A 1,153,433-nucleotide genomic window follows, 5' to 3' on the forward strand; every position below is an offset into this window, starting at 1 on the left:
GATACCCTAAATCACCAGCCTCATGTTCAAAGTTCCATAGATCTCTAGAACAAGGGCACAATGCTGCAAGTCTCTTTGCGAAAGCATAGCAAGAGTGACATTTACTCCAGTTCCCAATAAGTTCCTCATCTCCATCTGAGAGCTCATCAGCCTGGACTTCACTATCTATATCACTATCATTATTTGGTCAAAACCATCCAGCAAGTCTCTAGGAAGTTTCAAACTTTCCCTCTTCTTTTTGTCTTCTTCTGAGCCCAGATCTCATAAGAACTCTATCATGAGACAGCACTATAGTGATGGTGCTAAACCATCAGAAACCACCCACATGATCCAATCACTTTTCACCTCCAAAACCTGGGCTTACAATTCAACATGAGATTTGGATGGAGATAGAGTCAAACCATATCAATCCTATTAGGAAGACATCAGATTAATTATTTAGATATTTCAAATTACACTTAGATTAAAGCAGATGATGGAGACTTTGTAATTAGTTTGTAATTCATGCAACCATCCCTGTAGTTATTCAATCAGTGCTTTTCCTGGCACTAAAGATACAGAGAAGAAAGGATTACAGTCTGATATAGAAGTCAGCCATGTAAACAAATAATTACCATACACAAAGTAAGTTCAGTAACAGAGGTTTGTAATTCATAACTTGCATGGGTAAGGCAGAATATGAAGTGGTGCACTCTGAGGTCAACAGGTTTCAAGAAGACAGCAATGTTAAGCTGAGTATTATAGCATGAATATGATTTTAGCAGGCAGACAAATAAAATATGTGCCCAGGAGGTTTTCTGAGGAAAGTGTTGAATGTACTGAACACAGAAAGAAAAAAAGAATATGACATGCATAGGAACCATGAACAGTTTAGCATTGTGGAAACAAGGGATATAAGGAGTGGTTTGAGGCAAGTGGTTTGAGGGGCTCTGAATGTTAACTAAGGGGTCTGGACCTTATTCCGGAGGGGATGAGATGCCTTTAGTGCTTTAAGGTGCGAGTAAATTGCTCAAAATTTTGCTTTCAGAAAGAGCTCTCCAGTGCCAGTGTGGAGGATGAATTAGAAAAATGAGAGCCTGGAAGTACTGGGTTTTGCACATATACTTCTATTCTCCATATGGAATGTTTTCTTTTCTTCCATATCAGCCCATTTCATGGAAAGCTTTTATTTTTATTTTTTTCAGAGACAGATTCTTGCTTGGTTGCCCATGCTGGAGTACCATGGCATGATCATAATTCACTGCAGCCTTGAACTTCTGGGCTCAAGTAATCCTCTGGCCTCAGCCTCCTGAGTAGCCAGGACTGCAGGCAGACACCACCATGTCCAACCAATTGTGACTTTTTTTTTTAATAGATGAAGATCTCACTATGTTGCCCACACTGGTCTTAATCTCCTGAACCCAAGCAATCCTCCCACCTTGACCTCCCAAAAGGCTGAGGCATGAGGCACTGGCATCAGGCATGAGGCACTGAGCCCAGCCATATCCAATTCCTTAATCTGTGAGGTTTAACATTTAACATAGGGGTGTCCAATCTTTTAGCTTTCCTGGGCCACACTGAAAGAATATTTATTTTGGGCCACACACAACATACACTAACATTAACAACAGCTGATGAGCTAAAAGAAAAAAAATCACAAAAATAGCTCATAATGTTTAAGAAAGTTTACGAATTGTGTTGGGCCACATTCAAAGCCATCCTGCAAAGCCCGTGGGCCATAGGCTGCACAAGCTTGGAACAGTTCCAGACGGCAATCCCAGGATTCTCTGAATTGTAGTTACTATGCCTCAAGTTAGCCCTTAAAACTCACTTGTACAATGGTGCTTTTTAATCCCAATTTTTTCTTTGTTTTAGTAGTTTTAATGGTTATATTGAAATATAATTTACATACCATATAATTCATTCATTTAAAGTGTGCAATTCGATGATTTTGTAGTATATTCAGAGTTATGCAACCACCACCATAATCAATTTTAGAACATTTTTATCTGCCCAAAAAGAAACCCATACCCATTAGCAGACATTCCCATTTCCAACACCACCTGTTCCAGCTCTAGGCAACCATGAATCTACTCTCTGTCTCTGTAGATTGCCTATTCTTGATAATTCATATAAACACAATCATACAATGTATGGCCTTTTTTGACTTACTTCTTTCATGTAACATGATGTTTTCAAGATTTATTCATGTTACAGCATGTATTAGTACTTCATTCCTTTTTGTTGCCAAATCCTATACCATTTCATAAATATACCATATTTCTTTATCCATTCATCTTTTGATGAACATTTGGGTTGTTTCTAGTTTTTGGCTAATGTGAATATGCTGCTATGAACATTTATTTACAAGTTTTGTGTGGACATATGTTTTCTTTTCTCTTGTATATACACCTAGAAGTGGAGTTGCTGGGTCGTAGTATAGCTTTATGTTTAATTTTTTTTTTATTGATATGGTGTATTAGTTGATTTTTAGATTTTAAACCACCTTGCATTCTTGGATGTAAATCCCACCTGGTCATGGTGTATACCTTTTTTATATATTGCTGGATTTTATTTCCTAGGTTTTTTAAAAAGAATTTTTACATCTATATTCTTAAGAGATATTGGTCTATAGTTTCCTTGTGATACCTTTGTCAGCTTTTGGTATCAAGGTAATAATTGATATCACTAAATGAGTAGGAGAATATTCCCTTTTCTTTCTTTATTTTTGGAAAAGTTTGAGAATTGGAATTAATTCTTCTTTAAAGGGAAAACTCACTAGTGAAGTAATTTGGTCCTTGGCTTTTCTCTATGGGAAGTTTTATGGTTATTAATTCAGTCTCTTTACTTATTATAGGTCCATTTAGCTTTTCTATTTCTTTTTAAGTCAGTTTCAGTAGCTTTTGTCTTTCTAGGAATTTGTCCATTGCATCTAAGTTATCCAACTTGTTGGTACTACTGTCCATAGTATTCTTTTTTTATTCTTTGTATTTCTGTAAGGTTGGTGGTAACTTTTTCTCTTTTATTCCTGATTTAAGTAATTTGAGCCTTGAAGTCCAAGAAATTCTTATCAAATTGGTTAGTCTTTTTGAATAACCAGCTTTCAGCTTTGATAATGTTCTCTATTACTTTCTTTTATTTATTTCACTAATTTTTGTTCTAATATTTATTATTTTCTTCCTTTTACTTGCTTTGGGTTTAATTTGCTTTTCTTTTTTTAGTGTTTTATGTTGTTTTTTTCAGTGTTTGAGATCTTTCTTCCTGTTTTTTAATATAGGAATTTATAGCTATAAACTTTCCTCTAAGTACTGCCTTAGCTGCATTCCATAAGATTTGGTATGTTGTGTCTTCATTTTCATTCATCCTAAAATATTTTCTAATTTTGCTTTTGATTTTTTTTGATGTATTGGTCATTTATAGAATACTGTTTAATTTTCACATATTTGTGAATATACAAAATTTCTTTTAGTTATTAAATTCTAATCCTAATTCCATCCATTGTGGTCAGAGAAATACTTTCTACAATTTCAATCTCTTTGAATTTATTGAGGCTTGTTTCATAGCCTAGAATATGGTCTATCTTAAAGAGTACCCCATGTGCTCTAGTGAATGTATATTCTGCTGTTGTTAGGTGGGTTATTTTATATATGCCTGTAAGGTCTATTTTGTTTATATTGTTCAAATTTTCTATTTCCTTGTTAACATTCTGCTTAGATGTTCTATCCATTATTGAAGGGGAGATACTGAAATCAACTATTATTGTTGAATTGTCTATTTTTCCCTTGAGTTGTGTTGGTTTTTGCTTTACATATTTTGAAGCTCTGTTGATGGGTACATATATGTTTATAATTGTTATAACATCCTGATAGATTGACCCTTATCATAAAATAACCTCTCTGTCTCTAATAACACCTTTTTCCATTTTAAGGTTGATTGTGTCTAATATTATAGCAATTCCAGCTTTCCTATGCTTGATGTTTACATGATATACCTTTTTCAATTATTTTATTTTATTAATTTTTTCTGTTTTTGCAAGACGGAGTCACTCTGTTGCCCAGGCTGGAGTGCAGTGGTGCAATCTCAGCTCACTACAACCCCTGCCTCCCAGGTTCAAGCAATTCTCCTGTCTCAGCCTCCCGAGTAGCTGGAACTACAGGCACATGCCGTCACACCTGCCTAGTTTTTGTATTTTTAGTAGAGATGGGGTTTCACCATATTGGTCAGGCTGGTCTCAAACTCCTGACCTCAGATGATCCACCTGCCTCAGCCTCCCAAAGAGGTGGCATTACAGATGTAAGCCACTGTGCCCAGCCAATTCTTTTACTTTATTTATTTATTTATTTTTGAGACCGAGTCTTGCTCTCTTGCCCAGGCTGGAGTGCAGTGGTGTGATCTCGGCTCACTGCAGACTCCGCCTCCCAGGTTCAAGCAATTGTCCTGCCTCAGCCTCCTGAGTAGCTGGAACTACTGATGCGAGCCACCACACCCAGCTAATTTTTGTATTTTTAGTAGAGACGGGGTTTCACCATGTTGGCCAGGCTGGTCTTGAACTCCTGACCTCATGATATGCTCGCCTTGGCCTTCCAAAGTGCTGGGATTACAGGTGTGAGCCATCCCACCTGGTCTAACTCTTTTACTTTCAATATATTTGTATCTTTGAACCTAAAGTGTTTCTCCTGTTGACAGCATGTAGTTATATCATGTTTTCTTATCTAGTATGACAATCCCTGCCTTTTGATTGGATTATCTAATCAATTCACATTTAACACTAGTATCTATATTGTTAATGTTTGCAGTTTTAATTTTTGTTTTCTATTTGTTTAATATCTTTTTTGTTCCTCTATTACCCCTATTGTGTTCTTTGGCATTAAGTGAATATTTTTAGAGTAATATTTTAATTACTGTAATTACTTTTTAAACTATTTTTAAAGTTTTTTTCTCAGTGGTTGCTCTAGGGTTTGCCATACATGTCTTATCAGAGTCTATTCCAAATTTACACAAACTTAATTAAAGTGAGGTACAGAAACATTATTCCTATATAGTTCTATTCCCTCTTTCTCCTTTTCGTGCCATTATTATTATACATATTACATCTATAAATGTTACTAACCCAATAATATATTGCTGTAACTATTACTTTGTAAATTTTATGTCTATCAAAGAAGCTGAGAAAAGGAAGAACAAGTATACGCAGTCATGTGCCACATAATCGCATTCAGTCAACCATGGACCACATGTATAACATATATGATGGCCGTCCCATAAAATTATACTTTTAAAGAAGGTATTTTTACGGTACATTTTCTGTGTTTAGATACACAAATACTTTCCATTGTGTTATGATTGCCTGCAGTATTAAGTAGAGTAACATGCTGTACAAATCTGTAGCCTAGGAGCAATAGGCTATGCCATATTGCCTAAGTGTGTAGTAGACTATACCATCTAGGTGTGTGTAAGTATACTCCATGATGTTTGCCCATCAACAAAATTACCTAAAAATGCATTTCTTGGAATATACCCCAGTCATTAAGCACAGGCCTGTACACATAGAGTTTGTTATGTTAACCTTATTATTTACCATTTTTGGTTTTCTACATATGTTCCATCGATTCAAGTCATTATCTGGTGTCATTTCCTTAGCCAAATTCAACTTGCTCCCACACTCCTTTATGCTGTTATTAGCAAATATATTACATTTCTATATGTTCTGGCCCAACAATATATTTATAAACATAGTATTTCACACAACTTCATTTTAAATCAGTTGAGAGATGAAATAAGAAACATGTTTTTATACTTTATAACTAAAATTAATTGTTATTTTTATTAATAAATTAAAATAAATTAACAATTAAATTCAGACTGGGGTACTTTTGAGGCCAGTCTCCCAGATTTTTTCTGAGCTAAGGAGTACTCTTCTTAGCTCTCTCTTTCACTGATTATGTCTGTGAATAGCTGGCCTGTGGTTCAGCTTGTTGTTCTTAATAAGGGAGCCCTATTGTTTTTGAGAGTATCTTTATACTTGAGCTTCTCCACACTCCTTTTCAAATAAAGTCAGTTCAGAAACGGGTCCAGAGCTCTCTTTTCTTACGGATGTCTCTCCCTCAGAACAAAATTTCTGAGCCACTATTCCCAGTACTGCAGAGGGTGGGGTGCATAGTCTCTGATCTTTCCAGCCTACCTTTCCTGGTATGAGACTTTTGTGTTATGAGTGTTAGGATGAGGGCAATTCAGACCCCGACATTCTTGACCTGCTGTGCTTGGGGCAGAGCCTCTGTGTGGATGGGGGCTATGTGGAGGAGGAGAGCACTTGACTTTTCTACAACACTCACCAGGAATTTAGCCTATTTATCTTGGAGTTAAAGGGGATAAGAAACATTGACAGTCTGCCCCTTCTGGTGAGATGTGTTAACACTTGATTGGGAGCTAAGGAGGGAATCCATCTTCTTGGCCACACCCACTTGGAGTAGAGCTTCTTTCACTAGCGTCCTTTTAAACGTTACGGTTCTGGCTAGGCAGAGACACAGACTGGGCCTTCCCTAGGTGGAGACAAATTCAACCTTTGCTGTGAAGGGCCTAGTTTTGGAATGGTAGTTGTGGAGAGTCTGTTTTCTGAGAAGCCGGTAATAATTAACGATCTTATTTAATCCCCATTTACGGATGAAGTGAAAGTATCCTAATTCACACAAATAGGAATGACAAAACGGGAGTCAAAGTCAGGTGAGTCTAACCTTGAAGGCCTAAATCATATTCTACTACTCACTGAAGGAACAATTTCTTCCTCCATTAAAACTAGAGAATTCTCAAAAATTGTAAGGGAGGAGAAATAAATAAGGGGTTAGAAGGAAAGAATAAAAACAATTCAACAGAATTGGTCTGGATTTCCCAGGAACTACCTCATAACTGGGGGACTTTTTTATTCAAAATGTGCTTATGACATATGAAAATACTACCAGCATCTGGCCTTATGTTTTCCCTTTTTTTTTGAGACGGAATTTTGCTCTTGTCGCCGAGGCTGGAGTGCAATGGCGCCATCTTGGCTCACTGCAACCTTCTTCTCCCGGGTTCAAGAGATTCTCCTGCCTCAGCCTCTCAAGTAGCTGGGATTACAGGTTCCTGCCACCATGCCCGGCTAATTTTTGTAGTTTTACTAGAGACAGGGTTTCACTACGTTGGCCAGGCTGGTCCCCAACTCCTGACCGCAGGTGATCTGCCCCCCTCGGCCTCCCAAAGTGCTGGGATTACAGGCATGAGCCACTGTGCCCAGCCTGGCCTTATGTTTTCATATTAGCTACATTGCAAGACTCTTAATGTCTCCTATTTATATTATATTTAACAATCACCTCATCCCATTTACAAATTATTCACAAACCACTCTTTAAAGCTGACATGCTTCTAATGTGATGAAGTAATTCTTGACAACCCTAATCTTCACTTCTATTTTCCTAAAGTTTTAATTGGCGGAGCATTTTTAAAAACACCCTTTTAACATTTGTTAAGTTAGTTGTATGATTTTTCCTCTCTCATGTATAAATATTATGAATAAAACTAAAATTTCCAATGTTAAGTACTATTTGAATTTCTGGGAAAATGCTACTTGTCTTCCTGGGAAAATCTTCCTTTTGTACACTACTGAGTTTCATTTACTAGTATATCTGCAACTAAATGTATGTGTTATTTAGCTATAATTTTTTTGTTTGGTACTGACGTCAAATTTTGTGATTAGAGTGTTGGGCAAAGCAATCAGAACACAGCACTAGTGGCATCTGCTGCAGATATGAAATAGGGTTTATTAGAGGTGGAGAGAATTCACAAGTAGAGAAGTAGTAGAATGCATAAAATCTTCTAATTTCTCACCCCATAGTTTAGGCCAGAAGGCATGCCCTATGGCCATTGTTGCTGTGGGGAAGGGTCCTGTCCCATTAGGTTGAACATATTTATCAGCACAGGAGCAGGTACTATGCAACATTGGAGCTCTCTAATCTAGGAAGTGGCCTTGTTAGAAAGATGGGGGTGGGATTTTCAGAGCTCACAAGCTGTTATGGTCTGTTTTCTCTTCAACTGACTGTGACCTGCTAAGCCAATTCTGCTAAGCCAATTCTGCTAAGCCATCAAATAGAGGAAGAAATTAGCCTCAGAGGCCATCCAAGTTTGTCTCTTCTCACAGGATTTTCTTGTCTTTTATAGAAAATTAGAATGCTTTTCTTCTTTTTCAATGTTATGAACTACCTTAAGTAGTAAAAAGGTAATAAATCTGTTCTTTGAAGTTTGATAGAAGTCATCAATAAAACTGTAAGGGCTTGGCACCATTTTGGGGATAGCTATTTGAAAGCTTTTTCACATTTTTTCCATTATTTTCCTACTTTTTCTTGTGCTAGTTTTCCTAATTTAAGTATTTCTAGAAATTGTTAATATTTATGTTTCCAAAGTTATGGCATGGTACTTTCTTATAATTTGAAATTTTTATTTCATTTCTTAGGTTATATCCCTTTTCTTATGCTTAATGTATTTTTGCTCTATTATCTTGTAAGATAATAGAGCTTTCATCTTAAGAAAGATTTGTATATATTTACCAATCATCTTTTGGATTTATTTGTTAATGATATCATTGTTTAAAATTTTTTAATGTTTGCTTTTTAATTTATCAAATCTCTGATTTTCCTTAGATTTTCTTGTTGTTTACCTAATTTGAGAGTTTGGTGTTTAAGTAACTTATTTTCATTATTTTATGACAAAACCAGTTAAAAATGAGTTTTGACCAGGTGTGGTGGCTCACACCTGTAATCCCAGCACTTTGGGAGGGATTGCTTAAACCCAGGAGTCCGACCAGCCTGGGTAACACGGTAAGACCCCGTTTCTACAAAAAAATAAAAATATTAGCCAGGGGTAGCACACACCTGTAGTCCCAGCTTCCTGGGATGCTGAGGTGGGAGGATCATTTGAGTCTGGGAGGTTGAAGCTGCAGTGAGCTGTAATCATGCCACTGAACTCCAGCCTGGGCAACAGAGTGAGATGCTGTCTCAAAAAAAAGAGTTTTTTCCTAGTAATAATGGATAGCATTTATAAAGTTCTCATAATGAGTCAGAGAGTCTTCAAAACAGACCTATAATGTTTCTACTATTCTATTCCCATTTTCATATAAGGGCACAGAGCACTTAAAATGTCTACCCAAGCTTCAAAGCAGTATAACCAGGATATAAATCAAACTTTTTAGGCTCTAGAACTTGCTCTTAAACGCTACATAATGTTGCTCTGGCTAAGTTTCAGAATTCTTTTTTTTTTTTTTCTGAGACAGACTATTGCTCTGCTGCCAGGGTGGAGTGCAGTGGTGCCATCTCAGCTCACTGCAACCTCCACCTTACGGGGTTCAAGTGATTCTCCTGCCTCAGCCTCCCGAGTAGCTGGGATTACAGGTGCACACCACCATGCCCAGCTAATTTTTTGTATTTTTTGTAGAGATGGGGTTTCGTCATATTGGCCAGGCTGGTCTCGAACTCCTGGCCTCAAGTGATCTGTCCACCTCGGCCTTCAACAGTGCTGGGATTGCAAGAGTGAGCCACCGCACTCAGCCCACAATTCTTGAAAGACATTTTTCTCATATTTCCAACTTGTCTGTAATTCTAAAATTTCCTATTTTTATTGAAAATTTCATTTTTTATTTCCAAAGGGTAAATCTTTTATTATTAATTCTGATTTTATTTTATTATGGTAAGAAAATGTGACCTATTTCATTTCTGCATTTTGAAATTTAAGTTCAGTATTGCCTAGTAGAGAGTCATATTTTGAATTTATTCAATGAGCACTAGAAAATGAGAGTATGATGTATACATACATAATGTAATTATAACCTGAATTACATTATGATTCTTCATTATCTTATTCTTTATTTGCATAATCTATCAAAGATTCTATCAAAGAGCATCTAAAAGTCTCTACTACAAATGTTCTCTTCACAATTCTTGTATTTTTTCTTTACATATTTTTGTTATTCATTGCATAAAACTTTATGAATATTTTCTTCATTGTGAATTATATTATCATTTTCTTAACAAAAGTACCCTCTTTTTGTTTCTTTCCCTTATGTCTGATATTAATAATTTGTTCCCTACATTTTTTTGTTGTTTGCACTATTTGATGCATTTTTACCAGGGCTTTTTAATCTGGTTTTTAATCTGTCAATCATTTTTATAAACAGTATACAGTTTGTTTTATGACTCAGTCTATGAGTCTATTATTGATAGAGAGTTTACGCTGTTTTACTTAATACCATAACTGATAGGGTTCGTTCTGTTTCTGAATCTTTAAAACCCTTTTGGTTTGGTTCTCCTTTTGCTATATCTTTTTAATTAATTTATTTATTTTTACCCTTTGTTATGCAGTGGTTCTTTTTTTTTAATAGTAATTTTGAATATATGCACCCTTTGCTAATATCTAATAAACTTTACTCTATTTATCTTTTTTTGTGCCATACATTTATCCCCTCACAACTCCAGAGAAAATTCCCATTTGAAAATAATGGTAGTAAGTCTGCTTTCTCCCTTTTCTTTCACCAAAAATCATCAAAAAGAACAAGAAAAATAAGAAACAAAAAGTGCAAACTCATTTTTAGTGGAACAATGACAGAGTTAAATCCCCAAATAACACAATAGGGGAAATGGCTCCTACAAGCAGTGGGATCGAGCATGAAAGAAGAAAGAAGACACTGTAGATGTAGATTTCAAAAAAAGTGTCAGAAAGTACATTTTTGGAAAGTGAAGTATATACTTTGAGGTGGAAAAGATCAATCTTGTATTTAGCACAGGATGCAAGGACTACTGGCAGATGCTTCCCTAAGACTGGGTTGGTTCTGTGAATCAGAGGAGTCAAGGCTAAATCAGGACTCTCACAGATCAGTCATATTTGCAAGAAGTAGTCAGTCTTTGTGGCAGAAGAGAGGAAGAGAAGCTTCGCATTGTGAAAACTTCCAAACTTGATTATTTCCTTCTGTTGGGGAAGCATAGAGGTTAAAGTGGCTCATACACAACATCCTGGATTCTAAGGAAAATTCTAGTTTCTTGGAACATCCCCAAGATTACCTTCACTTTGTGAACCTTCGACAGATTGCTGGTCAAGGAAAAATCTTACCTGTCTGAAAGATAAGTAAGAAATAGAAAGCAAGACAAGAATGGGAAAAGCAAATGCCAGACCAAAAAAACCACCAAAAAATGTTGCATTAAAGCAGATGAAAATAGTAATCATGTATTCTGGCCTAAAATTTTTTAAAAAATAATATTTATAGCAAAAATCTCTATAAAACAAGAAGAAAAAGAAGAGATACTAGAGTTCAACAGGTGCTGAAAAATACATCCAGATGATTAAAAAATGTAAAAAATGAAATGTTATAATTTTGAAGTGAAGGCCTTCCTATGACACAAAACCCAGAAGCCATAAAAGAATGATAAATTAGACTCTATTAAAATGAAAAACCAAGATGAAAAACTTCCAGGACCAAAGGCATTAAACAAATGAAGAAATATTTGTAACTAATTTAATAAGGTACTAATTTCCCTAGAATATACAAATCTATTGGGAAAAGAAAGAAAAAAAAAACAACCCGCTAAGCTAGACACAGCGGCATGTGCCTGTAGCACCAGCTACTCTGGAGGCTGAGGCAGAAGGATCACTTCAGCTCAGGAGTTCGGGGCTGTTGTGTGCTATGATCACACCTGTGAATGGCCACTGCATTCCAGCCTGGGCAACATAGTGAGACTCCCATCTCTTTAAAAAAAAAAAAAAATAGAGGAGAAAAAAGGCAAAAAAAAAAAAAAACCTTCACTGAAACAAAATGAGCAAAAGATCTGAACAGATGGATTCAAAAAAGGAAATGTAAATGGCTTTTAAACATAAAAAGATTGTCAATCTTATTTTTAACAAGAAAAATACAAATCAGAGCCATACAAAGATTACATTTCACATGTAAGACTGGAAAAAAAATTTTTAATGATAACATAGTCCCAACATTGTTGGTGGAAATATAATTGTTACAATCAATTATGTCTGAACAGTGCTTTGGCAACACCTATCAAAATTACAAAAACCTATATCCTTTAACCAAGAATTTCACTTCTAAAGATTTATCCTACAGATATACTGGCCTGTGTGGAAGATGACAATGTACTCAGTCATTGCTGTATTGTTTGTAATAGCACAAGACTGAAAACATCCTCATGGGCGGTGTTTAAAGAAATGGTGGTATGTCAGTTCATGGTAGATGGCATCAATAGCCCCATTTCTTCAGACCTTCCTTTACACAAGCCTTTTGCCATGCCACTTTGTAGGGCCCTTTCACTTTGTTTGGGATGTAATTCCATGCAGCTTGGCTTTAGTATGTGATTTGCTTTGGTTTATAGCATATTGGCAGATGTTAGGCAAGCAGTATCTTAAAAAGGATTTACATGATTTACGTTTGCTTGCTCTTGTGCTTAACCTGTTGCCATAAGAATAGCATGTTTAGGCTATTTCACTGGTCTTAGGAGGAAGGTCAGAGCCATTTGGAACAGAGTTGTTTTATATCCATACTATGGAATGCTACTTCTAAAAAAATAAAAAGGAATGAATTATTGATACTTACAATAACACGGATGAATCTCACATTAGTTATGCACAGTGAAAGAAGCCAAATTAAAAGAGCACCAACTTTATGATTCCATTTATATGAAATCTAGAAAATTTAAATTAGTCTGTAGTGACAGAAATTAAATTAATGGTTGCCTGAGGATGGGATGGTTTAAGGGCGGCATGTGAATAGAGGGATTACAAAAGGATATGAGAAAACTTTTGAGAATAATGAATACGTTCATTTTCTTGATAGTAATGATGGTTTCAAGGATGTATACATAATTATCCAATGGTACACTTCAATTATATGCAAAAGAACATTAAAAAAGAAACGTAATGTTAGGATTTGTAAGGCTGAGTAATAGGTGCACAGGTTTTTATGCTGTTCTGTATTGTTGAGTGTGTTTGCTGTATTTAAAAATAAAATATTTAAATTCACTTAAAAAAGAAATCTAGATTTTCACATCAGAGTTAGTTGATTTAACAAAGTAGTGGGAACAACAAATTTCATGAAAATAGAGCCCATGTCTGTCTTCTTCACCATTGCTTCCTCAGTTCTCAGAACAGTGCCTAGAAGCACTCATCACATACTCCAAAAATATTTATGTAATAAATAATGAATAAACTCAGTTTATCCATAGCTACTAGTAATTTCCCTATTTTAAAGAAGCTTCCAATTCCTTATGATGAAACTTGGAAGTTATCGAACAATTTTTGAGTGATGGCACATACTTTGGAGGGTGGTTGTGGAGATTATCAGAAACCTTGAAGTGTCTTTAGTTTTCTTATGAAGATGCAGGGCTTGTATTCAGGCAGTCTGCAACAACAAAGCTCTATTAGTTGTTTACAGGTGGCAGCCTCTGATTATTGAACACTGTTTGATCAGTTTTTGTGCCATACTGGTTGCAAACCGTTTTGAATCTCACCCCTTTGTAAATGTCACCCACATCAATATTTTGGGGGTGAAAGTACCGCCTGATGTCACACATTTCTCTAGCGGGTTTCTATTGAAGTTCAGTATGGGCATCCTTTGGTGTGTGCCCCGCACCCAACTCCTTTATCCTATCGCTACCCACACTGTTCAGGCCATATGGTTTGACACTGGCTTGACTTTATCTCCCTAGTTAAGCTCCTTAACTTCCTTTTTTTCACTCCAAGGTAATATGATAAATTTCTATTTCAAAGTACATAACATCTCTAGTACTCTCTTCCTTAGCTTTCATATGGGGATCTAAATTTGATACTCAATTTTGTATTTGAACATTTCAAACAGTGCTAAGAACCATCCTATTGACCTCTGTATTTTAACTCACTGGGTAGGACTTATAATAAAATAGAGAAGCCTGGGTCATGTACCCAAACTTTGGCCTAACGCTGTCTGCTGAACCTCTGCCATGGATATGCAATAGATTGCCTGTCAATGTGCCAGTATTGTAAATTTTTTTAAGGGAAATTGCTGGCTTTGGAGGTAGCCCTGTTTGGAAGACAAAGTGAGTACTACAGAAAAGCACATTAATAAACATTTATTGAACTGTGTTAAATTTAATTGAAATTAATTGAGTTTGGATGGTGGCTACAATTGCAACTGCTCCCATTTCTTGACTGAATTCCAGTCTTGGTTTAGAACCCACCTTGGGTAAGAACATTTTGACAAGAATCCCTGCAAACATCTTCCATGTCACCTCCGAAGTGGAAATAATGTACATTAAAAAAGGATATTAGGTAACATTGCTAATTTAAATATTTACCATAACTTCCTTTTAAAAGACAATAATTTCAATCAAATAAGATAGGTTCTTGAAACAGATAAGTGTCTTATCCTATTCTTTCTCTAGGTATTTTTTCACTTCATCATAATCAAACTTGACTCTTTAATAAAGAATTATTAGAATTTCTCTTGGTCATTACTTAAAATATAGAGGCTGACTAAATACCATGTATCTGAAATATTAAATTCAAAAGAGAAAAAAATTTTAAATAAGTTTTCTGTGATGTTATGCTACTTAGAATTATGTCTGTATTCTTACCTTCACAGTGAATAAATCACCAAGACTTGTAGATTCTCTTAAAAATTTATACAGGTTGTTTTCAAACTTTCAAAAAATCAATGTTTCTTCTTCACAATATTTTATAAAGCCTTTTTTATTTTACAAAATGCATCTTGATAAATAATTTTAAAAGTACATACTATATTAACTAGAATATTAAAGGATAAATAAAAGAAGAATATTAGTTAATATGTAGCACTACATATAAATACTTGGGCATAACTACGATAGAAACTCAATGAAGTGGTGATATTCTTCTGCCTACTTATAAACAAGCTAGGATTTAAGAGAAGTTAGACCAATATTCAAATGAATGTTGAAATAATTTTTAAAAATATTAGACATTTTGAAATAAGAATCACTGCAAATGTAACAACTACAAATGCAAACTGATACTATATTGATGATCTGAGTAGAATGAGTGGCATGGTTATCAGAGATAAAATTTTGGTAAAGTTCCAAACAAAACAATATATATTCTTTCCTTACAGTGTTAACTGTTCCTGGAAAATTCAACGTATAATAAAACCATACTATAAGTATTTGGAGCTTAAATGTAAAATGAAGTTGTTTCTAGGCTGAGAACTTCAGGTTTTTATCTAGTCACACTGGGGATAAATTAAAATTTCTCTTGGTCATTATTTAAAATATAGAAGTTATCTGTAATCTTATATTTAGAATTATAAATGTATGTATTGTTACCTTCAAAGTGAATAAATCACCAAGATTTGTAGATTATCTTAAAAATTTTTATAGGTTGTTTTCAAACTTTCTAAAAGCCAACGTTTTCTTTTCAAAAAATATTTTAGTGGCACTGGGTGCAGTGCCACTCTGTTGGGAACCACTGTTCCATGTAATCTTATGGTCTATATAATAACCAGTGGTCTATATAATCTATTGTTGCCTTGCCAATCTTTTCCTTCTACTTTAGTTTGGCTCTTTGTCATCCCTCATTTGAACCACCCAACTTTTCTCTCTGTTTTGTCTTCTTTGTCTATAATTTACCTTTTAAACAGATAGCAAATGTGATCTTTCTAAAATGCACTTGTGATCATGTCATCCCTCTGCTGAAAACTTCCATTGGCCCCCCATCACTCAGGATAATACAAACCTTTTATTTTTATTTATTTATTTTTTTGAGATGGAGTTTCACTGTTGTTGCCAAGGCTGGAGTGCAATGGCATGATCTCAGCTCACTGCAACCTCTGCCTTCTGGGTTCAAGTGATTCTCCTGCCTCAGCCTCCCAAGTAGCTGGGATTACAGATGCCTGCCACCAGGCCTGGCTAATTTTTGTATTTTTAGTAGAGATGGGGTTTCACCATGTTGGCCACGCTGGTCTCGAACTCCTGACCTCAGCTGATCCACCTGCCTCGGCCTTCCAAAGTACTGGGATTACAGGTGTGAGCCACCATGCCAGGCTGGAATAATACAAACCTTTTAGACTGGAGGTCAGTAATCTGATCCCACTATATTTCAAATCTCACCTTGTACCACTCCCTCCAATGTATCAATGTGTGCTGTGCTCTGCTTTGTGTAGTCTCTAGAACTGAATAAATTCTCAGGTTTTTCACCAACTTGCCGATCTTTTGTCTGTCAAGTTCTTACTAACATAGTCTTCCTTCAATATGCATGGGGATTGGTTTCAAGAGCCCTGTGGATACCAAACCCCACAGATGCTAAAGTTTCTGATATAAAATGACATAGTATTTTTTTATAACCTACACGCATCCTCCCACAGACTTTAAATCATCTCTAGATTATCATACCCAATATAATGTAAATGCTATGCAAATAGTTGTTTTACTGTATTTTTCATTTGTATTATTTTTTACTGTTGTAGCATTATTTTTTCCTGTTTCTTTTTTCTGTGTATTTTCAATCCCCAGCTGATTGAATACACGGGGCAGAAGCTGAGTATACAGGCCGATTGTGCTTCAAAATGCAACTCAGGCATTTCCACCCTAGTAAAACCTTCTGACAGTCTCCCCACTCCATCCCATGTTTGCACTTACCGTATGTTTTGTAACTATTTGCTTTCCCATTAGACTGTGAGTTATCTGAGGGCAGGGATTTTTATCCTATCTACCCTTGTATTTCAAGTGCATCAAATAGGTGGACAGTATATAGCGGGGTCTTAAAAAAGCATTTATTGAATTAATGTTGAGTGATCCTGCTGTAATGGTGACTATTTGGAGAGTTTGGATATTACTATATACAATCATCCCTTGTTATCCTCAGGGAGTTGCTTCCAGGATCCTTGCGGATACCAAAATCCATGGATGCTCAAGTTCCTTAAGTTAAACGGCATAGTATTTGCATATAACCTGTGGACATCCTCCTATATACTTTAATTCATCTCTAGGTTGCTTATAATACCTAATACAATGTAAATGCTATGTAAATAGTTTTTATGCTGTATTTTTTTGTGGTTTTTTTTATTAACATTTTATGTTTATTTATCTCATTTTTATATAAGGGCTGGTTTGAACTGCAATAACATTGGTTTTGGCTGTAAGAGAAATTACATATCATTAGATAACTTTATTTCATTAGGGGAAGAGGTTTTTCTCCTTAATTTCTCAAGTGAAAGTTCAGTGGAATTCTGACATATGTTTATTCTGCCCTGAAAACCTCAGTGTCTTCCAAAGAAACAACTACTGAATCTGAAATAGTGAATGGGTCCAGGGATAGCCTGCCATATTGGAAATAAAGTAGGAGAACAGAGTTTAAACCACAGGCTGGCCACTTACTAGGTAATCTGGACCAAGTGGTTCTCTAAGTCTCAGTGTTATTATGTGTAAAATAGAGGTAATGGAAAGTTGAGAAGGAAAATGAAATCATGCATATGAAAATATGTAAATGGTTAAAGCACTATACAAATAGAAACTCTTAATAACCATTATTAATGGTGGAGGAAGGCTGGACCACCACATTCTGGACCATCAGCCCTGCCCCTCAGAAAGGAGTGTTAATTCACCAAAAGGTTTGTTTTGTTTTTGAGATGGAGTCTTGCTCTGTCATCCAGTCTGGAGTGTAGTGGCATGATCTCAGCTCACTGCAATCTCTGCCTCCCAGGTTCAAGTGATTCTCTTGCCTCAGCCTCCCCAGTAGCTGGGATTACAGGTGTGCACCACCACACTTGGTTAACTTTTGTATTTTTAGTAGAGACAGGGTTTCACCATGTTGGCTAGGCTGGTCTCAAACTCCTGATCTCAAGTGATTTGCCCACCTCAGCCTCCCACAGTGCTGGGATTACAGGCATGAGCCACCGCGCCCTGCTGTATTGCTTAGGAAATAATGATAATTTTTTAAAAAGTCTGTACATGTTTGGTTCAGATGTAACCACCCATTTATTTTCTTTTGATTATTTTCTATCTGTGGTTTGGTTGAATCCAGGGATATAGAACCCACAGATATAGAGGGCTATATTTTTCTTTTACTAGCCGCAGCACTTATTGTACTGACTGATGAGACAAATACATTCCTTTTGACCCATTCCCTAATTTACATTTTACTTTAGTTTACACATCTCAGAAAAGAAGCCCATTCCTTCTAAAGTGACTTGAAGTTTTCTTTTTAATCACTGACAATTTTAAAAAATTATTTCTTCATGAATATACATATATACATGTACAATTTCTGGTGGGTTTTTTTTTTTTTTGGTCAAATTGACCCTCAAGTTGATGGTTTTAGTTTTAAGTGTTGGTTCATGGTTTTTTGACATATGTGCTTGTTGTTCACCAACACTTGACTTTGTTTTAGTTACTTTTCAGATCTGACAGTTTTCATGTGTATTCAATTCCTTTGCTAATTTGAGACAGAGATCAAAATGAACTAGTCTTAAATAATCTTGGTGTTTGTCCATGCTGGACCACGTGGCTTCTCTCTGCTAGTTACCATAAGGGTGGTCATAACCACTCATCATTCTTTTTATACCTATTTATTCCTTGCCTAATCAGGATTTAGAAGCAATATTTCAATAATTTACTACTGACTTTCCTTTGGGTCATTAGAAGAAAAATGGTCCCTGTAGAAACAATCTTGTAAATAAATGATAGTGTAGAAACGTTTCCTGCAGGCTACAAAGTGACCTCTTGAAATACACTAAATTGGTTCTTATCTGTCGGGACATTCAGATCCTTCCTTTATTTCACTTTGGAATAGAAGAATAAATTGGGAAAAATGTGCTCTGCAATCCTCTGCCCTGCCTTAGAGTATGTAAATAGCATCATGCACAAAAAATTTTCAAGCTGTCAGGAGTAAAGTAAGTATGATAATTTGGGATAATTAAATGCTTAAGACAATCAAAATAGAACTGATCCTAGTAAGCTTTTCTCACTTGAAGGAAACTTCTTTAAAAAGTAGTTACTGATCTAAATGTCTTTCAATAAGGCTGTTAAATAAATTGTGGTACAACAATCTACAGTTTGAAATATTTCAGTCTTTAAAAAAGGAGAAGCATACCTATACGTATGCACACAGAAAAATAGATGGTTGTTTTTAAAAAAGAAAAAATGCGAATAATTCATATACTATGATCCCATTCACTTAAAAAATAGCAGAAACAGAATTGAAATATTTATAAAGAGAGAGGGCATTGACTGGAAAGATACTCACACCAAACCGTACTCAATTCTGCATTGAGAGCTTTTGCTTCCGTGTCTATGTCTTTCGTTTACCAGATTATCAACTGCTGTATTGCCAGATCAAATACAGGATACTCAATTAAAGTTGAATTTCAACTACAAGCAACAAAATTTTGGGTGCATTTCCCAAATATTGCATGGGACACACTTAGAAGGTATTCATTGTTTATCTGAAATTAAAGTTTAACTGAGTGTCCCGTATTTTTATTTGTTAAATCTGGCAACTCTACCTTAAAGAGACTTTAAATTATTTATCCTTGTATTCCTATTACTAACATAGTTACAGAGATATAGTGGATTACAATAAATAACATGAGGGGGGTAATTTAGGAAAGAACTATCAAAACAGATGATTTTGCTAAGTATGTGACATATTTATCTCAATTTTCATGGAAATATCTTCAAATTTCATTAGTGGTCCTATTATAGAAGACACACAACAGGCAAGTGTTAGAGCTAGAAATGACCCTAAATTTCTGGGTCCCTATTCAGCAGCCATAAGCAATTGCCAGCTGCAGGAAGGTGGAGGCAGAAGAAGTAAAAAGGGAACAAGAGGTGAGGTTTACGTTCTGCCTAAGTGGAACAGAGTAGAACTTTGCACAAACTCCTTAATCTTGCCTAAAGGCAGAATGTGGGATGTACTATATGGGAGGCAGGCAAATCTGGGCCTGGTTCCCACCTCCATCACTCATTTGAACAAGTTATGTAATTTATTTTTGCGTCAATTTTCTTGTCTGTAAAACTGGAGTGAGAGGACCTAACTTGAGTACCGATGTGAGAGTCAATGAGATAATATCTGTGATCAGCACAGTGCTTGGCAAGTGGAAGACACTCAGTCAAGCTAACTTAAAGCCCCAATTTTTTCATTTGTACAACAGAACAACAACAATAATAGCAACAAGCAATAATACTAACAATATTTATCTTGCCTCTGAGTTGTCTTGAAAATCAGATGAGTATATATATTATGTTTCTAAATTCTAAAGTGTATCTCACTCTCCTAACAAAGCAGTTGGTCTTCAGATCAGGACCAGAGTTAATATCATGCCAGAGCATTATTACAGGTTTTTTCCAATGAGTAATTAATTTTATTTTTAAACTTATCATACAGTAAAATTGACTCTTTTGGTTTACAAAGTTCTATGAGTTATAACACGTTGTATAGGTTTATGTAACCACCACCACAATCCGGATACAGAACATGACTACAGCTTTAGAGATTCTTTTTCAAAGTGTTTTACATTCATGTTGCAAAACACTTTTAAAAATAAGAAAAGAGATGTAGATAAACGTGCTGAAGATGCAAATTAATGAAACCAGCTTTTGTGCACAAATCTCTGCAGTTTCCAGTGTTTTCAGCTTTTGTCTGAGCCATTTTTGCTGTCGGCTTTGCAGACTATCTCTTTCTATAAAAGTAATCAGGCATCCGTTCGAGAGTTGGGGTCTTTCTTCACACTAAAGGCACATGTCCCAGGCACAAGCCTCAGGATCCTTATTTGATCTTTTTTAATACGACCAGGTCTTAAATTTCCGAACCATGTTTTCCCTAATTGCCATTTTCTCTCTAAAATGAAGAAGCCTGGAAGAACCTTCTTATCCCTTCGGGGAAATTATTTAATTGGGACAAAGGGGATGTGGAGTTACAGAGAGCAACGATAGGGCTTCCAGAACCCAAAACCTCTCTGGTATAATAACAGATCCTTCCGGTAACCAACCATTCAATTTGTCCCTCTCCCCAACCCCATCCTCTCCATCACCATCTGCCAGATGCCCCCTGGGACAATCGACTTTGAAACCAAACTTCTCTCCCAGGTCAGCTCCTGCAATCCCCACTCCTCATCCTTGGAGCTTTCTCCACAGAAGTGACTTGACACACCGCGCTACATCTGGGGAGGGGGCGGGTCCGCTTTCCGGGTGACTCAAGTCTTTGCTATTTGCCTTTTGTTTCTGGGATGCCTTTGGCTGCCTTTCTCTTCCGTCTGCTTTTAATTTTGGTAAGAGAAAAGCTAATGAATCAGGAATGAATCTCCTCTCCACTAATCTTTTTTTTTCTTTCTCTCTCTCTTAAAGTTGGCGCGCTCTCTTCACAAGTTCCATCACTACCCAAGAAGTGAGGGGGCGGGGGGGACAGGCGGGAAGGCATTAATTACACCTAAATCTGAAGTTTGCGGCCTCAGGTACCACTTTGATGGGGAGAGCTTCTGAAGCTTCCATACAACCTGCCGTGCCTTTGCTGCTGCCGCTGTAGATTTTCAGCTCATTTCTTTCTGCTGCTGCTTCGCGCTGCTCTGTCATGCCTAAATCTATCTCGTCACTGCCAAAGGTGCCTGAATCAGGGTGAATTCCACGAGATTCACCAGCGGTTTTGCTCTAGTCCAAGGTAAATACAGTATGCAAAATGAGGAACCACCCAAGGATGTCGGGGAGGGGGGAGAGAAAGGGATTCCCTCACCTTTTCCGGCACATTCCTCGTTAATTTCCACCAGGAGGAGGCGCGCAGCCCAGCTCCCCTAGTCTCTCTTCTTAAATCCCCCTACCTACGGCTGCCGAGGTTGGCCGCGCGGCGGGAGTCTCCCCGACAGTCCTGGCCCTCCCCCGCCCCCCGGGTTGGTTTTTCCCAGCTGCGGAGGTTGGGAGGTTGGGCCAGGGACTGGGGTGCGAAGAGAGTCGGCGCCCGCAACGCGGAGCCGGGAAGTCGTCGCTACTCTGGTGGAACTCAGAGTTGGTTCTGGAGGCGGCGGACGCGGAGGTGAGCAGTGGGAGCTCGCGGCCTGGGAGAGACCCGGGAGGCGTCGTTGGGGCCCCTCCCCATCCTCGGGTGGAGAGTAGCGTTGGTTCGGGTTGCCACTGTACCCCGAGTCCCACTGCTGCTTTGTTCCCAGACTCTCCCCTCCTCTTTGGAGATGACTTGAACCCCTTTGAGATCCGAGGGGCTGGCGGGGCGCGGGCTGGGGGGCGACAGTTGTAGCTCCACTTCCTGCTAATGCGAGAAGGTACAAAAAGAGATCAAAAAGTCCTGTAACCTGAAACTTCCCTCGCATCCTAACCGGGACCGGGTGGAGAGGTCTGGGCGGGGGCGGAGACACCCGGAGGCCGACCTTCCGCCGAGGCGGTGCAGGAAGGAACGGGAGAGGGAGAAGTTTGGTAGGGAAGGAATTGGGGATTAAGCGGTAAGTTAGACGCGGGAGACGAGCCTCCTCGGGAAAGGCGGAGGGCGGGAGGCCGGTCGGGTTTATTTAGTGTGGGCCAGGGAAGAAGGAAGACTTTGCGGTCTGGGTGTCGGATGCACGTCCCCCTCCGGAGTAAAAGTGACCGGAGGGGTTGGGGAGGCGAGGCCGGGGCGGGCTTTTGGAAGGAGGTCTCTGGGACAGACTGGAGACGACTAGACTCGAAAAGGCCGGTTTTTGCACTCCGGAAGCCGCGGCAGCCACCGCTGTTCACGCCTCTCTCCTGCTTGTCCCAGGTCCCTCAGAGGATCCAGCGAGGGGCGCCAACAAGAGGCGAAGAGGTGGCACCAGGGCGGCGGCAGGAAGAGGAGCGGGAGCAGGAGCGCGGAGCGGAGCGTCCCGACCCGCCGTGCGTACTTTCTGGAGGGAAGGGGCGGGGGAGTCGGCCCCTGAGGGAAGCGCCCGGTGGCGAGGGGGTTAGCCAAGTTCCGGCTGCGGCGCCACTCCCTCGGTTCCACGAGAGGAAAGTTTTTTTTTCCAGACGCTTCCGCCGGCTCGCGCCCTCCGGGCCCAGCCTCCCGAGCCTTCGGAGCGGGCGCCGTCCCAGCCCAGCTCCGGGGAAACGCGAGCCGCGATGCCTGGGGGGTGCTCCCGGGGCCCCGCCGCCGGGGACGGGCGTCTGCGGCTGGCGCGACTAGCGCTGGTCCTCCTGGGCTGGGTCTCCTCGTCTTCTCCCACCTCCTCGGCATCCTCCTTCTCCTCCTCGGCGCCGTTCCTGGCTTTCGCCGTGTCCGCCCAGCCCCCGCTGCCGGACCAGTGCCCCGCGCTGTGCGAGTGCTCCGAGGCAGCGCGCACAGTCAAGTGCGTTAACCGCAATCTGACCGAGGTGCCCACGGACCTGCCCGCCTACGTGCGCAACCTCTTCCTTACCGGCAACCAGCTGGCCGTGCTCCCTGCCGGCGCCTTCGCCCGCCGGCCGCCGCTGGCGGAGTTGGCCGCGCTCAACCTCAGCGGCAGCCGCCTGGACGAGGTGCGCGCGGGCGCCTTCGAGCATCTGCCCAGCCTGCGCCAGCTCGACCTCAGCCACAACCCACTGGCCGACCTCAGTCCCTTCGCTTTCTCGGGCAGCAATGCCAGCGTCTCGGCCCCCAGTCCCCTTGTGGAACTGATCCTGAACCACATCGTGCCCCCTGAAGATGAGCTGCAGAACCGGAGCTTCGAGGGCATGGTGGTGGCGGCCCTGCTGGCGGGCCGTGCACTGCAGGGGCTCCGCCGCTTGGAGCTGGCCAGCAACCACTTCCTTTACCTGCCGCGGGATGTGCTGGCCCAACTGCCCAGCCTCAGGTACCTGGACTTAAGTAATAATTCGCTGGTGAGCCTGACCTACGTGTCCTTCCGCAACCTGACACATCTAGAAAGCCTCCACCTGGAGGACAATGCCCTCAAGGTCCTTCACAATGGCACCCTGGCTGAGTTGCAGGGTCTACCCCACATTAGGGTTTTCCTGGACAACAATCCCTGGGTCTGCGACTGCCACATGGCAGACATGGTGACCTGGCTCAAGGAAACAGAGGTAGTGCAGGGCAAAGACCGGCTCACCTGTGCATATCCGGAAAAAATGAGGAATCGGGTCCTCTTGGAACTCAACAGTGCTGACCTGGACTGTGACCCGATTCTTCCCCCATCCCTGCAAACCTCTTATGTCTTCCTGGGTATTGTTTTAGCCCTGATAGGCGCTATTTTCCTCCTGGTTTTGTATTTGAACCGCAAGGGGATAAAAAAGTGGATGCATAACATCAGAGATGCCTGCAGGGATCACATGGAAGGGTATCATTACAGATATGAAATCAATGCGGACCCCAGATTAACAAACCTCAGTTCTAACTCGGATGTCTGAGAAATATTAGAGGACAGACCAAGGACAACTCTGCATGAGATGTAGACTTAAGCTTTATCCCTACTAGGCTTGCTCCACTTTCATCCTCCACTATAGATACAACGGACTTTGACTAAAAGCAGTGAAGGGGATTTGCTTCCTTGTTATGTAAAGTTTCTTGGTGTGTTCTGTTAATGTAAGACGATGAACAGTTGTGTATAGTGTTTTACCCTCTTCTTTTTCTTGGAACTCCTCAACACGTATGGAGGGATTTTTCAGGTTTCAGCATGAACATGGACTTCTTGCTGTCTGTCTCTCTCTCAGTACAGTTCAAGGTGTAGCAAGTGTACCCACACAGATAGCATTCAACAAAAGCTGCCTCAACTTTTTCGAGAAAAATACTTTATTCATAAATATCAGTTTTATTCTCATGTACCTAAGTTGTGGAGAAAATAATTGCATCCTATAAACTGCCTGCAGACGTTAGCAGGCTCTTCAAAATAACTCCATGGTGCACAGGAGCACCTGCATCCAAGAGCATGCTTACATTTTACTGTTCTGCATATTACAAAAAATAACTTGCAACTTCATAACTTCTTTGACAAAGTAAATTACTTTTTTGATTGCAGTTTATATGAAAATGTACTGATTTTTTAAAATAAACTGCATCAAGATCCAACCGACTGAATTGTTAAAAAAAATAAAGATTCTTAAAAGAATTACAGTGTGTGCAAGTTTGCTTTGAAAAAAGGATGAAGGGCAGGAGTATTCAATGGTCTTGGTTCCGATGATAATTATTACTTAACATAGCTGAGAATCAAACTGTAGCAATGTCTAATATAAATAGACTTGGGAGATCGTTTCGAAATGGTGGATCCTTTTAGTATTTAAATGGAGAGTTTGAGTATTCATGTGACTGTATGGTCCCAAAGTTAATGCTATTTATGAAACAGTTTTGTAAGAACATAATGAAGTTGGTAAAAGCTAAGCGTTCTATACAATAAACAGTTCCCAGTTTGGGGCTTTTTCAAGGCTAATGAAGTTATTTTTGGTCTAGAAAAATAGTATTTACTTAATAAAACTCTGTTTGAAATTGTTCTGTGGATTTTTAGAGCAGAATTTGAAACAAATGTAATGCAAATAAATATAAAGTGTCTTAAAGACAATATTCTGAAATAAAAGATATAAAATATAATTTAAAAAATATTTCTCAATGTCATAATGTAAATTGAAACTTAGATTTTCTTGAGGATATTTTCAAAAAAACATTTAAAGTGGAACATAAATGTTCTTTAGTTTATCAGAGACCCAGCTAATATGTTTAAAAAGTTGACATGGTTGAATATGAACTTGAGGAAATAACCACAGATAAATGTCTACATCTATAAACACGTGTCTCAAGTATTTATAGGTTCTTATCTTCAGTTCAGTGTTTAAGAATTTGAGGATATTTTGATTTTAGCTAAGCTGTTCATAATGTAAGTATATACACCTTTGTGAAGAATAAATCACATTTAGGTGTAAATACAGGCAATCATTAATTGATACATCCATAATATACAAGGCTTTTGTTATTTTTTCAGTTTATTATCTGCCATTTAATCTGAAAAGTAAATTCCATTAATCAGTCTTCAGGCTCTTTTATCAAGTGATTTAAATGTAGCCATTATTGCTTAACTGAAAGTATTAGGTAAACTTGCATCAGTAAGTCTTAGGGCCTGCTTTTCCTTTGAACTGGTTATGTCCTTCAGTGCTTTATGTTTGAAATAAAATCTACATTTTCATATTTTTATAAATAAAATAGGATCAGATAGTATTTTAGGTTCTAGAAATCTTTGCTGATTCCTTCTTTGAATTAAATTCAGAAATTTTCAAAGTAGGGCTAAAAATAAGTAAATCTTCCTTTTTATAGGTTAGAATATATAGTCAGAATACAAAGCTGTAATTCCTTAAATTCCATCAGGCTTGTTTTGTGAAATATAGTATTTATTATTTAAGGGTTATATTTCAGATCCTATAATTACCTCAGAAAAAGCTAAATATTTGGCACTTAAAATTCCATCAAACAGTTTAAGTGTTCATCAGAAATTCCTAAACTGTCTGGTTGCCATTATTTGGTAAGAACAATGAGATACTAATCTGTCAAAAATAGTGACCACTATCTTAGTAAACTGTTGATGGACTTAGTAAGTCTTCTGATATTGTAGGAAACAAATTATAATATTGATAGAGCCTCTATTGAGAAGAATTGTTTCTTCATCACATGATAATCTAACAGTTTAAAGTGGAGCTTTATCTAAGAACCAGGAAAGCAGTAGATTCATTAGTCTAGCTTTTCTCATCAACTCTTTGAAGCAATGATGAATCTGATAAAGTGAAGCCAGGTTTTCCCTGTTAGGTAGATGGCTTCTTTGAAGTTATAATTTATTGCTTCTTTTTCATCCCCCCTACTTATTCTCTTGTATGGACTTTCCAATTGCCACTGCTTTGTTTTCCATCACATCACTCCTTCCTGTTCTCCAAAATATGGAAATAAAAAAGTCAATTAAAAGAAAGAACACCTTATTCTTAAGATAAAAAATTGTTATTATTTGACAACTAATTAATGTTTTGCAGCCCTAATATTCTTAAGTCTATAAGCCTATAAAACATTCTAAGTTCCTTGGAAGATAGAGGCTATATAAATTCAATAAGTATAAGGGAATATGGGAAAAATAAAAGTATCACTTTATTTAAAAATAAGACAAGTCTGTTTGTTTTAAATACTGTTCTTACTATTAATGCATTGTTGACTCTAGAAACCTGCAAGTATCCATTTTTAAAATTTTATTTTAGTTGGTAATACTCTTTATTACTGAACGTAAAATTTTCAACATAAAACACCCTTCATTTATCCTTTACAAGTTTCATTTGAAGAAAGTTAGAAAAAATACTTAGAAATTCAAGGACTTGATAAATCCCTTAATTTAAAAAGCTATTCAACTATCCCATAAATTTCTATTTAAAGTAGCAAAAATTTTAGGATAATACAGCTATTTGGCCCTGAATTATAACTGCCCCCTTTGATTGTAACCATTCAGTTTGCAGCATTCGTTTTTGTAATAGCAGTTTGGCTGCTATGGGTGTGATTCAATGGTAACCTACAAGGCAAATTTGTACAGGAGCTGACAGATTTTTCTAACAAAATAAGGAGACTTTGAAGCACATTGAATAGGAGTTTTTAAATGAATAGGATTTTTTAAAGGAAAAAGAGTAGGAGCTTGGGGGGGAAGGCTGGTTGAAATAAATGAGCAAATCACAAATAATAAATCCTTTAGAAATATCTTGATTGGCAGTAAGTGTGGATTATGCTCATCTCAGTATTTAATTAGAAATAACTTATCTTTGTCTTTTGTCTTTTTTAATTAAAGTGGCTGTAAAAAAGAAGGTCCAGATGAACTGAGATTGTTTGCTTAGGAATTCTCTTTTACTCTTTTCCTTTTAACTGATGTTCTAAAACAGGGCTTACCTTGTTGAGGACCTTAGAGGCTTTGCAATTCTAGATTGTGACTCTTTCATATCATTTTAGTTTTTCTCCCAAGACTACACTAAAGGAGACGTCATGAGATTTGCAAGGTTAAAAACAATTCTGCATGTGCTTCCTCCTGCTCCCAAATCCGGTCATCCAGCTTTCAGAGCAGCACCGTAAAGTGAAGACAGACATTTATTAGATGAAATTCTGGTTTCACTTTTACACTTGTGCAAGCATTTTTAACAGTAAAGGAGAGGAAAGGGAGGAATTTATATTTCTAGATAATATATGAAAATTACCTTGATATTGTATTTTTAAGATCTTTCACCAATACTGCAGTGCTGCACTAGAAATAATTAGTTTAAGAAAATACATTCAACATTGTCCAGGTGATCCTGTCACCTTTTAGATGACGAAAAACATCTTCTTGAGGATGTTTTGTACAGTTATTTTCCCATTGTTACTCTTAGAGACTTTTGTTTCAAAAAGGCAGGCTCATTTTATTTTGTTTTATCTTAGAACATTTTAGCAGCTCTTTGTCATGGGTTAAAAAAATCTAGAATTAAAAAAATGTTTAATATATGATTTATATAATTTTGACAAGAATACAAATTCTTAGTCGTTCAAAATTGGAAGCACTCTTAGAAGTGTCAAGCTCAGCTTTCCATTCCACAAATGAAGTAACTGGTAATTGTGACTTATTATGTTATACAGTGACAGTTATTATGTTATACAGTGGCAGTTATACAGTGACAACCAGGACAAAATCCTAGGGTTCTAGATTCCCCTTCTGGTGCTCTTTTTACCAGATGATGGCATTACTAATTGCCTACCTTGAGGCCTTTGAAATCCCCATGTCTAATAAAAACATGCAATTGCTTTGGTGAATTTGTTTGTTTTATTGTTGTTGCTTTGAGTGAATGCTTCAGTTTGCTCTAGATTTTACTTTGTTTGTTAAAAATTACCATGTTTTAACCCCCGAAAACATTTAATGTTTTTGAAATGATTTTTTCATAACAATCTTATGAGTCTATTATATAATAGGAAGTATTTTGGAAATTTAATGGTGATATTTCTTTGGAAAAGAAAAATAAAAACTCTGGAATGCAGTGCTGGTTTGTATAATTCAACCTTAAATGTGAGTTAAGCTCAGCTGGTGAGAAAACTAAACAAATGAGACCAAGTTCATGACCATTAAGTCAGTCAGTCACCAGGTGAGACAGTCAGCTTTGCATTCTCTGCTGTGTTCTCCTAGCTCACGCCCACTCCAGGTGCATGCTGCCATCCTCCAAGGGCCTGGACCAAACAGGGAAGTTAGTTAAATCAATGCAAATCCATTATCACCCTGCAAAACCAGGGGACTGACCAGCCAAACACTGCCAGCTTGGCTGCTGAAGTGCCAGTTTACTGTCTTTACATATGCAGGACACACACTACATCTCAATTTTCTCACATCGTACGTAGTATTTATGCTGCAGATTGCAAAAGGCTTATAATTTATGTGAATTTTGGGAAGCTAGCATGAGTACCTTTCAGGGTATTGCATGGGAAATTAATTAGGTTTACTTTAATATTTTAAAAAAGTGTGGGTTAAGATTAAGCAACATGATTACTATATCATACACTTACACGTAAATGTTTATAAAAACAAATACAGTTTATATTTAGCTGACATTTTATGATGATAGGACTTACTTGTGGTTCACAATTTAACTTGGTTAATGTAAGGAAACATTTGGTCTAAGGAAGCAGAAGCTTAAGATAATGACCCTCTATAATACTTTTTGTGAAAAGTAAATATTAAAAATATGTTTTAAAGAACCGGGGATGTTATCGAGATAGGCTTTAAAAAAAAAAACGGAAGTTTATACATTTATTTTGCCCTTCCCCTTACAGTTCTTTTTTTTTTTTTTTTTTTTAAGACACAGTCTTGCTCTGTTGCCCAGGCTGGAGTGTGGTGGCATGATCTCAGCTCACTGCAACCTCTGCCTCCTGGGTTCAAGTAATTATCCTGCCTCAGCCTCCCGAGTACCTGTGATTACAGGCGTGCACCACCATGCCCAGCTAACTTTTGTATTTTTAGTAGAGATGGGGTTTCACCATGTTGGCCAGGCTGGTCTTGAACTCCTGACCTCAAGTGATTCGCCCACCTTGGCCTCCCAAACTGCTGGGATTACAGGTATGAGCCACCGTGCCCAGCCATCAGTTCTGTTTCTATTACTTTTTACTTTCTTCCTCCCAAGAGAGCCATGACACACAACATTTCAAGGTGACACCCAGGGGAATTGGACTGACTGGAACATTAGGTGGGTCAGTTTACAAATACAAGTGACTCTATGTCAGTTTCTCTCAATTTTACAATACAGTATTACATTGTATTCAAGGAGGACTTTAATTTTCAATGGTACACATTCTGTGGTGATTCTTATAGACCATTTCCACACTGGCTATAAAACACTTAAAAAACATTTTTAAATTAACTCATGTTTTGTAGAATATTTTGAAGTACAGGAGGGGAAAAGTACCATGAGTAACACTATGACTAAGGAAAAAAGAAGTGCTAATATTGGGATAAATGGCCTTCTCTTTATTTCACATGTATCCTGCCTTTTCAGTTACACTTTTTTGAGCATTCTCCACCACTATGAAAAACTATTTTAACATCTGGTTCTAATGTACTACAGACAATCATATGTTTTATACATACAGGATGTTGCTTGCAGTTTTAACTTATGCTGTAATAAGCATTTTTGTACCCCCCTGTATTTCTACCTTTTGCATTTTTCCCTTAAGGTAGATCCTTGAGGGAGAATTACTAGATCCGAGGGTATAATCTCTTTTGTTCTAACTTCAAAAAATATTTTTGGGCCGGGCGCGGTGGCTCACGCCTGTAATCCTAGCACTTTGGGAGGCCTAGACGGGCGGATCACAAGGTCAGGAGATCGAGACCATCTTGGCTAACACGGTGAAACCCCGTTTCTACTAAAAATACAAAAAATTAGCCGGGCGTGTTGGCGGGCGCCTGTAGTCCCAGCTACTTGGGAGGCTGAGGCAGGAGAATGGCATGAACCTGGGAGGCGGAGCTTGCAGTGAGCCGAGATCGCGCCACTGCACTCCAACCTGGGAGACACAGCGAGACTCCGTTTCAAAAAAAAAAAAAAAAAAAATTTTTGATGCCTATTTAAATTAGGATGATGAAATATAGATCATAGCTCACTATATGTTTTAAGAGTTTCACATCAAACTTTACATAGTAACGAAATGTCTGTGGACAGGATTTTGAACAGAAGTAAATATGGACCGAGTTGTCAACTAACTTGTCACTGTTTTAAATCCATAAATTTCTATTCTTTGTTAAAATAACAAATTTAGAAGATAGCTAAGCCCATAGCCCAGTTATGAGTGAGTGTGTGTGTGTGTGTGTGTGTGTGTGTGTGTGTGAGAGGGTGGGGAAAGACAATGTGGGGTATGGAGGAACATCTGGGAAATAAATTTAGCTAGTTATGAGTTAGGAAGCAGTTATTAAGACAAACCTATATCTTTGCCGAATTCTACTCTTTTATTTATTTTTTTAGATGCCTTGTATGGGTATACTTAGAATTAAGTGAGATTTCATGCAAGTGAATTAATTGTACTAATCTTCTTGTTAATTTGCTTTAAAATTTTAGTAAGTTCCCATGAATCATTTTTTCAGATCTTGCATTGGATTTTTAAAAATGAGTTTCTGAGATAAACTTGCTTCTAATCTAGTTGTGAGGACAAGTGATGATAATAACTAACATTTCATGGAGTGTAGCTTTTCACATATAAGATTTATTCTCATTTGAAGAGGAAATTGAGGCTTACAGAGGATAGATGACCTGCCCAAGAACAACTTGGTAGTAAGAATCAGATATGGGATTTGAACTGTTGTTTTTTTCTGGGGAGGATGTTGGGGGAGCCTTCAGGATCCAAGCTCTTAACTCCTGCTCTAGAGAAGATGTGAATGACGATCATTTCTGTGCTTTTTCTAGCATAGAACATGATAAACCCCACCAGAGATTCAAACAAGGTGATATCAGGTTCAAAGTAAGGAGAGATCTTGTCTGGTCAGGAGAATCCAAAAAGGGTTCATGGAAGAGTTAGCTTTTAAGATGATTTTGAAGAAGAGGCAAAGAGAGATGATGGGTAGAAAAGAAAACTCAGGACAGAGAGAATAGCATAAGCAAAGAGAATGGAGGCAGTTGAAGACCAAGTGTTTTCTGGGAACAGTAACATTTGAAATGTAATGTTTACAAACGAGAATAATGGAGTATAAGACTAGAAAGATAAATTTATCTTTCTAGATGGAAGCTATCATAAATAGTTTCTATACAATTTAGTGGACAGTGGGGGAGCTCTTGGAAGTCTATGAGCAAAGGAGTTATATGCATAGCTGTGGCTGTACCCAACAAAGATGAGATCAACACCCTTCCCAAGTTGGTTTGGATATCAAGACTGATGAGACCACACACACACCAAGAGAGTATGCACAGGTTTATTACTTGCATAATGTGACTTTTTGGGGAGAGCAGGACTTGGCTTTGTTTTTCATTGTGATCAGGGTTGGAGCCACGTGGAGGCTTCAGGTTTGTCTGGTCTTCACATTCCAGCAGATGCCAAGGGATGAAGTTCATGGGCCCTATTATAGGCTTGCTCAGATATGGGACAAAAAGTGGGAGGAGGAGGAATGGATCTTAAAAACTATGAGTACTCAGACATCACAAATGGAGTCAGACTCTATTACAATTCACCACTGATGTTTGATTGATGACTGAAATGTGCCAGGGCTGATTTAATTGATTTTGAACTTGTTTAAATAAACCATTATTGTACTCTATGAGACCTGCAGCATGAGGTCAGTAAGAGAGGTGAGACTTCCATTGCATGTCTTCTTCAAAAGTCCATGGTGTGTATTTTAAGAAGTGAAATGCAGGCCTTGGTCATCATCAATAATTTCTGGAACTCTGAAGGGGATAAGAAGTGTCTTGGTGAGGCCTTTTAGTTTAGTTTTAGTGTGGGCTGATGTGTGACATTTGTTTATATTTTGGCTCTCTGTAAGGCAAAAAATTCCCAGAGATTTTGTTTTTAGCCCAAAGTGGGGTGACCTTGGATAAGGAATTGCTATTATTGCTACAGATCAGACTAACTGACTAGATAATTAGTAATGCCCCAATAATGTATACAAATATACATACTGGACCAGTTGTTGGTTAAACATCATGTAGTGCTAAGATGACTGCATGAAGTTTGGTCGGTTGTGCTGGCTCTTGAGTCCCATCCTTGATCAGGGATGTCCTGGTTAGGGAATGAATAGCAGCAGCTCACTAGAGGGCATCATTACATTTTATGGTGACCTTGCATATGAAATCCCTTTTCTGATTACTCAGTTGATCCCAAGAGACTCTCCAGGTGGCCAGTGGGCCTGGAAGAAGGGTGGCCTACAGCACCATTACCTTTGGCAAGGGGCTGAGGACAGGAGAAACCACTTCCTCCTGTAGGTTGGATATGCCAGGAGGCCTAAGTTTGCTTCTGGTCTATAAGTACTATTTCCATTTTTGTCCAGAGGCCTCTATAACTAACTGTGCTGATTGTGCAGAGTGCTGTGTCAATGATCCAAGGCATAAGAGGCAGCTGGGTACATAGGATCACAGGCTTAGGGGCCATGAGGGTATTTGTCTCCAGAAAGGCCCAATGTGCAACCAGCAGTTGATGTTCAAATGGTGTGTGGCATGGGACTGAGGAGGGCAGCTTCCTGTATCAGAAGCCTGTGGGCAACTTACAGGTGATCCAGAGACCCCAGGAGGCATGAGAGGAGGTTGCTAAAACCTCTACAGTGAGGGAATCTCTGGGGTATATTAATGAGAGTGCTTATTGTGTGTAATTTGAACAGATTCTAGAGCATTTAGTTAAAGGAGACCTCATTCAAGGTGGGCTGTATTAGTCCATTCTCATATTGCTAATAAAGACGTACCCGAGACTGGGTAATTTATAAAGGAAAGAGATTTAATTGACTCACAGTTCAGCATGACTGGGGAGGCCTCAGGAAACTTAGAATCATGGCGAAAGGGGACGCAAAAATGTCCTTCTTCACATGGCAGCAACCAGGAGAAGAGCTGAGTTAAAGGGGGAAAAGCCTCTTATAAAACCATCAGATTCCAGCCTGGCCAGTATGGTGAAACCCCATCTCTACTAAAAATACAAAAATTAGCCAGGTGTGGTGGCACGTGCCTGTAGTCCCAGCTACTTGGGAGGCTGAAGCAGCAGAATTGCTTGAACCCGGGAGGTGGATATTGCAGTGGGCTGATATTGTGCCACTGCACTCTAGCCTGCGCAACAGAGTGAGACTCTGTCTCAAAAACCAACCAACCAACCATCAGATCTCATGAGACCTCACTCACTATCACAAGAACAGGTCCCTCCCACAACATGTGGGAATTATGGGAACTACAATTCAAGATGAGATCTGAGTGGGGACACAGCCAAACCATATCATTCTGCCCCAGCCACTCCCAAATCTCATGTCCTTACATTTCAAAACACAACCATGCCTTCCCAACAGTCCCCAGAGTCTTAACTCATTCCAACATCAACCCAAAAGTCCAAGTCCAAAGTCTCATCTGAGATAAGGCAAGTCCCTTCTGCCTATGAGCCTATAAAATCAAAAGCAAGCCAGATACAATTGGGGTACACGCATTGGGTAATTCCACATGGGAGAAATTGGCTAAAACGAAGGGGCTACAGGCCCCATGCAAGTCCAAAATCCAGTAGGGCAGTCATTAAATCTTAGAGTTCTAAAATGATCTCCTTTGACTCCATGTCTCACATCCAGGTCATGCTGATGCAAGAGGTGGGCTCCCACGGTCCCGGGCAGCTCCACCCCTGTGGCTTTTCAGGGTATAGCACCCTCCCTGGCTGCTTTTTTGGCTGGTGTTGAGTATCTGTGGCTTTTCCAGGCACACGATGCAAGCTGTTGGTGGATCTACCATTCCAGGGTTTCAAGGATGGTGGCCCTCTTCTCACAGCTTCACTAGGCAGTGCCCAGTGGTGAATCTGTGTGGAGGCTCCAACCCCACATTTCCTTTCTGCACTGCCCTAGCAGAGGTTCTCCATAAGGGCTCCACCCCTGCAGCACACCTCTGCCTAGATATCCAGGCATTTCCCTACATCCTCTGAAATCTAGGTGGAGGTTCTCAAACTTCAATTCTATGCACCCTCAGGACCAACACCACATGGAAGCTGCCAAGGCTTAGGGCTTGCAACCTCCAAAGCCACAACCTGAACTGTACCTTGGCCACTTTCAGCCACAGCTGGAGCAGCTGGGACACAGCGCACCAAGTCTGAGGCTGCAGACAGCGGGGGGGCCTTGGACCTGGCCCAGGAAACCATTTTTCCCTCCTCAGCCTCTGGGCCTGTGATGGGAGGGGTACTGGGAAGGTCTCTGACATCCCCTGGAGACATTTTCCCCTTTGTCTTGGTGAATAGCATTTGTCTCCTCATTACTTATGCAAATTTCTGCAGCAGGCTTGAATTTCTTCCCAGAAAATGGGTTTTTCTTTTCAATTTCATTGTCAAACTGCAAATTCTTCTAACTTTTATGCTCTGCTTCCTCTTGAATGCTTTGCTGCTTAGAAATTTCTTCTACGAGATACCCTAAATCATCTCTCTCAAGTTCAAAGTTCCACAGATCTGTAGGGCAGGGGAAAAAATGCCACCCATCTCTTTGCATAGCAAGAGTGGCCTTTACTCCAATTCCCAACAAGTTCCTCATCTCCATCTGAGACCACCTCAGCCTGGACTTTATTGTTCATATCACTATCAGCATTTTGGTCAAAGCCATTCAAGTCTCTAGAAGGTTCCAGACTTTCTCAGATGTCCCTGTCTTCTGAGCCCTCTAAGTCTCTGGAAAGAGACACATTTTCCTGTCTTCTTCTGAGCCCTCCAAATTGTTCCAACTTCTGCCTGTTACCCAGTTCCAAAGTCACTTCCACATTTGTGGGTATCTTTACAGTAGCACTGCACTACCTGGTACAAATTTACTGTATTAGTCTGTTCTCACACTGCTAATAAAGACATACCCAAGACTGGGTAATTTACAAAGGAAAGAGGTTTAATTGACTCACAGTTCAGCATGGCTGGGAAGGCCTCAGGAAACTTATAATCATGGCAGAAGGAGAAGCAAAAACATCCTCTAAACATGGTGGCAGCAAGGAGAAGTGCCGAACAAAAGAGAGAAAAGCCCCTTATAAAACCATCAGATCTCATGAGAACTCACTTACTATCATGAGAACAGCTGCATGGGGGTCACCACCCCCATGATTCGATGATCTCCCACCAGGTCCCTCCCACAACACGTGGGAATTATGGGAACTACAATTCAAGATGAGATTTGGGTGAGGACACAGCCAAACTATATCATGGGCCAGTTTGCAAGTAGCAGCATAAGTGAACTTAAGTAAAATTTGTAAGTAAGGAATATTTGCCTTCAGAAGCCTAAAAAGTCCTAAAAGATTGTTTGCTTATCTTAACATTGCAGGTGTTAAGAGAGGGCCACTAATTATTTTCTGATAGTATCAGAGCTGGAGTAGTCCTTGACTGACAAAATAATTCCCAGTAATTTAACTGATATGGCAGGGCGTTGTACTTTTTGTTGGGCAATGCCCATTTCTTTTTGTGAGTATTTGTATTTTTTGAATGAGTATGTCAAATGAATCTTTGAAGAGGAGGATGCCATCAATGTAATATCATATCTGTGTTCCTGGAAGAAGGTGGATGTGATGAAGATCATGGCAGCAGAGATTGTGTAGGAGGGCAGGGTTATTGAGATACCTCATGGACAGTCAGGTAAAGTTATATTGTGTCCCTTTGAAGGTGAAGGCAAATTGGAACTGAGAGGCTGTTGAAATAGAAACTTAATAGAACATATTTGCCACATGTATAATAGGAAAGCATTTTTCAGTTACTGATTGGATAGAGTTAATAATTTCAATAATATCAGGTATGAGAGCCTTAATTGAGGCACCGTGCCATTAAGGTTGTGATAATCTGCTGTTAGATGCCATTCATTTTTATCAAGTTTGAGCGTTGGCCAAACTGGGCAATTAAAAGGGAAAATAGCAGGAATGATGGCGCCTTTCTTTTGGAAGTCTTAGATGGTGGGTTTTAATTCCTGTAGGTCTTGGTTTAATCTATATTGGACTTTTTAACTATTTTAGCTGTGAGAGAAGGTCCATGGTCTTGGTTTAATCTATGTTGGACTATATTAACTAATTTATCTGTGAGGGAAGGTCCATGGAGTCCCATTTTGGTAAGCCAATTTTAAGTGCCAAAAACTTAATTTTATTTGGGAGACCGAGTTGGGCAGATCACGAGGTCAGGAGATCGAGACCATCTTGACTAACACGGTGAAACCCCATCACCACTAAAAATACAAAAAATTAGCTGGGCGTGGTGGCGGGTGCCTGTAGTCCCAGCTTCTTGGGAGGCTGAGGCAGGAGAATGGCGTGAACCCGGGAGGCAGAGCTTGCAGTCAGCCGAGATTGCACCACCACACTCCAGCCTGGGTGACAGAGTGAGACTCCGTCTCAAAAAAAAAAAAATTAATTTTATTTCGATTTATTACTTGTGAGGTCAAAGAATTCATGCGCACTATGGGATATTTTAGGTCAATGGGCACTGTGACTATGGGAAATTTAGTTAAGGCAATAGTGTCAGTGGTAAAGGAGAGACATGAATAATTGTCATCAAAGATAGTGAGCAAGCTAAGAGCAAGAAAAGAAAGACTCCTAGGTGGTGGTGGTCCTCAACTAGACAATGCAGTTGAGTCTACCAGTTGCTTTTTGGTTGCCCTGTGGATGGCAGGATCATCATCTACTCATGACTCCCACCAAAGTGGTTTGAATTTTAAGTTTGAGAATGATACACACACACACACCAAGAGGGTATGAAAGGATTTCTTACCCGTATAATGGGACTTTTTGGAGAGAGCAGGGCAGACATCCAAGCTAGTATAGAAGGGCTTAAGCAAAGAGAGGAGAGTGGCTCTGATTTTTATTGTGGGTAGACAGTCAGGCCAGGATAAGGGTTCCTAGGTTTGCTTGGTTTGAATTCCCTCCTGCTTCTCCTCTACCCGCCATTCATGCCAAGGTAGGAGGGGGTTGTGAAGGAGTAAGAAGTAGGGAATGGGAATAACTGTGGATTTATTAGTTTGCCCAGATGTGAGGTGAGAGAATAAAAGGGAGGGGTAGTATATATACATAACTTGTTTCTCTTCTGCATGTATGGTATATGGGATTATGGGCTAAGTGACCCAAATAATTCAAAGTTTTTATTTTTTTATTTTTTGATGTTAAACTATAAACAATCACTACATTTTGGTGGCATTTAACATATGTGAAGAATGATAATAAAATAATATAAAATCCTGGTTAAGATATTGTATATGGAAAAGAGGACCATAGGAATGCCATTTACAAGTCTAAAATGGAAAAAAAATAGCTCAAAAATGAAGCACTTCCCTTAAAAGAATAGTAACACTATTTTACTTTGACTATCCAGATGTGCTCATAGATTTTCTTTGTGACATTAAGTGATCCGTTTTTATGCTATTGGCTGCATCCATTTTTGCAAAAATGCTTTCCAGAAACTGAAACTTAGTTTTGAATATTGGTGTAACACCATTGTAGATAAGTAAGACATTTCAAGCCTTGTTTTGAATGTGTTGACCTTAATTATCAGATCTGAGGTCTGCATTTATCATATGAATCAGATGGTTATGAAGTTCTCCTTTTAAAGTTAAGAAAACTTTGTCATGTCTTTTCAGCTTAATCTTGGTTGGACAGTTGTCCTCTCGGTAGAAAAGCTGAGAACAAGCATTCCTGCCCTTCTCATGTGTCTGCCAGAGTGCTAATCCCTATGTCCTCACCAAGGCCCAGCTTTAAGGGCTCCTCTGCTGCTTATGTAAACTGACCTGATGTACACTGCAATCGAGGTATTTTTCAAATAACCTGCAGCTTCACATACAAATCAGCTGCTGCTTATTTTAACTGGCTTTATTGGTCATAAAACCAAAATTACCATTCAGTCCAAAGAAACAACTTTTTTCAATTAATTTTAGAATAATATAGAAACTGTATTTTTAGATTGACTTTTCCTACACTTGACTGTTTTGCATGTGCAGGTTGCCATAGTGTTAGTCTTTGGTAAGAGATGTAACAATACAAATCAAAAGCAAAGAACCACTGAGCTGGATTTTTCTCTGTGTGTCATCTACCCCTTGATTGGAGGTAATTGCTTTGGCATTGAGAAAACCTGACTCAATTCTTTGACTTCGTGTTAGGAAAAAAATGGCATTTAACTAAACACAACCAGCAATGTTGATGTTTAGGATATTTGACAATTTGTTACTGTCCTTGTTTTGCTTGAGAAACTCAATTTGCAGCCAGCATTTTGCTAACAGAACCAAGTGCAGAAAGCCGATGGTACTTGACTGGATGGGACTAGTTTTGGCCAATCCATGAGTTGAGCAGTGTTCCAAGCCAGATTGAGGCTTGACTCAAGTGGACTTTCTTATTGGCAATGGCTTCTGGAGATTCTGGCAGTGCCGTAGTCTCCACGGGAGACTGAATGCATGAATTTGGATTAAGTACAACCGTGAGTGGCAGAAGTTGAGGTACATGTTTTTTTCTTTCATGTTAATAGAGAAGGTTTGAATCAAGAAGTGATATGGCAACTTTGTTCCACAAATTTCTCGGGAGATTTCTAGCCTTATTGCTCCTCTATGCCTAGTAGTTAGCCCTAATCCTTTTGGTATGAATTGGCTTGAGTCTAGAATCCTGTGATGATAAGCCCTTGGGAGGCTCCACTTTGTCCTCCAGTAACAAGTGGACTAGTCTTTACAGGATGCCTTTTATGTCTGTGCGTGTGTGTGTGTGTCAGGAGAGAGGATAAACTCAGCTTCTCTACTTATATTTTTTCTGACTCTTAACCATGTAGTTTGCATATTGAAAAACAGAATATCTATTAATTGCAACTGTGGTGAAAGCCCTACATTTCCTTTTGGGCTATGTGGGGTTTTGTTTTTGTTTTTCCTTCTGTAGCTGAAATGAACTATCTCACTGTGGTTCACATTAGTGAGGTTTCAAGAATACTTATTCAAGACTTTCTAAGGGTCAAGGCCATAGGGGCATACGGGGAACAAAAGATGAATAAGAATAGAATTGGTACATTCTTATAATATAAATGGGGCAAATACACAGGTAACTATAATACAAAGCAAAATGTGAATAGAAAGGTACATAGGGTTGTGAAAACCCAAAGGAAAGATTATTTTTATTTGGATGAGTCAGAGAAGACTCCATGGAGTCAATGTTACTGGATTTGGGCTTTGGAGGACTAGAGTACTAGAGGCAACCATTGATTGCCTACATAACAGCTATTCCCACCCCACCCCCATCCTCCTTCTGGATAGTATAGAGGCTATTCATTTTATAGGCTGCAATGCTTGCATTTCCTGCCTCCTCAGAAGCTAGAGAATGGGCATGGATGGTTTCTTTCAATTGGCACCTAACAAAGGTCTACTGAAGGCATGCTGGAAAACATTTTCCTTCTCTTTTAAAAAAGGTGTATGAGAAGAACTTCTCTCCCCTCCCCCCTCTTTTATTTTGAGACAGAGTTTCACTCTTGTCACCTAGGCTGGAGTGCAATGGCACAATCTCGGCTCACTGCAAGCTCTACCTCCTAGGTTCAAGCCATTTTCCTCCCTCAGCCTCCTGAGTAGCTGGGATTACAGGCATGCACCACCATGCCCAGCTAATTTTGTATTTTTAGTAGACATGGGGTTTCACCATGTTGGCCAGACTGGTCTCGAACTCCTGACCTCAGGTGAGCCACCCGCCTTGGTCTCCCAAAGTGCTGGGATTACAGGCATGAACCACTGCACCCAGCGTCTCCTTCCCTTTTGGTATAGATATGTGAGGATATGATGCCTGGAGCAGTGGCAGCTACCATGTGACTATAAGGAAAGAAGCCCAAAGACAATGGTCAACATCCCAAAGATAGCAAAACAGAATGATGGAAATCACATGGCTTCTTCTAGCTCAGACTTATTGCTATGTAAGGTAATAAATGTTTACATCATTTAAGGCACAGTTAGTTGAGTATTCTGTTACAAGAAGCTTATAAGCATTCTAACTGACAGAGTAGGATTTTTCTAGGTAGTTTGGGGTCATAATGGGGAGTATGGCAGTGTGAGGTTGTATTGGAGAGAGTATCCCAATCCATATAAACAATGTGAGCAGAAGTGTGTAATGGAAAAACTCAGGTTGCATTAGGGAAGTAGCAAATGGTTTGATTTGGTTAGAATAAAGAGAGGATGGCAAGTAGGAGGTAACTGGTAAGATTTGGGACAAGGTCATGAAAAACTTTGGAGCCATGCTTAAAAGCTTAGAATTTATTCAATCAGAAACAGTAAGCTGTGGCAGGTTTTTGAGTAGAAAGAACTAGAATCAAAACTGTGCTTTCTTTTTTGAAGAACATCTTCTCTTCTTACATATACTGTATACTTTCTTGTGGTTACACTTTTTTTCCTGTTGAATTTTCTGTCCTGTCAACAAGAACATATAATTTACAAAGTAAAAATTAGAAGTACAGAATATTATGCATTTCATATCGCTGCTCTTTAAACTTTGGGTAACTGCTTAACAATTTTGATTGCATAAGGTAGTTTTCCTCTGATTGACTCTCATTTAAGCATCTCTAGGATCAAATGATTTTATTTTATGGGCAATATGGAGACAAGAAGACCTCCTATTAGTGATTCTCATTCTATTTTTAATATACAATTATTTTGTACTTTTACCAAGGGGTAAACAATTTTTTTAAAAATGAAGCCTTTTTACAAATTACAAAAAAAATTCTTCATTGTTAACTATTTGGGAAATTTTTTGAAAAATGGAAACAAATAAATCAACATAGTTTTTTTACCTTCAGACCCCTATTTCTTTTTAGTTTTTTTTTCCTGAAACTAATTTATTGTTAAAAGATTGAAGATGATGCATGAAAATATTTAAATTTAAGTAGAAAATATGTCATTGGCTTAAATAAATCTGATTTCGTGATTTGACAGTAAAATGTTACATTATCATTTAGATAATGTGTTCTTCAGGACACCAGCATATTATTCATTAGGAGTCTTAGTTTAGTTCAAAAAATGAAGACAGATTATCTCCAAGTAAACAAAGCAGTTGCTCTTTCTCTGTAAAAACAGAGAAGATTCTCAGTTTTGTTCTGGATTTTCAAAAGACAATCACAATCCAGCAGAGGTTACTCTTGTTCTGAACAAAGCTTTTTATAATTTTGTCAGAGGATTTGCAGCATAATTTCATTATCACAAATTCCGAAAAAACTACATACAAGATACAAAATATTTGATAAACGAGGGCAGAATAATAAACGTGGCCTATTTGTAATATTACATCAGACAAAACTAGTTGTTACTATTATATTTGGCATCAAGAATTATCCTTTTGTTTGCAACTTGTAACTTGTTTATTGCATATTGGGACTATTATAACAAACCTCCAACAAAATGGGGGGGATTTCTAGAAAAATTTAGAGCCATGTTAAAAATCCTTTACATTCATTATTTGAATTGTTTTAAATAGGAAAAGTCTTCGAATTAGAAAAAATTGACTTTATTAGTTCTGAAAATTAAAAAACCCATCTCTCCTTTACAAGAAACCTGTGTAGTTGTGTTTTATAACAGTGCTTCTCAAACTGTAGTGTGTGGAGGAATTATTCAGAGTGTTTGTTAAAGTGTAGTGTCTGTTTGAGAAGGTCCGGTGTGGAGCCTGAGATTCTACATTTCTAACAAACCCAGTTCAGAAGCCATTGGTCCGGAGGCTACACTTTGAATAACAAGATTTTAGAGGAAGATAAAAAAGAAAATGTGTTTGGAAAACTGTCTGATAGATCAATTTAACTACACGTAAATTGCTCATGAAATGCTGGCATCAGGAAAGGCTATCATTCAATACTAAACAATTCACAACTGCAATAAGGTATGAGATTTTTAACTCAGTTACATTTTCCAAAATATTTTTCTTTTGTGCACTTACAACTCCATAGCTCTGTCACTCTGACACAACAAGTTTAATCTAGAGTTGACTGCAGACATCAAACATAAAATACGAGTTCATATTTTGGATTTGTGTTTGTAAGGAAACTTGAAATGAGTCTTTTCCAAGTCTTTGAAGATATTTAAATGTAGTCATTTTCATTAATTACTCTTAACAAGTAATTAATACTGTGTTTGGAATTTCACAGGAGCTTATGTCTTTCAAATGCTAAATTTGTGTTTGATACCCTTTTGCAGACATTCAGGCTAATTACTTACTGGCCTTTCATAAACACTCAAGAGTGAGAAAGGGAGAAACCTAAGTAGAGCGAATCCTGTAACTAATAACAGATGAGATGTTCATTATGTAGAGAGTGTTTTTGTTTGTTTGTTTATTTCTTTTCATTTCAAAATGTTGAACTTTGGGCATTTAACAGAAATTTAACAGATATTTCTACAAAGCAGATTTTTTTCCTCATCTGCTGAGTAAAACCATCTAACATAAGTAAAGGTTAAAGGAAGTAAATATTTATCTCAGTGGTTACAAACTGCATTTTAACAAGTTAGGAGCCAACTCCTCTGGCTCACTGTGTTGGCTCCAGATAGATGGTCCAGGGTCCCCAGGCATGGGAGCAGGGCTCACCCAGCAGGGCTCCTTCGGGTGAGTGTGAACAGGGCCTTGGAGGCAGCTCCTGAGGGTGAGAGCCAGATGCAAATTAGTTTTTTTGAGAACTGGCAGTTTTCTCTGCCTTACCTGTGGATGTCAGCAAACTAGTTGTTAAATGTATTTCTGTCAAGGTTCATTTGTCATATTTCAAATTCTTTAAAGATCAAGTCTGAGGTCAGCAGTGAGGACCACAAATCTTAACTGGAAATTATACCTTTATCATATACTACAAGGGTGTCAAACCCTGGTAAGTCAGTTACTAGCCTGAAGAGATTTTCATTTCACTTTAAATTATCAGATTTTCATTGTCTCCTCATTAGCATGTCAATCTCAGTTTCTATGGTAGGAAAAACTCCCTAATTACAAAATAAAAGTAATTAAAAATAAACCTCCATGAAAGAACAGACAGGTTGAGTCACACAGCTTTAACAGAGGTGTTATGATCTAGGTTATGTGGTATCAGAGACACAGCTGAGTGCTCATTAAATAATAACAGGACATTTCATAATACGTTAGTTCTCAGCATTTTAACCCCTGCTCTCTACCTCTTTTCCTCGTTTTCTCCCCAGAGCAAATTGATTTAACCTCAGTTGAGCATTTAATGAGTGTCCACTTTACGCCAGGCATTATCCAAAACAGCACTGTACTAAGCTTTCATTCTGGCCTCTGCTCTAGCACAGAACCCTCCTCTCACCCTCACATTTATACTTTGTGGCTTTGTACCCTGGGAAGTCTTGAGGAAGCCTTTGGTGACCGAAGCTGTACAGATATGAAGGGATGGTCTCCAGCCAGAGGACTTCAGTCATCTGCATCCATTAAAACGTGTGTCCTGATTGCGCTTCATAACAAATATTCTCAGAATGCCAGAGGCTAAATGGAACTGTGCCAAGTGCTCCATTACACCTGTGCAGCTGGCTAAGCTGCAGAACTGCTCGGGTAACACTTTTTGTTTGTTCAAAATTGTTTCCTTTTATAAAACTGCTCTCAAGATAAAAGTACAAAACTTAAAACATTAATTAAGAGGGTTAAAACAGTAGTAATCATTAGAATGACAGCACCAAAACCTTCTAAAGTAAACCAGAGTAAAAGAAAAGCAATTAGTGCTGTTGCAATTTGAATATGTTTTATTTGTCAGAGTTTGAACTTCTTTTATTAAGATATGGGGTTTTGCCTAGATTTAATTTTAAATTAATTTGGCTTTCAATCTGTATGGTATTGATCACGGGATCAAGATTGTATTGAGTATGGTACTGACTTCTGTCTACTGATTTTCTGAGCCTTTAATACCTCTAATAATGGCCCATACTACTGGTTCCTGCCCAGGTGACTATACAGCATTTACAGGTGCAATCCAGTGGATGCTGTCTAAAAACAAAATGAAGTCTTGGGACTATTATTAACCTCATTTTGAGATGGAATAATAATAATAATAATAGACTCAAAAGGGTTAAGAGGCATGCACTTTTGGCAGGAATGGGCAAGTGAACCTCACATGTAGCTGCAATGGGCTTCCAACACTGGACTTTTTCCAGGAAAGGCATTGGCCTCTCTGCTTCTCTTTTGAACACAGCTGATTTAGCCACATTTTGATGTGGCATGGTGGCTGTTAAAGCAATTCCAAACATGAGGGGAATCTCCTTGATGTTATGTTCTATGTATATGTGTCCATGTGCACATGAATGTGTGTGTGTGTGTGTGTGCGTGTGAGCATGGGTGTGTGTATTTTCACCTCTAACTCTCCTACTCCTGAACCACCAAGCAGTGCTGGGGCTGTGAGATTTTCTGCCTGGATAGTTCCCTCTTGTGCCATCAGATTCTGTCAACATTTCTCTTTATCTTGGATAACTCTTTCAGGAGTCACTTAAAACTAAATGGAAGGTTATAGAACTAATTTAACATTAACAAATTCATTTTTGGTGGTGTTTTTGATGAAAGCAAATAAAAGCGAATGTTTTATTTTCTTTGGTTGTCAGTTGCAGGTTGAGGTAGAATTGAGTGGCAGAAATTAGAATAATGGAAAACAACTTCTGTATCTTTTAAAGCAGCTTTTCAGTTGGAAGATGCCAAGTACAAACTTTAGTACATCTTTTTTTGGCAAATGAATAAGATACTTACAGACAAGGCAGCAGGAGACTTAATACATTTGTGCATTCTCAATATCCTTGATATATCACTACTGTTAACTTACAATAAAGGAGGAAAAACAGCTGGCAGGCTGGAAAATAGTTCTTTCTGAAACCTCGTTTTATGTAGAGTGAAACTTTATATGATGTATTTTTTTTATATTCCAGTGATTTTGCAAAATAATAGAATAAATACAAATTGAATACAGCAGTTTTTTTTTCTAGGAAGAACAATTGTTGGGCATTTTTGTGTTACTACTTAGAATTGGGAAAATTGTACCTCCTGGGGATAAAGTGTTAATAATAATGGTAACTGTCTACTTTTAGTAAAAGGTTTATTTACATTACACAAAAATCCTCATTTGGATGAAGCTTTTACATAAGGTGGTTATTTCTGAATAATTTGGTTTCTTTCCTGGTGTTTATGTAGCTCTCCATTTTGTACTCTTCTAGGACTTTCAAAAATGAGTTGAACCCACTGTAACACTTATTGTTTATAATATATCATTAAGAAAAAATACATGTTTCAGAAAGCTAAACCACCCTGTTCTAGGAGGCTCAAACATTTAAATATAATACATTTTTGGAAAAAAATATTGTTTTTTCCTAACTGAAAGCCATAGCAGTTTATATTATTATAAGTTTAAAAAATTTTCTAGCCATGTTTTGTAAACATAAATATGCATTCTTCCTTTAAGAAAATCAATATTAAAAATGACCACTGTATATCATTCTTCCCCATATTTAGAGTATATGTGTTTTAATTTTTCTAAAAATTAATCTAATTTATATATTTCCCTTAAAAATAACTGTTATGAGCCAGGCACAGTGGCTTATGCCTATCATCCCAGCACTTTGGGAGGCTGAGGTGGAAGGATCACTTGAGCCCATGAGTTTGAGACCAACCTGAGCAATATAGTGAGACCTTGTCTCTACAGAAAAAAATTTTTTAAATAAAATAAAATTAGCCCAGTGTGGTGGTGCATGCCTGTAGTCCCAGCTACTCGTGAGGCTGAGGTGGGAGGATCACTTGAGCCCAGGAGCAGAGGTGTGGAGGTTGAGATTACATCATTGCACTTCAGCCTGGATGATAGATCAAGACTCTAGCTCAAACTAATAAACAAACTGTTATGGAAAATTACCAAAATTAAAATATTTAGTTAGATTCAAAATGTACTAAGTACTAATGAAGTCGGCAAGTAGCTTATTTATTTTACTTATTTCACACAGATTATTCCTAATCTGGAGGCGTCTGTCATTTTTCTGGACCACTATAATAGTTTTTACATGAAAGAGGTGAAAAAAATCTAATATAATTCTATTGATTAAAAAACTTCCAAATAATGCATGGTTACATATTTTTCTTGGCATGATAAACAAATATTTGCTTAAATGTTCTGTTTAAAACTTCGATGAATTGATACATTTGGACATTGAAATGTTATCCAAAGGGAACTGAAACATTATCCAAAGAATATGCATTTTTTTATCAGACCACAAAGCTAACAAAGCAAGAAATATGTTTCCATATGTCTCACCTACTAGCTCATATGATGGGATTCTTCTAAATTTATTTTCATTTGGATGACAAAACTGCATGCATTTCAGCCAGAAGTTTTGAATGGAATAAGATTTCAGAAATTGTGTGTTGACTTCAACTACAATAGATTCCATTTATATTTTGAGATAGCACTTTAGTATTTCAAAGTGTTAGATTGTATGAATAGGGAGCTGGAGTTTGGGGAGGCATTCACAGAGTAGCATGACTAAGACCTTGGGCTATAGAATCAAACAGGACTATGTTCAAATCTTGGTCTTTCTCACTTCCCATGTGCATGAACTTAAGCAAGGTACATGGCTTATGTGAGTCCCAATTTTCCCATTTATTTATTTATTTATTTATTTATTTATTTATTTTCAGGTAATTTTTTAATTAGAAATTCCAAATATTAAATACCACAATATGTTATATCACAGATGCCTCTTTGTTTTTCTTTTTTTTAATATTTTTTTTTATTATACTTTAAGTTTTACGGTACATGTGCACATTGTGCAGGTTAGTTACATATGTATACATGTGCCATGCTGGTGCGCTGCACACACTAACTCGTCATCTAGCATTAGGTATATCTCACAATGCTATCCCTCCTCCCTCCCCCCACCCCACCACAGTCCCCAGAGTGTGATATTCCCCTTCCTGTGTCCATGTGATCTCATTGTTCAATTCCCACCTATGAGTGAGAATATGCGGTGTTTGGTTTTTTGTTCTTGCGATAGTTTACTGAGAATGATGATTTCCAATTTCATCCATGTCCCTACAAAGGACATGAACTCATCATTTTTTTATGGCTGCATAGTATTCCATGGTGTATATGTGCCACATTTTCTTAATCCAGTCTATCATTGTTGGACATTTGGGTTGGTTCCAAGTCTTTGCTATTGTGAATAATGCCGCAATAAACATACGTGTGCATGTGTCTTTATAGCAGCAAGATTTATAGTCCTTTGGGTATATACCCAGTAATGGTATGGCTGGGTCAAATGGTATTTCTAGTTCTAGATCCCTGAGGAATTGCCACACTGACTTCCACAATGGTTGAACTAGTTTACAGTCCCACCAACAGTGTCAAAGTGTTCCTATTTCTCCACATCCTCTCCAGCACCTGTTGTTTCCTGCCTTTTTAATGATTGCCATTCTAAGTGGTGTGAGATGATATCTCATTGTGGTTTTGATTTGCATTTCTCTGATGGCCAGTGATGATGAGCATTTTTTCATGGGTTTTTTGGCTGCACATGAAAACTGGATCCCTTCCTTACATCTTATACAAAAATCAATTCAAGATGGATTAAAGACTTAAACGTTAGACCTAAAACCATAAAAACCCTAGAAGAAAACCTAGGCATTACCATTGAGGACATAGGCATGGGCAAGGACTTCATGTCTAAAACACCAAAAGCAATGGCAACAAAAGCCAAAATTGACAAATGGGATCTCATTAAACTAAAGAGCTTCTGCACAGCAAAAGAAACTACCATCAGAGTGAACAGGCATCCTACAAAATGGGAGAACCTTTTCGCAACCTACTCATCTGACAAAGGGCTAATAGACATTTGTCTTCTTTTGAGAAGTGTCTGTTCATGTCCTTCGCCCACTTTTTGATGGGGTTGTTTGTTTTTTTCTTGTAAATTTGTTTGAGTTCATTGTAGATTCTGGATATTAGCCCTTTGTCAGATGAGTAGGTTGCGAAAAGTTTCTCCCATTTTGTAGGTTGCCTGTTCACTCTGATGGTAGTTTCTTTTGCTGTGCAGAAGCTCTTTAGTTTAATGAGATCCCATTTGTCAATTTTGGCTTTTGTTGCCATTGCTTTTGGTGTTTTAGACATGAAGTCCTTGCCCATGCCTATGTCCTCAATGGTAATGCCTAGGTTTTCTTCTAGGGTTTTTATGGTTTTAGGTCTAACGTTTAAGTCTTTAATCCATCTTGAATTGATTTTTGTATAAGGTGTAAGGAAGGGATCCAGTTTCAGCTTTCTACCTATGGCTAGCCAGTTTTCCCAGCACCATTTATTAAATAGGGAATCCTTTCCCCATTGCTTGTTTTTCTCAGGTTTGTCAAAGATCAGATAGTTGTAGATATGCGGCATTATTTCTGAGGGCTCTGTTCTGTTCCATTGATCTATATCTCTGTTTTGGTACCAGTACCATGCTGTTTTGGTTACTGTAGCCTTGTAGTATAGTTTGAAGTCAGGTAGTGTGATGCCTCCAGCTTTGTTCTTTTGGCTTAGGATTGACGTGGCAATGCAGGCTCTTTTTTGGTTCCATATGAACTTTAAAGTAGTTTTTTCCAATTCTGTGAAGAAAGTCATTGGTAGCTTGATGGGGATGGCACTGAATCTATAAATTACCTTGGGCAGTATGGCCATTTTCATGATATTGATTCTTCCTACCCATGAGCATGGAATGTTCTTCCATTTGTTTGTATCCTCTTTTATTTCCTTGAGCAGTGGTTTGTAGTTCTCCTTGAAGAGGTCCTTCACATCCCTTGAAAGTTGGATTCCTAGGTATTTTATTCTCCTTGAAGCAATTGTGAATGGGAGTTCACTCATGATTTGGCTCTCTGTTTGTCTGTTATTGGTGTATAAGAATGCTTGTGATTTTTGTATGTTGATTTTGTATCCTGAGACTTTGCTGAAGTTGCTTATCAGCTTAAGGAGGTTTTGGGCTGAGACAATGGGGTTTTCTAGATATACAATCATGTCGTCTGCAAACAGGGACAATTTGACTTCCTCTTTTCCTAATTGAATACCCTTTATTTCCTTATCCTGCCTAATTGCCCTGGCCAGAACTTCCAACACTATGTTGAATAGGAGTGGTGAGAGAGGGCATCCCTGTCTTGTGCCAGTTTTCAAAGGGAATGCTTCCAGTTTTTGCCCATTCAGTATGATATTGGCTGTGGGTTTGTCATAGATAGCCCTTATTATTTTGAAATATGTCCCATCAATACCTAATTTATTGAGAGTTTTTAGCATGAAGGGTTGTTGAATTTTGTCAAAGGCTTTTTCTGCATCTATTGAGATAATCATGTGGTTTTTGTCTTTGGCTCTGTTTATATGCTGGATTACATTTATTGATTTGCGTATATAGAACCAGCCTTGCATCCCAGGGATGAAGCCCACTTGATCATGGTGGATAAGCTTTTTGATGTGCTGCTGGATTCGGTTTGCCAGTATTTTATTGAGGATTTTTGCATCAATGTTCATCAAGGATATTGGTCTAAAATTCTCTTTTTTTGTTGTGTCTCTGCCCGGCTTTGGTATCAGAATGATGCTGGCCTCATAAAATGAGTTAGGGAGGATTCCCTCTTTTTCTATTGATTGGAATAGTTTCAGAAGGAATGGTACCAGTTCCTCCTCATACCTCTGATAGAATTCGGCTGTGAATCCATCTGGTCCTGGACTCTTTTTGGTTGGTAAACTATTGATTATTGCCACAATTTCAGCTCCTGTTATTGGTCTATTCAGAGATTCAACTTCTTCCTGGTTTCGTCTTGGGAGAGTGTATGTGTCGAGGAATTTATCCATTTCTTCTAGATTTTCTAGTTTATTTGCGTAGAGGTGTTTGTAGTATTCTCTGATGGTAGTTTGTATTTCTGTGGGATCGGTGGTGATATCCCCTTTATCATTTTTTATTGTGTCTATTTGGTTCTTCTCTTTTTTTTTCTTTATTAGTCTTGCTAGCGGTCTATCAATTCTGTTGATCCTTTCAAAAAACCAGCTCCTGGATTCATTAATTTTTTGAAGGGTTTTTTGTGTCTCTATTTCCTTCAGTTCTGCTCTGATTTTAGTTATTTCTTGCCTTCTGCTAGCTTTTGAATGTGTTTGCTCTTGCTTTTCTAGTTCTTTTAATTGTGATGTTAGGGTGTCAATTTTGGATCTTTCCTGCTTTCTCTTGTGGGCATTTAGTGCTATAAATTTCCCTCTACACACTGCTTTGAATGCATCCCAGAGATTCTGGTATGTTGTGTCTTTGTTGTCGTTGGTTTCAAAGAACATCTTTATTTTTGCCTTCATTTCGTTATGTATCCAGTAGTCATTCAGGAGCAGGTTGTTCAGTTTCCATGTAGTTGAGCGGTTTTGAGTGAGATTCTTAATCCTGAGTTCTAGTTTGATTGCACTGTGGTCTGAGAGATAGTTTGTTATAATTTCTGTTCTTTTACATTTGCTGAGGAGAGCTTTACTTCCAACTATGTGGTCAATTTTGGAATAGGTGTGGTGTGGTGCTGAAAAAAATGTATATTCTGTTGATTTGGGGTGGAGAGTTCCGTAGATGTCTATTAGGTCTGCTTGGTGCAGAGCTGAGTTCAATTCCTGGGTATCCTTGTTGACTTTCTGTCTCGTTGATCTGTCTAATGTTGACAGTGGGGTGTTAAAGTCTCCCATTATTAATGTGTGGGAGTCTAAGTCTCTTTGTAGGTCACTCAGGACTTGCTTTATGAATCTGGGTGCTCCTGTATTGGGTGCATATATATTTAGGATAGTTAGCTCTTCTTGTTGAATTGATCCCTTTACCATTATGTAATGGCCTTCTTTGTCTCTTTTGATCTTTGTTGGTTTAAAGTCTGTTTTATCAGAGACTAGGATTGCAACCCCTGCCTTTTTTTGTTTTCCATTTGCTTGGTAGATCTTCCTCCATCCTTTTATTTTGAGCCTATATGTGTCTCTGCACGTGAGATGGGTTTCCTGAATACAGCACACTGATGGGTCTTGACTCTTTATCCAATTTGCCAGTCTGTGTCTTTTAATTGGAGCATTTAGTCCATTTACATTTAAAGTTAATATTGTTATGTGTGAATTTGATCCTGTCATTATGATGTTAGCTGGTGATTTTGCTCGTTAGTTGATGCAGTTTCTTCCTAGTCTGGATGGTCTTTACATTTTGGCATGATTTTGCAGCGGCTGGTACTGGTTGTTCCTTTCCATGTTTAGCGCTTCCTTCAGGAGCTCTTTTAGGGAGGCCTGCTGGTGACAAAATTTCTCAGCATTTGCTTGTCTGTAAAGTATTTTATTTCTCCTTCACTTATGAAGCTTAGTTTGGCTGGATATGAAATTCTGGGTTGAAAATTCTTTTCTTTAAGAATGTTGAATATTGACCCCCACTCTCTTCTGGCTTGTTGGGTTTCTGCCGAGAGATCCGCTGTTAGTCTGATGGGCTTCCCTTTGAGGGTAACCCGACCTTTCTCTCTGGCTGCGCTTAACATTTTTTCCTTCATTTCAACTTTGGTGAATCTGACAATTATGTGTCTTGGAGTTGCTCTTCTCAAGGAGTATCTTTGTGGCGTTCTCTGTATTTCCTGAATCTGAACATTGGCCTGCCTTGCTAGATTAGGGAAGTTCTCCTGGATAATATCCTGCAGAGTGTTTTCCAACTTGGTTCCATTCTCCCCATCACTTTCAGGTACACCAATCAGACGTAGATTTGGTCTTTTCACCTAGTCCCATATTTCTTGGAGGCTTTGCTCATTTCTTTTTATTCTTTTTTCTCTAAACTTCCCTTCTCGCTTCATTTCATTCATTTCATCTTCCATCGCTGATACCCTTTCTTCCAGTTGATCGCATTGGCTCCTGAGGCTTCTGCATTCTTCACGTAGTTCTTGAGCCTTGGTTTTCAGCTCCATCAGCTCCTTTAAGCACTTCTCTGTATTGGTTATTCTAGTTATACATTCTTCTAAATTTTTTTCAAAGTTTTCAACTTCTTTGCCTTTGGTTTGAATGTCCTCCCGTAGCTCAGAGTAATTTGATCGTCTGAAGCCTTCTTCTCTCAGCTCATCAAAGTCATTCTCCATCCAGCTTTGTTCCGTTGCTGGTGAGGAACTGCGTTCCTTTGGAGGAGGAGAGGCGCTCAGCGTTTTAGAGTTTCCAGTTTTTCTGTTCTGTTTTTTCCCCATCTTTGTGGTTTTATCTACTTTTGGTCTTTGATGATGGTGATGTACAGACGGGTTTTTGGTGTGGATGTCCTTTCTGTTTGTTAGTTTTCCTTCTAACAGACAGGACCCTCAGCTGCAGTTCTGTTGGAATACCCTGCCGTGTGAGGTGTCAGTGTGCCCCTGCTGGGGGGTGCCTCCCAGTTAGGCTGCTCGGGGATCAGGGGTCAGGGACCCACTTGAGGAGGCAGTCTGCCCGTTCTCAGATCTCCAGCTGCGTGCTGGGAGAACCATTGCTCTCTTCAAAGCTGTCAGACAGGGACATTTAAGTCTGCAGAGGTTACTGCTGTCTTTTTGTTGTCTGTGCCCTGCCCCCAGAGGTGGAGCCTACAGAGGCAGGCAGGCCTCCTTGAGCTGTGGTGGGCTCCACTCAGTTCGAGCTTCCTGGCTGCTTTGTTTACCTAAGCAAGCCTGGGCAATGGCGGGCGCCCCTCCCCCAGCCTCGCTGCCACCTTGCAGTTTGATCTCAGACTGCTGTGCTAGCAATCAGCGAGACTCCGAGCCAGGTGCGGGATATAATCTCGTGGTGCACCGTTTTTTAAGCCCGTCGGAAAAGCGCAATATTCAGGTGGGAGTGACCCCATTTTCCAGTTGCGTCCGTCACCCCTTTCTTTGACTCGGAAAGGGAACTCCCTGATGCCTTGCGCTTCCCAAGTGAGGCAATGCCTCGCCCTGCTTCGGCTCGCGCACAGTGCGCGCACCCACTGACCTGCGCCCGGTGTCTGGCACTCCCTAGTGAGATGAAGCTGGTACCTCAGATGGAAATGCAGAAATCACCCGTCTTCTGCGTCGCTCATGCTGGGAGCTGTAGACAGGAGCTGTTCCTATTCGGCCATCTTGGCTCCTCCCCCCCTATTTTCCCATTTATAAAGTAGATCTTATAGTAGTATTTACCTCAGACTGTAATGACAGTTGAGTGAAATAGTGCATATAAAGTGCTTGGCATTAGAATGTGGTCAGTAAATATCTGTGTATCAGTTTCGTCCCCTGCCCACCTGATAAGCTCAATGATGACTTAAATCATATACTTACAACTCATCTATTTGGAAAATTATGTTGTTTTTAAAATTGTAATAATTAAAAATTTACAAGAGTATTAATATTTTTATGTAATACCTTTATTACATAAAAATATTTTATTTGTGCTCAGTTTAGCCAAACCCTATAGAATGTGATGAAGAGGTGGAACTACATTATGATCCTTATTTTTCAGTTGGGAAACCAAAGCAAAGAAAAATTAATGAAATTGGCCAGAGTTGCATAAGACATAGCCTAATAGGAGTTAAGTATTTAAGTTAAGATTCCACAGATCTAGAACTTCATTTGAATGGGAGAAAACAAATTATATCATGAAGTGGTTGATACAGTTGATTCTATAAACAGGGCATTAAACACGTTGATTTGGAAAGCACTGAGTTTTCCTTCGCAGTTGTTTTTTATACTAATAATAGTAGAAAATTTTCCATATACCTTAAGTGCTTTCAAATTTATTTCTAGAATACTGACAGAAAAAAAAAAACACCTTACTTTTAAGTGATGGAGAGATCTTTCAAAATATGATGCCACAGGGAAATAATATTTTTTCTTGGCACTTAATTCCAAGTAAATGCTTAGCTTAGCTTATGATACACATGTGATGTTTCTCGAGGACTTTGACACTATAGTTGTTGTCATGCATTTTCTCACACAGACATTGCACTCTATATTTTGTATAAAATTCTATTCTTAGCCATATATAAATTGCTACTTTGCTATTCACAATTTTGTTATATACAATTACTCAATTTTGGTTTCACCAAAATTATTTGCCATTTTGTTGAAATATGCCCTGCAAGACAAAATATGCTTGTTGTTAGTAAGTATCTGACAGATTAAAACAATTTAAAAAAATCAATATGGTGGCCTAATTCCCTGGTCTGTTATTTAAATATCTTTTCACCTGATTAACCATTCTACATCTGCAGACCTATGGGAAGAATTCCTAATTTTATTCCATCTTCATTTGCAGTAGGGACATAAATGTCTGTTGATCTTATCAAATTATTTTTAAGAATTTAGGGATTTTGTCAGAATCATTAATTCAGCCAACCTGGTTAGTCCATTTATACCATAGCCTCAGGTTTCCTATATCCACATATGCCATTCAGAATTACTAAGGCATGGAAAGCGTCTCACAAAAGAAAAACTTTTACATTATTTAAACAGTGTCGTATCCACAAAATAAACGGTATGCTGTTCTTGGTTCACCAAGCAAGCACTTTGCCCTCTCTGGGTCCCCAGTGAACAGCTACTCATTAAACCCAGATACATTTGGACATCAGACCCCCTCTCTAACAAGGAAAGGGGTCACCACAGGGAGGAATGCAGGCCTGCCAGTCAGAGTCATCTCCCACCAGAAACCTGCTTTAATGAGCATTTTCTTGCTTCTCAGGGCAATCCTCATGCTCTCACTGTGTTCTCAGCAAGAACACCTGGGATTCTTCAGCCTTGCCATGTGTGGAGAACAGCCCAAAAATAGGCCTGCTAAGACTTCCAAGATGGATTGCTAGACTTTGTGAGTCACCTCTGAAACCAAAAGCTCTGTGCTTTGTGATTTTTGTTTGCATCATTAGGATGAGGAATTTCAGCAAACCTAACCACAATTACCTGTGACTAATCTTAGCCGATATAAAAGCAAGTGTTTCCTCTTTCAAACCCACATAAATATACAAAAGGCAAATAAAACCTTGAATTGGATAACCCATTCCCAGCTATTCTTCAATAAAATATTCATAAAACAAAAACTTTGCAGTATAAATATGGTATTCTACTAAAAATGCAAAATATATTTCCCAACTTGGTGCAGCTTTGTAAATATACATTAACATTCAGTGAGAGTAAAGAATAATTACATTTCATGCATTAAACAGATTTCACTTTGTGTCTTCATAACAGAGAGATAGGTCATCTCCAGAAGGATTCATGGGTAGGCTGGGATTCTCATGAGACTAAAGCATAAACCAAACTGGACTTTGCAGAATACATAGAATGAGATTTATCATGCAAGAGGTATGCTTTGCCAGAGTGAACTCCTGTGCCCATATTCTGTGTCCTGTCCCATGTTTTATGATTAAAGAGACATATCAATGTTAGAAGGCTGTGTGTTGCTTGTGTGCACTCATAACAAGGTAAGAGCCAGAACCTGGAAATAATCTGGAAACAGAAAAAGGATGATCTAATACAATGTCCTGATAAATATGGATTCATTGATTGAGTTAGAAAGGAAGAGCACAGAAAGGAAAGACGTGGAAATGGTGGCATTGGTACCATAGAGTATCTATTCCAGAGCCAAAGGAAACAAAAAAAAGAAAACATGCCTGAATAAGCTATCACCTCTCAGTTACTTATGGCATAGGGAGAAAGGGAGAATATGGTTAAAGAAAATGCAGATAAAAATTGAAACGCTAATTTCACCTGGTAGTTTCAATTTGCCTTAACCATCTAAGTACATTTTTTAAAGCTTAAAGTGATTTTGTCAGGTTCATGGAATTGCAATCTTTAATGACTCACATTCATGTCCATATGATAAATGATGACCTACATTTCCAACACCCCATTAGCCAATGTTCTTAAATCACTTGAGCAATATTAGCCCTCACAAACTTTAAGAATACCAAGTATTATTACCCTCCTTAGTTTGTAGAGGAGAGAAAAATAGAGATTTATATAAATAAGTGAAATCAGTTGTCCAAGAATAACTGTGTATATTAGGGCTAACTTAAAATATATATCCCCTGATTCTGCTCAGTTATGTGATCTTATACCCATTTTACTTTCTACCCCAAAGTTACTGGTTCCTGGACTAGGAAGTGCTGTAATTTTAGAAGCTTCTAAAGGAATGCAAATTCTTTTTGGCCAAATGTGACTCACAATACAAACACAGGAACAATTGTTTACTTCTGTAAATTCTAAGATACTGCAGGTTTGGTCAGAAATGTAATTACCTTAGGGCCAGACTAGAATAACAGTTAAATAAAAACTGGAAGAGAAGATGTTTTTATAGAAATTAAGTTATGGGAGAGTAAGATATATATCCAGAAAGCAGGTTTCTGCCTTTCAGAGGAGAATATTTTCTTAAAGTTTGTGAAAGGGTGCAAGGGGCAAGGGTTGGATTGGTTCTCAGACCACTGAGGGGATTGGCAGGAGACTAAAGTATGGAACCACTGGGGTGCTGGAACTCACCCACATGGGCTTGGGAGAGCCAATTATTATACTGGGATTACAGGTGTGAGCTAGACTGCCTGACCTAAAATTTTGTTTTTTACAAAGTAATAAATACTCAAAATTTATCACTCCCTAATTATTTAACTACATTTTTACTATTATCTGTGCCGTTGAGGTTATTTATGTCTATTTGTATTAATGGTAGGAATGCTAAAAATGGCATGCAACTATGCATTTCTTTCTAACTCTACTTTCGGTAACTTCGTGTTGAAACTTAAATTTGATAATGGTGGGAGTATTTACATGAGGGAAATTGGCAAGCAGCACAGCTTGATTTGTTGTTTTGTTGATTATCTAAATCAGGATTCAGTAAAAGAGGGCATGCTTGCTATGTGTTGTTATAAATAAAGTTTCCCTGGAACACAGCCATGTCCATTTACTTATGTACTGTTTGTGACTAGTTTTATGCTACCATGGCAGAGTAGTTTTAACAGAGATGTTAGACCCACAAAGCCTAAAATATTCACTGTTTGGCCCATTATAGAAAATGTTTCCATACCCTTCATCTAGACTTTAAAAAGTGATGAGTAAATGTTAAAAATGCAAATTAAACTTAAAAGCATGTTTTTTTAGTAGCTATTACATTGTGATTAGCACACAAAACTGAGGAAATACTTTTTTCAATATTGGAAAACTGTTATCTGATTCAGTAATCACAGTATTGACTATTATGTTTGAACTTAAGTATGCTGAACCAAAAAAAGGTTTTAATTTAATGAATATAATCTGTATGATGGTGGAAGATAGCTTAATAATAGATCACATGTCAGACTTAATGACAAAAATAAAAAAATTAGCCAGGCCTGGTGGTGCGTGCCTGTAGTCCCAGCTATTCGTGGGAGGGGGGAAGTTGGGGGGTGAGAGAGGAGGATCGCTTGATTCCAGGAGGTGGAGGCTGCAGTGAGCCATGATTGTGCCACTGCACTCCAGCCTGGGTGACAGAGTGAGACCCTATCTCAAAAAAAAAAAAAACACCAAAAAAACATAAAACAAACAAACAAAAAAAACAGGCAGAAAATAGGTGTTGCCAAGGATATGAGGACATGGAAAAGTTGGAACCCTTGTGCCCTGCTGGTGGGAATGGGAAATGGTGTAGCTACTATGGAAACAGTATGGTGATTCCTCAGAAAATTAAAAATACCACTACTGTATGATCCAGCAATCCCTCTTTTGGGTATATATCCAAGGAATTGAAAACAGAGTCTTGAAGAGAGATTTGTGTACCCATGTTCATACCGGCATTATTCATGATAGCCAAGAGGTAGAAGCAAACCAAGTATCTTTTGACAGATGAATGGATAAACAAATGCGGTATATGTATATACCATGGAATATTATCCAGCCTTAAAAAGGAAGGAAGTCTTGTGATGTGCTACAACCTGGATGATCTTGAGGACATTATGCTAAAAATGTCGCAAAAAGACAAATACTCTTTTTCACTTATATGAAGTATCTAGAGTAGTCAGATTCATAGAAACAGAAAGTAAAGTGATGATTGCCAGGGGTTGAGGGGAGAAGAGAGTAAATTGTCATTTAATGGGTATAGAGTTTAGTTTTGTAAGATGAAAAATTCTAGAGATTGGGTGCACAGCAGTGTGAATACACTTAATACTACTACTGAACTATACATTTAAGAGTTGTTAAGATGGCAGATTTTATATTATGCCTTTTTTTTTTTTGAGTCAAGAGTGTCACTCTGTCACCCAGGCTGGAGTGCAGTGGTGCGATCTCGGCTCACTGCAACCTCTGCCGCCTGGGTTCAAACGATTCTCCTGCCTCAGCCTTCTGAGCAACTGGGATTACAGGTGCCTGCCACTGCGCCCAGCTAATTTTTGTATTTTTAGTAGAGATGGGGGTTTCACCATGTTGGCCAGGCTGGTCTTGAACTCCTGACCTCGTGATCCACCCATGTCAGCCTCCCAAAATGTTGGGATTACAGGCATGAGCCACCGCACCCAGCCTGTTATGCCTATTTTACCACAATTTTTAAAAAAGAGTTAGTGGATTGAGATACAACTCTGTTTGTCAAATTATAGTTAATTGCAATCATAGGTTGGCTATGGATATAGGAATTGAGCAAAAATCAACTAAAGCATTCTGTGAGAATCAGTTGGAATTTATAATGAAGTATATTGTATATTTTATTATCATTAGTAAACTGTGTGCTACATGTCCTTTATATTAGTAAAGTTTAGAATAAACTTACATACATATGTAACATATATAATATCGTATATCCTATATATAATATATATACGCACACATACACACATATTCCCAACACAGAGCTGGTTGTTAATATTTACCAGCACACCACTGTCAAGATTGGGCTTTCTCTTATCCAGGAACTGAGATCCGCTCTGGTGGAAGGATCCCAGGTGGCCTGGGTTCGGGTTCCCAGGTTCTATGTCTGACTCCTCCACTTAACTATCTGTACGACTCTGGGCAACTTGCTTAGTTAGACTCTCAAGTGTTAGTTTCCTCTTCTGTTAAATGAGAGCTAGATTGAGTAATCTGTAAGATTTTCTGCTATTAAAAGCTATGACCAGCCAGGCGCATTGGCTCACTCCTATAATCCCAGCACTTTGGGAGGACGAGGCAGGCAGATCACAAGGTCAGGAGTTTGAGACCAGCTTGAACAACATGGTGAAACCCCATATCTACTAAAAATACAAAAATTAGCTGGGTGTGTGCCTGTAATCCCAGCTACCCAGGAGGCTGAGGCAGGAGAATCGCTTGAACCTGGGAGGTGGAGGTTGCAGTGAGCCGAGATTGCACTACTGCACTCCAGCCTGGGTGACAGAGATAGACTCCGTCTCCAAAAAAAAAAAAAAAAAATGACTATAGCATTGTAAATTCCGTGAAATGAGGGGCTGTTTTTTATCTTTGCATTTACATAAGCACATAACATAGTTCTTTGCACACTCAATTAATGTCTGTCAAATTAAGTTGAATAGCGTTTTTCTCAAAATGTTGTGGATTCTTAAATATAATAATAGCTAATATTTCCTGCCTTACTATGCACCAGCTGCTTTATCTCATGTAATTCTTTTAATTCTATGTAATAGCTACAGTTATCGATTCCGCTTATACAAAGTAATTGAGATTTCCTGAGATGTCACAGATAATAAATGGCAAACTGAGATTCCAACTTGGATCTGCCTCACTTCACAGAAACCCTCTTAACTACTATGCTACACTACTTTTTATCCAGAACTAAGATCTTCCCTGAAATGCTAATCATGGAGAATCCTTCTGCATGCCAGAAAGTGAAATGACAAATAAATCTTTACATTTATTCATTGCAACCCTGGAGGTGCTATCATCTGTGTCTCAAATTTAGTTTGCAGCAGGATCATCTGCAGTTCTGAAATGCATATTCCTGGGCCCCGCCCCCCGACCTATTCAATGAGAATCTCTAGGGGTGGTGCCACAAAGCCACATTTTTATTTTTTATTTTATTTTTATTTTTATTTTTATTTTTTGAGTCGGAATCTCACTCTGTGGCCCAGGCTGGAGTGCAGTGGCGTGATCTCGGCTCATTGCAACCTCCATCTCCTGGGTTCAAGCAATTCTCCTGCCTCAGCCTCCCAGGTAGCTGGGATTACAGGTGTGCACCACCACACCAGGCTAATTTTTTTGTATTTTTAGCAGAGATGGGGTTTCACCATGTTGGCCAGGCTGGCCAACAACTGACTCCTGAGGTGCCCTCGGCCTCCCAAAGTGCTGGGATTACAGGTGTGAGCCACCGTACCCAGCCAAGAAGCTACATTTTTATCTGAACTATCATTTTGATATGGGGAACCCTAGACCACATTTAAGAGAAGCACCAGCCAAGAGCAGGGACTTTCAAACACTTTTAACCACAACCTAGAGTTAAGAAAACATTTTATATTGTGACCCACCATTCATATACATGTGCCCACAAAAATGTGAACATTCTGATATTTTCCAACTCTATTCCATTCCATTGTACTTTTTAAAACTAATGGTCAAGTTTCATAAATTGATTTTATTCCCCTCTAGTGGGTCACAATTTGCAGTTTATAAAATACTGACTTAGAAAGCTTATATTTGTACCATGTGCCTTCTTTTTTCCTGATTTAAGAGTTTGCACATTAGCGAGACAGAAAGTCCAGCTGTCATTCCTGTATACCTCAGTTAGCTCACCTGATTATTCCAGGCAAGGCTGGATTTACTCCTTATCCTCTGTTCCCAGAAAGAAAAGGATGAAGTTTTTTCCCTTGAAAGGGTTTTTGAAAGTGTCATTTAACTAGTGATTTCCGTTAGTCCCACCACTCCACCGATACGAGTTATGGCAGCTCTGTGTCCCATTAGTGAGCTCTTTCCCCTTCAGCTCTGTCGGACAGGCTGCAGGGCCCAGATCTCTCTGAGCATCTCCTACCTGGCACAGCACAAGATTTATTTAGCATTTGGCCTAGGGTTTGTCCCACTGTTTCAGAGTTTGCTACCATTACTGTAGTAGGTATGAATAATTTTTCAAGTGTAAGCTTGTGACTTCTTTTTTGCTCCTGAAATTATTGATCAAGGGGATTTCTGAATGATTTTGTGTTGGATTTAGCTAAAAAGAGTTTTATTTTCCTCCTGCTGCTGAAATGATCTCACATACCTTCATCTTAGCAAGTCCTTTAGATTTCATTTGGGAATTAAGATATGAAAGCTCTTTCCAGGGTTATTTTTATGGGATGAGTATGTAAGCTGAAAATAGGAAATATAGTTTGGTTAAGGGGAGCTACATTTGGGATGATCAAGCACAAATTCCTAATTTATTTTATGTTAGCAAGAGAAGGCTGTCTTTGTTTTTCTTCCTTTCCTCTCCTTTTATTCTTTTTTTTTTCATTTATTCAGCTACCTATTTGACACATATTTATTGGAGCCTACAGTGTACCAGGCACTGGTGTAAAAATGCAATGCCAATATGTCCTGATACTCAGGAGACTACAATCTAATGGTGAGGGAGACTCTAGTTAATCAATAATTATAATGTTTTAATGAAAGAGGTATCTGAGTCAGGGCAGTCAGGTAAAGCTGTTCCAAGGGGGTGACACTGAGCTAAATTTCAAAGGGTGAGTACAAGGATGAAGAAGCCAAAGAAGGAGGTAATAGAGAATTTGTCTTAGTTTGGGTTTCCCTGAATTCAGAGCCTGCAATAAGGACTTAGAGGCAGGTAGTTAATTTACAGCATGAGCCCCGGAAACTGGAGTGAGAGAGTGTGAGACAGAGAAAGAAAGACAAAGTCAAAGTAGATTGAGCTCATTGCCAACTATGGACAACTGGGACTTAATTCCACTGGGGACCTCGGGAGGAATGTAGGTACTATAGAATTATCTCTCCTCCCAAGGACAAGTGGTGGGGGTTCTGTCCGTTGTCTCCTATCTTTATTGGGATACAGGATGTGTGTGTGTGAAGGCTGGGGTGGAGGAAACATGAAGAACTGACTGTCTGGTTCTTCTCATTCTTTGTGGCTAGTGACAAATGGGGTGCAGTTGAGGGGGTTTTTAAAATCTTGTATTATTTTCTAAATGTTCTTCATTTCATATGAGAGTTGAGGCTTACTTCAATTTTCCTCAATCCAGCTCATGATTCCTTGCAATTTGAATAGATTATTTCCATAGTCTGATCTCAGTGTTAAGTGATGTGAATGTTCATTTGTTTCCATGTTCTGTGTTTTAGTGAAAAGTTAATAGTCTCGAGAAGGACTGTTCTCTTGATGGCATTTGGAACCTCTGTATAAGTTTACTATACCATACTTTCTCATATGAAAAGAAGTATAATATCATCTTAAATAGGAACATCCTTGGAAATCAACTTTTGCTTGATAAAAACCTTTCTAGAACTGCTTCTTGGGTTTTGTTATTCCTTATTTTTGTGAGTGCAAGAAAGTAATCAGAAGAATTATATTAATTTATTCATGATCAGTAAGCAATAGAGACCATACCCAGTCTCATAATTATAATGTTAAAAAGGACACTGTGCACTAATACACGAAAAAATGTGGATCAAAAAATAATTTAATAATTTAAAAGCAAAATATAAAATTTAGGAATACAATTTATCAATAAAATATTATTTTCTCATAATATACTCTCAAATCATATAATCAAGTTAGAATAGATTTCCTCATAATAATTTGTAATAGAGACTATTCTCTTGCATAAGTAAAATGAATTTTAGTATAAGAGAGATAAAATCATTGCTAGAAATATTAATCAAATGTTAACCTGCTTTTTATTCTTTGTATTTTCCAGATTCTATTTTTGAAATGACTTATAGTACTTCCTCTAAACATTATGATTTATGATTTTTTATTATTTTAAAGTTGGCATGCTGAGATTACTTTTTTTTAGCAGATTCAACCTCATGTTAACTTCAAGATGAAAAAGGGCTTAGTTGTAAACAGCTACTTCAAAGTAGAGGTTTATGAGATTTAAGAGCTTTCTTAAGAGCACTAATAAGAAAGAATACTACAAATAATGACACTCCATCACTAGCATGTATTTTATAGTCCATATTTAGTTCTTTTTTCCCTTGGAACTTTGGAGTAAACAACCCATTCTTTGTGGGTAACATGGTCTTAAATAATTAGAAAATATTTTTAGGGTAAAAACCTTTTACTTCATTTAAGAATTTATGTCTTATGGAATTAGGTTTTAAGACTGTGGGTGCTCAGATACAATTATTTATCAATAAGGCACCTTATAAATGCACATTATGACACCATAAAGAATAGACATGCAAGTATTGTCATGTCTGCTCTAAAAGTAAAGCTAGTGAATTACAGATTATAATTAGAATGAGAGACTAAATGATATTTAGGGCCATGTGCAGGGCTTACTTCTTGAAATACATGGCTGCCAAATGCTTATGGTCACATTTTAAATATTTATTTAAATCCAAGGGGCCAATCACTTTTGATACCCAGTCTTCAGGACCACCTGTCCCAAGCTACAGTCAGCATGCTATTAACTACTGTTGTTTCCATGATCACTAATAGCATCCATTTCTCTTATTGCACAGTATTTCAACATGATTATAGGAACATTCGAATTTTAAACTTGGAAAGAACTTCTAAAATTATATGTATGGAGTGCTTTTCCATTTCAAAATCAGTTAGGTATATGGAACACTCACATAAATGTTTAGTAACTGGTTCTCTAGGGGAAAAAGCCCTGATTTAAAACTTTTGACAGTCATTGTGGTGTAAATATTCCCACCATTTCAAGCTTCCAACGTTACTTCATGGAATGTGCCATTGTTTTTGTAGTATTTCTACCACACAGATACATGTAAATAAACTTGACAGCCTAGATAATAGAAATATGTAGTAAAATAATTAGGAAGTAATGAATTTTGAATATTTGTAGCCATTGTTTTTAATATAATTTACTTAATTGTAGGTTTATATAATTTAATTTTTTTGAAAAAGGCTTGCCAAGTTCCTAAAATTTAACAGTTGGCTCCCATGAGCTGGTACAAGACAGCTTCAGTATGTTACTTGGCTGTAGAGATATTATAGCAGATTTACAGATGAGGAAACTGGAGCTCAAAAGGAAGAAAGGAAATTAACATGTATTGACCACTTATTTGAAGCCATGCAGGATGTTGGACAATGTCATAACTCATATAAGCCTCAAAAAACTTAGTGAAATAAGAAGTATTATTCCAGTTTTACAGATGTAAAAACAGAATTTTCCAAGAGTCATAATGCTATTAAGTGACAAAATCAAAATTAGAACCCAGATTCCTGGTTCACGGGATTCTTACTTTTGTTTGCACTAATATATCTTGCCCTCTAATTTCCATATAAGTCATGTTAGAACACCAGAGATGATCATGTCACACATGGCGAGATACAGCCATGGGCCCTGTGCCTTTTAAGACACTATTTTTTTAGACGTGAATATGGCTATGGATTTTTAAAATTACAATATATAAACAGTGGGTAATTATAACTGTGTTAATCTGATTTCAGAGATAAACTGGCTTTAGATTTTTAGTAATTAGAAAGCTTAGCTAAAAATAAGCATGAACAGGAAAAATAGAAGTATATATACATATATATACTACATATTACTATTATCTGGGCTTTTCAAGTAGGGTTGATATTATCAGCATTCTCAATGTAGTATAGAAGTTATCGTATTGAGTAGTAAAATACAGTGATGGGTGAAGAACATAAAACTACAAACATTATAAATAATTACTTTTCGAGAACTCAATACTGTTAGGACCAATGGTTCAATACAGAGATGAGACAGAAGAGAGAGATGTTCAATAAACAATGTCTAAGGCGAATCTTTTATTCAGAGTGAATAACTTGGTACCTTTGTTATAGTATGATGCTTTTAGTCAGGTATCAACAACAAATAGAAATCAACATAGAACAAGCTAATCTTCATCATGAAGTTCTTTGCAATCACTTTGAAGATTAATGTAATGTGATATTATTATACACTATTATACAAAAAAGACAAGTGCAAATGTTGTAAGAGAAAAAGATATTAAATAGCCATAAAAGATTCTAATTATAATTAAGGCACCTTGTAAGGACAATAAAAATGGATTTAAAAGTGAAAGATCTATCTTTTCGGAAGTCTCATTTTAAGTATATTGTTAATTCAAGTTAATTTTTAAAAATGTTTTTCAAGCCGCATAAAGTTTGTGAGAAATTTCTGTTCCAATATTATGGTAGTCACAAATAAATATTGGAGATTATATATATATATGTGTATGTATATATACTATGTATATATATGTGTATGTATATAATTGTGTGTGTGTGTATGTGTATATATATATATATATATATATATATTTAAAACAGGTACTGTGCATCTTACTTAGTATGATTAAAATAAAAGAGTTCAGAACCATTCGGTCCAGAACCAAATCTGTCTCTTTGTTTGGTCAATAGGAACTGCACTTATTTCAAGACTGAAAAGTACTTTAAATTTGGAATGTTGGAGGTACCTTGGTAATGTAAATTTTTGCATTTCTTTTATGCTCTCCTGTCTTCTAAGTGTTTTAACTTCCATCACAATGAAATTTCTTCCTTCAAAATTATATCACCAAAAATGACATTTGGAACAAACATCAAATTTAAACAGATTTCCTTGCTTCTTGTCCATGTTCTTCTTGGAAGCCACAGAGAGAATGGCCTTTGGGTGATCCACTAGTTGTTTCTAAATGGGAAGCTCCCTGCTTTTCCCCAAGGCACTGGCAGCTCTTTCACACATTGCCACTAGCAATGAACAGTCTCAGAAGTTCTTGAAAGATGGTTTTGTCACTTGTCTTACCTCTCTGCCTGCTGACTTGAAGCCTGACAAACAATGATAAGTGAGAGTGACAAATGGCCATTACTTACTATCCTAGAGATCTCCCATAAGGAAAAGGCCTGAATATGGAGCTGGACATGCCTCCATTACGCTCCCAACTTGAAGAAAGCAGAACCCAATACAACTAAAATTGTCTAATTAAATTATTTGCAAGTAAATAAGTTAGTAAAGGAAGGCACTCATACCCAAAAGAATGTGAAAACAAGAACATAGAGTTAGAGTTTACCTCATCAACTTATCTTAATGTGTTTCTAGTATCTTTATACAGGCATTTTTGTTTCAGTAATAATGTATGCTAATAGTATCTAATATGTAAACAACTTAGCTTATTGTTCTAACAGTGCTTCTAATTGTTCTATATTGTGGAATTATTATAAGGCAGACTCATTGCGTATCTTATGCAAGGACAGTTATTATTGGAAGTGCAGGAAAACCTAATTACAACACTTTAATAATTCAACACAGTCGTCCATTACCAATCTGTGACACTGTGTGGATTAGATGTATATCACATGCTTTACACAGTAGTGTCTCCTTATCCACTGGGAATACATTCCAAGACCCCCAGTGGATGCCTGAAACCTCAGATAGTACCAAACCCTATATATAATATGTTTTTTTCCTATATATGCATACCTATGATAATGTTTATTAATTAGGCACTGTAATAGAGTAACAGCAATAACTAATCATAAAATAGAACAATTATGACAAAATGCCAGCATCACTACTCTTGCATGTTTGGGCCATTATTAAGTAAAATAAGGCTAACTTGAACACAAGCACGTAAGCACTACCATACCACAAAAGTGGATCTGATAACTGACATGACTGTTAAGTGACAAATGGACAGGTAGTGTATACAATGTAAATACACTGGAAAAAAGGATGATTCACAGAATGGAGCAAGATGGCACAAGATTTCATCAGGCTACTCAGAATAACATGCAATTTAAAACTTATGAATTTTTTATTTTTGGAATTTTCCATTTAATATTTTCAGACCAAGGTTGACCATGGGTAACTGAGCAGAAAATGAAACTGAAGATAAGAGGGGACTACTGTACTGTTGCACCTCAGTGTTAACCATTACTTCTCTTTTTGCTCCAAGATTCAGAAATCTAGGCAGGCCAGGATAGTCAAGATCTGATTTGTTGTCTGGTGATTCAGCCAAAAATCATCAAAGAAGCTTCCTCCCCAAATTCCTTGCCTTGCTTCATTATCTGTCCTCTGCATTTTTCTTAACACTATGAAAATATAATAGAGACCAGGAGAAAATTTATCTCTCTCTTGCTAACCATGTCTCATATATTTGTCTGAGTGTATAAGCATTATAATTATAGACACTTCCAAAGAACATAGAGATAAAAGGAGACATCTAAATCAATGTCCAGAATGCCAGAACTATTATTACTTAATATGAGACAGAGAAGCAGTTTATAGTTTTGAACATTTGTCTTAGGATTAAGAAAATGGAAGAGAAGCCTCTTGGGTTTGGTGTATAAGAAGAGATAGCAGCAAATTGTTTTGTGAAAGAGACATATATGAGAGTACAGGGAGAGGCTGATCGCGGGACCTGGAATCATACTACACTGGGTTCAAGTCCCTGCTCCACCTCTTTCTAGTGTGTCTGTATCACCTTGGGTGAGCTACTTAACTCTCTGTGTCTTAGTTTCCTCGTCTTTAAATGACATGGATCCACCATTGTGTATCATACAGAATACCTGCACTGTCCTAAAAATCCTCTGAGTTCTGCCTGTAAATTCCTTCTCCCAACTGGTGCAACCACTTATCTTTTGACTATTTTTACTTTAGATTTAAGATAATTTATTCATCATTTGTTTGGATTTTTAAAAGATTTTGACTTGTTTCTTTTTGCCTCAGGAAAAATCAGCATGGTTTGTTGTAACAGAATACCTGAGACTGGGTAATTTATAAAGAAAAAAGATTTCTTTAGTTCACAGTTCTGCAGGCTGAGAAGTTCAAGAGTATGGCCCTGACATCTGGTGAGGGCTTTCCTGATGCGTCACAACATGGTGAAGGTCACAGGGGAAACCGACACATTTGAAGAGACAAAACCCAAGGGGCATCCTGGCTTCCTAACAGCTCAGTCTTACAGGAACTAATCTAGTCCCATGAGACCTAATCCAGTCTTGCCAGAGCAAGAACTCACTCACTACTGCAAGAACAGCACCAAGCTATTTATGAGAGATCCACCCCCAAGACTAAAACACTTCCCCTAGGCCCCACCTCCCGACACTGCCACATTGGGGATCAAATTTCAATGTGAGTTTTGACGGGAACAAACACAGCATATCTAAACCACAGCAATAACAATAATAACAGCACACCTAACATTTACTGAGTGATTGCAATATGCCAGGGACTGTCCTGAGAAGCTTACATATATTGACACATTTCATTCTCAGAGCAGTTATGCAACTAGACACTAAAGTTAGCTCCATATTATAGATGAAAACGTAGAGAGAAATTCAATGACTTACTCAAGTTCACACAAGCAAGTGCTAAAGCCAAGTTTTGAACCCAGATAGTCTGTCTTCAACCATCATTATCTGATGAAATCAAAGCTTTTAAGCTTCATAAATCATATATGAATTATTTACGTAGTATAGAGCTAGCATTCCCATTCAATGAATGATTATTCAAATATTACTTTAAAAACAATTTTCCCTTGAGGAAGTATAATCACAGATAACAATGTTCCTGAGAATTCAGAAAAAAAAGTATATTCTTTGGTTCTTGTGTCAGTCATGGAGACAGAAGCCCCTCTAGGTATTTTAAACAGAAGTTACTTAATACAGCAAATTGGTTACAAAATGTTGGAAAGGCTAGAGATGCAAAAAAGAAGGTGGTGCAGTTACCCAGAGATTGATGACAATATGAAGTCACTAGCACATAAGCCTGGAAGTAAAGGGGAGAATGCTGTTACTCAGAGTCCACACTCACTGTAACTAGGGTTACTGGAGTATCCACCCATGCTGTGGGCCCATTGGAACCACAACAGCTACTACCTTGCGGAAAGCCAGTAGTCAAGAAACTCAGGAGTTACCTGCGCCCACCACAGCTGTTGTTGGAATGAGATCCAAGGCTGCCAGAGTGTGCACTGCTTCCGTCACCTCTGAAACCATGCTTCTAGAGCAAGAAGCCTGGACCTCACACATAGCTACTGCTGTTGTTACCGCCTAGGACAAGGTCAGAAACAGAGAAGGAAAAGAAAAGTGGCTTATCCCTTTATGCCACCTTACATCTCCTGCCATTGCCTCCCATTGACAAGACTACTCTGCAGACATCTGACAAGGGAATCTGAGCAATAGAGGTGGCAAAACTCCAGTCCCCAGTAATGCAGAGAACATCCGAGCCAACAGGCAACTTTCTGTTGTAGCACTTTGTTTGTTTTAGAAACAACAGAAACCATTTAAAAATAAACATATATTGATGAACTTATTACTCAAAAGAACAACCAGGGTTATTAGTTGCCAACACTAGGTCCCACCATATTTAGTTTAAGCAGGAAAGTCAGTCATTAAAGGATATTCTGGATAGTCCACAGAGATCACAGAGTCTCTGGGGGGTTGGGCTATGAGGGTACCCAGCCAGATAAAATGCCTGGACTGTACCCCAGGGCTGCTTCAGCAAAAGCACCATTGCCATCTCTGGGCACAGACACCATGCTGTGTATGGCTAACACTGGGCATTAACCACCAGAACCTCCACTGTCTATTCTTATCAAAAAATGGATTCTACACACTGCCTGCATCTACACTTTGCTCTCTTTAGAATCAAAGTCTTGCACTGTGTCTTTATCACATGCCTATCTGCAAGAGAGGTGAGGCAAAGCAAGTTTCTGGCATCTACCTTAGGAATGTGGTACTCATAATGTCATTCAATCCTGGAGATAAACCATTGTTTGCAAATTACCTGACATAATGACCATGTGGCCAGTAACGTTTGTTTGATATACATGCTACACGCCAGCTACAATTCTAATCATTTTACAGATATTCATAGTGCTCTATGAGGTAGCTACTATTATCATTTCTGTTTTGCAAATGAGGAAGCAGAGCACAAAGGGATCTTTTTAATGAGCTCATGGTCCCATAGCTACAAACTGCCAGACCAGGATCTGAACTTAGGTTTCCTGGCTTCTAAGTTAGCTCTTAGCCACTCACCTGTACTGTACATGACAAATGTCCAGTAAACAGTAGCTACTTCCGTTCATCTTTTTTTCCTGGCACTTATGACATAAAGAGGGGAGAGGTCAGAGGATGGTGGAGAGGTCCTCAGAGGCCAGGTCATTAAGGAGCTTGGAATCATATTGAGGAGTAAGGATTTTATTCTAAGGGTGACCAGTTCCCAATCCAACAGTATATTCACACCCCCTGAGCTGGAGCATTGGCAGTGGAAGTCAGATCTGTGACCAAGTGACAGTTAAGAGTACAAAGAGGGAGAGGAGAAGGGGACCAAATGTAGAATTCTTCTTCTTGTTGGTATTGTTTGGTTTTAAAACATTTTTTTTAACATGGGTAGGAAGAAGAGTCCAGGAAGCAGGCTCAAAAAGACTGATCAGAGAGGTAAGAGGAGAAACAAAGGAGGCTGTTATTCTAGACTCCAGGAGAGATCATTTGAAGAGGGTGAGAGTGGTCAGGAGCCTCAGCTACTGCAGGGAGGTCAAGGAAGAGAATGAGAAACTGGTCTTTAAATTGAGAAACTTGGAGATTATTGAAATTATCTTAGCAATAGTAATTTCAATAGTATAGTTAAAGTAGATGCAAACTGCAAAAGACTGAGGGATTAATAGCAAGATGTGGAGATAGAAAGCACAAACAACTTTTACTTGATTGAGACGAGAAAGAGTAAGAATATATCAAGCGTAGCTTCTTTTTTATGGGAGAAACTTGAAAATGAAGGAAGCTGAAGGGAGGATCCAGTTGAGAGAAAATTGATGATGTAAGCAAGAGAAGAGATAATGACAACGGAGAGACCTTGAGTAATTGGGAGAAGAATAGATGGAGGGACCAGTCTTAGGTAATAGTTTCTTTCTGCAGGACATGAGGAAAAAATGGAGCAGTTATAGACACATCTGTCTGTGTGGGGAAAGGAGTGTGAGAAAGTCCTCTCCTAAAAGACACCATTTTTTTTCCCTATGAAATATGAGAAATATCATCTGCTGAGGGAGAAGAGTTTCAGGATGGGATATGGTGTCTAGGGAGAGTGTTGGAGGTTAGGAACAGCCACTGAAGGGAATGGGAAAGACAGCTCATCAACCAAAAGGTGGCTCAGTGGCCCAGGGAGCTCGGCTGAGGTGAGAGGCAGTATATTTTTAGCATGAATTTCTGCATTAGTTTGCGAGAGTCTGGCCATAGGGGCATAGATCTGAGAAAGGTCCTCAATTAGCAGGGCTTGAGCAGAGGCATTGATTCTGAGAAGAAATGTGCTGAAACAATGTGCCACCAAGTCTAGGCTGGATCAGAAGAAACTGGGAGAGAGAGGGGTCCCAGGCTGGTGTAGGGGAATGGAGGATGACCTGTGATCACAGCACATTGGCAACTTTCATGAGTTCAAAGATAAAATATGTCAGGAGCAATGGAGTGAGATTTTTGGAAGGATAAGGACTGTGATCATAGTAGGATATTGAAGCTGTTTCAGGTGATGATGCCTTAGGGTACGAACCTGGGAGTGGATCAAGGCAAAGGCTGCTGGAGAAAAGCTCAGAGTTGAGATGTTTCAAGAATATTTAGAGCTGTAACCTAAGAAACAAAAATTACTTTTTATGTGAAATTTTTTATTTATCTAGAATCAGGAGGGTTTTTTCCTGCCCACAACTCAGCTGAAATGATGATGCAGTTACTTTAGTGAATATCTCAGTTATCAACTTAGACCTGTTAGTTGTTCTTTAATCAATGTTGCTATGCAGAAATGTTCATGATTGTCCTACATAAGGCAGGCTAACTCATAAAACAAATAAACCCAAAAATGTATCACGGCCTAAGCATGATAGAAGAAATGGTATAGACTATGCTTCAGCCTAAGAACCAGGCAGATAGTTGATTGAATCTATAAAAAATTTTTTTAAAGAGGATGGGATTAAATAAGATATGGATATATAATACTTGGCTGCTTTTCCTTTGCTTTTTATTTTTATTTATTTTTTTAGTTTCAGTTACTGGCAAAGCATCGCCAAAAGGGTATCCATACTTAGAAATGCATGCAGGATCACTCAATGATGTGCTAAACACTCATCAAAAGCAGAGATAAGGGATTTTGGCCAAGGACAGATAACAGAGGATGGATGGCCTAAAGAGGAGAGAAAAGGACACTTACTGACTGCCTGAAACAGGAGTGGCTGCTGGCCCCAAGATCAACAGCACCAAAGTGGAACACATTGTCTTCCTCTCAGAACAAACGCCTCTGCCTTCCAACCTCTTTATTTCTGTTAATGCCCCCACCCCATCCCCCAGCCCAGTCTTCTAGTTTGCTGGACGTAGACACTGGAAGTCACTGTGTGTTTCTCACATTCTTCTAAGTCCTACAGACATCTCATAAGTCATCAAAAGCCTCTCGATTAATCCTTCATCACATCTCCAGCAGCCTGAAGAATGCTTTGTCAGGCTCATGACACTCTGCTGCTGGAGGAGCAGCAGTGGGAGGGGTTGTGGGGCCATTCTTCCTTAGCCGTCCTACCTGGTGGGTGACTCTGTGGGTTTTCTGGCAGATGGTTGGGATTGCCCTAGGAGTGCTTCTGTGGATTGGGTGATGAGACTCTACTCTTCCAAGACTCTGCACCCCTCCAACCCTGGGATAAGATTCTGTTAAGTGCACTGCAACCTACATGCCATTTTTAAAAGGCAAAGCAGAAATATAGGGCATTGCTTTATAGATTAAAAGCTTTCCAGGAACTGTATGGCACTGGTTTTTAAAAACCACGCACACACATGCACACACACAAATATGCACATTTACATACACAAACTTTTTTGAAAATTCTCACGTGTGAGTGTATTTAATTCTGCTTTATAGTCAAATCACAACACCAAAGAGGCACCCCTTAATTAGCAACATTCTTATACAGAGATGTTCATGGCTATGCTAGCTAGAGTAGGCTAATTGGTGAAACATATAAACCCCCAAATGTATAATGAAACAAAAAAGAGGGCAATTTCTTGCTTGTATAAGGCCTCAAATGGGTTTTTCTCATTGACGGCTGGCTCTCTTTTCAGCAGGAATTCAGATCCTTTTCATCTGTGACTCTGTCATTTTCAACATGTGGCTTCAAAGGTCTGCTTCAAGCCAGTGAAAAGAAAACAAATATGAAGAATAGACTTTTCCAGGCCTGAAAGTGGCACTTATGACTTTCACTCACATCCCAACAGCCAGAACTCAGTTATATGGGAAATGTAATCTAACTGTGTGTCCATGAAGAACAGGACATCCAGGAAGCAATTAGCAGTTTTTTCTACAATGGTATAGCAACTGGATCAGTGTGGAGAATTTACAGGGCATCAAAGAAGAACCACTCTTCTTTACCCAACATGGTGGTGGAGGTACACTAGAAACTCTTGGTGGAGGAATAGGTCAGACCTATAAGTGAACAGGAAGCCAGTGGTTACATTTAGGGGGAAATATTTGAAATTCTAATAAAGTTTTTTCATTGTCTAAAATATACTGAAAGGAATTTTCTTAAATGAACACATTCTTCAATAATACAAAGTTGGCAAATTGGCAGGTTGGGAAGTAGGCAGTAGCAACGTGAACCAGTTGGAACTAGACAAGAAGTCCAGACTAGAAAAACAAAGCCCAAGCAAAAATCCAAGAATGCCAGGGCAATAACAGCATGAGAAATCAGATAAGTGAATAGAAACCAGGAAGCCATAGAAATTTTGGAGCAGAATAAAATTAAAGTTACAAAACCTGGATGTGAGACCTGGTCCTACTATTTACAGATGGACACAGGAGAACCCGCTTAACTTCTCTGACTTTGTTTATTCATGTGTAGACTTGGGGTAATCATATCTACCTCATAATAACTGGAGAATCAAGTGAGATGATGCAATGAAAACTCATGTACCCTGGCAAAAGGAGAAAATGGGCTAATTTTAACTGTTTTTGTTTTAATAAGCTTAGGGTTAAGGAGGGAACAGTGCTATTTAGGAAGAAGAGGAGTTGAAACCTCTTTTTTTGACAAATAAATCCCTGGTCCTGAACTGGCAGAAAAGGTTGAGAAGAACTACTTTGTGTAAACCCTATCTTCATGGGGAAAACTTGCAGATTCAGTTTCCTTTATAAAAGTCCATTCTTCCTGCCGTCCTGCATGCCTTTCTCCCTCACTCCTTTCTCTCTGCTTTTACTTCCTCTTTTTACTTCTCTCCTTTATTTTTCCTCTATTCTTTTCCTCCATCTAGTTTCTTTGTTAGGTGAGCCTGGACAGTGAGGAGAGTGTAACCAATTTCCTGTATAAGGATTCTAGACAGGAGCTTGCTAAGGTTGGGTTTTAAGGGTTCAATCAATAATAGAAACAAAAAGGATGTGCTGCTGGCAAATGTGTTGTTTGATGTAACTCTTTAGGGGAAAAACTGGCAATATACACTCGTAAGTTGATCATTCTCTTTGACCTGCAATAATTTTTCATGGTATCCAGTATAGGAAATAATCAGAAAAAATAGAAGCCTTATGAATAAAGATGTTCATCATAGTTTTACTTATAGCAATAAAAAGTTTGAAACAGGCTGAACGCTCAAAGGAAGACAAATGGTAAATTCAACTACGTTGTATTAACACAATAAAATATGTAATTAATCATGTTTTGAAGCACCTTGGTAAAATGGAGCGTATCATGGTAAAATAGCAAATGAAATTAGCAGATTGCAAAATGATCACAACCAGGCCAAAGGCGCAGGGAGAAAAAACATAGAAGGAAATGGATCATAATGACATCAGTTGCTGTTCATGAGTGGATAAATACACTTTTTTATTCTTTCTACTTTTCCATATTTCCTATATTTTATAATGTACCTATATTATTCTTGTATTTGAAAACATAAAGCCAGTTTTAGTTTCTGGGAAAGTTGTTGATACTAATTTTTCTCATCTTAGCCTTGTGCTGGTGTAACTAATAGCAAAATGAGTTCAATTGCTGCACCATAATGTAAAGTAGTCTTTTAAAAAGTGAATAGAAATATCTATATAGATCTATAGGTACCAGATACATATACGTGTATAAGTTTTAGCATTAGAAATTCCACACTCATAAATCACAGTTTTGCTTTATAGGATTTAATTGGCAAGAAGGAAAGAAATATAAATTGTTGGTGCAGAATTTTCAGTCTGTCATTAGAATAGCATAGATTCCATGGCCTGACTTAAAGCATTTGCATGTATCACAAGGATTCTGTTGGAATCAGCGTTGGAGTGTACTTTTCTTTGAGATGATCTGATGATTCTTTTTAACTCTGTCCTCTATATCCATGGAAGCTGTGCCTCCTTGTAAAAATATGGTGATGGAGACTACAAGTAATGAAAATATTTAGATAATCACTTATAAGCATTGACAAACAGTATCAAAGGCCATTACTGTATAGACGTTCTTGAGAGTGGCTGGGTCTGTTGCAACTCGCAATGGGAGATAAAAGAACTTAATGTATGTAGCCTTGTTCAAAAGTCCATCTAATTTGAAAAACGTTGATTTAGATCACTTGAAAGTTCCAAGGAAGACTTAAATGCATTGAGTAGTCACTGTGAGTTGAGAAGAAGTAAATAGATTATCAGGCAAACAGGTAATCAAAAGCTAGTCTAGAAATTCGAAAAGGACTCCTGACAATGTCCTGGAAGAATCATGTGGTATTATAAGATACCGCTCAAAGGATAGGGAAAGATGGCCAAAGTACATCAAAATATTTTATTCTTTATTAAACAAAAATAAAATTGTATGAACCATAAAACGGATATGGAGAGTTCCAATTTTAATATGTACAGCTTTATTTGGATTAATTGAAAGGTGTACTACCTCCTACAACCTGGTAAAATTGCATTCCATATTAAAATTACGGTACAGTAAACCATAAAGTTTACCTATAAGACTGAAAATGACAGATCTAGAATGAATAAGGAAAATATACCACAGCTGACAGAGAGAATATATGACTTGAATGTGAATTTCCTGCCTACGCAAAAGAAGGTTTACTCTGAGTCCAGGAAGCATCATGGTCTATTTATGATAATAGAAATTTGTAGGCATCTGGCTTCAGGTGAACCTCTCTGATATTTGACATCAATATTAGTCCAGGCACAAAGCTGTATTTTATTTTCTTGCAGGGCCTTCATGATGAAATGGAAAATATTGATTTGTGATCATCCCACTATAGATCAATCCAAACACATGGATTTTGTGCTTTGTTTTATTTAAAGGGCCCAATCAAAGATTTCTGTTTTGCTTTATATTCAAAGCTTCAGGTCAGTGTTTCCCAGATTTCAATGTACATAAGAATTCCTTGGAGTGTTTATTAAAAATGCAAATTCAAGAGCAAGCAAAACTAATATTTCACGAAGAAAATCAGAATAGTGATTATGACTGGGAGGGGCATGAAGGAACTTTCTGAAATATGTAAAATGCAACACTCTGCTACATGTGTTTTATTTCTTAGTTATAATTTTTAACAAAAACAAACACAATTTTAAAATGCAAACTATTGGGCTATGCCATAGGGGAAAAAAAGTGCCACAAGGATTGGGCCTGTTTTAATAAGGTTGGGCCTGTTGTTGGCTGGAATAAACTTATCTACCAAATATCAGCCATGAATAACAGAAAAAGGGCAACAGATTTTAACTTGCTTCTAATCTTTTTGAAAGCCCCCACTCAAGCCTATTTTTATAGCAAGCAAAATCTCTGCTGGTTCTTTCTACAGTGATCTCAGAAACTGTTACCTTATGAAGGCATCCAAATTAGTCAAATCTTGAAGGTTTTGTCTTTGTGTAGCCAATAGACCAATAATTGGGTTGAGTTTTATTTCTCAGAAGTGCATAGTTACTGTGCTCGGGAACTGGCTTTTTAAGATTTCCTTTTATCTCTTGTCCATTTACTTTTTTAAGGTCTGCTGCAAAACCGAAACAGCTCTTGTTCACATTCTGAGAGAACCTATCAGTTCAGACTTAACCTCAGCAGAATGGAAGTATTTTCACACCAACTGTTATTTCACTCAGATCTCCTCATGTGGTTCACTCTTTGGTGGGCCCAGTCACTCCAGGATTTTATTTCTTGCAGACATGAGCTTATGTTCAGTCCCCGGAGGATATAGTTTGGGTAATTCTTGCTGGCAACACTCTCCTAAAGCCTGTCATGAATCTCATTGCCCCATCTGCAGAATACACTTCCAGAGGAAAGCCACTAAAGTATTGCAGATGACAAATGGGACATTCTCCTAAGCTAAGTAGAAAAACTACCCATCACCTCCCTCCATTGCTGAGTTATACACAGTGGAAATCATGTACAATGTCAAATCCACCTTGATAAATTCCACTTGTTAACCAAGCAGAGCACCTCCAGCAATGAAAAAGGAAGGTAAAGGAGAAAAAGTGACCTCAGAACTTTTTTATGTCTCTCAGATATGAACTCTTTTGCTTTCAGATGTTAAAGTTATTAATTTCTTTCCATCTTTAACTTGGTTTGGCTCCTAGTCCTAAAATGAAGAGATGTCATTTGAGGTTTTATGCTGGTAGATTAAAAAAATCCCTCTGCACACAACAAGCACACACATTTTTGAGCAAACTACAACCAGACTCAGATGCCTACGAAATAGGATAGGCTGAATTGAGTCACAAAGTAATGAGTTTTCAGTTGTCTAGCCAAGCTCATGTTTGTCTCCTTGTTTGCTTACTCCCTGCCAAAACAGAAACATCAAAGTAACAAGAAGATATCAGAAACTAGCACTGCTTTAAAAGGAGACACTATCTTTAGTTTGCTCATTTATTCAACATATATTTATGGGATGCCTACCATATGCCAGACATTGTTCTAGGCACTGAGGATACAACAGTCATCAAGAGACCTAAAAAAGCCCTGTTTTCATACTATATGAAATGTTTTATGATTCGTAATATGAAAATAATAGTAATGATGATGAGGTAGGTGATATGATACATAGTAGAATAAATATGTCTTTTTTCTTTTTTTTTTTTTTTAAGACGGAGTCTCACTCTGTCACCCGGGTGGGAGTACAGTGGCAGGATCTCGGTTCACTGCAAGCTCCACTCTGATGGGTTCAAGTGATTCTCCTGCCTTAGCCTCCCAAATAGCTGGGATTACAAGTGCATGCCACTACGCCCAACAAATTTTTTGTATTTTTAGTAGAGACAGGATTCACTATGCTGGCCAGGCTGGTTTCGAACTCCTGACCTCAAGTAATCCACCTGCTTGGCCTCCCAAAGTGCTGGGATTACAGGCATGAGCCACCTCACCCGGCCAAGTTTCTTTCTTTTTAAGGCTGAATAGTATTCTCTTTTTAAGGCTGAACAGTATTCTATTGATGTATATATCACATTTTGCTTATCCATTTATCTGCCAGTGGACACCTGGGTTGCTTCCACATTTTAACTTTTATGAATAATGCTGCTATGAACATGGAAGTACAAATATATCTTCAAGAACCTGTTTTGAATTCTTTGGGTTATATATCCAGAAGTGGAATTGCTGGATCATATGGTAATTCTATTTTTAATTTTTTGAGGAACCACCATATATTTTCCACAGAGGCCATACCATTTTACATTCCTACCAATAGTACACTAGTGTTCTAATTTTTCCACATCCTTGGCAACACTTGTTATTTTCGGGGTATTTTGATAGTAGCCATCCTAATGGGTAGTAAGTGATATCTCATTGTAGTCAAACTGTGTTTTTATATTACTGTAAATGTTATACTCAGAAGAAAATAGAGATGACTTGTTTTAGTTTAATTTAATTTAGGAGACTGGGTCTTGCTCTGTCACCCAGGCTGGAGTGCAGTGGCATGAGCATAGCTCACTGCAGCCTCGAACTCCTGGGCTTGAGGGATCTTCCTGCCTCAGCCTCCTGAGTAGCTGGGATTACAGGTACAAGCCATCACATCTGGCCTGGAGGTGTCTTCTAAACACATGAGGCTAAATGAATATGGATGTAGATCTATGGTATGTAATCACCTGTAGCTTTCCCCAGTCCTTCACCAGGAGTGCCTATTGAACTTTCTCAAACCCTTCAGGTAAGCTAATCAAAAATTAGAAATCTAGAGTCCCTTTCCTTCATGATACCTGCCATACCAGCTCAGGGTCCAGACAAAATCCTTTTCTTGTTCTTGTCACCCACAACAACAGACACAATATTTTACTGTCTAGAGCACAATTTACTCCATACATAAGATTATTATCGAAGAGAACAATAGGAATGCAATCTGTAAAATGGGAATTTTAGGCCCAAGTAGTTAACTCACTACTTAGCTTCCAGGCTCTGAGTGGGTGACAGAATAGGCAATTTTCAGCCTCCCGAACTCCCCACAATAAATCAAACTTTTTATATGTCAACAACTTCTTACCTTGAACTGTGTAATTATCACATCAAGTCCATTTCACTTCTTACTGTCACTATTGTTCACTTGTCTTTAGGAAATAACTCAAGGTACCCATCATGAATTACCCCATGGCCATCAATGAACTCCTATTGATACAAAGATAAATGACAATAATTTTCTAAAATAAAGCCTGTTGGCAAATGTAAATTGCTTTTCCTTAGGACCAACTATCTTTTTACAATAGTATTTACTGTACAAGCATGCATATGAACAATGACTTCCTAAGGCTTTTAAATTAATCAAATTAGAATAAAATTTAAAATTCAATTCCTCAGTCACACCATATTTCAGCTGTTCAACATCCACATGTAGCTATTGGTTGCCATAGGTATGGAAATGTTTCCATCGTCACAGAAATTTCTATTTGACAGCACTGTTCTAGGGCATTCATCTTTTTATAATTTACTCATTTTTAGAAAAATTGGAATTGTCTATTTAAATTACATATTTTAAGGTCAATTTGATGGTATCCAACAAAGTTAGTGCCAAGACATTTCTGGGGCAGCTTTTGGGGGATTTGCAGTGCCAATAGAAAGAAGAGGTAAAGTAAATCCTAAAGGGCCTTCTTAATGCATGATATTTTGCTACCAATAAACTATAACAGTTAATGCACAGTTGTGGGCATCTTTGGATAACACCTGATCAAGTCCACCTGGGACTATTCTCTAGTTTCTTAGTAGCTGAGGCAAAGAGGTAGACATAGGGCCTGAGAGGGTGGTAGCTACAAAAGTATATATCTGAATCAAAAAGTAAATAAAAGAGCTACATGATCCCATAACAATGGGATGGTGTACAAGGAAATGAAATTGTTTATTGATAATATGTTATTGTCATTGATTCTTATTCTGAATGGTAGGACCAGGGACATTTAATAAATTTAAACAGAAACTTATGTTGATTTCTTGACAAATGATTTGGTACATAATATTTTTCCTTTTATAAACTTTTCTGTTAGTAACCTGAATATAGCTAAAAAAATTCAAATAGCATCAAAATCCTTATAATGACAAAATAATAATCTCAGGTTCCACGCCCTCTGACTCTCCAGCCCAGTTTCCTAGAGACAACTATCTAGAGCTTTTTAATTTGCTGCTTTTGGCAGTTATTCCCAAATCCCCAAATAAAATGCTATCTGGCCATTCTTTTATTTGTCAGTTTTAGACATCATTCATTAACTTTCTTATTATGTTAGATGATTTAGTTATATGGAGGCAATAACTACTCTTATATCTCAAAGGATGCTAATGTTTGTGTTTTCTCTTTTGAAATTCCTTTTCTGTTCTGTGAACTGTCTCTATTTTTTCCTGGGCCTTTTTAGTCTCTTTTTTGGGTTTTTCTTTTATTTGTTTGTTTTCCCCACTGTTTGTTTATGTTAGAGGCTTTTCTCAAATGTCTGAGTTTGGGTTGATTCCTCATATTTACAAGTGATCACCAAAACCTATGTAGCTTGTTGACAGTCAGCTTTTGCTTTAGGTGGATCAGACAGAGAGCCAGCTCTTGCATTAGGGGCTGCTGGAATGTCTTGTCTCCAGAGCCACTCAGCTGCTCCAAGGAAAATACATTCAGTCTTCTGCTTGGGAGTGCAATTCCTGATTACAGGTGCTCTCTGTATCAGAAGAGTTTGTCCAGTTGTTCCAAATACACAACCAACCCATTATATCCAGTTCTAGGCTTCACTTCCATGTTTCCACTCTCATTCCTGCTCCACTCTTGAACCTCTCCCAAGTTCTAGGAGGCAAATGTGCTCCTTCTTAGTCATTCTTTTCTACATTTAATAAGGTTTCAACTTTCTCCTACTTCATCAGCTATCATTATTCCTTCTCCTTTTGTTCTCCAGAAACAAAAAGAATAGAAGTTCTTTCTATTATTGTAGATTTCTAGAGACTTTTTTCTTTACTAGTATTCCACCCCACGCCCTACTGCTTTTGTTTGTTCGTTTGTTTGAGGCAGAGTCTCTGCTGCTCAGGCTGGAGTGCAGTGGTGTGATCATAGCTCACCGCAGCTTTAAACTCCTGAGCTTAAAGGAATCCTGTCTTAGCCTTCTGAGTAGCTGAGACTACAGGCATGCACCACCACACCTGGCTAATTTTTTAATTTTTTTGTAGAGATGGGTCTTGCTATGTTGCACAGGCTGGCCTCAAACTCCTGTCCTCAAATGATTCTCCCACCTTGGCCTCCCAAAGTCCCAGGGTTACTGGCAAGAACCACCATGTCCAGCCTCTTAATTAATATTTAAACATAGTCTCTGGAAAGAGAGGATACAAGTATTTGTGGTCAGCCCACCATCTTTAAAAATAAGTCATGGTAATGTTTTCCAGTGATAACCATCATACTATGTTAAAGTTTGTCTATTTTAAATTTTTTCCCCATATTTTAGATTATTCTTTTAGCTAGACATGTTGGAACTACCATGGATTTTAAAGTCAAACAGACTAGTATTATAATCCTGGTTTTACTACTTATTAGCCATATACTATTGGAAAAGTTATCTAATCTCTCTAAACCTCCTTCTTATAATAGGAATAATAATATTTATCTTGAAGATGTTTCATGAGAATTAAATGAAACAAAGCCTATGAAGTATATAAAACAGTTCCTGGCACATAGTAGGAACTCATTATCTTTATTAAGTTTGTGAGTTATTTGTTATTACAAACAAATTGCTTTTAACTCAAATATCAAATAATCAGACTCTGTAGCTTAGTTACCACTTTTTCCAGGAAGCCTTCCTGATTTAAGATTTGGATAGAGATGCCGTATTTGTGCTCCTGCAGCACTCGTCATTGCCTATTATAACACCTCTCAGTCACACTGTCATGGAATTGCTTGCTTAATTCTCTGGTCTTTCCTATTAGATTGTAAATTCCATGTGAATTGGGACCTAGTCTATATTGTTCATTTTTGTCTCCCATGCCTGTCACTATGCTTGGCACAGAGTTGTACTCAATAAATACTTGTCGAATGAACAAATAATACCATTCTACTTTTATAAAACTGGCTATATTCGATTTTTTTGATGTAAAGTGTATTCTATGCTTTAAGTTTCTTCTGCAAGATGAAATTTCTTATGGTACTATTTAGGAAGATAGTAGAATAATCGTCAAACAACCAAAATACACAAATTTGGAGGAACATAAAAATTGAGTATCAAAATGACCCTGTATGAAAGGCAAATTCAGTTAAAGCAATCAACCCCTCTTTCCTCCTCCCCTCCGTGACTGAGCACTGAGGCTTTGTAGCTAAAGGAAATGCAACAATTCATTCAGAAATCGGTATCCATTTTGCTTTTGTTACTGCTTCAAAGTCAAGTTTCCACTTAATTGATCTGAAATGTAAATAATTCCTCAGTCAAAAAGCAAACAACAGCAACAACAAAAAGCCCACCACAGTCTCTGGATGGTTTCAATATGGTGGCAATGCCTGAGGCTATAAATAGACCGCTTCTAACCCAACAAATGAGTTTCCATTTCTCTTTTTGGAGTGCTTTCTTCCTTAACCCCTTAACCTCACCATTTGGATAGACCTGCCGTCATCAACTAAAGGAATAGTTAGGAGAAATGGGATCCCTTTGTGGTTCTTGTCTCTGAAGGAGGAGGGATTCTGCTGGTCTTGAATTAACTCCTAAAATACCTAGAAGAATTAAAATCTTGGCCGTTCAATCTATTTCAACTTATTAATAATCACAGAGCTACTGAATGTGGTTACAGTAAGACTGAAGCCCAGTCTTTATACATTCTACCACTGTGTTTGGTAGAATCATTGAGATTGGGGGCTTTGTTGTTGATACTATTGTTATTACCTTTGTTGTTTTCGATTGAAAATAATCTTAGTGATCATCATTCTAAACATTTCATTTTAACAGATGAAAAAGCTGAGGCCCAAAGACCTTAAGACTTATTAAAGGTCAATTTCAAATCTATATAATAATAACAACAATAAGAAATCTCACTAAACAAGCCAGGCATGGTGGCTCACACCTGTGGTCCCAGCACTTTGGGAGGCTGAGGCAGGTGGATTACTTGAGGTCAGGAGCTCGAGACCAGCCTGGCCAACATGGCGAAACCCTGTCTTTACTGAAAATACGAAAATTAGCCAGTCATGGTGGTGCACACCCATAATCCCAGCTACTCAGGAGGCTGAGGCAGAAGCCTCAGCACTCTAGCTTGGGCAGCAGCAAGAGTCTGTCTCAAAAAAAAAAAAAAAAAAAAAGAAATCTTACTAAACAGAAATAAGTTCTTATAAACAGATAAAACTTAATTGTATTTGAAATATTACCTTTAAGTTATTTATATATATTTAAATGTATATGATTCAAGTACCAAAATTTGATGCATTAGTTTAGACCACAGTAAAATATCAGTTGGTTTATGCATACTATGGGAATTATTTACATTCAGAAATTCTTGCTTATATATGCAGTTTAAGATGTATTTTTTTTTTCATATAGAGAAACTATAATGAATAAAGAGTAGGAGGTGAATGGCTTTTCTTCAGAGGATGTCTCTATTCTTATATCTCTATGCTTCAAGATATAGAGGCAGCAGTGGTACACACAGCAAGTCCATTTCTGAGTTGATAAAGTTGGGGGGTGCAAGGTGTGATATGAATTTTGTTTTTCTTATAGTTGCATCATTCAAAGCCTGTAGAGATATTTTGAATAGACAATGGCCTAGTGACCCTCCCAATTAATCGTATGACCTGGCAGGCCATCAAAACACAATTTGCAATGTATTCACTGATAGAGTCATTGTTTTCACTCCTTTTATAAGCTAAAAGATGGTTTTGGATTAAACTTAGATTTTCTTAATTTATTAGAATCATTTCTGCTTTACCAATAGAGTGAGCTTGAATATCACTTGGGTGATTTGTACATTTCTTGATTTTTTTTTTTTTTCGAGATGAAGTCTCACTCTGTCGCTCAGGCTGGAGTGTAGTGGCACAATCTCAGCTCACTGCAACCTCTGCCTCCTGAGTTCAAGTGATTCTCCTGCCTCAGCCTCCTGAGTAGCTGGGATTACAGGCACACACCACCACTCCCGGCTAATTTTTGTAGTTTTAGTAGAGATGGGGTTTCACTATGTTGGCCAGGCTGGTCTCAAACTCCTGACCTCAGGTGATCCGCCCACCTTGGTCTCCCAAAGTGCTGGGATTACAGTCGTGAGCCACTGTGCCTGGCCCATTTATTGAATTTTTAATCAAGGGCCTGCCTATCCATGATCAAAATTTTTATATAATGATAGTTTTCAGGAAAACAGTAATTCTTACTTAACCTAATGAGTGGCTCTCTTTGTAAGAAAGCTAAACATTGTGTGCAAGGGCATGAGTTTGTGAATAGCTATTGCAGAATATTATCCCAAAGGTGGCAGAAAATCAATCACTTCATAAGTACACCAATTTGTACAGTGATTAGGCTACTGAGATGGACCTAAGCATTCATTTTTCAGTGGGATTGAAGTGCTAATGCTGAGCAATAAAGCCTCCTACTGGGTAGACTCTCATTATCTTAGAGATGATCTTTTTAGTTTTTCAGGAAGCTGGACCTAGTTAAAATCCTCTTGTAATTTTTATTTTCGAAGGTTCATAAATAATTTCTATATCCTTTGTATTTGATTGTTCAAAAATGAATGTACAGAAATATTTTGTCTTTTCCTAGTTAAAATGTATCAATGATATTCAGCCCCAACATTCTCCATTCCTAACTATTAATACATATTCTGAATGGATTGTTTCAGTGAGGATACTATGTGTCACAAATAACAAAATCCGATAATAAGGGCTTAAATAATAGAGTGATTTATTTACATAGAAACAGAACAGTCCAGAGGGTGGGTGAACTTTAGGCAGTCCAGAAGGACTCCGGGCCCTATTTTTTTGCAAGTTTTTACAGATCTGCCCTGCTCGATTGGCATCATTCTGTGACTGGCTACCTGCATGGTTTTATTACAGCTTCCAACACCAATGTCTTTTATACTTTCTCATCCATATCAGCTGTGGGTTGCAGAGAAAGGGGCAGAGAAACTGGAAAAGTAAGAATCTTTTTGCCACAAGCAATTAGACAAGAGTCCTGACCTTTGGTTTAACTGAATGATCCTTAATCAATCACACTAGCCAGGGCATGTCATTCCCTGATTGATTAAGGTTACCAAAGCCCATGTTTGCAGGGGTGGGTGGAGAGATCAATCCCATCTAAACTCATCTTGACCACAAAATTGGGGACAGGTAGAGTGGATGTTGTTGAGACTACCTTAATTTTCTTCACATTGAGCAAGTAGGAAATGAATTCATTTTATATTATTTGCATTCTAAAATCTGAGAGATGTAAGGGTAAAATTAACATTTAATATGATGGTCCCAACACTCATTTTGCTACAGTAAATTAAGAGAAGGCATTATCATTCATCTTCTTGGTAGGTTTATATAAAATTCTTTCTTTTGCTGCAACTCCATCTCTTTTTTCACTATGGAGAGAATGCTGAAACACTGAGTTGTAGAAAAAAACTAAAATCTGTTTCATTTTATTGTCATCATACTTTTCTTGCATCCAATTTTACTGGCTACAATGTAGCAGAAGTCATGACGTGGTTGAGAACCTTTATATTTTAGGTATAGTAGCAACTACTGGTTGTAGATGGTATGAATGATTGCTGTATCAGACATAGACTAGACCAAAAAAGAAATATGAAGTACTGTTTTTTTTTTTTAATGTTTTCTAAGCTTGACATAGGGTAGTAAAAAGAGTGCAAGATTTGAAGCAGCATGCCCGCTTAAGGACATGGGCAAAGACTGGGCGAGTCATTTTACTTCTCTGAGTTTCAGAGACATAAAAATACTTAACGTACCTACTGTGCAAGAGGTTGTCGAAAGTTTAAAAGAGATCATTTATATGAATATGTTTTTTAAACTGTGAAGTGCTATACAGATTTCAGTATGAATTAGAAGTTAAATATTACTATTGGAGACTGAGAGCGCCTGGCGGGTAGTACTGATTCTTTATCTACCTTCCTTTAGTGTCCAGCAGTATCCTACCAGTATTTGTCTAGCAACAACTCTTTGTCAAATAAATAATAACATGAAAATGATAACAATAAGGTTGACAATGGTAATTAGGGAAAATATTGTATGTATTGGAGAAAGTGAATTAAATAGAAGGAAGAAAGTATATTGGATAAAAGGTTTAAAATACTCAAGAAAAAACTGAGTCTCAGAATTGGAGTTAATAATCTATCAACAAAACAGTGAATGCATCCCAAATTCCATTATGCCACTGGGCTATCCACTGTTTTACTAAAAGTTTGCAGCTTAGATTGTTAGAAGATTTTGCCCCTTTGGGAAATCATCTCTAACTTTTAAAGGATATCAAAGAGAAATGAGATTAGCTTTTAAGCTGAATTTGCTGGAAGACACCTATACCATTTAGCAAAAATATACCTGTATTTTCATACTCTGGATGCAGCTAGAGAATTTACACTATGGATGAAGTTCTTATAAATCTCTAAAAAAGAAAGAAAAATCTTTGCTATTTCAAGTATGCTCTGTAGTTCTATAAAAATTAATGATACTCTTCATAGGAAACATGATGCTTTAGGCACATGTGTTTTTACTCTAAAACTTCTTTCTGTAACTAAATGCAATTAGTTGTCACATGCCCCTGATTTACTCCCATCTACAAGCACCACAAATTGTGCTAGGATGTACATAGAATGCACAATTAGCTATAATTCCTGCTGAATTGGGGTCGGGGGGAGGAGTTTCTCCCCACAAAATTTTCAGCAAAGCATCTTCTGAGAACTGCAATAGATAACCGACAAATTCCAGCTACAAATCTTGGAAACTGTACTATTAGGAAGCAGCACTTTAACTGATGGTCTGGTATGTCCAAAAGATAATGTCACCATGACATTTTCAGTCTTTTAATATCCTTTTATTGAGTCCCTTTCGTCTCATCTTAAAGCTGGAGCCACTTGAGCTAGAAGAGCTGAAATGCATTTTTGTTGTTCACTCTGTTCTTGTTTTGCCTAACTGACTGGGCCTTCACGGGCTCATCCCCCAGGTTCTTAGTGGGAGGCATCTTGCTGTCTCTGTCACTGCAACAAAGATATTGCTTGTTGCAAAATAAGAAAATGTTCCCTCTGCCATGGCTCTGTCTGGAGTAGAGAAATACCTATCACTAGTCCTCCTGGGTTGAACTCCCAAGCTCATTCCAAGTCACCCTAGAAGTAATGGAGGGCGGCAAAGCTTCCAAGTGTTTATCTCCCTTATAGATTCAAATGGGTATTCTTGGCCAAGATTATTACATGTGTGTGGCATTTGCCATATATACATACACACACGTATATATATACACACACGTATATATATATCTCTCTCTATATATACACACACGTATATATATATCTCTCTATATATACACACACGTATATATATATCTCTATATATATATACACACACGCACACATATACACACATCACCCAGACATATATATGTAATATATATTTATGTGTGTGTGTGTGTGTGTGTGTGTGTAAGGTGTCTAACTAGTTTACCATATAGGAGGGCTATGCTAAAAACTAAAAATCACCTCTATTCAGAAAAGAACATAGTCAAACTAAGATAAACATTTTAATTGTTTATTTTCTTTCCTACTTTATTACATGAGTTGTTCCCATGGTTGGTGATCCATAATCTCAATGTCACTATCATCCCTTTGTCATAGTTCTCTCAATTGCTCATTTCTCTCTCTTCTAGATAAATTTATTTTATTAACAAGGGTTCCAGAAAAATAGAACCAATAGAATGTGTGTGAGTGAGTGAGTGTGTGTGTGTGTGTGTGTGTGTGTAGAGAGAGAGAGAGATTGATTTGTTATAAGGATTTGGTTCATGCAGTTATACAGGCTAGCAAATCCAAATCCAAGGCTGGAGACCCAGGAGAAACTATGTAGCAGATAAAGTCCAAAGCAGTCTTCTGCAGAATTCCCTCTTGTTCAAGGAAGCTGATCTTTTTATTCTACTAAAATCCTTCAGTTGATTGGATGAGGCCCACCCACATTATGGAAGACAATCTGCTTTACCCAAAGTTCACCAATTTAAATGTTAATTTTATCCAAAACAACCTCAAGTTGTCACAGAATTAACCATCACAGATATAGACAGACCTATATCTATATCTATAGATATAGATATTTATCTTTTGCACTCTCTCTTTTTATCTTGCTTGGGTCAAACGGACCTGAATCCAAATTCCTGCCCCAACAATTAAGTATTACTCGTGTCATGTTATGGAACCTCCACAAGGGTCAGTCTCCTCCTTTTTACAATGGAGGTACCATAGCTATTCCTTAAGATTATTTTAAGGGTAATTGAGGTTATACATATAAAGCACCTGGTACTATGTCTGACACATAGTAAATACTAAACAAATGGAAACATTTTCATTCATTCAAGCAAATGTTTATGTAACTTGATTCTTTCCACTTCCCTATCTCTACTGCTGTCACCCTGGTCAGGTTATCCTGATCCATCTCCTCAGTGCTTCTTCAGTAGCCTCCTAAATTATCTCCTCACCTGGCCCTAGGGTGATGAAAGAAAGCCTGACTGATAAATTAAGATTTAAGTGAAGTATGGATATACCTGGAAAAAGTGTTTTGGTGGGAAGTGGAAGGGGCAGAGAGGAGAAAAGAAATGTCAAACAGCCAGAGTGTTCAGATGGAAATCCAGTTCTGTGAGTTTTAAAAAGTGATATTCTTTTTATTTTGCTCAACAATGTGAAAACACTCTTGATAAGAATTCTTGACACAGTGAAAGTGAAATGTGTTATTTCTTTCTTCTTTGTTGCCTGCCAAAAACAAAACTTATGGATTGACCTATGAGAGGAAAGCATGTCAGTTGCAAGCAGAGCACACCCCAGAGAGAAGGCGCACCAGGCTCCAGGCCACTCTACTATCAAAATCAAATGTTGACTTTTTAAATATTAAAGATGAAGGTTGCTATTGAATCAATATTAAAGCAGGTGGGACACCAGGATGAGGTCTCTTCCATCAAGCACTTACTTTTTATAGTTTAGTCTAAATAGTATTTGATCCTTCTGCAAAAACCTTTGGACTCCTTTGTGAATGAAACAGGTATACCATGGCTTAGTTACCCCAAATCTGGCATTTTAACATTTTGATGTAAAATGACAACAGGGGTGAGTCAAATAGAGGCCTTTAACTCAAATCTACAAAAAAGAAAAGAAAAGAAAGAAAGAAAACCATTACGATGCCTGCCTGTGAATTATGAAGGGAAATGCTGAATTTATAACCTGCAAATGCCGAATTCATAACCTGCATGTTTGCCTGCCCAAAACCAATCAGTTTATGTACATTTTCCAGTGATATGTCTATTTTTTCCTAAGTAATATGTTGGTTTGGGTCTTCCATAGGCTTAAACTCTGACAAAACACGCAACATAGATTTTTGCTACGTAGGCAGGATATTAACAAGCTGCTTTAATACGGCAATTAGCTATTTTGTTTTTCCCCTCTATCTTGACTGTTCTGGAAGGGCTTAAAGTTTAAACTGTCTTTGCCCTCTATGAAAAGGAGAACTGGCTTCTGATTAATTAAAGCTCTGGGTTTGATGGTAAGAAGGATTTCTTTTTTTCACAAGAGACTTAAAAGAACAGAAATTTGTATCTCCATTCAAAATGCAGGCAGGAAAGAGGAGGATTTTTCCCAAGCTAGAAAATATTCCCTCAGGCTGAGGTGGAGCGTGGGGAAGAAGTAGAGAGCTGCAACACTATAGAAGAAAGGACTGTGAAAATGTATAGGTAGAAGGCCTCATGGGTGACCTTGCCAGGACTCCTGCACCTCACATGTGGCATGAAAGCCACCAAGGACACCATGAGGGGCAGTGTTCAAATGTTCACAAATGGGAAGGGAGCTGAGCACCATCCTTCATTCCTGCAAGCGTGGCCATCATTGGCCTTGCAAGCCCTGACCTGGCTGTCTACAGCCTTGCCAGCATGGGTCATGCTTCTTACATGCATGGGCAGTCTACACCCAGGGATCTTGTTTGTTGCTCCTTTCATTGATATGTCATCAGCAAGCACCTCTGCAGAGGCCAGGTACCAGGACTATTGCTTATCTGTGCCCCTAGGCTTTATGAGACCTTCTCTGAGTGGGTAGCTTTCCTCTTAACATTTCAGAACACCCACAGAACAACAACAAAAAACATTTAGGTGAAGCAACTTCAAATCCTTTGAGCTAGGATAAAGATTAACGATGACTCCATTATACAACTTAATTAAGAATTTATATTGGTCCCTTATAAATACACATACATTGTTTAGCAAACCTTATTTGGCGACACTGCAAAAACTGGAAACTTCTTTATTATACTTTCCTCACAGGAGAGATTTCAATAATTATTCTCACTGAACCCCTAAATAGAACATTGGAATATTTAATACCCAGAGTCTTGAAAAGAATGAACCTCTTATTATGCCTTAAGAAATGCGTTTTGTTATAGGAAACCCAGGTTTTACCTTCAACCCCCAAGTTCTCCATTTTCAGTTAGCAAGAAATGCCAACTATGGGAATGTGGAGCTCCTGAACTGTTAAATATTATAAATCAGTGTCATTATTTTGATGATTTCCAAGAGAGATGACTAAGGGAAACTGCATCAAGATACAGGAAAAGAGATACCTACTGACTGCATGAACTTATTTCCAACACATTCTCTTGCCATAATCTCCCCTCCAACCAGTTCCTAATGGTAATGCAGCACTGGGCCCTCCTTTTCATCAATGGATTACCCAGAGACAGAGTCATAGTGACCCAACTCTCTAACTCAGTTGGAGATATTTTCAGGTAATATGGCAGATTCGGCTCTGTATCCCCATCTGTTTTGGGAATACAATACATTTCCATTGCTTTGGAAATGCCATATTATCAGCATTCTCACTGGACACAAAAGAGCTAGCCAGTATCTATACTTACCCTCTCTGTGTCTTCACTGCCTACCTATGCCATCCCTTACACATACATACACCACCACTCTTTTATAAAAATCATGACAACGTTAGGATTTTCCCATTTCCTGATAAATGATAAATTCAAAGTAAATAGTCCCATAAAGCTTTTCTTCATTCAAATTATTTGAATCTTACAGATAGGTAGAAAAAAATCACTGTATCTGAAATAGGTTTGCTATCCCTTAGAGTTTAAACAAATAATGCAGGTATTATAAATTTCCTTCAACTCTCAAGGCAAATGTCTCCAAATATCCAGAGTCCTGACACCATCATCTTTTCATTTTCAGTGAAGAGCATATGCAGTTTTCCCACCCCTGACGCTATAACTGGCTGGCACATAAAACCCACAGGTACCTGCAGGCAACTGATGATAAAGACACCTCTTTTCCCTAATGTATTGATTCCCACTGCAATCTGCCTGCATCTACTGTACTTCTTGGAAATTGCTCTTGCAAAGATTGCTCATGACCTTGCAGAATCAATCCAGTGAACACATTTCGGTCCTACTTTACTTGGCATCTCCCTTATGCTCTTCTTCCTCTTCTCATTTGACACACTCCCTGGGCAATCTCAGCCATACTCTGGGCTTCAGCTCTCACAAACAGAGTTAGGATTTCTTAACCTGTATTTCTAGCTCCAGCAGCCTCCTAAATATTTCTACCTGGGTGTCCCACAGGCATTTCTCACTCAACATATCCTAACCATGTTCGAATATTTTTCATTCTCCTCTCCTTATAAACTTGCTCTTCTTGAACTCCCCACCTGGTACTGTTCATATGTCCCTTCACTGGTGGGATTAGCATGATTGGAAGAGAAAGAATGGTCCCACAGGGCCAGGCATGAGCCTGGAAGAGAAGTCTATGGGGAGCAAGGTAGACACCTAAATCAGGTGCATGTGCAAAGCTACTAATAAAATGGTAAATGAGCTCTGAATCAGAGGAACATGCACTGACTGGATGCCAGACCCAAGGGGACCCAAAGGCAGGAGTCTGAGGGCCTGGAGAATGACAGTAAGACAGGACACCTGGGAAAACTGCTTGGAAAAGGCACAGTGAACTGAAACAGGCCACTATGTACTAAAATAAAGTGCAGGAAGGGAAGGGACAGTCAGTGCTTTACAAAATACTTTCATATTTTAATTTCATCTGAGAAATAAAACTCTGTTATAGAGATAAAGACTTGAGTAAAATAATCCCATGTCACAGAGTTGGAAAGCAAGGGAGTCTGATCTCAAACCCAGGCTCCTGACTTCAGGTCCTAAGTCATTTCTGCACCTGTACTCTAGCCACATTTAGGGCAATCCAAATAAAGGTGACAATAATGGTAATCCTGAAAATGACATTAATATTTCACCTGCAGCTGTACCCTTGTTGTAATGTTCTCATTTTTTGCTCTCTCCCACCTCTACCTTTGAAGGTGTCTTCGAAGCCAAAAGAAGACAAACATTTTACTTCAGTAGGCTCTTGCTATTTGCCAGTAACACTTTTTTGCATGAAAAGCACCCAAAAAGGAATAGAAAGGAGAAGCTGATATACTACTTATGGGGCCAAAACTGATTTATTTTGCCCTGGGCTCACTACTTTTATGACTCAGGTTTTTTGGTCTAAAAATCCCTGATCAAAAATATAAAGTGTTCAGCACCAAAGCCAATCATCACAAAAGAAGAGAGAGAATTTTTATTTTTTCTTTTAATGTAAGTCTTAAAAGTGGTCAACTTTGTTATGAGGTGCTATGGCCTGAATGTTTATGTTCCTTCAAAATTCATATGTTGAAATCCCACCCCCAACACCGACCCAGTAATAACATTAGGAGGTAAGCCCTTTTGGGGGGTGGTTAGGTCATGAGGACTCTGCCCTTGAAAATGGGACTGCTGCCTTATAAAAGAGACCCCAGATAGCTGCCTTGCTCCTTCCACCATGTGAGGACACAGGGAGAAGACGCCATCTATGAACCAGGAAACGGGTCCTCACCAGACACTGAATCTGCTGGTTCTCTGCTCTTGGACTTTCTGGCCTCCAGAACTGTGAGAAATGAATTCTGTTGTTTATAAGCCACCATGCAGTTTGTGGTATTTTGTTATAGCAGCCTGAACAGACTAAAACACGAGGTGTATTTCTTGGCAATTCAATTTGTTTTAGAACATGATGGGCTGTGATTCTAGAATAAAATATTTGCAAAGTGGTAGTTAACAAAACAGAACAAAAAACAAACGTTGAACAAAGCACCAGTTTAAACAATCAAATTACAAATTGAATACAAACTAATTACCAATATTCTCCCTGATGGATGTTTGGGAAGGCAAACATAGTTTCACTGTTCTACTGCATTTCATAAATTACAATAATTTATGATTTACAATGTGCTTATGAAGGCAGTGATCTTTAGAAGAGCTGGCTGTTATATTGCCTAGATTGTTTAAAACTGCAGGAGTGTAGGGCGAGTCTATGTAATGAACAGTTCTAACCGGATATTTTTTCTTGTTTTTAGAGAAAAATTGGGCTGCTAAACAGATGTCTAAAGTTAAATTATATTTCTCTCGTACATAAAATACATTTTTGCTTTACTTTTTAAAAATTGTAGACAGAGTTACATTACAGAAAGCATTACAACACATAGCAATAGAAACAATAGAAAGCAGAGACAACAACAAAATAAATCACATACTCTAATATAGCAACTATCACTTCCAGTCATTTTTCATATGCATATATTTTACATGGTGATAACATACAATTCCATTGAGTAGATATATCATAGCTTATTAAATTGTTTTCTTGTTTTGCATTAAGATTCCTTCGGATTATAATTTTATCTTAATAACATCAGATTTTTAAAATGCATGATGTTGGCCAGGCTCAGTGGCTCATGCCTGTAATCCCAGCACTTTGGAAGGCCAAGGCGGGCAGATTACGTGAGGTCAAGGGTTCGAGACCAGCCTGGCCAACATGGTGAAACCTTGTCTCTACTAAAAATACAAAAAAAAAAAATAGGCTGAGGCAGGAGAATCTCTTAAACCTAGGAGGCGGAGGTTGCAGTGGGCCAAGATGGCGCCACCACACTCCAGCCTGGGTGATAGAGGGAGACTCCATCTCAAAAAAAAAAGCATGATGTCATTGTTTTCTTCAGGGGGGAAATGTGTTACCCTTATATATCCTATACAAATATAAGGCCAAATTCACTTATTGACAATTTTTTGGATGTATACACTGATCTCCTCTGTCCTACAATGTGGTTAAAGACATGTTTCCCCCACTAAGTGTCATTAATCCTGAAATGGCTCTGCTCCAAAAGATCTGGAATCCTTTGTGTTAAGTGTTGCACACAAAAAATGGCAAATACCTGCAACTGTAATATAATACGCCCTACACCCCACCTACTTATTATACTAATTGCTTGATGAAAGGAAAATCATATTTCTAAAACCCAAATGTTTATCTCAGTGTTGCTTGGTGGGTTTGGAAGTCAAGCAGACCTAGGTTCAAGCTCTGATTTTACTCCTTGCTTCTATGGACAGGGCAGCTACTTTGTTCAACTCTAGGAACACATTCACGTCAGAATCTATATGAATGGCACCCCCTGGATTAGGGACCAACACTACTTTATGTAAGTGAAAGTGTAGAGCCACTTTCCTAGACCTCAGTTGGAACACACTCCTGAGGTTGTCCAAGGCAGCTGGTGAAGCTGTGGGTAAATTACTTAATCTCTGAGCCTCACCTTTTAAATATGTAGAACTGGAGAGTGATAATATAGTACCTAATTTATTGGGCTGTTTTGAGAATTACAGGGGAGAACGTTGTAGTAAAGCATTTAGTATAGTGCCTTAACGTAGTAAGTCTTCAATATGCATTGACTCCTATTATAATTTTCCCAAAATGTATACTTCTCAGAAGAAGAATTAAAAAGATTGATTCTTTTGCATACTTTTCCATCATATGGTTGATTTCTGTTCTTGGTTACTACATCAGTCTAATCAATTCAGAATGGAAGAACAGCATGAAAATAAATAGAATAGAATAACCATCTGCTGTGATTCTCCATCCCTGAGCCTGAATGCTGTATCTAATTTTATCTTAAACCCAAATCACAAAATATCCATGAACTAAGCTGCTTGCAATTCAAAGCCTTGTGAGAAATCAGCTTCAGGGATCTCTTTTAGCTTGGATGGGACTCAGTGAAGCCATAGCTACAGCAGGGACTCCTTAGCTAAGGAAACAGGAGCAGTCAGGACTAGAGACTGGGTAGAGCTGGAAGCCATGCAGATCAAGTTCAGAATGCTGTGAAAGGAATCTGAAAGGCAACCATGTTCAGGAGTGGTCAGAGAAGAAGGTGAGCACAGTCACAAGGGCCTGTAGAAAAATCATTTGAAAATCTAATAAACACTACTGAGTGTCTGCTATGTGCTAATTCTTGGGAATAAAGATGAGAATTCACATGAGCAATAATACCATCATTTATTCTCATGAAGTTTCCCTACTTTTGTTTGTATCTTTGGCATGTGATGGAGGTAGATTTAGTCTAAGGGAAGAGTTATCACTCAGATACAGAACTAAGGTTCCAGTCAAATCACAAGTATTAGAGCCAGCTCAGATGCTTCCTAAAGCAATTATAGATGTCGGGGGTTATCTAGCTTAATCCCTCTAGTGGCTTATAGGTCAGGAGGGAATAAAAACTACAATGGGGTCAACTAATGTGTCTTCCCTTGCTACTTCTTACATCCAACCCCAAAGGGATTGGGAACAGATCCAGCTATTTGAAGACTGAACAGAGGAAGTGAGGTGATAGGGGGCATGAAAAAGAGATGTCCAGTTAGGTCCACCCTAACCCATACTGGACTCCCTCAAGGAACCAGTCTGTAATGAGCCAAACTGGGCTTTCAGACCTACAAATTGAGAGAAGGATGTTTAAGAGGAGATAAAAGAATCTGAAAGCGGACAATATGCTGCAAATTAAAAGATATTTTGGACGTGAACTCTTCTTCATGGGATGACAGTTTAATCACACTGAATCCTCAGCATAAAATGTAGTTTTGTCAGATAGATTTTAACTATAATTTACTTTACCCACCCTGCTGCAGTTCTGAGGCAGAAGACAGCCAGTTCTGTCAGAGCAAACTCAATTTGTCCTTTACATCATCCAAATGTTCTTGTCTCAAGTGAGAAGCCCCAATAACCATGCACAGATTTCTTTATAAATTACTTATCTTTTAGATGCTGTATATTTACCACTTCATCATGTTTCCTTTTAGGTTTAAGTTTGTAGGACATGGCTCATGTCATATTTCTAGAAGGCCAAAGCCAAGTGAATGTTCTTCAATATAGTAACATTCAAGGTTGCAATTAATCTTACAAGCTTCATTTAAGGAAGGTATAAACTAGGCCAATAACTCACTCTAAAGTCATCAGTTTAGGCCATCAAAGTGATTTCTCATTACAATAATAAAAAGGATTGTTTTCTGGGAAGAAATAAGAGTATATACATAATACTTCTAATACTGATATATTCAACTCTCCTATGGAGATCTTTATACAAGTGGAAAGTTCTTGCTTCTAGGTCAGGTAGAATGCTTTCACAAGTGAATTAATATTTCCACACAATGGCGGAGAGATGACATGATGTGTAAAAGAAAGCTTGATGGTCCGCAGCTGAGGAGAGTTGACATTCCAGAAGAAGAGGACAAGAAGTGAAGGACAAGAACTGGCAGAGGAGAACTGGGGGTGCGGAGGACGGGAGGATGAGAACTGGAGCGGGAGAACTGGGGAATGAGAACTGGGAGATGAGAACTGCAGGAAGAAAATGAGGAGGATAACTGGAGTACAGCTCATTTCAAGATAAGGAGCCTATTCACAGCCAGTTATCGACACAGGCATATAAAGAGGTTCCGGATTGTTTTATTTGAGGATTATTTGGTTACAAGAGGCAGAAACTTGCTGAGCTTAAGATGAACTGGGGAGGGAGGGGGTGCCTAAAGACTCGAATGCAAGAAGAACAGTCTGATCTCACAAAAGAATGGAACCACCTCCGGAAAATCTTTGTCTCTCCGGACCACATAGTCTCTCATCTTTGTTTGTTTCAAGGTTCCCACTCATTTTACTCTCTATAGACTGGCTTTTTCATATTTTGAAATGCACAGGGCAAACATGGCTACCAGCCCCAGCTTTGCATCATTTCCAATTCTGAGGCTGCTATAGACTCACTGAGTCTCTGCATGGCCATGCCTCTGAGTCCCAAATCCAAATCCTTCTAAGAGAGAATCTGACTAGTTCCATTTGGGTTAGGTATCCACTGGGCTGTCTCCTAAGGCTGGCTGCCCATTTAGCAAGAGTTTTTAGGGCAGAATCTCTGAGAAGGAGTATTGGGGTAGGAGGAATGATTGGCAAAGGAAATGATTTAAGAAACACAATGGCAATTTCTTAGCAAATTTTCTTTGCCTCTGTCTGTTATATAATTACATGCACATTTTAGTTCCTTGAAACAGACAAGAAAATACTGTAAAAAGATGCAAAAATCACCTCAGAGATGTGAATACGTTAATCCACTAGCACCTATTTTAAGATTCTGTTACCAAAGAATCAGGTTAATCAGTCAATAACCTATCCAGCCAGTAACCAATAGCCTACCAAGTCCCTGAAGAGAAACTGTGAAGGACAAATAAAGCATAATTGCAGTTAAGGAGGAGAATGTGTGACAGATGAAGGTTACTGGGTGCCCACAAGCCTGACCTGTTTTCGCTCATTATACATCCACACCCCCTCCCATGCTGTGCCTTTGTACATGGACATATTTATCCTCTTCTTTGCCATGCTAACTCCTATTCTCTCTACAGTACTCGTGGGTTTAATTGTATCCTCCCAAAAGATATGCTGAAGGCTGCTCTGCCTATGGAGTAGCCATTCTTTTGTTTCTTTACTTCTCTGACAAACTTGCTTTCACTTAAAAAAAAAAAAAAAGATATGTTGAAATCCTAACCCCAGGTACCTATGAATATAACCTTATTTGGAAATATTTTCAGATGTGATCAAAAATTGATCAAGTTAAGATGAAGTCATACAGGATTATGGCAGGCTCTAAATCCAATGACTGGTGTCTTTACAAGGAGGCTGAGATTTGGTGACCAGAAACACACAGGAAAGAAGTCTATGTGACAATGGGGGCAGAGATGAGAGTGATGCAGCTACAAGGCAAAGGACACAAAGGATTGCCAGTAGCTACCAGAGGTGAGGAAGAGGCAGGGAAGGATTTCTTCCTAGAGCCTTCAGTGGAGATTGGCCCTGCTAACATTTTGACTTCAGACTTTTAAGCTCCAGAACTGTGAGAGAATATATTTCTGTTATTTTAAGCCACTCAGTTTGTGGTACTTTGTTATGACAGCCACAGGAAGCTAATACAAGTGCCATGTGTGCTCAAGTGTTGTCATCTCAGATCTGCTTCCCAGATAGTATTCAAAGACTGCGTTTTCTCTGTAATACCATGCTTTCTCTGTAATACCATGCTGTGCTTCTCGCTGCCATAGCTACCATCTCTACCACAATAGAGATGACACTGGTCTATAATTGTGTAGTTTTCTCTCAATTCTCAAGGTTTTGAGGTGCCAGAAACTGTCCTTATTTTTATGTCTAGCATATAGTAGGAAATGCTTTATATGCCTAGCATATAGTAGGAAATTCACTAAGTGCTTATTAAAATAAGATGTTTTTTTCCAAATGTATAAATCTACAATGCTCTTGTGTAAAACATTTACATCTCAAGAATTTAAGACATGCACATATGGAACAAATTAAACTCACATTGTTGAATGTCCGCATTTATATATGCTACAGGAAGAAATTAGGAAGTCATATAATTGAATAACTGAGTGTACCAACTTCCATTTGGTTGCCGCCCAGCCCTGGCTAAAATAAGGAGAAACTTTTTTGAATTTAAAAGTATGTATACTGCTTTGAGGAAGAAAAAAGAGGCCTCAGGTTGGTTTTATGAATTTAACTCTCCACAGAATCCCTTTCCAGTTAAATAAATCATAATTCATGAATTCAGAAATTTAGTGCAAATGCAGATGAGGATAAATAGCACATGAGCCATTTGAGGCAGGCAGATTCACCGGGGAAATTAGAAACTGTCGTCAGGAGAGTTAATGGAAAGTCCACTAATCCTAATTTTTAGACAGGATAGATGGAGTTGTGTGTTTCCTATCTGATTTACTCTCACATTAGGTCTACTTCTCTGGAGAAGATGGGGGGCTGGTTTCATTTCCTCCTGCCAAGTGTGTAATAGCTGCTACAGTGTCACTTTGAGATATCTGCTATAAATTTGGGACATATTTTTATTTTTCTAAATAAATAGCTAGGAGATTCTCTGTATTATGTTGGGATATTAGTTCTCTGTAGTGTGAATAATCACTACTTAATGTTAGACCATTCTTCAGATAAGTGGCAGAAATTGTCTGCTAGGCTCAGGAGGTGCTGGCAGACAGTCTCATCAACACATTAAATGGCATAATTACACATTCTACAATGCATGTTACTATGGTACTTTGATAGGAAGAGTCTATTTTTATCTTTTTTTTTACACTCGAAAGAGCTTCAACTTCTAGATTACAAACACAGTCTGTAGAATAAGATTACACGTATAGACGCTGAGATTCATTCTTCCATTTTATGTGTAAGTGTGTTAGTGCTCACTTAACCAAGCTTCTGAAACTTGTTGCTCACGTTCAGTTCATAGACCACACACAAGGTTGTGGTAAACATTGGGCTGCTTTCCCAACTGTCATTCCGTTTTTAATGACTACCCTGATCCAGGTCAGGGATTGGTGTAGAAATGACTGTGAAACCCAATTCTGTCCAATGAGATGTGAGAGAAGTTTGCTGGAGTCAGGGATGCTGGGAGGGGGGATCTTCTAAGAAACTTGTCTTTATTCCTAACAGAGAGCCATAGGAAGAGATAGTGTCTCATCTGCCTCTGGACATTGTCTGGTCTGGATGTGAGATGTAAAACTGCTGCAGCCACCATGCCACTTGAGGAAGAAAGACTCCCCAAGATGGCAGAGCAGAGAAATGGAAGAACTCAGGCCCTTGATGACATCTTTAAGCCAATGAATCAAACTATTTTGAAGCCTGCTCTACTTGGAGACTTAATAATAAGTAATAAATTTCCTTATTATTTAGGCCAGATGTTATGTTAGTTTCATCTCAAGGCATTCAAAGTGCCACATCCTGCTTAAATTCCACTGTAGAAATGGCAGACCTATGATGAAATTAAAAATCTAGTAATAGCTGTGTCACTGCCTATAGTGGACATGTACTTTTCTGTCTAAAGTTTCTTTGACATACCTTCCTTTCCAATTTTTATTCCATGTAGTTTTCGGGCAAACCCCTACCTCTGCCTTCTCTGGTGTCTGCGACCCAGGATCTGACCACTGACGTTACCCCTGCAGCCTGGCTGCAGAGACTCAAAGTGGACCAACGATCAACGTCACCAGAAATTTTACTCTACCTGTTGGGAAAGGGGGATCTTTTTCTGCTAGAGTTTCTAAGTTGGTAGGTTATCATCTTAGAACTGCCAGTGGCCATTTTTGCCATCACATGAAAAGAACCTGAAAGAGAATGAAGCCAACTAAGAGGAAAGAAACTGAGAAAGTTCAAGAAGGAGGGGAAGCATGTGTGCCATGATGTTGTCCACAACTCTGCCAGAAGCTCAGATCTACACTTGGACCTTTCAGAGACATAAGCCCAGAAGTTTGAGCTGGTTTCTTTATTGCAATAAAAAGAATCCCAATTAATTCAGAATTACATTGATAGCTACCATTTTCAGAACACCAGTTATATTTCAGGCACATTATTTTCATTATCTCTGGGCTCACAAGGACTCTGGAATGTAATATGTATCTACAGATGAAAAAGCTGAATCTCAGGTTTCAAGTGATATGCCCAGGTCACACCCTACTTACAAGCAGAATGAAGATAAAAATCCAAGGTGTGCTAGGCTCCAAAAGCAGTGCTCTATGCCTTCTCATCATTGGCATTAGTAATGCTCACATTCATTTCAGAGAGCCCATCCTTCCTTTTGAAATGTGTTTATTTTGCAAATAATAATTTATCTTTTAGTTAAAGAAAGTGATGGATTCAAAATTTCATTAGCATGTCTTCCCTTGTTTCCCAGTATTTTTTGTACACAGATAAAGCCGCTTGATAGAACAGTTGCAATTTCCCATCTCTTAACTCTTGCTTTCTCTTCTGCAATTTCCTCCTGTTTCTACAAGATCAAATCCTTTGGTGTTTTGGACATGAAGTCCTTGCCCACGCCCATGTCCTGAATGGTAATGCCTAGGTTTTCTTCTAGGGTTTTTATGGTTTTAGGTCTAACGTTTAAATCTTTAATCCATCTTGAATTGATTTTTGTATAAGGTGTAAGGAAGGGATCCAGTTTCAGCTTTCTACATATGGCTAGCCAGTTTTCCCAGCACCATTTATTAAATAGGGAATCCTTTCCCCATTGCTTGTTTTTCTCAGGTTTGTCAAAGATCAGATAGTTGTAGGTATGTGGCGTTATTTCTGAGAGCTCTGTTCTGTTCCATTGATCTATATCTCTGTTTTGGTACCAGTACCATGCTGTTTTGGTTACTGTAGCCTTGTAGTATAGTTTGAAGTCAGGTAGTGTGATGCCTCCAGCTTTGTTCTTTTGGCTTCGGATTGACTTGGCGATGCGGGCTCTTTTTTGGTTCCATATGAACTTTAAAGTAGTTTTTTCCAATTCTGTGAAGAAAGTCATTGGTAGCTTGATGGGGATGGCATTGAATCTGTAAATTACCTTGAAAATGATGAGTTCATGTCCTTTGTAGGGACATGGATGAAACTGGAAACCATCATTCTCAGTAAACTATCGCAAGAACAAAAAACCAAACACCGCATATTCTCACTCATAGGTGGGAATTGAACAATGAGATCACATGGACACAGGAAGGGGAATATCACACTCTGGGGACTGTGGTGGGGTGGGGGGAGGGGGGAGGGATAGCATTGGGAGATATACCTAATGCTAGATGACGAGTTAGTAGGTGCAGTGCACCAGCATGGCACATGTATACATATGTAACTAACCTGCACAATGTGCACATGTACCCTAAAACTTAAAGTATAATAAAAAAAAAAAAAAAAAGATCAAATCCTAAGCATCCTTGATGATCTAGCTCAAATGTCACTCTCTTCACCCGGCCTTCTCCAATATCTCAAGGTGAAAACTATCTCTCCTTTTAACTCTTCCTTTACTGCATTCATGCCTTTCCAATGACAATCTTGTTTTGCCTGTTAATAAAGTTATTTAGTAGTTTTTTATCCCTTAATAGAATGCAAACTCCTTAAATAATGTGTATCTGACCCTACTTTGCATCCTCGTTACTTAGCATAGTAGGTTTCTATAAATGCTGAGTGAGTGAATGAATGAATGAAAGGCATTTAAAGACCCATCCTCACAGCTCTAGGATTGTATCAGGGTCTTTGAACCTCATATGGCAACGAATTTGAACGAGGTAAGCATCCAATAATAAAATGACTTGAATTAACTTTAACACTTAAACCCTCAAAGAGTGAAAACAGCTGTATTATGTGCAATACTCAATATCTTGTTTTCCATTAGTGGCATGCATTTGTTGAGTTGTAACCACGTTTGTATTTATATTTTTCTTATTTACTTGCATCAAACAGCTATTATGGTAAAACATGTCTTTGAGTTATTTCATGTCTTATGTGAATCTGTTCCCCCTCAATGACTTTATGTCATGCCATTGTTTCCCTCTTCCCAGAAAACCTAAATGCTTTATTCTAAGAATACACTTTCTACATAACATTAGGTGTTCTAAATCAAAATCAGTTCCATTCTTGATTGATGCTGGCCTATGCCTAAACTGTTTCTGTAAAAACAATGACTTACTGTTACTTTTCTAAAGTCTCTCTTCTGTTATTACACAATTTGAACTCATATTAATCTCTCTATCCATTTTTAATAGGCTTATTGATTAGTTTTCTCGTACATTTTCACTTCTAAACCACCTTTAAAAATTTATGTTTAAAAATGCCCCTACTAGCTAGATTCTAAAAGTGAGGGAGGGGCACTTCATTTGTCCAAATGCAATCTTTGGAAGACAATTCCATATCAGATATGTTCTGTGATAAAAGTAAATTTAAAATATGCAATACTGTGTTTAAATATTTTAGTATCAAAATTACATTATAATTATTGTGTTGAGATATTTTAAAAAATTAATTGTAAAGGCTCAGATAAGCCGTGTTACATCAGTAATCTCATGTAATTTATAGTGTCATTTTTAGGTAACAATATTTGACTAACTTTTCCTAAAATGTTTGTATGTATGAGCCAGTTTATGGGAGGTTACTTTAAATTGTGTGAAAATGGACAAAATAATTGGCATGGAATGATATACTAATTAGGAAAAAAAATACCCAAAGCCAATGTTATATAACTAGTTTTTTGTAGTTTATATGTATGAGATTAACTTTTCCACGACACATGGATTAACACCACAGTGATACAGGATTGCAGTCTCTTACCTCCTTATCCTCAAAAGCAGAAGAATGAAAGTAAACTTGTAATTATCAATAATAAGCAAGCTTACAATAAGTTGCTTTGCCTGCAACCATTTCCTACTTTTTTAGTTTGGAATAACAGAGAATTTCTAACCAGCTACTAATAATCAAATTCCTCCTCTTATGTATGATCCTATGCTTAAAACATGTTTTTGTGTTTTTTGGTTTTAATAAAACCTGCTTTTTAAGGATCTCTCAAGATTACTGGCTACTTCATTTGAATATACTTTACTCTCTCCTTCTCCCCTCTTTTTCCTTTTTAAAAGAGCTTTTGACTTCTGCAGTGTGGCATTAACAAGGAAAGAAAACCTAAAGTCCACCTAAGTTTTTTATCCTTTTCCTCTCCCTATTTTTTACTGCCTGAAATCCAGGATTAATTTTCTTTTCTAACAACTCATATCACCACAGTTTAAACTTGGGGAAACTGAGGCTATGCAATAGTTAGCAGGATGGCGATATTCAAATATTAGGTAATGGGATATTTGAAGCATTCTGGAGTGTTAAAGTAATTTCTTTTCATATGCAACATTAACAGAAAACCTCTTCTTAAAGTAAATCCTTGAATTGGCATCTTAGGATAGCTCAATTTCAGATACTGTAAGAGGAAACACACTAGTTCCTGGAAAGAAGAAATAATATTTTAATTCATGTCAGTAGGAAGCCAGAATCCAAAGCTCTACTTTTTCTTTTCCACACATAACTAGTTATGTAGATGCAGGCAAATGACTGCACATCTCCAGGTGTAAGGTTTTTTCACACCGATCTTGAAACTGGTAACACGAGGATTCCCATTCTAACTTAGGACTCCCCTAAGTCATTGACGTAGTAAATTTCGATGCCCGCTTCAGGTGTCAGCAGTGATGGTTGGTTAAATTTCTGCTTCAAAGAGCTTGTGATCTTGTTGGGCACCCTCATTTTCTGAAGAAAAGTAAAGCTACCACATCTGTTTATCTTACTGGCTATAAAATATTCATCTATCATTGCCTCTGAACAGTTGAACATCTCTGAATATCTCCAGAGGCAGAGTGATTGTATTGTATTTTCTTTATCAACATTATTTCAGAGAATTTAATATGTATAATTCAATATTTTTAAAAGTAAAATCACATTTCAACCAACATGTTTATAATATGCACATCAACAAATTGCACACCCACTAGAGTATTTTATAAGTTGAATATGATGTCACTAAATATTATGATCTAATTGCCCTCAGATACATGTTCACAATTTGTTCTTTCCTTTATAGCTATACTGGATGCCTCCAGTGTATGTCAATTTGTAGCAGGACGAGCCGCAGACAAAACTCCTCAGACACCGAGTTAAAGAAGGAAGGGGTTTATTCAGCCGGGGGCATTGGCAAGACTCCTGTCTCCAAGAGCCAAGCTCCCCGAGTGAGCAATTCCTGTCCCTTTTAAGGGCTCACAACTCTAAGGGGGTGCACGTGAGAGGGTCGTGATCGATTGAGTAAGCAGGGGGTACGTGACTGGGGGCTGCATGCACCCATAATTAGGTCGGAACAAAACAGGATAGGGATTTTCACAGTGCTTTTCTATACAATTTCTGTAATCTATAGATAACCATAACCGATTAGGTCAGGGGTCGATCTTTAACTACCAGGCCCAGGGTGTGGCGCCGGGCTGTCTGCTTGTGGATTTCATTTCTGCCTTTTAGTTTTTACTTTTCCTATCTTTGGAGGCAGAAATTGGGCATAAGACAATATGAGGGGTGACCTCCTTCCTTAAATTTAGCTATAGGGCTAAGGCTTCTAGTAAACAAGAGTCCCCCAGTTACTGACTGCAACTCATCTGTCTGACCCACCACCTGGATTCTGATACACAGAGGCACATGTCTACACCAACACAGTCACATGCACCAGATGTGTGCAATACTGTTTGAAAATGCTTTACATGATGGAAGTCTTACTCTCTGTAATAAACTGGAGCACCATTACCTATTAGGAGAAAGGAGAAATGTACATCAATGTTCTTAATCAGCCACATTTACAAAATAATGCTTGAAATCCTTAAGGACAAAAAGTCTCTCAACATTTGAAGAAGATATTCCAGGATAGATATCTGATAAAGTTTCTGATAAAACTTGATCTCATGTAATCTACCCTTCAAAAATTCTCAATCCTCAGATTATCAAAGAAGCATTTTTCTCTCTACAGGTGTCCCTTGCTCATTTATTAAAAATCATAAATATAAATATTAATCATAAATATCATTGCATGACATTGGAAAACATTTTAAAATTATGGTTATTTATACTTTTCTACCTCATATATAAGAAATATACTAAAGTTTATTTTATGTTTATTTATGAAGTACAGTTTTTCTTTGGAAAAGACACATAGCCAATTATGAGTATTAATGTTATTAAGATAATTAATGTTAATATGATGTTTTAGTAGACTATGCAAATTTCACCGGATAATTATCTCATTATGTTTATATATAAGCAAGAAAAAAATACTACTAAGACTTCCAAGACTTTAATTTTTATAATTAAGTGCTTGCTGTTATTTTTATTCTCTTATGTACTACCAAAGCACTCCTATGTTCATCCTTATTATGACACTCATCAGCTGTGTTATAGTTGTGTGATTTTTTTTTATGTCTCCCCACTATACTAGAAACATTTCACAGGTGAGGACATTATGGTACGTATTCATTGTTTTAATCTCTGTGCATTACTTGATAGAGATAGGGGTGTGTGTGTGTGTGTGTGTGTGTGTGTGTGTGTGTGACAGAGAGAGAGGTAGATATCAATTATGTTCCATGTCTTTACATTCAAAGTGAAATGTATAATGATAACTAAGTTTGATACTTTTGATAATCACAGTTAAATAATAATGTTTTCAAATAGAAAAACCAGAAGGCACCTGGGGAAAAGGTAACAAAATTCTCAAAATACTAAAATTGATTCCTGAAAGGATCCATTCAGATTCACATAATCTGTTTATAAAGTGTTTATAGAGCAAGTAAACTGGGTAAAAGTGGAACAGGGTGCTATTAGTAATTATGCCAGGACAATAGGCATACACCAGAATTGTTTTGGGCAAAGCAGGATGTTACGTTATTTCACCTCTAGCAAATACAGATAGCAAAAAATGCTCAATTGGCCGGGCGTGGTGGCTCACACTTGTAATCCTAGCACTTTGGGAGGTGGAGGCGGGAGGATTGCCTGAGCTCAGGAGTTTGAAACCAGCCTGAGCAACATGACGAAACCCTGTCTCTACTAAAAATACAAAATACAAAAAATTAGCCGGGTGTGGTGGTGCGTGCCTGTGATCCCAGCTACTCAGGAGGCTGAGGCATGAGAATCGCTTGAACCTGGGAGGTGGAGGGAGGTTGCTGTGAGCCACTGCACTCTAGCCTGGGTGGCAGAGCAAGACTCTGTCTCAAATAAAATAAAGTAAAATAAAATAAAAGCTCAATTGATAAAACCATTAAGAAGCACTAAGAACAAGTCCAAATAAAAATCAATCTTTTAAAGTAAAATTAGTCTGATTGGGATAAAAATAAGTTACAGAGAATCAAATAGGTACCTAAATTCTAGGCTAGGAAGGACTAAAAGCTTTGACTACTTTGGGGTAGCTTATGACCTGGAGAGCTAGTTCATTTGGGCACAGCGAAAGGAGAAAGGCAGAGCACTGGGCTGGTTTAGGTAATTGACTATTCTAGATACCCAAGGTTTAGACAACTAAGAATCCTGATGCTCTTAGATTTGACTCTTTCCAAAGGTTATTTCTCTGGCAGATACTTTTCTCCTTTGAGATGGGCCTGGTTATAAGTAAGAAAGAGAAATTCCATCACCAACCCTGAAAGGACCTTTCTAGAGAAAGAAGTTGTTGATCTTGGTATTTAAATTATTTCGTTAATTGGTTTCAGTGACTTTTTTTTTTCTGTAAAATCAGTAGTGTTTTTCAGATAGTAACTATTAAAAAAAATGGAGACTTGCTTTAATACAGATGGTTGAGCTCTGGGTTAGTGTTGCAGACAAGTATTGAAATGCCAATGTAGTGGTTGTCGTGAGCATCAAAAAACTTTTTTTATAAGTACTTCACAAATGCACTAACTCACTAGCACTGTTTATGTTACAGGCTGTATTAGGCTGTTCTTGTACTGCTATAAAGAAATACCTGATACAGTAATTTATAAAGAAAAGAGGTTTAATTGGCTCACAGTTTTGCAGGCTTTACAGGAAGCATGGTGCTGGCATCTGCTTCTGGAGAGACCTCAGGGAGTTTTAAATCATGGTGGAAGGTGAAGGGGAAAGCCAGCATCTCACATGGCCAGAGAAGGAGCAAGAGAGGGAGAGGGGAGTTGCCACACACTTTTAAACAACCAGATCTCACGAGAACTCACTCATTATTACAAGGACAGCACCAAGGGGATGGTGCTAAACCAATCATGAGAAATCTACCCTGCCAGTCACCTTCCACCAAGCCCCATCTCCAACATTGGGGATTTCATTTCAACATGAGATTTAGGTGGGGACAAGTCCCTAGACTATATCACAGGCAAATGCTATAAAAATACTAGTGAGTAATAAATCCCTTTGGTACGGTTCAAGACAGGCTTAGCTAGCATTGAATTCTAGACTGACCAAAGCAACAACATCTTATTTTTTATATGTTTTAAGTTTCTTTTCCTGACTTCATTTTCTAAAAAGGTCTATGATCTGGGCATTACCACTTTAAAATGAGAAAACAGGTTCAGAGGCTTCTCTGAGGTCCAGGGCTAGGAATAGAATTGTAGGGATTTGAAGCCAGTTCTGATCCTAAACTGGGCTATTTCCCTAAGCACCTCACTAAGCCATCTTTATAAAAATATAGAGTCCTGGCTGGGCATGGTGGCTCACGCCTGTAATCCCAGCACTTTGGGAGGCCAAGGCAGGAGGATCACTTGAGGTCAGGAGTTCAAGACCAGCCTGGCCAACATGATGAAACCCTGTCTCTACTGAAAATACAAAAATTAGCTGGGTGTAGTGGCAGGTGCCTATAGTCCCAGCTACTCGGGAGGGTGAGTAGGGAGAATTGCTTGAACCGGGGAGGTGGAGGTTGCAGTGAGCCAAGATCACGCCACTGCACTCCAGCCTGGGTGACAGAGACTCCATCTCTCTCTCTCTCTTTATATGTGTATATATATATATCCCCAACTGAAAACCTGATTTTAGTCTAAACCCTCATTATCAGCCAGTTATTTGGAATTTTGAAATTTTGAATGCCTTATCCCCTAGAAATGCCATGTCACGAATGCTGTTTGGGTCCCTGCGCAAGCCCATCAAAAGCTAGTTGGCCTAAGAATGTACTTAATCGTAGTCATGACAGAATCAGCCTTAGTTCTAACAGTCTCAAAAATTAGGAGGCAACCAGGGCTAGAGAAAAGGAAGAAAAGCACCTCTGCCCTGTTCCTGGATGCAGCTTTGGTTCTGAGAAATGATGGAAATAGGCCATGATGGGGTCAGCTCCTCTTGCATGTCCCAGGGCTCCTCTTCCCAGACCTCTGTTACCTGTGCTAACATGTGGGCTCTTGTCACCACCAGGTCTCACATATTATTCATTGGGATGGTTAATTTTATGTATCAACTTGGTTAGGCACAGTACCCAGATATTTGGTCCAGCATTTTTGGAGATGTTTCTGTGAAGGTATTTTTTAGATGAGGTTAACATTTAAACCAGTTGATCTTGAGAAAAGCAAGTTAGTCTCCATGATGTGAGTGAGCCTCATTCCATTGGTTGAAAGCCTTATGAGAAAAAGACTGACCTCCTCAAACGAAGAGGGAATTCCACCAGCAGACTGCCTTTGAACTTGAACTGCAACTCTTCCCTGTCTCTGATTTCTATTTCTCTGGGGACCCTTGATTAATATACTCACTTACTCACATAAACTCACCCCAACCTGCACATATGGGGAAGCTGATCTCAGTCCAGAGGTAGAACTAGCCTGTAATAATATATGCATGATTGATAGACATTTAACTTTTCAAAACTTCTTTTTTTTCCTGAAATAAGATTCCTGTTAATGAAAGAATATTTCAAATTCTAAAATTTCTGAGTTAGAAAGTTAATTAAACATCCGGACAATAGAGAGGAATTGGAAGGTGAAGTTAGCCGTGGGAATCACTACGGCTGAAGGCTAATCCTGTCTGAACATCTGACCCTTGTGTTATACACTCAAACCCCCAACTTAAAAAATGAGTACTAATTTACAGTTAAAGCTATTAATGTTTACAGGTTTCTTCCTTCTTCCTGTGGGTCAATCTTGGGTGTTTTCTGGGTTGCAGAATGAAATAAGTTCTTGAAAGCATGAGTCTCTGGTGCAGGCTTTCTTGTTTCTTTGCACATCTTCCCTTTGTACTCCACACCCACATGACTTACACATCTGCTTCTGGATTTGGGCTCATTCTATCTTCCTAGTGCATAACTTCCACTGCTTCATCTCCAGCTATCAAATTCCTACCAATTCATCTGTGCCCAGGTAACTCCCGTCTTCTCCCCGAAGCTTCCTGGTCTACTCCAGCCCACAGGTATCACCCTTCCTTTGGAACTTCTGTAGCGCATACTGTCAGAAAACCTGGCATTTCAAACACTGCTTTTATTCTGAGTTAATATTTCATGAATCTCATATTTTCCTCGGTTAGGCAATATGTTCTTTGAAGATAAGGGCCATGTTTGATTTTTCTTTTTTTGCATTTCATAGTTTACATATGCATACACATCTTATAGTCATTTAAAATAAATATTTGTTGACCCATTATTTAAATAGGCTAAGGAAGATACAATTAGGAATAAAACTAAGTAATGAAATCTGAATTTAGATATAAAACAAATATTTCTGCTTCTGGAATTTAAGATTGCGTGTGTGTGTGTCACATAGAGAGGCAAAACTTTTATAACTTAAGTAATATAGCATGAACTCTAATGATTTAAGAAGTTATCCAAGATAGATTTACGAAAAGTGGTTTGGATAGGTAACTTTTCCAGGATTTTAATCTGAAGAAGATACATCTTCATCAATAATTATTGAAAAAGTAAAGGATTAATCAAGAAATGATTCCTATAGTTTGGGTAATGAACATCATATTCTTGCTTTATACTACACACTAAAATAAAGTTCAGATAGTTTTAACACTTAATTTTTTTAACCAGAATAGAGAAATAAAAAAATAAATATTTAACAAACCTCTGAGAAGAATACTTTCTAAATTTGAAACACTAGAAATTAGTAAGGGGAAAATTCTCCCAAATTTAATTCTATAAAAAATGTTAAATTATGTATATAAATTGAAAAAATAACAAAAATTTGAAAACCAATAATAAACTAGAATAAATATCTTTACTAAATATAACAGACAAACAATGGTCTATGACAATGGGTATTATGCATAGGAGAAAGGACATGAACTTTGGAGTTATAGACTGACATAGGATGAACGTTACTATTTGCATGCCTTTGGGTTAGTTACTTACCTGCTGTATGGCTCCTTTTTCTCATCAACAAATAAGAAATGGCAGTGCTCTCTCAGATTGCCTTTTTTTTTTTTTTTTAAGAAATAACTGACTACATTTTATTTTATTTTTTTCTTCCAACTTTTATTTTAGATTCAGTGGGTACATGTGCAGTTTTGTTACCTGGATGTATTGCATGATGCTGAGGTTCAGATTACGAATGATCTTATCACCCAGGTACTGAGCATGATATCCAATAGTTCATTTTTCTTTTTCTTTCTTTGAGACAGGGTCTCACTCTGTCACTCAGGTTGGAGTGCAGTAGCATGATCAGGGCTCACTGCCACCTCCACTTCCCAGGCTCAAGTGATCCTCCCACCTCAGTCTCCCAAGTAGCTGAGATGACAGGCATGTCCCACCACACCCAGCTAATTCCTGTATTTTTAGTAGAGATGGGTTTTTGGCATGTTGCCCAGGCTACTCTTGGACTCCTAGGCTCAAGCAATCCACCTGCCTCAGCCTCCCAAAGTGCTGGGATTGCAGGTGTGATCCACCGTGCCCAGCCAATAGTTTGTTTTTCAACCCTTGCCCCCTTCCTTCCTCCCCTTGTAGTAATCCCCAGTTTCTACTGTTGCCATCTTTATGTCCATGCATACCCATTGTTTAGCTTCCTTTTATGAGTGAAAACATGCAGTATTTGATTTTCTGTTCCTGTGTTAATTTGGTTAAGAAGATGGCCTCCAGCTATATCCATGTCGCTGCAAAGTACATGATTTTGTTCTTTGTAATGGCTGTGTAGTATTCCATGGTATATATGTACCACATTTTCTTTATCCAGTCCACTATTGATGGGCACCTACATTGATTCCATGTCTTTGCTATTGTAAGTAGTGCTGCGATTAACATGTGAGTCCATGTGTCTGTTTAGTTGAAGGAATTGTTTTCTTTTGGATATATACTGAGTAATGAGATTGCTGGGTCAAATGGTAATTCTGTCTTAAGTTCTTTGAGATATCTCAAAAGTGTTTTCCACAGTGGATCAACTAATTTACATTCCCACCAACAGTGTATAAGTGTTCCTTTTCTCTGCAGCTTCGCCAGCATCTGTTGTATTTTTGACTTTTTTTTTTTGAGACGGAGTCTTGCTCTGTGGCCCAGGCTGGAGTGCAGTGACACCATCTCGGCTCACTGCAAGCTCCGCCTCCCGGGTTCACGCCATTCTCCTGCCTCAGCCTCCTCAGTAGCTGGGATTACAGGCGCCCGCCACCATGCCCGGCTAATGTTTTTGTATTTTTTAGTAGAGACAGGGTTTCACCGTGTTAGCCAGGATGGTCTCGATCTCCTGACCTCATGATCCACCCGCCTCGGCCTCCCGAAGTGGCCATTCTGACTGCTGTGAGATAGTATCTCATTGTGGTTTTGATTTGTATTTATCTGATGGTTAGTGATGTGGAGCACTTGTTCATAGATTTGTTGGGTGCTTATATGTCTTCTTTTGAGACATGTCCGTGTCATTTGCTATTATTTAATGGGGTTGTTTTTTGCTTGTTCATTTGTTTAAGTTCCTTAGAGATTCTGGATATCAGACCTTTATCAAATGCATAGTTTGCCAATATTTTCTCCCATTCTTTTTACTCTGTTGATAGTTTCTTTTGTGTAGCAGAAACTCTTTAGTTTAATTAGATCCCACTTGTCCATTTTTGTTTTAGTTGCAACTGCTTTTGAGGACTTAATCATAAATTATTTTCCAAGGCTGATGTCCAAAATGGTGTTTCCTAGGTAATCTTCATGGATTCTTACAGTTTGAGATCTTACATTTAAATCTTTAATCTATCTTGAGTTGATTTTTGCATATGGCGAAAGGTAGGGATCCAATTTCATTCTTCTGCATATGGCTGCCAGTTATCCTAGCACCATTTATTGAATAGGGAGTCCTTTCCCCATTGATTATTTTTATTGGTTTTGTCAAACATCAGATGGCTGTAGTTGTGTGGCTTTATTTCTGGGCTCTCTATTCTGTTCTACTGGTCTATGTGTCCATTTTCGTACAAATATAATGCTGTTTTTATTTTTGTAAACTTACAGTATTTTGAAGTTGGGTTTTTTTTTTTTTTGTAACCTTACAGTATTTTGAAGTTGGGTAATGTGATGCCTTTGGCTTTGTTATTTTTGCTTAGGATTGCTTTGGCTGTTTGGGGCTGTTTTTTGGTTCTATATGAATTTTAGAATAGATTTTCTAGTTCTGCGAAAACTGACATAGATGGCTCTTATTACTTTGAGGTACGTTCCTTTGATATGTAGTTTATTGAGGGTTTTTATCATAAAGAGATATTGGATTTTATCAAAAGTTTTTTCCACATCTATTGAGATGATCATATGTTTTTTAAAAATTCTGTTTATGTGAATCACATAAAACCTTTATCATGGTTTATTGATAAAGCTTTCAATTGTATTTTGAATTCTGTTTATGGTGAATCACATTTATTGATTTGCATATGTTGAACCAACCTTGCATGCCAGGAATGAACACTACTTGATCATAGTGAATTGATTTTTTGATGTGCTGTTGGATTCTATTTGCTAGTATTTTGCTGAGGATTCTTTCATCTATGTTCATCAGGAATATTGGAATATAGTTTTCCTTTTTCATTGTGTCTTTGCCAGATTTTGGTATTAGGGTGATGCTGTCTTTGTAGAATGAGCTAGGGAGGAGTCCCTCATCCTCAATTTTTTTTTGAATAGTTTCAGTAGAATTGGGACAAACTCTTCTTTGTATGTCTGGTAGAATTTGGCTGTGAATCCGTCTGGTCTGGGTTTTTTTTTTTTGGTTGGTAGGTTTTTTAAATTGCAATTCAACTTTGGAATTTGATATTGGTCTGTTCAGAGTTTCAGTTTCTTCCTGATTCAATCATGGGAGATAGTGTGTTTCCGAGAATTTATTTATTAACTCTAGATTTTCTAGATTATGTGCATAAAGGTGTTCCTAATAGTCTCTGAGGATATTTTATATTTCTGTGGGATCAGTTGTAATGTCACCTTTGTCATTTCTGATTGTGCTTATTTGGATCTTCTCTCTTTTTTTCTTTATTAATCTAGCTAGTGGTCTATCAATCTTGTTTATCCTTTCAAATGACCAATTTTTGGTTTTGTTGATTATTTTTATGGATTTTTGAGTTTCAATTTTGTTCAGGTCCACTTCGATTTTAGTCATTTCTTTTCTTCTGCTAGTGTTGGGGTTTGTTTCTGCTTTTCTAGTTCCTCTGGCAGTGATGTTAGATCATTAATTTGAGATCTAACTTTTTTTTTCTTTTTTTTTTAAGACAGAGTCTCACTCTGTTGCCCAGGCCAGAGTGCAGTGGCACAATCTTGGCTCACTGCAAGCTCTATCTCCTGGGTTCACGCCATTCTCCTGCCTCAGCCTCCTGAGTAGCTGGTACTACAGGGCCCGCTACCATGCCTGGCTAATTTTTTGTATTTTTTTTTTTTTTTTTTAGTAGAGATGGGGTTTCACCGTGTTAGCCAGGATGGTCTCGATCTCCTGACCTTGTGATCCGCCCACCTCAGCCTCCCAAAGTGCTGGGATTACAGGTGTGAGCCACCGCGCCTGGCCGAGATCTAATGTTTAGACATAGGCATTTAGTGGAATAAACTTTCCTCTTAACCGTGCTTTTACTGCATTCCAGAGATTTTGGTATGTTGTGTCTCTGTTTTCATTTATTTCAAAGAATTAATTTTCTTGTTTGCCCAAAAGTCATTCAGGAGCAAGTTAAGTGTATTTTTGTTGTAGCAGGTATCATTCTTTCATTTAATTTCCATCTAATTGTGTGGTTTTGAGAGACCTTCTTGGTATTGATTTCTATTTTTATTCCACTGTGTTCTGAGATTATCGTTGTTGTGTTTTCAATTTTTTAAATTTGTTGAAACTTGCTTTCTGGCTGGATATGTAGTCAATCTTAGAGTATTTTCCATGTGCAGATGAGAAGAATGTATATTGTATAGTTAATGGTGGAGTATTCTGTAGATGTCTACTAGGCTCAGTTGGTCAAGTGTTGAGTTTTTAAGTCCAGAATGTCTTTGTTAGTTTTCTGCCTAAATGATCTGTCTAATGCTGTCAATGGGGTATGAAAGTCCCCTGCTATTACTGTTTGGCTATATAAGTCTTTCCATAAGTCTAGAGGTATTTGCTTTAGGAATCTGGATGCTCCATTGTTGGGTGCATATATATTTAGGATAGTTAAGATTTCTTGCTGAATTGAACCCTTTATCATTGTGTAATACCCTTCTTTGTTTTTTTCTACTGTTGTTGGTTTAAAGTCTGTCTTATCTGATGTAAGAATAGTCACCTCTGCTCCTTTTTGTTTTCTGTTTGCATAGTAGATCTTTCTCCAACTCTTTAAGCTCATGGGGTTTTTTTTTTTTTAATGTGTGAGATAGGTTTCTTGAAGACACCAGATAGATAGTTCTTACATTTTGTTTTTAATCAAACTTGCCACTCTGTGCCTTTTAAGTGAGGTGTTTAAACCATTTACATTCAAAGTTAATACTGAAATGTGACATTTGATCCTATCATGAAGTTCCTAGCTGGTTGCTTTGTAGTTTATATTGTGTGGCTGCTTTATAGGGTCTGTGGGCTATGTATTCAAGTGTGTTTTCATGGTAGTAGGTATCATTCTTTCATTTCCATGTTTAGAATTCCCTAAAGGATCTCTTGTAAGGCCAGTCTAGTGGTAAATAATTCCCTTAGTGCTTGTTTGTCCAGAATATATTTTATTCCCCTTTGCTTATGAAGCTTAGTTTGGTGGGATATGAAATTCTTGACCAGAATTTCTTTTATTTAAGAATGCTGAAAATAGGTCCCCAGTCTCTCCTGGATCATCAGGTTTCTGCTGAGAAATCTGTTGTTAGCCTGATGGGGTTCCCTTTGTACATAATCTGACGTTTTTCTCTAGCTACCTTTAAGATTGTTTCTTTAGCATTGACCTTGGACAGTCTTGTGGCTATATGCCATGGTGCTCTGAATGCCTGGAGATCTGTCTGGGCCTGAAGCAGGCAAGGCCTCTCTGCACTGGGATCTCTACACAGGAAGGGTGGGGTGAGTCAGGCTGCTGATTCAGGTGAGCAGGTGCTTCAGGTACCTGGAGATCTTTCTGGGCATGAGCAGAGAGAGCCCTATTGCACCATAATCTATGCCCAGGAAGGGTGGGGCAGCTCAGGCTGCTGAACCAGGCAAATGACTACTTTAAATGCCTGGAGAACTGCCTGAGTGTGGAGCAGAGAGGGCCCCCCTGCACCAGATTCTCTGCACAGGAGAAGTGAGTCAGGTCAGGCTGCTGACCAGATGAACTGATGCTTTAAATGCCTGGAGATCTGCCTGGGGGTGGAGCAAAGAGGGCTCTGCTGCACCTCAATCTCAGGGGAACAGGCTGGAACACCCAACAATGGCACATGCAGACAGGTTCTGGGTTACCAAGTTGGCTCTGGCTGCAAATCTCCCTTCCTGGGAGAAACTGCAACTGTAGCAGCTCTCTTCCCACTCCAGGCTGTGATAAATGAGAACCCAATTCCAGCATCTATTGCTGAGATGTTCTCCAGCAGTAAGTGCTGCTGGAAAGGCTGTGAAGGCCCCTACCTCACTCCAGAACAGGTGCTTCAGTCTCTGGCCGGAGACTAAAATGTCTGTGTTGCCACACTGCTGAGTCATCACAAAATGGCTGACTTTGCATGCACCCATATTTAAAAAGGCATCCTGCTCTTGGTCACAGGTCTGGGAAAATGTCTGCAGCATTTCCTGGTGTCTTTCCCTCACAACGTCTCCAAGCCTTCCCCTAAGTTAGCTTTAGGGGTTGGGAAAAACAAAGTACTGTCCCTTGGTCTGGGTTGCTTGGATCCCCAGTGGAAAAGTAAGTCACAGAGAGAGGCTAGAGGCTGTCTGCCTCTCTCATATACTGGGGCTTTACTCACTTTATCAGCCAGTTGCTATCATGAGGGCTGTTTGTTGGTATTCTCCTGCCAATGATCTGGAGTGTCCTTCACAATTCCCATGTATTCCTACTTTGCTTCTTGAATTAAAGCTCACAGAGTTGATGTTTATGCATTATCTTGCTATTTCTAAGTGGCTGAGGCATGCTAAAAGCCTCTTAATCTACATCCTCAGATTGCCTTTAAATGAGGTAAATGTACGTGTTTGGGACAATGCCAGGCACATAGTAGTCACTTAATAAATGGTAGTTTTAAATTAATTACGTAAGAACCACTCATAATAAATAAAATAAGACCTCAAGAATTCAAGCTTCCTGAGGGCAGGGGGTTTTGTCTGTTTTGTTCACTGCTATATCCTCAGTGCCTAGAACAATGTCTAGCACATATTATAATATGTATAATAAATATTTGTTGGATGCATTAATAGGCAGACCACTGAAAACCCCAGATTAATAAGATAACTGTGTAGTTATTAGTCAACAAACACCTGAAAAAGTATCCAATCTCATTGTATCAAATAAATTAATATTAGAGCCAAATAGTATACCCACCTCCACCTTCTCACTGGCCTTCCACACAGTAATTATCTATGTTTACCAGACTGTAGTTAAATGAATACTTCATGCATTGCCTGTTGTAGTATGAATCAGTATAAACCTTTTGAAAACATGTTAGAATGAATTAAGAGCCTTAAAAATGCTCATATCGCATGGATTCTATAATATTCCTTCTCACATATATTATCAAATAATAATCCTGTGACTTTGGAGGCTGAGGCAGGGAGATGACTAGAGGTCAAGAGTTTGAGACCAGGCTGGGCAATATAGTGAGACCCTGTTTTTACAAAAAAAAAATTAAAAATTAGCTGGATGTGGTGGCATGTGCCTATAGTCTGAGCTACTTGGGAGGTGGGAGAATCACTTGAGCCCAAGAGTTGTAAGTGAGGCATGATTGCACCACTGCACTCCGGCAACATCCTGAATCAAAAAATAAAGAAATAAAAAGAATCCTAAATATGAAAAAGATTGCTCTACAAAGGTATATTCTATGGCATTATTTACAGTAGGAAAAAAAGCAAAAACTACCTAAGTGCAGGAACATGGTTATAAATTATGCTACATTTATTGGACACAATATTTTACAACTATTAAAGCTGTTTTTGGAAATATAATGATACTGGAAAAAAGGAAAATACAAATTTTGTATATATACAAATGTATACACATATATGATATACATATTATTCTGTGCTGATAGTTATATAAAGAATAAGATGAATGGAGAAGGTAATACACAAATTGTACAAGTGGTTTTGCTTGGGACCACAGGAAATTACTATTCTGTCTTTTGCTTACCTTCTGAATTTTACAGATTTTCTTTAATGAATACATACTAATTTTATTTTTATTTAATTTTGTTTTTTTGAGACAGAGTCTCGCTCTGTCACTGAGACTGGAGTGCAGTGGCATGATCGTGGCTTACTGCAGCCTTGACCTCCCAGGCTCAAGCAATCCTCCCACCTTAGCCTCCCAAGTAGTTGGGACTACAGGCATGTGCCACCATGCCTGGCTAATATTTTTTATTTTTTTGTAGAGACGGGGTCTTGCCATGTTGCCTAGACTCTTCTCAAACTCCTGGGCTCAAGTAAACCATCCACTTCAGCCTCCCAAAGTGCTGGGATTATAGGCATGAGCCACCGTGCTGGGGTCTATAAAGCAGTGATTTTTTAGAAAAGCTCCTTTTCTTTCTTTTTTTTGTTATTAAAGAGTATATGAAAGGTTTTTGACTTGGGATCTATACAAAAATAATATAAATAAGGCCACCTAAAATATTGAAGGAGATGTTATCATTGGTTAAAAAATTTAAAAGACTGGTTTGCCATCCCATTCTAAACTACCATATGTACAAATAAATTTTTACAACCTCTGAACTTTAAATGTATATATTTTTGTTTTCCTGTTTTCTTAATCACACGAAAAATATGTTCCCTTTCAGGTGGTAAGCTGTTAAGTCAGGAGGCTTTTTTGTTATTTTTAACTACATATACCGTAACATTTTTTTCAATAAAAAATTGAAAATGAATACATTAGACTTCATATTTGTCTTCAGTGAGTTTCATAATACTTTTCTAAGTTTGTGAAACATAGTTATTTATTTTCTAAATAAATGTTAGAAGCACTCCAGGAGAAGGAGAAAGACTTGATTTAGGCATCTATTGCACAAGCATCTGTGACCATGAAAATTTTTTTAAATGTGGAAAAACATCACTTGAGAGTATTGTTGAAATGAATATGATAGAGTGTGAATTTCTGAAAATGGTCCAACTGTCCCATAGAACTGATGTTTATGTTTGCTTTGGAATAAACATAGAAATTGACCCTCCCAGTCTCAAAATGTGAGAAACTTACATTTGTCTTATCTGAGTCCCTTTCTCAGGAAATCAACAATTAGACCTCCCAGAGAGTATCAAGGAACTGAAACTTATCAGATCATATTTGAACAATGAGACACCAGACCCCTCACCCATCATGACCACCCACTAACCAACCACCTGCGTCCTGCTGACCAACTCCTATTCCTTACTCCTTCCTAATTTCTATTTTCCCACACACAGTTACATTTCTTCCCTGCTACATAAACTCCTAATTTTCATCGGTTGAGGAGATGGATTTGAGACTGATTTTGCTTCTCCTTGGCTGTAGCACTCAAATAAAGCCTTCTTCCCTGTCAATACTTGTTGTCTCAGTGATTTGCTTTCTGTGTGGTCAGGAGCAGGATCTAAACTGAATCCCTAGTGTTTTAGTAATGGATTTTGGTTTCCTGACTGGGAACATGTTGCTTGTTGCTCAGCTGCCATGGGCTGAGTTTAAGCAGTCTTCCTAAGCAGCTTCCTAACTCTTTTTTGTCTAGAGGTGGGTCTCAGTCTCCCTCTCTCTGGCCCTGCCACTGCTGGCCCAACCATACTCCTGATTGCTAAGGAAAAACAGCCTTTGAAACTTGTCATGTGCATCTAGATGATCAATTGTCTTTTGTGGTCCCAGAGAGTGGGATCTTCTCCTCTCAGTTTGGGACATTCCAAAGGAATTTCAATTTGCAGACTGAACAAGCTCAACTGAGAGAGGAAAGTACGCTGACTGTTTCAGTTTGGACATCCATGGGGCTTGTTGATGCAGTAGTTGGATTGTGTTTTGGTGATTGCTTGCTAATATGCATGCATCCATATAGTTATGGGAAATCAGAAATTGATAAACTATTTTTTTTCATAATATTGTTTGACCCCAATATACTTTGGAATCTGGAGAAGTTTGGCCTCTCCGTGGGCTTCATTTTGCTATTGAATGGGAAAACGAGATGGAATTCCATGTGCTTAGGCTTTATGCTGCTGTTCTAAACAGAGTTGAGTCTGGTTAGTACATGACATTTTTTAGCACTGTTTGTCCCCAGTGTTCTTTGGAGTCTGGGGAAGTTTGGCCTTTAAAAATCAAACTGTCATGGAAACTGCCCCAAATTTTGGTTCACAAATTTGATTTTATTTGGGGCTTCGTTGAATTACCTACTGGGGCAAATAAAGTTTAGCTATGTAAACATGTTTGTAGACTGAGTTTGCATTTCTATCTTATCACTAAAGTTCCAAGCTATTGGATTTTTGTGTGCATGGGGTGTATACATGTTTAGATATGTTTATATGTATGGACATTTATTATATTAGATGTCATGTCTACCAAATTTGGTTTATAAGTAAAAGAATACTCATAGGTTAGGTAAATAAGTCCAAGCAATTTTTAAGTTTACCTGACTTAAATAAATCTTTAATAAATAAGCTGGCTTTGAAATTATTGGTAAAATAAAAATAGAAATGTCTTTGGAATTGTCAGCATACATTTTTGTCTGGATTCATATTTGCCTGTGCTAGACATTTTGAAGTGTCAGAGTTTGTCACAGAAGGTTATAAAACTATTAACCCAGCCAAAACAAAATGATTTTTATGTGACTTTTTTGACAAATAAGACAAAATTAATGTTGTTTAATAAAAATAGCTGAATCTGCTATTGGCAAAAATACTCATGTATTTAAGTTTAAGTACTTACTTAGGTGAATACCTGATATTTGCAGACTGTTTAAAATTGGTTAACAAGGCTGGGCACGGTGGCTCACACCTGTAATCCCAGCACTTTGGGAGGCTGAGGCGGGCAGATCACCTGAGGTCGGGAATTCAAGACCAGCCTGGCCAACATGGTGATACCCCATCTCTACTAAAAATACAAAAAATTACTGGGGCACAGTGGTGTGTGCCTGTAGTCCCAGCTACTTAGGAGGCTGAGGCTAGAGAATCACTTGAACCTGGGAGGTGGAGGTTGCAGTGAGCCGAGATGGCACCACTGTACTCCAGCCTGGGCAACAGAGTGAGACTCTGTCTCAAAAAAAAAAAAAAAAAGGTTATGAAGGAACTAATTTGAAATTATGACTAGCTTTGTCAAATATGTCAGTTTTCAGAAGTAATCGAGATAAACTGTTTTTCAAAATGAAAAAAATGAGTAATGTAAATGAGATAAATGCTTGTAGGTAAACTTTTTGTGGAATTTAAAATGTTAAAATTACTTTTGTTGCTCATTGGATGCCTGGGTCATTTCCAATTAAGAAAGGGTTTGTATATGGGGAAATATGTTTTTTAAAATTGTGGAAAGTTCTCATGTAAAAAATACTAATATCTGATAGTTCAGAATTTCATGCTTCCTAGTCCAAGAATGTCATGTGTGGTCTGTGTAAGTCACATTTTGTCCTGTTTGTCTTTGTGTCTATCTTCATCCACAAACAGAGAAAATAGAAAGTTGGAAAAGTTTAGATAGTAAAATATTTTTTAAAATATGATAGAAAATTAGATAAATGTGGCTAATTAACGTTGCTCATAAAGCTCATAGTCTTCATGCAGGTAAAACGAGAAATATTGTAAAGAAATACATTGGCAGTTTGGTAATTGTTTTTTTAACATAGTTAAATATGAAGCCAGATTTAGCATGAAGCCAAATTTCACATAAATGCTTGCATTGCTTTGTTCCACACTGTATTAGCTATTCTGCATGGATAGGACTAGCACTAAAATATTTACTGGTCACATGCCTGAAGTAAATTTCTTAATTGTGCAAATTGTATGGTAGTGCTGGTGGATTTAAGTTTGTATATCAGGAATTTGTATATCAATAATAAAATATCCATCATGTGTTTTGTTTTTGGTTTTTTGTTTTGGAGTTTTTTAGGCTCTGGTAACACTGTAATCTCCAAGGTAAACTGAATGGGAGAAAAATTGGGGGTTGGTTTCCTATTTATTTGATTTTGCTCTTAATTTTTAGTTATTTGTTGTTTGTTCTACTTTGGGCTTTACTTGTACATACATATATAAAACCATTTTTTTTTGTTTCTAATGGAAAGCTTGTATTTGGTTCTATGAATAGTCATTTTGTTTCCTATGCATTTCCAACAAGTCATCATTTGCTCTATTTATCTAAAATTCCTAAGCTAACTTTGTCAAGCTACCAGAAAATGACAGTGCACGCCAGCTATTTAAAATTGGATCAGTTTTGCTTACCTCTGATGATCTAGAGAGCCATCAGAACTTTAAGGTTATGGCAAAAAAAAAAAAATAGAAGACTTATTTTTTTAAGTTCTGAATAGAAATAGTACATAATTCATTTTGTTATTTTGAAAAGTAAGTGAGGATAGAAATGTTTAAATGGTGTTTATTTGTAAGGTAATTCAGTTCAATCAATAATTTGAGTTGGTTTCAGGTCTTTTCCTTTAGGTAATGAGGAAAACCTGTGGAAACTGTGATATGGATACAAAGTTCTAATGTTCAGGAAATATTGGCCTTGTCCTTAAGAAAATTACATTGAGGAGGATTTCTCTCGAATTACTTTAGTTGTGTTTATCATTATTAAAATTAAGTGAAATTCACTTGGATTAAGTAGTAATAAAAAAGTGGCACTTTCTAGTGATTTTTGATCCCATGCCTTTTATCACTGTTGAGCCTTCATGTGTGTACTTAAAAACAAAATATGTACAAGTGTTGCACTTGTTTGAAGATTCTAGTGTTGAAAATCACATAATCAGTAGTCAGTACTGTATCTAAAAACCAATCTTGGAAATGTATAATGATACTTTTTTTTTTTTTTGAGGTGGAGTCTCGCTCTGTCACCAGGCTGGAGTGCAGTGGCATGATCTCAGATGATTGCGACCCCTGCCTCCCAGGTTCAGGCAATTCTGCTGCCTCAGCCTCCTGAGTAGCTGGGACTACAGGCACATGCCACCACTCCTGGCTAATTTTTGTATTTTTAGTAGAGATGGGTTTTCACCATGCTGGCCAGGATAGTCTCGATCTTTTGACCTCGTGATTCGCCTGCCTCGGCATCCCAAAGTGCTGGGATTACAGGCATGAGCCACTGCACCCGGCCAATGATACTCTTAAAACAGCTGAAAAGAAATGGTTGTGTGCTTGTTCTTACTTTGTTTTGTCGTATAATATTTAAACAAAAGGAGATTATCCTCATTCTGAGTTTCCAAAACTGAATTTTTATTTACCATTTTTTGGATGAAAGAAAAGCTAATTCCCTTATTTTGATAAGTTTGACATAAGACCTATCACATTTCTTATGCTTTTGGTCAGAGTTTTGTCACTAGAATACTAGCAATTAGACATGTGCAAGGAGTAACCTAACCACTTTAATACAGTGGTTTGAAGTGATGGAGGCAGTAACTATTAGACACGAAATCACAGTGTTTTAACTTGTGATATGTTAGCATGATAGGACTTTCTGCAGTATAAATATCATATTAACTAATCCTTTTGCTAAGTTAAGGCTTTGACTGTTGGGTGTGAAAAAGGCACCAACTCCTGCTAACTCTTGAGCATTGACACTAGTCAAAGCCTCATCTTCTGACCCTGGAGAAGGTGACAATCAAAATGAATTGCTTTCATGAGACACAGGGCCAGAAATTTTTTAACTATTTAATCCCTCTAGGCCCAGAGACTATCATGGAAGAAGTGGGCAGTTGAGATTGTAAGGGCCAACTTTGAGATAAAATTAGGTAAGAGGTTTTCTATAAATTAAACATTAATATTGAAAGCACACTGATGCAAGGCCAGTATCTGGGCCCCTGTGTCAGAATAACAGAGTTTTCTTGGATCATTGATCTGTTCTTTAATAGAAAATTGTAAAAGATTATAAAAGTTTATGGAAATCATATGTTATGGTCAAACTGATTAAAATTAGATTTGTTTATAAGGTTTTATAGAAATTAGCTTTAACATTAATAATACACTATATAAAGGTAAAATTTGGTTTTCTCTTTTGAACAAAATTTCTGTGAAATATTAAGAGATGATAAAAGATTTTTTGTTTACCTTTTGAGTAAACTGCAGGAAAAAATGAGGGGAGAGAGACAGATTTAGTTTGCTGCATGCTGTCTTTATTAAGTCTTATTGTTTGAGAAACTGAGTATCTATCAAAGAGGAAACATGTTTGTTTAATCATTTTGGCTAAATGACTGACTATTTTATAGTGACCTGTGATCCTATTTTGTGATATCAAGTGTCTTAAATCTTTGATACTTGACAAATTTTCCAAAAGCAAAATTTCAAGTGCTAAATTCAGTCTTTTTTTTTTTTACCTCAAACTAACTTTTTTTTGGATAGTGGGTCCTCTGAAGTCCAATGGAGACATATTAGGTTTATTTGGTATGTTAGAACTATACAGGAAACATTGTCAAATGTAAGGTGGTGTTTACCTTTGTTTGAGCTATAGATGTATATATAGATGTATTGTTAATATGTGTTTCAGGATTGTATGAGATTCCTGAAATTCTGATATGCTTTAATATATGTTGTCAGTATGTCACAGAAATAACCAAATTTTCTGGTCAATTGTGTATTTAATTATGGCCTAAAACTTTTGTCATCCACAGTTGTTTTGCTTTCATTCTTCTCAAAAGCAGCTTGCAATCAGCCACAGACCAGAGCTTGCTTTTTTTGGGAGAGTTCATGAAAAGGACTCTTGAATGCAGGTTTCTAATAACTTTGGAGGTTGTGCCATTGAACTACAGAGAAAACTTCCAGGACTTCAAATTTAAAGGTGGATGTGTTCACAAAGATTGCTAACCCAATATGAAACAGAGCAGGTGTTTAGCATGGACTGAGCTAATAATGGAGGACTGAAATAAATTTTTATGGCTTTTTGTGTGTTTGTTTAAAACATTGCTGATTTATTTTGTTTCATTTTTCAGAGTCTGGAGAACTTTTTTCCTTTTGAGCTATCCATAGCTTTTAACAATTGAGTAGAGTAAGTCCTCTGAACAAAATTTGAGATTTCTCTCTCTCTGCCTGATTTCTCCAGAATTCAGCAACTATTTGTGAATATTCTTAATTCACAGCAATGTGGTTGCTTGCATAATTTCAATAAAAATCTGTTTTATTTTATAATAGGACACAGTTGGAGGAGCTGGTTATTTTCCCAGGGCTTTGAGTGGAATGGCATGTTTTCAGATATGAGCAGATTGACTTGAGAAACTGACTTTATAGAGCCAATGAGAATCCCTTAGCAGGACTGCCTCATACCTTGCCTATGCAGTTCCTTCACAGGGTTCCTGGCCTGTGGTAAGTAGAGTGTCACTTTCTTTTTTCTTTTTCTTTTTTCTTTTTGAGATGGAGTCTCACTCTGTCATTCAGGTTGGGGTGCAGTGGTGTGATCTTGGCTCACTGCAACCTCTGCCTCCTGGGTTCAAGTGATTCTCCTACCTCAGCCTCCCGAGTAGCTGGGATTACAGGCATGTGCAACCACACCCAGCTATTTTTTTGTTTTTTTGTTTTTTTTTGGATGTTTGGTAGAGACAGGGTTTTACCCTGTTGGCCAGGCTGGTCTTAAACTCCTGACCTCAAGTGATCGGCCCGCCTCAGTCTCCCAAAGTGCTGGGATTTCAGGTGTGAGCCACTGCGCTGGCCTAGAGTGCCACTTTCTGACAGGCCCATGAACTTCAAGTTGTTTTGAGGCCTCATGAAGAGAGGGATTTGCCAAATCCATGTAGGTATCTGTAGGTGCAGATGCATCTTTGGCTTGGCTCAAGAGGCTATTGGAGGTTAAGTCTGAGATTCTTTGTGAGAGGTTCCAGCAAAGCCACTTTAGGAGATCTTATATTGACAGTGATTCTTGCTGCACTTTGTGTGGGTAATCCAGTCAAGTATAGTGGGACTGAAGCTTATTTTGCAGGTAGGTTGGTCCTGCTAGAGGACTAGAGAGAGAAAGATTGTGTTTCAAAAGAAAACTCTAGCATTAGATTAACCTTTGATTGTTGGGTGGCCATGTGTTCACCTATGATATAGAGCTGCCTATGATAACCCTCCTCAGCATGAAGCAGCCAGAGATATTGACAACCAGATTCCCCAGGATTGAGGAATTTACTAACATAAATATAAAAGAGGGACTGAAACCAGCCCAATTGTCCCATATAACTGATATTTATGATTTCTTTGGAATAAACATAGAAATTGACCCTCACAATTTTAAAACTTGAGAAACTTAAATTTGTCTTAATCTGAGTTGCTTTCCCAGGAAACCAACTATCAGTTCTGCCACAGAGTATCAAGGAACTGAAACTTACCAGATCACCACATTTGGATAATGAGACACCAGGCCCCTTGCCCATCATGACTGCCTAACCAACCACCTGCTTCCTGTTGACCAACCCCTCTACCTTACCCCTTCCTAATTCCTGTTTTCCCTACACAGTTACATTTCTTCCCTGCTACATCAACTCCTAATTTTAGTCAGTTGAGGAGATGGATATGAGACTGATCTCTCATTTCCTTGGCTGTAGCACCTGAATGAAACCTTCTTCCCTGGCAGTACTCATTGTCATAGTGATTGGCTTTCTGTGTGGCAAGCAACAGGTCTTAGACCAAACTCCTGGTGTTTCATTAGCATTTCCAAAGATAGCTGAAAGAGATGTAAGGTGACTGTGGCAGTGCCTCAGAACCAGCAGAAACAGCAGCTTTGTGGATATTCACAAGTAGCCCATCAATCACCACGTAGAGCCAATAAGTACAAAACTGAAATCAAATTATTATTCCAACAAAGTTGCTATGTTTTCTATAGATCCTTTGATCCTTTTGGATATTTTTATGTTTACAGTTGTGTCATTTGCAAATAATCACAGTTTTATTTCCTCCTTTCCAATCATTATAAACTTTGTTTGTTTTTTATGCCTTATTGACTGGCTAGGATCTTCAGAACAATGTTAAATAAAAGTGGTGGAGGGGTGGAGCCAAGATGGCCAAATAGGAACAGCTCCAGTCTACAGCTCCCAGTGTGAGCGACACAGAAGACAGGTGACTTCTGCATTTCCAACTGAGGTACCGGGTTCATCTCACTGGGGAGTGCCAGACAGTGGGTGCAGGACAGTGGGTGCAGGACAGTGGGTGCAGCACACCATGCATGAGCCGAAGCAGGGCGAGGCATCCCCTCACCCGGGAAGTGCAAGGGGTCAGGAAATTCCCTTTCCTACTCAAAGAAAGGGGTGACAGACGGCACCTGGAAAATCGGGTCACTCCCATCCCAATACTGCGCTTTTCTAACAGGCTTAACAAACAGCACATCAGGAGATTATATCCCGCACTTGGCTCAGAGGGTCCTACACCCATGGAGCCTTGCTCATTGCTAGCACAGCAGTCTGAGATCAAACTGCAAGGTGGCAGCAAGGCAGGGAGAGGGGTGCCTGCTGTTGCCAAGGCTTGAGTAGGTAAACAAAGCAGCCGGGAAGCTCGAACTGGATGAAGCCCACCACAGCTCAAGGAGGCCTGCCAGCATCTATAGGCTCCACCTCTGGGGGAAAGGCACAGACAAACAAAAGGCAGCAGTAACCTCTGCAGACTTAAATGTCCCTGTCTGACAGCTTTGAAGAGAATAGTGGTTCTCCCAGCACGCAGCTTGAGATCTGAGAACGGGCAGACTGCCTCCTCAAGTGGGTCCCTGATCCCCAAGTAGCCTAACTGGGAGGAACCCCCACATAGGGGTGGACTGACAACTCACATGGCCGGGTACTCCTCTGAGACAAAACTTCCAGAGGAACAATCAGGCAGCAGGGTTTGCGGTTCACCAATATCCGCTGGTCTGCAGCCACTGCTGCTGACACCCAGGCAAATAGGGTCTGGAATGGACCTCCAGCAAACTCCAACAGACCTGCAGTTGAGGGTCCTGACTGTTAAAAGGAAAACTAACAAACAGAAAAGACATCCACAGCAAAAACCCATCTGTACGTCACCATCATCAAAGACCAAAGGTAGATAAAACCACAAAGATGGGGTAAAAACAGAGCAGAAACACCAGAAACTCTAAAAATCAGAGTGCCTCTCCTCCTCCAAAGGAATGCAGCTCCTCACCAGCAATGGCACAAAGCTGGACGGAGAATGACTTCGACAAGTTGAGAGAAGAAGGCTTCAGAACATCAAACTACTCCGAGCTAAAGGAGGAAGTTCGAACCAATGGCAAAGAAGTTAAAAACCTTTAAAAAAAATTAGACAAATGGCTAACTAGAATAACCAAACAGAGAAGTCCTTAAAGGACCTGATGAAGCTGAAAACTATGGCACAAGAACTACGTGACGAATGCACAAGCCACAGTAGCCAATGCAATCAACTGGAATAAAGGATATCAGTGATGGAAGATGAAATGAATGAAATGAAGCAAGAAGAGAAGTTTAGAGAAAAAAGAATAAAAAGAAATGAACAAAGCCTCCAAGAAATAAGGGACTATGTGAACAGACCAAATCTGCATCTGACTGGGGTAACTGAAAGTGATGGGGAGAATGGAACTAAGTTGGAAAACACTCTGCAGGATATTATCCAGGAGAAATTCCCCAATCTAGCAAGGCAGGCCAACATTCAAATTCAGGAAATACAGAGAACACCACAAAGATACTCCTCGAGAAGAGCAACTCCAAGACACATAATTGTCAGATTCACCAAAGTTGAACTGAAGGAAAAAATGTTAAGGGCAGCCAGAGAGGAAGGTCGGGTTACCCACAAAGGGAAGCCCATCAGACTAACAGCTGATCTCTCAGCAGAAACTGTACAAGCCAGAAGAGAGTGGGGGCCAATATTCAACATTCTTAAAGAAAAGAATTTTCAACCCAGAATTTCATATCCAACCAAACTAAGCTTCATAAGTGAAGGAGAAATAAAATCCTTTACAGACAAACAAATACTGAGAGATGTTGTCACCACCAGGCCTGCCCTACAAGAGCTCCTGAAGGAAGCACTAAACATGGAAAGGAACAACCGGTACCAGCCACTGCAAAAACATGACAAACTAAAGAACATCAATGCTAGGAAGAAACTGCATCAATTAACGAGCAAAATAACCAGCTAACATCATAATGACAGGATCAAAATCACACATAACAATATTAACCTTAAATGTAAATGGGCTAAATGCTCCAATTAAAAGACACAGACTGGCAAATTGGATAAAGAGTCAAGATCCATCAGTGTGCAGTATTCAGGAAACCCATATCACATGCAGAGGCACAAATAGGCTCAAAATAAAGGGATGGAGGAAGTTCTACCAAGCAAATGGAAAGCAAAAAAAGGCAGGGGTTGCAATCCTAGTCCCGGATAAAACAGACTTTAAACCAACAAAGATCAAAAGAGACAAGGCCATTACGTAATGGTAAACAGAACAATTCAACAAGAAGAGCTAACTATCCTAAATATCTATGCACACAATACAGGAGCACGCAGATTCATAAAGCAAGTCCTTAGTGACCTACAGAGACTTAGACTCCCACACAATAATAATGGGAGACTTTAACACCCCACTGTCAACATTAGGCAGATCAACGAGACAGAAAGTTAACAAGGATATCCAGGAATTGAACTCAGCTCTGCACCAAGCAGACCTAATAGACATCTACAGAACTCTCCATCCCAAATCAACAGAATATATTCTTTTCACCACCACACCACAACTATTCCAAAATTGACCACATAGTTGGAAGTAAAGCACTCCTCAGCAAATGTAAAAGAACAGAAATTACAACAAACTGTCTCTCAGACCACAGTGCAATCAAACTAGAACTCAGGATTAAGAAACTCACTCAAAACTGCTCAACTACATGGAAACTGAACAACCTGCTCCTGAATGACTACCGGGTACATAACGAAATGAAGGCAGAAATAAAGATGTTCTTTGAAACCAACGAGAACAAAGACACAACATACCAGAATCTCTGGGACACATTCAAAGCTGTGTAGAGGGAAATTTGTAGCACTAAATGCCCACAAGAGAAAGCGGGAAAGATGTAAAATTGACACCCTAACATCACAATTAAAAGAACTAGAGAAGCAAGAACAAACACATTCAAAAGCTAGCAGAAGGCAAGAAATAACTAAGATCAGAGCAGAACTGAAGGAATCAGAGACACAAAAAACCCTTCAAAAAATCAGTGAATCCAGGAGGTGGTTTTTTGAAAAGATCAACAAAATTTATAGACCCCTAGCAAGACTAATAAAGAAGAAAAGAGAGAAGAATCAAATAGACGCAATAAAAAAATGACAAAGGGGATATCACCACTGATCCCACAGAAAGACAAACCAACATCAGAGAATACTATAAACACCTCTATGCAAATAAACTAGAAAATCTAGAAGAAATGGATAAATTCCTCAATATATACACCCTCCCAAGACTAAACCAGGAAGAAGTTGAATCTCTGAATAGACCAATAACAGGCTCTGAAATTCAGGCAATAATTAATAGCTTACCAACAAAAAGAGTCCAGGACCAGACGGATTCACAGCCCAATTCTACCAGAGGTACAAGGAGGAGCTGGTACCATTCCTTCTGAAACTATTCCAATCAATAGAAAAAGAGGGAATCCTCCCTAACTCATTTTATGAGGCCAGCCTCATCCTGATACCAAAGCCCGGCAGAGACACAACAAAAAAAGAGAATTTTAGACCAATATCCTTGATGAACATCGATGCAAAAATCCTCAATAAAATACTGGCAAACCGAATCCAGCAGCACATCAAAAAGCTTATCCACCATGATAAAGTGGGTTTCATCCCTGGGATGCAAGGCTGCTTCAACCTATGCAAATCAATAAATGTAATCCATCATATAAACAGAACCGAAGACAAAAACCACATGATTATCTCAATAGATGCAGAAAAGGCCTTTGACAAAATTCAACAATCCTTCATGCTAAAAACTCTCAATAAATTAAGTATTGATGGGACGTATCTCAAAATAATAAGAGCTATCTATGACAAACCCACAGCCAATATCATACTGAATGGGCAAAAACTGGAAGCATTCCCTTTGAAAACTGGCACAAGACAGGGATGCCCTCTCTCACCACTCCTATTCAACATAGTGTTGGAAGTTCTGGCCAGGGCAATCAGGCAGGAGAAGGAAATAAAGGGCATTCAATTAGGTGAAGAGGAAGTCAAATTGTCCCTGTTTGCAGATGACGTGATTGTATATCTAGAAAACCCCATCGTCTCAGCCCAAAATCTCCTTAAGCTGATAAGCAACTTCAGCAAAGTCTCAGGATACAAAATCAATGTGCAAAAATCACAAGCATTCTTATACACCAATAACAGACAAACAGTGAAATCATGAGTGAACTCCCAGTCACAATTGCTTCAAAGAGAATAAAATACCTAGGAATCCAACTTACAAGGGATGTGAAGGACCTCTTCAAGGAGAACTACAAACCACTGCTCAAGGAAATAAAAGAGGATACAAACAAATGGAAGAACATTCCATGCTCATGGGTAGGAAGAATCAATATCGTGAAAATGGCCATACTGCCGAAGGTAATTTATAGATTCAATGCCATCCCCATCAAGCTACCAGTGACTTTCTTCACAGAATTGGAAAAAACTACTTTAAAGTTCATAGGGAATCAAGAAAGAGCCCACGTTGCCAAGACAATCCTAAGCCAAAAGAACAAACCTGGAGGCATCACGCTACCTGACTTCAAACTATACTGCAAGTCTACAGTGACCAAAACAGCATGGTACTGGTACCAAAACAGAGATATAGACCAATGGAACAGAACAGAGCCCTCAGAAATAATGCCACATATCTACAGCTATCTGATCTTTGACAAACCTGACAAAAACAAGCAATGGGGAAAGGATTCCCTATTTAATAAATGGTGCTTGGAAAACTGGCTAGCCATATGTAGAAAGCTGAAACTGGATCCCTTCCTTACGCCTTATACAAAAATTAATTCAAGATGGATTAAAGACTTAAATGTTAGACCTAAAACCTTAAAAACCCTCAGAGAAAACCTAGGCAATACCACTCAGGACATAGGCATGGGCAAGGAGTTCATGTCTAAAACACCAAAAGCAATGGCAACAAAAGCCAAAATTGACAAATGGGATCTAATTAAACTAAAGAGCTTCTGCACAGCCAAAGAAACTACCATCAGAGTGAACAGGCAACCCACAGAATGGGAGAAAATTTTTGCAACCTACTCATCTGACAAAGGGCTAATATCCAGAATCTGCAATGAACCCCAACAAATTTACAAGAAAAAATCAAACAACCCCATCAAAAAGTGGGCGAAGGATATGAACAGACACTTCTCAAAAGAAGACATTTATGCAGCCAAAAAACACTCGTCATGAAAAATGAAAAAATGCTCGTCATCAGTGGCCATTAGAGAAATGCAAATCAAAACCACAATGAGATACCATCTCACACCAGTTAGAATGGCGATTATTAAAAAGTCAGGAAACAACCGGTGCTGGAGAGGATGTGGAGAAATAGGAACACTTTTACACTGTTGGTGGGACTGTAAACTAGTTCAACCATTGTGGAAGTCAGTGTGGCGATTCCTCAGGGATCTAGAACTAGAAATACCATTTGACCCAGCCATCCCATTACTGGGTATATACCCAAAGGATTATAAAGCATGCTGCTATAAAGACACATGCACACGTATGTTTATTGTGGCACCATTCACAATAGGAAAGACTTGGAACCAACCCAAATGTCCAACAATGATAGACTGGATTAAGAAAATGTGGCACATATACACCATGGAATACTATGCAGCCATAAAAAATGATGAGTTCATGTCCTCTGTAGGGACATGGATGAAGCTGGAAACCATCATTCTCAGCAAACTATCGCAGAGACAAAAAACCAAACACTGCATATTCTCACTCATAGGTGGGAATCGAAGAATGAGAACACATGGACACAGGAAGGGGAACATCACACACCGGGGCCTGTTGTGGGGTGGGGGGAGGGGGAGGGATAGCATTAGGAGATATACCTAATGCTAAATGACAAGTTAGTGGGTGCAGCACACCAACATGGCACATGTATACATATGTAACAAACCTGCACGTTGTGTACATGTACCCTAAAACTTAAAGTATTATAATAATAAAATTTTTTAAAAAAGTGGTGTTCCCAAATTTAGGGGGAAAGTTTTAAATATTTTGCCATTGAGCATAATATTTGCTATAGACTTTTACAAATAGATACTCTCCATAAGATTAGGGAAATTCCTCCTGTTTCTGGGTTGCTAGAGGAGGTTCTCTTTTTTTCTTGTGTAAAAAAACTGTGACTGTATATTGAATTTTATCAAATTGTTCTCCTGTATCTGTTAAAATTATTCTATTTTTGTTTGGCAAATATGATAAATTACATTAATTTGACTTTAGATGTTAATTTTTGCATTCTTGGAACAAACTTAACATTGGCTCGTGTTTTTGCTTTCCTGTAACATCTTTGTCAAGTTTTGTTATTAAGGTGATACTGACCTAACAGGAAAAGTAGGAAGTGTTCACCCTTTTTCAATTTGCTGGGAGAGTTTGGTAGGGTTGGTGTTATTTCTTCCTTAAATATTTGGAGAAACTGCCTGGTGAAGCCATTTCAGCCCAGATATTTCTTTGTGAAATGTCTTTGAATTACACAGTTTCATTATTTGACATAGTATTGTTCAGGCTTTCTATTTATTCCTGTGTCTTTCATGGTAAATTATTTCATGGTAAATTTTCAAAAATTACTTGGATTACTTTCTAAGTACCTTTCCCTCATACTACAAGGTAGTTGTGTTATTCCTTTGAAATACAGTAGGATCATTTTTTTCTGTCTCTATTCTGTTTAGAGTTGCCATGTCATTCGATTTTTGATGCGTGTGTGTGTGCGTTTTCTTTTTTTGAGGAAATGAAATATTAATATGGTTCTGAATGTTAGGTTCATGTAAAAAGGTCTTTCAAGAAAGGACTTCCCCAAGTCCTTCTATCCTATTCCCACTACTCTATCCCACTATATCTTTCTTATTCCCTCTTTTTATTACACAAAAGGTAGCATATTTTGTTTATTCAATTTGATTCTTCTACTTAATATATTCTAAAAATCATTTCATATCAGTTGATAGAGATCTCTCTCTTCCTTTTCTATAGCTGCTCAGCACTCCATTTTGTGGATGGAACAAGTCTACATAACCATTCTCCCATGTATGAGCTTTTTGTTTTGTTCAAATATTTTTCAATTACAAACAATGTTGCAATGTGTTTTTGTATTGTAGAAAGTATATCCTAAGGATAATTTCCTGAAAATGGGATTGCTGGGTCAAAAGGTATTAATAAATTTATGTGTAGTTTTGTTATAAATTTCCACATTTCCTTCTAAAAGGATTGTACTTATTTGTACTCCCACTAAAAATGTGTGAGTGTACCTGTCTTGTCACAGTTGTGCCAACAGAATGTGTTATAACACATTTTAGTTTTTGTCAGTCTGATTGGTCATAAATGGTATCTGTGTGATCTTTAAATTTGTCTTTTTTCCTAATTATGAGTAAGATTGAATATCTTTTCCCAAGTTTAAGGGCCACATTTTAGGCCATTTTTGCATTGCTATATAGGAATACCTAAGCTGGGTAATTTATTTTAAAATGAGGATTAATTGGTTTGTGGTTCTGCAGACTGTACAAGCATGGCACCAATATCTGCTCAGTTTTCTGAGGTAAGGGCCTAGGAGGCTTATAATCATGATAGAAGGTGATGGTGAGCCAGCATGTCACATGGCAATGGCGAGAGCAAGAGAGAGAGAAGGAAGGGATCCCAGCCTCTTTTAAACAATTGGATTTCACATGAACTGACTGAGCAAGAACTCACTCATCACCAAGGGGATAGTGCTAAGCCATTCATGAGGGATCCACCTCCACGATCCAGTCACCTTCCAACACTGGGGATCATGTTTTGATGTGAGATTTGGAAGTGACAAACATCCAAACCATATCAGGCCATGTGTACATATTTTGTTTATCTAAATTGACTGTGTATTTTGCCTATTAATTTAAGAAAGTCTTTGGTCTTTTTTGACTCAGTTTTGAACAGTTCTTTATATATTAGGGATATCAGCTCTTTGTGTTCTGTTGCAAATATTTTCTCCCAGTTTGTCAGAGAACTTTTGACTTTGTTTATAGGTGGGTTTTTTTCTTGCCATGCAGTTTTTTTTAAAAGCCTTTTTTGAAATCCAAGTTACGATTTTTTTAAATTACAACTGGGTTTTAGGTCATAGAAAGTTTTCCTTTCTACATGCTATAGAGACATTTACTCATTTTTTTGTAGTGTTTGCATGGTTTTATATTTTTTACATGTAGGTCTCCAATCCATTTGGAGCTTGTTCCTGTATTTGATGTGATATAAAGATACACTTTTATCAGTTGTTCCAGCAATATTACTAAGGTGATGGGCTAAAAAGTTCATCTTTGCCCCAGTGATTTGAGATGCTACTTTTACCACATATTAAATTTCCATGTGTACTTGGGTCTATGTCTTAACTTTCTATTCTAATACTGGTATGTTTGTCTAGTCATGTGCCAGTTCCTCAATGCTTAATTGTAGAGGTTAATGGTATGTTTCTTTTCTTTTTATTTATTTATTTTTTTTGAGATGGAGTTTCGCTCTTGTTGCCCAGGCTGGAATTCAATGGCACGATCTTGGCTGACTGCAACCTCCACCTCCCGGGTTCCAGCGATTCTCCTGCCTTAGCCTCCTGAGTAGCTGGGATTACAGGTGCCCGCCATTATGCCCAGCTAATTTTTTTTTGTATTTTCATTAGAGATGGGGTTTTACCATGTTGGCCAGGCTGGTCTTGAACTCCTGACCTCAGGTGGTCCACCCACCTCAGCCTCCCAAGGGATTAGAGGCATTAGCCACCACACCCTGCCGGTATGTTTCAATGAGCTTCTTTTTAATATTAAAATTGGTCATTTGACTCATTTGTTATTACTTTTCCTAGATTATCTAAGAGCTCTGTTGTAGGGGAGTAGGGCCAAGTTTGCTGTTAATCAGACCTAAATATTCTGGTCATGCTTCCAAACACTAGGTGAAGATAAATTCAGGAAGTCCAATTATGTGCCAGATATTTGCTGCTGTGTTTTGGGCAAAGGTCAGATGACGTTTCTGAAAAGGTACCTCTGCAATTCCAGTGTCTTTGTGACCTGCTGCAGTGATGTTGCTGGTGGTCTACAGACTGTGTTAGCCCTAGGGTTTCCTTAAAATAATGCAGTTTTGTTTTGCTGGAAGTGTCTCTTCAGGTGAAATTAACAGAAGTGAGATTCTTGGCTCAAAAGGTACATGAGTATGTAATTTCGTTGCTATTACCAAATTCTCTTCTAAATTATTATACTAGTTTGCATTCCTACCAGCAATGGATAAGAGCTCTTGTTTTCCCACAGCTTTGCCAACAAAATACACTGTCCTACACTTTTTAATTTTTGCTAGTCTGATGGGGGAGAAATGGCAACACTTGGCTGCAGCATTTTTCCCTCTGCAGATGCAGGATTGGGCAGCCGGGCTTCCACCCCAGAACACAGTGCAAGTGCATTATGCCACACTCCCTTCACTACCTGAAGCATCCCTGCAAGAGGCCCTTTGTGTCATCTTCTGGTAGCAAATCTCAGGTAGGAATATTCCAGCCCAACAGAAAGGATCTTGTAATGACCTCAGAAGGCAAGTGGTCATAGTCTTCATTCCAGTTCTCCCAAGGAATTGATATCTTTGCAAAATTGCTTAACCTCTACTCACCTTCCAGTACACAAACCAAGAAGTACCAAAAGGGGAAGACGTAATAAAGCACACAAGCTCCTGATATACTCTTGTACCAGGGAAATGACTTGACTTTCATTGACAGAAATAAGAAGGGCTATTTCCTGACTTTTTCTTAAAGACATCTCTGTGTACTAGGAGAAACAGCAACGACAATAACATTAAAATGGTGTTCCAATTTACTGATTATTCCACTGGTCCAAAAGATGCCACTTGTCGAAATCCTTTTCCAGCAGCAAGTGCCAGAGAATGTCCCAGACTGGCGGGTGCCTCTAAGTTAAGTACTACCTTCCAAGTGAGATCTATAGATAACTCCCAAGCAGTCTGGGGAATGGAGTGTCTAATTATAAAATCACTGGCTGATGTTGGAGGAAATGGTGAAACTTCTGAGAAATTGGGTGCCATGGCCTCTGCTAATATCTGCCCTCAATGTATTTAACACAGAGATTTGCCAGCTAGCACAGAGTGAGCTTTTCACCCACACCCTGCCTCAAGGCTCTGGGGCCTCAGATGTTCCTCTCTTCATTGAGAGAGCAGGGGAGACTCTTTGTTTCCTGCTAGTTGTGGCATCTTTCCTTGGTTCTCCCCCATTCTACTCAGCCAGCTCCAGATCCCTGGCAGCCCTGTGTGAGCTAACCTATTTTAACCCTGTCATGTCCTGCCTGATGTCACCTTCCCCAGTCTTGGAAGATGCTGAGGGATCAAGGCAGTATACATCTTCTTCTATACACAGAGAATTCTGGAATGGACTCCCCCACCTAGCAAGTGAATAGCTTCCTGGGAGACTTTTTAATAATTAAAATAGTGGAGCAGAGAGGCAGGGAGGAAGACAGGGAAGTGGGAGGCTTATAGGATGTAGCATGCTATAAAGCCTTCTAAATTCACTGGTGACCAGGCACAGTGGCAACTTGCCTAGTCGATTTCCATTCCAATCAGTTCTTTATTACTTAGTTGAGTATCCAGTTGATAGATGAGCTGAGACCTTTAAATCATCCAAATTCTTGCCACCTGTGAAAGTTTTGTAGTCTGGCAAAAGGAACAATAAAACCAGTAACAAAATTGAATAATTTAAATTGTTTAGACATTTTAATTATCCCCATGTCTACTCTCAAATAGCTGTGTCTGGTGTACATTAATGATTATGCAAATGTAAAGTATAAAACTAACCAGCTACTTTTTTTTGTACACGGTTTGAATCCCACAGATTAATAGTCCAATTTCTCAAATAATAAAATACCAACACACATAAGCTAAGTACCTGGCACATAGTAACCACTCAAGTGGTTTTTGGAAGAGCTAGAGTTTTATGAAAAATTTTATGTGTAATTTCATACATGCCTTTTCTGGGGAGAGAGTTTATCACTATTTTCAATGAGCTATTACTCTGCTATCCCCACCCCAAAGGCTAGCAACAACCAGGTTAGAGTATGGCATTATGTTTAATTTGTGTTACACATGTATTAAAGTAATAGACCTTCCATTATATAATCTCATACTTTTCCTAAGTATATATAACATGGTCTTTGCCATAATTATTAGCGACTATTCAAAACAATGAAAACAAAGATATAAGCAAATGTTAATTTAGTACATTAATAATGTTCTTGAACATTATTATCTATTTAGCTTGAAAACATTTTTTTAATCCATTTTTTTCTTGCCAGTTTTCTTTTCTTAATGGTGTTACCTTCTAAGGATATTTACTTTAGAAAAAATATAAATTTTTACAAATATGAACCACAAAAGATTTTTAACTTTTTAAGAGTTTTTATGAATCATTAAACTGTTGGCAAGTACTAAGCCTATTACCAGAAAATTCAGATCTTTTAGTACATAAAGTACTTATTTATTTGAAAACCAGGCTATTAAACTAAGATGAGTATGGAAACGAATTATGAGATACCTATAGGAGTTTTTAGGGAACTATAATGACAGGCAAGATAAAGAGAAGAAACATGACAAAAATCTAAAGAATGAGTGAATGTTTGACATAATACAGCTCAAGGCCATATAAATTACTTCCACCCAGAATTATTAATTTAAATTCCAGGACCTCAAGCAAAATGTCATAAAACGAGAAAAGACATGAAGTGCCTCTCTGGACTTCATTTGATCCACAAAGAAGGATTTGGTGACAACATGGGAGTGACAGAAACAGGGAAAATTGGCCATGTCATCTTGGAGTTCACAAAAGTAAGAGAGTGCAGTGCTGGACATTTTTGGACATACACTGCAGACTAACTTCAGAAAGTTCTAGGGAGAATCAGTATATGCCAACAGCCAGAGGTACAAAGGAAAAAAAAATGACTCATGAAGATCAAAGATCCTGAGAAATGAAATTCTGACCATATATTAAAACAATTCACAGAGATGAGGTTGTGGGATGCCAGGGATGGACATCAGGAGAAGCCGGCATGGCTGTGTAGGCAGCTCCCTAACAAGTCCAGGATTTTAAAGGACCTAAGTCAAAGATGGAGGAAAGCAAGGAAAAGCAAAGGCAAGGGCAAACAACAGTGCAAACTGTTAGGAATAGTGTCAGGGAAGTGAAAAATCAAAGTAAACAGAGACTTGAATTAAGAAAGAGTAAAAAAGGGTTATCAGCCTAAAAATAACAACACTTGATAAATGTCAAGTTATGCAAACCATGAAGTATATATTGTTATTTCCTCCATTTTATAGAGGAGAAAATTAAGGGGCAAACAGGCAATGTAGCTTCTGCGGTATCATATAACGTGTAAATAGTGGAGCAGAGATTTCAAACAAGTTAAGAACTTCTATTCCCTACTCATATCTCCTTGCATGTGGAGGAACATCGTTTAACCTGGCCTTCTTCATCTCTCTCATCCTTCCACTGTGATGATGAAGGAGCAAACACCTGACTGATAAGTTTGGAGGGATAATTTATACTAACCAGCCCCTTCCTCCTTCTCTCTTGAGAGTTGACCCAGCAAGCACATGTCCTCAGATGCTCTCAGCCTTGAGATAACTTAGAGGTTAAGGCCTTGCTTCTTGGGAGAAGATCTGCAATAGCCCAGAGCTGCCTGTGACTGTCTGGGAAGGTCTGTCAAATCCTGGGTTGTAGCTCCAGCTCACTAGCTCCCAGACATGTCAAATACTCCAACATCAGCTCTATCAGTCATGCAGATATGTTTGTTTCCCATTGGCCTTACCTTTTTGGGTTCTATTTCTTATTTGGTTCCATCTCAAAGACCTCAACAAGCCCTTTTTTAACCTGACCTCAAGCCTGAGCTCCTAACCACTAAGCAATACCACTTTGCTATGCCTTGTGTAAGATGGATTACGGTTTACAGATAACAGAGATAACTGCCAAGTTATTTTGTTACTACCTTTTCCAGAAAATTGAGTATTTTTTTCTAAATTAGGAATGGCAAAATATGATTAAGGGAAAACTGAAAATCAAGACAAGAGATGGAAGAATAAAACACCCTGTAAATTCTTTGAATAAAGTCAAGTCCTCAGACCCAGAAACTGATATTGCAGCCTTAGGTAACCACTTAGGAGCCACTATCAGTCACAGTGGAGATATCATGGAGTATTGGAAAATATCTGCAGAAGACTGGAGATGGGAAAGTGCCCTCAGTCTTAGGCAAAAGCCATAGTCAAAAGGCTAAGCAATGGTAATCTCAGAAATTACAACCCCTAGACATCAACGCCCCAGAAACCTGTAGAGCAGGTCTATGAGAAAATAATATACTGAAAAACTATAGTTAAGATGAGTCCACTGAAAAAAAGTAAATTGCCTAAACTCATTCTATTAACATTTTATATAAGTTTTTCATGCATTTATCAAGAAGTACTAAAAATATAGCATATTTTTATGCCGGCAAAACAATGGACTGACTGTTTCATAACATACTTAATATGCTGATGGAAAAGGAGATGCATGATTGTGCTGTAAAGTAGCTTGGCATCAGGAAGATCAATCATAGTGAATATAAATGCCATATTTGAGCTGAGTAGGATATTAGCCACCTTCTAAAAAGCAAATACAATCTTTAAGTTGCATTAAAAAAAGAAAGAAAGCCTCAAATCATAGAAAGATTCCTAATGTACCCTTCAATGGTCAAACCATATTTAGAGTTTTGTGTGATATTATGGACACAACATATTAAGAGAGATATTGACAAACAGGAGCATGTTCAATAAGCAATGAACAAAGGACGAAGACCCTGGATGTCATGTCAATTAGAAAATGGTTGAGGGAGCTTCGAATTTTTTCTGGAAAAGGGTAGACAGTGATAAACACGTAGACTGGCTTTCAAGTCATTGAACTATTTTGAGCCTCAGATTTTTCTTGTATAAAATGAAAGGGCTTGAAATTAATGGGGTCTATATCATCTCTGAAATCATATCCTTCTTCTATGCAAACATTTGAAAAGTTATAGTAATGGGTTAAAGAATATGATTGGTCTTACTACAGAAAACAGAATTAGAATTAATGAATAAACATTACAGAGAGGTAAAGTTGTAACTAAACGTGAAGGAACTTTCTAACAATTAGATGCATCATGAAAGACTAGGGTGTTGATAGCTAGTAAACAGGATGACAATCGAAATATTATTCAAGAATTGGCTGGATGATGATGATGACAACAATGGTAATGGTGATTTCTATTATATGTTGATGTTATGATTATCATTACAATATATTAAATGTCCACTATATGCTAGTGATAGAGACAGGAGACAGCTAAATGCCTACACAGATAAGGAAGGTTCGCTGGAGAACCTCTAACCCATCTGAATCATTGTGCACAGGGGGCTTGCCTAAACATGCCTAAGGTGAAAAATTCCATCCTTTAACACATGCGCAGTAAGGGAAATAAATCAGTGTGGAGTGGTTCAGACTAAGGGCCCTCATGTGCACTGGAAGAATGGGTGGAGCCACCAGAAATTCACACCTTATGCAGGGGAGACACCTGGCCTCTTCAATTCATGTGGTAGCCTAGTATTCAATTTGTGAGGTGGAAACCTGTGTGCAGGATCCCTCTTTTTGTGGAGAACTTTCCTTTTGCTTAATAAATTCTGTGCTCCTCACCTTTCAATGTGTCCATGTGCCTAATTTTTCCTGGTCGTTGAGACAAGAACTCGGATTTAGCTGAGCAAAGGAGCAAAAAATCCTGCATCATTTTGGTGGCCCATATGGGGACATGAGGAAGGGTGAGTAAAACATGGACCCAAAAATCTATTTCCCTTTCATTTCTGAGCTTTCTCATCCTAAGACTTTTTCTGAGGGCAGGAGAAACTTCCCCCACCACCCACTCTGTCGCTCTCAGGGGTTGGAATATCGGCCTCAGTCCAACCCAGTCTTTTCTGTGGCATTTTCCTTTTTACTGGGGGGGGAATGTAATGGCACCTATCTTTTCTTTTACAATATTGGGGATGTTCCACCCCCAACCCCAGTGGCCACAGGCATGTGCTTAGGATGGACCAGTGAGAGGCAGCTCCCCAACCCTCCCCTCCCAGCTGGGGTGCATGGCCATGTCCACTGCATGTGCGTGTGGTGTCAATAGCCACATAGGGCGGGAATGAGCCACAGCTGCTGCCCAGGCCCCAGGGTGGCCTTGGAGGCCTGGGTCCTGCTCAGCCAGCTAGCCAACATTCCCTGCCACTGCTACCATCCATAGTCTTTCCCTCCCCCGGCTAAAGGGTACAGCTCAGTCTGAGAGCAATTAAAAGTTTCCCTCCCTGTTGGAGAAATCCATTTGCATAAGAATAAGCGGTTCTTCCCCCAGGCATCTTCCCCACCCAGCATTTATGCTTTTTTTTCCTTTTCTGCACTCTGTCAGCAGTTAACACAGCCCCACACTTCAGCCTTTTTTTCTTTTCTCCACCCTGTCAGGAGTTAACTTTTAAGGGAGAGGTTTTCCTTTCTTGAAAGGCATCTTATTAGACCAGGACCTCAATTCACAGGATACCTGTTTCCTCTCCGTTGTTTCAGAAGGACCCAGTTCCTCAGCTTCACCTTAGCATTTGGCTTATGATAAGGAGGCAACTGCCAATCTGGCGAGGGACACCTGGGACTTGATGAGTCCGTGCACTCCCTGAGTCAGTTCTTTTGTCCCAACTGAATTCCAAGCTTTGGGTCAAAGCCCTAGGAAAGAAAACTGGATCTGAGAGATCCAGAGGCAGATGACAACGGAAGTTAAAAGGCACAGCACAAATGAGCATGACTAATTCTTGCCAATTAAGCCAAGCCTCCCATTTCATGGATAAAGGTCATGCTAGTATCCATGGCATAAGTGAGGTCTAGAGAATTCAAAGGCTACTGACACCAGAGGGAAAGGCAGCACATGGGTAAGAGCAGATATTCCCACCCCCTAGCCTCCTGCAGTGTTAGCATGGGTGAAAGCCATATTGTCACCCATGGGCAGCACCCTGTTGAGGTTGCTGGGACTCGGGAATATAAGGATGAAAGAAGGAAAGAGGATGTTTTTCCTTCTCACCCTCATAAACCCCAGGTATTTGCTAGGAAGATAAAGGAACCAGAGATGCCTAGCTCCCCTCTTTCTAGATGAGTAGCCATTCATGTTCAGTCTGTCCCCCTTTTGAATGCATCCTGAACCCCTGGGGCTCCTTTGAAAACAAAAAGTCTTCTTTGTCCCTTTTTCCTCCTTGATCCTCTCTTTACAGATGGATAATTGTGTTCCCGTATTCCAGGACACTTCCCTCAGATGTATCCTCCAAACTGAGAAAAGTTAATTTCCCAAACCTTAAACTGGTTGGCTTAGAATTGAGGTTGGGGAAAGGGAATCCAGAAGCCTGACATGCTGGCAAAAGGGTAAAAGTTTTTTTTTTTAACTAGTTGGACTTTTATCTTCTCTCTCCCTGTGCAAACTGGTGCAAGTAATGATAAGGATCGCTTTTTATATTCTCTGTAAAGTTTTGATTAATGAAAAAGAATTTATGAGGTTGGTCTTAAGCTCAAGCCAATCTGGTATGCTTTGTGTGTCTTCATTGGGGCTTGGTGGTTTCACTTGTGAGGTCACTTTTGGTAAAGTTCAAAAGCCAGAAGTATTGGCTGCTTGGTGTTGCCAAAGGCAATAAGGAATTTAAAATGATTTCCTTAAAGAGCATGCAACTTAATTAAAAGTGAATATCCAAGTTATAGGTATATTTAAAAGGCCTTTGTTTTTCTCTTCTTGGATCTTGTTTTGCTGGAAAAAGGTTTTTTCTCAGTCAACTGAATTGCTTTTCTCCTCTTTGTCTTGCCACTCAATGCATGCATAGTAGGCCCTAAGATAACTTCTAATGCCATGGGACTCCTTGGGAAAAACAGAAAAGGTGCCACAGATTCCATTTTAGGAGAAACCTGTTTTGCTCATGGAACCCCAGGAATTAGAGGCAGATAGATCCCTCTCAAAATCTGTTTTTGTCTTCCAGCTATGCCTATTTATTAGGCTATAGAAACTGCATGCTTTCCTAGTCCTGCCCTTAAAGGGCCCCACCCAGAGACCAATAATTCAACTAGGAGATTGGCAAATGAAAAATTTTATAGCTACTGGATCTTCTTCTATCTGCGTAGTTATATAGGTGTTGTGTGTGATGTCTATAACAAAAAGAGAGCTAATTAATTGTCCTAAAGAAAAATAAGTGATTAGATCATATATTTTTTGAGGGAAAAATAAAAGCTTTAATGCCTTTTACTTCATGTGACTTTAATCTTTGAGAAATAAAAACAGTCTTAATGATTATTGGTAAAATGCAAATGTTGTTAAAATGTAAATAGGTGTTCTAAATTATACAGCTCAGATCCTACGTTTGCTAAATGTTTTAAGGTTATAAATTGCTTCTTTAGCTGTTGAGAACTGTTCCACTTGCCAGCCTCACAGTTGCTAAGGCCTGGGGACATGTGGAATTAACCACACCCTTAACTATGCTGGAAGGAGTCAAACTTTATTGATGCCTAGTGCATAACTAAAACAAATTGCCAAATTTTACATTAAAATTAAAAATTGGTAAGATATACCATTATAACATGTGATTGAGACCACTGAAAATAGATTTACATGCAAAGTGTGTAAGAACAGTAAAATGTGTTTTTAGTAAAAGATTGTAAGACAGCATGGAAATGTAAATTTTTGCCTAGGGTTAAAGGATTGTTTTAAATTAGGTAAGATGAAGCTAAAGGTTTAAAAAAGTTATGGAAAGTTTCTAAAAATTAATCTTGCAAAAGAAATTCTGTGTGTCAACATTGACTAAATTCAAAAGGGTATTATATGGTTTTTCTGTAAATTGATCATTGAAATAAAAGCACAACAAGGTTTTCTTAAGGTACTAACCTGCCCTTTAGCAAAATTTTTAAAGGGTTATAAAAGATTTATATGAATCTCACCTCATGGTCAAACTGGTTAAGACTGAATAGAATTGTCCATAAGGTTTCATTTAAAAAATTGGGTTGACATTAATAGTAAACTAATGTAAGGGTAAAAGTTGACGTTCTCTCACTTGTACAAGATTTTAATGTAATAGTAAAGAATAATGAAAGATTTTCATTTGCCTTGCAGATGGACTCCTAAGGAAATGAAAGAGAAGACAGGAGACAAATTGTTTGGAAAAGCTAAGTCTTCCCTCTTAATGAGCAAAGATTTTTGCCTGGTTTAAAAATTTTCGTGATGTAATTTTGGCAAAATAACTAACTGATGGTAATCTGGAATTCTATTTCATAACATCAAGTGTTTTAAACCACTAACATATTTAATAGGCTTCCCAAAACCAAATTTTGGCTTCAAGTTGTCCTTCCTGACCCCTAGTTTTTGGATGCTACAGAGGGCCCCTGAAGCATCCAAAGAGGGTAAACAGGATTACCTGATGTCTTTAGGTACATGGGATTGCCAAAATGATGTTTAATCTTCTTCAGGTTATATTTTAGTGAATAATATTAATATCTGTTCCAAAATAGTACAGGATTTTAAAAATTCTAATGTATGAGTATATTTATCAATCACAATTCAGGGTGTTATATTAAGTTATTGTAAACCACAGAGATAACCAAATTTCTTTGTCAATTATGTTTTTGACTGTAACTACCCTGGACATTTTGTTATTCATAGACAATTGTTGTCTTGGTTTGATCCTCTTTAAACGATGGTATATAATAAGCTATAGAACTTTGACAGGTTCTCTCAAATGCAGGTTACTGATAACTTTGTAAATTGTGACATTGGTATAAAGGAAAAACACACAGGGCTAATGAAGAACTGAAATGTTTAGAAATATCAATACAAGAGTTAACTGAATGGACTAAACTAATAGAAAACTGAAGTAATCTTTTTTAAAACTTTTGCTTAAAACATTGCTGATCTTCGTTTTGTTTTTCAGAGTCAAGGAAACTTTTATTTTGAGCTATTTACAGTCTTTAATAATTGAGTAAGGTAGACTCCTGTGAACAAAATTTGGAGCATGTTTGTTTCTCTTTGCATGGTTCCTATAGAATTTGGAAACTATCTGTGAGTATTCTTATGGCAATATGGTTATTTTCATCAGTGCAATAAGAATCTATTTTCTTTTGCAATAGGATGCAATTGGAGAAGCTAGTTGTTCTACCAAGGCTTTGACTGGAAGGGTATACTTTCCTTTAAGGAATTAAGCTTGACTTGCGGAGCTGATAAAAGCCCCTTGGGGAAACTGGCCTCATATCTTGTCTACACAGTCCCTGTACAGGGTTATTAATCTGTAGTGAGTAAAGAGTGTCACTTTCTAATAGGCCCAAGAACCCCATATTCTTGGGATCCCAAGAGGAGAATAATTCACTCAACTCATAGCTATTTGAGGGGACAAATCCATGGCTGGGCTTGATTTTTAAAAGTCCTATCTGAGATTCCTTGCGGAACGAAGTTCTATCAAAGCCAATTTAAAAAGACTGTAAAAATAATTATTTTTGCTGCACTTCATGCAAGTAATAAGGCCAAGTATAAGACTAAAGTTTATTTTTGCAAACAACTCAGTCCTATCATGATTTGTTTTTAACAAAAATGAGGACTGAGAAATTATGTTTCAAGACTTATTATACATTTGTCATTAAATTCTAGACTCATTAGTTGTTGTTAAGTTTTTCACCTACATTTTAAACTAACCCTGCTTATTCCTGTGAACCAACCAGCAGTCTCCAACTGCAGCTCAGAAGAAACAAAAAGAGATGGGTAGTATAAAAATCTGGATAATATTCTAGTTCTGGGAAATTATCCTGCAGTTTCTGCCAGGTGATGGGGGTAAATGGGGTGCCCATAACCTGGAGGTTTCTTTTTTTGGGAAAATAAGACCAAGGGAGCTCACCAAAGCCAAGCCCCATGCACCCAAATCTTAGCAGGTGTAACTATAGCCACCAGTTATCTGGGCATGCTGGTAGCCTTGGAATTTTTGAGCTCTCCTTACCTTTACCTTTTGTTTTGTTTTGATACATGTCTTCTAATAACCTGGTTTGTCTCTTCCTGCCTTTAGGCCATTGAACTCCAAACAATCATGCAACTAGAGCCTCAAATGATGGCCCCCTTTTACCAGAGACCCTTAGATAGGCCTCTGAGGGAGATCTGACTGCTGTTATTTGAAAACAGCACCCCCTGTCAGCAGAAAGCAGTTAAGGTCAATCATCATCCTTATCCTTATTCTAATGGCTGTTAGATGTACTTCTTTAGAGGGGGGAATGATACAGGCAGGAGACAGCCAAATGCCTAGGCAGATAAGGAAGGGTACCCAGAGAATCTCCGACCCACCCAGGTCATTGTGCAGAGGGGGCTTGCCTAACCATGCCTACGGTGAAAACTTCTGTCCCTTAACACACGTGCAGTAAGGGAAATAAATCAATGTCAAGTGGCTCAGGCTAAGGGCCCACAAGAACACTGGAAGAATGGGGTGGAGTCACCAGGAATCCACGCCTTATGCAGGGAAGGGACCTGGCCTCTTCAGCTCATGTGTAGTGGCCTGGTATTCAATTTGTGAGGTAGAAACCTGAATGACGGACCCCTCTTTTTTATGGAGAGCTTTCCTTTCACTTAATAAATTCTGCCCTCTTCACCTTTCAATGTGTTCACTTGCCTAATTTTTCCTGGTTGTGAGACAAGAACCCAGATTTGGCTGAACTAAGGAGCAAATAAATCGTACATCACCAGGCTCTGATTGTGGTACTTTACATATGTTATCATATGCATGGATAAATTTCTTTTAGAATTGCCATGGTAGGGAATTCACTAGCAGCTGGAAGGATGGCATTGATCAGTGGTTATCAAACTTCAGTATGAAGGACTTGTTAAAACATAGATTGCTAGATCCCATTTCCAGAGTTTCTGATTTAGTAGGTCTGCAGAGGATCCCAAGAATTTGCATTATTAACAAGTTCTCAGGTGATACTGATGCTGCTGGTCCAGAGGCCACACTTTGAGAACCACTGGTCTAGATTATCTCCAACTTTCATTCTAATGCTAAGATTCTGTGTTTCAATAATCATCTTAACTTTTTTTCATGAGAGACAGATCTCTACTGACTTGGGTCAAGACCTTAACACAGGAATTTTTAAAAAATCATATCATTGAAGAATACAGTTTAATCACTTAAGCCACTATACCTACTTTTCCCTCACTTCTTTCTTAAAATGCTGTTTTTTCCCCTTTTTACAAAAATGCTGGGTTTTCCCTTTTTTTAAACAGAGTTAAAATGCTTTATTTTATAATTGGTTAGAGGAAAAAGCAAACTACTTTTTCTTTGCCTCGTTTCTTCATCATTATACAATTTTGGACACTGTTATTGTTATCTCCCAGGAAATTACATTGGAAAAACATACCTAATGCTGTAAAGTAAATGATAAGTATTAAGTCATGAGCGTATTGTTACAGTGTTTTAAAACTCTGGAAAGATGAAATTTTGGCTTAAGTTAAACATGGGAGTGGGTGTTTGATGATGAAAAGATGGTGTGTGTGTGTGTGTGTGTGTGTGTGTGTGTGTGTACATTCCACAGAAGTGTAAAGTTTCATCCTTAGTTGCTTCAGATGACTTTTCCATACTATTTTTTAACATTTTCATTATTTGGATTTACAGCACCCCAGGGATCTTTAGCTATTTCAAAAGGTGTCATGCAATTCTGAAAAGTTCCTCAGAATAACATTTTAAGTTACTTAAATTGAAAAAAAATACATATTTGCTATACAGACATTTTCTAGTCTGATAAAAGAGACAAAGATAAATGTTCACACTTGAAATAAACAAAATATCTGGAAATTGCTTATAGGGTATTTAAACTTCCATTCAATGCTGGTTCCCAAATGAATTACAAAGTGTCCTATACCAGAGTCTTGGCATCTAAATCAACATAAAACACCTGACACATTTTGAATGAAAAAAGAACTTCACATTTTCAAGCAGTTCTCAATTATCTCATTAATAGATCATCTGAAACAGCTAAAAGCCCTAATGATTATTTTTCTTTAATTTGAGACTGTGTTTTTCTACTTACAGGTGAAGAGCTATTTTCCTGATGTCCTAAGAATTTTATTCAATTAATGTTATAGGTGCCACTAGAGGAGCTGGAAGGTGTTCCTGGTCTTTTGCAAAAGAAAGCTTTCTTCTCAAATCAATGCAAAATCTCCTTCTCTTCTAACTATCCTAGAGCTGTGGGGAGGAGGCAGAGAGTGTGTGGATTTGAAAGGGCTTCTCGACCTCTAGGTAAAAAGAAAGAGCTTAGATATTAACATTGTAATTACATCAATTAGATGCTAACTTTATTTGGTTTTCAAAAATAATCAGGCCCCTGCTAATTGTGTGTATAGAGAAAGAAATGAGTCCACATTCTTTGTAAACACTAAGTACACTTTTTTGTTCTCTATCAATGAGCAGCAGGCAGCATGTGGATCTCAGATATCTGAAGACAGGGCATATGAGCTGATTAAATGGGCTGGTAGGAAAGGTCTGAATTCAGAGGTTAGCACTGCCAACCCTCTGTTCCTCCAGTCCACTCCCTGTAACCAGCTCCCACTGGCTTCATCACGGCTGCCCAATTTCTTCCTACTCCAGTGTTTCTCAACCCTTTAAATCAATGCCAACTTTTCATAAATATAAACATCTTATTCACACTTTCCCCAGAAATTCTAACACGTTCCTCAGGATTAGGGGAGTGGAAACTTCAGTTAGGAAACTCTGTATTTTCTTTGTAACCCAGCAGCAAAAACAATGTGGTTGTGTTTTGTTTTCTGAAGTTGCCATTATAAAAATAATAGTTTTGTTATGTTTTTATAAAATAAAACTAAATTATAAAATTGAACATGTCTTCTCAAATTTTTCACTTGCCTCCAACCACCCTCCACTTCCCATAGATTCCAGTATTTCTCTAAGAGCCCATTCCTCAAGTTAAAAATTATTGCTCTAATTTCTACATCATGACCAGGACCTGCTGTATAATTTGTGGGGCCTAGTTCAAAATGAATATGCAAGGTCCCTCTTCAAACATTATTAAGGATTTCAAGATGGCTACAGTAGAGGATTAAACCAAGGCTGGGACCTTTCTAAGCTTGGAGTCCTGGGTGACTGCACAGAATACATGCCACAAAGCTGTCCCTGATCATGACTTTTTAGCTTCTGCTATTCCTGTGATTGACTTTATCTGTGTGTTTCCTAATTCTGATTCCCAAGAGCAAGAATAGGATTGGCTAAGATAAGCATTTCATTCCAGAAGTTTTACTGGTTGCTGGCAGGCATATTCATTGGAGAGGTCCCTTGGTCAGTGAACTATGTCAGAACCAAACAGTCGTGTGTGATTAAGGTGGGGGATTTGAATGGGAGTAGAGAATGGGTCTACTACTACAGTACATGGCCACCAATGTAGCCATGAGAGTGGACAGGGCAGTTTTTTTAGGAATGGACATGGGTAGACAGGCAATCACTGACACTGAAAACAAAATATAAATATATGCATTTCCAATTTGAGCCTGATGTCTGTGTAAAACGGAGTAATAATATTTCAGAGGCTAGTTTATGGGGGATAGATGAGATAGTGGCCTAAACAAATGGATGTAAAACCCCAATAAATCATTATTACCATTCAACTAAGGGAGTGCAGACATAGTGGAACCTGATTTAATATCTGAAATAGTCCAGCACTCAAAAATAGGCTGGTAACACATAGGCCATCAGGGTGTTGTCTTGTGGTGCATGCAGCAGGATGACTATTACTGTGAACTAAGCAACACAGATGCCATCTTCTGAAGACAAATAGACACAAGGGATTGTGTCTTTGTTCATATATACAAAGAAAATTGGCACTAGAACTGGATGAGAGCCAAGGGACAGTCTGTTTGATAGGCTGTGGCTTGTGATAGTCCTAATCTGTTGATGAAATAATGTGTTTCCTTCTGGAAAAAAGGAATTTTCTAACGTTCCCCTAAGAAAGGTTTCAGCTGCTCTCAGCTCTGTCAGGGACTAGAAGTGATTGTCCTGTTCTGGGTTATTATCACTTTGATCACACCAATTCCCCTTTTGGGCTTAAAAAACTCATTCTCTTTCTGTCTCTCTCTCTCTCTTTTTCTCTCTCTCTCTTTTTGGAGGATTTTTTTCAAATCTGTGATATCTTTCTAGTTTAACTAGATACAGATCTAGTCATGGGTTTTTACCCCCAGGCTCTCCCTTTTGTCATCTTTTATCCTCCTCTTTCCTTTGTCCCATTTAAATTAAATTTTAGAATTTATATAAGAATTTAAGTTGGTCATAGTAAAGATTTTGAAACATTAGGGATTTTGAATTCCAATAGTGTTATCAGTAGCTTTTAAAGGTTAGAATTTTCCTTTTGTATGTGTCATGAGTCTATATGTGTGAGACTGTGACACTGTGTGTATGTATTTAAAGAATATTTAAACTTATGACAGTAAAAGAAAAAGTACAAATTGCAAATATCAAGCGTTACATCAAATAAAAACTTCCAAAACAATCCTATGTGACAAATAACACAAACCAAATTAATTATTAAAAAGAATCTTTTGTATCACTCAATTCCTAGAAAGAATCAGGAAAGTAAAAGTCTAAAAAGCAGTGGTTTGAAGAAAAACAGGAAGCCTGCCACAAAGCATTTTGAGTAGGTGAATGAAGGTTATTAGTTAAGCTGGGGATGCCTGCTTTCCCTGCTCTAGCAGTCACAGACAGAGTGAGCATGCCTCTGCATAATCCTATTATGTACAGGGGGTTGCACTTGGCCTTCCTGGTGACTTACATTTGCCAGAAACACTACACTTCAAACACATACCATACAGGCAATTACAACAGGTTTCCAAAGATTGATGGCAGCCCCCAAATGAAAAGATTCCACTAGCTACCCTCTAAATCCTCATATGAAGAATATGTGTTTGTGTGTGTGCCACTATGTATTCATGTACTTAGCCAGCATAATGTAGAAAATTGATTTCTTAACACCTGGTTCTAGGCAGAAGCGATTTCTGCCCAGAATGTCAGCCACTTTTTAAAAAATAACATCAAGCCATTGCACAAATACAAAATCACATACTTGGAGAAAACGAAATTATACACATCCTTAGAATATTACTCTTTCCCTTTCATCCTTCAAAAATTAATTTGGATTTTTAACTTTCCATCCTGGTCCAATACTGTACAACAAAGAAAGTATGGATAAGAAAAGTAAGATTTCAGAAATGTGGTAAGGAGTGGAGGGAAATGCCTTCAATAATTCTCAGTGAGGGTGTAGGAGGACTTTTGGCTCACAGATGTTCCAGTGCTCTAAGGGGTTCATTGGGAGAGAATATCACCATAGGTTTGAAAAACTATTAATCCCACCAAGAAAAAAAAACTTCAGCTTTTGAGCCTGTTAGCAAATTATAGTTAATAAAAATAAAATTTGTGGCCTGGCACAGTGGCTCACGCCTGTAACCCTAGCATTTTGGGAGGCCGAGGCGGGTGGATTGCCTGAGCTCAGGGGTTCAAGACCAGCCTGGTCAACATGGTGAAACCCTGTCTCTACTAAATACAAATTAGCTGGGCTTGGCAGCATATGCCTGCAGCCCAACTACTCAGGAGGCTGAAGTAGGAGAATTGCTCCAGCCCACAAGGCAGAGGTTGCAGTGAGGTGAGATGGTGCAACTACTACACTCCAGACTGGGTGACAGAGCGAGTCTCTGTCTCAAAAATAAAATAAAATAAAATAAAATAATATAAAATAAAATTTGTAAATAGAATACACTAAAATATATTCTGTGAACAAAAGAGGACAAATTAAACCAAAAGAGTTCGATGTACAAGGTATGATTTTGAAATTCTACAATTGTACTTTTAAATCCCTTGACTTTTGCAAAGAATCTTGATGCAGCATATATTTTTATTATATAAGTGTCTATTTTGCAATAGGATGAAATAAAATTAAGAAGACCTATGATAATGCAGTATATAAATTTGGCAAAACACTTGAATAATGAAAAAACTTATTGGTGAGTTTTGTCTTATAAATATATTTGTTGGAGAAAGATACTCTAAATGGAGACAAACATACAATGCTTGTGGAAATATTTAGACATTTAACATAAACAATTAGAGTTGACATTGCCCTCCATTTGACAGAATTTTATCTGAATTTACATTACAACAGCACTAGAAGAGAATATTTTCCCTATTAAAAAGATTATGGTCTATAGAAAAAGAACCAACTGAAATGCAATTAACCATAATTTGAAACTTGAAGACAATTTCAGGCATTTTTATGGGAAAAAACACTAAATTTTTAAACAAAATACTATTAATAAAGAGAATTAGAGAAATTATATAAGCACACAAGTATTGTTACCTGCTTTTAAAATTTTTAATGTTCAGGTAATTGATATAAAGGAGGTTTATTTATTAAAAGGTTTATTTAATGTATACTAGTGTAATAGAAATATTTTATTTGATTTATGAATGTATGAATTTATAATAAATAACAACTATAAATACCATAACAAAAAAATTAATGAAATAATTTTTTCTTGACTATATGTTATAAATGTATTATGTAAATGCAATATATTTAATAAATGCATTTTGGTTAAATATTAATATAGTATTGGTTATATTTATTTTTTATTTTTTATTTTTTTAATTATACTTTAAGTTTTAGGGTACATGCACACAACGTGCAGGTTTGTTACATATGTATACATGTGCCATGTTGGTGTGCTGCACCCATTAACTGGTCATTTACATTAGGTATATCTCCTAATGCTATCCCTCCCCACTCCCCCCACCCCACAACAGGCCCCGGTGTGTGATGTTCCCCTTCCTGTGTCCATGTGTTCTCATCGTTCAATTCCCACCTATGAGTGAGAATATGCGGTGTTTGGTTTTTTGTCCTTGCGATAGTTTTCTGAGAATGATGGTTTCCAGCTTCATCCATGTCCCTACAGAGGACATGAACTCATCATTTTTTATGGCTGCATAGTATTCCATGGTGTATATGTGCCACATTTTCTTAATCCAGTCTATCATTGTTGGACATTTGGGTTGGTTCCAAGTCTTTGCTGTTGTGAATAGTGTCACAATAAACATACGTGTGCATGTGTCCTTATAGCAGCATGATTTATAATCCTTTGGGTATATACCCAGTAATGGGATGGCTGGGTCAAATGGTAATTCTAGTTCTAGATCCCTGAGGAATCGCCACACTGACTTCCACAATGGTTGAACTAGTTTACAAGTCCCACCAACAGTGTAAAAGTGTTCCTATTTCTCCACAGCTTCTCCAGCACCTGTTGTTTCCTGACTTTTTAATGATCGCCATCTCTTTGTGGTTTTGATTTGCATTTCTCTGATGGCCAGTGATGATGAGCATTTTTTCATGTGTATGTTGGCTGCATAAAAGTCTTCTTTTGAGAAGTGTCTGTTTATATCCTTCACCCACTTTTTGATGGGGTTGTTTTTTTCTTGTAAATTTGTTTGAGTTCATTGTAGATTCTGGATATTAGCCCTTTGTCAGATGGGTAGATTGCAAAAATTTGCTCCCATTCTGTAGGTTGCCTGTTCACTCTGATGGTAGTTTCTTTGGCTGTGCAGAAGGTCTTTAGTTTAATTAGATCCCATTTGTCAATTTTCGCTTTTGTTTCCATTGCTTTTGGTGCTTTAGACATGAAGTCCTTGCCCATGCCTATGTCTTGAATGATATTGCCTAGGTTTTCTTCTAGGGTTTTTATGGTTTTAGGTCTAACATTTAAGTCTTTAATCCATCTTGAGTTAATTTTTGTATAAGGTGTAAGGAAGGGATCTAGTTTCAGCTTTCTCCATATGGCTAGCCAGTTTCCCCGGCACCATTTATTAAATAGGGAATCCTTTCCCCATTGCTTGTTTTTCTCAGGTTTGTCAAAGAGCAGATAGTCGTAGATATGCGGCATTATTTCTGAGGGCTCTGTTCTGTTCCATTGGTCTATATCTCTGTTTTGGTACCAGTACCATGCTGCTTTGGTCACTTTAGCCTTGTAGTATAGTTTGAAGTTAGGTAGCGTGATACCTCCAGCTCTGTTCTTTTGTCTTAGGATTGACTTGGCAATGTGGGCTCTTTTTTGGTTCCCTATGAACTTTAAAGCAGTTTTTTCCAATTCTGTGAAGAAAGTCATTGGTTGCTTGATGTGGATGGCATTGAATCTATAAATTACCTTGGGCAGTATGGCCATTTTCACAATATTGATTCTTCCTACCCATGAGCATGGAATGTTCTTCCATTTGTTTGTATCCTCTTCTATTTCATTGAGCAGTGGTTTGCAGTTCTCCTTGAAGAGGTCCTTCACGTCCCTTGTAAGTTAGATTCCTAGGTATTTTATTCTCTTTGAAGCAACTGTGAATGGGAGCTCACTCATGATTTGGCTCTGTGTTTGTCTGTTATTGGTGTATAAGAATGCTTGTGATTTTTACGTTGATTTTGTATCCTGAGACTTTGCTGAAGTTGCCTATCAGCTTAAGGAGATTTTGGGCCGAGACGATGGGGTTTTCTAGATATACAATCATTTCATCTGCAAACAAGGACAATTTGACTTCCTCTTTTCCTAATTGAATACCCTTTATTTCCTTCTCCTGCCTGATTGCTCTGGCCAGAACTTCCAACACTATGTTGAGTAGGCGTGGTGAGAGAGGGCATCCCTGTCTTGTACCAGTTTTCAAAGGGAATGCTTCCAGTTTTTGTCCATTCAGTATGATTTTGGCTGTGGGTTTGTCATAGATAGCTCTTATTATTTTGAGATACGTCCCATCAGTACCTAATTTATTGAGAATTTTTAGCATGAAGGATTGTTGAATTTTGTCAAAGGCCTTTTCTGCATCTATTGAGATAATCATGTGGTTTTTGTCTTTGGTTCTGTTTATATGCTGGATTACGTTTATTGAGTTGCATATGTTGAACCAGCCTTGCATCCCAGGGATGAAGCCCAATTGATCATGGTGGATAAGCTTTTTGATGTGCTGCTGGATTTGGTTTGCTAGTATTTTATTAAGGATTTTTCATCGATGTTCATCAGGGATCTCAGTCAAAAATTCTCTTTTTTTGTTGTGTCTCTGCCAGGCTTTAGTATCAGGATGATGCTGGCCTCATAAAATGAGTTAGGGAGGATTCCCTCTTTTTCTATTGATTGGAATAGTTTCAGAAGGAATGGTACCAGCTCCTCCTTGTACCTCTGGTAGAATTGGGCTGTGAATTCATCTGGTCCTGGACATTTTTGGTTGGTAAGCTATTAATTATTGCCTCAATATCAGAGCCTGATATTCGTCTATTCAGAGATTCAACTTCTTCCTGGTTTAGTCTTGGGAGGGTGTATGTGTCGAGGAATTTATCCATTTCTTCTTGATTTTCTAGTTTATTTGCATAGTGGTGTTTATAGTATTCTCTGATGGTAGTTTGTATTTCTGTGGGATCGGTGGTGATATCCTCTTTATCATTTTTTACTGCATCTGTTTGATTCTTCTCTCTTTTCTTCTTTATTAGTCTTGCTAGCGGTCTATCAATTTTGTTGATCTTTTCAAAAAACCAGCTCCTGGATTCATTGATTTTTTGAAGGGTTTTTTGTGTCTCTATTTCCTTCAGTTCTGCTCTGAACTTAGTTATTTCTTGCCTTCTGCTAGCTTTTGAATGTGTTTGCTCTTGCTTCTCTAGTTCTTTTAATTGTGATGTTAGGGTGTCAATTTTACATCTTTCCTGCTTTCTCTTGTGGGCATTTAGTGCTATAAATTTCCCTCTACACACTGCTTTGAATGTTTCCCAGAGATTCTGGTATGTTGTGTCTTTGTTCTCGTTGGTTTGAAAGAACATCTTTATTTCTGCCTTCATTTCGTTCTTTACCCAGTAGTCATTCAGGAGCAGGTTGTTCAGTTTCCATGTAGTTGAGCAGTTTTGAGTGAGTTTCTTAATCCTGAGTTCTAGTTTGATTGCACTGTGGTCTGAGAGACAGTTTGTTGTAATTTCTGTTCTTTTACATTTGCTGAGGAGTGCTTTACTTCCAACTATGTGGTCAATTTTGGAATAGGTGTGGTGTGGTACTGAAAAGAATGTATATTCTGTTGATTTGAGGTGGAGAGTTCTGTAAATGTCTATTAGGTCCGCTCGGTGCAGAGCTGAGTTCAATCCCTGGATATCTTTGTTAACTTTCTATTTTGTTGATCTGTCTAATGTTGATAGTGGGGTGTTAAAGTCTCCTATTATTATTGTGTGGGAGTCTAAGTGTCTTTGTAGGTCTCTAAGGACTTGCTTTATGAATCTTGGTGCTCCTGTATTGGGTGCATATATATTTAGGATAGTTAGCTCTTCTTGTTGAATTGATCCCTTTACCATTATGTAATGGCCTTCTTTGTCTCTTTTGATCTTTGTTGGTATAAAGTGTGTTTTATCCGAGACTAGGATTGCAACCCCTGCCTTTTTTTTGTTTTCCATTTGCTTGGTAGATCTTCCTCCATCCCTTTATTTTGAGCCTATGTGTGCCTCTGCACGTGATATGGGTTTCCTGAATACAGCATACTAATGGGTCTTGACTCTATCCAATTTGTCAGTCTGTGTCTTTTAATTGGAGCATTTAGCCCATTTATATTTAAGGTTAATATTGTTATGTTTGAATTTGATCCTGTCATTATGATGTTAGCTGGTTATTTTGCTCATTAGTTGATGGAGTTTCTTCATAGCCACGATGGTCTTTACAATTTGGCATATTTTTGCAGTGGCTGGTACCGGTTGTTCCTTTCCATGTTTAGTGCTTTCTTCAGGAGCTCTTTTAGGGCAGTCCTGGTGGTAACAAAATCTCTCAGCATTTGTTTGTCTGTAAAGGATTTTATTTCTCCTTCATTTATGAAGCTTAGTTTGGCTGGATATGAAATTGTGGTTGAAAATTCTTTTCTTTAAGAATGTTGAATATTGGCCCCCACTCTCTTCTGGCTTGTAGAGTTTCTGCCGAGAGATCAGCTGTTAGTCTGATGGGCTTCCCCTTGTGGGTAACCCAACCTTTCTCTCTGGCTGCCCTTAACATTTTTTCCTTCATTTCAACTTTGGTGAATCTGACAATTATGTGGCTTGGAGTTGCTCTTCTCGAGGAGTATCGTTGTGGCATTCTCTGTATTTCCTGAATTTGAATGTTGGCCTGCCTTGCTAAGTTGGGGAAGTTCTCCTGGATAATATCCTGCAGAGTGTTTTCCAACTTGGTTCCATTCTCTCCATCACTTTCAGTTACACCAATCAGACGTAGATTTGGTCTTTTCACATAGTCCCCTATTTCTTGGAGGCTTTGTTCATTTCTTTTTATTCTTTTTTCTCTAAACTTCTCTCTCACTTCATTTCATTCATTTGATCTTCATCACTGATACCCTTTCTTCCAGATGATCGAATCGGCTACTGAGGCTTATGCATTCATCATGTAGTTCTCATGCCATTGTTTTCAGCTCCATCAGGTCCTTTAAGGACTTCTCTGCATTGGTTATTCTAGTTAGCCATTCATCTAATTTTTTTCAAGGTTGTTAACTTCTTTGCCATGGGTTCAAACTTCCTCCTTTAGCTTGGAGTAGTTTCATCATCTGAAGCCTTCTTCTCTCAACTCATTAAAGTCATTCTCTATCCTGCTTTGTTCCATTGCTGGTGAGTAGCTGCATTCCTTTGGAGGAGGAGAGGCACTCTGATTTTTGGAGTTTCCAGTTTCTCTGCTCTGTTTTTTCCCCATCTTTGTGGTTTTATCTACCTTTGGTCTTTGATGATGGTGATGTAAAAATGGCATTTTGGTGTGGATGTCCTTTCTGTTTGTTAGTTTTCCTTCTAACAGTCAGGACCCTCAGCTGTAGGTCTGTTGCAGTTTGCTGGAGGGCCACTCCAGACCCTGTTTGCCTGGGTATCAGCAGTGGAGGCTGCAGAACAGTCGATATTGGTGAGCAGCAAATGTTGCTGCCTGATCGTTCCTCTGGAAGTTTTGTCTCAGAGTTGTTCCTGGCCGTGTGAGGTGTCAGACTGCCCCTACTGGGGGGTTCCTCCCAGTTAGGCTACTTGGGGGTCAGGGACCCACTTGAGGAGGCAGTCTGTTTGTTCTCAGATCTCAAGCTGCGTGCTGGGAGAACCACTACTCCCTCCAAAGCTGTCAGACAGGGACATTTAAGTCTGCAGAGGTTTCTGCTGCCTTTTGTTTGGCTATGCTCTGCCCCCAGAGGTGGAGTCTACAGAGGTAGGCAGTCCTCCTTGAACTGCAGTGGGCTCCACCCAGTTTGAGTTTCCTGGCCACTTTGTTTACCTACTCAAGCCTGAGCAATGGCGGGTGCCCCTCCCCCAGCCTCGCTGCCGCCTTGCAGTTTGATCTCAGACTGCTGTGCTAGCAATGAGCGAGGCTCTGTGGGCATAGGACCCTCTGAGCCAAGCGCAGGATATAATCTCATGGTGTGCCGTTTGCTAAGACCATGGAAAAGTGCAGTATTAGGGTGAGAATGACCCGATTTTCTAGGTGCCATCTGTCACCCCTTTCTTTGACTAGGAAAGGGAATTCCCTGATCCCTTGCTCTTCCCAGGTGAGGCGATGCCTCACCCTGCTTCGGCTCATGCTTGGTACACTGCACCCACTGTCAGGCATCCACTGTCCGACACTCCCCAGTGAGATGAACCCGGTACCTCAGTGGGAAATGCAGAAATCACCTGTCTTCTGTGTCACTCACGCTGGTAGCTGTAGACTGGAGCTGTTCCTATTCAGCCATCTTGGCTCCACCCAGTATTGGTTATATTTAATATTTATTAAATATATTTCATAGACATATTTATTTGAAAATATTTTAAATATATGTTTTACAGATCTATCTATATAATAAAACCAATTTCTTGTCCAATAAATAGATGCTACAAAAATTATCTACTTTTAATTATTTTTATGGATCCCTTTAAAAGTAAAACACATCTTATATTTAGATAATTAATTAGTCACTTTGTCTATGGTTCTTTTCTCATTTGGTCCTGGCCATCTCAAGTCCACTTCTTTCCCTCTATATCCTTCACAAAACGATTTTATATCCTATAAAAATCAGCCTTTATTTCAGGATACTACTAATAGATTGGTTTTTTTGGAATCTTGCCATTCTTCATATTTATAATCTGACAAACCCAAAATTCTCCAGCTTCAAGTGTTAGTGTAAGTAGCTTCAAGTGTTAGAAAGCATGAAATTATCTCCAGGGTCAAAATGATGTGAAGTCTTAAAGTTCCAAAGAAATAACAATTATGCAAAGCAATGACCATCATTTGCAGTTCTATGTATTGTTATTTTTTCTTCACTTTCTGAGATAAGAAACGTCGGCTTTTTTTGTTTGTTTGTTTTGGACATGGGCATCAATTTAACACTGATAAAAATCTGGCAACTGCAAATATGTATCATCAGTATTTACAATATATTTGATTCATATAGCAGCTTCCAAAGAACGCAAAGCGATTTCACATACACATATGTTATTTATCCTTATCATCATAGTAGATTTTAAAGCCCAATGTGCCTATTCTATTGAAATTAAGTCTCATGCTTCTTGTACTTTTCCAGAAAAGCATGTCTAGTTGTCTAAAACACTTTTACACATTTTGATCAATTACCCTGGAAAAACATTAATTTCACTGTCACAATCACCCAGAGAGCTCAGTATACAAAATGGCAGATATACTTATAACTTTTTCTCAAACATCTCTAATTGTCTGCATACCCCACTAATATTGGCTAAATAATACATTTATTTTTGTCATTTGGGACTAAGTGCCTTACTTAGTTTTGTTCAGTGTATTCATTAATTGAAGAAATACTTATTCAGGATTTCTATTACTTAGTTTTGCTCAATATATTCACTAATTGAAGAAATATTTATTCAGGACTTCCATTATATGAGCATTGGCCTTTGTGGTACAAAGATACAACATGAATCTGAAACTCAATTTAATCTAGAAAGATTTACTAATATAATCTCATCGGAAAAGCAAGACATCTACTGTGATAGCTACAGTATTGGTTAGAAATGGAAAAGAGAGAGCAGATGAGTATGGATGAAAGGCTGTGGAAGTTCAGATGAAATGCTTACTCCAACTTGAGATATTAATCAGAAGTCAAACTCACGACTTTCCTCCCTCCCTACCATATCCCTGTACTTACCTCTGTATCACTTAGAAGGATTTGGGGCATACAAATAACAGAAGACACAATGCAAAATGTTCTAAACAGTAAGGGGATTTTTCACTTCACAAAACAAATTGAGGTAGGGAGGCTCCAGAAGTGATTAATTCCATGCCCAGTATCCTTGGCATTCCTTTATCTCATCACTCTGCCTTTCTCCTGCTACTCCGTATGCATACCCTCATGGTCCCAAGATCATTACAGCAACTTCAGGCTTCCCATTTTTTCTCTTACCAGTGTCTGAAGGCGGGAACAAGGCTCTCTGTCTGCTTTATGTTTATGTATAGGAACTAATAAATCTTTCTCATACATCTTCCTTCCCAGTAGGTGTCCCCTCATATCTCACTGGCCAGAACGAGGTCACATGACCCTTTCCAAGCCAATCACTGGCAATGATTAAAGAGTTACCATTATGAGTTTAGACTAATATTGATTCCTTTTCCCTGAGAATGGAGTTATACAACAAAAGGTGAATAACTGAACAAATATGGGTCTCTTCCCATGAGAAAGACATGGAAGTAAGGGAAAACTTGACATAGGCCACCAATAATAATGTTTCTTACACTACTCTAAGTTTACTGCTTTTCCTAACTTTCTTATTTTGTTTCTTGGTACCACCAATCTCCCCTTCACTTAATGGGCTGAAAATCCTAAAATGGTTCTTTGACAAGACTCTTTCTGTTGCTCTCACATCTTATTACCAAGCATAATAAAGCTTACTCCTATGTCTTGAAAATGCCCAGTTCCAGTTCTCATCTTCACATGCCTATAATGTTGTAAAAGTCTCCTAGAGGGAGCATATTAATTAATCATCCAAACCAGGACACTTTTGAGATGGAAATAATGTGCTATTAATAATTATGTAAGGAAAATAGGTATACATTATAACCAACCTAGGAAAACTGAAGGTATGCTTATCCCATCCCAACTCATCTTTTTTGTGTCCAGTTTTTACATTCTCCAATTCAAGTTTATACTGAATTTGTTTTCTGGAATCCAGCCCTGATCCTGTCACACACACCTGTGCAAAAGCTTTTAATCGCTTCCCTATGGAATCTGAATTATCCCAGGATTTAGGGTTTTCCCACAGTATGTTCTCAAATTAAATTTTCCTGGCTTCTCTCTCATTATTTCCCCAAATATAAAGAAAATCTCGGCTATATACTACCCTTCAATGAAAACGGGTTACCTGTAATTTTTTAAGTGTGCCCATTCTGTCCTAGCTTTACATGCTTGTTAATGTGGTCCCATCCATTTGTAATGCCTTTCCCTTCAATGTCAGCATTATACCCATCATTTAATAAGGCCATTGCATATGTTCCCTCTCCTTAACAAATCAGGGGTAATTTTGTACAGCCTTTATGATTATGACTATAATAATCAAGCTTTCAGAACAAAAATCAGAATTTGTGACCTGTCATGGATTCTGACAATGGGTGGACCTAAAACTGACTGTATTGGGGCTTTTATTATGGGCACATTTGCTGATTTTTCTTACTAGATGATGGGTTTGTCAGTGGTATTAAATGGGTATTACTTATCTTGGAATGGTATATTGTTTTATATGTCCCAGCTTCTCCTTAAATATGTTTACATAAATTTCCTAATAAAGAAATTATTATGGTAACATAGCTATTACACATCTCTTTAATTGATTTAAAAATCTATTTCAAGATGAAAATAATAACAGTGTTTGTTGGAAGAGTGAAAACTGAGTAGATAGGAGACACTGGTAGGACAAACTTTTTCTACATACCCTTTGATAATTCTTGATGTTTGGATTATTCATGTGTATTGTTTATTAATAACTTAAAAGTTTAGAAATATTATTAGAAAATGTGTCTTTTAATAAAGAGTTTACATTTAATTTTTCTTTTTAAATACAAAAAAATAGTATGTAGTTCAGTCCCACATCTTCTTGGGAATTCTGCATACAGAATTTATGAGCATTGGCAGCTTACTAACAGAGTGGAAAAAAGAAACCAATTACTCTAATAAACATCTTTAGTCCAAAATCTTTTCAAGATTCTTCTTAAAAAAATCAACTTCATCTTGTTTTGACTGAGATTACATGACCACAAGAAAAGGTGCACCATTGAGAGTGTCAAAAGGCATCAACAGGGCTGGGTGCAGTGGCTCACGCCTGTAATCCTAGCACTTTGGGAGGCCGAGGTGGGCAGATCACGAGGTCAGGAGATAGAGACCATCCTGGGCAACATTGGGAAACCCTGTCTTTACTAAAAATAGAAAAATTAGCTGGGTGTGGTGTCACGTGCCTGTAATCCCAGCTACTCAGGAGGCTGAGGCAGGAGAATTGCTTGAACCAGGGAGTCGGAGGTTGCAGTGATCCGAGATCATGACGCTGCACTCCAGCCTGGTGACAGAGCAAGATTCCATCAAAAAAAAAGAAAAAAGCATCAACAACTTCCATTTCCTTATTTCTTTCTACATTTTGTTTTTGAGGTTTAGCAATTCTTACAGATGTAGTTCATTTACTTTAACTACCTTAAGATTTCCCATTTAACAAATAAACCATAATCTTTCCACATAATGACAAATTTCATGTCAACTTTACTGGGCCACAGGATGCCCAGATTAAACATTATTTCTGGGTGTGTCTGTAAGGGTATTTCCAGATGACATTAGCATTTGAATTGGTGGGCTCAGTGAAGGAGATTGCCCAATGTGAGTAAACATCATCCAATTCATTCAGGACCTGAATAGAACAGAGGCAGAGAAAGGAGAAATTTGCCCCTGTTTTCTGACTCATTGCTTGAGTTGGGACATCTCATCTCATCTTCTTCCCTGGGACTGGAAGTTACACCATTGGCTCCCCTGGTTCTCAGGCCTTCAGACTCAGAACGAATTACATTACCAGATTTCCTAGGTCTGCAGCTTCTCAGGCTCCATAATTTCCTGAGCTAATTCCTCATAATAATAGTTCCAGTTTTCCCCTCCTCTCTCTCTCTCTCTCCACACACACACGCACACACACACACACACACACACACACACACACACGGTGTCTTTAAAAGTTTATGAAAAATGCACACTATGTAAAAAGTATGCAAGGATTTCAAATTTTTATAACATTTCTGAACAGGATCTAGTTTGAGACACCAAGAAAGATAAGACATCAGTTTGAAAAGGGTCCCTATCAGAGTAACATAAATTCTGCTAAAACTGAAGCAAGAAAAAAAAACATCAAATATATGATGCAGCTTGGGTAGAAGAATGGTGAAAGCAATAATACTTCACTAAAATTTATGGAGACAATGCCCCAGGGAAATCAGCAGTTTACAAATGAACTACTCATTTTAAGAAGGGACGACTCAGAAAGGAAGCCACACACCCACAACCACCTGATCTTCAACAAAGTTGACAATAACAAGCAATGGGGAAAAGACTCCTTATTCAGTAAATGTTGCTGGGATAACTGGCTAGCCATATGCAGAAGATTAGAGCTGGACCCATTCCTTTTGCCATATATAAAAATCAACTCAAGACAGATTAAAGACTTAAATATAAAACCTAAAACTAGAAAAACCCTAGGAAAAAACCTAGGCAATACCATTCTGGACATAGGCCTTGGCAAAGATTTTATAATGAAGACTCCAAAAGCAATTGCAACAAAAACAAATTTGACAAGCGGGGTCTCATTAAACTAAAGAACTTCTGCACAGCAAAAGGAACCATCAACAAAATAAACAGACAACCTACAGAATGGGAGAAAATACTTGCAAACTATGCATCCAGCAAAAGTCTGACCTCTATAATCCAGAGGAACTTAAACAAGTTAGCAAGCAAAAAAAAAAAACCCATTAAAAAATGGGCAAAACACATAAACAGACACTTCTCAGAAAAAGACATACAGTGACCAACATGCATTTGAAAAAATGCTCAACATCACTAATCATTAGAGAAATGCAAATCAAAACCACAATGAGATACCATTTCACGCCAGTCAGAATGGCTATTACTAAAAAGTCAAAAAACAACACATGCTGGCAAGTTTGCAGAGAAAAGAGAACATTTGTACACTTCTGGTGGGAATGTAAATTTGTTCAGCCATTGTAGAAAGCAGTTTGGACATTTCTTAAATAACTTAAAACAGAACTACCATTTGACCCAGCAATCTCATTACTGAGTATATATCCAAAGGAATATAAATTGTTCTACCATAGAGGAATATGCACTTGTATGTTCATCACAGCATTATTCACAATAGCAAAGACATGAAATCAACCTAGATTCCCATCAACTGGATAAAGAAAATGTGGTACATATACATCACGGAATACCACATAACCATAAAAAAATAAAGTCATGTCCTTCACAGCAATATGGATGCAGCTGGAGGCCATTATTCTAAGTGAATTAACATAGGAACAGAAAACCAAATACTACATGTTCTCTTTTATAAGTGGGTGGGTACAAAGAAGATAACAACAGACACGACGGACTACTTGAGGGTGAAGGGTGAAAGGAGAGTGAGGATCAAAAAATTACCTATTGTGTACTATGCTTATTGCCCGGGTGACAAAATAATCTGTACACCAAATCCCTGTAACACATAGTTTACCCATGCAACAAATCTGCATATATATCCCCTGAACCTAAAATGAAAGTTGAAAAGAAGAAGAAGAAACAAGTCGATGTTGAAGATAAAGCCTGCAATGGAAGACTATCCACATCAATTTTCAAGGGAAAAAATTATCTTGCTCATGCCCTAATTGAAGAAGACCAACGATTAACGGTAGAAATAGCCAACACCATAGATATCTCAATTGGTTCTGCTTACACAATTCTGACTGAAAAATTAGTTAAGCAAACTTTCAACTCAATGGGTGCAAAATTTGTTGTGCCCAGATTAACTGCAGAAAAGAGCAGAGTTTTCAATGACAATTTTAAATAAGTGGGATCAAGATCCTGAAGATTTTCTTTGAGGAATTATAACAAGAGATGAAATACAGCTTTATAAGTGCAATACTGAAGACAAATCACAGTAAAAGTGATGGCTACCAAGAGGCTGAAGTGGTTGAGTCAAAGCAAAATCACACCAGTCAAGCACAAAAGTCATGGCAACAGTTTTTGGTGTGCTCAAAGCATTTTGCTTGTTGGCTTTCTGGAGGGCCAAAGAACAATAATGTCTGATTATGTGAGGGCTTTGAAACAGCCAAGGTTTTAGCAGAAAAGTGCCAGAGAGTCCTTCTTCACCATGACAGTGCTCCTGCTTATTCCTCTCATCAAACAAGAGTAATTTTGTGACAGTTTCAATGAGAAATCATTAGACATCCACCTTACAGTCTTGATTTGCCTCCCTCTGACTTCTTTTTGTTTCCTTATCTTAAAAAAATCTCTAAAGGGCACCAATTTTTCTTAAGGTAATAATGTGTAAAAAAGACTGCGAATTCCCACAACTTTCAGTTCTTAAAGGATGGACTAAATGGCTGGTATCATTGCTTACAAGAGTGTCTTGAACTTGAAAGAGCTTATGTTGAGAAATAGTTTATATATTTTATCTTTTAATTCTTTTTCAATGAACTTTTTGAGGTGTGTGTGTGTGTGTGTGTGTGTGTGTGTGTGTTTCTATGCCTTTCATTTTGTTTCTCTGGAGAACCCTGACTAAGTACAGTCCATTAGCTTACTGATGGATAGCAATCTTATTTCCTCTGCTCCCTGTTAATAAACAATGTTACAATGAATAACCTGGTATATATGTCCCCCTATGCACATGTGGGTCTGTAGGATTAAAAGGCAAGTACACGGCTAAACTGACAGCAAGAAGCAGAGAATGCATATGTCAGTATCAACTCTTTTCTTTTCACATCCCTCACTTACCTACAGAAATACATATTTTCATTTATATTGAATTGTCATGGGAAGGCAGGAAGGCTTTTCCTCCTACTGTGCCTCAAGAGAGTGTAAACTTGCATATAATTTCAAATGGACACCCCGCAGCCTTCTGTTGACCTTGCAAGCATCAGGGCTGTTCACACATAGTCTGCCATCTGCCCACATCTGGCTTTGCTGCCCAACCTTAACACTTCAGTAGTGTTTTTACACCTTTTTTTGAAAAAGAAAAAAGTTATGGGAGCAAATACTATAGTTTGCTGTGCTTTAGCTGGTTAAATGGAGCATAGTCTAGCAAGAAGGGTCAGATCAAATATGTTGGAAATGTGCCACTGACTTTCCTTGTGGCCACAGGAAAGTCACTTTGCCTTTTTGTTTTTCCATTTCCTCATTCATAAAATGAAAGTACTATTGTTCATCTTCCTATTAATTTAACAAATACCTAAAAGTATAAACGAAAGATATTTAATACTTTTAATTCTTATTTAGAATTGAGAGACTAGTCATGTGCATGTATATGAACTTTGACTATCAAAGGTCATTTTGCCAGTCCCAGATTCTGGAAGCAACAGTATGAATTGTGTGAGAGCAATTCCATTGCTATTCCTAACTTGAGCAGTCTTGCAAAGTATTTGAAAAAAATTCTATTTCTTTCAGTGACACTTATGCTAACCTTCAAATCTTGCCTAGGCTAGTAGTTTTTAGTCATATCTATACATATATCTTATTCTTGATAAAGACTAAAGTTGTGGCAATTTTACATATCAAACTAAGACTTTTATGGACTAAGATTATTTTCAGTTGCAGAAATAGGACCTCCTAAATACTCATTTTAAACAAGAAAAGTAAATCATTACACATTTCTAATACTTAAAACCAGAGATGGTTTCTTTAAATTTTATTAGATTTTGAGAAGACACTCTCGATTATGGAAAATAGAAAATTTCTCACCTTAGTTCTCAGAAAATTCAGTATCCATGAGTGTTTAAAAATATAAAATTTGTTATTTAATACTATTATTCCCAAATAAAGCTTAGATAGGTTCAGGCCAAATAAGTACCTAGCCTCAAGGAAGTAGCACCTAAATCATTTTGGTTATTAACACTTTAAACAAACTAGCTCATTAGATTTGCTAGCTAGGATTGGGGCACCTCTGTAACTGGAACTAGTAGAGGAGGTCCAGAACCCCCCAAACTATTTGAGAACAGCAGTAGAGATTAGGGTGTTATAAAAAGAAGGTATGCAGCAAAGAGAAGGCAGCAGGTAAAGGGGGGCCTCTGGGAAGGAGAGATGAAGACTTTAAGGAAGGGAAATGGTGCTAATGACAAATTTTGCTAACTTTTAAATTTCATTACTTTAGATAACAGAATTCTAGGAGCCACAGAGGAAGGTCTTACAGTCCAAGCACCAGAGCACCTAAGCAAGTTACATGTCTTCTGTGAAGAGCAGCTGATAAAATCTGGGAGAATGGCCCAGTCATACTGGCTATTCCACTTTGCAATCTATGAAGTCCCTAGAATAAGAATAACCCCAAAAAGAGGATAGCAGACAACAGAGATCCCAGACAATAGAAAACCATCATCTAGGCTTTATCTTTTTTGTTGCAAATATCTCTTCGATTGAACCATAAACCTTCATAAATTTAATAGATAAATCAGAACTTTGGAGGGATATGATGGCGGGGACATGTAGCTTTTCTTTGTTTGAAGTTTCACAGAATTGTTAAACTAAAATATTAGCTATTTTGAGGCATGGGTGTGTAGGAAGACTTTTTTCTCACTCAACTCATGCATATTTTATGGTATAGTTTTTTAATCATTTCACTAAGATTCACATTTGAAAGCATACACCTTGAGGCGGATATGGGAGTGCCATGCCACTATCTGAACTTTGTGGTTTCCTGCTCATTGTCATGTATTCAACTTTTGGAACAAGTCTGTAGTGAATGGAAAGTCTGGCGTACATGTGAATTTAAAACAATGTAAAAGCATTGAGACCAGCCCTTTCACCTCTTTCCCATCCTCTTCTTTCTCTTTCTTCATCCCTTTTGATGCTTTTAAGCATAACATAAATGTATCTCATAAGGAAAATTGTATAAATCAGTTAGTGATTTTATATTTTACCCTACTAAGGGACATTTGCACTTGAGCAAGGAAAAGTGAAAAGAGTATTCCTAACTGGAAAGAAAAATCCCTAACGGGGTAGAATTTAAAGTCCACTTTTACATAGGTTGTGGGAGTCATTTTGTGGTAAATGGTAATACAAATGGTGAAAAAGTATCTCATGGCTATATTGCCCTTATAAAGTATGTGAAATTTGTTATAGGAAATAATTATTTCTTGCTAAAAGTGTAGCTGTCTTTTAAGTCAGTGGTTTCCAAACATGACTGTACATCACAATCTCCTATGAAATTTTTTAAAAACCACAGATTCCATGTCCCAACTCAGTAGCCTATTTTCTGAGCCTTGCACCCAGGAAGTTATTGTCTTCACAAGATTTACCAGAGGTTTGTAAATTATTGGGGTTTTTTTAATTTTTTTTTTTTTTTTTTTTTTTTTACAGAATCATCTTTCGGCTTTCTTGAATTATTTTCCTTTTTTTTTTTTTTTGTCTTTCTTTGGTTTTATTTATTTTCCTACACTTTCTAACTTCTTGGGGGTGGATACTTAGCTCATTAATTTTCAGCCTCTCATTTTTTTTAATTATATGAATTTTAAGTCATTAAATTTCCCTCCGAGTTTCACCTTAGCTATGTCTGGTAAGTTTTAAAACATAGTATTTTCAGATTACTGACAAGATGGTCAAATAGAAACAGCTCTGGTCTGCAGCTCCCAGTGATATCAGTGGAGAAGGAGGGTGATTTCTGCATTTCCAAATGAGGTAGCCTACTCATCTGATTGGGACTGGTTAGACACTGCGTGCAGCCCACAGAGGGTGAGCCAAAGCAGCGTGGGGCATTGCCTCACTCAGAAAGCACAAGGGGTCAGGAAATTCCCTCCCCTAGCCAAAGGAAGCCTTGAGGGACTGTGCATGAGGAATGGTGCATTCCGGCCCAGGTACTACGCTTTTCCCACGGTCTTTGCAACCTGCAGACCAAGAGATTCCCTCAGGTGCCTACACCACCGGGGCCCTGAGTTTCAAGCACAAAGCTGGGCAGCCATTTGGGCAGACACTGAGCTAGCTGCGAGAGTTTTTTTTCATACCGCAGTGGCTCCTGGAACACCAACGAGACAGAACCATTCACTCCCCTGGAAAAGGGGCTGAAGCCAGGGAGCCAAGTGGTCTAGCTAAGCAAATCCCACTCCCACAAAGCCCAGCAAGCTAAGGTCCACTGGCTTGAAATTCTCACTGCCAGCACAGCAGTCTGAAGTTGACCTGGGATGTTGGAGCTTGGTCGGGGGAGGGGTGTCCACCATTACTGAGGCCTGAGTAGGCAGTTTTCCCCTCACAGTGTAAACAAAGCCACTGGGAAGTTTGAAATGGGCTCTTTTAAGAGATTTATAGTTTGGCTCTTATATTTAGGTTTTTTATTCATTTTGAGTTACTTTTTTTAGTGGCTTATTATTTTATTTTTTATTTTATTTTTCTTTTCTTATTTTATTTCATTTTCCCTTCTCTATTAAGATTTAAGATATAATTGACCAAAAAACCCCACTAAATGTGATGTTTTGATATATATATAAATTATGAAATGATTAAATCAAGGTAATTAAAATATTGCTTCACATATTTATTTTTTGTGGTGAGAACATTTAAGATCTATTCTCTTAGCAATTTTCAAGTATATAATACATTATTATTACTATAGTCATCATGCTGTACAATAGATAACTAGAACTTATTCATCTTGCCTAACTTAATCTTTGTACTCTTTCACCAACATCTGCACCTCTCCATTTCTCTCCCACCAGCCCCTTTGCCAACTCCATTTTACTCTCTGCTTTTAAAAGTTTGTCATTTGTAGATCCTGCAGATAAATGAGGTGATACATTATTTGTCATTTTGAGTTAATTTGTGTATATCATGTGATGTAGGCCGAACTTCATTCTTTTTTATATGGCTACACACATGTCCCAGCACTACTTGTTGAAGACTATTTTTTTGCCACTGAATGGCCTTGGCACTCTTGTTGAAAATCAATTGGTTATAGATACATGGGTTTGTTTCTGGACTCTCAATTCCATTCCACTGGTCTATACATCTATCCTTATTCCAGTACCACACCATCTTCATTACTCTAGCAATGTAATAAGTTTTAAAATAAGGAAGTGTGACTCTTTCAGTTTTATTCCTTTTCAGGATTGTTTTGCTTATTTTGGGTGTCTTGAGTTTCCATATAAATTTTAAGATCAGCTTGTCTATTTATACAAATAAGTCAGGTGGGTTTCTGACAGGAATTCTGTTGAACCTGTAGATAAACTTGGAAGTATTGCCTTTTAACAATATTAAGTCTTCCAATCCATGAACATGAAATGTCTTCCTATTTATTTAGATCTGATTGGTTTCTCTCTCTCTCTCTCTCTCTCTCTCTCTGTGTATGTGTGTATGACAGGGTCTCACTCTGTCACCCAGGCTGGAGCAGTGCAGTGGTGCAATCTTAGCTCACTGCAACCCTGCCTCCAGGGCTAAAGTGATCTTCCCACCTTAGCCTCCCAAGTAGCTTGGACCACAGGCATGTGCCACCACACCCAGATAATTTATATATATATATATAATTTTTTTTTAATAGAAATGGGGTTTCACCATGCTGCCCAGGCTGGTCTCAGACTGCTAGACTCAAGCCATCCGCACACCTCAGCCTCCCAAAGTGCTAGGATTATAGGCATAAGCCACCACCGGTTGATTAGTTTCTTTCAACAATGTTTTTCATTCAATTATAACAAAAAACTAACGGGGTTTTGGAACTTGAACACTAGATTCTAAACAGCTCTTCTTCATGGAAAAGCAAAAACCCACAAATACCCAACACTGCTCCCCCAAAAAGAGTAAAATGAGAAGATTTGGCTTACCAAATACTTATTATTCATCAGTGTAAATTAAGACTAGATAAGTAGACCAATTAAACAGAATAGAAAGCCCAATAGGTGGATTGGGCATGATGTATGATATACTGGAGTCAGCTTCTACCAGCTCCTGAGATGATTGTTATAATCATTAAAAGATTGAGATTGACATTTGGTTCCCTGAGGCCTGTATGCAGATTCAATTCAAAGCTAATGATTTTCCTCTTAACTGAATTTTTAGTTTTTATCACTCAAAACTTTGAGAAGGTAGAAGATTTGCCTCATATTTACACTATATTATATAATACATAATTAATGAATTAAATGAATGAGTATATTAACTGCCTCTCAACTTAAAGGACTTGGAAATAATTTTTGCCTTCTCGAATTTTATTTGCTTAAATTTGGGATTCAAAATGTTTCACACACAAAACATTTGCTTTAAAATATATGGATTAAAAAGTGTAAGATTGGCTGGGTGCAGTGGCTCATACCTGTAATCTCAAACTCGGGAGGCGGAAGCAAAAGGATGGCTTGGGCTCAGGAGTTTAAGGCTGCAGTGAGCTAGGATTGCACCACTGCACTCCAGCCTAGGTAACAGGGTGAGACTTTGTCTCTTTTTTTTTTTTTTTTAAAGATATAAGACTGGATAACTATGAAATAAAGTAATTTGATTTTCTGCTTAAATATTCTGTTCAATCTGCCATAGCCTACTGAGCATGATGAGGTTATGGGAAGATACACCTTTAACTGCCTCAGCCTCCGGGTAGGGGGAGAGGAACAGGAGGTGTCATGGTTTCCGTATTTCTACCCCACCTGGGGCAAGGGATCTGCTTTTAGTGCAAGTTTCAACTACAAAAATGCTCTTTTAGCCAAAGGATGTTTCAAAACCTTCTATCCTTCCAACCCCCAAAGATAGCAAAGAGTACAGATCACAGACGGATGGAAAACACTCAATTCAGAGAGAGGTTACGCCACAGATTCCTGCAAATAGAGAGAAAAGTCCTTTGGGAGCTTAGGGATAGCAGACATTTTTTAAGAGAGAAAGAACTTAGCAATACAATAGAGAGTTTATACTTTAAAAGAAATTTGCACAAGTGCATAAAGAAAAGTAAAAGTTAGCTTCTGAATATGAAACCGTATCTCCCAGTATGGCTCCGTAAGAATATGCTGAATATCAACAGGTCTTGTTACAGCTTGAGGGACCATGGAGTTTGGGCCACACCAGGGCAGAGACTATTCCCTAAATTCACCAAGTCTCAGAGAGAAAGAAATATAAAGTTTGTGGCAAACACCACTGACATTCATTTGAGTTTTATTGTTAGGTTAAGAATTTAGTGACATATACAGAACTTATATAATATGAGTGGATTCATCCTTTATAAAGGATTCAATGAATCCTTTATAAATTTCAGAGTAAGCAGAATTTTTTGTCATAGATCAGGGATTATTTTTTAGAAAATTTTTTAGAGACAGGGTCCTATGCTGTTGCCTAGGCTGGAATGAAGTGGTGCATAGATCAGGGATTCTTTTTAAAAAAATTATTATTTTTCTTAAGTTCAGGGTACATGTACAGAGAAATAAGAATGCTTTTACACTGTTGGTAAGAATGTAAATTAGTTCAACCATTGTGAAAGACAGTGTGATGATTCCTCAAAGATTTAGAACTGGAAATACCATTTGATCCAGCAATCCCATTACTGGGTATATACCCAAAGGCATATAAATCATTCTATTATAAAGATACATACACACATATGTTCATTGCAGCACTATTCACAATAGCAAAGATGTGGAATCAACCCAAATGCCTATTAATGATAGACTGGATAAAGAAAATGTGGTACATATACACCATGGAATACCATGCAGCCATAAAAATGGAATGAGATCATGTTCTTTGCAAGGACATGGTTAGAGTTGGAAGCCATTATCCTCAGCAAACTAATGCAGGAACAGAAAACCAAAGACATGGAATCAACCCAAATGTCTGTCAATGATAAATTGGATAAAGAAAATATGGTACATATACACCGTGGAATACTATGCAGCCATAAAAAGGAATGAGATCATGTCCTTTGCAGGGACATGGATAGAGTTAGAAGCCATTATCCTCAGCAAACTAATGCAGGAACAGAAAACTAAACATGGCATGTTCTCACTTGTAAGTGGGAGGTGAACAATGAGAACACATGGACACAGGGAGGGGAACAACACTTAGAGATTCTTATCTGTAGTGCCATGGATAGACTTGAAGGGTATCTTTGGGTCAAAGCTAAAATTCTATGCAAAATTTCATGTGTATATAGGGGATTCATCGCTTTCTTTAGACCCTTAGAGATGTCTGTGATTCTAAAAAGTAAAGAACCGGTACTTTGGATAAATATCAGAATTGGTCTACCTCATTCATCTAGTCAAGATTCTGGTGTACAGAGCAAGAAAACCCACATATTAAACAGCCTACATATAAAAATATGCATGAACAGGGATGTTTCTGTCTGAGTGGCCTACATATTACACAATTTTTGTGGGGAAGAAGACACACAACAAAGTATAGTATAGAGAAATTTTTTTCAAAATTATTATACTCAAAAAGTGTCCACTGATTTTGAATCTTTTATTTGCAAGCATTTCCATCCACTTCCTATTCAATAACAAAATCACTTGATCTCTAAATTCAGACTTCATCTGTAAATAAAGCTCTGAGAAAGGACAGATGAAAAGGAAGAAAGTAGCAGAAACAAGGAACACTTAAGTGGCTTCTAGGTCTACTGCCTTGTTTCATTAGAACTATCTGGGCACCAATCCCGGTATTTTCACACTTAGACAAGCAACACAACTACCACAAGCCTGAATGTGATACTGAAGCCTGTGACATTGAACAGTGCAGTGAGTTACACCCTAGGGAAGGTAGGAGACAAAAGAACAGCTGACAATTCTCCCTGAAGACAAGAGAGCTTCACAAACAGCTCTGCAAATCCTAGCATTAACATTATTTCCATTCCACTCTTGGGAAAATATATGAAGGTAAGGAAAAGTTTGGGAAAAAAGGACAATAGAGAGGAAGAAAGGTAGGGGTGTGTGTGTGTGTGTGTGTGTGTGTGTGTGTAAAGGCCAAGTAACAAGGGAAGGAGCAAGAGAAAACAAGGTATCAAAAAGAAGCGTAAGTGTGCTTAGGGAAGTAGATGGCACTTTACCAAGTAACAAAGACAATCCCTGCTTTCTGTAACAATGTAGGATAAAGTTACTTGGCCAATGTCTGATTAGATATCAGTTTGCTTATGGACGGCATATTTAGGATGATCCACTTTTAATATATGCCTCTGTGGCCTATGAGCAAGTGAGGCAACATGTACGTGTGGTGTGGGGTATACATGAAGGCACTGGGGACTACTGTCAAGTCAGATGTTGCCTGAAATGCAACTGGGAGTGGGAGAAAAGAAGGAGGATGGCTGAGAATGGCTGCTAGTATGCAGTGATTTATTCATCTGTCGGGCTAGGTGCTGTGGATACACTGATGAATAAGTTGCAGAGGGTCCCCACCCTCAGGTAGATTAAGTTCACACTGAGCCAAGAGAGTGTGGGAGTACCTGGGGTAAAAATAAAATAAAAACTAAATGTGATGGTAAATTGTATGTGTCGACTTGGCTGATACAGCGTGCTCAGATATTTGGTTGAATATTATTCTGGATGTTTCTGTAAGGGTGTTTTTAGATGAGACCTACATTTAACTTAGTGGACTTTGAGTAAAGCAGATTGTCCTCCAAAATGTGGGTGGGCCTTCAGTTGAAAGCTCCAATAGCACAAAAGATTGACCTCTCCCGAGCAAGAGAGAATTCTGGAGCAGAGGGCCTTCAGATTTGAACTGCAACATCAGCTCTTTCCTGGGTCTCCAACCTGCTGGCACACCCTGAAGACTTGGACTTGCCAGCTTCTATAATCATTATATGTGTGTGTGTGTATGTGTACATACACACACACACACACACATGCTATTGGTTCTATTTCTCTGGAGAACCCCAACTACTACAATAAACTAAACTAAAGCAGATATGAGATTATATTTCTGATGCTATGTAGGAGACTTTACACATTTTTCATTTAATCTTCTAGAAGGAGCCAGACTGTCCTGTAGTTGCCACTCTTAGGGTTCAATGGAGAGACTACCAATGCACTACTTTCTGCTACTTTCTGACGGTGCCAAGGTGGTAACAGTAAGCCATTTGTCTTTCAAGGAACTGCTGACTTATTTCAGGACATGAGGGCATTTCTTAGAGGAACTATTGCTCTAGCAATAGCTCCTCTAGTTTTCAAGGCTATATGCTAGTGCTAGAGCAATTGTTCCTCTAAGACATGTTCTCATGGATTGTTTTATTTATTTATTTATTTACCTACCATGGATTGTTACCTACCATAAATTGTTTACCATGGATTTTTTTATTTTTTTTGAAGATCATTATATGTTTTATTAGAGAGAGAATAATAGTCTTCCAGATTTGGGATCTCAGAAATTCTTATGAAAAAGAGTGTTCTAGCTAGAAATTCAGATAATTTACATGGTCTGGTATTTTTTTCTGCTAATGAGGGCCAACTTTATGGCAGACACTGTACAAGGGGCTGAGGAAACTATAAAGAATACAGTGTTAAATGAGCATAAAACTTTCTTAGAGAAGAAAATATGTGGACACTCAAATGTTAAAATATATTTCAGGAGTTTAAAATTATGTAACACAGAAGTATAAGTCAATATACTTAGCATCACATGATTCTCAGGTGAGCATTTTGGAAAATAAGATCAATAGAAGGTCAGGAAAAGCTGTAGAGCTCATGGAGAAAATGGAATTTAACCAGAGCCTTAAATGGAACCTGTAGTATCATGGGATGACCTTTACATGGAGGTAGACAGATATGATAGGTAGACATAGAGCCTTTCAATTTAATATGACTTGGAAGAGTGAAGACACACACACATAATACACATATACATACAATTTTTAAAAATATGGCTGTCAAAAATGTGACAGAAGTAGATGAAAAACTAGGCCAGTAGAGAAAAGTTGTCTTAGTTCCTGGCTTAAATATAAACAATACTATAAATTAAAAGAATATTTTGATATATTCTTCTATTTTTTTCTGGTTTCTCTGACACCCTTATGATTAAGGATGAATGGATGATCACTCACAAATAAAATGTTAGGAACATGTTATTTTTTGTAAATTGCCATGGGATATTAAGCAAGTTTTTGTCTGGAGTCATAAATTATTACTTTCCCTAACAATATTCTCAAGTCATTGTTGCAGATGATGTGCAATTTGTAGGCAGTTTGAATATTTTAAAACAATAATATTGTTAATCTTCAATTCCCTTTCATTAAATCCTGCTGGCCCCAGCTACAAGGAATAAAATCTTCTAATTTTTTCACTGCTATCTTATAGCCAGTGCCCTCTGGAGCATTCACTAGGAGAAAAGGTAAGACAAAAACTTTTTAAAGTTAAAATAATAAAAATAATAATAAATGAATGATACAAGATAAAATAAAACAAAAGAAGCCAAAACAAGTCAAGATAAAAAAATAGTCTGCAAACAAAGTTTTTACATTTAGTGCATTGTGTTAGGAAACCACAAAGTGTCCCTAAGAAACTTGGAGATGGTTGGATGTAGCAATCATGATATTTTTCTATTACCTTACCAAAACATCTCAATTGGGAGCTGCTCTAAAGCCAGAAGAGTTTAATTTCCATTTTTAAAATCTCTTTCAATAATTAAATCACCTTTTCCTGTGAGAGAAAGGATGTTCATATAAGTTTAGTGTATGATATTTCTATAGATTCTAAAGAAGGCATTGGCCACATTCAATGAACAAATTATCTTCTGAAAAAATAGCACAGGTCTTCTTATCACAGTTGATATAACCACAGATTATACTTTTGTATTAACTCAACCTTCAGACGTTCTTTTCCTAAAAATGTGCACACCTCCTACATTTTCTGTTTTCTCTTGTATCCTAAGCTTACTCCCTAGGGCATGTATTATTAGTGCACTGTTTTTTTCTCTCTCCTTGGCTTTTTCTGGTTGAAATATTTAAGCTGTTTGGAACTATGAAATTCCCTTAGGATATAAACTATTGATCTCCTGTTAGATCATGAAGGTGACTCTTAAGCACCTTCTCCTAGAACTTTTCGAGAAACACTGCATATGAATGCAAGGTTACATGCCCTGGCACAAATTAGAAACCTAACAGTGGACCATATCCTAATAAGAATCATTGGCGACTTTAATTCTTAGACTGTGGAAACATTGTTCAATTACCATGAGTTCTGATTTTAGTTTTTACGTGCCCAAAGCATGAATTTCTAGTCACTGAGCCTGTGAGTCAGCATTGAAGAGTTTGAGGTCTATTCTTAATTAACGCATTTTTTCCTATGCTATCCTACAGACCTGGCAGGATTCACATGCATCCCAAAATGCCTTTGATCCTTCAGACCTGCCCTGCCTCATGTAAACTAAGTTGAGGTGTTATCTTTTATCAAAAGTTGATAACACCACTTAACAAAACTTGTTTTCCATTGTGCAGAGAGGGTGTGATTTTTTTTTCCTAGGTTACAAGGTCTAAGTTTTATTTTTTTGAAAAAAGATTTCCAATTTAGAACTCAGAAAAAGATAAATGCTTCCTGGGGTTTTTGGTTGTGAGAAATAAAAAAGGAAGGAGAGGCCTTCATTATAGGTCTGATGAAGAAACACTGATGTTTAGTCACAGGCTTCCTAGGACATTGGAGAAAGCAAAAGAAACATTCAGTCTATCAAGTCAACCTCAAATAACTATCGCCATCTATCAGATGAGTTTGGACTTGAGACTACCTAAGGTTTTCTACTAGCTGGAAACTATTGTGATTATAATAGCGTGGTAACTTCATACTCTCTAATCTTGTGATACTGACTCTTTAATGATCCTGTGCTTATTCATGTTCTCTCCCTATATTTCCCTTTGTTATCTCATTTGAAAAATATAATCATAAATGACATCTTCCCAGGAAATTTCATTATCCATCTCCCTGCCCCCAACCAACCCCCAACTTTTTACCAGAAACCATTGATGCCACAGATTCTCTGGGGACTTTATGAATATTCCTCAGTGTCCTGTGTCTTTTGCCAGGACATCTACATGTTGACTTAAAGAAGTAGATTAGGCTTCTGCTTTGAGTTAGGATGTAGAATAATGCAAAAGACCTTTGTTCTCATAGTATCTGCAAGAAAAGACCTAGATAAAATAAAAACCATTGTTTTCTAAGGAATTAGTGAAGAGCAAGGGCAGCAAAGAAGCCTTGATAAATTATGTTCCAGAGAGAAATGAGCAGAAAATGGCAGCAGCTTCCACACCTGGATGGGGAGACTTTCTGAGAATGAGAAGAAATAGCCAGGCCTTCCCTGAATGACTGGGCTGAAGGACAGTGTAGGAGGAGTCTGGAGTCTGGAAGAACTCAATCCAGTAAGTCTATTCATCCAGCTTTCCTCACAGTGAGAGAGTAGTAATAGAGGAGGGATATATATAAAATGTGAGGAAGCAGGAAAACATGATAATCAGGAAAAAATTGAGAGGAAGTAAAAATAGACCCAATAACCTAGTTATTGAAATCAGTAGACAAAATCTTTACAACAATAATTATGTTTGTCAAAGAATTTACAGAAAAATGCATATTATGGATGAAGAAATAGACTTTTCTCTTAGTTTTCTATAAAAAATGGAAACTATGAAACAACAAAATGGAAATTCTAAAACTTTAAAATGCAATATTAGAAGTCGAAATTTATTGGATGGGCTTAACAGCAGATTAGATATTGCAGGAAAAAAAATGAATGAGTGAACTTGAAGACAAGTCAATAAAAATTACCTAAATTGAAATAAGAAGAATATTGTTTAAAAACCAACAGACTGTCCATAACAATGAGATAATATCAAACAGTCAAATATAACTGGAGTCCCAGAAGGAGAGGGAAGAGAGTGGGTTAGGAAAAATTTTGAAGTAATTTCTTTCATAGCCAAGAAGTGTTCATTTCACAATGGTGTTTCTCTCTTCTACTTTCCCCCGGGCTAGAACTCAGATAGGTATATGGGCAGTGCTGTCAGTTTGAGCATGGCCGGTCCTGAATTACAGTAATTAAATGAATGTAAGCTTGTTCTAAGATTAAAGGTGTAGTAACCTCTAATTCCATGGAAGACAATGAACCAGTAAGTTCCATGCAGTTATAAGTACTGTATAGTTCTATGTTTAGGTCAAACATGATAAAATCCAAATCCTGAATCTCTGGGAGAAAGAAGTCTAAAACAATCCTTCTCTTTATAACAATTTTAAACCAAATTTATAAACAACCCCTCTTCTTCTTCTACATGCATTTAAAAAATACAAACTACAGAAGGAAAGAGAGCAGTGATGTAGCAAGTGAATATGGACATGCTTCCTTTTTAATAAGTTATTGTCAAATCTTAATATATAATGAAATAGAAGCAGCTAGGTATGGAGAGGCTGTTAAGGAGCAGGAATTCATCTATGAAATGCAATGATGAATGTGATTGCATTGGATGAGGTTAAAATACTAACACTAGCTCAGCCAAGATTTCAAAAAATGGTGGTGAGAAGCTATTTTTTCCCTTGCTAGGTTTGGGGGTTTGGGGGTGAGGGTTGCGGGGAATGTTGTATTCACACTCTCAGAAGTCAAGTGGGGAGCAGTTACTATTGACTGCTACTGAAATTCATATTTCATTCCATAGTTCACATTTTCCAGCTTGTCAGTCAGTATGTAATAATTCTTTGACACAGTCACCTCACTTTTCTATGTTTTTGTAATTTTCTGACTATAAATGTTGTCATTATTTAAGTGTTAGCATTATTCTGGAATAAATACGCTTGTTTGATGGAGGAAAATTGATGATATTAATTGATGTGATCAGTAACTTTAGGTGATCTAGATATAATAACCAAGAAAAAAAACAAAAACCAGTTTTGCAGATTGTTAAGGATAGTGACAAGCCACAAAGCCACAAAGACTTAGAGCCTACATAGCTCTCTTGTAGCATCCACTTTAGAATGAAAATAAAAGAGGAAAAGTACAAGTAGGGTGGAGAAAAGGGTCAGAGACCAGAGTGGGGGTGGGGAAGTGTGCAGGATTGGGAATGAATTGATTTAACTGAATGACTACAGTGCTGTGCAGAAAAGAGGAAGTTTAAAATTAACCAAAAAAAAAAAAAACCTCGTAAAATTCTGGGAGTTACTTGTGAGTAAGTTCCATGTAAGGTTACTTTCAGCTCATATTTTAATAATAGCCACCTGCTTCTCATTCTGAAAAGCTTCTAAGACCACATTCCATCATTTTTCTCTCTTGGACTCTTGGACTCCCTGAAGAAACAGTCTTTGCTTTTTGAAAAGCTGTAGTGAACAAGTCTCCTTTTACTTTCAAGCTGAGATAAGAAAGGATCAAAAAGAATAAGATTTCTTCCCTTCTCTGACCCCATCTCCTTTTCCTAGCTAGTATTTGCAATCACACTTCTAATTCTAAAGTCATAAGCATGCATCCATATTAGCATCTTATCATTGTCTTAGTTCCATTTTGAAAACTAGAATTCCATTCTAGCAAGAGAATGAAAGATTGGAAATTCTATATTAGATATTTGGCCAAAGAACAGTCCGAAAATAAATTATCTCTTTTTCTAGGAACATTGACAATCCTGAAAGGGTTAATTAATTTTACCTTGGATCACCCTTTTTTCAAGATCCTGCTTGACTCTCCATGGGCTCAAAATAAGATGTGAATTAAGTTTGAAGGAGCCATAGTAAAAACAACTTTTAAAGTGATGATTCACTCAACTTGGGCAACAATTATATTTTGTTGAAAGCATATAAACACAATATTCGACACTGTTATCACACACAGAAAAAGTGCTAGTCATTGCAAGAACTGATAGAAAAAAATTAGGAAGCACGATAAAGGTCTTAAGGATTTGCTTCCTTTTTAGTCAAATTATTAATGACCATGGGAAAGTAAAGTGATTTAAGAAGAAAATCTTGCTGAGTACCAGCTGCTGCTGAAGTCAACTAATTACAACATTCCACTTGATATCACACTGGATACACATGCAAGAACAAGAAGGGCTTCAACACTTTACAATTAGACTTTCAAATTATCTTCTGTAAGACTCAGCTGTAAGCAAAAGTTATTTCATGCATAAATGACATTGAGAAACAAATTTCCAGCTAGGTTTCACACAACCAGTTTTGACAACCTCCTTAACGTCACAGACACTGAATCTAGTTCTCCCCATGAAAAGACTGGGCTGTCCTTTAAAAGAGTAATCACTACTGTCAATTTAATAAACGTCCTCCTACTAAATTGTGAGCACCTCCTAGGCAGGAACCAGGTGTTTTACTTTTGTATCCACAGGTCTTAGCATAGATCCTACCATCTGGTAGACAAATGCTTAGTAAATATTAGTTGAATTGATATCAAGGAGGGTGCAATCACCAGCATGTTGTGTTTAAAGGTGGTGCCCCATGACTCCTGAACCTTTCATTGTAAGTCTCTTCTTTGGACTAAAACACGAATGGCATTCTCCTGAAACACATAAAAGTAGATTTGGTCAAATGGAAAGACCTCCCCTGTTCTTGGGTAAAACAACGCAACCTTATAAAGATATCAACTCTTTCTAAGTTAACTCATAAATTTACAGCAGTTGCAATACAATACTAACAAGATTCATGGAGTTGGACATGTTGATACTAAAGTTCGTATGGAAAACAAATTACAAGAATACTCAGAAAAGCACTGAAAAAGAAAAACTATCAGAGGAAACTAGCCTCTATGATTTAAACATTGTGATACTGGTACATGAATAGACAGACTGAAGGAAAAGAAGATAAATAGATCCAAGTACATATGGAAATGTAGTATATGATACATGTGCATCTTTAATAATTAGAGCAATGATAAACTTTTATTTTTACATTTATTTATTTTTGAGACAGAGTCTCACTCTGTTACACAGGCTGGAGAGCAATGGCACAATCTTGGCTTACCACAACCTCTGCCTCCCAGGTTCAAGTGATTCTCCTCCCTCAGCCTCCTGTGTAGCTGGGACTACAGGTGTGCACCACCATGTTGGGCTAATTGTTTGTATTTTTAGTAGAGACAGGGTTTTGCCTTGTTGGCCAGGCTGGTCTTGAACTCCTGGCCTCAAGTGATCTGCCCACCTTGGCCTCCCAAAGTGCTAGGATTACAGACCTGAACCACTGTGCCCAGCCAGAGCAATGATAAACTTTTAAATAAATATGCCATTTGGAAAAAGATGAAATTAGATCCTATCTCACTCTGTATATAGTAATAAACAAACTCCAAATAGATCAGGCAAAAAGATGGATGAGTCGTGGTTTGTTTTTGTTTTTGTTTTGTTGTTGTTGTTTGTTTTTGAGATGGAGTTTCCCTCTTGTTGCCCAGGCTGGGGTGCAATGGCACGATCTCAGCTCACTGCAACCCCTACCTCCTGGGTTCAAGCGATTCTCCTGCTTCAGCCTCCCAAGTAGCTAGGATTACAGGCGCCCATCACCATGCCTGGCTAATTTTGAAGTTTTAGTAGAGACGGGGTTTCTCCATGTTGGTCAGGCTGGTCTTGAACTCCCAACTTCAGGTGTCCTGCTTCAGCCTCCAAAGTAGCTAGGATTACAGGTGCCCGTCACCATGGCTGGCTAATTTTCAATTTTTAGTAGAGACGGGGTTTCTCCATGTTGGTCAGGCTGGTCTTGAACTCCCAAATTCAGGTGATCTGCCCACCTTGGCCTCCCAAAGTGCTGGGATTACAGGCTTGAGCCACCGCACCCAGGCGGGATAAGTCTTTTTTTTAACCATAGTGTAGGAAAAGGCTTTCTAAATATGACTCAAAAGTCAGAGGCAATACAAGAAAATATTCATAAATTTGATTATATAAAACTATTTTATCTTTATTTTATTTTGAGATGGAGTCTCACTCTGTTGCCTGGGCTGGAGTCAGTGGCATGATCTCGGCTCACTGCAACCTCCACCTCCCAGGTTCAAGCAATTCTCCTGTCTCAGACTCCCAAGTAGTTGAGATTACAGGCGCCTCCCACCACGCCCAGCTGATTTTGTATTTTCAGTAGAGATGAGGTTTCGCCGTGTTGGTCAGGCAGGTCTCGAACTCCCGACCTCAGGTGATCTGCCCTCCTCAGTCTCCCAAAGCGCTGGGATTACAGGAGTGAGGCACCTCGCCTGGCCGATTCTCTTATTTTTTAACTTTTATTTTCAGTTCAGGGGCACATGCTCAGGTTTGTTACATAGGTAAACTCGTGTCACAGGGATTTGTTGTACAGATTATTTTATCACCCAGGTATTAAGCCCAGTACACAACAGTTATTTTTTCTGCTCTTCTCCCTCCTGGACCCTCCACCCTCAATTAGGCCTCAGTGTCTGTTGTTCCTTTCTTTGTGTTCGTACTTTCTCATCAGTTAGCTCTCACTTTTAAGTAAGCACACATGGTATTTGGTTTTCTGTTCCTGCATCAGTTTGCTAAGAATAAGGCCTCCAGCTCTATCCATGTTTCCACAAAAAAATTCTTTAAAATTACATGGCAAATATCATAAACAAAGTTAAAAGGCAACTGACAAGTTGGTAGAAAATATTTGCAAGACATATCCCAATAAAGGGCTAAAATACCTCATGTGTAAGGAGAGCTCTTAAAAACTGGAGGGCAGGCTGGGAGCCCTGGCTCACGCCTGTAATCTCAGCACTTTGGGAGGCCAAGGCAGGTGGCTCACGAGGTCAGGAGTTTGAGACCAGCTGGCCAACATGGTGAAACCCCATCTCTACTAAAAATACAAAAATTAGCTGGGCGTGGTGGTGCGTGCCTGTAATCTCAGCTACTCCGGAGGCTGAGGCAGGAGAAGTGCTTAAACCTGGGAGGCGGAGATTGCAGTGAGCCGAGATCATGCCACTGAACTCCAGCCTGGGCAACAGAGCAAGTCTCCGTCTCAGGAAAACAAACAAACAAAAAAACTGGAGGACAAAGACTCAACCCCAAGAGAAAAAATGGTAAAAATATATGAATAGACAAATGGCTCCTAAACGCACGTAAAGATATTTAAACTCCCTCATAATAAAAGAAATACAAATTAAAGCAACACTGAATTATCAGTTTTTACCTATCAGTTTGGAAAATAATCTAAAAATATGACATCATATGCTGCTGGCCAGACTATGAAAAAATATGCATTCTCTTAAATTTCTAAGAATGTCAACTGAAACAAATTTTCAGTTGGAGATGGGGAATTTGGCAATATGTAACGAAGCCATATATGCACTTACCCACACATAGAAAGTGTTTGAATAAACCATGGTACATCTACACGATGGAGTACGATGGAACTGCAGAATAAGGGCAATCATTATGGACTTATGCAGAGTAATTTCCAGGATATATTGCTAAGCACAGAAAGCAAAGTGCAAAACATTGTCTATAGTCTGTTATCTTCATTAAACAATAAGAGAAAACAAGGCAGTATACAAAAAGAAATATGAGAAGCAAAAATCAGAAATATTAGTGGGAATAGTTTTTTACAGTGGGCAGGTGGAATAAAGTGTTGAAAATAATGGAAAGTATACATTGTTTGTATATTTCGGATTTTTAGGACCATGTTAATGTTTCACATAGCCAAAAATAATTAAAATCAACCAGGACATGGGAGAGAGTCCAAAATGGAATTCCAACAGAGTTAACCTGACTGTGTTACTGATGAATAACATAGCCACACTAAAGGAATTGGTGAAGAAAAGAACTATGCTAGGGTAGCGTTGGAAAACAACGTCTATTATATAAAGCTAAAGAAAAAAGTCAAATATTTTACTCTTTTTAGTACATTTTGTTTTCACAGTGGTATGAGTAATTCTGAAACTAAGTTTATGCATCCTAAAATTGAGATAATCATAAATATATTTCAAATAATGAAATCCAGATATCTCACAGCAACAGGAATTACAAATAAGGATGGGGAAGTTTCCTTTGATGTTGGATACAAATCAGAGGTAGCATAAAAATAGTTTTTAATAATATGCAGACACAGAAATACAAATATGTATGTGTACATATACATATAAGGGTATGTAAATGTGTGGTGTGTATTTGCTCACTAGAAGGGTCCTGAAGTAATAGCACTCATATCTTGGTTTTCAAACAGCATCCTCTAATAAAAAGAACCAGGGCTCTTTGGACAAATTTCTGATTCCAAAGCTAGGGCAGGGATATTACAGGATGAGCTTGGGACACCTTGTGGTACCAAAAAGAAAAAGTGATCAAAAAAAAAAAAAAAAGTAGAGGCATGTTAATAGAACAAAAGAACCTTCTTGAGGGAGCTCAATTATTTATTGAAATATAAATAACAGCTATGGATTATAGCCCACAGAAAAAGTTAACTGCCACTTGTTCACACCATTTACATAATATATAAATAAATGAGGAAGAAGGGACAACTCTTATTTATAATAAAATTCTAATTTGTAAATGTAAAAAGAATTAATGAAATAGACAAACCCAGGAATAATTGACAAACACCACAGTAACACTTGTAGGCAAGAAGCATTTGATGGTTGCTAAAATTAGTGGACAAAGATAGATGAGAAGCATGATATTTGCATAGTCTCCAAATATCTCTACAAGATACTTATTTTTTTATATGGTGTATGCCCCATAATGCCCCCTTTTTATTATTATACTTTAAGTTCTAGGGTACATGTGCACAACGTGCAGGTTTGTTATGTATGTATACATGTGCCATGTTGGTTTGCTGCACCCATGAACTCATAATTTACGTTAGCTATTTCTCCTAATGCTATCCCTCCCCCAGACCCCATGCCCCAACAGGCCCCTGTGTGTGATGTTCCCTGCCCTGTGTCCAAGTGATCTCATTGTTCAGTTCTCACCTGTGAGTGAGAACATGTGGTGTTTGGTTTTCTGTCCTTGAGATAGTTTGCTGAGAATTATGGTTTCCAGCTTCATCCATGTCCCTGCAAAGAACATGAACTCATCATTTTTTATGGCTGCATAGTATTCCATGGTGTATATGTGTCACATTTCCTTAATCTAGTCTATCACTGATGGACATTTGGGTTGGTTCCTAGTTTTTGCTATTGTGAATAGTGGTGCAATAAACATACGTATGCATGTGTCTTTACACTAGCACGATTTATAATCCTTTGGGTATATACCCAGTAATGGGATGGCTGGGTCAAATGGTATTTCTAGTTCTAGATCCTTGAGGAATCGCCACACTGTCTTTCACCATGGTTGAACTAATTTACAGTCCCACCAACAGTGTAAAAGCGTTCCTATGTCTCCACATCCTCTCCAGCATCTGTTGTTTCCTGACTTTTTAACGATCACCATTCTAACTGGCATGAGATGGTATCTCATTGTGGTTTTGATTTGCGTTTCTCTGATGACCAGTGATGATGAGCATGTTTGCATGTGTCTGTTGGCTGCATAAATGTCTTTTTTTGAGAAGTGTCTGTTCACATCCTTTGCCCACTTTTTGATGGGGTTTTTTTTTCTTATAAATTTGTTGAAGCTCTTTGTAGATTTTGGATATTAGCCCTTTGTCAGATGGGTAGATTGCAAAAAAATTCTCCCATTCTGTAGGTCACCTGTTCACTCTGACGGTAGTTTCTTTTGCTGTGGAGAAGCTCTTTAGTTTAATTAGATTCCATTTGTCTATTTTGGCTTTTGTTGCCATTGTTTTTTTGTATTTTAGTCATGAAGTCCTTGCCCATGCCTATGTCCTGAATGGTATTGCATAGGTTTTCTTCTAGGGTTTTTATGGTTTTAGGTCTAACATGTAAGTCTTTAATCCATCTTGAATTAATTTTTTATAAGGTGTAAGGAAGGGATCCAGTTTCAGCTTTCTCCATATGGCTAGCCAGTTTTCCAAGCACCATTTATTAAATAGGGAATCCTTTCCCCATTTCTTGTTTTTGTCAGGTTTGTCAAAGATCAGATGGTTGTAGATGTGTAGTGTTATTTCTGAGGGCTCTGTTCTGTTCCATTGGTCTATATATCTGTTTTGGTACCAGTACCATGCTGTTTTGGTTACTGTAGCCTTGTAGTATAGTTTGAAGTCAGGTAGCATGGTGCCTCCAGCTTTGTTCTTTTGGCTTAGGATTGTCTTGGCAATGTGGGCTGCTTTTTGGTTCCCTATGAACTTTAAAGTAGGTCTTTCCAATTCTTTGAAGAAAGTCATTGGTAGCTTGATGGGGATGGCATTGAATCTATAAATTACCTTGGGTTGTATGGCCATTTTCATGATATTGGTTCTTCATATCCATGAGCATGGAATGTTTTTCCATTTGTTTGTGTCCTCTTTTATTTCATTGAGCAGTGGTTTGTAGTTCTCCTTGAAGAGGTCCTTCACATCCCTTGTAAGTTGGATTCCTAGGTATTTTATTCTCTTTGTAGCAATTATGAATGGGAGTTCATTCATGATTTGGCTGTTATTGGTGTATAGGAATGCTTGTGATTTTTGCACATTGATTTTATATCCTGAGACTTTGCTGAAGTTTCTTAAGTTTGCTTAAGGAGATTTTGGCCTGAGACAATGGGATTTTCTTAATATACAATCATTTCATCTGCAAACAGGGACAATTTGACTTCCTCTTTTCCTAATTGAATACCCTTTATTTCTTTCTCTTTCCTGATTGCCCTGGCCATAACTTCCAACACTATGTCGAATAGGAATGGTAAGAGAAGGCATACTTGTCTTGTGCCAGTTTTCAAAGGGAATGCTTCCAGGTTTTGCCCATTCAGTATGATATTGGCTGTGTGTTTGTCATAAATACCTATTATTACTTTGAGATACATTCCATCAATACCCAGTTTATTGAGAGTTTTTAGCATGAAGGGCTGTTGAATTTTGTTGAAGGCCTTTTCTGCATCTATTGATATAATCATGTGTTTTTTTTTGTCATTGGTTCTGTTTATGTGATGGATTATGTGTATTGATTTGCATATGTTGAACCAGCCTTGCATCCCAGGGATGAAGCCAACTTGATCGTCATCGATAAGCTTTTTGATGTGCTGCTGGGTTTGATTTGCCAGTATTTTATTGAGGATTTTTGCATCAAAGTTCATCAGGGATATTGGTCTAAAATTTTCTTTTTTTATTGTGTCTCTGCCAGGTTTTGGTATCAGGATGATGCTGGCCTCATAAAATGAGTTAGGGAGGATTCCCTCTTTTTCTATTGATTGGAATAGTTTCAGAAGGAATGGTACCAGCTCTTCTTTGTACTCTGGTAGAATTCAGCTGTGAATCCATCTAGTCCTGGGCTTATTTTGGTTGGTAGGCTATTAATTACTGCCTCAATTTCAGATCCTGTTATTCGTCTTTTCAGAGATTCAACTTCTTCCTGGTTTAGTCTCGAGAGGGTGTATGTGTCCAGGAATTTATCCATTTCTTCTAGATTTTCTAGTTTATTTTCATAGAGGTGTTTATAGTATTCTCTGATGGTAGTTTGTATTTCTGTGGGATCAGTGGTGATCTCTTCTTTATCATTTTTATTGCATCTATTTGATTCTTCTCTCTTTTCTTCTTTATTAGTCTTGCTACTGGTCTATCAATTTTGTAGATCTTTTCAAAAAAACAGCTCCTGGATTCATTGATTTTTTGAAGGGTTTTTTTGTGCCTCTATCTCCTTCAGTTCTGCTCTGATCTTAGTTATTTCTTGCCTTCTGCTAGCTTTTGAAATTGTTTGCTGTTGCTTCTCTAGTTCATTTAATTGTGATGTTAGGGTGTCAATTTTAGATCTTTCCTGCTTTCTATTGTGGGCATTTAGTGCTATAAATTTCCCTCCACATGCTGCTTTATATGTGTCCCAGGGATTCTGGTACATGGTAACTTTGTTCTCATTGGTTTCAAAAACATCTTTATTTCTCTCTTCATTTCGATATTTATCCAGTAGTCATTCAGAAGCAGGTTGTTCAGTTTCCACGTAGTTGTGTGGTTTTGAGTGAGTTTCTTAATCCTGAGTCCTAATTTGACTGTACTGTGGTCTGTGAGACAGTTTGTTGTGATTTCTGTTCTTTCACATTTGCTGTGGAGTGCTTTACTTCCAATTATGTGGTCAATTTTAGAATAACTGTGATGTGGTGCTGAGAAGAATGTATATTCTATTGATTTAAGGTGGAAAGTTCTGTAGACGTCTATTAGGTCTGATTGGTGCAGAGCTGAGGCCAAGTCCTGGATGCACTTGTTAACCTTCTGTCTCATTGATCTGTGTAATATTGACAGTGGGGTGTTAAAGTCTCCCATTATTCTTGTGCGGGAGTCTAAGCCTCTTTGTAGGTCTCTAAGGACTTGCCTTATGAATCTGGGTTCTCCTGCATTGGATGCATATATATTTTGGATAGTTAGCTCTTCTTGTTGAATTGATCCGTTTACCATTATGTAATGGCCTTCTTTGTCTCTTTTGACCTATGTTGGTTTAAAGTCTGTTTTATCAGAGACTAGGATGGCAACCCCTGGATTTTTTTTTGTTTTCCATTTGCTCGGCAGATCTTCCTCCATACTTTATTTTGAGCCTATGTGTCTCTGCATCTGAGATGGGTCTCCTGAATTTAGCACACTGATGGGTCTTGAATCTTTATACGATTTGCCAGTCAGTGTCTTTTAATTGGCGCAATTAGCCCATTTACATTTAAGGTCAATATTGTTATGTGTGAATTTGATCCTGTCATTATGATGCTAGCTGGTTATTTTGCCCATTAATTGATGCAGTTTCTTCATAGCATCAATGGTCTTTACAATTTGGCCTGTTTTTGCAGTGGCTGGTACCGGTTGTTCCTTTCTATTTTTAGTGCCTCCTTCAGGGGCTCTTGTAAGGAAGGCCTGGTGGTGACAAATCTCTCAGCATTTGCTTGTCTGTAAAGGATTTTATTTCTCCCTCACTTATGAAGCTTAGTTTGGCTGGATATGAAATTCTGGGTTGAAAATTATTTTCTTTAACAATGCTGCAGATGAAGCCCACTTGCTCATGGTGGATAAGCTTTTTGATGTGCTGCTCTATTCGCTTTGCCAGCATTTTATTGAGGATTTTTGCATTGATGTTCATCAGGGATATTTGTCTAAAATTCTCTTTTTTTGTTGTATGTCTGCCAGGCTTTGGTATCAGGATGACGCTGGCCTCATAAAATGAGTTAGGGAGGATTCCCTCTTTTTCTATTGATTGGAATAGTTTCAGAAGGAATGGTGACAGCTCCTCCTTGTACCTATGGTAGAATTCGGCTGTGAATCCATCTGGTCCTGGTTCAACATATGCAAATCAATAAACCTAATCCAGCATATAAACAGAACCAATGACAAAAACCTCATGATTATCTCAATAGATGCAGAAAAGGCCTTTGACAAAATTCAGCAACCTTCATGCTAAAAACTGTCAATAAATTTGGTATTGATGGGACGTATCTCAAAATAAGAGCTATCGATGACAAACCCACAGCCAATATCATACTGAATGGGCAAAAACTGGAAGCATTCCCTTTGAAAACTGGCACAAGACAGGGATGCCCTCTCTCACCACTCCTATTCAACATAGTGTTGGAAGTTCTGGTCAGGGCAATCAAGCAGGAGAAGGAAATAAAGGGTATTCAGTTAGGAAAAGAGGAAGTCAAATTGTCCCTGTTTGCAGATGAAATGATTGTATATCTAGAAAACCCCATTGTCTCAGCCCAAAATCTCCTTAAACTGATAGGCAACTTCAGCAAAGTCTCAGGATACAAAATCAATGTGCAAAAATCACAAGCATTCTTATACACCAACAACAGACAAAAAGAGAGCCAAATCATGAGTGAATTCCCATTCACAATTGCTTCAAAGAGAATAAAGTACCTAGGAATCCAACTTAAAAGGGATGTGAAGAACCTCTTCAAGGAGAACTAGAAACCACTGCTCAATGAAATAAAAGAGGATACAAACAAATTGAAGAACATTCCATGCTCATGGGTAGGAAGAATCAATATCGTGAAAATGACCACACTGCCCAAGGCAATTTAGAGATTCAATGCCATCCCCATCAAGCTACCAATGACTTTCTTCACAGAATTGGAAAAAATTACTTTAAAGTTCATATGGAACCAAAAAAGAGCCTGCATTGCCAAGTCAATCCTAAGCCAAAAGAACAAAGCTGGAGGCATCACACTACCTGACTTCAAACTATACTACAAGGCTACAGTAACCAAAACAGCATGGTACTGGTACCAAAACAGAGATATAGATCAATGGAACAGAACAGAGCCCTCAGAAATAATGCCGCATATCTACAACTATCTGATCTTTGACAAACCTGACAGAAACAAGAAATGGGGAAAGGATTCCCTATGTAATAAATGGTGCTGGGAAAACTGGCTAGCCATATGTAGAAAGCTGAAACTGGATTCCTTCCTTATAACTTATACAAAAATTATTTCAAGATGGATTAAAGACTTACATTTATTTAGACCTAAAACCATAAAAACCCTTGAAGAAAACCTAGGCAATATGATTCAGGACATAGGCATGGGCAAGGACTTCATGTCTAAAACACCAAAAGCAATGGCAACAAAAACCAAAATTGACAAATGGGATCTAATTAAACTAAAGAGCTTCTGCACAGCAAAAGAAACTACCATCAGAGTGAACAGGTGACCTACAGAATGGGAGAAAATTTTTGCAATCTACTCATCTGATAAAGGGCTAATATCCAGAATCTACAATGAACTCCAACAAATTTACAAGAATAAAACAAACGACTCTATCAAAAAGTGGGCAAAGGATATGAACAGACACTTCTCAAAAGAAGACATTTATGCAGCCAAAAAACACATGAAAAAATGCTCATCATCACTGGCCATCAGAGAAATCCAAATCAAAACCACAATGAGATACCATCTCACACCAGTTAGAATGGCAATCATTAAAAAGTCAGGAAACAACAGGTGCTGGAGAGGATGTGGAGAAATAGGAACACGTTTACACTGTTGGTGGGACTGTAAACTAGTTCAACCATTGTGGAAGTCAGTGTGGTGATTCCTCAGGGATCTAGAACTAGAAATACCATTTGACTCAGCCATCCCATTACTGGGTATATACCCAAAGGAATAAAAATCATGGTGCTGTAAAGACACATGCACACGTATGTTTACTGCAGCAATATTCACAATAGCAAAGACTTGGAACCAACCCAAATGTTCAACAATGATAGACTGGATCAAGAAAATGTGGCACATATACACCATGGAATACTATGCAGCCATAAAAAATGATGAGTTCATGTCCTTTGTAGGGACATGGATGAAGCTGGAAACCATCATTCTCAGCAAACTATCGCAAGGGCAAAAAACCAAACACCACATGTTCTCACTCATAGGTGGGAATTGAACAGTGCGAACACATGGACACAGGAAGGGGGACATCACACACCGGGGCCTGTTGTGGGGTGGGAGAAGTGGGGAGGGATAGCATTAGGAGATATACCTAATGCTAAATGACCAGTTAATGGGTGCAGCACACCAACATGGCACATGTATACATATGTAACAATCCTGCATGTTGTGCACATGTACCCTAAAACTTAAAGTATTATAATTAAAAAAAAAAAAGAATGCTGAATATTGGCCCCTACTCTCTTCTGGCTTGTAGGGTTTCTGCAGAGAGACCTGCTGTTAGTCTGATGGCTTCCCTTTGTGGGTAACCTGGCCTTTCTCTCAGGCTGCCCTTAACATTTTTTCCTTAATTTCAACCTTGGTGAATCTGATGCTTATGTGTCTTGTGTTTGCTCTACTCGAGGAGTATCTTTGTGGTGTTCTCTGTATTTCCTGAATTTGAATGTTGGCCTGCCTTGCTAGGTTGAGGAAGTTCTCCTGGATAATCTCCTGAAGAGTGTTTTCCAACTTGGTTCCATTCTCCCCATCACTTTCAGGTACAGCAATCAAACATAGATTTGGTCTTTTCACATAGTCCCATATTTCTTGGAGGCTTTGTTCATTTCTTTTTACTCTTTTTTTTTTTTTTTTTTTTGAGACAGAGTCTCGCTTTGTCACCCAGGCTAGAGTGCAGTTGCATGATCTTGGCTCACTGCCAGCTCTCCCTCCTGGGTTCATGCCATTCTTCTGCCTCAGCCTCCTGAGTAGCTGAGACTATAGGTGCCCACCACCACACCCAGCTAATTTTTTGTATTTTTAGTAGCGATGGGGTTTCACTGTGTTAGGCAGGATGGTCTTGATCTCCTGACCTCGTGATCCTCCCGCCTCGGCCTCCCAAAGTGTTGGAATTACAAGTGTGAGCCACCGCGCCCGGCCTTTACTCTTTTTTCTCTAAACTTGTCTTCTCGCTTTATTTCATTAATTTGGTCTTCAATCACTGATATCCTTTCTTCCACTTGATCGAATAGGCTACTGAAGCTTGTGCATGTGTCACGAAGTTCTCATGCCATGGTTTTCAGCTCCTTCAGGTCAGGTCAGGTCTTCTCTACACTGTTTATTCTAGTTAGCTATCCATCTAACCTTTTTTCAAGGTTTTTAGCTTCCTTGCAATGGGTTAGAACATGCTCCTTTAGCTCAGAGAAGTTTGTTATTACTGACCTTCTGAAGCCTACTTCTGTCAACTCGTCAAAGTCATTCTCCATCCCGCTTTGTTCTGTTGCTGGCGAGGAGCTGCAATCCTTTGGAGGAGGAGAGGCACTCTGGTTTTTAGAATTTTCAGCTTTTCTGCTCTGGTTTCTCCCCATCTTTGTGGTTTTACCTACCTTTGGTCTTTGATGTTGGTAACCTACAGATGGGGTTTTGGAGTGGATGTCCTTTTTGTTGATGTTGATGCTCTTCCTTTCTGTTTGTTAGTTTTCCTTCTAACAGTCAGGTCCCTCAGCTGCAGGTCTGTTGGAGTTTGCTGGAGGTCTACTCCAGACCTCGTTGGCCTGGGTATCACCAGTGCAGGCTGCAAAACAGCAAATATTGCAGAACAGCAAATCTTGCTGCCTCAATCTTCCTCTGGAAGATTCATCCCAGAGGGGCACCTGCCTATATGAGGTGTTTGTTGGCCCCTGCTGGGAGGTGTCTCCCAGTTAGGCTACAGGGAGGTGAGAGACCCACTTGAGGAGGCAGTCTGTCCATTCTCAGAGCTGAAATGTCATGCTGGGAGAACCATTGTTCTCTTCAGAGCTGTCAGACAGGGATGTTTAAGTCTGCAGAAGTTTCTGCTGCCTTTTTTTCAGCTATGCCCTGCCCACAGAGGTGGAGTCTATAGAGGCAGTAGGCCTTGCTGAGCTGTGGTGGGGTCTGCCCAGTTCAAGCTTCCCGGCCACTTTGTTTACCTACTCAAGCCTCAGCAATGGTGGATGCCCCTCTCCCCATCAGGCTGCAGCCTCGCAGGTTGATCTCAGACTGCTGCGCTAGCAGTGAGTAAGGCTCCGTGGGCATGGGTCCCACCGAGCCAGACACAGGAGAGAATCTCTTGGTCTGCCAGTTGCTAAGACCATGGGAAAAGCACAGTATTTAGGTGGGAGTGTCCTGTTTTTCCAGGTAGTCTGTCACGGCTTCCCTTGGCTAGGAAAGGGAAATCCCCTGACCCCTTCTACTTCCCGGGTGAGGCCACACCCTGCCATGCTTCGGCTTGCCCTCCGTGGGCTGCACCCACTGTCCAACCAGTCCCAATCAGATGAATCAGGTACCTCAGTCAGAAATGCAGAAATCGCCTGTCTTCTGTGTGGATCACGCTGGGAGCTGTAGACCGGAGCTGTTCCTATTCATCCATCTTGGATGACAGTTACAAGATATGTATTAATGACAACAGGAAAAATAGTAACTTTACAGTGGAGAAACTTGGTAGACACCAACTGAACTAAGTGATCATGGTTAGGGTCACTACTCATTATGTTATATTTGACAGAAAGTACCTCCTGAGATGATACACTGAGAAGAATACAGCACTACTTCTGTGGTATTCTTGAGAAAATTATATAACCTGAATTTAATCATGAGGAAATATCGAGCTGTTAACATTTTGAATTTAAACATGAGGAAATATGTAAGCTGTTAACATTTCGATAAGCTTGCTAAAGAATATATGGATACTTTTGGTACTATTTTTGCCACTTTTTTGGTAAATCTATTATTATTTCAAAATAAAAAAAATTTAAAAGGAATAAATGAGGACCAAAAATGATATTTTATAAATACATTAATGGCAACAAATACAAATGGTATCCAGGAGGTATAATATGAAAAGTTATTATGAGTTACTCCACATTTTAGTTTCAAATAGTCTATCAGTTATCAAAAGAGCAGATCTCTGAGAAAATTGGACACTGGATAAGTACATTTTGGCTTTGGTGAGGATAGGAAGGGACAAAAGTTTCAGTGTGCTTATCTCATTAGGGCTATACAATGGTAGACTTTGTAGCTTCAGGGGTGAGCAGGAGGACCCTGAAGGCAGGACAAAAAAGAGGAAAAATGCAAAAGAGAGAAGGGAAGAGAGAGCCCAGAATACAATTAGCCAGTGACCTGCTTATGGGAGTTAGCCCAGCAAACACTAGGTCTTGCCCTATGTACAAATGAAGTTTTTCAACATCATTTAAAAATTATTTTAATTAGAAAATAACTCAACAACTATAAAATAATGAACACCTTCACATTCAAATGGTACTAGTTGCAAGCGGCCACAACCTGTTAATTACGGGATTTAGAGAGAGCAGTTTCTCCAATTATTTGCATACTTTTCAATTCAACAAATATGTGTAAGTGTCTAACTATGGGTCAAGCTAGTGCTCCATCTGCATTGCTTTTGATATATCTATAGTACTAGTTATTAATTATTAATCATTAATACATAATACATAATATACATAATACATAATAATACAGAGTGAACTGTAACCTAACTTGATGCGTAAGCAAACTGCAACCTACTCTTACAGCCAAATCTAATAGCCAAATCTCAGCTAACCACAGGCAGCCAACTGCTCAAAGCAGGTTTGCTAAGGCAAACTCCAAGCCGTAACCAATCCAGCTGTTTCTGTTCCTCCCTTTTGTTTCCTGCACATCACTTTCCTTTTTCCGTTCATAAATGTTATCTGACTACGCAGCAGCCCTGGAGTCACTCTGAACCTATTCTGGTTCTGGGAACTGTCTGATTTGTGAATTATTCTTTGCTCATTTAAACTCTGTTAAATTTATCTAAAGTTTTTCTTTTAACTGAATAAATGACACTTTCCTCTAATGAGGTAAAAATACTGCTGGCATAATTATTTCTAACACAGATTTGAAATCTAGATATAAAAAGGGGCATCTTGCATTCTCAAAAAAGTTAATAACTATAAATAATAATAGCCACTATTTATTGAGCACTTACTATGTGCCAGGTACTCACCATGTGCTTTTCATGCAGTATCTCATGTAATGTTTGTTAAACAGTATTGTTGTGCTGTTTAGAGATTAGGAAATGGAGATAGAGTTCAAGTAACTGCCCATCAAATAACCCCAAGTCTGTTTTAACATCAGAGTCCTCAAATATAGTCATCATGCCAAATCTTTCAAGCCCACAGCAGGGTTCTCTCCAATGCTATTGCTTTATTTCACCACCCACTGTTGTCTTATGACCATCACATAACAAGAGTAACTCCAGACTCTAAGTATCCTGCCAGCAGAAGAGCAGGATATAGTTATTTTCCTTATCTGGATGGCTTACTTCTCTTTGTGATCTTATTTTGCACTTTATACATTCCAGAACTCAGTTCATTCGCTGCATTCTTTATGGGAAAAGACAGAACATAATGGGAAAAAGCATTTCTAAGATTCTACTAAAAGATTTCTGAAACTGAAAAAGATTATGTCTTTTAGCAGAAGGCTTATCTTTAAAGTTTTGTTATTATCAACCTTTAACCAGTCTCCAGATTTATAATTGCTCTATCTATAATCTAAGGAATCCCTACAGTGCTGGATTCTCAAAAGGTGAAAGTTCTAATCACCCAGGGGTCAGGGATGACTTCAAGGAATTTAGTTTCTTTTCTCATTTCTGCCCCTTTGGCAATTCCCTTCACCTCTCCAATCTTTCTCTCCTTTGTCACTTTCTGGGATACATGAGATCTGCCAAAGAGAAGTCGAGTTACTCTATTCAGAGCCATTTTCTTTATTCACAGATTGCAGAGGAGAAATTCAAAGTTGAAAATTGTTCAGGCCCAAGAAAAATACATAAACAAGCATCCAGTGTAGACACCAGAGGGAAAAAAAATGCTACACTTGGAAGAACTCCTTAATACCTTATTCGATAAAAATCTCCTGCCCTCCCAAATTATTCCTTTAAAACAAATGAGCCCACTCATTCCTAAATGGTGATGCTGTGGTGACCCTATACCATAGCTTTCAACCCCCAGCTGTGTAGCCAGTCTCTATTAAACCATGCCTAGTATGTGCTCCCCAAGGGAATGTCCAGATTTTCTAGAAAAACAACAGTGGCTCTAGAACCTGAGGAGCTCTTCTAAAGATGGCAATGAGGCAACTTAAGTGCTACCAAAAGAATTCCTCATTGGCCAGGCTCCATGGGGAAACATCTGAGATCTAAACACTTAAGCCATGTGGCTGGCATATGTCTTCTATGTTTTTCAGGCCACTCAGATCCCAAATTGCAAGAAGTTGAAAAACATGGGATTTTCATGTAAATTCTGTACAATTACTCATAGATGATGTTCTGCCACACATACTTGTAGGTGTGACATAAATCTGGACTTAGGAAATATGGTTTTTAAGAGCCTGTCATTGCTGTGGATTTAGTTTTAGGGAGCTATGAAGAAACTTTAGGCTGACCCTAACAGAGTGGAAGGAACAAAAGAAGAGAGCAGAGGGTATGAGAGAATCGGAGGAAGAAAAAAAATTAGGAGGCAGAACAAAAGAGAAAAAAGTGAGAAGGAAGAGATGTTCAAGCCATACGTTTCTTATGGTGCGAAGGCATACATGAGGTGGAAAAGATTCCAAAAGAATTTTGCTATAAATGTAAAAATAGAATTGCCCATTTCTGGGTTAAGAATACATTTCTTCCAGGAAGAGTGTTGTGTGTTTTGTTTTATTCTTAACCTGAGTCCCTTGACCCTTAAGTGGCTCATTGTATAAGCTGTGCGGAGTTCATGAATCCCTTGAAATTACCTACAATATGTGGCATGTTCAACTCTATGCATGTGTGGCAGTCTGGTTATATCAGTTTTTCAAATAGTTTTTTTTTCTTTTGCCCAAAGGAAGTTAAAACCAGGGCACAAAAAGGAATTTATTTGTAGTTTACCTTGGATCACCACCTGAAGTTCTGAGTTCACTTAACTGTGAAAGGATTCATTACTCTATTCCTGAGAAAATTAATCCATGAATCTCAGACCTAGAAAAAATTGAAATGCTATGTGTCCCATTTCTTTGCTTTCAGAAAGAACTATGGCCTAAAATAAGTGAAAATATATTCATTTTTCAACCTCTGCAGAGCAGATTGCCAAACCTTTTTTGGTAGCCTATTCATCTGTCACATTTCTCACCATAAGGAAGTTCTTCTTTATGTCAAGCCTAACTCCCTCATGCTGCAAAATAATTTGGTCTCATATGTTTAACAATGCAGCATTTTTGGACACTGTTATTATATCCATCCTCAGCTTTCTCCCAGTACTTCTGACTCTTCCATGAGTCATTCTCAAAACTATAAATCATCTTCACTGGCTTTCCTTTGAATTATTTCCCTTTTATGCTTTTCTCTAAATTCAGAAGTGAGGATACTGGAAAGAGATTGATAAAGCCCTCAGTTGATTGGTAGACTTCCCTATGGTCATTGGCTTACCACAGCCTATATGACATATAATAGTAAGTTGCCAGAAATAAGAACTATAGGATTGCCCTATGAGTGTGAAATTATAAAATTAATATAAAACATCCCAGATTAAGACAGATTTAATGGGAAAAAAATCCAGAACCAACAGGATGGTCATTTGATTAAAGATCACATACTATGAGAAAGATGGTGTCGCTCAGAAGAGGTGTTGATCAACCAGGAAAGCTTGAAAAGGGAGAATCACAGAGTTAGATCTTGGCAATGCCCACCCAAACAATATCCAGGGAAGAGGGTGTTGGTCAGGTTATTCTGACACCTGGCCACGATGGTCTCCTTGTGGAGATTGCTATAGTAGCTCTGAAATCTTGCTGTCATTACACCAACCATGGAACCCACTGGGGATTTGGCTGTCCTTGTCACTTGCCTATAGGAAGCAGAGGTGCTATTCAGACCAACATGACTTTCTGGTCTCTGGCAGTTATATTTTTCATAGAAAGTTAACAAATTGGTATTCTGTTAGCACCCAATTTGTGTCAGCCTGCTCTACATTTAATCAACTATATCATCAAGAAAACAAATTTCTGCATCTGTAAGACAGAGTTAGACCCAGGGCAGAGGTGAATGCCACCTCCTAGAGCCTTATCATTGCTTCCTCCCTGGATGCTTTATTCAAACTTGAGTTCTTCGTACTTTTCTTTAGGCAAAAGGAAGGCTGAACAATTCCTAAAGTTTCCAGAAGTTCTAAGACTCTGTTTTCATAATATCACCAAATAGTTTCTTTTTTTTAACACATTTAGTCAGTCCATTTTTATTTATATGTGTGCAATTTTGCATTTCTCCCACATAACTGTGCTTTATAAAAATCTAGCATTTTGTATATGCTTAATTTTTGATTCTAATCCTAATTCCAGTTCAACATGTTGGCCACTCAATCTCTCATTTTACTGTCTAGCTTGGTGTCATGGGAAAATAAATGAATAAATGAGAATGGTCTCCTTTATATCATTTGTCAACAGAAGATTGATAATATTCTTCGGTGTGGTCTGCATGGGGAAGCCAAAGTCTGATTTGTTTGAGGTGACAAGTAGTAGTCACTCTTTGGAGACTGCTGGATGGTCTGTTGTTAACCTGACATCATGCATTCCCTCCTATGTGATGTAGATGTGTAGGGAAATCCATTGCATAGAATGTTCTTTTTTGTGTGATTGCATATTAGAATTTGCCAGTGAAAACAATTGATGCAAGATTGGGAAGGCAGAGGGAAGAGAAGCCATTATGCCCAAGAACAATTGTTGCGGAGGCCAAACGTGTTGGTAAACAGGTTCCTTAGGCTTCTTCAGAGTGCCTGCTTTGCTGCTTCAGACTGCTCTGTTGGTGGAAGCTTTTCTAGAGAGTATTGGGAATTTCATCCATTTCCCCCCAAAATTTAGAGGACATACATTTTAGGTTAAGGCAACTGTTTCCCTAGCCTCTAACCTATACAGCCTCCCTAACCCTCACTCCTCAGCTCTGTCCATATCCCAGAGGCCCTAATTCCTCTGTGAAACCCCTTTAATCCTATCACACATGTCAAAGCCCAACTAATTCAGATACCAGGTAATGATGTACCTATATTTTTCCAGGTTTCTGAAGAAGTTATATGCGACAAATTCAAAAGTCTTGCAAAGTCAGGAAAGATTATATCTATTATTTTGCATTGTACCCTAGCCAGATATTTCGTTATAAAAGTTTAAACCAACAGGACTTTTTCTTTACAAATCAATGATGATAATTCCTTATATTTCAGTCCTCTTCAGGGTGCTTATTAACTGATTTTGGTATCCCTCTGAATCATACACGTTGTGATATGATTTTTATTAGCCTTGCTCTACTCCACAATCAAATACGAGAAAACTTACCTGGAGGTTAAATCCGGAAGGGAAGGTAAACATAAAGTCTATTGGTTATGATATCAAATGTTTACTTGAGTAAAAGAAAATGTTTTTTATTGAACTTTAGCATTTTCTTCCTAACATTGGCAGGTGTATATATTAATATTAGCTTCTAAACAGGTATCCAACTCAGAACTCTTCATTGATGGTCCATCCCTAGCGAAGTGTCCTTAACTCATTGGCTCTGAAGAAGAAAAAGGAATATGACGCTAGCAGGCATCATGTGCATTTAAAGAAAGTCACCCTTAAAGAAATGCTGTAACTCATACATGAAACTTAAAAGCAGTCACCGGAGATCGAGGAGCCAAGATGGCCGAATAGGAACAGCTCCGGTCTACAGCTCCCAGCGTGAGCGACGCAGAAGACGGTGATTTCTGCATTTCCATCTGAGGTACCGGGTTCATCTCACTAGGGAGTGCCAGACAGCGGGTGCAGGTCAGTGGGTGCGCGCACCATGCGCAAGCCAAAGCAGGGCGAGGCATTGCCTCACTTGGGAAGCGCAAGGGGTCAGGGAGTTCCCTTTCTGAGTCAAAGAAAGGGGTGACGGACGGCACCCTGAAAATCGGGTCACTCCCACCCGAATACTGCGCTTTTCCGATGGGCTTAAAAAACGGTGCACCACGAGATTATATCCCGCACCTGGCTTGGAGGGTCCTACGCCCACGGAGTCTGGCTGATTGCTAGCACAGCAGTCTGAAATCAAACTGCAAGGCGGCAGCGAGGCTGGGGGACGGGCGCCCGCCATTGCCCAGGCTTGCCTAGGTAAACAAAGCAACCAGGAAGCTCCAACTGGGTGGAGCCCACCACAGCTCAAGGAGGCCTGCCTGCCCCTGTAGGCTCCACCTCTGGGGGCAGGGCACAGACAAACAAAAAGACAGCAGTAACCTCTGCAGACTTAAATGTCCCTGTCTGACAGCTTTGAAGAGAGCAGTGGTTCTCCCAGCACGCAGCTGGAGATCTGAGAACGGGCAGACTGCCAACTCAAGTGGGTCCCTGACCCCTGACCCCCAAGCAGCCTAACTGGGAGGCACCCCCCAGCAGGGGCACACTGACACCTTACACGGCAGGGTACTCCAACAGACCTGCAGCTGAGGGTCCTCTCTGTTAGAAGGAAAACTAACAAACAGAAAGGACATCCACACCAAAAACCCATCTGTACATCACCATCATCAAAGACCAAAAGTAGATAAAACCACAAAGATGGGGAAAAAACAGAGTAGAAAAACTGGAAACTCTAAAAAGCAGAGCACCTCTCCTCCTCCAAAGGAACACAGTTCCTCACCAGCAACGGAACAAAGCTGGATGGAGAATGACTTTGACGAGCTGAGAGAAGAAGGCTTCAGATGATCAAATTACTCTGAGCTATGGGAGGACATTCACACCAAAGGCAAAGAAGTTGAAAACTTTGAAAAAAATTTAGAAGAATGTATAACTAGAATAACCAATACAGAGAAGTGCTTAAAGGAGCTTATGGAGCTGAAAACCAAGGCTCGAGAACTACGTGAAGAATGCAGAAGCCTCAGGAGCCGATGCGATCAACTGGAAGAAAGGGTATCAGCAATGGAAGATGAAATGAATGAAATGAAGCGAGAAGGGAAGTTTAGAGAAAAAAGAATAAAAAGAAATGAGCAAAGCCTCCAAGAAATATGGGACTATGTGAAAAGACCAAATCTACGTCTGATTGGTGTACTTGAAAGTGATGGGGAGAATGGAACCAAGTTGGAAAACACTCTGCAGGATATTATCCAGGAGAACTTCCCCAATCTAGCAAGGCGGCCAACATTCAGATTCAGGAAATACAGAGAATGCCACAAAGATACTCCTCGAGAAGAGCAACTCCAAGACACATAATTGTCAGATTCACCAAAGTTGAAATGAAGGAAAAAATGTTAAGGGCAGCCAGAGAGAAAGGTCGGGTTACCCTCAAAGGGAAGCCCATCAGACTAACAGCGGATCTCTCGGCAGAAACCCTACAAGCCAGAAGAGAGTGGGGGCCAATATTCAACATTCTTAAAGAAAAGAATTTTCAACCCAGAATTTCATATCCAGCCAAACTAAGCTTCATAAGTGAAGGAGAAATAAAATACTTTACAGACAAGCAAATGCTGAGAGATTTTGTCACCACCAGGCCTGCCTTACAAGAGCTCCTGAAGGAAGCACTAAACATGGAAAGGAACAACCGGTACCAGCTGCTGCAAAATCATGCCAAAATGTAAAGACCATTGAGACTAGGAAGAAACTGCATCAACTAATGAGCAAAATAACCAGCTAACATCATAATGACAGGAGCAAATTCACACATAACAATATTAACTTTAAATGTAAATGGACTAAATGCTCCAATTAAAAGACACAGACTGGCAAATTGGATAAAGAGTCAAGACCCATCAGTGTGCTGTATTCAGGAAACCCATCTCACCTGCAGAGACACACATAGGCTCAAAATAAAAGGATGGAGGAAGATCTACCAAGCCAACGGAAAACAAAAAAAGGCAGGGGTTGCAATCCTAGTCTCTGATAAAACAGACTTTAAACCAACAAAGATCAAAAGAGACAAAGAAGGCCATTACATAATGGTAAAGGGATCAATTCAACAAGAAGAGCTAACTATCCTAAATATATATGCACCCAATAAAGGAGCACCAAGATTCATAAAGCAAGTCCTGAGTGACCTACAAAGAGACTTAGACTCCCACACATTAATAATGGGAGACTTTAACACCCCACTGTCAACATTAGACAGATCAATGAGACAGAAAGTCAACAAGGATACCCAGGAATTGAACTCAGCTCTGCACCAAGTGAACCTAATAGACATCTACAGAACTCTCCACCCCAAATCAACAGAATATACATTTTTTTCAGCACCACACCACACCTATTCCAAAATTGACCACATAGTTGGAAGTAAAGCTCTCCTCAGCAAATGTAAAAGAACAGAAATTATAACAAACTATCTCTCAGACCACAGTGCAATCAAACTAAAACTCAGGATTAGGAATCTCACTCAAAACCGCTCAACTACATGGAAACTGAACAACCTGCTCCTGAATGACTACTGGGTACATAAGGAAATGAAGGCAGAAATAAAGATGTTCTTTGAAACCAACGAGAACAAAGACAAAACATACCAGAATCTCTGGGATGCATTCAAAGCAGTGTGTAGAGGGAAATTTATAGCACTAAATGCCCACAAGGGAAAGCAGGAAAGATCCAAAATTGACACCCTAACATCACAATTAAGAGAACTAGAAAAGCAAGAGCAAACACATTCAAAAGCTAGCAGAAGGCAGGAAATAACTAAAATCAGAGCAGAACTGAAGGAAATAGAGACACAAAAAACCCTTCAAAAAATTAATGAATCCAGGAGCTGGTTTTCTGAAAGGATCAACAAAATTGATAGACCACTAGCAAGACTAATAAAGAAAAAAGGAGAGAAGAATCAAATAGACACAATAAAAAATGATAAAGGGGATGTCACCACCGATCCCACAGAAATACAAACTACCATCAGAGAATACTGCAAACACCTCTACGCAAATAAACTAGAAAATCTAGAAGAAATGGATAAATTCCTCGACACATACACTCTCCCAAGACTAAACCAGGGAGAAGTTGAATCTCTGAATAGACCAATAACAGGAGCTGAAATTGTGGCAATAATCAATAGCTTACCAACCAAAAAGAGTCCAGGACCAGATGGAATCACAGCCAAATTCTACCAGAGGTACAAGGAGGAGCTGGTACCATTCCTTCTGTAACTATTCCAATCAATAGAAAAAGAGGGAATCCTCCCTAACTCATTTTATGAGGCCAGCATCATCCTCATATCAAAGCCAGGCAAAGACACAACAAAAAAAGAGAATTTTAGACCAATATCCTTGATGAACATTGATGCAAAAATCCTCAATAAAATACTGGCAAAACAAAACCTGCAGCACATCATAAAGCTTATCCATCATGATCAAGTGGGCTTCATCCCTGGGATGCAAGGCTGGTTCAATATACGCAAATCAATAAATGTAATCCAGCATATAAACAGAGCCAAAGACAAAAACCACATGATTATCTCAATAGATGCAGAAAAAGCCTTTGACAAAATTCAACAACCCTTCATGCTAAAAACTCTCAATAAATTAGGTATTGATGGGACATATCTCAAAATAATAAGAGCTATCTATGACAAACCCACAGCCAATATCATACTGAATGGGCAAAACCTGGAAGCATTCCCTTTGAAAACTGGCACAAGACAGGGATGCCGTCTCTCACCACTCCTATTCAACGTAGTGTTGGAAATTCTGGCCAGGGCAATTAGGCAGGAGAAGGAAATAAAGGGTATTCAATTAGGAAAAGAGGAAGTCAAATTGTCCCTGTTTGCAGATGACATGATTGTATATCTAGAAAACCCCATCATCTCAGCCCAAAATCTCCTTAAGCTGATAAGCAACTTCAGCAAAGTCTCAGGATACAAAATCAATGTGCAAAAATCACAAGCATTCTTATACACCAACAACAGACAAACAGAGAGCCAAATCATGAGTGAACTCCCATTCACAATTGCTTCAAAGAGAATAAAATACCTAGGAATCCAACTTACAAGGGATGTGAAGGACCTCTTCAAGGAGAACTACAAACCACTGCTCAAGGAAATAAAAGAGGATACAAACAAATGGAAGAACATTCCATGCTCATGGGTTGGAAGAATCAATATCGTGAAAATGGCCATACTGCCCAAGGTAATTTACAGATTGAATGCCATCCCCATCAAGCTACCAATGACTTTCTTCACAGAATTGGAAAAAACTACTTAAAAGTTCATATGGAACCAAAAAAGAGCCCGCATCGCCAAGTCAATCCTAAGCCAAAAGAACAAAGCTGGAGGCATCACACTACCTGACTTCAAACTATACTACAAGGCTACAGTAACCAAAACAGCATGGTACTGGTACCAAAACAGAGATATAGATCAATGGAACAGAACAGAGCCCTCAAAAATAACGCCGCATATCTACAACTATCTGATCTTTGACAAACCTGAGAAAAACAAGCAATGGGGAAAGGATTCCCTATTTAATAAATGGTGCTGGGAAAACTGGCTAGCCATATGTAGAAAGCTGAAACTGGATCCCTTCCTTACACCTTATACAAAAATCAATTCAAGATGGATTAAAGACTTAAACGTTATACCTAAAACCATAAAAACCCTAGAAGAAAACCTAGGCATTACCATTCAGGACATAGGCATGGGCAAGGACTTCATGTCTAAAACACCAAAAGCAATGGCAACAAAAGACAAAATTGACAAATGGGATCTAATTAAACTAAAGAGCTTCTGCACAGCAAAAGAAACTACCATCAGAGTGAACAGGCAACCTACAAAATGGGAGAAAATTTTCGCAACCTACTCATCTGGCAAAGGGGTAATATCCAGAATCTACAATGAACTCCAACAAATTTACAAGAAAAAAACAAACAACCCCATCAAAAAGTGGGCAAAGGACATGAACAGACACTTCTCAAAAGAAGACATTTATGCAGCCAAAAAACCCATGAAAAAATGCTCATCATCACTGGCCATCAGAGAAATGCAAATCAAAACCACAATGAGATACCATCTCACACCAGTTAGAATGGCAATCATTAAAAAGTCAGGAAACAACAGGTGCTGGAGAGGATGTGGAGAAATAGGAACACTTTTACACTGTTGGTGGGACTGTAAACTAGTTCAACCATTGTGGAAGTCAGTGTGGCGATTCCTCAGAGATCTAGAACTAGAAATACCATTTGACCCAGCCATCCCATTACTGGGTATATACCCAAAGGACTATATATCATGCTGCTATAAAGACACATGCACATGTATGTTTATTGCGGCATTATTCACAATAGCAAAGACTTGGAACCAACCCAATTGTCCAACAATGATAGACTAGATTAAGAAAATGTGGCACATATACACCATGGAATACTATGCAGCCATAAAAAATGATGAGTTCATGTCCTTTGTAGGGACATGGATGAAATTGGAAATCATCATTCTCAGTAAACTATCGCAAGAACAAAAAACCAAACACCGCATATTCTCACTCATAGGTGGGAATTGAACAATGAGATCACATGGACACAGGAAGGGGAATATCACACTCTGGGGACTGTTGTGGTGTGGGGGGAGGGGGGAGGGATAGCATCAGGAGATATACCTAATGCTAGATGACGAGTTAGTGGGTGCAGCGCACCAGCATGGCACATGTATACATATGTAACTAAACTGCACAATGTGCACATGTACCCTAAAACTTAAAGTATAATAAAAAATAAAAAATAAAAATAAATAAAATAGCATCAAAAAAAGAAATAATAATTAATTTGGAAAATGTGATACAAGAGTTTACTCTGAAAATTAAAAATTATTGTTTAAAGAATATGTAAATAATTAGCAAACATCTTACAGCCATGAATTGGAAGATTTAATATTGTAGTACTTTACAATTTGAACTACAGATTTGATGAAATCCCTGCAAGTATCCCAACCGACTTCTGTCTAGAAACTGACAAGCTGATTCTAAAATACACATGGAATTGTAAGGGACTCAAAATAGCCAAAACAATCTTGAAAAAAGAAACCATATTAGAATGATTCACACCCCCATGCTCCAAACCTTACTGCAAAGTATCAGTAATCAAGACAACACAATACTGATGAAGGAAAAATATATAGATTGATGGAAGAGAATTGAGAGTCCATATATAAAACTATGTGTCTATAGTCAATGGATTCTTACAGTGGTGCCATGTGCAATTCAATGAGGAAGAGACAGTCTTTGAACAAACTGGGTCAACAACGTTCACGTGGATCACCACTTGCAAAATAATAAATTCGAACCCTTACCCCAAAGCATACAAAAATATTAACTCAAATGAATTAAAGACACACATGCAAGAGCTAGAATAAAGCATATGGGAAAATCTTCAGGATTTTGGATCTAGCAAAGAAATAGCTGTAACACCAAAAACATGAGCAACAAAATAAAAATTAGATATTTAAAATTTCTTAAAAATTAAAGACATTGGTGTTTCAAAGGACAACCAAGCAAGTCAAAAGGCAGCTCAAAAATTGTGAAAAGATATTTGAAAAACACGTATCTATATGTCTGTATATATATGTATCTTGAATATAGAAAAACTGTTTTAACTCAGTAACAAATATCCCAACTCAAAACTGATAAATGATAGGAATAGATGTGTTTCCGAATAAGATACACGAACGGTCAATAATCCCATAAAAAGATACTCAACAGCATCACTGATCAGGCAACTACAAATTAAAACCACAGTTAGATACTCTATGGCAAGATCTGGCCACTTTGGAAAATAATTTGATGGCTTCTAAATATATTAAACATAGAATTGTAAAAATAAATAAATAAATAAATTTAAAAAAAAATAAAAGCAGTCACCAAAATGTCTTAAGTGAATAAAACATTAAGATTTTCATGAGACATGGAGCTCGTTACAAAGAATAGACCATCATTACTCTTCCTCTCTATCAAGAAATTAGTTAACTAGCACAGAGGGAGAACATAATTAAGAGTACTTCCGTTACCCAGGGTCTGATGGGCTTCATCTGCAATAACAATTTGGAGACGTTTGCCAAGCAATCCACATACTTCTAACCAGTGACATGCCCAGTATATTTGATACTCACAGAAGATCATTTTTCAGTAACCTCTTCCTCTGTATGACAAAATTATTTTCAGCAAGAACTATCATATGAAACTAAAATAATGTCCTGGAAAAAATACAAGGAAAATTTTTCTTTATTAAACTTAATATACATAATAATATAATAAATACATAAATAAATGTTACAGTACTAAAAAAGAAAAAGTATTGGATTACTTTCTCAATGTTCTTGACTTAAAATAAAAGGAAAATGTACTTATATATTGGTTTGTTATAGCAATGAATAGTTAACATTATAATTTCTCTTTTTGAGTCTTAGCTTCCACTAATTTTAAAATTCTAAGTACAAATAACTCCAAGTGGTCACATAAAATGATGGAATTAAAATAACTCAACCTCCATTTAATTATACCTACAATTCCTATTTAAAATCCACATTTTTGACACAGGAATATGTAACGTTACAAACTGTGGCCAAGAAAGCTCCAATGATTCCAAACTATTACAAACTTTCTCTTGAAACAAATATATTGTGGTTGAGTCCCACATGTCAGGGGCCAACTTCACATATGGAAATTCTCTAATTAGCTTGCATGTGAAATACAATATTCATTAAAAAATAAGTTTTTTAAAATGAGCTAATTTCAAGTACATATATATATGTAATTAAAACACAACAGTAATTTCTCTACTTATTAAATCTTAAGCCAACAAAATATTTTTTTCAGGGAAGAGTATTTTTCCCACTGAGAATATTTAGACTTGTGGGCCACATTGATAACAAAAATGGACCAACTCTTAATTGGTTTTATTATTGTTTTTACCTTCTTTATAGACAATGTACCCCCTTATTGCCTGTATCTCAGGTAGATTGATCCCAATGACTCAACTTTCAGTATGCTACTTCCTCCAACTTGATGAAGTTGGACTGCAGTCTTGATGGATCATATTCTTCTTACAGTAATTTAAAATAATCCCTTTACTTTCAACCATAGATCAAATACAGTTATCTACTTTTTCACCGAAGTCTACTGCACAAACTTTCTTTACCCAGGACCTATATTCGCAAAGTTCTCAGAACAGACCCTGAATGCTTGACCTGGGATGGCCAACTCAGTAAGAGCTCTATTTAGAAAGTCTTGCTTCTATCTCATTCATTTCTCTCCCTGCCAAGGTTATGTCAGTGAATGACTTCCCCAAAGGTATCCTTCCTCTTGTTTCATGATATCACTGAACCTAACATGCAAAGGCTCAAGCCTTCATTGTGTCTGCTTGCTCTCAACATAGTACATTTTCCTTCCAAAGGAGATACATGGGGGTCAAGTTTGTTCTTTGTTGCCTCTTTCTAAAGACATGCCATGCTTTCTTATATCTTAGTATTATTTCATCTTCTTTATTTCTTTATATACTTCTTATGGACTTATGAGACATCATTAAATAGTTTTTAATGATGAAGTAATGATACTTTAATGATAAAGTAATTTCCCACTTTTCATTCCTGATGTTCTTGGACCATATTTTTGCCTTTAGGAAAATTTTAGACTGTAATGTGTTCTGGCTGAGAAAAAGAACCTTAAGCCTTTTTTTTTTTTTTTTTTTTTTTTTTGCCTTTCTGTTACCTAGATGTCTTTTCAAGTAAAAGTATTTAGCAATTAAAACAGTTTTGTGGCCATGAAATGTTAAGCCCATCCAAGTCCATGCAGGCTTCAATTCATTGATTTATTGTTTGTTGTAAGTACAATTTATTTAGATGTATGACTTATTATTTGTGTAAACATCTATTATATAAACATGTATTGTGCAAATATATTATTAGAGCTTCAAATGTGTCAGAAATTTGCTAGGTGTTGAAGATAGAGTAATGAACAAGGCAGGAAATTATTTCTGGCTTCATGTAGCTAACAATCTATAAGTGACTTAATGTTACACTCTTTATTTACTTAAAGAATTACTCAACTCCTGAAGTGATCTCAGGAAGCACATCTGCAAAGCCTCTCATAAAAGACTGTGGTTCAGCCAAAGATTTCATGATCTATAAGTGCATTCAGTTAGAACACAGGGTGACTGGAGGCAATATTCCATAACAATTAAGATTTCAGGTTACAGAGCCAGGCAGTCCTGGGTCAAATTTTGGCTTTCTTCACTGGGTGGCAGTAAACCTTGGCAATCCAATGGACTTCTCTGTCCCTTACTTTTCCCAGGGTCAAACGAGATTAAAAAATAGTACATATCTAATAGGGTTGTGAGGACTAAAATAAAATATAAGGGCTTAGAACAACACTTAGCACATAGTAAATGATTGATAAAGTCAGCCATTATTATTATTAATTTTCATTAGTATTTTCTACTTAAATATTTAAGTAAAACACTCAGTAGCTGAAAACGAGAAACAAAATGTAAGACCCTTGAGCCTTTAAAGTTCGAAATCAATGTGCTAATACTTTGGAGTTGTATTGGATGTTGGAGTAGTTTATTAATGTATCAGTCAGAATCCAGGCAGGAAAACAGAACCCATGCTACGTATTTCAAATAGAGAGGATTCCCCACAAAGGTATTGACAGGGTTAGAAGGGGAAAAGGAAGGAGTGGGGGTATCTGGAGATCAGGAAGCTGCTGATGTGCCCTCAGCTGGTGCCCACTGGGTTGCACCTGCTGCCTTGCCGCCGAAGACACTGACACTGTCAGTACTGAAACCACTGTGACTGGGGCCGAAAATACCCTGGTCTGTTGCCAGGACTGGACTACTTGCAAGGATGTGCTGCTGGGGAAACTACCATCACCGTTCTGCCACTCTCAGAAAGTACCAGCAACTGTTAGTCCCTGCCATGGAGTGGGAGCCAGAAACGGAAATCTTTCTTCTTTCTGCCTTCTGGTCTCCCACCAGGGTCTCCCACCAGTGTCTCCCACTAAAAAAAACCTAATGGGAAGGCAGCTGGCAAGGGAACCTGGGAAATGTAGATTTCAGACTACCAGTCCCAGTTGCACAAAACAAATAGAGAATGGCAGATATGGAGCCGAGGGACAATAGGTAAATAACACAGAAAATAAAACATACTCAGATCCATCATCAAATCAAAGGTAAAGAGTCATCAAGATAATTTAAGCAACTTGAAGTTGGAAGATAAAACTACTTACATTTTCTTTTCTGCCCACTTTTGATTGCTTTAGCGTTTGATTTTGTTTCAGCTATGTTTCATATTTATCCTGGCACAAACTCCACCATAGAATTTATTAGAGGTTTTACACCCTGATTTTTTTTAAAGAGGTTAAAAAATATTTTAAAATGAAAGAATTCTAACATTTAGAACAGAATTTTAAAATGCTACTTTATCCTTCCTACTAATCAATGCTGCCAGATTGCTGTTTTGGTAATGCGCACTGCAGAGATGTTGGTATTATCTTACTCTCTGGGTCACAAGCAGGGTGTGGGAGCTTCTGAATAGCTTCCCTAGCAAATAAAAACCATGCCAAGAAACTAGTAATGGGTAATGATTATTGTCCAAAAGACATGGAAAGTAGCTTTTCAGAAAACATGACCAGTGGCAAGCCAGTACAGTGTCATTAAACAGTCAGGAAAGAAAACAATAGTCATGATTTCTCCTATTTAGTTCTTAAATAATTTTTGTGCTCAAAAAATCTAAGAAATCATATAAGAAGATATTCATTCAGATGTTTAACAGCTACTAAATATACATTATCAAAAGTGTTTCCTGATATTAGGTCTGAAATAGCTAGTTCTACTAGTTAGAATCTGTGTTAATGAAACTAAGATCAGAGTTAATTCTTACTTGGGCTGGTTACTTTGCATGAGAAACACTGTTCCAGGATCAGGTACAAGTGGATATATTAGAATTTGGACATGGACATGGGTATATCATCTGAAAAGGAGTTAGCACATAAATAGAACACAGTGGCTATTTATGTGGTACCATTTGAGGGACTTCATGGTGAGACCCTCATAAAATCTGTCTCATTCTCTTATCCCTTCTCAGTATGATTGTTATTGCCCTAATAAAATAATAACCTGACTTCTCTTCAACCTCTTTAGAGTGGTCCATATCAAATAATACCTTCATGAAGTTTAGATATGGGCCAGATAAGAAACAGGTAGAAGCCTTGGGCTGGTTATGTCAGGGATCCTAAGACTGAAGAAAGGGGTGGAATGGAGAGACTGAAAGCATTAATTGAAAATTATACCTTCAGGGCAACTCACCAGATCATATATTATTTGAAAGACAACACGATGTTCTAGGAAGAACACAGGCCCTGGCATCACTCAGATGGGAACTTAAATATGTTTTTCTACTTCTCTGAACTTAGGAATAATATAGGTAAAATCACCCAACACAGAGCATACTTTCAATAAAAGGCCGCATTTGTTTTTGGTTATGTACACATGAACATCAAGTGCACAATCGGTCATTATGACATGAGTTGATTTTGTGAAGATAAAAAATGCAGATATACCAGCGGGGCATGAAGTTTCTCCTCCACACAGCACTGGAGCAGTATTTACCCATGTTTGTACAGCTGGCCTCAAAGCTGCCTGTCTGTCTGTGAGTGGGGAGCCAGCTGAGAGCAGGCCTAATCTTAGGACTCCAGGGAGCAACTAGCAGCAGAGGATACAACCCTGAGAATTCACCAAAGAAAATTCTGCCATTTGTTCTGCTGGGATTTTATAATCTTGATCAAAGTGATAATCTGAAAGATCTGGACTAAGTTTCTTATGTTTTAAATTAATAAATACTTAAAAATAACATAGGAGCAGGAATGAAAAAGCCTTGCTCTGCCCTCTCTGTGCTTCCGTGGGGAGCTGTTTGAACTCTTTACGATGTAACAGGCCCCTCACACTGAATATCCAGGAAGCCTTCTTAAAGCAGGTGAGATCTGAGCAGAGACTTGAATAGTAAAAAACAGCCAGTTATGGGATGGTCTGGAGAAAGAGCTGATAAGGTAGAGGAAAGAGCAAGTGCAAAGGCCATGAAGTAGGAGCAAGGTCACAGTGTCCAAGAAACAGAAAGCAGGCCAGTGGGACGAGGACATGGTGAGCCACAGGGAGAATGATTTGAGCTTAGGTCCAAAAGCAGGCAGGGGCTTAATGATGGCGGGCCTTGGGTTTTGTTCCATGATGAGTGGCAAACCACCGGAGGGTCTGAGGCACACAGAGGCCACAATCTAAATCTGTTTAAGATACTGTTCTGGCAGCTCTAAGAGTGTAGGGAGGAGGAGTGGAAGCAGGGAGGTTGCTTAAAGACCACCACAGTTTAGGCAAGAGATGACAGTGGTAGCAGTGGAGAGGAAGGAGAAGGGGACAAATTCTATTTATTGGAGGAAGATCAGTAGAACTAGTTGGTGAAGCAGCTGTGTGAGATGATAGATGGCTGCTCCAATACAGGTGTGGGGCAGGCAGAACGCTGGGTTTAACCAACCTTGGAGTTTCCCCAGGTGAACACAGTGAAGGGATGAGATGCAAGGGGAGAGGCTTTTGTAAGACAGTGATTTTAGAAAAAGAAGGAAAAAAGAAAGCAAGCTTAGAATCTTAGGAATGAAGTGAGGATACAGGTGGTTAGGTGATGGAGAGTAAAAAACTCAATGAGGTCAATGGATTGAAGGTCTCTATTATCAGTCATTAAAATGAAGATGCTAGAATAATTACTATAGTCATGTTTTTCGAACATTTATATTTGTGATTCATAACAGGGAGTAACTTTACATTGTAAGGCAGTTAGACAGTTTTAAAGCACAATACCTACATTGTCTTTGGTAATATATTCAACACTTTTTCAAAGCCCCAGTTTCCTCATTTGGACAATAGGACAAACAATTCCTACATTACAGAGCCATGGTTGGTATTCAGTTAGCACACAAATACAAAGCCTTCAGTGCAGTGCCTGCCTGGTACAGTTACAATAGTGTAGTGCTCAGGGAAGGGCAGCTATCATTATCACTAGCCCCCTTCCCCATTCAAACTCTCTGGGCCTCAGTTCTCTTATTTTTAAAATGAGGCTGAGGAGAAGATTGGACTGTTATGTCGTTTCCAACTCTAACATTCTGTGAATGTCCCTTGATTTGTACTTAACTGCAACACCTATGGAAGTTAGAATGTGATTGTGCTTTTGAGATCATTCTCCCGTCTGGTGATTTGGTGAGGGTAAAAAGTTCAAACACAATACTAACATCACCTTTTAGTGCCAGGATACCCCTGTTCTCAATAAATTATATTTTAAAATATTTCAGTGTGTTAAAGAGGACATTGGGAATCATTTAGGTCACCTTTTACTCTTAAGAAATAAGGCAACCCCTACATACAGTCTGATCCCAAGAGGGGCCATATACCAGCAGAGCCCATGTGTCTATTTCAAAGACTTTTTGCTGCTCTCTGCTGATTGGCAGTCCAGGGCAATATCCCATCTTTTAGAGGCCAAGGACAGGCCTCTGGGAATAGGTCAGTCGTTTCCAGAGGTTGCATTAACCTTTCAGGCACCATTTAGTGGATTAATGTTTTCACACACTAAATGGTACCCCAGTGGTCCATTCAGACAAGATGCAGCATATAAGAAGAAACTGGACTAAAGACTCTTTCTTAGGAAAAGAAAGATGTGTAATATTTGCATTTGTCTTTATAGCATTTCTCTAAAGACCTCCTGATCCTGTAGAACCCCATTATGATTCTGGTATCAAGAGACAGGAATAAAAGCTGCAAAATGATATTAAGAGCTATTTAGGCAATACAATGTATCATGTGGTCTAACAGGATAATTTATAACAATGGTGAGGATTAGCCTTATTTCACAAATATAAATATGAAAAGATAGACATGTTCAGTGACCAAGAGATGTAATTTCTTCAAGTAATCTATGAGGTATTTTCAACAGCTGTCATGTGAGCACTTTCTATGTGCCAGACATATTCCAAATGCTTCACATAGTTCAATTATTTACTCTTTATGAAAACCTTATGGTTTTACTATTATCATACCTGTATTAGAGAGAAGCAAATGAATGCACAGAGAGGTGAAGTGACTTGCTTATATAGCTAGCAGATGATAAAGTCAGGAGTCAAATTCACAGTCTAGCCTCATAGCCTGGCCTCTTAACCATACAATGTAGTCATTTTTTCCAAACGTTTGTGGTCACAATTCATAATGGAAGTAACTTTAGATTGTGAGCCAGTAGAAAGAGTTTTAAAAAATAATACTTATCCAAACAATATGGAACACCTTTCAGTATTTTTCATTTTATTTGATTCCATTTCATTTTTAATAAATGCTGCTTGAGACACACCGAATTCCATTTATTACCTATTCTATTAATGGGCTGTGGCCTTCAGTTTTCCAAATGCTGCTGCGCTACATTATGCTGTGTGCTATTTAGCACACCCTAGCTCCCCAAATAAAGTGGAGACCTGGGATTCAGAAGGAGCCTGTACTGGAAAGGAATGGAATCTGAAATTCTCTTCTCTCTCATTTCCTGCCCATCCTCCAACCTCCACCTGTTCCCAGTTAAACAATCAATCAGCAGAGGAACGTCAAGAAGAAGAAAAAATATTGATTTGCCAGAATGTCCTAATTCCTCCTCTGTTGTTTTCTTTCTTCTGTTATGCCATCCAAATTATGCCAGGACCATTTTAATAGAAAATAAAACACATCACTCAAAAATCTAATTCCCCGGAGCCGTAGAATAATGGCATTTTTTACTAATGAAACATGCAAACTACTGTCAGGTCCATTAATAGTCTCAATTTTTAATCTCTTAGATAATGGAACATTGTTTCCATGGCAGCAACTTCCAGCTGTTGGGAGATCCCAGGCTTTCAGTTGTGTGACAATTAGGGTGAAGCATTGCTGAGGATTTCTGGTGTTTCTGTATCTTCATTAGGCAGCATTGAGTATTTTTAAAAGCACTGATTATCATGATGTATTAGTTTAAAAAGCTTGATATGTTGATACCTATCCTGGGAAAAGATAGTAATTTCCCACAGCCTATCACCAGGAGCTACCTGACATATCTGGAGTGATGATCTGGGTATGATCATTATCTCCAGTGTTTGGCTTATAAATCAATAAAAGTCTGGGTGAATTCAATTACAGATAGTTTGTGTTCCAGGACTCATGATTTTTGATGAGGACAAAATCCAAGGATCTAACAACAAGACCAGGAAGGCCTTCTTCGTTTTCAGCATCCTTATATAAGAAGGCTACAAAGAACACATGGAACCCAGTTAGTTTGATGGAAATTAACAAGCTTTTTGGAATAAGTATTGCTACAGAAAAAGAAAAAATAAGTATAGCTGAAGAATGAGAGAAAGACATAGAGAGAGACAAAACCAAATTCAAATACTGAGTTATAATCAGCTACCATTCCACTGATCATATGACGTACAATAAAAGATCATTAAGTTCTAACTTCACTAATTTGAAGAACACGGCTGAAGTTACTTCTTATAAAGAAAGGCAGGGGTGAGGAAGAAGAAGGAAGGGAGAGAGATAATGCAGAATGTAAGTATGATTATCCCCATTTCTGAAATATGAAAACACATCTAGAACTTAAATAATGCTCACATAAATTAAAGCATTCATACACAACACCCAATGAGGAAAGTTATTAATGGCCCTGTTTTATTGATAAGATGACAGAAATTCAAGGACATTATGGCAAAATCAATGCTCCCTGTAAATCAAACCTATTTCCTTTTCCTCTTGGAGCTAGACCACACTTCTTTCTCTGCCTTGCAATTAAATAGAACCACATAGTTTATTGGCCAGTAGAACATAGGCAGAAGTAATGAGGTCTCTCCTCCCATCTGTTTGCTGGATATTTATATGCAAGATGGCCTTGTGAGACACAGACTAAAGATGGAGAGGTGTCTGTCAATTCGGTTTTCTAAATAGCTATGTGAAGCAATTCCCCCTGCAGACCATATTGTAATGTGGCAGGAGCAATTAATATACTGTTAATGGGTTAACTCACTGACATTTTTATTTGGAGATTTTTGTTGAAAACCAAAAGCAGTGATAATTATCCTGCCAAATACAGGAATCGATACCTTTGATGCAGGGAGCTGCTGTAACACAAATCTAAAATATGTGACATTAGCAAAGAAACTAATATCAAGTGCCAGGAGGATGGTAATCAATGATATACTGTGGCAAAACATTTGGAAAACGGCAGTAACTTGGAAAACAGACCATGTCTCTACTGAAGTGGCCATTCTGAATGAATTGTTTGGAAATCAAATGAATGAATAAGGGTGTGTTGGTTGCCTTGGCTGAAAGTGGCATGGGAGTGCAAGAAAAAGATGTTCTTGATAGAGAATTGGCCAGTTTCTAAAAATTTGGCCAGAGTTGGAAAACCAACTGCTTCTACATCTTAGTTTTAAGATTTAAGGATTTGAGTTGAGACAGCTATTGAGTCAGAGAAACCTTTAAAACCCAGTTTTGCAACAAAATGAAATTAAGAATGTGGCCTTCTCTTTCAAGATTAATAGCCTCAAAATATCTACCATTAGTTGGGAGAAATAGGACTGGCAAGGATAGAGAGGAAGCCGATAAATAAAATAAATTTGAGAATCATATCCAATAAAGAATTTATGGTAGGTTACTGGCATGTGGAATAACTAGAAAATTGGATCAGTAGCCAACTAAGGTTTTAAGAGCATTATATGACCAAATAAGCTAGGAGCATGGACTTAGCACATTTCTAACTGTGACTTACAAATAATTCTTGAACCTTCAATCTTCCACATGCAGAGAGCTCTATAGCTTCCAACAAGGGCATACCAAATGCTATTGCAGATGTGGCCAAAGAAGAGGGGGAAAAAAGAAAGAACCTCCTAGAGAATGGATCCAGGGGCCACGGAGTTCCTACCAGAGAGCAGAATCAAGTCTAAACAGGAGCTAATCAGAAACTTCTCACATTTCCAAGGCAGAGAAACTTCACAATGCCTGACCTACAGGATTCCCTCACTGCTCTGCACCAGTGACTGCTGTGTCTTCCATTCTTCTCACAATGTTTATTGTGACTTTCCTCCCCTTGCTCCATCATTGTGTGGTATCTTTAGAGTTCAAAAGTCACCACACCATGAAGTGCCACATCTTGACCTCCACATCAGTCTGAGATCCTAGACTTTGAGCTGAATGCGGTAGCTGTAGGACTTTGAATTGTGTAGCTTGAGGAGGATGTCAGTGTGTTCTATGCATGGAAGGAAGAGTAAAACAGATATTTGGTGACCAAATGGGGGTGACATGGCAGAGAAAATGTTATATGTTTACCAAACTTATTTTCTTTTCTTCCTGTGCATAGAGTCCAGCTGCCGTCACAGTTAACACGGTCATTCAACTGAGTCCTAACCAAAGGAATGTAGGCATAATTGAAGCATATACCATATCCAGAACTTGCCCACAAAATCTATGGCACTATTTCATGTCCTCTCCCTAGCTGCTAGTTGTATGTCAACACCAGAGAAAACTTGAGAGATACACATATTTTCAATGTGTAAATTATTGACCTGAGTCCTTGGAAGATCTTATGGAAAAGAGCTCCCATCCCATACCTGCAACTGACACCTAAACCACACTGGACTAAATAAGACTGTTTACAGCAGCTTTATTTATAATACCCCAAATGGGAAGCAGCCAAGATGTTCTTCAACAAGTGAATAGATAAACAAACTGTGGTATATCCATATAAAGGAATACTATTCAGCAATAAAAAGGCATAAGCCATCAAACCATGTGAAGACATGGATGAATCTTAAATGTATATTACTGAGAGAAAGAAGCCAGCCTGAAAAGGCCAGTCTGTATCTTTCCATTTATATGACATTCTGAAAAGGGGAAAACTATACAGATGGTAAACAGATTACTGGTTTCCAGGGATTCAGGAAGGGGTGGATTAGGACAAAGTGAAATAATTAAAGCACATGGGATATTTTAGGACAGTAAAACTATTCTTTATGATATTTAATGGTGGATACATGACACAATGCATTTGAGAAAACCCATAGAATTTTAGAGTATAAAGTGTGAACCTTATTATATGCAAATTTAAAAGAAATCATTTAAAGGTTGAAGGATCCCAGTATGGAATATAGACTGTGACCCCCTGCCAAAAAAAAATCTAATTTTGTTACAAAGCTATGAAATAACCTCATCAACAAGGAAAAAGGTACTAACTTAGGTGATTTTGGAAATGAGTGTGTCTATAAGACAAAAGGCAGAAGGAGCTATACCTAAGCACTGTTCTATAGTTGATAAAGTTATTTCCCACAGGGATATAAGTTAGTAATTCTAAAATCAGTATATGTGGAATATAACAATTACCTAAGTAGATGTCAGGTGGTAAAAGCCAGATTTCTCACTGGTGAAATGGAAGGTCATAGATAAGCAAGGGGAGAAGTCTGGAACAATCCATGGGGTAACAGATTAGAGTTGGAGACATCAATATGAAATCATGTTTAGCTTAATATTTATATGGTTGGTAACATATAGAAATATTTATAGATATGTGTATATAATCAGATTAGTATATACCCATATGCAGGTATTTCCTTGCTGTGCCAGCTCACAGTGCATACAAGCAATGACATTCCAATAGCATTGAGTAAAACCGGTGTCCAGATACTAGTTTCTAATATCATTCTCCAATAAAATGAACCAGGGATAGTTGAAGAGAAGGCTGATTCTAGGATTGGAGCAGGAAATGTTTAAGATGAGCCTGGAATATCTATATTACCAGAACGTAGGAAATGCCCCAAAAAAACAAAAACACAAACCAATGAGATTATATTAAAAGTGCACAGAAGCCAATTAAAGGCGCTCTCAATTGTCAAAGCTGGAACAATTCAACCAATAAAATAAATATAGTATTATATCACATCTCAAAGTATAAAGTAATTATCTATGAGTCCATATGTATATAAAATATTGGAATTAATAAATAAATGAGGGAGAAGAGATAAATCTCCCATGCAGAAGAATTCCAAATAATCTATGTAGAGGGATGCACAAAGTGACTTTCTTCCAAAGAGTACAATATGTAAAATGGTTTTAAAAAAAAAGTGTGACTATAGTGGAGAAACTTGGCAGACACTACCCTGGCCAGATAGTTAAGGTTAACATTAACAATGTTAATCATGTTGATAGTACGTATCCTTAATGGATGTGAGCGGTTTACCTCGGTATCTTCCCCCAAACCCATAACCCCAGCTTAACCATGAGAAGAACATTAGACAAATCCCAACTGAGGAGTGTTCTACAAAATTCTTGACCAGTACTCCTTAATGCTGTCAAGGTCATTAAAAATAAAGAAAGTCTGAAAAATTGGCACAACCAAGAGGAGCCTAAGGAGTCATGACAAATAAATACAATATGGTATTCTGGATGAGAACCTGGAACAGAAAAAAGATATTAGGAAAGAACTAAAAAAACCTGAATACAGTATTGACTTTCATAAATACTAATATATCAATATCAGTTTAGTAATTGTGACAAATGTGCCATATTAACTTAAGACATTAATAATAAGGTAAACTGTCTTTGGGTATGCAGGAATTCTCTGTACTATCTTTGCAATGTTTTGTAAATAAAATCTTTTCTAAAATTTAAGATTTAATTTTTAAGCTTAAAAAAAGAAGTATAATATACTATTATGAGTATTTATTCTTTTGTTAACTTTTTCCCAAGTTAAATTAATGGGGCTGGATTAGAGGGTTTATAAGGTTACTTCTAAGATTCTATGATTCTATGATATAAAACTACCAAGAAACTTAAACAAACAAAAAAAGAACCTCTAATGATATTGGCATTAAGAGATAGTCCAGTTTCTTAACAAATAGCCCAGTAATCTTACTATTATTATTTTTCAATGCAATGTCTATCCAACAATTAGAAAAAAACCTAACAGTTAATTTTCATATTTTTCTCAGCAATAATCAATATGCAGTGTTTCCCAAATCTTTTCTCACAAAATCACTGCTAGAGCAAAAAATCATTTTCTGATATAGAGTGTTTACTGAAAATGAACTAGCACAGCATGGGAAAGGGTGGTTGTTTTTAAGCAGGCCCATTATATTCCTCTGGAGAGCAATGGTGTACATACTCAAGTCAATTCATTAGGACATGGGGCTGATGATGAAAGCATGTAACAAAGGAACTGCTGTGGCTTCACATTAGCAAATGTGATGATCGGTGGTGGGCTAACCCTTTGGGAACACCTAGTATAAGGAAGGGAAGAGAAAGAAAGAGTTTTCCATTTCTTCTCTAAGATGAGAGCTACCATTTCCTCTTGCTGTACTGTGCATAATGGGTGGAGAAGAGGCAGGGGGTGAGAACGATGAAGGTTCTCAGTCGGTGGTTGTAGGGGGATGCTGATCTGCAGCAAGAAGACACAGCGGGTGAAAAATTGCTGAGTAGTTGTATCTGACATGAAACATGTCACATATTTTATCAGTTGAACAACAACAGAGCTCAGCTTATAACTAACTTATAAAACAGGCTCTATGGCACGATGTGGGTGAAGAGGATTCAGTGCATTCACGTTTGTATCACTCTTGCTTCTGGCAGAAAGGAAGGTCTTTTACTATTATTATTCTGATTTTTTAAACTTGTGACTTTAATACCTACATCTTTTTCTTAAAATTTTCAAGAAGAGATTTAAGAAAAGCAGAGAAAAGACTGAGTTGAAATCAGAAGAACCTTGTTTGATTTATGCTTTCCGACTTTTAAAATTTCAAACAAGCAATACATGTTATTGAACACTTTTATGTTCCTGTTATATACTCTGCTCTTTGGAGATTATAAGAATGTAAAACAAGGACCTACTACTGTGAAGTAACTTGACCCCAATCTACAGCAGAGCCAGAGGAGGTAGGCAAACAAGGAAAATGAGAGAACATTGAAGGACCTGCCTGTTTGGAAACATCAGAGCATTCGGAGATCAGAGATGAGCAAAGCTAACAGAAAGGAAGGCCAGTAAAAATTAAAATGTGATTTCTAACATATGTTTAAAGAATACATTTTTATTGTTTATGAGTGCTTGAGGAGAATTATGCAAAAGGACACCTTTAACAATGGGGTAAGTGTAACCTTGCCAAAAGGACCTACTTACCTGGAAGGGCATGCCAATAAGACCATGGTCAGAAAGAACACAAATTTATAAGCAGCCAATTCAAAACATTCTGACTCCAAAGGAAAGTCACAACATCCCTTGTCCTGTCTCCTCTGGGTCCCTGTCAGGTCATTCAGAGTTATCTAGGAATGGGCACCCCAAAATCTATTTTCCCCTCAGTCCTCCCATAGCATCTCAGCTACTTCCAGCTATTGCTTGTTGCTGTCAAACTATGGAAAGCTATTCCTGGATCCATTCTGGGAGCATTTGTGGAGCATTTATAAGACTAAACAGATTCTTCTTTGGCCAATATTCATCATCTCTCAGGGCTGATGTATTATTTTGCAATAAAACAAAAACAAAACCTTCTCACCAATGATAATGAAGAAGAGAAGTTAAAGGAATAAATAAAATGTTATACTATAATACGCCTAGTACATGTAGGTTTGTGGGGCCAAAGTACTTGAAAATGGCTATCAAATAGGTATTTATTAAATGGGCTTTTATTTACTCTTCCCAAATAAACATCATATTTATGCTATTTCTTTACTTAAGAAAGAAAAGTCTTGTTCTTCTACAGAAGTAGAAGTTATTTTCAGTTTCAATTTTATCAGGATTGTCAAAAATTATTTATTAAGGGAGTCCTGATAAGTGAGATGTTACACTATTTAGATAATTTTTTTTATAACTCAGTTCTTTTGAGCCATTGCCATTGCCTTGCCTGCTTGCTGTCTGGAATATTTTCATTTCTTCAGTAAATGCTTCATAATTTAGTCCTATACTAGAAATATTTTAACAAAAGGCATTGTTTTGAGAGGATATGAAATGGTTTTCAAAACAGAAGTTTTTAAAGATTCTACTTTATGCAGATAAAATGTCCCAAATGTCATTTCCATGATGTAATAATGAATAAAACGAACTCTTACTGTTAAATATAGACTCCTAGTCCCCAGTGAAGACCTGCCTATTTGTGGCAGCACAGTGAAAGAATATGTGCATGCCCTGGGAGGTCTCAGTAACCAGGTCGGAGCTGTAACACTTGTTTCAGGTGCTCTTTTCAAAGAAAGGAGATCCTTTTCCAGAAGGGGCCCTCTCTGTATTGACAAATCATTCTGCTGGAAGGAGGCAGGGGGCCGTTTTGCAACCTCTCCCTCAAAGACTCAATTCATTTCATTCCAGGACCATTTTATTTCTGTTTGTGCCACAATAAAAAGGCAAATGGTTGATACAGGCATAATGTGTTTTCCATAATGAGATAACTCCCTTGTTTGCTACTGGGCTTTTCTATTAAAGAAATAGATTGGAATTTTATTCATGTTTGTTTACATTTAGTTGTTTTTGAGATTGTGCAAAGACAGATTTTCTTTTTTCACCTTCATAGGCAGAGATTTAAAATAACACACATGTATAATTCAGTGAGACTAGCAAAGAAGATGGGTGAAGACAAATCTCAAACTAAAGATATTTCTCAAATACATTGATCATTCATTTATCCTATAAATATTTATGCCAGGCAATATTTTAGAGAAACAAAACTGAATAAAGTCTAGTTCCCACCCCTGCTCTCAAGAAACTTACCAGTGGGCAAAAAAGACAAATATATGAACAATTAACTATGATATACTATGATCAATTCTATCACACAGGCACAGGCAAATTACCCATAATTGCAAAATTTAACTAGTACAATCTTAGCCTGCTCCTGCTGCTAGAACAAAATACCAAATTCTGGGTAAGTTATAAACAATAGAAATTTGTTTCTCACGGTTCTGGAGTCTGGGAAGTCTAAGATCAAGGTTCTGGCTGATTTGGTGTCCAATGAAAGCTCCCTCTCTGCTTCCAAGATGGTGCCTTATTGCTGCGTCCTCACATGGTGGAAGGCTGAGCACAAAAGGATAATGCTGTGTGATGCCTTTCTAATAAGGCACTGATCCCATCCACGAGTGTGGAGCCCTGATAACCTGATCACTTCCTAAAGTCCCCACCTTTTAATACTATCACATTGGCAATTGTTTCAACATATGAAGTTTTGAGGGGGACACATTCAGACTATGGCACACACTGAACCCCGTGGGCATGGCCACTCAGCACACTGGCATCTAGGCTGCACTGGTCACAGGTTATTTGCATTCTTTGTACATGGAAGTGCAACACTTATTGGTTTATTAAATGGAAGGAGGTCAATGTCTCTATTAGAGATTGTTAATTCATAAAAAAAGTCTGTTGAGCCTGGCAAAATAAAAATTATGAGTGTAAGTACTATTTAGCCCCCAAGTCAAGTTGTTTTCACATTCTGAGAGTTGCTAATGAGATAGTTAAGTGCAGGAGGAAAGAGTCATCACATTAGGTTAAAAAGTACATGGCATTCCCTGACCTTGATGGTTATGACACACAGATGTGCCTAATGAGTTTAGAGCAGCAAGAGCCGGGAGCTTCCTGGTTCTGCCAAGGACTAGCAAAAGCCCTATAATTTTCCACAAGGCAGGGGTGAAGAATAACCACTGCTTTTCAGATTCGTGCTTTTATAATCATCTGAGGTGTTTTTAAGTTAACATTTCTGTTGTGAACTGCATCACGTCCCCCAAAATTTATATGTTTGAAGCTCTAACCTCCAGTACCTCAGAATGTGTCTGTATTTAGAGACAGGCCCTTTAAAGAGTTCACTAAAACTGAAAATAAGGTCATTTTGGTGGGTCCTCATTCAATCTGACTGGTGTCCTTCTAAGAGGAGGGAATTAGAACACATAGGGAAACATCAGAGGTGCACAGGCACAGAGAGGGACCATGTAAAGAAGCAGCAGGAAGGTGGCTGTCCACAAACTCAGGAGAGAGGTCTCCAGAGGAACTCGATCTGCTGTCAACTGTTCTTGGACTTCTAGCCTCTAGAACTCTGGGCAAATGAATTTCTGTTGTTTAAGCCACCCAATTCTTGGTAGTTTGTTATGGCAGCCCTAGCAAACTAATACAACTCCACACTCACCTCCCATGCCCCCAACCAACAGAATATTCTGATTCGGTTGCAGCTGAGGAGGCACAAATTGAATTTTTGAAAGCACATAGGTAAATCAGATGCCAGTACTCCCAAGATTACACCTTTAAAAAAGCAACTACCAGCTGAGTGCCATGGCTCATGCCTGTAGTTTCAGTGCTTTGGGAAGCTGAGGCAGGAGGATTGTTTGAGGCCAGGAGTTCAAGACCATCATGGGCAACATAGCGGGTCTCTCCAAAAAAAAGTTTTAAAATTAACCAGGTGTGGTGTCACGTCCCTGTAGTCCTGCTACTTGGGAGGCCGAGGAATAAGGATCACTTAAAGCTTGGAGTTTCAGGCTGCAGTGAACTATGTTTGTACCACTGCACCCAAGTCCCCAGCCTTGGCAACAGAGCAGGACCATGTCTCATTAAAACAAAACAAGACAAAACCCCAAATCAAACAAACAAAAATCACAACTACCAAAAAGGATTACATGTGTTTTGCTATTAAGATCTCCTTCCTGTTGCATACTTTACCTGTCCTCTGCATGCGAACTCAACTAATGCTGCCGCTTTCAGATGCAGAGGTTTGAGATCAAAGATGTCTGCTTAGACCTGACTCCAGTCATTACAATGCCAGAGGAGAGTGAAGGAACAGGGAGTGGGAAAGGATGCTACCTGGATTCTCATGTATCAGCACAGGCACCCTGAACACTCCTGCAAAGTGACTCTGGAATCCAAATCTCACAGGCACTGCTGCTCTGAAGTTATTTCCATTTGGCTGTGCCTTTCTCCTGGGGGCTCCTTTCAGTTCTCTAACTGGGTTGTAGTTAAGTTTATCAAGCTCTGCTGGAGAAAAATCACTTCCATTACTGGAGCAGCTCCTGTGGAAAATGTTTGTTTTTTTTTTTTTAATAGAACGGGGTTTTCACAATATATTACTGATATAAATCTGACACTAATGCTATAAACATGTCCCAAGGCACCTGGGTACTCAGTAACAGGGTGAGCCCTCAAGTAAAATTGTGAGACTAGAGAAGTTTGTCTTCTAGGTTTTAGCCTCTTCTGTTTTCCCATTATCTGAGGTCATTCAGAGACACAACACTTTGTCTGCATTTTATTGGCACTTGATTTGGGGGAAGTTCCCCTAACATTCATTTATTCAGTCATTCACTCAACAAATACTTAGGATATTTCCCCTTTGTAGCTGCTAGGCAAGGGACTAAGTACTGTGGATACAATAATATTTTCTGCTCTTAAAGAATTTATGGTCTGGGGAGAGGGATGGAAGAAATTAATCAAATACTCCTACCACAGAGGATATAATTCCACATAAATGAAAGGGAATCAGGTCAGAAATAGGGACTATGAGGGAGCAACCCAGAAACCAACCAAAGGAAATTTCCCAGGAAAAGAAGAAAAAGTCTCAACCCAGGCTCACACAAAGATGGATGTGGCTAGTCAAGAAGCTTCAGCTGGGGGCCTGCAGCAGAGAGGGCGGCAGACACAGCTTGGAAAGGTGAGCCTGAGTAGGAGGTAGAGCCACACCAGGCAGGGGTTACGCCAGGGAGCTGGGGTGGGGGTGGCTCCCTTTTCATTTAATCATCTGGTTAGTGGGGAAAAAAATCAGTGCACTGTTTGGACTCCAGTGTGATCGTTAATAGCCATAATAGATTTACTATCCAAGTCAAGTTCAAATTCCTATTGTGAGTGGTGATAGAATCTGGCTTGTTGAGCACAGAAACAGACTATTTGAAATTAGCACCAAAGCACGATAGATTTTTCTTTCTTAAATTAGTTATCCACATGGGCTATTTTTATTGTATCAGATGTAACCACGATGACATACTTGTATCCACCATCCAAATGTAATATTTTTTAACCAAACTTAGTTACTGGAAAGTTTTCATACAAAGTATTTGGAGATGCAATTTATCTGAAATAGCAATACTGAAAGTGAATATGTTCTACAGAGGGCTTTTGTAGAAGAGTTGTCTGTACATGCCTGGTTTACCTCCCCCTAGAAGATGAAAATAATGTCTAATCCTGGCATAGGAACTGTTTCGGGGCTTACTCTACCCCACTGCCAACTCTTCACTTGGAAAGCAAAATTATACATTTCCATACAAACAACAGCCAGTTAGCAGGCATAAATGCTTAGTGGGAAATTAACTTAGAGTGGGTGAGACAGACTACTAAAATTTTGACTATCCTGCTAAATTTAGCCAAGGAAGATCCATCTATGCCAATTTAAAATGGTTTTCAGGAGTGGCTCGATCACACATCTCAGCAAAAGACTGAAGACAAAAATAGAGAAAGGAAATATAGTTATTTCCTGCATCTAGATGTACTTCTAATTAAACTGTCTATCCACACCCTGCTTTACCAAAGAAATAAATAGCGCTTTTCTGCTGGACAAGAATTACTACATTTTGTGATGAATTCTCTGGCTGGCTTCCTCCTTCATTTAGCCATAGAGATCCGGATGAGCTAGAGCTGCAAACGAGGAAGGAAATTCAGTACTGCCATTTATGTCAGTGGGAAACCCCACCGGTAGTTTTTGTTCATGAATTTCAGTTCAATATTAAAATGCATCAGGTACAGATGTGTTAAAGGTATTAAATCAATTCCTTCTTCTATCCTTTCCCTACCTCTTCCTCCAGCTCTAGTCTTTTTCCAAAAGCTGCTTTATCAATACAATTAGTAGTTTCTTTTTGCAGATACGTTTTCTTTCATGCTTCAACTAACACCAGCGTAATGTTAGAAATAAGTGATTACACAGGTGTGATATTAATTTGGAGATTTTGAAAATGATATTTGCATTATTCTATTTTTAAAACATCCACTATATAAAGGTGTGTTTTCAGTTATTTTGCACATTAGCAGGATTATGCAGCCTATGCCTTTGGCTTTAGAATCAATACTCTAAAATAAATATGTAGTTCTGCCCTGACTTTCCGCATAACCTTGACAAAGACATTTACCATGTCTTGGCTCAGTTCCTCTATCTGTAAAACAGGGATAAAAATATTGACTTTACTAATAAGACCATGGTCCAGATTAGTTATCCTAGCTTTGCAAACAGCTTTTGAAAAATCATCAAGCTGCAAAAATCACACTCAGGCAAAGGATGTACTTCTGTCCATCTGTCCAAGTACCATCCTTTCCCACTCAGACCATTCATTCCCTTCTCCCACACACTACGTTTTCTCAGGTGAGAAAATAGTCAAGTGGAAGATGTCATTAGGCATCTCTACTGAAATAATTCCATGAAGTGGAAGGCAATATATATAAATTAATAAATAAAATAAAGTTAGAATTAGATTTTGATACTAATGGCTTTTTAAAAATTAAGACTGTGTTGAGTTTTTTAGACCTTTGGTTTTGTGTTATGTTCATATTGTCATCATACTCATCATCATTGATCATGTTTATTCAGTGTTAACCATGTGGCAGGCACTATGCTAAGCTGTTAAATATATCACAGCATTCAACCCTAATAATCATTCAGTGAGGAAAGTATTGTCATTATTATCCCCATTTCACTGATGAGGCAGTTGAGACTTTGAGAGATTAAATAACTTCCAGCCCCATGGCTTATAAGAGGTGGAATTAAAATTCAAACCTTGTTCCAACTGACCCCAAAGTCTCAATTTTTAATAACTTTGCTATATTCCCATCATACTAATCTTCATGATTAAATTACTTAGCAACCAAAAGTGGTGTTAAAATCCAATTGCAATTATGTATGGAAAGGAAGAAGACATCAAGAAGCTAACTTTATTGCAGGTACAGAAAATGCCCCAAATTAAGGCAGCTTTTTAATTAAGAGAGTCAAAACTACGCTCAGCTGAAAGGTGGAAAGTCAACATTAGGAGAAAATATGAGTGATTTTTTGAATAGAACAGAAACAGTATGAATACAATAGACTTTTATGTTGAATGTATTCAAGATATTACTTTTTCACATGCCCCCTAAATTATTTTAAAATATATATAATGCTTTTAAAATAAAATTTAAATCTGTAAAGGGTGTCTTAAAATATATTGCATTGGGTTGAACATTATAGTAGGTAAATTCTAAGTTTCCAACTCAAAAGTTCAATGATTCTCTAAATGATTGGTGAAAACATAAATGAATTGAACAGCACTGTTTTGTGCATATCTTGTATGAGATCAGTTTCACATTTCTCACGAAAGCTTTTTAAAACTTCCCTACTCTTTATTGGTCTCCTGTAATCACTCAATTCCTTCCTCTTACCAGGTAACTTTCATTCATACTCAGATGAACAGATAATTTTTCATCCAAGCTAGGAGGACATTCTTGATCCTGAAAAGGAACCCTTAAATAACTGAAATTATACGTTGTTTTGGAAAACATGTTATTATCAATTTTTTTATTATATGGGTAGATTTATAAATGGTTCTATTCAAAAGTTATTTTCAAAATTAAAATTCTTCATGAAAATAAAAATGACATCTGTGTATATCTGAAGAAAATATTTTAAAACTTTGTTATATGGATTATCTCAACATTTAAAATAATATTAGGAGAATAACCAGTTTCTGAGCTATAGCTGTTTGAAATATCAGATTGTTAGAATTTTTTCTAAAAAAAAGAGTCAATGTCTTTATAATTTCCTTTTCATGAAATTTCCAGAAATCTTCTTCAAAATGTATACAAATTTATCAATTCCATATTTAAAATTGTTGACACTTTCAATGGACCCTTCTCTGTAAATCATAACAGTTTTCATCAAATAAGTTTATGATTTTTTAAATGTTTCCTTTGATTTAAATGCTGTAAAATTTTAGTTCTCAATTTTATTCCATTCTGGCAAAGAATATATACTCATCGCTAGGAGATGATTCTCCATGGGTTTCTCACATTCTTTTTTTTTTTTTTCTCTTTGAGATGGAGTCTCGCTCTGTCACCCAGGCTGGAGTGCAGCGGCGCGATCTCGGCTCACTGCAAGCTCCACCTCCCAGGTTCACACCATTCTCCTGCCTCAGCCTCCCTAGCAGCTGGGACTACAGGTGCCCGCCACCACGCCCGGCTAATTTTTTGTATTTTTTTTAGTAGAGATGAGGTTTCACCGTGTTAGCCAGGATGGTCTCGATCTCCTGACCTCGTGATCCACCCGCCTCGGCCTTCCAAAGTGCTGGGATTACAGGCGTGAGCCACTGCGCCCGGCCTCTCACATTCTTGAGTATCTTCAGAGTTACACCTGAATGTCCTTTGTGTTCCATACTACCTTTCCAAGGATGTTTGTATAGGAAACACCCTTGAAAGATAGAACTAATATCTCCCTCTAGAGCAAAAGACAAGTTGGCTTACATTCTTAGAAGATAAAGTGTCTCCCTCTGCAGCAAAGTCCAGGCATACTTCCTGCTCATTTAAAAAAGATTCAGGTTCCCTAAGGTCAAAGTTTCTCTCCTATAATCCAACTCACTGTGTATGCAGGTGTCATCTGGGGCTCTCCACACCAGATATGAGAATTGGGGTTCAGATAATCAGTGCAAAAAATGCTAGTGCTATACTCTGGCTATTGCTATTGCTCTGAGTAATGAACTGTCTTTCATCTCTAACCCAGGAGACTCATGTCTTCTACCACCACCACCAAACTCTGGCAGGCTAACATAGTAGATTGAAAATAGGGTAAAACCAAGCTGGGTATGGTGGCTTACACCTATAAACTTTGGGAGGCTGAGTTGGGAAGACTGCTTGAGCCCAGGAGTTCAAGACCAGACTGGGCAATAAAGTGAAACCTCACCTCTGCAAAAAATTAAAAATTAGCTGAGTGTGGTGGTGCACATCTGTAGCCCCAGCTACTGGAGAGGCTAAGGTGGGAGGATGGCTTGAGCCTGGGACGCAGAGGCTGTAGTGAGGCAAGAGCATGCTACTGCACTGTAGCCTGGGTGGCAGAGCAGAACCCTATCAAAAGAAAAAGAAAGAAGGGAAGGGAGGGAAAGGGGAGGGAAGGGGAGGGGAGGGGAGGGGAAGGGAGAAAAAAGAAAGAGGAAGGAAGGAAAAAGAAAGAAGGAAGAAAGAAAAGAAGGAAGGAAAAGAAAGAAAGAAAAGAGAGAAAGAAAAAAGAAAAGAAAAGGAAGGAACAAAGGAAGAAAGGAGGGAAGGAGAGGGAGAGAGAGAAAGAGAAAAAAGAAAGAATGAAAGAAAGAAAAAAGAAAAGGAAGGAAGGAGAGAGAAAGATGAAGGAAGGAAAAGAAAGAAAAAAGAAAAGGAAGGAAGGAGAGAGAAAGAAGAAGGAAGGAAAAGAAAGAAAAAAGAAAAGGAAGGAAGGAGAGAGAAAGAAGAAGGAAGGAAAAGAAAGAAAAAAGAAAAGAAAAGGAAGAAACAGAAAGAAAGGAGGGAAGGAGAGGGACAGAGAGAGAAAGAAAGAAAAAAGAATGAATGAAAGAGAAAAGAAAAGGAAGGAAGGAGAAAGAAGAAAGAAAGAAAGAGAGAAAAGGAAGGAAGGAAGGAAGGAAAAAATCAGGTAAAACCTAAGATTTGTCACAGTTCTTACCAATTTTTATGATAAGGATAGCATGCTGATAGAGCCACAATTTTGTGGAAGAGAGGGGAGGACCTTTTGGACCAACTGAAGGACTTTCATGATATAGTGAATATGCTGACCAAATGTATTTGGTCAATAAGTGGTCCTTCACCTTAATGCCTGTTAATGAGGAAAAATTAAGGAAATGTTTGCAGAATGAGTACTGGGAAATTAATTCAGAGACAACTGACTGCCCAAAAGGTGCAGAGGTTGTTCTACCAGTAGGTGAACTTTCTTACCAGTTGGGCTGTCAGCCTTAAGTCCTCTACATTGTGACAACTAGTCCTAAGATTCATCCTGATATGAAGGTTCTGTCCCTTTCAGATGACAGACATAAGCATCGACGTGGAGTGTGAAAGGAGGCAAATCTGCAATCACTGTGGCAGAAAACCAGGCTGTTAGTGCTTCCGCTGGGTCACCGGGGAGTTGAGGGTGTCAGATGCATAATGCTTGCTAAGGATGAATGACTAAAGGTGGAATATCTTTTATGTCTCAGCCCCCTCTGCAGGCCATCAAGTCAATCTTAGATCCATTCAAATGGCAGGAAAAAGACTGAGTTTTTTTCAGTGGGTCTTGGCTGCTATGAGAGACCTTTGACCTTCTTGGGGAGATTTCCTTGAGAAAGACAAACTTCAAGAGAAAACCACAGATGAGTCATTGACTAGTATTCAGGCTCTTTCTGCCCTAAATTGGTTTTACAGTGCTGATGAATCAATGGAGAATGAGAAATTAACCCAAAGGACTCTAGATATATTCTCATGATCAGCCTCATTCCTCTGGAAAACTCTCCCACTCCTTATGTTAAAACTGGACATATGTTTTATGTCTTTATGTTAAGAGATGTTATAAAAATAGGGCAGCAATTGACCCAGATTAAAGTGTACCTCTTTTTAAAAATTTGTTTGTGTGTGAGTTAAGCGCAAATCTACAAAGGGTGCAAATCTGACCGTCCCATTCAAAAAACAATGTGGCTGTAGTGTCAAGGGATCCCCAGAGCCAAAATAGTGTCACTAATAATGATCTTGCTACTCAACATGGGGCTTGGATTGGGATAAGGGCAAAAAAATTTGGAAGTTTTTCTGGTTGAGCTGCTAGCAGCTGCTGTGCTGTTTGAAACCAAATGTAAATGTAAAACCTTGTTCAATGTCATATTGCTGCTCTCTCCCACTATATTCTGTCATCCCCTCCCTCCCCCAGACCCCTATCTCAGCTGTTTTAAGGACAAAAATGGTTAGGGACTAGGCCAAGTCTCCCTGTTGCAAAGGGCAAGCCAAAAGCCGTACACACCAGTTTGAATATCCTGGGGAATTTCAGGGTGGGAGGGATTATAACTTGTATGATTATCTTGGCAATAGACAATCAAATCACTATCTTACTTGAAAGTGGGGAAGGAAAAGGCACTTAGATTCAGTTAATGGGGTTTGGGCTGGGTACACGGTGAGAAAGAAAATACTTCATGGCACCTTAAGGAACTTTGGGCCAATTGAATGTACTGTTACTATTGCTTCTACATCTGCATGTATAGTAAGAATTGAGGTGTTATATGCTTGTAATTTCCTATCCCATAAATACTAGAGGGAGTCTCCCAAGTGGGAAAAGCAACATGTAGAGAAGTGCTAAAGGGAACTGTGAAGTTCTCCTCAAATCATCTCCCTGTCCCCTTCCAGGTCCAACAGAAATAGTATAGTATCCCAGGAGGCAAAAGGGAAATCACAGCTTTGAAGCCTTATTCTAAAGGCAGCAGGGGTAGTAAGAGATGCAATAGCTCAAAATAATAACTCTGTATGGCCAGTGTAAAAGGCCAATGGAGGCTTGAGGCTTATTGAATTCAGCTGTTGTTCTCAAATCCCTGGCTGTATATAGACCTTATAACTGTAATGGCATTTACTGTACATCTACTGTACATGACACTTGATATAATGTCTTAGACATTGCCAGCACCTTGTTTTCTGGCCCACTGGCTTGCAATATTCCCCCTGGGGTACCTAAACTCCCCTACCATTTACCACCAGTGGGTGTGTCAGGATTAGTACAAATGCCTCTACCCTCTGATAGCCAAAGCTTTCGCTATATAGACCATATTATTTAGTTGACAAGTGAGAAGATCCAGTTTTAAACACTCTACCTGCAGTGTTATCATACTTGTGCTGGCAGAGGTGGCTGATGAACCTTTAAAAAATTCAGGGATCTGCTAGGTGAATAAGGCTTCTTGGGATTATGTAGGCAGAATCAGAATGTTCAATGCCTCTGACAGCCAAGGAAAAACTGCTGCCTCTGGCCTCCAACCACGAAAAAGGAGAACAACACCTTAATTCAATACTTTGGTATTGGAGACAGTATGTGCTCACTTGGGCATTCTACTTGGATGTTTATATCAGCGTCCTTGAGTCTGGGCCCACACCAATAGGTGGCATTAGAAGCGGTCTAGCAAGCTATGGCTGGCTCTCAACCTTTGGGCCCCATACTCCTGATAACCCTTTTGAACTTTGTATCTCTGAGACTGATGATTTTTTTCAAGTGAAGCCTCTGGCAAAGAGAGACAGTCACCACCCAAAGGTATCCCTTGTGACTTTAAACTTGTTTCCTCCTTGAAATGGCTACCAAGAACACCCCAGCTTGTTCTTGAGCCCTCGTTAAAACTGAATGCCTGGCCATGGAGACCTTGTGACTTTCTAGGGCCTCATATTTTCATTTTGAAGTGGATCAACTTATATTCAGCAAAAAGATGGGAGGGCCCTAACAAGCATTGATTGTCACATGGAAATGGTATATTGAAGACCATATCTGGCACAGTTTAAGTGACATCTCAACATTACATGAAAAAATGTCAGCTCTTTCCTTGAGAGAAACTTTATTCTCCACTCTGTCACCTGAAGGAAACTGCAGGCTCAATGGGTCTCTCCATGCACTGAGGTTCACCAAAGTGCCTGGGCCTAGTTCGCTAATGGTTTGGCTGAGCTGAAACCTAACAGTGTCCACTGGAATCAACAGCTTTTCAACCCCCGCACCAGCTATGGAAAGCTAAAAGTGGGCATGGTTATGCCACTCAGTAGGTAGAACCCAGGCCATTCTCATAGCTTGAACCAGTACCTCTTTTGATGAATTTTGTTATATTTTTGCTAATTCTTGGGTTGTTGGCAACAGCCTGGCTATTTGGTCTGCCATTTGAAAAAACTAGACTGGCCAATTAAAGACAACTCTAAATTTTTTATTCCAGTTAGATTGGCAATTGTGATATTACCATTTATTATTCATCATTTTCCCATTAAATTCATCCCTCACTCATAAAACATAAAATTCTCATATACTCTGAGATTTATTTTTGAGTTTCAAACTATTTGTCTTTCCCTATACCCATACTGATTATGTTGAATACCTGGTAAGGAAATTTCCCCTACACTCTTCATTCATTTCACACGTTTCCTGGCTATTTTGGGGCATTTTTCTTTTATGTATGCTAAGGCTATTCTATCCAATGCCCCAAATATCTTGTTACTACAATTTTATTAAAATTATGTATTAATTTTGGATGATAGAGATATTAAATAATAATCTTTCAATTTGAGATTTTTTCTATTTGTTTAAATCTTCTTCGTATATTTTCTAAGACTATAGTTTTCATATCAATCCCATGCTTTTCTTATCAAATTTTTGTCAATTTTAAAAATTATTTTATTTGTGTATATGTGTTTATGTTTCTGCATCTGACTGTAGTGAGCAAAATACTTTCCCCCATTTCCATTTCTAGGTTTTGTATTGCAAGAGTAGAGGAAATCAATTTTGCTCACCTTTTGTCCAGCTACCTTACCAAATTTCTGTATTAATTTTAGTAGCATTTTCCTAGATGTTCTTTGGTTTTCAAGAAATGCAATCTGAAATATGTTGATTTATCCCTGTTTTTCAACATTAACATTTCTTTCATTTTCTGCTTTTATTACAGTTTTGAGCACTTCAAAAATGTTGAAAAGTAACAATGATATGAATCTCTGGTTAGGTGCAAAAACTATATAGCATAGTGGCTAAGAGTACAATTTGTGGAGCACAACTGCATAGCTTTGAATCACAAATTTACCACTTGCTATTGGGCAAGTTATTCAACTTCACTGTCCTTCAGTGTTCCAATCTGCAATGTGGGGATTATCATACTGTATGATATTATGTATTATTTTTGTGAAGATTTACATATGTAAAGTACCTAGAAACATGCTCACACATAGTAAACACTAAAAAAGTGCTAGTTATTTATTTTTATTCTTGATTTCATTGGAAAGTTTTCATGATTTAGAATTAGTTTTCTGTTTAGAATGGTATTTACTATGGGTATACAGTAAAACATGTTAGGACATTTAAGTAGGTTTTTTTCCAATTTTACTAACTTTTTATTAGGAAAAATTGCTTTATTTTATCAAATGCCTCTTCAGCACTGTTTATATCATGATCTTTTCCTCTTAAACTTGTTTATACTGATATTGAATTGCCTTTGAATTCCTGAGTTACTTTTGTGATAATATATTATTCTTTTGATATATTCTACTTGCCAATATTTTATTTATAATTTTGCCTATATTAATAAATGAGTTTCATTTTATTTGGTAACTATATTGGTACCTGATAAAGTTTTGTTATTTTGTGAGATTTATAAAATAAATGAGAATGATTTCTAGCTTCTTCTATGGCTTGACATAGTTTAAATAATCTGGAATAACTTTTCTTTAAAGGTTATATAAAACTTGGCTGAGAACTCATCTGGCCCTGGTGTGTATTTGAATGGTACATCTTTATTCACCTTTTCAATCTTGTCTTTGGTAATTGTTCTATTCAAGGATCCTACATCTTCTTAGGTCAAATTTGGTATTTTATCTTTTGCTAGAAAATCATCCATCTCCTCTAGGTCTCCAAGTTCATTGTCAAAATAGATGCAGTCTTGTATAATTCTTTTCAATCTCTTCTATATTCATACTTACATCTACTTTCTCATTCCTAATTTTATATATTTTTGTTTTCTCTCTTTTTAAAGTAATCCAGCTTATCTGTTTTATTGTTTTCAAAAAAATCTTTTAGATTTATTTTTTTCTTTTCCTATGAAGTGTTGTTTTTAAATTTTATTAAATCCAGTTTATATTTTAAAATTTCATTTTCTTTTCTTTTGTGTGTGTGAGAGGTTCGTGTTTCTTTTCAAATTTCTAATCCCTTTATTTTTCCTCATTAACATTGAGGAAATTTAATACTATTAGTTTTGTCTTGAGTCCCTTTTGCTGTGTATCACAGCTTCTGGGATGAAGTATTCTCATTTTCATTGTTTCCCAGATAGCATGTAATTTCGTTTGTCATTTTCTTATTGACCCAACATAATATTTCTAGAAGTGTGTTTCCAATAAATCAGAATTTTATATTTGCTTATTTACTATTTATTTCAAAGATTATAGGTGCATGACCAGAGAATGTGACCCATGAAAAGCTGACAGTACCATTAAAAGTTTTAACATTTTTTGTCATCATATTCACGATCGGTTCTTGTGAAACTTCCAGAGTGTATAACATTTATTCTTTTTGAGGAATAGAAGTGCCTATTTATGCCTATTACTTGAACGTATTAATTGTATGATTCAATTCCTGTTTATCTTTACTACTTAATCTTTGTCTACAGGAACTGTCAAATTCTGAGAAAGGTATACTGAAGTTGTATGCACTCATATTAATGAATGATAATCACTGTATTCAGGTACATACATGTGAATTAGTACTATACACTCTTTTGATTAGGATTGCATTCAGTAATGAGTATGAGAAAGCTCAATCAATGGTAACTTAATAGAAACAGGTTTATTTCACTTAAGGTAACAAAAAGTTGTAGGTAGGTCTAGGGAATGTGTAGGGGCTCAAGGATGCCATCGAGAAAGGAGGCTTCTTGCTCTTCTGCTCCATCATCCTTAGTAAGGGCTGCTTCAACCGTGGGATGGCTAATAACATTCTGGGCAGTGGAAAGGAAGAAAGAGAAGAGGCAGCCCTAACCGAAAGTACTGAAGTCTTTCAAAGCTGATGTCTCATTGGCCAGAACTGAGTCACATGACCACCTCTAAGTAAAAAGTAGTCTGAAAAGATGAGCTTTTAGCTTTTAAGCTTCCAAAATGGAGGAAGGCAAGTAAAAAGAAGTTGGAATGGGTGTTGAGAGAGTCAACATACAATATCTGCCGCAAGTAAGAACTCAATACATACTCAGAATCCAGTTTTTCATATTTGCTGCCTCCTGCTTTCCTCAGCACTGCTCCAACATCGCTTGTCTCCCGTGGATACACCCTTCTTTTCTTATAAAAACATTGCAAAGGTTAATGACATGAATACTTAATTTAGGATTTTCTTTCCTGGTAATCAGAAGGATTGGAAATGAGAGAGCAATGGAAAAAAGGTGGGCATTATTTGTTACAAAGAAACAAAAACGTGAGAATTTTTTATTCAAGATATTCCTCTAGAGTCTGTGTCCAATAATAAATATGGGCTCAATACTTAAAAGTAAACCAGATATGAAGATGGTACTGCAAATTTGGGTGTGCAGAAACGAAATGTCACATGATTTTACTTTATCTGAAACAAATTAACTCTACTGAAAAGTTATTTTTGCCTTTGCCATTTAAATTCCTAATGTGTGGAAGGTTGTTTTGTGTATGAGGTAAAGATCAATTTTCATGCTTTTTCTATGTAGACAACCAACTTTTTCAGCTGTAACTATTGAATAATTACTCCTTTCCTAAGTGTTCTTTCATGCCACCCCATCAAAGTTATATATATGAGTCCTTTATTGAGTTCTGTATCCTATTTCATGCATGAATTTCTCTTTTCTGTGTGAATAGCACATGCCAATTAGTATAGCTCTATATGTCTTTGTATTTATAAGAGCAACTCCATCTACATGTTTTCATTTAATAAAGAAGTATTTTGGCTATTTTGGACCTTTTTTAGTTAAAGAATCCTTTTTGGATTTTGACTAGAGTTACATTAAATCTGTAGATCTGTATAAGAAAGATTAAGGTCTTAATGATATCTTCCTGTTGATCAAGGGATACATCTCCATTTATTAGTATTTTAAAAATATTCTTCAGAAATGTTTTATAGTTTTCTACATCCAAGTTTATACATCTTTTATTAGCTTTATTCCTAAGTATTGTACTTTATACTTTTAGTTGTAAATTGTGTGTTCATAGTTATTATTCTGTTTGTTTCTGATTTATACAAGTGTAATCAACTTTTCTGTATTAATCTTATGTTCATCCACTTTGCTCAACTTCCTATTATATTTATTTGTTTGCTCAGTTGGGGAGGATTTCAAGCAGACAATCATGTCGTCTGAAAATTACAGGTTTTTTTTTCCTTTCCTAGCCTTATAACTTTTAATTCATTTCTTCATTTATGGAACTAGTTAGAAACTCCTACATGATGTGTAGAAATGGTGATGTGCTGTTGAATTTAAAAGTTTAATATTATAAGATAAAATATAGATGAATATCTTTCTGAATTTAAGGTGAAGAATAATTTCTTAAACTACCGCAAAAACACTTAATAGAAAAGATTAAAATTGTGATACTGTTTATACGTAAAGAAGTCCTACAAGCCAATAATAAATGAACACTGGGCAGAAGACCTGAATAGGCATTTCACAGAAGATAAAATATGTATTAATAAAAAGCATATGAAGTGTTGCTCAATCTAACTCGTACTCAGGGAAATGTGAAACAAGAGTAGGAAATATTATTTTACATGCATTCAATAGGCAAGAACTGAAAAGCTGACAATACCAAGTATTCCAGAGACTGTAGATTGATGAACTCTCACACATTGTTGACAGGATGTAAATTAGAATAATCACTTGGGAAAACAATTTGGTATTATCTTATAAAGTTGAATATTTGCACACCCAGTGAGCCAGCAATTCCACTTCTAGGTATTTACCCAAGAGAAGTTTAGCAAATGTGTACCAGAAAGCAGCAGTGTGCATGATAGCACAAGTCTGGAAGCTATCCAAATACCCATTAACAAGAGTTTCAATAAACTGTGGCATAATCACAGACACATTAAATATCAATGGAAATTAATGAACCAAGCAACATGTAACACATGAATGAATCCTATTATGAAAATGAAGAGTGGAAGAGCAAATCCAAGAAGATCCATACATTTTGAACTAAGCAAAATATTTTTAGGACTACACACACATACACACAAACACAATAATGTTTCTTTAAGGCATAATAAGGATAAAAATAAAATTCAAATAATAGCTACTCCAAAGGCAGGTTTTTAAAAATGGAGTAGGGAGGAACATATATGTGTATATTTGTTATTAATAACTTTCTAGTTCTTGATTCAGGCAGTGAATTCATATAACTTCATCATATTGTCAATGAATATATAAAATTAAATAAATAAAATAAATGATGGCCAGGAGTAAGCAATGATGGCAAGTATGTTATGAGCCAAAAATTATGATTGGTCTTGTTTGGTGCCTAATGTCAAAAATAAATTATAATAATAATTATAACAACAATAATAATATAAATAAATTTAATTTCATTTACAAGTTCCATCCTACCAAGCCAGTAGGAAATTTAATCTTAGGTATTTGGAGGATTCCCCTCCCCACTATCCTTCAAAGGTCCTTGGGGATTTAACAAGAACAAAAGCACTGGAGGACACCCCTGCAGACTCACAGCCATTATGTTATTACTGAGATTCCCATTTTCCAAGCTCCATGTGGTTCTTCTATCTCCATGTTAGCCTTTGTAGTCTATAAGCAATTTCTTCTTTTACTCTGTGACACAATCCTTCCCAGAGTCAAGTGAGTATGAAGGCTTTGCTATCTTCTAGGAATTGAACAATAGAAAAACAATAGAACAAATTAAAAATTAATATCTCAAAAAATTGCCCTAGACACCACTAAAAAGAAAATGCATTCTCTATTATATTTACTCACCTGTGAGACAGGTTTAGCAAGGCTACAACTTCTTCTCCCATTTCAGATTTTCCAGGCCAGGTATATTTTATTCTTCTGAATAAATTAAGAAGATTCCCATTTGCTATACCATGAAACATTTGCTTTGCCTCTAAGCCCAATTCTTTGGTGATTGAACTTGAAGAAAAATTTAATTACAATTTTGTATGTAACCTTGTTTACTTCCCAAACCAGAAACTGTTGCAATAAATGAGAAAATGAGTAAAGGCTTAGAAAGCAAATTAAGAAAGCTGTCATAGCAAGTGGGAAATGGGCCCTTTGGCAAATTGTTTTTATTGCTTTTTTTCTATTTATCTGAACATGGGGTTTATTTGTATTATATCGCCAAATGAAGCAGCTGAGTCTAGTTCAAGTTTATTACTAATATTATCATTCATTAATAATAAATGTATAAGTCAAATAAGTATTTCATAATATTTGCATGATCCAAACTGTGAACTACATTACAGCTATTTGATGAAGGATGATCCTGGGTCAACTTGCTAAAAATCAACACTGTGGTTGCCCTTATAACATAACTTCTTTTTCTCTCTCTGACATATTTTCCTTACAACGATTAATGAGCTTTTCTATTTTTGTCTTTTCCATGTTTAACTTGCAAAGAGAAAAAAACATCTAAGTTGATACATCTGAGTGTCAGGTAGGGAGGAGCTGCTGAGCAGAGAGAAAGGGGTTTTAAGTAGAGAAATAAATTTGCAGGGCAGCTGCTGAAAAAGAATCATCTAAACCATAAGACAGAAGAGCTCTCCCCAAAAGGGAACAAGCAGAAAAGGAGAAAATAGGGAGACAACCACTTTCCAAGATACAGTCATACAGGAAAACTTTCTTTCATTTACCCAAGTATTAATATAAGACATCAGTTTTCCAGCCTAGAACACAAGATTAATAATAAATACAGATTTTTTTCTGTCTTCATTATTACAGACATTTTTTTCCCTGTCTCAAGCTGATAAAGAAAAATCAAAGAGTAAATCCGGATAAGAAAGGCATTTCTTGGATTAAAGCTAAACACTTGAAGAACATAGATTTAAACAGTTGAAGAAATAGATTTTAAACGTTTGAATAAACATAAGCACAAAGGATATGTTTTTTGAAATCTTTGTGGGCAACTACAATTTTTTCATAAGTGTGAAAAATTATATTGCAAACAATAGGCTTGGCTTGTTTAATGACATAATGTGCTCTAATGAGATATATATGCAAATAATAATAGTTATTAATAATCTCAAATATTATTATTATTAATATAGATAATAGTGTTTATTGTCAGTCTTTATTTTGGTAGGATTACTGCCCTGATCTTTTATACCATTTTTAAATGGTGTTTAATACTTGGATTAATTAAAAAGGAAGGCAAACACATCCTAACAGTTGACCAATAATGTGTCTCAACTTGTTTCAAGTCCTCTTGCATGCCCAAGCCTCTCTTTTAGAAGTAACAAACCATTTTAAAATCTATAAATACAAACTGATGATTCTCTTTCTTTTTATGTCCACTGACAAGTGTGTGAGGTCCATGAGATTTTGTTTCATTCATCATGCATTTTATGAATGTAAGAGAGGCCTACAGAGTTCTAAGTTCTCCTGGTGCAACTTTGCCTCTCCTGACTTCAATATCACCTCACTTACTACCACAAATGGCATAAGTGTCTTATGATTAGAACTGATCATACACTTTCCCAGAAGAAATCATTCGAAGGAAACTCATCATGCCTCACAACTTTATTTATCTCAGGCAGTGCTAGAAGTCCAAACTTCTCAGATCATCCTTCATTATCCACACTTTGTCCCTTCATAGAGCTATGTCAATCCCTATTCCAAAATCTCTTTTGACCTCCCAAACTTTTGCACTGTATTCTCAGAAATACACTCTTATAATTCTTCTCTAGCTCTTCCCTAGATTTTTTTTTTTTTTTTTTTAGACAGGGTCTCACTTTGTCACCCAGGCTGGAGTGCAGTGATGCAATTACAGCTCGTTGCAGCCTTGAACTCCGAGGCTCAAGCGATCTTCCCATCTCAGCCTCCTGAATAGCTGGGACTACTGGCACGTTTCACCACACCCAGCTAATTTTTATATATTTTTTGTAGAGATGGGGTTTTGCCATGTTGCCCAGGCTTATCTCAACTCCTGCACTCACGTGATTCTCCCACCTCAGCGTCCCAAAGTGCTGGGATTACAGGTGTGAGCCACGACATTCAGCCCCAAAACTCCTGACCTTTAAAGCACTTTCCATCATACTGTACCCCTGGGTACCATTCTTTATTATCATCACCATCAACCTTTGGATGGCTCTTTCTCATTTATCATTCCCTCCACTATCATTTCTTTCATCATTCTTAGTGAGTTCCCTATTCATATCAATATCCACTTAACACTCTTCTTGTTCCTTAACTCACTTTCAACAATTTATTTTCTCCTCCTCACTGTAGCAATCCAATCCCAAGGCTACGTCTTAGAAATTTCAGTATCAGTACTCATTGCACCACTTCCAAAATCTTCAAACAGCCTATACTTTACCAATTCCTGTCTTTCCAGATCATCTATTTCAACATCCCAACTCCAAAGGTAGTTGGTTCTCCAGTCCATTGGCAAATTTTTAAAACTTTCTCATTCCCTTTATATTCTCACTGCTCCCAGCTTGGTTTCCATTAATCATCACTGTAATCATCCCATTGAATGTACTCTAAACTCTTCTCCTCATCTTCTTCTATGACATTCTTACTAGGAAAAGGAAACAAACTCAGTGCTAGTTAAACCCAACTCCACACCAAATCTCCATCTGCTCTCTAACAGACTAATTTTCCTGCGATACAATACACAATCATTACTAACTACTATTCAATTCATGATCCAGATCTCAAAGAACACTCCCAAGTGCCCAAGCAATACTGCCACACTTCTCTTGTATTACTGTTCTCTCATTTCACAAAAGAACATTTTGTATTTCTCCTCTCTCCAATATCTGTCCCACTCATTATCAAATAATCATCTCAATTCTTATTCCTTGAGAAAATAGAAGGAATCAGATGAGAATATCTTAAATTTACATTCTGAAACTACCGGCAATTCTTCTGGCTTTTGTCACAATATACCAAGCTTATTTCTGCCCCTTATTTCTTCTGTCCAGAAAGTTATTCCCTCAGATATTTACTATGACTTGCTCCTTAACATGATGTAAGCCTCTGTTCAATTGTCAATTTCTCAGAGAGATGCTCCCTGATGACCCCATCAAAAATGTACATATCCATGATTCTATTTCTTATGGAGCATTATTTCCTTTATAGCCTTTATTACTATGTAAAGCTATGTTGCATATATGTTTATTGTTTGTTTTTGTCTTTCCTTCCAGAATGAAAACAGAAGACTTGCTGATCTTGTGTATAAAGCACCTGAAACAGTGTATGACATATAGGTGCTTCAATATCTACTTTTGAACAATTAATTAAAATCAATCATTAAAAATATAATGAAAGATTCTCAAAACCTCTACACTAAAAACACCTTTGTGAGACAGAATAAACATTTGTGTAAAAAGAGAGATACACTATGTTCACTGATGAGAAGACTCTATATTTTTAAGATGTTGACTGTCCCCAAATTGATTCATAGGTTCAGCATAGTCCAGTCAAAATCCAAGCAAGCTTTTTATATAGAAATTGACAACCTAATTTTACAATTTACATGAAAATGCAAAAGATATGTAATAGTAAAACAATTTGGAAAAAAATTAAGTTGGTGGACTTATGTTACCTGATTTCAAGGTTTGCTATAAGCTACGTTAATCAAGATAGTGTGGCATTGATATAGAATTAGAAAAGTAGATCAATGAAACAGATGAGAGAATCTAGAAAGAGGCACATACATATACAATCAATTTTCAACAGAGGCAAAAATACCCTATGAGTAAGTGAAATTCTTTCTAATTAATGGTGGTGGAGCAACCATATACCCACTTGGGGAAAAAAATAAACATGGCCTCTAACTCACGGTATGTACAGAATTTAATTTGAGTTGGGTTATAGATTTGAAATATGAACTGTGAAGCTTCTAAAAGAAAATATAGGAGCGTATCTTCACAACCTTAGGGTAGGAAAAATTTCTTAGCACACAGAAAGCACTAATTACAAAAAACTGATAAATTAGACCTAATTGAAATAAAAGTTTTCTAATTATCAAAAGATATATTAATATTAAGAAAATGAATAAGACACACACTAGGGGAATATAGTCACAAAACCTATGAATAAAAAGCAACTGATATCAGGATATATAAAAATATATAACTCAGTAATAAAAAGACAACCCAATTCAAAATGAAAAAAATACTTGCACAGATACTTCTCAAAGGAAGAACCAAATGGCTATAAGAACATGGAAAAGTACTTGACATTATTACTCATTGAAAAAATGCAAATTATAAGAATAAGATGTTATTGAACACCCACAAGAATGGTAAAAATTTAAAAGACTGACAATATAAAAGTATGCAAAGAATGTAGAGAAACAAGAACTCGTATAACATTGCTGATAGAACTGTAAAATTTGGCCATGGCTTTGGAAAAAGATTTGGCAGTAGTTTTATTAAGTAAAATACTTTAACTTATATGTACTATATGACACTGCAATTCCACTTCTAGATATTTACCCAAGAGATATAAAAACAAATATCCCCATGAAACTTGCACATGAATGTTCACAGCAACATCATTCACAGTAGGCAAAAACTGGAAACAATCCAAATCTCCTTCAACATAAAAATTGATATACAAATTGTGGTGTATTTATTTAATGGGATAATACTTAGCAATAGAAAGGAATAAACTACCAGTACATGCAGTGACGTGGATATACTTTTTAAAATGCTGAGCTAAGGAAGTTAGTGTATTAGCTAGGGTTCTACAGGGAAACAGAACCAATAGGAGATATAGAACCAACGGGATATATATGGGAGATTATGGTCTATTGGCTCATATGATTATGGAGGCCAAGAAGTCCTAGCATCTGCCGTCTGTGAGCTGGAGACCTGGGAAAGCCAGTGGTATAATTCCGGCCAAGTCCAAAGGCCTGAAAACCAGAGGAGACAATGGTGTAAATCTCAGTCAAAGGGCAGGAGAAGATGAAATGAGATGTTCCAGCTCAAGTAGTTGGGCAGAAAAAAAAGGGGGTAAATTCTTCCTGGCTCCACCTTTTGTTCTATTCTGGCTCTCAATGGATTGGATGATGGCTACTCACACTAGGAAGAACAATCTCCTTTACTGAGCCCACCTATTCAAATGTTAATCTCATCCAGAAACATCCTCACAGACACACCCAGAAATAATATTTAATCTGGGCACCCCATGGCCCATTCAAGTTGACACATGAAACTAACCATTATAGTCAGATTTTTTTTAAGTACATGTGGTAGGATTCTATTTATATAAATGTTCTAGTTACCTATTGTGAAACAGGCCATCCAAAACTTAATGGTTTAAACAAACATTATCCATTTTGGCCTCAAATCTGCAATTCGAACAAAGATTCATGAGAGTGGTTCATCTCAGCTCCATACAGTATCTGCCAGGCAGCTCTACTGAGACTGTCAGAACTATTAATACTTCCAACATAGCTCACTCATATGGCTGGAAAATTAGTGTTGGGTGTTGACTGGAAACTCAGCCAGGGCTGTTGGCTAGGGCTTCAGTTTCTTTCCTCACGGGTTTCTCTATGGGGTACTTGGACTTCCTCACAGTATGCCAGTTGGGCTTTAAGAGAGAGTATCCCAAGATTCAGGAAGCAGAAGCTGCTAGTTTCTTAAAGCACAGGCCTGAAAACTGGCACAGCATAACTTTGACTGTATTCCATTAGTTAAGCTCTTACTGTATATTCAAAGCTAGGGGACGTAGATCCCACTTTGTGATGGAAGGAATGTCAATGAGTGTATGGGGGTGCTGAGCGCCTGTAATCCCAGCACTTTGGGAGGCTGAGGTGGGCGGATCACCTGAGGTCAGGAGTTTGAGACCAGCCTGGCCAACACGGTGAAACCCCATCTCTACTAAAAATACAGAAATTAGCCAGGTGTGGTGGCACACACCTGTAGTCCCAGCTACTCAGGGAGACTGAGACAGGAGAATCACTTGAACCCGGGAGGAGAAGGTTGCAGTGAACCGAGATCGTGGCACTGCACTTCAGCCTAGGCAACAGAGCAAGACTCTGTTTAAAAAAAAAAGTGTATGGGCATCTTCAATCTCCCACACTGTAGTACTATACTACAGAAAGCGAATCTATATTGATAGGAATCAGAACAGCATTTGCCTTGAGGGAGGGAAAGTGGCAGGGCTTGACTGGCAAAGAAGATAAGGGAAATTTCTTGGGTGGTAAAGATGTTCTATATCTTAATTAGGTGGTGGTTACAGTAGTGTATAAATATGTAAAAATTCAAACTGTGAAACTAAAGATCTGTGCACTTCACTGTGTAAATTATATCTCAATTTTTAAAATAACTATTAAAATTACTAGGAAATAGATCCCTTCTAAGGAAATAGATTTATACTAAATTGAAGTTTAGGAGTCAGTAAGCTCTGAGTTCTGTTGAAAACTCTTCTGATTTTGGTTTTCAAACAATTACTCTAGCAAAAGAAATTAGGGAATAATGTCTCTTAAATTAGGATAAAAGCCATCTTTTGGTCAAACAAGGTCACAACCCAAAATTGTCAAAAAAATAAGATCAACTTTTTATTCAGCATAAGTGTTAAAATGATATACATCCAAATTTGATGGTTTTTAATATACTTTTTACAGTCTAGTTTTGAGAACACTGAGAAAAGAAATCTTAGCTAAAACAATTTAAAAACCACTTTCTGAAGTGTATTTCTTTGGTGCCATCAGATTAAGAACAGTATTTGACATCCTGAACTTGGTGCCCCTCATGAGTTTTAGGCAATATGAGTTCCTCAAGGGCTTCTTAAAAATCACAAAGGAATTACTGTACTTTTAAGCATATTTTATTGTCTTTCAATTATTAGTAATTGTTGCTTCCTATATAGTCCTAAAGACAATTCCTTTAAAAAAAATCTATTCACCAGAATATTCCCATTTTTTCAGGAATTCTGGATAAAGAAAGAAAATAGCATAACAGAACTTAAATTATAAACATTATTATTGATGACAGTTTACTTCAGTTGCAACACTAAACTAGTATCTATGTTTGCTAAGGACTTCAGCTGGAAGCTTTATGCCCTGAGCCATAATCCTAGCAATTGACTCTTATTGAACAAGATTTCTTCATGTGAGGCTGCCCTCCAAGTAGGCCATCTCAGTGGTGAAGCAGTTGGTGTTGGTGAGTTAGCTATTGACTGTCTTCCAGGGTATTCCCAGTTGAAACAATGCTTGGGACTCTCTATGACTCCGTCTTACCTCTGTTCCAGCCTCACTGCTCTTCAAGTGATCTTCCCCCAAATCTAAGTTCCTGGCCATTAAATGTCATAGGTAAATTTATGATTCTCTTCCTAATTAGGGAGAAATTACTCTTGGCTGCCTTCCAACTCTTTTCTTTTATCTGTGTTTTCAGGTACACCCTTATTAGATAATGCTACCCAGCACAGCTGCAGCTTCAGCAAGAACTGCCATGTGCATTTGATCAGTCTGTTTCTTATTCTGGAACCTGTATTTGCATCTGATGCCACACAAGCCCAAAGCATGGGATGTGTGGAAAGGGTCAGTCATCAGGATGGGGGGACTTGAAGTCTCCTCCTTTTTGGAAATCCTTTTCCCCTAACTACTAGGCAGCCAGTAACTTTAGGACTACTTCATGGATGTCCAAGTGTTCTAATGCCTCTCTTCCACCATGTCTGCTTTCTTCTAAAGTAAATTACCTTCCAAATGATCTCTTTTCTCTCCTCATACCACTATCCCAATCAAAGTTCCCAGATCCTCAACATAATTAACTAAATAAATCTCTCTGAAGTAGAACGATTGATAGGCCCAGACATCACAGCAATAATTATGGAAATTGATTCCTACTAAGTGGAAAAGTGTTAAAAGTAGGGTAGGTAATTTTTAGCACAAGCCACCTGTTCTATGCCTATTCTGAGATCCCGTCCTAGAATTTACCTGTTTTTCCCTCATTCTATTGTCCTATCAAAAGAATAAGGTTCTTCTGTGACTTGAAAGCCCATTCAGAAACTTGCTAGTCAATGTTACAATGAGTTGAGAGTTGTTGTTTGAGGGGAAGTGGGATGGTATAGTGCTTTTTTTTTTGTTTGCATTAGGTTATTATGGAGTTCCAGATGAGCTAGGATACTCAGTCTTTCTGCACTGGCTTATCCTTTCCGTTTAAAAAATATCAAAATATTTTTATACCAGTTATTAAACAGTCACTACCCACAACCCCTTGAAGGAACTTCCTGTTTCCCCAGAGCCCTGAAGCTGCCCAGGCTCTGGCAATTCAAGGGTTAATGTCCGGCATGTCACAGTGAGGGGCCTCAGAGGCCCTGCTGCAGCACTGTGATGGGTGTCCATTCTTTCTTTTATTATTATTATACTTTAAGTTCTAGGGTACATGTGCACAACATGCAGGTTTGTTACATATGTATACATGTGCCGTGTTGGTGTGCTGCACCCATTAACTCATCATTTACATTAGGTATATCTCCTAATGCTATCCCTCCCCCCTCCCCCCACCCGACAACAGGCCCCAGTGTGTGATGTTCCCCACCCTGTGTCCAAGTGTTCTCATTGTTCAATTTCCACCTATGAGTGAGAATATGTGGTGCAAACTATCACAAGGGTGTCCATTCTAATTGGGTGATGCCCACACAACACCAGTTGATTATAATGTAAGCAGATGAGACCACAAATTAGAAACTTTGTTATGTTAACCATTTGCTCATACAGAGTGCACTCTGAGTTAGCTGTTATCAATGGTCAATTGATAATTTAAACACAACAAAACACATTAAATGCTTTTCTATTTTACTGTATAATGCATTATATGATTTTCAGTAAGTTCAAGTTTTTAACTATGCTTTTAGGCTAGTATTAAAGATGAGTAATACAAACCAACCTACTATTACTTCCCAATACTTAAGATAAGCTGTACCCAAGGGAAAATAGGAGAATAAACAAGAATCAGGCATTTCCTTACGCTAGGCTCTGTTATCTCATTAAATTCCCATGAAAACCCTCCATCATTATTCCCATTTTACAGATGGGCAAGTTAATACCCAAAACTGTATCTAATATCACACAACTCTCTAAGCACTACCACATGAATGACTTATTATGTCCCCCTCCAAAAACACTGTGAGAAAGTGTGAATGTGCCCATTTTATTTTAGGAAACTAAGACTCAGGGAGGTTAAGTAGCTTGCTCAGACTTACTCCAGTCTCCCTCTTCCTGGGAATATGAACTTGATAGTGTGAAAATTGCACTATTTCAGACATATATTCAACTCAAACTATCTCTCCTTCTTCAAGGCTCCTGTGTGCTTCCTTCTACCCTCCTATCCTCTGTAACCTTGGCATCCATCTTTATCAGAGCCTTATAGTCTGTCTACACACACACACACACACACAGTACACACACACCGCTTCTCCTTTCCTCACTACAGCAGGACTTTCATTACTTCAATTTTAAAAGATCTCAAGAGTCTTTTCTTTTGTTTTAGGACTAAGTGTCCCTTTTTCTTGCTCACAGGGCAGTGAGAGGAGTTCAGTGTTTTGAGGCTTAATGTGCGCTGGGAAAGGAAGCCTGTTCTTACAAGTCTGCAAACTATTCTTCCCCTTGTCTGGGCAAACAAATTAATCTAATCATGAAAGAGTGTTAAGAGGGGGAGGGAAGGAGAAAAATGGGAGGGGAGTGGCAAAAAGGGGGAGGAAGGACAACAAAGTTGAGGAGGGAAGAAGCAAGAATAAAGACTTAAAACAGAGATTGCCATGGAAGAAGAAAGAAGGTTTCCCATCATTAAGGGGTATTCTTTCAGAAGAAAACTACTTTGGATGTAAAATAAGCCCTCCTACTGATAAACTATTTGACTTCATCCAATCTCCATGGGTCCCATCCAAATTAATTTCATTCCTTTGTCAGGCTCCTCCCCTCTTTAGTTCCTGACTCCATCTGTCCTCTCTGAAGAATTGCTGGGCACTCCAGCTTCACACCTTTCTTCCTGACTGCTTTGGGCTTCCAAGACCAATCTCTCACACAAAGGCAGCTCATCCAAGGACATAGGGAGAGAGAACTAAACGGCAAGGGCCATCCTTAATGCTTCAGAGAAAACCCCAAACAAATGGAAAATGCCAAGCTTGTTTTAAATAGAAAGCTATCCCTGTAATTCTTAATTCTATAATTACCATGCTATGTCGCTCTGGCAATGAATCTCTCCACTTACACTTTTCTCCAGAAAACTCTGCTTTTAAGGAAGTATTTACATATGTCAAATAATCTAGTAAATAAAATTTGTATGTAATGCAAACCAGTTACATAGTTAGCCTTCCCTAAACAACAGAACCAGCTTCGGAGATTTAGCTCCACAGGGGATCATTGAAATCGTCTAGTTAATAACCTCCTTGTCCGGGGCCCAAAGGGCCAGAATGAATTTCCCCGCTTCACTACACAGTTAGTGGCCACGCTAAGAATAGAAGCCAGGTCTGAGTTCTGGTCCAGTGACCTGATCTCCTTTATTGTAAAATTGGAAGGTTGATAAAGCCAGAAAGGGCTTACATTTAGAACACTGTGAAACAGTCTTATATTTATAATAAGCCCTCAACTATAAACATGTGACCACTTTTCAAATTCCAGTTTTCTTTCCCTTCCAGCACTCAGGTTTTGTATTAAGAAATAAAAGCTGTTCTTCATCTAAATTCAGCAGTCATTGAAAGGGAAATATGCTGCCTCAGAAATCATACACAATATGCTTTATAGTCACTTCTACATGTTCAGAATCATCCATTCTTCTGATTTATGCTTGATATTGTTCTTTTCCATTACTATGGACTACTATGGATAATTGTGTGTTGCCTAAATTTTTAAAAACCAGTAACAACTTCATCAAATGTGTTTTTACAGTTTTCCCAAAATATTGATTGTAATTTAAGAATGGCTTTATGTGTGTTCCCACTGAATTTTCTTCATTTCAGATTTTAAAATTGTGTAGCCATAAGCCTACACTATCTTGCTTCTTCTACCTTGTTTACACTTCACTCCTTTTCTCCTTTACCGATTTTTCTTCTGCCAAATAAATGTGAATGTACTTCCAAGTCTTTGCTTTTAAGCCACTCTTCATACTTTGGCCAACAAAAGTTCCAACTTTTTGCCCCTTTGAAAAGAAATCATTTCCTATATGTGTTCCCCTCCCACAAACTCAGCAACTCATAATTACCCAGGATTCCTTCTCCTTTGTTGACATTAATTAGTTATACAATCTCAAGATTCTGCCTTCCATTTAATTTCAATTTAAGTTAACTTAACAAATATTTTCTACCCCTTACTTTATGTAGAGTGCTGTACTAGGCTCTGTGTGGGATAAAAATGAGCAAGTTGTATTCCCTCTTCTCAAGACAGTACTTGTCAACCAGGAATGTCTTCTCCAAAAAGATAAATGGAGCTGATAAAGTGTCAACTTTAAAGGGGTATTTTAAGGATTAGATGAACTAATGTGTGTAGTTCCTAGCATATGCTAAATCCTTAGTATAAATTACCTGATATTATGTTACTTTTCTAGTATTACCAAATCATTGCTTTGATCCTCTCCAGTCCTAACATGCTGACAAAAGTATATACAGTACAAGGCTAAATGTGCTAAGAGCAACAGAAGACCTAGCAGACACCATTTTAAACTAGTGGTTACATATCCCACGTAATGAGACATACCAATGTAATTTAACTCCTGATATGATGCACCGAGAGGGCACCTCACGTTTGAGATATCCATGCCATAAATGTATAATCTGAATCAAATCAGGAGAAAACATGAATGAACCCAGATAAAGAGACATTCTACAAAATAACTGTCAAGACTCTTCAAAAGTAGTAAGATTATGAAAGACAAAGAAAGACTGGGAAGCTGTCTCTGATTGAAGAAAATCAAAGAAGCATGCCAGCTAAATGCAACATGTGATTCTGGACCAGATAAAGGACATTAGTGAGAAAATTGTTAGGATCTCAATCAAGTCTGTAGATTAGTTAATGGTATTGTAGCAATATTAATTTCCTGGTCTGGATCACTATGCTATGGCTATTCAAGTTATTAAGATTTGAAGACAGTGAGCAAACAGTATGTGCAATTTTTTTACTATGTTTGCATTGTTTGAAAGTCTGAAATTATTTCAAAATAAAGGTTTTTGTTAAAATAACAGGAGTCATATAAAGTATAGGCAGAAGACAAAGGAGAGAGAATCTTTCCTCAAGTCATAAGTCAAAGGGAGGGGATGAGGGAGGATAGCAGAAAGATTTTTGGGGATGGAAGCATTTGAGGCGGTCAATATTGAGAAAAGATATTCTAGGCAAAGAAAAGAACAGAATTAAAAGCAGCAAATAACAAGGTACGTTTTGGATATAAGTCATCACGTTCCTTAGGAGCTCAGTGTCTTTGAAAGGGAAGTAGTGTGAGACAACAGTGAGAGGTGGATGTTTCTGTGTCTCTGTGGTAGGCTGAATAAGGCACTTCTCCACAAAATGTCCGTATCCTCATCCCCACAACTTGACAATATGATACCTAACATGACATAAAAGACTTTGCAGATGGGATTCAGTGAAGACCTCGAGATGGGGAGACAATCCTGGATGAGCCAGGTGGGCACAAAGTAATCACAAGGGTCCTTATACAAGAGAGGCAGGAAGATCACAAGGCAGAAGGAGGAGATGGGACAAAAGGAGCAAAGGTTGGAGTAATGCGCTTTGAAGATGGAGGAAGAGGCCATGAGCCTAGAAATGCAGACAGTCTCCAGAAGCTGAGAAACACTAGGAAGCAGTCCTGCCAATGCCATGATTTTTGACCCTGACCTCCATAACTCTAAGAGAAGAGATTAGTGTTACTTTAAGACTCTGAGTTTGTTGTCATTTTTTACAGCAGCAATCAGCAACAAATACAGTCTCTCTACCTGACTTTGGTCTGAAATTCATTTCAATTTCACCTCTATCTGGGCTAGGGCTACAGTCTCCTACCTGTTCCCTCTGCTTCTATTCTCCATTCCTCCTTTCTGTGAAAGGTTGTCAGATTTATTTTTCTCATGCCCTGGACTGATCATGTCATTCCTCTAAACCAAAGCTCTTAGGCATCCACAGTAGCTGCTAAAATGAATCCACACTTACTATCCTGGCATTTAAGAACCTCCACAATCTGGCCTCAGAGTGAATTTCCATCTTTATCTGTAATTCTCTGCAGCATTACCTTTTCATCTAGGCAAGCAGATTTAGTCGCAGTCTCCAGGGTTCTCCTTCTGTATTTCAGAATGCCAGCTTTGAAGGTCCAGGTCACTCTTCCCCCTTCTTCCACATGCCAGTTCATAGTGATTTCCCACTCTGCTGAACTCTTAGAGACTTTAATGACTGTGTGGTCTGAAATCTCATGTCATCTGTTCTTAGAGTCCAGAGTGCCTGAGAATTGACACACAGGAAATCAACCTAGACTGGATGGGATTGCCATCTAAAGATATGATTCAGAATTTTATGTGTGACCCTGGGAAGCAGATTTAGAAAGTACTCAAGTCAATTAAGGTGTATAAATTGGAATTTTGGGAGCAAAACTAAAACTAATAGAGAAAAAAATGTTCCAGACAACATGATCTAATGGCTAAAGGCCCTATGCTTTCTGGCGTCAAAATCCTGGATCTATTACTGAGTAGTTTTATTCCTACAGCTGAGATTATTATTGATTAAAATAACTGACTATACCTGCTCAGGCTGTTATTATAAGTTCATCTTCTGATTATAGTAATTTTCACATATAGCTCTTCCTATGAAGAGAGAATCTACTGGCATGAACTGTGGTTCTCATTGTAAATTGGCATTTAGTTTCATACATCAGTCTCTTATGAATTTGGTTATTAAATTGATCACTAAGGCTAAGTCCAAAATCACTAAATCAAGTGAAGGAACTAAAGCAATTTGTTGCATTGCTCTGGCCAGTGAAAGAACTTTACACTATCTGCCTCTGAATTATTTAGACTGTCTGTAATGATCAAATTCACCAGATTATTGCTCAACCTTCTACTGTAATTTGCATAGATAGCCTCCATGTGAACCTGGCATTGTCCCTGGAAGTGCCAGGCAGCTGCTCCATTGAAAACAATAACAGCTGTGAAGCTTAAATCACTTCATGTTTCAGTAAGATGACAACAGCATGGCATACAAGCAGCAGACTGAAAATTCTTTTCAGATAATGCTGCTGAAAACACAGAACAGAAAAAATCACACAATACAGTTGTGTGCTTTAAATTCCACAGTTAGAGAAGCCAGGGCCTCCCTCAGAGACCCTAGGTGACTCATGGTTTTATAGTGTTGTCTAGAGCATGCTACCTTAGCACACACATTGAATCCCCTAACTCTCATTCCTAAATAAAATGCAAGAGAACTAAGAAGCACTCAGTACAAGTCATAATTTCCTTCATATTCTGGTGGGAAGTCACAGTAATTAATGTAGCTATAAACACTCCTTGATGAAGCCCCTTTATGTTATTTTTAGTCAAATTCTCTCTTTGGCAAGTGATTACAGAATTACATAAAGTCCCAAACCCCAACAAACATATCTAGCAAAAATAAATAAATAAATAAATAAATAAATAAATAAATAAATAAATAAAATAAAACAAACATCCTTTGTTTCTTTGCACAGTTCCTCATTGCACCATGGTAGTATATATCACTACAAATTAGTACAACCAATCATATAAAATCAAACTCATAAAAACTCAGACTTCAGAAAGGGGGATGCTAAACTCAGAAGACTTCAGATTACCAGAAATTCAGAGAAAGTGGAAGTTGACAATTTCAACAAGTTTTCTAGCTGACCTTTAAATGATTTTGATGAAGAAAAGGGCAGGCCACTTGAGTAGGAGAAATAAATGCTCACCTATGTCAAAATATTTGGCAGGCACTGGGCTGGGCCCTCTGGCCTGAATGAATCTCAAGTCACCTGTCAGAGGACCCGCATTTCTATTACTTTTGGATTTGAAAATAAGAGACCCATGTTTAAAATCAAATATTCCAGCCAGGGCAATACCTCCCTTTGTGCCATCAGGATCCTTTTCAAAAATCTGATCTAAAACTCTTCCTCTGATCAAGAACAATAAGTGGTTTTCCTGCTTAAAAGCGACCAATTGATTTCCATTGTCTCCAGCATGAAATCCTAATATTTCTTAACATAGTCCTTCCCACTGTGGTCTTGACACATCTTTTCTTCTCTCATTTTTTAAGCTGCAATTAACAGCTATTTTTTATTACAAAAGTAATATGTGGTTATTATAGTTACATTAGAAACACAAAAAAGCGTAAATACTGAAATAAAAATAAACACCCAGAGATAACCATTATTAATCATATTTAATTTTATGTCCTGACAGTTGCTTTTCGCTATATAGGTATACATTCTCTCTATGCCCTTTTCTTTCACTTTTTTTTTTTTTTTTCTATATCAGTTCTTTGCTCTAAGCATATTTTCATGAGTATTTTCACTCCCATTACTTAGAAATTAATTAGAAAGGGATCATAATGAAACCATTTTAGTTTACAAGTTATTAAAGATAGCTATAGGAAGATAATACATGTTATGTTAACCAACATTTTCTACTATGTTTTCTAATTTTTTCTTTCTTCCATTTATTCAGGGGTGTTTATTGCCTTTCCTAAGCACATTGTTACAGCAATATTTGGGGAGTGGGGGCTACATCAAATTCTTGATGTCTGAGCTTCCAAAACCTTAATATTTGAGGACCTTATAACATAAAGCTTATACCACAAAGTGTGGATCTAGAAGAATATGTTAGTAGAGTTTGCCCAGGACTGTCCTGGCTTAACATATTAAAGTCCCATGTCTCAAGAACACCCTTAATTCTGGCAAATTGGGACAGTGGATCAACTTAGCAAAAGCCAGCTCTTTGTGTTCCCTGTTGAGATAAATATTCTACATTCCTGTAGGGAAAGAGTCTTAGAAGGCAAGTCCTTGAGGCAGGGCTCTCCTTCTGTATTTCAGAATGCCAGCTTTGAAGGTCCAGGTCACTCTTCCCCATTCTTCCACATGCCAGTTCATAGTAATTTCCCTCTCTGCTGAACTCTTAGAGACTTTAATGACTGTGTGGTCTGAAACCACATGTCATCTCTTCCTGCCAGGTGTCAGCCCTGGATTGATAAGATGGATGGTGTCCAGAGCACAGTCCGTGGCTCAAGGGATAGAAAGGAAAAAATTCTGATGATCTGCATTGTTTTTTTCCCGAGAAAAAGGAAATGAGAGAGTTAGGAAGTATGAGGAAAAGTGTGGAGGAAATCATACGTAAGAGAAATATGAGAGCTGATGAGGGACAGTGTCTACAGCTGCTGGCCCTGCTGAGGGTAGGAGACCAGGCCAGTCAACACAGCTATATCATTGTCCCCAGCCATAGCCAACAACCCACAACCAGGGACTAATGCAAGTGCCCTTGAAGTGACTTGTCATCAACTCCCCAGGGCACAGTTGAACCCCTTCATTTTACAGATGAAAACACAGAAGCCTACAAGAAAAAAAAACTTACTCAAGATCATTTACTCAGTGGTAGAGTCAGGATAAAAGACCAAGATTCTATACTGTTTATGTTCACTAATTGTTTGAAACAATATAAATAAACATTATAGGACCTATTTTGGGGTTTACATAAGAAATATTTGAAAACCCTCAGGAACTCTGCAAGAGTTAAGGTTTTATTCTACTTACAAACTAACAAATGAGCCTATTACTATTTCACTGATGGCTGACAAAAGGCATGAGACTCCTGGGATGGAGACAAAAGACTTTATTACTCATAGCAAAAGCAGTGACCAGAGTTTCATGGTTGCTTGCTTCAGGTCCCCATGTGCCCCAAGTTTTATGGGGCAACACAAAGGGCTCATGATGGATGCCTGCAAAGAAAATGGGTTGTATTTACAGGAAAGGAACACTGAGCTTGGGGATTTATTGTTTTTATACTAAACAGAAGCAAGCCTACCTTTGGTCTCCAGGAAAATATTACCTCATCTTTCAAGGTTAGGTTACTCACTACAAACTCAACTCTAAGAAATGTCTCGTAAAGAGCAGACGAGACCCCGTGTTCTTGGCTGGCACACCCAGAAAGAGCATGCAGGAATACTCAGAGCCCACAGAAGAAGATTGCCTCTTCCAACATCTATCATTTAAACTAAATGGAGTAACAAACCTAAGTGGTTACAAGGTATAATATTGCCCATTAGATTTCCCATTCCTTTCCAAGATTGGGAGTTAACTCACCATATTTTAGGAAATAAAATCTTTTTCAAACACTGTGGTACTTTACAAGCACTATATGGACTCCTATAGCCATTTATTTCACTGATCAGTTTTAAAATATGGCAGTTAAACAAGGGTGATATTCCAAATATTTAACATGGACACCAGTCAATCAGAACAGAAGCTGGCTATAAACAGTGAGTATATCACACAGTTGTATCAGCTGCTAAGTTCTACTAAGACTGAACTCAGGGTTAACTTAAGATACAGGAAGTCGAACACCAAGAATCTGCTGTAGTATATAACAAATGTGCCGCATTTGCGTAGGGATAAGGCAGATATATGAATGCTTGTTAGTGATAACAGTGCTAGTCTATTTGATATAAATAAATTGGAAGTCAGTTCAGAAAATAACTTTATGGCTCAAAAAGAAAGAAATGTCGTTATTATTTTCCCCATTTTCAAATGAATACGAGGAAACCTGCATACAAAGACATTAACTTGTTTGGAAGGCCAGGGTAAAGTATGGCTTCAGCTAGAAGAAATTTCTAGGGAGCAACTATTAGAGAAAGGTCAAAGAATTCTTCAATTTAAAAAAAGGTAAAATAATTTTGGGTTATGTTTTTACAGTCTTGAGGAAGTATTATGAGTGACTAAAGCTCTGGGGACAACTAAGTGGCACTTAAGATGCTTCCTTTACATATTGTCAGTGGAGTCTGTCTGGCTAGTCTCTCCAGGAGGTAAGATATAATTGACAGTAAAAAGTTTCCCAAAGAAATTATGCTATTTTCACTCTCAATTGGAAGAAACGCTAAGGCTCATGCACGGCTCATAGCCACTCAATCAGCCACCTACAAATCCAGAAACATCTCAAGGAGAAAGCTCTTGCTTCTTTTTCCTCATCCACTCAAGGAAAATAATTTTAAGATTTGTTTCTTGGGAATCAGACCCAGATACATCTTGCCTCATGGTTCTAGAACAATTCAATGAGAAGGACACAGATGACCTCATCTGGTGACTGGAAAAACTGTAGTGCAGAAATGAAGAACTGTGAGATTCACCAAATGCCAGTTGCAAGGTAGAATGAATCTGTTGAGCTGAGTTAATTCAAATTATCTGGAGAATTGTCTCGTGTCTCTACCTCATAGATCTCGAACCACTGAGTCAGTAGATAGGACCAAGGAACAAAGTATGTCTCGTCTTCATTATACCCTTGCCACCACCCCATCACCAGTCCCAAAATGAAGAGAAGGTATATTTAGTTACCAAGTGACTAGCACCATGTGCTTCCCATGCTGTATCACTTTATTCCCACATTATGAGCTGGCTTATTGTTTGTGTTCTGCCAAAAAAAAAAAAGCATTACAGCCAAAGAAATGGAGCAATGAAAAAAATAGAAAAAAGAAGCAAAAGAACAAATCATACTCTATGAACTCTTTAGAATCTTATAATCAGAAAAGCTGAAAGGGAACTATTTTAATTTCAGCATGGGTATTTGTTTTTCTATTTAGAAATGATTTTCTTTCAAATTACAGGTCCTAACCTGTATGGGATAGGGTGAAGACTGTAATCCTTTTAGTATTTGTGGGTTCTAAGGATTTTAGCCAGCTCTGGTCATCTGCAAAGTATGGTGGTATATTAGTTTTCTGTGGCTTCCGTAAAAAATTATCACAAATTTCAAACAAATTTGTGATAATTGTGGCTTAAAACAAGAGAAATATATTCTATTACAGTTCTAGAGGCCAGAAGTCCAAAAATCAAGGTTTCAGCAGGGCTGTACTCCTTCCAAAGGCTAGAGGAGATAATCTTTTCTTGCCTTTTCTAGGAAGCTCTGATGGCTCCAAGCATTCCTTGGCTCATGGCTGTATAATTCTTATGTGTGCTTTTATCTTCACATGGCCTTCACTTCTGTGTTTGTGTCTTCTCTTATAAGGACATTGGATTTAGGGCCCATCCAGATAATCTGGGATGATCTCATCTCAAGATCCTTAATTACATCTGCAAAAACTCTTTTTCCAAATAAGGTCACATTCTTAGGTTAGGGGTTAGGACATGGATGTATTTTTTGGCAGGCCACCATTCAACCCATTACAGGTGTGGTTAGACAGACTAATTTTTTAAAGTTTCCTGCCCTTGTATTACAGCACTTATGACTAACTAAGAAGAGGCACTATGAAAATACAATAAACCATGTTAAAAAAAAAAAAACAAAACATAGGAGTAGGGTTTTGAATTTTCTTTTTTTTTTTTTCTGCTGCATCCAAGTGCCTGGCACATACTAGATGCTTAATAAATATTTTTGAATGAAGGAGAGTTCTGGAAGAAAATTAAGAGATTCTAGGAGAGGAAGCATTTGAGCTAGGTATGAATGATGGGTTGCTCATTGCTTCTGAACATGGCTACAAGGCAAGATGGGATCTCCATTCTCAATGCATAGACTAAGGAGAATAAACAGCTAGACCTGGGGAGGTGGAGAAATTTACTTGGCTATACAATTTGTCCCCGAAATATGAAGCCAGAGTCCAAATTATAATGCCCAAAAAAGCATGGCAGAAATCAAGTTTGTAATCCACTCCTGTAGATAGTCTATAGCATCATTATCTCAAGTAAAGATGCCGAGATAAATAGGTGTGATATTTTATATGAATTCATTTAGGCAGATTAAGACCCAATCAGCGGTAGTAATAGCCTTCTAGAGTAGGAACTATCAAAAATTAGGAAGCATCATGATCCCAGGCAAGAAGATGGGAGCCCAGGGCTAGGATGCAATCCTAATATGGAATGATCAGAGTGCTGTTTTTAAAGTACAGGTAATCGACAATTTTGCATCCTGGAGAAATGTAATAGAAGTTAAGAGAAGTCTGTGGGTTAGTGGGCATGCATGCCCATATGTTATCACACATACACCACTAGGATGGGGAAGGTATTATTTTATGGCTGCCCCACCCAGGATCTTAGCTTAGGAAATGTCAGAGCTGAGCCATCAGAAGGTCCTCCACGTCAGAAGGTAGGCTGGATCAGGAAAGGGCTGACATTTTTGGCAGATAAAAATATGGAAGGAAGCACAGTTCAGTCAGAGAGAATACATGATAAAGTGCACAGGGAAATGCAAAACTTGTTTCAAAAATGGTAGATAATGCATGGCTTATCTACCATTTTTTTGGGAAATGAAACTGTAAAGTTCCATAGGGTGCCAGTCCTGGATAGGGAAATGAGGAATGTTTATTTATGTACTTTGTCTCATTTAATTTTATGGCAATATTTCAGGGTTCCCTTGAGAAATTAAAGGTTAGCTGGGCTAAGTAACTTGCTCAGGTTTAACCAGCAGAATGGATAGGATTCCAATTTAGGGTTGTCTGACTTCAACTGATAGGCTCTTTCCATGGGATATAAGACCAGCTCTTTACTGCCACTTCAGAAAGTGAAAGAGGCTCCCCAGGAGTGATTAGCACAATACTGAACATGTACGTGTTTTGAAGAAGAGAAATGGATGCTATAAATAAGTACAGCTGGGAGATGACTGCAATAATCCGGGTGCAAGAAGACAAGTGTTGAACTAGAATGATAATAGTAGGAATAACATCATAAGTTTCGTTAACCAAAGTTAACATTGTATCTGTCCCAGAAGTCCACATGATACATTTAACCAGGTAGAGTTTAACTTAAAAAAATTTACTTTAATTGTTTCAGGAGGTGAGATAGAAGAATAGAAGGTGCACTTTTTTTTTTTTTTTTTTTTTTTTTTTTAGCCGGAGTCTCAACATGTGAGCCTCATTCTTGTTTTGGAAAAAAATTACTGTTTTTTTTTCTATTGATTAACATAGGGATACTTTAAAATATAAAAGAATTCAGAATTTTAAATTTCAAATGTTATGAGGGCCATTTATTAAATAATTTTGCTTCCCAAAGTAGTTTGATGATTTATGAATGACAGAGATGGTAAAGATCTCAGATGAAAAGTGTTATATCAGCTAAAAATATTTACAGTATTTTAATTTATTACAACTAAAGAACAGTGGAATGTTTTGTAATTCAGAATATAGATTGTCATTTAAAAATTTAAACCTGTTTTTATAACTTCATTTTTCTAACATTAGCTATAGAGAGAGTTGGGTAGAGCTGGCAGCTAATGAGTTACTCATACTTCACTTGACTCCAATTTCTTAACTATAAAATTACAAAACCATCACAGAATTGGAAATATGAATATTAACCACCATCTTCCAAACTCCAGGAGGAACTGTCACTAGTGAAGCCTAAATATAGACCTGCCCCAAAAGTACGAAACCCAAAGTAGGGAAAACAATGCTGGTTGGAAATATGGGTTTTGGAACTGCACTGTCCTGAGTTTGAATTCTCAGCTTTCTCTGAATAATCTATGCCCTCATCTGTAAATGGAAGACAATTATTTCTCTTTCAGGGGTTTCTGTAAGCATTAAATGTCATAATATGTAAAGTGCTTAGCAAATGTAAAATGTAAGTGCTTAGAAAAGTTCTGGGCTCATTTGAAGAGATTAATAAAGGGAGCTGTCATGATTAGAGAGATTGTTCTCCCTCTTCCATCATGTTGCTGACCTTGGAGATGCAGGGTATTTGTAGAAGCTGGTGATCACATTCTTACTGGGATTTTTTTCTAAAGCAATCAATGCAGCATCCTTCATCCCATGCATCAGTAACTCTTTTTTCATTTGTTCATGGACTATAACACCAAGTAATGTAGTACAGCTGGAAGTAAATGTTAGGTGCATTGATTGCACCTTGAGATGTGCTGGCCATGGGAGGAAGGAGCAGGAGACAGGAAGAGCTGTGAGAATGAATGGTAGATTCTGTACGCTTTTCGCACATACAATTTGACAAGGGGAAATGACAAATAGATTCAAATTATCAAGAGTGATTTCCCTCTACATATCACACAATCAGGCAGCAGAAGCAGGAACAGATTCTTTTCCAGACCAGCAGATTCACAATAGGTAAATGCCTAATGGGCATGCAGATCATATGCACTGCATGAGTTAAGGAGGTGTCTCTGAGCCCCAGGTGAATAGTGAGGGGGGTGTCAAGGGAATTCTGCACTGGAGTTGGAATATAAATGGCAGGTCTGTTGGCGTCTTCTCATTCCAAGATAAGAAAACAGAGAAAGAGCAAGCTGAGGTTAATAAAAGAATCTTAGAAATATGAAATGTTGCCAACTTAAACACAAGCAAAAGATCTGGATATATCTCTTCTCACCAAAGAAGATACATGGATAGAAAATAAGCATATAAAAAAATGGTCAACATCATATATCATTAGGGAAATGCACTGTGTAGCACTTATAGTAGCTAAAATCCAGAGAAACAAAACAAAACTGACAATATGTCAATTGCTGCTAAGGATTGGATAACAGGAACACTCATTCATTGTTGATGGGAATTCAAAATGTAATAGCGACTTGGAAGACAGTTTGGCAGTTTCTCACCTTGGGAGGCCAAGATGGGCGGATCACAAGGTCACGAGATCCAGACCATCCTGGCTAACATGGTGAAACCCCGTCTCTACTAAAAATACAAAAAATTAGCTGGGCGTGGTGGCGGGTGCCTGTAGTCCCAGCTAGTCAGGAGGCTGAGGTAGGAGAATGGCGTGAACCCGGGAGGCGGAGCTTGCAGTCAGCCGAGATTGCGCCACTGCACTCCAGCCTGGGCGACAGAGAGACTCCATCTCAAAAAAAACAAAACAAAACAAGACAGTTTGGCAGTTTCTTACAAAGCTAAACCCAGTCTTCCCATACAATCTAGCAATATACTCCTAGGTATCCTGGGTAATCACACATCCAACTGATTTGCAAACTTGTATGCACACAAGAACCTGCATGTGAAAGTTTATAGCAGCTTTATTTAAATTGCCAAAAATTGGAAGCAACAGAGCTGTCCTTTAACAAATGAATGGACAAGTAAATTGTAGTACAATTATTTCATGATAAAATATTCAATGATAAAAAAATAAGAGCTATCAAACCACATGTCTTAAGTGTGTATTGCTAAATAAAAGAAGTCATTCTGAAAAGGCCATTTGTATAACATTAAACTACAGAAAAGGTGAACAAATCAGTGGCATATGCAGAATAATTTCAAATCTATGTGAATACTCTACCTTCCAGGAGGGGCAGCGTAACTCTCTACTCTTTAAATGTGGGCTGTGCATTGTAGCATCCTTCTGAAGAGTACAGTATGGAAAGGAGGGAAAAAAATAAATTTACATTGAAAAAAAATCTGACAAACATCTTTGTCAAGTGATCAAAGTTAATATCAATGGTGATAAGCCATGTTGATAGTATGCAGGCTTGATATGATCAGGATGGCACTTTACCTGTGTGGCCTTCCTCCCCAAAACCCATAACCCCAGTCAAATCACGAGAAAAATATCAGACAAATCCTAAATGAGGGGTGTATTAGTGTGTTCTCACACTGCTATGAAGAAATACCCAAGACTGGGTAATTTATAAAGAAAAGAGTTTTAATTGACTTACAGTTCCACATGGCTGGGGAGGCCTCAGGAAACTTACAATCATGGTGGAAGGGGAAGCAAACATGTCCTTCTTCACATGGTGGCACGAGAGAGAAGTGCTGAGCAAAAGGGAAAAAGCCCCCTATAAAACCATCAGATCTCATAAGAACTCACTCTCTATCACTGAGAACAGCATGAGGGTAACTGCCTCCATGACTCAGTTACCTCCCACTGGCTCCCTCCCATGACACCTGGGGATTATGGGAACTACAGTTCAAAGTAAGATTTGGGTGGGGACACAGCCAAATCATATCAAGGGACATGCCACAAAATATATGACCAGTACTCTTCAAATCTGTCAAGGTCATCAAAAACAAGGAAAGTCTGAGAAACCGCCAACAGGAATCTAAGGAGACACAATGACTGGTATGGTCTGAATGTCTGCCCCAAATTCATATTGAAATCCTTACCCCTATGTGATAGTATTAGGAGGTGGAGCCTTTGGGAGGTGATTAGGTCATGAAGGTACTGCCCTCATGAATGGGATTAGTGCCTTGTATTAGATAAAAGAGTCCCCAGAGATCCCTCATCCCTTCTACCATGTGAGGATATTATGAGAAAGCACCATCTATGAGGAAGCAATTCACCAGACACCAAATCTCACTCCTTGATTTGGACTTTCCAGCCTCCAGACTGCAGGAAGTAAATGTCTGTTATTTATAAGCCACCCAGTTAATTGTATTTTGCTATAGCAGCCCAAGCAGACTAAAGACAATGACTGAATGTAATGTGGAATCCTGGATGAGTCCATGCTTTGAGTTAGGAATTTAGCCCCACCTACATTTCTAAACTTTGGGGTTCAACAGAGTTGAGGGAATCTTCTGTGGTTCACAAAACACTCTAATCCTTGGGCTATATAGGCTACCAGCTCTGTTGCTTGAGATCTGGAGACAAAGTTCATCTGTTGGCATTCCCCTCCCCACCACTGCACCTATCTGCGAACCCTGGTCAAGTATTTAATGCACCTAGTAGATTTTATTTTATTTTTCAACTCAGAGTTTAGTGTGTTTCCTAATTTCACAAAGACAGAGTTTGCTATTTCTCATTCTTCTCTTTTTAAAAGTTGATTTTTGCATGGAAAGAGGGAAAGAAATATCCTCATCATGCTTACCCTGAAAACCCAAATCATTTTAATTTTAAAGACAAGTAAGAATTAAAAAGGCAAGTTAACTGCAACACTCAACATTTCCCCCCACTCCTTTCTACTATCTTATATTAGTTTTAAATTTTAAGAAAGTAGATTGCAATGGCGTTTTGTGGCACCTTTTAAAACTTTATAGCAGCCAGAACAGTAATGTCATATATATATATTTTAGTATAACAGCAACAGTATAATTGCTGAAACAAAAAATAAAATCTATTTATGTTCCCTGTAAGATTTTGCCAAGCTTCTAGTTAGTAGCAAGGCATTCTAACACAGACTGACATGTGATTTCAAGATTCTGCCTAAACCTTGCAAGAAAATTCCTCATATTTAAGAGTTTGCATTGCCCCAAATAGAACTTTTCCATTAAGTTATTTATTCCTACTATATGTGAGGTATTGAGCCTCAGTACCAGTTGAATTTGACTTTTCTAAGTTTGTGGAAAATAGTACATAAGATTTGATATTGCCATCAAATTTTTCCCCAAAATTCTTTTTGTGATATTAATTTATTTTCTTTCCCGTATACCCACTTGGTATACGTTAAACAGGAGGGCTCAAGAAATAACAATGTGCTATGAATACACTGCAACAAGTTAGCAATTTACATTTACAGGATTTATCTGCTAAAGATGCTGTAGAAAATAAAAACAGCAATGAAGATCCCTTTTAAAAGAAAGGTTTAGAGGCATGAGGCTCAAATAACCCTCTTTAAGATTTCACTGAAAAGAAAATATGTGAGATTTTTCTATAACTTTCTACCTATTCCCAAACCTTCTATCTCCTTAAATAAGTAAAGATAGTTCTCCGTTAGCCTTCTTTGCAATATTTGGGCTGCTTACAGTGCTGTCGGAGCAGGATCAGGTGAACATACCTCCAGGGGTTAGGGAATATGTGTTCTTTGTAGATTGCGTAAAGTTGGGTGCTGTCCTTTGGAGAGTATGCAGACTGCCACCTAGGCTTCTGCCTTCTGCCCTCAGGCATCTGTGCTTGTTCCCAGGGACATTTCAGCCCAGCAGAGCAGCCTTTACTAATAGTCTTTGGGACATTTCATTAGGCTAATGGTCTAATGGGACATTTTAGCCTGGCAGGGCAGCCTTTACATCTTGGCCTTTGTTTTCTACTTCCTCCTTATTCATTGAAACTGTATTTATTTTAAATGTGTTCTAACTTCACAGGGGCTACTATTTTAGCAGAGTTTAATCTTTTAAGATTGTCATTTCATCTATACTAAGCTGTAGTATATATGATCAAGGGGTCAAAAGACCCTGGATCTGAAGGCAGGTGACTTGTGTTCAAGCCCAGAGCCACACACCTTCCCAGCCAGTAACTGGAAGGGAACTATTCACCTGTGTGCCTCACTTTCCTCCTGCTTCGAAGGAAGCTGAAGGTGGTAGCACTGACCTCAAAGGGTGACTGAAAGGATTCCATGAATTAATGTAAAGCTCTTGGTACCAGTAAGCTCCTACAAAAAGGTGTCTATTGTAATTCTACTCATTATATGTTTTTCTTTTGTTTTGGTTAGGTTTGGTTGGTTGGTTGGTTGGTTGGTTTTTTGAGACAGAGTCCCGCTTTGTCGCCAGGCTGGAGTGCAATGGTGCCATCTCGGCTCACTGCAACCTCCGCCTCCCGGGTTCAAGCAATTCTCCTGCCTCAACCTCCCGAGTAGATGGGACTACAGGCATGCGCCACTACGCCCGGCTAATTTTTGTATTTTTAGTAGAGACGGGGTTTCACCATGCTGGCCAGACTGGTCTCGACCTCCTTGGCCAGACTGGTCTCGACCTCCTTAGCCAGACTGGTCTCAAACTCCTGACCTCGTGATCCGCCCGCCTCGGCCTCCCCCAAAGTGCTGGGATTACAGGCATGAGCCACTGCGCCCGGCCTTTATTTTGTTTTTAATCATTGTATGTTTTTCTTCTCTATTGTTGCTATGATCTAAATATGGCTCCCAAAATTCATGTGCTGGAAATTCAATCCCCAGTGCAACAGTGTTGGGGGATGGGGCCTAATGGGAGGTGTTTAGCTCACAAATGGATTGATACCACTGTAAAAAGGGCTTGCAAGAGTAGGTTTGCTCTTTTCTGCTTTTCCTACAAGTGAGGACACAGACTTGGTCTCTCTCTTGCCGTTCCACCTTGTGAGCGTGCAGTAAGAAGGTGCACACCAGGTGCATTCATCTTGGGCTTCCCAGCCTCCAGAACTGTGAAAAATAAACTTCTTTTTTTGTATGAATTACCCAATCTGTGATATTCTGTTATAGCAGCGTAAAACAGACTAAGACAATTGTCATATTTTATCTTCTTTTAGTTTTTAAGCTTCCTGATTTGAGTTTTTAAGCTTCCAGATTTTACCATTTCTCTCTTAAATGGTTGTATTTTTTTCTTAATATTTTTATACTACTGTAATCTTTTACTTTGTCCTTCAAAGATTAGGTATTTTTGTCTCTTTCATTTATTTCTCAAATTTTATCATTGTAATTATCTTCACTTCTTTCACAGTTGCATTTGTTTTATTCCTGAGCCTTTTTCCTTTTTCTCCTTTTACATATTACCTCTCTCTTTGTTGAGCCCTTTTAATTTTATGTGGTTCTGGGGTTTTGTTTGATAAAACTTGCTTTTGCTTTATCTATATTTTGTTTACTCATTTATGTCTCAACTTTAAAATATCTCTTACTTTTGCTTCTTTTTTTTATTTTTTATTTTATTTATTTATTTATTTTTAGACGGAGTCTCACTTTGTTGCCCAGGCTGGAGTGCAGTGGCTCGATCTCGGCTCACTTCAAGCTCCGCCTCCCCTGTTCACGCCATTCTCTTGCCTCAGCCTCCCGAGTAGCTGGGACTACAGGCGCCCACCACCAGGCCTGGCTAATTTTTTTATATTTTTTAGTAGAGACGGGGTTTCACCATGTTAGCCAGGATGGTCTCCATCTCCTGACCTCGTGATCCGCCCTCCTCAGCCTCCCAAAGTGCTGGGATTACAGGCGTGAGCCACCGTGCCTGGCCACTTTTGCTTCTTTTATTCTTTCTGTTGTTTGCACTCTAGTCTCTTAATTGCTGCTCTTCTTAAACTTTTGCCTCTGTGAGTTTATCTATTTCTAATTTCTTCAGCATCTTGACATTGGTTCTTTGACTTCTTTCATTGTTTATTTCATACAGGCACAGGAGTATAGAAAAAAGGACTGTATGGAGCAGGTGCCTCAATAGCAGGAATGATTAGTACCTGTTTGCTTCTAGTTCCCCCGCCTCCCCGGCTGTCCCTCTGGCTCCCATTAATGAAGCTCATGTTTCCTTCAATGTTATTCAATATATTTCTGTACATATTTATATAATATTTATATATAACATATATAATATTTTTATATGTAATATTATACATAGATATATATTATAAATATCTATAATTGATGTATATAAATAATTTTATGTCCAGGCATGGTGGCTCATGCCTGTAATCCCAGCACTTTGGGAGGCCAAGGCCGGCAGATCACTTGAGGCCAGGAGTTCATGACCAACCTGGCCAACATGGCAAAACCCTGTCTTTACTAAAAATACAAAAATTAGCTGGGTGTAGTGCTGTGTACCTGTAATCCCAGCTACTCAGGAGGCTGAGACACAAGAATTGCTTGAGCCTGGGAAGTAGAGGCTGCAGTGAGCCAAGATTGCACCACTGCACTCCAGCTGGGGCAACAGAGTGAGACTCTGTCTCAAAAATAAATGAATAAATTTTTATATTTACATATAAATAATTTACATATATAATTTATATATAATATATAAAAATGTATGGATAAATATCTTTTAAATAATTTATATGCAAAATATATTTATACAATGTATAAATAAATATTTTATATAATTTATAATAATTTATGATATATAAATATAAAGATATATTTATCTATACTTAGAGATAAATATATATATATTTATATATTTATATATTTATACACACATCTATATTTACATATAATATATACATATATAACTCTATGTCTCTATATAAAAACATGTATGAATACATATATCTATATACACTATATATTTATATATGTATAGTCTGTGTGCACTATATATTTTAGTGTATATACAGTATATATCCTATACACACTATATACACTTTATATATTATATACATAAATATTTATATATTATATTTATATGATACATATTTATAATTTATATATCTATTTATGTATCTACACACACACACAAACTGAGTAACTTGGGATACCCACAGGCTAAAAATCTTCCCTAGGACCGTAACAGAATTTATTAAAATGGTACATTTATATTGCTGGAATAATGCTATATTCATTTATTTAAAAGATTACTTATTTTCTGATTAGAAAGGTAATAGATACTCAGGAGAAAATCTGGAAAATTCAAGAAATTATTACAAAATAAAAACCAAAAATTACCTACAATCCCAGTAACCTGAGATCACCAACTTTATTTTCCAGTATGTTTCTTTCCTCTCAGACTTTTTCGATGAATATATCTGTATATTTTTTCTTTAGAATTAGGATTATACTATATGTAGTAATACAGTCAGCATTTTTCTACTTATCAACATATAGTGATTATTTTTCATTGCCTTAAATATCTTTAAAAAAATCAGTTGTAATGGTTCCCTATATGCCACTCACTAGATATGTCATGTTTAAGCATGCCTCTGTGTTTTTTGTTGTTGTTATTTCTGCTCATGCTTAATCTTATCTGTCTATTGGCAGTTAGATGGTCTTAGCTCATAGTCTATGCCACATGTACAGTAGGAGGGGACATACTAGATAAAGCTCACGCACAGCTTATCTTTAATAAGTTAGGACCTAGATGATGATGGATCTCTGGGCTAAGAATCACAAACTCAAATGGCCATCAGGGCCTAGCAGGCAATGTAAACACAGGGCCTGATCCACGCATGGTGGCAACAATAGGGAGCGATGAGGACTGTGGTGAACCAGAAAGCATGGGCCATCATAAAGACAGCAGCCTCACCCAGCTCAAAACGATTGTTTCTATGCCTGAAGTCAGGTCCTGGTCTTCTCATTTTTTTCAAGAGAAGCCAAAATTCAAATTTTTGATGTATCAACTGATTTTTAAAAATTGACAACTAGTGGAATATTTTAGGAAACACTATTTGAGCCAATACTATGCAAGACAAATGAAACTGACAGTTAGACTCAGTCCATGGGCCACAAGTCTGAGGCCTCTACATTAGCTGGGTTCTTATGGAAAGAGCCAAGTTAAGAATTAGAAAACTGGATCCTCTTTGAATCATAAAATTTGATTGAAGTTTGTTGTACTATTATAATTTTAGTTTCATCTATCAACCAGACATAGACAAAGGGTAGGTTCTATCCTTTTGAAGCAGACTCAGGAACACATCCATAATAAGATATCCAGGTGAGAGGCCCAGAAGCACTCAAGACTGTGACCCCCTCCTGCCTTGAGAAAAAAGTATATGCAAAGGGCAGTGTTGGCAGGGGAAGGGGGCGTCTCTGTTCCCTCAGCTCTACTGTTAGCGCAAATTGCTACACTGACACAGGTGAGGAACCTGAGAATGATGGCTTTCAGAGATGTCTAAATCTGCATAAAAATATGACTGTGCAGCACCTTGAAAGAAAGATTGGGGATATGGAGAGTTTCAGAGGTATAGGATACAAGAGAGATGCTGTGAGTTAAAGTTCACCTTCCGACATACTTCCTCCTGCCCTGGTCTACAGGGCTTCAAGATTATGTCAAAACTCAGCATTTCAGACTGGTAAAGGATCATTCAGGGCCTGAATAAGACAAGATCATGGAGAAATAATAATGGTTATAGAGCTGGTTTCTTCAAGGACAGCTGAAATTCAGCCCCAAGAGCATGCTAATTTTGAGACTTAGTTGGGGTAGGAAGTCAGCATTTATTCTTTCAACAAGTTTTCATTAAGTGCTTATTACATGATAGTCTCTTTACTATTCATGGAAGTTCAACTGTGAACATGATAGACATGATTTCTTATAATCTGGGGGAAGAGATGGGGGTAACAGATAACTAAACAGGCAATTATAATCTGGTATTAATATAATAATGCTACAACAGGGGAGGTATAAGGTGTGATAGAAAACTACCTAACCCAAACTGGGTGTCTTAGAAGGATAAGCTGAATGAACTATAGAATTTGTTAGGGTTGTCTGTGCTTGGAGGAGAAGGAGCTGAAGTAGAAAAACTGTTCCATACAAAGGGAAATGTGCATGAAAATATTCAGATATCAGAGAGAGCCTGATGCCTTAGAAGAACTGACAGAAGCTTATGGCTAGATAACTGAGTAGCAGGGGTGAAGCAATGAGAGATGAGAAATCCAAGGAGATCCAGTACCCTAGCTAAGGCACTTGAAGAGGAATCCCAATAGTGGTTATGAATTTAAGTAATTGGTCAATAGCAACTATTCTTTGGCTAGTGGATTGAATTGGTGCAGGGAGCAGGACTCTATTCTCAGAGAAAAGGGAGGGTTAGAGCCTGGCAAGGTACAAGGGGCTACCCAAATGGACTAGAGTTGAAGATGGTGAAGAGTTGGGTGCTATTCAAAGATTGAGGCAAAAGCTTTGTTGTACAAATTGGTCTAAGTCTACAGTAATATGACTAATTCCCACTGGGTGTGGACATCTATTATTCCGTTTTCATACCACTATAAAGAACTGCCTGCGACTGGGTAATTTTTAAAGGAAAGAGGTTTAATTGACTCACAGTTCAGCATAGCTGGGGAGGCCTCAGGAGACTTACAATTATGGAAGAAGGTGAAGGGGAAGCAAGGCGCCTTCTTCACAAGGTGGCAGAAAGGAAAAGTGCCAAGTGAAGGGAGAAGAGCCCCTTATAAAACCATCAGATCTCATGAGAACTCACTATCATGAGAACAGCATGGGGGAAACTGCCCCCATGATTCAATTACCTCCACCTGGTCTCTCCCTTGACATGTAGGGATTATGGGGATTACAACTTAAGATGAGATTTGGGTAGGGACACAAAGCCTAATCATATCAGTACATAGCTGCATGATTAGGATTGGTTCACGGCTGGAGCTAGACTGTGGAAAGTGGAGCCTAGGTTAGATGGCATTAATTAGTTATTTCTCCTGTGAGAGAGAGACAGGAATGAATAGGCAAGTTACTAACATAGCAAGTATCCTACCCACTGAGTTCTTAGTTGAACTTGATTTTTAATTTTTTTTTAAGAAAAATTAAGCAGAACTTCAGGCTCTGGAAGGGGACCTCTTCGAAATTAGTTACTTTAAGAAGCCCCATATACACTGCATATGTGATAATTCAGAAATTCTATTATGGAAAAAATTAGTCCTGCTAATATATTAAAGGCAATTAAATTGCAATTTGGCAATAAAGCTTAAATAAACAAGCAAAAAAGGCATATATGAAATGAACAAAATTTTCAGGCCTCACTTCATGTTGAAAAAGATTTTTCCATGCTTCCATTACACATTTATTAATTAGAAACACATTAGTAGCTGAGAATTGAAGTGAGCTTATACTAGACAGACATTCTAAGCCCAATAGCATAAACTCATGTTGCAGAAATAAAAATGTGTCTTTATAAACATCCATTAAGCATTAACCTCAAATTCTACAAACTAGCAACACAATGTGGAACGTTTTTAAATGTAAGCCAAGCAAAACAGCCAAATCAGGATTCACCTCTTCTCTAAACAAAGATGAAAAAGTGAACCACGTGCCATAGCTGTTCTCTTTTGTATACATATGCTCAAACAGTGCTTTTCAAACAGTTACCTGTGAATGAATATTTGATATCATCTTATTCTCACCCTTAATGAAGACTTAATGGAAATATTTAATAGCATGCATAAATCATCATATCTCAGTGCATTCTCACAATGATTCCATGAGGTAAGTATTATTTAAAGCTTTGAGAGGATAACCAAGTTGTCCAAGGATGGAACTAGGGCTCATATTTTGATCTCATAACTCTAAATACAATACTATTTTTAATAAACACATTAATAGGTTCTCTTTCTTTAGTGAATAGGGGTTTTAATTCCAAAGAACTGTTTTCTTTCCTTTTCTTCTCTTTAAAAATCTTCATCTTTGATCTTTATCTTTTCAAGCTCAAACATTAGGACACAAAATCTCTTCTTCCAGCTAGACACTAATATGCTCATTTAATTCTCAAACAGTTATTAAGTTTCAACCATGCTCCTGTGTGGGGGTGAGTAGACAGGTCACCTGGCCCTATACTCATTCTATTAATATTAGAAGATCATGTTGAACATGTATACATTGCCACACAATAAGCCTATAAAAAGTTGACATGCAGTAATAAGATGGAATTAACCAATTTAAGTAAACCAGCTAGTTGCCCCTTCCCCACAGGCAGGATCTAGGGAACCTGGATTGAATCCAGACCTCAGACTTGAACTTGCTTTGGGCTACAGTATATGAAAATAGGACTCAGCAGAATCTTAGGTGGAACTGTGAAACAAAGATGAGCAGAACATTTTATTGGGGCATGCTGTCAAGCTATGGGAGTTGTAAAGAGGCAAGCTGGACATGTTTGAGCAAAAATGATCAGGAGACATGAGGCAAGAACAAATAGAATGCAAGAAGAAACAGATGAATCTACTATTATGATTATAGACTTCAATACCCCTCTATCAATAAGGGATAGATCCAGGCAGGAAATTAGTAAGGATATTGTTGAACTCAACACCACGACCAATTAACCAGATATAATGGACATTATTAAACTACTTCATCTAATAACAGCATACTACACATTCTTCTCAAGCTCATATGGAAAATTCACCAAGAATAAACTACACACTGAACCATAAAACACATATAAACAAAATTAAAATAATAGAAATAATATTGTATATGCTCTCAGACCACAACAGAATTAAACTAGAAATCAATAGCCAAAAGATAGTTGGAATATCCCTAAATAACTGGAGATTAAACAATACACTACTAAATAACACAGAGGTTCCTCAAAAAATTAAAAATAGAACCACCATATGATCTAGCAATTGATTTTCTGGGTATATGCCCAAAATAATCGGAATCAGGATCTCAAAGAAATATGTGTACTTCCATGTTCATTGCATTATTACACAATAGCCAAGATACAGAAACAACTCAAATGTTCATTGATGGGAAAAATAATAAAGAAAATGTGGTATATACATGCAATGGAATAGTATTCAGTCTTTAGAAGAAAGAAATCTTGCCATATACATCAACATGGATAAACCTGGAAGATACTAACCTAAATAAAATAAGCCGCAAGATATCCAAATAGGAACAGCTCCGGTCTACAGCTCCCAGCGTGAGCGACGCAGAAGACGAGTGACTTCTGCATTTCCATCTGAGCTTTGAAGAGAGCAGTGGTTTTCCCAGCACGCAGCTGGAGATCTGAGAACGGGCAGACTGCTTTCTCAAGTGGGTCCCTGATCCCTGATCCCCGAGCAGACTAACTGGGAGGCATCCCCCAGCAGGGGCAGACTGACACCTCACATGGCAGGGTATTCCAACAGAACTGCAGCTGAGGGTCCTGTCTGTTAGAAGGAAAACTAACAAACAGAAAGGACATCCACACCAAAAACCCATTTGTACATCACCATCATCAAAGACCAAAAGTAGATTAAACCATAAAGATGGGGAAAAACAGAGCAGAAAAACTGGAAACTCTAAAAAGCAGAGCACCTCTCCTCCTCCAAAGGAACGCAGTTCATCACCAGCAACGGAACAAAGCTGGACGGAGAATGACTTTGACGAGCTGAGAGAAGAAAGCTTCAGATGATCAAATTACTCCGAGCTACGGGAGGACATGCAAACCAAAGGCAAAGAAGTTGAAAACTTTTTTAAAAATTTAGAAGAATGTGTAACTAGAATAACCAATACAGAGAAGTGCTTAAAGGAGCTGGTGGAGCTGAAAACCAAGGCTCGAGAACTACGTGAAGAATGCAGAAGCCTCAGGAGCCGATGCGATCAACTGGACAAAAGGGTATCAGCAATGGAACATGAAATGAATGAAATGAAGTGAGAAGGGAAGTTTAGAGAAAAAAGAATAAAAAGAAAAGAGCAAAGCCTCCAAGAAATATGGGACTACGTGAAAAGACCAAATCTACGTCTGATTGGTGTACCTGAAAGTGACGGGGAGAATGGAACCAAGTTGGAAAACACTCTGCAGGATATTATCCGGGAGAACTTCCCCAATCTAGCAAGGCAGGCCAACATTCAGATTCAGGAAATACAGAGAACGCCACAAAGATACTCCTCGAGAAGAGCAACTCCAAGACACATAATTGTCAGATTCACAAAAGTTGAAATGAAGGAAAAAATGTTAAGGGCAGCCAGAGAGAAAGGTCGGGTTACCCTCTAAGGGAAGCCCATCAGACTAACAGCGGATCTTTCGGCAGAAACTCTACAAGCCACAAGAGAGTGGGGGCCAATATTCAACATTCTTAAAGAAAAGAATTTTCAACCCAGAATTTCATATCCAGCCAAACGAAGCTTCATAAGTGAAGGAGAAATAAAATCCTTTACAGACAAGCAAATGCTGAGAGATTTTGTCACCACCAGGCCTGCCCTAAAAGAGCTCCTGAAGGAAGGGCTAAACATGGAAAGGAACAACCGGAACCAGCCACTGAAAAATCATGCCAAAATGTAAAGACCATCGAGACTAGGAAGAAACTGCATCAACTAATGAGCAAAATAACCAGCTAACATCATAATGATGGGATCAAATTCACACATAACAATATTAAGTTTAAATGTAAATGGACTAAATGCTTCAATTAAAAGACACAGACTGGCAAATTGGATAAAGAGTCAAGACCCATCAGCGTGCTGTATTCAGGAAACCCATCTCATATGCAGAGACACACATAGGCTCAAAATAATAGGATGGAGGAAGATCTACCAAGCAAATGGAAAACAAAAAAAGGCAGGGGTTGCAATCCTAGTCTCTGACAAAACAGACTTTAAACCAACAAAGATCAAAAGAGACAAAGAAGGCCATTACATAATGGTAAAGGGATCAATTCAACAAGAAGAGCTAACTATCCTAAATATATATGCACCCAATACAGGAGCACCCAGATTCATAAAGCAAGTCCTGAGTGACCTCCAAACAGACTTAGACTCCCACAAAATAATAATGGGAGACTTTAACACCCCATTGTCAACATTAGACAGATCAACGAGACAGAGTGTCAACAAGGATACCCAGGAATTGAACTCAGCTGTGCACCAAGTGGACCTAATAGACATCTACAGAACTCTCCACCCCAAATCAACAGAATATACATTTTTTTCAGCACCACACCACACCTATTCCAAAATTGACCACATACTTGGAAGTAAAGCACTCCTCAGCAAATGCAAAATAACAGAAATTATAACAAACTGTCTGTCAGACCACACTGCAATCAAACTAGAACTCAACATTAAGAATCTCACTCAAAACTGCTCAACTACATGGAAACTGAACAACCTGCTCCTGAATGACTACTGGGTAAAGAACGAAATGAAGGCAGAAATAAAGATGTTCTTTGAAACCAACGACAACAAAGACACAACATACCAGAATCTCTGGGACGCATTCAAAGCAGTGTGTAGAGGGAAATTTATAGCACTAAATGCCCACAAGAGAAAGCAGGAAAGATGTAAAATTGACACCCTAACATCACAATTAAAAGAAATAGAAAAGCAAGAGCAAACACATTCAAAAGCTAGCAGAAGGCAAGAAATAACTAAAATCAGAGCAGAACTGAAGGAAATAGAGACACAAAAAACCCTTCAAAAAATTAATGAATCCAGGAGCTGGTTTTTTGAAAGGATCAACAAAATTGATAGACCGCTAGCAAGACTAATAAAGAAAAAAAGAGAGAAGAATCAAATAGACGCAATAAAAAATGATAAAGGGGATATCACCACCAATCCCACAGAAATACAAACTACCATCAGAGAATACTACAAACACCTCTACACAAATAAAATAGAAAATCTAGAAGAAATGGATAAATTCCTCGACACATACACTCTCCCAAGACTAAACCAGGAAGAAGTTGAATCTCTGAATAGACCAATAACAGGAGCTGAAATTGTGGCAATAATCAATAGTTTACCAACCAAAAAGAGTCCAGGACTAGATGGATTCACAGCCGAATTCTACCAGAGGTACAAGGAGGAACTGGTACCATTCCTTTTGAAACTATTCCAATCAATAGAAAAAGAGGGAATCCTCCCTAACTCATTTTATGAGGCCAGCATCATCCTGATACCAAAGCCTGGCAGAGACACAACCAAAAAGGAGAATTTTAGACCAATATCCTTGATGAACATTGATGCAAAAATCCTCAATAAAATACTGGCAAACCGAATCCAGCAGCACATCAAAAAGTTTATCCACAATGATCAAGTGGGCTTCATCCCTGGGATGCAAGGCTGGTTCAATATACGCAAATCAATAAATGTAATCCAGCATATAAACAGAGCCAAAGACAAAAATCACATGATTATCTCAGTAGATGCAGAAAAGGCCTTTGACAAAATTCAACAATCCTTCATGCTAAAAACTCTCAATAAATTAGGTATTGATGGGATGTATCTCAAAATAATAAGAGCTATCTATGACAAACCCACAGCCAATATCATACTGAATGGGCAAAAACTGGAAGCATTCCCTTTGAAAACTGGCACAAGACAGGGATGCCCTCTCTCACCACTCCTATTCAACATAGTGTTGGAAGTTCTGGCCAGGGCAATTAGGCAGGTGAAGGAAATAAAGGGTATTCAGTTAGGAAAACAGGAAGTCAAATTGTCCCTGTTTGCAGATGACATGACTGTATATCTAGAAAACTCCATTGTCTCAGCCCAAAATCTCCTTACGCTGATTAGCAACTTCAGCAAAGTCTCAGGATACAAAATCAATGTACAAAAATCACAAGCATTCTCATACACCAATAACAGACAAACACAGAGCCAAATCATGAGAGAGCTCCCATTCACAATTGCTTCAAAGAGAATAAAATACCTAGGAATCCAACTTACAAGGGACGTGAAGGACCTCTTCAAGGACAACTACAAACCACTGCTCAATGAAATAAAACAGGACACAAACAAATGGAAGAACATTCCATGCTCATGGGTAGGAAGAATCAATATCGTGAAAATGGCCATACTGCCCAAGCTAATTTATAGATTCAATGCCATCCCCATCAAGCTACCAATGACTTTCTTCACAGAATTGGAAAAAAACTACTTTAAAGTTCATATGGAACCACAAAAGGGTCCACATCAACAAGTCAATCCTAAGCCAAAAGAACAAAGCTGGAGGCATCACGCCACCTGACTTCAAACTACACTACAAGGTTACAGTAACCAAAACAGCATGGTACTGGTACCAAAACAGAGATATAGATCAATGGAACAGAACAGAGCCTTCAGAAATAATGCCACATATCTACAACTATCTGATCTTTGACAAACCTGAGAAAAACAAGCAATGGGGAAAGGATTCCCTATTTAATAAATGGTGCTGGGAAAACTGGCTAGCCATATGTAGAAAGCTGAAACTGCATCCCTTCCTTACACCTTATACAAAAATTAATTCAAGATGGACTAAAGACTTAAACGGTAGACCTAAAACTATAAAAACCCTAGAAGAAAACCTAGGCATTACCATTCAGGACATAGGCATGGGCAAGGACTTCATGTCTAAAACACCAAAAGCAATGGCAACAAAAACCAAAATTGACAAATGGGATCTCATTAAACTAAAGAGCTTCTGCACAGCAAAAGAAACTACCATCAGGGTGAACAGGCAACCTACAAAATGGGAGAAAATTTTTGCAACCTACTCATCTGACAAAGGGCTAATATCCAGAATCTACAATGAACTCCAACAAATTTACAAGAAAAAAACAAACAACCCCATCAAAAAGTGGGCAAAGGACATGAATAGACACTTCTCAAAAGAAGACATTTATGCAGCCAAAAAACACATGAAAAAATGCTCACCATCACTGGCCATCAGAGAAATGCAAATCAAAACCACAATGAGATACCATTTCACACCGGTTAGAATGGCAATCACCAAAAAGTCAGGAAACAACAGGTGCTGGAGAGGATGTGGAGAAATAGGAACACTTTTACACTGTTGGTGGGACTGTAAACTAGTTCAACCATTGTGGAAGTCAGTGTGGCGATTCCTCAGGTATCTAGAACTAGAAATACCATTTGACCCAGCCATCCCATTACTGGGTATATACCCAAAGGACTATAAATCATGCTGCTATTAGGACACATGCACACGTATATTTATTGTGGCACTATTCACAATAGCAAAGACTTGGAACCAACCCAAATGTCCAACAACGATAGCCTGGATTAAGAAAATGTGGCACATATACACCATGGAATATTATGCAGCCATAAAAAATGATGAGTTCATGTCCTTTGTAGGGACATGGATGAAATTGGAAATCATCATTCTCAGTAAACTTTCGCAAGGACAAAAAACCAAACACCGCATGTTCTCACTCATAGGTGGGAAATGAACAATGAGAACACGTGGACACAGGAAGGGGAACATCTCACTCTGGGGACTGTTGTGGGGTGGGGGGAGGGGGGAGGGATAACATTAGGAGATATACCTAATGCTAAATGACAAGTTAATGGGTGCAGCACACCAGCATGGCACATGTATACATATGTAACTAACCTGCACATTGTGCACATGTACCCTAAAACTTAAAGTATAATAATAATAAAATAAAAAAAAATTACACAAGTAAAAGAAGCCAGTGGCAGAAGGCCACAGGCCACATGAACCCAGTTATATGCAATGTCCATCAAATCAGAAAGCAGATGTGTGGATGCCGAGGATAGGGAGTGGGGGAAGAGAGGGGCTGACTGCTAATGGGTACAGAGTTTCTTTTTTGAGTGTTAGAAATGTTCTAAATGTTCTAAAATTAGATTATGGTGACGGTTTTATAACTCTGTAAATATACTAAAAATCACTGAATTTTATACTTTAAATGCATGAACTTAATGATATGTAAATTATTTCAATAAAGCTTTAAAAAAAAACGAGGATTTTGAATTAATCCAATCAGACAAAGACAGAGAAAAAAGAATTTTCAAAAATGAACAAAACCTTCAAGGATTTGGGGATTACGTTAAATGGCCAAACCTAAGAATAATTGGTGTTCCTGGAAAAGAAGAGAAATCTAAAACTTTGGAAAACATATCTGAGGTAATAAGCCAGGAAAACTTCCCTACCTTGCTACAGAGCTAGACACCCAAATAAAAGAAGTTCAAAGAATACCTGGGAAATTCATTACAAAAAGATCATCACCTAGACAAATAGTCTTCAGGTTATCTAAAGTCAAGATGAAGGAAAGAATCTTAAGAGCTTTCAGGCAAAAGCATCAGGTGACCTATAGAGGAAAGCCTATCAGATTAACAGCAGATTTCTCAGCAGAAACACTACAAGCCAGAAGGGATTGGGGTCTTATTGTAGCCTCCTTAAACAAAATAATTGCCAGCTAAGAATTTTGTATCCGCCAAACTTATCTTCATAAATGAAGGAGAGATAGTCTTTTTCAGACAAACAAATGCTGAAAAAATTCACCACTACCAAGCCAGCACTACAAGAAATGCTAAATGGACTTCTAAACCTTGAAACAAAACCTTAAAATACACCAAAACAGAACGTCCTTACAGCATAAATCTTACATGCTTTATAGCCTATAAAAGAATAACACAATGAAAAAAGCCCAAGGCATTCAGGCAACAACTAGCATGATGAATAAAACAGTACTTCATATCTCAATACTAATGTTGAATATAAATGGCCTAAATGCTCCACTTAAAAGATATAGAAAGGTAAAATGGATACAAATCCACCAACCAAGTATCTGCTGTCTTCAAGAGACTCACCTAATGCATAAGGACTCACATAAACTTCAGGTGAAGGGGTGGAAAAAGATATTCCATGCAAATGGACATTAAAAGTGAGCAGGAGTATCTGTTCTTATACCAGACAAAACAGACTTTAAAGCAACAACGGTTTAAAAAGACAAAGACAGATAATAATAAAAGGATCAGTCTAACAGGAGAATATTACAACCCTAAATATATATGAACCTAACACAGGAGCCCCCAAATTTATAAAACAATTATTACTAGACATAGGAAATGAGACAGACAACAACATAATAATAGTAGGGGACTTCAATACTTCATTGACAGCACTAGACAGGTCATCAAGACAGAAAGTCAAAAAAGAAGCAGTGGACTTGAACTATACCCTAGAACAAACGAACTTAACAGATATTTACAGAACATTCTACCCAACAATTGCAGAATATACATTTTTTCATCAGCACATGGAATATTCTCCAAGATAGACCATATGATAGGCCACAAAATAAATCTCAACAAATGTAGGAAAATCAAAATTATATTAAGTATCCTCTCAGATCACAGTGGAATAAAAGGGGAAATCAATTCCAAAAGGAATCCTCAAAACTATATAAAAACATGGAAATTAAATAATCTACTCTTCAATGATCTTTGGGTCAACAATGAAATCAATATGGAAATTAAAAAATTATTTGAACTGAACAATAATAGTGACACAATTAGAACACAGCAAAAGTGGTGCTAAGAGAAAAGTTTATAGCATCAAATGCCTAATCACAAATCCGAAAGAGCACAAATAGACAATTTAGATTGCTAAGGTTACATCTCAAGGAACTAGAGAAACAAGAACAAACCAAACCCACATCCAGCAGAAGAAAGTAAATAACAAAGGTCAGAGCAGAACTAAATGAAATTGAAACAACAGCAACAACAACAAAAATACAAAAGATAAATAAAACAAAAAGGTGGTTCTCTGAAAAGATAAACAAAATTGATAGACCATTAGCAAGATTAACCAATAAAAGATCCAAATTAGTTCAATTAGAAACAAAATAGGAAATATTACAACCAATATCACAGAAATACAAAATATCATTCAAGGCTACCATGAATGCCTTTACACACACCAGCTAGATCTAGAGGAGACAGATAAATTCCTGGAAATATATAATCCTCCTAGATTAAATCAGGAAGAAATAGAAACTCTGAGCAGACCAATAACAGGTAGCCAAATTGAAACAGTAATTTTAAAATTGCCAACAAAAAAAAGTCCAGGACCAGATGGTTTCACAGCTGAATTCTATCCGGCATTCAAAAAAGAATTGGTAGCAATCTTACTGAAACTATTCCAAAAGACAGAGAAACAGGAAATCCTTTAAATCATTATATGAAGCCAGTATTACCCTAATACCAAAACCAGGAAAGGACATAACAAAAAAAGAAAACTACGTACCAATATCCCTGGTGAACATAGATGCAAAAATCCTCAACAAAATACTAGCTAACCAAATTCAATAGTATATCAAAAAGATAATACACCATGATCAAGTGGGTTTTATACCAGGGATGCAGGGATGGTTTAACATAGGCAAGTCAGTACATGTGATATATCACATAAACAGAATTAAAAACAAAAATCATATGATCATCTCAATAGATGCAGAAAAAGCATTTGACAACATCCAACATTATACTGAACGGGGAAAAGTTGAAAGCATTCACCCTGAGAACTGGAAAAAGACAAGGATGCCCAGTTTCACCACTTCTATTCAACATAGGACTGGAAGTCCTAGCCAGAGCAATCAGACAAGAGAGAGAAATAAAGGGCATCCAAATCAGTAAAGAGGAAGTCAAACTGTCACTGTTAACTGATGGTATGATCGTATACCTGGAAAACCCTAAAGACTCATCCAAAAAGCTCCTAAATCTGATAAATGAATTCCATAATGTTTCAGGATAAAGAATTAAGGTACACAAATCAGTAGCACTGCTATACACCAACAATGATCAAACAGAGAATCAAATCAAGAACTCAACCGTTTTTACAACAGCTAAACAAATAAAATACTTAGCAATATACATAACTAAGGAGGTGAAAGCTCTCTACGAAGAAAACTAAAAACACTGCTGAAAGAAATCATAGATGACACAAACAAATGGAAATACATCCCATACTCATGCATGGGTAGAAACAACACTGTGGAAATGACCATAATGCCAAAAGCAATCTACAAATTCAAGGCAATTTGCCTCAAAATATCATCATCATTCTTCACAAAACTAGAAAAAAAATCCTAAAATTCATATGGAACCCAAAAAGAGCCCACACAGCCAAAGCAAGACTAAGCAAAAAGAACAAATCTGGAGGCATCACATTACCTAACTTCAAACTATGCTAAAAGAATATAGTTACCAAAAACAGCATGGTACTCATATAAAAACAGCATGGTACTGGTATAAAAACAGGCATGTAAACCAACAGAACAGAATAGAGAATCCAGAAACAAAGCCAAACACTTACAGCCAACTGATTGTCGACAAAACAAACCAAAATATAAAGTTGAAAAAGGCTGCCCTATTCAACAAATGGTGCTGGGATAATTGGCACAAATAGAGGAATGAAGCTGGATCCTCATCTCTCACCTTATATAAAAATCAACTCAAGATGGATCAAAGACTTGAACCTAAGACCTGAAACCTTAAAAATTCTAGAAGATAACATCAGAAAAACTCTTCTAGACATTGGCTTAGGCAAAGACTTCATGACCAAGAACCCAAAAGTAAATGCAACAAAAAAAAAGAAAATAGATGGGACCTAATTAAGTTTAAGTTTCTGTAGAGCAAAATAAATAATCAGCAGAGTAAACAGACAACCCACAGAGTGGGAGGAAATATTTGAAAACTATGCATCTAAAGAAGAACTAATATCCATAATCTACAAAGAACTCAAATAGATCAGCATGAAAAAAGGAAATAATCCCCATCAAAAAGTGGGCAAAAGATATGAATAGACAATTCTCAGAAGAAGATATACAAATGGCCAACAAACATGAAAAAATGCTCAATATCACTAATTAACAGGGGAAATGCAAATAAAAAACACAATGAGATACCACCTTACTCCTGCAAGAATGGCCATAATTTAAAAATAAAAAAAATTGATGTTGACATGAATGTGGTGAAAGGGAACACTTTTACACTACTGGTGGGAATGTAAACTCGTACAACCACTATGGAAAACAGCATGGAGATTCCTTAAAGAATTAAAAGTAGATCTACCATTTGATCCAGTAATCCCACTACTGGGTATTTACCCAGAGGAAAAGACATCATTACAAGAAAAAGACACTTGCACACACATGTTTATAGAGCACAATTCACAATTGCAAAAATATAGAAACAGCCTAAATGCCCATCAACCAATGAGTGGATAAAGAAAATGTGATACACACACACACACACACACACACACACACATATATATATATCATGGAATACTACTCAGCCATAAAAAGGAACAAAATAATGGCATTCACACAACCTGGATGGAGTTCAAGGCCATTATTCTGCTAAGTGAATTAACTCAGGAATGGAAAACCAAACATCCAACCACAGCCTCCCGTGTTCAAGCAATTCTCCTGCCTCAGCCTCCTGAGTAGCTGGGACTACAGGCACATGCCACCATGCCCAGCTAATTTTTGTACTTTTAGTAGAGACAGGGTTTCACCATGTTGGCCAGGATGGTCTCGATCTCTTGACCTCATGATACGCCCACCTCAGCCTCCCAAAATGCTGGGATTACAGGCATGAACCACTGCACCCAGCCATTTTGTTTTGTTTTGTTTTCACTTATAAGCAGGAGCTAAGCTCTGAGGACTCAGACATAAGAATGATATAATGGATTTTGGGGACTCAGGAGGAAGTGTGGGAGGGGAGTGAGGGATAAAAGACTACACACTGGGTACAGTGTACACTGCTCAGGTGATGGGTGCACCAAAATCTCAGAAATCACCACTAAAGAACTTTTCCATGCAATGAAACACAGCCTGCTCCCGCAAAACTATTGAAATATAAATAAATAAATAAATAAATAAATAAATAAATAACACTACACATCTATTAGAATGGCTAAAATCCAAAACTCCGACAACGCGGAAGTGCTGACAAGGATATGGACTAACAGGAACTTTCATTCATTCCTGGTGGGAATGCAAAATGGGAAAGTCACTTAGAATATAGTTTAGCAGTTTCTTACAAAGCTCAACACATTCTTACCAATGACCCATAAGTCATGCTCCTTGATTTACCTAAATGACTTGAAAACTTATGTCTAGATAACCCATACATGGATATTTGTAGAAGCTTTATTTGTACAGGTTGAGATTCTCATATCTGAAATGCTTGGGACCAAAAGTGTTTCAGATTTTGAATGTTTTCAGGTTTTGGAATATTTGTATATACATAATAAAATATCTTAGGGATGGGGCCCAAGTCTCAACATGACATTTCTTTATGTTTTATATATACCTTATATATACATGTTATATATATAGCCTGAAGGTAAGTGATAGAATATTTTTAATAATTTTGTGCATGAAACAAAGTTTGTATACATTAAGCCATCAGAAAGTGAATATATCACTATCTCAGCACTTATGTAGACAATCTGTGGCTGTTTGGCATCACCATCATTCCTGACTCTGAATTTATAGCTACCAATAAACAATCATTTTCTCATATTTATTCACATGTAAGTACTTAACAGTAAAAAAAAAAGACATATCATTAATATAGTAAAAAAATGTGTTCAGGATAACTAAGCAGCATAGTAGCATCATTAGGATACTTGTATCAGCTGTTAAACAACAGCAGGAACTAACAATGGCACGTGGGTTCAGGTGTGGAATTTTCCACTTGTGGCATTATGTTGGTGCTCAAAAAGTTTTGGATTTTGAAGCATTTTGGATTTCAGATTTTCTGACTACAGATGCTTAGCCCATAATTAACAAAACTTGGAAGTAACCAAGATGTCCTTCAATAGGTGAATAGTCGAACAAACTGTGGTATATCCCAACAGTGGAATTTATTCAGCACAAAGAAGAAATATGCGGTCTAGTTATGAAAAGAGACAGAAGAACTTTAAACGCATATTGTTATGTGAAAGAAGCCAATCTGAAAAGGTCAACATTCTGTATGATTCCAAGTATATAACATTCTGAAAAAGGCTTAGTAATACAAACTACCAGACTTATGAAAGATTGAACCATAGAAAGGCACAATACCTAGACAAAAGAAATAATCCAAGGCTGCCAAGAAAAGGGCCTGACATGTCCAAGTTGCAGGAAAGGATATTGGGAGAAGAATAAACTAGTTCTGATGAGTGATTATTTATGGGATAGGTGGGAACAGGGAGAAGTCAACAGTGACCTCAAGGTTCCCTATTGGTGGTACAGAAAAACAGGGGACATGTATCCCTCAGAACCAGGACAAGTTAGGAGAGGACAAGCAGTTCTTGATGGAAGGTGGTGAGTTAGGTTCATCCAGGCTGCATTTTAGTTTCCAAGTAGAAACATCCAGTGAATAATTTTGAATGTGTGACAGACACTCAGAAGAGAGATTGAGATACACAGTTGAAAGCCATCTGCTTTAAGCTGTTAGAAGACATAAGCACCAATGAGATCCAGAGGTATAGAGCAGAGAGAAAAGCAAAGGGCAGGGAACGGACCATCTCTGTGGCTGAATCTGCCTGAAGAGCTCAAGCTCCTAGATCACAGGTGGGCTGTAGAACAAAGTCACCAGGCATCCATCACTCCAAACTCTGCCTTTGAGATCCTCCTCCTCCAATGTAAATCTAAGGTAATTAATCAAATCAAACAAAAGCTTCCAGAGATTTGCTCTTCTTTTGTACTAACCATCTTTCCTCTCAAGTCTCCTCTCCAGGGTCTTAATTGCATATTTCATAAGCCTGTTTGGAACTTTTACTAGCTGTCACCTTCAGTAAATACCGGCCAAGTAAAGTCTTCAAGTGTGTGATATCTAACACACTGGATACTTAAAGCAGTTATTGAAATAGGGCCTGCAGATATGACAGCTTGTGCTAACAGCTCCAGAACTATTACAGGTGAACATTTCAAAGCTCTTCACAGGATTTTTTTTTAATTCCTGGATCGTTGACCTCATTAGCTCCTTGGCTCTTAGGCCCATGTGAGCTCAATTCCTTCCTGTCCATTGTCAGAGTCAACAATAGCCCTGTCCTCCCTGGTCCAATTGTGTCTCAAGTGCTGTCATGGATACATTCATCTACATAACCCTTAACATTTCAAGGACAATGGCTGTCCAAAATTGACCACTCAAAGAGAAGTATGGATTTTTTCTTGTTCTTTATAACTTTGATAATTTGTGGTCATTTTTTGAGCAAACGAGGCTTTTGGGTTTTTGTTTGGCAAGGGTTTTTGGCCTCTGCTTTCAGCAAAGGGATGAAGCAAGTCATTTTATCCACATATTTCATTGCCCCAGGGCCAGGCTCACATCTATTGCAGGCAGGTCTTGGAACCAGCTGCCCATGCTTCCTGAGAGAAGGGCATAGGGAAAGGGGTGTTCAGAGGGATTGGAATCAGTCGTCTTTTCCTTACACTCAACACAGCATCTACATGGGTGCCTTAGTTCAACCTAGGCCCACAAGTTTGAACTTGAGAAACTCATTCCTGTGAACAGAAATAAACATCAGCTCCCAATGTACCCCTAGTGACACCCCTATCTCCAAGATACTTTTTGACAACTAAAAAGAGTCCTAACAGGAGACTTAAAAGGATCCTGTGAACTGTGATCTTTATTTTAAGTGACTCAGAGCCCTTTTCCACTTTTCAAACATTGACTCATTATCCAAGCACATTTAATACTTTCTTGTGTATAGAGCTGTGCTAGGCATTTTACAGAGCTAATTAAACAGACATGATGCCTAACCTCTAGGCGTTTTTGATTTAAGGAAGACAGTGTCAGTGAGAACAGAGGAACCAATTCAGGACATAAGGGAAATGGAACAAATACCTTATGGCTATGCAGATAAACTATAAGAGCAAATGTGTTATTGGGTGTCTACTGGCAGCAACAGGACCATCCAGCTCACCTGGGGAATTCCAAAGCTCCTAAAGTAAGTTCATTGTGACTATTATTTATCTTTTTAATCCTGTACATTCATTGGTAGGAGCTAGTGATGCCCAACAAATGTGGATCACTGACAATATATTTCTGTCTTTCCATTCTGCAGACAGAACTTCACAGAAGTAGACAGACACCCCTGAAGCCAGGCCTCTGGCCCTTCGTTATCTCACCCTCCTCAGTCCAAGTTCTGTATATCTTTGCTTGCTCAGCTTTAGTCTAGTCTGATCATTCCAACTTGGGATTCATTCTTTCTTCCCTAGACTTCCTTCTCAGAACCATCTGCTCACCCATAGAGGACAAATCCCAGGTTTACCCACCTTAATCTCAATAATGTACCTATTTCAGATAGTCAAGAGCTATGCACAGTAGCTAAAATCAATGGAAGGACCAGAGTTGCTAGGGTCACCATTTAATATCGAGGTCTCAAATTTCCCAAAGAAGTAAGAATCATATTAGAATTTGAATAACACTGCAAAGTAGATTAGGAAAAAAACACAATAGACTTAGGGCCTGGCAAAGAGTTTTAAAATAGAGAATAAAGTTCTTGTTATGCCTTGTAGGAAAGCAGAGCTACATTTTTTATTAACAATGGTCAGTTTTGTTGTGAGGGCATTGGTTACTTTAAATTACTGGACAGAAGGCATATCTGAAATGGTTCTGGGAGTAACCCAGAAGGGCCAGGCAAACACCAAAGCTCTCAGACAGTAACAAAGCACCAGGAAGCCCTGTGGCCATCAGCTCAAAGTCTTCTGTGGCTGGTGGAATATGCCCACTGTAGAGTCGGCATGGTCCCTTCAGATTCAGCCCTATTGCTCTGTCCCAGTGTGGGAAATGGGCATCTATATGGAGCCCCCAGCCTTACCCTCTGAGTCATGCCATCTTCTCAGGTGCCGCTTCAGAGCAGAATGCAAGCCCCTGCTCTTTCTGGGTACTATGCCCTTCATCCCCCAGATTCTACTAACTCTCTGCTATCCTATTTTATTTTATTTTCTTCTCCTTTTTTTTTTTTTTTTTGATGGAGTTTCACTCTTGTTGCCCAGGCTAGAGTACAATGGCATGATCTTGGCTCACTGCAACCTCTGCCTCCTGGGTTCAAGTGATTATCCTGCCTCAGCCTCCCAAGTAGCTAGTAATACACACGCCCACCACAATGCCTGACTAATTTTTGTATTTTTAGTAGAGAGGGAGTTTCACTATGTTGGCCAGGCTAGTCTCGAACTCCTGACCTCAGGTGATCTGCCCACCTACAGCCTCTCAAAGGCCCAATCCTCTCTAAGCCATCGGCCTCCAACATACCTTGCATATCTCTTCAATGGGTTCAGGCTTTTCAAAAATCTGAAAGGTATGTGTCTGACAGGAAACTTTGGCTTTCAGCCCAGGAACATAAACCATCCTGAAATCAGTAGGCTAAAAAGCTCTGAATACTTGTTTGAAATGAGGAACGGGGAAAATGTAGGAAGCATTATGATGCTATAAGAAGTAGACTGTAGGGTACAGTCAAATTAGAACTCAGGATTAAGAAACTCACTCAAAACCTCACAACTACATGGAAACTGAACAACCTGCTTCTGAAGACTACTGGGTAGACAACAAAATTAAGGCAGAAATAAATAAGTTATTTGAAACCAATGAGAACAAAGACACAATGCACCAGAATCTCTGGGACACAGCTAAAGCATTGTTTAGAGGGAAATTTATAGCACTAAATGCTCACAGGAGAAAGCAAGAAAGATCTAAAATCAACATTCTAACATCACAATTAAAAGAACTAGAGAAGCAAGAGCAAACAAATTCAAAAGCTAGCAGAAGACAAGAAATAATTAAGATCAGAGCAGAACTGAAGGAGATAGAGACATGAAAAACCCTTCAAAAAATCAGTGAATCCAGGAGCTGATTTTCTGAAAAGATTAACAAAATAGATAGACCGCTGGCCAGACTATTAAAGAAGAAAAGAGAGAAGAATCAATAGACACAATAAAAAATGATAAAGAAGAGATCACCACTGATCCCATAGAAATACAAACTACCATCAGAGAATACTACAAACACCTCATGCAAATAAAATAGAACATCTAGAATAAATGGATAAATTCCTGGACACATACACCATCCCAAGACTAAACCAGGAAGAAGTTGAATCCCTGAATAGATCAATAACAAGTTCTGAAATTGAGGCAGTAATTAATAGCCTACCAACCAAAAAAATCCCAGAACCAGATGGATTCACAGCCGAATTCTACCAGAGGTACAAGGAGGAGCTGGTACCATTCCTTCTGAAACTATTTCAAATAATAAAAAAGGGGGACTCCTCCCTAACTCATTTTATGAAGTCAGCATCATCCTGATACCAACACTTGGCAGAGACACAACAAAAAAAGAAAATTTCAGGCCAATATCCCTGATGAACATTGCTGTAAAAATCCTCAATAAAATACTGGCAAACCGAATCCAGCAGCACATCAAAAAGCTTATCCACCATGATGATCAAGTTGGCTTCACCTTAGGATGCAGGGCTGGTTCAACATATGCAAATCAATAAATGTAATCCATCACATAAACAGAACCAATGACAAAAACCACATGATTATTTCAATTGATGCAGAAATGGCCTTTGATAAAATTCAAAACCCATTTACTCTAAAAACTCTCAATAAACTAGGTATCAATTGAACGTATCTCAAAATAATAAGAGCTATTTATGACAAACCCACAGCCACTATCATACTGAATGGGCAAAATCTGGAAGCATTCACTTTGAAAACCAGCAAAAGACAAGGATGCCTTCTCTCATCACTCCTATTCAACACAGTATTGGAAGTTCTGGCCAGGGCAATCAGGCAAGAGAAAGAAATCAAGGGTATCCAAATAGGAAGAGAGGAGGTCTAACTGTCTCTGTTTGCAGATGACATGATTGTATATTTAGAAAACCCCATCGTCTCAGCCCAAAACCTCCTTAAGCTGATCAGAAACTTCAGCAAAGTCTCAGGATACAAAATCATTGTGCAAAAATCACAAGCATTTCTATACACCAATAATAGGCAAACAGAGAGCCAAATCATGAGTGAACTCCCATTCACAATTGCTACAAAGAGAATAAAATACCTAGGAATACAACTCACAAGGGATGTGAAGGACCTCTTCAAGGAGAACTACAAACCACTGCTCAAGGAAATAAGAGAGGACGCAAACAAATGGAAAAACATTCCATGCTCATGGATAGGAAGAATCAATATTGTGAAAATGGCTATACTGCCCAAAGTAATTTGTAGATTCAACGCTATCCGCATCAAGCTACCATTGACTTTCTTCACAGATTTAGAAAAAATTACTTTACATTTTATGTGGAACAAAAAAAGATCCCATATAGTCAAGACAATCCTAAGCAAAAAGAACAAAGCAGGAGGCATCACACTACCTGACTTCAAACTATAGTACAAGTCTACAGTAACCAAAACAGCATGGTATTGGTACCAAAACAGATATATAGACCAATGGAGCAGAACAGAGGCCTCAGAAATAACACCACACATCTACAACCATCTGATCTTTGACAAACCTGACCAAAAAAATGGGGAAAAGATTCCCTATTTAATAAATGGTGTTGGGAAAACTGGCTAGCCATATACAGAAAACTGAAACTGGACCCCTTCCTTACACCTTATACAAAAATCAACTCGAGATGGATTAAAGACTTAAACATAAGACCTAAAACCATAAAAATCCTAGAAGAAGACCTAGGCAATACCAATCAGGACATAGGCATGGGCAAAGACTTCATGACTAAAACACCAAAAGCAATGGCAACAAAAGCCAAAACTGACAAATGGGATCTAATTAAACTAAAGACCTTCTGCATAGCAAAAGAAACTATCATCAGAGTGAACAGGCAACCTGCAGAATGGGAGAAAATTTTTGCAATCTGTCTATCTGACAAAGGACTAATATCCAGAATCTACAAGGAACTTAAACAAATTTACAAGAAAAAAACAACTCCATCAAAAAGTGGGTGAAGGATATGAACAGACACTTCTCAAAAGAAGACATTTATGGGGCCAACAAACATATGGAAAAAAAGCTCATCATCACTGGTCATTAGAGAAATGCAAATCAAAACCACAATGAGATACCATCTCACACCAGTTAGAATGGCAATCATTAAAAAGTGAGGAAACAACAGATGCTGGAGAGGATGTGGAGAAATAGGAATGCTTTTACACTCTTGGTGGAAGTGTAAATTAGTTCAACCATTGTGGAAGACAGTGTGGCAATTCCTCAAGGACCTAGAACCAGAAATACCATTTGGCCCAGCAATCCCATTATTGGATATATACCCAAAGGATTATAAACCATTCTACTATAAAGACATGTGCACACGTATGTTTATTGCAGCACTGTTCAAAATAGCAAAGACTTGGAACCACCCCAAATGCCCATCAATGATAGACTGGATAAAGAAAATGTGGCACATATATACCATGAAATACTATGCAGCCACTACAAAAAAGGATGAGTTCATGTCCTTTGTAGGGACATGGATGAAGGTGAAAACCATCATTCTCAGCAAACTAACACAGGAACAGAAAACCAAACACCACATGTTCTCATCCATAAGTGGGAGTTGAACAATGAGAACACAGGGACACAGGGAGGGGAGCATCACACACTGGGGCCTTTCCGGGGGTGGGGGCTAGGGGAGGGATAGCATTAGGAGACATACCTAACATAGATGACGGGTTGATGGGTACAGCAAACCACCATGGGCTGTGTATACCTTTGTAACAAGCATGCACATTCTGCCCTTGTATCCCAGAAGTTAAAGTATAATAAAAAATTAAAAAAAGAAGAAGTAGACTGTGGGTATAATGGAGACACAAAGGGCAGGGGTCTAACTCTGTCAAAGGCAAACATGAAGCTCATTGACGGTTTCACAGAGAAATGATTCCAAGATGAGTCTTTAGCTATATAAAATTTATCTCACATTTTACCTTCCAGAATATATGCTTTATAAACTGGAGAAAACCTGCAGAAATCCTTTTTTTTTCTCCAAATTCAAAAATTGCACTCCATTTGATCTAGGAATGTAACCAAAAAAATCACATTATTTTACCATGTGGCAAATTTTCTAGTGATGACAATAATAGTAGTGACAATTACAATGAAAACACAGAATGGCATGAATTACTAAAAACTTTCTGACACCTGAGTACATATACTTTTTAGGCTTGCCTGGAGGAATTGTGGAGCTGAAGTTAGTCCTTATTTTCCACTAGCCTTACTACTCATGCCTAATTGTAATGTGCATAGAGAATGACATGAGTTTGAGTGATTGAGTGAAATCAGACACATTGAATTTCCCAGGTCTGGTAATTAATACCTTGTCAAGTACCAAGACAGTGGTGCACTCAAGAGGAAAAGCCCGAGAGTAATTATACAGTGGCCAGGTTAGGGCTCAGTAAGTGACACTGACTTATTGGCACTGAGTTTAAGACACTGCCTGTCAAGATCGATTTATAACAGAAATGACTCATCTACCCTTCTCATTCTAAGATCAAGTGTGTGTCCTCTGCTCAGGGGAGTCTAACTTTCTTTGGCAGACTGATAGAGTCAAAGTTTAATTAACATGATGATAAATCACATGGAAGCCATCGTGTATTACCAATTCTCAGATAACCCATTCCATGTCCTATGCTGTCTTTTGCCTAGTCCCTGTGCCTTTATAAAGGATTCAATACAAGGAGTATTTAGTAGAAATACTAAATTACAGTATTTATTTGGGGGAAGAAATCAAATACAAAAAAGCTTGTATCTTTTTAGAAAACAAAACATAGGAAAGAAGAAAAAAGGAAAGACGGAAGGAAGGAGGAGAGAGACTATGTTGAGCATCTTTAAGATACAACTAGGCTCTTTCTCTTACAGAGCTGTGTATATTTTTCAGAAATCTGCTTGATACAACCAAAAAGGCCACTAAGTAGAATCTTACTTGGATAGAATTATCCAGGCTGGGAGTACCTACAGCTGGACTAAAAAGGGTTTTTTTCAAAATGACTAGGGAATCTGTGGAGACTCCATCCCAATGTTAGACAAGAAATTGCAATCCAGCAAATGTTACAAAATTTAGAAAAAACAAAAGTTTATGTGGTCAATGTATGCATCCTTTTTCCACTGTGGTCCAGCTGGAAGACCTGAGATCAGTTATTTAACCTCTTTAAGTTTCAGTTTTCTCATCTCTAAAATAGGGAATTTAATGGCATTATGTATATAAAATCCTCACTACAGTTCTTGGCAAATATTAGATACTCAATAAAACCTCAGTTTTTATCACCATCATCACTAGAATGGAGGGACTTGACAGAAGAGAACAGGAGAACAAGAGAGAATCCATACTTGAAAGCTAAGAGCTATTATCTAAAACTTACCCAACTAGGAAGTCCAGTGGTTTAAAAACAAAAACATATCTTTTATTTTACTAAGACCAAATAGATTTATATCTCAAAAAATGTTAGGACAAATTGCATTTTTCAGAAACTTAATTATGCATTCTGAAACTTCAAAAATTCCATTAAACAAGGTGTTTATAATAGTTACTGGATGAAGTTAAATTTTATAATTTGGTATTTTCAAATATTATTTGTCACTTGATTTTACTGTGCTTTCTGTGTAGTGCCACTTTTTAAAAGGTAAACAAATTGATACTTTATATAACAAAGTTGAACTCATATAAAAACCTCAGTCTTCAAATGCAGGATGAGACTTAATTCAATTTTGGCCAGGTAGCATCTCATCAGTAAATCACTGCCTAGAATGTAATGCAGAAATAACGGCATAAGGCCCTGTCATTGATATAGATGTTTGAAGCAGTGTTTGAAGTCAATCAAGATCTCAGAAGCTTCGGTTAAAACAGTAATTTCCATGACTATGGCATTACTGAGGTTTTAAAACGTTTGTACAGGCTAAGGGATGGAAAATATTTATCAAAATTAGAGAACCCATACCAAGTTTGGGCACTGAAGATAGTCATCAAACAGTGGCAGCAATAAATATTCTCTTACTTCCTTATGTGGTCTCAAACACCTGAAATGGGGATGGGAAAGTACTGAGTCTGTTAGGACTGCCCCTTCTTCTGCATAAAAACATAATTTTTAAAAAATCCCCACTCTGTCCATACCATCTCATGGGCCTCCATGTCTCCAACATTTGGGATGGGGGTGGTGATGGGAGAAACTCAGGAGGTCACTCTGTGTCTGTAAACCTTGGAAGTAGAGACTTTTGAATAAAACTCTTCAAAAGGGGATTTCAGGCCTGGCGTGGTGTCTCATGCCTGTAACCCCAGCACTTTGGGAGGCCAAGGCAGGCAGATCACCTGAGGTCAGTAGTTTGAGACCAGCCTGGCCAACATGGTGAAACCCTGTCTCTACTAAAAATACAAAAATCAGCCAGTTGTGGTGGCGGGCGCCTGTAATCCCAGCTACTCTGGAGGCTCAGGAAGGAGAAGTGCTTGAACCTGAGAGGTGGAGCTTGCAGTGAGCTGAGATTGCACCACTGCACTCCAGCCTGGGCGACAGAGCGAGACTCCGTCTCAAAAAAAAAAAAAAAAAAAAAAAAATTGGGATTTCAAAAGTTGTGCTAGTTTAATATTTACAACTAGAATCTGGGGCACCATAAAGCTAATGATAAGTTCGATGTTGACATAGGATTCTCTAGGCAAAATGGAGGAAATAACTCCAGACAGTTTGGTTTACAATCAGCCAAGTCACTGTCATCACAGCCACTGTCCTCATAGCTGCCACCATCCTGTGGCTGGAAAGCATAACCCCAGGGGCTCAGTGCACATCCATGAAGGCTACATCCATCAGATCTCTCAGCTCAGGTGAGGAGGACCCTAGCCTCACAGGCAGAAAGGGCAATTGCATTTGATAATACTCCCCAAGGTAAGAACAGAGATAAATGTCTACTAAAGTGCATAATCTAAAGCCTGCCCAGTTCCAATAGTGAAGAGAAAGGTTTTTAAGGGTAACCTAATTTTAGTGTCTCACTTAATTCTCTCCCAGAAATGTCCCTGCTCATACCATGGGTCCCCGCATGGAATTTACACTGGCAAAGAAACCAGGGGCTCTGGATTCTGTCCCTGGTTCTTACTCTATACCATTTTATCTACACTTCAAGAAGTCACTTAACTAAGCTGTGGTTCAGTTTCCATTTATGTCATATGTGTATGATATCAATTCATTGACATTCATTAGAAAAAAGCATCCAGTTCAGACAATGAATTACTAAAATTAGCTCCCAAATTCCATCTTGGTTCCCAAACCCTCCATTTTATCTAAAATGACCTAATTAAAAGAAAATTGAGATAGTATTATGCTGTCCTATAATGCACTTTAAAATACTCAACATACATAGTGTGATATCATGTTTATATTACTTACAGTGAGCTTCAGTCAGGCACTAATCAAGAATGCACAAACCAGATGGTCTTCTGGCATTCCACCCAGGAAATCTGTTCCCCAAAGCAGCTACCGTAATAACTTGAATGATTCACATCTCGGCCAATAACCAACACTTTGCTATTAGCTTAATGAATACCAGCAATGGATTTTTATTGATTAAAAATAGTGACCTGGTGAGTAGCATGATAAATTTTAGAACCAGCTCTTACTGATTACATTGAAGGTATCTAGGTATGGGTTAGTTTAAGGCATTTTGGTGACACGCAACTCCTTATGAACAGGGTATAAAATCCAGTGAGATCTATGCTTTCACCTTCGAGGATGACACTCCACTAGCCGGTCCTGTGTTCAGCCATTGGTTTAGGAGGCTTTCTAATTGCCTGATACTGCCTATAAAAGGATGGATTCCTGCTGCTGGAGTATGGTTGTGTTTGTCCCCAATAAACTCTGCATGTAAGACAGGGGTTAGAATATGCCAAAGGACAGACAGAAGGGATTTCATTGGGATTACACAGCTGGTTGTATGTGCAATTTTATGCTTGCTTTCTAGTTATATTTGTTTAAAAATATCTGTATGTGTAGCAGAATTTGATCTGAGACCTGCTGCTATAAATAAGTGATACTGCAGTTATGAGGAGGTGTTTACCCTTATCGATTTTAACTTTCTCCAGCAGCTTCCTTTATCTGCCAAAAAGAGCCAAAGAGTTTCTGTACGGCCAGTTGGCTTGTCACACACAGCTAGTAAGATTGGTGTAAGTAAAATTGCTTATGAAAAAAACTCCATTCTCATCAGGCTAACCCAGAATTTGATTTAATAACTGAGCATCTAACTATTCTTTGTATTAGAATATCAATTCAAATAAAAGCTTATCTTAGGTACCATTCAGGAGTGTGTTACACTTGCTGCTGCTTCTCCGCTCATCTGATTTTTGCTTTGGAAAAGACCCAGTAAACATTTATTTGAAAACTAAGCGCAAGGTGCTATGCTGGGCACTAACAAGGGTACAATGGGATATGACTCGAGGTTTGGGAGCTTCAGGAACTTTCATGAAATGATGAAGTAAGCTGGAAGTTAAACTGGACTAGAAGTCAGGCAATCCAGGCTCTAGTCTGGATTAGCCCACTAGTACTTCTTTGGGCAAGCCAGCCTGTCTGTCTGAGCTTCACCTCTTTGTGTGACAGCAAAGGGGAGGCCCCTCCAGTTTCTTCCATTTTACCCATCTATGATGCAATTAATCAAAGGCTGTGAACTTATTCCTGCTGTGAGCCAGGCATTTTACTAGTTCTTAGGATTACAAAGACAAAAAAGATACGGCCCCTCCCCTAAGCAGGTCATACGATGTGAGAAAAAGTAGAAATAATCACAATAATAGTATATTTTTATACTTTATATAATATTATGACCCCCATTTCATTGAGAAATATCCAAGGAGCTTAAACCAATTATGTTGTTTTTCCCCTCACAGCAGGTGGATGGCAAAAGTCAGAAGATCATCTAAGACTATAGGAGAGGGAAAACCCATCATAGTTGGGCTGAGTAATTTTGACTCAAGTTATAAAGTTGGATACTGATGTCACTCCCTGTTCATCAAGTATCATCTAAGGAATATAAAAAGACTTTGTTCCAGCACATATGCCCTGCTATTTTTCCTGGAATTTCTGTCATTAAAATCACTCTGAAGCAACACAACCATAAACCTTTGATAATTTTGCCTGAAAAGGATAATTACTCAAAAAGTCAATTTTACATCATGATAAATAACCTTACCAAATACATGATAGGTAAGTTTTATTAACCTAAGAAAAGGATAAATGACATATTTTTAGCTCTTCTTCTCAAATTACCACCAACAAGATGTCCCACCACATCCTCCAGGTGAACATTTTAAAATCCAAGTCATCATCTCCACCAAACCTTTCTACCCCAACCACCCACACCAACCTTCTCCACTCAATTTCTCCCTCACTACTAATGTTGCCATTTTTCTCTCAGTCAGTCATATAAGCTTAAAATCTTAAAGCTAACTTTGATCCCTTTTTTTGGTCTCCACTGCTCAAGATCTATGGACACACTCTAGCATATCTCTTTCTCTCTCTCTTTTAAAATTGTGATAAAATATGCATAACATAAAATTTATCATCTTAACCACTAGAAGTGTACAGTTCAATATTGTTAAGTATGTGCAACCAATCTCCAAAACTATTTTCATGTTGTGAAACTCTAGACCCTTTAAACAACCCCACATTTTGTCCTCACTCCAGCCTGTCAACCACCATTCTATGTTCTGTCTCTATGCATTTGACCATTCTATAGGTACCTCATATCAATGAAAAACACAATATTTGCCTTTTTCTGACTGGCTTATTTTGCTTAGCTTAATGTCCTCAAGGTTCCTCCAAGTTGTAGCATGTGTTAGGGTTTCCTTCCTTTTTAAGGCTGAAAAAATATTTCACTGTGTGTATACACCACATTTTGTTTATCCATTTATCTATCAATGGACAGTTGGGTTGCTTCCACCGTTGGGCTATTGTGAATAATGCTGCTGTGAACATGGGAATACAAATATTTCTTAGAAACTCTCCTTTCAGTTCTTTTGGGTATATACCAAAAAGTAGAATTGCCAAATCATATAGTAACTCTATTTTTAATTTTCTGAGGGACACCATACTATTTTCCATAGTCTACCAAGCCCTTCCCTCATTCCTTTGCCCATGCCCTCTGCCTTCCCAGCCACATTAACTCCACCTGCTGAAACACTCTCACCTCTTAGAAACAATTTCACTTGGTACTGGCATTGCATAGTCAAAATGCTCCCTCCAAATTCGAATGTCTATCAGCCTATGATTCATCTTCATAGCTCTTATGCATCCATGTGTGTGTCCTCGGAAACATGCATGTGCAATGTCTTCTTTGCTACAGTGAAAAGCCTTAAAGGCAGGGAAGTGAACTATTTTATTTGCTGCTAAAACTCCAGCACTCTACATTGCTAGGCATACAATAAACAGGGAAGAATTGATTATCTTTAAATGTTGAAGGCTTCATATTTTCCTAAATATGACTTCTACTCTCACTTTTGAAATTACAAACTCTTAGAATTGAATCAAGTTTATAAATGATCCTTTCAGAGATTCTCTGAGAGCTCTTTATTTGAGGCTTTAATTTTCTAGTTTGACTGTCTGTAATGATCAGATGGAAGAGATAATGGCTAAATAGCTGCTTCTCTTGGGGCAATATAGAACCAGTCATCACTGGATATCATATTGGACTTTCTGCAATTAGCTCTCTTTCCTTTAGTTACAATCATTGTCTTCCAAATGCTGTATGCTAAGAAATAAATAATGAATATCTAATATTGTAGGAGTCTCACAGTAACAGATTCGAGGAACAGATTCAGTAGGTCTAGTATTACTATGTCAGTGAGAAATTTAAAACTTGCCTCCTTTTTAATTGGTTTGTTTTATTATTGTTTTCCTTCTCTATTGGACAGATTATAATAAAAGAATCATGACTTTTGCCAAGGAGAGACGACATAAAAATAAGTTAAGACAGGAGAGAATTCTACATGCATGGTACAATTTTAAAATAAAATTATAATACATAATAAAACACAAAATGAGTTGCAGCTGTGGTCTGAAAATCTTAAATAGGTCATCGAAGAGAAAATTGACTAATAAACAATCTCCCACACACTAACAAATCAGTGTACATATGCAAATAAAATTAACTCATGCTATAAAAGGCTAAAAAGAAATCCATAAAACATGTTGTAAGCTGCCATTTTTCCAGAATCGTTGGAGGAGAGAGGCAAAGTGTGGTCAGGTCCTGTTGAGCCTGGGTTGGGGAGGATAAGATCACGAAGTGACGAAGAGGAAGGTGGGAGCAAAACCAGGAAGTGACAAAAGAGCATTGAACGCTTGGTTCTGAGAATTCTAAGTTTTTCTGGCTGCCTTGATACATCTTACCGAGCCAGAAGCAGCATCTTAAAGAGCCAAACCATGCTGCACATGCCTATCTTTTATCTCCTATTTGTAAGCTGAGGCCTGTGTATTAGATTCATGTTTGTACACACTAACAAAGAACTAGCACACCATAAAACAGTTAGTGCATGCTTAAGACATTTTTAAAGAGTGAAATACTATATCTTACAGTCTATGTTAAATTATTAACTAAGATTTTTCTGTGATCTATAACCAGGGTCTTCATATATTTCACTTTACCTGGAACGTCCCAGTTAACACTACAGTCCAAGCATAGTTCTCTCTTTCACTCTTGAAAGTGCTCAGGTTTGGAAGATAAATTTCATGATGAATCAATATAGTCATCTAGTTTATGGCAGTCTGAAAGTTGATTTCTAGAATTCTCTGTCATCAACTTGTTTACTGGCCATTGTCTCTTCCTCATCAAAACAGAATAGATTATGCAAGTTAACACTGAAAAGACTATAACTCTGGATTCCAGATAAACAAATTTAGTTATGATTCTAACATTAGCAGTTTTTTATAGAAAAATCATTTTCTAAAGTCAAAGAATATTTAAAGCAACATAACATTTTATATAATTAATTTCTTCCCAATATGAATGTATAGCAGAAATGTTACTACCTTCAACCTTCTGGCATATCATTAAATATAGGGCAACAGCCATATTGAAAATGAATTCACTCCATATATGTGTTTATGTATGTGTATACATATGTGTGTATTTGGGAGAATGGAAACATTTCTGATGCTCCCAGGAACATAAGAGACTTTGGGTTATGGTTGCCGTACTTGGCAATGACTTCATTGTTGGATTTGTATAAAAAGATAAATGAGGGGCAATTTTTATCTTTTGTAGAAAAATTTTTTAATTGCTTCAATGTATCTTACTATGGCTGCTTCTAGCATGTGCCATGTGGTTTGTAGGAATTAGGAAAAAGTCACCTCTTTGGATGGACCCTGTAGAAAAAGGAGTTTTCCTTTCTCCATGCTGGACCAGGGCTAGATCATAGGCTGGATTGAACCCCTTTTCACTGAGAGGGGTGGCCCTGATTGTAAAACTAATTTTTTCTACCTTACAAAATAGATACAGTCCCATAAAGACTGCCTGTGAAGGAAATCACCATATTTTACATCCTACTTTTTCACTAGAATTTTTCAAAGGTGTCCATCTAAGAGGGGGGAAAAAAGCACCCTTTATAATGCATGATAGTGGTAGAGGGAAGCAGGGGGATTCTATTTTAGTATGCAGAGAAGCTTTGGAAATCTCAAAGTTTAAAGAAACGTAACAAACACTTGATAAAAATCTTAAATCTACAATTCAAATAAGTAAAAATCTATGAATTAAAAATAGCTAGAATGCTTTTATTTTGAGGATTTTATTGCCAAAGACCAAAAGATTAAAAGAACAGATCAAACTGAGCTTAAAAGTCCCTGGTTTTTAATTAAACTTCTAAAATACTAGAACATGCAAACATGCTGTTCTCTTATATGAATATCAGATAGATAGTCATCATGATGACGACAACGATGAATATTAAGAACAGGGCTAGAGAGGAACAAAAACACAAATACATGAGAGGGTGAAATTCAGAATGTGGTGAAAAGCAGCAGATAAAAGAGATACAGCACAGACTCTAGAATCCACACAATTGTCACAGCCATAATGGAGCTACCTATTCACCCAAAAAAAAAAAAAAAAAATCTATGGCTGAGGAGGTCCCAAAATTCTGAAAGCAAGCCTTGGTAAAAGGCATCACAAATCATTTTTCTGATTTATGACCCATGTAGGAGTCCATTTCTGAGCATCCAATACCTGAGTAAGGAAACATACTGGTAGCTCTAAATTTTACCTCAAGCTCTAATTGCAATATAAAAATAAAACTACCAGACTGGCTTTTGTATAGATGTTGCAACTGGAATGGTGCTGCGTAGACAATATTTTTATATATTCTGAATTTATCTGTCTGTTCTTCATTTCTGCTATCACAATGGTGCCCAAATCTAAATAATAGAAATGTTTAAAGTGGTATTTTTTAAATCAAAATATCTGTAGTTTCCTAGAATAAGAGAAAAGTTTCCAATTTTGATGCAACATTTTTACTGACTGACAAACCAAACAATATCCACTGCACTGATCAGTTCAGAACTGAATCCAGAGAGTGCAATTCTTAAAAATTGCTGGTTGAACTGTAAAGAAATCACATCATTAATTGTTTCTCTCATCATGGGATTTTCTCCATCTGACTTTTCTATGTACAATCAACCTGAGATTTATTGACTTAACAGTATTTTAAATAGATTTGTTAAGAAAAATAAATAGGCAGGTTGCTTATACTAGTGCTTCCCAATCTCTTTCCATTAAAGACTCTTTTTACGTTTTAATATATCTTACAGTTGACATTTACACATTTTCCATTTCCTTTAGTGTCTCATCTCTGCATTCAAGTACTTTGTTTTGAGACCTTACAGTAAGTTTAAATATAGTTTCCTTTCTCTACCTTCATGTCTGCCATTATTCAAACAATCATTGTGCCCAAATCTATTGATACATGTGCTTTTTCCCCCCAAAAATACTTCAGCTCAAATCTTGAATCTTTAAGTTAAAACTAAGCTTCTACCCCCTCAGCCCCCACAAGGCCTCAGCACCCAGTTTGGGCCCTGGTTTGGTTCCTTGCAATGTTAAAGTCACACTACAGGTAGCTTGGACCCATTCTCTGTGAAATAATTCCTGTAGTGATTGAAAAGAGCACATCCTCAGAAACATTGGTACCAAAAATATATAGGAGGTCAAGGGTGCTTTTTAAAAGACCAAGAAAGAAAAGGAATAGCACAAAAATAAAATTAAGCACTAAAATATTTCATTTAGATATCCTCTAATCTCTATGAGGGGTCTTAGAGAATAGGGCAGATGAGTTAAAATTAAAGGAAAAGGAATAGGGGTGCATGCAAAATGTTGCTCTGCGCCTGGGATCTGTAAGTGTGGCCCATCACTCCTCCTACCAGGGACCAAAGGCATCCATGTTCTGTGCTCAGAGGAGCACAGTGGCACTTCAGCTAGCAGATCCTCTGAAGCAAAATACCTTCCTAGAAAGGGACATTGCTTATTAAAACAAACAAGCAAAAAAAGTAGCATTATTTAAGAGACATATGTTGGCTTGCCTCTTTTGTATCAGGATTCTCCTTATAATATGCCACTATGAGTGTCACAACCAAAATATCACTCACAGAGTACAGAGTCAATCTTTTAAATTTAATTTTCATTGAAAATAAAGTGTATGCATTCAGTTGATAACTAAACCAAAAGCTCCTTAAAGCAAGTGCCTATGTGTTAGTGATCGCTTCCTTATATACCAGATAAGTTAATGAAGGCATGAATAACCTTTTTGAAACTAGAATGATGGATACATGCTGGCTGAAAGTGAAAACAAATAATAAAATAGCACCATTCGCAAAGCACATCTCTGTGGAACCACCAGGCTAAAGATTCAACACAAGAGCTCATAGTTTTCCCATATCTGCTGCCTCAAAAGCAAATGCTCAAATTACAAAAGCTCAATCCAAGGAATCCTTCTGACAAGCAGAAATATTACCTTTGTGCTCTCCAAGATCCTATTAAAGCTACCAGAAGCAGAACAGTAAGGAAACAGTAAAAAGTTTCTGCAATAATAATGTCAGTGATGTTGATAGAGCGTTAAGGCACTTATTAGGTGTCCCTTTGGAAGAACGGGAGAAGAGATTATTAAGAATAACAACCACCAAGGATGACCAGATTCATTGGCTCCTTGTGAGTGAAAGCCCCAGGCAGTTCCTGAGCCTATTAGAAGGTCTGAGACAGACAGGCCAACAGAGGATCAATTTGTATCCAGAAGCCAATAAGTAGACAATAACATAAATGTGTGGGTTAGGTTTGCCATTTTGCTGTTCTGGGGTTTCTCGGCAAATTTGGTTTATTAGTATGAGGATGAACACTCTTTAATGAAACCAAGGTTTATTGACAAACTGTGCACAACCCGTGAAAGCATCCCTGGGAGAAAAGGCCCATTTCCTCCCCTGAAGATCCCCACAGTTATGTGATGGTTTTGTTTATTTTTCTAACCAGAAATGCTCTTTTAATAAATAAAGTGTCACTTATTATCTCCAAAAGTCACATGTTTTACAAGCAATCTGTTCTGTCTCCTTTACTAGTCTCTTAATCGAATTCTCTTTCTGTGGAGACTTTGGTATTGAACTATATTGAAAACCGTTACATTTGTCTAAACATCATAGGTGATAAGATTAATTCCACTTCTAAAAGATTGCTTTGGACAGCCTAAGACATGAAACAGAACTAGAAGCATATTTAATGTCACTAACCTTAGAGACAGGGCATTCAATACAATTCATTAAGCATAATTGAAAAAGAAATCCTACAATGAAAACGTAACAAGAAACTTGTGTAAATTAACTTTTTGAAGTATATTCTTCCCTCAGTGCACATAGTCAGCTCTCATTAATTTTAATGGACATAACTTGCTCATATATCAGCTGAAGAATTTCACCTGCTTCTTGTAAAACTGGCTGCATAAAGAAAAAGGTGCCCACAAAGAAAAATGGACATTGTTGCTAAAGGTTGCCTAAACAATAAAGTCTAAAGTCATTATAGTTAATTAAATCTAAGTTGTTGCATAGTCTCATAAATGAGGAATTATGAAATTAAGCAAATTGTTTTTTAAAAAAAGAAAGCACCTGGGAAAATAACGTTGAGGTCAGGCCACGTGTATTGTTGACTGCTTTTCCACTCAAAATATAATTCTCCCACCAATACGAACTGTGAGTTTGAGGGTAGAGATAGTGTCTTACTCTCTGGCACTACACACAGCATCCACCTACCACCCAAAGGGTGCTCTGTAGATAGTTGAATTGAAATGGACTGACTATTCATTGTTTCCCAAATTCTCTCCAAACTTTCACACCTCTGGGCCTCAGCTCATACTGATCCCTCTGTCTAGAACATCCTCTTATATGCCCAACCCTAATCTTCAATTGCCAAATCCCCAGCCAAGCCACAAAAGCTCTATCAAATGCTAGGAAGTTTTTCCTGATACTCCCAAATGAAGATTGTTGGATCAGCATAATCTCATAATGCTGTTACATTCTTAAAACTTACTGAAGACCCCAAAGGGTTTTATTTATATTAATCATACCTATCAAAATTTAAGAAATTAAAATGGAAAAATAATTTATCTATTAATTTACTAAAATAACAATATACTCATTTCATATTGGCATAAATAACATATTTTTATAAAAATAAATCCATATTTTCTCCTCAAATGTGAACAGACTTATATTATTTAGCATTTTTTGAATCTTTTTAATTTCTTTTTTTTTTTTTTGGTTGAGATGGTGTCTCTCTCTGTAGCCCAGTCTAGAGTGCAGTGGCACAATATGGGCTCACTGCAACCTCTGCCTCTGGGTTCAAGTGATTCTCCTGCCTCAGCCTCCCGAGTACCTGGGATTACAAGCATGCACCGCCATGTCCAGCTAATTTTTGTATTTTTAGTAGAGACGGAGTTTCACCATGTTGGCCAGGCTGGTCTCTAACTCCTGACCTCAAGTGATCTGCCTGCCTCAGCCTCCCAAAGTGCTGGGATTACAGGCATAAGCCACTGCACCCGGTCAGATCTCTTTAATTTCTGGCTTAAAACAGAACACTAGATTCTCATATCCATTTCTGCACTCGATATGTTGCAATAAATTGTTGGGTTGAAACATTTGAAGAAAAACTGGCCCACATGACATGTAGTTGGAAAAGAAAGGAGTATTTTCAGTTAGCTGTGGGTGTTCTTGATATTACACCGAAATTCTACAAATGGTAGTTTCTTACATATTAGTTGCAATATGAAATCTGAAACAATATTAATGAACTTTGTATATTTTGTTACATTATATTATTGTTCTATTTTATATTTTGAATAAATGTTTTTACCTATGCATGGTTCGTATTATGCATCTGAATTTTTTGAAACACTTCAGATGATTCCAGTGTGCAGCCATATTTGAAAACTATTGCTCTAGAATTTATGATCAGAGCCATAAGGAATTAGAATGTGTTTCTCTTACTTCCACTAACCCTGGCCATAATAATACCTCCTCTCTGTTATTCTGGATGTGACACAGAGAGAGAGAGAGAGAATTTGAAGATTAGGAGAAGGAGGAAAACCAGATGAAGCTAGGAAACATATGTATATCATAACAGATCTCTTATTTTGTGAGTGCCTAGTGTGCGCTATACACGCACAGAAATGCATGTTTTTTCAGACCCATGTAAGATTATATTGTAATGCCTCCTTACTTTGCAATGCCAAATACTTTCATGTATGTTTCTTAGAAACAATGACTACACACCTATTAGAATGGCTAAAATCCAAAACAGTGACAACACCAAATGCTGATGAGTATGTGGAGCAACAGAAACTCTCATTCATTTTTCCTGGGAATGCAAAATGGAAAAGACACTTTGGAAAATCATCTGCCAGTTTCTTACAACACTGAATATACTTTTATCATGTGATCTAGAAATCATGCTCCTTGATATTTACCCAAATGAGTTAAAAACTTTTATGTCCACATAAAAACTGGGACATTAATGTTTATGGCAACTTTATTCGCAATTGCCAAAACTTCGAAGCAAGCAAGATGTCCTTCAGTAGGTGAATATGTAAATAAACTGTTATACATTCAGGCAATGGAATATTATTTAACAGTAAAAATAAATGAGCTCTCAAGCCGCAAAAAGATACAGAGGAACCTTAAATCTACATTGCTATCATTGAAAGAAGCCAATCCAAAAAGGCTAACATACTGTATGATTCCAACAATATAACATTCTGAAAGAGGCAAAACTATAGAGACAGTAAAAAGATGAGTGGTTACCAGGGGTTGGGAGGAAGAAGGCAAAAATAGCAGAGCATACAGGATTTTTAGGGCCTATGATGGTGAATACATGTCATTACACATTTGTCAAAACTCATAGAATGTACAACACCGAGAGTGAACCCTAATGTAAACTATGAGCTTTGGGTGACAATGATATGTCAATGCAGGTTCATTGTTTGTAAGAAATGTACCACTGTGGTGCAAGATGTCAATAGTGGGGGAGGCTGTACATATGTGAGGACAGGGGTATGTGTCCTATCTGCTCAATTGCACTGTGAAACTAAAACAAAAAGTTAATTAGAAAACAAGGGCAAGCGCATTCTTTTACAAGCACAGTTTAATTATCAAAATCAAGAACTTACTATTTATGTGACTATTATCTAATCTACGGAATTTAGTCAAATTTCACTAATTATTCCACTAATGTCCTTGATAGCAAAAGGAAGAAAATGTCTTTTTTTTCTGATCCAGAATTATATATTGCATTTAGTCGTCATGTCTCTTTATCACCTTATAATTCCTCAATCTTTCTTTGTCTTTCATGACCTTGACATTCAAGGTATACAAGCCCTCAGTTTGGGGTTATCTGATGTTTCCTCATAAATAGGTTATGCATTTATGGAAGGATTAGCACAGAAGTAAAGTGTTGTGTCCTTTTCAGAGCATAATAAGAAGAAGCACATGATATCTCTGTCTCATTATTAGTGACATTTACTTTGATCACTTACTTAAGGTGATTTCTGCCATGTTTCCTCAGTGTAAATCTTTTTTCCCTTTGTAATTAATAAATACCTTCTGGAGACCTACTTTGATGTGATGTAAATGTCCTATTTTTCATCAAATTTTCAACCATTAGTTTCTTTCTTGGTTCTTGGCTAAAATTATTATTACTACAGTGGCTGCCAACTGGTGATGCGTCTACTTTTTAATTCCTTTCAAGTTCTCCCTTCTCTTTCAGCAACATCAAATATTTCTGTTATTCTGGGAGTGATATAACACTAACTAAGCAGCAGCATTGCTTAATTGCATTCTCAGAACTGATCAGATTCTAATCAGTCTAATTAGGTTTGTGTCATTCAGTACATTCTAGGGCATTGCTAATGGGGCTGCCATCAAGCAGATACTTGAAAAATCCCTGGTTGGCATATCTCTTCTAGGCTCACTGAAGATTTCCAACTGTTGTTTAGCAAAGGTAAGAACACTAAAAACTCCTTGAATTTTCCTGAGTTTTAAGATCCTTGACCCAGAAAAAGAGTGGATTCCTGGGGTCCTTAAAAAGGTAATTGGAGGCTGGGCACAGTGGCTCACACCTGTAATCCTAGCACTTTGGGAGGCTGAGGCGGGTGGATCACGAGGTCAAGAGTTCAAGACCAGCCTGGCCAAGACGGTGAAACCCCATCTCTACTAAAAATACAAAAATTAGCTGGGCGCAGTGGCAGGCACCTGTAATCCCAGCTACTTGGGAGGCTGAGGCAGGAGAATCGCTTGAACCCAGGTGGCAGAGGTTGCAGTGAGCCGACATCACGCCACTGCACTCCAGCCTGTGTGACAAAGTGAGACTCCATCTCAAAAAAAAAAAAAAAAAGTAATTGGAAAATCTTTAGACCAGCCATAACTGTCGTTTCTAAGGTTCAAACTAGGAATCATAGAACCAAATCACCTCATTGAATTCGGAGGATTTAGCTTCAGAATAAACTGACTTTTTCTCCTATCATATGCATTCTTCTTTTAAGCCTATGCAGTGGAATTTTTAAACTTCAGAGAATGTATTTTTCAGTTCTAGAATTCCCATTTGATACCTTTTTATAATTTCTATTTTTCTATTAAGAATTATTACCTTTTAATTTATTATACGGGAAAATTTTCCTTTATATACTCAAAAATAGGTGTAATTGTTTCTTTAAAATCTGCATCTGCTAATTCCAACATCTGGATTATCTCAGGGTCAGTCTCTTGTCTTTTTTCATGAGAAAGTCTATTGGTTAAGTTTTCTTATTTCTTTGTATGGCAAGTACTTTTTCATTATATTTCGAGCACTGTGAATAATATGTTATACAGACTCTGGATTCTGTTATGTTCCTTTGAAGAGTATTAATTTTGTTGTTAGAGCAGTCAGTTAAATTGGCTGAACTCAGACTGAAAACTCTATATTTTCTATGGTGAATGGTAGCTCAAATTCCTTTACCAGTTCAATTCCTTTACCATAGCTGAGCTGCTAGGAGTCTGTCCCACATGCATGATTTGAGACCACCCAGAAATTTGAAAAGAGTTTATGAACAGCATTGTGGACTCCCCATCTCTGGCTCTTTCTTCTCCAAGATTTCTCCTTCATTTTCCAGTGGCTGTGGTTTCTCTGAACTCTGTAATTTACTTCTTTTAAACAGTAAGACTGTATGAAGTACTTTAATAGCCACTCTGCATAGCAGACTGGGACCTGTACTCAGGCAAAAAGAAAAAATATCACTAAATGATATTTATTTAATTTAGTGTCACTTCCCCTCCAGTATTTGCCTGCTTTTGTTCACTTTCCAGTGCCATCAGGCAAATAATTTTTTAAAATATTTTGTCTAGAATTTTTAATTCTCTACAGAAGTATTGTAAGTATTTTGTCAATTACCAAAGACAGAACAAATCATCTTATTGATAGTTATTTAAGATAGTGGATTCCTCTTTATCAAAAACATGGTTATATTTAACTTAATTTCCTTTTCATTAATTGATTCATCCCTTCTTTGCTTAACAGATTCACTGTGTTGAGTGTTGTCATGAAACCAAAAAATGAGAAAGAATGACCCCTGCCCTTGAAAAATTTAAAATTTAGTTGGAAAGAGGAAACATAAACTCATGAAACTAAATAACATGCATTATTGCTTGCATGTGATCTAGTATCAAGTGAGTGTTACCAGTAAGAGTGTTCTTGTTACTCAAAGTGTGCTCCCTGGATGAGCAGCATGGTAACCCCTGGGAGCTTTTGAAAACTCAAAATCTTGGGTCCCACTCCAGACTTACTGAATCAGAATCTGCATTTTTATAAGAGCCCCAGATGACACGAATGAACATTAAAGTTTGAGAAGCACTTTTCTAGATGTTAAGAAGAGAGGGCTCCTGCAGGAAGTTTTAGGGAAGGTTTCATACATACTGAGAGATTTCAGAGATACATACACACAGAGATTTCAGGCTCTGAATGGTCCAAGAAGACAAGAAGAGCATTTTAGGTGGAGAATACGAGGCAAAATTAGGAATAAGTTCAAACTGGGTAATAGTTAAATATAATTCTGAAAAAAAAAAGTTGACACTTGTGCCAATCAGAGTGCTTTCATCTGCAAATCAGAGAAATCACAGCCAGAAGAGATTTACAAGGACGCTATTATCTCACATAAGTAGGTCAGTTTTAGGGATGGGTAATCAAATAGTTCAATGAGGTCATCATAAAAGCAGGTTCCTTCCATTTTCTGCTGTGCCATCTGCTGATCCCCAGGATATTGACTGTTAGGCTGACTCCCCCTCATAGCCTCCAGATATCTGACTCAGTTTCAAGTATTCCTTGAGGATACATCTACCCTGTCTTTGTCCTTTTTTTTTTTTTTTTAATACAGTGATAAAAACCTTCCCAGACGCTCTTGGGAGATATCCTTTCATGTTTTCTTGGCCAAAACTTTGTAAATTACACATGGTTTCACCAATTACTTGGAAAAAAAATAATGAGACCACTGTAATTAGCTTAAAACAATTAAGGGTTACCTCTTTGGTTGGGGAAGAGTCCAGCTATCCTTGAAAGAGATGCTCATAGTAGGAGAGCAAACAAAAACCAGCATTCTATTTTCAAAGAAGGGGAATGGCCATTGACTAAATCTAAAGTGCCTGCTGCCTTTCAATATTTCACTTTGTCATGCTGAGTCTTACTCTAAAATATCACCCTTATTTGAAGAAAGGAGCAATTTAGGAATAAACTATAGCAAATAAATTGATAGGTAAATAGACAGAAAAATATATAACTATTTAGCTTTTCATTAGCATACTTCTTATCTCACCCATAAGAAGTCCTTTTCTATGCCACATTTTAAAGAACTTTTTTTAGTTTGAAGAGCATCATTGTCAGTAATAACTCTAAACTATGCCAAATGAATAACTTTAAAATCCAGCCCCCACCCACCACTTTTTTTTTTTCTTTACTGGTTTGCATTTGCTTTTCTGATACTAAGAATAACACTTAGGATTTATTGAGTGACATCTGGTTTATTAAATGTCTATTTCTTCTTGCTTGTTAAGGGGATCATAACACAGAAAGACAAAATTGAGAGAATAAAAGTATAACCAAAGAGTAGGACTAACCTCAAAACTCACCATAATTAGAAATAAACACAGAGAAATATGCTGAGAAAATTGCCTGCCTTCATCTGGACATCTGTTTGTACATTTGAAACCTTATTCTGGAAATCTCCATTTTACTTTTCTCCATTTTTTATGTGACTGAAAGCTTCACTTTCCATGGACATCTCTTTTGCACATTTTTTTTACATTCAGCCTTCAAGAAAGCTCACCTCTTAAAAGACTAGAAGGTACCTCCTCCCTGCCTGTAGACACCAGCATTTACCCCATGCTTAAGTCTAGCGCTGTCACCAGCAAAGGAGAAATAACTGGGATCAACTAGTAGAGGATGCCCTGCTGTACAACAGTTGTTGTTGATGGTGGTGGTGGTGGTGGTGATGGTGCTGCTGGTGGTGGCGGGAAGTGATTTGAGGCTCTGGAACCCTTCCAACTGATATGAATGGTTAAAAAAAATACTGCCCATATATTTATCACCATGTTTTGTGTTTTCCTCATTTCTAAGTGAAGAAATGACTCCTTCTTGTCTTTCCCAAAAGCCTATAGATCGAAATTAGAGGAAGCATAACCTAAATGATTTGTGTGTCCTAAACACTTTGTTTGCCTTGAAGAAAGGAGAAGGTAGTTTTAAGGGGATTATTAGAAGGATCTCTCACCTTCCTCTAACCAAGAGCTGTATTTAACTGTTCCAAATTGGCAATGTGGATTAATAGCTCGGCACCTCAGTTTGAGTCTTGAATTCACCAATGCTAAGGATATGACACTAAGCACATCAATTACACTCTTTTAGTATCATTTTTCTCATAATAGAAATGATAATTATGGTAATTGGGCCTGTTTATGGTGAAGATTAAATGAGAAAACATTTGTTAAATGCCTGCCTCCTAGTAATGGCATCTGTTATTATTTCGTTCTGTTTAGTCAAGACTGTGACATAATGTAGAAAAAAGTCTCAAATCACCAAAAAAAGTCACTTGCATTTTTCTTTATATTGACATCCCAAATAATGAAAAGAAACATCCAAGAGTCACTGATATTTGTAGTGTTTTGTTTTGTTTTTTTAAGTAAACTGAGTTCATCACTGGCTTGGAAATAAAAAGACTGGCTCTAAGTCTGACTCCTCTACCAAGTGCTGGGGATTTACAGAATGGCACTTAATTTCTCTGGATCAGAGTTTCTTGAAAAACTTGGATGAGATGATAACTCTTATCATAAGACTTAGGACAAAGAAAAGGAGTCCCTACTTTATGTCATTCACTGATAAGATAATTTATATATATCTTCAACAGCAAAGAAAAAGGCTAACTCATTGAGATAGCCTCAACTGAAATACTTTTGGTTTTTCCCAAGACTATGTCTAAACTTCCTAATTTCTTTAAACTCTATTTCATATTCAAGGCTCATTTCATACTTACTACCTTCATGAAGCCTTCTCCAATCCTACCAACTCAGGGCATCATCTTCTTCCTTTGAAGTCCCATGACACATTGCTTTCATTTCCCTCATATCATCATGTTCTGCTTAGTGTCATAATTTATTATTTTTCTGTCTTGACTCTCCTACATTCACCACAACAGAGCGATAAGCTCCTCATTGAACTGCTTATATTTTATGTGTTAATTATTGCTCCTTGAAAGCAGGACAATGCTTTGCTCATAATATTCCCTGCAGCTCCCAGCATAGCATCCTCTACAGTGCACACACAATCAGTCGTAATGGTTGAATCGAACTGAATTAAATTAAAATGAAAGTTTTCTTTAATGAAAATATTTTCTATAATGAGGAGTCATTGTATTGCTAAGTTTCTATGTCATTAAAACTTCATCTTACCTTAGAAATAAAACTATAAGAATATAACAAACTTTGGGGTTAGAAGATAAAATGCCTGAATAGAAAAATTGTTAATAAAACATTTAAAAGGACACTTTCATTTCAGAATTTCTAAGAACATATGTTTTAGATCTTAACATTTCTCTTGTTTGGAGACTCCAGATGAAATAATAGTTGTGCAAATACTTTGTAAAAAGGAAATCATTATGTAAACATCATATTTTGGAAGTATTTAGTAGTAAAATATAAAATATTATTTTCTTGGTTTGAAATAATAAAAGGAAAATTTCACCACTGAGAATAAAGAAATAAAATCAATTTTTGTACTTATCAAATTTGACAGATTCATGACATATCAATAAGAAATAAAATCAATTTTTGTACTTATCAAATTTGACAGATTCATGACACATCAATAAGAAATATTTTAAAACCCTTTTTATTGTAACAAAGATGAACCATACTTTTGAAAGATTCAGTTTTTAACAGCTAGAAAGGCACATCAGTATTTTAATTTCTGTAATTCATTTTTGATTCCCAAAGCGATGACTGTAAGATCAGTAATAGGCACACAATCACACAGCCTGAGAAGGTACTAATTCAAACTATTGCACTAGTTTCATCTGGTCAGTCAGTTTGTGGTTATCCAAATTAAAGTAGCCTGATAAGGCTGTTTATTTCACAAGTCATCCATTATAAAATATGGAATAGGTTTCAAAACTGTATCAAATGTTGTAGGAATACACCACACAAAAAATTGGCTAAGTTTCTCCACATGATCCCCTAGTCTCTCCCTTTAATACAGGTATACATTTTTTCTGAAATTTTCTTTATTTAATTTCAATATATCTGTTAGAGATTTCCATGTTAGTTCACATATATCTTCTTTGCTCATTTCATGTATTCTTATCTAATTTAACTTAACCCAACCCAGGTAGTTTCCTTCTCAAAGCCTTTCTCCAGTAGTGTTTGGGTTTCTAAGTACCCTTTCAACCCTAACTAGTATGAGATGACAAAAGATGGGCAGTAAATATGTTCCCAACAGAAATGAGTGTTGGCAACCTAATGGATTAAAAAGTCCCAAACTGGAGATACCACCAAGACACTACTTGAAAGTATAATGTTGCCGTTTATTACAACAAAAACAAAGATAAATAGATGGGACTTAAACTAGAGTTTCTGCACAGCAAAAGAAATAATCAGCAGAGTTAACAGACAACCCACAGAGTGGGAGGAAATCTTCACAACCTGTACATCTGACAAAGGACTAATATCCAGAATCTACAAAGAACTCAAACAAATTAGCAAGAAAAAAACAATCCCATCAAAAAGTGTGCTGAGGACATGAATAGACAATTCTAAAAAGAAGATATAAAAATGGCCAACAAACATATAAAAAATGCTCGACATCACTAATGATCAGGGAAATGGAAATCAAAACCACAATGCAATACCACCTTAATTCTGCAAGAATGGTCATAATCAAAAAAATCAAAAAATAATAGATGTTGGCATGGATGTGGTGAAATGAGAACACTTTTACACTGTTGGTGGGAATGTAAACTGGTACAACCACTATGGAAAACAGTGTGGGGATTCCTTAAAGAACTAAAAGTAGATCTACTATTTGATCCAGCAATTCCACTACTGGGGATCTACCCAGAGGAAAAGAAGTTATTATATGAAAAAGATATTAATACTTGCACACACATGTTTATAGCAGCACAATTTGTAGTTGCAAAACTATGGAACCAGCCCAAATGCCCATCAATCAACAAATGGATAAAGAAAATGTGGTCTATATATACCATGGACTACTACTCAGCCATAAAAAGGAATGAAATAATGGCACTCCCAGCAACTTGGATGGAATTGGAGACCATTATTATAAGTGAAGTAACTCAGAAATGGAAAACCAAGCACCATGTGTTCTCACTGATAAGTGGGAGCTCAGCTATGAGGACACAAGGCATAAGAATGATACAATAAACTTTGGGGACTCAGGGGAGAGGATGGGAGGAGGTGAGGGATAAAAGACTACACACTGGGTACAGTGTACACTGCTTGGGTGATGGGTGCACCGGAATCTCAGAAATCACCACTAAAGAACTTATTTGTGTAACTAAACACCACCTGTTTCCCCAAAACCTATTGAAATAAAAAATAAAGAAAAGAAACAAATAAATCATAATAAAGCTTCCCTGAAGACCAAAAAATAAAAAAAATAAAACCTCTAGAAATAAACCTAGACAGATATGTGGTGAGAAAAAAAAGAAAATTAATGTTGCCATTTATAATTTCCCAGTGTCATTCACCAACCTAGCTGGCTATTGCTTTAGACAAAATGATCACTAATTAAAGCAATAGGCTATGAGCCATATTTTTTATAAAAGTTTCAAGGAATCATTTCCTAGCATCATAGTCCCACCTTATACACCATATTGTATCAACACTTTACATTATTGCAAACTTTAGAGGTGTTCTTCGGCCTCTTTTCAATGGTTTCCTTTCATTTGATAATGTTATCCCTTTATCTCTCTGCACTAAAGGTAACATCACACCCCCACATCTGATATAGTTATAGCACCCAGAGCAGAACTTACAATGGAGAACATGATCAATTCTTCCAAAAGCACTGTAGGCCTACCCAGAAGCACAGTCATTATCTTAGCTGCTTCCGTCTAATGATAGAAAAATCTTTTATAATATGTTTGCGTTAGCATTTTTCCAAAAACCCTGAAATTTGAATTTGTTTTACTCCAGAAAGACATTAAGTTGTTTCTGCATTCAAACAACTCTTAATGCAATAGTTCAGTATACCCCAAACTTATGCTATCTCATTTTGTAATTTAATTCCCTCAGTATCGTTCACCTTGGTTTTTGTTACTCCCAAAGGATAAAATCTCATTTGTGCAAATTTGCAAAATATCTTTTTATAAAAATCTTTTTTTGCAAACAAGTAATAAGTAGAACTAAAGTTCCCAAAGGGTTTCTGTTTTACACAAAAACAAAATTTGTAGTCCTGAAATGTTCAATGACTAAAATCTATATTTACCTGTTTAATCACTTGCCTTCATAAATCCTCTAGACCTGATATCCCTAACTAAAATTCATAGCATTCCAGGTGTGCACAGATGTGTTAACTGCTAATGCATACTTATCTATTTCAATGAATTGAGGAAACATGCTGAGGGTTTTTATTTCACAGTGTGGCCAAATTATGCTTCGCTGTTTACATCATTGAAAGAACTAAAAGGGTTTTCCTATCTGAGATTAAGGCCCAATATCTCACTTGAACCCATAATAACTAGAAACTAGGGAGATAAGAAAATCTTATACTGGGATTGAACAAATAAGTAAATTGATGGTGGATAGTGGGATCCAGATTTCTCTCTGCTGAGAGGTTATAGATAAGTTGGAAGTCAGAATGAGACATGTGGTGTGGGCTTGGGGTCAAAGACATCAGTGTGAATTCATGTTTAACTTAAAATATATACAGATAGATAAATACAGAAATGATTTTGTATATGTGTGAACACATGGGTTAGTATACATACATATATTTCCTAGCTCTGCCCTCTGAGAGGACCTTCTAGAAGCAATAACATCCCAGGATGAATGAGCACACCCAATGCCCAGATCTTGGTTTCTAACACCATTCTCCAATGAAAGGAACCAGGGCTCCTTCAGAAATGGCTGACTCTAAGGCTGAGACAGAGAATATACAAATGACCCTGGAACATCATGTAGTGCCAGAAAGTAAGGATATGCTAAATAAACAAAATGATGGGGACCTGCCAAAGGTGTACATGAATTAACCTGAGATTATTCAAAGGGGGAGAAGAGACAAATCTCCCATGTAGAAAAATTCCAAATAATTTACATAGATACTTACCCATCAAGGAAATGGAGTTTAACTTCCCATCCCTTGAATATGGACTGCACTTACTAACTTGCTTTCAAGTGTTGGGGAGTAGGCAGACTATATTTACAGTGGAGAAACTTGTCAAACACTACCTTGACAGGTGGTCAGGGTTAACATCATCATTGACCAGTCATGTTGATAGCATATACCCTTGATGTTATGTGATAAGAAGGACACTTTATCTCTGTGGTATTATTTCTAAAATCTCATAATCCCAGACTGATTGTAAAAAGGAAACATCAGGCCAACCCAAATTTAGATAGTTCCACAAAATATCCAACCAGTACTCCTCAAAATTATCAAAGTCATCAAAAAATTTTTTAAAAATCTAAGAAACTTATCACAGCCAAGCAAAGTCTAAAGAGACATAATAACTAAATATAATGTGTTTTCCAGTAATGTGTTTTCTATCTAATGAGATCCTGGAAGAGAGAAAACAGGACTGGATCCTGGAACAGAAAAGTCTGTTGGGGAAAAAACAGTTAAATCCAAATAAAGTGTGACATTCATCATACTCACCAATGCTGGTTCCTTAGTTGTGACATATGTACCATTCAGAACAGGGGAAAGTGGGTGAGGAGTACATGTGAATTCTCTGTACTATCTTTGCAACTTTTCTGTAAACCTAAAACTATTCTAAAAGAAAATTTTATTTAATTTTGTTCATGTGAGAGCAAGTTTCAGTATGTTTCCTAAAATAAGAAACTTTGAATTAAAAGTTGCTTTGCTCTGGGACAATCAATACAATAGACATCTTAGTTATGCAAATATAATACAAGGATGTATTTTTCATTTTTGCGGAAAACCTAAGTGCAGTGAAATAACCCAAATGATAGCTATTTCAGAGGAAGAAGCTTAGCTGTCTGGTTAGGTAAGCTAGCTATGTAATAAGTTTGGCCAACTTATGACTATGCAGACTTTTTTTTTTTAATTTGCAAAGAATATGTATGAGTGGTTTAAATTATTGTGTGTCCTGGTACAGATGAGAAGTTAAGCTGGAGAAGACCTCAGGAAGAACACATAAACAATTGCAGATCAACTGCCAGATACTACACCATCATAGACTGGACTAGTGAAGGCTGTGGCAACATCTAATTATAGTTTACTGTTGAGGAAATTAAAACATACTCTACAAATACTTATTTCTACTCACATAATTGGGAAGAGACATGTCCTTCTGCATTTTCATCCAAATTCTCCTCCAAAGCCAAGCAAAATTGACCCTGTTCTTATATACGGGTGCTGAGATCTGAAAAGACCACAAGATAAATGTGTTGGTCAAATCTAAATTTATTAGGTTATCTTTGGAGGAGTAGACAGTCAATAGTCTGGTTATTTATTCTGAAGAAAATAGCTTTGGCTAATGTTGCTCTTGATAAGAATGAAGTCTCTAATTTGAAATCATGAGTTACAAACTCAAATGTCTACCAGGTTTAAGTAGATATCACAAAACAGGAATCAAGGAAAATAGAAATCAAGTTTAGACAGATCCTGTCTAAAAGTAGTGGTGACCATTAGCACCAATTGACTTCTACCTTGTGGAAATGTAGACCCAATATTAATGGGTATTTTTAAGAAAAAGAAGAAAAGCCTGATTTTTGTCATGAAGGTTTTGAAATATTAGCATGGGTTTAAAAAAATGTAAAACACTGCATAGGCCAAATGACATATATCTGTGATATTAATTTGTACTAAAGGCAATTAATTTATAACTTCTGGCCTAACTATACCATTATAATTCTGGGTTTTAATTGTGTATTGTTGTCAGGCTTTTTCCAGGATGTTCAAATATACAATTAAAATACATGTGTCTTCAGTGTGATGAAAGAATCAAATTCAGAAAAGGTTGTTGCAGAATTGTTACCAAAACACGAAGGGTCCTGTCTAGGTCCTGCTGTTCATCACACAGAAAGCCAATCACTGAGCCAACAAGTATTTTTAGGGAAGAAGGCTTTAATCAGGTGCTGCAGCTGAAGAGATGGGAGATCAGTCTCAAATCCTTCTCCATGACTGACTATAATTGGGGGTTTATATGCAGGAAATAAGTGTAATCCTGTGTGGGAAAACAGAAATTAGGAACGGTAAGGAAGAGGAGTTGGTCAACAGGAAGCAAGTGGCCAGTTAGGCAGTCATGCTAGGTGAGGGGTCTGGCATCTCACTGTCCAGATGTGATGATCTGGTAAGTTTCAGTTCCTTATTATAATCTGGGACGACTGATGGTTGATTTCCTGAGAAAGGAACTCAGATAAGACAAATCAAACTTTCTCAAGTTTTAAGACTGGGAGGATCAATTTCTATGTTTACTCAAAAGAAACCATAAACCTCAGGTCTGTAGGACAATTGGGCCAGTTCCAGAATGATGAACTAAAAGAAAAATAAGAATAGTCATCTCCAGAAAAAAAGACATCTCAGGACAGAGATGGGGGCAAAACCTGTACTTCCAAAATTAGTAGATTCTGAAAGAAGTTAAATATAAGGGAATCTAGAATCTCTTTCACTTATAATTTGTAAGAATAATAGGCTGTGATTTTAGACTGTCAGACCCAACTGAGGACATGGCCAAATCTCCTTGAGGGTCAAATGTGGGTAGGGGAGAGCTGGAGGTCAGTGATAGGGTAAAGGGCATTCAGCAGGTTCACGGCTACATTCAGGGGAGATTTAGAATAATCAGCAGTGCCAGCTACAGAAGGATGGGTCTGAAAGAGATGGATTGCTGGAGAAATTGTAAGAGACAGTGGTCATCTCAGGCAGGAATTAAACTTGGTCATCATGACAAAGACCAATAGCCTAAAATAGGTTCATTTCCATTGTGACTGCCTCAGCTCATCTTCTAATCAGTCTCTCTGCCATTCCTATGTACATACCCGGCTTCTGTCTCACTGCCTTCGTGTCATCCTCCACCTCCACCACAGTGCTTCTTCAGTGATGTTTCCAGTGGTGTACCAATGGCAGGACAGTGGGAGCAGTTCACCCCAGTGCAAGCCCTAAGGTGGGCAAATACAAAGGGAATTTAAAACAATAATAAAACTAAAAGTCAGTCTGCCTTTCATCATATCCATGTGTATGTAAGTCTAAACAACATCACTGATACGTTACTTCTCCCCCAAAAATATTTTCTCTGCCTAAGTTCTAAACAATTGTGATTACTAATGACTTTTAATATTGTATACATGAGCTTCAAATTAGCACATTTTTAATTGTGTATTTAGTAGACATTTTACTTTCATAAACATTTTTTACATAGAAATTCATCAGAGAATTTCCAATTGTACAATCAACACCCTAAAATGTGTTTCCGTCATAAGCTTGTAACGATTCAAGTATTTTTCAAGCTCCTTTCAAGAGCAGTTTTTATGTCTAACTTCTAAGGCATCATACATTCCCACTTTTAAATACAGGCAGTCCTTGGTTTGCACAGTACTGTGGAACTGAAAAAATTGTCATGTAAGCAGAAACCATGCAAAAAGATCTTCATCATCAAAAGGTAGAAGATTCTTCTGTGACTTCTAAACTTTTTGGTTGAGACATTAAAAGCCCTCTTACTCTCAGTTCTAAAGAATAGAGAAATGAAAAATAGTAAAATTGATATTTGTTTAGTACATTGTAATTTAAAACATTAGAAACATTGTGAATTAGTGTTTTATTTCTTTGTTTTAAAAAAACTTATCACAAGTAGTTTGAATGGTGTTTTCTTTCTTTTTCTCCTATAATTTATTTTTGGAATGAGCATTTTTTTCTATCCCTTGACAAATTGTTAGACTATTTTGAAGTTTGAATCAGCTTCCAACATTTTATCCTTTGCATTTTCAACATCATGAAATATCTCCAAGAGTCCCCTTCATGTGAAGTCCCTGGTGTCACTTCCTCAGAGACATCTTTATATTTCTTTTGTCACATCCACTTGCCTAATTTATGTCCATAAATTCACCTTCACCAAGTTCCTCTGGCTGCATATCTAAGTCTCAAATGATGGCTGTGTCAGCATTCCCATGGTCAGCTATTTCTTCTAGAACTCCATTCATGTTTGATGTCAGTTTCATTTCTAGCATTATCACTTTTGTTCCTTTGTTACACTTTCATCTTTGTTGACCAATATACTGTTTTGACTATCCATTTTTGTAAAAATATCTTGTGGACTATCACTGGACAAGAAGGATGTAACACAACTACACACTGTACTATCTGTGCATGTACTACATAACAGATGCACGGTGACCAGTCACTAACAGACTCTTAAAGAAGTATCATGATTGGTCACCAATCATGATGTGAATCTTTTATTTATGTAGTGATTTTTGAGCTGAAGGGCTGGCTGTAAAGTCTGTATTTCATGCAATTACTCACAGTTAATAAAGTGAACTGGTAACTGAAATGTGAACCTTGTTGTTGCAGGACTGGTGCTATTTAACTACACTGTGATAACTGAAATTCTTGTCCATCAGAACTGTACAACATAAGGACTGCTAAAGGAGATTCACAACAAACAATGACAGTATAGTGATTTCAAGATGAATAAACAGAACTCGAGTTCCTTCTGTTAGTCATTCTAAGTGACCACTTGGAGTTTTGATTTGTGTTTAATGTTTCAAACAGTGAAAAGAGTACAAACTGTGAGGTTTTTTTGGTAAGTGTAAATTCTAAGCTCATACAGAAAATATTTTATTGAATTTGAATAATATCTTTAAAATTAAAATTTATTCTTATTTTTCTGATTTTTTTTAAAAATCAGAAAAATATTACTAAAATTAATGTTGTCATATAGAGGAGGCAGTTGTTAAAAAATGATGTATTCTGTGCATCAAATATGATAGGCACACAACTGGATCTTTCTAAAAGACAGATCTGATCTTCTCATTCCCCTGACCAAAAGTTTTCACTATCTTGTTATCATCTGTGTGATTAATTCTTAACCTATATCACCTGCGAAACTTCTCAAAAATACAGATTCCTGGGATTTAACACATAGATTCCAAAGCAGTAGGTCTAGGCTAGGGTCTGAGAAACTGTCATTAAAGCCCATATGTGGCTCATACAGGTGCTGATCCACTGACATACAGGATTAATTCTAAATTCCTTAGTGTGGAAAAAAAGGGTCCTTAAGATCTGGCCCCTGTCTACCTCTACAGAGTCATCTCCTGCTACTGGTTTCTCCCTCACATTTTATAGCTTGCAACTGCTTATAGCTACTGAGCCAGCCCTAGGTACGTGTTGTTCCAGCTTCCATGGACTGCTCTAGTCCCCAACCCCATGCCGAGGTCCACTTAGAAAACCCTCATTTCCATGTAAGGGTCAGCTCAAGGCTCATGTCTTTCAAGCCTGCCTTCTGTTGGGCTCCCTTGGCTCCTTGTCTATACTCTGTAGCAATTACATCATCACACTGTACTAACTGAACAGTTCTGTGCCAAACTTCTTGAAATGGCATGTCTTTTTCATTTATCTATTTCCAGCATTTAGCCCATTGCCTGATTATTTCTGGGTGTGTCTTTTAGGAATGCTTTCCACTAAAAGTAACAGAAAGCCAACACAGGCTTAAACAAATAGAGGTTTGTAATTCTCAAATAAAAAGTCTTGAGGGAAGTGGCTACTGGTGGGGTTTCATTAGCTCAACAATGTCACGGCTGTCTTTTCTGTGGCTCTCTTGGCCTTTCTCTCATACCTGGGGGGCATCATGGTTGCAAGATAGTGGTTGCAGCTCTGCACATCACAGTCACAGGAAGGAGGAGGAAGGTAGTTGTACAAATTGTGCATATGCTGTTTAATCAGTAAAGCAAAACTTTTCAGAATTCTCCTGCAAACTTCCACTAAGGTATCATTTGCCAGAACTGGGCCACATAGCCACCACTAGCTACAAGGGGGGCTGGGAAAGAAGAGGATGGGATTGGTGTGATTCACCTAGAACAGGATTGGTGTGATTAAGTTAGAACGTTAGATCAATCATGACCCATGGCCTCGGGTGGCACATCATTGCTGTGAATAAACTTGCAGTTCAATTGGCAAAAAAAAGTGGAAAAGAATGAGTATACAATTATCAGCTCTGCCACAGTAGGTATTCTATATACTTTATAAGTGTAAACGAGTGAATAAACAAATGCATGAAACATGAAGAAGTAAATATTAATCTTTGCAATAAGGACAGGTAGATAGTTCTTGTAATTGATTAGGGTAGAAAAGGCAAGAGTAAATACAGATGCAGAGTGATACAAATAAAAGAAAACTCAACTCTACAACTTTAAGGCAAAACAAAACAAAGGACATAATTTATGAGTCTCTATATAGCTTCCTTCACTGACAGAAGCATCAGGCAGCTCCAGGCTTATATCCTCACAGGTTCAAGTTCAGGGGAAAGAAGGCACCACAGGAGCCATGAAGAAAAGCATAAGTTTACAATCAGGCTACAGTCACATGGCTACCCTGAATCCAGGTGTCAGGACTAGTCACAGTCAAGACTCACAGACCAAGTAGGAGAAGGGTGGAGAAAAAACAGGAGCTATTATCAGAAGAAAGGATGGATTGGATGACTGGCAGGCAAAAAGAATAGATGCCACCTCAAACAGAACCCACAAATGAGGACCAGGCATTCAGAAATGGGCATGAGAAGTTAGCAAGGCAGGTGTATGGGTTCAGAGTCAACATGATTTGATGTCACTGCCGTCCATGTGACACTCCCACATCACTTAGTAGAGGAGCTGGCAGCACCTGCAACACATCATCTCAGCTTATCTTTTCTTGGGTGGTTACCTTTACAAAGCAGCAGTAAGAGGATAGATTAAATTAATCCTTCTCAACTTTTCATCAGAATATCCCCTACAGCCATGAAGGGTGAGCACTCTGGATTTTGGGGCAGAAGGGTGGTGAAATAGAAGGCTGGCAGAATATTTTGGAGCTGTCTGCTGCAAAACTAAAATTTATTTGAAGTCTTGTGCTTTTTACCTAAGATGTTTAACTTTGAATTTTATTCCATAGAATATCCATGTTATTTTTCAAGTGTTTTAACTTACTAATCACTTAATAGTTTCTCAAGTTTTTTTTTCCAAATAAAATTGACACTCCTAAATGACATACCATTTCATTCACTTTGGCACATAGCTATTTACCACTGGACTATACATACGGCAGTTCAAGAAGCATGGGATTAAGTAAACTCTGCACATTGTTTCCAGCCTGTTATTCTCAGGTAGCTCTCATTAGCCATAAATGTTAAATTAAAGCTGTCATTAGCCATAAATGTTAACACAGACGGTCCCCAAATTAGGATTTTTCAACTTTAAGATGGTGTGAAAGCGACAGGCATTCAGTACACCCCTCAACTTATCCAGATAAACCCATGGTAGGTCAGGGAACATCTATAAAATTGCCATCTTTGAGTACCTACCACATTCAAAGCAATTTTATATATTTTCTCATTTAATTTTCCCAATAATTCTGAAAAGCAAATATCATCCCCAAACACACAAGGAAGGTGAAAGTCACAGAAATTCACTAAGTCACTGAGAGTTAGACATTTAAATAATAGGATCGAAACTCAGGACTCTGGCTCTAAAGCCTGTGTCTCTTCCATGTCTTTCTTCCTCTCCTTTCAAATTGCTTCTTTACGCTTGAGGAATATCAACCTTGAATAAGAAACAATCTACAAATTTAAGCAGAATACAGAATAACTAATAATGCATTATCCTACACACACTGAGGCCTCCTGCGCTAAGGCAGTGTGGAATAGTGTAGTAGACCTGGAATTAGGAGTCCTAGGTTCTTTTGTCAACCCCACCTATAGCAACCCCACCTATAGCATTGGAAAAATACTTCTCTGGACCTAAGGCTCTTGATCTGCAAAATAAGAGTGAGACCCGGTCATTTTTGCAGTCATATTCAGCTCCAAAGTGCTAACCTTTCAACATCAATTCCTCAAGATTCAGCAGTCTAAGTGCAGACTAACCAAGTCTTATACGCCTATTAAATGTAATATGCCCTCCAAAAGAGATCAGAAAGATTTAATTATAGACACACTCTCAAAAACGGTATCAGATGAATGCTAACTCCAACCCCAACTTCTGAGAAAATAATCATAACAGCACTAGGATGATAACAACTACTTATTGATTGTTAATCACATCCCAGTTACTGTTCTAGTGTAAGTACTATCTCCTTTAACCTTTGTAACAACCCTACACAAAGTAGATCCCATTATCATTCCCATTTTACAGGTGAAGAAACTAAAGTATGGTACATTTAAGTAACTTCCCAAGATCACATAATTAATGGCAAACTCAGCCATTAATTATGTATAATGTAATGTGTAATGGCAAACCCAGAGTCAGACTCTGCAGTCTGAAGCGAGATGATCATGAAACACTGTCTCCCTCCTGACCAGGCTGTTCTCATTGAGAAATGTGCACTTGAAAAGCTTCCTGGAGACAAAAGATCTTATCATTAATGCTGCACCATAGATTGATTTAAAACACAGTGTTTTATTATGCCAGCAGATGCATGCCAGAGTTGTGACAATGTCCATTAATGTCTAATTGGCTTTGTTAACCTTGCTGGAGTCTGTGGAGATTGCAATGGTGAGGTCTGAGAGAAAAACTGAGCTGGTGGGAAGGAGTCTGGTTGCAGTTAGGAGGCAGGCACCTGATACACAAGGATTCCCTGCATCGTAACCACACGAACACTGATGGGAAAGTAAATTACCATTAGTATTCATCACCACCAGTCAGACATGCCTAATGATTGGCTTTCAGGTTAAGTAGAGAATACTAAACTTACTCAATAATATTCATTCAGTAGTTGTATTCGCCGGTTTTTACACTGCTGTAAGACACTGCCCAAGACTGGGTAATTTATAAAGGAAAGAGGTTTAATTGACTCACAGTTTCACATGGCTGGGAAGGCCTCAGGAAACTTACAATCATAGCAGAAGGCAAAGGGGAAGGAAGGCATGTCTTACATGGCAGCAGGCGAGAGAGAGAAAGAAAGAGAGAAGGGGAGGAAGAGCCCCACACTTATCAAACAATCAGATTTTGTGAGAACTCTTATCATGAGAACAGCAAGGGTAAAATCTGCTGCCATGATCCAATTATCTCCCACCAGGTCCCTCCCTTAACACGTGGGGATTACAATTTAAGTTGAGACTTGGGTGGGGACACAGGGCCAAACCATATCAGTAATCCTTTGCGAGCTCAGTTGAGTAATGCATTTTTTCATGGAGACTGTTTTGGGATGGTGTTGTATGGAATACATTCTGGAAAATTCTGCTCCATAGAATATAGCAAGCTTTGGCCAGCAGACCACCCAAAAATGAACAAGTGCAATAAAGAGTTCTTAGCTTTCTATGCTACTCATCCAGGAGGCCCTGGTGCCCCAGACAGCTGAAGCATTTAAGAGAAAGTAGATTCTCATGTTTGTTGAACCTCACTCAAACCAAGGGCAAGACCGAAATGTCTCCATCAATATGCAAAACTTTTTACTTTTAATTGGACATTTATTATAGATAAGACATTCTGATAGGCACTTTACATACCTTAAATTGTTTAAAGTTTAAGCATCTTTATCATTTTTAGATGTATAAAAGATAATTTTTAAAAATAGAACACTTGCTGGTAACCAACTTAGTGTTAAGATTATTTTCTTAAATTCAACTAGTTGATTAAAATTAGGTGAAGGGAATGAGGGATTGACATGAGGTGATGTCTTTTAATTTATCTACTTAATAGAATTGAAAGATCCCAACAGGTTCTTCCTGCTCAATACACAAACAAAGACCATAGCATTGCAGTAAAGAAAGAATTTAATTGACACAAGGCTGGCCATGCCATGTGGGGGACAGTTATTACTCGAATCAATCACATCTTAGGTTAGGGGTTTTCCAAAGGTAGTTTGGGGGAAGAGGTGGAGGTGGCTAGGCAATGGGTACTTACTGCTGATTGGTTGGGGGTGCAATCATAGGGATATAGGAAATTATCCTCCTGCTGGCTGAAGTGCTTCTGGGTGGAGACACAGGAGTGGTTGGCAGGTCCAGGTAGAGCCATCATTGGTGTTAGACATGCAAAAAACCTGAAAAGTTATCTCCAAAGGGCAATCTTAGGTTTTACAATAATGATGTTATCTGCAGAAGTAATTGAGAAAGTTGTATATCTTGTGATCTCCAGAAGAAATGGCTGGCAATGCTCATATGTTAGCAGAATCCAGGCTTTTCTATCTTCCTAGCCTGGTGGTCTCATTAAGCTTTACAAAATGGCTGTGTTTGGGGGAAGGGCTATTATCATATAAACTATAAATGTCTCCCAAAGTTAGCCCAGCCTATGCCCAGGAACAATTAAGTCAGCTTGAAGGCTAAAGGCAAGATGGGGTTGTCTAGATCAGATATCCTCCACTGTCATAATTTTCTTACTGTTACAATTTTTGCAAAGGTGGTTTCTGAATTGTCACAAACATCCTACCCAAGTTAAAGAACTTGCTATTTTCTATTTTTATCTTTCTTTTAAAAAATAATTTCAGATTTTGATTCAAAGATAGAGCTCATTTTTTCCACTGAATTCTCTAAGAATTTCTATCAAGGAGGAAGTCTTGATTAGATCAGTGAATCTCAGATATTTATAGTCCTTGGAAGAAACAGGTTACCAAAAAAAAGAGGGAAAATGAAAGATGGTTCCTTTAAGAAATGAACAAAGAAGGAATATACGTCCCAACCACAAGAAGCAAATGGAAGGAAACGGCTGGCTTCAGAATGTTAATATCATCACTGCAAATTAGTTTTCATATAAGTAATTAATCAACTTTTGTCACTTTTTGCGATTCATTGTGAACATTCTGCATGAGGTCCGTCCTTCACTGTGCTACTTCAAGTTTAAAAGCCTGAGGCTTTTAGAACTTGCCTTATGACATTGTCAAGGCCCTTTTTATAGACTAATTAACATGCCAGAAATTTCAAGCCAACAAAAGATACAATGGTACCATTTTTCAGCTTTGAAGAACTTTTTCATGCCCACTTCAAGCACTTCTTACACTTCTGGCCCTCTCTGCTCAGATACCAACCTCACTGGAGGGACTGGCTTTAAGCTTCATGGAGGGCCCCACCCTTCCTGTTCACTCAGTGGGACCATTCATGAGAGGAAATAATGACATTACATTATGCAATCTTCCCTATATGTAACCTCTCCTAATAGAGCCTTTTTGATGGAATTTTTAGGATCCACGGCCACCAGGATTAAGCTACATACTCTAAGCTAAGGACCACACTGGACTGGAGCAAATATAACAGATCTCAGCACGGATTGCCTTGGTACCAGAGTCCCTAACAAGCCCACATGCTGCCAGTCACACTGTCCACACAGAATCTTGGGGGATCTGGAACACTCCATCCTGGCTTTAAGTTACCACCACTACCAAACTACTGCCCTTTTCTATTAAGGCTTAAATTGCCAATATAGCAATACAGAAGAACCTATACTCACAAGCATTAACTTCTGTTTAAAGGGATGTTTACAAACAACAGGATTTCTTGTTTCTTGAACCTAACTTAGCAGCAAGATGAGTTCTCACCCGGGGGAGAAATTTTATATACAGTTTATTAGTAGTTCTATTACATATGTAAATGTGCCCATTATAGAATATGAAGAGAAACAGAAAGGAGTAAAATTAATCACTCATAAATATCTATATTAACAATTTAAATAGGCTTCTTTTCACCTTTTTTCTCCTGTAACTTGTATTATAGGAAAATGAAAGTAGTTGAAACTATAAGTGAATTTTAGCCAAATATTTTTCCTAAATAAGCCAGCCAAAAGATGCTCTCCCCCAAGTCCTCTGAGATCTAATGCTGGACAAGAGGTACTGTGCCCCATCACCAACCACCCACATGGAAGCAGGACTCAGGACATCATGAGCTGCACATTTCTTATTTTGCTCACAGTCAAGCTGCGCAGGCAGAAGGGGTGAGGATTATTAATCAGAGAAAGTGAGATGAACTACCAGCTCTCTCTCCTCTGCTCCTCAAAGAATTCTTTCACTTCCTCTGCCTGTTTCCTGTCCTCACCCAGGGTGGCCCATGTTCTCCCATGGCGCTCTCCTCTGCTGCTCCGCTGCTTTCCTGAAGGGCAGCAAAGGGCCTCCCGGTGTCCACAGCATCTGGTGCTGCTTCAAAGCCAATCACTAAACCAGCCAACTATCTGCCCTTGTGGTTTGCCCAGGCGAATCTTCCAAGGCCAGTCGTGTCAAATTGGAAGCTCCGGGAACCTCTGTGCAAATGAATTCTAAAATCCTCCCTACCTTTACAGCAATCCAACAGAGATTTATGTTGTCACCAAGAGGAAAACAGAAACCTTTCTGCCATCACTGAGGTACTCCAAGTGTGACTGCCTTTACTGCAACTCTCCAAGAGTGAACTCTGCATGAAAAATAAAATTTCGGTCTTAACATCAGCTTTACTGTGAAATGGGCTGGAATTCTTCAAGAGACTAATTTATAAATGAATTCCGAGAATCTGAACAAGAAGTATCTGAAAGTGAAAACTTAAACGATACATAAATAGGTGAAAATACGTTCAACCTCATTAACGATCAAAGGTATGCTAAACAAAACATACATGTTTTTGCTTATCTAACTAGAAATGATTTTTTAAAGTTATATTTGATGTCAGTGTAGAATGTTGGGAAACTTGTTAGTCAGGTTTCCCAACATTCTACTGGTGGGAAATTGGTAAAAGCAACTTGGAGAATTTATATTAACAGTAGAAACTATGCATAATCTCTCAGTAAACAATTCTACTTATGATCCTAAGGATAAAATTAGTAGTACGCAAGAAGATTTGATAATAGCAGAAACTGGAAAAATATACAAGAATGAGTAGTTATTAAATATGGTATCTTCACTTGACAGAATACTGTACAGCCATTAACAAGGAGCTGGAGGAAGAGGTTTATACATGAGAAAAAGCTAGTTATGAAACAACACATACAATATAGCCCCAGTTTAGTGGAAATACATACACCTAGAAAAGGGTTTAGAGAGGAGTCATCAGTGGTTATCTCAGAGTGAGGTGGACACAAGGCTAGCAGGATTGCATGCAGTTAAGAGTAAGGGGATTGAACATACTTGGATGCATATCCTAACTCTGCCACTCTGGGAACTGGGGCAATTTTCTCACAGACTCCTTATTTGTAAAATGGGGATAATGTGACTACTTAGGGCTTGTTAAAGGATTAAAAGAAATGGTTTTAATAAAGTACATAGCACAGTATTTGGTACAAACAAAAACTAACTTATAGATCTGCAGATTTTTATCTATAATTATCAATTTTCTATGATAAATACATATTTTATAATGAAAGTCATTAAAAAAATGTAAACAAATATAGAATTCTAATTAATGATATACACATTTAAGTGATTAGAAGGGAAGTATACTAATGTTTGCAATTTACTTTGAAATACACCAAAACATAAGATGGATTGATGGTGGATACACAAAAGTTTACTGCAAAATTCTTTCAACTTTGTGGTATGTCTGAAAATATAAAATGTTGGTAAAAAGGAATATCACTTTAAATGTATTATCTTTTTTATTTATATAAGTAAGATGTCCAGGCACAGTGGTTCATCCCTGTAATCCCAGCACTTTGGGAGGCCGAGGTGGGTGCATTGCTTGAGGCCAGGAGTTCAAGACCAGACTAGGCGACAGGGTGAAACCCCGTCTCTCTACTCAAAATAACAAAGAAAGAAAGAGAGAGAGAGGGGAAGGAAGGAAGGAAGGAAAAGGAAGGAAGGAAGGAAGGAAGGAAGGAAGGAAGGAAGGAAGGAAGGAAGGAAGGAAAGAAGGAAGGAAATAAATTAGCTGGCCCTGGTGGTGCATGCTTGTAGTCCCAGCTACTGGGGAGGCTGAGGTAGGAGAATCACCTGAACCCAGGAGGTCAAGGCTTCAGTGAGCCAAGATCACACCATTGCACTCCAGCCTGAGCAACCAGAGTGAGACTCTATCTCAGGAAAAGAAAAAAAAAAAAAAGGAAAAGATCTTCATTTTAACAGAGCATGAAATTAACACATAAAGAAAAAGTTAGTAATTTCTCTAACATACTCCTCACCAATTCCACTCTGCTGGAAAGGTATTTTTTGTATCTTTCCACATTTTTATGCTCATAAATTTAAAAGAAACTGTTTTTTCATAAGATTTTATCATTCATATTACTTGCAACCCCTGTTTTTTACATTTGGAACAGTAATTTTTGTTTAAAAAACAAAGAATGAGATCTACCTCTTACTAATGAACCTATAAATAACAAATAAATTTTCTTTATACATAAGATAGAAGAACATAGCTTTTTCCCATATGTGGTTTGTTTTATTACTCAAAATTTTAGGAGCCTTCATAGCAAGAGATAAAATACTTTGGTTTTTAAAATACTTTCATTATTGTTATATTAAAATACAACATAGCTTGGTGCCTGCGCATCCTACTGTGAGCTAGCGTTTATTACCGTCTCCTCCCATGGGTTCCAAGTCCACTCACCTCTGTCTTCGGTGGCAGTATTGCTAGCATTACACTTGAGGTCACTTTCTGCAGGCACCACTGTAGCCAAAGATAAAGATAAAAATGTACCTGAGATTCACAGCCTCTGAATATGCAGGACCACAATTCCCATTACATATGTACACTGAATGTGAAGAAAACAAAACAAAATAACAACGGTAACAAAACTGTACAAATATAGCTTGTGTAAGGGGTTGTTATCTACCCCACAGAAGCAGACTGGACTCTACTCAAGATTTCCAAGGAAACTATCTTTTGTTAATGCTTTGAAAATGTCCTCTCTGTTATTTTCTCCGCTTTTTCTTTATGAAACTCCTATTTTCTTAGGATACTGAACCTCCTAGATTAAGCCTTTAATTATCTTAGCTTTTCTCCCTTATTATCTATTTCTTTAATGTTACTTCTTCCTGGGTGTTTTCCTTGACTTCATCTTCTTGAATGATGAGCATTCTTAATTTCAACTATAATTTTTAATTTCTAAGTGCTTTTTGCTCTGACCAGACTGGTTTCATTAATTTGCATTCTTGTTTTATGTCACTAAAGATATGAAAAAGCAATACTTTATAGCATTTTTTCCATTCCTTGATTTGCCTCTGTTAACTCTTAGTGTATTTTTATTATTACCTTTTGGGGCAGGAGTACCTTTACTTTTACTTTACTGTACCTTTACTTTTCATGTTGAAGGTTTTCCTTAGATATCTGGTTATTTTCTCCTATTTAAAAACAAGACATTAAAATGACGATTGGAAGCCCCACTCTATTGGTGGCATCTTAGTTCATTTTGTGCTGTTAGAACAAAATGCCACTGACTAATTTAGAGCGAACAGAAATGTATTCTGTCACAGTTTAGATGGCAGGGAAGTCCAAGATCAAGGCAGTGGCATCAGGTGTGGGCCTTCTTACTGCATCCTTACGTGATAAAAGGCAGAAGGGCAGGAGGGAACCAGCTCCCTCTGTCAAGGCCTTTTATGAGAGCACTAATCCCATTCATGAGGGAGGAGCCCTTGCAGTTTAATCATCTCTTAAAGGCTCACCTCTTAATACCATCACATTGGTAACACCTGGATTTTGGAGGCGACACATTCAAACCACAGCAGTAGGGCTTGACAACTAGTGAACCTCACTGTAGAGCAATGAGCAGGCATCCAGCTCTTTTAGGTTTTTATTTGTAGGTCTGGTCAGTTCCTGAGATTCCTAAGAGAAGAATCCTCCAATCTCGTCCTTGGGATAGAAGGCTGGCTACTAGTATGCTCAGCTTAGATGATGGAAAACCTCCTCATTAGATACAACATGTTTCTTGTATTTCCCTGGTTTTCTATCCAGCATCGAATCACTTCTCTCATCTGTGCTTGGTATCCACAATTCCAAAAACTGTTTCTGCAATTCCTCTAAGAAATAGATCTCTCAGCTCTCTTAGGGCACAGGAAGGGTAGTCATCTAACTTCTCAGAATGAAGGTGGGCATTGGCATCCAATTGCTCCCTAAACAAATAGTCCTCTTGTTCTCAGCCTCCTCTCTTCCAGGCTTTGGGCTTCCAATTTCTGAGAATTCCTGGAATCTGGCAGGGTAAACTACTGAGCTTCTCAGTGGTAACCTCCCTCCTCCCCTCCACATACACACTTGTAAATTTGACCTTTGATCTGACCAATGGTTGAAATTCACCCAACCATGTGCAATCTTCATGTGTTATAGTTTGGAGTTTTAGGTGTTTCCTGGTTTCATTAAAGATAAAGCTGAGCACCTGTAATTGTGCTGTGGTTGTTACTGTTCTTGTTATTGTGTGGTAACTTCTGAGAGGAGAATTGGGCAGAGACATTGTTACTTTTACCTCCTATCTTATAACTGATAGAGCTTCTTATTAGTAGAGGAAAGATTGTTGTTTATTTTCTTAGGTGAGAATAGAAAATTATTCTCTTCTAGTTGGAAAAAGCCTGTCATATGTATATTTCTTCATATTCTCAGCATGAATTCTAACCTAAATGATTTCTTTCTTTCTTTAGATGCCTAATACATACAAAGTTAGGAAAGCTAAGTCAGGAAGCCAAAAGGAAACACTGTTTTCTTTTTCTCCCTGGCAGTCTCTCAACATTTTGGGCTTCATACACTATCCCCACTAAATAACGGAGGGAGAAACTGAGATAGAAAGTGAATCCCAAAGTGTTGAAGGATATTATGCCATCAAAAGCTCATGTCTGCATGTAAGAAGGGGATTTCAACCCCAAGTTTTCTTTCTAGAATTCTAAGGGCAGGCAGGAAAATTATGAGGAAAGAAAATACTTAGGATTTAGTAAAATAGATACCAAACTTTACATAGGAGTTTATTTCTTCACAATATTTTCTATGTTATATTCTAAGAACAAAAGCACACAATCTTCTTCTGGGTAAGGATAAGCTTTTGTTTGACACACATGGCTCGCATGCAGATCCTGCCACCACCATCTTTCTAATTGGACTGGAGTTCATATCTTTTCTCATTTGGCTGCCATTCATCCAAACTACCTCCCACTCTTCCTTTGTCTAAGAAATTTCCCACTTTGAAAGTCCTGTTGGGAAGGAGAGTTATTTCTCACTACATAGGCTGAGGCGCTGAGGCTGTCAGATTCATAATTTCCCAAGTCAATATTGCAGGTAGAGTGCTGGCACTTGACCAAATCAGGTGCACCTGCTCCAGCCAGCAATGTAAAGGCACAAGGATTTGAGAGGAAGAGAAAGGCTGTTTTTGTAGTGCCAGTTGCAGCAGCAAAATCAGGTTCCCAGGGCAACAGTAGTATCAGCAGTAAGCACGGCTCTGTGCCAGCAGGGTCTACTTTGGCAACCTAAGTGCATCCACTACCACTCTGCAGCTGTAGTGACAAAGGTCTTTATGGAGCCACTGAGCCTGAGCCAGGTCCTGCAGATTCCTGGTAATTCTATCCATGACCCACTATATTTTCAATAAATCCCCCTTCTGCTTAAGTTAGCTGGAACTAAGACCCTGACTGATACCTGTGGGTTTCATATGATGATTGAAATAACTGAGAGCTAAAGGTGCAACTCTTGACCTATTAAATGACAACAAATACCATACAGGTAAGAATATCTAGCCATACAAATGCTACAGATAGGTAGATATTTCCTTTGGTACCCACACATTTTTTGTTAGTTTGAACAATATAATCCTGTTTTCAGAGTCCTACTCCAAGAAAAAGTGCTAATATTCTTTTAATCTTGCAAATTTCATGGACCAGAAGACTCAGGGTTCTTGGTGACCCCACTAGAAGCTAAGACAATGTGAAATCACAAATGAGCAAGCCAGCTATTCCTACTCATCATCATAACTGCCTAACTCATCCTTCAGACACCAGCGTGTTCAAGGAGCTCCTCTGGGTCTATACACCTGCATTTAAAATGCATATTCAGGCCAAAAGGAGAGAGAAGGTATGTGCACAGAGGAAATTAATAGCTGTGGGAATCATGTTTGAGCAATCTTTTAGTAAGCAAAGCTAATGAGAGTACCCATGCCCTTTTTTTGTTTAGTAGTGGTGTCCAGGTGGTGGTTTTAGGTATAATTATTATAAATAATGCCAGTTTAAGCTTCAGAGAATCAAAGGTAAATTCCTGAGAGAATTTTATTTTCTCAGGATTTAAATAAGCAACTCAAAAAGAAAAGAGAGGCAAAGGAGAATGTTTTCAATAATAAACAAATAGCTATTTTATAGGAGAAAGTCTAAACAAAATATTAAGAATCAACCCAATGCAATGCAGCAAAATACTTTTGAGAAATGACACCATGTTAGGTGCTGAAGAGTTATAGAGATAAAAAGGACTTGGGCCTACCCTTAACTAAAGTTGACAATTTGAGTGAGAGGTAGCAAAAAGTGGAAAAAATACTCAAATATCAGAAGATAGTTAAGCATGACAAAAGGCAGAATGGGATCAACCAGAAGAGATGTAGCAAGAATCATATTTTTCATTTGTTTTTCAATGTCTGTATTTTTTTACTTCCAAAGCTGCCATCTTGTGACTTTCCACACACCGAGGCTGAGATGCTTATCATTTTCAGGGAGAAGGTAGATCTGTCTAGAATAAAGAAGACACAGGAACATTATGATTTTTTTACATTTAGAGGGTTCACAATAGACAGAAAACCCTCTGGCTTTCAACAGAAAGAGCTGGATGCTTGAAAGAGAAAGCCAGTTTCTCGGGAATCTCAAAGATGGGCTTTGAAATTCCAATTGGCCAAGCCTAGAAGACTGGATTATAGAGTTCTAACTGTAAACACAGAGTATGGAAATGCAGGTTAGGGAATGGGGCAGGCATTTGAGGAAGCCCATCCTGTGGCTGCAGGAGGAGCCCAGAAAATTGAGATGCTTGTCTTGGGCCACCTTGGGGCTGAGAGCCTTGTCGGGGATGTAGAACCCAGGATGGCTGGGAATCCAGAGTGTAGGAGGCTTGAGCATCAGTTCCCTTCAGGACCTCTTGGAGGGGACCTCTTCGCAAATTAACTGAGCCACCCTGGGCCACAGTCAAGTAGAATTGCATTTAGGCTGAGAGGGTCTGAGATCCCTACTCTTTACTCCAGCTCAGAGTGAAACCAATCCAGAAAATCCCTGGAGTCATTGCAGAGGGGCAAGAAAGACATCTGAGAAAAATAAATAAATAAATAAATAACAGAATGTGATGAGTCCTTATGCCTGCTTGAAGAATGCTGCATCATAGGGAAAGGGGACCATTCACAGAGGCTGCAAGGTAGACAGCTCAAAGCCAGAAGACAGATGGGTCCATCAGTGAGCCTCACAGGGTCAGCAGCACTGGTGAGAGCAGAGTTGAGGGAGGAGAGAACAGAAAGGGACCGTGGCTGTGCCAAGAGAAGAGAGAACAAGCTACACCAGCCAGAGAAGCCTTCAAAACAGACACAGAGAGACTTCATACAAAGCCAGCCAGGCCCACCTGCCTGCCCCTGCCATGAGAAGCCCATGCTTCATTTCCATGTGCTGGAAGCGAGAAGGGAGAACACCTATGAGGAGACACCGACCCTAGTGGGGAACATGAACCTTGATTGACTAAATTTAAGTCCTGATTTCACTAATGATTGAGTAAACTTGAAGAGGCAAGATCATGTGTTTTCTAGAGCTGATTGGTGGCTGATGAGTAAGTTAGACCCATTTATAGGAAACTGCTTCTATTTCTACACACGAGTCAGTGTGTACATGGTGCGCATAACACAAAAGATACACACCAAATATGGGGACACTGAAGGAAGGAGATACTGTATTAAGTTGGGGGAGCAGAGCAATTGGGCCGCCACTGGATGTTTTGGACTATGCCTTAGTGAATTTATGGGATTCTGACACACAGAAATGAGGTGGAGGCATTCCATGTGGCAGAAAAATGTCTATCAAAGTCTAGGAAATTGGAGTAGGTAGGAAATGATAAGGAAAAAAATAATGGTCCAATTTGGCTGGAAACTACAGTCCTCATAAAATTATATATACGCTCTGCCAGAGCCTGTGCTTTGTCCCTAAGTGCTGGGAAGAGTTTTATAAACATTTATGGTATAAAATATATTCTGAGCAGAGTGATGCCTGGAAACTTACGCCCATTACTTAAAAACACTGTTGTCTCTGGTTCCTGTTCCTTACTGCAAATGTAGTAGACAAGCTTGCCACCAAATATTGCCTCTAGTGGGAATACTTCTGTATTCGGCCTCAGCCCACAGAGAAGGAATCTTCCATCAATATTTTGTCCTTTCATCAGATACTAGGAAAGTTTGCACCATTCTGCCCATCCCTACTCCTTGGATGGAAGCATGGCTAATACAAGGAATGTGGTGGTTCCATGTATATGAGGTGGGGTTCAAGCAGTTTTATTTTGACGAATCTCCAAAGGTGATCTAGAAATACAATCTTGATCTCTGCTTTTTCTATCACTCTCTTTGTCTCGCATTTCTTCATACCAATTTGGAAGAATATCTGCTACGTAGTTGGTTTCAATAAATATTTGTTGACTGAATGGACAGACACACCCACCCATTTCTTTTCCCTTTTCTTTTTCTTTTTCTTTTTTTTTGAGATGGAGTCTCGCTGTGTCACCAGGCTGGAGTGCAGTGGCACAATCTCAGCTCACGGCAACCTCCAACTCCCTGGCTCAAGTGATTCTTCTGCCTCAGCCTCCTGAGTAGCTGGGATTACAGGCACGTGACACCATGCCCAGCTAATTTTTGTATTTTTAGTAGAGACAGGCTTTCACCATGTTGGCCAGGATGGTCTCGATCTCCTGACCTCGTGACCCGCCTGCCTCAGCCTCCCATGGGGTTACAGGTGTGAGGCACTGCACCTGACCCCATTTCTTAAACTTTAGCATGCAATGGAATTCCCTAGTAGGCTTGTTAAAACAGACTGTGGAGGTCCACCTGAAGAGTTTCTGATTGAGTAGGTCTAGGGTGGGGGCTAAGAAGCTACATTTCTAATTAATTCCCAGGTGATGACAATGTTGTTGTTAGAAAGGGCTACACTTTGAGATCCAGTGGTCTAAGTAAACCCCCTGAATACTTTAAACATAACCCCAAACTTAATGGGACCTTTGAATGGCTTGCCTACCATTTTCCTGGAAGCTTTTAGAAAAGATGTTTCCCTATGTTTCATCACATAAGTTATAGGAGCAACTTAATAGCATAAATTATAGGCATTGAAAACTGTTGCTGAAACATATGGAATTTTTATCAAGAAGTCCAGGAATCAGGAGACTTCTGAATAAAATGTGAGTCATCATTTTCTATTCAAAGTTTGATGTTATAATCTAAAATAAGATTTTTAAAAAGCCATAGGATTTCTATTTTTTTTACCCTAAACTGGCCTCCTTTAATATCAAAACAAAGCAAAAATCAGGCTCCCTTTCTGGAGTGATTGAAAATTAGATAAAGAGGACTGTATTTCTGTCCATTATCTGGAGGAGAATCCATGTGAGAACGTGGGACTGCCTCGTTATCTTTTTAAACCTACAGAAGAAACAAAACAAAACACCATTTTCACATTCTGCCAAGTACCCACAAAGGACCAGTTTTCTGCCTTGTTTTCTAGACACTATAAAAATATCAGAGCTGCTTAATTTTAAAAAATCTTCTGCAAAAATTTAAGGTTTTTAAACTTTCAAACACTAATACTTAAGATTTATGTTGTCATAGCTTTCCTTGGTAAGATTACTCTTGAACTTCCCTAATTTGTAGTTTCAATTCTATTAGTTGTCTGTAGAGTCAAATATTTTGTTTGATCACTATAAATAATAAGTGTTTACTTTATAATGGTGTATATTGTTTTTATCATGTGGACTCTCACTACTTAGAAGTTTAAGTGGTCAAATACCCTTGTTTCTGTAAGCCAGCTGAGAACCATAACTCCAATTATACCTAACTGGAAATATATACATATATAGATAGATAGATGCATATATATGCAAAATGCATACATATATAATATACATATATATATATGATATTGGAGCTAAAAAGTCTCTCTCAGAGAGCCAGACTGCACATGAAATTCCCAATAAAATGTCTGACACAGCTCTGAACTACAGGGCTTCTCAAATTTATCCACAACTCTGAACTTTTGACGTAGTCCTACAGTGGACAGACATGTTGCTCATAAGGGCAGAAAATAACAGTCTGAAGAAGTGTTCCCAGATCTGGCCTTTTTATTAAAAACCTCACTTATCCAAAGACTGATGCTTATTAAGCTTGACATAACTCCTCCCGGACCTGAGACTTCAGCTTCAGATTTATTTTCCTTGTTGTATTTTATAAGACACGAAAAATTAAACACTCTCATATGTCATTATTATTTGTAATTGCAGGTTGTATTTTGCAGGCTGATTGCTCCCTGCTGCCCCTGTGTTCTATGAGTATGTGTAATTTTACGCATTAGAGAATTTTCTATTTGTCTGCCAATGGGCTCTTTTGCCAAGATGTAGGCAGGCATAGATATCAAAAGCCTTCAGAGCAATAGCAAAAACAGAAGCTTGATTCAAATCACTTTTATGAAAGGAAACTCTTTTTTTCACATAATTTAGTAGGAATTCATCACTGTGCTACGGAGTGAATGGAGGCTAACAGAAGCAAGAAGGGTCAAAAAGGAAATAGATACAGAACATGGGCTTGAGAGTGGAGGGCATAGAACAGACGAGTGTCAAGGTAGATAAGGAAGATTTTGGCAAGTAAGAATCAGGAGCGAGAATGGCAGAATATAGTTGGCAAGTTTGGGAAACAAGAGTGCAAAATGAGTGAGGGCGCCAAGGTGCCAGGTGAGAATGCCTAGAGAGGATGGCAGAGGTGAAACTGGCATTGGTGAAATTGACAGAACTATGTAGGAAGCAGGCCAGACTCAAACAAAACTGAGACCAGCAGCCAAGGCTATGACTATAAGACTAATGGAGATGCAAGAGAGTGAGATGGAAGCAAAACAGACAATCAATTTTGACTATTCTAATGAGCCTTAATTAACTACTTTGGCTGAAAACCTCCCATGACAGAACACAGCAGCCTCCAGAGCAGCTTAAAGAAACGGTCAGGATGTACATCAGCTGTTAACAGAACTCATCACTTTAATTTTCTTTAGCCAGTCATTTTCTACTGTATGGGTGAATGGTCAAAGGTGTGAATCTGAATTCACCAAACAAGATGCAAAAAAAAAAAATAAAGTTATGAGCTGTATTTATGTTACTAGCAGAAACCTTCCTTAGGAGATCATTAATATTTCAGGAGGTCCAATTAATAAGAACCATTTCTACATAAAATTTTGAATTCCTTAGGCAAGCCACCAGGCTAGATAAAGAAACCCACCAGATGCCTTATAAGTTGTATTATCCTGTTATTCTTAGAAATGAATGGATATTGAATTCAACCCCTAAGTCAGTGGTTCCCACTCCAGATAGCATGTTAGAATTACATGGGGGAAATGCTGATTAGCCTGGGGTGGAACATGAGTATTGAAATTTCTTAGGAGCTTCCTGTGTGATTGTAAGGACTGAGAACTATTGCTATGTGGAAGAGACTCAATGAGGAAAACACAGCTCTAACTACCACAATATTAAAAATATATTTTAAGATGTAGCGAGGATTTCCTAGGATATCATGCAAACTTTGCTTCTACTTCTTTGGGTAAAAGGCATGTAGTGACGTTAGCCAATCTCAATATCATGGGCTCATCTCCTGAGGTTACTATGCCTCTTTTTTCTTTCAAGAAAAAGAAACAAGAGCATGTTGCTTAATCACGCTTACTTAATTTGTGCATATGTCTAATAAGTTTCGATTGCTTTGTGACATAGTATTGTTGGGTCCTGTTCCTTTTCTGTCCATTATAATTTGTGCAGCCTAATTTATCCTTTCAGTTTCTGAGTATGTATTCAATGCTTTTAAGTGACAGACAGAGGGGAAATGTCTGTAGTATTTCAAATAGAGATCTAAAGCAGTGGAATGGTTTAACCAAGGCAACTGCTAAAAAGCAAATAGATGGCTTCAGGCCCAACAGAAATAGATATTATATCGAAAGAATGCTTTCTAAAAAGTAATATTTGGAAATGAAGATAAACACAAACTTTGGAAGACTCAAGAATGTCATTTTGATACAGGAACAATGTCTAATGAAAATTTACAAATCATTGGTTAATAAGAAACATATAAGTGTATAAGTATGGCCAGACTTAACTAACTTAGGGGTTATATATGCATATTAATTGACAGACATTAGCCATGACCTATAAGTTTAAATGAAAATTAAAATTCTACTAAATGTTAGATAAGAATAAATCTTAAGTCTTATAAAGCACTATAGGCATATGAAGAGAGTAGTACTATAATGTTGGCATGAATATTATTCATTTTGACTTCTTAGTTAAATTATCCCCTGGTCTGAGATTATATTCAAAGGCAAAGTACTATTCAAATTCATCTAAGGTGTAAAAGCAAGAACAAAGACCCAGCAAATTGAGGTCATTCAAATACATTTTTAAAATAATAAGCACAATAAATTAAAGCAAGAATTCTCAAGGAAAGATTAGATTTTCTTGCCCTACATAAAAATCTTTGAAACACTTAGCAAAAATAATTCAAATGGCAAAGTACAAACTGAGGGTCTTTTAGGGCAGCTTGGCAATGGAAGGGTCAAGGAAGGATAAGAGGAGCATAGGGTCAGCCAGCATGAGTCAAGGAAAGATATAAGTAATCAGAGAAATCGAAGAAGTATCCAATTTTTATTTTGATGTGGTTTCAGCATTGCAAGACATGAAAATTTTCTCACTGGAGCATAATAATAAGGGTTTTGAGGATGAAATCTAGATTTCCTTTGGAAAGTCATTTCACATTGAAATGTCAGTTTAATTTATGTGAATATGAACTTGAATATGCGCATTTGTTTTCTATTGCTGCTGTAACAAATTATGAAAATTTAGTTGCTTGAAACAACATAAATTTATTACATTATACTACCATAGGTTGGAAGTCCGGTACAGGTCTTATGAACTAAAATCAAGTTGTTGACAGGGCTGTATTTCTTTATGGAGGCTTTGGGGAAAAATCTGTTTCCTTGCCTCATCTAGCTTCTAGAAGCTGCCAGCATCCCTTGGCTGATGGCCCCTTCCTGCTTCTTTTTTCTTTTTGAGACAGGGTCTCTGTCACCCAGACTGGAGTACAGTGGTGCAATCACAACTCACTGCAGCCTTGAACTCCTGGGCTCAAGTGATCCCCCCATCTCAGCCTACCAAGTAGCTAGGACTAAAGGCATGCACCACAATACGAGCTAATTTTTTAATTTTTAGTAGAGACAAGGTCTCACCATATTACCCAGGCCGGTATTGAACTCCTGGCCTCAAGTGATCCTCATGGCTCAGCCTTCCAAAATGCCAAGATTGCAGGTGTGAGCCACTGTGCCCAGTCCCACTTTCTGTATGTTGAAAGCCAGCATTATCTCATCACCCTGACCATTCTTCTGTGATCGTATCTTTTTCTCTGATCACAGCTCCAAAACGTTCTCTGATTTCTCATCTCTGATGTCCAGAGATTAGATTCATGTGATTAGACTGGGCCTATTCAGATAATCTGAAATAATCTCTCCATCTCTAGGTCCTTAGCCTTAATCACATCTGCATAAGCCCCTTTTGCCAGGTAAGGTAACATATTCACAGGTTCCAGGAATTAGGGTATGGACATCTTTGGGAAGACTATTATTCTACCTACCACTATTAAAATATAATAGTAACTAGATCTTCTTCAAAATGAGTTCGATCTTCAAAATGAGTTAAAGCCACATCTGTCTTCAAGTCTTCCAGATGTCATCAGATGCCCAAGCTTCCTTCTTTACAAATTGATGAGGCTTCACTCTTTCCCCTTGTGGTTCATAAATTCTGATGTCCTTCATGCTGTGCTCTTTGATTTACTATAGGAGATGGCACCTTTTCCCTTCCACTACATAAAAAATTCACTCAGAATCACCCATTTGCTGTTTCTTATAACTCAATTTAAATAATATAATTTAAGAACTTGTTTTTTTCCCTTTATCTATACATGCAACTGCTACACCAGACAAATTCCCAGAGGCAGGTATGGTATATTTAACTCTCTTCAGATGATTTCCACACAGCACCATGGAGATAAAGAATTTTATTGATGCTTTTATCATTTAACAAGCACATGGCAAAACAAGTATACATTTTATAGACAGAAAACCACAGATAAGTGGTTATTTTAAGTCAAGCTATCAAAGCAAATCAAATTAGGTGAGATTGGAGAAAAGAACTTTCCAAAACAAGTCACCAAAAATTTCTTTCAGAAACCATTTTTGGCAGGTTCAAAATACAGTTTTCTGGGCACATACTTTTTATACTTAAAATGAGGCACCCCATTAATGATCTCTTTTTGTTCTCTTCCCAAGATAGTCCCATCATAGATGCTGTGGGACATTAGGACTAGAAGGAAACAGAACTATCTAGTTTCTCCATTTAATAGATGAGAAAACAGAGGCCCAGTAAGGTGAAACAAATAAAAGCATGAGAACTATATTGACATCATAGGTGAAAGCATGGGCTTGGATTGCTTGTGAACATTATTCAGAATCAGGAGCAAAAGGGAAAGATTCTCACACTCTCAGGCTTCCAAATGACAACACTCTTATTAATAGCTTCACCTTGAGAATGGATAATAGCCACGAGCCAGTGGAGCAGAAGGCCAGAGGAGAGAAGGGTGTCACTCACGCTGACAAAGTACACCAGCAATAATGAGAAAATGCACACAGTCCCTTGAGCAATGATAGTTCAGCTTGGTTTCCCTCAAAGAGTCTAAGTTTTAGTTTAAACATTTTCAGCCACAGCTTGCTTGATTTTTAATAAACAGGCAAGTTGATAATCTTTCTTCTGAGAATTTTATCTCTGGTGCTAAAGCAAATTTAAATCAGCATGCTGTGTAATTGTACGTTTTCAGCAGATATAAAAACATGCAGTAGCAAATAGCTAACCTCCTCCCATAGCCTTTACCCCACCCTTGTCTCTTCCTCTCCCCTCTTTCCACCTGTGTGATGCTGTGAAGACACGCCAGGCAACGTTTTCAGGCACGTCTCATTCATGCCATGAGCCTTCCCTCTCCGAAATCTCTGTTTCCGCACAATCTCCCTCCTCAGACCTATAGCTGAAGACAATGGGAAAATGAGAGAAAATGCAAGGGCTCATTAAACAAACGTAACACTCCATCACATGCAGTGATGAAAGTTTAGTTCCATTTTAACTCCAGGGGCCTCCAAACAAAACTTTCACAAAGAACTCACTCCCATGTCATCTGTCTCCCACTGCCACCATCACAGGAAAAGGCTCCAGAGAGATTTGTTGTGTTCTCGGAGCATCCCTTTTTTCTTGGGTCCTTCTCACCAACAAAGGCTTTAGAAAGCCTCAAAAAGCATACTGTCATTACAAAGAGGTTTACAGATGGTGATGTTTATTCAATAAATGCTGCCTGCTTGCTGTTGCCACTGCTACATCTCAGAACTGTGATGAGTGTTGGGATACAACAGTGAAGACACAAATCTGGTCCCTGGAGCTCTGATTCTAGTGACAATTGACTAATACTAAATCTCCTAATGAAAAGAAATGGTCTGGATTTAAAGTTCAAACAAATTTTATCACCTGGTCTGGATTTGAGGTTCAGATAAACCTCATTACCTGGCATGAACGAGAGTTTGCTCATGGACATACGTTCGTTGGATTAGAATGTCTTCTTTTCCTGTTCCCTGCTTCCTCTATAGAAAGGCTGGAGGTGTCTTGATCATCTGGCTAACTTCCTGCACCTACGGCAAGACCAGACATATAGTAGGTATTCAATAAATTCTTGATGTGTGAACAAATTAAGAAATAGCTTCAGCCTTAGGATTCATTTTTTAAATTTCATCCAGGAAGTTCCAGGATAAAGATAGTAAAGCCTTCAAGATAATAAAGACAAACAAGATTGGCAAGCAAAATAAAGTTGTGTCAAAGGAACAATCCTGGGAAAGGCACACAGATGATCAGGTCACTAGAACTTTGATTAAGGAGAGTGAATCAGGTGGTAAACAAGCCATGGTAAGAAATGGATTCAACATGATGAGTCATCAGTTCCTAGCAGTGGTGCTTCAGAGAATCAGATTTCAAGAGGAAAAGTAAGTTCAAAGCCAGCAAGCTTTCATAAAGAAGCAAAGTAACAGAAACCAAGAGTGAGTGATGGACCTGTGGTAGGATCTTTTTGCCCCCAGCTTTATTAAGGTATAATGACAAATGAAAACTAGATATTTATGGCATACAATCATAAATACAGTTATACATATGCATTAGTTCGTTTTCACACTGCTGATAAAGATATACCCAAGACTAGACAATTTACAAAAGAGAGAGGTTTAATTGGATTCACAGTTCCACATGGCTGGGGAGGCCTCGGAATCATGGAAGACAAGGAGGAGCAAGTCACATCTTACATTGATGGTGGAGGGCAAAGAGAGCAAGCTTGTGCAGGGAAGCTCCCCCTTATCATACTGTCAGATCTCGTGAGAGTTATTCACTATCATGAGAACAGCATGGGAAAGACCCACCCCCATGATTCAATTATCTCCCACCAGGTCCCTCTCACAACACGTGGGAATTATGGGAGCTACAAGACCAGCTTTGGGTGGAGACACAGAGCCAAACCATATCATTCCACCCCTCCCAAATCTCATGTCTTCACATTTCAAAACCAATCGTACCTTCGCAACAGTTCCTCAAAGTCTTAATTCATTTCCACATTAACTCAAGTCCACAGTCCAGTGTCTCATCTGAGACAAGTCAAGTCCCTTCTGCCTATGAGCCTGTAAAATTCAAAAGCAAGTTAGTTACTTCCTAGATACAATGGGGGTATGGGCACTGGATAAATACAGCTATTCCAAATGTGAAAATTTGGCCGAAACAAAGGGACTACAGGCCCCATGCAAGTTCAAATCCAGCAGGGCAGTCAAATCTCAAAGCTCCAAAATGATCTCCTTTGACTCCATGTCTCGCATCCAGGTCACAATGATACAAGAGGTGAGTTCCCATGGTCTTGGGCAGCTCTGCCTCTGTGGCTGTGCAGGGTACAGCCTCCCTCCCAGCTGCTTTCATGGGCTGGTGTTGAGTGTCTGCGGCTTTTCCAGGCATGTGGTGCAAGCTATTGATGGATCTACCATTCTGGGGTCTGGAGGACAGTGGCCCTCTTTTCATAGCTCCACTAGGCAGTGCCCCAGTAGGGACTCTGTGTGTGGGTTCCAACCCCACATTTCCTTTCCACAGTGCCCTAGCAGAGGTTCTCCATGAGAGCCTGCCCCTGCAGCAAACTTCTGCCTGGACATCCAGGCGTTTCCATACATCCTGTGAAATCTAGACAGAGGTTCCCAAACTTCAATTCTTGACTTCTGTGCACTTGCAGGCTCAACACCGCATGGAAGCCGCCAAGGGTTGGGGGTTGCACCCTCTGAATCCATGGCCCAAGCTGTACCTTTGCCCCTTTTAGTCACGGCTGGAGTGGCTGGGATGCAGGGCACAAAGTCCCTGGACTGCACACAGCATGGGTACCTGGGCCTGGGCCACAAAACCATTTTTTCCTCCTAGACCTTTGGGCCTCTGATGGGAGGGCATGCCATGAAGACCTTTGACATGCCCTAGAGACATTTTCCCCGTTGTCTTGGGGATTGACATTTGGCTCTTCATTACTTATGCAAATTTATGCAGCTGGTTTGAATTTCTCCTCAGAAAATAGGATTTTCTTTTCTATCACATTGTCAGGCTGCAAATTTTCTGAACTTTTATGCTCGGCCTCCCTTATAAAACTGAATGCCTTTAACAGCACCCAAGTCACATCTTGAATGCTTTGATGCTTAGAAATTTCTTCTGCCAGATACTCTAAATCATCTCTTTCAAGTTCCAAATTCTGTAAATCTGTAGGGCAGGGGCAAACTGCTACCAGTCTCTTTGCTAAAACATAACAAGAGTCACCTTTGCTCCAGTTCCCAACAAGTTCCTTATTTCCATCTGAGACCACCTCAACATGGATTTCATTGTCCATATCGCTATCAGCATTTTGGGCAAAGCCATTCAACAAGTCTCTAGGAAGTTCCAAACTTTCCCACATTTTCCAACTCCTGCCTGTTACCTAGTTCCAAAGTCACTTCCACATTTTTGGGTATCTTTTCAGCAGCTCCCCACTCTACTGGTACCAATTTACTGTATTAGTCTGTTTTCACACTGCTGATAAAGGCATACCCAAGACTGGGCAATTTATGAAAGAGAGAGGTTTAACTGGACTCATAGTTCCACATGGCTGGGGAGATCTCAGAATCATGGCAGAAGGCAAGAAGGAGCAAGTCACATCTTACATTGGTGGCAGCAGGCAAAGAGAGAGAGCTGTGCAGGGAAATTCCCCTTTATAATACCGTCTGATCTTATGGGACGTATTGGCTATCACAAGAACAGCATGGGATAGACCCACCCCCATGATTCAGTTATCTCCTGCCAGGTCCCTCCCACAACACATGGGAATTATGGGAGCTACAAGATGAGATTTGGGTGGGAACACAGAGCCAAACCTTATCAACATATATTTATGTATATAATCATTTTGATACATGTATATATTGTGCAATGATTAAATAAAACTAATTAACATATCCATCACTTTACGTACTTACCACTTTTTAGTGGTAAAAACATTTAAAACATACCCTCTTAATAATGTTCAATTATATAATACATTACTATTAGCTATAGTCACCATGCTGTACAATAGATCTCCAGAACATATTTCTCCCATCTAACAAACTATGTACCCACTGACTAACATCACCCCATTTCTACTCCTTTCTCCCTCCCAGTCCCTGAAAATCACCATTCTACTGTCGGCTTTTATGAGTTTTACTATTTTAGATTGCACATTTAAGTGAGATCATACAGTATTTGTCTTTCTGTGCCTGGCTTATTTTGCTTAGCATAATGTCCCCCAAGTTCATCTATGTTGTTGCAAATGACAGAATTTCCTTCTTTTTGTAAGGCTGGATAGTATCCCATTGTATGTACATGTATATGCCTATACTACATTTGCTTCATCTATTCATCCATCAACAGACACTTGGGTTGATTCCATATCTTGGCTACTGTGAATAATGCTTCAGTGAACATGGGCGTGCAGATATCTCTTCAACATTCTGATTTCAGTTCCTTTGGATATATACCCAGAAGTGGGATTGCTGGATCATATGATTGTTCTATATTTAATATTTAAAAGAACTTCCTCACCATTTTCCATGACTGTACTAATTTACATTCCCACCAACAATGTGCAAGGGTTTTCTTTTCTCTACTTCCTCACCAGCACTTGCTATCTGTTGTCTTTTTGTTAATAGCCATTCTAAAAGTGTGAGGTGATAGCTCATTGTGGTTTTAATTTGCATTTCTCTGATAACTAGTGATGATGAACATTTTTTCATATACTTGTCAGCCATATGTATGTCTTCTTTTGAGAAATGTCTTTTCAGGTCTTATGTCCATTTTTAAATCAGGTTGTTTTCTTGCTATTGAGTTGTTTGGGTTCTTGTATATTTTGGATATTAACCCTTTATCAGGCATTTGGCTTGTCAATATTTTCTTCTATTCTGTAGGCTGCCTCTTCACTTTGTTGCTTCCTTTGCTCTGCAGATGTTTTTCTGTTTGATGCAATCCCATTTGTCTGTTTTTGCTTTTGTTGCCTGTGCATTTGGAGTCATATCCAAAAAATCATTGCCCAGACCAGTATCAAGAAACTTTCTCTTGGCTGGCTGTGGGGCTCACACCTGTAATCCCAGCACTTTAGGAGGCCGAGGTCAGGAGTTCAAGACCAGTCTGACCAACATGGCAAAACCCCATCTCTACTAAAAATACAAAAAATTAGCCAGGCGTGGTGGCATGTGCCTGTAGTCCCAGCTACTCAGGGGGCTGTGGCACGAGAATCGCTTGAACCCAGGAAGTGGAGGTTGCAGTGAGCTGAGATTGAGTCACTGCACTCCAGCCTGGGAGACACAGTAAGACACCATCTCAAAATAATAATAATAATAATAATAATAATAATAAAGCTTTTTCTCTGTTTTTTTTTTCTAACAGTTTTACAGTTTCAGGTCCTATATTTAAACCTTTAATCCATTTTCATTTGACTTTTGTGGATGGTATGAGAGATGGGTTCACTTTCATTCTTCTACATGTGGATATCTAGTTTTCCCAAAACTATTTATTAAAGAAACTGTCCTTTCCCCATTTTCTGTTCTTTACACCTTTGTAAAATACCGATTGACCATAACTCTAAGGATTTATTTCTGAGGTTTCTATTCTGTTTCATTGGTCTATATGTCTGTTTTTATACCAGTATCATGCTGTTTTGATTACCGTGGCTTTATAGTATATATTTTGAAAGTCAGGTATTGTTATGCCTCCAGCTTTGCTCTTTTTGGTCAAAACTGCTTTGATTATTAGGGGCCTTTTGTGGCTCCATATGAATTTCTATTTCTGTTTTAAAAAGTCACTGGAATACTGATAGCAATCTCATTGAATCTGTAGATCACTTTGGGTAGTATGAACATTTTAACAACATTAATTTTTTCAATCCATGAATACAGGATACCTTTCCATTTATATGTGTCTTCTTCAATTTTCTTCATCAATATTTTATAGTTTTTAGTGTATACATCTTCTACTTTCTTAGTTAAATTCATTCTTAAGTTGGTTTTTTAAAAATTATAAATGAAATTGTTTTCTTAATTTCTTTTCCTGATGGTTCATAGTTAGTGTATTGAAATGCAACTGATTTTTGCATGTTCATTTTGTACCCTATAACTTTACTGAGTTTGTTTATTAGTTCTAACAGGTTTTATTCTGGTGGTGTCTAGGTTTTCAAGATCACTTCATTTACAAACAGAGACAAATTTTCTTCTTCATTTCCAATTTGAGTTCCTTCTATTTCTTTTTATTGCCTAATTGCTTTGGCTAGGAATTCTACTATTATAATGAATAAAAATGGTGAGAGTGGGCATCCTCGTCTTATTCCAGATCTTAGTTAAATATCATGTTAATTGTAAGCCTGTCATATATGGCCTTTCTTATGTCATGAAAGAATGTTGAATTTTGTCAAATGCTTTTACTGCATCTATTAAGATGATCATATGATTTTCATCTTTTATTCTGCTAATGTGGTATATAACATTGATTTGTTTGTGTATGTCGAGTCATCTTGCATCCCAGGAATAAATCCCACTTGATCATGGTATATGATCCTTTTAATGTGTAGTTGAAGTCAGTTTTCAGTTTTACCTTGTTGAGGACTTTTGCATCTATGTTCATCAGAGATATTGGACTGTAATTTTCTTTTTTGTAGTGTCCTTGTCTGGCCTTGGTTATCAGGGTAATGCGGGCCTTGTAAAATGAGTTTGGAAATGTTCCCTTCTCTTCAATTTTTTTAGGAGAGCTTGAGAAGCATTGGCATTAATTCTCCTTTAAACGTTTGGTAGAATTTGCCCCCAAAACAAAGCCACAGTATCTTTTTGAAGGTCCATGGCCCCATTCCCTAGTACCTGACTTAACAATAGTATTGACACATGGCCAGGCGCGGTGGCTAATGCCTGTAATCCCAGCACTTTGGGAGGCCAAGGTGGGCTGATCACGAGGTCAGGAGATTGACACCATCCTGGCTAACATGGTGAAACCCCTTCTCTACTAAACTACAAAAAAATTAGCCAGGTGTGGTGGCGGGTGCCTGTAGTCCCAGCTACTCCAGAGGCTGAGGCAGGAGAATGGCGTGAACCTGGGAGGCGGAGCTTGCAGTGAGCTGAGATCATGCCACTGCACTCCAGCCTGGGTGACAGAGCGAGACTCTGAGACTCCATCTCAAAAAAACAAAACAAAACAAAACAAAAAAACGGTCGTATTGACTCCTTACTAAGGCTGCTACATATATCATTTGGTCTGCAAAGACTCTGGACCCCTCTTTTCTAGGCCCTTGGGACCTTTCCTAATCTTTTGGAATTAATTTATTGTTCATTTAATTCATGCGTTCCAGTACCCCTCTTTCAATTCTGCCTAGGTCATCACTCAAGCCCAGACACCCTTGTCAGACCTCTCTCCTTGATGGCATGGACCTCTCTTCACATGAAAAACACCCTAAAATCATGAAAAGCAATAGGAGAGGGAAATGGAGGCAAGAAAAGAGACAGCAAAGACATAGTCATAAAGGAGGAAAGAGAAATAAGACATGTTCTATTGTGAAGTGCAAGGGATGTTTTGTTAAAGGGGTGGGGGCAGTGTTCCAATTATGGTGCAAGTGGTTAAAAGCAGGAGCTCTGGGGACAGAGTGACACATTTGAGTCCAGCACTGCTGTTTACCAACTAGGTTAACTTAGGACAATTACTTAACCTCTCTGGGCTCACCTTCAATAGATGAATAATAATACCACTTACCCTTATAACAGTTTGTGAAGACTAAGTATGTTAATTCATATCAATGCCTGGCACATAGTATGGACACAGTTAATGTTGGCTAGTATAATGAAAACGATGTCATTTGGACTCCTGACTCTTACAAATATTTTAAACATATGTAAAATGGCTTAAAGTTGGCATGTATATGTGCTAAATTAGTGTGCTTATTCTCCCCAGGGAACAAAAAAGGGGGGGGTGGGGATCGGCCCTGGAAGAGAATATAGGAAAAGAGCTTCCTTGACCCTCTTCATTCATAGTAACCCAAGTTTCTTCTCTGGAAAGAAAGAGTCTGACAGATTATGACATATAGTTACTGTCAGGAGTGAAAAACAACCTTGCAGTAAGTCTGTTTTTAATTTGTGTTTTTGAAAAATTGGGACTATGCTTTAAAATTCCCTGATTATTCAATGGTGAGGATGCAATTACAGGAGCATGATGCTTCCCCTGTCCTCAGAGGCAGCAACTCCCCAAAACATAGCAAGTAGGCCTCCACTTTGTGTTGAGGATGGGGATTGTGGAGCCTCCTCCTGCAGTCCGTAGACTGTGAAGGCTTCTGCTAAGCAAAGTCACTGCTGTGGCATTAAAAGCAGCATTCCCAGGGCTCCTCCTCGCAGCAGCCTGTGCTGAGCATGCCCAGCTGCTTCCTCCACCCTCGCATCCTCTCCTCTGCTCAGTTCATGCCCTGGATGATGAGAACAAAAATAAAATGGGAATTGAAAAGAATTTGGTGTAACAGATGGGGATTTATCAAACGGAATTGGGTTTTTGATTTTTCAAAGCTAATGCCAATGTCAGTAACAAGAAAAGACCAGGAGATGGGTGCCTGGGAGAGGCGACTCTCTGCGCAGGGTGCAGGAATCTTGAATGGGAGCCTAGAGCCTCAGATGGTGGGAGTGCCAAGAAGAGGATTAATGACGAAAGGAAACACAGAGTTCTGGTCAGGAAGCCAGGCCACCAAAAGCACAAAGAAAGACTGAGTGACAGTCTTTGTGAAGAGAGCATAATCACTATAACTCTAGTACAGGCTGTGCACCCAGAAAGTCTGCTTCAGGGAATTGCTGTTGGTAGACATAAGGACCTCTGGGGCCAGGTGTCTAACCTGTTTTCACCAGGAGTCAAATAGAGAAGGGATCTTGCTTGTCAGGTAAGCAGAAGAGCAGTGCGTGAGCCCTGGGCAGAGTGGATGCTATCAGCTCTCAGCCCTGCAGATAATCCCTCCTTCTTCCTTCCTAACAGAGTCCCAATTTCTTTCTATGCAGTTTACCTTCCTCCATGCAGCCTATGGGCCTCAGGAAAAGCTGACCCCATGCCCAGTTCTAAGTGTTTCCGTAGTTTAAAAGAAATCCTGTCCTCCTTTCCAGAGCTTGGTAAATTGTCACATGACCATTGAGACCAAGGAGAGACTTCCTAGAGCTTCTACAGAAGTTCTTCCCCCACCTTCTGGAAATTCCTCAGTGTTCTTTATGATGCAAGCTCAGAACCGCTGCCAGCCTAGGAATGCAGCCCACTAAGGACAGAAGAGCCACAGAAACACAAAAACAAGGCCATGAGGTTGTGTCACTCAGAAGCCATTCAACCTTGGACTTCCAGTTTCACAAGCCAGTAAAATCCTTATGGTTGAAGCCAGTTTGAGTTGGATACTTTTGTCACGTAGCTGAAATATCCTGGAGAAAAGAAGGAAGGTGGGGAGGAGGGTGAGAAGAAGGAAGAAGAGAAAGAGAAGGAGGGGGACAAGAAGAAATGAAAAGGTTCTATTACAAGTAAGACTCAGAAAAATTAAGCAACTTGTAATGAATCAGTACTCCAGCTTGGGTCTAGCTGATTTTGAAAGTCCATCTTTTTCCATTCTTATCTCATGCAGCCTCTCCACAGTGAATAGCAGGAAGGAGCACAATCTTGATTACCTGCCCGAATAGGGTGTGCCCTGCATCTCCACATCAGCTGGTAAAGAGCTTTTGCTTGAGAAACAGAGGGCTGTATAAAAGAGAAAGGGAAAGGGTCCTAACCATGGAACTCAGGCTTTAAAGGAGAAACCCAGATCCTACGGAAGTAGAGGAGGCAGGAACTGCTGGCTCTCCTTCTGTTCTGTGGCTTTCCTGGGCCATGTTTTATAACAAGGAAAATTCTGGAGGTAAATGGGAAGGAAACTGTCAGCAACTCCCATTCTCAAGGGCTTAACAGAAAAAAAAGGTTGATTGATGGAGAAAATAAAATACTATCGGTGGAGTCAAATATATTTTAAAAATCAGCACAAGAGCAAAGAAAGTCACACACAACTATTTGTTTTTATTTTCCTTCCTTTTGAGGCAAGTGAAATAAAGAATATAGCTCCCCCTTTAGGTCATGATAATTCATTACACATTCTATGCAAGTGTTAAAATATCACATGCACCCCATAAATGTGTGTAATGATTATGTATCAATAAAAAAGGAAATTCAATATGAACATGATTTGTCATGGACTAAGTACTTTTTTCTTGGAGAATGTCTTATTAAATGCATAAATGCTGTGATTATCAAAAAGGATACATTCAATAGAAGACTCCATCATCAGAAATGTAGTTACCTAAAATGGAATTAGCATAGGTAATATAGTTACCTAAGAATAAAAATTGGTTGATATCCAGGTGTGGTGGCTCATGCCTGTAATCCCAGCTAATCGGGAGGCTTAGGCTGGAGAGTCCCTTGAGCCCAGGAGGCAGAGGTTGCAGTGAGCCAAGATCATGCCACTGCACTCCAGCCTGAGAGACTGAATGAGACTCCATCTCAAAAAAAAAAAAAAAAAAGAAAAAGAAAAAGAAAAAACATTGGTGGAAAGAGGCATGGAGATCTATTCCGGAGTACAGATTTCCTCCCTGCCCCATCTCAGGACATTCTCTCGGCTCAAGGCAATGCAGGGTGAAAGTACTCAGCCCTCTGGCTCCTAAACAGGAAGAAAGGAGAAGCGGGCTAGTGGAGGGAAGGGAGGACTCTCCTGACTCTCCTACAATGCATCTCCTGCCACTTACCAGTAACAGAGGAACTGCCTATGCCTATGCCTCTCCAAAGACTGTAACAGGGGGTAGGTAAAGTCACATGAGGAACATTATCATACACCTCAATTTCCTTGCCTCTCCTTCCTTTGTACTCACCTCAAATATCCAACCCTGATTACACTCAACCATCCTTCTACTCTCCATTCATGTTCAAGCAGTTGTCTGGTCTCACTTTGAATTTGTGATCACAAATCTCAAGTGGGCCTTCAGTGCTGCCTGGCAATCCTGCTATATTCTCCTAATCAGTTTCTTTTATTACTCTCCCAATGATTCACAAGTTTTCCCTCCTTAAACCTCCAACACTCCCGCCCTTCTCATTCTCAACCAATGGCTTCGCTTCTTATTTCAATGAGGAAATGGGTGCCATCAGGAGAGAATTCCACATCCTCCCATCATTGAACTTATCAATTTTTTGTACAAACCAACTGCCCTTGTTTTTATCTCACAGTTCCTCCTTTTGTACATGGGATCTCAACTCTTCTCATCTGCTCAAGTGAAAAGTTTCTTAATTGTGAAAAAAGCCTCAAGAGCTGATGAGATTCCTGTAAAGATATGTAAAATGTCATGTGTATTCACATTTTTAAGGAAATATCTATAGCTTTTACAAAAATCTCAGACAAAACAAAAACATTTAGCCCCATTATTCTAAGAGCTAATAATAATAATAGCCATCCTTTATTAAGCCTTTGTCATATGCCTAGTACTAGCATAAATGAGTTAAATTCTCAACACAATTGTATGATAAAAATATTACCATAGATAATGATAAAATAAGTACCTATATCACAGATGGACTGTATTAGTCTGTTTTTATTGCTGTAAAGGAATACCTGAGACTGGGTAATTTATAAAGAAAAGAGCTTATTTGGTTTATTGTTCTGCAGACTGTGCATGAAGCATAGAGCCAGAATCTACTCCTGGTGAGGGCTTCAGGAAGCTTACACTCATGGAGAAAATTGATGGGGAGCCAGTATTTCACAGGGTGAGAGAGGGAGCAAGAGAGAGAAGGAGGAAGAGCCAGGCTCTTTTAAACAACCACATCTCATGTGAACACATAGAGTGAGAATTCACTCATTATTATAATGACAGCACCAAGCCATTCATGAGGGATCTACCACCATGACCCAAACACCTTCCACCAGGCCCCATCTCAAACACTGGAGATCACATTTCAACATGAGATTTGGAGGGGACAAATATCCAAACCATATCACGGGCAAACTGATGCTCAGATGCCCACAGATTTTAAATAACTTGCTGAAGTTTGCAGGAGTGGGATTTGAGCCCAGACAGATGCTCATGACCATCACACTAATTTTGCCTCCATGTTGTCACCAAGAACTGGCCACTTGAAGGATAAAGAATTTAGAATTATTTATTCCTTGTCCTCATATCATCTTTGGAAAACTAATACACAAACACATGTACAAATTCTCTGAAGAAAAATGTTATTTTACAGCCAAATTGGCTCCAATAAAACAAGGCTGGGGGCGAGGTGGAGCCAAGATGGCCAAATAGGAACAACTCCATTCTACAGCTCCCAGCATGAGCGATGCAGAAGACGGGTGATTTCTGCATTTTCAACTGAGGTACTGGGTTCATCTCACTGGGGAGTGTTGGACAGTGGGTGCAGGACAGTGGGTGCAGTGCACTGAGCATGAGCCGAAGCAGGGTGAGGCATCGCCTCACCCAGGAAGCGCAAGAGGTCAGGGAATTCCCTTTCCTAGTCAAAGAAAGGGGTGACAGACAGCACTGGAAAATCAGGTCATTCCCACCCTAACACTGTGCTTTTCCAATGGTCTTAGCAAACGGCACACCAGGACATTATATCCCGTGCATGGCTCAGAGGGTCCTATGCCCACAGAGCCTCGCTCATTGCTAGCACAGCAGTCTGAGATCAAACTGCGAGGTGGCAGCGAGGCTGAGGGAAGGGCGCCTGCCATTGCCAAGGCTTGAGTAGGTAAACAAAGCGGCCGGGAAGCTCGAACTTGGTGGAGCCCACTGCAGCTCAAGGAGGCCTGCCTGCCTCTGTAGACTCCACTTCTGGGGGCAGGGCACAGCCAAAACAAAAGGCAGCAGAAACCTCTGCAGACTTAAATGTCCCTGTCTGACAGCTTTGAAGAGAGTAGTGGTTCTCCCAGCACGCAGCTGGTGATCTGAGAACAAACAGACTGCCTCCTCAAGTGGGTCCCTGACCCCCAAGTAGCCTAACTGGGAGGAACCCTCCAGTAGGAGCAGACTGACACCTCACATGGCCGGGTACTCCTCTGAGACAAAACTTCCAGAGGAACGATCAGGTAGCAACATTTGCTGTTCACCAATATCCGCTGTTCTGCAGCCTTCGCTGCTGATACCCAGGCAAACAGGGTCTGGAGTGGACCTCCAGCAAACTCCAACAGACCTGCAGCTGAGGGTCCTGACTGTTAGAAGGAAAACTAACAAACAGAAAGGACATCCACAACAAAATCCCATCTGTATGTCACCATCATCAAAGACGAAAGGTAGATAAAACCACAAAGATGGGGAAAAAACAGAGCAGAAAAACTACAAAGTCTAAAAATCAGAGCACCTATCCTCCTCCAAAGGAATGCAGCTCCTCACCAGCAACAGAACAAAGCTGGATGGAGAATGACTTTCACGAATTGAGAGGAGAAGGCTTCAGATGATCAAACTACTCCAAGGTAAAACAGGAAGTTCGAACCCATGGCAAAGAAGTTAAAAACCTTGAAAAAAATTAGACGAATGTCTAACTAGAGTAACCAATGCAGAGAAGTCCTTAAAATACCTGATGGAGCTGAAAACAACGGCATGAGAACTACGTGACTAATGCACAAGCCTCAGTAGCCGATTAGATCAACTGGAAGAAAGAGTATCAGTGATGGAAGATCAAATGAATGAAATGAAGCAAGAAGAGAAGTTTAGAGAAAAAAGAATAAAATGAAATGAACAAAGCCTCCAAGAAATATGGAACTATGTGAAAAGACCAAATCTACGTCTAATTGGTGTACCTGAAAGTGACGGGGAAAATGGAACCAAGTTGGAAAACAATCTGCAGGATATTATCCAGGAGAACTTCCCCAATCTAGCAAGGCAGGCCAACATTCAAATTTAGGAAATACAGAGAATGCCACAAAGATACTCCTTGAGAAGAGCATCTCCAAGCCACATAATTGTCAGATTCACCAAAGTTGAAATGAAGGAAAAAATGTTAAGGGCAGCCAGAGAGAAAGGTCGGGTTACCCACAAAGGGAAGCCCATCAGACTAACTGCTGATCTCTCGGCAGAAACTCTACAAGCCAGAAGAGAGTAGGGGCCGATATTCAACATTCTTCAAGAAAAGAATTTTCAACCCAGAATTTCATATACAGCCAAACGAAGCTTCATAAATGAAGGAGAAACAAAATCCTTTACAGACAAGCAAATGCTGAGAGATTTTGTCACTACCAGGCCTGCCCTACAAGAGCTCCTGAAGGAAGCTCTAAACATGGAAAGGAACAACCGGTACCAGCCACTGCAAAAACATGCCAAATTGTAAAGACCATTGATGCTAGGAAGAAACTGCATCAACTAACGAGGAAAATAACCCGCTAAATCATAATGACAGGATCAAATTCACACATAACAATATTAACCTTAAATGTAAATGGGCTAAATGCTCCAATTAAAAGACATAGACTGGCAAATTGGATAAAGAGTCAAGACTCATCAGTGTGCTGTATTCAGGAGACATATCTCCAGTGCAGGGACACACATAGACTCAAAATAAAGGGATGGAGGAAGATCTACCAAGCAAATGGAAAACAGAAAAAGGGAGGGGTTGCAATCCTAGTCTCTGATAAAACAGACTTTAAACCAACAAAGATCGAAAGAGACAAAGAAGGCCATTACATAATGGTAAAGGGATCAATTCAACAAGAACTAACTATCCTAAATATATATGCACCCAATACAGGAGCACCCAGATTCATAAAGCAAGTCTTTAGAGACCTACAAAGAGACTTAGACTCCCACACAATAATAATGGGAGACGTTAACATCTCACTGTCAACATTACACAGATCAACGAGACAGAAAGCTAACAAGGATATCCAGGAATTGAACTCAGCTCTGCACCAAGTGGACCTAATAGACATCTACAGAACTCTCCACCTCAAATCAACAGAATAAACATTCTTTTCAGCACCAAACCACACCTATTCCAAAATTGACCACATAGTTGGAAGTAAAGCACTCCTCAGCAAATGTAAAAGAACAGAAATTATAACAAACTGTCTGTCAGACCACAGTGCAATCAAACTAGAACTCAGGATTAAGAAATTCACTCAAAACCAATCAACTACATGGAAACTGAACAACCTGCTCCTGAATGACTACTGGGTACATAACGAAATGAAGGCAGAAATAAAGATGTTCTTTGAAACCAACGAGAACAAAGACACAACATACCAGCATCTCTGGGACACATTCAAAGCAGTGTGTAGAGGGTAATTTATAGCACTAAATGCCCACAAGAGAAAGCAAGAAATATCTAAAATGGACACCCTAACATCACAATTAAAAGAACTAGAGAAGCAAGAGCAAACATATTCAAAAGCTAGCAGAAGGCAAGAAATAACTAAGATCAGAGCAGCACTGAAGGAAATAGAGACACAAAAAACCCTCCAAAAAATCAATGAATCCAGGACCTGGTTTTTTGAAAAGATCAACAAAATTGATAGACTCCTATCAAGACTAATAAAGAAGAAAAGAGAGAAGATGCAATAAAAAATGATAAAGGGGATATCACCACCGATCCCACAGAAATACAAACTACCATCAGAGAATACTATAAACACCTCCATGCAAATAAACTAGAAAATCTAGAAGAAATGAATAAATTCCTGGACACAAACACCCTCCCAAGACTAAACCAGGAAGAAGTTGAATCCCTGAATAGACAAATAAGAACTCTCAATAAATTACGTATTGATGGGACGTATCTCAAAATAATAAGAGCTATCCATGACAAACCCACAGCCAATATCATACTGAATGGGCAAAAACTGGAAGCATTCCCTTTGAAAACTGGCACAAGACAGGGATGCCCTCTCTCACCACTCCTATTCAACATAGTGTTGGAAGTTCTGGCCAGGGCAATCAGGCAGGAGAAGGAAATAAAGGGTATTCAATTAGGAAAAGAGGAAGTCAAATTGTCCCTGTTTGCAGATGACATGTTTGCATATTTAGAAAACCCCATCATCTCAGCCCAAAACCTCCTAAAGCTGATAGGCAACTTCAGCAAAGTCTCAGGATACAAAATCAATGTACAAAAATCACAAGCATTCTTATACACCAATAACAGACAAACAGAGAGCCAAATCATGAGTGAACTCCCATTCACAATTGCTTCAAAGAGAATAAAATACCTAGGAATCCAACTTACAAGGGATGTGAAGGACCTCTTCAAGGAGAACTACAAACCACTGCTCAATGAAATAAAACAGGATACAAACAAATGGAAGAACATTCCATGCTCATGGGTAGGAAGAATCAATATCGTGAAAATGGCCATACTGCCCAAGGTAATTTATAGATTCAATGCCATCCTCATCAAGCTACCAATGACTATCTTCACAGAACTGGAAAAAACTACTTTAAAGTTCATATGGAACCAAAAAAGAGCCCGCATTGCCATGTCAATTCCTAAGCCAAAACAACAAAGCTGGAGGCATCACACTACCTGACTTCAAACTATACTACAAGGCTACAGTAAACAAAACAGCATGGCACTGGTACCAAAACAGAGATATAGACCAATGGAACAGAACAGAGCCCTCAGAAATAATGCCGCATATCTACAACCATCTGATCTTTGACAAATCTGACAAAAACAAGCAATGGGGAAAGGATTCCCTATTTAATAAATGGTACTGGGAAAACTGGCTAGCCACACATAGAAAGCTGAAACTGGAACCCTTCCTTACACCTTATACAAAAATTAATTCACAATGGATTAAAGACTTAAATGTTAGACCTAAAACCATAAAAACCCTAGAAGAAAACCTAGGCAATACCATTCAGGACATAGGCATGGTTAAGGATTTCATGTCTAAAACACCAAAAGCAATGGCAACAAAAGCCAAAATTGACAAATGGGATCTCATTAAACTAAAGAGTTTCTGCACAGCAAAAAAAAAAAAAAAAAATACCATCAGAATGAACAGGCAACCTAAAGAATGGGAGAAAATTTTTGCAATCTACTTATCTAACAAAGGGCTAATATCCAGAATCTACAATGAACTCCAACAAATTTACAAGAAAAAAACAAACAACCCCATCAAAAAGTGGGCAAAGGATATGGGCAGACACTTCTCAAAAGAAGACATTTATGCAGCCAAAAGATACATGAAAAATGCTCATCATCAGTGGCCATCAGAGAAATGCAAATCAAAACCACAATGAAATACCATCTCACACAAGTTAGAATGGTGATCATTAAAAAGTCAGGAAACAACAGGTGCTGGAGAGGATGTGGAGAAATAGGAACACTTTTACACTGTTGGTGGGACTATAAACTAGTTCTACCATTGTGGAAGTCAGTGTGGTGATTCCTCAGGGATCTAGAACTAGAAATACCATTTGACCAAGCCATCCCATTACTGGGTATATACCCAAAGGATTATAAATCATGCTGCTATAAAGACACATGCACACGTGTTTATTGCGGCACTATTCACAATAGCAAAGACTTGGAACCAACCAAATGTCCAACAATGATAGACTGGATTAAGAAAATGTGGCACATATACACCATGGAATACTATGCAGCCATAAAAAATGATGAGTTCATGTCCTTTGTAGGGACATGGATGAAGCTGGAAATCATCATTCTCAACAAAGTATCACAAGGACAAAAAAACCAAACACCACGTGTTCTCACTCATAGGTGGGTATTGAACAATGCGAACACATGGACACAGGAAGGGGAATGTCACACACTGGGGACTGTTGTGGGGTGGGGGGAGAGGGGAGGGATAGCATTAGGAGATATACGTAATGCTAAATGACGAGTTAATGGGTGCAGCACACCAACATGGCACATGTATACATATGTAACAAACCTGCACGTTGTGCACATGTACCCTAAAACTTAAAGTATAATAAAAAAGAAAAAATAAAATAAAATAAAACAAGGCTGGGGGAAGCAAATGGCTTTACTCATAAGTAATTTAAGTGATATATTGCTTTTTATATTGTGCATCATTTTTTAATAAACTATTATGAGGTATTATGCAAATTAAAAATTATCAGCCTTCTGTAAATAACAAAAAGTACTTAAAATATTTACTAAGTGATTTATAACTGTTCAAGTGATCGAAGAAGGTAATTTAGCCTGTTCCTTGAACTCTGCATATTTAGACAATTAAAAACTTGCTTGGTTTACATTTTAAAATGCCAAAATATGAGTCACTATCATATATCCTCACTTGTTATACATTGGCTACTATTTCATTTTCACTTCTTTATGCCTGGCATAACCCATGCACCGGATCAAGGGAATAGCACTTAGGATACTAAGCTGCCCCACTTTGAAGCTCATTTATCCTGGTACTCAGTGAAGAAAAACAAATATTCTTCTGAAAACAAAACTGCCAAGATGTAGCAACGGTTCCATTGTTTCTTCACACTGCCTCTTCTTTGTTTCTTCATTTGCAAAAGTCGCAGGCAACATATTCAGATCTTTGGAATACATGAAAGCACTTTCTTGAGTTTCTGCAGTCTGTCAGAAAGTACAAAATCCTTGCGAATTCTCATTTTGCCACATACTAGGTACATTCCTAGCTACGGGATGCTGAGATGGGGATTTACCCAGGAAAACCAAACTAGGAAGAAATCTCAACTCTCACGTGCCCCTCTTCTGCAGACAGGTTTATATATACATGACATATGTGGCCAAAAATCCCTGAGCAGGGGTGTTTTTCCATCTCTAGCTACTACTTAAGCCAAAATCCTAAAGGTGGGGGCCAAATCTGTACCACATTTTCCAAACTTTACAATAAGATCCCCTTAGCCCTTTTAGTCCCTGCTCCAACTGTACTAAGCTTTGCCATCTTGCAAAATCATGCCCTGTTGATACTTGCTGCTACCTCAGCCCGAAATACCCTTCCCTTCCTCTTATTTCTTCTTCACTTAACCAATTCTTCATCTTTCAAATCTCAGCACAGAGATACTTTCCTTGAGCACCCTTATCCCAACTTTAGAATAGGTGGCATTCTATGGCTCCCCCAGTGCCCCGTTTACCCTTATCTTAGTACACACCAAACTCTGTTGTTCTGGCTTATTATCTGTCTCCCTTGCTAGAATCTACCATGTTTGGGACAAAGAGCTGTGTTTCCCTTGTTAAAAGTTGCATCACTTATCACAATCTAGATTAGAATCGATAATAAAAATCACATGTTAAAGGAATGAATGACAGTCTTCATTTATCATATCCTTTATTTGGGGCTACATGCCCATAGATGCATGTAGAAAAGAGGTGCATGGAGGAAAGTGGTAAAAAGACACAGAATAAAGCGGGTGGAGTAGGGAACAAAAGCCATACCACCGTATTACGTGAAAAAAAAAATCCATCACGCAAAAGCTGCCCTCCAAGGATGACCCCTTTTCTCTTCATCTTTATTTCCATTCCTGCTTCCAAACTTCTACCTCACTGGTCCTTACAATATGCCCTCCTTTTTTTCTCATCATTTTTTTTTTGCCATATCCTCTACTGCCAACCTCTGACTATCTAACAACTTACCTTTCTCTCTGCTGTCTTCCGGTGATCATGTTCATCTGATTTGAGTGGTTTTATATTTTTACATTTCAACATCAAATCAACAGAAAAATGGAATCTATTTTGTAAATAAATGTGGTATACAGTACATGCCTCACATTGATTTATGCATGACAATACATATTATGATTAAAAGATATGCTTTCTAGGTATGAGCAGTGTATCTCATCTTACTATTATATGTCAAAAGATCAATAACAGACTTCTGCTTCTGGCCAAGATGAAGTAACAGAGAATGAATTTATAATCGAATCTGAAACAACCAAGAAACTGCAGAACATATATGAAACAACAGTTTTTCAAGGTACTGAATATCAGGCAATGAAGGTTAGTGATCCCTGAAAGACAGGAAACAAAAAAGGTAAACCCTGTGATTGTCCCAGCTTACAGCCTTGAGAGAATTTCCAGGATATGGCACAGGGAGAGGGAACCTAAGTGGAATCTGATAGACTCCCTGAGTTTAAGAAACAGACCTAGGAGTCCAGGGAGACAGAAGATCCTAGAGTTTACAGGAAAGAGTACCAGAGAAGAGACAGCTTCACAGATACAAAAGTCTAAAATCTCAACTATTAACCTGATTTTGATTCTGCTCATACATGTTAGAAAAACAATGGTAAAAGAAACAGCTGAGACTGGGCACGGTGGCTCACGCCTGTAATCCCAGCATTTTGGGAGGCCAAGGCGAGTGGATCACCTGAGGTCAGGAGTTCGAGACCAGCCTGGTCAACACTTTGAAACCCCATGTCTACTAAAAATACAAAAAATTAGCCGGGCATGGTGGCAGGCGCTTGTAATCCCAGTTACTCAGGAGGCTGAGGCAGGAGAATCACTTGAACCCGGGAGGCGGAGGTTGCAGTGAGCCGAGGTTGTGCCAATGCACTCCAGCCTGAGCAACAAGAGTAAGACTCCATCTCAAAAAATAAAACAACAACAACAACAAAAAAAAAGACAGCTTAAAGAATTAGAGGAAATGGCACCTAAAACAGGACCAGGAATGATGCTTATTCCCACTAATCAAACTGGAAAACCTCGTAACTCACAGTAAACTGGTAAAGTATTTAGAAGGGTCTTGCCTCTAAATGGAGAATAATTAGCCCCAGACTAGACACAATTCTGCTTCCACCTAAAATTCATTATGTCTGGCATCTAATAAAAAATTACAAGGCACAAAAAGACACAGGAAAATGCAACCCACAATGGGGTTCTAGAATAATCAAGCAAACGAAACTGGCCCAGGAATGACATAGACATTAGAACTAGCAGACAAGGACATTAAAATGGTTTTTGTAATATCCCTTCCTATGTTCAAAAGTTCAGTACAGACATGAAAGATATTTTTTAAAGACTCAAACTTCTAGAGATAAAAAATACCGTGTCTGATGTATTGGTTTTCTACTGAGACGTAACAAATTATCACGAACTTGGCAGCTTAAAACAACACCCATTTATTAGTGCACAGTTCCATAGGTCAGAAGTCTGAGAGGGCTTGCCTGGGGTCTATGATTAGGATCCTACAAGGCTAAAATTATGGCATTCACTGGTCTGGGTTCTTACCCACTGGCATTGAAAAAAAATTAAATTCTAGGCTGAATACAGTGGCTCATGAATGTAATCCCATTGCTTTAAAAGGTTGAGGCAGGAGTATTGCTTGAGGCCAGAAGTTCAAGACTAGCCTGGGCAACACAGTGAGACTTTGTCTCTACAAAAATATAGATACAATTTTTTAAATTAACTTCCAAGCTCACTGTAGTTGTTAGTAAAATCTAGTTTATTGTGGATATAGGGCTGAAGTCCCCATCTTCTGGCTGACTAGTAACCAGGGGTCACTCTCAGCACCTGGAGGCCATTGTCAGATCTTTTTCATGAGGCTCCCTCTATCTCCAAGCCAGCAATGGCTTAAATCCTTCATGCGCTTCAAATTTCTCTGACTTCCTCTTCTGCTACCATCCTGAAGAAACTCCTCTTAAGCGCCCACCCAGTTAATATCCCTTTTGATTCATCCAAATTCAACTGACTAGTAACCGAAGTTACTAAAATTAATTAAATCTGAAAAATTCCTTTTGCCATAAAACATTACAAAATTGGGGATTATATCTCATTATAGTAACAATTCTGAATTAGGGTAAAAAATTTGGGAGGTCATTTTAGAATTCTGCCTACCAGGTATGAAATGAAAAATATTAAGATTGGTGAACTTGAAACATAACAACAGAAAATATCCAAAATGAAATACACAGAGAAAAATATATAATAAAAAAAAACACACTGTGTGAGCATCAGTGAGCTCCCGGACAACCTCAAGGAGGCGGGGGGTATTTGAAAAAATAATGGCTCAAAAAATCCAAAGTTGATGAAAACTATAAACCCACAGTAGCAAGAACATTAGTGAATCCCAGGTACAAGAAATATGGATAAAACTATACCAAGGCATATCATAATCAAATTGTTCAAAACCAGTGATGAAGAGACAATCTTAAAAGCAGACAGAGAAAAAAGATACATTATTTATAGAGATAGATAAAGATGAGAGCAATTTTCTCATTGGAAACAATGTAAACAGAAAGATGGTAAAGCAACATCTTTAAAACACAAAGGGGAAAAGTCAGTCTAGAATGGTACACTCAGCAAAAATTACTTTCAGAAACTAAAGCAATGGCACCTTAGGTGAAGTAGTGAACTATTTCATAATGTTCCCGGGGCACAGAGTATCACAAGCACAGTGATATCTAAGGATGGAAAAACTGCTAAATTAACTGCTGACTTTAGAGCCATGTAGTAACTGCTCAATCCACACCAGCAATGTGGATGGTTCATGTACTACTGCCTCTTTCCCCACTTAACTCAGTTCTGAATTACAGTCTCCTATATATGCACCTGATTGGAACAACATAAATTGCATCTAAAAGCCTAACTGCAAGAGTTAAAAAAATGTAATTAACGTTCCAGCCTTTGCAGTCACGAAATACGAAATTAAATTTCAAACAGATATTGACCAGACGCCATCTACTTTATGTTCTATATCAGCAAAAATGTACACTAGGAACTTCCTAGTATATACGTTCCTATATCAGTGTGAATGTCCCTTTGTGCCCATCAGCATGTTGTTTTTAGCATATACTAGAATCTGGATTCCATTTTTATCCATTGGCCTGTTGGGCTCTCCCACCTAGACAGATAACCATATGTTGTTGTTGTTGTTGTTGTCATTTTTCATGGCCTGAGGAACTTTCTACAATGTCTCCAAAATGGTAGATGTTCCAAATATATTCATGCAATTAAACTACATTTGTTGATTAGTTCATTTAACAAATATTTATTAAGCTCTTACTATGTCTAGGTGCCAAGAACTGTTCTACAGAGATGAAATAGAGCAGTGAACAAATTAGACAAATTTACTGGCTTCCTGGATTTAACATTCTACTGGTGAGCAGAATAAAAATAAATAAATAAATAACTGTGATATAATATTAAGACTGCCCTTAAGAAATCTGAAATAGAACAAGGAGAGCAAGACAAGGGCTGCTCACCTATTTTAGGTAAGATTGTCAAGAAAGGCCTCTTTGAGGAGGTGACATTTGAGCAGAGATCTGAATATAGTGAGGCACCCAGCCATGTAGCCAGCTGTAGTGATAGAATACTAAGTGCAAAGTTCCTGAGCCATGGGCATCTTTGGCAAGCTTTAGGAACAAGGAAGTCAATATGGCAGATCAGAGAGAACAAAGGGGAGAGTGGTAGGCACTGGTGAAAGGTAGCCAGAGAAGGCTCTCAGTCTTTATTTTGCCTCTGGAACACCTGAGGAGCTTTGACAATCCACAAATGTTCAGGTCCCAAATCCAAAGATTTGATTTGAGTTGGTCAGGAGTGGTACCCAAGCAACAGTAATTTTTTAATCCTCCCCAGGTGATTCTAATATACAGACATTTTTAGAATCATTGCTGCAGAACCTTGTAGACCATAACGCTTTGTACTAAGAGTGATGGGATGCCATGGTGGGTTTGAGCAGGGGGTGAAATTACTGACATATATATATATATATATATATATATATATATATTTTTTTTTTTTTTTTTTTTTTTTTTTTTTTTTTTAGATGGAGTCTCACTCTGTCACCCAGGCTGGAGTGCACTGATGCGATCTTGGCTCACTGCAAGCTCTGCCTCCCAGGTTCACACCATTCTCCTGCCTCAGCCTCCCGAGTAACTGGGACCCCAGGCACCCGCCACCATGCCCGGCTAATTTTTTGTATTTTTAGTAGAGACAGGGTTTCACTGTGTTAGCCAGGATGGTCTTGATCTCCTGACCTCGTGATCCACCTGCCTCCGCCTCCCAAAGTGCTGGGATTACAGGTGTGAGCCAACGCACCCGACCCTGACTTATATTTTAAAAGATTACTCTGACTGCTGGGTGGCTCCAGAAAGCAAGTATAGAGGCAAGAACAGAAATAGAAAATGCCAGTTAGGTCGCTATTACAACAGTCTTTGTAAAAGAGTATGGAGGTGGAGGTGGAAAGGGTGAGAAATGATCAAATTTGTGATAAATTACAAATGCAGTGTCAACAGAATCTGCTGGTGGATTGCATGTAGGATGTGAAAGATTCTACGTCCCCCCAAAAAAATGATGATTCAGTTCTGGGTCTGAGCAACTAGATGAAAGGTATTAGTGGGATAGGGACCACTGCTGGGGGGAGGGGGAGAGAGAAGCAAGTTTCAGGGGAGAAATCAGAAGTTAATGTAAAATAATAATAAAAATGCTGATATCAATACATTTCTACATCTCTGCCTTCTTCCTTCTTTACTTAACTTTCATCCGGTCATATCCTGACTCCTACCCTCTCTGAACTATATATTGCTTCTCATCACTTTCGTGACTCCAAAGCCCAGAATGTTTCCCTGCAATAATACTATGTCACTATAAGATTATGTATCTAAATAGGAATTTTAAAGATCTGATGAAAAACACATCTGGGTAAACCTACAACTCCTGGAAAAGAAAAGACATTACAAACATATCCATAAGGAAAGTTTAGGCTTTTGTCAATGTACTCATAGGTGCAGGTTGGAGGTTAAAATTTAGTTCAGCCAAATTCTTGAAAAAGCATAGGTCTTAGAGCTTGTAAGGGTCAGGCCAACTGAATTTGAAGAGGTGATCAATCTTCTCCACTAGCATTCTTGCATATAAAATGACTGCATTAGATTTTGCAACATTCATTTGCATTTCTTTATTCATATATTATATGCAAATGCTCATTAGATGTTCCTTTCATGTAAATTTTTTTTAATATTCCAATTTTAAAAATGAGTTAAATGTCTGACTCCTTTGGCCATCATTTCTTTTTTTTTTTTTTTTGAGACGGAGTCTTGCTCTGTTGCCCAGGCTGGAGTGCAGTTGCGCGATCTCAGCTCACTGCAAGCTCCGCCTCCCGGATTCACGCCATTCTCCTGCCTCAGCCTCCCAAGTAGCTGGGACTACAGGCGCCCTCCACCACGCCCAGCTAATTTTTTATATTTTTAGTAGAGACGGGGTTTCACCGTGTTAGCCAGGATGGTCTCGATCTCCTGAGCTCGTGATCCACCCGCCTTGGCCTCCCAAAGTGCTGGGATTACAGGCGTGAGCCACTGCACCCAGCCTCCTTTGGTCATTTTAGCATGAGATTTTATCAGATTTCTATAAAGTAATCTGTTTAAGTTTTTCTAGAGGCTGATTTTTCTATTCTGCAATTAATCCAGCATGTCTGTTTGAAAATACTCTTCTCTCTGCAAAACATGTTATAACGGCTTTCCTTTCCTTAATTCTAAGATGGCACTGGATTACAAATGCTTTAATATTACTCATTTCTTTTGAAAAAAGTTATATTACTTAAGAGAAAATGTTTATCACATTTTCTTTACCAGAACAAAAAATTTGTTTAAAGCTGAAAAATAAAGAATTTAAAGGAATCTTTAAAATAACAAAATATAAAGGCTAAATATTTAAAGTTTATATATATATACAATGATAGGACAGCTAGCTGTGAACATCACTTTTTATGTTTTAAAGATGGTTCTTCTTAATTAAACAATAAAAGTTAGCAATATCACTGCTAATTTATTGGACTAAACTATTTCAGAATAAAGGTAAAGATTTTTAACTTAATGGGAGAGTTGGGAGGTGGAGCAAATACAGTATTATAAGAATGCTGGTGATAAGAGTTTGCTTTTCGTACCAAAATGTTGATGAAATGGACAAGATTCTTCATAGATTGAAAAGGTATTGAATGTGTGTAGAAATGAAAACAAAATCTGCTTAAAAAAATTGATTCCGATATGAGGAAATTGGGGCTACAATCAAAGCTTCAAGAAAGAGAATGCCAAAAAGGACATACAAGCTCCTCTTGACTCAGAGAAGAAAAAGATCAGAAATATGTTTTTCCTTTTATGATAGTGAGCTTCTGAACAGTGTTTTGCTTGCCAGCAAAATTGAAAGTAAAGGGAAAAAAATATTTCAAAGTGAAAAAAAAAGATTCCCACCAATATTATAGAGTAAACTGATCCGAGACAGCAATATATTCTTGAAGAATTCCCCTTGGCTAATACATTTACTATATTTTTCTGCTAAATCCTTTTATCTCTAGTTGTAAAAAATACTTTTGAAGCATTGCTCAGACAATAACATAAGTTGTAAAAACAATTCTCAATGTGAAAAATGATGTTTATAAAATTAAGTTGATATACACTGACTTAAGCTCAATTTTTAAAAGAATTTAATGATTTGTAACACCTTTTGTATAAGTACATTTATTCAAAACATGTGAAGATCCAATTTAATGTAGTGGTGGTAAGGCACTGTAAACTTCATCATCTACATAAGCAATAGAATTTTCTAAAAAAGTGATTTCTGACAGTTTATCTTCTAAAAATCCCAAGTACCACAGTAAAATGTTTTTTGTTTTAGTATTTATCTATCTATATATCTATATGTGCCAAATAATACTAATGTTTTACTTGTAGCCAATTTCTATTTTCATTTTTATCATTAAAGTTTGCTATTGGAATTTCAGAAGGAAAATTTGAGAACATGAAAGAGCTACAAATGAAGGAATATTGCTGAAAATAACCTGTCATTGCAAGATCTCCCTACACACATTTTTCCCCTTGTCTCTTTATTTTTCCATTTCACTTGCCCTTGACCACTTCTTTACTATCTATTTTCTCCTAGCCTTTGCCCTAGCTCCAAACTGGGGAAATTAAACAAATATTTTCCCCTTAATAGTATGTGTAGAACAAAGCTTTCTGTTCCTTGTTTTTAATTTCACAATTAGGGAACTTTTTGTAGGGTTCTTTTTTATCCTGTTCTTTAAAAAAAATAAAATTCTCAATTAAAATATTTTTTACTGTAATCCCAGCACTTTGGGAGGCCGAGGTGGGCGGGTCACGAGGTCAGGAGATCGAGACCATCCTGGCTAACATGGTGAAACCCCATCTCTACTAAAAATACAAAAAAAAATTAGCTGGGCGCAGTGGCGGGTGCCTGTAGTCCCAGCTACTCGGGAGGCTGAGGCAGGAGAATGGCGTGAACCAGGGAGGCAGAGCTTGCAGTGAGCCGAGATAACACCATTGCACTCCAGCCTGGGCGACAGAGCAAGACTCTGCCTCAAAAAAAAAAACAAAAAATATTTTTTAGTCTATTATGGTTCTCAAATTGTTTGTCTATGTGGTTGATATCCTTCAAGAAGAAAGATCTTTCTTACTATGTTCATGGATATAAGCAAAATTTGACCCACTTCTAATTAAAGTCTCCCAAGAATATGCTATTTCATCAACTCAACAAACATTTATTAAGCACATAATATGTATTAGGGACTGTGTTGGATAAAAGAAAATCATAATATTCTTACAGTAAGCTTACAGTACAAAGAGAATAAAGATGGACAAATCGGAATGGGGTCATGCGGGAATGAACATTCTTTCTGGTGTCGTCTGGTAAGGAATCACAAAATGTGTCCACAAAAGCTGAGATTTATAAGCTAAGTAGAAATTTGTCAGGAGTCAGAAGGGCATTCTGGAGGAAAGCATAAGTGAAATAAAGTAGATAGGATAGAAACTCTAGCATGTGTGTTGAACTACATAGAGTCTGTATTCTCAAAGCTTAAAATGCAAGACAAGGATTAAAAGGAGAAGCATCTCTGGGAGACAAACCAGTCAGATGGTGAAGGTCCTAGTAAGCTATTCTATGTTTAGATGTTACCCTCTACAGCAGTGGCCTCCAAGTGGGTTATTCCAAAAAGAGTTAAGATCATCATTGAGACTTATGAAAGAAAACATTAGAACTTCTGTTTTTCCCAACATATTATGAAAAATTTTAAGCACACAAAATGTTAAAAGAATTGTACAGAGAATTCCCATATACTCACCAACTAAATTGTACAATTAACACTTTAATATATTTGCTTTATCAAACATCTGTTCATAGCTGTATCCATACACCAATCCATTTTTTACTGTTTTTTGTATATTTCTGTTTATATTTGTTATTCTTGAAGATATTTTTTATGGATATAGAATTCCTGATTGACAGTCTATTTTTACTTTCAGCAATTTAAAGTCATCACTCCACTGTCTTCTGGCCCCCATTCTTTCTGATAAGAAAAGTCAGCATTCTTCTAGGTGTAATGTGTCATTCTTCTCTGTCCACTTTCAGGATATTCTATCCATCTTTGCTTCCCAGCAGTTTGACTGTGATGCATCTATTTGCAGTTTTCTTTGTATTTATCCTCCCTGGGATTCACTGAGATTCTTGAATTCATGAACCCATGTCTTTCAACAAATTTGAGAAACTTTTAGCCATTAGGTCTTAAAAATTTTGGGGTGGGTCCCAATATCTCTATCTTTTCCCCCAGGATGCCATTTACAAATACTTACATATTTTACAAATAAATTACAAATATATAACCTACAAATATACCTTTTGATTTTTCCCACAGGTCACTAAAACTCTATTCATTTCTTCAATCTTTTTTCTCTGACCTTTAGGTTAGATAATTTTATTTATTGATTTCCAAGGTCATTAACCCTTTTTTCATTTCCAATCTGCTACTAAATTCATTCAGTAAATTTTTTATTTTAGATAACTGTATTTCTCTATTCTAGAATTTGCTTTTTTTTTAGTTTCCATCTCTGTGAGATTTGTTATTATAAGCCTTTCCATCCTTAAGTATAGTTATAATAGGTACACTAAATTTCAACTCAGAATCAGTCTCCATTGATTGCCTTTTCTCTTTATTATGGTATTATTTTTTCTATTTCTTTGGATTTGTATTATACCTAGGAATTTTGTCTGGTACTATGGACACTATAAATGATACATGGTAGAGAATGTAGATTCTGTTATGTTCCTCACAGGAATATTAATTTTTGTTTTAGCAGGCCGTTAACTTGGCTGAATTCAAACTCAAACTTTGAAACAGTGCTTTTAGCCTTAGCTGGGCTGCTTGGAGTCTGCCCTGCATATGAAAGGTGGTTTCTAGAGATTTTGGAAATGTATACTTTTGTTCTCCTTTCTAGCATTTCCCCACTTTCCAGGTACTGCAATTACCTTAAACTCTGGTTCCTCGCAAACAGTAAGACTGTGCATTTCTGTCCATATTTTAACAGCCTATGTGTTAGTAATCTGGGGCTCACCCTCAGGCTAGAAACTCTAAAAAATGAAGCTCACCCAGTACCATTTCTTTTCTTCAAATCTAACCCCTCTTTCAGTACTTTTCTGCTTTTGTTTACTCTACATAGCCTTTAGATAGCTGCTTTACATTTTGCCCAAAATGTATAGATATTATTTGCAGGATAGGTGATCCGATAGACCTACTTGGCCATTAGTGGAAGTGGAACCAGAACTCATATTTTTAGTTGTCACTTATCGTTTTAGCTAACATAAAAAGCAATTGATATTTACTAATATTTAAGGATTAACACACCGTCCTTTGGATCATATAAAAGGAAGTTATCATTATTATATATTATATGAAGTATTCTATAGGAAAAGTTGGAGAACTGGTAGAGGTTACAGGCATGGAATTGTTGAAGACAGTGATATAGTTTGGATTTGTGTCCCTGCACAAATCTCATGTTGAATTGCAATCCCCAATGTTGGAGGAGGGGCCTTCTGGGAGGTGATTGGATCATGGAGGCAGATTTCTCCCTTGCCGTTCTTGTGATAGCGAGTGAGTTCTCACGAGATCTGGTTGTTTAGAAGTGTGTAGCACCTCCCCCTTTGCTCTCTTCCTGTTGTTCCACCCATGTAGGACATGCCTGCTTCCCCTTCACCTTCCACCATGATTGTAAGTTTTCTGAGGCCTTCTTAGCCATGCTTCCTGTAGAGCCTGTGGAACCGTGAGCCAATTAAACCTCTTCTTTTTATAAATTACCCAATCTCAGGTAGTTCTTTATAGCAGTGTGAGAACGGACTAAAACAGACAGCATTCTCACTCATTTGTTAACTTTCGGTATATTAGCACATATTGCAGGTCATGTGTTTCTTCCCATGTATATTTGTGTGTTTAGAGATTATATTTCTAGTCTTAGAAACCAATCTAATCTTTATAAAATATATCTGTGGCTCTAAAAATATTCTTGAAGGTGCCAACTATAGATTGGACATACTAATAAACAAGAAAAATCAAACAATAAGAATATGGCAAACTGATACTCTAACTTATGATGAGCTCTTTAGCCACACCATAAAGTAGAAAAAGAATAGTCTAGTCATACCTGATGAAAACTTAGAACCTCCAAAATTTAAATTGCCAAGTGGAATATTAGAAAAAAAGAATATATATCCCCTCATTAACAACAATCCTCATTCTAAGTGAATTTTGTGTATTAACATATTAGCTCTTCAATCATTCGACAAATATTTATGAAGCACCTATTATTCATCTGGAACTCCTCTAGATGCCAGGGAAAGAGCTATGGACAAAACAGTGAAATTCTGGCTTCATGGAGTTTTGATTCTACTGGAGGGAGATGGACAACATATAAAATAAAAGATAAGTAAAATACATACAATGCTGGTAAATTATGGTAACATTATAACATGATAACATCATTAAAAGTATGACAATTAACAACTAAGTATCCTGAACATAAATGCAACCTACCAAAATTTGAGAGCAGAAAATTTCTTGTACCATTTCTAAATGAAAAGTTTCTTAATTATTCTTTTTTACGTTTTTCATTGTTGTGGGTACATAGTAGGTATATATATATTTATGAAATAAATAAGATGTTCTGATATAGGCATGCAATGCATAATAATCACATCATGGAAAATGGGGTATCCATCCCCTCAAGCATTTATCCTTTATGTTACAAACAATCCAATTATACTCCTTTAGTTATTTTTAAATGTGCAATTAAATTATTATTGACTATAGTCATGCTGTTGTGCTATCAAATACTAGATTGTCTTCATTCTAACTTTTGTACCCATTAACCATCCCTACCTCTCTCTCACTCCCTCACTACCCTTCTCAGTGTCTGATAACTACCCTTCTACTCTATCTCCATGGGTACAATTGTTTCAAATCTTAGATCCCACAAATAAGTGAAAACATGCAACGTTTTGTCTTTCTGTGCCTGGTTTATTTCAGTTAACATAATGATCTACACAGTTCCATTCAAGTTGTTGCAAATGACAAATCTCATTCTTTTCTATGGCTGAATAGTACTTCATTGTGTACCATATTTTCCCTATCCATTTATCTGTTGATGGACACTTAGGTTGCTCCTAAATCTTAGCTATTGTGAACAGTGCTGCAACAAACATGGGAGTGCAGATATTTCTTCAATATACTGATTTCCTTTCTTTTGGGTATTTACCCAGCAGTGGGATTGCTGGGTCCTATGGTAGCTCTACTTGTAGTTTTTTGAGGAACCTCCAAACTGTTCTCCATAGTGATTGTACTAATTTACACTCCCACCAACAGTATACAAGGGTTCCTTTTTCTCCACATCCTCGCCAGCATTTGTTATTGCCTGTCTTTCGAATATAAGCCATTTTAATAAGTTATTCTAAAATATTGTTTGCTTCACTATCCTCCTATTCCTTTTCATTTCTATTATATTGATGTGTGCCATGATGATTAAACAAGTGAATAGCTTTCAATAAATAAAGAAATAATATATTTGGCTAAATGCACTTATAGACCTTGAGATTTTAAAAAAAGAGCTCCATAGATGTTTGTTATTATTACTATTATTAACATAATAATAATTTTACATATATATATATATATATCTCCTATAAATAAATAAATAGGCATACCTACATTGGGCCAAAGTTCAAAACATTTTGCTGCCAAGTCAAAAATAGTGTGAAAACCTCTTCCCTAAGCCATAACGATCCATTGGAAAGCTTTGAATAGGGTAGGGTAGTGAACTGGGAGACCCTGAGCAGCCCCATGGGGCTCACTCTCAGGAGGGTGAATCCCACTTCCAGTGGATCCCGGCTCACTGCACTCACTGCCAGGGCTCCCCAGCCTCTCATTAGGGCATATGTGGAAACAGCCCCATGAGGGGCTGCGGGAAGAGGCAAAGTGGGGCAGGGAAGGGCGTGACCTGAGGAATTGAAGCCCTCAGAATCCTCAGCTAAACTCTCCATAAGAACAAAGCCACATCTGGAGGCAGACCCCTGGGAAAATAATCCAAGGGGCATACTACAGGGATGAAGCAGGGAATTGGAGGTGGCTCCTGAGAAAGGCCATATGTTTTAATGCTTGGCAACAGCCATGAGGTTGAAAAAACTTTCCTGGCCCACTCCCATCCCCTACAAAGGAACTCCTAAACGTACAGGAAAGCCCATCACATTTTGCCATGAGTAACAGAAAAGGATCAAGATGGAGCCCCAAGCGAATACAAGCAAAAAGGGGAAATTGTCCAAATCATATACTGAGACAATTATCACATACTAGAAATATAAATACACACATATATATGGAGAGAGAGAGAGTGAGAGAGAAAAATCACAAAGTAACTGACTGCTGTAATCTAATATTTCAAAATGAAATAAATTAAGAAAATGAGAGAAGCTAGGAAGGAACAACATAACTTAAATATAGAACACTCACAAATGGTACAACCAGAACTCAGAAAGATATGAAAACAGAGCTGACAAAGTTCATAGACTCAAACAGACGAGAAAGCACATAGAAATTGCACGTAGAGACACTGAGGACAAATGCCACAGACATCCCCATTCTGTTTACAACCTGGTTCTCACATAGAGAGCAAATAAGGACAAAATTCTCTAGTTTATTAAACCTCTATGGCTCTACATTGGGTTTGGCCCATTACCTTTTGCTCATCTCCACCTCTAGCATTTTGTATCCTCCTGTACATCATCCCCTAGGTTCTCCTTCTAAATCTCATACACCTGCCCCGACACTCTTGGAGCCCTTCTCTACGCATATGTCTAGTAGTATTACTTATACTTACAGGGCCCGTGGTGTTGAGAAGTCTTAACCTTGGCATCCTTGTTGTTTGAAACCCCCTACCCCACATCAAGCCATAAGCAATTCAGACTTTGACTACAGAAGTAACACATGGCAACTGGTGGCAGTTTCTCTTATCAATCACAGTATAAATGGAGTAAATGAGAGCCTGATGGTGTCAGCCTCCTAGCAGATGATGTGGATTTTTAAAATAGGGGTCAGGAAAACTATTTTTCAGGGATACTGAATTGTCTATAAATAAATAATAATTGGAATAACAGAAGTCCAAATACAGTGTTTAACATATCTAGCTATTTGTACTGTTATATTAATGACAATCAGAGAGTGGTGGTGCTATGAAGTTCCAAGCACTCCAGTAATTCCAGAGGAAAGGAGTCTCTCCCTGAAATCAGCAAAATCTATTACCAAAAATGTGGTACCAAACTAAAAGAGACTAAGAGAAGTCACTGGGGAAAAAATATTAAAGCAAACAAGGAATAATGCCATCGTGCCATTTTTAAGTAAGATACATTTTTCATTTTGTAAATCAGATTGTAGAAATCTTAATTTTCCTTTCTGTTCTTTTACTTTTAAAGTTTTATTCTGAGTTTTCCCCTTAGTTAGAATTACTAAAACCACCTTGACACTTCCAAAGCTAGGGTGATTTAGCAAGCATATAAATCTGAGCTTAATATCTATACCAAGAGTTTCTAAAGCCTTAGGGATTTTACTCTAAAGATGTCCTCCCAAAAGGCCCCCCTGCCACCATGTGGCAGCAAGCCTGACCTCTTAGGATTAAAGTTGGTGATGATGAGCTTCCAACTTTGCTCACAAAAATCTAAGTAAAGTTCAGGTAACATGATCCAATACCGATAAAAGAAGACGGCATCTCTGATTACATTGCAGAAACTAAGTAGGATGCACGCAGGTTGCAACTATATATACTGCAGATGGCAGATGTTAAAAAAAAGAGAAGAAAACAACAGAAAACCTACCAAATTTTATTTAGTGGAATACATAGTTATGAGAATGGCATCAAAATGTAAACCAGACAATGGCTAGGTCAGTTGGAGGAGGGGAAATACTGCAATCAGGATGGCTTTATATAGTTCATTTTCTACATAAACAAATTTTGATATGTAAGAATGTCAGTGCTGACATTCTATAGTAATATCCTAATAGCTTGGAGACCTCCTGGGGATATTATTTCTCTCTCTGCCTATCTGGTGGTATGTGAAACCAATCAGGCCCAAAATAAAACACTGAGAACAGCACAAAATGTAAGAGCAGAGAGAAAAGATGTGTTATCTGGCTGCCCCTGATCCTAAGAAAGAACTAGAAAATTCAGTCTGTATTTGATTTAAGCCAAAGATAGAGGAAAAAAAGAAAAAGCAAACCAATAATAACAACAACAACAAAACCTCCTTTCTTCCTATTTCTGTTATTAGTGAATTTGGGAAAAGGACAAATACTCCCAACTAGAGTTGAGGACTGAGAGCTGTAATATGAGAATAATTACAAAAGGATCTCCTTCCCCCTATACCCTCCCCTTCTAGGTTAGAGTCTGAGGTGTTTTTGTTTGTTCAGAAGCTCTTTTTTATAAAATTCAATAATTATTTTAAGGAAAAAACTTCTAAATCTAACATGAATTAATATAAACATTATTAATTATACATACATAATAGCTCAAATTGTAGCTCAAATTAACTCCTTCAGTTTAATTAAGTCAGAACTGCTGGTAGTGAGAAAGTTTTTCCTGAAATAAGCATGGTGAAGCCAATTACTCTGCTCTGCTGAGATTGTTGCAGGTGAAAAGCAAGAGGAATGCCCCTCCACCAAAGGACTGTTTATTTTGTGTTTAAATGTAATTAAAGCCAATTCCCATTTCCAATTGCCCTGAGACAAGCAGAATTTCCAGAATAATCTTACTGCTTTGAATTCGACTCAAGAGGGAGCCTAGAGATAGTGCAGAGCTGGGGATAGAGATTGGACATTGTTTCCTTCAGATCAGTATTAGGAAGTGCTTCTGCTTTTCTAATAACCTGGTAAATGAGAAGATGTCTACTACAGATCATCCAGTGGTAAAGTTATAGTGGAGACATCCACTATAACTTTGATAGAAATCTATCTTTGATAGAAATGATTTAGTAAATACTGGGTATAAATCCTAGCTATGCACCTGATGGTATAACTATAAGCAGCAAGCAGTACAGAAAAAAATGCAAAAGAGATTTTCCACTTGAAGATCCCTCTCTCTATGGAGAGAGCTGTTTCTTATTCTCTTCTCTCCTTCCTTTTAAACCTCCACTCCTAAAAAAAGAAAAAGAAAGAAAGAAAGAAAAAGAAAAAATGCAAAAGAATCTACTGCTAATTACTTTGAAAATGCAAACATGGTCTTGATCAACAACAGGAAAGACTCTGTTCTGTCTAGGAGAGACAGAGAAGGAGGAAATGAAGGGAAACCTTCAGCCAACAACACACCGTGTACTTTTTTTGTCCTAAGAATACACATGAATACATTAACAGCATGGGAGCAAGCTAGCAATGTCATTATCCACAGGAGTGTAGAAAGAATGTGAAAACTGTTCAAGTTACTCAAGAAATTCAGGTTAGTACAAGATTACAAACAGCTCTTCCCTCTCCAAACATGCAGAGCATAAACATCTTTGCACCAATTTTCAAGACATAGAAATACAGCCCTGGTAGCAAGTACAGCCTATAAATATGGACCCAAAAACAAGATTCACAGGAAGCAATTTGTGCAAACACAGTTTAGCCTGTCACTAAGTAGAAAACCCAGCTAGTACCCTCTTGCACTTAAGCCATGAGACAAGAAAATCAAACTAAATGGATTTTCTAAAATCCCTAAATGAAAGCTTATATCCCTTTCTTTGGGAAAGGCAACGAAATAAGTCATTGACATTTTTTCATCCCTAACTCAGTCAGCATTCAAAATGCAGTACAAAGCAGAATATTTATCCTACCACCCTTTGCCCAAATACAGATTTCCATAAAATCAATTAATCTTTAGGGTGAAAGGGGACTTGGAGGTCATGACACCCAGTCTTCCACCCAATACTCCTACAGCCAGGAGATTACCCAGCCCGTATTTGAAACACTCCACTTGGGGAGCTTACGACTGCTTCAGGCAGCTTCTTTTACTGACAAACAGTAGCAGTTATTAGAATGTTCTAATATTGGCCTGAAATCCACCTCCTGGTAATTTCCACCCACTGGTCCTAGTTTTGTTCTCTGAAGCATTTCAGAGTCTAACCCTTATCATCACCATGACAACTCTTCAAATATTCGAAGGCAGCAAGAGCTTTCTTCACTCAGGCTGCACATTCCCAGTTTCCACACCTCTTCATTTAGAGCAGAACCCATATTCCCCAGGACACTATCCCATGACTATGTCCTATTTGGTCAATGTCAATGTGAAAATATACTTACTGGAAGATTCACATAGTATTTAGTATTGCATTTAGTAGTATTAAAAGTAATGGCAAAAACTGCAATTACTTTTGCACCAACCTAATGGATTTAGAGCCCAGTGCAAAGGCTTTTGTTCTTTCTGGAGGAACACATTTTCCTATCTAAGAATATAAACTTTTTTCAATTTCCCTAGTAATACCTGCTACCAGAACCATGAGTGATTGTACTTAACCCTGACACCCCAAGAATAGAAGTGTTTCATAGCAAACATTAGAGTATAAGATTGACTTCAGTCTCAATAAATGGTTTCAAGGACTTATGATATAGAAGGTTTTATGCTAGGGGTTATGGACGATATAAGATGTTCACATCTAGCAGGAAAAAACAGACAAATGCAAAAATAAACTACACAACAATGTAGAAAGAGATAAATCCCCTAAAAGACTTGTAAAAGATTCTTAGGGAAGAAGAAGACACTGCTTCCCCAGAAAGGTCTGGGAAGACTGCCTGGAGGACATGGGAAGAGGTAGGGCTTGAGGGGCTCTGGAAGGATGAGTGAGATTTTAGCATGCAGAGAAGCACAGAGAAGAATGAGGGATTCCAAGACAGCAGACAACTGAAGAAAAGGACTAAAGGGGAAATAATACAGTAGCTCCAGTCAGACTGAAGTGCATAAGGCAAGAAGGGAAGGAACGGGGCACAAAGATCCAAAATCCTTTTGAAGGAGTTGGATATTTTTTAATACAATACTTACCAATTATGCTAAATACATAAATTTGACAAATCACCTACTCATGGCTAATGACTTTTCTACTCAGTGTGAGGATCTCTAAGATATTTATTTCTATACTCTTAATATGTTCAAATAGATAAACCAGAGGCATAAGATATATGAATATTTTGTCAATTGTAATAACAATAGCTAAAATATTTTATTTAGTAATTTTTTAGTAATTTTTATGTGGTACTATTCACAGTAGTGCTTTACATGATTGAGCTCATACTTATAATATCCATTTGAAGTAGGAGCAGTTATTTTCTCTTTATTACAGAAGGAACTGAGGCACAGAGAGGTTAAGACACTTGCCCAAGATCACACAGCTAGCAGGTGGTATAGTTAAGATTTAAATCTACAAAATCTGGCTCCAGAGCTAATTTGCTACTCCATGCTACCTCTCACTTCAAATATGCAGTTACTTATTCTAACAATCTGTTTATAATCTTACTAATTCAGGATTTTTAAAAGTTGTTTTTAGCCTACAGGATGAGCTAAAGCAACTTTTGTGGTTTATATCTATCTGCTCATCTTCTGGAACTCTTACACTATTCCGGATACTGATTAAGAGACTCATTTAGCATGTTGAATCCCAAGAACTCTGAATCATCAGGGAAAACAAGTCATGCCTCTATGGCCAACTGAAGGAAGACTTGCCTGTGTAAAAATATATCTATAGATCATACACAATTCCCCTCATACCTCCTCTTAAGCAGTTTCCATAATTAAGGGTAGACTAATCTCTCCTAGCTGCCACCCCTTCCCTGCTTCCAGGATGGCTCACAGCTGCACAGCTCTAGACAAATAAAAATGTAACCTGCTGTTAAAATCCCTAGGAAAGAAAATTCCACAGCCACCCCCAAGGTAACAAATCCCCTTGCCTGACCACTTGGTGCAATGCCTATTCATCAAGTCAGAAAGTTTATTTACATACTTCCAATGAAACTGCTTTGTCCTAATTTCCTTAGGGGCCCTCTGGTGCCTGAAAACCTGCTTTGTTCTTTGGCAGCTGCTGCTGTTTCAGATTATAGGACCACTTAATTGGGTGTGACTTGTTTTCTGGTCCTGACTCCTCTGCCATCACAGAGACTTCCTGAAGTCAGCCTGAGCAGAGGAGACTTAAGAGAAGTCCATCTCTCTACACGGAACTGTTCTTAACGTTGACCAAGGAGCTGGGCTGACTGGGAGATCCAACATGCAAATCCAGTGTACGGATCCAACAACGTGCATGAACTGGAATGGCTTGCCCTCACCGGCTAAATGCAACACTTTCCTCTCTGTGTCGGCTGGGGCTTCTGTTCTGATTAGTCTGATCCATCTTTTGGGGGATGTCACTTACCCTTCAAGTCCTCAGAAACTTGAAAGGCTGGGCTACTCTGAGTAAGAGAGTCCCTAAGTCTGAATTTTCAGGAAGCTTCAATACTCTGGCAGTGGACACCACACTAGATGCTCCAGGCAGCAGCGAGGCCCTCCTAGGCCTCCCAGTCAGCCAGGGTAGGAGCATAAGACACAGTCACCAGCTCCATTCATTTCCTATTCCAACCCACAAATTCTCCTGCTATTGCCAGGTCAGAGAGGTAATTATCTCAACATTAATGACTACAGTCAGAACATTAGACTGAGTCTCAAATCACCAGACCCTCCTGACTCCAACCAGCCCCTGGCTATTGGTTAACTTTTGAGGTAGAAGGATGCTTTCACTCTACTACTCTATTTATTCATTCAACAAAAATATCAAGCATCTACCAAGCTGCTCCAGGTACTATACTAAATGTGTGGGGCACCAAGATGAGGAAGTCACTGCCCATACCTACCAGGCTCTCACAGTCCAGTGAGACAGGCCAATTGTCAACTCAACCAACTGAATGTATCAGAGTGTTAGAGTCCTATGCTTGTAGTGATGTGTTCATATTCTATTATAATAGATAGCAAGAAGTTTTAAATAACTGCCTGGAGAAGGTGGTGAATGTGAAATTTAAGCCGAGCTTTAAAAATGAATAGTAGCATGTCTAGCAGAGAAGGGGAATAGAATACTCCTATCAAAGAAAGCAACACAAACAAGACACTAATGTATACAATGATATATGCTATTGAAGAAGATATGCACTATTCAGAGAAGAGAGAGTGAATCTGCCATGGTGGCTAAGAGCTGAAGAGAGGAGAATGGGTCAGAAAGAGTTACTTGAAAGACAGGTTGGGACTAGATTGTGAAGGCCTGGCCAGGGGATTTGGTTTCACTTTGTGGGCCACAGGAATTGAGAAGAGTCAGGACATTTTCTGGGTTTTCGAAAAATCCCTCCTATATGGAAAAAGGTATGAAAGTATTCAAGGTAGTATAGTTAGTCGAGAAGGAGAGCATTCTCTAACAACCTGGATGCCTTTCTGTTGTTCTCCCTGTCTACAAATGGGGAGGGGGTTGAAGGGAGCACATGGCAGCTGCTGTTCTAGGGAAGGGATCAATCTCCTTCTCTGTGGCCCTTGGGGATAGAACCAGACACTGTGGAGGAGGGAGACTTCACCTCAAGGGATGGGACCTCTGGGCAGGTATGGTGGCTTATGCCTGTAATCCCAGTAATTTGGGAGGCTGAGATGAGCAGATCACCTGAGGTCAGGAATTCAAGACCAGCCTGGCCAACATGGTGAAACCCTATCTCTACTAAAAATACAAAAATGAGCTGGGCATGGTGGCACATGCCTGTAGTCCCAGCTACTCTGGAGGCTAAGGCATGCTAATTGCTTGAACCTGGGAAGCAGAGGTTGCCGTGAGCCAAGATCATGCCACTGTACTCCAGCCTGGATGACAGTGAGGCTCTGTCTCAAAAAAAAGAAGAAGAAGAAGAAGAAGAAGAAGAAGAAGAAGAAGAAGAAGAAGAAGAAGAAGAGGAAACCTGTGAGGTTTAGCACTGAAGACTGAAGCTGGAATAGGCTGTTTTGAAATGTTGCTGCAAGGAGGAATTCCTATTGTCTGGGTTGAGCCCTGGTACACTAAGGAGATATCAGGTTGATAGGATCCATAAGAGACTCAAGTTTCACACAGAAGAAAGTGCTTACAAGTGGTAACATGCTATGGTACTGGAGGGAAATTTTGTTCTATCTCACTTTCCTCTTTCTAAGGACATACCAAAAGGATTCCCATAAAGACTGCCCACTATGATCCTACTGCTGCGTGTAAGAAGTACATTACATTTTTTAACTTTTTGGTCAAGGGACAACATGGAGATTTGTTGCTAATGTAAAATACTACTGAGAGTCAGTAAAGCAAATATTTACTAAATCTCTTTCCTATGCAAGGGCCAAGGCCAGAGCAAAGATCAGCTTCTATTTTGAAGGCCCTATTTCTAGCTTGCTGCAATAGCTACCATTTTGGATCACCTACTCAGTGCCAGACTTCATACTAGCAGCTTTCTTACAGACTCTTAATTTTTACAACAACCATACCAAGTAGGTATCATTATCCCCATTTAATAGATATTAAAATGGAAGCACAGAGGGCAAATAACTCACCCAAGTTCACATTCCTGGAGGGCAGTAGAGATGGGAGTGGATCTCAAAGTCATCTACCTCCCAGGTCCCACATCCTCCCTGGGCTGCTGTGGGGATGGTGAGAGATGCCCTGATAGGGAAAGCTGAAGCTGAAGCTGAAAGCCGGAAGACAACAGGTGCAGGGTGTGGCTCTGGGCAGCAATGTTTTTGATACACTTTTTCTAAGTGAAGCCACTTTCAGTGTTTTCTCAACTGTCTTCTAGGATCACAAGAGAAGAGTGTTACCAGACCCTAGGAGGCCAAAGTGACTGACCTCCCAGCTCTGCCTTTAGAACTCTCTTTGGGGGAATAGTCCAGGTCAGCATGACCAATATGTAGATGGAGAAACATGAAGCTCCTGAGAAGCAACTTTGTAAAATGGAAAAATACGTGTTTAGTTTTGTATAGCTCAGAAGTTCAAAAATTCACTTGACCTAGAAGCCTTCTTTTTTTCCATAGAACACCTCGGACCCAGTAGAATTGAGAATTCACCAAACACTTAATGAGGCAAGGTAAGACACGATCCACCCCTACTGAGACAATCCAAATATCAAGATGTGGATTAGCCTCTCAGGCAATAATTCAACCACAGCCATTTGCAGGCCCTGTAGGTGTGAATGACTGATTGAGGGAGTCATTTAATTCCTTTGACCTTCAGTTTTCTCATCTATGAAATGGAGAAAGCATAAGGATGTCTTGGGGATTAATAAACTAATTCATTGAATGGGTTAGATGTAACTGCCCGACATATAGCAAGACTCAATGAGTGTTAGCTATTACTTTTTTAAAGTATATTAAATGCTGGAGATGAAACTACATGAGACTTGTAAAAATACTTCATAAACTACAGAGTACTGTATAAATGTCAATGGTTAGTTGTTATTATTATCAGAAACTTCTTGGTCTCTATAAAAGGCTGCTGTCCAATTAAATCCTCTGTGTCCACAGAAAATACCCAATTGTTGAAGATTGATTACTCAGCTTGTTGAGGTGTCACTATTCATGTGGTTCTGACCTGCAATGGAAAGAAACAAAAATCCTCCTTTTCTCCTTCTGCAAATGGAAATTACTTTCCAAGAAGCCATCTCCTTTTGAAATGAGAAGCAAAGCAGAGAAAGCACCTGGGTAGGGGTCTTTGCAATTAATAAAGTGTGAAAGAACAAAGATCACATAGGCAGATTATTTGAGAGTTTTAAAATGCACGAGGATTTTTAATGTTTTTTCTTCAGGTGGTCAGTTTCTAGCTAACTGACCTTATGCTGGAATTTCAGATATCATGTAATACTAGAGGTACTGGGAAATAATCCATTGTGTGGATGATCCACAGTGTACCCAGCACGGGGCTTCCAGATGCAGCTACTGAGAAGCCGTTTGTCTCCTTCTACAGCAGTCTCTGGTGAACATGCTTCCCAGGAGAGCAGGAGCTTTGTGAATGTTTCCTTTTTCCACACATTATGTTTACTTATCTGGATTATCAAAGGAAGTAGCTGACACACCTAACATCAGCCTGGCAGGTTTGAGTCCAGCAGGGTGAGATCCAGGCAGCTGCAAGAGTGTAGTATCCTTCCCAAAGAGGCTAACTGCCTGCCAAGGTGCCCAGGATGTGCTGGAAGAAACTGTCAAAACACAGAGTAGACATATGCAGTACAGCCATGCTTGCCCACCTGACTGGGCACATGACACGTGAGCACTGCCCACCAGCCAGGCCCTCCTCCCGCATTACATTGTGTGTAGGGCATGAAAACAAACAAGAGATCCTGCTGCAGTCTTCTTGCCCTAGATCTCTTCTTCCTCCTCCTGTCCACTCTCCCACTCCCTACTGTCCTCGTGCTTTTTCTCTCTTTCCCCAAAATAAGATACCTTGCTAATGTTAACGCTTTCCAGTTTATGAGGCAACTTTACAGTTGCTCCTAACACATGGGCTTGAGAGCCCAGATAGATCAATGTGTGTTTGAACCTAGCTCTAGGTCAGGTTTGGTCACCTGGAGCAAGGTTGACTGACTTCTCTGGAAGGGTAAAATTCAGATAAGCATACCTACCACAAAGACACGTTGGGAGGAGAAAGTGTTTCGATGTATTAGAGCATTTTCCATGGTGACTAGCACGGAGGAAGTACTCTTTAAAGCAGCAGCTATTAGCCTGAGACCCTCTGAGTTAGGGGCTAATCACATGTTTTACATCAGAGGAGACTGAGGCACAAAGGGCAGGACAGGATTGCCCAATGCCACTCCATTGGGAAGAACCAGAGCTGGACTTTGGGCCCAAACTTGATTACATGGACACTCCTCACCACACTGCCTCCTGGCCCTTTTGTCTTTTTTTTTTTTTTTTGGTCCTATCTTCCCCAAAACCTAATAAATGTGTTTCTTATATAGGGAATAATTCTACTATGAGTTCTGCTTATTTTCTGGCTCTAGTGGCCAGGAACTGACATTCCCACCATACTACGTTGATCAGGTTCATAGCTTGAAATACGTAAGAATATATATGTACACACATACAAAACATACACAAAATATGTCCACTATATATACATATATTACCTATATACACATGTAATATACACATATACATATATGCACATATGTATATGTATACATGTATACTAAATTCCGTATAATTTTTTTTTGTCTAAGAAAACTGTAGGTAGATTAGGTATGGAAAATCTGCAGTGAGATTCAGGGGAGACATTCAGAAACAAAGCAGAGGCCAATGATATGAGAGAAGAGAGAAAACAAATTCAGTTTCCGTGTGATTCCAATTTTGCTGCAGCATTGATGATTCAGTGTTTTCATTTCTTCAAAGAAATATTTGCAGTAGCTCTTATATTTAACAAGCCAGCTTGTGCTTAACGTTTTATAAATACGAAATACGAATACAAATTTTAAAAACAGCAAGAACACACAATACTGAATAGTGCTGAGAAAGCATCATAATTTGGAACAATATATTTGATGTACAAGAAAAGAATATTTCTGGTTATAGTTTCGATAGCTATCTTAGAACTTGAGAAAATGCATGTAAACTACCAAGACCTCATCAAATATAATCGTGTTGAGAAGTCAGAAAACTATTAGTTTTCTTATAAATAAAATCTACCTTTTATTGCAACCTGTCTTAAAAACTAGATAGAAAATTTCTTTCAGGTTAAAATCAATCTCTGTTAATAGCCCATTCTAAAATGTATTTTATTAATATTGGACCCATTTGAAAAACCTCAAAAATGGAGAATTTGTTTGGAGGTGGAGGGTATAGGTATCTTGATCCTCTGGAGTAGCTCTATGAGTTCTCAAAGCTGGGTGTCCTTATACTTTGAATTCCAAAAGTTCCCCAGGTCCTAGTAGCTTGTTATTATAGGGATAGGAAAGCCCAGAAAGTACAAAGGAATCTCAATGGGGTCACTGTATAAATGCATAATTTCATCCAGAGTATAATTTTTCCCCTATAATAATATACTTTGAATCATAAATAGTGAAAATATAGAAGTAGGATGTCATGTATAAACTCCCAGAGTTTTAGGTTCTAAGACTTAAATCATGTTGTAAAAGCAAGCTATGGGAAGATGTGTTTGAATTCTGGCTCTACCACTATGAGCTCTGTGTTTTTGCACAAAACACTTATCCTCCATGAGCTGTTGTTTCCTTGGTTATAAAACAGGGACAATAACGCATACCTCAAAGGTGCTATGAGGAATGGGTAAAAGAACATGCATGAAAGCTCACAGCATGGGCCTAGACACACAAATAGAGTTCTGTAAATGTTGGCTAAATATGGCTGAAATGTTGGTTGTAAACGTTGCCCCTACCTCACCCCAAATCCCTAGAGTAGTATTCTAGGGAGTAGTGGGTTTCCAATCCACCAAACTCATTTTTCCTTCAAAGTTTCTTGGACATAACTTTATTCTCAGAAAGTAAAGCATCATACATTTTCTTTGAAAACATCAGTTTCCAAACATGAGGGGAGTTTTTAAATTTATTTTTGTTGTTGTTGTTGTTTGTTTGTTTGTTTGTTTTGAGACACAGTCTTGCTCTGTCACCCAGGCTGGAGGGCAGTGGCGTGATCTCAGCTCACTGCAAGCTCCACCTCCTGGGTTCACGCCATTCTCCTGCCTCAGCCTCCCCAGCAGCTGGGACTACAGGCACCCACCACCACGCCCGGCTAATTTTTTGTATTTTTAGTAGAGATGGGGTTTCACCGTGTTAGCCAGGATGGTCTAGATCTCCTGAGCTCGTGATCCACCCGCATCGGCCTCCCAAAGTGCTGGGATTACAGGCGTGAGCCACCGTGCCCAGCCGGGAGTTTGTTTTATTGTGTTGTAAGGAGTGAAATCCTCATTAAACTGAGTTTTATGTTGAAGCATAATCTCTATAAAATCAGTAAACACTGCGCATATGCAGTGGTGAAGGTGTGTGGGTTTGGACTAAGGTAGGGTCTGGCCTCTAGCCAGCTTGCCTGCTCTCTAACAACCCACCTCCTACACATCCCCCAAAGGCCCCAGCATAATTCCAGAATTTGCTAGGATTGTTTGAAAACTTCTGTTCTAAAGGGACAAATAAGCCTTCCCATTCCAGGGCAGTAAAGCTGTTAGGAACAGTCTGCTAAGGCACTAATAACTGTGATCTTGCTCTTTCATTGGCCAAATAGAAAAATGTGTAATTCTGGAAAAATCAGCATATTAGATACCAGTAGGGTCACCATCTATTGAGAAGTTAGAACCAAACAGAAATCCCTACCCTTATTTCATTTCAAATTACTGTAATCCTTAACACTATCTTGGTTTACTTAATGAATAAAGGCTCAAAGTGAAATTTATGTTTTGCCTTACTTGTTAGCCCATCCTTAGTATTCGTTTGGTAGTGAGTGGCACAGATGGCAGTCACACAGGGTATTTCTGGATTGGGGCATAAGACAGCAAAACTGCAAGATCCAATGTTCTGCAGGTTTGAATTCATCTAATGGTTAACATCTAATTGCAGACATCCTCCATAATACTACAAAGATAGATACAATCCATTTGGGTCTAAATTGAGCAAAGCAAGCATAGTGCCATGGGAGTATTATAGATGAGGTCTTGCCCTGGTGTCAAGCTTACTTCAATCTCCCAAGTGGAAAGAATAAAGAAAGTACTATGCTTTAATTTGGGGGCTATTTATACACCTTAGTAATTACAGATGTGAAAGCAATGTATTTTCTAAGAAAGTTCTGGCTAAAACCATAGTTTTAAGGATCTGGATAATAGCTTTTCAGCAGCTATTTGTATTTCTCTTCAGTCTGACTCTCAGCGGTATCTTTATTTACAGAAATGTGCTCCACACAGTTAAATCTAAGACTGTTACATTTCAGAAAGGAGAAAGAACCTTTTATTTGGTTGGAGGCAGGCAGAAAGATATCCGTACTAATCCTCCGTAGCTCTAAACATTTTCTCCAGCACTACAAGTAACAGTTAAACCATTTTAACTATTGAGTGAAAATAAGTAACTACACAGCACTTTGCAACTTAAGCTCTTCTTTTAAATTATACATATTACTATTTTCACTCATAAATTCATTTCCATGCAAACCTTATTTTTAAAGGCAAGTGTTAAGAATGCTCGAGTTGCACTATTTCCTTCATAGTGTTATCCATTAATACAGCTTGTTTTAATCTCTTGGAAAATAGGCCCTTTCAAATCAGAGAGTGGCCTCTAATCTAACAAATTCAGATCAGTCTGAATTTGTCACACTCCGCTCATTTTTCCTCTTTTCCATCTGAAAGCTTAAACTAAAGAGGTTTATTTAGTCTTAGACTTTGTGTTTGCTCTTGGAGAGATGCAAGAAAAATTTCTTGAAAGAATCATGTTTTCCTAGTCGTGGAACTGGAGAGAAACAGAATGTGTGGGTTATGAGACACTAAGGCTAACTTAGAAACAGAGCCTACTGCTCAGCCTTCTGGCTGAAGATCTGAAAGTGCCAATATTCTGGCCTGAACGGGTGGTTGAGTTTCATAAATATCCATGCTGTTGTGTGATTAGTCACAGAGAGGGAAAACTGTGAGCCATTGAAATGCAAGCAAATTAAAACAAACAAACGAAAACCAGAAAAACCCAAAACTGTAATTTAGTGCAGCATGCAGGGATAAAATGCTATTTCATTGCCAGTGGCCAAAGATTACATTCCAATGCTAGCCAGAAAGTTGAGGAATTCACAAGACAGGACCCAGATTCAAGATGAAAGACGAAACATATGCATCAACTACTCTTACACCTCTTGTGTCCTAATGAAATGGTAGAAAAGTTGTTGGTTTTTTTTAATGAGCCTACAACAATCCTCGTAAGAAAGGAATCAAGCAAAAGAACAGAAAGTTCAAAGGAACTAGGAAGAGAGAAAGCAAATATGATCAGATGTACAAAGAAAACCGAGTAGGAAAAACAACACTTCCAAACCACATTGCCCACTGAAACTCCAAGATCTGGGTCAACTAACACAAAAAGCAGGAATGGGACCTGGGGCACCCACAAAAGTAATTAATAAAGAATTGAATGTAGAAGAGCTAAGCCAATTGGTCCCTTGCAATTTCCAGAGTTAAAACGGAAGACTTTTATCGAAGACTCAAAAAAGTCAGGTACTCATGAATCTTCATTACAACTCTCTGAAGTAGGCCCTATTATTATCCTATTTGTTAAATAAAGAAACTGAGGCACTGAGATAAGCAACTTATGGTCACATGGCTAATGACTGATAGAACAGGAATTCAAACCCAAGAACAGTTTGGCTCCGGAAAACACGTTCCTCAATAACCATGCTATACTGCCATAGAAGGCCAGTTGAAAACTGCCTTTATTAAATTGGTGGGCTTCAGATTCAGAATGGCAGACTGAGAACAAGCTCCAGCCTTACCTTTCTGCACCATCCTTAGAAATAACAGTAACCAAAGTTTTAGCACTATCTTTACAGTGAAAAACAAGGAATGTGCCATCCTTCAAAAAAATTAGCAACAAAAAAAATTAGCATTCATTTCTACAGTGAGAAAAAATGTCCTTATAGGGCCAGAAAATTTGAAGACTCCTAAAGACAGAAGTCAAATGGAATCAGGTTAAAGAAGGAAACCACAAACTAAAGCATATGCAAAAAAGGGACTGTTGAATAAAAAAAGGAGGCTCAAAGGTGCTTGAAACCCAGATGCAGCAGTTACCATGGAGAGGAATGGGCCTTGGGGCAGCTAATGAGCAAGTACTCCTCTAACCCCAACAGGAATGCTGCACCTCAGGGAGAACTTGGACTGCAATCACCTGGGTCACAGACACAGAGCAAAGCCCTGGGTAAAATGAGGGGAATCAGGTATCTACTAGACCCAGAAAACACCTACATGCTCTAGACATAAGTACTACTTCTCCTTCTCCACAGTCACTGGAGAATATACCTAGGTAGGCAGCACATGCTGACCCTCTCCCAAAAGCAGGCTTCATAGACAGGCTACTGGGGAACCTGGAGAAAAATACAAAACCAGGCTAGGTGCAGTGGCTCACGCCTATAATCCCAGCACTTTGGGAGGCCGAGGCAGGTGGATCACTTGAGGTCAGGAGTTCGAGACCAGCCTGACCAATGTGGTAAAACCCTGTTTCTACTAAAAATACAAAAATTAGCCAAGCTTGGTGGTGCATGCCTGTAATCCCAGCTACTCAGGAGGCTGAGACAGGAGAATTGCTTCAGCCCGGGAGGCGGAGGTTGCAATGAGCAGAGATTGCACCCCTGCACTCCAGCCTGGTGACAAAACAAGACTCTGCCTCAAAAAACAAAACAAAACCATGAATCATTAGTATTTGATTAGAGGCATCAAACATAACAAACAGAAGGAATTGCCTCCTAATGAAATCAAGAAAAAAGAATAAAACTTTAGGATAGGTATAAATAATATCCTCAAAGATATAACAGTGAACATGATATTCATAAAGTGAATCAAGTCTAGATCTTGAACACTAAAAGTTTAATCATTTAAATTAAAAATAAACGGCTAAACTAAGTAGCAAAATGGACAATGAAAGCAAATTAATTAGCTAGATAATCAGACTGAGGAATTCACAACAGAACTCAAAAGGACAGAGAGTCTGAATATACAACAAAAAAGTAAGAAGTTCAGAGGAAAGATCCCAAAGTTTCCAATATTTATCTAACTATTATCCCAGAAAGGAGATTATATAGTATTATATAGAAAAAAATATTCAAAGCAATAATGAAACAAAAATTTCCACAACTGAAGACAGGCATCCTCAAGGTAGGTAGAAGCACCCACTAAGTGTCAAGCAGCATGAATCAAAAAGACACATTATGGTGTAAATGCAGAACTTCATTGATAAAGAATTATTGTGATGCAGAACTTCATTGCATCACAGAATTAAAATATTTTGATTCTGTATAAAGGAACAAGAATCAGACTGACATAGGCTACCTCATCATCCACAGCACATGAAAGAATGTCCTCTTGAGGCTGCCTCTTAAAAACTTATGTGGGAAAATTATTTTGAACCTAGAATTCTATGCCCAGTAAACTACCATTCAGAGTAAATCAAAGATATTTTGAACACAAAAAATAATCAGAATTTTTTTAACACATTAACATTTTCTCACAGAATTACTAAAGTACATTAGCAAAAAAGCCAAGAGAAAGTAGTTTGATACAAAAAAGCAATAAGCAAAAATAATATTAAAAATATTAAATATTCAAAATAATATTAAAATATATTATATGTAGACTATGTCATATATAGTCATAATAAATAAAATATTATATATAAATATTACATATTGATATGCTTATGTACCTATTATATATGGTAAATTTTATAATATATAAAATATATAAAATGTAATATAGAATATATAATAATATAAATAAAACAATATATGTCAAGTATACAAATATTTCTAACAATCTGGAACTAAAATTACAGATAATCTCAAAATAGGAAGGAGAAGTAGAAAAGGAAATAACATTCTAAGGTTCTTATCCTTTTTGGAAGAGAAATGATATAGATATTGATTAACTTAATAATACCAATAGAAACATATGTTTAATTATTGATATTAAAATTTAAAGATCCATCACCAGAAGATTAGAAATATAAAGACTGTAAAATTTCCAAACCTTAGGATGAGGGGTGGAAATGAAACAGAAAAATGATTGTCCAAGAAAGACCTAACAGAAGGAAAAAAAGATCTTAAAAGAATGTCAACTAGAAAACACAAAATAAGATGGCAAGTGGAATAAATCAAAATATATCACTAATCACAATAAATATGAATGAGTTAAAAGATTACAAATAAAAGACATTAATCCAATAAGGACAAAAAGAACAGAAAGATTATAACAATAAGATTTTGGAAGCTGGAAACAAAAATAAATGACTACTGACTTAGCAAAACTTAGACGAAATAGAAAGTCTCTGGACTGGAGGAAATGGAGCACAGCTGAAGGATCGGCCACTGTATTAAAAACAGAAAAATAAGTAAAAGTCTAGGTACATACAGAATCTTGAGACCCATCACCCTGTTCCCAGTCGGATCTCAGAATATTTTCAGTGATGCTTCTGTCCTCTAGATAGAATACTAGGAGATTCTCTTCTGGGAAATAAGAACAGTCTAGAAGAAAAAGACCTAAGAATACTGACATTAGCAATTTCCCAATTAAACTTAGTCTATCTCCCTGCTGGGAGACCAACAGTCAACAAGTCCTAACCAAGTTCACAGAGTTTCCCATCTGCTTGTTAGCGCCCCATGATTAAATGAGTATAGAGGAGAGCCTAGTAGGAAAGATCACAACCACATACAAAATAAAGCAAGCTGGAAGAAACAGAGTCTGGTTTTTTTTCTTTTTTCTTTTTTTTTAAAAACTTCTAAACTGTATTCATTAATTCATTCATTAATATTCTCAGAGAAATAAGAAAATATTACATCCATAAAATAAGAATATGATGCTTTTAATAAGGAACATTCAGAGCAAAAAGGTCTCTTAAAAATTAAATATATGTCATAAATAGCTCTTATTATTTTGAGATATGTCCCATCAATAACTAGTTTGAGAGTTTTTAGCATGAAGGGCTGTTGAATTTTGTCGAAGGCCTTTTCTGCATCTATTGAGATAATCATGTGGTTCTTTGGTTATGTTTGGTTATGTTTATATGATGGATTACGTTTATTGATTTGCGTATGTTGAACCAGCCTTGCATCCCAGGGATGAAGCCCACTTGATCATGGTGGATAAGCTTTTTGATGTGCTGCTGGATTCAGTTTGCCAGTATTTTATTGAGGATTTTTGCATCGATGTTCATCAGGGATATTGGTCTAAAATTCTCTTTTTTTGTAGTGTCTCTGCCAGGCTTTGGTATCAGGATGATGCTGGCCTCATAAAATGAGTTAGGGAGGATTCCCTCTTTTTCTATTGATTGGAATAGTTTCAGAATGAATAATACCAGCTCCTCTTTGTACCTCTGGTAGAATTCGGCTGTGAATCCATCTGGTGCTGGACTTTTTTGGTTGATAGGCTATTAATTATTGTCTCAATGTCAGAGCCTGTTATTGGTCTATTCAGGGATTCAACTTCTTCCTGGTTTAGTCTTGGGAGGGTGTATGTGTCCAGGAATTTGTCCATTTCTCCTACATTTTCTAGTTTATTTGCATAGAGGTGTTTATAGTATTCTCTGATGGTAGCTTGTATTTCTGTGGGATCGGTGGTGATACCCCATTTATCATTTTTTACTGCATCTATTTGATTCTTCTCTCTTTTCTTCTTTATTAGTCTTGCTAGCGGTGTATCGATTCTGTTAATCTTTTCAAAACAACAGTTCCTGTATTCATTGATTTTTTGGAGGGTTTTTTTGTGTCTCTATCTCCTTCATTTCTGCTCTGATCTTAGTTATTTCTTGCCTTCTGCTAGCTTTTGAATGTGTTTGCTCTTGCTTCTCTAGTTCTTTTAATTGTGATGTTAGGGTGTCAATTTTAGATCTTTCCTGCTTTCTCTTGTGGGCATTTAGTGTTATAAATTTCCCTCTACACACTGCTTTAAATGTGTCCGAGAGATTCTGTTATGTTGCGTTTTTGTTCTCACTGGTTTCAAAGAACATCTTTATTTCTGCCTTCATTTCGTTACGTACCCAGTAGTCATTCAGGAGCAGGTTGTTCAGTTTCCATGTAATTGAGCAGTTTTGAGTGTGTTTCTTAATCCTGATTTCTAGTTTGATTGCACTGTGGTCTGAGAGACAGTTTGTTACAATTTCTGTTATTTTGCATTTGCTGAGGAGTGCTTTACTTCCAACTATGTGGTCAATTTTGGAATAAGTGTGATGTGGTGCTGAGAAGAATGTATATTCTCTTGATTTGGGGTGGAGAGTTCTGTAGATGTCTATTAGGTCCACTTGGTGCAGAGCTGAGTTCAATTCCTGGATATCCTTGTTAACTTTCTGTTTCGTTGATCTGTCTAAAGTTGACAGTGGGGCGTTAAAGTCTCCCATTATTATTGTGTGGGAGTCTAAGTCTCTTTGTAGGTCTCTAAGGACTTGCTTTATGAATCTGGGTGCTCCTGTATTGGGTGCATATATATTTAGGATAGTTAGCTCTTCCTGTTGAATTGATCCCTTTACCATTATGTAATGGCCTTCTTTGTCTCTTTTGATCTTTGTTGGTTTAAAGTCTGTTTTATCAGAGACTAGGATTGCAATCCCTGCCTTTTTTTGTTTGCTTGTTTTCCATTTGCTTGGTAGATCTTCCTCCACCCCTTTATTTTGAGCCTATGTGTGTCCCTGCACTGGAGATGGGTCTCTTGAATACAGGACACTGATGGGTCTTGAGTGTTTATCCAATTTGCCAGTCTGTGTCTTTTAATTGGTGCATTTAGCCCATTTACATTTAAGGTTAATATTGTGATGTGTGAATTTGATCCTGTCATTATGATTTAGCTGGTTATTCTGCTCATTAGTTGATGCAGTTTCTTCCTAGCATTGATGGTCTTTACAATTTGGCATGTTTTCGCAGTGGCTGGTACCAGTTGTTCCTTTCCATGTTTAGTGCTTCCTTCAGGAGCTCTTATAAGGCAGGCCTGGTGGTGACAAAATTTCTCAGCATTTGTTTGTCTGTAAAGGATTTTGTTTCTCCTTCACTTATGAAGTTTCGTTTGGCTGGATATGAAATTCTGGGTTGAAAATTCTTTTCTTCAAGAATGTTGAATATTGGCTCCTACTCTCTTCTGGCTTGTAGAGTTTCTGCCAAGAGATCAGCTGTTAGTCTGAAGGGCTTCCCTTTGTGGGTAACCCGACCTTTCTCTCTGGCTGCCCTTAACATTTTTTCCTTCATTTCAACTTTTGTGAATCTGACAATTATGTGTCTTGGAGTTGCCCTTCTCGAGGAGTATCTTTGTGGTGTTCTCTGTATTTCCTAATTTGAATGTTGGCCTGCCTTGCTAGGTTGGGGAAGTTCTCCTGGATAATATCCTGAAGACTGTTTTCCAACTTGTTTCCATTCTCCCCATCACTTTCAGATACACCAATCAGACATAGATTTGGTCTTTTTACATAGTCCCATATTTCTTGGAGGCTTTGTTCATTTCTTTTTACTCTTTTTTCTCTAAACTTCTCTTCTTGCTTCATTTCATGCATTTGGTCTTCAATCACTGATACCCGTTCTTCCACTTGATCGAATCGGCTACTGAAGCTTGTGCATGCATCACGTAGTTCTCATACCATGGTTTTCAGCTCCATCAGGTCATTTAGGGTCTTATCTACACTGTTTATTCTAGTTAGGCATTCGTCTAATCTTTTTTCAAGGTTTTTAGCTTCTTTGTGATGGGTTCGAACATCCTCCTTTAGCTCAGAGAAGTTTGTTATTATCAATGATCTGAAGCCTTCTTCTCTCAACTTGTCAAAGTCATTCTCCATCCAGCTTTGTTCTGTTGCTGGTGAGGAGCTGCATTCCTTTGGAGAAGAGGCTCTCTGATTTTTAGAATTTTCAGCTTTTATGCTCTGGTTTCTCCCCATTTTTGTGGTTTTATCTACCTTTGGTCTTTGATGATGGTGACATATAGATGTGGTTTTGGTGTGGGTGTCCTTTCTGTTTGTTAGTTTTCCTTCTAACAGCCAATATCATATTGAATGGGCAAAAAAATCATACTGAACAGGCCAAATTGTAATGCTTTTGTGGTATAATGCTTTCAAAGAGAAGCATTCTCTTTGAAAACTGGCACAGGACAGGGATGCCCTCTCTCACCACTCCTATTCAACATAGTGTTGTTAGTTCTGGCCAGGGCAATCAGGCAGGAGAAAGAAATAAAGGGTATTCAATTAGGAAAAGAGGAAGTCAAATCGTCCCTGTTTGCAGACGACATGATTGTATATTTAGAAAACCCCATCGTCTCAGCCCAAAATCTTCTTAAGTGGATAAGCAACATCAGCAAAGTCTCAGGATACAAAATCAATGTGGAAAAATCACAAGCATTCCTATACACCAATAACAGACAAACAGAGAGCCAAATCATAAGTGAACTCCCATTCACAATTGCTTCAAAGAGAATAAAATACCTAGGAATCCAACTTACAAGGGATGTGAAGGAACTCTTCAAGGAGAACTACAAACCACTGCTCAATGAAATAAAACAGGATACAAACAAATGGAAGAACATTCCATGCTCATGGGTAGGAAGAATCTATATCGTGAAAATGGCCATACTGCCCAAGGTAATTTATAGATTCAATGCCATCGCCATCAAGCTACCAATGACTTTCTTCACAGAATTGGAAAAAACTACTTTAAAGTTCATATGGAACCAAAAAAGAGCCCTCATTGTGAAGACAATCCTAAGCCAAAAGGACAAAGCTGGAGGCACCATGCTACCTGACTTCAAACTATACTACAAGGTTACAGTAACCAAAACAGCACGGTACTGGTACCAAAACAGAGATATAGACCAATGGAACAGAACAGAGCCCTCAGAAATAATACCACACATCGACAACCATCTGATCTTTGACAAATCTGACAAAAACAAGCAATGGGGAAAGGATTCCCTATTTAATGGTGCTGGGAAAACTGGCTAGCCATATGTAGAAAGCTGAAACTGGATCCCTTCCTTACACCTTATACAAAAATCAATCCAAGATAGATTAAAGACTTAAATGTTAGACCTAAAACCATAGAAACCCTAGAAGGAAACCTAGGGAATACCATTCAGGACATAGGAATGGGCAAGGACTTCATGTCTAAAACACCAAAAGCAATGGTAACAAAAGCCAAAATTGACAAATGGGATCTAATTAAACTAAAGAGCTTCTGCACAGCAAAAGAGACTACCATCAGAGTGAATAGGCTACCTATAGAATGGGAAAAAATTTTTGCAATCTACCCATCTGACAAAGGGCTAATATCCAGAATCTACAAAGAACTTAAACAAATTTACGAGAAAAAATCAAGCAACCTCATCAAAAAGTGGGCAAAAGATATGAACAGACTCTTCTCAAAAGAAGACATTTGTGCAGCCAACAGACACATGAAAAAATGCTCATCATCACTGGCCATCAGAGAAATGCAAATCAAAACCACAGTGAGATACCATCTCACACAGTTAGAATGGCAATCATTAAAAGGTCAGGAAACAACAGATGCTGGAGAGGATGTGGAGAAATAGGAACACTTTTACACTGTTGGTGGGATTGTAAACTAGTTCAACCATTGTGGAAGACAGTGTGGCAATTCCTCAAGGATCTAGAACTACAAATACCATTTTACCCACCAATCCCATTATTGGGTACATACCCAAAGGATTATAAATCATGCTACTATAAAGACACATGCACATGTATGTTTATTGCGGCACTATTCACAATAGCAAGGACTTGGTACCAACCCAAATGTCCATCAATGATAGACTGGATAAAGAAAATGTGGCACATATACCCCATGGAACACTATGCAGCCATAAAAAAGGATGAGTTCATGTCCTTTGTAGGGACATGGATGAAGCTGGAAACCATCATTCTGAGCAAACTATTGCAAGGACAGAAAACCAAACAGCACATGTTCTCACTCATAGGTGGGAATTGAACAATGAGAACACTTGGACACAGGGTGGGGAACATCACCCACCAGGGCCCATCATGGGGTTGGGGGAGGGGGGAGGGATAGCATTAGGAGATATACCTAATGTAAATGATGAGTTAATGGGTGTAGCACACCAACATGGCACATGTATACATATTTAACAAACCTGCATGTTGTGCACATGTACCCTAGAACTTAAAGTATAATTTAAAAAAAGAAAAAAAAAATAAACATATGGTGGATAAATGGTAAAATGTATCTGGGAACAACAATGCAATACCACCTTACTCCTGCAAGAATGGCCATAATTTAAAAATAAAAAAAAAAAATAGATGCTGGCATGGATGTGGTAAAAAGGGAACACATTTGAACTGCTGGTTGAATGTAAACTAGTACAACCGCTATGGAAAACAGTATGGAGATTCCCTAAAGAAGTAAACATAGAACCGCCATCAATCCAGCAATCCCACTATTGGGTATGTACTCAAAGGAAAATAAGTCATTATATGAAAAAGACACATGTGCATACATGTTTATAGCAGCACAATTTGCGTTTGCAAAACTATGAAACCAATTTGAATGCCCATCAACCAACAAGTGCACAAAGAAAATGTGGTATATATACACCATGGAATACTATTCAGCCATAAAACTGAACAATATAATGACCTTTGCAGCAATTTGGATAAAGCTGGAGGTCATTATTCTAAGTGAAGTAGCTCAGGAATGGAAAACCAAACATCTTATGTTCTCACTCTTAAGTGGGAGCTAAGCCATGAGGACGCAAAAGCATAAGAATGATATAATGGACTTTGGGAACTCGGTGGGGGAAGTGTGGGAGGGAGGTGAGGGGAAAAAAAGACCACATATTGGATGCAATGTATACTGCTTGAATGACAGGTGCACTAAAATCTCAGAAATCACCACCAAAGAACTTATTCGTGTAACCAAAAACCATCTGTTCCCCAAAAATTATTGAAATAAAAATAAAAATAAATTTCTGGGAACAAAGAGACAATCCTAAAAGCTTTCAGAGGCCAAAAAGAGGTTGTGTGTAAGAAAAAAAAATCAAAATTTCATCAGACTTTTTAACTTTGGAAAATTGGAAAACTTGGAGAATGATGCAATGCCTTCAAAAATTCTGAGGGGAAATGGATTTCAACAAAAAATTTCACATCCAGCTAATTGCCAACTAATTATGATGGCGGAGTAAAGATATTTTCAGGCATGAAATGTCTCAAAAATTTATATTCCATGCACTCTTTCTCAGGAAGCTGCTAGAGGAGGTGTTCCTACAAAATGAGTAAGTGAAACAAGATACAATATATGGGATTCTAGAACAGGGAATTCAACCCAAGTGGGTAAGGAAATTCACCAAATGATGGTGAAAGGAGACCCTAGGATGATAGCTGTGTGGGAAGCCTAGGAATAAACAGATCCAAGTTGGAAAAGTTCAGAAACTTCCAGCACAGAGTTCTCCAGAAAGACAAAATTGATAGCATACCAGATGTGCTCAAATATATCAAAAGGATATTTAAACAACTGACAGAGTCTGGGTATAAATTAATGATAAGTATATATTTTAAAACTAAAACAAATAATTTCAGGGAGAGCAAAAAGAGGTGTAAGAGAGCTTTGAATAAAGTTTACATGATCCAATCATTAAAATATAATATTGATCTAACCAAAATTAAGTATAAGTTCGTCAAAAGGATAGAAGGAATTGAAGGCTACTTGCAGAAGAATGAAAAAAGGCTACATCTTCAATCTCCACAATGGAAGGTCAATAGATAACACTTCAATCAAAAAAAGAAAAAAGAAGAAGGAAGAAAGGAAGAAGAAAGAAAGGAAGGAAGGAAGAAAAAAAGTTGTAAAGGAAGAAAGAAGAAAGTGTCAGTAAAACATGTTATTTAATAAGCTTGTTAGAGCTATTTGACTCTTTAATCAGAAAACAGCAATAGCAACTTGAAAGGACTCATGTATCACTTTGCTAAAAATAAATTTTAAAGACTCACACTTAACTACAAAGAAATGAGAAACAAACTGGCAACAGGCCATCAACAACACTGCACACTAGACTACCAAGATGCAACACCTTCAAAGCCCAAGGAAAAATAATTTTCAACCCAGAGTTGTATACATCTATAAATATACATATATATGCATGTGTACATCTCAACTATCAAATATTATAAGAATAAAATAAAGATAATTTCAGCCATGTATGGATTCAGAAAGTTTACACACATGCATCCCATAAGAAAACTATTTCCCTGGGAAAAAAAAAATTTCAGCAAAACTAAAAAGGAATGCAAGAAAGAATATGACTTGAGATACAAGCAACCATGGCAACCGAGTAATACCTAAAAGAAAAAAAGAAACTGAAAGTGCAATTGAGATGTTCTTTTTTCCCAGTAGTTAGATTTCAGAAGGAGTACTATGGTGGTTTATTTAAAAACAAAATAAATTTGATTTTGGGAATAAATTTTTTAATACTTTGAATGTTATTTTAATTTGGGTTTAAACTTTTAGAGTCATTCTACAGGTAAATCGGGGAATGCTGAATTCTAGCTGAAGATTACATTCTAAATGTTATAAACTTTGACCATAAAAAATAAGAATAAAACTTTTGTTAAAAGCAAGAAATTGAAGAGGTTGTGGTTGAGGGATTGTGTACTAAATTCCTTACTTTTCATAGTTAAGATGTGAAAGGTACCATCCAAATTATGAATTATAAGTTATGAATCATAAATGTTTTATTTAAATTATAAAGAAAAGTGCCAGTGGACATAAAATAGAAATAGTTAAAACTGGTACTAGTGTTTTCTTTGGGAAGTGGAATTAGAGGTAGGAAGACAGAACTATTATTTTTCTTTTCATATATTTTTCTTATGGTTTGGATACTTTCACTGTGCCTAGATAAAACTTAATTTTTTTAATAAAAGACTAGCTTAAAATGAAGGTGGGCCTCCCTAACAGAGAATTAGTAGTATACCCTCCAATAGTTCATAAGGTATCCATGCAATGGAGTCCTGTGTGGATGCTGGAAAGACAAAAGAGGATGTCAGGGCCCTCATGGAAGGATGTCCATAATGTGATGTTGGTGGAAATGTTTTCATTTATTTGTTAATTTATTTACTCAATATTAATCAAGGGCCGATCATATGCATAGCGCTGTGTTAAGTATTAGGTGCATATTGAAGGATAACAGTTCTTATGCAGTTTACATGCTGGCAAGGAAAATAAACGATAAATAAACATAGAAATAAGTGTATAATTATATAAAACTTCTGTACAGAGACTGAATCCTAAGAAAATATATATAATATGTCACTTTGGGGTTAAAACATTATATATTAATAGACACAAATATATGCATTAGGAAAATACATTTATACATGTATAGGAAGAGGACTGGAAGGATGCACTCTGAAAGATCAGAATCAGGAGCAGTAGGTGGAGGAAGGGAAAGAGTTTCATTTTTTATTTTCACATCTGTTTTGGGTAAGTATTAATTTTGCATTTTTTATAATTTAAAAATTAAAATAACAAATTCATTGTAAAAAGAAGCAGAACTGGTCAAGGAAGTGAATAATTGAACAATCCACTTATGCATCAATTCTGGAAGAAATAAAAACATTTTCCCTATGAAGAAAGAGTTGTTAGCATTGTATTCCTATAAAAAGGAGAGCATAGTATTATTTACTATAATTTATTAATTATATTTATTATTAATAAATATATTAGCAAACAAAAAGGGGTGTTCTAGAGCATTACTTTACAGCCCTTTAAAATACTGAATTATAGGGGCGTTGATTCCTATTTCTGTATCATAGGCCTCTCGTGTTTTACTTGTAATTTCTTTATAGGGAAAGTCACTATTTTGCCAGTCTTTAAATTCTAGTAATTCAGTTCACTTAGATTGAACAAACTTTTGATGAGCATCTCTGTGACAGGACCTTTGCCAAGGACCTGAGGGATGCAAAGGTGAGTAAGACAGCAAAATGACCCCCAGGAAATTCACAGGAGAGTCTGCATCCATATCAGAATCTTTCACAATTGGCCTGTGGGGCTTTAGCATCTTCTCATTTCTACATCAAGTTATTAGGCTGTGTTTCAAGGTAGCCAGGAGTCATTTGGCTCCTTTTTACTTTCCTTTTTTCCTTTGTTGCCCAGGCTGGAGTGCAGTGGAGTGGTCTCTGCTCACTGCAGCCTCCACCTCCTGGGTTCAAGTGATTCTCCTGTCTCAGCCTCCTGAGTAGCTGGGACTACAGGCACCTGCCGCCACCCCTGGCTAATTTTTGTATTTTTTAGTACAGGCAGTGTTTCACCATATTGGCCAGGCTGGTCTTGAACTCCTGACCTCCTGATCTGCCCACCTCGGCCTCCCAAAGTGCTGGGATTACAGGCGTGAGCCACCGCGCCCGGCCATTTGGCTCTTTTGGTTAATGAAGGTTGGAAGCGAGGTCCCAAAGGCATAAAACGTAGTTTTGGTACATGCTCTTCTCTGGTGAGTGATATCAGCCACCAAAATTAGAGTCGTGCCATGCCCAGATCAGGTTTAACACCATTTTATGTACATCAGCGTTACAGCTTCTGTATTCACATTCCCAGCTGGACTTTCAGACAGAGGCACAAAGTTTATATAGGTAGAGTATTGGCTCTATCCCCTTAAAGCTTCATTTTGCATTGACTGGAATTCAGCTGCAGGTCCCTATCAGGTGACTATAAGCAGGTTTAATTGCTCTTACATCCTTTACTAACACTGGAGACAAAAAATATCTGGCATCCCAGTGTTTATAGCCCTGTTATGGCACTCATGGTATTGTTTGTGAGTTTATATATTTACATGTCTATCTTCCTTCTCCAGAATATGAGTTCTCTGAGGGCAGGGATGTGTCTTATTGTTCTTTGCCTCCCTAGTGCTATGCAAAATATCTGAAAATATATTTTTGTTTAAAAGTATTGAATAAATGAAAAAAATGTTACTCAGTGGACAGTCTATCCTGCAAGAATGATATCGAATATTTCTTGTTTTTCATACGTGTTCACTCCCATTTCCTAAGGTATTGAATCTTTCACTCTGTACTTAAAGAACATCAATGAAAACCTGGCCTTGATAATATTAGCAACATGGATTAATTCCTCCCTATGTTGCAAATCACATGCTAAGAGTGTGTGTGTGTGTGTGTGTGTGTGTGTGTGTTTACTTACATGTTGCATTATTTTATCCTTACAACAATGCATTAATTAGATACCTTTATCATCACTGCAACACATGAAAGAATCAAGGCCTAGAAATAACAGCCTATTTCAGGACACAGGGAATACAGGGTGGACATAGGATTTGGATCCACACGCTTATGCCTTTAGAGCCTAAGCATTTAGCTACTCTGTTATCCTAAAGGCAGAGTTCTCCAGACTGTGAGAGGTGAGAAAAAATAGTAAAGAAATGTATTAATTTCATGAAATGGTAGAGACAGGCAAGGCAACTTAGAAAACTGTGGCTATGTCTGGAATGCTAAGCTTTGGGTTAGGTAAAACTTAATTCCAGTAATATGGAATTCCTTTGCTTTAATAAGAATAATATACTTGAAAAGTCATTCCATTATGTTTCTTAGGCAGCATTTAGCCACTTACTTATTTACATCATGAGAATAATTAGAACTCATTTTGTAATTTGTATAAATACGCATAATGAACTATTTACAATATTAAGGGCCATGAACATGGCATGTAATTATAGCACAATGGATTTTTTTTACAACAGTTGATAAAATTAATCTTTTACTTGGTATTTCAATAATGCCTTTTTTAAAATTCCACTGTTTGTTTAATTATTAATATTTTTATTTCTCTCTAACATTTTTGGTAAAACTCCTTCCCCTTCTCATGGAAATATTTTTAAAGTTTAAAAAGTCAGAAAGGCCTAGGTTACATCGTGGCTCTCCCACTCTAGCTGTGTGACATTGGACATGTTACCCTCACTGAGCTTCAGAGTGCCACATGTAAAACAGGAAAAGAAGCCCTAATTTGTGAATTTTTTTGAGGAGAAGAGATAATGTATAAAAATCCCCTAGCCCAAGGTCCAGTCACCTAGTAATGGTGATGATGCTGATAACATCAACAACCTTTATTGAGTGCTTGCAACTTCCAGGCCCTTGTCTAAGCATTTTACATGAATAAACACATTTACTCAATTGATAGTAGCAGGCAGAAGTAACTGTAGTAGTGGTGGTACTCAGTCTGAGGACCCCATTCCCATGCCCACCATTTCTCCATCAAAAACAGAGCACTGGAAACTTTTAAAACATCTTGTATTTAAAATTTTGATACTCACCCAAATGAGATGAAAATTTACGTTAACACAAAAACCTGCACACAAATGCTTATAGCAGCTTTCTTCAAAACTTTCTAAACTTAGAAGCAACCAAAATGTCCTTCAGTAGGTGAATAAACTGTGGTGCATCCATACCATGAAATATCATTCAGTGATAAAAAGAAATGAGCTATCAAGCCACAAAAAGATGTGAAGGAACCTGAAATGTATGGGGACCACACAGGTCCCTGTTAAGTGAAAGAAGAAAGAAGCCAATTTGAAAAGGCTACATCCTGTGTGGTTCCAACTATATAACATTATGAAGAAGGCAAAACAATAGAAACAGTAAAAAAAAAGATCAGTGTTTGCTAGGTGTTTTGTAGAGGAAAGAGGGGAATAAATAGGTGGAGCACAAAGGATTTTTTTTTTAATTGTCAGATTTATTGACTTAAATGTTACATGGCAATAAAGTTGAAAGAAAAATAAGAAGAAATTCTAAAAGCCAGCATGTTAGATTTATTCCCTCCACAAAAAGAATTGCTAATATGTATAAAGTGAGATAATATGCCAAATACTTGTACTTGGCATAATTGCATTTTCTCAACAAATCCTATATAATCAACATTGTTTTATTTGTATATGTGTGAAAAATCATGACACCTGCAGTTTAAGTTACATTTGTATGAAACAGTCAATATGTGGCAGAACCAGAATAAAGCCCACGTTTAGATTAAAGGAATTCTCTTTCCATTGCACCAACCCGTATTGCCTGTGGAAACCCTAAACAAGCCATTTAAATTTGTTGGAATTCCGTTTTTCAACTTTTTAAAACTAAGAGTCCAGTCCTAAATCAAGTTAATGTTTAAATTCTTCACTTATGCTTAGTATGTACATTATTCCAAAATGTGAATTGCTCCCAAATATCATATTCATTCTAACAGAGGACATTAAAAGTTTAAAAGATATCTGTTATATGGCTGAACTGATTATATTTTATCAGAAAGTGAAAGGAACTGAAAGGAACTACTCAGCATATTTTTTTTTTTTTTTTTTTTTTTTTGTGGTTTGCTGTCCCCCAAATCAGGTTTTCTTTCCTTTTTTTTTTTTTAATTATACTTTAAGTTTTAGGGTACATGTGCACATTGTGCAGGTTAGTTACATATTGACGAGTTAGTGGGTGCAGCGCACCAGCACAAAGGATTTTTAAGGCAGTGAAATTCTTCTGTATAATATAATGGCGGATATTGTCATTACATATTTGTCAACACCTGTAGAATGTATAACACAGAGTGAGTCCTAATGTAAACTATGGACTTCAGTTATTAATAATACATCAGTATTAATATTGGGTCATCAGTTATAACAAATGTTCCACACTAATACAAGATGTTAGTAATAGAGAAAACTATTCAGGGGTTGGGAATAGTAGTATATGGAAACTCTGTACTTCCTATTCAAATTTTCTGTGAACTTAAAACTGCATTAAAAAATGAAGTCTATTCATTTAAAAACAGTTATCAAATTTTACACTTTAACAAATATTATAGAGCTGTTTCAGAGACTTAGTTAATACAAATATTAATTTTTCCTGAAAAAAAGTCATTATAAAACACTAAAAGTTGGGAATTATCTTCAGATTAGATGTAATCAGTTTCATTACTATGTTATTCACACACATGCACATGTTCACACACATGCACATAAAATAAAGAAAAAGTTGTCCAGAGGCTAAATAAAGGGACCCACCTTATCCATGCTGAACAGTCTCAGATAGAGGAATCTCCATGTCATTGATTCTTAATGTGGGATATGTAACAGCAGCAGCAGCAGCATCACCTGGGACTTGATAGAAACCCAAAGTCTGGGGCTCCAGCGACTCGCTGAATGAGTGGGCGGGGCCCAGCGAGCTATGTTTTAACCAGCCCTTCAGGTGATTCAGATGCTTGTTGAAGTCAATGGATGTCTACCCCACATCCCTCCCAGACACACAGATACACAAGCAAAAGACTCCCATGCTTGACGATGGAGCTTCAGCATAAGACTGGGACAAGAGTGAGGCCAGTGAGGTGTCAAAACATTCAACAATCAAGATGAATAATATTTTAATGCAATATTTTTAAAAATCATATGAATGCAAAAAAGTCATGATGAATAAAATACTAAAATTCTCAATAAAGACAGGATCAGTGTAAGTGACATTCCCTTTCACCTCAGGCTGCAGTCTGGCTCTGCAGATATTGCTTCAGCATCAGGAGGTGGGAGTGGGCCAAGGGCCAGGGTCCCTGAAGCCAGCCTCGGCCCTCTTTCCTCGCTGCAGCACACACCCACACAAGTGTGTCCCGCTATCCTCATCAGAGTCACTGTCTGCTCGTTGCTACTTAGACTTTCCTTAACTACACCCATTAAGAGGTAATTCTAATTTAGTGGAAGCTCTTAGTATTTCTTAAAGTAATTAAATAATGATGGTTCAAGAAATTTACCACTTTTGTGGGAAGATTGAGCGTACACAAAGACATAAACAACTCCCACAAAGTAATATATCTTCATGCAAGCTACGACAGTGCTGAGTATTGACATTCTGAGGACTCACTAAGGAGAAGTGTGAACTGAGCCACATGAAGTTCATTTGATACCTTACAAAAGTGTTTTGTGAACTGCACATCACTACAGGAAGTTAGCTGTGGTTATTCTCTTCCCGGGAAATATCAGCTGTAAGCCATATTTGGAACAAAGTAAGTTTTATAGATCTGGCGGAGGAGGTTAGAGAAAAAAAATCTTTCATAGCCAGGAAGAACTGAGAAAACGGGAATGTGGAGGAAAGAAAAGACAAATTTGCTTACCTCCTATATACATAAAGAAAACTGGAAGAGATAAAGTGGGTGTAAGAGAGAAAGGGCAAAGTGGGAAAATGGGGGGTGGGGGGGGCATTGCTGTGCCAAAGAGCGTGGCTCAGCCTGAATCTCATGTGGATTCTGGAAGCTGAGAAACTATGGATTCTGATTCAAGTTAAAAGCAGCTAACAAGTAAAAAAAGCCAATGACATTAAAACTGAACTAAACAGTCATTTTTGAATTTCAAGTAAAGAAACCTAGTGGAGACTTCAGCACAATTCAAACTTGTTCTCTGAAATGGCAAGGGCTCGGGGAGTGCTTCCAAAGCAATTATTTCTTTAAAAGAATTGAAAAGAAAAGTTCAGTTTGGAAGCTTTGATTGATCCCTGGACTCTTGAGTCATTCTGAATGAAAACACTTAGCATCACTGTGGGAATCCATTACCCTGGTGATTTGGGCAGGGCAGAATTTTGCAAACTGTTTTCTTTTTGGAGAAACATATTTTTCTTTTTCAGTAATTGTTGCTGAAGACCTACATCTGAGAGCCAGCAGCAGGTACAGGAGCTAGAACAGGACAAGGCTCCGCAGGTTACAGAAATCAGAGCTGTAGCTCAAGCGAAGGAAGCAGATAAAGGAATCAGGTGGACTAGGTGAGCTCCGCCTTGACCTGCTGCTAAGAACTAAGTTGCCCATATTAGGGTCAAATAAAAATTGAAAGTCACCACCATTGCTTTTAGGAACAGAGAACGAAAGGACCTCCCCAGGGTTATCAGCATAGCTTGTAAGAACTAAATTATTTAACATCAATGTCCCAAAGAGAGCCTATTAGGGGAACCTGTGAAGCAGTGAATGGCATTTGAACAGAGCCTAGAAGAGTACAAGTATTGGGATCAGGGCCTATCAGTTCTATTTACCAAATTATCTAACAAGAACCATCAGTCAGACTGGATGTAGGAAAGAATGGGAAAGCCCCTACAAAGCAAGGACTTTGTGGAATAGGATAATGGAGCGGACGTGTTCTGGCAACAGATTCCCCAGAAGACAGTGTTCATTGCACTGTCCCAGCCCATCACGTTACAGTGAGACAAGGGTATTCTGATTAGAATATTTTTCGTACAGGAGGTCAACACAGGCTGGTCAGGTCTAGGAGGGGAATCCACCATACATCTCTGATGTGTAACCCAGGCCTGGATCTAAGGAGACGACAACATTGGGCCCACACCCAGATAGAAAACAAAAAACAGAAAAAGGTTCTGAGAGGGACAGAGAATTCTATCAGCCCAAAAGCCATGCCAAACTGAGGGTTGAGAGTGAGGAAAGAAATTCAAAGCTCCAATCCTGAGGGTTGTATCAATAAAGTAGATAATGGTTTTCCTAAAATTTTTTTTTAAAAAAAAGTCTGTTAATCTATGTATGCTCATATTTATTTTTGTTTTGCTTTTCTTTTACAGTTGAGTAATAGTTCTTTTTGAAAATACTAACTTGTCTCTTATTAATTGGGAGTAAATGATTCTTGTTACTGTTGGAAAATAAAGACAAGGCCAAAAAGTTAAGATCTTTGCATTATAGAACCGAGAGTTTTTGAAGATTCTTGATTTACCCAGAGATGTGATAAAATCAGTCTTCCTCCTTGAAAGATTTCAGCAGCAGTGTGTAGGATGAATTACAAAGAAAAGAGAAGACAGAAAGCCTACTATTTCATGCTGTTAGCATGATTTAAAATGTAAGAAAATAATTGCTAGGACTTGCTGATAATTGTAGAATGGGACAAATCTGACAAAGAATTGTTCAGAGCTATGTGTAGGTAGAAAACAGAATAGAGAAGATCCATGTCTTTGGGAGGACACTAGAAGGATGGAGGAGTTCTGGAGAGCAATGAGGAAAGTAGGTGGAAGCGACTTTGAGGGGGCCAGATAGCAAATCATTTCAATGTTAGATTTTAGATTAAGTGTAACATCCATATTTTGTGGACAACTAGAGATATGATAATGGACAGTGGGTGAAAGGTCAAAGAAAATTTAGAAAAGAAAATAACTAGGGTTGAAACTATATGCATAGTACTAGAGAAAAGAGCAAAAGGCACAGAAATAATAATAACAGTAATTACAACTTCCACTACTCATTGAATGGCTGCTATTTTCCAGCCATTGTACTGGAAGTTTCACTTATTTGATCTTTAGACACTCTGAGACAGATTCAATTGTCCTATTACAGATGGGAAATTGAGGCTCCAGGTGGTTAAACGACTTGCTTACATCACACATTGAAGAATCACAAGTAGATTTCAAGCTGCCCAATCTGACGCCCTTTCCACAGCCTATTTCCTTTCATGTATGGTGGTACAGTCTCCTTGTCACAAAACACTTGAGGTAGAAATATGAAAATATAGATATCATGGAAATACAACTGGAGTAATTTTAAATGGAAGAGAGTAAGGGACAAGGAACTTCAGGGTGTGAAGATGGGGTAGGCCCAACAGGGCACAGGCCCGGTCTAGAAAGAGGCCAAGAAATTTGTAATGCCCTCCTACGATACCAAGAAGTCACTAAAGGAAGTCACTAATTTCCTCCTTTGTCCTTATCCTGACACAGCACAAAGACAGAACTTTGAAACATAATTTGGTTTTGAAACACTTAATTACCTTCCCCATTGATACAAAGGGAAAGATGAAACCCATATAACAGCTTCAGAGAGAAGCAGAAGTTTCAATAGGGAGTTGAACAGAGAGAATTGAGATGCTTTATAGCTTCATTAATAAATTCCCAGGATACTATACTCATCCACATTCAGTTATAAGCCTCCCTTTGGCCCTGTACATTCCAAAGCCAAATGTAAACAACTTATATTTTCCTAGTGTTGACTATAATAATTATGTTTGTTTTGAAGTCAAATGATAACATGTTTAAATCAGTTCTATTTATCCTGCATTTACTAATCAGTTAATATGTGCTAATCTCTGGTAGATACTAGTATACAGAGATGAAGTAGACATTTCCTGCCTTCAAGAAATGCACCATCCTTACATAAGCAACTATAAATTATACCAAGTGATAAAGGCTATCAGAGAAGTATGAACTAAGTAAGCTAGGGCATAAAGAAAAGCATGAAAATCTTGTCCTGCAATTGCCAGACAGAATATCAAAAAAAGATAATGGTTTCTCTGGGCCTTGAAAGGTGAGTAAATTTTCTGAGAGGATCAAGGACACATAGAAAGGATGGAGTATTTTAACTTGGGCAAAAATGGAAGCTAGAGTAACTGAGCAGACAGAACTGGCCCCAAAGCTCACAATCTAAAGGACAGTGTATAAAGGAGCTTGAAGGATTTGTACCCTCCTTCAGTCCTGGTACTGAACTCCCATCAATTGGGTGGACACACAACAGAAGCCCAGACAGCAGAGAGCATCTGAAGTTAGAGGGTGAGCAAAACCATAGTTCCAGGCCTTCCTCTCTGGCCATGAGAGCCCAAGCCTGGAAAAGCCTCTGACAAAGGCCCAGCTATGGGCTCAACATAGGGTACAGTCCCTCTCAGTGTGAGAGTGCTTAGGAGATGCTAAGGCCGATGAAGAATGGTCCTAGCCATGCCAAGAGGAGCCAGAAAAGGCCTGGTGCAAAGCCATCTGATGCCTAGATCACAGCTCAGGAATATCAGATACAAGGTCTGGGGCAGTAAGATTAATGTGAGACCCCACACAGCCAGCATAATGTAGTTCTGAATATTTGTAATAATTCTTCAAACTACTACTATAACAGAAGGTAAGTATTCATAATATATTCTCTAGGTAACTAAATGAAAATGCTTTTGTGCTACTTTACACCTGTTTCACTTCCATTTCCTTCATGACTACAGGCTTTATCATCATCATCATCATCATCATCATCATCATACTAGCTACCAATTATGGTGTATTTACCATGTGCCTGAAGCAATACTGGGAGCTGGGGGGTCTCTCATCCTTAGAACATTGCTATAAGGAAGACATTATTAGCCCCATTTTATAGATGAAGAAAATCAACTTCAGAGGGATTATGGATATTGCCCCAAATATCATATAGCTAAACAGGGGCAAAAATAGTGGGATATCAAAGCTGATGTTTTATCTGGTAACAAATTAGCTCACCTCAATGGTAAATAAGTCATTTTAATAAAAAATTTGGTTAATTAAAAGAGAAAAAATTCAGATTGTTCAGTTGGTAATGTAAGAATGAAACAGTTGAGTGACTTTTTAAAAGGTTTTATTACATATACAGAAAAGTAAACAATTTATTGAATTTTTACCAGCTGACAAGACTAATTTTCACATTTTGGTTGGATGTATTAAAGATCCATGGATTATAGTACAAAATCACGTTTTCTTTGTCTATTACAGCCTTACAACAAATAAGAGAGGAGACATAATTTCCAATCCACAGACTTGTATAATCTTATTCTAAAATTTACAAACAGCCTTCTGACCCCATAACTTGTCTTGCCTACTTTTCTGACCTTCACCTGTTAAAAATTAGTCAATACATCCAATGAACTCCATCACCAAGAACTTCTAGACTGACTTGAAGACATTTTTACTCCACTATATTCAGGTTATCTTTCCCAAAGAAATATCTCAATTCTTCCCACTATTTCCTAAGGAAACTCAACTCCCCTGAACTCAGTTCTGAGTTCTTCAGAAGTTAGAGATCTGTTGGAACCTGAGTGGCCCCACTTTCATCACACAAAACTGCAAAATGTAGCAAGGAAGTCACATTTGACTGTAGCAAAGAACCTTGCAACATTCCATTTTTAAAGTGTTCCTCTCTGTCAGGGCATATGAATTATTATCCTACTCCCCTCACTGCTAAATCTGCCCCCTCTCATGGAGGTGCCAGATGCTGCCTGTTCACTAGCAACGGCTCTGTCACTTTTACTTTGCATCCTAATTAAGAAGACATAGAGAGACACAGGGAAGTGCAAGTACCAGAAGGATTCTGCTATCTGTCATACTGTCCTCCAGATGTTCTAATGATGCCTTTGAATTTGGATGGAGGAGACACACAGAAAGAACTCTGGCACTATGAAACCTTTCCGTGACTACTTGTTGAAGAAAGACAATTAATGACCGAACAGCTGCTAATGGGAACCTTTAGCTGGAGAACTTGTTATGAAGAGCATTTACCAGCACTCAGAGGAATTCATACTGATAAACACCTTACTTACATGCCTTATTTTTGTTCTAAAATGCACAATTCATCCTTCCTAAATCAATTTCCTTCAATTACAAACAGAACTCCTTAAGACAAGAAAGATTTATCACTGGTTTTTAAAAAAATCATCCTCTGAGCTCGTTGAAGCCTACAATAGGAATCATTTCCCTGAAATGTTCAAAAAATTTCCCACATATTTGATTGGTAGCTAGACCCTGGTATTGCATAAGGGAATTGCAAACAAATACTTTTGAATACTGGAGCCAGATAGTAGGAACTTGCCTTTTGGACATTATTGACTAATTCACTTTCAAAAAGATACTGTGCTTAGAGCTCTATGACAGCTCCATACCCCTATCCAGAAGCAATTAATACATGTTCTTGCTTTGGATATAGGTGACCTGCAAGGGGAATAAAAGGATATAGTCAGTAATTCTTAAGTTATCATCATGGCAGTCGGCCTTGTCTTCAAAGTGGCCAGACTTTATTATAACTATGGGTTGCTATTGTTCACAGTTGCTCCAAAGTGTGGGGTGGAATTGAAAGGTAAGCTTCTGGTAAGGGAACAGATCTTGATCTCATTCTCTGAGGGAAGAGAAAGGCTAATTAATAAAATGGTCTTTTAAATAGAAACATAGATAATTCTGCCCAATTTCATTATCCTAACAACCTTTCTCCACTCCCAAAGAAAAATGAACTATTCTTACTGATTTTCATAAACACTGTGCTAAGTAATCAGGAAATAATTAATTTAGAGCTCTTCATTAATAATGGGGATGAAATTCCTTAATGAACAGCCTCACTTTAATTCAATGATGAGATAACTATTACTGAAATATTTATTGATATAAAATTAGATCAGAAAGAGAAAAAAGAAGCTTTTTTCTTAAAGGTCAAATATTCAATAAGGCCTAGCTGATTGCTTGTCCTTTTTGTCCCCGAAACAATACAATTCTAAAGAGTATTAGAACTTTGGTAAATAAGTTTAAATATTATTTTTGTTTAAAACATTAGCCAGTCAACAGCTACTATGTATCTTCTCAGTTATAGCACTAGATTAAATGATACGGAGTGATACAAGTAAAAGCAAAGACTTTCCCTCAAGAAAATTATCATGTAATTCAGATTTGCTCAGCAGCAGCTCTCTTGGCATTTTGGGATGAATACTTACTTGCTGTGAGGGTTCTCCTGTGCATTAAAGCCAGGGCAGAGGCCAGAGGCATTACCCCTTGCCCCAGCCGTAGCAACGAAAACTGTTTTTCAGACATTACCAACTGTTCCCTGGGAAACAAAATCACCTCAGGTTGAGAACAACTGACTAATTAAAGGATCTAAAGCTCTGAGAAAACCTTCAAGCACATAGTTTTCATGAAAGAGATACACTAATAGATCGAATAATAGCTCAGCATCCAAAGAACTATCCAAATACATAGCCCTCTAGCTCAATAAGTGGGTGACCTAGTGGTTAAAAATTTGACTGTAGAGTCAGATGGCTTAGGTTTAAATCCTGGCTCTAACTTTTACTAATGTTAGGCAAGTTATTTCTCTTCTCTAAGCCTCAGTCCCTGCCTCTTCAGAATGGGGATAATAACAGTACTTACACACAGTTTGTTTGGAAGAGGAGACAAAATAATACATAGGAGGGCCTGGAATTACTCATATCAACTATTAATATTATCATAGATGGCATTCACATTTTTGTTGAATTGGAGAGACTAGACCTGTAATAAATATTCATGTAGACATTAAATGAAAAATAACTTTGAATAATTATTTTAGTGGTAATGGAAATTTTAAACATTTATTATGTATTGGTTGAATGATATTTCCTTTTAAATAATGTTTTATAACAAATATAACACATCTAATCTCATTAGTTTTTTCTTTGGAGTAAAAGAGCACATACTGACCTAAGAATAATTAATCCAGAATGATCAAAATTGAGATGTATCCTAGGAAAGTTATTGAAGTTTAAATCCAAAATTTGGGGAACACCTAGGCAAAAATATGAAATAATATATAAAGAAAAAGAAACAAGGCTGACCTTGTATTTTTCCACAGAATCCAATGCCAAAATCCAGTAAATCAATACACAGGAGTGCTCCAAAGAAAGAATTGTGAGCCAAATAATTCATATCCAGTAAGCTATCCTCCAAATTTTATGAAGGCTTCTGTCAAACCATTTAAAATATGCAAAAATTCATGGAATTTTTTTGCCATGATTCCTCCTTAAGAAAATGGCTGGATGACAAGTTTCCTCCAACTGAAATATAGCTGAGGAAAATCTAGCAAAAGAAACGATGGTAAACACTGAATGTATTTAATTGTAAACTAAAAGAGAATGAAAGTTCAGAGAGAACTTTTTTTTATAAAAAGGTCAAAAGAAGGTGATAGGTAAAATAAGTTCTCTGATTGTTTCAGCTTTTATACCTGGAAATCCAAGTATCTCAAAGGTAAGAAGTTAAATAACATAAATTTAAACATACTTGGCAGTACAAATGGAAACACTAAGAAAGCTAATGTTATTGACTGAAATTCATTGATAAAGTAGAAGAGGAGGGGAAAGAAAATTCTAATCTTCTTTCATGCTAATTTCATTATTTTGTATATTAGGAAACTAATAAGTACACTCAAAATTGGAAGAGCTGAAGTTATTATATAAAAGTATAATTAAAAGGTAATCAGTACAAAAGTGTAAATTTCTCAATATCAAAAAAACTGCATGAGGCAAAATGAATGAAAACAGATCAGAATGTGTCAGACTTTTCAAAACAGAAACTATAAAATGAACTAACATGACAGAATCAAGACCAAGCATCTCTGTCATTTCAGTACATTTAAATGGCTTACACCAATTAAAAGACAAAAACTGAACCACAAATCAAAACCCAGTTCCAAAACAAAGTGAGTCAGAAAGTGAAAATATAAAGATAGTCAGCATTATAATAAGAAAGCAAATAAAAAGAAAGGAAGACTTAGAATTTTAACATCTGGCAGAATGGAATTCAGAATTAAAAGTGTTAAACGAGACAAAGAAGCCTACTTTATAATGACAAAATGTAAAATTCACAATGAAGATTCAAGTGCTACAAATATTTATGCACCAAGTAGCACAGCTGCATCATAAACAAAGCAGAAATGATAGGAGCTTCAAAGAGAAATACCTAGGAACTCATTAGTAGTAAGAGACTTGAAATCACCTCTCTCAATTTTTGACAAATTTTGTAGGAAAAAAAATAAGGTTATAGAATAATAAAATGAAAATCGGTAAATAGAAATCTGATTAATAAATGTAAAACCCTATAACATGAAAATTATACCTCATTTCATACAAACATAAACATTCATAAAAATTGACAATATATTATTAGACCCCAAAGATAACTTTTGTAAGTTCAAAAAAGTAGAAATAACAATACAATTAAATAGAAATTCCATCTAGAAATAGTTTCGGTTTATAAACATACATATATGTGAGATATATTATGAGATACATATAGCTCACAATTTTCTAAGTATGACACCAAATCCATAATTCATAAATGAAAAGACTAATAATTTAAAACACATAAAATAACATTTTTGCATAGCTAAAACCACCACATGGTAAAGACAAAACACAAAGAAAAAAACAGTTAAAAATATTTGCAACACATATTCCAAATGGCTACTATTTCTAAATTAAAAGGAGTCTTACAATTCCATATGTAAAAGAGCAACAACTTAATTTTAAAAGGCAATGAACAGTTTGCAGAAGAGAAAATAAAAATGGCTCTTCAACATATGACAAGATGCTAAACTTCACTCTTAAAAAAATGCAAATTAAAACAAGATGGAGATTACATTTTTTCACTTATATTGGCATCGATCAAAGAATTAGATAACACAGTGGGCTGGTAAGAGTGAGGGAATAGGCATTCTCATACATTGCGGCTAGGAGGCTAAATCCATACAACCATTTTGGAGGGCTATTTAACAAATCTAGTGTAATTATCAATGTCCTTACCCTCTGACCCAGCAGTTGCACTTCCAGAAATGTATCCTACAGATAGATATGTACTCACATATCTGATATGGTATTTGTACAAAGGTATGCATAGTCACATAAAAATAGCAAATGTTGGCAAACATCCAAAATCCCTATTAATACGGAAATTGTTATATAACTTTTGGTATATTTATATAATAGAATCAGAAAGAATAAAAATGCACTGATAAGAATGCACTAAAATGGAATGGACTCCAAGACATAATGTTTAAAAAGAGAGGGAAGGAGGGGAGGGAGGGATGGAGGTAGGGAGGGAAGGAGGGAGGGTAGGAGGGAGGGAAGGAGGGAGGAAGGAAGGAAAGAAGGAAAGAAGAAGGAAAGTGGTGTAGAAAAGTGTGTATAAAGTAGGGGTTGGGGAATGGACACACATATTTGTTTATACACACATTTGCACAAACTGTCTCCAGAAGAATCCATTAGAAATTGGTTAGTTTCTCAACTGGGGAACAATAGTGGAAGAAAGATTTGCCTTTCACTATATAGCCAAAAGGTATCTTAATTTTTTTTTTTAACAAACAATCTATTTTTGGGCCTATAGGTTGGATTTGGCCTGTGATTTGCTAGTTTGTAATCTCATTAATGGTCATTAAGCCAAAAGGGATCATTTTATCATAAAATTGCTAACTTCCTGTTTAAATTTATCTACAACCCATATAATATTTGCATTACTCAGTCAACTTTATCCAGGTATGAACAATTATTGTGATGCAAGTGCTCTAACTTCTAATGCCCTAAATTCTGAGTCTACTATAAAAATAAAACATTTCAGTATGTCACAGAAGAGATTATTCTGTTGCAAACTAAATTATACAGGGTTTCACTTACAACCTGTCTACCTCTGACTTGATAACTTTATAGTGTAGATGAATTCTTTCAGACTGAAAAAAAATTTTAATCTGTCCTGTTAGAAATTCAGGGAAGAGAAAAAAAGGAAAGGTTTATTTTGCTCTATTCATTTCTCAAGAGAAATATAAGCTACATTTGCTCATATTTGGGCAAGAGTTTAAAAGCGTAAACGTTGAAAAATCATAAGTAATCATATAAAAGAAGGAGAAAAAAACTAATCATATCTGACAGCATAATCTCAAAACAAAGTTTTTATTTTTATACCAGAAAAGTTAGGGGAAAAAACCCATCCTGTGTTGACTCCCAAATTGCTCTGTAGATTCAAGTCTCTTTTGTCAGTCTCTGAATGGTTCAAATTTCTCAGGTCTGAAGGCCTTTCGACCTTTGCAAAATGCTTATATTCCATAGACACACAATTACCTGTATGTGTCTCACTCCCAATTAAATTTGTAATGGGTTTTGACCAAACTGATACCTCCTATTTCAAGTAATATTTAGTGCTACGTCTAAAGAACATAGTGCAAATAGTATCCACACAGTGATCTCATTTTAAAGCTTTTCTTCCCAAAAGTCCGCTTCAACTTCTCATCATACAAGCTAAAATTACCCAAAGTCTTTATTGAACCATTTACCTGTATGCTCTGGGCCATTATTTCATACAAAAGGTTTTTGGTGAAACAAGAGTATGGTCTCTTGAACTTTGTCTTTTAGTTAGTATAAGCTCCTTGGAGGTTATAAGCTGATGGTGTGACTTCACAGCAGATAACAGAATGGACCTAAGGAACAGTACTAAAATTAAACATTCCTTACAAATGTTTCAGGCAATCCTAAGCCGTGAAATGCCTGCCAACCCCCTGAGAAGATCAATAGAGCAACCACTGGGCATATAAAGCAGAACCGCCCACTGGAAAGACCAGTTAATGAAAGTCCACAATGGGCAATCAGTCTACAATATAAGCACATTTGTACAGAAGAATGGATTCCCTTTATCTGTGCCTCTAACTTTGGTAGATGGTTCAGTGAGCAATTAGGCCTGCAAAAACTAACACTCACAAGCCCCAAACTGATAAGATGGCTTCACATGTATAGAATTAGATTATTATTGAGTTCTTGCCGTTAGGAATCACTTGAGTACTGATATTAAACAGGAGCATTCTAGGGTCATCTTGAATAACAAGGCTTTTTCTTTAAGAAATTCAATTCAAATCACAGACATTAAGATTGGTTTTGTGGAAAAGGTATTTGGTCTTTTACTGACCAGCACATTTATCCATGTCATTTGGTTTGCTTCATTAAATGTAATGCTCATGTATTGTACATTACTTTTAAGAGGAAAAACATACTGAAGCATTATAGGCTCTTCCTAACAAATCCATCAATGCAGTAGTGTATACTGTATCTACTTTACAATTCTATACTAGGTTAGAATCTCTCTTTCAACAGCAAGTTATTTAATCTATCAAAATAAATATCTCCTATGGTAATTAAATATTTTTCACAGCTGAAATTACCCAGCCCCCTCACACAGAATTGATAGCCCTTTGTTCATACATATTGCTATGGTTTGAATATCTCCTTCAAAACTCATGTTGAAATTTAATTGCCATTGTGATGGTATTAAAAGGTGGGACTTTTAAGACATGATAAGATCAAGATATTCTGCCCTTGTGAATAGATTAATGCCATTTTCATGGGAGTGGATTAGTTATTGGGAAAGTTCAGCCTTCTTTTTTTCTCTGATGTGCTTCCTTGCAATATGATGTCATCTGCCATGTTATGAAGCAGCAAGACAGTCCCTCCACGATGTGGCCCCTCAATCTTGGACTTTCCAGCCTCCAGCACTGTGAGCCAAATAAATTTGTCTTTAATGAATTACCCTGTCTGTGCTATTCTGTTATAGCAGCAGAAAAGGGACTAAGTCAGAAAATTGTTACCCAGAAATGGGGCTGTTGCTATCACAAATACCTGAAAATGTAGAAGTGGTTTTAGAACTGTGTAATGGGTAGAGGCTAGAAGAATTTGGAGAAGCAGGCATTTCACAGCTTAAACATTTGGAAGGAATGTTTAATTTTAGCACTGTTTCTTAGGTCCATTCTATTATCTGCTATGAAGTCACACCATCAGCCTCCAAGGAGCTTATACTAATTAAAAACTTAGATTGCTGCAAGTGGAGCAATAAGAGCGACTCTTGTAAGGGCTCAGAAGAAGAAAAGAGCTGTAGGGAAAGTACTCTTAGAGAGTGCTTGAGTAGTAGTGATCAGAATGTTAGTACAGGTTGAGTATCCCTTATCCAAAATGTTTGGGACCAGAAGCATTTCAGGTTTTGAAATTTTTTTGGAGTATTTGCATATACATAATGAGGTATCTTGGGGTTAGGACCCAAGTCTAAACATGAAATTTATTTATGCTTTATATACACTTAATACACATACCCTGAAATAATTTTATGTAATATTTTAAATAATTTGGAGCATGAAACAAAATTTATTTACATTAAACTATTGTATTACCCTTTGTGGGTGTGCTTTTGTGAGGGAATCTGGGTATGACAAGAAAACATAAATTGCAGATGAAGGGGACTGGGAGGGTCTTTTATCCCTAAGGATGCTGAATAAACCATGTGTCGTGCACCTCAGTTTTGACTGCAACCCTTCACATGAGGTTAGGTGTGAAATTTTCCACTTATGGCATCATGTTGTTATCCAAAAAGTTTTGAACTTTGGAGCATTTCAGATTTTGGACTTTTGGCTTAGGGTTACTTAACCAGTAGAAATATGAAAAGTAAAGGCCAGTATGACTAGATCTCAGGGGGAAATGAGGAACAAGGTATTGGAAATTGGAGTAAAGGCCATTCTTTTTATATAGTTGCTAGGACCTTGGCTGAATTACGTTCATGCCTGAGGGCTTGATGAGCTAGGATACCTGGTAGAAGAAATACCTAAGCAGCAAAGCATTCAGGCTGCTGTGTGGCTACTTTTAACCACATACAGTGAGATGCAAAATGAAGAAAATGATTAAAGATGGAATTTATAATAATAATAAAACAGAACACAAAGATTTAAAAAATTTACAGCCTGGCCATGTAAAGAGTGAAAAGGCATCTTTAGGAGAGCAAACCAGGAGTGTGGCCAAGCAACTATTTGCTAAAGAGATAGCCATGGTTAGAAGGGAGCCAAGTATCTTCATAAAGACAATGGGGAAAAGATCCCAAAGGTATTTCAAAAGATCTCTGAAGCTGTCCCTCCCACCACAGGCCCAGAGAGCAGAATGGTTTCCTGGGGGCCCTCCATGGACCCACTACCCAGATCCAACTCAGGATCCACACAGTGCTCCTCAACTGCCCCATCTGTGGCTCAGGTGAGCCCAGCTGTGACTCTACCTGCCACTCTAGAAGGTTCAAGCCATAAATGCTTAGCAATACCCATGTGATGCTAATTCTGCAGAAGCACAGAATGCAAGAGTTGAGGAGGCTTAGCAGCCTCCATGCAGACTTCAAACAGTTTCACAGATAGCCCGGGGGCCCAGGAAGAGACTTGTCACAGGGGAAGAACCATCACAGAGAGTCCCAGCTAGGGCAATGCTGAGTAGAAATGTGAAGTCAGAGCCACCACAAAAAGAGTCCCCACTGGGGCAATGCCTAGTAGAGCCATGGAAGTGGGACCAACCCAAGACCACAGAAGTGTAGAGCCACCAGTTTGCAACTCCAGCACAGGAGAGCTGCAAAGCACAAGATGCCAATCCATGAGAGCTACTGGGTGGACTGAGCTTAGCAAAACCACAGGGATGGGGCTTCCTAAGGCTTTGGGTACCCAGTTGTCCGTACCCCACCCCTCCACCACCAGTGTGTCCAAGTTGTGGGACATAGAATCAAAGGAGATTATTCTGCAGCTTTAAGATGTGATTTTTACCCCTGTTGGATTTTGGCTTAGTTGGAACCAGTTACCCCTCTTTTCTTACATATTTCTCCCTTTTGGAATGGGAATGTCTATCTATGCCTGTCCCACCAATATATTTTGAAAATAGATAACTCGTTTAATTTCACGGCTCACAGCTGGAGGGAATTTGTCTCAGGATGAATCATGCCTTGAGTTTCACACAAATCTGATTTAGATGGGACTCTAAATTTTGGACTTTTAAATCTGTGCTGGAATAACTTAAGACTTTTGGGGCTATTAGGATAGAATGATTATATATATATATATAATTTTTTTTTGAGACGGAGTCTCACTCTGTTGCCCAGGCTGGAGTGCAGTGGCGCAATCTTGGCTCACTGCAACCTCCGCCTCCCGGGTTCAAGCGATTCTCCTGCCTCAGCCTCCCAAGCAGCTGGGACTACAGGCACACGCCACTATGCCCAGCTATTTTTTTTTTTTTGTATTTTTAGTAGAGACAGGGTTTCACCATTTTAGCCAGGATGGTCTTGATCTCTTGACTTCGTGATCTGCCCACCTCGGCCTCCCAAAGTGCTTCCCAGCCAGATTACAGGCATCAGCCACCGCACCCAGCCAGAATGAATATATTTTGTATATGAGAAAGATGTGAGTGTGGGGGGACCAGGGATAGAATGCTGTGGTTTGAATGTCCCTTCCAAAATTCAAGTTGAAATCTAATTGCCATTATGATGGCTCAGTAGCCCCCTTATCCTCAGAGAATATATTCCAAGGCCCTCAGTGGATGCCTGAAATCATGGATGGTGCCAAACCCTATATATACTGTTTTTTCCTATACATACATACCAAAGATAAAGCTTAATTTATAAATTACTCACAGTAAGATGAATAATAACTAATAAAAAGACAATTATAAAATACTATAATAAAAGTTATATGAATGTGATCTCTCTCAAAATATTGTAACTAGAACCACAGAAAGTGAAACCAACTATAAGGGGGGACTACTATATTAAGAGATGAGACCTTTAAGAGGTGATTAGGTCATGACACCTCCATCATCATGAATGGATTAATGCCATTACCATGGGAGTGGGTTAGTTATTATGGGAATTTGACCCTCTTTTCCTCTCTGTCTCTCTCACATGCACTTCCTTGCCATGTGACGCCATCCACGACATTATGACACAGCAAGAAGGCCCTCATCAGATTTGGACCCTTTATCGTGGACCTCCCAGCCACCAGATTCATGAGCCAAATAAATCTCTTTTGTTTACAAGTTACCCAATCTGTAGCATTCTGTTATAGCAGCAGAAAATAGACTAAGACACATATATCATACTGCTTCTCACATTTTCAATAGGTGCTGTTGTTGACAGATCTTCTGTTCTCACCAGATTGGGACCCTCCTGTTGAGAGTGGAGAACAGATCTTCTTTATCTTCAAGTAAGCTCCAATGACTTTCACAGAGCCTCCCACATTATAGATGAATGAATAATGAAAACTTGTAGCCAGAGGTTTGTAGTCTTCTCTCTTCTGCCTAATCCCCACAGCAGCACTGTGATGTGGGTGGCAATGCAGAGGGGGTGGAATGTTGAAGCACTTAATTTATCCTGAGTGCCTCTCAATCTCACAGTCATAGTTCTCTTTTTTCTCTTAAGTTCTATTGCAATTGTAACTTCTAGATTCACAATATAACTCCCTTCTGAATGTGGCAGGTGCTGCAAAAGAATGGCAATTAAGATCCATTGCAGTTCAATGCAGAAACAGGCAGCCTGTGGCAATGAAATTACCAAGTGGCACATGAGGTCCCTAGTGGTGACACTCTCACACTACCTACTGCATAGCCCTCTTTTATTTGTACCTCACACAGCCCCTCCTCTCTCCCTTCCTCTGGTTCTACTCCGATCCTCTTTTTTCTTCCCTCACTTAGCTATTTCAATTTCCCTGCTTGCGCTCACAATGGCCCATGAGCTAAAAATATTGCTGGGCAGGGATAGAAAATACTCGGCGAAGTGCCACCATTCTTGTCTCACTTGCCTAGGACAAGTCATTAGCTGATTTTGAAGACTCTTACTTGCAATCTCAAAATCCTAAAACATGGCTAGAGACAGCCACCACCAATTAATAAGAGTGGACATGGAAGACGGCACCTATTGCAACCTCTAGGGAATTTTTATCCTCCTGGCAGTAGAAAGTATTAACTTAAGCCTCAGTATTGAACTGGAAAAAAAAGATTTCCTTTTTTTATTTCTTGCCCCTCCTGCCACTGTGATTGACCGGTAGTGGCTCTTCTGGAGCACTGTTTAAGGTGATCAAGAGATAGCATTCTGGCCCAACAAGAATTAGTGCTATTATGCATTAGTAATGTCTTACTAAGCAATCAGGAATACAGAGTGGCAATATACATGCTATGTATTTGCCCTATCTGCCTTACTCTCTCATTTGATAAGTTACTATTCCAATATCCTCAATGCAACCAACAGGGCTTGCAAAGTTTATTTAGTTCATTCAACAATTAACTGAACTTGAATATGAGTTCATTAGATTTGAGTATAAGCCCAGCACAATGCTAGGCACTGGACACAGAAAGATAACTAAACACATCATTAATCTCAGGCAACAAATAAAGTCTAGTTTCTAACAAACACAATATGCCATTTGAACTTAAAAACAACCAATAGACAATATTGTCCATGTTCTTAAAGTTTAAGAAAAGGACTTGCATTCACATAGAACCATTTTTTTTATCACTAATCTTAACCTTGGCTTTGCAAAAGCCTAAGCAAGCCACAGATATTTGCAGGAAATTCCCTAAAGTTTCCTGTTATATTTAAAAGGAGGTTAGGGTCCCTGATGTAAGTTCAAATAATTAAATATTGAATGCTGCCACTCCAAAATGTTTGAGAATTTGTGGATTACATGTGTGTTGTATGTGATACCAGTAACAATAGTTGAAATTAGAACAAACATGGAGAAAATAATAGACTAAAGCAATATAATTCCCCACAGATATAAGAATACACCATACAAACACTAACTTTCAATAATGATCAATTCAGAAGAGTTGCGACAAACACAGAATCTGTGACACTGATGCATGATGGGAGTAACAACTTGTTGTCTGTGTTAAAGAAGAGCTGTTTCCCTGCTAAAGAATGTAACTTGAGAACAGAGGCAGCAGCAGGGCAAAGACAACAGATCAGAATAGAGTACATATAATTTAGCCTTCTGAGTTGAATCATCGTCTGCCATCAGTCTCCTCTCCTCTCTTATCAGTCATGGTGGTTTCAAGCCCACCACCCTCCAGAGCATTAGGCTGCTGCTGTTTTTTTAGATCTCAAAATTTTGTTTGCCTCTGACATCTATTATATCAATACACTTTTAGTTTTGTTTGTTTACTTGCTTGGACTATATTTGTATATAGGTTTCAGAACAGTCTCCAAGCTTTTAAGTTTTGAACTAGATATATGTAATATATTAAATATATAATTTTTAACTAGATACATCCCAATATGAAATTGGAAGATAGTGTATTTTCCCCCAAACTAGCCAAAATAATCCAATAATTGGTCTATTTTTCAGCTGCTGTTTTCTACTCAAAGGTGAAGCAAGTACCCATCCACCCAATCATCCCCAATCATTGAAGTGGATCCCCAATCCACATGACAGATAAACATATTTACTGGAAATATATATATCAAGGTGTGATCTATAGACTGCCCACCTCAAAATCTACCTGAGAAACATTAAAATGAGGATTTCTAGAGCTATCAAGAGCCCCCACATCTGTATTTTAGCAAACCCACTAGATGATTTCTAAAGGGACTGAAGTATGAGGAGCTCTACCATTCTAGGGTAACTGCCTCCATGGCAAAAGTCTTTTCCCATCTAATCCCTAAAATATATCAGTCAAACTAGTCACATCTGTGCAGAAGTATTAGGGTAATTCAAAGTCCAAACCACTGGAAATTTTCCTAAGGTTGGCATGAGGAGCCTGCCCTCAGCCTAATAGGCCCAGAATAGTCCTGTTCTCTGAGTGCACAAAGCATCTGGAAGCCATGTATGCCAGTGATGGAGTGAGTCTAGAACTGCTTACGCATTGGGTAAAAATCTCTGAACCTCATATAGGTCTCCTCCTAGCCAGGTGCCCACCTTCACTGAACAGGCAGTACCTCTGGCCACCTGCCTTGCTATTATTTATTGACTGATACTACTGGCTCAGAAAGGCAGCTGCAAGTGAGTCACAGAGGGATTTTTGCAGCATCTCTGGCTGGTGCTGCTCAAAGACAAGCACCCATAAATCCTCTGGTTGCCATCGATCAATGGCAGACACAACAAAAAATACTAACCAGGCAAGTTTAAAGTTCAAACATGGCTACTGAGGGACAGCAAGGCCATATGCTGATTCCCCAGTTCCTTTTTAAGAAAGGAGAGCTCAGAGATAAATACAGAAAATCATTCTGTTACTATTTTCAAATATCTAACCTTTAACTTTGTTTAACTTCAATAATTGCCTGAGTTGAGACTGCTTCTAAAGACAAGTTCAAGTTGAATACTAAGTTCCCCACTTGATTTTATTCAGTATAGATTTCCTTTTAGAGCAGTTATTTTGATTCAGACACACTTAATTCACATCATACATTATAACACAAAAAAAAGCCCCCATGCTAATGCTAGTATAGAATAAAAACACTTGAATTTGTGAATTCCGGAAGAATTTGTAAGCCTCCTGGTACTTGTATTATGCTTCCAGCAAATATATTTCTACCAAGGGCAGGCAGAACATGACTTTGTACAGAGATATTACTTTGTACAGGACCACACATGCATGAAAGACCAGAAGAGTGAAAGAACTGAAAACTCAGAGACAAAGATAACTGGAAATTATCTATTCTACAGTCCTCATTTTGCATTTAAAGAAGGTGGATTCTCTGGAGTGAACTCAAAGTTTCCTTCCAGCCCTGAAATCGGTTTTTGCTTCATACAGCAGAGGTTCCTGGTGCCCAGAATGATCACTTCACCAATCAGGGTTCCTATATCTGACCACGGCTTCCTATGGCAGCCCTTCCTAAGGGTTCCCGTATCTCCCTTTTCTGGCCACAGAACATACTGAGTTTATGCAAAAGTAGAAAGAAGGTGCTGGAAAGTTAATTCTGCATACCAGCTCTCAGCTAATGACAGAAGAAGTTAGATTATTAACCAGCTTCTGACCCTCAGGTGGGACAACGCTGAAGTGTGCTTTACACCATCTCTCAAGGTCGGGTACAGTGCCTGCTGACACACCCTGAGGGAGCTTCCCTGACCCACTTCACTTTCCCACCAGTGTCCACTGAATACTTACCCCTACTGGCACTCAAATCCTGGCCTTGGAGTGTTCTGGGAGAGTGCACCCTAACACAAAAGGTCCCAAAGCTACGGCAGAAAGGGAAGACCACACTGGTTTGGTTTTGCATATTTTAAGGATATTTAAAGAAAATAGTTGGGAGCAGTGGTTCAAGACTGTAATCCTAGCACTTTGGGAGGCCACAGGAGGAGGATCACTTGAACCCAGGAGTTCAAGAACAATCTGGGCAACAAAGCAAGATCCTGCCTCTACAAAAAAAATTGAAATTTTTAAACTTCTAAAATAAATAAATAAATAAAAATTAGCAGGCAATGTGGCCTTGCACCTGTTGTCCTAGCTACTCAGAAAACTGAAACAGGAGTATGGCTTAAGCCCAGGTGTTTAAGGCTGCAGTGAGCTATGATCATGCCACTGCACTCCAGCCTGGGCAACAGAACAAGACTTTGTCTCCAAAAAAAAAAGATAACTATATTAGATCATGTCATGGGAACCTAGAAGAGTAAGTAAACAGTCTGTTTCAAACAGTTTGAGACATATTCATCCAATTCTTAACAAGAGCCAAGTTTTCAGAACCTTTGTTTCAATTCAATCAGACAGTTATTCAGAACTGAATATCAATCAGGCTCAAAACTGATTTAACAAGCAATTTTGAGGTAAAACTAAAAAAATCAACCATATTTGTTGGAAAGCCAAAAGTAGTATTTGGCATACTTGCCTTATGAAATGAGGACAAAACATAACAATTCTGTAAATATCTTCAGAATTAGGAGGACAGACAAGGAAAGATGACTGAAGAGAAGCCTCCAGTAATCATCCTCCCCTCAAAAACACCAAATTGAACAACTATTCACACAAAAATCACCTTAAGAAGAACCAAAATCAGGTGAGTGATTACAGCACCGGGTTTGAACATCATATTAAGGAAAGAGGCACTGAAGAGGGTAGGAAAATCTTGAATTGCCAATACCACCCCTCTCCTATTCCCTGGTAGTGGCCTCATGACACAGAGAGAGAATCTGTGCATTCAGAGGAGGGAGAGTGCAGAGCTTGTGGGAATTTGCACTGGAACTCAGTGCTGCCCTGTCATGGCAGAAAGCAACACTGAGCAGAATTCAGCCAGCTGAAAACAACATTTAGACCAGCCCTGGGCAGAGAGGAATCATCCAACCCAGTGGTTAGAACCTGAGTTCTGGCAAGCCCTGCCACCATGGGTTAAAGAGCTCTGAGGTGCTAAATGAACTTGAAAGGCAGTTTAAGCCATAAGGACTGCAATTCCTGAGCAAGTCCTGGTGCTGTGCTTGGATAAGAGCCAGTGGACTTGGGGTGCATACAACCTAGTGAGACTCTAGCCAAGGCAGCCAAGGGAGTGTTTGTGTCACCCCTCCTCCAACCCCAGGCAGCACAGCTCACAGCTCCAGAACAGACTCTTTCTTTCTGCTTGAGGAGAGGAGAGGGGAGAGTAAAGAAGACTTTGTCTTACAATTTGGATACTGGCTCAGCCACAGTAGAATAGGGCGCCCATCAAAGTCCTAAGGCCCTATTCCAGCACCTAGCTCCCAGATAACATTTCTAGACACCCTGGGCCAGAAAGTAACCTGCTGCCTTGAAGGGAAGGATGTGGCAGGATTCATCACCTGCTGACTAAAGAGCACTTGGGCCGTGAATACTCAGCAGTGGTAGCCAGGTAATACTCACCACAGAACTTGGGTGAGACTCAGAGCTGTGTTGCCTTCAGTTATGACCCACCACATTCCTACTTGTAGTGGCTATGGGGAGATACCCTTTCTGCTTGAAGAAAGGAGACGGAAGAGTAAAGGAAACTTCATCTTACAGTTTGGGTACCAACATGGCCACAGTGCAGTACAAAACCAAGTGGGTTTCTGGGGTCTCTTATTCCAGGCCTTAATTCCTGAAACTGCTGTGAGCCAGAGGGATGCCCACTGCCCTGAAAGGAGAAACCCAGACCCAGAGCATTCACCACAAGCTGATGGAATAGCCCTTGGGCCTTAAGTGATCATCAACAACAGCCAGGCAGTACTCACTGCAGGCCTGGGGTAGTGGTGATCATGGGGAGAAACTCTTCTGTTTGTGGAAAGGAGATGGAAGAATGGGAAGGATTTTGTCTTCAGGGTTTGGGTATAAGCTCAGCCACAGTAGAATACAGCACTAGGTAGATTCAAAAGTTTTCCAAATCCAGGCCCTGGCTCCTGGATGGCAACTCTTAACCTGCCTGGAGCTGGGAGAACCTCGCCTCCATGAAGGGAAGAACACAAGCCTGACTGTATTCACCACCTGTTGTTTGTAGAGCCCTAGAGCCTTAAGAGAACATAGGTGGTAGCCAGTCAGTGGTCACTGTGGGGCCTTAGGAGAGACCCAGTGCTGTGCTGGCTTTGGGTCTGACCCAGCACAGTCCCACTGGTGGTAGCCACACCAGTGCTTGTGTCACTCCTCTCCCACCTCCAGACAGCTCAGCACAGAGAGAGAGACTCCATTTGTTTGGGTGAAAGGAAGGGAGGAGAATAAGAATCTCTGCATGGTAATCCAGGGAACTCTTCCAGATCTTACCCAAAACCACCAAGGTGATACCTCTTCAAGTCTGCAAGAAGCACAGCATTACTGGGCTTTGGATGCCCACTAATGAATATATGGCTCCATTGAGCAAACATGAAGATGATAACACTGAAGTCCCTTCAAATATCTGGAAAGCCTTCTCAAGAAGGATGGGTACAAACAAAGTTAGATTGCAAAGACTGCAATAAATACCTAACTCATCAATCCCCAGACACCAATAAACATCCACAAGCATCAAGACCATCCAGGAAAACTTGACCTCACCAAATGAACTAAATAAATAAGGCACTGGTGATCAATCCCAGAGACAGAGATATGTGACCTTTCAGAAAATTCAAAATAGCAGTTTGAGGAAATTCAGCAAAATGTAAGATAACACACAGAAGGAATTCAGAATCCTATCAGATAAATTTAACAAAAAGGTTGAAATAATTAAAAAGAATCAAACAGAAATTCTGGAGCTGAAAAATGCAATGACATATGGAAGAATGCATCAGAGTCTCTTAAGAGCAGAACTAATCAAGCACAAGAAAGAATTAGTGAGCTTAAAGACAGGCTATTTGAAAATGCACAGTCAGAGGAGACAAAAGAAAAGAGAATAAAAGAGAATGAAACATGCCTACAAGATCTAGAAAATAGCTTCAAAGGGGCAAATCTAAGAGTTACTGGCCTTAACCCATTTCCCATTTGCCCAAAAATACTCTTGTCTCTAATCCTAATGTAATATCATATACATTTCTGTTACATTAGGATTAGAGACAAGTTCTATTTAGAAATAACTCCAAGAAAAGTTTTTATATTTTATTTTTACATTGTAAATCAGTCAGATTTGTTTCAGCCTCAAAGAGTATGTTGATATAAAATTAAATGAGCACTTGGCAGCAAGCTGCACTTTTTTTTCCTAAACAGGTAATAGGTTAAAGAGGAGATTGAGAAACAGATCAGAGGAGAAAGTTTATTCAAAAGGATAATAAGAGAGAACATCTCAAACCAGAGAAACATATCAATATTCAAGTACAAGAAGGTCATAAAACACCAAGCAGATCTAACCCAAATAAGGCTACCTCAAGACACTTAATAATCAAATTCCCATAGGTCAAGAATAAAGAAAGTATCCTAAAATCAGCAAGAGAAAATAAATAAATAACATACAATGGAACTCCAATATGTCTGTCAGTAGACTTCTCAGTGGAAACCTTATAAGCCAGGAGACAGTGACATGACATATATAAAGTGCTGAAGGAAAAACTTCTATCCTGGAGTAGCATATCCAGCAAAAATATCCTCCAAACATGGAGAAATAAAGACTTTCCTAGACAAAAAAAGCTGAGGGATTTCATCAACACCAGGACTGTCCTACAAGAATTGCTAAAGGAATAGACAATATGTTAGGCCACAAAACAAGTCTTAAAATTCTCAAAAAATATTAAAATTATATCAAGGATAATCTGTGACCACAATGGAATAAAACTAAAAATCAATAACAAGAGGAATTTTGGGAACTATACAAATACATGAAAATTAAACAATACGCTCCTAAATGACCAGTGATCAATAAAGAAATTAAGAAGAAAATTTAAAAATTACTTGAAATAAATGATAATGAAAACATAACATACAAAAAATTATGGGATGTAGCAAAAGCAGTACTAAGAGGAACACTTTTAGCAATAAGCGCCTACATCAAAATAGTAGAAAAACTTCAGATAAACAACCTTACAATGCATCCTAAAGAACCAGAAAAGCAGAAGCAAACCAAACCCAAAATTAGTAGAGGAAAAGAAATAATAATGATTGAAGCAGAAATAAACAAAATTGAACTAAAAGAATAATACAAAAGATCAACAAAATGAGAACTTCATTTTTTGAAAAGATAAACAAAATTGACAAATCTTTGGCCAGACTAAGAAAAAAAGAGAGAAAATTCAAATAAGTAAAATGAAAGATGAAAAAGGAAACTTTACAACCAATACCACAGAAATTCAAAGGATTATTAGAGGCTACTGTAAGTAACTACATGCCAGTAAATTGGAAAGCCTAGAAGAAACAGATAAATTTGTAGACACAAACAACCTACAAAGATGGAACCATGAATAAATCCAAAATCTGAATAGACTGAGAACAACTAATGAGATCAAAGCTGTAATTCAAAGTCTCCCATCAAAGAAAAGTCCAAGAACCAATGGCTTCACTGCTGAATTTTAGCAAACATTTAAAGATGAACTAACACCAATCCTACTCAAACTATTCTAAAACATAGAGGAAGAGTGAATACTTTCAAACTCATTCTACAAGTCCAGTATTACTTGATACCAAAACCATGCAAAGACATATCAAAAAAAAGAAAACTATAAGCCAATATCCCTGATGAACACTGAAGCAAAAATCTTCAACAAAATACTAATGAACTAAATCCAACAACACATCATAAAAATAATACACCATAATCAAGTGGGATTTCTCTCAGGGATGCAAGGGTGGTTGAACATATGCAAATCAATAGATGTGATACATCATATCACAGAATGAAGTAAAAAAACCACATAATCATTTTAATTGACTCTGAAAAAGCACTTGATAAAATTCAACATCCCTTTATGATTAAAAAAAACATTAAAAAACTGGGTATAGAAGGAACACATCTCAACACAATAAAAGCCATATATAATAGACCCACAACTAATATCATACTGAATGGGGAAAAACTGAAAGCCTTTCCTCTAAGATCTGGAACATGACAAGGATGCCCACTTTCACCACTGTTACTCAACATAATACTGAAAGTCCTAGATAAAGCAATCGGACAAGAGAAAGAAATAAAGAGCATCCAAATTGTAAAGGAAGAAGTCAAATTATCCTTGTTGGCAGATGACATAATCTTATATTTAGAAAAACCTAAAGATTTCAATGAAAAACTATTAGAGCTGATAAACAAATTCAGTAGTTGCAGAATACAAAATCAACATACAAAAATCAGTAGCATTTCTATATGCCAACAGTGAACAACATGAAAAAGAAATCCCATTTACAACAGCTACAAATAAAACAAAATACCTAAAATTAATTTAACTGAAGAAATGAAAACTCTCTACAATGAAAACTATAAAACATTGTTGAAAGAAATCGAAGAGGACACAAAAAATGGAAAGATATTCCATGTTCATGAATTGGAAGAAACAATATTGTTAAAATGTCCTTACTACCCAAAGCAATCTACAGATTCAATGTAATTCCTATCAAAATACCAATGATATTCTTCACAGAAATAGAAAAAAATCCTAAAATTTATATGAAACCTCAAAAGACTCAGAATAGCCAAAGACATCCTGAGCAAAAAGAATAAAACTGGAAGAATTACATTACCTGACTTCAAATTATACTAAAAAGCTATAGCAGCCAAAACAGCACGGTACTCACATAAAAACAGACACATAGACCAATGGAATAGAATAGAGAACCCAGAAAGAAATACATTCATCTATAGTGAACTCATTTTTTACAAATGTGCCAGGAACATACATTGAGGGAAAGACAGTCTCTTCAATAAATAGTGCTGAAAAAACTGGATGTCTATATGCAGAAGAATGAAACTAGATTCCCATCTCTCATCATAAACAAAAGGCAGATTAACTGGATCAAAGACTTAAATCTAAGACTCAAACTATGAAACTGCCACAAGAAAACCTTAGAGAGCTCTCCAGGACATTGGACTGGGCAAAAATTTGTTGAATAATACCCCACAGCACAGGCAACCAAAGCAAAGATGTACAGATGGAATCCCATCGATTTAAAAATCTTCTGCATAGCAAAGGAAACAATCAACAAAATAAAGAGACAGTCCACTGAATGGGAGAAGATATTCGCAAACTACCCATCTGAGAAGAGATTAATAACCAGAATATACAAGAAACTCAAACAACCAGGAAAAAAAACTTAATAATCAGATTTTTTAATGGGCAAAAGATCTGAATAGACATTTCTCAAAGACATACAAATGGCAAATAGGTTTATGAAAAGGTGCTCAACTTCATTGATAATCAGAGAAATTCAAATCAAAACTACAATGAGTTATCATCCCAACCCAGCTAAAATGGCTTTTATCCAAAAGACTGGCAACAACAAATGCTGGAAAGGATGTGGAGAAAAAGGAAACCTTTGTACACTGTTAGAGGGAATGTAAATTAGTACAATCACTATGGAGAACAGATAGGAGGTTCCTTAAAGAACTAAAGATAGAACCATCATACGATCCAGCAATCCCACTGCTAGGTATGTACCCAAAAGAAAGAAAATGAGTATATAGAAGAGATATCTGCATTCCCATGTTTATTGCAGCACTATTCATAATAGCCAAGATTTGGAAGCAACCTAAGTGTCCATCAACAGATGAATGGACAAAGAAAATGTGGTACATATACACGATGGAGTACCATTTAGCCACAAAAAAAAAAAAAAATGAATGAGATCCTGTCATGTGCAACAACATGGACGGAAGTGGAGAACATAATGTTAAGTGAAAGAAGCCAGGCACAGAAAGACAAACTTCACATGTTCTCACTTATTTGTAGGAGCTACAGATAAAAACAGTTGAACTCATGGAGACAGAAGGTAGAATGATGGTTACCAGAGGCTGGGAAGAGTAGTTGGGCAAGTCGGGAGAAGGGAGCATGGTTAATCAGCACAAAAATATAGTTTGATAGAATGAATAAGAGCTATTATAGTACTTGATAGCACAACAAGGTGACTACAGTCAACAACAACTTATTGCATATTTAAAAACAACTAAAAGTATAATTAGATTGTCTGTAACACAAAGAAAGGATAAATACTTGAGATGATGGATACCCCATTTACCCTCATGTGAGTATTATGCACTATATGCCTGTATCAGAATATCTCATGCACTCCATAAGTATATACAACTACTATGTACTCACAGAAATTAAAAATTTAAAAAAAATTGAATTAATATTTGGTCTGAATAAGCTGGGTTTCTGTATTTGGCTCACCATATTTCTGTTTTGTTTTAACTAAGACAGTTTTTCACCTACATTTTATTAAATTAATATTGAGTTAACCCTAGAAATACTTTTTTTTAAAAGGTTCACCTTTATCTTATCTTTTTACTTCACTGGTATTTGATAATGCTTTAGTCTCTGCAGCAATATACAATTTTTATTAAATAGGTCTTGTCTATAAGTTATAGGTTTTCAAGACACAGACTTGTCTCCCTTCCATTGTTGTTTTAGTGGATATATAAAGACATAAAAGAAGACTTTAAATTAGAGCCTCTGCTTCACTGAGTCCAAGGTCACTCAAAAATTAATTTAGGATGAAAAATATAATACTATAGCATATTGGTACAACTTTTTTCCAAAGAAAATATACTGTGTCTTATAAATAGTCATTGCTTGCTGCAGCAACACTGCTGGGGAAAAAAAAATGTAAAAAGTATCTGTGTTTTCCAGAACAAGCTAAGATGCTAAGACTCCAAGTGAGCAAGTGATTTGAATGAAACCACTCAGTGAGCCAAAGGTAAGAATGAAAACAGGCTGCAGGACCCTAATTCCAAGTTATGTTGTGTAGATTAAAATTTGGTTATTTAATCTCACTTCTGGGCAGAAGTGGATTTATCCTGAATCCAATGAAGCTTAAACTCCAGAGCCCCACATACGCATACATCCCTTTCAGAGCCCTGGAAGCAGAGCCCATATAACCTCACTTAGTGTATGACTTTGTAAAAATTGCAAAGGTGCACATTGAAACCTAACTTCACTCTGACTTTAAAGAGGATTATTCAAATTTTATAAGCTTCAGATTCTGCAAAACAGGAATTCCTTCTTGTGCTAGATTTACATTAAAACATTACCTGTGTTTCTCAGCTGATTACTTACACCTATGACTCACAAACCAACCAAAATATTTTGTCTTTCAGAAGAGACATGTTAGTCCAAAATTAACTCAGGCCTCACAGCATCTTCCCAACTAACAACTTCACTAATCCATGGTCTTCCAGAAGACATTTTACAATTACTCTGAACATTTGTGAGAAACTTAGGAAGCTTTAGTGCATCAATGAGCAGTTAACATCTGTGGATCCCTACTGAGATCTGAGGTTTAAACCAATTAGTGGCAACCAGGAGCTTTGCAATGTGCTTTCATACAGAACAAGCATATGCTTATGTTTTAAATTTAAAAACATACTCTCCTGTAGAGAATGTCCACACGGCATTCTCTTTCTTTGGCTCATGTAATTATTATTACATTTTGTGCTCCAAGAGTGGTTATGGGACTCACAGAAACCCTGAGTCCCAAAAGAAAAATATTTCTACATAAGAAACCATACTCTTTGAATCCCATTATTTTGTGGACTTCTATTCATGTAGTTCTTTGTATCTGTTTATTTGCAAGCCTCCACAGTTTGTTCTTCATTCTCCACTCCCAGATCCCAGCCAAAATGCTAGATAAAAAGAAATGAGCCTTAAAATAATGGCCAGACACCCTAGTGGTACAATCCTTTTAGGCTGAAAGCTAGCCATGGAGAAGAGATGGCAACTCACCCTTATCTCCAACTTTTGAAATTGTAACTAATGTTGCACAGTTTGTCCTTACTAGTTTCATTAATAATAATAATATCTAACATTTATTGAGCTAGGACTATGTGCCAGGCACTATACTAAGTACTTGACTGGCATTCACTGTCTCATTTAACCAACCCAATAACAATAGAGGGTAGGTACTCTTTAATGTCTCTTTATAAATAAGGAAACTGAAGCACAACAAGGTTAAGCAATTTTCCCAGAGTTACTTTTGGTGACTCTGGGAAAGTCACAAAAATGAAAAATTGGTGACTACCATCTTTCATTCCTAGGAATGCTCAGTCCCAGCCTCTCTCAATATAGGTTTAGGGGTGTGACTTAGGCTGGCCAATTAAAGAATCCCATTCCTCTAGCCACAATGATTAATTCAGGGATGGGCATCGTATTAGTTTTCTACTGCTGCGTAACGAACAACCGCAAACACAGAAGGTTAAAAACAACACCACCAGTTTATCAGCTCATACGCCTGAGGATCAAAAGTCCAGTCACAGCATGGATGCATTCTCTGCACAGAGCATCATAAGCCTAAAATCAAGGTGTCAGCCAGGATGAGTTCTCATCTAGATGCTCCAGGGGTGAAATCTGCTTCCAAGTTCATTCTTGTTTAATTCCTTGCCATTGTTGGACTGAGGATCCATTTCCTTGCTGAGTCTCAGCCAGGGGCCACTCTCAGTTGCTAGTGGCTGCTCACATTCCCTGCCATAAGGCCCCCTTCATCTTCAAGCCAGCAAGTGTGTTGAATTCTTATACTTTACATCTCTGATATCACCATCTCTGACCTCTAGATCCAGATTTAAAGGGCTCATGTAATGAGGTAAGGCCCACCCAGACAATCTCTCTAGCTTAATATCAACTGATTTGGGATCTTAGTCATATCTATAAACCCTTTTTCAGCAACATCTAGATTAGTGCCTGATGAAATAACTGGGAAAAGGTGTTATGGACACCAGGGGCTGGGAATTTTCAGCACTATCTTAGAATTCTGCCTCCCACAGGCACATAAATAAACCAAGCTAGTCTAGTCAGTATCCTCTACACAAAGAAGCCTTCTTTCTTCTCTGAGCTCACTAACTGTATGCACAACATATGGTTGGAGCTTCGAGATGGAGAGAGCATGACTGCAAATGAAACTAAAATAGACAGAAGAAAAGTTGAAAGAGATGATGCCGATAACATTATTAAAGTCTCTGGATGCAGCAGCTTGAGTTGGCCTTCCGTTATGTGCAATCAAAGAGTTCTGACCAATACAACTTTCTCTCTCCAAAGTCCAAGTTCTTAACTACCAGGAAATTTTTCACTTTCTTTGACTAGGCTTTTGTATTCTAAGTCTGATTTGTATGAGTCTTTTGCACATTTTTTTAAAAAAACAAGCCAGTACTGTCAATCTTCATTTTTCCTTCCTATAATTATTTAAATGATATTAAACATAAGAAAGCTATATCAATTAGTGACAAATATTTTTTAAATTGATAGGTAAACATCAGGGGAAGCTGAGTGAGGGCGCACACAAACTCTGCATACTATTTCTGCAACTTTAGTTAAGTCTTAAATGATTTTAAAATTAAAGGTTATATTTTAAAAGTCCATTGATAATCGACTCAGACATCAAATTAAGTCAACCATACTGCTTTGCTATACGTTTATAAAATTTTTTTTCTGTTTTCAGGTAAAATATACAAGATGAAGAAGCAGGGACCAACTGTGCAAGAAACCTTGCATATAGTCCTCTCTATTGAAAAGGTCTAAAACTAAAAATATTAAATATATTGTATTTAATATGTAATGTAAATATTTAGGTGTATTGACATCTAAAAAGTGTGCCACCATTCTTATTGATGTCATTTGTTACTACTGACAATGTTGAAAGCATCAATAGTTTTCTGTCTCCTGTAATCTTTTCTTCTTTAATTATTGTTGTCTTCTGGGTTTTTTGGTTTTTGTTTTTTTGTTTTTGACACAGAGTCTTGCTCTGTCGCCCAGGCTGGAGTGCAGTGGTGCAATCTCGGCTCACTGCAACCTCCACCTCCCAGGTTCAAGTGATTCTCCTGCCTCAGCCTCCCGAGTAGCTGGGATTACAGGCATGCACCATGACGCCTGGGTAATTTTTGTATTTTCAGTAGGGACAGGTTTTGCCATGTTGGCCAGGCTGGTCTCAAACTCCTGACCTCAAGTAATCTTCCCACCTTGGCCTCGCAAAGTGCTGGGATAACAGGCATAAGCCACCACACCCGGCCTTTAATTGTTATAGGCTGAATTGTGTCCCTACCCCAACTCCAAAATTTATATGCTGAATTTCCAACCCCCAGTAGCTCAGAACTGACTGTATTTGAAGACTGGGTATGTAAAGAGGTAATGAAAGTTAAATGAAATCATTAGGATGGGTCCTAATCCAACTGGACTGGTATCATTATAAGAAAAGGAGATTAGAACATAGAATACATAGAAGGAAGATCAGGTGAAGATATGGGGGGAAAACAGCCATCTACAAGCCAAGGAGAGAGGGCTTAGAAGAAACCAACCCTGCTGACACCTCAATCTTGGATTTCTAGCACCTAGAACTGTGAGAAAATAAATTTCTGTTGTTTAAGCCACCCAGTCTGTGGTACTTTGTTATGGCAGCCCTAGCAAATTTATACAGATTAGTATGATGTTAAATACGGTACAGGCATATCTCATTTGATTGTGCTTCACTTTACTGTTCTTTGCAGATATTGCATTTTTTACAAATTGAAGGTTTGTATCAACCATGCATCAAGCAAGTCTATCAGCACAATTTTTCTAACAACATGTGCTCACTTCATGTCTCTCGTGTCACACTTTGGTAATTCTTGCAATGTTTCAACCTTTTTCATTATTGTATCTCTTAGAGTGATCTGTGATTGGTGATCCTTGATACTACTATTGTAATTGTTTTGGGGTGCCATGAGCCACATCCATACAAGACAGTAAATTTAATCAAAAGGAGATTGCTCCCTTGCTCCCCTGTCTTTCTCCCTCTTTTCAGGCTTCCTTATTGCCTGAGACACAACAATATTGAAGTTAGGATAATTAATAACTCTGCGATGGCCTCTAAGTGTTTAGGTGAAAGGAGGAGTTGCACATCTCTCACTTTAAATCAAAAGCTAGAAATGATTAAGCTTAGTGAGGAAGGCATGTCAAAAGCCAAGATAGGCTGAAAGGTAGACCTCTTACACCAAACAGTTATCTAAGTTGTGAATGTAAGGAAAAAGTTTTTGAAGTAGATTATAAGTGCTATTTCTTTCTCCATATTAGCATTAAGGCTATTTCTCTTTCTTATCAAGTAATAAGAAAGAGAAATGATAAGAAATAGAAACAGACTTAATGCTAATATGGAGAAAGTTTGAGTGGTCTGGATAGACATCAAACCAGCCACAACATTCCCTTAACCCAAAGCCTAACCCTGACTTGCTTCAATTTTATGAAGGCTAAGTGAGGTGAGGAAGCTGCAGAAGAAAAGTTGGAAGCAAGCAGCGATTGGTTCATGAGGTTGAAGGAAAGAAGCCATCTCCATAACATAAAAGTATAAGGTGAAGTAGCAAGTGCTAATACAGAAGCCATAACAGGTTATGCAGAAGATCTAGCTATGATCGTTGATGAAGGTGGTTACGTTAAACAACAGATTTTTAATGTGGACAAAATAGCCCTCTATTGGAAGAATAATTCAGCTAGGACTTTCATAGCCAGAGAGAATAAATGCCTGGCTTCAAAGTTTCAAAAAACAGGCTGACTCTCTTAATGAGACGAATGCAGCTGATGACTTGAAGTTGAAGCCAGTGCTCATTTAACATTCTGAAAATCCTAGGGCCCTTAAGAGTTGTATGAAATCAACCCTGCCTGTGCTGTATAAATAAAACAATCAAGCCTGAATGACAGCACATCTGTTTACAGCATGGTTTACTGAATATTTGAAGTCCACTGTTGAGACCTACTGCTCAGAAACAAAAAGATTTATTTCAAAATATTACTGTTCATTAACAATGCACCTTGTCACCCAAGAGGTCTGATAGAGATGCATAAGGAAATTAATGTTGTTTTTATGCCTGCTAACAGAACATCCATCGTACAGCACATAGAGCAAGGAGTAATTTCAACCTTCTAGTCTTATTATTTAAGAAATACATTTTGTAAGGCTATAGCTGCCATACACAGTAATTCCTCTGACAAATCTGGCAAAGTAAATTGAAAATCTGCTGGAAAGGATTCACCATTCTAGATGCCATTAAGAACATCTGTGATTCTTAGGGAGTGGTCAAAATATCAGCATTAACAGGAATCTGAAAGAAGCTGATTCCTACTTTCATGAATGACTTCAAGGGGTTCAGGACTTCAATGGAGGAATTTGCTGCAGCTGTGGTGGAAATACTAAGAGAACTAGAATTAGACATAGACCCTGAAGATGGGACTGAATTGCTGCAATCTCATGATAAAACTTGAATGGATGTGGAGTTTCTTCTTATGGATGAGAAAGAAAGTGGTTTCTTGAGATGGAATCTACTCATGGAGATGATGATGCTGTGAATATTGCTGAAATGACAATAAAGGATTTAGAATATTACATAAACATAGTTAATAAAGCAGCAGCAGCGTTTGAGAGGACTGACTCCAATTTTGAAAGAAGTTCCACTGTGAGTAAAATGCTATCAAATGGTAGCACATGCTACAGAGAAATATTTTGTAAAAGGAAGTCAATCGGAGTTCCCAAGTACCTGTGACTACAGACAGGCACCACCACGCCCAGCTTTTTTTTTTCTTTTTCTTTTTCTTTTTTTGTCTTTTTAGTAGATACGTGGTCTGGTTATGTCATGTTGCCCAGGCTGGTCTCAAGCTCCTGAGCTCAAGCCATCCACCCGCCTCAGCCTCCCAAAGTGTTGGAATTACAGGCATGAGCCACCATGCCCAGCCTTCATTGTTGTCTTATATTAAGGAATTGCCACAGTCACCACAACTTTCAGCAACCACCACCCTAATCAGTCAGCAACTATCAACATTGAGGCAAGACCTTCCACTGGCAAAAAGATTAGGACTCACTGAAGGCTTAGATGATAGTTAGCATTTTTTGCAATAAAGTATTTTTTAATTAAGATGTGTATATTGTGTTTTTAGATATAATGCTATTGCACACTTAACAGATTGTAGTATAGGTAAACATGACTTCTATATGCACTGAGAAGCCAAAAAGATTATGTGACTCACTTTATTGCAATATTTGCTTTATTATAGTGGTCTAAAATCAAATAGGCAATTTCTCTGAGGTACGCCTGTACTTAGTTCCAGTTTTAAGCAAAGGTCTTTGGCAAGGAGGAGATTAGGTCCAATTTTAGGTTGTGAACTCTGATCTGCTAAAAATTTAATGAACTTTCTTGTTCCAACCTAACACTGAATGGCAAGCCAGCTTTCCCAACAGGGTGTCTTTCGGTGAGGTAAATGGAGAGGTTTAAGGCTGCAGGAAATCTGAGGACTGCACAGAGGACTGTCCAGAAGATGGTTAAAATGGTGCCCAAATGGGTACCATTATGCCACCTGCAACTCAGTGCCTTTGAAAAGCTATCTGTGAAGGGAAGTATGTTTTCCCATTAACTTCCATTAATAATTCCAAAGATGCATCTATGAAAAATAGAGACAGTAGAAAAAGGTGACACTGTCAGAGCTTGGAGAATACTGTTCTTCAGGGAGTGTCTTACTGACAAAGATTCCAATGTTATTGCTAGGCAGTATAGCCCAAGTGTTAGGATTTTTTTTAACTCCCTAGGAGATTTCAAATTTCAGTCATAACTGAAATCATCTGATATACAACAGTGCATCTCCAACATGAATAAACATACAGATAACCTGGGGATCTTATTAAAATGCAGATTCTGATTCAGGAGGTCTAAAGTGATGCCTAAGAATCTATGTTTCTAAAAAGTTCAGGGAATGCCAGGGCTGCCGGTCTGTGAAACACACCTGGAGCAGAAAGGCTCCAGTAGACAGCAACATGCAAGGGTGGCATTAATTTAATCAGAAAAACCCAGAGGGCAATTTGGAGACACAAAAAGTGGAACCTGTAGGAAACAGAAACAATGTTCTTTAGCTTTGGCTACTGTGAGATCACCTTGCAGGGAAATCCATGAGTGGAACTACATCTTCCTTGCTCTGTTTCCATAAACTCATCAAGCAACTACATCATTAAGCTGCTGTGATCTAAGTCAAACATTGTAGGGATGGGGAGAGAGCAGCTTCCCTTTATGAGTAGAAACAATCTGGAGTGGGAAAGATGTATTCATCTTCTTTTCATGTGGCACCTGCCTGCTACAAGCTGTAAACAACAGGGGAACTCATTTGGCACACTTTCCCTGCAGCGACTTGTCAGATGTCATAATTCCATGAATAAAAAGCCATTGGGAAAGAATAATGAATGTATTCCTAAGTATTGAATTTCTGTTTATCCTGATATCTCTTGAGTCTCAGCTTTTACCTGGGTGCCAACATTCTTTTAATATTAATATTATTAAGCTTTCTGGAAAAAATTTTTTATTATACTTTAAGTTCTGGGATATATCTGCAGAAAGTGCAGATTTGTTACATAGGTATACATGTACCATGGTGGTTTACTTCACGACAAACCTGTCACCTACATTAGGTATTTCTCCTAATGCTATCCTTCTCCTTGCCCCCTACCCCACAACAGGCCCCGGTGTGTGATGTTTCCCTCCCTGTGCCCATATGTTCTCCTTGTTCAACTCCCACTTACGACTGAGAACATGCAGTGTTTGGTTTTCTGTTCTTGGGTTAGTTTGCTGAGAATGATGGTTTCCAGCTTCATCCATGTCCCTGCAAAGGACATGAACTCATTCTTTTTTATGGCTGCATAGTATTCCATGGTGTGTATGTGCCACATTTTCTTTATCCAGTCTACCATTGATGGGCATTTGGGTTGGTTCCAAGTCCTTGCTATTGTGAATATTGCTGCAATAAATATACGTGTGTATGTATCTTTACAGTAGAATGATTTATAATACTTGACTATTTACCCATTAATGGAATTGCACGGTCAAATGGTATTTCTGGTTCTAGATCCTTGAGGAATTGCCACACTGGATTCCACAATGGTTGAACTAATTTACACTCCCATGAACAGTATAAAAGTATTCCTATTTCTCCACATCCTCTCCAGCATCTGTTGTTTCCTGACTTTTTAATGATCACCACTCTAACTGGCATGAAATGGTATCTCATTGTGGTTTTGATTTGCATTTCCCCAATGACCAGTGATGATGAGCTTTTTTTCTAATGTTTGTTGGCTGCATAAATGTCTTCTTTTGAGAAGTGTCTGTTCATATCCCTCACCCAATTTTGATAGGGTTGGGTTTTTTTTGTAAACTTGTTTAAGTTTCTTGTAGATTCTGGATATTAGCCCTTTGTCAGATGGATTACAAAAATTATTTCCCACTCTGTAGTTTGCCTGTTCACCCTGATTATAGTTTCTTTTGCTGTGCAGAAGCTCTTTAGTTTAATTAGATCCCATTTGGTTTTGTTGCCATTGCTTTTGGTGTTTTAGTCATGAAGTCTTTGCCCATGCCTATGTCCTGAATGGTATTTCCTAGGCTTTCTTCTAGGGTTTTTATGGTTTTAGGTCTTACCTTTAAATCTTTAATCCATCTTGAGTTAATTTTTGTATAAGGTGTAAGGAAGGGGTCAAGTTTCAGTTTTCTGCATATGGCTTGCCAGTTTTCCCAGCACCATTTATTAAATAGGAAATGCTTTCCCCACTGCTTGTTTTTGTCAAGTTTGTCAACAATCAGATGGTTGTAGATGTGTGGTGTTATTTCTGAGGCCTCTGTTCTGTTCCATTGGTCTATATATCTGTTTTGGTACCAGTATCATGCTGTTTTATTTACTGTAACCTTGTAGTATAGTTTGAAGTCAGGTAATGTGATGCCTCCAGCTTTGTTCTTTCTGCTTAGGATTCTCTTGACTATATGGGCTCTTTTTTGGTTCCACAAGAAATGTAAAGTAATTTTTTCTAATTCTGTGAAGAAAGTCAGTGGTAGCTTGATGGGAATAGCATTGAATCCATGAATTACTTTGGGCAGTATGAACATTTTCATGATATTGATTCTTCCTATCCATGAGCGTGGAATGTTTTTCCATTTATTTGTGTCCTCTTTTATTTCCTTGAGCAATGGTTTTTAGTTCTCCTTGAAAAGGTGCTTCACATCCCTTGCAAGTTGGATTCCTAAGTATTTTATTCTCTTTGCAGCAATTGTGAATGGGAGTTTGTTCATGATTTGGCTCTCTGTCTACTATTGGTGTATAGGAATGCTTGTGATTTTTGCCATTGATTTTGGATCCTGAGACTTTGCTGAAGTTGCTTACCAGCTTAAGGAGATTTTGGGCTGGGATGATGGGGTTTTCTAAATATACAATCATATCACCTGCAAACAGACAATGTGCCTTCCTCTCTTCCTATTTGAATACCCTTGATTTCTTTCTTTTGCCCGATTGCCCTGGCCAGAACTTCCACTACTATGTTGAATAGGAGTGGTGAGAGAGGGCATCCTTGTCTTATGCCGGTTTTCAAAGGGAATGCTTCCAGCTTTTGCCCATTCAGTATGATATTGACTGTGGGTTTGTCATAAATAGCTCTGATTATTTTGAGATATGTTCCATCAATACCTAGTTTATTGAGTGTTTTTAGCATGAAGGGGTATAGAATTTTATGGAAGGCCTTTTCTGCATCTATTGAGATAATCATGTGGTTTTTGTCATTGGTTCCGTTTATGTGATGGATTACGTTTATTGATTTGCATATGTTGAACCAGCCTTGCATCCCAAGGATGAAGCTGACTTGATCGTGGTGGATAAGCTTTTTAATGTGCTGCTAGATTTGCTTTGTCAGTATTTTATTGAACATTTTTGCATCAATGTTCATCAGGGATATTGGCCTGAAATTTTCTTTTTTTGTTGTGTCTCTGCCTGGTTTTGGTATCTGGATGATGTTGGCCTCATAAAATGAGTTAGGGAGGAGTCCCTCTTTTTCTATTGTTTCAAATAGTTTCAGAAGGAATGGTACCAGCTCTTTTGTACTTCTGGTAAAATTCAGCTGTGAATCTGTCTGGTCCTGGGTTTTTTTTGGTTGGTAGGCTATTAATTACTGCCTCAATTACAGAACTTGTTATTGTTCTATTCAGGGATTCAATTTCTTCCTGGTTTAGTCTAAGGAAGGTGTATGTGTCCAGGAATTTATCCATTTCTTCTACATTTTCTAGTTTATTTGCATAGTGGTGTTTATAGTATTCTCTGATGGTAGTTTGTATTCCTGTAGGATCACTGGTGATCTCCCGTTTATCATTTTTTATCATGTCTCTTTGATTCTTCTCTCTTTTCTTCTTTGTTAGTCTGGCTAGCAGTCTATTTTGTTGATCTTTTCAAAAAAGCAGCTCCTGGATTCATTGAACTTTTTTTTTTTTTTTTTTTTTTTAGACAGAGCCTCGCTCCACCTCCTGGGTTCAGGCCATTCTCCTGCCTCAGCCTCCTGAGCAGCTGGGACTACAGGCACCCACCACCATGCCCATCTAATTTTTTTTTTTTTTTTGTATTTTTAATAGAGATGGGGTTTCACCATGTTAGCCTGGATGGTCTTGATCTCCTGACCTTGTGATCCACCTGCCTCAGCCTCCCAAAGTGCTGGGATTACAGGCATGAGCCACAGCACCCAGCCCATTCATTGACTTTTTGAAGGTTTTTTTATGTCTCTATCTCCTTCAGTTCTGCTCTGATCTTAGTTATTTCTTGTCTTCTGCTAGCTTTTGAATTTGTTTGCTCTTGCTTCTCTAGTTCTTTTAATTGTGATGTTAGGGTGTTGACTTTAGATCTTTCTTGCTTTCTCTTGTGGGCGTTTAGTGCTATAAATTTCCCTCTAAACACTGCTTTAGCGGTGTCCCAGAGATTCTGGTATGTTGTGTCTTTGTTCTCATTGGTTTCAAAGAACTTATTTATTTCTGCCTTAATTTCATTACTTACCCAGTAGTCATTCAGGAGCAGGTTGTTCAGTTTCCATGTAGTTGTGCAGTTTTGAGTGAGCTTCTTAATCCTGATTTCTAATTTGATTGCACTGTAGTCTGAGAGAGTGTTTGTTATGATTTCCGTTCTTTTGCATTTGCTGAGGATTGTTTTACTTCCAATTATGTGATCTATTTTAGAATAAGTGCTATGTGGTGCTGAGAAGAATGTATATTCTGTTGATTTGGGGTGGAGAGTTCTGTAGCTGTCTATTAGGTCCTCTTGGTCCAGAGCTGAGTTCAAGTCCTGAAAATCCTATTAATTTTCTGTCTCATTGATCTGTCTAATATTGACAGTGGGGTGTTAAATTCTCCCACTATTATTGTGTGGCAGTCTAAGTCTCTTTGTAGGTCTCTAAGAACTTGCTTTATGAATCTGGGTGCTCCTGTATCAGGTGCATATATATTTAGGATAGTTAGCTCTTCTTGTTGCATTGATCCCTTTACCATTATGTAATGCCCTTCTTTGTCTTTTTTGATCTTTGTTGGTTTAAAGTCTGTTTTATCAGAGACTAGGATTGCAACCCCTGCTTTTTTTTGCTTCCCATTTGCTTGGTAAATCTTCCTCCATCCCTTTATTTTGAGCCTATGAGTGTATTTGCATGTGAGATGGGCCTCCTGAATAAAGCACACCAATGGGGCTTGACTCTTTATCCAATTTGCCAGTCTGTGCCTTTTAATTGGGTCATTTAGCCCATTGACATTTAAGGTTAACATTGTTATGTGTTAATTTCATCCTGTCATTATGAGGCTAGCTGGTTATTTTGCCAATTAGTTGATGCAGTTTTTTCATAGTGTCAATGGTCTTTACGTTTTGGTTTGTTTTTGCAGTGGCTGGTACCAGTTGTTCCTTTCCATATTTACTGCTTCCTTCAGGAGCTCTTGTAATGCAGGGCTGGTGGTGACAAAATCCCTCAGCATTTGCTTGTCTGTAAGAGATTTTATTTCTCCTTCACTTATGAAGCTTAGTTTGGCTGCATATGAATTTCTGGGTTGAATATCCTTTTCTTTAAGAATGTTGAATATTGGCCCCCACACTCTTCTGGCTTATAGGGTGTCTGCAGAGAGATCCACTGTTAGTTTGATGGGTTTCCCTTTGTGGATAACCTGACCTTTCTCTCTTGCTGCCCTTAACATTTTTTCTTTCCTTCATTTCAACCTTGATGAATCTGATGATTATGTGTCTTGGGGTTGCTCTTCTCGAGGAGTATCTTTGTAGTGGTCTCTGTATTTCCCGAATTTGAATGTTGGCCTGTCTTGCTAGGTTGAGGGGGGTTCTCCTGGATAATATCCTGAAGTGTGTTTTCCAACTTGGTTCCATTCTCCCTGCCACTTTCAAGTACACCAATCAAACATAGGTTTGGTCTTTCCACATAGTCCCATATTTCTTGGAGGCTTTTTTCATTCCTTTTCATTCTTTTTTCTCTAATCTTTTCTTCATGCTTTATTTCATTAAGTTGATCTTCAATCTCTGATATCCTTTCTTCTGCTTGATTGATTCAGCTATTGATATTTGTGTATGCTTCACGATGTTCTCGTGCTGTGTTTTTCAGTTCCATCAGGTCATTTATGTTCTTCTCTAAACTGGTTATTCTAGTTAGCAACTTCTCTAACCTTTTATCAAGTTTCTTAGCTTCCTTGCATTGGGTTAGAACAGGCTCCTTTAGCTTGCAGGAGTTTGTTATTACCCACCTTCTGAAGCCTACTTCTGTCAATTTATCAAACTCATTCTCCGTCCAGTTTTGTTCCATTGCTGGCGAGAAGTTGTGATCCTTTGGAGGAGAAGAGGTGTTCTGAGTTTTAGAATTTTCAGCCTTTTTGTGCTGGTTTTTCCTCATCTTCGTGGATTTATCTACCTTTGGTCTTTGCTTTTGGTGACCTGTGGATGGAGTTTTTGCGTGGTCATCCTTTTTGTTGATGTTGATGCTATTGCTTTCTGTTTGTTAGTTTTCCTTCTAACAGGCCTCTCTTCTGCAGATCTGCTGGAATTTACTGGGGGTCAACTCCAGACCCTGTCTGCCTGGGTATCATGAGTGAAGGCTGCAGAACAGCAAAGATTGCTGCCTGCTCCTTCCTCTAGAAGCTTCATCCCAGAGAGGCACCTGCCAGATGCCAGCTAGAGCTCTCCTGTATGAGGTGTCTGTCGACCCCTCCTGGGAGGTGTCTCCCAGTTAGGAGCCACCAGTGTTAGGGACCCACCTGAGGAGGCAGTCTGTCCCTTAGCAGAGCTCAAGCACTGTGCTGGGAGATCTGCTGCTCTCTTCAGAGCTGGCAGGCAGGAACGTTTAAGTCTGCTGAAGCTGTTCCCGTGGCCGCCCCTTCCCCCAGGTGCTCTGTCCCAGGGAGATGGAAGTTTTATCTATAAGCCCATGACTGGGGCTGCTGCCTTTCTTTCAGAAGTGCCCTGACCAGAGAGAAGGAATCTAGACAGGCAGTGTGGCTATAGTGGCTTTGTGGCACAGTGGTGGGCTCCACCCAGCCCGAACTTCCAGGTACCTTTGTTAACACTGTGAGGGGAAAATCACTTACGCAAGCCTCAGTAATGGCAGACACCCCTCCCCCTACCAAGCTGGAGCATCCCAGGTTGACTTCAGACAGCTTTGCTGGCAGCGAGAATTTCAAGCCAGTGGATCTTAGCTTGCTGGGCTCCATGGGGGTGGGACCCACCAAGCCAGACCACTTGGCTCTCTGGCTTCAGTCCCCTTTCCAGGGGAGGGAAAGGTTCTGTATTGCTGGCATTCCAGGTGCCACTGGGGTATGAAAAACAACTCCTGCAGCTAGCTCAGTGTCTGCCCAAATCACCACCCAGTTTTGTATTTGAAACCCAAGGTTATTGTGGTGTAGCCACCTAAGGGAATCTCCTGGTCCGTGGGTTGTGAAGACTGTGGGAAAAGCGTAGTATCTGGGCTGTAATGCACTGTCCCTCACGGCACAGTCCCTCATGGCTTCCTTTGGCTAGGGGAGGGAGTTCCCCGACCCCTTGTGCTTCCCAGGTGAGGCAGCACCCCACCCTGCTTCTGTTTGCCCTCTGTGGGCTGCATCCACTGTCTAACCAGTCCCATTGAGATGAACCAGGTACTTCATTTGGAAATGCAGAAATCACCTGCCTTCTGCGTTGATCTCACTGGGAGCTGCAGACTGGAGCTGTTCCTATTCGGCCATCTTGCCGGGTATCTCTTTTTTTTTTTTTTTTTTTTTGAGACAGAGTTTCACTCTTGTCACCCAGGCTGGAGTGCAATGGCACGATCTTGGCTCACTGCAACCTCTGCCTCCCGGGTTCAAGCGATTACAGGTGCCCATCACCACGTCCAGTTAATTTTTTTGTATTTTTAGTAGAGACGGGGTTTCGCCATGTTGGCCAGGCTGGTCTCAAACTCCTGACCTCAGGTGACCCACCTGCCTTGCCCTTCCAAAATCCTGGGATTACAGGCGTAAGCCACCATGCCCAGCCAAGAATTTTTATTTGATACATAAACACATGGTATCTTTGGTAAAGTAATACAAGAATAATATTTCAGGATTTCCATTCTCCATAAATGTTTGTACCTAGCTTTAGCAGTTGTAACACTACTGAGGTTTTTTATGGCTTTTTTAAAACATTGGTTGAGATGGAACTATGGGTGCTGATTTTAATTTTCATATGACCAAATAAAGATGCGTGTGACCCCAGGAGGTTTCTTCTAGGACAGCAGTCCCCAAATTTTTTTGTCCTATGGTTCCTTTTCATCCTTAAAAATTTCTGAGAATCCAATTTGCTTTTGTTTATATGGGTTATTTCTATTGATACTCTTTTAAAAACTAAAACTGAGAGAATTTAAAAATATTAGTTCACTTTAAAATAACAAAGCTTTACATTTTATCATAAATACTTTAGAAAAATTAAGTTTGTTTTAAAAAATAAAATTAATAAAAAGAGTTTCATTTTTAAAATATTTTTGAAAATCTTTTTGAGCCTCCCTTAATAGAAGACAGCTAGGATGTCATATCCGTTTCAGCATTTACATTGTTGTGATATGTGGTATTAGTTAAAGCATATAAAGAAAATCTGGCATCTCAATATCTATGATCTAGAAAAGGAAGAGTATTTTAATATTCTTCCAGATAATTGTGGCTATCCCTCTTTTACACTACAGCAAAACTCAACAAGTGGTCCTTTCTGAAAGGTTAATTGTAATATGGAATAAGAAACCATATCAATGAACTTTTATTTTCTGTTACATTTAAATCCACTGTTCTTTCTTACTCTTTGAATGGATCTTTTACCCAGGCATAATTTTGTGACATTTGGACTATCTTGATTCCCTGAGTTACGGAGATCTCCCAAATGTTGGTGCATTTCATTATGTAATATCAAAAACACATTCATTAATATCCTCACCATTCTCATCAGAAAAGTCTTTATGTATTGGAAAGTTATCAAGTTCATGGTGGCAAATACAAATTTTCCAAAACTCAAATTGTCACTTGCAAGCTCAAACTTTATCACTGGCAACAAATGCTATCAGTGTTCCTTAAAGTGACAGAAGCAATTTGTTCATTAAAAAAATAAAATTAGCCAAGTAGTCATGTCTTAATACCAACAGTTTATTCATTGGTCATTCTTTCAGCTGAAAATGGTGTTCCAAGAAAAACATGGTTAGTTCAACTCCACAAGTCCTTTTCCTCAAGATAACCATCATAACTCACATGCAGTAGAAGTTTTTTCTATGCATACTTTCCACTTAGTCAAACAGGATTAAAAACATATATGCTCAATAGCCAAGATTTAGCAACAACAATTTATACTATTCTATTGAAGATCCTACCAAGTAAAGCTGGCCTTTTGTTTTTTAAACTGCAAGTGTGTGGCAATGACAACTAATGCAGTTTGAAACCACTTCCTTAATTTTTCCCAAGGCACCAGCCATGTTGCCTACCATTAATTTTGTACTACCATTATTATTATTATTATTATTTGAGATGGAGTCTCGCTCTGTCACCCAGACTGAAGTGCAGTGGTGCAATCTCTGCTCATTGCAACCTCCGCCTCCTGGGTTCAAGAGATTCTCCTGCCTCAGCTTCCTGAGTAGCTGGGACTACAGGCACGCACCACCACACCTGACTAATTTTTGTATTTTTAGTAGAGATGGGGTTGCACCATGTTGGCCAGGCTGGTCTCAAACTCCTGACCTCAAGTGATCTGCCCACCTCAGCCTCCCAGAGTGCTAGGATTACAGGCATGAGCCTTCGCCCTGCCTGCACTGCCATTATTTGACCACAGAAAGGGTTTATATTCATGTTTTTCTTTTTTCTTTTCTTTTTTTTTTTTTTTTTTTTTTGAGACGGAGTCTTGCTCTGTCACCCAAAATGACTACTATCTTCTGCAATAGTGCCTTATGTAACACATCTGGGAAACACTGTATTAAATACCCTCTTTAGTCCTTTCTACTTCAACATCCAATGAAAATTTATGGTTGCATCTATCTGCCATATTATCTCTTTGAACTGACATAACTTTAGGGAATGGAGAAATTTTACCAATTTTTATTAAGCTTCAATATTCTTTTCTATGATTTGTTAATCAAGTTTTTATTTACATCTGCAGTGTCTAACACAGTGCCTGGAACAGGATATGTGTTTTGAAAATGTTTACTGCTTTATATCTTATCACTCTTAAAAGAGTTGCAAACACACACACAATATGACAAATGCATTCTAAAACTCCAATCAAACAAAAAGGTACAGCATGAACAATTATAACTGGGTTGTAAATTTGACCCGAAGCTTCCTGAAGTCCAAAGAAACATGAAATTTCAATCAGTCATTATAGAAAAGCCACATTATTGCTCGAGCGTGGTGGCTTATGCCTGTAATCCCAGCACTTTGGGAGGCCAAGGCCGGTGGATTATAAGGTCAGGAGTTTGAGACCAGCCCGGCCAGCATGGTGAAACCCCGTCTCTACTAAAAATACAATAAACTAGCTGGGCATGGTGGCACACACCTGTAGTCCCAGCTACTCAGGAGGCTGAGGCAGGAGAATTGCTTAAACCTGGCAGGTAAAGGTTGCAGTGAGCCGAGATCGCACCACTGCACTCCAGCCTGGGTGACAGAGCGAGACTCCATCAAAAATAAAAATAAAAATAAAAAGCCACATTATCAACTTAAATTTTAATAGGAATTGACCAGAAGATAATTGAGGGTCATGCAAAATGATTCCAAGCCACATCCAGAGGTGGACTGAGACAGTTTAATAAATATTAGATATAGACTTCTGTTCTAATTTATGACTAGTAAAATATAACTTTTCTATAATTTGACTATGTCATTGATAATTTTTATAAAAGTTACTTCTGATTATACTTGCAAGGAGCCAAGTTGTCTATGAAGTAATCTAGGGAGTTCTCTCTCTCATTTGTTGCATAAGTTAAAATCCTCTCATTATTCACTATGAAATCTCTAAACTCACAACAACACATGCCAATCATTCTAGGATTAAAGTTGGTAAGGAAGCCTACATGTATTTATTCATATATTTACATATTCGGAAATTGAGCATCTTCTGTGTACAAAACCACAGCGTATGTGGTATAATCACCTGTGTAAGACCTTCATACTTGCTTCAAGTCAGGTATCCAGATAATATGTCATACAAATAATTTTTTTCCTAAAAAAACATAATACTTATAATACTTAAGAAGCAGCTAAAAGTAACCAACTTTTGCATTCAGTAGGGGCAAACTGTATTCAGTGCTTGGATAAGAATTCATATCAAGTATATGTGCTAATAAGCTTCGGTCTACACAATATAATATGAAGATGTGTAGAAAATATAAATGGATCTGAAGTGATTTGGGGGACAGATGAATTAAGTGTGGAGAGAAAAAAGAGGAAGATTACATGTTAAAGCAAGAAAGTGTGAGTAACAAAACTGAGAACCAGGCTCTGTTTTCGTTTTGCAGTTACTAGTGAAGCAATCTTGAATAAACCTTTCAAAAACTTTTTCTCTCACTCTTCTAAACATGAGTCCTTCACTACAACAAGGTAGTTATGCTCATGTCTTGGAAATTCAGGTTTAGTCTACCTAATCATTGTGGCTTTATTCAAGCTGGTCTCTATCAAAGAATAGTCTCTTCCATTCCTCTCCTCCCATTCAAAATTTTATCTGTTCTCCAAGACAGTCAAGACAGAGTTCAAACTTCATGTCATACATGAAACCATCCTCAATATTTTGCATCTCATGGCATTTTCATCCCCCTCTTAATTCTTAGAGCATGTTTAAAATGTATACCATTAATTTAGAAAATAATTCACAGCCTTTGACTCTTAACTATTTGGTCATCAGATGTTACATCTCCCTATTTAGCTGCTATTAGCCTTACAATACTAAATTCTAGCATTCTCAGTCCCTGACACAATACTAAATACATACATGATAGTGGATCAATAAGTACTTGTAGAATTTAATGGAAATTTGCTGATCTATGAAAGATTACTTACTGCCTACCAATGATGAAGAGAGATTTCTATTAACAAGACAGTCACTAGTTACCAAAGTGATTCTTAGACTATCTGATCATTAAAAGCCTCCCAGCAGGCTGCATGAGTATCTTTAATAGGATGTTTCCCCCCACATACTCTACCCGGACCTTCATCGTTTTCACTTTGTCTTTTTATTAAGCACACCCACTAGGCTTTCCCACCCTGTCAATTGTCTGTGGTTCATTTATTCATGTAATAGAGCTGGACAGATCATAGTGAGTAATAAAATAATGTTATTTCCCATTTCACTGTGTTGTGCCCATTTTGTTGTGTCAGGAACTCCTATATAGGGACATTATATTCATCCTTACTCACTAAGCTCTTTTCAGTTTATAGTTCCATTGGTAAATAAATGAGAGTGTTTCATTATTGTCACAGCTGTTTTGGCAAATTATAATGTTTTCATAGATTTTAACATGATTTTGACTTGCTTATTTCAGAATAAAAATAATAATAATTTATATAGTGCAAAAAGAGCAGTTATTACACTAAGTCAGTGAAGGAGCCAGCCCATGTCATGAAAATCCTCATGGCATCTTGCTTACACATGGAAGTGCCCAGGTAGATTACATGTGACCCTGAAAAATCTGTTAGATGCACATCACCAGGGTGACTAGAATCATCATGCTGGAACTGTGCAGCTTATTAATTCTCCTTAACTTTGCATGATGATACTTAATAGGTCTATTCTAATTCTTTCCTACATTTATATTGTTAGAGGATAAAAGGGAAGAAAAATCTTTTAAAGAACAAACACATAGGCTTGATTTGGCATCCCATATTCAATGGTCCTTTAAGACAATATACTTCAGTTAGCTTTTCCAAACAAGTATCATCCAAAAGGTTAACATAGGATAGATGTTAGATAAATAATGGACCTAAAGATCCAGGGATGACATTTTCTCAAGCTGGAAACAATCTGAGCAACATGAAATTAAAGAGCCCGCATAGCAAAGACAATCCTAAGCAAAAAGAACAAAGCTGGAGGCATCACACTACCTGACTTCAAACTATACTACAAGGCTACAGTAACCAAAACAGCATGGTACTGGCACCAAAACAGATATACAGACCAATGAAACAGAACAGAGGCCTCAGAAATAACACCACACATCTACAACCATTTGATCTTTGACAAACCTGACAAAAACAAGAAATGGGGAAAGGATTCCCTATTTAATAAATGGTGTTGGGAAAACTGGTGAGCCATATGTAGAAAGCTGAAACTAGATCCCTTCCTTACACCTTATACAAAAATTAATGCAAGATGGATTAAAGATTTAAAGGTAAGACCTAAAACCATAAAAACCCTAGAAGAAAGCCTGGGCAATACCATTCAGGACATAGGCATGGGCAAAGACTTCATGACTATAATACCAAAAGCAATGGCAATGAAAGCCAATATTGACAAATAGGATCTAATTAAACTAAAGACGTTCTGCACAGCAAAAGAAACTCTCATGAGAGTGAACAGGCAATCTACAGAATGGGAGAACATTTTTGCAATCTATCCATCTGACAAAAGGTTAATACCAAGAATCTGGAAAGAACTTAAACAAATTTACAAGAAAAAAACAAACAACCCCATCGAAAGGTGGGTGAAGGATATGAATAGACACTTCTGAAAAGAAGACATTTATGCAGCCAACAAACATGAAAAAAGGAGCTTATCATCACTGGTCATTAGAGAAATGCAAATCAAAATCACAACGAGATAACATCTCACGCCGTTAGAATAGTGATCATTAAAAAGTCAGGAAACAACAGATGCTAGAGAGGATGTGGAGAAATAGGAATGCTTTTACACTGTTGGTGGGAGCATAAATTAGTTCAACCATTGTGGAAGACAATGTGGCGATTCCTCAAGGATCTAGAACTAGAAATACCATTTGACCCAGCAATCCCATTGCTAGGTATATACCCAAAGTATTATAAATCATTCTACTATAAAGACACATGGACACATATGTTTATTGCGGCATTGTTCACAATAGCAAAGACTTAGAACCAACCCAAATGCCCAACAATGATAGACTGGATAAAGAAAATGAGGCACACATACACCGTGGAATACTATGCAGCCATGAAAAAGGATGAATTCATGTCCTTTGCAGGGACATGGATGAAGCTGGACACCATCATTCTCAGCAAACTAACACAAGAACAGAAAACCAAATACCACATGTTCTCACTCATAAGTGGGAATTGAACAATGAGAATACATGGACACGGAGGCAGGGGCATCACACACTGGGGCCTGTCAGGGGTGGGGGGCTGGGAGAGGGATAGATTTAGAAGAAATACCTAATGTAGATGACAGGTTGATGGGTGCAGCAAACCACCATGGCACTTGTATACCTATGTAACAAACCCGCACATTCTGCACATGTACCCCAGAATTTAAAGTAGAATATATATATTATATATATATATTCCCTTTATATATATATTATATATATTCCCTTTATATATATTATATATATATATTCCCTTTATAATTACCTTGAGACTTCATGTAATTGATCTAATTACACCCCCTATGTGAAGCATTCACATTGCCTTTTTATGATCGAAACCTAAACTTTAATGTTTTCTTCATGAATCATTGATGGCAGGCCCAAACTGAAACCCAGAAGAACTGCTGAGCTAAGAAATCTTCAACTCTGTCAGCTAATTCAGCAAAAAGAATTTATAACAAAGAATCCTTAAGGATGTGTGTGACTTGTCTGGTGCAGCATTTTCAGGACTGGGAGGAATCAAACATCTCGAGGATCCACCCAGAATTCCTCAGGAGTTATATTTATCATCACAAATGGTCCTGCTAAAACACTGAAGACAGATGACTTGTAGCATAGTATTTTGTGATCTGTATTGAACAATCCACTTGATCAGAGATCTAAACTCAGAATTAGAATTGCTGCAAATCTTTAATAATCACTAGAACCCTTCCTACCATTCATGATATGCTCTGTTTCAGATACCGAGCCCAATTAAATTGACATTAATGTCACCATTTTACAGATATCTGAAAATCAATGAAGTTAAATAACTTGCAACTGGTCACACAGCTAAAAATTAGAAAGAGACCAAAAGGAAGAGTGTGAAGTGAGGTGTAAGTGGAAAGAAGGACTAATATATAAAAGGTGTCATATGGATAATAAACATTTTATTCTTTATTCTGAGAACAATGTGATGCTACTGGAAGATTTTTAGAAAAAAAGAATGAGATGACATAGAATAGATGTGGATACGTCACTTGAGGGGCAAATGTAGTGGTCCAGATAAAAGTAAATAGTAGCTTGGACAAGAATGATGCTGGTGGAAAGGTTAAAAACAGGAACATTTGAGAGATATTCAGTATGATCACATTGACAGGAGTTGGTGATATATTGGATATGAAGAGTAAGGGAGAAGTCAGCCTCAAGAACAACTCATGGGTTTCTGGCTAATAGAAATAGACTGATGAGAGTATCCTTTACTGAGATAAAGAGTACTGAGAGATGCACGGCAAAATTCTAAGTTCTGGGCTGGACATGTTGGGTTTAAGATATGCTTGAGATATCAAGAGAAGTCAGTGGACAGTTGGACATAGGGGATTGAATTTAGATGGGAGGTCTTAAATGAAAATATACATTTGTCAGTCATCTGGGCATCCATGGTAATTGAAATATAATTTGGGCTGAGATTTCTTAGGGGAGGAATATAGCATAAGGAAAAACAGGGGGTGGGGAGCAAGGACTATGCTTTGAGGAAGATGGGCACGCATGAAGTTCACAGAAGAACTGGTCAGAAAATTTAAAATAATAAAAAAGTGTACAAGAAAAGTTGAGAGAAGAAATTATCTCAAATAGAAGGGTGTGGTTATCAGAGTCAGATCAGGTAATTGAGCTCTGACATTATTCATTGAATTCAGCTACATTGAAGACATTGGTGATGTTCACAAACAGTATTTTGGTAGATTGTTAAGGGCATAAGTTAGATTGCAATGGATTTGAGAGGAGTAAAAAAAAATGGAGACAATGATTACAGACAACTCTTTCAAGAAATGTGGTTGTAAATAGGGAGAGGAGAAATAGGACAAAAACTTAGGAGGGTTATGTGAGGTTCAGGAATTTATTTTATCTAAGAGAGATTTAAACAAGTGTGCATAGAAATGATCCATACTCATGGTGGAGGTGAAGACTGTGATCCACATGCCAAAGTCATTAATAAATGGACACCCAGAGGCTGCCAGATGACATAAACCAGGAAATAAAAAGAATGATAGAGCTGAATGGCATGAGTTTCAAAATAATTTTTTCTTATAAAAGAGTAAGGGAGTGCTAAGTTGGAAGAAGCAAAGATAACAACAGTTTGTTTCATCACCAACCACAGGTTTGGCACGAGTAGTAAAAGAATAAATAGCACTGCTTTGAGAGAGCTATAAGAAATGTCCTGTCCTCAGAAGATGGGCTGGTTTCAGCAAAGGCAAGAAGGACTTTGGAAAATTGAGAAGAGGTTAGGATACAAGGGCCTCTGTCTATTAGACCATGAGATCCTTGAGATCAAGGATTCTGCCATATTGATGAGGTAGTTTAGACCTATGGTTCTCAAAGCTTTAGAGTGTATCAGAATCACCTGCAGGGCCTGCTAAAACACAGATTACTGTGTCCCACCCTCAGTTTCTGATTTACTAGACTTCAGGTGAGCTCAAGAATATGCATATCTAACAAATTCCCAGGAGATGCTGATGCTGCTGTCTGGGAATCACATTTTGAGAACTCCTGGGATAATCTATGCTGTGTGATAACAAACCCTGAAATCCCATTGGCTTAATAAAATAAAAGTTTATTTTCACTTATTTGAAGTGTAACTGGGTAGCTCTCCAGGGCAGTCCCCTTCTAAGCAGAAATCCAGGAATCCAGGTTGCTCCTCCCTTGTAGTAATGCCATCTGGAACTTGTGGCCTCTAAGGTCAAAAGGCAAGGGAAGAGAGACATGGAGAGTCACTTGAGATGTTTTCAGCAGTCAGGACTGGAAATGGTTTATTATCTCTGCTCAGCTCCCATTGATGAGAACTTTGTCTCATGGTTCAAACATCCCTGCAAGGGAGACTGGATGTAAATGTAAAGGAGAGAACATGAATGTTTTGTGAACATTAATCATCTCTGTCAGGGCATCTTCTGTCTCTAACTTCAGCAGAGGGAATGATACCAGTTAAGATCAAGAGGTCAATGTATATTGCCTGGTTCAATAAATGGAATAGAATTTAATAGTTATTTACTAAAACCTGGATTTTAGCTTTCCTGCAGACAAAGCACCCCTTACAACTAACTGCTATTACCTATTCATATCCCCAACACACACACACACACAAATCATGGCCTCCTCTGAGTTATCTTTTCTCACCTTGCCAGGCTCGACTTTTCATTGCTACATTTGGGACATTCATAGATTGAAGTGATATGCACATGCTGAAATGGAAAAGGAAATTATACTGATTTAAAAAGCAAGGCTATTTCAAGTTCACTCCCCTTTGCTATGAATTCAAACATTTGAAGTAGAGTATTGGGTTCAACAAGCAGCCTTATTTTTGAGAAGGCTATACCCTTGGGATGCTCCACTTCCCGTATTACCTTCAAGGTCTTTATTATATTCTAGGGCTGGAGATGGCTGAGTGACAGGAGAGCTGACAGTTCTATTAGCCATAGAGGGAGGACAGGTCAATCAAGACTTCTCACATCTCTAGGTAATAAACTGGGTTTCCAAAAGTAACCCAGATTCCAGCAGGATGGGCCGCAAAGTCTAGTTACAAGATGAAGTGGGCTCTTCAAGGGCAGCTTTTACCTCTAATATCCTCCAGCACCCACTTGAAATAGAAAGCATTAGTCTCATTTCTAACATGCTTCCTGCCAACCTCTGGTAGCACCTAGTGCAGAGTACAGAAATACAAACAAGAGAAAGACAGCAATTTTCTGGGCTCCATGGTGCCAGGAGAGCAAGCTTTATCCTCTACCACTGTGGTCTTGCAGAAAGGAAAAGATGATATGATGGGTACTTGAGGTAAACAGACATTTTGATTCCAATCCATGGAGATGAAAGAGGTAACGTTTTAATCTTATTTTCATCTCATTTGCATCTTATTTTTTTTCTCCAATTGAAGCACAAATCTCACAATGCTTAATAATTACTTTGTGTGACAAGTACATCTCTTTTAGGAAAAATGAGAAAACTAAGGAAAAAAATGAAAGAAATTCCAATGAGGAGTAAAAATGTACTTATTATTCAGTGTCTCAATATAATTGATATAATGGAGAAGTTTCAGCAGTTAGATGTTTTCTTAGAAATATTTTCACAGCATATCATAGAGAAAAATTACATTAAAACATGTAGTACCTAGCTGCTGCTTTGAATGTTTGCATAGTACAAATATGTTTAGCCTCAAGTTTTCATGACAGAGACCAAAGGAACAAAAAGTTAGTTTCTTAATTCTTGACCTTAGTGAGATGCCTTTCAAAAGGTGGCTGAGACATTTGTAATAACTGTCACTGAATTCACTTTTCAGACATAAAACTGTGCTGAGACTTACACAAACATGATCTGCATTCAGATTTCTACACATCTTGGGAAATGATTGGCTGAATAATATTGTATTTGTAAAATGTTATTGTGGCTTAAGAGGCAGTCCACAGGGAGGAGAAGTTGTTTCAGCATCAGTAATGAATGCCTTATTTTTTTATATGCTGCTGTAGAGATCTGAGACCCAGAGCTGTCCAGTCTCTATCAACACGCAATGCTCCACAGATCAGTGTTTATTAAGGTGCTTTTAAAGAGACAAAAATGATATTGTTCTAGGATCAATTCTGCATTTAGTCTGTAAATGCAGTCGTCCCTTGGTATCCATGGGGAATTGGTTCCAGGACCCCCCTCAAATACCAAAATCCACGGATGCTCACATCCCTTAGATAAAGTGGGGTAGTATATGCATATACCCTATGTACATCCTCCCATATACTCTAAATCATCTCTAGATTACATTTAATACATAATACAATGCCTATATATCACTTCATTCACATAGAATCAACATAGTGCTTGGCATATGGCAAATTCAAATCTCGCTTTTTGGACCTTTGTGGATTTTTTTAATATTTCAAAAATATGTAAAAGATTTGTAAAATCTGCAGTTGGTTGCATCCATGCAGTTGGATAGGAACCTGTGGATCTGGAGGGCTGACTGTATTTATTGGAGGGCTATTATGTTCAATAGAAATACTTCTACATAATTTTCTACAATACTTAACTGAATATAGAGAAAAGCAAAAGCATGAGCCTAGGAACCATAGTTCAGATTTCAGAATGTAAATAGTGAGAGCAAGTTTAAGGGATAAATATATGTAAAATTGCATTGTAACTTATTCAAAACCTATGTGGTATAATGGTAGGGTTTTTATGGATTTTTCAAATGTGAGACTTAAGTTTCTGTATCACTCTATCATTTTCTATCTGTGGATCACAGAACAATTACTTAAGCTCACTGAGCCTCAGTTTCCTTATCCGTAAAAGAAACATAATATTATTTACCTGTAGAGCTGACATGAGAATTAAATGAGATATATGAAAGAGCCTAATGTGTCATAAATGTTCAATAAATGGTAGCCATAACTGAGCTATATTATCATTCAGCCTTCTGTGAACAGGTTATATTCTATTGATATATTAATTACATATATTATATTTATATATATTAATATATATTAAATGCTGCTTATCGGCCAGTCATGGTGGCTCACACCTGTAGCCCTAGCATATTGGGAGGCTGAGGCAGGAAGAGTGCTTGAGCCCAGAAGTTGGAGACCAGCCCAGGAAACACAGTGAGTAGAGACCTCATCTCCACAAAAAATAAACAAAATTAGCTGGGCATGGTGGGACATGCCTGCAGTCTGAACTGCTTGGGAGGCTGAGGTGGGAGGATGGCTTGAGCCTGGGAAGTCAAGGCTGCAGTGAGCCAAGATCATGTCTCAAGAAAAAAAAAAAAAGAAAAGAAATAAAAATGATTTTTATTGAAAAGGATGTGATTTCTAAAAAGAAAGCTTTGTTTATAAAAATTTTTAAAGGATTTTTAAAAAGTTTAAATGATCATACATTTAACAGTTAACATCAAACATATATTAGCTTGTAAGTATCTATTAACCTAGAAAGCTGTTTTATGTTCCAAAGTAAATGTGGATGAAAAATAAGAGAAAATTAATTCCGATTTGCTATTTCATTATACTTTCTATTGGATGTTTGGATTTTTAAATTTCCATTGACCTTTAAACTGTTTATGTATCACAAGGCACATTTTTAAATGTTCTTTTGGACACATCCCTAGACAATTTAAAAGAAACAAGCTAATCCTGGATATCAACTACAGCACACACATTGAAGTTTACCAAACACCATGTAAGGGAAATGTGATTCCAGAGTCATAGGGTCTAAAGAATTGTAGACATGAAAGTTATTTTAAAAGTTGGTCATTTTTAATTAGCTCCTGTAACATCATTTATCATGGTAAAGTGTGAGAGACCTGTTCATAAATATTGGAATTTGAAGGTTGCATTTATAGATAACATAGCTTCTAGGCTTTTTCTAACTGGTCAATTGTCTACAAGTCGTTTGTCACAAGGACTAGACACACATTCTTATAGCTCTCAAAAATATTCATTTCTAGAAGATCATAGTCACAGTTCCTTAAAAGAAAAACGTTAAAAGACATGTGTTATTAAAAAATTAATATGTCTTTTTACCAATATGAAGTTCCTGGATTTCATTTGCCACACTGTTCAATGAGTTAAATGTCAGAAATCAGTAACAAAGCCTATATGTTCCATGCCATCTCTGACAACAGTGTAAATTAAAAGGCTGTCAAGTTATTTAGTTTTAAAGATGAAGGTAGACTTTCTGGCAGTCACATTTTCCATCACTGATGACTCTGACCATATCCAAAGAGGATATGAACTAACAAAACCCAGACAGGGAAGGAAGGAGAAGGACAAAAGGAAGTAAAAAGCATAACGAAAAACAGAAAAAGAACAGTTTCCATAGCAGGAATAGAAGTAATGGAAGTAAATAGTTATTTTAGTTATTTTTCCAACTACCTTGAATATAAAGAGAATTCAAGAAAATCAGAAATTTCTTTTTCAGCAAGATACAGTAAATAAACAAAAAGGCATCCCTTCAGAATCAGCTGTTTTTAACTTAAATGCAATTGTCCTTGTGGGGAAAAACACACTCTAAGCAAACGTTTTCAAACTGCATTATAAATACAGATTATATTTCATGACTTAGTGTTAGGAGTGGCTGAGTACGCCTGCTAGACATTTGGCTCTCCTACCCAATCCAAGCAGTGGTACCAAGGCAGCAGCTCTGATGAAACGATTCGAGAATGAAAGGAGGATTTGGGAAACTAATTGGATTTCTTATCTAACTTGTCCTTTTGGAAAGAAATGAGTCTCATTTCTTTCACGAAAGTTAATTCTAGAATTAGGATTCATTTATGCTAATTTCTGTATAGATATCTGGTTGTGCTATTTTTATATACAATATCATATCTGTATATTTTCCTATAAAAACACTAAAATGAACAATCACACAAGCAAAGATTAGTGTTAATCTGTTCAGATGACAAATTCCTATAGAGGATAAAGACTAATACTTGACGGTGTTTATACTGTTACAGTGAGATACCATTAAAATAGATGGATTTAGAATACTGCTGTCAAAATATGCTCCCTAAATTGTAATTCAATACAGTAAAATTTCTGATTCAATAAGGCCCAGTGTGACTGTCAGGTAACATTACCTTGTAATGGATTCCACTACATACACGTTTATCCACACAAGCACATTAATAAATGTATAGGCAAAATGCCATGTTTTGAAAAATTGTGAACAGTAAATAGCATTTGTTTCTGATCTTTCTATTATTAATTTTTGTTTCTTCTGTAGCTGTCATGTATAACTAGGCTGTTTGCATTATATGAGCATTCCCCAGAATACAATATTTCAGAAAGAATTCTACAAATCCAAGATAGCAGTGTCCACAGGTCCCAGCCATATGGTATATACTTGTCCTTTGAGTTACTGCTTGCTTAAAAAAACCAGAGTGGTTTCCAGCACAGACACAAGATGGGACAACTCCTAATGCACTTCCCTTCTTGGGTACTTTCTAGGTAACTGACATTGTCCAGCAGGTGTATATTTCTTCTCATTTGAGAGTCAAATGCAGAAGCTAGCATTGATTATGAATATGTGACAGAAAGAACACAGTAACATGTACAATGAGTTCAACCAAAAAAAAAAAAACCCTATATATTCTTTCTGGGTTATGTGGTACTTTCACATGCTTAACAATACTGTAGATACCATTCTATAGTTTGCATGGGTTTAAGGTGATTCCAGACCCATTGTCTTCCACTTCCCCTTCCATTCCTTTCCCTTCCCTAGAAACTTAGTTCTAAAGCCATTAGGTAGGACAGAATAACATAGGTGTCCAGACCAGGACGGGGACAGGAGGCACAGTGGTCCACAGCAGGTATCAGAGCCCAAGGAGGGTGAGGAAGGTATACGTGTCAGAAAAGACCCTGTGTGGGGTGTCAGAGACAGAGCTGGGTGATGAGGGAACATGCCCAATGAAGGGTGTGATAGCTGTGATAACAAATTGGTGACTTTTGGGAGAACTGATCAAATAAAAAATACTTTAAGCATAGTGGGTACCAGGTGTCTCCCTGTCAGAAAAGGGAACTACCAATATGAAAAGAGAGGTGCTGGGGGAGGAGCCAAGATGGCGGAATAGGAACAGCTCCGGTCTACAGCTCCCAGCGTGAGCAACGCAGAAGACGGTGATTTCTGCATTTCCATCTGAGGTACTGGGTTCATCTCACTAGGGAGTGCCAGACAGTGGGCGCAGGCCAGTGGGTGCGCGCACTGTGCGCGAGCCGAAGCAGGGCGAGGCATTGCCTCACCTGGGAAGCGCAAGGGGTCAGGGAGTTCCCTTTCCGAGTCAAAGAAAGGGGTGACGGACGCACCTGGAAAATCGGGTCACTCCCACCCGAATATTGCGCGTTTCAAACCGGCTTAAAAAACGGCGCACCACGAGACTATATCCCACACCTGGCTCGGAGGGTCCCACGCCCACGGAATCTCGCTGATTGCTAGCACAGCAGTCTGAGATCAAACTGCAAGGCGGCAGCGAGGCTGGGGGAGGGGCGCCCGCCATTGCCCAGGCTTGCTTAGGTAAACAAAGCAGCCGGGAAGCTCGAACTGGGTGGAGCCCACCACAGCTCAAGGAGGCCTGCCTGCTTCTGTAGGCTCCACCTCTGGGGGCAGGGCACAGACAAACAAAAAGACAGCAGTAACCTCTGCAGACTTAAATGTCCCATCTGACAGCTTTGAAGAGAGCAGTGGTTCTCCCAGCACGCAGCTGGAGATCTGAGAACGGGCAGACTGCCTCCTCAAGTGGGTCCCTGACCCCTGACCCCCGAGCAGCCTAACTGGGAGGCACCCCCCAGCAGGGGCACACTGACACCTCACATGGCAGGGTATTCCAACAGACCTGCAGCTGAGGGTCCTGTCTGTTAGAAGGAAAACTAACAAACAGAAAGGACATCCACACCGAAAACCCATCTGTACATCACCATCATCAAAGACCAAAAGTAGATAAAACCACAAAGATGGGGAAAAAACAGAACAGAAAAACTGGAAACTCTAAAATGCAGAGCGCCTCTCCTCCTCCAAAGGAACGCAGTTCCTCACCAGCAATGGAACAAAGCTGAATGGAGAATGATTTTGACGAGCTGAGAGAAGAAGGCTTCAGATGATCAAATTACTCTGAGCTACGGGAGGACATTCAAACCAAAGGCAAAGAAGTTGAAAACTTTGAAAAAAATTTAGAAGAATGTATAACTAGAATAACCAATACAGAGAAGTGCTTAAAGGAGCTGATGGAGCTGAAAACCAAGGCTCGAGAACTACGTGAAGAATGCAGAAGCCTCAGGAGCCGATGCGATCAACTGGAAGAAAGGGTATCAGCAATGGAAGATGAAATGAATGAAACGAAGCGAGAAGGGAAGTCTAGAGAAAAAAGAATAAAAAGAAATGAGCAAAGCCTCCAAGAAATATGGGACTATGTGAAAAGACCAAATCTACATCTGATTGGTGTACCTGAAAGTGATGCGGAGAATGAAACCAAGTTGGAAAACACTCTGCAGGATATTATCCAGGAGAACTTCCCCAATCTAGCAAGGCAGGCCAACATTCAGATTCAGGAAATACAGAGAACGCCACAAAGATACTCCTCGAGAAGAGCAACTCCAAGACACATAATTGTCAGATTCACCAAAGTTGAAATGAAGGAAAAAATGTTAAGGGCAGCCAGACAGAAAGGTCGGGTTACCCTCAAAGGGAAGCCCATCAGACTAACAGCGGATCTCTCAGCAGAAACCCTACAAGCCAGAAGAGAGTGGGGGCCAATATTCAACATTCTTAAAGAAAAGAATTTTCAACCCAGAATTTCATATCCAGCCAAACTAAGCTTCATAAGTGAAGGAGAAATAAAATACTTTACAGACAAGCAAATGCTGACCGATTTTGTCACCACCAGGCCTGCCCTAAAAGAGCTCCTGAAGGAAGCGCTAAACATGGAAAGGAACAACCGGTACCAGCCGCTGCAAAATCATGCCAAAATGTAAAGACCATCAAGACTAGGAAGAAACTGCATCAACTAACGAGCAAAATCACCAGCTAACATCATAATGACAGGATCAAATTCACACATAACAATATTAACTTTAAATGTAAATGGACTAAATTCTCCAATTAAAAGACACAGACTGGCAAGTTGGATAAAGAGTCAAGACCCATCAGTGTGCTGTATTCAGGAAACCCATCTCACGTGCAGAGACACACATAGGCTCAAAATAAAAGGATGGAGGAAGATCTACCAAGCAAATGGAAAACAAAAAAAGGCAGGGGTTGCAATCCTAGTCTCTGATAAAACAGACTTTAAACCAACAAAGATCAAAAGAGACAAAGAAGGCCATTACATAATGGTAAAGGGATCAATTCAACAAGAGGAGCTAACTATCCTAAATATTTATGCACCCAATACAGGAGCACCCAGATTCATAAAGCAAGTCCTGAGTGACCTACAAAGAGACTTAGACTCCCACACATTAATAATGGGAGACTTTAACACCCCACTGTCAACATTAGACAGATCAACGAGACACAAAGTCAACAAGGATACCCGGGAATTGAACTCAGCTCTGCACCAAGCGGACCTAATAGACATCTACAGAACTCTCCACCCCAAATCAACAGAATATACATTTTTTTCAGCACCACACCACACCTATTCCAAAATTGACCACATAGTTGGAAGTAAAGCTCTCCTCAGCAAATGTAAAAGAACAGAAATTATAACAAACTATCTCTCAGACCACAGTGCAATCAAACTAGAACTCAGGATGAACAATCTCACTCAAAGCCACTCAACTACATGGAAACTGAACAACCTGCTCCTGAATGACTGCTGGGTACATAACGAAATGAAGGCAGAAATAAAGATGTTCTTTGAAACCAACGAGAACAAAGACACAACATACCAGAATCTCTGGGACACATTCAAAGCAGTGTGCAGAGGGAAATTTATAGCACTAAATGCCCACAAGAGAAAGCAGGAAAGATCCAAAATTGACACCCTAACATCACAATTAAAAGAACTAGAAAAGCAAGAGCAAACACATTCAAAAGCTAGCAGAAGGCAAGAAATAACTAAAATCAGAGCAGAACTGAAGGAAATAGAGACACAAAAAACCCTTCAAAAAATTAATGAATCCAGGAGCTGGTTTTTTGAAAGGATCAACAAAATTGATAGACCGCTAGCAAGACTAATAAAGAAAAAAAGAGAGAAGAATCAAATAGACGCAATAAAAAATGATAAAGGGGATATCACCACCGATCCCACAGAAATACAAACTACCATCAGAGAATACTACAAACACCTCTACGCAAATAAACTAGAAAATCTACAAGAAATGGATACATTCCTCGACACATACACTCTCCCAAGACTAAACCAGGAAGAAGTTGAATCTCTGAATAGACCAATAACAGGAGCTGAAATTGTGGCAATAATCAATAGTTTACCAACCAAAAAGAGTCCAGGACCAGATGGATTCACAGCCGAATTCTACCAGAGGTACAAGGAGGAACTGGTACCATTCCTTCTGAAACTATTCCAATCAATAGAAAAAGAGGGAATCCTCCCTAACTCATTTTATGAGGCCAGCATCATTCTGATACCAAAGCCTGGCAGAGACACAACCAAAAAAGAGAATTTTAGACCAATATCCTTGATGAACATTGATGCAAAAATCCTCAATAAAATACTGGCAAACCGAATCCAGCAGCACATCAAAAAGCTTATCCACCATGATCAAGTGGGCTTCATCCCTGGGATGCAAGGCTGGTTCAACATACGCAAATCAATAAATGTAATCCAGCATATAAACAGAGCCAAAGACAAAAACCACATGATTATCTCAATAGATGCAGAAAAAGCCTTTGACAAAATTCAACAACCCTTCATGCTAAAAACTCTCAATAAATTAGGTATTGATGGGACATATTTCAAAATAATAAGAGCTATCTATGACAAACCCACAGCCAATATCATACTGAATGGGCAAAAACTGGAAGCATTCCCTTTGAAAACTGGCACAAGACAGGGATGCCCTCTCTCACCGCTCCTATTCAACATAGTGTTGGAAGTTCTGGCCAGGGCAATCAGGCAGGAGAAGGAAATAAAGGGTATTCAATTAGGAAAAGAGGAAGTCAAATTGTCCCTGTTTGCAGACGACATGATTGTTTATCTAGAAAACCCCATCGTCTCAGCCCAAAATCTCCTTAAGCTGATAAGCAACTTCAGCAAAGTCTCAGGATACAAAATCAATGTACAAAAATCACAAGCATTCTTATACACCAACAACAGACAAACAGAGAGCCAAATCATGAGTGAACTCCCATTCACAATTGCTTCAAAGAGAATAAAATACCTAGGAATCCAACTTACAAGGGATGTGAAGCACCTCTTCAAGGAGAACTACAAACCACTGCTCAAGGAAATAAAAGAGGATACAAACAAATGGAAGAACATTCCTTGCTCATGGGTAGGAAGAATCAATATCGTGAAAATGGCCATACTGCCCAAGGTAATTTACAGATTCAATGCCATCCCCATCAAGCTACCAATGACTTTCTTCACAGAATTGGAAAAAACTACTTTAAAGTTCATATGGAACCAAAAGAGAGCCCGCATCGCCAAGTCAATCCTAAGCCAAAAGAACAAAGCTGGAGGCATCACACTACCTGACTTCAAACTATACTACAAGGCTACAGTAACCAAAACAGCATGGTACTGGTACCAAAACAGAAATATAGATCAATGGAACAGAACAGAGCCCTCAGAAATAACGCCGCTTACCTACAACTATCTGATCTTTGACAAACCTGAGAAAAACAAGCAATGGGGAAAGGATTCCCTATTTAATAAATGGTGCTGGGAAAACTGGCTAGCCATATGTAGAAAGCTGAAACTGGATCCCTTCCTTACACCTTATACAAAAATCAATTCAAGATGGATTAAAGATTTAAACGTTAGACCTAAAACCATAAAAACCCTAGAAGAAAACCTAGGCATTACCATTCAGGACATAGGTGTGGGCAAGGACTTCATGTCCAAAACACCAAAAGCAATGGCAACAAAAGCCAAAATTGACAAATGGGATCTAATTAAACTAAAGAGCTTCTGCACAGCAAAAGAAACTACCATCAGAGTGAATAGGCAACCTACAACATGGGAGAAAATTTTCGCAACCTACTCATCTGACAAAGGGCTAATATCCAGAATCTACAGTGAACTCAAACAAATTTACAAGAAAAAAACAAACAACCCCATCAAAAAGTGGGTGAAGGACATGAACAGGCACTTCTCAAAAGAAGACATTTATGCAGCCAAAAGACACATGAAAAAATGCTCATCATCACTGGCCATCAGAGAAATGCAAATCAAAACCACTATGAGATATCATCTCACACCAGTTAGAATGGCAATCATTAAAAAGTCAGGAAACAACAGGTGCTGGAGAGGATGTGGAGAAATAGGAACACTTTTACACTGTTGGTGGGACTGTAAACTAGTTCAACCATTGTGGAAGTCAGTGTGGCGATTCCTCAGGGATATAGAACTAGAAATACCATTTGACCCAGCCATCCCATTACTGGGTATATACCCAAATGACTATAAATCATGCTGCTATAAAGACACATGCACACGTATGTTTATTGCGGCATTATTCACAATAGCAAAGACTTGGAACCAACCCAAATGTCCAACAATGATAGACTGGATTAAGAAAATGTGGCACATATACACCATGGAATACTATGCAGCCATAAAAAATGATGAGTTCATATCCTTTGTAGGGACATGGATGAAATTGGAAACCATCATTCTCAGTAAACTATCGCAAGAACAAAAAACCAAACACCGCATATTCTCACTCATAGGTGGGAATTGAACAATGAGATCACATGGACACAGGAAGGGGAATATCATACTCTGAAGACTGTGGTGGGGAGGGGGGAGGGGGGAGGGATAGCATTGGGAGATATACCTAATGCTAGATGACGAGTTAGTGGGTGCAGCGCACCAGCATGGCACATGTATACATATGTAACTAACCTGCACAATGTGCACATGTACCCTAAAACTTAAAGTATAATAAAAAAAAAAAAAGAAAAAAAAGAAAAAAAAAGAAAAGAGAGGAAACTAGCATGAGGCCTGTGGTGTTGGATTGGAAGGTATCAGGGTGAACTCATAGTTTTATGTGTGTGTGAGTGTGTGTGTGTGTTTTCATGCAGAAATAAATATACATAAAAATGTGTGTATACATGTATGTATTCACACACACACACACGTATATTCTCTAGCTCTGTCTACTGATATTGTGATCCCAGTAGCAAGGACCATATGAGCACTCAGATCTGAATACCATTCTTCACTGAAAGAAATGAGAGCTCCTTGGAAAAGTGGCTAATTCCAGGGCCAGAGCAGGGAAAACATGAAATGAGCTGGATGGCACATCTTGTTGTGCCAGAAAACAAGAAAATGCTCACAGAATGAATGAGATATTTCAAAAGAATCCAGAAATCATCCTGAAGGGGTTCCCACTGGTCAAATCTAAGACAATTGGGTCATTAAAATACTTAATGGTAATAATGAATTAAAATGCATTGAATTTGGAAACCCTAAGAAAATCGAGTTATAAATAAATATGCAAGCAAATTGAAAGTATAATATTTACATATTTTTACAGTTTCACAACAATGTCCTACAAAATATTTGCTAATTACAGAGGAAAAAAATAAGATTGTGGGGAAACCTGGCAGAAACTACTTTAATCAAGTGATGAAAGTGAACATCATCAGTAATGGAACTGATCAGAATTGGTGCCATGTGCGAGGATACAATGAGAAAAAGCCTGCATCACTTCTGTGATGTTCCTGCAAAAGATGTATAATCAGAATCTAATCATGAGAAAACATCAGACAAACCTAAATTCAGGAACATTCTCCAAAAACAATGACTTGTAACCAAAAATAGCAAAGCTGTGAAAGTTAAAACAACAACAACAACAACAACAAAAAACAACTAAGGAAGTGCTCCAGAGGGAATGAGCCTAAAGAGACATGATACTGAATGCAACCTGTGATTCTGAACTGGATTATTTTGCTATAAAGTACATTATTAGGACATTTGGTGAATGGAGTCTGAAGATAAGATGGTCATACTTCATTCATGTTAATTTCCTGACTTTGATGGTTGCTATGGCTGAATCGTATCCTTCTCCCCAAATTTACATGCTGAAGCCTAACACCCAGCACCTCAGAAGTGACTATTTTTGGAGATAAGGTCTTTAAAGAGGTGACAGAGTAGGTGGTTGCAGTGGCTCACGCCTGTAAACCCAGCACTTTAGGAGGCCGAGGCGGGCAGATCATGAGGTCAGGGGTTCGAGACCAGCCTGGCCAACATGGTGAAACCCCGTCTCTACTAAAAATACAAAAATTAGCTGGGCGTGGTGGCAGACACCTGTAATCCCAGCTACTCAGGAGGCTAAGGCAGGAGAATCATTTGAACCCGGAAGGCGAAGGCTGCAGTGAGATGAAATTGTGCCATTGCACTCCAGCCTGGGCGACAGGGTGAGACTCTGTCTCAAAAAAAAAAAAAAAAAAAAAAAAAAAGTGACTAAGTTAACATGAGGCCATTGGGTGGGCCCTAATCCAATCTGACTGGTTTCTTTATAAAAGTAGGAAATTTGGACACAGAGAGAGAGATATAAGGAGTGCCATGTGAGGACACAATGAGAAGGCAGCCATCTGCCAGTCAAAGAGAGAGACTTCAGGAGAAACCAAAGCTGCTGACCCATTGATCTTGGACTTCCAACCTCCAGAACTGTGAGCAAAATAAATCTCTGTTGTTTAAGCCACCCAGTCTGTGATAGTTTGTTATGACAGCACTTTCAATTTAATATAATGATTATATTGTGGTTATGTAAGAGACTTCTTGTTTGAAGGAAATTAAAGAAACAGGAGTGATGAGGTTTTAGGTTACTAGCTTATACTTAAGTGCTTCAGGAAAAAATATTCTTCGAAATGGACTTACAAATTTTGTAAGTTTTTTATTGTTTCAAAATAAAAATATAAAAATATATATTACAACTTAAAAGTCCCAAAAGGAGTGTTTGCAGAGTTAAGAGAAGAGCAGAAAGGATAAAGTCCATACTGTTTTTGACACATTCACACAAATGCTTTTCCAGGTCACTGCCAATGACAGGTTGAGTGGAAATGGGTTTAAACTGAAAGATTAAATATATGAGTGAACAGCAAACTATCGCAAGGACAAAAAACCAAACACTGCATGTTCTCACTCATAGGTGGGAATTGAACAATGAGAACACATAGACACAGGAAGGGGAACATCACACACCGGGGACTGTTGTGGGGTGGGGGGAGGGGGGAGGGATAGCATTAGGAGATATACCTAACGCTAAATGACGAGTTAATGGGTGCAGCACACCAACATGGCACATGTATACATATGTAACAAACCTGCACGTTGTGCACATGTACCCTAAAACTTAAAGTATAATAATAATAAAATAAATAAAAAATTAAAAAAATGAGTGAAAATATGTATCATCTCCTTAAATAGAAATGCTTTTACACTGTTGATGGGAACGTAAATTAGTTCAACCATTGTGGAAGACAGTGTGGCAATTCCTCAAGGATCTAGAACCAGAAATACCATTTGACCCAGCAATCCCATTACTGGGTATATACCCAAAGGAATATAAATCATTCTACCATAAAGACACATGCACACGTATGTTAACTGCAGCACTATTTACAATAGCAAAGACATGGAACCAACCCAAATGCCCATCAATGATAGACTGGATAAAGAAAATGTAGTACATATACCCTATGGAATACAATGCAGTCATAAAAAAGAATGAGATCATGTCCTTTGCAGGGACATGGATGAAGCTGGAAGCCATCATCCTCAGCAAACTAACACAGGAATAGAAAACCAAACACCGTATGTTCTCACTCATAAGTGGGAGTTGAATAATGAGAACACATGAACACAGGGAGGGGAATATCACACACTGGGGCCTCACAGGGGGTGGGGGTCAAGGAGAAGGAGAGCATTAGGACAAATACCTAATGCATGCGGGGCTTAAAACCTAGATGACAGGTTGATAGGTGCAGCAAACCACCATGACACATGTATACCTATGTAACAAACCTGCACGTTCTGCACATGTATCCCAGAACTTAAAGTAAAATAAAATTTAAATTTAAAAAAAGAAAATACATACCATCTCCTTTTAATAAAAGAGGCCCTAAAAGCATTGATTGACTGATCGATTGACCTGGTCTCACTCTGTTGCCCAGGCTGGAATTCAGTGGAGCAATCACTGCAGCCTCAATCTCCTTGGATCAAGTAATCCTCCTGCCCAAGCCTCCCCAGTAGCTGAGACTACAGGCACCAGTCACCACATCTAGCTAATTTTTAAAAATTTTTAGTAGAGACAAGGTCTCACTATGTTGCCCAGACTGGTGTTCAAGCAATCCTCCCACCTCAGCCTCCCAAAATGCTGGGATCACAGGCATGAGCCACCATGCCCAGCTGCTCTAAACGCTTTTACAAGTAGAAATTTCCTTAAATTTTATTTCTATATTTAACTGATTTAAGCATCTGCCTTCATGCTCTGTAACACTGTGGTTTCAATAGATTTCTATTCACAAACTCAATCTTGTGAGGCTTCCCAATTATGTAAGCAGTAAAAATGTAGTTACTCTGGATAAAATAATGGTTCTGGATGAAAAAAATTCAAGTTTACTCACCCTCCCTTCTCCTTCTCTCATAAGCTCAGGAATTGTGGGGTGCCTACTAAGTTTGTATTTCAGTGAGGGCTCCTCTGGCTCTTTAGAAAGAGTGGTGTAGGTTTTAGGTCTTTATCTCCCCATAGACACACACACACTCATACCCAGGATTTCCTTAGCATGCATATGGGTCAGAGGAGGAGCCATGGCAAAAGGTTCTTGCCATGCTGGCAAGAAGATGGCACTGACATCTGGATGCTCTGGCACTTCAAGGTTAGCTTTACAGCCATTTCAAGGCTGCACATTTTTTCTGGAGTCCAGACAACCTCCAAAGCAAAGATTATGCTGTAATATCTGTCTAGACTGAACCAGAATACTTCTAAACCTACCTTCAGGAGCTGGGACACTCAAGCATTGAGGGGATTGGTGTGTGTTGAAAAAGTAAGATAAAACATTGAGCTGCTGGACCCAAGAGCATCTAGACTAGAGCTGGCACCCAGAAAGCTTCTAGCATAGCAATGGGTTCCTTGAGACTACCCTCCCCTGTTGCCCATAGCCTGCACCCCTTTAACACAAAGTCAGGATCTCCACCGTAAACTGCATTCTTGTTCAAAAATATTCATTGCTCCTGTTTGGGTAAAGATTATACTTTCCCACCCCCACTGATGTCAGGTTTGGTCTTGTGATTTCTTTTCAGCCAATAAAAAGTGCCAAAGTGACTTGCGTTACTCCTGGACAGAAGCTATAGGAGCCAGCACATGGCTTGCTGTCTTTTTCCCCCTCTGTCACAAAGCTAGCAATGATCCAGGTAAAGCCTACTGTACCTGCCTGACCCCAGAGTCAACATTATGGGGAGCAGATTTGTAGTTTACCCATTGATGAACCGGTTTATGCTATCAATGTAGTGTGGATGAAAAATAAATCTTTAGGCTATACCTTTGAGGTTTTGGAGAAGTTTGTTAACATAAAAAACCTGGACCATTTTGACTAATACAATACCCTATTACCCAGTGTCATTTCATAAAAGCAAACAATTGATTAAATACTTTTCAAATATTTAGATGGATTATCAAATATTTGGTTTTAAAGATACCTTGAAAAAAATTGTGTCATATTGCTTTGTGTCTATCAAATGACTACTTGCTAGATAGTAAAGGTAAAACAGTTTGTAGACCCACAATTTGAGGTCACGAACACCATTTTAAAAATATACATCCATGCAGGGCTTTTCTTTTAACCCATCAGAGAGTGCATGCTAATTTTTTGCCCTTCCTTTATATCATGTATTACATTATCCACAGACCTTAGAGACACCTGTCCCCAACCACAAGTACCTGGGGATTGTAAGATTCTGTGCCACCTAGAGACTCATGATTGGAGCTATTTCTCACTCCTAGAACTTTAAAGAACCAGAAAGTTCAAGTTCTACTGCAAGCCTCCATCTGAGAACATCACATTCAAAGGCCCCTTGTTGATAAATTATGCCATCTCAAGCAGGAGAGAGAGTAGTCGGGGCTGCTCCTATTTTTGGCTAAGAAAGAGATCTGATTCTGACAATCATCCTTCTGGAAAATGACTTTTCTACTATACCAAATTATAATAAAACAAATTTCTAAAACTCAACAGTAAGACCTAGGCAGTGTCCTACTCTTGTTTTAGCAAATCTTTTTAAAAAATTAATAAAAATAGGAAAACTGTGTAACCATGACTATAAACCAAGCAACTGGAGTTCTTCCACTGGGAAGAATGTGTTTTTCTTTTAGTGAATTGGATGTTAATTCCCAAGATAATCATTTGCAAGTTTAGGACAGGAGGTGACAGATTGTCCCTCAATGGCTCAGAGAGGTAATTTGGCTAATATAATCTTGTTAATGAAGCTGGAATTTCACCAAAAATAATAGCTCAGCTCTGCCAGGGGTTGATAGAAATTCAAAAGGCCAGGCTAATGTTTTTAATTTCTGTAAAACAATATTTCTCAAACTTTATTTCTTAGAACCGTATTATCCTGAAAGTTATTAACTAGAATTATGTGAGAAAAAGATGTTAATAAGTATTCTGTGAAAAATATTCAAATAAATTAGTGAAATGCCTAATATTATATCATCTTCTCTTTTTTTCCGATGTATATTAGCATATTAAAGACCCTGAAAAATAGTGCAATAAAGAAACTTGTTTTACATCATTTAACCAAGTGATTCACAAACTTACAGGGAGCACCATATAATATCCTTTGGAACTAGTAATTTTCTATAATTTGATAAGCTCCCTTGGAACTAGTAGTTCTTTGTAACTTGATCTAAAATATCAAATCTGTATAAACACCGCAAGATGGTCACCCGGTTAGAACTGAATTTTCAAAACTGTCTCAAAAGTCCTCAGGGGTGATCAGACTCTGTGTGACAAAGATATACCAGTCTGAAGAGACATAGTTTAGAGAAAATGTAACCCACATGATATCAGGCATGAAATGGTTAAACAGAAATACTCCTAAACTATTCCTGAGGCACTGCAAGTAGGGAGTGTTTAGAGGGGTTACATAGGAAGTATCATCTGGTTAGGCAAATAGTAGATGCATTTGCAACTTCAACTCCAATTTGCAAATGTTTCTTCCAACCAAGATTTATACCCTCTGCTACCACCTCTCAACCCCCAGCCATCACCACTATGGTATACAGAAGAATGCAGATCCTACAGAAAGAGCATAGATTTAGAGCGCTCAGATTAAAGATACAAACATCTACAGCCCCACAAAGCCATCCCTGGGGTTACTAGGCAAAGACTAATCATATGATCTGTGATTAGCAGGCAACCAGTGACCTCAGCTGATCAGAAGACCCCATCAGTCCTCACCTCTGCTGGCCTCTGGTTCTGAACTGTCACCTGTGCTGTCCTAACTTGTGCCACATTGGCTTCTGCTATGCTAAGTACAGATCCTTGTAGGTCTCCCATTTTCTAGTGTCTTGAGAGCTTGGTAGAATCTTTTGAAGTGAAAAGACAAGTGCTTCCTCCAAGTAACACTCCTCCTGGCTGGATAGGGTCGGTTTCAAGTGTATGTAACATTCTTTCTCTTATATCTGAAATCATAACTTCCTCAGACCCTCAGCATCTTCACAGTTCCTACACGAAACCTGAATTCCATTGTCCTCTACCCTCATTTTTATAACATGCCCACACACACCTGAACTTCCTTGGAAGTCACAGCAAAAGACAGGTTATTATTGTTGCTTCCAGAAGGTTCCTTGACCCCTCTGTATATCACTGGATATAAAAGTTTTTTGAGACAATTACACATTTCACACATTACACTCAATTAAGTCTCAGTTCTAGACCACTTATGATCCTTTATATATATTGTCTTAGTCTGTTCAGGCTGCTATAAAATATCAGAGACTGGGTGGTTTAAACAACAGACATTTATTTCTCACAGTTCTGCAGGCTGGGGAGTCCAAGATCAAGGCACTGGCAGATCTAGTATCTGTGAGGGCCCTCTCTCTGATTTGCAGATGGCCATCTTCTCATTGTAGCCTCACATGGCAGAGAGCAGAGAAAGAGGCAAAGCTCTTTCATATCATTTTTTGTAAGGGTACTAATTCCATCATGAAGGCTGCACCCCCATGACCTAATTACCTTCCATAGCCCCATCCCCAAACACCATCACACTGGTGGATTCAACATATGAATTTGCCGGGGAGGGCATAAACATTTAGTCTATAACTTTCTGCCCCTAATTCCCCAAAATCCATGTCCTTCTCACATGAAAAATACATTTATTCCACCCCAACAGCCCTAAAAGTCTTCACTCATTCCAGAATCAGCTCTAAAATCTAAAGTCCAAAGTTTCATCTCAATATCATCTAAATGTGATATGGGCAAGTCTCAAGGTACTATTCATCCTAAAGTAAAATTTCTCTCTAGCTGTGAACCTGTGAAGCCAAACAAGTTATGTGCTTCCAAAATACAATGGTGATTCAGGCATAGAAGAGACATCCCATTCCTGTAATCGCCTAACCAGTTCTTCCTACCTGCTGCACAGGCAAAATCAATTCAGTGAGACCGTGGCATTGCAATAAAGAAATAGTTTAATTGATGCAAGTCTGGCCATGCAGAAATTGGAGTTATTGCTCAAATCAGTCTCTCAAAAGGCTCTGAGTTTAGGGGTTTTCAAGGACAGTTTGGTGGGCAGGGGACTAGGGAATGGATGCTGCTGATGAGTTGGGGATGCAGTCATAGCAGTGTGGAAAATTGTCCTTATGCCCTGAGTCTGCCTCTGGGTGGGGTCAGTAACCTGTGAGTGGGGTTAGTCATTTGCCAATACGCAAAAGTCTGAAAAACATCTCAAAAGACCAATCTTAAGTTCTACAGTAGTGACATTATCTACAGAAGTAATTGGGGAAGTCACAAATCTTGTGACCTCCAGAACAATAGTTGGTATCATTTAACTACATCTACATTTTAGCAAAATTCATGCCCCTCTCATAATCCAACCTCATGGCCTTTCATTAGTTTTACAAAAGGCAGTTTAGTTTGGGGAGGCGCTATTATCATCCTTGCTTTAAGATTAAACTATAAACTAAATGTCTCCCAAAGTTAGCTTGGCCTACACCCAGGAATGAGCAAGGACAGCCAGCCTGTGAGACTAGCAGCAAGATGGAGTCAGTCATGTTAGATTTCTCTCACTGTCATTATCTTTGCAAAGGTAGTTTCATTCCAAAAGGGAGACAAAAGAGAAAAGGAAGAGTGACAGGCCTCAAGCAAGTTCAAAACCTAGCAAGGCAAACTCTATGAGATCTTAAACCTCAGGAATAATCTTCTTTGACGCAATGCTCTGCTTTCCAGATCTCCTGAGATGACAGTCCAAAATATTATGCCCCTGATCCCCCAAAATTCATTTCAATGTATGAGTTCAGTTATAATTAACAAAATTGTCATATGGAGATAGGTTGCTAACCTGAACTAAGTGAAACAGTAGATTCAAGATTGGGTGAATTTTGGTTGACAATCTACTAAGCCAACAGAGTAGACTCAAGATTCTGAATCCCTTATAGAATATTCTCTGGGTATGTTGCATATCACACTGCACAACTGCAAGCTTACTTGTTACCTATCTGGGGGAAACGGAGATTCAACCTACACAGAAGTACTCTTAATTTTCAGGTCAAGAGACAACATCAATCCAGCAGAATGTCCTCCCATAAGCTTTGGTATATTCGCATTTCAATTTTGCTACTCCCTTTCTGGTTTTAGTACAGGGAGTCCATTTTAACATATCACTTTTCTCCAGATAAGTATAATCTTTTTAACCTTCTTGCAACCTAAGGAAGATTGTCTCCCCTGACCTCTCGAGCCTGACTTTTTATTACGTGGCCCCATGTGTTTGTTTACTTGTATGTTATGTTGTTCTTGCACTGCTATAAAGAAATACCCAAGCCTGGGTAATTTATAAGAAAAGAAGTTCAATTGGCTCACCGTTCTGCAGGCTGTACAGGAAGCATAGCACCGGCATGCGCTTCTGGTAAGGCCTCAGGAAGGTTACAATCATGGCAGAAGGCAAAGGGAGAGCAAGGCATCTCACTAGGCAAGAACAAGAGAGTAGTGGGGGAATGTACTACACACTTTTAAACAACCAGATTGCTCAAGAAATCAGTCACTATTGCAAAGTTGGCCCCAAGCTATGAGGGACCCACTCCATAACCCAAACACCTCCCACCAGGCCCCACCTCCAAAATTGGGGATTACATTTCAATATGAGATTTGAGGAAACACATATCCAAACTATATCAAATTGGGAAGTTCCTGTTGTTGTTTAGAGGTTTTTTCCTCCTATCCTAAGTAATGGTCATCCCCTCCAAAAGTTTATGTACTGAAAAGGCTACCAGCTTTTCAGCTGAAAATTATGACAAAAGCAACAATATATTTACAGCATTTGGACCAAACTCTTGACAAATAATTTAAATATAATTGGTAGAGTTAGAAAAAAAAACCTTTCCAAAATTTTTTTCAAAATCTTAGTGTGACTACATATAACAGAGATTCCTTAATGATTTTAACTATATTTTATTATACATATTTTATTTGTACATTTTACATACCTCTATAATTAATGTCATTGTTTTAGACATTTAAATTTATAAATGTTTACCTATCTACAATTATTTTACCTATTTTTATTATTTTATACATATTTAACTATATTTTGTGTTATACTCTTTTTTAAGACAAATAGGTTCAAATATAGTAACCTTAATAGCAACAACTACATATTTAGATTCAGGCTCTTTCAAATACGAAACTATTCCTGCATAATATGGCAAATGTATTGGAACCTATCACTTCCCTAACACTGGAGTAGCATTTCAAGAATCATGATCTAGGCATAAGAAATATAACTTCAAAACTGCCATTTTTATGTGATGAAAAGGTAGGTTACAAATTAAAAAAATTTTAAAAACCTGCCATCTCCAGTTATGGGAAAATCATGACCTGTCGCCTAATTTGGGTAGTGATGCTTCCTAATACTGCCTCTCCCTGTGGAGGTGAGATTAGCCAGAATTCTCCTCCAACCTACACTGCTGAAGCCATTGGGAGAGGGGAGAGGAAGCACAAAGAAATATTGGAACTTGAGTGGAGAACTCAGGAGAATTTGTTCTGGCTGACAGCTGAGGAAAATAGCTATGGGGTGGGAGTGGCACAGGTACATGCTATTTCAGAACAAGTGGTCAGGTGGATTTTGTAATTATTAAACATATTTAAAGAAATATAGTTCCATTATTTTCAGGTACACACTACCAGCAGGTAAGGTGAGGAAGTATAATTTAGACAGTTTCTCAAGGGAATTGCCTTAAAGAAATTCTGAGTCACTTGTAATTAACAAATCAATTTGAGGATAAATGGGCATTTCTGAAGTGCTTGAAGGTATTTAAAAGATTTTGTTCTCCTCTGAATATAAGCAACTGCCTATAATTTGGTTTATAGCATGGCTTTCTGTATCGCTTTCCAGCAATGGCTTCAACTTGACCTAATGACCACAGGAGGACGCTAACCATGAGCTTCATTTCAGCCACAAATTGCGCTGACATCAAGGCACTTTCTCCCAGAGTTCCTTTAAAACCTTGAGGTCTACATTTTCCTTGGCTATGGCTCAAAACAGAAGTAACTCTTATCACCTGTGTCCTCCACCCACGTCCCGGTTTTGCTCTGTGCTTCCTCTCCCCACCCTCAGGTTTCACCGCTTCCCTCCTTCCCAGAGATTTTCACTGAAACATGATAAACAAGCTCCCCCGCACCCTTCAGCTCCTCACAGAAAGCTCCTTCCCCCTCCCTGCCTCACTGCCCTGGTTAAAACCCGCCTCGCCTAAAATGGCTGCTCCTTACCATTGACAGGCTTCAGGAGACAGTTCCAGCTCATTTTCTTACTCTGCGCCTGGGGGTTGGGAATTGGAGTCGGCATTAAAAAAAAAAAAAAAAAATCATACATGTCACTTCCAGACCACTGGGTTTTGTTGTATTGTACAAAAATCCCCATTCCATTTAGGACACTGTCATTTGGCTATATGACTTTTTTTTTTCTTTTTTTTTTTTTTTTTGAGACGGAGTCTCCCTCTGTTACCCAGGCTGGACTGCAGTGGCGCGATCTCGGCTCACTGCAAGCTCCGCCTCCAGGGTTCAAGCAATTCTCCTGCCTCAGCCTCCCAAGTAGCTGGGATTACAGGCGCCTACCATCACGCCCGGCTAATATTTGTTTTGTTTGTTTGTTTGTTTTTTTCAGTAGAGACGGGGTTTCGAGACCCTGACCTCAGGTGATCCGCCCGCCTCGGCCTCCAGAAGTGCTGGGATTACAGGCATGAGCCACCGCGCCCGGCCATATGACTTCTTACTCCACTCATCTCCGTCAGCTCTGACCTCCAGTGACTCCACCTCATTCTGAACTGTTCATTGACCTGCTCGAATTTTTCCTCAACTCTGAGTTCCGCTGCCATCCTGTGAGACTTCATGCAGATGACCATTCAGGGCCTAACCTAATGGTTCTTCACAGTTCCACTGATTGTAGCTTTTTGTCATTCCATCTATCCCGTCCCCTAATCACACTGGGGCACTTGTCATTGCTCAGAATTGCTCCTATTTTGAAAATTCATTCTCTATATTCTCTAACCTTCTGGCTCTGCCTTTCTTTACTCCTGCTATAGCAGTTCAGAAATCTCAGCCCCTAACACTTTTCTCTTCCAATTTACCAGTCCTTAATGTGTTCATTGTCTTTCCTGCCTAAAGCCTCAAGACACATGTTCCATCACTACCCCCTTACCTTCCTTTGTATTCTTTATTACAGTGATAACTATCAAAAGTCATACTGTTTTGTTTTCTTATGACTCTTCTACTAGAGCGTAACCTCCTTAAGGGCAGGAACTCCAATTCACTGCTGCAATCCCAGGGTTTAATAGAGTGAGCCTCTCATGAACCTCATACACTGCACAGATTCATTAAATATCTGTGAAAGGAAGAAAGAAAGGCTATAATTGTTTCTTCACGTCAGAGACTGAGAACCCCTTATTTAGTCCAATAAGTTTTAATTTGAAACAACTTTTCAGAAATGTGTATAATGATTCAGTAAATCTAAAAATATATTATTCAACATTAGAGGGGTTGACTTAATGCTTACTGGTACATCTATGTAAGAAAATACCAAGCGGTTAATGAAAAGATGCTCTAGAAGAATATCTAACAGTGTGAGAAAAGTTTGCAATATATCATTAAGAATGAAAAGCAAGTTGCAGTGCAGTATATACATACAGTACAATCTCATGTTGATAAAATATATAGGCATAAAAAAGACTGGAAAGAAAATCTATGTGATATTTGAGTTTGGTGATAAGTTTTTAGATATAATACCAAAATTACAATCTATAAAAGAAAAATAATTGTTGGACTGTATTAAAATTTAAAAATTCTGCTCTGTCAAAAACAGTTATGAGAATCAAAACATAAGCCACAAACAGTAAGAAAATATTTTCAAAACATATCTGATAAAGGACTTGTATCTAAAATATGCAGATGTCTTAAAACTCAAGAAAAAAACTCACTGAAACATGAACAAAATTTCTCAACAGATGCCTCACCAAACAAAATATACAAATGGCGAAAAAAAAGCATATGTAAAGATGCTCAACATTAGCTGTCATGAACTGCAAATTAAAATAACAATGAATGGCCAGGTGTGGTGGCTCACACCTGTAATCCCAGCACTTTGGGAGGCCAAGGTGGGCAGATTACTTGAGGTCAGGAGTTCAAGACCAGCCTGACCAACATGGTGAAACCCTGTCTCTACCAAAAAATACAAAAATCAGCCGGGTGTGGTGGCACAAACCTGTAGTTCCTCTGGAGGCTGAGGCACGAGAATCACTTGAACCTGGGAGGTGGAGATTGCAGTAAGCTGAGATTGTGCCATTGCACTCCAACCTGGGCAACAGAGTGAGAACTTGTCCCAAAAAAAAAAAAAAAATACAAATACAACTCTACAGTTGTTAGAATGGCTAAAATCCAAAAAGCTAATCACATTAATTGCTGCTGAGGATGTGGAGCAGCAAAAACTCTTTTATTGCTGGTGGGAATACAAAACGGGATGGTCATTTAGAAGCAGAAAGGAGAGGAAGCAAGAATGATAACTATGGTACTGAATCAGGGTTTGGCCATTTCTAATTTTTTTAATTTTAATTATTTTTAAGAGACAGGCTGGAGTAGAGTGGCACGATCGATCATAGTTTACTGTAGCCTCAAGCTCCTGTGTTCAAGCCGTCCTCCCACCTCAGACTCTTGAGTAGCGGGGAATACAGGTGCGCGCATCACCATGCTTGGTTAATTTTTAAATTTTTTGTAGAGATGAGGTCTCTTTTTTGCCCCAGCTGGTCTGGAACTCCTGGCTTCAAGTGATCCGCCTACCTTCAACCTTCCAAAGTGCTGGGATTACAGGCATGAGGCACCACATCTGGCCGAGTTTAGCAGTTTCTTACATAGTCATTCCATATAATCCAACAATTGCACTCCTAGGTACATATCCAAAAGATTTTAAAACTTATATTCACGCAAAAACCTACATGTGAATGTTTCTAGCAAGTTTAAATTGAAAATTGAAAGCAACCAATTTGTCCTTCAACAGACGAATGAATAAACAGTGGTACAATTATTCAATGGTAAAAATGTAGAATATTATTCAGTGACAAAAAGAAGTGAGCTATCAAGCCATAGTAAGACATGGATAAATCTTAAACACATATTGCTAAGTGAAAAAAGTCAGTCTGAACAGACTACATACTGTATTATGCCAATTATATGACATTCTGAAAAAGGCAAAACAATTTTAGAATAGTTAACAGGGTTTCAAGGAGAGGAGCGGGGGTTGAAAAGGTGCAGCACAGTATTTTTAAGGCAGTGAAACTATTCCGTATGATGCTGTAATGGTGGGTACATCTCTTTATATATTTGACAAAACCCATGGAACTTTACAACACAAAGAGTGAACCTCAATGGGTGAAAATTTTTAAAAAAGCATTTAGGAGTTCAGGGGATCTTAGCATGTGATCCTGGAATGCAGAATGTGACCAAAGAATTTAACTTATTACAAATGTATGAAATAATTTCAGTGAAATGGGTAGGGGAGAAAAGGTACTAATAAGTAAGTTCAGAAGTGAGTGAATACAGGAAGACTAAAGCCAAAATAAATTGCATATAACTACTGTACTCCAGCTAATAAAGTTGTTTCCATGGGAATACAGGTTAACAATTCTGATTCTGCTATACATGTATACTGGGATTAAAGCATATGTAAATGGATGGCAGATGGTAGGAGCCACATTTTTCACTGTTGGAGTAGGAGGTTTTTGACAAGCAAAAAGAGGAAGCTAGAATGATCACTATGGTAATGAATTAGAGTTGGAGAAATCAGTATGAACTCATGTTTTAGCTTAAAATAAGTATAGATGGTTACATATAGAAATATTTTATATATATATATACACAAGTTGATATATACATATATATGTTTTCTTGCTCTCTTCTGCTTAAAGGACCTAGAAGAAATGGCGCCCCCATATTAATAAACACCCCTAATGCCCAGATCTTGCTTTCTAATGCCATTCTTTCATTAAAAGACAAAAGCTCAGTAAAGATATGGCCAATTCTAGGCCTGGGGTCTTGAATATGACCCATTGAAGATGAGTAAGTGCAGTACCAGAAAGTAAAAAATTACTCCAAAAAAAAATCCCCCAAAACAAACCCACGGTTATAGTGGTATTTCAAAGGGCAAGCATACAGGAGCCAATCGAAAGAGCTCTCGATGGCAAAAGTTGGGACAATTTGAGCAAGAAAACAAGTAAAATAGTATTAGATTACAACCCAAGGTATAAAATCTATATCCATGAGTCCATACTGATATAAATAAATGTCTGAATAAATAAATAAATAAATAATAAATGGAGGAAGCAAATCTCCCATGCAAAAGAATCTCAAATAATGTATATAGATACTTCACCCTCAAGGTGGTAGAGCGTAACTCCCCATTCCATAAGTTTGGGCTGTACATAGTGACTTCCTTCCAAAGAGTACAGTATGGGGTGGGTTAGGAGTAACTTTACAATGAAGAAATCTGACAAACATTACCTCATCCTGGTGATCAAGGTTAACTTGAACAGTAATAAGTCATATGTATAGTATGTTTCCCTGGATACAATGTGGTCAGCATGGCATTTTACCTTTGTGGCTTTGTGGTCTTCCTTCCAAAAACACATAACCTCAGTCTAATCATGACAAAAATGTCAGACAAATCCCAATTAAAATACATTCTACAAAATTCCTGACCAGTACTCCTCAGAACTATCAAGGTCATCAAAAACAAGCCAAGTATTAGAAACTGTCAAGCCAAGAATGGCCTTAGGAGGCATGAAAGCTAAAGGTAATGTGGCATCCTGGATGGGATTGTGGAACACAGAAAGAACATCAGGTAAATACTAAAGACATATGAACAAAATGTTATTTAGTTATTAATTATGTATTAATATCAATTCATTAACTGTAACATATATGCCGTGCTAACATAAGATGTTAAAATAGGAAAAACTGGGTATAAAGTATATGGAAATCTTTATACTGTATTTGCAACCTTTTTGTAAATCTAGAACTATTCTTTTTTAAAAATGTATATATTTAAAAAGAAGAAAAAACTAGAAAGATATGCCTCAAAACCCTATTAGTAGTTGTGTTTTAGTGGCAGGATTACAAATAGTTTTTCCTTTTTGCTTATCTATATTTTTAAAATGATATCACTGAATTTTGATTTTTAGCTCTTGAAGGTTTGATATTAACCTAACAGTCCCAGCATTTGGTCTCTGGCCTCTTCAGATAGGTAGCATTTTGGCCCTTGGCAAGCAAATGACACCTGTTACCACCTCTAGGGGAGGAGTCCACTGCAGGGAGGACAGCAAAGAGCATGACAATGCCTACCACCAGGAGCAGCAGTCCCAGGATGTCACCTCACTGCATCAAGTCACCAAGAAAGCATCACCAAGAAAGACATGATTCACACAGGCGCTGAATGGAAAAACACTTTCCTCTTATAGAGAAGAAGCAGAGCAAGATCGGCTTCAAACAGGTGCCATGAACAGCAGGTCTTGCCCCACAGCCAACACAGGGAGATGGTCTGCATGGGCCCCTCTTGTGCTATAGGCAAAGGACTCTATCTCTTCCTCTGCAAGGAACAGAAATAGCAGTGCCATTGACCAGGTGTCATAGGATGAGCACACTTTACACGGAAGAAAAAAGTATACATTGAACCTGGAGCAGAAAAAGATACTCCCAAACAAGATGATATGCCCAGCACAGGCTGTGAGGGCTCCTTACCTCCATGTAGGAAAATGTTTCAGGACTGAGGCACTCTTTTATGCAGCCATGCAAGGGTCAGTATCCTGTGCATGACTGCTTTTTCCAACAGCCTTCATTCATAGGAATATACACTAGACACTGTAATCTCCTTTTGAAAAAGGAAGTAAAGGAAATGTAATTATCTCATAGTGGGTGATAAAAGTAAGTCATTATAAATACTAGGGGAATACAGTTAACCACTAGTAGTAGAGGAATCATTACTTTTGCAAATTAAGCTTTAAAAATCATGCCAGAAAGGTAGCTACAAAACTCATAATGCTTAGTAGAAATAAAATCTCAAGCTCTCCAGAAAATCTCCGCATATGTTACAGAAGTCAGAGAGACCAACAGGGCAGAAATTCTTTCACAGAGAATGATAATATCTCTGAGGGCATATGAGAAGACATCAGCTCTACCCTTGGCTAATACATGAATCCTTCTGAAACTTGCCTTCCACATCTTCCTGAAGTGTCAAACTTCAGTGACGGCAAGTGTATGCCACTAAGTTGACTGGTTTCATTTTCAGGTAGATTCCAAAATCAAGTTATACAAATTAAGACTAAAATACTCCATGATAATTTGCATTTTTGTAAACAAATGGTTAATCAATAATAACTGTGAATTGAGGAGATGAATATTACCTATAAATGATGGGTGCCTTCTTGTTACTTAAAAGGGCGGTATAGAGTATAGAAGTTAAAGCATAAGTTCATGCTCAATGTTGGGCAATTATTTCACCTCTCAGAGCCTCATTTTCTGCTCTTTTAAAATGGAGATATTTATAGTCTGTACCTCATAGAGTCATTGTAGGGGTTAAATGAATTAATACGTGTCGAGTGCTTAGGATGCTATCTGACACACAGCAAGTTCTATATGAAAGTTAGCTGTTGGCTGGGTATGGTGGCTCGTGTCTGTAATCTCAGCACTTTGGGAGGACAAGGGGGGTGAATCGCTTGAAGCCAGGAGTTAGAGACCAGTCTGGCCAACATGGTGAAACCCCATCTCTACTAAAAACACAAAAATGAGCCGGACATAATTGGTGCGTGCCTGTAATTCCAGCTCCTCTGGAAGCTGAGGCAGGAGAATTGCTTGAACTCTGGAGGCTGAGGCTGCAGTGAGCCGAGATGATGCCACTGCCCTCCAGCCTGGGTGACAGAGCGAGACCTTCTCTTGAAAAAAAGTTAGCTGTTACATTAAGTAAAGGCAGTTAGTGGTTTTTAGCCATCTCTTTTTTACTCTCTGTCACATTCCACTCAGATCTAACAGTTCTGATTTGTATTTCCTAATGAGTAATTCATTATGCTATATTGGACATCACATTCACCCCCTTCACCCCTGACAACCTCTCACTCCTTCATGGCACAGCCATTCTCTGAGTTACCCAGAAGCAAAGCCTATTGATTCTTCCCTTTCTCACTTCTCTTGCAATTGGAGTTGCTACATTCTGAAATCTAACTTTGTTTATGGTTCTTGCGTTTTTCCCCATTGCCATCACTAACACTGAGCTTAAGCACTTGTCAATTAATAATCTATTAACTTGGCTATTCTGCTTTCTTCATCCACCCCCATTTGTTTATACCCTGATGCCAGGTTAAATTTTATTTTTATTTTAATCACAGCTTTGTTGAGATATTCACATTCCATAAGGCTAAAACTTTTGAAGCATATCATGCAATGGTTGTTAGTATTCACAGACTTGTGCAACCTTCACCATTATCTACTTACAGAATATTTTCATTACCCTAAAAAGAAAGCTCAGACACATAAGCAGTCACTCCTCATTTTCCCTTTCCCCCAGCCACACAATCCCTAATCTACTTTCTATTTCTATGAAGTTGCCTAATCTGGATATTTCATATAAATGAAATCATATAATATGTAAACTTTGTGTCTGTTTTTTTTCAGTTAGCATAAAGTTTTCAAGGTTCATCCATATCATGGCATATATCAATGCTTCATTCCTTTTTGTCACCAAATGCTATTCCATGATATGAATATAATCACATAACATTTATCCATTCATCAATTGATGGACATTTGGGTTGTTTCCATATTTTGCTATTGTCAATAATATTGCTACGAGCATTTGTGTACAAGCTTTTGGATGAACATCTGTTTTCAATTCTCATGGGTATATATCTAGGAGTAGAATTGCTGGATTATATGGTAACTCTTATGTCGACCTTTTTGAGGCACTTCCACTGTTTTTGAATGCAGCTGCATTATTTTACATTCCCACCAAAATATATGAGGGCTCTACCTTCTCTGTCCTCATCAACACTTGTTATTATCCATCTTTTTATTATAGCCATCCTAGTGGATATGAAGTGTTATCTAACAGTTTTGATTTGTATTTCCCTAATGAGAAATTCATTGTGCTATATTGGACATTATTTTTTGTCTATATTTTTGTAGAAATATCTATTCAAATCCTTTCCCATTTTTAAATGGAGCTATTTATCATTTTATTGTTGAATTGTGATAGTTCATTGCATATTCTTGGTTCTAAAGAGTTTCTTATTGAATATATAATTTGCAAGACTATTCTCCCATTCTGTGGAGGCTGTCCTTTCGCTTTCTTCATATTGTCCTTTAAAGCACTAAAGTTTTAATTTTGATACATCGCCATTTATCTAAATTTTCTTTTGTTGCTTGTGCTTTTGCTGTTACAGCTGTGAAATTATTGCCTATGCAAGGTTAAGAGGACTTGCTCCTTTGTTTTATTCTGAGATTTTTTTTTAAAGCTTTAGCTCTTACATTTGGTCTGTGACCAATTTTGAGTTAATTTTTGTGTGTTGTGGGAGGTAAGGGTCTAGCTTCATTCTTGTGCATGTGAATATTCAGTTGTCCCAGTACTATTTGTTGAAAATACTATTCTTAAATGGATCAGTTTAGCAAAAGGATATAACAATTTAAAATTGCACCCCACAATGCACTCAACATCCGAGCACCCCAGAAATACAGCAAATATTATTAGATGTAAAGGGAGAAATAGACTCCAATACAATAATAGTTGGAGACCTCAACACCCCATTCTAAGTATTAGATCATCTAGACAGAAAATAACAAGAAATTAGGGATTTACACTACACTTTAGACCAAATGGACCTGATAGAAATGTACAGAACATTTAATCTGATAGCTTCAGAATATACATTCTTCTCCCCAGCACATGGAACATTCTCCAGGATATACCATATTTTAGGCCACAGAAAAGTCTCAAAAAGTTTTTTAAATTTGAAATCATATTATTTTCTCAGACCAAAATGGAATAAAACTAGAAATCAATAACAAGAGGAAAATGGGAAACTGTAAATACATAGAAATTAAACAACATGCTCCTGATCATTGGGTCAATGAAGAAATTAAGAAGAAAATAAAAACATTTCTTGAAACAAATGAAAATGGAAACACAACATATTAAAACCTGTGGGATACATAAAAAGCTGTGTTGAGAGAAGTTTATAGCAATAAACACCTACATCAATAAAATTCAAGGACGAACATAATAAGACCCCATCTTTAAAAAAATTTTTTTTGTTTTAATTTTTTAAAAAATACTTTAGATCAAGATGGCTGAATAAAAGCCTTCACCAATTGTCCTCCTTCAGGAACACTAAATTGAACTATTCACATGAAAACACTTTCATAGGAATCGAAATTTACCTTGGTGTCAGCTCAGCCACAGTGGGGTAGAGTATCAACTGGGCAGTTGGGGTCCCCAATTCCAGGCCTTGGCTCTTACACAGCATTTCTGGACTTGCCCTGGGCCAGAGGGAAGCCCACCGCTCTGAAAGGAGAGACCCAGGCCTCGTAGCAATCACCACAAGCTGACCAAAAACCTCTTGAGCCTTGAATGAACATCAGTGGTAGCCAGACAGCTCTGGCCATGTGGCTGGGGTGGTGGGAGCCTTTGGGAAAGACTCCTCTACTTGTAAAATGGGGAGGAAAGAGGGAAAGGACTTTGTCTTGTGGCTTGGGCGCCAGCTCAGAAGCAGTAGAATGGAGCACCAGGTAGATTCCTAAGGTTTCCCACTCAAGGCCGTGGCCCCCAGATGGCATCTGTGAACCTACCTGGGAACTATGGGAACTTGCCACCCTGAAAGCAAGGACATAAGCCTGGCTGGATTTACCACCTGCTGATTGTAGAGCCCTAGGGCCTTGAGCTATCGTAGGAAGTAGCCAGGCACTAGTTACTGTGGGCCTTGGGGGAGACCCAGTGCTGTGCTGGCTTCTGTGCTTCTGTTCTGTGTAACCCCTCCCCTAGATCCAGACAGCTCAGAATAAACAGTGGGACCCTGTTTGGGAGAAATAAAGGGAGGAGAACAAGAGTCCCCACCTGGTAATCCAGGGAATTCTTCCAGATCTTATCCAAGACCACCAAGGTAGTACCTTGGTACAAGTTTGCAAGAGCCACAATGTTACTGGGCTTGGAGTATCCTGTAATGCAGATATAGCTGCAGTGACCAAAAACTTACATAATAACACGCAAGTCCCTTCAGTGCCTGGAAAGCCTTCCCAAAAAGAATGGTACAAACAAGCACAGACTGTGAAGACTACAATAAATATCTAACTCTTCAATGCCCAGACACCAACAAACATCCCCAAGCATCAAGACTATCAAGACCATGACCTCACCAAACAAATTTAAAAAGGCACCAGAGACCAATACTGGAGAAACAAACATATGTGACCTTTCAGAGAATCCAGAACAGCCACATAGAGAAAATTCAATGAAATTCAATATAACACACAGAAGAAATTCAGAATCCTATCAGATAAATTTAACCAAGAGGTTGAAATAATTACAAAGAATCAAACGGAAATTCCAGAGCTGAAAAATGCAATTGGCATAATGAAGAATGCATCAGAGTCTCTTAATAGTAGAATTGACCAAGCAGAAGAGAGAATTAGTGAGCTTGAAGACAGGCTGTTTGAAAATACACAGAGGAAACCAAAGAAAAAAGAATTATGAAAGAGTGAAGCATGCATATGAGATCCTAGAAAATAGCCTCAAAAGGGCAAATCTAAGAGTTATTAGCCTTAAAGAGGAAAGGGTGGTAGGACATTTATTCACTGGGATAATAAGAGAGAACTTCATAAACCTAGAGAAAGATATCAATATCCTAGTACAAGAAGGTTATCAAACACCAAGCAGATTTAACCCAAATAAGACTACCTCAAGACATTTAATAATTAAACTCCCAAAGGTCAAGGATAAAGAAAGGAGCCTAAAAGCACCAAAAGAAAAGTAACAAATAACATACAATGGATCTCTAATACATCTGGCAGCAGACTTCTCAGTGGAAACCTTACAATCCAGGAGAGAGTGGTATGACATTTTTAAAGTGCTGAAGAAAAACAACTTTTATCTTAGAATAGTACATCCAGCAAAAATATCCTTCAAACATAAAGCAGAAGCAAAGACTTTCCCAGACAAATAAAAGCTAAGGGATTTCATCAGCATCAGACCTGTCTGTCCTACAAGAAATGCTAAAGGGCATTTTTCAGTCTGAAAGAAAAGGCTGTTGGTGAGCAAAAAGAAATCATCTGAAGGTCTAATACTCACTGGTAATAGTAACTACACAGAAAACCACAGAATATTATAATGCCATAATTGTGGTGTGTAAACCACTCATATTTTTACTAGAAACACTAACAGATAAATGGTCAAAAATAACTACAACAAATTTTAAGATATATAAGTACAAATGAAATATAAATAGAAACAACAGAAAGTTAAAAACAGGATGATGAATTAAAATGTAGAATTTTTATTACTTTCCTATTTGCTTGTTTGTATATGCAATCAATGTTAAGTTGTCATCAGTTTATAATAATGGGTTATAAGATATTACTTGTAAGCCTCATGGTAACTTCAAATAAAAAAATACAAAAGATACACACACAAAAATAAAAAGCAAGAAACTAAATCATATCACCAGAGAATATCACATTCACTAAAAAGAAGATGGGAAGGAAGAAAAGAAGGAAGAGAAGACCACAAAACAACCAAAAAACAAATTTTAAAATGGCAGGAGTAAGTCTTTATTTATCAATAATAACCTTGAATGTAAATGAACTAAACTCTGAAATCAGAAGACACAGAGTGGCTGAATGGATTAAAAAAGAAAAGCAAGACCCAGTGATCTACTGCCTACAAGAAACACACTTGACCTCTTAAGACACAAATAGACTGAAAATAAAGAGATGGAAAAAGATAATCAATGCAAATGGAAACCAAAACAAGAGCAGGAGTAGCTATACTTACACATGACAAAATAGATTTCAAGACAAAAACTATAGAAAGAGACATAAAAGGTTATTATAATATACAATGATGAAGAGGTCAATTCAGAAAGGGGTTATAACAATTATAAATATAAACATACCCACAGTGGATTACCCAGATACATAAAACAAATATTGTCAGAGTTAAAGAGAGAGATACACATCAATAAAATAATGGCTGGAGACTTCAACACCCCACTTTTAGCATTGGACAGATCATCCATACAGCAAATCAACTAAGAAACATCAGACTTAATCCACACTATAAACCAAATAGTTCTAATAGATATATACAGAAAACTTTCTCCAACATCTGAAGAATACATTCTCCTCCTCAGCACATGGATCATTACTAAGGATAGATCATATGCTAGGTCACAGGAAAAAGTTTTTAAAAATTCAAAAAAATTGAAATGATATTAAGTATATTCTCTGACCACAATGGAATAAAACTAGCAATCAATAACACAAGGAACTTTGAAAACATGTGGAAATTAAATGGTATGCTCCTGATTGTGGGTCAATGAAGACCTTAAGAAGGAAATTGAAAATTTTCTTGATACAAATGATAATGAAAACACAACATACCAAAACCTATGGGGTATAGCAAAAGCAGTACTAAGATAAAAGTTTATAGCTATAAGCACCCACATCCAAAAAGTAAAAAAACTTCAAATAAACAACCTAACAATGCATCTTAAAGAACCACAAAAGCAAGAGCAAACCAAACCCAAAGTTTGTAGAGGAAAAGACATAATAAAGATCAAAGCAGAAATAAATGAATTTGAAATAAAGAAAACAACACAAGGATCAAAAACTTAAAAGTTATCCTTTATTTTAAAGATAAATAAAATCAGTCCTGGCACGGTGGCTCATGCATGTAATCACAGCACTTTGGGAGGCCAAGGTGGGAGGATCATTTGAGCCCAGGAGTTTGAGACACAGTGAGACCTCATCTCTACAAAAAGGCAAAGAATTAGCTGGGTGTGATCTCATGCACTTGTGGTTTTAGCTACTCAGCAGGTTGAGGTGGGAGGATCACTTGAGCCCAGGAGGTGGAGGCTGTAAGTGAGCCATGATCATGCCACTGCACTACAGCCTGGGCAACAGAGGGAGACCCTATCTCAAAAAAAAAAAAAGAAGAAGAAGAAGAAGAAGAAGAAGAAAAATGAAATAAATGTGGAAAAAACTTTAGCCAGACCAACTAAAAAAAGAGAAACCCAAATAAATAAAATCAGAGATAAAAAGAAGACATTACAACCAATACCACAGAAATTCAAAGCATAATTAGAGACTATTACAAGCAATTATATGCCAGTAAATTGGAAAACCTAGAAGAAATGGATAAATTCCTAGATATATACAACCTACCAAGATTGAACCATAAAGAAATTCAAAACTTAAGCAAACCAATAACAAGTAATAAGATCAAAGCTGCAATAAAAAAGACTCCCAGCAAAGGAAAGTCTGAGACCCAATGGCTTCACTGCTGAACTTTACCATGCATTTAAGGAGAACTACTACAAATCATACTCAAACTCCTCTGAAAGCTAGAGGGAGAGAGAATACTTTCAAATGCATTACTCAAGGCCAGTATGACCCTCATACCAAAACCAGACAAGGATACATTCAAAAAACAACAAACCATAGGCCAATATCACTGATGAACATTGATGCAAAAATCGTCAATGAAATACTACCAAACTGAATTCAACAACACATCAAAAAGATCATTCACCATAACCAAACAGGACTTAATGCAGGGATGCAAGGATGGTTCCACACATGCAGATCAATCAATGTGATACATCATATCAACAGAATAAAGGGAAAAAACATACTCCTTTCAACTGATACTGAAATGCATTTGATAAAATTCAACATTCCTTCATGATAAGAACTATCAAATGCCTGGGTGTAGAAGGAACATACCTCAGCACAATAAAAACCATATATGAGAGATCCACAGCTAGTATCACACTGAATGGGGAAAAACTGAGAGCCTTCCCTCTAGGATCTGAACCATGACAACAATGCCCACTTTCACCACTGTTATTGAATGTGGCAATGGACGTCCTACCTAGAGTACTCAGATAAGGGTAAGAGATAAAGGGCATCCAAATTAGAAAAGAGAAAGCCAAATTATCCTTCTTTGCAGATTACATAATCTTATATTTGGAAAAACCTAAAGAATGCACCAAAAACTATTAGAACTGACAAACAAATTCAGTAAAGTTGCAGGATACAAAATTAACATACAAAAATCAGTGGTATTTCTATATGCCAACAACAAACAATCTGAAAAGGACATCAAGAGAGCAATCCTATATACAGTAGCTGCAGATAAAATAAAATACTTAGGAATTAAAAATGTGAAAGATCTCTATAATGAAAACTATAAAACATTGATGAAGAGGACATCAAAAATGAAAAGATATTCCATGTTCATGGATTGGAAGAATCAATATTGTTAAAATGTCCCTACTACCCAAAGCAATCTACAGATTCAATGCAATCCCTATCAAAATAACAATGACATTCTTCACAGAAATAGAAAAACAATCCTAAAATTTATATGGAACCAAAAAAAAACTCACAATAGCCAAAGCCATCCTGAGCAAAAAGAACATAACTGGAGGAAACACTAATGTGTTTCCTGACTTCAAATTATACTACAAAGCTATAGTAACCAAAACAGCATGGTACTGGCATAAAAACAGACACATAGATCAGTGGAAAAAATAGAGAACCCAGAAACAAATTCATACATCTACAGTAACTCATTTTTTACAAAGGTGCCAAGAACATACACTGTGGAAAAGACAGTCTCTTCAATAAATGGTTCTGAGAAAACTGGATATCCATATGCAGAAGAATGAAACTAAACCCCTATCTCTTGTCATATAAAAAAATGAAAATTAAAGCCTTAAATCTAAGACCTCGAACTATGAAACTACTGTAAGACAACATAGGGGAAACACTGCAGGATATGGACTGAGCATAGATTTCATGAGTAATACACACAATCATAGGCCACCAAAGCAAAAACGGACAAATGAAATCACATCAAGTGAAAAAGCTTCTGCATAGCAAAGGAAACAATCAACAAAGTGAAGAGAAAACCCACAGAATGGAATAAAATATTTGCAAAATAGCCATCTGACAAGGGATTAATAACTGGAATACATAAGGAGCTCCAAAAACTCATTAGGAAAAAACTAATAATCTGATTTTAAAATGTGCAAAAACTCTGAATAGAAATTTCTCAAAAGAAGACATACAAATGGCAAAAGGTATATGAAAAGGTGCTCAACATTACTGATCATCAGAGAAATGCAAATCAAAACAATGAGATATCATCTCAACTGAGTTAAAATGGCTTTTATGCAAAAGACAGGCAACAATGAATACTGGCAAAGATGTGGAGAAAAGGGAAGCATTGTACGCTGTTGCTGGGAATGTAAATTAGCACAACCACTATACAGAACAGTTTGGAGGTTCCTCAAAAAACTAAAAATAGAACTACCACATGATCCAGTGATCTCACTTCTAGCTATCTACCCAAAAGAAAGGATATCAGCATATAGAAGAGATATCTGCACTCCCATGTTTATTACATCACTATTCATAGTAGCCAAGATTTGAAAGAAACCTGTTTCTATTAACAGAAAAAGAATAAAGAAAATGTGGTGCTGGGGTGGAGCCAAGATGGCCGAATAGGAACAGCTCCAGTCTACAGCTCCCAGCGTGAGCGACGCAGAAGACGGGTGATTTCCGCATTTCCAACTGAGGAACGCAGCTCCTCACCAGCAATGGAACAAAGCTGGATGGGGAATGACTTTGACGAATTGAGAGAAGAAGGCTTCAGAAGATCAAACTACTTTGAGCTAAAGGAGGAAGTTCGAACCAATGGCAAAGAAGTTAAAAACTTTGAAAAAATATTAGATGAATGGATAACTAGAATAACCGATGCAGAGAAGTCCTTAAAGGACCTGATAGAGCTGAAAACCATGGCACGAGAACTACGTGATGAATGCACAAGCCTCAGTAACTGATGCAATCAATTGGAAGAGAGGGTATCAGTGATGGAAGATGACATGAATGAAATGAAGCGTGAAGAGAAGTTTAGAGAAAAAAGAATAAAAAGAAATGAACAAAGCCTCCAAGAAATATGGGACTATGTGAAAAGACCAAATCTACGTCTAATTGGTGTACCTGAAAGTGACGGGGAGAATGGAACCAAGTTGGAAAACACTCTGCAGGATATTATCCAGGAGAACTTCCCCAATCTAGCAACGCAGGCCAGCATTCAAATTCAGGAAATACAGAGAATGCCACAAAGATACTCCTCAAGAAGAGCAACTCTAAGACACATAATTATCAGATTCACCAAAGTTGAAATGAAGGAAAAAATGTTAAAGGCAGCCAGAGAGAAAGGTCGGGTTACCCCCAAAGGGAAGCCCATCAGACTAACAGCTGATCTCTTGGCAGAAAGTCTACAAGCCAGAAGAGAGTGGGGGCCAATATTCAACATTCTTCAAGAAAAGAATTTTCAACCCAGAATTTCATATACAGCCAAACTAAGCTTCATAAGTGAAGGAGAAATAACATACTTTACAGACAAACAAATGCTGAGAAATTTTGTCACCACCATGCCTGCCCTAAAAGAGCTCCTGAAGGAAGCACTAAACATGGAAAGGAATAACCGGTACCAGCCACTGCAAAAACATGACAAATTGTAAAGATCATCGAGGCTAGGAAGAAACTGCATCAACTAACAAGCAAAATAACTACCAAACATCATAATGACACGATCAAATTCACACATAACAATACTAACCATAAATGTAAATGGGCTAAATGCTCCAATTAAAAGGCACAGACTGGTAAATTGGATAAAGAGTCAAGATCCATCAGTGTGCTGCATTCAAGAAACCCATCTCACGTGCAGAGACACACATAGGCTCAAAATAAAGGGATGGAGGAAGATCTACCAAGCAAATGGAAAAGAAAAAAAGGCAGGAGTTGCAATCCTACTCTCAGAGAAAACAGATTTTAAACCAACAAAAATCAAAAGAGACAAAAAAGGCCATTAAATAATGGTAAAGGGATCAATTCAACAAGAGGAACTAACTATCCTAAATATATATGCACCCAATACAGGAGCACCCAGATTCATAAAGCAAGTCCTTAGTGACCTACAAAGAGACATAGACTCCCACACAATAATAATGGGAGACTAACACCCCACTATCAACATTAGACAGATCAATGAGACAGAAAGTTAACAAGGATATCCAGGAATTGAACTCAGCTCTGCACCAAGCAGACCTAATAGACATCTACAGAACTCTCCACCCCAAATCAACAGAATATACATTCTTCTCAGCACCACACCACACCTATTCCAAAATTCACCACATAGTTGGAAGTAAAGCACTCCTCAGCAAATGTAAAAGAACAGAAATTATAACAAACTGTCTGTCAGACCACAGTGCAATCAAACTAGAACTTAGGATTAAGAAACTCACTCAAAACTGCTCAACTACATGGAAACTGAACAACCTGCTCCTGAATGACTACTGGGTAAAGAACGAAATGAAGGCAGAAATAAAGATATTTTTTGAAACCAACGAGAACAAAGACAAAACATACCAGAATCTCTGGGACACATTCAAAGCAGTGTGTAGAGGGAAATTTATAGCACTAAATGCCCACAAGAGAAAGCAGGAAAAATCTAAAATGGACACCCTAACATCACAATTAAAAGAACTAGAGAAGCAAGAGCAAACACATTCCAAATCTAGCAGAAGGCAAGAAATAACTAAGATCAGAGCAGAACTGAAGGAAATAGAGACATGAAAAACCCTTCAAAAAATCAATGAATCCAGGAGCTGGTTTTTTGAAAAGATCTACAAAATTGAAAGACTGCTAGCAAGACTAATAAAGAAGAAAAGAGAGAAGAATCAAATAGACACAATAAAAAATGACAAAGGGGATATCACCACCAATCCCACAGAAAAACAAACTACCATCAGAGAATACTATAAACACCTCTATGCAAATAAACTAGAAAATCTAGAAAAAATGGATAAATTCCTCGACACATACACCCTTCCAAGACTTAAACAAGGAAGAAGTTGAACCTCTGAATAGACCAATAACAGGCTCTGAAATTGAGGCAATAATTAATAGCTTACCAACCAAAAAACATCCAGGACCAGATGGATTCACAGCTGAATTCTACCAGAGGTACAAGGAGGAGCTGGTTCAATTCCTTCTGAAACTATTCCAATCAATAGAAAAAGAGAGAATCCTCCCTAACTCATTTTATGAGGTCAGCATCATCCTGATACCAAAGCCTGGCAGAGACACAACAAAAAAAGAAAATTTTAGACCAATATCCTTGATGAACATTGATGCAAAAATCCTCAATAAAATACTGGGCAAACCGAATCCAGCAGCATATCAAAAAGCTTATCCACCATGATCAAGTGGGCTTCATCCCTGGGATGCAAGGCTGGTTCAACATACGAAAATCAAGAAACGTAATCCAGCATGTAAACAGAACCAAAGACAAAAACCACATGATTATCTCAATAGATGCAGAAAAGGCCTTTGACAAAATTCAACAACGCTTCATGCTAAAAACTCTCAATAAATTAGGTATTGATGGGATGTATCTCAAAATAATAAGAGCTATCTATGACAAACCCACAGCCAATATCATACTGAATGAACAAAAACTGGAAGCATTCCCTTTGAAAACTGGCACAAGACAGGGATGCCCTCTCTCACCACTCCTATTCAACATAGTGTTGGAAGTTCTGGCCAGGGCAATCAGGCAGGAGAAGGAAATAAAGGGCATTCAATTAGGAAAAGAGGAAGTCAAATTGTCCCTGTTTGCAGATGACATGATTGTATATCTAGAAAACCCCATTCTCTCAGCCCAAAATCTCCTTAAGCTGATAAGCAACTTCTGCAGTCTCAGCATACAAAATCAATGTGCAAAAATCACAAGCATTCTTATACACCAATAACAGACAAACAGAGAGCCAAATCATGAGTGAACTCCCATTCACAATTGCTTCAAAGACAATAAAATACCTAGGAATCCAACTTACAAGGGATGTGAAGGACCTCTTCAATGAGAACTACAAACCACTGCTCAAGGAAATAAAAGAGGATACAAACAAATGGAAGAACATTCCATGCTCATGGGTAGGAAAAATCAATATCGTGAAAATGGCCATACTGCCCAAGGTAATTTATAGATTCAATGCCATCCCCATCAAGCTACCAATGCCTTTCTTCACAGAATTGGAAAAAACTACTTTAAAGTTCATATGGAACCAAAAAAGAGCCCACATTGTCAAGTCAATTCTAAGCCAAAAGAACAAAGCTGGAGGCATCATGCTACCTGACTTCAAACTATACTACAAGGCTGCAGTAAACAAAACAGGATGGTGCTGGTACCAAAACAGAAATATAGACCAATGGAACAGAACAGAGCCCTCAGAAATAATGCCGCATATCCACAACTATCTGATCTTTGACAAACCTGACAAAAACAAGCAATGGGGAAAGGATTCCCTATTTAATAAATGGTGCTGGGAAAACTGGCTAGCCATATGTAGAAAGCTGAAACTGGATCCCTCCTTACACCTTATACAAAAATTAATTCAAGATGGATTAAAGACTTACATGTTAGACCTAAAACCATAAAAACCCTAGAAGAAAACCTAGGCAATACCATTCAGGACATAAGCATGGGCAAGGACTTCATGTCTAAAACACCAAAAGCAATGGCAACAAAAGCCAAAATTGACAAATGGGATCTAATTAAACTAAAGAGCTTCTGCACAGCAAAAGAAACTACCACCAGAGTGAACAGGCAGCCTACAAAATGGGAGAAAATTTTCGCAACCTACTCGTCTGACAAAGGGCTAATATCCAGAATCTACAATGAACTCCAACAAATTTACAAGAAAAAAACAAACAACCCTATCAAAAAGTGGGCGAAGGACATGAACAGACAATTCTCAAAAGAAGACATTTATGCAGCCAACAGACACATGAAAAAATGCCCATCATCACTGGCCATCAGAGAAATGCAAATCAAAACCACAATGAGATACCATCTCACACCAGTTAGAATGGCAATCATTAAAAAGTCAGGCAACAACAGGTGCTGGAGAGGATGTGGAGAAATAGGAACACTTTTACACTGTTGGTGGGACTGTAAACCAGTTCAACCATTGTGGAAGTCAGTGCAGTGATTCCTCAGGGATCTAGAAACAGAAATACCATTTGACCCAGCCATCCCATTACTGGGCATATACCCAAAGGATTATAAATCATGCTGCTATAAAGACACATGCACACGTATGTTTATTGCGGCACTGTTCACAATAGCAAAGACTTGGAACCAACCCAAATGTCCAACAATGATAGACTGGATTAAGAAAATGTGGCACATATACACCATGGAATACTATGGAGCCATACAAAATGATGAGTTCATGTCCTTTGTAGGGACATGGATGAAGCTGGAAACCATCATTCTCAGCAAACTATTGCAAGGACAAAAAACCAAACACTGCATGTCCTCACTCACAGGTGGGAATTGAGCAATGAGAACACATGGACACAGGAAGGGGAACATCACACACCAGGGACTGTTGTGGGGTGAGGGGAGGGGGGAGGGATAGCATTAGGAGATATACCTAACGCTAAATGCCGAGTTGATGGGTGCAGCACACCAACATGGCACATGTATACATGTGTAACAAAACTGCACATTGTGCACATGTACCCTAAAACTTAAAGTATAATAATATTAAAAAGAAGAAAATGTGGTGCCTATACACAATGAAGTACTATTCAGCCACAAAAAAACAAGATCCTGTTGTTTGCAACAACATGGATGGAAGTGGAGAACATTAAGTGAAATAAGTCAGGCACAGAAAGACAAACTTAGCATGTTCTCACTTATTTATGGGAAAATTAAAATAATTGAACTAGTGGAGACAGAAAGTAGATTGATGGTTACCAGAGGCTGGGAAGGTAGTTGGGCAGGTTGGGGAAGGGAGCATGGTTAATGGGTACAAAAATATATTTACAGAAAATGATTAAGATCTAGTATTTGATAGCACAACTGGATGACTACAGTCAACAATAATTTATTGTACATTTTAAATAACTAAAAGAATATAATTGGATAGTTTGCAACACAAAGAAAACATAAATGCTTGAGGTGATAGATGTCCTATTTACTTTGATGTGATTATTATGCATTGTATGCCTGTATAAAAAATCTCATGTATCCTATAAATATGTACAGAAATGTATATTTTTTACATACAAAATTAAAAATAAGAAATTAAAATTTAAGAAAAAAATGTTAATTCTAACCACCCCTCCCAACTTACATATTAGTTGTCAAGTACTTTAATTCTTCCCTTTGTTTTAAGCCCTCACAAATTATATATCACTCTATAAAAATGATGTTTGTTTTGACTTGTTTTATGACTTTATTGATTTCTTTGTTCACCATACTTTCTTGCATTTCAGCTCTTTCTTCTAGAATAATCTTTCTTCTTTCTTAAATATATGCTTTAGACATTCCTAAGTATGACACGTGGACAGTTCTCTCAGTTTTTGATTCTCTGAAAATGACTTTATTTTGTTTCACGTTATTCTTAAAAGATAGTTTTGGTTGGTACAGAAGAGTTGTTTTTCAGATATTATTCCACTCTTTTCTGCTTCTGTTGTTGCTGTTGAAGTTACAGTTGTAGTGTTAATTGTCAGCAGTCCAAGTGTCTTTTCTCTCTAGGTCATTTTTGTGATTTCCTTTTGAATTTTGGTGTTCTACAGTTTCATTACAATCTAGATATAGATAGATAGATAGATAGATAGATAGATAGATAGATAGATAGATATCCTGCTTGGTATAAATAGATTGATGTCTTCCGTCAATTCTGGAAAATGTGTAATTGTTATCTCTTGAAATACTGCTTCTTCTTCATTCTCTTTATTTTCAGTCTGGGATTCTAACTATACATTTATTCACCTACTTCTTCTCAAACCTTGGGTGTATATGGTCACCTGAGGGGTTTCCTAGTCAATAAAGATTCTGATTCAAGAGGTCAGCAGTAAGGCTGAATCTGAATTTCTAACAATCTCCCAGGTGGATCTCTTGCTATTGTTTCTTGTACATGCACAAGGGACATAGTACTAGACCTTCTCTTTTTATCCTCCACATCTCTTAATGTTTCTTTCATTTTACACCTCCCATTTCTCTGTGTTGCATTCTAGTTAATTTCTTCAAGCCTGTCTCCCAATTAACTTATTTCTCTTCTTTCATATCTATAATGTTCTTTAACCTCTGTTTTTCAACAACTACATTTTTTATTTCTAAAATTTACATTTGATATTCTTGGAAAATTTTAAGTGCTTTATTGCATGTACATTTTTTGTTGTTCCATCTTCCATTCCTTTAAATAGTTCATAAAATGTTGTTTTATATCCTACATCTTATGCAACTATATTTTATGATTATCATGTCTCAACTCTTTGAGGGTTCATATGTATTGTAGGTTACCTATGCTAACTATCATTGATATGGTTTAGTTTCTTTGCATGTTTGGTAATCTTTCTTTCTGGGTTCATATTTGGCTGATCTTGATCAATGGAAAACATGAGAGCATAAAATAAAGATATTTTCACCAAAGTGGATTTGGTTTCCATCAAACACAAGCCAGGATAGGCTACCAACTTCTATCATGACTTAAATCACCTTCAAGTTTCTTACACTTAACCTGGGACATTCAAGTTTAACAACTTCCCACATACGTCTTTTCACCAGACCAAAGTACAGTTTGTTAGTAGCAGTGACAATTTGGCTCCTACCTTTGTTGGAATCCCTCATTACTTCTGCTTTAATTGCTTTTTAAGTCCTCGCAGCTTTTCCTTTTTTTCCGGTCCTTTGGAAATTTCTCTTACTTTCTTCAAACCCCAAAACATAAGAACTATGTCTTATGAAGTATCTAACTTTTGTCCCCAATAAGAAGACCTGTGTGCACATGCATGCACACACACACACACACACAATCCATTATATTCCCAGAGCCACGTGTCATGAAAATAATTTTCACCTGAGTCTCCCTCACAATTGGCTGTGTGTGACCCTCATCCCATTACATGGTTATTTCCCCAGGTCCTGACCATAACGTTTGAATACATTTCAGCAGCTAGAAAAATACTCACATTAGATTCCCAACTCATAGAGTAAGAGCTATAGAAAAATATGGACATGCAGAGGCTATCTCTCTTTCATACAGAAGAGTAAGTCAAGAACAATACTACACCCCTAGGAGAAGTGCAGAGATTATTGCTACCATGGAAGGCTGGAAAATGCAGAGTGGTAATTATAAAATGCTCAGTATAATTCTCTAGTTTAGTTAATCCAAAACGTGATTGATTTTGAGAGAGCAATAGTGAATTTTCATAACCTGAGTTAGTTGATGACTCCAATAAAAGCTACTGTTCCAGATGTAATATTTTTAATGGACTAAATTAATACAACCATGGATACCTAATAACCAGTTATTGATCCGGTGACTAGTTTTCAATCCCAACAAGCAAAAAATACCAGAAACCAATAGCTTCCCTGGAAAAAGAGATTAGTACAGTAAGTCATCCTTTAATGTTGTCAATAAGTTATTGGAAACTGTGACTTTATGCAAGACGACATGCTCTGAAACCAATTTTATCATAGGCTAATTGATATAAACAAGAGCTAAGTTCCTACAGCATATTTTTGGTCACAAAACCATCACTAAACTTCTAAAGGCTCAAAACACTTATAGTATTAACATTTGAAATAAATGTGAGCTAAACATACATTTAAGAAAGATTAATAGAAGCAAGTAAGGTAATTATTTACCCAGATAATTATTTACTGGTTTTGATGAACTGGTGAGTAACAGCAGTCCTAGTGATGGGTTAAATCAAGGAATAAGTGTTTGCAAGTCAAAAATTGAAAAGAGCACCTCCTACCACCACACAGTTCAAAATCACACAATAACAACTATGACAGGCTCACTGAGCTCTTTCATCTGGCATCATTTATTGTCATGCATTTGGATGATTATTGTACACTTTATGAATTTTTATTGGACAATAACAAAATTCATTATTCATTCATTTCCCAACCCACTTACTCCAGTTCAGGGTTGCCAGTGGATGGAACCTGTCAGGGCACGAGATTGGCACCAACACTATTCCACTGCAGAGTGCACTCACACACCCCCCCACACACTTACTCAGACTGAGACCATTTAGAAGATATACCAATTAACATAATGTACACGTCTTTGGGATGTGGGAGGAAATTAGAGTACCTGGAGAAACTCCACACAGAATGGGGAGAACATGGAGACTTCACACAGACAGAGGCCCCAGCGAAGAATCAATTCTTCTTTTTCTCATCAGGTTTATTTATAATGAAACAACATTGAATAAAGAGATGTTATTCAAGGACCTGCTGTACATCTTTGTTATTCTGTGTTAGGACACGGCAACTCCTCAGTGCTATGCCACAATTTACTTCTCAGGGATCTGACTATTTCCCATTCCACAAGATATCTCCCTGGTCCATCACATTGTTGGTAATAATACAACCTGAAGAGCAAAAAGAAGCTGGTTGCCTAGAAGTCAGGCTCATCAGAAGATGGAAGGTGTCCTCCACAAAATTATAAAAATCTGAAAGCTCAGTAAAGTTTTTGGCAGACCAGTAGACCGGCTCAGCATATTCCTTCCAGAATAAAAAATAAGTTGCAATATTTTGTAATACAATTCTTGGTGGGATCTTTGCATTTTTGAAGTAACACAAGCTATATTTACAAGGTAACTTGTTTATTTGGTGACCTGAAACTTTGCCTAATTTGAGTAAGGCCCAGAGCAAGAGAAGAGTCTTCATCTTGTCCTAGCTACACTGCAAACAGCTCTCTGCACCTTGATCCCCATGACTCAGCCAATGCTATGGCAAATTAAATGCCTTGGGCAGATTAAGATAATATATGAAGGCTGGAGAAATTCCCATTAGAAGAATCACAATGAAGTCTCCTAAGAATCTGACAGAAAACCGCATCCTCTTTGGTATGTAGCTGTCATTCTTTTGGAAAACAGTAGTTTGATTGCCACTGGGCCCTGCTAACCATGGTATACCTGATGATAAGGGACTCAGTTGACCATTATAAACTTGGTGTTACCAGATCTACCTAGCCCTAAACTGACTGCAAACAATACATTCCATAGTCAAGGAGAAGTTAGTGTATTAGAGACCAGCCTTAGACAGATCCTAAAAAAAAAAAATGTTGAATAAGAATGTTGCCTACTCTTCTAGCAGACCTGAATCTCCCATGCTGCCATCTTCCCCTCAGCTTACTTCATGGGCCCACATTGCTGTGTGGAAAGTTCCCTATGACGCAGTGATATAAAAGAGGAACCTGTGGCTGACAATAGGCAGAGACAGACCTCCATGATATTAGAGCGCACTCAGGAAGAGAAGTGGAAGAGAGAATTTTTTCCAGTAGGCAGAACTTCAAGTACATTTCTTTGTCCACACTGGCTAGGAGAAGGCAGATTGATTAGATTTAAGAGATCATCAAGCTCTTAAAAGAAACAGGATCAGAGGATTGAGGACAAGAAAAATATCTGTGCCTCATAGAGATGCTCATTATAATGCCTCCACTGCAGAGAAGGTTCTTAGTTGTCAGGTGAAGCTCAGCTAACCTGTGGTATTAGTTAGCCTCTTTCTCCAGCCAACCCATTTTTGTTCAGTGGGTTCTAAAATCATCCATATTGACAAGGACAGAGGTTATACACAAGGTCATCAACAAAGACCTACTCTTACTATGGTTGACTAAGTTTCTGTCAGAGTCAGGTGCCAAGTCTGCCAACAAGTTACTGACCCTGACTCCTCCAGTAAGGAAGAATATTCTAATTGAACCAGGAATTCACTTGTGGCAGATTCATTACACTGAATCCTGCTACATCCTTGGAACAGACATTTATTCTGGATTTGGGTATGTCTTCCATGTCTCATAATCTCTTCAAGTAGCACCTACCATAGACTTACTAGATGGCTTTTTCATCCTCATGGAGTATCACACAACATTACTTCTGGCCAGGAAAGTCCTTTTAACTATAAAAAGAAATAAAGAAATGTTATAAAAATTCATTGGTCACGTCTGCTTGCTCATTACCCATATGTAGCTGGAATTGCCTATTAAAGACTCAGTTACTATATCAGCCAGTATCTAACACTTTGCAAGCTCGAAATTCTCTCCTGTGGAATTTGGTAAATGCTCTGAAGAGCAATCAATTACTGGCTAGAAAACAAGAGTTCCAACACTGAAGGGGTGAGTAGGGTTGGCCTTTTTTCTAGCTACAACTCATGACTCATTTATAAAATATTTACTCCCAATCTCCATTACTTTTTACTCTACTGACTTGAGTTTTTCATATCCAAGGGAGAAATGCTGCCATCAAAGGGCTTAACAATAATACCACTAAACTGAAAGTGGCAACTGCCATCTGCTCAGTTAGTCTCTTGAGGACACCAGATAAAACAAAAAAGTGGTGTTTGATCCTGGTTGTCTAGGAGAAACAGAATAACTGCTGCACATTTGGGGCAGGAAGACTTTGGCTAAAATCCAGCTGATCTGAGGTGCCTCTATTAAGTCAAGAGGCAAAGATTAATGCAAGGGTCTTGCAATCCAAAACAAACTGGACATCAAGAGTTCAAATTCCTCAGAAATGAAGGCTTCATTGAGAAAGTCAACAGTCTGAGGTGCTAACTGAAGGAAATGTCAACCATGGCTCATGCCATTGCAGAAGTAAGAATTATGGCATCTACCCATCATTTCTTCCTTGCTGTGTTATGTATATAGTCATATACCTAGATACAATGCCCATCTTTTCTCTTTCCTTTTTCTCAGGATTGTTAACTTCACTGTTTGGTACTTATATTGCAGAACTTGGAGTGAGAACTTGATTGATACACTAAATACATTTTAGTTGCCTCTCTTCAGGAGCTTCTGATCATTGAGAAGGTGGTTACACAACATTAGGCAATTTTTGGAAGTGTAAGTTTGGGACTAGATTTTAATCTCTGTATATGGCACATAACACAATGCAAAAGATAGAGTATGTCATTCGTAATGTTTATGTCATTCGTAATGTTATCTGCATCCCATTACAAACAGTTTTCTTCAGATCTATCTTCCAGTTTATCAATTTACTCTTCAGGTGTGTCCAATATCCTGTTTAAAATGCTCACTCAGTTCTTACTTTAGTGTTTACATTTTCAATTTCTGGAAGTCATATTTGGCCTCTTTGATAGTATATTTCTTTTCACCATTTTAATATACCTTTTTAAAGTCTAACGGATAAATGTAACATCTGAATTCTTAGGCTTATGAGCTTGATATTTATTATTGTCTTTACTGATTCTGGTTCAGAGTAAATTATTTCCTTGACTATTTTGTAATTTTAGATTGTGAACTCATCTTTAGAGGATCTATTTCTGTGGGAAACCACTTTGGCCTAGGCTGTGTGTTTGCTTTTCCCAGGTATCCATGGGTTTCACTGACCTGTGACAACTTCTCATCTTGTCTCTCAGCTTGTGGGTTCATGAAACATAAAGAATAGTATATATTTGAATCACAAACCATGAGATGACAAGCCTGTGATTATAAAGTTCTCCAGGGGAGACTTTGTCCCCAAGCAACCAGTCTTAGCTAGAAAAGCTGCCACATGGCTTCCTTGCATGGGTGAACATATTTATTTTCTAGTCACTCTTTTACGAAGTGTTGCCCTTCAAGAGTCCCAGCTTTATGCATATATCTCAGTTCCAATTCCTATCTCTTGCAGTCCCCACATCTCATCATCTGTTGCTCCATGGTGTTACAGTCTATAGCCCTATCTTCTCATGACTACTGGCACCCACCCCCACCTAACACACATACACACACACACACACACACACACACACATAGCAGTAACTGCTACGGTGTCAGATATGACTTTCTATTCACTTTCTCCATGGAGATTATGTTTTATCAACTCATCTATGCATTTAAAGGAAAGGTTTAAAAATTTGTTCATATAGAATTTCTAGGCACTTTGTCATGAGAGGATTTGCAGTTTATTTCATATAAAATAATGTCTGGAAAGAAAGTCTCAGGTAGTAATAAATTAGAAATGGCTGTGAGATAATGAATCTTAAAGAAGGGGTTTAATTTGCTGAGAAAGAAAAAAGGAAATGGTAGCGGGAAAGAGGAAAAGGGCACCCCTGCAAGAGAGTGGTGGTTGTAAAGAAACACAACAGAAAAGGGTGAAGCAATTGGCTTTCATGACTGAAGACAAAAATCTTTGACCCTACCAGGGAGTACTATTAGATGAAGGGGCACAGAAGTTGGGGAAAGAGTGTGCTGGGTCATGTGTATTCTGGGAGGTGATGGGAATTTTCTATTAAAGATCTGTATCAGGTCATTGCTAAAAGAAAGAAACAGTATATATGGCTTTAAGATCCAGCCCATATTCCCAGTTCTATGGGGAAAGAGACGGATGAAAAAAGCCTGACAGTGTTAAAATGAAAGTTCATTTAACCAAAGGAGATGTAATAGAACTGAGAGATGACTACTGAAGTCCAAAAGGAGACTGAACTCTCTGATACAATTTGACATTGAACAAGTGTTGACAGATTAGCATCCACGAGCACTTCTGACAAGATATTGTGACCTCAGGCTGTGGACAAACCTGGAAGTGGGCAACTGACAGCCTGCAATACACACACCACTTTATTCTTCCTTGTCTGCATTTTGTGATTACGAATCAGTTTTCTTTGACGTGCCCCATTTTTCATTGCAGCATCTTCGTCTCAGTGCCTTTATCAGTTATAACTTCATCAGAGCATTTGAGTGCACCATTTACGAAATTGCTTTTTGCTGAAAGTTAGAGAGTACAAACCAGTGCAATTCTATAGAACAAAAGAGAAGAAAGAAGCACTACCTGGAGACTCCAGCACTGATGGCCTTCATTTTTCTAACAGAACATCCTTGTGAGGTGTTTTGCCAATAAATTTCTTTATGTGTTACAGTAAGATGAAATAACCATTGAGTTGATAATGCATGTATGTTTTCTCTATAGGTGGATAAGATAAGAAAGTAAAGGCCTTTCATGTAATGTAAAGGATTCAATGTAATACTTAAATGCACGGTGAAGCATTTGAATATGGAGAATATCCACATGCAAGCTTCTCTTGCAAATCCTCTAGCTCATAATACAGTCAGTTATTCCTGTTCCAAATGAGAACTCAGTTCTCTCTGCAGGCAGCTCTATTTTATGCCCCTCCCTGTCTGTGTTCTCAGGCTTCCCTAATATATTCGAAGGCCTATAGTAGAGGACTGGCAAATCCTCTAATTTTTAGAAGCTATCCGTACGATCAGTTCAGCTTTGGCATCCTCTTCTGTTGATAAAATTGCTTGCTTTTATTCCATCATCCCACATGTTAATGTAATCCTAATCACCATGGCATGATCAGCTCCAATGGCTGTATTCACAATTATGGTCTGTAAATAATCTATAACTCATGAATAAATAATCTGGTAAATATTATTCATGAAAGCAACATCATGTCCTTAAAGTCACAGATTTCTCCAGGAATCAATTACAGCAAACAGGAGTTGGAAATTGCAACATAGCTTCTGCTGTGCCGCAAATGTCAGATCCCTGCGATCAGATCAGTGTCTCTGTGTTCCTATCCTAATTGTGCCACTAAGCCACTAGTCCAGAGGAGGTAATTTACCCTCTTTCTGCCTCCCTTTTTCAATTAGCAAGGTGAGAGAAGGCTACTATTTGTAACTGGGCTAACAAAGTTCATTAAATGTCAATGAATAAATTGACATTAATATAAGTTTAGATTCATAGAATATAAATTTTCTTGAAACATGCCTGCAAAAGTACCAGGTGTCATTCTCCTAACTACTAGTTACTTCAAATTGCAAATGTTTGGCTTAAAAGTTAAATCAAGGCCATTTTTATTATAGTTTAATACCTCTTTGTATAACACATTATTCTAGTTTAACACAAAATAAATATATGTTGTGTTTGGGTATCCACCAAATCCCATCCCTCCTAGAAATATGGCCCACAAAATATATTTGGTGAAAAAGCAAATAAAACCAAATAAACTCCAGCTGCCCTCATGGAAAGTTACTGCCCAGATGAGCTGAGTGTTCGCCTCCAAGAGTCTTAGATTGGGTGGGCAGCTAACCCTTTCCTGAATTTGTCTTGTATCCAGTCCAGTGAACAGGAAACAGCTGATGACTGTTGAATTCCAACAGCCCTGCAGTGACCAGAAGCAGCAAGGTGCCCATCTCTGCCCAGGGCATCAAGTAGTTCATAGACTCAGCGGTTCCTGTTGTGTTTTTTCTTGTTTTCACTTCTTTCCATTTTTTTGTTTTTTTAGGCAGTTCTAGCAGACGGATCAATCAAAGCCCCAGAGCTCTTGTGCCCCTCAAAGAAGAACCCAGAGAGATCCCATGTGTGAATAAATTTCCTCTCCTTCACTGATGCTCATTTTTCTTCTCATTAGCAGATAAAACTGAACTGGGCAGGATGGTTGTTAAGCCAACCCTTCTCTTGCTTTCACCACGAACATGTCTACATACGCTCTGGCTTATTCCATCTTCACGGTGCTCTCCCCTTTTCTTGTTCCTCTCTCTTCACCTTCAGATTTGACGTAAACATGTTTTTCAGAAGAATCCCCAGTAAATGTTCCATGAGTGGCCTTGCTTAATGGATTTCCCCCATCACTTACATTTTCCCCCAGCAATGTTCTCATCATGGCAATGCTGCTCTAGCGTGCAGGTGGAATGAGGTGGGATGGGGTTTGGATTCATGGTTCTCAAATACCCGTATGCTTAAGTGATGCCATGCCACATCTTTGCCTGGTTATAAAGAGACAAATACATTAATATGTCTTGCTTTAAATAGTCAATGCTTTTTCTTGATCTGCATGTTACAGATAAGCTGTATAACTCCCTCTTATCATGTACTCTGAAATTAACTCTTTTTTTTTTTTGGTGCTACACTGGCTGGATCTGACCTATCATGCACTCTGTATTTTCACATATTTATCACTGAAGCACAATTCCTGTATAATATGGTTTGGCTCAGTGTCCCCACCCAAATTTCATGTTCAATTGTGATCCCAGGTATTGGAGGTGGGGCCTGGTGGAAGGTGATTGGATCATTGGGGTGATTTCTAATGGTTTAGTGCCATCCCCCTAGTGCTGTCTTATGATAGAGTTCTCATAAGATCTGGTTGTTTGAAAGTGTGTAACACTTCCCCCTTTGCTCACTCTCGCTCTCTCTCTCTTTCTCTCTTTCTCTCTCTCTCTCCTGTCACCGTATGAAGACGTGCTTGCTTCCCCTTCACCCTTCTTTCCATGATTGTAAGTTTCCTGAGGCCTCCCCAGCCATGTCTCCTGTAGAGTTTGTGGAACCGTGAGTCAATGAAACCTGTTTTCTTTATAAACTACCCAGTCTCAGGTAGTTCTTTATAGCAATGTGATAACGGACCAATACACCGTAAAAATCTGGAAAACTGATTTTGGTAAAACCAGTACCTACCAGTTAATTTCACCTCTGGTCTTTACAAAACATATTATTACAAAGAATTTTGCTCTACTGCCTTGGCCATTCTTCTCAGCCACCATTCTTTTTCTCGTCACTCAGAAAGCAGCCTAAGGTTTGGGCAACCATCCTGACTTGTTTCGTGGCTGTGAAGGGGTCTGGTACACTTGCCGGCTGTTGCCTCTCATCTTGTCAGGCTAGGGCCCAGCTGCTGAGACAGGTCTGCCCTGGCTCCTGTCAATCCGCAGAACCTCAGAGGTCTGTTAATATTGGCCATTCAATTCCTGGTCCAGATTGTTCCCCTCTGCCTTTGGCCACAGGGTCAGTTCTGCCCACACCAGTGATACAACCTGACCATGCCCCTTGTATCCCTCCTTAGGAGCAGGTAGAAATTTCTCTACCCCATTTGGTCACACACGACCCAGGATTTCTTATAGGAGCTCAACTCAAACCCTTCTTCCATTCTGGGACTTCAGTCAAATGTATCTTGATGGTCAAGGTCCATTAGGCCTTAACACATGAGTGATAAATATAAGAATCAGAGAATTTCTTTGCCTTAAAAAAAAGTCTGGTTTTTAAGAGCTGTGTCTTCTTGCAAAATCTTATTTTGGATTTCAGGAGCTAATTTTAAATCTCTTGCTTTTCTTTTTATCTTGTTCTCCCCCACCCTTGCCTCAACACACACCCCCTCCCACTTTGTATTTCTGCTATAACAATCTTCAGCATCCCCAAGGCAAAGAATGTTCTCCAGAACAGTGGGAGGAACTGCAAAAGAGAAAGTATATATGTAGTTTTTTAAAACTGTCCCCTCATAAGGACAAGGAGCCACATCCTGTCTGTACCTCAGTCAAAGGGCCTGACATCTACAGCTCATTCCTTTGTCTCCTTCAGACCCCCAAATCCTCTGTATTTCTTTCTTTTGAAACCATTCCTGACACCATCTTCATTTTTCCTTTTTCTCTCTTTAAATCACTGCCCACTTTTCTCTGTCCCTTGTGCACTCTGGGGATAAGGCCTTTATTGTTGCTTTAACTTCTTTGTCTTCTCTTCTTCTTGACATTATCTAAACTTTTCTTTTCCATTTTAATTTTTGTTGCTTTGACTTAAATTTCTTTGCCTCCATCCACCCCAAGCCTCATCTCCATTAAATACTTCTGCAACTAGGAATATATATTTTAGTTTTTAAAGCCTTTGGATCCATTTCTTCCCCCTAGTGCTTCTGGAATACAGAGAGGATATTTAATGTGGTTATTCAGGAAGTGTTAGAACCTATGTTCTGCGATGGGCATCTATTTTTTTATTTTTTTATTTTTTATTTGTTGTTGAGGAGAGGTCTTGCTATAGCCCAGGCTGGTCTCAAACTCCTGGGCTCAAGCAATCCTCCCTCCTCAGCCTCCCAAAGTCCTAGGATTACAGGCATGAGCCACCATGCCCGGAGGACGTCCATTATTATGTAAGGCCCAAAGGAAGAGAAATTTCTTAGCAAGAAAAAACTCCTACCATCTAAATGGAGAATCCAGGACAGGCCATAGTACCCAGCCAGAGAATACTCAGATTAGACAGAAAGCTACAAAATAGAGTTTAACAACAGCAAGAGACAAATTTTCAAGTTATAGTTTTCTAGTAAGGCAGGCAGCCAGCATTTTGCAAAGCATAGTGAAGGAAGAACCTCTATAAACACTATGCTTACAATGAACAGTTTTCATTTGCATATTCATTGACTGAAAACAAGTTGTAACTAGTAGTAGTAAGAACCCTGAAAGGAAAGAGAAAACAAAACCCACCACTATTTAATGAGTGTTTACCATGTGTTGGGCAGAATGCAAAGTATTTTACATGTGTTGTCTTAATTTCCACAACCAACCCTATAAAATTGAACTATTATTTTAGCCATTACACAGAAGATGAAATTGAGGTTCAAACAAGTTGCCCAAAATCACATAACATATATGTGACAAAATCTAGGTGGTTTTAACACAAGCCTACCCTCTTCTGCCAGAATCAAGTGAGACAAGAAGTGATCACAGGATGTAAATGGGAAAGAAAACAAGCTGAATTTGGACAACACGGGGAGAGAAGGAATCCAAAACAGAGACCCTTCCCTTGGATATCTGCATAAGAATGATTGTCCAATGTTTAATGAAAAAGAACATGATATTGACATCAGAACTCCATTCAATAGCATATGTAGGTATCATATATATTTACATTTTTAAAAAGGTATAGCAATATATATTACTCTCTATACAGAGAGTAAATTGATTCTGAATGAATTATTTTTATATCTTTATAAAAGTATAAGTTAAAAATCCTCCATTGTCTACTCTAGATACATAAAAATTTCAGTAAATGTTTTGGTAGGAATCATGAAAAATCAAATGAATAGTCCCCTTGTTATAGAATTATATTTCAAATAGTGTTTTAATTGTGTAAGCCAATTAATATTCTTCATTTCATATTGTATGTCACACTATTCTATATTATCCTGAAAAGAGACAAAACGTTCTTGCTTTTAATCATTTTAAATCATATGTTAACATTTTCTCTTGTTCAAATGAGATTTTTTTAATCCTCTATGTATTCTTTGCAAAGTATCCTAGTGCCTGAGAAATTTTTTTTCAGTTATTGCCAAAGCATGATCAGAAAGAGCAATCTTTTCACATTATATTTCATAGCCTCTGTTCCTTTTAGTTTATAATCCTATTAATTCTTTTGGGTCTATTTCCTTTTCTGTTAATATTTATACTTCAAAGTTAGCATACACACCTAAACAAATACATTTCAGTTCTCTTTTATTGCAGGCTGATAGAAAATGTGATGGCATCATTACATTGTAAACTCCTGGACTGTAGTAACCACAACTTAGTAATGGTGTCTACAGAGTATTGGGTGCATAAAAGGTGCTGAGTAAATATTTGTTGACAGAATGTTGGCAACCTCTACACTTAATTTTTAAAAATAGTAATAATAATTAACATTGCCTGAATTAAGGTAACAAGTATGTTTGGCATCATGCCAGATTTAAAAATACTTCTCTTATGTAAGCCTCATAACAACACATTATTTCTATTTTACAAATGAGGAAATTAAAATCAGGAGAGGTCAGGTGCCCTACTCAAGATCACATACAATAAGTGACAATAAGCGATGGAGTCAGACTCCATCCCAGGTGTATCTAACTCCAAAGCCCATCACTTAAAAAGCACACTTTTCTGGCCTCTCAACTTACCCTAAGCAATTGCTAAATACCTTTTTGACCTCATCATTCCTTTTCACATTTTTTTGGAAGACATATACATTTACAAATTTCATTTCCCAACCCTTGTCTAATTCACATCTATACTACTGCAAGGAAATTTCAGATCTTACCCTGTATGCTCATTATTTATGGTTCTTCCCAGTAGTGTGCTGGTAAATGTTAAACAATCAGTTTGGGAGAGTGGGAGAGAAACCCTGATCTATAATGCTTGCCTGATTTCCATGATATAGATACTGCTGCCATGGATGATTTCAAGCTACAAACATGATGTCGCTGAACAGAATTGGAAAGAGATACCCAATCTCTCAGGTACAGCTTTCTGTACCTGGGGCCTATGAATTGTAGCATACCATCAGCTCCTTACCATATTGGCTAATATGAAGTTGAAAAAAAAAGCATTAAAAAATTAAAATCCTCCCGGTTAGGATATGCTTTGGACAAGTACCTAGAGATATGATCTGGCTGTGTCCCCACCCAAATCTCATTTTGAACTATAGTTCTCATAATCCCTGTGTCATGGGAGGGACCCAGTGGGAGGTAATTGAATCATGGGGACAGTTACCACCATGTTGTTCTCATGATCCTGAGTGTGTTCCTATGAGATCTGACAGTTTTATAAGGGGCTTTCCCCACTCTTCGCTCAGCACTTCTCCTTGCTGTCACCATGTGAAGAAGGACAGAAGGACATGTTTGCTTCCCCTTCTGCCATGATTGTAGTTTCCCAAGGCCTCCCCAGCCATGTGGAACTGTGAGTCAATTAAACCTCTTTACTTTATAAATTACCCAGTCTTCGGTATCGCCTTATTAGCAGCATGAGAACAGACTAATATACCTAGTAAACACACATTTGTTTTAAAAACTTTGAGTACTGTTTGGTGAATTAAATTAATTTTCACTCTTCCAGAACAGTAGTTCTCAAACTGTGGTCCCCAGACCAGCAACATCAGCATCACCTGGGAATTTATGCAAATACAGATCCTTGAACCCACTCCAGACCTACTGAATCAAAAAACTTGGTGGTGATCAAGGGAGGTCAGCAATTGTTTTAACAGGCATCCAGTGATTCTGCATGCTAAAGTTTATGAATGACTACTCAGATGTAAAAATCTCTTTTCCATTTCACCCCGCAAGGTAGAGCAAGTCTAACAAGGGAGAGTCCAAGGTCAATTTTAATGAAAAAAAAAAGTGGGGAAAGTCAAAGTTCTGGCAAGTAAGTGTGTAATGTAGACTGCAGAGAAGAAAGGTCCTGGCCCAATTATTACTCACATCTGAGTCAGGAGAAGTGTGTGTAAAACCTACCTGAAGAAAAGCCCTCTAGACCAGAGAAGAAATTTGCTGGCTTTTGGAGACTCATCCCAGAAACAATGCCTTAGTAGGTATCAGAAGAGAATGGACCCAGTTGGAAAGCTTCACTCCTTAGCATACGTAGCTAGGGGACCTCTGTGTTTTACATAAGTGAGTTAAAACACAGATTTTCTACCTAAACACCACCTGGGATAAATTTTTTCTGCCTACTTCAGTAGTTCACCTGTATCAGATTCTTCTGGTGGGCTTGTTACAACACAGATCGCTGACTTCCTTTCTCCTTGCCTCTCCAGCACCTGACAAAGATTCTCTGTTTCACCAAATTCCAGTCAGCCTCCTCTGAATTCTCTTCTCAATGAGACCCTGGCTTTTAAGCTTCTGTGTTTGTTTCTGCATTGTCCATGTTAGCAAGGATCCTACTAAATCAGTTTAACTAGAATTCTCCACCCTCCAGATACGATTACCCTGAATATCTGATCATCCACCATCCCCTAGGTGATGTCTGATCACCCTGGCCTGCCTTCTGCAAGAATCCTCTTAGGTCCCTTTAGCCAGAATTTCCCCTATTCGTGATGTTTCCTCAAGTAAGTTTCCATCCTCTGATCCCTTCCTGCTCCTTAGCTACTGTGATGGTTAATATTGAATGTCAACTTGATTGGATTGAAGGATACCAAGTATTGTTCCTGAGTGTATCTGTGAGGGTATTGCCAAAGGAGATAAACATTTGAGTCAATGAACTGAGAGACGCAGACCCACCCTTTATCTGGGTGGGCACCATCTAATCAGCTGCCAGCACGGCTAGAAGAAAAGCAGGCAGAGGAACGTGGAAGGACTAGACTGGCTGAGTCTTCTGGCCTCCATCTTTCTCCCATGCTAGATGCTTCCTGCCCTTGAACATTGGACTCCAAGTTCTTCAGCTTTTGGACTCTTGGACCTACATCAGTGGTTTTCCAGGGGCTCTCAGGCCTTCAGCCACAGACTGAAGGCTGCAGTGTCAGCTTCCCTACTTTTGAGGTTTTGGGACTTCCTTGCTCCTTAGCTTGCAGACGTCCCATTGTGGGACTTCACCTTGTGATCGTGTGAGTCAATACTCCTTAATAAACTCCTTTTCATATATACATCTATGCTATTAGTCCTGTCTCTCTAGAGAACCCTGACTAATACAGCTATAAATTCCCACTCATCCTTATTGTATTCGGAGTTGAGCCCAATCTCTCTCCTATTACAAAACCCTGTTGTAGTACCTTCCTTTGAATAATGTCTGTCTTACCATCTTTAACAAGGGTCATGGTACAGCTTTTCTCTAACACAGCCCACCAAGTTCCTAATTCAGTAGGGTCGGGTGGGGCCCAGGAATTAGCATTTGTATCAAGTTCCCAGTGATGCTGCTACTGGTCTGGGAACCACACTCTGAGAATTACTGGCCCTACCTACATTTTCTAAGTTCTGTATAGTGTTCTTGAGTTGTTAAGGAGCTGTTGGATTTTGCCTCGGGGGCTGTTCTGATGGGTGTTAGGTGAGGAGATGTGTACAGTGGAGCCAGCAATAGAAAAACTTTCATTTTGGCCGGACCATCACTGCAAAGCAGAGACGGAGTTTAATCAGAGCCATAATTGTTACACTGCTTAAGAATTCCAATTTTCTCTAGTGTATCTCATTTTACTGTGAAGAGATATTTACTGCAGAAAATTTTTGTAATTAAAGCATGTAAGTATAATCAATTTTGGCTTATGGGAATGCTTTTCTAGAAATCAAAATGTATACTGGCATCAATGTACAAATATTCCAGAAACCAACATTAAACAATTTATGAGGTATTCATTAATATTCTAATACATTATTTTCAGCATCTCATTCAGGAATGAGCTGAGGCTTTCTCTGTGAAGATTCAGTGTTCCTATTACTGAAGTGACCCAAATGTAACAGAGCAGTCAGTACAACCTGTCTTCCTCATTCTGCTCCTAACCACATAAATAACCAAATAGTATTCATTAAGTTTGCAAATGGCATCACACTGGGAGAGAAATTACCACGAAGGAGAGAAAAAAAAACCCTTAAATACCACATGACCTTGATAATTTGGAGCAAAGGAGAGAAAATATAACAAACATTATCAAAGTGGAGTACTTACATTTAAAGAGAAAATCCAAATTACAAAATAAAAGGAAGGTCATTATACGTGCAAATTTGCCTCTTATTTGTTCATCTATTCAGCAATTTATTATTGAGCACATATTATGTGCCCGGCTCTGGGGATAGAGTGGTGAACAAAACAGACATTGTTTCTCACTCAGGGAACTCACAGAACAAGGGGGGACAGGGGCCTGAAACAAGGAAATAAATAAAAAACTTCCAGTTGTGATAAGTGTTTTGAAGGGAAAAAGCAGAGTAATGTGAAAAAGAACAATTGATATGTGAGAGAAAGAACTATTTAGAGTAGAGTGGTTAGGGAAACCTCTCTGAGATATGAGCTGGAAAGCAATGAGAAGCAATCCACTTTTGAAAGAAGACTGTTCCAGACAGAGAGGGCTGTCCAGACAGAGTGAATAGCCTGTGCTGAGTCCCTGGGCAAGAAAGGTCTTGGTGTTTTCCTGGAACTGAAAGGAGGCAGGTGTGGCTTCAGCATAGTGGACAAGAGGGGTTGAAGAAAGATATGAGGTGGTAGAGAGATGAGAGCAAGGAGAGAGATAGATAAGGCTGGAGAGAAGGCATTCAGGGTAAATATGGCTCACGAGCAGAGTAACATTTTCAAGCAGGAGCTGGCAAACATTTTCTGCAAAGGTCCTGTATTAGTCAGGGTTCTCTAGAGGGACAGAACCTAATAGTATATATGTAATATATAAAGGGAAGTTTATTAAGTATTAACGTACGCAGTCACAAGGTCCCACAATAGGTTGTCTGCAAGCTTGAGGAGCAAGGAGAGCCAGTCCAAGTCTCAAAACTGAAGAACTTGGAGTCCGATGTTCGAGGACAGGAAGCATCCAGCATATGAGAAAGATGTAGGCTGGGAGGCTAGGCCAGTCTCCCTCTTCATGTTTTTCTGCCTGCTTTATATTCGCTGGCAGCTGATTAGAGGGTGCCCACCAGACTAAGGGTGGGTCTGCCTTCCCCAGCCCACTGATTCAATTGTTAATCTCCTTTGGCAACACCCTCACAGACGCACACAGGATCAATACTTTGTATCCTTCAGTCTCATCAAGTTGACACTCAGTGATCACAGGGCCAGAGTTTAGGCTTTGCTGAGTCATAAGGTTTCTGTCACAACTATTCAGTTCTGCAGTTGCAGCACAAAAGTAGATACAGACAATACTTAAATGAATACAGGTAGCTGTGTTCTAATAACACTCAAATATTTACCAAAACAGGCAGTGGGTGGACTTGGCCTACAGGCCAAATTCTTTCAGTTGCCAAACCCTGAAAGAATAACATCGGGCACAATACTATCCTAGGAAACATAAGTAGGAGCAGGACACTCACCTTCCAGATGAGTCAGCATTAGTCAGACCATCACTGAATGAATGTCTTCCTTGGGCTCCACACTTAAATGGCATATGATAAAACTCACGTAGGTTCTAAAATAGTGATGATTAAAGGTTTGGAAAACTGGCCAAGCAAAAAGTTTAAAGGAGCTGATGTATTCAACTTGATCAACAAAGAAGAGGTAATAAAATACTTTTCACATGTTTTAAGTGTTATTTTGCTAAAGATTGTCCAACTGTTTATATGTTCACTGAGTGGAAAGACATGAGAATTGAAGGGAAGTGAAAAGCGAGACATGAGAAGGAAATGGAACTGGAAGAATATAATGACCTGACAAGGTAAACACCTGTAAACAATGGGCCCCACTGGCTCTCCTCTCTGCCTCCATGGCAGACTTTTCTGTCCAGGAGTAAAAGATTGTTTTAATCAATGTGGGTTAATATACCTCATTTTAAAGGAACACCATAGTGTATAATTTTATCAAGCAAATAGTTGCCCATAATTAGTCACCTTTAAAACATCACATTTTCCTTTTTTTTTTCCAAAAAAAAAAAAGCCATATTATATTGATCAATTACTATAAGCCAAGGGTGCTGGGCATTTGACATGCATCATCTTGTTTACTCTTCACAATACTCCTAGGAAGTCAATACTATCCCCATCCTCATTTTACTAAAAATGAAGTCAATGCTATTCTTATCTTCATTTCACAGAAAACTTAGACTAATGTTACTAAGTAATTTGTCCAATGGCAACTAGCTAATAAATGGTAGACCCAATTAATTTTATTTTTTAAGTGAGGCATAGTAAATGAGGAACAGCTGTATTTACACTTCTTTTTTAAATAGCACTGAGTAATATTTATCATAAGATCTCTACTTTTTAAATCAAGGACAAAAATTAGAATGCACTTTTGACTAAAGCCAACCTAGCTTATCCACAGCTCTATAAACAATAATTTCTACTTATTGTCTACCTGTGTTTTGTGAAGAGGCTCAAATCTTTGAAAACTCTATAGATTCATTTTTCTAAGCTCTCTTAGTGTCTTTTATAGTATTTAGGGTTTTACATGTCTTTGAAAAGAGGAAGCATGGTTATTTTATCATTTCTTTGATAGTTCTGATATCTAAAGTATTTGCAGGTCTGTTTTTGCTGTCTTTTATTCTGTTGGTTCCTACTCTTGGGTTGTTATAAGCTGCTCATTTTTTTCCAGAAAATTTACTGTGAGACTTCTTCGAGGCCTAGGATAAAGGCATATTCCTCCAGAGAGGACTGGAATTTACTTCTGCCAAGTGCTAGAAGGCACTACCACTTCAAGGCCAATTTAAACAACATTTACAACCTGTGGTTTTATTGGACTGCAAATCTGGGAGGCTGGGTTGCAAATCTGTGTCAAGATTAGCTTGTGGTAATATCTCAGGGATAGCTTTCCCTCTTTCTGTCACTGCTTGGTGCCAAGGTAAATATCCTTGCACTCTCTTGGAGGAGGGTACGAGGTGAATTTTTTTCTGACTTACCCTTATAGTTTGAGGTCCTAGTATTATGAGCAGATGGGTCTTCTATTAACCAAGAGCCATCTGCCCTTTGCTCTTGGCTCCTGGGAGAGGATCTCTAAGCCCTTGGAATGTACTGCCCAGTATGAATGCCATTGTGTACCTGAGAGCCTGGTCCACACCAATAGCCTAATGATGTGATTTTGAGTTGGGGCTGTGAGTCACATGGTATCAGCTCGAGCTCTAGAGGGGCTGGAAACTAAAGGTCAGTTTTAAGGCGGGCAGCCAGGTCTAAGCAACTGAGCCCCAGTAAAAACTGGAAGCCATGGCTCAGTTGAGCATCCCTGGTTGACAATACTCTGTGCACATTTTCTCACATCCTTGCTGGGAGAAGTTGGCACTGTCCATGACTTGGCTGGGAGGGGCCAATGGAAGCTCCATATGTGGATTCTGCCCCGTGTGTCTCTGGCCTTGGCAGATTTTAATCTGTATCCTTCTGCTATAATAAATCACAGCTGTGAGTATAAAAGCTTTCAGTGAGTTATGTGAATCCTTCTAGCAAGGTTTCAAGTTTGTGGCTATCTTGGGGACCCCAAACTTGTAATTGGTGTCAGAAGTGAGGGTGGTCTTGGGGACTCCCCTACCTCTGCAGTTGTTTTCAGTAGAAAGTGGTTGCTTCAGTGGAAAGGTGGTCTGATTACCCAGCCAGCCACATAGAAATGGAAGAGTCTGTAGTAATTAGGAGATGCAACATTTTCCTGCCTGTAGCCTGTGTTGCATATCTGTTTCACCTAAGTTGAGCAGTATGACTGAACTAATTTTAACTGAAATGTCAGAACAGGCTTTTATGAAATTCAGATGTAGTCAAATATTGACTAGATAGTTTCTCAATAAAACAAATTTTATCACACATGTATGCATCTATATATAAATATAACATACACATTTATGGCTACATGTGTGTGAATATACCTAACAAAATAGCACTGGATTGAGAGTCAACAGATGTGAATTACACATATAGTTCTGATCCTGCCACTTCCTAGCAATGTCAACTTTGGTGATTCACTTAAATTTTTTGAGTCTACCTCCTCATAAATCCAGTCACCTAGGTCAGGGGTTCTCAGTGGGGATGATTTTGCCTACTAGGGGCCATGTTGGAAATTGATGGGACTACTTTTGGTTGTCGTAATATTTGAGAGTGCCATTGGCATTTGGGAGAAGCCAGGGATTCTAAATTTTCCACAATGCACAGCACAGCACTGCCCATCAAAGAATTGTTCCACATCCCTCACAAATATTGGATGTTTTGTCAGACATTCCTATAGGTGAGACAGCTTTTTATAATTATCTGAGCCCAGAATCTAACTTCGTTTTATGCAGAAAAACAAAGTATGTTTTTGCATGATTTTAATACACATGGAATTTTCCAGATTTACAACTACCATGTATTGAGGGGAGATTTCACTTTGTTTGGATTGGCACTTTCCCTGGGATGCCACCAGAGTGAGTCACTGAGACCACCCACTTGTGTGAGTCTGCACGTGCAGCTGCACATGTGTGGTGTAGGCATAGACTGCTCCCCAGGTCTTCCAGTGTGGTCCTAAACTGAGCATTCCCATATTAAAGTGGAGAGTATTTATTATAAATTACTTTCATTTCTCCTCTGTGTTGTAGCTAGTGCATTATGTGTGCCTGTAGGTTATTATATCTGTGGAATTAATTTCAAAAGAAATTAAACTTATTCCTCCCATCTAACTGAGGCTTTGTCCCCTTTGACTATCATCAGTTTGATTTTTTTTTGATCAATACTACAATATGGTGAATATGGCTAATAATTGAGTACTGTATAGTTCTTTTTTCTTTTTTTTGAGATGGAGTTGCACTCTGATGCCTAGGCTAGAGTGCAGTGGTGTGATCTCGGCTCACTGCAACCTCTGCCTCCTAGGTTCAAGTGATTTTCCTGCCTCAGCCTCCCAAGTAGCTGGGATTACATGCATGTGCCACCATGCCTGGCTAATAAATTTTGTACTTTTAGTAGAGACAGGGTTTCATCATGTTGGCCAGCTGGCCTCAAATTCCTGAGCTCAATTGATCTGTCCATCTCGGCCTCCCAAAGTGCAGGGATTGCAAGCGTGAGCCACCATGCCTGGCTAATTTTTGTATTTTTAGTAGAGAGGAGGGTTCGCCATGTTGACCAGGCTGGTCTTGAACTCCTGACCTCATGTGATCTGCCCATCTCGGCCTCCCAAAGTCCTAGGATTACAGGCATGAGCCACCACACATGGCCCAGTACTGTATATTTCAATATCACTAAAACAATAAATTTCAAATGTTCTTATCACAAAAAAAGTGAGCTGTTTGACATGATGGATATATTATTTCACTTGATTTAATTATGGCACATTATATTTAAAAATGACATCAGTTTGTACCCTGTAAATATATACAATTTGTCAATATATAATTTAAAAAATAATATCTACGGATTTTATTCTGTATGGCATCCTAGTATCCTGTCAGATTTGCCCCATGCCGATTGCACACACACAAAGAAAAGTAGAAGATGATTTAGGATCCCCTTTTTATGAAAAAATATCCACATTGTTAAGAATATGCCAAGGTACATAACTCTGTAAACTTTCTTCCTGCCTTCACTTCAGTTAATTAGCCTAGTTTGGGCTTTGTGCAGTAAAAAGCTCTGGATATGTTTCTAAGCCACCCTGTTCCATGTGGCTTCATAACTACCTACTCCTTCAAGATATGGTCTCTTATCAAGGATGATCTTCTGGTTCAGAGAAGAAAGAGGCCATTAAGGTCATTTTCAAAGGTAGCCTCTACTCAGGACCAAGTGATTGTGTCTTCATTTCAGCAAAATGCATTTCAGTAGACTTACTACTAAGTAGTGACATCACACTAATGAATAAGACCGGGTCATTCATCATAAAAGTCTTATAGTGTAACTGGGGAGAAAGTCTTCAACCCAAAAGGCTGTGACATAATGCAGGGAATGTGAGGTATAAGCAAATGCTATGGGGGACCTGGGGGAGTAACTCATTCGACCTGAAAAAATGAGGAAAGGTTTTAAGAAGTGGGATGGGTTTGGGCAGAGGTGTTTCAGGCAGGGGCACTTCATTAACAAGGTGTGAAGAGGAGAATAGAAAGCATGAGGGAGGCCTCAGGGGAGTCTGGCTAGCATACTCCGAAAGTTAACATCAGTGAGGAATTGTGAGCAAAAAGGCCAGAAAGATAGGTTAGGACCTGTCTTAGTCAGCTCAGGCTGCTATAATAAAGCACCATGGACTCCGTGGCTTACAAACAATAGAAATTTATTTCTCACAGTTCTGGAGCCTGGAAGTCCAAGAGCAGGGTGCCATCGTTGTTGGGCTCTGGTGCAGGCTCTTTCCTGGTTTGCAGATTGCTGACTTCTTGTTATGTCCTTATGTGAGGGAAAGAAGACAAGAGGGCTCACTGGAGTTTCTTTTATAAAGTCTCTTATCTCATTCATAAGGGCTCTTCTGTCATGACTTACTTGCCTTCCAAAAGGTCCCACCTCCTAATACCATCTCATTGAGGGTTCAGATTTCAATACACGAATTTTAAGGGGACAGAAACATTCAGTCAATTGCAGGATTCAGTTGTGGAGGACCTTGAAAGCCGGGCTGAGAGGTCTGGAGAGAATTCTGCATGTATGAGGGAGCTATGAAGTTTGGAGGAGAGTGACATGATCAGAGTCCTGGTTTTGGAAAATTTTCTAGCCAGCAACTGCAGGATGCATTGGGGCTAGGAGGACGTAGGGAGAAAGGGACTTTGGTAAGTTGGTAGTTGTGACAATGTTGCCAGGTAGGAATATGAGGGTGGGGAGCAGAGCAGAAGCAGTCAAACTAGAATAAGAGGACAGAGAGAGACTCACAGAGGAGGAGGATTATGAGGAGGGGCTGTACCTTGATTCCAAGGGTTCTGACCTGGGTGCCTGAGCATCTGGTGATGATGCCATAACCTGGATACCACCTTCAAGGGGAGGAAGAGATAATGAGCTTGGTTTTTAGATCAGTTGGATTTGAACAGCAGATACTATGTTCATATGGAGATGTCCAGCACACTATTAGAAAAAGAGGCTGAGTGCTCTACAGTTTCCAGAGTATCTATCACTTCTCTACTGCTTTTTCCTCCTCTGAAAAAAGGCCCTCTTCTCTTTCTCTGTCCCAGCTGAAGGCTATAGATAGCACTGTGATTAACAGTTCATGCGGAACTCAGCCATTCTAGAATCACATAATATTTCTGCCTCTCTCTAGCTGTATGACCTTAGGTAAGTTATTGGATTTCTCTAAGCCTCATCAGTTTCCTCACATATAAACTGGTGATAACTAAAGTATCTTCTGTATAATGTTCCCACAAATAAATTAATTAATGCCAGCTAATACCTGGCATATTGGAAATGCCTAAAAATATCAGCTGTTAGTAAGCCAAATTATTTACCATTCCACGAACACACCCAGAACTTTCCTTCCTCCCGTCATTTGTCCCTGCTGCTGCTCTCCACTTACAATGCTCTCCAAAGGAACCGATTCCCTACTGTTCATCTTACTCTGTACACAAGATCCTGAAATCCTACTTACTCTTGACTCTAGGAGCCAGGGTTTGAATTTGGAATTATCCATGAGATTGGAAAATCTTGCACCCTCACTGTGATGATTAAAAAAGGCTTGACTGGCTTAGAAGGGGAAATCCAGAGTTTATCCTATTACAGCAAATACTCTCATGCTGTAGGGCTTTCCTAAAACCTTTTAACAGAAGGATCATATAGCAAAGCACCTCACCAAAATAAAGGCTTTATCGGAATATAAAAAAGAAGAAAAGAAAAGTTTGGGAAACCCCAAACAAATGTGATAATGTCTAATGTTTGCTACTGTTTTTTTGTGGACAATTGAACACTTGGCACCTCTATTTTGGATTCCTCTTTGGCAGCACTTTCCCAAGCTAAAAAAGCTACCAGCCAGTTCTTCCCGGCTACCTTCCACCTATGCTTTGTTTAGGCAAGTGTAACTTGCCTGAGAGCTGCAGAAATGCTACTCTGCACAGAGCTGATGCCAGACTGGAAAAGACATTGTTCTCTGTAAAATTAAGATAAGAGATTTTGAAGCAGAAGGGCCCATCTGCTTCAAACTATAACTTTAACAATGTTTTTAAGTTATCTGAAACAGTAGCTCAATGTCATTCTTTGGGTTTCTACTTATTACAGTATCTTTCTTCTGTTTTAGAACAGTTCCTATAGCAATATAATGAAAATAACCTTTTTTTTACAGCCACAAAGACAGAACTATAAATTATTCCTCACCCTAGTTTCCTTTCAGCACATACAAAAGCCAGTGCTTGCTCTGCCCCAATAAATCAAAGCTTCAAAAAGGGCAAGGCAGCTAATCAGAGAACGCAGCTTCTACTAACTAGACAATAAATTTCTGTGTCTGTCATCTTTGGAATTAATAAGAGATAAATGGCCACTTTACACAAAGTTTCCAAACCAGGTCAAGAAACAGTCAGGACATAGAGTGGACTTGTAAACCTGGTCATTATATTCATCTAAGACCATATAATCTAACAAGAAGTGAAGGTTCATCTGCATTTTACACATGAGCAAATATCTTCAATACATTTCCTACAGGACAAAAGACTTCATCGTTTTATTTTTGAAAAGTATATTTTCAAAAAAGAAATAAATGTTTTTAGTCTGGGAGGAATAAGGAAAATGTCTCTTAGAGGAAGTGACATTGGAAATAAATCTTAAAGGATATAGAACCTTTTAACAGCCAGAGAGATTCATAAACATTTTGTAAGAATGGATTAACTCAAATCGATCATACCCTATTGACCCAACTTTTCCAGTTTTCCAATATGAATGTCCCCAGTAGAGTAATTAATGAAGCCAACATTTACTGAATTCCTTCTCTGCATTAGGCATCGTCCTAAGCACAGGATTAAGAAGATGAATAAAATACTGGACCTGACCTCAAAGAGCGCCCACCCTTCAAAAAGTTCAACTGTTCCTTAATTTTATTACATAAAATAAAACACAAGAATCGTTATAAATTGATTCCCAAGTTTAGTTGGAAGCCCCACCTGAAAGTTTTGTTCCACAACAATTTTCTCAGTAAAATAAAATCGAATGACCTAAGATAAAGAGAAGACAGCTTTCCCAGGATAGAAAGGAGTTGCAAAAATCAACTCAATCTAATATACTTTCACCAAAGCCATAGTCACAAACTTAAAGTTGGTAATGCTACATAACTGCTTTAAAACTAAAAGAGAACAAGAATGGTCAAAGCTTGTGTTATAGCACTTCTATAAAGGTAGAATAGGCAAAAAAAATGTAATTAAATTTTAGTCCCAGGTTGAACCCAAACAGTGCTAACACCTGAGATTTCTGCCCTGAATCTATTTATGTGCAGGACCAAGAGAACTTCTGGGAGAACCTCATTTTGGAAGAAGAGATAATTCTGCACTTGGGTTTGGTTCAGAAATGGTGTTTTAGCGTTTGAGTATATGGTACTCAAAATTTGTTTTCAAGTCTAGCCCCTGGGCTGGGATGATAATTTCAAATTTTAAAACATTAAAAAGAGCAGCTTTCAATAAGAAACTATAATTATAGACACTGGGGTGCAGGGAAACACCCATTTTGGGATCTGTGTCACAAAGTGCAACACATGGTGGAGAGGATCAACCTTCTCCTTCCATCTATACCCTAGACAGTGAAACTTTGGCTTATTGAAGTTTCCAAGACTGTTTCACTCTTTTGCTCCACTGGAGGCTTCTAGGTAGTAGAGGCACCTACACCTCATATGGGGCAGCAGTGAAGATCATCAGCACCAAATGATGCTGGAGAAAAAAAGGAATAAAGTGACAGATGCCATGAGGTAAATGATGCATATGGGCACTCCAGAAGGCACCCTAGACATAATTAGAGAGTATTTTGCAGGGAGCGGCAGGACTTTCAATAGTAAGTGAGGATAAGAATCAGATAAATAGGGTTTATTCCTGCTCATTTCACCTCATTGTCTACTCCCCTATGTTTGGCTCCATACACACAGGTTACTCAAATATTAGATCCTAATTCATTTCAACAATGTGTTGAATTATTCTTTAAATAGAAATAAAAGTGTTCACTTATCTGAAATTTAGTAACATAGTCAACAACTTCTTTCCCATCATGGTATTTCAGGTGGAACACTGAGATTTTACACTGGGGTGATCCCACAGCATAATTCTGAGAAGGAAAATGCATGGGGAAATACGAATAGAAGGGAGGAGGACTGGTTCACCAGGGAAGATGCTTTGCCTTGTTCTCCTGAGAACCAGTGACACTGAACAAAAAGATTCCCAGTACTTTTGGAAATTACATAAAAAGTAAATTGAACTTTAGTCCAGAGGGCATCCCTGTCGGATGCGTGGTCAGAAACTTCTGTGCTGGATTCCTTTCCTCACTTAAAGATTTTTGCAAAAGCTTTTCTGCTTGCAAGAGAAGATTCTGAAAAAGATCTCATTTAAAAATATCTGTATGAAAATGCTCAGAATGGGTTGTCACGTCTCTTGTTAGAGCAAAGCTGACTGGAGATGGAAAACTATGTATTCCGTTGTATCTTTAATGGCCTTCACAAATAATTAAAAGTAGAATAGAAAAAAAAAAAACACTGACAAAGCTATTTGGTCAAGACATTTTTTGACAGTTTTTTGGAATTGGGAAACCTCTCCTTGTTTTGCAACAAAAGGTCTTTTCCTCTTCTCCTCAACCTACCTTGTGCTCTGCAACCAGATTGGTTTTTCTAGTGCATCACTTTTATGTTATTCTCCTGCTTAAAACTTCAGAAAATCAATTCCATAGGGGATGACAAGGAGGGGTGGCAGACCAGCAAATTCATAGAATAATCACTGTATCTAAAATGTATTGCACACTGTGTGCCAGGTGCTGTTCTAGACATTATGCATGCATTAACCCATTTAATGCTCAAATAATCCCTATGAGACAAATGCTATTTTTTTACCCCATTTTAAAGATGAGCTTAAATAACTTGCTCAAGATTGCACAGGTGGCATTTCAACCCAGGCAGGCAGATTCTAGAACCCTCTCACTCTTTACTACCGCATCTACATTTTAGAGCTCAAAAAGCCCTCAAGGGTACAAAAAATATATATTTTCTGTTCTTGTTGTGCTTGAGCACTGAGAAGTCAGGAGGAAGGGGAATGTTCTGCAGGTTCATGATGGCATTCAAAGCTTTCCACAATCTAACAAGAACTCTTTCCTATCTTATTCACAGTCCAATCTCAATTCCTCCAATCCAGCTAAATGTTCTCACTATTTCAAAGTTTCATTCTTCCAGAGTGTCTCATTCTTCCCATCTTTCCAAATCTTAATAATCACTTAAGGCCCACATAAAATCTTGCCTCATCCAGACAAGGATGCCTTCTCTGTCCATTGGGAGGGCCCTCTTTGTACTCCACAACTGCTGGGGTCCACACCAGCAGTTTGATATCATCACTCACTGCTTTGCCAGTTTCTCTTGTGTGTTTTTTCTCACCTCCATTCTTAATTTTACTTTCATACAAAGCAATCTCTAATGACAGTACTCATTTCCGAAACACTTTATGTCTATGTAAGGAATACAACCACTGTGGCAAAACCACAGGTGGTAGCCTGTGCTTGCGTAAGGCAGCGGTCCTCAACCTTTTTGGCACCAGGGACTGGTTTTGTGGAAGACAATTTTTCCATGGACCTGTGGTGGAAGGGGGATGAAACTGTTCCACCTCAGATCACCAGCCATTGGTTAGGTTCTTATAAGGAGCACGCAACCTAGATCCCTCTCATATGCAGTTCAGAACAAGGTTCACCTCCTATGGAAATCTAATGCCACCTGATCTGACAGGAGGCAAAGCTCAGGCAGTAATGCTTCCTCACCCTTCACTCACCTCCTGCTGTGTAGCCCAGTTCCTAATAGGACACAGGCTGGTACCGGTCCGTAGCCCGGGTTTGGAGACCCCTGATGTAGAGGGGTCCTTGGCTTGATGGAATAAAGGGAAAAAAGTAAACACAAGCATTGAAACTTGCTCTTCTAAAATTGCCAGGAGCAATTGTCACGGGATTGGAAAGATACATAGGAAATGTGTTTTCTTTATCAAGTTCTCTTTGTTTCCTCTAGTGATTTTTAACACACACATTTCTAACTTACTGGTGATTTCATTAGAAATTAAAAAAAATTTCAACTTAATTTTCTCATGATATCAACAATAAATATCTCTTGCCTGTGCTAGACAAAGTGTCTATGCTTGGCCACTATTTCATTTCTTCTTGACATCATCACTTTTCAGATGGTATTGAATTGAAATGTGGAATTTTATTTCAATTCTTTTGTTACATTATGCACCTTATTTCAAGAATTTTTTTAACATTGGCACTAAACAGAGTATGTATAATCAAATGAACAATTCAGAGAATTTATAGTGCCCTATATTGAGTTTATTATTCAAAATACTGGTATTTGGGCCTAGTGCGGTGGCTCATGCCTGTATCTCAGCACTTTGGGAGACTAAGGCGGGTGGACCACTTGAGGCCAGAAGTTCAAGACCAGCCTGGCCAACATGGTGAAACCCTGTCTCTACTAAAAATACCAAAAAAGAAAAAAAAAAAAAAATGCTGGGTGTGGTGGCAGGTGCCTGTAGTCTACTTGGGAGGCTGAGGCAGGAGAATCACTTAAACCCAGGAGGCAGAGGCTACAGTGAGCTGAGATTGTGCTACTGCTACTGCACTCCAGACGGCCACAGAGCAAGACTCTGTCTCAAAAAAAAAAAAAAAAAAAAAAAAAAAAGGGAGAGAGAGAAAAAACAAACAAACCCTGTATTTGGAGGAGACAGCAACAGTAATTTTTTTTTTTTTTTTTCAGAAAGGATAGTGGGCTGGGAGCAGTGGCTCACACCTATAAAATCCCAGCACTTTGGGAGGCCGAGGCAGGCAGATCACTTGAGGTCAGGCGCTCGAGACCAGTCTGGCCAACATGGTGAAATCCCATTGCTACTAAAAATACAAAAATTAGCCGGGCGTGGTGGTGCACGCCTACAATCCCAGCTACTCAGGAGGCTGAGGCAAGAGAATCACTTGAATCCAGGAGATGGAGGTTGCGGTGAGCGAAGATGGCGCCACTGCACTCCATCCTGGGCAACAGAGAGATACTCCATCCCCCCCTAAAAAAAAGAAAGAAAAGAAAAGAAAAGAATATTGGATGGTATACTTTCTGAGTCCAATATGTACTACTATGGAACTTAAAACTAATGATGACTAATTTTGTTACTTATATCACCATCCTATGAAGAGAAAGTTTCAAGTGAAGGGGTCACACAGTGATCAACCCCAGAGTGTGGGTTCAGGAAAGGGAGCACAGGAGTGATCAAAGCTGGCATTTCTGGCTCTTCTTCCTAGAAATGCTATTACCTAGGAAGAGGGGAAGAGGGTGTGGGAAATGTAAGGGGAGGTACAGGTCTGAGAGATCCTTTTCACCAAAGACTGGTTCCTTTCACTGATTTCCAGTGAAAAAAGAGAGAAGATTCCATTTTTTTTTTTGTGGGCACTTATAAGGCGCTTTCTATTTACAATTTCTCTCCCAGTTTCAATCTGCAGAAAGCCTGCCATGTCCTTTTTAGGCTGGGAAGGGTACTGGGCAGAGGGTGACAAGCCCTGTTTTCCTTGAGTTTAGGAAGAGTTCAGCCAGAACCTCCATATAGGCAATCTACTGCTGCTACTGCTTGAAATTAAGTTAACCACTTGTGGCGTTCATGATTTAGGCTTTTTTTTTTTAAGCAGATTTATTGAAATTTGCAACCAAAACACAAATAGAGTGCATACAAATTATGACAATAAAAATCATTTTCACCTTTTTTCTAAAATAAGTAATAAAATAGAAAATAGTTTTAATCTATGAAATGTTAAAAAGGGATCAAATAAAAATATTGAAATATTTATAGAAAGAAACTAATCAGGCTGTGTATAATAGGGGAGAAAGGTGAATAAAGAAAATGCAGTCATCTGGCCAGCAGTTGTCATTCTGACCAGAAAGGCTGCCAAAGGTCCCAGGAAGGCTACTAAAAGACACGACTAGGACACAAATCCTGCCCTCTGCTTATTGTACCTTGTAACCAAAGGATCCTAGAATAAGGGTGGCCTTGAAAATGGGTTTCATAATTTATATGTAATGGGATTGAGAACAAATTGATTTAGTTTATTCCAGAATGGAAATAGGGACATATTTTTAAAAGAATGGTAGTACAGTTTAGATGTTTTTAAAAATGTTGTTTTGAACAATTACGTGTTTGTCATTCTTCTTAAAACTGGAGGATTTACCTCTTATGACTGATTTCCATTAACTCCCTCTTACTTTTTCTCCCAGATTAAGTTTTGATGATGAGCTCTGATTCAGTAGATGAAATCTCAAATATATCTTACAATGTAAAATGTATCATAAAAGGTAAAACCTATCTTAAAATGTAAAAGCATCTTAAAATGTAAACCAAGAGAAATGGTTACATTAAATCATATTGAGTGATCTTGTGTATTTAAGATTTAAGAATGTGTAGAACTCTTAAATAAGCATCTAGTGGGACACACTCCTCTGATGGGTAACATTAATGGTGATTCTTCTCTAACTATAGACTAAGACGTACCAATCATTCCTACATTCCTGAATAACAACGAAATGTGGATCTCAATTAATATTTGTTATACATTAGGCGCAAAAACAAATGTACAGGAACAGCAACTAGGCTGGCTTTATCATGCAAAAGGAAAACTATTTAACACCATCAGCACTTTTTACAATAGTGGCTACTGAGCAGACTTAATTACCAAAAGGCCTGCACAAGGCCAGTTACATCAGCATGTCTGGGTCTAATCGGATTCTTTTTTCTGGTATCTATGGAATCAAACACGCTTTGCTAATATCGGTGGATCCTTGTTTAGTCAAGCTACTTTTGGCAAAATGATGCAAGGCTGCAGTTTGTATGTGATCTGTTGGCCTTTAACAATGCAGCTCTTGATGGAACTGAATTATTTTAATCATATATGGTACCATACAGTATACATACACTTTAAGCTCAATTGAGCCATCCGTGTCTGAAATAGCACCTAATCTTTCTTAACCCATCTTTGTCTTATTGTGCTTTGCAGAAATTATATATAATAATTTTATGATAAAACATAATACTTCTATTTTTGTCTGCTTCCTCCATGAGAATGCAAGCTCGATGCAGGCAAGGACTTTGTCTTATTATCTCTATCTGCAGTACCTGTAACTATGCTTGAAATGTAGTAGATGTTCTAAAAGTCCTCACTGGATGAACAAACCTATATAGGTTTGCCAAAATGAGTGGCTGACAGAAGTTTTCAACAGGTAATTTTACTGTAACTTTATACTAGATAAAAACAAGTTCACAGAACCACTTGTTTACAGCAGATTTTAGAGACATAAAAAAGGGACTAGAAATTTGGTGCTTTACTAAGAGGTCCTTGGTAACCAATGCATGTCTGCATTCTGTGGTATCCTTATCTAAGAATACTACTGAATACATTGTGGAATTATATTCACCAGACAGAGGAGGCTAATGTGGAACAACTTCCAAGGGTCAACATTAATATTGTACAGCCTGCTTCAATTCTGTGTAGCCCTCCCAGCATGGTTTAAAATGAAATTTAAATGTCTTTAATGCTATCCCTGTGTCTCTTTGTTTCTGTGCATGTGTCTCATACACGCCAATTCACTCACCCACAGCAACAAAAAGATAGAAAGAGCCATTTCCCTTTTCCCTTCATGCCCTATAGCCCCAAAGTAGACTCTCACAGGTACAGACATGTTACCCCTCAGACCTACCCAGTGACTAGATGTAAATAACTCACTTTGAGCACGGGCGTAGCTGTGCTGGCCCTCCCTTCCCAATTGTGGAAGATCCAATGGAGACCTGTTGAGCTTGGGAACTTCACCATGACAAGATTTATGTGATTCATGACAGATGCAATTTAAAGCAAAGTAACTATAGTGTCGCCAGAAACCTGCCCTTTGTGTGCATGTGTGTGTTGCATGACCTCCTCTTACATCTGTCCCTCAGAGCTTCTCATGGTCATGGTCATTCCACCTCCACTCCCCACACTATGCCATCAGAAAGAAGGCTGGCTTGGTTCCTCCTAAGGCCCAAGGAAGAGGTGAGATGAGGGTGTCTCACTACATTTGACTCAACTTGATTTTATTAGGGAGGCAAGGTTAGAAAATTAGAATATTCTTCTAGTTGGGTTTTTTTGAGCAGTACAGAGTTATCTGTGCAATCACAAGCACCTTTAGGATCTAAATCATAAACATACATTAGTATGGTAGTATGGCCATTGCTTTTTTCCAGAGGGAGAAAAACTATCTCAGAAGAAAATTCTTTTTTATGCACAGGCTGAACTCTGCTTCATCTAATTTATTCCAATTTCCAACATTAGACCAATACAAACTGAACTCTAAGGAACAGTCACACATAAAGGCATTCACCACTAATGTATTCATTTGTGAAAAAAAAAATAGCATACTAAGCTTAGGCTACATGCCAGAAAAAGATTCAGATTTTGTAATAATCTGTCATGGGCAATACACAACTCTATAGACAGTCACCAAATCTTGTTTCTCAGGCCATATCTTCTATAGCAGTGGTTCTCAGCTGGAATTAATTTTGTCAATCACAACAATATCTACAGATATTTTTGGTCAACACAACTGGAGTGGAGGAGGGGGCTGTGCTAATGGAATCTAGTGGGTAGAGGTCAGGGATGTTGCTAAACATCCTTCAATGCGGAGAGCAGTCTCCCACAAAAAGAATTATCCAGACCAAGATATAAACAGTATTGAAGCTGAGGAACCCTGCTGTATACTGACAGATAGGAATCTAAAGCATGGAAAGTCAGCATGATGTTTGGGAGTCTAGTAGCTTAAGTGAAGCCAAACTAATTCTCTTCTGTGGCTGTGAGTCTTGGATGTATCACTAAGAACTTCAACGTTTCAAACTGTGCTTAATAAAATGACTCTGCAGGATCAACAGTTGGGTATTATTCCTATGTCAGTCTACAAGTTACAGAATTAGGAGTGCCATACCACTGCTCTGCTAGTAAGACAAATGTTTTGGTTGCACTACCAGGAAGAAGAAATCATGAAAAGTACACCCAATCATAAAATGCCAAGTGACACCTGTGTTAAGAATGTTAGCGGCCAGGCGTGGTGGCTCACGCCTGTAATCCCAGCACTTTAGAAGGCTGAGGTGGGTGGATCACCTGAGATCAGGAGTTCGAGACCAGCCTGGCCAATATGGCAAAACCCTGTCTCTACTAAAAATACAAAAAATTAGCCAGGTGTGATGGCGGGTGCCTGTAATCCCAACTACTTGGGAGCCTGCGGCAGGCAAATCGCTTGAACCCCAGAGGCGGAGCCTGCAGTGAGCCGAGATCTCCAGCTGGGCAACGAGAGCTAAATTCCATCTCAAAAAAAAAAATGTGTTAGAAAATTTGCGGATAGAAAACTCAGGGTTTTTGAGGCAAGATATATCAGGTGGTCTGTGGAGATTAATGCCAATTGAGCACCAAGGATATTTACAAATCCACAGACTGTCCTCCTGATCCTGGGACAGGAAAGGAGGATGTCAGAGAGAGATGGATCAGATCTTGGGCAGAGGAGATGGACATGCCTGGCTCCAGTCCCAGCTTTGATCCTAGCTGTGTGATTCTAGGCAAGTCTCAAACGTTACCTGTGAAATTAGGAGCTAGCGTGTACTCTGTGGGATTCCCTGTAGCTCTATCCTTCTCACTGAAAGGTTTCCTCACCGCTTGTGCTGGTACACAAAGAATAGAACAACTCTGTAACAGGATGCTAGTGAGGTATATTTATTAATTTGCAATAATGTATGGTAAAGGAAATAACAAAAGAAACATGCAGATTTGCATAAATAGGAAATCCTTTAATTTGATAATCATTCATTCAACAAACATCTATTGAGCATCTCCTCTGAATAAAGTATAAAATGTTTTCTACTTTTCTTTTTTAAAATTTGTTTTAAATCATCCTGAGAAACTCTTTAAAAGTTTATTTCCTAGGATTTATAGCAGTTAACATTCAGTTCCACCAATAAAATTCCTCACTGGATTCCACACAGGACAGATGGATCTCCATTAGGTAATAACCTTCCAGGTGGTGCTGACACTGCACATATGTGAATATTCCTCTCTGTGGGAAATAGAGATGTAACTTCTACACTTGCCTCAACCTGCTACTATGACTTTCTTCACAGTCCTGGGTTTTCAAAGATCTAAAGTTAACTCTTCTCTTAGAGAATATATGCAAACAAGTAAACTTAAAACTTCAATGCAATGCTCTTATCCCATAGCTCTGGTTCTTGTCTTTGTAATTGATGCCTCCTGAGCTGACTGCTGGCCTCGGTGTGCTCCTGCTTGAGAGCTGTCTGCCAGGGGAGGAGAATGCCCAGCTCTAATAGTTACATCTTCAAAAAGGCCACCTGGAGAAGGAAGAAAAACCCACAATGCTTTACTTCTATAATATGACAAAATGGCTGCATGTACATCAAATCAGAATCAGGTTAAGTCTGGTCAATAAGATCATATGCTTGTTTAAACAGAAAAATGACTCTTAGTGGATCTAGACATTTTATTTTACAGCAGGATCCAATTAGTCTTTTTTTAATGAACCATATAGTAATTAAGATGATGCACATGCATTTTAAAGGAGAAAAATAGAGTTTTAATTGAAACTAAAGTTATATTGCTACGAAGTAATCCAGTCCTCGTTCCCATCGATTCACAACTATTGTTTTGGACCTTCCATATTTAGAATTCTGAGTCTCATTCCTAGGCGATTCTGGGTCCTCATCCCTATAGGTAATTATACCAGTCTCTCCTAGGTCATTGTGATACTTTCACTTATATTGGTTGGTCAGCAGCAATTCATCTTAAAACCTAGAGTTAAAAAAAATTAATTCACACAGTCTTACGTACAAAATATTTTCAGACTATGTAATGAGGCCTAGATCAAATGCATCTAATTTCCCAATAGTTTTGAAAACAGAAACAAACTTAACAAAGTCAATCATAAATGTTTAGAAAGGTTTAGTTCAGGGGTGACAATAAATTGGGAACTGTGCTAATATGAGGAAGAGAGTCAAGTATAGAGCAGAGATAGATCGTGAAGTATGGGAGGCTTGGGAAGCTCGTATTAGGCGTGAGCAACAGAAGTAAAAACATTCTACTCTTGGGGAAGTATGGGACATCTGTCAATAGCATCAGGAAATTTTGTCCTTAAGTCCCCGAATGCAGTAAAAAGAGGTGTGTATTTAACTATTCTGTTAAAAGAAAAGGTAAAGGGAGGGTCACACAGGGCAGAAAGCATCTGCTTTATGCTGAGTAATTCAGAAGGATGTTACCCTTCATACGGTGCTGGTGAGAAAGGCACCTGCTGAGTTTCCATATCAACTTCCTGCTGAATTTCTCTATCAAGAGAACACCAAATTGGAAGGAGCAGCAAAGAGGAAAGGTTGATTCCTAAACAAAATGTAAACATGGACAATTGATGCAAACCTCAAGAGCTTACTGTGAAGCTCAAATGAGATCATTGTTAGTTCAAGCTGCACCATTTTGTAAGCCTCGCCCCCACCCCCCCAACCATTTCATAGTCCCAGGTCAAAGTGAAACGTTCCATGGGGGTTCAGACCATGAGAAACATCCTGCCCAACCACCTGACTTTCTTATCATACCCTGCCAGGCAAAGGCCCAACTGAAGGAACATTGCTATCATATCTTGCTGGACAAAGGCCCAAGGAACATCCTATGACATCCCACTGGAAAAAGGGCCAAACCGCCTGATCATAGGAACATCTTATCAATATCCTGCCGGGCGGTAAGCCATACTGCCCAGACCCCTCCCACCCATACCTATGAGTACCCCAGCCTGTAAGCAGCGGTGGGCTCTGGCTGGCATTAACTGGTCCCCCACCTCTGCAGGTCTTGTGCTGCACATATAACCTGCATTTCTGTAGAGCCGCCAACTCTCTCTGTCTTTAACCCTCACCTTCCCTTCAAAACTTAATAATAATGATTAGGAAAATCCATGTGTTTCCCCTGTCTCTCAGCTGACAAGAGATATTAGAAGCCTGTGAATATACCAGATGAGAAGAGAGGCCAGTAGAGCCTGTTATAATAGACAGAGGAAGGAAGACCAGAAGTCATTGAGTCTGACTTAGGGCTCACTGTGGGCAGCATCCCTGGCAGGCGACATTCTGCTTCTACATAGACAGTTTACAGGGACAGGAAGCTCACAACTGTACAAAGAAGACAATGACGCTGCTTATATTCAAACATGAAGACAATGGAAGAAAACCATTTATCTCTTTTGTAATTCTGAAAATTGCTATGTCATGGCATATTCCAACCAGGAAATACTTAGCATAAGGATAACACTGATAAATGACATTACGAAAATGGTTAAGAGGCCGGCACAGTGGCTCACAGTGGCCTGTAATCCCAGCACTTTGCGAGGCCAAGGCAGGCAGATGGCTTGAGGTTAGGAGTTTGAGAACAGCCTGCCAATATGGTAAAACCCTGTCTCTACTAAGAATACAAAAATTAGCCAGGCATGGTGGCAGGTACCTGTAATCCCTGCTACTTGGGAGGCTGAGGCATGAGAATCACTTGAACCCATATGGTAGAGGTTGCAGTGAGCCGAGATCACGCTACTGCACTCCAGTCTGGCTGACAGACAGAGAGTCTGTCTCAAAAAGAAGAAAAAAAGAAAATGGTTAAGAATTTTAGCTATACAGAATAGTGATTTTCAACTTGAGGTGATTTTGTGTACTGACGGGCGTTTGGCAGTATCTGGAGACATTTTCGGTTGTCAACGTAACTGGGAGGGGGTGCTACTGGCATCCAGTGGACAGAGGCCAGGGACGTTCTCCTACAATGTAGAGAGCCCCTAAAACAAAGAATTATCAGCTAGCCCCATTCAGCCTTTCCTCACCCACAAAATGGGAATTCTAACAGGATGTACATGAAATTTATAAAACACTTTATTAAGCCTACTTTGATTTTTTTCATCCACAGCACAGTCCTATGGTTTAGTAAAGCAGGCATTTGAATCTTTGTTTTACATATGAAGAAACAGAAGCTCAGAAAACTTATGAAACTTCCTCAGATAGCAAAGCTCTTAGGTGACAATGGTGGGCTTAGAAAGAAATTGATTTCTAATCCATGCTTTTCCCACTATAACTTTACAGATGAATGACAGAAAACTACAGAGGCTTAGAGACTTCCAATCTTTGGTATTGCCTCAACTATCAAAAGATTTCTTTTGCATGCCTGCGAATATGAACTCAAGATGAGGAACAACTACAAAAGAGGCTAAGCTGATTAAATTAAATAATGCAAAATGGACCCTCCCAGTGAAAAAGAAAAAGTTTAAAATTTGGCTTAATGTCTTCTTTTCATCTGGTTTTTATAGTTTCATTTGCCGAGCACATTATGTATTTTTAAAGACAACATGAAACTGCAATCATCCTTGGGAACAGGTACTGTACAATGCATTTTATTCCTTATATTTAAAACACTGTGAGTTAACATATTTCAAACGCTGATTTTGTGTTCCCTACCATTTATCCATGACAAGAAAAATTACTTCCCCTAACTGCCATTTATTTTAAGAGAGGATAATTTTATTTTGTTCCACACACTGAGAAAGATCTCTGTATTTCATGTTTTTCATTTTATTCCCCAAAGTAAAAGTTTTAAAGCTTCTCAGAGCATATGACTATAGCTGCAGCTTAAAGTTTTGCTGGTTGTTATATTTCTGGAATATAGTTACAAAGTATAAATAATTATTTTAAAAAACAAAAGACAACCCTTTCCTGTCGGTTATAAGATCTGATTTAGTTCTGTACACCTGAATAGTGACACTTGGAAATGGAGAGAGGGAGAGGATGTTAAGATGTCTAAAAATGATGTCTCTGCTTTGAGTAATCTCTAAAAACAATCTTCTTAAACCACAATAAACATGGCCAGGTTGATGTATCATTGACCAAATGTAAGTTTGGGATGCATTAATACATTTGTGTGACACGTTAAACATTTTTTAATGTTATTTTACCCTAGATAACAAATTTATAATAACTGATTTCTCAACATTGATTTAGAACTTTTTATCCTCTGTTTTGTCTTTTCTTTTTTTTTGAGAGAGAGAGTCTTGCTCTGTTGCCCAGGCTGGAGTGCAGTGGCCTGATCTTGGCTCACGGCAACCTCTGCCTCCCGGGTTCAAGCAATTCTCTTGCCTCAGCCTACTGAGTAGCTGGGATTACAGGAGCGTGCCACCACGCCGGCTAATTTTTGTATTTTTAGTAGAGATGGGGTTTCACCATGTTTGTCAGGCTGGTCTCGAACTCCTGACCTCGTGATCCACCCGCCCCGGCCTCCCAAAGTGCTGGGATTACAGGCATCAGCCACTGTGCCTGGCCTTAGAATTTCAATCACTAAAAAGACATATCATCATCACTGGCTACATAGAAAGGCTTTAGAAAGGACTCTTTACACTAAGTAGACAGACACAAACGTTCCTTTTAAAAAGGACATTGTTGACTTAAAAAAGAAAAAACACAAAACTTTCCTTTAGATATGTATTTTTGTCCAGTGCATGTTCAAAGTTATGATCTGAAACAGGCTGTTTTTATGGTGGAAAAGGAAAAGGACAAGGAAAGTTTATGCCCTTTTATTATAAAATCCAGTTTCTTGGCCAGGCGCGGTGGCTCACACCTGTAATCCCAGCACTTTGGGAGGCTGAGGTGGATGGATCACCTGAGGTCAGGAGTTCGAGACCAGCCTGGCCAACATGGTAAAACCCCCTCTCTACTAAAAACACAAAAATTAGCTGGGTATGGTGGTGGGTGCCTGTAATCCCAGCTAATTGGGAGGCTGAGGCAGGAGAATCACTTGAACCCAGGAGGCAGAGGTTGCAGTGAGCTGAGATCCCACCAGTGAACCCCACGGCCTGGGTGACAGAGTGAGACTCCATCTCAAAAATAAATAAACTAATTAATTAATTAAAACAAAATCTAGTTTCCAAGATCCAAATTTCCTTTACAAACATACAATATAAATGTAAAAACAAAAATAAAATTAAAAACTACAACTTTTTCTAGCAGCTAGCAAATATACTTGATGTCTTAAAATAATATTGGGATTAGGTAGTTTTTACTAACTTACTAATTTGGCGTTAATCGCGCCCATGTTGAGGATACCCTAGACTCAACTTTTTGTGTTGGATAAATACTAAAAGATATTCCTCTCAAAAGAAACTATCATCAGAGTGAACAGGCATCCTACAGAATGGGAGAAAATTTTTGCAATCTATCCATCTGACAAAGAACTAATATCCAGAATCTACAAAGAACTTAAACAAATTTACAAGAAAACAAACAACCCCATCAAAAAGTGGGTGAAGGATATGAACAGACACTTCTCAAAAGAAGACACTGATGCAGCCAACAAACATATGAGAAAAAGCTCATCATCACTGGTCATTAGAGAAATGCAAATCAAAACCACAATGAGATACCATCAAATGCCAGTTAGAATGGCGATCATTAAAAAGTCAGGAAACAACAGATGCTGGAGAGGGTGTGGAGAAATAGGAAAGCTTTTACACTGTTGGTGGGAGTGTAAATTAGTTCAACATTGTGGAAGACAGTATGGCGATTCCTCAAGGATCTAGAACTAGAAATATCATTTGACCCAGCAATCCCATTACTGGGTATATACCCAAAGGACTATAAATCATTCTACTATAAAGATACATGCACACGTATGTTTATTGCAGCGCTGTTCACAATAGCAAAGACTTGGAACCAACCCAAATGCCCACTGATGATAGACTGAATAAAGAAAATGTGGCACATATACACCACGGAATACTATGCAGCCATAAAAAGGGTGAGTTCATGTCCTTTGCAGGGACATGGATGAAGCTGGAAATCATTATTCTCAGCAAACTAACACAAGAACAGAAAACCAAACACCGCATGTTCTCACTCATAAGTGGGAGCTGAACAATGAGAACACATGGACACAGGGAGAGGAAGACCACACACTGGGGTCTGTTGGGGGGTGGGGGGCTAGGGGAGGGATAGCATTAGGAGAAATACCTAATGTAGGTGATGGGTTGATGGGTGCAGCAAACCACCATGGCACATGTATACCTATGTAACAAAACTGCACGTTCTGCACATGTACCCCAGAACTTAAAGTATAATAAAAAAAAATTTTTTTTAAAGGTATTTCTCTCTCTGGGCTGGGAGGCTAGCTTCATTCATTCAATCGTTAATTATCTCCTATGTGACACTGATTGTTCCAGCCACAGAGCACACTGAGAAGGAATTTCCGCCTCCTGCTAAAATGAGAGTAGGAGAGGAAGTCAAGGAATTAGGTGATTCCAATCCTAAGGTGGAGTAAATTTAAGATGGACCTTAACACCTGCTGGGAGAAACAAGACTATTTTTGCATTATGAAAGCAAGAGAGCCTCCTGAGACACTACCCAGGAGGAAGCAAAGAGAGCCATAAACCCCAGCATGCCACGGAGTTTGGCACACACTTGATCCCCCTAGGATGCTGGCCTGCTAAATGAATGACTGGCAAAAAGGAAGGACCAAACAAAACACCAAAAATGTGAGAAGCAGTCCAATGAGGAAGAAGATCCTATCCCTCCAAATTGGCAACAATTATGTGTGTAAGGGACAGAAACAATAGACTAAGGGAACATCAGTGTAGCCTTCCAACCCTGGACTTTCTGCACACATTCCGTAAGAACTTTTAAAAGGTAGAGAGAAAAAAAGATGGGTGTCCGTAAATTAAACTTTCACCCTGTATTTGCTTTAAGCCATGAGGCACTATGAAAATTTACATATAACTAAAAAGCTTGTTGATTTAAAAAGTTAGGCTGAGCCTTGTTATGTCTTCTAGCAGACACCTAGGTAAAAGGCCAGCAGTCCACTTACAGGATGAGAAGTACTTTAAGAGATGTGTATGTGGCAGAGGGAAGAAGACTACTGGTGCCTTTTCATCTCTAGATGGGGCTGAAATCAAGGACCACTATAGCAGTTACTGGATCTTGATCCTATTCTTCAACAAAGCAAGTAGGTCCTAGATGTGAACTTCTCCCCACTTCTTTTAGAATAACTGGACTACGGACAGCATTGTTGGCATTGGATGGTGCTATTGTAACACTGTAGTGAACAAGCAGTTCTGATGCTCCCAGTCATATAAAGCAAATCTAGTAACTTTACTAATGAGAGCAAACTGATGGGGCCAACATTGATATAGCAGTCTTCTGATATTACTAAAAATATATTGCCTCTGAAGCACAAAACATTTGTAAGGAAATAATTCTAGGATACCAGTATGGGTGGGTGTTAAAGCACAAGATATAAAATGGTGCTACCTCAATACATGCACACACACTCACAAATCAAAAAGTCCCTTTAATTTCTCCTTCCTATGGAATATCTGCAGGAAGGAACCTGCAGAAGGAAACAGTGGCACTGCTGCAGCTTTGGCCTAGAGTGGTGTTTTGAAAATCACCACTGTGCTGCCCTATTGGCGACAAGCCTCTGACCAAACAAGTTTATTCAGAAACAGAGCTTCTAGAGCTCAGAAATAAAGTGCTTTTCTATAGTATCAACTGAAATATTTTCAATTGCTTAAGGAGAGGTGCCTTTAGCAGCAAAACCATTTTAATATATCATATTTAAAGGAAACCATGCCCACTCTTACATTAAGGTTAAGAAGCATGGCTGGTGAAGAAATGGTATGCTTACAATATCAGTACAACTGGAAATCCCAGGAGGGGCCATGAACCCCTATATTGTGGAACAAAATAGATTTCCACAGATGAATGGGTTCTGTCATTTAAACAGATTTATTTCAGTGGTAATTTTTAAATTCCTATTTTAGCTATAAATATTAATTCTTTTAACAGACATGCAACCAAGAAGAAAACTTGCTTCATGCAGACAAAACGCTTTCTGACCCACTGTGAAGGAAAGAGGAGGAAATAGCTTGTAAGGTTGCGACTGTGGATCCCACTAGTTCTCAGTGGAAAAGTGTCATGGAAACACTATGCAGGCAGTATTGAGATACTTAACGAGTGGCCCTGAGGCCAGGGCTACTTGTGCATGAGGGAATAATTCTGTCCAGCAGGAAGAATGGCAAAAGGTGACCTAACACATTTTTTAAGAGAAAGGGATAAAGAGGGTCATACCTGCCTTTGAAAACCATCCTGGACAATTTTATTTCACACCAGAAATAAAAAAGCCTTACTTCTATTGGTTGATATTCAACAAGTTCTTTATTGCAATTATTGAAACTTAGAGAAGTCGAGACTTATATTGCCTACTATAATTCCTGTTTAAATACGTGATTTATGATTACATGAATTATAGACAAACTTACAAACACAGAAAGGTACACACAAAAAGAAAAATTTTGTGGCTACATCACTTAGGGATAACTACTATTAACATTTTGGATATATATTTCTAGATTTCTATTTTTCTGGACAATTCCGTATAGCTGTTTTGTGAAATAGCGCTTCTGAAACTAAATGTAATATGTATTGTGGTAATTTTCAAATAATATTATACTAGGATATCTTTAATTGCTGCATTATATTTTACTACACATCTGCATCACTTAAAAAAAAAAAAGAGTAAGTGCATAACTTATTTCACCAGAGAGGAGCAGGGCTTGGGAGAGGGTGGTATTGACTGACAGTCCCAGGAAACACTTTCAAATAGTTCAGCCCAGTGCTTCTCAGGTGCTGTCTTTGGATCAGCATTGCTGGCCTCATTTGAGAACGCGTTAAAAAGGCAAATTACTGTGCCCACTCCAGACTTACTGAATCTAGGGGTGGGGCCTAGCAAGGGGTGTTTTAATAGGTTGTCCAGGTGATTCTGATGCCTGCTAGGTTTGAGAGCTGTTGATCTAGTGCAACCATTTTATACAGCTGAGCAAACCATCCTCGAGAAGGGAATTGGATTAAAGCGACATAGCTAATAAGGCGAGGACTCAAACACAGGTCTTCTAACTCCTACTCCAGTGTCTTCATTTCTAGACCAGTGCAAACTCAAAGGTGCTGATTTGGGTGCCCAAAAATCTTTTCAAAAAACATCTTTTTCCTCTAGAAGACAATAAAATTGTCAAGGGAGAAAGGAACAAATTATATCTAGTCCTATTTCCCAATATTAATAAAGGAGCCTGGGCCCACTGTTGACAAAAGGAAAGCCAAGCCCTTTTTGTTCACGATGTAGAGACTGAAGGGGCCAATATCTCAAATTCAAATTGACCTATCATATAAAGCTAGTCTGTTAAAAGTTAAGTGAATGAATTTTCTGGGGGGTGGGAGTTAGCGGGTACAGCTTCTGATATTCCCTGATGTGGCATATGACTAGACTGTGGCATATCACATACGACTACATTCTTTTCTAAATCTAGTCACTCCACATGGGTCTCCAGCAAATTTACTTGCTTAGCTCAGGTAAAGAAAATGGTCACAAATTTGGCTTCAAAATAAGCTACAGTACCACCACCAAAAGTTGGCAAAGAAACTGAGTCTTCCATACATTGCTGAGGAGGGGAATATAAGAGTAGAGCCATTCGAGAAAAGAGTTTGGCAGCTTATTTTTAAAACTAAACATGTAATTACTACATGATCTAACAACTGCAAATTAGGAATTTGTCCCAGAGAAATAGAAACTTATGTTCACATAATAATCTGTACACGAATGTTTAAGGCAGCATTATTTTAATAGCCAAAACCTGGAGTCAGCCCAGGTGACTGGCTAAATTGTTGTACAGCCACACCATGGAACACTGCTCAGCAATAAAGACAGCCCACTATCAATACACATGACTCGGAAGAATCTCTAGGGAATTATGCTGAGTCAAAAAAATCTCAAAAGGTTACATACTGTATCATTCCATTTACATAACATTTTTGAATTGACAAAATTTTACAAGTCAAGGACAGAGCAATGATTGCAGGGGTTAAGGATGGTGGAGAGGGGAGAGAGGGTGTGATTATAAAAGTGCAACAGGAGGGATTCCTGTGTTGATAGAACTGTTCAGTGTCTTGACTATGGTGGTAGATACACAAACATACACAGGTGATAAAATTGTATAGAACTCAGTACACCTATCAACAGACTGTTTAAATTTTTCAGTAGTTTGTATAAGCTCTTTAGTAAATGTTAATATGTTTTTGTGCAGTGAAGAAATTAAGTGCCAAGCATGGTACCATCTCACTAAATCCTTAAAAAATCCACTTGAATTAAATATCTAATTTAATTCTACCCAAATTATAAGTGAAGACTCAAAGGTCAGAGAAGTTAGGTAACTTTTGATCATGGCTGTAAGCTAGTAACAAGACTAGGGGTGTGAGTAGATCTTTGTCTCTGAGCTTCACATTTATTCCATCATAAAAGCTCCCTTCCATTTAATTATGGTGAGAGATAATTGCTATTGTAACTTTAATTGAAGAAGGAATCCATAATCCAATTTTAAGCCAGATTTAGTAGCAGTTGAAATGATGCATGCATTCTTTTTTTTTTTTTTTTTTGTAGAGATGCGGTCTTACTTTGTAGCCCAGGCTGGTCTCAAACTGCTGGCTTCAAGTGATCCTCCCACCTCGGCCTCCCAAAGTACTGGAATTAAGGGTGAGTCACCATGCCCAGCTAGCACCCCATTTTTTTGAGAAGAAAGTAGATTACTTCTTTTGGATTAGTGGTAAGGAGGAGAAAGAAGAGATAGAATGGCAAAGTAAATCCTACTCTTAAGAGAAAATAATTATTTGATTAGAGGAGAAAACTTTGGCAGGGGAGGAGAGCCAACAGGATAGATGGCATATTGGCCTGAAATCTTGGGAAGGAATTTTTGTTAAGTTTAGAAAGCTGGATACGTCACAGTAGCATAGTTGAATCAGTTCAGTAAAAACGATTATGACTTGGAATAATTAAATAACAGGTAAGGTCTGGCAAGAAAGGAATCAAAATGTAACCAGGTGCTCATTTTCTTTAGCTATTTACTACTCAGACATTCCTTTGAAAATATACTTAAGACATGCAAATTTTAAAAAGAAAAACATGCTAATATAGCCATTTAAGAATAAATACCATTTATTTCTTAAGTCTATTGTTTGGACTTGCTGGAAATAAAGAGGGGATCGCAAAACAGTAATTAGCCTGTTTGTTTTAAAGGAGGGGTAAATAATGGCTTATGAGGAGTTTATAAACGGTCATACCACAGAGGGGAACAAGCTGAAAAGCTGAAGAGGATGCTATGTGATGTTTCACCAGAAGCCTTGGGTTTTTTACTTTTAGCCACATGGAAGGCAAAGGGCGTTCTTTTATACAGAACTGTTCACTGAACTTTTCCAGGTCAAGGACAGTGTAGGGTATGGGACCAGAAAAAGACTCTCAGCATTCAAAGCGGTAGATTCTCCATGAGAAGCTGGAAGTCTCAGGTGGCTACCAGGAAGGTGCAGAAAGGTGAATTCTAATTGATATGAAAAGACTGGAGAATTGGAGATAAAGTACAGTAAGTCCCCAGTTAATGTTATTGATAGGTTTTTGGAAACTGTGACTTTAAGTGAAACGAAGCATAATGAACCAATTTTTTATCATCAAAGTTATAATGAAATGACATTGAAGGAAACAATATTATTCAAGAACCTGCCAAATGTCATTTTACTTAAAGTCACAGTTTCCAAGAACCTATCAACCACGTTAAACGAGGACTACTGTACATTACACAGAGAGAAGTAAAAACAGATTAGTGTAAGAAGGCAGCAGTTTGTACACTGCTAGAGGTGGTGGGAGAGCAGAAAAATACAGGCTCTTGGGAGAGCTGAGATTGAATGCCTCCCTGACATTTACTAGCTGAATGACCTCTTGGAGCCTTAGCTCCCTCCAGTTCTGCCCACCAGTGGTTGTGGGGATTAGCAATAAAGGACATAAATGGCCTGGCAGGCCATGGCACAGATGAGGCCTTCGATAAATGGAAGAGCTTAATATTATTATACTAAACCTAAGTGTTTCTTTTAAATATTGCTGCAGATGCATCTCTTTTGCTGTCTGCTGCTAATGAACAAATTCATGTTTAATTGTTTATTTTTAAAGGAGAAGCATAAATGGCTAAATATGTATATAAATATCCAAGGCTTAAATAAGGCTTTTTTTCCTATGTTACCCTAAGTAACAAAACATCTACAAGTGACAGTCACTGAAATTGCAGATATTGCATCTGAAGAAGAAACTATAAACCTATAGCATTTTCAAATATAAGAATGTAGGTTGCTTAGTGTAAAATATCACCTGGTCCTTGAAAAATAACTTGAAGCCCAGAGGCCACTGGCTGGATTGTGTAGGGGGCATCTAAAGGTTTGTAATGGGCAACACTCCTAGGGATTCAAACCAGCACATCCTGGATTGCTGACATAATCCACTCCTGAGAAATTCAACTCTGAATCCAGGATTAATGATTAAGCCATGGACCTTTAATATATGAAACTATTTGGCTGAATAGTCCTTTACTAATACAGGCACATCTCACTTATTCTGCTTTACTTTATTGTACTTTGCAGATACAGCATTTTTTACAAATTGAAGGTTTGCAGTAACCCTGCATTAAGCAAGTCTACTGGCCCCCATTTTTCCAACAACATGTGCTCACTTCATTTTTCTGCATCACATTTTGGTAATTCTCTCAATATTTTGAACTTTTCCATTAATATTATACCTGTTACAGTGATCTATGATCAGTGATCACTGATGTTACTATTGTAATTATTTTGGGGCACCACAAATCATGCCCATATACAGCCACAAACTTAATCGATAAATGTTGTCTGTTCTGTCTGTACCAATGACCAGCCGTTACCCTGTCTTTCTCCCTCTCCTAGGGCCTCCCTAATATCTCACACAAAACAATACTGAAATTAGGCCAATTAATACCCTACAGTGGCCTCTAAATGTTCAAGTGGAAGGAAGAGCCACACATTTTTCACTTAAATCAAAAGCTAGAGAGAAAAATGTTTGGGGCAGGTTAGATCAGTGGATACTAATTTTTTCACTGCAACATACCAACAAACAAGGCCCGCAAGACACAGCTCCTTACTCAAGTCTAGTCATCCCAGCAGTCCTCCCTCCCTGTTCAAACATCTGCTTTTGTTCTCCATAAACCCTTAACAGTAACAATCTGTAGTGTACTTAACTGGTTTTTTTTAGCTTATGAAAAATTTCAAATATTAATATATTCTCTAGTAAAGATACAACAAATCAACATATATTTATTACCCAGAAACAATGATTATGAGCTCACGGCCATTGGTTTCATCCAAATCCCTGCCACAGACCTCTTCTGAAGCAAATCCCAGTCCTATTACTTCACATATAATTCAATATATATCTTTAAAAGAGAAAGACTACTATAAAAATAAAACCACAATGCCATGATCACATTTAAAATATCAATAATTCCTTAATATAACCAAATATCCTGTCAGTGACCAAATTTCCCCAACTAGCTCATACATTTTTTTTTAACAGTTGGCGTTTGTTCAAATCAGAATCCAAATGTGGTCCACGTATTACAACTAATAAGTCTTTTACATTGCTTTTAATTAATAGGTCCCTCTTCCTTCCCTTTTTCTCCATTTGCAATTTGTGTTTCAAAGAAATCAGGCTTTTTGTTCTGCAGAGTTTTCCAAAGACTGAAATGTGACCACTTTTATGCTTTTAGTGTCCTTATGAATTCATGGATTTGAAATATATTTGATATGCTTTAATCCACTGCAGTCATTCTCACTGATACTCAAACCTGCCCATCTTTGTCAGTAAAAACCTCTTCAACTTAGAGCCTAAGTCCTTTTGACATGATCCTAGTAGTTTATAATAATTTGATTACTTTTTCCCTCACTTATGGTAAGACAGAACTCAGTCTTGTCTTGTACATTTCTTATCTCAGACATAGAATCAGCCATTTTCCCAAGAAACATGGTTCCTTTTAGTGGGGAATGGTACTTAGCCACCACATCTGGAGATTGCCTTACTGCTTACAAAGCACTTTGAACACTTAACCTCATGTATACACATAAGACAAGCCACTCCCCTTCTGCAGGCCACTGCCTTCCCTTTTCAAAGTGCAGCAAGAAAACACCCTGCTTCAAGTGTCCTTGTATCCTATTTAGAAACAAGGTCCTAAACTACTCAGAGATGAATCTTTCTATCTGGTTAGCTAAGTAGGACAGGCTAGAAAATACTATCTTAAAACCATCTTAACAGTCGAGTCATTTTATCGGACAAACTAAAACAAAAGAAAGTTCATGAGTCCCTCCCTTTTCCACTGTAATTAAAAGGAAACAGCTAAGCTTTATTATCAGAAAATAGGAATGGAAAAAAGGATCTTTCTAGATAGAGAACTTAATTCTTTTTAAACTAGGTAAAGACATTCCTGTATGGGTAAAAGAAAAATGGAGGGAGGAGTAAGAAATAACTGCTTCCAGAAAAAGTCTCACCACAAAACTCCCTTGGGCATGGAATTATAAAAGTGACTCACTGCCTTATGTGGGGACAGGTTCCTGCTGTTAATTTGCTTGTCAAAACTGCGGAAGGATGAGGTCGGGCTGTTGCTGTGTAGGGGCTGTAAGCACTGGAAGGCTATGCCATAGAAAATTAAAGTAGTTCCGCATACCTGTCTGGCTAATTAGGAGGATTATTTCTAACCTCTAAGGAAAATACTCTCTAAACTCACAGGATGTTTGGAAATGGAAACAAACAAACAAAATCCAGAAGGCATGTTTCACAGTGGTTTTTATAGTTTAGATCAAATTTATTCAGATGGCCAAAGGTTTCTCAGTCCCTGAGTTTCCTGTAAAACTCAAACCAATTACGGGTAGTGGTGGGGGACGTAGGAGGGGAACAGGACTCCTAAAATCAATGACAAAAAGCCTTAAAACAGATCCTTCACAAGAGAAGATAAAGCACATGAAAAGGTGCTCATATCATTGGTTGTTAGGGAAATACAAACGAAAATCATAATGATACCCAGAATAGTTAAATAAAAGATTGGCATCACCAAATGATGTCACTGATGAAGACACGGAACAGCCGGAGCTCTCAGACATGGTTGCTGGGAGTGTAAAATGGCACATGCACTTTGCAAAAGTGTTTAGCAGTTTATTAGAAGTTAAATACACATCTATCCTACAACCCAGCAATTCCATTCCTAGATATGTACCTGAGAGAGATGAAAACAGGTCCACAAAAAGATTTTACCAGAATATTTACAGCAGCCTTATTCAAAACAGCCCCCAATAGGAAACAACCTAAGTGCCCATTAACAGGAGAACTGATGAACAAATTGTGGCATATTTATTCAGTGAAATACTTCTCTGCAACAAAAAAGAATGAACTACTGATAAATGCAATAATAGGGATAAATTGCAAAAACATTATGTTAAGTGGGAGGTCGAGACAAAAAAGAGTACATACAGTATGATTCAATTTATACAAAGTGCAAATATAGACAAAATGAATCTAAGATGATAGAAAATAGAGACAATAGTTTTCAAAGAGGAACGATTAACTGCAAGACACCTGAAGGGAACTTTATGGGAAATGGATATGATCTAAATCTTCTTTTTGGATAATGGTTACATGGGTGTGTATTAGTGGTTCTCAACCAGGGGACATTTGGCAATGCGTGGAGACATTTTTGGTTGTCATAACTAGGGGAATGCTACTGGCATCTGGTAGGTAGAGGCCCGGGATGAACAGGACAGCTCTCTACAATAAAAAAAAATCCATCTTAAAATGTCAATAGTTGGGTACAATGTACACTATTTGGGTGACACTAATGGCTGGACTTCACCACTATACAATTCATCCTTGTAACCAAAAACCACTTGTACCTCTACAGCTACTGAAATACGAAAATAAGAAATAAAACAAAAAGAAACTCAGCAACACCTTTCCTAACTCCAAAATGTGGTTGAAGATTGGGGGAAAAAATTTCATATTTCAATCCTATGAGTTCGACTGCTCAATAAATGCATTACATATACAAACTGTGCTTAATACATGTTTATTAAAAAATATTAGGAGAAAGATGGATGGGGTATAGGACTTCTTGTCAACAGCTCTCCTTTCAAATACACTCTTCCTTTCTTCCCTTCCTCCACTGCATAACTTACTCACGTACTATGCTACTTGAAACTTCCTGAAGGCCTCAGGGAGATATTTATACAGCCAGGGCACAGAGACAGTCCTGGGGTCATAAAGCAGTGTGGGACTGGAGCAGGGCCTGGCTCAGGCTGCAGGTGAGTCAGTCCAGGTTTCCCAGGAAGCCTCAGCATTTCACTCGCCCCTCTCTGTAGTGCCACACTTTTCCTGGCCCCATGGCTCTGTGCTCAATCAATTAATGCAGTCTGAAGTAGTCACAGGGAGTGTGGCAAGTGTGCAGGTGGGTGAGGACTTCTGAAGGGGTTACCCCTGTCCCACAGGTCACAGTAACAAACTGGCAACGGACTTCTGTGGTTCTCTCTGAATCTAACAGAACATTCCTGATACGAAGTTAAAAGTTGTTCTTCAGTGGAAAGAAAAATGGATCCAAAAATATGCCGTGAACTAGTAGTTTAGGGTACCGGTACTATTAACTCTGATGTTTGCAGAAAACAAGTAGCTTACAACTCAGGTTACCAAAGTTGAATTGCATAAACATTTTCTTCCTTGGGGGAATCTGAACTGTATAACATTAGCCTTTCTGCCAGTGATTTTCAGGCCTTCCCTAATACTTACAATGGTACCCAGAATATATTCTCTGCTAAGCCTGGAGGCAGCCCTGAGTCAGCTTTTCCCATTACCTGTACAGCTAAGCCATTCCAGACAGATATTATTCAGAAATGCCTCGAGAGGAGATGCTGCAGAGCTCCTTCAATATTCTGGCCCTCTCTGCAGCTAAGAATTTTTTCCTTAGGTTTAAATTAGCTGACTTTTAACATAAGCATTCACATCTGCTTTCTTTCCCTTTGTGCAAGGGTAGCTGCTTCAAATTTTGGGTGGGGCAAATTAGAACTCTCAGGTTGGAAAAGCTGCTCACAAAAACTTCATCACTTACTCACTCTTAGAAGCTTCAAGTTTTGTACTTGTCTGTCACCTTCATGTTGATTCTCTGGGATTCGAGGTCTATGAGCAATGAAGCCCATTAGCTAAATTCTTTTGGAAACCTGACAACATCGCACTGTGCAGTTGTTCCTGTGGGCACATCTGCTGCACAGTAGGGGAATGAAATTGGATGCGATCCTTCCCCTTCCTCCCAACTTCACTGTTTAAAATGGCACTGAGTTTTAGAAGTGATCTTGGGGGACAAGAAAGGCACCCTTGCACTTTGGTCACTACCCTCAATGTGTTCAAATGCTCCAGCTTTATGTTCATCATCGATTAAACACTTGAATTTGTGATTCCCGAAAGCTACTTCTTAGACTGGGATTCAAGAAAAGAGGAAAAGCACTGGTGATTTTAAATTCCCACACTTTGCCTGTGACACAGTCCACACACACAGACACTGAGTAGGGAACCAAATGCCTCTTCCTGACGACACTTTGTGCTTTAGATTTCCCAACAAAACCCTTGCGTATCCACTCCTGCCTGCAAAAGGACCATTCATGTGGAAGCACATCTTATCTAAATCTCTGTATATCTCTCTATGAGGTCTTGTACACAGAAGGTTTTCAGTAAATATTTGTTGCCTGAATGAATGATTGGACAAATTAATTATATAACTAGAATCTAGGTTTATTACTTTTCTGCATCAACATCAGAGAAAATAACCTTTTATAGGATGGAGCTGAAAAGAGACTGGGAGATTTGTTATTTTCAACCCCAGTACTCTATTACTTCCACATTACTTGGCAAAACATCCTGCCCAGAAAATGATCTGCTCTTTAAAACTTTGCTCAGAGCTCTGCTCTGTACTGCCTCACAAGCCTCAAAGTTGAGACCAAGGTGCCACAGCCCTCACTGCTCTCCTGGTTCTGCAGAGATGGCTGTCACAGAGCAGCATTCCAGAGGCTCCATGGTGATTTCCTATTTCTTTTCTTTCTTTCCCAAAAGCTGTTGGGGTAACATTGCAAGAGTCCAAGAATTAGAATTAGGTGATACATTTTCAAGTTGAAAACATAAAAATAAACTCAATTGGCAAGTGATTTAAAATGTACGAATTAGGCAGGTGGTGACACTGACAATGTGAAGATTGTTCTGAGTGTTATTCTGAACACTGCAGTATAGTTGGGATCTTAACAATCACTGTGGCTCACCAATTTTTCAAATGTTTACTTTCCATGCATATTTTGTGTCATCCTAGTCTGTTTAACTCAAAAGATCTAATCCCACCAGATCACCTATAATTAGAGAGTGATGATGCATTCTTAGAAGACAAATATAGACACCACAGAGGTGATGCATCAGCAGTCTAAAAATAATTAATTCTTATCCTCACAAGGCCACCTACACCAAGACACTTGGGAACAGTTCACTATAGCCATAATGTCATAGAAGGATGGAAAAATCATTTTTCTTATCTGTAGAAGTAGGTCACAGCAAGAACATTTTGGCAAAAAAAAAAAAAAAAAAAACAAAAAACTCAGGGGGGACATGAATAGATTTTGTGACAGTCTTTTCATTTATTACCTTAATGCAAGACTTGATCATCAGTTCATTGTGTACTCTCCAATCATCTTCCTACATGGTAAAGGACCAGAATTGAAGTTTTGAAATGCAGTATTTGGGGACACAGCAAAAAGCTTCATTACCAATATACTGCTTCTAAATGGAATAACAAGGGCCCAAACATTTGAGACAATAACTGGTTTTTGTTGTTTTTCTAATTACATGAAAATAAAACTTATAAATTAGAATACTTCTCACAAGTCTGAGCTAGGCAATATATAGTCACAGAGGCTAAAGGTTAGCTGAGAGTTTCCCATAGCAACCTTTTAAACTCAGCACATGGGCCACATGTGAGACAGATTTTATTTCTTTCGAGACTTTCATTTAAACACATTGATCAGCTCTTTCAACAATGATCTGAGTTTTGTGCATTTCACTAGTGCTGCTGCCTTCTAAATAATGAATAGTTTTCCCCAATGAAGGTGAGGGGGTAGAAAAAGGGGATGTACAGGATTAGGACGGGGGATCACCACATTTACACTGATAATTTTATAATCTCAGGAGAAGTCATGGGAGGAGCTGATTATGTACCCTGCTTAAAGCTTTCTCCTGTCATCGGTCAGAAAGGCTGGATACTCTTCCTGTGCTAGCAGCTGCTCTAACTAATGCTGTACCTCCTTAGAATCACACATTTGGATTCACAGGCTGACTGACACTGGACTTTCTTCCTGGGGAACAGAAAACATGTCTGCAGGAAACCAGGCTTCTCTCCTAACTATAAGCTCTTATTGACCTACATTTTTAAGAAATTTGTTCTGAAGTTCTGATAAGGATTAGAACCCATTCTTTGGCTCCAACAGAGCTACTCATTTGGGCACACAGTCCTTCCTCCCTTCCCTCAAATGTACTAAAAAGATTTCTTCCATGCTTTTTTTTTTCTTGCTAAGAGCAATTCTATTTCATTTTTCACAGAATATGATTTTCTATGTTCACTTTATCATTTTTACTCCTCTGTCATTAATGACCTTCGAGCTTAGTCAGTTATTCTATGCTTTTTTTCTTCTGCATTCATCCTTTTTTCCATTTTAGCACACTGAAGGCCAATTTTACAATGAGTAAACTGTAAAACTGTGTCCCAGTTCTCCTAGAGACAATCTTCTTTCTTTGAGCTATTAAACTGGAATTTTTGGATTTTTTTTTTAATCAAGGCTTTGTCACAGAACAGGTACAATCATTACAATGTAAAATTAGTCTTTTTTCCAATGAAAGTGGTGTAATACTCTACTTTCGACTTATAACTACACAGAAGGATTTGGGAAGCGGAATATAAAAAACCTATCAAGAGCTTCAAAGAGTTATGTGCAAAGTTATATGATGTTTTGTTCCTGAAATATAGAAATAAAGTCATACCAGGGTATAATGCTAAAATTTTGCTTTCTGTATTTGCTATTGCAAAATTAGTTCATTTAAACCTTGTAGAATAAACTGCCTTTCATTCACTCATACATCCATGTAGTCATCCTCTGGATGTATTCATTGGGTTCCTCCAATGTGTCAGGCAATAAAAAGCAAATCAAAATAAAACAACAAACAACCTTTTTTTTAAATCTTGAGAATCTTGTCAGTGGTTATTCTCTATTGTAGGTATGCCACTCTCCTCCAAAATGATCTCATACATGGTATTCACCTGCAAAAGATGAGGAGCCACAGTAACAATAAACCTACCTGCAGGCAGATTCACTAAGGTGGACAGTTTTACAGGACTGTTTCACTAGTTATTAACTGAAAGCCCAGTGGCTATGCAATCCAGTGGGGAAAAAGAGGCTTTAGAATCAAATAACCTGTGCTTAGATTCTCGCTCTGTGGTTTGAGGCCAATATGGCTTTGACTTAGCTTCTCTAAGCCTCAGTTTCCTCATGTGAAAAACAGAAATAGCTGCCCAAGTACCAAAGGGTGGTTATAATCACTAAGTGAATTAAAATCCACAAAGTTTCTATCACTGTACTGTTGCAAGGTTGACGTCCAATAAATTATAATTTTAGCAGCAGCATTATTATGGCTGGGTTTTAGAGCCTGGGAGAAATAACTGCCCCAGGCAAAGAATTCTTTTTTCTCAGAAATGACAGGGTTAATTTCAAGTAGGCTGAGGATAACTAGGTTGTAAAAGAAGTGTAGCACATGTCTAACCCAACCCTTCTTCTCTCTTGAGTTGTGCTCCTACTTCATTTACCCATGACCCACTTATTCATTATCTCCATAGATGCCCCTTTACATTAGCATCCCATTCACTGGGCCTTACCTGTCACCATTATCTTTTCCTCTATCATCCAAACTTATTTAGATACAGTTTAACTCAGGGCATTAGTGTATTACTTTAAATGAGTCAAGGGAAGGGAAGGTGATAAATCAGTTTACTTTTTGCTTGGGGATGGAGGTGATGGAAATGTGAGGAAGAGGACTGGATAGCTGGATCAAAACAAAATAAAACAAAACAAAACAAGCCCAGAACTTAATGATTCAAACTTAACAGCAGAAAGTGTCTTTTTACATATAAGTATGTCAATATTGACCTGCTTATCAACTACAACATTCACATCTAGCCTGAGTGAAAGGAAAGGCCATTCCCTCATAAGCTAAAAATGAATAAATGGATGCAAACAGCATATGGTTGGTCATAGAGAGGACTACTGACTTCTCACTTTGGCTCACAGAATTACAGAAGACTACAGCTGAATACAGAATGCTAGAGTTTAAGAGACAGAGACACTGAGGCCCAAAAATGTCTTACATGACTTGCTGAAGGCAATCCAGCTACTAGCTGCAGAGCTAAAACCAGAACCTAGATTTCTTTCAGTTTCCTCCAAAACTAATTTAAAATGATGAAGGTATAGTGTGTTTAGGTGGTTAGAGTTATATTTTGTTTTTGTTTATTTTTATTTTGTTTAGTGTGAAAAAGATGCAGTCTGACTTTTAGAAAGGGCTTAGGTCTGAGGAATTTATGTGCCTTGGTGATGGTGGAGCAGTCCATGAATGCTTTGAAATAGCACAGAAAATTTCAAGCAGATGCACTTTTTTAAAGGAATAGGACCCAAAGCTTTTGTCAGATTCTTAAAGGTGTCAGTGAACAAAACCAAGTGAAATGCAGTGGATTGGGTAGAGACCAGAGCAATTAGACCAGTGGTTTCCAAGGTGCCACAAGTGGAAATGTGTCCAGTGCAGACACAGACGACATGGGGTAGGGAGAAGTTGGCTGGAAAAGTGGACTCTACTGTGGCACCTCGGCATCAAGCAGGGCAGCTTTACTTTCTCTCTGCTTTCCAAATTAGTGTTCTGCTCCATTAGCTGAAGGAAAGGCTTCTGCTGCCAGGAGTAGGAGAACTGATATCCTTGTTAGACTGTATCCTATACAATATTAACAAAGCTGTGACCTCCACACTCATTTTTGAAAAAATAATTTATAGCATTCTGCAAAGAGCCCCTTATCTACTGCTGTTCTATTACTTCCCCATTTAGCAATCAAGACGATACCTTTTGCTTCCCAACATCTTTGTGAATGCCTGCTGGTGGTAAGAAAATATGAGCGATGAACTGAAGCTGCTTATGAAAAAGAACCTATGTCCATCCTCTCTCATCCTGAGAGGATAATGGAAATTACTTTTTTCCATTTCCCTGGCTTCTCACAGGATGATCTTCATCCCAAAGGTCTGGGTGTTGCTATAGTTGTACCTGAAACCCTGAGTGGATTGCCCACCTTTTTCTCTTTTATAACCTGTGGAATGCTCTCCCTTCCATTTTTTCTTCAGACAATAAAGAGTTGAGGGCATATTTTTAGAAGGAAAAAGTTTTAAGTTTTATAGAATGTTCTATAACTTGGGATAGGGAAAAATGAGATCTAGCAAAAAGTAATAAAGCTTAGGAAGCAGTATATTTGGTCATTTTCAGCCAAAATTAGAGCTTCATGCCTCTAAGACACAGCCTAAATAATGTTGTGTTGCATTAACCTTGAGCTATAATATGGCAAAAGTAGATTACAGGAGATCACAGAAAAAATAGTTATAACAGCAGCAGCTAGCAGGAATATTTTGGCAAGCAATCGCTCTTACAGATTCCGTTATAAACATCAGGATCACAGATGGGGCCTGTATGAGTCTGTACAAAATTCGAGTATAAATATTAAATATATGACTTCACAAATAAGTACCATACTGGGAAATGACCACCCCGCCAACAAGTTTTGTATGTTTGTCTTATTTAGCTTTCACCTGCCTCACTGAACGTGTTTCTGAAGGATGGCAGAACCCTGGGGTGGGAGGGGTAGTGACAGATCAGCTGGTCCAACTCTACCTCTCCCGCCCACCACAGGTGCAACCATTTCTTCTTGTCAACATGCTCTCTTTGAATTATAATTTTTAAAGATATTCTATCATTGAACAGCTGGGCTTACACCCAGTAATGTTCCAGGTGTTGCAAGTTACCTTATAAAAGTGTAAGATGATAATCCTCTTTAAAAGGAACTTATGATCTCACTGGAAACTGAGACAGACACTTGAGCAGCTGTTAGTCATGCTATGTGTGACAACAGGTAGAGCAGGAAGCGATGCAAATATCAGTGTTGATCTTATTGTCTTCTTTGATATCCTTTACAATACCTAATATTAGGTATATGACAAGCTTGTTGAACAAGAGTTCAACAGAGCACTGGGCTGGGAGATAAGAGCCTGGTCTCTAACAGTCATTGAAGTAGATGTTTAGAATTAGAAATGGCATAGTCATAGGGACAAAAGTCATAATCATTTATTTAGTATTTATTATATTCCAAGGACTTGTCATATATTCATTGACTTTATCATTACAATATCCATAAGGTAAGTAATATTCTTATTATACAGACAAGACATCTTCCCTGAGGTCCTGTGGCCAGTGTGTGCAAGGGTTGCAATTTCACACCACACCTGTCCAATTTCTAGGCCCATACCCCAGTCCTGCCCAAGTCTAGCCTTTTCTGAGATTCTGTACATCTGTGTCAAAATATCCACTATGTCATTTTCAATTATTAAATATAGCAAGACCCATGAAGTATTTAGACATTACTGACATCTAAGTATGTAATAATATTCTACTTCTTACATTCATACATCTTAACTACTATTACTACAGCAGCTGTAAGACAACATAGAAGAACATAGGTCACACATCTTATTTAGTTTCCAGAGGTTCACACTGAAGGCTGGCACAATCAGAATACATTAATAACTGGTAAATTATGTAGCTATTTTATTTAGCTTCAATAAATGAAATATTGAGTTGAACTTGAGATATGTGAGTACTGAAATGAATAAATATTGTGTTGCTGACTGAAAGCAGAAAATACAAATCTGACAAAGATTTAACGATATGGTTACCAGAAAATTACTGTAGACAAATAACATCTACGTACATTTCAAGTGTAACTTTCAAACAGGAAAAACAAATACAAATGGGATCTATCTCTAGTTCTAAGGATGATCTCATGCTTTCAGCTGAAGGTACAATCACTTTCTGATATGGCAACAAACTAGGGGGACTTGCATGTAACACCTGTGTGTGCTCAGCTGGACCCCCGATACCACCTTTATTTAGTTTTAGAATGTTTCAATTAATCTACCCAGCTTCCTGCCCTAAGAAGTCAGACACTGGTTATTAAAAGCCACTTTCTCCTACTGTGTCTAAAAACGAACACTGATAATTTTAGAGAGGGAGAATACCTGGGAGCACTTAAAAAAACCAAAGGAAAAGCTATGGTTCTGCCTCCAAATCCTGCTTTATCCTCCTTTTCTAAAGAATGTGAAATAAAATGACAGTTCAAAATGAGAGCTTTTTCCCAATTCATATTCCCAGCATTGAAATAAAGATGTAAATTCTCATAATGAAATTAATTTGCACTCTCCTGAGAGATTACAGGAGTCAACTGGGAAGAAAGAAGGAAGGGAAGAAAGGAGAAAGGAAGGAAGGCAAGACTAGCGCAAATGTTAGGACAGGCAGATAGCTAGACATGAACAGGAGGGGGAAGCCCCTGAGAAAAGGAGGTCTGGAAAATCTCACACCCCAGAGACCACCCAAAACATGCATGCTAGATACGAGCAGAGAGGAGGCAAAATACGTATGCAGGAAGGAACACCCTCGGACATCCCTTAAGATGCCCAGTAATTGCTCACTGTGCAGTTCAGCTGTCAGAAGGTAGCTAGCTACATGCCGATAGGGAAGGAAAGAGGGCAAAGGTGAAATTCCTAAGAGGCATGCAGGTGCAGTAAGTACATATTTAACCACTATGAGACCTCCCTGGGGTGATGGTAATGAGCACGATTAGGAAGGATTCATATCCAACACTGAGCCTGTACCTCTGTATCAAATGACAGTAAGGGAGAATCCCACAAACCTGGAATGGGAACTAGGTGGGGGAAAGGCAGAGACTTAAGGCAGAAGTGGGAAACCAGACAAAGACAAAGGCAGAGACTTAAGACAGAAGCACAAACTTAAAGAGTCTGATGTAAGAAAAACCTCAACGCAGAACTCTCAGGGCTGCTGGCTCATTCTTTTTCTAGCGGCTCACTCTGCCTTGTCTTTCGGAGTGTGCTGTCTCTCTAAACTCTGCCACTGCTTAACCCTTGCTGCTATTGTAGCTGTTTTCCAGCCGGACCAGCCTGCTCCTTTCTTAAACTCTACTTCCTTTGACAAACTCTCTGCTCTTATTTTCCTTCAATAAACTCCCTGCTCTTTATTTTCCTTCAATAAATTCTCTGCTTTCTTTGCTAAATTTGTCTCTTGGCCAAATTCTTTCTCCCAAGTAAGACAAGAACCAAGGACTCATGTACTTTCTGGTAAAACAAACAGAATTGAAATGGATGCAGGGAGAAAATGGAATTATCTTTTCAGTTTTTGGGAATAGTTTCATATTTCTCTTCAAGTTGTCTTTTAATTTCTAAAAGAAAAATTCTCATTTACCCTTCTATCAGGGAAATAAGATAATGGGTAAAAAAAAAAAACAAAAATAAAAACAAAAAAAACCCCCCTTTCACTTCCTGAATCTCATTGTCATATGAACCCTTCACCAATCTGAGCTTTTCATGCTCTTCATATGTATGACTTATTATAAAGGTACAAGGTTTCTAAAGTCATTTTACAAATGAGAAAATGATGGTATCAGGTATTAAGGAACACATCTGAGTTTACAAAGTTGAAAAACAAAACAAAGCATTTCCCAGACAGGTTCCTAGTAGCTTAAATAATCAAAATACCATGGAAAATAGAATTTGTTGTAATAGGATGAATCATTGAGATAAATACTAGTGTACTGTCTCCTTTGTTGCTATGGATTTGAAACCGGCCCAAATGTCCCATAGAACTGATATATACAGTCTTTTTAAATAAACATAGAAATTGACCCTTCTGGTCTTAAAATTTACATTGGTCTTATCTGAGTTCCTTCCTCAGGCCTCCTAGATAGTATCAAGGAACTGAAACTCACCAGATCCAGACAATGAGAAGCCAGACCCCCTCATCTCTCATGATTTCTTCACTTCTCCCTAATTCCTCTTTACCTGCATGTAGTTACATTTCTTCCCTGCTGTATATATAAGCCCCCGGTTTTAATCGGTCAGGGAGATGGATTTGAGACTGATCTCCCATCAGCTGCAGCACCCAAATAAAGCCTCTTCCCTGGTAATGCTCATCTCCATGATTGGCCTCCTGTGCAGAGAGTAGCAGGACTTAGATCCATCTCCTGGTGTTTTGGCAACAGATTCATTCACAAAAGCATTATATGAGCGTGTCCACTTTCTTCCTCTTCCCCCATGTTTAGAAAGGGCAAAAAGACCTAGTGTTTTGAATCCTGGCCTCCCTTGCCCATCCTTAAGACCACAGCTTCCAGAGGCAAGGGAAGTGGCCACCCCAAGAGGAGAAAGTAGACTTCTTGGGATGTAAGTATTAATAAGAAGAGGGGTGGGTTAAGTTCCCAAGTGGTGGTGACCCATGCTCTTCTTCAGTGGCTGGCCTTAGAAGTATCAGGACCTGGCCAGGCACGGTGGCTCATGCCTGTAATCCCAGCACTTTGAGAGGCTGAGGCAGGCAGATCACGAGGTCAGGAGATCGAGACCATCCTGGCTAACACGGTGAAACCCTGTCTGCACTAAAAATACAAAAAAATTAGCTGGGCGTGGTGGCAGGCGCCTGTAGTCCCAGGTACTTGGGAGGCTGAGGTGGTGTGAACCCAGGAGGCGGAGCTTGCAGTGAGCCAAGATCACACCACTGCACTCCAGCCTGGGCGACACAGCAAGACTCAGTCTCAAAAAATAAAATAAAATAAAATAATAATAATAATAAAAGAAGTATCAGGACATGCAAGGACAGATGATAATAAGAATGCCAGTGGAGACCCTGGAGGTAACAGCACAAGGTTCAATTACTAGCATGGCATAGAGGAAGTAAAATCACCAGGGAGACTGCCTACTTTTGAATTTGGGCAAGGAGTGTCTTCCCAGCAATCTTTTTTCTGATTTTCCTGGACTGATGGACCTGGTTACTTTAGGAGAATGAGAACTTGCTTGAGAACACACAGACATTGTGGTTTCGACATCTATCCCAATACTGGCAATTGGGAAACAATGTCACACAAGAAAAAGAAGGTTCATTGAAAACACTACTTGAGAAAACTGTACATCAAGTATCACCGAATGAAATTTCTGTACTACAAAAGTTACATTTTCCAAGTCTGATTTATAACATTATGCTTCAAATGGAAAAAATATATATAAATCATATTAAGAAACCACTTTCATAGGAAGAAGTATCTATTAACACTATAACCAAATACCACACAGTTGACTGAAGTTGTGGGAGAGAAGTAGTTTGAGATGAATTATGAAACAAAGGGGATCCATGTTTAGTAATGAATCTTTAAAGTCCTTGGCCAAAGTTTCTCTTCTTATCCAGGCTAACAAATGTATTTTGGGATATGACATCCAGAAAAATCCTTGGGAAGTATTTTAAGAGTAATTTTTCTTAGAGGACACAAAGTAGTAAGAGACAAGGTAAATTGGCTTCTGCATTCCTTTGATACACATATCTTTTTAATATGATAAGACCACACTGATCTATAATAGCACCATTTAAATGAAAATGTAAGATATATTACACATTTTGCTGCCTTTTAAAATAACAATGCACCAAATATAAACAGATTCCATCTAGCATGATTTCTTTTCTCGATGACCCAAGGTCAACATTATGAATTACCTGTTCATTGTGTGACCTTGGGCAAGTGATATGAACCTCTCCAAAGTTTCGGTGTCCTCCTCTTTACTATGGGAATGGTAGAATTTTGATGGTGGATTAAATGAGATCTTCCTAATAAAGCACTTGGTATAGAGCCCCATACATTATTAAGAATCAACCCAAAATGTTAGCCACTGCTACTTTTTCACTTATTTCCTTTCTCTTGACTGTGGTCTCAAAAATTGAGGTTGACCTATATATGTAATGTTTAAAGAAGTTACCACGTAAGATTTACAACTTCGACTTCTCTTCTAGGAAAACAAACAAACAAACAAACAAAAAAAAAAGGAAGAAAAGATTTAACTCCCATTTTTTCCAGTATGGTAGCCTGATGTCAGAGGAAGCCCTCTCAGTATAGAAAACTAAAAATGCTGATTTTTTTTTTTTTTTTTGAGACAGCATCTTGCTGTGTTGCCCAGGCTGGATACCCAGGCTGGAGTGTAGTGGCACAATCTTAGGTCACTGCAACCTTAACCGCCAGGGTGCAAGTGATCCTCCTGTCTCAGCCTCCCAAGTAGCTGGGGCTACAGGTGCCCACCACCATGCCCAACTAATTTTTATATTTTTAGTAGACTGGGTTTTGGCATGTTGCCCAGGCTGGTCTTGAAATCCTGAGCTCAAGGGGTCTGCCCATCTTGGCCTCCCAAAGTGCTGGGATTACAGGCATGAGCACCTGGCCCTGAATATTTTTAAAAAATCTTTTAAACACATAGCTGAGCTATCAGGAGAATAACCAAATCCTCTGAGGTAGGAAAAATTCCTGAAGCCTCTTGGTAAGCCAGGGCTGAAGACAGAATTTTCCCTAAGGCTTCTGCCCATCCTGGAAGGTCTAGACTTGTGCTTGTGCTTTAAACCTATGAAAGGCTGAGGGTCAGCAGACAAGCCTGGAGCCATGCAAAATAGCACACTGGATCACACACCCCTGAGATCCTTCCTTCTTCCTCCATACCACTCGCCCATAGTAAACGAACTGGAGAAAAAAAATCTACCTTTTAGAGGCAGATGGTGAATGAAGCAACTTGCCTGTCTCAGCCTCAGCTCAGAACGTGGCATGGAGGGTGAGGAGAAAGGCACTTGTGAGAATTCCTGATCACAGGCCCACTCATGGGCATGTTTGGGGTTGGAATTTTCACACTATTTATGGGGCTTCACTAACAGTCCTCTATGCAGGAACATATTTTCATCCAGGCCTTGAAGAACCCTCCCAAAGTCCCAAGGAGAACATAAGCTTGCCATCATAAAATCACCCAATATGTGAGCAAGTCAACAGAAACAACTTACACAACCAGACCAGCAAAGCTGTAGACATTTTCACTAGGAAGAATATATAATATGTATAAACAAATAAAAGAAATAGCAAAAGTATGCCTAGGCTACAAGAGACTTTCAGAACTTATGGGAAGATTTGAAAAACAACCAAACAGTACATCCAGAAAGGAAAAAATATAAGACTTGCTACCAGAAATTTAATGTTAGACAAATAAGAGATTGGACATAGTAGAAGAAAGATGAATAAGACCAGATAATAGTTGTAGCAGACATAAAAGGCATATTCTGAACAATTTTTTTTGAAAATTCTGAAAATGCAGATGAAATGGACAAATCCCTAGGAAAACAGAAATTATTGAAACTGATTCCAGAATAAATAGAAAGCCTGAATCATCTTAAACATTTAAAGACATCGAATCAGCAGCTAAAAATTCTTCCAACTTAGAAAACACCATGCCCAGATAGTTTTACAAATGAATTTTATGAAACCGGTAATTTCAATCTTATATAAAGTCTGCCAAAAACAGAAAAAGGAGAAACTCTCTCCAAGTCATTTTATGGGGCTATTGAAACCTTGATATTAAAAACCCACAGACAGTGTAAAAGAGGAAAGTCAGAAACCTGACACACACAAGCAATGGGGAAAAGTTTCCCTATTTAATAAATGGTCTTGGGAAAACTAACTAGCCATATGCAGAAAACTGAAACTGGACCCCTTCCTTACACCTTACATAAAAATCAACTCAAGATAGATCAAAGACTTAAACGTAAGATCTAGGACCATAAAAATCCTAGAAGAAACCTGGGCAATACCATTCAGGACATAGGCACGGGCCAAGACTTCATGTCTAAAACACCAAAAGCAATGGCAACAAAAGCCAAGATTGACAAATGGGATCTAATTAAACTAAAGAGCTTCTGCACAGTAAAAGAAACAATCATCAGAGTGAACAGACAACCTACAGAATGGGAGAAAATTTTTGCAATCTATCCATCTGACAAAGGGCTAATATCCAGAATCTACAAAGAAGGTAAACAAATTTACAAGAAACAACCCCATCAAAAAATGGGCAAAGGATATGAACAGACACTTCTCAAAAGAAGACATTTATGCAGCCAACAGACATATGAAAAAATGCTCATCATCACTGGCCATCAGAGAAATGCAAATCAAAACCACAATGAGAATCCATCTCAAGCCAGTTAGAATGGCAATCATTAAAAAGTCAGGAAATAACAAATGCTGGAGAGGTTGTGGAGAAATAGGAATGCTTTTACACTGTTGGTGGGAGTGTAAATTAGTTCAACCATTGTGGAAGACAGTGTGGCAATTCCTCAAGGATCTAGAACTAGAAATACTATTTGACCCAGCAATCCCATTACTGGGTATATACCCAAAGGATTATAAATCATGTTACTATAAAGACACACGTACACGTATGTTTATTGCAGCACTATTCACAATAGCAAAGACTTGGAACCAACCCAACTGTCCATCAATGATAGACTGGATTAAGAAAATGTGGCACATATACACCATGGAATACTATGCAGCCATAAAAAAGGATGAGTTCATGTCCTTTGCAGGCACACAGATGAAGCTAGAAACCATCATTCTCAGCAAACGATCACAAGATCAGAAAACCAAACACTGCATGTTCTCACTCATAAGTGGGAGTTGAACAATGAGAACACATGGACACAGGGAGGGGAACATCACACACCAGAGCCTGGGGCCCTGTGGGGGTGGGGAGCTAGGGGAGGGATAACATTAGGAGAAATCCCTAATGTAGGTGACGGGTTGATTGGTGTAGCAAACCACCATGGCACGTGTATACCTATGTAACAAAATGCACGTTCTGCACATGTAACCCAGAACTAAAAGTATAATGAAAATAAATAACTAAATAAAAGAGGAACATCTGTTACTTATCTAGACTCTGAACACACAGATAAAAAACAAAATATGAATTTATATCATGACCTTCATATCATGACCAAGTTAAGTTTAACTCAAGAATGTTAATTTAACATTTGAAAATTATTACAGGTAATTCACCATATAAACAGATTAAATGCAGCAAAAAAACTGTGTGTTGGAAAAGCCTAGAGTCAAAAGTAAAAAAACAAATTTCAGCTTGTAATATTCTTAGTAGAACAATCATACCCTCACTGTTTACCTGGTCCTTCAAAATGGTGAAGCAGTGAAAAGAGGCTTTTTTTTTTTCTTAAGCAGAAGCATGCATATGCACAAGCAGCATATAAATAAAGGTAGGAGAAAAAAGAAAAGTACTTGGAAGTCCACAAATGGCAGCCATTAAACACATTTTTCTAACTTATTCAAAAATATTTACTTGAAAAGGTACATAATAAGAAAAATAAAAAGAAAACAAAACCCAGATATAGCCATTTTCTTGCAGAGCTTACAATTACTAACTGATAAGAAAAGTTACTTGGATGAAATATAGGTTGATATGAATGTTTTAGAGAATAATTTGGTAAAATGTCAAAAGCCTCAAAAATATTCAGAGTTTTGATTTAGGAAATGATCAGATATTTAGCCAAAGCTTAAGGACAAGAATCTTTACTACAGAACAATTTATTTTTTGTATAAAAAATAGAATTTATTATGACAACTGCATAGTAACTTTGTTTAGTTTCTAGTATCACAAATTCAAAACACTATTTTACCTCTCAATTCAATTACACACACTGGAAAGTGATTAGGTAATTTGTAAATTAATTACCATTTATAGAATATCATTTAAAAATATTTGCCAAGCACGGTATTAGCTCTATCTTTAAAATCACTGAATCTTTGCACAAATTGAAAAATAAAGGCATACAACTCATTTTGTTCTGCATTTTTAAATAACATCATTTGTTTCCTTTAAAATTTTTTCATCCATTTATTCAAAAATATTTTGAAGTTCAACTGTCCAATTTAAGGCAGAATATGGAAAATGCATAGTATTTATAGTAAACATTATCCTTCCTTTGACTGAACCTAACTAAAAACTCTATTAGAATCTTTGTTGGCTTTCTGGTCATGTTTTTCCTAAGATATGGAACCTCATCTTTATTGTTCATCATATCTGCTGGGCCTAAATGAGCTCACTTCTGAGTCACAAATTCATTCAGCTATGTTGCAGTTGCATATGCCCCTACAGATTGATATTTCCCAATAGTATTAACATAGCAAGCTGACAATCTGCAACCTGTCTTGCATAATGTTCAAAGAGAGACAGTCTCCAGCCATGGTCCCCCATTGCAATGCTAGCCTCAAATAGTTTTGTTCCTGTATATAGGTACAAAAAAGTGAATGATAAAGGCAAGTGATACAGATATATCTGTAAGCAAAGTCTACCTTAACAATAAAATAATGATTCAAAGAAGGAATATAAACCAGTCACCTTCCTTTTAATTTGAACATATTTCTATCTTTATGAAGCCATCTACTGAAACAAAAATGTCCTTGGAGTACTGTCATATTTTCTGCCTACACAGCACTTTTTCAAAATGTCTGAGGAATTTCCTTCCTTACTGACCCTACTTCTTTAAGTCAAAAGCCAGAAAACTTGTTTCTTCAACCTTCCTGTGAAGCCAGAACAGCAGCACGTGATGAGACTCTATGATTAGACACTCGGCTCAGGATTAGCTTCAGATGTAAGTAACCTGAGGAGGAAACAGGGGGAATCCATCCTATCCTGTGGTGATCATGGAAGGGAAGTATCTGTCTTTCTGAGGACATCTGGGTAGAGTCACCTGTGTAAATAATGTAGTGATATTTTCCTAAAAGCAATCTGGATGGCATGTTGGGCTCTGTTCTTGGCTGCATGCTTAACTGCCCAATATCCTTCACTAAAATCCTGCTTCTGCTCAAACTAGCCAGAGAGGATTTTGTTGCTTTTAAGAACCCCTGACCAATAGGGGGAATGATGACAGAGTCAGCCTCTAAAATATGAGGAGTAACAATAAATACCCCACAAAATTACCAAAATATTAAATAAATAATATTCCATTCCTTGGTTCTATACTTTGTTCCTACTAAGTAAAGACTAAATGCTCATTTAGGTAGAAAAAAACCTTCCCAAGGTCACACAGGTGGTTAAGTACATGATAGAACCAGTATTCAAATCCCCACATTTCTAGCTCTATAGTCTAAAATCTTATTAAAAAATCTCCCCAACTCCCTTACTCAATAGAGGATATAAAAACAATGATCTAATGATCATCTTTCAAAAATATTTCCTAAAGAAGGAAACCCCAGCCTGCTTCACTCAAGCCCCTTTCAATTCACCTGACTGTGACTTCTAAACTTGAAGGTAAAATGGAGTGGAATCCAGATAAAAAGTGAAAAAGAATGTCATATAGTTGGTACCATATAGTATGTAGCCTCTTTAGACTAGCTTTTTTATGCATTTAAGTTTCCTCTGTGTCTTTTCCTAGTTTGACAGCTATTTCTTTTTAGTACTGAGTAATATTCCATTGTCTGTATGTATCATAGTTTATCCATTCACCTATAGAAGAGACTGTTGGTTGCTTGCAAGTTTTGGCAATTATGAATAAAGCTGCTATAAACATCCCTGTGCAGGTTTCTGTGTGGAAATAAGTTTGAGCACCTTTGGTATTGACGATATGGTAAGAGTATGTTAAGTTTTCTAAGAAATTGCCAACCTGTTTTCTACAGTGGCTGTATCATTTTGCATTCTTTCCAGCAATCAATGAGCATTTCTATTGCTCCACCAGCATTTGGTGTTGTCAGTGTTCTGGATTATGGCCATTCTAATAGGTGTGTGGTAGTTTCTCACTGTTGTTTTAATTTGCATTTTCCTGATGACATGTGATGTGTAGTATCTTTTCATATGTTTATTTGCTCCCTGTATATCTTCTTTAGTGACATGCTTCTTAAGGTCTTTGTCCATTTTAAAATCAGGTTGTTTTCTTTTCTCCCAGTCTGTGGCTTTTCTTTTTATTCTCTATAGTGTCTTTTGCAAAGCAGAAATTTTTATTTTAATGAAGTCCAGCTTATCAATTCTTTCTTTCATGGGGTATGCCTTTGCACTGTATCTAAAAAGTCATCATCAGATGCTAGGCCATCTAGAATTTCTTCTACATTATCTTCGAAGGGTTTGTTTGGTATTTTACATTGAGGTCTGTGATCCATTCTGAATTGATTTTTGTAAAGGGTGTAAAGTCTGTATCTAGATTCATTGTTTTTGTATGTGGATGTCCACTTGTTCCAACATCATTCATTAAAAAGACTAACTTTTCTCTGTTGAAATGCTTTTGCTTCTCTGTCAAAGATCAGTTGACCATATTTTTGCGGGTCCCTTTCTGGGCTTTCTATTCTGTTCCATTGATCTATTTGTCTTTTTTTTTTTTTTTTCCCACCAATACCACACTGGTGGTGATTACTGTAGCTTTATAGTAAGTCTTAAAGTAGGGTAGTGTCAGTCCTCTAACTTTGTTCCTCCTTCAATATTGTGTTGGCTAGTTGGGGTATTTTGCCTCTCCATATAAACTTTAGAATCAGTTTGCCAATGTACACAAAATTACTTGCTCAGATTTTCAATGGGATTGCATGGAATCTATGGGTTGGGAATCTAGAGTTAGAAAGAAGTGACATCCTGACCACATGTAGTCTTCCTTTCCATGAACATGGAATATCTCTCCATTTATTTAGTTCTTTGATTTCTTTCATCAGAGTTTTACAATTTTCTTCAAAGAGATCTTATACATATTTTGCTAGATTTATATCTACATATTTCACATTTGGGGGGCTAATGTAAAAGGTACTGTTTTTAATTTCAAATTTCACTTATCCATTGCTGGTATGTAGGAAGGCAATTGGCTTTTGTATATTAACTTTGTATCCTACAATCTTGTTATAATCACTTATTAGTTTGGGAGGGTTTTTTTTTTTTAATTCTTCAGGATTTTCTAAATAAGACAATCATGGCATCTGTGAACAAAGACAAATGCCATTCTGGAAAAAAGCAAAACTATATGGACAGTATTAAGATCAGTCGGTGCCAGTAGTTGTGGGGGGAGGAAGGCATGAACAGGTAGAGCACAGAGTATTCTTAGGGAGAGTGAAACTACTCTGTATGATACTATGTTGGTACATACATCATCATATATTTTTTCAAAGTCATAAAATATACAATGCCAACAGTGAACCCTAATGTAAACTATGGACTTTAGGTGGTAAGAATATGTCAAGGTAGGTTCATCAACTGTAACAAATGTACCAATCTGGTGAGGGATGTTATAATGAGGGAAGTTATCCCTAAGTAGAGGTAAGGGGTATATGAGAATCTCTGAATCTTCCTCCTAATTTTTCTGTGAACCTAAAACTGCTACAAAAATATGCAAAATTTGGTCAGATGCTAAAATGGATCCCGGGAACCGCATATGAATGGCTTTCATTTCAAAGTCAATTCCTGTCAACCACTAAAAATAAAACAAGCCAACAAGTCTCTCAGGGACTTCTGAGAACATTATTAATGTTGTTGTATGTATTATAAAAAAGCACAGGAATAGGCAATAATATGATTAATTTTAAAAAATACATTTCAACTATTTCCTGATTTCTGTAATGAGCTCTACACTGCAAATTGCCACTTCATCATGGTAAATTTGCAAATGTATTGAGAAGCTTAAAAAGATCTTTTAACATCTGTTTCAGGGACACCAACCACCTTATATTAGCCCCTCTGCACATTTAGAAAACAAGATTCATTTACCAAGTCTGCTTAAATTTTAAAACATGAATGCATTCAGTGATCATTTTATTTGCAGAGTAGAAAGAAGCACAAGGGAGCTTCTAAATGTTGGCTCTCATTATACTTCCAATTATTTCAATTATTTCAGATTATGTATGAGGCAATTTCCATTCTGACAAAATGCTGGATAAAGATATCCATGGGAATCCAAACAGCAGCAGTCTCTGTCCATATGGTAAGTTATGTTCTTCTAGGGAAAATAGCTGTAGTTAGGTGAAGTAATATAAATTTGACTGTCTTATGGAAATACTATTCTAACAAAGATATGCATAACAAAACCTAGTCCCAACTTTATACAGAAGTGACAACAAACACCTTAATCAATTATTCTGCATTATAATTTCAAACATAATTATTTCAAACATAATTCCAAAAGAACCACATAGCGACCAAAATAAAACTATGGCTACTATGATTCTTGCTTGATTGTATGATCTAAATCCAAGGATGTAGAAACAACATCATCAAAATCATAAAAATAACAAATCTTTCTTCGGGTAAACATAAGATATCCATCCAGTCCACATCCAGTCCAATAAGAAAGAATAAGGACTTTCTTATTCATAGGAGTGGCTCTTCAACAGCCATGTTTGTCTTACATAACTGTGGGCCCTAATCACATCTGATGGAGATCAACACTGACCTATAATAAAATTCTCGGTTTTACCATGGAACTAAGACTTTTGTGGGGAAAGGGTCACTTAATTGTGTTTTGAAAAACTGTAATTTTTGCTAAGCTTTTTTGACAATTAAGGAACAAATTAAGGGCCTTCTCTTACTGAAGATTTCCTATTTTTTGCAAAATTTCTTTACTGATTTTAATTTCATTTTGTTCATTTTTATGAGATTAAAGTGTTTTTAAAAACTCCTCTTTCTAAAGATGCCCTTTTCTGTCAGTCTAGCAAAGTCTAAGTACTTTAGTGGGTTTTTTTGTTAGTGTGTTTGTTCTGGTTGGGGGGGTGGGGAGTGAGTCCTCTGATTTTGTGATTCTCTTACATAATTCTAAGCTTTCCCCCTTTCTTCTTTTCTCCTTCTTCATCCAATTGCTAAAAAGCCCTTCTCTTCGTTTTGCTTTTTTTCTTCTCCAGAAATTATGCTATTTTTAAGAAATAGACTGTTTTTTTAAAGTACACAGCAAAATTGAAAGGAAGGTGCATAGAATTCCCATATTCCCTCTGTATCCACACATGTATAGCCTCCCACATCATCAATATCCACCACAGAACAGTACATTTATTACAACTGATGAGCCTACACTGACACATCCTTATCACCCAAAGTCCACAGTTTACATTACTGTTCACTCTTAGTGGTGTACATTCTATGGGTTTGGACAAATGCATGATGATATCGTTTGGCTGCATCCCCACCAAAATCTCATCTTTAGTTCCCATAATCCCCATGTATCATAGGAGGCACCCAGTGGGAAGTAACTGAATAATGGGGGTGGTGACCCTCATGCTGTTCTTGTGATAGTGAGTTTTCATGAAATCTGATGGTTTTATAAGCGGCTTCTCCCACCCTTTACTCTAATTCTTCTCCTTGCTGCCACTATGTGAAGAAGCACATGTTCCATTTCCCCTTTTGCCACTACTGTGCATTTCCTGAGGCCTCCCCAGTCATGCTGAACTGTGAGTCCACTAAACCTCTTTCTTTTATAAATATCCAGTCTCAGATATGTCTTTATTAGCAGCGTGAGAATGAATTAATACAGTAGATTGGTACTGGGTAGTGAGTCTCAGATATGTCTTTATTAGCAGCGTGAGAATGAATTAATACAGTAGATTGGTACTGGGTACTTACAGCGCTGCTGTAAAGATACCCAAAAACGTGGAAGTGACTTTGGAACTGGGTAACAGGCAGAGGTTGGAATAGTTTGGCAGGCTCAGAAGAAGACAGGAAAATGTGGGAAGTTTGGAACTTCCTAGAGACTTGGAGGGCTCAGAAGACAGAAAGATATGGGAAACTAGAGACTTGTTGAATGGCTTTGACCAAAATGCTGATAGTGATATGGACAATGAAGTCCAGGCTGAGGTGGTCTCAGATGAAGATGAGGAACTTCTTGGTAACTGGAGTAGAAAGGTCACTCTTGCTATGCAAAGAGACTGGCAGCATTTTGCCCCTGACTTAGAGATCTGTGGAACTTTGAAGTTGAGAGATATGATTAGGGTATCTAGCGGAAGAAATTTCTAAGTGGCAAAGTGTTTAACAGGAAGCAGAGCATAAAAGTTTAAAAAATTTGCAGCCTGACAGTGCAGTATAAAAGAAAAACTCATTTTCTGGGAAGAAATTCGAGCCCACTGCAGAAATTTGCATGAGAAACAAGGAGATGAATATTAATCACCAAGACAATGGGGGAAATTTCTCTAGGGCATGTCAGAGACTTTCATGGCAGCCCCTCCCATTACAGGCCTGGAGGCCTAGGAGGAAAAAATGGTTTCGTGGGCCAGGCCCAGGGCTGCCCTGCTATGTGCAGCCTAGGGATTTGGTGCCCCGCATCCTAGCTGCTCCAGTCATGGCTAAAATGGGCCAAGGTACAGCTCAGGTTGTGGCTTCAGAGGGTGCAAGCCCCAAGCCTTGGTGGCTTACACATGGTGTTAGGCCTGTGGGTACACAGAAGTCAAGAACTGAACTTTGCAAACCTCTGCCTTGATTCAGAGGATATATGGAAGTGCCTGGAAATCCAGGCAGAAGTTTGCTGCAGGGGTGGAGCCCTCATGGAGAACTTCTGCTAGGGCAGTGTGGGAGGGAAATGTGGGGTCGGAGCCCCGACCCAGAGTCCCCACTGGGGCACCACCTGGTGGAGCTGTGAGAAAAGGGCCACTGTCAACCAGACCCAGAATGGTAGATCCACTGACAGCTTGCACTGTGCACCTGGAAAAGCCACAGACACTCAACACCAGCCCAGGAAAGCAGCCAGGAGGGTGGCTGTACCCTGCAAAGCCACAGGGACAGAGCTGCCCAAAGCTATGGGAGCCCACCTCTTGCATCAGCATGACCTGGATGTGAGACATGGAGTCAAAGGAGATCATTTTGGAACTTTAAGGTTTAATAAATGCCCTATTGGATTTCAGACTTGCATGGAGCCTGCAGCCCCTTTGTTTTGGTCAACTTCTCCCATTTGGAATGGGTGTATTTACCCAAAGCCTGTATACTCATTGCATCTAGGAAGTAACTAACTTGCTTTTAATTTTACAGGCTCATAGACAGAGAAGACTTGCCTTATCTCAGATGAGTCTTTGGACTCGGATTGGGTTTTGAAATGTGAGTACATGAGATCTTGGAGGGGCTGGGGTGAAAAGATAAAGTCTGGCTGTGTCCTCACTGAAATCTCATCTTGAATTGTAGTTACCATAATCTCCACATGTCGTGGGAGGGACCCGGTGTGAGGTAATTGAATCATGGGGGTGGTTACCCTCATGCTGTCTCCTGATAGTGAGTGAGTTCTCATGAGATAAAATGGTTTTATAAGGGGCTTCTCCTACCTTCACTCTCATTCTTCTCCTTGCTGTCACCATGTGACATGTGTTCACTTCCCCTTCCACGATGATTGTAAGTTTCCTGAGGCCTCCTAAGTCATGCTGAACTGTGAGTCAATTAAACCTCTTTTCTTTAAAAATTACCTACTCTCGGGTATGTCTTTATTAGCAGCATGAGAACAGACTAATACATATGATGACACATATCCACCACTACAGTATCATATAGAGTAGTTTCACTGGAAACAATGCTTGGGAAGACTGACCCATTAAATGATACCTATCCTTTTTAATGATGATTGTCCATTTAAATAGTATCTGGTCCTACAAAATGGTGTATCTTTAAATGGTGTATCTGGTCCTATATGGCCTCTGGCTTTTTAAATCATGTGACCTTAAAATCCCTTCCTTATACTCCATGCTGTGATCTGCTTGGTCATTTTCCCAGCATTTTAAACTTTAGGTTAAATTTAATCTTTCTGGTGGCGATTCCAAATCACCCTTAGGCACTGTCACTAGCCTATCTTTTCTGTTTTCACAGTTTTTCTTGGTCTGCTTTGCCCTCCATGAAGCCTGGCATGAATGGAAGTGTGGAAGAAGTGTGAGGAACCGAACACTGGAACTTACTTATGTTTTTTCCCTATTTATCCACAGCTATTTGTATTTTTGTGTTCTCTGCCTATAAGTAATGCTAAGGGTGTGGCTTTGTGCAGTGTTTTCCTAATTGGAAAGTTGTTTTTTGTTTTTAGTTTGGGAGACTGATTACTACCCAATTGCCATTGTTTTCTGCTACCAGGAAATGTGTATGGAACATTTTTAGACACCAGGGGACGTGCTAGAGCATGGAGAGAGAGAGGAACACAACTTTTCAATTAATAAAACATAGCTAAAAGAGAAAAGCAGGGCTCTCGTTGTCTGTTATAAAGAATGTGACAGTATGAGAGGGGAAAACCTTTAATTTTGTGTATCCAGGGTCAAATTCAGGCAGTGGCTTCTCTTGTTGATTCCTGCCACCTGACCAAGCAGATTTGGGTTTTTTTGGGGGGTGGGGGAAGATACAAACAAAATGGTTTATAACACTGATAAAAGGCATCACCTTCACAGTATGACTCTCTAGGCCTTCAACATTATGCAATGATGGTGATAAGCACCTGAAAGACAAAGTTTAATAAACTCTTTTATATCCAGAGCAAATGCATCTTTAGTTTAGACAGATTTTATAAAGCTCCTAAGCAGCAAATGGCAAGATAGGTTCTGGATACCAACACAACAGAGTTAAGAAAAACGGAATAATCCAGTGAATAGTGATCCAGCTTTACTGTCATGAAAAACAATTTCATTTTCATTGCATGCAACTCTAAAAGTAAATATACAGTCACAATCCATTTACCTGTAGAAAGCACTCTGCAATTTGTGGACTAAACCACTGACAACATTTAGCAGACAACTTTAGGGATGTTTAAGTCTATTATGATCTAAGGTATTTCATTCCCCTAGCATGCCACCCACCCATCCTGAACATCCTTGACTCCATAGGTAGAGTGTAGTGGTAAAATGTGATACCAATTACATTAACTATAAAAATGGCCACAACTTGCCTTTTTTACTTACAAAGTGCTTTCACAGATGGGAAGGGCAGTTGTTATTTTCCTTCTACAGATACGAAATGAAAACAAAGGTTAAATCATAGAGAGCCAAAGATTACACTAAAAGTCTTTGCCTTCTTCAAATATCAGGCAATGACAGATAAAATATAAAATGAGAGAATTCCAACTCATAGCTATACTCAGAAAACAAGCTAAGCACTTCCATGGACCAGAAGCACACAGTGTGGAGGCAGAGCTAAAGCCACGGAACTGCCTAGTGGGGCTAAAGTTAAGGTCTTTTCATTTCCAAGGTATCAAATTTAAAAAAATCATTATGAGTGATATGGTCTGGCTCTGTGTCCTCACCCAAATCTCAGCTCAAATTGTAATCCCCATAATCCCCAAGTGTTGAGGGAGTGTCCTGGTAGGAGGTGATTAAATCCTGGGTGCCGTTTCCCCCATGCTGTTCTCTTGACAGTGGGTGAGTTCTCACAAGATCTGATGGTTTTATAAGTGTTTCACAGCTTCTCCTTCACACAATCTCTCTCACCCACCGCCATGTAAGACATGCCTTGCTTCCCCTTCCACCATGAGTATAAATTTCCTGAGGCCTCCCCAGCCACGTGGAACTGTAAGTCAATTAAACCTCTTTTCTTTATAAATTATCCAGCCTAAGGCGGTTCTTTATAGCAGTGTGAGAATGGACTAATACAATGAGGACATTAAACACAGCTTGTAAATCTTTTTACTTTGTTCTGTTATTTTAATTTTTTAACAGAGGGGCTGGACTTAGACTGCATGATGTTTATGAAAGGAAACCAAAGAAAACTGTTGCTGACAAATGCTGCAAGTTACGACTTACATGGGGTTTCTCATCTACAGAAATAGAAAAACACAGATATAGATGCAGAAGCAGCTGCAAAACTACCATGGGGGTGGGGCAAGTTGTGGGAAGGAGTAAGGAGGAGAAAACAGTTGTTAAACAAGGTGAGCTTGCAAATCAAAATTCCAAAATACATGAAGACATGTAATTTAGCCACAAAATTAACAAGTAGAAGAATAAGCGCTTTCAGAAAAAAATAAAATAACAGAACCAACTAAGAATATTTATAGGCTATGTTAATATCTTCATAGAGATTTTTAAAATGTGATACCTTGGAAATGAAAATATATAGCCACTGAAATAGAACTCAGTAGTGGAGATAAACAACAGAATGAGTGAATTGGAAGATCTAGTACTGAGGAATTTATTCTGATACAGCTCTGAGATAAAAGTAAGTATGAGTGTGTATTTACAAATCACATATATATGTGTGTATATATATATGTATATGTATATATATATATATGAAAAAACAGTTAAGAGACAAGGAGAATAGGCAAGGAGAATGCAAGAATGACTCTAATAGTATTAGGCCATTCTTGTATTGCTATAGAGAAATATCTAAGACTGGGTAATTTATAAATAAGAGAGGTTTAACTGGCTCATGGTTCTGCAGGCTTTATAGGAAGCATGGTGCTGGCATCTGCTTGGCTTCTAGGGAGTCTTCAGGAAGCTTACAATCATAGCAGAAGGTGAAGGGGAAGCAGGCTCATCACATGGAGAAAGCAGAGCAAGCAAGAGAGAGGGGTGGGGGTGCCACACACTTTTAAACTAGCAGATCTTATGTGAACTCAGAGCGAGAGCTCACTTATCACCAAGGAGATAGCCCATGCCATTCATGAGAGATACACCCCTGTGACCCAAACAGCCTCCCACCAGGCCCCACCCACCTCCAAAATCTTGGATTAAAATTCAACATAAGATTTGGATGGGGACAAATATTCAAACTACATCACCAATATATGTCTAATAGAAGATCAGAATGAGGAAATGGGGGTGGGGATAATGGAAATTTAATATATAATAGCTGATCATTTTATAGAACTACTTAAAGACAGGAGTTCTTACACGTATTCTGAGTACTACGTAGAATAAGTTTTTAAAACTCCACACTGAAGACATCACTGTAAATCTATAGTATATCAAGCATGAAGATAAAATCTTACAGGCCAGCAGGAAAAAGAAAGGAGACAGTTTATCTTCAAAGAAATAGCAAATAGTCTTACAACAGCTGTCTTATCAACAAAAATAGATGTCAGCAGGCAATGAGTGATAGATCTTCAAAGCGAAAAGGGGTATAGAATTCTATACTTAGCTTAGCCATCACTAAAGACTGTGAACAAAATGAAGACATTTCCAGATGTACAAAGACTAAGAGAGTTTCCCATTCACAAACTATCAGTGACAGGAATACTACAGGAAGTGAGATGCAAGAAAAAAAAAAGCCTGACAATTATATGTATTAGGTAATGAACATGAAAATATTTAAAATAATGGATTTTTGTGTTTTTAAGTGGAACCAGGAAAAATAATAGATAATAGTAATGGGGAAATGTGGGATAAGAGGGTGGAATGTGCCTAGAGGTGGTAAAAAAAAACAATGGTAGGGTCTTTGCTTGTTTAAAAAAGGTAAATATACTGAACAATTTAGTCTCTGCTAGAAAATCCTAGATATATTCCATCCTGCCCCTGCCAAAGATTGTAGACGTCAGTCTAACTACATTAGTGAAACAAAAATGTAATATAAACAGATTTAACTCTGCTATTTAAAATAAAAATACCAAGAACAAAGCCTTCTATTTTAAGTGCTCTGATTTCCGCTAAAAACATTAGCATATTTTGGGGACTCAATGAAAAGCAGCTGATGGTTCAAATGATCAATGTCTCAAATATTTATTGCCTTTACAAATGATTTTCAAGCTAAAGTTAAATCAGAAGAAAACAATAATTTACTACCAGCAGGATGAGAACCAGAAATATAGGGACTATGGACACATACAAGTTTTTGTTTTTTTTTTAATGAAGAACTGCATTCAGTTCTAAAGAGTCAAGATAAGGAGCCAGCACTGAAACATTATTCTGCCAATTTAGTCTGTGCTCTGTTATCACAGCTTTGGACTATATACCAGACAACCTTTGTATGCTACGGATTAATCACACTGTCTTAAATTACTGAAAGCCAACTGTTGATGCTAATTGCATTAAGCCCCTAATTGAAGCCCCTTCCCTGCTGCCCAGACATGATCACTTGGTTTGTGACCATCACTTCCAACCTCCAAACCCCAAAGAAGCAATGTGCTAATCTCAGAGAAGGGCAAACTGGATGATAATTTTTCTTTTTCAGGCTAGTTTAATCCACAAGCTCTTACACTTCTGTGAAACTTTCAACTACTAGAAGTTAGAATCAGTTTAGCGCAGGAGGAATGAAAACACTAGGGTACAGACAGGGAAAGTGACTTAGGTCCAGTCACGCTGGTTGCTGGTTTCATAACAGTCATGAAGGAGCCCAATCATATCTTCCACCTCCACTGCAGGCCCTTTTCTTTACTACTCCATAGATGAGGTCTATAAGAGCGAGGACCAAAGGGACAATAAAATAATTTCATTCTTGTTTCCCATGCTTCCTTTGGCTTATTCCCATTTAGACTAGAAAAGATCCCCCAATACCTCTTCTATTCTAAATATTCTCACTTTGCTGAAATGATTACTCACTACCAGGAGGGCTCACAAGAGGTTCTCAATGGAGGCTTGAGAACAGTTTCACCTTCCAAACTACATTCCCTTGAAGGCTGACATCCTCCCCAGGCTGTTGTTTCCCCCTTCTAACAAAACAAAACAAAACAAAACAAACAAACAACAAAAACAAAAACACACAAAAAAAGCTCCTGAGAACAACACAGCAGCTCCCTCCATGAGTGAAGCAAGCTCAGTTATTTCAATCTTGATCCCACTTTGTTTCTAAAAGCAGACACATATCTTTAGCCTCCTTTCCAAGGAAGTAAGACCCACCACTTGACTGAACACAGCCATGCTCAGTGTGTGGGTAAGAACGAAGTCCTCTCGGTAGCAGCTCCAGGCAACAGAAGAGGCTCACATTTTAGAAACCTTTCTTGGAGTAACTATATTTATAAGTAAAATACAAAGACAAAATCACTGAAAAATACCTAAGCCATAAATGTTTCAATGTGCACCAAGAACCAGAGTGAAAAATAAAAGGGGAAGCCGAAAGTGCAAAAAGTCTAAGGGAGGGTAGAGAAGGAAGACGAAAGGGGGGAAATTACGGGCTGTCAGAGAACATTTCAAGTTTCGGTGACAAACAGTACTTCGGACAGGGTTCTTCCTTTACTAGCCTCCACATGAAAGAGTTACCTATGTCTCAGAGGCAGGAAGAGCCAAGGGCCAGATGGCACCCTAACCCCATCATTCCTGTCCCTTCCTGGCAGCTGTTAGGGAGGTCTTACGGCATCAACTCCATCCTCTAGGAGAGCACACGGGCGTGTGCGCGCGCGCACACACACACACAACAACCCTATGTAATCTGACTTTATCTATATTTTTCCTCAGTTGAACACTTCTAGGATGTTCACAAGAAATAAGGTTCTATAACATTTAAGGAATACAGTTATATTACGCAGACTGGGTGAATAAATTAGGAACAGCTGGGAACAGACAAAAATGACTCTGTGCCTCTACTTTAAACGAACTTTAAAAACACTTACATATGTAATTTAACCCAACCCTTCATCCCATAGATAACGAAACTGGGATCCATAGAGGGTTATCTGCCTAGAAGAGGGTCAGCAGTCCAGACTAGATCTTGAGTGTCTGACATCAGCGTGAGCGACTGTCCTACCACATCAGACGTGCCATGAGAGAGAGGACTACAGAGGCTGCACATCCCTGAGAAAAGCAAGAAGCCCGGATATCAGGAGATGTGGGGATGCCGGGTGTTCACACCAATGGCAGAAAGAGGAGTGACAGAGGTAACACCAGGATTCTACAAAGCATCTGAGGGTAAAGAGAGAAGGAAAATAAAAAAACACAAACTTCATGACAACTATTCAGTTTAGTGCAATACAGACTGTGTTAAGTGCAGGTTAATAAGGAGCAGTGAAGAAAAGAGGAAAATAATTAAGCTATTTGGACCTGTGACTAGATGTTGTTATAATTAAAATTCTTTCATTTCTCACTTTAGTTGGTGTATATTCTCTTATCACGTGTTTCTTACAGTTTTCGTTCTTGAAATTCCCTATCATACACACTTTTGGATGCTTGTTAATGCAGATTTTTGGGCTCTACTTCAGGGCTATTGAATCGGAATCTCTCTGGCTAGGACTCTGATTTCTTAGATCACTAAGAAATCTAAATTTTAAACAAGCTTCCCATGTATACTGACATTTAAGAACTAGCACCATAGTCTGGTGTGGTGGCATGCACCTATAATCCCAGCTACATGGGAGGCTGAGCCAAGAGGATTGCTTGAACTCAGCAGTTCGAGGCTGCAGTGAGCTACGATCGTGCTACTACACTCCACACTCCAGCCAGGGTGACCGAGTGAGACTGGACACCCTGTCTATTAAAAAAAAAAAAAAAAGAACGAGTACCATTCATAATAATGTCATCACAGAATTAGACAAACCCTATCTGTCTTCCAGTTCTCCTTATCCCCATTTCTGTGTTACAGATACTGAGGTAAGAGAAGGTGAGTGCTCTCAAATCACAAAGGCTGCCCAGAGCCTGCCAGGCCTTGCCCCTAGGCCTTCTCTCCCCACCATGAAGGACAGATGGACTGAATTGGGCTAGGTAGCCATTGGTTCAATTTTAAGATTCTATATTTTTAGTTTGCTAAAAGTAAAAATATGTATTGTTTTGCTAATGAAAAACCCATACCACATTGTCTATCGTGGGTACATACAGTCATGAGCTGCATAATGATGTCTGATCAACAAGGGACCACATGTACAACAGTAGTCTCATAAGATTATAATGGAGCTGCCCTATATGAGTACACCACTTTTTATCTTTTGTACCATATTTTTACTGTACCTTTTCTATGTTTAGATATATTTTGATACACAAATACTTACCATTGTATTACCATTGCCTACAGTATTCAGTACAGTGCCATATAGGCTTGCAGCCTAGGAGCAATGGGACATACCACATAGCCTAGGTGTGTAGTAGACTGTCCCAGCCCATCTAGGTTTGTCTCTGTCCCAGCCCATCCAGGTTTGTGTAACTGCACTCTATGACATTCTCTGTGATGCCTCATGACATGTTTCTCAGAATGTATCTCTATCATTAAGTGATACATGATGGTATTTCCTTTAGAATCAGGAAAAAATTAACTTACTAAACACAACCAAACAAAACAAGAAACATAATTATAGACTTAGTAAGCTATACATCATCCCTGCTTCTCTCAATAAAGCAAAGGGCAGAGCATCCTAAGTCCCATCAGACCTCCCCTACCAAGTGCTACAGAAAGCACAGAAACTGTCCAGCTTTGCCCACAACCTCAACTCCTTGGTAGGGACAGAAATGTCTGAGGGGCAGGTCACGTGGCAGGTATCTGGGTAGGGAATCGGCCTTTTGAAAGATGTGATGTGGCAGCAACATGGATCTGACTAAATTTCTGGTTAACCTCCAGGCTGTCTGCCTGGCCCCATCCTCCACATTCTCTCTGGAGTATGGCAAAAAGGAGAGTCCAAAATGAAAGGAGGCAGAGGATGAGACAATTCAGATTAGAGAACTGTATTCAACTAAGAATACCTGCTTATTTCCCCAGACCACAGAACGCCCTGCAGGGCAAAAAGGAATGAAGATGGCAACATCTTTCACATCCAAATTGCTGAGGCAATTCTCAGAAATTGTTTTGAGGAGAGAGATGGAAAATAGGACAGTAATCACTACCTTTGAGAACGAAGTTCCTAAATACAATGACTAGCACTCAACTCCTGATTATCTTTGCACACTGAGGACAAAGGCATTAGCAGGAAAGGAAAAATAGTGGACACATCCAGGGACCCGAGGGTGCCAACACCACTCCCATCTCAGTTCCCTGGGATGCACACGTGGATTACCACAAGTGCTGAGTGAAAATTCTAGGGAGTGCCTGCCCATCTTGGTTCAGGTCTGTCTGCTTCATGACTACATCTGCAGAAGCCCTTTGACATGTGGAATCACTCACACCCTTCTTCCCTACCCACTCTCAGCTAATAACAGGACCCTGAGACCCTCATATATAATGTCCCCAAGGCCCATTGATAGTCTCTTGGGAAAAGTATATGTCTTCATGCCAGGAGATGAAACAGAGGAAAGAGTAGAGTATTGTCAGTACTGTGCCCCAGCCAGCATCTTCAATGAACCCAATTTTATATTAATATATATATTTGTGTGTGCGTGTATAAGCAGATATTAAAAATAGGACTAATAAGAATTACTCTAAAATGGCCGTGCACGGTGGTTCACACCTGTAATCCCAGCAATTTGGGAGGCCGAGGCAGGTGGATGACTTGAGGTCAGGAGTTCAAGACGAGCCTGGCCAATACGGTGAAACCCCATCTCTATTAAAAACACAAAAATTAGCCGGGTGTGGCGTCTGCAATCTCAGCTACTTAGGAGGCTGAGGCAGGAGAATTGCTTGAACCCAAGAGGCGGAGGTTGCAATGAGCTGAGATCATGCCACTGCACTCTATCCTGGGTGACAGAGCAAGACTATCTCCAAAAAAATAACAAACAATTACTTTAAAATGTCAATACTGGTTACTCCCAGTGATCTTAATTTTCTTTATATTTTTATGAATTTTCCAATTTTTTTATGATAAAAGGTTTTATTTTATATATATAATTAGGGGAAAACATTACTTAAAAAAAATAATGGCTATAATTCACCCAGAGATGAAAGTGGAATATAACAGATGAGGTCATTTATGTAGTACAATGTTTGAAAGTATATAGAAAAAAAAGAGTGCAGAGATAAAAAGTTCACTTCCTCTTCTCTATAGCCCATTGTTGCTACTTACCTGTAAAATTCCCAGGCCTCTGTCTATCTATTTCTAGGAGCCCCTATAAGTTATTATATTATTATTTTTTAAGTTCTTCAGTAATACAGTTTGGCTCTGTGTCCCCACCCAAATCTCCCTTTGAATTGTAATCCCCAGAATCCCCATGCATCAGGGGCAGGACTAGGTGGAGGTAATCAGATCATGGGGGCAGCTTCCCTCATGCTGCTCTCGTGATAGTGAGTGAGTTCTCATGAGATCTGATAGTTTTATAAGCATCTGGCATTTCCCCTGTTGGCACTCATTCTCTCTCCTCCTGCCCTGTGAAGAGGTACCTTCTGCCATGATTGTAAGTGTCCTGAGGCATCCCAAGCCATACAGAACTGTGAGTTAATTAAACCTCTTTATAAACTGCCCAGTCTCAGGGAGTTCTTTATAGCAGCAAGAAAGGACTAATATAGTAAACTGGTACCAGTAGAGTGGGGTGCTGCTATAAATATACCCAAAACGTGGAAGTGACTTTGGAACTGGGAAACGGGCAGAGGTTGGAACAGTTTGGAGGGCTCAGAGGAAGACAGGAAGATGTGAGAAAGTTTGGAACTTCCTAGAGATTATTGAATGGTTTTGACCAACATGCTGATAGTGATATGAAGAATGAAGTCCAGGCTGAGGTGGTCTCAGATGGAGATAAGAAACTTGTTGGGAACTGGAATAGAAAGGTCACTCTTGCTATGTTTTAGCAAAGAGACTGGAGGCATTTTGCCCCTGTCCTAGAGATCTGTGGAACTTTGAGAGATATGATCTGAAATCGGAACTTATATTTAAAGGGGAAGCAGAGCATAAAAGATTGGAAAATTTGCAGCCTGACAATGTGATGGAAAACAAAAACCCATTTTCTGGGAAAAAATGCAAGCTGGCTACAGAAATTTGCATAAGATACAATGAGCAGAATGTTAATCACCAAGACAATGGGAAAAATGTCTCCAGGGCATGTCAGAGACCTTCAGGGCAGCCCCTCCCATCACAGGCCCAGAGTGCTAGGAGGAAAAAATGGTTTTGTGGGCCAGGCCCAGGCCTGCATCCCAGCCACTGCCTATTTTCAGTTCCAGCCATGGCTAAAAGGGGCCAACGTACAGCTCAGGTCATTGTTTCAAAGGGTGCAAGCCCCAAGCCCTGGTGGCTTACATGTGGTATTGGCCCTGTGAGTGCACAGTTGTCAAGAATTGAAGTTTGGGAAGCTCCACCTAGATTTCAGAGGATGTATGGAAATGCCTGGATGTCCAGGCAGAAGTTGCCGCAGGCACAGAGCCCTTACGGAGAACCTCTGCTAGGGCAGTGAGGAGCAGAAATGTGGGGTCTGAGCCCCCACACAGAGTACCCACTGGGACACTGCCTAGTGGAGCTGTGAGAAGAGGGCCACCGTCAACCAGACCACAGAATGGTAGCTCCACCGACAGCTTGCACTGTGCACCTGCACAGACACTCAACACCAGCCCATGAAAGCAGCCAGGAGGGGGGCTGTACCCTGCAAAGCCACAGGGGCAGAGCTGCCCAAAGCATCGGAGCTCACCTCTTGCCTCAGCATGACCTGAATGTGAAACATGGAGTCAAAGGAGATCAGTTTGGAACTTTAAGATTTAATGACTGCCCTATTGGATTTCAGACTTACATGGGGCCTGTAGCCCCTTTGTTTTGGCCAATTTCTCCCCTGTGGAATGGGTGTATTTACCTAATGCCTGTAACCCCACTGTATCTAGGAAGTAACTGACTTGCTTTTGATTTTACAGGCTCACAGGCGGAAGGGACTTGCCTTGTCTCAGATGAGACTTTGGAATTTGACTTTTGGGTTAATGCTAGAATGGGTTAAGACTCTAGGGGACGTTGGAAGGGCATGATTGTGTTTTGAAATGTGAGGACATGAGATTTGGGAGGGACCAGGGGCAAAATGGTATGGTTTGGCTCTTTGTCCCCACCCAAATCTCACCTTGAATTGTAATTCCCATAATCCTCATGTGTCAAGGACAGGACCAGGTGGAGGTAACTGGATCATGGGGGCAGTTTCCCCCATGCTGCTCTCATGACAGTGAGTGAGTCTCATGAGATCTGATGGTTTTATAAGCATCTGGCATTTCCCCCTGCTTGCACTCATTCTCTCTCCTGCTGCCCTGTGAAGAGTTGCCTTCTGCCATGATTGTAAGTTTCCTGAGGCCTCCTAAATCATGCTGAACTGTGAGTCAATTAAACCTCTTTTCTTTATAATTACTTAGTCTCGGGTATTTAATCATAGCAGCATGAGAATGAACTAATACATTAAGTTTAAACCACAACTTTAAACTTCTATATCATCAAAGCTTTTCACCTGAGGTGCCAATAAATGGCAAAATGACTAAATCTAATTTTCATGTTATTTTGTTTTCTTTTCTTTTGATACAGATATTGACAGGTAGTAAAACACTAGCTGAGTGAGATAATTATAAAACTATTAACATCTGAATAATTGTGAAGTTAAATATATGATTTTTACATCATGAAAAAGATGAAAATTTTAAGTATCAGTGAGTTTCTTAAAGTCAAAATCAAATTACAGATAAGTAACAAGCAATGGAGAATTTCCTTGTCTAGAATAGTATGTGGGTCTCATATTCAAGATGCTTCAATTACGTCGCCCTTCACCACAGAACAGCATATGATTTCAAGTCCCTCTAAGTCCCTCTAGAACAGGAAATATCCCTGATCAACCCTAATTATCAGGTGGTAATAAAGTCCATAAGGCTTTTTATTTATTCTTTCCAACATATTTTCACCATATGATTAAACTATACAACATATACAGAACTCTGTAATTTGATAACACTCCACTTATTTGCCACGATCTGTAATGCTTGAGAATATTTCTCACACTGCTCCCATGTTTGAAGGCTGTTGTTCTCTAAAGGATGACATTAGTGAAAGAGATATTGTTGCTGCCACATGGTAAAAATAAGTTATACAAGACACAAGACTGTCGAACAGGACCATCTGGCATTTACTTTGATGTATCTGTCATGAGGTGGAATAAATAATAGAGTCACAATTAGAAGACCAATATTTAAAACACAGCCTCACATTTTGGTAGTTAAATAATTATACTTGCCCACTTTACTTACTTTTTTCACCTTTACTTACTTTTTAAAAATGGGAGTTAGATTGATTTGGAGGGTTGAAGCAAGATGGCGGGATAGAATACCCTATCCACTGTCCCCCTGACAGAGAAAGCAAATTTGACAACTATCTACACACAAAAAAGCACCTTCTTAAGAACCAAAACTCAGCCGGGCACGGTGGCTCATGCCCGTAATCCTAGCACTTTTGAAGCTGATGCGGGAGAATTGCTTGGGCCCAGGAATTCAAGACCACCCTGGGCAACATGGTGAAACCCCGTGTCCACTAAAAATACAAAAATTAGCTGGGCATGGTGGCATGTACCTGTAGTCCCAGCTACTCGGGAGGCTGAGTTGGGAGGACTGCTTGGGCCCAGAAGGTGGAGGTTGCAGTGAGCTGAGATCGCACCACTACACTACAACCTGGGTGACAGAGCGAGACCCTGTCTCAAAACAAAAAACAAACAACAACAACAAAAAAAGAACTAAAAATCAGGTAAGGACTCATGGTATCTGATTTTAACTTCATATCACTGAAAAGAATAGGAAATAGTCTTGAACTGTCAATGCCACCCCTCTCCCATTCCCCCACAGCAGCTGCACAGCTCAGAGAAATCTGTGCTCTTGAAGGGGGAGAGTGCAGTGAATATGAGACTTCACATTAAACTCAGTGCTTCCTGGTTACAGTGGAAAGCAAAACCAAGTGGAACTCAGCTGATGCCCACACAAGCAGGGAGCATGCAGATCAACCCTAGCCAGAAGGGAATTGCCCATCCCAGTGGTGGGAACTTGAGTTCGGTCAAGCTTTGTTACTGTGGGCTGAAGTGCTCTGGGGCCATAAAAAAACTTGAAACAACCTAGATCACAGAGACTGCAAGTCTTAATGCTGAGCTGGGCTTGGAGCAAGTGGACTTGGGGGTGATGCAACCTACTGAGACACTAGCTGGGGCAGCTAAGGGAGTGCTTGTGCCACCCCTCCCCCAACTCTAGGCAACACAACTCCAAAAGAGACCCCTTCCTTTCACTTGAAGAGAGGAGAGGGAAGAGTAAAGAGGATTTTTATTTTGAATCTTGAATACTAGCTCGGCCACAGTAGGACAGAGAACTGATCAGGGTTGTGAGGCCCCATTCCAGGCCCTAGCTCCTGGATGACATTTGTAGACATATCCTGGACCAGAAGGGAATCTGTTGCCATAAAGGGAAGGACCCAGTCCAGGCAAAGCCTATCACCTGATGACTAAAGAGTCCCTGGGCCCTGAATAACCAGTAGTGATACCCAGGTAGTGAGCTGTGGGCCTTGGGTGAGATTCTGAGAGTTGCTGACTTCGGCTGAGACACAACACATTTGAAGCTGTGATGGCTATGGTGAGAAACTCCTTTTGCTTGAGGAAAGCAAAGGGAAAAGTAAAGGGGACTTTGTCTTGCACTTTAGGTACTAGCTTGGTCACAGTTGGGTAGAGCACAAAGCAGGTTCTTTGGTCCCTGAGTCCAGGACTTGGTTTTTAGACAGCATTTCTCGATCTGTCCTGAGCCAAAGGGGAGCCCACTGCCCTGAAGGGTGAGTCCCAGTCTGGCAGAATTCACCACAAGTTGACTGAAGTGCCCTCGGGCCTCATGTGAACATCAGCGGTAGCTTGGCAGTACTCCCTATGGGTTTTTGGTGGTTGTGGTCATGGAGTGAAGCTCTTCTGCCTGTGGAAAGGGGAGGGAAGAGTGGGAAGGACTGTTTATCATGGTTCAAGGACCAGCTAAGCCACATTAGAATAGAATGCCAAGTAGACTGCTAAGGTTTTTAACTCTAGCCCATAGCTCTCAGATGGCATCCCTAGACCCACCCAGTGGCTGGAGGAAATTGCCACCCTGAAGGGAAGAACACAAGGCTGGCTGGCTTTACCAACTGCTGATAGTAGAGCCCTAGGGCCTTGAGCAAACATAGGTGTTGGCCAAGTATTGGTTACAGTGGACACTGGGTGAGACTCAGGGATGTGCTGGCTTCAGGTCTGACCCAGAGCAGTCTTTGTGATGGTGGCCACAGGGGTGATTGTGTCACCTCAGCCCCAGGTGGCTCAGCACAGAGACAGATAGACAGACAGAAAGGGAGAGAGAAAAAGAGGGAGAAAGAGAGACTGACTGACTCCATTTGTTTAGAAGAAAGTAAGGGAAGTGAAGAGTCTGCCAGGTAATCCAGAGAAGTATTCTGGATCTTATTTAAGACCATCATGCCAGTATGAGTCTATGAGTCTCCAAGAATAACACAATTACTAGGCTTCAGTCTCCTAATACAGATATGACTTAGATCACAACACCCAAGTCCTTTTGAATGCCTGGAAAGCCTTCCCAAGAAGGACGGGTAAAAACAAGCCCATGATGTGAAGACTACAATAAATACCTAACTTTTCAATATCCATGCCCAGATACTGACAAGCATCAATAAACATGAAGACCATCCAGAAAAACATGACCTCACCAAACAAACTAAATGAGGCACCAGCGATCAATCCTGGTGGAGAAAGAAAGGTATGTGACTTTTTAGACAGACAATGCAAAATAGCTGTGTTGAGGAAATTCAATGAGATTTAAGATAACACAGAGAAGGAATTCAGAATGTTATCAGATAAATTTAACAAATAGATTGAACTAATTAAAAAGAATCAAGAAGAAGTTCTGGAGTAGAAAAATGCAACTTACACACTAAAGATTGAATCAGAGTCTCTTAATAGGAGAATTGATTAAGCAGAAGAATTAGTGGGCTATTTGAAAATACACAGTCAAAGGAGATAAAAGCAAAAAGAATAATGAAAGAATGAAGCATACATACAAGATCTAGAAAATAGCCTCCAAGGGGCAAATTTAAGAGTTACAGGCCTTAAAGAGGAGGCAGAGAAAGAGATAAGGGAAGTAAGTATATTCAAAGGGATAATAACAGAGAACCTCCCAAACCTAGAGAAAGATATCAATATCCAAGTACAAGAAGGTTACAGAAAACCAACCAGATTTAACCCACAGATGAGTACCTCAGGGCATTTAATAATCAAACTTCCAAAGGTCAAGAATAAAGAAAGGAGCCTAAAAGCACCAACAGAAAAGTAACAAATAACATACAATGGAGATCCAATACACGTAGCAGCAGACTTTTCAGTGGAAACCTTACAGGCCAGGAGAGAGTGGCATGACCTATTTAAAATGCTGAAGGAAAAAAAAAATTTACCCTAGAGTAGTATATCTGGAGAAAATATCCTTCAAACACAAAGAAGAAATAAAGACTTTCCCAGACAAACAACAACTGAGGAATTTCAACACCAGACCTGTCCTTGAAGAAATGCTAAAGAGAGGACTTCAATCACAAAGCAAAGAATGTTCATGAGCAATAAGACATCATCTGAAGGTACAAAACTCACCAGCAAAAATAAGTACACAGAAAAATACAGACTATTATAACACTGTAACTGTGGTATGTAAACTACTCTTACGTAGAAAGACTAAAAGATTAACCAATCAAAAATAACTACAACAACTTTTCAAGACATAGTACAATAAGATATAAACAGAAACAACAAAAATTAAAAAGTTAATTAAAAAGTGGGGGACAAAGTTAAAGTGTAGAGTTTTTATTAGTTTTCTTTTTGCTTGTTTGTTTATGCAAGCAGGGTTTAGTTATCAGCCTAAAATAATGAATTATAAGATAGTTTTTGCAAATCTCATGTTAACCTCAAATCAAAAATCATACAACAGGCACAGAAAAAAAAAAGCAAGAAATTAAATCATACCACCAGAGGAAATCACCTTTACTAAAAGCAAGACAGGAAGGAAAGAAGGAAGAGAAGACCACAAAACAACCAGGAAACAAATAACAAAATGGCAGGAGTAAGTCTTTACTTATCAATAACAACACTGAATATAAGTAAACTCTCAATAAAAAGATGGAAAAATATATTTTATGTCAATGGAAACCAAAAAAGAGCAAAGTAGCTAGGCTTATATCATCCAAAATAGATTTAAAGACAAAAACTATACAAAGAGACAAAGAAGGTCATTATATAATGATAAAAGGGTCCATTCAGCAAAATGATATAATGGTTGTAAATATATGTGCACCCAAAACTGGAGCACCCAGATATGTAAAGAAAGTATTATTAAAGAAAGAGATGAACTCCAATAAAATAATAACTGGAGACTTCAACACCCCACTTTCAGCATTCAACAGATCTTCTAGACAGAAAACAGACAAAGAAACGTCAAACTTACTCTGCACCATGGACCAAATAAACCTAAAAGATACTTACAGCACATTTCATCCAATGGTTGTAGAATACATATTTTTAAAATTTTTAATTTCTTTTCTTTTCTTTTCTTTTTCTTGCCCTATCTTATGGTGCTGAAGAATACATATTCTTCTCAGCACACAGATCATTCTCAATGACAGACCTTCTGTTAACGTCACAAAATAAGTCTTAAAACACTCAAAACACATTGAAATAACATCAAGCGTCTTCTCTGACCACAGTGGAATAAAACTTTAAATCAATAACAAGAGGAATTTTGAAAACTATACGAATACATGGAAATTAACAATATGCTCCTGAAGGACCAGTGGGTCAATGAAGACATTAAAAAGTACATTGAAAAATTTCTTGAAACAAATGATAATGGAAACACATATACCAAAACCTATGGAATACAGCAAAAGTAGTTCTAGGAGGGAAGTTTATAACTATAAGTGCCTACATCAAAACAGAAGAAAAACCTTCAATAAACAACCTAATGATTCATCTTAAAGAACTTGGAAAGCAAGAGCAAACCAAACCAAACTCAAAATTAGTAGAAGAAAAGAAATAGTAAAGATCAGAACAGAGATAAATGAAATTGAAATGAAGAAAACAATATAAAAGATCGATGAAACAAAATGTTGGTTTTTTTGAAGAGGCAAACAAAATTGACAAATCTTTAGCCAGAATAACTAAGAAAACATGAGAGAATAAATAAAATAAATAAAATAAGAGATGAAAAAGGAGAAATTACAACTGATACTGCAGAAACTCATAGGATCATTAATGGCTACTATGAGCAGCTATATGCCAATAAATAGGAAAATCTAGAAGAAATGAATAAATTTATAGACACATACCATGTACCAAAACTGAACCATGAAAAAACCCTGAACAGACCAAATGAGATGGAAGCCATAATATAAAGTTCCCCAGTAAAGAAAAGCCCAGGACCTGATGGCTTCACTGCCAAATTCTACCAAACATTTAAAGAAGAACTAATACCACTTCTACTCAAACTATTCTGGAAAATAGAGAATGGAATACCTCCAAACTCATTATAGGAGGCCAGAAGTATTACCTTGACACCAAAACTAGACAAAGACACATTAAAAAAAGAAAACTACAAGCCAATTATCTCTAAAGAATATTGATTTAGAATTATCAATAAAATACTAGCAAACTGAATTCAATAACACATTAAAAAGATATTTCTTCATGGCCAAGTAGGATTTATCCCAGGGATACAAGGATGATTCAAAATATACAAATCACTCAGTGTGATATATCATATCAACAGAATGAAGGCCAAAAACCACATAAACATTTCAATTAATGTTGGTGCTAAAAATGCATCTGGAAAAATTCAACATCACTTCATGATAAAAACCATTACAAAACTGGGTATAGAAGGAACATACCTCAACACAAAAAAAGCCATATATGATAGACCCATAGCTAGTATCATACTGAATGGGGAAAAACTAAAAGTCTTTCCTCTAGGATCTGAAACATGACAAGCATGCCCACTGCCACTGTTATTCAACATAGTACTGGAAGTCCTAGCTACAGCAATCAGACAAAAGAAAGAAATAAAGGGTATCTAAACTGGAAAGGAACAAATCAAGTTATCCTTGTTGGCAGATGATATGATCTTATATTTAGAAAAACCTAAAGACTTCAATGAAAAACTATTAGAATTGATAAACAAATTCAGTAAAGTTGCGGGGGACAAAATGAATATACAAAAATCACTAGGATTTCCATATGCCAACAGGGAACAATTTGAAAAATAAATTAAAAATAATCCCATTTACAATAGCTACAAACAGAGTAAAATCACTTAGGAATTTACTTAACTGAGGAAATAAAAGATCTCTACAATGAAAACTATAAAACATTGATGCAAGAAATTGAAGAAGACACAAAAAAATGGAAAGATATTTCATGTTCATGGACTGGAAGAATCAATATTGTTAAAATGTCCACAATACTCAAAGCAATCTACAGATTCAATGCAATCACTGCCTAAACAATGACATTCTTCACAAAAATAGAAAAAAAAATCTTAAAAGTTATATGGAACCATAAAAGACCCACAGTAGCCAAAGCCATCCTGAGTAAAAAGAACAAAACTGGAGGAATCACATTACCTCACTTCAAATTATACTACAAAGCTATAGTAACCAAAATAGCATGGTACTGGCATAAAACCAGACACACAGACCAATGGAATATAATAGAGAACCCAGAAACAAATCCATACATCTACAGTGAACTCATTTTTTACAAAAGTGCCAAGAACATATAGTGGGGGAAAGACAGTCTCTTCAATAAATGGTTCTGAGAAAACTGGATATCCATATGCAGAAGAATGAAACTAGACCCGTATCTCTAACCATATACAAAAATCAAATAAAAATGGATTAAAAACTTAAATCTAAGACCTCAAACTACAAAATTACTGTAAGAAAACATTGGGGAAACTCTCTAGGACATTGAATTGGGCAAAGATTTCTTGAGTAATATCCCACAAGCACAGGCAACTAAAGTAAAATGGGACAAATGAGATCACATCAAATTAAAAGTTTCTGCATAGCAAAGGAAACAATCAACAAAGTGAAGAGACAACTCACAGAATGGAATGATACATTTGCACACTACCAATCTGACAAGAGATTAATAACCAGAATACATATGGAGCTCAAACAACTCTATAGGAAAATATCTAATCAACTGATTAAAAAATGGGCAAAAGATATGAGTAGATATTTCTCAAAAGAATATACACAATTGGCAAACAAGTATATGAAAAGGTGCTTAACATCATTGATCATCAGAGAAATGCAAATCAAAACTATAACAGGATATCATCTCACACCAGTTAAAATGGCTTTTATCCAAAAGACAGGCTAACAAATGCTGGCAAGGAGGTGGAGAAAAGGGAACTCTCATACACTGTTGGTGGGAATGTAAATTAGTACAACCAGTATGAAGAACAGTTTGGAGGTTCCTCAAAAAACAAAAAATAGAACTACCAGCTGGGCACAGTGGCTTACAGCTGTAATCCCAGCACTTTGGGAGGCTGAGACAGGTGGATCACTTGAGGTCAGGAGTTCAAGAACTACCACACAATCCAGCAATCCCACTCCTAGGTAGGTACCCAAAAGAAAAGAAATCAGTATATCAAAGAGATATCAGCACTCCCATGTTTATTGCAAAACTATTTACGAGAGCCAAGATTTGGAAGCAACCGAAGTGTCCATCAACAGATGAATGAATAAAGAAAATGTGGCACATACACACAATGGAATACTTGTCAGCCATAAAACTCAATGAGATCTTGTCATCTGCAACAACATGGATGGAACTGGAGGTCATTATGTTAAGTGAAATAAGCCAGGCACAGAAAGACAAACTTTGCATGTTCTCACTTACTTGTGGGATCTAAACATTAAAACAACTGAATTCATGGAGACAGAGAGTAGAAAGATGGTTGCCAAAGGCTTGGAAGAGTAGTGGAGGGATGGGGGAAGTGGGGATGCCTAATGGATTAAAAAAAAAAAAAGAAAGAATAAGATCTAATATTTGCTAGCACAACAGGATGACTATAGTAAAGAGTAATTTAATTGTACATTTAAAAATAACTAAAAGAGTATAAGTGGATTGTTTGTAACACAAAGCATAAATGCTTGAGGTGACAGATACCATATTTACCCTGATGTGCTTGTTATGCATTGTATGCCTGTATCAAAATATCTCATGTAACCCATAAATATATATACCTACTATGTACCCATAAAAATTAAGAATAAACAAAATAGGAATTGCAAGGATCTGAAAAAGGCAAGTGTTTGTGAAAACATCTAAAATTGTTTAGAATTCTGTCATTAACCTGGGGCTATGTCCTTAAAAATTCTATCCATACCATTTAGATAGCCTGGAGCAGCTGGTTGGAGCTGGAGTTAATGAGGTAAGATGTGGGAATAAACAGGAAGGGTTTCCTCCACTCAGGGACCAAGGCTATGAAACACTTCTTCCTTATCCTAGTTGAGTATATTTTCCAAGGAAGACTCTTCTGGAGCATTCTCAGTGAGAGTCAATCCTTAAGTTAGGGGAGAGGCAGAGTTTAGCCAGAGGGCTTAATCTACCAGTAGAACCCTTTGCCACGTTACTACTTTGGTATGCAGTGTACAGAGTGGATGAGTGCCAGTTGAAATAGAACTGGGAACAGGTACAGGGTGGGAAAGCAATGCTCAGCCAGGGGACTTCTGGGCCTCAGGCTTGATTCAGTGTGTACCAAGGAATGCCAAAGGCAGATCTTGTTCCTACTGTGCCATTCTGACCAAAGAGGCCCTGACCAAAAGGACGACCATCTAGTCTCAAAAGAAAGAGATGGTATCCTCCTGACAATCAGCCTCTAAAACTGCAGCACTACTTCTTGTGGAGGTAAGGAAGGCTGCCACTAAGAATGTACATAAGGGTCTTTAGAGATAGAACGGTGTCTCCCCATTTGTATTCTGCAAACATTAATCCCATAAAATGCCCCTAGAAAAAGTCTCCCTGCTATCAAGTACACTTGGGAAATAATGTTTACTATGTTCCTCAACTAGGAGGATCACACTACCCCTTAAGCACATGCAAGGGGCTGACAAGTCATGCCACTTAAAAACATCTTACTTTGTTTAACCAACCTTATTAAAAGAGGTTAACATTATTTAGTGGTTAAGAATAGGGGTTCTCGAGCCAGGCCTTGTACTTCATGTTCCTCTACTTATTAGCTGTGTGAGCTTGGGAATGTTCTGTGCTCAGTTTCTGCACCTGTAAAATGTAAATAATAATATACCTTCCTTATGGAGGTGTCATGAAAATGAAATGAGCTACTAAGTACAAATCACTGAGAACGGTACCTGGAAAACAGAAAGAACTAAAAAAAATTAGCTATTATAATTTATATTATTATCTGATTATTAATATCTAATTTTTTTTTTTTTTGAGATAGGGTCTCACTCTCACCCAAGCTGCAGTGCAGTGGCGCAATCATGGCTCACTGCAGGATTGACCTCCAGGGCTCAAGCAATCCTCCTACTTCAGCCTTCTGAGTAGCTGGAGCTACAGGCATATGGCAGCACATCTGTTAATTTTTTAATTTTTTACATAGATGGTGTCTCATTATGTTGCCCAGGGTGGACCTGAACTCCTAGGCTCTAGTGATCCTCCTGCTTCAGCCCCCAAAGTGCTGGTATTACAGGTGTGAGCTACTTTGGAGCAGAGAAATGCTAAGTATAGAAAAATCCCCTCTCTACCCAAAGAGAAGTCAACATAGTCTCTGTAGCACAAAAAGCACAACTAAGAAATCAGAATTTCAGTCTCCAATATCAACTTAACATTCTTGGGTATGTGTTTCGTTATCTATAAAAATAAGATTATTAGACTAGTTATTCCTTCTAGTTGCAATAGGCCAGGATTCTAGGAAAAATACATAGTTGCCATTAAAACCAGCAGCTCTTGCCCAGTCCTGGTTCCAACCTGATTGCTTTTAAGGTTCTACCTTCCAGACATCTTACCTATATTTAAAGCTGCCATTGCAGGACTTCAGGTTAAGAGCTGGTTGCTGCCCAGCAAGATGGGTATAGAAATGGCCTTGTGCCACCTAACCCCAGAGTTCTGAAGCACACAGAGTGAAATAAACTAGCAACGGCAATGACGTCATCAGGCTGCAACTTGCCTCCTCCAGAGGACACCTCTGCACCTCTAATGCCTACTGCCTTGGTTTCTGGCACAAAAGCTTGGGCATCATTCCCATATTCCCTACTGTGGTACTGTGGTCTCCAGTACCCAGAGAGTCCCATCCTATATATTGATCACTTTGCTTATCTGAATCCTGCCAGCTCTTTCTAAGGGCTGAACTCTTCTTCGAGTTTTTCTCATTTGTACAAAACATCAGGTTGCAGTTTCAATGTGGATACCCATCTGTGCTCAACTTTGCTGACATATCTTAAATCCAGACCTTATCTGTTGAGTCTAGCACTGCCCCAGCAGAGAAAGGGCTGCTGCTTCTGCCCTGAGTGTATACTGTACATACCTCTGTGTAACCCAGCTCAGTCTTTTAGATTTCTAGAATGTCACATGGCTGTGTCCATCTGCATTTTAACTGTGCCTTCATCCACCCATCCAGCCATCTGGCCAGCCATCCAATATTTATTAACTTCTTCCTACATCCAGGCACTATACTAGGTTCTGTTGGCACAATATTGAACAAAAACAGACATTCCCCCTTTCATTCAGTCAACACATATTTTAGTAGAGGAAAAAGGCGAACAAATAAATGAACAAGATCAAATAGTGGAAAGTGCTATGAAGAAAATTAAACAAAGTAAGGTTACAGAGTAATGGTAATGTGAAGAAGGGGGGTCAGGTTGGGCCTCTCCTCAGAGGGGATACCTGAACTGAGACCTGAAAGACAAGAAGCAGGTGGCCATGCAAAGACCTGGTGCAGAGTATTCTCCCAGTAGCAGGGAAAACAGCCAGTCCACAGATCCTACAGCCAGAACCAGCTTGTGATAAGGACAGGGAGATAAAGCCAGTGTGCCTGGAGCAGAGTGACAGTGAGAGAGCCGGAGATGAGGTCAGAAAGGGAGGCAGGGCCAAGATGTTCCCCGGCCTTATTGGCCAAGATAAGGAGTTTGGATTTTATTTTCATTGCAACAGGATGCCATGGAAGAATTTTAAGCAGGAAGCGACATGATAAGGAATGATAAGTCCATCCATCTTCTTGGGACCACTGCAACAACTTAGTATATGCTTAGCAATATGTCAGTGAATCTCAATCAAATCCTACATTTTGTTGGCTTATAATTGCATTAGAAATAGTAAGGTACTATAACAGAGTGGAAGCTATATTTATAACAAAACCACCAAAAGAGAACCCTGTTGGCCTGAGAGAAATGTTACAATGTAATTTAAGAAGTTAGAATTTCATATTATGTTGTTTTAATTAATAAGATAAACTCTTCTTTTTGAGATTCAGCAGTGATAACAGCTCAAGCAGGAGCACCAAGTGAATCCTAAAATGACAGCTTTACAGAAAAAGAAGCACTGCTCACAGTGACTCAGCCAGAAAAGTAAGAGAATTGGAAATGTAAAGATAACTTTAACAAGTGTCATTCTGCTATTTTATAGCTCTTGCCAATATAGCTCTTAAAAAATGTGCATGAAAGTGAATTTCCAATTTAAAAAATCCTAAACACAGGCAAAATTAGAAGCCCCATTCCTCGCCATTATAATAAATGATGAAGTGGGTGGTACAAAGATGAAAAAGCAGAGCATCTCTTTCTAATCCTGACACACACTTTCCCATTTTCACTGATCCTTCATCTTGGAGTGAAGACCTGGGTAGGGAAGATGATTCCTGGTATGTTCCTTATAAGAATACATCTTTCCAGGGGTGACAGCAGGGACCAAACCAGTTCGTAAGATTCTGTCAAGTTTCTCTGTATCTGTGAAACTGGAAAAGCATGTGTGTTTCTGACAATAATATTCAGAAAAGGGACTAAAACCACATGAAGTACAATCACCAATAGAAAAGGGCATTGAGTAATTAACATTCAGACCACTCTAAGAGCTCCTCTAATTAAAGGTGCTAAGACCACACTAATGCCACCAATTGCAGGCCAGGCTTCATGCACCTGTGTTTCCATGAGATTGAAATGACATCCTTAAAGGGGGCAAGGCCTCCTGGGTCTCACAGGGAAGAAATATAGATTGGTCTTCCTCCCAAACCTCCCATATTTGGTTTAGATTACTCTTTTACTTTTAATTTCTTTAAGACTTGTGTTGAGGCTACTTTGTAACAAAATTCCTCTCAAGTTAAATCATCCATGGATGACTGTCCTATTTCCCCCAATATGCCGTAAAATCCTTTAAGTCAGAGTCATTTCTCTTGCTGCCCACTCACCCATGGCTTGCAAATTTCAAACAGTACATGAGGGAAGGAGTGAAATAAAAAATTATTGTTTTTCAGCTTCACTCCTCAAAGATAACCACTGTTAAGTTTCTTGTCTCTCCCTCCATGAACATTTGTGGGCATATACAAACTTTTGCATTATTCAATCCCATAAGCAGAACTTAAAGAAATATGGATATACAGAATTTTAAATCATATCTGGTTTAAGGCAGTGTATGAATAAATAAAATAAATACAAACTACTGCAAAATAAGGGGAGGCTGTGGACATTCCAAGGCAGATCTAATAACCTGCCTCCACCCACCACTCACACTCACTCCACCCCCAGGACCTTAGTGGGCACTGCAGTTGGTGGCAGATGGAGTAATCCTGGTGAGTGAGTCCAGTTTGGTCTCTGACCCACTGAGTGTTTCCTGGCCAATTCAATCCATTGCTCCAGATCTCAATTTCCTCTCCTACAAAATGAGAAGATGTTCTTTAAGGTCCTTTGAGACACCAGGATTGGAGTTGACCAACGGGCAGCAAATATAAATAGGCATGCTAAGACCAAAGACTGTACTCTATGAGTGCCTGAGGCTCAGAAAGAGGAAGAGCATCACAGAGACAATCCATGTAACAGATTTCCAAGAGGAGAGGAATGTAAATAAGATTGGAGCAGTTTTTTTCTCTCCATTTCTTGAGATATGATTCATAGGAAAATCCACATCTTGTTTTACCACATAATAGAGGTACAAAGCAATATACAATGCTCCTGAAGTTTTCTTAGGATACATTAACAACCCTTCAGAAGTAGAAACAACCCATGTTTATTTATTTCTCAGCAATGTACGTTGTATTCCCACCAGCATCCAAGGGCTCGTATTTTCCCATTGTCAAGAGTCGCAGATATGTGCAATTACATATAGTAGTGACAGGGCCACAACTTAAGCCACAAGTTAACATTTAATTCTCATTTGACACTCATTTGACAATTAGCTGACTGTGAGGGAGGCGGGGGGTCTTCCTGCTGGTCATCTTGCTGGCCAGTCTACATTTGCAGAACTGAGTTAGACTAGGAGAACAAATAAGTATCAAGGGCAGTAGGGAAGTGATAAGGGAGAGGGCTAAGGAGAGAGAGGGAAATGGCTCAGAAAGTAGAACCCTGTTAAATAGACCAATCCTGTTAAACATCCATTTGGCAATTTGACTTCAGGCTAACAGCAGCAAAGCCACTAATAATGGTTAAGATTCCTGGGTCTCCTGCAAACTTGGGAGAAGGGAGGTGGCATTCACAAGTGTCTACCTGATCTTCTTGCCATTTCCCAGAGGCAAGATGGGAGCTGGAGAGCAAAGCCTGGAGTTATACAGCTGTGAGTTCTGCCACAACTAGACAATTACCTAGTCAATTCTGAGCATCTGTTTGTTCATTTATTTAAAAAGAGATAGACAAAGGCCGGATGCGGTGGCTCATGCCAGTAATCCCAGCACTTTGGGAGGCTGAGGCACATGGATTGCCTGAGCTCAGGAGTTCGAGACCAGCCTGGGCAACATAGTGAAACCCTGTCTCTACTAAAAATACAAAAATTTAGCCAGATGTGGTGGCATGCACCTGTAGTCCCAGCTACTCGGGAGGCTGAGGCATGAGAATTGCTTAAACCTGGGAGGCGGAGGCTGCTGTGAGCCAAGATTGCACCACTTCACTCCAGCCTGGGCAACAGAGAGAGTCTCTGCCTCCAAAAAACAAACAAAAAAACAAAAAACAGATAGACAAAGCAATATATGCATTATGCTTGTTATGATTTGAAACTAGGGAATTCCACGGGCTATCTCCTGTGAAAGAGAGGATCCTTAAAAAATAATTCCAAGTAAAACTGAGAAATCACAGCCTAGAAAAGAAGCCATTGCTCACCTGAAAGGAATTCATATGGCGAAGGGATGAAGGCAGATTGGCATTACTCTTTGATAATATCAACAGCAGCTCCAAGCAGGTTGCAGAGGGCAGGGTTAGCGGGTGGACGCTGATGTCACTTTCCCACGAGCTGACAAGTCTGGAACACACCAACACATTAACTTTCAAAAATGCATTATCATAATTATTTTAAAAATCTGATATGAAAGAAGAAAACTCAATTGTGAGAGAAAAAGGCAAAGTACAAAAACTAGAAATAAACTATATTAAAAATTCACAGAGAACATGTCCAAGACGTTTTTATGGTGTTGTTGATATAAAGCAGATGGATCAGGCAATTTTTCAGGCCATCATTTCATACTCTGAAGTATACAGTCACAGGAAATGCAGTCTTAGTTGTGTGGGACCTGCTGGGGGAAGGGGTGGCAGAGACTAACGGCTAACACACTGAATGCTTCCTACATTCTATGCCCTGTTCTACATGTAATCTCGTTTACCCCTCAGAAACCTAACAGAAGGAACTATTGTTATCCCCATTCTACAGCTATGAAAATGGTTTTCTGAGCTGGATAGGCCCTTATGGAACATTTAGCTCAGTGATTTTCAAACTTTTAAAAAGTGACAGAATCCTTTTGTTAAAAAAAAAATCTTGTAATAGCCCCAACTTATAATACAAATAAAAGCGAAGCTGCTGTGTCTGAAGGGGAAAGGTTGGCAGGAGGCCTCCCTTCATCTTCCAGAGTGGCCCTTGAAGCATCTCTGCTATATCCTGCGGAACCTATTTGAAAATCCTTTCATTTTAGAGATCAGGAAACCAAGGGCTAGAGAAGTAAAGGGATCTGTCTGAAATGAGGCAATGTGTAGAAAGTGATATGGCTGGGGCTAGAATCCTGGCTTCCTGGCTCCTCATCTAGTGCTTACAGTAAAGGGAAACATCAAAAAGTAATTATGAGAAAATAAAATAATAAGAATAGCATGAGTTTTAGGTTTTCAACTTTTCTGTTTACTTATTTCCTCTCTGATCTGCAACCAAAGTGTCTCTTATCACTAATTTTAAAGATATATGTATATAATATTTATATTGGTTTATATAAATATACATGTATTTTTTGCCACTTCTATAAACTTCTCTCTGAAAAGCAATCTTCAACCAAATCAGTGGTGAATAATGGAAACTTGGAGAGAATCAGTGGTTTGGGACATAATGGATTTTAAATACTTTACAGAACAAGTCATGGCAAATGGTTTAGATGTTTTATCAATCAGGTTACTTATTATGCTGACAGATTTCTGATGTGGGGTGATGGAGTTCACTCTCTGTTGAAGTAACGGCCAACTAGTTGGACTGGAATAAGACACTGGTCCAGTTTTTGTGTAGGGGAGAACAGATCACCTCCAACCCCCTTTTAGCTCTTAGTAGGCTCTTCAGCTGGATCTGGGAGCCAAACTGACACCAGGCAGATTAACAAGAGAAAAGTCTACAAATTTTATTAGTTTTACATGTACATGGGGATCTTTACAAGTAAGTGAAGTCCAAAGAAGTGGCCAAAGCAAGATGCTTTTATACATTTTTTTGGCACAGAGTGATAAGTATGAGGAAAATGACAGGACAAGGAAAATCTGGCTAGAGGAAGTAAATTTTCTAGGGGAGTCACTGGAGATATATGGTGTGGGCGTCTGTAAAACAGATGGAAGATAAGGTATATATGTTTATTTGGGTCCACTGCAGTCTCCAATTCCAAGTCTCGGGTGATAAGCGCTGTTTTCTCACCTTGGTATGGAGAGGGTGCCCCTCCCAGAGGAATCTTGATCACTTGCTGCATGCAGGAAAAGACAAACCGTGTCCTTTAATTTTTTTTTTTTTTAGAAAAATAGAAAATTTTAATCTTTACATACAACTTGTCAAGACCCCTAACTGTTTTTAAAAAGTTCCCCCACCCCCCTCAAAATCTGTAGAGCATAATAAGTCTTGGCCTAAACTGACCTGATTTGTAAAATATCTTCCTCTCTGCACTTTTCCCTTCAGCCTGAGGCTCTTTGCTGATCCGCTCACAACAGAAGCAGCTTGGCTTTCCTCTGGTAGTACCACCAGCCCGCAAACGTAGAGTGTACTCTCCACCCCTGGGTCACAGAACTTCATTCTTCCCTGCTCTGTAACCCAAGGACCCTACAGCCTCTGAGGTCTAACACCCAAGCTCTTCCTTGCAGAAGAGCTGAGATGCTAAGGAGACCATTTGCAGCGTCATAATAAGCCCTTGATTTGTTGAGCTTCCACACGGCTTTCTTCAACCACCTGGCCCACTTCCTTCAACCACATTCCACTTTGGAATGCGTGTCTTTAAGGCACCAAGTGATCTTAAGAATTGGCTCTGTTTCTTTGAATCCAGTGATCCAAATTCCTATCTCAGTGAGACCTCCAAAAAAAAAAAAAAAAAGAAAAAAAAAAGGATTGGCTCTGCTCCTAAGGAATGTAAGGCCTGCCTTTTACACACCAGTTGTATTTAGTGACAGCTGGATGCCAGTCCACACCCCTTCAAGCACCTCACAGTCCCAAACAGGGTGCTCCTACAGGCCTCCCAGGGTCCTGTTAGTGGAAGAAAGGCAGCTCCAGGAAGTCTTCATCTAGCCTTCATGACGGGAAATAGTTAATCCTCTGGGAAATACGCTTGCAGTCCCGGGAAGAAAAGAGTTGTTCCTCCTTGGGGACATACACCATCATCTTGGCAATTTCATTCAGTATCTCTTCTGTATGCAGGAGCTCCTAGCTCAGGAAGGCATCCCGTCCACACAGCCTCATAAGACTCCAATTTCTCCAAAGTTTTCACCTCTAAATAATCAATATACCAATCTGACACATTTTGGGATGGCATGTCCTTCACTCCTTCATAGGCGAAGGCACACTTAAGTGTCTTTTCTGTGTTTAAAAAATTATCTTACATTGATTGACTGGTTCTGCTATTCTTTTTGCTTTTACTCATTACGTAACATTTTCAACATTTCTCTGGAATGAAAATTAAAATGTTGCTGTCTTTTCCATAATTCAAACTTAGTGCTAGTGCAGTGGCTCTAAGCTCACTCTCCACCCACACCCCTTCCTCATGCTCTCCATAATCCACTGTTGTCTTACATATACAGTTAACTGGGCCTGGAAGGCAGTTATCCTTGTTGCTGAATTTCTATTCATCCTGTGAGACCCACTTACATATCATTTCTTAGAGATATTGTCCTGTTTCCTTTATAAGAACTTGCCTAATACCATACTTATATCACTTACATACTAGTAAGGCATTTGTAAGTGATATAAATATGGTATTAGGCAAGTTCTTATAAAGGAAACAAATGCCTTAGTAGTATTCTTATTTGGGATACGTCTATGTCTCTAATTCTTTCTAGATCAGACATGAGTGATTTCCTCTAACTTTCTCATCTTCTTTGGAAATAAAGATTTAAAAGTTGCCTCAATGCTGCTTTTCTGCAGACACAGTCAGGTATTAACCTCTTACTGGCTAAAATAAATACCTTTTCAATTTTCTCACTGACATTTGTATGTTCAATAAAACAACTCAAGTTTTCAGAATTTATACCCCTGACCCCAACTCCTGCCACTCACAATAGGGTTCACTGAAGCTACTTTCATTCTGAATTTTTTTAAAAAGTGTGGTGAAAAGGTTTTTGCTTTTTCTGAATTGAATCTCTTGCCCTGGATTGTGAATGTTCCTTGGGAACTCATCAGTGAATCTCTAAGACCTATTCCAGGCCCATGATGCTTTGGACCTTCTCGAAATGAGGTAAACACTGTAGCCTGGACCATGGCCTACCACGGTAGAAAGCATCTCAAGACAGTCACTTTTTCATCATTTTCCATTCCTCTTTGGGCAGTAATATATTTGCAAGAGAAAGGGAAAATGGTAAATTATGCAAATAAATATTTTGAAGACACATTACTTAGTTAATTATGGCTATAACATGGTCGCCTTTAATTTTTACAAAATTACTTCAGTCTTGTAAGCCTAAGGCCTTAGGTTTCTTCTGACTATCACTTATCCTAAGCCTAACACATCCAGGCACCAGGTCAGGCACTTTAGTTATATTTCTTGTCTCTAATCCTAAAGCAGCCCTGAACGGTAGGCATCATTCATCCCATTTCAAAAATAGGAAACCAAAGGCAGAGAAGTTAAGTGATTGTCCAACGTCATGCAGTTAGCAAGAAGTAGGACCAGGATTCAGTCAGGTCAGCCCGAATGCAAAGTCTGTGCTATTCGCACCACACCACACTGACTGCTGAGGACACTGTATATATTATCCTTTCCAAGCAAACCATAAGTAGGAATTTAATAACTGAATCTGCTAATGCCTACTTCTTCTGCAAGATAACTCTTTGGCTTGCAAAATATAGTTGAGTATTTTGATCTTTTTTTAAGAAGTTATTTGGTGGGAGGATCACCTGAGGTCGGGAGTTCGAGACCAGCCTGATCAATATGGAGAAACCCTGTCTCTACTAAAATACAAAAAATTAGCCAGGCATGGTGGTGCATGCCTGTAATCCCAGCTACTCGGGAGGCTGAGGCAGGAGAATTGCTGGAATCCAGGAGGCAGAGGTTGTGGTGAGACGAGATCATGCCATTGCTCTCCAGCCTGGGCAACAATAAAACAAAAAAAAAAAACAAAAAAGATGCTAATTTATTTTTTATACGTGTGTGTGTGTGTGTGTGTGTGTGTGTCTGTATTACTTTAAAACTTGACTAGGAAAGGTAGTAAGATAGACAATGAAAAATATTCATGTTAGAGTAAGTGAAAATAACCATGTGATGAGAAAAAAAGATTAGGAGGCAATACATTCACAGTTGTTTCCACTACAGGAAAATAATAATCTGGTTTTTACATTTTCTTCTTTATCCTTTTATTTTTCAAGTGTTATTTTTATAATCAAAAACAAGTAATGTTATGCTGTTGATGTGATTTCTGGTTCAGACAACGGAAATTTTAAATGCTACTTAAAAGTTTCAACATGCTGCTAAATGGCTATGGTATGACCTATCAAAAATGGACACTCAAATAGAAATAAAAATACATTGGCACCGCCTTGTCACTCATCAGTGAGTGATCATGGACAAGCACTCTGGAGCCTAATTTCCTCACAGGACCTTGGAGTCAGGTACCCAACCTCTCCAATGTATCAAACTATCGAAATTTATACAAAAGGACATTGTTACAGTAATGATAACCACAGTCACAAAAAAGATACAATTAGTTATCATGTTAGTTACCCATGTCTCTATGTAATTACAGACATTTGCATGGTATGTAAATCCAACATTGGCATTTTAAAATTAATCCTTAAAATATTCTGTGATTTAACAATTTTTATTCCCATTGAAGCGCATAAAGGAAAAGAGTGTTATCTTGATCACAGGGCCAATAAATGATAGGAAAATCTCAAGCATGATCTTTACCATCTAAATCCCATTCTTTTTAATATTCCATGAACAAGGCAAAAGTATATTAGGCATTATTTAATTCCACCCAAAGAGATTAAAAACCCCAAAGGCAAATGATAGGGTAAATTCTAGATATCTCAAAGCCCTTCATCTTAAAATAATTTGAACAATCTTATTTTTGAAATTAGACAAACCAGCTAGGTCTAATATTGCTCACATTTCTAATGTTCATCCTGCTCTTTCTATTCCCACAGTACGTTTTTCATGAGTCTCAGGACTTATTTCTAATGTTATGATTTATAAACTTTCTCTGTAATTTCAATCACATAAAATATTACTTTAATCACAGGAAGCATTCATACATATGAACAAAGAAAGTAATAAATAAAAATGAAATTAGTTGTTTAGGAGAGTAAGAACTACAGGTAACTTTCCCTCAAAACTTCAGGTAAAGTTTTCATCTTTTTTTTTTTTTTTTTTTTGGAGAAAGAAATAAAAGAGAACAAAATGGAAAGAGGAAGAAATGGCTTGGCATACTGAATTCATACAGTATATCCTAAAACAATCACCAAACTCATTATGTGGAATTTAGGACATATGTTGATAAAGCCAGAGGTGTCATTTGCAACTCTGCCCATGACTCACATATTATATTAGTCTTGGTTCTCTAGAGAAACAGAACTAATAAGACAGATAGATATATAGGGAAGTTTATTAAGGAGTGTTAACTCACACAATCATAAGGTCCCACAATAGGCTGTTTGCAAGCTGAGGAGCAAGGAAACCAGTCCCAGTCCCAAAGCCGAAGAACTTGGAGTTCAATGTTCGAGAATAGGAAGCATCCAGCATGGGAGAAGCAGGTAGGCTGGGAGGCTAAGTCAATTTAGCCTTTTCATGTTTTTCTGCCTGCTTTATATCCTGGCTGGGCTGGCAGTTGATTAGATGATGACCACCCAGATTAAGGGTGGGTCTGCCTTTCCCAGCCTACTGACTCAAATGTTAATCTCCTTTGGCAACACCCTCACAGACATACCCAGGATCAACACTTTTCATCCTTCAACCCAATTGAGTTGACATTCAGTATGAACCATCATAAATATCAATACAAATGTCTGTTGATCAAGCATTTTAAGAACCATAGGGCAGAATCTGGAACATTTCTGGTATTTCCTATAAAGACATCACAGACTATTGGACCTAAATCAGTAATCATCCACTATAAGTCAATAAGAAAGATACTTCAAAAGGAACAATGAACTAAACATCAATTGAAACTTACTTCTGTGACTTTTAAAGTACTGAGAGAGGAAAAGCTTTCCTAGGAGACCAGAACTGTCAGTCAGATGACCTTAGTCTAACAGACCAAAATACAAGTAGAGGACACACCATCCTTATTTCTAAACTTTTGCCTTGTCAAAATTCCCTAGAGAAGCAACTATGGCCTATCTATTTTCAAAGAGGCATTGAGAAAGGGAAAAAAGTCACTTTCTATCACTTCTAACAAAAATGGTGAAATTGAGAATGAATCAAACCAATCAATATCAAGAAAAGAACCTGAGTAAATAGAAAGGTGATATAGTCTTCTAGGAAACATGGAGGTCGTTTAATGTAACACAGGTTAAAATGACAATAGAAATGATATAACAACTCTACCAAAATTAAAATATTTAAAAGGAATCCAAAATATTATTGTGTAGAGAAGAAAAAATGGTATGTATGAGAGAGCTCAAGATGAAAATATTTAACTTAAACCTCGTTTCTCATATTTTAGTAGATAATTTGAACTCTTCAACCCTAGAAGAACCTAAGAAAGCAAAGAACCTATTAAAGATATTGAAATATTATGTTGCTTATACCTGTAAATTTTAGATGCTCACTTTCAAAGCTACGCCAATGATATGTCCATCAATTTAAGCTCACAAACTAGCAAAACAAGCAAATTGCAACAACTTAGTGATAGAATTTTTATAAACATTCACCTATTTAATACATAACCAAAATTTTAAAATTCTTATAAGCCACTCTTAGGAATACAACATTTTGAAACACCTAAATATATTGGAATGTTTGTTCTGACGAGCCATATTGACTGCATTATACTTAAAATATTTCAAAAGCATTAATTAAATAAAAATAGACCCTGAAAAAAATGCACATACAAACTACTGTTTGTCCAAATAAAGTTCATTAAGTAATGAACAGTATCCACAAGAAAATTTTTCTTTGAAAATGACAGAAGAAAAATTTGACTCTTTTAAATTGCAAATGCCAAAATTGGTCTTTAATTCTCTTTGAATTAAAGGGATCTTGAGAGAATTTAAGTACACAATTCCTGAATGCTATGCCTTTCAAACTTTGCCCATATGACTGTAAGTTTGTCAAGGTTAATCTCCCACACATCAGAAAGCATTGGGAAAATGGTTCTCATTTAAATAAGATACCAATAAGGCAGTCTCAAAATTAAATGTATTACTTCATGCCAAAAAATAAGAAATGTTGTCTTTTATAAATGCTTGTATCATTGCAAGACAGCAGTCACTAAGAACACAGAAATTAGACTGGGAACACTTTCATTAAAGAAGAGAACAGTGGCTCACGCCTGTAATCCCAGCACTTTGGGAGGCCGAGGCCAGTGGATCACCTGAGGTCGGGAGTTCAAGACCAGCCTGACCAACATGGAGAAACCCCACCTCTACTAAAAATACAAAAAATTAGCCCCGTGTGGTGGCGCATGCCTGTAATCCCAGCTACTCGGGAGACTGAGGCAGGAGAATCACTAGAACTTGGGAGGCAGAGGTTGCGGTGAGCCGAGATACCGCCATTGTCCTCCAGCCTGGACAACAAGAGCGAAACTCCATCTCAAAAAAAAAAAAAAAGAAGAAGAAGAGGAGAATCCACCCTACAAACAAGCCTGTCAGAAACTTCATAATTAGAAGTGATATAATTAAGAACATAATAATTAGAAGTCTATCTAAAGAGGCCAGCTACTTCTTCAGATTTTAAAGAACTTTTCATTACGGAAAATTTCAAATACAAATTCAAAAATAAGAGAGAAAAGTGTAATGAACCCATGTACCCAAGACCCAGCTTCAAGCCATCATTCTCACATGGCCAACTTTGTTTCATTTGTATCTCCACACGCCCCCAACCCCTCTGAATTATTTTGGAGGAAATCCCAGACAACATATCATTCATTTCATGAGGAAATAATTCAGTATGTATCTTTAAAGATAGATTCTTTTAAAAAGAATATCCACAATATAATTTATTACACTTTGAAAAAAGTAACAATTCTTTCATATCAGGTCTGTAGTTAGTGCTCAAATATCCTCAACCGCCTCATTATTTTTTTTTACAGTTTGAGTTTGGACTAAATAAGATCCATATATTGCAACTGACTGGTATGTCTTTTAAGGCATTCCTCATCTGTATGCCACATATTGTTTGATTCTATTTATATAAAATGCTCAGAATAGGCAAATCCATAAAGATAGAAAGCAGATTAGGGGTTGTCAGGGGCTGGAAGGAGGAATGGGGAGTGATTGCTAATGGGCAGAGTTTCATTTTAGGGTGACGGAAATATTCTGAAACTAGATAGTGATAGTGGCACAACCTTGTGAATATACTTAAAAACCACTGAATTGTACCCTTTAAAAGAACAAATTTTATGGTATGTATATCATATTTAAATTTAACAAAAAAAGAATTTGTGGAAAAATTAAATCAGCTCTAGGGATACCTATAGATCTATTCAGCTCTTTCTTATCAAGACGGATGGATGCTGAATGCACTGATTTAATTATGTAACAGTGAGCTAGGAGAACTAGTAAATATTCCCAACAGAAACTCAAACATATTATGGTTGCTATTGTAATTAATTCTAGAAAATTTTTACTTGCAAACAAAATGTGAGACAAACTGGTCTCTATACTATGTAGTTCACCACCTTAAAAATATTTTTTTCATTTTTTTCATTTTATTAATCTTTTATTTCCATTCCCTGCCTCAAATGGGAAAATCAAGCCCCACATAATTTACTCTGTCGAGCTGGCATCTGCTCTCCCTTGTCCTTCACTTTTTCCATTTTAAATATTTAAACCATTTCTTCCCACTTTTTGTTCTGAGATAATTGTAGAGTCACATGCATTTGTAAGAAATACAGAGATGCTGTCTATCCTTCACCCTGCTTCCCCTAATGGTAGCATTCTGGATAACTACATCAACATTGATATAATTCACCAACCTTTTTTAAACCTCATGTTTAAACATGCATTCATTTGTGTGTGTCTATGTGTATTTACTTCTAGGCAATTATTTCACATGTGCAGACTCGTGTGACCACATTAACACTGAATAGCCAACATACAGAACAGTTCCATTACGAGCATCTCTTAAGATAACTCTTTAGAGGCACAACCACCTCCCTTCCCCATCGCCTCCACTCCCTACCCCCTGGCAACCACTAATCTGTTCTTCATCTCTATAATTTTGTTATTTCAAGAATGTTACATAAGTAGAATCATATAATATGTAGTCTTTTTTTATAACTCACCATAATTCCCTCGGGACTCATCCAAGTAATTGTATCAACAGTTCATATTTTTTTTCTTTTTTAAAAAGAGATGGGGTCCTGCTCTGTCACCTAGGCTGGAGTGCAGTGGCGTGATCATAGCTCACTGCAGTTTTGAATTCCTGGGCTCAAGTGATCCTCCCACCTTAACCTCCTGAGAAGCTGATTCTAGAGGCGTGCACTGTTACACCAGGCTAAGTTTAAAAAAAAAAAATTTAAGAGACAGATCACTATATTATCAAGGCTAGTTTCAAACTCCTGGCCTCAAGCAATCCTCCCACCTCAGTCTCCAGAATAGGTGCAATTACAGGCTACTCAACTCCATACCTAGCTTTCATTCCTTTTTATAACTGAGTAAATTTCCATGGAATATAATCACAGTTGTTTATCCATTCATCTACTGAAGGACATTTGGGCTGATTCAGTTTGGGGCTATTACAAATAATAGCTACGAGCTGCTATGAACATCTGTGTACAGGTTTTAGGGTGAACATTAAGTTTTCATTTCTCCAGGATAAAAGGCCCCAAAATGCAATTGCTGGGTCATATGATAAGCACTTACTTAAAAAGTTCTTAATTTTAATGTAATCAAGTTTTTCTATTTTTAAAGCTTACCACTTTTTGTGTCCTGTTTAAGAAATCTTTGCCAAATCTCATACTGTACTGCATTCTCCCCCTTTTAACCTCCCTCACCTCTCCCTATTTCCCCTGCCCCCCACCCCATCACTGATCTCTCACTATCCACTGACCACTCTCTGCCCTCAAATCAACTGCTCTGGGACTAATAATTCACTCTCTTTAATGGCTATATAACACATCAAGGTGTGTATGTCTAAAATACTATACCTTGGTTATCTTTTCTCCCAGTTTTCTTTTCCTGCTATGAACAATATTACAATAATGTCCTTGCTTACATTTCTTTACATTCTGGTACTTTGATTTGTTTGGAATAGAATCTCAAGAGTGGTAATATCAGATTGAGGTGTATATGCATTTTTTAATTTTAATAGATATTTCTGGAAAGTCTGTGCCAATTCACATTTTCACAACCAGTCATCAGAGTACTCTTTGCCCCATACTCCTGCCAACAGTGAACTAACAGTTGGGGTTTTTAAAGTTTGATGGAAGTAAAATTATTCTGTGCTATTCATCTGGTTTATATTTGCTTAATTCTAGTGAACTGGAGTTTCTTTTCATATATTTGTTGGCTGTTTGGATTTGCTTTCTGTGAATTACATTTTAAAAATTTTATCTTATTTTCAAATTTCGTTGAGTCATTTGCAGAGGTGCTTCATTGCACAACTTCAGGAATGCCATCAGTAGCCTCAATTATTAGGCCTTTTCTCATCAGTTTGTAAGCAATACTCAAAATCAAATTATAAATGGCAAAACATACAATTATCGCAATTGAAATCAGGAAGTAGACAGGAGTGGTCACTGTCATTGATTAACGCTTTCTTGTAAAGGAGATGTTAAAATTAATCCCCTTTTCCCCTGGTGATATGACTGTTTTACTTAGAAAGCCTGAGAGACTGTGTGTTAACAACAAGAGTTAAGAAAATGTGCCCAAGATATTTATGTAAAAAGCAAGAATCTCTCTATTACACAGGGCAGGGGTGGGGGTGGGGGTGGGGGTGGGGGTGGGGGTGGGGTGGGGTGGAAGTGAAGCCTAAAAATAGTAAGGAAAAACCTTCCTCTTTTACAATAAGAACATCACGATAAAAATACTTAGAGGCCAGGTGCAGTGGCTCACGACTCTAATCCCACTTTGAGAGGCCAAGGTGGGCGGATTGCTTCAGCTCAGGAGTTTGAAACCAACCTGGGCAACATAGTGAAATCCCGTCTTTACTAAAAATACAAAAAGGTAGCCTGGCATGGTGGCACATGCCTGTGGGCTCAGCTACTTGGGAGGCTGAGGTAGGAGGATCCCTTGAACCCAGGGGGTGGAGGTTGCAGTGAGCCAAGATCGTCCCACTGCACTCCAGACCGAGTGACAGAGTGAGACCCTCTCTAAAAACAAAACAAAACAAACTTAGAAAATTTAACAAAAAAGACAAAGAGCTACAGAAATTAGACTACATAACCTTACTCAAGAACATAAAACAAGACATGAAAAAATGGAAAGATATACTTAATATCATAAAAGTGTCAATGGTCCCAAAATTTATATTTTAATTTAATGTAATTTCAGTTAGAATCCCAAAGGGGTTGGTTTTCATCAGAACTGGATAAAATAATATTACTTGCAAGAATAAATGTTTGAAAATGACCATGGTAAAAAGAATGCCGTAGGCATATTTGCTTTCCAGATACCAAAACATATAATAAAACTAATGTAATCAAGTCAAAATGGTGTTAATATAGAAGTAGACAAATAGATCCATGGAACAAAACACAAAATCCAAAAATAGACCCTAATGAAATGTAACGTATTTCTATGGTGTTTACTCATAGTCATATAATAGAACATGATATACTATTATACATATAATTATATATAATAGAACATGATATAATACAATAGAAATGATATACTATTACAATTTGAGGACAGAAAAATTGATTATTTATTAAGGGTGATAGTTCAAAAAACCACTCATCTGGAAGAAAATAAATTTAAAAACCTATCATATCATTTTCAAAAATAAATTCAAGATGTATCACAGGCATATATGTAAAAATAAAATAAATCTTGCCAAAAACTCTAAAAAACTACTACAAACACAAATCTATAAGGGTTTTATAATTTTAAAAAATTGTATTGCTAATAAAAAAATTTTAAATCACAGGCAGAGGGCAGAAAACCTTATTGACAGAAAGAACCTCTATGAATTTACAAAAAGAGGACAAAGGACAGAAATTCATTTTTAAAAAGGTTTTTAAGTAGTGATTTTTAAACCATTTTGAAGGTCATAGGCCTCAATGACAATATAGTTAAAACTAGGGACTCTGGGCCGGGCACTGTGGCTCACGCCTGTAATCCCAGCACTTTGGGAGGTCGAGGCGGGCAGATCACGAGGTCAGGAGATCGAGACCATCCTGGCTAACACAGTGAAACCCCATCTCTACTAAAAATACAAAAAATTAGCCACGCGTGGTGGCAGGCATCTGTAGTCCCAGCTACTCGGGAGGCTGAGGCAGGAGAATTGCTGGAACCCGGGAGGCAGAGGTTGCAGTGAGTCGAGGTCACGCCACTGCACTCCAGCCTGGGTGACAGAGCAAGACTCTGTCTCAAAACAAAAAACAAAAACAAAAACAAAAAACAAAAAACAAAAACTAGGGACTCTCTCCCCTCAACAACATTCATTTTACAAAGAGGATTTTGCATATAATTTTGGGTGTTTCTCAGATCACCCTCCTCTCCAAGTCCATTCATTCCCTTCTTTTATATAAATAGAATCATACAACATGTGGCCTTTTTGGTCTGGCTTCTTTCACTTAGCATAATGTTTTCAAGATTTATGGACCCCTGAGTAAGGATCGCTGCTTTTCAGTCAAAATTCTCTTTTTCTAATTTACCATTTTCTGACAAAATAATTAAAACAGTTCCATTTTGAACTAACTTCTAATTATATATCATAATATTTGTTAGCACATTAATAAATATAACCATTTAGGAAAAGTTTTCAGAAATAAGGTCTTTTGGCTCACATTTTTACTATGTTCTATTACATTACCAGAGGAAATCAGTTAAAAACTTAGGAGGCTGAGAAATGCATTTCCAATCCTCTAATCACCCTCCTAAGTAAGTGGCAGTCAAAGTATGTGGGTTGAGACATAATAAATTAGGTCCACTCTAATAACATTCTCATAAATAAATCTGACACTTGGCATTACTAGATTCCCTGTCCCATAGGGGCCAAACTCAGCTGACACTTTCATTAATCAGCATTACCCACTCTGTCCCAAAGTGGAAGTCCTTTGCCAGTGTGAATGCAAAGTGTTTAGGATGCATAAGGTACAAAGCAAGGATTAAAGATGTTTTCTTTTTTTAAAATATTGAGACTGGGTGTTGCTATGTTGCCCAGGCTGATCTGGAATTCCTAGCCTCAAGTGATCCTCCTGTCTTGGCCTCCCAAAGTGCTGGGATTACAGGCATGAGCTACCACACCTGGCCTCTATTTTTTTAAATAGCTCTTGATGTCTTTTTTAAGTTTATTTTTGCCAGAAAGAATTTTTAAAAAACATGTCAGGAAATATATTTAATTTATTAATATTGATATTACTGGTATTGATAAAATGGCATTATTTATAGATGCTTTATTTGGAGTTGTATTAGAGGTGTTCAAAATGTTTGACGCTTTCTTCTTTGATGATGTCCTAGACCTGGTATAACAAATAGGTTCTCTTCATTTTTCAATTCAAATTGGTTGGCAGTGATTGTGTTGAAATAGATGGTGAGACCAGAGATAGATGGTGAAACCACGTCTGGTTTCAGCAGAAAAGAGAGAGATGATCTAGCAGAGCTCTCTCAGCCCATGCCTTCAGAACGGGGTGGGTTCTGGTTGTTTGCATCATATGCAACCACAGAGTTCCATTCCTACCCTCACAGAGTACCATCATCTTCAGTATCCTTGGCTTCCCTTTATACCTCTTCCCAAGTCTATCCTCAGATGCCCTTCCTTTGGAAACCCAGATACCGTTCTTTCACAAGAGGGCAGCTGGCAATGGTATAACTCAATTCACATGAATAAGGCCCGACCAATCTTGGTATCTTAGCTACTAGTGACTGAATTTCATAACCCTAAGTCATAAGTGGATTTCTCTGACCCATTAGAAGACAAATCCTAATGACTAACAATTCTGTCCCTCCCTCCATGAGAAGAGATGAGAATCCAAATACCAAGATCTCATGCTACCTGTGCAAGAGCCCTTGATTTTGGAAAAAGCCCTCAAGTTTAAGCCTTTAGACCTTTTGTGAAGTCACATGTCAATGTAACTCTAGTAGAGTTGATTTTAAGTCTGCTCTTAAAAATAATCATATAAAAATATAAGCTATATGTTGGAAATACCCTGGTTTTAGTTCAGATACTTAAAAATGGTACATAATTCTACAAATTTAAATGTACATAAAAATATAGCTTGGTATTCTTTGTTGTACCATTTATGTTGCAGACTGCTATAATTTCAAGAAGTTATATAAATAAAATGATGCACTTTAGGACATTTTCTATTTTTGAAATCTGAACATGAATCATTCACATAACCAAAAATTATATTTTTAAAAAGAAATACATGTCTAGTCTATCCTTCTAAAGTAACTGTTCTCTTAAATGAACTATGATAGAAATAAAATCATTACCAGTTAACTTTGAAAACACATATGTTTAACAGTATTGTTTTAAGGAATATGCTATAAAATTATTTTAAAAAGCTATATAAATGAGAAGCTACTAATGTTCTGAAATCTGTTGTTTCTACCACAGGTAAAAGCTTATTCAGGAATCCCCAAAGTTGTATGACTGAATAAAAGACAACACCACATTATAGTACAAAAGACAAAAAAACAAGACAAAACTGGCCACACCCATTTTATGCAAAGTAGGAGAATCAATTTCCCAAGTTATTTGGCATAGAGAAAAATTCATTTCTACCAACTTGGATTTGATTCTCCTATAAGAATTTGATTTGTATGCACCTAGATAAAATAAATATAACCAACAAAATCTATCAGGTCAGTCCTGACAATCTCCTAAATTTTATATCTGCTATTTACTCATTAACTGACTTGCAGAGAGGTCTGATTATTGAAACTGGAAAATATACTCCAGTTTTATTCAAAGACTTTATGCACTAAAAGGCATCTCCTCCCTGAAGAGCATCTTGAGTCAAAGAGAAAAATGTTTGCTAAATTTTTCCGAGGTAGAACAAAATATTTTTAAATGGCAGCTTTAAAACCTAAGAAGAATTTCATTGAAACTTCCAAAGGCCACTATTTTTTATTAAAAATTATAAAATTCTTAGCTTCTCGTTCCTTGTCACCACACCCTTAAAATGAGCTATCTCTGATAGCTGGATTTCATTAATCTACATTCTGTTCATTTTGAAGAGGCTAGCCTCAGTATTTGATTCCAAGGTATAAAAAAGACACTTAAAATGTGGGTAATCATCCCTGTACAGCAGAGGTCCCCAACCCCTGGACCACAGACCAATACTGGCCTGTGAGCCAAGCAGGCGAAGTTTCATCTGAATTTACAGCCACTCCCCATGACTTACATTACCGCCCAAGCTCTGCCTCCTGTCAGATAAGCAGCAGCATTAGATTCTCATAAGAGCCTGAACCCTATTGTGAACTGTGCATGCCAGGGATCTAGGTTGCGCACTCCTTATGAGAATCTAATACCTGATTATCTGTCATTGTCTCCCATCACCCCCAGATGGGACTGTCTAGTTGTAGGAAAACAGGCTTAGAGCTCCCGCTGATTCTACATTATGGTGAGTTGTATAATTATTTCATTATGCATTACAATGTAACAATATTAGGTTGATGCAAAAGTAATTGGGGTTTTTGTCGTTAAAAGTAATGGCAAAAATTGCAATTACTTTTGCACCAACCTACAATAGAAATAAAGGGCACAATAAATGTAATGTGTACGAATCATCCCCAAACCATCCCCCTACCATCCTGGTCTGTGGAAAAACTGTCTTCCACAAAAACCGGTCCCTTGTGCCGAAAAGATTGGGGACTGCTGCTGTACAGTGTATGTGTGTACAGTGATCCCTACGTATCCATAAGGGATTGGTTCCAGGATCCCCCACAACAACCTGCAGATAACAACATCCATGGTGCTCGCTACACCCTTAAAATGGTGTAGTGTTTGCATATAACCTGCACATATCCTCCCATATAAGACATCTTGAGATTACTTATAATACCTAACACAATGTAAATGCTATGTAAATAGTTGTTACACTGTATTTTTAAATTTGTATTTTTTTATTGTTGTGTTTTTATTTTTTTTAACCCCTGAATATTTTCCATCTGTGGTTGGCTTAATCCTCTGATGAGGAAACTATGGATACAGAAGGCTGACTGTATTACCTTGTATGGCAGGGGGTAGGGAAGGAGTTAAATATAGCTACTCAAGAAATCAGTATTCTAGAAACGTTGTAAAGTAATTGTAAGAAAGCTGTGAAAGGTAGTTAAGCACCTGAATTTACCAATGTTAAAAGACCTTTAAAAAAAAAACTTGTACTCTTTTTTTAAAACATCATATTGTGAATATTAAAACATTGTCATCCTCTGAATCAATTCATACTATAATGAGAAATATTTATGAATGTTAAAGTGAGGAAAGCTTATAATTATCAGCCTAGGGTAGCCTAGGGTATAGGAAGAAAGCACAATGTTTCTTGATGATCTGAATAAAAATGCTTATTTTTTATTTTAAAATAACAAAAATACAATAATTTATAACCAAAATACTTTTGTTTAAATTTTGATAATGATATCTAAAATATATAAATTTGCTTTAGTTTAATAAGATAAACATTTTTCAGTGAAAGCAGCAAAATTATACTTTTGATATGAGTTCATCTCTTTATTAAGACCCCAAGCATATTCTTCAGTTTTGCTTCCTAATTACTTACAATATCGAGTTTTAGAAACTAGCAAATACAAGTCATTGCTTTAAAGTATGAGACCTCTAAAAATCAATGCCTAAATGATGACTGTAGATTTAAATTGACATGGAAAGACAGTCATAATATTTTGATAAGTTTTAAAAAAATAAAGAACAGCACATATAACTTCACTTAGCTTATGCAAACTTAAATTTTCTAGCCATATCCTTCTGTGTAAATGTACATAAAGAGGTGCAAGCAAAGAAGTGTGCCAAAATACTAGCAGTAGTTGTCAGTGTGGGCTATGAGTATAAAAATTCTGCTTGCCTTCTTCAATTTTTTCTTGTATTGTTTCAAATAGCTTACAAGAAATATATACTATTTTGGTGATATATACAAAGTAGAGCTACTTTTGTTTTGAAAATATGTGAAATGAAATGTCTTTGAATGCTTTAAAATATGGATTAACATTACTTTTATATGAGAAACTGATCAAGTCATCTTAGCAAGTAAACTCAATTGTTATTTAAATTAAGATAATTTTTAAAAAACTAACCTAAAAAGTAGTCTTTTCCATGAAGAAAGGTACCTATGGCACTAAATTTGGAATTTAAGATTTTTGTCATTAGTGTCAGTCAAGTTGCTATAGATATTAAAAAATGTATTACCTATAAATTGACAAATTTAGAGGTTGCTATTAATAGAATTCTTTTCTTAGGTAACAAAGAATACAAAATAAGTAACACAAATGACTGACTACTTGAGGTGATCTGAGTAGGTATAATATCTATTATCAAGAGAAGATTATTAAGAGATTAAGAGATGTTAATAGAACCAGGAAAAAATGTTTTTTAAGTGCCAGGAAAAAAGCTCACATCCAAGAAATGTAAGGCAAATTTATTTCAGGTAATTTTCATTAACCAGGAACAAGGTAAAAAAGTCCATGCTATTTGCCTTAGCACTTGGCAGAAACAAACCGGGGAATGTGGCTTCTTTGGAGATCGGTGTCCAACCAAACACTCAACCTAACATCCATTCATATTTTTTATTACGTTCAATAAAATCATAAAATCATAGCACCATAATAGCCTGGTGCTATGGTCCCATTAGGTCTTGCAACTTAATCAGAGCCAGCTTAAGTCTAATCAGATGAAACAGCTGTTTTAACAGTTGGGTTTTTCCAAAATTAAAATATTCTATTCCTGACAGTGGCTAGCAACTCAACTGTTAAAACAGCTGCTCATGTTGAAGAGTTGAAAACCAAGTGTACATACAATTTTCCCTCCATTTACAACTGCTCCGAGATTCTTTCAGAATAGAAGTTTCTAAACTTCATACTGACATCTCCCAACCTGTTTAAGTTTTTACACTTGTATTGCCTCTACCTCTGACCTTCAGCCAATATTTCTGCCACCGTCACCTTCTTGGTGTTTGCTCTTTGTCTCCATCATACTCTAAACTATAATTGCCAGCTGGTGGTTTTGTACTTCCCCCCTTAGAAACATCATCTGTGTGCTTTACACTTACTCCTCTATTGTCTTAGAAGCATTTCCACTTCTTCTGAAACAGGCAGTAACTCAGAGTCTCCAGGTTCTACTAAGTGAAATATTATTTCTAATGACTTACACTAGTACTACTGAGGTTACAGAAGGTAAAGTTAGGCCGGGCACAGTGGCTCACACCTGTAATCCCAGCACTTTGGGAGGCCGAGGCGGGCAGATCACGAGGTCAGGAGATTGAGACCATCCTGGCTAACACGGTGAAACCCCGTCTCTACCAAAAATACAAAAAATTAGCCGGGTGTTGTGGCAGGCACCTGTAGTCCCAGCTACTCCGGAGGCTGAGGCAGGAGAATGGCGTCAACCTGGGAGGCGGAGCTTGCAGTGAGTTGAGATTGTGCCACTGCACTCCAGCCTGGGTGATAGAGCAAGACTCCATCTCAAAAAAAAAAAAAAAAAAAAAAGAAGGTAAAGAAGGTAAGACCCTTAAAAATAATCCAAAAATGCTCTCTGGCACAGAATTTTCACTTTTGATCACTTTATAAATGTCTTCAAAATTTTGCATTTTTTCACCATGATCTCTATCAGATATGCCTATTTGTCTAATTTTTCTGTATTACTCTATAGCATACAAACCTATTAATCAACAATTATATTACCAATAATGATTATTTAGCTCTAACTGTATATCCATCTCTCTACCCAACCTTTCTATCCATCCTTTCACCCATCTATCCACCTACATTCTCAGCTTAAAATCCTTGCCAACTGTACTGGATACAACAAAACTAAATTGACCCTGATAAGCTCTTAATGAGTACAAAAGATCTTGATCCTGATTTTATAACACTTGCTTTATTCTCTCATAATGTTCTTACTCCTCACAAATGCATTGCATTACAAATCTCCCAGCACTTTCGGAGGCCGAGGCAGGTGCATCGCCTGAGGTCAGGAGTTCAAGACCAGCCTGGCCAACATGGTGAAACTCTGTATCTACTAAAAATACAAAAATTAGCTGGCCGTGGTGGTGGGCGCTTGTAATCCCAGTTACTCAGGAGGCTGAGGCAGAAGAATCGCTTGAACCCAGGAGGTGGAGGTTACAGTGAACTGAGATTATGCCATTGCACTCCAGCCTAGGCAACAACAGCAAAACTCCGTCTCAAAAAACAACAACAACAAAATCTTAGCTCCCAGGATCTGTCTAAAAATAGATTTACTATAGGACCCAGACTCATCAAACCTGAACATACCTACAAAAAAGCTGAACACATTTCAAGATTACAAAACTTTTCCTGTAGCAGCTCCAGCTCTTCCGCTGGGTTATGTATGGAGAGATTCTGGCACACTAATCTCAGAAACAACCTCTCTCTCATGTCCCACATCTCGGTGGGAAAGGGCATAAGCCAAAGATACTTCAACAAGTGCAGATACCACAAATGAAAAGGTGCTCCCAGATCTTGTACCAGGCAACACAGTCCTGGGGCAAGTTGACGCTAATGGAGACACTGGAGTGCTCAGTGAAACAGTTTGATTCTAGGGCTGGAAGTCATTTTAATAAGACATGGCAAAGCCTAAATTATAAGCATGGTAGAGCTAAATTTTCCTAATTAAAGGAGACTTTGAAATACTGGCTTTGCTGTCACTATTCTATTATCATAATGTCAGGGGAGAGACCCCAAAGTTTCCTGACTTTATTTTCAAGTCAGTCTAGAGAACAATGTTTGTTCTTCCAGCTTACAGTATTGTTAGGATCAGTTTTGCTTTACAGGGCTAAACATAGAAAAGTTTTCATTTTTAATAAGAGCTTGATAAATAACCCTAAATCCCAAAGGGCCTTGTTAAAGCAGCCTCATAAAAGTTTTACACTTGCATATGAGTTTGAAAAAAAAAATGTCTACCTAGCAGTTTGAGCTCCTGCTGACTTCTCTAGCCTTGGGGAAGTTATTGTTAAAATTCATATGTCTCGGTATTTCAAATGATTTAAATCAGTCTATTATGATAAATCACCATGAAGTACACCAAATGAAAGACGCTGTTCAAACAAAAATCTCAATTTTAAATACACAAAATACACACAATGCACCCATCCGTATGTTTAAACAGCATTAAGGTTCTGATACATTACTCATGTAACCACATTTTATCCTCAGAGCCTAGGATGCAAAAACATATTTTGTACTAGGTGATCTATTTTCCCTTTCTTTTTTTAGGAGGTCATTTCGACCCATTTTGATTCTACTCTGAAGAATGAAAGTCTATGCAGGAAAGTTCCAACAAAATTGGAAACTAAATCAGTTGGAATAACATAACATACATAGTGGGTAATGTTAACATTTTATCTCCTCCCTTATAAGACCTGGGAAAATCAAAACTGAAACAGTATATTCAAAACGTGAGGCAATGATTGCTAGCAGAACAGAATCTTATGTTCAACAATGGAATACTAGAGAGGGTTTTTTAAAAGAGCCCCAGTACCTAGCACATCATCTTGCAATATGGTAAGTGCTTAATACATACTTGCTAAATGATTTTTTTTAAATCATCATATAGATAATCCTTTGCAATGTTTATACCATTACAGGACTATTATCATTAGTGCTTCTCTGAACTTTGGGCCAGTAACCAGGAATTGAACCCAACTCTGAAATTGTGTTAATTTTCTATGATAGAACCTTGGAGTAGACATTAACCTGAGAGAAATTTTGCTCCTCTGCAACATTCCTAACATGTGGCTCTCTGGTCTTCGTTTGAAAAACTCCAGTAACAGGGAAACTCACTGCCAGGAAGTTCTTTGAACTGAGTGAAATCTGCTCTTCAGAACCTGAGCCCTTCAGAAAATATCCAACAACATTTAACACTTTCTTCTGATTTTTCTCTAAGCTAAACATTCCCCAAGTTTCTTCCAATACTGATTTCTTATTTATTTTTATTTGTATAAATTTATGGGGTAAGATGTAATTTTGTTACATGGGCATATTACATAGTGGTGAAGTCTAGGTTTTTAGTGTATTCATCACCAAAATAATGTACACTGTACAAATCAAGTAATTTCTCATTACCCCCCTCACACCTTTCCAACTCTCCAACATCTATCATTCCACACTCTATGTCCATGTACACACATTATTTAGCTCCCACTTGTAAGTAAGAACATGCAGTATATGACTTCCTGTTTCTCAGTTGTCTCACTCAAGATAACGGCCCCCAGTTGTATCCATATTGCTGCAAAAGACATGATTTCATTCTTTTTCATGGCCAAAGAGCATTCCTTTCTTTATATATACCACATTTTCTTTATCCAGCCATCCACTGATGGACATTTAGGTTGATTATATATCTTTGCTATTGTGAGTAGTGCTGGAATAAACAAATAAATGAATGCATCTTTTTGATAATAATGATTTATTTTCCTTTAGGTAGATACCCAGTAGTGGGATTGCTAGATTGAATGGTAGTTCTATATTTGAGAATTCTCCATATTGTTTTCCATAGAAGTTGTACCAATTTACATTCCTACCAACATTGTGCAAGTGTTCCCTTTGCTCTGGATCCTCACAAACATCTGTTCTTTTTTTTGACGTTTTAATAGTCATTCTGACTGGTGTAAGATGACATCCCATTGTGGCTTTAATTTGCATTTTCCTGATGATTAGTGATGTTAAGTATTTTCTCATGTTTGTTGAACATTGGTATGTCTTTTGAAAAACGTCTATGCATGTCCTTTGCCCACTTTTTAATGGAGTTATTTGGGGTTTTTTGTTGCATTGAGTTTCTTGTAAATTCTGGATATTAGTCCTCTGTCAGTTGCATATTTTACAGATATTTTCTCCCCTTCTTCATGTTATCTGTTCACTAAGTTATTTCTTTTCCTGTACACAAGCTTTTTAGTTTAATTAAGTCCTATTTGTCTATTTTTGTTTTTGTTTCTTCTGCTTTTGAGGGCTTAGTCATGAATTCTTTGCCTAGTCCAATGTCCAGAAGACTTTTTCCTAAGTTTTCTTCTCATATTTTTATAGTTTTAGGTCTTACATTTAAGTCTTTAATCTGTCTTGATTTCTATATGGTAAGAGAGGGTTTCATTCTTTGCATATGGATTTCCAATTTTCCCAGCACCATTTATTGAAAAGGGTGTCCTTTCCTCGGTGTATATTTTTGTCATCTTTGTCAAAAATCAGTTGACTATAGTTATGTGACTTTTTATCCAGATTCTCTACTCTCTTCCATTGGTCTATGTGTCTATTTTCATGCCAGTACCATGTTCCCACAGTGATTTCATATCATATGGATGAGTTTCCTTACTATTCCAGTTGTTTTTATCAACATAGTGATCATTTATTAAAATAATCCTACCATGATCTTCTTCAGTGACAAATGAAAATTTGCATAGTACCTTATATGTTATCCAATTCTTTCACATAATTGTAAAATAGGGTTTCATTTTACAAACAAGGAAACTGAAGTTCAGGAGGTTAAATGAACATGCACATATTTCTCCCAGAAGAGCCAGAACTTCAAGTGTTTTCTATCACACCTTTAAGGCTGTCTTTTTAGCTGTAAAACGGGGGTAATAATATTTGCCCTTTAAGCTTCAAAGCTTTCTGGTGAATATCAAAGAATGTATGAACACAGCATAGAGGATAGGTTTTTATTACCAAGATCATTCATATGCAGAAAATTTCTGCTCTCTTAAGAATATAATTTATGAATGGGAGCAGTCCAAGTCACAGGTGTTAAAAATGTTACTGTTTTTTACCTCCAGAATGCAAAGCATATGACAACTAAATGATCCAGTGGTATAACAAGACCAATGCCTCCTATAAAGTAGTAGGCAAGTCACTCATCTTTTGGAGTCCTGTCAATGAAGAAAGCATTTTCCTAAAAAAAAATTTGAATTTATGCCTGTACTGAACTCCTAGTACTCTGTCATCTTTTAATTCCATTATGTTATACATTAATAGATTTCTATAAACTGGCCTGAGAACCTACTTGACGTTTACAACATAATTTCTCTGACAGAACATTCTTCTAGTTCTAAAGAATTGCCTTAGAAAAAAACTTTTGGAATACAACCATTAAGTTGAGAAGAACCTTAAAAAAAAATCTGTTGCTAAAGCATGGTAGGATATTTAAAAATTATTCTCATTTTTCAAAGGGCACAAAGTAGTAATGTATATACATCTAGTTGAAGAATGGAGAGCTGATTTCCAATTCAAGTACATCTTACCAACTGCAGCTGCAGGAAGGTCACATTAAAATTAGGACTTGTTTCACTGGTGATTGTTTTCAAGAAAGATGAGGTAATAAGCAAATAGGCAGAGACCTATAATAAACTGTCCCTGTTTCCCAATGAAAATCATTTAACCTAAATTTTTAAAAAAGTTTTATCAAAAATTTCAAACATATACAAAAGTATAAATCACAGAGTAATAAACAACTGTCCTCATCACCCAGCTTCATCAACAATCAATTCACGGCTAATTTGTTTCAGCTATATTCCCACCCAATACTCTCAACCCCTGGATCTTTTTGAAGCAAATTCCACAAATACTATCATATCATCTATTATACATAATACTTCAACATGTACTCTAAGACAGAATTATTTTAAAATATCATATCCATATCAAAAAAATTAACAATAACTTTGGTCTCATCAAATGTTCACATGTCCTCAACATTTTAACTTTCTAAATTTTCTTTGAGATCCAAATAAGGTCCACATATTATTAATTGGTTGGTAAAGCCTATGTTTCTTTTAATCTGTAGGTTCTCCTTCCTTCTATCTTTTCTCCTCCTGCTAATATTTTGCTGAAGAAACCAAGTTGATTGTCCTATAATTTCCCAATCTGGATTTTGCCAGTTGCAACCTTATAGCATACTTTAACATATCCCTGTCCCCCGAATTTCCTAAAAACTGGTAGTTGTATCTAGAAGCTTGATCGGGTTTGCTGTTTTGAAGACTACTTTATAGGTGGGGTTATACACTTCTGTCAGGAGGTACGGAATCACCACCCCACCCCATCTTTCCTTTTGTGATGTTAGTATCCAAAGATGATCATCAACAAGTTCCATTACTTCATGATGGTTCAGAAAATGGTGTTAGCCCAATTCTACGCTGTTTTCATTTGTTCACTGGAATCTGCCTATGAAAAAACTTCCCCTAATCACATATTTGGTTACTCTGAGGCACAGCTCACAGAGGAAAAGCTAGATAAATGTTTGATTTTCTCCCCGTTTATCTTCCACTTTTCAAAGCTATGATGGTTCATAGCATTTTCCAAATGTACTGACCAATGAAATTTCTCTCTTTTTTTCTTTTTAAACAGGGTCTCACTCTGTTACCCAGGATCATGCAGTGGCATGATCATAGCTCACTGCAGCCTCAAACTCCTGGGCTCAAGTGATCCTCCTGCCTCAGCCTCCCAAAGTGCTGGGATTACAGGCATGAGCCATCATACCTGGCTGAAAGGTTTTTTTTTTTTTTTATCTTTTTTGGAATCATTATGAACTCACAGATGTAAATATATATGTTGTTTTTTCCTTATTGTTATCCTTATTGATGCTCAAATTTACCCATTTTTTGGCCAGTGAAGCCTATTCAAGTTGTCTCCTGAGTCCTTTTTGACATGACCCTAATAACGTTTGATAACTTCTTTTCTATTAAAACAGGATAGGATATTACAAGCTCTTGTATACTACATGCTACATCCTGAGATCTACCCACTTCTGGTTGGATCCCTGGTTGTTTTTAGTAGGGAATGGTATTTAGAGACAAAATAATCTAGGCCCTAGGAATGCACTGCCACCGGGTTAGTCAATACTTTTAGACTTTTTCAGGGGATAGAGCTAAAAAGTAGTAGTTTTTTTTTTTAATGTTAAAATAAATTATGTGCTCATTTTAATATTTCTATTCCAAATCCAGGACTAAACAGTTTTATTTAATCTCATCAATCTTGCATCTGTAGTATTTTCTCTCTCACGTCAAAAACTCAGTTCTCATGACACCAACATAATTGCTCATTTGACTTATCCTAAAATCCACATACAACAGTCTCAGTTTATTACTACCACACTGTCACCAGTAATATGATTATGAAAAAAGTTTTAAGATGTTTTTGTAGTTTCTTTTGTCATTAGGATATATACTAAGAGAGATATACAGTCCAATGACTGTGTTTTAAAGTCTCTTGGAGCACTTCTTTGTGTGTTTATGACACCAATTCTACATGCACTTAAGTTCATTTTTTTTCCATTTCCTTTGGATTTTTAGAGATGGTTTAAATCATATTTTGCCTTATAACTATGTAAAATATATACTTGTTCCCAAGTCAAATCTATGAAATCAGATATATTTTTAAAAGCCTAACTTGTATCCTTGTTCTGTTCACTGTCTTTTCTTCCTTCCTTTATAAATAACTTTATTTAAATCTTAGTTTAGCCTTTGATTTTTAAAATATAAGCAAATATATTCATATTCTTATCATTCTTCAATAAACAATAGCACACTATACACTTTCTTCTTCACCAGAGTAGTATATACTGATATTCATTATTACTTTTTATAGTTGTATGGTTAATTGCAAGAATATAATTTATTCGGCCAGCACCCTATTGATGAACATTTGGGTTGTTTGATTCATTCATTCACTCATTCATTCGTTTTACAAATAGTGCTCAAATTAATAGTCGTATGCATGTGTCCTTTAATTTCCATCCAATGTGTCCCTGAAATAATTCCTAGAAATGGAATTGCTCCATCAAAAAGTAAATGCACATGTAATTTTTGCCAAATTTCCCTCCATAAAGATTGTACCATTTTGTATATCTACCAAAGTATGAGATTTCCCATTTCTCACAGCTTCACCAAAAAAATATGTTGTCAAACTTTTGGATTTCTGCCAATCTAATAAAGCCTAGGAGAGTTTCATTTACATTTCTTTATTAGGAGTGAGGGTGGGTATCTTTTTATATGTTTAAGAGTTCTCTTCTTTTCTGATGAAGTATCTGTGAATATTTCTACTCCATTTTTCTATGGGGTTGTTAGCCTTTTTCTTCTTTATTTGTAGATTTTTATAAACTGGGGATATTAGCCTTGGTTTAAATTATAAAGAGTTTTTCATTGTTGTTATGTTTATTTATTTAGATACAGGGTTTCACTCTGTTGCCCTGGCTGGAGTTCAGTGGTGATTATGGCTCCCTGCAGCCTTTATCTTCTGGGCTCAGGCATTCCTCCCACCTCAGCCTCCCAAGTAGGTAGGACTGCAGCTGTGCACAACCACATCTGGCTGTTTTAAATTTTTTTCTTTCTTCTTCTTACTTTTTTTTTTTTTTTTTTTTTTTGGTAGAGAGGAGTTTTGCTGTGTTGCCCAGGCTGGTCTCAAACTCTTGGCCTCAAGTGATCCTTCCACCTGGCCTCCCAAAATGATGGGATTACAAGTGTGGGCCACACATGCCTGGCCTCATAGTTATTCCTTATCTTTTTACTTTGTTTATGATGCTTTTTTGTTACAAGTTTTTCTTTTTATTTCTATGTAATCAAATTTATCACTCTCTCTCCTTACTACTTCTAGATTTTGAGTCACTGTTAAAAGGTTTTCCCCACTCCAAGGTAATGGAGAATTCATCCATATTTTCTTTTAGTACTTATGTGGTTTTGTTTTTTTGTTTTGTTTTGTTTTGTTTTGTTTTGTTTTGTTTGAGATGGAGTCTCTTTCTGTTGCCCAGGCTGGAGTGCAGTGGTGCAATCTCGGCTCACTACGACCTCTGCCTCCCAGGTTCAAGCAATTTTCCTGCTTCAGCCTCCCAAGTAGCTTGGACTACAGGCACGTGCCACCACACCTGGCTAATTTTATGTAATTTTTGTAGAGACGATGTTTCACCATGTTAGCCAGGATGGTCTCAATCTCCTGACCTTGTGATCCACCCGCCTCGGCCTCACAAAGTGCTGGGATTACAGGCATCAGCCACCGCACCCGGCCATGTGGTTTTCTTTTTAAACCTCTGATCTATTTGAAATGGATCCCCGTGTAACATGTAAAGATTAAATTTTATTTTTTTCTTTGCATTTATCTCAGCATCCCAACACTAATTATTATAAATTCTACATTTCCTCACTGTTTGAGAGGCCACCTTTCCTATGTATTATATTTATATATGAAATCAGGTCTATTTCTGTTGTGTTCCAATGGTTTGTCTATTCATGGGTCAGAATCACACTATTTGAATTATAGTATCTTAATAATACATTTTAATATTAATATCTGATAGGGCTAGTCCTTGCCCTGATTTCTTTTATTTTCAAGGGTTTTCCTAACTATTGTTTCCAAACAAACTTTATAATCAACTTGTCTAGCTGAAAAAACAAAACAAAATTTGATGGCATTTTTATTGGGTTTTAGTTTATTGAGTTTGTATATTAACTTAGGTATAACTGACATTTTAATGATAGTTACCGTCTTATCCAATAATATGGTATATACTTCCATTTGCTTAAGAATACTTCTGTAATGGCGGGCGTGGTGGCTCATGCCTGTAATCCCAGCACTTTTGGAGGCCGTGGCAGGCAGATTACGAGGTCAGGAGTTCAAGACCAGCCTGGCCAACATGGTGAAACTTCATCTCTACTAAAAATACAAAAATTAGCTGGGTGTGGTGGCACATGCCTGTAATCCGACCTACTCGGGAGGCTGAGGCAGGAGAATCACTTGAAGTCAAGAAGTGGAGGTTGCAGTGAGCCGAGATCGTGCCATTGCACTCTAGCCTGGGTGACAGAGAAACACTCTGTCTCAAAAAAAAAAAAAACAACTTTTGTACTCTTTTCCAAAAGTATTTTATAATTTTCCTCATACATGTTTTTTACACTTCTGGTTAAGTTTCAGCATTTTAATTTCTGTGTTATTGTACATGGGGTCTTCTCTTCCATATGTTCTAGGTGACTTGAAAAAATATATACATATATATTTTACACATATGTATGGATTATACATATATCTTTTATACATATGCGTGATTATACATATATTTATATTTTTTATATATATCCATTATACATATATATGTATACATGTATTATACATATATATTCTTTATTTGTAGATTTTTATATATTGGAGTTATTAGCCTTGATCTCTGGTTTGAATTACAAAGAGTTTTTCATAGGTGTTATTTTTATTTTATATATAAGAAATTAATTATATTATATATATGTATAATAGCTTTCAAAAAGCCTGCCCACCTTTCCTTCCCTTCCTCCCTTCCTCTCTTCCTTCCTTCACAAGACAGAGTCTTGATCCATCGCCCAGGCTGGAGTCCAGTGGCATGATCAAGGCTTGCTGCAGCCTTGACCACCTGGGCTCAAGCTATCCTCCTCCCTCAGCCTCCTGAGTAGCTGGGACTACAGGTGCTACAGATGTAGCCAGGTGGGACTATGCCACCACACCTGGCTAATTAAAAAAAAATTTGCGTAGAGTGGGTCTTGCTATGTTTTCTTTCTTTTTTTATTGTTATTTTGAGACAAGAGTCTCACTATGTTGCCCAGGCTGGTCTTGAACTCCTGGCCTCAAGTAATCCTTCCACCTCAGCTACTTGAAGTGCTGGGATTAAAGGAATGAGCCTCCACGCCTCACCTATAACTTGCTAATTTAATAAGTTATTTTGTTTGTAGTAGTTTTCTCATGGATGCTTTTGGATTTTCTTGATATATAACTATATTATCCCAAAAAAAGATGGTTTTACTTATTTTCCAATTCCTATGCCTCTAATTGCTTTCTATTTCCATTAGCTACTATCTCCAACACAATGTTAAAGATAAAAAATTAAAGCCAATGCTCAACTATACTAGTAATTAGGAAAATATTTCTTGTAGCAATAAAACATCGAATTGGCAAAATTAGGAAGTGCTGACCATGATGTGAAGCAATGGGAATGCTTATGATGCTAGTGTGGGTGTAAATTCATATAGCGACTTTGGACAGCTGTTTGGAATTACCTAATAATACTGAAGATGTACTCTAAGGCCCAATCATTCCATCTCTTATGTAAAGAACAGAAAAGCTCACACATGTTCAAAAGAGATATGAACAAGAATGCTCACTGCTGTATTATTTTTAATGTAAAAACTGAAAACAATTTAAATGTCCACAGAAAGAATAACAGATATATAAGTTGTAGTATATCCTGACAAAAGAATATCTTACAGCAATTAAAACGAATGAATAAACGACGTGTCAACATGGAGAAGTCTTAAAAACACAATCAGAAGTGAAAAAAGCAAGTTGCAAAAAATACAATGTGATACCATTTATATGTTGTTTAAAAACATGCAAGTTAATAGTATGTAATTTTAATATTTATAAATAGTAAAAATACAACAGTACTCATATTCAGTAAAAGTATGTATGACAGTCAATAGTCTCTAGTCTTCCTAGTTATGCAACTAAGAAGTTTTCACAAATTCTTTTTGTTTGGCAATGATACATTCCATATTTCAGACATGTTTCTTCTGGGGAAGGATAAAAGAGAATGAACTTAGAGGAAGCTTCGACTGTGTTAATGCTTTATTTTTAAAACTCTATCTACCTACCTACCTACCTATCAAGTTTTATTAAAAATGGGAGTAAGAAAATTGATTTTTATTACATTGTTCTGGAACTTTTCTGCAAATTCAAAACAGTTCATAACAAATTAATTAATTAAATTATGAACTCGGTTAGAACTTCTAGAAAATTAGCCAAAATACTGACAGACTGACCCTCTCAGTGAAGTACAAGACATGAGAAAAAAAAAATATTCTTTAACTGACACAATGAGCAATGAAGACAAATCTCTTAAACAATTAACTCTGAATACAGCTGAATGAATTTTGTCATTGCTCTTCCTGCTGAGGACATCAGCCAGTAATCATATGAGGTCTATATGGGACATCAGGCTTCAGATAGAGCACATGGGCTGTCACAGCAGAAATATTGTATACTGCATGCATGAAAGACTGTATAAAACATAGATATGTTCTGCCATGTGCCATTTCCTTTCTTTAGTTTTTCTAAACTTTCTCAAACTTTTTCTAAAGTTGAGAAATATCTTAGATATTAAAGGATAAACATTTAGCACATTTGAACCTAAGGTACAAAGTAAAACCAGCTGTTACCAGGAGATTAACTACCAAAAAAAAAAAAGAAAAAGAGAAAAAAGAAATCAGACTTAAAGTCTCAGAATTAAGCCCAATTCTAAAGTGAGTATCACTTTTATCTGGAAGAATCAATCAGTAACTCTTAGTTACAAGTGAGTTCACAACACTACACAAAAATAGAATTAGAAAGGAAATAGACTAGAATCCAGCCCTCAAGCATCTTATTTCAAAATAATGTATGTGTCATTTATAGATAAGGTTTATGAGACTCTTTGGGCAGAAAAGAAAAATGTCAAGTAGAGACAAACACAGAGGAAGCAAGAACTCCTTTACAGTAACAAATACCACAGGCCTCTCCTGCTTAACTGTTAGCAGTGCAAGGCCCCTGGGTGTTCACCTCTGATGCAGCATCATTAACCCCTGCCCTCTGCTCTACAAATCTAATTTCTCCAGGAGGCTGTCCAGATAGCCACTTCCTTAGACCAGGAGAGAAATTACTCCGATGGGGTTTGGGGAGCAAATGTTAATGTATTACTTACCTGGGGACAGTTGGCTACATGGCATCTAGTATATTCACCCATCAGTTAGAAAGATAAATTTTAGCTACTACTTTTATGCAACAAGAGTGCCAAACTCATCTCAATATTCAGAAGTAAAGGTCAGCAAACTTTTTTGTAAAGGGCCAGATAGTAAATATTTTACTATCTGTTTACAGGGCATCTATCACAACTACTCAACTCTACTGTACCATGGCAAATGCAGACACAAGTAATATGTATACAAATAGACATGGCTGTATTTCATTAAAATTATAAAAGCAGGGCGAGGTCCCGGATTTGTCTTAGTGGCTATAATTTGCCTACCCCTGATCTAAAGCAATTAAGGACACTTTGAAAGGGAACTGTCCCATATGCCCATGTTAAGTTCTTTTTACTTTTTAAAGCCCAATTCAATCCCATCTCCAAAAAATACACATCAATTACTTATATGTAAGCCCTGCTTCCCTCAATGAAACCTTTCTATCTCATTTTCCAGGCCTCACTGCCCTGCTTCCTCTGAACAAAACACATAATGCAGGATTTTTAGCCTTTCAGAGATTAAGGAGTCCTTTTAGAAACTGGTGAAAGTTATGAACACTTGCCAAGCAAATGCACACATACATATGCATAATTTTATATCCCTTTTTATAGAGGTCACTGATACCCTGGAATTTGCTGGAAGTGAAGCTAGTATGTCCAAGGATTCCAGGTTGCTGCCATACCTCTTGAATTAGTTACTAACAAACATCTCACAGTTACTGTGGGACAGGAATTTGAAAACAACTTAGCTGGGTGGCTCTGGTTTAGAATCTCTCATGTGGCTGAAGTTGTTTGTGAAAGGAAAATAAAATCTCAGGACCCTAATTCACTATGCCAACAGGAAAAAATTAAACTGAAAGCTGAGTCATGAGAGAAATTGCCTTTCCTTTTTTTATTTTTTTGAGACAGAGTCTCACTCTGTCGCCCAGGCTGGGGTGCAGTGGTGCTATCTCAGCTCACTGCAACCTCCACCTCCTGGGTTCAAGGGATTCTCCTGCCTCAGTCTCCCAAGTAGCAGGGACTGCAGGTATGCACCAGCACACCCAGCTACTTTTTGTATTTTTAGTAGAGACACGGTTTCACCATGTTGGACAGGCTGGTCTTGAACTCCTGACCTCAGGTGATCTACCCACTGTGGCCTCCCAAAGTGCTGGGATTGCAGGCATGAGCCACCACACCTGGCCTGCCTTTCCTTTTGTTCCTAAGCAGATAGCTACAGATAAAAGGTTAAGAATCTCCACAGGTAGCTACTCTTATGTTCACCCTATCTTATGTAAAGTGCTGGGTTACTGAGCGCTAGATGAATACATAATTAACTATTCCTCTACCTGCTCCTTTTCTCTCGCAACATATGGATTCAGTAATGTGACCGTACTCTCCCTCTTTCCCCTCCAGCCCTTTTCCCCTTTATATAAATACTGAAGCCCTCAAAATCATCTTTGGAAAAAGGCATGAACCACAGATTGTTCCCATGAACTTGGGGTCCTTTTCTCAAGGCATGTCTTTAGCATTGGCAAAATAAACTTCTAAATTGATTGAGAACCATTTCAGATACTTTTTGGTTTACACGGTCAAGATGCCAACAGGGACTATAGTTGTCCACAGGCCGGATGGGGGATAGGGTTACTGCTTCCAAGATGGTACCTTCACAGGGCCACTGGCAGGAGGCCTCAGTTCCTTACCATGTGGGCTCTCCATAGGCCCTGGTATCCTCATGTTGGCAGCTGGATTCTCACAGAAGGAGTGCTCAAGACACAGAGCAAGGAAGAATCCACTGTGCCTTTTATGACCTACTCCCAGAATTAAAACTGTCATATAATCTTTGTTCTATCCCTGAGGAGTCAGTAAGTCCAGCCCACACTCAAAAGAGAGGGAAATTAAGCTCCACCTCTTAAAGAAAGGAACATGAAAGAATTTTTAAAACCACATCTTACAACCATCAATACCTCCAAGGAACTCAATGATACCAAGAAGGTGGTATTATGTTTAATCTGCCTGGAATCCCTCACTGTTCCTAGCACCATAATTATTACATAAATACCCGGCATGACTCATTACTATATTGAGTTAGGTAGGGGTCAAGTAGTTTTTTATAACAATTTTGTGAATTTGGTAGCAATCTTCAGAAGTATCTAAATAGAATCTTTAACTCTCATAAATGAATTAAACTATAAAATGAAGAATAGATGACAATTCCTAAACTATGCTCCCACAGCTTAAGTGTAAATCCTCCTCCCCCAAATTCTGGCAGGAAGATCTTACATAAGAAGGTAAAAAAGGATAAATTTTGTTAAGAAATTTATCATTTTGAAAATTAAAAAAAGAACAAAATAAGCATAGCAATCCCTGAGCAGTTAAGATTTACTTTCTTAACTGAAGAAAGAACCATCTTCTGACCATTTCCTGAATTCCCAACTTTCGGATTTTTCCCTTAAGGTTTTTCACCCAAGTTCTGTGTATATATAAACCTGCCAAGCACACAGCCTCAGGTGGTAGAGCTGCCACACATAATCAATAAGGTCATAGAGAATTAAATGTACAAGTCACATTGGCATTAATTAGTGTACCTATAAAAGTTCCTAATATTTAAATTAAGATCTTCATGTAAAACAAAAAACAAAAAACAAAAATCCCGAAAAGTTTAAAGTTTTTATTACATTTTCTTTTGTTTTAATAGATTCCAGCACAAACATGCACAGAGAATGTATATAAGTATTCCAAGATGTCTTGGAATAACAAGCACTCCAACATTTATAGGTCATGTCTCTAAGGTAAAGAAGTAGATTTGTAGTTAGTCTGTACCTTTAAAGACATCTGCATTCCTTTTTTTTTTTTTTTTTTTTTTGAGATGGAGTCTCGCTCTGTTGCCCAGGCTGGAGTGGAATGGCACGATCTCAGCTCACTGCAACCTCCGCCTCCTGGGTTCAAGCAATTCTCCCGCCTCAGCTTCCTGAGTAGCTAGGATTACAGGTGCCTGCCACCACGCCTGGCTAATTTTTGTAATTTTAGTAGAGATGGGGTTCACCATGCTGGCCAAGCTGGTCTCGAACTCCTGACCTCAGGTGATCTGCCTGCCTTGGTCTCCCAAAGTGCTGGGATTACAGGCGTGAGCCACCACGCCCAGCCGACATCCGTATTCTTTAGGGAAGGGAGTATAAAGTAGGAGAAACTGAATTTCCCAATGGAAATGTGAGCTAAAAGTAGATGATAGCTTTGGAATGAACAGTTACACTCCTTCTTTTTTCTTCTTCTGTGGGAAATGGGCACTATGGGTCCCTGGCTGTGTGTGTATACTTGAATATCAGATCCAGTAGTTGTAATTCCTCATGCTATCTATAATTCTGGGAATCCAGCATACTGGACAGGTTCAACAATGAGAGGCTGGTATACATAGTTGATGTCATTTGACATATTTCATATTATAAACCATTCCAGAGCTTACTTCTATTTGAGTCCTTTACTAAGAACTACCTCTGCCACCTGGGTATTTGTCTGATAAGTGGCGATGGTTTACATAATACTAGATACAGATTAGTCCCAGTAAGTCCCATTATTAGAGTATGTGTTCCACAACTGCAGCAGTTTTGTAGTTTTTATTTACTAATGCGGACCTACCACCTAACACAGTATCAGTTAGTTGAATCTATGAATACACAAATCAATAAAGCTTTCACCTTATCTCTGGTGTTAGGTTATTGTGACAGAGAAAGAAATGGGGTCGGGGGGGAGAGAGAGAGAGAGACAGAGAGAGAGAGAGAGAGTCAGCAAAAGTATAATTCATTATTCAAGTGTCTTAAAGTATATTAATTTTAAATGCATAAATATAAATTCTCTTCCTTTGATGTACAGGTACTCTTGGAAATTACCAACGTATGACTGTCCTCTTCCAATCTTTTCCTCTTGCACGACTATACCCAAGCTGTATTTGGCAGACACTGACACCTATCAGCCGACATAGAAAATGGTTTCCCTCTGTGAATATACAGTCATCCCTCAGTATCCATAGGGGATTGGTTCCAGGACTGCCCTCAGCAAAAATCCACCCATGTTCAAGTCCCTTATGTAAAAATGACATAGTATTTGGATTAACCTATGCAAATCCTCCTGTATACTTTAAATCATCTCTAGATTATTTATGATACCTAATACAATGCCTACACATCACTTCATTCATGTGGATTCAACATAGGAATCAGTGTGCTACAAATCCAAGTATTGCTTTTTGAATTTTGTGGGGATTTTCTCCCCCAAAATGTTTTCTTTCTGAGGTTGGCTAAAACCATGGGTGTGGAACCCATGGTGACAGAGGGTTAACTGTACATTCTCCAATCTTCTTCCTTAAATTCTTATTTTCCAACTTTGGTCCAATTAATAACAGGGAAATCTCTTTCTACATTCACTCCACTGACATACAGGATATTCTTGTAGAATTTATCAAAAGTGTATTCTCTGGACCTAGGGTTCTCATGAAAAAGAGTTCCATGATCATATGAGATTCATAGTGCTACACATTGTATGTTTGCCAATTTCCCTATTTTGACTTCATTAATCTAGAAACAAACTCTGTGATAAAATTAGCAAGGTTAAGTCACTTCACCAGTAAAGGTATTATTTGAAATTGCTGAAAGGAGAAAAATGATGGAAATAACACACACTAGGGAAACAGGAGCAAAACAATAATCATAGGGCCTAAAATAAACTTCTGTGTATGCATGTGTTTATTTTTATTTAATTCCCAAAGATGTAAGAAATAATTTATTAGCCATGGACAACAGAAGAAAAAATTTTAATATATTTGTTAGTGAAGACCTTACCCATGCAATACTTATAACTAAAAACACCAATTTATATATCAATCCCCTACTTACAGAAATATTACCAAAAAAATAGACTCTAATTGAAATAGAAAGTTTAGAGTCCCATGGGTAATTATATACTCTTAGCAAACACAATGAACTGTATATGACCTGCATAGATGAATTAATATTTGAGCAGTAGCAGTATTCCATTCTGATTGGACATGACAGAGAGTATGACAGACACAGCAGAAAGCAGGGTTAGGGAAAGAAACTGGAGCCAGGCTCTAGAAGACCTTTAATACTAATCCAAGGAGATAAGGATTTGGGACAGGCAAACAGAGGCAGGGGTATGATTGCAATGACCAAGCTGGGTGGATTCGAGGTGACACAGGTTGAAGAGATGCATGTAAACACCACATGAAGAGGGACAAACACCTGAACGAGGTTGATGCAATGATGAAGAGAAAAGAAAGAATGGATGTGAAGGAGTTTTTGGAGGCAGAGTGAATATGACTTCATAATAGGTTGGATGTGGGGGAAGTGGGAAACAATTAAAGACAAACTTTAGGTTTTGAGTCCAGGTGACTAGGAGAATCATGATGCCATTGGTAGACATACAAATAAGAGGAAAGATATATTTGCCAGGAATGGTAATGAGTTTCTTCTACCTTGAGCATACTGAATTTGAGAAGTTAGTGTGATATGCAGCAGAGACAACATAGAGACAAGAGGGAGAAGTAAACAACTTAAGTGAAAGGTAGGACTTGAAATGTAGGCTTGAATTTTTTACTCAACAGAAATCAGAGTTTCCTTTATGAGAGCAGATGAACTTAGCAAAGGGGAAGAAGAAGGCAGGGAGAATCCCCTGCTAGCAGGCTACAGGAAAAAGTATAAATGAGAAGGAGAAAGGGAAGAGGCCAAAAGAAAGAGGAAAGGGAAGAGGTCAGAGGCCAGAGGCAAACCAGGAGAATGCCACGGCAAACACTTCCAAGAAGAAACCATGAATAATGCCAAATGCTAAGGATTGAGAAAAAGCAAATGATTGTGCTTAACAGGTGTGTTCATTTGAGATCTTTGACTCAGCAGTTTCACTAAATGATTGCAATAAAAGCATACGTGGACATGCTAGAAAGATCTCCTTAAACATGATACAAAAGCAAAAGCCCTCAATTTCAATTGTGACAGTATCAAAATTTAAAACTTCTGTTTGTCAAAAGAAATTATATAATTTAAAAGTAAGTTATAGGGTGAAAAAAAGACTGCTCATCAAAACCAGATAAAGGATTAATACTAACAATCACACACACACACACACACACACACACACACACACACACACAGTCACCAACTTAAGTAAGCAAAGGAACATGAACAGGCTATTCACAGAAAAGGAAGCTCAAATGTCTAATAAACATAAACAGAGATGTTCAACCACACTAGTAATCAGAGAAACAGTCATTTTAAAAAGGTGCAATTTTATCAGGCCAAAATTAGTAAGCCTGATAGTATCAAGTATTGTAACAGGTATGAGGAGAAAAACAAACGCGTCAACTAGAAAAGCCCATAGGAGAGAATTGGACAGTAGATCTTAACCTTTAAAAACATCAGTAGGGCTGGGCATGGTGGCTGCCTGTAATCCCAGCACTTCGAGAGGCCAAGGCGGGTGGATAACTTGAGGTCAGGACTTGGAGACCAGCCTGGCCAACATGAGGAAACCCCGTCTCTACTAAAAATACAAAAATTAGCCAGGTGTGGTGGCAGGCACATGCAATCCCAGCTACTGGGAGGCTGAGGCAGGAGAATCACTTGAACTGGGAGGCAGAGGTTGCAGTGAGCTGAGATCATGCCACCGCACTCCAGCCTGGGAGACAGAGCAAGACTCCATCTCAAAAAAGCAAAAAACAACAGTAGTAAGGAGCACTTCTATCCACTGATAAAAAAGAACCAGAACTTCTTTCATGGCTGATTCTAGGGCTGGGGCAGAGAAAATGGGAAAATATAAGGTGAGTCTGGAGTATTTTGTGAGATCAGAAAGCAAGGAGGTGCTCAAAAATTAAAAGTATGAGGTTAGGCAAAGGGACATGAGAGTCAACCCAAGACTCCCAATGGCCAAAGCTGGAACAATTTGAGCAACAAAATAAAAAAATAAATAAATAAAATCATAGTATGGATTATAACCCAAATTATAAAATAAATATACATGAGTCCTTAAGATATAATTGAATGAACAAACAATAGAGAAAAAACAAATCTTCTTGCCTAAAAATTCCAAATAAAATCTACAGACAATACCTTCCTCCAGGAGATAGAGCTTATCACTCCTACCCCTTTGAGTGTAGGCTGGATTTAGTGACTCAATTCCGAAGAATACAGCATGAGAAGGGAAAAAGAGTAGCTTGGTGGAAAAACCTGACCAACACTACCTTGGCTAAGTAATCAAGACTAACATTGCCGGTGATGGAAGGTGGATACCCTAATATGATGTGATGCTATTTTCTCCAAACCCACAACCCAGTCTAATCATGAGAAAAACATCAGGCATGAAGGGATATACTACAAAATGCCTAACCAATACTCCTCAAAACTGTCAAGGTTATGAAAAACAAGGAAAAACTATCATAGTCTAGAGAAGACAAAGGAGATATGACAAATTAATGCAATGTGGTATCATGAATTGGATCCTGGAATAGAAAAAAGGACATTCCTGGAAGACCTGGTGAAATGTGAATATAGTCTGAAATGTAGTTAATAGCAGTGCACCAATGTTGGTTTCTTAGTTTTGACAAAGATGTCATGATAATATTATCATCTTACATTAGGGGAAACTGAAAATGGGTTAGGGGTACACAGGAACAATCTGTATTAACTTTGCAACTCTTCTAAATTACTTCTAAATTTTAGTAATTCTAAAATTACTCCAAAATAAAGTTTTTAAATATGTAAAATAAATATACCCCAAGAACAACACCACCACTTCTTTCCATCCACTTTAAAGAAATTGTTGCAGAGGTGCACAAGAAGGCATGTGCAAAGGTCTTCACTGCAGAATTGTATCAAAGAAAAATTTAAAATAATTTTAATAGAATGACGAAATAAATCATGAAATACATTATGGAATATAGGTTTAAAGAATGAGATACATCTATATGTACTGAGAAGACATAATGGGGTGAAAAATAAATTGCAAAAGGACACTATGGTATATGACATTATTTATGTTAAAAAAAAGAAAAACGTGCCCGGGTGCAGTGGCTCACGCCTGTAATCCCAGCATTTTGGGAGGCAGAGGCGGGAGGATCACGAGGTCAGGAGATCGAGACCGGCCTGGCTAACATGGTGAAACCCCATCTTTACTAAAAATACAAAAAATTAGCTGGGCATGGTGGCGGGTGCCTGTAGTCCCAGCTACTTGGGAGGCTGAGGCAGGAGAATGGTGTGAACCCAGGAGGCGGAGCTTGCAGTGAGCCAAGATGGTGCCACTGCATTCCAGCCTGGGCGACACAGCAAGACTCTGTCTTAAAAAAAAAAAAAAAAGAAAAGAAAAGAAAAAGGAAAACACAATAGTTTTTTTGTATACTTCCAGGGGCATATATAAATATATGTATATGCGTAGGTAAAGGTCTGGAAACATACACAGCAACCTGGTTACAGTAGTTATACAGATGGGAGTGAAATTAGAAATGGTAGTCCACAGATTTGAACTTGACCCTTTGATTTGAAATTATTTTACAAGGAGAATGCCTTCACCATTTACCTGGGGAATTAGGAATGATTGATTTTTTTTTAAGTACGGGAATTTTTTCTGACATGGAGAGAAAATGACAAGAGTAAGTTTCTGGCAGTTGATATTGTGCAGTGAAGCAGAGGGTGTCCCATGGAGGACAGTGCTATTGCTAGAGGCCTTTGGCCTGAAGCCTTGCATAGGTACCTGGGACAAGCACTTCCTCCCACAATGGATGTTACAGCAGCAGCTAGACTTAACAGTGGGAACTCCAATAATGAAATGTTCCGTTTACTTTGCTTTGCAATAGAGGTGCATGCACCTGGAAGGCTCTTACAGCCATCTGGATAAAAAGTCACCAAGTGATAATGAAAGAAACTGACTTCTTCCCTCTACTCCAGCTGACTTTAGGATCCAAAGATCATTTTTCAACCTTAATGTCTAAAATAAAAGCCGAACCACAGGAACACTGCAGTTCCTTTACATAACAAATGTCAAATTAAAATTCTGGCAGACACTAAAGATTACGCACCTTTTTCTTTATACTTATCATCTCACATTAGACCAATACATTTCCTTACAAAATGGGATTACAAAAATCATATGGAAAATCCGGAAGGAAATTTAACTCAGGGCATGTGTCTGAATAAGTGCTAAAACTCCATTAAGGGATTAGAGTTTTTCTTAATATATTTTAAGGGGATCATTTCCCATCAATAATCTTTGGTATTTAAAAAAATTTTTTAAGAAGCTTCAAATATATAATTAAAAGCTTTCTCTTCTACCAGATCTAAGTTTCAGTAAGTGATTAAAAACCATAGCCTCTTTCCAACTCTTAAGTCATTAAAACAGGCCACACAGATTCTACAGTCCATCACTATAATAATACTTAATACAAGAGTTACACAGTACTCTTTGCATGGGGACAATCAAACTTTAACCCTGATGAACTCAACTGTCTGCTTTCTCTGTGCTTGTGCTTAGTAGATGATAAGCTGGAAAATGTCACAGCATAAGAAAGGTTAATATCACTATGAATTTGTGATCATGAACCTCAAATGGGCAATGAACTATGCCTACCAAGTCCACACATTTCTGGTCATCTCACTCATCTCCTTTCCAAATGACCATTTTAAATCTTCTCCATTCTCCTCAAATCTGCAACTGTCCACTACCGTTATCCCTTCTCCCTCTTGTGCCTCCTCCCTCTTTACTCCTATCTTACAGATAAAACAGAAGCCATCAGAGGACAAGCATTTCATCTTCTCAAAACCTATATGCAAATCTTTTCCAGCCACTCCAATACTGATCTCCTTCTGTCCTGTTACAAAAGGAGAGCTATCCTGCTCCTGAGGCTGGTCGGTCCACCAGAGCTTGAGATACCAGACCTTTCCATCTTGTCCTGGAATCCTGCCTCATCAGTCATACCTTCTTTCTCATGTGTAATCAACCTCTTCTCAACAGGACCTTCTCTGTTGGCTTTTTTATTTTTTGAGACAGTCTCACTCTGTCATCCAGGCTGGAGTGCAGTGGCGCGATCTAGGCTCATGGCAACCTCTGCCTCTTGGGTTCAAGTGGTTCTCCTGTCTTAGCCTCCCAAGTAGCTGGGACTATAGGTGCACACCACCACACCCAGCTAATTTTTGTATTTTTAGTAGAGACGGGGTTTCACCATGTTGGCCAGGCTGGTCTTGAACTCCTGACCTCAAGTGATCCACCCACCTTGGCCTCCAAAAGTGCTGAGATTATAGGCATGAGCCACTGCACCCAGCCCCCGTTAGCTTTTAAATGGACTCAAGTCAGTCTAACCCCACCTGCCTACCTTAAGTCAGCTTCCCATCCCCTTCCTCTCCGTTCTGCCCTTCACAGCCAAACTTCCTGAAACAGTGGTCCACACTTACTGTTTGTCATATCACCTCTCACTCACTGCTCACCCATTCCACCCCAGCTCCCATCCCAGGCACCCAAGATAATTCCTGTAAAAGTCACTAATAACCTTTGTAATCTACATCCAATGCATGTTTTACATTCAACATCTTACCTGACCTCTCTCTCAGCAGCGTTTGACCACTTTCTCCTTCTTAAAGCAGTTTCCTCCCTTAGCCTCTAAAAAGCAGTACTGTTGTTTTCCTCCTGTCTCACCACTCCTCTATCTCCTTTCCAGACTCACCCTCCTTCAATTAGCCTATAAATGTGGGAGTTCTTCACTGCTCTGTCTTCCATTCTTTCTTCCTAAATAATCTTACCCATGCCATTGGCTTCGATTACAACCAATATGCAGATGACTCGCAAATTTACAAATCCAGCCCCAACCTTTTATTTGAACCCCAGGTCTGTATGTTAACATTCTATTTGCTATTCTCTCTTGAACAACTCAAATGCACCTCAAACTCAACATGTATAAAAGTGAACCAATTATCTTCTCCCAAAACTTTATCTTCTTCCAATATTATCTATCCCAGTATATAGTGGCCCATTCCTCAAATCCAATCAATCATCAAGTATGCAATTTTACTTACTAAGTATCTCTCAAATCTATTGCAGCTACCATCACCCAGGTCCAAACTAAAATAATTTCTCTTAGGCTACTGCAATAGCTTCCTATCTGATCTACCCAAATCCAACTATTCTCTAGATGGCTGCCAGAACAATCTTTCTGAAGCTTAAATTAAACCACCTCTTGCTTCTCTCTGGATAAAATGTTCAATTGGTTCTTATTGTTCTTAGGATAAAGACTAAATTCTTTCAAGTCCCTTTGGGTCCCTGAGTTGGTCTGTCTGTTCCCTACTCTATGCCTGTTTCTCTCTCTCTCTATTACAGCCACCCTGACCTTCCCATCTCTTGTACTCACTGTACTGCCTCCCACCCCTTGCCTAGAAGCTCTTCACAGTAAACTCCTTCTCCTCCTTCAGGCAGCAGTCAAGCATCAATTTTATTTATTTATTTATTTTTGAGACGGAGTCTCGCTCTTGTTGCCCAGGCTGAAGTGCAATGGGGCGCTCTCAGCTTACCACAACCTCCGCCTCCTGGGTTCAAGTGTTTCTCCTGCCTCAGCCTCCTGAGTAGCTAGAATTACAGGCATGTGCCACCACACCTGGCAAATCTTGCATTTTTAGTAGAGATGGGGTTTCTCCATGTTGGTCAGGCTGGTCTCGAACTCCCTACCTCAGGTGATCTGCCAGTCTTGGCTTCCCAAAGTGCTGGAATTACAGGCGTGAGCCACTGAGCCCGGCCCAAGCATCAGTTCTTCATGGACTCCTATCCTGACCCAGTTGGTCTCTCTCTGATTTGTTCTCATAGCACCATTTATCTCTTCATCATAGCACTGATCAGTTTGCAGTTTTGCATTTACTTATTTTTCCTGCTAGATTGTAATAAGTCTGTGATACAAGGTCTCTTTTAGCTCAATATTAAATTCCTAATACCTAGCACAAGAGTACACATTTAATAAGTATTTGCTGAACGAATCAATGACCTTCTCTAATACCTGAAGTTGAAAACTTTTCTACTAGTTGTCCAGATTCTATGGATTCTTACAATTCAGCTTCTTTTGTCTAGTTTCATTGAAAATGCCTTATATACAGCAGCCTTGTAGGATGTAGCCTTAGCTTTAGCTTCTCTCCAGTTCACCTCTTACTACACAAAATTAACAGGATGCTGGGCAATATCTTCTTACAGGCAATCAAGATGGCAACAGGAAAGCAGAAAGACTACAAGGAAAAAGAGATTGTACAAGGAAAGGGAAGCTTGAAGCCACCCCATCTGAGAATGTTTGGCTTGGAGAGAGTAGCAGGTTACCTGAATCTCTGAAGAGCTATCATATTCAAAAAATAGCAGCTCTGGAGGAGTGTCTAGGAAGCAGATTTCTCTCAAATAAAAGGAAGACCATTCTAACAATTAGAAATTCAGTGTAGTTGCTTTCCAAGTCATAACTTTGCCATAACCCAGTGGATTCAAGCACAATCTGGTGAAACGCGTATCACAGAGATTCTTAAATATCATCTCATATCACAGTGATTCTTAATTTTTCTTTTCAGCTGTGGAACCCTTTCTTCCAAAAAACCCTCTTGAGTAGAGACTAATATTTGAAAGAAATAAATGTGAGCATCTCTACGGTAGGTGTCTGACCCCCACCCCACCTTCCCAAGCCCTCTGGAAGCCACATACTCTCCTATTAGCTAGAATCCACTATTTGAACATGTGGATGCTTTTGCTGCCCAGCTCTTTTCAGTTTTTCCTGGAATAGGGGTGGAGTGGGGGACAGTACTTTCTACCTTTTGTTCTACTTTCTTTAATTCAGTGAAAGAATACTGTTCTCCATGAAAACCTGTTCCGTAGATGCTGTGGTTTGAATGTTTGTGTCCTCTCCAAAAGTCATTTTGAAACTTAATTCCCAATGCAACAGTATTTAGAGGTAGGGCTTTTGAGAGGTGATTAGACCATGATGGCTCTGCCCTCATGGATGAGATTAGCACCTTTTAAAAGGGCTAGTGGGCCAAGCGTGTTGGCTCACCCCTGTAATCCCAGCACTTTGGGAGGCCAAGGCGGGTGGATCACCTGAGGTCAGAAGTTCGAGACCAACCTGGCCAACCTGATGAAACCTCGTCTCTACTAAAAATACAACAATTAGTTGGGCATGGTAGCGGGCACCTGTAATCCCAGCTACTTGGGAGGCTGAGGCAGGAGAATCACTTGAACACAGGAGGCAGAAGTTGCGGTGAGCCGAGATTGGGCCATTGCACTCCAGCCTGGGCGACAGAGTGAGACTCCGTCACAAACAAACAAAAAAAAGGCTGGTGGGGGCTAGCTGGGCCCTTTTGGCCTTCCATGCCTTCTATCCTGTAAGGATATAGCAACAAGGCACCATCTTGGAAGCAGACATGGGGCCCTCACCAAACATCAGACCTGCTGGCACTTTGATCTTAGACTTCCCAGCCTCCAGAATCCAGATAAATACATTTCTGTTGTTTATAAATTATCTAGTCTCAGGTATTTTGTTATAGCGGCACAACAGACTAAGACATTAGCATTTATATAGATTTTGGTCTTTTGAATAAATTCTGGGGGTGTATTTACCATGTTGCCTTAACTTGACTGTAAGTTCCTTTTTGGCAAAATCTTTGTTCTCCTGCTTCAAAATCACTTATTAATACAGTAGCAAGTATAGCAGGAGGTAATAAAAAAGAGAAAAAAGAAAAACTTAGACCTTTCTCATATGAAAGGTTAAGACAACTACTTCAGGTCTGACTTATAAAACTATCTCACATACGATTAGAAAACATAGAACAGAGAAGAAACAATGTTATTTACAGATTTCCCTTCCATCCTCTACCCAATCCCAGTCCCCAAGCCATTTGTATTCTCACAGGTCATGATTATACTTGTCTCATATTTTTTCATCAAAAGAAGGAAACCAGATTCTCCTCAAGGAAGCAATCTGAAGAGAATAACTGCTTTTCATAGGACACCTGGTATTTCTAGTAAAAAAAAAAAGCTCACTTTTATTATATGTCTTATTTTCTGTCTCTTCTTTTATGATTACTACTGGATTCATGGATAGTATAGGAATTTCAAATAAAACAAGTTTTAGTTTAGGCCATTGTACAGTCATGTGTCGCTTAACAACGTGCATACATCCTGAGAAATGCATTATTAGGCAATTTTGTCTTTGTGTGAACATCATGGAGTGTACTCAGACAAACCTAAGTGACACAGTCTATTATTCCTAGGCTACAGACCCATAGCGCACATTACTGCATTGAATACTGTAGGCAATGGTAACACAATGGTAATTATCTATGTATCTAAACATATCTAAACACAGAAAAGGTACAGGAAAGATAGAGTATTATAATTTTATGGGACAACTGCCATATATGCAGTCTGTCATTGCAATGTCACTGTGCAGTTCATGACTGTACTTACAAGTCTAAAGGAGATATTTGCCATTTACAAATGAAAGAAGTATGTGCTTAATTTGCTTAATAATGAATGGTCCTTAGATGTACACATTTTGGTGATAATACTAACAGACAAATATGTGAAAAGTGATTTCAAATGATGCATTTATATTTTTCCATTGGCACCTAACTACTTCTCTGTATCTTTAGAGTAATTTCCATTCAATGGATTCTTGTTCTAAGGAGCTAAGACATTGGACTTCTAAAGGAAACCACATTTGTACCCATAAATTCTGATCTATAACATCAGATATGAACATACTGTAAATCAGAAGTTTCTGCTACTGATGTTACAGATTAAGAGGCATAAATTTCACTGAATATAGTATAGCAAACAATATATTTTGGGGAGTAATCAAAAGTCTGACACATTCTAAACTACCAGGAGAATTTCTCTTGAAGAAAAATATACATTCACAGTGGCCTTTTCACATTTCCTAATATTTTATGGTGAGAGACTACATGATACAATGAAAAGCACTGAATTTGAAATCAGGACAACCCAACTCTAATTCTGGTTTTGTCAGTAACATACTGACTAACTGAAGTTATTTCTCTTTTTTGTACTCAGATTTCTCAATTGTAAAATGTAAGACTTGAACATTCATTTCTGAAGTTTAAGTATATCCCACGCTGCAAAGTCAATGTACCCAATTGGGATGCACTGACAATGTCACCTTGTGACTCCTAAGTGGGAAGGGGAATAAACACTTACTTGAGATTGTTTAATAATTTTGTTTAATAATAATGTTCTTTAGGATTTGGTGATACTTGTCAATTCATTCATTCATTTACTCTAGCATCATATTCACACACTATTCAAATAAGTTAGCATAAATTGTTTTAGCAGGTTACACAACTATTAAATAATAGTCTTAGATACTCTGCTGGATATAAAATCAGTATAATTAACCTTTGTTTCTTTTGTTTTTAATCAACCAAAAAGACAATTTCCTCTAAATCTTCTCAAAACCACCTAATTTAATTTCCAAATTTATTTCAGGCAATGACAGTCTCTGCCACATCAGGTGCAGAGTATCAGAATTAAGCAGAGTTTGGCAATGATATCTTGGAAATGACACTAAAAGCACAGGCAACAAAAGCAAAAATAGAGAAATGGAACTATCTCACACTTAAAAACCTTTGTGCATCAAAAGACACAATGAACAAAGTGAAAAAGCAACCTCCAGAATGAGAGAACATATTTGCAAATCATACATCTCATAAGGGATTATTATCCAGAATATAAAGCATTCCTACAACTCAATAACAAATTAAAAGGACTTGATTAAAAAGGGGCAAAGGACTTAAACAGAGATTTCTCCAAAAATGATATACAAATAACCAACGAACACGAAAGGATACTCGATATCACTAATCAGCAGAAAAATGCAAATTAAACCACAATGATATCACCTCACATCCATTACGACGGCTACTATTTAAAAAAAAAACAGAATAACAAGCGCTAGCAAGGATGTGGAGAAACTGGACTGCTTGCGTACTTTTGATAGGATTGTAAAATGCTGCAACTGCTATAAAAGACAGTATGAAGGTTCCTCAAATAATTAAAAATAGAACTATCATATAATCCAGCAAACCCACTTCTAGATATATATCCAAAAGAATTGAGACTGAGCATGGTGGCTTAGGCACATAATCTCAGCATTTTGGAAGGCTGAGGCTGGAGGATTGCTTGAGACTAGGGGTTTAAGACCAGCCTGGGCAACATAGTAAGGTGCGGTCTCTATTTTTTTTTTAATTAAAAGAAAAAAAAAAGAATTGCAAACAGGGCCTCAAAGAGATATTTGCACACCAATGTTCATAGCAGCACTATGCAAAATAGCCAAGAGGTAGAAGCAACCGAAATGTCCACTGACAGACGAAAAGATAAACAAAATGTGATATATACATACCATGGAATGATATTCAGCCTTTAAAAGGATGGAAATCCTGTCACATACTACTATGTGAATAAAACTTGAGGACATCATGCTAAAGGAAATAAGCTAGTCACAAGAAGACAAACACTATGATTCTACTTACACAAGATATCAAAAAGTAGTCAATGTTGGCCAGGCACGGTGGCTCACACCTATAATCCCAGTACGTTGGGAGGCTGAGATGGGTGTATCACTTGAGGCCAGGAGTTTGAGACCAGCCTGGCCAACACGGTGAAACCCCGTCTCTACTAAAAATACAAAAATTAGCCAGGCATGATGGTTCACGCCTGTAATCCCAGCTACTTGGGAGGCTGAGGCAGGAGAATCACTTGAACTTGGGACGCAGAGGTTGCAGTGAGCAGAGATAGCAACACTGCACTCCAGCCTGAGTGACAGAGTGAGACTCTGTTTCAAAAAACAAACAAACAAACAAACAAAAGTAGCCAATGTTATGGACTGAATTGTGTCCCTTCAAATTAAGAAGTTGAAGCCCTAACCCCAATGTCCCTGTATTTGGAGATAGGACCCTGCTTTTCCTGTATTTGGAGATAGGAACCCAATGTCCCTGTATTTGGAGATAGGAGGTCATTAAGATTAAATGAGGTCATAAAGATGGGTCCCTAATCTGATAGGGCTGCTGTCCTTACCAGAAAAGGAAGAGACACAGGAGATCTCTCTCTCCTTTGACATGTGCAGGAGGAAAGGCCATGCAAGGACACAGAGAGAAAACAGCCATTTACAAGCCAGGAAGACAGCCCTCACGAGAAACCAACCCTTGATCTTGGACTTTAACCCTCTAAAATTAAACTTTTAGCCTCCAGAAAAAAATAAATGTCTGTTGTTTAAGGCATCTAGTCTGTGGTATTTTGCTATGGCAGCTCTAGTCAACTATAATATAGTCAAATTCATAGAAGTAGAAAGTAGAATGGTGGTTACCAGAGGCTGGGGTGAGTGGGAAAGAGGGTTGTGGTTTAATGAGTATGGAGTTTCAGGTTTGCAAGATAAAAATGTTTTGGAGATCTGTTTCACAACAATAGAATATACTTAACGCTACCGAAATATACACTTAAAAATGGTTAAAATGGTAAATTTTGTGTTATGTGTTTTTAAACATAATTTTAAAAATTAAGTAGAGTTTCAATTTTCCTGCTGAAATAAAGAAAAAAAGATAAGGAAATACTAGTTTACAAGTAAAGACAACTACTAATACTATTCTAGGACTATGAAATATATATGGGTGTGGTTACATTTGTTTTTATTTCATTGGGAAAAAATAACATTTTTTAAACTGTCTAAAGCTAAAACAACACATCTGTTTTAGAGGCAATATTTAGCAATATGTAGCAAAATAAAGAAACCAAATTAGTTTATAGTTTAGTCTCTATATTCTACCAAAGCTGAAGATAACATTTCATCATCATTTTTCCTTCAATATATTTTGTGAGAAAATGTTATTAATAATAGTCAAATGTAGAATTGTTCTTCTCAGCTCAGATTTCCACATTCCTAAGTTAGATATTTTATCCTTTCAAAAAGGTGGGAAGAACCACTACCAATACCAATACTAGGACTCATGTAACTTACAAAGTGAAGAGAATTCAATTTTAGCTTAAATAAAAAACACTTCTTTACTTCCTACTAATTGCATTCTCCTAAGTCTTTTTCTCCTAAAAATACAAAAACAAGGAGCTTGATAACTATGAAATTCTTCACCAGTATTTAATAAAAACAAATCTACTCTTCATATTTCCAAAACAGAAAAAGAGAAGTATGACATAAACATTTATATTTTTTGTCACTTATTCTGTTTATCCTAACAAAGTTAAAGTGGATTATATTTAATAGAAATTTTGGCTCACCGGGTATGGTGGCTCATGCCTGTAATCCCAACATTTTGGGATGTTGAGGTGGGTGAATCACTTGAGCCCAGCAGTTCGAGATAAGTCTGTGCAACATGGCAAAACCCCATCTCTACAAAATATACAAAAAGTAGCTAGGTATGGTGATGTGCACCTGTAATCCCAGCTACCTGGGAGGCTGAGGTGGGAGGATCACTTGAGCCCAGAAGATTGAGGCTGCAGTGAGCCGAGATTGACCCACTACACTCCAGCCTGGGTGACAAAGTGAGACCCTGTCTCAAAAAAAGTAAAAAATATAAGAAAAAAGAAATTTTGGCTCATGTGATAGTAAGATTTTCTTATTTGCTGGCCTAAATACAATTTCAAGAAAATCGTGGGTTATATAACACACTGAGGGAAAAGGCAGACACAGTTTGATTTCAGATGTCTTGATTAGGGTTTCTCAAATTTAGCACTATTGGCATTTGGGGTTGAAAAATTCTTTGTTGTGTACTGTAGGATGCTTAAGAGCATCCCTATTTACTAGACGCCAGTAGTTTCCTAAGTTGTGACAACTAAAAATGTCTCCAGACATTGCCAAATGTCTCCTGTGAGGCTAAATTACTCCCAGTCTAGAGCACATGAGGCCACAGGTGAACTGATGAATTGGCAGACTTAAACTACAGAAGTTAATATAGAGTCTAAAGCCAAAAAGTTAATATTTAGCATCTAAATGCTGATAAACAAACTAAAAAATGTGATATATGAAATAAATTATTTCCCCAATACAAAATTGTGGAGCAGTAAAAAAAAACCGCTGGTGCTCACCAAGATGTGAAACGCTGGCTGAAGTGGGCAGGAGGGGAGGATGAAAAACAATACACTTCAAAGTGTTGAGAGAGATGTGTGTCTATTGCTAGAAAGAAGGAACACTCTAAAAATATTACATGCCACTTTTTTGTGTATGCTCAAGGAAATAAAACCATAGTTACATTTTCTATTTTCCTCTTTTAAACTACCATCTGGCAATCCACACTTCCATTAGAAAAAAAGTTCTAGCCAATTGGACTAAAATAGTTAATACACCACCCCATGTGCCAAAAATATGCCAGGAAGTCTACAGCTTGTTCAGTCACACCCAAAAAGAAAGACACTAATGTCCTTAAATGACAAAGTAAATAACTCACAGCATGTTTACCTACTTCTCTTCCTACCTCGGGGGCAGAGAGTCAAACAACAGCAGGAGGAAAAATAAAACAAAAGTAGTTATATGCAACAGGCAAACTAAAGTAACCAAACTAATTTATTAGACATCAACTTGTCTCTAAGACATTTGGAGTTTAAAAAAATCTACTAATTGAATACAAGAGAACACATATGACTATAGTCACAATATTTCCAGTGTCAGAGGAATGTGTTAAGAATGAGTGAAGTAATAAGGCAGGTGCATTGAATTCTTATAATACTCTTCAAGAAAGGAAAGGTAAAGATTCTACATATAATGAATATAAAAATCAGCAAAATAACCACTTCCTTTTTCTTCATACTTGAAAGTCGTCAAAAGACAAACTGGTACATCCATGCTAGTATACCCTGTGAGTTATCTTTCACTAATCCATACAGGCAGGCTATGGTAACAAGAACCTACAGTTACCAATAGGTAAATAATGATTACCAAATATTACAAAGATAAGCAGAAAACCATGCACCACTGCATAAACATTAATTGTATGCTTTGAGCACTTTTATAAGTACTCATCTAGCTGAGCAAGACAGAGATGGTCCTGGTTCACATGAAGTTTACATTTCAGGGCAGGAATTCCAGTGAAATAATCAAATATTTGGGAAATGCACCACCATGAAAGAGAGGTACCAAACTCAACCTTTGTTTTCAAAAACAGAAGAGCCAACACCCAAGGAAAACATTAATAGAGAAAAAACAAGACTTTAAGTAGAAATATTATTCTCACAGAGATTGAGTGAATATTATATCTGTAAAAAGAGATTATGACATAAGAGAAAATTTTGAGTGAGCGCTCACATTTAAACACATCTGTATAAAATCTTAGAAAGCCAAGGATAAAAAGAAAATCCTAAAGGTTTTTGGAGAGACAGAATAGGTATAATAAATTTTCAGATATTCACAGATTGACTATAGTACAAGGTTAAAAGAAGTATTAAAGAGTATACTTCATCACATTAAAAAATCAAACAAAGAATACTGAGCGAAAAAAACCACAAAAAGAGAACATATCAAATAATACCCTATCTTTTTAAGGAAGTATTTATAATAAAGATACAAAACATTCATGGCCATGATGCATGAAAGTAGACAAATGGAGGAGGGCTTCAGCTTAATATTTCTTTAAGAAGAAATATAACCATCATATCATCAGAATCACAAAGGATCCAACATAGGAAAGGGAGGAGGTTGGGGAGGGAGCAAGAAGACAAACATGAATCTCCAAGTCTTTCCTTGTTCCAGTGAACAGTATGAATACTAATTAAATCTAAATATTGACAGTTAAAAAATAGTAAATTTAAATGTGTATTAAAATTTTAAGGTTAATCACGAATAATCATTTTGAAATAAATAAAAAAGTTATTTTTTGCTTCCAAATCATTGGAAGAAAGAAATGACACAGAGAGGGCAACCAATCTAAAAGACAGCAAACTATGTCCAAATTCATCAAAATCACAATAAATGTGAATAATTAAATTCACTATTAAAAAAGAAGGACTCGCCTACTGGAGTTTTAAACTATCCAGCTGTACGCAGTTCATAAGGTATATCTTAATGCAATATACACTTGATTAAATGACACAAGACAGGCGAAAATAAACACAAAAAGAACAAATGAACAATTTTTTAAAAAGTAAATATAGCAATATTAACCATCAGGCAAATGTATTAGTAAGGGTTCTCTAGAGGGATGGAACTAATAGGACAGATATATACATATAAAGGGGAGTTTATTGAGGAGTATTAACTCACATGATCAAAAGGTCCCACAACAGGCCATCTGTAAGCTGAGGAGCAAGGAAGCTAGTCCCAAAGCTGAAGAATTGGAGTCCAATGTTCAAGGGCAAGAAGCATCCAGCATAGGAGAAAGATGTAGGCTGGGAGGCAAAGCCAGTCTAGTCTTTTCATGTTTTTTTCTGTCTGCTTTATATTCCAGCCATGCTGGCAGCTGATTAGATGGTGCCCACCCAGATTAAGGGTAGATCTGCCTTTCCCAACCCACTGACTCAAATGTTAATCTCCTTTGGCAACACCCTCACCGACACACCCAGAGTCAATACTTTGCATCCAGTCAAGTTTATACTTAGTATTAACCATCACAAGTCGACCCCTTGTCAACTTGAACCCATACACATCTCCTGAGATCATACATAATCTTCAAATAAAAACAATAATAAGGTCATAATTACACCTAACATAATACAACTATCCTTCATACAATGGAAATGCACCAATCCCCAACCCTCTATTCCATAAAGTTAACAATACTTAAAAGCTGATATGAAGTCAATAAACTTTATGTCACATGATAAAGGAAAAAGGAAATAAGATGAAGATATTTTCTTAGTACAAGTGTATACATGCACAAACGTGTTTTTAACAAAAGGAGAAGGAAATACTCACGACACTTACATTCCTTGTTTCTGCAACTGGTCACCTGGTTGTAGCTGGTATTGATGACTACCTTCTTCTACTACCCAGCCTGTATTCCCTTTGCCTTCAGCAAGCACCTCAGCAGGTTGTGGTTTTTTTCCTGGTAGAGTGAACCAAACCTTCATTCCTGAAGGGTCTGGGTCATTTCTAGTCCTGCCTGAATTGAGCTGTTGTAGTTTCCCATTGACCTTAATCACAGGGCAAGGTAATACTAAGAGATGCCCTAATGGATCTCCTGTATTTCATGCATACTCTTCCTTACTTCCATTGTGGAGTAGTAGACTGATTTCATCTTGACAGTCCAGGTCAATCACCCCGGCCAACACTGTTACTCCCTTCTTAGCCTGTTGACTTAAAGGTAGGAGGAGTCCAAAGTGTCCAAGTGGCAATCTTAACTTCCAGTTTAATGGAATCGTTGTTTTGTCTCCTGGTGGCAGCGTTGCTCCCACTGGAACTAAGACCTCTAGTCCAGTGGAAAGTAATGTTGTGGGAAGAGGAAGCAAAAATTTTGCTAGTGGATGGATCACTAGGGGTGATGGTGAATGGTGTCACTTCCACTTCCACCCCTCAATTCCTGGACCCGTGAATCCTAGCTATGGGAGAAACACTACCATATATTGGATGCTGATTCAGAGCATACACGGCCTTCTGGAGAACTTTGCCCCAGCCCTGCAAAGTATTGTTACCGACTTGCTGTTGTAATTATGACTTCAAAAGGCCATTCCACTGTTCTATGCTTCAGGATGATAGGGAACACAGTAAGATCAGTGAGTTTCATGAGCATGAGCCCATTGCTGCACTTCTTTAGCCACAAAGTGAGTGCCTTGGTCAGAGGCAATGCTGTGTGGAATACCACGATGGTGGATAAGGCATTCCGTGAGTCCACGGATGGGAGTCTTGCAGAAGCATTGTGTGTAGGATAGGCAAATCCATATCCAAAGTGTCTGTTCCACTGAGGACAAACCTCTGCCCTTTCCATGATGGAAGAGGTCCAATATAATCAACCAGACACCAAACAGCTGGCTGATCACCCCAAAAAATGGTGCCATATCAAGGGCTCAGTGTTGGTCTCTGCTGCTGGCAAATTGCACGTTCAGCAGTGGCTATAGCCAGGTCAGCCTTGGTGAGTGAAAGTCCATGTTGCTGAGCCCATGCATAAAGTCCATCCCTGCCACCATGGGCACTTTCTTCATGGACCCATTGGGCAATGACAGGGGTGGCTGGGGAAAGAGGCTGAGAATGAGTTGTCCTATCCACTTGATTATTAAAATCCTCCTCTGCTGAGGTCACCCGTTGGTAAGCTCTCACATGGGATACAAATATCTTCACAGTTTTTGACCACTCAGAGAGGTCATCCACATACCTCATCCCCTAATTTCTTTGTCACCAGTTTTCCAATCATGCTTCTTCCAAATGTCTGACCATGTCAAACCATTGGCTACAGCCCATGAATCAGTATATAATTGCACATCTAGCCATTTCTCCTTCCATCCAAGGTGTACTGCTCCAAGTTCTGCCCACTGGGAAAAGTTCCCTTCATTGTTGTCATTCAAGGATGTCCTAGAAAGGGGCTGTAGTGCTGCAGCTGTCCACTTTCAGGTGGTACCCGCATATCGTGCAGAACCATTTGTGAACTAGGCCCTAGTCTTCTCTTCCTCTCTCAACTGATCATAGGGAACTCCCCATGAGGCCACTGGTGTAGGCTGAGGAAGAGAAGGCAGGGTGGCAGGAATGGAGACCATGGGCATTTGAGCCACTTCCTCATGTAACTTACTTGTGCCTTCAGGACCTGCTCGAGCCCAATCATGCATATACCACTTCCATTTGACGACAGAATGCTGCTGTGCAGGACCACTTTATGGTTAGATGGGTCAAAAAGCACCCAGTTCATGATAGGCAGTTCAGGTCACATGGTGACTTGATGATTCATAGTCAAATATCCAGTTTTCACCAAAGCCCAGTAACAGGCTAAGACCTGTTTCTCAAAAGGAGAACAGTTATCTGCAGAAGATGGCAGGGCCTTACTCCAAAATCCTGATGCCTCCGCTAACAGCAGAGGCCCCCTTACGGGGGCCTGCCAAAGGCTCCAACAGCATCCCTAACTGCCAATGACACCTCAAGCACCATTGGATCTGCTGGGTTATATGGCCCAAGTGGCAGAGCAGCTTGCATAGCAGCCTGGACCTGTTGCAGAGCCTTCTCCTGTTCTGGACTCCACCCAAAACTGACAGCCTTTTGGGTAACTCAATAAATGGGCCAGAGTAACACACCCAAATGAGGGATGTGTTGCCTCCAAAATCTCACTAGGCCTACCAGGCGTTGTGCCTCTTTCTTGGTTGTAGGAGGGGCCAAATGCAGCAACTTTTCCTTCACCTTAGAAGGAACATCTCAACAAGCCCCACACCACTGGACCCCTGGAAATTTTACTGAGGTAAAAGTTCCCTGAATTTTAATCAGATTTATTTCCCATCCTCTGGCAGGCAAAGCTCTCACCAATAAGTCCAGTATGTTTGCTACTTCTTGATTACTGGATCCAATCAGCATAATGTCCTCAATGTAACAGACCAGTGTGATATCTTGCAGAAGGGAAGTGATCAGGGTCTCTCCAAATAGGATTATGACACAAAGACGGAGAGTTGATATACCCCTGAGGTAGGAAAATAAAGGTATATTGCTGGCCTTGCCAGCTGAAGGCAAATTGCTTCTGGTGGGACTTATGGACAGGAGCGGAGAAAAAGGCATTTGCCAAATCAATGACTGCATACCAAGTACCAGGAGATGTGTTAATTTGCTCAAGCAATGAAACCACATCTGGTACTGCAGTTGCAATTGGAGTCACCACTTTGTTACACTTACAATAATCCACTGTCGTTCTCTAAGATCCATCTGTCTTCTGCACAGGCCAAATAAGAGAGTTGAACAGGGTTGTGGTAGGAATCACCAACCCTGCATCTTTCAAGTCCTTGATGGTGGCACTAATTTCAGTAGTCCCTCCAGGGATGCAATATTGGTTTTGATTTACTATTTTTCTAGGTAGAGTCAGCTCTAATGGTTTCCATTTGGCCTTTCCCACCATTATGACCCTCACCCTACAGTCAGGGAGCCAATGTGGGGGTTCTGCCAGTTGTGAAGTATGTCTATGCCAATTATGCATTCTGGCACTAGGGAAATGACCACAGGATGAGTCTAGGGACCCAATGGACCCACTGTAAGTCAGACCTGAGCTAAAACTCCATCAATTACCTGACCTCCATAAGCCCCTATTTTAACTTGAGGACCACAATGACGTTTTGGGTCCCCTGGAATCAGCATCAGCTCAGAGCCAGTGTCCAGTAGTCTCTGAAATGTCTGATCATTTCCCTATCCCCAGTGAACAGTTAGCCTGGTAAAAGGCTGGATTTCTCCTTGGGGAAGGATGGGACAAAGATTCACAGCATAAATTGTCAGCAGTGTAGAGGGGTCTTTCCTCAAGGGGACCCGGACTCCCCTTCATTCAAGGGGTTCTGGGTCTGTAAACTGGCTCAAGTCTGGAAATTGATTGAGGGACTGTGATTCCCTGCTTTTATAATTCAAATTAGTCTGGAAGTTCTCTGCTTATATAAATTAAGTAGGAATGCAGTAGGCTTCCTATCACTTCTAGGAACATCGTAATTAGCTAATGCCAGAGCTCGACACGAGTCAGATTATTCTGATTGCTGCTTTGCCTCTTCTGTCCATTACGGTAGTATGCCCACCTTGCCTTTGACAGCTGAGTGCCACCACTTGGCCACTGCCACCTCGGGATACAATTATTCAAATTGTATTTAAATTTTGTAGTTGAGTGACTGCAGTTCCCACTGTTAGATCTGATATACAGAGAAGGGCAATTACGGGGCTCTTCAAAGATGAAGGTGCTGCCTTCACAAATCTATTTCACAAAGCATTGGTCAAGGGTATATCTTCTGGAACCTCCCAGCTGGGATGAGTAGGTCTAGAGAGACTAATCCACTCCACCATCCCAATTTCCCTAAGCCTTTGGATCCCTTCCTCTACATTAAACCAAGAGAGATCAGGCATTTCCAGCTCACTCACAGTGGGCCATTTTTAATCCATATTTCAGCTAACCAAGCAAATAAACTATTAGAACCTTTTGTAACTCCCCAAACTGCAACATTAAAAGCAGAGTCCCTACTTAGTGGGCCCAAATCAATAAATTCAGGCTGATCCAACTCTATGTTCCTTCCACCATTATCCCACACCCTTAGTATCCATTCCCATGCCTGTTTTCCAGATTTCTGTTTATATACATTAGAAAACTCAAGCAGTTATTTTCGAGTGTAACGCACCTCCTCATAGGTCACACTCTCAACCTCACCTTTAGGGGCCTGCCAGGACTTTAGTCTAGTTATAGGTCTAGAAGCAAACAGAGGTATTGGGGGTGGCTCCTGAGAAGAATCAACATTATTTTGCCTGGCAACTGCCTCAGGGGAGGCCATAAGGGGAGGCCTGTTGCCTCAGGCAGTAAAGGGTGTATCTTCTCAGACAAAGGTGGAAAGGTTGATGACAGCATGGATTGGGGAGGGGATATTGCCACTACTGGGGGTAGGGAAGCTGTTTCTTCTGGCAAGAAAGGTTCATTGGAGTTTACAAGCTCAGTGTCCCCAGCTTCATCAGGGTCCTCCCACACATCCCCATTCCAAGTTGCAGGGTCCCATTTTTTCCCAATTAATCCCTTCACTTTAACAGTAGATGCCTGGTGAGGCTGTGCATACACTTTTCATTGCAGGTCAGCCACTCACATGATAAAAGCTTTTGTCTGATTTTCCACAATTTCAACTCTTTCTCTACAGGAGATAAGATTCTCACTCAAGGCCATCTTAGCAGATTTGAGGCTTAGTATCTGTTTCTGAAGCTGGGAGTTAGAATCCCTGAGTTCATCATTTTCTTTCATCACTTTGTCCAGTGAACTTAGGAGCAACTGACCAACTTCATTATGTTCCTTAATACAGCCAAAGGCATTATGTATAGAGTCACTAAACTCCTTGCCTCTCATGAGCAGTGAATCAGGAGTGTCAAATGTATGTATTTTGCATAACTCTCTATACAGTTCATGCCAAGGACTATCAGTGTTCTCCATGCTATCAGAAGTAGAGTCCTTAGCATTTTTAGATGTAATCATATTAAACAGCCAACTCCAGAAACCTCAAAACCAACAAAAGAACTCCATCCTTAATATTCTGTTCCTCTAGAACCACTCCTGGTACCAAAATCTGTATTAGTCAGGGCTCTCTAGAGGGATGGAACTAATAGGATATATAGACATATATATGTAAATCTTTATATATATGCATATAAATCTTCATATATAAATATATAAATCTTCATATATATATAAAGATATGTATAATATAAAAGATCATATTAACTCACACAATCTCGAGGTCCCACAATAGGCCATCTATAAGCTGAGGAGCAAGGAAGCCAGTCCAAATCCCAAAGCTGAAGAACTTGGAGTCCAATGTTCAAGGGCAAGAAGCATCCAGCACTGGAGAAAGATGTAGGCTGGGAGGCTAAGCCAATCTAGTCTTTTCATGTTTTTCTGCCTGCTTTATATTCCAGCCATGCTGGCAGCTGATTAGATGGTGCCCACCCAGATTAAGGGTGGGTCTGCCTTTCCCAACCCACTGACTCAAATGTTAATCTCCTTTGGCAACACCCTCATAGACACACCCAGGACCAATACTTTGCATCCTTCAATCTAATCAAGTTGATGCTTAGTATTAACCATCACAGCAAATTAGAATGAAATAAAAACTAGCATTAAATTGAAGAAGAGCAAAATCTCCTATTGATAATATATTCAATTCGTTGTCATGCCACAAACTTTTATTCCTCTAATAACACAGCTTTAAAATACATAATGTGAAAACTAGTATCAAAACAGAAGAAAATTACTTACATAATCATAATATAAGATTCAACATACCTGTCACAAAAGTCCACATTTTAATAAACAGAAAAGATGAATATAAAGGGTTTTAATAAATTTGATGATATAAACCTAAATATATAAAGATACACACAAACACATACATCAAAAGAGAATATAATCAATGTACAGCTTACTAGTTGACTATGCATAAGGGCACACACACATAAAAAAACCCAAGCCCTCAAAAAGAGTCTCAAAAGCATAAAACTGAGATGCATCCATTGAACATGTCTCAATAAAATATAAGGATAGTGTCAAGTAAATCTGTTTCCTTTAGAATCACATCACATAAGCAAAAATCTAAATGGAAATTTGGGTGAGAGTGCAGGGTAATGGACATTTATAAAAACTTCAGGTGGGAATATAAATTCATGATGCCTTTTTACAAAATACTTTGATATTACCTCTCAAAATTTTAAATGTCCATACCCTTTGACTCAACAATTGTACCTCTAGAAATTCCTCTAATATAAAAAACTTATAATCAGAAAACAAACATACAAGATCACAACACTAATTATAACAGCAAAAAAGTAATAAACCGAATATCAATTAAAAGAAAACTGGCTAAATAATTTATAGTACCTCCATTTCATAAAATGTCAAGCACTAACAATGGAAAGAATCTCTAAGATATGGGCTTTTTTAAGTGTAAAAAATACACATGTTTAGGTGCAAAATGAACAGAAAAGGAAGTGGAAGAGTAGACAACAAATGTTTTACTTCTGGAGCGGGATATAATTTTACCTTGTATATATCTCTTAGTGTTTGAATATTTTATGACTGGTACTACTTGCATAAGAAACCTAATTAATTTTTTCAATGTCTTATTTACTTTCCAGAAAAAGACTAAGATCCTTCCGTTCTTAGGATAAATTTGATCAAACCCATCTGAGAGTACAGGACAAGTACAAACTTTGATTCTGTTACAATTAAAATAACCTGCTGTTTCCTTTTCTGGGAATGATCTTCCATCAGATATGGCTCACCACTTCACTTCCTTCAAGCTACCTGCTTAAATATCACCTTATCTAAGGAATCTTCCCTGACTTTGCAGTATAAAATGACATCCTACTCCCATCCTACCCCTCGCCAACTACCTTACCTTGCTTCATTTTTCACTAGAGTGATTTACTACCAGTGTCTTAGTGTGCTTATCTTTAAAGTGGGGATGATAATGGTACCTACCACACAGGTTGTTGTTAGGCTTAAATGAGCTACGAGTTCTTAGATGAGTGCCTGACACATAGTAAGAGACGTAAGAATCTGTTTTGTTTATGGTCTGCCTTCCCCCTATTAGAACAACAATGCTAAGAGGTAGGGGCTGGGGTTTGTTCATTATTGTATCCTGATGCCTGGAAAGTGCTTATTGGTAAATATTCATCACTGTTGAAGTCTGATTTAGCACTGCAGCCATATGTACAGACAGCTTAGATTACAAGAAAAAAACAATAATTTTTGGTAAAAGCAAGCTTTCTGCATATTAACATGAATCATCTGTAATAATTCAACCTATTTTAAACATATAATATTTAGCAGTATTGGCTCCTAGAAGCTTCAAGTAGGGAAATGGTATAGTGGCATTTAATTCATTAATTTCTTAACACCAACATGACAACAAAAGCTAAAACATAATGTGGAAAGAGAAAACAAATGCACAACTTACTTTTCATTCCTGCTTTTGATGCATGGCTGGTAGAGGACCTTGACAGCACTCCAGGCAGAACTAGAATCGGCTTTCAATGTGTCTTCCAACAAGGGGAATTTTTTGATATATTTGGAATTTCTCAAAGATTCAATCACCAAACTGTCTGAATTTAAAAGCCATAGCTAAAGATGTGAAGAGAAAGTCCAAGTATAAGAATATTGTCACCTTATCCATATCTTATGACTTTTCAAAAACAAAAAAGAGACTATGAAAATACCAGAAAAAATAAATATGAGAATCATGTACATAATTTTAAAGTTAGGTAGGCCTTTCAAAACATAACTCTCGGTAGAGCAACTGACATAAAGTTAAAAAAAAAAAAAAAGACAACTGACTCAGAGAAAATATGCATAAGTAACAAAGTTATTATCCATAATATACAGAGCTTCAGTAAGGGGGTAAAACAGCCCAAGAGAAATACAGGCAAAAAATATGAACAGAATTAACAGAAGAAATAAATGATAAATAAACATATATTAGAATCTTAATGTAACTAATAAATGTAAAATTTTGTGCCACCATTTTTCATTTACCAGATTGGCAAATATGAAAGGACTGATAACATCTAGTTCAGAAAAGGGGTTTGAAGTGGGCATTCCAATACACTGCTGGTGGGAGAGTGTTTTGGGATTTGGATGCATGTGATTCACTGAGGGAAAACTCACAGGAGAAAGGAAGTGAAGGAAATGGGATAAGGCAGGGGAAAGAGCTAGTTAAGGATATAGAATCATCTGGAGTCTGGTTTCAGCCTGATCCATGGGGGAGTTCTACAGCATGAATCCCACCTACAGAGTTTGTTCTACCTTGAGACAAGAGTCCCTAGCTTTCTGTGCCCCAGGATCAAATCACTGGCAGCGGGCTGACCAAGAAGGGGTGAGTCAGGGAGGTGGGACTGTGGCGGACAGGTAACTTCTGGGCAAGGCAACACCTGTCATCTAAAGAGGAAGTCTGTGGAGAAGCGGGCAGCTGTGAGCCATTATCAGCCAACGCTGTCAGCAGCTGGGAATGGGTGCATCAACCCAGTATGGGGTCTGGGTGGCACACCAAGAATGCCCACTATAAAAGATAAATTAGTACAACTTTTTTGCAAGGTGATAATTATCTGAGTTTCAAATACACAAATTCTAATAGTATATTACATTAGAAAGATCCATTTCTAAAGAAGTACTAAAAGACACAGGCAAAGATTATTTTCATTGCAGTTCAGTCTTATCAGCCATACAGCAAAATTCCAGTCATTAAAGAGCCAGACCTATATTTAAACTAATAAAAACAATCCTCATGATACATACTGTGAAGCAAGCAGGTTGCAGAAAAACACTAGTCATGTGATACTGTTTTTTGTTTTTTTGTTTTTTTTTTTAACAAATAGACAAACACCTGTGAGTGTACATACATATAGTTGTATATGGAAAGAATAAAAATAATGAAGTACACATATCAGACTGTTAATACTGATTGCTCCCTGAATAGTATGATATAGCAAGGCAGGAAAGGGAACACTTTATGTTCTTCATGTTCCCTGATTGTGTTTCAAGAATGTTTTACTTTTATAAAAAAGAAAAATCTAAATATATGTTAGAAAGTTTCAGAAGTTCCTACTCCCGATCTTCAATCTGAAATCTTACAATAAAAGAAAAAGTAAAACTGATTTCAGAAAACTGTGAGGTATATTTACTATCAAAATCAGTCAGAAAATATTTTAGGTTTTCATTGAAATTATCTGCAATTAGAAAAGCATAGTGTCCTCATAATGGATGGCCAGCTACAGAGTCACACCTAACAGCAACTTCAGGCCCTTCCCTCCTTTTTGTTACTATGTTTCCCTATTAGCTTTTTAGTTTCATGAAGGCATTTGTGTTCTACCTTTAGCACCTGGAACAGTGTCTTTCATATAAGAAGTGCTCCATACCTGTTTACTGGTTGAATAAAATAGATGTAGAAGCAGAGAAGATACTTGGGCTATGATTCTTGATTATCCAGATAAATGCTCAAAATGTGCTTCTGCAGGACACTGTTTTTCAGAGGTAGTGTAATATTAGGCTCTAGTGGTACATGCTGGGACGATTGCTAGCCACAGAGCCTCTTCCTCAAAAATTGCCACTGTTTCTCAAATATCACAGAATCAGAGGCAATTAAAAACAACAGAAGAAGGCCAGGCATGGTGGCTCATGCCTGTAATCCCACTATAATCCCAACAGTTTGGGAGGACAAAGTGGGAGGATTACCTCAGCCCACGAGTTTGAGACCAACCTGGGCAACATAGCAAGACCTCGTCTCCACAAAAAATTAAAAAATTGTCTGGGAATGGTGGAGTAGGCCTGGAGTCTCAGCTATTCGGAAGGCTGAGGTGGGAGGATCACTTTAGCCTGGGAAGTCGAGGCTATGGTTAAGCCATAATCATGCCACTGCACTCCAGCCTGTGTGATAGAGTAAGACCTTGTCTCAAAAAAACAAAAAACAAACACGAGCAATAGGACATATTCTAAACATAAGAGTACTAAATAGGAAAAAAAAAAAAGTGAGACAGAATAGTGTTATAGTGACCCCAAAAAAGCCATTACAAACTGAGAGTAAAAAACTTGATTTTGGCCGGGCGTGGTGGCTCATGCCTGTAATCCCAGCATTTTGGGAGGCCAAGGTGGGTGGATCACGAGGTCAGGAGATCGAGACCATCCTGGCTAACATGGTGAAACCCCATCTCTACTAAAAAAATACAAAAAAATTAGCCGGGCGTGGTGGCGGGTGCCTGTAGTCCCACCTACTCGGGAGACTGGGGCAGAAGAATGGCATGAACCCAGGAGGCTGAGCTTGCAGTGAGCTGAGATCACGCCACTGCACTCCAGCCTGAGCGACAGAGTGATACTCCATCTCAAAAACAAAAAACAAAAAACAAAAAACAAAAAACCCTGATTTTGTGGTATGAGCTTCTAAATAGCAGGAATCAGGATTTTTCTCTGTATCCATAGTACCTAGTACATAGAGGCACTTGATCATCTGTTATTAAAATAAAGGAGTTTGATTTATGAATTAAACTGATATTAACTTTTTTTTTTTTTTAAGATGGAGTCTTGCTCTGTCACCCAGGCTTGAGTGCAGCAGCACCATCTTGGCTCAATGCAACCTCCACCTCCCGAGTTCAAGCGATTCTCCTGCCACAGCTTCCTGAGTAGCTGAGACTACAGGCGTGGGCCACCATGTCAGGCTAATTTTTGTATTTTTAGTAAAGATGGGGTTTCCCCATGTTGGCCAGGCTGGTCTCGAACTCCTGACCTCAAGTGATCCACCCACCTTGGCCTCCCAAAGTGCTGGGATTTCAGGCATAAGCCACCGTGCCCAGCCTGATATTAACATTTTTAATCACTTATTTTCCACACCTGAGAATTAAGAAAAAAGAATGAAAAAACTGAAGAATTCTGAGACCTTGGATTCCTAGGCTACAAAAAGCGGGATAAAATAATTTCTTACCAAGATATACACTTTGTCATCCTGACCTTGAATCGTGAATCTAAAAGTGCTTCTAGCAGAGGAGAGCTGCACCAGACACTGGGCGATCACGCTCTGGACAAACCAAGACCTGTTTCAACAGAAATCAATTTTTACAATGTGTGTCTCATAATAACTCTAACTGGCAAGATAAGCAAAAAATACACACACGGTACCTAAAAGGCAGAGATATCCACATGCCAGACTTTTCTATGGACTGCTCATTCCCTCAGAATCTGCACTGATGTGGATTTTAATATATTTTAATGTATTCAGGTTTGCTCCATTCTTCTTAAAACCTATTCTCCAATCCTTGATACACTTTCCACACCAAACCTAACTATTCACCCCTACTGAATAAAAAAATACCATGTTAGAACAAGTCAATACTCCATTTGTGCTGTAGCATATTAAACAGAGAATAACTAACTTACAAAAGAAGGCAAGAAATTTCCTTCCAAACATCAGACAGTATTGTCTACATTTTCTTCCATTTGGATCTCCCTAAAGTGTCAGCTCTGAGGTACAGAATCAAAGTATTTACATAAGGATAAGTTCAAGGCTATACTCAAAGATTGCTATAATTTTTGGATATCAACAAATAAACTGGAATAAAGACATATCATGGTTAACTTGTTTGCAAACTAAAGAGTCAAAGAAATAAAAACACTAATAGATTTAGTGACTAAGTACCATGTTTTTAAAACACAGGAGTCATTTGAAACTGACCCATGTTTCAAATTTTAAATAATTCAAATTAAAACCAGAAATTATTCAAAAAACTTATTGGTGACTGGGTGATAAGATTCTAGATATCTGGCACATAGAAATAAGCATCGAAAACTTTCAGAATTAGAAGATTTATAAGAGCACATTTGTCTACAGCACTATATGATGAAAACATTTTTTAAAATCCTCAAAACTTTTATATGTGTGGTTTGGTTCAACTATTAAATAGGCTTTCTCTTTCCTTTTCCAAATAAAGAAAGGTATGAATAAAAATGAATTCCCATATGATCAATTGTACTTCCTTTTTCCTACATTTGGAATTACAAATATATACCATGGAATACTACTTAGCCACAAAAAGGAATGAAATAATGGCATTCACAGCATCCTGGATGTAACTGGAGACTATTATTCTAAGTGAAGTAACTCAGGAATGGAAAACCAAACATCATATGTTCTCCTTCATAAGTGGGAACTAAGCTATGAGGATGCAAAGGCATAAGAATAATACAATGGACTTTGAGGACTTGGAGAAAAGGCGGGGGGAGGGGTAAGAGATAAAAGACTACACTTGAGTACAGTGAACAGTGCTTGTGTGATGGATGCACCCAAATCTCAGAAATTATCACTATTCATGTAAGCAAACATCATCTGTTCCCAAAAACCTATTAAAATAAAAAATAAATTCAAAACCAAAAAATAAAAAATAAAGGTCTGAATGGGGAAAAAAATAAATTACAAATAAATAAATGTAATTTGCTATTTGTACCTTGGTATGATAGGAAAACTCCTCTCAGATGAATGAATAATTATCTCTGTCATATAAAACTTGGTGGTTTCTAGAAACAAAAAAGAAAATTAAGAGTCTCCCCAATACACTAATAATTTTATTGTGGGCAAGTTGACTCCAAATTAGGATATTCCAAACTAAATATTAAATATACTGGTAAAATTAATATTCTGTAAACATTTTCCCAAAACTACTTAGTTTCAGAAGACAAAGCACTGGTCACTACAAGGAGATAGTTCTGAAGCTTCTGTGTCTTTTTAGAAAATAATGCCCAGAGACTCTGCTCACACATATGGAAGATTATAAAAGTTAGTCACATCACAGGCATAGTGCACTTAGATAGAAATTAGTCACTGGGTTTCCTCAATTCTACAGAATAGCTACAAACCTGTAAGTCAATGAAAAAGACTTCTGGTTTGTTTTTGGTTTTGATGTACTATTTTCCCAGATAAAGTCAGTTCTAATGGCTTCCACTTGGTCTTTTCTACCATAATAGCCTCAATACACACTTTGGGGAACTAACGTGGGGATTCTGCCAGCTGCTAAGTGTGTTAATTTGAGTTAAGCACTCTGGAATTCGGGAATAATCACAGGAAGCATTCAGGGATCCACTGGACCCACCGTGAGATGGACCTGAGTTAAAACTCTATTGATCACCTGACCCCATCCCCTACTCTAACTGGAAGGCCACAGTGATGTTTTGGGTCTTCTAGAATTGGTGTTCATTTAGAACCAGTGTCCAGCAGTCCCTAAAAGGTGTGATTATTTCCTTTTCCCCAGTGCGCATGGGGAACTGTTACCCTGAGAAAGGCCATGGTTCCCTTTGTGGAGGCCTGGGAGAAAGATTAACGGTATAAATTTCAGGTAGCATAGTTTTTCGTTGAGGGCATCTGTCCTCTCCTTCATTCAAGGGGTCCTGGGTCTACAAAGGCTCAAGTGTGAGAATTGATTGAGGGGCCAGGACTCTCTGTTTTTATGATTCAAGCTCGACTTTTATTCACTTGACATAGAACTTTCTTATACAAATCAAGTAAGATTTTAGCAGGCTTGCTATCTATTTCACTTCTAGACAACACCATGATCAACTAGCAAACATCATATAACCGAATAACTCAGATTATTCCAATTGTTGCCTTGACTTTCTGTCCATTACACTAACCACACCTACCTTGCCTTTGATGTTCCAGTGCTCCTACCTGAAAAGGGGTTTTTAATCACAGCATCCCAAAACACAGATGCAGTGAACCTCACATTAGAATCTACCCAGAATCTCAATGACTCTATTGATGTACAATTCTCACTAAATCTGGTTATCTGATTGCTTACAGAAAAATTTAAATAGAAATTTAATAGACATAAATGTAAACACAACCATCTTGGAGTTCTAAAAAAATCTAAGAAAAAGTTTAATCTCACTAACGATGAAGAAAATGTACATCAAAATAAGATTTTTTTTTTGCATCAAACAAAATATTTTAAAATGATAAGGTGTACTGCTGGATACGCTTATTTATATAGATGGATATGCTTATTCACACACTGCTGTGAGAACTGAAAATGACAGACTTCCGGAAAGCCACTTGGCAAAGGCCTTCAAATTGTATATGTAGGGCTGGGTGCAGTGACTCACGCCTGTAATCCCAGCACTTTGGGAGGCCGAGGCGAGCAGATCACCTGGGGTCAGGCGTTTGAGACCAGCCTGGCCAACATGGTGAAACCCTGTCTCTACTAAAAATACAAAAATTAGCTGGGCGCAGTGACTCCCACCTGTAGTCCCAACTACTCGGGAGGGTGAGGCAGGATAATTGCTTGAAACCAGGAGGCAGATGTTGCAGTGAGCCAAGATCGTGCCACTGCACTCCAGCCTGGGCGACAGAATGTGACTCCATCTTAAAAAAAAAACAATAAAAATAAAAAATAAAAAAATTGTGTATGTATTGTGGCACCATAATTAAACATATAAGAATTTATTTCAAAAAAATACTCACTGGTATATGAAAACACTTATCTATAGTGATACTCATAATATCAATAGAAAAATACTGAAAACAAATGTCTAAAAATTGAGGATGGGTTAAATATTCAGGCAACGTAACTGCACGCATGTTTCAAATTTTAAATAGGTCAAATTCAAACCAGAAATAATTAAAAATGAGGCTGTCATTAAAAATGGTGGTGTTGCCCAGGTACAGTGGCTCACACTTAACCCCAGCACTTTGGAAGGCCAAGGCAGGACGATCACTTCAAGCCCAGGAGTTTGAGACCATCCTGGACAACAAAGTGACAGCCTGTCTCTACAAAAAATTCTTTTAAAAATTAGCCAGGCAGAGTGGCATGTGCCTGTAGTTCCAGCTACTCGGGAGGCTGAGGCAAGAGGATTGTTTGAGCCCAGAAGTCTGAGGCTTCAATGAACTACTGCGCTCCAGCTTGAGAGACAGAGTAAGATCCCATCTCTTAAAAAAAAAAAATAGTGTTGTCAAACAACTTTTAATAAGACAAAGTCATTTTTTGAAAAAGTGTGTAATTGCTCAATATTACACAGAAAGGTAAAAAAAAAATAAATAGTTTCATAGATTAATATATAGACAGCCATGATAGATTTAGCCATTTCTCATTGAAGATGTGTCACTATTTACTATTTTGAAATCGTTATTACACGCAGAACTAAACTAAACCTTTTTAACTTTATGAAATGCCTATGTATTTATTTATTTACTTATTTAAGACAGGGTCTTGCCCTGTTGCCCAATTAGGGTGCAGTGGTGTGATCATAGCTCACTGTACCTCGAACCCCTGGGCTTAAGTGATCCTTCCGCATCAGCCTCCTGAGTAGCTAGCACTGCAGGCGTGCACCACTATGCCCAGTTAATTTTTTGTAGAGACCAGGTTTCCCTATGTTGCCTAGGCCGGTCTCAAGGGATCCTCTCATCTCCGCCTCCCAAAGCAGAAGTGACCCTTTTTATTTCATGTGTTGTTAATCTAAAATTTAATTATATTATTTTAATCCCACAAGTATTATTTCTATTGTTTTATAGTTAATATTCATTTCAGTGTTATCTGAATATTCACGATTTTATCAACCCTTATTGAACTTAGATCTTCCATGTGGGATCATTTTCTTCTACCTGAGTACAGGTACAATTTCTTTTCATAAGAAACCACTATGGGCTGGGCGCAGTGGCTCACGCCTGTAATCCCAGCACTTTGGGAGGCTGAGGCGGGCAGATCACAAGGTCAGGAGTTCAAGACCAGCCAGGCCAACATGGTAAAACCCCATCTCTACTAAAAATACAAAAATTAGCCGGGCGTGGAGGCGCATGTGTGTAATCCCAGCTACTTGGAAGGCTGAGGCAGGAGAATCGCTTGAACCCAGGAGGCGGAGGTTGCAGTGAGCCAAGACCGCACCACTGTGCTCCAGCCTGGCAACAGAGCGACACTCCGTCTCAAAAAAAAAAAAAAAAAAAAAAGAAAAGAAAAAAGAAACCACTAGTATTGAATTATCCTAGTTTGTGTTTGTCAGAAAACATATTTATCTTAGCCTTAATTCTTGAAGGAAATTTTCACTTGAGATTAAGTCCTAGGATCAACAGTTATTTGCACACATTGGCAATATTGTTCTACCGTCTTCAGACTTCCATTACTGCTGTTCCTTTGAAGGCACTCTGTCATTTTTTCTTTAGCTGCATTTAAGATTATCTTCACTTTTTATTCTACAGTATTACTCGCATGTGTCTAAGTATGGATTTCTTTTTATTTTTCTTGCTAGGGCTTTGCCGAATTGGAATTCACTGGGTCCCTTGAATCTATAGATTGCTATTCTTCATCACTTTTGTAAAATTCTCAACAATTATCTCTTCAAATATTGCCCATGCTCCATTCTTTTCCTCCTGGAAGTCTGATTAAACATACATCAGACAGTCTGTTCTATGTCTCTTACTCTCTCTTCTATATTTTTTGCCTTTTGTCTCTCTGTGCTACATAACAGGTTTTTCTTGTCATCTATCTTTTGTTCGTTAATTCTCTCTTCAAGTTGTATCTAATCTGGTGTTAAACCACTGGCTGAGTTTTTAATATCAATTATAACACTTTTTAAGAAATTTTATTGTATAAATTTATTGTATAATTTATATAACTTACTGTTATAGTTTCCTTTTCCTTTCAGCTACCTTCACACCTTTCATTTTGCTAAATATGCTAAGCATGGTTGTTTTACAGTTTACACACAATTCCAATAAGAAGTCTATTTGATTTAATTCTTGTTGGTGGAAGTCTAGTTTACTTGTGTGCCTATTTATCTTTGGTTGCATGGTGAATACTATACCTAAAAAATTATTTGTGAGAATGAGTTTTACAATGAAGATATTTCCTTACAAAGGTGATTTTGCCAGGCACCTGGCAAATGTCTAGAACAAGATGAAATAAACAAAGTTCAAGACTTGAAATTCCCTCAAGTCCCAAAGGATTGATCTCTGTCTACAATTCCACAGGGCTGTTGTATTTCCAATTCACCCTCACTGTGAGGGCACAACATTTAGGGTCTCATATTTTTGTGAGGTTCTCCTCTTGAGTAGTCTCTCATTTTTGTCCTTCTCAAAACTAAAGTTCTAATTTTAGAGAATGGGCAAATTGCAAAGAAAATGTGGCTTGAATTTTGTGCTTACCTCTTTTGAGTCTGCTTTTGTGGTAATTTACCCACATTATTTTCCATTTTCCCTGATTTTTATTCCTTCCTGTAGTTTCCAGTTACCATCTGGTATCTTTCGTGTCAGCCTGAAGAACTTCCTTTATCATTTCTTGTACAGCAGGTACGCTAGGAATCCATTATTTCCATGTATTTATTTGGAAACATCCTTATTTTGCCTTCATTTTTGAGTGATAGTTATGCTAGATACAGTGCTGTTGGTTGTCACATCTTTTTCCCCCCAGCACTTCACATATCTTATTTCAGTGTCTTTTGGTTGTCATTATTTCTATTAGAAGTTCACCTTAATTGTATTAGGAAATCTCTTACATATGAGGTTTTGTTTTTCTCTTTTTACTTTAAAGATTCTCTCTTAATCTTTCAACAGATTGACGACAACATGCCTGAGTGAAGTGTTTTTGTGTTTATCCTACTACAGGTTCATTGAAATTCTTAGATCTGAAAGCCAATATTTTTAAATAATTTGCCAAGTTTTCAGCCAGTTTTTTGTACAAATTTTTTTTCTGACCCTTTCAATTTCTCTTCATCATTTGAGACCCTATTTACACATTTGTTGGAACACCTGATATTGTCCCACAAACTGGAAGTTCTGTTCATTTTGTTTTAGACTTTTTTTGTTTGGTTAATTTGGATTAATCTGTAAGTTCAATAATTTTTTTTTATCTTTTGTCATCTCAGATCTGTGCTTTAGATCATCTAGTGAATTTTTCTTTACGGTTACAGTACATTTTAATTCTAGAATTACCAAATTATTTTTCTTTGATTTTTCTAATTTATTGAGATTTGCTATCTGTTCAAAGCTTTTCTTAAAAAGTTATTTGCCATATTTATAATAGCTGCTTCCACATGTTTGTCTGCTCAATTGAATATCTGTGCTTACTAAGTACCTGCTTATTAAGACCTTTTTTTCTTGAGTATGAAACATTATTTTCCGTTTCTTTGCACATTTAATAATTTTTAGACAGAAGCAGGACATTGTGTGCAATATGTTGTAGCAACTGTGGATTTTGTTTTGCTCTTCTGAAGGTTGTTGGTTATTGGTTGGGATAGCAGTCAATTGACTGGCCTGGACTTGAACTGTGAAATGTATCTCCCCACAGTGTGTAGCCACTAATGTCTCTACTCAGTTTTAATTTTTTTTTAGTCTGGCTCCCTAGCAAGTATCCACTGTACCTGCATAGGTTAGCTGTCAGCAAATAATTTGGGGCAAGGCTCTACTCAAACACCTCAAGCCAGTAAGGCTTCTTACGAAAATTACCTTCTGCTACCCAAGTTGTATGAGGAATGCAATCAAAGTCACAGCAAATTCACAGGTCCCCCTAAGCTTTCAATCCTTACTGAAAATACATATAATAGATACTCCCTGCCATTTTTTGTGTGTATGCAGAGTTTAGCAGTCAGCCAGAGTTGTGTTAGGGCAGAGAAGTTATCTCAGCCCTTCTATCACCCTTTGTGCAGCAGGTGGTTTTTGCATTGCTATAAATACCTGAGGCTGAGTAATTAAAATTAAAAAAAAAGACGTTTCTGATATGGTTTGGCTGTGTCTCCACCCAAATCTCATCTTAAATTGTAGCTCCCATAATTGCCATGTATCATGGGAGGGACCCAGTGGGAGGTAATTAAACCATGGGGGCATGTTTTTCCCATATCATGTTCTCATGATAATGAATAAGTCTCATGAGATCTGATGGTTTTATAAAAGACAGTTCCCCTGCACAAGCTCTCTTGTCTGCTACCCTGTAAGACCTGCCTTTCCTCCTCCTTTACCTTGTGCCATGATTGTGAGGCCTCCTCAGCCATGTGGAACTGTGGGTCCATTAAACCTCTTTTTCTTTATAAATTACCCAGTCTCAGGTGTGTCTTTATTAGCAGCATAAGAACGGACTAATACAGTAAATTGGTACTAGTAGAGTGGGGTGTTGCTGCAAGGATACTGGAAAATGTGGAAGCAACTTTGGAATTTGGGTAACAGGCAGAGGTTGGAACAGTTTGGAGGGCTCAGGAAAATGTGGGAAAGTTTGAAACTTCCTAGAGACTTGGAGGGCTCAGAAGATAGGAAATGGGGGAAAGTTTGAAACTTCCTAGAGACTTGGAGGGCTCAGAAGATAGGAAATGGGGGAAAGTTTGAACCTTCCTAGAGACTTGTTGAATGGTTTTGACCAAAATGCTGATAGTGATATGGACCTCAGTCCAGGCTGAGGTGGTCTCAGATAGAGATGAGGAACTTGTTGGGAACTGGAGCAAGGGTGACTCTTGTTATGCTTTAGGAAAGAGACTGGCAGCATTTTGTCCCTGCCCTAGATATCTGTGGAACTTTGAACTTGAGAGAGATGATTTAGGGTATCTGGTGGAAGAAATTTCTTCCCTTTTTTTTGAAACCGGGTCTCATTCTGTTGCGCAGGCTGGAGTGCAGTGGTGCGATATCAGCTTACTGCAACCTCTGCCTCCCAAATTCAAGTGATTATCATGCCTCAGCCTCCCAAGTAGCTGGGCCTACAGGCGTGCACCAATATGCCTGGCTAATATTTGTATTTTTTGGTAGAGACAAGGTTTCACCATTTTGACCAGGCTGGTCTTGAACTCCTGACCTCAAGTGATCCACCTGCCTCGGCCTCCCAAAGTGTTGGGATTACAGGCATGAGCTACCATACCCAGCCTGGCGGAAGAAATTTCTAACCAGTAAAGCATTCAAGAGGTGACAGAGCATAAAAGTTTGGAAAATTTGTAGCTGGATGATTAGGTAGAAAAGAAAAACCCATTTTCTGGGGGGAAATTCAAGCCTGCTTGCATCTTGCATCAGCGTGACCTGGGTGTGAAACATGAAGTCAAAGGAGAAATTCAAGCCACTTGCATCAGTGTGATCTGGCTGTGAGACATGAAGTCAAAGGAGATCATTTTGGAGCTTTAAGATTTGACTGCTTTGCTGGATTTCGGACTTCCATGGGGCGTTACAGTCAAGCCTGCTTGAATTTACACTGCTGCAGAAATTTGCATAAGTAACAAGGAACCAAATGTAAATCACTAAGACAATGAGGAAAGTGACTTCAGGGCAGGTCAGAGACCTTTGTAGCAGCCCCTCCCATCACAGGCCTGGAGGCCTAGAAGGAAAAAATGGTTTCCTGCTGTGCGCAGCCTAGGGACTTGGTGCCCTGTGTCCCAGCCGCACTAGCCATGGCTAAAAGGGGCCAAGGTACAGCTCAGGCCCCAGCTTCAGAGGGTACAAGCCTCAAGCCTTGGCAACTTCCATGTGGTGACAAGCCTGTGGGTGCACAGAAGTCAAGAGTTGAGGTTTGGGAACCTCCACCAAGATTTCTGAGACTGTATGGAAACGCCTGGATGTCCAGGCAGAGGTGTGCTGCAGGGCCGCAGCCCTCATGGAGAACCTCTGTTAGGGCAGTGCAGAAGGGAAAGGTGGGGTGGGAGCTCCCATGTAGAGTCCCCACTGTGGCACTGCCTGGTGGAGCTGTGAGAAGAGGGTCACGATCCTCCAGACCCCAGAATGATAGATCCATAGACAGCTTACACCGTATGCCTAGAAAAGCCACAGTACCTCAACACCAGCCCATGAAAGAAGCTGGGTGGGGCCGTACCCAGCAACACCACAGGACCAGAGCTGTTCAAGGCCATGGGAGCCCACCTCTTGCATCAGCATGACCTGGATGTGAGACATGAAGTCAGAAGAGATCATTTTGGAGCTTTAAGGTTTGACTACTTTGCTGGATTTCGGACTTGCATGGGGCCTTTAGCCCCTTTGATTTGGCCAATTTCTCCTATTTGGAATGGGTGTATTTACCCAATGCCTGTACCCCCATTGTATCTAGGAAGTACCTAACTTGTTTTTGATTTTACAGTTTCATAGGCGGAAGGGACTTGCCTTGTATCCGATGAGACTTTGGACTTGAACTTTTCAGTTAATGCTGAAATGAGTTAAGACTTTGGGGGATTGTTGGGAAGGCTTGGTTTTGAAATGTGAGGACATGAGATTTGGGAGCAGCCAGGGACAGAATGATATGGTTTGGTTGTGTCCCCACCCAAATCTCATCTTGAATTGTTGCTCCCATAATCCCCAGGTGTCATAGAAGGGACCTGGTGGGAATTAACTGAATCATGGGGGCGGGGTTTTCCTGTCCTGTTCTTGTGATAGTGAATAACTCTCACAAGACCTGATGGTTTTATAAAGGGCAGTTCCCCTGCACATGATCTGTTGCCTAATGCCATATAAGAAGTGTCTTTGTCCCCCTTCACCTTTTGCCATGATTGTGAGGCCTCCCCAGTCATGTGATACTGTGAGTCTATTAAACCTTTTTCTTTATAATTTCCCAGTCTTGGGTATGTGTTTATTAACAGCATGAGAACAGACGAATACAGTTTCATTGTCTCATGGTTCTCCAGGCTGTACAAGCAAGCCTCCAGCATTTGCTTGGCTTCTGGTAAGGACCTTGGGAACCTGACAATCATGGTGGCAGGCAAAGAAGGAGCAAGGTGTCTCACATGGCGAAAGCAGGGATGAGAGAGAGAGGGGAGAGGTGCTACACACTTTTAAAAAACCAGATCTCATAGGCATTCCCTCACGATCATGAGGACAGCACCAAGACATTCATGAGGGATCTGCCCCCTGACACAAACACCTCCCACCACACTCTACCTCAAAAATTGGAGATTACATTTTATTATTGTAAATTGGGGATTATATTTTATTATTTTATGAGATTTAAAGGAGACAAACATCAGAATTATATCACTGATATGGTTTGGATCTGTGTCCCCACCCAAATCTCCTGCTGAATTGTAATCCCTAATGTTGGAGGTGGGACCTGGTGGGAGGTGACTGGATTATGGCAGTGAGTCCTTCATGAATGGTTTAGCACCATCCCCTTGGTGCTGTACTCATGATGGTGAGTGAGTGACTTCTTACAAGATCTACTAGTTTAAAAGTGTGTAGCACCTCCCTTCATTCTCTCTTGCTACTGCTTCCACTATGTGAGATGCCTCACTCCTCCTGTTTTGTGCCATGATTGTTTCCTAAGGCCTCCCCCAAACCAGAAGCTGCTATGCTTCCTGTATAGCCTGCAGTACCATATGCCAATTAAACCTCTATTTTCTTTATAAATTACCCAGTCTTGGGTATTTCTTTATAGCAATGGAGAACGGACTAATACAATCACTTTGCTTCCAAAATATCCTCCTTAAAATTTCTACTTTCTCCACCACCTACCCTAAACCAAACCCACCATGTATAGACAGTAAAGCTGTGGGCTTTTCCTGCCTAAGTTGGGAAGATATAAGGTGACAAGGTCCGTCTGCCTCCCCAGGCAAAACAAAATTACAAACTTGCTATTCTTTCCCAATATAGTAGCAGTTTTCCACTACTTAAATAGTTCTCAAATTGTTGCTTCACTTTTGTTCATTTTCTAGTGCCCTAATATGGTTCTTATTAATTTTTAAAATTGTCCAGTTTTGTACATGTTTTCTACAGAATAAAATTGCCCATTCTCTTCATGACACTATTTTGGGAAGTGGAATCCTAGTGATTTACTTTTAGAACAGATGTGGATATAGATCTCTTATACCACCCCACACACAAACTCACACATATTGACCTTCTAATATACTTTTGTATCATACTACAATGTTTAGTTAAGTGAATATTCAGTGTTTACATTATTATTACCATAATACTACCATGGAGATGTTTCTTTTCTTGTTCAACCTTTTTTCTTCTTCCTGCAGTGAATAACTGCTTCAATCACCTTTTAGCTAATTCTTTCCATATAATGAAATGGTTTGTCTCGAGATTAGCTGTCGTCACATGTTGATATAGTTTGGCTCTGTGTCCCCACCCAAATCTCATGTCAAGTTGTAATCCCCATGTGTTAAAGTTGGGGCCTGGTGGGAAGTGATTGGATCACGGGGGTGGTCTCTAATGGTTTAGCACCATCTCCCCCATCTCACGATAGAGTTATCACAAGATCTGAGGTTTAAAAGTGAGTGGCAATTCCCTGCTCTCTCTCTCCTGCCCCCTTATGAAGAAGGTGCTTGCTGCTTCTTTGCCTTCCACCATGACTGTAAGTTTCCTGAGGCCTTCCCAGCCATATAGAACTGTGAGACAATTGAACCTCTTTTCTTTACAAATTACCCAGTCTCAAGTAGTTTTTTACAGCAGTGTGAAAATGGACTAATACACATCAAATAAATCAAATAATTTATCAATTCCACTTTATAACTAAAAAAAAGGAAAAAAAAAACAGCGAGGTATGTTGGCTCATGCCTGTAATCCCAGCACTTGGAAGACTGAGGCAGGAGGATCACTTGAGTCCTGGAGTTTAAGATCAGCCTGGGCAACATATGGAGACCCCACTTCAACAAAAAATTAAAAATTAGTCAGACATGGTGGTATGCACCTGCGGTCCCGGCTACTTGGGAGGCTGAGATGGGAGGATCACTTGAGCCCGGGAGGTTGAGGCTGCCATGAGCCATGATCACACCACTGCATTCCAGCCTGGGCAACAGAGTGAGACTACGTCTCAAAAAAAAAAAAAAATCTTCATTGCAATCTTCTTTCCCATTTGCTTCAATCTAGGCTGCTATCCTGTAGTCCTGCTGCCCACTCCTTACCCTGGGACTTCCTTATCCCGCTCTCCTTTATTGCACACCTTGTTACCCAATTCCATGTCATCTCTTCCTAGATTGAATCCCTAGTTTAGATGATTTATATTTTATGGTGAATTACTAAGAAAAATAAACCTTTGAGAATTGTGTTTTGAGACTTTGTTATTTGCAAAATGGCTTTTATTATTTTCATATTTGACTGATAGCTCGACTGTGTATAGAATTCTGGGCTGAAATATTTTTCCTTTCAAATTATGAAGGCACTGCTTCACTGCCTTCTAGCTTTCAGCTCTGCTGTTAAGAAGTTCAATGCTATTCTAATTCTTAATCTGTCTTATATTAACTGCCTTTTTCCCTCTGCAAACTTCATCCTTGGTGTTCTGAAATTATTCACTGTTGTGGCCTGAAGTGGCTTCCTTACTATTCCTCTATTAATTACAGTGGGTACTTAGTGGACCCTTTCAGTCAAGAAACTGAAATCCTAGCTCTGGAAAATAGACTTGTATTTTTGGTATTTTTGTTATTGGATAATTTCCTACATTCTGTTGTCTCTATTCTCTCTTTCTAGAATTTCTATAAGCTAGATGTTGGTTGTCCTGAAAGGCTCAATTCACTTATTCATTCAACAAATACTTACTGGGTACTCACTATGTGCCAGACATTACACTAAGTGCTGAGATTACAGGGATAGACAAGATAGACAATGTCTCTACCTTCGGAAACTTAACTGATTACATATATTTTTTGTACTTCTTTTTTTTTTTTTTTTTTTTTGAGATGGAGTCTTGCCCTGTTGCTCAGGCTGGAGTGCAGTGGCACGATCTTAGCTCACTGCCATCTTCGCCTCCCGGGTTCAAGCGATTCTCCTGCCTCAGCCTCCCTAGTAGCTGGGATTACAGGTACATGTCACCATGTCTGGCTAATTTTTGTATTTTTGGTAGAGACAGGGTTTCACCATGTTGGCCAGGCTGGTCTTGAGCTCCTGACCTCAGGTCATCTGCCAATCTCAGCCTCCCAAAGTGCTGGGATTACAGGCGTGAGCCTCCGTGCCCGGCCTCTTCTTTAATTTTCAATCTCTGTCTTTTGGTTTTAATTTCTGGCCTAATTCTTTACTTTTATCTTCCAATTATTTGATTTTTTTTTTCTGAAGCTATTACATTTTTAAATTCCACATTCTCTGAGTTATGGAAGCAATATTAGTTTATTTCTTCAAGGGCATTTTTTTTTTTTAAAGATTTTCTTCTGCTGTATACATAATGTGTTTCTTCTCAGTGCTTTTAATTTGCTTGCTTAATCATTTATTTGCCTTGGTTTCTTTTTTGTTGATTTCCTCAAATATTTGGTGATTCTCAACAATTCATTTCAATTTTAGTGTAAGGCAGTGAAATGCTGAGAGAAAGTTCTTGGGTATAGGTACAAGGTTTGTTGACTGTAGGATGAGTGAATATAAGCTCTTTCTTTTTTTTTTTTTTTTAAGAGATGGAGTCTCCCTATGTTCTCCAGGCTGAAGTGCAGTGGCTATTCATAGGTGCAATAATAGTGCACTACAGCCTCGAACCCCTGGGCTCAAGTGACCCTCCTGCCTCAGCCTCCCAAGTAGCTGGGACTATAGGCATGCACCACTGTGCTCAGTTTAACCTCATTTTTGTTGAACAACGACATAACCTCATTTTTGGTTGAATGTCCCCAAAGAATCAGTGTCTGCAAGTCTTTTCTCTAGTTGGTATTCTTCCATTATTCAAAAAAAAGGGTGTGGGGGAGGTCTTCCAATCTCCAACCTTGAGGATTACAGAAGCAAGTTGAAAATGAAGTGGGAAACCTAGAAGTCTAGTAGCTGTATATATACACTTTGAACCAATCATCCTGCTTCCAGCCCCTTGCCTCAGACTGCCTTCCCTGTCACCTGCTGCCTCCAAATTCTGACTTGTTTTGAGGCTCTACAGAGATTATTGGCCCACTCCTTATCCAAATGATCTACAGACACCAAAGCTGCAGCTCCCTCCAGGCTGCCAAGTGTGTTCCAAAAAAGTTTGTTTACATCTCTTGTTTATGTCATTGTCATCTCCTCTCCATTTCTCTTTGCCTTTGTAGATATACATCTTTTCATTCCTTAACTGACATTTTAACAGGACTTCAGGGAGAAAATAATTTAAAAATCAATTCACCTTATTTAACCAGAAGGCTTAACTTTTTCTAAGGTGTTGCTTCAGAGGCTTGCTTTCATTTTCCAAAAATGACGTTAAGGATGGTACCTTTTACTAACTCATTTTTCCTTTCTGGCTCACTGTGAACAAGTAACTTCTTACAAGATTTTGACAATTAAACAAACAAATAAACAAAAAAATACCATCATCTGCCTTCCCTTAAGTACAATTGCTTCATGTAAATCACATCTTCTAATTAACTGTATTAAAAGTAATTATTCATCATCCACAAGCTAACACAGCATGTTGTAGTTCTCTAGACACTATAAACCATATCTTTAAACAGCAATGCATTTTAATTATCAGGATTTTCATTATTATATTTTAAAGTAGTATAACAGAGTTTACATAAAATATAATCAATGCTACTGGGGAACCAAAAGAATAAGGGACAAAGTACAAAATTCGGAATTTTTTTTCTTCCATTTCAACAGGTCCTCTCCCATCCCCAGCCCCAAAATACAGCCCCGAGCCAGATGGCAGCCAAGAAAAACAACTTCTCCATCTCTGGGCACCAACTCTTCTGACTGAGGAGGAGTATTAAGAAAAAAGCTCTGTTTTGTGAGTTACCAGGAAGGTAAAATTAAAAAAAAAAAAAAAAGAAGAAGAAGAAAGAAGGAAACAAAGAAAGAGAGAAAAAAGCTCCAATTTTCTTGAAATAGGCCCAAGAACAAACTTTATACTATTGCTTTATATCTACAAAGAGGCTATGAAACTCTGAAAATGACTCAACTTCTTAATACTTAAAATTCAATACTCTGTATTTATGAAGGTCAAAATATACAAACTTCTTGGTATATTGGATGGTATGTTACTTGGGGTCTATTTTGAAAAGCACCAATTCCACAACATATATTAATCATCTATCTTTCCTATATATTTACTATAAAATATCATTCTGGCTTTTAAGCAAGAAGCCAATCATTTTGGCTTCTTGTTATGAAATTCTTACCTGATGACACGGTCTCTCCCAACATTACCTTGCAACGCTTACAAATTACTTTGGTATTTGCCTTTGGTTCCTGTAGAACAGAAAAATGTCATTTAAATGTCATTCAGCTTTTCTTAAAAGGAATATATAATTTTAACATAGTCCCCAGAGTATACATTGAACTTTACATTTTATTCTGCCCTCTACTAAATACTGGGAATACATTTAGCTTGTATGCATAATTCACATGCACAGAGAAAATTTTTCAAGTCTTAAGAAACAGTAACACACAGATTCACTTTTCCAAAACTAGCCACTTCTTGATAGTCCAAAAGTTGCCAAATAATTTGAATAAGTAGTACCTTATATTTCTAAAAAGCACTTCCAAATAGCCTTATAACTTAAAACAGGCAGGTGGTGGGCAACAAAGACAGGGTTGATGACTTGCCTCAACTCATGTGTATAGAACACAGAAGAATCAGAACTTGAACTCACACTATTTTGACTCCTAGTCCAGTGTAATTTATGTAAAAGTAACCCATAACCCTTAACTACAATAAATGAAAAGTTAAAAATATCTAGTCTGTTCATATACTTCCATTTTTTCCACTTAGGATCGGCACTGTAACTGGAAAGACAGGCAGTGCTCTGGGACAATTCCTGAAACAAACCTAAGCTTCAAAAATCCAAATTCGCTATTTGAGATACAGATTAAAATAGCTAGCATTTGCCTAATCAATAAAGAATATGCCTTTTCCCATCCATAGTTATACCTTTGTTAAAACCATACATTCCTCTCGTCCAGATATACTGTAACAAGGCAGAAGCCATATACAGTGGGCAGGGAAAAGGAGGTTCTACAACTCTGGATACTCCAGGGTACCTTTCCTGGGAAACCACAGAATAGGTGTAGGCTGAAGTAAAGAAGGGCAGTGACTTCTGATGTGGGATAATATGTGTATTTAAGCTAAGGAAAAAAATTTTAACTGATTAATACACATTTGAGTATTTTTTCTTTGGCATAAATAATTTCCTGAAAAATTGAATAAAAAGTACATTTAAACTGAGTTCCATGGAAGTGCTGCTAGTAACTGACAGAGCTGATGTCTGAATCTGGGTCTCTCTGATGCTAAAGCTTCTGAACACTATGCTAAGTGTTTTCCAAACAACAGCTCATGCGCCCCATTAGTGGGAACCAATTCATGGAACCAATTCAGTGGATTACTGTGTTTTGTTTTTTTTTTTGTTTTGTTTTATTTTGTTTTGTTTTGAGACGGAGTCTTGCTCCATTGCCCAGGCTGGAGTGCAGTGGCGCGACCTTGGCTCACTGCAACCTCCACCTCCCGGGTTTAAGCAATTCTCTGCCTCAGCCTCCCTAGTAGCTGGGATTACAGGCACCTGCCACCATGCCCGGCTAATTTTTGTAGTTATAGTAGAGATGGTTTCACCATCTTGGCCAGGCTGGTCTTGAACTCCTGACCTCGTGATCCACCCACCTTGGCCTCCCTAAGTGCTGGGATTATAGGTGTGAGCCACCACACCAGGCCTACTGTGTTTTTAAAAAATGAAATACAATAGAACAGAAAATATGACAGTGCTTCAAACACTGAGTAAGTACTGCTTCAAGAAACTTTTATTTGAGGTGTGTTTGTGTATGTGTGCATGAGTGTATGTGTGTTATCAGATCTTGATGTAAAAAAATATATTCAATGCTGGGCACCATGGCTCACACCTGTAATCCCAGCACTTTTGGAGGCCAAGGCAGCCGGATCATGAGGTCAGGAGTTTGAGACCAGCCTGACCAACATGGTGAAACCCCAGTCTCTACTAAAAATATAAAAATTAGCTGGGCGTGGTGGTGCGCGCTTGTAGTCCCAGCTACTCAGGAGGCTGAGGCAGGAGAATCACAGGAACCCGGGAGGGGAAGGTTGCAGTGAGCCGAGATTGTGCCACTGCACTCCAGCCTGGGCAACAGAGCGAGACTGACTCTCTCTCTCTCTCTCTATATTCAATCAGGGGTCAAAGTCAAGAGCAACAGCACAATTCATACTGGGGTCTTTCTCTATGGCCTATTCTTTCCCCCAGCCTCAAACACATGCAACTAGTAAAAAAATCCGTAAATGCCTACAGCTCTTCTATTTAAAAACTTCTGAGATGAATCCCTTCATACACAGAATTAACCTTCAGTAACATAAACACTTATTCCATTTTTTCCTGGTCTAGCTGCAGTATTTGGACAGATTCTGCAGCCTTCCTCAAAAGTCTCTGCTGAGGAAACAAAAGCACACATGAACTTCATAAGTCAGTTCAGTCCTGGCTCAAACTTTTATCCAGGCACACTCCCAAAGTGGGCCCCACAGTGTGCCATCTCTGGCCATTGCACTGACATCCTTATCAGGCACATCACAAATGGCAGGTCTCAGAGCCTGACCCAGGTGGCAAACTGGATGGGGTCATACCCATGAGAGGTAAGAGACAGACACAGAAACCTAGGAAGGTGCCAATTTATTCAGGTCCAGGAGGAAGAGAACTCAGAAAGCCAGTATGGTCTACAAAGGGTGCCATTCTGGCAGTTTAATGCTTTCTTACAGTAAAACATACCTACATGGCTCCAAGTTGATATTAAAAATATTTTTAAAGAGTACTATTTTATACAAGTTAAATCTGATCACACTCATTAAATGTTACCAAAAACTAAGGGCTTTATTAAAAACTAATATTGGTATTGTAATAGCAATGCTTGAAAAGAAAGAATTTTTCTATTTGAAGCAGAAAATTTTTTTCCAAGTGCTTTGATATGTACTTCCTTTGTAACTGCTATCACAGAACATCTCACTTTGTCTTTCAAGGGGGCAGGAGAAGTGTTTTTTGTTTGCTTGTTTTTAAAATAAGATTCTATCCTTATCAGACATGGGTAATCAGGATTTAAAAATCAGCTCAACAACAACCAAATTACCTCAATCACATGTGTGGCTCCTGATTCAAACAAACCTATGCTAAAAGATTCTTTTAAGACAATTGATAAAATCTGTATATGGCCTGGTATTGTATCATCAAGGAATAATTGTTAATTTTATCAGGTGTGATAACGGTGTGGCTACATTTTTTAAATTCCTATTTTTAGATGTAGGGATAAAATGACAAGACTGTTTTAAGCACTTCAGGAAAAAAAGAGCAGATGAAGCATACTTAATGAATCCATATTGAAATTCGCAATACTATTCTTCTTATACTTGTGAATACTTACAGAGTTTGACAACACATTTTTCTAAGAAAACAAAAAAGACACACTTATGGATTCAACAAAACAAATTACCAAAATCAACTAATTATTACTAAGTACTCCAAGAAAGAAAAAAAGGTAAAGATGTCAGTCATCCTTGCTAGCAGTAATATTAATGTAATCAAAGATCAATTTTATTTGCTCTTTAAAAAAGAGTGAAGCCTTGAATAATATTTTGACTCTTATAAAAGGATGAAATGCCATCCTTATCATCCATTATATAATTTTTTTTTTTAAGACAGTGTCTCGCTCTGTCACCAGGCTGGAGTGCAGTGGTGCAATCTTGGCTCACTGCAACCTCTGCCTCCCAGGTTCAAACGATTCTCCTGCCTCAGCCTCCTGAGTAGCTGGGACTACAGGCCCCCGCCACCACACCCGGCTAATTTTTTGTAGTTTAGGAGAGACAGGGTTTCACCATGTTGGCCAGGATGGTCTCAATCTCCTGACCTCATGATCCACCCGCCTCAACCTCCCAAAGTGCTGGGATTACAGGCATGAGCCACCGCGCCCGGCCCAAGATGCAAAATTTGTATTATGTGGGCAGGCACAAAATAACACAAGAGAGGTGATAAATGAATACACCAATAGGGAAATCTTCAGCAGGTATCTTTTAAAAATAAGTAGATACTGCTGCAATAACAAAGGCTCCAATAAAGTATTATAAACTCTAAAAGGCTATGGAAGAAAAGAAATAGTGTTGGGCTTCATGTTTGTTTGTGCTGTTTTTAAAAGCAGATCTTTTTAATTAAACATATTATAACACATAAATTTCATTTAAAGAGAATCTCTGCTTTGTAATGCATTTTTCTTCACCTATCCTTCAAGGAAATAATAAGGCAAGTTTTGTAATGAAGCAGCCTAACAGTGTGGGAACTCTACAGAGCAAACCTCAAAGACAGACATTGTTGTGGACTAATTAAGTCAATATATCTGAGACACCACAGGGCTGCTCAGAGAGGTGGATTAGCCTCGTGTCCTCCCTTTTATTTTCCCTTTGTGTCGTTTCAGTTTCTAAGGACCCTTGATATTGTCTCATCAAAAAAATGTTTCCCAAGAGATACCATTAGGATGCTTTGTTACTATGTGACATTTCAAAACCCTGCTAGATGGCTAGACTGGGTGAGGAGAAATAGGTTTTCAATAGCACAGAACAGCCTTGTTCCCACAGGAGCCTTGAGAGCGCTGTTTACGCAGTCCCTCCAAATTTATGTTTCTATTTTGGTCACAGGCACACTCTTTGGACTGCTACAATATACAATTAAAGAGGGACTTTCATCTAGGCTAACTTGAAGAAAATCTTTTCAACAGCATCTTGTCTTGATAGTACAGAATTTCCCACAGTCTCCTTGATACTAAAACTGTAATGTCTAAAAATATGATGGGTCTTTCTTTAATGGATAAGATAGCCGTTTACTATGAAGAGAAATTCTTGTAAATGGCATCACATAACTGATAAAGATGTAAATGTGAAGAATATATTTCAGCACAGAGTGCTGAGTTTATTTAAAAAGGGAAACATGGTTTCTCTGATTTAATCTTTCTCTACTACTTTTCTGCTCACAACTTCCAAATGTTTTTGAAATGTATAGCTTAATCATAAAGATGAAATTTAAAACACATATAAAGTATTAGTATATATTTAGATTAAAATACAAATTTAATTAATCATATTAAATATAACAAATATATATTAACTTACTATTTACCTTTTAAAATATAAAACGTAAAGTACTACATTTCACCAAAGTGAACCATATTTAGATAAAGGGATTTCTGTTTACGGTGTAAAATGAGGCACTTAAATAACTTTATCTGACGACAACTTAACCTCCACATTTGACGAATTTCCTTCATCTCCCTCAGAATAGTTCTATAAACTAATTTACAACCTAAGAGCTGCCCACCTACTGCATATTTCCTGCAGTCGCTCAGTTATTATTACAAAAATTAAATGAGTTCTGAATGAAATTTAAAATACAATGTTTTAGTTCCCACCAATAATCAGATGTTAAAATGATTCTCTGGGAATGATTTTCTTTACTTTTTAAATAATATCTGTATTGACTGGCCATCAGTGGAATGATTTCTCACATGGGCCAAGCCAATGCCATTGATTTTCTTTTAAAATAAAGTAAAACACTTGTTCTCTGCAGTGAGAGAAAATTGCCTTCTTCCCAAAGCAACTTATGCAGCAAGAGCCACCTGACCTCACACTGTCAAGCACCAACTCAGACCCTGCAACACAAGCTTTATCTCCATTCCTGGGCTCCTCCATTCCTCTTTTTACTTGATGACATCTCCATTTACGACTTCAGCAGAAGTCTAGACTATGGGCAGAAATAGTAAAATACCTCAGCCTAATAGTATAGTAGATATCCTGGAGCAAGACAACACTTTTAACCTAAATCAGACTATTTAGGATAAAATGCACACAAATTATGCAATATTGTCCTAAGAACAAGAAAGCAAGGCATTTTGTTTGTAAAATGGTAGCACTCGCAATTCTAAGCCTGCAGAGGTCTTCCTCTCCTTATTCTTCCAGGCGCCTGTGGCTGTTTTAGTTTAAAGCCATATGCTCTTCCTGTTTTGATAAAGCAGCGATAGCGATGACAGTTGAAAACAATGAATTTTGGCCTTTACAGCAGTCTATGTAACAAGGCCTTAATTAGGAAAAGATTGAAGAAGCCAGTATCTAAGACAGCCTCTAAATTACCATTTATTTTGAAATGATATTTTACCAATTTACAATGGTTGTCAGAAGAAACACAGCACATCTCCACTGGGGATAGTTCAGGTCTTTGCTGCCACAGACTGGTTCTTAAATTCACCAAGAAGAAAGAGTCTCCAATAAAACAGTCATTCTCTTGCGGATGAAGTGATTTATTAGCAAAGGGGTCAGGATGACAACACCATTCTCCAACTAGAGCTCCCCAGTTCTCACTCGGCAGTGGGAGCACCCTGAGGAGCTTCCTAGTGGAAAGAGGAAAAATCATTTTTCACAGAACAAAATGGTACTAACATTTTCTTAATTAAATGACCATAAAAGATGAAAGAAACTCATTAACCACAAGGCTTGCAATGCTAATTTTTTCCCCAATTATAAAAGTAATATATACTCACTACAGCTAATTTTGAAAATGCAAGGAGGTATAAACAAGGAAAAATCATCCTTTATCTCACTACCCAGAGATAAGTAACTAAACATGACAGTGTATTTCTTTGCCATCCGTTCAAAAGATATATCTGTACATATCACACGAAGTTTGAGAATCGTGAATAAACATACTATATCTTGCTTTTGTTGTTTTATTTAGATGAATCCTAATTAGTCCACAATATTCTATTCCATAAGTACATCAAAACTTTTGAGATGATTCCCTCAACTGTTAGATATTTAGGTTTTGAGTTTTTCATTATCAATAACTCTGTGATGAATGTTCCTGTTAGAATATTTATGAACATATCTATTTTCCTTGGAAAGAATCCTATATAAGTGTGAGATGATAAGCACAAATTATATGCATATTTTAAAACCCAACACCTATTTGGTGAATTTCTTTCCAGAAAGGCTGTGCCAATCTATAATTCTTCCACTCACCCTTTTCATAAATGAATACTATCATTTTTCCATTTCTGCATTAGTAATAGGTGAAAGTATTTTCAATGCTGCTTTAACTGGCAACTCTTAAATTACTGGTGAGATTCATCTAGTTTTGCTACTTATAGTCTACTGTGTTTCTTCTGTGAATTGTGATTAGTGACTATTTTCCAGGGTGGTATTATTATGTTCTTATTAATTTGTAAAAATGTGTTCTATATTAAGAGTATTAGCCTTATGCTTATTAATCTGTTACAAATTTTTTTGGTGTTACTGCCTTTTATTTTGGTTTACGTGTCTTAATGGTCAGATCACCTAACAACTTTCTTCTATAATTTCTTCTATTACTATATTTTAGTAAACTTTTCATTTTGGAATAACTTTAGATTTACGGAAAACTTACAAAGGTAGTGTATTAGTTCCCATATACACTTCACCCAGATGGCCCTAAAGTTACTATTTTATGGTACCATGGTAGATTTGTCAAAACTACACACTTTGAATTCCACCTGTTTTTCCACTAATACCCTTTTTTTCTGTTCCAAGATCTAATTCATGATAATACTTTGCATTTAGTCATCATGTCTCCCTAGTCTCGTCTGGTCTATAACAGTTTCTCAATATTTCCTTATTTTTCAGAAACTTGAGATTTTTGCAAAGATCAGGTATTTTACAGAATATTCTTCAATCTGAGTTAGTCTAATATTGTCTCAAGATTAGGCTGGTGGTATGGATTCGGGGAAAGAATCTCACAGAAGTGAAATGTACCCTTCTCATCACATCATATCAGAGAATATATCATATCAACACAACTTAGTGACGCTAATCTTGATAACTTCATTAAGGTGATATCTGCTAAGTTCCTCCTTCTAACAAAACACAAATACTAGTAAATTAATGTACATTCAGATGTTATAAGTTAAAACATTTGAAATGTGAATGCTACTTTTTTTTTTAACAATTCCCCCATGTTAACCATTTTCCTTTGATTTCCCCAATCAACTGAGTTGCATAAAAGGGCAATTACAGTTCAGAAGAGGGTACACAATTTATAACTGCAGAGGACAAAGCTAGAAACGAGAAAGGCTGATTTTAGTTTAACATAAGGAAGAACTTTTCCTTTGAAATTAGTATATGCTGCACCATTGGTATCATCAAAGTGCTGAGCCTGTTAAGCATACTGAGAAGTGATTCTTTCAATGTACATTTCCTATAAGTCTACTATGAATAAGGCATTCTACTGGCACAAGTAGAATGGCATGAGTCTCTCTTAAGGTACTCATGTTCTAGTAAGAAATATAGACCTATAAACAAATAACAAAAGCACATGTTACAAATGCTGGTAACAGAGTAACGGTTCTAAATTCTTGCAGTTGGCTGGGGGGGGCGGGGCGCGGTGGCACCAGGCGGAGCAGTACAGATCCCTTTGAATATTTAAGAAAAGTGTTAGCCTCTTTCCTCAAATGTACATTTCTACAAGCACACAAAATCTGCATATTACTTTAGGGGATTCATGGATCCCCAAGACCCATCCATGAATTCAAGGCAATAAACACAAACTGCTACAAGAATAGATTGTACACAGACTTCAGAGAAGAGGTAACATCTGAGCTGGCCTTTGAAAGATAAATAGTAGTTCTCCAGGCAGTGAAAGGAATTAAGGGCATCATGGAAGAGACAATATGAAGGTAGATGCCATATATGTTTACCTTGCCACTGTATTTCTACTGTCTTACATTGCTCCTAACGTATATCATGAGCTCTTAAATATTTGTTGAAGAAATGAACTAGCGTATTTTGATAACTATAATGTGTGAAGCCCCTGGTTGCGTCTGTTGCACACTGGAATTAAGGGGTTAAAAACCTTTTCCCTTGCTGCTTGAGAATCTGATCTTTGGTTTAGCCACCTAGCTCTGTTACCGTGGAAACCAGGTAAGAGCTTAGGCATCCACAATATTGCTAGGCAACACTGCTTACGGTAAAAATGATCCTTGGTTGGTAAACTGCATCTGAACCAGGAAGAAATATGAATGAGCTGTAAATGTCTGATAGGATACTTTGGCCTTCCCTGAATGCAGTTTCTTCTTGGGAACCCTACAAACTATATCAAGAATTGTTACAAGAGATACTGGCTGCTTAAGGCAGGAGGCTTCTTCTGAGCCAGGGCAGCTCCCGTACCTCCCTGATGTGGAGCTTATGCTTTGTACCTGGAACTACGTCGTGTGGGGAGACAACAGTCCCCAGAAAGGTATGTGAGCTGTCATTTGTGCAAACATGCAGAGCCCGTGCTGAGAGGAATTCTTGATGCTGCCCTGCTGGCAAGCTGGCAAGGAATGTGGTAGCCTTGTGAGTCCACATGTTTAGTTAACTTAAAAAGACCCTTGGTGGCCACTAAACACACCTTATTTCATTTAATGCTCGCAACAACTTTGTTAGACAGGAAATACCATTTTCCTGTACAGAGGAGGAAAGTGAGGCTCAGAAATGTTCAATAATCTGCATTAAGCCGGGCTCGGTGGCTCATGCCTGTAATCCCAGCACTTTGGGAGGCCCAGGCGGGCGGATTACGAGGTCAGGAGATCAAGACCATCCTGGCTAACACGGTGAAACCCCGTCTCTACTAAAAATACAAAAAATTAGCCGGGAGTGGTGGCGGGCGCCTGTAGTCCCAGCTACTCCGGAGGCTGAGGCAGGAGAATGGCCTGAACCCGGGAGGCGGAGCTTGCAGTGAGCTGAGATCGCGCCACTGCACTCCAGCCTGGGCAACAGGGAGACTCCAGCTCAAAAAAAAAAAAAAATCTGCATTAAGTTCACAGAATCAGAAGTGATCAGTAACGGCAGGTCCTTAGAATATATTCCTTCCCTGGCAATGCAGAACAGCCATAGAGGAGGAGACTTGGGCAGGTAGGATGGTGGCAAAGTGTGGGGTGTTCCAGGCCACGCTAAGGGGTAGGGACTTGGTACCTCAGGTGGGTAGGAAGCATTACAGAATTTTAAACAGAATAACAGGTCAGATTTGAATTTTACCAAGAAGAACCAGCAGAAGAAGAGGGCAAATAAATTGCCTGTTTAGAGTGGGAGGGAGTTAGGCCTAAATAGGCTCCTGGACTTTCTCCATCATTAAGATCTTTTGTGTCCTGACATACTGCCATGTAGTGCCAATAAACAAACCCTCAATACAGTGCAAAAGACAACAATGTCAAAACCCCCTACATGATCAGGGAAATAAAATTGCACCAAGATTTACAGAGATCTGGGAGACAACTCACATTAACACAAAATATGATATTTTAAACTTAATGTGACCACATATCATGTGAATAAAAGCTATAATATATCCTAGAACCATCTACATAAGACACCAGAAGCAAGAAAGTGCCTAATCTGCAAGTCATTGCAAAGATAAGTTTTTAAAGCAGAAACAATTTTTTTGATGTTTTGAAGAAAACATAAAACATTTAAGAACAAAAGATTTTAATCATTGCTTTACTGAAAGCATATTTATCTAAAACCCTGAAAAATATACTTTGATATGATCTACTTCCCAAGAGAACTTTCAAAATAAAATAGATACCATTTTTTTCAAGGTTAGTTTTTAGGTAGAAACCTGGTGGAGCTCAAAAAAACAGTGAAACGATTTCCTGAATTTTCTCTCAGCCTAAGATTCTATAATGAACAGCAACACAAATTCACAATAAATTAAAATTTCCTAGTTATTTTTAATGTACCATGAGCATAAACTTTTAGAAAACTTAAAATATCCAAATGATATTGATGTTTAATACTTAAACATATACATAAGAAAATGTATGCCCCTTAACTTTAATAGAGGTAAAGAAAAATGAAGAATGTGAAAATAAAGGAACATACATAAGAAAATAAAATTATGCCCCTTAGCTTTAAAATGAACCATTAATCAGTGATAATAACAATGGTAATAACAGCTTCTACAGACTGGATTATAATCAAGTGGACATTAAGAATATTAATAACATCAACTATCTAAAGCTCAAAATATGGCTGCTGGAATTAGATAAATTCAGGTGACATTCTCTGACTGGCAGGCCACAAATCCTATAAAACTAGCTTTAGCACTTTAATATTATTACGTACATAGTATGATTTGAGCCATAAAAGTATAATTTTATTCCAAAAGTTTGTACAGTGTTACCAATAGTACAGTTGGTGACTGTACTCTTTTTTAACATCTTTGTAGAAACGTGACTGTATTCTTGGGAGTAGTTATTTTCAGGTTACAATTGTAGCTGGTCTGCCAAGTGGATCAATCAAGTGGTTGAATATCCTGACATCTCATGTTTCCAAAGATCCCATCTTGCTGGTTTCCCTCTAGGGTCTCAACGCCCTCATGAGATCTAGGCTGACACCTAGCACTACCTTGCCAGTGCAGGGAGAACAGGGCGAACCATCCAGAGACCTCCGGAGAGCCACTCTGTTTCAAATCATCTGAAAATCAAAAGGCTTGAGTTTGAAAGTTCGGCCAACTGATTTCATTCACATATGAGATGAATTTATTTCTAAAATACATAAATTCCAAACACAAGGACTATTTGGCTGTTTCTGAGACTATTCACAACAAAATAAATTTTATTATTATTGCTGGATATTAGGGCCCATTAATCTTAACAAGAGCATAATAAAAAATTACATACATTCACACAAATTTTACAGAAAAACTGCTAATCTGGTAAAATGTAAATTGGAGAACTTTATTATAAAGAAATGAGGCATTATTTGGTTTCAAATAACCACAACAAATAGCTAAGAACATGTGACCTTAAATTAAGAAAAAACATTGCTATAATTAGCAGATATCATGTGTCCTGGTGCTAGTATTAAAAGCCATTAATGAGTCTTACTGTTTAAACTGTCCTCTATATCTTATTTCTATAATTAATTTGACAAGAACCTTTTTTATTTAAAAAAAAAAAATAAGCATTAGTCCCAGACTATCAAATAATCATGAATCACAAAGTACATGAAACCCCAAATACAAATGAGGTTCATTGATCAGGTAATTTTCATGTTTCATAGCACTCTAACAGGTTTATCTAATCCAACGTCCTCATTTTGCAGATGAGGAAACTGGACCCCAGGAAATTAATGTAACATGTTCCCAGATAATAAGACTAGCCAGTAAGCAGATCTTAACTCTGTTCCCCTGCTCCTACAGAGGTGCTCCCAATACAGATAAATCAACATATTCCAAGGTACCTTCCTGGGAAATATGTTTACAATTAGTTGATTTTGGGTACATACATGCTCTTTTGAAAACCTTTGGTCTTGTTTTCTATTTAATGAGCACAAAGTTGTCCTTACCACTCACATAAAACAGATAGCTGCGGGAGAAATAAGAAGAACACTGGGTTTGACATTAACAGTCAACATGAAATCCATGTGCAGTTACTTAAGGAAGCATCTTTTTCCATACAACTCAGTCACAGGGCATGCTACCTAAGTTACAGGTAAGCAAAGCCTTGAGTCATTTACTAAGGATTTCTCTGCATTACTGAAGAGGCATGCATATGCCAGGCACACAGGTGTGACATGAAAAGGTTTTTGGGTAAGCCTTGCTTAAATGAGGCAAAGGCTAAGTCAAGTCCACTGTTTCTCAGAGAGAAAAAGAGAAAGGGAATTCATTTCCTTGGCACATGCAGAGTATGTGAATCACAGTCTTGAAACAAAAAGGTTTGAAACACTAAACTAGATAATTTGCTAGTTTGCTAATACGAACAATTTGGAAAAGGGGGTAAAAAGTCTATAAAACCAATTTAAAAGACCTGGTCGAGCATTAACTATTACATACGTTACATCCTTTAACTCTCTTGACAAGTTTGGAAAATAGGCCTTATTAGAAGGCTGTATTAGAAGAACCTGAGGTAGTACAAACACAACTTCCCAGCTACTAAGTCATGAAGCTGGATTTCAAACCCAGGTCCCCATTCTCCTGCTCCTGCCTCCAGGGCCTGCTGATGGTCAGGGTTAGGGAGAGTGAGTGCTGCCCTTTTAGTTCTCAGTTCCATGACCGTAAAAGGGACTGACACAGAAGATACAGTTCCTGAACAGAAAAAATGGGGGCAACAGATAAAAGATTTTTCATATTATCATCCTGTTCCAATGAAACACAAATAACAGCCAATAATGAACCAGCATATCCTTTACTGTAAGCAGAACCCGGAAATACTGTTACACTGATTTAACATGTTCCAACTGTAACTTCTAGGAATCCCTATTGTTGTCTAGGAATGCATGTTTCAGAAACTTCTTCTGAGAATTCAACCAACGCCTAAAATAGATTGAGAGAAGGAAAACACTCTTGGTTCAACTACAATGTAAACTGAGATCCCCTGAACCTTTCAGGATAAAGTGGGCCTGTCACCGAGTACATGCAGTAACTTCAACCCTTAGGTAATTCAAGCAAAGATGAGGTTCCCTCCTCTGCAAATTTAAAGTCACCTCATTTCTTACTCAAGACAGTCACTCTGAGGATCCTCCATTTGTAACCTCTCACTTATGCCAGAGTAACTCTGTGCCATCTCATCTACCTGGGACACTGACAGAAATCAGGAAGCAAGCAAGAGAGGTTGGTAGAAGGCCAAAACAAACATGTCAACGTTTATTCAATTCAACCCAGCAAAAATTGATTGAGAGCATACTATTTACGAGGGACAGTGCCTGATGCTGAGGATGATGATGATGATGATAAGAACAGTAATTATAGCAGTAGCTAATACATACTGAATGCTTTCCACATGCCAGGCACTGTCATAAACACTTAAACTCACTCCATTCTCCTAGCAACCATATGAGGTAGGTCCTACTGTTAGCCACATTTTTGCAATAAAAGAATTGAGGCACAGAATGGTTAAGTAACTTGCCCAGAGTCACACTGCTAGTAAATGGCAGGTGCAAACCTAGTTGCTCTGGCTTCTGAGTCTGTACTACTAGACAGACTCAGAAGGGACTACCCTGTACTGCACTCTCAAAAGAGTAGGGATAAAGGATACAGGGGACAACAAGATTATCTGCACTCCGAGAGCCTACAGTTTAATTGTGAAGACAGGCAAATAAACCTTAGAGGAACACCTAAACCAACCCAGGGTTGAGAGAAGGCTCATAACAGTACCTGTCCCGTCAGCTGAATTCTGAAGTTCAGGTAGGAGCCAACGAGGGGGAGACAGGGTGTGGGGTGCATTCCTCCAGGAAAGGAAGTCACTTTCATAAGGCCCCAGGGTGAAAAAATATCATGAAAAGGCTGTGGGGCTGCACATTGATCACCAGAGCTGTGTACAGAATGCCAGTCAATAATGGCATGTTTTTTTGGGGGAGAAGGAATAGGTTGGGGAAAGAGATATGAAATGTGAGGGTGGAGAGGTAAATAGAGGTAAACTCATAAAGGTCCTAATGTAGCATGTTTCTGGAATTTATATTGGATAAATGGGGGGCCATGGAGGGGTTTGACCAGCAGAGCCTGATGCATTTGAGAACAATTACTTAGCTGTGCTAAAATAGATCAGATGAGAGGACAAAACTACAGGGAGGCTCAATGGATGAGGAGTTGGCAACAAGTGTAATTAGGTGAACAAACAGTAGCCTCAACTAAGGTAGAGGCACTGGGATGGAGGAAAGTGGACTTATGTAAGACATGCTATGAAGAAAGTAGCAAAAGAACTTGGCAACTGACTATGGGGGGAACCCCTTACAGCAAGCTGACCCACGTTACAGCATATGGCCCAAAGGCTTTGAATGTGGCCCAATACAAATACGTAAACTTTCTTAAGACATGAGATTTTTTTGGCAATTTTTTAAAAACTCATCAGCAATTGTTAGTGTTAGTGTATTTTATGTGTAGCCCAAGACAGTTCTTCATCTTCCAGCGTGGCTCAGGGAAGCCGAAGGCTTGGACTCCCCTGCCTCCAGAGGGAGGAACTTCTGGCAACACCAGGTTTCTACCTTGAGGACACAGGTAGAAGTACAGCATTACTGAGATAAGGAACACTGGAAGAGAAGCAGGTTTCAGATAGGAAGGAGCCGTTCACTTATAAGTCTTAGGAACATGACTCAGGAAACCCATCTAATAAAGAACTCTAAATTCTTTAAATAGTATTAACAATAATTACGATTTAATCTGTCTCTCCAGCTGATGAATGACTTGTGGCTGAAATTTTAGGAGGAAGGGTTTGTGCCCAAGAAACAAGAAGGCTGACATGAGGGACAAAAGAAAAAGAAATTAAAAAGCCTTAGGGACTGTAAAAAACCCAAAAACAACAACAACAACGAAAAAACCAGCAAAGAGTCCTTCCCATCTCAACAAGGCAATCACAGCACATGGCAAGAATAAATGACAAAATTAACCTAATCATTGAGAAAAGGTTAATTTGTGCTCTGTATGCTCTGTTTTAATAAGCAGGAGAAATAGGAAATGGATTTTAGAAAGGCACTGATAAAAACAGTTCAAATAAAAAGTTTTTGTGCAAAAGCTTGTTATGTGGAAAAAATCACTGAATGTGGAAAATGTCACTCAGCATCGTGTTGGATGAAACGTGACAGGTCCCATGTTTCTTTTCAGGAGGGAGGTGCTTCAGCGATCAGCACAGGTTTTCGGCCAAGATAAGCTCTCCTCTCTCAAAGCCAGCATCCTAGTGCTCCCCTTTATGTCCCTAAGAGCTAATCACTCTGCAATTGCTAGCAAGTTTTGTGGCTGATTTTGTTCAAAGTGACATTAAGCTGGCTCTCACTTTAAGGCCATATACTACTCCATTGGCAATTACTTGAAAAATTCTGATAGAAAAAGAGATAACCATTGCCAGGCACAGAATTAATCAGTGTTAAATATATTCCTTACCTGTCTTTTATTATGACTTCACCGCAGGATTGGCAATAAAACGTGCAACATTCTTGGGCTTGCGAGCTTTGATTAAACATTGAAATCAGTTCTAAAGGAAGTCAATGAAATAGCTAATCTTAGAGATTGAAACAAATATATTAACATACTTAAACAGTTCAATAGCCACGATAAATTACCATCCATAAAGTTTATGATCCACCCAGAAGTACACATTTAATTAATACTATCTGATGACTCAAGCAGAAGCAAATATTGTGAAGTGTTTTTGAAAACAACAGATTTTGCTAAGTGTTCCAGAGACAGGTACTGCCCTAGATTATGCATGTAGCATTTGTTAGTTCTCTCATTCTAAAAATACCAACATTAAGGATGAGTGAAAAAGAACTATTTCCTTCTCATCAAGCTAACTACACAGATCTCCAACATTCTCAGCTTCCCTCTGCTGTGTCTCACAATAGTGTTTCATCAGTGTGAACAAATAGAGCTCTTAAATTTGAGTTTAATTTTTTTTTTTTTTTGAGATGGAGTCTTGCTCTGTCACTCAGGCTGGAGTGCAGTGGCGCAACCTGGGCTCACTGCAATCTCCGCTTCCTGGGTTCAAGCAATTCTCTGCCTCAGCCTCCCAAGTAGCTGGGATTACAGGCTCCCATCACCATGCCCCGCTAATTTTTGTATTTTTAGTAGAGACGGGGTTTCACCATCTTGGCCAGTCTGGTCTTGCATTCCTGACCTCGTAATCCCCTTGCCTCGGCCTCCCAAAGTGCTGGGATTACAGGCATGAGCCACCGTGCCCAGCCAACTTTGAGTTTAATTTTATTTAAATAAGGTTTATGTCCAATCTAGCATATAACCATATGAACAAACAAAGATCTCAAACTAATGTTTATTGGACACCTCCCTGGGAATGAAATGGCTCCAAAAAGAGTCCAGTTTTCTCAGATCAAAAATCAGTTTTTAATGAAAGCTATGGTAAAACGCTGAAAGCTGTGGGGAAAAATATATATTTCTCACACTATGGGAAAGAGCAGCATAAGGCCGCATGTTCCCTTAGTTTCCATTATTTCTTTTATGAAATAAGGAAACTTTCATTTAAAAGAATGAACTAAAATATGTCTGTAAAAATCTAATTAAAGAAATGAGGTCATATCCATCAGAATCAAGCAATGTGGATTTGGTTTGTGTTTTTCTGTATGTATTTTAAGATTTAAAAAAACTGATGCTAGAAGGTTTACGCCTTGGCAATTAAAAATCTTAACAGTTTTTAAGGGGTGGCCAGAAATCCCTATAGCACTAAGGTGCAATAAACAGTATTATTCTTTAACTTTGAGCAGATTAAAAGGAGACCTAGGAATCCAAAATATTTTTTTCCAGACCCACAAACAAATTTTCAGTGAAACACTACCCTCTGCTGGCCACCCAGCATGATGCACTGGGTCGGGTTTAAAATTCAGTTTCTGATATAGAGGAATCCTGGGAGAGCGTTGCTGCGGGGGATCAATCTAATGAGTGTGCTCTAATAGATCCTACTGTAGCTAGTTCCACATAGAGGGTCACAGTTTGACACTCAAAATAGCAGTATACCAGTATGATGTTTACTATAGTTGTCCTTAAAAGGGTGTTCTTAGCATTGAAAAGTCATCTTTTTAAAAATCCTGAAACACAAACTGAAGGCTAAAACTTTCAAGTCACTTCCTACAAAACAGTTTGATTCAAGTTCACACCAGTACATATCTATTCATATTTATTCATTCCACAAATATTTATACACCATCTATTATATGGAAAGCACTCAGGCAATTAAATGCTGAGGAATCTGTTTTGCATACTCTTTCATGCACTATGGAACGGGCCTTTGATAGTTTTCCTTTTCAGATATTTGAGCAAAATATATTAAAAGTGTAAAGAAATAGGAGACCAGTGAATACAAACAATATGCAAATCAGCACATAGCAGTCAATTAATTTTGTCCTATAGTTTAAACAATGTTTGCAGATTTAAATTTTTAAAAATAATTCCAGTTTTGATATTTGTATATTCAGTTACAGAATACAGAATATGGATGGGCAAAAACCCAATACTATGTCCCTGGTGGTCTCTATTCCTCCATCTCTAAAATCACAATCCCAGAAAACACTCCACTGTGGCTTTCATGTTTGCCTTTCCCAAATCTCAGGATCCAACACAAAATTCCTGCTGTGGTTACTCTTGTGAAAGAGGTAACTGTTGTGGAGAAGGTGATGACAACACAACATCCAGCTTCCCATGGCCTCTTCCCTGAAACAACACTTTCTCTGCCCATTATTAGGTGCAATCAGGGAGTCTACTTCCCAGCTCGGTGACCCTAACCTTCTTGCTATGGTTATTCCAACAGTCATTCCTAGTATTTATCCTACAACATTTAAGTGCCATGACATCTCTTTTCCCTACCCCTTGTTCCTAAAACTAACCCTGCCCAACTCAAACTAGTTATTCACTAACCCAGGACTTGAGCAAAAATTGCTCTCCAGCAAAAAAGAAATGAAACCCTCTCTATCTTCTCTTTCCTCACAAAAGCCAAGAGTACAGACTCAGGGGAATACTCAACATCTCCTAAATGGCTCTTCCAAACACTCCTCCTGACCCCATCTCCAGGATCCACACAGCTCAGATGAAAGGTTTATTACAGATGAGGCAGCAGCGAAGTGTCAGTGTGCAGCTGAAAGAATTACAATCTTTCTCTGATAATAAACATCACATAAGTCTTTTACAGCCTATTTCCCCCTTTGACATAATTTTAATCCCCCAAAGCATATATTACATATATTGTAATAGATGTAATGAACCAATAATTTTATTCAATAAATAACCCTGAGGTCTTAGAAAAAGCAAATTTTCTACTGCCTTACCGAATCATTATGCCAGTTACAAAATGTTGTAAATATAACAGGCATAGTAAAAGTTAAAATCAAATTAAGTATCAAACTCAACTGTAGGACCTTTTGTGTACTGTTTTCTCTATTTGGAACAGTCCCCACATGGATAGGATTTCCTTATTCAGGACTCAGGTCAAACATCACCTCCTCAGAGTGGCCTTCACTGATCATCCTTCAGCCAACCCTAGTCACTCCCTATCCCATTATTCTGTTTTATATTATCATAACACTTTTCTTAATATTTAAATTGTTTGCTCATTATCTGCTCCCACCAATTAGAATGTAAGCTCCATGAGAGCAGACACCTCCCCTGCCTTGTTCACTTCTGTATCCCCAGCACCTAGATTGATGCCTAGCACATAGCACACACCAAAATATTTGTTGAATGAATAAATTTCCATATAATGCTTTAAAATCAATCAGGTCTTATACAACTGCCATCTGATTTAATCTTCCCATCTGTGAGCCAGAAAATTTTACAATTAAAGAAACAAGGCAGTGGATAAATGGGAAATCTCTATACTTTCTGCTCAATTTTGCTGTGGGTGGAAAAGAAAGAAGGAAGGGAGGAAGGGAAGAAGCCTAAGAAAGGTTAAGTAACATGTTCAATTGCATACAGCCAATAACTGGCAGAGCTGACAAAGACCCTAGAGCTTCTCAACCCCTTCACCTGGGAAAAGTTCAACTTATCAAAGGAAAAAATCACCTTTGGTTTATAACAAAAAGGTAAATACAGAAGCAGAAGTGCTAATATTACTCACTTGTGCCTAATTTTGCTTGTGCCTGCAGTCGCAGGTGCAGTCCATCTCCAACAACAAACTGTAGCCCACGGCAAGAGGAAGGTACAAGCCTGACCTCTGCTGGAAGCTGGATTTCTGTGCAGCCTTCAGGGGTTTTCATCTGGAGTGAAGATGGCATTATGGAAATATTCATGGGCATACCTCCTTCTTTCGGTTCTCTGGTAATTAAAAACAAAACCCAAACAAATTATTTCTCACAATGAAAACCACATGATGAAAGAAACAAAAATGGCCAAGGATCTCTTTCTTCCTCTTCAATAGGAGCTCTAAAGTCACTGCCCCAGAAAAACAGCAGCAAGCAGATCATAAAGGAAAGCAACCTACACTAGATTTAGATCTGATCAGAGTGCCCTTCACCATCACCATAATATGCAAGTCCTGGGACAGATTTTTGGTTCTTCCTTCTGAGAAGAGCACTAAAATAATGTTTTATAGTAAATCAGAGCAAAGTACTGTTATTTCATATAAAAGATTTTAATAAAGAGACCAAGATTCAGTGAAACAATGATACAAGACAAAAACTTGTCAATTTTAAGAATAAAAAGAATTAATGAAGAAAACGATACAGTGATGTATGAACATCAGGTGTGAAAGGACTTACTAATCCAATTCAGAGCAAACACAAATTACTCAGTATAGGCAATAAAGAGTAAAACACAGTCCCTGTCAAAAGCCCCCAGGTATCAAAAGTATAGAGGGGATAAAGGCATCAATGGAAATGACCCTCCTCTGAAACTGCAATACGCTTAGCAATGCAACAAAGGTACAAAGTACCATGGCTCCCTCTTAAGTGCAGACAGCAGGTCATCCACATGGTGTCAACTAAGCGCAGACAGCAAGCCATTTGCTTGAGTGTCATCTGAGTACAGAGGGTAGACCATGTGCTCAGGTGTGAATCTTGGTTAGGACTTAGAAATCTGCCTTAGAAAATCTTACAGCTACTTTCTGGCTAGTTCCTTTTCAAAGCATATGGATCTGCACTTAGTTAGCAATACAGAATATTAAGCATCTGAGTTTTTTGCAGGGATGACAGTTTCAAACCCGAGTCAAAAGTTCAATTTCAAGAAATGGTGTTTAAGAAATAATGATCCTCTAAAACAAGAGTCAGCAACTTTATTTCTGTGAAAGACCAGATAGTAAATATTTTAGGCTTTATGAGCCATGTATGGTCTCAAAGTAGAATACATATTATACTTTTTATTTTTTAAAAAACAACCCTTAAAAAATGTAAAATCAGCAGGTCGAGGTGGCTCACTCCTCTAATCCTAGCACTTTGGGAGGCTGAGGTGGGAGGATGGTTTGAGCCAAGAAGTTTGAGACCAGCCTGGGCAACAAAGCAAGGCTCTGGCTCTACAAAAAAAAAAAATTAAAAAATCAGCTGGGTATAGTGGCACACACCTGTAGTCCTAGCCACTCAGGAGGCTGAGATGGGGAGGATCACTTGAGCCCAGGAGGCTGCAGTGAGCCATGATCATGCCAATGCATGTCAGCCTGGGCGACAGATCAAGAACCTGTCTAAAAGAAAAAAAGATACAGAAGAAAAATCCAACTCTTAGCTCACAGGCTGTACCAAAACAGGCTGCAGGTAGGATTTGGCCAATGGGCCATAGTTCTCTGACCACTGCTCTAAAGATAACACAATGTCCATTTGCTACCTCAATGACTTTCAAACTAGACTGTGTAGAGTTGACACTTCCGAGTGCCGCCAAGAAATACCACTGGGTTCCTAAGTCCCCATTGCCACCCCATCTCTGGTTTATCACATGTCTTCCCAGTCTCAAAAACTTTAGTCATTTTATAGGGCCAAGCAAGAGAAGCATCATTGCAAGGGTGGTGACACAGTGGCCCAGCACGGATTTGAAAAACTAAGCAGGCTGTGGAGGGCATCCATAGGGCCAAGCAAGGAAGGCATCAGTGCAAGGGTGGTGACACAGTGGCCCAGCATGGATATGAGAAACCAAGCAGGCTGTGGAGGGCATCCACCAGGAGGACCACTCAGCAGGGGTGTCAAATCCCAAGACAGGTGAGGAGGAAATCTGAACAGGAGGTGAGGCCAGCTCAGGATGGGGTTTCAGAGCCTGTCTTAGCTCAGCTGCTATAACAAAATACTATAGATGGGTGGCTTAAACAACAGACATGGCAGAGTAAGGAAGTTCAGTGCCTCTTCCTCTTCATATAAGGACACTAATCTCATCAGGGGGGCCCCGCCCTCAAGAACTCATCTAAATCTAACTACCTCCCAAAGCCCCATCTCCTAACACCATCACTTTGGGGGTTGGGGCTTCAACATGTACATTTTGAGGGGACACAAACATTCAGTCCATAACAGGGTCCAAGCAGGTGAGGAGAGTGTCAACAATGAGCAGGGGGAGGTGGCAAAGGATGCCAGCAGACTATTAATTACATAGAGGGAGACTGACAAAATAAATAAATGCCACTAGGACAATGAGGGCCATGATTCTCACTGTGGGAGAATGGAGTTACAAAAAGAGAAAGCGAGGAAACTAGAATAGACCCTATGGTGGTGGGGCAGAATTAGAAATACCTGTGTGAAGTCATGGTTTTCAATGTTTACAAATAGATACAGTAATATAGATAGTTGTAAATGCATGTATGTACATAGGTATGTAGGCACAACCATACATAGACATCATATATAAGTCATACACACATACCCTAGTTCTGGGAGAAGCGACATCCAACAGTGATGAGTACACTTAGTGCCCAGATCTTGGTTTGTAAAGGCCATTTTCTGCTTTAAAAAACGAAATGAACAAACCAGAAACAAAGTTCCTTAGTAAAATGACTACATCCAGGGCTGTAACAGGGAAAGAATGAAATAAGCCTGGAACATGTTGCTGGAACATGAAGAAATCAAAGAATGACAGGGACCTACCAAAAAAGACGCAGAAACCATCCAGAAAGGACTTCCTTGGCCACATCTGGTATAATATGAACAAAAAAGTAGCCCATTGAATAAAATAAAAAATAAAACCCACTGAGTAACCCACAGTAAGAATCATGTATCCTTACTGACATACACAAATGAATAAAATGAAACTCTGATGAGGAACAGGGTATTTACATAATCTCAGAATACCTCTCCAATTACTGATTACGAAGAGAAAAAGAGTAACTTTAAGGTAGAGAAGCATGGCAGACACTATCTTACTTTAAGTGCTCAAAGTTAATATAACCAATTTGATGGAACAAAGCAAAATCATGTGCCACCTGACAGGAAGCCTCACTTCTGTTATATTCCTGCCAAAGATGCAAAATCTGAATCTTGTCTTGAAGAAACATAAGACAAATCCAAATGGAAGGATATTCTACAAAATGATTGTACTATCATCTTGCAAAGTGTCAGGACCATGAAAGTCAATGGAAAATGAGGAACTCTTCTAGATTGAAACAGACAGAGGAAGCATGACAGTGAAATGCAATGCCTTATTCTGAACTGGATTCTTCTGTTATTAGGGATATTATGTAGACAACTGGCAAAACATGAATGATGTAAGATGGTAGCACACATTTCCCAATTGTGAGTGTTGGATGATGGTTCTTTAGGAGAATTCCTACTTTAAGACTAAGTTTGATTGACATAGTTCATACAATAATTTCATACTTGAGGCTTTCTTCACCATTGACTTGTATTCTGTCAGGTATCACAACTGCTTAAAACTATCCAATGACTTCATCTCTCACTCTAACTACAAGCCAAAGTCCTTTCGATGGTCCATAAGGCACAGTGGTATAGCAGGCCCTGCTGCTACAAGCTTTGGAGAACCTGTTGTTAAAATTCTAGGAGTTCTGCAAAGCAGGTCAACTCACCTCACCCAGTTGGTAGGCTGAAGGTCATACGTGGTGAAAGTATTCACACCAAAGAAATCAACAAATGCTTCAAATCAAGACCTTAGTTTGTCTTTTTGTTTATTTTCATGGAGAGTAGGTTATTAAACATGTACCAGCACACTGCCATAAGATCTTTTACTATGTGTTCCCCCAACTCACCCGCATCTCTCTGAACTAGGCACCCTTTCATACTCACTTTCTCTCAAAGGGAAATTGTCTCCCACCAGGTTTGGCAGTTCTACACCTCACCAGTTACAGTTTAATACTCAAATGTTAGTTTCTCATTTGAAATAAAAGATTGTAACTTTTTTCTCCCCATTCCTTTTTTGTTTAATTTTTTCTCCACTTCTATCAAATATATATTTATTTTGTATATTCTCTGCCGCCTCTTCTCTACTGCCACCATTAAACCCTATGCTCAACAAAGGCAGGTGTTTCTGTCTTTGCTGTTGTTACTGTTCATGGCTGTATTCTCAGCACTTAGAATTTGCATTTTTGGCACTAGAGTAAGAACACAATAAACATCTGTGGATTGAATAAATGAATGGCCAAAGTTTATCCCAAAATGCTAAGATATCTTAATATAAATAGATCTTTACATCTGTGAATGTAAACTTTGGAAGCCAGACTCTTTTTAACAACCCACTATGGCAGGAATTAATCCATTCCTGAGAGAGAACTCACCCAACCATCTCCATGGGAGGGCATTAATCTATTCAAGAAGAATCTGCCCTCAGGAACCACGCACCTCCCACTAGGCCCTATGTCTCAACACTGCCACCTTGGGGATCAACGTGACAAAACATAGGGACAAAACACATCCAAACCATAGCAGTTAGGAACAAGAACACTCCAATATTTAAATTAACTATAAAATACACTAAACATTTTAATTAGAACACACAGATCATCAGAACAGATTTAAAATCACCCAACTATATATTTTTAAAACTAGCATACAGTTTTATGCTATTTTTAGGGAAATACAGTATTTTTACCATTTTTTGCTTTATACAGAAAGACATAAGAAAGGTTAAAAAGGTAGAAAGGACACACTATGCAAACAGTATAGTCAACTGATTTCTCATGAAGACTGAGTTATTTTAATGGGAGAAATGATGGCCTTTTCAACTGATGGTGATAGAATAAATGAATATCCTTATACCAAAAAAAGAACTTTGATCCCTACTTCACTGCAAACACAAAAATGAATTCAACATGATCACAGATCAAAATGTGAAAGCTAAAACGATATAACTCCTAGAAAATAAACCTGCCAAAACATCTTCACAGCCTTAAGGTAGGCAAAGATTTAAGACACCAAAAAAACTAACCCTTAAGGAATAAAAAAACGATAGAGTGGACTTCATTAAAATTAAAATTTCTGTTCATCAAAGGACACTATCAAAAAAACAAGGCAGGGCATGGTGGCTCATACCTGTAATCCCAGCACTTTGGGAGTCCAAAGTGGGTGGATCGCTTGAGTCCAGGAGTTCAAGACCAGCATGGGCAATATGGTGAAACCCTATCTCTACAAAAAAATACAAAAATTAGCTGGGCATGGTGGCATGCACTTGTATCCCAGCTACTCCAGAGGCTGAGGTGGGAGGATTGCTTGAGCCCAGGAGGTTGAGGCTGCAGTGAGCCATGATCACACCACTGCACTGTAGCCTGGGCAGTAGAGCGAGACACTGTCTTAAAAAAAAAAAAAAAAAAAGAAAAGAAAATGAAAAGTTAAGTCACAGATAAGAATAGTCATATATTCACAAGGCATTTATATGAGAAAGCTCTTGTTTTGAGACTGTATAAAGAACTCTCAATTAAACAAGACAAATAATCTGATTATGGGCAAAAAAAATTAGAAGATACTTTTAAAAAGAACATATATGAATTGCTAAAAAGCAAGTGAAAAGGCACTCAACATTATTAGTCATCGGTAAAATGAAAATTAAAACCACAAGATACTATTTTACACACACTAGAATGGTTCAAACTAAAAGGACTGATAATACTAAATGTAAGTCAAAATATAAAGCAGTTGAAACTCATTTTTTTTCTGGTTGAACGTGCAAACTGGTACAATCACTTTGGAGAACTGTTTGGCAATTTCTCACAAAGTAACATGCACATCTATCCTATGACCCAGAAATTTCACTCTTAGGTACTTACCTAAAAAGAAATGAAAATGTATGTCCAAAAAAAGATTTATACAACAGTGTTATGACAGCTGTATTCATAATAAGCAAACTCCAGAAACAAGAAAAACATCCAGCAATAGGAGAACAGATAAATGAATTGTGGTATATTCATACAATGGAAAACTTAGCAAGAAAAAGGAATGGACTACTGATAGATGCAGCCACATAGATGGAACATGAATCTGAAAAATATTATGGAAGGAATGCAGCCAGAAACAAAAAAGTATATATTGTATGAATCCATTTATAAGTAGTTCAAGAAATGGCAAAACTAAGTCCAGCAAAATTAGGTTTCTTTCTTTTTATTTTTATTTTTTATTTTTTGAGACGGAGTCTCTTTCTGTTGCCAGGCTGAACTGCAGTGGCGCGATCTCAGCTCACTGCAACCTCCGCCTCCCGGGTTCACTCCATTCTCCTGCCTCAGCCTCCTGAGTAGCTGGGACTGACTAAAGGTGCGCGCCACCACACCCAGCTAATTTTTGTATTTTTAGTAGAGACAGGGTTTCACCATGTTGGCCAGGATGGTCTCGATCTCTTGACCTCGTGATCCGCCCGCCTCAGCCTCCCAATGTGCTGGGATTACAGGCATGAGCCACCCGGGTACCTTGCCTAAACAAAGGAGAGTAGTCCAAGGGAACTGTGAAAGGCCCCTGCGTGAGAGGAAGGGAAGGTTTGTTGTGTGTGTGTGGTTTTTGTTTTATTTTGGTAGGGTTTGGGTTCCTAATTACTCTACAAGGTGCACCAGAATTGGAGATATTTGTCCAAATTCATAAATTTTGAAAGAGAAAAAGAAATACATTCAGAGTACTATTATTCCCATTTCAAGATTGAAGAAATTCAGATTAAATTATTCTAATTTTGTGAGGAAGCTAGCATTTGAACTCAGTTCTCACGCCATATTCCAAATTGCCACACCAGATATCTGGCAGATTTAGGGAAGAGGAAAAAATTAAGCATCAATCTACCTGTGGCACTGTGTAATACCATTCTCAGGATTTTAACTTCTAACTTACTCTCTTTGAAACAGCGATCACAAAGGAATAGACAAGGGGACCACAAATCATTAAAACTGCTGTCAAACAAAATAGAGAACATTTTTCCTAAAAGTTATTTGTTTGTGTAGCGAATAACAAGTTTGACGTTCTCACTGGAAGGAAGAATATGAATAAATGAACGAGCTCCAGTAAGAAGTCTACAACCTTTCTTAGTGGTTCACTAAACTCACGTTTATTGAATGATTGTGTGGTTTCTCTGCAAAGAGCAGTTTTGGACGAAAAGACCCGAGGTTATTTACAAAACAAGAAGCTCACATAGGAACTGATCCGGTAAGGAGGATCCCGAAGAGAGACAGACAAATCATTTTTTGCATTGTTTTGTTGGAAACGCCGGGCACTGCCAACAGTGTTTTACATCACTGTTCCTCAAATTTTAATGTGCATTTGATTCCCGGAAATCTTGTTAAAATATAGGTTCTGATTCCATAAGTCTGGTGTGGAGCTGAGACCCTGAATTTCTAAAAAGCTCCCCAAATATACCCACACTGTCAGTAGGGGTGGGAGTGGCGGAGGCGACTACAGGGGAAAGCTTCACTTTGAGTGATCGAGAGGCTCTACGCAACTGGAAAGAAGAAACTCAAACTCCCTCGTACAGAGAGAGACTCACCAGCCCCCGACCCCCGGGCAGCAGTAAAGCGAGCTGGGCACTGCGCCTAGAATCCCAGTTCTTACCCCAGGATCAGAAGCGCGCTCTGCAGCTGTCCCCGCACCTCCAGAAACACGCGCGTCTCCGCCGCAGAAGCCGCCATGGCAGGCGTCCAGTCCCAGACCGGACCAAGCTGGAGGTTCCGAGGGGCCCGGGTCAACAGGACCAGGAGAGGTTCCACGTGCGAACCAACCAGCAGCAGCCCCGCTGCGGCGCAGGCGCCTGTGCCAGAGCGCAGGGCTGGCGCCACCTACCAGCTCACAGCGCCACCTGCCGGCCGGAGAGTGCACCACCGAGAAGGCGCGTGACCCCGGAGGCCGCGGCGGGGCGCGCATTTTCAAAACCAGGCTTTGGCCCAGAGTGCTGAGAAAGGTGGGCGGCGAGAGGCTAGCTATCGCCCCACTCTGCTTCTTATGAGCGTGACTTGGCGCGTTAGCATCCCTGGAAATGACCATAAAAATCAGACCCAGGGTTCACACCTTTGGCTAGCTCGAAGGGAGGGAGATGATGGAGGCAAGTGTTACAGGTGGGCTTTGTCCCCAGGAGATCCAAGAACAGAATTCCCGGCCCCAAACCCACTTTATCTTGGTCTCTTTATGAACAAGGGTCGTTTGTTAGCCTCTATGTAAAGCGACAAAATTTTCAAGAATTGACTTGCCATTGCTTCTCAACTTAGACAGGATAGCTCCAAAATTGAAACAGGTGCAAAAATATAAGGAAGTTCTTTGTTACCTAATGCAGAAGAGTGTGGCTGAAGTCTATCAGGACTAACCATTTTTTAGGGGGGAAAAAAGGAAGATGAGAATGATTACGTATGTACAGCTCCACTATTCACTTTCACAAAAGTAAAAACTAAGAGAAGTTGGAGAAGTTTACTACCAGAAGATAGTTTTGAAAAGTTTGACACAGTAAAGAACCTGGTATAATGTAAATACTTATAATGAAGAACTATTAAAATATAAGACCAGGGTAGAATTACAATAGGGCTTCTTAAAAACAAGGAGCTGCTTTTATTTATTTATTTTTTTTCGGAGTCTCGCTCTGTCGCCAAGGCTGGAGTGCAGTGGCGCGATCTCGGCTCACTGCAACCTCTGCCTCCTGGGTTCAAGTGATTCTCCTGCTTCAGTCTCCCGAGTAGCTGGGATTACAGGCGCGCGCGCCACCATGCCAGGCTAATTTTTCTGTTTTTGGTAGATCCGCCCACCTTGGCCTCCCAAAGTGCTGAGATTACAGGTGTGAGCCACCATGCCCAGCCTAAACCATAAATAAATTCTAAATAAATAAATCCTGTCATATATTTTAAGATAATAGCTTGACAATTTTTCTAAAATCAGTATTTGGGGTGATTAAAGTTTATTATGTTGATGCACAAATTATTATATCTATCACAATAATTTGAAGTTATAGATGGAAGCAACAGCTCACTTAAAAAAATAAAGTTTACTATTATTTGGTCTCAAATAATTCATCTATTTGAAGGATGATGATTTCAACTCTTCATATCTTCCACCTTTAATACCCGAGGCTATTGAATGCTTAAATATTGACACATTATATTGAAATATACAACTTCCTTAGCACAGCTTACTCTTTATAATTGTTTTGTTAGCTTAAAAGATTGTTATATATTTAGTTACGTATTTGTAAAAACTTTCATTTTTTTACCGTATGGTGTTGGCAAAACGGTGCAATTTACCTTGGAGTAACTAGATATGATTGATAGAGCTCTAGACTCAAAGAAGTTCCAAATCTGACACCAACTACTTGTCTCCTAACTTCACAAGTCTCCTAACCTCTCTGGGATGCAGGTTACTCATATGAAATATTGAGAAACTATTCAAATAATATTTAAAAGCTGTTTTCAGTTCCTATTATCTCTTCAAATGAAAACATCTGCTAACCCCCTTTCTAGCCACTCCTGAAATTGGTAGCCATGGCCGCTTCCCGCGACAGTCCACTTGAGGGCGCTGTGGCAACAGCTAGCGCCGGGAGGCAGGAAGCCGATCGGGGGCGGGGATCGAAGGCCTCAGACGTCGACGCTGGCGTGGGCGCGAGCACGGTGCACTCTGGGAGCTGTCACTAGGCCCTTCGGCTCCCGGTCTCGGTGTAGCTGCCGTGGTTGCCAGGAGAGCTGCGCCGGCGAGAAGCGGCCGAGCCAGCAGCAGGTAAAAGCGTCCCCGCCCCCAGTGCGGTCGCTAGGCTGGTAGCCGGCTCCGAGCATCCTTCTCGGCCCGGCTAGGTCCTGAGCCGCGGGGACGCCTTGCGAGTCTGACTGCTGTGGCGTCGGGGGTGTTGCCGCTCCGGCCCCGCCAGGAGCCGCGAAGCTGGTCGGCCGCCCTCTGGTTTCCGGGGAGTCGGGAGCTGCGCGGGGACTGGAGGGCCAGGGCTGGGGCCGGGGCCTGGGCCGGGCAGAGGCGCGAGGGCGGCCACCAGGTGAGGGAGGCCGGAGGCGGGGCCGGGGAGCCGGGGGCAGGTCCCGAGCCTCCCCTGCTGGGGCGGAGCGGTGCGCAAGGCTGGGGCAGAGGTCGCACCTGTGCGATGGAGGCGCGCGGAGTAACCTCTTTGTTGAAGGAATCGAGGCGTTGTGCCTTCTCGGCTGGTGGGTTCTTTTAGCATTGAGGAGACACGTAGGCCCGCGATGGTTCATGTTCTCCAGGGGGCTTAGAAAGGAGTACCGAAGTTTATTAAGAGGAAGTCATAGGAGTCAAACGGGTGTTGTTAACAATTATCACCTTTGATTCCCAAGCCTTTTAAAGTTGCAACATAACAATAGTCACTTGTTTGGGCCTCCTCCAGTCTTGTACCCTGAGGGGGCGGGGAATGGCACACAACTATTTTTCTTAAGCTAACTAAATTGTGTTTGAAAATTTTTACACTATCTTAGAGTTCTATGGCGTTTGAGAAATGTAAAGATTGGGAAAATGACTTCGACTCCAGCTAAAGCAGTCAAAAAAAATGATAATTACCAAAAATGTAGGAAACTGTTTGCCTGACAAATAGGCCCTGAACTGTAGAGAGAGAAAAATCTGTTTTGATGTTGTTGGCCATTGTCTATGCAGACATAAGTTCTCACATTTTAATTTTGTTTGTGGGTATTAATATGGTCTACAGTGAATAACATATGTCGGCATTATGTGCTAAGTAACTCACCACCTGATAGATAACACAGTGATTTAGGTGGGCCGACTGAAGTTATGAGTAAATTAAAACCACGAGTAGTCTAAATGCTTTATTTTAGTGATTACTTTCGGCCACAACTGATAACTAAATCATTCTCTGTAATTGTTAAGCAGTAGCAAATCTCCACGTGGGCTTGATTATTAGGTACCTAGTGCTGAAAGAACTAAAAACACCTGATTTAATACACAAACCAGAAAATGTGACACCATAACCCAAATCTTAAATGTAAGGTAAGTGTTGTCAGTTAAATGTTTGTATACATTCAAAGAAGTCCTATTTTGTAGTTAAAGTAAAGGAGTGAGCTCTGGCCTGGGAATGAAGAGATTAGATTCAAGTGCTTTAATCTGCTACTAACCAGATGTGATCTGCAGGCTTCGGTTTTGTCATTGTTTAAGGAAATTTGAAAAGACCAGGGTTTTCCAAACTGATGTTTCCCCCAGAACAGTGTTCTAAAACCATTTAATAGGCTTACTTTCCCCAAAGCAGTGTTCAATGGCAAATAATTTGGGAGCACACTAGGTTAAACTAGGTTTAACTTTTTTGCTTATAAAGGCAGGACTCTTCAAAACCTTTACTGTTATGCTGATACATGTAAATCTCCAGAAGGTTATCCTAGCATTCCCAAATTTACCTGATCTATTTTCTCATGGCCAAATGGTTAACAACTCTTAGAATATAATTACATAGAATATAAATTTAAAAACTGCTATACTTAAGCTGAGTCCTCTTCAACTGTAAAGGTCCATGCACTAGGCTTATTTTTTGGCTGTCATTTTAAACTTTTTGGAGCATGAAAATCTAGTGGCAACTCACTTGTATAAAAAAAATTATATTTTTCTTAGTAAAATATTAATGATACACTTAAGTTCCCATGAGTCTTAATGCTTTAATTATTGGCAGAAGACTTATCTTATTCTTTCTGGTTTTTTGACTTTTTTTAAACCATAATTCATGTTTTGAATTTGATGGTGGAGTGTAGTTATTGATTTTATTCAAAATGGCATTTTGAGGTTCCAACAAGTGAAGACTTGTTGATAATGGCATCACTTTTGCTGTGATGATTTCTCCTTATAGTCATGAATTCCTAAAATGAAATTATGGTAGAAGCCACCCAAAATGTGCTTACTGTGTAATAACTACCTATTTTAAGAGCTTATGTCATGGAAAAGAGCTAAAGGCTAAAACACAAATTTTGAGACAGTTACTTCTAAATTGCTTTACAAACAGGATGTGTGCTGAACACAATCTTAAACTGTTTTGCTAAAGTCTGTTAAGTGTCACTAGTACACCACCAGTGTGGATATTCTGTTCATTCTTTATTACTTTCTTAGGGTGAATGCTGTTAATGCACAGTTTTGCTTGCAGATAGGAGAGGTGGGAAGAGAACATGTAATTTTAATAGATAAGTGTTAATTCAGGTAAATTATCTCCCTGGAATAAAACTATTAAGTAGAAATATAAAGCTAATATTTTTTGTGTAATAGCTAACAGTTTTTATTGAGAATTATATGAAAATATGATACCCTTGTCTTTAACTGGCGGTTTCCCTTTTTCCTTTATTGAATTTACTTCCTCCTCTCCAAGCTATCCAAGCCTGAAATCTCAATGACCTTTCATTGCATTGGTCAATTATATAGTATCAAATTTATTAAGTAAAAATTTATATATACTGATGTACATTCATTTAAGTGTACATTTCAATAAGTTTTAGTAGATATATATGCACCCGTGTAGCTACCACCACAATCAAGATTTGGAAGATGCCACCACTCAGGCACATATAGTTATACTTTTACTCTCTGAGAATGTTCTTCTGTTTCTGAGTGTCTAAATTATACCTTTAAGACCTAGCTCAAATGCCAACCTGTGAACCTTTTTTTGATTACCTCATTTTGAATTAATTTCCTCCTCTTCTGACTTTCCTTTTCACATTTTTTTTTCATCATTCTTCTCCGTTCTTTGTGGTGGCTAACCCAGTGGCAAACATATAGCAGGCACTTATTTGTTGACCAAATGGATTAATGTAATATTTCCTCAACTTCAGTGTTTGTGATATCATCTTCAAAATTTTGGCCATATCTTCCTGTTTGGCATACTTCCTGTTTAGTTATTAATATTTCTTTATATCAATGTGATTATTAAAGTAATATTTTAAAGGAAACTTGGAATAACTTTGAGTAAAAAGCAGGTGGCACTTGCCATAAACAGAAGGTGGACGTATACGTAAAAATAATGAAAATCAAAGTGCTCTTAATTTCTAACTAGAAACTATTGCCTGCAGGAGGCTCTAAGCCTAAAACTTGCCCTTTGTTTAAAAGTGAGATTGGCAAGAATTTCAGTGGTGTTAACATCTTGGCACCAAACTGAGACTTTCTTCTTAATACAGTCAGAGGAACTGAAAGAGAATGAAGAGGAAGTAACCTTTTTTTTTTGAAATGGAGTCTCACTCTGTCATCCAGGCTGGAGTACAGTGGAGTGAGCTCACTGCAACCTCTGCCTCCCGGATTCAAGGTATTCTCCTGCCTCAGCCTCCTGATTAGCTGGGATTACAGGCACCCACCATCACACCGGGCTAACTTTTGTATTTTTAGCAGAGACAGGGTGTCGCCATGTTGGTCACGCTGGTCTCAAACTCCTGACCTCAGGTTATCCGCCTCGCCTCTGCCTCTCAAAATGCTGGGATTACAGACATGAGCCACTGTGTCCGGCCCCTCCTCATTTAATTCAGTGTCACTTAGCTCTGCCCTCGGATCTTATAAAATCATCCCACGTCTCCATTTGGTGGCCCAAATTTTTGTAGATACTAAGTTAATCAGTGCTTGAAAATTCCTTAGAATTTTATCTGTGCAATAATTTAGAAACAAAGCCTTAATTGTAAATTAAAAAGTGTACTACAATTACCTTAAAAAATATAGTAAAAAAAGTTACTTTAAAAAATAGTACAAAGATAATATTCTTGAATCAGATATGTCTTTATTTTTTCAAAAATGTTCTGAATGTTACTGATGTTTCATCCTACTAGGGTACATTAGCCTTAAGATAAACATTTGAATCTAAAATCTAAATCAGAAAACAAGTGGGAACCTGTTATATGACAAAGTGATGACTGTTGATTCAGGAGTGATGAAATGTTAATATAATGTTTATCTGGCAAAGCTCCTGTATGAGTAGATGAGGTAATAAAGTTAAAATAACCTCCTATCTCCTTTAGTTTTTTCTCTCATCACTTAAGTTTTATATAGCTATATTTTTATATTTTAATCCTGCCGAAGACATTTCTAGACTTTTTCCTCCTTAGATGACACCTTCTACTCTCCTGTGGAAGGAGTTTCGTATAAACACACTGGAAAATAAATTCCCTGCTCTTATTTTGTGAAATACATCTTGTATTTAAAGTTGCTGGAGTTACTTATAGGCATATATCCATATTATGAGCCTAACATTTGCTGTTATTTCGTGTTCATGAACAAAGAGCTTGGGTAAATAGACCCTTTCATTTGGTGTTAACCGTTTCCAAAAAAAAAAAATTAACCTGAGTGGTGATAAGTTTATCAGTACACACAATCATTTGCTACTCACCAAGAGGTCAGATTCCTGGGTTTTGGTTTTGTTTTTGTTTTTGAGACGGGGCTCTGTAGTCCAGGGTGGAGTGAGATTCCTGTTAATATAAGGTTCTGGGATACAACCTAAAAAATTGGAAGTAAGTAAAGAGCCATCTTGGATGCATAGCATTTATTTCACAAACAAGTGGTTTCTTTCCTGCTTCTCTACTGTAAAATAAGGGAGCAGTATAGAAGCAATATAGGTAAATTGTCATCATTTAGAAGTGACAGCTGACTATAATCAGAAAATCATAAAAATACTGCAATCTTAGTCCTTTGAATTATACAGGTAAATAGCCCTACATTTTTCAGTTGCTTTTGATTGTGCTATTATATTATGAAAAGGTACTATAAAGTATCAGCTACCTGAAACCTTTAGAATATGTGTTGTTTTTATCGAATATTCTACATAGCTAGAATTTTTTTATATGCCCCAAATGCCATCGCAGAGCACTGATTATGCTTTTTGCTTCTGTTCAGAATGATGCAGCTGGCACAGTGGCTTTTCCATACATGCTTAACAGTTTAAAAATTTCCTGGAGAGGTTTTTCTCCTGCTGGCCTGTGAAAAAATAGAACATAGTACAGTACTTGCTTTTAAGTTAGTCTCTGACATTTTGGAAGAAATAAGTGTTTGAATGACTTCTATATTATATACAACATTACCACCAAGTAGCAGTTCACTTTTTTTTCCTTTTTCTTTTTTTTTGAGACAGACTCTCACTCTTTTGCCCAGGCTGGAGTGCAGTGGCATGATCTCGGCTCACTGCAACCTCTACCTCCTGGGTTCAAGCGATTCTCCTGCATCAGCCTTCCAGGTAGCTGGGACTACGGGCGTGTACCACCATGCCCAGCTAATTTTTATTGTATTTTTTAAATAGATACAGGGTTTCACCATGTTGGCCAGGCTGGTCTCTATCTCCTGACCTCAGGTGATCTGCCGGCCTTGGCCTCCCAAAGTGCTGGGATTACAGGTGTGAGCCACCACACCTGGCCAGCAGTTCACTTATGAGCCTGAATGAGGGGTTCCAGAAACAAAATATGGCCTCTGACATTTTTTGGAAGGCTGTCCTCAAAGCACTGTTCCCCAAACCTACCTGATTCCATAACCTGAGGCTGCCAATTAGTTTTACGTAATCTGATAACTTTCATTATGTTTTAAGTTTCAGAGATTGTGGTTGAAAAAAGGTAAATATTATTTGGGAATAAACTGTTGTTTAGTTATCTATTGCTACATGACAAATTATCTCAAAATGTAGTGATTTAAAACAGTATCTCACACAATTTTTGTCAGAGGGGATAGGGAAGTTATTTGGCTTGAGTTTCTTATGAGGTTGCAGTCTGATTGCAGTTGGAGAACTCACTTTCAAAGTGGCTCACTCATGACTGGCAAGGCAAGTTGTTTCTGGCTTTTAGAGGAAAGACGTAGTTCCTCCCCACGTGGGCCTCTTCACAGGTCTGCTTTGAGTGTCCTTATGACATAGAGGCCAGCTTGCCCCAGAATGAGTGATTCTAGAGATATCAAAGTGGGAGCTACAGTGTCTGTTATGGCCTTTTACTTCTGCAGTGTTATATTGATTATTCTCACAGGCCAGCAGTGATTCCATGTGGTAAGGAATTGCCCGAGAGCATGAATATCAGGAAGTGAGGATCATTGAAACCCATGTTAGAAGCCAGTATGTGAATATGTATCTAAATCGTAAACAGTACCTATTTACTCAGTATGCAGTATATACACAGCTCATTGTGATTTTGGAAAGAATATTCGAAGATTAACTTAAAATGCCACTTGAAAATTAATGTACCAAACAAATCAAGCACTTTGACAAATTCTTAGTCTCCATGGTCCTTTGGGAGGGGGATATGATTCTGAGTTGAGATGTAGCACTTAAGATACAGATTTTATTTATTTATTTATTTTTTGTTATTTATTATGAGATGAAAGGAGGAAACACCACATTTTACAGAGTTGCTATTTCATGTTCTTTAGGGACATTATTCATTCACCCTTTATTACCATAAATGGGGCATAATTCACATGATTTTAAAAGTATAAGAAAGTATACAGATAGTCCCCAAATCATGGTAGTTTGACTTTATGACTTTTCAACTTTACACTCGTGCAAAAATGATACACATCCAATAAAAACTCGACTTCTAGTATCCATACAACCATTTTGATTTCTCCTTCCAGTATAGTATTTAATAAATTACATGAGCTATTCAACACTTTATTATAAAACACGCTTTATATTGGGTGATTTTTGCCTAACTATAGGCTAATATAGGTGTTCTGAGCACATTTAAGGTAGGCTAGGCTAAGTAATGATGTAAATAATAGTGAATCAACGTGAATGTACTTAACACTACTGAACTATACACTCAGTGGTTAAGATAGTAAATTTTGGCCAGGCTCAGTGGCTCATTTCCATAATCCCAACACTTTGGAAGGCCAAGGCCAGAGGATTGCTTGAGCCCAGCAATGCTAAATGAAATGTTGAATACATTTCAACTTACGGTATTTTCAACTTAGGATGAGTTTGTGTGGATATAAGCCATAAGTCAAGGAATATCTGTATGATGAAAAGACTCCTTTTCCTGGGCCCTCATCCATCCAGTTACCACCTGTCTCCTAGGAAGTAATGTTTAGTTTCGTTGTGTGTTCTTTCAGATATGTATTGTACATATGCAAATTAATATGTATTTTCCCTCTTTTAATATAAATGATAGCATATTATAAACACTATTCTGTGCCTTGCTTCTTTTAGTTAATATATGTTAGCACTTTAAAAATCAATGTATACACTTAATTCATTATTTTTACCAACTGAGAATATTGTCATTCAATTTTTATAATGTTTATTGACTGTTTACTGTGGGTCAGGCACTTTTCTAGGAGCTGGGGATTTGAGAGCTAAAATGACAGATGAGGTCTCTCTGTTATAGCGATTACCACCCCTGGAGTCACAGTTCAATTACAATAAAGCAAGGTAAGTTCTATGATAGAGGAAGTATAGCATGTCATGGGAGTTCACAGGAAGGAGGTGTATATGTGAGTGTTAGGGGAATGGTGGAATGGTCCTGGAAGACTTCCCAAAAGGGATAAAATCTGAGACCTGAAGGATAAGTAGGTACTTGTCAGGTCAAGTTAGGATTTAGTGTTTGAAACAGAAGGAATAAAAGAGTGGCTCTCAAAAAATGCATTTAAAAATTATTGCAAAGCTATAGTAATCAAAATAGTATGGTACTGGCCAAAACAGACATATAGATCAATGAAATTGAATGGAGAGCCCCGAAATAAACACCAGTTTATACGGTCCAACAGTGTTTGACAAGGGTGCCAAGACGACTCAGTCAGGAAAGGGTAGCCTCTTCACCAGATAGTGTTGGGAAAAACTGATATCCCTATGTGAAAAAATGAAGTTGTATATCTTATACCATACACAAAGATTAACACAAAATGGATTAAAGGCCTAAAGATAAGACCTAAAACTATAAAGCTCCTAGAAGAAAACATAGGAGAAAAGCTTTATGACATTCAGTTTGGCAATTTCTTGGATATGACAGCAAAAGCACAGACAATCAAAGCAAAAATAAAAAATAGGATTGTATTAATCTTAAAACTTTCTGTGCATCAGAGAATACAAGAGAGTGAAAAAGCAAACTATGGAAAGGGAGAAAATATTCATAAATCATGTGTTTGATAAGAGGCTAATACCCAGAATATATAAAGAAAGAGCTACTCTTACAGTTCAATAACAACAAAATAACTGAATTTTAAAATGGGCCAAGGACTTAAATAGACATTTTTCCAAAGATGATATATAAATGGCCAGCAAACATATGAAAAGATATTGAGGCCGGGTGTGGTGGCTCAGGCCTGTAATCCCAGCACTTTGGGAGGCCGAGGTGGGTGGATCATGAGGTTAGGAGATTGAGACCATCCTGGCCAACATGGTGAAACCCCGTCTCTACTAAAATACAAAAAATTAGCTGGGCGTGGTGGTGCACACCTGTAGTCCCAGCTATTCAGGAGGCTGAGGCAAGGGAATCGCTTGGACCCGGGAGGTGGAGGTTGCAGTTAAGCCAGGTCCAGGTTGCAGTTAAGCCAAGATCGCACCACTGCACTCCTGCCTGGAGGCAGAGCAGACTCCATCTCAAAAGAAAAAAAAATGTTGAAGATCACTAATCATTAGATAAATACAAATCAAAACCACAAAGAGATACCTAACCTTACACCCACTATGATGGCTACTATTAAAAAAAAAAAAGTTTCAGCAAGGATGTAGGGAAATTAGAAACTTCTTGGGCACTGTTGGTAGGAATGTAAAATGGTTCAGCCCCTGTGGAACACGGTATGGCCATTCCTCAAAAAAAGTTTAAAAAATTACTCTCTAAATTTAGCAATCCCGCTTTTGGATATATCCAAAAGAGTTGAAAGCAGGATCTCGAAGAGGAATTTGCACACCCATGTTGATAGCAGCACTATTCGTGATAATCAAGAGGTAGAAACAACCTATGTGTGCACCTATGGATTAATGGATAAGCAAAATACAGTATCTACATAGAATGAAATGTTACTGAGCCTTAAAAAAGGAAATTCTGACACATGCTATAACATGGATGAATCTTGAGGACATTATGCTGAGTGAAATAAGCCAGTTATAATAAAAAGACCCATACAATATGGTTCCCCTTACATGAGGTATCTAAAGTAGTCAAATTCATAAAAGCAGAAAATAGAATTGTTGTTTAATGGGTATAGAGTTGCAGTTTGCAAGATGAAAAGTTCTGGAGATTGGTTGCACAACAATGTGAATGTACTTAACACTACTGAACTGTACACTCAGTGGTTAAGATGGTAAATTTTGGCCAGGCTCAGTGGCTCATTCCTGTAATCCCAACACTTTGGAAGGCCAAGGCCAGAGGATTGCTTGAGCCCAGTTGTTCAAAACCAGCCTGGGCAACATAGCAAGACCCCTTAAAAAAAAGATGGTAAATGTTATATGCTTTAAAAAAAAATTAAAAAAGGACTATAGGCTGGGCACAGTGGCTCATACCTGTAATCCCAGCACTTTGGGAGGCCAGGGCAGGAGGATCGTTTAAGGCCACAAGTTCAAGACCAACCTGGGCAAGAAAGTAAGACCCTGTCTACCAAAAAAAATTTTTTTTTTTTTAATTAGCTAGGCATGTTGGCACCCACCTGTAATCCTGGCTACTCAGGAGGCTAAGGCAAGAGGATTGCTTGAGCCCAGGAGTTAGAGACGTCAGTGAGCCATGATTGTGCCACTGCATTCCAGACTGGGTGATAGAATGAGACCTTGTCTCAAAAAAATAAAAAGGACTTTAAACTTCTAGAAACATGAAGCATATGTACATTTTTTACATTTTATACTGTCACGTAAGCCATGTTTCTAAATCAGGGGTGTCCAAACTTTTGGCCTCCCTGGGCCACATTGGAAGAAGAATTGTCTCAGGCCACACATAAAATACACTAACACTTAACTATAGCTGATAAGCTAAAAAGGTCCATGCATAAATCTCTTAATGTTTTAAGAAAGTTTACGAATTTCTTGGGCCACATTCAAAACTGTTCTGGGCTGTGGGTTGGACAAGCTTATTCTGAATATTGAAAAAGATACTGATTTAAAAATTAGGTCAAAGGGGTTGAATCACTAGGTATCATGCAGAGGCATAGCATTTTGAGTTTGAGTATAATTTAATAGAAAATTAAATTCTATCCACAAAATTAATAGCATGTGTAAAGACACTGAGATGGGAGGGAGCAAGTCTTGAACAGTGGACAATTGCCTAGGTTTTGCTTAGCTGGGACAGAAGTGTGAATAAGATTGAAGGAATGGGTCTATTTTATGAAGGCTTTATATGGCTAACAGCTTGGATTTCATGTCTAAGAAAATGAATATCACAATTATAGCAGTAATAAGAGCACTTCTTATACGCTAAGTTAACACTGAGCTAAAGAGCTTTCCAGGGATTATCAAATGTACTTTTCTGAGCTTCCAGCAGGGAACATGCTCCACCTGCTTTTTCCTATGTAAAATTAATTGGCTCTTGGAGAAGGTGAAGGTAGTGAAAATAGGTTGTTGACGTAGTCCAGGTATAAAATAGGCATGAATTAAAGACCATTCTGAAAAATGCACATTTGTAGACTTTATTAAACTGCTCCAAAATGAAATCGCACAAGTACAAACTTGTGTAATTAGGAAGATGATGGTGCTGTTGACAGTAATGAAGGAAAAAAAAGGAAATTCAGAAAATAATAGCAGTGCTTGACAGACTTTACAGCATTTCTTGTATTGGAGTGATATTCTGACAACAGAGGTACTGTGAAATGGAAAGTGAGGAGAGGTGTAGTAACAGTTTATGGTTTATCAGTATTTTGAAGGGTGCCTATGTTTTGTAGAGATTTTTTACAATAATTAAGCAATACCTTATTTTGGCTCTTATTCTATTATGTGCTTCAGAATCTACAAAAATATCTAGAGTTAAGTCTCTCTTACAGAATTAATACCTCAGCAAAGTTATTTTGTTCTTTCATGATGAGCATTATTAATATTGTTGTTTTGTTACCATCTTAACCTTAAAACATGAGAGGGGATGGACATTGAAGGGTTGTAGGAGCTGGGGGAAGGTCTGCTGTAGGCTGTACCCCATTTTTCTCTGTAAAGTATCTTGATATCCTCAACATTAATTCTAGTTTACTTTGTCCATCAAGGGAGTTAACCCTTGTGCAAGGCTACTTTCTGTCACCATTCTTTAACAGATTTTGGAAACTGATGTGCACAGATCATGCATGGTCTGTGTCCAGGGTGAACCCTTTTTTTAAAAAGCATCTTTAAATAAAAGTACTCAGCTAAAGTGTTGGTGACTTCCTGTGTAATATTTTGATCTTATCTTTTAAATACATAGGCATGATTGAATTTGCATCTCAGTGAATTTTTTGCATGTGTGCTTTTTCTTATGATTTTACTTTTGGAACAGTCTTAATAAAATGGGCAAAGAAAAACGTTAAAATTCCATGGGATTTTTTTTAATGGGAAAAATTTGTTTCTACTGGCTGTGATTAAAATTTGTTTACAGATATTCAGTTAAATTGGAACACACTAGGAAGTATAGAAAAATGTTTGGCTAGTATGTATAGTATGGCATTGTTATGTTAACTTATGTAAAAAGCAGTCTTTATTTGAAAATCCAACTCTATAGTAAGTTAATAGCATACTATTTATTTTTTAAACGCTGAAAACGTTAAATTACTAATTTTTAAATATATTGGTTAGATTTTATTTTGCAAATAATGATTTGATTAACTTAATATGGGTTTAATTATGCTGTAAAAATTCTTTTTGCTTATTTCACTTTATTTCTAGTAGTATGTTTTAGCATATGTAAAAGTTTAAGCAAAATCATTGTCAGTCATTAAATGAAGAATGATAGCTACAAATAAAGATACTTTGAGAAAGGTACTTTCTGATGAAAATTGATGTTTCAAATAAGCTGGAAAGAAATACATGGTGGGATAGTTAACAGTTAGTTATTCCTCATCTTGCGTTTCACCTCTCTAATCATTCTGAATAGCAATGCATTCATTTTTATCGTTATTCTCATGTCTTACCTTCTGCTGTATATAAAAAATAAGCCATGTTTTCTTTCTTCTTCCAAACTATTAATAAAAGCAAAACAGAATGTGGTCAATCTAGATAATTTAGATGTTCTTTAAGTGTACTATTCTGATATTTACTCTTAGGCTGATTTTTTTCCCTTGCCATCTAAAATGTTTGTTTCATTTCCCCCTACCCAATCAATGTATACACAGTGAAATCAAACATTTTAATGTTAGGAAAAACAAAACATTAGAAAGATATGTTTGAAAAAAGCAGATATATCCTAAAAGCAAAATTTAGTTGTTTGGGATTCTGTTTTACATTATCCACACAACTACTTCTTTCTATAGATATGGTTAATACAATGATATATGACTAAACCAGAATATTAAACTATCAGTGATGTTCACAGGTTTCATCAAAATAAGGAAAACTTCCTTGATATTTTTGTTTTCTGAACTATCGTTTTGTCCCCTCATAACTAATAACCCTCAGGAATTATATCTCCCTTTGCCAAGAGAAAAAACCTGTCTTTAGTAGGTCCTATAAAGCATCCCTTAGGTGCTTAATAATAGAATTTGTGCACTAAAGCATACTGCTAATCCAGCAAGAATCCTGTCATCAGCCCTGCACATCCTAAATTTGGGGGCAGCCACATCTGTAATACTGTTTTTGGATGTGTAACCCAACCTGCAGTACCTCTGTAGTATTTCATCCCACTTCATAGCATTTTTACCTCTTAGGAATTATTTTCTAGGGAGGAAGAGATTGTTGTCTTTTATGTTCTGTATATAGTTCCCCTTGTATATAGGTTCACCACGGCCATTTATTGAATTAAAATCCCTGTTTTATAATGTCTGTGTCACCCAAAACAATCTACAGATTCAATACAATTCCTATCAAAAGACCAATGACATTCTTCACAGAAATAGAAAAAAGAAAATCCTAAAATTCATGTGGAGCCACAAAAGACCCCAAATAACCAAAGCCATCTTGAGCAAAAAACAAAGCTGGAGGTGTTCTACTACCTGACTTCATAATATACTACAAAGCTATTGTAACCAAAATAACATGGAACTGGCATAAGAACAGACACACTGACTAATGGAACAGAATAGAGAGCCCAGAAATAGTTCCACACATTTACAAACAACTGTTTGTTTGTTTGTTCGTTTGTTTGTTTTTTGAGACAGAGTCTCACTCTGTTGCCCAGGCTGGGGTGCAGTGGTGTGATCTCACCTCACTGTGGCCTCTGCCTCCAGGTTCAAGCGATCCTCCTGAGTAGCTGGGATTACAGGCATGCACCACCATGCCCGGCTAATTTTTGTATTTTTAATAGAGACAAGGTTTCACCATGTTGGCCAGGCTGGTCTCCAACTTCTGGCTCAAGTGATCCACCCACCTCACCCTCCCAAAGTGCTGGGTTTACAGGTGTGAGCCACCATGCCCAGCCCTACAACCAACTGGTTTTTGACAAAGGCGACAGTAATACACAATGGGGCAAGGACATTCTCTTCAGTAAATCGTGTTGGGAAAACTGGATAAACTGCAGAACAAAATTAGACCCTTATCTCTCACCATATACAAAAATCATCTTGGGTTAAAAAAAAAATAGGACCTGAAACTATGAAACTACTAGGAGAAAACAAGAAAAGCTATGTGACATTTATCTGCACCATGATTTTGTATCTATGATCTTAAAAGCACAGGCAACAAAAGCAAAAATAGACAAATGGGGTTATATGAAATTAAAAAGCTTCTGCACAGCAAAGGAAACAATTAGCAGAGTAAAGAGACAACCTGCTTACAGGATGGGAGAAAATATCTGCACACCATACATCTGATAAGGGGTTGATATCTAAAATATATAAGGAACTCAATAGCAAGTAAACAACTTGATTTTAAAATGTGCAAAAGACCTGAGTAGACATTTCCCAAAGGAAGACGTGAATGGCCAACAGGTATATGAAAAAAGGCTCAACATCACTAATCATCAGGTAACTGCAAATCAAAACTAAAATGAGATATCATCTCACTCCTGTTAGTTAGAATTGCTATTATCAAAAAGACAAAAGGTGAGTGTTAGAGAGGACATGGAGACAAGGGAACACACTGTTGGTGGGAATGTAAATTAGTATAGCCATTATGGAAAACAGTATGGAGGGTCCTCAAAAAATGAAAAAAATAGAACTACCATATGATTCTGTAATCCCACTACTGAGTATATATCCAAAGAAAATGAAATCAGTATGTCAAAGAGGTAAGTGCACATAAACAGCAGTATTCACATAGTCAAGATATGGAATCAGCCTAGGGGTCTTTCAGCAGATGAAGGGGCAAAGAAAATATGGTTTATATACATGATGGAATGCTATTCACCTATCAAAAAGCAAAATTCTGTTCTTTGCAATAACATGGATGAACCTAGAGGACACTGTGTTAAGTGAAATAAGCAAAGCACAGAAAGATAAATGCTGCATGATCTCACCCAATATGTAAAACCTAAAAAGTATATCCCATAGAAGTAGAGAATAGAATGGTGCTTACCAGCGGCTGGGGTGGTTTGAGGAAATGACAGGATGGAAGAATGTTGGTCAAAGGATATATAGTTAGGAGGAATAAGTTCAAGAAATCTGTTGTACAGCATGGTGACTATGGTTAATGATGATATGTTCTTGAAAAATACAAAGAGTAGTAAGTGTTCTTACCACAAAAATGACAACTATTTGAGGCAATGCATTTGTTAATTAGCTACATTTAACCATTACACCGTGTGTATATACTTCAAAACATTATATTGTACATAATACAATTTTATCTGTCAATTTGAAATAAGCTACATGTCTCTTTTTTAAACCCACTTTGTTTTGTTTTTTTTTGAGACCGAGTTTTGCTCTGTCACCCAGGCTGGAGTGCAGTGGTGCGATCTCCACTCACTGCAACCTCTGCCTCCTGGGTTCAAGCAATTCTTCTGCCTCAGCCTCCCAAGTAGCGGGGATTACAGGTGCCTGCCACCACGCCCAGCTAATTTTTGTATTTTTATTAGAGATGGGGTTTCACCATGTTGGCCAGGCTGGTCTCAAACTCCTGACCTCAGGTGATCCACCCGCCTCAGCCTCCTGAAGTGCTGGGATTACAGGCATGAGCCACCATGCCTGGCCAAAAACCCACTCTTTTATAGATAACAACCAAAAATAAAAACTTCTGTATCAGAATCATGATCATTTTTGCCTTATATTTTAAACACTATCAGTATTGAGTGGTGAACCACTTGGGGTATTTTGAGTTGAGCTTTGGTCCCTGTGCTTCATTCAAGGTCTAGGAAGAATAACATATGTATTTACATTATTATAGTTTTTATTTTAAGTACAATCTCTAAGAAAGAAATCTATATAGCCGGAAAAGTTTTTTGAAAAAAGTTAATGAGAGAGGAGAGGTAGAATATGTCATGCAGGAGAATTAAGACCTGTGGTTAAAAAAAAAAAAAAAAAAAAGTTCAGAAAGATACTGATTAAGGGCCAATTCCAGGAGTCAGTCTGCCAGAGTTCTTCCTGGTTCTTCCTTTTATTCTCTGTGGCACCTTGAACACTAATTGCCTTATATGAACATGGATTCATGTGTATATCTACCTCATGGATGTATTGTGAAGGTACATGAGATAATTCACATGAAAGGGCTTAGTATAGTGCCTGGCACAGAGTAATTTGTAAGTCAGTATCAACTGTGATTATTATCATCATCTTGAGTAATACGTGGACAATGTTTATTTGGCTACTACGCTTTGGAGACAGGATGATACTTTGTAACTCAAGGGTATGTGCTTAAGTGTTTATTATTATGGCTGTTTGCCATTTGAAGCTTAAAGTAGAATCCCACCTACCTGCTAATGGCTCATTCCAAGTTATAAATGGTGCTTATGTTTTGTATTTTCTAAAATTAATATTTTCATATTGCTATGTGTACCAGAAATCACAGGATTTGAAATGAGAATCTGATTTTATAGCATTCAGAGACAATTTTTAATAACGTATATAATTTTGTGTATATTTACTGGTACAAAAAGAAATCGTAAAGTTAAATCAGCTTCACTGTCACCTTGGCAGATCTATGGGCTTTTAAACCTCTTGTGTCTTAGGTTTTTATTCGTATAGCTTTTCTGAGACCTAAAGTGAAAATATAAATAGTCATATGCTGTATAACATTTCAGTCAATGATGGCCCACCTATGTAACAGTGGTCCCATAAGGTTTTAATACTGTATTTTACTGTACTTTTCTATTTTTAGGTGCACAAATACTGTTGTGTTACAGTTGCCTACAGTATTCAATATATAACATGCTGTACAGGTTTGCAGCCTAGGAGCAATAGGTTATACCATATAGCCAGGATGTGTAGTAGGGTTTACCATTATGTCTGTTTAAGCATGTTCTATGAATGTTCACACAATAACTAAATCACCCAACAACACATCTCAGAACATATTCCCATCAAGCAGTGCATGACTGTAAATAAGTACATAAAGTATAATAAAACGTTTTCCAAATTTTTCTCCAGCTTGAGATTTGCAGCTAATTAATTTGAAAAGATTTGACTTCGACGTCTGGGAGTATCATACCTAAGTAGTTTGTTTTTTTGTTTGTTTGTTTTTGTTTTTTTGTTTTTGAGACAGAGTCTTGCTCTGTAGCCCAGGCTGGAGTACAGTGGCACCATTTTGGCTCACTGCAGCCTCTGCCTCCTGGGTTCAAGCGATTCTTGTGCCTCAGCCACCCAAGAGGCTGGGATTACAGGCACGCACCACCACACCTGGCTAATTTTTGTATTTTTTTTTTTTTTTTTTTTTTTTAGTAGAGATGGTTTCACCATGTTGGCCAGGCTGGTCTCGAATTCCTGGCCTCAAGTGATCTGCCTGCCTTGGCCTCCCAAAGTGCTGGGATTACAGGCATGAGCCACGGCACCCAGCCTAAATAGGATTTTTAAAATCTCCTTTCACAGGGCTGGAATGACTTCCTTCACATTTAGATAGTTATGTTTAATACAGATTAAACTGAGCCAGTTTTTTAAAAGTGTAACTGGATATAGCACATTTTTATAAATGTTCTTAGGCAATCTGTTTTTTAAAGCACTTAATAGCCATGTGAATGTATTCTGTATTTGAGGAGAGTAAGGTCAAGTGTGACTATACTAGTTAAGAAATAGAACTGTAGTTCTGCTTTTTATTTTTCTTCTACAAAGCTTTTCTCAGAGAAAACAAACGAAAATGGTTTAACTATATTGTCGTTGATAGATTAGTTCATTTATTCAGATTATATTTGAGGCCCTACTGTTTATCAGCCACTATTATGGGACTGCCGATGCAGGTATGAACAACTAAGATAAGGCTATTGACTTCATAGTATTTGCATCCCATTGAGAGATGATAGACAGGAAACAAGCAAATAAATAGGAAAATTTCAAAGTGTAACAAATGCTAGTAAGGAAATAATGTGATGTTATAGGGTATGTGGTAAGAGTTTGGCCCCAGGCAGGCTACTTAGACTGATCAGAAAGAACTTTTGGTAGGGTTTGATATTACTGGAGGATGGGAAGAAATCTGTCACATAGAGTTGACCAAAGAGATTTTAAATGTAGAGAATAGCAAGAACAAAATGCCTAGAATGCAAAAAAAATTGGTGTATTTGAGTTTGGATATTATTCTAAGATTTGTATTAGAATATTTGTATTTAGGGTATAGCTAAGATGTTGCTGTTTCTGCTGCATCAGAAGAGGTCTTATCCTTAGAGAATAATTAAGACTAGAAGGTGACAGGACAAGCTTTGAGGAAAACCATTGATGGTTTTTTTGCGGTATGTTATGTTATGTTATGTTATTTTGAGACAGAGTCTCGCTCTATCGCCATTGACAGGTTTTAGGCAAAGGAATGACATAATGTGTCTCTGGCTTCTCTGTGGAGGATGAATTATGCAGACTCTCAAGAATAGAAGCAGGAATCAGTGGTGTGCTGGAGTGGGCTATAACTGGTTAGAATAATAGAAGAGGAAAAGTGGCAGGTATAGATTTAGGACACATCAGTTAACAGATGCTATTGGAGCTATAGGAGATAACCTAAAGGGAAAGAAGAGAGGAGGGTTCCTGATTGAACCTTGAAGTAAGGCTGACCCATGAATCGAAAATCCACATATAATTTTTGACTCCCCAAAAACTTTACTAATAGCCTACTATAGACTGGAAACCTTACTGGTAACATAAATGGTTGATTAACACATTTGTAGGTTATATGTATAATATGCTGTATTCTTATAATGAAATAAGCTAGATAAAAGAAAATAGTAAGAAAACCATAAGAGAAAATATATGTACTGTTCATTAAGTGGAAGTGGATCATCACAAAGATCTTCATGAACCTCATTGTCTTCACTGTGAGTAGGCAGAGGAAGAGGAGGAGAAAGAAGAGAGGTTGGTCTTGCTGTCTTGGGTAGGTAGTAGAAGTGGAAGAAAATCCACGAAGAAACAGACCCATGCAACTCAAATTGCATGTTTTTCAAGAGTCAACTGGGCCGGGCGCGGTGGCTCACGCCTGTAATCCCAGCACTTTGGGAGGCCGAGGCGGGCGGATCACGAGGTCAGGAGATCGAGACCATCCTGGCTAACACGGTGAAACCCCGTCTCTACTAAAAATACAAAAAACTAGCCGGGCGTGGTAGCGGGCGCCTGTAGTCCCAGCTACTCGGGAGGCTGAGGCAGGAGAATGGCGTGAACCCGGGAGGCGGAGCTTGCAGTGAGCCGAGATCGCGCCACTGCACTCCAGCCTGGGCGACAGAGCGAGACTCCGTCTCAAAAAAAAAAAAAAAACAAAAGAGTCAGCTGTACCTCAGCATTTAAAATTGAATAGAAAAGAGAAGCCAACATAAACTGAAAAAAAGAGGCTAAGGGATAACAAACCTTGAGAGGGAAGAGTCCCGGAAGCCAAAAACAAGGTATTGAATACTGCTGAGTTGAATAAAATGAGGGGCTACAGAAGTGACCTTTGGCTTTGGTTAAAGCACATTATGGGTGATTTTTATACGGGTTTTTTTCCTGGAGGGACAGTCCCATAGGCATTTCACGGAGTCTGAAGAGTGAATAAAAGATAAGGAAAAAATAGCAAATATAGAGAAATCTTTCAGGTTTTGCTATGAGAGAATAAAGAAATGGGTTGGCAGCCAGAGAGCCTGTGGGGGTCAAGGAAAGGCTATGGGTTTTAATTTTAGTTTTAGTTTTAGTTTTAGACCATGAGAGATTTGGGGGGTAGACTTTAGGCTGTAGACAGGAAAAGAAACTGATAGTATTGAAGGAGCCTGAGCTAATAGTCCTTGGGAAGGCAAGAGGAGACCAGATTCAGAGCACAGCAAGAGGGAGCCCTTTACTGGGAGGAAGGTCCTTTGTCCTTCATAATGGAAAGAAAAGTAGAGAATATGGGTATAGGTGAAGATAGGTTACAGATTTGTTGGAGGGAAGGTAAGAATATTCTTTTTGCTTCCATTTTCTTAAGTTTGAAACTAGATCTTTAGCAATGATGGAGGGAAGACAGTATTAGGATTTTGAGAAGAGAAGGTATGAAATAGTTGTGTCAAGAACTTAAATTTACTAAGGAAACAGTGGGTTAGGATAGTGTTGAGTACCTGTTTGAAGTTTGTGCTTCTCAATTTAAGTCAACCTGATTGTATGATTTTTTTCTCCAATGTTTAGTTGCTCATTTTCAGGCTGAAAACAAACAAAAAAAACGTGTAGTTGAGTTTAACCAGGATTGGAGTTTTGTCAGATGAGTATAAAGAGGAAGATTCCACACTCTTTACCCCAAGGTAGGATGGGTATGAGAAGGAAAACAGCCTCCGTGAAAGTGAAGAGTAATGACTAGGAGTTAGGACTCTAAAGCCAAATTGCTTGTGTTTAAATCCCTACCTCTCCCATTTACTAGCTGTATCGCATATCATTTCTATCCTTCAGTTTCCTTACTTGTAAATGTGAGTAATAGTGCCTACTGCAAAGGATCAACTGGGATTAAATTAATTAAAATACACGAAGCACTTGAATAGTTCCTGGTATTTAGTAAGTACACTGTAAGATTAGAAGAGGTCTTGTCCTCAGAGAATAATTAAGACTAGAAGGCGACAGGACAAGCTTAGGGGAAAACCATTGATGTTTGGTTTGTTTTTTTGTTTGTTTGTTTTGTTTTGTTTTGTTTTTAGATGAAGTCTTGCTTTGTTGCCCAGGCTGGAGTGCAGTGGTGCGATCTCAGCTCACTGCAAGCTCCGCCTCCCAGGTTCATGCCATTCTCCTGCCTCAGCCTCCCGAGTAGTTGGGACTACAGGCGCCTGCCGCCATGCCCGGCTAACCTTTTGTATTTTTTTAGTAGAGACAGGGGTTTCACCGTGTTAGCCAGGATGGTCTCGATATCCTGACCTCGTGATCTACCCCTCTCAGTCTCCCAAAGTGTTGGGATTACAGGTGTGAGCCACCGCACCCGGCCAACCATTGATGGGTTTTAAGCAAAGGAATGGCATAATTAAGACTAGAAGGTGACAGGACATGCAGAGGAAAGGCTGATGATCTGTTGAGCACATATCTGAAGTTTCCTAGAGTGTATACCATTTGAAAGTTTGAGACAACACTAAGGGCATGGGAGATTGGATCAGATTAGGGAAGTACAGAGCATCAGGTTTATAATGAGTGACAATAACCTATTTGTAAAATACCTAGTAAGTGTTGTCTTCCATCCTTTTTTTTTTTTTTTTTTTTTTTTTTTTTGAGATGGAGTCTCACTCTGTCCCCAGGCTGGAGTGCAGTGGCGTGATCTCAGCTCACTGCAACCTCCAACTCTGAGGTTCAAGCGATTCTCCTGCATCACCCTCCCCAGTAGCTGGGATTACAGGCATGCACCACCACACCCAGCTAATTTTTGTGTTTCTAGTAGAGACGGGTTTCACCATGTTGGCCAGGATGGTCTTGATCTCCTGACCTCATGATCTGCCCGCCTCACCCTCCCAAAATGCTGGGATTACAGGTGTGAGCCACCATGCTCGGCCTTCATCCATATTTTTAACACTGAAGGGAAGTTTCCAGCTTTCAGGAGTGACTGGCTTTATGAATTGACTAAATAAATGATTCCTGAAGATTATTTAGTGACAGTGCCAACATTGGAACCTAGAACTGTTGACCAAAATGAAATAGATTATTAATGGTTACATCTGTTAGATGGTAACAATTACTGAATGGTAATTTTTCATTAGTTAGAAAAGTTTGGAAAGAGCATCTACTTATATAGCTTTTTTTCCGATGTTCTCTTTCAAAAACAACAGCAGGGTTTTTTGCCCCATTGCATGGTGCTTACAATAATTCATTAATTTATATTCTTGGGATGTGCTAGAAACACTTAGTCCCCAGATACATCTTTGGAATTGAGTAATAATGAATCTTTTCTCTTTTCAGCCCTCCCCCTGCCTTTTGTGGCAAAGGAAGGAGAGAAAGAGAAAATGCAGCTAGTGATAAGCAAACTAGCCAAAGTATCTTTGTGTTGTTATTCTGAAGTGAGGTCTACTCACTTTTTATCACCATTTAAACAGAACTTTTAAAAATTGAGATGGTATGATACAATATTTCATTTCTTATTTAAATTTTAGCTTTTTATGCTATAAAGTGTAAAAACAAATCTGTACTACCTACTAATTTTTTCATAGGGCATAACTTGCCCAGAGAAATCTACAGCTTTTATCTTTTTTCATAAACAGCTTTTTTGCTTTATTTTTATATTTGATATATGTTATATTTGTGAGATAAAACATGACACTAAATTATGTTTCATGACAATTCAGGTCCAATTTATCTGAGTTGTAACTTTGAAAGTATTGCAACTAAATTGTCCAGTGGACTAAAGATCAAGTCAGAGAAACTATGATTAACAGCCCCTAGAAGAAAGATTACAAATGCAACTTTGATTTACTTGCATCACTTTAAACAAGCTAGAATTTTTACTTTTATTTTTTAAGTTTCCTGGTTATATTAAATAAATAGTTTGTTATTGTATCTCCTGGAAAGTTGCAGGTTATTGAGAGGAGGGAGTTAATTTCAAACAAAACAGCTCATTTGACAGAGATGATGTAAATGTTTGATATAATGTTTAAGATGATGGAAATGTTCTGTATCTTAACTGTAGTGAAGAATCTTGATTGTGGTGATGGTTTTATGGGTGCACGCACTAGTCAGAACTCATCAAATGTGTGTATTAAATATATACAGTTTTAACAAAGCCATAAAACATGTTTGGCAATAATACTACATTTTAACTAATATTCACAAGACAATTCAAGATAGGTTAGTGAGTCCTCAGTTTTCCAGTTTGCTGCCAAGAAATTCAGAGCCACATCTGATGCTTAATTATAACTTACTACCCCTCTTAATTAACATACTTGCTTCCCAGTGTTGTTTTGATTTCGTAGGAAATAATGACGACAACTGTTTCTTGAGCATTTTCTATGTGCTGAGCACTCTGATAACTTTAGTATGCTACTTATTTAATTTTGACAACCATTCAAGTATAAGTGTTTTCATCTCATTTAATGGATAAGGAAAACTGGTTTGACAAAATTAAGCATGTTGCCCAAGGTCATACAGCTGCTAAGTAAGTATTAGAGCTAGGATTTAGATTTAGGTCATCTTGACTTTAACCCCTGTTCTTGGAGGCCCTACCTTCTACTGCCTGTCTTTTCATCGCCTGGGGTTTCTGTGAAACACTACTCTGTTATTGAGTATGTGTATTTATTTTGTGTTTATTCTGGAGAAGAGGCATGGTATAAAGTTTGATACACTATGGGGATACGTTATATTTGCATTATGATCTAAGTCAGTGGTGTTTAAAGTGTGTTATTCACAAACTTTGTTAAGAGACATGGTGAAATAAGCACAGAGATAAAAGTAAACATTTAGAAACTTTTATAGCAATTTAATATTACTGCAACAACTAAAGCACATGATTTTATATTTTAGAAAAGTATTGGTCAGTGATGGATTCGGTGGAAATACTGATCTTTCACTACAGATAGTTTGAGAAGTATTGACCTAAGCCATTATAAAACAAAATATGGGGGAAAATGACTGAGAACTGCAATTTGTATGTATATATTGGATGAAAGGCTTAAAATGGTGTATCTTTACACTTCTTTTCTGATATATAATGACTAATTTTACTTGCATTAAAGTCATTGTGGAATTACAACTAAATTTTTAGTCCTAGGATTTGACTATTGTATTAGTTTTCATGCTGCTGATAAAGACATACCTGAGACTGGGCAGTTTACGGAAGAAAGTAGTTTAATCGGACTTACAGTTCCACATGGCTGGGGAAGCCTCACAATCATGGGGAAGGCAAGGAGGAGCAAGTCACGTCTTAATGGATGGCAGCAGGCAAAGAAAAAAAAGAAAAAAAAAAAAAGCTTGTACAGGAAAACTCCCCCTTATAATACCATCAGATCTCACCCACCACCATGAGGACACCATGGGAAAGACCTGCCCCCATGATCCAGTTACCTCCCACCAGGTCCCTCCCACAGCACATGGGAATTCAAGATGAGATTTGGGTGGGGACACAGCCAAACCATATCAACCATCTTTTCACATGAAAAGTAATACTGCAGCTCTGCTGATGAAACTTCTGCAAAATGTCCCTTCTCATTTTTCAGCAATTTAAGATTTTGCTTTTAATATTTTGTTTTATATGTTTGATATAAACATATATCAAACAAACAAGCTATATGAAGTCTTTTTAATCATATTTAAATATTTAGGAATTTATTGCCTAAAAAAAAGTAAGAAAATTCAAATTAATTACCTGACCAAACTTTTTAGCTGTGGATGCATACAAGAGTTATAGACCTTACAGACATAGCTGGTCATTATTAATTGACTTTTTTATAGCAAATAAGATTATCTGAAGGATGTGTATGTTGAGATAATATTGCTTAAAAATTATTAGGCTGATAAATGACCGCTATTTTCATTAATAGAAATTACTACTAAATTGCTTGGCAGTTTAATCTTCCTCATGCACTGAATATTATATGTCTTCAAAATGAATGCTATTTTATATCTTATTCTGGAAATCTTGCTAAGGAAGGAAAAAAAAATGTTCCTGCTGATAAAATTTATGCGTGTGTTTTACTCTGTCTACCACAAGTACATTCTTAAATTCATTGATTGGATTTTAGTTATTTTATACGAATTTTATGTGCTTTCAGAAAATCCAGTCAAGTTGATATTTTCCCTGAGTTTAATTTGGTTTTGCTATCCTTCTGATTTCTGAGAAACAGAACTAGAAATGTTTTAGGTTGTGTTCACTCTAACCTTCATTCCATATATGTCACTGTTGGTATTTAACTGTTTTATTAGCTATCAAAGTTTATGGCTTTACTTGTTTTAGTGTGCTAGTCTTTTGTATCTGACATACATACAGGTATTGCTTTGTGTGTATGCTGTGTGTATGTGTTTATGGTTAAATCTAGTATTTAAAAGTTTTAGAAACCATGGATTGATAATGAAATAGCGTGTATCATTTTTAATTTATTACCAGTCTTTAACTATTATGTTTAAACACTTTGATCATGAGTCCAACTGTAGCCTCACTATTGTAAGTTATGTGTTGTCCAGCATAGAAACATGTATAAAACATAGTTCCTGCTCTCAAAGAACTTTCCTGGTAGGAAAATTGCATAGCAAATCCTTATATAAAACAAAAATTAATTTGATGTGCAAGGTTATTTTGATTCACATATTTAAGTTCATATTTATTGTGAGTTCTTCAGAGTACTTCAAAATACTGCTTTATGTTTGATTTGCTGCTCTGAATCCAAAGCATGAAGGGACAGTAGTGTCCCTCCCACCCCCCCCACCATATTCACCAGGGATATGTTTTAAGACCCCCCTGATGGATGCCTGAAACTGCAGATAGTACCAAACTCTAAATTCTGTTTTTTTTTCTATACATATATACCAGTGATAAAGTTTAATTTACAAATTAGGCATAGTACTCTTTCTTGCACTTTACAGCTATTATTAAGTAAAATAAGGGCACAAGCACTGTGCTACCACAACAGTCAGTCTATAACCCACACAGCTACTAAGTGATTAATGAGCAGTTATCATCTATAGCATGGATACACTGCACAAAGGGAGGGTTCACTTTGTTCTGCGAGAGATTTTGTCATGTTACTCAGAATGTTATGCAATTTAAAACTTACGAATTGTTTATTTCTGGAATTTTTCATGTAATATTTCCAGACTGTGGTTGGTTGAGGTTAACTGAAACCCCACAGACAGCGAAAATGTGGATGGGGGTGGGGAAGAAGTACTGTATGACTGTGTTTTCCTCCCCACATAAACTTTATATTATTTTAAGTCCCTTAGCATCAAATATCAAGTTTTAAAGAGAAAAATAAACTATCTTATTTTGTTCTCTACTCTCGCCGTCCCAATTGGGAATGAAAGTATCATGAGGTCAGGGATGTTCTCTCTAGTCAGCACCCAAACATAGTGCTTGGCACATGGTATGCTGAAGCAAAATCATTTCATGTCAAATGAAATCACATTTAAGGTGACTACTCTCTCCAAAGATAGGCTTTGGGACTTGTTTTCATTTTTGTGGATAAAATAATTGAAGTAGAGAATTGGGAAACTCGTATTGCCTCTCTTTGGCACAACCTTAACCAAGGAAATTTTTATTTTATAAATCAATAGATTTGTAGCTTTTTTCAGTACAAACAGATTTTACTCATTGGCTATATTCTCTAGTGGTTTTTAACCTTTTTGTTAAAAAAAACTATTGTTTGAGAATATTATGAAAGAAGTAGACTCTCCCCAATAAAATGTAAGACATGTAAATTTCACATGTAATTTAAGGTGATTCATATATTTTGAGTATGCAGTTCACCAATTTAAAGTATGTAATATGGGCTGGGCACAGTGGCTCACGCCTGTAATGCCAGCACTTTGGGAGGCCAGCGCAGGCAGATGACGAGGTCAGGAGTTCGAGACCAGCCTGGCCAGCATGGTGAAACCCCATCTCTACTAAAAATACAAAAATTAGCCAGGCATGGTGCCAGGCGCCTGTAATCCCAGCTACTCGGGAGGCTGAAGCAGGAGAATCGCTTGAGCCCAGGAGGCGGAGATTGCAGTGAGCCGAGATGGCGCCACTGCACTCCAGCACTCCAACCTGGGTGACAGAGTGAGACTCCGTCTCAAAAACAAACAAACAAAAAATATATATATAAAATATGATATTCAGTATATTCAGAATTGTGAAACCATCTCTACAATCAATTTTAAAACATTTTTGTCACCCCAAAAAGAAACCCTATATTCATTTTGAGTTCATTCTCCATTTCCCACCAATTCCTCTTTTCCTCTTCTCCCCCCACTCTAATCAACCACTAATTTACTTTGTCTCTATAGATTTTTCTATTCCTGTCATTTCATATAAATGGAATCATATACTATGTGGTCTTATGTCAATGGCTTCTTTCACTTACAATGTTTTCAAGGTTCATGCGTGTTATAGTTTGTATCACTATTTCATTCTTTTTTATGACCAAATAATATTCCATGGTATTTTAGTTATTTGTGTGTCAGTTGATGAATATTTGGGTTATTTCTTCTTTTGGCTATTATGAATAATGCATCTATGAGCATTCACACAAGTTTTTGAGTGTACATATATTTTCATTTCTCTTGTGTCTACACCATACGTAGGAGTGGAATTTCTGGCTTATAGTAATTCTATGTTGAACCTTGGAGAACTACTACCAGACTGTTTTCCAAAGGAGCTACGCCAATTTATGTTCCTCCAGCAGTGTATGAGGGTTCCAGTTTCTACATACCACGCTTATTGTCTATCTTTTTTATTGTAACCATCCTAGTAGTCATGAAATATTGTGGTTTTGATTTGTTTCCCTGATGATTATGTGGAGTGTCATTTTAAGTACTTATTGACCATTTGTACATTTTCCTTTTAGAAATGTCCATTCACATCTGTTGCCCACTTTTGAATTATTTGTCTTTTTATTATTGGCTTGGAAGAGTTTTTTATTATCTAGTTTAAGTCTCATCAGATATATGGAGGATATATTTTCTCCTATTCTGTCAGTTGTCTTTTCACTTTCTTAATGTTATCCTTTGCAACACGAAAGTTTTACTTCTGATGAAGTCCAATTTATTTTTTCTTTTGTTGCTTGTGTTTTTGGTTTTTAATTTTATTTTATTTTGTTTATTTTTTTGAGATGGAATCTCACTCTGTTGCCCAGGCTGGGGTGCAGCGGTGTGATCTTGGCTCACTGCAGCCTCGGACTGCTGGGTTCAAGTGATAGTCCTGCCTCAGCCTCCCGGGTAACTGGGATTACAGGCATGAGCCACCACACCTGGCTGATTTTTGTATTTTTAGTAGAGACGAGGTTTCACCATGTTGGTCAGCCTGGTCTTGAACTCCTGACCTTAAGCGATCCGCCTACCTCGGCCTCCTGAAGTGCTAGGATTACAGGCGTGAGCCACTGTGCCTGGCTTTCAGTTTTATTTCTAAGAAGACTTTGCCTAGCCACAGGTCACAAAGATTTAATCCTATATTTTTTTTCTGAGTGTTTTATAGTTCTAACTGTTACATTTAGATCTCTGATCTATTTTAAAGTAACTTTTGTGTAGATGTGAAGGAGTCAACTTTGTTCTTTTGCACATGGGATATTCAGTTATCCCAAACTACTTGTTGGAAAGACTATTCTTACCTTGGTTGAATTGTGTTAGCATCCCCTAAGGCCCACTCTTAGACCTTCCTGTAGGTCCATGCATCCAGCTCTAGAGAAAGGTACCAAGTTAGTTAGAAGTCAGTTAGGATACCAGAAAAATTGAAGGGGAGCCACATTGGTTTTTAAGTAGAACCTTAATTCAATTATTCCTATTACCCTAGATTATGTATTGCTGTGTAACAAATGACCCCTGAACTCAGTGGCCTATAACAAAATCTTCTGTAGGTCTTGAATTTGAGAGACTTAGCTCATGTATTCCCGGCTTCGGGTCACTCATGAAGTTATAGTCAGGATGCCAGTTGGGGCCACAGTCAAATTAAGGCTTGGCTGAGGATGGAGGATCTGCTTCTAAGGTGGCTTACTCACATGGCTGTACAGAAAGCTTCAGCTCCTTGTCACGAGACCTGCCTTCTCCATAGGGCTCCTTGAAAGTGTCTTCATGATGTGGCAGCTAGCTCCCCCCAGAACTAATGATAAGAGAGTAAAGAGGAAACCAAAGTGCTTTTATGACCTGTTGGCCGTTACACGTTGTCTCTTCTACCCTATTCTTTTCATGAGAAATGAGTCACAAAGTTGACCCTAAGGTGCTGGGGGATTGGGAACCACTTTTTCAAAGAAATAACAAAGAATTTGTGGATTTGTTTTTTTGCTTTAATAGAGGCAGAGTCTTGCTCTATCACCCAGTCATATTTCATTGCAGCCTTGAACTCTTGGACTCAAGCTATCCTCTCACTTCAGCCTCTTGAGTAGCTGGGACTACAGGTGCCACCATGCCTGGCTAATTTTTATTTTTTTTAGAGACAGGATCTCACTGTGTTGCCAATGCTGGTCTTGAAACCTTGACCTTAGGCCATACTCCATCCTCAAGCCTCCCAAGTAGCTGGGATTACAGGTGTGAGCCACTGTACTCAGCTGTGGACATACTTTAAACCACCACATGTTCTTGTCAGTTTTATTCAAAGTAAAGTCTAATTCCAAACAGCTAATGGGCCTTCATACTAGATGCCCACTTATTACTTAATAAAATGATCTCCGAATCATTTATTTGTTTTTCTTTCTTCCCCTGTGTTCTTGATTCTTCCAATCTAACCAGACTTAATGTATTTTAGGATCAAAACAAAGTAGAGGAGCATATATATATCAGAAATGTTACATAAACAAATATGACAGAGAAATAACATGATTCTAAATTGAAATAAGTATAAGAAAATTTTCTATGCTTTTACTTACTAAATTTTCACAGTCATTTTTCCAATTCCTAGGAAGGAACACACAAGTAGTTATCCTTCAGGCTGTCTTTGAATACTTCCATGACCCTGAACACTAGCTGAGGAGAGTTTCAACCACTGCTAACAGTAAGGAACATTTTCAAGTTAGTCATTACCTTTGTAGTAAGATCATATGAATCCGTTTTAATACTTTGTAACCTTGGTTCCTCCTGCAAACTCTTTTGTAGGTAATGACTTTACATGAGTTTGGAACTGATCTCTAGTGGGAAGTTGTGGGAGGATGAACACAGAAGAGCTGGAGTTATTGAGTGACTCCAAATACAGAAACTATGTAGCAGCAATTGACAAAGCACTAAAGAATTTTGAATACTCCAGTGAATGGGCAGATTTGATATCAGCACTTGGAAAACTTAATAAGGTATGTCTGTATTATCCATTTCATAAAAGGAGTAAAAATTAGAAATCTGTGTTTGTACTTGTTAGATTTCTCGAAATCTTGAAGTAAGAATGCAAAAACATAAATGAACCTTAGATTACTCTTGGTAGTGCTATTTTTCTTCATGAGTTGCATGCCTGTGTAGTCAAGCATATTGTTAAGGCTTTGGAAGTTTTAATTCAAAGAAATAACAATGCTTGAAAAATATAGTTATCGCCATGATTATCAGCTATAAAAACAGAAGAGAAGGAAGCAAATATGCTAACTATGAGGGCTAGTAAATTTCTGTAATGGAGCATCAGATATGGTGCTGGAATTCCTGGCAGCAAAATGAAAACCTACAAATGGAAAGCAGTAATTCCTGTGTTCTTTCCAAATGACATATAGCAACAAGGAAACATTTTCTATCCTGGCAAGCTATAGTTACAATTTGGTACTTTTTACAAAGGCGAGTATATACAAGCAGTTGCTTACGCCTTGCAGCTTGTCCTTGAGTAATTCTTCTTGAGACATGTCTGGTTTTTATTCAGTTATTGTTGTGGCATCATTGATCAACCTCTGGCTCTTCATTTTGACCTTTTTATTTTTTAAACATCAATTTTTTTTACCGCATACCCATAGTTAAGGTTTTTTTAAAATTGTTATTGAATGGGAGTGTTTCTAAATATTAAAGAGGTTACATAGGAAAGGAGTGGCCTTCCAATAACTAATTTTATTTTATTTTATTATTTTATTTTATTTTATTTTCATTTATTTTATTTTATTTGAGACAAGGTCTTACTCTTTCACCCAGGCTGGAGTCCAGTGGCATGATTATAGCTCATTGCAGACTCCTGGGCTCAAGGGATCCTCCCACCTCAGCCTTCTGAGTAGGTGGGACTGCAGGCATGCCACCATGCCTGGCTAGTTATTTTTTTAGAGATAGGATCTCGCTATGTTGACCAGGGTGGTCTTGAACTCTTGGCCTCAAGTGATCCTCCCACCTCAGCCTCCCAAAGTGCTGGGATTACAGGCATTAGCCACTATACCCAGCCTTAACATACAAATTAGGAAAGAAGTTTGTCTTAAAATACATAATAAGATGTGTGGGGAAAAAAAATACAGATAGTTTTTCCTCTGCTCTCACCATGACAATGAATGCAGAAGATTTCTATAACCCTAAAACAAGTGGTTATTTCTCCCTTACCAGCAAGCAAGCAGTTCTACAGTGGATACCAGCTGGATGTGCTGCAGTTCAATTTGGACACTATCTACCTGGAGATAGTATCAGATCCCACAGGTTGAGGGCTGAGCCTCATAAGACTGTCCTCCTGTTTTGATGCCAATCACAAGCCCTAGTTTGTTTTACCTGTGCTTGTGATCAACTGGCTATAAAGTTCCACAATCCTTTCTTTAGCTTTAATTTGCTAGAGCGGCTCACAGAGCTTAGGGTACTGGTTCATTATACAGGACATTACAAAGGATACAAGTGAAGAGATGCATAGTGTGAGGTATGGGTGAAGGGACGTAGAACTTTCATGCCCTCCTCAGGAGTGCCACCCTCCAGGAACCTCCGCATGTGTTCAGCTGGCCTGGACACTCTCTAATCATCCTTTTGGGCCTTTTGAGACTTCATTGGATAGGCATGATTGAAGCATGGACAGCTGTGTAGAAATGTGATAGGAAAGAAAAGCTATGATGTAATACTAACAGACTAAGTGGGGGAACCCAGCAAGGCCCATCTGTCAGATTTTTCTTGGCCTCTCTACAGCATTCCTTCCTTCTGGGTATGGGGCAGGACCCCTTCTGAAATGGGGATCTTTGACCTACAATGAGACCAAGTAGTCCAGAGAATTTTGTTACGGCCAGCTCCGAGACAGGGGAAGATTCCTGCCGTAGGGAGAAAAAGGAGATGAGAAGAGGGCAGGAAAAGTCAGAGAGAAATTGTTTTCTGAGGCCTGCTTCTGAGGCCCAAAGTTCCCCATATTATAATAAGGGCTGTGGGAGTTATGAGCCAGGAACCATAGATGAAAACCTACAGACACACTCTCACTCACAATACCACACCAGGACACTAGTTTTCAACCTGATACGACAGATAATCACTTTGATATCATAAAAAGAAAAGTTACCATTTTCAGTATGTCAAGGATTTGTCTTAAAATTTGATTCAGAAGCTTCTCTTTGACGTTAGAACTTCTAACATTTATCTTTTGAAGTTTGAATAATTCTTTATTCCTTTACAACATCCACAAGAAATTCCATCTAAAAGTACAAGTTTGCTTAAAGGTAGTTAGGTTCTTTTTTTTTCTAAAGAGTTTTGAAGAGTCTGTTTCTGAAGATATACTGGGAACTCTTTTTAAAGGCAAGTCATTAAATGATGGAAATTAATTTGCCTAATTAGGTACATAATTAGTTTTTTAGATTAACCAATATTCACAAAAATAGATTTCATGGTATCTAGATAACTCAAAGAAGAATACCCAAGTTGTTTATGAAACTTAGCCAAAATTGTGATGGAACAAGGCAAGGATTGCATGTGTGTGTGTGTGTGTGTGTATATATACATATATATATATATATACACGTATACATATATATACACATACACATATATATATATGCTCTTTTACATATATATACTCTTATATTGCCTTTGATGGTCATTTCATATATTATGGCAAAAAAACACAATTACTTTTGCACTAACCTATTATTTCAACCTCAGTTTATTCTGTAAAATAAGACTTTGCATATTTCTTCTAAATTCCAGTTCTAACATAGTCTGTATTCATTCTGAGTCTTCACTTTGTGACATTCTATCAATACGTGATTATAATACTGACTTCTAGGTTCAAACTAAAGGATTACATTTATTATAAGATCTTCTTTACTTAACTAATCTCCTTTGAGTGGTTGGTAAGATAGGGTCTCTGTACAGAAATTCTGCCCTGACCATTATTTCTAAGGAAATGTTATGGTTGAATAAATAAAACAAAAAGTTGTTTTGTCCAGTTAGAAAAATCAGTTTATAAAAACAAATGGGCAATGATAATCTCATGTAGATTTTCTTATAAGCATTAGAATTACTTGCTGTAATTTGATATACTAGGACAATGGTTGTACCTCTTCCAAGTACTGTAAATATCTATTGTGAGGCCAGACTTTATTTCAAAGTAGCAAAAATAGATTGAAGGCTGTAACATTCCATGTTACATGTTCATGTAACATTCCAGCTGTCTTCTCACATCAAATATTAAAAATTTACCAAAAAAAATCTAAAATGCCTCTCTTCTCCATAAATTTGTTTTGGAAAATATCATTTTTCATTAAAAATGTTATTCTGTTAACAGGCAACGAGTTTATTTTTTAAACAAATTAATAAAGTTTGTAACATTTCCTCAGTTTTAATTTTAAATATGGTATATATAGGCAAATGTAGCTAACAAAACACAAAGACCTACAATGATCATTTTTTATAATACTATGCTAGAAAATGGAAGTAAAATGAATGCAATATTTTGTTTTTCTAAACTACATTAAAATGCTTTCTTCAAGGTTTTACAAAATAATGCAAAGTACCAAGTAGTACCCAAAAAGCTGACCATAGGCAAACGCCTAGCTCAATGTCTACATCCAGCATTACCAGGTGGAGTTCATCGGAAGGCGCTTGAAACATATGAAATTATCTTCAAAATAATTGGACCTAAGCGACTTGCCAAAGATCTTTTTTTATATAGGTAAGAATAATTTTACTATATATATACAAATAATATAAAGAAAATGTATTGCTAAACTATTTTATACTGTCTGCACTAAAAACTAAAAATTGAAAACTCCTTAGTGATTAGAAGTTTTCAGATATCAATCTTTGTTTTGTTTTGTTTGAGACGGAGTCTTGCTCTGTCACCCAGGCTGGAGTGCAGTGGCCCAATCTTGGCTCACTGCAAGCTCTGCCTCCCGGGTTCACGCCATTCTCCTGCCTCAGCCTCTCCAGCAGCTGGGACTACAGGCGCCCGCCACCACGCCCGACTAATTTTTTTGTATTTTTAGTAGAGACGGGATTTCACCGTGTTAGCCAGGATGGTCTCGATCTCCTGACCTCATGATCCGCCTGCCTCTGCCTCCCAAAGTGCTGGGATTACAGGCATAAGCCACCGCGCCCGGCCTCAGATATCAATCTTAAATATTTGAGTTAAGTGATTCAGAAAAATGTAGAACAGTCTTTAATGTCTTTTTGTTTTTTATTCTTAGATATCATTTATTAAAAGTTTTCATTCAAAGTTGTTGAGACTATAGTACATTCTACCTTTTTAAGCTTGAAAACTGGCCTGAGAAAAAAATAGGATACCTTGATCTCTCAGCAACTTTCAACATGGTTGACTCTTCTCCACTTAAAACAGTCTTTTCCTTTGGCTTTCATTGTACAACATTTTCCTGTTCAGTTACTCTTTCTCAGTCTCCTTTACCAGTCTTTCCTCCTCTACCCAAACTCCACACAGAGTTTCTTAGGGCTCATTTAGTGCAGCACCTTCTTATATTTTCACTTTGTAATCTCTCCTTAGGCAAACTTAGCCATACCCATGATTTATTTTTTATTTTAAATTTTATTGTGTACATTTAAGATACACAACATGATGTGAGATACCAACAGATAATAAAACAATTACTATAGATAAACAAATTAACATAGCCATCATCTTACATAGTTATCTATTTTTTGTGTATGTGGCAGGAGCAGTTAAAATCTATTTAGTAAAAATCCCAAATAAAATATTATTAATTATAGTCTTCATGTTGTACATTAGATCTCTAGATTTGTTCATCTGACATTTCCCATTTTCTCCTGCCCCTGGTAACAACTATTTTATCTTCTATATGCTGACTCCCAGCTGGACATTTCCAGTGCTGGCAGCAGCTTTAAACTCCTGCTTGCTTGACATCTCCATATAGCTCTTTAAAGGCAACTAAAGTTCAACCTGTTTAAAACTAAACTTTCCTCTTCTCCTATTGACCTGACCTTCCTGCAATGTACTGTATTAAAGCTCAATAAATGGTATCACCATCTATCCATTTATATAACCCTCAAATCTGAGAGTTACACTTGTTACCTTGTTTTCCCCACCCACATTTTCCCACCTCCGGTGTACACAGTCTGTTGTTCAGAGTTATGTCTCATGGTGGTTAAGAGAAGAGATGGTAGAGTCAAACTAGCTCTGTGATCTGGGGCCATTGTCCTCACCTGTTTGTGTTTGTGTCCTCACTTGCACAACAGAAATAAGATTATCAACCTTATAGGGTGGTTAATAGAATTGAAAGAGTTCATACATGTAAAATGCAATGGGCAACTTATAGTACGTTTTTAATACATGTGTTAGCTACTATTCTGATATATGTCTCAAATACATCTACTTCCCTGAACCTTCACTGGCAGCATGCAGTCTAAGTAAGCATCATCTCTAGCTCAGGCTTCGTCACTGGCCTAACATTCATCCACCATCTCTTCTTATCCTCTTCTACCCTGTTCTCCACATAGTACCAGTGTAATCTTTTTAATATATTAAATAATGTTACCGTCTTGCTAAAAAGTCTATTGACTGCTTCTCAGCACACTTCAGAAAAATTAAGAAAAAGGCTTTAACATGGCTTTGAATACTTTACTTCCTGAAGTACTCTGACCCTGGCTCTGTCAGTGACCTCAACTCTTAATAAACTAAAACTAAACTATTATTCTTTTCCCCCCAGTTTATTCCACTCAGGTCCACAGGTCTCTTTGCTTATTATTACTCATTTTCTTTGCTATTCTCTTGCCCTGTAACTCTCAAATCCAGGTCTCTGATCAGATATCAGCTCCTCAGAAGACTTGCTTAATTATCATCTGAAATGGCCCTTCTTCCACATTTTTATCCCTAGTATTCTATTCTATTGTGATGTGTTTTTAGGTAGGTTTTTTTTATTATTATTATTTATCCTGTTGGTATTTGTTGGACTTTAAAAAATCTGTGAATTGGATAAAAAGGAATGAAATAATGGCATTCACAGTAACCTGGATGGAATTGGAGACCATTATTCTAAATGAAGTAACTCTGGAATGGAAAAACAAACATTGTATGTTCTCACTTGTAAGTGAGAGCTAAGCTATGAGGATGCAAAAGCATAGAATGATGCAGTGGACTTTGGGGACCCTGGAGAAAGGGTATAACAGGGTGAGTGGTAATAGACTACACTTTGGGTACAGTGTACACTGCTTGGGTGATGGGTGCACCAAAATCTCAGAAATTGCCACTAAAGAACTTATTCATGTAACCAAACACCACCTTTTCCCCAAAAAAACCATTAAAAAATTTTTTTAAATCTATGAATTGATGCCTTTCACCAATTTTGGAAAATTTTCAACCACTATCTTTTGAGATTGCCTTCACCACATCTGTTCTCTCCCCACTTATTAGGTCTTCCCACTATGGCTTCTCCATCTCTTAATCATTTTTCATATTTTCTAACTTTTTGTCCTTCTGTGCTTCATTCTCAGGAATTTCTTCTGACCTAGTTTCCAGGTCACTAATTCTGTCTGTCTCTCCTTTTCTTAACGACTTAACTTTTCTTTTAAACTGTTGATATAATTTACATTCAATAAAATGAACAGATCGTAAATGTTCAATGTGATGAGTTTTGACAAATTTAGTCAATTTCGTAGCCACCGTTCAAAATAAGATATAAAACATTCTTGTCAACCCAGCAAGTTCCCTCCTACCCCCTTCTAGTGAAAACCCCTACTATCCAACTATATGTATTACCCTTATTCTGCAGCTTAACTTTTAAAACTTTCTAAATGGTATCTTTGAAGAACCAAAAGTTCTTTATGCTGTCTTTTGAAGGAAGTTTTTTTTAGTTTAATGAAGTCTGATTTATCAACCTTTTATTAAGTAGTCCTTTTTGCTTCTCATTTAAGAAATCTTTGCTTGGTATATTGCTGCTAGAATGTAGAAAGATGAAGGTGTTTTTCTGTATTGACATTGTATTCAGACACTTTGTCAAGTTCACTTGTTCTTTCTAATAGCTTTTGGAATTTTGAGATATAGTCACACTATCTGTGAATGGTGAGTTTTCTTTTCCGATTTTAATAATTTCATATCTTTTTTTGCCTTATTGTATTGACTAGGGTCTATAGTAAAGTGTTAAAGAGAGTAGGGGCAAGTATATCTTTGTCTTATTTCTCACTCCAGGTAGAAAATGTTAAATATTTTTGAAGGTTCAATCAACCCTTCATTTCTGGAATATATCCAGTTGGCTCATGATTTAGAATCCTTTTTTTCCATCTTTGTTTAGTAGAGAATGGCTATGATTTTACATTTTTATCTAATTTTGTTTTCTAGTATATGCTAACTTTCAAATTGTTCTCTTATTCTGTTCTCTGGAACAGTTTTCATAACATTGGTATAATTATTTAGAAGATTTTATCTGAAATTTATCTTTGTGGGAAGATTTGTAATTACAGATTAATTTCTTTAGTAGTTATGGGACTATTCAAATTTATTTATGTCAGTTTTAATAAGTTTTTTCTCTCAAAATTTGCCTATTTTTACTAAATTTTTAGATGCATCAGCCTAAAGTTCTTAATATACTGTTATCTTTGTAGCATGTAGGATCTATAGTGATGTCTCCTCTTTCACTCTTGATATTGGTGACTCAAGCCATCCTTTTTTTTTAATCAGTCTTATCAGGAGTTTATCAATTTTGTTAGTCTTTTTAAAAACCAACTTTTATTTACTGATCCTTTCTACTGTGTATGTGTTTACTCTCTCATTTTTGCTCAGATAAGCTTTCTCTGACCACCCTATTTAGAACCTATCTATGCTTCACTCTCCTTGTTATTCTCCTGTAACTTTTTCTCCTCTGCTGTAACATTTATCACCATCTGATATGTATGTATGTATGTGTTAAGACATATAATAACCAGCAATTAAAATATATACATATATACTCTCCAAAAAATAAGCTTTATGAGGTTAAAGAGCAGGGATTTCTTACTGTGATTAAGTGTTCTATTCTCAGTATCCTGAAGAACTGACAGACAGTATACCCTTAATAAATATTTGTTTAATGAATAAAGAAACGCTATTTGTTATACTCAATTCTTTGATATTTTAAAATATTATTAAAGAGAAATGAGCAAGGAAATATTATTAAAGAGAAATGAACATGGATGTCTTTTTTTTTTTTTTTTGAGACAGTCTCGCTCTGTCACCCAAGGTGGAATGCAGTGGCACAATCTTGGCCCACTGCAACCTCCACCTCCCAGGTTCAAGCAATTCTCCTTCCTCAGCCTCCCAAGTAGCTGGGATTACAGGCACATGCCACCATACCCAGCTAATTTTTGTATTTTTAGTAGAGACGGGGTTTCACTATGTTGGCCAGGCTGGTCTCAAACTCCTGACTTCGTGATCCGCCTGCCTCGGCCTCCCAAAGTGCTGAGGTTACAGGCGTGAGCCACTGTGTCCAGTTGAGCATGGATGTCTTAAAGATAGTATGTAAGGCCAGTAAAGGTATTTTTGATAGTAATAAATAATACATTCAAAGAATGATATTAAGAAAACTGAGCATTGCTGAATCAGTGTTGCATGTAATTATCTAATAATTGGTAGATTTTCCTTTCTCAAGGCAAGATTTACATAATTCATGCCTGCTACTTTCTAACTCTTAACAGAAAGTTTAAGCAACGCAGTTATTCTTCAGTTGTAGTATACCTATTTTTATCATTAGTATGTTACGTAAAATTAAATCTAGAATACCATTTCTAAATATGGCAGATATTCTTGTACACGTACACACACGTTATGGAGTAAATGATATCATTGTTCTATACTTTTTTGAAGTATAACTATTTTAAAAACTAAAGTTTATATTAAATGTAGATATGTTTATTTTTAATTAATGATTTTTTCATCTCAAGGTTTATGGTTTAACATAAATACAAATACTTTTAAAGTTCTATAACCTATTACATGATAGAATACCATATTGCCTCTTCAAGCTTATTTCTTTTTAATGTGATGCAGTGCACAAAGATGTTAAGAAGGCTAGAAGTGGAGTTTTGAGTGCCTTAAAATATTTAGATGAGTATGTAAAGTGAGCTTTTGGTAATACAAATCTAGATTGCAGACTAGACAGATACTATAGAGCAGTCAGCATTTAGGTGGCAGTTGAAGCCAAGAGAATAATTGAAATTACCTAGGTACATTGTAAATAACAAGGAGGAAAAAAGGAATGAGATCATTTTAAGAGTATTTAGGAGTCTCAGTATTTAATATCAGGTGGGGGAAAGTAGCCAATGAAAAAGAGTCAGAAATAGAAAATGTACCAGGAGGCCGGGCTCAGTGGCTCACGCCTGTAATCCCAGCACTTTGGGAGGCCGAGGTGGGTGGATTACCTGAGGTCAGGAGTTCAAGACCAGACTGCCCAACATGGTGAAACCTCATCTTAACTAAAAATACAACAATTAGCCGGGTGTGGTGGTGAGTGCCTGTAATACTAGCTACTGGGGAGGCTGAGGTATGAGAATCACTTGAACGTGGGAGGTGGAGGTTGCAGTGAGCCGGTTGCACCACTACACTTCAGCATGGGCAACAGAGTGAGAGTCCATCTAAAAAAAAAAAAGAGAGAGAAAAGAAAGGAAAATGTACCAGGAGACAAAGCAGTCCTGGAAGTCAAAAGGGAAGAGTGCTTCAAGAGAATGCTCTGGTTAATAGTATCACATGTTAAATAAAATAGGATAAGGTCTGAAGATAGAGCATTGGATCTGGCAATTGGTAGACATTGGTGACCAAAATGAGAACAGTTTCAGTGGAGGAGGTAGAAGTATCGTGATTGATTAATGATGGAAGATAAACAGAAGAAATTCATAAAAAAATATATATATATATATATATATTTTAACAGTTGATAGAGTTTGGTAGCTTTAAGCCAGTAGGTTAGTTAGAATAAAGATTTTGGGGTTTGGTTGTTGCTGTTATTTTTTTCTCATTTTAGAATTATGAGGAAATATGTGAGTACATTTATATTAAAAAGCAAATATGTCAGTTCAGAAAGAAAAATTACAGAAAAGAAAAAAGGTAATGGATGAAGCAGGTCCCTGGACAGGCGGGTCATGGCCCTGGGGCACATGGGAAAAAAGGTAGCCTGGAAGAGACTGAGAGACTGTGACTGTATCTTTAGATCAAACAGTACCTAAAATGGGAGACAGAAAAGTAGAAAACTGAAGCCATTCTTTCTTGATGATTTCTGTTTTTTATAAACTAGGAGCAAGAGAGATTCCTAATTCATTTGTTCATCACTTGCTAAGTACAGGACATGGTGCTTGAAACTTAGGATACAGAAATAAAAATATAGTCATGGTCCTTTGTTTTCTGATATTTACAGTCCGTTGGAAGAGATAGACATTAAGCAATTCAAATAAAGAATGATAAGTGTTTTAGTAAGTGAATATTGGGTACTATGAGAACATCAAATATGGGGCCTAACCTAGTCTAATTAGGAGATAGTCTCCCTAAGGAAATGGCTTCTTAGGCTGAGGCCTGAAAGTTTGGGAATCCCCCAGACAAGGAGGGTATAAGTAAGGGAGTGGGAATTGTATCTGTCAGAGCAGCATATGGAAAGGTATGGGCACTAAAAAGAGCATAGAAAGTTCCGAAAGGAACTAGAAAGGAATTCTTCAGTATAGCTGGAGCAGAGGGTACAGGAGTAAAATTGGTGAGTATCAGTGGATTGTACAGAGGTATGTAGTAGCCATTTCTTAAAAGATGTTAAAGTCCACATTGGCAATGGGAAATCAGTGAAAGGTTTTACTGAGAGCTGCTTCAGGGCAATAATGAACCAATACATGTTAAAACATGAAGAGCAAGATATGATAGCAGCTGCTTCTAGGTAGCTATCTGGTGGAGATACAATTTGTTATACTCAAAAAATATCTAGGAGAGTGACTTGGAGAGAGAACTTGATGACCTTGATAACTGATTGCAGGTTAGAGTAGAAAATTATTATTATTTTATTTTTGGATCCAGGCTGTCACTCTGTCACCCTGGCTGGAGTACAGTGTCATGATCACAGCTCATTGCAGCCTCTACCTCCCAGGTTCAAGCAGTCCTCTACTCTCAGCCTCCCAAGTAGCTGGGACCACAGGCACATGCCACTGTGCCCAGCTAATTTTTATTTTTTGTAGAGATGGGGTCTCACTATGTTTCCTGGGCTGGTCTTAAACTCCTGGGCCTAAGCAGTCCTCCCACCTCCGCCTTCCAAAGTGCTTGGATTACAGGCATGAGCCAACTTACCCAGCCATGTTAGAGTAGAAGATTTTTAAAGCTACTCATGAGGCTGAGGCAGGAGGATTGCATGAGTCAAGGATCAGTCCTAGATTTATAGCTTTTGGTCAGCCAGATAGATAGTGATGCCATATTTTGAAATTGACAATTATTACAGGGAAGGCACATGTTTTGCTGGGGTACATCGGGGGAGAATTCTGTTTTTGGAATTGTGAAATATGAGGACTTTGTGAAACAGCTAGGTAGCTATTGGGTTTATAAGTATAAAACCCAGGTGAGAGAACTGGTCTGGTTTAATGGATGTAGTCATTCATATACAGGTATCATTTTTAAGCCAATCAGTATAACTTTTTCATCAGAAAGAAATATTTATACATATAATTGCATATGAATTAATATTGTATAGTTATTTTGCTTCCCTCTCCTTTGTCTTTATTTTTTTAATAGTTCTGGATTATTTCCTCTTCTTGCAAATGCTGCCATGTCTGTGAAACCAACATTGCTCAGTTTGTATGAGATATATTATCTGCCTTTGGGTAAAACACTGAAACCTGGTCTACAGGGATTGCTTACTGGTATTCTTCCTGGCTTAGAAGAAGGATCAGAGTACTATGAGAGGTAAGATCATATTTGGTGCAGTTATGTAATTGAAGTCATGGATTTGTCAGCAAGCATATTTAGGTCAAATATGTTTTAACATCACAAATGAATTATTCTAGACAGTTCAGTATATCACATGAATATTTCTATAGCAATGAAACATTATTATAGTTTATCTAGTCTATGTATCATACTGAAAATATAGCTAGTGATAAAAGCATAGACTTCGGAGGTGGATGTACTGAGTTGAAATCTTGCCTATACAGACACTGAGCTTAGGGAAGTTTTCTTAGTGTCTGAAATTTTTTCAGTTTCCTTATCTTTAAAACAAACATAATACCTATTTATCTGTGTTATTCTAATAACAAATCACTTAGTCCTTAGCCAAGCACATATAAGTCACTCAAGAAAATTGTGACCCATAATTTAAAATAATATAACAGGACATTTAGATTAGTGATAAGAATGGAAGATTAGTCCATGCACTAACAATTTTTAAGTTGCTAATGGGAGAAAATAGCTTAGTACCAGTACAGTGCTGTTTCACTAGCTGTTGACATGGTACTCTTGATATCTAACTATTCAAATAAAGTTATTTGATCTGTTTGGACCCTATTATTATTTTCGGGGAGTTAATATTTGTAGGCAATGCATGATGGCATTAAGTATCTCTAATATCTCATTACTAATATTCTTATTAAAAAACTAAAATGTATATGGTATTTTATTACTTAGCGTACTTTAACAACCTAGTGAGGTAGATAGTTCTTGTGGTGGAGTGTTTTGTTGTTGTTGTTCTCTTCATTTTACAGATGAGAAGACTGAACTTAACAATGAAGTGACTTCCTCAACATATATAGCTAGTAAATGGTGGAGCCAGGACTTAAATTCAGTCCTCTGACTCTAAAGTATATTCTTCTTTCAGTCTATCACACTTGTTTCCAGGGTGGAACATATGACTGTAGCATGGATGTTTGCATACATTTTTGGAAAAGAATGATTTATTTTTTAAAATATGAAACTAAATGTTTCCCTTCTTAAACCACTTTATTTATACCTCAGAACAAATATGTTGTTGGAAAAGGTTGCTGCTGCTGTGGACCAGTCAGCATTCTACAGTGCCCTGTGGGGTAGTCTTCTCACCAGTCCTGCTGTGCGTTTACCTGGAATCACGTATGTTCTTGCCCATTTAAACAGGAAGCTTTCTATGGAAGATCAACTTTATATAATTGGCAGTGATATTGAGCTAATGGTAGGTCTAAAAATATGGTTGCTCATTTCACAAATATTTCTTTAGAGTCAGGCACTATTCCAGACATATATTGAGGATTGTATAATGAACAAAGTTCCTATTTTCATCGAGCTTACATTTATCAAGGAAAATTAAAGGCCAAAATAATAATTATTATTTTTAAAAGCTTAACTCCTGGCCTCAAGTGATCCTCTCACCTTGGCCTCATAGCCTTCTTTATAAGCAGTGAATTTTAGATAAAGTAATATAGCCAGATTCCGTATGGAATTTATGTGAGAAGATGTACTAAAACAGATAGTGAAAGATAATAGGAAGAAAAATCACATTTATTGCTTACTTATACAGTATTTTTCTTTTTAATTTCAAGATTAACAACAGAGGGCAAGCTTTATATCTCTAGAGTGCTATACTCTTAATATGAGCAAGGAATAAAAAACCCTCAAGGATCATTTTGAAAAATTAAACAATTTGATTGATCATACTTTACTTTTTCTGCATATGATTATGACATTACTGATATTTTAATGCATATTTCTGGTTAGATTTAGTGAAGTTAATTTATGTACACTGAAATTAGCCCTTCTTACATTGTAGAGTTACCTGAATTTTGGCAAGCACGTAGAGTCATATAACCACTATTGCAATCAAGACACAGAATATTTACATCACCCTAAAAAGTCCTCTATGCCTTTTTTTTAGTCACTCCCCTTCCTCTACACTCCCAGGCCCTTAGAAACACTGATCTGTTTACTGTTTCTATAGTTTTGTTTTTTCTAGAATGTTAGATAAATCATACTGTATATAAGTGGACTCATTTTTTGTGTTCTTTAAATCCACGTTGGTCAGGCTGGCCTCGAACTCCTGACCTCAGGTAATCCACCCACCTCAGCATCCCAAGGTGCTGGGATTACAGGCATGAGCCACTGCGCCTGGCCTGTGTTCACATACCATTAATCAGCTGATGGACATTTGGGTTGTTTCTGTATTTTTTGGGTGTTAAAAATAATGCTCTATTGAACACTCATGTATGAGTTTTAGTATGGACATGCGTTTTCATTTATTTCGGGTATACATCTAGTAGTGCCATTTCCAAGTTTTTTGGTAACTCTGTTGAACTTTTTGAAGAACTGGCAAACTTTTTTCCAAAGTGACTGCACCAATTTTTATTTCCACTTGCAGTATATGCAGGTTTCAGTTTCTCCACATCATTGCCAACACAACACTTGTTATTGTCTTTCTTTATTATAGTCCTCCCAGTGGGTATAAAGTATTCTCATTGTGATTTTGATTTGCATTTCCCTAATGACTAACGATGAACATCTTGTGGTTGGTTATTGGCTATTTGTGTATCTTCTTTGGATAAATTTCTATTCAAATCCTTTGTCCATCTTAAAAATTAGATTATTTGCCTTTTTGTTGTTGAATTGTAGGAGTTCCTTATATATTCTGGATATTAAACCCTTGTCATATATATGATTTGAAAATATTTTCCCCCATTCTGTAGATTGTCTTCTAACATTCTTGATAGGGTCCCCTGAAGCAAAAAAGTTTTAATTTTGATCAAGTCCAGTTCATCCGGACTTGATTTTTTTTTCTCTTGCTGCTTGTGCTTTTGGTGTTATATTAGGAAACCATTGTCTAATCCCAGGTACCAGAAATTTACTCTTTTATCTTCAATGCGTAAGTTTATTAGAAACTGCCAAACTATTTTCCAAAATGGCTATGCTTTTTAAATTCAGGTTTTAAAATATACTGTTACATTTCTTTTGAATAACTTAATGGAAATTTTAAACAAATCATTTTTTACTTATTTAAACAAATGACACACATGGAAAAATATTTCCAAAATACCACAGTCAAAGGAGTATTCTTTCTAATATTCAAAGAGCTACTATAGATAAATAAAAACAAGTAGAAAATGGATTTGAACAGATAATTAACTTAAAGGAAATAAGAATAATTCGAACATAAAGAGATGATCAACATTGTAATAAAGAAATAAGAGTTTAAACTACACCAAGCCAGTTTTCATGTCAGATGGGCAAAAATACGAATATATATATTATATATATATATATATAGCTAAGCAAGCATGTGGAGAAACAAACTGTCATGTAAAACTGGTGGGAATATAAAGTGATAGAAACCTAACATAAAACATTATGCTATGTATTTATTGACACAGTCTCACTTTGTTGCCCAGGCTGGAGTTCAGTGGCACAATCTTGGCTCACTGCAACCTCCACCTCCAGGGTTCAAGTAAACTCCCTTGCCTCAGCCACCTGAGTGGCTGGGATTACAGGCATGCACCACCACACCCAGCTAATTTTTGTGTTTTTAGTAGAGACAGGGTTTCACCATGTTGGCCAGGCTGATCTCCGACTCCTGACCAAGTGATCTACCCACCTCAGCCTCCCAAAGTGCTGGGATTGCAGGCGTGAGCCACCATGCCTAACAGCATTATGCTATTTAAATTGTAACTGCACATACCCCAAGACCTGGCAATTCTATTTTGAGGAATTTATCTTACAGATGTAATGTAAGTATTATATATTGCAACATTATTTACAATAGTGTTCAGAAATGTATAAGTGCACATGATTAGAAGCTTGGTTAAATAAATTAGAGTTCATTTATGAAATAAAATACTTTGGCCATTAAGAAATGAAGCTCTTTAATGATAAGGAAAGATCTCTAAAACATGTTAAATGAAAAAGGCAGGTTTGGAATATATATATATGGTGTTTTTCTTGTATTTACAGGAAATATTCACTAGTAAAACTGGTGCCTACAAAACAGAAGTTGGATAGTTGGAAGTTTTGCTGTATAGTCTTACGTACTTCTTAATTTTTAAACCATCATGATATATATACTATTCAAAATAATGTAAATATCTTTAATTATTGATTAGATCCTCAGAAGCATACTTTTGAGAAAATAAAGAGTTGTCACATTTTCATGGCAAAAATGTCTCAGCATAATAGACAATAGATGTTAAAGATGCTGTTATTTCAGGTAGAAGCAGTAAGTACTTCAGTGCAGGACTCAAGTGTACTTGTACAGAGAAGCACACTGGACCTCATACTCTTCTGTTTTCCATTCCACATGAGTCAGGTAAAATATTAACGCTGATGTTATTATAAGGCATTCTTGGAAAACTATAGATTGATAATGTGTAGTTATTTTTTAAAGGCATGTGTGTTGAATTCTTCTTGTATAAATCAGTAAGCGCATAGAAAATAAGTTCCTTTTTAAGGAGTGGAATTTGTTGTGAAAAAAAACTATAAAGATAAAAGCTTCACTGATTTGATAAGAATATGGTCATTGAAGTAGATTATTTCATACTTTTGAAAAAAGTTGTAACATATAAAAAGCAAGAGGTTCTCTATTGCTAACTCTGAATAAGCCAAGACTGAGACCCAGCCATCATCTGTACTGGTGTTATGTTATCTTGTTTTGGTGATTTTAACATGCATGCCAGACCCTTGGCAGAGTTGACTATAACTTAAGAGCCACATGTTTAGCCACTGTGATATTCTATAGTACTTTTATTACAAATAAGTGCAACTAAGTTGACAAATAATAAATGAAGTTCATTCCTAGAACTTAATTTAATCAGTGCCCTCATTTTAAAGAAAGGATCTAAATTCCTTTGACTTATAAACCTTGATGAAGAGTGATTTACAGCACCAGTATATAGGCATTCAGAATGGTGGAACTACATACCTAACAAAAGTAATAAGATATAGAGAATATCTACCTTGGAAAAGTAAATTTATTCCTAAAAAGGACTATTATTTGAGGTTTTCATAAGAACTGTGATTAATAGATAACTGTAGTGAATTTGCATTATGACTGGCCAATTTTTTATTCATTATTTTATTAACATTTTTCTTTTACTTATTTAATTTGATATTGAAATATTAATAACTAAATAATTCTACTCTTCCTTGTCTATACTTTGACTAATTGGAACATAAACCACTCTGTTTCTATTTTGAGACTTTCACCCTTCAACCAAGGGACTTTATTCTGCCCTCTGGCTTTTCACAAAAACAACTGTTGAGTCATCTCAGCATAATCTAAATTTACCAATGCTCTATTATAGGGATGGCCAAACAGCAGCTCATAAGTTAAGAAAGATTTATGTTTTTTTAAACACTTAGAAAAGAAAGAAGAATATGCCAAAGCAATGTGTGTGATCTGAAAGTCTAAATTATGTACTGTCTGGATCTTTATCCAAAAAATTTATTGACTTTCCTCTTGAACTTTTCCCATTGCTTTCTTACCTTCCAAACATTCAACATCATTAGGCCCTCAATTGACAGATGTCTCAACAAGATCTGAGGAATTAAGTCATAGTAGACTCAAGAATAACTTAATTTGTAATCTTAATATATCAGCGTTTCCTAAGCTTTTCTCAGCCTGTACTTTCTTACTCTGCCTTTTCTGTATTCCTGCCAGCCAAAATGTTCTAGATTCTTATATTCTATAATACGTATTATGGAAACAATAGCTTCGTTGAATGTGTTTTTTAAAAGTATACACCCAATTCTAATAATCTTAATAATTCTAATACTTTTCTCCCCACTATGCTACCAAATTCTAATATAGTTCTCCCTATTACTGTACCAAACTGAATAAGGATTATGACGTAGGTACCTTAGTGTTCCAATTTCCCTCTTTCTATGTCTTACATATAATAGAATACAATCCAAGTATGGATTGTATTATAATTGTGACTTAACAGTGCCTTCATTACCATATCCCAAAAGGATGATTGTTGTTAGGAACTTCAGCAGTGGGATGGACTGCTACACTTCTTTAACTTGTTTCCTGGAAAGCTCACCCAAATCTGTAGTACTTACACCTTTGAGATTATAATAGACTTTTTTTCATATTAGAAATAGATGGTGATATCAATTGTAATCAAGAAGCAACTTCTTTTTTAAATTTATTTTTTAATGGACATGAATTGTATATATTGATCCTGTACAACATGATGTTTGAAATATGTATACATTCTGGAATCTGTAAATGGAGCTAATTAACATTCATTACCTCACACAATTAATTTTTACAGTGAGAACACTTAAAATGTACTCTGAGCAGTTTTTAAGAATACAATACATTGTGGCCGGGTGTGGTGGCTCACGCCTGTAATCCCAGCAATTTGGGAGGCCGAGGCAAGCGGATTACGAGGTCAGGAGATCGAGACCATCCTGGCTAACACGGTGAAACCCCGTCTCTACTAAAAATACAAAAAAAATTAGCAGGGCATGGGGGTGGGCGCCTGTAGTCCTAGCTACTCGGGAGGCTGAGGCAGGAGAATGGCGTGAACCCGGGAGGGGGAGCTTGCAGTGAGCAAGTGATCGTGCCACTGCACTCCAGCCTGGCGACAGAGCAAGACTCTGTCTCAAAAAAAAGAAAAGAGAATACAATACATTGCTAACAGCTATAGTTACCGTGTTGTACCGTAGATCTTTTTGAACTTATTTTTCCCATCTGAAATTTTTTATCCTTTGACTAACATCTTCTACTTCCTGCTTTCTTAAGTAGTTTTTCTCCCAAAATAAGATGGGGAGACATTTGTACTTTTAAAGATTTTGTGACAATATAATCTTCATATCTTATGTTGGATAGATCAGAAGTTCTCAGATGTTTTAGTTGTAGAACCCCATTACACTCTTTAAAAGTACAGAAGGTCCTCAAAAATCTTTTGCTTGTATTGGTTAGATCGTCTATTGTGATTTGTTCTTTTGGTTAAAGTATATGAAGAAAACCTGATCTCACATTGATATGTAGTTGGAAAATCGAGGAGTATTTCAGTAGCATTTTCCGTTAAAATTACATATTCTTTGATATTATACCAAAACTTCGAAGCTGTAGATTTTAAAAATTAGTTACAATATTAAGTCTTAAACCACATCAATGAACTTTTCATATTCTATTCCATTAAAATCCACTGGTCTATCTTGTACTTTCAGTGGCTCTTTCAGTCATATGTGCTTTTGTAACTTCATGATTGGATATTAAGGAAATACTGGTTTATTGAATTATGCAGATTTTCCAAATGTTTTCACATTTTATTATACAATACCAATCATGTTTATTACTATTGCCACTGATCTCATCAGTAAAGATTTTTAGATATTGGGAGAAACTTTTAAGTCCAGTATTGAGAAGCTTTCAACCAATTCAAATCAAAACAATACAATTTCAGCCAGATGCGGTGGCTCACACCTGTAATTCCAGCACTTTGGGAGGCCTAGGCAAGCAGATCACTTGAGGTCAGGAGTTCAAGACCAGCCTAGCCAACATGGTGAAACCCCATGCTCTAATAAAAATACAAAAATTAGCTCGGCATGGTGGCACATGCCTGTAACCCCAGCTACTCTGGAGGCTGAGGCAGGAGAATCGCTTGAACCTGGGAGGCAGAGGTTGCAGTGAGCCGAGATTGCAACACTGCACTCCAGCCTGGGCGACAGAGTGAGACTCCATCTTAAACAAAACCCAAAAAATACAGTTTCAGTCTAAATGCAAGTTTTCCATAATTCTACTTTTCTCCTAGAAGACCAACTTTTATTATTGGTCACGATTAATGTTATTTTCCTTGCAATGTCAGGCTCACTTTGAGAAAATGACTACAAAATGTCCAGGCCTGAATAATCATAATTCGTATTAGTAATTCTTCGGGTAAAAATGGCATTCTTTGAGAAAGCTGGTAGTTAAGCTCACAACTCAGTTATACAATTGCTTTTCCTTAAGACAACTGTCAAACTTCAGTATACATCAGAAGTAATTTTAGTACTATTTTATTTTATTTTATTTTATTTTATTTTATTTTATTTTATTTTATTTTGAGACAGAGTCTTTCTCTGTCACTTAGGCTGGAGTGCAGTGGTGCTATCTTAGCTCACTGCAACCTCTGCCTCCAGGGTTCGAGTGATTCTCCTGCCTCAGCCTCCTGAGTAGCTGGGACTGCAGGCGCCAACCACCATGCCCAGCTAATTTTTTGTAATTTTAGTAGAGATGGGGTTTCACCATGTTAGCCAGGATGGTCTAGATCTCCTGAACTTGTGATCCGCCTGCCTTGGCCTCCCAAAGTGCTGGGATTACAGGTGTGAGTCACGGTGCCTGGCCATATCAGAAATACTTTAAGTGAATCTTTCACTCTATTATACAGAATATTAAAAGACATGCACTCAAAGGTTGATACTTACTTTTTGATTTTACTACAAGTACATGGCAGTAAAAATATAATGATTGCAAGTATAGTAGGTGCAGCTGCTATGCTGCCTCTTTTCATGCTAAGGTGCCAGCAGTTTTATCCACTATTGCATGATCAGGGCATATGTCAACAGAACAAAAAGCCCAATAACATCTTTGTATTGTTATGAATATGCATAGTTTCATTTGTTATGGATATGAATAGCTGGTTTTTACTTTGTGCACCCCCTGAAAAAGTCTTAGAGATACCTAGAGGTCTTGAACCATACTTTCAGAATTGTACAGATCAATAGAAGGCATTTGTGTTCAAAGGAGTGAACCTAATTCGTCAATTGTTGGTGATCTGTGTTCTGTATCATCTCAGTTATTTCTCTAAGGTTCCTTTAACACAAATGAGCTGGGTAAATCCTTTCTAATTCTATCAAGAAGCATGATATAGGACAAAGTTCACTGGTCTGTGATTAAGGAGAAGTGAGTTCTCCATCTAGCTGGGGCACTAACCAGGCATTTGAATTTGGCTAAGCACTTAGCCAAAACCTCAAGAACCTGTGAGGTTTAGATTCTTTACTTATAGAGTGCTTGTTAAACTAGTCAGTTTCCACATTATCATCTAATTCTCAGATTCCAAGATTATATTGTAAAGTGATTATCTGGCAGTATTCTTAAAATTAATAGCAAGTTAGTTGCTTTTCTTCTATTTTGATTTTTATAAATTTACCTCTTTTAGCTAAAACCCAGATCTCCTTTAATCATTTTTTTAAATGTTGAATTAAGGATATTGGGAAAAAAGAAAAAAATTATTTCTCTTAGAAATGGAACAAAATGAGAGAAAAATTAAGATTGTTAAAGCTGGATGATTGGTAGAAAACGGTTTATTATTTTGTTTTCTGTATTTTTTGATATGTTTAAAATACTACAAGATAAAAATTTTTTAAAAGAATAAAGAGTGGATGAAGATAGTAACCTTCTCAGGAGTTTATAGTCAGTTGACAACATTATAAATGTGAAAGACTAATGGCATATCATTTTCTTGTGTCTGTCCCATCTTGCTTCATTTTATTTGTTTTATGTCAGAATCTGCTTTTATTATATAGACAAAGAACTTTAAACTGGAAGTTAAAATAATTAAGTTATAGTTTCAGTTATGCAGCTAAATAGCCATGTTACCTAACTTTCTTCCTGTTTCCTAATCTGTAAAATGGAAGTAATAATTCCTGTGTTTGAAATAATCCATGAAAGTACTCCATACACCCTAATATTCTAAGCATATTTCAGGGCATTTTTTAAAGAGGAAAAAAATAATATATTTTGTATATTGCTAAGTACAACCATATTCCTAACTCTTTCAGGCCACTCGACCGGATATGATCAGGATCTTGTCAGCAGCCCTTCATGTAGTGCTAAGGAGGGATATGTCTCTGAATCGAAGACTTTATGCATGGCTTCTTGGTAGGTATTTGATGTCTATGGTCATGATTGGGGAAAAAATGGAAGGAGATTTGTCATGTATAAGTATTACCAAGTTGTATGTATGTCCTGAATTTAAAAACTAAAATCTCTTGTGTAAATGGACAATAAAAATATAAACAGTATTAGTTGTGTATTGTATGAAGAAATTTCAGCAGCTTTATAGTTGAAGAGTCTATTTGAATTCATAAAGTCATGTTCCCTTGTCCTTAACAAGATGTTTTTCCCCTTACAAATTGAGATGGTTGTATATAAGTTAGTAGGCAAAGAAGGATGAGCTAATAATCAAAATACTGTCCAAAACTTTGAATTCATCAAAGGAATCAGGACTAGTACCATTGTCTTACACATCATACAGTGTCCCACTCAGGCAGTAATACATATGTACACTTTGGTTGTCCATGCTTTTTGTGTGTTTTGTCTGTCTTCACAACTCTTTACTGCCTAGAGTGAGGGGACATAATATAACTTATTGTGGATGTTCTGAGTATTCAGTTATTTCACTGTTAATAAAATTGGCCAAAAAATAAAAAGGATAATTCTGGAAGAATACTATGATACTTATGTATTGAATTGGTTTCCCTTTATTAAACTATCTAAAATGATCTCTCTTGCTGACATTGAATGGGCTACTAATTGGTAAGTGTTTAGTGCTGTTCTGAGATTTTGCTGTTTTGGTATTTAGTGAACAACAGTTTTGAGAATTCCATTTTAAGTAATTTTGTGATTTGTTTCCATGGAGGTTTTGATAACAACGGTGCTATCATAGGACCCAGAAGCACAAGACACAGTAATCCTGAAGAACATGCCACTTACTATTTCACTACCTTTTCAAAAGAATTATTAGTCCAGGTAATGAATACTTTTATTATTCTTTGGTTACTTACTGACCACTAGAGGTAGTGAAAAAGTGTAAGACGAGGTCTTGCCTTAATTGAATTCACAGTTGAAGGGGTGGAGACAAGACTTAAAAACTTCCCAAGAATTTTTATAACAAGCAAATTCCTGTAAAATGATAATCATATGTTAGACTACCATGTAAGACAAAAGACTTTTTTTCTCTTACTTTGTTGTTTTCATTACTTTATTAAAACATAGTTGTAGCTTCTCACCTGTCTGCTCAATGGAAGTTGGAGCTTTTCCAAAAATGAGTCAGGACCTGTGCTATTTCCTGTGAAGCTCTGGAGAAGTTTATTTCATATTATTTTTAATTCAATTATATTTATTTAAGATATTTGAAACAGAAGAAAATACATGGTATCTGAAGCATTTTTAAATGAGTGAGATTATAAGAATATAGTTGTTAAGTCACTAACGGGAAAATAATTGTCTAATAGCAGACACTGCCATGATAATGTGGCATAGTTCTGAGAAGAATGATCTTAAATAGAAATTCATCTGTAGGGAAAACACTCAGCTCATGAATATATTTTTCTAAATTTTCTTTGATATTCCACTATGTCTAAAGAAAATTTAGACACTTTTTTTCTCAAGATAGATAAATAATATTTTTTTCCTAGCAGAGTAAGAAGGCCAAGGTTGGTGAAAAGGCTTCAGAAAAGCAATAGTGGGTATAAGTCTCCGTTATATATGGTTGCATTTAAAAATACTTTTTCTTAAGGAAAAAATATTTGAATATGTTTACTTAAATGACCAGTGTACTTTCCTTTTTTAAAGGCAATGGTGGGAATCTTACAAGTGAATGGATTTGGAGAAGAGAACACTCTAATGCAGGATCTAAAGCCTTTTCGCATTTTAATCAGTTTACTGGACAAACCTGAGCTAGGTAATGTATACTGTCCTAGGGCATAAGGTCATGTGTGGTACTTTTGTGTTAATAAGAAAATAAAAAGAGTCATCAGGGAAATTGTTATATTTTGAGGTGGCCTTTAAATATAAGTTCTCAACAATTTCTTAAAGTTCACTCTACAAAGTTAAGATACAGGTATTCATCCACCTGATACGTTATTATGTATCTGTCTTGTGGTATGTATGTAGCAGAAGAATCACTTTAAAGATGCTATGTAAGCTTCTCTTAATCCTGATTGTATTACTGAAATTAAAACATTTATCCATCATGAGCAATTTATAGTTCACAGAATCCAAGGACTTGAGGAAAATATTTGAGTTATATCCCTCAGCTTTCTTCTCCACATTCCCTTTATTTTGCATGTTTTCTCTTTATCCATTGTATATTTCTTATATATTATGGCACTTGAGACAGAAATTAGTAAAAAACATAAATATTTACAGCAATAAAATGAAATCATAAAGTATGTAATTTCTTCAAATTATATACAGATGTTTTAGCAGGTGTCTTCTCACCATTTTTTAAACATGAAAAATTTAAAATATAAGAATAACTTGAATTATATAAATGGTCTTGAGAGGTGTTTTAGCTGTTGTGATAACAGATGAAGCTCAGGAATTTTTTTAAGGAAATCTGTAATAGCAAGAAAATTTAGCCTTATGCATTTTAGTATTATTTAAATTAATAGCAGTAATTACAAGTAGCATTTGTTGAATACTTATTATATTCTAGAAACTATGCTACCCATCTTACAAATATTTTTTCTAACCCTTAACAGTCCTGTAAATTTTGGTATTATCCTCATTCTGGATGAGGAAACTAAAGCTCAAAGAAGTTAAATAACTTGTCTAATGTAACAGAACTATTAACTGGCAAAACCAATTTCTCTGATTCTGTAATTTCTATTGTGTCAACCTGCACTTTAAATATTTGTTCAGTTATGTAATATCTTATATTACCTTCTCAAAGAAGTGTGAATTTAGCTTAGCTTCTGAAGAAATACTATTTTAAAAATACTTGTTTTTAAAACATTGTTTAATTGGGCCAATTTTCAGATAAGCATGATTTGCTCATGCTGATTAATTACTGTCTTTAATTTGAATATTAATTTTAGGACCTGTAATTCTAGAAGATGTCCTGATTGAAGTGTTTAGAACATTATATTCTCAATGCAAAGCAGAGTTGGATCTTCAAACTGAACCACCCTTCAGCAAGGATCATGCTCAGTTAAGCAGGTGGATTATCAAAAAATTAAATGTGACATGAAGACATAATATGTATTCACTTAATATAAACTTGAAGTGTAATAACTTGGGATCCTACTCTATGAAGTTTGTGTTCTAATAAGTAAAGCTGATTTAATACTAGTAAAGCTGATTTAATACTGACATACTAGTTGTATTGACAGTGCCTCACTATATAAAGACAATTGTTTTAATTGTTACAAAAGACAAGAGGAGAAAATAGGTAATAGGCTAAAGGGTTGCCACTTGAAATAACAAAGTTATTTTTCCCTGATGCAATTTCAGTAATAATGGCTATTAACAGCACTAGTTGGTTTTGTTGTTGTTGTTTTTCAAACTAAGAATAATAATTTGATTGAAACTGGTCAAGGTAAACCTTTCTTAAGAAAATCCTGAATAGCACAGGGAAGCAGACAAAATTCTTCACAATCAAGGCTGTGAAAATCAAATCACTACTCAGTTTGTATGTGCCAAGGGAAATAAAAGAATTTTGCCAAATTTACAGTCCCACACACTAAATAGTTCAAAAAGAAATTCTTGTTCTTTTGTCTTTTTTATTATGCAGAAACTATGCAAGTCTCATTTCTGATCTTGATATTTGACAAAAATTCAAATCTGAAAAAATAACTGCCCATAAAATGATAGGAGAGTGGCAGTAGATAAAAATTATTTGTTGTAGTCTTCTTACTAGCACATTTTCTAGCAACTACCTAGGAATATGTACTGGCACTGCACTCAAATTTAAATTTGAAAAAACAAATGTTAATATTTTTTAGTTTTTGTTTTCTTTTCTCTTTTTTCAGTAAATTAAGAGAAAATAAGAAAACAGCAGAGCTGATTAAAACTGCTAACCTTCTCTTTAATTCCTTCGAACCTTATTATATGTGGGATTATGTTGCACGTTGGTTTGAAGAATGTTGTAGGTATGTTAAACTTTCATTCCTTTTAATTTCGTAACATCTAAAGCTAACCTTTGGGGTTTTTTTAAGTTGTTACATTTAATGAATGTTCTTTTATACATTCTATTACTAATAATAACTGTTACTTACTATCCATAATCTGACTCTACCTTGTCACATAGGATATAAAATCATTGATCATATAATCTTAGAATTGGAAGGGAGTTTAGAGATCAGTTATTCATACACCAGAGTAGATTAAAAATTTTCCGTTTTCAGTCTATAGTAATCCAGTTTTTTTGTTGTTGTAGAAAAGATAGCAAATTTTTGGCTGCTGCCTCAGCACACTTTTCCAAAAGGATTTCCAGTTTGATTAACAAAAAACTTTTTGGCCTGACTTGTGTTTTTAAAGCCATTAGAACTAATCCATGCTGTCACTGGGAAGTGATAAAAGCCTTCTACCCCTTAGCAAATAAAGCAAAAAATATGGTCTGAAAACCCTAGGATACTAGTGAATCTGAGTGGAATCTCTGTCTGGCTTCTAGACCAGATCCTCTCAACCAGATTAACCACTCAAGGCCCAGGAGCATGTAGTCAAAATGTAATTATGTATGATTTCAGCATTAGAAGTCTTTTAATAAAAAATGTTAATTGTTGCTCCTACACATTAATCTCTTTAGTGGTTTAGAAAGTTCCTAGCTTATTCAGCAGAGGTTGAGCACCCAGTTAAAAAGCATCATGCTAGGCAGATAGACAGTCCCTGTCTTCAAAGATCTTATAGTGGGAACAAATAAGACATGCACGTGTATATTCCTAGTATTAAAAATTACAAATGTCTTAATAGATTAAAATGTAGGAATCGTATCTTTTTGCCGCCTGGCCCTACCCTGGGTTTTTACCTTCTACATTCACAAATGCACACATCCACACTTCTTCAGCCAACCTGGACTATTCTCTGAAAGTTAGCAGCATTTTAACTTTCATGCTGCTGAGGCTTCACTTGTGCTATTCCTTCTGAAATACTCTTTCCCCTTGCCTATCTGCTAAAATCCTATGTAGAGGTTACCCACCTTTCCTTCCTTCCCTCAAATAGCCTATCAGAATCAATGCCTCCAACACTGTCACATTGTTGCTTTTATTTGTCTACATGCTTATATTCTTGTTGGTCAGGGACTATATTATATTCTTACTTTGTGTCTTCAGAGTGGAGGGCAATGTATGGTCATATAGGATTTCTATGATTTAATGTGAATGTTTGTTGGAGGAATGATCTCTACTACTTGGATCAGAAGAGGCTTCCTGGAGGAGGTAACATTTGATCTCAGACTTTGAAGGACAGATGCATTCTGATCATGGGAAAATGAGATTGGGAAGGACAGTAGTACAGAAGGACAAATGAGCCTATTTTAAGACCCAAGGTTAGAAATCAAGTAGCAGTTAATCAGTGTTAATTAGGAGGTGATATCTATACAGGAAGCAATGGGAAATAAGTCCCAGAAAGTGAGATCCATTCAGAACACTTCGAAGTACAGGATGGGAGTTACAGGGAGAGGTTCAGCCTAGGAATCTTGCTTTGAGAATTTTCCATGAAGAGGTACAGTGGCCTGGGGGAAATAAAATATGTCATCACAAAAACATTACTGTGTGTGACCCAATATTGACTTGGACTTCATTAGAAGGATGATGATGCTGTCACAGGTATTCACATCACTTGACAGTATACTTAATAAAGTGAATTTTGTCCTTTTAGGAGGACACTGCATGTGAGACTTCAGATTGGACCTGGAGATAGTAATGACTCATCTGAATTACAGCTGACCAATTTCTGCTTACTGGTGGATTTTTTGTTGGACATAGTTTCTTTGGTAAGACCACCTTGGTAAGAAAATATCAAGGAAATCGAATAACATAGTTCAAATATTTCGTGTTGTAGGCAAGCCTTCAGATACATTTCATCTTTAAAATTAAATTGATTTTTTCCTCTTTGGTAAGCTTTTTTCATAAGATCTTTCAAGTGTTTGTCCTTTGACATATACATATAAAAAATACATGGAGTAAACTTCATAATTGCATGTTATAAAATCTTAACTGTTTAGTTTATAGTGGTCTAATGCTGCATTTATATTAATATTATTTCTATTAAATGAAGACTTTTGGAAATCTTTTCCCTTCTGTTTTCTCTCCTCACTTCTTTGCTTTCTCATTTTGAAGCCTACTAGAAGTATGAGGGTGCTGTGTCAGGTATGACATTCAGCCTGTTTTGTTTTTAAATGATTCTATTTACTTTTGTTATATTATAATTTTAGTAATGTAGCAGATAAAACTGGGGTTATTTTATAATATATGCTTTGAAGTATTTAAATTGAGAATTTGGGAATAGAAATTTTATAAGGCATCAGTAATATACAGTGTTAATTAAGAGCATGATGCATATAAAACATTACAGATGAGTAAAATCATTGCCTATTTATATAGATTAAAAAATGTAACTTTTGGGTTCCACATTGTTTAAACTTTTTTCATTTCACTTTTATTTTCAGGAGACTTACATTGAAATCCAGACAGAACACTTGCCCCAGTTGCTGCTCAGAATGATTTCTGCCTTGACAAGCCATCTCCAGACATTGCACTTATCTGAACTCACAGATTCTCTCAGACTCTGCTCAAAGATCCTTAGCAAGGTTCAGCCTCCACTGTTATCTGCTAGCACTGGAAGTGTTTTGCAGTTTCCAAGTGGGCAGAACAATTCAGTCAAAGAGTGGGAAGACAAAAAGGTAATTTTAACTATTATTTTTGGTATTAGACTGTTCACATTTCTTCAAAGCAGAACAGTTACTTAGTAAAATCACTTATACATAAGCATTTAAATAATAGTGAGTCTTTCCTAGATCCAAATGCAGTGTTAGTAGGCTTGTAGGCTTTTGGTTATAGGGCAGTTTAATTACCTTTATCAGTACTTTCCAGTAGAAGTATCATGTGAATGGCATATGTAATTCAATTTTCTAGTACCCACATTAAAGTAAAAAGCAGGTAAAGTTAATTTTAATTCTAGTTTATTTAGACAATTGTAGCCAATATATTATTTCAATGTAATCTATATAAAATTGATGTCATATAAATAAGTGAGGTAGCTTACATGATTTTTTGTACTGTCTTCAAGATCTAGTGTGCATTTTACACTTACAGCACATCTTCGTGCTGATGGGTTTGTGAGTATACAAAAGAGGCTAAAACAAAGGCACCACTCAAAGGTGAGCCACAACAGTATAAATAACCAATTAGGGAAGGGTAGGTATATGTAAAATAGGTGAAGAGTGGGGATCAATCAGAGGAAAGCATGCCAAATGGGAGGAGAGGTTCTCAATCTGGTCTGTGGATTTATCCAGGACTTGTAGCTAGGCTTTAAACTGTCTTTGGCTTGAAGGTGGGGTTTCACCGGGGACCCGTCCCTGGCTGCCTAGGATTTGTCTGTCTCCTGCTGCTATCACTATGCTAGTTGATGGCTATCCAGTGGTGAGCTAAACATAGTCTTTGCCCTTCTCTATCCTTTCTTTCTAATTGGAAGAAAGATATTATACAAGTAAGTGCACATTTAATTACAGTTGTGATAAGTGTACAAAGGAAAATAATCAAGTGGTAGGAATATGGAAAATGGGGTGACCTGACCTACGCTGGGGCTAAAGAACGCTTTCTTGAGGAAGACGTGTTTGAGTGAAGCCTTAGAGGAATTGGTGTGGTGAGGGAGGTAAAAAGAGAGCACCTGACAGAGGAAGAAGTATAACAGCCCAGTGAGTTCACCTTGCCTGCTGCCTAGACAGAGCCAAATTATCAAGTCAGAGGAATTGCAATGGAGAAACAGTAATTTATGGACAGCCGGCTGTGTAGGAGACTGCAGTTTTATTATTGCCCAAATCAGTCTCACCGAAAACTTAGGGATCAGAGTTTTTAAGGATAATTTGGTGGGTAGGGGGCCAGTGAATTGGGAGTGCTGATTGGTTGGCTCAGGGATGAAATCATAGGGAGTAGAAGCTGCTTTTTTATGCTGAGTCAATTCCTGGGTGGGGAACATAGAACTGGTTGGCAGGTCCAGGTGGGACCACTCAGTTGTTAGAAATGCAAAAACCCGAAAAGACATATCAAAAGGCTGATCTTAGGTTCACATAGTGATGTTACCTACAAGAGTAATTGGGGAAGTTGCAAATCTTATGACCTCTGGAATAATGGCTCGTAATATTTAGAATTCCAGTCCTTCTCATTCTAACCTGGTGGCTGGTGGCCTTTCATTTGTTTTACAAGAACGGTTTAGCTTTAAACTATAAACTAAATTCCTTCCCAAGGCTAGTTCAGCCTATACCCAGGAATGAACAAGGACAGTGGAGAGGATAGAAGATGAGGTCAGTTAGGTTTGATATCTTTCACTGTCATAATTTTCTCAGCTATGATTTTGCAAAGGCTCTTAGGCAGAGACGAGCACCAAGCAGACAAGAGATGCAGCTGTAAGATAGGCAGAGGCCAGGTCTTAGAGGGCCTTGAGCTGTTCGAGGGCTTTTGTTGTTTAGGAGCACCGAGAAGGCCCTGAAGGGGAAAAGGCAAATGGCATAATTACATTTGTATATTAAAAAAGTTACTCTGGCTGCAGTATGAAATGTAGAGGAGAAACAAAAACAGATGTGGGAAGACCTATAGTAGCGCAGGTGAGAGGTGGTGATAACTTGTGCCAACAAGATACGAGGAGTAAAGATAGAAATGGATGGATTAGCAATATATTTAGGAGGAAAAATAGACTTAGTAATAGATTGATAAGGGTAATGATCACTAACACTTAATGAGTGTTTACTAAGTGCTAGGTATTTTGCCATGTGCTTTATATATACCGTTATGTAATCCTCATAGCAATTGTAAAATGTAGGAATTACTGTCTCTCAATTATACACATTAGGAAACGGTGGTTTGGAGAAGTTAAATAACTTGCCAGGTATCACATAACTAGTGAATGGCAGAGCCCTAGTTGACTCAAGGCCTGCACCCTTAACCCCTCTACTGATATGAAAGTGGGGAAGGGGAGGAGGGGTGACGAAGGTACCAAGAATGACCCCTAGGTTTCTGTCTTCCTGACTCAAGGAAAAGTGTCATTCCCTGAGGCAAGGAACATTGCGTGAAGCCCAGCTTTGGGCAACAGGGCTTTAGTTCATGATGCTATTATATTCTGACTCAGTCACCCAAGGAATTCTTATATATAACTTTTACTTAAACTAAGCCAGAAAATATGCTTGATATTTATACTTACTCTATCCTATTGTAGGGAGTAAAAGGCTAATATACTCCAGTTCTACTCCAGGAATGGTTCATTTGTTTGTTTATTGTAATTCTCTCATCTTCCCCTCTAGATTATAAAATATTCCTTTTATTTCTACTACCTAATACAGTGTCTGGCACATGATAGGAGTTCAGTAACTATTCACTGAAAGAATGTAAGATTAATAGCAAAGATTTAATTAGTACTATACACATTTCAATAAAAATTTCACATTCATGTGGCCCTGAACAGATGACCTATTAGATTTTATTTGTAGTTATTAAAATGTCATTTTTTAACCTTACATATCTCATTCTTGGCATTGTTTAGACATTAGGAAAGTGATTTCATGAAGTAGATGAAATAGTCATTTGAAAACAAGGATATAGATCCTAGAGACTTGTATATATGTATTTTTGTCCTCAAGAATCTAACCTTATGTATGCTGTGTGTGTAGTGCATAGTAAATACTTGGTGAATGAATAAATCAGTGTGGGGCTGCTTTAAGAGTCAACAGAATGGGCAGATTAAGTTGTGAATAGTCTAAAACATCTCAAAAGTGGTCATTTCTAATTCCTAATATGTACACTTTGCTACTCAGCCTTTTGCTTTCTTAAAAATCTCTAACAGGTATCATCAGTTTCTCATGAAAATCCTACTGAAGTGTTTGAAGATGGAGAAAATCCACCAAGTAGTCGATCATCAGAGAGTGGATTCACTGAGTTTATACAATATCAAGCAGACCGAACTGATGATATTGACAGAGAACTGAGTGAGGTCCAGGGGGCAGCTGCCATCCCAATTGGTAGCACATCCTCTGAGACAGAAACAGCATCCACTGTGGGATCTGAAGAAACCATCATCCAGACCCCTTCCGTAGTCACTCAGGGGACAGCAACCCGAAGTGGGAAGACAGCCCAAAAGACTGCAATGCAGTGCTGCTTGGAGTATGTCCAACAGTTTCTTACCAGACTTATCAACCTCTACATCATTCAGAATAACTCTTTTTCTCAGTCTTTGGCTACAGAACATCAAGGGGATCTTGGTCGAGAACAAGGAGAGACTTCAAAATGGGACAGAAATTCACAAGGAGATGTAAAAGAGAAAAACATAAGTAAACAAAAAACTTCTAAAGAATACCTGTCTGCCTTCCTTGCTGCCTGTCAGCTCTTCCTAGAGTGCTCAAGTTTCCCAGTTTACATTGCTGAGGGGAACCATACATCAGAGTTACGTTCTGAAAAATTGGAGACTGGTAAGGTCATCTCAGTTTTGCTTATATTTCAGTATTGTCTGTAGTATGTTTTTTCTTTTTAAAAGAGGCACTCAAAACTGGGGGTTTTTTTAGCCAGTTACTTTTTTTAATGTTTTAATTTGCAAGTTTTTTTTTTAAATGAAATACTGTCACTATGGGGAGATTGATATATTGGAAGATTTTGTGATTTTGATGTCTTTCACAGTTTGCATGCAGATAAGTAGGAGCTGAAAAGGAAATCTCTGGAGAAAAGTAGCAGTAGATCCGCTGGTTTTCTTTGTTATGACCAGTAACATATGTATTTACCTTTATTTTGATTTTTATATATACACACAAAGTGCAGTGAATACTACATAATGCTTATTGATCAATATACTGTTTTTCGGGACAGCAAAATAGATTGTATGACTTGGCATAAGAAAAATATATATTGAAAAAAGTATAAGAAATTCTTGTTGCTACTTTATTAAAGCTCTAGACTAGGTGAGAAACCATGGTTTTGTTAACAGATCAAGGCCTTAAAAGTATTTAGTGGCTTTGTTTTTTGAAATTAACTTAGAGTGTGTGTGAAATGTTTAGTATAATGAACTCTGATTGCTACCATCTTTTGTTTCAGACTGTGAGCATGTGCAGCCTCCCCAGTGGCTCCAGACTCTGATGAATGCTTGCAGCCAAGCAAGTGATTTCAGTGTTCAGAGTGTTGCTATTTCACTAGTTATGGACCTGGTGGGACTGACACAGTCTGTGGCCATGGTCACTGGGGAAAACATCAACAGTGTAGAGCCTGCACAACCCTTAAGTCCAAACCAGGGAAGAGTAGCTGTGGTTATTAGACCTCCCCTCACTCAGGGCAATCTGAGGTACATAGCTGAGAAGACTGAATTTTTCAAGGTAAATTCTAAGAAATGCATACATGACTATGATGATTACAGCCATGTATGATACTTGACCTAGTTTGCTTTAAGAATTATTTTTTAAATGTTAATAAAGCTTCATTTAAACACCTCAATATGCCATACCATGTAGAAAATGATGCCACAGCTGATATACATACTGCTCTCCCCATCTTATTCCCACTTTTGTGAGCAGGGGAGAAAGATAAGGATAAAGGAGTAGGAATATTAGGATAAAGAAAGAGAAGTATTAGGGCACTGAAGCCATGTAGGAAATAATTTCAGCTGGAAAGAGGAAAGCAGTAGAACTTATTTTCAGATTAAGTGGTTGTAACACTTTTGCTTTTCTTTTTTTTTTGAGACGGTCTTGCTGTCGGACAGGCTGGAGTACAGTGGCATGATCTCGGCTCACTGCAACTTCTGCCTCCTGGTCTCAAGCAATTCTCCTGCCTCAGCCTCCCAAGTAGCTGGGATTACAGGCGTGTGCCACCACGCCCAGCTAATTTTTGTATTTTTAGTAGAGACAGGGTTTCACCATGTTGGCCAGGCTGGTCTCAAACTCCCGACCTCAGTAATCTGCCCGCCTCAGCCTCCCAAAGTGCTGAGATTACAGGCGTGAGCAACACTTTTGCTTTTCATACAGTAAAACCTCAGCACTCCAAAACTCTCATGAAAACTTTTTCTGACTCTTCGTATTGTCTCATTATCATCTGTGGCGTATAAAGTCACTCAGAAAAAAATTCAGAAAACTCAGTCTTTGATTTCTACCACACTGGTATAAATATTATTCTCTATATCGAACATCAAGTAGATTTGGATTGTATACATCTTAAGCAGGTAGACTGTACATTAAAAAAAAGTTTAAAAATCTGATTTCAAGTCATTGTGCCCCTTCAGATATTTCCTCCTGCTAGATTAGAGTTGGATTCTATAATATTGTGGTAGTGAATCCTGAAGATTATTGCATTATTATTATTACTCATTGCATTATTATTAATGCTGTTACAGATCAAGTGCTATGTTAACATATGTAGCTCTGAAATACCTATTATCTATTGTATAGGTTTTAAGTAGTTTGAATATTCCAACTATGAATTATTTTTCACTCTGCAATATACAACCATAAATATTAAATTGCATTCAATGTGGGATTTGTATCTTATTAAGGATAGTTTATTCTAGCATCACTTTACTAAACACCACTAAATAATGAAATGGGGTCTTATCTGGGCCCTGCAGAAAACATTTACATGTCTGATTTTTTTTTTTTTCGAGATGGAGTCTCGTTCTGTCGCGCAATCTCTGCTCACTGCAACTTGCGCTTTTCGGGTTCAAGCAATTCTCGTGTCTCAGCCTCCCGAGTAGCTGGGATTACAGGTGCATGCTACCATGCCTGGCTAACTTTTTGTATTTTTAGTAGAGACAAGGTTTCACCACGTTGGCCAGGCTGGTCTCAAACTCCTGACCTCAGGTGATCTGCCTGCCTCGGCCTCCCAAGATGCTGGGATTACAGCCATGAGCCACCATGTTCAGACAACGCCTGATGTCTGAAAACAAATATCATTAAAGGACTATCATAAAAGGTTCCAAGGGCTTGGGTGATCAGAAAGTAGGTACATGGAAGACTGCCTTAGTAACCTCATCCCCATGGAATAGAATATTAAAAGCCTTTCAGGTCTGACAGAGAGCAGACATTCATTTGTACCTAATAGGAAATATTTGTTAAATTTTCATGTATGGTATTGTGACTGTCACTTTTACATCTTTTTTATAGCATGTAGCTTTAACATTGTGGGACCAGTTGGGAGATGGGACACCTCAGCATCACCAGAAGAGTGTGGAACTATTTTATCAATTACATAACTTAGTTCCTTCTTCTAGCATCTGTGAGGATGTTATAAGTCAGCAGTTAACCCATAAAGATAAGGTAAATCCTCTTCTTACCTTGTGCACACCGCCCCCTCCACCACACACACACACACACACACACACACACACACATATACTGAAAAGTAAGAAAACTTTAGGGAAATTATTGCAATTAACATCGGAGTAAGAGAAAATAGCTTTGTTCACAGTGATCTTAATATCTTTAAAATAAATGTATTCAATTATTTCTAGAGGAAAGTTCTTTACAAAAGCATCAGTAATACGAAAAATTAAAACAAAAATAAAATGCTGGGTTTATTTCTTTGTTCAAGACACAGTTATGGGAACTGATGTTTAGTATTGGTGGTCTCAGTTCTTGAGTCATTTAAAGAGGAACCAGAGGCCTCAGTTATGGAACTTATGGATTTATTAACTAATATATATGAAATGAAATAATGTATAAAGTATATTTATAAGCCATAGAATGCTAATATGTGAGATTATATTATTTGCATTATTATACTGCATATCCAAAATAAGAATTTTGTATCCTAATTTATATGAAGTGTGATATATAATTCAGTTAAAGGTGGCTGAGAATTAGCCTGAGAAGAAGCTGGAGTAATCATTTTGACTAACCTCATCAGGGTTATTTAATGACATTTGTGGTCTTCCTGTGCTGCTCTGTAATATAAATTGAAGATTTTATTGAAGAGTTTTTAGAAGTAGATTGTCCTATTTTTAAAAAACTCAAAATGCTACTGAGTTTGAGTGGGTCATATTCAAAACAGGAATTGTGTTAAATAAATGAAACATTTGGTAGAGGAGAAAGTAGTATATGAAGGAGTAAATAAAAGGAATGAAAAGTTTATTCCAAGAAAAATGTTAAAATTATATTTCTGCTATAACATATTTTTTCAAAATTATTCAAAAATAATAGGTAAGCACTGTATTCTAACAATTTAAGTTTTACATTAAATATAAATCTAGGACAAATGTATGCCTGTTTTCACTTGGGTAGCATTTCATTTTTAAAGAAATACTCCCAAGTTCTAAATAAAGATACACATCTATGAAAAAAAATTAAAATATCTTTTACTACTTAATTTTTACATTTCTGGTGGTTGATACAAATGCAGGCTTCATAAGAAAAGCCTGTATTAAGCTCATAGAAGAAACAGGCATGCCTCCCACCTATCACAAGCATTTAGAAAGTTGCCGTCTGGTTTCTTGGGGCTTTTGCTTGAAGGATCCATAAATGCTAAAGAAAGACTTTAAAAATTCTGATAGTGTGACAATTTCTACTTGATTTATACATGTTTATTATCTAATACCAAATGTGCTTGCCTTTCTAAATAATTTATTTTTACATTGTTTTACCCATTATTATATTAATCTTTTTCCAAATAATGTCAAAAGTAGTTTAATATTTTTATTGTAAAAATTATTTTTAAGTATTTAAATTTTTGAGTCAAACCAGCTTTATAAGTGATGAAAAACTCATTTGGGATTAATGTATCATTTCTGGGACAAAAAATATATAGTGCAATGAAATCAACTTTGATAACTAAATGTTTATATTAAAATGAAGGAGGAAGTGCTTTCTGGACTCCAGATATATGTACATTAGTAACTTTTTTCTCCTGTTATACAATAATATAGTAAACTAATTACTTAAAGTCTGAACTCAGGAATAATTATTTATGAGACAGGATGAGATGATCCTTTTAAGTTCAATATTTCTGTATATATTTACATATTTTCTGTGTTTCTACTTCCATAAAGAATATAAAGTTTATTGCAATGTGTGTTTGAATATTGTGGACGTTGAACGTAATACAGTACTCCTAAATAGTACTCTGATTTTACTAAAATCATAGTATCTTCAAGAGAGAAGAACATAATTTAAGCTCCCATGTTTCTCCTCAGAAAATAAGGATGGAAGCACATGCCAAGTTTGCAGTTCTTTGGCATCTAACGAGAGATCTCCATATAAATAAATCTTCATCTTTTGTACGTTCTTTTGACAGGTCAGTTACATTTTATATTAAGATTTTACAATCAGATATCTTAATGTTGCCTCTTTCCTTGAGTCCACTGTCTAGCTTGGCAAGTGTAGGAGATAGCAATTTACAAATTTTACAAAGAGAATTTATTATTTTGAAAACCATAAGCTGTATTAAAATGCATGGCATTTTTACTCATCCACCAGGTTTTTACTTTCTGGTTTTGGAGTACGCGGCTCCACTTCCCTTCCTTGGACAACTATTCATCACGTTCCTGATAATGTTAGTGATAGAGCAATGGATACAGCTCTCTTGAGACTATATTCACATTTAGTGAAACTGCATATAGATAGTAGATTATGTGTTTCTCAAGCAATTATTTTCAATCTTCTGCCTAAACTAGATTTATTAAAATCTATAGCTGAAAACACTAACAGATTCTTTCCATGAATCCAGAGAACTTGTAGCTGCCTGAGAGTGGTTTTGGTTTTTGTCTGGACTACGTAGGTGACTTCAAATATCAGATCTGCATTAAATTCCAAGGAGCTGCCATTTTTAGGTGGATTCATATATTGTCATAAGGTAGTCTCACCAGTTGGTCTCATACTGGTAGCCATGAATCTATGTTCAAGGTCAGCTCAGGATCAGATGTGTCCTCTACTGAATGTTATTTCAGCTGGTGCTTTTCAACCAGCATTAGCATTTTTAAGTCATCTGATACTGAACCATATATTGAACCCCTACAATGTACTGAATATATTGAACCTTTACTTTATAAATAATCATCTCTTATTTGACAACCATCTTTCCTAATTTTACAAGTGAGGGAATAGAGGTCAGGAAAAGTTGTTACTTGCCCAACACCACACAAAAGATTTGAATCTTGGGTTTTTCTGATTCCAAACCACACTTTCATACCTTTCACAGATCTTTCCTTGAATTAAGCACAGAGCTTTGGCTCACAAGGAGAGTGTGAGCAGAGGAACATGGACCAACATGGAGTAATGCCGACTTGCCGAAGGCTCGGTGCTTGATAATATGAACAGGAAAATGTTGCTAAAACAAGACTAATCATATTTTTTTTTCAGTTCTTCAGTATTAATCTTAGTAATGTATGCCTGTGAAATTTCAAAGCATGAGTATATTTTTAAAAGGGCAAAAGGTTTTTTTCCTTTCTTATACCCACCGAGACTATTGGGATTAAGATTATTAAAATACTATGATCAAAATTTATCCTGAAGTATGACTACTTCAAAATAGTTAATTCAAAATAAGAAACAATTTATTAATTTTATAAAAGAGTGTGACAAGGTAGATGTTTGGTTCTTTATTTTAATTATTTGTGTTTATTTTAGGTCACTGTTCATCATGTTAGATAGCCTTAACAGTCTCGATGGTTCTACTAGCTCTGTGGGACAAGCCTGGCTGAACCAAGTCCTACAAAGACATGATATTGCACGAGTTTTGGAACCATTGCTATTGCTCCTGCTTCATCCAAAAACTCAGAGGGTTTCAGTACAGCGTGTACAAGCAGAACGTTATTGGAATAAGTCTCCCTGTTATCCAGGAGAGGAGAGTGACAAGCATTTCATGCAAAATTTTGCCTGCAGCAATGGTGAATAACACATAGAAGTAGACAGCTTTATTTAGAATTATTAAAATAAAGTGATACATGAATACAACAGTAATTGTTGAAAGAACTGCATGTGAGATTTTCTCCATGGGCTTATTTTCTCCCCTCCTCATGCACTAGCAATGCTGTGTGGACCATGTCAGAATGTACTTTGTCAATGACCATCTTAGAGGATGTGGGTCTCTCAGTTGACTCTTTCAGGGCAGGAATCAGGCACAGCTCTGATTAGAGACATTCTTCAATTTTGATGGAAATATCTTTAGAGCTTAGTTAGCAATTCTGGTCCTACAGGCTCTGTAGATACTTCGTTGGGAATTTATAGTAAATCTGTAATGCACATTTTGTATTTCATGAGTCATTTTCCTCATCTTTTAAGAGAAGAATAATGCCCAACTTTCAAGGTTTTATTATGAACATCAGATGTAGTCATGTTTGTGACATGCCTAAATATTCACTATTACTATATTACTACAAAGTCCATACTTTATAGTTGAGTGATGCCTTCTATACAGTGGTATTGTCCCCTTAGATTAATTTATTTTATTTAAGGGACAAAGACTCTCACATATGTCATTTGTCTCTTGACAAACCCTGTGGTGGTAATGAAAAGATCATTTTACTGAGCAGGTTGCTGATGCCTAGAAGGCTATGGCTTTCTCAGAGTCTCATGGCTAGTAAGTGATGAAGCTGAAACCAAACTGTCATATTCCTACTTCATCTCTAGTGTGTTTCTACAGAGTCTTGGTTCCTCTCTCTGGCTTTTCTATTCCTTCTTCTGAATCTTGTAAGAATTTGCATTACCCTGCTTATTGCCAGAATGTCTTTGTGTTAATGCTTTATCTAACTGTCTGCTGAATTCTCACCTCCCCTCTGAGATCAGTGCCAGACCTCATCAATGGTATCATGATTCTTTCCCTAAATTTGCTAGCATTTGGTATGTACTACTTTGTATGTCACTAAGCCTTCCACCTTTTCTAAAAGAAGACCGTCATTATTGTATGCCCCCTAAAAAATACAGAAATGAATTATATATTTGTGGTTTGCTGCTAATTTTAAAGTCTTTAGAGAGCTTAGAAACAGCGTAACTAAAGTGAGGTATTAAGGAGGAAAAAACAAAACTTTCACCTGCAATAAAATAAAATGTAATTTTAGGAAAATATAAGTAGATGATGACACTAATGATTAAAAATTTTGATCAGTCTACATTTCTACATTTCAATTATTTTAATGCATTTTGTATTTTTCTTCTTTTACTGTTTTTCTCATATATCAGTGAGCCAAGTACAACTCATCACATCAAAAGGAAATGGTGAAAAGCCACTTACCATGGATGAAATAGAGAACTTTAGTCTCACTGTGAATCCATTAAGTGACAGACTTTCCCTCCTAAGTACCAGCAGTGAGACAATTCCAATGGTTGTGTCTGATTTTGATCTTCCAGACCAACAGATAGAAATACTTCAGAGTTCTGACTCGGGATGTTCACAGTCCTCTGCTGGGGACAACTTGAGTTACGAAGTTGATCCTGAAACCGTGAATGCCCAAGAGGATTCTCAAATGCCCAAGGAAAGCTCCCCAGATGATGATGTTCAGCAGGTAGTGTTTGACCTGATATGTAAAGTTGTAAGTGGCCTCGAAGTGGAATCTGCATCAGTTACATCTCAATTAGAAATTGAAGCTATGCCCCCAAAGTGCAGTGATATAGATCCAGATGAAGAGACGATTAAAATTGAAGATGACTCCATTCAACAGAGTCAGAATCCTTTGCTGAGTAATGAAAGTTCTCAGTTTCTGTCTGTGTCTGCAGAAGGAGGCCATGAGTGTGTGGCAAATGGAATCTCCAGGAATAGCTCCTCACCTTGTATTTCAGGAACCACACACACTCTTCATGACTCTTCTGTTGCTTCCATAGAAACCAAATCTAGACAAAGGAGTCACAGTAGTATTCAATTCAGCTTCAAAGAAAAATTATCAGAAAAAGTTTCGGAGAAGGAAACAATAGTTAAGGAGTCAGGTAAACAACCAGGAGCAAAACCTAAAGTAAAACTTGCCAGAAAAAAGGATGATGACAAGAAAAAATCTTCAAATGAAAAACTCAAACAAACCAGTGTATTCTTCAGTGATGGTCTGGATTTAGAGAACTGGTATAGCTGTGGAGAGGGAGACATTTCTGAAATTGAGAGTGACATGGGTTCTCCAGGATCTCGAAAATCTCCCAGTTTCAACATTCATCCTCTCTATCAACATGTGCTCCTGTATCTCCAGTTGTATGATTCATCCAGGACTTTGTATGCTTTCTCTGCCATCAAAGCCATCTTGAAAACTAACCCTATAGCTTTTGTAAATGCCATTTCAACTACTAGTGTAAATAACGCATATACTCCTCAGTTGTCTCTCCTTCAGAATCTATTGGCCAGACACCGGATTTCTGTTATGGGCAAAGATTTTTATAGTCACATTCCAGTGGACTCAAATCATAACTTCCGGAGTTCTATGTACATAGAAATTCTTATTTCTCTCTGCTTATATTACATGCGTAGCCATTACCCAACTCATGTCAAGGTTACTGCACAAGATTTAATAGGTAATCGAAACATGCAAATGATGAGCATAGAAATTCTGACACTACTCTTCACTGAGCTGGCAAAAGTAATAGAAAGCTCAGCGAAGGGTTTCCCTAGTTTTATTTCTGATATGTTATCTAAGTGCAAAGTTCAGAAAGTGATTCTTCATTGTTTGCTGTCATCTATCTTTAGTGCTCAGAAATGGCATAGTGAAAAAATGGCAGGTAAGAACCTGGTTGCTGTGGAAGAAGGTTTCTCAGAGGACAGCCTTATTAATTTCTCAGAGGATGAATTTGACAATGGCAGCACGTTGCAGTCACAACTTCTTAAGGTGCTTCAGAGGCTGATTGTTCTAGAACACAGAGTAATGACTATTCCTGAAGAGAATGAAACAGGTTTTGATTTTGTTGTATCTGACTTAGAACACATCAGTCCCCATCAACCCATGACTTCTCTTCAGTATTTGCATGCTCAGCCAATCACGTGTCAAGGCATGTTCCTCTGTGCAGTGATACGAGCTTTGCATCAGCACTGTGCATGTAAGATGCACCCACAATGGATTGGTTTAATCACATCTACTCTGCCTTACATGGGAAAAGTTCTACAGAGGGTGGTTGTTTCTGTGACACTACAACTGTGCAGAAATTTAGATAATCTAATTCAGCAGTACAAATACGAAACAGGATTATCTGATAGTAGGTAAGAGGTGATTTTTAACTTTATTGGTACTGACATTTTTCACATATATGACTGCTTAATGTCTGGAAAGTTGGTCACAACTTGAGTAAATAAAGTAATGGTTTTTGGTAGGTTACAAATAGTGTATTACTTTCCACAAAAAAGAAAATTTGACTTGAGGAAGAGTATCAATAAAAGAATCTAGAATGGAAAAGGGAAGGAATATTTAAACAGGCTTATTTTCTACCAAGGGCTAAAATTAATTTCAATGTTCTTCTCTTCTTGCCTGAGCTGGCAAAACTAATAGGAAGCTTAGAAAAGGGTTTCCCAGGTTTTGTCTGTTTTATCTAAGTGCAAATCAATTTCAGACTGAAAATAATTTAAATTTACAAATCTTTTCCATCCAATTTTATTTCTTGTTTTGGATTTTCATGGTTTAGTGACAAAATTCGATCTGAGTCTCTATGATCAAAATGAAGTCTGAAAAATTAGTTCCAGTAGACTATTTCATTTTTCTTCAGAATAACCTTGGTTTCTACATGTAAAATAATAAGAAAACTGCCTGTGTTGTTTAATATTAATATGCCTGCCATTCCTCAGTGGCTAGAGAGTCACTAGCCATCGTTTGTTTATTTTGTATAGAATTCTTTAGCCAAAAGGAACTCTAGTACATTTAGTCCAACTCACTTATTTTATAGATTAGGAAATAAAAGCCCCGATTTATTCTTTTAGCCATTTGTTAATCTAGTATTTATTGCACATCTTCTGTGTACCTGACACATTGTATTTACTAGTGATAAAATATGAACTATACTATCATAAAACTTGTGTTTAAATGAATGCATTTTATTTCAGGCCTCTGTGGATGGCATCAATTATTCCACCAGATATGATTCTTACTCTTTTGGAAGGGATTACAGCCATTATCCATTACTGTTTGTTGGATCCAACTACACAGTATCACCAAGTAAGACTGCACAAATATTTGACTTCTTTTGAAAGACTGTGAGGTCTAATAAATTTCCATTTGTAAATCTCAGTAAGTAATATGTTTCTTTTCCCCCAACTGTTAATAGCTTTTGGTCAGTGTAGACCAGAAACACTTGTTTGAAGCACGCAGTGGAATCCTCTCAATCCTTCATATGATCATGTCCTCTGTGACACTGCTTTGGAGCATACTGCATCAAGCTGATTCTTCAGAAAAGATGACTATTGCCGCATCCGCATCTGTTACCACTATTAATCTTGGAGCTACAAAGGTTAGACAATTCATATTTAATCTGTAGAGCTCAAGAGTCTGTTTGAGGACCTTCCCAAAGATTATATTCAGAATATGTGAATAATTTGTATAGTATTTATAGGACTCCGCTAATTATCAAATAATTTTTAACAGTTTTCCTGGGCTATGGCTGACATATCATAGAATTTGCCCATTTTTAAGTATACAATTCAGTAATTTTTTTAGTAAATTTACAGAGTTGTGAACTATCACCCCAGTCCAATTTTTGAATATGTTCTTTACCACAGATTCCTCATGGCCATTTGCAATCATTCCCTGTTCCCATCCCTAATCCCAATCAACTACTAATCTATTCTCTCCATATATTGATTTGCTTTTTCTGAAAAAGTTCATATAAATGGAATGATAACAATATTTGGTCTTTTGTGTCTAGCTTCTTTCACGTGACATATTTTTAAGGTTCATTCATACATGTTATAACTTTATTCCTTTTTTTTTAGGGCATTTTAAATTGACATTTTACTATGCAAAGCCCTCCTAGAAAACAATTTAGCAATATGTACAGAGAGCTTTAAAGGTTTCATAGTCTTTGACCTAGTAATCTACTTTAGGAATGAATTCTAAGGTAATTGAAATTATACAAAGATGTATATACAAAGTGTTCATTATAGTATTATTTAATGGCAGAAAAAACAGAGATCCTAAACAATTAATTAGGGAATGTTTAAATTATCCTTTCAATGTTTCATTACATAGCCACTAATATTCATGGTTTTGAAGAATTCTTATTGGGTGGAGAAGGGCTCAAAAGCTCAGTGAAACAGGGATGTTACATAATTGAACAAATACCATATTTTCAATTATGTAAAAAATGTTATCTGCAGAAAAAGGAATAAAGAAAGTTTGCATTTTATCAGTAATTATCTCAGGATGATGGGATTACTTATTGATTTTTAAATTTTTTTTCTTCCTTGCACTCTGATATTTTCCAAATGCTGTGCCATGTCAAGCTGTCAAATTGACATCCTTCAATAACCTAATTTTGCTCCTAGACCAGACCACCTGGATCTGGGATCCAAGGGAACACATAAGGAAGTGGGAAAAGGGTAAGGGTGGGAACCATTAGAACATTTGATCTAAGTTTTGATGCTTGGATTAAACTATACTTTTTATGTTTCGTTTTACTTAAATAAAACAGAAGGTGTTTTATAATTATAGAATCCCTCACCTTTTTTTAAAGGACTCTATATCAAACTTACTAAGTTGAATTTTATATGCGTTGTGTTTTTCTAGTATCTTTTCACAGTGAATAGACATTTATTTGGCTGATTGGTAGCCGTCATTTTATAGGATTTGTTTTTCTTTTAGAATTATAGTCATGTTGTAGCTCTTAACGTTATTAAAGTTTCCTCTAGTGTTATTTAGATAGTAAAACCTATAAGTACTATATTATTTCAAAGAAACCAAAAATGCAGTCTAGTTGTAAATGTTTTTTCATTTTTTAAAAGTTTCACTTTCATTTGCTTCAAATTGTTTTAGAACTTGAGACAACAGATTCTTGAATTGTTGGGCCCCATTTCAATGAATCATGGTGTTCACTTTATGGCTGCCATTGCATTTGTGTGGAATGAAAGAAGACAGAATAAAACAACCACCAGGACCAAGGTATGTATTTAGACATTTGGCACTTTTTGTTTTTGCATTTGGTGAGTACATGCTAATTTCCACTTCTCCATATATTGCAGTGGGGCCGGGGTAGATTGGAGTGTAAAGCAAAAGTCTGTCGACAGCTTTAGATAAATTGTTGCCTTAATTTCTTTAAGTATTGATTAAAATTTGAGGTCAAGGCTAGGCACGGTGTCTCACACCTGTAATCTCAGCACTTTGGGAGGCCGAGGAGGGCGGATCATGAGGTCAGGAGATCCAGACCAGCCTGGCCAACATAGTGAAACCCCGTCTCTACTAAAAATACAAAAATTAGCCAGGCATGGTGGCACACGCCTGTAGTCCCAGGTACTTGGGAGGCTGAGGCAAGAGAATCGCTTGAACCTGGGAGGCAGCGGTTGTGGTGAGCCAAGATCATGCCACTGCACTCCAGCCTGGGCAACAGAGCAAGACTCTTCCTCAAAAAATAAATAAAGATAAAAATAAAATAAAATTTGAGGTCAAATATAAAAGATATTATGTAAAAAAAGAAATTAGTATGATATTAAAACTAAATAGAAATGGTAATATGGTACAGTATATTTTTTAAGTGCTAGTCATTTAGGGTACAAAGCAAGGATATGGAGAAAAGTTTTCATCTTGACTATAGTTTACTATGATGTGATAGTTCAAAGAGTTCTTGTTTCTAAATATAATTCACAAATTTTTTTTTTCTACTTTTTTTGGTAGAGATGAAGTCTCACTTTGCTGTTGGTCTTAGCTGAGTTATATATGTGAATTTTGTTGCTTTCTGAGTTTCAAAGCTCAAGAGAAATGCTCTATATTGAAAATAAATCATGGCACATTAGAATAGTAAGGCTATTATATAACTTACGTTTATATAAAATATATGATTTTTTCCACCTAACAATTCCTGATTTTGTGCTGATTTTACATTACATTTTTAAAGTAATCAAAATAAACATTCACACCATATTACATTATTTTGCATGTGAAGATTCAGTAGTAGATATCACTCACATTGAAAATTTAAATCCTGGACTACTTAAAAGCAGTAAAGAACATTTGATTTAACATGGCATGTTGAAGCCAGGCACAGTGGCTCATAGCTATAATCTCAGCACTTTGGGAGACCAAGGCGGGAGGATTGCTTGAGGCCAAGAATTCAAGACCTCATGAGACCCTGTCTCTACAAAAAATAAAAATAGTGAAGTGTGGTGGCATGTGCCTGTAGACCTATCTACTCAGGAGGCTGAGGCAGGAGAATTATGAGGTATATTACAGCTGATAATATGTAATTCACATAGAGCAATGCCTAGCACTTAATAATCACTGTGTAAATATTAGCTATAATATTATTCCTCATATTTAAATAGAAATAGCCAAGGATTACCAGTCACATAAAGTCTCTAATGTGATAGACAGACTGAAACAACTAGATTTTAAAAAGTCAAACAGTGCAGATAACAGAAGAAAATGTAAATAATAGTAATGTCCTTAAGTGGGTGAGACCATGAAGTAGAAAGGGAGATCATAAGGAAAGACCATTCCCAAAATTAAAATTTTTCATGGATATTAAAAATTCTGCAACAGAAACAAAGCAATATTTTTAGGAGGGTTGGAACAGAAAGTGGATAAATATCAGAAATGGAATACAAATTTAAAGATATGGAAAATACGAGAAAAGAGATAAGAATATTAGAGGAGTGATACTAGAGACCCAGTATCTTTCTGCAGAATTTAAAAACAAGGGGAGAAAAATACAAAGAAATAATACAATAAAAGTCCTCAGGAATGAAGTAAATACGTTTCCAGATTGTGCCTACCACTGTGAAAAGAGATCTGCACAAAGATTAGCATGTAATTTCAAAACACTGGAGATAAAGAAGAGATCCTAAAAGCTTCTAAAGAAAGAATACTGGTCACATTCCAAAGAATAAAGATGAGATTTGTTAACAGCAACACTGGGAATTTTGATGGGAAGTTAGTTTCAACCCATAATTCTATCTCCAGCCAAACTGTCACTCAAACATTTTCAGCTATGCAATGTCTCAACAACAACAACAACAACAAGGAAAATTGCCATGAGTTCACTTTTTCTCGGCTACTGGAAGATGTAACTCCACCAGAGGAGGAATAAACCAAGAATGAAGAAGACAGGGGATCCAAGAAACGGGCTGCAACACAAAAGAGAAAGCAAGGGGAGTCTCTGGGATAATGGTAACAGGAGAGATATCAAGATGACACTGTGTAGCAAACCTAGAGAGTATCAACCCAGGGTAGAATAAAAAGACATCTAACAGAAATGTCTCAAGGAAAAAAGAGAAGAGAGGGAGGAAAAGATACAAATTAATTACCTGAAGTATTTGAATATGTAATTAGAGATTTACAGTTGAAGTATTTAGGGATGAATTTTTAATAGGTACAGAGAAAATGAAGCAAATAAAGCAGTTTATTAGCTCTAGGAAAAACAAAAAGTTGTACCATAAAACAAATGCAATGCTAGTACAATGCACAGTGCAACCAAAAATAATCATGTGAACATTGGATATGGATTTAAATAAAAATATGATATAACAATGTTGAGAGGATAGGTAGAAAAGTGTAAGAGAGCTGCATCTTTGTCTTCCAAAATAAGTAATGAATAGATAATGTCTAAAATTGAAAATAAAATCAGGAAATAGGAAAAATAGTAGTATATGTTATTTAGACGTAATGGAAAAGAACGTAAAGAGTTGAGCATGGTTGCTTTGGGGCATGGGAAGGAATATAGGACAATACTATTTTTTCTTATAAAGCTTATTGTTCTGTTTTATTTTTTGAGGTGATGTACCTTTATTGATGAAAAAAAATAAATTTTGAGCCTGGGCAACATAGGGAGACCCTGTCTCCACAAAAAAATTAAAAAATTATCTGGGCATAGTGGCATGCCTGTGGTCTCAGCTACTCAGGAGGCTGAAGCAAGAGGATCACTTAAACCTATGAGGTTGAGGCTGCAGTAAACTGTAATTGAGCCACTGCACTCCAGCCTTGGAGACAGAGCAAGACCCCATCTCAAAAAATATATATATATTTTGTATATATATATATATGCAAATTTTACTTTTATATATATAATATATATATTTAAAAGTATATATATATTATATATATATATATAAAATATATATATAAGTAAAATTTGCCTAAAGTAGTCAAGGGACTTGAAGAGGTCTTTATATTAAATAGAGGCCAGGGCTGGGTGCAGTGGCTCATGCCTGTAATCCTAGCACTTTGGGGGGCTAAGGCAGGAGGATCATTTTGAGCACAGGAGTTTGAGACCAGGCTGGGCAAAATAGCAAGACCTCATCTCTATTTAAAAAATATAAAAAAAGAAGAGATCATAAAATACTCTCTTCTGTAACTTCCCCTAAAAGACTTATATATATACATACATACATACAATGATTTATTACCTAGGTCATTCCTGCAGCCAGTGAAGAACAGCTTTTATTAGTGGAATTGGTTCGTTCAATCAGTGTCATGAGAGCAGAAACTGTTATCCAGACTGTAAAAGAAGTTTTAAAGCAGCCACCAGCCATAGCCAAGGACAAGGTAAGAAAAAACTCTTCTTCACATGTGTTTACAATTCTGTTTCAGAAATTATGCTGGTAAGATTTTTTTTTGTACAATAATGTCCTTTCAATATAGTACAGATTGCAGAGATGACTGCATGTGGCCCTCACACTGCTTCAATCAAAACAATTATCAATATTTGTAGTGACTTGCTATTCTGATTATTCGGTAGCCAGTGAAGAGCAGTTAACTGCTCATATCTTCATATGTACCTCAAAGGTAGTCAGGGACCATGTGACTAAATTCTCAGGAGAGATTTTTCTGGTCACTTAAAGAACATAAGCCAGAGCTCAAGATTTGCTTCTCTCAGTTGTTGCCATTTTTCATAGCTTCTTTATTGCTTTCTTTTCTGAATGAATCTCTTAATTCTGTGAACTCCCCAAATTTTGCTATAACCTTAGTTCTAGTCAATGTCATATCAATACTGTGCTATGCAAGTGCTACACTATGAATGACATAGTCTCTGCACACACATTGCTGTGTTTCTAGGCAAAAATAAAAGTCTACAAATTAGGAATATTACTGACTTTTCTACTTTTTCTGCTCTTTGTTCAAGCAATACCAAGAGGTCATATTTTCTCAGAAAGTATTTACCAACTACAAACATTAGACTTTGAGCCAAGCCAAAATAGACCTAATCACATCCTTTAAAGAATTATATATATCTGAAAATGTTGAGTTGTGTTTTCCTTTTATCTTGTGTTTCCAAAGGGAGTAAGATGTGTGTGAATAGTCAGTGTCCTTATTAAGTTTTTAATAAAAACTGGGGCATTTGTCATAGGATTTTTAGTTTGTATTTTGAGTACCTATTTGTGCCAGACATTGAGCAACACATGAGGGATATGAAAACAAATTAGAGCCAATCCACACCGTCCTGCCCCACCAACCTGTGTCCCCTTATTAAGTTCTGAATCTATTAGACACTTGATTTTTGGACAGGAAACCTTCAAGGAAATAGTTGGGACTAAAAAAGCACAAATTGATAAACGTCAGTGGTCATCAATATCATTCTCTGGCCTCTTGTTAATTTCCAAGGGCAGGTGTTTTATTTGTATTATATATTACACTCAACACTATCTTTAATTTAGTGGCTATATTTAAAGCTCTTAGGAATATTGATCACAAATTTGAACTACACTAATTGAACAGATATGTGTAATAAGACTCAAATACACATTTCATTAAAAATCTCAACCTCATTCTGATAGCACCAAGCATAAGCTACCTAAAATAGTGTTGATACTTATAGAGTACATGAATCATTTAAAAGTGAGTGGTGGACTATCAACTTCTGATATATGGAAGGAAAAATTGACAGTCTTTCCATTCCTTCCATCTGTTTTCAACTTTTAAAATAGCTCTTGTGTTCTGAATTTTTCCTACTGAGTGGAAGAGAACTGCATGGCTCATTAATGAAAAATTGATGATTTTGTTCTTTCAATTTTTTTAATTAAAAATTGGCAGTAAGATACAGAGTAGTTGCAACAATGAAAAAGCAAAGGCAGTATTCTTCTTCACTATAAAATTGATTTCTTTTATTTATAGAAACATCTTTCTTTGGAAGTCTGCATGCTTCAGTTTTTCTATGCTTATATTCAAAGGTAAGATTACTGATATTGATCTGTCCTTACTATGTTGCTAGAAACAGAGAAACATTATTTATGGATATATTAATATAAGTAATGAGTGTCTTAACGACCCAGCCATGTATATCCCACAAACCTAAAGACCTAAGGATATTGAAGATTCCTAGATAGTAAAACACTGAATTGTGATAAAATCATTTAAACATAAATGAAAAGTTGAACCTACTCTCGAAACTATGCATATTGCCACTGAATCCATTATTTTGGTATAGGTGAACATACAGTAATTCATTCTGCTTTTTTAATGTTAGGAATGATTACATGAAATATCTTCTTACTATCATATTCCATTTTGCGTTTAACTGACCTGTGAACAGAAGTTATGATTTGAGTTTTTATAACTTCTTACTCAAGAACCTGACTCTTCATCCTCCTTTATAAGATAATTCCATTTTATTCACCAAACTCAGCCTCCATTTGTGATCTATGACTAGCATTATAAGGTCAGGCTATTGAGTGTATTTAAACTGGTTGTGACCTAGAGCAAGCACTGCCTAAAATCTGAACTTATATACAGAGAGGTGTTAGGGTTAAGGTCAGACTGAAACAAAGATAGTCTTCATTATTTTTACAGGTTAAAGACTAATGTTCAGTTGACCGCCCTCCATAATATGAGGTAGAGACATACAAGGTGAAGGAAAAAGAACTAAGAGGTAAATGGAGAGACCAGGCTAGGGAGTACATGACTGTGGTATCAGTAGTTAAACTGAGAATTACTGCAGTTGTATTTTACTTTTGAGATCCCATGTGATAAATGGGATTTCAAAAGAAAAATTTCTAGATTAAGAAATTGCAGGCTAGGGGTGGTGACTCTTGCCTGTAATCTCAGCACTTTGGGAGGCGGAGGCGGGCGGATCACAAAGTCAGGAGATCAAGACCATACTGGCCAACATGGTGAAACCCTGTCTCTACTAAAAATACAAAAATTAGCTGGGCGTGGCAGCGCACGCCTGTAGTCCCAGCTACTCAGGAGGCTGAGGCAGGAGAGAATTGCTTGAACCAGGGAGGTGGAGGCTGCGGTGAGCCGAGATCGCGCTACTGTGCTCCAGCCTGGGCAACAGAGTGAGACTCCATCTCAAAAAAAAAGACAAAAAAAGAAAAAAGAAATTGCACTGGGGCCAGATGCAGTGGCTCATGCCCGTAATCCCAACACTTTGGGAGGCCAAAGCAGGTGGATCGCTTGATCCCAGAAGTTTGAGACCAGCCTGGGCAACATGGTGAAATTCCATCTCTATTTAAAAAAAAAGAAAGAAATTGCATTGATATTTCAACTGTGTTGGTTTACTAATTAACGTTAGTAAAAATGTAAAGTTTTTAGGAATTTTGTTCTATCATTGTCTATAAAAATTTGAGAATGTTCCACAAACTAGTAGAAAACCGTAGTTTATTGTGGCTTTTGTATAAACTATATTATCTTGCAGAATTCCAGTGCCCAACTTAGTGGATAGCTGGGCGTCACTGTTGATACTTCTGAAAGACTCTATACAACTGAGTCTTCCAGCTCCAGGGCAGTTTCTTATACTTGGGTAAGCAATTTCACTTAAAAATATTATTTCAAATAAAAGGATAATGTTAATTGTCCTAGTTGCCAAGTATTAGTAATAGATATTTTAGGTGACAGTGATCTCTCTACCTTCTCATAGTGTTCTTGAGATGCAAAACTAGATGTATAAGGCCTGTTTAAGAAAAAAAAAAAGTGGGAGGCAGGGTGAGAGGAGGAAACAGTCTATGTTTATACATATACAAAATGTAACTACACTAACATAAAACTGTTACAACAGTAGCTGTTTCCGTGGTGGTGGAGAGTATGGAATGGAAAGGGGAGGGGGTGATGTAGCATGGCTGAAGGGGAACTTCACAGAGGAGGGACACTTGAGCTGGGCCCCAAACCTAAACAGCCTGGGAAAATTTTTCTCTTTGTGTCTTGAAGTTTCCTGATTTATCTTAGTGATTTATATGATTATTTGATAAATGTTAGTCACCCATGACTGCAAGTACGGGGATGTCATAGACAGTCTCTCTTTCTTGCTTGCCATTATTCTTGATTCCTAATAGGTCCCCAGTAAATACTTGGTAAGTGAATAGAGTTGGTGGGCACAGAAAGCCTTTGTGAAACAGGAAGGGGAAGGGTATTCTGGGGCAAAGTACCTTGTCTGATTTGGTAATAGAGCAGGGCACAGGCAGTGGTATAGTGGAAAATAAGGCTGAATGAAAAGGGAGATGGGAGCTAGATGGGGCAGGATCTTGAATTTTATTTTAAAGAATGTGGTCTTGAAAGGGAGTGGGAGCGGTTGCAGGTTTTTGAGGAGAGACATGACTGGCATGTTAGTAGTAGTAGGCTAGATCAGAGGGGAAAGAGGCTAGACTAGGAATTCTATTTCAAGTGGGAAGTGTGGGGATGGTTTCAACTATTGATGGGATTGAAAGAACAGGATAAAGAAGGAGAAGGGGCCAGCAAAGGAGATAGAAAGGGAAGTATCAAAAAGAAGAAAACCAGGCATTTGATTGTCCAGAACCAAAGAGAGGTTAAGAGGGCATGGTTAACACCTACAGAGAGGTTAAGGAAGGTGAGGAATAATAAAAGGCTATGTTTGTTGACAATCTGGACAGGCATCCTAATTGTCTAATCACCAGTTATCTGATGATTTTGGAGAGAGGGTTTGGAGAGGTAGAAGCACAGATGTGTTAACAGCAAATGCTTAGTGTGGGAAAGTAAGTGTTGATTCTTCTTTGAGGATATTTGATCATGAAAAGAAAGAAGCCACATGCCGTGGCTCATGCCTGCAATCCCAGCACTTTAGGATGCTGAAGCAAGAGGACTGCTTGAGCCCAGAGTTTGAGACCAGCTTAGGCAACATAGGGAGACCGTGTCTCTACAAAAAATTTAAAAATTAGCCAGGCGTAGCCACACGTGCCTGTAGTCCCAGCTACACAGGAGTTGTCATAAGGTTCAGAGAGGGAATGTATGTACAGGTGTTGGAATCATCACCAAATAACCCTGCTGGCTAATTTCATCAAAAACTTAAGTTCATTTGTTGTGATCTGTAGCTGTTCCCCTCCAATATTTTACTGTTTCCTTACATGCCTTTTCTTCCTTTCAGAATGAAGGATCTTCTTCCTTTTCAACATGTGCATATTCTGAATGTTAAAACAAAAAGTTGAAAGTTGAACATTTTCAGTTATACTAGAAACTTTATTTCCTTTTAAAATTTGTCAGTTTACCTTTTTGCCAACCATTGTACTGATCCTCTAAAATTACCTAATTAAAAAATAGATATTGATATGAAGGTTGCTCTTTAGTTTCATTTTACATATTAGTTTGGAAGTAATTGTGCATATAATTTATCTTTTAAAAAACCATGTCAGAGTGAATATTGAGTAGACTCTTAGCAAATAATGAAAATGGAAATTTTTTTCTTCATGAACTATTTTTAATGTGTTATGGGAAGAAATCATTTCTGTGTTACAATTTAAGATTTTTTAAACTTTTCTGTTTATATATAAAACACACATAGAAAAATACACAAATAATTAGTACACAACTCTACAAATGCAAAGTTCGTAAAAAGTCGACATACCACTATATCATTACAAACCCAAATTAAGAAATAAAACACCATGTGTCCCTCCACACCTCTCCCAATTACTATTCTTTTATCTCCCCAAATGTAACCACTATGCTAACACCACAGATGGATTTTGCCTTGTTTTTGAACTATAAGTATATATAAATATTTTGTGTCGGCTTCTTTTGTTCAACATATGTTTATGAGATTCATTTATGTAATTCACATATCTGTAATTTTTCATTGTTGTTTAGTATTTGAACATTCTGCAATTTGTTTTTTCTTTGATATGGGATCTTGCCAGGTTTCCCAGGCCAGAGTGCAGTGGTTATTCACAGCATGATCATAGCACACAGCAGCCTTGGCCTCAAGCAATTCTCCTGCCTTAGCCTACCAAGTAGCTGGAACTACAGGCATGCACCACCACGCCTGGCTACATTCCATAATTTATCTTTTCTGCTCTTGCTGGACATCTGGGTTCCTTCCACTTTGGGGCTCTTACAAATAATACTGCTTTGAGCATCTTTATACAATGTCTTTTCATGAGTATGTTTATGAATGTCAGTTGAGTCATAGGATATGTATATATATTAAATATTTAAAATGGAAATCAAGACCATTAAGCCGCTTAACTCATCGTGAGAAATTAGATCGCATTAGTTTCTTTTAGACTGATATTTCCCGTTTCTGTTTTCTCTTTGGCCCTTTTAGGGTTCTGAATGAGTTTATTATGAAAAACCCTAGTTTGGAAAATAAAAAAGACCAAAGAGACCTTCAGGTAAGGCAGTCTAAGAGCTGTTGGCAAAACTGTTTCTCAGTGCCCTCAATTTGAAAATGAGAGAGTCAAATAAAATAAACTGAAGTTTCTTTCAACTCTGAACATTCTATGGGAATCAACAATGTCTATTGTAAAATATCTATTATCAGAAATATAAACTACAGAAGTTCATAACTAGTGTGCATGTGTGTACCATACATAGTTGTTCTTCCTTATTTTTTTAGGATGTAACTCACAAAATAGTGGATGCAATTGGTGCAATTGCTGGTTCTTCTCTGGAACAGACAACATGGCTGCGACGAAATCTTGAAGTTAAGCCTTCTCCCAAAATAATGGTAGATGGATCCAATTTGGAATCTGATGTTGAAGGTATTCTTGTCAAACATTTAGGTTTATTATCTGTAAGCAGGCATATATTTACTAAGAAATCATTTTGCCTAGCACTATAAGTACCACAAATTTATCCCTTTTCTCATGTCTAACAAGTAACTTTTTTTCAGTGGGAAAAATATATATATACATATACATATATATATATAATATACACACATATATATAATATACACACACACACACATAAAATTTATTTTCAGTGGGAATTAGCCATATCTTTAATTTTCTCTTATTTATAGATATGTTATCACCTGCAATGGAAACCGCAAACATAACTCCTTCTGTATATAGTGTCCATGCATTGACATTACTCTCTGAGGTAAATATTAAGCTTTCTCACATGAACTCTCAAGTAGACTGTTTCATTATTAAAAATTAGCAAGTAATTTTTATAGAGGAATTTCTAATTTGAGAAACTATTTTGTGCTTCTAGAAATCACTATATAGAATTAATATAAAGTTTTGGCCTTGTATGTATTTGGATTATTTAGTTTGCCAAACATTAGTGATAAATTTAGATACTGCTTCCCTTCTCCATGTCCTATTCTTTTTTATGTGTTTTTTTCTTTTTTTTTCTTTTTTTTTTTTTTTGAGACGGTTTCACTCTTGTTGCCCAGGCTGGAGTCAAGTGGCGTGATCTCAGCTCCCTGCAACCTCTGCCTCCCAGGCTCAAGCTATTCTCCTCCCTCAGCCTCCTAAGTAGTTGAGACTACGGGTGTGCGCCACAATGCCCAGCTAATTTTTGTATTTTTAGTAGAGACGGGGTTTCATCAATTTGGCCAGGCTGGTCTCGAACTCCTGACCTCAGGTAATCCGCCCACCTCGGCTTCCCAAAGTGCTGAGGTTACAGGCATGAGCCACCGCGCCCGGCCTGGGGAGGGGTGGAGGTGATCTAAAGCCTGCCACTATAATGTATTTTACAATTTACCAAACATTTTCATGTACATTGTCTGACAGGTTCTTTTTTATACCCTATTATATACATGTCATTTTGTTTCCTCTTTGCAGATGTGGATAGTGACCTTTACAAAGATCAGAACAATAGGACTAAGGCCAAATAGCTGTTAATTGACAGTGTTGGAATTTGAACAGCCCAGTTCAATTGTTTGTTTTTTTTTCTAAACTACATTTTAGCTGAGTCAGGGAAAAAGAATACTATAGTTTCTAGTACTAAATTCACTGTTTACTCACTATCACAGAAGGTTCTTGAGCTCTTTTCTTTTTTGTACTTCCCTATCTCAGTTGGAAATGGCAAGATTTGCCCATATTTATATCCTATAGTACAATGTACAAAAAAGCAGATGGTGGCAAAACTCATTAACATAAAAATGATTCAGGAAGATTTAATTTTAGATTTTTCTAATTTTAAGTAGTCTAGGTTTTCTAACAAACTGAAAATCAGTACCTTGGGATGATGTCAGTTTCACCTCATATGTTACTCTTCATTTTTTGTGTTTTCATAGGTTTTGGCTCATCTTTTGGATATGGTTTTCTATAGTGATGAAAAGGAGCGGGTTATTCCTTTACTTGTAAATATTATGCATTATGTTGTGCCCTACCTCAGAAATCACAGGTACTATCATTATTTAAATAGTTTTTAAAATTAATTCATAGCCTGTTAGAAACAAGTTCTGTTCCCTTATTGCCATTTCTAGAATTATCATAAAATGGCATTTTTACCTTGAATTATAATTGTTTAAAAAAATTCATATATTATTTTTCTTATGGTGCTTTCTATTTCATATCTTCATGTCACTGTCTTAGGTAAATGTGAACATTTATGTATAACTTGATAGGATGATTAAAGTTAGGACACATAGGTTAAGGTGGTTTTTCTTCCTTGTAGTGCACATAATGCCCCTAGTTATCGAGCTTGTGTCCAGCTGCTCAGCAGTCTTAGTGGGTATCAGTACACACGGAGAGCTTGGAAAAAAGAAGCTTTTGACCTCTTTATGGATCCCAGTTTCTTTCAGATGGATGCCTCTTGTGTTAATCAGTAAGTTGTCCTTTTATTTGTATTCAGCATAATGCACCTCACAGTCTGTTGAAATCAGCTACTCCCCTGGAAAGTTAGAATACTGTTCTTTAACAGTAACAACATAATTACATGTTGTAATCCTTATCTCTTTCAGTTGGAGAGCAATTATGGACAATCTGATGACACATGATAAAACAACATTTAGAGATTTGATGAGTGAGTATTACGGGATGACAATCCAAGTTCTTTCCTGTACATGATTCCTTCTTACTATTTACTTTTACTCTTTTCTGGAGACTAGGAGACTACTGAATTAGCTCTTTGTCCAGTGTCAGTGGGGATATATGCTCTAGGGAAAGCACACTACTTTCTATATGCTATGGGAATATAATCTTAAAATTTACAGAGGACAACTTAAGTGATAAATAATAAGTAAAACTATTTGTCCTTTTGCAGCAACTAGTGGAAGGAAGGGTCCATGTCTAATTTGACTCTAAATTCTTTCCTCAGCACACAGCATCATACCCAGCACATAATAGCACTCAATAAATAATTATTCAGTGAATGAGAGACTGACAGATGGTGAAGTGCAAAAGGCAGGCAGTCGAATCCAGCCTATCAGACAAGTCACTTTAAATCTCTGGGGCTCTGTTTATTTCATCTGAAGGAAGAAAGAGGGGTGCCAAGAAGGGCAGAATCACCCCCCACCCCCTCTTTCTACTCTTATCTTGATTGTTTTTATAGTTTAGGATTCCATTTAGAATTTCATCTGAAAAAAAGAGTTTTAAAAAACGTTTGAAAGTTATTAAACTTAAATAGCAGTAACATTGTATGATTCTGTAATATTTTTTAACAAATTCTTTAGCTAAAGCTACAGTTTTCTCATTTGGAAAAAGGGCAGGATATCTGTTTTATCTTCATAAGGTTGTTTTAAGGTTCAGATTTATCCATTCAACAAATTTTTATTAAAAGACAACAGTGGGCCACGCATTGCGCTAACCTTAATCAAATTTTAAAAGTTGTGAAGGAAATAGGGCAATGTGTGGTGGATTTTAAATAACAGCTAAATAGCTCATATACAAGGTGAAACTAAAGAAGCCAACCATGAGAAGGCCTAGGGTCAAAATATTCCAGGAATAGGGAACAAGAATTACAAAGGTTGGCTGGGTGCAGTGGCTCACGCCTGTAATCCTAGCACTTTGACAGGCCAAGGCACTAGGATTGTTTGAGGCCAGGAGTTTGAGACTAACCTGGACAAAATAGCGAGACCCCAGCTCTACAAAAAAAAAAAAAAAATTTAAATTGGCCAAATGTGGTATGTACCTGTAGTCTCAGCTACTCAGGAGGCAGGAGGATTGCTTGAGCCCAGGTGGTTGAGGCTGCAGTGAGCCATGATTGTGCCCACTGCACTTCAGACTGGGTGACAGAGGAAGATACCATCTCGAAGAAAAATACAAATAAATTGCAAAGGTCTTGGGATGGGAGCACGCTTGGTGCACTGAGAATGACAAGCAAGACAGTGTGGCTACAGCAGAGTGAGTTGAGGGTGAGTAATGACTTGAGGAAGGAGAGGTAGGTAGGCAAGGCTATACCAGAAAGTATTTTTAAAGTAACGAGAAGGATTTAAGCAGATGGCCTCAAATATTAAAGGGTTTCCTCAGGGTTTTATATAAATGGTATTAGTGGTTTTACCTTCTAAAACCTACAGTTCTAAATTTTCCTCTCCATCACAATTCCTACCATTTTGGTCCTCTGGCTTATATATGTTGGATCTGTTTGCCAGCCTGTCTGCCCCAGAGAGGGCCATCAAGTTTTGTACCCCAAGCTCCTCTCAGTTTTGGATGTCATAGAGCATCTAGCTATTTTAAAAAACAACAGAATAATCTTTCTTCAGATGACAGTGTCACAGTCTCTTTCACTTGCTTTTTCAGCTCGTGTAGCAGTGGCTCAAAGCAGTTCACTTAATCTCTTTGCAAACCGTGATGTGGAGCTAGAACAGAGAGCTATGCTTCTTAAAAGATTAGCATTTGCTATTTTTAGCAGTGAAATTGACCAGTACCAGAAATATCTTCCAGATATACAAGGTAAAAAATGAAAAACCCTTTATTTTTTCTCTAACTACAGGTTTTTGGTTCCTTAGAAAATACTTCTCTAAATTCTAAGTTGGGGTAAAATATATCAAGTGTAGATCAATCGGGAATTAGAAATTTTTTTACTGAAACAATGAAAATTATCAATGCTGGCATCTAAAAGAAATCATCACTGAGTTGTAGGACTTGCCTAAATGTGGTCTCTATTTTATTGTTTAGTTCAAATTTCTTAGGAATTCATGTTTGAGGATGAGGTGTAAGATGATTTTACTGCAGGCAGTCATGTTAGCATGTTCTCCTTGTGGACAAGAATTTGTGTACTCTGAGAAGACCAAAATATAAGGCAAAGCCAGGAAATTGTGGCTAGAAGTAACACCTGGAGATCTGTAATTTGGGGACTGCATGGGGGATTATGTAACATTTTCGGTAACTTCATCAAGTGGGTTTGGTGACCTTCTGTGTCCAGAAGGATATCAGTACACGCGTCATCACCCTGTACCACCAAATAGCTCCACAATGGGGATTTATCCAGAACAGAATTATTTGCTGCTCGAGTCAGCATACTCTAAAGCCTCCAGCCTCAGGAGCCAACATGGGAACATGATAGTTGTCATCTCTCTAGGGAGAATTTTCTTTTCTCCCAGAAGACAAATGATTCCTTGTTTCCTAACCTTTTACGCCTAATTTCAGATATACAAAATGTACACTATTTGTCCCTACAATTTTTTTTGTTTGACTAGATCAGTGCTACTCAAAGTATGGTCCATGGACCAGTAACCAGTCTATTATCCCATCCATAAGTACAAAAATTTAGAGTAAACATTTTAAACTTTTATTTGCTATTTGACAGAATCTGCTTAATAAGAAAATGACATTTGTATTTTGTGTATCTTTGTTTAATTGGAGTTTTCTTATTCGTTGTTTTATGAAAATATCTACAACAGTTTTGAATTTTTTTAAAGTTTATCCTTTACTACAGATAGTTTGAGAGTACTGGACCAGACAATATAGAAAGTTTTATGTGATAAAGATTATTTAGTTATTGAAAATGCTCTGCATTTCTTTCAGAGAGATTGGTTGAGAGTCTCCGTTTGCCACAGGTGCCAACTCTCCATTCTCAAGTGTTCCTGTTTTTCAGAGTGTTACTTTTAAGAATGTCTCCCCAACATCTTACCTCACTCTGGCCTACCATGATTACAGAACTTGTGAGTTAATTTTAATTCAGTCAGGTTATAAATCTAAATGATAATACAGTGATTAGTTTCCATGTGCTTACTAGATATTAACGAATATTGGGAGAGAACTGAGCTGTAGTTAAACCAGTTACTGACGCTTTTTACAGTTGAAAATAGTAAAACAAGTCAGATTCCATTTCCATACAGCTTAAATTTACAAACATGCAACATAGATGGATGGCCAGCTCCTTGTGAATGATTACTTTCTTGGATCTGGTTTAGTGTTTAGTCTGTACTACACTACATTTTTAACTCTGTCATGGCCTACAGTCCTGACAAGAGCAGCTGGACCCATTTACAACAGCTGTAGCAATACCTCTAGTGATAGAGATGGCTGAGCTGGATTTAACTGCTCTGACATATTACATATACTCACTCTTGAAGTGCAGCACCTACCCCATTTAAACTTGCTTCAGAGAGACTTTCACAAAGATTTTGTAACCTACCAAATGGTAAAACCTTCCCAAGTCCCACCTACACCCTTCTGTTCCCCTCCTCAAACCGTACACAGTCATCCTCATCCTCATCAGAATGATTTGGGGAGTTAGGAAAGAGGAATGAGTAAACAAAGGAAAAGGAATCTCTCTCTCTGAAAATCTAGCTTTATAGTTTCCCTGCAAATATAATTGCTTTAATCTTTCTTTTATTTTTCCTTTTTTTTTTTTTTGAGATGGAGTCTCGCTCTGTCACCCAGGCTGGAGTGCAGTGGCGAGATCTCAGCTCACTGCAAGCTCTGCCTCCCGGGTTCAGGTCATTCTCCTGCCTCAGCCTCCTGAGTAGCTGGGACTACAGGCACCTGCCACCACGCCCAGCTAATTTTGTTTTGTATTTTTAGTAAAGACGGGGTTTCAGCATGTTAGCCAGGATGGTCTCGATCTCCTGACCTTGTGATCTGCCCACCTCGACCTCCCAAAGTGCTGGGATTACAGGTGTGAGCCACCACACCAGACCTATTTTTCCTTTTTTAATAACTAACTCTGTTCCATAATCACTAAAAACAAAAGCTCACCTTCATCTCACTGGATTTCACCAAATGATTAGCAAGACTCTATGTGGCTAAATTTGCAGTTTTACCTTCAGAAACTAAGTATAATTTAAAAGATTCTGAAAATGTATTCTAAAATTTGTTTTTGCATTTATGAAAATACAACTTAAAGATAACTTGAAAGGATTAAATATCCAGTTTAAATAAACATTTAACATTTATTTCACCATTTTCAGGTACAAGTATTTTTACTAATGGAGCAGGAACTCACTGCTGATGAAGATATTTCACGGTAATATGTAATTTAAATATATTATTGTCCATTTTTTAATACCCTGAAATTATTCAGAATATTACTCAGCATCTAGGAGAATATAGTCTTTTTCTGAATACTTATTTATTATTATCTAATTGATTACATTTGGATATAATGTAGTTTTACTTATTCCTTAAGCCCTTTAGATTGGATTAAGCCATCAGCATTCATTGCCTTGGGCCCCTAGACACAAATTTAATTTAAAGCAGTACAGTATTGTTTCAGCTACATGAGCTAGGCTGGTTTTGGTAAGTCACATCTGGTCTCTGAAACATTGCAACATATAGCCAACCCTGTTATGGTAGGTAACCTGGAACCAGGCTATTCGTATATGCAGATCTTCCAGATGGTCCCAATTTAATGTACTTTTATTCTTTTTAATAGAGGCAGTTTATTAATGTATGACTAAATACAATTTTTTATTTACACAAATTTATAAATGGAAAAGTTCCTTTAAGACCAAGTTTCTTGAATATATTTTCTTCTTCAGTAGTAGATTTATAAAAAGGATCTCCTGTACTAATAACTTTATTATTATAGAGAACTTTCTCATCCTTGCAGAAACTGAGTAAAAAAGTTTCTCGCTTTACAGTTTTTATTTTTATATTTCTTGAACATAATATAAGTTATGTACTACTTTTTTTTAGACAGGGTCTCATCTTTTCACCCAGGCTGGAATGCAGTGGTGTGATCCTGGCTCATTGCAGCCTTGACCTCCCAGGCTCAGGTGATTCCCCCACCTCAGCCTCCTGAGCAGCTGAGACCACAGGTGTGTGCCACCATGCCTGGCTAGTGTTTTTTTTGTGTGTGTGTGTATTTTTTGTAGAGACAGGGTTTCATCATGTTGCCCAGGCTGGTCTCAAATTCCTGGGCTCAAACATTCCACCCGCCTTGGCATCCCAAAATGCTGGGATTACAGGCAGAAGCCACTGCGCCCAGTCTATGTACTGTTTTTGCATTCTTAAAGAAGAAAAGTGAATTTTTGATTTGAAAACGGTGACATTTCATCATGACCTTGCTTAGCAATTACTGGCACATTTATCTCAGGATGATTATGAAAAATATTAGCTGGCACTTTTAGGTCTTTCCAGGAATTCCTGTGAGTAAATGGGTCCAGCTGCTGACAGCACTGTCTCCTGCTTACAGGACTTCAGGGCCCTCTGTGGCTGGTCTGGAGACAACGTACACAGGAGGTAATGGCTTCTCTACTTCATATAACAGCCAGCGGTGGTTAAACCTCTATCTCTCTGCTTGCAAATTTTTGGATTTGGCTCTCGCATTGCCCTCTGAAAACCTTCCTCAGTTTCAGATGTAAGTAAAAGCAAGGATATTAAATGGATATTTTTGAAAGTGCATTTGCTTTGGTCACTGACATCTATGACTAATTAAAAATTTTGTGTAAGTTGAAATATTCCTAATTTTTACTAAAATGTAATTCTTCTGGCACAGCAGAGTTATCGGAAGTAAATGGTCAATGTGGATATATTAACAGACTATTCAGTCAACAGATTGAGTACCTCCAGATGTGAGACAATGGGGTACATAACTCACATGCTTCAAGTCCAGGGAAGGAGACATACTCATACTATGGTGGCTCATGCACAAGACACACTGAGGCCACATAGCAGAGATCCCTACTAGCTCTGAAGGTCAGAGCAGGCCCTGAGGGGAGTCTTAACCTGAGGTGGTGAAGAATGACAGCTGGGAGAGTGAAGATAGAGGCAGCTGCAGACATGATACGTCTGAAGCGTGGAGAGATTGGTATTGCTGGAGCAGAATGTTAAGAAGAAGCTGGAAAGGGATTAAACCATGTAAGACCTTGTAAGCTGTGTTAGAGAACTTGGACAGCTAAGGAAAGAAGTGATATTATTAGGCTTGAATTTTAGAATGCTTATTTTGGCTATGTAGTGTGGAGAATGGACTGGAGCTGGGCAAGACTAGAATGAAGGAGGCAGTTTTATCTTAGATGATAATGAATTGAACTGAAAAGAATAGGGGAAAAGTTGATAAAAGTAAATGCTCACAATGCCTTCTTCATAAGCGGCAAAAATATTTAATTATGATTTTTCATATATAAATTTTAAAAACAATGGGCAAGCTATGTAAGATTGTTTTATCAAAATGTAGCTAAGGTAATATGAGAATTTATCCACAAGATCAAATATGTATTAATTTATTATATTGTGTCTTATTTTTCTTCTGGAACGGAAATAATAGGATAAAGAGTATGCTACTGAGCTTTTTCTCTTTTTTATTTGGACATGCTCCAAAATTTGCTATTTTACAAGCTTACTTTTCATTAAACTTAATGGTAAGAACTAGAAATTACTTTTAGAGTCATTCTAGTTCCTGTAATTTTCTCTTCTACTTGAAAACCATATATATATATATATATATATCTACTTTTTGATGAATTTCAGTTGTTGGGTATCTGTTACACAGATGTTACTCCTAAGGAAGTCCAGAAAAGAATACTAAACAGAATTGTAGGAAAGTGGCCAATATTAACCAAGACAGTTACCTTCACAAAAGTGATAACTATTCTGTGGTGCTTTTGGAGGGACATGAAATAGTATGCTCATGATACCGACTTTTTATCTTCCATGACAAGAACCAAAATCAGTTTATCCTCTTTATTTGTCAAGATGTTAGTTACTACAAAAGGGAAGGAAACATGCCGTTATATTAATTAGTTTTTTAAAAACTTACATCTTTCTAAAAATAAAAATCTATAAAGTAGAAAGTGTGAAGATTTTAATTATCTTGAAAGAGTAATATCTTAGCATGATCCATATTTGGAAAGTTCAAAATACTTGATAAGTTTACTGTATATAAATTTAAAAGTATCCATGTAACTAAAAGGTACTATAAAGTTCAAAAGATAGCAATGAATTGGCAAAAGATATTTTCGATGTATATGACAAAAGTCTAAAATGCATAATGTATAAAAATAACCTGGTAGAAAAATGAGCCAATGAGCAAGACAGTTAATAATTTATAGGATGGTTTCTAAACATAGGAAAAACTGCTCAGTTGTTCTCCTGAGTTTCCGATTAAAATTATAGATAACCATCAGAATGGTAAAGATCTGAAAGTTGCTTTCCTTTTACTTTTAGTAACAGAAGCATTCTTATTCTTGTTGGAAGTATACACTGATATTTTCCAATTGTTCAGAGGTTATATTTACCAAAATTTAAAATATATATATTTAAGCCTATAATTCTGCTACATCCAAGGATTTATCCTGTCTCTATATTCTCAGATGTGCACAAAAATAAATAAGCATTATTTAAGAGTATTCACTGTGGTACTTTGTAAGTGCAAGAAGTTGGACAATCTAGGACATTGGCTGTGGTGTACTACTATGTTGCTGTTAAAAAGAATGAAGTTTTATATGATGCAGAATTGTCTCCAAGATATGTAATTTATATCAAATAAATTATATCAAAAATATATATCCTACATGTATAATTAAATCAAAACAGGCAGCAATCATGTTTTTTTAAAAGAGAGGGTTGGTTGTTTGAATATATACTCTTTTGGGCATAAACTCTCTGGACGGACTTACGAAGCTGACAACATTGATGAATCCTATGCGGGGAGGGGAGACTGCCTTTCTTTGGTATGCCCATTTATACTGTTTGAATTTTTCCCGTGGTCGGATATTACTTTTACTTACTTATGAAAGACAAAATTACAAAGAAAAATACAAGAGAAGTGCAAAAAAAGCCCTACTTAGTTTTCTTAAATTCGTTCAATTTTTTACTCCTTTACTATGCAACTAGGGAACATTTGGCCAGTTATATGTTGAAAAATCAAGTCTTTGTCAGACTGTTATGTTGCAGTACAAAGAGATAAGCTAAATGAAAACATTTTCCTTTTAAGAACCTTATGCCTATTCGCTAATGAGAAAAGAAACATTTGTTGAGTACTTGCTTTGGACTCATGAAAAAAGTAATGATGAGTACTTTACAAGTTTTCATATTTATTCCTTACAACCTTATGAGGTAGTTAATAGTATCTTTATTTACTGATGAAGGCTCAGAGAGGTTAAGAAACATACCCAAAGTGACAAGGCTACGAGTGGCACATCTGGCATTTGAATTTTTATAAGCAGTGGGGTCATGATCTTTCTACTACATTATGTGGCCTAATCTTAGATGGCACAAAGTCTGTCTTACTGATGCTGATGTCATTATTCTATACATAGGTACCGATGGGCCTTTATTCCAGAAGCCTCAGATGATTCAGGTTTGGAAGTCAGAAGGCAGGGTATACATCAACGAGAATTTAAACCTTACGTGGTACGACTAGCAAAACTTCTTCGGAAAAGAGCAAAGGTATCGCATTCTTTTGTGATTGTTTTGTTTTACATCACTACATGTTGCATTAGTGAAGTATTTATTAAATACTTCCTGGGAAACTGAGAACGTTATCAAGTTGAGCTATTTTGAAAACAAGTCCCCAGTTTTGAGAGTTAATGTCCATAAGCCTCATATTTCCAGACATTAGAAAACATATCGTATGTATTTTAAAGGAATATGTGGTTATTCACTTTTTTAAAGAAGAAAAAGGCTTTTGTACATTAATAACATCTACCTTAAAATGTTTTCCCCTCAAAAAAGAAAATAAAAACCTTGGAACCATACATGTGAGTATTTAAGACTGTAGTCCTGAACACTCTTCGTGTCAAAAACTTGAGAATGTAATATAATGTTCATCTTAATGCCATGATGACAAACAAAAGTATGAGTTGATTGAAAAAAATGCAATACAAAAGGGATTTTTAGAACCTGTCAGAGTTGTTTCAGCAGAACTAATCAATGGGTAAGAAGATTATACATTTTAAATTTGTAAAATATGAGTCAGATTTCATTGAAATTGAATGAGCTAGACCTCGATCACAATAAAGGAAATAATCATTAGCATTCATTCTGTTTATCTATATGAAATAAAATATATATGCTAAAATTCATTTTCTAAGTATTTTTCACTTTCTGATTATAACCTACATTCAGAAATGCATTCCTTATCCTGATCCAGTACAGCTATATAACCGAATCTAAAGTTTCACAAAGCAGTTCTTGCCCTTAACATGAGATATTTTCTTTTGTAGTTCACAGTGATGATGCTGAGTACAGATTGCAAGACCCCCCCAACCTGCAGTTTTTAAAACAGTGCTCAGAGTTAAACTGGCTTTATGACTCTTTAATATAAAGCATCTTCTTAGAGAAATTATTTAAGGGGAAAAGTGGGAATTTACTTAAAACATATACCATTAAAAAGTGTAGGAAAATAAAATTTGTAAAATATTGTGTCTTATATACTTTTTATCTTTCAGTATGCATCATGCTAATTTATTACAGATCTTTGCCCAAGAACCTACCAGCAATGAAACTGGTATGCTCACCATTGGGCCTTTGTTATTAACCTTTTGTCAAATTTTCTTTTACATTCAACAAATTTCAAAATCAAATTGTACAATTTGGGAGTGATCTAGGTTGTTTGGTGAGATCTAGTATGCAGTGTGTGCTTTGAGTGCTCAGAAATTTTCCAGTCTTCTGGAGTCCTCCTAATCAGGCAGCAGCTCTTAAACTGAATTCCATAACTATAGAAATGGAATGAAGAAAGTGATTAAAGAGGTTTTGCTGGAAGGAATTTACATGAGAAAACTTGACTTAAATTCCTAGTTGCTTCTGTAGGGGCTTAATAAAAGGACAGAGATGAGGATGTAAGCTGGGTCCTGAGTTCAGGGCAGGACTTTGGTACTTTCACTTTGATATCTCAGAGTTTGGGCAAGTAATCATGACAAATCCAGAAGCAAATATGACCCCAGGCACATGTCCTTTTCTGTTATGCCTGCCTTTCATTAGTAATGAGAATTTTTATAAGACCCCCCCTCCTTTATCTAAATAATAAATATGACAGTCTTTTGCCCAAAATTTGTCCCACAGAATAAGAAAACTATTTTGATTGAAAGGCATCTTCCCATCCAAATCACCTTAAACAAGGTCTTCATGGCCAAGCATACTTTTCACTGGAACAAAGGCTGTGAGTTCTCCTCTTTCCTTCCACAGGACAAGGAGGAGGACTTTAAGACAGTGATTTTGGAGGGATTGGAGATGGCCAAGCATCAGGTGAGGGTGGCTGTTTCATGCTTATGATATGGCAGCAAAAGTTGCCAAATATTGAGACACAAACCCAGGTCTGAATGTCAACAAGTACAAGGGAGGTAAACAGGAAGGACGTCTCTTTTCAAGTGTGGACTGGTGAAGTCAAAGGAGAAATCATTTGTATGGAAACGTTTGACTTTATTTAATATTGAGACAATACATATAGTTCTGATTAAGAGCATCAGAAACTCTGAATCAAGTGTATTCTTGTTCAAGAGCTTAATAAAAGTCCCTCTCTTAAAGGCTCATCTTGATAGGAATAGAAACAAAAAGTTACCCCATAGTTCTCTTACATTTGGAAGTTAGCTATATAGAGGGTACAAGGATATTCATTTTCCTTCAGGACAAAGTCATCTCTGTATGCCCTTTATTGTTGAATTGCAGTTTGATTTAGGGGATTAGAGGTGGTATGGTACCAGTAATTGAGTAATGGTGGAAATGTGAAAGTCAGTCACAGGACTCTCATTGGTGCCAGGGTCATAGTTAAGAAAGAAAGAAAGTTTTATATATCCTATAATCTAGACTGGAAGCTAAATAATTGCTAGGAAGCAAACTTAAGTGATAGCTGTTAAGTTTTTTGGTTTGTTTTTGACCAGAGATGATGAAGAAGTAGGTGATCTTTTCTTGGTTTGCTCCTGGACTCTTCCATTTTAACTTATATTTTTAGTTTGCTGCAAAAGTAATTGCTGTTTGGGACCATGAATTTTAAGTCATTATAACTAGGTTCACACAAATCTTTATTAATTAAAATAGGAACCATTACAATCAACACATTTTTGCCAATGAGAAATAAGTTTGTTTACTCCTGTAGCATAAAAATCCATGCTTCCAAATTTGACGAACTCTTGGAAAGCATTTTCTGTGTCCTGCTAGCTGTGGAAGCAATTTCCCTGCAAAACGTTGCTGAGATGCCTAAAGAAGTGGTAGTTTGTTGGCAAGAGGTCAGGTGAATATGGCAGATGAGGCAAAACTTCATAGCTCAATTAGTTCAATTTTCGAAGCGTTGGTTGTGCAACGTGCGGCCCAGTGTTGTCGTGAAAAGAATTGGGCCCTTTCTGGTGGCCAATGCCGGCTGCAGGCATTGCAGTTTTTGGTGCATCTCATTGATTTACTGAGCATACTTATCAGATGTAATGGTTTCACCTGGATTCAGAAAGCTGTAGTGGATCAGACTGGCAGCAAACCACCAAACAATGACCATGACCATTTTTTGGAGCAAGTTTGGCTTTGGGAAGTGCTTTGGAGCTTCTTTCAGTCCAGCCACTGAGCTGGTCATCGCCAGTTGTCACATAAAATCCACCTTTTGGCACACATCACAATCCGATAGAGAAATGATTCATTATTGTTGCATACAATAGAGAAAATGACACTTCAAAACAACGATTTTTTTTATTTTTCACTCAGCTCATGAGGCACCCATTTATTGAGCTTTTTCAACTTTTCAATTTGCTTCAAATGCCGAACGACCATAAAATGGTCAACATTGAGTTCTTGGGCAGCTCTCTTATAGTTGTAAGAGGATCAGCTTCGATGATGTTCTCAATTGGTCATTATCAATTTCCGATGACTGGCCACTGCACTCCTCATCTTCAAGGCTCTAGTCTCCTTTGCAAAACTTCTTGAGCCATCACGGCACTGTATGTTCATTAGCAGTTCCTGGGCCAAATGCATTGTTGATGTTGTGTGTTGTCTCTGCTGCTTTATAACCTATTTTGAACTCAGAAAATCGCTAAATTTGATTTTTGTCTAACATCATTTCCATAGTCTAAAATAAATATAAACAGCAATAAGTCATTAGCAAAAAAAAGTGAGAAATGTGCTTAAAATGATGTATAACATAACCACATTTATTTAAGAATGTACTCCAATATAAAACGGCAAATTTCAACAATGCAAAAACCGCAGTTACGTTTGCACCAACCTAATATTTTCCTTTTTCAGGATTTTACTTTAAAATAAGCAATAAGGTTGAGAGCACATAGAAGAAAATAAGCTGGATTTTGCATCTGCTTGACCCACTAGGAAACTAGTGATATTAAATTATTAGGTAAACAATGAAAGTTTCTGAGCAACATCTGATCTTAGAAGGCAAACTCCATTTGTTAATATGACAGATTGTAATTCTGCTTCCTAAGTCTTCATGATTTCTTCCTTCTGTCTAGTTCATTGCTTATTTTCATTCTTTAGTGTGGAATTGTATCTGTGATTCTGCCTAAGTTCAACCAACCTGTTCTCTCTTATCTTTCTCTAGACAGAATGATGTCTGTAGCTGTGTTTGTGTAATTCAGGTGGCTTCTCAAACTAGCCTCTTAATACCCAAATTATTAGTCTTTATATTTAGTTGACAGAGTTTTCACATACCTTCTCATTTGACTTCTCTACTAAAAGGTAGTTTTAGACTGTCCCATTTTATAAGTGAGGAACCTTTGTATATCTTGCCCAAGGGTGCCGTAAGTATGGCAGAGCCAGCACACTAACTCAATTCCTTTGACTCCAGGTCCAGCTTTCCTCCCTATGTTGTTTAGCACAACCCAGAAGGAGACAGCAGTGTCTCTCCTAAGGGATCCCTTCCTTTCTCTGTGATGCAGTACTGACAGTAATTATTCACTTTGGACACTGCTACCATCATGGCAAATTTAGGCCATTTAGATAAAAGGGAATTAACTAATTATAATAAAAGGGGATATATTATGAAATGTATAAAGCCCTTTGTTCCTTTTTTCTGTAGTAATTTTGTGACCTAGTCCTTGGTTACAGTAGTGAGGGTTCAGAAACCTGGGAGCTTTTTGAGTAAATACAAAGCACAACATAAAACTTTTATGTTTGACTCTATTCCTGTTCAAAGCTATTTCTGTTAACTAAGCTTATCTGCGCATTCTAGTTGGGAACTATTACTACAATGTTAGACTGCTCCATATAAAACTAATAAATGGCAGTAAAAGGTCTCAGAAGCACCAAGGGTTTTGATCAGGTCAGGAGTTAGAAACTTAATGTCATTTGTATTCATTTCTTGACCAATTGGCAAAGTTTATATATTTTTAATTTTTCTAACATACCACATTGTCTGTTGTATTAATACCAGTTCACTTTTTGTTTTCTGCAGAAAAATCCAGAGGAAGACAACTCAGGGAGAACATTGGGTTGGGAGCCAGGGCACTTGCTGCTCACCATCTGCACCGTGCGCAGTATGGAGCAGCTCCTGCCGTTCTTCAATGTGCTCAGTCAAGTCTTCAACAGCAAAGTCACAAGCCGATGTGGAGGACACTCAGGGAGTCCTATCCTCTACTCAAATGCCTTCCCTAATAAGGACATGAAACTGGAGAACCACAAACCATGTTCCAGCAAAGCCAGGCAAAAAATAGAAGAGATGGTAGAAAAAGATTTTCTGGAAGGGATGATAAAAACTTGAGCACCACTGCTGGTTCCATTTAGCTTACATGTAAATGTAATTATTTAAAACACACACACTGCTCTGCGTTGTATAGTTTTTCCTTTTTTGTATGTAACAGAACACATTTCAGGTTGTATTTAATTTAAATATTTGTATATAAGAGCAAATGTCTGAATGTGGCCTGAATCAAGTTTAAATATTGTTGGCTCATACTGATTATGGTGCCTAAGAGAGCTATATATATACACATGTAAAGTCCATTGTTTTTATTGTCCTGAGTTGTCTTAAACCTGCAAAATATACACTACCCATTTTTTTTTCCATTGGTTTCAGGCTTGGTTCAATTAAGATTGGTTGGGGATTTTTCTCTTTTCCTTATTAACCATGTTTTGGTATCAGAGTGGTGTTCCTTCTCCATCAGAGGCTGGGAAACGTATTATAATTAGTTTTTCTCCCACATACCTTCACCAAGAGCAGTAAAGAATAACTGAAGGCTGGACCATGCATCCTTAAAAGTATTGCATGAGCATCTCCACCTCAGTATGGAAGAGGGATGGACAACCCCCTATTCATACCTCTAAGTTCCTGATGGCATTAGTCATATAGGTAAGTCATCTAATAATCTTTCTTAAGACTCTGCAATGGAAAAACTGGTTGTATAAAGTCTTCTCTGCCCTCTCCATTTGTATCAGCAATGGGGAATGCTGCAAAACATCATCTTGCTCATGTGATGGTGATGGCAAAGATATCACAAGGAGTTGGTAATAAGATTTAATTTTCCAGTAGCCTGCATGAATTGTTCCCCACATAAAACTGTACAGTTAGTGATTGAATTGTATACTTAAGTCCCAGTATTTTACATTAGTGAGACTGAAATTAGAGGTAAATTTCTTTAACAAGTGTAAGGCTTACCTATTTATAAAGAATTATTCTGTTAGTGTTTAAGAAAAACAGATCTAGAGACAATCCAGTAGGCTGCATTGTAGACATTATGATTATAAATCTCTTAGTACTGCCATTATTATTGACAGTTTTGTAAAGACTTGTAAAAAGTCCAGTTTCTCAGGAATATGAAAATTATCTTCAGAAACCTGGTTGGGGTCTTTCTCCAATTCCTCCAGCCAGCTGAAATACTGCCAAGCTCACTTCATGTGCAAGGTGATCTGCACTTTCCTGCAAATTACATTAAAAGAGATTAGATGAGAAAGACATAGCATGCGTCTAACATGGGCAAGACCATGTTACTTGGAACTCTGGGGAAGAGAGGGGTGATTCTTGATTTTGTTTCACTAACAAATTCTAATGAAAACCTTTTTTCATCTTTCAGTAACAAATTCCAAAGCCCTTAAATAAATGGAAAACAGACCAAATTCTTCTAAATAAGGTAAGTTTTTAATCAATTCAGATTATAAAAATAGCTATCATTCCACAACAGAAAAAATTCAATAAAACTTTAATCCACAATTGGCCTAACAGTAAGTAAGTACTACTGCCTCTGTTGCCATCTCCTCATCCATCATGGATATTCATTAGACTCTGAGATGGCTTAAGCTTCTGCAGGAAAGCTGCCAAATGTCTCCTCCTGATTCCCTATTCAGCGCACTCACTGTACTTTGCCCTGGCTTTGCACACACTTTAAGGAGTATGTGAAGAGGCCAAATAATAAAAATCCAGACCACAAGTCTTGACCCCTGTCAGGGAAACAGGCACAGAGTAAGGCTGTCATTTAAAGGAAATATTTTGAAAAACAAATCAAGAGTCCAGAATGCTATCAGTTGACTTAGAAATGAACTACAAAGCTGGTTGTTTTCATGTCACAAGAGTATATTTTTAAAAGAAGAGAAAAGGATCATCTACCTTATAGTGCATAAACTAAGTATTTATTAGTTATTCCTGCCATGGTTAAAAATATGACACTTTCAGGAAGTCTAGAATAAGTCAAAAATATTTGGGGAAATAAACTAAGTGGGTCTAATTTTGTTAAATTGTATAATTACTGCTGGTGAAAATAATCTTATAGTCTTAATGTGAACCTAAAAGGCTCAACAAAATAAAGCCTTAATCATCATAGTGAGATTCTAAAAACCATTAAAATAGTTTGCCTCCCCATCACCTAATATTAGGCTCTTTTTCAATAGAACTATCCCAGCTTACTTGTGAGTCTGCTTCTGCATATACTCGGACGACATCTTCTGTACCAGAGGGCCGGACAAAAGCTCGAGAAAGCTTGTACTTCTTCACCAGGTCATTGATTGCCTCCTGTAATCCTGGGGGTGTAACTGCTTGTCTTTCAGCATTGGTAGTGGTAATAACTCTCCTGTCTGCAACCTAAGTGCAAGCATTTCATATTTGTTACTCTATTACACTTCCTTTCAGAAGCTTAACCTGTTAAACATACATTCTACGAAAAGTGCCAGACTAAATATAAAATTACATTAAAACTTCTTTCTCCAAGGTCAGGGTAATTAATTTCAACATTTGTGCAACTTTTCTCTTTTTCTTCAGTCTATAAAGAATTACCTTTGGCAAAAAATATTTCCACAAATGCTTAGAGTTACCACTAAGATAATGGCCAGTAAATACGATATGACTTTAAGTCCCATATCACACACAAAAACAGGATAAGTGGTAGCCCATTATATAAGAAGACCGATAAGAATTTCTTAAATATGCCAAAAATAATCTGAACAATCAGCCATTTCTGTGAACTGTGGCTTTAGTACCTCCAATTGTCTTTCACAAATTCTGTTGGTGAATGTGTAAACTGGCATAAACATGTACAGAAATCAATTAGCAATTTATCTGAATTCTCTCCCTCAGGAAGTACTCTGTGAACTAAACATAATGCAGAGTAAGTACTTTCACTTGAAATGACAGGGGATCTGAGTTTTGCTTCAAAATAATGTTGGGGCCAGGTGCAGTAGCTCACACCTGTAATCCTAGCACTTTGGGAGGCCAAGGGAGAAGGATCACCTGAGCTCAGGAGTTCAAGACCAGCCTGGGCAACATAGTGAGATCTCGTCTCTAAATAAAATATACAAAAGAGTATTGGGAGGGGGTATGAAGAATGTATAGGGCAATAATTGAAATCTGTTGAAGCTGGGTACACAAAAGTTCATTATGTTGTTTCTCTACATTTATATCTATTTTTAATTTTCCATAATAAAATCTCTTTAAAAAAGTGATGCAGTCATTCATATTATTTATTATATAATAAAGTTGGAAACCAAATACTTCACAGACAATAGAATGTTAAGTAAATGAACTTAGTTATTCTATAATTTTTTTTTCAGCTGTAAGAGAATACAATTAGGTATCATAAGGCCTTCTTTTTTTGTTTTGAGATGGAGTCTCGCTCTGTCACCAGGCCAGAGTGCAATGGCATGATCTCGGCTCACTGCAACCTCTGCCTCCTAGGTTCAAGTGATTCTCCTGCCTCAGCCTCCCAAGTAGCTGGGACTACAGGTGTGTGCCACCACGCCCAGCTAATTTTTGTATTTTTAGTAGAGATAGGGTTTTACCATGTTGGCCAGGCTGGTCTCAATCCCTTGACCTCATGATCTGCCCGCTTTGGCCTCCCAAAGTGCTGGGATTACAGGCATGAGCCACGAGCTACTGCGCTTGGCCCATAAGGCCTTATTTTCTATGTATCATGTGTGTATGTACAGAATGAAATAGGAAACATTTGTCAGTGAAATATAGTGAGAATTGGGATAACAGGTTTTACTTAGCTAATATTCAGAAAAGTTATTTTAAAGTTTCTCTCACACCTGAACTTTAAGTTGTCTGTTTGGAAGATCTGTATAGAGAGCATCCCACTGTTGTACAGTCAAGCCCTTCAGAGCCAAGATTGCCTCAATCACCAGCATGTCAGAAATAGCATCACCAGCTGCCTGCAAATGGGGAAACAAATGGAAGAAACCACTTAACACAAGCAAATCTTGGAAATGGATGTTTTTTCTTAGAAAACCAATCACAGTACAGGTTGAACAACCGGAATCTGAAACATGCTGAGAGTGCCAAAATAATCACAAGTGAAAAATTCCACACCTGGCCTCCTGTGACAGGTCAAAATGCGGGTATACAACTGCCAGGTGTGGTGGCATACACCTACAGTCCCAGCTACTCAGGAGAGGCTGAGATGGGATGATTACTTGAAGCTAGGAGTTTGAGGCTGCAGTGTGCTGTGATAATGCCTGTGAACAGCCAATGCACTCCAGCCTGGACAACATAGCAAGACCTTGTCTCTTAATAAAAAACAAATGCACTCCTGACCTCACTGTCAGGAATTTGAAACCAGCCTGGCCAACATGGTAAAATGCCATCTCTACTAAAAATACAAAAATTAGCTAGGTGTGGTAGTGGGCGCCTGTAATCCCATCTACTCGGGAGACTGAGGCAGGAGAATTGCTTGAGCCCGGGAGGCAGAGGTTGCAGTGAGCCAAGATTGCGCCACTGCACTCCAGCCTGGGCAACAGAGCGAGACTCCATCTCAAAACAAAACAACAACAACAACCAAAAAAACCCACTAAAGGCAGGCCCACAGGTCATTCAGCATCCCCAAGGGAAAAAGACCCTCTCAGCCTCCTTCAGCTGTGATACATCGTTTCCATGCATGCCAGCTATGTATCATATTTTTTACTATTAAAATAATACTTGTGTGTGAATAAGTGTAAAAAAATGATTGATTGCTTATTGATAGCATATAAATTCAGAGTTAGGAATGATGGTGATGCCAGAGAACCACAGATTGTCCAACGGGTGGCTGAGAGAGTGACACCTTTGCTTTCTGATGGTTCAGTAGACACAAACTTTGTTTCATGCACTAAATTTACAGTATTCTATAAAACCACCTTTAATCTTATGTAACATACATGAAACAAAAGAATTTAGTGTTTTCGACTTGAGTGCCATACCCAAGATGTCACATTATATATATGCAAATATCCCAAAATCCAGTGAATCTGGAACCCAAAACACTTCTAGTCCCACACATTTTGGATAAGGGATACTCAGCCTATATCATGTGCTTTCTCACATGCAGCATGATTAAATGAAGTGTTTTTGTGGATGGATAAAATACGAACAATGAGGTGAAGATCTCTGTGGAAGACAATGAAAGGTATAACAAAGAATACTGAAACTAGCTCTTGAGAAACTTGCCTTTAGTACTCCTTATCTATAAAATGAAATTAGACTGGATAACTCTAAGGCTCAGCCTAACATTCCATCACTCATTTTTCTTTATAATTAGATCCCTTTTGAGATATTACCCCACAATGATAGAAAGCATCAAGGTAAAATGGAGAAATATGAGCTTTGGTATAAGATATAACTGAAGATAAATCTCTGTTTCTTCACTTATAAAATGGAAATTACAGTAACACCTCTCCCTGTGTTACTGTAAGGATTACACAGCAAGGTATATAAAGTGTCCAGTGTGTGCAAGACACTCAAATAATTGAATCACTTTCCTCTACCCTGAGTACTGCTTTTCCATAGCCAAACGACACTCCAACCCCAACTAACCCACATGTATGTCCTTTGTCAATGAGACAACCAGTTATTTGTGTTTGTTTTTGAGACAGAGTCTCGCTCTGTCACCCAGGCTGGAGTGCAGTGGCATGATCTTGGCTCACTGCAAGCTCTGCCTCCCAGGTTCACACCATGCTCCTGCCTCAGCCTCCCGAGTAGCTGGGACTACAGGTGCCCGCCACCATGCCCGGCTAACTTTTTGTATTTTTAGTAGAGACGAGGTTTCACCCTGTTAGCCAGGATGGTCTCGATCTCCTGACCTCGTGATCCGCCCTCCTTGGCCTCCCAAAGGGCTGGGATTACAGGCATGAGCCCCACCGTGCCCGGCCTGACAACCAGTTATTTTTACTTAATTTCATCGAGGTTTGGTTAAAAAAAAAATTAATAATATATATGTATACACTGAGTAGCTGAATCTGTGATCCTAGGTAGAAGCTACCCAATATACTTGAAAATTTCCATCATAAGAGGGAGGGGAAGGGAAGCATATTAAAAAATGTTCTGTCATTCCATTTCATTATAAATCTCAACTGAATATACCACTATTAGAAGGAAACCACCAGGCAAGGACGTCTCCACTTTAATTTTGTATGCACCCACACTCTGTTCTGTCCATCTTCTGAATAATGTAAAGGTAACCAAGAGTCCACTGCCCCATCAGTTCTGACCTGGTTAAACAAGTCAATAATGTTTTCAAGCATCTTAGCAGCTTTTCTTTTCTTATCTTCCAGTTGTTCTGCTGATTGTTTTATCTTCATTTCAACAGCTGTACTAAACAGTGCCTGCAGCAAAAGAATATAAAATCAGTCTCAAAACACTATCCAAAACCTAGTCATAAGTACTATTATTCTAGCTAACCCACTTTTCCCTCCTAGTCAATCTGGAGAAACAGGGGAAAAATAGTGGCAGCCTTAAAATGTATGAAATCAATGTAAGATCACATTAAAACCCAGAGGATAGTACTAGGGGAAAAATTTTATTTGTGGATTATATAACTGGTTATAAAAATTTAAACATCTGATTACAAAGAAAACACCTTGACAAGAGGCGAACACACACAGTAAGTTCATGTTTTCCCTTTAACCAGCTGAATCATTTCTGTGCAACCAGGTTACTTAGAGCCTGTCTGTATCCTTTTTACTTTGAAGGATATAATTCATTGCAGCTAGTACAGTTTTATTCTAAAACTTAAGGGGATGAGCTAGGCAATATTAAGAGTTCATAGTATTCATCAAAATATGGCAAATAATGTCATGGATAGTCATTACAATATATAATTCATCATGCTCCTCAAGAGTCTTATCTCATTTGGAAATACCCATCTTTTTTACTGCCTTCTAGAGGCCTAATACTGAGCAAGATTAGCATACTATGCTCAACTACTTGATGAAATACATTTTTCTTGATAAAATAAGGCACAGGCTAGTCACCTGTTTTTGTAAAGTTTTACTGGAACACAACCACACAGATTCATTTAAGCTAGATCAGTAGAGTTGAACAACCGTAAGAGACCTTATGGCCTGAAAATCCAAAAATATTTACTGTCTACCCTTTAGAAAATAATTTACCAACTTCTCCATTCGATCACTAAAGTTATATCTTAATTGCATTTTGTAGGAACTTATTTTTCCCCTTTTTATATTTATGCCCTCCAAAAGCCAATTTTAAATTAATGAGGAAAATTATTTGGCTTAGATTCAAATGTTCTGATAGCCACCTCAAGTGTATTCATTAAATGAGGTGAGTATAAAAACATTTTAAAAATATTCTGAACATTATGAATCTACAAAAAACTAAATTATACACTTTAAAATGTAATTTTATGTAAAATGTAAATTGAAACATTTTATGCCTATCACTAGTTACCTTAAATTCATTTTCATTTCTTATTAATTATCAACTTTCCAACACTTTGCAATTCACCATAGCGACTGAATTTTTCTTTTCCTCTCCTATGGCCAGCCGGAAAATGCATAGACAACATACTTATAAAAAAATTAAGAACTGTAAATTTTAAAAAACTATTCAAAACACCTTAGTATCTCTCTTCACATTCAAAGAAGAATCATTACCATGTAAAAGAGAATCACAGTTTCATAATACATCAATATGTAAGATAACCAAAGGATCTTTTTGTCACATCCAATTATTTCAACAAAGTACAATATTACCTATTATTACCTCCCAGATATAGAAGTCTCATCATAAAGAAAAGTGCCAGCTAAGGCCAACTATAATTAAGAGAACTTACAGTGCCATGCCCATTTGCTTCAAAATAAACTCCAATGTCAAACTCTTGAGCCTTGTGGTGCAAATGTTTTACACCAGTCTTAGTGCAATAGACAGGTACCTATAACACATGCATTTAAAGAAATACAGCAATTACTCAGATGTCAAATGTTTCTTGCATACCTAGTATCCCAGAGATACAAAGGGGAACAAAATACTGGGGCCGAGTCCAGTGAGGAAGACAATTAAGCATTAAAATACAAAATGGTATGTATACAATGGAAGCATGAACACACTCTGGAAGCACGCAGCCAAGGGTAAAGCACGGTGAGAGAGATGAGGGTCTCCTTATAAGACACGAAAGATTACAAGTGGGGGCGTGACACGACCTAACTGTTTTAGAAAGCTGTTTAGCTACAGTGTGGAGAATAGCTTAGAGCAGAATTGCAAGCTTTTTCTGTAACAGGCCAGACAGTAAATATTTTAGGCTTTGCAGGCCATATGGTCTCTGTCACAATTACTCTGCCATTACAGTGCAAAAGCAGCCACAGACCATACATAAACAAATCAACATAGCTCTATTCCAATAAAACTTTGTTTGCAAATAGCAAGTTCAATTAGAAGGTTAAGAAATGGAATGAGGAGGCTTCTAGGACTAATCCCAGTAAGAAACAGTGGCTGGATCAGCAATAGTGAATAGGGAAAGTCATGGATGGATGGATCTGAGAGAGCTTTAAGAATGGTTAAGGAAAGATTGATAGTAGAAAAACTGCAAAAGAAAGATCAGCATTAGATTGGATGTAGGAGACCTCAGGAATGGCAAGGGCTAAAAATATTTCATCTGGAAGACAGTGAGTTGAGAAGTAACAGTTTCTTAAACTAGGTTATTTTATCTGTAATAAATTTTTAAGACAGAAAATGAAAATCCTAAAACAATAACCCAAGCACTGTGAAATAACCCAATCCCTGTGAAAGGCAGGCAAATGGGCCCCAGATGGAATCCCTTGAATGAGCTTATTATAACCATATATTAAAATCAGGTCATAAACTAGCAGCCTCAAGATATATTTCGTTTTGCCCAGCCACTGTTTCTTTTTAAACAAATAGGAAAATCACATGAAAATTCAGATTTCCTGCTTCTCTTGAAGAGTGTGACGACAGTTGACATCAGCTGGCACATACTGACCTGTTTTTAGCCCCCTGCTGCCCTCATTCACTTTACCTGTCCAAATCCTGCAGGAATCTGACTTTATAATTCCTGCTTTCTAGAGAATGGAAAGGTAACTAAAACTAGTATAAATGCCAGAACGAGGTACAAAATGAGGTACAAAAAAGCTGGAAAACTTCTCGATAATGAGAAAGTATAGGCAAACAGGCTTCCAGTTTTGTCCATGAACCCTGGTAACTCTCCGAGCAAGTAGTGTGGTGCCAAGGGTGGTCATCTGGTGGACACCGGGGAAATAATTAGAAACAGAATCTCCCACCACCCCAGAAAACCTCTCCAAAAAAAAAAGAAGGGTAAGAAACAGTTTTATTACTGAATAAGTATTAAGCCAAACTGATGTTCAATCACAGGCTAATTTGCTAAGAGATAGCAAAGATAAATGCTCACCCTTTAATATAGCCAAGCGGACACATTCCAATACAATTTGCTAAGACAAAAGATGGCTAATGACAAAAATTCTCTCCTTGACCAAACTTTAGTCAGGTTTAGGTGGGCCTGACTAGGCCTTGTCCTTAGGCATGTCTTCCAATAGCCCGATTTTAATAAGAGTCATGCTAAGTGAGCTTAGCGAGAATCCCTCATCCTGATACATGACCACTCTTGACATCTGATCTGAGTTCTCATTCTCCACCATCCCCCAGGTAATATGTGACCGCCCTGGCCTACCTTCAGCAAAAGTCCTGTTAGATCAGTTTAGCCAAAATACCACCCACTTACCCTCATGTTTCCTCTCAGTAATTTTTCATCCACTGACCACCCCCCACCCCCCACACACCCTGCTCCTTGGCTATAAAGCCCTACTTTTCCTTACTATATTTGGAGTTGAGCCCAATCTTTCTCCTACCACTGCAAAACTCCATCACATTAGTCCCTGTACCTATCACAACAGTCCTGAATCAAGTCTGCCTTACCATTTTAACAACTGTCATGAATTATTTTTTCTTTAACACTAGTCCTCAAATAGGAAAACTTGACAACACCATTTGTCACACACATGGTTTATCCTCAACTTACTTGGTAATAGGGATGGCCACCTGTGTTAACTGCCCTTCTCTAAAGGAGTAATAAAACTTTTCATACCTCTGTGACAGGTAGATAGTTACAAATTGGACGCAAACACCTAAGTTAAACTCTCCTGAGACTGGGAGATAGGTGAGCTATCTTCCTTGATGTTTATATTTGAAATTGGTGACTCTAGGCTCTTAAAGAAAAGTATTCCTGAGCTATAAAACTGGCTTATTAGGCCTTTAGAAAGACTTACATTCATTACAAAGGCACAGAGAAAGAATTCCAAGTTTTCTAAAGGAAAACTCCAAGAAAAGGAAGGAAAGAAGTTTTCCTTTATTCATCAAGGACAACTAAATTTTTTCTTATTTATCTCTTTACCTTTACATGAACAGCAGCTCAGCTTCATGCACTACAACATAATCACTTTTATGAGGGCAGTATCTTTCTCACAGAAACATGATCTTAATTAAGAAACTACCAGAAAACAAAAATGGTTCAATACCTTCATAACTTCTTCAAGATACCGTGTTGAACTTCCATTTGCATATGCAGTTTGTACAACACCAATATTCAAACTTTCTCCAATCTAGACAAAAACAATGATACTTAACTTGCCATCAAAAGTATGGTCTACAAAAACAAATATAATGAGAGTTCTAAAGGCTACCAAAATTATCAGCCAGTTCAGTTGTGCCTTAGTTTATGCCATAAATGTCTGACTGAAAATTTACATGTATGCCAGGAAAAAAGCCTAAAATACATTTGAACACTATTTAAAACAATTCTATGAGAATTCCTCTTTTAAGAAGCCTGTATCTCCTGATCTTCACCTCTTTAATTTTTTAAATAAAAGTATCTGGCCAGGCACGGTGGCTCACGCCTATAATCCCAGCACTCTGGGAGGCCAAGGTGGGTGGATCACCTGAGGTCAAAAGTTCGAGACCAGCCTGGCCAACATGGTGAAACCCCATCTCTACTAAAAATACAAAAATTAGCCAGGTGTGGTGGCATGCATCTGTAATCCCAGCTACTTGGGAGGCTGAGGCAGAAGAATTGCTTGAGCCCAGGGAGGCAGAGGTTGCAATGAGCCGAGATCATGCCCCTGCACTCCAGCCTGGGCAACAGAGCAACACTGTCTCAAAAAAAAAAAAAAAAAAAGTATCTATTGAATTCTTAAAGTATGCTGTTTCCAGATTATAATAATTTCCAATTACATTGTGTACTTAAAGTGAGCCTGAGATTTATTTCTAAAATAGCAAAATGAAACAAATCTCACATTACTAAGCTTATCATAATCAGTTAATATATCAGATGATGAGATTTCCTATTAGAATTTAGGGCTTTTATGGAGTGACCACAGAACTGTCATCAAAGTTTCAATTATGATGGAAGCAAAACTTCCTAAAGCTTCAAATCACAAAACTCAGCCAGTATAAGGAGGAAAAGAGTACCTTCAGGTTCCAAAACCAATGCCTCAAATGTTCAAATGACTGGGTATTACCACTGCTCTTTTTTTAATTTTCTGCCCACTAATGTAAAGAATTTGTCATAAATTGTGCCCTTCTGACAAATGATTGTAAAATATGGAACTATTTCACTACTAAGTCTTGTTTTAGAGGGTAGCCAATCCCCCCACCATACCTCCACCAGGAGCTCTTTAAGGAAACTGCTAATTAACGTTGCTATCTTGTCTCCATCTATGAGATGAAAGTGGCCATCTGCATCATGGTAGTAATAAACAATTCTGTCTGCATCTCCATCAAAAGAACAGCATCTTTCATTGGACTTAATTTCCATTCCTAGCACACAGGATAATTTAACATGCATTTCAGTCTAAGAATTTATTATAAAGAGTTTTAGAATTTTCTCTTAAAATTATCCACCTAAAAATCAATGTCTTAATCTTAAATAGTGTATAATCTTTAAATAGTACATAGTTTATTAGTGGTTTTTACAGGTCAAATTCTTTCACTGCAAAGTGAAAAAAGGAGCATTCAAAATCTATGCTGATATTTGCTATAATACTACCATAAAATTCCACTTTATAAGCAGGTTGGTTTGGCTAGACAGGTGTCCCATAAAGGTTTTTTGAAAGCTACATGTATTTCTGAATGTAATTTACCTAGGACCGTGATCTCCTTTACATAGAAAAAATAATCAGCACTAGATGATGTATGTGCTTTAATTCTAACAGAAATGATTTTTATTTGTTCATACCACCAATAAAAAGAAACACTGGTAATTAAGAGCAAAGAGTTATAACTTTGAGAGATAACTGGCCTGTGAAATTTACATAAAGTTGCTGAAATCTCAGCAATTGTCACATCAAATTTATTAGAAAATTTGGCTATTCCTTAGCCATGACAGCAGCAGAGTGACAAATTCAACATGAGACAACTAAGAAGTAAAAGGCTTTTGTCAGGAATGGGATCATAAGATTGATGAAAGGACATGATGCAAGCTTCAGGAAAGCAAGGACTATGGTTTTGTTCATACTGTAGTCCCAAAGAAAGCAAGGACTATGGTTTTGTTCATACTGTAGTCCCAAAGCCTAGAGCATAGAGAGTAAGAGCTCAGTATTTAAGAAATGGATAAATAAGTGGCAGAACTGAACTGTCAAGTAAATGTCAAAACAAGCAATTCAATGAAAAGGAGCTCAAATTGGTTGACTACACTGACATTTTAAATGCTTACTAAGTAAGGCATAATAACATGAATGAATGAGGCAACTGGATGAAGTCTGTAGAGTTCCAGAATGCATGTCCTATTTTAGGGGAGCAGCATCTATCTGACTGCAGTGGACTAATGCCATGTGTGAACATTTTCTGATTTTGGTAAAGAGATGCTAGAGATTTCAATATATAAGAGAAGTCACGGAATTTTTAAACAGTGGCACACAGACAAACACACAAATGCAGCCAGTCAAACAAAACATATCTGCAAGTCAGGTTTGGCCTAAGCAAATAATTTAGGGTCTATAATGCAGATAAATTCAGAACACCTCTTACTACAACTAAAATCTGAAGAAAAGTCTTCCTCCTATTCTGCACTGAGTGGTAAACACTGATTGCTAACAACTGTATAAGCAGAGTTACATTTGCTTTCCATAGTGTATTTAATTCAGATAAGGTATTTAATAATACTTACTATGCTCCCCTCTAGATCTGTGATTTTCAAAAAGGGATCCCCAGACAAGCACTGTGAACAAAGCCTGCAAACTTGATAGAAATGCAAATTTCTATCATATGCAAATCCTATGCCAGACCTCCAGAAACTCAGAAGTGGAGCCCAGGAATCTGTGTGCTAACAAGCCCTTAAAGTGATTCTGACACATGCCAGTTTGAGAACCACTGCTCTAGAATGCCATTTCCTGACTTTGCTTTCCCCACCTGATTTCCTGTAGACTATGAGGAATGGTGTGATTTACAGGCAGAGAGAGCAGACCATGTTTCAATGGCTCTGAGAGTGGGAAGACTTCTCAATGTCTAAATGTGGCAGAGCCAGGAATAGCTGCAAGATTCTTAACTCACTTTACCACCTTAGTTTATAAGTGAGATTGGCTTCAAAGACCATTAAAAACAAATTTTTACAGTGCTAGTACGACATACCCTGTGGAGGTTTCTGATGACTTTTCACAAAGTCAGCTCCACATAAATGATTGAGTTTGCCCTTGGACCCATCATTAAACAGCTGAACTGACAGGCCCTGTGAGAAGTAGTGTTCCATTTCCCTTAGCTTCAGGGCCCCTATGCCATTTGCACAGTCAACCTTAAGTGATCTGTATTCATCTCCACTGCAGGAAGCCTACAAAGGAAAAAGACACATGGAAGAAAAATTTCAAGTTATAAAAATAAATGTGAAATATAAAGCATATATACATATGTGCATATGTAAATATTCAGTTAACTCATTTTAATTTTTAAATTTTATCAATTATAATTGTGTTCGTTTTTCAATTTTTAAAATTATAAAACACTAAAGTAAAATTTAAAAACACCTGGAACAACAGAATAGTTTTGCTGATTGAACAACTTATAGCATAGAGCTTTATTAGAATTTAGTCTCAATTAACAGGGTCTCTTAAAAGTAATATTACAAGGCAGCCATTCAAATGCAAGAATAAGCACACAGACAAATGGGCAGTAATGACATGTCATTCTTTTTATAGTATGTGACATCATCATCAGGCAGATTTGCTTTTTTTCTAATTGTCTCCTCTCCCAGCTATCCTCACCCCAAATTATAAGTTCTATGAGAGCAAGGGCTTTTAGTTAATTGTGCCTGGTAAGGACATACACTCAATATTTGTTGATCAAATGAATTATACTTCTCAAATCTCTCTACATTTAACAAGCCAATATACCTAGAAGAAAATCTCAATAGTAGATGCCTCAGGTATTAAGCCAACAGCACCTACATTAACTAAGATCAAATTCATCTGAATGAATACTTATGATACCATCGTCAAGACCCCCACCATGTTTGCTTCCCCAAAGTATCTCAGAATGTACTACGTAATTTGCCAAGTAAACGCCAATGTAAGTTAGCAGGATACATAGACCAGAACCTTGTGTAGCCCTAGAGAAAAACAAAAAAGGAGATATACAGCATCTTTGGAAAAGGAAAGAGGAGGCATGACAAACAAGATAATTTGTTCAGTAGACCATGTTACTTTATTCATTTGTTTAACTTTAACCATGTTCAATAAACTTTTCACCTGTTTGGTGAGTTCCACAAAAGCCTTAGAGAGTTTCTGGTAGTAACCTTCTATAGTTGCCTTTCCATATCGGCCACCCGTGTTTCGACAATACACCATGTAGTGCAGCTGGGGTGTTGTTAACAAGCCATAATCTGTCATAGAAATACAAAAAGCAATTCACCGCATTTCTTAACAAAGAGAAAAAAGTTTAAATGCATTCATGCGTGGGAATTTCAGGGTGACAAATCCTTTTGTGTCATCTCAGACATCTTAGAAAACATAAAAATGATCTTAAAAAGAAATATAAATGACTATAAGAAGCCAAAAAACCAATCATTACATATAAACAGGTAACAATGTAAATATAAAGCAATACAGACAATAATTGAGTTCTGTTTCCAGTAACATTGCAAACTACATAATTCAGATGAATCATCCTCCTGGAAACAACCAACATGCTAGATAAAAGACAGAAACCTCCTTTTAAAAAGAACTACAGTGCTGAAAAGTGACAGAATTATCAGGCCAAAACATACCCGAAGGCAAGAACTCCAAGATCTAAGCTAGTTCGGAAGCCAGTTTTGTTCTGAAGTTATTCCTCTAAACTAGAAATTGAGCTACAGTTTTCAGAGCAAAAAAAGCCCATGCTGATCTAAGATGCAGAACCCAGTAGAAGACCAGACTCTCATGAAGTTGAAATCCCAAAGAACTATATCTTCAGTCCGAGGATGAGTCAGAAATTAATCACCCCATGTCACCATTCCCAGGACAGTTATCTTAACACTGAGCAGGGAAGACGGGAAAACCCATTCTTGAAGAGCTGTTACCAAGCACAGGCCCTTGCATGGACTTCCTGCCCAAACATAACCACAGGAGTCCAAAGGAACTTTGTCATGAATTTTTTTTTTTTGAGACAGAGTTTCACCGTATCGCTCAGGCTGGAATGCAATGGCGCAATCTCAGCTCACTACAACCTCTACCTCCCAGCCTCAAGTGATTCTCCTGCCAAGTAGCTGAGATTATAGGCGCCCACCACCACGCCCGGCTAATTTTTGTATTTTTAGTAGAGACAGGGTTTCATCATGTTGGCCAGACTGGTCTCAAACTCCTGACCTCAAATGATCCACCCACCTCATACTCCCAAAATGCTGGGATTACAGGCATGAGCCACCACGCCCGGCCTGTCATGAATCAATTTAAAGTGAACCCAGCCAGTGCCCCAGGTACCCAGCAGAAGCCAAAGACTAAACTTTACCAAAGGACTATACTTTCATTGTAAACCTCAAAAACATCCCATAATTTTCAAAAACAAAAAGAAAGAAAACCAGCTTACAGTTAAACATAGCTAACATATAAGAAAAGCACCATGAGCAAAAAACAAAGAAAAATGGATAGCAAAGATGGACCAGTAACCAATAAGTAAATACTCAGTGACTACACCTGTCAGTTGGACCTGAACCTCAAACACAAGAATTTGACTGCAGGCAAAAAGGAGTCACTTTAAATTCTTGAGCCCTGAAGTTATTTAACAGAAATGGTACCTTATGAAGGCAACCTTAGCTCTGGTATAATGATGAGATGGGAGGAGATGGAGAAGCTCAAAAAATACAAATAAGAGCTTAGATTAGTTTAATGGAAGTATTTACTAGAGGAACCCATTATTCTAAAAGACATGCTAAAGGAAGAAACAAAATAATTTTGTGACCAATATCAAAATTACCAAATAAACATTTACTAAATGACTAGTATATATACCCAGTGAAAAGCATTATCTATCCAACTCATCAACTCAGAAACCTGGAATGTGTTCTTCACAGTTCTGTTCTCCCCACATATTACAAAATCCTTTGAATGCAATACCAATTTTTCAAGAGCAGCCTAGCTGGTCTGTTTCCCTTTCTTACAACTTTCCTTTCCCTTCTCTCTGTGACAAACAGAGGGACTGGCTTAAATGAAAATGTGATCATATCACTCTCTTGCATAAAATCCTTCAATGGAGTCCCATTGCATCTGGAATAGAGCCCAAGTTCTTGCCATGACCTCCAAGATTTGTATGAATTAGTGCCACCTTACCTCCCTACTCTCTTCTCCTAGCCCCTATTCTCCCTATGTTGCAGCTACATTAACCTTTTTTCATTTACTGAAATACACTAAGCTGAAGAGAGAAATGAAGGAAAGGTTAAAAAAATTACTCTCAACTTTTTCTAGACTAAAACACTAGAAGAGTGATGGTTCTAGCGATAGAATGAAAATGCTGAAAAAGACAACCATTCTGGGGATGACAGAAAGAACACAGTTTGGGGCAGGGTGAACATGAGACAGAAGCAGGCCACCTAAGGGAAGACACCACTCAGACCAATGCTTTACAAACTGCAGGCCACAGCCTGCCAATGGGCCATGGAATTTACTTAGTGAGACACAACCAGCATTTGTGCATTTTAAACAGATGATTGCATGTCATGTAGGATGGATGAGCATTGTTTATTGAAACTATTATTTCAGTTATACACACAAGCACACATTGACATGTCATGACACATAATGGGTTTCTTACTATGGGTTGTGATACACAGTGAAACAGAAATAGACTACTAGAGGGATGTACACAGCAGGTAGTAAAACATGTTTGATGAATTAACAAATGAATGAGGCCAGGCGCAGTGGCTCATGCCTGTAATCCCAGCACTTTGGGAGGCCGAGGCAGGCGGATCACGAGGTCAGGAGATTGAGACCAGTCTGGCCAACATGATGAAACCCCGTCTCTACTAATACAAAAATTATCCAGGTGTGGTGGCATGTGCCTGTAATCCCAGCTACTCGGGAGGCTGAGGCAGGAGAATCGCTTGAACCAGGGAGTCAGAAGTTGCAGTGAGCCAAGATCGAGCCTCTGCACTACAGCCTGGCGACAAAGTGAGACTCCATCTCAAACAATAAATAAATAAATAAGTAAATAAATAAATAAATAAATGAAAAAAGGTAGCTCAAGCTATGGCAGTAGAGATAATCATTCAGAAATCATGCAGAATGAAAGAGGGTCCCGAGGAATGCCCTCCCTGAAAAAGACAGAAGAGGAGCCAACAGAGAAGACCAATATGGAATAGTGGCCAAGCAAGTAGCAGCTCAAAGAAAGAGCTTTAACATTATGGAAAGCTACAAAGACTTCAACTGTAAGATCTTTAAAGCATAAATTATTAAAATTATTTTTAGATCACAGCCCCCTCTGAGTATCTGAGGAGAGGTACGCATGCACTCCCTGGGAAAGTGCTTGTGCCGGCAACACTCTGTACATCGTATCATGAGGTCCACAGGTCCTCTGCAGCTTTCCCAGACATGCCACAGAGGTCCCTGGTTAATAATCCCTACTTTACAATACCCACCAGATTTGGCAATAACAATGCAGATGGATGTCAGGGGTGGGCTGGGGAGACATTTATTTCAAGGAGAGGTAAGGATACAGACTCACCTGCAGAAAGCTGAAGAATGACAGAAGAGGAGGAAACAGAGAAGGTAAGCAGAGCTAGCCCTCAGCAGAGGCCAGACTGACCGTGCAGGAAGGGAACACAGTCGGAACTCGAGAGGAGGTTTCAAAGGTCAAGAGTGGACGTTTGTTTTAATGAGAAAGATCTCACACCAGGAAAATATTCACCTCAAAACATGGTGGAGGCAGTGCCTTCACAACAGACACAGTGTGAGAAGGGGATCCTAGTCTGTTTTGTTTCACTTAATTCTCTGTCATTTGATATAACATAAAGAACTACCTGTCAAAAATATTTCCCATCACTACTTGACAGGTAACAGCTGATTTCACAGGGAACCAGCTATTAGGGAAGACCTAATAATATTGATAAAAGCTCCCCAGAATGATCATCCTCAAGTACTTAAAAAGGTTTTTATTTGAGGAAATTCAGCCTTACCAAAGTAAAGGAAGTTGTATTAGTTCAGAATTTCCCAGCTATAATCTCCTATAGTACTACCATAGGTAAGACAAAACATGCCTGCCCAGAAACGACCTGGAAGATTATTTTTAAAGTTAGTATTTTGTATCTAGGAGTTCATTTTTTAAACATTTTTTGTTCATCTGTATTTTCAAACTTTTCTAAATAAATATACACTACTTTTGTAAATTAAAGTTTTTTAAATATTAGTTTAATTTCCAACTCAGGATAACTACATACCATGGAATTGACCTCCTAGAACAGTCACACCATCTATTACAGATTGTGAAAGTTTCTCACTGCTGGGCCTAGGAAAGAAAAGGAAGAAAATAATATATCCCATCCTGAAACTGGCAGGGTTGCTGGTTCTGCAAGCAAATGCAAAAATTACATGCTACAAATTTCAAAATAGTAAGTTCCTGGTATCTGAACTGAAAGCTATAAACTCTAAAGATAACTGGTAAATTATAAGCATTTTCCAGTAGCCTTTCACAATCTAGTTCTAGGAAAAATTCTGGCTTTTAAATGAATTTATAAAATAGATATAAAGGACACTCTAACCACAGCATACCCAAATACCTTTTCAAGTTCGACTACAGCAACATGTCTGAACTCTAAGAACAGTAACAATAAACACTGAATATACACAGTGTGTATAAGACAGTACTTGTATTAAGCCGCCAAGGATATAGAACCTGTTTTCCATTTTGTAAAGTCAGAACAAATTATCTATATGAAAATAAAACAGATTACAAAACTGCCTTGGCCAGGCACAGTGGCTCACACCTGTAATCCCTGCACTTTGGGAGGCCGAGGTGGGTGGATCACAAGATCGAGACCATCCTGGCCAACATGGTGAAACCACGTCTCTACTAAAAATACAAAAATTAGCTGGGCATGGTGGCACACACCTGTAGTCCCAGCTACTCGGGAGGCTGAGGCAGGAGAATCACTTGACCCTGGGAGTCAGAGGGTGCAATGAGCCAAGACTGTGCCACTACACTCCAGCCTGGTGACAGAGCGAGACTCTGTATCAAAAAAATAAAAAATAAATAAAAAAACTGCCTTGTAGGAAAAAATGTTTCATCACTTAGATTAGTTAATAGTTAAGAACCAAATACATGTGGGATGACTTTACTGTGGTGGGATAATTTACTTCAGAACATAAGTTACTCTGCTACCATCATCGGTATCTGGAAAACCCTCTGGTAACACAACAGAGGGTAAAAAAAAACAGTCCAGGTATTGGAGATTGAGTAGAAATTTCCTTTTGAAATAATCTCAGGTTAAAACCAGATCTTATGCAAAAGGAAATGCTACTGTTGCAAAGTATACTTTTCATCTAATATTTTACAAAAAGACATTTTTGTTAAGAAAGGCAAAAGCTGCAAAATAGAACTATGTGGAAAATAATATTGTAGTTTACAGTGAGCTCCAGCATGGGAAAATGATATAAATATCTGAAACAATAATAACACAGATTACAAAGTAAATCTTTAAAAATAATGAGTTCAAATCATGTGTTGACTCTGTAGGGAAAAAAAAATAAACCTACAGAGGGGGTGGGAGACATTTATTGAGTGCTTCTCTTGTGTCAGGAAGTATTTTACATACATTATTCTGCAGCTTGGGTTTTGCAGTAGGGTTTCAAACCAGAGTCAGACTCCAAACCCCAAGCTGCAGTAGTGACTTAGCTACTACAACCTACTAGAAAGGCCAGGCAGGTAGACATGCAACTCAGGGTAGTTCCACTTTACTTCTTTCCATTTGTCTTGGATTAAAACTGATACAATCGTTTATATCACGTTCCCAAAGCTTTTTTTTTTTTTTTTACCAGTAACTCTTATCATCACCTGGTATCTCTACCAATAACTACAAAGGCATCTTGTTGCAGATTCACAGCTTCTTTCTCGCTGATGTCAATAAGCACTCTCTGCATATCTTGTTCCTCAGCATTTGCTAAACAGGTGGCATGTTCCTCCCAGGATGGTGCCAACATTTCACCCAAAGGATCAACCAATTTTACACCATTGTCTTCCTTAAAAGAAAAACAAACAATAAGCAATCTGTGCATACACATGAGGCTGAGTTGAGAACAGAACTCAAAAGCTGTTTCCCTTCAACCAAAGACAGTGATGGCTGAGCAGCCTCAACAATAAACACCAAATATTAATACTGGACCCTGGATTAGGTATTTTATATATATATATATTACCTCATTAAATCCTCATGACACACATAATCAATTAAACTAATAATCCTATTTTTATTTCAATCTTACTTCGAGAAAACTGAGCTTCAGAGAGGTTAGGTAATTTGCTTATGATCGTACAGCTAACAAATGTCAGTACTGATATTAAAACAGCAAGTCTATCTTACTCGCCTAAAAACACTATGCCACACTGGCCTTTGTAAAAGGCTGTGATCTGTGCATCCACTATCAATAAACTGACTAGGGCACAAGTGGAGCAGAATAAGGGCACACAGAGATCCTTCTCACTATGACTCGGAACTCCAAGAACACACTAGCCAGCTTGTCAACCAGCAGGTAGGACAGAAACTGAAAACTGCCTCCCAACACTGTTCTGCTCAAATTCGTGGAAAGAAAGTGTAGTTCACAGTGAATGTCACCTGAAAGAAAAAAGAATCGTTTTGAGAAGTGCCTCTGGAACTAGCAATAAATGTGAGGCTCTTCCTAGAAGTCAATCAGTCAATCAATTATGGTGACTTACATATTTAGACATTTACACATTTATAATGATCACATATTTGGACAAGCAATGCCCTTGTTTGGGGGAAGAGGAGGTTACAATCCTTCACAGACCTACACCACTTTAACTTGCTGCTGATTTAGCTACAAAGGCAAAAATCCCACAGCCCCAGCAATCAAATAGAAGCATATTATTCAAACCCTGTATTAATGGTCTATAGCTAATAAAGAATAACTACATTGTGTCAAGAGGTTGGCTAAGATATAGAAACAACGTAAGTGCTCATAAACAGATAGATGGATGAAGAAAATGTGGTATATATACACAATAGAATATTATTCAGCCTTAAAAAAGAAATACTGCCATTTGCATCATGGTTGAATCTGGAAGACATTATGCGAAGTTAAATAAGCCAGACACATGAAGACAAATACTGAAGGCTCATAACATACATGTGTTATGTAAAAAAGTGGAACTCACAGAAACACAGAGTAGTATGGTGGCGGCTAGAGGGTAAGGGAAATGGGGAGATGCTGGCCAATGGGCATAAACTTGCAGTTATAAGATGAATAAGTTCTGGAAGACTAACGTACAGCGTGGTGACTATAGTTCATAATAATATATATTGAAAATGTGTTGAGCGTACATCTTAAGTATTCTCACCACAAAACAAGGTAACTATGTGAGCTAATGGATATGTTAATTAGCCTGATAGTGGTAATCATTTCACAATGTATACATATATCAAAACATCGTGTTGTATGACTTGAATTATACAATTTTTATTTATCACTTATACCTCAATAAAGCTGAAAAAATAATTGTGTCAAAAAGAATACTTTGATTAAAATCTAACTGTCACAAAGGCTAGAACTATCAGGCGTCATCAATATTCTGCCAAAGCTCACGTTTGTTCATTCAGAACAAGAAATTATTGCCGAGCTATAAAAACCTGTCTGAAAATGTTCAAAATGTTTCTTTTCAAATCTTTACCCTTCCCCGCCCAACCCCAATATCTTTAATCACTGCTAAGTTAACAAAGGAAACAATTTTCAATTACTGAAAATGTCTTAAATCAATAAATTTGGAAGGACATTGTTATTTCTCTAATATGGACACTCCAAAAAATGACAGTATCTTTTCATTCTTTCCACACCCTTAGGAATCATGAGCTTAATGATCATGCTCTTAAAAAAAAAAAGTTGTTTCACATCCAAAGCATGTATAAATGAGAAGGCACATTCCTAGAATTAGAATTTGTACTTTAGGTCAAACTGCTCAGACACTAAGGCTTGGTCTTGTAAATAATGGTCTGCTTTATCAGGGCACTAAACCCATTACCTCAGGATTGTGGGACGCTGTTACCATGACTCCTATAGTGGATTTTGTCTGTTTTGACCTCAGGACAGCTAATAATCCCATGCGAAACATGACATGATCAAGATGTTCTGCCTTCGTTCGAAATCCAGCAGTCCCGTATTGAAGGATCAGTCCATTGGGCTTGGCATGTAATGCTGAGTATTTTGTAATAGCACCTAAATCCATGTCTACAAAATTAAGAAATATTGTTTCGGGCATAACAAGTAATTTCTTAAGAACCATTTGCTTCAAAAACTGCCACCCCAAACGAAAAGGTCTGTCTCATCCTGAACCTCCTCAAAGAACCCTATGTTTGACAGAGCAATGGGCAGGAGAGTAAGTCCTGTGGGTTAGAATTACCTAGAAGATGTTGTCCAACTTGGATTGTCCACTCCTGGGCAGACTCAGGGCAGATAGCAGATTGTCCCCACTCTCCTCCCATTTTAGCTCCAGGACTATTCCTGGACCCCGGGCACACTTAAATTGGTCCCCTCTCAACTAAAATGAAGATTTTACACCTATTCAGAGACTCCAATGAGCTCAAAGATCATTTCATTTTACAAAAAGGGAAACTAACCTAAATTAACATAGATAGCTGGTGACGGATTGAGGCCTAAAGTCAGATTCTTGAGTGGACTGAAACTACATATCCCCAAATATCTGAGAAATCTTTGTGGTTCTTTTGCTATTTCTCCCAAACTACAGAGACATATTCTTAAAGGAAAAGCAAAAGGCAACAGTTTCTTCTCCAGGACTACCCAGATCTTTTTCCATTTGCTAAAAACAATCAGGACTCCCTTCTAAGATGTTGCTCTAAAACTAGCAATATCTTCTTCCGAAAGAATGCCACCTTTTTCCTTTACTTTTAAAAATAAAACATCGGCCGGGAGCGGTGGCTCACGCCAGTAATCTTAGCACTTTGAGAGGCCAAGGCAGGCGGATCACCTGAGGTCAGGAGTTTGAAACCAGCCTGGCCAACATGGCGAAACCGCCTCTCTACTAAAAATACAAAAAAATTAGTCGGGCGTGTTGGCGGGCGCCTGTAATCCCAGCTACTCGGGAGGCAGAGGTTGCAGTGAGCCGAGATCAGGCCACTGCACTCCAGCCTGGGTGACAAAGGGAGACTCGGCCTCAAAAAAAAAAAAAAAAAAAAAAACAGGCCAGGTGAGGTGGCTCACGCCTGTAATCCCAGCATTTTGGGAGGCCAAGGCGGGCGGATCACGAGGTCAGGAATTCAAGAACAGCCTGACCAACATGGTGAAACCCCTGTCTCTACTAAAAATACAAAAAGTAGCCTGGCGTGGTGGTGCGCGCCTGTAGTCCCAGCTACTCAGGAGGCTGAGGCAGGAGAATCGCTTGAACCCGCGGGTGGAGGTCGCAGTGAGCCGAGATCGCGCCACTGCACTCCAGGCTGGGCGACAGGGTGAGACTCCGTCTCCAAACAAACAACAACAAAAAATCGGCCCTTAGCCCACTAATACTGCTTTCTCTGGGATACTCCCATTAAGTGGAACTTGGGGTTTCCAACCTCAGTCAGTAGTTTTCCTTCAGTAGTCCATATACTACATTTCCTGGGTCAATTAATTCCCAATTAGCCCAGAGATGAGGAGCAGTCCGCCAGCTGCTAGCCTCATAATTTTGTTTTCTTTATTGTCCTTCATTGCTTCAATGAACAGAACTTACAAGAAATGGTGAAAAATACTTGCTTTTGTCCAGTTGGAAAAAGCTGGCATTCAGTAAGCTAATTAGTTCAAGACAGTGATCAGATCTCTTTCCTAAGGATGAATACATATTTGTAAAAACTGAGCAGTCAGTTATGTGTCATGATTATTCATAAGAGTGTAAACCAGTCCTGTTAACTCCAAAAAGCCATTAAAAAAAAAAAAGGTCCAGATAATATGAGTTCATCCTTTCATGCGTTTTAGGCCCTACAACTACTTTCAATGCGTCTGCGAATGCCTTTATTGAAAGCATATTTGCCAAATCCAGCGTCCACGCAAAAAGTTAAGAGTATCCCCCTACTCTCCATTCAATCTTCAAATCTCCTTGGTGCCTCTCTCCCGCCTACCCTCGAATCACCGCACAAGGGTGATTCCCGGCACTCCACCCTGAGGTCCCCGCCTAGGTCCACGTACCAGAGCCCCGGCAGGAGACCCGCGGCCCGGCCCGACCAGCCCGCCCGCGGGGCGCAGGGCCCTGTAGGTGTGTCCCGCGCGCTCCGCCGCTCGGTCAGTCGCCCGCCAGATCACTAGCCCCTCCGTCGGGCCGAGAATCTGACCTGTCCCGCTCCCACCGAGCCCTTGCCGACCGGTAGTCTCCCTTCTCAACTCCGAGCCTCGGGGCCCGGCTTACCTCGGTCAGGAAGCCCCCTTCACCTACACGCAGCGGAGAAGCGCCCAAGCAACGACGTCTGCACCCAAACCCAGTCCTCAGAACCGCAGACGTGGCCCTGCGTGGCTTCCGGCTCGTCGCCACGCCCCCTGGCCAATCACGGCAGAGGACTATCCGCCAGCCCCGCCCCCGCCTCGCCGCCGGTCGCGCGCAGCTGGCGCCTGAGGAACTGCGGCTGCGGTTCCGAGCGGGGTCTGGGGCTGTTACCATTGAATGACCAGAAAGGGTGAGGCCCCCGCGGTGGCCCGGGGGTTGGGGCCGAGGGTCGCGGGCCCTCAGAGCACTGCGGCCGCGGAGGCACAGCCTCCGCCTCCAAATCCGGGCCTCTGGGGGCGGCAGGCCCTGCGTTCCTGGGAAGCCGGGGTTCCTAGTGGTCTTGGCTAGGAGCGGGGGTGGGGAATCAGCCCCGTCGCTGGGCCTCGGACAGGGCGACCTCGCCCACAGTGAGCGCCGCCGGCGGCCCGCATCCCCCTCTCCGACGTCGAGGTCATCTCCCAAACCTTTGAATCTGGGAAGCCTTCTCCGGCTGCCGTCTCCCCGGGTACCCCCTTCCCCCAGATCACTGTAAACATCTTTTATTTAATGACCTCTGAGACACCCCCTACCCTTATCCTGGGTCCCTCGGGGCAGAGGCCAGTGAATCGTAAACGTCCGGAGCCCTGGAATGCGGCTCAAGCGAAAAGGCCACCCCGGTGTCGGGGGGAGGCGGTCCGCGAGTCCAGGACCGAGGGGTGGCGACTGGCGCTGGGGAACTCGGAGCCCATCCTGCTGGCACTGCGGCCTCTCTCGCCGCAGCGTCTGGCTCCGCCCAAGCCCGAGCCCCGGGTGGGATTGGAAGCCGGGCCCCAGCCTTTCCCAGAATTCAGGCTTGCAGAGCGTCTGCAGGTGTCTGCCTGCCACCTGCAGCGGGACAGTTCCAAACACCTGTTGAAAGTGCAGATTCCCCTATCTAGTGCGGGGTGCGGGAGGCGGGAACCCGGAGCCCGGGTACGCAGAATATGGGTTTTAACGGAGTGTTTTAGAGGATGTTGTGCATACTAGATTTTGGAGTCAGGAAATAAAGAAGAGTGTAAGTGTCTGGTTTGTGCCCCTAGCTCTCGGTGCAAAGCGTTCCTGCAGAATTGCTTCCACGTAAAGGGACCTTCGGGAAATTTCGCTGGATACCGGCTGGCATTGACAAACCCAGCGTCCCTGAGCCTTGTGAGGTTTCCAGCAGGCTGATTGCGAGGCAACATGTCTGCTTCGGTGAAAGAAAGCCTTCAGCTTCAGCTACTGGAGATGGAAATGCTGTTTTCTATGTTTCCTAACCAAGGAGAAGTAAAACTTGAAGATGTAAATGCCCTGACGAATATAAAGAGGTATTTGGAAGGCACAAGGGAGGCGCTGCCACCAAAAATCGAATTTGTAATTACGCTCCAGATTGAAGAGCCCAAGGTAGGTACCCTGATTTAAGTGTTTGCCAGGTGCCCAGTTTTTAACTGAAACATCTAGAACATGAGCTTTCTGTCAAGGAAAGATAGAAATATTCCAGGTGCATATTTCCTTGTTTGAAAGATACGGAATGCTCTATAAATTGTCTTCAGTAAATATCTTTAATTTTATGTAAACATACACACCTTTTTAACAAATATACCTGGAGTTTTTATTGACGCTATCTTGCAGTCTTATGCCATTATTATTTTGTTCACCCATCCAGTTGGACTACCTTTCACATGTATCATGATTTTCATAAATCTAAATATCTCCTGTAACAAAACTGTCTTTTAAGGAGTGAATGAGTGGATTTTTTGATGGCACCATAACACAGAAAGCAAATACGGATGGAAAAATCTAAAGACTAAAAATGAATTTACCTCCATCTTCTGATCCATTTATCTCCAGCAACATTAGCATAGCATAGGTAATACGTGGACTGGGCATTTGAGAACCACTGTTGTAGCTATTTCCTACTCATCCTTCAGTTGTTATTCCCTCAGAGGAGACTTTCTGGTTCTCCAGACTGGATTCTGTCCCGCTGGTTACACACTTCAATGGAACCCTCCACTTTTCCGTGGTAATGCTTTTCACAATTGAAATTAAATACTTGCTATATGTAATTATTTGTTTAATGTGTGTCTCCTTCACTAGGCCCTGGACTTCATGAAGGGCAAAAATAGTGTCTGGCTTATTCACTTTTTTATCCCAGCACAAGGGCACCTGGCACACGTAGTTGTTCAATAAATATTGAAATAATGCATAAAAGGAAGCAATCATGTATGTAAAGTACCTGGTACATTTAATAGTAGCAATAACATTTCTCAAAATCATGCAGTTGCTATTGATAAACTAGTTTATGTGATGTTATGGTATTTAAATCTATTTGATTTTCATTTTAAGGTGAAAATTGATTTGCAAGTGACCATGCCTCACAGCTACCCCTATGTAGCATTGCAGCTGTTTGGACGGTCATCTGAACTTGACAGACATCAGCAGCTACTTCTCAACAAAGGTCTCACTTCTTACATAGGGACTTTTGATCCAGGTGAGCTCTGTGTATGTGCAGCAATCCAGTGGCTACAGGACAACAGTGCATCTTATTTCCTGAACAGAAAGCTTGTATATGAACCATCTACACAAGCAAAGCCAGTCAAGAACACATTCCTCCGAATGTGGATCTACAGTCACCATATATATCAGCAGGACCTAAGGAAAAAGATTTTGGATGTTGGGAAAAGGTTAGATGTGACTGGATTTTGCATGACAGGAAAGCCTGGTATAATCTGTGTGGAGGGTTTCAAAGAGCACTGTGAGGAGTTCTGGCACACAATTAGGTACCCCAATTGGAAGCACATTTCCTGTAAGCATGCTGAAAGCGTGGAGACAGAAGGAAATGGTGAGGACCTGCGCCTTTTCCATTCTTTTGAAGAGTTACTCCTTGAGGCTCATGGTGACTATGGATTAAGGAATGACTATCACATGAATCTGGGCCAATTCTTAGAATTTCTCAAGAAGCACAAAAGTGAGCATGTTTTTCAGATACTATTTGGTATTGAAAGCAAAAGTTCAGACTCATAAAAAGCGATTAAGAGGCCTATGCCTGTAATTTCACTAAGTCAGTATTTCTGTTAATAAGACCCAATTAAAAAGGCTAGTGGCTGTGTAGCATCCTCAGTGCAAAACCCAGCTCCAGAATTTTCACCTGGTAACGAATTTCAACTGACAGTGAAATGAATAGGCCTTTAAACTTTATAACAGTGCAATTGTGATGTTATCTCTAGGTTTTTGTGTGAAGTCATTCAAAAACTATTTCATTGTAAATAATAAAAACAATCCATTTAACCTGTGAAGCTGATTTGATTGAAGAGGAATCCAAAGCCCGTAACTAACATCAAAAATCAAACTGCAATTATGAATTGAGAAATATGAATAGCATTTGTTTCACATTGCTAGCACACATGTGACACACCCACTTGTCTTTCATTATTGGAAATCTAAATCAAGTTTAAAATGAGAACAGGAAGGACATGTTTACTTCCTTTTTTGAGACGGTGCGATCTCGGCTCACTGCATCCTCAGCTTCCCAGGTTCAAGCGATTCTCCTGCCTCAGCCTCCCAAGTAGCTGGGACTACAGGCGTGCGCCACCACGCCCAGCTAATTGTTATATTTTTAGTAGAGACAGGGTTTCATCATGTTGGCCAGGATGGTCTCAATCTCTTAACCTCGTGATCTGCCTGCCTCGGCCTTCCAAAGTGCTGGGATTACAGGTGTGAGCCACCGCGCCCAGCCCGTTTACTTCATTTCTTACTTTAAACTCCTATTTCAAGTGTTTTAGTAAAACTAGATCCTAATAGCAGTGGCAAAGGACTCATAGACATGAAGTCCCACGAGTTAAAAGATGACACACAATGCTATGTGTTCTGGCTGTTTATATCAGTTCATGATACTAGCAATCCTGATACCAGTATTAGTTTAATTCTTATCCAGAAAAGATAAATACATGGTTCCTTGTCTACAAAGTATTCGCCTGTTTCAATCCAACCTTTGCCTGTGTGCCAGTATGCATTACTATAAAGGGCAAGAGATTGTTGAGGGGACCAGTGTGGATATCTGCATCATTACCTTATTGGGAAAAAAAAAATCTAATTCTACAGTCTGATGATGTTACTGCCATCTCCTCTGAAAATTCCAAGCTCCACAGGCTTCACCAGGCTTTTCAAAATGAGAGTTTATTTTAATGATTAAAAACCGCTATTTAAGTAGCTCTTGCCAAGCCTTTTCATTACCAGGTCTCCATCCCTCCCCAAGTATTTCTGCGAGTCTCATGTGCTAAGAGATGTCTTGAGCAGCCTCTGCAGCTTTCCGTGTTTCTGTGGTCAGCTACTGCTGCCCTTTCCCGGGAGGCATTCCATTCTCCTACTGGGTCCTCTCAAGATGCCAAAGCTGGGTGCTGGGATTTAGGAACACATCCTGTTAGATGTCAGACAGTGCTGCTTGTGCTGGGGAGCCTACAGAACTTCTGATGAAACTACCATCTGGTTTTACCCTCTGTGCCATGGATGCAGACGTGTCCTTGGGCTACAGAGAGGACATGATGGAGCAGGAGGCCCTATCCCAAGGAGGTGTTAGAACTGGGTCCACTTTGTACTGCCTCTTTCTTCTTAGGTCACAATGAGTGTCCTCTCAGGGCACAACTCAGATCTTCAACCCATGGCTCGCTGTAGGCCTGCCCCGCCAGGTCCTCCAGCTTGCCATTCATGTTTCCATCCTAGCCTTGGTTGTGCTGGAACTCAGGCTGGAGCCTGACACTTTGCCTATATGCAAAGGGAAGAAATAGGACTTACATTGCCAAGGAATCACTTCTTAATGTTTGCCAGCACTAAAAACAACAAAGTATAGGAATCTTTTTCCCCCACAGTCTCCACAAAGCTATCAATAAGTATAATTCGCATTTACAAGTTTTAGGCCTTCAACAGATGTAACTCCATCCAAATGAATCAATATGTGCCATCAACCTACCTCATAGAGGTGTTTTTCCTGATTACATGAGCAAAAGTAGCTACAGAAAGATGAGTGTAAAGAAAAGGCAATAAATTCTAGGTTATGAACTCTACTGCTTCTGGAGCTATTTCTGAGATTTTTCAGAACCTACTTTTTTATAAGTCTAATTTGAGCATTCTGCAATACTTTTTTTCCTATCAGGAAAACTAATGCAGATAATATTATGGGGAAGTGTAGGTTTTATAGAAAAAAAAAGTACATGTATAATTCAAAACTCAACTTTGTATGTATAGGAGTCTGCTGGTTGTTTGCACAGCCTGATATGAGCACATAATAAAAGTCCGTCATTCCCCAACCGCCTCCCCCTACACACACAGCTTATTTTGGGAAACTGCCCCTTCCCTGTGTGATTTGGGAAGAGAAAGTGATAGGAATCAAGTTGTCCTCTGGCAGCCTCCTGGAGAGATGGCTGTGAGCTCTTGCTGCTTAAACCTCTAGTGCCACCCTCATTTCTGACCTACTGAATGCTCAGCTGTTTGGCATTTCCTTTGAATGACCCAGCATCTTCCCTTTTGTTGTCGGAAATCAGAATCAGTCTCTATTGCTTGTAACTTAAGAATCTGGATATTCTATTTATTATATTCTTAAATGGTTATTTGGAAAATGTGCTCATTTATAAAAGTTACAGTGTCTTTTTAAAGTTTGCTGAATTAAATGAAGCATATCGTCAAGTATGTTCTTTGCTTTTCATTCCTTACTGGTCTATTATGTGTTAGGCTAAGAGCTGAGGACACCTGCATAGTGAATTGAGTAGGCCGGATGAGTTGGCAGACCACAACACAGGGACCTCTAAAACATTCCTTATTAAATCAAACATACATTGCCTGTGAACTTGAGCGTTCACATATAACTCCTTACATGCCATCCATCCCCTCTCAGAACCTGAGAAGGTTCTGATGGTGTCTGTCTGCAGCCTTCATGGAACCCTTTTGAACAGGTTTTTTTCACTTGCTTTTATCTCAAGTAGCCCAGTAGTAAGTCAAAAGAATAGTTATTGTCTGAAGAGGGCACAGTGTTGCTCACACTTCCTGGTTTTATACATAATCCTGATTTGCCACAGAAACTCTGAGCCCATTGGCTTTCCCTCATAAGGTCCACATGGTGGAACTAATTTCACCATAGCCTGGACCAGCTAGAGAGACCTCTCTTTCTGATCCCAGTCAAAACTAGATGCATTTGGGTCAACCCACGAATGAATTTGAGCAAGGTACACAGAATTTAAGTAAGCCCACTGTATTAGCTCATTCTTATGCTGCTAATAAAGACATACCCGAGACTGGGTAGTTTATAAAGGAAAGAGGTGTAATGGACTCACAGTTCCACATGGCTAGGGAGGCCTCACAATCACAGCAGAAGATGAAGGAAGAGCATAGGGACATCTTACATAGGGGCAGGCAAGAGATCTTGTGTAGGGGAACTCCCCTTTATGAAGCCACCAGATCTTGTGACACTTATTCACTACCACGAGAAGTATGGGGTAAACCACCCCCATGATTCAATTATCTCCACCTGGTCCTGTCCTTGACACATGGGGATTATTACTATTCAAGGTGAGATCTGGATAGGGGCACAGCCAAACCATATCACCCACCAAACCCTGGGAGTTCTCCTTAGTTATAGAAGGAACAAAGTACACAATTTGTTCCTCACAATGAAGGGGAAATCCCAGCATGTACCAGACACTGGACTTCTACAAAACTTGGCTGCAGGCTCTGTGCTTTCATGGGATTTATCGTTCACCCTCTGAGATGACACATCTTACTAGGCATCCAGGAAACATGACTCCATTCTCCAAGTCCAATCAGAATATCACCTGGAGGCATACAGCATGCTGCCCTGTACAGTGGTAAGCTGATCAAAGGTCTGATATTGAGACTGATATTCTGACATAGAAAGTTAATGTAATGTTGGAAAAAGACAATCTACATTGCTGCTTACTGAGATAAAGAAAATGCTTCAAGTGGTCTTTACTTACTGGAATAAAGGAAAAACAAAAAAGCATTGACCAAATCAGTAGCCAGCTACTTTCTGATTTGCTCCAAGAAAAAAGAACTTATATGACAGCAGCTGCAGTTGGAATCACCATCTGCTTAAGTTTCGGAATATGTGCAGCCATTCTATTTTTTTGAGACGGAGTCTCGCTCTCTCGCTCTGTCACTCAGGGTGGAGTGCAGTGGCCCAATTTCAGCTCAAAGCAAACTCTGCCTCCCAGATTCAAGTAATTCTCATGCCTCAGCCTCCCAAGTAGATGGGATTACAGGTGTATGCCACCATGCCTGGCTAATTTTTGTATTTTTAGTAGAGATGGTTTTTCGCCATGTTGGCCAGGCTGGTCTCGAATCCTGGCCTCAAGTGATCTGCCCATCTCAGCCTCCCAAAGTGCTGGGATTACGGGTGTGAGCCACTGAGCCCGGCCTGTGAAGTCATTCTTAGAGACCCATCTGTCTCCTCCTACATATGCCAAAGATCATGCTAAAGCAAGATGTGATAAGAATCACACTCCTGCTGCTTTCAAAGCTTTTGATGGTGGGACTCATCTCTGCAAATCTCTTCATACTTCCTGAGAGAATAACCCTCTTTTTATGGATCAGGGATCCAATGTGGGTATATTGCCACAGAGGATGAAGAAATAAATTATAACTCTTTACTGGAAAAATAAGTGGGGGATGGGTTTATTCCTATAGCATATAGTTTGTTCCATAGACCACAATGGTTTCAGAGACCCGAGAAATTTATATTTGTTCAGAGCTGTTCCCAGATGACCTCCAAAAGGCCTAATAGTTTCCTTTCTGGAGTGCATTGTTATCTTAGCAAATGGGAGCCTCAAAAAAGATTTTGGAAACATTTATGATATAATTACAGAGTTCTGCATCTTTAGGGGTCTTTCACTCATATCTGTTTGTGGCAATTTGGTGACACTGTATCTTGGTGGCTCCAGTCAGGCTTTTCTGCTATTGTTATATATATCAAGTGGGGCGTATGTTGTTGCTAATGTATTTGGTCCTAGGCCAGGCTGGGATATAGCTGGTATGTACTGGCATGGCTGTATCAATTTTATACAATGGTATCAATTTTTCTTGCTTAGTATGTATGCTGCCTCATTAATTTTTTGAACAGCATTTCAGGCCAGGAGGCTCCGTGTTATCCACAACCAAGGTTTCTGTGGGCTGAACTCTTGATTACACTGGACCTGCTCCTATTACAATCACTGTTTTCACCTTGTCTCCAGTTGTTAATTGCTACTAAATGCTATTAAGCCTGTACCAAACCCAAGAGTCTGATGTCTCCATTGAAATCAGGAAAGCCTTTTAACCATAACATTTTCCCAAGCCTTCCTAGCTTAAAGAGAAGCATCATTAAAATGCTTTTCATGGATGTTGGTACTCCCCTCACCAGTGTTATTTCTCTCAAGGCCTTAGTGAAAGGAGGGTCACTGATAGGTCCTCCAAGGAGACTTAGGAGATCAATAGATTAGGACAGTCATATTGCACACAACAATTCCACTCCAACATTCCTATCTTTGTAAATATTTGAATGGCTTTATATTATTTAAGGAATGTTTGCATTCTCAATTTCATTTAATGTGGACCATTATTAAGTTCATGTTTCACTCAACTAACTGAACCAACAAGTAGAATCACCCCCAGCTGCTCAAGGCAGTGCACAGAATCCAGAATCTGTGGCAAGTGTACCCTATCAATCATTTCTGCCTTATCCAAAATTACGGAGACTTAGGAGATCAATAGATTAGGACAGTCATATTGCACACAATTCCACTCCAACATTCCTATCTTTGTAAATATTTGAATGGCTTTATATTATTTAAGGAATGTTTGCATTCTCAATTTCATTTAATGTGGACCATTATTAAGTTCATGTTTCACTCAACTAACTGAACCAACAAGTAGAATCACCCCCAGCTGCTCAAGGCAGCGCACAGAATCCAGAGTCTGTGGCAAGTGTACCCTATCAAAATTACGGTTCTCCTTGTCAGTGTAACGTTCTGAGAATCCCACACATTTTTCTCTGGGCTTTTGCCAATATATATGAGCAAAGTCTAGAATTTTTTTGGCATAAGTCTCCTCCTTCTGGATTTGCCTTTTAAATTACTAGCCACCACAGCCCTTCTCATGCTGGAATCTGATTTGGGGTGTACGGAAATAATGTGAATAATGGAGGAGGAGCGTAGGCCTCCCTTTACAATTGGTTTCTCTTTACAAGGTAATTATTACCTCAGGTGAGGTCATTACAGGATCTTCTAGCAAGGCAGTAACAACTTCTTTAGACGGGAAGAGATCCTGCTTTGATTAGCAAAGGAGAACATGTCAACTATCCCAGTTTTCCTGGGACTGAGGGGTTTCCTGTGACACAGGACTTTCAGTTCTGAAACCTGGACTATTGTTCTCCCTAGTTTAGGACATTATGAGTCCTCCAAATCCCCTTCCCCATTCCAAATCAAGGTCCTACTGTTTCTTGGTCAATACTCTAAGTTTGACATAAGAGGCCTAATGAGGATGTCAGTTTAACTCAGGGTATTAATATAATTTGGCAAGCAGCAAGATTAAGTATGACCATGGTTTTCAATTATTTCAGCATTATAACTAGAAAGAGAGAAAATATGTTGTTAGCAAAAACATGGGGCTTTTTCTGGTTTTTAGATTGAGAATTCAGTCTAAAATTTTTGAGCTGAGGATTTCAGACTCAAGCCTAAATTATCTTTCTTTATGTATCCATCTCTGCTAGAAGCAACCACCGCAACTCACAGTCCTAGAATTCCTTGTCCTTTACACTGTTTTATGGCAGCAGCCATCTGATCCACCTAAACCTTCCCTTCCTTAGATAATATATCCCATTTTACCTCATAGTTGTGTTTATGAGGTCCCAAACATATTTTGCTACATTAATTTTCATTAACTTTATATTTTTACCATTCATACCTAGGTCTCTAATCGATCTGGAGTCTACCTTTTCACATAGTGTAAGGTAGGGTTCTAGTTTTAATTTTCTCCACGTTGTGGGCCAGTTTTTCCAGTCCTTTTACCAAGCATTCTGTTCTTTATCTATTGATTTTTGTGGTAGCTTGCCGTATTAGTCCGTTATCACGCTACTAATAAAGACATATCCGAGACTAGGTAATTTATAAAGGAAAAGAGGTTTAATTGACTCACAGTTCAGCATGGCGGGGAGGTCTCAGGAAACTTACGATCATGGAGGAGGGGGAAGCAAATATGTTCTTCTTCACATGGCAGCAGCAAGGAGAAGTGCAGAGCGAAGTGGGGGAAAAACCCCTTATAAAACCATCAGATCTTGTGAGAACTCACTCACCGTCATGAGAACGGCATGGAGGTAACTGCTCCCATGATTCAATTACTGCCCACCTGTCCTTCCCAGGCCATGTGGGGATTATGGGAACTACAATTCAAGATGAGATTTGGGTGGGGACACAGCCAAACTGTATCACTTGGTAACTCATATTCCTGTGAGTTTCCTGTTCCATTCCATTGTCCTGTATATTCTCATGACTTTGATGTATATGCAACTATCTAAAGTGTAATTCCCCCTTTGCTTTTCTGTTACAAATTGACTTAATTTTTTTTTTCTTTCTTTCTGAGACAGAGTCTTGCTCTGTCACCCAGGCTGGAGTGCAGTGGTGTGATCTCAGCTCACTACAACCTCCGCTTTCCAGGTTCAAGTGATTCTCCAGGCTCAGCCTCTAGAGTAGCTGGGCCACCATACCCAACTAATTTGTTGTTGTTGTTGTTGTTGTTGTTGTTTAGTGGAGACAGGGTTCCACCACGTTGGCCAGGCTGGTCTTGAACTTCTGACCTCCCAAAGTGCTGGGATTACAGGTGTGAGACACTGTGCCTGGCCACAAATTGACTTAATTATTTACAGGTCATTATTTTTCAATTATGAAGAGAGATGAGTTAAAATATCCAGCTATTATGGTGAATGTGTATATTTTACCATTTATTTCTGCCATTGTTTTCCATATATTTTGAAGCTGTTTTATTAAAAACATAGAAAGAATTGTGTCTTTTAATGACTGACCCATTTATCACTATCTCTACTAATATGCCTTGCCTTGAAGTGTGCTTCTCTGATATTAATAGAGCCACAGCAGCTTTCTTGGGCTTACTCTTTGTATGAGATATCTTTTGCCATCCTTTTACTGTCAAACTTTTTGTGTCATTATATTTAAAGTATGTCTCTTATAAACAGCATATAATTGTAGGCTGGGCATGGTGACTCATGCCTATAATCCCAGCAGTTTGGGAGGCTGAGGCAGGAGGATCACTTGCCCTCAGGAACTTGAGACCAGCTTGGGCAATATAGTGAAATCCCATCTCTATAATAACAATAAAAATATATATAAACAGCATATAATTGGATCTTTAAAAAAATCCAATCTGACAATTTTTGCTATTAGAGTGTTTAGTTCACTTACATTTAACATAATTACCAGCAAAGTTGGGTTTATGTCTACCATCTTGCTATTAGTTTTATATTTATCCCAGGAGTTAAGCTCTTACGTTCTTTGTTCCTCCTTTATCTTTCTTTTGCATTAATCAAGTATTTCAGAATTATTCTATTTCTTCCATTAGCTTTTTTTTTTTTTTTTTGAGACAGAGTTTCACTCTTGTTGCCCAGGCTGGAGTGCAATAGTACAATTTCGGCTCACTGCAACCACCACCTCCTGGGTTCGAACGATTCTCCTGTCTCAGCCTCCCAAGTAGTTGGGATTACAGGCACCTGCCACCACACCCGGATAATTTTGTATTTTTAGTAGAGATGGGGTTTCACCATGTTGGTCAGGCTGGCCTCAAACTCCTGACCTCAGGTGATCCACCCACCTCGGCCTCCCAACGTGTTGGGATCACAAGTGTGAGCCACAGCGTCTGGCCTATTAGCTTTTAAACTGTATGTTTTTTGTATTATTTTTAGTGTTTTAGAGGTTATAATATTCTTCCTTAATTTATTACTATATTCCTTGAATTCTTGCAATACATTTTAAATTGTAAGGTTCCTAGATTGGTCATGAAGTGGTATATTACTTGCTACAGTATTCCTTTTATAATGGTTGTACCACTTCATGAATAATGTATAAAACATACAGTAGTATACTTCCATTATTAATCCCCCTTCCACCCCTTGTCCTACTCTAGCCATACATTTTACTTCTACATATTTTATAAACCCCACATACATTGTTATTTGTATTAGTCAATAGTCTTATATGAATTTTAAAATAGTATTTTATATTCTCACACATCCACCTTTTCTGGTGCTTTTCTTTTCTTTCTTTGTTTCTTTCTTTCTTTTTTTTTTTTTTGAGACAGAGTTTTGCTCTGTTGCCCGGGCTGGAGTGCAGTGGTGCAATCTCGGCTCACTGCAACCTCCGCCTCCCAGGTTCAAGCAATTCTTCTGCCTCAGCTTCCCAAGTAGCTGGGAGGATAGGTACCTGCCACCATGCCTGGCTAATTTTTTTTTTCTTTTTTGGTATTTTTAGTAGAGACGGGGGTTTCACCGTGTTAGCCAGGATGGTCTCAATCTCCTGACCTCACGATCAGCCCACCTTGGCCTCCCAAAGTGCTAGGATTCAGGCATGAGTCACCGGGCCCAACTCTTTCTGGTGCTTTTCATTTTTTCCCACAGATGCATGTTTCCATCTAGGATCATTTTCCCTCAGCCTGAAGAACTTCCTTTAGTACTTCTAGCAGTGTAGGTCTGCAGGCCATGAATTAGCTCAGATTTCATTAGTCTGAAATGTCTCTATTTGCCTTAATTTCTGAAGGATATTTTCTCTAGGTATAGAATGCTAAGTTTTAGACTGGGCGCGGTGGCTCACGCCTGTAATCCCAGCATTTTGGGAGGCCGAGGTGGGTGGATCACTAGGTCAGGAGATTGAGACCATCCTGGCTAACACGGTGAAAACCTGTCTCTACTAAAAATACAAAAAAAAAAAAAAAAAAAAAAAAAAAATTAGCCAGGCATGGTGGCGGGTGCCTGTAGTCCCAGCTACTTGGGAGGCTGAGGCAGGAGAATTGCTTGAACCCAGGAGGCGGAGGTTGCAGTGAGCTGAGATCGCGCCACTGCACTCCAGCCTGGGTGACAAAGCGAGACTCCGTCTGGAAAAAAAAAAAAAGAATGCTAAATTTTATTCTTTTGGCACATTAAAAATGTCTATTATCTCATTTTTCTGCCGAGATGTTGGCTGTCATTCTTATTGTACTTCTGAAGGCATTGTATACCTATTTCATTTGGCTGCTTTTAAGATTTTTCTGTTTATTTTTGATATGCAATTTGATTATGATATCCCTAGGTATGGTGTCCTTTGTATTGATCCTACTTGGGGCTTGCTAGCTCTATCAGTTGATGCTTTTCATTAATTTGAGAAAATTTCTTTCCATTATCTCTTCAAATATTTGTACTCCAGTATCTCTTCTTTCCTTACAGGACCCAATAGCATGTATATTAGACCACCTCATTTTAGCCAACATCTCTCTCTCTCTTTTCCTTTCTTGCTCTCTCTTTATGCTTCCATTTGGAAATTTTCTGTTTATGTTAGACAAAAACCATAGGATTATCTCAACAGGTGCAGAAAAGGCTTTCAATATAACTCAACATACCTTCATATTAAAAACTCTCAGTAAACTAGATATTAAAGGAACATACCTCAAAATAATAAGAGCTCTCTATGACAAACCCACAGCCAACATCATACTGAATAGGCAAAAGCTGGAAGCGTTCTTCTTGAAAACCAGCACAAGACAAGGATGCTGTCCCTCACCACTCCTATTCAAGATAGTATTGGAAGTCCTGGCCAAAGCAATCAGGCAAAAGAAAGAAATGAAGGGCATCCACATATGAAGAGAGGAAGTCAAACTATCCCTGTTTGCAGAGGACATGATTGTATATCTAGAAAACCACATAGTCTTGGCCCAAAAGCTCCTTCAGCTGATAAGCAACTTCAGCCAAGTTTCAGGATGCAAAATCAATGTACAAAAATCACTAGCATACCTAGGCACCACCAACAGCCAAGCCAAGAGCCAAATCAGGAATGCAATCCCATTCACAATTGCTGCAAAAAGAATACAATACCTAGGAATACAGCTAATCAGAGAAGTGAAAGATATCTACAAGGAGAACTAAAAAATACTGCTCAAATAAATCAGAGAAGACAAAAACAAATGGAAAAGCATCCCATGCTCAAAGATCAGAAGAATCAATAGCATTAAAATGACCATATTGTCCAAAGCAATTTACATATTCAATAATATTCTGATCAAACTACCAATGACATTCTTGACAGAACTAGAAAATACTATTTTAAAATTCACATGGAACCAAAACAGAGCCCGAATAGCCAAGGTAATACAAAGCAAAAAAATAAAGTTGGAGGGATCACATTACCCAACTTCAAACTATATCACAGGGCTACAGTAACCAAAACAGCATGGTACTGGTACAAAAACAGACATATAGTCCAATGGAACAGAACAGAGAACCCAGAAATAAGGCCACACACTTATGACCATCTGGTCTTTGACAAAGCTAACAAAAGCAAGCAATGGAGAAAAGACTCCCTATTCAATAAATGGTGTTGGGATAACTGGCTAGCCATATGTAGAAGGTTGAAGCTGGACCCCTTCCTTATACCATATACAAAAATCAACTCAAGGTGGATTGAAGACTTAAATGTAAAATCCAAAACTATGAAAATCCTGGAAGACAACCTAGGCATTACCATCCTTGACATAGGAACAGGCAAAGATTTCATGACATAGGAACAGGCAAAGATTTCATGACAAAGACACCAAAAGCAACCGCAACAAAAGCAGAAATTGACAAACAAGATCTAATTAAATTTAGCTTCTGCACAGCAAAAGAAGCTATCAGCAGAGTAAAAGTAAACAGACAACCTACAGAATGGGAGAAAATATTTGCAAGCTATGCATCTGACAAAGGTCTAATATCCAGCATCTATATGGAACTTAAACAAATTTACAAGAAAAAAACAACCCTATCAAAAAGCGAGCAAAGGACATGATCGGACCCTTTTCAAAAGAAGACATACATGCGGCCAACAAACATATGAAAAAAGGCTCAATATTACTGATCATTAGAAAAATGCAAATCAAAAACCATAATGAGATACAATTTCATTGTGACACCAGTCAGAATGACTTCATGACATTCTGGCTATTATTAAAAAGTCAAAAAAATAACGGATGTTGGCAAGGTTGTGGAGAAAAGGGAACACTTACACACTGTTGGTGAGAGTGCAAATTACTTCAACTATTGTAGAAAGCAGTATGGAGATTCCTCAAAGAGCTAAAAGTAGAACTACCATTCAACCCAGTAATCCTATTACTGGGTATATACTCAGAGGAATATAAATCGATCTGCCATAAAGACACACACACACAAATGTTCACTGCAACACTATTCACAATACCAAAGACATGGAATCAACCTAAATGCCCATTAATGCCAGATCAGATAAAGAGAAGGTGGTATATGAACTCCATAGAATACTATGCAGCCATAAAAAAGAATGAGATCATGTCTTTTGTGGGAACATGGATGGAGCTGGAGGCTATTTTCCTTAGCAAACTAGCACAGGAACAGAAAACCAAATACCACATGTCCTCACTTATAAGTGGGAACTAAATGATACGAACTCATGAACACAAAGAAGGGAACAACAGACACTGGGGTCTACTTGACAGTGGAGGGCGGGAGGAGGGAGAGAAGCAGAAAAAATAACTATTGGGTACTAGGCTTAATACCTGGGTGATGAAATAACCCATACAACAAACCCCCCATGACACAAGTTTACCTATATAATGAACCTTTGCATGTAACTCCAAACCTAAAATAAAAGTTAAAAAATGTAGGTAATTTCTAATGACCTGCCTTTGAGGTCATTAATCCTTTCCTCTATGACCTCTAGTCGGCTGTTAAGCCATCTGTCTGATGAATTCTTAATTTCAGATATTTTATTTTTTATATTTAGAATGTACATTTAATTCTTTAGATATTCTATTTTTGTGATAAAGTTATCTTTTTCCATTTTTCTTTTTGTCTAATTTTATTAACATTAATGTTATTATATTCTCTTCCCTGACATCTCCTTCTCACTATATAATTTATTTGTTCCATGTGTGCTCCAGTAGCATTTTACATTTCTTTGGTTAATAGCAAAGTGAGCGTTCTATAAAAAATTGTTAAATAATTTTCTCGTTCTGGGGCTGTGCTCCCTTCCTAATATGCATGGCTGGCTTATGAAGAGAGGCTGGCACAAATTAGTTTTTTATCTACTTTACTGAGGCATTATTTACCAAAATATTTTTGAGTAAACATTTCCCTCAGACTTCTACTTCACTTCTCTCATGGAGATGCAGTTTTACAGCTATTGGTATATAACTGTCTCTTCTAAACCTGCACTGTCCAATACAGTGTCACTCGCCAGATGTGGCTACTGAGACCTGTGGCTAGTCTGAACTGAATTAAAATGTAAGTGTAAAATATGTGCTGGATTTTGAAGAAAATATGAACAAAATAAACTATCTTAATAATTTTATGTTGATTACATGTTGAAGTGATAATATTTTGGATATATTGGTTTAAACAAAATATATTACCATGATTTCCACCTGTGTCTTTTTTTATGACGCTACTACAAAATTTAAAATTACACATGGGACAGTGCTGTTCTAGACTGTAGCCTATGGAAAGGAGAACAAACTATAAAGAAAGATGAACATGGATGTAAAGCTTACTTTCTTCAGTTATTCTGTGGACTTGGCAAGTTACTTAAAATATCAACTTCATAAGGAAAGTGAGGGGACTACATTAAAATAACGTATGTGGGATACTTGACACCTGGTAAGTAACTATCTAATGCTTATTTCATTATCTTTCCCTGAGGACAAGGAAGTGGCTCACACATCACAGTGTCCAGAATATGTGATTACATATATATATATATTTTTTTCTGAGACAGAGTCTTACTCCATCCCCCAGGCTGGAGTGCAGTGGCATGATCTTGGTTCACTGCAACGTCCAGTGCAAGCGATTCTCGTGCCTCAGCCTCCCAAGTAGCTGGGATTACAGGCATGAGCCACCAAGCCCAGCTAATTTTTATAGTTTTTAGTAGAGATAGGGTTTCACCATGTTGGCCAGGCTAGTCTTGAACTCCTGACCTCAGGTGATCTGCCTGTCTCAGCCTCCCAAAGTGCCAGGATTACAGGCGTGAGCCACTGTGCCCAGCCACATATGTTTTAAATGAATGATGTTTATACTGAAATTAGCAGTTATTAGAATATTTTAGAAATTCGTCATACATAATCATATGACCCCAAGACCAAGCATTACAGTGTAACATTTTAAGAAAAAGGACAATTATTTTATATTTTTATTCATTCACCTTTTCTATGCTTTAATAAATCTTTTGCATAGGTAAACACATTTAGTCAGAGCTATAAGACAACATAGAAACAGACAAGAAATACACAGACATTCTGATTCTTCTCCAAATAACTATTTTGAGGAAACTCTTGACTATATGTTACCTTTAGAAATACCTTAACCTCTTCTGCTCATACCTAAAACAATTTGTGTAACCTTCAACTTTCAATAAAATCATTTTATAGTATAATTTATCTTGAATATCTTATACTCCTTAAAGCATTACTTCAAAAACAAAATTCTTCAAATAATTCTATAAATAAGTAGCAAATGTTATTGCACCTTAGCTTTATAATTTAAAATTTTTTCCATTACTTCAAACATTAGTTTCTAAAGTAAATTAATACAGTCTGGGCATATAACTACTCTTTCTCATAGAATGGTATTAGTCATCAAGATATTTTAATCTTATGTAAGGACATTTCTGATACTGGGAACTTAATTATAATACTTTCTCCAAATTCAGGCAAAAGCGAGGTGATTATAACACAGTTAGCTCTTAATTACCTGAGTTAATTAAGAGGCCATTCTGGCAGGTAACTCCAGTAGGAACCTAACTTGTCGTCTTAAAGATCCTGAGATCTTTAAGAGGTCAGTTCCTCAGGCAGCCCTTCCTCAAGGATCTTAACTATATACTCTCCTTTCAGACCTTCTCACTGCTCAGGCTGTGCTGAACTGAAGGTGCCAACCTCGGGACAGGGGCCACAGTCCACAAAATCCCTGTAGCAACAGTATGGTAGCTGAAGGATGGGATGTTTGATCAAGGGGGAAAAAAGGTGATTTCAGGTGGGATTTCTGACTCAGGATCAAGGTAATAAGAGCTTTACTCTATGAGATGTAACAATGATAAAAGAATATTAAAATCTAAGGCTGCACAAGGCACTGTAAACAGCAGTGATCTTTCTCTTAGAACTGTTAGAATTTGGTTGCACAAAAGAACATATATGATCTAGGACTGGAATAAAAATACTTGAGAAGTTATCTTTCTCTAGGCAACAAAGTAGTGTTATTTCTGCTTAGCAAAAGTTCACCTACGCCTAGATTCATTTCTAGCTTTTTTTTTTTGAAAAGTAGATTTTAACAAAATGGTCAACAAAATAATTATGAGTTTTAATGTTGGTTATGTCAATTTATTAGTAATTTTGGTCTTCCCATTAGTGTCCTGTATAAAAATGATGAGTTTCTCAGTAGTAGGTACAACAGCTTTTAAAGAGAACGTAGGCAGAATAATTCAGACAGAAACCATAAATAACCAGAAGGCAAAGTGAAGCAAAATTGTCTCATGTGATGTTTATCCCAATTTATATCGATATTCTTCTATCAATTTTTAGACTGTTAAAGTAAAATCTTAATCTAAGTGTCTTATGAATCATTATAAAAGATTCCAACCTTTAAAAATTATGAAAGGTTTAAAGACCTCATTAATAGAGTTAGAAATGTTTGCTATTATCCTACTGGTCAACTTTGGTCTGTATTTTCTGCACCTCTTCAGGCCAAGAATAACAATCAGGTAGAATCTGGTCATAATCAGTACTATACATCTGGGAGCGGACAAATGCTTCTTTGTTTTGCGGTTCAGGATAAACTGTGGCTGTCTTTTCTTGGTATGCATCTTTCACAATCTAGATATAAGAAAAGAATATTAATTATTTTAATAAATAGAGGCAATCATGAGCCCATGTGAGTGGAAGTTTTTATCCATTTCAAAAACACTGTATCCTATGTTTGCAAAAACATTAAGTGTATTATAATAAAAGCACATATAAGCAATGAAGATATAACATGAAAATGCAATTATAAATCATATAGTGAGAGAGAAAAATGACATCAGCAACTAAGGAAAGTGTGACCAGGTGAGACTGATTCAAGTACTATCACATCTGGATTTCTCAGAGAAGCCAGTGTTCAAAGTCTTGACGTGACCTGACTGACAATTAACTTGAAATAAATACCTAAATAGTCCTGCTAAACTTGAACCTTGAATTTTCAAGAATCCCTATTCTCACCACAGCCTCCTACAAAATCTCTTCCTGTACCCCAGGGTCTCCTGATCTTGCTCAGCTAATCATCTAGACACCACAGTCAGGATGAGCACTATTTGCCAGTGTCACAGAATATCTTGTCATCACGCCCTGTGTTTCATGCATAATTCTAGTCCCTCATCTGGGGACCCCTCATAGCTGGCTTTCTCCTTTTGTGGCTGTGCATCCTAGAACGATGCAGTAAACTTTCTGTGGTGCTATATTTTTTTCTAGTCTGCACATTATACTTTTTTCTCTCTTTTCTTAAAACTTCCTCTTGTGGTTCCCAAAAAGCAATTCCAAACCTTCCCCCATCTTCAAGTTTCCATTTGACTCTCATCACTCACTGGAGAATCACATCATCATATCACATCATGGGAGAAAATTTCAACTACTCAGAGAAAATGACCTTAATTTCCCTTTTGACCAACTCAGACTATCTCCTCAGTGTCTTCATACATCTTCTCTTTCCCTACTTTCTTTAAATGGATTCTCTTCATCAAAATTAATCACTTCATATATACTATTTAATTCACACCAGTTTTTTTTTTTTTGAGATGGAGTCTTACTCTGTCACCCAGGTTGGAGTGCAGTGGCACGATCTCAGCTCACTGCAACCTCTGCCTCCTGGGTTCAAGCGATTCTCTGGCTGGCACAGTGGCTCATGCCTGTAATCCCAGCACTTTGGGAGGCCGAGGCAGGTGGATCACCTGAGGTCAGGAGTTCAAGACCAGCCTGACCAACATGGAGAAACCCCATCTCTACTAAAAATACAAAATTAGCCGGGTGTAGTGGTACATGCCTGTAACCCTAGCTATTCGGGAGGCTGAGGCAAGAGAATCACTTGAACCCGGGAGGCAGAGGTTGCAGTGAGCCGAGATCACACCATTGTACTCTAGCCTGGGCAACAAGAGCAAAACTCCATCTCAAAAATGAAACAAAACAAAACAAAAAACAACAACAACAAAAAACCAAGCGATTCTCCTGCCTCAGCCTCCCAAGGGTTAACAGGCTCCTGCCACCACACCCGGCTAATTTCTGTACTTTTTTAGAAGAGAAGGGGTTTCGCCATGTTGGCCAGTCTGGTCTCAAACTCCTGACCTGAGGTGATCCACCTGCCTTGGCCTCCCAAAGTGCTGGGATTACAGGTGTGAGCCACCGTGCCCAGCTGAATTCACATCAGTTCTTAAAACAATATTTATATGACTGACTTATTTTGATAAGTCTGATTTCAAAGAATATCAGAATGATTATCTCATCTCAATGTAAAACTATGCATTTATGAACAATTAAGGTTATGAATACTGTGCTGTATTATGAAATGTCTATGAAAAAGCAGGAAACAATATGTATATTTCATAATTATAATAATGTTAGAAAATAAACAAATGAAAGACTCAAAACAAACACAGGAAAAAAAATAATACTTATATTAGAAAAATAGGATATTGGTTATTTTCCTTTTCTCTATTTGTTTTCCAAAGTGCCCATAATATGGTATTGTTACTTTTTAAACAGATTTATTGAGATATAATTCACACAAAATTCAAGCATTTTAAGTGTACAACTAAATTATTTTTTTAAATTTACTGAGCGGTGCAACAATATTACCACATTCAGTTTTAGAATATTTCCATCACCCCAAAAAGATCCCTCGTGCCTACTTAAGATGGCTATGTTAATTTTATAATAAAACACATTGTTTCATTACTGACATAGACTATGTGGAAATTCATCTCCTCTTTCTGCTCCCAGGTACACCATAGAAATAATCCCTTCTCCCAATGAAATCTTCACTCTCTCTGTCCTGTCAATGCCAAACTCTCTGACAGAGTGGCTTATATTTTATTGCTTTCCTAATTCTCTGCCTTCTGAACCTCTTGTACATCTTGAAATTTCTTTTGTAAAAGTCTCTGATAACTTGTTAAGTACCAAATAAAAGTCTGCATCGTTTTTCTCTCCAGGATTTGGCTGTGTTGGACACAATTTCCACTCCCATTCTGAAATTGTCTCTTTCCTAATTATTGACATGCTGCTCAGTTTGGAGTCTCTTAAAATCCTGACCACTTCTCTTCTTAACTGGCATCTTTCTTCTGTCTTCTAGACAGAATAATAAACTATATTCTATTCTCATTTTTATTTCCTTTCTATACTTGCTTTCTTGGCAACCTCACCCACTCCTAGACATTCACCAGTTACCACATGCAGAAGATGCCCAGGTCTTTTATCTAGCCTCTCTTTAAGTTTCAGTCATTTCTATCTACTTGATAAAATGGTACATTTGAATGTGCCATTGATACCTCAAACTTGCAGTCCACTTACATGATCTCCCTCTCTGAAGTTGGTTCTTTGTTCTAGTTTCTCAATTTCTGTGTATGCACTCTGTATTCTTCCATTATTCTAGGTGTGATATCTGAATCTTTTGGCACTCCCCTGCTGTCCCCTGCTTTTTTTCCCCTCTAATCATAAGCTAACTCCTTTTCATTTAAATCTCCAAAATGAACTTAAAATGATAATATGCTATTCAGTATATTAATAGTTTAAACTACTTAAAAACTAGCAGATACATATTAGTAGAATATATGAACATACTTTTTCATAGATAACCAAGCAGATTATTATGTAAAGGTTTTTAGAGAATTACTTCTTTTTTTAAGAGACTACCTTCAGTCAACGAGATAAATAATGATATGTGACTCTTAAATGGTGTTGTTTAGATAACTTGCTAATAGCTTAAGCTGGTGATTTTCAATCTGGAGCAATTTGGCCCCCAAGGGGATACTTGACAATGTCTGGAAACAGCTTTGGTTGATACAACTGAGCAGATGCTACTGACATCTAGTGGGCAGAGGCCAGGAATGCTGCTGAAGATTGTACAATGCCTGGGACAGCCGCATGATGGTTATTGACCCAAAATGTCCACAACGCTGAAGTAGAGAAACCCCAATTTAAACATATAACTACTGTCATGGCTAAACTGTGTTCCTCCCACCCCAAATTCAGTGTTGAAGCCCTAACCACTAGTACCTCAGAATGTGAGTGTATTTAGAAATAGGCCTTTAAGGAGATAATTAAGTTAAAATGAGACCGTTAGAATGGTCTATAATCCAATTTGATAGGTGTCCTTAAGAGAAGAGGAAATTTGGACACACAAGCGTGTACACACACAGAGAAAAGGCCATATGGGGACACAGAAAGAGGGCAGCCATCTGCCAGCCAAGGAGAGAGGCCTCAGAGGAAACCAAACCTGCAAACATCTTTATCTTAGACTTCCAGCTCCCAGAATTATGGGAAAATAGTTTTCTGTTGTTTAAGCCACACAGTCTGTGGTTTGAATACTTAAAAACAGTTACTACATAACTGTGGTATGTAGTTATCCCAGCCCAAGAAAACTAATACAATTACACTGCAAAAAAAGTCCACTTATCTTCCAGTTTAGTTACAGAAAATTTCTCTGCCTTTGGGTTCTTCTTGGCTAACTCCTTCAGTAGCTCATCTGCCACCCAAACAGCTTTCAAGTTCTTTGCCCTCTTTATTTTGCCTTCCGCCCAGTATTATCCGTTGTGATCTGTCATTTATGATGCCACACATCATAGTGACATGGATATGGAAGGTGGTTCAAGGTCTAAATGTTACTCTAACATATCTGTAATATTTTGGTTAATTATCACTAATGTGATATAGAAAAGAACAACTTTAAAAAGGTGAAATGGGAGAAATCTGGCTGACAGGAAGCCCTAATGAATTATTTAAATTTTAGGAGAATAAAAGAACGATAGAGAGGGAAATTAATTATTCGGCCCAATACTTCCATTCTTCTCTGAGAAGCAAATGTAGCTCCTAAGCTCTACAGTGTCAGTGTGCCTCATTTCTCTGACTTCTGGCATAGTAAGTTGATACAGATATACATTTCAAGGAAGCAGATTTTTAATATTTAAAAATGCATATTTAGCAAGAAAAGGAAGGAAAAATAATGAAGCTTGAACAAGAGTGGTTTTACCTTTTCTGCAATTTTCAGAGAAACATCTCTAATGGTATTCAAAGGAGGATAAAGCCGACCCTCTTCCAAGTGTTTATCTGACACTTGCTGAGCTATAACCTTATGAAAAAAAGAAAGAAAAAAAGTGTTTATACTTCACACGATACAATGTGGTGGGTACGCCAATAACTAAGTGAACGGTTACATATAATGGTCTATACAAAAACCAGTGACATTAATATGATTACCTAATTTCATCCCCACTTCTATCAACAAAGAAATAAGCCCAGAGTGGTGTGGTGGTGGTTGAGATCACATAATTGGTGAAAAAGATGGGAATAGAATCTAGGTTTCCTTTTAGTCCACTTCCTTTTCTATTGTACCATGAAATGCTAGATACTTTCCAATTGATATATTAGGGGAACAAGGGAAAAGAAAAGAAAGAAAGAGGAAGATGATAGAGTAATGAAAATGGATCCTGAAAGCAGAGGAGGACAGCTATCCAAGGCTAAGCATGCCATTACTCCCAGCTCTGAGTCATATTCTTGTGCAGGAGGTAGAGCAAAAGGCTGAGAAAGCTAGTTCAGAGTCTCACTACAAGTAGGATTTTAATTTTACACAGACTCTGGATTATCTAAATCACCTAATTAGCCTCAACATTTACTGTCCCCAAACCATTCCCTAGTTCCAAATCAAACAGTGTTAAATTTTGTATTGAACCCTAAGGCAGAGAGGGAGACTCAGTAACCCTGATGTTCTCTCCAGCTCTAAGACTTTGATTAAATTTCTAGATGGGGGCAAATCTAAATCAGCTTATACCTAGGCCTTTGTTCCATGAAAATGTGGATGCAGAGAGGGAGTAGGAAACCTTCCTCTTTTGTAACATTTTAAATAATCAAATACTTATTTTTCAGTATATCTTAATATCTTTTAGATTTTTAAATCATGAAATTATTTCCAAAATATTATTCTTTGCCATCAGCAAACATATATGCACTGAACAAGCATAACACTACGGAGAAGCTTAAGAAAAGTGTTATTGTCGTTGAGAGATGTATAATTTAGTAAGGTAACAGAGTACAGGAAGAAAAACAGAACGCTGAAAGAGAAGACGGCTTAGGCTAATGGTGAAATGTGGGTGCTAAGAAATCCAGAGGAAGAGCAGTTCTGGAAGGCCTTATAGTGCAGAGTGGCTTGAAAGGCAAACCTACAGGAAAGCCTGGAGTTAGACAAACAGAAAGTAGGTAGGCATTCCAGACAAAAAACAGAGTCAGACCAAAGGCAGAGTTGTGTGTGAGCTGGACTCAGCAGGCCCAAGTGTCCTGACCTGGGGGAGCAGAGGGTCTGGGTACAGAAATAAGGACTGGAGCATTATCAATGTCAAAAAAGGAGTTTGGAGTTAAATCCCGTCGGTGACTAAGGACTTCTGACCAGGGACATTTAGGCAGAGGTAAGATGGAAGGGAGAAGGAGGTAAAGTTACTAGTATAACTATTTGTTTGATTAGTATTGCTCTACATATTATACAAAATATTATAACATATAATTGTAGGGTGTTGACCATAATTTTATAATAAACTCATCATTTAACTCATTAATTTCTTGCCTTTGTAACAGGATGTTTGCCTAGAATTGGTCATCAGGGTCCCAAACTTCAGGACAAAGAGACGTTAACTATTCCACACTATCAGGAAGTCACCAAACAAGTGGGGCTTGCCATCTACCTCAGAAGTAGAATCAGCCCTGCCAACCCCACAAACCACAGCCACCCCCTTCCAGAAGGCTGAGCTAGTGAGAGGCAGGGAAATTTGCTGGAACCATGGTTTGGCCTACTGGGTAATGTAGTGGCTTTTTCCTCCCCTCTTCTTGGTGCATGCTACTCCTTCTTAAAGGCTTATGGTGTCCTCAAGGAAAGACTGGGGGGCATTCTTTTCCCCTACTCAGCGTGAGCAGTTATAGGTATGTGTACTTAAGCAGAGAAGAGAATGGGAAAGGGAGAGCCAGACAGACAGGGTGGCTGTAAGCTGTATACATTCCCATCAGTGGATCTGGTATGGGTACATGAGTTTCCAAGGTCAAGTGGCCATAGCAGAGGAGGCCCCTGCATCCCTGGGGACCTGAAGAAGTGTAAGGAAGCTAAGCTGAAGCCAGACATCCTACATCACAGGGCCAGATTTGGACCCTGCCAGAGAGGATTAGTGGAGTTAATAATCGAGTTAATAAAAGAGATGTTTGCCCTTTTCCATGCCCTTCCTTCTTTTCTCCAACATATTTGAAGAAGTAGGCTTTAACAAAAAGAGGGAGGAGGTTTCTCAGAGTCGAGCCAAACATTTCCCCCCAAATTCCTCAAAGTGCTAGCTTCAGAGAAAGAGTAAAAGAACAGATGGGTTTTCTCTAACTGCTACTGCAGGCCTCTCCTACTGCAGGGAGAGGACATGACATTTGAATTGGATATAACATTTTGAACTGCACAGATGTTTAATTGTTGTTCACTGATGTATTCTCAGCACTCAGAATAATGCCTAGCATATGTTAGGTATTTAATTAAAAGAATATTAAAAGAATGAGTGAACTGAAAGTTATGGGCTCTTACCGAAATGGCACTAAGAGAAACAAGAGGGAGAGCTGGTGGAGAATGATTTAAAACAACGACTGGGGCAAAATAAAACCATTTTATGTTAATTGCTCCACTGAATTGAAACTTTTAAAAAACTTTATTAATTCTTGTTGTTCTGCAAAGGAGATGTGGCAGATTTAAATAATAATTTCTTAGATGTTAAAGCAAAAATTTTTCTGGGTGTCAGGTATTGCTATTTAATTGGATAGAACAAAATGAATAGCACAATGTTAAAAAGATGTCAGAGCATGGTGGTTGAAGGCTCAGGCTCTGGTGTGAGGTAGACCTATGTTTGAATTCTAATTCCATCAATTACTGTCTGTTTTGTATTTGGGCAAATTAATTAACCTTTTTAGGCCTCAGTTTTCTCATCAGTAATACAGGACTAATAATACTTCCTAATTCATAAGGATTGAATGAAATAAATGCCAGCAAACAATTTACCACAGACAGTGTCTGTCAGAAAAGTATTCAATTAAACTTAGCTATTTTGTTTTATGTATGTATGTATGTATGTATGTATGTGAAACAGGGTCTCACTCAGATTGCCTACGCTGGAGTGTAGGCAATCTCCCTTAGCTTGGGTGATTCTGCTGCCTCAGACTCCCGAGTAGCTGAGACAACAGCTGTGTGCCATCATGCCCAACTAATTTTTTTTTTTTTGTATTTTTAGCAGAGATAGGGTTTCACCATGTTGGCCAGGCTGGTCTCAAACTCCTGAGCTCAAGCGATCCACCTACCTCAGCTTTCCAAAGTGTTGGGATTACAGACATGAGCCACTGCATCTGGCCAGCTATTTTGTTTTAAAAAAGAACCAATAGGCAGCCCACATGGCCAAATGGAAGCAAAATAGCTTCTGGTGTCAGATCTGGCTCTACAGTGTATAGATTGTTAGCTATTTGATTTGGGGGCAAGTTCTATAACGAATCAACTTCAAGTTTTTTCAACTATTTATATGACATAATATGTGTATTCCACCTATAAACACCAGGACACTGCTGGCATTCAATTTCATTGTTTCTTCTCTAGGATGTCACACAAATGTCATTTTAAAGAGATTGGAGACAGTCACAGGATAGCTGAGTAAAGAAGAATCATTCTGAATCCTTACTCTCCATGTGTGACTGTCCATGATGATTATCTAAAGGGTCCTCTGAGCAGATATCAGAAAGGAGTGGAGCAAGGCAGATGAGAAGACACCAGCCTGTGATTCAGGAGAAGTGGTGTAAAGATAGGAGGCTGAGATTTGTCTCCCAGGTGTGAACAGGATGTGAGGAGTCTATTCCCAGGATACACTACAGACCACACAGGGCCAGGAGGGCTGATCACCAGAGGTCCAGAAGACTGTCTATAGTGCCAGGAAAGCCAAAAATATCTTCATGATATAAAAATGTCCAGAAATATTCTCTGAGATTGGTGCTAACCCATGACATTTCTAGTTCCATAAGAGATTCAACTAGTATTTTGACAATAATCCTAACAGTTATTAAATTTGTGGTTGCAAAACAAAATATTCAGAAATATCTCCTATATGTTACTTTTGTTAACTACAAAATATAATCTAGACAAGAAGTACTTTTCTTCTTCTTGGGGCCATCTGGTAGTGAACGTTTGTGGTATTGTATTTATTCCTCTTGCTAAGATACATGACTCGTTCTATTTAATCCTATTCAAAAAGTATTTACTAATTTTCTGCTTTGTGCCTAGCATGGTGCTAGATACTACTGAAGTTTTAAAAGAAGTATATGGAAGACTCTCTGTCTTTAAAAAAGATAATCTACAGGCCAGGCGCGGTAGCTCATGCCTATAATCCCAGCACTTTGGGAGGCCGAGTCGGGCTGATCACAAGGTCAAGAGATTGAGACCAGTCTGGCCAACATGGTGAAACCCCGTCTCTACTAAAAATACAAAAATTAGCTGGGCGTATTGGCATTGTGCCTGTAATCCCAGATACTTGGGAGGCTGAGGCAGGAGTATTGCTTGAACCAGGGAGTTGGAGGTTGCAGTGGGCCAAGATCACACCACTACACTCCAGCTTGGCAACAGAGTGAGACTCCGCCTCAAAAAAAAAAAAAAAAAAAGATAATCTATAACTTAGTTATAAAGGCAACACCTAATCTTTTACAATAGGAAGCTCTCAGGAGTGTATCATAACCAGAAATAAAATTAAATGTCAAAGTGTGTAACAAAGACAGTCATGGCTACGGAGAAAGATCAAGATGAGCTAGACTTGTCACAAAAAGATTCCAGGATGTGGTGGTATTTAAGCAGTACCCTAAAGGAGAAGCTTAGATCATTGGAGAATAATTCTCAGGTCTTTCCAGACAGGATAAGAGATAAAGCAGTTACACAGGCATACATATGCATGGTGTGTTTGAAGGCTATGGGATGAGGGAGAATGAAAAGAATGTCAAGCTTCTAAGCTTTGCTGCCTGCTTGGAAAGGGGGTATCACTAATAAAAATGTGAATGCTGACAGTGAGGAAAGATAAGGAAGGCTTTCATAATGTTGTGTTTAAGGACACAGTAGGGCATGTCTGTGGAATTACCCAACAGGCAACTGGAGATATGGAAAAAGATGAGAATAGAGATACACAGATTTGGTCACTACTAGAATGAAGATAATAGAAATGAATGAATGAATGAGATCTTTGAAAGCATAGGAAAAAGAGAAGAAAAAACTGGTAACAAAAAATGAATGCTAGAAAAAAAACTCTTACTTAAAAGGGAGATGAAAAGGAGACAAGGAAAATAATGAGTGGGACATAATTTAGATGATATAAAAAAACAGGAATATTGTGTTGAAGCCTAAGAGAAAAACAGTAGAAAGGCCAAGAGATGCAGCCAGAGAGATCACTAGCTATGATAAGAATTAGTGATGTGGTATGTTGACAACACCACATTTTTTTTTCCTTCAAAGTGTTTTTTGGTAGTGATTATTACTTTTCTTGGAGAGTAAACTGAAAATATTTTTCACGGAATTTGTCACTAGAGGGTGCTAGAGTTATTTAAGAAAGAAAACATTGACTACTGCAGGTAACCAAAACTCTGATGTGCCTATTCTAAAAGACAATGATTACATTTTCCTTAATGCAAAAGCAACTTTTACATGCTCTCTTAGTAATTAGACATCCATTTATGTTTAACAAGATTTTCTGAGTTAAAGAAAACCTGCGACATCAGCTGGCATGCTTTTTAATGCAGTGAAGAAAACGACAGGAGAACATTATTGCTTCCAAGCATCTGTTCTCATAGAATGACGCCGGGTGCTAGCCACCAAGATTATGCTCCTTTAGGTCACATCAGTAACATAAGAATCTTTGTCTACATTCTTGGGGTTCCTCTTCACAATGGAAAAAATATTTGCAGGATAAAAATATTTGAATATCAATCAAGTTCTTTGGATCAGTTCAGCTGCAAAGGTTTAATCGTAAGAAAAGAAATTCACTCAAGTTTCTCATCCACAAATGGTTACCTGTTCAAATCTGAAACATGATATCAACCTGATGAACATCAACCTGATGATTATCAGAAAGCTCATGATTTTATAAATATATGCCCAATCACCGTATCATCCTGCTGAGGCTTGGGAGGAGGAGGGAAACTGATAGGAACATGCAGCTCATGATATCTCTTGTGCCAGGAATTATCAAAGTCCTTTGTCTCTGACCTAAGAGTTTCATGTCTTCTGTCAATATCTATGAAATTGTGGCTAACTTGTTAGCTTGCAAGTAGAGTAAAATCTCAGATCTTTCACAGTTTCATGACAGTACAAGATTCCCCAGTGGGCCTGCTTTGTGATGTTCTGAGAATCTTTCCTCAAGGCCCAGACAGAGCTCACTTCTCCTATTCTTTTAATGATTTTATAAACAACTAATTTCCTATTTTGATTTAATTTCTGCTTAAATACTAGGGTGGTTTCTGTTTCCTGTACTGAACCCTGAATAATAAACATGTCCACTATACCATATCAGACTTTCACTTTAAACCTTCAAAATGCCATTCATTATTAAGCACTGTTCTCAACAGGGAAATATTTACCACTTAATCATCATTTGGAAACAATTTTGTTTTTGCTTTTTTTTAGGTAACAATCTAGCTCTGTAGCCCAGGATGCAGTGCAGTAGTGCAATCTCAGCTCACTGCAACCTCTGCCTCCTGGGTTCAAGCAATTCTCCTGCCTCAGCCTCTTGAGTCGGGGGGATCACAGGCACGCACCACCATGCCCGGCTAATGTTTGTATTTTTAGTAGAGATGAAGTTTCACCATGTTGGCCAAGCTGGCCTCGAACTCCTGGGCTCAAGTGATCTGCCTGCCTCAGCCTCCCAAAGTGCTGGGATTAGGGGCATGAGCCACCACACCCAGCCCTGGAAACAATATTTTTAATTGTCCCATCACTGTCACAGAACTTGATCTGATGTGTGAAGACACAAAAATGTTCCTCTTAAGAAATCAAAAACACAATTTTTCTAATGACTACTGAAGAAGAACCTTTCGTTTGTGAGTCAGTATGAACATGCTACCCACCCCTTATACTCCACTGGGAAAGATTTTCTCTTCTTCAGACTTTACTTCTTTCAGAGAGTAAGCTGAGATGCTAGATAAATAAAACATTAGACAACCTAGGCTGAGCACACTTGGTATTTTAAACCCTTGGTAAACTTAGAGGATTTTACAATACCTCAGCAGTAGTGAGGAAAATATTATCTGTGATCTGCCTCAATCCACACGCCACAACACCAAGAGCAACTCCAGGGAACACATAGGAATTGTTGCCTTGGCCAGGATATAGGGTCTGTCCATTTGGAAGAGTGACTGGATCAAAAGGACTGCCACTGGCAAAAATTGCACGTCCCTACAACAAAGACACATATAACTCACTTTAAAAAGAAGCAGAATATTTTAAAACAAATGTATCATAACAGAACTACCCCACAGCCTAAATTATAAGTACTTAGAAAGAAGTCTAGTTTTTTATTAACTTGCTAATAAGTCTGGACAAGCTTTTGTGATGTTGTGCAACCAGTTCTGGAATGGGTGATTATTACTATTCTCTGTCTTACTCTTTACTTCCAGGAGGAGCATGCAAAGTACAGGATGCCCTAAGACCATCACTCTATTCTCTGCAGTGGTTCAACCCATAGGCTCATCAACCATTTCTATATAGGCTTCCAATTATAGACATCTGAAGATAAAAAATGATGGGCTAATATTTAAGTATTGAAAATAATGATATTTTAGGTTGGGGTTTAGGAATCGACACATTTCCAAAATAAAAACTGGGAAAATCATATATATTTCTATATTGTAAAGAGTTATGTGGGCTAGGCACAGTGGCTCATGCCTGTAATCCCAGCACTTTGGGAGGCCGAGTGGGGCAGATCACTTGAAGTCAGGAGTTTGAGACCAGCCTGGCCAACATGGTGAAACTCCATTTCTACTAAAAATATAAAAAGTGGCTGGGGAGTGGTGGTGGGTGCCTGTAAGCCCAGCTACTCGAGAGGCTGAGGCAGGAGAATCTCTTGAACTCAGGAGGCAGAGGTTGCAGTGAGCCTAGATCACACCACTGCACTCTAGCCTGGGCGACAAAGCAAGATTCCAGCTCAAAAAAAAAAAAAAAAAAAAAATAATAATAATAATAATAATAATAAATAAATAAATAAAATAAAATAAAATAAAATAGTTATGTGGAGAATCACATAGGAAACAAACTCATTGGCAGGAGTAGGATTGGCAAGGAAGAAGAAGATTAAGTTATCAATATTTTTCAACAATTGTCTTCATTTTGCCTAGTATTAATATTTTGTCAGAATTGTTTTGAGGAATCTCATGTACTGCTTGCTTTAAAAAGGCATGAACTTGGCTGGGCGCGGTGGCTCACGCCTGTAATCCCAGCACTTTGGGAGGTCGAGGAGGGTGGATGACTTGAGGTCAGGAGTGGGAGACCAGCCTGGCCAACATGGTGAAAGCCCATCTCTACTAAAAATACAAAAATTAGCTGGGTGTGGTGGTGGGCACCTGTAATCCCAGCTACTCAGGAAGCTGAGGCAGGAGAACTGCTTGAAACTGGGAGGCGGAGGTTGCAGTGAGCTGAGATCGTGCCATTCATTGCACTCCAGCCTGGGTGACAGAGCGAGACTCCATCTCAAAAAAAAAAAAAAAAAAAAAAAGGCATTAACTAGGGCCTGTTAGGTCCTGCATTTCATATTGCTAATCAAAAGAACATTTGTCTGTGATGTTGAGAGTGGACATCTAGTTGAGAGTATTTAGGCTTCAAAGTAGGAATCAGAAACCCTAAACAAATAAAGCATCACAGTCTAAGAAATCTATTTGAAAAGTCTAAAGCATCAAATCCCGAAGGCATAGTTTAAACGATGACAGAATGGGTTTTAACTTTCATATCTCTTGGATCTAGAGTCTAAATAATGATATTAATATTAACCTATTTTTAGCAAATGTCATAATATACCTTTTAGTTGTTCTTAAAGTTGTATAACAGAAATTCAACCTTCTTTGAGAGACAAAAAGATGAAAATAGATGAGGCAGAAAAACAAATTCTCATCTAGCTGTTTATAAGACACTGTTATGTTTTGCACAGAATTCGGTTTTGTTTTCAGACAAGTCTGATACCTTAAGCTCTTTAGCAGATAAAACATTTTGTTATAAACAACTTTCTAATGTAACTAAATTATTACTTCATATATAAAGGTTTTGGAAAATTATATTTGAGAAAGAGGCCTGTAACATTATATATATATATCTCCCCCACTCCTGCACTCCCACTCTTCCTGCCTATCTTTCTATAATCACCATATTTTAAGGAGAAGTGTCATTAAATAAATGATAGTACTGTAGCTAGCTAAATATTCTCATATATATATATGTTATTAACATGGTGAAGGGAACCTTCCCATACCATTTTTAGATTATATTTTTATGGTTCAATAGTCTTTTTGTATATTGTAACTTAACCTTTCCTATCTTCACCTGTGCCTACAGTAGCAGAAACTCACATCCAGCAACAGGCAGACCTTTCCTTTTTCTCCAATCCTTTAGCCAAACCAGTGTCTAAATTTTCATCCTCAAAATAACTTTCAATGTTTTATGTAGAAAAACATAGAACATTAGGCAAGATGATAAGAAAGAGTTGAGGCATACATTTATATCAGACACATTCAAAGTTTAAAATACAACTACATAAATTTGGCTAATTTTGTTTATGTGTGTTATAGATAAGTCTCTTAACCCTTGAGGCCTGTTGAGATACATTAAGACAAAATAATTAATTAAACACTTGTTTATTATATGCCTAGTATGTGCAAGGCATGATGCTAAAACTTTGTTGTTGCTGAAAGGACTTTTTTTTCCTTTAAGGATTTAAGGACTACTGAATAATGTGAGGCAAATTCCCCAATCTAGAGATGAGATAAAAATTAAAATCAGTGAGAACACTGATGCCATCCCAAATAAGAGAGATAAACAATGGAGTGGCTCCTTGCCAAAAAAAAAAAATCACTAATTCTAGTATTGAGCATTTAAGGATATATGATTAAAATAGAGCCATTAAGTTCCAGTTAATGCAGAGTGACATAGCATTCATGTTTACCTCTCTAGTTCATTTTGGATTTCTTTCCAAAATAAACATTTTAGATAGATATGACTCAACCTCTATTTTGTTGTAATGATATTTTAAAGTCTTTGAAGGGAAAAAAGGCTCCTTTCGGCATATCAGCCAAATACATATTAGTACAAACATGGTATAAAATAAATCATAGTAAAATGTTGAAGCATTGAGGACTCCTATCCCAGTCTGGCTGGATGTCAAGATAGTTGCCCAAATGTTCCACCCATAGTACCAAAACCCAAACCCAGGATTTAGCAAAGCAAAAATAAGGTTGTGGTTTTACATTGTATGCTTCAGTGTTTGGGAATAGCTAGTTAAAAGCTATTTTAATAAGCCTCTAGAACCAAGCTGCTTCCTTTCTATTTAACTTTTATGTTTAAATCTTAGATATTTCCAAATCACTTGTGGAAAATTATCAGTAAAACATTAAAATATGTATTTTATTTTGTTGAAGAAGAGGATTTATACAACATTCTAGAAAAGGAAATAGTTCTTATCCCTCTGATTTGTGTGCTTTTCTTTCCATTTTGGTTGTATAATTTTTAAACTTAAACAGTAAGCACCTTAGATATCCTAGGCCTCCCTATAATGAATAAAAATTTGATTATTAAAATATCTGTTATAGTTTTACTTTACCTTGGTTATTTTGTAGCACTGCTCTGCAGAACATTCTGCTTTGCTAGTTGGATTACTCAAAGCAAAAATAATAGGCCGTTCATTGAAGGCAGCCATATCTTTGAGAATTTGTTCTGAGAATGCACCACCAATTGCAGCAACTCCTAATGAAGAAATATGAAGCTGGTAATTAACACTATCATTGGTTAATTCACACAAGAAGACCATGCCTCAAATCAATGATATCTATCAGGTCATTTTCTAATAGACCCTAAACAAAATGCTATAAAAACTATTTGTATTCAAGTATAGTGACAAAAAGAGGCAAGTTTGTTAATGCCAACAATCCTTACAATCCTTAGGGTCACAAATCTACAAATATCTATTAAAAATTAAAGATAATATTTGGCTTCCATAGTACATTGAGTTAGTTACCAATCACTTGGAAATTTGTATCTAATGTGTAAACTTTCTTTATAAGCAATTCTATGAGCGTATTTCAGTCTTGTCAGGCTACAAAGCAATTAAGTTTTATAAACCAACGCTATCACTTAAGACAACCATCTGATTCATCTGCAAAAGTAAAGTACCACCCACTGAAGTAACTTTAACAGAAGAATAAAGCAATTAGCACAATGGAAATGAAAAACAATAAGATTATTGACAGAATATATTTTGTAAAAACAATATTAAACACTTAGTAAAGTTCCTGTCATGGAGTAAGTACTTGTTTTATTGTAGTTATCATCATTATTTTCAACGTTGTCATCTGTTTCACAAGAGCTTGTAGGAATGGAGTATAATACAAGGTAAAAATCAAAATTACATATGCACAAAATAAAGAATAAAGTTTCATAAATTCCTTTGAGTTTTCTAAAACCACTTTAAAGTCTTGCAGTGCACATGCATTGTGTAAGTACTGTATTAAGTGCTATAAGGAAAATAAAGATTTGTGAGATGTGATCCCTGTCTTCCAGGAGGGTCTTATCTACTGCAGTATTTCTCAACCTCAGCACTATTGACATTTTAGGCTGGATAATTCCTTGTCGCAGGGGCTGTCCAGTGCACTACAGGATATTTAGTAGAATCATTCCGCTGCCTCTGTCTGCTAGATGTCAGTAGCCCCTCCCTTTACTCCCTTCCAACCCCGCTACCCTAGTTAAGACAACTCAAAGCTTCCAGACATTGCCAAATGTTTCCTGCAGGGCAAAAATCCCTCTTATTTGAGAACCACTGTCTATCTGGAGTAATCAAGCCTAGAAAAGTGCTGAACGTGCCAGGTATTAACAGGCTGAGTTAGAGGAGGGGGCCATACGCTTCATCTCAGATCAGTAAGAGAAAGACGACAGGACTAAAGTTAAAAATCTAGGTCTCTACAGGGTACTGTCGCTTGAGCAAACGTGTAGTTTTTTGAATTCAAAAAGGCTAAATTATACCTCAAAAATTGGTAGTAAAAAAAAAACAATCAGGTCAAAATAAGGGGTAGGGGAGAAGGGAGAGGAGAAAATGCTTACCTATGAGGGCAGTTGGTTTTATTTCTTGAACAATGGCTTCTAGGTTCTTCATTTCTTCATGTTCGTGGGCAAACTTCTCTTTCTCTTGTGTTAAGGAAGCACGTCCCTAAGTAAAGCCAGTAAGAAAAAATTAAGAATCTGCCAAACATGTGAGGGTCAATAAATTTCGGTACATATATTACAAATATTTATGCTTAACATTTTTATGTATGATGTGTTACAGCTATTCTTAAAATCTCTTCTTCAATTGTCAGAATGTTATTTCATTCATTCGTTTAACAAATATTTATATGTCAATGTTCCAGGCAATGGAGATGTAACAGTGAACAAAACAAAGTCCTTCATTTAATTGATATTAAAAATCCTAATTTTACAGACATGTGAGAACTAGCATTAACAAATGGCCATGCAAAATATAATTTAAATAATTATATTGTTTGTCACACATTGTGTTTTATAGCAGGTCTCAGAATTTGGAGTTGGCTTCGGCTTTAGCCCTACCAATTTATGCTACTGACTAAGAAAAGAATTTGAAGTCATATTTATGTCATTGTTAGATTTTCTCAGTAAGTATGCGTTTTATATGTTTTTGTTTTTAATGTTCTGATTATGAATGTGCCATGTGTTATCTAGTAAACATCTAATTATAATATTCTAGCTGCAAATTTTAAAGATTTGACTACATAATGGATTACTGCCTAATTTTATATGGTACTTGATGACTTACAAGTTGTTTTCACATATTTCATTTGATCCCCTCAACAATTCTGAGAAGCAGGACAAGTATAAGTATAGTCATTTTACATATGCGGAAACATGTTCAGAGGTTTTAAGGGACTTGCTCAAGGCAAGAGATTGTACTGGAACTCAAAGCCTTTTCAATATAGCACAGAATCACCCCGGGCAAAAACTTAACAAATAGTATGTCATAGTCTTTGCAAATTGTTAATAATGAAGATAGTACAATTTTCTTTCTTTAAAGGGTATTATCATTTTATTTCTGTTGCTTTTGTTTGTTTGAAATGAGGTCTCATTTTGTCATGCAAGTTGGAGTGCTGTGGATCAGAGGTCACTGCAGCCTTGAACTCCTGGGGTCAAGGGATCCTCCCACCTAAGCCTCTCTAGTAGCTGGAACTACAGGCATGCACCACCATGATTGGCTAATTTATCTTTTTTTTTTAGAGATGGGGGTCTCGCTATATTGCCCAGGGTTGTCTCGAACTCCTGGCCTCAGGAGTGATCTTTTCGCTTCAGCCTCCTGAGTCACTAGTATTATAGGCGTGAGCCACCATGCCAGGCTCTGGTTTTTTTTTGTTGTTGTTGTTGTTGTTTTTAATTTTGTTTTGTTTGTCTTTTTTTTTTGAGACAGAATTTTTGCTCATGTTGCCCAGGCTGGAGTGCAGTGGCGCGATCTCGGCTCACCGCAACCTCCGCCTCCCGGGTTAAAGCTATTCTCCTGCCTCAGCCTTCCAAGTAGCTGGGATTACAGGCATGTGCCCGGCTAATTTTATATTTTTAGTAGAGACAGGCTCTGTTTTTAAAAGCAATATACTGAATTATTAAAAAATTTGAAACATATGAACCTCTTTGTGCTTGTCTCCTCATCTGTAAATAAGGATAATAAGAATTTCTACCTCATCAGGTTGTTTGTGGGGTAAATGAAATGTAACGCATGTAAAACACTCAGGACTGTACCTGGTTTATAGTAAGAGCTCTATGCTAGTTGTTGTTGCAATTAAAATTTTTGTGAAGAAGAAAAAAATCATAATTCCAGCACTTAAAGTTTTGGTATATTTTCTCCTATTAATAATCCGCTGTAGGCCAGGCGCAGTGGCTCATGCCTGTAATCCCAGCACTTTGGGAGGCTGAGGCGGGCGGATCACGAGGTCAGGAAATCGAGACCATCCTGGTTAACACGGTGAAACTCCGTCTCTACTAAAAAAATACAAAAAATTAGCTGGGCGTGGTGGCAGGAGCCTGTAGTCCCAGCTACTCAGGAGGCTGAGGCAGGAGAATGGCATAAACCCAGGAGGCAGAGCTTGCAGTAAGCCAAGATCACACCACTGCACTCCAGCTTGGGCGACAGCGAGACTCCGTCTCAAAAGAATAAAAAATAAAAAAAAGAAATGATTAGCCAGTTTTGAGAATCAGTGTACTAAATGATCTATCATATCCCTACCACATGCGTTTTTAAGAGGTTATGTGCTATGTTTTCAAAAAAGTATACAATAATGAGTCTAAAGAAGAAAAGCTATAGAATAAGATAAATTGGAAGTCACAGCTTTTTTGGCTGTCAAGCTGAGATATAATGAAAAATATTTAAATTGCCTAGAATGGGAAACAAATAATAAAAAAGACAGATGAATAATGTATGAAAAGAAAAAGATATATACTTAATCATAAACATCTTTATTAATCATAGTATACCCACTGGCAGCTCCTAGACACTGAAGCCAGAACTTAGCCAGAAGACATTCCATCTAGTAAGAAGCATAAATTACCCATGGCAACACTTTCAAAGGCTTGATTCCTGGTATGACTTACAAGTGCTGAAAGAATGCTGAAAAAAGTCCAGGAATCACGAAATGGTAATACTAGCAATACTGAAGGTCTTACTTGACAAAACAGAGGAAGCAAAAGACACACACACAAAATGTCTCCCAAGTATGTTCTCTACCATTTTCAAAATTGACTTGATGACCTAGTTTAAAGAAACTACTGGAATGTGACAACCTTTTCTAAATCCGGTAATACTGAGGCAACTACCTGTACCTTTGGACTTCTATTTTCTAGACTAATGGCTTATTTTTCTTTATTTTTCAAAATCTGATTTGGAATACATATTCGTTATGCCAATAACTTCAGTTGGTATGGAGATGAGTAGATGTCTTTTCCCTTCATTCTCCCTTTTCAGGATCCCTTGCTGAAATCCTTTTGCCTTCTTTTGGCAAAGTGCATGTGGGCACCTCTCACCTCAGAAATCCCAAATTCTATGATGCATCTTATCTCTCTCTGTTTTTTTCAAGAGTCTCTAATTACCTCAAACATATTATGGATAGCTGAAACTTTATTTGTGATATTATTACTTTAATCTCCCCTATCCCTTTATATTGTGATGATTCTTACTATATCGTAGAAGATATAACCAGATTTAATTACTACCTTTTCAAAAGCACATGTTTAAAGTGGGCATAGGGAGGAGAATGGGGGCAAAGGTTGCCAAGATTTTGGGCTATTATTCCACAGCCCAGGATAGGAATAAGTAAATTAATTCTAGATTACCAGTGATAAATATTTATTCCTTCCTACATACAGGGACTAGAAAAACTCTTTCACAAGCCCCAGTTGGACTACCTACCCCCAATTTACTGGCCTGTTTTTGCTGTCATGTCATTAGTTTATCAGAGTTGAACCTGGCCCCTCTTTGGATCTGTGGACAGGGCTTTCTCAGCACATAGTCAGTAGCATTTCACTGCATTTGTTGCAAATCAGGTATGTGCACTTGCTAAAAGAGTCCAGAGCTGTGTTTCATCATCTCAGGACAGATTAAACTAAGATAAATTATGTGACAAAAGTATAGTAAGGGGCATGGAGTGTTTTTAATGTAAGATAGTAGGTGGTGAACTCCATCAGTATTTAATTTTGTATGTTAAAAATCAATATTCATAATTTTCTAAGACTCATGCATACAATCTTTGGCCTCTGTTCTTTTTAATACCTACATGCATTGATCATACTCTATTTGAAATAAAAAAGAGGGAGAAAACAATCAAGCCAGATACTTTTTACCAGCTTACATAGTCTATTTGGAGTTAGACTTTTTTATTAAACCACAGTGTATGAAATGTATTAACCATCATTCAGGGTGAAGGCAGCACCAGTCAAAAATTCTGATAAAATAGCAGATAAACTATATAGTCTGTAGTTTCAAGCCCTCGACCTAGAGATTATACTTTCAGGAATGAAATAACTATATTGTCAAAACTACCTTTATAACATACAATATACCTTTATTGACCATCTCTTTCTACAGGAGCTAAACATTTAACTATAAATCAGAAAAATACAGTACAGCAAAATTATTTAAAACAAAACAAAATAAAATAAAGTAAAAATAAAAACGAAATTCAAACCAGTCTATGGCTTCATTCTGGGTTAGATGAAATCGATCCTTCGTAAGGTCTGTTAATATCCTACTTTTTATTTTGAAGTTCTGTCAGCATTAATTTCGTTTATTAGTGAGAGCAAAAATATAATATTTATTTAAGACAGATTAAATCTGGTTTGTTTTGTGGCTTCTTATCCTCCTGAAAATGCTCCAAATCTTCACTGCAAAATGCAAATACTAGGCAACATTCCCTTTTCATTCTCTTTTCACTGTCTTTATTCTTACTTTAATTTTTGTTTTGGAAGGTTTTTTAAAACTAAGTATTAGTTTTACATTAAAATGTATTAATATTAGTTGACAAAATTAATATATAAATTATTTTCCACTATAAAAAACTAAAGCATCTTATGTTTATTACTATAAAGTACAAAGATATTTGAGTATGATCCATAACCAAGTAATTGACTTCAATTAACCTTGGTGATATGGATGAATTATTTACAATATTGGTATTCTATAGCATTAACTCTTTCCACTGCACATATGGATATGGGGTAAATGATGGAAAATGCTATGCCTGTGACGTTGAAAGTTGAAAGAGAAAATATGCTGGAATAATAATTATCTAGCGTGATGATGATATAACTTCAAAGATGAGCTGACTTCACAGTTCATGTTTTAGTTTTTGACATGGTGTTTTTAAAAAGTGGAGTTTCACCAAGAAAATTTTTTATTTAAAACTTTATGGTATTTTTACATTTTATAAACAATTACATTATATGTTAATAAAATTAATAAAATGATTATTATTGGTTCTCAGGAGATATAAAAGTACTAAGAATGAAGGATAAAAAACACAAAAGAATCATGTAAATTTGAAAATGGGATTACACTAATTTACTGGTTATTCTAAGGCTTAGTTCTGCAACAAAAGTCAATATAAGGATTTTGACTGTTTAAAAGCATGAAAGAAAAAGTGAAACTTAATATGTATCTTTTATATTAAATAGTGTACAAGCTATTAAATATATAACAACCTTTTAAAATGTAATTTTATCTTGGCAAGCAGAATATATGAACTTCTTTATTTTGGCAAGTAAAAGACATGAAGTAAGAGAGACTGACTAGATCTAGCCAACTACTTCACAGTTATTCCAAGTATTATATCCATGGACTCTGGAATCTCAGCTCAGTAAATGTGTGTTAAAATTATTCAAGATGCTAAAATCTATATATTTTTACACAGATTTCAGGTAAAAATAACATCAGAGACAACAAAATAAAACCACATAGACTTCCACTTTTTGGACTTTTGAATATTTTATATCCCTAAGGACAACAATTTGTATAGCTTTCTCCACAGCTCCTACTATTCCTACTATTTACATGGTGATGACCCCCAGATCCCTATCTCCAACCCAGACACTTATCCTCTGTATCAGTCCCGTATCTCCAACTGCCAATGGGACATCTCTGTCTGAGGTCTCCACAAGCACCTTAAACTTTCTATGTGTGAAACTGATCCTGTTACTTCCCTTAAATTGGTCTGTTCTTTATTCCTTACTAGACAGACCCCAAGGAGTCCATCTAGACTCCTTCCTCCACTCCACCCTATTCCTCCTTCCATATTTCATCAGTTACTAAGTATGCCACTTCTATTTCCTAAATACCTACTGAATTAAGTTTCTTTCACTCACCTCTGGTTATGCCCCAATTAATTTCTATCTGGATTATTGCAACAGCTTTGTAACTAGTTCTTTTTCTCAGTTTCCCCTCATTGCAATCCATCCTCCACAATGCCATCAGAGTAAAGGAGAGGCAAACCCCCCTGCACAGGTTTGTTTAATTGCTCATCTTCAGGGTTCAGAAAGCCCTTCATCTCTTATCATCTGCTTCCTTTCTAATATAATCTGTAAATGTCCCTTATACCAAAATGTTTTATTTTGTACATGCTGGTTCTCCTGTCTGTAAAGTGACTTATTCACTCATTTATTAACAAAATATTTGTTGTCAGGCATGTACCACACACCGTATAGAACTTTGAAGATCTAAAGAGATGAAAGGCATCATCTTTAGCTTCTATCAAGATCTCTCAGTGAACTTGCCATCGTATTTCCTTTGTTTCAGTTTTGTATATAGGAAATTTAAGATATCTATGGAGACCCTAGATAAACTCCTAACTCTTCCTTTCCAACTTAGCTTAATAGACACGTTGTCTTGATATCTTCCTCAGTACTCCCATCTTTTTCCTTAGTGCAGTTGGGAGCATTATCTCCTGTGCACCTTGACACCATGAACATATTTTTTATAATACTTTCATATGGTTCTAGTTCTGTAACTAGTGGCTTGAATTTTTCTCACTAGGCTATCAGCTTCCTAAGATCAAGGGCTTTATTGAATCCCCAGAGTCTAGAACAACACCCGATCCATAGGTGGTTTTATTCAATAAACATTCTTATTTCATGCCCACAACTTGTCACATGATGACAGTGTACAAAATTTTCATACTATGCTGATTCTTCAAAGCAATAGCTATTTTTTTTTTTTTTTTGAGATGGAGTCTCGCTCTGTCACCCAGGATGGAGTGCAGTGGCGCGATCTCGGCTCACTGCAAGCTCCGCCTCCTGGGTTTACACCATTCTCCTGCCTCAGCCTCCCAAGTGGCTGGGACTACAGGCGCCCACCACCATGCCTGGCTAATTTTTTTTGTATTTTTAGTAGAGACAGGGTTTCACCCTGTTAGCCAGGATGGTCTCGATCTCCTGACCTCGTGATCCACCCGCCTCGGCCTCCCAAAGTGCTGGGATTATAGGCGTGAGCCACCACGCACAGCCAGCAATAGCAATTTTTAAGCCAAGAAATCCATACTGAAAGCCTCTGTCTTTATATATACTTATTTACTACAAAAGTTATGCATATATTTTTTCTTCATTTAAAGAAACATATTTATGTATATTGATTTTAAAAAACAAATATTTTTCTAGCTTTAAAGGAACAGATTACTAAGAATTCAAAATATATAAAAAAGACATTAGAAATAATGTTTTAAGGCAATATGCATTTGATATATTTCCTTCTATGACTTTCATATACAACTGTATTTTAAATAAAAAATAATATATACTATGGTATTGGTTTTTTTCACCTAACATTATATTATGAATCCTTTACCATGTCATTTATTGCTCTTTGAAAACAATTTAAAGCCTATACAATATACTAATGTGGCTATTCCACAATTCATTTGACAATCATCCTTTATTTAGGTAAATGTAACATATCACTATTATAATTAATGTGTGATAAACCATATCATTATTGTAAATAATGCTGCAATAATATCCTCATACATAAAATACTGTATACATCTCTATCTCCATGAGATAGATTCTTTGAATGGAAACTAGTGGCTCAAAAATATAAACTTTTAAAGGCTTTGAATACACATAAAACAGCTTTCCAGAAAGTCTGTATGTACACATTCACATTTACTTCTATACTAAATTCCGGAAGACACTGCTTACCATTATTTATTCCTAATCATTCATCTTCACATAGGAAGGGGATTTATATGTACTTTTTTCTAGCAGTTTAAAGAATGATTGATATGCACAGGTGGCACAAGTATTAATAATGCCTTATAACTATATAGCAATATGGCCACAAACCTAATTTTATTTAGTTCTCAAAATAATACTATGAAGTAGATACTATTATCACTATTAAAGATGGAAAAACTCAAGCTCAGGTAAGATAACATTCAAACAAGCTATTTATCAAAGTTTTCTCTCAGGAATTCCCATTCAAACCCTTAAGAATTTGGTTGAGAGAAAGTAGCAGGTAAAGGGTAGCTATTTCATTTCTTTCCTCATTTCTTTCTAGCTAATGTACAATTTGATCACCAACTCTCAATAAAAAGTGATATATCTAGGTGTTTCATCTGTATCAATATCAAATTGCTAAATTTAAAACTAAACTGGCCAAGTGCAGTGGTTCATGCCTGTAAATCCCAGCACTTTGGGAGGCTGAGGCAGGAGGATCACTTGAGCTCAGGAGTTTGAGACCAGCTTGGGAAACACAGTGAAAGCTGTACAGTTTTTTTTTTTTTTAATTAGCCGGATATGGTGGCCTGTGGTCCCAACTGCTCAGGAAGCTAAGGTGGGATAGGGATCACTTGAAAACAGGAGGTCAAGGCTGCAGTGACCATGGAGGCATCACTGCACTCCAGCCCGAGTGACAAAGTGAGACCCTATCTCAAAAACAGAGAGAGAGAGAGAGACAGAGAGAGAAAAGAAAGAAAGGAAGAAAGAAAGAAAGAAAGAAAAGGAAGGAAAGGAAGGAAGGAAAGAAAAAGAAGGAAAGAAAGAAAGAAAGAAAGAGAAAGGAAAGAAAGAAAGGAAGGAAAGAAAGAAAACTAAACTAATTCAAATGGACTGTCAATTCAAAGGGGTGTAAGGAGCCGACTCACATTGCAGATGGAATCTGTTCCTAAGTCATAGTTTTCTTTATTCAGAAGAGTATCAGTATTCTGTATGACATGATCATTTGTATTTAATGGCTACTCTTTTAATATAGTGTAAAGGGAGGTGGTAGAAACAGAGTTGTCTTTGAGATGGCCATCCAGAATGGCATAGTTATCTTTATTCTGGTTAAAAATGACAAATTCTTACCTTAACTATTAATCCTTTTGAATCAACCAGCCATATCTTTTTGATGGCTTTCTCTTTTGGTAAACCTTCTTTTTCCAAGGCCATCACAATCAGGTGTGCAATCCCTAGGGCAGCCTCAGTGATGGAAAGAAAAAATTTTAAAGTTGTTCTACATGATATCTTATTAAGGGTTACATTTCACCCCATTTTGTCTTTGTTAGTGGGAACAAAATATTTTTGTCACATTTAGGTTAAGCCAAATGACAATTATTTACCCTTTTTACTACAACAGAGCCACTATTATGTGGCTTGCTATTTGGCCACAGATAAACTGGTGATATCCTTGATTGTCAGTGTATTTAATCCTGTTAATACAACCAAGATTTGCTCCAAGAAAAAATACTGAATTCAAAATAATGAACTGGTCAACCTTGCTCATTGAACTGTATTGTTTATTGTTAGGTTCAAGCTACTCTAATTGAATTTGAAGAAAGAAGCTTGGTCATTTGGATGGGAACTTGACCAATTAGGCAATAGAATGAAACTGATGGAAAAAAAAAAATCTGTGTTTCCAAGCATCTACTTACTCTTCTAATTTGGATACCAAAAGTGCTGTGAAATTTATTGCAAGATTAAAGGAATCAACTTCCTTGGTATTTGGTAAATTTTATAATTATCTGTGAAATTTCCAATATCTTTCCAGGGACAAACAAGTGCTAGTTTTGAATCATCCAACCATGAATTCTTCTGCCTAGTTGAGTATCAAGAACTAGCCTGTGCCATTCATCAAACCCTTTGAAAATTCAAAGAGGTTTACTAAAGTTAAATACAGCATGTAATAATCCACAAAATAGAGAACTCAAATGTTAATGAGCTGTCATTTAGCCTTGATTTTTATTTCAATGTGAAAGTGAATTTGTGATTTACATTCTGAATACTTTCACATATTTGTATCGTGGCATTTGAATTCTAACTTCACATATTTTGTTTTATCTAAAAACAAGCAAAATGAAAACCAATACGACATAAACAATGATCTACCAGTGTAACATATTGTTTTGTTCATACTCATATTCAATTTGAAAATTTAAAGTTTCTTGAAATATATATATATACATATATATATATATATATATATAGCCACAAAATATTTCTCTATTACTTACATTCTATAATTCTAAAGAGATTTTGGCAGTTTTCCCATAAGAAACTCAAACTCAACTAAATTTTTAATTTCTATTTTGGGGATGAATTATTATTACATGAGTCTAGTTTTCTTCTTTCAGATTATTAAATTAAGCAAGTAATAACAAAGCATAATTTGGTTTTGCTGCAGTCTCTTTCCAACAATTTAAAATATTTTGGGATTTTTGCATGTGAACAGTAATAATATACTACAAATCCCTAATTCAAAATATTTTTTCTTAAAAACACATATGTAGTTACATACATACACACTGAATTGTGAGTCAAATTTTAAAAACTTGTTTTTGTAACACTGGAGTATACTAAAAGCCAGTATCAGATAAACCAGCTTAAATACATAAAAGCTTGCATATATACACATACATTGGAAAGTTTTCCTGTATGGCACCTTAGATATGCATAACAAATACCTATGGCAACATTTGATAATACCACAAATTTACAACTGTGAAAAATATCTCATTACTTCTGTACTAAATTATCCTATGAATAATTAATATGTCTCAGCACTTAATTTGGGAATCTTCCATAAAGCCTACAGTCATAATATACTAAAAATTTGAAAGAATTCGTCAAATCTTGAGTTAATGAGCAATTAACACTAATTATATGTTAGTTTAGGAGAACATAAGTATTACACAAGGCAAATACCTCCCCAGCTCCTTGGAATAGTATTGTTTGATCAGACAGTTTGTTCTTGGTTATTCGAAGAGCTGCAAGGAGACCTGCAACTGCAACAGATGCTGTTCCTGAAACAAGTAATAAATATCCTTGAGTAATCCTCAAACAGATCCTGCCAATTTCCAAGCTTTTATTCACATCTTGAAATAATCATAAAAAAGGTTAACTGGTACAGAAGAGAAACCTGTGGTTGTCTTATCCCATGCTTGCATATGTGGTAAAATTCCCAGGCTACTGACATCAATATTTTAAGATAGCAGCTTACTACTATTCTTGAAAACTTCCCTAAAAGAAGATTCTGTGACTTATCTTAGTGACATAATCAATGAAAGGATGGGATCTGGATTCCTCAGATTCTAGCTCAACAACCCACTGACTAGCTGAAAGAATTTAGAGAAATTATTGTGTACATCGAATAGATAGTTTCCTCATCTGTAAAGTAGTTTTACTTTATGATATAAAAGAGTAATAAGTGCTATTAGATTCTTCCGTCTAATTACTCTTGGGGTTTTGAAATCTATTAATGATCCTCTTCACACAAAGAAGGCTTCACACAAAGAAACTCTTCTTCACACAAAGAAGGCTTCACACAAAGAAACTCTTCTTCACACAAAGAAACTCTTAATGTAAGAGTTTCAGAACCTGAGACAGGAGGACACAAATAGTAAATTCTTGCTGATGATGGTATTGGTGCTCATAATATTTTTGATACATTTGGAATTTAATGTTAATAGCAACTAAAATCTAATTATATTGTATTATTTAATAGACTTTTTACCTATGAAAATCACTGGTGGATCCCAAAGGTACTAGACAAAACTAATGCAAAATTTCTTAAGATAAAAATTATATTTTCCTCATCATGTCTCATAGGCATAAAAACTTCACCAGTTCCAATTATATTACTTTACCATATAAGCATTCACAGATCACAAAGCAGTTCTCTTGCTTTGAGTGTAATTACACAGCTCAACTTCTTTATGGCTAATAAAGCAGCAGCTTCTTGCAACACTTTCCAGCTGTATCTATACTTTACTCCTCTAAGGTAACATTCTACCTATAATGTTCCCTACATCACTCAGCTGGGTAGTAAAGCCTAGCTAAACGTTAAATACCCTTATTTAACATTATGGTTAAAACAAAGATTAGACTAGGTTTGATGAATGACACAACGATGAAGCGTTATGTATGTCAAGTATCAAAGGTAATCAACATTTCACAATCAGTAAATTTGTTCTATTCAATCTTTTAGTTTCTTTCTTGTATAATTAGGTAGCCACAAATAAGAACACAATAAACAATAATTGTTGAAGGCCTGTTAGTCCCATATGTGTCTTTTATTTAGGATCACAATGTGTACTACAAAAATAAAATGCATGCAATTTAGAGTCACTATTGCAATAATTATGAACTGTGCTAAGTCATATATTATGAAAAAGCCACTCTTCTATACATTACTTAAGGTGAAAATCTATGCAAAAAATATGGCTAGTGTATGTAGAGAATATATCATGACATGATTAGAATGATATTTTCCCCATGCAAGATATATTCACTAGAGTCATTAAACAGATGAAAGAGAATTTAAACTAGAAAGAGAGGTATAGATATCCACTTACTAAATAAGAAGTTATTCAGAAATAGTAGCTCAAGCTATCTCTCTCTTGGGTTCTTTTGAAGTAAACTGCCCAGAAGTTTGGATCTGGGGAACTCTAAGCTCCCTTCCAACTCCAAGATTCTATGATTTTAAGGGTTTCTATAAGATTTAACCAGTTGAAGCATCAAAGTTGAAGTATCATCAGCAATCGCTGTATTTGTATTATTATTTTTATTTACATCGAATTGGACATTTACGGTCAGATAGACAGAAAATATTCTAAAATATCCTATTTGGTACCTTAATTTCATATGGTTATGCTAGATCACTTAAAACTCAAAATGTGTTAAGTTCATACATTATATTTAAAGATATATTTCATAATATTTCCTGAGAACACAATGAAAACACTAATCTTCCATTTATAGAATTAATTAATAAAATCAGAAAGATATTTTTAGCACTATCAAAAATTTAACTTGAACATGATTCTTGTACATGGCCTGGTACTACCTTGATTTAAATTTCATTGCAGAGAAGGGAATACATGTAGAAAATTGAAATTTCATAAAACTGTAAATTTTTACAATAAATTATTCCATAATAAGTTTTACTTTAAGATTTAAAACTAAGCTTTTTATAAGTCAGACAGAATTCGTGCTTAGGTTTATCTTCATACTATCAGTTTTTGTATTTATTTTTATTTTTTTATTTTGAGTCAGCGTCTTACTCTGTCACCCATGCTGGAGTGCAGTGGCGCGATCCTGGCTCACTGCAGTGTCCACCTCACAGGTTCAAGCGATTCTTCTGCCTCAACCTCCCAAGTAACTAGGATTACAGGCACCCACCACCATGCCTGGCTAATTTTTGTATTTTTAGTAGAGACAGCGTTTTGCCATGTTGGCCAGACTGGTCTCACACCCCTGACCTCAGGTGATCTGCCCACCTCAGCCTCCCAAAGTGCTGGGATTACAGGCGTGATGAGCCACTGAGCCCCGCCTGTACTATCAGTTTTAAAGAGGACTTAACACTGTTAGCAAGATACTAAACAGATCGAATTTTTCTTAACATTTTAGAAACTTACGACTTTAACATAAACATAAACATAACAACATATGGTTGTTAAATAAAAGTCTCACCTTTTATCAAAGAATAGCCTCTACTAATGCAATAATTTGTTAAATCTGGTTAAAATTACCATATATATTTTAGTAAGGTAGATCAATATGTAATCAAATAATTATAATCCTCATGTGCTACTAAATAGATTGGGTAAAATACAAGAACTAGAAGTAGCAGGGGGAGGGGTGAATTTATCTAGGCAAAGGTCAAGGCATTTAGAGTGCATACTCCCTGAACACAGCATTGATTAATGTAAGAGTTTCAGAACCTCAGACAAGAGGACACAATGAGTAGGAAAAGCATAAGCGAAGACATGGAGGCAGGGATGACTCCCTGTTAAAAATGGAAGTTGAACACACAATTAGTATTCCTTTCCCCAACAAACCCTACTAAAACAATAGAAAACTGCTTTTTCAAAAAGAAAAAAATTAAAAAGACTAAGAGAAAAGGGTAGCAACAACATTTTAGAAGCTGACAGGCTTCTAAATGAGCAAATGGCAACTGACTTAGCAGACTTGAGAAAGCTGAATTGTTGGCCAGCAGTGGGGAATAAGTGACCAGACTGATACAGCAAAACTCTCAAAAACCCAGGTATAGGAGGCACCAAGTGCCTCTGGAAGTAGGGATAAAGGAGAGGGTGAAAACAGGAAGCTGGTCAAAAGTCTGTTAAGAAGGCTAGGGTGCAGAGGTTTATGTCCTGTAACCTCAGGACTTTGGGAGGCCAAGGCAGGTGGGTTGCTTGAACCCAGGGGTTTGAGACCAGCCTGGGCAACATAGAGATACCCATCTCTAACCCCCCCAAAATTTTTTTTTTAATTAGCTGGGTGTGATGGTACATGCCTGTATTCCTAGCTACTTGGGAGGCTGAGGCAGTAGGATCACTTGAACCCAGGAGTTTGAGGCTGCAGTGAGCTATGACTGCTCTGCTGCACTCCAGTCCAGCCTGGGCAACAGAGAGAGATACTGTCTCAAAATTAAATATATATATTTAATTATATATAATATACAATAATATGTAATTATATAAAATATAATTATATTATATTTATATATTTATATAATATATTATATAATTAGATTATATTTATATATTTATGTAATCTATTATAATTATATTATATTGATATAATCTATTATAATTATATTGATATAATCTATTATAATTATATTGATATAATCTATTATAATTATATTATATTGATATAATCTATTATATAATTGTGTATTTATATAATATATAATTATATTATATTACATATTATATTATATATTATATTTATATATAATTATATTATATTTATATATTATATTATATTTATATAATATAATATATAATATAATTATATATAATTATATATAATTAATTAATATATATTAATATTTTGATTAATAATTAATAATTAATTAATATCTATGCACACACGTATAGAGTTATATATAATTATATTATATTTATATATTATATATTATATTATATTTATATAATATAAATTATATATAATTATATATAACTCTCTCTATATGTGTGTGTGTATATATATATATATATATCAGTTAAAACCCAGATCTGCATCCCCCTCTCCTTCTAGAAGATAGTCAACTTCCCCACACTCTGGAAGTTTGAAAGAAAACTTGAGGCTCATTTTCTGGAAAGGGTCATTGGAGTATAAGACACCAGGCATAATTGGGGGCAAGGATTCCATACTAGAAACAAGCTTAACTGGAAGTTTACATACTCAATACGGAGACCCTCCAATCTTCTCCTACTTAAAGAGCACTGGCAGAAAGGTAGTATCAGGAGTGAGATTGGAAAAATCTTTTCTGTGGAATCTCAGCAGTGTAAGAGAAGGAATCCAAAGAGACTGAAAAGGAAGATTACCTAAGGAAATGGCCCAACCAAGTCACCTTACAGTAAAGACTCAGAATACTACCTCCATCTGTATGCCCAGCCTTCTAAAATATAAAAGGAGAGAGAACATAAAACACATGTGAAACTGTGTGCAGTGTTGCTGAAGCAAACACACCTTACTAGACTGCAAAGTGATATGAGGCTAGAGAAGTTTTGGGGTCAGATCATGTAGGGCCTTCTACTATATACTAATAGTACCTATAGGTATATATGGGTATATATAATTATAATATATTATAGGTAGCAGATGGTGTTTAAAGATTTTAAATTCAGAGAATAGTGGTGGGTGACGGTTTTGAGAAATTTGAGGCTGGGGGTATGCAAACAAATTAGGAGGTTCAATTTTGAGCTTTTGCACAAAGCTTGTGCTTCCTGTCATGTGTTATTCTGATAGCAGTATCAAGAAATAATTACATACAATCTGGGCCACAGATATTTAGAATTTTAAAACATGTATTGAGGTCATGTGGAATGATAACATTATTCAGAGTGAGTGGCTAAAGGAGAGAACCTAAATGAACATGAACATTTAAGGAATAGAGGGCAGAAAAATGTGTTATAACACATTTTTGTTACAACACACATTGACAGAGAAAAAATTATCAAAGAGGTAAAAGAGCACATACTTACCTGAAAACAGAGAGAAGTAATGACAAAGAACAAAGGTCAATCAAGAAAGAAAATGAAAAATTGCTATTGGATCTTGCAATTACATCACCTGTGACCTATCAAAGAGCCGTTTTTAGTGGCATGCATGTCAGGGCTGAAGATGGATGGCAGTATTCCGAGGAAGAAATAAAAGGTGAAGAACAGGGAGAGCAAGTGTGGAACACTCCTTGGAGAAGCTTAGATAAGAAAAGGAAGAATGGGGTGAGGATGGAGATGGGGTGGGAGGGGAACAAGGTTGAGGCAAATATCTTATTTTTATGTTTTTAAGGGAAGAAAGACATTGACTGATGGAGGGAAGAAAATAGAATTGAGGCAATAATTTTAAGACTGAAATCAATTTAAATATGGTCTATGGTCATAGACTAAAGGGAAGAAGGCAATAGAGAGAAAGAGGTTGAAGTTACAGGAAAACGAGCCATCTTTTAACCATGAACTTCTTTCCCAAAGTAGTGGGGTGTCATTATTAGTGAGGCAAAATAATTTTTTTTTTGAGACAGGGTTTCGCTCTTGTTGTTCATGCTGGAGTGCAATGGCATGATCTCGGCTCACCGCAACCTCTGTCTCCCAGGTTCAAGAGATTCTCCTGCTTCAGCATCCCAAATAGCTAGGATTACAGGCATGCACCATCATGCCCGGCTAATTTTTTTGTATTTCTAGTAGAGATGGGGTTTCTCCATGTTGGTCAGGCTGGTCTTGAACTCGTGACCTTAGGTGATCCACCTGCCTTGGCCTCCCAAAGTGCTGGGATTACAGGCGTGAGCCACCGTGCCCGTCCAAGGCAAAGTAATATTTTAAAATTCTTCCATGTTACATTCTTTTGTAATAAAAATATTCAACAAAATATTCTTACATTCTAATTCATGAGCTTTTTCTGATAAGTATTTGACAAAACACATTTTAATACAATAAGATAGTCTAAATTTTTTTTGCATTTTAATATAAAGAAATCTTATAGGATCTACATATAAATATAGGATCTACACATAAAAATGTTTCAGAATATTAATTGTAAGTCTTAAATGAGTATTAACTCAGAAAAATCTATAAGTAAGAGGAAGAAGTATAGTCAGAATGCTATTTTCTTTCTTTCTTTGTATAACTTGTCTGCTACGATCAGTTACGTCTAGTATTTTGTCAAATAAGTGGTGACATAATGAAGAATGTCATTGATATGAGATGATGGCAAATTCCAAATTACAACATCAACAACAATACCACTTTGGAAAGAATACTAATGGAAGTAAAAAGCTTTGGTACTAAGTTATCTTGCTAATGAAAGATTATATATTAGGTATTTTTGATATTATGGCTCAACAATTGTGCCATGTTTGATCTTTTTCAGTTGAAATAGTTATTCATAAATACATGCTCATTGTGGTAAATGCATTAAACAGTTAAAATCCAGATAAAGACAAAAAAAGTCACCTGTAATCCCACTGTGTAGCTGTAACCACTTTCAACATTCTGATGTTTAGTCTTAACAAATTTTTGTCTCATACTGATATGTGTATATTCGAAAAATTTTAATTTACAAAAAATACCTCATTCCATACCTACTATTTTAACATGCTTTTTATCTCTTAAAAATATCTTGTGAATACCTAACCATGTCTATAATATATTTTAAAATATTATTTTGTACAGTTATAATATTCCATACTATGGGTATATGGTAATTCATTTAACCAAATCTCTATTTTTAGATATTTAGAGGATTCTGATTATTTGCTATTAAAAATAGCATTGCAATACTTTGTATATTTAATTTGCACATCACTATTTCTTCAGGATAAATTTGTACAAAAGAATTGTATCAGGTAAAGATCTGCATGTTTTTAGGTTTTTGACACAAACTGGCTCCCCAAAAGTTGTATCAATCTATACTTCTACCATCAATGGAAGCGAGTGCTCATTTTCTAAAAGCATCATTAACAGTTGGGTTTATAACAAAAATCTTTGCTAGCTTGATAGAGAAAATCAGTTTCTCACTTGCTGTTTAATAAATTTTTAAAAACTTAATAGTAAGGCTAAACTCCAAAAATATGTTTACTGGCCATGGTATCCTTTTGTGAATATCTGTTCTACCATGTCTGATTTTGATCTTTTCAATTATCAAAGCATTCAGTATAAGATTTCACTATATTTACAAAAATGTAGCCTAATATATTAAATGTATTTTTTAAAAATACTAACAAGTCAAACTAGTTTATTATGGCAAAAATTTCTATGTGCAATATTTAGAGTGTCATGTTACAGATTAACTATTCCAGAGGCTACTATGAGAAGAAAAATTTCTTTTTGTAGCTTATTTTAAATGACTAGAGGTTGAAACCTTATTTTTTTCAGTCTGAATTTGCTGAATTCTGTTTGTCTTCAGATTATATAATTATGTGGCCAATTTCTTAATAGATTCAATTTATGCATTTTTTCCAGTTTAAAATAATTTATAATGAGAACGCATTCACGTCTAAAATACATTTTGAATCAAAATCTATATTATTTAAGGTTATTTTAGATAACTAACTTAGTAGAATTCTAAGTATATACAATTTTAATCAAATACTTTTCATAAATCATATCTTTAAATAACAAATCTGTTTTTTTAAAAAAAAGAAAAGAGTCCACCCAAGGGTCCAGTGTAAACACATTTATTTACATGGTAAGGCTGTAATGGTTAGATAATTATTTTTGTTGGCACTGGAATGCAATTTCTGTGCCTGCAGAGAGGAAAGTATTACATTTGTGGGCATAATGGTAAGAACATAAGGTTAAAAAGGTAAAAAAGAACCATACGGAGAAACTGTGTCATAAGGGCACGATTTTGCATGATGTGCACAAAATGGTTTGGTCATTTCTAGTCAGAACCCCAATAACTTGCCAAAGGTTTTCTCTAGTCAGAGATTAGACATATTTTTCTCAAACCTATCTTTTTATTTCCTAAGGCAGTAATACTTTAAAATTCCTATATGGAAATAAATAGACTATATATGTGCAGATTATATTTTAGGCCGAATTAGTCGTGAAAAACTAGTTATTTAATGCCTCCATCGTGGCGACCTGCTTGGGGGGCATATTCTGCTGTGGATCCTCAGGGCTCCTTCTTGCACTGCTCTTGACCTAGGCTTGGCTCTTGCTTCTGATATCCTGTGCCCCAGCCTTTAATTCTGATGTACCCCAGAGCCTGACCTCTAAATTCCTGGCCTTGATGGATAGAAATCCTGACCCTAATTGCTTGTTTTGTTTGATAATTTGAATTTAGCATTCGTTTTCTTAAACTGAACTCTGTTTCCTATTAACTCTGCATGATAATTTGAAATTATTTAATACTGGTCTTTAACTTTGTATGGACATTTACATCAGACCCACAAAATCAGAAGATATACAATATTAAAGGAATTCTGTAGTTTTGTTCAACAGTTTACTGGTGGCTGTTTTAGAGAACACTGCAAAATGAATTGACAAGTGACTTAAAAACACTGGTCTACAAAGCATGTGTTTGTAGCACCAAAGGCACTTTATCATTATTACACATGGTATCTTCAAGTTAGTATGCAATACTGATACGGTTTAGCTCTGTGTCCCCACCTAAATCTCATCTCAAGTTGTAATCTCCACATGTTGAGGGAGGGACCTGTAGTTCCCATGTGTTGAGGGAGGGAGGTAATTGGATCATGGGGGCGGTTTTACCCACGCTGTTCTTGTGATAGTGAATGAGTTCTCACGAGACCTAATGGTTTTATAAGTGTTTGGAAGTTCTTCCTTCTCTCATCTCTCTCCTGCTGCCTTGTGAAGAAGGTGCTTGCTTCCTCTTTGCCTTCTACGATGATTGTAAGTTTCCTGAGGCCTCCTCAGCCATAAGAAAGTGTGAGTCAATTAAACCTCTTTCCTTTACATAAATTACCCAGTCTCAGGAAAGTTCTCTGTAGCAGTGTGAAAATAGACTAATGCAAATAATATTAAAATCAGGCCATCTTTCTATAGCTCACAATTCTTAACACCTGGAAATTTCCAGATTATTCCATTTCTGAAATCCTATATTTGCTTTTCATGAATACTCAAAAAGAAATTTAATATAAAAAAGAATAAAACACAGTTCACTTAACTTAGGCATCTTTGTCATGAAAATTGGCACTGAAGGAACAATGTAATTAACATCACAAAGAATTTGGGGAAAAGAAAGATTTGACCAATTACTTTCATGTATCTCAAAAGAAATAAAGACTCAGGATTTTTAAAGCCGTTAAATGTATATAGCTGCCATACTAAATACTTAAGCATGGTGAATTTTAAAAACTATTATATATATACTTTCTTTCTTTTTTCTTTTTTTTTTGAGATGGAGTCTCACTCTGTTGCCCAGGCTAGAGTGCATGGCACGATCTCAGCTTGCTGAAACCTCCACCACCCGGGTTCAAGGGCCTCCCAAGTAGCTGGGACTACGGGTATGCGCCACCATGCTGGGCTAATTTTTGTATTTTTAGTAGATATGGGGCTTCACCATATTGGCCAGGCTGGTCTCGAACTCCTGACTTCGTGATCCGCCCGCCTTGGCCTCCCAAAGTGCTGGGATTACAGGTGTGAGCCACTGTGCCTGGCCTAAAAATTATTATTTATAAAGTACCTTTCAGTTTATAGGGTATTTCTACAAATAATTATTTTGTCCTCAATGTAAACTCCATGAGAGAAACATTATCATCCCCATTTTACATTTAAACTTTCTTTGATCACTTCATTTCCAATAGCATTCACCTTTATTCCACTTCGACTGACTTCCTTCTAAATTTCATCTTGTGCTTGCCATCACTCAGAACCAATCCTTGAAAGTACTACATTAGAATACTTTACTCATGGTCTACAGTCTCCTATCTTCCCAGGCCTCTAATTCAATCATCCTTATTATACCCATTCTTCAACCCCATTGGAATGTCTAGGCCTTTCCCCCACCTAACAGTCTTTTTATCTTCACTTTCTTCCCTATCGAGCTTAGGGTCATGGTCATCATTTTAACCTTAGCTTTTATCCCATTGTCTTTTCTTTGCACAAATACAATAAAATATCTAACATAGATGAATCCAGCTGTTCACTGTGGCCTTGCCTATTCCTGAACTGTTGAACTCAAGCTGCTCAGCCAGCATCATGATACATTTACAGTATTAATTTCAACCGAATCTGCAATGTCTGCTGACTGAATCCTTTTATGTTTCATAGTCCGTTGGCTCTCTAGTTCTCCACAATAGTTCTTTCAGATCTGTTTTTTTTTTTATTTTCCTCAAACTTCCAATCCTGTTATTTCAAAGAAAATAGCATATTTATTTCAAAGAAATAAATATTTCTTTGAGGCTATTACATATATTTTTTGTTTTCCTCAAACTTCTGATCTATTGTTTCAAAGAAAAAAAATAGAAGCTGTTATATAACTTTCTGCCACAGGTAAGAAATTAAACACAGAGAGGTTATGTAAATTGGTCAAAGTCCATAGCTAGTAAAGGGCAAAGCAAATCAGTGTGACTCTATAGTCCATGCTCTTAACATCTGCATTTAACAGTGTCTCTCACTTTATCCATCTCAGTTACTGCCCTGCCATTCTTCTAGTTCTTCAAGGCAAAAGCCTAGGCTCCATCCTTGGCTCCTTCCTCACCTTCACTATCAACAACTAATTACCTGTCTACTTCTAACTTCACTGGCACTTTCTTAGAGCAAGATGCCACCATCATAGATTTCAGCAACAGCCTTCAAATGTGCTCCAATTCAATCCTGTTCTCTAGACTGAAGACAGTGTGAATAATCTTTCCAAATGCAATCCTACCCAAGTCAACCTACCAACTCCTTAGTTCAACACTCACCAACTCTTTCATGTTTAATTCTTTAGACCAAAGGTTGGCAAACTCTTTTCATAGAAGGCAATATAGTAAATATTTTAGGGCTTGTGTGCCATTCAGTGTCTATCCCAGACTTAATTCTGATATTATGGCATGAAAGCCACTGTAAACAATATATAAACAAGTGGGCATGGCTTTGTTGCAATAACTTTACAAAAACAGGCAGTGGCTAGATTTGGCTCACAGGCTGTACTTTGCCAACCCCTGCTTTAGACATATTACATTGATTCGTTCCACTAACATTAAATACTTTCTGTGGGCTTGGGGCTATGTTAATGACAAGTTAATGATACAGTGATGAACAAAATACCCATGTTCTCTGCCTTCACAGAGCTTAAAATTTAGTTGGAATGGAGACACTGATTTTTTTAATTGCATAAATAGGTCAGGTATGGTGGCTTATGCCTGTAATCCCACCACTTTAGGAGGCTGAGGCGGGCAGATCACTTGCATTCAGGAGCTCGAGACCAGCCTGACCAACGTGGCAAAAACCCATCTCTACTAAAAATACAAAAATTAGCCAGGCACAGTGGCACGCACCTGTAATCCCAGCTACTCAGGAGGCTGAGGCAAGAGAATCACTGGAACCCAGGAGCAGAGGTTGCAGTGAGCCAAGATTGCACCACTGCACTCCAGCCCAGGCAATAGAGCAAGACTCTGTCTCAAAAAAAAAAAAAAAAAGCATAAATATATAAAAATGCTACTATGATAAGGAAAAAAGAAAAATAATTAGTGCTATGGCAGCCTATGAGGTGGAATTGACCCAGACCCAGAAATTCAGAAGGGTTTAATGATGAATGTCATAATTGAGATGAGATTTGAAGAGGGGAAGAAAGGGTATTCTAGGATGAGAGATCAACATTTGGCTAGACCCTTAAATAAGAAGAAACCTGGCTCATTTCAGGACCTGAGAAAGGAAGTGTGGCTAGAGTGAGTGAAGAGAGAAACACGCATCAGACCATGCATTTTGGGCCACATTCAGGATTTTCATCTTTATCCTAAGTACAATGAAAATCCATCAAATTATTTTGAGGAAGAAATAATAAGATCAGATTTCTATAGCAAAAAGAAAACTATTTCTGTTCACCACAAAAGCCTGAGCACTTAGATCTACATCTGACAAATTGTAGAGATATTATGCAGAAAACATATAAGAAGGGGAAGCAAGAGTAAATGTGGATAGATTACTTAGATGATAGCAATTTGCACTGGGGTGATGAGGAGAAATCTATGAAAAACACAAATTTTGATGATAGGAAATGCAAAAGGTTTAGTGATAGACTGTATTTGGTGGGAAAGCTGAAGAGGGAGCTATCAGCAATTCACTGAAAAGGAGAACACTGGAAGAAGGTCAGGTTTGGTGGGGAAATAAGAGTTTGGGAGTAGGTTAAGTAGGAGATAACTTTGAGATATCCAGCAGGAGTTCTGTTGTTGTTGTTGTTGTTGTTGCTGTTGTTGTTGTTGTTGTTTGAGACAGGGCCTGGCTTTGTCACACAGGCTGGAGTGCAGTGGCATGATCATGGCTTACTGCAACTTCGACCTCCTGGGCTCAAGGGATTCAATCCTTCCCACCTCAGCCTCCCGAGTATCTGGGACTACAGGCACACACCACCATGCCAGGCTAATTTTTGTATTTTCTTGTAGAGACAGAGTTTTGCCATGTTGCCCAGGATGGTCTCGAACTCCTACGCTCAAGCGATCTGCCTGCCTTGGCCTCCCAAAGTGCTGGGATTATAGGCGCCTAAGTGGAGATTTTAAATAAAGACATGGGTGTTTAGACCTGGAATACAAAGAAGTCTGGGCTGGCAATATAAATTTGCTAATTGAATGTGTGGACCTGAGTATATACCTAAGAACATATACCATAACAAAAAGAAAAGGAGCTGGCACTGAGCAGGTCATTTAAAAATGAAGTGTTTTGTCATTTAATAGCTAGACAGGAAAGGATGAACCTGCAGAAGAAAAAGAAAAGGCAAACAGCCAAAGAGGTAAGAAGAAACCAGCAGAATGCCCTGACATGGAAGCCAACAGAAAAGAGTATTTCAAGAAACAAGGTGAGTCAACAATGTGGAATGCTGCTGAAAATTCAAATAAGATAAACACTGAAAAACATTCATTGGAATTAGTGAAATGGAAGCCATTTGCAATCTCATTTCAAGTTGCAAAACCTCTTTATGGTATTTCTCCTCAGCTCATCTAACTGTGCTTCCCCCTACCTTCCAATAATGAAACAGAATCTGTAAGATTCTCATAGTAAGACATGTGTATTGGGGGGTGGGCTCTGCATGGATCTGGAGAGGATTAAAAAACTAGAGCTTAAAGACGAAAAAATTTGGCAGCTTAGACAAAAGCAGGTAGCCAAGCATCTACAATCAAAGACAAATAGCAAAATGCAGCATACTACATAAAGGCAGCTCCTACTGGGGTAAAGCATAAAAATTGTGGCTAAGATAGGCTGAAGAGAGAAGTATGTATACTTTTATTTTTAAGCAATGAATAATATGGTCTCATACATTTCATTCTTTGTTTAGCCATAATCACCAGGGATTTTGTCAGATTTCTTGGAGTTCATTTTCTAGCTAATGGATAATATGGTATATTATACAGTCAGAGAGTACTTTTCTCAAATATATGCAACTAGATGAGAAATAGTATGTGACATCAGCAAGCATAATTCCTGGAATTTAAAAGGTACTCAGTATATATTGATTGAATTTGAATCATTATTACAATTATGAACTAATTTCAGACATGTTATTGATCCATATGCAGTGAAAATTTTGTTACCTTGAATATCATCATTGAATGTGCAATACTGGTTTCGATACTTGTTCAGGAGACGAAATGCATTCACATTGGCAAAATCTTCAAACTGAATAAGGCAATTCATGCCATACCTATGGGACAAAAACATTCATATTAGAAGAGGCTAATAAAATGCTATTTTAAAATAAACTTTTAAAATTAGCCCATAGAAATAGGAAAACATTATTTCCTTTTAAAGGTTCTATCTTGCTGCTTAAGTATAAATATGTAATATAATATCTGTTTAGCAAATATTTACATGCTGACTACAGAAAAGGCATTGTGTTGGCACTGTGAAATAACATAAAATGACCAAAATATGTTCCCTTTCCTTAAGGAATTTAACATTTAGTGGAAACAAAAATTTTTGAAGTAAATAAAAAGTAATATAAAAGTGGTATAAACAAGGAATGATAGGTGTTCCGAAGATAGATATCACTTCTGGCTGTGATCAAAGACAAAGCAACAAATGAATGAGTTTTAATGAATAGTTATAATTTCAAAGTAGAGATGTGGGGTTTTATAAGCTGAGGAAAAATAGAAGCAAAATAACTGAGCTGAAAGATAAAAAAGAAAAATTGTTTAAAAAATGGTTTAAAAGCCCTATTTGGCTATAATGTGGTAGTAAATGTAAGGGTGTAGTGAAAGATACGGTCAGATCTTCATTGTGGCCCTTCCATTCCTCCCGTCTAGCTTCACGGGTAAACATGCTTTCTTCAGTCTCTTTTATTAGGGCACTGATGAAACATTCATGAAGGTTGAGTCCTCATGGCTTAATCACTTCCCAAAAGGCCCCATCTCTTAATACTTTCACAATGGCGACTACATTTCAACATATACAACGTAACATGTAATAGTAATGATTAGACCATAGCAGCAGCTTTTACAAACCTTTTATTCTCCTGGTCTCCCAAGTCTCTTACCAGTCACTACCTCACTAAGATCAATGGTAGAGAGAACATTATTAACCTTCTCAGTTTTCCCCTACATTAAAATATTTTGTACTTTTATGTCTATTTTCTTCCTCAACTTGTGAGAATGATTCTTGCTTCCTTGTTTCGAACCTCCCTATGGACCTTACTGAATCAACTGCACCTCTCTATACTAACAGCTGCAATTTCTCCTTTGCTACTGGTCCTTTCCTGTCCCCAAGCATTTTCAGGACTACCTAATTTTAAGACCACCTCCCTTGGCCATGACAAAATCAAAGCTATAGTTACTTATCTTTCTTCCCCCTGATGTCAAACCTCTCAGAACAGAGAATGTTAAACCTTGCACTAATTTCTCACTTCTTATCAACATTATAATTCAAGGACAGTCTCAAACCACTACCCCCTGATATCACAAAGCAGATGATTTTTCTCTCTTTTTCTTCTGATACAATAAAAAACTCTGTAAGTTTGTTATTTCCCTTCAATTATGTTAATTTATATATAATTACATATTTATCTTGGGTAGACTATCTTTTTAAATTACTGTAAAATTCACAGGTGAAAACTAGTGTTAATGTTTTTTGTTTGTTTGTTTGTTTGTTTTATTACTAGTGTAGCCTAGCATCTTTTTCTATGTCTATTTGTCATTTGTAATTTTTTCTGGAAGATTCTATGTTCACTTGTTCATTTTTCCATTGTTATAGTTGTTTTCTTTATTATTTCATAAGAATAGTACCTTCTGTTATATATATTGCAAATGGTTTTTCTAATCTAGTACACTGTGCCATTAATTAGACAGTGTTCCTAATTGTTTTCACCAAATAAATTTTAAATTTTTATGTGGTTAGATCTTTCAATTCTTTTATTTATGGTTTCTCCTTTGATGAAATGCTTACAACAGTCTCCTCTACATATATTTATTTAACTATTAATGAAAATTTCCTCTAATTATATTATAGATTTAGAAAATAGTTAACCTCTAAATCTGGTATACTTTTACTGTTAGGCCATAGATTAAAAAAACAAGCTATACCAAAATTTCTGTTTTCTATATAATCACCCAACTATGTCAGCACCATTTATTTAACAGTCCATCCTTCTCCTCATCACCTATAATTAGATACTATATTCTGATATATAGTAGGGTCTGTTTCTGTGCTTTCCCATTTTATTCTACTACTGCTGATGACAACAAATATGTTTTCCTTTATAAGATACTACACACACACACTTACTCTTCACAACCACTCTATGAAGTAAGCACTATTATTATTCTCATCCAATAGATGAGGAAACAGGCACACAGGTATACCACATTGGTATTGCTCAGTAATGATAGTCTAACAGTAATGATTAGTCTTACTAATCTATCAAGAAAAAAATACCTCCCTGCTTTAATTCCTACAGCTTTATAGTAATTTTAATATTTAGTACTGTTAATCATCTTTTATCCTTCTTTTTAAGTATTTACTTGGCTGTCATACTGGTTTATAAGCATAGGCTCTGGAGTCAGAGCTCCTGGGATCAATCTTGTCCTCCTTACATACCGTGCATCCTTAACTGTTCTGTGCCTCTGATTTCCTATCAGAAAAATGAGAATAGTAACAGCCTATTACCATAAGGCTGTTAGCAGGATTAAATGAAGTGATAAATGTTAAGTGCTCAATGCAATGACTGGCACATGAGTACTCTATAGCCACTTAAAAATCTACAGATTTAAAAAAATTATTTAATAGTAACAATAGAAGCCATAGGCAGGTAAATAATATTCTCAAAGGGCTAAGAGAAAATAACTGTCATCCTAGACAAAGCTATTCTTCAACAGTAAGGTTTATGCAGCCAATAAACATATGAAAAAAAAGCTCATCATCACTGGTCATTACAGAAATGCAAATCAAAACCACAGTGAGATACCGTCTCACACCAGTTAGAATGGTGATCATTAAAAAGTCAGGAAACAACAGAAGCTGCAAAGGATGTGGAGAAATAGGAACGCTTTTACACTGTTAATTGGAGTGTTAATTAGTTCAACCATGGTGGAAAACAGTGTGACGGTTCCTCAAGGATCTAGAATCAGAAATCCCATTTGACCCAGCAATCCCATTACTGGGTATATACCCAAAGGATTATAAACCATTCTACTATAAAGACACACACACATGTATGTTTATTGTGGGACTATTCACAATAGCAAAGACTTGGGACCAACCCAAATGCCCATCAGTGATAGACTGGATAAAGAAAATGAGGCACATATATGCCATGAAATACTATGCAGCCATAAAAAAGGATGAGTTCATGTCCTTTGCAAGGACATGGATGAAGCTGGAAACCATCATTCTCAGCAAACTAACACAAGAAGAGAAAACCAAACACAGCATGTTCTCGCTCATAAGTGGGAGCTGAACAATGAGAACACAGGGACACAGGGAGGGGAACATCATCACACCAGGGCCTGTTTGGGGGTGTGGGGCTAGGGGAGGGATAACATTAGGAGAAATACCTAATGTAGATGATGGGTTGATGGATGCAGCAAACCACCCCATGGCGCATGTATACCTATGTAACAAACCTGCACATTTAGCACATGTACCCCAGAACTTAAAGTATAATAATTAAAAAAAATAAAAAATAAATAAAATTAAGACATCTTTAGATAAATAAAAATCAAAAGACTTTTACTAAAGAAACTTCTAAAAGGTATATTTCAGAAAGAACAAAAATAATCCCAGTTTAAAAGGCCTATGTATAATAAAATAGTAAAATGTAGGGAAATACAAGCAATTTTTATCCATATAAAATAGTAATAAAAATAAGTCTACTTCTAGCATGACAGAGTGAAGAAGGTGGCAAATTCATTCCCTAAACAGCAACGATATTGCAAGACAAAATATTTAAAACAACCATTTCAGTGCTCTGTAAATCACTAAAGACAAAAAGAAGCAACAATTTAAAAGTAAAATGGGATAGGGGGGTCAATTCTGAAGGGAACATAAACTTTTTCTACTCCTTTTATGTATGATGCCGTTTATCCTCCAAGGAAACACTTTAGCTAGCTGTATTAATAATTACAAAAATGTTACTAAAAACTGATAAAATCATTTCTATGGTTACAAATTATTACATTTTTATAACCTAGCAGAGAAGCAAACTTCGTCATAGCAACTAAGTACCCCAAACACAAATACCAGTCAATAATCATGAGGTGCTTGTAATGGCTCTTCTACTTCTCTGGTTTCTAAGCAGGCCTTTAGAAAGTAAAGACTGTGAGCCTTTGGAGAGTGCTGTCATATGGTTTGCTCCCAATGTATCATATACTGGTGGTCTAGAAGCATTGGATGAGCTGTCATTATGTTCAGAAGGAGCAGAACTCTGTGGTCTCAGTATGTGAGGAGGAATCAGAGCCTTCTCAATTCTATTCCCGGATCTACTACTTACTTGGTTCTGTGGTTTTGCGCTTGTTAGAATTTCTCTGTGGTTAAAATGAAATCCCTACAATATGGTTTGCCTTCAATGTTTAGGACACAATGTGGTCAGGCTATAAATTTATAATGTTTCTTAAGTGAAATCTGGGAATAGGCATAGGTAGTAAAATGGTGTACAGGATACCTTATCATTTACAAAAGTTTATTTTAGAAGTATCCCTTAGAAACTATATATCAGTTTTAGTTTCATGACTTTTCTCTACCTGGTAGTTAACTCTGATTTGACTCCTAAAGATTTAGAGAGAGGAATTCTGAATTCATTTTGTGATACAAGCATCTTGCATCATATAATAAAAGAAAGCCACATAAGGGATAATTAGTTCCAATTTGAACCCACTTTGTCACTATAAAATTATAAGTAGTGGAACACTGAGAAGTTAGCCAATTCAATTCTACATAACTATGAAAAGAACCTACTATTTTATGATCAAAATACCACATAAAATACTAGGTGCAAATGGTTTTAAAAGTTAACAGAAATAACACCCATAAAATTAACATGTAAAAACTGCAGAGATTTTCCTCCTGTGGCATTGTTAAATCTGACAAATACCATATTACAGTGACTAATCACTATATCTAGCACTATGTGTCAGGCACTATGCTTCATACTTTACAGGGATTATCTCAATTCTGTCAGCAACCCAGTGAAGAAGGTATTATCCACTTAACAGATAAAGAAATGAACTCAGTAAGATTAAAAGCCATGGTTGAGTTCACACTGCTAGCAGGTGGTAAGGTCTGCACTGAACCACAGGGCCCAGTGCTATATATACTGGCTACCACAGAGCACCAACAGAGTTATCAAGTCAATGAAATGAATAGCATATTTACATCTGAAAATATTGCACTGATAAAATAAGGGTGTTATAATTTTATCATAAAACTATTAATAGCAAAACAGTATTTGTATGCATTCAACATACCAGGTCCTTTTATTATAGGAAATATATGAACAGATATTGGTGAGAACATGAATCTTTCTTTGATTATAACTGATCAAGAATTCACTGTAACCAGGTTAACCAAGCATGTTTTAATTTTTCCTGAGATATAGTAAAATGTTTTTATAGGATTTATTACATATGGAACATTCAAGATCTAGTGCACTTTAGCTCTGATGAGTACCTTAGGGATAACCTATTCCAAATTACCCATTTTTGATAATGTATTGAAGCTTGAGAGTGCTCAATGAATTAAGCAGCAAATAAGAAACATGGATCTTGCCCTGGAAATGCTCACTGGGAAAATAGTCTCATTGGGAAGACAAAAGGATGTAAGCAAATAACTTAAAGGAGGTTCAGATTAAAAGCAAAAGCAGTGGCACACTGATCACTAAAGGACTGAGGGAAAACAACATGAATTAGGTGAGACTTAAGATGGGCCCTTGGTAGAACTCAAATAAGGAAAAGAGTGGAGTAAAGAACCAATGATAGAATAGAGGTCTCAAAGTTTGTACTGGGGAGGTGACAAATATTAGCTTCAAGGACTTTAGAAGATCAGTATTGGTTGCTGAATTTCAGATGATGAATGGTCTTGAATGCTAGAATAAGTAATCCAAAGTTGACACAAATTATCTCTGGCCAAGAACCATTCAAATTCAATTCTTCTTTGTAGGTAACAATGAAGAAGATGGATGTGTTAACTTCTCTCATAGCAATATGGCTTTTGCTCCTACTACTTTACTTCCATATTATTTTGTAACATTTAGACAGTCCTTTCATTTCTCTTACCACTCCTTTTATTATATTTCACTGTTACTTCTTAATTATTCTTTGTGACAGTAGAAATGATGAAGATTCAGCCATAATCATCCATTCTTTTCCCCCATATTCTCATCCCCTCAAGTTTCTTGTCTTCTTAAGGAATTGACAATCATGTTTTACACAAATTACTTCTAAATTTATATCTCTGCTGCTGATCTTTCAAAGAAACAACTCTGTTTCCAAAATGATACCAAGGACTTGAAGAAATTTTATACTATGAATCTTTTTTCTTTTAGAATGAGAGATAAATAATTAAAACAGTATTTCCAACCATTTTTATTTAGTATTTATTTCTGTAAAAGCATCTATAGAATCAAAAAATCACACAACATTTATAGCAAGGACCAAAAAAAAAAAAAAAGAATCACAAGCAAAATAGAATCACTATGTTTAGGTGTTGTCTGCTTTTCAAAAAAAATAGCAAACCTAAGAGATTATGAGTTCCTTAAAATTCAACAAATTTTGAAGTTCTGTTTATAACTAAAGTGGCTATTTAGTATATTTTAATAAAAAGCATTTAAAAAATCCTCCTTGTCTCCAAAATTCATGAAACTTTTTCCCTTGTGATTTTAATTTTATTATTTTGTTGTTGTTTTTAAACTTTTATTTTAGGTTCAGGGGTACATATACAAGGTAGTTCTATAGGTAAATTCATGTTATGGGGGTTTGTTGTACAGATTATTTTATCACCTAGATGCTAAGCCTGGTACACAATAGTTACTTGTTCTGCTCCTCTTCCTCTTCTGATCCTCCACCCTCTGGGGTGGGGATGAGAACACATGGACACTAGGCCCCAGTGTCTGTTGTGCCCCTCTTTGTGTTCAAGTGTTCTCATCATTTTAACTCCCACTTATAAGTGAGAACACACAGTACTCGGTTTTCTGTTCTTGCATTAGTTTGCTAGGGATAATGGCCTCCAGCTCCATCCATGTTCCTGCAAAGGATGTGATCTCACTCTTTTTTATGGCTGCATAATATTCCATGGTGTATCAGTACCACATTTTCTTTATCCAGTGTATCACTGATGGGCATTTAGGTTGATTCCATGTCTTTGCTATTGTGAGTAGTACTCCAATAAACAAAAAAATGTGTGCATGCATCTTTGTGGTAAAATAATTTATATTCTTTTGGGTATATATCCACTAATGGGATTGCTGGGTCAAATGGTACTTCTGTTTTTATTTCTTTGAGGAATCTCCATACTGCTTCCACAATGGCTGAACTAATTTACACTCCCACCAGCTATGTATAAGCATTTCCTTTGCTCTGCACCCTTGCCAGGATCTGTTATTTTTTGACTTTTTAATAATAGCCATTCTGACTGGTATGACATGGTATCTCATTATGGTTTAGATTTGCATTTCTCTAATGATCAGTGATATTGAGCTTTTTTTCATATGCTTATTGGCCGTTTGCATGTTCTTTTGAAAAGTGTCTCTTCATGTTCTTTGCCTACTTTTTAATGGGGTTGTTTTTTCTTGTAGATTTAAGTGCCTTAAAATTCTGGATATTAGACCTTTGTCAAATCCATAGTTTGCAAATATTTTCTCCCATTCTGTAGGTTCTTTGTTTACTCTGTTGATAATTTTTTTTTTTTTTTTTTTTTTTTGCTGTGGAAAAGCTTTTAGTTTAATTAGATCCCATTTGTACATTTTTGCTTTTGTTGTGATTGTTTTTGCCATCTTTGTCATGAAATCTTTGCCTGTTCCTATGTTCAGAGAGCCATTTCTCAGTAAAGCAAGGAGGTAAAGGGAACATCCAGTGAGGAAGTGAGGAGGTAAGGTAGCCTGTTGTTAAAGTGCGGGTTTCCAGTTAAACAGTGGAAAGATCTGAGAAGAAGAAGAAGTGTTGGGAGTCTGGTTTAGGGAAGATGAAGCACAAAACGTGAAGTATGAAAAAGCATAGGCTGGGTGCGGTGGCTCACACCTGTAATCCCAGCACTTTGGGAGGCCGAGGCAGATGGATCACCTGAGGTCAGGAGTTCGAGACCAGCCTGGCCAACATGGTGAAACCCTGTCTCTACTAAAAATACAAAAATTAGCTAGGCGTGGTGGCAGGCACTTGTAATCCCAGCTACTTGGGAGGCTGAGGCAGGAGAATCACTTGAACCCAGGTGGTGGAGGTTGCAGTGAGCCGTAATTGCACCACCGCACCCCAGCCTGGGCAACAGAGCAAGAATCCATCTCAAAAAAAAAGAAAAAAGAAAAAAGAAAAAGCATGAAGTATGTGGAGGCATACATGAAAAGAGACAAATGACATGTTATTTTTACATTTTAATAGGCAACCAAGTATAACAATAATGTGAAGCAAGACTTTCTAATTATGTGCACAGGCCATCTGATGGACGGCAAAGGTGGAACATGGGGAGATGAGTATGTGAAAGAGGGAACATCATGGCCTCTGAGCTGAAGGCAGCATGGGTACAGGCTCAAATCCTCAGAGAAGCTTTGGCTCTAAAGGACTTATCTGTGCTTCAACATACCACTGTATTCTTCTATTTCTAGTTTGTACCATTCCTTATGCCTAAAATGCCTTCATATAAGGGATGCAGAAATCTAGAAAATGCTTTTATAAACTCCATGTGCAAACTTACAATAGAGAATTAAAGGTCTCCTCAAATGCATGTTCCAGTAAATACCTCATCTCCAACCTCAATCATGTCATTTACTTCTGTAGTTTGAATCACTAAATCTGTGACTTTTTCTCCATTTAGCCTGAATCAAACTGTTTATTTCTAAAAGCCAGCAACACTAAGGGTCACATATTCAGCAGAAAAGAGAATTGTATATTATTTTACTGAAGAATATTACAGTCATAAAATTTTAGATCTAGAAATGTCCTCAGAGATGATTTAGCAATAACTAATGACCAGGAAGGTTAAAAAACACCCAAGGTTCCAGAAAAATATATGGTAGTGAGTGTTGCCATCTAAGAGAAAAGCCAGAGGGACTAAGTCCAACAGCCACGTATGGTAGAGTAGACCTTTTTTGTAATGTAGTAAGATACCTTCTATCTTATTTCATACTATAAGAATACAGAATATTTTCAGGTAAGTTTATCAGAATTTATTACCAGCACATCTCATTTTATTGTGCTTTGCTTTACTGCACTTTGAAGATACTGCCATTTTTTTACAAATTGAAGATTTGTGACAACCCTTGTTGAGCAAATCTATTGGGACCATTTTTTCCAACAGAATGTGCTCACTTTGTGTCTCTGTCACATTTTGGTAATGCTCCCAATATTTCAAACTTTTGCATTATTATTATATGTGTTATGATGACCTGTGATCAGTGATCTTTTATGTTACCATTATAATTGCATATAAGATGGCAAACTTAAGCAATAAATGTTGTGTATGTTCTGACTGCTCCACTGACTGGCCACACCCATGACTCTCTCCTTCTCCTCAAACCTCCCTATTCCCTGAGACACAACACTATTGAAATTAGGCCAATTAACAACCCCACAATAGCCTCTAAGTGTTCAAGTCAAAGGAAAAGTCACACATCTCTTTAAATCAAAAGCTTGAAATCGTTAAGTTTAGTGAGAAAGGAATGTTGAAAGCTGAGACAGGACAAAAGTTAGACCTGTTGTACGAAGCAGTTAGCCAAGTTGTGAATGCAAAGGAAAAGTTCTTGAAGTAAACTAAAAGTGCTACACTAGTGACCACATAAATGATAAGAAAGCAAAAAAAGTCTTTTTTTGGGAGTCTTTTGATAGGGAGAACGTTTGAGTGATCTGGATAGATTAAGCCAGTCACAACATTTCCTTAAGCCAAAGCCTAATCCATAGCAAGGCCCTAACTCTCTTCAATTCTATAAAGGCTGAGAAAGGTAAAGAAAATGCAGAAGAAAAGTTTGATGCTAGCAGAGTCTGATCCGTGAAGTTTAAGGAAAACAGCTGTCAACATAACATAACATAACATAACATAACATAACATAACATAACATAACATAACATAACATAACATAACATAACATAACCTGCAAGGTGAAGCAGAAAGTACTGATGTAGAAGCTGCAGCAAGTTATCCAGAAGATCTACCTAAGCTCATAAATGAAGGTGGTTACATTAAAGACCAGATTTAAAATGGAGACAAAATAGCCTTCTGTAGAAAGATGATGGCATCTAGGGCTTTCATAGCTAGAAAGGAGAAGTCAACGTCTGGCTTCAAAGCTTCAAAGAATAGGCTGACACCCTTGTTAAGGTCTAATGCAGCTGGTGACATTAATCTGAAGCCAATGCTCATTCACCATTTTGAAAAACATAGGTCCCTTAAGAATTATGCTAAATAGACTCTGTCTGTGCTCTATAAATGAAACAACAAAGCCTGGGTAACAACATATCTGTTTACAGCATGGTTTACTGAATATCTTAAGTCTGCTAATGAGACCTACTGCTCAAAAAATTAGATTCCTTTCAAAATATTGCTGCTTATTGACAATGCACCTAGTCAGCTGAAGAGCTCTGATGGAGCTGTACTAGAAAAATGTTTTCATGCCTGCGAACACAACATCTATTCTGCAGCCCATACATAGAGAGGCAATTTAAACTTTCAAGTCTTATTATATAGAAAATGCACTTCCTAAAGTTATTGCTACCCTAGACAATAATTCCTCTTATGAATTTGGGCAAAGTAAATTGAAAACCTCTGGAAAGGGTTTACCATTCTAGATGTCCCTAAGAACATTTGTGATTCATGGAAGGAGGTCAAAACATCAACATTAATGGGAGTTTGGAAGAAGCTAATTCCAACCCTCATGGATGACTTTGAGGGGTTCAAGACGTTAGCAGAGGAAGTCACTGCAGATGTGGTGGAAATAACAAGTAAAACTAGAATTAGAAGTGGAGCTTGAAGATGGGACTGAATTGCTGCAATCTCATGATAAAACCTGAATGGCTGAGGAATTGCTTTTTCTGGATGAGCAAAGAAAGTGTTTTTTTGAGATGAAATTTACTTCTGGTGGAGATGCTATGAATACTGTTGAAACGACAACAATTTAGAATATTTAGATTTGGAATATCACATAAACTCAGTTGATAAAGGAACAACCTGGTTTGAAAGGATTGACTCCAATATTGAAAGAAGTTCTACTGTGGATATAATGCTGTCAAATAGCATTGCATGCTACAGACAGATCTCTCATGAAAGGAAGAGTCAATTGATGTTGCAAACTCCATTACTGTCCTATTTTCAGAAATTACCACACTCACCCAACCTTCAGTAACCACCATTGTAATCAGTCAGCAGCTATCAACATCAAAGCAAGACCCTCCACCAGCAAAAAGATTATGACTCTCTGAAGGCTCAGATGATCATTAACATTCAATAGCAATAAAGTTATTTCTTAATTAAGGTAGACAAATTTTTTAAACATAATGCTATTGCATACTTAGTATCCTACAGTATAGTGTAAACACAAGTGAGTTTTATTTTATTTTATTTTATTTTTTGGAGACAGGGTCTCACTCCATCATCCAGACTGGAGTGCAGTGGCATGATCACAACTCACAGCAGCCTCAACATCCCAGGGTCAAGTAATTTTCCCATTTCAGCCTCCCTAGTGGCTGGGACCACAGGAGTGTGCCACCATGCCTGGCTAATTTTTCTTTTAATGTTTTGTAGAGACAAGGGCTCACTACATTGCCCAGGCTAGTCTCAAACTCCTCAGTTCAAACTATTCACCCGCCTTGGCCTCCCAAAGTGCTGGGATTACAGGTATGAGTCACTGGGCCTGGACTTAAACATAACTTTTCACTGAGAAACCAAAAAATTCATGTGACTTGCTTTATTGTAGTATTTGTTTTATTGTGGTTGTCTGGAACCAAAGCTGCAATATCTTTGAGGTATGCCTGTATTCAAATGAATATGAATGTTATTTATCTTTCTGTGCACACTTTCAGACTATATATTTATGCAATGATGCTGCAACTGCTCAACTACTTTCAACTACAAGGTGAATTTAAAATCAATTTTATTGCTTGATAGTTATATCTTGCAGGTAACTTTCTATCCTTTTTCCTCATTGGCAATAACAGATTTGAACAAGTATTTTGTGAACTATAATTGAATATGAATACTAATTGGATCAATATTCTCATTCTGATTATTCTCAAAAGTCAATATCCACTTCAAAGGATTTTTCCTGAAATGTCACCATTATGATACTTAAAATAATTGCTTGTAGGCTCTATACATAATCTTCAAAGAGGCATTCCAAAAGCATTATAAACATTAGCAGTTATCATTGTACAGCGTTCCAGAATACTACTTAGAAAAAGATAACAATCATTCAGATCTTCGTTTTTAAAAAAATCAAACTATTTTATAGTGAGACCTCAAAATCAAAAGAAAAATTTAAAAAAGACTTTGCATGTATAACTGCTTAAAATAAAAACTTTGAAAGCCAATATCCATTCTTAGGCCACAGAGTAATGGAAATCCATGCATATTATTCAAGAATAATCAGAATGGTACATTTAGAAATAGCTGAAAGCACAAATCCAATGTAAAGTACAAATCTAGCTTCTCTGGCACAATCATCTGGAATAATGTCAAAGTCTGAATACTAACCATCTTCCATAATTAGCACTCACTTATCAATAACATGTCCTGAGTTATGTCTATTTATAATTCCAAATTAATAGTGTTTCTTATGGCAGTATTATTGTCTAATACTAATTAAATGCCAGTATTATTGTCTAACACTAATCAAAATTAAATACTAATTAAAATATTATGTTCCCTGTTTTATAAATAAGCTCGTTTCCTCTCATATACTGAGGACATCATGAACTAAGCCATCGTACGTCCAGTGGTATTGAAGATATTTAAGCCCAAACTGTTTTAGAATTGCTTCCATTGGCACCAGTATGGGTGCAATTACCTGCATGCCAATCTCTACCCACCCTTAAAATAGTGCAATAATTAGTTGATTTAATCTGACATACTACTAAAATTAGAATTCTACTGGCAGAGTCTCTGCTTCATTCCTAACAAGTTTTAGGGACAAAACATGATGCCGTCTATGTAGTTCTAATAATTGTTTTGACTTCCTTTCACATTACACCATTTATGAATGACTCTGGAACTTTTTTTTGAATTAATAAGTATGCTTATATTTCAGCCTAAATTTTCAAGAATGCAACTTCATCTCTGCAAAATTGACAAATTTCCATAATCTGATTAACAAAGCTATATTGTAGGTAGTTTATCTTTTAGGAAGGGTAATTTTGGTAGTTTACTGAGTTTACTAACATAGGGATGTGTGGAAGCTCAATAATTTATTATTTTTAAACTAATAATTTTATTCTGGTATCACTGAGAAATATAAAACAATACAAGAAATTTCTGCGCCTAAAACAATACTTACTAAAAAGAACCCAATAATCCAGCAGATTATTACAAACAAATTGAGCCTTTTGGGTTAAAATCTCAAGTCTATCCACTGCCCTTCTAAGAATTCCTTGTGCAATTCTAAATCAATAAAAAGAACTGGAAAAAGTATACTCAACAGAGATCAAATGAACAACCCCAGGCCACTTATTACTAAGCAAAATACTCAGGTTTTGAAAAAGTCTGACCCTGTCAGTAACCTGATTAGTCAAAGAGGAAATAAAAATCTGATAATTTTGCTCTCAGTGCAGCCCAGTCAGAGGAGAACAGTTTTAGCCTCTCTGATGAAAAATGTCTAAATAAAACTATGTCTCTTAAGGAGGCATACATGACAAGATGTATAAACTTTGCATTTTCTAGATAGGAGTATTTTGGTCCAACTGTTTTCCAGAGATGTGCAAGAAACATAAGTAACTTCTGAAACAGATAATTATGGTTCATGTTTGCAAATGCCTTAGAATTCCATTCTGACTTCTGAAACTAATAGACTAATATGGTCAAAAGAAATACTGAATAAATCTCTCATATATTGTTTTCTTTTTATATATAAACATAGATATTCTGTATATGTGATATCCATTGACAATCCATTGAAAAATATTAGCAGAACAAGAACACAGATATATGATATTTGATAGTCATTTATTAAAAGTCAATAGGTCCAACATTCTCCTCACTTAAACAGCCTAAGTGATCAATTCAAGTGTCACATTCTTATTTTTTTCATACTCCATTAGAGTTTATACTGAATAATGAAACTGAAAAAAGGTGCCATGCTCTATAAAGAAAATACATCTGCTTTTACATTCTATATGTTCTAAATTGCCACTTTTCATTCCTTTTCTTTTTTAAGTTGTTAGCTAAACTGCAGAACAGATCAGGTCCCAGATTTCTTGTTAAATGATCTACTCATCTCTTTTCTGCCTAAGGCCTTCTCAAAAATAAAAAAATTGATATTTATATAGGACAAATCCTATAAAGAAAATGCCTGGAAAATCTAAATATTGATAATAAAATCTATAAAGTTGCCTAGATAAACAATAAGGTATTATAGTAGCTTTATTTCAGGGTAAGACTTTTTCTGTGCCTTGCTTTCTTTTAAATTAACTTAAATGATGTATTATTTACATACAATAAAAGTACTCCTATTAAGTATACAATTAGGGTAAGTTCTGATAAATGTATCTTATGTCTCACCTTTATAAAGGTAAGGTATAGAATATTCACAACATTCCCAAAAGTTCTCTTGTGGCCCACCTCAGTCAATCCCCAGTCCAGCACGGGCCCCAGAAAGTCACTGATCTGCTTTCTAGTACTGCAGATTAAACTTTTTCGAGACAGAGTCTCACTTTGTCACCCAGGCTGGGGTGCAATGGTACAATCTCAGCTCACTGCAGTCTCCACCTCCTGGGCTCAAGCGATCCTCCAGCCTTAGCCCCATAAGTATCTGGGACCACAGGCGCTCACCACCGTGCCCCGTTATTATTATTATTATTATTGTATTTTTGGTAGAGATGGGGTTTCACCATGTTGCCCAGGCTGGTCTTGAACTCCTGAGCTCAAGCAATCTGCCAGCCTCGGCCTCCCAAAGTGCTGGGGTTATAGGCGTGAGCCACTGTATCCAGCTCACACTTTTGAGAGGTTAAATTAATACAAGCCCTTGGAACAAACTCTGGCACATAATAACGATTCACTAAATATTAGTTATTGTTTGCTCAGTGGGATTTTGTTGTTTATTACAAGAGCCACGAGTAAGCTTGGTGGTATATTAAACCATGATTGAGTAAGCAATGACCCAGGAATATTTATTGGTCCTTTCATTAGATATCTGTGTATATTTAGGTAAGTGTTACTATAGCATGTGGGTAAAGGTAGTATGATCCCAAATGAAATACTCAGTGCTAATAAACAGTTCCAGTCTAATTACCTTTCAGTTATTGATTCATTGATTTTCTAAATCTTGTTCCTCTATCATTTGCGTTTTTTTCTATAATAAACTGTACATGCAAGTATATAATACATAGACAACACATATATGATAAAGTGTATATGCAAGTAACATTAAGGGATATTAATTGTGACATTTAAGAAATATTCTTGGGAGGCTTTGATTATATGCCTTTTCGATCATAAAGTACACCATATTTGGATTTCATAATACACAAATCTTGAGACTGTTCTGTTAGTTTACTTTAGTGGAGGTATTACGAAGTAGTTAAACAATAACATAAAACATTACTAAGACAATGCATAAGTCAAAATATAGCCAGTTTTCTAAATTGTCTAATTGGCTTTCCCTCCTGAAATGCATTTTTTCAGATATACCCAACTGTTCCCCCTTTTTATATCAATAATTTAATAAAATTTGAAATAATTACAGGCCTAAATGAATCTAGCTATAAAAAGAGATTGGGAAAGAAGTTAGTAACTAACACATTCTGGTTGTGCTCTTGTCCTCGGAGACTAGGTTAATGAGAATTTGGAAGAGAATTAAGTTTTCCAAAATGACCCAAACAGATTTATTACAATGAGATTCTAGTGCCTATCTTCAGTGTTTAAACTAGGAGGCTGTCCAAATGTAAACTTCTGGAATATGTAGGTGTTTATAAAAATAAAAGTCTTCATTAACTTCTAAAAATATCTTTGTCTCATTCCAAAATTCTGTATTACTCCATAGCAAGAAAAATAACCTCTGTATTGTTCTAAAACTTCTTGTGAAATATAGACCCAGAGGTCTGGATTTATAGGTCTCTGTAATGCTTTTTTACAAATATATCATATATCTCATTCTTTAATCCATCTAATGGGAAAAAACATAGTACATCAAAAAATGGTGCTGCGGCAAGGGGTGGGGTGACCTGTACTCGTGTAAGTAAAATGAATGATATTACCATACTTCAGTTGATTTGTGTAATAAATTCCTATTTGATTTTTCTAAGACATTATACATTTAAAAAACATATTTCTTATCAGACCATATCTGCTTTTACATTCTATATGTTCTAAATTGCCACTCTTCATTCCTTTTCTTTTTGAAGTTGTTAGCTAAACTGCACAACAAATCAGGTCCCAGATTTCTTGTTAAATGATCTACTCCACATAAAAATCTCTTTTCTCCCTAATGCCTTCTCAAAAATAAAAAAAAATTTGATATTTCTATAGGACAAATCTTATTTAATTATTATACTTTCCTCTGACAAAAGTGATCACCATGTCCTATAGTGATTAGAAACAGCTGAGAAACTGGGTTTCTCAGAACTGCACACTACTGCATGCAGTAGTGGCATGCTAATGGAGGGCATTAACTGGGATTTTGCAAAAATAGCAATCCTGACTAACTGATTTTGGAAACACTTGGCAAAGCAAAACAGAGGGATTTCTTCACTCAGCATTCAAGTTCTCTGAACCCTAACATGCTTCTATAAACTAATAATCTCTGAGAAGAGGATGCATAATATGTGGAATTTCTCATTCTTATTTTGCTAGAAAATACCTTTTCACAGTCCACAGGAGTTGAAAAGATTACTGAAAAGACTACACATGCAATTCTTAAAACAGAGTAAGAAAAGTTCTAAGTTGTTCAACAGTTTATAATGAAAAGGAAAGGATTCATAACTGTTCCACACTAATAAATAACATAAGAATGTCATTTTGGGAGAAGAAAATTTAAACAAACAAGATAAATTTATAATCAAAGCCAAACAAATTTAGTTAATTTCAAATGAAGTAAAGTTGTGGCTAGGTGAAGGAGTAAAAAAAAAAAAAATCTAACTAGAAAACTGACACTACAATGTCAGGAAAGGGGCTTTTACTTTCTGGTAATATAAAATGAAAAGGTCTCAGGACGAATGGGCCCATAATTTGGGACTATTCCCACCTCAGATTACTTGCTGATACAGCACTAACTCTTTTCAAAGATAGGATTGTTAAGTAGTAAGTAACTTCACAAAGCTCCAGAAAATTCGAAAGGGATAAAAATTTAAAAACAAAGTAAGTTAAATGACAATTTACAGACGCAAATTGTCTGAAAACCATTTTCTCTTTTCCTGGGGTGGCTCTATCAGGTCATAAGTGAAAAGAGCTGTGTGGCAGTTTAATGGAAAAGGGGAGAATGTGGCTACAACTGAGTCACATGGAGGCTGCAATTGGTTTTTTGAAATTTGGCAATGTTGAATAATAAGCATATGTGGAATAAAGAGGTTCCCATTCCTCTTTCTCATATGAACCTATATTAGTCATTGATATGATTAGTCTTTCTCATATCAACTACATCAGTCATTAGTCACGTATTAGTCATTGTGTTTTTCTGTAAACTGATAACAGTAATACGTTGTGGGTTCTGTGGTATCCAGAAAAAAAGGTTAAAGTTTATATTTTCAAACTCCCAGTTAAGAAGAAACTTGGCAATAAAGGCGAATACAGATTCAGAGCAATCTTGGTGGCAAATCAAAATATTAAGTATGGGACATTCCAAATTCTCCATATACCAAGGAATGTAAAGACATAGCAAGTTATAACTTCAAGTAAAAATATTCAATTTCATAATAAAAATGTAAGACACTAAGGGCAACATATTATTTTTTATTACATTTTAAAAAAATTATGGGTACATAGTAGGTGTATATATTTATGGGGTACATGAGATATTTTGACACAGGCATGCAATGCATAATAATCACATCATGGAAGATGAGGTATCCATCCCCTCAAGCATTTATCCTTTGTGTTACAAACAATCCAATTATACTCTCTTAGTTATTTAAAACTGCACAATTTTGCATTTCAAGTTTTCATGCACAAAATGCACAGGTGACTATAGTCACCCTGTTTTGCTGTTAAATAGTACTCATTCTATTTTTTTGTACCCGTTTTAAAATGTGGACATCATTAAACCAACTCACCTGATATATTAAAGGATCCTAGAGATAGGACTATGAAATATCCTTAACAGGGCTACCAAATAAACAAATCTATAAAAATTTACTGTAAAACAATAGACACAAAAAAGCCTAAACACTCTCATGAAATCCTAACAGAGAAGCATTTTTTTTCTGAAATATAATGTGCTATCTTGAATTTCCATAACGGTGTGTGTTAAGTTTTTAAAGATACCAATTTCAAGTGTTACAGAAGATAATTTGTGTGTAACATACTTTAATTGTATCTAAAAACAACATTCTAGGCCTTAAAATTGAGGTATATAATATTTTTAAAAACCATATGAAAGAGAAGTTGAAACAAAGGATATCCAGGTTAAAGTCGGGAAGACTTACATATTATGCTTGCAAATATTCCCATGGTTCTATACTTCAGGAAAGCTGTGCTTTTTTTCTTTTACGGGTGATTGGAAAGGCAATGCAGTCAGCTACTTACCCCCTAAGTCCAAGGATTAGATTCAAACAACTAAATGCAAGATAAAGCTTCCTCTAAAACTGAGGACATACATATCACATTCACAGAATTAGTCTCTCTTTATAGACTTAGCAGGTATATATGCAGATAATATTTATATGTGTATACATTTATATTGATATTTATATGTGTATTTATGGAATTAATCTTTACATGTAAACTAATTCTCTAAAAGCAACTAATAGCTCCTTAGAATATAGGCAAAAGGGCCGGGCGTGGTGGCTCACGCCTATAATCCCAGCACTTTGGGAGGCCGAGGCAGGTGGATCACCTGAGGTCAGGAGTTCAAGACCAGCCTGGCCAGTATGGTGAAACCTCGTCTCTATTAAAAATATAAAAAAATTAGCCGGGCATGGTGGTGGGCACCTGTAATCCCAGCTACTCGGGAGGCTGAGGCAGGAGAATTGCTTGAACCCAGGAGATGGAGGCTGCAGTGAGCCAACATGGTGCCACTGCACTCCAGCCTGGGTGACAGAATGAGACTCTGCCTCAAAAAAAAAAAAAAAGAATATAGGCAAAAGATAAGACACTGTATAAAGCTGTAATACTAGTTTCTAAAATGAGAATTTCAAATTGTCCCTTTTAAGAAGACATAAAATAAGAAGGTTTTAATATAACTATGAGCAAATCTTTTGTAAAACAATAAAGATAAACAATTGACTAAAAATATACAGGAATGTTATTTTTTCTAGGTTGGCTTCATAAGAACCTTGGTTTAAACACTGCTCTCCAAGTTCTTTTAAGACTTGTTTTTAAAAACTTTTAAATAAAGTTTTAAGAAGTTTTTAAAAGGTTCTAAAACAATCAACCACCTCAACTCAACACTTACGTTTCAACAAAATTCCTAAACTTAAGTCTTATTCCATGAACTAAAACAACATTCCATGATTAAAAAGAAAGTTTTCTTCTATGATGAAGTATTTTCTACATACAAAAAAGAGGTTGATTTTCCTTTAAACTCCTGAAATATAATTATACTAATAGATTCAGATGATTGAATTTACAGTGACAAATCAGGTAAAATCATTACCATTTTAGAAAGAAGATTTTATGTCAGCTGACAAGAATCTACTTCATGTTATGTGTTATGAAACGAACGTTATATGACACCATCTCTGCTGCTTCAGTTAAGTCTTATTCTGCCAAGCCTTTCTAACTATACTCACCAGTGTGCTCCACTGACATTTTCAGTTATTTGGTTAAGTGCCTTTTAACTCCTTCATGTAAAAGTATCCTACTTTTACAGTGTAAAAGTGAGTTTTCAGTGGAAACTGTTAAATGCTTATCTTGCTTGATTCACTATGTTTGGCCCTATTAATCCCTTCTTTTTTCAAACTCGTATCCCTCAGCTTCACTGCTACCTTTCCAAAATCTGGCTCCTTTCCTCTGATGTGCTAATACTCAAATATTGTCACCTAATGCTCTGCTAATAATGAAATATGGAGAAGAATAACATGAAACTATTTTAGGCTTGCTACCTGGTTTTTAAAATTTCCATTCTGACTTCTCTTACCATATTGATAAGTGTTCATGCCCATGGTTAAATTAAAAAGAATAAATGGAACATGTATCTTGGGTCATGATAATGGAGAAAAAGAACATGTTTGATAAAAATACTGCCTGAAGTTAAGCAGTGGATAGATGGAAAAAGAGAAGTACAGGAGCTTATAAAAATGCTCCATCTCTTCAACTCCAGGGAACATTAAAAAAAATTGAAGGATTTGATCTTTTGGTAGTAATTTCTCCTTATGCAAACACATAAATAGTATATTATAGATAAGCCTATATCTAATAGTTAATTTAGCAGAAATTTACTAAAAAACTTTTTTTCAAAGGATTCATAAAAGTTTGTTTCAGTTCTTCTATTTAGTATCCATTATTTTTGTTGAATATAAGTGAGAATCTTTGTAGTTTAATTCCAGGATAGAAGGCCATTTAAACTACCACTAAGCATCAACATAAAATACATCTAGAAGTGTTTATTTCAGAGTATAAGACATATATTGGGACTTAAAACCAACAAGTAAGCAATCGATTTACATTTTGAAATCTGATATGGAAAATATACCAAACCAGATGTGCTTGCTGCTATTTACAAATCACTACACAAATAAGAGATGCACATCACGATCAGTGACAAATCACGTCACTTCTTTTCTGCTAGTCGGCTCATGCACAGACAGCAAAGTATGTAATTGTGTTTCTCCAAGTAATAAACTCCCAGTGATATTTTACAAAAATATTTAATCACAAGAGGAAATTTCCAAAAATGCCCCAGGAAAGTACAATGAAGAAATGAAAATTGACACTGGAAGTGAAATTAGATGTGACTAGAAGATTTTAAAATGGTAACAGCAATGTTAAGATAGGACAAAAACAGACTGGGCTCAGTGGCTTACGTCTGCAATCCCAGCACTTTGGAAGGCCGAGGTGGGCGGATCACAGGAGGTAAGGAGTTCAAGACCAGCCTGGCCAACACGGTGAAACCCTGTCTCTACTAAAAATACAAAAATTAGCCAGGTGTGGTGCCAGGCGCCAGTAATCCCAGCTACATGGGAGGCTGAGGCAGGAGAATCGCTGGAACCTGGGAGCTGGAGGTTGCCGTGAGCAGAGATTGTGCTACTGCACTCCAGCCTGGGGGACAGAGTGAGACTCAGTCTCAAACAAAGAAACAAACAAATAATAATAATAATAATAAAAACTAGCACTACATGAAGTTATAGTATAAACCGAACCATATTGAAAAGTCTAGTGAATATTTTGAAAATTAGGTAAAATAGTTTTGATCTTTTTTTTTTTTTTTTTTTGATGGAGTCTTGCTCTGTCGCCCAGGCTGGAGTGCAGTGGCGCGATCTTGGCTCACTGCAAGCTCCGCCTCCCGGGTTCATGCCATTCTCCTGCCTCAGCCTCCCAAGTAGCTAGGACTACAGGCGCCGCCACCACGCCTGGCTAATTTTTTTGTCTTTTTAGTAGAGACGGGGTTTCACCGTGTTAGCCAGGATGGCCTCGATCTCCTGACCTCGTGATACGCTCGCCTCGGCCTCCCAAAGTGATGGGATTACAGGCGTGAGCCACGGCACCCGGCCTTTTTTTTTTTTTTTGATGGACTTGCTCTGTCGCCCAGGCTGGAGTGCAGTGGCGCGATCTCGGCTCACTGCAACCTCCGCCTCCCGGGTTCACGCCATTCTCCTGCCTCAGCCTCAGGAGTAGCTGGGACTACAGGTGCACACCACCACGCCCAGCTAATTTTTTTGTATTTTTAGTAGAGACGGGGTTTCACCATGTTAGCCAGGATGGTCGCGATCTTCTGACCTCGTGATCTGCCCGTCTCGGTCTCCCGAACTGCTGGGATTATAGGTGTCAGCCACCGCGCCCCGGCCAACATTTTTTAGTTTAATCTGCACAACATTCAGAAAGTCACTTACGGTTGAAACGAAGCACCGACTTTTTTGCATTGAAGACTCTGTAATAAAACAAATTCACGATGCAGCTGGCTAGCATTTAGGTCCAAGCACCAACTTTGAATACAGTAATTGAAAGCAGTAATTACAAGAAGACTGAAGATGAATCTCTAACCTCCAGTAAAGGCTGATTTCTTTGTTTCAAAAGTCAGCATGAATTGATAATGTTAAGCTATCTGGTGAACTACTGCTGCAGATAAAGATTCTGCTGTGAAATCCATACCCAGGAAAACTTTATGAACTCAGGAAAGTAGTTGTGATGCAAAGCATGACAATGTCCCAGGAGCAGTGATGCCAGCCAGCAAAGACCTCCACATTAAAAGACCTCTCAGATACTCCATGACATTAAAAATGCACAGATCAAAAGTGGACAGCTTATCCACATTTGGAAAGGAGTATGATAATTTGCCAAGGCATAGAAAACCTCTTGCTCCATACAATGAAAACAAGGCAAGAAGTGTTCAAACTACCCTTGAAAAGTTTTTACAAAGAAATAAAACTTTAATTCTGAATGTTTCTGACGTTTACAATTACAATATACTAAAAAAAAATTAGTTTTACTATTTTTTCATTTCCCAATATACTTATAACCAACATTAAGAAGTTTTCAATGTCTTGACAAAAAAAATTTTAAAGGTCATAGAACGATCTTAATTTTTATTATTGGTTATTAAGATAACCTAATAATCACAGTTTCAGCTTCCCTGGTCACTTAGAATTATCACTGATTTACTTACAAAAAGTTCTGTCACTGATAACAAATTGCTATAAGAAAGAGACTAATAACTTGTATGCTACACTACAGTTCCCTAGCTCTGCAATAAACTGTTAAGTGGTTAAGATTTTAAAACTGAATTTTAGCGTATTGTCTTAAGACAGACAGCCATCTGTATTGAAGTAAACTGCATCCCACCTCAAAGAAATATTTAACAATTGATGAACGTATAAGATGGCATTTCTTTAGAAGAAAAAACAGCAATAAACATTCTCTTAAATAAAACTTTTAATATATTTTGTGAACCAAACAAAACAAGCCTGGGTACTTACATATCCATTATATTGTCTTTTATAAAGAGAATATTTACATTCTCATATTCACTGTCTATAAGTTGTGTAATGCTGACTCCTTAACTACACAACTTCTTTTATAACATGAAACTCAATGGCTTTTGAATCTGGGTATAAATTCCTCAGCAGGCCTAGCCTCAGCACCCCCAGTTTAATTAGAACTAACCAGTAACTCTACATTAGCAGAAAACACAACTGAAAACCAATGTCCACTACAAGTATGTTGGCTCTGTGTCATGGACAGCCACAGGCCAAGGAAGACGAGACTCAGGGTTATGGCAGAATAGTTAGAATACCGTATTGTTTAAGGTAACAAAACATGGGGAAAGGATTCATATAGTACATTCTAATCTATATCTTAGATTATCAAACTAAAACTAAGAACAAAAATAAGATTTGGGGCCAGGTGTGGTGGTTTACGCCTGTAATCCCAGCACTTTGGGAGGCTGAGGCAGGCAGATCACTTGAGGTCAGGAGTTCGAGGCCAGCCTGGCCAACATGGTGAAACCTCGTCACTACCAAAAATACAAAAATTAGCCTGGCGTGGTGGCACATGGCTGTAATCCCAGCTACACGGGAGGCTGAGGCAGGAGAATCACTTGAACCTGGGAGGTAGAGGTTGCAGTGAGCTGAGATCGCACCATTGCACTCCAGCTTGGGCAACAGTGAGACTGTATCTCAAAATAATAATAATAATAATAATAATAATAATATTTGGAATTCAACACAGTGTGCCAGAAAGCTTGCTTATCTTCTTGGACCTCCTGCCATTTGAACCCTACAATTCTGAATCTAGGGTCAGAGTTTCTGGTTCTTACATGTAAAGAGCTTGGAAACTGTTACTCCCATTTCACAAGAAAAATGCTGAACAAACTACACGTTAACAACTCAATCCATCATGATGCATTAGGTTGCCCCCAAAACTAGAAAGACAGGCAAATACAGAGAATCATGGCATTGAGTAGAAGCCCAGGAGCAGAACCGTGGAGCAAGAGCCAGTATCAGTAGCAAAGCTTTAAACTGTAATTAATGAATTGCTGGAGACTCAGTGTATACTAACTTGCAAATTAAAAACTACTAGGAGGTCCGGTCTTATGGGGGCCTCCACACTTTCATAAGTTTTATCTCCAGGAGCTTCATTAGGTTTTGACTGAAGATTTGAGGAAAAGTCCCCCTTGTGCTTCCAGCAAGTGGGGAGAGAATAGTAACCATTTAAAAAATTTGATTGTTTATTTTATTTTTAGAGAGGAGCTCTTGCTCTGTCGCCCAGGCTAGAGTGCAGGGGCACAGTCATAGCTCACTGTAACCTAGAACTCCTGGGCTCAAGTGATCCTCCTGTCTCAGCCTCTCAACTAACTGTGATTATGGGTGCTTGCCACCATGCCTGGTGCCTGACTAGAGTCTTTTTTTTTTTAAATTCTTGTAGATATGAGGGTCCTCCTACATTGCCCAGGCTGGTCTTGAACTCCTGGGCTCAGGCAATCCTCCCACCTCAGCCTCCAAAAGCACCAGAATTACAGGCATGAGCCACTATGCCAAGCCTATTTATCATTTTTAAAATGCCAGAGCATTCTGTTCTTCTTAATAGGACTTACCCTCAAGATAAACTATTTTACCAGATCCTAACTTAATGGGGTTCACCAAAGCCTACCTAAACTGGGGGAAGGGAAATATCCAACTATAGTCCTCCCTGGGCTTTCAAATGGAGGAAAGAAAATACTCAAAACTCAGGCTCACTAAAAAACTGACAGTCAATCATAGGACTATAGTAAACAACCCCTTCCCCCCCAACCCTATCACTGCCCCAACAGGGCTCTGGTATAATAACAGCAGATTACAGCTAAAACAAATTCTAGCCTCAAAGTCTATTTAAGGAGACGCTGGAAAAATCCAAAGACAAGAGGTTAGACAAAAACAATGACACTGAAGAACTTTTAGCCTCTAATACTACAGCTACAGCAAACATCAAACACAGCTTAACTCCTAGCCAGATAAACAAAATCCAGCATATTAAAGGCATATCTCCCTAAGTTCCTTTTACCCCATATATCATGTCTAATTGTCAACAAAATTACAAGGCATCCTAAAAGGCAAGAAATATAGTCGGAAAACACAAAGCAAGCATCAGAATGAGATTCAGATATAGTGGAAATTTTGGAATAAACAGACTGGGAATTTGAAATAACTATGATTAATATGCTAAGTGATCTAAGCAGAGCAATAGAAACTCTAAGAATTGAAAGGTAATGATAGAAGTCAAAGTAACAGTACCAGAAATAAAGACTGGCTTTGATGGGCTCATCAGTAGACCAGACACCACAAGGAAAGCATTTGTGTGCTCAAAGAAACGTCAACAGAAACTTCCAAAACTGAAATGCAAAGAAAAAAAGAGAGAGAGAAAAAAATAACAGAATAGCCAAGAACTGTGTGACAATTACAAAAGTTTTAAAATAATCACAATGGGAATACAAGAAAGAGAAGGAAGAAGTAAGTATTTGAAGTAATAATGGCTGAGAATTTTACAAAATTAATGACAGAAACCAAGGCACAGATCCAGGAAGCTCAAAGAACATCATGCTGTATAAATACCAAATTATCTACACATAGGTATATCAGAGTTAAAGTGTAGAAAATTAAAGAGAAGAAGAAAATCTTGAAAGTTTGAAGAAAACTATCTCCACAGGAAGACGAATAAGGATTACATGAAACTCCTCCTCAGAAACCACACAAGCAAGAAGAGTGTGGGGTTAAATATTTCAAGTTTTGAAAAGAAACCCCACCAACCTACAATTCTGCATCATGTAATACACCGATATACTGTAGGAGAAATAAAGACTTTCTCAGACAAAAATGAAGACATTTCTTGTCAGTAGACCTGCCTTGCAGTAATATTAAAAGATAAGAAAGAAAATGATATGTCAGGAATTATGTAGGATATTAGATCCACATAAAGAAAGGAAGAGCATTAGAGAAGAAATACATTAAGGTAAAATAAAATATTTTTCTTTTTCTCAACTGACCTAACAAATAACCATTTTAAAAAAAATAATAACAACAACAATATATTCCATAATTATAGTTTATGGACAAGTGAAACAAATGAAAGCAATGTTACAAGGGCCAGCAGGGAAGAACTGGAAATACTCTGTTATATGGTACCTGCTGTATTCATGAAGCAGCATACTATTATTTAAAAGTGGATTTGGATTTGTTATAAATGTATACTATAAACTCTGAGGCAACCAATAAACATTTTTTAAAAACAAGTATATAATTGATAGGCTAAAACTGGAGAGAAAACGAACTTAGGGTTAGTATTTGTTTCTCCTTAAATGAATTAACTTCTTACTTGCAATATCTGCTAAACTTCTCTTTTGGAGCTACTTATATTTCACATTTTGTCTCCACTAACTGCTCCTTTTGCTGCCCATGTTTTGGCAAGATGGTAAATAAACAAAAAATGCTGCCCATAAAATTAAAAGAATTGATCCAACAACTACAGTAGCTAAACAGGTGGAAATGTGTCAGAATTTTATAGCCTGTGTCTCATCATGAACATATAATTAGGTATTAGTTGATATAACTGTGCGGGTGAGTCTGATTATGCTCATAATAATATATTTGTATCTGCAGTGCCTAGAACAAAACCTGCCATATGGCAAATAGTCAACATTTGTTGAAGAAATAAATTAATTGACATTAAAAGGGAGAATACTTAATCCCTGTTGAAGACTAATAAAATCATTTTTATTATTGTCAACTTGCTTTAACAACCATCTCACAAATAAAATGAAGTCTACTATATTGTTTTGCAGTTCTGAATCTAACTTTACAAAAATATTGAAGAGCATGCTAAGAAAAGATCATATATCTGGCACATTAAAAGGTGTTTAGAATAGCTATACAAGTCTTTGAAAATAAACCATTCCCTTGTGAAAAAATACTTCAAAGCTTTTCAAATATATATGCAGATTTAGGAAGACTTATGCCATGGTAAAATTTCATGGATGTTTAATATAACATTTCAAAACATCATGGGTCTATAGTGAATGAAAATGAATAAAGTGAGCAAAAATCTGCCTCTAATCTTAATTTCATGTGGCTTGGCACTTAAAAAAGAACAATTACTACTAAACCATTCTTTCTATAAAAGCCAGAAGAGATAAGTGAGACATCATCTCTGATAACTCATCTAACAACATTACTTATTAGGTACTCTTTCTATATCCTCTTACATTATCTAAACTAATTTTTACTACAGGGCTTATTGAAAATGTCAAGACAAGGTTGAAAATCAACACAAACTTCCGGCCAGGCACAGTGGCTTACACCTATAATCCCAGCACTTTGGGAGGCAGGTGTGGGCCCATCACTTGAGGTCGGGAGTTTGAGACCAGCCTGGCCAAGATGGTGAAACCCCATCTCTACTAAAAATACAACAATTAGCCTAGTGTGGTGGTGGGAGTCTGTAATTCCAGCTACTCGGGAGGCTGAGGCATGAGAATCACCTGAACCTGGGAAACAGAAGTTGCAGTGAGTCAACATTGTGCCACTGCACTCAAGCCTGGGTGACAGACTGAGACTCTGTCTCAAAAAAAAAAAAAAAAGGAAAGAAAAGAAAACAAAAAAGAGAAAAAAAAAAAAAGAAAAAAACAGAAAACCAAACACTGAATGTTCTCACTCAGCACAAAGAAACTTGTAAGAAAATCCAGGAAATGCAGGAAGAGATAATACAACTTAAAAAAAAAATCAATCAGAGCTTCTGGAATTGAAAACCTCACTTAAGGAATTTCTAAATAGAATTGAAAATTTCATCAATAGACTAGACCATATAGAAGAAGGAATTTCAGAACTTGATGACTAGTCTTTTGAACTAATCAAGGCAGACAAATAAAGAAAAAAGATAAATGTAAAACTTAAAACCATAAAAACCCTAGAAGAAAACCTAGGCAATATCATTCAGGACACAGGCATAGGTAAAGAATTCACGACTAAAGCACCAAAAGCAATTGCAATGAAAGCAAAATTGACAAATGAGATCTAATTAAACTGAAGGGCTTCTGCACAGCAAAAGAAACTATCATCAGAGTGAACAGGCAACCTACAGAATAGGAGAAAATTTTTGCAATCTATCCATCTGACAAAGGGCTAATATCCAGAATCTACAAAGAACTTAAACAAATTTACAAGAAAAAAAAAACAATCTCATCAAAAAGTGGGTGAAGGATATGAACAGACACTTCTCAAAAGAAGACATTTATGCGGCCAACAAACATGAAAAAAGCTCATCATCACTGGTCATTAGAGAAATGCAAATCAAAACCACAATGAGATATCATCTCACTCCAGTTAGAATGGCGATCATTAAAAAGTCAGGAAATAGCAGACGTTGGAGAGGATGTGGAGAAATAGGAACACTTTATACTGCTGGTGGGAGTATAAGTTAGTTCAATCATTGTGGAAGACAGTGTGACGATTCCTCAAGGATCTAGAACCAGAAATACCATTTGACCCAGCAATCCCATTACTGGGTATATATCCAAAGGACTATAAATCATTCTACTATAAAGACACATGCACATGTATGTTTGCTGCAGCACTATTCACAATAGCAAAGATATGGAACCAACCCAAATGTCCATCAATGATAGACTGGGTAAAGAAAATGTGGCACATATACAACATGGATTACTATGCAGCCATAAAAAATGATGAGTTCATGTCCTTTGCAGGGGCATGGATGGAGCTGGAAACCATCCTTCTCAGCAAACTAACACAGGAACAGAAAACCAAACACTGCATTTTCTCACTCATAAGTGGGAAATGAACAATGAGAACACATGGACACAGGGAGGGGAACATCACACACCAGGACCTCTCATGGGGTGGGGGGAAAGGAGAGGGAGAGCATTAGGACAAATACCTAATGCATGTAGGGCTTAAAATCTAGGTGATAGGTTTATGGGTGCAGCAAACCACCATGGCACATGTATACCTATGTAACAAACCTGCACGTTCTGCACATGTATCCCAGAACTTAAAATAAAAAACAAAAACAAAAACAAACAAACAAAAAACCCCAAAACATTAACAAAATCTTAAAGAAATATGCGATTATATAAAGCAACCAAATCTAGGAATTACTGGCATTCCTGAGAGAAAAGGAGAAAAAGTAAACAACCTGAAAAATAGATTTGAGGGAATAATTCAAGAAAATTTCCCTAATCTTGCCACATCAAAATTTGGAAAGATCTCAAATTAACAATCTAACATCATGCCTAGAGGAACTAGAGGAACAAGAACAAACTAACCCTAAAGCTAGTAGAAGAAAATAAATAACTAAAATCAGAGCAAAAGTGAATGAAATTGAGACCCAAAATTCTGTACAAAGAATCAATGACATCAAAAGTTGGTTCTTTGAAAGAGGGAACAGGATCAATAGACTGCTAGCTAGATTAACAAGGAAAAAGCAAGAAGAACCAAATACGCACAATCAAAAACAACAAAGGTGACATTGCAACCAATTCCACAGAAACACAGAAGATTCTCAGAGACTATTATGAACACCTCTATGCACATAAACTAGAAAATCTAGAGAAAATGGATAAATTCCTGGAAACACACAACTTCCCAAGATTGAATCAGGAAAAAGTTGCAACCCTAATAAGACCATATTAACTTCCAAAATTGAATTAGTAATAAAAACCCTACCAACCAAAAAAATCCCCCAAAAACCCAGAAAATGGATTCACAGTCAAATTCTACCAGATGTACAAAGAAAAGCTGGTCCATATTCCACTGAAATTACCCCAAAAAAAATCAAGGAGGAGGGACTCCTCCCTAACTCATTCTGTGAAGCCAGCATCACCCTTCTACCAAAACCTGGCAAAGACACAGCAAAAAAAGAGAAAACTACAGGCCAATGTCACTGATAAGCACATATGCAAAAATGCTCGACAAAATACTAGCAAACCAAATCCAGCAGCACATAAAAAGTTAATACATCATGATCAAGAAGGATTTATTCTTGGAATACATAAACAGATTTAAAAACAAAAACCATAGGATCATCTCAATAGATGCAGAAAACCTTTCAATAAAATCCAACATCCCTTCATTATAAAAAACCTCAACAAACTAGGCATAGAATGAACATATCTAAAAATAATAAGAGCCATCTAAGACAAACTTACAGCCAACATCATATTAAACTGACAAAAGCTGGAAGCATTCTCCTTAAGATCAGGAACAAGACAATGATGCTCACTCTCCCCACTCCTATCCAACAGAGTACTGCAAGTCCTAGCCAGATCAACCAGGCAATAAAAAGAAATAAAAGGCATCCAAATAGGAAAGAAGAAGTAAATAATCTCTCTGAGTAGTATTCCATGGTATATATTTATCACATTTAAAAATCCAATCATCTGTTGATGGACACTTAGATTGAGTCTATGATTTTGCCATTGTGAATAGCACTGTGATAAACATATCAGTGCAGGTATCTTTTTCATATGATGATCTGTTTTCCCGTTTTGTCTTTTCTTAACATTAGACTGAAAATAAGTGAATGGGGGTATAATATATCACAAAACTGATTAATACAACAACCTTAACCAGCAGAGTATAATATATATTTAACAGTTATTGAAAATGTATGTGTATTAGGGACTGTTCAAAACAAAATGGATTGGTTTTTCTCTCTTTTATTCTTTTGCCTGCATCAAAAAGCATAAAAGCTTTAATTCTACTAGACTGTCAGATAAATCTTAATGTAAACTGCTTTGAAACCAGAGATAAAGTGAATACATTTAACAAATTATAGTGAGTGCTTACTTGCAATCAGACTCTGGGGATATTGCAGGAAACAAAATAGACATAAAAAATCCCTGCTTTTATAGAGTTTTTATTGTACTTGCTGAAGACAGATAATAAATAAGAATAAGTAAACTATGTACCATGTTATAAGGTGATATATGCTGTAGAGAAGGAAGAAGGAGAAAGCCACTGTAAGATATGCAAATATTGAAGGGAAGTCTTCACTGAGAAGGTGACAAGTTAGTAAAGACTTGCAGAAGAGGAGAGAGGGATAAAGAAAGGCATGGAGACACCTAGAGGAGTGTTCAGGTTCAAGAGAACAGCAAAAGCAAAGACCCTGAGGTGGGAGTGCACCTGAAGTGTACAAGAAATAGCAAGATTTGGAATGCCATTGAATGAAACTTCCATTGAATTCACATAAATTTCCTATTTGTTTGAATTTCAAATACGACAAAAGATTATCAAACTGTTTTGTCTTTTTTAGGGAAGTTATGTTTAGGAAAAGAGGCGAATGCATAATTTTCAACTGAATAACCGAGTTTTCCATAGTTGTTTTTTCAGTTGTTCGGATACGGCTTATCTTCATGTTTAAAATTCAGCCAAAAGCATACAGTCATTGTCATTTCTATTTTCACATTATACCAAAAGTGGTGCTTATAAGATTTCCAAATTCAGAATGTACTAGAGATGCCATCCTGTTTGCACTTGACATATCTGAATAAGATTTCTTTAAATAAGACAGGAGTGTCGTGCACTCATTAAAAGTATGGGCTCTGGGGCCAGAGAGTCTGGATTTCAATCTCAGACTGTCACTTTCTGATTGGGTGGCTATAATAAGTTACTCTGTGCCTCTGTTTTCTTACCCTGAAAAATTAAGATAAATAATTGTAAGTATCTCATAGTTGTTTTGAGAATAAAAATAATTTAAAGCATTTAGAACTGAGCTTGGTACATAACTAACGAATGTACTAGCTGTGACTCGTTATTAACATTGATGGAAGAGATCAGGTGGGTATTTTGATGTGTCATAGTCAAAATAAGAAAAAATAATGCTTCTTTAACTTTTCTATTTTTCTCCCTTGATGTCAATAGTTAAAATCATTCTTCAATTCCTGAAGATTCAAATCCATGATAACATTTGAATACATATCAAGTATTCATTCTTACACTTAAAGAGATATTTTTAAATATTGAGAAACAATGAGTTCAAATTAAGTTACCTTCTCATAATATCTAAATTAGAAGAAAATAATATCCTTTTTAATACCTAATATTTATGAGTGCTCAGCAGTATATAAAAGGCATAGTTGAAAGAAAATTCTTTTGCATTTATAACATTTAAGAGAAAAACACAAAGAAGTGATAAACACAGGAGCAGGCTGGCTATTTCAAGGAAAATGAGTTGTTACAAAGCATAAAATATTCCTGAAGAATGTATATTTATATTAAAATTTTCCTTGTAGCCTCACAGTACTCTATGACTATAAATAGCCCTCATGAACTACATCAGATGATTTTGAGTTACAGTGCAAGTACCCTTTCAGTAAAAGCAGCTTCAAAAGAAAGCATCAAATTGCATTGGAAAGTAAATGTTACATATTCAATCATGATATTATTAAGCACTTACTATAGGTATTAGTCCAAGCACTTTATATGAACTGTAAAAATAATAAAACAGGTTAGTATATAACACTAAATATTTCAACAATCCTTTAAAAACTGTTTTTATAAAAATTTTCATCGACAAATACTAAAAACGTTTTTATTATGGTAAAAATATGTAACATTAATCTTATCATCATAATCTTTTTTTAAAATTATACTTGAAGTTCTGGGTTACATGTGCAGAACATGCAGTTTTGTTACATAGGTATACACAAGCCATGGTGGTTTGCTGCACCCATCAACCTGTCACCTACATTAGGTATTTCTCCTAATGTTATCCCTCCCCTAGCTCCACACCCACCACAGGTCCCGGTGTTTGATATTCCCCTCCCTGTGTCCATGTGCTCCCATTGTTCAACTCCCACTTAGGAGTGAGAACATGCGGTGTTTGGTTTTCTGATCTTGGGATAGTTTGCTGAGAATGATGGTTTCTAGCTTCATCCATGTCCCTGCAAAGAACATGAACTCATCATTTTTTATGGCTGCATAGTATTCCAGAGTATATATGTGCCACATTTTCTTAATCCAGTCTATCATTGATGGACATTTGGGTTGGTTCCAAGTCTTTGCCATTGTAAATAGTGCAGCAATAAACATACGTGTGCATGTGTCTTTATCGTAGAATGATGTATAATCCTTTTGGTATATACTCAGTAATGGGAAAGCTGGGTCAAATGGTATTTCTAGCTCTAGATCCTTAAGGAATCGCCACACTGTCTTCCACAATGGTTGAACTAATTTACACTCCCAACAATAGTGTAAAAGCATTCCTATTTTTCCACAACCTCTCCAGCATCTGTTGTTTCCTGACTTTTTAATGATTGCCTTTCTAACTGGAGTGAGATGGTATCTCATTGTGGTTTTGATTTGCATTTCTCTAATGACCAGTTATAATGAGCATTTTTTCATATGTCTGTTGGCTGCATAAATGTCTTCTTTTGAGAAGTATCTGTCCATATCCTTTGCCCATTTTTTGATGGGGTTGTTTGCTTTTTTCTTGTAAATTTGTTTAAGTTCTTTGTAGATTCTGGATATTAGCCCTTTGTCAGATAGACATATTGCAAAAAATTTCTCTCATTCTGTAGGTTGCCTGTTCACTCTGATAATAGTTTCTTTTGCTGTGCAGAAGCCCTTCAGTTCAACTAGATCCAATTTGTCAATTTTGGCTTTTGTTACCATTGCTTTTGGTGTTTTAGACATGAAGTCTTTGCCCATGCCTATGTCCTGAATTGTACTGCCTAGGTTTTCTTCTAGGATTTTTATAGTCCTAGGTCTTACATTTAAGTCTTTGATCCATCTTGAGTTGATTTTTGTATAAGGTGTAAGGAAGGGGTCCAGTTTCAGTTTTCTGCATATGGCTACCCAGTTTTCCCAACACTATTTATTAAATAGGGAATCTTTTCCCTATTGCTTGTGTGTGTCAGGTTTGTCAAAGATCAGATGGTGGTAGATGTGTGGTGTTATTTCTGAGGCTTCCGTTCTGTTCCATTGGTCTATATATCTGTTTTGGTACCAGTACCATGCTGTTTTGGTTATTGTAGCCTTGTAGTAAAAAGCTTGAAGTCAGGTAGTGTGATGCCTCCAGCTTTGTTCTTCTTGCCCAGGACTGTCTTGGTTATGCAGGCTCTTTTTTGGTTCCATATGAAATTTAAAGCAGTTTTTTCTAATTCTGTGAAGAAAGTCAGTGGCAGCTTGATGGGGATAGCACTGAATCTATAAATTACTTTGGGCAGTAAGGCCATTTTCATGATATTTATTCTTCCTATCCATGAGCATGGAATGTTTTTCCACTTGTTTGTGTCCTCTATTATTTCCTTGAGCAGTGGTTTGTAGTTCTCCTTGAAGAGGTCCTTCACATCCCTTGTAAGTTGGATTCCTAGGTATTTATTCTCTGAGTAGCAGTTGTGAATAGGAGTTCACTCATGGCTCTGTGTTTGTCTGTTATTGGTGTATAGGAATGCTCATGATTTTTGCACATTGATTTTGTATCCTGAGAATTTGCTGAAGTTGCTTATCAGCTTAAGGAAATTTGGGGCTGAGATGATGGGGTTTTCTAAATATACAATCATGTCATCTGCAAACAGAGACAATTTGAATTCCTCTCTTCCTACTTGAATACCCCTTATTGCTTTCTCTTGCCTGATGGCCCTGGCCAGAACTTCCAATACTAGGTTGAATCGAAGTGGTGAAAGAGGGCATCCTTGTCTTGTGCTGGTTTTCAAAGGGAATGCTTCCAGTTTTTGCCCATTCAGTATGATATTGGCTATGGGTTTGTCATAAATAGCTCTTATTATGTTGAGATATGTTCCATCAATATCTAGTTTATTGAGAGTTTTTAGCATGAAAGGCTGTTGAATATTGTTGAAGGCCCTTTCTGCATCTATTGAGATAATCATGTGGTTTTTGTCATTGGTTCTGTTTATGTGATGGATTTTGTTTATTGATTTGCATATGTTGAACCAGACTTGCATCCCAGCGATGAAGCTGACTTGATTGTGGTGGATAAGCTTTTTGATTTGCCAGTATTTTATTGAGGATTTTCACATCAATGTTCATCAGGTATATTGGCCTGAAATTTTCTTTTTTTGTTGTGTCTCTGCCAGGCTTTGGTATCAGGATGATGCTAGCCTCATAAATGAGTTAGGGAGGATTCCCTTTTTTCTCATTGATCAGAATAGTTTCAGAAGGAATGGTACCAGCTCCTCTTTGTACCTCTGGTAGAATACGGCTGTGAATCCATCTGGTCCTCGACTTTTTTTGGTTGGTAGGCTATTAATTATTGCCTCAATTTCAGAACCTGTTATTGGTCTATTCAGAGATTCAACTTCTTCCTGGTTTAGTCTTGGGAGGTTGTATGTGTCCAGGAATTTATCTGCTTCTTCTAGATTTTCTAGTTTATTTGCATACAGGTGTTTATAGTATTCTCTGATGGTAGTTTGTATTTCTGTGGGATTGGTGGTGATATCCACTTTATCATTTTTATTGCATCTATTTGATTCTTTCCTCTTTTATCCTTTATTAGTCTTGCTAGAGGGCTATTTTGTTGATCTTTTCAAAAAACCAGCTCCTGCATTCATTAATTTTTGAAGGTTTTTTTTGTGTCTCTATCTCCTTCAGTTCTGCTCTGATCTTAGTTATTTCTCATCTTCTGCTAGCTTTTGAATATGTTTGCTCTTGCTTCTCTAGTTCTTTTAATTGTGATGTTAGGATGTCGATTTTAGATCTCTCCTGCTTTCTCTTGTGGGCATTTAGTGCTATAAATTTCCCTCTACACATTGCTTTAAATGTGTCCCAGAGATTCTGGTACATTGTGTCTTTGTTCTAGTTGGTTTCAAAGAATGTGTTTATTTCTGCCTTCATTTCGTTATTTACCCAGTAGTCATTCAGGAGCAGGTTGTTCAGTTTCCATGTAGTTGTGTGGTTTTGAGTGTGATTCTTAACCCTGAGTTCTAATTTGATTGCATTGTGGTCTGAGAGACAGCTTGTTGTCTGCTCTTTTATATTTGCTGAGTGTTTTACTTCCAATTATGTGGTCAATTTTAGAATAAGTGTATTGTGGTGCTGAGAAGAATGTATATTCTGTTGATTTAGGGTGGAGAGTTCTGTAGATGTCTATTAGGTCCACTTGGTCCAGAGCTGAGTTCAAGTCCTGGATATCCTTGCTCATTTTCTGTCTTGTTGATCTAATATTGACAGTAGGGTGTTAAAGTCTCCCACTATTATTGTGTGGGAGTCTAAGTCTCTTTGTAGGTCTCCAAGAACTTGCTTTATGAATCTGGGTGCTCCTGTATTGGGTGCATATATATTTAGGATAGTTAGCTCTTCTTGTTGAATTGATCCCTTTACCATTATGTAATGGCCTTGTCTCTTTCGATCTTTGTTGGTTTAAAGTCTGTTTTACCGGAGACCAGGATTGCAACCCCTGCTTTTTTTTTGCTTTGCATTTGCTTGATAGATCTTCCTCCATTCCTTTATTTCAAGCCTAATGTGTGTCTCTGCACGTGAGATGAGTCTCCTGAATACAGTATACCAATGAGTCTTGACTCTTCATCCAATTTGCCAGTCTGTGTCTTTTAATTGGGGCATTTAGCCCATTTACATTTAAGGTTAATATTGTTATGTGTGAATTTGATCCTGTCATTGTGATGCTAGCTGGTTATTTCACCTGTTAATTGATGCAATTTCTTCTTAGCATTGATGGTCTTTACAATTTGGCCTGTTTTTGCAGTGGCTGGTACCAGTTGTTCCTATCCATGTTTAGTGCTTCCTTCAGAAGCTCTTGTAAGGCAGGTCTGGTGGTGACAAAATCTCTCAGCATTTGCTTGTCTGTAAAGCATTTTATTTCTCCTTCACTTATGAAGCTTAGTTTGGCTGGATATGAAATTCTAGGTTGAGAATTCTTTGCTTTAAGAATGTTGAATATTGGCCCCTAGCCTCTTCTGGTTTGTAGGGTTTCTGCAGAGAGATCCACTGTTAGTCTGATTGGCTTCCCTTTGTGGGTAACCCAACCTTTCTCTCTCACTGCCCTTAACATTTTTTCCTTCATTTCAACCTTGGTGAATCTGATAATTATGTGTCTCGGGGTTGCTCTTCTTGAGGAGTATCTCTGTGGTGTTCTCTGTATTTCCTGAATTTGAATGTTGGCCTGCCTTGCTAGGTTGGGGAAGTTCTCCTGCATAATATCCTGAAGAGTGTTTTCTAACTTGGTTCCATTCTCCCTGTCACTTTCAGGTACACCAGTCAAATGTAGATTTGGTCTTTTCACGTAGTCCCATATTTCTTGGAGGCTTTGTTCATTTCTTTTCACTCTTTTTACTCTAATCTTGTCTTCTCGCTTTATTTCATTAATTTGATCTTCAATCATTGATATCCTTTCTTCTGCTTGATCGAATCAGCTATTGAAGCTTGTGTATGCTTCGCGAAGTTCTTGTAGTGTGCTTTCCAGCTCCATCAAGTCATTTAAGCTCTTCTCTACACTGGTAATTCTAGTTAGCCATTCGTGTAATATTTTTTCAAGGTTTTTAGCTTCCTTGTGATGGGTTAGAACATGCTCCTTTAGCTCAGATAAGTTTGTTATTATCAACCTTCTGAAGCCTACTTCTGTCAATTCATCAAATTCATTCTCCATCCAGTTTTGTTCCCTCACTGGAGAGAAGTTGTGTTCCTTTGGAGAAGAGGTGTTCTATTTTTTGGAATTTTCAGCCTTTCTGCTCTGGTTTCTACACATCTTTGTGGTTTTATCTACCTTTGGTCATTGATGTTGGGACCTACGAATGGGGTTTTGGTGTGGATGTCCTTCTTGTTGATGTTGATGCTATTCCTTTCTGTTTGTTAGTTTTCCTTCTAACAGACAGGCCCCTCAGCTGCAGTTACTTCGCAGTTTGCTGGAGGTCCCCTCCATATCCTGTTTGCCTAGGTATCACCAGTGGAGGCTGCAGAACAGCAAATATTGCTGCCTGATACTTCCTCTGGAAGCTTCATCCCAGAGAGGCACCCGCCTGTATGAGGTGTCTGTCAGCCCCTACTGGGAGGTGTCTCCCAGTCAGGCTACACAGGGGTCAGGGACCCACTTGAGGAGGCAGTCCTTCTGTTCTTGGAGCTCAAACGCCATGCTGGGAGAACCATTGCTGTCTTCAGAGCTGTCAGGCAGGGACGTTTAAGTCTGGAGAAGCTGTCTGCTGCCTTTTGTTCAGATATGCTCTGTCCCCAGAGGTGGAATCTAGAGAGGCAGTAGGCCTTGCTGAGATGTGGTGGACTCTGCCCAGTTTGAGCTTCCCTGCCGCTTTGCTTACACTGTGAGCATAGAACCGCCTACTCAAGCCTCAGCAATTGTGGACGCCCCTCCCGCCGCCAAGCTCCCGCATCCCAGGTCGATCTCAGACTGCTGTGCTAGCAGTGAGCAAGGCTCCGTGGGCATGGGATCCACTGAGCCAGGCATGGGAGGGGATCTCCTGGTCTGCCGGTTGCAAAGATCATGGGAAAAGCACAGTATTTGGGCAGGAGCATACCACTCCTCCAGGTACAGTGACTCACAGCTTCCCTTGGCTAGGAAAGAGAAATCCCCTGACCCCTTGCACTTCCCAGGTGAGGCGACACCCTGCCCTGCTTCAGCTTGCCCTCTGTGGGCTGCACCCACTGTCCAACCAGTCCCAATGAGATGAACCAGGTACCTCAGTTGGAAATGCAGAAATCACCCATCTTCTGCATCGATCTTGCTGGGAGCTGTAGACCACAGCGTTCCTATTCGGCCATCTTGGAAGTGACCTCCATCATAATCATTTTTAAATGTACGTTCAGAAATGTGAAGTGTATTCACAACATCGTACAATGGATCTCTAGAACTTTTTCATCTTGCAAAACTGAAACTCTATACTCATACTAATTCTCCCTCCTCTCTTCCCCCAGCTTTTGGCAACCACTTTCTAGTTTCTGTTTCTACTTTCTGTTTCTATGATTTTGCCTACTTTAGATATTGCATATGTGTGAAATAATATTACAATTTTCCACAGGCAAAATTTTATTTAGGTATGTTTTACTGAAACTGAAGATTCAGCCATGCCTAGAGCTTTAACCAGAACAAAAAAAAAATAAACTGAATAGAATAGAAATGAATTTTGCCCAGGAAATCAACTGCATAAATGTGTGGGATGGGGAAAGGGGTGAAATGAAGTAAGCGAAAGGAGCTGTCATAATGTATCTGCTTCTGACTCAGTTGTTTCACTACATTTGCCTTCATTCCAGGGTATCTCCTCAATTTCTCTTTTGCCCAATTCCTATTTCCAAATGACATCTCTAACATACAAATTCTCCAGTCACTTTTATAAAAAACACCACTGAAGCGAGCTACTACACTCATTTTAATTCTTCTTTCGCATTTAGTTGTAGCACCTATTTACTCTCTGTGTGCACTTGAGATTTATATTAGCTATATATACTTCTAGGCAGAGACTACAGTTATAGTCTAATCCAGAGTTTAAATAAGAAAACTAAGATAGGGCTGAAGTTGGTATTATCCTCAACTATTTGTAACCAGAAAACAACATAAATGTTTGCATATTAAATTATATATTAAGTATGGGACATGCATGAAGCTAAACATTTACTTTCTGTGCAAGAAATTCTTTTGCCACTGAAATACATGCACAATACTTTTCCAAAAACACTGGACAAATATACAACTACTCTGTGTATTATTAAGAACTGCTAATTTTACACTGTAAATCATTGGAAAAAGAAACACTATTTCATCCAGAATTCTGAATTAATTTCAAGTAATCATCCAATTCCCTTAAGGTTACAGAGTCTTCAGATACACCATCTCTGACATTCCAAATCTAAGATTTTACCTCAGCCCTCATTCAGCAACCAGTTGTTGACCACCTAATAAATATTCTATCCGAGCTTGCAGCACACACAGTCACCATACAGAGAGGAGAATGGTCTTTCCTCCTGGTGAGCCCTCGATCCCCTGCTCCCCAACAAGCAGAGCCCCCTGCTCAGGCCAGCATTGCAGTCGCCCAACCCCCTGGCTGAACACTACCAGCGACAGCAGCTAAACAATTCTTGGACGTGGAGAACCCAGGGGCAACCAAAAGCCCTTCTGCCACTGCCTCTGCAGTGGTACTGCCTCTGCAGTGGTACTGCCTCTGCAGTGGTACTGCCCCTGCAGTGGTACTCCCCCTATTGTCCTCAGAATGGGTAAGGAGCAAAGACCCTAAGTGCCTTATCCACATCTCCAGCAAGCTGCAGTTACCCCAAGGAGGGGAGGCCAATCTGTCTTCCACAGTTCCCCCCGACTCCCCCTGCTCCTCAATAGGCAGTGCCGCCCCCCATCCCAGGGCGATTGCACTGATAGATTGCAGCGCCACATCTCTCTGGGTTAGAGCCCCAGAAGAAAAGGGGAAGTGAGAGACCCTCAGCCACAACCACTGCTGCTTCCAAGTTGGAGAAGGAACATAAACACTGAGACTGCTCCAGAACCGTGGTGTGCAGCCCCGGAGTGCCACACTGCGATCTGCAGCCAGCACTCAAATAGGAGAGGAACCCACTTTCAGAGCATTAAGAGGGAGCATGGCTGCAACTGTGGGTAAATATAGAGGAGCCACATGATTAAGAGCCTACCAACTGACCATTATGCTTAAGTGCCACCTACTGGATCACACCTCAAAACTTCAACACCAAAAAATACTTTGGTAACATACCCCCATGTGAAACCAAAGACAAGACGACAGCTAGAAATAAAGACTCTGCACAAAGGCTCAGCCCTCTAGAGACATCTAGAAAAGAATTCTACTGCCTGTACTCAATCTACCTGGCAGTTAAAGGAACACTCAAACACAGAGATGAGAAAAAACCAGAGCAAGAACTTGAGCAACTCAAATGGCCAGAGTATCTTCTGTCTTCCAAATGACCACAGAGTTTTCCAGCAAGGATTCTTAACCAGGATGAGATGACTGAAATGACAGAAATAAAATTCAGAATATGGATAGGAATGAAGATCATTGAAAGTTGGAAGAACATTGAAATCCAACTCAATAAATCTATTTTTTTTTTCTTTGAGATGAAGTTTCACTCTTGTCGCCCAGGCTGGAGTGCAATGGCGCAATCTCAGATCACTACAACCTCTGCCTCCTGGGTTCAAGCAATTCTCCAGCCTCAGCAAACCAACCCCAAAGCTAGCAGAAGACAAGAAATAACCAAAATCAGAGCTGAACTGAAGGAGATAAGACATGAAAAACTATTTAAAAGTTTAACAAATCCAGGAGTGGTTCTTTGAAAAAATTAATAAGATAGGCTGCTATCTAGATTAATAAAGAAGAAAAGAGGTAAGATCCAAATAAACACAATTAGATGCAACAAAGGGGATGTTAACACTGATCCCACAGAAACACAAATAACCACCAGAGACTATTATGAACACCTTTATGTACCCAAACTAGAAAACTTTGAAGAGATGGATAAATTCCTGGACATATAAACTCTCCCAAGACTAAATCAGGAAGAAACTGAACCCCTGAACAGACCAATAATGAGCGCCAAAATTAAATCAGTAATAAATAGCCTATCACCCCCAAAAAAGCCCAGGAACTGAAAGATTCACAGATAAATTCTATCAAATGTACAAAGAAGAGCTGGTACTATTCCTACTGGAACTATTCCAAAAATTTGAGGAGAGTCTCCTCCTCATTCTATGATGCCAGCATCATCCTGATACCAAAAGCTGGCAGAGACACAACAACAACAAAAACTTCAGATCAATATCCCTGATTAGCACTGAAGCAAAAATCCTCAAAAAAAGAAAAAAAAGACTTGCAAACTGAATCCAGCAGCACATCAAAAAGTTACTCCACTACGATCAAGTAGGCTTCATCCCTGTGATGCAAAGTTGGTTCAACATGCACACATCAATAAATGTGATTCATCACATAAACAGAACTAAAGATAAAACACGATTATCTCAATAGATGCAGAAAAGGCTATCGATAAAATTCAACATCCCTTTCTGTTAAAAATGCTCAATAAACTATGTATTGAAGGAACATACCTCAAAATAATAAGAGCCATCTATGACAAACCAACAGCCAACATCATGCTGAATGGGTAAAAGCTGGGAGCATTCTCCTTGAAAACTGGCACAAGACAAGGATGCCCTCTCTCACTACTCCTATTAAACACAGTATTGGAAGTCTTGGCCACAGCAATCAGGCAAGAGAAAGAAATAAAGGCACCCAAATAGGAAGAAAGGAAGTCAGACTGTCCCTGTTTGCAGATGACATGATTCTATATGTAGTAAACACCATTTTCTCAGTCCAAAAGCTCCTTCATTTGATAAGCAACTTCAGCCAAGTTTCAGGATACAAAATCAATGTACAAAAATCACCTGTATTAAACATCTTTAGGGTGTTCCAACTTCAAGGTTCTATTAAAGTGCTAAAAAATTGTATTTTGTTTCAACATTCAGGACTGGTTGTATCATAAAATTCAGTGATTCAGTGATACCTGTGATCATTATGAATCAGTTGAAATTGATCATCACAACGTATTTAACTCAGAGGAATAAACTTCTCATTCAACATTTTAAATGATTTTCTTTTCCATAAGAAAATAACATTAATAAACTTCAATAAACTATAGATTCTCCTTGCTACCCAAGGGATATAAAAGTACCTGCACATAAAAATACACCAACAGCAGCCAAGCTGAAAGCCAAATCAGGAACTCAATCCCATTCACAATTGCCATAAAATGAATAAAAAAAAACCTAGCAATACAGCTAACCAGAGAGTTGAAAGACCTCTATACTGACAACTATAAAACACTGCGGAAGGAAATCAGAGACAACACAAACAAATAGAAAAACATTCCATGCCCATGAAGAGGAAGAATCAATATCATTAAAATGGCCGTACTGCCCAAAGCAATTTAGAAATTAAATGTTATTCCAATCAAACTATCAATTACATTCTCAACGGAACTAGAAAAGGCTATTGTAAAGTTCATATGGAATCACGAAAAAACCTGAATAGCCAAGGCAATCCTAAGCAAAGAGACTAATAGAACAGTGTAGAGAGTCCAGAAATAAGGCTGAGCACTTATGACCATCTAATCTTCTTTTTTAAAAAATATTATTTTATTTTAAGTTCCAGGATACATGTGAGGGATGTGCAGGTTTGTTACATAGGTAAACGTGTGCCATGGTGGTTTGCTACACCTATCAACCCATCACCTAAGTATTAAGCCCCGCATGCATTAGCTATTTACCCTGATGCTCTCCCTGCCCCAACACCCGACAGGCCCCAGTGTGTGTTCTTCCCCTCCCTGTGTCCATGTGTTCTCATTGTTCAGCTCCCACTTATGAGTTCCTGTGTAAGTTTGCTGAGGATAATGGCTTCCAGCTTCATCCATGTCCCTGCAAAGGACATGATCTCATTCCTTTTTACGGCTGCATAGTATTGCATGGTGTATATGTACCACATTTTCTTTATCCAGTCTATCATTGATGGACATTTGGGTTGATTCACTACCTTTGCTATTGTGAATAGTGCTGCAATGAACATACGCTTGCATGTATCTTTATAATAGAATGATTTATATTGTTTTGGGTATAAACCCAGTAATGGGATTGTTGGGTCAAATGGTTTTTCTGGTTCTATATCTTTGAGGAATCATCACATTGTCTTCCACAATGGTTGAACTAGTTTACATTCCCACCAACAGTGTAAAAGAGTTCCTATTTCTCCACAGCCTCACCAGCATCTGTTGTTTCTTGACTTTTTAATAATCACCATTCTGACAGGCATGAGATGGTATCTCATTGTGGTTTTGATTTGCATTTCTCTAACAATCAGTGATGTTGAGCTTTTTTTCATATGTTTGTTGGCCACATAAATGTCTTCTTTTGAGAAGTGTTGGTTCATGTCCTTTGCCCACTTTTTGATGGGGCTGTGTGTTTTTTTTATTGTAAATTTGTTTAAGTTCCTTGAAGCTGTTGGATATTAGACCTTTCTCAGATGGATAGATTGCAAAAATTTTCTCCCATTCTGTAGGCTGTCTGTTTACTCTGATGATAGTTTCTTTTGCTGTGCAGAAGCTTTTTAGTTTAATTAGATTCCATTTATCAATTTTTGCTTTTGTTGCAATTGCTTTTCATGTTTCTGTCATGAAATCTTTGTCCATGCCTATGTCTTGAATGGTATTACCTAGATTTTCTTCTAGGGTTTTTATAGCTTTGTGTTTTACATTTAAGACTTTAATCCATCTTGAGTTAATTTTTGTATAATGTGTAAGGAAGGGGTCCAGTTTCAGTTTTCTGCATATGGCTAGCCAGTTTTCCCAGAACTATTTATTAAATAGGGAATCCTTTCCCCATTGCTTGTTTTTGTCAGGCTTTTTGAAGATCAGATGGTTGGAGATGTGTGGTCTTATTTCTGAGATCTCTATGCTGTTCCATTAGTCTATGTGTCTGTTTTTTTTTTTGTTTTTTGTTTTTTGTTTTTTACCAGTACTATGCTGTTTTGGTTACTGTAGCCTTGTGTATAGTTTGAAGTAGGGTAGTGTGATGCCTCCAGCTTTGTTCTTTTTGCTTAGTATTTTGTTGGCTATTCGGGCTCTTTTTTGGTTCCACAAGAATTTTAAAGTAGCTTTTTCTAGTTCTGTGAAGAATGTCAATGGTAGTTTAATGGAAATAGCATTGAATTTATAAATCTACAAATTACTTTGGGCAGTATGACCATTTTCACAATATTGATTCTTCCTATCCATGAGCATGGAAGGTTTTCCATTTGTTTGTGTCATCTCTTACTTCCTTGAGCAGTGGTTTGTAGTTCTTCTTGAAGAGGTCCTTTGCTTCCCTTGCTAGCTGTATTCCTAGATATTTTATTCTCTTTATAGCAGTTGCAAATGGGAGTTCATTCATGATTTGGCATTCGTCTATTTTTGGTGTATAGGAATGCTTGTGAATTTTGCACACTGATTTTGTATCCTAAGACTTTGCTGAAGTTGTTTATCAGCTTAAGGAGCTTTTGGGCTGAGACCATGGTGTTTTCTAGGTATAGGATTACATTGTTTGCAAGCAGAGATAATTTGACTTTCTCTCCTTCTATTTGAATACTCTTTATTTTTTTCTCTTGCCTGATTGCCCCGGCCAGAACTTTCAATACTAAGTTGAATAAGAGTGGTGAGAGAGGGCATCCTTGACTTGTGCCAGTTTTCAAGGGTAATGCTTCCAGTTTTTGCCCATTCAGTATGATATGCACTGTGGGTCTGTCATAAATGGCTCTTATTATTTTGAGATATGTGACATCAATACCTAGTTTATTGAGAGTTTTTAACATGAAGGGATATCAAATCTTATCGAAGGCCTGTTCTGCTTCTATTAAGATAATCACACAGTTTTTGTCTTTAGTTCTGTTTATGTGATGGATTTCATTAATTGATTTGTGTGTGTTGAACCAGCCTTGCATCCCAGGGATGAAACCGACTTGAATGCGGTGGATAAGCTTTTTGACGTGCTGCTGGATTTGGTTTGCCAATATTTTATCAAGGATTTTCGCATCAATGTTCATCAGGTATACTGGCCTGAAGTTTTCTTTTTCTGTTGGTTTTCTGCCAGGTTTTGGTATCAGGCAGCCATCTAATCTTCAATAAAGCTAACAAAAACAAGCAATGGGGAGAGGACTCCCTATTCAATAAATGGTGCTGGGATAACTGGCTAGCCATATACAGATTGAAGCTAGACTCCTTCTTTACACCATATACAACAATCATCTTAATAAAGACTTAAGTATAAAACCCAAAACTATAAAAACCCTGGAAAATAACCTAGGAAATATCATTCTGAACATAGGATCTGGCAAAGATTTCATGACAAAGATGCCAAAAGCAATCACAACAAAAGCAAAAATTTATAAATAGGATCTAACTAAACTAAAGAGCTTCTCCACAGCAAAAGAAACTATAAACAAAGTAAACAAAGAACCTACACAATAGGAGAAAATATTTGTAAACTATGCATCTGACAAGGTCTAACATCCATTATCTATAGAGAACTTAAATCTACAAACAAAAAACAGCCCCATTAAAAAGTAGGCAAAGGACATCAACAAATATTTTTATTTTCTTTTCCTTTCTTTCTTTCTTTCTTTTTTTTTTTTTTTTTTTTTTTGGAGATGGAGTTGTGCAGGATCTAGAACTAGAAATACCATTTGACCCAGCCATCCCATTACTGGGTACATATCCAAAGGATTGCAAATCATGCTGCTATAAAGACACAAGCACACGTATGTTTATTGCGGCACTATTCACAATAGCAAAGACTTGGAACCAACCCAAATGTCCATCAATGATAGACTGGATTAAGAAAATATGGTACATATACACCATGGAATACTATGCAGTGATAAAAAAGATGAGTTCACGTCCTTTGTAGAGACATGGATGAAGCTGGAAACCATCATTCTCATCAAACTATCGCAAGGACAGAAAACCAAACACTGCATGTTCTCACTCATAGGTGGGAATTGAACAATGAGAACACTTGGACACAGGAAGGGGAACATCACACACCAGGGCCTGCCATGGGATGGGGGGAGTGGGGAGGGATAGCATTAGGGATATACCTAATGTAAATGACGAGTCAGTGGGTGCAGCACACCAACATGGTACATGTATACACATGTAACAAACCTGCGCATTGTGCACATGTACCCTAGAACTTAAAGTATAATAATAAAAAAAAAGTAGGCAAAGGAAAACAAATTTCCTCCCTTGCTTCCTTTCTCTTTCTTTCTTTCTTTCTTTCCCCTTCCTTCCTTCCCTCCCTCCCTCCCTCCTTTCTTTCCTTCTTTCTTTCTTTCTCTCTCTGTCTCTCTCTCTTTCTTTCTTGAGATGGAGTTGTGCTCAGTCGCCCAGACTAGAGTGCAGTGGCACAATCTTGGCTCACTGCAACTTCTGCCTCCTGAGTTCAAGCGATTCTCCTGCCTCAGCCTCCCAAATAGCTGGGATTACAGGCACCCACCATCATGCCTGGCTAATTTTTGTATTTTTAGTAGACATGGGGTTTCACCATGTTGACCAGGCTGGTCTTGAACTCCTGACCTCTGGTGATCCACCCACCTCGGCCTCCCAAAGTGCTGGGATTACAGGCACGAGCCACCGTGCTCAGCCAACAAATATTTTTCAGAAGAAGATATATATGCGGCCAACAAACATATGAAAAAAGTTCAATATCACTGATCATTAGAGAAATGTAAGTCAAAACCATAATGAGATAACCATCTCACACCGGTCAGAATGGCTATTATTTAAACATCAAAAAACACAGATCCTGGTGTACTTTCAGAGCAAAGGAAACACTTATACACTGCTGGTGGGAGTGTAAATTAGTTCATGCTTTGTGGAAAGCAGTGTGCAGATTCCTCATAGAGCTAAAAACATAACTACCATTCAACCCAGCAATCCCATTACTGTGTATGTACCCAAAAGAATATAAATCAATGTACCATAAAGACACATGCACATGCACACGTTGTTCACTCCAGCACTATTCAAAATAGCAAAGATATGGAATCAACCTAAATGCCCATCAATAGAAGACTGGATAAAGAAAATGTGGTACATAAGCACCATGAAATACTATGCAGCCATAAAAAAGAATGAGATTATGTCCTTTGTAGGAACTTGGATGGAGCTGGAGGCCATTATCCTTAGCAAACTAACGCAAGAACAGAAAACAAATTACCACATGTTCTCACTTATAAGTGAAAGCTAAATAATAAGAACATGTGAACACAAAGAAGGGAACAACAGACACTGCAGCTTACTTAGAGTAGGAGGGTGGGAGGAGGGAGAAGAGCAAAAAAAAAAATAACTAACGAGTACTATGCTTAGTTCCTGGGTGATGAAATAATCTGTACAACAAACCCCCATCATACAAGGTCACCTATGTAACAAACCTGCACATGTACTCCTGAACTTAAAATTAAAGTTATTAAAAAGAAGTATCAGAGTAACAACATATATTATAAAGGAAGAGAGAAAAGAATGAGGCCCTGACCTCTAATATCTTGATGACTTAATGCTAAGTCAAATAAATAAATATAATTACAATACAGTGTGATACATGCTATTTTGGTGTATCCATGCTAGGATACTATACAGAAAACTTCTCCAGTCTAGATATTTAACCTGAGTTATGAAAGATAAGCATGAATTAAATAAGCAAAAGCACTGGGGGAAGAAGGAGCAGTTTATACAGAGAAGAAGTGTGACAGAACAATGACATGTGCAGGCAACTAAAACTATTTATTTATACAGTGGTGTAAAGGATACACAGAGGGGTGGAGGATGGCAGACAGGAAGGTGAAGTGCATGGGCCAGATCACAAAGGGATTTATATGTAGGTGAAAACAGTCAATAGCGGGGTAAAGGTAAGTTCCTGAATACTTATTAATATGATCCTAAAGAAAATCAGAAGTTACCGAGATGGTGTAAAGATATAAAATGGTGAAGTTGGGTTATGATTATAGAAACTGGGTTATGGTTATAGAAATGGATCAAGGACATGATAGAGGAATTGTCTGGATAGATTTAATAATGAATCTGATCTTGAGATAAATGGACAGGACAATAATGGGGTCACAGAAGAGACCCAAGAATAATAAATTATTTCCATATCTGCTTTAGGATACAATCAGATGATACTGATACAGATGTTTCAAAAAAAGAGAGAGTTGAGAACTGGTCTAGTTAATTGGCATAAATGGCTTATGTAAACCCACATCTTATTCTTTGCAAAGTTAATTTGCTAGTTGCTTGTATCTATGTACCTTTTTTATTGTGAAAGTAATTTTTACTACAAACTTACTTTGAAGCTAACTGTACAATTAATATGTAGCATAGGGAATAGAATGCAAAGCAAATAAAAACTTCTTGTGAACATTTTTTCTCTTGAATTATTTACCTTGCCAATTGTCTCTTGAGCTCTTTATGAAATAAACTTTGGGTAGCAAGGGAAAGCTAAAGCTTACTGAAGTTTATTAAAGTTGTTTTGTTATGCAAAACAAAATAATTTACAATGTTGAATGAGAAGTTTATTCCTCTGGGTCAAATATATCGTGATGATCAATTTCAACTGACTCATAATGATCACAAGCATGGCTGAATCACTGAATTTTATGAAACAACCAGTCCTGAATGTTGAAACAAAATATGATTTTTTTTTACCACTTTCATAGAATCCTAAAGTTGGAACACTTTAGAAACATTTAATTCTAATCCATCATCTCACATAAAAGTAGAAATCTTTATATCTTTAAGCACATCTGTCCATGTTCTCAGAGTGATGGGGAGTTCACAAATAATATTAACAACAGAAACAATAAGGAATAACAACCTCTGAGTAATTTTTATGTGCAAGTACTTTTATATACATTATTTCATTTGGGGACAATTCCAACTATTAAATGCTCCATTTAATATTAAGCCAAATTTGCCAGCCTACATCTTTTAACTAAATTATGGTCCTAGTAATCCTTCCTGAAAAATAAAAATTATAGTTACTATTTATAGCACTTGATAAAAGTAATTTGTTTTATATGTTTTCTCTCAATCATCATAACAACTGTCTGAAGGTACTACTGAAGGTACTATTACCATTTTACCCCAATTTACAGGCAAGAAAATTAAGCCTGGGGGAAGGTAAGTAATTTTTCCAAGGTTACAAATGTAATAGTTGGTGGAGCTGAGGATTGACTCCAAAGTGCAAGTTTTACTTATCACATGTACCTGAGATATGAGCTTTGCAAGCTGTCAAAATTAGATTTCTAAACTTCCTGAGCTGAGAGTCAGGCTCCAAACCATGGTAAATTAACTGAATTAAGAAATGTCATTCTATGACACCTCTGAAGAAATGGACTGCAAACCTGTCCCAGGCAACACCATTCCAACCTGTGCTCAGTAGGATGAGCCTTTCTTTCCATCTAAATTTTGACACATCTCAATCTAACAATATTGGTCAACAAAACTTTAACAGTAGCTTATTTTGTTTTCTATTCACAAATGTGGCATTTTTACCATGTATATACAGAATATGATATTATTTTCATGAGGATATGAAAAAAGTGGGTCACCATCTGTGGATACCACAAAGAAAAACACTCTTGAGAATTAATCACTACATCATAGTAAAATAAAAAACGTGGCACACTGTGTTAATTCTGGCTTGCTTTATAGTTAGTGAAATAAAAGTAACAGTCAAATCATGGAAAATTGAGTTAGCCAGAATGTGATCATCTTGGCAACAGGAATGATTATTTTGTTCTTACATTTTGATTATGGCAAATTTTATACAAATTTTGTTGTAGCTTTAAATAATGAGACTTTGACATATGTCAGCTCAAACAATATTTACTACCAACTTGCATTAAATGTCGTTAGATTACTCTATGTAACATGCTAACTTTAGAACTAACCTCTAATTCCTTGAGGGATAATCTGCTCCTGGGACCTGAGACAATCGGGTATTCATTACTTACCATGTGCTGATGGCTCTCCTTTCCATATAAAAATGATGCTAGTAATTCAATAAAAATAAGACATGTTTAAATGAAATAATTTTCTAGTAATGGTGAAAGATTTCTGCAAAACCACTCACATTGTCTTGTGTGGCCTCCCTTTAAGTATCTCAATTGAGTTCAACAAATATTTGTTGTTTATCTACTCTGTGCCAAGCATTGATACAGGAAGGAACTTGTTCATAAAATGAACAAAGTAGATCCCTGTCCTTGACAGCATATCTTCTAGTGGAAGAAACACACAATAAGCATAAACATAATAAATGAATAATGGTAATAAGTGGTATTTAAAAAAAGGAAAAGTAGAGCAAAACAAGGGTGATCAGGAGAGCCAGGGTGGGGAGAAGATGGGACAGGTTTCAGTATTACATAGGGTAGTCAGGGTAAACCTCAAAAGAAGGTTAAGATTTGAGCTAATATATGAAAAAGATTAAGTTTTTAACGAAACAAATTTCTGGGAGAAGAATATTTTAGACAGAGGGAAACGCAAGTGAAAATATTCTAAGTTAGGAACATGCCTTGAGAGTTCAATGACAGTACAGGCAGCGTGGAGAATGTGGGTGCAGGAGAGTGAGCACATCATAGAGGTCAGTAAGGGGGCCACATCAGGGCTTGAGGGCCATTATAAGGACTTTGGCTTTCATTAACTGAAATGCACTGACTGTCAATACTAATGTTAGGTCCAGATACGATATTAGTTGCAATTAGGGTTTCAATTTCCTACAGAACCAAAAAAGTACCCTTAATTTCTGACCTTACCCCCAAATCAATTTTCTAAGTTTGCCTCTTTAATTATTCTTTTCCTTTCCGCATCTTTAATCTCTAATAATTAAAATATATGTACTTCATTCTAATATTGTTATGATTTCCCCAAACCAGACACATAGATGGTCTTTCAAAAGGAAAAGTAAATTGCTTTCACATGTTCATACCTGCTTTACCTTTGTCTATAAACACACGTAAATTAAGGATGGCAAGAAAAAATATTATAAACAAAAGACCTTATTTTAACCTACAAGATATTGCTATTGATAGTGTTTTTTGTTTTGTTTTTAGGTTGATCTATAACTCAGGAAATCATATTGAGTCTTCTTTTTTTATGTTACCAATGAGCGGATGTATCATTCTTATTTTCTAATTTATTATATGTGGGACTATAGATGGAAAACAATAAGAAACACAAGCTTTTAAGAAACTGGGCTTAATCTTGCTAAATTAAAGTTAAGAGAATAAAAAAGGAGAGAGATACAGAAAAGAAACATGGTATACAGATTATTTTGAAATCATAATGATTATCACATTGAGATTTATATAGAGAAAGCCCTTAATATTTTATCTGAATTTATTAAAGCTAAATTATTAGATTATTAAAGATAATCATTACGATTTGAAAATTAGAAATCTCAATGTTTACAAATTCTAAGAGAAAAAGATAGGTAACAATGGATACAACAGGAATTTATTAAAATGTTTCTTTTCTTTAGATAAAAGTTACAACCTAAAACATAAATGTATCCATATAATTAAAACTCAAATCTTTAGTTTACTATAGGCAGAGACTCTTTATTTGGAAAACTGTGTCTTTCTCTAGTTTATGTTGGGGAGCTACCTTTACTTCAGATATATGCCACTGTAGTTTCAAGAATATTAGACTCAATGCTTAAATAATGCTTTCAACAGCAGTTATTTTATGCCTACTGTAGGGTAAAATATAATATGGGATAGTCAGAAAAAAGCAATCCCTTGATAATACAGTACTTTTTCTAACACAGCTTATATTCTAGTAAGGAAAATAGGGTTAAATGAAATAATGCATGCATAAGACTCATGTAACCAGAACAAAAACAGTGTAAAACATTTATATCCATATTAAAGGAATGGTGGAATTAATGCAATTGATTAGAATAAAATGGAATTAGGCACAAAAAGCATCTAAAAGGAAGAGTTGTAAACCATGTTCAGAATGAAACAGTAAACTTGACTTGCTAAAGTTCTGGCTTCTCCAAGGTTGGACTGGGATACCGACAGGGATGCAAATCAAATATCAAAATACTGAAGTATACATCCACTTTAAATCCATTATGGAATATAAGTGCACATGTTTTTACACATACATACACATAATGCATACCTTTAGATTTCTAATTCTTTCATGACCCACCATTTTTGTTCACTTGAAAAAAAAAAAGTAGAGAGAATGGTATAAATAGAAATAGTTGGGATTTTAAGGAAAATATGGCTATAGTTAATTGTGAATCTGATCTTTCTTTGGATGGGAAAATGGAAAAAAATTCTGAGTCAGAAACCTGATTTGAGTCATGTTCCCTAGTAACATGACTGCTGATTTTTCTCACATTGACAGACATTCTTTGCATTTTATTTTTTTCACCTGGTTATTTCACCCTGGGTCCACAGGGAAGAATAGCAGGTGGAATCCCATATAATCATATGCTTTCATTAAATTTCTTATGAAAAGCAAAGTAACTCATGCTGATCAAAGTGACAGGTGGAATCTAAACAGCCTCACAGACTTATAGATAAAATCACGTAAGTTATAAATATATCCCCGTCATCTAAAAAATGATCAGGCATAAAAAGCAATGATTAGAACAGGTAGAAAAAGGTAGTACAGAAAGTCAGCCATGAAATTAACTGCAGAAGACACGGAGAAAGAAGGAGGGCAGTAGAAAAAGACCCTTCCCTGTTGGGAAGCCAGGGATTTAGTGTAGAGTTGGACGAAACTCTATCTAACTGCAACCCTGAATAAGGGTGAAGAGCACATATTAATTTACATATTTGATGCCTTCTTTAGAAAAGATGATAATAATTAAAGAAATAAATTTAGTATATCTGGCCATGATAATTCACAGGCTATACATCTTGAAATCTGATAAGTGACCCTCAAGGACTATTACCAACTTGATAGTATCTCTGACTAGTCTGGTCTGTTTCAGGCACACAGCCAAGACTTTTGTTCAACACTACTCAGCAAAAAAAGCATAATTGTATGAAAACCCCATTATCACACCTGACAGCAAATGGCAGATGATATGGCTTCAGACTAAGATTATTTCTCTTAAACTTTATGTGACAGATCACAGAACAATTTGTGATGGCAGCCAAGGTTGAAGGAGGGTGTAGTATAATAACCGTGTTTGTGGCCATTCCTAGTGCTTCCAAATAACTTTTAATTTTTGTCATTTAAAATAAAAAAGAACACAATTTTTAAATATAGTCTTTGTTGAATATTAGCTATTTATTCCATTTAAAAATTTTAATATTAGTTCTTTAAAGCTTACTTGAGGTAAAGCTTTTGTTCTCATTTAGTTAATAATCATTAATGAAATTCTAATATAGAGAATTTTAGGCAGTAAAGCTGAAGCTGCCTCTACATTTCTATTAATTTTCAGGGGCAACTGATTCTGTGAAAAAAAAAAGGATACTATAAGAAGTACAACTACAAAAACAAACACACATATTTAAGAGCTTTAATATTTCCTGAAATTAAATCACATGAAAAGAAATTCTAATAAGTTCTTCCATTCATACTTTTCATTTTAAGCTATATAAACAAAACAAATCAAATTCTACCATTCATTTAACAAATATTTATTGAGTACTTATCACATACTAGATAACTTTTTAGAAACTAGGGATATGGCAGTGGAGGAAAAAGAAAACTCCCTGCTTTCATAGAACTCAACAGTATATGAATAGAGACAGAACATAAATAATTAAATATCAAATATGTCAGATATTTATAAATGTATGAAAAGAGGAAAGTGGGCTGAGGGTAAAATTTTACATAGGTTGGTCAAAGAAGGCCTTATTGAGAAAAGGATATTTGAGGAAATGTTAAAGGAGGTGAGAGAGCTAGTCATGTGGAAAACTGGGCAGAGGCAGGTATGGTGAGGATGTCAAGTAGACAGAAAGACAAGCTTTGACCTAGTTTGAATTAGAAAAATAGCAAACAGGCCACAACAAAGTGGGCAAGGGGGGAAACTAGGAGGAGATAATGTGAGAAAGGTAACAGGAAGCCAGAAGTCTCAGGGCCTTTTACACTATTGCAAGAATTTGTTTTTATTCTGAATAAAATGATAAGCTTTCCTGGGGTTTTGAGCAGAGAAATTACCTCAGAACCATCACAGCTTTTGTGTTGAGGACAGACTAAAGGGCAATAAAGGAGGAAGCAGTGAAACACAATTTTCAGGCTAAAGGGCAATAAAGGAGGAAGCAGAATTTCATTAACAGTTAAAAAATTGTTACAATAATCCAGGTAAAAGAGGTTCATTTAAGAGAAGTAATGATACTGACAATGAGAAAAGGTTAGATTCTGGATACATTCTGTAGTTAAAGCTACTAAGTTTTGTAGGTGGCCTGGGTACAAAGTGGTAATTCCAACATTTTTAGTCACAGGAAGAGGAAGAATGGGGTTGTCATTTACTGAGATGGGAAAGGCTGCAACAGGAGCAGGGCTGGGAGTCAGTGGGAGATTGGGAGTCCAAGTCTGGACATGTTACATATGCTATGTCTATTACAGATCTGAGTATAAATGTCAAGTGGAGTTTTACCACGTGATTCTGAAGTTCAGAGAAGAGGTACAGGTTAGAGATAAAGATTTGGGAGTCACAAATATAAAGATGTACGACTTGATGAGATTACCAAGGAAGTGGAGATTAATAGCAAAAAGAAAAGTTTCAAGCTTCGAGCCCCGAAGCATTCTAATGTATACAGCTGGCAGGGAGTGGGGAAGATGAAAAGGAATAAGCTGAGGAAAACTACGAAGGAACAATCAGTGAGGTAGGAGGAAAGCAAGGGGAGTGTGCTATCCTGGAAGCAAAGAGAAGAAATTCTGTATGTTCGGCTTCAAATTTTTCCTTTACCTATATTCTTATTTTAAAGTATTTTCTTAACCTATATACTCAGATGTAGAATTACTAGGCCCAATTGATAAATTTGTTGAACAGGCCAGTACTAGGAAATGGATTTGTGCTACTCCACTAGAGATGCTAATTAATATCCAAGCTAATTAATCAATACTTTCTGAATTGAGTAATTATGCTGAATATCATGATATCCCCCTCGGATCCCCCACTGTTGTCCTGGGGGTTGCCTCAGCTGCAAAGAGTCGTTTCACCACAGGCCACGACCTATGCTCTTTCCCAGAGTGACCCACATCCAGTGACTAATTGATGCAGGAATATAAAGCCTTGACCATCTCAGCCCAACTGGTAACAACTCTGAAAATCCACTGTAGCTTCAGAGTTCCCCACGGGATCAGGGAAAGCTGTCATTGTGCCTGCAGGCAGCTCAACTTCTCCCTCTGCCCATTCCTGCTTCCTTTGTTATTTCTTCCACAGAGTTTAATCTCAAGGGCACTTCTTACAAACCTCTTAAACACTGAACTTCATTTCCGAATGTGCCTCCCAGGTAACCTAATCTTGGAATAGTCTGAGAAAGCTGGTAATAAGATGGGGCTTTGGCACTGGTTAACTCACTGCTGCAGTGGTAATGAGGACCCCACCACTGGTAGAAGATGGAGCACACGCCCGGTCCAAGGTAGCAGTCCAACTATTAAAACTCACCAGAGGTGAGTTGAGATGTTGGGAAGGGAACATCTTAGCTAGAATGATATTTCAGATGTTTGAGAAATATGAGAGAAGTAGAGTAACTATAAGGACAATGGGAAAAAAAACACAAAAAGCTCAGAGAAAGTAATTGCCAACAAGAAAGCCAGAGGCCCTCCTTTGTAGATACAAAGATGTTCTCAGCTTCTGTAGCTGCTGGGTAGAGAAAGCTTATGTCCAGAAACAGGGCTTAATCATCAGAATATTCAAGCTCCCAAACTCAAGGAAAGCAGATCTGCTAAATCAGAATCCTAGTTACAAAAGAATGGGAATTTGCCACATGGAATGGGATGTCTGGTTTGATGTCTGTCGAAATCCTGAATCCCCAGATTCCCCCAGAGCTTTCGCATCTCACAAAGTGGCCTTCCCCTTCTTTCTTGGGATGATAAGGTTAGAGATTTCACCCCCATAAATTAACATGTGCTCCTTAACTACCATCTACCTCTGCCTCCCCTCCAGATCCCTGGGCCAATAACTAAGGTTTTATCACAATATAACCTATCTGGGACATACTAGAGTTGATAAAGGAAGAAAGAGACTTTACCCCAAAGGAGCCACAAGACCAGTATTTGTATTAGCCAGGAGAATACATGTAGAATTAAATTCTGAGGGTGTTTGATTAAAAGGGCTGGAACCTAGGAAAAGGGAGAGCTTACTGATTTGCAGGCACTCTCCTGAGATACAGGATTTAACATGTGGCAAGAATCCCAGAAGATGGTGCAAACTCATTGCTAGGATGGTTCCTAGAAACATGGACAAATTGATGGCTGATACTAATATGACTGAAATGCCAGGAATGCTGTGGCAAATGGCAGAAGAGGGGATTGCGAGGCTCAGAGAACTGGGCAGTCTGGTATATAGACACATGTAAAAGCCAGAAAATCCATAAGATGAACATATTCCACAGGAAGGCCCAGAAAACACACCATTTCCCAAAGCCATAAGGAATATGCCAATGAGAAGACATCAACATTACTAAAAATTTCAGTGGTGGTTCTCCCCTGAAGGTCAGGAGTGACAGAAGAAAAGGATGATATATAACCAGCCTGACTGATAGCAATAAGGATGCTAAGACCAGGTGAGAATGCTTAACCATCAGAAGCCAGATGGACACAATTATCATAAGAGTGGCAAAAGTGGGGTGTGTGTGGCTAACCCACAAAATGTTTTTGAGATAATTAATGGAATCTTGCATCCCTAGAGGCAAAACGGAGAGCTAACAAAGCTACTACTCAATATTTACTATCAAAAGAAACCAAAGATTAATGACCACAAAGTTGAGTGTAGCTGCCCCAATGAAGTCACAATCTCTTGCTCAGCTTCCGAACCTGAGTTAATTTTTAGACCCAGAACCCATAAACTGAAGAAGAGGCCTAGTTCCCAGAAGAAAGAACCTTATAACACCATGACAAGAATACAGGGTAATAATCCCCCTAATCTTTATCCACAGGGAACTACAGCCCTTTACCCAAGTAACTATGCACTGGAGAAGGACTATTCAAATGTCTGAGAACTAATGAGCACACAGTTGACACGGATACCTGGAGACTTGAAGCATCAAAACACTGTTCCCCTCTCCCTGTTAGAGTAGAGGCATACAGGAGCCAGTAATAAATGGAGCCCCAGCCAAGTTCTGGCTCATAATAGGTCCACTGTGACCACAGACCCACCTGGTGGTGATTCCTCAGACCCTAGATGTGTAATCAGAAAAGACAGACTTGGTAAGTGCCACAAGACCCATATCAAATCCTCAGCCTGTGAGTAAAGAGCTCTCATTGTGGAGAAGACCGAGAGGAAGAATTTGAAGCTGCTCTACCCTAAACCTGCCAAGATGGCAAAAAAAAAAAAACCAACATAGCATTGATGGAGAAAGAGAGGGAGGTTGATGGGCATTGAAGGAGAAAGAGGGGGAGGTTGATGGGCAGAAATTAGTGTCCATGTAAGTATCTAAACAGCAGGCAGGGGTAATCCCAACTAAGTTATCCATGGCTATTGGTGGGTCCATGTTGCAGTATAACCTCTGTACTATGTCCTCTCCTCCAAAGAGGTTTATCCCAATGGGTACTCCTTTTTTTTTTAAATTTTTTTAAGAAAGAGTCTTGCTCTGTTGCCCAGGCTGGAGTGCGGGGTGGTGTGATCTTGGCTAACTGCAACCTCCGCCTCCCAGGTTCAGGCAATTCTCGTCTCTCAGCCTCTAAGTAGCTGGGATTACAGGCATACGCCACCATGCCTGGCTAATGTTTTTGTATTTTTTAGTAGAGACAGGGTTTCCCCATGCTGGCCAGGCTGGTCTCCAAATCCTGGCCTCAAGTGATCTGCTTGCCTCGGCCTTCCAAAGTGCTGGGATTACAGGTGTGAGCCACTGTGCCTGGCCCAAGGGTACTCCTTAATAAACTCTATCTCAGAGTCTGATGTCTAGGTAACCTGTAACAATCATTTCCCACTTTGAATTTAAGTTATGTTTCTTTTTAAAATAATCTTGGGTTTATCTTCACTACAACTTCCCAATTTAATTGGGTAGTGTTAGGTTTCACATCTAGATCATTTTCCTGAAACAATGTTATGACAGAAAGTATTTTTTTAGTCTTTGGCATTTTTCTCTGGAAGTACAACCCCTGATTCATAGGTGCTATCTACATTTAAAATTATTGTTTACACTTGTCAATCCCTGTTTCCTTACAAAGAACTTAGGTAACTCCTCAATTCCACATTTAAAAAAAAAAAACAGTTTTCTTGATTCTGGATTGATATAAAATATTCAAAATTTGCTCATATCTCATTTTTTCCCAAAACTTTTCATTGATTCCCAATAATAAAAACTCCTTCTCCCCTTATTTCATCAGCATTTAAGTGCACCTAACTTGTTAGCAGCGTCTGTTTGTTAAAGTTGTCTTATTTAGATAGACTTTATTCCAGACTGCATTTCCTTTCCTCTTATATAGCCTTACAGTATTATCTATACAATCTCTTGATTAATGTTGCTACTGAGGAAGTTGGATAATTTCAAAACCTTACATGAGCGTTTCACAAGATAAGGCACTTTAAGTATGAAAAACTATTAGAAATTAACTGTATTAGGTGATCTCAAACAAACTGCAGAGTTTCTCAACTATTTCTATAAATAAGTATAGTTTAATGAAATAGGTCAAATAATTACAATAAATAAATCAAGCATGTGGTTCTAAAATGTAGTCCATACTAATTGGCAAATGTACCCAGCATTAAAACCTTGAGTAATGAGAGGTTCAATGCATTCTAAATGTTGTGCAAGCTGATGAAAGCACTTTCTGCTGTTGGATAAAACTTCTTAAAAATAAACATTATAATAAAAAGAAACCAGAAGTGCATCTCTAGTTAGAGTTAATTCTAGTGATGACTTTATTTCTAAGAAAAACCAAGGCAACATATGTGTTTTTAAATAGTATGTGGTTTCTGTGGCTACACAGTAACCAAGGGATGACTGTCAGTGTGATAAAATTCTCTTAGAATATATTACTAAATTATGGTGGGAGTCTCTTTTCTGAAAAAAAAATGGAAAAATTTACAATAGCATCTGGCCCACAATCAAATGCTAACTTAAAAAGATACAGGTTGAGCATCTCTAATCCAAAAATCCAAAATCCAAAATGCTCCAAAATCTGAAACGTTTTGAGCGCTGATATGATGCCACCAGTTACCCTGAACACATTATTTTTTTCATTGCATTTATGGTATATTATGTTTTATACTGTTAAGGATTTATGCATGATAAGTGCAAAAAATGATTGCTTATTGCTAGCATATAAAATTCAGAATCAGGGATAATGGTGATGCCAAACAACCATACATTGTCCGCATGGGTAGCTGAGACAGTGACATCTTTGCCTCTGATGGTTCGATGTACATAAACTTTGTTTTACACACAAAATTATTTAAACTTTTGCATAAAATTACCTTTAGGCTATGTGTATATGATTTATATGAAACATAAATAAATTTCTTGTGTAGATATGGGTACCATCTCATTATATATATATGCAAATATTTCAAAATCTGCATAAACACTAATGGTCTCGGGTGATTTGGATAAGAGACTCTCAACCTACATAGCACTGCATTTTAATCAAATATTATAGATTTAATCAGAGATGCATGGATCATGATGGAATGCCCTGTCCTTGCTCCATTCTGGACCCCTGTGGACTGTACCAACTCATGCTCAATCCCCACCTCTTTTTCTGCTTTTCCTTTGTGGCTGGTGGTTGACCATAAGAGAGTCAAATACCAGCCACAAAGATGACTGAAGATCAGATTTTATCATCAACCAGAAAGTACAGATTGTCAATAAATGTAAAAAGGTTTGCAGGTAATTTAGTCACTGGTCACTGCCTCCTTTACCATAATCATGCATTTCAACAGCCACAGGTTCTAAAGGTTCTTCTAAAAAAAAAAAGTATATTCCGGGACAGCAACAGAAATAATCTTTTCTGGATAGACACATGATATTATCATTTGTCCATTAACAGTTATGAGGAAATAGATAGGATATATGTATTTTTCATTCAAATTACTTCTAATTATTAAACCATATTGCATAAATCTTGGATTTTTTAATAGTCTGTTATGTTATTGTTACTGACTAAAATATAGGTTAAATAAAGATACATACTTGGAAGAAACTGCCTCCATGAATTCGTCCAAAAAATCATCATATTCAGAACCTCTTACTCTTCTCTGCCGTAGTCCAATGTAGAGTGGATCTTTAAGTAACTCCTATTAAAAAAAGTTACCATAAAAATAGAAATAACTATAACCAAATCATTTATTGAGCCTCAGTTTCTTCATCTGTATAAAAGGGATAAAAATAGAAATAAAATCTTACCATACTGATTCAGAATTAACCTACAGGGTAATTACTTAATGTTACATAGAATATACCGGTAGTATTTATACACCAAATAAGAAAAATAATTTCTGGTCAGGAGCAGTGGCTTACGCCTGTAATCTCAACACTTTGGGAGGCTGAGGCAGGCGGATCACGAGGTCAGGAGATCAAGACCATCCTGGGTAACAACAGTGAAACCCTGTCTCTACAAAACAACAAAAATTAGCTGGGTGTGGTGGTGTGCATCTGTAGTCCCAGCTATTTGGGAGCCTGAAGCAGAAGAATCACTTGAACCTGGGAGGTGGAGGTTGCAGTGAACCAAGATCGCACCACTGCACTCCAGCCTGGGCAACAGAAGGAGACTCTGTTGCAATAAAAATAAATAAATAAATAAATAAATAAATAAGAAAGAAAAATAATTCCTAAATGTTAAAAACATTCTAGATTATTCTGAGGAAAAGAAAAAAATAAAATATTTCATTTGTGTTAATTAGAAAAGTGCAATTCAGATTTTACAGACAAAGGTAATCACACAGAGAAATAACATTTAGTTTTGAAATATTAGCTTAAGGAATGGAAAGATAGCAATTCCTTTCTTAATTTTCCACTTCTGAAAGCAAAATTATCAAACAATGGTTTTACTTTATCTTTACTATGATAGTTAACAGACTTTAAAATAAATTTTTTAGCCTTTACTAGTGTTTTCTTAAATTTTTTAACTTTACACAGTTTAAGTTGTTTCTTAAACCGATATATCTGAGAATGTTGCCCTGTGTAAATTTTGGTATATATAATATGTAATATCACTTTTATTAAATCAGTTTTGAAATTGAGATATAATTTAAATATAACATACCCATTCATAACAAAAGCTCTCAGTAAACTAGAAGCAGAAAGGAACTTCCTTAACGCAATAAAGGACATCTATGAAAATCCCACAGCTGATAGCATATTTAGCAGTGAAAGACTGAGTGCTCTTCACTTACGATAGGGAACAAGACAAGAATACTTACCTTCATCACTTCTACTCTACACTATACTGGAGACCCTAGCTATTACAATAAGGCAAGAAAAAGAAAGAAATATAGATTGGAAAAAAAAGAAGCAAAACTTTTATATTTGTACACATATAATTGTGTACATAGAAAATACTAAGAAATCTACCAAAAAAAATCCCAGTAGAAAAAAATACATGAATTTAACACAATCACAGTTTATAAAGTAAATATACACAAATCAATTGTACCTCTATACACTTGCAATGGACAGTTAAAAATGAAATAAAATATACAACTCCATTTATAATACCAGCCCAAAATGCAAAATTCATAGGGACATATTTAAGAAAATATGTGTAAGACCTGCACACTGGAAACTACAAAATATTGCTGAAAGAAACTCAAAAAGACTTAAATTGGGAATAACCTGCAAAAAATAAAAACAAAACAAAAAAGACCAAAGTGACACCTTCAGTAACCTAGAATAGAGAAAATTGAAATAATGAATTTGTGAATCTGGCTAATGAGATTTCCAGGCAGAATGCTGACTTGGCTTCTTGTGGCTATATAATAAAGTCTAAAACAGAGAAGAGCTAGAGAAGAAAATGTTCAGTTTGTGAGCAAAATTGAAGGAATATAGAGGACACAGGACTTGCTGGTAAAAGATGTGCATAGCAAAATAAGGTCTTCAAACATCAAATTAAGTGTGTGGTTTTAATAACTTTTTAAGAAATATCTGAATGATTTAAAGTGAAGACTACTAGATCACCTTGACTAGACAAAAGGAACTGGTCTTCCATTTGTTTGTATCCTCTTTTATTTCCTTGAGCAGTGGTTTGTAGTTCTCCTTGAAGAGGTCCTTCACATCCCTTGTAAGTTGGATTCGTAGGTATTTTATTCTCTTTGAAGCAATTGTGAATGGGAGTTCACTCATGATTTGGCTCTCTGTTTGTCTGTTGTTGGTGTATAGGAATGCTTGTGATTTTTGCACATTGATTTTGTATCCTGAGACTTTGCTGAAGTTGCTTATCAGCTTAAGGAGATTTTGGGCTGAGACAATGGGGTTTTCTAGACATACAATCATGTCGTCTGCAAACAGGGACAATTTGACTTCCTCTTTTCCTAATTGAATACCCTTTATTTCCTTCTCCTGCCTAATTGCCTCATGGGTAGGAAGAATCAATATCGTGAAAATGGCCATACTGCCCAAGGTAATTTACAGATTCAATGCCATCCCCATCAAGCTACCAATGCCTTTCTTCACACAATTGGAAAAAACTACTTTAAAGTTCATATGGAACCAAAAAAGAGCCCACACCGCCAAGTCAATCCTAAGCCAAAAGAACAAAGCTGGAGGCATCACACTACCTGACTTCAAACTATACTACAAGGCTACAGTAACCAAAACAGCATGGTACTGGTACCAAAACAGAGATATAGATCAATGGAACAGAACAGAGCCCTCAGAAATAACGCCGCATATCTACAACTATCTGATCTTTGACAAACCTGAGAAAAACAAGAAATGGGGAAAGGATTCCCTATTTAATAAATGGTGCTGGGAAAACTGGATAGCCATATGTAGAAAGCTGAAACTGGATCCCTTCCTTACACCTTATACAAAAATCAATTCAAAATGGATTAAAGACTTAAACATTAGACCTAAAACCATAAAAACCCTAGAAGAAAACCTAGGCATTACCATTCAGGACATAGGCATGGGCAAGGACTTCATGTCTAAAACACCAAAAGCAATGGCAACAAAAGCAAAAATTGACAAATGGGATCTAATTAAACTAAAGAGCTTCTGCACAGCAAAAGAAACTACCATCAGAGTGAACAGGCAACCTACAAAATGGGAGAAAATTTTTGCAACCTACTCATCTGACAAAGGGCTAATATCCAGAATCTACAAAGAACTCAAACAAATTTACAAGAAAAAAACAAACAACCCCATCAAAAAGTGGGCGAAGGACATGAACAGACACTTCTCAAAAGAAGACATTTATGCAGCCAAAAAACACATGAAAAAATGCTCATCATCACTGGCCATCAGAGAAATGCAAATCAAAACCACAATGAGATACCATCTCACACCAGTTAGAATGGCAATCATTCAAAAGTCAGGAAACAACAGGTGCTGGAGAGGATGTGGAGAAATAGGAACACTTTTACACTGTTGGTGGGACTGTAAACTAGTTCAACCATTGTGGAAGTCAGTGTGGCGATTCCTCAGGGATCTAGAACTAGAAATACCATTTGACCCAGCAATCCCATTACTGGGTATATACCCAAAGGACTATAAATCATGCTGCTATAAAGACACATGTACACGTATGTTTATTGCGGCATTATTCACAATAGCAAAGACTTGGAACCAACCCAAATGTCCAACAATGATAGACTGGATTAAGAAAATGTGGCACATATACACCATGGAATACTATGCAGCCATAAAAAATGATGAGTTCATGTCCTTTGTAGGGACATGGATGAAATTGGAAATCATCATTCTCAGTAAACTATTGCAAGAACAAAAAACCAAACACCGCATGTTCTCACTCATAGGTGGGAACTGAACAATGAGAACACATGGACACAGGAAGGGGAACACCACACTCTGGGGACTGTTGTGGGGTCGGGGAAGTGGGGAGGGATAGCATTGGGAGATATACCTAATGCTAGATGACGAGTTAGTGGGTGCAGCGCACCAGCATGTCACATGTATACGTATGTAACTAACCTGCACAATGTGCACATGTACCCTAAAACTTAAAGTATAATAATAAAAAAAATAAAATAAAATAAAAATAAAAATAAAAATAAAAAATAAAAAAATAGAAAAAAAAAAAAAAAGGAACTGGTCCCGCAGCACTCTGACATGCCAGCCAACATAGGAAGGAGGCCTATTTTGAATGAATTGTGAATGGAGCCTCTGTCAAATTGAGTAGAGTATAATCTGATACAGAGAATGCCTGAAGAGTTTTTAAGGGTATGGCACTATCTTGGATTATTAAGACAGAGACACTTCAAATGAAAATAATTCTCTGGGTCCCCAATTTTCTGTCGTCAGGAAGCAGACTGAGAAAGTTATTCAGCTGCTAATACAGATCATTTCTTATGAAAGAGGAAGGATATCTCAGAGGACAGAGCCAAGAATCCAGAAGGCAAAACCAAAAGCCCAAAAAAGAACAATGAACTACAGAACCACCCTGAGGAAACTGAATGGGCCCTATTCAAAGAATATTCCCTTCTCTTCCCCATGTAGGTGGCCTGGCAACATGTGTCCAGTTAGATTTCAGAATTGCTATGTACCATTTAGAGCCATATGATTCCTACTCCTCCAGCTATGAATGAGAATGTTGATGGTGGTTATTCTGTCCCTGCCTCACCGTTGTATGTTTGATATGTGGGAACACAGAAATGAGTTCCACCAAGGAGCAAAACCCAAGAAACCTCATTTGCATCTAGACCAGATTTAGATGACAATATCTTGAACTTTGGACCTGTTGCTATTAGTGGGATGAAACTTTTGAAATCCTAGGATGGTGATAAGCATATTTTGTATGTGGAATGTGACCAATTTCTGAAGAATGAGAACTGATGTGGAGAAAGGTCCAGCTGTGCCAGCCATCCTAGCCTTCCTAGCCATTCCAGTCCAAACTGCCAGCCAACAGAATCATAAACATTAATAAAACAGTAATTGTTTTAAGCCACTGAGAGGGTGATGTTAAGAAGGTTAAACCTTCAGATGTTAAGAATAATCTGAAGAGGAGTTTACTTACAGGCAATAGAAATTATAGCCCAGTTCTTCACACTTGTTGTCCTGTTGTAATTAGTAATGGCACCCTCTGTCGTTGTGAAATTGTCTTGGTTTGGCCAATATACCTTACTTATAATGTATTGCATAAGAAGAGTTAAGGATTTCCAGCTAGCTGAAAGTTAACAAGTTATATCATATAAATATATTTCAGATGAAATGTAAAATCTGAAACCAAGTGCCGCTGTAAAGTGCAGCTGTTCCTTAAGGCATAAAAACTTTAAACAATTACTGGCAGGCTTCTGAGCAGCTGAAGTTGAAGTGCCAATGTGCTACTAATGGCTGCCAGAATTAAAATACTTTCTCCATGTCTAGAATATATTTAGACTTCTAAAATGTGAATTAGAAAAATTACACAATTGAGAAAAAAATGTTACGTTTCCCCTTCTCTTTTCTCCCTCCTTTCCCATGTTAATAATTAAAGTATATACCATAAAGAAGTCTGACTACAATGTAGTTGATTACAAAGATTTATGAACAAGATAGAGATTTTGAAGTAAATCAGAAAGTTAAAAAATTATCGATTCCCAGGTAAGACGACCAAATAGGAACAGCTCCGGTCTGCAGCTCCCAGGAAGACCAATGCAGAAGGTGGGTGATTTCTGCATTTCCAATTGAGGTACCCGGTTCATCTCATTGGGATGGGTTAGACAGTGGGTACAGCCCACAGAGGGCAAGGAGAAGCAGGGTGGGGCGTCGCTGCACCCAGGAAGCGCAGGGGGTTAGGGAACTCCCTCCCCTAGCCAAGGGAAGCTGTGAGGGACCCTGCCCTGAGCGACTATGCACTCTGGCTCAGATACAACACTTTTCCCCATGGTCTTCACAACCCACAGACCAGGAGATTCCCTTGGGTGCTTACATCACAACAGCCCTGGGTTTCAAGCACAAAACTGGGTGGTCATTTGGGCAGACACCGAGCTAGCTGCAGGAGTTTTTTTCCATACCCCAGTGGCACCTAGAATGCCAGCGAGACAGAACCATTCACAACCCTGAAAAGGGGGCTGAAGCCAAGGAGCCAAGTGGTCTTGCTCAGCAGATTCCATCCCCATGGAGCCCAGCAAGCTAAGATCCACTGGCTTGAAATTCTTGCTGCCAGCACAGCAGTCAGACCTGGGACACTCGAGCTTGGTGTGGTGAGGGATGTCCATCATTACTGAGGCTCGAGTAGGCAGTTTTCCCCTCACAGTGTAAATAAAGCCACTGGGAAGTTTGGACTGGGTGAAGCCCACCACAGCACCACAAAGCCACTGTAGCCAAACTGCCTCTCTAGATTCCTCCTCTCTGGGCAGGGCATCTCTGAAAGAAAAGCAGCAGCCCCAGTCAGGGGCTTATAGATAAAACTCATATCTCCCTGGGACAGAACACCTGAGGCAAAGGGCAGCTGTGTGCACAGCTTCAGCAGACTTAAACATTCCAGCCTGACAGCTCTGAAGAGAGCAGCAGATCTCCCAGCACAGCATTTGAGCTCTGCTAAGAAACAGACTGCCTCCTCAAGTGGGTCCCTGACTCTTGTGCCTCCTGACGGAGAGACACCTCCCAGCAAGGGTCAACAGACACCTCCTACAGGAGAGCTCTGGCTGGCATCTGGCAGGTGCCCCTCTTGGGGGAAGCTGCCAGAGGAAGGAACAGGCAGCAATCTTTGCTGTTCTGCAGCCTCCGCTGGTGACACTAAGGTAAACAGGGACTGGAGTGGACCTCCAGAAAACTCCAGCAGACCTGCAGAAGAGGGGACTGACTCTTAGAAGGAAAACTAACAAACAGAAAGGAAGAGCATGAACATCAACAAAAAGGACAACCATGCAAAAACCCCACGCGAAGGTCACCAACAGGGAAGACCAAAGGTAGATAAATCCATGAAGATCAGCAAAAACCAGCACAAAAAGGCTGAAAATTCCAAAAACCAGAATAACTCTTCTCCTCCAAAGGATCACAACTCCTCACCAGCAAGGGAATAAAACTGGATGGAGAATGAGTTTGACTAATTGACAAAAGTAGGCTTCAGAAGGTGGGTAATAACAAACTTCTCTGAGCTAAAGGAGCATGTTCTAACTCAATGCAAGGAAGCTAAGAACCTTGATAAAAGGTTAGAGGAATTGCTAACTAGAATAACCAGATTGGAGAAGAACATAAATGACCTAATGGATCTGAAAAACACAGCACAAGAACTTCATGAAGCATACACAAGTATCAATAGCTGAATCAATCAAGTAGAAGAGAGGATATCTGAGATTGAAGATCAACTTAATGAAATAAAGTGTGAAGACAAGATTAGAGAAAAAATAATGAAAAGGAATGAAGAAAACTTCCAAGAAATATGGGACTATGTGAAAAGGCCAAACTGACGTTTGGTTGGTGTACCTGAAAGTGATGGGGAGAATGAAACCAAGTTGGAAAACACTCTTCAGGATATTATCCAAGAGAACTTCTCCAAACTCACAAGACAGGCCAACACTCAAATTCAGGAAATACAGAGAACACCACAAAGATACTCCTCGACAAAAGCAACCCCAAGATGCATAATCGTCAGATCCACCATCGTTGAAATGAAGAAAAAAATTTAAGGGCAGTGAGAGAGAAGGGTTGGGTTATCCACAAAGGGAAGCCCATCAGACTAACAGTGGATCTCTCTGCAGAAATTCTGCAAGCCCGAAGAGAGTGGGGGCCAACATTCAACATTCTTAAAGAAAAGAATTTTCAACCCAGAATTTCATATACAGCCAAGATAAGCTTCATAAGTGAAGGAGAAATAAAATCTTTTACAGACAAGCAAATGCTGAGGGATTTTGTCACCACCAGACCTGCCTTACAAGAGCTCCTGAAGGAAGCACTGAATATGGAAAGGAAAAACCGGGACAGGCACTACAAAAACAAACCAAAATGTAAAGACCATTGACATTATGAGGAAACTGTATCAACTAATGGGCAAAATAACCAGCTAGCATAATAATGACAGGAGCAAATTCAAACAACAATATTAACCTTAAATGTAAATGGGCTAAATGCCCCAGTTTGCCAGACACAGACTGGCAAACTGGATAAAGAGTCAATACCCATCAGTGTGCTGTATTCAGGAGACTTATCTCACATGCAAAGACACACATAGGCTCAAAATAAAGGGATGGAGGAAGATTTACCAAGCAAATGGGAAGCAAACCAAAAACAAACAAACAAAAAACAAAAAAAAACCCCAGAGGTTGCAATTCTGGTCTCTGATAAAACAGAGTTTAAACAAATAAAGATCAAAAGAGACAAAGAAGGCTATTACATAATGGTAAAGGGATCAATTCAACAAGAAGAACTAAGTATCCTAAATACATATGCACCAATACAGGAGCACCCAGGTTCATAAAGCAAGTTCATAGAGACCTACAAAAAGACCTAGACTCCCACAAAATAATAGTGGAAGACTTTAACACCCCACTGGCAATATTAGACAGATCAACAAGACAGAAAATTAACACAGATATTCAGGACTTGAACTCAGCTTTGGACCAAGCATACCTAATAGACATCTACAGAACTCTCCATCCCAAATCAACAGAGTATACATTCTTCTTAGCACCACACAGCACTTATTCTAAAATTGACCCCACAATTAGGGGGAAAACACTCTTCAGCACATGCAAAAGAAAGGAAATCATAACAAACACACTCTCAGATCACAGTGCAATCAAATTAGAACTCAAGATTAATAAACTCACTCAAAACTGCACAACTACATGGAAACTGAACAACCTGCTCCTGAACGACTACTGGGTAAGTAATGAAATTAAGGCAGAAATAAATAAGTTCTTTGAAACCAATGAGAACAAAGACACAATGTGCCAGAATCTCTGGGACACAGCTAAAGCAGTATTTAGAGGGAAATTTATAGCACTAAATGCCCACAGGAGAAAGGGGGAAAGATCTAAAATCGACACCCTAACATCACAACTAAAAGAACTAGAGAAGCAAGAGCAAACAAATTCAAAATCAAGCAGAAGATGAGAAATAACTAAGATCAGAGCAGAACTGAAGGAGATAAAGACATGAAAAACCCTTAAAAAAAAAGAATGAATCCAGGAGCTGGTTTTTTGAAAAGATTAACAAAATAGATAGACTGCTAGCCAGACTAATAAAGAAGAAAAGAGAGAAGAATCAAATAGAAACAATAAAAAAATGATAAAGGGGAGATCACCACTGATCCCACGGAAATACAAACTACCACCAGAGAATACTACAAACACCTCTACTAATAAACTAGCAAATAACCTAGAATATCTAGAAGAAATGGATAAATTCCTGGACACATACAGCCTCCCAAGACTAAACTAGGAAGAAGTCGAATCCCCGAATAGACCAATAACAAGTTCTAAAACTGTGGTAGTAATTAATAGCCTACCAACCAAAAAAAAAAAAAAAAAAAAAGCCCAGGATGAGACGGATTCACAGCCGTATTCTAACAGAGGTACAAAGAAAGAGGAGCTGGTACCATTCCTTCTGAAACTATTCCAAACAATAGAAAAAGAAGGGCTCCTCTCTAACTCATTTTATCACATCAGCATCATCCTGATACCAAAACCTGGCAGAGACACAACAAAACAAGAAAATTTCAGGCCAATATCTCTGACGAACATTGACACAAAAGTCCTCAATAAAATACTTGCAAACCGAATCCAGCAGCACATCAAAAAGCTTATCCACCATGATCAAGTCGGCTTCATCCCTGGGATGCAAGGCTGGTTCAACATATGCGAATCAATAAATGTAATCCATCACATAAACAGAACAAATAACAAAAACCACATGATTATCTCAATAGATGCAGACAAGGCCTTCGATAAAATTCAACACCCCTTCATGCTAAAAACACTTAATAAACTAGGTATTGATGAAACATATCTCAAAATAATAAGAGCTATTTATGCTAAACCCACAGCCAATATCATACTGAATGGACAAAAGCTGGAAGAGGAAATTCCCGCCTAACAAATTTTGGTCAGACCAGTTGATCTCAAAACCCTGTCTCCTGATAAGATGTTATCAATGACAATGGTGCCCGAAACTTCATTAGCAATTTTAATTTCGCCTCGGTCCTGTGGTCCTGTGATCTCGCCCTGTCTCCACTTGCCTTGTGATATTCTATTACCCTGTTAAGTACTTGATGTCTGTCACCCACACCTATTTGTATACTCCCTCCCCTTTTGAAAATCCTTAATAAAAACTTTCTGGTTTTTGTGGCTTTTGGGGCATCACGGATCCTACCAACGTGTGATGTCTCCCCCAGACGCCCCGCTTTAAAATTTCTCTCTTCTGTACACTGTCCCTTTATTTCTCAAGCCAGCCGATGCTTAGGAAAATAGAAAAGAACCTACGTGATTTTTGGGGCAGGTCCCCTGAAAGATTATAAATCATTCTATGATAAAGACACATGCACACGTATGTTTATTGCAGCACTGTTCACAACAGCAAAGACTTGGAACCAATCCAAATGCCCATCAATGTTAGACTGGATAAAGAAAATGTGGCACATATACACCATGGAATACTATGTAGCCATATAAAAGAATGAGTTCACGTCCTTTGCAGGGACATGGATGAAGCTGGAAACCATCATTCTCAGCAAACTAACACAGGAACAGAAAACCAAACACCGCATGTTCTCACTCATAAGTGGGAATTGAACAATGAGAACACATGGACACAGGGAGGGGAACATCACACAGTGGGGCATGTCAGGGGGTGGAAGGCAAGGGGAGGGATAGCATTAGGAAATACCTAATGTGGATGACGGGTTGATGGGTGCAGCAAACCACCATGGCACATGTATACCTATGTAACAAAGCTGCATGTTCTGCACATATATCCCAGAACTTAAAGTATATAAAAAAATTCTTCCAATCATAATAATGTCCCTGTTAAAAATTAGTTTTTTTAATTTCATAATTTTAATTAAGATAATTAAGGCTTGAATAATTAGTGCATTCTCAGAGATTTGGCTGACAAAAAAATTAGTATCTACAAAAAGCAATTTAACAACATTATTCAGTTTTGATAATGGTTCCACAGACAAAGTAGACTGGCACAGAAGTGATATTAATTTACTGGATTAAAAACTTCTTATGGTCAGGAGCAAACACTCAATAGATCACTGTTAGAGAATAAACACTTGGTATTAAGGAAGCACTTAAAAAAGGGTGGAACTTCTTTAGCACTAGGTGTTATGCTAAATGCGTGTGGTGCCACTGAAGACTTATGAAAATTTACAAGCCTGAGAAAAGGAAAAAGATTGGGGCAAAAGTAAGGAACAAGACATATGGAAATATAAGAGAGCTCAAAAAAAGGAGATAAGGAGGGTATATGTTGGTAATTATACTAATTATCTTACTATTCACATTATCTCAATTCTGGACCCTTCAGAATTTATAACTGAAGCATCTATTTATTTGAAGTTAATAGTAATCACTATCAAATCTCACCTTGTTTTTGTCTCCACATTTCTATCTTTACAATCTGACGTGTCTGAGAATTTAAAAATATTACCTTAATATTATAAGTATTTTTCTCATCACAAAAGCAATATTTGTTTATCAGAAATGTTTGAGAGCACTGAAAAGTAAAATTAAAACCAAAGAATACCAATAATCTCTACCCATTCAGAACTACCCAACATTAGCACCTTGATGTATATTCTTCCAGGTCCTTTTCTTTGTATCTATGCATATATAAGATTATCTGTCCAAATTTGGGATGATAGCATAGAGTATATTTTAACCTCTTTTCACAAAGGAATATATGATGAAAGCTTTCGTGTCAATAGACAAACATCTGTACTGGTACTCTGCTCTCCTAGAATGTATGAATAAATTAACAACACCTCATCACACCTCCAGTGGTATATAATAAGTATGTCTATTTTGTTGCAGTCTCAAATAAGGTATCTTTTCATATCATGCCTATATCATGAAATATACATATAAATATATAATAAGTAACAATAAATTCATATCTGTACCTGCTATATGTGTGTCTCTGTGTGGCACATAGGCACAAAACTGTTCTCAAGCAGCATTCATTTATATTCCTTTTATATTACTGTTGTGCATTTTTTCATAAGTTTATTGACCATTTTTATTTCTTCATTTGTAAATTATCTGTGTCCATACGTCCTTAGGCAATTTGTATAGTGGAGATTTCACATTTTCTTACTTACTTTAAAGTGTTCTCTTTTTTTATGTCTTCTTTTAAAATTATTTTTTAGAGACAAGCTCTCACTCTGTTGTCTATCCTGGAGTGCAGTGGCATGATCATAGACAGCTCACTGTAGCCTCGAACTCCGAGACTCAAGGAATCCTCCCACCTTGGCCTCCCAAGTAACTAGGACTACGGGCACCATACCTGGCTAATTTTATTTTAATTTTTGCAGAGACAAGGTCTTGCTTATGTTGCCCAGGCTGGTCTTGAACTCCTGGGCTCAAGTGATCCTCTCACTTCAGCCTCCTAAAGTGTTGGGATTACAGGTGTGAGTCACTGAGCCTAGTCTAATATTCTCTTACTGACCTGAAAGTATTCTTTAAATATTAAGAACATTATACACCTTTATCTTCTATACTGATGTAACTATTCCTCATTCTAGCATTTATTTTTAAACTCAATTTATAATCTACAGAAAATTATTTTCTTTGTTACCATTTCTCATTTTTTGTTATGGATTCTATAAATAAATAATATATAACTTTTGCTGTTTTGTTGCCTCATGTCATCAATAAGAATAAGCAAAGTAACCATCACATTCAGGTAAGAGTCTAAAACCAGTACCACTAAAATGTCAGCATGCATATGAGCTGGCACGATTATTAAAAAGTGCTAGAAATAAAAATGATTAAAATTTAGTTGTGATTCAGTATGTCTGGAGCAGGGTGCAAAATTCTGCATTCTTAACACATGCCCCTGATAATTCTGAAGTGGTGAGAACTTGTATTATTAAGTTATTTCGAACTTGTATTATTAAGTTAAAACAAAACCATTCTACTTCCTACTAGGTTTCTGTCTCATTTAAATAAATTTTCCATTTTGTTCTATACAATCAGTATTTCTAAAATTTACCTAAAAATTTCAAGGAGTTCCTGCTAGTTATAGTGTGTATAAAATCAAACTAAAGAAAGACCCCATTCTCTTTCCCAAGGCACTAGTGTAGTGTCTCAGGAAATAGATAAATAAATTCTTGATAAAATCTATTAAGATCTTCTAATTTAGAGAGGGTGGGGCAAAATGAGACCACAAAGAGCAAGCAAATGAAACTCCAAGCCAAAATCCTGGGAGTTGAGAATTTTCTTCTCTCCCCTGGCTTTACTAATGATGACTGGTATTCATTCCAATACAGGATCACTTGTCTGAAGTGGCAAGGGTACACTGTACACATCAACCAGAGGCCAGACTAAACATAAAACTGGACACAGAAAAGCTGAGACCTGGAGCAATAGTTTAATAAGCAAAGAATATGCAGAAATCACATTCTCCTACTCATTCTGCCCGTGACCTCTTGAGGACTGATCATGTGCTATGGGTTGAAAGGTGTTGCCCCCAAATTCATATGTTGAATTCCTAATCCCAGTACCTCAGAATGTGACGTATTTGGAGACAGAGTATTTAAAGAAGTAATTAAGTTGAATGAGGTCATTAGAGTGGGCCCTAATCCAATATGACTGGTCCTTTTAAGAAGAGGAAATTGGCCGGGTGCGGTGGCTCACGTCTGTAATCCCAGCACTTTGGGAGGCTGAGGTGGTTGGATCACGAGGTCCGGAGTTTAAGACCAGCCTGGCCAAGATGGTGAAACCCATCTCTACTAAATATACAAAAATTAGTCGGGCGTGGTGGTGGGCGCCTGTAATCCCAGCTACTCAGGAGGCTGAGGCAGAGAATTGCTTGAACCCGGGAGGCGGAGGTTGCAGTGAGCTGAGATCATGCCACTGCACTCCAGCCTGGGCAACAGAGCAAGACTCCATCTCAAAAAAAAAAAAAAAAGAAGAGGAAATTAGGATACAGACATACACAGAAGAAAAACTGTATGAAGACACCAGAGGAAGACGGGCATCTATAAGTCAAGGACACAAACCACAGAAGAAACCAACCCTACCAACACATTGATCTTGGACTTCCAGCCCCCAGAACTGTGAGAAAATAAATTTCTGTCGGTTAAGCCACCTAGTCTATGGCTCTTTGTTACAATAACCCTAAAAAAAAGAATATCCCATATAACGTATGAAAAGGTTCTTTAAGACATAATAATGTCCAAACAAGCATGAAGGGAACACAAGGAACATCTACTCAAATTATTTTTAGTCAAATAGCAAGCCTCAATATTAGTCATATACAAGAAAAACAGACATATAATCAACATAATTTCTATGAAAAGATTTGGCAACAGCAAAAAAAGAAGGAATTAAACATGACATGTTCTAAAGAAAATTTACTTCACATAACAAGTAAACTTTATATAGCAACTGCTTCACAATTAAAGAAAATATGGACTGTGAAATAACAGATGAAAGATGAGATGAAAATATAAACACAAACACCCTACCTAATTTAATACTTAGTATTATTAACTTAAAGAATAAGAGTATTTTCCATCTAAACAAAATCAAAATGGCCATTATTTTAAAGTCAAAAAAACAATAGATGTTGGCACCATGTGGTGAAAAGGGAAAACTTATACACTGTTATTGAGAATGTAAATTAGTATATCATCTATGGAAAACAATATGGCGATTTCTCAAAGAACAAAAAGTAGATCTACTATTCAATCCAGCAATCCCACTACTGGGTATCCACCCAAAGGAAAAGAAGCCATTATATCAAAAAGACACCTGCACATGTATGTTTATCACAGCACAATCCACAATTGCGAAGATATGAAATCAACCTCAAGTGCCCATCAACCAATGAGTGGATAAAGAAAATTTTCACATATATATCATAGTATACCACTCAGTCATAAGAAAGGATAAAACAATGTCCTTTGCAGCAACTTGGATGAAACTGGAGGCTATTAACCTAAATGAAATAACTTAGGAATGGAAGACCAAATACTGCATATTTTCACTTATAAGTGGGAGTTAAGCTATGGGTATATAGGAGTATACAAAGCAGTATAATGGACACTGGAGACTCAGATGGGAGGAGGGTAGGAGGTAGGTAAAGGATTAAAAATTACCTATTGGGTACAATGTTTTTCAGGTGATGGGTACACTAAAAGCTCAGAGTTCACCATTATATAATTCATCCGTGTAACCAAAAACCACTTGTACCCTTAAGGCTATTAAAATAAAAAATAAAAATAAAAAAATAAGAATATTTTTTAGCCAAGTACTTCTGTGTACTTCTGTTTTGGTGTCTTAGTTCCTTAAATTTCCTTTAGTTGAAAGCTGCAGAAGCTTAAAAGCAGTCAGGCAAGTGTATCTTTATGGCAAGTGAAGACTGTCTTATTAACTGGCAGCTAATTCCGTTTCTATTTTCATTACTATCCAGTACATGTAGGTATGATAAAAGAGGAAAACATTTATAATTTGTATTTAAAGGGGATTTACTTTTATTAAAATTTGCTAGGTTATTCTGGATAAGAAACTAAGTGATATTATCAAGCAGTTTCTATATTTTTATTATTAAGTAAAATATGCAGAGATTCAAAAAAGCAATTAAGATTAAAAATTAGTAATACAGGAACATTTTGACTAAAATCAGTTTTCCATATGTGAAACTGCCACTACATAAAAACACCATTACATTGTAAACGAACTCATAGACTCAGTCACAATTAAGTTTTCCTTCCTGTCTTCTCAGTAAAGCAGCAGTGAAAGAATAAATACAAAAAATACAAAATGTCAGAATGAATAAAATAAGAACATTATGAGTAGCAACTCAGTTGATTCCAAATATTTTTCTATTCTTCACACACATTATGAGTTAAAGACCATAAAAATTTAGATTAGGATGTTTTACAGGTTACAATATTACTAACATATTTTGAACTCCAAGAGCTCAAATGGAGAAAGTAATATGTTGGAGCATTTCTATCTATTTTAAGCAACAGAAAAGTTAATCCAGAATCTTAAACAACTTCTATTTTTATCCTGAACAGCACTGTATTGCTAACGGAATACAGTTGATATGTGTAGCCCGAAAGTCAATAAAATTAAGGGCAAATTGAGTCAAAGATGAAAACATATTTTGCTTAATAAATACAACACACCTTGATCAGTTTTTGGAAAAAAAATACTTGCCCCAAAATTAATTATTCTGATTAACCAAATAATATGTAACTATTTCTTTGCTTAGAAATGTCAAATACTATATAACATTAGAAGAATAGCAGAATAGAATATTGTTGCTACTGTGAATGAGTTAATTTTTAACTGGTTATTACAAGTACATAGAAAAGCTATTAAGTTTTGAATATTTGTTTTATAAGCAGCCACTTTACTGAGTGCTATAATTTGACCACAGTATTTTTTAGTTGGTTTTCTTGGGTTTCAGTAATAGATAAACATATTACCTATAAATAATGATAATTTTGTCTTTTCCTGTCAGTTATATCTCCTTTGTTTTATTGTCTTATTATACAGGCTAGAATTTTCTGAATAATAAAAAAGAAAACAGCAGTGATAACGGGTGTCCTGTCTTTTAAAATAATGCCTCTAATATATCACCATTAATTATGATGTAGCTAATGGTTTGAATAGATTTCAAACATTATTTCAACATTAAAATATTCTGCAAGATTTTACTTGCCAGTATTTTATAAAGAACTTTTGCTTCTACATCTATGTTCACGTGAGGTAACATTTACCAAGTGCTTTCAAAATGCCAGTCACAATTTTAAGCATTCTAAATGTATTAAACCATGACAGCTCTATGAGGTAAGTACTCATTTTACATGAGCAAAACACAGAAACTCCACTAGTAAGTGGTGAAACTGGGAGCATGGGTAAATATGAGACTAATTAGCAATTTCTTGTTATGTGCTATTTTTTTTTTTTACCAAGTTTGGATATCAAGGTTATGCTCTTTTTAAAAACTGAAATGTTAAGCTGTCAATTTTAGTATGCTCTGGGACAGTTTATATAGCATAGGAACTATATTTCCTTAAAAGGTTGATGATCAAATCCTTATTCTTATCTGAGCTTAAAACTTAATTCTGCTTAATTAACAATAAAATTTACATCTATTTTCCTTTTTGTCTGTTTGCCTCTTATATTTCTATTTATTCTGTGGATGGACTCTGGTGACAGTTGACAAGCATTCAACCAGTTTGAATAAGGGCTTAATCCTTTTATCTAGTAGCTTAGCGACCATAACTGAGAGTCACCGGGTGAACGCTGGCCATGCCAGAAAGACTAACCATGTGATCTGGGGTAGGGCATCTGCGTCATACAGTATCGGTCAACCTGGAGACTGAGTTCAACCACCTGGGCAATCAATCAATCAATCAATCAATCATGACTAGGTAATGGAGCCCCAATAAAACTCTGAACAGTGGGACACATGTTGATATTTCATATCCATACTGGGAGGGTAACATGTCCTGATTTTATAGGAAAATGGACACTTCACATTTGGGACTCTTCTAGACTCTTCCCTATGCATCTCTTCTTTTGTGAGATTTTAATGTGTATCTTTCGCCCATAATACACTGTAACTGTGAGTACAATAGCTTTCAGTGAGTTTTTTGAGTCTTAGCAAATTATCAAGCCTGAAGTTGGTTTCGGGAAGCTCTTCAACTTGCAGTTGATGTCAGAAATGAGGGCAGTCTTGAAGAGTACGTATACCTGTAAACTCTGTAGTTTAACTCTGGGTACAGCTAAACTACCTTTTATAAAGGGAACAAATAATTTACTCTCCTTTTAGAACAAGAACTCTAGTTGATCATTTACTAGTATACATTTTTACAATTAAATTCCCAAAATATGATTTATTTAAAAAGACAAGATATAAGAAGATAATAGTAATACAGAGTTTAAGACTAAGAATGAGGCAGGAGAATAGGGTCTGGAGGCGGGGAATCTAAGGCCGTTTTACACTGACTTCCTAGAACAAAATTGAAAGGAAAACCCTAACTTTCTACGCCTAAGTAACCAAATGACCAGAGGCTACTCCCTTTGCAAACCCCTACCTTTTCTGCTGGCAGATGAGAAATTGAAAGTACCTCTGACTGGTTGGTTTTTGCAACCAATCAGACGTTTGCATAGGAGTGTAACTTTGTAACTTCACATCAGCCTCTGATTGGTTGCTGTCCCCAACCAATCACACTGACTACGGGCCAAGTCTTCATTTGCACAGAAGGGCAGCTTTGTAACTCCACTTTAGCCTCAGATTGGTTGCTTTCCACAACCAATCAGATGTTTGCTAGGAGTGTGACCTTTGTAACTTCACTTCAGCCTCTGATTGGTTGCTTTCTGCAACCAATCAGACTGATTGCAGGCCACCACTTCATTTAAATGGGGTGAACACTAATTGGCCAATGGGAAACCTCTAGCGGGTATTTGGACCTGAGAAGATTCTGTATCCAGGTCCTTGAGCAGCTGCTCAGGCCTGCTCCCACCCTGTGGAGTATGCTTTCATTTTCATTAAATCTCTTCTTTTCTTGCTTTATTCTTTCCTTGCGTTGTGTGTTTTGTCCAATTCTTTGTTCACCAGTAACAAGAGCATATAATAACTGTCAGAGAATTGGTTTGCTAAATGCCTTCAAAAGCCTTTACCAAAGAAAGCAATTAATACATACTGCAACTAGTTACATGTGTATCTCCTCTTCTAGATTTAGAGCATCCTGCTGGCAAAATCTAGTTTCTTACTCCGATATTACCTAGGCTTTGCTTAGGCTTTGATAAGATAGCAGATATTCAATACTTTTTAAAAATTTGTTTATTGATACATAAATTTGTATATTTTTATAGGGTACATGTGATACTTGGTTACATGCATGGAACGTGTAATGATCCAGTCAGGGTATTTAGGGAGTCCATCATCTTGAGTATTATTTCTTTTCTTTTTTTTTGAGACATAGTTTTGCTGTTGTTGCCCAGGCTGGAGTGCAATGTTGTGATCTCAGCTCACTGCAACCTCCATCCCTGGGTTCAAGCGATTCTCCTGCCTCAGCCTCCCAAGTAGCTGGGATTACAGGCATGTGCCACCATGCCCAACTATTTTTGTATTTTTAGTATACGGGTTTTCTCTATGTTGCTCAGGCTGGTCTCAAACTCTCAACCTCAGGTGATCTGCCCGCCTTGGCCTCCCAAAGTTCTGGGATTACAGGCGTGAGCCACCACCCCCGGCCACCTTGCGTATCATTTCTATGTGTTGGTAGCATTTCAAGTCTTCTCTTCTAGCTATTTTGAAATATACAATACAGTGTTGGTAACTGTAGTCACCCTACTCTGCTATCAAACATTAGAACTTATTCCTTCAATTGACATATTTGTACCCATTAACCAACCTCTCTTCGTCCTCGCACCCTCTATCCTGACATACACACACCCTTCCCAGCCTTTGGCAACTATCATTCTACTCTCTACCTCCATGAGATCAACTTTTTTAGCCCAGGTGTGAGAACATGGGATATTTGTCTTTCTGTGCCTGGTTTATTTCACTTAACATAATGAGTAGGTACTCAATGTTGGTCTAATTCAATTAAATCTACCAAATGCAATTTGAGGACTTTCAGAAAGGTCTCTCAAAGACCTCTGTCACTCTCAAAGTGACAAAGGTATTCTCCGGTGACCTGTCAAAGAGTTAAAGGTTCACCATTCACTTAATTTTCTGCCCTTAATATTCCTGAAAGTCGAATGGCAGTAAGCAAAATCTCTACAAATAATACACAGTATTTTAACAGTAGATTCATTTAGATAATCAGATTATTTTCTAATTATCAGCTTAAAAATTTTGAAATGTAGTACGAACCAGACATGTCTTAATAAAAAGAGAGAGAAAAAGCTAGATCTACAGCTGGTTAAAGTAAGAAATTTCGTGAAGGATAGGTGGATGCGTTCTGCAGGCTGAGGAAGTAAGATACTGGATAGAAATGTAATAACATAAAAGCAATGAATACCAAAACAGGAAAGAAACATACACTAAACAGAGATAATGTGGAAAATTCAAGACAACCATCAATTTGGCTATTTTAAGATCTACTTTCATGAAATCAACTCTTTCATATAATACAATCTCTCTCATGAAATCAATTCTTTCATATAATACATATCTATCAATGCAAGTGTCCTAGTGTTACAGTTTCACTAGTGCACAGCTTTTTTTTAATGTCCACATTATACAAACAATCTCAATAAATGGCCAAGGTTTAAAACTGTTTTAAACTTCACTGCTATCCCAGTGAAGCAGGAGGATTGTTTGATACCAGGAGTTCAAAACCAGCCTGAGCAACATACATAGCAAGATCCCATCTAAAAAAAAAAAAAAAAAAAAAAGGTTAAAAAAAATTAGATTGGTGTGGTGGTGCACACCTGGAATCCCAGCTACTCGAAAGGCTGAGGCAGGAGGACCACTTGGGCTCAGGAGTTTAAGGCTGCAATAAGCTATGATAGTGCCACTGCACTACAGCCTGGGTGGCAGTGCAACATCCTATCTCTTACAAAAAAAAAAAAAAGCCAAATTCTAACATTTTTGCATGTCTGTTTTGTCGTTATATATTCCTCCTCATTTCTCCACAGGATTTTTAAGATATATTACATATTTTTGTGATTTTTAAAATTTGATTTCAATGTAAACAAAAAAGTAGCTGGCTGTGGTGGCATGTAACTGTAGTCCCAGCTACTTGGGAGGCTGAGGTGGGAGAATCACATGAGTATGGGAGATTGAAGCTGCAGTGAGCCATGATCATGACAGTGCACTCTAGCCTGGGCAACAGCAGTGAGACCCTGTCTTAAAGAAAATAAAAAAATAGGCCGGGTACGGTGGCTCACGCTGGTAATCCCAGCACTTTGGGAGGGCGAGGTGGACAAATCACAGGGTCAGGAGATCGAGACCATCCTGGCTAACACGGTGAAACCCCCTCTTTACTAAAAATACAAAAAATTCACCGAGCATGGTGGCATGTGCCTGTAGTCCCAGCTACTTGGGAGGCTGAGGCAGGAGAATCGCTTGAACCCGGGAGGCGGAGGTTGCAGTGAGCGGAGATCAGCCACTGTACTCCAGCCTGGGTGACAGAGCAAGACTCCGTCTCAAAAAAATAAAATAAAATAAAATAAAATAATAATAAATGAACTATTTTATTTCAATGCAACTTATCACATAACAATTTTTAAAATATATTTTTAAAATAAAGAAGAAATATATTTATTTTATTTTAATTTAAATTTTTTAGAGCAGGGTCTCACTCTGTAGCCCAGGTTGTAGTCCAATTGCGCGATCATAGCTCACTGCATCCTGAATCTCCTGAGTTCAACCAATCCTCCTACCTTCTAGCCTCCTGAGTAGCTAGGACTGTAGGTACACACCACCTCTCCTGGCTTAAAGAGGAAATGTTAATGTTCAATGTATACACACAATTTTAGGACAATTGTTTAAAGAGGCCAGCTTTGATAATTTCTAAGCCATTTCTATTGGTATTAGAAAAGAAAATGCCAGATAAGCAATGTATTTTTATTAAAATGTATCCTTTGATAAAGGTTAAGTGAGCATTCATGCATAGATCAAGTTAAACATTGTAACTTTCTATGTGTAGGTTAAAAACATAACTGTTTAAGTCACTATCTGTATTTTTGCTCATGCAAAAATATATTTCACATTACTTACAGATCAAAAGTTATATCTTCAATTGTTTTAGAAGGAGACAAAGAAAACAAACATAATGCATGTATGTATTTGTGTCAAGGTCTTATTTGATGATATATCTGTTTGGGACCTAGGTCTGAAATTTGTAAATAACTTTTTAAAAGTTCATCCTTAACTGACTATTATCTTTCATTTCTATTTCAGAGAATTCTATGTTTAACTTCTAGTATCTAGTTAGCTAGTTAATCCTAAATATTAGCAGTAAAGGATGAGCAAAAAAAAAAGTAGTACTTAACATCTGACTTTAAGATTCTAAAATATAAAGTCATGAATGAGAAAAGTTAAACTCCAAATGATCTACTTTAGGTTCAATATGGTTTTTAAAACAAGAATATTTCAGACTGATTAAATTTAATAAATCCCATGGTATTAGTTCCTATATAATAAAAAAAAATTTTTTTAACTATTGCCTTAAAGTAAAACATATACTCTATAGAATAATGGTGTAAATACATATCAAAGCAACATAAGGCACTAGGGAAGCAGATAAAAGATTAATCACGTTATTAAGATGGGAAAAGGAGAACAGGAGAAGTAATTTTCTTACAACAGTAAAGGGCAGAATTGGAGAGAGAAAGAGAACCAGACAAAAAAGAATGAATTTTATGAGTTCCTGGAATAAGTTCAAAATGCAAGAATTGATGCCATTTTTAAAGGTACATAGCTGCCTTATAGACGTAAATTATTTACCTCATTTTCGGTTCCCACATCCAGAATGATAGGCAGACATTCTTGAGGATTCATCCCTCCGCAAGCTGTATATAGAGCCAATTTACCCACAGGGATGCCCATTCCATTACAGCCAAGGTCTCCCAAGCCAAGAATACGCTCTCCATCAGTCACCACAATGGCCTGGAAGAAAAAGAAAAATTACCTATTAACAAGTTTTCACAAATCCTGAGACACAATTTCTGACTCTATTTCTGAAGTTACTACTAGTGAAATATTAAGCTGTTAAAAAACATAAATTGAATATTTATGAAAAAGATTTTATAAATTGTAATCGTGGAAGAATAGGGTGAAGAAATGAACTTGATTTATAAATATGCTTAATTAGGTTATTTTAAAAAGAAGGGCAAGCGTGCACATATTCAAACATACCAAATAACTTAAGTTTTCAATCAAGAGGAGCAAGTGGGTAAAGTATAGGGAAATAAGAGCTCAGACTGGGAACCAAAAGAAACATATGGTGGTTTTGAGCAAGAGTGTCCTTAGTAAAGTACTGCATAGTTACTGAAGAGATTGAGGAGGTTATATCTCTGCCCTAAATGCTCTGATCTTCAGTTTATGCATCCTGGCACTATCCTCCTATTTTTACAACAATCTGACCCATTCTCCTTAACTCCTATAATCACTTGATATCTTTGAAACATGTCCAGTACAGTCTGCTACTTCTTACCTGAAAATTTTCCACTAGACTTAATGAATTTTGTCTCTCTCCTTCCTTCCTTCCTTCCTTCTTTTATCTTTCTTTTTTTTTCCTTTTTTCCGAGATGGAGTCTTGCTCTGTCGCCCAGGCTGGAGTGCAGTGGCACAATCTCAGCTCACTGCAACCTCTGCCTCCCGGGTTCAGGCAATTCTCCTGTCTCTTCCCAAGTAGCTGGGATTACAGGCGCCCGCCACCACGCCCGGCTAATTTTTGTATTTTTAGTAGAGACAGGGTTTCACCATGTTAGCCAGGCTGGTATCAAACTCCTGACCTCGTGATCCACCCGTCTCAGCCTTCCAAAGTGCTGGGATTACAGGCATGAGCCACCACCGTGCCCAGCCTGTTTAGTTTATTTCTAATTAACTTGAATATTTATGAAGCATATACTTTAATCATGTGGAGATTTTAATTCTATGTAATTTGATATCATTATTGAACATCTTTGTGATTCATGTCAGTTATGTGAATTTAAACAAAACCAATCTTATGAAACACAATTTATTAGATAGTCTACAAACTGCTACACTCATCGTATTCAGAGAAACATGGGAATATGTCAGTTATTTGGCCTTGGGTGAATTTAAGCTTCTGTTTCTTATTGGTAAATTGGGAGTAATAAAGGTACTTTTCAGAGTAGCTGTATAAAATTGGGAACCAGGTCTTTTTGCTTACCACTGTACATCAGCACCTAGTACAGCATTTGGCACACAGTAAACAATCAATAAATATTAGTAAATTGAATAAAACTATGATTATATAAAATGAAATCATGATATATAAAGAACTTACCACAGTACCTGGTACATTACAAATTCTTAAAAATTTATAGCTATTATTACTATTATTTCACTGGAGCTAATTATAAAGTTATAGCATTTTAGATGTAAAGAGAAATCTAAAGTATATTCCATCTATTCCTCTTATTTTATAAATTAGTTAACTGAAAAATCAGAGAACTGAAATAATTTGCCTAAAGTGATTTACTTGGTTAATATCAAAGAACCAGAAACCCACATATGTTAATTCCTAGTACAGTGCTCTTTTCACCATACCACATTGCAGAATATATTTTAAAATATACTTCTAAGATATTTCATTTAATTTCCTGTTCACCTATATTATTCAGCTCTTGAAAAATTGTCTTAAAAGCAAATACATTTGGGAGGTAGGTGAAAATCATTTTTGCATATTCAATACATTTGTCTTTGGAAGATTTTCCATGTCAAATAGCAGTGGATCAATATGTGATGCTCTTTTGGAGGAAGCAATCCGATACTACTGGGTTAACTTAGCCCTGATTTAAGGTAAAAAAGATAAATACTGCAGATAACTATAACTTTGTTTTTTAAATTAAATTAAGGCCAAATTTTCAAAGTCCTAATACTTCTAATGTGTATTTAACAGACAGTTTTATTTACTGCATTACCACAAATAGAGGTATTTTTACATATCGTTGATAATATACACTTTTATGAATGTGATCTTTACATAGGTAAAGTCCAGTTGGCCTGCCTATACTTACAAATATTTTTAATGATATGTTTTATAAGGAGAGTAATATTGTCATTTAGCTTAGTTAGCTTAGTCATTTAGCTTAGCTTAGTTATGACCTGAATAATAATTTATAAAATGCTTTCCAGATTTCATCAAAAGTGCTTAAACACAGAGTTGTTATTTGGTTTCAAAATTCTGAAGGGATTTCAAGTGGCATAACTTTTCACTTATTTTTGATAGCTCATCTATGTTAAACTAAATATATGTCTTGAACATTAAAAAAAAAAAAGTGGGCCAATTGCAGTAGCTCACGCTTATAATCCCAGCACACTTTGGGAGGCCAAGATGGGCGGATCACCTGAGGTCAGGAGTTCGAGACCAGCCTGACCAACATGGCAAAACCCCGTTTCTACTAAAAACACAAAAATTAGCTGGGCGTGGTGGCAAGTAGCCTCCCAGCTACTCGGGAGGCTGAGGCAGAAGAATTGCTTGAACCTAGGAGGCGGAGGTTGCAGTGAGCAGAGATCGCACCACTGCATTCCAGCCTGGGCAACAAGAGCAAAACTCTGTCTCAAAAAAAACAAAACAAAACAAAACAAAACAGTGCATTCTTTCTTATTTCTTCATAACTTTTATTCCCTAAGTTCTTCTCTCAGGGCTATTATTTATATTATTTAATAATATACATATACATGAACATTTAGATATGTAGTAGTTTGAGAAGTTTTTAAAATATGTTTTGAGACATTTGATATTTATGCTTTATTACAAACGTACATTTATAACATTAATTCATAAATACTTCCATATAAAAGAGTAGATTTTAACAGTAAAAGAATTCTCTCAAAGAAAAAAAGTTTTGTCACTTATGTAGTTTATCACTAAATTAATATTCTCTTGCTTTTTTTAACCTACTTTATCTCCTGCTTCAGAAAAATGAAGCAGTTGGATGTTTTCTGTATGATAATTAAGTCACAACTGCAGGATTAATATCAGTAAGACAACTACAATTCTATCAGTGATGTCTGTTTTTCAAAAATTAAATCTTCACCCCACTATACAAATTATTATCTAGGCATTACCTGAATAGAAACTTCTGTATGAAATACGCAGATTTCTCCTGAACACACAAAGATACTCTCCATGTGTCCTGTCTTCATCCCTTCATTTAATTTCCCAAGGCCCATCCTCTTGTAGCCTACCTAAATGCAGAACCTTTGCATCTTTTCCTGCTTTCTTGAAACTATTCTAAAATCTGTTTCCAGTGAACCTTCTTCAAATATTACTTATATAATTTCCTTGTTAAATATGACATTCTATTTTTTCAAATCTAAATCTCTTTCTGAATTTCAAAACCTTTTACAATAATTTGATTACCCCTTAAACAATCTTAATTCCACTATATTCCAATATTAACACTCAGCTTTAGTCGGGCGAGTGAATTTCCTTATTATCTGAAAACACCCCATTCTCTTACCGAACTTGATATCTACATTCACCTGTTCCCTTCTTAGAATAGTATGTTCTTCCCTTTCTAACTATCAAAGGTTGGATTTAAGTTCCGACTTTGCTAGAAAAGTTTTCTTAACTATTCCAGCCTTCTCTAAATAATATTCTCCTCAGAATGAATAAATAAGGCACCTATAATACCACACATTTTGATTATATTTTGCTTAATAATTGCCTTTATTTCATGGGTACTTTCAAGTATATAGTACAGACCATATAAGATACACTTATCTATCTTCAGCATTCTTTTACAATCAATAGCTGCCATTTACTAAGTACCTACTATGTGCCAGGCACTATGCTAAGATTTTTAAATAAAAGAGGGCATAGTTAGGGATAAGAACATCAGTAAGGGCCCAATATTAAGAGTCCAAAGGATAAAAGTAGCTTATGAATAAAGTTAAAGATGCAGAGATCAGTTAGTTGGAAGAACAAGAAACGGTGTGATAGCTTACTGCCTAGCTGTTAGGACGATTACAGGGATATTGGCTAGAACTCTCTACTGCAGAACTATTTCCTCTATTGACTTGTTAATTCTTGTTTGTTTGTTTGTTTTCTGAGACAGGGTCTCACTCTGTTGCCCAGGCTAGAGTGTAGTGGTGTGATCATAGTACATTGCAGAATTGAACTCCTGAGCTCAAGTGATCCTCCCACCTCAGCCTCCCAAGTAGCTGGGTGCATGCCAAGTAGCTGGGACTACAGGCATGCATCACCATTCCAGCTAATTTTAAAATTTTTTCTAGAAATGGAGTCTCACTATGTTGCCCAGGCTGGTCTCAAACTCCTGAGCTCAAGCAATCCTCCCACCCACCTCGGCCTCCCAAAGTGTTGGGATCACAGGCCTGAGCCACCACTTCTGGCCAACTTGTTGATTCCTTAAATTTTCTTTAGATTCCTGATTAAAAGTAAACATCCTTAGGTGATCAGACATTTATGCTTTACACAATTAAGATGTTTCTTAGGGTAGTTTCTAAGACCAGAATCTGTGGATAACATGGTCTTGTTGATAGCAGAAAAGCTGAGGAAGCAACTTAGGTGGAGAAAGCAAAAAAAAAAAAAAAAAAAATTGAGGACACTGGAAATAATAAAAACCATTTTAATTTACAAGTTTTCCTAGCATGAGCCCTAGAGAACCAAATTAATCAATTATAGCCACAATGTCTCAAATAGGAAAGATCACCAAGGCATGGTAGCTCACACCTATAGTTTCAATACTTTGGGAAGCTCAGGCAGGAGGACTGCGTGAGGTCAGGAGTTCAAGACCAGACTGAGCAACATAGTGGGACTTTGTCTCTAAAAAAATTAAAATAATTTTAAAAAGATCATTAACGGACTTACATTCAGAAGTTATAGCTGAAGTGCCTTTGTACCACCAAAAGGCATTGATTTATTCCATCCTGGTACTAAAAGATACCACAAAGTTGCTAGGCATTCAACAGAAAAGAAAGAGGGAACCAAGGGAGAACAAACACTTCTCACCTCCCTTAGACAAGGAAGATGGCATAGCCCTGTGTCTAAGAACAGGGACTCAGAGGCCAGCTCTGGGGCCTGCATGCAGTTCCCACCACTATCTTAAGCTACTTTGTAACCCATCTGCGCCTTTCTTTCCTCAATCAATTATTATTATTATAAGAGTTAATCCATGTAAAAAGTCTCATTCAGAACGCCACCAAATGTCAGGTACTATTATTACTTTTATTTTCATTAGCTCACTTACAGAGGTAAGTCAAATGAACTACTTAAAGTCATAATGATAAAAGAAATGAATTAACAGACTTTTTTTCTTGCCTACTTGGATTCCTCTTAGTGGATAATTAAACACAACAGATAGAATTTAAGGGTTTGCTTAAAGAAATTCAGATGCTATCACATATTCAACATTTATCATTACTTAGAATGGAGGTACTAAGAAATTAGATAATAGGAAAACTTAGTATCTAAATGGCATCAGAATAAAATTAACCCACTATGTAAAAATCAAAGGGATATAAATTAGGTGATATTCACTAGAAAAGCTAATGAATGCTACCTATTATCATGAGAATTGTCAGTATATTTTAAACTGTTTTATGGGACAGAAAAAAGAAAAAATTTGCTATAGTGGAAAAACGTGATAACTTACCTTGATGACATCTTCTGGCCATGCATTGAGAACTGAAGCAATATGCCCTCGATCATGGATACTAATAAAGAGACCTCTGCAGAAAAAAAAAAAGGAGTAGTTTACATTTACTTCAGGCCTGTCAAACTACCAGGAATATCTTAAAATTTTTTTCAAACAACAATTTAATTTATCTCAATTTTTATCAAACTGGTGGACATTATTTCCTTAAACAAATAAGGGGCAGGAATTCTTATAAGTAAGGGAGAAATTACTTGAAATAATATATTGACATCTACAATAAAGGGAGATTTGTTGTCTTAGATATTTTAAAATATTTTTAAATTAATAAACATTCACTATTTTTATGTACAGAGAATTTAGATACCATTATCAGTTCCACTCACAAATTCATTTAGAATCTGTCATGATATAATATATATAAAAGCACTTTGAAAAGCAACATGAAGCATCTGTAAACAGGTATTTCCAACGTATATGCCACCTAATCCATTTTCACCACGAAGATGAGAACATGTGTTAGAGATGGCTGAAGTGACTGACTAATGCTGAGTAGTTCTTTCATGTGGAGCTCACTTGATTTCTTTGATTTGTGATCTTAGTTGCCGTTTGCAACTCTGTTATTTACTCTAAAGTCTTTAACACTGCTTGCCCCTCCCATTTCCTACAAAATCTTAACAAGTAACTTCACAAATTAAAATAATAGAATTTAAAATATGTAAATGCCTTATCCTCATTTAAAAGTTTTGCTCTAGTATTGTTAAATGTAACTCACATACAGAGAACCACATACAGCTTAATGAATTGTTATAAGACAACCACCTTTCTACATAATATTCATTTAAACAGAATCTTGCCAGCTACCCAAAACCCATCCCCGGGTTTTCTCCCAAAGACTCTTCCCTTCTAAGTGTAACCACTATCCTCACTTTTATGGTATCACATCCTTTATAGTTAATTTATTATTTTATCACCAAATCATAAACCTTCCATAGGCACTATTGTTTAATTTGTCTGGTAGAGTTTCCCTCAATATAGACTTGGCTAATTACATCCCTATGATATAGGTTAACATGTTAATCTTTCTTCTGTATTCTTGGAAAATTGGTAATTGAAAATTGAATCTAGAAGCATAATCAGATTCATGTTCAATTTTTTTGGACAAGACATTTCATGGGTTGATGTTATCAGAAGGCACACCATATTTGGTATTCCTTTTTGTGATGTTAGTAGCTTATTTTGCTAAATGTCTAAATTCATGAATTCATCTGGCATTACAAAATGGTGATATTCCAATTGTATCATTCATTATGTATTTACTGGAACACCCCTTTAAAGAGAAATTTCACCACATCTACTATTTGGGTATCCAAGGATACGGTTGATATAGAAAAAGGAAAAATGCTTGATTCTCTTTATCAGTTTTTAAATTAAAAAGCTGGTTAACTACATTTCTTCAGAGGTTTCCACTTAGTTGTTGTTGTTGTTGTGTGTATGTGTGTGTGGTTTTGTTTTTGGTTTTCTTTTTTTGATCAATTTGAACTCATGGATTTAAACATATTTGATGTGTTTCAATCCATTATAGTTATTTTCCTTATTGATATTCATATTATATCATCTTGAGCAAGTGAAAGACTCTTCATGCTGTCCCCTGAGTCCTTTTGACATGTCTATAGTAGTTTTGGATAGATTCCTTGCTCTGTTATGATCAAATGTTCCAGGTCTATTTTGAAAATGTTCTGCCCAGACCTAAAATGAGCCATTTTTCTAATCTGTTTCCTTGAGCAGAAAGTGGTCAGGCAAAGGTCAGCTCTCAACCCTCATCTCATTTGACCTCTTGACTGTTTGACATTGTTGGTTTTCCCTTTTGTGAAACACTTTCTTTTCTAGCTGCTGAGATACCACATTTGCCTACGTTTCCTCCTAATCACTACCTGCTTCTTCTCAGGTTCCTTTGCTGCCTCCTCCTCCTCTCTGTCTTCTTAATGTTGAACTGTTTCAGGGCTCTATACTCCTCTCTTCTCCAGCTACACTCACTGATGTAACTTAAGCACTCTCATGGTTGGTTGTTTATTTTTGAAAGTGTCTCGCTCTGTCACCCAGGTTGGAGTGCAGTGGCATAATCTTGGCTCACTGCAGCCCCTGCCTCCTGGGTTCAAGCGATTCTCCTGCCTCAGCCTCTCAGGTGGCTAGGATTACAGGCGCCTGCCACCAGGCCTAGCTAATTTTTGTATTTTTAGTAGACATGAGATGGGGTTTCACCATGTTGGCCAGGCTGGTCTTGAACTCCTGACCTCAAGTGATCCGCCTGCCTCAGCTTCCCAAAGTGTTGGGATTATAGGCGTGAGCTACTGCACTTGGCCTCTCGTGGTTTTAAATATCATATTCGTAGTAGTGACTCTCAAACTTCTATCATCACTCTAGACCTCTCCTTGAGCTCCAAACTATAAATCTAACTACCTACTTAATTCTTTCTCATTATTCAATCTTCAGCTAAAATCTTGGCTCCTCAGACAGGCCTTCTCTGATAACAGTAGTCAGTGCACCTCCACCCCAACATTTTTATCACCTTCACAATACTTAAAAATATCTAGAATTATTTATTTATGTATTCAAATGTTAACTGTCTGTGTCTTCCCTGGCATCATCACCCAGCGTACATGTACACACAAAGCAGCAAGGTGCTTAAGTACAAAGAATCTCTATTTTGCTTACATTTGTAATCCTGATGCCTATAAGTGTGCTAGCAAGTAGTATGTATCCAACAATATGTGCTGACTTCAGTGCTGAAAAATAAGGCTTTTATAATCAAATATTATAAAGCACAGAAAACATGAAATAAATCCAGCCTAATACTGACTCATTAAGTAACCCAAAATTACGTCAGTGCTATAGGAAGATTACTGATGACTGTCTGACTCAACAAGAATATTAACTTACTAAGCTGACACTACATTATATCCTTTCATGGTTTTCTTGCTGTTTCATATGAATGTATTTTTTTTCTCAAAATTGATTATAAGTTCTTTATAAGGTATATATTTCTTTTGGATCCCTGTCATAGTCCAATGTGAGCCTATAAAATCAGCAGGATCTCAATAAATAATTATAAAATTAAAATATTTTTGAACTTTTTAAAGAAGGCACTTTTGTTGAATTATTAAGACATTCTTGGCAATATACTATTTTTTATTTGTATAAATTTAGGGGGTACCAGTGCAATTTTGTTACATGCATAGCTTGCACAGTGGTCAAGTCAAGGCTTTGGGGTATCCAGTAATATTTCTCAGGAACTTGTTAGTTAGCCAACGTTTTCCAAGTAACACTGGTTTCAGGAAACACCATTTTTTTAAATAAGAGAGACAATGAATTACACCAAAATTAACACCAATTAAATGCCAATGTTTATTATATCTGAGTTCAGCTTCAGAAGAAGAGTCATTTGGCCACCTGTAATCTCTTGCACTGAGTAGAGATTCATTCATAGAAAGAATTATTACTTTTGAAGAGAGTTCAACAAATAAAGGACCTGTAACGTCCCACCAAAACCAACCATTTTGGGAGGGCTATTTGAGTTATTTGCAATACTTCCTGAAATGTCTTCATAATTAGAAACCGAATGAGATATCCAAAAGTGTTTTGGCACAGAAATGACTCATACTTTCTGGTACACAGTTGGATATAAAAACATTAATTTTCAACATATACATATATACAGTTATAAAATAAAAAAGTTTAAATAAGAAAGGTATTTATCAATATTTTTTAATGAATGGAATTATAATGAATACCTTTTCACCACCCCTGTTATTCTTGATCAATTTAAAATGTTTAATTTTAGACATGCCAACTAAGAATACTCCTATTTTTGTTCTTGTTTCGTGTTAGAATTGAGACAATTTTAAAATATGGATGCTTTTTCATATATATAGTTCAAACTTTTCTCATAACCTCTTCCTTCAAAACAGACTTGGGAGATGAGATAATATTCTTACTTCTTCATGTTATCTCAGATAATATCCCTAAAAGTTTATTTCGTATCAAGATAAAATTCACCTTTTTATAACATGCAACTTTCTACTGTAATGAAACCTGTATTTCATTTTGGAGATAAGTTTATGACCCTGATCCTGGATCAGTACAGGTAGTAGCCATTCTGAAATTTTCTTAATAACCCTCTGTTCCATTACAGAAGCCAATTTTACTATCTTTTGAAATAAGAAAAGTAAACCCCACATTTTTCACAAAATGTGAGTATGCATTAGTGAGCCCTGCGAGTTAAGCCAACGCTGAGTTATATACCAAAGGTCTGGATTGACAGAAAAAGAAGTACTAAAAAAAGGTAAATTCAAGTAAAATGTAGGTCTAAAGATCAGGAAATAGCTAGGATAAAGATGCAGATTTAGGATAGATATGCCTAGAGTTGCAAGAAATAGAAGAATTATTAAAGGGGAAAGAAGAGAAGGCCAAGGAAAAACATTACAAATTAGTACCCACAATAAAAGAATAAGGTGACTAAGAATGGCCTTTGAGAAGAAAATGATCTAACAGGTAAGACAACCAGTGTTTCTGAAGCCAAAGGAAGTCAAGGGGAAAAAATGTTAAGAAAGCATAGATCAATGTGATCATTAAGTGCAGTAAATTCTTTGAATTCTTCTTTGAAGTACATTACATAAAATTGTTTTTTTCCTGAACTATGATTTAAATAGCCAACATGATGCCACATCACTACCAAATGATGTAATGCATTTCCTACAAATAAAAATATTCTCCTACATAATCTTAACCAGAAAATTAATACTGACACATTATTACCATCTAATCCTCAGACATCATTCACATTTCACCAGTTGTTCCAATATTGTCCTTCATAATTAAGAGTAGTTCAAAATGCTGTGCAATATTTAGTTGTCAGGTCTCTTTGGTCAATCTCATTTCCTCAGTCTTTCCTTGACTTTCACGACATTGATACTTATGAACAATTTAGTGTTTTTATAGAATGTCCCTCTATTTGAGTTTTCATACTGTTTGCTCATAATTAGACTGAGATTATACATCTTTTGCAGTAATATTACAGAAGTGATGCTGCCTTCTTCTCATTGTTTACTATCAGGTGGCACCATTGCCGACTGGTCCTATTAGTGATGATGTTCACATTTAACACTTGATTAAAGTGGCGTCCTCCAGGCTTCTTTACTGCAAAGTCATTCTTTCCTACCTTTGTATTTAACAAGTATTTTGTGAAAGGATTCTTCAAAACTCTGTAAGTATACTGTTTCTTCATCCAACTTTCAATTTATTCAGATCAGTATGGGCTCATAGTTTATTATCTTATTCAACAGGTTTTAATCTATTGCAAATATAATGTATCTGATGGCCAAATTGTCCCAGGTTTGCCAGAGGGAGGCCCTTCAAGCTGGCTTCTATGGCTTTTGAGATATCCCAATTGTGATGGTTAATACTGATTGTCAACTTGATGGGACTGAAGGATATAAAGTATTGATCCTGGGTGTGTCTGTGAGGTTGTTGCCAAGAAAGGTTAATATTTGAGTCGGTGGGCTGGGAAAGGTGGACCCACCCTTAATCTGGGTGGGCACAATCTAATCAGCTGCCAGTGTGGCTACAATATAAGCAGGCAGAAAAATGTGAAAAGAGAGGCTTGCCTAGCCTCCCAGCCTACATCTTTCTCCCATGCTGGATGCTTCCTGCCCTCGAACATCGAACTCCAAGTTCTTCAGCTTTGGAACTCGGACTGGCTCTCCTTGCTCCTCAGCCTGCAGATGGCCTATTGTGAGACCTTGTGATCATGTTAGTTAATACTTAATAAACTCCTCTCTCTCTCTCTCTCTCTCTCTCTCTCTCTATATATATATATATATATATATATATTTCATTAGTTCTGTCCCTCTAGACAACCCTGACTAATTCAGATTTAGTTCTGTCCCTCTAGAGAACCCTGACTAATACAGATTTAGTTCTGTCCCTCTAGAGAACCCTGACTAATACAGATTTTGGTATAAGGAGTGGTTCTAGTGGAAAAGAATATTAAGGATGGAGTTCTTTCATTGGTTTTGGGGTTTTGGGAGTTGGCTGCCTAATATGATTAGACCACAAAATGCTAAGGACTCTACTTCTAATAGCATGGAAAACACTCATAGTCCTTGGCGTGAACTGTTTACAGAGTTATGCAAAATATATGCATTTGACACTCCTGATTCATCACTCATGAGAGGCAAGGAGTTTAGTGACTCTATACCTAATACCTCTGAGCCTATGTGGTGAACCAACGACCATAATAAAGCTGGTTGGTTGCTCCTAAGTTCAGTGGACAAAGTTATGAAAGAAAATGATGAACTCAGAGATTGTATCTCCTGGCTTCAGAAGCATATACTGAGCCTCAAATCTGCTAAGATTGCTCAGAGTGAGAGTCTTATCTCCTGTACAGAAAGAGCTGAAATTGTGGAAAAACAGACACAAGCTGTTATTGTGCAAGTGGCTGACCTGCAATGAAAGGTGCATGCACAGCCTTGCCAGGTGTCTACTGTTAAAGTGAGGGCATCGATTGGAAAAGAATGGGACCATGCAACTTGGAATAGGGATGTGTGGGAGAACCCCGATGAAACTGGGGACACTGAGTTTGTAAACTCTGATGAACTCTTTTTGCCAGAAGGAACAGCTTCCCCATCTCCAGTAGTGGCAACATCCCCTCCTGGACCCATGATGCCATCAGCCTTTCCACCTTTGTCTGAGGAGATAAACCCTGCGCTACCTGAGGCAACAGTGATGGCCTCCCCTGAGGCAGTTGCCAGGCAAGATAATGTTTTTTTTTTCTTTTTTCTTTTTATATTCTCCAATTTAAACTTTTAATTAAAAAGTAAACTTTAATGTTGAAAATGCAAACTTGGGGAAGACAGAAAAGATCACACACAAGGCTGTCACTTCTCATTTGGAAGGTTGCACAGCGGCCAGGCAGAGGCACTCCTCACTTCCCAGAAGGTGGGCAGCTGGGCAGAGGGGCACATCACTTCCCAGATGGGGCGGCTGGGCAGAGGTGCTCCTCACATCCCAGACAGGGCAGGGGCCGGGCAGAGGCACTCCTCACTTCCCAGACAGGGCGGTCGGGCAGAGGCACTCTTCACATCCCAGACGATGCGGGAGCTGGGCAGAGGCGCTCGAGATAATGTTGATTCTCCTCAGGAGCCACCCCCAACACCTCTGTTTGCTTCTAGACCTATAACTAGACAAAAGTCCCGGCAGGCCCCTAGAGGTGAGGTTGAAAGTGTGACCCATGAGGAGGTGCATTATGCTTGAAAAGAACTGCTTGAGTTTTCCCATTTATATCAGCAGAAATCTGGAGAACAGGCATGGGAGTGGATATTAAGGGTGTGGGATAATGGTGGAAGGAAAATAGAGTTGTATCAGGCTGAATTTATTGATTTGGGGCCACTAAATAGGAACTCTGCATTTAATGTTGCAGCTCAGGGGGTTACAAAAAGTTCTAATAGTTTCTTTACTTGGTTAGCTGAAATATGGATTAAAAGATTGCCCACTGTGAGTGAGCTGGAAATGCCTGATCTGCCTTGGTTTAATGTAGAGGAAAGGATCCAAAGGCTTAGGGAGATTGGGGTGGTGGAATGGATTAGTCACTTTAGACTGACTCATCCCAGTAGGGTGGGTCCAGAAGATATACCCTTGACCAATGTCTTGCAAAGCAGATTTGTGAGGGTAGCACCTACATCTTTGAAAAGCCTTGCACTTGCTCTCCTCTGCATGTCAGATGTAACATGGGAACTACAGTCACTCAACTACAAAATTTAAATACAATGGGAATAATTGGATCCTGAGGTGGCAGGGGCCAAGTGGCCACACTCAACCTTCAAACACAAGGTGGGTGGAGCTACCGTAATAGAGAGCAGAGGCAATGCAGCAATCAGAATAGTCTGACTTATGTAGAGCTAGAAGTGAAATTGATAGGAAACCTACTGCGTTCCTACTTAATCTACACAATCTGAAAATTTCTAGGTCGAATGGACAAAAGACTAATTTGAATTATAAAAACAGAGAATCATGACCCCTCAATCAATTTCCAGACTTGAGCCAGTTTACAAACCCACAATCCCTTGAATGAAAGGGAGGCCAGATCCCCTGGAGGAAGGACCCCAGTACATTACCGACAATTTATGCAGTGAATCTTTCTCCCACCCTTCCCCAAGGAGACCTCTGGCCTTTTACCAGGGTAACTGTGCACTGGGGAAAGGGAAATGATCAGACATTTTGGGGACTACTGGACAATGGCTCTGAGCTGATGTTGATTCCAGGGGACCCCAAACATTATTGTGGTCCTCCAGTTAAAGTAGGGGCTTATGGAGGTCAGGTAATTAATGGAGTTTTAGCTCAGGTCCAACTTACAGTGAGTCCCTGGACTCATCCTATGGTCATTTCCCCAGTGCCAGAAATGCATAATTGGCATAGACATACTTAGCAGCTGGCAGAACCCCCACATTGGCTCCCTGACTGGTAGGGTGAGGGCTATTATGGTAGGAAAGTCCAAATGGAAACCATTAGAGCTGCCTCTACGTAAATAGTAAATCAAAAACTATATCGCATCCCTGGAGGGATTGCAGAGATTAGTGCCACCATCAAGGACTTGAAAGACGCAGGGGTGGTGTTTCCTACCACATCCCCGTTCAACTCTTCCATTTGTCCTGTGCAGAAGACAGACAGATCATAGAGAATGACAGTAGATTATTGTAAGCTTAACCAAGTGGTGACTCCAATTGCAGCTGCTGTACCTGTACCAGATGTGGTTTCATTGCTTGAGCAAATTAACACATCTCCTGGTTCCTGGTATGCAGCCATTGACTTGGCAAATGCCTTTTTCTCCATTGCTGTCCATAAGGCCCACCAGAAGAAATCTGCCTTCAGCTAGCAAGGCCAGCAATATGCCTTTACTGTTCTACCTCAGGGGTTATCAACTCTCCAGCTTTGTATCATAATCTTATTCAGAGAGACCTTGATCACTTTTCGCTTCTGCAAGATATGACACTGGTCCATTACATTGATGACATTATGCTGATTGCATCCAGTGAGTGAGAAGTAGCAAACACACCGAATGTATTGGTGAGACATTTGCGTGCCAGAGGATGGGAAATAAATCCAACTAAAATTCAGTGATCTTCTACCTCAGTAAAATTTCTAGCGGTCCAGTGGTGTAGGGACTGTCAAGATATTCCTTCTAAGGTAAAGGATAAGTTGCTGCATTTGGCCCCTCCTACAACCAAGAAAAAGGCACAATACCTAGTAGGCCGATTTGATTTGAGAGGCAACACATTCCTCATTTGGGTGTATTACTCCAGCGCATTTATCGAGTGACCTGAAAGACTGCCAGTTTTGAGTGGGGTCCAAAACAGGAAAAGGCTCTGCAACAGGTCCAGGCTGCTGTGCCAGCTCCTCTGCCACTTGGGCCATATGACCCAGCAGACCCAATGGTGCTTGAAATGTCAGTGGCAGATAGGGATGCTGTTTGGAGCCTTTGGCAAGCCGCCATAGGTGAATCACAGTGGTGGCCTCTAGGGTTTTAGGGCAAGGCCCTGCCATCTTCTGCAGATAAATAAGCTCCTTTTGAGAGACAGCTCCTGGCCTGTTACTGGGCTTTGGTGGAAACTGAACATTTGACTATGGGTCATCAAGTCTCCATGTGACCTGAACTGCCTATCATGAACTGGGTGCTTTCTGACCCATGTAGCCATAAAGTGGGCCATGCACAGCAGCATTCCATCATCAAATGGAAGTGGTATATAGGTGACTGGGCTCAAACAGGTCCTGAAGGCACAAGTAAGTTACATGAGGAAGTGGCTCACGTGTCCATGGTCTCCACTCCTGCCACCCTGACTTCTCTTCCCCAGCCTGCACCGATGGCCTCATGAGGAGTTCCCTATGATCTGCTGACAAAGGAAGAGAAGGGGCTGGTTCACAGATGGTTCTGCACAATATGCAGATAACACCCGAAAGTGGACAGCTACAGCACTACAGCCCCTTTTTAGGACATCCCTGAAGGACAGCAGTGAAGGGAAATCTTCCCAGTGGGCAGAACCTCAAGCAGTGCAACTGGTTGTGCACTTTGCATCAAAGGAGATATGGTCAGATGTGCGATTATACACGGATTCATGGGCTGTAGGTTTGGCTGGATGGTCAGGGACTTGGAAGAAGCATGATTGGAAAATTGGCGACAAAGAAATTTGGGGAAGAGGTATGTGGATCGACCTCTCTGGTCAAAAACTGTGAAGATATTTGTATCCCATGTGAGTGCTCACTAACGGGTGATCTCAGCAGAAGAGGATTTTAATAATCAAGTGACAGGACATGACCCGTTCTATGGACACCACTCAGCCTCTTTCCCCAGCCACCCCTGTCATCACCCAATGGGCCCATGAACAAAGTACCCATGGTGGCAGGGGTGGAGGTTACATATGGGCTCAGCAACATGGACTTCCGCTCACCAAGGCTGACCTGGCTATGGCCACTGCTAAGCGCCCAATTTGCCAGCAGCAGAGACCAACACTGAGCCCTCGATATGGTGCCATTCCTTGGGGTGATCAGCCAGCTACCTAGTGGCAGGTTGATTATATTGGACCTCTTCCATCATGTAAAGGACAGAGGTTTGTCCTCACTGGAATAGACACTTACTCTGGATATGAGTTTGCCTATCCTGCATGCAATGCTTCTGCCAAGACTACCATCCGTGGACTCACAGAATGCCTTATGCATCATCATGGTATTACACACAGCATTGCCTCTAACAAAGGCACTCACTTTATGGCTAAAGAAGTGTGGCAGTGGGCTCATGCTCATGGAATTCACTGGTCTTACCATGTTTCCTATCATCCTGAAGCAGCTGGATTGATAGAATGGTGAAACGGCCTTTTGAAGTCACAGTTACAATGCCAACTAGGTAACAATACTTCGCAGCGCTGAGGCAAAGTTCTCCAGAAGGCCACGGATGCTCTGAATCAGCGTCCAATATATGGCACTGCCTCACCCACAGCCAGGATTAACCAGTCCAGGAATCAAGGGGTGGAAGTGGCACCACTCACCATCATCCCTAGTGATCCACTAGCAAAATTTTTGCTTCCTGTTCCCACAAGATTACGTTCTGCTGGCCTAGAGGTCTTAGTTCCAGAGGGAGGAACGCTGCCACCAGGAGACACAACAACGATTCCATTAAACTGGAAGTTAAGATTGCCACCTAGATACTTTGGGCTCCTCATACCTTTAAGTCAACAGGCTAAGAATGGAGTAACAGTGTTGGCTGGGATGATTGACCTGGACTATCAAGATGAAATCAGTTTACTAATCCACAATGGAGGTAAGGAAGAGTATTCATGGAATAGAAGAGATCCATTAGGGCTTCTCTTAGTATTGCCATGCCCTGTGATTAAGGTCAATGAGAAACTACAACAGCCCAATCCAGGCAGGATTACACATGACCTAGACCCTTCAGGAATGGAGGTTTGGGTCACTCCACCAGGAAAAAAACTACAACCTGCTGAGGTGTTTGCTGAAGGCAAAGGGAATACAGAATAGGTAGTAGAAGGTAGTCATCAATACCAACTACAACCACGTGACCAGTTGCAGAAAGGAGGACTGTAATTGTCATGGGTATTTCCTCCTCCTTTTGTTAAAAACATGTTTGTGTATTTATACACTTGTACTAAGAAAATATCTTCATTTTATTTCCTTCCTCCTTTATCATGTGACATAAGATTTATTAACTGCACATCAGCATTTAAGGATTGTTAACTTTATGTAACAGTATTTGGGTTGGGGATTGGTGCATTTCTAGTTGTAGGAAGGATAGTTGTATTATGTTAAGCATAATTATGACCTTATTATTGTCTTTATTTGAAGATTATGTATGATTTCAGGAGATGCATATGGGTTCAAGTTGACAAGGGGTGGACTTGTGATGATTAATACTGAGTGTCAACTTGATAGGATTGAAAGATACATAGTATTGATCCTGGGTGTGTCTATGAGGGTGTTGCCAAAGGAAATTAACATTTGAGTCAGTGGGCTGGGAAAGGCATACCCACCCTTAATCTTGGTGGGCACCATCTAATCAGCTGCCAGCATGGCTAGAATATAAGCAGGCAGAAAAATGTGAAAAGAGAGACTGGCCTAGCCTCCCCTACCCTACATCTTTCTGCTGTGCTGGATGCTTCCTGCCCTAAACATTGAACTACAAGTTCTTCAGCTTTGGAACTCAGACTGGCTCTCCTTTCTCCTCAGCCTGCAGACAGCCTATTGTAGGACCTTGTGATTGTGTGAGTTAATACTTAATAAACTCATATATATATATATATATATATATATATATATATATATATATATATTCCATTAGTTCTGTCCCTCTAGAGAACCCTGACTAATACACTGATCATTTTTCAAGTACATTCTTACTTTTTGGTATATATCCCAAACTCATCTTTTACTTACTCTGGCACAGCCCTGGAGTCAGCAATTTTTCTAAGCAGTTCTGGGTCCTTTTGGTAGAGAATGCTATTTAGATGTGAGTGTTCCATGTGCTCACTGATCCAGGTGTGTTGCTGCTTCCAGGCCAACCCAATGGACAAAGCTAGAGACTATATATAGGTACATATACACTTCATGCATATGTATGTGAATATGTGGGTATATACATATCTATCTATCTATTATCTATCTATCTATCTATCTATCTATCTATCTATCTATCTATCAAAAACATAAATTTGCAGCAATACTTCCAACAGGGTTCATTCTGGTTGTCTCCCTTCAGTTTTCACTTTTTCTTAATAGTGAGAAACCTAGCTTCCATTATGTTTAATACTAATTTGATCAGTCCTCCTGAATGAAACCAACTGCCTCCCCTCCCCAAGTTGATGCCCCACTCACCTCACTCAGACACCAATCTCTGAAGTAAGTAGCTCTCCTACCTGGAAGTCCTCCTCGTCCCACTGGGGCTCTGTCACCTGGCACTGGACTGCCCTCCTACACAGATTCTCCTCTCACCTCACTTGTCCTCACACCCTGAGGCAGGCCACCAACCTATGTGGGTGTTCTTTTTTTTGAGACAAAGTATCGCTCTTGTTGCCCAGGCTGGAGTGCAGCGGCACGATGTTGGCTCACTGCAACCTCCACCTCCCGGGTTCAACCAATTCTCCTGCCTCAGCCTCCTGAGTAGCTGGGATTATAGGCTTCTGCCACCACGCCCAGCTAATTTTTTGTATTTTTAGTAGAGATAGGGTTTCACCCTGTTGGCCAGGCTGGTCTTGAACTCCTGAGCTCAGGTGATCCACCTGCCTCGGCCTCCCAAAGTGCTGGGATTACAGGCATGAGCCACTGTGCCTGGCCCTATGTGGGTGTTCTTAACCCTGCCCAGTCTTCAACATTTCATGCAGGGTTCCCAGCCCTTTCAATGAGAAAATGAAAGAGCATGATGCAGAGAGGGGTGCAGCTTGACTGTTGCTGTTATCTCCAAGGAACACAGAAAAACTAGTGTAAGGTATATAAAAACAAGCTATAATTATTTACTGTTGGTTGGGTGCAGTGGCATGTGCCTGTAAGCCCAGCACTTTAGGAGGGCAAAATGGGAGGATCACTTGAGGCCAGGAGTTCCTTACTAGCTATACTTAGATTCTTCACAAGAGCTACTTCATATTTCCCCTGTCCCTCACTCCCACCCCTCTATACTCTCAATAGATTAGTACACTTTCATTTGCTCCAAAGATAAACAGAGATTCAGCTTCTAGCTATCTACCTATAAACTTCCTTCCATCTGTATCCCAGTTATTTCCTTCATTACAGTATTAGTAAATAAGGGTCAGTGTCTCTGTCCTCCAGTCCAGTTTACCCTGACACTGTCAGTCTCTGGCTACTCCTCAGTCTTCATAGTCTCTTTGTTTCTGCTTACCCCTTAAATGCTGGCATTCGCCAGGCTCCAATGTTCAACTCTTCTCTTTTTTACTCTAATGAACAGTGAACGCCTAGGGAATCCTTGCTTTGCTCCAATCCTTGGACTCATTTTCAAAGTCCACTTTGTCTCAGCTTCTGCTACATCAGATAATTTGGCTTCATCTCCCATTAAGGTTCCCACCCTGTTCTTGGCATTTGATCAACTAAGCCTGAGAACTATCTGGTTTCCAACTCTGAGTGATGTTTTAAGGATTCATTTAGGCATCTGTCCAATACCTCCAGCTCCTTTTCACTGCTAGGCTAGCTCCTAATTGCTTACCAGAGGCAGTTCAAGTGTTAGCTCCTCTTGGAAATATTTCCTGACCCACATTCTCAATCTGAGTTTGGAATCCCTCAGAAATCCCATAGAACCCTGCTGTCTTTCTCTACTATGATGCTTATCATATTGTCATATAATTTTTCACTTTCTTATATGTCTGTCCTACTAGATTACCAACTCTTGAAGTCAGGAATTTTGTGTGAAGAAGGAATTTGCCTTCAAAAAAGAAGGAAACAGGGAGAAACAGAAAGGATAAAGGTAAGAAGAAAGAAAGATAGTTCAGATCAGACTGGGGCTCTAGCTGGCTCAAAAGTGGGTGAAACACTATGGCAAAAATCCTAGGATGAAGAACACTGAGGAGCTATACGATCAATACAAGAGGACTATCCAGTTATTGCTGTATACCTCTCTTGCCACTTCTGTGACCAAATTACCAATGCATTGCATTGATAGTTCAGATCTAAATAGCACACATAGATGGCTGCAGTTTCCAGAAATCAAAAGACTTCCACCGAAGTCTTGGATCCCTCAAAGTCACTTATGAGGGATTAAATCAACTTCTTCCAAACTCCTGTTAATATTGATATTCTGATCTCCTCCCATGAATCACAAAAGTTCTCAATGGCATCTAGACTAGTGAATCCTTTCCAGAAGGTTTTCAATTTACTTTGCCCAGATCCATCAAACGAATCACTGTCTATGGCAGCTATAGTATTACAAAATGTATTTCTTATATAATAAGACTTGAGAGTCAAAATTACTCCTTAATCCACAGGCTGCAGAATGGATGATGTTAGCAGTCATGAAAACAACATTCACCTCCTTGTACATCTCCATCAGAGCTCTTATGTGACAAGGTGCATTGTCAATGAGCAGTAATATTTGTAATATTTTGAAAATAATCTTTTTTTTTCTGAGCAGTATGTCTTAACAGTGGGCTTAAAACAGTAAATCATGCTGTAAACAGATGTGCTGTCATCCAGACTCTTGTTCCATTTATAGGCAAGGTAGATTTAGCATAATTTTTAAGGGCTCTAGGATATTCAAAATGCTAAGTAGGTATTGGCTTCAACTTAAAGTCACCAGCTGCATTCGGCCTTAACAAAAGAATCAGTCTGTCCTTTGGAGCTATGAAGCCAGGCATTGAATTCTCCTCTCTAGCTATGAAAGTCCTATGGCATCTTCTTCCAATAGAAGGCTGTGGTGTCTCCATTGAAAATCTGTTGTTTAGTGTGGCCACCTTCATCAATGATCTTAGCTAGATCTGGATAACTTGCTGTAGCTTCTCCCTTAGCACTTGCTTCTTCATCTTGTACTTTTATGTTATAAAGATGGCTTCTTTCCTTAAACCTCATGAACCAACCTCTACTAGCTTCACCATTTTCTTCTGCAGCTTCCTGACTTCTCTCAGCCTTCCTAGAAATGAAGAGAGTTAGGGCTTGCTCTGGATTAGGCTTTGGCTTAAAGGGAATGTTGTGGCTGGTTTGATCTTCTATCCAGACCGTTCAAACTTTCTCCATATCAGCAATATGGCCGCTTTACTTTCTTATCATTGGTATGTTCATTGGAATAGCACTTTTAATTTCATTCAAGAAGTTTTCCTTTGCATTCACAACTTGGATAACAGTTTGGCACAAGAGGCCTAGCTTGCAGCTTGCCTTCCTCACTAAGCTTAATCATTTCCAGATTTTGATTTAAACTGAGAGATGTGTGACTCTTCCTTTCACCTGAACACTTAAAGGCCATTGCAGGGTTATTAACTGGGTTAATTTCAACACTGTTGTGTGTCTGGGAATAGGCCCGAGAAAAGTGAGATGAGAACTGCTGTCAGTGGGGCAGTTGGAAAACACATATTTATGGGTTAAGTTTGCAGTCTTATATGGGAGCGGTTCATGGTACCCCAGAATAATTACAATACTAACATCAAAGATCTGATTACAGATATAAGATCACTATAAAAGTTATAATAATAACAAAATTATTTGAAATATTGTGAGAATTATCAAAATGTGACACAAAGATACTAGATACAAGTGAACACATGCTATTGGAAAATGGCACTGATAGACTTGCCCAATGGAGGATTGCCACAAACCTTCAATTTATAAAAAACAAAAAAAAATTATCTGCAAAGCCCAATAACATGAACAAAAATTAAACGAGGCATGCTTGTACTAATAAGCTTGGTTTTAGTTTCCTATTAAATATTTCCACATGTTTTGCATGTGATTTAAATATTAACTATAAATTACATTACTTTTATGGTCACTTTTATGGCCACATTTCTAATTTTTGTTGCATTTAGTCCACTAACTTCAAAGGAGTCAAATGTTATCATATAATAAATTAAAATGCCATATAACTACATGCATTGATCTCACCATTTACAACATGGATTTACAAAACTAAGACATTACAATTTACTGAGTAGACCCTATCATATTTTTTGGCTTCTTATTAAGAAAGGCACTGGATAAAAATAGGAGTTTTAGTCATGGCTATGAATTCTTAGAACAGTCAGTTATCTTCTCGAGACTCAGTAATTTAGAGATAAGAAGAGCTGGACCTAGAATATTCAGTAAGCTGAGACTCAATATTCTCTGGGTCTATGATATTGTCTTTCCCAATCCTGAACTTGCCATAGAAAATTTTCCCATTTTATTTTCATTTCCCTCTGCAATATTTGCTAGCAACCAGAGAACTGCAGGAAAGTTGAATGAAGAAATCCTCCTTCCAAAGAAAATAGACTTTTTTATTATTATTAATATACTTTAAGTTCTGGGATACATGTGCAGAATGTGACTTTTAAAATAAAAATAGATATATATGCTTTAAAGAATTTTCTCCTGTAATTTTTTCCCACTCTTCCTTGTACTTCCAGGCACACAGTTAAGTGTCAGGTCATGTGGGTCATTACATGAAGAATAGGGTGATGAATGGGAGATCAAAGACCTAACTAACTGTTGGTAGCCCAAAGAGGACATTTCATTGGAAATTTCTTTTCTATTCCTGACACTGAACTTACTGTAGGCACTCTAAATGTCTACTGAAGTGAACTGAGGTGTTTGTTCCATAATTTTAAAAATATACTTTATTTAAGAGGGTTTTGGCCTAACAGATTAAAGTAACTCTCTAGTTTTTCCAAGTCAATGACCTTATTTTCTCCCTTTACCTAAGTGCAAAATCTCCCACCATATAATAAAAATACTATCCTTACTAAGATGGATATAACACCTTCCATTTTCAAATGACTGGTAGAAAAATGATCCTTCTATCTTCTAAGACCCAGAGAGGTTGAGATTGGAGTGAGCCGTGATCATGCCACTGCACTCCAGCCTGGGCAACAGACAGCGACCTTGTCAGAAAAAGAAAAGAAAAGAGAGACAGAGAGAGGGAGGGAGGGAGGCAGGGAGGGAGGGAGGGAGGAAGGAAGGAAGGAAGGAAGGAAGGAAGGAAGGAAGGAAGGAAGGAAGGAAGGAAAATAAATGAAATCCAATCCATAGAAAACGATTTTTTTATAACAACTTGAGAGGAAGGAATATATTCTTTCTCAGTTCAAAACTTGACAGTCAACTATATCAAAGTCCTATATATTTCCAATCAAATTAACTTTGGTATAATAAGATTTAAACTGATTACAGAGAATTCTTAAAGGGTCATGAAAGAACAGTAAAGATGATTCAATGTTTTAAAAGACAACCCTTTAGGGGTTCCTTTAGGAAAGGTTTTAAAAGGATGCAGCGGAGAAGATATGAAGAGAAAAAGATAATAGTTCTTAAATATTTATAGAATTATTGCAAAGAGTTTAAGAATCTACATCTCAATCAAAAATAAAAACTTAGGTTAAATACAAGTGATTCAGGCTAAAATTTGTAAAGACCGTTACATACTAAAATGGATAAAGTTAGAAAGATATGTTCATACTTTTCTGTGACATTAGAATTAAAGAAATGAAGTAGCTGACAAATCCCTGTCTTTCTCAGTCTGTACTGTAATTATTTCAAGATACTATATGGTGAGAGGAAAAGGCATAATAAATTCTACAACTTAACTTTGCAGGAAAAACAGTCAACTTTACTTACACTGTGTTCAATCCCGTATGTGATAACTTGCTTGCTTTTTCTAAACTCCCTTTCAGTAAAGAAGGTGGCAAAGATACCATATTTAATGGGACAGATGACAATTGTTTGAATATGACATTATAGAGAGGAAAACGAGACAATTTGAAATGAGGATTGAAAAACATAGAAATATCCATAGAATGATAAACTCCTATGCATAAAAAGCAACTGCATAAGTACCAAAGGCTTGCCAAGTATCCATCCTACTCATCCTGCTTGAGTTAGCAAATTCTATCAAATAGAATAATTACTTAGTCTCACATTTAGACTGGTATCTCAGGTTTCTTTCCAAACATTACAAATAACAGCAATGAAGTAAAGGGGAAAAAAGCACTTCTCACTGTTAAATGAAAATATATACATCCTATCCAGCATTTATTGGCAACGCAAAGAAAAAATATTTCCATTACTTAATGTCTAGGGAATGACAGTTATATCCAGGGCCAATATAAACTGACTATGCAATGGGATCCAAGAGCGGAAATAGGAGAGACACTCTATGATGGAAGTGCACCAGAATGACTCCATGCTTTTATGCAAGAAGTCAAAGGCATAAAGCACAAAAAACATTAATGAAGAAAAAGAGGATACAGTAGAATTCAATTACCTCTAAACATATAACACTTTACTTAGACCATTAAGATTTGCCCCAATGTTCACATGAAATTTACCTATGCTGGCTCAAGATCTCATGTCCCAAATCTTTAGGTAATCTCTATCATTAATACAACTTTCATTAATCATATTGTTGTTGCTATAAACTTTCTAATAATTTCATTTATAATTTATTCTAAGAATTTTATTATTGTTTCTCTGATAAAACAGCATTCTTGAAGAGCAATAGCTTCTTAGTTGAAGTTTTATTTTCAAGTTCCTTTCAAACTGCTACTAAAGTAAATCCTACAGCCTTGACTTAGCCTTTATCCAGAAGTCTTTCCCTTTGCTAATCTTTACATTGGAAGTCTACATTCTTGCAGATTAGTGTATCTAAACCCAAAACTAACTGATCAAACTATTCAATCAATCAGTCTCATTTCCTATTCTAATGTTTTGGAAAACTGACAGAGACTCACATGCATATGCTGAAAACTGTAGGAATAGGCCTATATAAACCTAAACAGAAAAACTGCTGTTTGTTCACAGGCCTTGTTGCCGGGTTTTTCCTTTTCAGAGAAAAGAAAATGTATCAACAGAAAAATATAAGCCATACAGACAGACTTGGTATACTGCCAAATACAGTTCAAGCAAATTCTTCTGATATGAGGCAGTTTTCCAAAGAATTTTCCAGGGGAGGTTGCTACTGCTGGGTACTAAGAAAATGATCCCTCCAATTCTACTCTATAAACCAAATAATGCCCATTTTCCCTCAGATATAGATCACCTCTGCACAAATTCAAATTTATGCTACTACTGAAAATCTGTCACTAGTTTCCTTCAAGTCTAGCATGAGTGAGAAATATGTTTTCAAAAATTATAGCTGTACTATTATCATATCAATAAGACTTGGTTCAGAATAGAGTTCTCAGGGTACTTCCTTTGGGGTGTTGTGCCTGAATTCCAGTTCTCTCTGGTTTAGGGGCCCCTCCTGTATGATTCCATGGCACCATATATTCTCTTATCATAGTGTTTATCACGCAATACTATAATTGCTTGTTTGTCTCCTCTGTTAGATCATATGCTTCATGCAACAAACCATTATGTCTATTGTATTCATTATTTTATTCCAATGACCTAATACAGTGTCTAGCAAATAGTAGCTGAGGCATATTAAAGATGATCACAAATCCTTTGACACTTCTCCCGTAGAGAAGTGGGGTCGATGTCTTCTCCTTAATTTCAGATGGCCTCTGTAACTGCTTTGACCCATAAAATATGACAGAAGTAAGGTTGTGCCAGTTTCCAACCAATTCTTAAGAACTATCAGCTTCCACTTCCTCTCTCTTCAAACATTTACTCTTGGAACCCCAAGACTGACTGGGGTATGGTTTGAGAGACTTTCCTAGGACAACAAAAGCATCAACAGTTTTAATTTAATCAATTTCTAGATATTTACCTTTCATATCTCTCTTTCCTAAATTTGATCTGCCAAGACCTAGTGTGGTTCTCCAAGATTGATCCACTCATGTGGATTCTCCATTCCCTAGCTGCTTTAATACTAGACTTTCTTCTCTCTTACATTAGAAAGACACCAAATTATCTATGTCAAGTTGCTATCGGCATTGTCCCGAGGTGTAAAAACCTTTGGGATTTTACTGGATTTGGTGAGGTAACTTACACGACCAGGTAAGGCCTGCTAACGTGTGCTTTATCTGGTTTTTCACATATTCCTGTTACAGGTAAACTCTGACACTAGAATGAGGGTATTTTTAGTTCTGAATTCAGACAATGTAGAGTAGACCAGTGGGAGATGGCTTCACTGTTGAGGGAGACACTCATGAAAGTAAGGCAAAAGAACCATATGTTGAAAATGGCTTTTTCCCTCACATATTTGACAAAAAGCATACATTTCCAGCTATTCACAATGGTTATGCTATGTCCACCGGAAAGAAAGAAATATTCAAACAGCTGAAATAAGTAAATGTTTAGTGATGTTGAATGTTTTAACATAAATAGAATACTTTCCAAAACTACTAAATATTCCCAGATATACTGGCTAAAACCTGCAGATAAAAATTTCATGTTATTTTCATTCAAATAAAAGTTCCATCCTTCAGTTAGATATTAGATAACACTTTATTAAATTCAAGCATTTATTCCTGTTAAATAACCCTCATATTATTTTATCAAATGTTTCATATTTCCTGTATCTTTGTCCAAAGGCCAAATTATTGACAGACCACCAAACCAAGCATTTTTAGTAACATGTATTTGTTTTTTTTTTCTTCTGAAGAGTCTCACTTCATCGCCCAGGCTGGAGTGCAGTGGTGCGATCTCAGCTCACTGCAACCCGTACCTCCCGGGTTTAAGCGATGCTCCTGCCTCAGCCTCCCCAGTAGCTGGGACTACAGGTAGGTGCCAACAAGCCCAGCTAATTTTGTATTTTTAGTAGAGATGGGGTTTCACCTGCTGGCCAGGCTGGTCTCGAACTCCGCCCACCTCAGCCTCCAAAAGTGCTGGGATTACAGGCGTGAGCCACCGCACCCAGCCAGCAATGTGTATTTTTATCTTTCATTAAATACATAGAAAGTTTGATCATTATATTTAACAAAATTAATTTGTTAAATTTATTTTTATTTAAATTTTATTTTACTTTAGGATCTGGGATACATGTGTACAGAACATGCAGGTTTGTTACATAGGTAAATGTGTGCCACGGTGGCTTGCTGCATCTATCGACCTGTCATCTAGGTATTAAGCCCCGCATGCACTAGCTATTTGTCCTGATCTCCTTCCTCTCACCCCCCACAGGCCCTGGTGTGTGTTGTTCCCCTCCCTGTGTCCATGTGTTCTCATTGTTCAACTCCTACTTATAAATGAGAATATGTGGTGTTTGGTTTTCTGTTCCTGTGTTAGTTTGCTGAGGATGATGGCTTCCAGCTTCATCCATGTCCCTGAAAAGGCCATGATCTCATTCGTTTTTATGGCTGCATACTATTCCATGGTGTAATATGTACCACATTTTCATTATCCAGTCTATCATTGATGACCATTTGGGTTGGGTCATTGATGACCATAGTGCTGCAATAAACATATGTGTGCATGTATCTTTATAATAGAATGATTTACATTCCTTTAGGTATATATCCAGAAAAGGGATTGCTGGGTCAAATGGTATTTCTGGTTCTAGATCTTGGAGGAATCACCACACTGTCTTCCATAATGGTTGAACTAATTTACATTCCCATGAACAATGTAAAAGCATTCCTATTTCTCCACAGCCTCACCAGCATCTCTTGTTTCTTGACTTTTTAATAATCACCATTCTGACAGGTGTGAGATAATTTCTTATTGTGGTTTTGATTTGCATTTCTCTAACAATCAGTGATGTTGAGCTTTTTTCATATGTTTGTTGGCCACATAAATGTCTTCCTTTGAGAAGTGTCTGTTCACGTCCTTTGCCCACTTTTTGATGGGGTTGTTTGTTTTTTTCTTGTAAATTTAAGTTTCTTGTAAATTCTGGATATTAGACCTCTGTCAGATGGTAGATTGCAAAAATTTTCTCCCATTCTGGAGGTTGCCTGTTCGTTCTGATGACAGTTTCTTTTGCTGTGCAGAAGCTCTTTAGTTTAAGTAGATCCCATTTGTCAATTTTAGCAATGTTGCAATTGCTTTTGGCAATTTCATCATAAAATCTTTGCACATGCCTATGTCCTGAATGGTATTACCTAGATTTTCTTCTAGAGTTTTCATGGTTTTTGGTTTTACATTTAAGTATTTCAGCCATCTTGAGATAATTTTTGTGTAAGGTATAAGGAAGGGGTCCAGTTTCAGTTTTCTGCATATGGGTACCCAGTTTTCCCAGCACCATTTATTAAATAGGAATTCCTTTCCCCATTGCTTGTTTTTGTCAGGTTTGTCAAAGATCAGATAGTTAGAGATGTGTGGTCTTATTTCTGAGGTCTCTATTCTGTTCCATTGGTCTATGTGTCTGTTTTGGTACTAGTACTATGCTGTTGTTGTTACCATAGCCTTCATAGTTTGAAGTCAGGTAGCATGAGGCCTCTGGCTTCATTCTTTTTGCTTGGGATTGTCTTGGCTATATGGGGTCTTCTTTGATTCCATATGAAATTTAAAGTAGTTTTTCTAATTCTGTGAAGAATGTCAATGGTAGTTTGATGAGAATAGCATTGAATCTATAAATTACTTTGGGCAGTATGGCCATTTTCACAATATTGATTCTTCCTATCCATGAGGATGGAATGTTTTTCCATTTGTTTGTGTCCTCTCTTATCTCCTCGAGCAGTGGTTTGTAGTTCTCCTTGAAGAGGTCCTTCGCATCCCTTGTTAGCTGTATTCCTGGGTATTTTATTCTTTGTAGCAATTGTAAATGGGAGTTAATTCATGATTTGGCTCTCTGCTTGTCTATTGTTGGTGTATAGGAATGCTTGTGATTTTTGCACATTGATTTGGTATCCTGAGACTTTGCTGCAGTTGCTTACCAGCTTAAGGAACTTTTGGGCTGAGACCTTGGGGTTTTCTAGATATAGGATCATGTCATCTGCAAACAGAGACAGTTTGACTTCCTCTCTTCTTATCTAAATACCTTTTATTTCTTTCTCTTTCCTGATTGCCCTGGCCAGAACTTCAATACTATGTTGAATAGGAGTGGTTACAGTGGGCGTCCTTGTCTCGTGCCAGTTTTCAAAGGGAATGCTTCCAGCTTTTGTGCATTCAGTATGATAATGGCTGTGGGTGTGTCATAAATGGCTCTTATTATTTTGAGATATGTTCCATCAATACTTAGTTTGTTGAGAGTTTTTAACAGGAAGAGATGTTGCATTTTATCAAAGGCCTTTTCTGCATCTATTGAAATAATCATGTGGTTTTTGTCATTGTTTCTGTTTATGTGATGGATTACATTAATTGAATTGTGTATGTTATTTCTAAATGCCCAACACCAGAACTTAATATATGCATACATATGTACTTCCAAGTAATATCATACTTGGAAGTGTTTCATACTCTCTAGTTCATAAATAACTTGTAGTTTCTGCTATATATTACACTGCTTTATTACAAATTAACAAATGAGAAACAATTATCTTGTTTTATAATTTTTAAATAGATAAATCATTTAATTATATCTGCATCATGTTAATCTTGACATTATGATTTTTATTAATCATATAAGCTGTGTTCTATAAATTATTTCTCAGTGGTGTTTATAATATTTTTAAAAAGAGGCCAGGGCTGAGCACGATGGCTCATGCCTGTAATCCCAACACTTTGGGAGCCTGAGGTAGGTTAATCACCTGAGGTCGGGAGTTCAAGACCAGCCTGGGCAACATGGTGAAACCCCATCTCTACTAAAATGCAAAATTAGCTAGGTGTGGTGGCGCATGCCTGTGATTCCAGCTACTTAGGAGACTGAGGCAGGAGAATCACTTGAACCTGGGAGCTGGAGGTTGTGGTGAGCCAAGATTGTGCCATTGCACTCCAGCCTGGGCAACAAGAGTGAAACTCTGTCAAAAAAAAAAAAAGAAAAAAAGAGGCCGGGTGCAGTAGCTCACACCTGTAATCCCAGCACTTTGGGAGGCCAAGGCGGGCAGATCCCCCAAGGCCAGGAATCCGAGACCAACCTGGCCAACGTGGCAAAACTCCATCTCTATCAAAAAAAAAAAAAAAAATTAGCTGGGTGTGGTGGCAGACGCCTATAATCCCAGCTTCTTGGGAGACTGAGGCAGGAGAATCACTTGAACATGGGAGGCAGAGGCTGCAGTGCCCTGAGAATGCACCACTGAACTCCAGCCCAGGCGACAGAACCAGACCCTGTCTCACAAAATAAAATAAAATAAAATAAAATAAAATAATTCAAAAAAGAAATATTAACACATTTTGATTGAAAAATGAAGTCAGAATTTTTCTGGCAGAAAGTAAGTCTAATTCACCTGTAAGATTTGATAAAGAGGACTGTTTGGGCCAATGAGGTTACATGGCAAGTATTTTCCAATACATCAAGGAATGAAATCTGTAACTTCAAGTTTATGACAAAAGTGTAAGATACACACATTTTATATTGAAAAAGTTTATACTGTGGAAATGTATCAAAACTAATATTTTAATTTTCCCAACCCTTTATAAGTATCTCAGATTAAATGACTTTAAGTGAAAAAATAACAGATATTAGACCATTTGAAAAATCTTGGTAAAGACTTTTGGAGATAGTTTTCAGAAATTTAAAAAGTGATGATTATGATGATGGGGTAACAAATCCTTTTGAAATTCAAGTGGCTTCTAACTCTTTGCTTTCAACAATTTTGAAGGAGAATATAATCTAGTTGTCAACTGGCACATCAATTAAAAATAAGTTTCCATAATATATCTCTACATGTTTTTTGGCACATGACTTGGAAACAGTTCTAAGAATTAAGTGACACTGCTAAACAAAACTCTTTGACATTTAGTAATAAGAAAGAAAAAAACAACTTTCTATCAAAAATGTCTTTTCAGAAAGAGGAATGATAATCATCTGGCATTGATGAAATTACCAGTCACTCTCAAACATGCAATTGCAGACTTGAGAGCATAGTTTTTGGAAATACTTAAATTTAACCCAATATTTGGCAGCATACTGGCAATCAAAATAACTTAAACTTTTAAACTCCCAAATATATAATATAATAATTTAATTTAAAAGGGAGAGGTACTAGGTTGGTAAATAATTATTTGAAAAAAAATGTATATGAAGCCTTTGGGATCTCAGCCTTCAGATTTCCCCAAGATCTTGCTAATTAACTATGTTCATAGCTGGGAAGGCAAAGGGATTGGTGTTTAGAAAGTATTTTTAAAAAACAAAGACTCAAATTATGGTTTTAGTTTGTGATCTTTTTTTTCCATTTAAACTAAAATAAATTGCTAGTGGATTCAAATAAATTTAAAAAGGTTGGAGGCAATAATTAATAAAGTCACAGATTCAGTAAAATCATGAAATTATTCAAACCATAGAAAAATGAGAGGAACCACAGAGATCCAGAAGACAGGCAAGATTTACTCTGTTTTCTCTGAGCTGCAGTAAGGTGCCCCATACCCAGGGGAGGAAGAAAGTGTGAGACTCTGCTAAAGTGGGTCAGATTATTTTTTTTAAAGGACACGAGCCCTCCACTGAGCCTAGGAGGAACTCAAGGGCTAACAACTATCTAAAATGTGTGTTTGCAAGACTCATTCATTAAAAATAATTAATACAATGGGGGGGTGGGGAAAAGACAGGAAAAAGATGTTCTAAAGAAAACTACTATAATTGAGCATAAAATAGTATATAGGCAAAGCTCAATAGGAAAAACTGAATTAGTTCTCAATTCTAGCAAGAGAGAAAGAAGAAAAAAAGGCATTTCTTTGATTTTGAGAGGAATTTATCAAATGGGTCTTTATATAAAGCACATTGAACAACATTGTAGACATTGTTTCTAACCACAGTTTCAATGAAAGATATAAAAGAATTTTCTCTACTTGGTATTTTTTTCTCATATAGACCCTGACAAAAACTAGATACAATGAAAGTTACAAATGCCTGTAAATCAGGTTGAATGAGTCAGAAATAATCTTTGCCGAAGACAGTTTGCTATATTGTTAAAGTATCAAACTAGAAGGTATCTTCTCTATTCAGATATTTATATTTGTCCATTGATTGGAGAAGACATGAGAGGGAAGGTTTTTTCTTTCTTCCTCTTTTTTTTTTTTTTTAACCAATTCAATGTGGCAGTTAGCAGATACTTGGACAACAGAAATCCTTCATATAACTCTCAAACTGACTGAACTGGCTTAATACATAAATGAGACTTTCAGCAACTTGTTCATCTGTTTTCCAACCACAAGGAATTCTTCCTACCATAGTCATTAGTGGTTTTCTCTGGGTACAAACTAAAGAAGACTGCCCTCTGGGATTGCTTGAGGTTTTTGTTTTGTATTGTTTTCTAGCATGTACCTCATTTCCAAATAAAAGCAAGAAGAAAACAGTTCAATATATTCTTTGGCATCGCTCATGATGGTGACTTATTTATTATAGAAATGCTCTAATTACTTCCTTATTTTCGACACTAATAAAATGAATTTCATTAGTGTAACTTTTCACATTTTAAAATAAACTCTGCTCTATTTTGTTGCATGAGAAATAATGAAAAGTAATAAAGAAACCATACCACCATCTCCAAGACTTTAACAGTCACATGTTAGGAATGTCTTATAACTGCAAGATAAGTCACAAGCTAAATTTGGTAAAGAAATAACCTTTGCAAAAAGAAATCTACAACATCAGTATCTTATTTATCTTACTAGAAAAATTAGTGACCTCATCTGCTCATGTGAAAAAGAAAGAACTCCCCAATATAAAATAGATTGTTTTCTGGGTGAGGACTTTCTTGAGAAACTTTATATAGTTTAAATTATCACTTAGATTTAACACTTTCCACCTGTCTTCAGAAATACTTGTATTTCCTTTAAGGTACTAAATATGATATACTAGTCGTGAGACAGAATAACATAATAGCTTCCTTTGCATTCTATGAATGCTTGTAACACCGTTTTCAGTAATTTTTATATGAATCTTGATTTGTTAGTGTCTTAGAAATATCTTCATTAATGATATTTATAATACATAATTTACATTTGCTTGGTTTTTTGAAATCCAGTCCTTAAAATTATTTTTTTAGTTGATGAGTCAGATGACATCCATCCTTTTCCATTATTATATATTACTAAATACATGTTATAACATTAAACCAATTATGTTCCAATGATAATTTCTGTAATCACGTTTCAAACTAAGTTTCAATACTTAGAAACTTCTGCTTTATAAGAAAGAATTTGATATTTGAGAACTGTACATACATTTGAATTGTAGATAAATCAGTTTTTAAGTTCTACATACCTCTTGTCAAAAGAAAGGTTTAAGAGGGAACATTTTACTTAAACAAAGTAACAATACTCATTTTACAGAAGAGGAAACTAAAGTTCAGATGAGACATTTAGTAAGAAGAAATGGAGGGATTCAAACCAACCCTCTTCAGGTCCAAAGCACATACAAGGCTGGCAATATTTGTCATACTTTATTGCCCATTTATTCACTTAACAAAAATTGCTAATTCTACTAAGTTCAGGGGTATAGCTGAAAGATACAGAGTTGCTACCCTCAAGAAAAAAATCAGTCAGCAGATAGAAAAGAAAGTCAGTTACTACACCATCAATATGAAATAGATTGTGAAAATGCCCAGGGGATTTCGAGGGCATTCAACTTGGGGTAGGGACATGAGTGGGAGGAATAGGAAAGAGATGACAGAGAAGCAGGCAAAGAAGTCAAATTACAAAAATCCTTGAATATCATGCTAAAGAGTTTGAATTTTATCATGGGGGAAATGGGGAGCCATTCAGTTATTTTAGTCAGGAGAATGACATAATTAGATATATCTTTTTGAAAATCCACTCCCTTTTGACAGTCTTCAAGGGTAAATATGCAGTAGTAGTCCAGGAAAGAAACAAGAAGAACCTAGCTAAAAAAAAGTGGCAATGGGGATTGAAAGGACAAAAGAGACTCAATAGATAATTAAGGGATACAATTTCTAATGCTCAAAAAGGGAAAGGAAGGGGAAAAAATCCTGATTATCTCTGAGGTGTTTGCTTTAGTAACTGAATGAATGATGTTGCACCTTACAATGTTAGAAAACCTGGGAGCCTGGGATGTTAGGCTGGGGAGTGGGTAAGTGGAAGTAGTTGTTTGCCATATTAAGATGAGCTACTTAGTAGTTGAAAATATGAGTAATAATCTTAGGAAAAGAAATCTAGGCTACAAATATTGACTTGGAAATTCTCCAATTACATGTGACTAAGAGAATATATAGAATAAAAAGAAAATAGAACCCAGAATAAAACCTTGGCAAGAAACAACATTTTAGTGGGTGGAATGGATCACTGCAGTTAGCTGAACAGATTAAGAAGGAAATAATTGAAGAAAGGAAATGTATTAGATTTAGTTCATGGAAATAAAAAGCTGAACCAATGAATTCATGGGGAATATGGAGAGAAATATCTGAGATAAGGAGGATAAGGCTGCAGAGTGTTTACATTCTTGTAACTGCAAGAGTGAGATGAGCCAAAAACACAGCTGGAATGAAACACTGAGGAGCAGAAGGCCCAGCCGAAATTGAATTGTGCAGGCAGAATTATAGCACTCCACCCCCACATTAATAATATTTTAATTAAAAAATAGGTACACAGAAATGAAATGAACAATACTTACTGGCTTCATAGAACATGATCTAATTGGCTCTTCTGGGAGGGCAAGAAAGGATTGGTTCAGGATGGATTTGTACAGTGAGTAAAGGACAAGATAGTGAGGTGATTGACTTGGGCTATAAATAAAATGAACTATATTAAGCCTGCAAGCTTAAGAAATTCTTTTTTTTTTTTTTTTTTGAGACGGAGTCTCACTCTGTTGCCCAGGCTGGAGTGCAGTGGTGCAATCTCAGCTTACTGCAAGCTTGAGAAAGTCTTATGTACAGGAGGCCTTCTTATCTCCAGCTGATGTATTTAGAGTCTGTGTATATACCTACATGCTGTGTATCCATATCCCTATCACCTCACCTACCTATAGCCATCAGTACAGGACTACAAGACTGTGGAATTATTCCCATGTGAACTGGTTGCTGCTATTGGCAACTCTGTTAGCTTACAGCTTTTCTTGATTTCCTTGCTCCATATCTTAAGAGGATCAAGTGCATTCAAAGCAATTAAGAATTGGAAAGGGATCCAATACTGCAAGTCTTCTTAGTGCCCTTTCCATTCCATTCTAGCTCTCATTTCTAATATTTTATCCACATGGCAGCCAGAGTAATCTTTTAAAACTTTAGTTAGATGCTGTCTACTTTGAATATTCAATGGCTTTTTAAATGGATTAAGCTTTATAATGAAACTCTATCATGACCCACACACCCTGCATGAGACTGCTGTCTACCTCAAACTTCATCTCATGCCACCTCCCCAGTCCCAGATCTTTTGAACAAGCTATCCCCTCAGGCTCAAAGGTTTTTATTTTTTCCTTTTTTTTTCCCCCTGATTTTCATAAGCTGCTTCCTTATCCTTCAAGCGGCAGCCTAAACTATCTCCTTACAGGCACTTCCCTAACTATACTGTGAAAGGAAATCCCCTGTTATTGTTTATCATTGTCCTCTGTTCATTTCCTTCATAACACAAACAGTACTCATGTATTTCTTTGTTCACTTGAATATTACCTGTAAATTCCACAAATGCAGAAATTAAGTCTTTATTTACCTATTCTCAATGCTTGGTAAAGTGCCTGGCATGCAGTGGACGCTCAATAAATTTCTGGTAAAGGAAGGAAGGAGAAGGGAAATAATAAGCATAGTCAATAATTTAAAAGACTGTAAAGAAATGGCAAGGTTGGGAAGAAAACAAAGTAAGAATCTTCCGGAAGAATTGAATGGTCAATAATATTATCTGACAATTTCTAAAATTAGGTTTAAATGTTAAATTACTATAATTAATCCAGTCAGTATTAGGAACTTTTAAAAGTGAAACCATAGTAGAGCAATATTCCTAAGAAATATCTGCTAGAATTAAGCTGCTCTGAAAAGCAATATATGAAACTCTTCACAAGTAAACTCTCCAGTATTTGAGAAAATAATCTTAATTAACAAACATAATACATCATTTTACCTTTTGAAAATCAGAACACATATTAATCAATAGGGAAAGGTCCAAGGAGCTACATGATAGAGTGCTGCTTCTCTGAGCAACTCAGAGTAGAGTTGGAAAACATAATCAATCTAAGATAAGAAGACTCAAAATTGGTCTAGGAATATGTATTGGCTATTTTCATGTGTCAACCTAGCTAGGCATAGTACCCAGATGTTTGGTCAAACATTCTAAATGTTTCCATGAAGGTAGTTTTTAGATGATACTAATATTTAAATCAGTAGATTCTGAATAAAACAGATTACCTTCCACAATGTGTATGGGCCTCAGCCAGTCAGCTGAAATCTTATTAAAAAAGACTGACCTCCCCCGATAAAGAGGAAATTCTGCCAGCAGACTGTCTTCAGACTCAAACTGCAGATTTTAGACTTGCGAGCCTCATGGGACAATTCCTTAAAATGTATACACACATACATATACACACATATACATACATACATACACACACACATATATACTATTGGTTTTTTTTCTCTGGAGGACTCTTACTAATGCAGAGTATTAGGAGGAAGAAAACAAGTTCAAGCCCCAACTCTGGCACTTACTATCTGGCGATACTTTCCTCTGAATGATTGTTTTACATTATAAAATGAGCAGGTTTTAAAAATCAACAAATAGCAAATGTTACTGACTCAATCTCTACATATCACAGCTCAACTATTGTTTCCAAATAAATGTGGACTCAAAATGTACACAAAATAATTTTATATAACCTCTTCTTCATTTATTCACTTTAAAACTAGTACAAGCACCCAATTAATTAAGTATAAATAGACTGTTGTTCTGATAAACTCCAAAGTACTTTTCATGGTAAAAAGCACTGGAAAGAATCCTAAGGTAACACTGATCTCATCAGGCAGATGGCATTTATTTGGCACGTTGACAATAAAAATGAACTTATTTAAAGAGGGAAATAATATACTTGCACATTTTCAGCTTTTAAAATAAATTACCTCATTTCATAGTGAAAATGTTTTATTTCACAAGGCAGCACTATTTTTGTAAAATATGATATTCTCCAAATTATTATAAATGCCATTAATTCAGCCACCAATCATATTAAGATCAGGGTTTATACTGTTAAATGAGAAACTTCTTTGCTTAGAAAAAAATAAAATTTGATAACCTTAAGGATTTAAGTAAATAACATTTAATTCGGAATCCTTCTATCAACTATTTTATAAATTTTACCATAGCAAAAATAAAATATTATTACAAAATATACAATAAAACATATAGTATTGAGTTAAAATTGACAATTTGCTGCATCCATGTTGCTGCAAAGTACATGATTTCATTCTTTTTATGGCTGTGTAGTATTCTATGTGTATATGCACCACATTTTCTTTATCCAATCCACTGCTGGTGGGCATCTACGTTGATTCCATGTCTTTGCTATTGTGAATAATGCTACAACGAACATACCAGTGCATGTGTCTTTTTGGTCGAATGGTTTATTTTCCTTTGGGTATATACCCAATAATGGGATTGCTGGGTTGAATGGTAGTTCAGTTTTCAGTTATTTGAGAAATCTCCAAACTGCTTTCTACAGTGGCTAAAATAATTTACATTCCCACCAGCAGTGTACAAGCATTTCTTTTCTTTGTAACCTCACCAACATCTGATTTTTTTAACTTTTTAATAATAGTCATTGTGACTGGTGTGAGATGGTATCTCACTGTGGTTTTGATTTGCACTTCTCTGATGATTACTGATGTTGAACAGTTTTTCATGTCTTCTTTTGAGAAGTGTCTGTTTTTTGCCCACTTTTTAATGGGATTGTTTGGTTTTTGCTTGTAAATTTAAGTTCCTTATATTAATAGATTCTGGATATTAGAGCTTTGTCAGATGCATAGTTTGTGAATATTTTCTTCCAATCTGTAGGTTGTCTGTTTATTCTTTTAATAGTTTCTTTTGCTGTGCAGAAGCTCTTTAATTAGGGTCCTTTTTTCGTTTTTGTTGCAATTGCTTTTGGGAACTTAGTCATAAATTATTTGCCAAGGCCAATGTCCAGAATGGTATTTCTTAAGTTTTCTTCTAGTGTTTTATAGTTTTAGGTTTTACATTTAAGCCTTTAATCTATCTTGAGTTAGTTGTGTTTCAATATTCTACATATTGCTAGCCAGTTATCCTAGCACCATTTATTGAATAGGGAGTCCTTTCTCCATTGTTTGTTATTGTTGACTTTGTCAAAGATGACATGGTTGTGGGTATGTGGCTTTACACCTCATCTAGTGATTAAGTTCTACATTCTGAGGCTATGCCATGCAAGCATACACTTTCTTCTATATGAAAATCTTTCAAATAATTGAAGGCTTAACTATCAAGTCTTTCCTTTTAAGCTAAACATTCCTATTTCCACCAACTGTTTCTCACACGACAAGTTTTCAGTAACTGTCACTGTTATTGTTCTCTGGATATCAATGACACTTCAAAACCATGGTATGCAAAACTAAATACAATATTCGAGATGTGATTTGGGTAGAGGATGCAAAGTGATATAAGAACTATGCCTCCTTTTTAAAAATTCTTTATTTTTAGTAAAGAACAGTGAGATTTATAATCTTCCTTAAAAACAAATACTCTTCTTAAAGATGAGGAAATAATGCCCAAATTAATAGATTGCCATAAATACCACCTGAGATAAAACTTGGCAATTTTTCTTAATTCTCCATATGCTATGTGTAAACTTAAGTCAAAACACCTGAATGTACCACACAGATTGTACAAAAGTTATTTTTGGATCCTAAACTAAATTTCCATTCAAGTTTTCCACATTTAAAATCTCTAGATGAATATGGAGAGCCGATGAACTGTTACTTTATATTTTTAATGGCATTTTACAGTAAAAGATAAGTTTCACTGCCTTGAAGATTTATATGTCTACGCACAAATTTAGACAACCCTTAGATCTTGATGTAAAGAACTGATGTTTGAAACATGTCTACATTTTTTCCATTCTCCAAATTTTTCCTCATTAAGGCAATGCTTAGGAAAGAAGACAGTTTGGTATTTTAAACTACTTCTGGGCACTCACTGAATTTCCAGTACTTAAGATATAGGATACTCTACCTCACTCCTATTTAGCACAAGTCATATATACATTTTCATAAAAATAACTTTTATTCTGCTTGGAAAAAATAATTAGTTTAAATTCATAATTTAAGAAATCATCATCTATATCTCTATAATAAATAAAAATCCACTTTTAATAAATAATTATCTTTAACTACAAAATCAACTGAGGTAACAGTTAAGACTTGAATTAGTCCAGACATTCCATCTGACTTGTTTCATATCTTTGAAAAAAATTACACCATGTATTTCTTTTTCTCATACCTTAAAGTAGGGGTAAGCCAGTTTCAAGGGAAATGAAATAAATGGACCAAATAATATTACAGAATAAGTATAAATCAAAATCAAAGGCTTATTACCATAGATAAATAGTGAAAATGTTTTTAATATTTAACATTAAAATGATCACTTTTCTGGAAGCATTAAAAGCTAGTTGCCCTCTTAAACATCAACTATTTGATGTTTAAGAGAATTTCTAGAAATGCAGACAATTATAACAAAATAAAAAATAAAAGTCACACGCTAAACCAGAACTATAAGCCAAAAATATTCCCTGGTCTTCAAAAGTTTCCTAGATATTCCTAAGGATTCTAAAGTAGTTTAATTTAAAAAAGGCAAATCCAATTAAAAATAGTTCTGGTTCACCTGGGCAGCTCTAGTATCCAGGACTACCTAAAGGTTTAGGACTGCCTCTCACCCCTTCCCAGAAACTCCCATTCTGGTCCATGAAAAAAGGCTAGCTCCACACATCTCAGAATGAGAGGACCTAGGACAGCAAGGCATGTCTACTAACCTCTGGGCACTGAATCAACTGACAGTTTACATTATAATTGTCAAATAACAAGTAGAATAGCATTAAACTATTGAAAGTTCCTGCAACAGACTGAATGTGTCCCCCCAAATTCATGTATTTTGAAATCCTGACCCCCAATATGATGGTATTAGGAGATGGGGCCTTTGGGAGGTGATTTAGGTCATATGATTAGTGCCCTTTATAAAAGGGACCCCAGAGAGCTCTCTGCTTTCTGCAACGTGAGGAAGTAACAGGAAGCTGGCAGTCTACAACCCAGAAGAGGGTCCTTACTGGAAAGCAACCACGCTGACACCCTGCTCTCAGACTTCCCAGCCTCCCCAGAACTGTGAGAAATGAATTTCTGTCACTGATAAAGTACCCAGTTTATGGTAGTTTATCATAGCAGCCCAAATTGACTAAGACAGTGCCACAGTCTTATTTCAAGCATTAAAAATTTAATTTGCAGTTATTAAAACTGGCTGTGAAACCATGTTTCTTTTCCATAAACAACTTAGGCTCATTTTACAATCACTGAGTTATTGAAGTACTTATAGCTTAATCAAGCAAAACTACCATACTATACAGTATATAATTAAAATAGATACATGAAGAAAGCCAGGTAGATTTAAAACTAGAGAAAATTTATAAAGCAAGAACAATATGAAAGTTTCATTATATTAACCTCTCCTTTGATAGTATAATTATAATCTGTACTATACAACGAGAACATTTTTGGTTAAAGGAGTATTAGCTTTGGAAAGGTTTCTTTTTACATTTATTCTTTTTAAGCTTCTTTTCTTGCTGCTATTTCACAAATTAAACATCAATTAAAACTGACACCCTCATCATATAAGACAACACTATGGGCTATACATCTGCAGAAACTATATGTTTCCATATAAGTAAACATTATTTAGACCCTCATGTTTGTATACATCTCCATTTCTAATCATGGTCATGATGGCATACTAGACATACTTCCTCACATGAAATTACATATTAAGTAATAAAGAAAGCTTAGTCCCCACAATTTAAATAATGAATACTCTACTTCAAATCCTTTTGGGATTCTAAAGGAAATAAGTATAAAAATGCATTATTAAATGTAGAAAAAATATTTTAATATTTTGTTTTGGCTAATTTTAATATTTCCTTTTATGCATTTTTCAAAGAATTTTCTAGGAAGACATAAAGCAACATAATGGAACAACTTATTGACTAATTCTTTTTAACAATTACTTTTGTTGATAGTCTGTGACATTGCCAAAATCAAAACAGATACCATTCGTGCAGCACATATAATATGCAAGTTAAAATGTTAGGACATTTTAACTACATCATCTACCAAGTTCCAGATCCATATATTTAATTGACTATTAGACCCTTCTACTTGGAAGTCCGAAACACATTTAAAATTTAGCATGTCCCAAAAATAAACTTTCTTTTCTTTTTCTTTCCTTTCTTCCTTCTTTCCTTCCTTCCTTCCTTTCTTTTTTTCTTTTTTTTTGGACAGGATCTCACTCTGTCCCACAGGCTAGAAAGAGTGCAGTGGTGTAATTACAGCTCACTGCATCCTCAACATCCCAGGCTCAAGCAATCCTCCCACCTCAGCCCCCTGAGTAGGTGGGACTATAGCACGCACCACCACACCAGTTGATTTTTGTATTTTCTGTAAAGACGGGGTTTCACCATGTTGCCCAGGCTGGTCTTGAACTCTTAAACTAAACTGATCCGTCTGCCTTGGCCCCCCAAAGTACTGGGATTACAGGCATGCACCACCACATCTGGCCCCCCAAATGAACTTTCTATCTCTCTCAAATATTCCAATATTCTCAAATTTGGTACATGATACCATAATCTATTTGATCAAGAAACCTGAGAGTTAAAATTATACCAGTAACAATAACCACCATTTGAGAATATCTACTTTGTGCCAAGAATTAGGCTATGTATACTACTTTATTAAATCTAATTCTCACCATTCAAAAGACTCACAAAATAGGTTATTATTCTAAGAAACTTGGCTGTAAAGAATCTTTTTTGATTTCATTTAATTCTGTTTTTCTCCAGTTAATTCGAGCACTGAATACTTTTTTCATCATAACTTTTTGGTGAACCAAAAGTACTATCTAATCAAACTTTGGAAAATGCTTCTTTTAAAAAGACTGTCACCAGCAAACTGTTGTATTAGCTCATTCTGTTTGCCAAAATCAAATCAGTGGTGCCCTGTATAAGGATGAGTGAATGAGGCCAGATGTGGTGGTAATCCCAGCACTTTGGGAGGCCAAGACGGATGGATCTCTTGAGCCCAGAAGTTTGAGACCAGCCTGGGCAACATGGTGAAACCCCGTCTCTACTAAAAAAATACAAAAAAATAGCTGGGCATGGTGGTGCATGCCTGTAATCCTAGCTACTTGGGAGGCTGAGGCAGGAGAATCACTTGAATCCGGGAGACAGAGGTTGCAGTGAGCAGAGATTATGCCTCTACACTCTAGCCTGTGTGACAGAGTGAGACTCCGTCTCAAAAGTAAAATAATAATAATAATATTTCATGTCCTCACAGTCTGATTCCTTAGTGTGTCCAATTTCTTTAATATCTATTATTTATGAGAATTTGCCTGTTAGCATAATACACTTAAACAGTAGGAGAAATAAAGATTATATGAATACTTTATATTTTTTCTGTGTGAGTGAATGAAGTAATTCTAAGTTACAATTTCTCTGAGATAGCAAACAACATATACTAATTGAACACCAACCAGGCATTAAATCTAAATAGCATGAGAAATACAAGAATAATTTATAAAATATGATCCCTTTTCTCTAGAATTTTACTTACAATATAGTTGAGACAAAATGAATGGTAAAATACCAAAAAAACAGATCAAGCATATTTTGATAGAACATTAGAAATATCAAAAGTAGGAACATGAATAATTGCCAAATACATGGTATAATAATATGTAGCTAATCAGAACTCAAAAGAGAGGGAGATAAATCTTAGAAAATGCAGTGTAAAAATACAGTAGGTAGAAATATTTCCAAAGAAGTTATATGAATCTGCTTCAGCTATCCATTACATATACCTGCATTATCAATTTGCAGAAAACTTTTCTTTAAAAAAAAGTTTCACAAAATACAGGTAACTTAAGTAACACAGGAAGCTCAGCAGTCTGCAAAAATAAAAAAAAAAAATTGTCTCTAGCTTCCAAAAATCACACCTCTATGTACAAACTAACCACAATTAGGCACACTGACATAAGCAGATTGCACTACCAAATACTGGAAATTCTGCAAGAATTAAAATGATTTCGGCACATGGGAATAAGACAATCCAAGCGAGCCCAAAAATATTCTTAAAAATGATTATCTATGACATCTGAAAAACCCACATAAAGTATCTATGCCAAAAAGAAAAGAAATTCCACACGAAACCAATAAATGAGTATCCCAGCAGTCATTTAGAAAAAAATTAGAAATACGGTTATTCATACAAGAATTTATTTTGGGATACCTAGCCAGATTTTAATGCCATATTCAAAATAAAAAAATCTAGCCACGGAAAAGTATCACAGCATTAAGATACATACTTAAAAGTATGATCAAAAGATATATTTGTTTGTAACTATGTTAAGCTCAGTACTTGAAGTACTTTTAACCCTTAATTTTCACTATGTTCCTAAGTGCTACCACCAAAACCATACACAGTAAGTATTAATAGAATAAGGGGTATAATTCTCCTCTTCACTTTCTGAATGTCTTAAAATACCTGCTGTTGTAGTAGATAAGGTTTACTAGACACTTTTCCATTTTGGCTTAAAAATAAAATTCATCTATATGTTAATGGAAGATCCATCATTCACATCATTCACACATCCACAATTCCCTTTCTAATTAAATACAACACCTAAATTTAAGCCACATAACACAATTTCAAACAGGATTTTTTTATAATTATAGGAGAAGCCATAATTATTTTACTGGAAAACTTCAAAATCATCAAAAGTTCAAGAAAATATACACACTAAATTGCAATATGACAGAAAACTGTCATGAAGAGATCATACAGAAATGGATTTAGAAACTTTGCTTTCTCTAGCAGTAAAGCATTCCTTACTTAAATTTCAAATATTACAGAAAAGTTGAAAGAATAATACAACAAATACCTCCACCTAGATTCAACATTTGTAAGCATTTTGCCAGAAATGCTTTCCTACCTCTACCCTCTTCCCCATTTCTTCCTCTCCCCCTCCCCAGCCACCCATCTCTCTCTATATATATACATACATACATAAAAACACATACTTATATAAGTTTATATATATGTAAACATATTTATTTCTAAGAAAGTCCCCATAATCAAATATATTAGTACTTCTACAGAAAAACAAATGACAGTAAGTGAGATAAATAGACTATTATAGTCTTATAAATCCAGTTTACTGCTGGACTTATAAGACTATATATAGTCTTTGGTACTGCTGCCAATGATTTCAGATAAGATCAGGTTTTGTCCCAAATGAGATTTTTTTACAGTCTTGATTTTCAAAGTTTTGGAATTCAAAAGTATGGATAAGATGCGGCAGGCTGTAGTATTACTCCCAATTTACAGATGAGGAAACCGAAGCACAGAAAAGTTAAATACCTTATACCAGACTACAACAAGTGGCAAAACCAGTAAGTAAAAATAGGCTACCTACTCCAGAGCCCATACTTTCAATCACTACTCTAGGAAGCTTTCAGTCCAGCAGAAAGTCTTTGTGGCTGTCTTCATTTTTATCCAGAATCTGGATTTTAAAACTTACCCCTAACTCCATTATTACCCTCCTAATCTGAACCACTATCATCTCTCACTGGGTTTATTTTAATAGTCTCCTAACAAGGGTCCCTGATTCTTCTTTTGCTTTAGTCTATTCTCAACACAGCAACCAGAATGCTCTTTTTAAAAATACTAGATCATGTCATGTAACTGCATAAGACCATTTAGGGCTTTTCATTTAGCTAACAGTAAAAGCCAATGTTCTTCCAAACAGCCTACAGGAAGCCCTAAGACATATACCCACTCATTGACCCACCTCTGTGAACTCATCCCCTACTCTCCCTCTCTCTCACTCCACTCCAGACACAGTGGTCTCCATCCTGCTCCTGGTCTCCAGGCATGTTCCCACTGAGGGCCTTGACATTGGCTGTTCCTTCTGTCTGGCATGTTTCCACTCATATCCACATGACTTCCTCCCCAACTCCTCCAATATCATCTTCCAATGAGACCCACAGTGTCCACTCTGTTTAAAATTACAACTGCCTCCTGCAAAGCAACTGACACTCCTGATCCCCCTTTTCCTGTTCTCTTTCTCCATAACACTTATCACCTTCAAACATTCTAGACAATTTATTTATTTTATATGTTTGTCTCTTCTTCTTTTGGAATATATATATGCACACCAAAGTGTCCTAAGCCTGAGAAAACCATCTAATATAGTAAAAGCTCTCAAAAAATAATTGTTGCAGCTCTCTGCTCCTCCCATTCAACAGACAGCTGCATCTTCTCGTGCATTGCCAGCTGCATCCCTGAGACACCATGGTGAAGTTGAAGGCTGGAGTCAACGGATTTGGTTGTATTGGCTGCCTGGTCACCAGGGCTGCTTTAAACTCTGGTTAAGTCGATATTGTCGCCATCAATGACCCCTTCATTGACCTCAACAACACTGTCTACATGTTCCAGTATAATTCTGCCCATGGCAAATTCCATGGCACCGTCAAGGCTAAGAACGGGAAGCTTGTCATCAATGGAAATCTCATCACTATTTTCCAGGGGCAAGATCCCACCAAAATCAAATGGGGCAATGCTGGCACTGAGTACATCATGGAGTTCACCAGCATCTTCACCACCATGGAGAAGGCTGGGGCTCACTTGGAGGCAGGAGCCAAAACGGTCATCATCTCTGCACCCTCTGCTGATGCCCCCATGTTCGTGATGGGTGTGAACCATGAGAAATATGACAACGGCTTAAGATTATCAGCAATGCCTCCTGCACCACCAGCTGCTTAACGCCCCTGGCCAAGGTCATCCATGACAACTTTGGTACCGTGGAAGGACTCATGACCATCGCTGCCACCCAGAAGACTATGGATGGCTCCTATGGGAAACTGTGGGGTGACGGCCATGGGGCTCTCCAGAACATCCTCTCTGCCTCTACTGGTGCTGCCAAGGCTGTGAGGAAGGTCATCCCTGAGCTAAACGGGAAGCTCACTGGCATGGCCTTCCGTGTCCCCACTGCCAACATGTCAGTGGTGGACCTGACCTGCCGTCTGGAAAAACCTACCAAATATGATGACATCAAGAAGGTGGTGAAGCAGGTGTCAGAGGACCCCCTCAAAGGCATCCTGGGCTACTCTGAGCACCAGGTGGTCTCCTCCAACTTCAACAGACACCCACTCTTCCACCTTCGATGCTGGGGCTGGCATTGCCCTCAACGACCACTTTGTCAAGCTCATTTCCTGGTATGACAATGAATTTGGCTGCAGCAACAGGGTGGTGGACCTCTACCCACAGTGTGGCTTCCAAGGAGTAAGACCCCCAGACCACCAGCCCCAGCGACAGCACGACGGGAAGAGAGCGGCCCTCACTGCTGGAGAGTCCCTGCCACACTCAGTCTCCCACCACACTGAGAATCTCCCCTCCTCATAGTTTCCATGCAGACCCCCTAAAAGGGAGGAGCCGAGGGAGCCCCACCTTGTCATGTACCATCAATAAAATCCCCTGTGCTTGCCAAAAAAAAAAAAACTTGTTGCTATTGAGATTTCTATCGACTTCAACTCAAATACTTCGTTTGATTCAAGCCCTTCTACATTTCTTATCATTGTTAGTACTTAGTATCTCTCAGAAACAAAATTTCAATAAACATCCTTGAATTTAAAACAGCTTTTTATTATGCTTGTATTAAGATTCTTTATATAGAAATATATTTTTTGGACACGCACAGATGTTTATAATACATTACCCAGAGAAGACAGTAAGGCAAGAAATAGTTCATACAGTATGATCCCTTCATCTATAAGGAAAATACTGTAGGTTTCTTGCCTATAGTAAGGCAAGAAATAGTTTATGTAGTATGATTCCTTCATCTACAAGGAAAATAGTATGTATTGTGTCTGTCAGCGTTTTTTGGTATGATGACATTATGCATTTTTAAGTTTCTTCCTTCTGAATATTTGTTTTATTATTTTTTCAATAATGAATATATAATTATTTGTATAGTTAAAATAATATTCTTATATACCCAGAAAACAATTACTTTGCAATACAATTAACAGTAAATTCTAACTCCTTTTCTTCAATGAAAAAAAATTTAGTCATTGTTAACGTAACTATTACATAAGTGTAACATGGATATGCGCTATTAATGTAGTTTAGTATGAAGTTTGATGGAACAAATAAGACCTATTGTATATTTCAGAACCACTAGAAGAAGATAATCCGAATGTTTCTAGCATAAAGAAAAGATAAATATTTAAGGTGATAGATATCTCAATTACACTGATTTGATCTTTACAAATTATATGAATGTATTAAATTATCACATATATCCCCAAAATATGTATATCTAATATGTATCAATAACAAAATTTTAATGTAGTTTAGATCATCTATAGATACTTATCTAATTATTCTCTTTATACAAAGGGATGATGTGGCCAACTCTTTTCTTTATACAAAGGGTAATGCAGCGCAGTATGATAAATATTACCACTATATCAATACAGCTACATGGAAATCCACATTCAATATTGCTTTCCGATAATACCTCTGAAATATTCCTTTTAAGGACAGTACTTTCAATAGGCTTTTGTGTTTGTGGTAGATACTTTAAACATTTCTTTTTTATCTTTAAATTCAGAGCCAAAAGTAGAAAGACATATGCAACTTGAACTTTTGTTATTGCTGTTGTTAAAAGTATTAATATGTATTTATTCCGATTGTTTCTTCTTTCAAAAAGTATTGAAACTAATATAATGAATAAGTAGTGCTAGAAAAATTGTGTTCTATATTTTATGCATCTCAAAGGTGACTACTATTTCATTTAAGGGAAAGAACAAAAGAGCTACTTTAAGATCATTTAATTTTGACTCAATTTAGAAAGTAATATTCTCATTTCAGAAAAATTTGGAATCTTTGTTTTAACTTGTAAAAATATACATGTAATAGTGGTAATTAACATATCAAAGGCAAGCTTAATTATGATCAGTATTACTTTTTTGTTTTTTTGGTTTTTTTTTTTTGAGATGGAGTCTCACTCTGTCATCCAGGCTGGAGTGCAGTAGCAATCTCAGCTCACTGAAGCTTCTGCCTCCTGGATTCCAGCAATTCTCCTACCTCAACCTCCCTAGTAGCTGGGATTACAGGCAACTACCACCACGCTCAGCAATTTTTGTATTTTTAGTAGAGATAGGGTTTCACCATGTTGGCCAGGCTGGTCTCGAACTCCTGACCTCAGGTGATCTGCCTGCCTCAGCCTCCCAAAGTCCTGGAATTACAGGTGTGAGCTACCATGCCCAGCCAATCTCTTTCAAAACAAAAAGGAAATTAATTTACTATCTGTAAAAGGGAACCCAAATTGATTTGGAAATACTTTCTATTATCTTAAATCTTTTCTTTTTTTTTTTTTTTTTTTTTTGAGACAGAGTCTCGCTCTGTTACCAGGCTAGAGTGCAGTGGCGTGATCTCTGCTCACTGCAACCTCCACTTCCCAGATTCAAGCGATTCTCCTCCCTCAGCCTCCTGAGTAGCTGGGACTACAGGCACATGCCACCATGCCCAGCTAATTTTTGTATTTTTAGTAGAGATGGGGTTTCACCATGTTGGTCAGGATGGTCTCAACCTCTTGACCTCGTGATCTGCCCGCCTCAGCCTCCCAAAGTGCTGGGATTACAGGTATGAGCCACTGTGCTTGGCCAAATCTTAAATCTAGAGAGAAATCTAGAGACTGGAAGTCCTAGCCAAAACAATTAGGGAAGCAAAAGAAAAAAAAAGGCATCCATATTAGAAAGGAAGAAGTTAAATGGTCTCTGTTTGCAGACAATATCATCATATACATAGAAAACCCTAAAAACTCCAACAAAAAACTGTTACAACTAATAAATTCAGGAAAGTTCCATGATACAAAATCAACATATAAAAGTCAGCAGTGTTTCTAATACACTAACTATAAACTATCCAAAAATATCAAAAAAGCAATCCCATTAATAATAGCTACAAAGGCTGGGTGTGGTGGCTCATGCCTGTACTTTGGGAGGCATTTTGGGAGGCTGAGGCGGGTGGATCACTTGAGGCCAACAGTTTGAGACCAGCCTAGCCAATGTGGTGAAACCCCATCTCTACCAAAAATACAAAAATTAGCCAGGTATGGTGGTGCGCACCTGTAATCCCAGCTACTCAGGAGGCTGAGCCATGAGAATCACTTGAACCCAGGAGGCAAATGTTGCAGTGAGCCAAGATCATGCCACTACACTCCAGACAAAGTAAGATTGTCTCAAAACAATAATAATAATAATGATAGCAACCAAAACAACAAAATACTTAGGAATAAATTTAACCAAAGAGGTGAAATATCTGTATGTAGAAAACTACAAAACATTGATGAAAAAAATTTAAGAAGACACAAATAAATGGAAAGATGTTCCATTTCATGGATTGGAAGAATTAATATTGTTAAAATGACCACACTACCCAAAGAGATCTACAGATTCAGTATAATCCCTATCAGAGTTCCAATGACATTTTTTCACAGAAATATAAAAATAAAGATAAAAAAATTCATATGAACCACAAAAGGCCCCAAATGTCCAAAGCAATCTTAGGCAAAAAGAACAAAGCTAGAGGTATCATACTACCTGATTTCAAAATATACTGTTAAGTTATGGTAATCACAACGGCATGGTACCAGTATAAAAACAAACACAGAGACCAAAGAAAGAGAACAGACAGCCCAGAATGAAACAGAATAGACAGCCCAGAAATAAATCCATGCATTTTCAGTCAACTGATTTTTTACAAAAGTGAAATGGAGAAAGAACAGTCTCTTCATTAAATGGTGACAGGAAAACTGGTTTTCCAAATGCCAGAAGAATGAAATTAGACCCTTATTTCACACCATATTAAAAAAAAATCAACTCAATAGGTAAAGAAAAATGTAAGACTTGAAACTATAAAACTTCTACAAGAAAATTTAGGGGAAAAGCCTCATGATAGTAGTTTGGGCAAAGATGTTTTTAGATATGACCCCAGTGGCATAGGCAAAAGCAAAAATAGACAAATGGAATTATAATAAACTAAAAAGCTCAGCACAGCAGTCAGTCAACAGAGTGAAGAGACAACCTATGGAATAGGAGAGAATATCTGTGAACCATACATCTCATAAGGGATTAATTCAAAATATATAAGGAACTCAAATAACTCAATAACAAGAAAACAAATAACATGTTCTTAAAATGAGCAAAATACCAGAATAGACAGTTCTCAAAAGAGGACATATAAATGACCTACAGGTTTATGAAAAATTGCTCAACATCACTAATCATCACAAAAATCAATTCAAGATGGATTAAAGATTTAAACGTTAGACCTAAAACCACAAAAACCCTAGAAGAAAACCTAGGCATTACCATTCAGGACATAGGCGTGGGCAAGAACTTCATGTCCAAAACACCAAAAGCAATGGCAACAAAAGCCAAAATTGACAAATGGGATCTAATTAAACTAAAGAGCTTCTGCACAGCAAAAGAAACTACCATCAGAGTGAACAGGCAACCTACAAAATGGGAGAAAATTTTCGCAACCTACTCATCTGACAAAGGGCTAATATCCAGAATCTACAATGAACTCAAACAAATTTACAAGAAAAAAACAAACAACCCCATCAAAAAGTGGGCGAAGGACATGAACAGACACTTCTCAAAAGAAGACATTTATGCAGCCAAAAAACACATGAAAAAATGCTCATCATCACTGGCCATCAGAGAAATGCAAATCAAAACCACTATGAGATATCATCTCACACCAGTTAGAATGGCAATCATTCAAAAGTCAGGAAACAACAGGTGCTGGAGAGGATGTGGAGAAATAGGAACACTTTTACACTGTTGGTGGGACTGTAAACTAGTTCAACCATTGTGGAAGTCAGTGTGGCGATTCCTCAGGGATCTAGAACTAGAAATACCATTTGACCCAGCCATCCCATTACTGGGTATATACCCAAATGACTATAAATCATGCTGCTATAAAGACACGTGCACACGTATGTTTATTGCGGCATTATTCACAATAGCAAAGACTTGGAACCAACCCAAATGTCCAACAATGATAGACTGGATTAAGAAAATGTGGCACATATACACCATGGAATACTATGCAGCCATAAAAAATGATGAGTTCATGTCCTTTGTAGGGACATGGATGAAACTGGAAACCATCATTCTCAGTAAACTATCGCAAGAACAAAAAACCAAACACCGCATATTCTCACTCATAGGTGGGAATTGAACAATGAGATCACATGGACACAGGAAGGGGAATATCACACTCTGGGGACTGTGGTGGGGAGGGGGGAGGGATAGCATTGGGAGATATACCTAATGCTAGATGACGAGTTAGTGGGTGCAGCGCACCAGCATGGCACATGTATACATATGTAACTAACCTGCACAATGTGCACATGTACCCTAAAACTTAAACTATAATAAAATAAATAAATAAATAAATAAATATAAGTAAAAACAAAACAAAACAAAAAAAAAGAAATTAAAAGCACAGTGAGATATCACCTCACACTTGTTAGAACGGCTATACCAAAAAGATGAACAATAAGTATTGGCGAGGAACCTGAGGAAAGGAAACTCTTATTCAGTGTTCAGTGGGAATGTAAACTAGTAAATCTATTATGGAAAACAGTATGGAAGCTTCTCAAAAAATTAAGAATAGAACTACCAAATGATCTAGTAATAACACTACTGGGTACATATCCAAAGGAAATGAAATCAGTATGTCTAGGAGATATCTGCACTCACTCCCATGTTCACTACAGCATTATTCACAATGGCCAAGATATGGGATCAAGGTAAGAGTCCATCAACAGATGAATGGATAAAGAAAATGTGGTACACATACACATAGGATACCACTCAGCCTTAAAGAAGGAAGAAATTCTGTCATTTGCAACAATACAGATGAACCTTTAGGATATTACGTTAAGTGAAATAAGCCAGACACAGAAAGACAAATACCACATGATCTTATATGTGGAACCTAAAAATAGTCAAACTCATAGTAGCAAAGAGAAGAACGGTAGTTACCAGAGGATAGGAGAAAGGTAGGGGGAGCGGGTTGCGGGATTAGGGAAATGCTGGTTAAAAGGATACAAAATTTCAGTTAAACAGGAGGAATGAGTTCAAGACATCTATTGTACCACATAGTGACTATTGCTAAGGATAATTTATTATATACGTGAAAACTGCTAAAAGTAGATTTTAGCATACTCACCACAAATAAATGATATGAATGTGAAATAATGCATATGCTAATTAGCTTGATTCTACCATTTCACAATGTATACATGTTTCAGAACATCCTCTGTACGTCATAAATATATGCAATTTTATTGTCAAATTTAAAATAATAATAAATTTTAAATTCGTTAAAAAACTTACAAAAATAAATAAAGACACAAGTTGCATTTAAAATAAAAGTTGACATACCTTGGCTTCCGAAACACCAAACTATATTGTTGGCAAGCCAGACCCACAGTGGGAGTATAAACAATAGGCATGAATTTCTCAATGTCAGATGTCAGCACTCTATAAAAGAGTTTTTCATTTCTATCTTGGAGATCCATTAAGAGAAGATACCTGTAAAAATTGGACATAATTAGATCTACATCCCATAAAGTCATGAAATAGCTACTTAGAAATCTAATTAAATATTTTCAACCAAGTATAAAGTACATTTAGGTTACATAGAAAACATCTGATTAAAAAAGACTTAAGAAATATTCTTTTCTTTTTCTTTACGACAGAGTCTTGGCCAGGCACAGTGGTTCATGCCTGTAATCCCAGCACCTTGGGAGGCAGAGGTGGGTGGATCACGAGGTCAGGAGTTCAAGACCAGCCTGGCCAACATGGTGAAACCCCATCTCCTGAGTAGCTAGGATTACGAGGGCATGCCACCACACCCGGCTTATTTTTTATTTTATTTTATTTATTTATTTATTTATTTATTTATTTATTTATTTATTTATTTTGAGACAGAGTCTCGCTCTGTCGCCCAGGCTGGAGTGCAGTGGCATGATCTTGGCTCACTGCAACCTCTGTCTCCTGGGTTCAAGCGTTTTCTCCTGCCTCAGCCTCCCAAGTAGCTGGGACTACAGGCATGCACCACCAAGCCCGGCTAATTTTTTTTGTATTTTTAGTAGAGACAGTTTCACCATGTTGGCCAGGCTGGTCTTGAACTCCTGACCTCAAGTGCTCTGCCTGCCTTGGCCTCCCAAAGTGCTGGGATTACAGGCGTGAGCCACCGCACCCAGACAAGAAATACCCTTAAATATTGCAAAGAATAAAGAACCATAAACTTAACTAATATCATGCAAACATTAAAATCATTGCTGAAATAGCACAGTTTTATTTAATACTTGAAGAGACTTTATCCCTATTTTAAAAGAGATGAAAATATAACTATAGATTTAGTATTAACTAAGTTAATAGAAAGATTTCATCCTTTGACTTGCAGTATTGAATAACCAAGGGAAATGACATACAGGAAATAAGTAAGAGAATGTAACACTCATCCTAAAAATAACTAAGGTAGGGAAGTTCAAGAAACTTTTCTTTGTATCTGTATCTTATGGCCTTTTTCTTTCTAGAAGCATTTCTGACCCAGAGTTATCTTTGTAAATGTAAACCTCTTCATGATATCTGTAACCTTCAATAGTTTATAGAATAAAACGTAAACTGCTCAGTTCAACTTAAAAGAATCTTGCAAAACTACTCAACAATCTTACCAGCCATTTTGAATTGATTTTCATTCCCTAGAATAGTTGAAAATGCACAGAATTCTGAGGAAGAGATGCATGGATTCTAATGTTTGGGCAATTAGATAGACATAACCCAGAAAATAAACATGTGGAAGACAAAGAATTTAACTTTAGACATGATAAAATTAATTTGGCAATGTGGAAATTAGCATTGCTAAATCAATGGTCCATTCTCAGACCTCATCTTACCTATCAGAATATTTGACACAGGAGATATTCCTTAGAGCTCAATACACTTTCTTTCATTGACTTCCAATCTATCATATTCTCATGGTTTTCCTCCTATCTCTCTGGTCATTCCTTTTCTGTTTCCTTGCTGTTTTCTCCTTGATATGGTTTGGGTGTTTGTCCCTTCCAAATCTCATGTTGAAATGTAATCCCCAGTGTTGGAGGTGGGTCCTGGTGGGTATTTGGATCATGGGGGTGGATCCCTCATGAATGGCTTAGCACCAATCCCTTTGTGATGAGTTCTTGCTCTGAGTTGATGTGAGATTTGGTTGGCACTTCTTTCCTATCTTGCTCCTGTTTCCACCATGATTGTAAGCTTCCTGAGGCCCTCACCAAGGCAGCAGATAATTGGTGCCATGTTTGTACAACCTGCTGAACCATGAGCCATTTAAATCTCCTTTCTTTATAAATTACCCAGCCTCAGGTATTTCTTTATAGCAATGCAAGAACAGACTAACATACTCCTCTTCTCTGAAAGCTTTCTAACACTCATGTGAAATACATGAATAAATTGTGTTGGCTTTACTTTCAAAATATATCCAAAATCTGACCACCTTTATTGCTACCACCCTAGATCTAAATCACCATCATCTCTTGCCTGGTTTATTCTAATGGTCTCCTAAAAGCCATCCCAGCCTACATTCTATTCTCAACATTGCAGCCAGTCTTTCTGAAATTATAGCTTAGATCATGTGGCTCTTCTGGTCAAAAACCTCAAGAGGCTACCCTTTTCACTCATAGTATAGCAGAAGTCTTTAGTAGGCTACAAAGCCATACCTAATCAACCGCCCATTACCTCGCTAACTTCCTTTCCCAATTTACCATTCTTTCCCTAACTCATTCTGCTCTAGACACAAGTCTCCCTGCTGATTCTTGAACACACCAGCTACAAAACGCTGTTCCTCAGATTTTTTCATGGCTAACTGCTCCACCACCTTTGATTATTTGCTCAAAACTCACCTTCTCAATGGAGATTACCCTTATCACCCAACTCAACAATGCAAACTGGCCATAACTCCCCTCAGCATTCTCAGCTCCTCTTTACCCTGCTCTACCTTTATTTCCCCCATCCCAAGACACTAGCCATTTTCTAGCATATTTTATAATTTACCAATTTGTATTACTATTTACAAAATTTAATAATTTGTATTTAAAAATAAGCCAGGCATGGTGGAGCATGCCTGTAGTCCTAGCTACTTGGAAGGGTGAGCCAGGAGAACTGTTTGAGCCCAGGATGTTGAGACTACAGTGAGCTATGGTCACATCAGTGCACTGCAGCCTGGGCAATAGAGTGAGACCCTCTCTCAAAATAATAATAATTTTTAATAATTTATGTAAATTTCATGAGGTCAGAGATCATTGTCTATAACCCCAATATCTAAAAGAGTACCTGACACTGAGTTGATGTTCAATATATATTGAGGAACAGTCTGTAGCAAATATATGAAGGTCACCAGCTCTTAGCAGGTAGCTGATAAAATGGCCCAGGAAAAGAATATAAAGTAAGGACACAAGCAGCTAAAGGAAGATGTTATGGAACAAATGAAAGAGAAGGTTGAGAAGGAGTTTAAAAAGAAGCAACTGTATACACGTCGGACAAACTGAGTCAGCCTCTTTGCCCAGCCACCCCATCACATCCACTGGGCTCATGAACAAAGTGGCCATGGTGGCAGGGATAGAGGTTATGCATAGGCTCAGCAATATGGACTTTCACTCACCAAGGCCAACCTGGCTATTATAGCCACTTCTGAGTGTTCAATCTGCAGCAGAGACTAACACTGATTCCCTGATGTGGCACCATTCTCCAGGGTAATTAGCCAGCTAGCTACCTGGTGGCAAGTTCATTACACTCAACAGCTTCCATTATGGGAAGGACAACTTTTTTTTCTGGCATAGACCCTTAGTTTGGATCTAGATATGCTTTCCCTGCATGCAATGCTCCTGCCAAAGCTACTATTCATGGACTTACAAAATGCCTTACCTACCCTCATGGTATTCCACACAGCATTGCTTCTGATCAAGGAACTCACTTTAGAGCAAACGAAGTGTGGGGAATGAGCACATGCTCATGAAACTCACTAGTTTTACAATATTTCCCAACAGTCTGAAGCAACTGGCTTGACAGAACAGTGGAATGTACTTTTGAAGACTCAGTTACAGTACCAGCAAAGTGGCAATACCTTGCAAAGCTGAGGCAAGGTTCTCCAGGAGGCTGTATGTGCTCTCAATCAGTGTTCAAAAAATGGTGCTGTTTTTCTCATAGCCAGGATTCATAGGTCTAGGAATCAAGGGGTGGAAATGGAAATGGCACCTCTCACTAACAACCCTAGTGTCATACTAGCAAAATTTCTCCTTTCTACCCCTGTGACTTTATGCTCTGCTGGTCTAGAGGTCTTCATTCCGAAGGGAAGAATGTTTCCATCAAGAAACACAATAATAAACCCATTGAACAGGAAATTAAGACTGCCACCTGACCACTTTGAGCACCACATGCCTCTGAATTAACAGGCCAAGAAAGGAGTTACTGTGCTGACTGGGAAAAATTGATCCTGACTACCAAGAGGAAACTAAACTGTTACACTACAGTGGAGGCGGGAGAGAGTATGTCTGAAATACAGGAGACCCCTTAGGGTAGCTCTTAGTATTACCATGCCCTGTGATTAAAGCTAATGAAAACAACAATCCAATTCAAGCAGGATTACTAATGGCCCAGACCATTCAGGATTGAAGGTTTGAGTCACCCTCACCAGGTAAAGAACCACAATCAGCTGAGATACTTGCTGAGAGCAAAGGGGATATGGATTGGGGCATGGAAAAAGGTAGTTATAAACACCAGCTATGACCATGTGATCAATTAAAGAAAAAGAAGACTGTAATTGCCATAAGTATTTCTTCCTTGTTTTGCTATTAATATGTGTGTATACATATATAAGCAAAAATCCATATGCAAATTTCAGAAAATATCATTTTCTTCCTTCTCTTATCACCTTATCTGATAACATAAGATATACTGACTCTGCATCATAGTATTTAAGTACTGCTAATATTACATCATAGTGTTTAAGTTAAGGAATATCGACGACAGTAAACATCACCCAAGGATTTGGCATCTTCTTTTGAGGATAGGGTTGGTGCATTTTTGGTTGTATGCAAGATAGTTTATTGTGTTAGGTGGAAGTCTGGACCTTGTTATTGCCTTTATTCAAAGATTAAGTATGATTTGAGGAGATTCATATGGGTGGTGTCATAGTCCATTCAGTTTGCTATGACAAAAATACCATAGACTAGGTAGCTTATGAACAACAGAAATTGATTTCTCATAGTTTTGTAGGCCAGGAAGTTCAAGATCAAGCTGCCAGCAGATTCTGAGCCTGATAAGGACACATTCCACATAGACAGCACATTCTCGCTGCATCCTCACACGAGGGAAAGGGAAAGGCAGCTTTCTTAGGCCTCTTTTATTTTTTTATTTTTTATTTTACTTTAAGTTCTGGGATACATGTGCAGAATGTGAGGTTTGTTACATAGGTATACATGTGCCATGGTGGTTTGCTGCACCTATAGACTGTCATCTAGGTTTTAAGCCCTGCATGCATTAGGTATTTATCCGAATGCTCTCCCTCTCCTTTCCTCCACCCCACGACAGGCCCTGGTGTGTGATGTTCCCCTCCCCGTGTCCATGTGTTCTCATTGTTCAATTCCCACTTATGAGTGAGAACATGTGGTGTTTAGTTTTCTGTTCCTATGTTAGTTTGCTGAGGATGATGGTTTCTAGCTTATCCATGTCCCTGCAAAGGGCATTAACTCATTCTTTTTAATGGCTGCATAGCATTCTATGGTGTATATGTGCCACATTTCCTTCATCCAGTCAGTCTATCATTGATGGGCATTTGGGTTGGTTCCATGTCTTTGCTATTGTGAATAGTGCCGCAGTAAACATACGTGTGCATGTGTCTTTATAGTAGAATGATCTATAATTCTTTGGGTATATAACCAGTAATGGTATTGTGGGGTCAAATGGTGTTTCTGGTTCTAGATCCTTGAGGAATCGCCACACTGTCTTCCACAATGGTTGAACTAATTTACACTCCCACCAACAATGTAAAAGCATTCCTATTTCTCTACAGCCTCACCAGCATCTGTTGTTTCCTGATTTTTTAATGATCGCCATTCTAAGTGGTGTCAGATGGTATTTCATTGCGGTTTTGATTTGCATTTCTCTAATGACCAGTGATGATGAGTTTTTTTTCATGATTTTTGGCCGCATAAATGTCTTCTTTTGAGAAGTGTCAGTTCATATCCTTTGCCCACTTTTTGATGGAGTTGTTTTTTTCTTGTAAATTTGTTTAAGTTCTTTGTAGATTCTGGATATTAGCCTTTTGTCAGATTGACAGATTGCAAAAATTTTCTCCCATTCTATAGGGTGCCTGTTCACTCCGATGATAGTTTCTTTTGCTGTGCAGAAGCTCTAAGCTCTTTGGTTCAATTAGATCCCATTTGTGAATTTTGGCTTTTGTTGCCATTGCTTTTGGTGTTTTAGTCATGAAGTCTTTGCCCATGCCTATGTCCTCAATGTATTGCCTAGGTTTTCTTCCAGGGTTTTTATGGTTTTAGGTCTTACGTTTAAATCGTTAATCCATCTTGAGTTAATTTTTGTATAAGCTGTAAGGAAGGGGTCCAGTTTCAGTTTTCTGCATATGACTAGCCAGTTTTCCCAACACCATATATTAAATAGGGAATCCTTTCTCCATTGCTTGTTTTTGTCAGGTTTATCAAAGATCAGATGGTTGTAGATGTGTGGTGTTATTTCTGAGGCCTCTGTTCTGTTCCATTGGTCTATATACCTGTTTTGGTACCAGTACCATGTTGTTTTGCTTACTGTTGCCTTGTAGTATAGTTTGAAGTCAGGTAGCATGATGCTTCCAGCTTTGTTCTTTTTGCTTACAATTTTCTTGGCTATGCAGGCTCTTTTTTGGTTCCATATGAAATTTAAAGTAGTTTTTTCTAATTCTGTGAAAAAAGTCAATGGTAGCTTGATGGGTATAAAATTGAATTATAAATTACTTTGGGCAGTATGGCCATTTTCACAATATTGATTCTTCCTATCCATGAGCATGGAATGTTCTTCCATTTGTTTGTGTCCTCTCTTATTTCCTTGAGCAACGGTTTGTAGTTCTCCTTGAAGAGATCCTTCACATCCCTTGTTAGTTGTATTCCCGGGTATTTTATTCTTTTTGTAGCAATTGTGAATGCGAGTTCATTCACGATTTGGCTCTCTGCTTGTCTATCTTTGGTGTGAAGGAATACTTGTGATTTTTGCACATTGATTTGATATCCTGAGACTTTGCTGAAGTTGCTTATCAGTTCAAGGAGTTTTGGGGCTGAGAGGATGGGGTTTTCTAAATATAAAATCATGTCATCTGCAAACAGACTATTTGACTTTCTCTCTTCCTATTTGAATATGCTTTATTTCTTTCTCTTGCCTGATTGACCTAGCCAGAACTTCCAATACTATGCTGAATAGGAGTAGTGAGAGAGGGCATCCTTGTCTTTACCGGTTTTCAAAGGGAGTGCTTCCAGCTTTCGCCCACTCAGTATGATATTGGCTGTGGGTTTGTCATAAACAGCTCTTACTATTTTGAGATATGTCCCATCAGTACCTAGTTTATTGAGAGTTTTTAACATGAAGGGATGTTTAATTTTATCAAAGGCCTTTTCTGCATCTATTGAAATAATCATGTGAGTTTTGTCATTGGTTCTGTTTATGTGATGGATTACGTTTATTGATTTGCATATGTTGAACCAGCCTTGCATCCCAGGGATGAAGCCAACTTGATTGCAGTGGATAAGTTTTTTGATGTGCTGCTGGATTCGGTTTGCAAGTATTTTATTGAGGATTTTCACATCGATGTTCATCAGGGATATTAGCCTGATGTTTTCTTTTTTTGTTGTGTCTCTTCCCAATTTTGCTATCAGGATGATGCTGGCTTCATAAAATGAGTTAGGGAGGAGTCTCTCCTTTTCGATTGTTTTGAATAGTTTCAGAAGGAATGGTACCAGCTCCTCTTTATATTTCTGGTAGAATTCAGCTGTGAATCCATCTGATCCTGGGTTTTTTTCGTTGGTACTCTGGCCTCTTCTTTTGAGAGTACTAATCCCATTTCATGAGGGTGCCATTTTTATGACCTAATCATCACCCAAAGTCCTCACCTCCAAATAACTGGGGATTAGATTTCAACGTACGAATTTGCAGGGGGACACAAACATTCAATCCATAGCAAACATGGTGTATCAACATTTGGTCAAACACTATTCTGGATGTTTCTGCACAGGTGTTTTTGGATGAGATTAACATCTAAATTGGTGGACTTAAATAAATCAGATTACCCTCCAAAATATGGGTGGGCCTCCTCCAAATGGCTGAAGGCCTTAATAGCACAGACAGACCTCCTGTCTAGCAAAAATAAATTTTGCCAGCGCACTGCCTTTGGACTCAACTGCAACTCTTCCTTCAGTCTTCAGCCTGACAACCTACCTGAAGATTTTGGATTTAACAAGCCTTCTCCCTCTCCTTCTTTCTCCCTCTTTCCATTTATATTTATATTTTCATTCATACACACACACACACACACACACACACACACACACACATCCTATCAGCTCTGCTTCTTCGGAGAACCCTGATTAACACCCTGATTAACACCAACACTTATTTGATATTGAGTTGGCTACCTCTTTTAACCCTCACAACAATCTTTTCAAATAGCTGTTGTTCTCTCTAATCCATGGATGAAAAAAACTAAGGTCTACAAAGGCTTAGTACCTTAGTAAGAAAGAGTGGAGTCAAAAACAGACAGCAAAGCAGTTACAGTCGCCATGGCAGGGCCTGTAGTGATTGCTCAAGGATCTACTGCTAGTGAGATAGAGCCTGAATTTCAATCTAAGGTTATCTAAACCCAAAGGTAGGGAAAAATATTATCTTTATCTTTGTGCAAATACAGAAACTGAATACACTATCCAAAGTAAGTGACCTAAACTTGCAACTGTGTTGGAACAGAGACTGGAGGCTAGAAAAGTGTGCTTTCAACTACAATATACTTAAAGTGTGACTAAAAGCCACTCTAACCTGTTTTATTCTGTTCAGGATGGCATTTCCTCATCATTTACTTTTGCAGTATCATATGATAAACAAGGTCTGTCTGAGCACGCAGTTTAGAAAGCAAAATTTTATTTCATTCAAATGTTCCTAAAGAGAGTAAATTTTTTAAAAACATCATTGTGTTTACAGGCAAATTCTTCTCAAAGTTGGCTACCCTTTCCAAATCATTAAATGTTTTCATTTTCTCACCCAATAAAAAATAAACTAGACAACTGCATAAGAGAAATATAAAAACCACCTTCAGCAATGTGTTACCTGTCAAAGTCAGAGTTCAGATGCTCGAAATTTTTTACTACTCTAAGAACCTGGATCTCCTGACTGTTGAAGGAAGGTGGCAACAATCCATGAATGTTCAATTGCTGTCTCTCCTCCAGGGTAAAGGCCAAGTCCTATAGAGAAAAAAAACACACATACACACAACAGTATTTGAGAGGAAAATAGACAAAAAGCATACATATAAAATCTGACAAGTATATGCAATTAAAAATCCGAAGTCTGCGTCACTGGAAGCATGGCCATGTGGCTGTGAGTAAACCATGTAAGCTCTCCATATCTCAGTTTCCCTATCTGTAGAAATTAGAATACTATAATATTTCAGAGCTGTGCCACTCAGAGATAATTAGGATAAAATCAGATGATGAATGGAAGGAAACTACTTAAAGACACAAAAATGAAAGAAGATATAATCATTATTATCAATGTCAGTACATATAAAAATAAAAAGTCATTATTAGAAGAGATTTTAAAATTATGAATGTGAGTAAGTCACCTGTGACCTGCTGTGATTCCACCTTTAAAATAGGTCAGGAAATGCCTTATATGATTCTGAGTTACCTGTTTCAACATTCCTCTCCCAAGTTGTAGCCTTTGATTCTTATGTACTCCTAAGCATACAAAACTTCTCACCATTGTCCATACATACCACACCCTTTTATTCTTCCATGGCGCATGGTCAAGATATTCTTTCCTGTTTCTCTGCCCTTTATGTCTTACCTCAAATGCTTCCTCCTGTCTAAAGCCTCAGTATATCCATTACAACCCTATTATTATACCTATGTTACCTGTTTACATGAACATTGATTGTATAAAACCAATGATAATAACAAGCTATGAAGCTCAAAAACATGAAAACTAAATAGAAATTATGCATTGATGCATAAACCATAATGGACCTAAGATATTTGCTGGCATTAATACAAGACAAAGTAATATCAGAGCAGCTCCCGTAGTCATTAAGAAAATGATGTGGTAGATTGGGATAAGGAGTCCCTCTGGAGAGGCATCTGATTGGAGACACTGAAGCCCAAGAGACTTCTTTATCTAGACTATGACTGCTGTTCCTCTGGGTCCAGGATAAGTACACCAATATGATATGATAGTTGGTGTTATGGTCTGAACATTTGTGTCCCCCAAAATTCACATTGAAATCCTCACCCCCAAGGCGATGGCATAGGAAGAAGGGCCTTTGGGAGGTGATTAGGTCATGAGAGCAGACCCCTCATGTATAGGATTATTACCCTTATAAAAGGTACCTCAGAGAGCTTTTCACCCCTTCTGCCATGTGAGGACACAGCAAGAAGACCACTGTCTACAAATAAGGAAGCAGACCCCTCACCAAATACCAAATTTGCAGTACCTTGATGTTGGACTTGCCAGCCTCCAGAGCTGTAAGAAATAAATTTATTTTGCTTATAAGCCACCCAGTACATGGTATTCCGTTATGGCAGCCTGAAGGGACTAAGATAGTTAGTTTTGCTCATTGTAACTACTGCTATCTCTGATCAACCTGGATAGGTAAGAATGTGTTCATTAACTTTGCACTGAGTGATTCTACAATCATTCCTCTGTCCCTGAAAGCTTCTTGCAATGACAGAATAGTGACTCTTGAGTACTTATAAAGTGTATTACTAGAGGGAAAGGAGAGACAATTCGGTTCATCCCACAGGGAGGTGACAAACCCTGATTGGTTAGGAATAAACACGTCCAACCCCAGGAAGTTTGTGAAAGAGGTCAATGAATGAACAATCCTCTCTTTCTTCTAATTTTTCATATAGTTATACCCATTAATTCATGTCACTGATGGAAAGGTTTGTGTTTAATTAGCCTCCTGGGTTGAGGGCCAGAATGAAGAGAGACAAATTGGTCCACTGAATGACGCCATGATAGAGCTCTCTGAGATAACTGCAAGAGCTAGCTGGGACCAATGGTTTCAGAATCTTCAGCGCAAGAAGCAGTGCACAACCTTCAATTCTCATAAGGTCTCTAAGTGCTATCACCACAGCTGGTGTCTAGTTGCAAGATATTTTTCATCAGCGGCCATTCTCATGGCTGCAAAAGCCCCCATTGTTACAGTTGGGCATCCTCTGAAGTTCAATTTGTGTGGACAGCAGCAGAATGGTCTCTTTCCAAGAGGATAATCCAGTATGTTCAACTGTGTCTGGACAATTCATCCTCTCCTGGACCTAAATGGCAGATGGTACAATCTGTCAGTCCTTTACCCAGCAGTTCCAGCTGGCACCAGGAGACATCCGTGGTATCGCCTAAAGTCTTTGCTTGCCATTTACTTTTTTACTTTTGGTTTGCACCCCCGCAACAGAATGAAAACTCCACGGGGCCACAGAATTTTGTTTTCTTCACTGCTTTCTCCCTAGTGCTTACAACAGTGCCTGACATAAATAGAACTCAGAAATTTGTTGCAATAAAATTTTAACATAGTCAATAGAATATTTATAATTCATTAGAATTTATTATGAGAAAATTTAGAATTCATAGAAATTTTCAAACATTCAATTTTAGAGATATTAAAATTTATAAAATCTATTAAATTGCTGCTCAAAAACCTGATTAGCATATTCATTCTGATCAAATTACTTTTAAAATTCAAAGCAACAAGAGATATTTGTATGAAAAAGTAATTTATAAAATGGAAGACAAACTTCACTTGTTGAAGATATAACTGGGAAGACAACATTTAAACAAAATGTCATGAAATAACTCCTTGGAATGAAACAAAATTATGGACAGTAATATATTTGAAAAAGAAAGAAGAGAAAACTCAATAGATTTTTATCTAACTAGAAAATGAAAAGGGGAAAGGAAAGCTGGCTAAAGTCTCAAAAATATATAAATATATGTGAAGAAGCAGTAAACTTCTGAGTGTTATGCCTTGAAAATCTGCCCAAAAACATAATAATCAAAATATCAATATTTTGATAAGTCTTGTGAGATGTACTAACATATGCCCTTTCATTCCCTTAATAATGGCACTTAACAACATTTATTGTTATAGTTAGCCAGTCTTTAACATAAATTTTCCAGTGGTATGTTCTGAAACTGATTCCTAAATCTAACAATTCTCCATATCTTATGCCATGTAAATGATAATGCCATCTGGAAATCTTTTTATATTCTTTGATGTTTAGCAACTACAAACTCCCATATACCATTAGCCAAATTTTCCAAAACACACTAAAGTGCCAATTCAATTCTTTTAAAAACAACAGCAACAAAACCTAGGGCTTAGAAATCTAGGGAACTGGGCCAAGTTAAAATCCTAGGATTGGGGAGAAAAATAGTCCTATGGGCCGGGCGTGGTGGCTCACGCCTGTAATCCCAGCACTTTGGGAGGCCAGGGCAGGCGGGAGTTTGAGACCAGCCTGGCCAATATGGTGAAACCCCATCTCTACTAAAAATACAAAAGTTAGCCGGGCGTGGTGGCATGTACCTGTACTCCCAGCTACTTGGGAGGCTGAGGCAGAAGAATCGCTTGAACCTGGGAGGCGGAGGTTGCAGTGAGCCGAGATTGTGCCACTGCACTCCAGCCTAGGTGACAGAGCAAGACTCTGTCTCAAGAAAAAAAAAAAACTAGTCCCATGACTGGGTTTACATTCTATTACTACCCTTTATAAGTTAAAAGAACATCAACAAATAAGTAAACTTAAATCTTAAAATCCCTGAAAAATTTAAAATGGATATTGTATTATTTCTTTTAAGCCACAGTTTCTATTTTTCATACTAACAGAGACATATTCATTAGAGATATATTTTGTAGAAATTTATAAACAGGTCAGTTATGTGTAAAGTTTGAAGTAAAATAGTTCAAAGAATTTTTACCTTAGCATTATCCTGCAGGGCCTATCCAACAAAGGATAATTAACCCAAATTATACATGCAGGTTCTAACTGTCATTTGATTTCTACCAAGTCTTTCATGTAGTTGAAGATATTAGACGTCTATATAGATATATTAGGTTTCCAGACCACCTGTACATCTAATTCTCTAAAGACATCCTCATATATGCTAAGTTTGATCCTGGTTTTTCTCCTTTTTTGTCTTTTCTTTGCTTTCCCTATTCCTTATAAAACCTTTGGACTAGATCCCTAGACAGCAGAATGGTACGTTGTTTCACTGCTAAGGGCAGTAAACAGGACAACTATTCTTCTGGACTGTGCTAATTAACCTATGTATATCTTCTTGAGAAAACTAAGACTGTCAAGCAGAAATGAAAAGAAAATTCCTGACATGACGAAGGACTTATATTAGAAATGATATTTGCAGGGAGCAAGCATAACTGAGAAAGAAACTTTGTCCTGAGTAATTTATCAGAAACTATTGCCATAAAAACAGACCAAATATATTCTGTATTCTGCACTAACAATCCTTAATATTTCCAATGAACGACTTTTTTTCCCTGAAAAATTACTAAATCAAGCTGAATTGCAAAAAAAAAAGGAACCATTTATCTTATTCATAAAGATCTTTAAGACAATTAATCTATACATGTATGAAAATTCATTATGGTAACAGAACTTATAATTTAAATATTTGAGGCTATGATTATATTACGGCAGAGATGGTTTGTGTGTTCTGTTTAACTAGTGTAATCTCTAGTGTCTAGAATAATACCTGTGTGGCACTTCATAGGCAATCAAAAAAAATGTGTCGGATTAACTAACTAATGATTAATTAATTATACTTGTTATAGTACATTTTGGAGAAGACAAAGCAGAAAAGTGAATAAGGAAGGTTAAAAATGGTAGAAAGGCAAATGGAAAGTAATAATTGCAAATAATTTGAAACAACAAAAGTCCTTCAACTAGTAAATGGATAAAACTAAGGTATATCCATACACTGAAATATTACCTAACAGTAAAAAAACAAACTATTGATACACAAAACATAGATGAATCTTAAATGCATCATGTTAAGTGAAAGAAGCCAGACTCAAAAGGCTACATACTGTATGATTCCATTTATATGACATTCTGAAAAAGCAAAGTTATATGAATAGAAAAAGATCAGTAGTTGCCAGGGACTGGGAGTGGAAAAAAGGGTTTGACTTCAAAGAGGAAGCAAAAAGAAAATGTTTTTCAGTGACAGAACCATTCCTTATTGTGGTGTTGATTACACAACACTGCATATTTGTCAAAACTAATAGAACTGTACATCCAAAAGTAAATTTCATTATATTGAATTTTATTAGACTCTATAGAGTCAATTCAGTAACTAATCTCTTTACTTAAAAAGAAATATAATTACAATGACTAAAAATTTGTTTAGCAAATTATTGATATATTCCATATTCCACCTCCTAGGCTCAAGTGATCCTCCTGCCTCAGTCTCCCAAGTAGCTAAGACAACAGGCACATGCCACCATGCTCAGCTAATTGTGTTTGTATTTTTTGGTAGAGACTGGGTTTCACCATGTTGCTCCAGACTAGGCTTGAACTCCTGAGCTCAAGCGATCTGCCTGCCTTGGCCTCCCAAAGTCCTAGGATTACTACACAATCAAATTAAACAAAGAATATTTTAGGCCAGGCACAGTGGCTCGCACATCCAGCCTAAAATATTCTTTATCTAATATGATTGTCTTTGAATCCTTTATGAAAATTTTTTAATTTTTTATTTCAAATGAATTATATATATTTTATTAATGTGACCTTGCAAATAATATAGTAGATCTATCCTAAAATTATTTCTTCATATCAAAAAAGTTTTAGAATTAATTTTAATGCTAATTTGGGGGAGAAAATTATTTATATATAAAAAGTACAGAAAGAGGACCCTTTATATTTTTATTATTTATTATTCTGAAAGAGATAAAATTGAGCTTGTTTTAAATGTCATATTTTCAATTTATTAACATAGTTTATGTGCATATTTTATATCTACATTAAGAGAATTGATACTAATTTGCCCTGAACACATTCTACTGAAGGGTTCCTTCCTCCAAGGCTTCTATAGTGTCAAAAATTGTTCTTTGGAAATGATTATTTTTAAATTCTAATTGATAATATAGATAACAATTTCTAGAATTGGCTGGGCACGATGCCTCACACCTGTAATCCCGGCACATTGGGAGGGTAAAGCAGAAGGATGGCTTGAGCCCAGGAGTGCAACACCAACCTGGGCAACACAGGGAGATACAACCTCCACAAAAATTGAAAATAAATTAGCCAGGTATGGTGGTGCATGCCTGTGGTCCCAGCTACTCAAGAGGCTGAGGTGGGAAGATCATTTGATCCTGGGAGGTTAAGGTTGCAATGAGCTGAGATCACACCATTGCACTCCAGCCTGGGTGACAGAGCGAGACCCCGTCTTGAAAAAAAAAAAAAACAAAAAACTAAAAAAATTTATTTTTATGGTGGTATCCAACCTCATTTTCCCCCCCAAAAAAATCAGCCAGATGACATATGTATTTACAAGGTAAAGTTTACATCAGAAAATAATCATATAAAAATAATTACTTTGAATGCATTTAACTATACAAACAAATTATTAGTCTCCTTTAAAGGACAGAAAACCAATTATTTAAGGCCAACAATATATTAAACACAGCTTCTTTACACAAAAGATCATTTGGTTTCATTCCATAGTAATTAATTTTTACTCATATCTGATATAAAGTAATTTTAACCTGTTAATGATTATAACAATATATCTAAACTATATTCAGCTAAGTCTTGGCCTTTGATACCCTAAAATTTACAGCAAAATATCACTTTATAGTACCCCAAAATTATTTCATTGAGGTATGAATATAGGATATAAGCAAGTGTAACAATTTTGTGATTTAAATGACATGTTTGCTTAAATTTTTTTTTAAAAAAAGAAAGAACACCTCTACCTAAGAGAGCAAATGGGTTTTTAAAACATTGGATGAGAGGTTTAAGTATTTCTCACTTAAAAGTCTTATTACTGATCGTTATAGATTCTTTGTAAGGCTGAAAAATTGTTAGCCAACAATGTCAACACTAAATTTTCCCAAATATATCTCTTGAAATCATTGAAATCATTTGAAAAATTTCAAAAGCTTTTCAGCAAGATGGAGCACTATTTTATCATAACAAGTTGTAAGGCAAATTTCACTGTCACTAAACCAATAGAGAAAAGTATCTGTTAAATAAGCAGATTGAGACTGCTCAGTAAATACCTGAAACTAGCAATGGACACAAATGATGAAAAATCAAAATTTAAGATCTTCAACTGAAACGTGTATGAATAATCCAAATAAACCACTGGTTGCCAATAGAGTTCCTAGTTATCATACGTACCTTTATATTATTTTTAAAAATCTTATATATGTGACAAAATCCTCTATGCCTATGATAGTGTGTATAGTGATTACTCATATAATGAACCAGAAAGATCAGAATTATAAAATAATCCTCTATTGTGTCTTGATTTATTAACTCTTCAAGCTAATAGAAGAATCTGCAGACTATGAACATTAGACAGCAATTCCAACACATTTAATTACCAATTAATTTACACACGAAGTTGCAAATGTCTGTTTCTTCCTGTGTCCTTTGCCTATTCCTGAATAATGATCTCCTTCAAGGGATAATTCTATCATAGAATGTCCCATAGTTCATTGTTTCTGCTTACCTGCCATTTTACCCAGGTCTGGAAGACAGGCACTATACTATTCATATTTGTATGACAGCACCTAGTACAATGTCGGGATGGAGCAGGGCCTTAATAAATTTTAAATAAGCAAATGGATGTATAAATACATTAATGTGAAACAAATTTTCAGTACTCTGTAGTTCGGTTCTGTGTAGTTCTATTTTGAATAACCAAATCACCGAATTCAAATTTCAAACAAAGATTTATTTATGCAATAGTACAAAGAGTGCTCATGATTTAAAAATCTCCCAAATAATAATTAAGCTTTCCACATATACCTTAGGAAATCATTTAATTAAACTAATCCACTATTAACAAGTTTTTTCATTGACTTTAAACCAGACATTCAAGATCAACTTTGGTTTGACCAAAATATATATCTACATATCAGCATAAGTGCCAGAGTTTATGGGGATTTTTTAAAGTACTTTCATCTTGACCAGGTTTCTCAATCTTGGTACTAGCGACATTTTAGGACAGACAATTACTTGTTGTAGGCAGCTATTCAGTACATTTTTGGTATTTAATAGATTGTAATAAGCCATACACTAGAAATTTAGATGCACACTTCACCAACAAATATGACTGAATAGCAACATAAGACTAAAGGGTATACCATTTGTCAAGTTTGAGTCACAAGTAGATATTATTTAACACTTGATTTTGAGCAAATATTTAAGGTGTTAAGGGTTAAATGGAGATTTGCCTCAATTATTGCATCTGCTAAATAAGACTAATCAACTATTTACTGAACACATAGTACATGTTATGTGTGTTTCACTGGGTTGTTGGGAAGAAAAAAATGAGACCAGGTGTTTTTGCATCCTACGTAAATTATAAAGTGTTATATAAATGCTTATGGTACAAAGTTTTAAAATAAAGTCACTAATATGCACATGCTACATGAATATTGACTTTTATTCTTCACATTTCAGTATTGTCTGAAAGCCTCTGAGTTTAAGAATCAGTTTTCAGAGACCAAGGTCAGTGCTTCTGGTGAAGAACCAATTTAGCCCCCTATCAGAGGCTTTGAACTTAAAATTCACAGACCTAATCACAGATCCTCAAGGTATGGATGAGTAATTAAGGAGGCCTGAACTTGGACATCTTTTTCACAAACTCTATGAGATTTAGTATTTCCTTCCATTTTAAATGAAATAAACAAGAGACATAATAGTAGTTCCTGGCCAGGCACAGTGACTCACGCCTCTAATCCCAGCAGTTTGGGAGGCCAAGGCAGGAGGATCGCTTGAGCTCAGGAGTGCGAGACCAGCCTGGGCAACATAGTGAGATCCCCATCTCTACAAAAAAAAAAAGTAGAAAAAAATTAGCTGGGTGTGGTGGCATGCACCTGTAGTCCCAGCTACTTGGGAGGCAGAGGTGGTAGGATGTCTTTGGCCCGGGAAGTCAAAGCTGCAGTGAGTCAAGATCATGCCACTGCACTCCAGGCTGGGTGACAGAGTGAGATTTGTCTCAAAAAAAAAAAAAAAAAAGTAGTTTCTGTGTCTTTGTCATAATAGAAATAATTATTTTTATGCCATGTTACATCTGTGGCATGTATCTGGAAATAACATTCATGTTCTTCATTACTTTGAAATTACTGTAGCTTTAGATCTGCAATAAGGTTTTGTTTTGTTTTGTTTTGCTTTGTTTAGAGACAGTCTGTTGCCCAGGATAGAGTGCGGTAGTATAATCATAGCTCACTGCAGCCTCGAATTCCTGGGCTCAAGCAATCCTCTTGCCTTAGCTTCTTGAGTAGCTGGAACTATACGCATACACCACCACATCTGGAAAAAAAATTTTTTTTTTGAGACAGGGTCTCACTATGTTGCCCTGATTGATCTCAAATTCCTGTCCTTTGTCCTCAAGCAGTCTTCCTCCCTTGGCCTCCCAAAGTGCTGGGATTACAGGAGCCACTGTGCCTAACTAACATGTTTTTCTTGTTTTGTTGTTGTTGTTGTTGTTGTTGTTTTGAGACGGAGTCTCACTTTGTCGCCCAGGCTAGAGTGAAGTGGCGTGATCTCGGATCATTGCAACCTCCGCCACCCAGGTTCAAGCCATTCTCCTGCCTCAGCCTCCCAAGCAGGTGGGACTACAGGCGCGTGCCACCATGCACAGCTAATTTTTGTATTTTTAGTAGAGACGGGGTTTCACCATGTTGGCCAGGATGGTCTCGATCTCTTGACCTTGTGATCCACCCACCTCGGCCTCCCAAAGTACTGGGATTACAGGCATGAGCTACAACGCCAGGCCCAACTTTTTTTAATAACATGAACAGGCACACAGGCTAGTCATGCAGACAACCTTGATATTGATCTCTTTAAAAAATAAAACTTTACTTTACATTGCCCATATTTAAATATATTATCTTGCTATATGAGTCTTCAATAAAGAGGAATATATCTTACAATACACACTTGTAAGATATATTTGTTAATATTTTGATATCTATATTTAATTACAAGTGGTTTCCTTTGTAATACTATGTATACTGTTTATTTAAAATCATTGATTTAAGGAGACCACAGATTTCATCAACTTTCCAACTTTTGTGCCTTTGGCACAAAATATGTTGAAAACTGTTGCAGAGGACTGTTTCAGTTTCTTAAGGGATATATACCTCAGACATGATATTCCCAGAAACACCACAAGATGGCTTTCTTGCTTCAGATCCACTGTGGAGATTTGCAGAAATGTTTTCTCTCTGCTTTTACAGTTACTTTATGGGCGGTTGTGAAGCTCGCTGTATTGGTCAGTTTTCCTAAGAAACTGAACCTTTATATATATGAAGAGATTTATTATGAGAGAAATAGTATAATTGGCTCACATGATTATGGAGGCTGACAAGTCCAAAGACCTGCTGCCAGCAAGCTAGAGACCCAAGAGAGCCAATGGTAATGGTGTAGATCCAGTCTGAAAGCCAGGAGGTTCAAGACCCAGGAAGAGCCCACATTTTAGTTTGAGTCCAAGGGCAGGAAAAAATTGATGTCCCAGCTTCAGGACAGTCAGGCAGGAGAAGTTCCCTCTTACTCAACTTTTTCGTCCTTTAACTGATTGGATGAGGCCCACCCACATTAGGGAGGGCAATCTGCTTTACTCAGTTCAAATGTTCATCTTATCCAGAAACACTCTCACTGACACTACAAGAGTTACAAGAGTAATGTTTGAACAAATGTCTGTGCACCCTGTGGCTTAAGCAAGTTGACAGATAAAATTAATCATCACACTCACAGATATCATTGAGTGAATGCTTACAATGCATACAGGAACTACCCCAATGAAACAGTGGCTTGTCAGGTATGATCCATAGTCTCATTAGGCTTACAATATAAAGAGCTTAACAGGATATTATATGAAAAGCTACACAAATAACTGTAACAATTGTGATAAGTACAGGGAAAAGAAAAGGAAGAACTTAATTTAGACAGTTAAAGAAATAGTTCACTGAGGAGTAATGTCAAAATGCAATCTGAAGGATGACTAGAAAGAGTAGCAGTTGACCAGGTGAAAAGTTGGGGGTAGGTAGAGAAGAAACAGCATGGATATAACGCCTAATGCAGAAAAGCTTGGCTTCTCAGGGAAAGCATAGGGAAGGAAACTGCACCAACTGTGAGAAATGATAAAAGAAGAGCACTAGAAAGACAGGTACGAACCTGAGTGGGCAAGTCCTAGTTAACCAGGTAAGAAGTTTCAAACATTATCCTAAGAGTAATGGGAAGCCCCAGTACCTTTCCTGACTAGTTATTCCATTTCATAAAAATGTTGTGAGTTTAGCAATAGCCAACCCGCATGTTTATCACTCACCGTATTAAGGAATCCACATACTAAGGCTAGCTCAGATTTTAAAAAAACAAAAGGTGGTGGGTAGAACAATGCTTCAGAACTAGTTTCAGACTACCAGGCAAATCATAGATGGTTCAACCTGATATCACGATTCTTAATCTGTTTTCGGTGTCTCTATAAAATTCACATACATACTCCCACCTGAAACATTTTTCTTTATAACATTATCTCCTATCTACCACACTAAGGGCATATCTGATTCATGCCCTGTATCAACAACATTTTACTTATGAAAATTAACTTTAAAAAATACTTCATACAATATCTCTAGTATATAATGAAAACACTGGTCACTGGCAACAGTGGTTGCCTTTAGGGAGGGGAACCAGCTAGCCCAGACACAGAAGTGGCAGACATACTTTTCATATTATTATATCTTCTTATTTTTATAAAGCGAATCTATAAGACTATTTTTAAAATATTAAGAACCATTCACCTCAATTTTCAAGAATATTATATTCATATTTAATATTTTCATTTATTAAATCTCATTCCTTTTGCTTCTGGCAGCTCTGGCTATGGCAGAGACTGCTAATTGCCTACGACAACATCTATTTCCCTCTTCCTTTCCAGGAACAGAATCCTAATATTATTTGGGGTGGCAATGCATTAAATAAAAGACATTTCCTGACTCCCCTGTAGTTATATGTGACCATATGACAGAGTACTGAACAATGAGTCCTAAGTGGAAGTATCACGTGAAATGTGGGGAAGGCTACTTTAAAAGAGGGGACTTCACTGAAAAGCAGGCCTTCTTGTAATTCTCTCATTTCTTCCAGCAGCCATCTTGGAATGTGTAGGTGGTATCTTTTTTTTTTCTTTTGAGACGGAGCCTTGCACTGTCACCGAGGCTGGAGTGCAGTGGTGCGATCTTGGTTCACTGCAACCTTCACCTCCTGGGTTCAAGTGATTCTCCTGTCTCAGCCTCCCAAGTAGCTGGGACTACAGGCGCCCACGCCATGCCCAGCTAATTTTTATATTTTTAGTAGAGATGGAATTTCACCATGTTGGCCAGGCTGGCCTCGAACTCCTGACCTCAAGTGATCCGCCCGCCTCAGCCTCCCAAAGTGCTTGGATTACAGGCGTAAGCCACTGCGCCCAGTCTGTAGGTGGTATCTTTAGACCTACATACTCAGTTAGGACCACGAAGTGATCCTGAAGATGACAGAGCAGCAAAAGAGAAGCCTACGTTCCTGATGACTTTGTGGACCCACAGAACAGTTTATCTTAATTAAGCTGTATCTTAGTTAACTCACTTTTATTTTGCTTTTTTGTTATATGTAGCAAAACCTAATCCTAAATGATATAGTGGTCATCCTTATACCCATTAAGGAAAAGAGATTCTCCAACACACATTCAACAGCATACAAAAGAGGTTATTGTGCATTTATCCCACAAGGTAGGATGTGAACTGTTGAGAGGTTATAGCAATATCTGCAAGGTAAAACAGTGTTACTTCAAGAATAATCCCTGATTCATTCATTCAACAAATTATTACAGAATACCTACTACATTCCAGGCCCTAAGAGCAACTATGTTGAAAGATAAATCTATGATGCAAAACAGTATAACACTCCTTCCCACATTCACAGAGAAATTTTTGTTGTTGTTGTTGGGTTTTATTTTTGTTGTTGTTTTTGTTTTTGTTTTTTGTTTGTTTTTAGTTTTTTGTTTTTTTGGTTTTAAGTAGTGGACAGTTTAATAGGCACAAAAGAAGGGGAAAGAAAGAAAGAAGCTTCCCTTTATGGAGACAGGGAGGGGGGGCCCAAAGCCAAGAGAGGGAACCCCAAAGAAATTCTGAACGTCGAACTTGCTGTTCTCCTTCACAGCACAAAAAGGGGCACAAATGAAGTATGTAGATATCAAAAAGGCAAAACTTCTTTCTAAATCCTTAGAACACAGACATTTTATAAATTATGTATAGAGTTTTTGTCTTACATGAACCATTTCCACACAATAATCTTTATTATTAATATTGATTGGTATAGCAACTATGTACCCAGTAAAAAGGGAAAAAATGTTGAGTGTACATTTGGGAACCAATTCCCTGGTATTTTTCTTCTCTGAACTTAAAATCAAGTTAGACTGAGTTTCACACATTCATACCTTAAAAATAACAACCTGAGGGTCTGGTTCTGTGCAAAGTGGTAGCTATAGTATACCTTGTCTCTCCCACTAAATCCAACAATAATCCTTGTATAGAATGCATTGAGCAGCTACTTGAAGACTGAAAAATACATGATAGCAGAAGAACTAAGGAAGAAGATTAGAATCTAAAGTACGACAAAACCAGATTAAGTTTCCTGGCATTTTTTCCTCCAATATGGCCTGGCTTTTTTTTCTCTCTGCTGTAATCAACTGGCCTTGACTCAAAAGCAGCAGAAAAGCTGGAAGTGCAATTGATTGTGTACAAAGACTGCCAAGAGAAGCCTTATCTTTTTGGTCCAAGAATCAGAAAGGGGGTGCTTAAAGGTCAGAGAAGGAAGAACATCCAGTATTCTTTTCCACCTCTCTAGTCCCAACTCCCAGGTAATCCCACAGGGATGGCAGAAGCAATAACCACGACACATGCCTAAAATTCTAAGGTAAGGGAATCATTCTTTTTACCAGAGGATATAGACCTGGTTTCAAGATCGTAGGTCAAATGCCTGTTGCAACTTTCTCTCTGTCTTCCAATCGTATGGCCTCAGATGCAAATAAATCTGGAGGAAGTACACAGCAGGGCAGGAAAACAAAAGCCCAGTTTTCTGGCCATGAGGACTGGAAAGGGGGTCCTCATGGAAACAAAAAATATCAGAGATCACAGAAAGAAGGGAACTCATGAGAGCAATCCCATAAAGTTGTATATTAACTTCTACACTCACTTTTGAGCTAAACGTGCATAGATCTGACCTTAAACAGCATACCAAAGGCTTTGAGAAGTAAACTATAGCATAGACTACTGCACAGATCCCACACTATCCACTGGGCGGTACACATAACGGACAAATACAAACAGTACTACTGAGTAGACTGTGAAAACCAAATTGATATCAGAACCGCAGGCCACAGGTGGGTCCAACTTGCAAAATGACCTAACCAGGTTGAGTGACCACTAAAGCAAAGACGAACAGTATTCCCCTTAAGATACAACTGACAGCTAGAATCTCATAATATGCAAGTGTCCAGAATAGATTAAAAAATCACTCAACATAGAAACAGGAAAACGTTAACTTGGAAAATAAAAGACTAATAAGCAAACACCAATCCTGAGGTGTCAGACCTTGAAATTTCTGTACAATGTACAAAGACTTACAATCAGTTATTATAACTATGCCTAAGAACATAAGGGCAAAGTCTTTCTAAATAAATGGAAAGAAAGTATTGGACAAGAAATAAAAGCTATACCAAATGGAAATTTTAGAACTTAAAAATACAATAATTGTAATAAAATATTCATTGGATGGGCTGAAGAACAGAATTGAGATGAGAGTAGAAAGCATCAGTGAACTTAAAGCTGAATCATTAGAAACAAACCAGTTTGGAAAATAAAGAGAAAACAAGTCCTTAAAAAAGTAGGCCTTTTGATACTATCATATAGTCACCTGAGGCTCAGAGCCCCAGGACAATATCAAAAGGCCTAACATTTGTATCATCAGAGTCCCAGAAAGAGAGGAGAAAGAAAAAAATATTTGGAGAAAATAATGGCTGAAAACATATCAAATTTGATAAAAGACATATACTTACAGAATCAGGAAGCTCCGAAAACCCCAAGAAGATAAATCCCAAAACCTCCAAACCCAGAAACATTATATTTAAGATTCTGAAAGTGAAAAATAAAATACCATTAAAACATCCAGAGAAAACTGATGTATTACAAACATATATCAACTTGAATGACTGCAGATTTCTCATCAGGAAAAAGAAAGGACGGGAGGAAGAGAAATGGCTTTTTTTTTTTAGGTCTTAAAGGGAAAGAACTGTCAACTCATTATTCTATAACTATTGAAAATATCCTTCACAAATGAAGATAAAATAGACATTCTCAGAGGAAGAAAAACTAAGACAATTAGTTTCCAGCAAACCTGCTTTAAAAAAATGTTAGAGGACATTCTTTAAATGGAAGAGAAATGATACCCCAAAACAAACACGGAACATGGGGAATGAAACAGAGTAACAGAAATAGTATCTACCTGGATAACTATAATAGATTATCCTTTCCCTCTTAAACTCTTTAAAATATGTGTGACAGTTAAAAACAAAAGTTAGGGCCAGGCACAGTGGCTCAAGTCTGTAATCCCAGCACTTTGGGAGGCTGAGGTAGGCAGACACCTTGAGCTCAGGAGTTTGACACTAGATGGGGTAATATGATGAAATTGTGTTTCTACAAAAAATATGAAAATTAGCCAGGAGTGGTAGCACATGCCTGTAGTCCCAGATGCTCAGGAAGCTAAGGTGGGAGGATTGCTTGAGCCTTGAGGTCAAGGCTGCAGTGAGCCATGTTACCACTGCCCTCCTGCCTGGATGACAAAGCAAGATTCTGTTTCAAAAAAAAATGAAAAATAAATAAAATAAAAATAAATAAAAGTTACAGGCCACACCTATAATACCAGCACTTTGGAAGGCCACAGTGGGAGGATTTCTTGAGCCCAGGAGTTTCAGACCAGTCTGGGGAACATGGCAAAATGCCATCTCTACAAAAAAATACAAAAATTAGCTAGGCATGATGGTGTGCACCTGAAGTTCCAGCTACTCAAGAGGACGGACTGAGTCTGGGAGGTCGAGGCTGCAGTGAGCTGTGATCACGCCATTGCACTCCAGCCTGGATAACAGAGCAAGACCCTGTCTCAAAAAAAAAAAAAAAAGGTATAAACATTACATTAAATTACTATTTTAAAAATATTTGTGTAATACATATATAGAGATATAAGAGGATATAATACATATAACTACAACATAAATAGAGGAAGGTAATGAGAGCTATATAATGGTAAGATCTCCATATTTCAATTGAAGTGGTGAAATTTTAACTTTAAGTTGACTGTGAAAAGTTCAGTATGTGTATCATAATCACCAGACCAAGTACTAAAAACAAGCTATACAAAGAAATATTGTCAAAAACTCATGGAATAAATCAAAATGGAATAATAAAAATATTTAAGTAATTAAAAATTAGGTTGGAAAGGAGAAATAGAGGAATGAAAAATAAGGGAACAGACACCTATGATATGATAGAAATCTGTTTATCTCTCTGTGTATCAACAATTACATTAAATGTAAATGGCCTAAACACAAAAATCAAAAGACAGAGATTGTCAAAAATTGGCAATGGCTACAAGCAAACCTGACTGATTAGATCATTACTGCTTCTCACCTACATGTTCCTGTCAAAGTCCAGAAAATGTCAACTAAACAAAGCAAGGGAAAGTGCTGTATTATGAAATTTTGCTTCAATTACAGAAGTATATCATTAGTTTGCTAGGGCTGCCACAACAAAGCGTCACACACTGGGTGGCTTAAACATAAATTTATTTTATCAAAGTTCTGAAGGATAGAAGTCCAAAATCAAGGTGTCTGGAGGGCTGATTTTATTCTATGGCTTCTCTCCTGGACTTACTAGATGGCCATCTTAAGACTCTGAATAGACAATTTAAATGTATTTAAATATATTCTAAGCTTAAAGGGCCAATGCCTAATAGTACAATGGAAGTCTTAGAACTCCTTCAGCCTCTGGATCTCTAAGGTTTTATTCTTTTGTTTTGTTTTGCTTTGTTTTGTTTTTCTGAGACAAGGTCTCAATCTGTCATACAGGCTGGAGTGCAGTGGGTGTGATCATGGCTCACTGTGGCCTCCCACCTCAGCCACTCAAGTAGCTGAGACTACAGGTGCACACCACCATGCCCAGCTTTTTGTATTTTTTTTTTCTTTTTTGTAAAGATGGGATTTTGCTATGTTTCCCAGTCTGGTCTTGAACTCCTGGGCTCAAGTGATCCTCCTACCTCGGCCTCCCAGGTGGCTCACATCTGGCATTACAGGTGTGAGCCATCACACCTAGCCTCATAACATAATTACTAACATTGGTATGAATACTGTATTAGTCTGTTCTCATGCTACTAATAAAGACATATCCAAGACTGGGAAATTTATAAAGGAAGATGCTTAATTGACTCACAGTTCAGCATGGCTGGGTAGGCCTCAGGAAACATACAATCATGGCGGGAGGGGAAACAAACACATCCTTCTTCACATGGCGGCAGGAAAAAGAATGAGCAAAAGGGGGGAAAGCCCCTTATAAAACCATCAGATCTCGTGAGAATGAACTCACTACCAGGAGAACAGCAGCATGGGGGTAACCACCCCCATCATTCAATTACCTCCCACTGGGTCCCTCCCACAACACATGGGGATTATGGGAACTACAATTCAAGATGAGATTTGGGTAGGAACACAGACAAACCATATCAAACACACAAGTACTTTTGCCGATGTTCTTACTCAACCAGTACCTGATTATTGAAAAAATAATACCAGTGTTTTTAAATCCAGGGTCTGTATATTAGTAGAAAAGCTCTAGTAGTTATATTCTCATGTTTTTAGAGAACATTATTCATTATTATATTACCTGACTTCCTACTATGGTTTCAATCTGTCCCCAAAAGTCCATGTGTTGTTTAATCCCCAATGCAACTGTGTTAAGAGGTGGGATTTTTATGAGGTGACTAGTATTGTTAATGCAGGAGTGGGTTCGTTATTGCAAGCAAGAGTGGGTTCCTTATAAAAGCAAGTTCAGCCCTCTCTTGCTCCTTCTCACCCTCTACCATCTTGCCTTCCGCCATGGGATGATGTAGCAAGGAGGACCTTCCCAGATGCTACATCACACAGCTAATTGGGAGGCTTGGGACTTGGGCTCATTTCTTCTAGGCACAAAGTTTTAGAATGTCCATTCCTTTACATCACATTCTCCCCTACCTGTCCAAAAGTTAGAGGGAAATCAGAGCTGAAAAAGGAAAAATCTCAAATCCATTCCTTTCTTCAATATTTTTTATACTCCATATCACCTGTCTCAAGAGTTATCATATCAAACTCACTTTTCTTATTACAGCACACATTTTGTTATTGTGATATTCTATACTACTACTGTTGTTTCAACTGCAGCAAGGTAACAAACATATACAGAGGTACCTGGCTGTATATGACTTTCACATAAGTGGGATTCTATCTTAAATAATAAATCAGTTTCTCACGTTGCGGAGGCAACTCTAGAGAATGTGGTTGGATGAAATTTTCTGAATAATTCATTCAGGTCTAGTTTACACTGAAGAAAAAGAGGTTTAGGGTACTTTTCCTTCATTGCCATGAATCTTATTTCTCTCTCTTTCTTACAACACACCCAACTAGGTCTTGTCATGCCAGGAAACAAACAGCTACAAAAGCTGATTTTTTAGATGTAAAAGTTAGTAATGATGACCCAAATTAACTTCAATAAAACACTATCTTCTACTGGAACGTAACTCTTAAACATGACTTATACTGAACCAAACTGCCTAAAATATGGAAGAGTGGTGTTGTTTGGAGATTTACTTATGGGTCATGTTATTATTTACTCTTAAGATATAGAAACCATGTAAGCACAATTATGATAGAACTATCAATTAGTGTTTTCTACCATTGCAAAGGGAAATAAACTAATTGAGAATAAAAAATAGGCATGATTATTTTATTATGTGTAGAATTTTAATTTTGAAGGGCAATTTATGAAATAGTATTAGTCACATGAAAATTATTGAGAAAAAAATTTAAAACACAACTCATCTATATTAGACCATATCCCTGAAAATAAAAAACATTAAACATTAAATTAGACACATTTATATAAAACCGGCAAAGATAAGCATCTCAAAAATAGTTAGGGCTATGCACAGAAAAATATTAACTCTCATAAACATGAGGCAGATTTACTTCCCCAATTGTTTTGATGAAATCCTACCTTGAATGATGCATATTTTAATACAAACAAATAGTAAGGCTTAGACTCATACATGAATCATAACAAATGAAGATCCTAATTCTCTTGAGTTTTTTGAAAATTTTTGAATTCATACCATATCTACTGTTAACTTTGATTTTACCAAGATGAAGCACCTCCCTTAGGTTATCCAGCAAGTAATTAAAATTTCATGAGATTATCAAGCTTAAACCAAATTTCAACTTTTCTGACTACATTTCAGCATACTATATAATGGCATAAGAAGTGAACTAAACTTTAGACTTCAATGTGAATTTATTTTCACAAAATTACTTTAAAGAGGACAATGCCCAAACTATCACTTTAAAAGCTGAGTTCTGTTTAAAGACAAAAATAAAGACATGGCTCATTCATTAAGTAAACATTTATTTAATGTCTACTGAGCAAAATACTGTACTAAATATTGTGACTCCTGCCCTATGACAATCAAAGAAATAAGAAAAAAAAATGCAACTTATGGCTGGGTGCAGTAGCTCACACCTGTAATCCCAACACTTTTGGGAGGCCGAGGCGGGCAGATCACTTAAGGTCAGGAGTTTGAGACCAGCGTGGCCAACATGACCAAACCCTGTCTCTATTAAAATATAGAAATTAGCTGGGCATAGTGGCACATGCCTGTAATCTCAGCTACTCAGGAGGCTAAGGCACAAGAGTCACTTGAACCCAGGAGGTAGAGTTTGCAGTGAACCTAGATCACACCACTGCACTCCAGCCTGGGCAACAGAACAAGGCTCTGTCTCAAAAAAAAAAAAAAAAAAAAAAAAAAAAGGAAAATAAAAATACAAGTTAGTAAATACAAAATTATATAGTATAACTGAATACATAAAAACAGAGGTGTTAAATAATAAGACTAACATAACTAAGAAATGCTTCCCTAGAAAGATCATTATTAAATCAACTAAGACATTTTCATAGTAGAAATTACACACAAAAAGGAAAGAATTAAGAGATTCAGCAAATATATTTTAAGTGGAAGGCTACATTGGGGAACGAATAAGATAAATTTGGAGAAGACTGTAAACCCAATTGACAGACTGATTTTACATTAAACATAATAGGAAATAATAACATACTATAAATGCTTGGATAATAGAAAAGTGAAGAAAATGTTAATTAATGAAGGTGTCTCTTTCATATATATATGTAGAATGAACTATATCAATGGAAATAAAACCAGGAAAACTGTTGTTGCAGCTACCCAAAGGTAAATGATGAAGTTCTGTGTTAGTGTGGTTGAAGAAGACATGTGACAGGCTGGGTTGTTGAGGGAAGTAAAATCTACTCTTGTCTCTTTGGAGCCAAGGTTATTACAAAATAATAAGAATAAAAATAAGCCAAAACATTCCTGAGCTACTAGCAAAATTAAAGGCCTAGAGGTCTTGAATGTATGACAGATGAAGAAAGTCCCATAGCTGTAGTTTCAATGGTACATAGGAAACTCTGTTACTCCCATAAGGTACCAGATAACCATCCTAGAACTGAGTAAAAGATTATTCCATTGATTGCCCTAAAGTTGGTATACTGGATTGTGGATCCAATTTGACATAATGCAGATAAAAAGTTCAAGTATTACAAATTTGAAAATGTGCTTTTAACATATTAATGTTACATCTTATCTTTGATAGAAGATCTTTGTGATACTATTATTCTGAAGTAGGAATTAATCCTTAATTCCTAGTAACCTTGTGAACAGGAGTCAAAAGGATTGTTATATCATAAATTCTTGGCTGGGCACGGTGGCTCATGCCTGTAATCCCAGCACTTTGGGAGGCTGAGGCGGGTGGATCACAAAGCCAGGAGATCGAGACAATCCTGACTAACACGGCGAAACCCCGTCTGTACTAAAAGTACAAAAAATTTGCCGGGCGTGGTGGCGGGCGCTTGTAGTCTCAGCTACTCGGGAGGCTGAGGCAGGAGAATGGCGTGAACCCAGGAGGTGGAGCTTGCAGTGAGCGGAGATCGCGCCACTGCACTCCAACCTGGGCGACAGAGCAAGACTCCGTCTCAAATAATAATAACAATAATAATAATAATAATAAATTCTTGATGTAAGCATAGTAAAGGCAATAATTACTCTTGCTCAGGGATTGCTCATGCCATCTACATACTCTTAATAGACACTCTTGCCCCCAACTTGAGGAAAATCAAACAGGTTATACAACTCATGTGGTCCTTCTTAAGTGTCAACCCACAACTTGGTCATAAATTACAGTAGGCAGGTGACACATACAAGTCACAAATAGTTTTGTCACATCAAATTTTACTTTTGTTCTACTGAAAATAGGTGGCAAACCTGCAGATAATAAAAGAAAAGAAAAAACAATCAAACTAGCAATTAAATTTATTTTAAAGAAAGAAATAAGTTGGAATTATTTACAATTTAATAATGCTACATGACGGCAGATAGCACATAATCATAGATTTGTAAAAGGTGCCTGTCACCACAAAAAAAAAAATCACTCACACTGACTATAACTTATTAAATAAATCATGTCTTTAAGTCATTAATATGATCAACAAATCATCAGGAACACGACAAGGAAAAAGCTGAGCTTCTGTTCTTAATGTGAAATGCAGTCCACCAAAGAGACAACCAAAATAACTAAACAAACCTCTGTGCTGACTGATGGCATTTTCAGACTCCTGAATAAATAGGAAATGTCCAAAGCGCACGCACACACACACACAAAAGGAACAATCCCGAAACAAACCTGGCTGTAAAATAAGTGTGGAAGCAAAATGATAAATTCGGAGGTATTTTTTATTTGAGAGAGATCCCGAGTGCTTATATTGCATCACCAGTGAAGGAAAATGAAGTGTTACAGGATCCGAAAAGGAGTCTCTGAACAGGGTGTACACTGAATTCCCCTTTAATAAAAAGAGAGCAGCTCTAAACAAAAATTTTTTTTAACTTCCAGAAAGCCAAATTAAAAACAAAACAAAAAGAAAGAAAGAAAGAAAGAAAAGAAATGGCTTTACCCACAGTCCCATGTCTGGGACAGAGTTCTTCTACCAAGCCATGCAAAGTGTCCAAGACAGAGGCCACCCACCACGCATTCCCAGACTCTTAACCGTGTCACTCCAGAAACCGAGAGGACTTGGATTTCCAGATTGCTAACGTGATCTGAAGGCACTCAGCACACGTTTCTGTCTGGGCAGGACCAGTTGAGCCACTTCTCGCCTTATCAACTTCCAATAATTGCCACACTGTGTGTGCAACCAGTTCTGACCTGGCACTCCATTCACACACTTTGTCTGATACTACTTTCATTGTCTGGGCTCTTGTTTTTGGAGAAGAGCTGCCGAAAAGTATCACCTTTTCCTCTATCACTAACCTTTACCTTTACCTCTATCCCTAACATGGGATGCCGAGGTGCAGAGGCACCAGCACCGCCCTGCCATCACTCTAGTGGATACGGACCCGATTAGGCGTCCTTCTTCCTTCTGCCCACACCAAGGCCCCCCAGGCCGCGGCCGCTCACCGGGAACCTTCCCAGGGGAGCGGCGGAGGGGCGAGGCCATGGTGCGGGGACCTGCAAGAGGGCCCTGACCCTGATAGAGAGGGGCCGATGGGCGGCCAGGTGGGCCTGCGGGTTTACCTTGTTGAGGTGAGGGTTCCGTGTCAGCAGGTAGCCGCGATGATGGGTGTGGCGGCGACGGGGGGCTTCGGGCTCCATGGCTGGCGCCGGGTTCGGCGGCGGGGTCAGGCCGGGGCGGGCCGCACGCGCGGTGCAGGCGGCGGATGCTGCTGGGGTGACGGTGCTGACTGCAGCTGTGGCGGCGGCGGCCGCACTGGGAAAGGCCCAGCGGCTGGGGGCGGGGGTGGGTGGCGAGAGGGGGTGGACGCGTCGGGAGGGGCCCGAGCGAAGCCGGTGTCCCCAGCAGGGCAGCCTGCGAGAAGCGCTGAGTCATGGCAGGAGATCATCCGAGCCGGCGTGTGAGGAGGAGGAGGAAGAGCGAGTCCTGGCAGCGCTGCTGGTGGCGGAGCGGGGGTGGCGGCCGGAGCCCTTGGCTCCATAGGGCCTCTGCCCACCATGGGCTTATGATCACCGCTGTGGTGGCCTCTCTCCATGTGGGCATGCCTAAACGCAGTGCACTGGGTGGCTCTGCTGACCCCAGAGACCCAGGGCGGGGGCAGGGAGCGGGGAGCGGCAGGCCAGGATCCCCCTGCCCGGGAAGGCTGGAGAAAGCGCGAGAAGATGCCAGAAGGTGCGAACCTGAGCGGTTCAGGCAGAGCCGGCCGTCGCTCAGACACCGAGGGGGATTACAGGACGGAAGGACTCGTGAGGGGTCCCCAGAACTGTTGACAGAACACCTTGACAGGCTGAGGAGAATCAGACTCGTCTCTCCCCTCTTGTTAGCGTCTTGGAAGCCCTCTTTCTACAGATCCACAACCCTCGCCGTGCCGTCCAGGATGCCGGCCATGCCCGGGGCCCTGAGGCTGGAGGGAACCAACCTTGACCCAGAATGCCGAGGCCCAAGGGAACTGGGAGGAAGCCCAGAGAGGAGAGCTCAGGCGCCACACCTGTCAGTTTCTACAGATTTTCCACCGGAATTGTATTTGAATGCCAATAAGATAAGAGTCAAGGTGTTAGGGTGCAAAGGCCCAATGAACAGTCCTATTTATCTTGTATATTATTTCTCTGGGAGTTCTAGAAACCTGATGTTCAAGAACCACTGCTCTCTCTGAATAATGATGAGTAAGCAGTCTTTCAGGCCTTCCTCCCAACCTCAGGTGATCCGCCCGCCTCCGCCTTCCAAAGTGCTGGGATTATAGGTGTGAGCCACCGCGCCGGGCCATTTTTTTATTGTTTTATTGATATTTATGCTTGGAGGTTCATGGACTGGAGGAATAGTCAGATCATAGCCAAAAGGAGTGCCTGTCTGATAAAAATAAATTAATAGCAACAGACACTAAAGCCTTCTGTGCCCCAGTTTCCTTTTCAGTTAAATAGGATTGCTAGTTTCTGTCCCATTTGTCTCTGCATACTGATATTACAAAGGATAGTGTTTGAGATTATTTGCTGATTTTATATCTCCATATACTAGACACACATCCAATCACAGTGTTTTCATTTCTAGTTATGTTAACTTTGCCTTATCAGAAAGATTTCTTACAGTAATTGTATTTTGTCCATATTTACATTTAGAAGCTTCTTTGACCTCGCCTGAATTATCTAGAATTCATTGTTTTTATAGAGAATATTTTCTAGGCATCACAAAGTTCTTTTGGAAAAAATTCCTTGAAGTTAAATGATACCTTTCATTGTTAATTCTATACTCCATAAATACTTAATCCTACAACATCTAAGAAAAAGGTGTACTTTACACAACTCACTCTCCTGAATTAACTGAGACACATTACAGTTAGGGTGTTTTATGTGAGAGAAAACAGTTTAACAGCTGGCATGGGAGCCAATTCAAGCTGCTTAAGAAGAAACAAAAATGTTAGTACAACAGACCCTTATTATAATAAAGTACTTATTACATGAATTTAGATATACTACCTACCTGTTCCTGTTTCTGAGATTTAATATCTACAGATAGGAAAAGTGTTACAAGTACAGGGAGTAACCCACAAAGAGTATATGGCCTCTCCCTCAAAGGCAACATTACAAGGGGATTACAATATCCTGCCAGTAGTAGGTAAAGTTCACATCTTTCATCTGTATGTTTATTTTAATTATTAAAATAACCGCCGTCATCTTGAATGAAACAGGATAAGGCCTAGCTGAAGAAGCCATTTAGTACATTCATATGTAGTTCCAAGAATACTAGAAAGAACCTATTTTTCTACATAAATGTTAGCTAGAATATCAAAATTTTCAGTCTTTTTTAAATAATAATCTCATAAGGTTAGGTTTTATTTCCAAAAACGTAGGAAAACAGATGCAGAGAAAAAAACTGCTTTAATTTGCCTTGTAACAAACTGTGGTTGCACTGTCACTCTGAAAGCAATTGGTAATGTTAAGAATGGGTATCATTCACAAATTAAGGGACTATAGATTTCTGTTATACACAGGTGAGAATGCCATCAGTCAAAATCAGATTTTTCTTTCCCAAGTTATAGTTTAGCACACAAAGAGCTTTTACAACATAAAATATGATTGTAATAGATACTCTGATGTAATGTCAGTTGAGATTGCAAGTATAGAAAATTCAGGAAATAACTCTTAGTACATACAGCAATTCTAATATTTTACTTTCATGAGATAAAAAAGATTAATAGAAAAAATACATATCTAGGTGTGGATTTGTAATATTAACTAAATGATTCTGTATTTCTTCACACAAAAAGCACACTACTACTATGTCTTCAAAATCTAGTGTGCATTTTATATTATAACACATCTCAATTTAGACACCAAATTTTTATCAGAAATTTGATCTGTATTTCAATTTTATAAAACTTACATTTGCAATAGTAGACTCTCATACCTAACTTGTTGCAAATATACCTTAAAGTTTTCCAATGACTAAATTGAGTATCTGTTTTATATTTAAATTAAAATCAAATACAATTTAAACTGAGTATCTCATTTACACTGGCCACATTTCAAATGCTTAGTAACATGCCGGTGACCATCGAATTAGAGAGCACAAGTCTAATCCAATGCATTTGGGCCCTTAATTAAATGTTTTAAATAAATAAATATCAAATATACATACCTGTGTTATTGTAATGTTCATACAGATGTTGTTACATGAATCGCAGAGTAACTAAAGTTATACTACCTTATTAGTTTCACATATATAGCTATTTATAACTGTAAATGCATGCAACATACTGATTTTCTTTACAAAGCACTGATTCTTTTCCTTCTTCTCAGATAGTCAACCCAGTTGTTTCATTCCTCAAACCATTTTGTTAAAAGTTCACATCCCAGTTGATAACATGGCATATGGAATAAAATTCTAAATTAGTAAAACTGCAATTTAAATAAACCTTCTGAAATTCAGATGTCCACATAACTATTGTACTTCAAGACAGCAAACTGCTGGAGAAATTTTGCACATACTCTCAACGTTGCTGCCATTATTTTCCCCCCAACAGAGTCTCACGCTGTTGCCCAGGCTGGAGTGCAGTGGCGTAATCTTGGCTCACTGCGACCTCCGCCTCCTAGGTTCAAGTGATTCCCCTGCCTCAGCCTCCCTAGTAGCTGGGGTTACAGGAATGCACCACACATCTGGCTAATTTTTGTATTTTTAGTAGAGACAGGGTTTCACCATGTTGGCAAGGCTGATCTCAAATTTCTGACCTCAAGTGATCTGCCCGCCTCAGCCTCCCAAAGTGCTGGGATTACAGGCGTGAGCCACAGCATCTGGCCAGCTGCCATTATTTGAAATGTTTCTCAGTTCCTCTTTTGGAATTATTTCTTATTTACTCTGGGTAAACACTATACCACATTCTTTTAAGAGCATTTTATTAGTTTCAGGCCAGGCATTGTGGCTCACACCTGTAATCTCAGCATTCGGGGAGGTCAAGGCAGGAGGATCACTTGAAGCCAGGAGTTCAAGACCAGCCTGGGCAACAAAGTGAGACCCTGTCTCTACAAAAGACTTGAAAAAAAAAAAATTATCCCGGTGCGGTGGCATGCACCTATAGTCCCAGCTATTCAGGAGGCTGAAGCAGAAGAATTGCTTGAGCCCAGGAGGTCAAGCCTACAGTGAACCATGATTGTGCCACCGTACTCCAGCCTAAGCAACAGAGCAAGGCTCTGTCTCAAAAAAAAAAAAAAAAAAAAAAAAAAAAAAGATTATATTAGTTTTACGTCCACAGGTACCAGGGATTAGAACTTCAAATTATCTTTTCAGGGGACACAGTTCAATCCATAACAAGAATGAAGTCTAGAATCAGACTGACTGGGTTTGAATCTTTCCAGCCCTGTGTCTTTGAAAATCTTATTGCCTCGGGGCCTCAGCTTCCTCATCAGAAAAATGAGGATATTAAAAGTACCTGCCTTTTAAAGTTGTTATAGGGATTAAAAGAGGTGATTTTTGTGTATTTATTCAATAAATATTTACAGATTAACCTATTATGTGTCAGCCCCTGATATACGCCCTGGAAGATTTATAGTGAATAATACAAATTCTCTGTCATCTAGAAATTACATCCTACTGAGATAATAAACAAGCTATACTATGTCATATCATATAATACAGAGAGACATGTAAAGCACTTAGAACAGTGCCTGTCCCATAGTAAGCATTCAACAAATGTTATTCCTTTCCTTCCAGATCTGGTTCATCTTATGAAGCCATTCCCCATTCCCTCACATTATTTCCCCCTTAATTTATTCAAAATGTTTCTTGAACACTTCCTCTATGCCAAGCCTTAGACTAGGCACTGGTATGCAAACATAAGCTTATGGGGAGAAACAGCCAATACACAAGTAAAGAAGTCGGTAATTATGAAATCCGAACTGTAAAAGAAATGAGTGTGCACTTCAGCAATTAGCAACATGAAGACTAATATTTTTAAATATTCATAATGTTTTAAATTGTATTTTTATTGGTATTTGGGATGTCTTGTGTTTAAGTACTTGAAAATCTCTCTGAATGGTAGAAGTATTCTTTCAAATGTAAATAAAAGATAGCTTCAGTAACACTTCGCTTCTATGTTCATAATAAATTTGCCCCCACTGGGGATATTCCCAGAAATACTTCAATTTTGAAGGGGGAAAATACTCATTTAGACAGATAATAGCTGGTGTACTTGTCAACAAGGCATTAAAGTTAGTAATCTAGAATATAGACTTTGAACTAAGAGTTCCCGGGCTCCTGTTCCAATTTTGCCAACTTTGTCAAGTTACTTACCTCCCTTTGTCTCCTCCAATGATTTATCCTCATCATAGTAAGCCCTACATGGGTATTTGTCAAATGAAAACAAAGATAAAAATAAATCAGGTGCATTTCTCTGTATACTTACTTTCATCTTTTAAAAAGAAAACGCTATCAATCACTAAAAGAAATTCAAATATTGACCAGGCACGGTGGCTCATGCCTGTAATCCCAGCACTTTGGGAGGCCGAGGTGGCAGATCACCTCATGTCAGGAGTTCAAGACCAGCCTGATCAACATGGAGAAACCCTGTTTCTACTAAAAATACAAAAATTAGCTGGGCATGATGGCACTCTCCTGTAATCACAGCTACTCCGGAAGCTGAGGCAGGAGAATCGCTGAAACTGGTAGGCGGAGATTGCAGTGAGCCAGGATTGCACCACTGCACTCCAGCCTAGGCAACAGAGCAAGACACCATCTCAAAAAAAAAGAAAAAAAAGAAAAAAGAAAATAAAGAAAGAAATTAAAATATTCTAAGAATATAAATTTTACTTACAATTTTAGCAATTACAGGTTTTGGCTTTAGAAAGTAGAATTAAGTGACTAGATAAGGTTAAGTATTAATCTTGTAGAATTAATTAATATTGTATTGGATTTTTCTGTTTGTGTTTTTTACTCTCATATAACAAAGAAAAAATTTTTTGAAACTGCTTGTTTCTAATTTTCATGTTTTCCCAGCTATCACCACAGTATACCTTCTACAAAACATCATTTCTCTATCTAGGTCAGGGGTCAGCTATCTATGTATGTCATGCTAAAGCTTGCCACTTGTGCCTGTGCCAGTCCAAACATGTTCTCTAGGTTGAAAATGGTACAGCTGTTCAGATTCTACAAGAAGAAAGGAAATTATGTCACTCCCAAATTAGGAAAAGCTTATGGGATATTTCAGCTATTTATCAGTATGTAACACATTACTGCAACATTTAATAGCTTAAAACAGTAACAATCATTACATTATCTCTCATGGTTTCTGTGCATTCGGAATTTGAGAAGGTCTTAGATTGTTAGTTCTGGCCCAGGGTTTCTCATGTCGTTGCAGTTAAACAGTGGCTGGTAAAAGGGGGTGAGGGGTGGCTATGCATGCTCTCTCTCTCTCTCATCTCCACCCTCATCTGTATTTCTATCTCTCAAGTAGTCTCAGGCTCTCTACATATATGATCTTTTATTATGGGCCAGTTTGAGTTCTTCACAGCATGGCAGCCTCAGGACAGTCAAAGTGCTTACCGGGAGCTCGAAGGCTTTCAGAGCAACCATTCCAGGGAAAAAGATAGAATGTGCCTTTCCTTTGGGTGACCTAGCCTTAGAGGTCACATATTGTCACTTTTTTCTTACTCTCTTGATCCAAACAGTCATAAAAGCCTGTCCCAATTGGAGGAGTGTCAAAGTTATGTGTAAGAAGAGCTTGTATGATAGGATAAATGTTGCAGCCATTTGGAAAATACAGTCACACACATGGATGTATAAAGAGACCTGTTTAACTGTTTGTTCCCAACACTTTTTTATGTCACTTTTTTAACTCATCTGAAATAAGGAGAGGGTGGTGCACTTGATACGGACAAATTCTTGACACCAATATAAAATGTGCATAAATAAATAAGTGGAGAAAAACTTAGCCGGGCATGGTGGCTCACACCTGTAATCCCAGCATTTTGGGAGGCAGAGGCGGGCAGATCGCCTGAGCTCAGGAGTTTGCTACCAGCCTGGGCAACATGGTGAAACCCCATCTCTACTAAAATACAAAAAATTAGCCAGGTGTGGCGGCGGGCGCCTGTAGTCCCAGCTACTCGGGAGGCTGAGGCAGGAGAATTGCTTGAACCCGGGAGGCAGAGGTTGCAGTGAGCCAAGACCACGCCACTGCACTCCAGCCTGGGTGACAGAACGAGACTCTGTCTCAAAAAAAAAAAAAGAATACCATATTAAAAATAATACTGGACACTGAATATTGAATGGATGGAGAATTTTCTTTATAGAGAGACAGTGTGTTGCAATGTTGCCCAGGCTGGACTTGAACTTCTGGCTTTAAGCGATCCTCCTACCTTAGCCTCCCAAAGTGCTGGGCCACCACAAGTGGCCTGAAAATTTTTTCAATTTGGAAAAATCTGCTTCCAAACTGTTGATGGTTTGTTTCCTTTTGTAGTTCTGTAATGTTTGAAGTTTTCAAAAAAAAAAAAAAAAAAGGTATCTATTACTTTTACATTCAGGAAAAAAAAAAAAAAAGATCACTTAACAGTTGGAACATACCCCAGGGGAGGATATAATGAAAGCAACATATTATAAAACTTTAGGAATCACACTATTTTTTCTTTTGTTCCAAAGTTAATTTGAGATGATGATTTGGCATCATACTTCACTACCTTCCTGCAGTGTGGATACCTTAAAATCTCTGACTGCTTGCCAGTAGGCACTGAAGCCAGCCACATAATGCAACTCTGAATTAGGGAGGGTAAGTTTCAGAATACCTTATTCCACCTGTGTGGATCCACCCTGCTATCCTTACTTTGAAAAAGCCAGACTAAAAATAAACCAAAATGATCTTAAAAATTAAAAAGTAAAATTTTTAAAAACTGTATAGAAAGTTTAACTTTTTTGTAACAATATGGATTGAATTTATTTAACCCAGACCTACCTAAAGAACAGATTGTCATATAACTTATTTAATAAATAATTGACTTTCAAATACAACATGATGCTAATAGTAATTCGCTAGGCAACATTATTATGTGGCTTTTTACTTCTCAGTATTTTTCTACATATTTTGAGAAATTTGATGCTAGAGTTAGAGAAAATAAACATTTAATATTTATTTTTGAGTAAAGTTTTACAAACACAAAAATATAGTGGTCCAAAAACTATTAAAACTTCTCTTTGGAATGCCTAGCTAATTCTTGCTTTAAAATTGGCATTAGTTTCTGGTACCATGTTAAATTATTTGGCTTATCTCAAACAGATATATTTTTTTAAATGAATTAAAAAAATCACACAGACAAAAGAGCCTTATCAAATTGCTTTATTTAATTTGAATAATCTAGACAGAATATTCTTTGTTTTGGAGATCAGGTCAAAACACAAACTTTTTTAATTTGTTAACTTTGTTAACCACTCTAACTAGTGGTTAACATCCAGTGACCTGCCAGAAAAAGAATGAAGCCAGCGTTAAGCACAAACTATCAATCTGTAATGTCACCAGACACTTGGCATTTCTAATCTAGTTCTAAGCTGAAGCTCCTAATTTAATGACAAAGCTCCACATTTTCTGGTTCTTGGAAGAGGGAGAATGTGTGCATGAAAGGCTGTACTCATGAGAGTTATACAAGAGATTCATTCACGATAGAGGGAGAGACCTGAATGAAAGCACGTAGGCCAGAGGAAATTTAGAGTGTTAAAATGCATTTTGAAGACATGGTCCAATTCCTGAAGAGAAACTGGGGAATCTTTGGGCAAGGAGGGAAAAAAATCATGTGGATTTGGAAGGAAAGTTATTAAGTCACTTTGGGGTTTTGACAATATCCAAGGTTTTTGTACTCGTTATCCACACAAATCCATTCAAGACTTCCAAATAAGAGTGGAACTTAGATATATAATCATGTCATCTGCAAACTGGGACAATTTGACTTCCTCTTTTCCTAATTGAATACCCTTTATTTCCTTCTCCTGCCTAATTGCCCTGGCCAGAACTTCCAACACTATGTTGAATAGGAGTGCTGAGAGAGGGCATCCCTGTCTTGTGCCAGTTTTCAAAGGGAATGCTTCCAGTTTTTGCCCATTCAGTATGATATTGGCTGTGGGTTTGTCATAGATAGCTCTTATTATTTTAAGATACGTCCCATCAATACTTAATTTATTGAGAGTTTTTAGCATGAAGGATTGCTGAATTTTGTCAAAGGCCTTTTCTGCATCTATTGAGATAATCATGTGGTTTCTGTCGTTGGTTCTGTTTATATGCTGGATTACATTTATTGATTTGCATATATTGAACCAGCCTTGCATCCCAGGGATGAAGTCCACTTGATCATGGTGCATAAGCTTTTTGATGTGCTGCTGGATTCGGTTTGCCAGTATTTTATTGAGGATTTTTGCAGCAATGTTCATCAAGGATATTGGCTAAAATTCTCTTTTTTGGTTGTGTCTCTGCCCAGTTTTGGTATCAGGATGATGCTGGCCTCATAAAATGAGATAGGGAGGATTCCCTCTTTTTCTATTGATTGGAATAGTTTCAGAAGGAATGGTACCAGTTCCTCCTTGTACCTCTGGTAGAATTTGGCTGTGAATCCATCTGGTCCTGGACTCTTTTTCGTTGGTAAGCTATTGATTATTGCCACAATTTCAGCTCCTGTTATTGGTCTACTCAGAGATTCAACTTCTCCCTGGTTTAGTCTTGGGAGAGTGTATGTGTCGAGGAATTTATCCATTTCTTCTAGATTTCCTAGTTTATTTGCGTAGAGGTGTTTGTAGTATTCTCTGATGGTAGTTTGTATTTCTGTGGGATCGGTGGTGATATCCCCTTTATCATTTTTTATTGCGTCTATTTGATTCTTCTCTCTTTTTTTCTTCATTAGTCTTGCTAGCGGTCTATCAATTTTGTTGATCCTTTCAAAAAACCAGCTCCTGGATTCGTTAATTTTTTGAAGGGTTTTTTGTGTCTCTATTTCCTTCAGTTCTGCTCTGATTTTAGTTATTTCTTGCCTTCTGCTAGCTTTTGAATGTATTTGCTCTTGCTTTTCTAGTTCTTTTAATTGTGATGTTAGGGTGTCAATTTTGGATCTTTCCTGCTTTCTCTTGTGGGCATTTAGTGCTGTAAATTTCCCTCTACACACTGCTTTGAATGCGTCCCAGAGATTCTGGTATGTTGTGTCTTTGTTCTCGTTGGTTTCAAAGAATATTTTTATTTCTGCCTTCGTTTCGTTATGTACCCAGTAGTCATTCAGGAGCAGGTTGTTCAGTTTCCATGTAGTTGAGCAGTTTTGAGTGAGATTCTTAATCCTGAGTTCTAGTTTGATTGCACTGTGGTCTGAGAGATAGTTTGTTATAATTTCTGTTCTTGTACATTTGCTGAGGAGAGCTTTACTTCCAAGTATGTGGTCAATTTTGGAATAGGTGTGGTGTGGTGCTGAAAAAAAATGTATATTCTGTTGATTTGGGGTGGAGAGTTCTGTAGATGTGTATTAGGTCCGCTTGGTGCAGAGCTGAGTTTAATTCCTGGGTATCCTTGTTGACTTTCTGTCTCGTTGATCTGTCTAATGTTGACAGTGGGGTGTTAAAGTCTCCCATTATTAATGTGTGGGAGTCTAAGTCTCTTTGTAGGTCACTCAGGACTTGCTTTATGAATCTGGGTGCTCCTGTATTGGGTGCATATATATTTAGGATAGTTAGCTCTTCTTGTTGAATTGATCCTTTTACCATTAAGTAATGGCCTTCTTTGTCTCTTTTGATCTTTGCTGGTTTAAAGTCTGTTTTATCAGAGACTAGGATTGCAACCCCTGCCTTTTTTTGTTTTCCATTTGCTTGGTAGATCTTCCTCCATCCTTTTATTTTTTTTTTGCAAACTACTCATCTGACAAAGGGCTAATATCCAGAATCTACAATGAACTGAAACAAATTTACAAGAAAAAAACAACCCCATCAAAAAGTGGGCAAAGGACATGAACAGACACTTCTCAAAAGAAGACATTTATGCAGCCAAAAAACACATGAAAAAATGCTCACCATCACTGGCCATCAGAGAAATGCAAATCAAAACCACAATGAGATACCATCTCACACCAGTTAGAATGGCAATCATTCAAAAGTCAGGAAACAACAGGTGCTGGAGAGGATGTGGAGAAATAGGAACACTTTTACACTGTTGGTGGGACTGTAAACTAGTTCAACCATTGTGGAAGTCAGTGTGGTGATTCCTCAGGGATCTAGAACTAGAAATACCATTTGACCCAGCCATCCCATTACTGGGTATATACCCAAAGGACTATAAATCATGCTGCTATAAAGACACATGCACACGTATGTTTTTTGCGGCATTATTCACAATAGCAAAGACTTGGAACCAACCCAAATGTCCAACAATGATAGACTGGATTAAGAAAATGTGGCACATATACACCATGGAATACTATGCAGCCATAAAAAATGATGAGTTCATGTCCTTTGTAGGGACATGAATGAAATTGGAAATCATCATTCTCAGTAAACTATAGCAAGAACAAAAAACCAAACACCACATATTCTCACTCATAGGTGGGAATTGAACAATGAGAACACATGGACACAGGAAGGGGAACATCACACTCTGGGGACTGTTGTGGGGTGGGGGGAGGGGGGAGGGAAAGCATTGGGAGATATACCTAATGCTAGATGATGAGTTAGTGGGTGCAGCGCACCAGCATGGCACATGTATACATATGTAACTAACCTGCACATTGTGCACATGTACCCTAAAACTTGAAGTATAATAATAATAAATAAATTTAAAAAAGAGTGGAACTTATATTGATACAAAAACCTTTATGTGTAATTTTTTAAATTTCCAGGCCATTCATATTTAGATTTGGAGATATTCTTTGCTGGAATACTAGAAAGCTTTCGAGAATTCTTTGCTAGAACCATATGCAGAAAAATGTGGAGTAAGTAATTCTGAGCTTCCTCCCTGCTCATTCCACCTCCACTGGCTGTTCATCCTCTGGGGCTAATGGAGCAGAAAAGGAGGCTCCTCAGCGTACTTTCCTCTCTGATTGCTGTGGAAACTGCTCTGTCATGCAGTTAAATTGGGCTGTGGAGAGATCTGAGACCATTATGCCCCCACTGTGATTTTAGTGTGGTAGAGTATCAGGGCAAGGCAGGAATTAAGTTTTATCAGGCAAACCAGAACTGCACAAAGGGAAGATGAATAATCCCCACACTCTTGCTTCATCCCTTCCTTTTCCTTTCTTCATGCTTTACTAAGCCATTCGATGCAATGGAAAAAAACAAGCAGCAAGCAGTGAAAAGATCATCCTAAGCATATAAAGGGAGTCAGAAGGAAGAAAAATCAAATCTTTTCAAAATGTTTCAGTATTGAGCTAGATAATATCATAGAATACAGAATGACACATGTATCATACAATAGCTCTCATTTTACAAATAAAGTAAGATAAAGGACACTTAAAGATGGACATTAAAATTGCCCCCCTGCCAATAAAAAGCAAACTCACAAAAAAGCCTAATCAATTCTTTTCAAATTTTCCCACTTCTCCACTGGGTCAAGAGGTCTCAACCAAATATTTTTGTATATTTGTTAATGTCAAAACTTGATGTATGTGTAAATTTTTCTATAGAGAGAGTTAATAGCTTCATGAGAGTCTCAGAAAACCCAGGACCATTGCCCTAGGCAACAAGAATTTAGTCACTGAATTCTCATATAGATTCTCATGAATTTGCTTCATGTAGCCCCCCCTGCAAAATAAGTAAAGCCAAGTGTATTGAATTTCCTTTTAAATTGTTCATTTCATCAGTGTCACTAGTGTTGAACTCCACATTCATTCAGCAAATATTTATTGAGTTTCTACTAGATGCCAGCCACAGTTCTAGGCTATAGAAATGCAAATTCCATCATCAAAAGTTCACATTCCTGGAGGAGGTGGTGTGGCAAATAATAAGCACAGTTGGGCTACCCCCTTTGGGTCCCCTACCTTTGTATGGGAGCTCTGTTTTCACTCTATTAAATCTTGCAACTGCACACTCTTCTGGTCCGTGTTTGTTATGGCTCAAGGTGAGCTTTCACTGGACATCCACCAGTGCTGTTTGCTGCCGTTGCAGACCTGCCACTGACTTTCACCCCTCCGGCTCCAGCAGGGTGTCCACTGTGCTCCTGATCCAGTGAGATGCCCATTACTGCTCCTGATTGGGCTAAAGGCTCACCATTGTTCGTGCATGGCTAAGTGCCTGGGTTTGTCCTAATCGAGCTGAACACTAGTCGCTGGGTTCCCTGGTTCTCTTCTGTGACCCAGGGCTTCTAATAGAGCTATAACACCCACCACATGGCCCAAGATTCCATTCCTTGGAATCTGTGAGGCCAAGAACCCCAGGTCAGAGAACAAGAGGCTTGCCACCATCTTGGAAGCACCCTGCCACCATCTTGGGCTGTCTAGGAGCAAGGATCCCCTGGTAACATTTTGGTGACCACAAAGGGACTTCCAAAGTGGTGAGTAATATTGGACCGCTTTCACTTGCTATTCTGTCCTATAGTTCCTTAGAATTGGAGGAAAATACTGGGCACCTGTTGGCTGGTTAAAAACTATTAGCGTGGCCACCGGACTTAAGACTCAGGTGTGAGGCTGTCTGGGAAAGGGCTTTCTAACAACCCCCAACCCTTCTGGGTGGGGAGCATTGGTCTGCCTGGAACCAGCTTCCATTTTCAGTTTATCTGGGGAAGCCGAGGGCTGACTAGAGGCAGAAAGCTGTCATCCTGAACTCCTGCTGTTAGCCGGTTGAGATCATGGCACAGCCAGAAGTTTCTACTCAACAATCGCCCATGCATGTGCCCCTACCTTTCCTTCTGACCCATACCTCCTGGGTCCCAACCACGACTTTCTTGAAAGTGTAGCCCCAAAATTCTCCTTACCTCTGAATCTACTTCCTCTGATCCCTGCCTCCTAGGTACTAATGGTTCAGACTTTCATTTCCTCTGCAAGTTGTATCTCCAAAGGGATCTAAGGAAGCTCTACACTGCATCCTTAGGCCCCTAGGCTATGAACTCAGAGAGTCTTGTCCCTGGTGTCCCTCCCAATTTAGGCATACAACTCTCGACATGGGCAGTTATGTGGGACCTGTTCCCAACCACCCTTGCCAGGGCCCCAAGTTTGTAAAGGGCTAGGAGAAAAGAGAAAGAGAGAGAGACAGAGAGCGGAGAGAGAGAGAGACAAAAAGGGAGTCAAAGAGAGAAAGAAAGAGAAAGAAGTAGTAAAGAAAAAAGCAGTGTGCCCTATTCCTTTAAAAGCCAGGGTAAATTTAAAACCTGTAATTGATAATTGAAGGTCTTCTCCATGACCCTATAACACTCCAATACTACCTTGTTGTCAGTGTAAACAAGGACGTAGCCTGAAAACTCGGAGACCACTGACAACCTGTAGCCTTCCTATCAAAAATTCTTATCTCAGGAACCCACGGATGGCCCAAATGCATTCAATCTGCAGCAGCAACTGCTTTGCTAACAGAAGAAAGAAGAAAAGTAACTTTTAGAGGAAACCTCATCGTGAGCACACCTCACCAGTTCAGAATTATTCTAAGTCAAAAAAGCAAAAATGTAGCTTACTAACTCAAAAATCTTAAAAGTATGGGGCTATTCTCTTAGAAAAAAGTAATTTAACATTAACCACTGAAAATTCCCTTAACCTAGCAGATTTCGTAACAGGGGATTTAAATCTTAATGACCATACAAAAGTCCGACCAGACCTAGGAAGAAGTCCCTTCAGGACAGGACGACAGATGGTTCCTCCCAGGTGATTGAGGGGAAAAAAAAACACAGTGGGTATTCAGTAATTGATAGGGAGACTCTTGTGGAAGCAGAGTTAGGAAAATTACCAAATAATTGGTCTGCTCAAACGTGTGAGCTGTTTGCACTCAGCCAAACCTTAAAGTACTTACAGAATCAAAAAGACTACCTCAATCCTGACTCAAAAGGTTACCTACACCCTCTCTGAAATGAATTTGTATAAGAACTGTTGTTTATAGGAATGCATCTTGATGAGGCAGCTGGGTTGTTATGAAATAGGAACCCAGCCCAGGTCTAGAACTCACCTCTGAGTGCAAAGGCAATATTGGGCCCGCTGGTAAAGGACCACTAGAATCCAGCAGCCCGGACCCCTTTCTTTGTGGTCAAGAAGGGCAGGAAAACAGATGCAGGACTGCTACATCACTGAGAGTAACTAATCCAATAAGCAGAGGTCCATGGATGGTTATGCACTCTGGAAAAGAATAAGCATTAGGACCATAGAGGACACTTTAGGACCAATGAATATTGGAAAATGACTAGGGGTGCTGGCAACCCTATGTTATTTTTTCAGATGGAAAACATTTCCCCCAAGGCAAAAACGCCCCTAAGATGTATTCTAGAGAATTTGGCCTAGTCAGAGTGTATGTACCTTTTTTCCTGTCAGACTTGAAGCAAATTGAAATAAACCTAGGTAAATTCTCAGATAACCCTGATGGCTATATTGATGTTTTACAAGGGTTAGGACAATCCTTTGATCTGACATGGAGAGATACTTTAGTGCTAGATCAGACACTAACCCCAAATGAGAGATGTGCCGCAATAACTGCTGACCGAGAGTTTGGCAATCTCTGGTATCTCAGTCAGGTCAATGATAGGATGACAACAGAGGAAAGAGACAATTCCCCACAGGTCAGCAGGCAGTTCCCAGTGTAGACCCTCACTGGGATGCAGAATCAGAACATGTAGATTGGTGCTGCAGACATTTGCTAACTTACATGCAAGAAGGACTAAGGAAAATAGGAAGAAACCTATGAATTATTCAATGATGACCACTATGACACAGGGAAAGGAAGAAAATCCTACTGCCTTTCTGGAGAGACTAAGGGAGGCATTGCACCTGATTCTATTAAAGGCCAACTAATTTTAAAGGATAAGTTTATCACTCAGTCAGTTGCAGACATTAAAAAACACTTCAAAAGTCCACCTTAGGCCCAGAGCAAAACTTAGAAACCCTATTGAACTTGGCAACCTCAGTTTTTATAATAGAGATCAGGAGGAGCAGGCAGAACGGGACAAACGAGATTTTTTTAAAAAGGGCACCGCTTTAGTCATGACCCTCAGGCAAGCAGATTTTGGAGGCTCTGGAACATGGAAAGGTTGGGCAAATCGAATGCCTAATAGGGCTTGCTTCCAGTGCGGTCTACAAGGACACTTTTAAAAAGATTGTCCAAATAGAAATAAGCCGCCCCCTTGTCCATGCCCCTTATGTCAAGGGAATCACTGGAAGGCCCACAGCCCCAGGGGATGAAGGTCCTCTGAGTCAGAAGCCACTAACCAGATGATCCAGCAGCAGGACTGAGGGTGCCCAGGGCAAGTGCCAGCCCATGCCATCACCCTCACAGAGCCCCGGGTATGATTGACCATTGAGGGTCAGAAGGTTAACTCTCCTGGACACTGGCATGGCCTTCTGAGTCTTACTCTCCTGTTCCAGACAACTGTCTTCCGGATCTGTCACTATCCCAGGGGTCCTAGGGCAGTCAGTCACTAGATACTTCTTCCAGCCACTAAGTTGTGACTGGAGAACTTTACTCTTTTCACATGCCTTTCTAATTATGCCTGAAAGCCCCACTCCTTTGTTAGGGAGACATTCTAGCAAAAGCAGGGGCCATTATACACCTGAACACAGGAGAAGGAACACACGTTTTTTGTCCCCTGCTTGAGGAAGGAAGGAATCCTGAAGTCTGGGCAACAGACGGACAATATGGACAAGCAAAGAAAGCCCATCCTGTTCAAGTTAAACTAAAGGATTCCACCTCCTTTCCCTACCAAAGGCAGTACCCCCTTAGACCCAAGGCCCAACAAGGACTCCAAAAGATTGTTAAGGACCTAAAAGCCCAAGGCCTAGTAAAACCATGCAATAGCCCCTGCAATCCTCCAATTTTAGGAGTACAGAAACCCAACGGACAGTAGAGGTTAGTGCAAGATCTCAGGATTATCAATGAGGCCGTTGTCCCTCTATACCCAGCTGTACCTAACCCTTATACTCTGCTTTCCCAAATACCAGAGGAAGCAGAGTGGTTTACAGTCCTGGACCTTAAGGATGCCTTTTTCTGCATCCCTGTACATCCTGACTCTCAATTCTTGTTTGCCTTTGAAGATCCTTTGAACCCAACATCTCAACTCACCTGGACTGTTTTACCCCAAGGGTTCAAGGATAGCCCCCATCTCTTTGGCCGGCATTGCCCAAGACTTGAGTGCCAGTTCTCATACTGGACACTCTAGTCCTTCGGTACATGGATAATTTACATCTAGCTCCCTGTTCAGAAACCTTGTGCCATCAACCCACCCAAGTGCTTTTAAACTTCCTCACCACTTGTGGCCACAAGGTTTCCAAATGAAAGGCTCAGCTCTGCTTACAGCAGGTTAAATACTTGGGGCTAAAATTATCCAAAGGCACTAGGGTCCTCAGTGAGGAACGTATCCAGCCTATACTGGCTTATCCTCATCCCCAAACCCTAAAAGCAACTAAGAGGGTTCCTTGGCATAACAGGCTTCTGCTGAATATGGATTCCCAGGTACAGTGAAATAGCCAGGCCATTATATACACTAATTAAGGAAACTCAGAAAGCCAATACCCATTTAGTAAGATGGACAACTGAAGCAAAAGTGGCTTTCCAGGCCCTAAAGAAGGCCCTAACACAAGCCCCAGTGTTAAGCTTGCCAATGGGGCAAGACTTTTCTTTATATGTCACAGAAAAAACAGGAATAGCTCTAGGAGTCCTTACACAGGTTTGAGGGACCAGCTTGCAACCCGTGGCATACTTGAGTAAGGAAATTGATGTAGTGGCAAAGGGTTGGCCTCATTGTTTACAGGTAGTGGCAGCAGTAGCAGTCTTAGTATCTGAAGCAGTTAAAATAATACAGGGAAGAGATCTTACTGTGTGGACATCTCATGATGTGAATGGCATACTCACTGCTAAAGGAGACTTGTGGCTGTCAGACAACCATTTGCTTAAATATCAGACTCTGTTAATTGAAGGGCCAGTGCTGTGACTGCGCACTTGTGCAACTCTTAACCCAGCCACATTTCTTCCAGACAATGAAGAAAAGATAGAACATAACTGTCAACAGGTGATTGCTCAAAACTACACCACTCAAAGGGACCTTCTAGAGGTTCCCTTGACTGATCCCGACCTCAGCTTGTATACTGACGGAAGTTCCTTTGTAGAAAAAGGACTTCAAAAAACAGGGTATGCAGTGGTCAGTGATAATGGAATACTTGAAAGTAATCCCCTCACTCCAGGAACTAGCGCTCAGCTGGCAGAACTAATAGCCCTCACTCAGGCACTAGAATTAGGAGAAGGAAAAAGGGTAAATATATATACAGACTCTAAGTATGCTTACCTAGTCCTCCATGCCCACAAAGCAATATGGAGAGAAAGGGAATTTCCTAACTTCTGAGGGAACACCTATCAAACATCAGGAAGCCATTAGGAGATTATTATTGGCTGTACAGAAACCTAAAGAGGTGGCAGTCTTACACTGCTGGGGTCATCAGAAAAGAAAGGAAAGGGAAAGGAAAGGAACTGCCAAATGGATATTGAAGCCAAAAGAGCCACAAGGCAGGACCCTCCATTCAAAATGCTTACAGAAGGACCCCTAGTATGGGGTAATCCCCTCCGAGAATCAAAGCCCCAGTACTTAGCAGGAGAAATAGAATGGGAACCTCACAAGGAAATAGTTTCCTCCCCTCAGAATGGCTAGCCACCAAAGAAGGAAAAATACTTTTGCCTGCAGCTAACCAATGGAAATTACTTAAAACCCTTCACCCAACCTTTCACTTAGGCATTGATAGCACCCATCAGATGGCCAAATTATTATTTACTGGAACAGGCCTTTTCAAAACTATCAAGCAGATAGTCAGGGCCGGTGAAGTGTGCCAAAGAAATAATCCCCTACACTGCAGTCCATACATTTCAATCCCTGTATCTTTAATTTCTTTGTTAAGTTTGTCTCTTCCAGAATTGAAGCTGTAAAACTACACATTGTTCTTCAAATGGAGCCCCAGATGCAGTCCATGACTAAGATCTACTGCAGACCCCTGGACCGCCTACTAGCCCATGCTCCAATGTTGATGACATCAATGGCACCCCTCCCGAGGAAATCTCAACTGCACGACCCCTACTACACCCCAATTCAGCAGGAAACAGTTACAGTGGTTATCAGCCAATCTCCCCAACAGCACTTAGGTTTTCCTATTGAGAGCAGGGACTGAGAGACAGGACTAGCTGGATTTCCTAGGCCAACTAAGAATCCCTAAGCCTAGCTGGGAAGGTGACCACATCCACCTTTAAACACCAGGCTTGCAACTTAGCTCACACCTGACCAGTCAGGTAGTAAAGAGAGCTAACTAAAATGCTAACTAGGCAAAAACAATAGCCAATCAAATCTATCGCATGAGAGCACAGTGGGAGGGACAATAATCGGGATATAAACCCAGGCATTCGAGCCGGCAACGGCTACCCCCTTTGGGTCCCCTCCTTTTGTGTGGGAGCTGTTTTCAATCTATTAAATCTTGCAACTGCAAAATAATAATAATAATAATAAGAAGAAGAAGAAGAAGAAGAAGAAGCACAGTTAATTATGTGTACAATATAAAGTGTGATAAGTCTTGTGGAGATAATAAGTATGACATATCTGAATTCTTTGAAGCTTTAATGAGAATATGCAGCTCTTCTGATCTTGCATAAAATCTTTTAACAAGAGTAAAGCAAACTCAGTTTGTCCAGCAGATATTTGTTAAGCACCTAGTATGGGTTAGGCACTATGGTAGATGCTGGGGAGAGGCAGTGATGAACATGGTGGTCTAAGAATTTTATTGGCTGAGCTTATAGTGTGTTGCTTCCTCTAGGAATCCCTCTGGCTTGGGTTTGGGTGTCCCCTCTTGGTGATCACACAATAAGATGGGCATACCTTTATTGTGTTTTCCTCTAGTTGCATTTATATCCAGGTTGCCTGTATCTTTCCTACTTAATTGTGAGTTCTTCAAGAGTAAGACCTACATTTCGTTCATCTTTGAATCCCTGGTGCTTGAGGCATAGTAGGAGTTCAAGACGTGTGTTGCCCTGTACTTGAAGAGACAGTTTATGGAAGGTGTGTACATGCCCTAGGACATTCTCTAATTTCCATCTTAAGCAGTAAGATCCCGACTGACTAACTCTCTTAGGTGACAAGCAAAATCAGTGAATGTCATTGATATGAAATCTGATACGATGAAAGAAGAAATGTGTTCATCAAGACCATGCCCATGCTTTTAAAGGAAAACTGGTCATTGTTTTAACAATCAAAAATGATTCTTCATCTCAGATGTCTCCCTCTTTCCTCAACTGAGCCTATGCAACAGCTTTACCTGCCATGTTCCAGCTCACTCTTGCCTTGAGATTAGCAACAGAGAGCTGGGAAGCAGGGAGAGGAGGACGATGTTATTAAGGTGATGACCCCTGCTTTTGCCTGCTTTACTGTCAAGTTTTAAAAAAAGACACAGATTAGGTTTTAGGCTAAGTTTTACCAAAAAAACAAAAAGAACCAAATTCCAATGTCAGATCTCCAGGGAAATAAAAGGATAAATATTCAAGTTGACCTGAACTTCTCAAGGTCAATGTGTTCTATCTATAAATTGTATTAAGACAATTATATCATGTAAGCATTTCTCTCTGAATAAGAACTAATTCTCTGCCCACACCCAGCAAAATGTTATTTTTTGTTCTAAATTTCTCTCAAAGGCAAATGCTTTCCCACACTCAGAAATGCATTCTTGGTCCTCTGAGTATTAGTTGTATGCCAAGATTCAAAGTTTAAATTCTAAACACTTTTGTTTAGTTTTTTAAGCATACACTATGGCAGAAAATTTTGCTTTTTTAAAGGTTTGACTGACTCAAATAATCACTATTTCTAGGGATTCTTGAGAAAATTACTTTTAAACTAAGAAATAGAAGAAATTTCACCAGAAAATCTCATTTTGATGAGATTATAACAAATATGAGGATATTGAATCAAAGGCCTGCATCTTTCTGGACCATTATTTTGCTACCATAATGTTAACACACTTATTAATATATTATTATTGCCCAGGTTGAGTTGGATTTAAATTAACAGCCCTGCATCAGCCCATGGGGAAGTCTCTAGTAGAATGACACACGGCTCTTTCATTGTCTTTACTCTTTAACATTTACCAACTTTTTAGATGAAAATATAGACGATATATTGTGATATGTATTTCTTATAACTTTCTTCCTAATTATAAAATTAATTAATGCTTAATACAGATGATTTAGGAAACACGGGATGGTGGTGGTGGGGAATCATCCATAGTAGTGTGGCTTTTCTTTTTCATTAGCAAATTGTATTTCTTGAATAATTTACCAAGGCTCTGAAATATTTTTATATTTGTCAGAATGTCCATTTCATAGACCTAGCAACATATTAGCTAAATTTGTGAATGACATGGAGATGAAAGGAATAGCTAGTATGGTAGAGGAAAGAATTAGGATTCAAAACCCTCCATAGGCTGGAAGAATTAGTTGAAACACAAGATAAACTGTAGCAAGAGTAAATGTAGGCCAGGCACAGTGGCTCATGCCTGTAATCCCAGCACTTTGGGAGGCCAAGGGGCAGATCACCTGAGGTCAGGAGTTTGAGACTAGCCTGGGCAACATGGTGAAACCCGTCTCTACTAAAAATAAAAAAATCAGCTGGGTGTGGTGGCATGTGCCTGTAATCCCAGCCACTTGGCTGGCTGAGGCAGGAGAATTGTTTGAACCCAGGAAATGGAGGTTCCAGTGAACACAGAGATCATGCCACCTCACTCCACCCTGGGCAACAAAGCAAGACTCCGTCTCAAAAAAAAAAAAATGTAAATGTAAAGTCCTGGTATAGAAACAACTCTCCCTGCATAGGAAGAAGGCAATGCATCAAAATAGGAGTTCCTGTGGAGAAGACTGGGTATTTCTAGCTGATAAAAACTTAGCCAGAATTGGGCTTTGATTTAGAATTGGGCTGCCAAAAAAGATAGTGTAAGCTTAGGTATCATCAGTGAAGTACAGAATCCAGAGGGAAGGGAAGAGGTGTTCTTACCATTTCCACATGGTTCAAGCTACACCTGGAGTATTGTTTTCAATTTTAGGACACATTTAAAGACGGCGTTAATAAAACATGAGCCTTCCCAGCTGAAAATTTGTGTTGAAATCATGTTATATAAGAAAGATGAAGCGAAAGAACTAAAGAGAAATATGATAGCTGCCTTCAACAATTGGAAAGAATTTTTCTGACCTGCTCGGAAACCATATCTAGAAACAAGGGGTAGAAGAATTGTCATTCAGATTTCAGCTTAAGTGACACTGCCTCAGCAGTGTCTTGCCTTGAAGTAGCCACCCAGTAATTAGTACATAACTGTTTTAGCCTTCTGTATAATAGGTATCATTATCTATTCACTTAATTTTTTTTCTGTAAACTTAATTCATTAATTTATTGTCTGTTGGTCTGTTTCTTCTCACTAGAACATAATTTTCCTGACAGTAAGTTCCCCTCTGTCTTGTTCACAGTTATATACAGTACCTTGAACAGTACTACTATAAATATTTATTGAATGAACTAATTTATGGGAAAGCAGATTTTGGCTTCATAGAGAAAGAATTTTCTTTCTGTGGGGAAGGGGCAAGAGCTTTCAACCACTGAGGATGTTTTATGTTAACTAGTTTTATCTTCATACAGTTTGTCATCAGCCACTTTTTGAGCACTTATATGCTAGACATAGGCATGGAAGACACAGCTCAGAGAGAGTAAGTAACTTTGCCCTAGCTCATGTTGTTGGAACTGAAAATTGTAATCCATCTTGTCTGTTTCCAAAACCACTGGGCTTTCTACTATACCATAAATGGAATAGGGGTTTATGATGATGAATTTTCCCATCACTGGTGGACTTTAGGCAAAAACTAGATGATCATTCATTGGGATACTAAATTATGCTAACTAATGGATTCTTGAATTGAGTGGGAGGTGGACTAGATTCAATTCTAAGATTCTGTCATTCTGTGATAGAAGCTGTCCATTCATGATAGAAATTCTATGACAGGATTTCTTTATGTTGGAAATAACAAAGAAGAAAAGAAACCTTTTTTGAAATTGTTGCTTGGAACCCAAGAATGTGAACTTACACAATTGCCAAAATGTTATCCCTTAATCCTAGCTGGATGGTGGACTGAAAGTGGGCTCAGAAATATACTTGCATTTCAAATACAATAGCTCCTACAGTCCACAAATAAAAAATGAAAACCAAAACTTTGAAACGATAAAATGGAAAGTTTTCAATGAAGTAAGCAAATTGTACAATAATTTCATAATTGTTCTGGGTGTCTAAGCAAAGCTCACATAATGAAGTCTTTTTTTTTTTTTTTGAGACAGAGTCTCACTCTGTCGCCCAGGCTGGAGTGCAGTGGTGCAATCTCAGCTCACTGCAAGCTCCACCTTCCAGGTTCAAGCAACTCTCCTGCCTCAGCCTCCCAAGTAGCTGGGACTACAGGCGCCTGCCACCATGCCTGGCTAATTTTTTGTATTTTTAGTAGAGACGAGGTTTCACCATGTTAGCCAGGATGGTCTCAATCTCCTGACCTCGTGATCTCCCATCTCGGCGCCCCAAAGTGCTGGGATTACAGGCGTGAGCCACTTCACCTGGCCACATAATGAACTCTTATAGGAATCAAAGAATAAAAAATAGATGCAGATACTGTCAATTTCCCAAGAGTCATTCTTCAAAGGAATTAGTCTACCTATGTCAGTATTAGTGTTTATAGGATTAGCTGATACAAATCTCTTGAAAATGAAACTGTGTTGTATTCAAGCTATTTATTACATTATACCTTGAATATATTCAAAAACATGGTGGGGGGTTGGGTTGTTTTGCTTTGTTTTGTTTCTGAGACATGGTCTCACTCTGTCACCCAGGTTGAAGTACAGTGGTGCCCTCTTGGCTCACTGCAACCTCCACCTCCTGTGCTGCAGCCATCCTCTCACCTCAGCCTCTGGAGTAGCTGGGACTACAGGTGTGCACCACCACACCCAGCTAATTTTTGTATTTTTTGTAGAGATGGAGTTTCCCCATGTTGCCCAGGCTGGTCCTGAACTCCTGAGCTCAAACAGTCCACCTACCTCTGCCTTCCAAAGCACTGGGATTACAGGCGTGGGCCATGATGTCTGGCCAATTTTTTTTTCATCAAATACTGAATTTTTTTGGTGAGGGGCCACTGTAAATCAACACAATTCCTTAATTAGAAATGCTCACCTCGGGTATCTGAAAGTCATTACATTTGGACTTGTGAACAAAAAATATTCTGCAAAAAGATTGTTTTATGATACATAGATAAAATAATAAACCATGGCTTCTAGATGATCATAAGGGACTAACTTTGTGAGACAGCATTTCCAAAATTCTAAGCATGTTCCAACTTCCCAATTTTGCTAATTATTTTTGGTTTAGCTTTTTCCCCCAAGACAATGCCTCACTCTTGTCACCCAAGCTGGAGTGCTGTGGTGATATCAGCTTACTGTAGCCTCAACCTCCTGGGCTCAAGCTATCCTCCCATCCCAGCCTCACAAGTAGCTGGTACTACAGGTGTACCATGCCAGGCTAATTTTTGTTTTTGTTTGGTAGAGCCAGGGTCTCACTATGTTGCCCAGGCTAGTCTCCATCTCCTAGGCTCAAATAGTCCTCCCACCTCTGCCTTCTAAAGTGCTGAGATTACAAGTGCGAGCCAGCGTGTCTGGCCTGGTTTAGCTCTTTAATGCTTATAAATAAGAATATTCCTACATAATAGTCTTAAAAGTCTATGATGTTTGTCAGCTATTCATATGAAATTAATATGCTTTAAGATTCACATAAAAATTAAGAGTAAAAGTAACATACTGTATCTGTAGAATATTAAAAATTAGCATGTTTAATCAATCATTACAACATGAAAGTGACTTGTGGTAACCAAAGGAATCATAAAATCACTGAAAGTGAAAAAGTCAAGTGAATTCAGGGCAAGGTAGATGATAACTAAAAACGTATTTACAAAACTGGAGGAAAAGGGTCTTTTCTGGGTGCTCATCCAGCATACAGAAATTGTCTGGCAAATGTCAGTTTTCTTCTTTACTATTTGTTATATATTCAATAGTTGGCAAAAGGAAACATAGTTATGTAGTTTTGTCTTATTTTACACTATAGACATGTTCCTTAGAAGTATGAGTTGAAATTTTGTAAAATAAGTATCTTAAATGGATTATTGGAATTTGCTTTAATGGTCTTTGTTAGTAAATTATAATCTTGTGACTTCTTCATTGTGTAAACCTCAACAATTTTAAATCAATTTGCTTAATTTTGCTTCAACAACAACAACGAAACAAAACAAAACAAAAAAACCTTTCTAGCTATTATGTAATGGGTCCTATCTCCTTGGCATAAGATTCAGAATAAAAAGTCAGTATGTAATACCTCCCTATTATAGGCCAATTATGAAATAAACTACTAAAATCTATTTATTCTTATGTGTCAGCATGGTGGGATCCAGGACCAGGAGTTCCATTATTCTGCCTTTGGTTGAATGCAGCACCTCAAACTCCTTATCAGAGAGTAAGTATAATTCATTCAAAATGATTCTTTCATATAAACATCCTCATCATGTTATAAAAATTTAAGCATCTCTTGGAGAAACTTATCACTATGCAATTCCCAGGAGAAAATTAAAACTTTTGAAAACAACTGAAAATAGATGATGGTGACCAACAGTGGAGAAAAAGCCAAGTCAGACATAGGAGAGAATATAGTGTCTGGGAGAAACCAGCCCACAGCTGTATACCCACAGCTAAAAAATGTGGAATTCCTGATGGCTGGAGCTACAGTAGCTTATTTTCAGACTAAGGCCAATTGTAGTATGCCAACATCCTCATATTCTGCTGAAACACATTTGCCACAATTGTTCTTTCCTTCATTATATATGTTACTTTTCCTTTTCTCTTCTGTATATCCCACATTTTTAAATATATAATTCACTGTCAGAAGAAGATATAATTTCTTTTGAACACATGTAATATATAAAATCATGCCTTTACATCACAAGAATCTTTAGAAGATGTTCTGACTTAGTCTTTATAAAGGTTTTTATTTTAACTCCTCTAAGGAAAAGAATGCATCAATAACATCATGCAATAATAGATTATTATTAAATGTATTGAGAGTAACCCAAATGTTTATGGTTTTACAATTTGGCATTTTTATTTGAGTAAGCATAAAGAAAGTGCTTATTTCCAAGATTAAATAACTTCATGTAGATTACAAAACAGCCAGAGCATCTTGTAACCATGTAACCCTGAGGAATATTAACACTTCTGCCCCTGCAACACCCATACCAGCAATTATTTGTCATGTTCTTGACTTTGAACACTCTCCCACAATTCATTTTGTGTCCCCTGAAGGAGACTGAAAACTAAACTAAAATCATTGGTGCCTGTTTTATACTAGGCATTTTACTAGGCACTTTCATATACATTATCTAACTTAATTCTCACTGCCACCATCCAAAGTGAGTACAAGCGTCTCTAATCGCCAGTGATAATTTCTCTTTGGAGAATGATCCAGATTATAGACATTACATTTAATAGCAGCAGTTTTTCTGCAGATCAAATGATGATGAGGTAATTTGAGCCTACATTGTCCAGTGTGGCAGGCACCAGTCACGTGGCTATTTAAATTTCAATCAATAAAAATGAAAAATTCAGTTTCACAGTCTCACTTGCCACATTTCAAGTGCTCAATAGCCACATGTGGCTAGTGAGTAGTTTTACTAGTGAGCAGTTCTTGCCACTTTTACAACCCAGGAATATCTTGTCTCAAGGACCTGAGAGCAATTTCTTTGAAATATAGTTATCAAAGGATATAGTACTCCTATCTCCTAGTTCCTGTGGGAGAGTAGGAGCCTAACTTTAGTGGGCATCTGCTCCAAGTTGCAAAACTACCTTCTAACATAAACATATGAGAAGTTTATTTTTACTTTGGATAAAGCCAATTAGCGAACACAGATGGCCTAAGACTTTCCCCTAATGTCCTCCAGTACTGTCCACCAGTTCAACCGAGTCCTTAAAAAACCCTACCCCCTCTGCCTCAGTGGAGTCAAGTTCAGAGTTTGTTCTGGCCTCTCTCCCCTACTGCAATAGCCTTGAATAGAGTAATGTCATCCTGGCCTATTTTACTTTGCCTGGTACAATTGTTTTTTGTTTGTTTGTTTTGTTTTGTTGTTTGTTTTTTGAGACGGAGTCTCGCTCTGTTGCCCAGGTTGGGCAACAGATCTCGGCTCACTGCAAGCTCTGCCTCCCAGGTTCACGCCATTCTCCTACCTCAGCCTCCCGTGTAGCTGGGACTACAGGTGCCCGCCAGCACGCCCGGCTAATTTTTTGTATTTTTAGTAGACATGGGGTTTCACCGTGTTAGTCAGGATGGTCTTGATCTCCTGACCTCGTGATCCGCCCGCCTCGGCCTCCCAAAATGCTGGGATTACAGGCGTGAGCCACCATGCCCAGCCGCCTGGTACAATTTTTGCTTTAACACTAAAATAATTACTATTTTCAGAAAATGAAAATAGTAATTCAGAATAGTGTAAGCCGAGTGCAGTGGCACATGCTGGAGTGCAGTAGTCCCAGCTACTTGGGAGGATGAGGTGGGAGGATCACTTGAGCCTAGGAGATCAAATGTAACCTGGGTAACAGAGTTAAACCCCATCTCAAAAAAAAAGTGTAAGTCTTAGTTCATACTGAAAATAGTTTTAATGTTTTCTTAAGCTGAATGATCTACATAAGTAATCATATACAGGTAATAATGTGGCAAAGTGAAATGATTTGATTACAGAAATAAATCCAATTCCAGGATTTAAGGATGTAGAGTTGCAATTACATAAGCTATACCTGACACCACTTCAGCATCACACGTATTTATCACCCGGTTTAGCTGTTCTGCTGTGAATGCATTATGGAAAAGGTAGCTAAGTTTTTTGGTCTAGGAATACTTTCTTCTGGAACATGGCCTTCCTCTAGCTGAACATAGCAGAAGACCCCAGCTAGGTTCACTGATGGGTCTTTCTATAATAGCAATCTATTTCCATTATGATTCTCAGGCCCAGCCAAGGCCACACACATTCCAAATCTATACTCTCAGGTCTTCCTGGAATTTATATTCTCTGCAAATTCAAGGAATTAATCATAGTGTCTTTCAGCTTTTTCTCAGAATTTTCCCAAAGTTAAATCACTGTTAATAAAACATACGTTCTTCACAGAGAGTAAATCCAACAGTTTGTAGAGAGACAGCTCTTCAGGGTGATTTTCTTCTCTTTCTTAGTGGCATCCCAGGGGATTTACTTCCATTATCATCTGAGCACAAAACAGGATCAAAAATTTTGGCCACCGTTTAGCTCTATTTCCTGGTTTAACTCCTTTTTTTTTTTTTTTTTTTTAACCAGACTTAAAAGAGATGGTTCTTTGGGGAGAGGGGATGGTACAAGAAGAATCACAAACTTTCATTAAAATCCCTGATAATAATTGGCTGTATTTATACATTTCTGGTGATTTATAATTTTCAGAAAGCTTTCATGTTAATTCTTTTAATCCTCTCAAAAATCCTATGAGGTTGGTGTTCATATATGCCCTATTTTACCAAAAGAAAACAAAACAAAAAACTAGGAAAGTTAGAGACACGGAGTAGCAATCCAAGCTTACAGAACAGTTGTTTGCCTCCACTGTCCCCACTTCTCACTGCCATTCTGATTTCCAGTTCCAACCCATGGAAACTTGTGCTTGGGCTCCTACCACTTGACTAAAACTACTCTCAACAAGGTCTCCAGTAACCTCTTTGTGGGACCCTTTCAGTCCTTATCTACCCAGACTATCATCAGCACTTGACTTTGTGGACCACACCCTTGCTTAGTTTCTGGGACACTACACTCATTTATTTTTTTTTCTCTTGCTTAATCTGTTTCTCTTTTAAGGACTCCACTTCCTCTATCTCAGAGCTTCCCAACAAACAGGAAACAAAGAGATATTGTTTCACCCATGTGGGACCTGGAAGTACAGAACCTCATAGCTGATTGCTATCATTAGAAGCATTTTTATTTTGTGTTCCTGTGATGGTCATCCAAGAAAAGTGGATCTGAAAGTGTGCCTCCCTCCGTCCCAGCATCACATGGGACTCACTGTCCTATTGAGTAGATCTGGGAGAGGCCAAGTTGGACATCAACTTTGGTAGCCCAAAGAGGAGAGTGCACAGCTCAAGATACAACTGCCTGTGCAGGGGAAACCAGGTAGGGGTTCTTTCCTATTGGAGCTGCAAGCAGGATAAAATTCTGTCTTCGAATATATTAGTGTTTATTTCTTATGGCACAATGTTTAGAAATAAAGAAATATATAAAATTTGTGCTGACTACAATTTTAGTAGTGTTCTTTCTAGCTATAGTATGACTATCCTAATAATGTGTTTGTTCATCAAGAGAAAATTTGATTGTATTCAAAATCATCATCTTTGCAAGAAATTTACTATTACATTTGTCACTGAAAAAAAGGGATGATAGATTCTTAAGATATAATTCCAACTGTCATAAATTGTTAAGTAGTTATAAAAAATATTCTCACTTTTTAAACTACCTACTCATATGAACATTTCCCACCAATGGTAATGATCACATATAATTAGAAAGAAAGTATACCAATTTCAAACATAAAATCTGATATTAAAGAGTTAGGTTAAATATTATATCAATTCAATATTTAGCACCCCTACTACTTTTTAAAATTTTTCTTATTATAGTTATAGAATATAAAGAAAGTATTAAGAATTGTGTCCCTACCCAAAAAAGATGGGTTAAAATCCTAACTCCCAGTACCTCAAAATAAGACCTCATTTCAAAATAGGTTCTGATATGGTTTGTATATTTGTCCCATCCAAATCTCATGTTGAAATATGATCCTCAGTGTTAGAGGTGGGGCCTGGTGGGAAGTGTTTGTGTCAAGGGGACAGATCCCTCATGAATGACTTGGTGCCATCCTCGAAATAATGAGTGAGTTCTTGTTCTATACATGCAGGATCTGGTTGTTTAAAAGAATGTGGCACCTCCTCTCCCTCCTCTCTCCTTCTCTTGCCATGTGACACTTCCTGCTCCCTTTTGCCTTCCCCAGTGATTGTGAACTTCTTGAGGTCCTCACAAGAAGCAGATGCCCGTGCCACACTTCTTACATAGCTTGCAGAACTGTGAGCTAAATAAACCTCTTTTCTTTACAAATTACCCAGCCTCAGGTATTCCTATATAGCAATGTAAAAACAGCCTAATACAGGGTCATTACAGATGTAATTAGTTAAGACGAAGTCATACTAATGTGGAGTGGACCTCTAATCCAATATGTGTTCTTATAAGAAGATAGCCATGTGAAGACAGAGAGACACACAAGGAGAACACCATGTTAAGATGAAGGGATATACTGAATTGCTGCAAGTCGAGGAACACCAAAGATTGATGGCAAACCACCAGAAGCAAGGAAGAGGCAAGGAAGGATTGCCATACAGGCTTCAGAAGGAACATGGCTCTGCTGACATCTTGATTTTGGACTTTTAGTCTCCATAAACGTGAGATGATAAATATTTGTTGTTTCAAGCCATCCAGTTTGTGGTACTTTGTTGTAGTAGCCCTAGGAAACTAACACAGAAAGTAAAGAAAAATGTCATGCAGCCTTATATAAATACTCCTAGATGTCTCAGTTTACCCAGTGTGTCATACAAATGCTATTTTCCATGTCTGCTATGACATGTAAACAGTTGGGAAGCACAGTCCACCACCATTTCTGAAAACACTGGCATTTCCTAGGAGGATTTGTCCTTGATCCTCTTTTCCTCTCATAGTTAACCCATTCTTGCTGGGTAATTTTACCTACTCGGTTTGCACCTGAATGTTAATTATTTCAAATCTGTGTCCCCAAGCCCAGGTGTCTTTAAGCCCAGATGTCTCTCTTGAGTCCCAGGTTCTACACCCAACTATCCATGACACTTGGAGGTCCTACAGTCACTGAGACTGCAAAATCCAATTGGGACAATTAAAAAAACAAAACAAAACTCCAGGTGGCCTAAATTTAGATTATCAAGAGGGGCTTGGAGATGTAGATGTTTGGGTATTGCTTCAGGATATAGCTCTATTATTTTGTTTGTTTGTTTTAGCCAGAGATCCATCCCTAGGACCTTTCTTGAGCTCATCTCCCATCAAAGTGAAGACAGTGTGAAGAACCATTCCTGGAAAATATCATCATGTTGAGGAATCTCAAATTCTGGCTAGATGTAGTACACAATCTATGACAATTCATTCACCCTAAGATAGAGCCAAACATGCCACATATAATAGCTACCTAGCTCATGGTGTTAAAGAGAAATTATTCACTGGACATTTGTTGAAAATGACAAGACAGAATTTGTTTGAGCTACTGCAATAGAAGAGAAATACTTCAGTACAGAACTAAACTCAATTTTGCAGAAATAAAAGGTGGGAGGCTTTTTAAACATCTGGGTGTACTAAAGAAAAAGTACTGAAGGACAGGACATTAGTGGGGGTTGGCTCAAAATGATTAGTCTGTCTTTGTCTGTTAATTGGAACTTATCAAAGTTAGGCACCTACACTCCCAGGGAGACTGCACAACAGGGCCTTATCTTTCTTGGTGATTCACTTCAAAGGGATGGCTCCCAGGTCCTTGAGAAAGACATTCCTGGAATGTAGAGGATACACCTCAAAGAGAGAAAAGATTTACAATAGCAAGTTTTCTAAAGTAAATGCTTTAAGAAAAGAGAGATCAGGGGCCTATACTCAGGTTTTGGGCTGGAATGAACAGTAAATTCTTTTGGCAGTGTTGAGCTTTCTCAGGCAGGCATTTTAAGGGATCTGGGTTTGTCATCCTGGGAACACAGCCTCGAGCTTATAGAAACTATACTAGTGTTTGCCCATGTCTCTTAGTTGGGAGGTCAGGAGGAGTTGGGAGAAATAGTTTGTGCTTTCAGTCGCTGCTCTTATAGGCCAGGATTGAGGCCTAGTCAAGAAAAGGGCTTAGAGGAGCCTAACCAAAGTTTGGTCAAGGACAGTCTTTGTCAATGACTGTAGGAATCAATATAAATTTCCTCCCATCACACTAGTGTTCTTAAAGCTGTTAAGTTTTCACTATATTTTAAATATTTTGTGAAAAGCGTGGGTCAGACTAGATGAACTTGAGATGTCTATTAACATCAATGTCCAAGAGGCAGAAATTTAATTCATATTAGTGGGGTGAGAATAGAATGTTTTAGAAAAGCTAATGATGAGCCTTCTGATATCTCTGTCTTTGGTTTGCATCTTTCATTATAAGTAAGCAAGTGGACTCTGTACCCTTCATAGATATCTTACCTTGAAACATGCTTTTTTCTTGAGGGAAAAACCCAAATCATTGAACAGATATTTATTAAGTACCTACTGTAAATTAGGAACTTTTCTAGGCATTGAGGCCACAGCAGTAAACAAGACCAACAGATGTCTGTCTTGAGGAGGCTCACATTCTAATGGTGGGAGACAGACAATAGGTAAATACATAAGACCACTTCAGATAGAAAATTTTATATAAAATTACTATAAAATAATCCAAACAGGGCCGGGTGTAGTGGCTCACACCTGTAATCCCAGCAGTTTGGGAGGCCAAGGCGGGCAGATCACCTGAGGTCAGGAGTTTGAGACCTGCCTGGCCAACATGGTGAAAACCCGTCTCTACTAAAAATACAAAAATTAGCCAGGCGTAATGGCGCACACCTATAATCCCAACTACTCGGGAGGCTGAGGCAGGTGAATCGCTTGAACCCAGGAGGCAGAGGTTACATGAACTGAGATTGTGCCACAGCGTTCCAGCCTGGGCAATAGAGCAAGGCTCCATCTCTAAAATAATAATAATAATAATCCAAACAGGATTATTTTATAATAATTGTGATGTGATAGAGTGATGGAGTGGGAGGGATCTGCTTTAGATGCAGAGGTCAGAGAACCTCTCTGAGCAGGCATTTGAATGATCCTATGGGCATAACAAAGATCTGGGGGAAGAGCATTCAGGCCAAGGGCACATGTGCAAATGCCTCGATGTGGAAATAGTTTTGATGAGTTTACAGAACAGAAAGGAACAGCTGAAGCATAATGAATAAGCAGGGAGTGGTCTGAAATGTGGCCAGAGAGGAAAGCCTGGTAATACAGGGCCTTATAGGCAGTTGTGAGGAGTTTGTACTTTATTCTAGCTGCAATGGAAACTCGTGAAGGTTGTTAAGCAGAGGAGTGATAACGTCAGACTTATAGATAAATCTTTTCAAAAATCATTTTGGTTTTCTGTGAAAAAAGATTGACAAGGGGCCAGATTGGAAGTAGGAGAGTAGTTTTGAGGGTATTCAAAAATTCTGGAGGAATTGTGATGATGGCTTGTTCTCAAGTGGTAGTAGTAAAGATGGAGAGATATGAATGAATTCAAGTTATATTTGAAAGCGTAACTGACTTGTGAGTGGATTAAGTAAATGAAAAGGAGAATCAAGCTAGATGTATTGACTTGAGGGAAATACTGGAGGAAAATGGGTTTGGAGAGGTGGAAAAGACTTAAGTGTAAAAGGAAATGCCAATCAGGCACTGCATATATGAATCTAGAATTCAGGAATGGTAAAAGCTCAAGATGTCTATTTGGGAGTCATCAACATATGGACACTTCTTAAACACACCAGCTTTAGCATTTGGGAAACACAAAACAGAAACGTTCTAGCCAAATGGGCAGAGGAGGCAAATGTAGTTTGTCTGTGTTATTTATTACATTTTATGGTAGTTATTATTGCACATAGGCATTTTATATGCTATATGTTAAATGTGCCCTTAGGCATACTCGGAAATATCAACGGGGAAAAGAGTGAGAGAAAGGCCTTGCCATTAAGTTTTATAGTGTTGTAATCCTCAAAATACATATCAGTTTCTCAAGTCAACAGGCTCTACCTGCTCATAAGAACAGTGCACTCACTGTGTAGTAAAAAGGCAGAGAGCGGAAGTATCAGTCATTATCTCCTGGTGCATTCCTACCTTTTTGCTCAACAACTGTAATAAATTCAGTGACGCTTAGCTGTCACTCACTTCTGGATACAAGAGGTTGGAGCAGAAGAGCTTTAAACAGAACTGCTTCCATGGCCCATCTGAGGCTATGGCACATTGTGTCATGTATGATTACCGGATAATTGCAACAAGTCTTTCATGGCACATCCCCAAAGAGTGTCACACTGGCCCTGTAGCAACCAGCAGGCAATCTGACCATAGTGTACTTATGCCTAATCTCTATTTCTCAAGCATCAAATAAATTGTCCTTTTTATGAGATTGTATATTATCCTGCAGCAGGTCAAACAATTCTAGAATTTGGTCAACACTATTCAGATATTAGAGGTGTTCATTTGGAAAAGTGTGTTTTTCATTGGCTCTGTGCTTAGCCACAGTGCAACCACACCCCCAGTCTGAGCATTATTAATAATAATGAAGTCTTAACATTATTGTCATTTCATAACTATTACTGGGCACCCAAAGTTTAATAATGAGTTTGTAGAATTACCAAGGAAAATTATACTTCTGAATCTTGGGCTGAGTTTTACACAGCCCAATCATTATGTTAAATGATTATTTCAAGCTTTAATTTTCTATTTTTTTAATGAATGCCATACATTACTGTCTAATAGAAACTATTCAATCAAGCAGTCTTCTGGTCTTGCCTAAATGCTTCCAGTGATCAAGAATTTTTACCTCTCTGACATATTCTGTTCTAAGGTAGTAGAGTAGTTTTAATACTGATGTAGTTCTGGTATATTCAGCAGTGGTTGGCACATAACAGAGCTAAAAATATTAACTCACAAGCTTTGGATTAGGTAGTTATAGCTTCAGATCTCATTTCTACTTCTTTAAGGCTGTGATATTGGAGACATTAATCTTGTAAGCCACACTTTCATCATCTATAAAATGTGGCTGAATATTTACCTTATAGGGCTTTTTGTAAGTACTAAATGTGAAGTGCTTAGAACAACATTTGGCAATACTGGGCATCAATAAATGGTAGTGAGATACAACATTATTGCCACCCTGTGATGAGTTCTCCCTTGTACCTCTCACTCCATGACTCTCACCCATTTGGGCCATTAGAATTGTGGTCTAAAGCTTCCAGTGCTTTAAAAGGGTGACTTCAAGTGACACAAGACTTCAGGTTGTCAAATTCTTCAAGAAGGATCTGGTTGAATTAGTGACCCAATTCCTCCCTACCCTGGTTCCTCCCATTCTCTGACTACATGAAGATTCTGAAGTAATCCATTGGCCCTAAGAGCCAAAAAATTGGTGCAATTCCAAATAAAAGGAATAAATTACTCTCCTTCTCTGAGCTGAGGAGGAATTAGAGAAGAAAGAATGTAAGACTTTAACTGTTCTCCAGACACTATTCACCTTGGTGCTCCCTACCCCTTACCCAACATGGTTAAACCCCATCTGTAGTAAAAACACAAAAATTAGCCGGGTGTAATGGCACGTGCCCGTAATCCCAGCTACTCGAGAGGCTGAAGCAGGAACTCAGGAGCTGTAGGAGGAACTCAGGAGGAGCCATCATATATCATATATGGTTTGCATACATGCAGATGTACCCGCCCAAGAAGGAAGTGAGAGGTGGAGTCTCACTTGTGCCTCCTTAACTAAGTCCCATACTCTGTTGCTGGGCTGGGGGAAGGAGACCCTTTTTCTTCCCACAAAAGCACCAAGCCATACTGTATATAACTGCATTGACTCAGAGGTGAGGCTTCATCTAATTCGCAGGAAGATAGTGGAGGCACTAGATGGATAAATTTGTGGGCATTGTGCTGCGCTGTTTTCCCACAGCCTTGAGAGTCAACAGATTCTCTGAAGCATTTCCCAGGCTGTTATACTCTGGGAAACATGAAGCAGAGACTGTGAAAGGGCAAACTGTTAGGCCAAAGATCTTAGGCAGTTCCAGAGTTTTACACAGCCCAAGGAGATCTGGGAACTGCCAGATATCTTCTTTGGCTGAGAATAGTCCAGGTACAACCCTGACAGCATGAGGACCTGAGGGATCCTCAGGCTGGGATATAAGGGTTTGGTGTGGAAACCTCAGCGATGACAGTGTGGAAGGCTGACTATCCTTGAGGACTGGATTGGCCTGAAAACTGAAGACCTCAACACCATATAACAAGAGTGGAAAGCCTTAGGAGGGCAAGGATTTTTGCCAACTTTGTTCTGTGATGTATGTCTGACATATAGGCACTCAATAAATACTTGTTTAAAGAATGAAGGAACAAAGGAAGGAATAAGACAGATGAGGACCAAGGATTATGTGCTCCTTTTCCACTGATGTCAAGGTGAATTAGTTATCAACTTCTGCATAATAATATTATTACAAACTTTGCCATTTAAAATAACACACATTTATTAATCTCATAGTTTCTATGGGTAGGGAATGCCAGGTAGGCTTAGCTAAGTACCTCTGCTTAGAGTCTTATAAGACTGCAGCCAGGCCAGGCATAGTGGCTGTGCCTATAGTCCCAGCACTTTGGGAGGCTGACGTGGGAGGATCACTTGAGGCCAGGAGTTGAAGATCAGCCATGGCAACATAGCAAGACCTCGTCTCTACAAAACAATTTTAAAAATCAGTCATGCATGGTGGTTTGCACATGTAGTCCCAGCTACTCGGGAGGCTAAGATGGGAGGATCACTTGAGTCCAGGACATTGAGGCTGCAAGTGAGCCATGATTGTGCCACTGCACTCTAGCCTTGGTGACAGAGCAAGACCTTATCTCAAAAACAAAACAAAAAGACTGCTGAGGCTATGATCTCATCTGAAGCCTGACTTGGGGAGGACCCACTTCCAAGTTCACTCAGGTTGTTGGTAAATTTTATTTCTTTTGCAGCTGTAGAACTTCTCTTTTGTGGTAGTAGCCTTTTTTGCTGGCTGACTGTTGGCTGGAAGCCATCCTCAGCCAGAGGGCTGCCCACTCACCATGTGCAGTTCCCCAACATGGCTGCTTGCTTCCTCAAACCAACGAGAGAGGAAGAAGTCGGCACCACAGTCTTATGTAACATAATCACACACATACAATTGAATACATGGAATCATTAAAATCCCATCACTTTTGCCATAACCTATTGGTTCAAAGCAAGTCATAGGTTCTGCCCACACTCAATGGGAAGCGACCACAGAAGGCATGAATATCAGGAGGCAGGGATTATAGGGGCCACCTTAAGATTCCTTCTGTAACACAGGGCACAGTTATTGTTTTCAGAAGCAAACCTGGGAGAATGTGGAGGGGGAGAATCTTGAACTGACCTAGTTTACACCGAATAGCTTTTTTCCTACAATTGGGCACTTGAGATAAAATCTGATAGACTTATAAGAAATAAAATTACATTTTGCAGACCTTAATATGTAATTTTAAAATTTCTACCTAGCCATAGGAACTACTGACTTTATATTAGCAAATGTGCCTCCACTCTAATTTCTATCTCGTGGTCATATTTCTACCTGTTGGTGCCATAGAAATACAATTTATCTTTTACCTGATAACCCTTCAAATATTTTAACAAGGATACACTGTGTCTGAAAATTCCTCTAAGTTAGTATTCTTAGGCTTGTTAATCATGTATCACACAAAAGTTTTCTAGATTTTTCCAATGTAGTTGCTACTATCTCTACATGCCCAAATATATTTGTCTCTTTTAAAGACAAGTGCCTAAAACTAGGTTTTGTGTTTTATATAAAAATTTTTATCTAGAATTATCTAATTTCTGCTAAATGGGATTATATTTCTCTTGTTGGTATAATGATAAAGAACTTTTAAAACAATGGGAATAACATTCTAAGAAAAACAACATACTATAGCAACAACTCTGAGGATGTAGTAGGAATTTGAGCTTTGTCACCTCTTTTAGACTCTTCATAAATGCTAACAATTATTGTGATTTTTATAAAGATAATAACTATTGTCAGTAAGAAATCATTACTGATAGCATCTACTTATAAAATGTAATTAATTAGTTTAAAAGTAAATATTATGTAATTAGAATGAATTGCATACTATCTTATTTATAAAATAAGATAGAAAATGTGGAGAACATTACGGATGTTTTTAAAATGTGAGAAAATGGCAGATGGCATAAACATCAGTAAAATCCAAATGAAATATCAACCTCTTCAGAAAATAAAACAATTTTGTAAGGATTTTGCATTTCTCACTTTTCTGTTATGTTACACCAGCAATGACTTGGTTTCTGGTGATGTCGAAGATGACTGCATGTTAGGCAACGTAATTCTAGCATTAAAGGTATTACTTTGTGCATTGACAACTGCCACCATCTTTCCAGATTTCTCAAATTGCATGAGTAGCTTGCAAGCTGACATAATTATGCTGCTCTCATTAGCAATTTAAGTACAGCTGGAAAAAGCTTATTAGGATCTTACACCAGTGGTTCCCAATGAGAATCCTGCAATGTCCTGCAGTAGCTAGGGAGCCACTATGCCCCAGGGATGTTTTGTCACTGCTCTTGAAATTCATTGTCTCTTTCTAAGCATTATACAGCATGGCCTCATGGGCACAGCTGGGGAATAGATCAAGATTTACAAGGTTTATTCCTGCCCCTGGAGCAGATTTCTGGGAAACCAAAAAAGGAACACATAACAGATATGTCTGTATCAGCAAAACTTAGTGGAGTAAAACTTTCCTGTTTAGTAACATGAAACCATTTTATAAGGGTTTAAATTTTGCACTTGCTTATTCTCATTTTTTATCCATTTTGTCTATTTCCCCACCCATATTTTGTTGGCCTCCCTCTATCACCCCCAAAGCTCTTTTTGTTTTGTTTTGAATTCTGGTAACATATACATGAAATTTATCACTTTAACCATTTTTAAGTATATAGTTGAGTAGTGTTAAGTCCATTTACACTGTTGTGTAGCCAATCTCCAGAACTCTTTTCATCTTGGAAAACTGAAACTTCTATATACATTAAACAACTCCCTATCATCCTCATCCCTGCACCGCAGTCCTTTGAAACCTTTATTCTACTTTGTGTCTCTATAAATTCCACTACTCTAAGTACCTCATATAAATGGAATCATGGAATATTTGTCGTTTTATGCCTGGCTTATTTCAGTCAGCATAAAGTCCTCAAGGTTATCCACATTATAGCACATGTCAGAATTTTCTTCCTTTTTAAAAAGCTGACTTGCCACATTTTGTTTATCCATTCACCCATCGGCGGACACCTGGGTTGCTTCCTTCTTTTGGCTATTGTGAATAATATTGCTGTGAACTTGGGTGCACAGTTATCTCTGAGGATTGTTTTCAGTTCTTTTGGGTATATGGACAAAAGCGGAACTGATGGATCATATGGTTATTATGTTTTTAATTTTTTGAAGAACTGCTGTACTGTTTTACATAGCAGCTGCATCATTTTACATTCCCATCAATAATAGGCAAGGATTCCAATTTTTTCACATCCTTGCCAACACTTATTTTTTGTTTTTACAGTAGTTTTTATGGTCAGAATTGTGTCCTTTCCAAATTTCTATGTTGCAGTCCCAATCCCCAGTGCCTCTGAATGTAACCATATTTGGGGATAGGACCTTCGGGGGGTAATTGAGCTAAAATGAGGCATTTAGGGTGGGCCAGAATCCAATCTGATTGATGTCCTTACAAGAAGAGGAGATTAGAATATACAGAGAGAAAGCAAGGATGTGCACACACAAAGAACAGGCCATGCCAGGACACAGCAAGAAGACAGCCATCTGAAAGTGAAGGACAGAGACGTCAGAAGAAACCAAACCTGCCGGCACCTTGATCCTGGACCTCCAGCTTCCAAAACTGTGAGAAAATAAGTTTGTGTTGTTTAAGCCACCCAGTCTGTGGTATTCTGTTTTGGTGGCCCTAGAAAACTAATCAGTAGCCATCCTAATGGGTGTGACCTAGTATCTCATTGTGGTTTTGATTGGCATTTTTCTAATGATTAGTGATGTTGAGCATCTTTTCATGTGCTTGTTAGCCATTTGTATGCCTTCTTTGAAGGAATGTCTGTTCAAGTTCTTTGCCCAGTTTTGTTTGTTTTTAGAGACAAGGTCTTACTCTGTCACCCAGGCTGGGGTACAGTGACATGATCATTGCTCACTCTAGCCTAGACTAAGTGAGCTGCACATCTCAGCCTCCCAAGTAAGCTAGGACTACAGGCATGTGCCACCACCTCTGGATAATTGTTTTAATTTGTGTAGAGATGGGGTCTCGCTATGTTGCCCAGGCTGTTTGCCCAGTTTTTAATTGGGTTGTTTGATTTTTTTGTTGTTGAGTCATAGGAGCTCTTTATATATTCTGGATGCCAATCCTTTATCAGGTATATGATTTGAAAATATTTTATCCTATTCTGTGGGTTGCCTTTTCACACTGTGGATTGCCTTTTCACACTGTGGATTGTATCGTTTGATACACAGAAGTTTTAAAGTTTGATGTGGTCCAATTTATCTATTTTTACTTTTGTTGCCTGTGTTTTTGATGACATATCTAAAAAAATTACTGCCAAATTCAGTGTCATGCAGCTTTTCCTCTTTTTTTTTTTTCTAAGAGTTTAACAGTTTTAGCCCTTGTGTTTAGATCTTTGATTGATTTTGAGTTAATTTCTATATGTGGTATAAGGTAAGGGCCCAGCTTTATTCTTTTACATGTAGATATCCAATTTTCCAAAGCTATTTTTATAGCCAGTCTTCCTATACTCAAAGTTGAGTATGGGAAATCAACATTTGGGACGGGATCTAAACTGAGTTCCTGATTCCCTAAAAGCAGTTTCCAGATTCCCCACCTTAACCCTTTCTATGACAAAGCAGGGGTCCAGAATGCCGGTTCAAAGTATGTCTTTCAGAAAACACAGCTCCTATACAGACAAAAACCTGTGCTAGTCACACAAAGGATACTTCAGGTGGGATGTCTCAACTCCCAGGACTCCCAAAGCTGTCCCAAACATTCTCCATTGTATTAAGGATTGTTGCCTTTTATACATCACTTAAAATTCCACTCAATTTCACTTCTTGCTCTAGCACTTCCTCACAGGTTTTGACTGGCTCTGATGCAGTGGGTTCCTTCAGAAACTCTGGGCACTCATACCTGCACAACCTGGAAGTTCAGGGAGGTCAACACCTGTGGGCCTGCTCTTAACTAATAGGCTATGGGAGCTGACGGATAAATGCTTCCCCCTTTCACTCTCTAGTTAGTCTTCACATGCACTACATAAAGCTTCTCAGATAGTCCAGGCAGAATCAAGTACCAGTCAACTGTAGCTGTGGCCAATGTGATACTATATCCTTGTTTGCTTCCCTTCATTCTCTGTTTGACTCCCCCTGCCCTGCCCTGCTGCTCGATGGTACCCCATTCTCAAATAAACTCCAGCTACACAAACCATTGTCTCAGGTTTTGCTTTCTGGGGAATCCAGGCTAAGACAGACATTATGGAGTTACGAAGTACTTCCTTCCTGATACAGGGCCTACCTACCCACATGGATGCCCTTCTGGTTTGTTTCCTTGGCTGAAACAGGATGGAGGAGATGAGAAAAGATAGTGGAGAATCTAGAGCAGATTGTGTATACACAGTAATAGAATTCCTTTATATCTCATTGTTTTATCACTTCAGGAAATCGACCCATCTCCAGATCTTCCCACCAGCCACTTCCGAATGGCAAAATGGAAAACAAGTTTGACAACAGTGTCTACAGGAACTCATTTCTCAGTATGTCATTAATTTTGTGCTGCAAGACTTCTCTACATTGTGCATCAATCAGAAAGCTGATCCATAAAGAACCTTCTTGCTGAAGCAGAGTGGGTGGCAGTTTCCTGGTAAGTTAAACAGATGTACTGAGTGACACAGAATTTCACTTAATGGTAGAAATAGAAGAGAAATAAGTGCACGGGGCTCTGGAGAGAATCTCTGAGCTGGGTAGTCAGGAAACACAGTCTCTGGTTACCTCTGTCATCAAGACAATAATAGCTCACAGGCTCTCCCAAACTCCATCTGCCTTTGCCAGCTCACTTAGCAAGCAGGTGCTTTGGGTTTGATTTGAGCTGGGCTTCCAGAAGCTTCAGCTGGATGGTCTGAGGGCATGACAGATGGTCTTCCATAAAGTTGGACTCTGGATACAAACAAACAGTCTGAAGGTTGCTGTGCAGAGGCAAAGACAGAGTCTGCCACCAGGTCACCCAGGAGAAGGAGATTTAGGAAGAGTCCCCAAGGCAAAGCCAGAACAGATCTCCTGAGAAGCCCATACATAGAGAGTAACTTTTATGGTGTATCCTCAGCCACAACCCTGGATGGGAGATGAACTGGTAAAGACAATAAGACAGTTCAGACATCCTCTCAATTTAGTCTCTGGTCCCTTGTTACTCAAAGTGGGATTCATGAAATAACAGTCTCAGCATCACCTACGAGTTGGTTAGACATGCAGAATCTTTAATTGGGCGTGATGGCATGCACTTGTAGCCAGCCCTAGCTACTCAGGGGGCTGAGATGGGAGGATCCCTGGAGCCCAGAGAATCGATGTTACAGTGAGCTATTATTGCACCACTGTACTCCAGCCTGGGCAAGAGAGCGAGGCCCTGCTCTAAAAAATGAAATAAAAGAATGCAGAATCTCAGCTCCATCCCAAACCTGCTGAATCTTGAATCAGATAATGCATATTTAACAATATCCTGATTGTTGCTCATTCCCACTTTACTAAAGTTTGAGAAGTATCGATGGGTCGATTGTGGTAGTATATGTTTTCTGGTTTTTTATGAGCATTTTGGCTCACAGGTTTTCAATAGGGAGAGAAAGGTACAACTGCCCCAGAAACATTAGGAAGTAGGGAGGGGGAGCATTTTTGTCATAATGACTGTGGAGATTACTAACACTTAGTGGGCAGGTGTCAGGGTTGCTAAATATTCTGCAAAGTGTGGGTGAGTCCCCATAGAGCAAAGAATTGTCCCAGACAAATGCCCCTAGTGTTCCTAGTGAGAAACATGTTGACAATTTCTTCATCTGTAAAATAAGCATTTGGGCTACATGGACTCCAGTGTTTCTCTCAGCTCTAAGAATCTTTCATTCTATCCCTGTTTTCTCACTGATTTATAATAGAAAGTTATCAGGGCTGTCTTTCCTTCCCTCTAATTCAGGCTGCTGTAACCCTAAGTCATTTTCATTTAGATAATCCAATGGAACAAGTTACAGAGATTAACCTTAATGAATGTAAATTCATTACCACTCCCTGTTAAATATAACTTGCCCTTTCTGGTTAAAAGTCAAAGAGCGCTTTTAGTTAATTAAATGTATTTGTCATTACAATGCTAATAACACAAAGTAGTCTGAAAATACAGTCAATAAGTCCTTTGTTAGTTAGCAATTAAAGGCAATCATTTCCCTGTCAGACTTTAGCTGGATTGGCTCTCTTTCCACTCACACCACCTCTGTCCTATTTGGATCTAGCTGAAGATCTTGCTGGAATAGCATGGCAGTAGGGACACTGGAAGAGATGGCAATTCTCCAACAGCTGTTTAACCTTGCCTCAAAAGAGAAAGCAACAGGCAGCAAACACGTGGAGAGTCATAAGCAGGGCTGTTGAGCCTGACTGCACTGAGAACTTTCCAAATGTGTGGGGCTAGCAGAGCAGATGAAGTAAGGCTGGAACTGGTAGACCCATTGGAGAATCAGAGTTAACCATCGGGCTCCTCTTGGGCGGGATGTCCCCATTTGAAAATGAAAACATGAGTTAATTGCTGTTTACTCCCACTGTAGTACTGTCAGGAAAAAGGAAAGCCTCTACTGAAAATGTGAACTTCTTAGGTGAAAAGTAGTGTCCACCTGTAAAGTGCTGCTAGAATTTACCATTGTGCGATACTTGACACACAGTACAGGTGCAAATGTTAAGAAATTAAGTCACATAGAAAGTACTTTTAATCACCACAGCTAAAGGAAAAAGCAGTATCCTAGAGGAGATTATTTTTCCTTGGAGTATTTGTCCTGGGATTCTGTGTAGCACTGTGTCAGTGAACTAGCCCTATCATCTTCTAGCTTCAAAAATTAATGACGTGACACCTACTATGTACCCACAAAAATTAAAAATGAAAAAAATTAATGGCGTGGATGAAAAGCATAGGCTTTTGATAGTTTGCACATGCTTCCTCTGTTGCTACATGTTGGTGACTGGTTACTGGGCTAAGCAAATAGGAGAGACAATGTTCAGGATGAGTTCTGTCTGGGGCTTATTCTAAGTCAACCAATAGTGTACTAATTATGGCCCCAATATGGTCCTGGTCAGCAGTATAAGAGAAGCCTTTTTTGAGGTGACGAGGAAAGCAGTGGACTGATAAAAGTAGTTACGAATAATAAAAACATGCCTTAACATTTTACTGTAACATAAAGTGCATAAATGTACATGATTTGTCAGCCTTTGTTAAAGTCTTTTATTTGAATCTTCTGATTTTTCTATGACCACATTTTTGCACAAATGATGTCTGTAATGCACTTGCTATTATATCACTTCAGTTTCTTTTCTATTTTTTTTTTTTTTGAGATGGAATGTCGCTCTGTCACCTAGGCTGTAGTGCAGTGGCATGCTCATTGCAACCTCTGCCTGCAATTCTCCTGTCTCAGCCTCCAGAGTAACTGGGATGACAGGTGTGTGCCACCATGCCCAGCTATTTTTTTTTTTAAAGTAGAGGCAGGGTTCCACCATGTTGGCCAGGCTGGTCTCCAACTCCTGACCTCAAATGATCCACCCTCCTCAGCCTCCCAAAGTGCTGTGATTACTGGCCTGAGTCACTGCTCCCAGCATCATTTCAGTTTCTTTAAAGTGGAATAAAAACTAAACATATTTATGAAATAATCTTTATGCAGAGTCCTAGATTTGTACTTACTGTTCACTAATCTTTTATAGTTGCCTTGTCAACTATTTTGACAACTATTGAATCTTTCTTTTTGTTGTTGTAGTTTTTTTTTTTTTTTTGAGATGGAGTCTTGATCTTGTCACTCAGGCTGGAGTACAATGGCACGGTCTCGGCTCACTGCAACCTCTGCCTCCCTAGTTCAAGCAATTCTCCTGCCTCAATCTCCTGAGTAGCTGGGATTACAGCTGCCCGCCACCACGCCTGGCTATTTTTGTATGTTTAGTAGAGATGGGGTTTGACCATGTTGGCCAGGCTGGTCTCAATCTCCTGACCTCAGGTGATCCACTTGTCTTGGCCTTCCAAACTGCTGGGATTACAGGCGTGAGCCACTGCGCCCAGCCTAAAACTCTATTAAATCTTTCTAAAGGATTCAATTTAGTTTTCATCAAAACAACTCCTTTTTTTCACATTCTTATTTGTTAGTTTGCATTAAATTAATTTCAGTTATATAATTACAATAATAAGTTCAACTCCCATGAACAAGTGTAGTAATCAACATGACTGACTCAAGCTTAATACTTGTCTTGTGAGAACAGCAGCATGGGGCCTGTTAGTGAGTAGCCTTCTAATCATAAGCATTTGTCAAGTCATAGGTATATATGTCTTTTACAAGGAAAATGGAGATTACCTGTTAACCTGGAAAATCAGCTAAGTGGAGGTATTTAAATAGCTATCTGTTATGGACTGCATGATGTGTCACACAAAATTCATATGTTGAAGTCCTAACTTCCAGTGTGGCTGTTTTTGGAGTGAGGAAGTAATTAATGTCAAACAAGATCATAAGGGTGGGGCCCTTGTGGGTAGGATTAGCAGCCTTATAAGAAGAGACACCTCCAGCCTGGGCAACAAACCGAGACCCCATCTGTACAAAAAATTAAATTAGCTGGAAGTAGTAGAGCCTAGGAGTTCTAGGCTGCTATGATGCTGTGACCAATGATTGCACCACTGCACTCCAGCCTGGGTGACAGAGTTAGACCCTATCTCTAAAAAGCCAAAAAAAAAAAAAAAAAAAAAAGAGAGAGAGAGAGAGACACCAGGGAGCTGCTCAATCTCCCTCTGCCAAGTGAGAACACATCTGGAAGGTAGCCATCCACAAACCAGGAAGAAAGGCCTTACCAGAAACCAACCCTGCCAGGCTTTGATCTGAAACATCTAGCATATGGAACTGTGAGAAAATGGATTTCTGCTGTATAAACCACCAGTTTATGATATTTTTTATGGCAGCCCAAACAGATTAATAATACACTATCAATTCATAGTTAATATTTAGTACCATGCCGCTGGCCCTGAGGAACAGTTAACAGCAAAGTCCAATTGTGTCAATGCAAACTTATTACTATTTCTGAAAAACTGACTTAAAGTGTGGCACCTAAGCTAATGGATCTTGATAAATAGCACATTTCAATTTTTGGGAGGGCAAATACTGAAATGTCTGGTTTGGTTTTGTTTATGTGGGGTCTCACTCTGTTGCCCAGGCTGGAGTGCAGTGGTGCAATCTCAGCTCACTGCAACCTCTGCCTCCCAGGCTCAAGCCATTCTCCCACCTCAGCCTGTAAGTAGTTAGGATTACAGGCATGAGCCACTATGCCCAGCTAAATTTTTGTGTTTTTTGTAGAGACAGGGTTTCACCATGTTGCCCAGGCTGGTCTTGAACTCATGAAGTCAAGTGATCCACCCACCTCCACCTCCCAAAGTGCTCAGATTACAGGTGTGAGCTAAAATGTATTTTTAAGTCTACTTCTAGTAATGAATTATTGAATATAGCTACTTAAATCAGCTTCTGGTCTTACCACTAAAATATAATCACAGATATCTCTTTATAGGTTACAGCTTTCCTCTTGTAATACTATTAATGAGAGGCTCATGGTACTAATATAGCCATACACTAAAATGAGGAAATACAAAACAGGAACAGGATGAAAATGCCTGCTATCTCTTTTCTTTCTTTCTTTCTTTTTTATTATGCTTTAAGTTTTAGGGTACATGTGTACAACGTGCAGGTATTTTATGTATATATATCTTTTCTATACAACATCCAATTACTTTTTATTAAAAGCCCTTCTGATATAAGACACAAGGAAAATAAGGAAATACAAGGATTAAAAGGAAAGTCATAAAATGTCATTCTTTTCTATTTATATGCTTTTCTATAATAAAATATTCAATGAATCAATAGATAATGGTCCTGCAAATCAAATGTATTCCTAAAAACCAGCAACAAATGGTTCAAAATATAATTTTTGAAGATATGTATTATAGCAATAATGCATATAAGGAATCCAGAAATAAATCTTTAAGACTTTTATAAAGAAAAATAAAAATTTTGAGAGACATTAAAGAAACAAATGCCCATGAATGGGAAGTCTCAATAACAAAGACATTAGTTCATCCAAAATCCAACAGGCTTTTTTGATAAAAGTTACTGAGTTTATTCTAAAGTTATCCATATAAATGAGCAAAAGGCCAGGAATTGCCAAAATAATTCTGAAGAAGAATAGGGGACTCATTCTTTAAGATATCAGGAATCTTGCATCCAAAAGATATAGTAATTAGAACAATGTGGTTTAAGACAGAGTAACGCTGTCTGAACCTGACCTCTTCTCCTTGAGGAATCTTTTTACCCTTTATTCTGTGAGTTATAAACCTTATTTTATATCTATTGGTGCCTGTGTGTCATTCCTTCCAACATCCCTATAAATTCTGGGGTGGGGACTGCTAGTGTTCAGCCAGGGACACCATATGCCCAAATAAAATGATGCTATTCTCAAAACCATAACAATGAAAGATAGGGGAAGAAACATCTTTCAGAAAGTTGCAAACACCATGATGCCATTTATGAAAAGTTTTATAAACATGCAACACAATATTTTATCTTTATTTATAGATATATACACATTAGAGAAAGTATAAAAGCACATGTGAATGAGAAACATCAAATTCAAGACAGTGATTACCTCTGGTGAAAAAGTGAGGGGAACAACAGGATTGGGGCAGAGTACACAGGGGTTTCATATGAGTCAGGAATACTTTCTTTTCTTTCTTTCTTTGAGATAGGGTCTCACTGTGTCACCCAGGCTGGAGTGCAGTGGCAGAAACACAGCTCACTGCAGTCTCGACCTCCTGGGCTCAAGTGATTCTCCCATCTCAACCTCCTGAGCAGCCGGGACCACAGATGCCACCAACGTTGGCTAATTTTTAATTTTTTCTGTAGAGACAAGATCTCCCTATGTTGCCCAGGCTGGTTTCAAACTCCTGGGCTCAAGCGATCCTCCCACCTCAGCCTCCGAAAGTGCTGGAATTACAGGTGTAAGCCACTGTGTGCCCATCCAGGTGTAAGCTTTCCTATGTTAGGGTCAACTGATTTGGGACCTTAATTGCATGTTCAAAATTTATTCATAGCAACACATAGATTGATGTTTGAATAAGTGGAAGAAAGTGTATGTACACCAGGACCCAGAAATTTGGAAGGGCAAATGGTGCCTACCACAGACTAGGACTAGGGAGAGTATAGAATAGAAGGTCAATGTCAGGGGAATTATTAAGTGGCATCCACATATGTTTAATGTTAAAGATTGGCTAGTATAACTGGCTCATGATGTTCTGCATGCTTAAAAATTAAGGGAAGAGAACAAAGGTCATGAAAATCTCTATGACCTTGGCAGACTGAAGCTCATTAAGTAATAGTCTAGGTACTGCTAAAGATAGCTACAAGCAGGTCAGAGGAAAACTAGTTTGCTATTGGAACCAGTTATCTGAGTTATCCATGCCATTGTAAGTGATAGGTAAGTACAAATCTTATATAAAGACAAATGTAAACATAACTAAACATAAATATAAATAAGCATTTTTAAAAACCAGAATATTTATAAAGTAGAATAAGGCAGAGACCATTTATATTTGAGAGAACTATATTTTATATCCAGTACACATATAGACCATGTTTCCTTATTTTATATGTCTATACAGAAGCTAGCCTTATTTTGTAATACATGGTAAAAGGAATAAATCATTGTTAATGTTTAATGAGTAATAATGACAGCTGGACATTTAAAACCCTCCTTGGTACGGTTCATCTTATCTTTCCAGAATTATCTATTATTTCTTTCCTACTTTTACTTTGTATACCAACAAAACAGAATGGCTCATTTTTCCTCCAAACCTATTGCTACACCTTTATTAAGTGTTTACCTCTAATATTCTCCACTTCATCAGTAGCTATTGTTTCTACCTAGCCTTTAGGGCCCAAATTAAATGTCCCCTCCTTTATAAAGAATTTTTTAAAATCTTTCTCAGCTCCCATTGTAAATAGTCTTTCCCACTTGAACTCCCTTAGCATTTTGTTCAAATGTATAGTGCATGCCACTTTCTACCTTATACTATGGTTATCTGTATTTATGACATAGCTCCTCCTACTTGACAAGGTCTTCCTTGAGCAGTAACTCAGACTTTTTTTATTTCAGATTACCTATGGTGCCGGGCAGAACACCCAGCACTAAAAGTGCTTAAAAATTGTGAATCAATCTTTTGAATGACTGTTTCTCTTTGTCTTTATCTTAATGCCAAAAGCAAGGCAAAATAAGTCAATATTATTATGGCTAGGGAAAGACCTTAACTACCTCAAAGAGACCTTAGTTACAATTATATTTCACAGAATTATGTCTCAAAACTCCCCAAAGTTCAGTTTCATCATTGCACCAAGTAAACCCTTGGTTAAGCATAATCTTCACACATGCACAGACTTGCATCATACCTGTGTGACACAAGCCAGGATCGCATCAATTGCCAAGGGAGGTAAGTTCCTCTAGGCAGCCTGACCCAAACCTCTCTTCTGCTACAGCTTTCCAGAGTTCAATCAATTTACCAGAGGGAGAGAAAGGTATTTCCTCAAGAAATCATTTTTTTAAAAAGGTGACATGAAACTGAGAGAGTATATATTTGTTCTATGATAGAAATGGCTGACATGACATCTTCCTATAGTTTCCATGAGTTTTGTTGTAAGATTTTATGGAAATATATACTGAATTAAATTTAGACATCATTCACATCTGTTTCACAAGAAGTTTTATGAGCATACAATTTTTCTCTTTAAAGACTTGAGTTATATTCTGGCTTACAAGTTAAAGAGCTTGACAGGACAGATATGTTGTCATTTAACCAATCACTTCAGTGCACTCAGAGATGAATGAAGTAGCAGCCATAAAAAAGAACAAAACCATGTCCTTCGCAGCAACATGGATGCAGCTGGAGGCTATTATCCTAAGTGAATTAACACAGAAAGAGAAAATCAAATACTACATGTTTTCACTTATAAGTGGGAGCTAAACATTGGGTACACACGGCCATAAAGATAGAAACCAGAGACACTGGAAACTCCCTAAGGGAGGAGGTAGCAAAGGAGGCAATGGTTGAAGAAACACCTATTGGGTACTATGTCCACTATTTAGTGACAGGTTCAATAGAAGCCTAAACCTCAGCATCATGCAACGTATCCATGTAACAAACCTACGTGTGTACCCTCTGAATCTAAAATTTAAAAAAGAAATTAATGAAGTAATAGAATTAAATTAACTATGCTCTTAACTTCATCACATTTTAATTTATAAATTAAAGGCAACATTCTCACGGCATAGTCACATACTACACGTGCAGACACATGTGAAGCGCACATCCAGAAGAAGGCAGTAAAGGAGGAGCACGGAAATAAAAAACATATGAAGAAATAGAAAGTGAGTACTGAGAGAGTAGACCCAAAACCATATCAGTAATTACTTTAAGTACAAAAGGACTAAACACTCCAACTAAAAGGCAGATAGTTAGACTAAATTTAAGAAATGGAACCAACGTATAAGACACAAAATTTAAGGCTGGGTGCAGGGGCTCCCAGCAGTTTGGGAGACCCAGGTGGGCAGATCACTTGAGGCCAGGAGTTTGAGACCAGCCTGGCCAACATGGCGAAATCCTGTCTCTACTAAAAATACAAAAATTAGTCAGGCATGGTGGCATGTGCCTGTAAATTCCAGCTACTCAGGAGGCTGAGGCATGAGAATAGCTTGAACCTGGGAGGCAGAGGTTGCAGTGAGCTGAGATTGTGCCACTGCACTCCAGCTTGGGCAACAGAGCAAGACTCTGTCTCAAAAAATAAAAAGACAAAAAAATCCCATATAAGGACACAGAACAGTTGAAGGTAAAATGATGAAAACATAAATACCATATACCATGTAAACACTAATCATAAGAAAGTTGATATGACTACATTAATATCAAAATAGACTTTCAGGCAAAAAATATTACTAGATATAAAGGGACATTTCCTAATGATAAAAGGTCAATTCAATAGGAAGTCACAAAAATCCTTAATGTATATTTGCCTTATAGCATACCTTCAAAAAGGAAGTAAAAATAGACAAAAATAAAAGGATAAACAGATAAATCCACAATTAGAATTGGAGATTTAAAAATACTTCTTTCTGTAATTGATAGAACAGGCAGACAATATATCAGTAATATTAATAATATAGAAGATATGAACAATACCATTAACCAATCTGACTAATTGAACATTTATAGAGTTTATAGAATATTATACTCAACAACTACAAAAAAGAAAAAAACACATACTATTTATATGCACATAGATCACTCACCAAAATAGACAATATTCTGGGCTATAAAGCTAGTCTCAATACATTTCGAATGACTGAAATCATACAGAATATATTTTCTTATCACAATGGAATTAAATTAGAAATCAAAAGCAAAAAGATACGTTCAGAAATTAAGAAATACATTTCTAAATTATCTATTGGTCAAAGAAGAAATCACAAGAAAAATTAGAGAGTATTTTGAATTGAAAAACAATACAAATTAATTCTATGAGATACAACCAAAGCAATACTTAGTAGAAAATGTGTATTAAATGCATATATTGGAAAGGATGAAAGTTTTAAAATCAATGATCTAAGCTTCCACTTCAAGGAGCTAGAAGACAAAAGTACATTCTAAAAAAGTGTGGAAGATCCATAAGCTAAAAGTAATCAAACATGGCTAAAAAAATTAAAGACCTGGCTGGGTGCAGTGGCTCACGCCTGTAATTCCAGCATTTTGGGAGCCTGAGGCAGGTGAATTACTTGAGCCCAGGAATTTGAGACAAGCCTGGGCAACATAGTGAGATCTCTTCTCTAGTAAAAAAAAAAATTAGCTGGGCATGGTGGCACACCTGTAGTCCCAGCTACTCAGGAGGCTTGAGCCCAGGGGAATCGGGGCGACAGTGAGCCAGTGTTTGTGCCACTGCACTCTAGCCTGGGCAACAGAGTGAGACTCAAAAAAAAAAAAAAAATTAAAGACCTAAATAAGTGTAGAGATAAACCACCAGCGTGGTGTTTTTGAGATATCATTTCCCCCTAAAATTGATCTATAGATTTAACAGAATCCCAATCAAAATCCCAGCAAGCTTAATTATTTGTATGTAGAAACTGATAATATGAATCTGTAGTTCATATGAAAATGCAAAAGACCTAGACTAGCCAAAACAATCCTAAAGAAAAAAAACAAAAACCCAACACTAAGCTAGAAGACCTACTTAAACAGATTTAAAACTTGCTATAAAGCTTAGGCAATTAAGACAGTGTGGCATTGGCACAAAGATAGATAAATAGATCAATAGAACAGAAGAAAGGGTCCAGAAATAAGCCCATGGATATTTGGTCACTGGCTTTACAACAAAAACAATAATTTATATCCAAGAAAAAAAAGGATGGTCTTATCAATGGATGGTGCTAGAGCAACTGGATATTTGTACGTATAAGAAATAGAATTTGACCCTTATCTCACACCTATGCACTAAGTCAATTCTGGGTAGATCAAATATACACTTGAAAGCTTAAACTACCTTGAGATAGGGAAAGGTTTTTTTTAACAGGACACAAACAGCACTAACCATAACATTTTTTAATTGATAAATTGGTCTTCATCAAAATTTTAAAATCTGCTCATCCAAAGGTACTATTTACGAAGAGAAAGGAACTCCATAGCCTAGAATGAGGGTGTTCAATCTTTTGGCTTCCCCGGGTCACGTTGGAAGAAGAAGAATTTTCTTGGACCACACATAAAATACACTAACACTAATGACAGCTGATAAGCTAAAAAAGGAATTTGCAAAAAAACTCAATGTTTTAAGGAAGTTTATGAATTTGTGTCGGTTTGAATTCAAAGCCATCCTAGATTGTGTGTGGCCCATGGGCTGTGGGTTGGACAAGCCTGGCCTAGAAGAACATACTTGCAATACATATATCTGACACAGGACTTCTATCCAGAATATTATATATTTTACATAACTATGTAAAAGTTTACAAGTTGTATTTTTAGGATTTGTATATATAATTGTTTATAAATTATACCTTAGTAAGTAACTTTTACATATATGTGATATATTTTTTAAAATCTATATATTATAGATTAGGACCTTACAACTCAATAATAAGGCAAGCAATCCAGCCTGGGCAATATGGTGAAACCCCGTCTCTACTACAAATACAAAAATTAGCCAGGCATAGTGATGCATGCCTGTAGTCCCAGCTACTCAGGTGGCTGAGGTGGGAGGACGGCTTGAGCCGAGGCTTAGGTGTTGGGAGAGTTGGGGTGGGCAGAGGTTGCAGTGAGCCGAAATCGCCCCACTGGCAAAAAAAAAAAAAAAAGAAGAAAGAAAAAGAAGAAGAAAGAAAAAAGAAACAAATCAAATAGAAAAATATTTAACGAGTGATTTTAATACATAATAATTCAACCAATTTCACAGAATCAACACCGTACCAGAGTGACCAACCATCATGGTTTGCTCAAGACTGAGGTTTTTTTTTTTTTGATTAGGGACTTTGAGTGCTAAAACTGGGACAGTCCTTAGCAAACCAAGATGATTAATCATTTATTAAAATAGAAACCCATAAATATTTCAGTATGTATATGTAAAAGAACTCTTGTTTTCACACAAATCACTATACCATTATTACAGCCCAAATTAACAATAATTATTTAATATCCATAGGATTATATCCACTGAATAGCATCAACATCCAGTGGCTGTTCAAATTTCTGTGTCATAAATGTTGTATTTTTATAAGTTGTTTGAATCAGAATCTGAATAAGATAAATGTATTGCAATTGGTGAATATGTCCTTTCAATCAATAGGTTCCCTTCCATCTTTTTATATTTTCCTTGTAATCTATTTTTAAGAAAAATGAGTTGTTTTAAGGAAATTTCTACAGTTTGGATTTTGACAACTGCTTATCTGCAGTTTAGTTTAACATATTCCTCTAGCTCCTATATATTCTATCAATTGATATTTGGATTTTGAGGTTTAATCACATTCAGGTTCAATTATATGACTATCTCATTTATGAAAATACTCACTGTTTTCAATTTTATTTATAATCTCATCTTGAAAAATTTTATTTAGTTCTTTTTTCAGATCTGTTTGGTCTTTTAGAAATGAATCTCTTGACCCTTACACATATTTTCAATACCTTCTTTTATTGCTTTAAACTGTTTAAACAGACTTATTTAAAATATTATGTCTATGGAATCCACCCAAATGCCCATCAATGATAGACTGGACAAAGGAGATGTGGTACATATACACCATGGAATACTATGCAGCCATAAATAGGAATGAGATCATATCCTTTGCAGGGACATGAATGGAGCTGGAAGCCATTATCCTCTGCAAACTAACACAGGAACAGAAAACCAAACACGGCATATTCTCACTTCTAGGGGAGAGCTGAACGATGAGGGCACATGGACACAGGGAAGGGAACAACACACACTGGGGCCTTTTCAGGGGGCTGGGGGGCAACAGGAGGGAGAGCATCAGGATAAATAGCTAATGCATGGTGGGCTTAATACCTAGGTGATGGGTTGACAGGTGTGGCAAGCCACCACGGCACACATTTACTTATGTGACAAACCTGCACGTCCTGTATATGTATCCTGGAAAGTTAAATAAAATTAAATTTAAAAAATAAAATATGTCTAATAATTCCAATATGTGCAGTCTCTGTGTGTCTTATTCTCTTGGATCTTACTCATGTGTCTTGTTTCCTGGGAGCTTATATACCTCGGAAATTTTTCTGAAGGAATTATTTGAGGTCTGTCTTAAAGGCAGTTCAAGATAAGTACAATAAACAGACCTAGAACTCCAATTTCTTGAGGCACAAGCCATTGATCCAGAGGAGTGGCCCCTGGAGCAGAGTAAGGCAGGTGACAGACATCAAAGGTTACTACTACAATCATCAGAAACTAATCACTGGCCGGGCACGGTGCCTCACATCTGTAATCCTGGCACTTTGAGAGGCCAAGGCGGGTGGATTTCTTGAAGTCAGGAGTTCAAGACCAGCCTGGCCAATGTGGTGAAACCCCATCTCGACTAAAAATACAAAAATTAGTCTGGCGTGGTGGCGTATGCATGTAGTCCCAGCTATATGGGAGGCTGAGGCATGAGAATCGCTCGAACCCAGGTAGGAGGAAGTTGCAGTGAGCTGAGATCGCACCACTGCACTCCAGCCTGGGTGACAGAGCGAGACTCTGTCTCAAAAAAGAAAAAAAAGAAAGAAAAAAAGAAAAGCGAAGCTGATCACTACCTACACTGACTCCCAGGAGAGAAATAGCCCCTGAGACCTCTAATGTCAGTCTCTCTACCACAGTATGTTATGCTTTCCTGTTCTTTTCCCACTATGCCCAAAAGCTCTGACAGAACCTCCTACAGGATGAAAAGGTAAGCAGAGGCCAAGGAATGGCTATCAAGGACAGAGAGTGATGTGCAAAAGCAATCTTGGAAGATTATTGGATTTGCTTCAAAATGATACTGGGCTGGGAGAAAGTGGGTGGAAAAATAGGTGAAAAAACACAATTGTTCAAGTTGGCCAGTGGGAACATGGGCATTCATTATATTCTACTGTCTACTTTTGCATATGTTTGAAAGTCATACAGAATAAAATATTTAAAAAATATCTTCAGTAGATGGATTTAACCATAAATGACACAAAATAAACTGGAAGATATTGTGGAGGAAAAGTAAACAGAATATAGTAGAGAGAGGGAAATAAAGGAAGTCTAGAGAGTAGAACAGGTATTAAAAGTGGAGCAGAGGACCAAGGATAAAAACAGGGAGAACTGGAAGGAACAAGGTCAGGGAAGGGGACAGCAAAGGTCAGTGGCCCTTGAATGTCCCTAGAAGAGATGGTATATGTTTTTGGTTTTTGCTTGTACAAATACTCAGTATGAACAAATTCAGATTCCTTCCTGAATTATCCCTAAAGAAAGGGAAATATGTGATTTGGGGCGTATATAATTTTGGGTATATATGGTTCCCTGGCAACCACCATCACCTCTAGCAAGTCCTAGGTGGCAGGAAGGCTTGCCCCATCTTAGTGAAGGCAACTACTTGTGAAGTGGATCTGGACAACTCTGACTTCTTTGCCTAGTTTCAACTCCTCTGTGTGGTGGACTAATAGCACATAGAAAAACAATTAAATATGCAATATTTTTAGATGTCCCAGGTGAATATCACTTTTCTTTGAAAAGTGAACCAACCATTGCTATCACCATTATGTCACAAATATGCTATGATTTCAGCTGATTTGGGCAAGTCTGTGAAATTTTAATAAAACTTCAAAATATCGATAACACCAGCCTGGGCAACATAACAAGACCATGTCTCTACAAAGAATAATAAAATTAAAAGGAAAAGCTGAGTATGGTGGTGCTCACCTGTAGTCCCAGCCTCTTGAGCAGCTAAGGTGAGAGGATCACTTGAGCCCAGGTGTTAAAGGTTGCAATGAGCTGTAATTGTGCCACTGCACTCCAGCCTGAACAACAAAGCAAGGACTCGTCTCTAAAAGAGAAAATAAATAAAATATCAATAGTAAGAGAAAAATATTTTTCCAGAAAATATGATAGAAAACTGCATAATGCAGGTGTTATATTAAAAGTACACATAAGTTGGCAAGAAAAAACTGGCACTTGTCTGTGATAAGAACATTATTTTAAAAAAATTTTAACCAGGCATGGTGGCACATGCCTGTAGTCCCAGCTACTCAGGAGTCTGAGGCAGGAGGATCACAAGTACCCAGGAGTTTGAGGCTGCTGTGAGCTATGATTATACCACTGCACTCAGCCGGGCAGCAGAGTGAGACCTGGTCTCTTAAAAAAATTTTTTTTATAGACTTTATTTTTAGAGTAGTTTTAGGATTACAAAATAATTGCAGAGAAAGTACACCCCGACACACACATTTACCTCTTATTAACATCCTGCATCAGTGTGATACATTTGCTAAAATTGGTGAACCAAAATTTATATGTTATTATACACTAAAATCCACAGTTTCTATTAGGGCTCACTCTGTGTTGTAGTTTCATGGGTTTCAACAAATGCATAAGGCCATGTAGCTACCGCTATAGTATCATATAGAATAGTTTCATCACCCTAAAAGTGCCTTGTGCTCTATCTACTCGTCTTCTCTCTCTTCCCTGAACTCCCAATAACCACTCATCTTTTAAATTGTCTCTATAGTTTTGCCTTTTCCAGAATGTCAGATAGTTGGAATCATATTGTGTATTAGTCTACTCAGGCTGTCACAAGATACCACTGAGTGAGTGGTTAAATAACAGAAATTTATTTGTTCACAGTTCTAGAGGTTAGAAATCCAAGGTCAAGGTGCTATCAGGGTTGGTTTCTTGTGAGACCACACTTCCTGACTGTCTCTGCATGTTCATGTGGCTTCTTCTCTGTGCACATACACAAAGAGAGAGAACTCCAGTGTCTCTTACTCTTCTTATAAGAATTTATAACCTTAATTACGTCTCTAAAGGCCCTTATCTACAAATACAGTTAGATTGTGGGTTAGGGCTTCAACATGAATTTTGAGAATACATAATTCAATCCATAACACGCTACCCTCTACCCCCCTAAAATTCATGTCCTTTGTATATGCAAAATGCATTCACTCCATCCCACAGCCCCAAAAGTCTTAACTTAACTCATCCTAAATATTATCTGAGTTAGATATCTTAAGTATGAATCACCTGAAGGCAAAATTCCTCTCCGGTTATGAACCTATAAAACCAGGTAAGTTATGTGCTTACAAAATACAATGGTGGGGCTGGGCGCGGTGGCTCACGCCTGTAATACCAGCACTTTGGGAGTCCAAGGCAGGTGGATCCCCTGAGGTCAGGAGTTCAAGACCACCCTGACCAATATGGTGAAACCCTGCCTCTACTAAAAATACAAAAATTAGTGAACAGGGTGGCAGGCACTTGTACTCCCGGCTACTTGGGAGGCTGAGACAGGAGAATTGCTTGAACTCAGGAGGCAGAGGTTGCAGTGAGCTGAGATTGTGCCACTGCACTCCAATCTGGGTGAGAGAGCGAGACTCTGTCTCAAAAACAAAAACCCAGAAACCCCAAAACCAAAATACAATGGTGGGACAGGCAAGGGATACACACTCTCACTCATAAAGGGAGAAATTAGGCCAGGCTTGGTGGCTCACGCCTGTAATCCCAGCACTTTGGGAGACTGAGGCGGGCAGATCACCTGAGGTCAGGAGTTTGAGACCAGCCTGGCCAACATGGCAAAACCCCATCAGTCTCTACTAAAAATACATAAATTAGCCAGGCATGGTGGCATATGCCTGTAATCCCAGCTACTTGGAAGGCTGAGGCAGGAGAATTGCTTTAACCCAAGAGGCAGAGGTTGCAATGAGCAGAGATTGTGCCACTGTATTCCAGCCTGGGCGACATAGTGAGACTCTACCTAAAAAAAAGACGGGAGAAATTGGAAAGAAGAAGGGGGTGATAGTCCCCAGGCAAGTCCAAAACCTAGCAAGTCAAATTCCATTAGATCTTAAGGCTCAAGAATAATCTTCTTGGCTGGGCGTGGTGGCTCACGCCTATAATCCCAGCACTTAGGGAGGCCAAGGTGGGCAAATCACCTGAGGTCAGGAGTTCAAAACCAGCCTGACCAACATGGAGAAACCCCATCTCTAATAAAAATAAAAATAATTAGCCGGGTGTCGTGGCACATGCCTGTAATCCCAGCTACTTGGGAGGCTGAGGCAGGAGAATCACTTGAACCCAGGAGGCAGAGGTTGCGGTGAGCCGAGATCTTGCTATTGTACTCTCCAGCCTGGTCAACAAGAGTGAAGCTCCGTCTCAAAAAAAAAAAAAAAAAGAATAATCCTTTTTGGCCTTAAGGCTCAAAAATAATCCTCTTTGGCCTTTTGTGGCCACAGGGGTGGCAGCAACACCCCCATAGCCCTAGGTAGTGAGCCTTCCACCTTGGCTCTTGGTGGAGGCCCCAGCCACATATCTCTTTGCTATGGTCTTCCCCCTGAGGCACTGGATAGGAGCAGCCTGGCCTGCTGAAACCATGAAGGGGAGCCTCCCCTCTGAAACTGAGGAAGAAACAGCCTTGCTCCCTGGACCTGAGGTGGGAGTGGCAAAACTGATGATCTCTGAATTGCCTTCAGAGTCATTTTTCTTTATCTCTGAAGGATAAAGCATTTTTACAGTCAAATAGCTCTATTATCTACTCCTGTAGAATCCCAGACATCCAAAAGCCTTCCTTTATTCCATCGTGTTCCTGTTTTTTCTGGTGCAAACTGGCAGTGTCTCTGTGGGTATAATCCCCTCTCTATTGTGGTGCTGCTGAGATGGCTGTTTAACTCCATGAGTAATCTCCTTATGGACCGATAGTCCCACCACGCCCTTGGTATTCTCTCCAGAACATGCTTCTCATTTTTTGGAAATATGGATAGGCTAAGAATTTTCCAAATCATCAATTTCTAGTTCCTTTTTGCTTAACAGTTCTTTCAGTGTATTTCACCTCTTGCATTTTACTATAAGCAGTAAGGAGAAGCCAGCTTGCACCTGCAAGATCTTGCCTAAAAATCTCCTCAGCTAAATTTCCAATTTCATTGCTCGTAAGTTCTACCTTCCACAAAACACTAACCACGATTCAATCAAGTTCCCTGCCACTTTATTACAAAGTTTGTCTTTCTTCTAGTTTCCAACAGCCTGTTCCTTGTTTCAGTCTTGATACCTCACCAGAAGCACCTTTAACACCTATATTCCTACCAAAGTTCCCTTCAAGGCAAACTAGGCTCTCTCTAACATGCATCTCAAAATTCTTGCAGCCTCTACCCATTACCCAGTTCCAAAGACACACATTTTTAGGTATTTGTTACAGCAGCATCTTACTTCTTAGTACTAAAATCTGTATTCAAATGCTTGGGCTGCCATACTAAAATCTGTATTCATCTGCTTGGGCTGCCATAACAAAATACTACACGCTGGGTGGCTTAAACAAAGAAATTTATTTTCTCACAGATCTGGAGGCTAGAAATCCAAGATATAGGCTCCATCAGGGTTGGTTTCTGGTGAGGCCTCTCTTCCTGGCTTGTACATGGCTGCCTTCTTGCTGTGTCCTCACATGGCCTCTTCTTTGCAGAGAGAGTGGGAGAGAGAGGAGGGAGAGGGAGAGGAAGGAAAATGGGAGAAGAGAAAACAGGGGAGAGGGGGAGCTCTCCTGTCTCTTTGTCTTTTTTTTTTTTTTTTTGAGATAGAGTCTTGCTCTGTCACCCAGGCTGAGTGCAGTGTTGTGATCACAGCTCATTGAGTCACAATCTCCTGAGCTCAAGCAATCTTCCTACCTCAACTTCCTGAGTACCTGGGGGCTACAGGCACATGACAACATGCCTGGCTAATTTTTTAAAAATTTATCTTTTGTAGAGATGGGGTCTCACTATGTTGCCCAGGCTAGTCTTGAACTGCTAGGCTCAAGGGATCCTCCTGCCTTGTCCTCCCAAAGTGCTGGGATTACAGGCATGAGCCACTGCCCCTGGCCCCTTTGTCTTCTTGAAAGGACAACAGTTTCATTGGACCACACTGTGACCTAATCTAACTTTACCTCGTAAAAGTCCTGTCTCCAAATACAGTCACATTGTGAGTTAAGGCTTCAACATATAAATTTGGGAAGACACAATTCAGTCTATAACATACTATGTGTAGCCTTTCAAACTGGTTTCTTTCATGAAGAAAAATGCACTTAAGATTTCTTCATGTCTTGTCATGGCTTGACAGCTCATTTCTTTCTTTTTTTTTCGAGATGAATTCTTGCTCTGTCGCCCAGGCTGGAGTGCAGTGGCACAATCTTGGCTCACTGCAACCTCAGCCTCCTGGGTTCAAGCGATTTTCCTGCCTCAGCTTCCTGAGTAGCTGGAACTACAGGTACACACTACCATGCCTGGCTAATTTCTGTATTTTTAGTAGAGACAGCTTTTCACCATGTTAGCCAGCCTGGTCTTGAATGCCTGACCTCAGGTGATCCACCTGCCTCAGCCTCTCAAAGTGATGGGATTACAGACATGAGCCACTGCGCCCAGCTGCTCATTTCTTTTTATCACTGAATAATGTGCCATTGTATAGGTATATATGTTTGTTTATCCATTCATCAATTTGAGGATATCTGGATTGCTTTCAATTTTTACCAATTATGAATAAAGTAGCTATAAACATTCCTGTGCAGGTTTTTGTGTGGATGTACATTTTCAACTCTTTTGGGTAAATACATGGGAGCACAATTACTAGATTATATGGAGCCTATGTTTATCCTTGCAGGAAATTACTAAACTATTTCCCAAAGTGTCTGTACCATTTTGTATTGCTACCATCAATGAATGAGAGTTTCCATTGCTCTACATCGTCACCAGCATTTGATGTTATCAGTGTTCTGAATTTTAGCCATTCTGATACGTGTGTGGTATCTCAATGTTGTTTTAATTGGCAATTTTCTAATAACATATGATGTGGGACTTTTTTCATATACTAATTTTCCATCCGTATATATTCTTTGGTAAGGTGCAGATTCATACACTTTGCCTATGTTTTAATTAGTTGTTTTCTTATTATCGAGTGTTGAGTTCTTTGTATACTTTGAATACCAGTTCTTATCAGATATGTGTTTTGCATATGTATTCTCCCAGTTTGTGATTTGTCTTTTTATTCTCTTAACAACATCTTTCACAGAGCAGTTTAATTTTTTTTTTTTTAATTTTCTGAGACAGGGTCTCACTCTGTTACCTAGGCTGGAGTACAGTAGCATAATCATGGCTCACTTTAACCCTGAGTTCCTGGGCTCAAGCAATCCTTGAGTAGCTAGGACTGTAGGCATCCACCACCATGCCTGGCTATTTTTTTTTCTAGTTTTTATAGAGATGGGGTCTCACTATGTTGCCCCAGCTGATCTCAAACTCCTGGCCTCAAGCAATCCTTCTGCCTCAGCCTACCAAAGTAGTGAGCCACCATGCCTGGCCAGGATTTTACATTTTAATGGAGTCCAATTTACCAATTTTTTCTTCTGTGGATCATGCTTTTGATGCTCTATCTAAAATTCATCACCAAATCCAGGACACCTCGATTTTTTCCTATGTTATCTTCTAGAGGTTTTATAGTTTTGCCTATATTTAGGCCTATAATCCATTTTGAGTTCATTTTTGTGCATGGTGAAAGATCTGTCTAAATTTATTTTTTTGCATATGGATACCCAGTTGTTTCAGCACCACCAGTTGAAAAGACTGTCCTTTATCCACTGAATATTTTTTGTTCCCTTGTTAAAGATCAGCTGACTATATTTGTATGGGTTTATTTCTGGGCTCTCTATTCTGTTCTATTGCTTCATTTGTCTATTCTTTCACTAATACTATACCATCTTGATCACCGTGGCTTTATTGTTGTTTTGAGATGGAGTCTCGTTCTGTCACCCAGGCTGGGGTGTAGTGGCACAATCTCAACTCACTGCAACCTCTGCCTCCCAGGTTCAAGTGATTCTCCTGCCTCAGCCTCCTGAGTACCTGGGACCACAGGCATGCACCACCATACCTGGCTAATTATTTTGTATTTTTAATAGAGATGAGGTTTTACCATGTTGGCCTGGCTAGTCTTGAACTCCTGACCTCAAGTGACCCATCCACCTCAGCCTCCCAAAGTGCTGGGATTACAGGCATGAGCTGCTTTATTCTTCTTTAATATTGTGTTGGCTATTCTGGGTATTTTTGCCTTTCCACATAATCTTTTAAATTTGTTAATATTCACAAAACAGTTTTCTGGGGTTGTTATTGGGAATGTATGGAATCCATAAATTAGGTAGGAAAGAACTGACATCTTAACAATATTAAGTCTTCCTATCCGTGAAGATGAAATCTCTCCATTTATTTAGATAGTCTTTATTTTCCTTCACCAGCATTTTATAGTTTTCCTCATATAGATCTTATAGAAATTTTGTTAGATTCATGCCTGAGCAATTTCTTTTTTCCATTCTTGTGTTTTTGGTGCTATTGTATATGTTGCTGTCTTTTAAACTGCAAATTTCAATTGCTGAGCAGGGTATGTGCCTGTAGTCCCAGCTTTCTGGGAGGCTGAGCTGAGGTGAGAAAATGGCTTGAGTGTGGGAGTTCAAGTCCAGACTGGGCAACATAGAAAGACCTATCTCTTAAAAAAGAAAATTCCAATTGCTTATTGACAGCATGGTAGGAAAGTAATTGACTTTTGTGCATTGACTTTTTATCCTGAAACCTTGCTGTAATTGCTTATTAGTTCCAGGAGTTTTGTTATTATTTGGTATTTTTTACATAGACTTTCATGCCATCTTTGAACAAAAATGGTTTTATTTCCTCTTTCCCAGTTGATATACTTTTTCACTTCTTGTCTTGTCTTACTGCAAGTCCTATAGCTAGGACTTCCCATATGAAGTTGAATAGAAAAGAGAGATAAGAGGGTAAATATTTGTCTTGTTCCCAATTTTAGGAGGAAAGAGTCTAGTTTCTCACCATTAAGTATGATCTTAGCTATAGGTATTCTTTATCAAGTTAATGAAGTTCCTCTCTGTTCCTAGTTTGCTTAGAGTTTTTATCATGAATGGCTGTGGGATTTTGTAAATGCTTTTTCTACATCTATTGATATGATCAATATGATTTTTCTTTTTTAGCCTGTTGATGTGATTAATAATGTTGATTTTTTTCTTGTGCAATATTTATCTTAGAAACATTAGTTGATTTTTGAACGTTGAACTAGCCTATATACCAGGAATTAGTCCTGCTTGGTTGTGGTGAAGTATATGTCTGCAACTTACTTTGAAATTTTTTTTTTTTTTGAAACAGAGTCTGACTCTGTCGGCCAGGCTGGAGTGCAGTGGTGCAATCTCGGCTCACTGCAACCTCCGCCTCCTGGGTTCAGGTACTTCTCTGCCTCAGCCTCCCGAGTAGCTGGGATTACAGGTGCCCACCACAACACCTGGCTATTTTTTTTTGTATTTTTAGTAGAGACGGGGATTTCACCATCTTGGCCAGGCTGGTCTTGAACTCCCGACCTCATGATCCACCCACATCAGCCTCCCAAAGTGCTGGGATTACAGGCATGAGCCACTGTGCCTGGCCTGAAGGGTATTCTCAAAATAACATGGATAAAAGAATGTACGTTTGAGAGATTTTGTAATAAAATGTTGGAAAAATTATAAATCTATATGGGTAAGGACTGTAAAGCCAGAGACAAATATAAAAACAAAAATGATTCAATATGTAGTCATTTTGTTATTGTGAGTAGTTTTTTCTTTCCTCAATTTACAGCACTTTGAGTATTTCTAAAAGCTTTTTTAAAAAAAACAGCGAGGCGGTTCCAAGATGGCCAAATAGGAACAGCTCCAGTCTACAGCTCCCAATGTGAGCGACTCAGAAGATGGGTGATTTCTGTATTTCCAACTGAGGTAACAGGTTCATCTCACTGGGGTTCGTCGGACAGTGGGGGCAGAACAGTGGGTGCAGCCCACCAAGCATGAGCCGAAGCAGGGCAAGGCATCGCCTCACCCAGGAGATGCAAGGGGTCAGGGAATTTCCTTTTCTAGCCAAGGGAAGGGGTGACAGATGGCACCTGGAAAATTGGGTCACTCCCACCCTAATACTGCACTTTTCCAATGGTCTTAGCAAACAGCACACAAGGAGATTATATCCCACGCCTGGCTCAGAGGGTCCCACGCCCACGGAACCTTGCTCATTGCTAGCATAGCAGTCTGAGATCGAACTGCAAGGCAGCAGTGGGGCTGGGGGAGGGGTGCCCACCATTGCTGAGGCTTGAGTAGGTAAACAAAGTGGCCAGGAAGCTCGAACTGGGTGGAGCCCACTGCAGCTCAAGGAGGCCTGCCTGCCTCTGTAGACTCCACCTCTGGGGGCAGGGCATAGCCAAAACAAAAGGCAGCAGAAACCTCTGCAGGCTTAAATGTCCCCATCTGACAGCTTTGAAGAGAATAGTGGTTCTCCCAGCACGTAGTTTGAGATCCGAGAATAGACAGACTGCCTCCTCAAGTGGGTCCCTGACCCCCGAGTAGCCTAACTTGGAGGCACCCCCCAGTAGGGGCAGATTGACACCTCACATGGCCGGGTAACCTTCTGAGACAAAGCTTCCAGAGGAATGATCAGGCAGCAACATTTGCTGTTCAGCAATATTCGCTGTTCTGTAGCCTCCACTGCTGATACCCAGGCAAACAGGGTCTGGAGTAGACCTCCAGCAAGCTCCAACAGACCTGCAGCTGAGGGTCCTGACTTTTAGAAGGAAAACTAACAAACGCAAAGGACATCCACACCAAAACCCCATCTGTACATCACCATCATCAAAGACCAAAGGTAGATAAAACCACAAAGATGGGGAAAAAACAGAGCAGAAAAGCTGAAAATTCTAAAAATCAGAGCACCTCTCCCCCTTCAAAGGAATGCAGCTTCTCACCAGCAAGGGAACAAAGCTGGATGGAGAAGGACTTTGACAAGTTGAGAGAAGAAGGCTTCAGACGATCAAACTTCTCCGAGGTAAAGGAGGAAGTTTGAACCCATCACAAAGAAGCTAAAAACCTTGAAAAAAGATTAGACGAATGGCTAACTAGAATAACCACTGTAGAGAAGTCCTTAAATGACCTGATGGAGCTGAAAACCATGGCACAAGAACTACGTGACGCATGCACAAGCTTCAGTAGCCGATTCGATCAACTGGAAGAAAGGGAATCAGTGATTGAAGGTCAAATCAATGAAATGAAGTCAGAAGAGAAGTTTAGAGAAAAAAGAATAAAAAGAAATGAACAAAGCCTCCAAGAAATATGGGACTATGTGAAAAGACCATATCTGCGTTTGATTGGTGTACCTGAAAGTGACGGGGAGAATGGAACCAAGTTGGAAAACACTCTTCAGCAGATTATCCAGGAGAACTTCACCAACCTAGCAAGGCTGGCCAACATTCAAATTCAGGAAATACAGAGAACACCACAAAGATACTCTTTCAGAAGAGCAACTCCAAGACACGTAATTGTCAGATTCACCAAAGTTGAAATGAAGGAAAAAATGTTAAGGGCAGACAGAGAGAAAGGTTGGGTTACCCACAAAGGGAAGCCCATCAGACTAACAGCTGATCTCTTGGCAGAAACTCTACAAGCCAGAAGAGATATTCAACATTCTTAAAGAAAAGAATTTTCAACTCAGAATTTCATATCCAGCCAAACTAAGCTTCATAAGTGAAGGAGAAATAAAATCCTTTACAGACAAGCAAACGCTGAGAGATTTGTCACCACCAGGCCTGCCCTACAAGAGCTCCTGAAGGACTCTGAACATGGAAAGGAACAACAGCTACCAGCCACTGCAAAAACATGCCAAATTGTAAAGACCATCGAGGCTAGGAAGAAACTGCATTAACTAACGAGCAAAATGACCAGCTAACATCATAATGACAGGATCAAATTCACACATAACAATATTAACCTTAAATGTAAATGGGCTAAATGCTCCAATTAAAAGACACAGACTGGTAAATTGGATAAAGAGTCAAGGCCCATCAGTGTGCTGTATTCAGGAGACCCATCTCACATGCAGAGACACATAGGCTCAAAATAAAGGGATGCAGCAAGATCTACCAAGCAAATGGAAAAGAAAAAAGGCAGGGGTTGCAATCCTAGTCTCGGATGAAACAGACTTTAAACCAACAAAGATCAAAAGAGACAAAGAAGGCCATTACATAATGGTAAAAGGATCAATTCAACAAGAAGAGCTAACTATCCTAAATATATATGCACCCAATACAGGAGCACCCAGATTCATAAAGCAAGTCCTTAGAGATCTACAAAGAGACTTAGACTCCCACACAATAAGAATGGAAGACTTTAACACCCCACTGTCAACATTAGACAGATCAACAAGACAGAAAGTTAACAAGGATATCCAGGAATTGAATTCAGCTCTGCACCAAGCAGACCTAATAGACGTCTACAGAACTCTCCATCCCAAATCAACAGAATATACATTCCTCTCAGCACCACATCGCACTTATTCCAAAATTGACCACATAGTTGGAAGTAAAGCACTCATCAGCAAATGTAAAAGAACAGAAATTATAACAAACTGTCTCTCAGACCACAGTGCAATCAAACTAGAACTCAGGATTAACAATCTCACTCAAAACCGCTCAACTACATGGAAACTGAACAATCTGCTCCTGAATGACTACTGGGTACATAATGAAATGAAGGCAGAAATAAAGATGTTCTTTGAAACCAACGAGAACAAAGACACAACATACCAGAATCTCTGGGACGCATTCAAAGCAGTGTGTAGAGGGAAATTTATAGCACTAAATGCCCACAAGAGAAAGCAGGAAAGATCTAAAATTGACACTCTAACATCACAATTAAAAGAACTAGAGAAGCAAGAGCAAACACATGCAAAAGCTAGCAGAAGGCAAGAAATAACTAAGATCAGAGAAGAACTGAAGGAGATAGAGATATAAAAAACCCTTCAAAAAATCAATGAATCCAGGAGCTGGTTTTTTGAAAAGATCAACAAAATTGATAGACCACTAGCAAGACTAATAAAGAAGAAAAGAGAGAAGAATCAAATAGACACAATAAAAAATGATAAAGGGGATATCACCACCGATCCCACAGAAATACAAACTACCATCAGAGAATACTATAAACACCACTACACAAATAAACTAGAAAACCTAGAAGAAATGGATAAATTCCTGGACACATACATCTTCCCAAGACTAAATCAGGAAGAAGTTGAATCCCTGAATAGACCAATAACAGTCTCTGAAATTGAGGCAATAATTAACAGCCTACCAACCAAAAAGAGTCCAGGACCAGACGGATTCACGGCCAAATTATACAAGAGGTACAAGGAAGAGCTGGTACCATTCCTTCTGAAACTATTCCAATCAATAGAAAAAGAGGAAATCCTCCCTAACTCATTTTATGAGGCCAGCATCATCCTGATACTAAAGCCTGGCAGAGACACAACAAAAAAAGAGAATTTTAGATAACTATCCCTGATGAACATTGATGCAAAAATCCTCAATAAAATACTGGCAAACCAAATCCAGCAGCACATCAAAAAGCTTATCCACCATGATCAAGTGGGCTTCATCCCTGGGATGCAAGGCTGGTTCAACATATGCAAATCAATAAACATAATCCAGCATATACGCAGAACCAAAGACAAAAACCACATGATTATCTCAATAGATGCAGAAAAGGCCTTTGACAAAATTCAACAGGCCTTCATGCTAAAATCTCTAAATAAATTAAGTATTGATGGGACGTACATCAAAATAATAAGATCTATTTATGACAAACCCACAGCCAATATCACACTGAATGGGCAAAAACTGGAAGCATTCCCTTTGAAAACTGGCAAAGGACAGGGATGCCCTCTCTCACCACTCCTATTCAACATACTGTTGGAATTTCGGGCTAGGGTAATCAGGCAGGAGAAAGAAACAAGGGTATTCAGTTAAGAAAAGTGGAGGTCAAATTGTCCCTGTTTGCAGATGACATGATTGTATATTTAGAAAACCCCATCATCTCAGCCCAAAATCTCCTTAAGCTGATAAGCAACCTCAGCAAACTCTCAGGATACAAAATCAATGTGCAAAAAAATCACATGCATTCTTATACACCAAAAACAGACAAATAGAGTGCCAAATCATGAGTGAACCAGCATTCACAATTGCTTCAAAGAGAATAAAATACCTAGGAATCCAACTTACAAGGGATGTGAAGTACCTCTTCAAGGAGAACTGTAAACCACTGCTCAATGAAATAAAAGAGGATACAAACAAATGGAAGAACATTCCATGCTTATGGATAGGAAGAATCAATATTGTGAAAATGGCCATACTGCCCAAGGTAATTTATAGATTCAATGGCATCTCCATCAAGCTACCAATGCCTTTCTTCACAGAATTGGAAAAAACTACTTTAAAGTTCCTATGGAACCAAAAAAAGAGCCGGCATTGCCAAGACAATCCTAAGCCAAAAGAACAAAGCTGGAGGCATCACGCTACCTGACTTCAAACTATACTACAAGGCTACAGTAACCAAAACAGCATGGTACTGGTACCAAAACAGAGATATAGACCAATGGAACAGAACAGAGCCCTCAGAAATAATACCACACATCTACAACTATCTGATCTTTGACAAACCTGTCAAAAACAAGAAATGGGGAAAGGAATCCTTATTTAATAAATGATGCTGGGAAAACTGGCTAGCCATATGCAGAAAGCTGAAACTGGATCCCTTCCTTACACCTTATACAAAAATTAATTCAAGATGGATTAAAGACTTAAATGTTAGACCTAAAACCATAAAAATCCTAGAAGAAAACCTAGGCAATACCATTCAGGACATAAGCATGGGCAAGGACTTCATGTCTAAAACAACAAAAGCAATGGCAACAAAAGCCAGAATTGACAAATGGGATCTAATTAAACTAAAGAGCTTCTGCACAGCAAAAGAAACTACCATCAGAGTGAACAGGCAACCTACAGAATGGGAGAAAATTTTTGCAATCTACTCGTCTGACAAAGGGCTAATATCCAGAATCTACAAAGAACTCAAATTTACAAGAAAAAAACAACCCCATCAAAAAGTGGGCAAAGGATATGAACAGACACTTCTCAAAAGAAGACATTTATGCAGCCAACAGACACATGAAAAAATGCTCATCATCAATGGCCTCAGAGAAATGCAAATCAAAACCACAATGAGATACCATCTAATACCAGTTAGAATGGCAATTATTAAAAAGTCACGAAAAAACAGGTGCTGGAGAGGACGTGGAGAAATAGGAACACTTTTACACTGTTGGTGGGACTGTAAATTAGTTCAACCATTGTGGAAGACAGTGGGGTGATTCCTCAAGGATCTAGAACTAGAAATACCATTTGATCCAGCCATCCAATTACTGGGTATATACCCAAAGGACTATAAATCATGCTGCTATAAGGGCACATACACATGTATGTTTATTGCGGCACTATTCACAATAGCAAAGACTTGGAACCAACCCCAATGTCCATCAATGATAGACTGGATTAAGAAAATGTGGCACATATATACCATGGAATACTATGCAGCCATAAAAAATGATGAGTTTATGTCCTTTGTAGGGACATGGATGAAGCTGGAAACCATCATTCTCAGCAAACTATCGCAAGGAGAAAAAACCAAACACTGCATGTTCTCACTCATAGGTGGGAATTGAACAATGAGAACACTTGGACACAGGAAGGGGAACATCACACACCAGGGCCTGTTGTGGGGTGGGGGGAGTGGGGAGGGAAAGCATTAGGAGATATACCTAATGTAAATGACGAGGTAATGGGTGCAGTACACCAACATGGCACATGTATACATATGTAACAAACCTCCACATTGTACACACGTACCCTCGAAATTAAAGTATAATAAAAATAAATAAATAAATAAATAAATAAATAAATAAATAAATAAATAAAATTAAAAAAATCAGCAAGGCCAAGCACAGTGGCTCATGCCTGAATTCCAGCACTTTGGGAGGCTGAGATAGGGAGATTATTTGAGGCCAGTGTTTGATACCAACCTGAGCCACCTAGTGAGACCTCATCTCTACACAAACTAAAAAGTTAGCCAGGCGCAGTGGTGCCTGCTTGTGGTTCCAGCTACTTCGGAGGCTGAGGTCGGAGGATTTTTTGAATCCAGGAAGTCAAGATTGCAGTGAGCCATGATTGCACCACTGCTCTACAGTTGGGGTGACAGAGCAAGATGCTATCTTAAAAAAAAAAAAAGTGGTAAATCCCACTGAATTTTTTAAAAGCGCCTGTAATTCTCTACAAATATGTTTCTATTTTAAAACTCACTTTCTGGTTAAGAGCCTAATGCTCAAAATTCCATCCAATATAACTGTTTTTCTCTAACATCAGAAATTCTCCTTCTCTGAACCCTATTGCTTTTTCTTTCTTATTTACTTAAAAAAAAAACCTAGTTAAATACATAATTAATTCAATTTTCCCCCTAATGTTCTAATTTTTTATGAACATACTTGGCATTATAGGGAGAAGTGGAAGGCAAGTAAAAAAATATCTGCCACTCACCCTGTCTGTTCATCACCATGTGAATTTGGCAAATGATTCCTCCTCTGATCTTGAAGTTCTGTAAACATAAGCTATAGGTTTCTGCATTTGCATTATTCTTTTACTGCAACTCCAGAAAACATTTTTTTGCAAATGTTTGAGAAAAGAGGATTACATTTCTCAGAACAGATGTTTTTAATAAGAAAATTTCATAAACATCTACATCCAGAAATATCAAAGGAAATGTTTATTGTTGCATTTTTCTCAGTTTCAATTATTTTCAACATCATTTAAGAATAATTTGACTTTTCAAATGAGTAAGTTTAATTATTTACTATGCTCAAGTTATTGTGCTACTGTGGGAAATGTAAAAATGAAATAAAGAAGGCCTTGTTGCTATAGTTTGGCTGTGTCCCCACCCAAATCTCATCTTGAATTGTAGTTTCCATAATTCCCATGTGTTGTAGGAGGGACTAGGTGGAGATAATTGAATCATAGGGGTGGTTACCCCCATCCTGTACTTGTGGTAGTGAACAAGTCTCATGAGACCTGATGTTTTTATAAGGGGTTTCCCCTTTCCTTGGTTTTTATTCTCTCTCTTGCCTGCTGCCATGTAAGATGTGCCTTTCACCTTCTGCCATGATTGTGAGGCCTCCCCAGCCACGTGGAACCGTGAGTCCACTAAACCTCTTTTTCTTTATAAATTACCCAGTGTCTTTATCAGAAGCATGAAAACGGACTAATACACCTGTCCTCACAGTGCAGAATTCCCAACATTTCAAACATCACCTATGATGGCTATAAGAGCAACACCAGCAGAGGAAGGAGTGAGGTTAGTTGAACTGACTTTGTGAAGAACATTTGAGCTTAGATGCAAAGCAGCTTCAGGGGAAAGGTTTCTTAGTGAGGACTCTGCAGAGAAAATGAACCAATAGGATGTAGATACAGTATAGAGAAATTTATTTTTAGGAATTGACTTATGCAATTGTGGAGGCTGGCAAGTCCAAAATCGGCAGGCTAGGCCAGCAGGCTGGAGACTCAGGGAAGAGAAGCAGCTTAAGTCCAAAGGCAGTCTGCTGGCAGAATTTCTGTTACTTACAGAAGGTCAGCCTTTTCTCTATTAAGTTATTCAACTGATTTGATGAGGCCCACCCACATCAGGAAGGGTTACCTGCTTTACTCAAAGTCTGCTGATTTAAATGTTAATTCCATATAAAAAATACCTTCACAGGAATATCTAGAATAACGTTTGACCAAATAGCTGGGTACTATGGCCTAGCCAAGTTGACACATAAAATTAAGCATCGCAGTGGGATAAGCATGTTCTCAGGCTTGGGGAAGAATTGAAGCTTTGCAATAGGGATATTTTGCAATGGGGATAATTCATGAAGAAAAGTCAGAGGGAAAGGAGAGGGGGATAATCAAGGTCACACAGAGAGGGGTTTGGCTTAGAAAGAAGGATAGTAAAGGATGGCTTGGGTGCCAGAATAATTGTGAGAAGAAGGCAAAAATGCTTAAACTATTCACATCAGATAGCTTTGATGTCTCTGGGAAAAATGGCATATTTGTTGGAGGGAAGGACTGGGAGCTGGTGGCAGCTATAAGCACATGTTGGGGACAAGGATGGTGTTGGAGAATATGGAAAAGTATTGGGAAAGAATAGCACTCAGGCACTCAGAATAAAATTTGTTTTAAGAAACGTTGAGCCTAAGTTGGCTTTCTCACCTTCTTCTCTCTCTCTTTTTTTTTTTTTTTCCAGCATGATTTCTAAAAGAAGTGCAGCTGTGGAATTATACCAACTGGAATTTGAATCCCAGGAACCCACTCATTCACCAGTATGTGGCCTTGGGGAAATTACCTAAATTCTTATAGACTCTGTTATGAAGAGTTATTAAAATGACCCATGTAAAAGTGTCTGGGACAGTGAGTGGTACTCAATCAGAGGCGATTTTACCTCTCAAGGGATAGTTGGTGATGTCTGGAGACATTTTTTGTTGTAAACAGCTGGGCAGTGAGGCATGGTGCAAAGATGAACTATTGGTAACTAGTGTGTAGAGGCAAGGGATGCTGCCAAACATCCTACACTGCACAGGACAGCCACTTACAATAAAAAATTATGCAGAATTGGCATTATCCAAAATGTCAATGCCTCAGGCATTATACACAGTAAATGTTGATTACTGTCTACTAATCGTGGTAAACCAAATTGAACAGAATTTTTCCCATAAGTGGCCACATCTGAAGGTTTGTTTTCTACAGTGTTCAAAATGCTCTGCCTTTTGAAGAAGGTTAAAGTGTAATTTAGAGACACACCCAAAAAGCAAACTCTATTCAGAAACTCTTACACACATAAAATATTCCATTCAATTCAAGAAATACCCGAAGTCCAGCTCTCTGATACTTGTTTTGAAAAGCTCTGGGCTAGGACAGACTAGAGTTTTAATGTTCTGTGCTCCTTGAGCCAGCCTTTGAGGGAAAATTTCAAGTGATTTGGATTTACGTTTGTAAATGCATTTATACATCTTCCCAGTACCGGTGATATATTTAGAAATAAAACAGAGAACTCAGCAAATCAAATGATTCTGTTTTATCTAGTCCTATGTGGAATTTCTTGGCTAAGAATAAAATACTCTAGGCAATTTCAGTGCCAACATAGTACAGCTTTATCGGAAATGTCTTAGTATCTCTTTCTCAGGAGTGCAGACACTAAACAAATACGCAAATATAAGGTGATTTTAGTTCCGTTGAAGGGATTTGACCATATTTGTGTCAAAAGTTCAAGTAGTTTCCACTATATTTGTGGGGCAGGGAGGGAGCAGTGACTCTGTAAATACATTAGCTAGTTAGCTAGCTCTTAGTAATGCTATCACATCAAAACCCTGCATTTATTTAATCCTTTCCTTTATATTTTGGGCAAAACTTGCTACACAAACCAACAAATAAACAAAAACAAAAAAACTTACAGAAATAAGGGCTTTTATTTGTCAAATTAAATGTGGCTAGGAGGTTTGAATTGGAATTCGATGGTTAAGTTTCAAACTATGAAGTGAGATCAGCTAAAATCGGATGAGGAAAAAGCTGTGTGAGCCCTGCTGCTTGCTCACTGGGCAGCAGACCAGAATTAATTCCCAGGCCTCAAGTAACCGACCAAAGTTGAGACAAAAGGGGAAGGGACCATTATCCCTGGAACTGAAACAAGAAGTTTCAGTGGATGTTAGGGAGGGACTGTAGGCCATGGCTGAAATCATCAATCACGTCACCCTTGTGACACCACGAGCAGGGGTAGAGAGTGATTTTGAAATGTAGCTGCCATTTATTGAGAGCCTACTATGGGCTCTCATAATAAGAGCTATAATACTTTAGATATTCTTCTATTTGATCCTAACAGCACCTTTCAGGATTGAGATTATCATTCCAATTTTTCAAATAAGGAAAATCAGGCTGAGGGAGATTAAGCCAATTGCCTGAATTTACCCAGCTGGTAAATAGCTGAAGCAGGATTTAGACCTAATGTGAGAGGAATGTTGAAATGGCTGAAAAAAATATACCTTGATTTGTGTTTGTCTATGTTAAAATAAATTTATTGTGGTTTTTAAAAAATTAATAAGCTTAATTTTTTCTTTTTGAGACAGCGTCTTGCTCTGGGCTGGAGTGCAGTGGTATGATCCTAGCTCTCTGCAGCCTCAAGCTCCCCAGCTCTAGCAATCCTCCTCCCTCAGCCTCCTGAGTAGCTGGGACTGCAGCCACATGCCAGCCTGCTCAGCTAATGTTTTATTATTTGTAGAGACAAGGGTTCATTTTGTTGCTCAAGATGTTGCCTCGAACTCCTAGGCTCAAGTGATCCTTCCACCTCAGCCTCCCAAAGTGCTGGGATTACAGGTGTCAGCCACTGCGCCTGACCCTAAACTTAATTTTTAAAAGCCTCGTTAGGTTCACATATTGTAGGAATTTTATGCCAATCTTATAAACAATCTATAATAAGAAAATTAAAATAAGTTGGAGTCCCTCAAGCTCCGTATGACAATCTCATGCATGTTTTTTGTGGTTATATACACATAATGCAATTTGATAAAACAGAGTCATATACACTCTTTGAAAGCTCAAGATGGCTTTTTTAAATAGATTTTTTGCTTTCTCCTTAGTTCTTTCCTCCTCCACTTACCCCCACATTCTAAAATACAGTATATTTTCCATATCTTCTCCTTTATTCACATAATCATAATCACACATATGCATTTATGTATACATATCTACATATAGATACATATGTAAGTTCTTTGGTTGTTGCTTTTCTATGAATGGGACCATCTTATATATGTTCCTCAGTGCATTTCACTTAACTACACTGAGGAAATCCCTACAATGCAGCTGGTTTGGTCCTGATTTATTCTTGATAATAGCAACATAATATCCCAGAGTATGGATATACCATAGTGTATTCAACTATTTTCCTTTTATGAGCATTCACTTTATTTCTTCTTTTCTGGTATTACACAAAAATGATTGTAATAAATATCCCTGTACATAGCCTTGATTTATTTTGAGCCCTGAAATCCTCCCTTTCCCTCAATCCTTATGTTCAGTCACCAGCTCACTCAATTTGAATCCTGTGACATCTTTGGAATCTGTTCTCTCCCCATCTCCACCTCCATGGCTACTGCCTGGTTTGAAGCTTCATAATATCTGGCTTGAACTACTGTAACAGTGTCTTAGCTGTTCTTTCCACTCTAAGTTTAAAAAATTTCTCTCTCTCTCCCAACAATTCCTTCTGCTTCCAGGATTCCCTTTTTGATATGCAAACGATCCTTATATTTTCTGGTAGCCCCCACACATGTAGTTTGTGCAGTTGGCTAGGAGTAAAAGAAACAATCATGCATTGGAGATGGCAAATGGAAACCAATACTGACAGCATATGGAGGCAACAACAAGGAGTGGTGACACCTGCCGACTTCAAGCGGGCCTGTTCCATCTAAACTGTTAGCTCCTACTTAGCTTCAGCTGACTACTGCCATGAGGGAATGTGGACCAGACTTGCCCGATGGTCTAATTTCTCTCTCTCACACACACAAAAACCTAGAAATCAAATTTTTAATGAAAATCTTCAAATTTTCTGGCCACACCAAAACATCTGCAATCTGAAATGTTTGTCCTTCAGGATAAAATGTGACTCAGCCTGTGAGTTATTCCCATCTCTCATTGTTCTCCACATCTATCATCTCTTCATTGATGATCCTGTCCTGTTTATTCATCCTCTAGGAGGTTACCTAAATGTGATGAAGTGTATTTGATTTAATGGATACTTCGTCTCTGGATCTAGTGAGAGTCTTGGGGCATTATAAGAAAGAGAAGGAGCTGGGCGCAGTGGCTCACACCTGTAATCCCAGCACTTTGGGAGGCCAAGGCAGGCAGATCACTTGAGGTCAGGAGTTCGAGACCAGCCTAGCCAATATGGTGAAACCCCATCTCTACTAAAAATACAAAAATAAACTGGGCATGGTGGCATACGCCTGTAGTCCCAGCTACTCGGGAGGCTGAGGCAGGGCGGGAGAATCGCTTGAGCCTGGGAGGCAGAGGTTGCAGTGAGCCAAGACTACACCACTGCACTCCAGCCTGGGTGATAGAGCAAGATTCCAAGTCAAAAAAGAAAAAAAAAGGGAAGGGAGAGTATAACAGAGAGAAGCTGACATTAGAGGTACTGTGGTCTCTTGCCTTTCCTGGGAGTCACGTGGAAGCACAAAAACCAGTCATATGTCACGTACTAGACTCTGCTCCTGGGGCCAATTCCTGGCTCTCCTTATTGAGCACTTATGTGCCCGGTCACAGCTAAGGGTGTCCACATACATTCTTACATTTGCCCGTCATAACCACTCTTCCAGACAACTTTTATCATGCTAACTTTTCAAATGAGGGAATAGGGACTTCCAGAGGTTAAGTGGCTTGGCCCAAATCACATGGCTAATAAGCGGCAGTGTTCAGGTTCAAACCTTAGTTTCCTAATCCCAGATATATTTCCATTGAGTGCACTGTTCTTATCCATAGTGGGTTCAGTTCCATATTCAGAGGCCATGTAGAAGGAGGAGGAATAGCCTTCATTCTTCTTGACTGGGTATGTGATTAAATAGGTAGTTTGCCCAGGATATTTTGACTCTGATAAAGCTCTTTATTGAAGGCTTATTCATGTCATCTAGTAATTTAATCATCATTTCCAGAGCCAA

At 37.9% G+C, this 1,153,433-nt stretch overlaps 6 protein-coding genes, 1 long non-coding RNA gene and 1 pseudogene across 39 annotated transcripts; 4 read left to right on the forward strand and 4 right to left on the reverse strand.

The window, feature by feature from the left end:
* Positions 1-9,708: 9,708 nt before the first annotated feature.
* Positions 9,709-21,862, reverse strand: LOC134730608 (uncharacterized). The gene is made up of 3 exons (XR_010112465.1): positions 21,724-21,862; positions 13,309-13,393; positions 9,709-10,962 (listed from the first exon to the last, which is right to left on the reverse strand). It is a non-coding gene; the product is annotated as an uncharacterized LOC134730608 (long non-coding RNA).
* On the forward strand, positions 15,957-25,033 carry TPBG (trophoblast glycoprotein). 2 transcript variants are annotated; one of them, XM_034962432.3, is made up of 3 exons: positions 15,957-21,651; positions 21,758-22,020; positions 22,735-25,033. In XM_034962432.3, the coding sequence occupies exon 3, from the start codon at positions 23,073-23,075 to the stop codon at positions 24,333-24,335; it is 1,263 nt and encodes a 420-aa protein (XP_034818323.1). In that variant the 5' UTR covers positions 15,957-21,651; positions 21,758-22,020; positions 22,735-23,072; the 3' UTR covers positions 24,336-25,033. The 2 variants fall into 2 exon arrangements, with proteins under 2 accessions (XP_034818323.1, XP_034818324.1); XM_034962433.3 differs by lacking the exons at positions 15,957-21,651; positions 21,758-22,020 and adding an exon at positions 22,065-22,441.
* A 218,768-nt stretch (positions 25,034-243,801) lies between these two features.
* UBE3D (ubiquitin protein ligase E3D) lies at positions 243,802-718,250 on the reverse strand. 8 transcript variants are annotated; one of them, XM_063605398.1, is made up of 17 exons: positions 718,031-718,250; positions 710,215-710,411; positions 706,539-706,629; positions 696,816-697,047; positions 690,816-690,885; positions 676,328-676,397; positions 674,812-674,920; positions 671,302-671,465; positions 609,953-610,091; positions 487,492-487,540; positions 485,587-485,691; positions 336,337-336,396; positions 334,101-334,218; positions 324,707-324,826; positions 323,707-323,895; positions 322,996-323,091; positions 243,802-244,070 (listed from the first exon to the last, which is right to left on the reverse strand). In XM_063605398.1, exons 1-13 carry the CDS (start codon positions 718,105-718,107, stop codon positions 334,193-334,195), a joined length of 1,389 nt encoding a protein of 462 aa, XP_063461468.1. In that variant the 5' UTR covers positions 718,108-718,250; the 3' UTR covers positions 243,802-244,070; positions 322,996-323,091; positions 323,707-323,895; positions 324,707-324,826; positions 334,101-334,192. The 8 variants fall into 8 exon arrangements, with proteins under 8 accessions (XP_063461468.1, XP_063461469.1, XP_003816423.1 ...); XM_063605399.1 differs by lacking the exons at positions 243,802-244,070; positions 322,996-323,091; positions 323,707-323,895; ... (3 more) ...; positions 485,587-485,691; positions 487,492-487,540 and adding exons at positions 531,874-531,997; positions 532,503-532,569 and having other exon boundaries at positions 718,031-718,241; XM_003816375.6 differs by lacking the exons at positions 243,802-244,070; positions 322,996-323,091; positions 323,707-323,895; ... (3 more) ...; positions 485,587-485,691; positions 487,492-487,540 and adding an exon at positions 543,473-544,125 and having other exon boundaries at positions 718,031-718,241.
* A 1,738-nt stretch (positions 718,251-719,988) lies between these two features.
* On the forward strand, positions 719,989-821,265 carry DOP1A (DOP1 leucine zipper like protein A). Of its 22 annotated transcripts, none has more exons than XM_008969448.4 (40): positions 719,989-720,169; positions 749,484-749,576; positions 749,678-749,868; positions 753,424-753,605; positions 761,628-761,798; positions 762,843-763,032; positions 766,048-766,146; positions 771,612-771,711; positions 772,472-772,581; positions 773,407-773,515; positions 774,654-774,774; positions 775,587-775,706; positions 777,433-777,547; positions 777,894-777,923; positions 778,223-778,456; positions 781,609-782,230; positions 782,847-783,121; positions 784,898-785,050; positions 786,922-787,022; positions 788,354-788,613; positions 789,905-791,894; positions 792,729-792,840; positions 792,950-793,132; positions 794,653-794,778; positions 798,238-798,372; positions 799,939-799,994; positions 801,461-801,565; positions 804,317-804,383; positions 804,608-804,752; positions 805,016-805,095; positions 806,240-806,349; positions 806,623-806,772; positions 806,909-806,970; positions 808,686-808,838; positions 809,913-810,049; positions 811,301-811,356; positions 812,527-812,691; positions 815,591-815,720; positions 817,458-817,517; positions 820,657-821,265. In XM_008969448.4, exons 3-40 carry the CDS (start codon positions 749,731-749,733, stop codon positions 820,960-820,962), a joined length of 7,458 nt encoding a protein of 2,485 aa, XP_008967696.2. In that variant the 5' UTR covers positions 719,989-720,169; positions 749,484-749,576; positions 749,678-749,730; the 3' UTR covers positions 820,963-821,265. The 22 variants fall into 22 exon arrangements, 21 of the variants coding, with proteins under 21 accessions (XP_008967696.2, XP_008967698.2, XP_054969894.1 ...); XM_008969449.4 differs by having other exon boundaries at positions 720,054-720,169; positions 772,499-772,581; XM_008969450.4 differs by lacking the exon at positions 777,894-777,923.
* Positions 819,038-846,119, reverse strand: PGM3 (phosphoglucomutase 3). Of its 4 annotated transcripts, none has more exons than XM_063605397.1 (13): positions 843,628-843,831; positions 841,429-841,613; positions 839,816-839,883; positions 835,659-835,792; positions 834,550-834,745; positions 832,583-832,740; positions 831,444-831,527; positions 828,731-828,829; positions 827,148-827,261; positions 824,715-824,837; positions 823,099-823,272; positions 822,036-822,117; positions 819,038-819,260 (listed from the first exon to the last, which is right to left on the reverse strand). In XM_063605397.1, exons 1-13 carry the CDS (start codon positions 843,829-843,831, stop codon positions 819,181-819,183), a joined length of 1,701 nt encoding a protein of 566 aa, XP_063461467.1. In that variant the 3' UTR covers positions 819,038-819,180. The 4 variants fall into 4 exon arrangements, with proteins under 4 accessions (XP_063461467.1, XP_063461466.1, XP_008967695.3 ...); XM_063605396.1 differs by lacking the exon at positions 819,038-819,260 and adding an exon at positions 844,006-844,087 and having other exon boundaries at positions 821,703-822,117; positions 843,628-843,833; XM_008969447.4 differs by lacking the exons at positions 819,038-819,260; positions 843,628-843,831 and adding an exon at positions 845,998-846,119 and having other exon boundaries at positions 821,703-822,117.
* Positions 846,120-846,140: 21 nt separating this feature from the next.
* On the forward strand, positions 846,141-851,745 carry RWDD2A (RWD domain containing 2A). The gene is made up of 3 exons (XM_003816380.6): positions 846,141-846,262; positions 847,131-847,470; positions 848,413-851,745. The coding sequence occupies exons 2-3, from the start codon at positions 847,270-847,272 to the stop codon at positions 849,088-849,090; spliced, it is 879 nt and encodes a 292-aa protein (XP_003816428.1). The 5' UTR covers positions 846,141-846,262; positions 847,131-847,269; the 3' UTR covers positions 849,091-851,745.
* An 11,719-nt stretch (positions 851,746-863,464) lies between these two features.
* On the reverse strand, positions 863,465-1,076,066 carry ME1 (malic enzyme 1). Its single transcript, XM_003816382.5, has 14 exons — positions 1,075,751-1,076,066; positions 1,052,651-1,052,784; positions 1,043,678-1,043,827; positions 996,304-996,379; positions 990,440-990,601; positions 967,892-967,995; positions 906,525-906,634; positions 892,532-892,629; positions 890,696-890,809; positions 881,918-882,023; positions 880,425-880,567; positions 876,845-877,018; positions 869,570-869,668; positions 863,465-865,170 (listed from the first exon to the last, which is right to left on the reverse strand). Exons 1-14 carry the CDS (start codon positions 1,075,826-1,075,828, stop codon positions 865,000-865,002), a joined length of 1,719 nt encoding a protein of 572 aa, XP_003816430.4. The 5' UTR covers positions 1,075,829-1,076,066; the 3' UTR covers positions 863,465-864,999.
* Positions 1,036,506-1,037,792, forward strand: LOC106634897 (glyceraldehyde-3-phosphate dehydrogenase-like; annotated as a pseudogene).
* Positions 1,076,067-1,153,433: the final 77,367 nt, after the last annotated feature.

Source organism: Pan paniscus, chromosome 5 (assembly GCF_029289425.2).
Source record: "Pan paniscus chromosome 5, NHGRI_mPanPan1-v2.0_pri, whole genome shotgun sequence".
NCBI lineage: Eukaryota > Metazoa > Chordata > Mammalia > Primates > Hominidae > Pan > Pan paniscus.

Coding starts and splice junctions, on each gene's coding strand:
- TPBG (XM_034962432.3), top strand. CDS start 23,073: ATGCCTGGGGGGTGCTCCCGGGGCCCCGCCGCCGGGGACGGGCGTCTG.
- UBE3D (XM_063605398.1), bottom strand. CDS start 718,107: ATGGCGGCTTCTGCGGCGGAGACGCGCGTGTTTCTGGAGGTGCGGGGA. Junction 697,048..706,538: donor GAAGTCATAATAAAAGACAG/GTAAGGAATATA, acceptor TCTTTCCACTAG/GAAGCTCCTCAGGGTGCTCC. Junction 334,219..336,336: donor TACTGCCACCGAAGACAGAG/GTGAGTGGACTT, acceptor TTTTTCATGCAG/AGTTCACTCTTGGAGAGTTG.
- DOP1A (XM_008969448.4), top strand. CDS start 749,731: ATGAACACAGAAGAGCTGGAGTTATTGAGTGACTCCAAATACAGAAAC. Junction 777,548..777,893: donor TGTTGGACATAGTTTCTTTG/GTAAGACCACCT, acceptor CTCATTTTGAAG/CCTACTAGAAGTATGAGGGT. Junction 812,692..815,590: donor AACCTTCCTCAGTTTCAGAT/GTAAGTAAAAGC, acceptor TTCTATACATAG/GTACCGATGGGCCTTTATTC.
- PGM3 (XM_063605396.1), bottom strand. CDS start 844,087: ATGGGAGGAGAGTGGGGACAATCTGCTATCTGCCCTGAGTCTGCCCAG. Junction 827,262..828,730: donor AAGCAAATGGGCATGGCACT/GTAAGTTCTCTT, acceptor CTTTTGCTGCAG/GCACTGTTTAGTACAGCTGT. Junction 822,118..823,098: donor ATGCAGAAGCAGACTCACAA/GTAAGCTGGGAT, acceptor TGTAATTTGCAG/GAAAGTGCAGATCACCTTGC.
- RWDD2A (XM_003816380.6), top strand. CDS start 847,270: ATGTCTGCTTCGGTGAAAGAAAGCCTTCAGCTTCAGCTACTGGAGATG. Junction 847,471..848,412: donor TCCAGATTGAAGAGCCCAAG/GTAGGTACCCTG, acceptor TTTCATTTTAAG/GTGAAAATTGATTTGCAAGT.
- ME1 (XM_003816382.5), bottom strand. CDS start 1,075,828: ATGGAGCCCGAAGCCCCCCGTCGCCGCCACACCCATCATCGCGGCTAC. Junction 1,043,828..1,052,650: donor CTGAACTCTGACTTTGACAG/GTAACACATTGC, acceptor CAATTTTTACAG/GTATCTTCTCTTAATGGATC. Junction 967,996..990,439: donor ATGTGGGAACCGAAAATGAG/GTAAATAATTTA, acceptor TTTTTTTAATAG/GAGTTACTTAAAGATCCACT.